General features: G+C 41.1%; 34 protein-coding genes, 16 long non-coding RNA genes and 1 pseudogene across 75 annotated transcripts; 30 read left to right on the forward strand and 21 right to left on the reverse strand.

The window, feature by feature from the left end:
• Nucleotides 1–11394: 11394 nt before the first annotated feature.
• Nucleotides 11395–16350, reverse strand: LOC143372187 (uncharacterized). 2 transcript variants are annotated; one of them, XM_076818305.1, is made up of 6 exons: nucleotides 16189–16350; nucleotides 15625–15822; nucleotides 14720–15253; nucleotides 12341–12392; nucleotides 11694–11756; nucleotides 11395–11601 (listed from the first exon to the last, which is right to left on the reverse strand). In XM_076818305.1, exons 1-6 carry the CDS (start codon nucleotides 16268–16270, stop codon nucleotides 11592–11594), a joined length of 939 nt encoding a protein of 312 aa, XP_076674420.1. In that variant the 5' UTR covers nucleotides 16271–16350; the 3' UTR covers nucleotides 11395–11591. The 2 variants fall into 2 exon arrangements, with proteins under 2 accessions (XP_076674420.1, XP_076674337.1); XM_076818222.1 differs by having other exon boundaries at nucleotides 12341–12440.
• Nucleotides 16351–17382: 1032 nt separating this feature from the next.
• LOC143374367 (uncharacterized) lies at nucleotides 17383–22822 on the reverse strand. Its single transcript, XR_013086647.1, has 3 exons — nucleotides 22520–22822; nucleotides 21907–21988; nucleotides 17383–19376 (listed from the first exon to the last, which is right to left on the reverse strand). It is a non-coding gene; the product is annotated as an uncharacterized LOC143374367 (long non-coding RNA).
• Nucleotides 22823–38337: 15515 nt separating this feature from the next.
• LOC143370329 (general transcription factor II-I repeat domain-containing protein 2-like) lies at nucleotides 38338–41223 on the forward strand. Its single transcript, XM_076815307.1, has 2 exons — nucleotides 38338–40384; nucleotides 40474–41223. Exons 1-2 carry the CDS (start codon nucleotides 40235–40237, stop codon nucleotides 41221–41223), a joined length of 900 nt encoding a protein of 299 aa, XP_076671422.1. The 5' UTR covers nucleotides 38338–40234.
• A 2106-nt stretch (nucleotides 41224–43329) lies between these two features.
• LOC143373918 (uncharacterized) lies at nucleotides 43330–265749 on the reverse strand. The gene is made up of 2 exons (XM_076821652.1): nucleotides 264894–265749; nucleotides 43330–43428 (listed from the first exon to the last, which is right to left on the reverse strand). The coding sequence occupies exon 1, from the start codon at nucleotides 265676–265678 to the stop codon at nucleotides 265196–265198; it is 483 nt and encodes a 160-aa protein (XP_076677767.1). The 5' UTR covers nucleotides 265679–265749; the 3' UTR covers nucleotides 43330–43428; nucleotides 264894–265195.
• Nucleotides 50765–52038, forward strand: LOC143370337 (uncharacterized). The gene has a single exon (XM_076815321.1). It carries the CDS (start codon nucleotides 51046–51048, stop codon nucleotides 52036–52038), a length of 993 nt encoding a protein of 330 aa, XP_076671436.1. The 5' UTR covers nucleotides 50765–51045.
• On the forward strand, nucleotides 59621–63885 carry LOC143371557 (uncharacterized). Its single transcript, XM_076816893.1, has 2 exons — nucleotides 59621–61060; nucleotides 61572–63885. The coding sequence occupies exon 2, from the start codon at nucleotides 62650–62652 to the stop codon at nucleotides 63883–63885; it is 1236 nt and encodes a 411-aa protein (XP_076673008.1). The 5' UTR covers nucleotides 59621–61060; nucleotides 61572–62649.
• Nucleotides 79821–153185, forward strand: LOC143367576 (uncharacterized). Of its 2 annotated transcripts, XM_076809659.1 has the most exons (17): nucleotides 79821–80073; nucleotides 80159–80293; nucleotides 80358–80470; nucleotides 80813–81016; nucleotides 84634–84928; nucleotides 84995–85341; nucleotides 85416–86001; nucleotides 86085–86287; nucleotides 114934–115077; nucleotides 115170–115335; nucleotides 115471–115678; nucleotides 115764–115987; nucleotides 116059–116451; nucleotides 117550–119982; nucleotides 146337–147922; nucleotides 148809–149109; nucleotides 151022–153185. In XM_076809659.1, the coding sequence occupies exons 3-17, from the start codon at nucleotides 80373–80375 to the stop codon at nucleotides 151736–151738; spliced, it is 7905 nt and encodes a 2634-aa protein (XP_076665774.1). In that variant the 5' UTR covers nucleotides 79821–80073; nucleotides 80159–80293; nucleotides 80358–80372; the 3' UTR covers nucleotides 151739–153185. The 2 variants fall into 2 exon arrangements, with proteins under 2 accessions (XP_076665774.1, XP_076665688.1); XM_076809573.1 differs by having other exon boundaries at nucleotides 79822–80036; nucleotides 80159–80470.
• On the forward strand, nucleotides 111929–113494 carry LOC143373320 (uncharacterized). The gene has a single exon (XM_076820523.1). It carries the CDS (start codon nucleotides 112679–112681, stop codon nucleotides 113408–113410), a length of 732 nt encoding a protein of 243 aa, XP_076676638.1. The 5' UTR covers nucleotides 111929–112678; the 3' UTR covers nucleotides 113411–113494.
• On the reverse strand, nucleotides 176509–177532 carry LOC143370342 (uncharacterized). The gene is made up of 2 exons (XM_076815335.1): nucleotides 177223–177532; nucleotides 176509–177130 (listed from the first exon to the last, which is right to left on the reverse strand). Exons 1-2 carry the CDS (start codon nucleotides 177336–177338, stop codon nucleotides 176509–176511), a joined length of 738 nt encoding a protein of 245 aa, XP_076671450.1. The 5' UTR covers nucleotides 177339–177532.
• On the forward strand, nucleotides 178942–180956 carry LOC143370346 (uncharacterized). Its single transcript, XM_076815348.1, has 3 exons — nucleotides 178942–179024; nucleotides 179095–180181; nucleotides 180951–180956. The coding sequence occupies exons 1-3, from the start codon at nucleotides 178981–178983 to the stop codon at nucleotides 180954–180956; spliced, it is 1137 nt and encodes a 378-aa protein (XP_076671463.1). The 5' UTR covers nucleotides 178942–178980.
• Nucleotides 180766–181818, forward strand: LOC143369476 (uncharacterized). Its single transcript, XM_076813498.1, has one exon. The coding sequence runs from the start codon at nucleotides 180998–181000 to the stop codon at nucleotides 181676–181678; it is 681 nt and encodes a 226-aa protein (XP_076669613.1). The 5' UTR covers nucleotides 180766–180997; the 3' UTR covers nucleotides 181679–181818.
• On the forward strand, nucleotides 195115–196148 carry LOC143369536 (uncharacterized). Of its 2 annotated transcripts, none has more exons than XR_013085435.1 (3): nucleotides 195115–195279; nucleotides 195373–195875; nucleotides 196006–196148. It is a non-coding gene; the product is annotated as an uncharacterized LOC143369536 (long non-coding RNA). The 2 variants fall into 2 exon arrangements; XR_013085436.1 differs by having other exon boundaries at nucleotides 195391–195875.
• Nucleotides 198016–199923, forward strand: LOC143378624 (uncharacterized). Its single transcript, XM_076830475.1, has 4 exons — nucleotides 198016–198233; nucleotides 198304–198483; nucleotides 198595–199082; nucleotides 199739–199923. Exons 1-3 carry the CDS (start codon nucleotides 198035–198037, stop codon nucleotides 198687–198689), a joined length of 474 nt encoding a protein of 157 aa, XP_076686590.1. The 5' UTR covers nucleotides 198016–198034; the 3' UTR covers nucleotides 198690–199082; nucleotides 199739–199923.
• Nucleotides 225812–229302, reverse strand: LOC143368223 (uncharacterized). Its single transcript, XR_013085178.1, has 3 exons — nucleotides 229181–229302; nucleotides 226537–226864; nucleotides 225812–226265 (listed from the first exon to the last, which is right to left on the reverse strand). It is a non-coding gene; the product is annotated as an uncharacterized LOC143368223 (long non-coding RNA).
• Nucleotides 254581–255083, forward strand: LOC143374311 (uncharacterized). Its single transcript, XR_013086641.1, has 2 exons — nucleotides 254581–254663; nucleotides 254749–255083. It is a non-coding gene; the product is annotated as an uncharacterized LOC143374311 (long non-coding RNA).
• Nucleotides 263988–687828, reverse strand: LOC143373660 (uncharacterized). The gene is made up of 2 exons (XM_076821144.1): nucleotides 687096–687828; nucleotides 263988–264865 (listed from the first exon to the last, which is right to left on the reverse strand). Exon 1 carries the CDS (start codon nucleotides 687784–687786, stop codon nucleotides 687223–687225), a length of 564 nt encoding a protein of 187 aa, XP_076677259.1. The 5' UTR covers nucleotides 687787–687828; the 3' UTR covers nucleotides 263988–264865; nucleotides 687096–687222.
• Nucleotides 283714–299161, forward strand: Wdr79 (Telomerase Cajal body protein 1 homolog). Of its 3 annotated transcripts, none has more exons than XM_076815843.1 (6): nucleotides 283714–283816; nucleotides 296110–296195; nucleotides 296301–296968; nucleotides 298158–298390; nucleotides 298487–298720; nucleotides 298792–299161. In XM_076815843.1, the coding sequence occupies exons 2-6, from the start codon at nucleotides 296193–296195 to the stop codon at nucleotides 299007–299009; spliced, it is 1356 nt and encodes a 451-aa protein (XP_076671958.1). In that variant the 5' UTR covers nucleotides 283714–283816; nucleotides 296110–296192; the 3' UTR covers nucleotides 299010–299161. The 3 variants fall into 3 exon arrangements, with proteins under 3 accessions (XP_076671958.1, XP_076671973.1, XP_076671964.1); XM_076815858.1 differs by having other exon boundaries at nucleotides 296316–296968; XM_076815849.1 differs by lacking the exons at nucleotides 283714–283816; nucleotides 296110–296195.
• Nucleotides 302727–303404, forward strand: LOC143374246 (uncharacterized). The gene is made up of 3 exons (XR_013086628.1): nucleotides 302727–302966; nucleotides 303134–303182; nucleotides 303255–303404. It is a non-coding gene; the product is annotated as an uncharacterized LOC143374246 (long non-coding RNA).
• Nucleotides 311657–314331, reverse strand: LOC143370353 (uncharacterized). The gene is made up of 2 exons (XM_076815363.1): nucleotides 313622–314331; nucleotides 311657–311726 (listed from the first exon to the last, which is right to left on the reverse strand). The coding sequence occupies exons 1-2, from the start codon at nucleotides 314329–314331 to the stop codon at nucleotides 311657–311659; spliced, it is 780 nt and encodes a 259-aa protein (XP_076671478.1).
• LOC143368096 (uncharacterized) lies at nucleotides 322641–325923 on the forward strand. Of its 2 annotated transcripts, XR_013085154.1 has the most exons (7): nucleotides 322641–322765; nucleotides 322838–323209; nucleotides 323289–323942; nucleotides 324030–324273; nucleotides 324349–324654; nucleotides 325232–325499; nucleotides 325649–325923. It is a non-coding gene; the product is annotated as an uncharacterized LOC143368096 (long non-coding RNA). The 2 variants fall into 2 exon arrangements; XR_013085157.1 differs by lacking the exon at nucleotides 322641–322765 and having other exon boundaries at nucleotides 322865–323209; nucleotides 325271–325499.
• LOC143374872 (uncharacterized) lies at nucleotides 346313–964020 on the reverse strand. 2 transcript variants are annotated; one of them, XR_013086762.1, is made up of 3 exons: nucleotides 963886–964020; nucleotides 466430–466492; nucleotides 346313–346394 (listed from the first exon to the last, which is right to left on the reverse strand). It is a non-coding gene; the product is annotated as an uncharacterized LOC143374872 (long non-coding RNA). The 2 variants fall into 2 exon arrangements; XR_013086763.1 differs by having other exon boundaries at nucleotides 346320–346552.
• On the forward strand, nucleotides 350709–351465 carry LOC143366598 (uncharacterized). 2 transcript variants are annotated; one of them, XR_013084882.1, is made up of 4 exons: nucleotides 350709–350833; nucleotides 350902–351141; nucleotides 351223–351375; nucleotides 351451–351465. It is a non-coding gene; the product is annotated as an uncharacterized LOC143366598 (long non-coding RNA). The 2 variants fall into 2 exon arrangements; XR_013084825.1 differs by having other exon boundaries at nucleotides 350902–351375.
• Nucleotides 376338–381490, forward strand: LOC143368217 (uncharacterized). Its single transcript, XM_076810722.1, has 2 exons — nucleotides 376338–376717; nucleotides 376801–381490. Exon 2 carries the CDS (start codon nucleotides 376885–376887, stop codon nucleotides 378025–378027), a length of 1143 nt encoding a protein of 380 aa, XP_076666837.1. The 5' UTR covers nucleotides 376338–376717; nucleotides 376801–376884; the 3' UTR covers nucleotides 378028–381490.
• On the forward strand, nucleotides 414286–734317 carry Wech (tripartite motif containing 71 protein wech). Of its 5 annotated transcripts, none has more exons than XM_076812554.1 (7): nucleotides 414287–414625; nucleotides 503157–503329; nucleotides 587719–588009; nucleotides 605768–606094; nucleotides 606810–607100; nucleotides 660376–660936; nucleotides 731921–734317. In XM_076812554.1, the coding sequence occupies exons 2-7, from the start codon at nucleotides 503225–503227 to the stop codon at nucleotides 732500–732502; spliced, it is 2157 nt and encodes a 718-aa protein (XP_076668669.1). In that variant the 5' UTR covers nucleotides 414287–414625; nucleotides 503157–503224; the 3' UTR covers nucleotides 732503–734317. The 5 variants fall into 5 exon arrangements, with proteins under 5 accessions (XP_076669035.1, XP_076668669.1, XP_076668945.1 ...); XM_076812830.1 differs by lacking the exon at nucleotides 503157–503329 and having other exon boundaries at nucleotides 414287–414468; nucleotides 414540–414625; XM_076812920.1 differs by lacking the exon at nucleotides 606810–607100 and having other exon boundaries at nucleotides 414286–414625.
• On the forward strand, nucleotides 469668–612036 carry LOC143373387 (uncharacterized). The gene is made up of 2 exons (XM_076820647.1): nucleotides 469668–469730; nucleotides 610681–612036. The coding sequence occupies exon 2, from the start codon at nucleotides 611233–611235 to the stop codon at nucleotides 611863–611865; it is 633 nt and encodes a 210-aa protein (XP_076676762.1). The 5' UTR covers nucleotides 469668–469730; nucleotides 610681–611232; the 3' UTR covers nucleotides 611866–612036.
• Nucleotides 470680–473170, forward strand: LOC143371907 (uncharacterized). The gene has a single exon (XM_076817585.1). It carries the CDS (start codon nucleotides 471018–471020, stop codon nucleotides 472194–472196), a length of 1179 nt encoding a protein of 392 aa, XP_076673700.1. The 5' UTR covers nucleotides 470680–471017; the 3' UTR covers nucleotides 472197–473170.
• Nucleotides 489447–490580, forward strand: LOC143368118 (uncharacterized). The gene is made up of 2 exons (XM_076810484.1): nucleotides 489447–489799; nucleotides 489899–490580. Exons 1-2 carry the CDS (start codon nucleotides 489691–489693, stop codon nucleotides 490444–490446), a joined length of 657 nt encoding a protein of 218 aa, XP_076666599.1. The 5' UTR covers nucleotides 489447–489690; the 3' UTR covers nucleotides 490447–490580.
• On the forward strand, nucleotides 519425–528253 carry LOC143368282 (uncharacterized). Its single transcript, XM_076810868.1, has 2 exons — nucleotides 519425–519727; nucleotides 524827–528253. Exons 1-2 carry the CDS (start codon nucleotides 519603–519605, stop codon nucleotides 527540–527542), a joined length of 2841 nt encoding a protein of 946 aa, XP_076666983.1. The 5' UTR covers nucleotides 519425–519602; the 3' UTR covers nucleotides 527543–528253.
• Nucleotides 532383–540319, forward strand: LOC143370356 (uncharacterized). The gene is made up of 3 exons (XM_076815377.1): nucleotides 532383–532725; nucleotides 533572–534703; nucleotides 540235–540319. Exons 1-3 carry the CDS (start codon nucleotides 532383–532385, stop codon nucleotides 540317–540319), a joined length of 1560 nt encoding a protein of 519 aa, XP_076671492.1.
• On the reverse strand, nucleotides 545344–555669 carry LOC143373795 (uncharacterized). The gene is made up of 2 exons (XM_076821390.1): nucleotides 555188–555669; nucleotides 545344–546663 (listed from the first exon to the last, which is right to left on the reverse strand). Exons 1-2 carry the CDS (start codon nucleotides 555620–555622, stop codon nucleotides 546559–546561), a joined length of 540 nt encoding a protein of 179 aa, XP_076677505.1. The 5' UTR covers nucleotides 555623–555669; the 3' UTR covers nucleotides 545344–546558.
• LOC143370375 (uncharacterized) lies at nucleotides 546805–555188 on the forward strand (the record flags this gene model as incomplete). Its single annotated transcript, XM_076815410.1, has 4 exons — nucleotides 546805–546914; nucleotides 547583–547934; nucleotides 548159–548405; nucleotides 554518–555188. Coding segments are annotated over 4 exons (1299 nt in total), but the record flags the coding sequence as incomplete, so codon positions are not given.
• LOC143372778 (uncharacterized) lies at nucleotides 706776–708311 on the reverse strand. The gene is made up of 3 exons (XM_076819354.1): nucleotides 707436–708311; nucleotides 707083–707348; nucleotides 706776–706979 (listed from the first exon to the last, which is right to left on the reverse strand). The coding sequence occupies exons 1-3, from the start codon at nucleotides 707971–707973 to the stop codon at nucleotides 706926–706928; spliced, it is 858 nt and encodes a 285-aa protein (XP_076675469.1). The 5' UTR covers nucleotides 707974–708311; the 3' UTR covers nucleotides 706776–706925.
• On the forward strand, nucleotides 796885–797728 carry LOC143378765 (uncharacterized). Its single transcript, XM_076830725.1, has 2 exons — nucleotides 796885–797312; nucleotides 797389–797728. The coding sequence occupies exons 1-2, from the start codon at nucleotides 796942–796944 to the stop codon at nucleotides 797441–797443; spliced, it is 426 nt and encodes a 141-aa protein (XP_076686840.1). The 5' UTR covers nucleotides 796885–796941; the 3' UTR covers nucleotides 797444–797728.
• LOC143366511 (uncharacterized) lies at nucleotides 808637–814673 on the forward strand. The gene is made up of 6 exons (XM_076807645.1): nucleotides 808637–811214; nucleotides 811412–811624; nucleotides 812258–812480; nucleotides 812743–812994; nucleotides 813055–813915; nucleotides 814021–814673. Exons 2-3 carry the CDS (start codon nucleotides 811585–811587, stop codon nucleotides 812428–812430), a joined length of 213 nt encoding a protein of 70 aa, XP_076663760.1. The 5' UTR covers nucleotides 808637–811214; nucleotides 811412–811584; the 3' UTR covers nucleotides 812431–812480; nucleotides 812743–812994; nucleotides 813055–813915; nucleotides 814021–814673.
• LOC143370380 (uncharacterized) lies at nucleotides 819543–821261 on the reverse strand. Its single transcript, XM_076815425.1, has one exon. It carries the CDS (start codon nucleotides 821223–821225, stop codon nucleotides 819543–819545), a length of 1683 nt encoding a protein of 560 aa, XP_076671540.1. The 5' UTR covers nucleotides 821226–821261.
• LOC143378683 (uncharacterized) lies at nucleotides 834290–838848 on the forward strand (annotated as a pseudogene).
• LOC143378692 (uncharacterized) lies at nucleotides 834505–835451 on the reverse strand. The gene is made up of 2 exons (XR_013088338.1): nucleotides 835102–835451; nucleotides 834505–834747 (listed from the first exon to the last, which is right to left on the reverse strand). It is a non-coding gene; the product is annotated as an uncharacterized LOC143378692 (long non-coding RNA).
• LOC143371094 (uncharacterized) lies at nucleotides 920769–922098 on the forward strand. The gene is made up of 3 exons (XR_013085971.1): nucleotides 920769–920923; nucleotides 921013–921154; nucleotides 921257–922098. It is a non-coding gene; the product is annotated as an uncharacterized LOC143371094 (long non-coding RNA).
• Nd-24 (NADH dehydrogenase ubiquinone) lies at nucleotides 927105–930450 on the forward strand. Its single transcript, XM_076820392.1, has 4 exons — nucleotides 927105–927264; nucleotides 928439–928501; nucleotides 928568–929026; nucleotides 930180–930450. The coding sequence occupies exons 1-4, from the start codon at nucleotides 927229–927231 to the stop codon at nucleotides 930351–930353; spliced, it is 732 nt and encodes a 243-aa protein (XP_076676507.1). The 5' UTR covers nucleotides 927105–927228; the 3' UTR covers nucleotides 930354–930450.
• On the reverse strand, nucleotides 930252–954895 carry LOC143374952 (uncharacterized). 2 transcript variants are annotated; one of them, XR_013086778.1, is made up of 4 exons: nucleotides 954800–954895; nucleotides 954584–954632; nucleotides 930899–931064; nucleotides 930252–930729 (listed from the first exon to the last, which is right to left on the reverse strand). It is a non-coding gene; the product is annotated as an uncharacterized LOC143374952 (long non-coding RNA). The 2 variants fall into 2 exon arrangements; XR_013086770.1 differs by having other exon boundaries at nucleotides 930252–931064.
• LOC143372613 (uncharacterized) lies at nucleotides 931931–936657 on the reverse strand. 2 transcript variants are annotated; one of them, XM_076819125.1, is made up of 3 exons: nucleotides 936357–936657; nucleotides 935515–935637; nucleotides 931931–933222 (listed from the first exon to the last, which is right to left on the reverse strand). In XM_076819125.1, exons 1-3 carry the CDS (start codon nucleotides 936391–936393, stop codon nucleotides 933017–933019), a joined length of 366 nt encoding a protein of 121 aa, XP_076675240.1. In that variant the 5' UTR covers nucleotides 936394–936657; the 3' UTR covers nucleotides 931931–933016. The 2 variants fall into 2 exon arrangements, with proteins under 2 accessions (XP_076675240.1, XP_076675146.1); XM_076819031.1 differs by having other exon boundaries at nucleotides 931931–935421.
• Aps (diphosphoinositol polyphosphate phosphohydrolase 1 Aps) lies at nucleotides 936809–938827 on the reverse strand. Its single transcript, XM_076821268.1, has 3 exons — nucleotides 938382–938827; nucleotides 938090–938245; nucleotides 936809–937979 (listed from the first exon to the last, which is right to left on the reverse strand). Exons 1-3 carry the CDS (start codon nucleotides 938478–938480, stop codon nucleotides 937683–937685), a joined length of 552 nt encoding a protein of 183 aa, XP_076677383.1. The 5' UTR covers nucleotides 938481–938827; the 3' UTR covers nucleotides 936809–937682.
• LOC143374033 (uncharacterized) lies at nucleotides 953852–963407 on the forward strand. 3 transcript variants are annotated; one of them, XR_013086602.1, is made up of 4 exons: nucleotides 953852–953942; nucleotides 955839–956024; nucleotides 962916–963098; nucleotides 963170–963407. It is a non-coding gene; the product is annotated as an uncharacterized LOC143374033 (long non-coding RNA). The 3 variants fall into 3 exon arrangements; XR_013086606.1 differs by having other exon boundaries at nucleotides 962916–963083; XR_013086618.1 differs by lacking the exons at nucleotides 953852–953942; nucleotides 955839–956024 and adding an exon at nucleotides 956037–956385.
• On the forward strand, nucleotides 954846–955491 carry LOC143374171 (uncharacterized). Its single transcript, XR_013086622.1, has 3 exons — nucleotides 954846–955039; nucleotides 955207–955255; nucleotides 955328–955491. It is a non-coding gene; the product is annotated as an uncharacterized LOC143374171 (long non-coding RNA).
• LOC143370386 (uncharacterized) lies at nucleotides 959860–962325 on the reverse strand. Its single transcript, XM_076815438.1, has one exon. The coding sequence runs from the start codon at nucleotides 962323–962325 to the stop codon at nucleotides 959860–959862; it is 2466 nt and encodes an 821-aa protein (XP_076671553.1).
• A 3543-nt stretch (nucleotides 964021–967563) lies between the features above and the next one.
• Nucleotides 967564–968409, reverse strand: LOC143375000 (uncharacterized). The gene is made up of 2 exons (XR_013086787.1): nucleotides 968007–968409; nucleotides 967564–967915 (listed from the first exon to the last, which is right to left on the reverse strand). It is a non-coding gene; the product is annotated as an uncharacterized LOC143375000 (long non-coding RNA).
• Nucleotides 968410–972429: 4020 nt separating this feature from the next.
• Nucleotides 972430–983561, forward strand: Acn (apoptotic chromatin condensation inducer acinus). 7 transcript variants are annotated; one of them, XM_076812203.1, is made up of 10 exons: nucleotides 972430–972607; nucleotides 973898–975224; nucleotides 975305–975392; nucleotides 975485–975601; nucleotides 976219–976423; nucleotides 976489–976697; nucleotides 976909–977133; nucleotides 981162–981422; nucleotides 982024–982112; nucleotides 982291–983561. In XM_076812203.1, exons 2-9 carry the CDS (start codon nucleotides 973900–973902, stop codon nucleotides 982108–982110), a joined length of 2517 nt encoding a protein of 838 aa, XP_076668318.1. In that variant the 5' UTR covers nucleotides 972430–972607; nucleotides 973898–973899; the 3' UTR covers nucleotides 982111–982112; nucleotides 982291–983561. The 7 variants fall into 7 exon arrangements, with proteins under 7 accessions (XP_076668318.1, XP_076668406.1, XP_076668054.1 ...); XM_076811855.1 differs by lacking the exon at nucleotides 982024–982112 and having other exon boundaries at nucleotides 972432–972607; nucleotides 982291–982439; nucleotides 982841–983561; XM_076812291.1 differs by lacking the exon at nucleotides 982024–982112 and having other exon boundaries at nucleotides 972431–972607; nucleotides 981162–981437.
• Nucleotides 983562–983745: 184 nt separating this feature from the next.
• Nucleotides 983746–993737, reverse strand: Tm9sf2 (transmembrane 9 superfamily protein member 2). 3 transcript variants are annotated; one of them, XR_013085405.1, is made up of 16 exons: nucleotides 993456–993737; nucleotides 992419–992486; nucleotides 992231–992324; nucleotides 991952–992087; nucleotides 991005–991126; nucleotides 990754–990877; nucleotides 990532–990671; nucleotides 990273–990449; nucleotides 989947–990103; nucleotides 989692–989869; nucleotides 989259–989418; nucleotides 988954–989105; nucleotides 988223–988334; nucleotides 987984–988155; nucleotides 985259–986392; nucleotides 983746–985166 (listed from the first exon to the last, which is right to left on the reverse strand). XR_013085405.1 is itself a non-coding variant. In XM_076813344.1 (15 exons), the coding sequence occupies exons 1-15, from the start codon at nucleotides 993585–993587 to the stop codon at nucleotides 986325–986327; spliced, it is 1980 nt and encodes a 659-aa protein (XP_076669459.1). In that variant the 5' UTR covers nucleotides 993588–993737; the 3' UTR covers nucleotides 983746–986324. The 3 variants fall into 3 exon arrangements, 2 of the variants coding, with proteins under 2 accessions (XP_076669459.1, XP_076669340.1); XM_076813344.1 differs by having other exon boundaries at nucleotides 983746–986392; nucleotides 989947–990091; XM_076813225.1 differs by having other exon boundaries at nucleotides 983746–986392.
• Nucleotides 993738–1000553: 6816 nt separating this feature from the next.
• On the reverse strand, nucleotides 1000554–1007706 carry LOC143374795 (uncharacterized). Its single transcript, XR_013086755.1, has 3 exons — nucleotides 1006940–1007706; nucleotides 1001777–1006743; nucleotides 1000554–1001743 (listed from the first exon to the last, which is right to left on the reverse strand). It is a non-coding gene; the product is annotated as an uncharacterized LOC143374795 (long non-coding RNA).
• Nucleotides 1007707–1010793: 3087 nt separating this feature from the next.
• Nucleotides 1010794–1016977, reverse strand: Kr-h1 (kruppel homolog 1). 2 transcript variants are annotated; one of them, XM_076815362.1, is made up of 3 exons: nucleotides 1016695–1016977; nucleotides 1013679–1014455; nucleotides 1010794–1012017 (listed from the first exon to the last, which is right to left on the reverse strand). In XM_076815362.1, exons 2-3 carry the CDS (start codon nucleotides 1014432–1014434, stop codon nucleotides 1011268–1011270), a joined length of 1506 nt encoding a protein of 501 aa, XP_076671477.1. In that variant the 5' UTR covers nucleotides 1014435–1014455; nucleotides 1016695–1016977; the 3' UTR covers nucleotides 1010794–1011267. The 2 variants fall into 2 exon arrangements, with proteins under 2 accessions (XP_076671477.1, XP_076671562.1); XM_076815447.1 differs by lacking the exon at nucleotides 1016695–1016977 and adding an exon at nucleotides 1014827–1015029.
• A 4879-nt stretch (nucleotides 1016978–1021856) lies between these two features.
• On the reverse strand, nucleotides 1021857–1023825 carry LOC143366703 (uncharacterized). Its single transcript, XR_013084801.1, has 3 exons — nucleotides 1023669–1023825; nucleotides 1023346–1023563; nucleotides 1021857–1023163 (listed from the first exon to the last, which is right to left on the reverse strand). It is a non-coding gene; the product is annotated as an uncharacterized LOC143366703 (long non-coding RNA).
• Nucleotides 1023826–1035378: the final 11553 nt, after the last annotated feature.

Consider the following 1035378-nt stretch of genomic DNA (forward strand, 5'->3'; position numbering starts at 1 on the left):
TCCTCTCGAATACCCTATTCAAACGACCTAGCGTCATTCCTTGTATTACATTTATATTACCGACTTAGCGTCGAGAATCTTGTTCAATTAGCGATCTAGCATCGTACTATTTAACTAATTAACCATTATATACCGAAATCGTCTAAAAACGAATCTTTGCGTTCAGCCCTACCGACCAAAGGACCAAATTCTATTTCTTATCGACCAAGCGTAATTTTCGTTACTTTAATACCACAGACGAGGTATAGAATAGACCCATCACCTTATGGGACTTCGTGTCGCCACCCAATCTGTGTAACCGACCCATAATTTGAAGACTGAATTTAGCGACCTCTGTTCATGAACAGCGTCCAACTCAGCAACTACTCTGAAATGTGTTGAAATGCCGAAAGGTGTTGCGTACTTGTATACGTGTGACTTGTTTAGAGAGAGAGTTTGACATAAGAGGGTAGGCTTTTGTTACGGTATGCTTTGGCTCGGTTGGTCAACGACTCACGCGGATTTCTCTCCGAAAATCCATTTCGTGGATCAAGACACTATGGCGTTCAGAAATGGCATTTCTTCAAAGCCCGTGCAAGCTATAAATTGCAAGATGACATTGTTTATTAGCACTTTGCGTACCATTGCGAACCCTTTCACGTATCGTGCGCCGAAAAAAGTATTAAAAATTCACGCTGTTACTGATATTCCCACAAGTTTCTAATGCACTGTTTAATCATTCCAGTGAAGTAATAATAATTGGATTCCGTTTGCCCCTAATATTAGTTTACCGCCAACACTGAAATTTACAGTAAAATCTAATTTTAAAAGTCTCGCAGAAAGTTGCATGATGCATGAGTGTCTTAAAAGTTTGTCTAGCCCTGAGAAATTCATCGGTTCAGTGAAGTGTGTGCATGGCATAGTGCATATTATCTCGTGATTTCTCAATTCGCGCATCAATTTCATCGATTACTGGACCATGTGGGAGGCCTTTTAATTTAACAGGGTTCCATTCAGATATACCCGTTACTTAGAAGACTTTTTCAGAAACTGAAGGATGTTTAAAAACAGAAAATGATTTTGTAATCGTGTGCAACGCGATTGTAGAGTCAGTGCCTGTGCCTGCCAAAAAGCGTTTCATAGAGTACCGTGCCTCTACGTGTTAGTGATGTGAACGCGAATTCCCATAAGGTGATAGGTCTATCGTTTTAGCCTATACTTCGCCGATGTTAGTAACTAAGGGGGAGAAACAAGTATCTCACTCATATTTCTCCAAATATTCCTGCAACTATTCACTTACACTAAGTTCAACTAAAACGTATTTATACAATATAAATAATACTACGTGATATGTATAAGCATTAACATTAATGTATCGAACGATTAAACATTGAGAATAAAAGAGAATTCAGTCGGCGCAGGAAATCATTTGCAAATCCAAGGCCAAATGTTACAAATTGCTTGATATCTCGAGTTCTATCGATTATAGTTAATAATAATTTATACTGGGCGGTTAGTGTAAATGTTGTTAACATTATTTGTCACAGCAATAGCCACTGGAATGGATATTTTAGTCGAAAATCCATTTTTGCCGAAGAATTCGCTGGATTTCGCAATTGTAACTAACCGTCGACCTTGTTTTGATCGGGGGACATCATTCCTCGAAGTCTACATAAGGAGCTCACAGATCTTCATGTACTCAGTCGTCGTCGGTCCTCCGGGCTTGAAGGACCTCCGGGAACCCTGGGCTGCCGAGCCACCTGGATCCACTGGACTTCCTTGGGACCTGGTCAGGGGTTCAACCCTGGTTCTTCCTCCCCCTCCCCCTGGAGCTGCCGAGCCACCTGGATCCACTGGACTTCCTGGGGACCTGGTTCTTCCACCCCCTCCCCCCGGAGCTGCCGAGCCACCTGGACCATTCGGAACTGCTGAACTTGCTGGGGACCTGGTCAGGATTTCAACCCTGGTTCTTCCGCCAGCCTCTCGCCCCTCTGGCCTGGGTTCGTTTATTCGCTTGGTGCTGATGAAATTTTGGGGTTCGGTAAGTCATTTAAAATTTTATTGTTTTGCGAATGTCAAATCTGATTTCTTCGGTCGTTTTCCATCATCTGTCCTATTTCCATGCATACTTTCGAGAATTTTTCGCGAGTCGTTCTATTCTGTGTATTTCTTCGATGGGTTTGCATGATTTATTTTATTTGATGCATCTCATCGATGGGTCTACATTCTCTGCTCTTTCCTTCAAGTACTTATCTCTGCGGTGGTTTTGCATGCTCGTGCGTGCTCTGCTGTTGGTCGAAATTATCTCGATCGTCTCCAACTCAATAAGCTTTTCCTTAATTTCTTTCCAGGCCGACCACACCGTTACTAACATATAGTAGTTGATTGTTTCAGTTTTTCAGGTTCACCGTTACTCGGGGAATGGTGTTAATAACACAATATATTTAAAAAGAAACTAGTGAAAAGTGATCGTGCAACGTGACAGTGAAAGAAGACATCTAAGGAAGCCTAGGCTAATTTATTATAGTATGAAGTATTTAAGGTCCCATGTAAAATTGCCAAGCAGTCACTAAATCATTAACTTTGTTGTTCGTTTATTGGCTCCTCATCTGTGATGAGGAGGTCACCGCTGCTTCCGTTTGCGGAAGCAAGTGACTGAGCATGGAATCGGTATGGGTGGATCAGTTTCATCCCTTGGTGTTCTTGTCCAAAGGGAAAAGTTTCGGGCGTAAGGGGTGCACCTTTTGGTACACTGCCTGCGTAAGTCACCCGGTTCGATTACCCAATCTCCGTGTTAGACGGCTTGAGTCAGATCAAGTGTTTGCTCCTGACGAGTCGCATCGGAGCAACAGGAATCGTCTGGGAGGCGCCGAGCGCTTTTCCCTTTCGACTTGGACAGCAGGGTGGTAGGAACTGCGCCGTCCAATACTTGTTTCATGCTTACCCTTCGCCTTGCCTTCTTTCCTGAATTTCTTTTAATCGAGTGATTGCTTGGCAGTTCCCTAGATTCTATATCTAAACCGAAGGGATCGATGGAACTTTGTTTCCATCCACCTCTTTGGTTTAGTAGGCTTCATGTACAGGGAGATCGATGGAACTTTGATTCCATCTATCTCTCTACGGGTCTCCAAGCGCAGCAACCTCCTCGCGGTGAGACCTGGTAATCGGTGAGAACCGAGCCGATGGCTGCGATTGTCAAATATTCTAGTCGTATATAAGAATTCCTTTAACTTGCAATACTATGGTAGAATGTACGAATAAAATATGTAACTTAAAATGTTGTTCGATTGTTCCTACCGAACCCCAGAATACGAATATAGTGTTAAGATGGAAGAATAAGTGCAAGTTGGAATATTTCAGCGAGATACTGGAACTGTTGAGTTTTTCACAATTTTTAAAGTCCTCTCTGCTTCAGCATTTTATTGAAATATACAAAGTTACAATTCCTTTGCGAGGTATTCCACGTTACATCATGAAAGCATGTCTTCCACAAATAATGTTGTTGTTTATATAAATTTGTATGTTAAATAAATTTGTTTTGCGTTAAATAAACCGGAATAGGACAGCAAGGTTAAAAGACGAATGTGATATCGTTTTATTTTCTTCCTCCGTTATTTTCCGTTGAACGAAATATGTTCATAAGACGATTTTTAAATTGTTACTCTAACAGAAACATTTGTAAATCGCGGGCATTGACTCTCAAAACATAAACTAGTTTTACTCGTGCTTAATTCTAGTTCCTACCACGCGTAGCGTTACAATCTGTTTTGAGACTTCACCGGTAACGTTGCATGCGACACTAAAATGGCAAGGGGGTCCTAGGACCCCCTAAACCGGCGACACAAAAATACATTGCTTGATAGGTCTATTCTATACCTCGTCTGTGTTAATACTGACCGATACGTCATTACGCAATTCTCAATTGCTCGATCAATTTATAATCAAATTCCCACGACACCGTGTCGTAATATATGTTCGGTTCCGACCAAGCGTCAAACCCTTTATTTTGAATAAATTACTTTTGTTATTTTATGGTAAAGAAGGACTCTCGTTTCTTGAAATTCATTTCTTTATCCCACGCCACCCGAACCAATCCCACAATTCCACGAGTAACCGCTCTATTCGTGGAATCTCCTGTGACAAACGGCACGACCCGTTCTAGAACGTTACACGGTCATAATTATTGCTATTGACGGCAATAATTATCATGTCATTGCTTGTTTTAATATAAAAACTAATATTGATAGACAAAAAATATACATAGGTATGCAAGTGATATGTTATATGTAAGATAAATGATGAAGAGATGTAATATGCAAGATGTTTTGAACAAAAGCGTGATGCAGGTCAAATTTTTTACCAACGCTCTTGCGTATCACGTTCGAAAGCGTGATATATACATCGAACAGATAGTACACAATGCAATATTGCGCTGGATCGTGGGAAACACATGAGTAGGAGACGTAGAAATGTGAGCCCGAACCCGCTGTCTCTATTGTAAGTAGAGCCGAGTATAACCTTCTGGCGTGCACGAAGGAGCGCACTCCGGCGTTCACGTACTTTTGGGTGCCGCGCCGGCGTGTGTAACATTTGTATCTCGCTACGTTCCTCTTCGTATCACCAAGATATATTAGAATGATGTCCACAGTAATGCAATAATAATAATATTTTCATAACTAAAGCATCGTAACATTGGTGATGTTTCTGTAATGATTAATTACACCAAACACGGTATAATTTGGATAATACATATCTAGTGGTAATAAATTTCGGCCGCAGAGAAGGATAGCGAATGAAAAAAATGGAGACATGCGGCAGTCCTCTTTCCACTCGCTCTCTTCTCCTACGTTCGAGACTGTCGACAAACTTCTAAAAATGTAAGATCTACAGTAAAATCTCGATTAGAGTTCAAAATTGTGACTATGTAACATTAGTGTTAATTTCTATCACTCCTTGTTGGGGTGGTCCCCCTTGGAACGAGTGAAGCGTGTAAAGCCGGATCCAGACTTGAATGCGTATACGCTGAACAGGCTGAACCCGCACGAATGAGGCATACGGAGGGGTTGAAAGTGCCATTGTGTCTTTCTCCCCAACTTCTGTGCTTAGCTTAGTCCACTCCGCAGTCGTAAAGATGGTGTGATTAGCTAAATAAACTTACAACTCAACCCTCCGAGTCATCCTGTTTACCAATACAGGGTGATTCTCCAGCGACGCCTGTCAAAGAGGTGCCGCCTGGTACCTCGTGGCGAGGACAACCCCCCACAGTGCCTCACCGAATTTTATGGGTTTCGACACTCGAAACGGTTGGAATACCATTAAAAAGTCAGAAATGTCCAAGAGTTCCGCATTTCTCATCAGATCTTTGCGAAAACAACGTCAATTGATTCCTTATGTTTCGCCGATGAAATTAACACCCAGAACGACGTAATTCGGACCATAATGAAGGAATTTTCATGAAAAATTGATTTATATCATTTCAAGCTGAATTCGTTAAAAATAGTCACGTGTGATTTTTTAACACAACAGCGAGTCGGTCAGGCTGTATGAATTAAAAACAATACAGGGTGTAGTGAAGAAAAGAAAGACAAATTATTTAGTAAAATAGAGCTTTAAAGTCTATCATATGGTAATTGTATTATATGGTTGAAAATGTAATTTTTAGATTTTTGATTAACTGTTTATGACAATATGAGCAATGGATTAAATTCATTCACATAGATCCATCCTTCATGATTAAACAAAAAAGGCAAATCCATACCTTCCATAATTTAGGTCATTAAAATTAATTTCTATACGCGGGTTTCGTAAAAATCACCGAAAGCCGATAACTTTGAAGATATGAATTTTTTTAAATAATTTCGAATCTGCAAAAATGAGGACTTAACCCTCCCTAATTTCATATGGACTACCATATATTTTAATATCATAAAAATCCGAGACATCGAGGATTTTAGAAAAGTATCACATCTGCTTCTATCTTCCACGCTGAACGCAATGCACTCCAAACTTCCTTTGATGTGTGGAAGAAAACCGACAGCGGTCGGCTCAGGCCATGTACCTTCGCCGGCATTCGCGAGTCGGGTCGCATGCGCCGAGTCACCACGAATGACACGTCCACGCTAGCATATGCGTTCACGCTCACCCTTTCTGACGTAGAAGCATGCGACCCTGGCTACCGTTTCACCCGTCCACATCAGAATATTCGTACCCGTTCAGTCTTGTTCAACGTACACTCATTCAAGTCTGGATCCGGCTTAATATGGCTCGTTCGCCGACCGTTTAACCCGATCCGAAATCGAAAATCGGTGAGAGAACACCGATGCAAACGAGATTCACAATTAAAAGTATTTTATTTTTGGTTCCTTTTTTATACATTTTTTACCAACATATTTGTGAGGATTTTCTGATTAAAACTACACCAAACACGATATGGATTGGATAATTATATAAATATAAACTATTCGTATCCACGATAAGTAAAAGTTGTCCGATTTATGTCGTATTTTATATCATTTTATTCAGGTGATTCTAACAAACATGTTGGTAGAAGTTTCATGAAAATGGAACCAAAAATACAAAAGTTTTAATCTTAAATTTTGATTACGTTAGTATTGTCTCACACGTATACGGATATTTGACTTGCTTCGTTCCGAGGCGTTCGCTTACATCGAGATTTTACTGTATATTTTTTTTTTACTATACTTGCTTTTCTTTTCTGCAATATGTTTTTCTTATTTCTAAGCAGGTACCTCGAATGAAATACATCCAAGCACATCTGCTGCGGATGATTTTCCTACGGACAGGATACACGAAGAAGACGTAGGAAATTTTGAAGCATTTCCAATTATCGAAGGAATTGTAGAAGAAGTACTTTTCAATACGGACGCAGAAGATATTGTAGAAGAAATACATTTCAATGCGGATGAAGAGGAAATTGCAGAAGAAGTGCATTTCGAGTCAAACGAAGAAGAAATCGTACAAGAAATAGATTTCGACACAGACAGCGATGAGATACATTCCGTAAGAGACATCAACGAAGAAACGAATGAAGATGTTGGAAGTGACATAGATTTCTGGGTGGTGGAGAATGTAGGACCACAACAGTCGGAAAAAAACACTTTTAAAAGGAATAGACTTCGTTGATTTTGCGCATGTTTTCGGGCAAAAAAAATCTTCGAAAACATTCAACTACTGGCTGTGGCATCGAAGATTTTGATATAGTTAGATGTCAACGGAATCAATTAGAAAATGTATATTATTTAGAGTGCAAAATGTGCAAATACACAGAGCGCATATCCTGTCTTCGGAAGAGTGATGGATATCAACCGCGCCGCTGTTGCCGCAACAATGATGACGGGCGGCGGATATAATCAACTGGAGGACATACTGACTGCCGTGAACGTGTCCTGTATGACGAAAAGGATCTACGAGAACTGTCAGAATGGCCTAATCGATGCCCTGGATGTGGTCGTACAACGCGGAATGGATGATACTGGAAAAGAGGAAAAAGCATTAGCTATAGCAAGAGGCGACGTATATCCAGAATCGAATGTACCGTTTATCCCAGTTGTCGCAGTTGGCAGCTGGATGAAAAGGTCATACCGCGGAGGACATTACAATTCTCTTAGGAGCCATCGTGGGATACCACACGAAGAAAGTGCTGTACATCAGTGTGAAGAATAAATTCAGCATGGCTTGCCAAATAGCAGCTACGAAGAAGGAAGAACCGCGCGAGCATCGTTACTTCAAGAACTGGGGTCGTAATCAGAATTCAACTGGCATGGAAAATGTCGCCATTGTCGAAGGCTTCAAATGCAGCATAGATATGCACGGCCTAGTATACTCTATATTAGTTGCCGATGGCGATAGCAGTGTGTACAAGAAGATATTGGACAATGATCCATATGAAATGTACATGGTGCGGGTACGAAAAATAGAATGCACCAATCACCTGATACGCAATTTCAGTAGAAAAATAAACGAAATCGTAGCAAAAGGCCGCAATAAAGAACTAAGAGGTGTCGTACATAATAATGCTCTTCGCCTGCGTACTGGTATAAAGAAAGCTGCAGAATACCGGTTCCAAGAAGAAATAACACTCCATCAACAAATACAAAATTGGAAGGAAGACTTGACGAATGTACCGAGTCACGTTTTCGGTGAACACAAAGTGTGTCAGAGGTTAGCATACTTCTGTAATAAATACTCTGATCCCAACAGAGTAGACGACGTTCCACAACTGAGAGAAGCTGGTATTTATCAAAGTATCGAAGCAGCAATGCAGCCATTTTTCACTAAAGCAGACAGTTTGTTGCACGGTCTAAATAACAATGCCGTTGAAAGTTTTAATAATATCATTGCTAAATTCATCGGAGGCAAAAGGATAAACTTTGGACGAGGGGACTCGTATCAGGGTAGAGGCGTTTAGCAGATTAAGTATGGCAATGAATAAAGAGCCGACAACCATAGTAAGAAAGCTGGAAGAACGGCGGAAGCGTGCAGCAGAAAAGGCAACGGAATATAAAAAAGAAGCGAAAGCATCCACCTTCCGAAATAAAAAACAATCGTGCGACCAGGATTACGGCCCCAGCGCAGAAAAGCCAGATATGGAAGAGACAGTATAGTCTTCCGAGAGTGAAAGACACGCGGCTATACTCCACGAGTGGCAAACGATGCGATACATGATCGAAATGGAAACTCGCGATCAGGCGAATAGCGAAAAGTGGATACAGGAAAAAAATATTTACTGCTACGGAAGGATACACCACGGGCAAATACTGTGAAGAGTATAATGTACCCGCAACTTCCAAATTTGTCTGCTCTCCAATACGGAAGGGAAAACGAGGCAAACGCCTTGAGACAAATGGAAGAAGAATTAGGAATCCAAATTCTACCATGTGGCCTCTTCATCGATGCCAGTGTGCCTCACTTAGGTGCAACTCCTGACCGCCTCGTGGACCATGATACCATCATCGAAGTAAAATGTCCCGAATCGGCGAAGGATTTATCGCCTGCTGAAGCAATAAAGAAACATGCTGAAATACAACGTATTTTCCGGGGTGATGGAATGAATATAAATCATCACTACTATTATCAAGTGCAAGGACAATTATTGCATATAACGAATAATAGGCAACAGGCTTTATTCTGTTTATGAACGCCGAAAGGAATGAAAGTTATAACCTTCGCATTTTTACTAGTCCAATTCAACATCCAACACAATTTTATACATAATGTTTGTTCATAACTGCTTTCTGCATAGGACGTTTAATTATATTATAATAAGTGTATAACCTTCATGATCTGTTGCAGACTTTTGCTAATTAAAAAATGTCTAAGCTAACAAATTTCATTTTCTGGGTCCTCCCCTCATCTATTTTTCCTTTCACTTATAGTTCCTTACTGCCAAAGTAGAATATTGTAACGTAAGCACATTTGAAGTAATTAAAATGTACAATGAATTTTCTACGTTTGCAGTACCAGCAGACCGTTTAAATTTTTACAAGTACAACGCAACAGCTGAAAATTTGTTCCTTATTCAGAATAGAATATATTATTACCATATAGTATTACCATTTCTGGGCAGAAAAACACTGCTGTAATACCGACCTGCCACATCGGCGAGGTCACGTGACGTGTCTACCCCGTTAAGGGGAGGTTCTGGTCTAAATGTAGATTTTTCTTTTATTTCATTTTTCGAATGTTCAACCTTTTAGGAAAACGGGTTTGAAAGGATTTGTTGAAATTCGTAAAATTCCCGAAGTTATAGGCATTTGAGTCGCGGCAAATACATGGGTCACAACCGGCTACTCGGCGCTCACGTAAAACTTTAAGGGGAGGTTCTGGTCTAAATGTCGATTTTTTTTATATCATTTTTCGAATGTTCAATCTTTTAGGAATACGGGTTTAAAAGGATTTGTTGAAATTCGTAAAATTCCCCAAGTTGTAGGCATTTGAGTCGCGGCAAATACATGGGTCACAACCGGCTACTCGGCGCTCACGTAAAACTTCAAATGCGTTTTTCTCGAAACAGTGTTCTCAAAGCGGTGGGACCTGTATCTTCAAAAGTTATTATCCGATTCGACTGAAACTTGTTTTATTTTGAAGATTATTCTTTTGGCTAGGGGGGGAACTAAAAAAATTACAAAAAGTTGAAAATTTATAATTTTTAAAGGCGTTGAAAGGACGAAAAATACAGGGAAAAGTGATTTCAAACGTGAAGTGTCGTTATTTTCTAAAAAAAAATGTAATTTTTGTAATTTTTTTTTAGTTCCCCCCTAAAAAAAAGAATAATCTTCAAAATAAAAAAGGTTTCAGTCGAATCGGATAATAACTTTTAGAGATACAGGTCCCACCGATTTGGATCAATTTTTTGACGCCTTAACTTTAACGACTCCCCAGGGCTGTTTGCACTGATTAATTATAAAACAAAAAATATATTTCTATAACATAAGACATCCTTAATACAATGCAACAAGTCCCATTAAATTATATATAGTAGTTTTCCTTTAATTAATTCCTAAATATCACCTATTTTTTGGGGCTCTAGACCAGAACCTCCCCTTAAGTGCTCTTTTCGGCCGATTTTATAGCTCGAGCCACCTCAGGCGCGTACAACATGAACCGCGCGTGACGCATTGACAAAACAAAAACGCATCGACAATAGTGCTCTTTGGGACGATGTGGAAGCCTATTGATACATGTCGCCCTAATGCGTCATGCGCGGTTCATGTGGTACGGGCTTGAGGAGCTCCGAGCATTACGGTCGTCGCGGAGGCCAAGTCGCGCGGTGGAAAAAAGAAGTCGTTGCTTCTGAAAATCGGCCGAAACGAGCAATTAATTTCCAAGCCTGATTATAGAGGATGAATATGAACACATTATACCGCTTTCTTTTTTTCCATTTCATACTCTAGTTACGGTAGTTCTACATAATTACAAAATACTTTGTTCCTGAAACGTGAGATGCCGATCGACTCTCGGTCAATAGTATGCGTAGCGTGTTCGTTTACTACTCGACTAAATTGTTTAGTCTATAAGAAATCGTGGACAACTGGATAATCGTATGGATTTGACTAATTGTAAGACATTAGGTAAACTACAGTTTAATCAACGGAAACTCGATAGTACGCAGGCAGAAATAATTTCAAGGCGTTTCAAGGTCAATGCAGGTAAGGATTAAAAAATCTCGTATAGTCATAATCAACAGAGCTACTACACGGTGGATCGTAGAAATGAATAAACCATTAAAGCTGGCGCGCAATACACACAGCAAGTTAAATGATGCTCGTTAACCCGTTACTTCTTCCCTTCTAACGATGGGCATCAATCACGGGTGAAACTCAGCGATTATTTCCTAAAAATCGCCTGAGCTCGAATAATGCGATGAATCACGAGCTTTTATTAAAACCAAGCCTGTCTACTGCTATCTTGTTTATTCGATCCTCGGTACACGTTATACAAATGAGCGATCAGGATGAGGAACGTTACACTGTAGCAAATTAATGTGATCATATCTTAAGGTTTGTTATAGGTAGGTACTCATTGCAAACGTTTATACGATTTTAGGCAGCATGAAGTTGGCAGCTTCCTCCACTCTTTGCGCTCTTTTTGCATTACTTTCCCCTGAAAGAAAAAGATTGTTCGTCTTATAATAAATGGCAAAAGAATGACCTGCCAGACGTCCATTAATGAAATAAGGGATCTTTTTTACATACCAACTGGAAGATTGTGCTGACGCTGAAGCGGACGAACCTCCGTAGCTGCCTTGGCCACCACCGCTGGTGTAACAAAAAAATCCAAAGATATTATCTCATCTACTTAGGGAGCACTGGTTCAAAATTTCTATACAATTTTTACTGCAATTGTAATGCACGGTGGTAGTTAAGAAATGCATAACATTTTCAAATCTTGCAGTACAGTTCTGAACAATATAAGAATTATAAAAAGCTTTGCAAATAATTCTTCAAAAGTACCTACACACATTATGTTATTTTACTATGTAGAAGGTATTTTCAAATATTCGTCTGCCACTCTATATGAACAAGCATACGATTTTCCTTGGAATTATATCGTTTCTTGGTAAATAACTAAATAATTTTTATTTTCTTTTGTATTTGAATAAATGTCTCTTGAAGTAATCAAGCATACAATTTCTGATACAGCAGTCTTTTAGAAGAAATTTTTTTCATCCGAACAGTACTGAGAGTGATCGCTATTATATTTTAAAATAACATTATTATTTGAAAACGGTAAGTAACGGTCGGAATGCCTGGACTGTTAAACTGTATTATACTCTACAAACTGTGCGTTAAATTATAACTTTAAAAATTTCGAATCTCATATGTAGAATTTGGGAAATTACCAGGTGTTGCAACCTCCACTGGACGGATAGGTCTGGTAGGCTGGATATCCAGCTGCAACAGGTACAACAACAATAGGTACAACACCAATCGTGCGGCTACCTATAAAAATCATTTAAGCAATACAGCTACAATCCCTGGCAATAAGTTTGGAACCAAACGCAAAAATACGAAATTAACGAGAAACACCAATATTTTTCATGTATAATATGCAACGGTATATATATGAAACACGTGGTAATGTTAAATTGGTCTATTTTAAAGTAAAAGCACCAAAAATAATTAAGAATTTTGTTTATTATATAATACAAAATATGGAAGAAACAAAATGTGTCTGGGAAATAAGTATGGAACGGACCGATGTTCTGGAAAAAAGTATGTAACATTATGAATTTGCAAAGAAATTAACAATAATTGATTTAATATTTATATTACCTAGTATTTTGCGACGTTGCCACGTGCACGTATCACAGCTTGTATATGTTTTGGCATCGATGTAATCAAGTTTTCACACTGTGATGGCAAAATTTGTTTCCATGACAGCTTAATGGCTTCCAAAAGTTCATTTTTATTTTTTGGTTTTTTGTCGCGTATAAATGGTTTCCAAAGTGCCCACAAATTTTCGATTGGACTTAAATCTGGGCTATTTGCTGGCCATTTTATATGGTTCGAAAGCCTTTTTGTTGAAGGTAGTTATGAACTATTTTGCTTCGATGACAACTTGCATTGTCATGTTGAAAATAAAAATCATCCGAATCCTTGAACCACTGATCTAAACTCGGTATTAAAAAGTGTTCTAATAGAGTTCACATTTTTATACAAAATGCATATTTGTCCAACTCCTTGAGCTGTCATACAGCTCCAGACCATATACGACTTTGGATATTTTATTTTAAAATTCAAACAATCTTCACTAAATTTTACAATTGGTGTTCTCCACACGAAGTGTCCTGCATCATCTCCTCCTCCGATGCATACACGCGATTCATCGCTGAAAACAACTTTACTCTAATCATCTGTAGTCCAATTCGCATACTTCTTACACTATTCTAAACTTTTCTTTTTGTGTTCCTTAGTGAGAAATGGCTTTGTCTTTGCTTTCCAGAAAGAATACCCCATTTTTTTTATTAATTTCGTGAGATGTGGCTCTTCTCATTTTCTTTACGATCTGTCTTAATCGTCTGTCATCTCTTCTTGAAGTTGAGCGCGGACGTCCGCCTCTTTTGCGATTCACCACACTACCCGTCTCGTTAAATTTTCCTTTTATTTTACTTACTGCACTTCGGCTACAATTCAAAATTTCAGCTCCTTTTTGCTGAGTATTACCTTCTTTCAATAATGCAATTATGCGTAACTTTAAATCGTTAGATAAATGTTTGCGTGGCGGCATGTTTTATTCATTCGACTTGTTTGTTTCCTGTCTCAAAAGAGTATTGAAAAGAGAATAATGAAATGAAAACCATGAAGTAACTAACTAATATGCATGTACAAATGTCAGAAAATACTAGGTAATATAAATCCTGAAAAAATTATTGTTAATCTCTTTGCAAATTTATATTGTTCCATACTTTTTTCCAGAACATCGGTCCGTTCCATACTTATTTCCCAGACACATTTTGTTTCTTCCATATTTTGTATTATATAATAAACAAAATTCTTAATTATTTTTTGTGCTTTTACTTTAAAATAGACCAATTTAACATTACCACGCGTTTCATATATATACCGTTGCATATTATACATAAAAAATATTGGTGTTTCTCGTTAATTTCGTATTTTTGCGTTTGGTTCCAAACTTATTGCCAGGGGTTGTACATATTCGTATTTACAAATGTTGTATATTTTCACAATAGCTTTGAAGCCATACGACGTATGTACGTTGTGCTTGATGCACGACCTTGTCGTCACTTTAACTTTGCATTGTGTCATATAAATTATATTCTTGTTAATATCATGACGTATCATCAGATACCTAACAGATAACATAATGTAAAATGTTTCTGATATTCCACTGACAGACTATCACAACTCGTCAAATACGACGATTGCTAACGAGTTTCAGGAACTGCTCATCCTACCAAAAGGATTAATTACGACTTTCATTCTTCCAGGCCAGCAATATCCGCAGGAGGGGCCTAAGGAGCTTTATACGTACCCCACTACATGTAGATATTTTATTTCTACTGGCGCTCATAAATTAGTCCCAATATACGTACATGGCAGCAAATACAGAGTGGGAAAAGGTGCATAAACCTCTGAGCTTACAATTGGCTTTAATACCCCTGGCCTGGGCCACGAAAAGTCGTAATATATAAAAAATAGAATTTTTAAAAATACAGCTAAACTGAAAAAAGGTAAAAAAAAGTTATATTCTACGTTACCTCCTCCTTTAGGATAATATCCTCCTCCACTGGGATAATAGCCTCCTCCACTAGGGTATCCACCACCAGAGTGTCCTCCACTAGGGTAATAACCCCCTCCAGTTGGGTAGCCGCCACTAGGGTATCCTCCACCTCCACATCCTCCTCCTCCGCATCCACCCTTATTTCCCCCAAATCCACCCCCACCGCCGAATCCGCCGCCGCCGCCACCTCCAAATCCAACACCGCCTCCGAATCCACCACCGCTTCCTAAACCACCGAGTCCTCCAGATTTACAGCTCAAACAAGGTGTCCTCTTATTGCGAACTTTCTTGATCTTTTCTAACTTCGACTCGGATGGCAACAGGTTTCCCGCCTCACTTTTGTCGAGCTTCAATCTCAACACTCTGGTTTCGCCGCCGTGGTCAATTCGTTCAACTACGAAACCCTCACCCTTCTCTAAATCGTCAGCGACTTCGTCCAGGTTCACAGGCACGTTGGTTTCTTCATCTTCTTCGTCGACCTCGAGAATCAGGAGCACAGTGGCCAACGGTTCTATGAAACAAAAACAATTTAAGTAAATCACTACGTACCCGCTTTACTCAGGAAACAGCGTTACGATTTAGATTTCTAACGTAGGTAGTTTGTTTTTCGCCATTATTTTTTTCACGTCTGTATCTCTATAAAACACAATTTTCTCTGAATTTCCTTCTTGATCGTATTTCACTGTCACGAATTAAAAGTTACAAAGTACGTAGTTTAGAATTAGTAGTTATGTAAGTTCTAAATGAGAAAAGTAACTTTTTTTTTATTAATGCCGTTGCAGAATAAATAATTAGCGTTTCACAGTATCTAAATAGGGTTTGCCATTTTTCTTTGTATCCATTTATGTTCACTAAGGTAAATAGAAGCTGGCGGTGGGATACCTGTCAGTTCTGGAACTTTTTTGATCACTTCGTTTTCGAACATCTCGTCCGACGTCTCACTGCTGAAATTTTTCAGTCCGTAAAGGCTTATGACGAAAACCACGTATTGGTGCTCTTCCTTTTCCGGTGGTGGAGGCGGCTTCAGTTCGGTCGATAAAGTAGTATCTGCTACATCACTTGTAACGTCCGTGGTCAATTCTAAAAACCATGTGGTAGTTGTTATTATAAGAGCATCATATAATTCATTTATCAAATAAATCCTATTAAAAGCTTACAAAAATATATTTACATAGTGTTGTACTAATTTGCTGATTTTTAGATGAAAAAGAAAACTGCCTGATCAGCAATAGATCGCAGTGATGCATATTTTAATAGTATTAAGTAACTCATTTTGGTAGATTTAAAATAGAATCAACGAAGAATCAAGAACTTTCCAACAGCATGGCCTATTTTTTTTTTATTTATACAGTGACTGAAAGAAAATTGTGAAATAGGAAAACTACGACAAAACGATCAGACTCCATTGAATCTATGTATTTATTTTCATGAAAAATATTTCCTTACTTGGAGTTGGTACTGCCGACAGGCCCGAGATAAATAAAAACAGGATCAAAGCGCTAAGGCTCCAGGATGTTCCACTCGCCATTGTGAAGTGCTTAGGAGTCTCCTATCGCACTGTGCTCCGATCCTTTCATCTCACTGTTTTTATAGTCATCGATCTTCACACACGCACGATTCTAAGATAATTACGTAACATATCGCGAGTAACGCGAACCTACTTCTCCTCTGTATTCCGTTGTTGTGTTTGTTCACTACCATTGCATTCTCGCTTTTTCGGTTTTTCCGCGGGAATTCCAGTGGCGTCCGACCATGCGCACTATAATATTATTGTACACCAGTTGACGCGGTTTATACCTACATGCATATGTTTGAAACTGTTACGATATTGAATGCAATTTGTGCATTCTATACAATTCGTAGGAAGTGCAATTATTTAGTGTTGAGTGCTGCAGTAGCTTATGTCAGTAAGAACATGTTGCAGTTAGATTGTCAATCATTAAGTCTATGTGGTTTACGTACGCGTGAACTATGTTGATAACTATGTGACCTATATTTTTTTCCGTTCATTCCGACTGATTATTGTACGTGAAATTAAAAAATTAACTATCAGTTCTTCGAACACGTAGAATAACATTTGCGTATAATAATGCGCAAAATTTGTGTCTGCATTCAGCAAACAGATTATACTTGAAAATACTAGAGAAAATATTAAAAATTAACAGATTGCTGTACAACGGAAATAAAATATTTAAAGGAAAGGGTAACAACGTGTTGTTTACATCGTTGGAAATTTATTTGTTAAATATTCTCTTCTTAATTTTTTAACTGTAAGCATATAATTTTGTGGTTCTTATGTTTTCCTCTAATTACATTGATGAATGCTGCAATCATTTTTATAAAGGGTTATTAAACAGTTGTTAGAGAGTAACCTCATACACTGATAATTGCAATCGCTACATTATTGAAATTCACAGAATGCTGTCTAAGAAAAAATATGAGATTGCAATGTATGTATGGTAGAATATATTTTGTGTGTACTTAAATACATATATAGATATACCAGATGTCCTATAACTGATATCACTAAATGTGGTAATATCGTAATTCTACACAAACAAATAAGTCACGAATATGTTATACAGAATTCCCAGAATCCAGCAGTAGGTATATCATACTATACCTGATTGCGAGTTGAAATTGTACAGCAATTAAGTATTTTCAAACGCGGCCTTGTTTTCGAGAACATTAGTGTTGCAACTGGAACCGATACCTGGTCAAATCTACATGTAGCTATTTGATGTATTTTCAGAATTAATTTTTTCAAAAATAAATTCCTCTGTGGAAGAAAGTTAGCCTACAGATTCGTGTCACGTTTGTACACGTATTCTGTTATCGCGTAATTTTTTTTTTTATTTTTTATTTGAAAACGAAGCCCTAAATGAAAGAATGCAATTCCACATTTTTTACTTCTCCCTTCATGTAGCATCAACACCTTGCCGATTGTAACAGTAGTTACGAGTTACGGAGCACCCAGTATACATACTATGTATAAACTGGCTTGTTTTCCTCAATTATTATTGGTAATTATTTCTTCCATGTAAATCTCCTTCGCATTTTGTTGTTATTCAAAGTTAAGGTGAACATTGTTACTATTTAACTCAACTACTTTTAACATTACTGTCATAATAATTACGGAAAGATTGACAATCGTGTCATTCGAGTCACTTATACTTTTATGTTCAGTACTATATTGCCTTTATTAGAAACATATTAATTGACTGAAATCGATTTTTATGTATAAAAGAATTCAATATAGGTACATATGCATATGTTTTATTTATTTCAAATTTTCAGTTTGATTTGGAATATCAGATGCAAATATGTCAGTGAGAACTGCAGAAATGATAATGGGGTGAACCGTTGTAACTGAAAGATATAAATGCTAAAATATAACTGAAACTATAGATGAACGAAAAGCTTTTAAATAATTTACCCGAATATCGTTTCTATTTTCACGATTAATTGAATTCTATAAACTTTTAAATATTCAATGAATAAACATTAATTTATGAAATACTAACTAATGTAGACATTTAATTAACTTTATTTTTATATTTCCATTATAAACAAAAAAAAACAGTATTTCTTACTTTTCCTTCGACGAATTTAATCTTAAAGGGTTTTGATTAAAGATAAAGGTATAACTTGATTATACGATATATTTAGTTATTTTATTTCTTATCCATAATACTCATCATTGAATCACTGAAGTAAATTATTTTCCAGTTGGGTAATAAGATTAAATAACGAGGTGTGGCAAAACAAAGTGATTATGTGTTTCTGCTGTTCTATTCATAAATTTGCCACGCGAACGTGGAGTCAATCGATTTATTTGATACGGCTCATAATGACCGTAATTCAATTGACAAACACTTTATTTCACGATCTTTTCTTTGAAACAAATCATTTATATAAAATACGTTCACACATTATATATTTTTTAATAATATAATTTTTTACGTGAATACGTCTTTAAAATCGGTACAGTACTGAGGTGCATGCATGATAAGTCGAGCGTTGCGAAAAGGGTGACGAAAATTGGAGATAATGTTTCGTCTTATAACTTCAAAACTAAATGCAACATCCAAAAAATAAATATAGCTTCGAGTAGACAAAGGATGTCCGCACCTGAGATTACCTTCGGACCGAGTGCGTAACCGCTGTGAGCGTAGGTGGGTACGGGGTCCTCAAAAGTACAGAATTTAAACGTTAAAAACTAGATTTACCCGGACGCGAGCGAGGAACATCGTGAAACTGACACTCCGTCTCGCTCCGTCCCTCAGATGCCTGATCTCCGTCGCGCACGCAAAGGTCGGAATATCACGCGCCCGAAAGATAGAGCGAGACGAAGCATCAACTGCATACCCCCCGCACCGCTCCCCGCCCGTGCTCAGTCACTCCGACTCGCTCTCGCCTTCGGCAAGAAAAAAACGAGAAAGGCCGTAGTTACAGTGGACGGTTTTCGCCCGAAAAATCGTTTAGTTTCTGTGTAAACAATAATATTCATCAGTCTGATCCATTTCGGCTTCGTCATTGATATCACGGGATTAAAATTAGCATTGATCTTGCATTCGCCAGAAATCTAGATGTATCTTGCATGCCAATTGCTTCATACTTTAGCTATCACAGGCCTATAATCAATAAAATTATCGGCTATACTTCCGAATGGCCCTACTGGCCGATCGACATGAGATTTGAGGGGAAGAGTGGGGAGGGTATGTGGACCCTAAATCGAAAATTTTTGCTTCGGCAATTTATTGGTTTCCGAGATATTAATAAAAAACTTTTAGTATGTCAGTTGACATATTCCGACTTAACGCATTCCACTTTTCAACTTGTTCTGGATATTAATATTGGTTGGGGCTGGATTAGCGCGGGGGGTCCGTAAATCGTGGTAGCGCACCGATGTGAGTTTAGAGATTTGAAACAGAAACTTGCGTATGCGATCCATCGTATTACACAGGGTAGATACCCTATTGAATTACTCTATTGATATTCAATATTCTAGGGGGTGGGGGGTTCTATGGGCCAAAATAAGTCGAAAATATAGAATACAATTTTTTAATATCACGCTTCGTTTTCGAGGAAATTGGCTGGGAATTTCAGCTGAACACGCATGCCTTCGGATCCAGACTAGAATGAGTATACGTTGAGCAAGGCTGAACGGGTAGGAATATTCCGATGTGGACGGGTGAAACGGTAGCCAGGGTCGCATGCTTCAACGTCAGAAAGGGTGAGCATGAACGCATATCCCTGCTGGAACAGCCAGTTAGAACCGCGCTGAATTTTGATCTGGATCTATCTGGTTCAATGCGGTACTACCTGGATTTTCAAGCAGTGATTTGTGCCAGTTCAAAAACGAATCCGGTTCAATGCGGATATCCAGATCGATGGATGAAACAGGATTTGCATGTGCGAAATTTATCAATTTCTATCAGGAATTGCCATTTGTATAAACCCGGAAGTTTCGTATCTGAAATTGCGGATCAAAAATCTTACGGATTCAATCTGGAAATGCCACGAGCTCTTTCGAGTCCGTCGCGATCCGGATTGGCAGAGCAAATAATACACGGGATGCATACCGTCAAGATTTTTACATGCATATCCGGTTTGAAACCGATAGAAAATATTTCATCGGGTTCAATCTGGAATTTACGGGAAGAAAACCGTATCAATCCGGATTTAAAATTTTTTAATGCGGTTCTAACTGGCAGCTCCAGCAGGGATGCTAGTGTGGACGTGTCATTCGTGGTGACTCGGCGCATGCGACCCGACTCGCGAATGCCGGCGAAGGTACATGGCCTGAGCCGACCGCTGTCGGTTTTCTTCCACACATCAAAGGAAGTTTGGAGTGCATTGCGTTCAGCGTGGAAGATAGAAGCAGATGTGATACTTTTCTAAAATCCTCGATGTCTCGGATTTTCATAATATTGAAATATATGGTAGTCCATATGAAATTAGGGAGGGTTAAGCCCTCATTTTTGCAGATTCGAAATTATTTAAACAATTCATATCTTCAAAGTTATCTGCTTTCGGTGATTTTTACGAAACCCGCGTATAGAAATTAATTTTAATGACCTAAATTATGAAAGATATGGATTTGCATTTTTTGTTTAATCATGAAAGTTGGATCTATGTGAATGAATTTAAACCATTGCTCATATTGTCATAAACAGTTAATCAAAAATCTAAAAATTACATTTTCAACCATATAATACAATTACCATATGATAGACTTTAAGGCTCTATTTTACTAAATAATTTGTCTTTCTTTTCTTCACTACACCCTGCATTGTTTTTAATTCATACAGCCTGACCGACTCGCTGTTGTGTTAAAAAATCACACGTGACTATTTTTAACGAATTCAGCTTGAAATGATATAAATCAATTTTTCATGAAAATTCCTTCATTATGGTCCGAATTACGTCGTTCTGGGTGTTAATTTTATCGGCGGAACATAAGGAATCAATTGACGTCGTTTTCGCAAAGATCTGATGAGAAATGCGGAACTCTTGGACATTTCTGACTTTTCAATGGTATTCCAACCGTTTCGAGTGTCGAAACCCATAAAATTCGGTGAGGCACTGTGGGGGGTTGTCCTCGCCACGAGGTACCAGGCGGCACCTCTTTGACAGGCGTCACTGAAGAATCACCCTGTATTGGTAAACAGGATCACTCGGAGGGTTGAGTTGTAAGTTTATTTAGCTAATCACACCATCTTTACGACTGCGGAGAGGACTAAGCTAAGCACAGAAATTGGCGAAGAAAGACACAATGGCACTTTCGACCCCTCCGTATGCGTCATTCGTGCGCGTTCAGCCTGCTCAGTGTATACGTATTCAAGTCTGGATCCGGCTTTAGGCGCCTGAGGGGCACGCAGATATAAGGGGAACGCGTCCAACTGTCCGTAGAACAAATTGGGGGGCAGGGTGGATCCCGGTTAGGGCTACGTGTACGCAGTTCAAAAAATTAGTTCGTAAAAAAAAATAACAATAACTTCTTATTAATATTTTGGAAACTAATAAATACCCGAAGCTGCAATTTAAGATTTATGATTCACACCCCGTCCCCACCCCTCCCCACAAACCTCGTGTCGATCGGCCACTTGGGCCATTCGGAAGTACATTCGAATTAGCCTTGAATATTAATATCAAACTTACTTCTTCAATTTCCGAGTATGTACGCCAAAGAAAATGCGGGTTGTGTCCCCGACACAACCTGCCCGATTTTTTAGGGTTTCTTCTTTATTCAAGAAAAGTAAGTATGTTCAATTAATCTTCAGAAATTAAACGATACAAGACATATAATTCAATTTCATTGAAATTATACATTTTTCGCAGATAATGATTTGACCTAAAATCGTTGTAAATTAATTACTGTATTCCTTACAATTCCATGTTTGTAGCAAAAGCCATATTGAACTGTACACAGTACCTATTAAAAACTTAAGTATATGCGCGTATGTATAATTAAGTATAAATAATGACATCTCAGATTTCTTAAAAAAAAAAGTGAAATCCAGACGTTTGTCATTTAGTATGTTGGATTTGTAAATCCAGCAGTAGACAGTGCCTCAAATTTGTTTACACGCTAGTATAAGATGATATCATTCAAGAAAATAAATGATGCTAATCGAAATGTTATGTTGTGCATGAGCAACTGTTGCATATGTTTTTATCGCTACGTAGACACTTAAGATTTTTTCTCCATCCTCTTCACGATGCACAAACAGATGTAATTAGAAATACCACGGGAACTGTTGTACGTACATACCTGTAGTCCTGTGGCGATGACTCGCTTCGTGATAATTTATGAGCGATCTTAAACAAAAGTGTGAGATCATTGGTTCGTGTGATTCATACAAATCGGGAACGGCCAAAAGCAATCCAACTAGCCGCCATAATTTGCTGTTCCTGTTGACTGTTTTAACGTAGTCTTTCGCGACCTCGGCCTATCGAAGCAAATCCAATATGCATCATTCCACGCCAACACGATCACTTTTTGCACTCGATGTCAGGGATTTTGTTCAAACTGAAATATAATGTAGCTTCTTTCAAGTAATATGTGCTGCGAGTCGTACCATCAGCTGACTGTAATAGCGGAGTGCACGCCCCCCCCCCCTCAGTTTGAACAAAATCCCTAACATCGAGTGGAAAAAGTGGTGATCGTGTTGGCGTGGAATAACCCGTCCGTCACCGAGGCGGCAACGCGCATCGCGAAGGTCCCAAGACGTCCTTACCACGGTGCTCGACCCGCCGCGTGCCGGCGGCGCGGCGGCACACGGTGGTCTGGAATTGAGAATTTGGTGATATTTGTCTATAGCTTTTAACCTATATAAATTATCGAAACGAAATTTGCGCCAAAAAATAGGAAAAAATCGTCCCGTTCTAATGATGCATAACTTAATAATTTTTACATTTATTTATTTATTCTTTTTTCAATTTTTTTAAGTTAATTGTTATAAAAAAATTTAATAGCTGTTTAATTGGTACTTTATTCAATACTCTTTTCAGTGGTTTAAGTCGCACGTTGAGAAAACTCATCGTTTCCAAGTTATAAGGAAAGTCGAATAGTAGAGGAAAGTAGTGAAAATTGCTTGTTTTTAAATTAAAGAGCAGTCTTGTGCGATAAAATGGCATATTTTATTAGTAATTAATGTAAATAATCCATTAAAAACATAATGCTGAATGCAGTATGGTAAATTTTCGAGATTCTTTACTTTAAGAGAGGATATCATTAAAGTCCCAAAAAGTCCCAGATTCTACCAAATTGAAATATTTTCAACATATCTTCCTCTATGTAATCACGTAAGAATCATTTCCAACTTCGTCCAACTTTTCAAATTATTACAGTTTAAAGCCGTGCAGAAATTATAGAACACGGATTACTTCCAATTGGACGACTCTCTGAAGAGGCACAGGAAACACGTCACAAAGATTTTTAAAAAACTTAGAAATAGGAATACGAGAAAAATGTCAAGAAAATCAACGAATGAGGATATATGTCACAAACTTCTGTTAACATCCGACCCATACATATCAGCAATCTGAATAAAATCATGTAATAAAAAGAAAAAAAATCTAGACCCTGAAGCTGGAGAATTAATATGTAAATAACAGGAAAGATAAATGGTATTCGACAAATGCATGAATTGTCACTAAATATTTCGACCTGGACCTCTTTGTTTTCCCGACTACTTTCCTTATATCTTGGAAACGAAAAGTTTTCTCAACATGCGACTTAAACCACTGAAAAGAGTATTAAATAAAGTACTAATTAAACAGCTATTAATTTTTTTTATAACAATTAACTTAAAAAAATTGAAAAAAGAATAAATAAATAAATGTAAAAATTATTAAGTTATACATCATTAGAACGGGACGATTTTTTCCTATTTTTTGGCGCAAATTTCGTTTCGATAATTTACATAGGTTAAAAGCTATAGGGAAATGTCACCAAATTCTTGATTCCAGACCACTGTGCGGCACCAAGAGCCCAAGCCTATATCTAGAGACGCGGTAGCGTCTCGACGCCAAGCAGTTGTCGACACCTTGACCTTGCTTCGCCAGGCCAAGTATTTAACTGAAAGCTGCTATATGTACTTGCAGCTCATTTTGCTTTCACATATTTTTTTTATTTTGTAATTATTATTATTATCTTCTATTTTTTGTGATTTATTTGATCCCCCCCCCCCCCCCCCCTAAACATGATTCATGTATGAAAGAAGCTAATTCCCTTTAATTCAGGAAAAAAGTTCTCACGCAAAGATTGTGAAATCATCTTTGCTAAAAGGGGGGATTTGATCACTTTTTTCATAAATTGTGAATTTTTGTTGTGTTGATCTTATCAAGCTAATGTACCGCCGGTCACTCTCTAGGAAATTTCACTACAAAGAAAACATATATATGCGAGGAAAGAAATTTATTACTTAATAAATTATAAATAAATTAACAATATTCAGTTAATAAACTTTTCCGCCTTAACGGCTTTCCTCCTGACCGCCACGGCCCCGACCACGACCACGGCTTCGGCCACGATACTGTGCGTGGATATTAACGTTTGCGAATTTTACATGTTCGTTTACGTTAAACTCAGATATGTTTCTTTTTTTTTAATAAGTTTATTAAATATTTTCTAATTAATCCTACTTTTAACCTTGATTAAATATGTAAATTATGTTATGCGTGTTGTAATACGTATTCAGTGGATTGGTGGATTTTGTGTTAAATTCGAGTTTTCAGATATGTAGCAAACATACAAGAAGCAAACAGAGGATCGAAGCTGAATAAAATCGTGTAAACGTATGATTTCTTCTCATTGAATGACAGCCAAGTGACATTTATAAATTATGCTTTCGAGGCGATACCTACTGGCGTCAAGTGGAGGAGGAAAACGCGACGTCATAACTCGTAATCCTAAAAGTATCATTTTTATAACTATTAATTCAGAATAAATCTTATATCTTTTAGACAAATAGCTTGATACATTAAGTAACGCGACATATGGGTTTGAAAAAAAATGATTCGCTTAATCATGTAAAAACACCGACACTATGTCATAAAATAAGATAATAAGGCTAAAATAGGTACGACGACCTGTCAATTTCGCTATCTTTCGTGTATAGAGACATGATCGCTCAGTGTGCCTATGGGTAGAGGGGAAGAGGGAATCAGCTTCCAGACGCGACCGCGTCTGTTGATTTCATGTACTTGGCGTAATTTTTTTACTTTTTTTAAGTTTTTTGTAGGGATCTCACTTCTTTTTACAAAGATAATTTGCATAGAGTATGACTTCAGATAAATTTTAATATTATATTATTATTATCTTCTATAAAATATGTACAACCGTTTACAACTTTCTTTCTTTTAAACTATTTTTTAGAATTCTCCAAAGAACGAATCTAAATAAATTGTATTGTATTCAAGTGCTAATCCATACTCCAATGTAGAGAAATACATATTTTTAACAGTAAATATGATGTACCTTGGAATCTAAGTTTATTAAATATATTCTAATTAATCCTACCTTTGACATTGATTAAATATGTAAATCATGTTATACGTATTCAGTGGATTGGTGAGATATGAAGCAAATTTGGTTCAGATATGAAGCAAACATACAAGAAGAAAACAGAGCATCGAAGCTGAATAAAAACGTTTAATAAAATCGTTAATTATTAATATAATACTATGTCACAATAAATTTTCTTCTCTGATGTAGATCACACTGCATCATTTTCTGCTTCGATTATCACTATATATATGTATAGCATTACATAAAATATATATGTAAATATATATGTCAGCATTACATAAAAACTCTAAATTAATAATAATAGTTTGCTGGTATAAAAATATATCTGCAATTTGTTACAATATATTATTTTGTACATGCATGTTACAAATTTTCGGAAATTTATGCGAAAGATACTTCTCTGTCGAATCGAACCTTCTCCGGACAACTTCCAAGTCTGCGACTCTACATAAAAAGTCTATTAATTTTTTTTAGCCATTTACCTTGTTAATTGAGACAATAATTCAGTGTCGTAATGTGGTGTAAAAATTCGTGACATTTCAAATTTTGACAACTTACCTTACGCAGGTTATGAGTGCTTAACACTTGGCAGGTTATAATTCAATAGTATAGGTATATGTACAATGACGAACGACGATCCCTGCCGAATGAACCCGAGAGTCGGCGATCGACGAACGAAACATGTGTTAGTCTCTCTTTTGGCTGAAGGTGTGCGTGTAACACGTATACATATGAGGTTGACGAATGACGAAAGTTGACGCAAATTTGGCTTGAAGGATAAGAAGAAGAAAACTTTCCGTTGCTGACTGATCCATGAGATGATATTACGATATTTCTGTCATACGTGAACCGATTTGATTGATTTTGGTCTTGATCAAAAGCTTATATGCGGTTTACATAAGAAAAATGCCTTTAAAATTAGAAAATATTGCAGGCGTGATGAGATATTAATGAAATAAGTTTCAGGTTAGGTTGGATTAGGAGGGCGACGAGTAAATGATAGCGGTAGCGGCAGTCGACAGATACAGGGTGTCAAAACATGTACTTGGCGTCGAGACGCTACCGCGTCTCGAGATATGTTTACTGTCGCTGTTGTGTATCTTTACTCGTAGCCCGGCTATTCCAAAGTTACCTAAAACTTATTTCATTAATATCTCATCACGCCTGCAATATTTTTTTAAATTTAAAGACATTTTTCTTAGGTAAACCGCATATAAGCTTTCGAATAAGACCAAATTCAATAAAATGGGTTCACGTATGACATAGATATCGTAATATCGTCTCTTGGATCAGTCGGAAACGGTAAGATCTAAGATTTTTCTTCTGATTCTGTCACAAAATTTTCGTCGACATTGACTTTCGTCGACATAATACGTATACGCGTTGTTCGCACGGCACACGCGTGAAAATTATAGAATTTTGCTTTCGAGGTTGTAAGGCTCGATTCACCGGTTGGTACGCGTACAAGCCGGACGATCTATCACCCGCCAAATTAATATTGGGTGACTGTTTAAATTATTACGTGTCGATTCTGATCTGAACGATGATCTGAGAAGTTTAGCTCTGCTTGTGCTGATGGTCCGAATGCTGACCTCATCAAACACACCGAACCGTACTATTCGCGAGCTCATTGACTTCTGGTCTTGTCCACCTTTTCGATGTCAAAGGTGGACAAGACATCTGATTTTTGGGAGGCGCCAAAATGCCTGATTGGCTTAGCTTTGCTTGAAGAGGAGGAACCTTCCCTCTACGATTTCGGTGATGGAGGAGGAATCCTCTCCTTCTTCGTGACGTAGCGGAGGGAAAACCGGACATCTGGCTAACAAACCTCGCTAGGTTGATCGGCCGGAGCGTCTCGCCGGGGTCGCGGTTTATGATCGTATTGTCCCGCGAGTCAGCGGTGGTCGACGGTATGTACCGTTTTGAAGTTACCGTACACCACCCGCTGACAGAGCAATCAACGGATTTTCCCAGAGCGAGGACGGTCGAAGTGTCCAAAAAAATAGCACGATGCCGAATTGCCACCTATTAGACATCTGGCAGGCAAATGCTCCCCAAGACTTCGACGGTAAGCAATTGCCTAGTAATAAAGGGTCGCTGAATTTCTGCCTCGCTCTGAGCCCCCTTTTGTTCCCGTAAGACGGAACACGCGTTACACGCACACCTTCAGACAAAAGAAGCTACACATGTTTCGTTCGTCGACTCTCGAGATCATTCGGCAGGAATCGTCGTCCGTCATTGTACATACACCTATACTTTTGAATTATAACCTACACATACGACGCTGAATTATGGTCTCAATTAACAAGGTAAGTCGCCAAATTTTTTAATAGACTTTTTATGTAAAGCTTATAGTAGAAATGAAGGGGACGCACAGACTTGGAAGTCGTCCGGAGAAGGTTGGACAGAGAATCATCTCCTTTCGCATAAGTTTCTGGAAATTTGTCAAATAAGGTAAATGGACAAAATTTAGTTTAAATTTAGCAATGTGGAGCAAGTCACATTAGTGAACAAAGTACGCTGAAGACACATCTCCCTTGATACTTTTCAATTGAATCTTTTGTGAAAGAAATTTGTAATACTTTAAAATCCACAATAGTTGCAACGCTATTTTTAATTTTATTAGTTTCCCATTAACAATATTTCAATTCACTAATAAACATACTAAATTAATTTTAATCCAACACCAATAAATTGAGCGTTAAAAATATTGGATCTCTTCGTTCATTTTCCCTGAATTATTACTATTAGCATTTAAATTTCCTACAACAAGACTTTCTGCCATACGCCCTCACCTCCTTCGGACACATTTTGTAGTCTCTACAGTTACTATAGTAAAGGGCCACTCTATTTCTATATAATAAGATGTAACTAAAAAATGTGGATTTTATATTGTTATAGTTTCGGCTCGACATAGTAGAAGTTTAATACAAAAGTACAATAGAAGCAATAGAACATTAACAGAAACAGGGTAACAGATAAACCGAATGTAATCACAAACGCGCAAGAAATATGTATATGTCGATGCGTCTGCTTGTAATGGCGTCTGGCTATCGAATGACAGCTTGACAGGCGATCGACCCGATCGCCTTCTTCTCGCTGTCCTCTTGTTCTTGTCACGAGCACCAGCAGGCCCTGGATTCCAACCAAAGGGTGCTCGCAACAATATATATTTACAGATAACCGAAGCAGAAGATGATGCAGTGTGATCTACGTCAGAGAACAAAATGTATTGTGACATAGTATTATATTAATTAAACGATTTTATTCAGCTTCGATTCTCTATTTGCTTCTTGTACGTTTGGTTCATATCTGAAAACTCAAATTTAAACCAATTCTACGAATTCAATCGTCTTGAAGCATTACAGGTGTGCATAGTTTCGATGACAAAACCTACAATATATTTAAAAAGAAAATAACCCCGAGAGGGTGAAAAAATTATCCACTCATCAATAAACACTACAAAATGTGTGAAATCACAACAAAGTTACCATTTTTAAAAAAAAAGTTACAAAAAAGTGCGCCAAGTATACGCGCGCAAAGAACGGTAAGTTAATAATCCCATCAAAAAGAATCCCATTTAAATATCAGCTAACGAAGCACACAAAGAAAATTATTATTATTATTATTATTATTATTATTATTATTATTAGTATTATTATTATTATTATCGTTATCGTTATCGTTATCGTTATCGTTATCGTTATCGTTATTGTTATCGTTATCGTTATCGTTATCGTTATCGTTATCGTTATCGTTATCGTTATCGTTATCGTTATCATTATCATTATCGTTATCGTTATCGTTATCATTATCATTATCATTATCATTATCATTATCATTATCGTTATCGTTATCGTTATTATTACAATAGCTGAAAGAAAAAGTAACCCTGCTGCACAAGCAAATGAAGTAAGCACATTTTCTTGAATACAAAATTTATTTTTCTTCTGTTAATTATTACCTATGCAAATTATCTTTGTAAAAAGAAGTGAGATCCCCATAAAAAAATTCAAAAAAGTAAAAAACTTACACCGAGTACATGAAATCAAATAAATCCCAAAATATAGAAGATAATAATAATTACAAAATAAAAAAAATTGTGAAATCAAAATAAGCTGTAAGTACATAAAGGTGCTTTCACTCAAATACTTGGTCTGGCAAGGCAAGGTATTCTCAGATCATCAATACCCATTCCTTCCCTCTCGCGGGCTTTCAGATAATTTGTCAATTTAAAACTCTGACAATATGAATACACTTTCATTATTTTGCGTTTTTAATAATTCTTATTCGTCGACACCTTGACCTTGCCTCGTCAGGCCAAGTATTTGACTGAAAGCACCTTTATGTACTTGCAGCTCATTTTAATTTCACATATTTTTTTTATTTTGTAATTATTATTTTCTTCTATTTTTTGGGATTTATTTGATGTCATGTACTTGGCGCAATTTTTTTACTTTTTTGAAGTTCTTTATGGGGATAATACCTACTGTACTATTATGCGAAGTTCTGACGTTTTTAAGTTTCATTGGAAAAGTGCTGTTCTAAGAATAAATTACTTCTTTCACGAAATATATTTCTGTTCAGTTCCTCTGTCAACTTTATTGAACACGATACAAAAGAGGAATCATACACGTGCTTATTTTCTTGAATGACGTTCCGGGAACAACCTGAAGAACAGTTCATTAATTTCGTCGTTCACGGACAGTGATATTGCTCGGATATGCAATTACTGAACCGACTACTTAGTAAATTGTGTTATCTGGAAACTGCTGCGACTCGTTTTAAAAACGTTTCCCCGCAATGTTTCAGGTTTTACAAATACTGTAAATAAATAATAAATTAATCGTTGAAAGGCCATGCAAAAGCACTTTAGTATAAACGTTCGGTAAACGGTAAGTAATAATATCAATTACACTCATAACATCACTCAATTTTTTGTAGTTACTTTAATATTGTTTATTTTTGACGTTGAAATTAATTTAATCATTTCTATTATTCATTGTTTTAAATTCATAAATTATACTATTTATAAACGGTACAAATTTTTGGTATCTGCTGAATAAATATAAACAACATTCCTAGATAGCATACAGACGTCTGGCAAAGTCTTAAAGGCGTTTGGCAAAGTCTTAAAGGCGTTTGGCAAAGTCTTAAGGGGGTAGACACGTCGGTAATTAATAATATGTCACGTGACCTGGCCGATTTGGCAGGTCGGTATTGCAGCAGGTTTTTTCTGCACAGAAATGGTAATATCCATAGATACGCGGCTGCCTGGTGCATGCGAGAGGGAGCTGTTTGCTATTTCCGTATTCTACTCTGAATAAGCACAGACGAGGTATAGAATAGACCCATCACCTTATGGGACTTCGTGTCGCCACCCAATCTGTGTGACCGACCCATAATTTCAGGACTGAATTTAGCGACCTCTGTTCATGAACAGCGTCCAACTCAGCAACTACTCTGAAATGTGTTGAAATGCTGAAAGGTGTTGCGTACTTGTATACGTGTGACTTGTTTAGAGAGAGAGTTTGACATAAGAGGGTAGGCTTTTGTTACGGTATGCTTTGGCTCGGTTGGTCAACGACTCACGCGGATTTCTCTCCGAAAATCCATTTCGTGGATCAAGACACTATGGCGTTCAGAAATGGCATTTCTTCAAAGCCCGTGCAAGCTATAAATTGCAAGATGACATTGTTTATTAGCACTTTGCGTACCCTTGCGAACCCTTTCACGTATCGTGCGCCGAAAAAAGTATTAAAAATTCACGCTGTTACTGATATTCCCACAAGTTTCTAATGCACTGTTTAATCATTCCAGTGAAGTAATAATAATTGGATTCCGTTTGCCCCTAATATTAGTTTACCGCCAACACTGAAATTTACAGTAAAATCTAATTTTAAAAGTCTCGCAGAAAGTTGCATGATGCATGAGTGTCTTAAAAGTTTGTCTAGCCCTGAGAAATTCATCAGTTCAGTCAAGTGTGTGCATGGCATAGTGCATATTATCTCGTGATTTCTCAATTCGCGCATCAATTTCATCGATCACTGGACCATGTGGGAGGCCTTTTAATTTAACAGGATTCCATTCAGATATACCCGTTACTTAGAAGACTTTTTCAGAAACTGAAGGATGTTTAAAAACAGAAAATGATTTTGTAATCGTGTGCAACGCGATTGTAGAGTCAGTGCCTGTGCCTGCCAAAAAGTGTTTCATAGAGTACCGTGCCTCTACGTGTTAATGATGCGAACGCGAATTCCCATAAGGTGATAGGTCTATCGTTTTAGCCTATACTTCGCCGATGTTAGTAACTAAGGGGGAGAAACAAGTATCTCACTCATATTTCTCCAAATATTCCTGCAACTATTCACTTACACTAAGTTCAACTAAAACGTATTTATACATTATAAATAATACTACGTGATATGTATAAGCATTAACATTAATGTATCGAACGATTAAACATTGAGAATAAAAGAGAATTCAGTCGGTGCAGAAAATCATTTGCAAATCCAAGGCCAAATGTTACAAATTGCTTGATATCTCGAGTTCTATCGATTATAGTTAATAATAATTTATACTGGGCGGTTAGTGTAAATGTTGTTAACATTACTTGTCACAGCAATAGCCACTGGAATGGATATTTTAGCCGAAAATCCATTTTTGCCGAAGAATTCGCTGGATTTCGCAATTGTAACTAACCGTCGACCTTGTTTTGATCGGGGGACATCATTCCTCGAAGTCTACATAAGGAGCTCACAGATCTTCATGTACTCAGTCGTCGTCGGTCCTCCGGACTTGAAGGACCTCCGGGAACCCTGGAGCTGCCGAGCCACCTGGATCCACTGGACTTCCTGGGGACCCGGTTCTTCCTCCCCCTCCCCCCGGAGCTGCCGAGCTACCTGGATCCACTGGACTTCCTGGGGACCTGGTCAGGTGTTCAACCCTGGTTCTTCCTCCCCCTCCCCCTGGAGCTGCCGAGCCACCTGGATCCACTGGACTTCCTGGGGACCTGGTTCTTCCTCCCCCTCCCCCCGGAGCTGCCGAGCCACCTGGACCATTCGGAACTGCTGAACTTGCTGGGGACCTGGTCAGGATTTCAACCCTGGTTCTTCCGCCAGCCTCTCGCCCCTCTGGCCTGGGTTCGTTTATTCGCTTGGTGCTGATGAAATTTTGGGGTTCGGTAAGTCATTTAAAATTTTATTGTTTTGCGAATGTCAAATCTGATTTCTTCGGTCGTTTTCCATCATCTGTCCTATTTCCATGCATACTTTCGAGAATTTTGCGCGAGTCGTTCTATTTTGTGTATTTCTTCGATGGGTTTGCATGATTTATTTTATTTGATGCATTTCTTCGATGGGTTTAAATGATTTATTTCATTTTCGTGAATTTCTTCGATGGTTTTCTCTGATTCATTTCATCTCGTCGATGTCTTCGATGGTTTTCCCTGATTCATTTCATGTCTTCAATGGTTTTTCCTGATTTATTTCATCTCGTCGATGTCTTCGATGGTTTTCTCTGATTCATTTCATCTCGTCGATGTCTTCGATGGTTTTCCCTGATTCATATCATCTCGTCGATGTCTTCGATGGTTTTCCCTGATTCATTTCATCTCGTCTATGTCTTCGATGGTTTTTTGTGACTTCTGTCACTCTGTCATGCATCTCATCGATGGGTCTACATTCTCTGCTCTTTCCTTCATGTACTTATCTCTGCGGTGGTTTTGCATGCTCGTGCGTGCTCTGCTGTTGGTCGAAATTATCTCGATCGTCTCCAACTCAATAAGCTTTTCCTTAATTTCTTTCCAGGCCGACCACACCGTTACTAACATATAGTAGTTGATTGTTTCAGCTTTTCAGGTTCACCGTTACTCGGGGAATGGAGTTAATAACACGATATATTTAAAAAGAAACTAGTGAAAAGTGATAGTGAAAAGTGATCGTGCAAAGTGACAGTGAAAGAAGACATCTTAAGGAAGCCTAGGCTAATTTATTATAGTATGAAGTATTTAAGGTCCCATGTAAAATTGCCAAGCAGTCACTAAATCATTAACTTTGTTGTTCGTTTATTGGCTCCTCATCACAGATGATGCGGAAGCAAGTGACTGAGCATGGAATCGGTATGGGTGGATCAGTTTCATCCCTTGGTGTTCTTGTCCAAAGGGAAAAGTTTCGGGCGTAGGGGGTGCACCTTTTGGTAGACTGCCTGCGTAAGTCACCCGGTTCGATTACCCAATCTCCGTGTTAGACGGCTTGAGTCAGGTCAAGTGTTTGCTCCTGACGAGTCGCATCGGAGCAACAGGAATCGTCTGGGAGGCGCCGAGCGCTTTTCCCTTTCGATTTGGACAGCAGGGTGGTAGGAACTGCGCCGTCCAATACTTGTTTCATGCTTACCCTTCGCCTTTCCTTCTTTCCTGAATTTCTTTTAATCGAGTGATTGCGTGGCAGTTCCCTAGATTCTATATCTAAACCGAAGGGATCGATGGAACTTTGTTTCCATCCATCTCTTTGGTTTAGTAGGCTTCATGTACAGGGAGATCGATGGAACTTTGATTCCATCTATCTCTCTACGGGTCTCCAAGCGCAGCAACCTCCTCGCGGTGAGACCTGGTAATCGGTGAGAACCGAGCCGATGGCTGCGATTGTCAAATATTCTAGTCCTATATAAGAATTTCTTTAACTTGCAATACTATGGTAGAATGTAAGAATAAAATATGTAACTTAAAATGTTGTTCGATTGTTCCTACCGAACCCCAGAATACGAATATAGTATTCAGATGGAAGAATAAGTGCAAGTTGGAATATTTCAGCGAGATACTGGAACTGTTGAGTTTTTCACAATTTTTAAAGTCCTCTCTGCTTCAGCATTTTATTGAAATATACAAAGTTACAATTCCTTTGCGAGGTATTCCACGTTACATCATGAAAGCATGTCTTCCACAAATAATGTTGTTGTTTATATAAATTTGTATGTTAAATAAATTTGTTTTGCGTTAAATAAACCGGAATAGGACAGCAAGGTTAAAAGACAAATGTGATATCGTTTTATTTTCTTTCTCCGTTCTTTTCCGTTGAACGAAATATGTTCATAAGACGATTTTTAAATTGTTACTCTAACAGAAACATTTGTAAATCGCGGGCATTGACTCTCAAAACATAAACTAGTTTTACTCGTGCTTAATTCTAGTTCCTACCACGTGTAGCGTTACAATCTGTTTTGAGACTTCACCGGTAACGTTGCATGCGACACTAAAATGGCAAGGGGGTCCTAGGACCCCCTAAACCGGCGACACAAAAGTACATTGCTTGATAGGTCTATTCTATACCTCGTCTGTGGAATAAGGAAAGAAATTCTCAGCTGTTGCGTTGTACTTACAAAAAATTTAAACGGAAAGTCGGCTGGTACTGCAAACGTAGAAAATTCATTGTACATTTTAATTACTTGACATGTGCTTATGCTACAATATTCTACGTTAGCAGTAAGGAATTATAAGTGAAAAGGAAAAATAGATAAGGGGATGTCCCCAGAAAATGAAGTTTGTTAGGTTAGACATTTTTTTATTAGCAAAACACTGAAACAGAACATGAAATACACTTATTACATGTCCTATGCAGAAATCAGTTATGAACAAACATTATAAATAAAATTGTGTTGTATGTTGAATTGGACTAGTGAAAATGCGCAGGCTGGTTGCGCGTGATTATTATATGGCCGGCTCCTCGAAGTGACAGAAAATATAACCTGTATGCTACACCCGACTTCCTGAAGACACTTTTGCGACGTAATAATAATGTTTTGGAAGCATGATAAAAAGTTCACAAATGTAACGTAAAGGTCAAAATAGCCACTAAACATTTATTGTCATATAGCTTATTGTTGTAACCCAGCCGACGACCGAAAGTTACAACCGCCGCGCATTCCAATGGCAGGCGCGAGCGCCAAAGCGCGGGCAACAACCCGCGAGCACCGTCAGCGTTTCCAACGAAAACGCCCAAGAGCGACCCGAAAGCGGTGACCCCTCTGGTCCCCGCTTCACCCCGGACTAGCTATAAGACTCTGTACAAATTGTGAGCGATGCTCTCTGATGAAGAACACACGCACGATACAGTGCGCGCTGCAACTGTCACCCAGATCGGAACAGAATAAACTTATTTAACTTTACGGTGAGTTCCAATTCTTTAACCCACAACGATCCCCTATCTTCGGTTTCTAAGTGAATATCCTCGTCCCGGCATTATCACCCGAACCTTTCGGAGCTCGTTGGACGACGACTGTGAAGGACGACCCGGAGCACCCCGAGATTCTGGCCAGAATCTCGACCCCAGGCGCCTTGGCACAACAATATACATAGGTTTTATTTTCTGTCACTTCGAGCCACCCACATAATAATCACGCGCATCCAGCCTGCGCATTTTCAGTAGTCCCGTTGGCGTCATGGAAGGGGTCCCTCCCCCACCCTGTATTTGTGGTAGTTGCAAAGATATTCCTGAGCCCAGTGTACATATGTACACCCTGGTATGATATGTAAAAATAAATAAATTTAATAAAAATTACTTTTTGTGTTTATACCACATGAATATAAAAACTGATACTTACACTTCCTGAAGAATCCATTATTATTATTTCCTATTTCTCATAAATATTTTCTTGGAATGACACTGAACCCTTTCGATTACAGTTAGTTGTCATAGAACCTGTGATAAAAAGTTAGAACGAGTTGTAATTGATCTGAATGCAATAAAAATGTAATTGTATGTATGTTATTTACTTATTTTTATGCTTGCGGAGGAGACTGCCTTCCTTTCCTCGCTTCTATAACGTTTCTAGGCGTGGCTTTGACGCGAATTACAGGATTTCGGGATAGGTTCGAGTGGCGCGCAATAAAGAAATGAATTTCACGAACCAGAATTCTTTTTAACAGTGTTTATTCACTAAGAATACTTTCTACATATAACTATTTAAGTTGTTGACGTTTTAGTCAATATAAGGAACATAAACAATAGTAACGTAAATTATGATAAATGACTCTTAGGTCGAAATAGAACGCAAAATGATAGAATGATGCTTGGTCGATAAATAATAAATGACTCTTAGCACAGACGAGGTATAGAATAGACCTATCAAGCAATATATTTTTGTGTCGCCGGTTTAGGGGGTCCTAGGACCCCCTTACCATTTTAGTGTCGCATGCAACGTTACCGGTGAAGTCTCAAAACAGATTGTAACGCTACGCGTGGTAGGAACTAGAATTAAGCACGAGTAAAACTAGGTTATGTTTTGAGAGTCAAAGCCCGCGATTTACAAATGTTTCTGTTAGAGTAACAATTTAAAAATCGTCTTACGAACATATTCCGTTCAACGAAAGAGAACGGAGGAAGAAAATAAAACGATATCACATTCGTCTTTTAACCTTGCTGTCCTATTCCGGTTTATTTAACGCAAAACAAATTTCATTCCCTTGCAATAACGTAATTTGTAAAAACAGGAGTTTAATGTTTTTTAAGTGCACCTGTTGCTGAACCCCACCCATGTATCATGTGTTTCCGCATACATTAATGATGGTCTATACGATATAATACAGACATATAATAATAAAAATAATAATAATAATAATATCCTTCTACTGTACTATATTATTTAAAAGGAACACATCGAACCCGTACACACCGATTTTGCTGCAATTTTGCAAGTCTGTAGGGTAGCCAAAAATATTCGATACATATTTTTTTAAAAAGGAATTCATTCTCCTCCATAGCTATTAGAACAATTGAGCGCTCGGCTACAATAAGGGGACTAGCGCTCGAAAATGGGAAAAATTATTGTCCAAACGCTAAAAAAGATTGGAAAATTAAATTTTGTTAAACTGGATTTTAAAAAATATAGTGTTGTAAAGCTAGTCACGGCACACATTTTTTCTATTTGCAGTATTTTTATCGAATTATTAGTATTCGAGACAAAAATTATAAACAAACAAACTTTCTTCGACGAAAATCATTATTTCTTTAAACATAAATTGCGATAACTTGAGTAAATATTAACGGATCGTTATGAGACTTGAAACGTAAAACTCAGAAAACTCTAGCGGAGCCGCAATATGTATGTACAAAACCCTTATGTTAAAAAATGTAATAATATTTAATTAAAAAGTAATACTGGACATAACCCATGTTTTTCAACGTTCGCCGTTAAAAAGTATCGAGGCAATTTTGAGGTACATATAACTTGCAGCGACAAAGTTTTTCCTTAATATACAAGGAAGATTTTCACCAATTTTCAAACTGATCAATAAATAATTGTAGAAGATATGACGATATATATATTTCGCGAAGTGATTTATATATATCGTCATATCATCTACAATTATTGATTAATCAGTGTGAAAATTGGTGAAAATCTTCCTTGTATATTAAGGAAAAACTTTGTCGCTGCAAGTTATATGTACCTTAAAATTATGATGGGCAAAAAATTATTTGAAATCAAAATTTAATCTACGACACTCAATTTTTTTAAGTTGGCGCCAGATTTACACAGTGCAAATGATGAGGCGCCGATATAAAAAAATGAAGTGTCGTAGATTAAATAAGGAACAAAATTACTTTTTACTTTTTAGCGCATTTCATATTTTTTTTTAAGTCGGCTTTAATTATGATTTTCCATTTTTTGGAATGATGCGCCAGTATTGTGACTTTTACACGCTGGTGGCAAACAATCTCTCCGTACAGGGGTATAGCGCCACGGTCGACCCTGTCTTAGCTGAAAATTTTGAAATTGAGACGGGTACGAGACCAGTCGACATTGTTTGCAAACCTCATTACAGTGATCTAGGGTGTGAGTGGTAAAACGATCATAAAAGCGGAGCGCGCGGCTCGCTTACATGGGCCGGGAAATTCCCAATAGCTCTTTGCCACGTTCATTTGAAAGAGACCATGCCAAAATTTTCGAAGCTCGGGGCTCACCGCTGTGCAGCGGACGCTGACAGACAGGGGTGTGCGGGTACCCGACGTTTCGGGCTCGGGACGGGCCGGAAACTTTCGGGCGAGATCGGGCGGGATCCCGTTACTTTCGTATTGCTCGAGAACCCGAAGTTTTCGGGATCCCGAGACTCGTTTCGGGCTGCAAGCATAGCCGCCATGAGCGGGCAATTTGATTTCAGATCGGCTCGGCAAAACTCGGACGCGATCGGATTCCTTCAGTGTCGGATCTGTATTCATATTCAGAAAGTTAAAATTGGATTTTGTAACGACACGTAGGGATTTAGGGGCCTCGGGTCCAAAAGACTACGAATATAAATTTTACAAAAACGTTTAAATTCATTATTTTCAATGACTTTTACGTGTCGTAGGATGGGCACCGTCTATTTAGACACGCGCGAAGTGCAGAAATTTGCGGGCTTTCAATTTTCCCATGCTTGCCTATTTTTAAGGAAACGGATTGTACTTATGAATTATTATAAGGGAAACCATTTATACTAATTTAGACTAATAGTATTGAACTTTTTTCCCTATAATTAAGAAAGATTGTCATATTTAATTACATTTGGTACCAAAGAAAAGAAGCTGTTGTAACAGTGAAATATTTTACCTCAAGGTCGTGATTTTAAAAATTCAGAAAAAGGTTATCATATTTTTCTATGTTCTTCCTACAAAATACATTTCTCTGTATGATGGTAATTTTAATAGAAATATGTGACCGAACCCGAAGAGAGGATGCTTATGGCATGTAAATCGGACTGTTTTTAATGAAGTTAAATCAATTGTTCATGTAAATCCCTTCATAAGCGTCGTAATCGGCAAAGATCAAGGTTCTTTTGGGGAAGTTTTTGTAAGGAAACTATACATGCAGTCTTTTTAAAACTTTCAGGCTATATTATTATGTATTTCAAGAAGGGAATAAACATTTTTTGATATAAAAAAACGCGGCAATTGCAAATGGCGCAAGGGTTTCGGAGCGGCCAAGTTATTCAGCTGCGCGCAGTTTAGGGTCCGTTGTAGTAGCATGACACCAAAAAACTAAATAGTTTTGTGTGTTTAATGAAATTACGCTATGAATGGACCTCAATCCGCATTAAAAAATGAAAATTACGATGGTGATGTGCGTACTTGGCGAGTATACTTCGCTGCGCTCCATTTCCTTTTAGGTGCCGCGAAATTAAATATTGTATTTGACCTGCTAAATGAGCTTGCAGGGATCCAGGGCTAGGGGTTTTCCCACCCTACCCCCACGCAGCGCACAAATTAACAGGTCAACAGTTTCGAGGTGACAAAATTTGAACAGGCTTGTCAGTTCGTATTCATTAGTGAACCGAGTAACATCACTTCGAAAATTAATCATGGCCGGAAGTTTCAACGCGAAGAAAAGTACGGGGTGTAGCACCTGCTTCAACCCATTGTGGGAAGAAGCCTTTTTTTCGTGGAACATAAAGGTGCCGCAGTGTGTTTAGTGTGTCACAAAGAAATGAAACAATTAAAAAAATATAATATCCAGCGGCACTATACGGGGTCTCATTCTAAGGACTACGTTCATCTGTCACCGGAGGAGAGACTTGAGGAAATTGAAACGCTGAAAGCAGCATTAATAGTAGCAGACGAAGAATCACAGAACGAAGTAAGTTATCTTTCTAAGAATACTGTATGATTGTCAGTTTTTGAAGAATATGAAGTGGCATGGTAAAGCATTGTTTAATTTGTTCTTAGGAAGAGGGACCTATCAACGATGCAGCATTGCGTTCAAGTTACATCGTCGCATTGGAGCTTGCGAAGACATACCAACCATTTACATCAGGACAACTTTTCAAAGAACTACTACTGGAGGTGGTACACGAGGTAAGTTCAACACAGGTAAATAAATATAAATGTATTAATCTTTCACGTATGACGATACTGCGCCGGGTAGAAGAAATGGCAAACAATGTGGCGGACCGATTAAGAAACGTCGCAAGTAATTTTGTGTCGTATTCTTTAGCTCTGGATGAGAGCACGGACATCTCTGGTACGCCACAACTTGCCATTTTTATCCGCGGGGTAGATGAAAATTTAGTAGTTACGGAGGAATTGCTAGATTTCCTTCCATTTAAGGAAAGTACGACAGGCGAGGATATTTTCTCATGCGTAGAAGAGGTCATAGAACGCGGTAATTTGCAGTGGGATAAGCTTGTGTCAGTAACAACTGACGGAACCCCCGCTATGGCTGGTAGATTCATCGGATTAGTAGGCCGCATTCAATCGAAGGTAAAAAATTTAGCAATTCCTCGGGAAATAATTGCTATACATTGCTTAATTCACCAGGAGCATTTATGTGCTAAACGCGTCGAATTAAGCGATGTAATGGCAGTTGTTGTCCAAACTACTAAATTTATTAGACATAATGGCAGTAAACGTAGACCGCCTACGGACTCAAGTCACAACTCATTTTCCAAAATTAGAATCAGTCTCCGTAGGAAATAATTTCAATTTCAATAAGTACGCCGATATATTACAAACTCTGCATGACGAATTTTCCTCGCGTTTTCAAGATGTCGTGAAAATAGATAAAGAATTAAGTATCATAGTAGCTCCATTTCAATATGACGCGCATTCGGCTCCAGCGCATTTACAATTAGAAATATTAGAATTGCAAAATAATAGATTACTCAAGTTGAAATATGGACAGTACGAAAATGTTTTAGAATTCTACAAACATATACCACGGACCAGATTTCCTCAACTCCATCAGCTTCCCGCGACCATAAAATCCATTTTTGCCTCAACGTATGTGTGTAAGCAGCTCTTTTCTGCTATGAAAAGAATGAAGTCAGCTCACAGAAGTAGATTAAGCGATTCAAATTTGAAAAATTGCCACGTTTTAACCACTTGTCAGGACATAGATCCTGACATTCCTACATTAGTACAAACCAAAAAGCGGCGGATATTGAAAGAAACCTGAACCGTGGTATCGATTGACGAGACAAATGAATAGTAATAGTATTATAGTACCATTACTATTTTGTTGTCATATATTGTATTACCTATACTAGAAATACTACAGGTATTGTTATAACAATAATAGTAGTTGTAGTAATGGTGGTGGTGCTGGTGGTGGTGTAAGTAGTTGTAGTACTGTACATATTAATAATAAGAGTGAGAGAGCGAGAGAGAGAGAGAGAGAGAGAGAGAGAAAGGTGTGTGAAACCAATCAGTTCTTTTCAGAATTACTAAATCTTTTTAATGAGGAACAACAATCATGTTCATAAATCAGTTATTTTCGGAACTACCAACTCTTGTCAACGAGGGATAACAAGAACGTTTACAAATCAGTTATTTTCAGAACTACCTCATCCATGACGGAATACTCAAGGTTTCAAATTGAAGAAAAATGAATCCACGATTAATAAATATTAACAAATTATACATAGAAATATATGTATATTCACGTATGGATCTAATATTGGACCAACTTTATAAGTATCCGAATACTTTTGTGGCCCACTGTATATGTATATATCACATATATGTTATTAGATATCTTCAAATGCAAATACTCAAATTTACGTATGCGAATTTGTTAAAATTAACTTTCTGAATATAATATAAAATTCTGTACATTTTCGTTTGGTCTTCTATATCTATCACGAGTATGCTTGTAGTTGTAACAGGCATACGGCCTTTGCAGTCATAGAGTTCCCCACCACGAGACATTATACCCAGGAGTGAGGGTGAGCATACCACGGTCGAGCTCGAGGGCTCACCGACTGCCCTAGGGCAGACTTAGTGTGCACCCCTGCTCTAGTCGATCCGCCGATCGACTGATGATCGCGCATGCGCTCGGTTTTACCCCTCATCACTACATTCATTCTCACGCCAGTTCCATTCAATGCACAAACACACTTACATGCTAACAGGTGATACGGTAATGAAATGTGAAAATTACTCTAGCGCTTGAACGTTTTTTATTAAAAAGGGCAAAAGGGCTGTGGCAAGGGCTTGGAATTACACTTCACACAGCACGATTTTCACCTTTGATACGAGTTGGTGGTATCTAAAGCAAATTCATATATGAAGGAAACATTCATGATGATTTCCAATTAATCCAATTATTTGCATAACAAAAGTACGTGTCATACTTACGATTTTATACATGCCATTTCCACTTGATATAAAAGAATAGCTACAGGTATGTTAGAAATGACTTTCTAAGGGTAGCGACGAAGCTCGATCCAGGACAGTTCTGGGGTAAGGACTGGGCGGTCTATCACAGTTCGCATACCAGAAGGCATAGCCTTCCCCACTCCGTGGCCAGATCCTCCAGGGACAGAGTCCCAATTCTTTGGTAATACGGCGTCAGGCCGTTAGCTATAACGAAACTCTCTCTCTACACTCAAATAAGCAATCCTTCGACACCCGATAGTTGAAAGACCCAAAGTGGTTGCACAGCCATCGCCCGTCGCCAGGACTGTTTAGTCTCATGCAGCTCCATTCAGGAACACACGCAGCCTAAGTCCCAGTCATAAACCATCGAAGGCAGGATAGCGGATTACCCCCCTCGACCCTACCCTTAAAATTGGTGATGCTAACAGTTATATATTATTATGAAAGTGTAAAGAGACCCACCACCTCCCCCGTCATTGACGCTCCTCTTCAGTCTCCGTATGTATCTTCTACATACTTTGTAAACTACATGCTTATACTTAATAAAAGGAGTTGCACCTAAGTGAGGAAGAGTGTCATCGATGAAGAGGACACACGATAGAATATCGATTGCTACTTCTTCTTCCATTTGTCTCAAGATGTTTTCCTCATTTTCCCTTCCGTATTCAAGAGAACGTAAATTTTGGAGTTGAATACTCTTCAAAGTATTTGCCAGGTCTGTGAAGTTGGCACCCCCGAATTCGAAATTTAAAAAAAACTATACGGCAATCGTTTGTCCATCGTTTGTCCACGTTCGTCCAACAAAAATTTTCGATTGTCCACCCTTCAAAAAAAAGTTATGAACAAAAAAATAATTTTCACCAGCACCCCCATGAAAACTTTTTTATAATTTGACGGTGGGAAATGATTGTTCATCGTTTGTCCACGTATGTCCACCCAAAAATTTCGTTTGTCCACCCTTCAAAAAAAAGTTATGAACAAATTAAGAAGATTTGTCATCAACACCATCCATGAACACTTTTCAACTTTTTAAAAGAGGGATACGATTGTCCATGAACTAGCGTCGTTTGCCGGGATATAAGATATCGGAAACGCCCGCGCAGATCATTTACCTTCCAATCACCACACAGGTCATTTCGGATCTAACGATACGCGTTGTGGATCAAGACGGACGGTTGCTTGATTTTCGAGGTGAAGAGATTACCATCAGACTGCACGTACGACGACGTCGATGATAATACATGTGGTGCGGTCGAATGAGATGCTTGTGTTGAACGACTCCAGAAACACGTTTCTTCCAAACGAAATTGTTTGCAACAACAACAACAACAACAACTGCAACAGCTCTGATTACGCTAAAAAGAAAAGGCTCAGTGCTGCGAACATTGCATTTTTTAAATCGCTGGGATTCATTGTACGCAATTAAGTTGAAAAATGACCGACATTCTAAGCATTGGCGCGAAGCCGACGTTTGATGATCGCATCGTCAAGCTTGAGACTCACACATACAACCCTTACGTCAACACGACGTTTGGATACAGCGATGAGATAAGAATACCTACACAGCAACAGGATTTATACACATTACCGTGTGAAAGTTTCCTCTACCTGGAGGGGAAATTGACGATAAATAAGCCGAATGATGTATCAACGGTGATGTTGGGAAATAATTGCATGGCATTCATATTTGATGAGATTCGATACGAACTGAATGGTGTGGAGATTGATCGTAACAGAAACGTTGGAATAACTAGCACGCTTAAAAACTATGTATCGATAACATCTGATGAAGACAAAAATATGGAGAATGCGGGATGTGGCTTGAAACGGCACGATGAGCTAATAGTGAAAAATCATTTCAATTTTTGCATCCCGCTCAAATATTTGTTGGGATTTTGCGAGGACTACAAACGCATGGTTATTAATGCGCGTCACGAATTGATTTTAATACGATCGCGCAACGATAACAATTCTCTAATAGGATCGCCGACGTTGGAACCAGAAATTGAATTACTTAAAGTGCAATGGCGGATGCCTCACGTGACGCTGAACGACGTTAATAAGCTGTCGTTGCTACATGCTTTGGAAAGTGGACAAAACCTGAGCATTAGTGTTCGCTCGTGGGATCTGTACGAGTATCCTCTCTTACAGAGCACGACCAAGCATTCGTGGGCCGTGAAGGCAGCTGCACAGTTGGAGAAGCCGCGATACATTATCTTTGCTCTACAGACTGCTCGAAAGAATGTGATGACTGAAGATGTTACTCGATTTGACCACTGCAAATTGACCAATGTAAAACTTTTTCTCAACTCGGAATTTTACCCGTACGATGACATGAACTTGGACTTTGACAAGAATAGGCACGCCATCTTATTTAACATGTATACGCATTTTCGTAAATCGTATTACGGACATAGTTGCAACGAGGCATTATTCACCGTAGCCCAATTTTTGCAATTTGGCCCCCTCGTGGTGATTGATTGCTCGCGACAAAATGAGTCGATCAAGAATAGCACCGTGGACGTGCGCATAGAATTTGATTGTAAAGACAACGTACCTGCAAATACTACGGCCTACTGTTTGATTCTGCACGATCGGGTGGTTGAATACAATCCGCTGACAAATGTGGTGCGCAAAATCAATTAAATTACTGCGCTACTTGCCCGCCCTCTCCTGTACCAAATTCGTACAAAATTTCATCGTGAAAATCGAGATGCTTTACGAGACAGACCGCATTCTCCAGTCTGTCTTGGAAGCGAACAGACCTCTAAATTGTATCGATAATGGCCGTACCAACATTCGTTGACCTGCAAGGGTTCATCGTCAATGGAAGATTTGTCGCGAAGGAAGTGGCTATCCTACGAAAGGGAACAATTCTCTCACACTATATTTTTGGGAGTTCGATGCCACAATATCTTCTTACAAAATCCGACAAATCGAGCATCCGGTGGTTGGTGGCAAAACATCATGGACTACGTTGGGAAGATGGAGACGTTCCGTACAGTATGGCTAAACAGCTAATTATGAAAGCTGTAGCCGATGCGATCGACGAGGAAGATGACACACCCCATGTCGTATATGTTAAAGGGCTGCAGAAACGCGATTGGCTCGTGGATTTCCTCGATGAAAATACGAGAGCGGACGTGATCATCGAGACGCTAGACATTGACTACGAGGATATCAAATCCCTAAATAACCTAAACGTAGTTAATACTCTGCGATGTGGCAGACACGCAAAGCACTGTGCCATGCAAAATGTATTTGAAATATTCAACTGGTGGTCTAAACGCCAGAGGGAAATACACAAATAAAATATAATCAATTTTTAATGCATAACTGTTTTTTCTTCACCCTCCTCAACCTCCAACCTTCTGCATGTACGCTAGATTAAGACGATAGTTGTAATTATTATGTACAAGTAGTACGATTCATGATCAACGCGGTACCATACACGTATGATAAACGTTTGATAGACGTTCAGAGTGGTACGTTAGGCGTTGAAAGTGGTACGATAGACGTTGAAAGTGGTACGATAGACGTTTGATAGACATTCTGAGTGGTACGTTAGGCGTTGAAAGTGGTACGATAGACGTTGAAAGAGGTTCAATAGACGTTCGATACACGTTCAGAATGGTACGTTAGGCGTTGAAAGTGGTACGTTAGGCGTTGAAAGTGGTACGATAGATGTTGAAAGTGGTACGATAGACGTTTGATAGACATTCAGAGTGGTACGTTAGGCGTTGAAAGTGGTCCAATACACATTTGACACACGTTCAGAGTGGTACGATAGACGTTGAAAGTGGTTCAATAGACGTCCAATACACGTTCTATACGCGATCAAAAGTGGTGTGACCTATTCGAATGATGTGTCCAAAGAAAAAGGGAGAAGAATTCGAAGAACATGATAAGTGCACTCTGAGGATGGTTAGTGAATAATTCGAATATGTATAGAAGGTGAGGATGGTCAGCGAAAATGCAGGTGGCCTGTGATGAAGATGGCGAAGAACAAAGGCATCCTACTTTGCAAAGCTATGCAACTTTAGGCATGGGCCCACATGTGGGAGCTTGGAGATGCAGCGAGACCAGTTGTCTTCAAATCGTGGTCAACGTGCAGTCACTTTGACAGTTCTTTGAAACACTTTTTTCATTTTTTGTGTTACGTGAAATTGCTTTGAAGAAGATTGCTTTTGAAGGATATTATCAATCGTTCAACGCATGGAAATACAATCGATTAATACCGTAAGTTTCCATTATCATATTTTAGTGAATCGTTGTGTTAGTAACTTTGAGAATTATAAGAAAACTCGGTTTCAGATTATGTCATTGCCCATGAATTTGAAACGTCCGGCTACCGCTGCGATCACCGCTGCTGCGGCAGTTATCCATTCATCCAGCCCGAAAATGTATGTGGCCTATCGAAATGTTGCGGTTCAAACCGAAGAAATTCGATGTGCAGAACTTTATGAGGCGTAAGCTAATCAGGATGGCGACATTTTTTTAAAAGTTTTTAAAAAATGCGATAATCCAATACACGACTACTTCGAGGATGATGAGGAATATTGGATGCATCGATATGAACAACAAACGTTTTTAGGCGATTTCGATGATGATGATAATGTACAAATAACTATATCTCGGAATAATCATGCGTATCATCCAAAGAGTGTGGCTTGACGAAACGTCAAAGCGGAAAATATTGATTTTGTGTGCGAGCACCCTTTGGTTGGAATCCAAGGCCTGCTGGTGCTCGTGAAAAGAACAAGAGGACAGCGAAAAGAAGGCGATCGGATCGATCGCCTGTCAAGCTGTCATTCGATAGCCAGACGCCATTACAAGCAGACGCATCGACATATACATATTTCTTACGTATTTGTGATTACGTTCGGTTTATCTGTTACTCTGTTTCTGTTAATATTCTATTACCTCTATTGTACCTTTATATTAAATGTCTACTATGCCGAACCGAAACAATAACAATACGTATAGAAATAAAGTATCGGGGCTTCGGGCTAGTGTTGTTGCAGTTCAAACTGACCTTGTGCAAGTTCCTATGGATTTACCATTAACTAATCTATTTGCTGATGATGTGATCAAGTGGGATAATTAAGCCAAATAAATTTTAATTATTTTTTTTATATTCTATATTATTCCTTCATATTATTCTTTCATATTATTATTTGTAACAATATATATTTCTGAAACATATATTATTTCTCAAATTTTCTGCTGACGCTGCATAATTCTATTTCGTTCTTCGCGCTGCCAAGTGACATCACCCTGCACGGCTGCTCCAGAGGAGTCGAATTACGCGAGATCGCGCGAAACGCAGCGACGTTAAATCGGAACGCTTTGAAATACTGTTAGCTTTAGAATGCATGCGATTCTATCCCCTATGTAGTGGTGTCTCTTTCCCTCCTAGAATTTTAACTTTAAAGTAATGCTCCGTCTCTTTCCCTCGAAGACGCGGTGTCGAGAAACGCCGATCTTTGCCGACATCGTCCGAAACAATTTCTGATAAAATTTCTCATAAAAATAAAATATTATTATACGCCGACGTTTGGCAACGGCTCATGGTGTGTGTGTGTGTGTGTGTGTGTGTGTGTGTGTGTGCGTGCGTGCGTGCGTGCGTGCGTGCGTGCGTGTGTGTGTGTGTGTGTGTGTGTGTGTGTGTGTGTGTGTGTGTGTGTGTGTGTCACATATGTGACGCTCCGTTGGTTTCGCTATATGTACCATTCGGAAAAGTCTAATGTCAGAGACGGTGTTTGGGGGAGTTGGTTAGGCGGCTGAATCGTACCGCGGGGAGGTCTTGGATTCGTGCCCCGTCGCCCCGAGAAGTTTTTTCATTTATATTAATATCATAAAATTAATATTTCCTTCCTTACCGCCAGTCTGTACCACGCTCCAGAGTAGCACCTTCCTTACCGACAGTCTGTACCACGCTCCAGAGTAGCGCACCTTCTCACCCGCGGTTCCTCCTCGATGCACTTCGGGGTATCAGTTCGAGATCGGTTCGGTATCGATATCTGCTCCTCGCGCTATACCCCCTACCACTCCGCTATCTATATGACGTCATCCGCCGCCCGCCCGCCGGCAAAAAACAAACTTTCTAATTCAAATTTGATTTTCAAGGTCATGATAACTGACCTTGAAACTCAAATTTGAATTAGAACCCGCCTTGTAATACTACTGTAAATCATTGACAATAGATCGAGGGAACTCCCACAACACGTAATGGTTGGATCCGATGCCAATGATAGTGTAACAGAAATTTAGCAGGGAAGAAAAATATAAACTGGTCTACTACAATGCTTAGGTGTCGGAATGCTTATTGCAACGCGCATTCTAAGAACGTCGACAATAATCCTCCGTGAGAATATGCCGTGGCGTGACAGGCTTCGTGTGAATCAAATCATAACTATTAGAATCTTCACGGGTCATCGACAATTTATCGAGGGAAACTCCCATAACACGCAATGGTTGGATCAATTGTCGATATTGAAATTTTTGAAAAGGTAGCCGGCACGTAACACAACGTCAAGTCCGTCCGGGTTAATGTACCGAATATTCATTTCACTGCACGCCTACTAACACTGATCACTTAATTTATTTTTCATGGGACGTGTTGTTCCTACGCTATAAAAATTGGTGGAAATGAATTTTTACTTGGCGTTCGGAGCCGTAGGTGTTCCCGCGCAAATTCTCACGCTGCAGCACTTACGTCCTCGTTGTTCGGGGGGTACACCCAGAACATCGCGTAATACTTTTGAGCAGAGAACATTTCTGCGACGTGATTGCTTGCTGACTGACAAGATTTTTTTCAAGCGACTTCTTCTACCCCCAAATAGTTTCTCGCGTTCTATTATGAGTTGATCCCCACTAGGCCAAGAGTGCGATTACATTTAGTTAAGGGGGTATAACCGTTTGAAAGTGTCAAAAATCAGATTATTTTTTTTTACATATTTTCATAGATTGATGTTTTAGAAATATTATAAAACAAGTCCGATGTAAAAATTCGGAAAATTGACGAAGTTATAGGCATTTGAATGAGGCGGCATGAGTAGCATGGGGCGGCACGGCGGCTCGACCAATCGCAGCGGTTCGGCCGTTCGCGTCGCAGATACTTACACCTACTATTAATTACCCCTGATTAAGAAACCAGCCCGTTTTTCTACATTTATAGCACTTAACCTTCAGCGGATGCCGTGCAGGGTGATTTTTGGGTCTAAATAGTCCGGGAATCCCCCAAGGGGAAGGGGTGGAGTTAGTAATAAATTTATACAATCAGTGGGTAGAAAAGAGTATTAGCCATGAACCTTTAGACGTCAAAAATATGAGCATAGCAGTCAATGCTTTGCATAGCAAGCAACAGTGTGCATCGGTTCTCAGTGTTTCCAAATCGAAAAATATACCTACACGAAGTCATGAATTCGGCTCCAAAATGTGACAGAAAAGGTAGCCGAAAATCTCATCGACGGGCCAGTAAGCCTATAAAAAGGCACCCATCACGTTATCCTGATTGTGAGAAAGGGGAAACGAACACAAGTGCGTCAGCTAAGAAATTAAAAATGGATGAATATCAAGACGTGACCGTGGAATCTTCATTTGGGTACAGAATGTTGAATTTTATTCCTGTGTTTTCTGCAATTGGTGATTACGTGAAGTGCAAACATTGTGACAGCAATGTAGAATTTCAAAGTGGAAATAAAGTGTAGTTCGTGTCCTTCTAAATTTATAAATTCCTGTCCGATTACCGATAATCACGCGTACGAAATAAATAAAAGATTAGTTTTTGTAATGCGGATCTTAGGAATTGGAGCAGCAGGGATTAGAAAGTTTTGTGGACTAATGGATCTCCCTAAACCTGTCATTCAATCAACATACGACGCGATAGTAAAGAACATTCATTGCGCCGCGGAAGCTGTGTGTAGAAATTCAATCCTCTGTGCGGCGACGGAAGAAAAATGTCTTACTGCGAAATATAACCAAGTTGAAGAACCTGCAGGCCTAACTGTTTCTGGGGATGGAACCTGGCAAAAAAGAGGTTTCTCCTCATTATACGGCATTACAGCTTTGATTGGACATTTTTCAGGAAAAGTTCTGGATGTCATAATTAAATCAAGTTTTTGCAAAGGCTGCGAAACCATGACAGAGAAGATTAATACTGCGGAATACGAAGAGTGGAAAGAAACCCATAACTGCTCTGTAAATCACGAAGGAAGTGCGAGCAAAATGGAAATGGACGGAATTAGTGAGATGTTTCACAGATCCGAAGGACTACACGAAACAAAATATTTAAATTACATCGGAGATGGGGATAGCAAAACATTTGCAGGACTATTAGCATCTTCCCCATATAGTGAACCTGTAAAAAAGAAAGAATGCGTTGGACATGTGCAGAAGCGTATGGGAACAAGGCTGCGCAATTTGAAAAAGAAAACCAAAGGGCTTGGCGGAAAAGGACACGGAAAATTAACAGCAAAGTTAATAGACGAACTCACAGTTTATTATGGGAAGGAAATTAGGAATAGCTGTCATTCCATTACACACATGAAAAGAGGAATTTGGGCAACTTTCTACCACAAAATTTCTACGGACAATAAGCCGCAACATCAAAATTGTCCTGCAGGAAACGGTTCCTGGTGTTCATGGCAAAAGGCGAAAGCTGAAAACAAATTGCACGAATACAGACATAAGCCTGCTTTAACGAGCGAAGTTGCCGAAGCAATACGTCCTATTTATGAAGAACTGAGCAGTGATAATTTATTGGAACGATGTCTCGGCGGCTTTACTCAGAATAGTAATGAAAGCTTGAACGCGCTCTTCTGGAAAATTGCTCCTAAAACCATCTTCAGTGGTGCAACAATAATTGAAATAGCGGCCTTTATCGGCGCTGCAATCTTTAATGATGGACATAAAAGTCTTTTACATATATTGGACAGTATGAACATTAAAATCGGCCCTGGAGCCTACGAAGGGTGTTGGGCGGAGGATCATCACCGCATTACTTTGAGTACGATTCGAGCGCATGAAGCCACTAAAGAAGCCAGAACTGCTAAACGATTGTCAAGAATAGCTGCTGAAGAAGCTGTTTCGTCTGCTGAAGGCTTACTTTATGCCCCTGGAATCGCTGATTAAGTGTGAGATACGAAAAATACAGTTTATCAGCAAAGCATCAGAGTCAAAACTTCAAACGCGTTTTTCTCGAAACTATATTTTTCATTACGGTGGCCCTAAAAACTCGCGCTACGTTCAACCAATTCACTTCCAATTTTGCATGCAGAATCATAATAAGATTCCGCATCGTCCAACGAAGGCTTTTTTTATTTCGATTCCCCGTTTATTATTTATAAAGGAAAAAGATGGATTTTTCTCTTAGAAAAATTTAACTTTACCTTTGATCTCTCACCATTTCTTTATTTTTCAAAATTTTCAAAATCGCCTTCGTTGGACGATGTGGAATCTTATTATGATTCTGCATGCAAAATTTGAAGTAAATTGGTTGAACGTAGCGCGAGTTTTTAGGGCCACCGTTTAGCCGTCTAAAATCGAGAGACTTTCGGACATGTATCCGTAACTTCCGAAAAACAATAGTTTTTTAACTGAAACTTTTTTTATAAGTAGTTCATAATACTATGTAAACATAGTTAAAAAACGGGAAATCTGCATCAAACCGTTGACTTGTAAAAAAATCCACAAAATGTATACATTTTCCGAGGGTTCAAACGGGTATACCCCCTTAAGTTAGCATTTTTGGAAAAGTAGACAATATTAAAAAGATAAAAAAAGAACGTAAAACGAAAGTACGATTAAAGAAGTAAGACGAAAACTGATTGATAAATATAACTGAAATATACATATAAATGCCTGATTATTATACGTCTTCTGAATCCAATTATTGGCTCTTGTTTATTGTATAAAAGCAATTTCCTCATTTTTTTGGCGCGGTTAGGACTTCTCACTGTTTCATTTAGAACTACAGCTAAATTTTCGTTTCCTCTTTTACGTGTGCCATACTTGTTGCATGTACGATTAAACCCAATTCTTCATTCATTTCTTCCGAAAGTTCTGCTACTTCCCGTCTTTGTGATCGCGACGATTTTTCTTCATATGAGAAACGAGGCCGTCCTACAGATGTTGAAGCTTCTGAATTAATGTTACTATATTTTTCAAAATTGAAATGCCCCTCTAACCATTCCTGATGCTTCGATTTAAATTTGTATAATATTCGGTGAGAACGTTTCCATTTATTAGACAAATTACTGTAGAACACGCGCACTTTATCTTCAACTGATTTTATGTAACTGTCAGAAATATCAGTCTGTTTTATTCCGTCGAAAATAAATGCGGAAACGGCAGTTATCTTTTTATTTAAATTACTTTCATTGTGTCATGCGTTGAAAAGGTCTTCATTCTTGAAGTAGTACTGGTCTACAAAAATAAAAACGTTTGTGTGCCCTTTGTACGAAAAAAAATGTTCGATGCAATATAGAAGTGAAACATACCTGAAGAATCTTGCGACATTATTATACGTATAAAGTCTTTGATATAATTATAACAAAAGTCCACAATATACACTACAACACTGTACACTATACACTGTTTTACTCTAAACTATGAAACTTATGAATAAAACTGTAATACATGTAAAATATAACTATAATATACATATATAACTAAATTTTAATTTAGAGAATTTATACTGTAATATATAAAATTAAATGAGAACATCAAACTTCAAGAGATGGTTCACTGTGCGCATTCGGTAAAAGACTAATCCGAGGAGGCAGAAAGACACGTCGAACGAGTCAATATCCAGTGTTTATACGAATTAATACTAACAGAAGATAAGGTCCACGCAATGAAAGCGTTTCAGATTTCCCTCAACCTCCTCAGGCGCCATTCAAGTGGTCGCATAGGGACACGCGTTCAGAACGCCAAAACTCCTCGCGCGACGGATTTTAAAATCCTTATAGAGCCAAAGGTTGCAGGAAGTTGCACTTAAAATTTAAATGATCTGAACAGCAATTGTCTAAGCTTTCATATAAAATAGGTCCGATGTGTATCACTTCTAATCATTTTTTTATAAGCCTTCTCAAAGTGTAAATAGTTATAAATTTTACATTGTTTATACACGCATTAAGAAATGCTTATAACACATATAAATAACTAAAATATATTTACTTACCTACATACTGGTGTAATACAAACCCATATTTTATTGTTCTATAATGAGTAATTACAACAATTAGTTTCACTTAAAATTTCATGATTTACACTTTATAACACTATATCTGATTATATAATTGCCTGAAATATATAATATGATTGGAGTTTGAAGGTTTCGGGGGTTATCAATACATAGGAAAAAAAAATTCTGTAAACATTGAAGTTGAAAAATTGACTTTTGGCCACAAAACGCCGCTTTCCAGACCACTGTGCAATGTACCCATTGCTTCGAGGTAGGCAGCAGACACCACGTGTTTCGGTTCGAAAGGGTCCGAAGAGAAGAGAAACAGAAAGTTTTCGAATTGCTATAAAGAAAAACATGTTTCCTGTATCCTGTTTCCCTTTTCCGATACCTTGAGTTCACGTCTGCTACGACGCGGAACCAACTAAGCCATAAATTACTCAAAACTGCGCATAGTCCCGCTTGCTTCGTTCTACCTTCAAATTAAAGAAGGATCCCTTATCTCTCGAGTCTAAACACCCGCTCGAATTTCGAAACAATAGCAGGCGTTCACGTATTCCGTGCGAGAGACGGTGGGCTTGAAGTCCGATTGGCCCTAATCTAACCAATCTGCCCTGCATGCCTCCCAAATGGTCACTGTTCTGAAGAGGCCCTCTTCACTGCAATATCTCCTCCCCAAGGCCCACCTTCTCTCGCACGGAATACGTCGACGCATGCTTTTGTCTTGAAATTCGAGTGCGTAATTAGACACGAGAGATAAGCAGGCCCGATTGGTGAGTTTACGACCAATCGAACTGCAAAAATTGAATTTAACGCAGGCTATGACTTATTTCCGGCGATAATTCTCCAAATTTCCGTACGTCAATTTTTCTTCGCTGTTTTTAAACGGCCTTATTCATTATCAACAACAGTGTTGGCCGTTATTGAACTACGGATTTTTATCATAATAACCAACTACGATCACTTTTCGTTCGTTCCCTGTTGCATACCTTTTCGTTTGTACGTTATTAAAAAAGGAAATTTACGTGTTCCTTATCCTCTCACTACAAATAATTATTAATTTCGATTCTTCTAAAAAAAAGCAACTGTGTATTCGTCTTTTTACGTTACACATGATTTTCATCCATTTATCCTTTATTCATTATTCACTTTAAATGGCAAACAAACCATGGCAAAGGGTTAGATTTTTTGTTACGTCTTTTTCATTTGTCGTTTTACGCAATTTCCTTCGATGCATGCCGCCCTGCTTGTTCGTAGTCGCAGCGCGGCCCAGCGCGCAGTCACACGAGCGCGGGAACTCCAGCGGAACGCTCGCGGTCTGATTGGCCGGGCTTTTTTCTTAATATCTCGAAAACGAAACCCCAGATCCCAAAACGGTTAAGGACTTTTCGATGTCTTTTTGCATCAGGATATTGCATGCTCCGGGATGTCCCTCAATTCTGGGACACCCTGTATAGATCGGTAATGTGGTGCACATGGTTTCTTTTTGTAGTTGTGAAACTTACGTAGAATTTATCCTTAATTCTGTCCCGTGATAAGACTGTTCATGGGTGTTGAGGATGAACCTGTGTAATTTATAATATTAAAAATTATCTGAAGCCATTCCTTATGCAAATTATCTTCCCAGATAGCCATCTGTCTGCAGTTTGACATCAGATTGGTAGCAGGGTCTGACATGAGAGCGCAGAAACTGACATCAGAATCTGTTGGTAACAATGGTTACCAATGATGGTTGATATTACCAGTTTTAGTTCTGTTTCTTATGTTGTTTACATACTTCTTGTCTTATATAAAATATATATATTGTTGCGCCGGGGCGTTTTCACCGCAGGCCATCCCGACGCAAAGGAGTAAAATAATTAGACGCGGACGCACACACGACACCACTATATTCGGTACATAGGGCAATATCGGTTATAAAGGCGCGACCCGCATGTCCAAACGCAATGGCGTTCGGTTCAGGCCCGTCTTCCTGTCGGCCTCCCGATCGTCCTCTTGAAGGGAGCCGACCTTCTTCTATCTTCAACTGCGAGCACCAGCAGGCTATGCACGGGCCTATACCCGGTGCTCGCAACAATATTGTTGTGTGGCCGTCTTGGAAATGCTGGATTCTCTTGGGGAACTCTAAGGCGTTCTGCTCCCTGGACGCGGATTTTTAGAGATAAAAATAATAATAATGATAATAATAATGTAATGAAACGATTTGAACACAAAACTAATAACTTTAATGAACTCAATAAACGAATTTAAACGATACAAATAAGAATTTCGCTAGATTTATATTTGCACGTCCGTTTATTTTCGCTCTCGGGGTTCGAGTGTCGTTTTACAAGGTCTATCGGTTTTAACACGTTTTTGTTAATTACAAAATATCTTGGTTTCTAAGAACCAATCGCAAATTTACTAATTAGTTAGCTAAATTCCTATTCGTCGATCCATTCTCTTTCGGTTATCGGTTTTCGCAAAAACAAGCGTTTAACAACATCGCGCTGATTTTACACACTTAGGAGAAGGGATCAAAGTGGAGTTCATTTATTCAAACATCCGTTTCCAAGTAAGTATTGATTAATTTATAATCTTGAAGTTATTTATTTAGAGAATCTCTTACTATTTTCAAACCCCTCGGGCTTGTGCGAACTTCACTCTGTTTCCTTTTCCTATTACATTCGTGTGACCCGATTCGAACTTCCCGCTTCTAAAGTTTATACTACACGCCGCTAGACGAGAGTCGCAACAATATATGGCGGTAGGTCGCTTATGTTAAACTCAGTAACAACGTGCATCAACAGGTTATGGGCTCAGAGCGACTCATCGACTTCGAAAAGTAAAAATAGAAAAGCAAAGTGAGAATAAAGAAGATGGCATTTTCGACGTTGAAAAATATCGCCCACGTCGAAAAATTGAGAGATGTGGAATCTTACCCAATGTGGGTTTTGTCGGAACGGAGACATTGGCAAACCAAGGGGATGATGCTGAAAAGATAAGAAAATAGAAAACGCGTGGTGCGAAAGCTCAACACTATACGGTGACCACTTTAGCAAAACACGTATCATTGTTAGAATTACACACACACACACACACGCGCGCGCGCACACGCACACAGTTAATGACCCAGACCATCCCATTAAAAAAGTATTAAGGCACATCCAGACGCTGATGCAAGAGTCATGAAACACTGATGCATGCATCACGGATACAGGTTTCATGACTTTTACATCAGCGTCTGGAAGTGCCTTTACATGCGCTTTGCTTTACTTGCTTATTCAACGCGGAACGTACTTATGATCCGACTGATTCGTCTATCGGCTTTGTAATAATGCACACAATTGTGAAAGATTCTAGTCGATTGAAAATATTTAAAAGGTTGTCGATGCTGCGCACCGCGGTAGGTATAGGGAATTTCCACTCACTGAAATATTAACTACGCTGCTCTCAGGTAAGGTCATAAAATGGAATCCAAGGAGATGCAGATGTGCCTTATGGTCGGAAAAAATCGGTATACGGATATCTGCGACCATGTTGTCAAATGCGACCACATTGACTAGCATTTTAAGGAATTTTGGTTTTTCCACTATAGGGAAAATCAAATTCTCACGGCTACACCTACGTAGATCACCACCCAGATAGCACAAAACCGTTTTAAATACGTTTTAAAAACGTCCAGGTCGGACGTTCAGGATGTTTTGAAAACATCCAGAAAAGGTCCAGAAAAGGTCCTAAAAACATCCATTTTCAAAACGTTTTCACTACGTTTTCTGGACGTTTTTAAAATGTTTTTAGGACGTTCGACGGTGCTGATTCGATTTAATAAAAATTTAAGCAAGTAAATGGTTTTCAAAATGAGATCAAACTCGATAACAATTTATTTAATTTATTTAATTCAGAAATAATGAAGAATATATGCACTTACAATAGATACAAGAACATGTTATATGCTATTTTACAGGCTGTGAAATTTATAAAAAAAAATGACAGTTCCCAGTTTGCCATTCTCACTGACTCTATGTCTGCTATTGACGCAATCACAGACTCCAGCAAAGGTGACCACATTACCCAAGAACTGCAAGAGACCCTCTATATTCTTAAAAATCGGGGCAAAGAGATTATTTTAATTTGGATATCATCTCATGTGGGTATTGAAGGAAACGAAAAGGCTGATTCCCTAGCCAAGTCAGCATGCTCGCTACCAGTGCCTGACGTCCCTATCTCTGTGCATGACAATGATCTCAAAACCCCGATTCGTATCGCAGTCCAGGCCCTATGGGATGAAGAATGGAAAACGGGCAAAACCATCAAACTGCACCTGATTAAGAAGGATATCCCTGAAAGAAACGGAATTTGCTTAGAAAACCGGAAAGACCAAGTGACACTCACTCGATTGAGAATCGGTCACACTCACTTGACCCACCCCCACCTCATTACCCTGAATGAACCGCCAGAATGTGATGTCTGCAAAGTACGTGTCACCATCCAGCACATACTGGTCGAATGTGTCAAGTACTCAGCAAATCGAAACCAACCTAAAATTGGCACCGACCTCAAACAGATGCTCACCGATCCGAATACCTTCAACAATGTGCTCAACTTCCTTGAAGGCATTGGAATCCGACAACTGATTTAGCGTCTGTGCTTACCAGTACCTGAGATGTCTGAGCCCCAGGAACATTTTTCTTTTTTTTTCCTTTCTATTCTACTCCTTTTTCTTTTCACTAATTCGCACGATGACTAATTGATCTTACGCACCCAATGTAGTCGTTAATGACCATAGAAGTAGATGCGACTCTAAACGCTCAATTAATAAAATAAAAATTAAAAGAACATGTTAGTACGAGGTCGAATATACAGACAATACATTGAATTTTACAGTAATCAATATTGGGAACAGTAAAATGAGGGTGAAAGTTACATATTAAAACCGTTGCTACGTTTAATTTATGGAAATCTTCATTCCCTTTTCTGCCGAGACCGACTAAATAGCAATGCAACGTCCATTGGGCATAAACGACATTAACCTAAAATTTAAAAATTATTCAAACCCTAACCTAGAACTACATACCTTTGACCGCAAATACTGAAACACATATACAAAAACTGTACAAAAACTTTATGAAAGCTGTATAAAAACTGTATGAAAACAATATAAAAACGGTATAAAACCGGTTTGCAAACATTCGGTCAGAAACATTTAAACAAATGCTTCTGTGTTTTTGGTTTTCCATTGTTTCTTTCAACAAATGTTCATAAACATTTATATGTACCAGTGTGTATATTTATGTATATATATATGTAGATTTAATTAGACTTTACCTGTACGATCTATCCATATTTGGTGGATCCTTGGTTTCCTTCAACTAATGTATCCTAATCTATCGACATTTCTCAAATGGCACACAGCCTCTTTTGAACGCCTGTTTCGCACGTAACCAAAGCGTACTCTGGATGTTTTGAAAACGTATGCAAAATACGTTTTTAAAATGTCTTCTGGACATTTCCTGGACGTTTTCTGGACGTTTCTAAAACGTACAGGAAACGTTTTAAAAACGTACAAAAAGCGTCCAGGAAACGTTTTAAAACCGTCCATTTTCACAAATCAAGCCATGGACGTTCAGACATAAAATGTACGTAAAATGTACGTTTTCAAAACGTCCTGTGCTATCTGGGCTATGTCCGCATTCAGCTACGGTTCTGCCGGCAGACCCTGCCTTGTCAGGATCTGCCGTTCATCTGCCGGCAGACTCTGCCTTGTCAGAGCCTGCTGTCCATCTGCCGGCAGACTCTGCCTTGTCAGAGCCTGCTGTCCATCTGCTGGCAGACTGCAGGCAGATTGTTATCAGAGTGTATAAAATCGGTTTGCATACATTCGGTCAAAAACATTTAAACAAATGCTTCTGTGTTTTTGGTTTTCCATTGTTTCTTTGGGCAAATGTTTATAAACATTTATCTGTACCAGTATGTAGTTATGTATATATGTATGTAGATCTAATCTAAAGACGCGGTAGCGTCTCGACGCCAAGTACATGAAAGACACACTGTATATGCGATGTCGCCACCACTATCATTTACTCGTCGCAGAGCTATTCCAACCTAACCTGAAACTTATTTCATTAATATCTCATCACGCCTGCGATATTTTCTAAATTTAATGGCATTTTTCTGATGTAAACCGCATGTAAGCTTTCGAATAAGACCAAATTGAATAAAATCGGTCCACGCATGACAGAGATATCGTAATATCGTCTCATGGATCTGTCAGAAACGGTAAGGTTTTTCTTCTTCTTCTTCTTCTTCTGATTCTTATTCTCCAGTCAAAATTTTCGTCGACATAATACGTATACGTGTTACACGCACACCTTCAGCCAAAGCGATTCTAACACATGTTTCGTTCGTTGATTCGTCGACTCTCGGGACCATTCGGCAAGGATTGTCGTCCGTCATGTACATATAGCTATGTATACTATTTTCAACTAATCTACCAAGTGTCAAACCATCATAACCTGTCAAGTGTCAAATAAGATGAGTTGTCCAAATGTGAAATGTCACAAGTTTTTACGCTACATAAGAGACTGAATTATTGTCTCAATTAACTAAGTAAGTCGCCAAAATATTTTTAATAGATTTTTTATGTAGAGTCGCAGACTTAGAAGTTGTTCGGAGAAGGTTCGACAGAGAAGTATCTCCTATCGCATAAGTTTCTGGAAATTTGTACCATGCATGTACAAAATAATATATTGTAGTAATAAATTGCATTGTATTTAAATTGCCAGATATCTGTATACCAGCAATTTAGAGTTTTTATGTAAAGCTTATATTACAGAAATGAAGGGAGCTTGGATAGAATTCAACGGGTCGCACAAGCTTGGATGGATAGAAATGAAGGGGACGCACAGGCTTGGAGGTTGTCCGGAGAAGATTAGACAGATAGACAGAGCATCTTGTTTCGCACAAGTTTCTGGAAGCTTGTAAAATAAGGTAAATCGCCAAAATTTGTCAAAAGACATTTTATTAAGAATTAAGAAAGTAGATTATGGTGGACTGCTTGCAATGTAGAGCAAGTCACATTAGTGAAGAAAGTACGCTGAAAACACATCTCCCTTGATGCTTTTCAATTTTTTGTGAAAGACATTTGTAATACTTTAATTAAAATCCACAGTAGTTACCACACTATTCATTAATTCATTAATTTTTTTAGGTTCCCATTAACAATATTTCAATTCACCAATAAACATACTAAACTAATTTTGTTCCAAAACCAATAAATTGTGTGTTGAAAATATTGGATCTCTTCGTTCATTTTCGCTGAATTATTACCATTAACATTTAAATTTCCTGCAACAAAACATTCTGCCATACGCTCTCACCTACTTCGGACACATTTTGTAGTCTCTACACTTATAATAGCAAAATGCCACTCTATTTCTATATAAGTTCTACGTTAAGTTGTAACTAAAATGACTATAATGTGGATTTTATATATTTACAGATAATCAAAGTAGAAGATGATACAGAATGATCTACGTCAGAGAAAATAATTTATTGTGACATAGTATTATATTAATAATTAAACGATTTTATTAAACGATTTTATTCAGCTTCGATGCTCTGTTTTCTTCTTGTATGTTTGCTTCATATCTGAAAACTCAAATTTAATCCAATTCCACCAATCCACTGAATACGTATAACATAATTTACATATTTAATCAATGTTAAAGGTATGTTTAATTAGAAAATATTTGTTGAATAACGCGCGCATTTATGTTTTCAACGACGCCATCTAATGACGTTATGTTTGCTATCCTCTGTAACGTTCTTCCGGTTACGACTTGACTGAGTGCAGAAGCACGTTGTTATGTGCCACTGCCCGAACCACCCGAAAACGGTCGTCACGTGACACTTCTCGACCTACCCGAACAGTCGTGACGCTGTTATGTGACACTGCCCGAACCACCCGAAAACGGTCGTCACGTGACACTTCACGACCTACCCGAACAGTCGTGACGCTGTTATGTGACACTGCCCGAATCACCCGAAAACGGTCGTCACATGACACTTCACGACCTACCCGAACAGTCGTCATGCGACTCCCACTAAATTACGCCAGCGTACCCCTGGAGTTAGGCATGTGCAGCAGCCGGTTAGTGTAAGGTGGCCTGCACGTGCTTTCTCCCTTTTCCAGGAGACGCCGGACCCCCCAGTTTTCCAGGTCACGTGGGCTACGCCAAATCCCTTGTTCTAACAAGGGATAAAAGGACGGAGCTCCTCGAAAACGGGGTCAGTCGATTCCTCCGTGTACAAGCTAACTCGTGTACTCTTTGTCACATTTCTGTACGAATCCAATTTGTGTTGTTAAATAAAAAACTTAGCTTGGAAGAAAACTCTCTTCCATCTCTCAACCCATAACAGAGAGATAATTTGGTGGCAGCGGTGGGATACTGCAGAGAAGACAAGCGCTACGGACCGCCTTGATCGAGAAGGACTACCGGCACGAAGCCAAAGAGGCACGCAGGAAACAATACATCGGGATGAACAAGAGGGTCATACTACTGTAAGTAGAGAGTGGCATGTTCCTTTCGTCTTATCGTGAATCGACTGTCCATTCGAGTTCGAGTGACACTTCCGAGGAAATAACCGAGATTTCCGTCGCCGAAGATAACACAGATCAAGATTTAGCTTCCGAGATCACAAAGATGGGTTTTGGAGACGAGAAACCCGTTAAAGATGAGCGAGATGAGATCATCAAAGCACTAAAAGCACGTTTAGAAGAATTAGAACGCGAAGAACTCAATTATAGAGAAGCAGGACCGTCCGGTGCACAAATGCGGAGAACCCTTAGGGAACCCTCAGCACCGCCGCGTCCAGAAACGCCAGAAAGTTCGAGCGACGACGGTTCCACTGTATCGAGACACGTGAGCGCGTCCGCTCGTATGACGCGAAAGATACGCGACAATTTAGAAGTAATATCGGAGTTCGATGGCACGAATATGGCAGTAGAGACGTTCTTAAAAGAGGTTGTTAGCCTACACGATACGATAAAACCTCCCGAAAATCTTTTTGTCCAACTGATTGTCGCGAAAAGAATTGTTCGGCAAGCAAAACTCGCAATAGACGGATACCCAACGCGTACCGTTTCGGAGTTGTCTCACGCGTTAAGACGAGAGTTCGGTAGGGTAAAGGGTTACGATTTAGCTGTCTTAGAAAGACAACAATGCCGACAGAACCGAGAATCGATGGTTAAATACGTAAAGAGATTCAACCTCCTGCACCAAGACGTACGCCGAGCTATCACGAACAATAGCGGGTACTCTGAAAATAAAAAAGCCGTTCTAATAGAGCATGACGACGAAAACGCAGCTGTTCAGTTCATTAGGAACACAGACCCGGATATCCGACTTCAGGTAAAAGCTCAACGCCCGGAAACACTACGGGAAGCTCAGGAAATGGCTATTGAAATCGAAAACGAAGTACAGATAGAAAGAGAAATGTATCGGAATTTAGGATTTAATCGGAGAACAGAAAGTCACAATCCTCCCACACGTACTCCAAAACCGCAGCAACCTGTAGCTAGGGGAGAACGACCAACATTACCCGAATTTAGATGCTATAATTGTCAGGGAACGGGGCACTTGGCACGTAACTGTCCAAAGCCGCGTCAAAATTTTCAGAACGCAAGGCCTCCCAAACCACCCAACCTAAAGTATTTAGACTCAGCACAACACCAGAATCCGAGGGGGCAGTCATCGACTTACGAGTGGGAACACGAAGAGGAAGCTTCCTCATCGACACCGGAGCTTCAATAAATCTAATTAAAGAAACAGCGGCAAAAGGATTACCAACGCGTAAAAACAAGTTGGAAATAATCGGGATATCAGGTGACCCGATCGTTTCAGGAAAAGAAGCAGGAATCGATATTTACGAAAATCGACACTCTTTCGCAATTGTGCCGGATTCATTTCCTATAGAGGAAGATGGTATAATCGGAATGCCGTTTCTGCTTAAGGAGAACGCGATAATCGATGCACCCGCAAGGAAGATTATTTTCCGAATTCAAGCAAAAAAGCAAACGGGACTGTCGTATTCACAGGAGCGAAGCCAACTCCTACAGGAAAACTCTAGATTACAGCATATACAAAAGGACCAGGATCGCGAGACGCTTTGGGGAATCATCGATCAGCACCAGGATATCTTTGTGCTACCAGGAGACGGATTACCAGAAACAAATTTAACGACACATCGGATCGAAACAACCGACGACAAACCCGTGTACGTGAAACAGTTCCGTTACCCACCTACACACCAGGAAGAGATCTCTTGTCAGGTAATCGAGATGTTAGAGAAAGGTATAATTCGCGAGTCACAATCCCCATACAATTCTCCATTATGGGTAGTGCCGAAAAAAAATGACGCGAGCGGTAAAAAGAAATGGAGAGTGGTTGTCGACTTCAGGCAGTTAAACCAAAAAACACCTCACGATGCATACCCCCTTCCGAGCATTGAAGAGATTTTAGATCAGTTAGGCCGATCCAGATATTTCAGCGCATTCGACCTTGCCAGCGGATTTCACCAAATATCAATGGCCGAACAGGACAAGGAGAAGACAGCATTTTCAACGCCTCAAGGACATTTCGAGTACAATAGGATGCCGTTTGGGTTAAAGAATGCCCCAGCTACGTTCCAAAGAGTAATGGATAGAGCTTTAAAAGGATTGATTGGTAAGGTGTGTTTTGTCTATTTGGATGACATCGTTGTGTTTGGGGAGACGCTTAAACAACACAACGAGAAGCTGGTCTTGCTATTCGAACGGTTAAAAGAAACCGGATTGAAATTGCAACCAGACAAGTGTGAGTATTTGAAGCCAGAACTCGCATATCTGGGACATATAATAACGGAACAAGGAGTCAAACCAAATCCGGAGAAAATTAGAGCCGTCAACGAGTTCCCAACGCCAAAGAATGTAAGAAATATCAAACAATTTTTAGGGCTTGCAGGCTATTACAGGCGCTTCATCAAGAACTTTAGTTCAAAGGCGAAACCGTTGACCGAGCTATTGAAGAAAGACCGAGAATTTCAATGGAGCACCAAAGAGGAGAAGAGTTTTAGCACTCTAAAACAAGAACTCTGCAGCGATAACGTCTTAAAGTTTCCAGATATGAATCAGGAATTTATTTTAGCAACCGACGCAAGTAACGACGCATTAGGAGCCATATTGGCACAAAAGGATGGAAAACAAGAGCGACCAATAGCATATGCCAGCAGGACACTAAACTCAGCGGAACGCAACTATAGCACCACCGAAAAAGAGCTCCTCGCTATAGTATGGGGGGTGAAACACTTTCGCCCATACTTGTACGGTAAAAAGTTCACAATTATAACTGATCACCAACCGTTAAAATGGTTGTTTAACCTAAAGGATCCGAATTCGCGATTAATGAGGTGGCGAATAGCTCTAGAAGAATACGAGTATGAGATAGTATACAAGAAGGGAAGTCTGAATTGTAACGCAGACGCTTTAAGCCGTAACCCAGTCCTAATCATGCAAACAAATAAGCCAGGGTGGAGAAAACACTTGAAGTTCGTAAGCGAACCCTCCGGAGAGTCGTTTCCAGTACATTTCAGGAGAGGAAACGACCTAAAATTACACATAGTCAAGGATGCGGAGGATAGCCGAAAACCCATAGCCGTTTGCGCCGAAGCAGCAAGGTTCGATAAGGAATCACTGAACAAGCTACTAGAGGAACTGTTGTACATCCTCGTCGCCGAAGGAATCAACAGGATAGGAGTTGATTACATCAAACTTGAGAGCTTAACGTCAATCACAAGAAAGGAGTTAAAGGAAACACTAACGACGTGGTTCAACGATCCTTTGATTGAAGTGGAGCTAAATACACATCCATACCTCACACCCGAGAATGGCGACGAGAAACAAAAGATATTAGAGGAGAACCACGAGAATTTAGCTGGCGGACATTTGGGCGTTATAAAGACCACTGCGAAGATTCTAAGCAGGTATTACTGGGACAATTGCTACCAAGACATTAGGAAGTACGTGTTGGAATGCACAAGATGTCAAGAACGGAAGATCGATCGACATCCAAGAAGAGTACCAATGAAAATCACCGATACACCGAAAGGGTTCAACGACAAGATTGCTATTGATATCGTAGGACCACTACAGGAATCAGTTAAAGGTAATAAATACATATTAACGCTACAAGACCAATTGACGAAATTTATACAGGCATATCCACTGAAGGACCAGACTGCGAAGACAGTAATAAGGACTCTAACAAGTTTCTATTTCTCCATGTTCGGCATACCAAAGGCAATAATGTCCGACCGAGGTAACAACTTTACGTCAAATATCATGAAGGAACTTTGCGAACTGTTTGATATCAAGAAAATAGAGACTACAGCATTCCATCCGGAAAGTAACGGAAGCTTAGAACGCAGTCACGCAGTCATAAAGGAATACCTAAAAAATCAAATAGACATGAATAAAGAGGACTGGGATGACATCCTACCTTTCGGAGTGATGGTCTACAACTCAACGGAACACGCGTCTACGGGGTATACACCGTACGAATTGGTGTTTGGAAGAACACCAAACTACCTCAGCCAATACGCAATACCAACAGGAATCACCTACGACGAATATCTAGAAGAACTAAACGAAGTTCTTCAGAACCTTTGGGAGAAGGCAGGTAGTGCGATAAACAAGGCCAAAGAAACAACGAAGGACAGATACGATAAAACGGTAAAAGGTCAAGACCTTCAAGCGGGAGATTACGTTTGGATTAAGAGCGAAGACAGGAACAAAAAGAATGCTCTTCACTTCCCATACAACGGACCATACGAAATATTAGAGATAATCAACGACGTAAATGCGAAAGTCCGACTAAAGAACAGGGATGAGGTCGTTTATTTGAATCGGCTTAAGTACGCTAATGTATCTAAACACGTTTTTCAGACTAGCTCTGGTGTCTAGGGCATCTATCGGGAGCTACGGAGGGGGCTATGAGGTGACTCAATTCAACGCATTACCAAACCTCTACTTCGATGATATGGGGGAAACCAGGATGTACCAGGAAGGAATGGAAGGCCGTCATCTGTCACAACTTGGATGATTTAACACTGATGTCAGAAGCAATATTCCGTGGTATACGGGAAATGACGGGGGAGAGCGAAAACCTGGAAACTAGCTCGCTACTCGTAAGAACGTTACATAATAGATACATAGAATTAAAGTCGAGGAAAAACACGCTTTTCCATAGTTTAGGATTAACCGAGGCCGTTAGAAATAGAAGAGGTGTATTTAATTTTATCGGGGATATTTCAAAAATACTGTTCGGTACAATGTCCGATTCCGATGCCCAGTATTACAACACCGAAGTCGATAAATTATATAAAGATAGCCGACGTATAGCACAACTAATCAAGAATGAAACTAGTATTGTAGAAGCCAGCATTAACAGAGTAAATGTAATAGAAGAGCAAGTGAACAAACGGCTAACGGAGATTCTTAAAATAATGGGAAACAATACGAAAACCGTAGAAACCGGATTTCGATTCATGCACGTTGTGACGGAATACAATCTATTAATGAACTCTCTAAACGATAGAATTAATTTGGTGGAGTCCATAGTACTTCAAGCTCAAAATGGCCGCGTACATCCACAAATTATAGAAATTGACCCATTGTTAACGATACTGAGACAAATAGCGTCTACATATGGAGAAAACAGGATGATGTTCCCAGTCAATGAGGAATACGCTTACTCGTACCTGCGTTACAGTAAGAGTAATATAGTTGTCTTAAGAGGAAAAAGACTGTGCTTCGAAGTACTTATTCCAATTATAGAAGAAAGTAAATTCCGAGCCTATCATCTAGTAGCATTGCCCACCGACGAGCTAAACGATGAAGGAACTTTGCAATTCATCAGTTTAGAGTATAATTATATAATACTAGAAGCACAAACTCACTCCTTTATGCCAAGCAGCAAAATAGAATTAGATGCATGTGTTAAGCACGAGGGTAAACGACTGTGCCAGAGACACGTTCCAAAGTACAGTACGGTGGCTCAGGATCCTTGTCTACGTATTGCAACCAAAACTCTTGTCAAACCAGCGGCGAAATTCTGTCCATTAACTGTAGTACGTATCACGAATAACGTTTGGATACAATTAGAATCCGGACGGGCATGGATCTCTATTGCGCCATACCCCGATTCGCTACAAGTGAATTGTCCAGATGGAACCCACAAAACGGTAGCTCTAAAGGGGACGCAGAAAATCAAGCTGAGCAAAGGATGCGTGGGGATCACCACTACTGCCACACTATACGCAGCTGACATAGTCGAAACCGAGCCGTCCTCCAGTGATTTCGGATTCACGGACTTTAACATTACCGGTTTGAACGACAGTATAAAATTGGCGCACATTCCTGAATTTCGAGGAATACACACAAACACATTAGAATTAATGTCCGCCGGTACAAACCTAGAATCTATCCGTCGAGAGGCCAGTGAAATTAGTACTCATTTCCGGTCTGTGACCGAGGCCGAATCCCGATGGATGTTTATTAAATATTCCTTAGGAGCACTGACCGTAATCTTAATCTTGTATGCCTTTGTTAAATTTAAGTTATACCGACTGATTAGCTTTTGTACTACCAAACCGTGCGCCATTATTTACAATAATTGCTTTAACCGAGGAAGTATCAATCAAGTTGGCTCTCGAGGGAATACCGCAGGTGTATCACGTGACGGAAGGTCTCTTGTGACGGAAGGGACAGCAGCGTCCCGTCAAGTGACCTTCGAAGAGGTACCACCTTTGTATAACACAGCCTCCTCTCGCGCCATACACAAGCCAAAGCGATACTTCACCACCGTCGATGATACATATTAAAACCGATTTTTAATTAAGAAAAATAAATAGGTTTTGTCTAGATCGGGGGGTGTTATGTGACACTGCCCGAACCACCCGAAAACGGTCGTCACGTGACACTTCTCGACCTACCCGAACAGTCGTGACGCTGTTATGTGACACTGCCCGAACCACCCGAAAACGGTCGTCACGTGACACTTCACGACCTACCCGAACAGTCGTGACGCTGTTATGTGACACTGCCCGAATCACCCGAAAACGGTCGTCACATGACACTTCACGACCTACCCGAACAGTCGCCATGCGACTCCCACTAAATTACGCCAGCGTACCCCTGGAGTTAGGCATGTGCAGCAGCCGGTTAGTGTAAGGTGGCCTGCACGTGCTTTCTCCCTTTTCCAGGAGACGCCGGACCCCCCAGTTTTCCAGGTCACGTGGGCTACGCCAAATCCCTTGTTCTAACAATGGATAAAAGGACGGAGCTCCTCGAAAACGGGGTCAGTCGATTCCTCCGTGTACAAGCTAACTCGTGTACTCTTTGTCACATTTCTGTACGAATCCAATTTGTGTTGTTAAATAAAAAACTTAGCTTGGAAGAAAACTCTCTTCCATCTCTCAACCCATAACAACGTGTATTACTTACTAAAGTTTTTCTGATTATTCTAATATCACGTTTATAGTAATATTTGCCCACTTACAACAGGTTATGGGCCCAGGAGTTTTTTTTTTAAACAGTTGGTGAAAGTTTATTTTAATTTTTCTGTGCGTTATAAGGTATAAAGATAAACTAAGGAAAAACCACGTGCAGAGTTAACCTAACTGTTAAAGATAACATGGACGCGACACGTGTTTTCATTACTAAATTGAATAATCAGAACTATCAGTCATGGAAATATACTATTTTTTTACATTTTTGTAGTTCTTGTTCGCTTGCGATTATGTATTGATCGTCATCCGTGTCGAGTATCATGATCGGTGAATGAGTGACTAACAACGTATATATATTATCGCGTACATGTATTGGGACCGGGGTTGCTTCTATTACACTGTAGGTCTGGGAGGTAATGAGTGGTATTTTTATAACGGTAACAAGTGTTTGTTTTTCATAGTATGCTACGATTGATGATAAATGCTCGATTAGGTGCGCGTTCTCTAACGTAGGTATTAGTGGGAATGTGAATCCGTCTGGTAAGCGCGATACCGCTGTCTGTAATAATCTTATTATTTCTGCGTTTGATAACACGCTTGGGTCTATGCTCCCACTTTTTAGCTAACTACAGTATTGTTTTACGTCCCTTACGTCATTCATTCGGTCGACTAGCAGTGAGTTCAAAGTCGCGAAGTAGTCCACTAGGTCAGTACGTATTTTCTGCCGCGTAAGCTCCGTCTCGACTTGCACTCGCAGCTGTCTCGTCTGTGTTGTTAGTATTTTTTCGTTTTCTTGTATCGTCTGTTCAATGTCGTGTAGGTGGTGTAGGGTATTGTTTGTTAGTTGTATTTGTCGTTTTATTGTTGTCTGTAGTGCGTCTTGTCTACTGTCTACTTCCGCGAAGTGAGCGTTTATTTCTTCCGCGTCGTTCGCGTCCATTGTTCCGAAAATTGTTTTTGCTATTGAGCCTATTCCGTTTATTAACCCTCTTCGTTTGTTTTGAGCATATGAAGGTATTTGATAAATGTGTTGAATTTGTCTGTTTAATCTTTCCGTTTGTCTCACCAAAACACCAAGGTAGTTTTGGCATGTTGATTTTAGCTCTCGTATGTTAGCCGGTAAGGTGCATAATGTTGTTACCTCTTTGATGTATGGTTTTAATTGTTTGTACCTCCGTATCAGTGGCTCTGTGTCTAATCGTGTCACTATCTTCCACTCATTTGTAGCTAGGTGTAAGTCGCCGATGTGGATAAAGTGGATTCCCGCGCTATGTTTCGTGGGTTCGATTATGTATGGTAATGTGTCGCTAGCGGGCGTTGCCTGTGGATTTAGATACTGCAGCCCGATGCACCTGTAAGACGTATTAACTCAAGTCGTAACATGGAAGTCTGAATCTATCCCTTCCTAATTTCTTTTCGCGCGTGCCTATATATAGCGTTGTTCCGCGATTTTTCTTTATTTTTCAAAAAGCCCCCAATTATATCTATTTCGTATGTTTCCTAATTTATTTTCCTTTATTACCATTTCCTCTCTCCCGCCTGTAGTATTAGCGTTTTTATTCGACAAAGTGTTTTATTCTATTTACGTGGACGGTTAACGTTCTTCTTCCCTTTTTAATGGTGACGTTAACTTTGGATTTTTTATCTATTATTGTGTATGGTCCTTCCCATTTCGCGTCTAGTTTTTTTATCTTCCTCGTCTCACTGTTTCATCGTATAATAATACTTTATCGCCTATTTTGAATTGAATTTCCTTACTTTTTTTATCGTATGTAGTTTTTGAGCGTTGTTTCGCGTCTACTAACTTTGCTCGCGCTACTTCATTTGAGGTCGTTAGCCGTTCTCTGGCCTCTTGCGCGTAATCGTCATAATTATAGGTAGGATTTGGCGTGATTTTTAGTGCGGTCGGTAGTTCCGCTTTCTGTCCGTAAACTAGTTCGTGGGTGGTGTAACCTGTCGCAGTATGCGGGGTTGTATTATAAGTGAACATTGCGTAGGGTAACCATTTGTCCCAATCGGAATGGTCTCGGTCTATATAATGTCTCAGGTATTCTACTAACGTCCTGTGGGACCTTTCCAGTGCTACGTTCGATTCAGGGTGATACGCCGTTGTTTGAATTTTCGTGATCTTTAATAACTTACATGTGTCTTTGAACATTTCGCCTATGAAATTGGCTCCCTGATCTGTTAGGATTTTATCTGGTATTCCATGTTCACAAATTATCTTTGTTACAAATGCTTCTGCTATCGTTTTTGCTTCTTGGTCGGGGATGGGTATTGCTTTACTAAATTTCGTGAGGTGATCCTGGAATGTTAGGATGTATCTATTTCCTAGCGTAGTTACTGTGAGGGGTCCTACTATATCCAGTGCGCCCTTTTCGAATGGTCGAGTAGGCGTGTCGGAAATCACCATTGGTGCTTTGGTCCTTCTACTTGTTTTATTATTTTGGCACCAGGTGCATTTTTGGATGTATTCTTCTATGTCTTTATCCATTCCCGTCCATTTATACCTTTGTTTTATTCTTTGTGCTGTACGTTGGATTCCTTGATGTCCGCCTAATGGTGCTAAATGGTATTCGTACGGTATTTGTTGTCTGTCTTTTTCAGAAAACAAAGGAGGTAAATAAATACAGAAAAAAGAGGTAAATAAATAGAGAAAAAATAGGTAAATTACTAGAGAAAGAATAGGTAAATAAACAGAGAAAAAATAGGTAAATAAATGAGAGAAAAGAATAGGTAAATAAATAGAGAAAAATAGGTAAATAAATAGAGAAAAATAGGTAAATAAATAGAGAAAACAAAAGAGGTAAATAAATAGAGAAAAATAGGTAAATAAATAGAGAAAAAATAGGTAAATAAATTAGTGAAAAAAATAGGGAAATAAATAGAGAAAGAAAGTGAATAAATACAGAAAAATATAGGTATAAAAATAGAGAAAAAAGGTAAATAAAAAAATAGGTAAATAAATTACAGGAAAAAATAGGGAAATAAGTAGAGAAATCAAAAGTGGTAAATAAATAGAGAAAAAAATAGGTAAATAAATAGCGAAAAAATAGGTAAATAAACTAGAGAAAAAATAGGTGTATAAATAGAGAAAAATAGATAAATAAATTAAAGAAAAAAAGGTAAATAGAAAAAATAGGTAAATAAATTAGAGGAAAAAATAGGTAAATAAACAGAGAAAAAATAGGTAAATAAATGAGAGATATACTGTTATGTACGATATAGAGTAGAATTGCTACTAATAAAAGAAGGTTTATGGGATTTAGTAGAGGCAAATCCTCCTGCAGAAAGAAATGTGGAATGGTTAAATAGGGACGGTAAAGCCAAGGCCACAATAGGTTTGTTAGTAGAAGATGACAAGTTGGTGCATATTAGATCTACTAGGAGTGTCAAAGAAGCCGGGAATGCATTGAAAGAATATCACGAAAAGTCTACACTTTCAAGTAGCATATTCTTATTAAAAAAGTTATGTACTTTAAGGTTATCGGAACACGGAAATTTGAAAGAACATTTAAATAAGATGATTGATTGGTATAATCAATTGGTAGCCATTTGGGAAGATATGAATGAATCTTTTTTGATTGGCATACTATTTTGCGGTTTACCAGAATCTTATAATAGTTTAATAAACGTACTTGAAAGTAAAGCGCCGAATGAGTTAACGTTAAGTGTGGTCAAAAGAAAACTTTTGGATGAATATCACAGAAGGGTAAACTGCTCTGTGCAGTCAAGTACAATGAGAGATACAGCACTGAAGACGAAAAGCAACATCTTTCGAAAGAAAGAAGATTCAACAAAACTAAGCGATTGCTATTTTTGTAAAAAGAAAGGACATTTAAAAAAGGATTGTTGGAAATATAAAAATTGGAAAGAGCAAAAGGAAAAGGTAAATAAAACAGAAGATACCAATAATAATGATTTCTGTTTTAGTGCTCATGCAGATAAAAGCGATTCAGGTGCATGGTTTAGCGACTCAGGTGCAACGAGCCATATAACCAGCGACAAAAAGTTTTTTAATACCCTGGATACTAATAAAAAGAATAATGTTACTGTAGCAGATGGAAAAGTAATTAAAGTCGAAGGCATAGGAACAGGAAGTATTAAATGCATAAATAATTTGAACGAAGAAAGAACAGTAACTATAAAGGATGTATTGTATGTACCTGATTTACATGGTAACTTATTATCTGTTAAGAAGATAACGGATAATGGATTTAAAATTGTTTTTAATGAAACCGAGTGCAATATAACAAAAAATAATATAATAGTAGCTACAGCGGAAAGTATAGGAAATCTATACAGACTGAAGGATCATAAAGCATTACTCGCACAAAGCCAGCATAAGGAAAATTGTATACATTCCTGGCACAGGAAGCTGGGACACAGGGATCCAGAAGCCATACGTAGAATTGTTAAGGAAACTTTTGCTTCGAACATAAAGATAGAAGACTGCGGAATTAAGGAAGTATGTGATACATGTATCCAAGGAAAGCTATCTCGGAAGCCATTTCCAAAGAGAACGGAGAAAGCTAAGGAATTATTGGATCTTGTTCACACCGATATATGTGGTCCGATGCAAACAGCAACACCAAGCGGCAAAAGATATGTACTTACACTAATTGATGACTATAGTGGGTACACTGAGGTACGTCTATTAGCACATAAGTCTGATGTAAATAAAAGCATAAAAGAATATGTAGCTTTAGTCAAGAATAAGTTTAACAAAAAACCAAAAGTCATTAGGTCCAACAGAGGGAGAGAGTATGTAAATGCTGAATTAACAAATTACTTGAAGACTGAAGGTATACAAATACAGTTAACAGCACCGTATACTCCGCAGCAAAATGGAATTGCTGAAAGAAAAAATAGGTACCCGATAGAGATGACCAGATGCATGCTCATCGACAGTGAATTCGAAAAGAAATACTGGGGTGAGGCAGTTCTAACGGCAAATTATATACAGAACAGATTACCCAGTAGAATGCGAAGCAAAAGTTTATACGAGTATTGGCACGGAACCAAACCAAATTTCAAAGAAATACACAAGTTTGGATGGCAAGCCTACGTACACATCCCATGTGAAAAAAGACAGAAGTTAGATAATAAGGCAGAGAAATTATTTTTCGTAGGATACAGCGAAGAATCAAAAGCATATCGTTTAATAAACTTAAAGACTGATAAGATTACTATTAGTAGAGATGTTATATTTATGGAAAATATCAGTATTCAGGAGGAGACCAAAGAATTTAATGAAAATAATGAAAATAAAGATACGGATATATATATAGACTTAGAAACTAAGGAAGAAGAGGAAGAAGAACCTGTACAACAGATACAGCAGGATCAAAGAAATGAAAATAATTTAAGAAGATCAAAGCGTGAAAATAAAGGAGTACCACCAGCGAAGTTATCAGCATACGTACACATCACGAAAGAGCAAGATTTGGAACCAAGATCCGTTGCAGAAGCTTTGGCAGGAATAAACAAAGAAGAATGGCAACGAGCGTTAGATGAAGAATATTCATCTTTGTTAGCAAATAATACATGGGAGATAACTGAACTTCCGAAAGGAGCTAAAGCAATTGGGTGCAAATGGGTTTTTAAATTAAAAAGAGATGCAAGTAGAAATATAGTCCGTTACAAGACTAGACTTGTGGCGCTGGGTGGTAATCAAAATTATAAGATAGATTACGAAGAAATATTTGCGCCAGTGGTAAGACAAACAACATTAAGAATGCTTTTGAGTATTGCAGGTAAAGAGAAGATGATAGTTAAACACTATGACATAAAAAATGCATTTCTAAATGGAAATTTAAAGGAAATAATTTATATGAAGCAGCCAAAAGGATACGAGATACAAAATCAAGAGCATTTGGTATTAAGATTGAACAAAAGTATATACGGATTGAAACAGTCAGCAAATAATTGGAATACTTGCATTTCAAACAAATTAAAAGAAATAGGATATAGCCAAGGTATTACAGATCCATGTTTATATATAAAACATAGTCGAAATATGAGTACTTATGTAATAATATATGTGGATGATATAGTAATAGCTACTAAAAATACCGATGAGATTCAAAAGTTTGAGCAAGAACTTTAAAAAAAATTTAGGATGTCAAAACTTGGAGACATAAAAGAATTTTCAGGAATACAAGTAGAAACAGACAAAGAACAAATATTTTATATACATCAAAGAAAATACATCGAGCAAATTTTAGAGACATATGGATTAAAAGATGCTAAGGGCTCGGAAATACCAATGTGTACAGGATATAGGAAAGTTCAAAATAGTAAACCATTACAAGATAGTACAAGATTTCAAAGTATTGTAGGTAGTCTAATGTACATAGCAGTATCAACACGACCGGACATAATAGCGAGCGTGAGCATTTTGAGTAGAAAAATGAAGAATCCAACCGAAACAGATATGAACGAAGCTAAAAGAATTATTAAATATTTGAAACACACTATAAATTATAGATTAAAGTTGGGATATCAAGAAACAGAAAAATTAATAGGATATGCAGACGCGGACTGGGCAGAATCTGAAAACCATAGAAAATCAGACAGTGGATATCTTTTTAAATATAATGGAAGCAGTATTAGCTGGGCGAGCAGAAAGCAAACATGCGTAGCACTATCATCTACTGAGGCGGAATACATAGCTTTGAGTGAAGCATGTCAAGAAGGTCTATGGTTAATTAAATTACTCAAAGATTTTGATAAAGATATTAATCTACCTATAAAGATGTATGAGGACAATCAAAGCTGTATATCATTAACAGGAAATCAAAATTATAGCAAAAGAACAAAACACGTTGATACCAAATATCATTTTATCAGAGATTTAAAGGAAGGTAACATAAGTACAGAATATATGATTGCAGATTTATTGACGAAGCCAAGAGAGAAAAACAAACTTACAAGGTTGTCTTTGGATTGTGGACTGCAACCAGTAACTGATGACGACGTTGAGGAGGAGTGTTGAATAACGCGCGCATTTATGTTTTCAACGACGCCATCTAATGACGTTATGTTTGCTATCCTCTGTAACGTTCTTCCGGTTACGACTTGACTGAGTGCAGAAGCACGTGTATTACTTAATAAAGTTTTTCTGATTATTCTAATATCACGTGTATAGTAATATTTGCCCACTTACAACAATATTTAATAAACTTAGAATCCAAGGTACACCATATTTACTGTTAAATATTTGTATTTCTCTACATTAGAGTATGGATTATCACCAATTTATTTAGTTTATATTCGTTCTTTGGGGAATACTAAAAAATAGTTTAAAAAAAGAAGGTTATAAACTGTTTTACATACTTTATAGAAGATAATAATAATATAATATTAAAAATTATCGGAAGTCATTCCCTATGCAAATTATCTTTGTAAAAAGAAGTGATATCCCCATAAAAAAACTTTAAAAAAAAGTAAAAAAAATTACGCCAAGTACATGAAATCAAACAAATCACAAAAATAGAAGATAATAATAATTACAAAATAAAAAAAATATGTGAAATCAAAATGAGCTGCAAGTACATAAAGGTGCTTTCCAACTGCGCCTAAGATGGCACAACTATACCAGCGGCTGTAGCCGTGATGGAAAACACCGGTTCTCGTTAGATCACCGAAGTTAAGCATCACGGGGCGGTGTGCTGGGGAAAGATGGGTGACCATCACCTGTCTCTCCCGGTGCGTCGCTGCTGCTGGGACCCGAAGGAGAGAGGAGGAAAAAAGGAAAAATGACTATGTTAGAAACACACAGGAAAACAAAAAATACAAATACAAATGACACAACTACAACATATACACAGCTAAAATGCTGTGTTCAATAGCTTCCATTACTTATATCGCGAACATTTTAATGAACCCATCTAAAAGAATCAAAATTAATGATATACAAAAATTGCGCCAATTATAATAATGCGCCAATTAATACAAATAAATATTTTAATACGAATAAATATATTATTCAAAATACTTGGCGCTGCAAAACCGAAGAAATGTTAATTGTCTTAGTATTAATAATTTACAAAAACTCCCTTACAATCTAAAATACATAATGTACATATACATACTAGAAACGCAATCAGATTTATTCTACATATATTTAATTCTAATACCATACGTAACATATGCACACGCACACATACACACATTCACGAACGCACGCACAAGAAAAAGAGTGAAAGATTAATGCAATTAAAACATATTTATTCAGTTTAGCAACACCAATTCGGAGCGCAGCGCCAAGTATTTTGAATAAAATATTTTTTCGTATTAAAATATTTATTTGTATAAAAATATGTCTGCTTAATATTATTTAATACCTTTTTTTCTTTGTAGAAATAGCCATTGTTATAATTGGCGCAATTTTTGTATATCATTAATTTTGATTCTTTTAGATGGGTTCATTAAAATGTTCGCGATATAAGTAATGGAAGCTATTGAACACAGCATTTTAGCTGTGTATATGTAGTTGTGTCATTTGTATTTGTATTTTTTGTTTTCCTGTGTGTTTCTAACATAGTCATTTTTCCTTTTTCCCTCCTCTCTCCTTCGGGTCCCAGCAGCAGCGACGCACCGGGAGACAGGTGATGGTCACCCATCTTTCCCCAGTACGCCGCCCCGTGATGTTTAACTTCGGTGATCTTACGGGAACCGGTGTTTCCATCACGGCCATGGCCGCTGGTGAAGTTGTGTCATCTTAAGCGCAGTTGGAAAGCACCTTTATGTACTTGCAGCTCATTTTGATTTCACATATTTTTTTTGTTTTGTAATTATTATTATCTTCTATTTTTTGTGATTTGTTTGATTTCATGTACTTGGCGTAATTGTTTTACTTTTTTAAAGTTTTTTATGGGGATTAGGCTTTACCTGTTCGATCTATCCATATTTCGTGGTTGGTTTTGGTTAGACAGCGTTTACAATCCCTGCTTTCCTTGAACTAATGTATCCGAATGTATCGACATTTCTCAGATGGCGCACAGCCTCTTATGAACACTTGTTTAGGACGTAACCAAGGCGGGTTCTGTACTTCTTAAAGACATCTGCAAAATACGTCTTTAAGACGTCCATTTTCACAAATCAGGCCGACAGGCGTTCCGACCTAAAATGGACGTGTTTAAGACGTCCTGTGCTATCTGGATGGTTACGCTGCTGGAAAGCACCTTTATGTACTTGCAGCTCATTTTGATTTCACATATTTTTTTATATTGTAATTATATTATTTTCTTCTAATTTTTTGTGATTTATTTGATAATGCTCTTTTTCGTCCTCGACTTTTTCATGTACTTGGCGTAATTTTTGTACTTTTTTTTATGTTTTCTATGGGGATATATATCTTCCTTTAAATTTGTGATAGCTATGTATTTACACGTTTATTTTATAGCTACGTTACCGTTTTACAATAAACACAAGTCAGCCGATTATAGCTTTAGGCACAGCCGCGGCTGTGCTTAGAATTAGTAGCAGTAGCAATAGCCAATACATACGTGAAACGCGGCAGTGGCTAGTGGTGACTAGTGATCCTCTAGGGAATGTTCGGTATAACCGCAGCCATTTTGGGGCAACCCCGGAAATAACATAACCTAAACGTTTATCTATCTCATTCTATCAGTATTACTTTCTCTCTTTCTATCAGTATTTCTGTCTCTTTCTATCAGTATTTCTGCCTCTTTCTATCAGTATTTCTGTCTCTTTCTATCAGTATTTCGGTCTCTTTCTATCAGTATTTCTGTCTCTTTCTATCAGTATTTCTGTCTCTTTCTTTTTTACAGTTTCTTTCTCCGTCTACTTCCGCTTTTGATCCAAATCGCAGCAACCAATCAGCGACGATACGCGTTGTTCCGATCACTGCCTAGAGGATTACTAGTGGTGACTAGTCGCGTACGTGGTGTGCATACGCGTACGCACGCACGCAGCCGCACGAACACGCAGATGCACACACAGATGCACACATCACACCAACACACACGCGCGCGCGCGCGCATAGGAACACCATGCATAACACACATACTTCCATGCATACATACATACATATATAGATACATTTTGGCGCACAAACGATATACACGATTTTGATTGACACGAACTTTTCGAATTGAGTAATATAATTGACCAAACGTTTCTGTATTTTAAATGCATAAAAAATCGATAAATGTTTGTATCTTCGAAATCAGTATCATTATTGGATTAACAAGACCATTGAGAACGGAATCTAAAGTTATTGTATGTGTAGTTTGCAAACTCGCCGGGAATGTAGAGCGTTAAACTGTTGTGTGTGATTATATTTCCAGTTGTATCTCTTTTGAAAAAACAAACGTGTTTTTGTTCGTTGCGTCGTGTGCTTGGTAGAAATAAGAAAAGGGAGGGAAACGAAGAAAGCAGGAGAAAGAACAAAGTAAACAAAAGAAATGAAAAAGAAGTTAAAGTAGATAGTGCGTGCTAATATGTGCTGTGTATTAATACCTACCGATGCTTAATAGTTACACCACTACAATCTGTTACTTCGGTTGTTTGCAGGAGGTGATCTTTGATGGCATCGAATGTCTACAAAGAGGCCCAGAAGGAATGGATGAGAGATTCCATTTTCATCTAAGTATATATGGAAGAGTAGCAAAGAGACAGAGAATATTATCGTAATTTTAAGACCTTCGGGTAAAACATTTGTAAACACGTTCGAGAGGCGATGAGTGCGAGTTTATTATTCTAACTTTCCGAGACGTTGTATCACAGAATGGCTTCTAATATGCAGTCTTTCCCGCGAATCTTAAAAATGTTGCGGGAGAATAGCAATGTTAAAGAAAAACGCGATGCTTTAACCTATATTCGCAGGTACTGTTCCCGATTTTTGTATTCTTAAGTCTACTTATACTGTATTAAAGTATTCAATTTATTTATTAAAAAATATCTAGTTTTTTACATCAAGTGACAGATGTGGTTAAATATAATTTCTTAGTTTTTACGATTTGGAATAATTTAGACACGTTTAGAATATTACGGTTCATTGTCAGGAGGAAGGAGCGCTTTATTGACTTTCTAACGTAATAAGCATCTTCCTACGTCATGATGTTTCGATACTTCCTGAAAATATTCTATTTAATACTTACTTTATTTAGTACTTCACTATTGCATATCGTTAAAAGAAAACATCGTAATAATAGTATTTCGTTTTAGCAACAGCAAAAAGTTGGAATCCACGAAAGCCATAAAAGAGGAACAATACAAAGAATTATGTAAATTAATTATTGCAGCATTTGCGAATGGAAACAATGACATACAGGGTGAAGCATACGAGACGTTAAATGTTATGCTTCGGGATTTCAAGGACCATTCTTTGAATTTGTTTGATGCCATGTCACAAATAAGTAAAAAAAATAGGTTTGTTTATAAAGTCTCATGTCTAATATAATGTTCATTTACATTTTATTCATTCAATGTTATTTATCATGGAAAAGCTAGAATTGTTGTTAACCCGCCAGCAGTCGCGCTTAAAAGTCTTACACGAGCGGGCGCGTTGTTTACTCCATACGTAGGGGTCTGTTTTGGCTGAAAAACCGTTTTACTGTGATGTATTCTACCCAGTTCTCCAATGTATTCTTCCAGCGGTCATTTTGGCATCATGCTACATACTTCTCAGGTTTAAATTCAGTTTGGAAGTGTCTCTGATTGAATGAAAACGAAGGTATACCGCGTATCCTGCCGGCGAGCGCCCCTGCACTCACAAGTTTCCCAGGTGTCCGCCCCTAATTGCTTTGGTTTTTGGATATGTTCTAGAGGACAGAAAAATAAGAAGCAGGTGTCTGTTTATTTTGGCCTGCTTGCATGTTTAGGGGGTGAAACCACCCCTCCCATTTCATAAGAATTTAAAAAACCAAAGCAATCGGAGACGACCACCTGGGAAACTTGTGAGTACACGGGCGCGCTCGCCGGCAGAATACGCGGCATACTTTCGTTTTCATTCAATCAGAGACACTTCCAAACTGAATTTGAACCTGACAAGTATGTAGCATGATGCATCAGGTAAAACGATTTTTCAGCCAAAAACTGACCTCCCTGTACTGAGTACACACGCACGCCTGCCGACGGGTTAAAAGGAATGGTAATATTTAGAAGTTTTCCATCCTCACCGATTTCAATGATTTTTGGATATGTTATCAAGATCAAGATTCTGAACAACTTTTTCCTATACATGTTACCGCCGCGCAACCTTCGTTTTCGAGATATTTGCGAAAAACTCCTGTTGATTTATTCCGACGCAACGCATTCCACTTTCAAACTTGTCCCGGGTATTAGTATTGGTTGGGGCTAGATTAGTGCGGGAGGCGCGTAAAGCATGATAGCGAACTGATGTGAGTTTGGAGATTTGATCCAGAAACTTGCGGATGCCCGTCAACACCCCTACTCATATCGGTTCGCTATCATGCTTTACGCGCCCCCCGCACTAATCTAGCCCCAACCAATACTAATACCCGGAACAAGTTGGAAAGTGGAATGCGTTGCGTCGGAATAAGTCAAAAGAAGTTTTTCGCAAATATCTCGGAAACGAAGGTCAGCTTTGTCAGTTGTTTTGTCCAATGCTGACGCATACGCTGCCACGGTAGCGCACTGTAGCTAGGCATACGGCAGAATACATTTTGTAGTAGCAGCAGTTTTTCGCGAATATCTCGAAAACGAAGGTCGAGCGGCGGTAACATGTATAAGAAAAAGTTGATCAGAATCGTGTCCCCGACAACATATCCAAAATCCTTGAAATCGGTGAGGATGGAAAACTTTTAAATAATTACCAAAGGAATATATGTCAATAACCATTTACTCTTAATTAGTATTTCTTGTTGAAGAGTATATTATAAAAATGTTTGTAGTATTCAAAAACTATAATTTTTTTATATCTAATACCTTGAACAATGGGTGCGAATTTTATGTTAACATAAAAATACAAATCCATACAAGCATGTGACCAGAAATACTTGGATCTTTTTCAAGATATAAATTACAGTTTATAATTATCATTGATGTTATAGATCAGTTTGTATCTTACTAAGCGAGCATAGATAATGCAAGGAATACACACTCTAAGATAACTGCCTTGTTAAACAGATAACTTTCATTGACTTCCTATTAAGAAAAATTTTGATTAAGGTGAATGTCCCAATTTCTGCTCATTTAAGAGGTAAATCGTCATAAAGAAGGTGTAAAAAATTTGTTTGTGATCAAAATTTGCAGAGTAATTGATTAATTTGAGTAAATGTTTAAATAATTTAGAATTATTTTGTTGCAACTATAGTACAAACGTAACGCATATAATAATAAAAGGACGAAATGAGCAGAAATTGGGACATTCACCTTAAGGGGAGGTTCCGGTCTAAAAATCGATTTTTTTTTATTTCATTTTTTGAATCTTCAACCTTTTAGGAATACGTGTTTAATAGGATTTGTTGAAATGCGTAAAATTTCCGAAGTTATAGGCATTTAAGTAGTGGGAAATGTATGGATAATAACCGGCCACTTGGCGCCCACGTCAAACTTTAAACGCGTTTTTCTCGAAACAGAATTCTCAAAACGGTGGAACCTTTATCTCCAAAAGTTATTATCCGATTCGACTGAAACTTTTTTTATTTTGAAGAATATACTTCTGGATAGGGGGGGGGGGGGTACCAGAAAAATTACAAAAATGGAAAATTTATAATTTTCTAAGACGTTGAAAGGATTAAGACTATAGGGAAAAATTGATTTCAAACTTCAAATGTCGTTGTTTTCTAAAAAAAATGTCATTTTTGTAATTTTCTGCCCCCCCCCCCCAGCCAGAAGTATATTCTTCAAAATAAGAAAAGTTTCAGTTGAAACGAATAATAACTTTTGGAGATACAGGTTCCACCGATTTGGATCAATTTTTTAACGCCTTGACTTTAACCACACCCCAGTGCCGTCTGCAATGATTAATTATAAAACAAAAAATATATTTCTATAATCTAACACATCCTTAATACAATGCAGAAAGTCCCATTAAATTATAATTATATATATAGTAGTTTTCCTTTAATTAATTCCTAAAGATTACCTATTTTTTTGAGGTCTAGACCGGAAGGTCTCCTTAAATCTGCTACTTTGGGTATGGTGTTGCTTTAATATTTTTGTTCTATGCTCTGGTAAATATTGATATATATATATATAGATATACTAAGCAGCAGTGATGTCTGTTACGAGGAGCCGAAAATCGACACAGATACAGTTACATATTTTGCGTATGACTGTTTGAAGGGCATTGTTTTGACTATAATTCGAAAAGTAATAGTTCTCGTACATATACTTGTATGAACTTGTTTACTTATTTTGATACACAGAGCTTACACTCAAAATTTTAATCAGCTTCCCCCCTGCATCCTGCGCGCACCATTGGATTATTAACCCTTTGTAGTTACACCTTCTTATAATCACAAGTTGGTCACACGGGGTTCACTGTACCCCAGCGACATTTTTTGAGTTACCATTTTCGTATTTTTTAATTTTTTAACTTTTCAGTGATAATTGTACGTTCGTAATACTTATACAATCATGGTCTAATAGTCTTTTTCTAGAAATGTAAATTTTGATATGATAAAATTTGTAGTTGAAAATGAGTGATTTTCCACGGTTGTGGGGAAAAAGCGATTTTTTAATTTTTTTTTTATTTATTTTCTTGCGATAAATCCCCTTTGGAAGTCGTAAAGAAACGACATTTTAACTTGAAAATTATTCTTGGGGTACAATACACCCCGTGTGACTACTAAGGGTTAAAAATGTTTTAATATTAAGGTGTTCATGAATTTCATAATTGTTTTACATAAATATTTTTAAAAGTAACATGTTTCTGGCCGTGCCTATATAGTAATTCGTTCCGTGCACGCTGGGCTATAACAAAGCCTACAGGGAAGCATATGTTTAATGTCACAGTATGCGTTCGGTAGCGAATGCGTTAACTTTATCTATATGACATTGTTTGTGTGTTGTCATTGCAGACTAAAAATTCTGAAATTGTTAGACGTAATTGAGATCAATACTGTATCGACAGTTATTTCTGATGTGAATGCTGTAGACTTTTTTAATAATTGTATGTGTACAATACAAACAAGCACAATGCCATGGACAGCGCCAACAGCTTGTGTAGAAAATCTTCAAGCATTGATAGAAGCTGAAACTAGACCATTATTGAGTGACCAAAGATTAGAAGAAGAAACAATTATTTATTCCATAAATTTATTAAGGAGATTATACAAAGTGGCTGCGCTTACATCAGATACTAAAATTCAGAAGGTATGTAAGAAATATTTGCAAAACTGTGAGAGTAAGTAAAAAGCATCGAATCTTATATGTTTACAGTTCGATTTACTATTATTGGACAAAATAATGGTATTAGCTTATATGGGCCATAAGCGACAACGGGCTCCTGCCTTAAATCTTTTACAACAAGCACTTACTACAAATACAGTTGCACATGTTCGTACTAAATTAACGGAGGCATGGGCTCGATACAAAACGGCATTGCAGTCTTCGTATTGCAAACGTATGCTACTGTTAGTATCTGCATGTGAATTAGATTGGGCTACACAGTGGAATATTAGTATTCAGTTTCTTGGTGTGGACCTTCATCGTGGTGCTGGTTTAATAAATAACCTACTGAGTGTCGAAGAGAAGGCATTCAAATCTACGGACACAATTATACGCAGGTATAAAGAATAATTGCATGTAAAATAGCGTTGGTTAATAGAAATCAGAAGTAATATAGTATCTTTTATTTTAGACAAGCATTTCTTTCATGGAAATTACTGGTGGATAATTTTGCTCTGGACCCGCAAGAACTTGCTACTGCTAGACGAATAAAGTTATTATGTATCCCACTAAATGCTAAAAATAGTAAAAATGAGCTGATAGCGCTGACCAAATTAGAAGTCTGGTGGCATGTAATTATTAAACTGTACAAAGACATTTCGAAATTTGTCAATCCCGTGATTACGCAGTTCTTAAATTTTTGTTTCGGACCTCTTGGAGATACACCACTGTTATCTTCAAAATTTGATATCGTGGCTTCGCCAGGGAAACGATTTTTTAAAACGAAACTCGTTGCTGTAGACGCTTTATGCCAACTTCTTGTTACGAAACAAGAAAACCATACTGTCTTTTTTCCAATTTTGGAAGAAAGACTTCCACATTCTATATCGCATTCTGTTTTTCGAGAATGTTACAAAAGTATAATTCACAGTGTAGGAGAAGCTTTACTTGTTCTTAGTCAACTTACAGATGCAGAAATGAAAAATAGATATCAACTTGGTAAAATACTATGGACAAGTTTAGTTAATTATGTACAGGAATCAAAAGTGGAAAACAAGGTTGGTACATATCTAATAATAATAGCGATTAATATTACATATTTTGTTGGTAGTTTGCTTAATTTAGTAATATTATTTTACAGGAGCTCATGTACAAAGATATGATATTAGTTATAACAGAATTGACAAATTATGCAATGGATAAACCAATGATCAGAAATTTAATTCTTAATATAATTTTATTCGAAGTTGCTGATCTCAGTAAGAATTTTAATTTTCAAGATGATACATTATCAGGATTGGTGTTAAAACTGTTACAAACTTCGGTATTAACTGAAGCTGAAAAGTGGGTATTGGTGCCATGAATGTAATGTATAACAAAAATCACATATACTATTAATTTTTTCGTCATATATGCAGAGTATTTCGTAAGTGCTAGTACAAGCGGAAGAGTGATTCTATATGAAAAAATAAGTCAAGGATATACATTAAAATTTTGTCGCAGCTTGCTCAATTTTCAGAGAAAATGATTTGAAATTTCTACCGGGTACGTGTGCACCGAAGTATGTACTGTTTTTGGCGTCCGAGAGGCATGCTTCCGAGATACCGGAAACGTTTGGTCTCGAACCGTGTTTCGAGATAAATCTGTAAATCTAATGAGAGCACTTCTCGTTACTGTAAGCGACCACCTCTAGTAAACGAGAAGCATTCCCCGTAGTTTAACGTGCCCCTCGGGCGCCAAAAGCTGCCCTTTGGTGTACGTGTACTTGGCCAAAATTCGAAGTCAATTTTTTTTGAAAATCGAGCTATTTACGGCAAAATTTTATTGTACATTCTAATTTATCTTTTCACCTAGAATCATCATCCTTCTGCTTATATTAACTGTTACCAAATATCTTGTATATTGTTTCAGTATGTTGCATTTAAATTACAAGTTAGAATTTTGTTGTGAAAATGGTAAAAACACAATCAGAAAATAAGCTAAAACATTACAATTAATTTATGTATTTTAGTATTTAGCTAGTGAATATTTACCGAGATATACGAAATTGAAGCCACTGATTATCGGTTATTTCTACAGATGTTTACCGTTTCAGTTTGTCGTTTACACTCACCAATTTTCGGCGAAAAAGATTATGCAATTACAAAAGTATGAAACAGGATATTCCTTTCTTAAAAACAAACCCTTTGTATTTAACAGTTTTTTCTATCATCGTTATTTTTCAAAGAATTGGACAAAACAGATTTCTCACCTCCAACATTGAGGGATATTTTTACCCCGTAAATATGAATATGGGCAGTTATAAAAAAGTACATGTCGAATAGTTTTTAATGCTCTACTCGGGTGTAAAAGAGAGTGGTAGAAAATGGGAAAAATAATTTTTTCGACACCTAATATGTTAGTAAGGGCAGGGGCGGATTTGTATATAGACTAAGCAGGCTACAGCCGAGGGCGGCAAATTTTGGGTGAAATAAATTGAAAAATTTTTAAACACAGAGGCTGGAGACAACTTAAAAAATAATTTACTTTTTTCATGTAACAAATTACCAATAATTCATATATGAGTTGTCATATTGAATTAATTTCAAAGGGTATAGCCGGTTAAGATGGTCAAATGTGCCCTTGAACCGAATTCGACTCACGATGAATCATTCGAAAGCTTATTAAAAAAGAAACATTTGTGGCAATTTTCAGCTTCGTATCTCCACCCGGAGGGTAGTAAAGGGCAAAAATAGGAAATCACGTTTTTGCCGAATTTCTCCTATACTAGGGGATGAAAAATTTTGAAAAAAATCAGAGGCCTTTCTGTTATCGGGGCACATATTAGAGAATTGTCTCAGATTTTTAAATTGAAAAACCAAGCTGTGAAAAATAAAAACCGCCAAAAAATGCTGAAAAATGCCTATTGTGTATCGAAGTAGTCTTGGCACTATAATTATATTTTTACTGTAAGTACATATCATTGTTACTATTGTCCTGAACTTTTTTCAGATTTTTCAATTTGGTGCGCCGCAGTTGAAAAAATTAAAAACCGATTTTTTCGTCGTTTTTTCCGTGTCAGAGTAACTTATACGTCGAATTGCTTCACGAAATAAGTGTTTTATGCGATCTTCAATGCTTATACGTACAGCAAAACATCATAGGAATTAAAGAAACTGAAAAAAGCGAATCATTTGAAACTGTTATGCGCCTTACATGGTAAAGTATCTACCGTATTTTTCAATGGCGTCAGTGGCGCAGCGGTAGAGTGTCGAGCTGCTATACCGCTACGAACTTTTTAAACGTAGGTTCGAGCCTCGAACTTCCAAGTTCCTTTTAGGCTAAGTTTTTTTTCGTTAATTACATATATTTCCTAACTTTACGACACAACGATCAATATTAATTTTCAAACGTTTTAAGAATATTTGAAAAACATATTAACCTGAAATATACGTAAATATGAGTTTGGACTGCTTGTTACGTCGCCGTTTATCCTGTCAATTACGGCACTGTTTAACAATTCCTACATTATATTAATATGTGAAATTGGTTTTCAAATCTCTTACCGTTAACAATTACGGATGGATGGCAACAAAAATCGTGTCTGATGTATTCAATCGTCATCGCTGTCTTCATTAATGACTGGTGTCACTTATTCACTGGTGAATATTTTACTAAGAATTTTTGCAGGTCTTACAATTTTTGAAAGGTACCGAACATGCGATAAGTAATAAATTATTGCAGCTATGTGTGAACAGCACCCGACGGTGCGGTTACCATTTGCACATTCACAACAATAGCGCTTTATTCCGGAATAGCCTATTGAGTTTGGTGCATAATCAATATAACATTTGTAGGTTTTGCTGTTATAATATGTCGTGATCTTACTTCGAATTTAATAATATTCTTTCTCTCTTTAACACAACGAAGATTAATATTATTCTCTTCATCCATCAATTCTGCTAAATATGAGATTGCTTGAGACAATTGATAGGAGCCAGTAAACAGAATTTTGAGATCTTTCTCTGTCATTTCCGGAAACTCAATACTCATATTTACGTATATTTCAGGTTAATATGTTTTTCAAATATTCTTAAAACATTTGAAAATAAATATTGATCGTTGTGTCGTAAAGTTAGGAAATATATGTAATTAAGGAAAAAATAAACTTAGCCTAAGGAACTTGGAAGTTCGAGGCTCGAACCTACGTTTAAAAAGTTTGCAGCGGTATAGCAGCTCGACACTCTATCGCTGCGCCACCGACGCCGTTGAAAAATACGGTAGATATTTTACAATGTAAGGTTCATAACAGTTTCAAATGATTCGGTTTTTCAGTTTCTTTAATTCCTATGATGTTTTGCTGTACGTATAAACATTGAAGATCGCATAAAACACTTATTTCATGAAGCAATTCAACGTATAAGTTACTCTGACACGGAAAAACGACGAAAAATATCGGTTTTTAACTTTTTTAACTGCGGCGCACCAAATTGAAAAACCTGAAAAAAATTCAGGACAATAGTAACAATGATACGTACTTACAGTAAAAATATAATTATAGTGCCAAGACTGCTTCGATACACAATCGGCATTTTTCAGCATTTTTTGGCGTTTTTTATTTTTCACAGCTTGGTTTTTCAATTTAAAAATCTGAGACAATTCTCTAATATGTGCCCCGATAACAGAAATACCTCTGATTTTTTTCAAAATATTTCATCCCCTAGTATATGAGAAATTCGGCAAAAACCTGATTTCCTATTTTTGCCCTTTACTACCCTCTGGGTGGAGATACGAAGTTGAAAATTGCCACAAATGTTTCTTTTTTAATAAGCTTTCGAATGATTCATCGTGAGTCGAATTCGGATCAAGGGCACATTTGACCATCTTAACCGGCTATACCCTTTATCTCAATTCTTTTAAATTAACATATTCTATGATATGTATGTCACGGAACGGGCGGTAGATGCTTGTTAGCCTAGGGGCGCCAAAGGGATAATTCTATTGGTCCCAAGGAATTATAAATGCATTAACTATTTATAAGAAATACATACAATAGGGAAGTTGCACAAAAAGCAGATAAGTCGTAAGGTGCATAGGGGCTATAGGGCGACAAACCGGAGGTTGTTGATTTTAAATGACTATAACTTCAAAACGAATGCATAAAATGTAACAATTCGATCGCTGTTTTGTAGAATGTAGATAGAAGTGGATATTTTTAATCTGGGGTAAAAAAGTAATATAAGAAAGAGTAATAAACAACTATAAAAACGATCAATTTTCGATACAGATGCACAAAAATGTGTTTAGAATTGTACTCTATATAGTTTACATGTAAAACAAAACGTAATGGATTGAACGCGAAGAAGAATTGTTATATTTCATTCCATTCTTCCGATGATGGTTCATGAGTAAAATAATTGTTGATGAAGTTCGCGGATGAATGTATAGAAGGTTGATGTCATGCAAACCTGTATAAACAGATAATATCGTTACTATATGCGAGCAACAACCCACAACACGTTAGCCAACTTCGTATCCGCAAACATGTACAATAAATGAAACAAGTCCATTTTTAGTTTTTTCTAATAGTATAGAAAACAAAACAATGCACAGTGTTGATGTGTTTTAAGGGCACTTCCCGGTTAAATCGCGCGAAAACATATGTGACATTTTCGATTTTGTCTAGAAAAAAGTATACAATGTATGGGTCTAAAACTTTTTGTACTTGATTCTGCTCCAATTGTAGAGTATAAAGCAATTTTTTTATTTCATTTTTGCCGACCCCCGTCTTTGACATGCATTACATGCTGCATCGTTGTAAAAAAACGGGCCTGGACTATCGCCACGATAAATTTAGACAGGATCATCCAAAATCAAAAACAAAGATATTCCTTAATTACACATGTGTGATTATCGCGCTTCCCTCAGGCAGTGTTAAGAACCAACTGGGCGATGATTGCCATATGTTTAACACAATAGGGTCCCGAAATATCGTTTTTTTTTCGCATGAAAATGTTTCTTAAAAAAATTGAGAGTAATTGTAATTACGAGTAGAATCCCGTTTGATTTTTTAGATGCGGTCAAGAATTGCAGTTTTTATCGTGGCGATAGTGCGTGAAAAATTGTTTCGAGAAAAACGTACTTAAAGTTTGACGCCGAGCGCGTTCCTCTAGTGACGGGGACGTGCCCGTGAGCCCTATTTTCCATGTGTTCATTTGATTAAAACAAAAATCGATTCTATTTTTAGATGAATAAATGTAGTATTAGTTAAAAGAAAAATCACGTTTCAACTATTATACGTGCGTCACAATCTATCTTAAAAAAAAAACACCTATTTTTAAGGCCGTCACACTGTTGATTTCCCTAAACTGACTGTAAAATCTATACCGTTAGGAATTTTGTTCTAAGAATGTGATATTGGCCATAAATAATTGATCGGTGAAGAAGTTGTGGCTATATAGTTGAAATTCAGTCACATCTGAACATTTTCTATGATTGTTAATGAATCTTTCTCATGCTACTTTTTTACGCGCAATTACATTTCATGCATTCGATGCTATGATCATTTAAAGTCAACAACTTCCGAGTTGTTGCTCTATGCACCTTACGATTTATCTGTTTTTACACATCTTCCACATCGTATTTCGTATAAATAATTACACTTTTATAATCCCTCGGAACCAATAGAATTATTATTTACAAAAAATTTTGCTGGACGGAAGAACAATATTTGGTTATTTTCTATCACCCTCTTTTGATAAAAATCCGAGCGATACAAATTAGACGATACTCCTTGTAAGTGGGAATGACCACATATCATTTGGTGTATTAGTTACATTATTTACTTCGGTTATCTTCAACGTACTGTATAATAGCTTTCAGATTAACGAGCGACTGCTCCTGCCGGGAAGGTTTTATACAAAACATAGAAAGCGAACTCTTTGTTTGGTTTGTTTTCAAAATACACGCTTGTGAACTCTCAGGTAATGCTTTTGATGCTGTCCAGAAAGTATGGACCTAAAAACACGACAATAAAGGCGTCGGCAAGTGTTTATATCCTGGGCTTTCACGTCCATATTTTCTGGAAAGTATCGAAAATATTGCAGCAGAGTCCCCGAATGATTACTTATGGAAATAACCCAAGCAAGAAGTCTCTTTCGTCTTTCGTCGCCTCATAGTCCAGTGAAAATAGACGGAAATATGGCCAATCTACGGAATAATTCCTAGCAATCGAAATTTTGACATGGGCCTTTATTTCGTCGTTTAAACAATAAGTATGTCAAAAGCCCCCATCGATCCGAGATTCGCTAAAAAATTTACAGCGGGTTGAAGGTAAAAAAGCTGTTATTCGCGAATATCTCATTAACTATCAGTTTTACGACAAAATTAAAGTTATTATGAAATTTGTAGCTTAGGAAATTCTGCACAAAAAAGGTTGTATGAATTTTTTTGTAGGGGTAACCATTTTCATGTATGACGGGTTACTAAGTTTCAACCCTCCTACTTTTGAGAAGGGAGGATCCCGAACTCCGAAATTCAAAAACTTATGAAATTTTGTGAATATGTAGGGGATGTCCTCCTGAATTCAATGCAATTTTGTTTGCTGCCGAAATCCACTCCAAGAGGGTGAAATGGACTTCTGAAATTTTGTCGATTTTGTATTATTACTCGCGAACTGTAGGGGATTGAAAACAACTTTTCAGGAAAAAGTTACTTCTTTTAATTAGGACAATCATTTGGTAAGTTGCAGTTCTCACAGTTCACGAATTATAACACAAAATCGGAAAATAGCCGGGTTTCAGAGGTCAATTTCAACCCCTTAAAGTGATTAAATTTAAACTTTAATCTTTAGGGATATATAGAGGATGTATAGGTGTGTGTTAGTCTTTTTTTTTGCTTCCCAAGTTCACTCTAAAGGGATTTCCTAAGCTACAAATTTCATAATAACTATTTATTTTTGTCATAAAACTGATAGCTAACAAGATATTCCCCAAAAAGTTTTTTTTTATCTTCAACCCTCTGTAAAATTTTTTAGCGGATGTCTGATCGACGGGAACTTTTGACATATTGTTTAAAACGACGAAATAAAGACCCATGATAAAATATAGCTTGTTGGAAGTTATTCCGTAGGCAGATCCCAATTTCACTGGACTATCAGCAATCCTGCCTCGCGCGGCAGTCTTGCCACCGATAAATCATATAACAAATTTTTTTTAATTTCTTTTAATCATCACTGAATTAGCGAGATTCTCCCGAAATTTCTATTTTTAATCGTGTGAATACAGAGCATATTGGAGAATACAAGGAGCAATTTTTTTCTGCGGAAATTCTCTCCGAAGGAGCTTTCCGTTCTTTTTTAATATAATATTGTAAAGGTGCGAGATAGAACCAAACTCTAAATATAATAATTGTTCAGTTTTTTATGCTCTATCACACCACCAAAAGAAAAGTCAACGTTAAGGGTTGTATTCACCCCGTTGGAGTGAATTTTCGTAGAAAAATATTGCTCTTAACATACTTCAATATGGTTTACATTCACACAAAGTTTCATTACAATCAGTATTTTCAGGTTAAGATTGTTCTCGTGTAAGTTAACTTTATTTAAAATAATTTTTTCAAAAATTTGTATAATGTAATGCAAAAGGCAATATTGTATAACGGAAAATATTCTTTGCTTAGTGAACATATTACTCCATACGCGGCGAGCGTCGTACCGGTACCAATTTTATTGCTTTCGACCCTCGAAGGGGTTAGAGTGCCTAGTAAGAAGTGAAAAATCTTCGAGTTCCGCATTTCTCATCTGATCTTTGCGAAAATGACGTCAATCGATTCTTTATGTTTCGCTGATGAAACTGATACCAAGAACGACGTAATTCGGACGATAATGAAGGAAGTTACATGAAAAATTGATTTGCATAATTTCAAGCTAACTTCGTTGAAAATAGTCCGATTTATATCACGTTTGGTATGCTTTTTTTTATGAGAAAAGCATAAGGAATCTATTGATGTCACTTCCATATCGATACGATAAAGAATAAAGAATTTCGAAATACGCTGAAATGAGTATTTCACATTTTCACCCTGGACTGCGGGGTCGCGTACCTCAATTTGCTGCGGTCGGCCACAGGATTCATACCTGTTTCAGAAATAACATAATTTTTTATTCATTATCGTATTGATATGCAAATGAGACCGATAGATTCCTTGTGTTTTTTCAATGAAAACCATACCAAATGTCATGTAAATCGAACTATTTTTAACGAAGTTAGTTTGAAATTATGCAAATCAATTTTTCATGTAATTTCCTTCATTATCGTCCGAATTACGTCGTTCTTGGTATCAGTTTCATCAGCGAAACATAAAGAATCGATTGACGTCATTTTCGCAAAGATCAGATGAGAAATGCGGAACTCGAAGATTTTTCACTTCTTAATTCATACGTCATATCGGCCAGCATACCGCCATTTATTCAGTACGCCTAGAAATCCTGTATATACAGGGTCATCCGTTAAAACTGCAAGCTACGCGTGCGCGAACAAGTAACATGGCAACAGCGCCTCACGAACGCATTCCACTACAACCATGCACCGGCCCGGCGTTCGGAGAGCTGCCAGCGACCGCTGGAGAGCAGTGAAGCCCGAGCTTCGAAAATTTTGGGATGGTCTCTTTCAAAGTAACGTCGTAAAGAGCTATTCGGAATTTCTCGACCCGGGTTGAAGAATTTGGGACCTTTTTCGTATAACTTTTGAACTATAAAATATATCGGCATGGAATTTGCGCTGAAAAATGGGGAAAAGTTATTCCCTCTTAATTGATGGATAATTGAATATACTTTACTTTTACTTAATTTCTCTTTTATCAATTTTTTAAAATTTATGGAGTTGATAAACAATAGGCTAGTTGTTTCTGTATTGTTAGTTTCATAAAGTGAGAAATTAAATTTTATTCAATTATGTATTAGTTCTGCAGACCTCAGAATCCATTGTTCTGGGTTCCTTCTTTTATGATTCTATCCTTAATGCAGTGCATGCATAGATCGGACGTAAGAGCTAACTAATGGGATGTGTCTTTGATTGTAGTCGATTAGTCGATTTAGTTGCGACATATAGCGGGGGGAACATGCGGCACGTGCCGAGGTCCCGGGCGTTACTCGGGCCATGCAGCCAGTGAGTGTACAAACATTCAGAGAGCGGGAGTTCCCCCAGGGCTGACCGCGGCGCCTAGTGTGGCCGCATCTCTTTTCCCTGCGCTGCCACGGGGTCCAAAAGCCTCCCTTCAACGACCGGGGCCGAGCAGGGAGGGACGACTTGCCACCTGGTCTGGAGGACCACACCATCTACCTTGCACGGCCCAGGAAGACGGGCCTCCTCCTAAAGGAGGAGGGAATGGCTTTGAATGGCCGCCTCCTCATGGTACGCATTAATCCGCCAGGATTCTACCCCGTTTCTTGGGTACGCGTCCGCTTTTTATAGTCCCGGGCCAGTTTATGGACGGACCGTACTCACGGTGGTGACCATCAACGAGGGTGGGCGATCTCTACCTAAGACGCACGCGTAGGTACGCCGGAGTCATTATGCGTTGCGCAACCACCCTCTCCGGCCTTGACGGTACCAGCCCGTCGCTAAATGAATTCGCGGTATATGGAACCGTGTCTCGGCGCCGCTCTACCAGATCTCCTATCCACCCCGTAAGCTCGCTTTTACTCGTCGTCCTGAACCCGGAGTTGCCGGGTCCACTTCACGTCTCCGCTAAAAGCCTTCGGACTACGCGAGCACGCGCGTACGATGCCTCTGGCCTGTTAGGGTGACGGCTTGTTTACCCTCATAAGGCTAGCTGTCCCTCCCCCCTACTCCCCCCCTCTCTCCCATTGACTCGACTCCCTGGCACTCCCCCTTTCATTCCTGTTTCCTGAGACTTCCCACAGCTATCCTACACTGCAAGTCTGCCCCATTGCCCTCCCCCCCTCGACCTACGCTCTTTAATCTCGAAAGCATAGGAAGAAAAGGGTCCCCGAAGCAAAGAACGCCCCGGGGACTCCCTCTACCCTCCAATTCCAGGTTAGATCATGTCTGATATATTGTTACGAGATCTGATAGCGAGACACGGTCCACAATAGGGCGGACATCACCCACCCGTATTGCTAAGCGCTTGGGTCGCTTAATCCATTCTTACTTTCTTTCTCTTGATATCGCTACCCTTTCGCGGTCCCGGATCGAACGTGTCAAGGGTCGGTCACCACCGAACCACGGTTGGCGTAGCTGCCTCACCATCTTGCCCTTAGTGGCTGCCTTTCTGTTAGAGCTGTGTGGGGGGGGGCTGCTTCCCCTCCCCCCCGGTGAACCACGCCGAGGGGTGGGGTAGCGGTCCCCTTCGAATCGCGGCTCCAGCCTCCTTCTCAATCTACTTCCGAGTCACTGACCTGGAGGGGGGGGGGGGGCAGCGTGAAGGTCGTCCCCTTCTGGTGGAGATGAGCCCTAGGTGTATATTTCCATGGGTTGTCCACACACAGCTTGCTTACATCCTCTGCGCTTATAATTTCCATACCGACTATCCTCCTACGGGTTTCCATTGTACGTGGACACTCGCACAGAACATGCACCGAGTCCTCCCTGCTGACCTCGCATAGTGAGCACATTTCTGCTTTCCTAGGCATGATCCTATGTAAGTGAGCAGTCAGTGGCGCGTGCCGTCTTAGAATGCTCTTTCCATTCCTATCAATTCTGGCCCTGTCCCTTTTCAGTTCGGGGCCCATCAACAACTTCGCCGCCTCACAGTCATTTGTTTCCTCCCACTTCCTTTTCCTGGCTTGATCTCTCCAATCCCCGATAGCGGCCTTGAAGGCCACATCGGCTATCGGAGGGATCATCTCGTCCGTCTCAGGAACCATGCTTGACCCTGCCCTAGCTAGTCGATCTGCCCTCTCGTTGCCCGCTGTCCCCTCGATTCCTGGTACCCAATAGATGGTAGTCTTGGCTCTTCTCCTTCCAACCTCGTTCAACCAAGTTCCGCATTCTATAGCCAGCTGGGACGCATACATACTCCTGCTCAGCGCTTTGATAGCAGCTTGGCTATCCGTGCATATCGCTATTCTCTTGTTGTGTCGATTTCCTCTGGTCATCCCAATGGATTCCCTACCGCCTACAGCCCTTCTCCGATCTCTCTCTTCTTCCTCCTTCGCGTCGAACTCTTTTTTAATACTCCGAACGCATTCTAAGATGGCGACGATTTCCGCCTGGAACACCGTCGCGTATCTGCCCAACCTCTTTATTCCCCACTTCCTCGCATCGTTCTCCTTACACCATCCTGCATCTGCCCGTTTTCCCTCTTCGATCCGTCTGTGTACCAGACCGAGTCGTGACTACTCCTGATTCTTTCCTCGTTCCAATCCTTCCTATCGGTGATCACCACTTCGAACTCCCTGTCGAACACATACCTCTTCACTATCAGGTCCCTGGGCTTGGGCCTCATTTTATTCAGCTTCTCGCCTCCTTCCTCCTCCGATATCCAACTGTGATTCATCTCATTGCCTCCTGTCCATTGGCCCCAGCACTGCAGCCTCAACATCGTCCTCATCGCGAGCTCCTTGACTCTCACCTCCAATGGTGGCAGGTCCGCTAGGATTTCCAGCGCTCTGGTGGGCGTAGACCTCATCACGCCGAATATTCTCCTGAGCGCTGCGCCCTGGACTTTGTCTAATTCGGTCTTATACGTGACCATGTTCGCTATTCTCCACCAGATACCAGCACCAAAAGTCAACCGGGGGATTACGATCGCTTCGTATATTCATTTTGTCGTGACCGGTGTCAGTCCCCTGGTCTGTCTGACTGCCCTGTATATGATGTTCAAGTTGCTCTTGGCCCTGCAAGCCTGTTTGCGGACGTGATCTTCCCACGTTAGCATCTCATTCATCGTGATCCCAAGGTACTTCACCTTCTCGGATAGCTCCAGCCACCGACCTTGATATACGATCCCTCCGTACTCTGGTCTCCTGTTCTTGTTGGCTATCCGGATCAACTCCATTTTGCTCGGATTCACCAATAGTCCATTGTTCGCGCACCACCCTTCCAGTGCGTCCAGTGCTCTCTGCAGCGTTATCTCCACCACCCCTAGTCTTTGATTGTAGGGGTGTTTGAATTTTTTTCTAGAATTCTGGTGTCTAAATGTTTTAACCTTTCAGCTACTCAACGCCATGCCAATACCGGCTTCTGTTAATGTCATTTTTTGAAACGATGCGCCATTATTGTGGCTTTTACACGCAAGTGGCGAAAAAAAAAATTTCCGTACAGGGGTATAGCGCCGCGGTCAACCCTATCGTAGCTAAAAAATTTTAAATTGAGATGGGTACGAGACCAGTGGACTGTTTTCGAACTTTATTACGGTAATCTAGGGTGCGACTGATCATAAAAGCGGAGCGCGCGGTTCGCCTACCTGGGCCGGGAAATTCCGAATAGTTCTTTGCGACGTTAATTTGGAAGAGACCATTCCAAAGTTCTCGAAGCTCGGGCATCACTGCTGTCCAGCGGTCGCTAGCAGCTCTCCGAACGCCGGGACGGTGCTTGGTTGTAGTGGAATGCGTCGGTGAGATGTTGTTGCCATTTTACATGTTCGCGCGAGCGCGAGTTGCAAGATTAAATGATGACCCTATACTACTGCCTGCGCGCGTTAGACAGGTCCGGAATGGCGAGGACAGTTCCGTAGCCACCTAACCCAGACCCACTTATATACATCGTATTCGAGTAATTAAATGTGCTTACGTCTATGACAACACACAATACTGCAATAGTTTTGGTAAAAAATTTATAAAAGGCCTAAGATGAATCGCGGTATGATATTAACCCTCGGATGGCGAACGGTTTGGGGACTGGGTAGGACTCCATGTCTGTGTCAATTTCAACCCATAGTAAGTGTCCTACTATACAGGGTGTTTCATCTAACTATATGATCTATGATATGTGTATTTCTGTTATATTTCAATTTTCATAAAAATGTTTACTACAAAAGTTGCAAAATTAGGGGAGGGGAGCGCATAGTAGCAATAGTTTTATTCTGTGTACAGTTTGGGCGTGATTTCGTGCCAGTAATTTTTTAATAGCGTCAATAGCATTGTTCGAACGTCTCATGATGTTTGGTTCGAAAATAGACCGGAGTTAGTTTTGTACATGGCCGCCTCTGGGAACTCTTGATCGAGTGCAATCGAGCACTATAACAGTCTCCGCGGATATGAGTCATTCATTAACGACAGTTAAAATTATATTTTTCATTAAATTTGCTTGCAAATATCATCAATAGATTGGTAAGATTCTGCCGACTATTTTCAAAATTATACATAACGTAAAACTGGGTTACGAAATTTGGAAAATGATTGGAGTTATACTTTCCCTTAGCTTAAGCGAAAGATTTTGACCCCGGCTTGACGCAAAAGGGCCGGGCCTAACCTAGAACCACCCACTGTTTTGCTTTCTCAGTGCGATCTATTCTTTGGTCTTGAGAAGGCCCCGCGTTGACAGTTCGAGGGCAATAACACCGGCGGGTCAGATAAAACATCCATTATAGAAAACGAAAGTGAACATGTTTTTAATAGATGTTCATAAAACTATTACCAATGGATTAGGGAGGTTTTGCTGAAGAAAATAAGTCCAAACACGAAGCAATTCGGTCAATTTTTAATGTATGCAAGTAATGTGTGCCACGGTCAGTCACCAGAAGTATAATTTTCGCTTAACCTGGGCATCACTTCACTGCACTATAAGTAATTCTACTTGTGTATTCATAATTTGAAATAATCCGAGTTTCTGCGTGTTTGGACTCCATTTCATCGAAAATACGCTTATTCATTTCAAATGGACCATTTCTAGTACTCTCACAATGAGAAACTAGTCAATATAATAGTTTAGATTTTCATTCGTGTCGGCACGTGTTCGAATTGTGGGACGAGCTAGTTAGAAGTGTTTGGAAAGGCCTGACCGCCTTAAACGGGTAATTTTCAAAAACCCTCCGGCATCCAAAGTATTAATGACTTCGGAGACTCACAGAAATAGCATCTTTTTGTAACGTTACAACAGAAAATAATTAGACGGTCTGCTTCGAGTGTGACACACTGTATATTAAAGATTTCTATTGTCATATCTCAAAGAGACTGAGTCAGCCGTATACGTTAGGGTGTTTCAATTTTCCAAAGGTGCTATTTTCATGTAACTTTGCTCGCCCCCTTGGTTCTATTCATCTAACAAGGGAACACCCAGAACCCGCACTCACCGATTGGAACTCAACTTTGTGGGTTTATAGAGTGACTCAAGACAAGAACAACGGTGTGTTTCATTTAGGCCCTATCGCCCTTTAAGGGGGTGAAAACTAACCTCAAAGTCAAATTGGCACTTCCACTTTTTCGCGTATAATTCCCAAAGTACAACAGACAGAAAAAAATGTGTGAAACAAAAGTTTAATGGTGCAATAAGCGCCACAAACTTGCTTCAACAAAATTTATGAAAAAATTTTTTCTTAAAAATAATATTTTACCTCACGTTATTTTTTTTAGCAATTTTTACATTTTCATAATAACTAAAAATGTATGGTGTTTTTTTAATGAATTCAACCATGTATATGAATTGTATAATGCACCATCGGCTTATGCAGTTACAGGATGGCAAGTACACTGTGCGTATGGTTGCGCGCTCATAACACATAGTAAGTTGCATAAGAAACTCGTTCTGTTTGCTGCAGGCCTTAATACATGACGGTGCTAAATATGATAAAGGTTCAAAGATGCTAAAATGTATTATATCTAATATATTTCTTATAAAAAAGGAGATATTGCAGCTTATCGAACTACTTTAACATTTGGGTAACAGAAGTGTTCTAACCGGAGACTGTATCTCAAAGTGTTCTGTTTCTTCATTCATGGAGCGGCCACTGTCCTTCCACTTTTCAATAAAATATTCCGACCAATAAACAAGTTATTGCGTTAACCATATCGTAAGGAACTACAGATTTGATACAACCGCTGGACGTTTTTGGTTTTCGGATATGGGAAAGGGTGTAGCCGGATAAGCATAGTGAAAAGTGCCCCCAAACCAAATTGAACTTTGTTTGCGGCAATCGATAGGTTCCTCTAAGAAAACTAATTCTGCCAAGTTTCAACTCGATACCCCTACTACTAGGGTAGTTACAGGGTGAAACGTAATTTACAGTTTAAGCTCCATTACTTTTGTTCTATTGAATAGAAACTTATACAAAAAAATCAGAGGCCTTCTGCCCATTGATACATGTGTCTGTGAATTTTTTCAGATTTTTCGAAAAGGTGGAACGCAGTCGCAAAAATCAAAAACTGATATTTCTTACCTTCCCGTACGCAAAGTTGTGGCATACTCGTACGTCGAATATATTTTTTTTCATTAAACGGGTGTTATATGCAATTCTAAATACTTTCACATGTTTTCAATGAGTCAATGCAATTGATCTGATAGCATTTTATCGTTGATAAGGGTGAAGTTTTACCTAATTGCACACTCACAGAAATGACGCTTGATTTCAGAGCAAGAACGGTGGTGGTGAGACTTATTTTACATACTGACATCACTTATACACGCAATTAGGTAAAACTTCACCCTTATCAACGGTAAAATGCTATCAGATCAATTGCATTGACTCATTTAAAACATATGAAAGTATTTAGAATTGCATATAACACCCGTTTAATGAAAAAAAAATATATTCGTCGTACGAGTATGTCACAACTTTGCGAACGGGAATGACCATACAAAGACGCCAAAACTGTAAAAATATAAATGTAATTTGAAATTTTTACTTTGAAATCGTGATTTTTAAAATTTTTAAATTTTTTAAAATTCGGTTTTGCCTCCAAAAATTCTGAAAAAATTCACAGACACATGTATCAATGGGCAGAAGGCCTCTGATTTTTTTTGTACAAGTTTCTATTCAATAGAACCAAAGTAATGGAGCTTAAACTGTAAATTACGTTTCATCCTGTAACTACCCTAGTAGTAGGGGTATCGGGTTGAAACGTGGCAGAACTAGTTTTCTTAGAGGAACCTATCGATTGACCTAAATTTATATTTGCGAAATAATATCATCAAATTGCAATCGCTCACAGATACTTATTTGTCTTCTCCGAGATTCCAGGAATTATTTAAATATTTTTGGGATAAAAGTGGATACCTTGAACAAAGACTATTGCGGTTTGAAAATCTAGTAGACTTTTCTTTCAATTTTCTTGAAGCATATACCTTGCCACGCTCTGATCTGTGTAATAAGCCTGCTATTATAAGATGTGCTTGGTGTAAAAAATATCTATGCATACAACATTTTTTTATCAACATCATGCCTGTGAAAACTATGTGGAATGAAATACATATATGTATACACGTATTTTTAACCGTAGGGTTAAGAAATAACTTGTTAAGAATAGTTATGAAATGAATATTTATATACATGTCTGATACAGTGCAACGTATGCGATTGCAGCATAGTATGCACAAACATAAAACATCATAGATATTATAGACAAAACATAATCGAATAATTTTAATATAATATTTTATATTTTGATATTTTTATGTTATCATATTTGGCACCGTCATGTATTAAGGCCTGCAGCAAACAGAACGAATTTTATTATGCAACTTACTATGTGTTGTGAGCGCGCAACCATGCGCACAGTGTACTTTCCATCCTGTAACTGTATAAGCTGATAGTGCATTATGGAATTGATATACATAGTTGAATTCATAAAAGAACACCCCATACTTTTAGTTATTATATAAATGTAAAAATTGTTAAAAATAACGCGAGGTAAAATTTAAAAAAAAAAGGTTTTTCAAAAAATTTGTAAACGGAGGTTTATAGCGCTTATTGCACCATTAAACTTTTGTTTGAAACATTTTTTTCTATCTGTTGTGCTTTGGGAGTTATACGCGAAAAAGTGGAAGTGGCAATTTGATTTTGAGGTTACTTTTAACCCTCTTAAAGGGCGATAGGGACCAAAAGCAACACACCGTTGTTCTTGTCTTGAGTCACTTTATAAACCCACAGAGTTGCGTTCCAATCAGTGAGTGCGGGTTCGCGGAGTTCCCTTTAAGTGATCTTTATGTCAAATTTTAGACAAATTTAATAATATTTAGGGGTTGCACAGTTTTATCACTAGGGTATGCCTGGGGCGGTAGTAACACTTTGACTTAGGAATACGATTACGTAGGAACTATTACATTTACAACAAAAACTCTTATATGGAAATATTACTTACTTATCTGGCATTATTGAGTCACAACAGTTTCAGTGTATATGAAGTAATACCTAAGTTATTAATAAAAAATGAGACGTTACAGTCTAAAGTGTTGCAACCGTCTCTGACCCCGGGTCGGTTGTAACACTGCATGGATTCTATGCAAACAAGACAATATTATTCGCCTTCTTTGACACTATTCGGTTCTGTTGCGGTACTACCGACCCCGACTGCCGATGTTAGAATCGCCGCCGATCATGCTTTTGAACTTCAATTATAAATTGTGACTAACGAGGCACTTAAAAGTGCTAAGTAACGATCAGTATTACTTTAAAAAAGGTCATATTACAGATTTAAAAAAAAACACATACTTGCAAAGGGAGTGTTTACATTAGATTCATAAGTCAGTAAGAAAAAGTTACATTAGGGTTTCGAAAAGTTATTTTGTTCACTATACATGTTTATTGCGTATCTATACTGCTAGGACATGGTTGTGTCTATTCCAAATGTCATTGTTTATCATATGTATATCTAAACTTGGTGTTAATATTCATTATATGTTTTGAGATATTAGCGTGTTACATTCGCCTCTCTGTTACTACCACCCCCAGTTTAGCCGACATATTTTTGCTTTTTCAGGTTTTAAAAATGTGGGTAGAATAATAAGGTACTGAATTTTTATAGGTGCAAACAATAATAATAATACAATGTAAATTTAGCTAAGTCCTAAGTCTTCTTTAAAGTTTAGATTCTTTTTTAAGGACTTGAGAATAAAAATAATTATCATTGGAAATCGAGTTTCCTTAGCCTACTACATATTAATTAATGTGCAAAGTGTGCAACCTCTAAATATTATTCAATCTTCCTAAAATTTGTTAGATATCCTTTTTATATTATTAGGAATCAGTGCATGAGCAAAGTAAAATCAAATGTATTATTTGAATTTTAACCCTATAATATGAAACATCCTAGTATACGTTATCAAATAATTTTCGGAGCTGCATGAATACAAAAACGTTCTGTATTAAAAATGTCTATTTACTATGTAAAAACTTCTTACTTTATGGTAGTTCTGCCCTTTAGGGTGCAAATACCTCCTCAAGTTCTGGGACCCGGGCAACAGCCGAGGGCTGAACTGTTAAGGCAGGGTCCCAGTAGTGCAACGGCACGCCGCGCACGTTTCTTTCGACGCGCAAGGCCGATTTGTTGCAGAAAGACGTTCCCACTGGCGCAACTACGCGCCGCGCACGGCTCAGATTTACGAGTTTTTCGGATTTTTGAGCAGGTTGGAGCACTTGAAACGGTCGACTTTTACGACAACGCGCGCGTCGAAAGCGATCGTGTGCGCGCTATGCCGGGATTTCTCTGCCACACGCGCACGCGAATGCACGCCGTGCATTGTCGAAAAGACTGAAAAAAATGTGTGTTTTTCAACGGAAATGTACCTTTACTCCTACATATCACTTGCATATGTGTATTTATGGTCTATTATTTAGTTTATATGTGTAGTAAAGCAAGTAATAACATGATAATTATTACTGTAGACAGCAACAATAATGTTGCTGCAATATGTATGCTTGTTTCTAGATATTGCATAATTATAATACATTATATATGCAAATATGTGACACTGCATTGTAATTGCCCATCTTTATCAATTTCAAATTATTCTATTTCTCAAAAACAAATAAGTTATTGCTTTGATCCATCCTGGAAGAAAATCCTAGGTGTAAAAGAATATCATTTTTCTGTGACTTCTATGTTTTTACGTTCACGCCAGAGGCTATTCATACGTCTAAAAAATTAAGCTATTTAATAGTGCAACGGTGCTTTTACTATTTGAGATAACTCGTAATGACATTATGTACCTACTTACTGTCAAAGCGTTGGCTGCTGGCGACCGCCACAGCAGTGAATATGTTAACTGTAATTTCGTTTCCTATCGCATTGCCAGGGAAATATCTTGACATTTGTGGATGTACGAAAGTAAAATTTTAATCATTTTCTAAGTCTCTAACTACCCTCAATCTCTTATCGTGTAAGAAAAAAATGAACAGGACACCGAGATACTGAATAACTGAGCGTTGTTGAAAGTGATGGCGGAACTGTGGGAGGGAGGCCACGGCAGAGAATTTCCTTCAGTTCATTTCGAACACAGTTTCCAACAATCGGTGACCGCGACGTAGTAAACCCCTTCAAACATCTCAAGTAGTACGAAGTGTGAAGGCGTTGTTTCGGGTACTGACCCAACTGCCGGCGTTAGTGAAAGAAAGCAAGATGTAGAAAAGGAGGCTAGTATTTCCACTGTCTTCGATGTGCGCGCCTGGCAGAGCGTCGGTCCATTTCCTCACGAGCGCACGGCCTCATAAATTAGACCCTTTCAAGTGAACGAAAACGTCGTGCGCGCCGTGCCGTTGCACTAGTGCAGGCCTGCTCTTTAGGGTGCAAATACGTCCTCAACTTCTAGGACCACCCGCGCAACAGCCGAGCGCAGAACTGTTACCTTACTATAACCGTTGCGTGGGTTTTGGGACAACTGCAAGAGAGTGTGTGCGCCCATACGCGTGAAGCCCAACTATATAGACTCATGATACGAGCCAGTATGGATGTACGCACAGTTATGGAGTTCTCCCGCAACCCATGCTGTGGTTAGCAACGTAACAGTTCAGCCCTCGGCTGTTTCCCGGGTCCCAGAACTTGAGGAGGTATTTGCACCCTAAAGGGGAGGCCTGCTTTAAGGAGTTTTTCTACATTGAACCGCCGAAAAATTAAGCTATTTTTAAAGATATTTTTTTCAGTAAATGCAACATATAATGAAATAAATATTTTTGATATTTATTAAGCTACTCTTATATTATAGAAAAAAAATTAAAAATAAGTTATTCATTTTGTTGTAATTGTTTTTTTACAATGTCAATATCGCACCTAAAAAACGAGGTATGTTCATGGTGTAGGTGATTTCCCGGCTCAGACTTATCCGAAACAAAAAATTCTCAAAGATTCTTAATCTGTATGAGTGTTGCTATGACGTTGAAGAGTAAGAAAATGGTGCCGGTTTGAAAAAAAGTTTGACAAACACCCGAAAGGATGTATTCTTGGGTGTTCCATGAGAAAAATTTCGGTTATTTCTCGACAAAAATTGTTTATTGAGTTACGGGCTGTAGTGACACTCATACAGGTTAAGAATCTTTTGGAATTTTTGAAGTGAAACTTCTTTAGTCGAGGTAGCGTAAGTTTTCTCGGGTGTGACGGAAGTATGAAACGCTTCTCCCACCAAGAATCGCTATACCCACCACTTCCGCTTACTCCTATCCTGCGAAGGCGAGAGGGCGTCTGAGGGACCGAAAGCAAGCGAGGAACGCTACGAGACGGACGAGGCGTTGATACTTTGTCTTGCTCTGTCTTTCAGGCGCCTGATAATCCGGATATTCCGTCCTTTGCGTGTGCGACGGAACATCAGACGTCCGAAAGACGGAGCGAGACAAAGTACAACGCGTAGTCTGTCTCGTACCGTTCCTCGCTCGCTTTTAGTTCCTCTGATTGTTCTCGTTCCATCTCGCTCTCGCCTTCGGCAAGAAAGGAACTCTACGTTGCTCACCGCCGCGCCGGTTCCGAGCCGCGAGCTTTCAGCGAAAAAAATACTGTACAGAGGAAATCCTTGTGCGGTGTGTGCACAAATCGTATTAGTGTATATAGCCCTGCATATATATGCGAGGATTCCCCATCTACTACTCCCCACTACGTCACGAGTTCCCACTTCCAATAGCTATTCCTCCTCTGCTACTCCTTACTACGCCATGTGCCCGTTCACGTCACGCGTTAGCACAGATCAAGTACATGGAATCTAGCTGTACCGTTGCGTCGACAAGGGTATTCTCTACATCAGCGCCGTCCAACTTGCCTCCTGAGAGGCAAAAGCCGTCCGCACCATCCTCTCCCGTTGCCATGCCGCAAAGACGCATCGAGATAGAGTAACAATGAACGTCGGCGTCGCGCATGGCGTCTGAGCTTCCTTCTTTACAAAACTGTCACGGTCTCCTTTTTAACGTCGCGAGGTTTCCTTGGCGACAAGTTACGCTGCTTGAAAGGAAGGTTGAAGGGGGAAGAAGGCGCGTGAGGGGCCCCTATGCTAGACAGCACTGCTCTATATTCTACAAATAAGGATTCATTTGCTGCCTCGGATAAACCTAATGAATATGATTCAGCTGTGCCATCAACAAGTACCGATGCACCCACTGTTGATACGCTACCATATACAAACTTTAATTTCTTTAAAACTGCCCATCCAGAATTTCAAACACAATTTCTGAACAATAAGCTTGATAAAGTTTGCTTCATTTGTGTTCGAATATGGTTTAAAAACGACGTGAAACCAGTTGATTCTAAGAATCAACAACTCTTACATACTGCTTTCCAGCGATTAACATTTGACATATAGTAACGTGCAACTGCAACACATGCAGAAATTGCATGACTCAAAATAATTACATTCCAACGTCAGCCAAGTCAAATGGTTTCGTATATTTACAAATATCTTCTCATCTACCTACATTAGATTTGTTGTCAAAAAGTTCAATTTCACCCAGGATACCGTTCATTCAAATTCGACGCTTGCGACATGCAGACGGGAGCTTCGGGCAAATTATTAATGTTCCAGTGTCTGTAAATACGATGGTGAATCATTTGCCAAGAAACATTAATGACGATCATTATGTCAATAATGTTCATATTAATGTTCATATTAAGAGAAAAAAATGCATAAATCATGTTATTTAGTTGGTTTGGTGAAAGAACGAAACATAAAAAATTGGCTGCAATGTCTATTTGAAACTCCTCTCTACAGGCTGTATGGCATTAGAGCTTATGAATCTTTGTTTCATAATGAGAATGTTAATTCAAATTCTTATAGAATTCTTATCAAATTCTTATAGATGAAATTAGTGAAGACATACCAATCGAAGATAGTCTGGGTTAGTCTTACTCAGAGATGGGCATTCTTTAAATAAAAAGTTATTCAAATAACGTATCAAATAAAAGAGACTTTATTTTTATTAGTTGTCGAATAAAAATAATTTGGGTTATTTTTATTCGAAGCGTCTCAAATCACTTTTTTATTCGACGGAATTCATTCGACGGCAACCTCATGATTTTTTTATTCGACGGGAATTCATTTTAAGCTTCGAATGATTTTCTCAGTTTCGGTCGTATTTTCATTCGAATTGAAGTTATTTGAAATTGAAATACATTTGGGCGAGCCTCGAGAGCCTTTGATCGAAGCCGCCGGCTTCCCGAGCCGAGCGACATTGTATCGTTCACCCGTATAAACTACAGCGCCGAGTTGCTCGGCGATGTGTCATCGATTATACACAAACAAAATTTCTTCTTTTTCGTCGTATCAATATGAAAGTGACGCCAATGAATTCCTTGCATTCTTCCGATTAAATTGACAAAAAAATTATTTAAATCGGGTTACTTTTAACGAAACGAGCTTTCAATGCTACAAATTAATTTTATGCCTAATATCGTTAATTATAGTTCAAATTATGTCAGGTTTGGTTAAAAAAAATCACGAGGCTGCCGTCGAATGAATTTCGTCGAATGAATTTCGTCGAATAAATAGTGATTTGAGGCGCTTAGAATAAAAATTACCCAAAATATTTTTATTCGACGATTCTCGAATAAAATTTGTGTCTTTTATTCGAAATCAATTTTTTATCTATACTATTATATAAAGAGAGAGCCGATTTTTATGTTCGCGCAAGACTCAAGATCTATTGAACCGATTTCCTCAAATTTTAACACGTTATTTCTGCATACTCTAGGATGGACATAGGCTATGTTACATGTCTCAGAAACGCGTTATTAACATGTAATTTATGCGTAAACATTTCATGTGTACGGCTGTTTTGCAGACCACGTGCCCCGTGTATACGACAGTCTACTTCGTGCGCATGCGCATATTCGGCCCGCGCGATACCTCGCCCGCAGCAGTACCGTGATGTCACCACCAGATGGCAAAGCTTTACGCGCGCTTTCTCGCTAGAGAAGTAGATTACCGCGGACATATATGTTAGAATGATCGTATGGTTACAAATTGCTGTTGCAGTTTGATGTGTACCCCGTGTAAGGGCTCGCCCGTCAGAGGGCGTAGATTGAGAACGCATGGTGGGCATGCGAGTACATTGTCGGGTTAATAAACGAGTATTACAAGATGAAGTCTGAGTGTGTTTATTAAAGTAGTTAGTCTCCGATAGTGTTTACAGCTTCAGAAGTGGGATAAGCCCAAAAAGATCGCTTGGTTTTGAAAGCGAAGTTACGGTACCTAAAGTGAGGTTAGGTGAGCACGTATTCATGGCTAGTGGGCCGAATACTGAACATGAAGCGTAGTACGGTTGAGGATTGGACGGATGTGTCCTTGACGCAGCAACTGGCTGGCGTGAACCTTGATACGATGGCAGCCGAACGGAGAAGCTGCAAAGATTGCTAAACTGCCTTGCAGAGAGGGGCTTAATGATTGAGGAGAAAGAAGAGAGGCCGGGGCCATCGTCTGGCGTAGGAAGCGTGGAATCGGATCTCTTGGACATGCATAGTGTGACATCAGACCACAATATGGACCCAAAAGGATGGGGCGAGCTTAAAGAGTGGGTTGTGGCCTCAAACAAAGCTGCTATGGACAATATGTCCGCCATGGTAACTGCAGCGATTGCTTCAGCGACGCAGTCGCTGATCAAGTCGAACCAGCGCTTCTTGGCATCAATGGCAGTGCAGGGGCCAATATCGTTGCCGGAAACAGTGTTACGGGGTCAGGCAGCGGTCAAAGAACCAACGGGTTCAGGGCAAAATACGCCAGATGATGTTGCAGGCACGAGTATAGGAGAAATTCGTTGGGAAAAGGTACGTGCAATTACTAACCAAATACCCGAGTTTACGGGGCGAGACAACGACAGCGTGGCCAAGTGGCTGCATCGTGTTGAATATATCCAGCAAATGTACCAAGTTAATGATCGGGTAATTCTGGTGGCTGCCACGAATCGATTGAAAGAAAGGGCGCAGGATTGGTTCAAAATTCAAGCTATAACGGACATAGACACCTGGACAAAGGTCCGTGGTAACTTAAAAGAATACTTTTCCATCAAAGAGCCTTTAGTGGCCTCGTTGCTTAGAGTTTCAGCAAGAACATGGCGCTCACGTACTGAAAAATTTATTGATTATGCTGAAGACAAACTGAGGCTGCTTGAGGGACTTAACTTGACGGATCAGGATCGCATTCATATGCTGGTTCAGGGCATACAGAATCCAGTGTACCGCTAGCTGCTGGCGGATAGGCGTTTCAATAGGTTGGCAGACTTTTTGTCGCATGCTCGACTGATCACTAAGGAGGACAACGTGTTGGTGAAGGAGCAGTCGGCGGCAGGGCACAAGGGGCCAGTGGCGAAGAATATCATGGTCGACAAGAAGAAATCTATCATATGTTTCGCCTGCAAGAAAGGACACACGGCAAGGGATTGTAGGAACTCGAGCAGACCGAAATGTTACACCTGCGGCCAACCAGGCCATAAGAGCAACCAGTGCATCACTAACAGGTCAACATCTGCGGGTACTACAGCAGCATCAGCATCTGATCCGGCTTCATCAGTGTCTGCAGTGTACCCTGGTCCGGGACAGACTTTGGAGCCTATCTGCATAGGTATTTGGCGCGCAGGTCAAAAGGACCGCCCCATCAGGGCAATGGTTGACCTGGGGTCTCCAATTAACTTAGTTAAACACTCTGCATATGAAAAGTACTTTGTAAATTGCGTGTTGTCAAAGAATATGGAGAATGAAGAATACTGCGGTGTCCATGGAAGACAGTTCAATATTCTGGGGTGGTTCACAGACTTAATTGAAGCAGAAAATGTGGACAAGACTCTTAGCACAAAATTCTATGTCGTGTCAGAGGATGCAATTCGAAGCGAGGTGTTGTTAGGCCGAGTATTTTTATTTTTTTCTAATATTAGATTAAGTTGTTTCCAGAACAAGGCGGAATTGCAATATGTCAATAAAATCGAAGTATGCGCCAAGGAAGTTTTGAGCATCGACACGGTGGTGGAAAGGGATAAATTTGGCGGGGTAGAGGAGGGGCTGGACGCAGGAGTGCTGTTGTGAGGTTGCCGGGGCTGAGATTCTCCCTGAGAATCTCGTCGGTTGCCGTGGGCTGGTCTCTGAAGGGTCGTCCTCCGGGCTCCGATAGTACGGGTGTAGATGCCGGGAACGGGGATTCGGTATGAACCGAAGGTAGTGGATCTTTAGCCGGTTTAAGAGTTGGAACTCACCGTAGAGTGAACAAAGATTTATTGAGCTTGAACTGACAATGGCGCGGCGATCACGGTAGTGATCGCTAATCGATTCGCAAAAGTTGAGAGAGTGAGCCCCGTTTGGGCGGTGGTTATATATGGTCATTTTGGGTCACGATGGGGCCTAATGGTCGCTGTCCGATGACCCGTGGCTGTGCAACGTTCGTTATCCGTGCATCGTTCGCGAATTCCTTAGCATTGGGACACGTCTTGCGGGCTCGATGCTAAACGGTGGTTGTTTCACAACAGTGCCGTCAGATATAAAGGTTGAATTAGTACGGGTACTGTGTCTGGTCGACGAAATGGAGGTGGAAGAAGTAGAAGATGGCCATTGGGTAAGAATTTACCTGAAAGATACATCCAGGTTTGCTTATTATAATAGAAAGATGTCATATAAAGAGCAACAAACTCTACAAAAGATAGTTGATGACCTGGTGTCGCGTAACATTGTTAAAAGCAGTACGTCTGAATACTGTTCACCAGTGGCTTTAGTTAAAAAGAAAAATGGCCAGTCTCGTTTGTGTCTCGATCTGAGATTTTTAAACCTTCGCGTCGCCAAACAAAATTACCCTTTTCCAATTATAGAAAACTTGATTGATAAGTTACAAGGTTATACGTATTTTACTACACTAGATTTAAAAGATGGTTTTCATCAGATAGCTGTACACCCAGAGGATACCAAGCTCTTCGCGTTTACGACACACAATGGGCAATACGAGTTTGTGAAGCTGCCTTTCGGGTATTGTGAAGCACCGGCGGAGTTTCAGAAGCGCGTTTTAGACATTATGGATAGCTTGATTAGAGAAGGGAAAGTGATAGTCTACATAGACGACATCATGATCCCGAGTGTGTCATACGAAGACAATGTCCAAATTCTGAAAGAGGTGCTAATACAGCTTAAAAAATATAAATTAGAATTAAATTATACCAAATGTGAATTCCTAAGGACGGAGGTGGTATACCTGGGGTACGTTATAGCAAAAAATACGGTCACGGTCAGTTCCGAAAGACTATACACCGTTTGGAACAATACATGTGGACCACTTCGGACCCTTAGAGAAGTCCACGTTCGGGTACAAATATATATTACTGGCGGTGGATGCATTCACGCGCTTTACGTGGCTTTTCGCGTGTAAGTCCACTACTGCGAGCGAGAGTGTTAAGCATTTAAAATTGTTAATTAACATGTATGGCATACCGGTGAGAGTGATATCGGATCGTGGCACTGCATTTACCGCGGACGAAGTTGAGAACTTTCACAGCGAACGGGGTATTGAGCAGGTAAAAGTGGCGGTGGCGGCCCCTTGGGCTAACGGCATAGTGGAAAAGGTTAATCGTTTTCTTCGTTCGACTTTGGCGAAGACGGCGGAAGCACCGAACGCATGGTACCAGGCATTAGAAAGAACACAGTACGTGCTCAATAATACCTTCCACAATAGTATTAACTCTACACCTAGCGAGTTACTATTAGGGTATAAGCAAAGAGGCGCGGCGGATACTGCATTGGATAACTATTTCAAAGCATTAGCAGAGGTTGACAAAGATATCCATTCAGATAGAGAGGAAGCTAGACAGCTAGCGATCGAGACGGATGAAAAAACGCGCGCATACAATAAAACGCAGTACGATAGTCGACAGAAAGTTCCTACTAAATATAACAAAGACGATCTCGTTATGATGAAGAGCCACGGCAATGCGCCGGGCGAAAACCAAAAGTTACTTCCTGAGTTTAAGGGTCCTTATATTGTAAAAGACGTATTAGGTCTAAACTGTTATGTGATAACAGATGTACCGGGGTATCAGTTAACCCAGAAAGTGTACGAGGCGATTTTATCGCCAGACCGATTAAAACCATGGATTAGAGTAGGCAATCCGGAAGAGGTGATGTTAAGCGATACTTTTATAACAGATCTGTAGTAGACTGTACTACTTTTGTATTTAATTATAAGACGTTAATAGTAAACAAGACGAGAATTTATCGTAAGTTATGAAGGAATGTACACTAGATGATCGAGGACGATCTTAGAACAGGATGGCCGACTGTAAGGGCTCGCCCGTCAGAGGGCGTAGATTGAAGGCATGGCGAAAAGAAAGAACGCATGGTGGGCATTCGAGTACATTGTCGGGTTAATAAACGAGTATTACAAGATCAAGTTTGAGTGTGTTTATTAAAGTAGTTAGCCTCCGATAGTGTTTACACCCGTGTGGATGTTATTATACCCCGGGTGCGATCAAATTTGTCAAGATCATCTACTCCTGCTCGACGTATGCAATACTAGCTTTGTTACTCAGCTTCACCCGAAATTTAGATTCTGATTTTATAAAAAAAATCGTTTTTTATTTATTTGTCTTTTTTGTGAAAATAGCCTCGTTCATCTGGATTAGGTAGGTATAATGAGCTGGGAGAAATTTCGTGACCCCTGAGTTTACCGTTCGAATGTTTTTAGACGACAGACAAACACACAAACACTTTCTGCTTTATATATTAAGATACACTGGTAAATCCTCGACTTATAAGAGTGAATGTTACCGGAAGGTTTGCATTGAATTATGATCCAGGAATTAATTAGGTATGTTAACTTAGGAGAAGTTCAAATAGGAGCGACGGATAATATTTGCCATCATTGCTCCGGTAGGTGATGCGCAACAACAATTCATCCTAATGTCGAAAATCATTACACCAAGAATATCTTCTCAAAAATATTACGAAGAAATAAAGCTTTTTCCAAATTACTTAATTTGCTTAAAAGGTATTAAATAAACATGAATTAGTCACGCTAATATCTCGGGCGAAGCCGAGATGGGGGACGCTAGTTTAAGATAATTTTTTGCCCATTTCTGGTCTCACTGCATAACAGCAAACACTCTTATGGAATGATGAAAAGTATCTTCGTATTGCACCAGGAGAAGCAAATATACCACACAGTCTACTTTTCGGTGAACATGCAGAGGAATAAAACTTATTCACATTAAGAAAAATGAACGGTTTTGATATTTAATAAAAAGTTTCACTTCTAACGTGAGAGTTCCATGCACTGATTTTTTGTTTCGGATAAGCCTGAGCCGGGAAATCACTTACGCCATGAACATACCTCTTTTTTAGGTACCATACTGACGCTGTCAAAAAGGGATTAAAAATAATTTTTTTTTTCTATAATATAAGAGTAGCTTAATAAATACCAAAAAAGATTTATTTCATTATATGCTGTATTTACTCAGAAAAAATCTTTACAAATAGCTTAATTTTTCGGTCGATCAAAGTAGAATGACCCCTTAAATATGTAAGATTGTATGTAATAAGTTTTTCATTACGCAATTCTTAAGAATAAATGGCTGATGTATACAGCGCATTTAAAGTAGCCAAAAACGGATGTGTTTACAATACATTTATCACTATAATGAAATTGTATGCAAATGTTATATAAAACTGTTCTTTTAAGGAATCATTATGATGCTCTACAACGTTTATGTTGGCAATGTATAAAATCTCAAGAAGAGAATGAGTATTATTCACATGCATTTAAGTGTTTAAAACAAATATATGAGAAGTTAAATACATTATCAAACGATGAACATAAAAATGAGTAAGTTACAAATAACATAAAATAATATATTGTAAAATTAATTGTACTGCACCTTACTATGAATATTGTTTAATGTTGTTACTGTTGTTTAGAATTGTTAGTTTTGAACTATGGCGTATTTTAGTCGAAGTACTAACAAAATATATGGATGATCTACAAGAAATTAATGAAGGAAATGCTACAGAACACAACTTAAAGACTGTTGAATCAATTGTAATATTTCCATTTCTGTACACGTTTCCGGACGATAAAAAACAGGTTAGCTCGATCATACTAAATAAGTTTATGACAATTTTCCAAAAATTCCGTATTAACATATTACTTACCAATATTGAATTCTCATAAATGTAATATATGCATTTTGCATCATAATATTTATGATTCTTACTATAGGTACAGGAGATAATAAAAATTTGGAAATACTTATACCAACAGTTCGAAATGCGAGCAAATCTCATGGCAACTGTAAAACCTAATGAAATTTTATTAAGTATTGCAAATGCCTTACAACGTTGTTTACTGAGAAATGAGAAATCTTATCATCTTATTATACATTGTTTGGATACGTTGCTAAGTACAGTCAATTATAAATGTTTACTAGGTATGTTAACATATTCAATTTGCAATGAGTGATATTAATATGTATGAATCGTATATCTAATTTTACATTTATGTAATTGTTTCAGCACATGTGGAAGTTCCATCTATTATTCACCTCATTACGAAACTTATAACTTGTTCTTTATCCAATAAAAGTAGTACAGAATGTGAATCCACTCTTAAGGCTCTCTCTGCGGTACTCATTACAATATATGGACATGATCCTCAAAAAGTAATATCGTATTTGCAAGTTTGTAAACCAGCTGTTGAACTCATACTTACATCTGAATTAGAACCATTGTGTAAAGAAGTATGTTATTCATTTAATTCATGTTGTACACAACTGTTTTGAAACACTAATAATTGATTTCCATCTTACAGATAGCAAATACATGGGAAACTATAGTTAGTATACTTAAAGGGCTAAATAAGTTGCTTGACTATGATCTTATTTCATCTTATAAGAAGGCTATTCTCCATGCTTTAAATCATGTAAATCCTGATATACAATCTCGAACCGTGCCTCTCTTTGAGATACATAATCTATTAAACAGCAAAGCCAAATTAATATTGGAAGAAATAGAAAAAGAAGCAAGTAAATTGAAAACAGTAAATAAACTCAACATTGCGCAGAAAAATGATCTTATTGAAAAATTACCAAACCAAGTTAAAATAGTTGGTAGCTTTTTAAACAGAGGATCTAGCAGTCGAAACTCGATATGTAAAGAAAGTGAGAGAAGTGATAAGCAAGTATCGGCTAATTCTGATTCCAAGGTAAATATGCGTACAAAATTAATGTGTATGTACAGGGTGTTAAAAAAGTGATGGTTACTGTTTTCAAGGGCGAATCTACACCTCTGAATAGTTGGACGCACCGTTTCCACGAAAACATGAAAAATGGTTTCATCCAATACAGAGATTACTTCATCCATGCTAAAATTTCAGTAATATTTTTTAGGAAACGGTGCGTTGGTGACATATGATTTCTTTTAAACTTATTCTCCTTTTATACGAGCAGAATATGTTGATGTTAAAGGAAATTAACGTTTACTTTTCAATGTTACAAACAATTTTGTGGCAAGTTCTTTTTTGCATGTGTCCAACGAACCACTTTTTTAACACCCTGTACATCTAAGTAAAATGTATTTAAAGTTGCAATCGAAAGACAAAGAGTAGCAGCATGCGAACCACGTATTCTCTATATTTTTATCTTAGAAATATTGTTTACTTTTAAATTTTCTGCTGAAACCATATATACGATATGATTGAATTAATTTTATTGTACCTTTTCTATCTGCGTTGAAAAAAAGAAAGAATATAATCATTTAATGAAAAATTTAAATGACTTAGTCACAAAAAGTAACACATGACAAACAAAAATCGTCCAACACAGTGTTTCTCAAAAGAGGCGCTATGCCTCCCTGATGGCGTTTAAATTATCTACGAGGGTATTACGCATTAAGGGGGCAGACATAAGGGTGTGGAATTGGGGCGATTAGGATTTTAATAACATGAGATTGCACATGATTACCCAACAATGGTCATTAAGTGTGAAAAAAACTATAAACGCATACGCAGATTTTTTAATATCAATAATATTCGACGGACTGTAACTTTAGAATTCGCGGAATAGTCGTAACTGTCGTAACATACAATGTTGCGTTGCGGCGATGCGATCCTAACGGTTAGGAGATAACTGCGTGGCAAGTTTAAAAGGACACACCCTGTATATGGCAGGGGGGTGGCTAGGATAATTTAACTGAACTAAGGGATGGTGGCCTGAAAAAGTTTGAGAAACACTGGTGTAACACATGGCACTGAGAAATTAAAATTTTTTTATAATATCCAAATTTTGATATCGTACAATTTTAGGACTATGTTCTCATCAGGACAGATCTAAGGTTTGACGTTAAACGTTTGACTGAACACCAGAAGGAATCTTTAAAACGCAGAAGAGAAGATATTCCTGCATTATATAATGATTTATCTCAATCTTCTTCACAAGATACTCAAAATTTGCAGGAATGGTTCGACAGAAGAAATAAATGTTTAGAAGATGCAGAAATAACACAAAGTAAAAAAGACAATATTTTGATGAAAAATATTCTTAATGATGATGCCAACAAGGAGAATAAAATTGAAATGGAAGAACCAGAAATTAGTGATAAAACGATTACTCAAAACGATACAAAGTCGATAGAGAACGTTGGACAAAGCGTATCATTCGACTCTGCACAAACCACAAAAGGTAATACAGACAATAATGAAAACTCGCTAATAGAAAGTGTAAGGCTAACAACGGATAGGATTAGCGAAATTTCGGAATCAAGGACTTCAATAGATGCTGGGACAAATTCTCTTGAGGAGTTTTCAGAAAGTAAAAATAATGACCAACGACTGTCTCCATCTATATTAGACAATGATAAGCGACGTGATCGTTATAGTTCTGTTGTAAAATCTAGTATCTCACCAAAATCAGAGGAAATTGTAAGTAGTCAACCAGGACACTCAAACGCTACCCAAGTTTTACACAGAACATTACGACCAAAAGGAATTCAAAGTCAATCTATAAACGCTATTAAACAAAGAGCGGTAGATAATACGGAAAATACACCAGGTGAAGAGGATAAGAGAGGTATCAAACGTAAGTCAGTTTCAGATAGCGAAAGTGAAGGAAGTAATCAACGTCGACGGAAAAAGACTAATTCATTAGAAACTGCTAGTGATAGTGATAGCTGTAAATCTACAGAAAGTGATAATACAGCATTGAATATAGGACTAATTGAGGATGGGAATTTGAGTCAACGCACTAGAAATGAAATATCTCGATTACGTATAAACATGGTGTTCGACAGTCCTTTATCAAATAGTCGTCGCTCCAAGGGCTATGAAGATAATAAAGAAGGTATTTCTAGGAAGCAATCACCTGAAAACAAGGGCGCTAAACTAAGGGCTGGAGATACAAAGACTGGCGACACTATGAAGAAAACTCAAAAATCTAATGATACAAGTCGGAGAGGCAGACCACCAAAAGGCAAATTAAGGATAGAAAAATGTAATGAATTTAGTAAAACGGAAGAAGCAAGAAAAACTTCGCAGAATAGAAGAAATGAACTAGAAGAGAAAAGGAAAGTAGAGGAAGAGGGAAGTGAGCAAGAACAAAGAGAAGTTGCTTCAACAAGCACATCATATATTAATTGCGATTTGTTTGATACTAAAAAATGTAATAAGATGAAAACTGTGGTATCTGAGGATGACACGTCAAGTAATAAACCACAAAACAGTGACACCGATTTAAATGAAAAGATTACAGAGACTCAAGATGTTATATCAATTGATAAAAAACTGCTGACTCCAGATGACGCAGAGGATATAATAGAAAATTCGCAAGAATTATCCAAGCTGGAAAAGAGGTGTAATGAAAAACAGTGTTTTATTAAAATTAATAAAATCGGTGATGTGTGCAATGCAATAAAATTTCAGGAAGTTACAGGTGATGATGCAGAAGTGGCTAAGATTGTTTCAAATAATTGTGATAATGACAATAATGAAGTTCCTAAAGATAATATTAAGGAATTTAAGGAAACGAATAATGTTAGTGTCGATAAACCAAAGAGCACCATTCCTGTCATTGAAAACAATACTTTCGATAATGAAAAAGATGTATCTGAAGTACAAAAAGGAAGCGAGGGGTTATCAATTAAATCTATTGTTACATTTTCATCACCAAAAGGTAACATCAAGCGTCAGTTAAAATTAAAACAATATCCGCCACAAGGTCGTGCGGCACACATGCTGGGATTAGTAACAAAACAGGCACTAATGGAAGCTGAAAATCATATTATATTTATAGATGATGAACCTGCCCTTAAAAAAACAAAGCCCAAAGATATGGATAATGAAACACCTCTTGGAAAAAAGGAACGGACACCTACATTGAAAGAAGTTGACAAAGTATCAGCAGTAGCAGCATCGTGTAGTAGTCGCCAAGAAAAAATTTTCAATAACATGAAATCTACAGACTATTGTTCGTCCCCCCCAATAAAATTATTTTCCAATTTGAAAAATGATGGTGAAAAGATTTTTTCAAAAATGGACAAAATAGTTGATTGTATAACACAGCAAATTGAAACTGAAGTAGAAAAGGAGAATGAAGAAACTTCGCTTGAAATGGATGATTTGCCAATGTTAGAGTGGTCGAGTGCAAATCCGCCTTCATTGACTGCATCTCCTAGTGTCAGCATTCTTAAACGTCATCGCCAGACTATTCAAGAACCAGATCCAGAAGCTACGACTCCTAATAAGGTACTTCTTCTTTTAAACATTTAATGTTTTATAGTTTGTGAGGTTTTTACACTTACAGATTTTTTAATGTAAAATGATATCATTTTTACTAGTAATCTTTTTTTGATTGAATATTTATTTATTATGATTATTAATTAAATATTTGTTTATGCTGTTTCTTCAGTCTTCACCTTTAGACGGCCGGGATTTTTTCATTGAAATTGTAAATTTTATTTAATTAAAATTTATGCATATATACCACCAAAATGGCCGGCAAAGTATCCACATTCTTAGGTGGCCACTATAGTGGCCAGTAGGGCTATAGCTGTGGACCGGGTACCCGAGATACCCGGGTACCCAGGTACCCATGAGATACCCGGGACGAGGAAAATTCCCGAGATACTCGAGATATCCGAGAACTTACAGAGTACAGAGGGTGATGCCGCCTGACACCCCGCTACGAGGTCAACTCCCTGTGGTACCTCACCGAATTTTATGGCTTTTGACCCTTGAAGGTGTTGGAATATCATTAAGATCTGAGAAATGTCCAGAATTTCCGAATTTCTCATCAGATTTTTGCGAAAATGACGCCAATCGATTCCTTATGTTTCTCCGATGAAAATAACACCAAGAACGACGTAATTCGGACCATAATGAAGGAAATTCCACGAACAATGGATTTATGTTTGCATAATTTCAAATTCACTTCGTCAAAAATAATTCGATTTACATGAAATTTGGTAGGATTTTCATCGGAGAAACATAAGGAATCGATTGGCTTCGTTTTCACAAAGATCTGATGAGAAATTCAAAACTGGAGATTTCTCACTTCTTAATGGGTATTCCTGTCTCCCCGGGGGTCGAAGCCTTTGACGCGAAGGCCATGGCGCTCAGTGTGGCTCTAATTATGGAACGCCACTCTATGAGATCTCGGTTGCCTCGAGTATCTTGGGTAGTTTACCCAGGTAGCATCTACCCGGGAAATGTTTCTCTTCCCGGGTATATCACGAGTACCCGGGTACCCGATCTCCCGGGAATCAACAGTTCTAGTGGTCAGAGCCAGGCCCTCTAAAAGTTAAAAAGAAAACATTCGTGGAAAAATCAACTATCAGTTATTTAGCAGATAAAATTTTGGAATCAATTTTTTACAGTCTTTTCTTTAAAAACATCGTCGGAAAATAATCAGATCGTAAAATTTATGTTCTTATGTGTTTTATACCATCACTTAAACAATATGTTAAAAAATGTTTGGCATGAAAGCTTCATTTTTCTTAGAGTTATGTACACTAGCCATATATTGATTGTGTGCTGAAATGATTCGACAACTGCACCTGAATTATCCCAAATAATTTTTAAAACTGCCTCGAGCGAGCGACCCTTGGGGGCACCTGCACTCCACGCACGAGGTCGATGAACGATGAGACAAAACTCCTGTGCACAGAGAGTGACAATTTGATCACGTCAGTCGTATAACTTGCACAATGGGTTCTGTCGGCCTTGTTTTTGCGGCAGCATTTTCAAATTGCCGCAGCGGAAAAGTGCCGCAAGCCGCTTTTCTGCACCGTGGCTAACACTTTGAGTTGCGTTGATGTGCTTTCAAGTCGAGAGATTTGCACCCAGTGCATGGTTATGGCCTGTTTTCATGTTCATATTTTCTGGAAAGCATCGAAAGTATTGTCCAAGTGTCTCTAAATGTTCTGCTCGGGTCGGGTTCAACAAAACTTTCTCGGCAGTAGCGATAGCTCGGAACGACCTGGCCGACAGGAAGGGGCATTTTTCAAAACCTTGTACCACTTAAAGTGTTAATGAAAATTTAAGCGTCTACATTGTTTATTAAATCTTTATGAGAATACTACCAATTCATAGGCAAAGCCTATGAAAATGAATTTAAATACGACCTTACTGGGGCTATTGTTAATTACGTGTACATAATTCGATTCAGAGCCGCGCGGGAACGGTATGGCTACCATATCGCGGGCGTACAACGGGTGGGAAAAACTGTAGTAATGTGTGTGCAGACTCGTATTCGTAGGCTGAAATAATTCGCATTCTTGGGGGCCTCGGAGAGCCAAACTTTATCGCCCCCTTTACATCATTTCGGAGCTCCTTATTTACTATTAGTAAAGGACCCGAGGTCTTTACAATCGTAGGTAGCCTCACCACGGACCGCGGCTCCCAGAGGTGTAGTTTCCGGCTCCTGATAGCTGGGCAACTCTGATCTAAAAAAGGTGGCTTCTGGAGCAGCGAACTGAACAGGTCTGCCGTAGACGGATTACAGTAATGCCCGGTTAAGCTGCTGATAATTTCAGGTTCTGGAGAGTATACTTTATTCGGGGTAGTAGGCGAGTTTCACACCTCCGATTGCACGCTTCACTAAATTTGGTGGCTTCCTACGGTCTCGAAAAGGGGGCCGGGAAGGTAAGGGTAACACTAGCCATTAAGAAGGGAAATATCTCAAGTTCTGCATTTCTTATTAGATCTACAAGGAAGTGACATCAATCAATTCCTTCCGTTTCTTCGACGAAAATGATACAAAACACGACATAATTCAGGCCATAATTAATGAATTTGCATAAAAAAATAATTTTCAGAATTTAAAGTAAACTTCGTTAAAAATAGTCGGATTTACATGGTAGTTGTTCTTTAGTCGGAAGAATGGCAGGGATTCATTGATGTCACTTTCATATCAATAGGATGAAAAATAAGGAACTTGACTTTTTGAAAAATTGCACGAGCAACTCTACCCACACATGCGCGTGGATAGCGGCGAAATTTAAAAGCCGCCGCGCCGCGCAGCGAAGCGTGAAATACCCATTACTGTATATTGAAATTTCTATATTTTTCATTTGATCTTCCTGAAAGTACCAATTCATTTCCTAAATTTTCCTGATGAAAAATGATCCCAAATACGACCTCAGTTGGACTATTTTTAACAAAGTTGACTTTAAATTCTGTAAATTATTTTTTTTTATATAATTTCGGTAATTATGGCGCGAATTCTGTCGTGTTTTGCATTTTTATCGGGAAAACACAAGGAATCAATTGTCATATCCATGCAGATCCGATAAAAAGTGCAAAACCTGATATTTTTCCTTTCTTAGATGGCTAATGCAATATTGTATTCCCGGTTTCTATTCTTGAGCGCTCAAATTCATAAAACTCATGTCAGTGAAGCGTGAAATCGGAGGTGTGAAATTGTACTTACCACTGCAGACGAAGGATACTCCCCGGAACTTGAAATTATCAGCTTAACCGGGCACTACTGTACATCATGTATGATTAACGTGTTCAGCCAAGCTGATGTCATAAGACCTTAAGGGTACTAGGCAGTCGTTCCTGTCTAAAATGAAGCAGTTCTGTTTCAATTAATTACAAAGAAACAAATTGAAACTGAGACTTGTTCTTTGGCATGAAGTTTATTAACATCATAAGCTTTAAAAACTTGTTTATTTAGTTAAAAAATTGCATTATATATGACGCTACAGACAGCTCTTTAAGGAGGCTTTTTGAAAAAAGTTTCTTTTGTTTTGCAGCGATAACACAAAAACGGAGGTTCCAATCGATTCAAAACAAATTCGAGCATCTTTACAAAATGTGTAGTTTCGGACCAGACATAAATGAAATTTAATGAAAACTCTTATTCTTGATGAAAACGAACTAAAACCCCATTGAGACCCCGTTGATTAGGTTTTACCACCCCCAAGTCCCAAAGATGAGGTCCTAGTTTACTTTCATAAAGAATAGGAGTTTTCATTATCTTTAATTTAGGTCTGGTCCGAAACTACACATTTTGTGAAGATGTTCGAGTTTGTTTTCAATCGATTGGAACCTCCGGTTTTGAGTTATCACTGCAAAACAAAAGAAATGTTATTTAAAAAGCCTCTTTAACGAGCCATGTGTAGCGTCATATACAATGCATATTATTGACTAAATAAACAAGTTTTTTAAAGCTTATGATGTTAATAAACTTTATACCAAAGAACAAGTCTTAGTTGCAATTTGTTTCTTTGTAATTAATTGTAACAGAAATGCTTCATTTTAGACAGGAACGACTGCTTAGTACCCTTAAACCGGATAAACTTGTCGCGGTTGATGTCTTATGACATTAGATCTAAAAAAAAAACGGTTACAATAATTTTTTTATTTTAATGTATATTTAGATTCTGAAGTGAGTTTCAAATTTTTAGGACAAATAAGTAATGAAATCACGAAAAGGAAAAAATAAATTTCTAGGTCGTCAGGGGTAGTTTTGACAAATGATCCAGGCAGAATGTGTTAAAAATAGCTCGAATGAGATCGAGTTTGTAGTCATTTTCATAAGAAGAAAATGTTGCCACTCCATTAGTAATACTTTCACTAAGATCTAACGGGAATATAGAAATTATTTTCATTATGGGATGACTCATCGGAAGCTCAACTGCCGTGCGAGCGCGAGGGGTCGTCCAAACGGTTTTCAAAGTACATTATAAATTCGATGAACGCGGCAATATCTCTGTCCGGTCCTTGTGAGTTTCTATCCTCAACAACTCGGGCGTTCCCCCGACTCAGGCAACCGTGAAATACATATGGAAGGGGGGGGGGAGATGGGGTGTGAGAGTCGGTAAAAGGAATTTACCGATTGTGCGAAGATGTGATTACATACATAGTACCACGAGTTCCATTATACATCTTTATATTTTTCTTCAATCATTGTACATAGAGAGAGATGGTAACAGACCGTTTATACATTCATTTCGGTTAATATTAGGTCGGCGCAGAAGTTTGTTTCCTTTATTGACATAAGTGTTTATTAAAAGTATAAATATGTATATTTCATATTTTTGTATTTCGGGGTGTTCGAAGCACGAGGTTAGGGGGACCATACCAATGTTGCGCACTAAGCAAAAGACGAATGTCAGGCTCTGCATGTCCCATCCGATCTTTGTGAAAGTGATGTCAGTCGGTTCCTTAATAAAGGCACGGTTAAACATGGGCTATGCGCGCCGCAGGACCCCCTTGAAAGGGTCCATTTTAATGCGTCGACGCATAACGAGTGACCTCGTGCAACATACCACATATTTTTTTTTTAATTTTTTATCTCCAGCACTTTAGGAGATATCCAGCTGTCCAGTCTTCCCGCGGACACCCTGTATATCAATAGGTAAATGCATGAAAATGTGGGACACCAATCGGAGACCAGGTATTCCGACCAATAGTACGCCGTCTAAATTTTATAATTAAAAGCTGAAGGCTGACTTTCCTTCGGCATGGAATGTCCTTTGTTGTCCTTCGTGAAAACTTCTAAAGAACCCTGGTGCTACGATGGGAATTGCGCAGTGCCGTCTTTAGGCGTGGGCACACTGGGTAGTCGCCAGGGGCCCCATGATAGTAGGGGCCCCCTAGTCTGATTTTAAGTCCTATTCCCGGGGGTGGGCAGGGACCCCGGTGAGCGCCTTGTCCAGGGCCTACAATACTATTAAGATGGCTCTGGAATGGCGTCACGCTGGCAATCATGCGTCTCACTGACAATGAGTTCCGTGGTGCTCGACGCTCGAATACAGTGAAGTTATTCGAGAATAACGAATAAATTTTTATAAACTAGCGGGGCTATACAATGTTGCGCACTTAGCAGCCGAGTTTTTAAATTTTTATTCGACTAAATTTTTATTCGTTATTCTTTATTCGAAGGACCGCCGTGGCGACTAATTGTAAGCGACACGAATAAGCGGGGGTCAGATCCCGAGGCCCTCGGCCTCCGGCGGGGCCGAAGGAAGTATCATGAGGCAAGGGGAACACTTTTCGAGTGTACCTATTCGAGCCGAAGCGGCTTATTCGTGACTACATAACTAAATTTAAAAAATAATATGAGGTGTATGAATAAATTCTTTCAGACTGGATTTACATAATCGGTATAAGGCAACCGAATTTCTATCGCAGTGATATTCGTAAGCTACCAGAAAAATGGCAAAAGGTAATTAATAATAATGGAAATTATTTAGATGATTGAGTTGTTTTCATATTTTTTAAATCAAACTGTTATTGAACCCTAAAATCGAACAGAATTTATTTCTACACCTAATAATCACTAATAAATTAAATAACACTCACCCCTATGGGCATTCCTTTCCTTCCTTTCCTTCCTTTTCGGAAACCTGTGTCACTAAGTAGGTCACTGTGCCGATCCTGGTCATCGGTGGACGAAAAGATTTATGGTAGGGTTGCGACACCACCCGAAGGTAAGGATCGCAACGTCAAGTGCGTCCAGGTTAATGTACCGAATATTCACTTCACTGCACGGCCACTAACACTGATCACTTAATTTACTTTTCATGGAACGTGTTGTTCCTACGTTAAAAAATTGGTGGCCCCGAAAGGGGCCGATTACTGTTAGTTGAGCAGTTGCTCGATGTGACCACCCTCAGCGTCTATGCACGCCTTGCGGCATCATTGACTCCGTTGAGAATAATCTTGACACCAAACGCCAAATCGTACCCTCGCTGGGGGTTTGGATGTGCGGGTATTCCCGTGCACACACTCGCACAGTTGCACTTGCGTTCCCGTTGTTCCCAGCGCATACACAGAACATCGCGTAATATTCTTGAGCGGTGAACATTTCTGGGACAAGATTGCTAGCTGACTAACAGGATTTTTTCCAAGCAACTTCCTCTACCCCCAAATAGTTTCTCTCGTTCCATTATGAGTTAACTACCACCAGAACAAGAGGCTTTAGGTAAAATGAAGCCAGCACATTTTCGAAACACACGTGCTTTGCAGAAGTGCAACGAACGACACATCCTACACTTTCACATAAGTCCGCGCTCCGTCCTTTTACTGCCAATGTACCCGTTGCTTCGAGATAGACAGCAGACACCACGTGTTTCGGTTCGAAAGGGCCCGAAGAGAAGAGAAACAGAAAGTCTTCGAGTTGCTATAAAGAAGAAAAGGCATACCAGTCCTGTTTCCGTTTTCCAATACCCAGAGTTCACGTCAGCTACGAGGCGGAACCAGCTAAGCCATAAATTACCCAAAACAAATCGTTCTCTACCGCCGACTCGCAGGACAATATGGTAATAAACCGCCCAGCCTGATTAATTTTTGGGAACTAGCAATTAAAAAGTAATATCCAACATCAATACGCCTCACGGAGAGATACGGGAAGAAAGGGGGTAACTTGTTTACTGCGCGTAGTCCCGCCTGCTTCGTTTTTCCTTCAAATTAAGGACAGATCCCTTATCTCTCGAGTATAAGCACGCGCTAGAATTACCAAACAAAAGCACGCGTTGACGTACTCTGTGCGAGAAAAGGTGGGCATGAATTCCGATTGGTTGTAACCTAACCAATCTGCCCTGCATCTCTCCCAAACGGCCACTGTTTTGAAGAGGCCTTCTTCTTAGCCATGTCTCCTCCCCAAGGCCTACCAGTATAAACACGCGCTTGAATTTCAAACCAAAAGCACGCGTCGACGTATTCCGTGCGAGAGAAGGTGGGCTTTGGGGAGGATATATTGCTGTGAAGAGGGCCTCTTCAAGACAGTGGCCGCTTCAGAGGGATGCAGGGCAGATTGGTTAGATTAGGACCAATCGGACGCGTGCTTTTGTTTTGAAATTCGAGTGCGTATTTATGCTGGTGGGCCTTGTGGAGGAGACATGGCTGTGAAGAAGGCCTCTTCAAAACAGTGGCCGCTTGGGAGGGATGCAGGGCAGATTTTTTTAGGTTACGACCAATCGGACTTCATGCCCACCTTTTCTCGCACGGAATACGTCAACGCGTGCTTTTGTTTTGAAATTCGAGCGCGTCCTTATACTCGAGAGATAAGGGGCCTGCCTTTAATTGGAAGGAAGGATGAAGCAGGTGGGACTACGCGCAGTCAGCGAGTTACCCCCTTTCTTCCTGTGTCTCTCCGCGAGACGTATTTAAAATTAATCAGGCTGATGGGCCTGCATTAAGCATTTCGCCAGGGTCGCGGTTTATGACCGTATTGTCCTGCGAGTCGACGGTAGAGAACGATTTGTTTTGGGTAATTTATGGCTTAGCTGGTTCCGCCTCGTAGCTGACGTGAACTCAGGGTTTTTGGAAAACGGAAACAGGATTGGTATGCCTTTTCTTCTTTATAGCAACTCGAAGACTTTCTGTTTCTCTTCTCTTCGGGCCCTTTCAAACCGAAACACGTGGTGTCTGCTGTCTATCTCGAAGCAACGGGTACATTGGCAGTAAAAGGACGGAGCGCGGACTTATGTGAAAGTGTAGGATGGGTCGTTCGTTGCACTTCTGCAAAGCACGTGTGTTTCGAAAATGTGCTGGCTTCTTTTTACCTAAAGCCTCTTGTTCTGGTGGGAGTTAACTCATAATGGAACGAGAGACACTACTTGGGGGTAGAGGAAGTTGCTTGGAAAAAATCCTGTCAGTCAGCTAGCAATCTCGTCCCAGAAATGTTCTCCGCTCAAGAATATTACGCGATGTTCTGGGTGTACGCCCGGAACAACGGGGACGCAAGTGCTACTGTGCGCGCGTTTGCACGGGTGTACCCGCACATCCAAACCCCCAGCGAGGGTACGATTTGGCGTTTGGTGTCAAGATTATTCTCAACGGAGTCAATGATGCCGCAAGGCGTGCATAGACGCTGAGGGTGGTCACATCGAGCAACTGCTCAACTAACAGTAATCGGCCCCTTTCGGGGCCACCAATTTTTTAACGTAGGAACAACACGTTCCATGAAAAGTAAATTAAGTGATCAGTGTTAGTGGCCGTGCAGTGAAGTGAATATTCGGTACATTAACCTGGACGCACTTGACGTTGCGATCCTTACCTTCGGGTGGTGTCGCAACCCTACCATAAATCTTTTCGTCCACCGATGACCAGGATCGGCACAGTGACCTACTTAGTGACACAGGTTTCCGAAAAGGAAGGAAAGGAAGGAAAGGAATGCCCATAGGGGTGAGTGTTATTTAATTTATTAGTGATTATTAGGTGTAGAAATAAATTCTGTTCGATTTTAGGGTTCAATAACAGTTTGATTTAAAAAATATGAAAACAACTCAATCATCTAAATAATTTCCATTATTATTAATTACCTTTTGCCATTTTTCTGGTAGCTTACGAATATCACTGCGATAGAAATTCGGTTGCCTTATACCGATTATGTAAATCCAGTCTGAAAGAATTTATTCATACACCTCATATTATTTTTTAAATTTAGTTATGTTGGCCGTAATTAAACTATGGATTTTTACCTCAGTAACGAATTATGATCACTTGTCGTACATTTTTTGTTACATTACCTTTTCGTTTATGCTTTATTTGAAAACGAAATTTGCGTACTTCTTGTCCTCTCACTTCAAACAATTATTATTTAAGACTCCGCTTTAAAATAAAACTGTGTAACACGGTTTCCTTCGGTGCATGCCGACTTGCTTGTTCATACCTTCGTAGTACAAGCGCAGCCGCCTGCCGCGTAGCCAACGCTACAACGGGAGCTCGGGCGGAAGGCGCGCGCTCTGATTCGTCGGGGGTTTTTGTTAATATCTCGTTAACGAAGCTTCGGACAGTATTTTCGCTAAGGAAAAAGTTGTTTCAAATTACCCCCTGAGTCACCCCTTTCAAGGAACTCCGACATTTTTGGGACACCCTGTATGTAGGTATATGTTCGTTCAAACCTAGTATTCAAAACTTAAGACGCCCCAATTCAATGCACACTTATTTAGTACACCATATTCAGAGTTAACCCATTAAGGGTTGATTAGGGTCAAAATTTGAAATTGGGTTTTAGGCATTTGTGTTGCTAGGCTTAAACCAAGTATCGATATCGAATCGGAAGGAAGAGCTTTTGAGGGATCCGTGAAAACAAATTATACCCCTTTTCACCCCCTTAGGGGTTGATTAGGGCAAAATCCAGAAAGAAATTGAGTTTTAGGTATTTGTGTGGACAACCGTTGTAAGTGAAAACCAAGGTCATATCTAATCGGACTTAAGAGATATTAAGGAGTCCGAGAAAATAAATTTTACCCCTTTTCACCCCCTTGGGGATGAAGTTTCCTAGAATCCTTACTTAGTGGGTACCTACGTCATAAAAACAATGTATCTTCCAAATTGCACTTATCTTGTTGAATATTACTGATATCTATTATGTTGACAAATTGTTTAATAACAATTAATTTGTTATAAATTGATTATATTAATTTTATAACAAAATATGACCAATTTGATTGTAAGAAATGGATTTCAGTCACTTTGTTTAAAAATTGTTTAAACAAATTATTAATAAACAATTATACTAACATTTTTTTAGTCAATAATCTTTATTTTCGTCTCCGATAAATATTTAATGGTTAGATTAATCACGTATTTGCAGTATTTGTCGCGGAAATGATAAAATTAGTAAATAATGTTAGTTTTTTTCTTGTTAACAATAATTTTTAAACAACTATTCATTAGAATATCATTCTATAGAGTGTGATGCACGTTTATAGATTCATAAAATATATAGTAATAGCTGTAGGTTTTGAATAAACAACGTGTTTCGTTCGTAGGATTCGTATTTTTCCAGTTTTTGTCAACTTTGAGTGGCCATATTGGATCCGTCATTTTCTTTTTCAAAAAAAAAACTGCAATGGATTCGTAATCAGCGATACCTAATAACCCAGTATACCAAGGGTCGTTGATTTTCCTTTCGATTTGGCGTGAGAATTGAATTTTGACGACGACTGTGTCATTTTCGACCACTGTGCGTCACTCCTAAACCAGACGCCTTTGAGAGCAGGAGGGCCGAGACCATAACTACCGTTCACGACTATATAGTTCTTATATTCAATACAGTTCATTTGTGTTATTGTGTTCTGTTATAAAATCTTTATAATGCCTAACGGGGGAACGCCCTATTATAACAATATGAATCTGAAGATATTAAAACAAAATATATTATGTCCTCGTTTGCATGGGTAGGTGTTGATTTCTGTGCGTTATTTGCTCCGCACCTCTTAAGGGATTATACCTAGTCAGGCGGCCGAAAAGAGGCGTATATTTGTGAATTTTTTTGAAGAAGCGGAAGCGTATATTTTTACAAAAGTTTTTGAGCTTAAAAGAGCAACATTTAAAGAACATTTGGTAATTTTTTTCGTAAAAAATATATGCGTTTTAATAAAGTAACAACCTACATCCAAGAAGCATTTTTAAAAATTTGGTTTTGCGGTGATCACTGCCATTCGGAACCAGATTATCTAAAATCAAAAAACAGAAAAGATTTCGTTAGTATATTAATGTATCCTCAGGTTGACGGAGAGACTTTTCCGAAATATTAATTTAAAACAAAATGGTGGCCATTTAAAGGTAAAATCATAATTTTTCGTGCAAAAATCACGCGGAAAAAATTAGGATTTCAAATCCGTCCGGAGAGTGGGAAGGTTGCTGCGTGGCCTCTTTCGACCGTCGCCTCGGCATTCGCCTTTACGCCCGAGGGGAAAACCACCCAAAGACCCTGGGCAAGGCGTGGGTACGTGGTTCCCCGAAGGTCTTCCGCGTCTCTACCCTCCACTTGCATCTTCGGTCTTGGGCACTTCTTTCTTGAACGAGTTTCGTCTTCTTCGACGGTGCATCTTCTTCTTGGTCAGAGACGGGCGGGGAAGTCCTGCTGTCCAGCTGTCGGGATCTCTGACCTTCCACATTTCTCGTCCATCTTGCTCCATTTTCCTTGCCGCTGGACCCGAAATCTTTTTCTCGTCGATGAATCTTCCGATTCCTTCGACGAACCTTCGGTCCAGCTTTGGTCGGAGCTGCTACTGTTCCTCTTCCATCTTCTTTCTTGATTTCCTCCTGCGGTATCGCCGGCTCAATGTCGCTCCGCTGAATCCCCGGTACGGTGATCGTGCACCTGGTGGTCTCCGTGCTGCTGCTGCCGATCTGATTTCCCTTGCTAAAACGTTAAACACATTAAAATCCGCGTATTGGTGGGCTGTCCGTTGGAACCGGAAGAACCAGGAGGACGAAACGGCGAACCGGGCACGAAAACAGAGATTCACACCTAAACAATGAACATGCTATCGGACCGTTTCCCGATCAATCCGCTGTCAGTTCATCTGCACGTATATCTTCTTTCTTCCAGTCTTGCTCCATCCCTCCAATCATTGGCTTCCAGATGGCCCCATTCCTCTTCGTGGCATCTCGTGTTGACCCAGGGGACCGTCCTGTGCGACTCGTCAACCCCCCGAGCGATCCGTGCAACTGCGTCGCACGTCCGACCGGTGAAAGGGGACACCATTTCCCGTCTGCTGTCCAGCCCGAATTTCTGCAACCCAAAGGATCCCATGGTACCCTCCATGCCGGGGCCGGCATCTCCATGCCGGGGCCGGCAATCTTCAGTCCTGGATCTATCGCTCTTCAAAACGTACTTCGCTAGACGACGCACGTGGACCACTTTGCATTTCTTCCAGGGCGAACGTTGGATCCTGTAGACGACGTTGTTGGTCCTATCTGTTATCAAGTATGGGCCTTCCCAATCGATTTAAAGTTTCGGATACTTCCCTTTCATTCTTCGTGGTTGGTACAACCACACTCGTTTTCCGCTGGAACTCCACTGCGTGAATATAATTGTCGTACCAGGACTTCATCTTGGAGCTGTAAACATCTACAGTGGGTCAAAAAAGTATTGGCACACCCAGTTTTCTTGGAATATCTTTAGTCTTTATATCTTACTATAAAGTAATTTATTATTATTAACTATGTTTATTAGTGGCTTTTGACACACATAAATAGTATGTTTACTGAGAATTCTCAGTTATTTGGTATAAGGAAGTAAAGTAAAGAAATCGAAAAATCCATAGTCAAATAAGTATTGGCACACATACGATGTTATTGAGGAATGCACAATAATAAACAATATGAACAATATTGAACTTACCTAATATTTGGTGTGCATGCCTGTGGCCTTAATTACAGCCTGTAATCGATTAGGTATCGATTCGATCAGTTTTTGCGTAATTTCCGGTGAAATGTTAGACCACTCTTCTAAAAGTGTCGCTTTTAGGTCATTTTTATTTTTTATTTTCCTTTTACGGATTTTTAAATCTAAAATATGCCAAAGATTTTCTATCGGATTAATATCCGGCGATTGAGGTGGTGTAGGGAGTTGTTTTGGTACATTGTATAGTAACCATTCTCTTGTTTTCCTTGCCGTGCGCTTCGGGTCATTGTCTTGTTGGAAAAGAAATTTTCCGTTTATGCCCATTTTTGTTGCACTCGTTAATAAATTATTTCGCAACACGTCGATATAGACGTCTGCATTCATTATTAAGGACTTCGAGAGCGGATCCACAACGTCCAGCGCAAGCCTCTCGAACGGAGCTCCAACGTTGTAAACTCTCAGGTTCCCCGCTACCCTCTGACGTGGTCCCTTCTTCGCCGCAAAGGTGTCACCGCCGGCACCACTCTTCAACGTCCTGTCGACACGAAGACTAGAAGAACTGTTGACGTATCTTCGCCAAGGTCTTGTTCACTCCAAAATGTCCAGCTGCCGGAGCATCATGGAACTCCCTCAGCACCTGTGCAACCCTTTCGCGCGGCACCACCAAGAGCCACTCCCACTTCCTGAAAAGCAGACCTTCCCTAACTTCCAACGAGTCCCAGATGGACCAGTAATACTTCAGTTGATGAGAGAAACGAGCAACGTCCTGCCAGACGGGTTTCTCACCTTCCCCCTTTTTTTTAAGGATGAAGCCGATTTCTTCATCCTTCCTCTGGTTTTGTCTCCATCCCTCGGCGTTCTCTCCTTCGGCGAAAAGTCTATGCATCCTCTTCGTCGTCTGCACTTCCACTTCCGTTTCCTTTTTCTCGAGTCGGGTGCAGTTCTTACAATCTTCTTCGGAGCAAGATCTGGACAAACCATTGGCGTTCCCGAGCGCCTTCCCTTCCTGGTGACGAATCTCAAAATCATATTCTTATAGCCGTGTTCAATCCAACGAGCGACCTGTCTTCCAGGACTCTTGAAGGTCAGCAGCCAACGAAGCGCTGCATGATCCGTTCTAATCAGAAATTTTCGTCCATAGAGGTAGTGGTGGAAATGTTCGATGGATTTCACCACTCCCAGTAACTCTCTCCGAGTTACGCAGTAATTCCTCTCTGCTTTTCCCAAAGTCTTGGAGAAAAAAGCCACGACCTTTTCTTGGCCTTCATGTATCTGTAACAGGACGCCGCCTATGGCAAAATTAAAGGCATCCGTGTCCAGAATGAAATCCTTTCCCACCACTGGATAGGATAGCACCACGGCTCCGGGTAGTCTCCTCTTCAGCTCCTGGAAAACTTCCTGGCATTCTTCAGTCCATTGAAAGTCCTGCTTTGTTTCGGTGAGGCGATGCAGGGGCTTGACGATCTTTGGAAAATCTTTCACAAATTTCCGGTAATAGGTACACAATCCAAGGATACTTCTCAACTCCATGATATTCTTCGGCTGTGGCCACTCTGAAATTGCCTTGATCTTCTCTGGGTCCGTCTTGACTCCGCTCTCGGTAACGATGTGGCCCAGATATTTCACCTCACGGTAGAAGGAGCATTTCTTGGGGCTCATCAATAGTCCGGCCTGACGTAGACGAGAAAACACTGTTCGAAGGCGTTCGAGCTCCTGCTCAAAGTCATTCCCGAAGATGATGATGTCGTCCAGGTAGACCAAGCAGATTTTCCAGGTCAAGTCTTGAAGTGCATCCTTCATCAAGCGTTCGAACGTTGCAGGGCAGTTCGAAAGGGCATTATCCTGATCCTACAGAAAAAGCGGTTTTCTCCCGGCCCTTCTCGTCCATAGAGATCTGTCAGTAACCGCTCTGCAAATCTACAATTGAGAACCAGGAAGAACCAGAGAGGGCGTCCAAGGTATCCTCTATACGGGGCAGAGGATACGAGTCCTTCTTCGTTATCTCGTTCCGGCGCCGGAAATCCACGCAATATCTTAAGGCTGCCGTCTTATCGGACCTTGAATGTGTGTGTATGCTCACTCAAGCTAGAAAAAGCGTGTACGTATACGCGATGTGGTAAACAAACCGTTTCAACCAACTTACTTCGTGGAATTGGCAAGAAGGAAGCTTTTGCGGGTATGGTTGCCTCCAGTAGACATCCGTGCAGACGGGTCTGGTGCGTTTGAACGCTAATAAGCACCGTACGTTGAAATAATAATGAATTTATAACTCGTGTACTGAGACAGACTCGAGAAATGATAGAATTATGCTTCAAGGATTCTCCGTCACTAGTGTTGATAGCATATTCGCGCCATGTAACATCAGAACCGGTGGAAGTCCAAGCTAGCCGATAAATGTAGGAAAGACATAGTTGCCGATACGTATTGAGAGTCGCATCGCGTTGTTGCCGCATTTCCCCTATTACTATTTTGTCGTCAGGAAGGCTTGAATGAATCACGGCCAAACGACTGGAGAACAGAGATGGGCAAAGATAATGTCTGGATAAATTAGATATATACCATCTATAGTAACCTACACCCAAGAAGGTTTCGTAGACACAACGGTAACGCGTCAGATTGTCACGAGGGCGGGCGGCGGGATCAAGTCCCCCGCAATTCCATAGTTCCTTTTTTTCTTTTTTATTAACAATTTTTCCCGCGAAACATATTTTTTGGGTATTACGTATCATATAGTACATACAGGGTGTCCCACTAAGGAATGGACAGCGCGATATCTCTTAAAGTATTGTCGATAAAAATATAAAAAAATAGGGAATTGCATGGTTCGAGGGGGCCCATTTATTAGCGCGAACGAATTTTGTTTTCGATTATTATTTTAAAAGATACGATGGTCAAGTTCGGTTTTTCAAATGGAACTATTTTTTTTGAAGACCTGAGTTGATAGTGCGTTCCAAGACAAATTCAATAAGCTTTAATGTATACACTTTATTTCCACTGGTTTTTAAGATATTGCGCTTGCAAATCTACTGATTTTCACTGCAAGAAACCCCTCTGGAATGGCAAAAACCGGGGGCGGTCTTACTGGCGTCACGGGTGGCACTGCCTGTTGAAATGGATACTTACCTGCCAAAGGTCTACGCCAGAAATGGCAGGCCCAAAGGCTGGACAATTCTTTTCCGTCAGAAATGCTACTTAGGTAGGTATCGTTACTTTTATTTCGCACTTGCTTCTACGCTCGGATGGCCGGTTCTTTTGGGAGGGATGCAAGTTGGATTGGTTACGTTAGGAGGGTATTGCTGTGACGAGGGCCTCTTCAAGAGAGTAGCCGTTTGTGAGGGATGCAAATCCGATTGGTTCTGATACAATCTGCTCCCTATGGTTGAAATTTAGTCTAGCAACTTTCACTCCTCCTAACCTAACCAATCCAACTTGCATCCCTCCCAAAAGAACCGGCCATCCGAGCGTAGAAGCAAGTGCGAAATAAAAGTAACGATGCGCTTCTCGATACCGCAGATGTACCTACCTAAGTAGCATTTCTGACGGAAAAGAATTGTCCAGCCTTTGGGCCTGCCATTTCTGGCGTAGACCTTTGGCAGGTAAGTATCCATTTCAACAGGCAGTGCCACCCGTGGCGCCAGTAAGACCGCCCCCGGTTTTTGCCATTCCAGAGGGGTTTCTTGCAGTGAAAATCAGTAAATTTGCAAGCGTAATATCTTAAAAACCAGTGGAAATAAAGTGTATACATTAAAGCTTATTGAATTTGTCTTGGAACGCACTATCAACTCAGGTCTTCAAAAAAAATAGTTCCATTTGAAAAACCGAACTTGACCATCGTATCTTTTAAAATAATAATCGAAAACAAAATTCGTTCGCGCTAATAAATGGGCCCCCTCGAACCATGCAATTCCCTATTTTTTTTATATTTTTATCAACAATACTTTAAGAGATATCGCGCTGTCCATTCCTTAGTGGGACACCCTGTATACTTATCTTTATTTACGTTATTGAAGTCGCATTTGTTTACCAGCACTGCTAAATAATGTTTTTAGTTTGGCGTTACACAGTTGAATTCGGGGCATTTTCACTGTCAAAAGTTTAGGCTCGTAAACGAAGAAAACCGCAAATAATGCTTGAAAAAGCATTTCTAACGTGAAAAATACCTATCTAGGAGTAAAAATAAGACTCCAAATGGCGTTCAAGTTCTTTATATCTAGATTTACCATGCATAAGACGTAGATATTCAAGTACTTAAAATTTCATATACTTTTGTCTAATATTGTACGTCCAGTACATCCTTAATACTGTTGCTAGATCCAAGCTACGACCCACAACACGTTGTTCTTCTTTGCTACCTTCAAGTCTCCCAAAAAGCAAATTAGTGCTCCCACAAGTTCGTGAAATTAGTCGAACTTGAGGAGCGTTCAGCTTGTCAAAGGCAAGCTCTCGTCAATCTCGATTTATATGCTTATAGGGAGTTTATTCGGAACAAGACTTCAGTCGAACTTGTTTTAATTTTGGCACATAATACGTTTTTATTCGTTTTCATTTACTTTCATTATGGTCTTCGACACTATGTTGTGTTTTGTGTAACGAAATTAAAAAAAAATCTGAAAAAAATCATCCTTATGTACGTAAGCTGTTCGTCGCAAGTACAACCCCTGGCAATAAGTTTTCGACCAAACTCGTCGTAACGTTAAATTGCTCTAAAATGAAATTAATACACCAAAAATAATTGAGACATTCGTTTATTATTTAGTAAAAAAGCAATGAACAAAGAAAATGTTGCTTGGAAAAAAGTATTTGGCCAATGGAAGCTCTGGAAAAATGTATTCGACCATATAAATTTGCAAAGAAATGAACAATAATTTACTTAAAATTCACATTACCTAATATTTAGTTACATTTCCATGTGCACGTATAATCGCCATTGCGCGTTTTGGCATTGGCTCTATAAGATTTTTGCATTCTGCCGGTATGATTTCATCCCATGATCCCTTAATTGCTTCGCGAAGCTCATTTTTGTTTGTTTGTTTGTTTTTTTTACACAAATCAACTATTTACACGTTGCCCAAAAATTCTCTGTTGAGCTAAAAATTACTTTTTTTCCAATCATCCACAGTCCAATGCTGGTGGTCCTTACACCATTCCAAACGTTTTTGTTCTTATGCTGTTTCGTACGAAACGGTTTGGTCTTCGCTTTGCAAAATGAATATCCTATTTCATTTAACCGGTTTCTTACTGTACGGTCACAAACATTTTGTGCCCACTATCCATTTATTTCCTTAGACATACCTCGCCTCATATTTTGAACAATTTGTCGTAATTGTGGGTGATCTCCTTTTATCGAACGATTAATTACATTTCCACTTTCATTAAATTTCTTATTTATGTAGTTAATCGCACTATGGGAACAATTTAAAATTTCTGCAATTTTTCGTTGAGTAAGGGAGAGTGGGGTGAACACGAATGCGTTGTCTCCGACGACACGCTCGAGCATCCATCGCTCTTGCCTTGGCGTCATCGTAAGGATCGGACGGATTACCTAAAATATATATTTACGCTCATCGAGCTTAAACACATGTACGTTATTCACCACCATCCAGTTATTCCATCTAAACTTGAAGCTACACGCATCTCTGGGACCTCCTCTACGAGGCAGTCCTACAGTGGTGACCCCGACTAACAATTTAAGCGTGGTGCAACGCGGGTGAGGCAAAAATTACATTGGTGTGGACCGATGCATCTCTGTGGCGTTCCGGTGGGAAGCATCCACCGCTAAGTCTTGGCTGGCCGTCGAGAAATTGCCGTCGTGGGTTGGAATTTCGGTCCCCAGGGCATCCGTCCTGGACCATTCCACCCAGCATGGATCATCGACCCGCCCTGGATGCTGCGAGGTTCATTGCGTGAAGCAAACTTCACCGGAGCCTTCCCTCGTTCTGTGGAACGCCGACGCTGTTCTTCGACGTCGACTCACCGTGGCGCAGTATCTTCGCTTAGGGCGCGGCTCTCCGTATGGGGCATTTGCCAGGAACGTATTCTAAGGTATTTGTGGGATCGTAAGGACCCAGTCGCATGTTCGCGCGTTGGGCGAATTCAAAAGCGTGGTCGGAACCTCCGCCATTTTATATTTAGTGCTTCCCGCGTGGAAGGCGACTGGTTCACAACGGCGCATGTCCGTGCAGGCTGCGCGTGTTGCGCCACCGTCGCCTAGTCACTCATAGGGTTTTTGTTTTCTCTTCTCCGTGCGTCGTGTCTCCGTTCTACAGAGCGGTTGATCGCCATGGACCCTAACCGCGTGGGAGGCGAGAACGCCGCGATCGCGATTGATGAACTGGCAGCCCAGTTGTTAGAAACGCAACAGCGTTTGGCCCAATATGAGGCTGAACGTCCCGCTACACGGCAGCCGGTCGAAGCACCGCGTGTCGACGCGTACCGGACCCCGAAAATTCCTAGTTTTTTCCGGGCAGATCCGGAACTTTGGTTCATGCAAGCAGAAGCGAGCCTGCGTAACGCGCGGATAACTGTCGAAGGCATCAAGGCAGACATTGTGTTGGCTGCTTTGGATGTAGAAGTGGTAGGTTGTGTTAAAGACATTATTGCAACGTCCCCACCGCCGGAGGACATTTACAAGCGGATCAAATCCCGAATTATCACGACGTTTGCGGATAATACCGGGGAAAGTACTCTACGTAAGCTGCTTAAGGGTCAGGTGTCCTCGGACGGCAAGCCGTCACTCGTATTGAGTCGATTACGGAACCTCAATAAGGGGAAATGCGACGATGCAGTGGTTAGGACGATATTTTTAGATCAATTGCCCGCGAGCCATCGGGCAATTCTCGTTGTGACGGGTACGGAGGATCTCGATAAGTTGGCGGAGGTCGCGGATAGGATCGCGGATCACTCGATTCCTGCCGAGTTGCAGGTAGCGTCAGCCGCTAAAACTCCATCGTCTCCACCGTTGGAGGGCGAGATCGCTCGCCTCGCGGCGTGCATAGCAACGTTGACGAAACAGGCCGAAAAGCTAACTGCTCAGTCGTCTAAAGACAGATCGTGCCCGCGATCGCGTGCGTGACCACATTCAAACAATAAGAGGCGGAAAAATTCGCAGAAGCGTCACGAGTCCGGACTCGGTTACGCGCACAGGAGGTATCCCCAAAGCCCGACATCGTGTCGTGACTGGTGCGCTCAGTACGAGTGCTGGAAATAAAAAAACTAAACCACTCTTTCTGCGCGGAGACGTTCAAGGAAGGGGTGGTGTCGGAGAATCGTCTCCACGTGCGCGACCGCGCAACAGGTCAACTGTTTTTTATTGATACGGGAGCTGATATTTCGTTGCTTCCGGCAAACCCTAGAATCGATGTTAAGCCTTCGGATCGCAAGCTCTTCGCTGCGAACGAGTCTCGTATAGACACTTTCGGCGAGTCTCTCCGTGAGTTAGATTTAGGATTAAGGCGTGCATTCCGCTGAAATTTCTGCATCCCAGCAGTACCTTTATGCGATAATCGGCGCTGACTTGTTAAAACATTATGGTCTGATTGTGGATTTAAAGAAACGCAGACTCATCGATACATCGACTCGGTTGTACTCTCTGGCGGTCTCGAGGGCTGTTCCGGTCAGTTCGGTCAATTCGGTCAATCCAGGCTCGAGGTTCGCGGAACTTCTCGCAGAGTTTCCGGGGATCACGGGATCGTCCCAGTTATCCCCACCGGGAGAGAGGGACGCGTTCCATTATATTATGACAACCGGCCCTCCCGTCGCGGAGCGTCTGTGACGTTTGATGCCGGAGAAACTTAAAGCGGCCAAGGCCGAGTTCAAGGCACTGGTTGCCGCTGGGAATTGTCGTCCGTCTAGTAGCCCGTGGGCTAGTTCGATTCACTTAGTCTGTAAGAAGGACTTGGAAGATTTGCGGCGATTACCGCAAGTTAAACGCGATTACCACACCGGATAGGTATCCGACTCCGCATCTCCACGATTGTACCGTCAATCTGCAAGGGAAGAGCATATTTTCCTCCCTTGATGTATACAAGACGTACAACCAAATTCCGATGGCTCCCGAAGACATCGAGAAAACGCGGTTTGTACGCCCTTTGGCCTTTTTGAGTACTGTTTCATGACTTTCGGGTTTCGTAATGCGGGCCAATCGTTTCAGCGATATATCACTCGTGCGCTGGGCGATTTGGAATTTGCATTTGTGTATATGGACGACATCCTGGTTGCTTCGTCCTCTCCTGAGGAACATACCGTTCATTTGCGCGAGGTGTTCCAGAGACTTAAGGAGTATCATTTCCGCCTCAACGTTGATAAATGCGTGTTCGGCGCGTCCGAGTTGGAGTTTCTAGGTCATACGATCTGCAATAGGGGACTCCGCCCCACGGCTCAGCGAGTCGCCGCGATTACGCAGTTTCCCAAACCTGTTAATGTGGTGCAGATGCGTCGTTTCCTCGGCATGGTTAATTTTTATCGCCGAAACTTGCCTCACTCCGCGAGTTCACAAGCACCCTTGAATGCTTATATACGTGATTCGCGTAAAAATGACCGACGCGAGATTGTTTGGACGGAAGAGGCGGAAAGCGCGTTCGCGAAGATCAAGGCTGATCTTGCCGACGCGGCCCTTCTGGTTCACCCTCGCTACAATGCGAAAATCCGTGTGGTGGTGGACGCATCTGACTCCGCTATGGGCGCGGTCCTGGAACACTTGTCCCTGTCGCAGCTGTGGGAACCGCTCGCGTTCTATTCAAAGAAGTTTACGCCCGCTCAGATGAATTACAGCACGTACGATCGGGAACTTACTGCAATTTTCGAGTCCGTAAGGTACTTTCGACCATTCGTCGAAGGTCGTGATTTTGCCATAGTCACGGATCATAAGCCGTTAATTTATGCGTTTATGCAAAAAACCGATAAGGCGTCGCCTAGACAAGTACGACAGTTATCGTACATCGCGCAGTTTTCCACCCGGATCGAGCATGTGGCCGGCGCCCATAATGTGGTCGCGGACGCGCTTTCTCGGGTCCATTCGCTGCGTCTGCCCGTTGAGATCGAACTCAATCAACTGGCAGAACAGCAGAGGGCGATGAACAGCTTCAGCTGATTCGCAAATCCGCCGACTACCCATTCAAAATGAAGGCGATTCAGTGGGGGTCGAATCACACGACAATCTTGTGCGAGATCACGGGCGAGACAATGCGGCCGTACATTCCGGCGAGCCTTCGCGAGACCGTTTTTAATCTGTTCCATCGTCCGGCTCATCCGAGCGTGAAGGTCACTGATCGTTTGATACGGCAACGTGGTGCAAGACTTGTGTAGAGTGACAGCAGTCTAAGGTATCGCGTCATGTTAGATTGTTGCCCGGACAATTCGTGGCTCCGGACGGCCGTTTTGATCATGTTCACGTTGATATTATAGGCCCCTTGCCGGAGCGGGACGGGTTCAACTACTGCGTCACAATGATTGACAGGTTCTCTTGGTGGGTCGAGGTGGTGCCCGCGCGGGAGATTTCAGCCCAGTCGATCTCGGATGTGTTCTACCAGACATGGGTCTTTCGATACGGAGCTCCGAAGATTCTAACTTCGGACCAAGGAGCTCAGTTCGAGTCGAGGCTTTTCTCGGCGCTGTTGTCCTTGATAGGTTGCGAACGAATTCGCACGACAGCGTATCACCCCGCATCCAACGGGCTGATCGAACGCTGGCATCGCGTTTCTAAAGCCGCAATCATGTGTCATTCGGATACTAATTGGCCACGTACCCTGTCAACCGTATTGCTTGGGCTTGGGTTGCATGTGCGACCTGATACCGGGGCGTCTCCGGCCGAGTTTCTGTTCGGGACGACCTTGAGACTGCCTGGGCAATTTTTTCTCCCGGACGACATTGTTCCGGATCCGATTTCATTTATTAGTGAGTTTCGAGAGTACATGCGCCTAGTGCTGCGGCCTGTGCCTGTAGCGCACAAGTACAAGAAGCGCGCGTTCGTGTTTAAAGAGTTACACATGTGTTTGCACGTATTCCTTCGGAACATGGCGAAATAGGCTCTCGAGCGTCCGGATACTGGTCCGCATAAGGTACTGTAGCGTGTTAGCGATCGCGTTTATGAAATTGAAGTAAATGGTGCTCCAAAAATCGCGTCCGTTGAATTGCTGAAACCAGCGCATGTAGTTTTTGACAGGCTCGTTGATCTTCCGCCGACCAATGGTGGAACTGGCGATGGTCCGTCCGTAACCGTGAGTTCCTTGCCTGCACTGCGTACGTACCAACGTAAAAGGGTTGCGTTTGCGCCCGCCTCCAAAGATTAGGTTAGCAGCGTTAAAACCGCGTATTATAAGCGTACAAATGTATTACAGTATTATTTTTACATATATTTTTCTACTGTGCGTTTGTGACGTCCAAAGACTAATGTGGCAATTACAAGACTGCGTATTTTAAGTGTGCGAAACATATCATGCTTTGCTAGAGCTATCATCTTTTTGTTATTACATCGAGCATAGGGCTCGTAATAGCGTTCCTCATTGCATTATAGTATCTTTTTACACGGCGCGTAAGAATCGTAGCACTCTTCATTGTATTATAGTATCCATTTTATATTCTTCATTGTATTATAGTATCCGTTATATATTCTTTATTGTATTATAGTATCTTTTATATAGCGTGTAAGGTTTACAGCACTTGAACTGGTTTGTGCTTTCAATATCCAAAGACTGTGTGCGTTACTAGTCGCGAGGTCGATTCGACTGTTACCGGTATTAAATTACCATAGTGTGATAAAACATGTGAAAACACACGGGCGTGCAATTAGATTCAGATCCACCTCCGATCTTGGGGGGGAGTGCTGTGGGGAGCGCGTTAGCGAGTTTCCTCTCTATGTTCCCCACCTCTCCGGCATGTGGAGAGTGGGGGGATCGTCGTCTCCAAGCTTACGCTCATCGAGCTAAAACACGTGTACGTTATTCACCACCATCCAGTTAGTCCATCTAAACTTGAAGCTACACGCATCTCTGGGACCTCCTCTACGGGGCTGTCCTACTGGCTTACATTTTTACTCGTTATCACGAGTTTTAAATGTATAACGCATTGTTTTACGTACAAAAAAATTCTGGTGTTTCTCGTTGACTTCATACCACTGAGTTTGGTCGAAAACTTATTGCCAAGGGTTGTAATGCCTTCGTACTAGATAGGTTGCTAAAATACAAATCGACCAATCGTTATGCCCAGAGAATTCGGGCTGTGGACTGGAAAGTATCCAAAATTCCACTCATTGTCAGTTCTAGAGTTACTATTTCTGTATACACATTGAAGATATACTCTCGATATACTTATGATTATGTCACTCCAGGTCGAATATTGCTTGATTCAGGATCCTCAACGAGGGTGTCTTCAACGAGAGGCCCTCGGTGCTCGTCGCTGGCGCCGTTCGCGGATCGGCGCTTCGCGATTGCTTTCGAATATTGGCCTACTTCGCGCCATGCCGTCGCCCGACTCTGGCCGTGGCCTCTATCGCTATATTACTCCCCCCCCCCCCAGCGATTTAGCGTCGTATCCGCAGTCCCGCCAATCAGCTGCTTCGAAGATTGTACTCCATCCATAACACTAGAATTACATCACTTAACCCACCCCTTTACATCACCCTATTATCACCTTATAACTACCTTAAGACTAATTTAAAACTAGGAGATGCAACGTTTGTAGTAAAATCGGCGGTATACCTTCCCAGCTGTTTTAGGGTTCTACCTTACCGATTAAGGTATTAATTTGATCGCTTTGGATCGTCCTCGAATCTCACTTCTTTTTTCGTTCTGCGCGTTGGTCCTCATTTTCCCCGTCTGTCATTATGTACGCCGGTTTGAGCCTGTCCAACGTGACTGCGTTCTTGACTTGGATCTTGAGGATAAAGTAGCTCGTGCGGAGGTCTTCGTCCTCTTCCTGCACCCGAGCCATTTTGTCGTACGCTACTAGTTCCAAGCTCTCTACGCTTGAAAGCGTGTTGGCTACCACGTTATCTTTGCCTGACAGGTGCCGAATGTCTGTGGAAAATTGACGGATGAAATCCGAATATCTAAATTGCGGCGGCGAGCATTTCTCTAGGTTTTACGTGAACGCGAAAATTAGGGGCTTGTGGTCCGCAAATATCCTAAATGCACGGGCCTTCGACCATGTGCAGGAATCGCCTTACCGCTGCATATATCGCTAGCAGCTCCCTATCATACGCGCTGTATTTACGCTGAGCGTAAACATTTGTTCTCGTGGTACTGCTGCAGCGCGGCCTCCACTGCATTATTTGACGCACCTAACATTATTGCTAAACTCGCTCCGGGCACTGGGTAGACAAACATCGTCGCGTCTGCTAACGCCCGTTTTAACGTAGGATTTCCTAGACGCGATCCATCGCGGCGGTCAATGTGAGAAAGTATGCTGTTCTTGTCGCTCACATTATTTGTCACTCTCGTAACGAGCTTCTTGAAAGCTAACCTTTGCAGTTTTATTAGCATTAACCCTTTATTCTTGAAAAACAAAACTTTTGCAGCATCAGCGACTAACAACTGCAAGAAATTTTTATACTTCTGAAAATTGAGCGTTGCTCTCTTCAGAAGAAATTGTCAGTCCACATAATTTATCTGTTGTTAACTTTGTTTATTTATAAATAAATATTTTATTCATAAGAATATAAATTGTTATTTATAAAAATCATTTTAAAAATATTTATTTATAAAAATAATAGTATTAGAAACTATATAAAATTAATATTTCATTTGTACAAACATTAAAAATATTTATAAAACTCATTATAAATTAAATTAATTAATTATATTTTTTATCATACATTTATTTTATATACAGGGTGTCCCAGAATTGGGGGACAATCCAGAACATGTAACCGTAACCATAACTGCCATTGTAAGCGTAACCGAAATTATGTCGGTCTCGACTCCCGGGTTTTAAATGACAGAAACAAGAAACCAAGAACTACCATAATCACACTAAATCTTCGGAAATTTACCTTGTGGATCCTTTTTTCATATATTTTATGAGTTCGAATTAATCTTAATACCTAACTACATATATATTCTATATGTGAAAATTTTCGACAATGAGGAGGTTTTTGCAGCTGAGTGTGTTTTTGTGTATTTTTACCTAGTTACAATATAGGTTCTGATTTTAATATGTTTTATAATGAAATATATTTTTGTCGTATTTACACATTAGTTATATTTGAATTAAGAAAAATATAAAAAATCATGATCACTCTATTTAAAAAATTTATAAGAAAGTAATATAATAGCTGGAGAATTTTGTCCTTCAGTGTACAACTTCTTGTAAAAGTATCTTGTAATTTATTATGCGACTCACCCTGCACGTGTGTCACATTCTACAAAATAGTACATAAGAACGATTTACTTACATTGATTATATCTATTATATCATCCTTGTGTTTTAATTGTCTTTGAAAGTAAATTAGTTTCAAATGCGATACAAAATATATTTTATGTTAATTAATATACATTTCCCTTTGTTATAGAGAAAGCGAGTAAGCTTTGCAGATCCTCCGGTTTCAAAGGAAATGGGATATGAAATTACCAACAATGATTCTCCACACAAAGCTAACAAATGTGTCCCGCGTGGATTATTGGGGCGTAAAGATTCACCATTGAGGCTAAAGCATATTAAACAGAAACTAATGCATACTGATTCAGATAAAACGGAAAAAGAAGAAACAGATATGTCAGATACGTCTGAAGTTGACTTACAGTGTGAAAGAGAAAATGAATTATTGACAAAAATAGCAGAAGAATTAGAATATTCTGAGCATACTCCAATAGACACTGACGCTCAGCCAGCGGGTAGCTCTGTGGAAAATGAGCCAATTAATATTACCCCTGTGAGAGTTAATGACTGTAATAAAGTTAAAATCGACAATTTAAGTGTTGAATTTGAAATTACCCAAAATTCAACGTTTTCCAAACTTACGGAACCACAATCTATAAATACAGAAGAACAGAATAAAAAAGATGATGTCTTGGAAACATCAAAAACTTCCATTGACAGTATAGAAAATACTGCATTTGACGATTCCGAGACACAGGAAGATATATTTAATGGAACAGACACAAAGCATGATGATGATCTTGAAGTTACAGAAACTAACAAAGATATAAATGCAAGAGATGTACAAAACCTTTCTGTTCAAAATCATTCATTAGGTTCTGCCACAAATGACTCCAGTAGAGATCATTCATTTGAAAAATATATAAATTCTGAAAATTTAGAGGACACAGTGGATGCAGAGAATCTCACTGGTATTAATACTACAGCAAACTCGGACGAAATTTTCTGTGGAAGATTTATACGAACTAGTACGCAAGCAGTAGAAAATACGGAAGGAGAAGATACGTTGCCAGTGACAGATTCAATATTTGGTAGTTTACCTTTGAGCCAAGAAAGTCAAAATATAAGCCAGTTTAATGTAGAAATTCCAGATCCAGAGTCATTAGATTCCACTCAACCCATATATCCTACATTGATATCACGCATGGAACCTATAAAACTTATTATTGATCAGCTAACTAATCCTCTTTGGGTACAACATTTGTCCACATATTTTGAAAATAGAAATCTCGAAACTGTCGGTGACGTCGCGCGATTATCCGAACGTGAAATAAACCGAATTCCTGTAAAGGGTAATTCAAAAGTTGAATTTGTAAAAAATGTTCTTATGTGGTTTGAAAAAACATATGTTATGAAGGAACCGACTAGTATATTAGAAGCATCATGTTCTGTAAATGTTAACATACCTGCATTTACAGTAAATGTAATATATCAAGACCAAGGATCACAAACAACTTTCAATGCGCCACAAAATCAATCAATAAATCAGGGTACTCTGTTTAGTCAACCAAGTTCTAGCAAAATGTTTGACAGTGTTAATACAATTGATAAGAATGTATCTGAACCAGCTAAAGATGCGACGAAATCTACTTTAAATGAGTCATCAAGTGTATCCATTTGTTCGACATTGTCACAGACATCATATGAACCCACTGCAACAACAACCGCTACCATGCATGCCTCTGCTTCAGTTTCGAAGCCATCGGATATGACAACTATGTAAGTTAGAAAACATTTTGTTTGACATTATCTTGCTAGTGTAATATAATGAATATTATTATTCTACTTCAAGATTATTATTATGACCATTGACTTTTTCTTTTATGAAGTTCTGTTTTAATTTAGTTACACAATTTCTGCGAATCTCGTACGTACGCAATATAGTATTAACTTAATTATAAAATTATTGCGTTACGGAAGGTTTTTAGAAGGTACATATATTATAAATAAATATGTATAGCGACAGAGTCATTCCATGCGAACTCGGACAGATTTTGGAGTAAGTTTTCGTAGATTGCTGAAATTTGAATATTTTGTAGTCTTTAGTGGTATTTAAACGTACCTCAAAGGATATTTCAAAATTTTGAGAAATGTCGATTTTACAGCTGTTTGAAGTTAAGTGCTAACTGTTTTTTCAATACATTATAGCTATGGAAGTAGTAAATGGAGAGAGATGAGCTTTACGGTGCTTATAGAGAAGACATTGAAGTTTTAAGAAAAAAATATTTCAGTTTAAAAAAAAGATTGAACTATTTTTGTGCAATTATTTTAAACAAATGCAGGTTTTTAAAAAAGTTAGCATTTAATTTCAAACAGCTGTAAAACCGACATTTTTCAAAATTTTGAAAAATCCTTTGAGGTGCGTTTAAATACCACTAAAGACTACAAAATATTCAAATTTCAGCAATCTACGAAAATTTACTCCGAAATCTGTCCGAGTCCGCATGGAATGTTCCGACAGCAATATGCAGAATTTGGAGAAAATAATTATATGGTTATTACTATTTGTTATTCATGAAACCACATTTGTCTGTATTATATCAATCATTTGTTTAATGTAAATAAACAGCGTATTCTAAGTTAATAAAATTTTACTTTTGTTTAGACAAATGTTAAGTCTACCGGTACCATCTGCGCTAGTTACTACCATTGCGCCAGACACCATTATTGGAAACCACAATCCTTCTGATGCACATACAGTTTCTGCCGTACCTGCAATGAAAGATGTTAGTACTTGTACTAGTACTGATTCTGTTGGTTTATCAAACGCAATGGCATACAAATCCACAAAATCTGTCGCAGCACAAATGGCGTTAGAAGATCTTTTGGACGAAATAGACGTTAGTTTGGTATTAGCAAGTGGAGTTAGAAGATGTAATCCAGAAAAAATTCTATCGCACTACAAGGTAAATAAATAGCTTTCCTTTATTCATCTATTCACTTTTAATATAAGTTCAAAAAATTTCATTCCTCTGATTGAATTTCTGAATTTTCATTTCTTCTGTGTTCATATGTACACTTATCTGCATGAATTGTAAATTGGGTAATTTATTAGACTCCAAGTCAAAATTCTGGTCAAAAGTTCTGAACAACTTTTCCTTATACATATAACTCGCGCTCTGGTGTTTCGGCTTTAAAGTCGTCGCCCACTAGACCAGCGAAGGCCACATCGGGCTATTTGGGAGCCCGGTCTCCATGAGGTTTACCATAGCCACGCGGAAGGGGATCTCGAAGGCCAATGGTAATGTGGGCGCGTTACGGATAGAGAAAACTGTAAGAGTGTAATTGGTAGCATGCGGTGCAGGCTCGTACCCCTAGGTTGATAGTTATTACTGGCCCTCGTAGGAGCCCAAGTGGCAGCGATCACTGGGACCCCCAAGATTCCCAGTCATTCAAGCCTATCGTATGGGTATGAGGATGCACTGCGCACTACTACAGTTTTCCCTATCCGTGACGCGCCCACGTTACAATTGGCTTTCGAGCTCCCTTTCCGCGCGGCTATGATAAACATCATGGACACCGGGCTCCCAAATGGCCCGATGTGGCCTTCGCTGCACTTGACTGAAGCGCCGCGAAGCGACCGCGACGACCACGCGTCGCTCATGTGACTGAACAGCAGCGACTACGCATCGCCTATATAAGAGAACGGCGCCGACGAACATTTCGCTTTGGTCGCCGCGCTTCGCTTCGGCAAATTGGGAGACGGTTTTTAAGGCTCCCCCAAACCAACGCGAATATTCGCTCCGGGCCGCGGAGCAGATAAGGCAGCAGTTTTTTATACGTATCTGATCTGCGGCGGATCAGATAGCACTGCCCATAAGCCACCATATACTCTCGATATACTTATGATTATGTCACTCCAGGTCAAATATTGCTTGATTGAGGATCCTCAACGAGGGTGTCTTCAATGAGAGGCCCTCGGTGCTCGTCGTTGACGCCGTTTGCGGATCGGCGCTTCGCGATTACTTTCGAATATCGGCCTACTTCGCGCCACGCCGTCGCCCGAATCTGGCCGTGGCCTCTATCGCTATATTACTCCCCCCCCCCCCCCAGCGACTTAGCGTTACCCACTGGAAAATGCACACATTTTGTGCCTCTTCGGAGGGGGGGGGGGGGGTCGTATCCGCAGTCCTGCCAATCAGCTGGTTCGAAGATTGTACTCCATCCATAACACTAGAATTACATCACTTAACCCATCCCTTTACATCACCCTATTATCACCTTATAACTACCTTAAGACTAATTTAAAACTTGGAGATCAGATAGCACTGCCCATAAGCCACCACGTATTAAAAACTGCAGCCTTATCTGATCCGCGGCCCGGAGCGGATATTCGCGTTGATTTGGGGGAGCCTTTAAGTTGCGTGGCTCGGAAGTTCCACCGCTAATATTCCACTGTTAATATCTCGAGAGCGAAGCCTCGGATCCCAAAGCGGTAAAGGAATTTTCGATTTTTTTTTGAATCAGGACATTGCATGTTCTGGATTGTCCCGAAATTTAGGAATACCCTGTGTAGTATGGAATATATCTTTACGAATATCTCGGAAACTAAAAGTATAGGGAAAAGAAAAGTAGTATAGATCAAAGTTGTTCAGACTGTTGACCTTGACAACATATTTCAAGGTCATTGAAATCGGTGAGGTCGTTCGCCTTGTAAATAATCATCACTACTTCTTATTTAAATGGTTCTAGTGGTTGAAATTTGTGACGATAGAGATAATAATGCGAGTAAAGACGATATGGATTTCAAGTATATTTTGATATATTACAAATTCATTGTTGAATTGCAGTTTAGTAAATATTAATACATTTTTGTAGAACAAAATGAGACACCTTCCACCAGCAGAATTGGAGAGGGAGACCATCAGAATGCTTGGTCTTGAAAGTAGAAACAGCTGCAATGAAGCGACATTAAAGTCTGTCTGCCGTGCGTGTGGGATTAATAAAGTATTACTTCGGCTTCCTGACATTTTCAGTGCTGATAAAGAATTCTTTATTAAAGTATTGAATGCTTATCGGAAAAAGATGAAAACCAGTGACTGTTTAAATGTTCTCGATTTCGCCGAAGTGAAGGAAGCTGTTTGCCAAAAATGTACCTCTTCGGAACTCGCTGAAATGTTGTCAAACAAATTGAAAGAGGAAGAACAAATGGGAATAAGGAAGCCTATGACAGAATTATCAAGCTTGGATGCCATGCTTAAAAGAATGCCAATGGATGTAATTATTAGTCACACAGTAGCAAATGATGAGCTTATTCCTTCACGTGTTGTTCTAGACATAGCTTTACAGAACAACAGCGCAAGCGATATAGCACAAGCTTTGGAATCTCAGTCCTCTCCTATCACGAAAAATGTTTTTGACAAACTCTGGTCTTCCCAATTTGCAATTGAGCATATTGAAGAATGCAGCAAATCTAAGGAAGATTTGCTGAAAATTCTTAAAGCTGTTAGTTCGAAACTCAGTCAACAGGATCTACTGGAAGCGTTTTATGAATCTATGAACGTCAAATTAACGGTAAAACAAGAACAGGACTAAAATATACACGTCTTTACAGACTGATTTACGACCCATGTGTATCATTGATATTTATTATTAATATTAACTGTAAACAGAGTTTAGTTTTCAATATTGTTACGTATTATATCGTTCTGCAGTTTTTCAACACAATTTCACAAAAAAATATAGTGGTATTATTTGCATTATAATCTCACATTTCTTTGCAATTTCGCAGTAGAATACTGTATATATTTACTAAACAATACTTGTTTCTTCCTTGCTATTATTTTACGTTTTCAAGTGGAAGTTAAAACTATTAAATATTGTGTATTTGTGTACTTGCACCAATTACATTAATCATGATATTTGTTATTATTTTACATACATGTTTGTTATTACAGAAAGGTTCGCCTCTCATTCAAATACATTTAGTGTATCAACAGTTTTATTGGATTAATAAATGTAAAGAACGCGTTTTTTTACTTGTTCTGGTCGATATTAAATCATATCGTAGAATATCCTTTCATAGCTACAGATTAATAATACATTTACTACATAACAATCCCGTGCACTAAATGAAATATTCATTTTATTGATATCTTATGGTATATTTAATTTTAAGAAGAAAAACATACATTTTTAACTAAATAGTTTGGTATAGGAATTTATACATTTAACACCTGCTTCAATCCCCTCTTTTCCTCTACGAACGCCCATTTTAAGCAGTAGTTACGACGCTGGTTTATTCTTTGCGCTTTGAGATAGTGGCATTTTGTTCTAATTAAATTGCATAAGAACTTGATGTAAGAATAATGATTCTTGAAACGTATTATCTAAAATAACGTACTTAAATTATCTATACATTTGATTTTCATAAGAATCTTTATAAGCATATAATACTGTAAATACATACATATATCAAATATAATAATACTTCACACAGAATCTAATCTGCTGTGTATCAATCGTATTACTCATCGATTAGGGCACGTATTGTAATAGAAAACGAGATGTAAATGTTTAGAAGCTGGTATTTCTTTCCAAATTTATATATAACGTTATTTCAATTTAAACCTTATTTTTATGAAACTATTGTTTACATGTAAACAAAGTAATCTGTAAACTTAAGTTAAAAAATTACGAAAGAAATTTCTCATTTAAGACGTATGCTACGATTAATACCAAGTATTTTGCATAAATTGGTTTTCCATGAACTATAAGTTTCAGACATATGGAATCTGGTGTATTACAAACGATCATCATCTATGTTGAATATAAATATTTAATACCACCTTTTCTCCCTAATGTTTTTCGAAGCTAAGGCAAATGAAATAATTGGGATATTAACATTTTAAATTGTAACATGACCCAATTATCGGAGAAAATTGCGCCTTTAGTGTTATTGGAAATCTCGTAATATGTACAAAATTACAAATTTGAGGCTAAAGACATATTTGTTGTTATTAAAGGTATTTTATACAATAAACTTTATAGAACCTTTTATTAATCACATACATATTTGAATCAAAGACGATTTTTTTATATTAAATCGTACATATACGTAAGACTGTTTTCGAAGAAGTGTAATGTCTTAATCTGCGTGTTTTCTCAGTGAAAGATGAAAATCATTGACCGCCGTCGATTATTTTCCTTGGTATTCCTTTTCATGCATGTATAATGAATTTATGCACTTGAAGGTTTTATACCAAGATGTTTTGACGTAGGACTACGTCTAACAAGTCATGGAGTAGTACGGCCGACCGCCTGTGATGAAAATATGTGGCCGAGGGCGGCCACAGTGTCAGGACGGCCAAACTGAATTTGTAAACAACGGAAAAAGGGAGCCTCGGGCGTTGGGACTACTCGAACCTGCGATCTTCAGATTCGTTGTGCATTGTTCAGCTGCTTTAGCCACCACGGACAACGCCAACTCTCCGAGATTCCTTATAACGCACAACACTGTCGGGGCGCCACCTATGTGCCACTCGCACCATAGGCCGTTCCCTAAATGCCACAACTCTTATAAATATGTTATAATAGAAACCGTTATATCTTTAAAAGTACGTGCCGTACAGTACCCGTGATTGCATATTCGTAATGAGCATGAAGTCCAATTAACGTAGTGCAAAATGTATCTACCGCCTGATGCCTCTCTCCGCTCTCAGGGCGCGGAGAAAATGAGATAATATTTTTAGGTGTTCCGCCTCTTTGACTCACAATATCTCGGGAACCGTGTGCGCAACACTGTGCAAGGTATCATTTTAAAGCTCTCGACGAGATCTATTCAAATATATAAACAGCATATCGCAGTGATTTAAACTAACATTGGTAATTGTTCATAAAAGTGTATACCATACCGATTTTTATGAAATTTAAATAAGTTCTAAAAAGTGAAAATTCTGAACAAGGGCCAAAAACAAAACGAATGATGAAGCTGATGAAGTTTTCGACATATTTCAACTCTGATAGCAACCGGTAGACCCGATGTGATCTGTGTCCGCATTAAGGTCTGCGCACGCATATCCGTTCCGTGTCAGTTCCGTATCCGTTCCATGTCCGTGCGGTGTCCCTAATTTCACTGACAACTGTGTAGGAGGCCTGCTCTGGCCCGGTCAGTCCCAATTCATCCGTTTCTACAAGCCTGCTGTACAGTTCGTTCAGTCAGTAGCTGACAAAAGTATTCGTACACCCTTAAAAACAGAATAACATTTTTAAAATTAGTCCAAACGACGTGATTTTTTTTAGAAGGTAGAAGTATTGGTTTCCTAAGTAGATGGAGTGTTTCGTTGTTTTAAAAAAAAAATCACAATTGGTCGGTATAGCGAAGAAAATAATGAAGGTCGCTTTTTCCACTTTTTTTTCTGTGCCTGCAACGAAAATTTAAAAATCCCTTAAGTAGGTAGATTTAAGTAAGTTTTACTCCAATGCTGGTACATAGTAAAACATCTGGTTTCCTGTAAATGGGTGCTTTCGTCGACATCAGCAATCCACTGCAAATTATTAATGTAAAATACATGTTAATCTATACAATCTCATTCATACGCTATTGTATTAAAAAATTACACACAATTACTCGCGACGAGGGCCAACGCACTTCGCGTAGGGACCCGGGAACATGTAGTTTGCGCGCGCGGGGTCCTTTCAAATTCCTTATTGCTCGAGTGTATACACGCGCGCGAATACCAAAAGAGAAGGACGCGCGACGATTGGGTGCAAGAAAAGGTTGGCCATAGGGATGTCATTATATTAGGACCAATCGGACCTGCGTTCCTTGCAGACACGAAGTTTCCACCTCTTCATAGTAATATCTCCCCCCCTATGACCCATCTTTTCTTGTAGCCAATACGTCGCGCATCCTTTTGTTTTGATACTCGAGCGCGTGTATTTTTATATATTCTAAGTGATAAGGGATCCGTCTTCAATTTAAACTACCCCTTTTTTCCTATGTTCCTCCAGCAAGTGTATTGGTGCTCATCGCGAGTAATTTAGATTTTAGAAGTTCATGAAATACCTAATTCATGAAAAGGTCCCTTTTCATGTCTAATGCTGTTTATAGTATGAACCCAATGCTACCTCTTCGCTCGTAAAATCCAAATAGATAACGCTTCAATCTCATTCATTCTTCCAGAGAAATATTGTGTCCAAAAATATGTGGGGCACGAGAAGATATTTTTTATTGAAGAACAAACGATCGACACCTATCGCGATACGTGTCTCGCCCCGCGCCGTGTGAAAGAGTCCGCTCGTTTCCGCGTTTCATTCGTCAACTTCAGACAAAAAGTATCGTCCGGCCGACGTTTGCGGGGTAGACAAAATCAGTATCGTGATACGAGAATCGTCGTGTGAACGGTTCTTATGGAAGCTATAATGATAAATGGAAAATCGGTATGCCTCATACACGTATCCCGATACATGCATCGCCGTGTGAAAGAGCTCTAAAGCTTGCACGTCCTGTTGAAACGCACATCCAGCTCAATTTCCCTAACCCCCATCATTCATGCATCCGATCATACCCTACACCCTATACCTTACCACGCAAAATTCAAATACAAAACTCATTACAACTGTTGTTATTTTAGATTTTAAGCAAGTAACGTTGAAAAAAAACGCAGTAGACCACAGATTAAACTAAATGTATTTATTCTTGTATATATAATAGTTATTGTGCAAATATAATATAGGAACATAGAAGAAAAAACATTAAGATAAAAGAACTGAAAAATACTTCTTATACAGATCAGTCTCTCTTACAAATCTAAAATTTCAGACTGTGTGCACACACGCTCGCCCCGCCTCATAGCAGCACCTGCATCTACGTCGCCAGTCGCCACCGCATGGCGCCTAATACAACATTAATTCCTAACACTTTCCCTTAATGTTGAATTGGATAAACATTTATAACTTAACTTACAAGTTCGGCTTTAAACTTACTAAATTTTACGTGACAAAATGCTTTGGTACATATATCCGCTATCTGGTTTTCCGTAGAACAATAATTTACATTTAAAATTTTAGCCTTAACTGTATCATGTACTAGGTGAAACTTAATATCTATGTGTCTTGATCTCTTATTTGTTACTCCGTTTTTAATTAGCTTAATAGCGCTTTCGTTGTCTACATTTAAGTTTAACCTTACTTTATTTCCTGTCAGCTGTTGAATTAACGGTCTGATTTCTAGCAGTTCCATACAGCATTCCGCTGCCGCAACATATTCTGCTTCTGTAGTTGATTGTGCTACAATTGACTGTTTCCTCGAACACCAGCTTATAGGGCCTCCAGCGTACATGATAATATACCCTGTGGTACTTTCCCTATCAATTGGATCTCCGGCAAAGTCAGAGTCGCTATATGCATCAACTACCTCTTCGTTATGTGAGTCAGAGTCATTGCACGCATCAACTGCTTCTTCGCTGTTAGTTATGGCATATTTTAACCTCTCTGAAAAAGTACAGTTAGTGTATCTGAGAACACACTTTAAATTTACTATTTTCCCTTAAGTTGGATTTTCTGTGTATCTGCTACAGTATCCTGTAGCAAATGCTAAATCAGGCCTTGTTTTACTTGACAAATATAACAAACTCCCTAATAATTCTCTATAAGGATACGATTTTTCTATTGCTTCTTCTCCTTTTTCCTCGTCTTTGAGAAGTGGTGTCTTGACAGGCTTCGATTCCTCCATCCCAACGTTTTGCACCATTCTTTTTATCTAATTACTCTGAGTTAACTTTATAGAAGAGTCCTCCCTTTCTATCTGTATACCAACAAATGTCTTTGGACGATTTGTCGTTGTCAGCTTAAATTCCCCTTTTAGTTTTCTTATGATTTCTTCAATTTCATTTGAGTTATCTCCTATTATTATACCATCGTCAACATACAGGGTGTCCCACTTAGGAATGGACAGCGCGATATCTCTTAAAGTTTCGTCGATAAAAATATAAAAAAAATATGGAATTGCATGGTTCGAGGGGGCCCATTTATTAGCGCGAACGAATTTTGTTTTCGATTATTATTTTAAAAGATACGATGGTCAAGTTCGGTTTTTCAAATGGAACTATTTTTTTTTGAAGACCTGAGTTGATAGTGCGTTCCAAGACAAATTCAATAAGCTTTAATATATACACTTTATTTCCACTGGTTTTTAAGATATTGCGCTTGCAAATTTACTGATTTTCACTGCAAGAAACCCCTCTGGAATGGCAAAAACCGGGGGCGGTCTTACTGGCGCCACGGGTGGCATTGCCTGTTGAAACTGATACTTACCTGCCAAAGGTCTACGACAGAGTACGCAGGCCCAAAAGCTGGACAATTCTTTTCCGTCAGAAATGCTACTTAGGTAGGTACATCTGCGGTATCGAGAAGCACATCGTTACTTTTATTTCGCACTTGCTTCTACGCTCGGATGGCCGGTTCTTTTGGGAGGGATGCAAGTTGGATTGGTTAGGTTAGGAGGAGTGAAAGTTGCTAGACTAAATTTCAACCATAGGGAGCAGATTGTATCAGAACCAATCGGATTTGATCCCTCACAAACGGCTGCTCTCTTGAAGAGGCCCTCGTCACAGCAATACCTCCTCCCCAATGCCCACCTTCTCTCGCACGGAATACGTCAACGCACGCTTTTGTTTTGATATCGAAGCTCGTGCTTATACTCGAGAGGATCACGCGTCGACAGCGGGCTACCCCTTTTCTTCCTGTGTCTCTCCACGAGGAGTATTGCCGGTGGATTGTAGGAGCGAAGATGTCTGGATGCCAGTTATTGAATTCAGGAGACGATAGAAACACTTTATTACAAAACACACATGTACTATAATTAAAGTAAATCGTATTCCTCTCGGGCAGGAGTCGCCCGACGCTCGTCAAGGAGACGCGGCCTGGTACCCCGTGGCGAGGGCTGCTCTTCGCAGTGCCTCGCCCGATTTTTATGGCTTTTTCCGGAAAAAGGTACGAATCCTGGGCCGAACGTAACGAATTGGGATCGAGCCCCCGCACTCGTGGGTGAAATATCTATTACAGCGTATTAAGAAATTCTTTTCTTCATCGTGTCGAAAGGGAAGTGACGCCAATGGATTCCTTATGTTTTTCTGATGAAAATCATACCAAATGTCGTGTAAATCGGACAACTTTTACATAGGGAATACAAATAGCTTGTGTCGAAGTAGTCCGATTTGCACGATATTTGGTATGATTTTCATCAGAAAAACATAAGGAATCCATTGGCGTCACTTCCCTTTCGACACGATGAAGAAAAGAATTTCTTAATACGCTGTAATGGATATTTCACCCTCGAGTGCGGGGGCTCGATCCCAATTCGTTACGTTCGGCCCAGGATTCGTACCTTTTTCCGGAAAAAGCCATAAAAATCGGGCGAGACACTGCGAAGAGCAGCCCTCGCCACGGGGTACCAGGCCGCGTATCCTTGACGAGCGTCGGGCGATTCCTGCCAGAGAGGAATACGATTTACTTTAATTATAGTACATGTGTGTTTTGTAATAAAGTGTTTCTATCGTCTCCTGAATTCAATAACTGGCATCCAGACATCTTCGCTCCTACAATCCACCGGCAATACTCCTCGTGGAGAGACACAGGAAGAAAAGGGGTAGCCCGCTGTCGACGCGTGATCCTCTCGAGTATAAACACGAGCTTCGATATCAAAACAAAAGCGTGCGTTGACGTATTCCGTGCGAGAGAAGGTGGGCATTGGGGAGGAGGTATTGCTGTGACGAGGGCCTCTTGAAGAGAGCAGCCGTTTGTGAGGGATGCAAATCCGATTGGTTCTGATACAATCTGCTCCCTATGATTGAAATTTAGTCTAGCAACTTTCACTCCTCCTAACCTAACCACTCCAACTTGCATCCCTCCCAAAAGAACCGGCCATCCGAGCGTAGAAGCAAGTGCGAAATAAAAGTAACGATGCGCTTCTCGATACCGCAGATGTACCTACCTAAGTAGCATTTCTGACGGAAAAGAATTGTCCAGCTTTTGGGCCTGCGTACTCTGTCGTAGACCTTTGGCAGGTAGGTATCAGTTTCAACAGGCAATGCCACCCGTGGCGCCAGTAAGACCGCCCCCGGTTTTTGCCATTCCAGAGGGGTTTCTTGCAGTGAAAATCAGTAATTGTGCAAGCGCAATAGCTTAAAAACCAGTGGAAATAAAGTGTATACATTAAAGCTTATTCAATTTGTCTTGCAACGCACTATCAACTCGGGTGTTCAGAAAAAATAGTTCCATTTGAAAAACCGAACTTGACCATCGTATCTTTTAAAATAATAATTAAAAAAAATCGTCTCGGCTAAAATAAATTGGCCCTCTCGAACCATTCCATTACATATTTTTTTAAATTTTTTATCTCCAATACTTTAGGAGATATCGCGCTGTCGAGTCTTAGGTGGCACACCCTGTACAGTAAGTCCCACAACCAGTGGTACCTTGTAAGGGCGATATCAGAAAATTTTATTCGATATTTCCGACTTCTTTTTTGTGTAGAATCACCATATTTCGTATTGTGTTAGGGCTGAAAACAAATACAATATTAGTATAAAATTAAACGTCATGTATGAACAAACAGGATACATGCGATGCTTACTTCAGCTCCATCTCCACACAGTACACACCCTAGGCGATCATGCATGCCCCTGCGAACATTTATAAGAAAATATGTGTTACATTATTATCTAGTAAACAAGACGCTAAACATTCGCACTTCGCGCATAATCCTACTTTTCTGTCTTGCAGATAATGTGAAAGTAGTATAGCAGGGCGGGTTCCAACCCAGGTCCTCTGAGGGGAGCGCGGGGGCGGGGGAAGTGACGGCGTGCGGGAGTGCGCGGCGGAGAGGTACATGGGCGCGGGGCCTGCGGGGAGAGGAAGAGCGGGTGCGCGCGCACAAGCCGCGGAGTGAAGGAAGCCGTAATCGTGGAGGGGATCAGTCCGGGCCGAGCCGCCGCGGTGGCCTCTCCAGACTTGGCCCACCGTCGGAAATTTTTCAGAGGGAGGCATTGACCCCCGAAAAAAATCTCTTTCAGAAGTTGGCCCACCTGAAAATTTTTTCAGACCTAACCCAGGGTGGGGACTGTCCTAGAAATTTTTTTTCCAAACCAATATGCATCAGAAATTGTTTCGGACGATGTCGGAAAAGATTGATGTTTTTCGACACCGCGTCTTCGGGGGAAAGAGACGGAGCATTACTTTAAAGTTAAAATTCTAGGAGGGAAAGAGACACCACTACATAGGGGATAGAATCGCATGCATTCTAAAGCTAACAGTATTTCAAAGCGTTCCGATTTACCGTCGCGTATCGCGCGATCTCGCGTAATTCGACTCCTCTGGAGCGGCCGTGCGGGATGATGTCACTTGGCGGCGCGAAGAATGAAATGTAACACAGAAACGCCGAATCTTAAAATTAGGTGGCGAGGAGGATGATGGGTGAACGAAATGGAGAAATAATATAGGTTTAAGATATATATATATATATATATATATATATATATATATATATATTCTTTTAATTTTATGATTTGTAACAATAAAATAAAATAAAAATAAAATATCATAAAATTAAAAGAATATAATTTAACATTTTTTACTACGAGCATCATCCACAATATGATTGATTGATTGCACATGCTAACAATTCACAATCGATCAATGAATGCTGTTCGATGTGTTCGCTTTCAGAAATTAATTTTACATAAATTTGTTGGCGCGGTAGCGCTACGTAGAACGTCTACGAAAGTGGCATATTTACTGCTTACAGTGTTAATCGTTGGAGTATGTCCAACTCGTTTTGTAATACAATTAAAATATAAAAAAATATAAATATAAATATAGAAATATAAAAATACAATTAAAATATAAAATAAAATAGACTACAATATAAAACAATATAAATATAAAAGATAAGAAAATAAAATAATAAAACAAAAGAAAATACAATTAAATAATAAATATAATATATAAAAGAAAAATATAAAAATAGAATATAAATACAACATAAAAAAATATAAAATAAATATAAATATAAAAAATGATTAATAATTTTATTAACAAAAAGAAGAAAAAGAAATTACTGGGGTGGCGGTGAGGGCGACGAGTGCATAGCTATCCGCTCTGGTGATGGGGACCGCGGCGGCTGCGGCAGCGGTTGCCGTAACCGTCGCACGTCGATCCACGGCGGCGACGGTAGCGATGGGGATCGCGGCCGCCTTAGCCGCAGGGGCCCCACTTGCCGATACGGTAGCCAAGGCTGCCGCAGCCGAGTCGCCATCATGGGGCCGACCGCCATGCGCGGCGCGGGGGGTGGCACCACCTCCTCCTCCACCAGCTGCGCATTCAGCATGTAAAATATGCTCTAGAACACACATACACAAAACGTCGATATAATACTGATATATTAAACATATTAAATATCAAACGCACAAATCAATGCAAAGTATCACATACTTGCAGAGGCGGTGAAGGCGGCGAAGGTGGCGAAGGCGGCGAAGGCTGCGAAGGTGGCGACGGCGATAACGGTGGCGAGCCCCAATCCGGCGACGGGGGCGACGGTGGTGGCGAGTCCTGAAACATAGAAACCCGCGATATAATATTTATACAAACGTCTGATTTTAATCTCACACGATTTCAAAGGTTAAACGCGATAAATGTTAAAAAAATATTGTTAAGTACATACCTCTGGGCTGTCTCGGCACTCTGGAGCAATCCGTAACAATCCCATTTATTCTTTTTTTCCGAAAATGACACTCATAAAAAAAAATCGGGCTAACACTGTCATGATTTGAATGCAACTGGTCTCGATGCATCTCCTGGCTCTTGCATGTCAAAACCCCCTCCTATGATGAAATCGAGAAATGCATAGCTTTGCAAAGTAGGATGCCTTTGTTCTTCGCCATCTTCATCACAGGCCACCTGCATTTTCGCTGACCATCCTCCTCCATGTACTTATCTTCTTCTTCACTGACCATCCTCAGAGTGCACTTATCATGTTCTTCGAATTCTTCTCCCTTCTTCTTTGGACACATCATTCGACTAGACCATACCACTCTGATCACGTATTGAACATCTATCGTACCACTTTCAACGTCTATCGTACCTCTCTGAACGTGTATCAAACGTGTATCGAACCACTTTGAACACGTAACGTACCACTTTGAACATCTATCGAACGGGTATTGAACGTGTATTGGACCACTTTCAACGTCTATCGTACCACTCTGAACGTGTATTAAACGTGTATTGGGCCACTTTCAACGTCTATCGTACCCCTCTGAACGTGTATCGAACCACTTTGAACACGTAACGTACCACTTTGAACATCTATCGAACGGGTATTGAACGTGTATTGGACCACTTTCAACGTCTATCGTTTCTGCAGCCCTTTAACATATACGACGTGGGGTGTGTCATCTTCCTCGTCGATCGCATCGGCTACAGCTTTCATAATTAGCTGTTTAGCCATACTGTACGGAACGTCTCCATCTTCCCAACGTAGTCCATGATGTTTTGCCAACCAACCACCGGATGCTCGATTTGTCGGATTTTGTAAGAAGATATTGTGGCATCGAACTCCCAAAAATATAGTGCGAGAGAATTGTTCCCTTTCGTAGGATAGCCACTTCCTTCGCGACAAATCTTCCATCGACGATGAACCCTTGCAGGTCAACGAATGTTTGTACGCTTCCAAGACAGACTGGAGAATGTTGTCTTTCTCGTAAAGCATCTCGATTTTCACGATGAAATTTTGTATGAATTTGGTACAGGAGAGGGCGGGCAAGTAGCGCAGTAATTTAATTGATTTTGCGCACCACATTTGTCAGCGGATTGTATTCAACTACCCGATCGTGCAGAATCAGACAGTAGGCCGTAGTATTTGCAGGTACGTTTTCTTTACAATCAAATTCTATGCGCACGTCCACGGTGCTATTCTTGATCGACTCATTTTGTCGCGAGCAATCAATCATCACGAGGGGGCCAAATTGCAAAAATTGGGCCATGGTGAATAATGCCTCGTTGCAACTATGTCCGTAATACGATTTACGAAAATGCGTATACATGTTAAATAAGATGGCGTGCCTATTCTTGTCAAAGTCCAAGTTCATGTCATCGTACGGGTAAAATTCCGAGTTGAGAAAAAGTTTTACATTGGTCAATTTGCAGTGGTCAAATCGAGTAACATCTTCAGTCATCACATTCTTTCGAGCAGTCTGTAGAGCAAAGATAATGTATCGCGGCTTCTCCAACTGTGCAGCTACCTTCACGGCCCACGAATGCTTGGTCGTGCTCTGTAAGAGAGGATACTCGTACAGATCCCACGAGCGAAAACTAATGCTCAGGTTTTGTCCACTTTCCAAAGCATGTAGCAACGACAGCTTACACACACACACAACGTCGGCGTATAATAATTTATTTTTATGAGAAATTTTATCAGAAATTGTTTCGAACGATGTCGGGAAAGATCGGCGTTTCTCGACACCGCGTCTTTAGAATACCATTGTAAAATAAAAAATTATTGTATTTATTAACTCGTTCTTATAAATAGCGGAATTATTGCATAAAAATAAAATAAAATTCTTTGCATATGTATAGAAATTATTATATTTATTAACTCGATCTAATAAAATAGTGGAATTATGTAAAATAAAATTGCTCACACATATAAGAATTATGCAGCGTCAACAAATCTTAAAAATTAGGCCGTGGGAGGAGGAACACGGGTAAATAAAATTGAGAAATAATATATGTTTAAGAAATATATATATTGTTACAAATAATAATATGAAAGAATAATATGAAGGAATAATATAGAATATAGAATATAATAATAAATAATAGAATATAGAATATAGAATATAATAATAAATAATAGAATATAAATATAAATATAAAAAAAAGAATATAATATAAAAAAAGAATATATAAAAAAAAGAAGAATATAAAATACAATTAAATAATAATAAATATAAATAAAAAAAAAGAATATAAATATAAATATAAAAAATATAGAATAAAAAAAGAAAAAAAGAACATAAATATAAAAATATAGAATAAGAATAAAACTAGTGCGGCGACCGCGGTGGTGATGGCGATGGTGATGGCGATGGTGATCGCTGCAGCCTAACCGCTCTCGTGGGGCCCGCCGCATTCTCCTCGGCCAGCGCCGGTGCCTCATCCTCCACCACCCGCGCATTCATCATAAAATATAAATTCTAGAACACACAAAAAATTGATATTATATTTATACAAAACATATTAAATATCAAACGCAAAAAAAAAATGCAAAGTATTACATACTTGCAGCGGGGGTGAAGGTGGCGGCGACGGCGACGGTGATGGCTACGGCCAGCCCCAATCCGGTGACCACACCCTCGGCGACGGGGGTGATGGCGGCGGCGATGGTCCGGCTTGTACCCTCGGGGGTGACGGTGGTGGCGAGTTCTGGAACATAGAAACCCACGATATATAATATTGGCACAACCGTCTGATTTTAATCTCACTCGGTATAAATGGTTAAACGTGATAAATGTCAAAAATATTGCGAAGTACATACCTCTGGATTCTCTCGGCTCTGCGCGGGATCGCACTCTGGAGCAATTCTGTGCAATCCCATTTTTTTTTTTATATAAAAATGACGCTCGCAAAGCAATATGTGACACCTTCGCGATTTGAATGCAACTGGTCTCGATGCATCTCCTGGCTCTTGCACGTCAAAACCCCCTCCTATGATGAAATCGAGAAATGCATAGCTTTGCAAAGTAGGATGCCTTTGTTCTTCACCATCTTCATCACAGGCCACCTGCATTTTCGCTGACCATCCTCCTCCATGTACTTATCTTCTTCTTCACTGACCGTCCTCTCCTTATTCACACGCATCTGCTTTCCCTTCTTCTTTGGGCACATCATTCGACTAGACCATACCACTCTGATCATGTATTGAACATGTATCGAACCACTTTGAACACCTATCATACCACTCTGAACATCTATCGAACTTGTATTGAACATGTATCAAACGTGAATCGCATCACTTTGATCGCATATCAACCGTGTATCGAATCACTTTGAACACATAACGTACCACTTTAAACATCTATCGAACGGGTATCGAACATGTATCGAACCGCTTTGAACGTGTATTGAACGTCTATCGTACCGCTTTGAACATCTATCGAACGGGTATCGAACGTCTATCATACCACTTTGAACATCTATCGTACCACTCCGAACATCTATCGAACGTCTATCAGACCACTTGAACATCTATCGAACGTCTATCAGACCACTTGAACATCTATCGAACGTCTATCATACCGCGTTGATCATGAATCGTACTACTACTTGTACATAATTACAACTATCGTCTTAATCTAGCGTACATGCAGAAGGTTGGAGGTTGAGGAGGGTGAAGAAAAAACAGTTATGCATTAAAAATTGATTATATTTTATTTGTGTATTTCCCTCTGGCGTTTAGACCACCAGTTGAATATTTTAAATACATTTTGCATGGCACAGTGTTTTGCGTGTCTGCCACATCGCAGAGTATTAACTACGTTTAGCTTATTTAGGGATTTGATATCCTCGTAGTCAATGTCTAGCGTCTCGATGATCACGTCCCCTCTCGTATTTTCATCGAGGAAATCCATGAGCCAATCGCGTTTCTGCAGCCCTTTAACGTATACGACATGGGGTGTGTCATCTTCCTCGTCGATCGCATCGGCTACAGCTTTTATAATTAGCTGTTTAGCCATACTGTACGGAACGTCTCCATCTTCCCAACGTAGTCCATGATGTTTTGCCACCAACCACCGGATGCTCGATTTGTCGGATTTTGTAAGAAGATATTGTGGCATCGAACTCCCAAAAATATAGTGCGAGAGAATTGTTCCCTTTCGTAGGATAGCCACTTCCTTCGCGACAAATCTTCCATCGACGATGAACCCTTGCAGGTCAACGAATGTTTGTACGACCATTATCGATACAATTTAGAGGTCCGTTCGCTTCCAAGACAGACTGGAGAATGTTGTCTTTCTCGTAAAGCATCTCGATTTTCACGATGAAATTTTGTACGAATTTGGTACAGGAGAGGGAGGGCAAGTAGCGCAGTAATTTAATTGATTTTGCGCACCACATTTGTCAGCGGATTGTATTCAACCACCCGATCGTGCAGAATCAAACAGTAGGCCGTAGTATTTGCAGGTACGTTTTCTTTACAATCAAATTCTATGCGCACGTCCACGGTGCTATTCTTGATCGACTCATTTTGTCGCGAGCAATCAATCACCACGAGGGGGCCAAATTGCAAAAATTGGGCTACGGTGAATAATGCCTCGTTGCAACTATGTCCGTAATACGATTTACGAAAATGCGTATACATGTTAAATAAGATGGCGTGCCTATTCTTGTCAAAGTCCAAGTTCATGTCATCGTACGGGTAAAATTCCGAGTTGAGAAAAAGTTTTACATTGGTCAATTTGCAGTGGTCAAATCGAGTAACATCTTCAGTCATCACATTCTTTCGAGCAGTCTGTAGAGCAAAGATAATGTATCGCGGCTTCTCCAACTGTGCAGCTGCCTTCACGGCCCACGAATGCTTGGTCGTGCTCTATAAGAGAGGATACTCGTACACATCCCACGAGCGAAAACTAATGCTCAGGTTTTGTCCACTTTCCAAAGCATGTAGCAACGACAGCTTATTAACGTCGTTCAGCGTCACGTGAGGCATCCGCCATTGCACTTTAAGTAATTCAATTTCTGGTTCCAACGTCGGCGATCCTATTAGAGAATTGTTATCGTTGCGCGATCGTATTAAAATCAATTCGTGACGTGCATTAATAACCATGCGTTTGTAGTCCTCGCAAAATCCCAACAAATATTTGAGCGGGATGCAAAAATTGAAATGATTTTTCACTATTAGCTCATCGTGCCGTTTCAAGCCCCATCCCGCATTCTCCATATTTTTGTCTTCATCAGATGTCATCGATACATAGTTTTTAAGCCTGCTAGTTATTCCAACGTTTCTGTTGCGATCAATCTCCACACCATTCAGTTCGTATCGAATCTCATCAAATATGAATGCCATGCAATTATTTCCCAACATCACCGTTGATACATCATTCGGCTTATTTATCGTCAATTTCCCCTCCAGGAGAGGAAACTTTCACACGGTAATGTGTATAAATCCTGTTGCTGTATAGGTATTCTTATCTCATCGCTGTAACCAAACGTCGTGTTGACGTAAGGGTTGTATGTGTGAGTCTCAAGCTTGACGATGCGATCATCAAACTCGGCTTCGCGCCAATGCTTAGAATGTCGGTCATTTTTCAACTTAATTGCGTACAATGAATCCCAGCGATTTCAAAAATGCAATGTTCGCAGCACTGAGCCTCTTCTTTTTAGCGTAATCAGAGCTGTTGCAGTTGTTATTGTAGTTCTTGTTGTTGTTGTTGTTGTAAACAATTTCGTTTGGAAGAAACGTGTTTCTGGAGTCGTTCAACACAAGGATCTCATTCGACCGCACCACATGTATTATCATCGACGTCGTCGTACGTGCAGTCTGATGGTAATCTCTTCACCTCGAAAATCAAGCAACCGTCCGTCTTGATCCACAACGCGTATCGTTGGATCCGAAATGACCTGGGCGGTGATTGGAAGGTAAATGATCTGCGCGGGCGTTTCCGATATCTTATGTCCCGGCGGTACTCTGGGAGAAAATTCATGTATGGTATGTACGCGCTTCCCATTGCTGTACGCGCCAGTGGTCACGCTACATTCTACGCGCATAATGTTCACATTCATGATATTAATCGGATCGTCCGATTCGTGCCACTGTCCCGGTTCTAATACGCGATTCGTCGAGAATCCCAGTAGCGATCCAATGTTATTGGGCTTCGTAAAGTCTACAATGAACGAGCAGTACAGCTCACTTTTCATGGTGTTGTTGTTGGGGCGCAACACTATAGGATACTCATCGTTGTCGCTGCCATCGTTGGCATTGGTGCCATCGAGTTTTTGAGGATACCGCTCGAGTAATCGCTGTTTCAAATGCGATTATGACGCTGCATTTCCTGCAGCTGATGTTGCGCCGCCTTATTATCGTTTACCGCCTTGGCGATCCCCGCTGCTCCACCGGCTAATGATCCGAGAACACCTAGCAGCGGGAGAAGTGGTAATATGCCACCTCGTTTTGCCACCGGAAGAATCCGCTTTTGCGATGCTTTCTTTGGAGTCCTTTTGCGGGTTTTTGTTTTCATCCCCATTCCGATTTTCGTCTTAGCTTTCATAGCTGCCCAAACAGCTGTAGCAGCACCTCTTTCACCCAGAGTCGAGTCTCGCGCAACGATGCGTTTTCGCGCTTTGTCAGCGAGAACCTTATCTGCCGTGTGCCTTTCACCGAGGTCGTTGCTACGCGAATATGCAATATCGTGTTCGCGACACGCTGCGTCCAACGGATTGATGCCTCGATCGCCTCTAGCCAATCGTTTTGCCAGATGAGTTCCTGGACCACAAAACTGATATCCCGGAATATGTAATTCGATAGGTAACGCGTTTATCGCCCGATTTAACAGACCACAACCTTTCTTTACTCTCTTCGACGGCATTCGCTGCAGTTTTTAATCAATGGTGCTGGACCGTCGATATGCGTTCGCTGCCAAGGGCGATTATAATGTTCCAAGCACCGACGATACTGCTGAACCTCAGAATCGGCTTTTATATGCTCGGGGAGTCTGTCCCACAACTGATCGATGTGTCTGCCAAACTCTCGCAGTAGAATAATCTTTGGTATATATTTCAACTGCTCAGCGGTTAGGTTTCGAATATAACAATTATCCGACAGGATCAGAAGCATTTTGAATAATAAGCTGTTTTGCTTCAGCGCGAGCCTATAAATAGAGCATATCGCAGCTTCGACGTATCAAAATCATTTTTCGCAGTTCACGGAGAGGATGCGATTCGTGCGACAACCTGTGGCGATACGCGTGACAAATTTTGACGATAAATCGCAAATGATGTCTCCGAAAACGAGACGCAGACACGGTAGCATGCTACCAAACACTATACGCTGCCTCATTTGTGGCCCATCAAATTGTGGAAAGACAAACGTGCTGGTCAGCTTGTTGGAAAGTCCTCACGGCGTGTGCTTCGAGAACGTGTACGTGTATTCCAAGTCGTTGCAACAGCTAAAATATAAGTATTTGGAGAATTTATTGACTCCGATAGATGAAATTGACTACTTTACATTTTCGAATAACAGTGACGTCATCACACCGAGCGAATCGCTTCCGAATTCGATTTTTATCTTTGATGACGTGGCATGCGATAAGCAAGATACGATAAGGGAATACTTTGCAATGGGGCGCCACTCGAATGTTGACTGCTTCTATCTCTGTCAGACATATGCAAAGATTCCCAAACATCTTATACGCGATAATGCGAATCTGTTGATACTGTTTAAGCAGGATGGTACCAACTTGAAACATTTGTACAACGATCATGTAAACACTGATATGTCTTATGAGGATTTCTGCGCTTTATGTCGTAACTGTTGTCGTAATTGTTGACAACGGGAGTATGGTTTCGTGGTAATAGACAAGGATAGCGCGATGTCCAATGGACGTTATAGAAAGGGATTTAACGAGTTTGCGGTACCGTGAGATGCTCAATCGTCGTCAACACGTCGGTGGGAAAGCAACGCCCCGCGGTGCAACGATGATCGATATCGATAGTCTGGAGATTGAGGATCGCGAGAGAATAGCGAAGGAAATTGCAAAAACCAGCGAATCCATTCGCAAGAAACATCAGGCTTTGAAGACCGGCAAGATGGAGGAAGATATCGCGTTGCAGAGATACTTTAAACCTATCGTAGAACCCTTAAAACATATTGTGGAAAATACCGCAGCAACAGAAGCTGACACATCACCGCTGATGAGTACAGACGTAGAGGGGAATGAAACATTAATGCCTAAAACAAAAATACAGCCTAAAGGAAACACATCGCCCTAGATAAAGAGGAAACGACGCTTGTCATCGGAATATTCGCCCGTAACCTCCACACCAGTTCAATCGAAGCGGAAACGACAGTGTTACGTGAGGGCGTTAAATTTTAAGCGACCCAGCGGTTGAGTCTAATTTTCTTCACGCAACGCTTAACGAATTAAAGATTTTAGCAATTTGCACGTATTACGCGAAAAATCAGGATTGTTTCGGGGTACGGCTTTTGTCTACAACCAATACAGGTTGCCCAATCAGGATGTGGCATTTTTGGAGAGACTGGTTCGAAACAAATGAGACAGATTTAAGGTGAATGTTACCATGTATTACAAAATAAGAAAAAGGGAAATTAAAGGTGGAACATAAATGGGGAATTTACATGGGTTTGACAACGATAAACAATATAAAAGGTCCGATTGCGATGATGTAGAACTTTAACAATAGTTGGTTTTGTTTCGGAGGTTACAATTACACGTTGGCGACAGACGAAGGACAATAATTGATCGGCAATAATTAATCGAGGGAAAATCCCGTAACCCACTAAGTGGTTGAATCGATTATCGCGTTTGTATTCGATTTTTGCACATTCGCTTGAATTGTTTAGAGAGGTAATTTGGTCGGTGATTTATATTACAGAAATAGGAAAAATTTCAGAACGCGGTACACGCCGAAGGGAAGGTAACAGTTGACCGAGGGAAATCCCGTAACCCACTAAGTGGTTGAATCAATTATCGCTTCCGTACAATATCATAGATACCTTGAATCACTCACCGACTCGGTACTAGTAGAGATTTGTTACATTTTGAACGGCTTACACTCAATCTCTCGCTCTCTCTGTCTCTCTCTCTCTGTCTCTCTCTCTCTCTCTCTCTCTCTCTCTCTCTCTCTCTCTCTCTCTCTTCTCTCTCTCTCGCTGGCGTGTGCGTGTGTCTCTATTATGTGATCTGGAGGGTGCCTGCGGTGCACGATGTTTAAGCAGAGGACACCACACAATACACTGATGTTAAGTGTTAGCAGTTTCGCGTAAGATAATCTGGGTTTTAATTAATATATGTAAAATAAACAGTAGTTGAAACAAGAAAACGTATATAAATGAGTCTCTACGGGGACTGAGTCTTTCCGTTGTCTCACGATCACTCGGAACTCCAGCTCAATCACTATTTTTACAAACAGCAATATGTCCCTCGGACGAATCAACCGCGCACTACGCGACTTGCTAGCTGACTGCCTCGAACGAACGCAAGGGCCCAAGCGCTTGGGACTTTACAAAGAACCCAAACTGCTGAGCACGCATTTCACACGCGGCCCACCACGTCGTCGCCTCAGACCGTTCCTCTTAGTGCTTGGGTTTTCGAACCTTATCGCATCCGGTGTTCCAAGAACGTCGCGCAGCATTCGAAGATTCGACAGCTTCATATGGGAAAGTATGCCGTGGCGTGACAGACTTCTAGCTAGATTACAGAGAGTTTTGGTTCACAGATCATTGACAATTGATCGAGGGATTCCATGACGCTCAATGGTCGGATCAATTGTCAATATTTTTAGAAAAATATCGCGTGAAAAGTAGCCGACACGTAACAACAGAATGTCGCGTCAAACGATTTCACCGTTCCTCCCAAGCCAATAAATACGACATTTTCGAAACTACTCCCGACGAGTCGTTTGTAACATCTAGTAGACATCAACTCCAAACATCCGAGGGACAAGAAACGTTTCGCAACCACTTCGGTCCGCTGGGACAAAAATACATGAGCGTAATCCTAAGTAGTGATAGGGATACAACAATGGACTATATGTATGGCGTATACTTTGGCGATAGTGGAACGATGCTTGGGGATAAGGCTTTCGATATAGACAAGGATGATAATATAATCATAGATGGTGTAAGGTACGGAGGAACGTCCGGTCTTTACGAACTGATTTTCAAGAGAATTCCTGACTGATGCTTTGTACACCGATGCCGATAAACAAAAATACAAAAGTATACTGCTGGCGACGAATGCCCACAGACGCGATCATGACGCCAAAAATCCCGTATTGAGTAACAAGGGATACAAATACAAATACGTAATTGCACCGTTACTCCTACCGCGCATCAGATGGTAGGGCAGGGAAAGGTCTAAGGACACCGCGAGCCATGGTGGTAAACGATAACAAGATTGATTACGTGCACTGGGACGATCCCAACGAGATGGTGGATCGATTGCGTTTGCTGGAAGCGTCGCGTCAGGCTGGTAACAACTCTCATGATCCTGAAAGTCTATCGATTATCGAGGAACTCCGCAAGGTAGGCCTCATTATAAATTAAACCGCACGCCGACGATGTGTACTGTATGCGTCGAGATGCCGATCAACAAATTTGTGGTATCGCTCGAAAAGAGTGGAGCAGCTACAATGGACTATTACAAATGGAGCGGTATGCTTCGAAATTACATGCGAGATAATGCTCTTTGCGTGACCGGTGCCGACTTTGATGCAAAATCGCGCAAGATACGACGCGTAGCTCAGCCGGTGGCAGACAGCGATGCCGTCAACAAACTATACGTGGAAAAGAGCATTAAACTTTTGAGAGAGCAGCAGGAAGAATTAGAGAGGAAGCTGGTCGTGTATAAAAGAGATATGCTGACGTTGCAAAACAGTGTGCATAAGATATCGCAGGCTTAGAATTCTATCCCGCAGCAGCGCTGCGAAGGAGAATCATGCGAGACGATTGAACTTGACCAGAATTTCCTCGGGCGGACGGGGGCACATAATGCACGTACTCGATAATTATCGCATCATTCGTGGCAAAGATACATCTGCGATCAAACATGCAGCCATTATCGAAATCCATGAGTGAAGAAAACCATGGCCACAAGAAGCTACAACTCGTTGAGGAATTGCATGCTCCAGCTCGAAGACATATCCCGCGGAGACGCGTCATAGTGCATGGATACGACGATCTGTGGCAAGCTGACATTGTAGAAATGCGTCCGTACTCGAAATTCAACCAGGGTCACCACTACATACTCACCGTCGTCGATGTGTTGAGCAAGTGTGCATGGGCGTTGCCGCTCAAAACTAAAAGTGGCGCTGAGGTGACTATAGCGTTTGCAAAGATAGAGATCGATATCCGAAAAATTTGCAAACCGATCAAGGAAAAGAATTTTACAACGCCGATGTGCAGAAACTCTTGACAAACCATGACATTAATCATTATTCAACGTATTCGGTGTTGAAGGCCTCCGTCGTAGCACGTTTCAATCGAACTTTGAAGAACAATATGTGGAAAATGTTTACGCTCAATGGAACCTATAGATGGACCGATGCGCTACCGCGTCTACTTGCAGAGTATAACGCGCGAAAACATAGAACCATCAGAATGCGCCCTTGTGATGTTACCCCTGCGATCGCCGACATGCTGCTAGCCACCATATACAGCAACATAAAGATCGCTGCTTCAGCGAGATTCAAGCTGGGCGACTTTGTGCGCTTGAGCAAATTTAAAACCATCTTCGACAAAGGCTATACACCGAATTGGAAAACGGAGGTGTTCGAGATAGCCAAAGTACAGGTAACTAACCCTGCAACGTATCTGCTCGTCGATTCCTGTGGAAAACCTGTTGCTGGGGGATTCTATGATCACGAGCTGCAACGCGTCACCGTTCCTGATGTATATCTAGTGGAAAAAGTGCTGCGTAGAAAGGGGGATAAGGTATACCTCAAGTGGCTGGGGTTTGATAAATCACACAATTCTTGGATAAATAAGTATAATGCATTGTAAAATAAAAATAATGTATTGTAAAATAATAATACATGGCACAATAAATACATTGATACATATACATATACATATACATATACATATACATATACATATACATACACATATACATATACATGTGTGAACAATTTATTTAACATTTTGCTGTAAGCGACGTCGATAATATCATTCAAAGGCACATGCCAACAGTTCGCAATCAACAAGAGATTTATCATCGAAATATTCACTATCACGTATAGCTTTAACAGCGCAGCACGAGTCTAAAGTTTCATCGACGACATCGCACCGCTATAACACGCTCGCAAATTTGAAAACTTCGTCTCAACATGATGTGTGGTTTCATAAAGAGCGATGGTGAAAAGCAGACAATAAAAATAGGATTCTGGAATATTCATGTCTCTGTTAGCCCAATGATATCCAATTGTTCTATGTATCTTTATTTGCTAGCCCATGGATATCAAAGAAAGATACATAGAACAATTGGATATCATGTTGTTACAATGAACTTTCAAGAAAATTACTTTTAATCAAACTATAAACTATTGTTAGCAAAGTTTCGGATCACACGCGTCGCAGGATCGGGATACTCGCGTGGAGGCTGTCTTTGAATTAAGCACTTTAGTTTAACACTAAATTTAATCTTACGTATAAGTCTATTTACAGTTATGGTACAATAAAGAGTTATGGAGCACAATTATTAACACAGTTATTTAATTCTAATTTAATAGCAGCGGTACTGGCTTCCCGGCACGGTTAGCGAGTTTAATCTTAAACAGCGCGAAGCACGCGGAATCGGCACGATTCTCGAAGCAAGCAAAGCGCGTTTCAAGCAAGGCAAGCAAATTAGCAGGCGAAAGCGTTTAAACAAGTGTTATCTCTCGGATGGCTCGTCGACAAGTAGATCGAGGAAATCTTGCTCGATTTCCTCGACTCCGCGTGCTCTCCCCCTTCCATCGATCGCCGAGATAAGATCGATGATCCACATGAACAAGGGGGGATAGAATTTTGCGTCACCACGCCTGAGTCAACTCGGGCTCGGGAGATGGCGCAATAAGTGCTATTTCTCGAACAACTATAATACTATTTAAAACGAAAACTAATGAATTCTCGGGAAGGTAAAGCTGAACTGTCCTTTTTGACGATCTCTTTTGGAATGCCATCCTTTTTATTCCTTTTTTAAATTCCGCATTCAAATTATCGACCTTTTCCGGTTGCTAAACTACCACTTCCGTTTCCCTTCCGAGACTACATTCAAGCGCCCACTAACAGTTTGACCCTTGCGTTTTCGATTGGCGCCAAAATAATTTCGCAATTCAATCATTCTTGACTTCATGTCGTCATTAGTAATAGATTGTAAAGTTCGACTATCTATTTGCTCAACCCTGTGTAAGCATTGTAACGAAATAAACGATACATCTCAATTAAATTTATTCATTATTTTTTTATTCTCCGACATATGATTTAAAGAGTTAATTAATAGTAGACTCCACGTCGCGGGACGTGACACGAAGTTTTCAAATTTTGCGAGCGTGTTACAGCTGTCATAGACTCAGGGCGGAGTCAGAGGCCTCGTTCACACGAAGAGAGTATCATTAAGTTCAAATTTCTTTTTTATAATGATATTTTTACAATGGAATTTTACAATGGAATTTTATAATATCCCCAGGGCAGAGTGTCGACCGAATCGGGTACGATATGCCGCTTGTCGTCGTATGGACTTAGAGCGATTTTGAGTAGTATTACAAGGGGGATTCTAATTCAAATTTGAGTTTCAAGGTCATGATAACCGACCTTGAAATCCAAATTTGAGTTTGAAAATTTGTTTTTTTGCCGGCGGGCGGCGGCGGATGACGTCATAGAGATTGCGGAGTGGTGGGGGGTATAGCGCGAGGAGCAGATATCGATACCGAACCGATACACCGAAGTGTACTCTGGAGCGTGGTACAGACTGTCGGTAAGGAAGGTGCTACTCTGGAGCGTGGTACAGACTGTCGGTAAGGAAGGTGCTACTCTGGAGCGTGGTACAGACTGTCGGTAAGGAAGGAAATATTAATTTTATGATATTAATATAAATGAAAAAACTCGGGGCGACGGGGCTCGAACCCAAGACCTCCGCGGTACGAGTCAGCCGCCTAACCAACTCCCCCAAACGCCGTCTCTCTGACATTAGTCTTTTCCGAATGGTACATAGCGAAACCAACAGAGCATCACACACACACACACAAACACACACACACCATGAGCCGTTGCCAAACATCTGGGGAAAGAGAGAGCATTAGTGGTACAATCACAGTTATTTTAAAGCTAAATTCGGAGACAGCACTACATAGTGGTACAAGTTCATTTATTCTAAAGCTAAAATTTTTTCAAAGCGTTCCGATTTAACGTCGCTGCGTTTCACGCGATCTCGCGTAATTCGAATCCTCTGGAGCAGCCGTGCGGGATGATGTGACTTGGCGGCGCGAATGATAGAAAGAATTATGCAGCGTCAGCAAATCTTAAAGTTAGATGACGAGGAGGATGATGGGCGAATGAAATGGTACAAATCATAAAATTAAAACAATATAATTTAACATTTTTTACTACGAGCATCATCTACAATATGATTGATTGCACACGCTAACAATTCACAATCGATCAGTGAATGCTGTTCGAAGTATTCGCTTTCAGAAATTAATTTTACATAATCTGTTGGCGCGGTAGCGCTACGTAGAACGTCTACGAAAGTGGCATATTTACTGCTTACAGAGTACATATTTTCAGTTAGCCACGTATACATATGTTCAATGCAATGATTGTACGCGAATAGTTTACACATCGTGGCTTCAGTCATATATATGACAACGCGATTATCGGTGATTTTAATAAGTTGATCATCATGCACACGTGTGAACACTAGTCGTAAATGATCAATTATAATGTGAGTTTGAGGCGATGTTGCGTTGCTGCGTAATCGTTGGAGTATGTCCACCTCGTTTTGTAGCAGGAGTTTCCACGTAGACATTGAAAAGCTTAACTCGTTGCCTTTATTGTCGGCTATGGCGATCTCGACGTGACACAAATCCATACCAATGCGAATTCCTATAGTTAGACGTTTATAAGCTGTTGCAGTCAGTGGATAATCACGCCCCAGGATCCGTACGATTGATGGTTTCGATGTTTTCATCGTTTTTAGCGATACGGATCCAGAACTGTAAGAAACAAGTACATGAAATTGATACTTTGGTCGTTTGCGTTTACAGTGAATGAAGTAAATGAAAAGTGTATAGTAACGCGTACATACCTCATATTGGATTGTTGATGATGATGTTGTTGTTGCTGCTGTTGTTGGCATTTATTTGGAAACCCACTATCGTTGCCGGCTGCGCAGGATGAATCGTTTAAGCTGTGTTTGTACATTTTGATGTGCACTATATTTTTTATGGAGTACCGTCTGTTCCGTCAAAGTCACTGAGGCTACTGAGCGATTGATGGAATAGCGTCCGAGAGCTCGGCTTAAATAGAGGTGCAATTGCCTCCCCCACCACAGCATTTTATTTTAAAGCTACCAATTTTTCCATAATGTTTTTTCAATCTTAACATCGCAGCATATCGCTTGATTGTATGTAATTTGAGCCCCACCTTCAAGCATAAAAGTCTCGACACGTGTTGAATGTAATGTAATATCTGTGAAAGCGCTGAATCTTAGAATTATGCGGCGTCAGCAGAAACTGTGTCGGATGATTTGCGCGCTAATTCGTCATACGCGCGAATCATAGAAAGAATTATGCTGTATCGGTAGAAACTGCACAGAACCATGCTGGGACGGATCGTCGTTTTTGCATGCGGTGCATTCGAGGGATGGGGGTACGCCAAAAGAGTTAGGCAGAGATACCAAACCATGGTATCAGTCTTAAAAAGCGCACTCTAAACTGCACAAAGTCTCAAATCGCTGCAACGTGTTGCACGGAAAAGACATATTCCATTTACAACCATGGGAGAATTCGCGCAAGTAGAACGTCAATTGTTGGATCAATCTGCGCGATTGATTTCACAGGAAGAATACCTCGCGCGGGAAGAACGGTGCAACGAGTGTATGGAATCGTTGGAAGAACACAGCCGAGTGAAACGCCCCCGATTATCGATCGGTGTTCAGCAATCGCTGGTTGCTCGAATCGCGCAGCTCGAAGGATTAAAATATTCGTTGCGCGGACGTTTCATGCATGAAGGTGCCGGACATTCGAGCACAGGACTTTTGTGGCGCGAAAAAGACACTGCATTCGATAGTCGCGTATTAACCGATGCCGTGCTAAATTCGAATTATATCGAGCCGCGCAACTTCCTCCAGGATGCGGAGACCATTGTGTTGGAACATTTACGAGGCGCCTTGAGGAAACGTCGAAGCCTCAAAGTGAACACTGTGTTCAACGGCGAATTTGTGGCGGGGGACAAACATGCTTGTAAAAGCATCAATACCCGAAACTGCGAACTCTTCGGTACATCCGATCTACAGGAGTGGTACCAACGATGTGTCATCGAACCCACCCTGGCATCGTTGGAAGAGTTCCAGGAATGCGACAGCGGATGGGCATTGACGAGGATTCTCAACCTAACCGTCAACGTTAATAAGTACAATCCGCTGCGTGCTGGGTGTCACCACAAGTTGCCGCGGGAAATATTGATGAAGAAAGCGACAATTAGCGTGCGATCCGAGGATAACGCCTGTTTCGCATGGGCAGTGGTCGCAGCTCTCCATCCCGCTGAAAGAAACCCTCATCGGCCAAGTTCATATCCACATTATACATTGGTGCTAAGTCTACAGGGCATTGAGTTTCCAATGTCCACGAAGCAAATTGTAAAGTTTGAACGGTTGAACAACATCTCAATCAACGTCTATAGCTTCGAGGAGAAGAAGAAGACGGAAAAAGGGTTGACAATCTTTCCACTGCATCTCACCAACCACAAGAGAGATCAGCACACAAACCTGCTCTACATGCCAGAACAGGGGGACAGCAATGTGGGACACTTTGTGCTGATCAAGAACTTGTCCCGACTGGTGAGCATGCAGTTGAGCAGGCACAGAGAAAAGAAATTCATCTGTGATCAGTGCGTATATAAAATTATGAAATATTGAAACATCCCCATGAAAAAATTAAATAAAAATTTGATTTTATAGGTGTCTGCACTACTTTGGATCCGCTGAGAAGTTGGAGGCCCACACAGTGGATTGCCGAGAGATGAACGACTGCGCCATTCTGCTGCCTAGCCAGGACAACAATTGGCTCAGTTTCGATGGCTACGGCAGGAAGGAACGACTCCCCTTCGTGGTGTACGCCGATCTAGAGTGCATCATTGAGAAAACGGAGAATGTCCAGAAGGATGCGGGGGAGCACAAATTGTGCACGTACCAGAAACATAAGGTGCATAGTATTGGCTATTATATGCATTGCTCGTACGATGGATCGTTATCAGCATATCGATATTATCGCGATGTGGATTGCGTTTCTTGGTTCGTGAAAGAGCTGAAAAATTTTGCGGATTTTGCTAAACAGATCCTGGCCAATAATGTTCCCATGGAAAAGTTGACGAAAGACCAGTGGAGGGCATTTCACAGCGCGAAGCATTGCCACATTTGTGAAAAGCCATTCAAGGCTGATGATAAACGAGTGCGCGATCATTGCCATCTATCCGGACGGTTTAGAGGCCCCGCACATTCGAAGTGCAATTTAAATTATAAAAACGCGTTTTACATCCCAATAGTTTTCCATAATTTATCCGGCTATGATTCGCATTTTATTATCGAGGAAATAGCTATCGCTTTCGAAGGCGGCGTTGACGTATTGCCCGTAACTAAAGAAAAATATATTTCATTCACGAGAAATGTCGAAGATACGACTGAAGAATCAGACTCGCGAAATTGTATTAAATTGCGATTCATCGATTCGTACAAATTTCTCAATACCAGTCTCGACAAATTAGCATCTTTTCTTAGCGCAGATAAATTCAAAATTTTACGATCCGAATTTGAAACATTATCCATCGAAGATTTCAATTTATTGACGCGAAAGGGTGTATTTCCATACGAATACCTTGATTGCGCGAACAAGCTGCAGGATTCATGCTTACCACCGCGCGAGTCATTCTACAGTTCGTTAACGGGTGAGACTGTATCTGAGACCGATTACGCACACGCCGAGAATGTCTGGCAGCGTTTCGGGATTAGAACCTTGGGCGAATACAGCGATTTGTATTTGAAAACAGATGTCTTGTTATTGATAGATATTTTTGAATATTTTCGCGAAAGTTGTATCAAGAGTTATGGATTAGATTCCGCGCATTATTGTACTCTACCTGGCTTTACGTGGGATGCCATGCTAAAACATACCAAAATTACGTTCGAATTGCTCACAGACGTTGATATGGTCATGTTTATCGAACGCGGTATAAGTGGCGGTTTAAGCCAATGTTCCGGAAAATACGCACAAGCCAATAACAAATACGTGTCATCTTACGACGCATCGGAACAGTCATCGTACTTGATGTATTTTGACGTGAACAATTTGTATGGATGGGCAGTGTGCCAGCCCTTACCATACGCCAAATTTCAATGGGTCGAAGATGTCGCAAATTTTAACGTGTCTTCGATCACTGTCGATTCGCCCACGGGATACATTCTTGAGATAGGTCTGGAATACCCGCAACGTCTACACGACGCTCACGCCGATCTACCGTTCTGTCCAACGCGTGCCAAACCACCTGGCAGCAGACAGGACAAGCTACTCGCAACATTATACGATAAGCAGCGTTACGTTATCCATTACCGCAACCTGCAGCAGTGCACGCATCACGGTCTTCGTATTACAAAGATACACCGCGTGCTTAAATTCGCTCAATCTCTCTGGCTCCGCGATTACGTCGAACTCAATACACGGTTTAGAACAAGCGCGACAAAGGATTTTGAAAAAAATTTGTATAAATTGATGAACAACGCGGTATTTGGGAAAACTATGGAAAATGTGCGAAATCACGTAGATGTAAAACTTTTAACACACTGGGATGGGTGATATGGCGCGGAGGCAATGATCGCGAAACCGAATTTCCACAGCAGTGTTTTTTCGGAAAATTTAATAGCTGTTGAATTGCGAAAACTCGAGGTGAAATTCAACAAACCGATATATGTGGGTATGTGCATTTTGGACATATCAAAAATTTGTTTGTACGAATTTCATCATGAGTACATGTCTCCCCCGCACGGAGAAAATTGTAAAAATCTATATACAGACACAGACAGCCTCATTTATCACATTCAATGGGATGATATCTACGAGACCATGAAACACAATATCGATAGATTCGACAGAAGCGATTATCCTATCGGCAATCCATATAATATGCCCCGCTTAAATAAGAAGGTTCCGAGGCTGATAAAGGACGAAAATAATGGGATGGTAATGACCGAATTCGTAGGTCTTAGAGCGAAAATGTATGCACTTCGCGTAGACGGTAAAAAAGATACGAAAAAAGCGAAAGGCGTCAAGACCAACGTCATAGCCAGAACGATAACTTTCGACGACTATGCGCAGTGTTTGCAAAAGGAGATCGAAATGGTTCGCAGACAATCATGCATACGGTCTAAATTGCATAAAGTGTACACCATTTCAGAATCCAAAATCGCTCTAAGTCCATACGACGACAAGCTGTATATCGTACCCGATTCGACCGACACTCTGCCCTGGGGACATTATAAAATTCCGTTGTAAAATTCCATTATAAAAATATTATAAAAAAGAAATTTGAACTTGATGAAACTACACATCATGTTGAGACGAAGTTTTCAAATTTGCGAGCGTGTTATAGCGGTGCGATGTCGTCGATGAAACTTTAGACTCGTGCTGCGCTGTTAAAGCTATACGTGATAGTGAATATTTCGATGATAAATCTCTTGTTGATTGCGAACTGCTGGCATTTGCCTTTGAATGATATTTTCGACGGCGCCGGCAGCAAAATGTTAAATAAATTGTACACATATGTATAACATTGTATTTATTGAACCATGTATTATTATTATTATTATTATTTTACAATACATTATTTTTATTTATCCAAGAATTGTGTGATTTATCAAACCCCAACCACTTGACGTATACCTTATCCCCCTTTCTACGCAGCACTTTTTCCACTAGATACACATCAGGATCGGTGACGCGTTGCAGCTCGTGTTCATAGAATCCTCCGGCAACGGGTTTTCCACAGGAATCGACGAGCAGATACGTCGCGGGATTAGTTGTCTGTACTTTGGCTATCTCGAACACCTCCGTTGTCCAATTCGGCGTATAGCCTTTATCGAAGATGGTTTTAAATTTGCTCACGCGCACAAACTCGCCCAACTCGAATCTCGCTGGAGCAGCGATCTTTAGGTTGCTGTATACGGTGGCTAGCAGCTTGTCGGCGATCGCAGGGGTAACATCGCAAGGACGCATTCCGATGGTTCTATGTTTTCGCGCGTTATACTCTGCAAGTAGACGCGGTAGCGAATCGGTCCATCTATAGGTTCCATTCAGCGTAAACAGTTTCCACATATTGTTCTTCAAAGTTCGATTGAAACGTTCTACGACGGAGGCCTTCATCACCGAATACGTTGAATAATGATTAATGTCATGCTTCTTCAAGAGTTTCTGCACATCGGTGTTGTAAAATTCTTTTCCTTGATCGGTTTGCAAATTTTTCGGATATCGATCTCTAAATATCTTTGCAAACGCTTTAGTCACCTCAGCGCCACTTTTAGTCTTGAGCGGCAACGCCCATGCATACTTGCTCAACACATCGATGACGGTGAGTATGTAGTGGTGACCCTGGTTGAATCGCGAGTATGGACGCATTTCTACAATGTCAGCTTGCCACAGATCGTCGTATCCACGCACTATGACGCGCCTCCGAGGAAAATGTCTTCGAGCTGGAGCGTGCAATTCCTCCACAAGTTGTAGCTTCTTGTGGCCATAGTTTTCTTCACTCATGGATTTCTTAAATGGCTGCATGTTTGATCGCAGATGTATCTTTGCCACGAATGATGCGATAATTATCGTGTACGTGCATTATGTGCTCTCCACCGCCCCAAGGAAATTCTTGACAAGTTCAACCGTCTCGCATGATTCTCCTTCGCATTGTTGCTGCGGGATAGGATTCAATGCTTGCGATATCTTTTGAACGCTGTTTTGCAACGTCAGCATATCTCTCTGAAACGCGACCAGCTTCATCTACAATTCTTCCTGCTGCTCTCTCAAAAGTTTAATGCTCTTTTCCACATATAGTTTATTAACGGCATCTGTGTCGGCCACCGGCTGAGCTACGCGTCGTATCTTGCGCGATTTTGCATCAAAGTCGGCAACGGTCACGCAAAGAGCGTTATCACGCATATAATTTCGAAGCATGCCGCTCCATTTGTAATAGTCCATTGTAGCTGCTCCACTCTTCTCGAGCGATACCCCAAATTTGTTGATCGGCATCTCGACGCATACAGTGCACATCATCGGCGTGCGGTTTAATTTATAATGAGGCCTGCCTCGCGGAGTTCCTCGATAATCGATAGAATTTCGTCGTCGTGCGAGTTGTTACCCGCCTGACGCGACGCTTCCAGCAAACGCAATCGATCCACCAGCTCGTTGGGATCATCCCGGTGCACATAATCGATCTTGTTATCGTTTACCACCATGACTCGCGATGTCCTTAGACCTTTCCCCGCTTTACTTGTCAATACACGGGGTAGTAGTGGCGCAATTACATGTTTGTACTTGTATCCCTTGTTACCCAATATGGGGTTTTGTGCGTTATGACCACGTCTGTGAGCATTCGTCATCAGCAGTATACTTTTGTATTTTTGTTTATCAGCATCTGTGTATATAGCATCATCGGGAATTCTCTTGAAAATCAGTTCGTACAGACCAGGCGTTCCTCCATATCTTACACCGTCTATGATTATATTATCATCCTTGTCCATATCGAAAACCTTATCCCCCAGCATCATTCCACTACCACCAAAGTATACACCGTACACATAATCTATGGTCGTATCCCTATCTCCATTTAGGATTGCGCTCATGTATTTTTGTCCCAGCGGACCGAAATGGTTGCGAAACGTTTCTTGCCCCTCGGATGTTTGGAGTTGCTCTCTAATAGATGCTGCAAGCGACTCATCGGCAGAAGTTTCATACACGTCTTCGTCATCATTGGTTGTGAGCGACTGTACATCGGGAAATGTATTTATTGACGCAGGAGGAACCGTGGAATCGTTTGATGCGACATTCAACCGTTTCCGCTTCGATTGAACTGGTGTGGAGGTTACGAGCGAATTTTCCAATGACATGTATGACTGTTTACTATTTCTTTTACGCGATGCGTTCCATTTCGGCCGGATTTTTGTTTTAGGCGTTAATGTTTCAATGCTCATACTCGTCGCAGGTGATATGTCAGCTTCTGTCTCAGCAGTATTTTCCACAATATGTTTTAAGGGCTCGGTAATAGGTTTAAAGTATTTTTCCAGCGCGATATCTTCATCCATCTTGTCAGTCTTCAAAGACTGATGTTTCCTGCGAATGGATTCGCTGGTTTTTGCAATTTCCATCGCTATTCTCTCGCGATCCTTAATCTCCTGACTACTAATCATCATTGTATCGCAGACGTTGCTTTCCCACCGATGTGTTGACGACGATTGAGCATCTCACGGTAGCGCAAACTCGTTAAATCCCTTTCTATAACGCCCATTGGACATCGCGCTATCTTTATCTATCACCATGAAACCATACTCCCGCTGCCAACAATTACGACACAAAGCGCAGAAATCCTCGTAAGACATATCAGTGTTTACATGATCGTTGTACACATGTTTCAAGTTGGTACCATCCTGCTTAAACAGTATCAACAGATTCGCATTGTCGCGTATAAGATGTTTGGGAATCTTTGCATACGTCTGACAGAGATAGAAGCAGTCGACGTTCGAGTGGCGTCCCATTGCAAAGTATTCCCTTATCGTATCTTGCTTGTCGCATGCCACGTCATCAAAGATAAAAATGGAATTCGGAAGCGATTCGCTCGGTGGGATGACGTCACTGTTATTTGAAAATGTAAAGTAGCCAATTTCATCTATCGCAGTCAATAAATTCTCCAAATACTTATATTTTGGCTGTTGCAACGACTTGGAATACACGTACAGGTTCTCAAAGCACACGCCGTGAGGACTTTCCAACAAGCTGACCAGCACGTTGGTCTTTCCACAATTTGATGGGCCACAAATGAGGCAGCGTATAGTGTTTGGTAGCATGCTACCGTGTCTGCGTCTCGTTTTCGGAGACATCATTTGCGATTTATCATCAAAATTAGTCACGCGTATCGCTACAGGTTGTCGCACGAATCGCATCCTCTCCGTGAACTGCGAAAAATGATTTTGATACGTCGAAGCTGCGGTGCGCTCTATTTATAGGCTCGCGCCGAAGCAAAACAGCTCATTATTCAAAATGCTTCTGATCCTGTCGGATAATTGTGATATTCGAGACCAAACCGCTGAGCAGCTGAAATATATATCAAAGATTATTCTACTGCGAGAGTTTGGCAGACACATCGATCAGTTGTGGGACAGACTCCCCGAGCATATAAAAGTCGATTCTGAGGTTCAGCAGTATCGTCGGTGCTTGGAACATTATAATCGCCCTTGGCAGCGAACGCATATCGACGGTCCAGCACCATTGATTAAAAACTGCAGCGAATGTCGTCGAAGAGAGTAAAGAAAGGTTGTGGTCTGTTAAATCGGGCGATAAACGCGTTACCTATCGAATTACATATTCCGGGATATCAGTTTTGTGGTCCAGGAACTCATCTGGCAAAACGATTGGCTAGAGGCGATCGAGGCATCAATCCGTTGGACGCAGCGTGTCGCGAACACGATATTGCATATTCGCGTAGCAACGACCTCGGTGAAAGGCACACGGCAGATAAGGTTCTCGCTGACAAAGCGCGAAAACGCATCGTTGCGCGAGACTCGACTCTGGGTGAAAGAGGTGCTGCTACAGCTGTTTGGGCAGCTATGAAAGCTAAGACGAAAATCGGAATGGGGATGATTTTCAGTCCCCGCAAAAGGACTGTAAGGAGAGCATCGCAAAAGCGGATACTTCCGGTGGCAAAACGAGGTGGCGTATTACCACTTCTCCCGCTGCTAGGTGTTCTCGGATCATTAGCCGGTGGAGCAGCGGGGATCGCCAAGGCGGTAAACGATAATAAGGCGGCGCAACATCAGCTGCAGGAAATGCAGCGTCATAATCGCACCATGGAAGGTCGCGGACTTTATCTCGCACCATACAAGCGCGGACAGGGAATATCGAAACAAAAAAAAAAACGCCGAAAAGACAATAAAAATGCCCGAGGGCGTAACTACAGATGCGCAATTGGGGGAGTTGGCAAAACGTATGCGTATTCCATTTTTTAGAGGTGTTTTTATGCGCAATGCACTACCTGTTGGAGGAGTACGCCGAAACGAGAGCGGTATCGTGAATTTGGATAATGTCGAGGGACCGGGGACTCATTGGGTGGCGTATGCGAAGAGGGGGCGTCGAGCTGTATACTTCGACAGCTTTGGCAATCTTCGGCCGCCTAAGGAATTGGTACAATATCTGGATAAAGATGTCGTGAAAATCGAATACAATCACGCGCCTTATCAGGAGTACAATCAGAGCAATTGTGGTCAACTATGTCTACGCTTTCTACAAACGATTGGTCGCAAATTTAAGGATTGATTTCTCACCACTTTGATTCAGTACGAGTCCAGTCGTACAGCTTGGAATATGTCGTTAACATTCACTCTAACCGGCAAGAGTAGCACCCTCGCGGTGAGCTACTTTCCACCCATAGATTTGAGCGATGATGATTACGAGCTTGGTCTAACAACCCTTGAAACTTACCATACAATACCCAACATCGACTCCAGCAACGATAAATTCTACTTCACCACAAACTATGAGACCAACAGCAGCGTCGACACCAGCCATGAATACATTACGATTCCCCACGGTTCATACGAATTAGACGCCATTGCCAAGTATTTGAAACAGCGATTACTCGAGCGATATCCTCAAAAACTCGATGGCACCAATGCCAACGATGGTAGCGACAGCGATGAGTATCCTATAGTGTTGCGTCCCAACAACAACACCATGAAAAGTGAGCTGTACTGCTGGTTCATTGTAGACTTTACAAAGCCCAATAACATTGGATCGTTACTGGGATTCTCGACGAATCGCGTATTAGAACCGGAACAGTGGCACGAATCGGACGATCCGATTAATATCATGAATGTGAACATTATTCGCGTAGAATGTAGCGTGACCGCTGGCGCGTACAGCAATGGGAAGCGCGTACATACCATACATGAATTTTCTCCCAGAGTACCGCCGGGATATAAGATATCGGAAACGCCCGCGCAGATCATTTACCTTCCAATCACCGCCCAGGTCATTTCGGATCCAACGATACGCGTTGTGGATCAAGACGGACGGTTGCTTGATTTTCGAGGTGAAGAGATTACCATCAGACTGCACGTACGACGACGTCGATGATAATACATGTGGTGCGGTCGAATGAGATCCTTGTGTTGAACGACTCCAGAAACACGTTTCTTCCAAACGAAATTGTTTACAACAACAACAACAACAAGAACAACAATAACAACTGCAACAGCTCTGATTACGCTAAAAAGAAGAGGCTCAGTGCTGCGAACATTGCATTTTTGAAATCGCTGGGATTCATTGTACGCAATTAAGTTGAAAAATGACCGACATTCTAAGCATTGGCGCGAAGCCGAGTTTGATGATCGCATCGTCAAGCTTGAGACTCACACATACAACCCTTACGTCAACACGACGTTTGGTTACAGCGATGAGATAAGAATACCTATACAGCAACAGGATTTATACACATTACCGTGTGAAAGTTTCCTCTCCTGGAGGGGAAATTGACGATAAATAAGCCGAATGATGTATCAACGGTGATGTTGGGAAATAATTGCATGGCATTCATATTTGATGAGATTCGATACGAACTGAATGGTGTGGAGATTGATCGCAACAGAAACGTTGGAATAACTAGCAGGCTTAAAAACTATGTATCGATGACATCTGATGAAGACAAAAATATGGAGAATGCGGGATGGGGCTTGAAACGGCACGATGAGCTAATAGTGAAAAATCATTTCAATTTTTGCATCCCGCTCAAATATTTGTTGGGATTTTGCGAGGACTACAAACGCATGGTTATTAATGCACGTCACGAATTGATTTTAATACGATCGCGCAACGATAACAATTCTCTAATAGGATCGCCGACGTTGGAACCAGAAATTGAATTACTTAAAGTGCAATGGCGGATGCCTCACGTGACGCTGAACGACGTTAATAAGCTGTCGTTGCTACATGCTTTGGAAAGTGGACAAAACCTGAGCATTAGTTTTCGCTCGTGGGATGTGTACGAGTATCCTCTCTTATAGAGCACGACCAAGCATTCGTGGGCCGTGAAGGCAGCTGCACAGTTGGAGAAGCCGCGATACATTATCTTTGCTCTACAGACTGCTCGAAAGAATGTGATGACTGAAGATGTTACTCGATTTGACCACTGCAAATTGACCAATGTAAAACTTTTTCTCAACTCGGAATTTTACCCGTACGATGACATGAACTTGGACTTTGACAAGAATAGGCACGCCATCTTATTTAACATGTATACGCATTTTCGTAAATCGTATTACGGACATAGTTGCAACGAGGCATTATTCACCGTAGCCCAATTTTTGCAATTTGGCCCCCTCGTGGTGATTGATTGCTCGCGACAAAATGAGTCGATCAAGAATAGCACCGTGGACGTGCGCATAGAATTTGATTGTAAAGAAAACGTACCTGCAAATACTACGGCCTACTGTTTGATTCTGCACGATCGGGTGGTTGAATACAATCCGCTGACAAATGTGGTGCGCAAAATCAATTAAATTACTGCGCTACTTGCCCTCCCTCTCCTGTACCAAATTCGTACAAAATTTCATCGTGAAAATCGAGATGCTTTACGAGAAAGACAACATTCTCCAGTCTGTCTTGGAAGCGAACGGACCTCTAAATTGTATCGATAATGGTCGTACAAACATTCGTTGACCTGCAAGGGTTCATCGTCGATGGAAGATTTGTCGCGAAGGAAGTGGCTATCCTACGAAAGGGAACAATTCTCTCGCACTATATTTTTGGGAGTTCGATGCCACAATATCTTCTTACAAAATCCGACAAATCGAGCATCCGGTGGTTGGTGGCAAAACATCATGGACTACGTTGGGAAGATGGAGACGTTCCGTACAGTATGGCTAAACAGCTAATTATAAAAGCTGTAGCCGATGCGATCGACGAGGAAGATGACACACCCCATGTCGTATACGTTAAAGGGCTGCAGAAACGCGATTGGCTCATGGATTTCCTCGATGAAAATACGAGAGGGGACGTGATCATCGAGACGCTAGACATTGACTACGAGGATATCAAATCCCTAAATAAGCTAAACGTAGTTAATACTCTGCGATGTGGCAGACACGCAAAACACTGTGCCATGCAAAATGTATTTAAAATATTCAACTGGTGGTCTAAACGCCAGAGGGAAATACACAAATAAAATATAATCAATTTTTAATGCATAACTGTTTTTTCTTCACCCTCCTCAACCTCCAACCTTCTGCATGTACGCTAGATTAAGACGATAGTTGTAATTATGTACAAGTAGTAGTACGATTCATGATCAACGCGGTATGATAGACGTTCGATAGATGTTCAAGTGGTCTGATAGACGTTCGATAGATGTTCAAGTGGTCTGATAGACGTTCGATAGATGTTCGGAGTGGTACGATAGATGTTCAAAGTGGTATGATAGACGTTCGATACCCGTTCGATAGATGTTCAAAGCGGTACGATAGACGTTCAATACACGTTCAAAGCGGTTCGATACATGTTCGATACCCGTTCGATAGATGTTTAAAGTGGTACGTTATGTGTTCAAAGTGATTCGATACACGGTTGATATGCGATCAAAGTGATGCGATTCACGTTTGATACATGTTCAATACAAGTTCGATAGATGTTCAGAGTGGTATGATAGGTGTTCAAAGTGGTTCGATACATGTTCAATACATGATCAGAGTGGTATGGTCTAGTCGAATGATGTGCCCAAAGAAGAAGGGAAAGCAGATGCGTGTGAATAAGGAGAGGACGGTCAGTGAAGAAGAAGATAAGTACATGGAGGAGGATGGTCAGCGAAAATGCAGGTGGCCTGTGATGAAGATGGTGAAGAACAAAGGCATCCTACTTTGCAAAGCTATGCATTTCTCGATTTCATCATAGGAGGGGGTTTTGACGTGCAAGAGCCAGGAGATGCATCGAGACCAGTTGCATTCAAATCGCGAAGGTGTCACATATTGCTTTGCGAGCGTCATTTTTATATAAAAAAAAAAATGGGATTGCACAGAATTGCTCCAGAGTGCGATCCCGCGCAGAGCCGAGAGAATCCAGAGGTATGTACTTCGCAATATTTTTGACATTTATCACGTTTAACCATTTATACCGAGTGAGATTAAAATCAGACGGTTGTGCCAATATTATATATCGTGGGTTTCTATGTTCCAGAACTCGCCACCACCGTCACCCCCGAGGGTACAAGCCGGACCATCGCCGCCGCCATCACCCCCGTCGCCGAGGGTGTGGTCACCGGATTGGGGCTGGCCGTAGCCATCACCGTCGCCGTCGCCGCCACCTTCACCCCCGCTGCAAGTATGTAATACTTTGCATTTTTTTTTTGCGTTTGATATTTAATATGTTTTGTATAAATATAATATCAATTTTTTGTGTGTTCTAGAATTTATATTTTATGATGAATGCGCGGGTGGTGGAGGATGAGGCACCGGCGCTGGCCGAGGAGAATGCGGCGGGCCCCACGAGAGCGGTTAGGCTGCAGCGATCACCATCGCCATCACCATCGCCATCACCACCGCGGTCGCCGCACTAGTTTTATTCTTATTCTATATTTTTATATTTATGTTCTTTTTTTCTTTTTTTATTCTATATTTTTTATATTTATATTTATATTCTTTTTTTTTATTTATATTTATTATTATTTAATTGTATTTTATATTCTTCTTTTTTTTATATATTCTTTTTTTATATTATATTCTTTTTTTTATATTTATATTTATATTCTATTATTTATTATTATATTCTATATTCTATATTCTATTATTTATTATTATATTCTATATTCTATATTATTCCTTCATATTATTCTTTCATATTATTATTTGTAACAATATATATATTTCTTAAACATATATTATTTCTCAATTTTATTTACCCGTGTTCCTCCTCCCACGGCCTAATTTTTAAGATTTGTTGACGCTGCATAATTCTTATATGTGTGAGCAATTTTATTTTACATAATTCCACTATTTTATTAGATCGAGTTAATAAATATAATAATTTCTATACATATGCAAAGAATTTTATTTTATTTTTATGCAATAATTCCGCTATTTATAAGAACGAGTTAATAAATACAATAATTTTTTATTTTACAATGGTATTCTAAAGACGCGGTGTCGAGAAACGCCGATCTTTCCCGACATCGTTCGAAACAATTTCTGATAAAATTTCTCATAAAAATAAATTATTATACGCCGACGTTGTGTGTGTGTGTGTGTGTGTGTGTCACATATGTGACGCTCCGTTGGTTTCGCTATATGTACCATTCGGAAAAGACTAATGTCAGAGACGGCGTTTGGGGGAGTTGGTTAGGCGGCTGACTCGTACCGCGGAGGTCTTGGGTTCGAGCCCCGTCGCCCCGAGAAGTTTTTTCATTTATATTAATATCATAAAATTAATATTTCCTTCCTTACCGACAGTCTGTTGTACCACGCTCCAGAGTAGCACCTTCCTTACCGACAGTCTGTACCACGCTCCAGAGTAGCGTACCTTCACCCCGCGGTTCCTCCTCCTCCTCCTCGATGATACCCCCCACCACTCCGCCATCTCTATGACGTCATCCGCCGACAAAAAAAAACAAATTTTCAAATTTGAGTTTCAAGGTCATGATCATGACCTTGAAACTCAAATTTGAATTAGAATCCCCATTGTCCTACTACTCTTGGTTGCTGATACATACACCCACCCCCCAATTCTCTCCTAAAATATTAATAGGTACTCCATTATTGTACGTATGTATACGTAATATATGAAATGCATTACATACATATTATTTGCCATGATAATTACTTTAATATCTGGGTTCAATATGTTCGTGCGTAATAGACACCTGGTTCCTTTTGTCTGATAATGATCATGCAGAGGGCCAATCTGCATCCTCCTCGAACGATTTCCTTACAGGGGACACTAGATAGCAAATAATAACAGAGGTGGATTATGTACTTCGCCCACACTTAATATGTACATTTGTCAATTGGAATGATGTTTGCTCTTCGTACCAATGTTCAGATTCTTCCATCCCTTCCATAGTTCACCGCGTTTGCCATTTTTCTCTTTTCAGGCCCTGATTCCAAATCATTGCGAAAAATGCCTCATGCTGTAAACAAGTTATGTAGTATTAATTCTTACTGCCAAAAGCAAAACAGACCGTCATACATGCTTAAGAAATGAAACTTATCTTTTTTCCGAATTGGTGACCAGGCCGTTTCTTTGCAGATCCTTTGACGTTGACCCTGTCCTTTCCCACTTGAATGCTGCGATGTTCAAGCGCCGTAAATCTTCCCAGCGGCCTGATAATCTTGAATCCTTGTAGCCCTGACTTCTGTTCGAATCCTGTAAAAAACCGATTTTTTTTTTCATTTAGTCAGCAATACATACATACTTAAGAGCATCTTGTAAATGAATCAAAGTCTATTTCACAGCTTACCTTCGATGATTTCATTTCTTTTTATTCCGCAGGAAATGGTTTCGCAAATTTAAGATCGTGTCTTGTATGAATTCTGACTCGTCTTGGGCGTGCATTTGCAAGTCGTCAAATAGTTCCTGCAAATGCCTTATTCGCCCTTCTTCCGCTGAAACCTCATGATTTAAGTTTTCCTGTTCGATATCTTGTTCTTGTTCTGTTTCTGCTACCGGCTTTTCTTCTTCTTCTGTTTCTTCTACTGGCTCTTCTTCTTTTTCTGCTTCTTCTTCTTCTTCATCATCTTCTTCTAACAGTTCTTCTTGCTGTGTTTCCTTCTGTTTCTCATTGTCTTCCTCCGTTTCCTCTGCGGACAAAGTTTCTGTGTCCTCGCATGCGTTTATATATTCTACGAGTCTTTGCTCAGAAGGTTGTTCTTCTATTACTTCGCCAATCATGGCTTCCAGTTGAGCTTCTAACGCATCAGTAGGCTCCTCTTCCGTGTCTGGTGTGACCGGAGGGATGATCCCCATAATTTTTTTCCAGGCATTCGCAACATTAATGGGTTCCACATCTCCCCACGCTTCGTGGACGAAGTTTATGCAATCCTTTAAATCGTACTTCCGGTGAAATTCCTGTATTCCACCGGGGTATTCGAGGATTCGCCGTAACATTTTGTGGCGGAACGATCTTTTCATCTTTGCGATAATGCCTTGATCCATGGGCTGTAGAATAGAAGTGGTATTAGGTGGCAAGAACATGATCTCGAAATTATCAGTCTTGCATTTGGACGATTCTATCTGATGTCCTCCAAAGTTATCCAACAATAGAAATATTCTACCACTTCCCCCACTCTCTAATTGCCATTTCCTCACGGCGGGCTTAAAATGGTTTTCATACCAATCTGCAAATACATTTCGGTCCACCCAGGCGTTTTTCTGCGATTTAAATATCACTGGTAACTGATTTCTCACATGCTTCAGTGCCCTTGGGTTTTTATATTTATATATGAAGAGGGGGGTCAGCTTGTGGGTTCCTGTTGCGTTAGCGCATAAACCCACGGTTACACGGTCTTTCTTCATCTTCTTTCTTGAAATCCTTGCTTCTTTGCCATGGATCAAAGTTTTCGAGGGTACAGCCTTCCACGCCAGACCAGTTTCGTCCATATTATATATGTTTTCTAATGGGATGTCTTCTTCGCGTATTTTACGTATAAAGGATGCTGTGAATTCTTCACCAGCCGCCTCATCGGCACTTCCTTTTTCACCGTAAATATTAACTAGGCGGATGTCGTGACGATTCTTGAATTTCGACACCCATCCCCTACTTGCCTTAAATCCTGTTGTTCCTGCAAATTGTGTCGCCATTTCATTAGCTTTCTCCTGGAGCAACAGGTCGCTGATTGTGTCCCCTAACATTCTTCGTTCTAAAAACCACGTACGAAGACGATTTTCCAATTCTTCGTATTTCGGTTTCCGCATTCTCTTCATTCTTCGGATGTGGACACTCTTGCTGTCAAGTCGGTGTAACGTCAATTTTTTTCGCCGAATGCTGCGAACGGTCGTAGGATGAACACAATATGTCATTGCAAGTGCACTAACCGATTGACCATTATCTAGTTGCTGCACTATATCCAGCTTCTGCTGTATTGAAAGCGCGGTAAGTTTTTTTCCACGATTGCACGCCATTTCTTTCACTACACTTTTCAAACACTTCCACTACACTTTTCAAATACCTTCACTACACTTTTCAAACACCTTCACTACACTTTCACTACACTTACAAAACACTTTTCAATTTCTTGAAAAAAATCGTTTGTCACGATCACCTTGCCTACTCGATAGAAGTCGATCGCGAACTGTGTGTGAACTAAGTGTCACCGCAGCGCGCGATCGGACGATCGCGAGTTGTTAAAACAACAGAACGCTGGCCGTTACGCTGAAAAAAATCCCGCCGTCGTGAAGACTGTTACCAAGCGTTTGGCGCCTTTTCATTACGTATTGACATTCCATAAAAATAAACATTTAAATGAATGACTACAAATTGTACTATACATATCTTTAAATTACGAAGAAAATTTCGGAATAAAGATCATCAATAATCTCAAATAAATGTATTATAACAAAGAGCGCAATTTGGCAAAGTAGAGCAGATTGTGCCCTTTGTTATAATACATACATTTATTTGACATTATTGATGATCTTTAATCCGAAATTGACTTCTTAGTTTAGGCCCAATGAAGGTACAATTAACAGGAAAACTTAAATCATGAGGTTTCAGCGGAAGAAGGGCGAATAAGGCATTTGCAGGAACTATTTGACGACTTGCAAATGCACGCCCAAGACGAGTCAGAATTCATACAAGACACGATCTTAAATTTGCGAAACCATTTCCTGCGGAATAAAAAGAAATGAAATCATCGAAGGTAAGCTGTGAAATAGACTTTGATTCATTTACAAGATGCTCTTAAGTATGTATGTATTGCTGACTAAATGAAAAAAAAATCGGTTTTTTACAGGATTCGAACAGAAGTCAGGGCTACAAGGATTCAAGATTATCAGGCCGCTGGGAAGATTTACGGCGCTTGAACATCGCAGCATTCAAGTGGGAAAGGACAGGGTCAACGTCAAAGGATCTGCAAAGAAACGGCCTGGTCACCAATTCGGAAAAAAGATAAGTTTCATTTCTTAAGCATGTATGACGGTCTGTTTTGCTTTTGGCAGTAAGAATTAATACTACATAACTTGTTTACAGCATGAGGCATTTTTCGCAATGATTTGGAATCAGGGCCTGAAAAGAGAAAAATGGCAAACGCGGTGAACTATGGAAGGGATGGAAGAATCTGAACATTGGTACGAAGAGCAAACATCATTCCAATTGACAAATGTACATATTAAGTGTGGGCGAAGTACATAATCCACCTCTGTTATTATTTGCTATCTAGTGTCCCCTGTAAGGAAATCGTTCGAGGAGGATGCAGATTGGCCCTCTGCATGATCATTATCAGACAAAAGGAACCAGGTGTCTATTACGCACGAACATATTGAACCCAGATATTAAAGTAATTATCATGGCAAATAATATGTATGTAATGCATTTCATATATTACGTATACATACGTACAATAATGGAGTACCTATTAATATTTTAGGAGAGAATTGGGGGTGGGTGTATGTATCAGCAACCAAGCAACAATTCATGCGCAGTCGGAGCACATACATAATTGTACGAAGGACGTCGAGATTGGCCTTCCTTTCATTCAGGAAATTTGACATAGTTGTTACAAATATGTGCATAAAAAGAAAATATTAAAATTTCATTTTTCAAATGTATAAATGATTTATTTAGTGTAAGACGCGTTATATGTGTACTTTCTTTGGCTATGTACACACTGATCTCTTCCTGTAAGCTTGGCTTGTCCCTATAAGCAAAATTAGGCCACTGCCTAGGGTGGAAAGTCGACAAGAGGTGCATAATGGTATTTTCATTGCTGGTATTGTTGAAAATATACTTTAAAATAAAATATTACAAATTGTACTGCAACTGTTTTAAACTACGAATAAAAATTCAGAGTAAGGTCATCAATAAACTCAAATAAATGTATTATAATAAAGGGCGCAATTTGACAAGTTCGCCTAGGGCGCAAAAAAGATTTGTGACGGGCCTGCGTCAAGATTTTGCGAAGCGGTTTCGTGCCCACGATACGCGCTTGCCATCGCGCACGCCCGTCGCGCACGCAAAGGACAGAGTGTCAGGCGTCCGAAAGACGGAGCGAGACAAAACATCAACGCGTCGTCGGTCTCGTACCGTCCTCGCTCGCTTTCAGTGCCTCTCGCTCGCTCTCGTTCCATCTCGCTCTAGCTTTCGCCGGGCAAGAGTGAGACAAAAGTGGTGGGGATAGCGAAGAGTCGGTATCGTGTACACAAAATCGAGTCGCTAACGAGACAATACTGTAATCATGCGTATCTTCCAAAGAGTGTGGCTTGGCGAAACATCAAAGCGGAAAATATTGATTTTGATACCTATAGGAATAAAGTGTCGGGGCTTCAGGCTAGTGTTGTTGCAGTTCAACCTGACCCTGTGCAAGTTCCTATGGATTTACCATTAACTAATCTAATTGCTGATGATGTGATTGAGTGGGATAATTAAGCCAAATAAATTTTAATTATTTTTTTTTAAATTCCATATTATTCCTTCATATTATTCTTTCATATTATTATATGTAACAATATATATTTTTTAAACATATATTTTTTCTCAATTTTATTTACCCGTGTTCCTCCTCTCACCGCCTAATTTTTAAGATTCGCCGTTTCAATAATTATTATTTCTCTGCGTTGAGAAAAAAGATTTCTGCTGACGCTGCATAATTCTATTTCGTTCTTCGCGCTGCCTAGTGACATCACCCTGCACGGCTGCTCCAGAGGAGTCGAATTACGCGAGATCGCGCGAAACGCAGCGACGTTAAATCGGAACGCTTTGAAATACTGTTAGCTTTAGAATGCACGCGATTCTATCCCCTATGTAGTGGTGTCCCTTTCCCTCCTAGAATTTTAACTTTAAAGTAATGCTCCGTCTCTTTCCCTCGAAGACGCGGTGTCGAAAAACGCCGATCTTTCCCGACATCGTCCGAAACAATTTCTGATGCATACTGGTTTGGAAAAAAAATTCTAGGACAGTCCCCACCCTGGGTTAGGTCTGAATAATTTTTCGGGTGGGCCAAGTTCTGAAAGAGATATTTTTCGGGGGTCTATGCCTCCCTCTGAAAAATTTCCGACGGTGGGCCAGGTCTGGAGAGGTCTCCGCGGCGGCTCAGCCCGGACTGATCCTCTCCACGATTACGGCTTCCCCCACTCCGCGGCTCGTGCGCGCGCCCATGTTTCTCTCCGCCGCGCTCCCCCGCGCTCCCCTCAGAAGACCTGGTCTAGAACCCGCTTAGCCTTACTACTGGCAAACCAAATTTGCAAAAGTATTAAGGAAATTACATTCACAACAGGATATGTTTTTCGTATATTCGCACAATCCGTTTACGATCAGACCGTGATTTTAGATAAAAAATATAACACACTCATCACACAGGCGAATTAATTTTACAAAAAATACGATAGACTCCTTTCCTCCTGACTGTATGCACTTAATGTGTCCAGACGTTGTCAAAAAATTACTACTTAATTTCTATTATGGAGCAACCGTGCACAGTTGTTCTATTTATCGAGGACGGATTTATCGCAGCAGTGCCGACAATGTGGATTCAGAGCGGATCGTGTTATTGGCCACCATATTCCCAGAAGCACATACCAAATCTGTTAAAAAAGTGTGATGTAGCAGCTGATTGTTGGCCAACATTTAAAATAAAAGTTTTTAAAGATTCCACTTTTGGTAGGTTGAGATTATTATACTAATTAATTTCTAATTATTATATCAAGTAATTACTAACACGTACTTCCAGATAATTATCTCAAAGCTCGAAAAAAGGCAAAAGTAGCCAAAGAGACGAGCGATCTGCAGTCGGAAGCGGAATCGGGCAAACGGAAGCGCATTTCAAAAGAATTTTCCAGCAGTGAGGAATCTCTGCACGAATCTTTATTATCCCCGCCTCCGAAACTCGGAAGAACTAGTACAGTGTTATGTGGGTTAATACAAAGGGGAAATTTGCTGTACAAAATTATAATATCTGGAGCAACTTAATTCTTTTTCTTGTATGAAACAGTTCTTTAACAGAAATAATTATTATTTTCAGACGATACTTTAGTCTTTGATCATTCGGACTACCGTGTCCAGGAAGAACTAGAAATTCCGCGGATTGGAGGCACCAATGAAAGTTCCTCATCATAGAACATCCTTATTGTTAAATTAATATATTTTTTTCCAAAGATATTGCACACGGAAATATTTTTGCAACGTGAACAGTTACAGTGAAAAAATATGAGATATCATAAAGAATTTACAGAAAATGTAGACAGAGGTTCTAGCTGCAGCAGGTGCGACAAGAGAGATGAGCAGCAACGGGATCTCATAACTCAGATCCATGTACTTCGAGCTCTTATGACGGAGACGCTTCAAGAAGACACAAATTTAAAGAAGGATGTAATAACCACTCAAGCGGCAACAGAAACAAACACCACCTCCATTTTCACCAAATACGGCTGACGGTTTCCTTTGTAAACTGTACAGGATTTAAAGCAATTTGACGATATTTTGCAGAATAAAGCACATTTTAATGACACAGTAAGTATATAATACCGTCGTTGTTAGTATCTGTATTCTGTATGCAGAAAATGTGTTTCTGATGGACAGGCAAACGAGTATAAGTCGAATTTTGATCAAACCGAGATAATTTTCTATATTGCTGTCCCCTTTGCTTATGGTTCCAGTAGTATCAGTCAATACCACTATTTTCTCGTATTTTTTTACCGGACATCGTAATAGTATACAAAATACAGTATAATGGTGGGAAAACAGCATAAGTTGAGTCATGTCGAGGAATACAACGAAGAAAATAATATCTCACCTCAGGCTAAACAGTTGCTTTTTTGTTCTTTTTTGTGCATCGAAGTTAAAAATAAAAGTGTCTTTGGATTAAATTTGTAATTTGATTAAAAAATTTTAATTTTTTTGTAATTTTTTTCTGTGTATGAACTATATTTTGAAAGTCCAATAGGACGAGACATATGTTATCAACTTTCACGTCCAAAATTTAACACCTGATCTTACGCACTTTAAATATTCCAAATGTCTTCCTGCAAACTAAGAATTTTGACTTGTACTCGTTTACACGCTCACCAGAGATGTAGTTCCGATTTTTTTAAAAAAATTGATGACGGTAATTCTTCAAAACAATATTATACTTAACTTGTTAATGTTGAATAAGTTTTAAATTTTAGGTCAAAGAATTGGCAAATTATGGTGGGTCTGATAATCATACATTTGTCAAACGAATGTTATCGTCGTTGGTGACCAATGACGGTGCATTACTGTATAGTTGGCTCGGCAGAAAAGACGAAGAAGATTTCCACATATTAAACGTGGCAAGGCTTTTAATATGTAACTATCACCCTTATTTTATTTTTCCTAAAGCCGCGTATTCAACTGCGCATTCGCCCTGAATGTGCACTCGGCGCGCACCGATTTTTTGCTCGTTCAGTATTCGACGCGCGTTCAGTGGATCGGGTCTATTACAAACGGGAGTAAGTTCGGTGTAGGTAGTAATAGGCGGTGTAGGTAATGAAACAGGATTATATGGATAGAATGTGGATGAAGAAGCTTGTGGTGTATTATTCGGCTGTTGATTGTATGAAGGCGGGATTAAAAAGGACATTTCTAGTTCGTATAAAATGTTATTAATTTTATGTTGGGCCATTATGCGGTGCCGGTCGTTAAATTTGTTTAATTTTGCTGCAACATACTTCCCAAATGTTGCGCATTCGTCATTCTCTGAATTACGGGCATTGACGGCAGTTCTTAGGTATTTGAATGCTTCCTCAATTCGGGAGTCTTCTTTCCGCTTGACGATCTTTTTGGGCGATTTAAACTGTTTGGCCCGTAGTGTGGCATCGTGTCTGGGGAGCGGCGTCGTCGACAGGGTCGACAATGATGGAAACATCTATCGCTTCATCTACATCGGCAGTCTAAATAAAATGAAACAATAAAATTAAATTAATATTGAAATTTTCAGATTCCATCCACTGCAGAACAATGGAAGAAAATGTCAGATGAATTTGAGGAAATTTGGAATTTTCCGCATTCCGTTGGCGCTATTGACGGAAAACACGTAGTAATGCAAACGCCAATAAAAAGTGTAAGTATCTTTTACACTTATAAGTCTCAATTCAGCATCGTTTTATTGGCCTTAGTGGATGCTTACTACAATTTCTTATTCGTTAACGCGGGCTGCCAAGGCAGAATATCGGATGGAGGAGTATTTAAAAATTGTCATCTATACAAACAGATCGAGGAGCAAAAGCTTAATCTTTTTTGCCTTTCTTTTTTTTAGGAGATTCTGTTTTTTCTTTAGGTCCTAATATGATGAAGCGTATTTTTTTACCGTATTTTCCCGCGAGTCAGCGATAGAGAACGATTTCCAACACTTTTGGGTAATTTATGGCTTTTAGCTGGTTCCGCTTCGTAGCAGACGTAAACTCAGGGTATCGGAAAACGGAAACAGGAATGGTATGCCTTTTCTTCTTTATAGCAACTCGAAGACTTTCTGTTTCTCTCCTCTTCGGACCCTTTCGAACCAAAACACGTGGTGTCTGCTTTCTACCTCGAAGCAATTGGTACATTGGCAGTAAAAGGACGGAGTGCGGGCTTTCGCGAAAGTGTACGATGGTTCGTTCGTTGCACTTCTGCAAAGCACGCGTGTTTCGAAAATATGATGGCTTCTTTTTACTGAAAGCCTCTTGTCCTGGTGGGAGTTAACTCATAATGGAACGAGAGAAGCTACTTGGGGGTAGAGGAAGTTGCTTGGAAAAAAACCCTGTCGGTCAGCTAGCAATCTCGTTCCAGAAATGTTCACCGCACAAGAATATTACGCGATGTTCTGGGTGTACGCCCGGAACAACGGGGACGCAAGTGCTACCGTGCGAGCGTTTGCACGGGAATACCCGCATATCCAAACCCCAAGCGAGGGTACGATTCCGCGTTTGGCGTCAAGATTATTCTTAACGGATTCAATAATGCCACAAGGCGTGCATAGACGCTGAGGTTGGTCACATCGAGCAACTGCTCAAATGACAGTAATCGGCCTCTTTCGGGGCCACCAATTTTATAACGTAGAAACAACACGTTCCATGAAGAGTAAATTAAGTAATTAGTGTTAGTGGCCGTGCACTGAAGTGAATATTCGGTACATTAACCCGGACGCACTTGATGTTGTGACCCTTACCTTCGGGTGGTGTCGTATACCTGCGATCAGCTAAGCACTGGATGCACCTTATCATAAATCTTTTCGTCCACCAATGAGCAATATCGGTGCAGTGACCTACTTAGTGACAGGTTTCCGAAAAGGAAGGAAAGGAAGGAAAGGAATGTCCGAAAGGGTGAGTTTTATTTAATTTATTGGTGATTATTAGGTGTAGAAATAGATTCTGTTTGATTTTAGGGTACAATAACAGTTTGATTTAAAAAACGAATGAAAACAACTCAATCATCGAAATTATTTCCGTTATTGTTAATTACCTTTTGCCATTTTTCTGGCAGCTTACGAATATCACCGCGATAGAAATTCAGTAGCTTTGTAGTGGTTATGTAAATCCAGTCGGGATGAATTTATTTATACACCTAATATTATTTTTTAAATTTAGTTACGTTGGCCGTTATTAAACTACGGATTTTTACCTTAATAACGAATTACGATCACTTGTCGTACATTTTCTGTTACATTACCTTTTCGTTTATGCCTTATTTGAAAACGAAATTTACGTATTTCTTGTCCTCCCAGTTCAAACAATTATTATTTAAGATTCTGCTTTAAAAAAAATTGTGTAACGCGATTGCCTTCGATGCATGTCGACTTGCTTGTTCTCACGTTCGTAGTACAGACGCAGTCGCCTATCGCGTAGTCAACGCTACCGCGGGAGCTCGGCCGAAAGGCGCGCGCTCTGATTGGTCGGTTTTTTTTGTTGTTAATATCTCGTTAACGAAGCTTCCCACAATATTTTCGCTATGGGAAAAGTTGTTTCAAATCACCCCCTGAGTCACCCCTTTCAAGGAACTCCGACATTTTTGGGACACCCTGTATACGTCTTTATACATGTCTTTATTTAATTGTTCGTGTAGCGGCCATCGGCACGACCAAATACGAACATTTGGCGTGCACATGGTCGGCATGGTTTATGACGCGCGCGTCAGCTAAATTATTTTTGAGTAAGCCGCTTTCCGTTTCTTTCGTGATTGAATTTTGAACAAAACAGATTTTCCTTCGAGACTTTCGTTTACAGCCTCAATAGTTATTGCGGGTATCATAAACCTCGAGTTTCCGAAGGGCCCACGATGCGAGGCCGAGTGGCCTGCGACCGTCCACGTCACGCGTCTTGAGGGCCGGGGGGAAATCCCGCTGCATTGCCAGGAGTATTTCTCCTGCAAAATCTCCCCCCCCCCCCCCGTTACGGTGGAAACGCGCCGAAAAGTACCGATTGGTTGACACCGGCATCGGGTCAACCAATTAGGAGGTGTTTCTAGCCGCGCGTGTCTTGACAAGAGCTAACATCTTGTCCGCAATAAGACTCTGAAATAAAGACTAAAAACTGAACTACTGTGTGAATTCTATAAGGGAACTTAGCTAACACCTATTCCTTTAGTTCGTACAGGGAATTAGTTAATTTCACACCTTTTTTCAGTCTACTTGCGTCACCATCAGTTCAGGGAAACCGAACTTTTCAACCAATCAAGGCCAACTTTACATAGTTGTTTTTATAGTGTATATTAAGTTCTATTAGTTAAAAGGACACACTGCGTGACACGACAATGTAGCATTTACAACAATATTATAAACATCCCCTGATAGCCAGATCTGGGTAGCAGAATCTGACATCAGAAGCGTAGTCGTCTGTGTCCGCAGATAGCTGCGTTCTGAGGTGCAGAGCCTGATGTCAAGTGCCTGATGTCAGATTGGCAACAGATGGACAGCAGATTCTGCCGTCTGCTTGGCACAGCCAACAGCGCCATCTGAGAGCGAGAATTACCAATTTCCAATGCGTGAAATCACATGGTCGTCCCTACACACCAACACAAATGTACCGTTACTGCTATAGGTGTATCCCTACCCCTATATAACCTGCCAGCAGATTGTGCAGTTCATTAAATAATTAATTCTACTTATTTCCAAAAGTATTTATTTTTTCTCAACAATTGTTACAGAATAATATAAGTAGCGCATATAAATTCGAAGAAGAGCATTCAATATTTACATTTACAAATCACAATTCCATATTCCGTATTGTGTTAATGCTGAAAACAAATAGAACATTAGTATAAAGTTAAACGTAACATATGAATAAACAGGATACTTCAGCTCCATCTCCGCACAGTACACACCCTAGGCGATCATGCATGATCCTGCGAACATTAACATTTATAAGAAAACATGTGTTAAATTATTATTTACGAAACAAGAAGCTAAACATTCGCACTTCGCGCATAACCCAGCTTTTCTATCTTGCAGATAATGTGAATCTCGATTTCCGTGCCGTAGATAATTGGAAATTATTCATTTCCATAATTACCTTTGCTTTGTTGGATACTTTGAGATGATTCGTCTGGATATTGAAGCTTCGAATCGCGTGGAATATTTTTCGGTTTTTTCGGCAGTGACTGCCACTGCCAGAGACAGCCACCGCCACCTCAGCCCTCGAAAACGAACGCAAACTGGACGTAGAGTTTTGACCAATTACAAGTTTCGGCATTATGGCGCAGCCAATCCGAGCGTAACCCATTGTACCGCCACATTGGTACACGTGTTACATCTACATACCGTACCGTTTGTTCAAAGTCGTATCCGTTGTGCTTGAAGACGAACGCTCGAAAAATATTCCACGCGATTCGAAGCATCAATATCCAGACAAATCATCTCGAAATATCCAGGAAGCAAAGGTAATTATGGAATTGAATAATTTCCAATTATCTACGTCGCGGAAATCGAGATTCACATTATCTGCAAGGCAGAAAAGTAGGGTGATGCGCGAATTTTTAGGACCTTTTTAAGGCGTCTTCTGGACGTTCGTGGACGTCTTTGAGACGTCCTGAACGCCTGACCTGGACGTCTTTAAGATGTCTTTAAGACATCATTGTGCTATCCAGGAAATCAGAACTACACGGATATTGTTGCGCGATCTGGTGGGACTTTTTGCCTTAGGAGCAGGTTCGCGCCCGTGGAGTACTGAAGCACTCTGCTTGTGGGGATACGCGGCAAATTATCGAAGATTCAAGGAATAGAATAAGTCTGAACTCCCGAATGGTAGGTTTAATTAGGTTTAATTCGTATATTTTACAAGGATAATATAAACTGATTCGTCGCAAACGTCTCGAACGAAAAACAATATATGAATGCATTCTATGGGCCTCCATGCGTGCCTCTTTTATATCCCTTAGCTTTTGCACACGCCACTACTTGCAGATGCGCATTGGTTGCCCCAAAGGTCCTTGGAACGTAGACCACCGGAGCCCGTGTCTCCAAGCAGTCGCTGTCGTCCAATCAAGACGGTGATACTCTCCTAGCTTCGTCGGTGGTTGGTCTTTCGCGCTTCTCTCTATGTTTTTGGGGCTGTCTCTTGACCATCTCCCCTCCACCTTCGGGATGGTGGTTGCTGTTGGAGGTGGTTGATGCACGTGTCCAAAACATTAAAGTAACGTTTGGGGGTTCCGAGAAGAGGCCAGCTAATATAAACAAAGTTCTCTCCCGACAGAATTTATGGGGAATATAACGGTTGTCGGCTTCTGTTTGAGTTCCACCCCTGGCCTCTCCTGCACGTGTCACTCGGGGGTGCATATGTTGTGGATATTGAATAAAAGAAATCTTGAAGATGAAAATATTATAGTTTAATTGTACCTTAGTCCCTGTATTTTACTTAGTTTATATTCTACTACTAGTATTTCTTATTATAGTTATATTATAATATATTATTTTTCTTATTGCGTTAGAAGGATCGTGTTCTACGTTGCCGTTATATTTTTCCTACGGTTACTCCCTATCGGCTCTACGTGTTCCAGTCATACCAACATGTACTTTCACAGCATTTGCACTTGACAAGGCTACATACTCGCAACTCGCAAGACATACCCAGATACCTGTTCTCAAATCTCGCGCTGCGTCGAATCTCGATATCTCTCGGCGCCTTAAAGCTAACTTCACACAATCACACATATTTACACCAGCGGAAACCACAACAATATCAACCCACAATTTTCAATATCGATAATTATCGATAGTGAGGACCATCGGTAGTTTTCGATAGTGAGGACCATCGATAACTATCGATAGTACCATCGATAATTCTCCACCACTACTATATATATATTTCACCATACTTCACTGATGATACTTCCAGGGGGTGAACAGTAATACCATCGCTGTGCAGAAACATAGTTCATCCCGTCTTGAATATACGCTAGATGGCGTTGTTTCGCCCTCACACACCCCTCATTCCGCTGACGGTAGGTTGCGTGTCTTCGTTGCATTCAGTAATCAGTTCAAATCAGTTGCACGTGGCCGCCATTTGCAATTGTCAGTGACATTAATCTATTTTGAAGTGTTTTATGGCACTAGAGAATGTAATTTAAGATTATTAAGACGCTGCTATCAAAATTCGCTTCAAGGTCAAAATTGGAAATACGCTCTTTTATAGAAATACTGTGATATAAGTAATTAATATAATTATGTACTAAGCATTATAGGGTTTAAGCAAACTATTAAACTGTCTACAGCAATAAAATGTATTTGTTAAGAAGTTCTGAGCGTAGAGAAGTTTCGTGTTATGGACGTACGAGATGTAACAGATGAACTGTGATCTTTATATATAATAAAAAAATTCTTTAAAACAATTTCATTACCTTTTTCTTATTCATAAAACACACTTTTATGAATAAGAACTTAATAAAATGAAGAGACCAATAGAAAAATATACAGAAATTCATAATTAGTTATTACAAATAGTTACTGTAACAACTAATTATATATTTCTGTATTTTTTTCTATTGGTCTCTTTATTTTATTAAGTTCTTTAATTACGTATCAGCACATTATCTGAATAATATCTCCATCATCTGAACGGCCATCTATTATCTTATTTTGACGTTCTGAGTATACACTAGATGGCTTCACTGGCAAAGGAATCTGTGGGGGATATCCAATTAGATAGACTACGTGACTAATCGAGGAATTTAGGAACGCGTCCGTTAGGTCGTGGAACAGAATATTTAATGGAATTTCTACAGAAAATGTAACAAAAACTTTAGCAACTAATAAACAGAAGAACAATTAATTATAAACATTAATAACTCACTTCATTCATTCTTCATTCATTCGATAAATTATAAAGTCGCGCGCAAATAGGCATACCACAACATAAACACGAAACCCCAAAACTACTCCTCCCTAGAAAAAAACCGTAGTTCTGCAAATGAAACTTTTTTCTTCGCGCCAGGGTAGACACGCAACGGTACAGTAGTTTTAATAATACATGGTTTTTTGGTGGTTTGCGGTGATTGAACAAGATCCGAAGTAGCAATGAAAGCAGGTTTGAGTCTGTCTACGGAAATATTAATCTTTTTTGCCATCAAGCATGATAGTATACACCCGCTCATTTAACCTGTCAACAATTTCAAATGGCCCAGTATAAGGTGGTTGTAAAGGGCGTCGAACTTTATCATCTCTGACAAAGACATGAGATGCGACTTCTAAATCTTTATGAGCAAAAGGTATACGCTTATTATGATTGCTGGTGGGTTGCGCTCGCAAGGATTTAACTCTATTTCTAATTTCGTGAATCAACATCTGCAGTTCCACAGAAAAATCTACGTCTTCGAAAAATTCGCCAGGAATGCGTAAGGAAGATCCAAATAGCATCTCAGCGGCGGAACATTTAATGTCTTCTTTAAAACAAGTGCGAAGGCCTAACAGTACCAAGGGTAACTTATCCGCCCAATCACTTCCAGAACCAACACACGTAATAGCGGACTTCAAGGATCGGTGCCACCTTTCAATAATACCATTGGATTGAGGATGATAAGCTGTTGTACGAGTTTTAGCACAACCCAAGAAATTAGCAAGGCTTTTAAATAATTCTCCTTCAAACTGACGACCTTGATCCGTAGTGATGATCACGGGAACACCGAACCTTGATACCCAAACATTTAAAAGGGCAGAAACCACAGTATCATCAGTTATATCCTTAATAGGAACTGCTTCAGGCCATCTACTAAACCTATCAATCAAGGTAAGGCAATATCTCTTACCTTTGACTTCAGGTAATGGGCCAATAATATCTAAATGAACCTGATAAAATCTTTGGTTGAGCACCATGATCTTTTCTGGACTTAGCTTTGTATGTCTTTGGATTTTGCTACGCTGACATTGCAAGCATGTCCTAGCCCAATAGTTAATTTCCTTGCACATTCCTGGCCACACAAATTTCTCTTGGACTTGGTGCTTGGTAGCCCTACCACTAGGATGTGACAAACCATGCACCACGTCAAAAATTTTCCGTCTCAAAGACTTAGGAATATATGGTCTAATCCTACCATAACGCACATCGCAAAATAAAGGAAATTTGGTTCCTGATAAATTAAATTCTCGAAGTTCTAAAACTGAAGGACCTTTGAGGATTTCTTTCAACTCTTAGTCAGAACTCTGTTCAGAGGCCGGCTCATCAGTAGAGATAATGACTGGTAAATTAATCGCTTCGATTCTGGAGGGAGCATCGGCCACAGTGTTTTGCTGGCCCGAAATATGACGGATATCGGTTGAAAACTGAGCGATAAAATCTAACTGTCTGGCCTGACGAGGTGAAGGTCTGGCATTATTTAAAGTTTGTTTAAAAGCATACATAAGTGGTTTGTGATCCGAAAAAAAAAACAACAATTTTACGACCTTGAATTAAATCCTTAAAATACTTAACGCTTTCAAAAATAGCTAACAATTCTTTATCATAAGTACTATATTTTCTTTCAGTAACGCTAATTTTCTTCGAGAAAAAAGCAACTGGATGTACATTACCTTCGCAAGACAGTTCCAGTGCCGCGCCTACAGCAAATTCAGAGGCGTCCGTCTTCAAAAACAGCTTAGCGGAGTCAACAGGATGAGCCAACAACATCGCATTAGAGAGCTCCTGTTTACAGCTCACAAAAGCTTCGGTAGCTTCGGCGGTCCAAGGTACAGGACGCTTGTCATTCTTCCTGCTATCCTTACTGACGTGATTCAATAAAATTTGACTTTTAGCTGTATTCTTAAGATGCCTTCTATAATAGTTAATCAAACCTAAAAATCTTCGTAACTGAACGATGGTTTTTGGTCTTTCCAACTCAACGATTGCCTTAACTTTACCTGGAAGCGGCTGAGTACCCTTTGCCGATACAAGATGACCCAAAAATTCAATTTCTTTAACTCCGAAAACACATTTAGAATGGTTGATACACAACCCAGCATTATCCAAGCACTCAAATAATCAACGCAAATGACTTAAGTGCTCTTGTTCATTCTGGAAAGCAATCAAAATATCATCTAAATAAACGAAACAAAAGTCTAAATTCAGCGTAACCTGGTTAATCATCCTTTGGAAAGTCTGAGCAGCATTCTTCAAACCAAAAGGCATGGCAACAAACTCAAACAGGCCAAAAGAAGTAGTAACAGCAGTTTTGGGTATATCATTTTTTAAACGGGAATCTGATAATAAGCTTTCAGTAAATCAATTTTTGAAAAAATTGTCTTACCGTTGTTACGTATGTGGAATTTTCCCATACGCCGCTCTCAACCACTTTTCGAGCTCGCGCCTGCGAAGGGAAAACGCCCTAAAATCCTTTTGCTTATCACATACCACTAAGGGGGGTCATGATCTCGACCATCTGGATCACGACCATGGGAACGGGAGTAACACGACGACGACCCCGAAGAATTTCCTTATATGGAAATTTCTAACGCATCCCCAATCATTTTTGGGACTATATAAACCCTTTGGTTTCTACCCTCTGCGGTTAAAAGCAGTACAGTCACGCGTAGAGTAACGTCGTGTCACGCTCGTACCAAGTCGGTTGAATTCAGTAAGATCGAGCCAAAGTCTCCGTCAGAATCATAGTTGACCTCATAGAATCCGCGAGTTCGGTTTATATTCTATTGGGCACTTTAAAATAGCCACTCGTACGCCCCGCATCGCCAGTACGTCAACACCGAGCAAATTAGTGGTAATCTATACACATTTACTACACTATTTAATCGCGACACTTACATTGGTACTATAATTGATTATTGAATACACAAAAGGTGTTCACGTCTAAATCGAGTAGATTCGTTAAAACCCATCTTTTACCCAGCGATCCTTATAATATTAGTAGCACTCACCCACTGATACAACTTTACCGCTCGATTTGTATCGAACATAAATTAAGAGTTACGAGGGATTACTAACATTTCCCGCGACTCCCTGATCTAGCATCAGGTTCGTTCGCAACCTTTCATCCAAAACAAGGAATCTTTACCAACCTAGTGGCTCCCCGATTTCGCATCGGGTTCGTCCACGTTTAACCCTCCTGCGGCTCCCTGATTTCGCATCAGGTTCGTCCGTATCCTACAGCTCCCTGGTTTCGCGCCAGGTTCGTCTGTAAGTCTACCAACCTCCGAACAGCTCCCTGGTTTCGCACCAGGTTCGTCTGTGAATAATCCAACCTCTTAACAGCTCCTCGACTTCGCGTCGAGTTCGTCTGTGAACATCATCCTAGTGATACCCCGATTTTGCATCGGGTTCGTTCACGACGTTTCACCCTCCTGCGGCTCCCTGATTTCGCATCAGGTTCGTCCGCGCACCTTACTAACAAATTCATAAACCATATTTCTTGGGAAATACCTTTCTCGCCGGCCTCTCGCGTTGCCGCAGCCCCGGCTCGTAACACCGTGAATTCCCAAAGTGAAATCATGTATGTGCGGCAAAGGATACTTATCCGGAATCGTCGCCGCGTTAAGACCGTGATAATCGCCGCAAGGTCTCCAAACTACGGGTTCTTTCTTAGGAGCCATATGTAAAGGAGAAGCCCAAGGACTACTTGAAGGACGGAAAATGCCCAACTCCAGTAAATGTTGAAATTCTGCCCTCGCAATCTTCAACTTCTCTGGGGTGAGTCGTCTTGGTTTACCAACCGCAGATACTTGAGGGATTCTAATCGGCTTCGTCAAATTAGGAAATTCAGCTAAAAGTCGCTGGTAAGAGGACTCGGGAATTATAGTAGAGATAGTGGAATGCTTGGCATTACACATAAATCCTTTTGAAGAAATTCTTGTAACCTTGTCCAATAAACGTTTCCCTTGAATATCGACTAAAATGCTGTAATGATTGTGACGGTCTTCCGTCCGGTGGTAAGAATTTGACGTGGTAGACTCAGTCGGTACGCCAGGGTTTGATAAAATCCTTATGTAGTGATGAATATTGCGTTTATTTACTTGTCCTACAGATAATGCTATTTACACTATCTACACGCTTTCGGTATTTGCTTCTCTACGCGTTCTCGTGCCGTCCGTTTCGGTTTGGCGGTACGCCGCGTGTCTCGCTATCGGAACAGGCCGGAGGCCGGACAACGGCCGGGCGTCTCCTTATCGAAACGGTAGTAAAGAGACCGGGCAGCGTCCAGGCGTCTCTTGTCGGAATCGGTAGTAGGAAAGGGACCGAGCAACTTCCAGGCGTCTCTTGTCGGAGCGGTGGTAGGAAAGAGACCGGGCAACTTCCAGGCGTCTCTTGTCGGAGCGGTAGTAGGAAAGAGACCGGGCAACTTCCAGGCGTCTCTTGTCGGAGCGGTAGTAGGAAAGAGACCGGGTAAGCGATCATATGATCAGCTGGTTTTTTGGAGGGTTTACCACGACTCGCACCGGGCAGCATCCAGGCAGGTCTGGTGGGGGGATCCGTATCTCCATCGGAACTGTCCTGGCTTCGTGGCGCCTGGGCTTATGTCCCGCTTCTCGGAAATTAATAACTGCGAGAAATCGACGCGATCTAGCGGCGCGGTGGGGAGTGAGCGTCATCGCTTGACGCGTCGCGAGACTGGCGGGTTTCGGCTCGGTTCGGTATGATTCGGTCTCGGTCGCCCGTGTACTCTCGGCCTCTCGCTCACTCCTGGTCGCACTGCTGCGCGCTCGATTTCTCGCTCTGGGACGTTACGTCACATGATTTAACAAATCAACTCTCAAAATAGGTCTCGTCACATCAGCCACGGTGAAATACCATTTAAACGATCTTCGAAAACCAAGATCCAATTCCATAAATTTTTTACCAGAAGAAGGAATCATCGTCCCGTTTGCCACAAAAAGTTGAAATGAAGATGGTTGAAACGTCTCACCGAAACGACGGGGCCAAATTGAAATGTTAGAACCAGTATCAACTAAGAATTGAAGTCCAGAAATTCTATCAGTCACATGGAGCCTAGGAGAAATTAATTTTCCATCGCAGAGGGCTCCGGATTGCGACGGTTGGTGGCATCTCCAGACGCCTCAAAAGACTGACTCTTCTGACACGGTGAAACACATCTGTGCGCTTTCTGGCCGTAGACTCGGTGATAAGAACATAGATTATTTTGATTTTCGCGGCTCTTGCTTCTAGGACGGAACGATTTCCTGGATCGGAACGGCGATCTTCTTCGAAAACCCAAACGAGCGACTTGTTGAGATAATTGCTCAACTTGCTGTGTTAAACGTTGAATTACCGTATCTTGAAGATCACCAACTCTCGTCTCAGCGACTTCAGACTCCACTGATAACTCCCAAGCCTTATCTGCGGCAACGGCTAATTTATCCAAACTGGACCCTTCTAGAACTACTAATAATTCACGTAGACGGTTAGGAATACGCTGCATCCAAAGAGTTTTTAAAAGCCCTTCAGTCGCATTTAAACCTGCTAAGTTACGCATTTCACGTAATAATTCCGAAGGTTTCTTGGATCCTAACTCCACGCCGCTCAAAAGTCTTAGGAGCTGTTTCTCTTGTGATTCAGCCAGACATTGGATTAATTTCTTGGCGATTTTGTTCTTCAGCAACCTCCTGGGAAATAGGAGGACCAGGAAGGAGACTACTTCTAGCTTCTTCGAATAGGCCTCCGGAAATTTGAGGGGTCAGCATATCAGAACGATCTCCATCGTTGGAACTCACGCGGAGTGGAGAATGAAACACGGACATTATACTTCCTTTTTTTAAAAAAAGATCACGTCGGGGTCACCAAATTATGTGGGGGATATCTGATTAGTCACGTAGTCTATCTAATCGGATATCCCCCACAAATCTACCACCGCGGGAACGGTGGCGCTAGTGTAACATAACAAATATGGACGACGCAAGTATACATTTCACTATACGTTTATATGGATCTAGTAGTATAAAAGTTTATTTCAAAGTTATTTCTTACAGTAAAAATGTTGACAATACATTTAGACACAATTTTGGAATATATAAAAGTATGTAATGTGAACAATTTTAGTTGCTCCAGTTTTTGGCACTTTTATTAAAACTTAAATTGAGATCATTGTTCATTGTAGCGCTACAATTTGTTACACAACATTTAATTCTGCATACAGTTCGTCGATACTGTGAAAATTGGTAGACCGCAATAAATTGTATACTTGCATCGGCCATTACTACTAGTTCGCGTACCGACCGCCAGTGTCGCATACTAATGTTCTTGTTGCGGTTTCCGCCAGTGTAAATATATGTAATTGCGTGAAGTTAGCTATAAGACGTAGGGATATCGAGGTTAGATGTAGAGCGTAATTCAAAATCCTTTTGTAGTGGAAAGATTTATTGTACGCATGCGGGCTTGAAGCGAGCAGCACATCTGGAAGGTTTTAAGCGAGATTAAAACGGAGGACGAGGAAGAGTTTATTGCCACAACTCATAAACACGTGGAGCGCGTTGTGATTCTCGAGGGCTTTCCTTGCCAGTTTTTCGAACGTGCTCGTACAATATTAGTATCTGATACCTGAACTCGGAAGGCGTACGAGAGCCAGGAATTGCATTCAGTACTTTCAAAACTACAGTTAGGCCAGGCGAGGATGATAAATAGCTTAACTTTTCCTTCCACATCTGCGTGCCAAATTTCGTCGAACGGGCAGCGGCTCGCCTTGTAAAACCACTTAAAATTCTATCTTCGCTTTCATAATTGTCGGTGTCCTGTAAGGGTAAAAACTCCGGTCGAGAAAGGCCGAAAGTCATAAAGTCATAAGCTTTATTCGGGCGACTTCTTCTTGACCCTGAGGGTTGCGTGCACCTACCTCTTAGATGTATACGTGATGTAAATAGCCTATCTATGTAAACTATGTAAATGGAAAGCGTGCCTCGACCTGCCTCGACCACCAGCCAGGAGTGGAGGGAAGCACGAAGGAAGGGCCAAGGACGGAGAAATTGCAGAGAATAACCCCTGACGAAGCTTGAGGGACGTCATCGTCTTGATTGGACAAAGGGATTCAAAGAGGGAGTTGGAAGAACACGCCAAAATTGGAGGAGTAGGGTGCTCGGAGGTGACAAGCGAGGAGTTATTTTGTAAGAAGTTAGAGCTATCTTGTTAGCCGACCAACAAACAGTTTACTTGTCTAAATATATGTACGATTCAAAAGTTCAAGAATGTTGAAATCTTTTAAAATTCCCGCACTACTTCGCGGGCTGAGTGCGTTTGCGCTCCACGAGCACAAACTAACGCCATCATATTAAAACACCATTAAATCGTGCAACATTCTACTCCTAGTTCGCGGCCATTCGCGGTGTGACCAGTGATGCCAGAATGAGGACGGGTTTCCTCGAGAATTTCCCCCACCACGGACGTACACTATGCCGGAGCTGCGTGTCCGTGAGCTCGGCGCTTCGGACAACGTCGGGAAGACGAGAGAGAAAACGAATGTGTGTCTTTCTCTCTCGCTCTTGAAACGCTGTGATCCAAAGTGAGGCGCAAGCGACACGCGCCGCGCGCGATCTTCTTGAGTGCCTCGAGATACACTTTTCACGTTCTGACATATGTACAATACTCTTGTAATGAAAAAAATTTGGAAAAAATTTTGTTACGGAAATCACGTTTTAAAATCACGTTTTGACTATTTAGAAAAGAGCTTTTTTTTAAATATCTCATATATTTGTTAACACGATTACGTTTAAACGGCAAAATGGATTTCAATGAAACTTTATATTTAAATTTTACATTCTTGTCTTAATATTCTTGATCCGCTTATATTGCGAAAAATGATAATTACCCGTTATGGTTCTTCGATTTTTCAGATATACCATCTAAATTCTACATATAAAGAGTTAATAAAAATTCTTCTGTAACTTCTTTAACAAACAAAAATGTACATTCATAATTTCTTGTTTTCATTTTACTTTTCCGTACATTTTATTTAAACTATTTATATTTTTCAAACCTAAAAATGAATTTTTTTATTAAAAGATGAATAAGTATTTTGATACTGTACATTGGTGAACTTTGTTAAAATTAGAATCCACTCTTGGCCAGTACCGTGGACGCTGTAGCAACCTTCGATAAAATATATTTTTTCAGAGTATGATCTAAAAATCTAAAATCTTAACGTAATCAAATTTCTCGATAGATTTTTCGATAATTGTATATCAAGTTGCGACAAAGAATCACGCACTATTTACCAATTAATTACGCGCAGCGTGCACGCTGCCGCTCGATGGAAACTACGGAAAAGTGGTGGTCTCTTCCATCGGGAGGGAAATGTAAACAATTAGTTATGCAAAGCTAACATCGCGATACATGTTGTACTCTAAAATGTACAAATTGGTATAAAGGAATTGTACAAGAATAGGAGAGAATGGTAACTGGTAAATGCATATGTGGCAGTTCAGTACTGTCATCATTGCTTTGCTGTTATTTCTTTTAGCCTTTTCTTCAATTATTCTCCTTTCTGATTTTTTCTTACTATTTTACGATTTCCTATCTATTTTTTTCGTTTCTCGTTTCCAGGGTTCGCTCGGGCCTGGTTTTCGTCAAGTAGGTACATTTAACGGTCAGATCCGCGCGAACCCAAGCGATTCGTGATCTGTGGTCGCGTATACTTTGTTTACGTGTCAATGTGTTTAGTGGGGGGTCGCGCAGTTGCGCTTCGCGCATTTAATCGTCATTTCAGTAGAAATAGAGATCAGGTGGTGAGTATTATTTGTTTCGCTCTGTCTGCATGTTTTTGGTGAATTCGGGTCTGTTGGGTTAGAAGTGTAGTCTGTAATTAGTAGCCCCCTATATCTCCCCTTTTCTATACGCTAGCATTTGCTTGTTGCTTTGTATGTAATATTTTTCCTACACATTTCATTTTTTTCGTGGTTACGATGGACACGTTTGAGAAAACAGGTGAAAAGGCTACTCCTGTTTATCGGTCGTGGTGGAAAACGAATGAGAAGTTCCGATCGTGGATTCGCAAAGTCCCTAATGATAAAAGCTTTTTCTACTGTTCTGCATGCGAGAAAACTTTTTCTTGCGGCTCGTCAAACGTTAAAAGGCATGCGAAATCAGCGAGACATAAATAATTATCTAAAAAAATTCTGCGAATAACTATGCATGCTAAGGTCTCGAGCAAGATTTGTATGCCTCAATGGCTTGAGGATTTCAAGCCCTGGTTGCACAAGGTCGCCGATGATCCTTTTTCGTGTTTCTGTTCGGTTTGTAAAAAATCATTTGCTTGCGGGCTGTCGCAAATCCAATGTCACGCAGATTCCAAGTGCCACATCAAAAACTGCGAAAAAAATGGAATGGATGTGAGGAAATCGAACGATTTCAGATCGCAATGCGAGGAATCGCCTTTGTCATTTGATGAACGAAAAAAAAATCGCGGAAATTCGTTTTGCTGCATTAGTTGCTGAAAAAAATATTTCGTATCAATCCGCAAAGGCGATTCTTAAATTCTTCCAAGACGTTGGGAAAGATCCTGATATTTTGGAACATATGACGTGTGGTCGAACAAAGTGTTCTAATATTATATCGAAAGTTCTGTGTCCTCGGGAAACAGCGTCTTAGTCATGTGTTACAGAATTGTAAATTTTCAGTATTTATTGATGAGACATCCGACTCTATCAATGAGAAATGGATGTCGTTTATTATTCGGTATGTCGCACCCGAGACTTTGGATGTTCGAAAGGAATTAATAGAATTAATTTATCTTGACGCGCGAGAATGTACTGCCGATAAAACATATACCTCATTTAGGAATTCCATGTGGAAAAAGCAAATTCCGTTCGAAAACATTCTTGCTTTGTCATGTGATAACGCTTCTGTCATGACAGGGCGTCACTCGTCATTCAAGACCAAACTTGCAGAAATTCGGGGTGAAAAATTTTTCACCATGCCATGTTCTTGTCACTCCTCTGCATTGGTAGTGCATTCAGCATGCGCTACCATTCCCGAGGTCTGCGAGGAAATATTACGGAAAGTCTCAACATTCATTTATAGCAGTCCCAAACGTTCGGCCATTTTTCGCGATTTTCAGCAATGTTTCCAATCTACTGACCGCAAAATTTTAAAATTGTGTACTACGCGATGGTTATCGCGTTACTCATCCGTAGTTACACTTTAGAAAATTGGGACAGTGTGTTGCACTTTCTGCAAGAATTGGTCGTAAGTGAGAAGACAAAGTCTGGGGAATATCTGCTTATCATCATGCAAAATCCAGAAGCGAAAGCATATCTTCTGTTTTTGAAATACGTTCTAGAGTATTTTAATGACTTTAGTTTATTCTTTCAGTCGCAACTAACAAGAATCCATTTGCTTCAAAATACTGCCAAAACACTTTTGTACAATATTTTACGTAATTTGTTGAAACCGCAGGTTTTGAAGCACATGGATTCAGTAAAATTAATAGATTTTTCAAGAGGCGATAATCAAATCGCATTTAATAGTATTCATTTAGGCCCGGATTGTGACGCGTTTCTTTGTCAGTTAGTTGCAAAAGGCAAACCCGATGTTGTCCAAACCGTTCGAGAAAATTGTACAGTGTTTCCTCATTAGCGCCTCGCTGGTCGGGACCGGCGTTGAGCCCGTATCGTGAACAGAGCCCTAATTGCGAGTGTTCGTTTCTCGCTTCCTTCTGGCCGAAGGGGGGAGCAAGATGGAACACTGCGTGCGCAGCGAGCGTGCGCGGTGGTCGCAAGCGCTTACCGTGAGCACGAAAACCGCTTCACAATATCTTGACGCAAGCTTGGCTCACTGTAAGCGCTTGCGACCATCGCGCACGCCCGTCGCGCACGCAAAGGACAAAGTGTCAGGCGTCCGAAAGACAGAGCGAGACAAAACATCAACGCGTCGTCTGTCTCGTACCGTCCTCGCTCGCTTTCAGTGCCTCTCGCTCCCTCTCGTTCCATCTCGCTCTCGCCTTCGCCGGACAAGAGTGAGACAGAAGTGGTGAGGATAGCGGAAAGTCCGTATCGTGTACACCAAACCGAGCCCGTAACGAGGAAATACTGTATTAAGTTTTACATAACGGCTGCAAACGAAATTCGTAATCGATTGCCAATCGATGACGAATTTCTGAGCAAGTTATGTGTTTTTGAGCCTCATTTGGCATTAGTAGATAATGACAGAGACACTTCCTTTAAAAGCGTTCTCTTTATTGCTCAGAAATTGGGCGGTTTCGACGAAGACGGTTTGCAAAAAGAATGGTCGACACTGCACCTGAATTTTGCAAATGCAGACAAGCAGATGCTTTGTACATTAGCTTTTGATGATGTTTGGAAAACGGTGTTGTTAACGCGAAACGATCAAGGCGCATTTAAGTATCCATGTTTGCAGGAATTATTAAACTCCATTAGAAGTCTTCCAAATTCAAACGCCGATGCTGAAAGATCGTTTTCCATGCTTTCCGATATAAAGAACAAGAAACGAAACCGACTTTGTTCGACCATCGTCAATGCCATTTGCCTAACGAAATCGGCATAAAAGGCGCACGGGGAAACATGTCAGACCATGGAGGTAGATGACAAACATCTATCTCTCATGTCATCTGAGTATTTATATGCAACTTTTGCGAAGGAGCAAAAGAGTAGTTTACATTTACATGCCATTGATGGCCTCGCGGATTTTCCTTCTACGTCGGGTAATGCAAATTGGTGATGTCCAGAATATTAACAATTTCATCCATTTTCTATTTCATTCGATTTTTGGACATCGCGAATATGTAAATAGTTGTTCAATTTACCTCACGCAATTCTTGTTCTATCCTTGCAATAAATTCGATTGCTTGCTGTACATATGATTTGTACAGAGAACTTCGAGATAATTGTACAAATAAATGTATATTCTTAATTATATTCATTTTATATGTAACAATTATCTCGAAATTCTGTCGCATGTATTATAGTAAATTCCTCTGCGTGCTTTCTATCCTTTGAAATGTAAACAATTGTAGCATTATTTCAGACTCACATCTCGTCAATATATCCAACCCAATTAATATATTTACGTGCTGCCTTTATTTTCTATTTTTGTAATAGTTTTGTACATTTTAGTGTACAACATATATCGCGATGTTAAGCCGGGTCCAGACCTGAATGCGTATACGCTAAGCAGACTGAGCGCGCACGAATGACGCATGCGGAGGGGTCGAAAGTGCCATTGTGTCTTTCTTCGCCAACTTCTGTGCTTAGCTTAGCTCACTCCGCAGTCGTAAAGATTGTGTGATTAGCTAAATAAACATACAGCTCAACCCTCCGAGTTATCCTGTTTACCAATACAGTGTGATTCTCCAGCGACGCCTGTCCTAACCCAGACCTTTTTAGGTGCCGCCTGGTACCTCGTGGCGAGGACAACCCCCCGCAGTGCCTCGCCGAATTTTATGGGTTTCGACCCTCGAAACGGTTGGAATACCATTAAAAAATCAAAAATGTCCAAGAGTACCGCATTTCTCATCAGATCTTTGCGAAAACAATGTCAATTGATTCCTTATGTTTCGCCGAGGAAACTAACACCAAGTACGACGTAATTCGGACCATAATGAAGGAAATTTCGTGAAAAATTGATTTATATCATTTCAAGCTGAATTCGTTAAGAATAGTTTCGTGTGATTTTTTAACACAACAGCGAGTCGTTCAGGCTGTATGAATTAAGAACAATACGGAAATGTAAAATGAAAACAAGAAATTATGAATGTACATTTTTCTTTGTTAAAGAAGTGACAGAATTTTTATTAACTCTTTTTATGTAGAATTTAGATGGTATATCTGAAAAATCGAAGAACCATAACGGGTAATTATCATTTTTCGCAATATAAGCGGATCAAGAATATTAAGACAAGAATGTAAAATTTAAATATAAAGTTTCATTGAAATCCATTTTGCCGTTTAAACGTAATCGTGTTAACAAATATATGAGATATTTAAAAAAAAGCTCTTTTCTAAATAGTCAAAACGTGATCTTAAAACGTGATTTCCGTAACAAAATTTTTTCCAAATTTTTTTCATTACAAGAGTATTGTACATATGTCAGAACGTGAAAAGTGTATCTCGAGGCACTCAAGAAGATCGCGCGCGGCGCGTGTCGCTTGCGCCTCACTTTGGATCACAGCGTTTCAAGAGCGAGAGAGAAAGACACAAATTCGTTTTCTCTCTCGTCTTCCCGACGTTGTCCGAAGCGCCGAGCTCACGGACACGCAGCTCCGGCATAGTGTACGTCCGTGGTGGGGGAAATTCTCGAGGAAACCCCAGAGGTGTAAGATGCGAAGCTTTCCGACTGCAGCGCCGCCTGCGGTGGAGTAAGGAATCTCAGCTTGTGATATCTCCGCTCTATAGAATAATATTCTTTGGTAGTTTCGTGCTATGCAAGATGCGAAGAATTGAAGATTTTCTACTTCAGCGCTCCGCTTGTACATTGTTGGTACTACATTACGCGGGCTTTTTTGGCGGCATAAGGTAACGGACATACGCGAACGTAGAGTAACCGTCATTCGTAGTGCTGTGTACATATTTCAGCTGGTGATCGTCCATCTTTTGAAGGCATCAACTAAACAGGTAAGTATTTTTTTTTTCATTAATTTATATACTTTCCTTTTCTTTTTTTTTATTTATCATTTTCCTCTGTCTGTTTTTCTGGTTGTTGTCATGAATTCTCCGGCTATACTTCCGAAAACCGGTCAAACCCGATTGGGCTGAAATTTTGCAAATAGCTTCATTTTGCATAAAAATAACGTTTGCGAGAAGGATTTTTGGCGACTCGAAAATTTTTTTTTTACCATTTCAATGTCATTCTCTATCTTACCGACAGAGCGGAGAATCGGATTCAACAGTTATTCAGTGCATTCTCCTTATTAATCTCCTAAAATCTATAAAACAGAGATCAACTTAGAAAGAGATATCAGCTTGATACTGGGTATTAGTATTGGTTTTGGGTTAGTTTGGGGCGGGGGGCGCGCGCCCGCTCGCGGGCGCGTAAAGCATGGTAGCGAACCGATGTGAGTTTACACGGGGCCAAGGGAGCATATACCCAAACCATTGAAGCGTCGTGGCGGGCTTTGCGGGCTCGTTTGAGTAGAGGCGGAATTAAGGATGACACCATGATTGATCACATCTGTGAATATTTATGGCGGTATGAAGTGAAGAAGTCAGGCAGAGACCCATTCGAAACATTATTGAACGATATTAAATATGTATATACAGGAGAATAATAAAGAGAATGTTTGAATAACTGTTGTATCCTATTCTCGACTCTGTCGGTAAGGTAGGGAACGGCATTGAAATGGTAAAAAAAAAATTCGAGTCGCCAAAAATCCTTCTCGCAAACGTTATTTTTATGCAAAATGAAGCTATTTGCAAAATTTCAGCCCAATCGGGTTTGACCGGTTTTCGGAAGTTTCGCCAATTCTCCTACAGCGAAACGCAAATATATTGCGAGAACTTTTCTTCGACAATGGTTAGAGCGTGATGTAAAAATTATATGATTAATAGCGGGTTATCAGAAATAAAAAATCATTTTGGTACAAAATCACACGCCGAGAACGTTTTTAAATTATCCGAACGTAACAGTGCTGCTTTTGATGATTTTGATATGAGTGATAGTCCCGAAAATATTCACGAGAAGATTCAGATTGCTGAAATTGCTTTGTGCGCTTTTTTTTATCGAGGACAATATTCCATTTCACATTAGTGCTTATTTAATTGGCCTTCTGAAGGTTATATTTCCAGATTCATATATAGCCAGTAAATTAACCTTGAGCCGCTTAAAATGCAACAAAATTATTACAAACGTGCTTTCTAAAGTAGAAGTAAGTAGAATTATTGAAAGTGCTCGACATCATAAATTGTCTATATTTGTTGACGAAAGCACAGATATTTCTAACGTAAAATGGCTCACTTTTTTAATTAAATACGTAAATTCGGAAGCCTTCTGCAGCCTTTACAGTATTATTAGAATTATTAAAATTAGACGCCATAGATTGCTCTGCAGAAGGATTATTTTCAGCATTTGAGAAAGCATTGCACAAAAAGCTAATTCCTGTGCAGAATGTAATTGGATTCACATGTGACAATGCATCAGTGCCCAGATAGCACAGGACGTTTTGAAAACGTACATTTTACGTACATTTGATGTCTGAACGTCCATGGCTTGATTTGAGAAAATGGACGGTTTTAAAACGTTTCCTGGACGCTTTTTCTACGTTTTTAAAACGTTTCCGGTACGTTTTAGAAACGTCCAGAAAACGTCCAGGAAACGTCCAGAAGACATTTTAAAAACGTATTTTCCAAAAGTTTTAAAAACGTATTTTGCAAAAGTTTTCAAAACATCCAGAGTACGCTTTGGTTACGTCCGAAACAGGCGTTCAAAAGAGGCTGTGTGCCATTTGAGAAATGTCGATAGATTAGGATACATTAGTTGAAGGAAACCAGGGACCCACCAAATATGGATAGATCGTACAGGTAAAGCCTAATTAAATCTACATACATATATGCATAAATATACACACTGGTACATGTAAATGTTTATGAACATTTGTTGAAAGAAACAATGGAAAACCAAAAACACAGAAGCATTTGTTTAAATGTTTCCGACCGAATGTTTGCAAACCGGTTTTATACCGTTTTTATATTGTTTTCATACAGTTTTAATACAGCTTTCATAACGTTTTTGTACAGTTTTTGTATATGTGTTTCAGTATTTGCGGTCAAAGGTATGTAGTTCTAGGTTAAGGTTTGAATAATTTTTAAATTTTAGGTTAACGTCGTTTATGCCCAATGGACGTTGCATTGCTATTTAGTTGGCCTCGGCCGAAAAGGGAAAGAAGATTTCCATAAATTAAACGTAGCAACGGTTTTAATATGTAACTTTCACCATTTTACTGTTCCCAATATTGATTACTGTAAAATTCAATGTATTGTCTGTATATTCGACCTCGTACTAACATGTTCTTTTATTTATTCTTTATTAATTGAGCGTTTAGAGTCGCATCTACTTCTATGGTCATTAACGACTACATTGGGTGCGTAAGATCAATTAGTCATCGTGCGAATTAGTGAAAAGAAAACGGAGTAGAATAGAAGGAAAAAAAAGAAAAATGTTCCTGGGGCTCAGACATCTCAGGCACTGGTAAGCACAGACGCTAAATCAGTTGTCGGATTCCAATGTCTTCAAGGAAGTTGAGCACATTGTTGAAGGTATCCGGATCGGTGAGCATCTGTTTGAGGTCGGTGCCAATTTTATGTTGGTTTCGATTTGCTGAGTACTTGACACATTCGACCAGTATGTGCTGGATGGTGACACGTACTTTGCAGACATCACATTCTGTCGGTTCATTCTGGGTAATGAGGTGGGGGTGGGTCAAGTGAGTGTGACCGATTCTCAATCGAGTGAGTGTCACTTGGTCTTTCCGGTTTTCTAAGCAGATTCCGTTTATTTCAGGGATATCCTTCCCAATCAGGTGCAGTTTGGTGGATTTGCCCGTTTTCCATTCTTCATCCCTTAGGGCCTGGACAGCGATACGAATCGGGGTTTTGAGATCATTGTAATGCACAGAGATAGGGACGTCAGGCACTGGTAGTGAGCATGCTGACTTGGCTAGGGAATCAGCCTTTTCGTTTCCTTCAATACCCACATGAGATGGTATCCAAATTAAAATAATCTCTTTGCCCCGATTTTTAAGAATATAGAGGGTCTCTTGCAGTTCTTGGGTAATGTGGTCACCTTTGCTGGAGTCTGTGATTGCGTCAATAGCAGACATAGAGTCAGTGAGAATGGCATTATTCTTAAGTAAGTGCATATATTCTTCATTATTTCTGAAGTAAATAAATTAAATAAATTGTTATCGAGTTTGATCTCATTTTGAAAACCATTTACTTGCTTAAATTTTTATTAAATCGAATCAGCACCGTCGAACGTCCTAAAAACATTTTAAAAACGTCCAGAAAACGTAGTGAAAACGTTTTAAGCACGTCCTACAAATCGTCATGAAAACGTTTTGAAAACGTTCTGGTTTGTGAAAATGGATGTTTTTAGGACCTTTTCTGGACCTTTTCTGGATGTTTTCAAAACATCCTGAACGTTCGATCTAGACATTTTTAAAACGTATTTAAAACGGTTTTGTGCTATCTGGGTGATGATCGGGCGCTTTTCCTCATTTTGTTCAAAATTTAAAACGAGGTGTCCTTCATTAATAACAGTCAATTGTATTTGCCATTCCGCGGCATTAGTATCTAGTAAAGTATGTTCAGAAATCCCAAGTTATATTGAAAAATTTATTCGAAATTTAACACTTTATATTAATAGTACCGCCAAACAGTCGGCGAATTTTGCTAATTTTCAAGAATTTGTTAATAATAGGAAAAAAAAAAATTAAAATTGTGCGAAACACGTTGGCTAGCCGTGCACGCTTGCGTAGCACGCATTCTGGAATGTTGGGATTCGTTAAATCTTTTTTTTATTTCGCAAGTATTTGAAAATCAAAAAAAAAAAACGATACGACTGATAATCTACTTTGTGATATAAAAAAAAACAAAAGCTTATCTTTTGTTTCTTAAATATATTTTAAATTATTTCAATTTCTTCAACGCGGTTTTTCAAACCCGCAGGACAGCCGTTCATTTATTATATTCTAAATCTTGTAAGAAGATCCTAAAGTTGAGGGTATTAACTCGCTTTCTAAATTATTCGTTATATTTTTATTTATTCCGTTGTTAAAAATCAGTAGAGTCGAGAAGGTCTTTCTCGAGTCCCGGTTTGTAATCGACTGTCTTTCCGTCCCGTGGAAAGTCCCCTCTTTTCCTTTTTCGGAAAAACTCCTAAGGACCCCGATGCCAATTTATGATGTTTATGGCGTCGCACTGGTCGGGCCCATCGTCGCTGTAGGCGTCACGCTGGCCGTATCTGCGTAACCTCAACCTTGCAGCCCCTTTTACAAGGTGGTGCTTCAATATTGGTGCTTCTATAATAGATAAATATCGTGTATTCGCTTTTTTGAAAAAATCGGAATTTTCGAAATAACAAGAAAAAAAACGGGTTTCAAAGTTTTTTTATGTGAGCTTATAATGAAAATTATATTGAAAATTTAAAAAATTCTAGATTCAAGTAAGATATGCGCATACTGAACATTTCATTTAAATCGGCTAGCGTTGCTCTGAGGTACAAACGCTTAAAGATCGCAGAATAAGGTCGAAATCGCTGGTACATGCCGAGGTCAGGGATCTTGAAATTCTGTCATGTTAAGGGGTTAGACTACAGTGACGGACCGAGAATATAGATGATTTTCAGAACTCATATGGACTATACAAATCGACTACAACATTTAAAAAATAATGGTTTCCATGGCCGCGGGAGTCCATTGTTTAAAGTACTTCTTTTGTTGCATGCGCACTCGGCGTGTGCGTGATTACGCTAAAACGAGTGCACTGAAACAAAAATCCAAGAAATGTGATAAACTATAATTATAACATTGACGATCGCACATTTCAAAATTTGTGAAAAGCAACAAAAAGACGGACATTTGAATTTTGAAGAAAATTTTATTAGTTTTTTGTTTATATTTGTGAAAATAAATAAAAATTGCAAATTTTTGATCGCCAATGCCGAATAAATAGTATAGTGAAGATATGTGCAAAAGTGCAAAGTGATTGAGTGAGGAGATCTCGCGCAACCGAGCACACCGTTTTGCAAGACATAGTTTTGAGAAAAAGGCGTTTAAAGTATAAGAACCTAATTTTTTTATGGTATCGTGAACTTGCATCTAATCAGCCATTCCTGCTTCATACGTTGAGCCTTCTTCTTCACGTACTGCTTCTTCTCTGGCTGAGTTTTCAAGTCTGCGTATACTTCGGCCAAGTATAAGTGTAAGTATAAGTTTCGTCGAAGCACGTCGTCGAAGCACGCAAGTATATGATTTCGATTTCATTTCCGTACCCCAGGAAATAATGTCGTTCTCACGATGAGACATTTTGCATTGTGATTTTAAGGCTTCAAATTATTGTGTAAGCAAAAAAAATTTTTTGTATTTTTGAAATTTTTACTGGGGTCTAACCCATTAAGAAGTCATTCTGGTTAGCGCGCCGATAAATTCAGCGATTTTCAGGAATTTATTGCGAAGACAGGAATTATAGTAATGGAATAAAACTTTTTTCTATTGATTAAACTACATTTCTATAGCAAATAAAAAGTGTAAAAGTAATCAAATTATTGCTTTTAAAATAGTTTTGAAGGCGCTTTTTATGACTAGTTTAAAAATTCTTGCCTCCCTCATGCAGGTGATTTCAGCAGTTGGACTTATCTGAAACCAAAAATACAAACAGATTCTTGATCGGTACGACTGTCGCTATGGCCCGAACTAGAATAAATGATTTTTCCTTAAAATTAACAAAATGGCGGGCCAAATAGAAGAATCAATGTATTTCGGCTGTGTTTTCTCTGCTATTTTCGATTTTAAAAGTAGGTTAGCCTCAACAGAAATACTTGGTTGTAGTCCCGGCCAGAGGCATAGGTGTGCAGAATAAGCAGTTCAATTTATAAATCAATCGGTTCGATAGATTTTCAGATTTTACCTGCATCATGTGAAAAACTCACGTTCCGAGAAAATACTTTGTTGATCGTAGCAGAATGTTGCTCCAGCTTTGATGTCTGGGGGAGGTAGCGACTCCTCTATCAATGTTGTGCTTCTTCCAGGCTCGCGAACGGTGCTTTACTGTGGGATGATTACCGGCACTGCATGGACAGTCAGCCCCCACTGCTACTTTTTTTTTTTTTTTTTTTTTTTACGTGCGGAAAATGCATTACGCATACCCGGCGAGATGTTGTGTGCCGGGTAGTGTGGAACTCCTTTCGGACCCCCAAGTTTACCCACTAAAAACCACCACGACGCCCCTATAAGGTCTGCGCACACATATCCGTCCCGTGACGGTTCTGACACGGAATTAAATTTTGGGATGATATGAAACATTGAACCAACAAGAAAACCTCGAAATCTGAATGTTATTGTCATCATAAAGACATCATAAAGACATAGTGTACATATACTAGAAACATTGAACTAGAATTGCATTTCGGAAGAGTGGAGTGAAGGAGGGGGAAAATTTGAACGTTATCTGAAGTTCATAATTTTACACATTTATACGCTATTTCTGCTACATTGAAAATTTGACGAGGACCTAAGTTGTTATTGGATGGCGTTTGAAAAATTCCTAACTCGGTAGAATTACACGGATTGTCATAAAAATCTAGCAATTGTAAAAATTTTCTGCCTATTATTTTTTGTTCGTTTTCGGATACGATAATGTTTTCTATAATAATAATGCTGCCATCATTGAGACGGCAGCAATTGTTAGGATGCCGGATTTGTAAAATAAAATTACTGAAACTAATACGTTTAAATTGCTTTGCATTATTAATACCTTCTATTAATGGACCACGAGAATGTTCCGTTTGAAAAATCGGATATACAGACGGACTATGTACTGCTTCTATACTAAAACGCGATTTTTCTAGTTGCCGTTTCACTGTCTGTTGCAAAGGTTTTTCACTCTTCCTAATACATTTTTTAATACTTTGTAAAAAGTTTTCAAACGAAAAGCAACTAAACTCATCAACTGGTTCGTGATTTCTGACGTCATCTACCAAGTGTAAAAGGTTGTGAACGTTGTGTGAGACGTGTTTTGGGTCATATAACAATTCGAAGCTTTCAACAAAATACTCTAATAATTTTACTGCATAATCGAGTTGACTAAAATATTTTCGGTGAGTCAAAATGACAAATGCGGCGTGAAGGGCAAGAAAATTTGAATACCTATCGTCACTTATATTTTTTAGTAAAACTACTGGTCCCGTGTACAATAAAAATTAACGGAATTCAGTTGCTTTCCACCGTTTTTAAATATCCAAACTTCGAGGTTTTCTCATAAATTCTTTGGGCATGCTGCCAGATAGGTTTATAAGTAAAAGGGATATTTTGCATTGTGATTTTAGTGAGATTTTGGTTCTGGGTTTGCCACAACACCACAGAGAAAGTAATTTTTTCACTACGCCTAGACAAATTAAATGCATGTAATCTAGCGGAAATGAATTGATCATATGGATGCCAGGAATTTTTTCTATAATTGAAGTTCCATTATGGTGTTCTTTGTCAGTTTTTGATCTAAAATCAACATCTGTCCTTAAACAGAGATTTTTCGTGCCAGGAAAGCACGTTCTCTTGTTTATATTCTTACCTACAATGTGGCATTTAGTGCAGGAGGAATATCTGGCATGGCCTTTGATATATTTAAGAAAGGACTTATCAGGTACGTCGCATATAAACGACTTTATTTTTAAGTGATAAACATGGCCGTTAATAGAAATGCCGTTACTAATTAAATCTATGGCCTCTTTGGCGAAATCTTCTAGAAAAACGTTGGCCTCAATGGGCTTTTCATACCCATGACATGTGGCAATCATACCTACTTCATTGCATCCTGCAATACAGGCTAAAATGGGATAAACTTGACTTTTGGAGCTTTTACGAAGTGGCAAACCGTCCACATTGATGTTCATATAAATTGTATTATCTTCCATACGGGATAAATCTACAGACTGAACGAGTTGTAAAATGGTGGATTCTAAACCAAAATGGTAATACTGACCTGGATCTACACGTTTAATCTCTACATTCCTGGGAGTTTTTAACAGGGACCTGGCATCCGAGGGTAAATGACTTGAAACTGACTGCTTCAAAATGGCTAATAAATCGTTAATGGCTAGATGAGGAATATTATGTTTAATAGCCCACTCTGCTAATGACTTTGATAAATTGGGACTATCGGTGGTCTGAGAATTTTCGAATGTGGCGAAATTTTCAATTTCTTCCTCATTCTCAAGAAATCCTACATCACTCTGAGTGATATTAACAGAAGGTTCGGAATTAATACCAGGTGAAATGGTATTTGTAGTGGTACTAAGATCGGAAGATGTTGACTGGGAAACTGACTGTGAACAACTAGTGGCAGGTGGGAGTGAATATGGGAAAGTAGCATCTGATAATGTTGTGGCTCGGATTTCCTGAAGGGAACTATTTAGATTTCTCTTGGCACGCATATAGTACTTCTTCTGTAATTTTATTTTTCCAGTCATTATTGCGGTAAAAAAGGAGATAGAAAGAACTGACTGTATAGTTGGGAAGAGAATAGCGTAATGGAAGAGAATGGATACAGAACTTACGTGTAATAAAACCGGCACTTGTAAAACTATGAATGTTAAAGAAACACAACACTTTGTAAAAGTAGATGTACCTCGTTTAAAATGTCACCCTGTGTTTTCGACGGCACAGCAGTAACTAACGTATCGCGTGTAATCTGCACGCGACACCAGAGCTCGGAGCGATGGGGCCTCAGTGATGGAAGGGGGAAACACGTGTTCTTGGCTGTCGAGCGCCCGCTTCTGAAGGGTCTCAGGTGTTAACGTGGTCAGGCACGCATATTAACTGCAGTACTTATTGGCAATACCGAAGATTCTAGGGCCTAGAATATTAGCTTCGTATCGCGATGTTCTTAACCCGAGTTTCGTATCAATTAATTGAAAAATAAATAGTTTGGCCAACTAATAAGTAGTTATAATTAATGAATTGGGCATGATTGTAATGACGTCTAATTTAATTGCACTTAAAAACTGAATTACTAAGTGTATTTAAAACTAATACTTTTCGACGTGTAACACGAATTTCATGGCCAGGCATGATAGGATCGAATGAGATTGGTTGCGTAATTGTAGGCTCGGATGCAATAAGGGGACTAACGTTCGAAAAGGGAAAAAATTATGGTTGAAACACTAATAAATATTGGAAAATTAAAAGTTGTTAAACTGTATTTTAAAAAATATAGGGTTGTAAAGATCGTCACGACACACATTCTTTCTATTTACAGTTTTTTTATCGAATCATTACTATTCGAGCTAAAAATTATAAGCAAAAAAATTCCATCGTCCAAAATCATTATTTCTTTAAACAAAAATTGCGATAACTTCAGTAAATATTAAGGGATCGTTGTGAGACTTAAAACGTAACTTCAACAAACTCTAGAGAAGTCGAAATGTATGCACGAAACCCTTATATTAAAAAATGTAATAATATTTAATTAAAAAGAAATACTGGACATAACCCATGTTTTTAAACGTTCGCCGTTAAAAAGTATCGAGGCAATTTTGAGGTACATATAACTTGCAGCGACAAAGTTTTTTCTTAATATACAAGGAAGATTTTCACCAATTTTCACACTGATTAATAAATAATTGTAGAAGATATGATGATATATATAAATCTCGCGCGCCACCAACAGTCAGCAGCCACGTATAATAGTTGACTGTTGGTGCCGCGCGGAATTTATATATATCGCTGCATCTTCTACAATTATTATTTATTAATCAGTGTGAAAATCTTCCTTGTATATTAAGAAAAAACTTTGTCGCTGCAAGTTATATGTACCTCAAAATTGCCTCGATACTTTATAGGGGCGAATGTTGCAAAACATGGATTCTGCCCTGTACATATTATTATATTTTTTAACATAGGGGTTTGTGCATACACTTTACGGCTTCACTAGAGTTTTCTCAAATTTGTTTTAAATCTCATAAAGATTCGTTAATATTTTGTGAGAAAAAGCTTGAGGTCAATGAAAATTAAGATCGGAATTGGTTATACTATTATAAGTACTATATTTTGCACAGAAAGAAACGAGTCCTCCAAATGTCCCCTCGTTTGGAAAACTGTGTAAGGGCCACCCGTCTGCCAAAGTCACGGACTCAGTTGGTTTCCCATACCTACTCCTCTACCCTTGAAACAATTTATGACCGGCGAAGGCGTCGTTGTGTCGGTGTCGTCTCCGTAGCCGTTGCACCGTAAACCGACCCACGATGCAACGACCAGCTTTCTCCGAATAGCGCCGAATAGTCTTACAATTTACTCAAGTTATCACAATTTATGTTTAAAGAAAGATTGACTTTGGGCGAAGAAAAATGTTTTATTTATAATTTTTATCACCAATTGTAATGACTGGATAAACAAACTGTAAATAGAAAAATGTGTCGTGATGAGCTTTACAACACTATGTTTTTTAAAATCTGCATTAGCCACATTTAATTTTCCAATCTTCCTTAGCGTTTGGATAATACTTTTTCACATTTTCGAGCGCTAGTCCCGTTATTGCGCCCGACCGTTCATTAACCGCCCAACATTTTCTTAAAATTGGTGTGAAACGCCCATCTTTTATCTACCTTTACGTGCCTAGCGACAAAATCTTCGAATTACTACCTGAAGCGGCTAAACTACACATCTGCATGCCAAACGTTCAGCACCATAAACTTTTCTACCCATTAACTCTGTTCGCCTACTTCCTTACTCCGCCCAAACCTCCTCACAACATAGGGATATGCAATAACGAAGAAAACCCAATAACACACAGGCCACACTCAAGGTTCTTTCCCAAAATTTCCACTTCTCGACGTAATATTAACCGGAAAAAATGTATGAAACGTCGAAAAGTATTATTTTAAATACACTTAGTAATTCAGGTTTTAAGTGCAATTAAATTAGACGTCATTAAAATCATGCCCAATTCATTAATTATAACTACTTATTAGTTGGCCAAACCATTTATTTTTCAATTAATTGATACGAAACTCGGGTTAACAACATCGCGATACGAAGCTAATATTCTAGGCCCTAGAATCTTCGGTATTACCAATAAGTACTGCTGTTAATATGCGTGCCTGACCGCGTTAACACCTGAGACCCTTCAGAAGCGGGCGCTCGACAGCCGAGAAACACGGGACCATAAAAGACATAGATAGCACAAGCCATTAAGAACGGAAAAATGTGAAATCAGGGCAGATTGGTTAGGTTACGACCAATCGGAATTCATGCCCACCTTTTCTCGCACGGAATACGTCAACGCGTGCTTTTGTTTTGAAATTCGAGCGCCTGCTTATACTCGGGAGATAAGGGACCTGTCTTTAATTTGAAGGACGGACGAAGCAGACGGGACTACGCGCAGTCAGCGAGTTACCCCCTTTCTTCCTGTGCCACTCCGCGAGGCGTATTTAAAATTAATCAGGCTGATCGGTCAGAACATTTCGCTAGGGTCGCGGTTTATGACCGTATTGTCCCGCTAGTCGGCGGTAGAAAACTGTTTCCTACAGTTTTGGACAATTTATGACATAATTGGTTACGCCTCGTAGCAGACGTGAACTCGAGGTATCGGAAAACGGAAACAGGAATGGTATGCCTTTTCTTCTTTATAGCAACTCGAAGGCTTTCTGTTTCTCCTCTCTTCGGACCCTTTCGAACCGAAACACGTGGTGTCTGCCGTCTATCTCGAAGCAACGGGTACACTGGCAGTAAAAGGACGGAGCGCGGACTTATGTGAAAGTGTAGGATGGATCGTTCGTTGCACTTCTGCAAAGCACGTGTGTTTCGAAAATGTGCTGGCTTCTTTTTACCTATAGCCTCTTGTTCTGATGGGAGTTAACTCATAATGGAACGAGAGAAACTACTTGGGGGGAGAGGAAGTTGCTTGAAAAAATCCTATCAGTCAGCTAGCAATCTCGTCCTAGAAATGTTCTCCGCTCAAGAATATTACGCGATGTTCTGGGTGTACGCCCGGAACAACGGGGACGCAAGTGCTACCGTGCGAGCGTTTGCACGGGAATACCCGCACATCCAAACCCCCAGCGAGGGTACAATTCGGCGTTTGGCGTCAAGATTATACTCGACGGGGTCGATAATGCCGCGAGGCAGTAACGTGGGTAGACCCAGAGCCGCGCGGAACCTTGCGGTAGAAGAGAACGTGTTGGATGCAATAAACGAAGATCCGACCGTCAGCGTGCGCGACTTGAGCAGCCGCCTAGAGTAAATCACAGTACAAGATAAATGCAGCAATTAGTAATTGAGGAAAACGAATGTTATCTAATAATGGATGTTTCTGCATTTTCTTCTAGTGCCAGCAGAATGACGGTACACCGAACTCTGAGGGAAAACATGTTGCATCCGTACAGCTATGTACGGGTGCAACATTTGCACCCCGCGGATGGCGACCAGCGGGTTGAGTTTTCAGTGTGGCTTTTGGGAGAAGTGCAGCGGAATCCGTCGTTCTGCAAATACATATTGTGGACGGACGAAGCACTCTTCAATAGGGAAGGGTGCTTCAATTCCCACAATCGGCATTTGTGGAGCGACGAGAATCCACTAGCGCTTCGGACACGCGCAGCACAAGCCCGTTGGTCGATTAATGTATGGGCCGGCATTTGTGGTGATTACATCGTTGGGCCGTACATGCTGCCAGACAGGATGGACGGCCTAGCGTATAAAGTGTTTTTAGAGCATGTTCTGCCGGATCTCGTGAACCATATTCCAAATGAGATCCGACGGAACATGTTTGTTGGGGCCCACGCTAAGGTGCTACGGCACTGGGCGGCCCCGCGGCGAGGCGTACGACGCGACGCGACGGGGGTTCGGCGATGTGTCTCGAGCCAGTGGGCACGTGTAGTTTTTAGGAATAAAGATTAGTTAGTATGAACCGGAAGTTACTCATTTTTTCTCTCTGTATCCAAAAACCTAACAATTGGCGCAGTCGTGGCTGGAATATAGAACCAAACGTAAAAAGTGTACAAGTCTAAAAGCGTACAACGTGAAACGTGCCACGTGCCACAGAAGTGAGGTTAGCGTACATCATGGCGGAAACAACCGAACAGATTAAGCAGCTAACAGAAATGATGAAGAACTTGCTATAATTGCAAGCAACGCAATTACAACAGAATGTGTTTACTTCGAATTCATCGACCTCAGCGACCGAGACTTTCAATCAACTCAACAACCGGTTGGAAAAGTACGTCTACAACGTGGACGATGAACCGAAACCCTTCAAGAAATGGCTAAAGAGACACGCTTATACAATTACTACGGAAGCAGCAGCACTTCCAGAAGAGATGAAAACTCGTCTGATTTTGGGTAAGCTTGGTCAAGCTGAATTCGACCGCCTAACGGACCACGTCGCACCGACAGACCCGGCGAAAATGAAGCAAAGTGAGGTAATCGAAAAATTAGAACACTTGTTCAACGACAATAAATCGATCACGCGCCGCCGTATTGAGATATTAAACTATCGTTACAATAAGAGTGTTCCGATTCGTAAACACATAGATCGTATCAACCGCAACGCTACAGACTTTGAACGCGCGAGTTTAAGTGACGACCACTTAAAAATCGTGCTACTGTTACAATCATTGTGCTACTCAAGTGATAATGAAAATCCAAAGAAAATTGCATTGCGTGCGGTGGAGAAAAACGTAGATGCCACCATGGCAGACATTACTAGGGAGCTCGAAGCTCATATAAACGTATGCTCGGGCCTTGAAACACTAGTAAACCCGGTAAATAAATCGGAAGAGATAAACGCTATTCACGTGAGACCGAAAACAGCGCACGCGTATTCGAAAGAAAAGAGAAAAATATCCGATTGCAAATACCAGAAAAAGTACGCGGTAACAGCGGGCGCAAGCCAATCGTCTTATAATAAGCCTGCGAAATGTAACGGGTGCGGTAATAGCCATTGGCGTACGACATGTCCTTTTGCTAAAGCGATTTGTAACATTTGTAAAAAGAAGGGACATATCACAAAAGTTTGTCGATCTATGCGAAAGGAGGACTATCACACGGCTCAGACTAAATATTTGACAGTAAAATCGATTTCTAGCATACAACACGGGCGTCGGATATATGTTAATGCTACAATACGTAATAAAACTTTGCGATTTCAGTATGATACGGGATCAGACATTACGACAATAGGTCAAAACGAATGGCATCGTTTGGGTCGGCCGCCACTTTCGCCCGGTATAAAAGTTGCACATGCCGGCGGAGATGACTTTGCGACTCGCGGATGTTTCCGAGCCGCCGTTGCTGTTCAGGGCCGTGTGAATGAAATCGTAATTTACGTATCCGTCCGCAAGGATTTGAATCTCTTAGGTCTCGATGGCATAGACAAGTTTGACTTGTGGAATTTACCGAAGAAGAGCTTCCATGACACGGACCGGGTTGCAGCGGTTCGGAAGCTAGAGTGGGGGAAAAACAATCCGACCGGGAGTGAGATCGCGTCACGATCGAGTGAAAATAGACTATCGCGGACCGGCGTAAAAAAAAAAAACGTTAACAGTATATACGGAAATTCGCGATGCATTCCCTGATTTATTCAGGGAAGAGTTGGGTGCGTGTAGGGACTTTGTCGCTAAGTTTCGTCTCGCACCTGATGCGAAAAACGTTCAACTTCCGTGTCGACCGATTCCATATGCGATGGAAGCACCGCATAATGCAGAAATTCAACGTCTCTTAACCGCAGATGTTCTGGAAGCGGTAGAGACCTCCGACTGGTTTACCCCAATCGTGCCAATTAAAAAGGCGAACGGAAGAATTCGCGTGTGCGCTGATTATTCGACGGGGTTAAATCAAGCATTAATAGACGATAAGTACCCATTGCCAAATGTGGAAGATGTGTTCACTAAACTTAATGGCAACCGATTTTTTAGTCAATTAGATTTAAGCGACGCTTACTTGCAAATTCCAATAGCTGAGGAGAGCCGTGACATCACTACGATAATCACACCAAGGGGTTTATTTCGATACAAGCCGTTTGGGATAAAAACGGCCCCGGCTATTTTTCAAAGGGCTATGGATCAAACCTTGGCTGGTATCCGGGGGGTGCTTGTATACCTGGACGATGTGCTGGTCATGGGATCAACACGCGAAGAGCACGGCAAGCATCTGGAAGAATGTCTTCAACGAATGTCGGACCGGGGACTTCGCCTCAATTTGTCAAAATGCAAATTCTGCATGAAGGAGGTCAAATTTCTAGGCTTCATCGTAAACGCTGACGGTATCAAAGCTGATGGGGAGCGGACTCGTGCCATCGCAAATATGCCCGCACCAACAAAGGAAGCTGAAGTACGAAGCCTGCTGGGCATGGTAAATTATTATGGTAGATTCGTACCCCGCCTACATGAGTTGAAACAACCGCTGGAAGAGTTGACAAGAAAAGACGTCCGGTGGAATTGGGGTATCAAACAAAAACGAGCTCTGGAGGAAATTAAAAAGATCATGTTGAGTCCGATGCTACTGGGACATTACAACCCAGCGAAAACGCTCATTGTGGCTGCAGACGCTAGTGCGACCGGCATCGGTGGAGTACTATCTCAACGGAGTGAAGACGGTTGTGAACAAGTAATCTACCACATGTCTTAAAGTCTAACCGATGTACAGAGAAACTACTCCCAACTGGAAAAAGAAGCGCTGGCTCTGGTAACGGCAATTGAAAGGTTTCACAAGTTTGTGTGGGGGAGACCATTCATTTTGCAGACCGACCACAAGCCACTGCTAGCATTGCTGCGTACAGAAGATACAAAGGGTCTGAAAACCATGACGGCAGCACGTCTCAAACGATGGGCCATTAGACTTCTGGGATACAATTTCAAGATAGTGTACATAAACACTCTAGACTTCGGGAAGGCGAACGCACTGTCGAGGCTCGTTGAAAAGTTCCGCAAGGACAATGTCGAGGAATTGTAAGTTGCCGCGGTGCAAATCGTGGAAAAAGAAGTGCAACAGGTGAAGAATGCCATTCTGGACAAATTCGGACTCCAAGTAAGGACCAATCTGCGGAAAGAAACGGAAGCAGATGCGGAATTGAAATCTGTCAAAGAAGCGATACTGGGAAACTGGAGCGCAAAATTGTCCGCGGAAATTATGAACAAGTATAGCAAATGCCGCTATTCGTTGAGCATCGTGGAAGGGATACTCATGTTCGGCGATCAAGTCATAATACCGTCGGGAATGCGTGAACGGGTATTAAAAACACTGCATCTTGGCCACCCTGGAATTCGCCGAATGAAACAGCTGGCACGAGAATTTGTGTACTGGCCAGGGATGACGGGGGACATTGAGGACTGCGTGCGGCGGTGTAACCCATGCGCACTCACAAAGAAGATGTCGCCTAAGGTACCACTCTGTCCATGGCCGCCAGCTACCAGACCTAGGGAGCGCATGCACATAGATTATGCAGGACCAATCGACAATAAGTACATTCTCGTCTTAGTCGACGCGTATTCCAAGTTCATGGACGTAATGTTGACAACTTCGATCACCGCGGAGCGGACGGTGGACATGTATCGAGAGGTATTTAGCCGATACGGACCACCGGAGATAATTGTAAGTGACCACGGGACGCAGTTCACATCGGAACATTTTAGGAAATTCTGCGAAGAAAAAGGGATCACACACCTTTTATCACCGGTCGGACACCCACAGTCCAACGGTCTAGCAGAAAGAATGGTGGACTGCATAAAACGTGCAATCAAGAAAGAACCTTCGACCTGGAAGAAACAACTGCATGAATTCCTATACAGGCATAGGTATACACCATGCGAGGGGACACCTGGGATAAAATCTTCAGCAGAATTGTTCCTTGGACGCAAAATGCGATCACTACTCATGGCGTTGCTACTGTTACGAATTACAACAGTTAAATTCTGGTTATAAAATTATTTATTAATAAAATGGTGTCCCTCTTCTTGTGTCAAGACAATTAAGTCATTTACCACTGGGATAGGGACTTCGGTAGCACGAATAATAAGATTATACGTGTGAACTTTCTTGTTTGAAACCAAACTATCAACTGACGCTCCGCGCCGAAAAACTCTTCCTTTTAAAATGCTGGGTAGAGAGGTTTTCACCCTCTACCCTCGAATGGCCAAGATGGAGGGAAAGCCCAAATATACACAATCCAAGGTGCATTGCTGACGAAGTCCAGACATTGGCATCGGCGGAAAGACATTACAGCGTAGACCTTGAAAATCCTTGGGCTTCACGATTTCGAGGACTGCTCTTGTGCCCAAGGGTTACTGCCTAGTCCCTCGCCAGATGAGCGTGTCGAGCTCAAGGGAGGTCTCCGCCTTAGTTGTTTGCCAAAATGCACGGCCAACATTCGGGACTACATCTGGGTTTACTTACTAAAACTTTCCCTGATCTGGCCATTCGTTACGCACGTAACACCTCCCCCCTTAGACCAAACACACTAGATTGAAAAGCTCATGTGTTTCATAGAGAGGAAGTATCTTACAGAAACGGTAGAAATACTGATTATATTAAAATAAGTAATACACTAAAACACACATATCAGTAACACACAAAACGCCATATACTTTAGTAAGGAATCACACTGAAATGAAAATATATAAGAAAACATACTAAACATACAAATACATCGATATACGCTTAATGCACACATAAAAAAAATAACAACTTATTATCCTTAATATTGATACAATAAGTAAACCCATACTTCACACATAAAAAAACATCCACCGCACATATACGCATTACACAAATACGTGCGTATACGATACAGGGTGTCCCAAAAATGTCGGAGTTCCTTGAAAGGGGTGACTCAGGAGGTGATTTGAAACAACTTTTTCCTTAGCGAAAATATTGTCCGAAGCTTCGTTAACGAGATATTAACAAAAACCCCCGACCAATCAGAGCGCGCGCCTTCCGCCCGAGCTCCCGTTGTAGCGTTGGCTACGCGGCAGGCGGCTGCGCTTGTACTACGAAGGTATGAACAAGCAAGTCGGCATGCACCGAAGGAAACCGCGTTACACAATTTTATTTTAAAGCGAAATCTTAAATAATAATTGTTTGAAGTGAGAGGACAAGAAATACGCAAATTTCGTTTTCAAATAAGGCATAAACGAAAAGGTAATGTAACAAAAAATGTACGACAAGTGATCATAATTCGTTATTGAGGTAAAAATCCGTAGTTTAATCACGGCTAACATAACTAAATTTAAAAAATAATATTAGGTGTATGAATAAATTCTTTCAGACTGGATTTACATAATCGGTATAAAGCAACCGAATTTCTATCGCAGTGATATTCGTAAGCTACCAGAAAATTGGCAAAAGCTAATTAACAATAATGGAAATTATTTCGATGATTGAGTTGTTCTTATTTTATTTTTTTTAAATCAAACTGTTATTGAACCCTAAAATCGAACAGAATTTATTTCTACACCTAATAATCACTAATAATTTAAATAACACACACCCCTACGGGCATTCCTTTCCTTCCTTTCCTTCCTTTTCCGAAACCTGTGTCACTAAGTAGGTCACTGTGCCGATCCTGGTCATCGGTGGAGGAAAAGATTTATGGTAGGGTTGCGCCCAGTGCTCAGCTGATCGCAGGTATACGACACCACCCGAAGGTAAGGATTACAACGTCAAGTGCGTCCGGGTTAATGTACCGAATATTCACTTCACTGCACGGCCACTAACACTGATCAATTAATTTACTTTTCATGGAACCTGTTGTTCCTACGTTATAAAATGGGGCCGATTACTGTTAGTTGAGCAGTTGCTCGATGTGACCACCCTCAGCGTCTATGCACGCCTTGCAGCATCATTGACTCCGTTGAGAATAATTTTGACGCCAAATCGTATCCTCGCTGGGGGTTTGGATTTGCGAGTATTCCCGTGCAAACGCTCGCACAGTAGAACTTGCGTCCCCGTTGATCCCAGCGTACACCCAGAACATGGCGTAAAATTCTTCAGCGGAGAACATTTCTGGGACGAGATTGCTAGCTGACTGACAGGATTTTTTCCAAGCAACTTCCTCTACCTCCAAGTAGTTTCTCTCGTTCCATTATGAGTTAACTCCCACCAGAACAAGAGGCTTTAGGTAAAAAGAAGCCAGCACATTTTCGAAACACACGTTCTTTGCAGATGTGCAACGAACGACCCATCCTACACTTTCACATAAGTCCGCGCTCCGTCCTTTTACTGCCAGTGTACCCGTTGCTTCGAGATAGACGGCAGACACCACGTGTTTCGGTTCGAAAGGGCCCGAAGACAAGAGAAACAGAAAGTCTTCGACTTGCTATAAAGAAGAAAAGGCATACCATTCCTGTTTCCGTTTTCGAATACCCTGAGCTCACGTCAGCTACGAGGCGGAACCAGCTAAGCCATAAATTACCCAAAACAAATCGTTCTCTACCGCCGACTCGCAGGACAATACGGTCATAAACCGCGACCCTGGCGAAATGCTTTGGCCGACCAGCCTGATTAATTTTAAATACGTCTCGCGGATAGACACAGGAAGAAAGGGGGTAACTCGGTGACTGCGCGTAGTCCCACCTGCTTCGTCCTTCCTTCCAATTAAAGGCAGGTCCCTTATCTCTCGAGTATAAGGACGCGCTCGAATTTCAAAACAAAAGCACGCGTTGACGTATTTCGTGCGAGAAAAGGTGGGCATGAAGTCCGATTGGTCGTAGCCTAAATAAATCTGCCCTGCATCCCTCCCAAACGGCCACTGTTTTGAAGAGGCCTTCTTCACAGCCATGTCTCCTCCACAAGGCCCACCAGTATAAATACGCACTCGAATTTCAAAACAAAAGCACGCGTCCGATTGGTCCTAATCTAACCAATCGGCCCGGCATCCTTCTGAAGCGGCCACTGTCTTGAAGAGGCCCTCTTCACAGCAATATCTCCTCCCCGAAGCCCACCTTCTCTCGCACGGAATACGTCGACGCGTGCTTTTGTGTTGAAATTCAAGCGCGTGTTTATACTGGTAGGCCTTGGGGAGGAAACATGGCTGAGAAGAAGGCCTCTTCAAAACAGTGGCCGTTTGGGAGAGATGCAGGGCAGATTGGTTAGGTTAGAACCAATCGGAATTCATGCCCACCTTTTCTCGCACGGAATACGTTAAAGCGTGCTTTTGTTTGGTAATTCTAGCGCGTGTTTATACTCGAGAGATAAGGGATCTGTCTTTAATTTGAAGGAAACACGAAGCAGGCGGGACTACGCGCAGTAAACGAGTTACCCCATTTCTTCCCGTATCTCTCCGCGAGGCGTATTGATGTTGGATATTACTTTTTAATTGCTAGTTCCCAAAAATTAATCAGGCTGGTCGGCCATAGCATTTCGCCAGGGTCACGATTTATTACCATATTGTCCTGCGAGTCGGCGGTAGAGAACGATTTGTTTTGAGTAATTTATGGCTTAGCTGGTTCCGCCTCGTAGCTGACGTGAACTCAGGTTTTGGAAAACGGAAACAGGATTGGTATGCCTTTCCTTCATTATAGCAACTCGAAGACTTTCTGCTTCTCTTCTCTTCGGGCCCTTTTGAACCGAAACACGTGGTGTCTGCTGTCTATCTCTAAGCAACGGGTACATTGGCAGTAAAAGGACGGAGCACGGGCTTTTGTGAAAGTGTAGGATGGTTCGTACGTTGCATTTCTGCAAAGCACATGTGTTTCGAAAATGTGCTGGCTTCTTTTTACCTAAAGCCTCTTGTCCTGGTGGGAGTTTACTCATAATGGAACGAGATAAACTACTTGGGGGTAGAGGAAGTTGCTTGAAAAAAATCCTGTCAGTCAGCTAGCAATCTCGTCCCAGAAATGTTCTCTGCTCAAGAGTATTACTCGAGGTTCTGAGAGTACCCCCCGAACAACGGGGACGCAAGTGCTGCAGTGTGAGAATTTGCGCAGGAATACCCACAGCTCCGAACGCCAAGTTCTCATTCATTTCCACAAATTTTTATAACGTAGGAACAACACGTTCCATGAAAAATAAATTAAGTGATCAGTGTTAGTAGGAGTGCAGTGAAGTGAATATTCGGTACATTAACGCGGACGCACTTGACGTTGCGACTCTTAACTTTGGATGGTGTCGTGTACCTGAGATCAGCTGTGCACTCGGCGCAACCCTACCATAAATCTTTTCGTCCACCGATGACCAGGATCGCCACAGTGACCTACTTAGTGACACAGGTTTCCGAAAAGGAAGAAAAGGAAGGAAAGGAATGCCCGTAGGGGTGAGTGTTATTTAATTTATTAGTGATTATTAGGTGTAGAAATAAATTCTGTTCGATTTTAGAGTTCAATAAGTTTGATTTAAAAAAATATGAAAACAACTCAATCATCGAAATAATTTCCATTATTGTTAATTATCTTTTGCCATTTTTCTGGTAGCTTACGAATATCACTGCGATAGAAATTCGGTTGCTTTATACCGATTATGTAAATCCAGTCTGAAAGAATTTATTCATACACCTAATATTATTTTTTAAATTTAGTTATGTTAGCCGTGATTAAACTACGGATTTTTACCTCAATAACGAATTATGATCATTGGCGTACATTTTTTGTTACATTACCTTTTCGTTTATGCCTTATTTGAAAACGAAATTTGCGTATTTCTTGTCCTCTCACTTCAAACAATTATTATTTAAGATTTCGCTTTAAAATAAAATTGTGTAACGCGGTTTCCTTCGGTGCATGCCGACTTGCTTGTTCATACCTTCGTAGTACAAGCGCAGCCGCCTGCCGCGTAGCCAACGCTACAACGGGAGCTCGGGCGGAAGGCGCGCGCTCTGATTGGTCGGGGTTTTTTGTTAATATCTCGTTAACGAAGCTTCGGACAATATTTTCGCTAAGGAAAAAGTTGTTTCAAATCACCCCCTGAGTCACCCCTTTCAAGGAACTCCGACATTTTTGGGACACCCTGTATACTAAATGAACAGAAGAAATTGTATACTTAAGAAATTTCCGTGTACTTAAGATGTTTCCAGAACTTATGGAACATCAGCTAATTTCAATTTATTTGCATGTATTACGCGAGGTTTACCATTAACAAAAATTTTAACATTATGGTTTCCTAAAACTTCGCTTATTTTGTAGGGCCCTGAATAGTTCTCAGACAATTTTCCCCTCTTAGGTTCCTTCAATAGAAATACTGAGTCATTTACCTGAAAGTATTGTGGATTGATTCTACGATCATAATATGATTTGGACCTTTCCTTAGCCTTAATTAAATTTTTGCGCGCTAAAAGTCGTACGTCATGCATTGTGTGAATCAATTCAACCAAATAATCCCCATAAGTTCGCATGTTACTTTCGTTATAAGGTTCACTGGAGGGTTGTCTCGCAATTTTTCCAAACACCAATTCATACGGAGTGAAACCAGTACCCTCGTGTACACTAGTATTGTACGAAAATGTTGCTAACTCAGGAAATTCGTCCCACTCATGTCGACTGTCCACATATTGCTTGATATATTCAACAAGAACTGCATGAGACCGCTCAAGCGAACCATTGGATTGCGGGTGGAAAGCAGTTGTTAAATATCGAGTAATGCGGAAATATTTGGATAAATTTTTTACAATAAACTCGTAAAATTTGTACCTCTGTCTGTCAATATAGCCTTAGGTGGTCCGAATATACTAAAGAAATGTTTGACGAGGGCCCTAGTTACACTCACCGCAGTCGCTGATTTCATTGGTAAAGCAAGGGAGAACTTGGCCAAGTTATCCTGCAGGGTGAGCAGGTATTCATTCCCGTTTGTCGTCCTTGGTAAGGGGCCCACCATATCCATGGACACCTTCTCGAAAGCCGCATCCGGAGTATCCGTGATGACCATCGGCTGCTTTGTTTTATTGCGGGTTACCTTCTTTAATTGGCACTTAATGCAGTTACGTACAAATGTCTGTACATCAGCCCTGAGATTTTCCCAGTAGAACCTCTGCCGAATTCGATTGTAGGTCTTGGTGATCCCCTTATGTCCACCCACGGCAGAGCAATGTGCCTCTTCAATGATGTTCATCCGACGATGATCCTCCGGTTCCTCTACCGTTCCATGGCAAACGATTATTTTGATGCGCTTCTGTGTGATGGAATTACGCAATAACATTATTACTTCCTGCCAGGTTATTCCATCAATCTCCTTAAATTTCGCAATTCCTATTGTTTCACATGGATGAATACTCAGTTGTCTATTTAACTCAGAGAAAGCCTTTGCCAATGCTTCCTTAGTTAACTTATCTTCATTCGACAACTTACAAATTATCGCTACATGGTACTTCTTTCCCTTTTTAATAAAAATAGCATCTCCAATTTGTGGATTCCCCAACCTAGGTATTTCCTTTCGTATTGTGAATTGTTGCGCTCCATCATCTATTGGGTCGCCTTTGACAGTAAGAAAATACATTGAATTGTCCTTTCTCATAAAAAGCTTATCCCGTTGATTTAGAACAATATTGCGGATTGATCTTGTTTCTCTTGTATCTGCAAATTCTTGGTCCTTGATTTGTTTATCAAAATCAACGCTCTCGGCTCCACTTTCACTGCTGCTATCGAATTCATCTTCTTCAAATTCAAAAATATCCTCCAACATCATATTGTTTTCCGTTTCCGGATATATGGCTCTTCCAGTTGGCCTATTTGCAGGAGTTGATATTAACGGTGGTTTGCCAACAGAAGTGATTTGATCCCTGTTAAAGTCCAATACCGATGTTGAATTACCAATTCCTTTCGTTGTCGATCCTAGCATTTTCAGACGTAACGCCAAAGGAATGTCCTCAAAATCAGGTGTCACAATCCCTTCGGCGGCCGAAGAGCCTGAACTCGGTGAAAGGTCTCTATGAACCTGTGCCTCGACCACATGGCGTTCAAAAGGTCGTTGCCTTAGCTCTTTTTCAGTAAAAGGCACGGACCCTTCAGGGTCCTGATTCCGTTGACTACGTGTCTTCAAATTTGGTTGTACAATAATCGGTTCTTTTTCGCCCATCATCTGTGCAGTCTGCGGTGGCGGTGTCCTTAACGTTGCTGGATTCCTATTTCTTCGTTCTATTTCCTCATCCTCGGAGTCAGAAACTATATCTTCCCGTACATCCACTTTAATTGGATATAGTGTCTCTGGCACGAATTCCTTTGGTGGGTTCCGTGATAGTGCATCTGCATTCACGTTTGTTTTCCCAGCCTTATATAATATGTCATATTCATATTCGGCAAGTTTTAACCTCCACCTCATTAATCTTGAAGTTGGGTCTTTTACGGAATGCAGCCAGGTGAGTGGCTTATGGTCAGTTACAAACGTAAATTTTCTACTATACAGATATGGCCGAAAATGTTGCACACAATATACCATTGCTAACAACTCCTTTTGTATCGTAGGATAATTTAACTCTGCGCTATTTAATACTCGTGAGGCATATGCTACTGGTTTATCTTTTCCGATCGAACCTTGACTCAAAATACCCCCTATTGCGAAATCCGAAGCATCGGTTGTCAGTACGAAAGGTTGATTGAAATCGGGATACTGCAAAACGGGCTCTTCGCATAATTTATCGCGTAAAATTTCAAAAGCTTCACACTGTCTTTCAGTCCAACGGAATGGTTCATCCTTTTTTAGCAAATTAGTTAATGGCTTTGAAATGTTGGAAAAATTTTGAATGAATCGACGATAATAACCCGCCAATCCAAGAAATTGTTTTACATTTTTTGCATTTTTTGGAATTGGAAAATTTCTTACTGCATTTCCTTTCGCCGGGTCAGGTCGAACACCATCCGCGCTAATAATGTGCCCTAAATAACAAACCTCTGTTCGCAAAAACTCGCATTTGTCCGGTTGTAATTTTAAATTCGCCTGTCGTAACCTTTCCATCAATTTCCGAAACTTGATTTCATGCTCACGTAAAGAACTCGCATATACGACAATGTCATCTAAATAGACAAACATTTCATTACCCTGCAAACCTGTTAAGACCCTATCCATTAACCTTTGAAAAGTTGCCGGTGCATTCTTTAAGCCAAACGGCATCCTTTCAAACTCATAATGACCATGAGGCGTTGTAAAAGCGGTTTTATGACTATCCTCAGGGTGCATGCGAATCTGATGGAAACCCGACGCCAAATCAAATATTGAAAAATACTTAGCACTACCCAATTGGTCAAGAATTTCCACTATGTTAGGTATAGGATAGGCATCACCTATAGTTATCTCATTTACGTCCCGAAAATCTAAAACCATCCTCCAAAGTTTGTTGCCCTTACTATCCGGTTTCTTCGGAACAATGCAGACAGGGATATTATAAGCAGATTTCGACGGTTTTATAATACCAGTTTCTAACAACGTATTTACTTGACGTTTAATTTCATCCTTGTGCACAGGGGGAAATCGGTATTGTCGTCTGTTTATGGGTCGATTGTCAATTGTCGGTATCCGATGTTCGGTCACTGTCGTAAAACCCAAAGACTCGCCAGGTATGTGGAAACAATCAGAATTCTCCCGAATTAACTGGTTTACGCTTTCCCGTTCCTCCGAATTTAAATGATTTAACCGTAATAAACTCTCCACCATTTCTGCACGCTCAACATTTCCTAACTTACTCACTGGAAAACAATGATATTTGTCACTTTCTCTTTTGGTTTCCCGAATCTTAACTGTTTCAGAAAAGTGATCTACTTCATCCTCTTCTCTTAATTGGCGATAAAATGAATTAATTTCCAAATTTAGGTTTTCATGAAATTTTTTAACTTGATCCATCCTATCTTTTACGGAGATTTGAGTTCCCACATCTGCGATCACTGACTTCGATTTTACCGTTAATTTAGAATCATTTCCCGTAGATGGATACGAATTAGAAATTTGCACAGTTGAAATTCTTGATTCCTTATGTAAGGCTTCCCCTTTCGTAGCACATTTCGAAGTATCTTTTTCCTTTTCAAGATTAATTGGCAAGAGAGATTTTGAAACAGTTTCCTCTCCTACATTGAATTTAGAAATTTTATTTGCCTCACTTATGTACGAGACTTCCTGAATTTTAACTTTGGGTACAATTATTTCAATATCTCGATCATTCGTATTAATTACATCGAGATAAGCCTTTCCGTTAATTACTGTGACCACAGCGTCACCAAGGTACACCCCATTAATGCCTTGCACCCTTAAGCGCGGCACATATCCTTGCCCGATTTCTGGATTTGCTGCTATAACATAAGCTTGTGTTCGTGATCTCGCTGGAATTACAATGTGTTCTCTTGTCTCAAAAGGAAATGATTTTCCATTGCATTCCAAACACTCCCTTTCGTAATTTATATGAGCCTTTTGCTGCATAAGAAAATCTGATCCGATAATTCCTTCCTGTGCTATAGGAAAATCGTTATCTACTAAATGGAAAAGTACACGTTGCCCTAACATTTCTAAAGCTACTAGTCCTCTTGTGAACACATGCTGAGGAGTAATTCCAGTGAGACGAAGAATTTCCTTTACATTTACTGATATGGAAGGCTGCACGGAACGTAGTTTCAACAGATTTGGACCAGATCCGCTATCCACCATAAAATTTGAGGGAGAAATTAAGTCAGGACCGTCAATTCGGACAACAGGTACATAACCGGTCTGCGTAAGGTTTACTCGCCTATCTCGGATTCGATGACATCCGCGACAATCGGATGAGCTAAACGCGCTGACAACTTTCCGCGAGGGGCGCTCGTCCTCGTGGAGCCCCGCAAGTTTCCCGAGACATTCCGTGAATTTTCCGAACAGAAACTATTATTCGCCTTGCTATTATTATATGCAAGTTTCCTACAGTCCTCAATGTTATGTCCCGGTTTTCTACAGTATCTACAAAATCTTGTATCATTCTGGTTATTATCCCGATTTTCGATATGTCTATAATAACTGTAATTATTATTTTCATTATTATCTTCCCGACGGTTACTTCGTGGTGATGACATTTGCTGTTGTGTATTTAATAGAGCATCTACAATTTCTTTATAATCTGGTGTGCCAGGCGGTTGCGAAGATACATTATAACTGCTATTGCCATTTCCCTTTACGCGGAAGGTTTTATAGGACCAACATTCAGTTGCTTCATGCCCGAATTTCTTACAAAGTTGACAATTTATTTGTTCAGACTGAACTTTATGCACGGTACCATGACTGACGTGTTTCTCCGATTTTCCATCTGACAACCCACGCATCTGTGAAATTGCATCAATCTCCTTTTCAATGACGATCGCCTTAGTAATTAATCCATTTAATGATTCTAAGTCTACCGAAAGCATACGCACGGAAATTTCTGATTTTAATCCCCGAAGGAAACATTTCTTCAAGTTTTCGTCCGTGCTTGTAATAAACGTTTGTGAAACTGTTCCAAATTCCCGTTTAAACGCGTCTAATATCCGCTTTCCTAATTCGCGAACTCTATTAGCAAATGTTATTACTTCCTCATTAGACTTTTGAAAGACATTTGATAATTTTCTCAGCGCTTCATATACCGCCTCGTGTGGTGCGTAAATAGACCTTAAATGCTCGACCAATTCGCTCACCTTACTGAACCGCATTCCGATAATTGACCGACGTACCTCACCCTTCAACTTATTTCGCAATGATTTTACAAAATTTTCTTCATAATGTGGAGGAATCATGCCCAGAGCTTCTTCACAACCCTCGGCGAAACATACGAAGTCCATGTTTTTTCCGTCAAAGTCTGGAACTGCGCTTAACGCATCCTTGTACAAAGTCACGTAATGTGTGCTACTCACATTTGCATTATGAACGGGCGGAACGGATGGAATGAATGTTGCCTCATCTTCGACAGATGTTGGTTGTGCTTCTTGTTGTTGCTGGGCCAGTAGCTCCTGTTGCATCGAAATTTGCTGTTGCTGGATCTGCATTTGCGCCATTTGTTCTGTCAGTAATTGTCGCATTTCATCCATTTGCCTCCGTTGTTCTTCTAGAAACGATCGATCTGGTGATACTTCCGTTGAACGCGATCCTGTCCGGATCGGTGTACGTTCCATTATCACTCAGAAGTCTAATTAATTTTAATTGCTCACAATCAACAGATTAACCTTAGTTCACAACACTTCAAAATTTTCCGTCACTACCGATTTTTTATCCCACCGCTGTCACCAAAATTCTGTTACGAATTACAACAGTTAAATTCTGGTTATAAAATTATTTATTAATAAAATGGTGTCCCTCTTCTTGTGTCAAGACAATTAAGTCATTTACCACTGGGATAGGGACTTCGGTAGCACGAATAATAAGATTATACGTGTGAACTTTCTTGTTTGAAACCAAACTATCAACTGACGCTCCGCGCCGAAAAACTCTTCCTTTTAAAATGCTGGGTAGAGAGGTTTTCACCCTCTACCCTCGAATGGCCAAGATGGAGGGAAAGCCCAAATATACACAATCCAAGGTGCATTGCTGACGAAGTCCAGACATTGGCATCGGCGGAAAGACATTACAGCGTAGACCTTGAAAATCCTTGGGCTTCACGATTTCGAGGACTGCTCTTGTGCCCAAGGGTTACTGCCTAGTCCCTCGCCAGATGAGCGTGTCGAGCTCAAGGGAGGTCTCCGCCTTAGTTGTTTGCCAAAATGCACGGCCAACATTCGGGACTACATCTGGGTTTACTTACTAAAACTTTCCCTGATCTGGCCATTCGTTAGGCACGTAACACTACCTTCGAAGCAAGACTCCCTAGCAGAAGGGAAAGACTCTAACCGAATAAAAAAAACAATTCGATCGACATCACGGTGCCCGTGATCGACAGTTGAAGATAGGTGACAACGTCGTTGTCCAAGTAAAGGACGGTCAGCGAGAGTTAGGCTGCATCACTAAAAGAGCAGCTAAAAACCAGTACGAAATTCAATTAAGAGATGGATTAAGAGATGGACGCACAATATCACGCCATGTGAATCATGTCTGGAAGGGAGGAACGGGAGTCGAGGACGAAATGCTCAGCACCGAACATAGAGTACGATCAACTCGACTACTCTCCCTGCCCCTCACTGGTTGGCCGGCCTCAAAGCAGGGAAGAGAATCTACCGTCACGCGAAGAGAATCCGGCATCACGGGAAGAGGCTCCACTGCCACGGGATATGGATCCCGCACAACAGGGTACGAGTCAGCCGACTGCGGACAACACGAATGTTGGTGCGCACGAAGCAATTTCTAGGACGCCAACGAGGCGATCAAACCGCGAGCGACGACCACCGCGCCGTTTGATATTAAACCCTGATGCGAGCTCCTATGCGGATGCGTAACTTCCTAGAGGGGAAGGTGTTGGGGCCCACGCTAAGGTGCTACGGCACTGGGCGGCCCCGCGGCGAGGCGTACGACGCGACGCGACGGGGGTTCGGCGATGTGTCTCGAGCCAGTGGGCACGTGTAGTTTTTAGGAATATAGATTAGTTAGTATGAACCGGGAGTTACTCATTCTTTCTCCCTGTGTCCAAAAACCGAACAATGTTCTATCAGCAAGACGGGGCTGGACCTCACTACGCCACAATTGCCCGCGACTAACTTTTTTTTTTTTTTTTTTTTTTTGACGTGGAGAAATCCCTAACGGATGCCCCGCTCCCCGGGGGAGGGACGGGGTTATGTGGGGCTTGCACCCACTAAAACTCCACGGTGGTCATCCTCTGGCGCGAAGCCGCGCCTGAGGGGAGGGACTTATGCGGGGGCAAACTAGCGATAACTTCCGCTCCCCCCCCCCCCTCCGGCGCATATTAGCTTCGCGCCAAGCAGCCCCGCCGCTTAATTGCGGCGGGGTCTTCCCAAAGGAGTAAAAACTCCGGTGAAGGGCTGAAACGCCTCCCTTAAACACACGCGCCCGATCGCCTACCAGGGAGCGACTAATCGCTCCCGACAACGGACATTAATTGTCCGGCCTACACAGGCAAAGCGGCTTTTTGCAGCACGGCGGGGCACCTCTATCCACCCCCCACGTCATCGCCACCTGCCGATCCGGATTAGTAGACCGGTAACACCGATCCGGTAGCGGATACGGCTCGATGGCGATGACCAGCCCGACCCCCAATTCCACGCGGGCCTGCTCAAGCAGGGCGTGCGCCCGCATGGAATGGTTGAGGTTGGCGAGCAGGATCGGAGGACCTCTGGGCATCACGGCTCAGTAACGGCCTCCTCCGGACCCTGCTCGGGCCGGGCTACATCCCCCTGGACAAGGGGGGGGGGGTCCCGGTTACCTTCTCAAGGGGGGGATGGGCCCACCCCCGTATGAAGCAGCGACTGCTTCGGCTAAGAGCCGAATGTCGACGGCATCATTTGTTGCGCCTCCCTTGTCGTCCGCAGGAGTCTTCACTCTCTTTAATTTGAGGAAGAACTCCCTGCCAACCGGGGTATCCCCGGAGACGAGCCCTGGGTCGCTCCCACCCCTGGCCTTCTTTTGGCTCTTCTGGGCCTTAATACCCCCCCCCCCCCAGACGTCGACGGCACAATGCCGTCGGTAACCCCCCCCCTCGGCTCACCGCGCTCTTTTCTTTTACCCGGGCCAGTCCTGGCCGCAGAAGTTGCGACCAGGGCCGTGGTCTCCATAGCCTCGGGTACAGGGACAGAAGCTAAGGGAAGCAATACAGTACAAGCAGACGGCGCCATCCCGGACGCCGCTGCAGGGGAAGAGGCCGACGAGGCCATCGCAATACAAGCGGACGGCGCCATACCGGACGCCGCCGCAGGGGACAGGGCCGGTAAACCGACCCCAGAGGTCTTAACCCCCCTCCCAGGGACCCTCCCAACCCCAGCCCTAGGTGTTACCCTAGCGGGAGGCCGGCATGCCGGACCCCCCATCCTGTGTTCGACTGGTAAACCAGCCGCCATACACAACGGACAGCATGGAGTGGCCGTGCACTGGCGCGCTCTGTGGCCCTCAACGCCGCACCGGTAACAGAGGAGGCGCCTGTCGGTCGGGCTATTGCATTTGGCCTGGACATGACCGAATTCCAGGCACCTGAAACATTGCAACCTCCTCTGCTCCAGCGGCAGAACCCGGGCCACGAGCGCCCCCACGACGACCCTGGCCAATTTGACCAATTTGGCCGCCGCAGAGGCAGGTGCACGGACCCACAAAGAAAAAAGACCGCCGGCGTCCCGGCGTTTCACCCCAGTGGACACATCATCCGGTAGACATCCCCCCTGAGCAGCAATCGCGTCACGTATCGCTGCTTCAGTGGCCAGCTCGGTAAGGCCACAGATCCTGAATTCGGCAAGTTTCTGGGGCACTGTACCTTGATCCCGGTGCCGGCAAGGTGCTCGTCAATCTTAGCTTTGAGAGCTGCAGCTTTTGCCATGCCTTGGGCACCCGGGATTTCTAGCACCAGGCCCCCAGTGACCGCGCGTTTCGGCCGCATAGCGGCAATCCCCAAGTCAGCAACTCTAATAGCCGCCATCGCGCTAGCCACCTTGGCCGAGAATAATTCTTCGCCCCCGGCAGGCGCAGTGATTGAGACCGCCGCCGTCTTGGGGGGACGCGGCATGCGCAACGGAGCCCCGGCAGCACCCGGCTTACCAGAGGACGGCCTCGCAGATGTACCAGTCCCGCCTATCCCCGAGCCAGCGGGTACACCGGCAATCCCCTTAGAAGGCACGCTAGCCGACTGTTTGGCCCCACGACCGACGACACTGGTCCAATTCCCCACTGAAGCCGCACGAGACCCAGACACCACAGCCGTAGCTGGAACACGCGGCGCATTGGTGGCAGGCACCGCAGAAACGTTGGCTTCCTTGACCGCCTTTGCGGCCACCCGGCGAGCCCGCCTAGCCTGCGCAACCCGCGACTACCTTTTTTTTTTTTTTTTTTTTCGTGGAGAAATCCCTAACGGATACCCCGGCCCCCGGGGGAGGGACGGGGTTATGTGGGGCTTGCACCCACTAAAACTCCACGGTGGTCTTCCTCGGGCGCGGAGTCGCGCGCACGAGGGGAGGGACTTTACGCGGGAGCAAACTAGCGATTCGTCCGCTTGCCCCCCCCCCCCTCACGCGCATGATGTTGATGTATACTCCGCACCGATTCCCCGAAGACTCGGGGACTTCCCTGGGGACCCGCGACTACCTTTTTTTTTTTTTTTTTTTTTTTGACGTGGAGAAATCCCTAACGGATACCCCGGCCCCCGGGGGAGGGACGGGGTTATGTGGGGCTTGCACCCACGAAAACTCCACGGTGGTCTTCCTCGGGCGCGGAGTCGCGCGCACGAGGGGAGGGACTTTACGCGGGAGCAAACTAGCGATACATCCGCTTGCCCCCCCCCTCAGCGCAAAGGCGAACTCCGCGCTCAACAACCCCGCGCGATGACGGCGGGGCCTTCCCGAAACTCCGGCGACGCGCGACGGACCACTCGTCCGCGTCGCCACTTCTGGGGGTCGCATGGTGTTGCGGAGGGGTGAGTGTGCCCCCCGGCACCCTCACCCCGCGACCCCCGCGATCGAACAGTAACCCGGACAGTGGCCGGGCGGGGAGACGGCACCTGGTCAAATGATCCAAGGGACCGTTCTTCCGCCGCCGCACCCGGGAGAGCCGCAAGCGGACACCCCGGGGCAGGGGCAGAGTGCAATGACGGTCCCGTTGACCGCCGAACTCACCCTGTCTGTTCGATCGCCTACGACGGGAGCGCGTTGAAAAAGAGCGCTTATAGCGCGGCTCCCGGGGGGGTAGCGGATGTTCGGCTACCCCCCGAGGGGGCCCTCAGAAACGAGGACCCCCAGATCTTTACGCCGCCGCCGCACGTCGCGACCTGCCACGACGCGACGCCGACGGCAACCCCGTGGCACTGCCACCACCTCCCAAGGTGGCCCCGAAGAGGGGGGCCCCCCAGACCCGGTGATTCGCCGTCGGGGAGCGGGGTGACGCGCTGAACTACGTCACCACCCGACCTCCCCCGGCTCCAGGTCATCTTCGCCGACCTCGGCGTCTGGGGGCCGCGAGACGGGACGGGTGACCCGTCATCTCCCGCTCGCGTTCCGCCTCCTCCTTCTCTCCCATGACCGCCTCCGCATACACGGAGACGGCCACCCAACACGCCCGGTCCCTCGCCATGCGACGCACGACCGTCGGCAGCGAGAGATCCGGGCCCAGCTGCAACTCGAGGAGGACACGGCGATCGTCGATCCACTCCCGGCATCTGGCCAGGGTGTGATCCGCCGTATCCTCGTCGCCCGAGTCGCAGCTGAAGCACCGCGACGTCTCCTCCCGCCCGATGCGACGCAGATAGGTGCCGAAACAGCCGACACCTGTGATGATCTGCGTCAGGCGGAAGGTAAGCCTGCCATACCCGCGCCCCACCCATTCGTTCATGATGGGCAGGAGCGCCCCGACAACGCGACCCTCCCGATGTTCTGGGAGGGCCAACCATTCGAGCCATTTGGCTTCCATGCGCTGCCGGGCCTGGCCCCTCGCCACTTCTTGCCAGTGGGCCCCCAGCTTCGCGGAGACCTCGGACGGCGGAATATACTTCCGCCTCCATCTCCGCGAGCAGATGGAAAGGAGGGGACCCGGCCAAGGCGGACAGTTCGACGTGTGACACCGTGCGATAAGCTCGCACGGATCGGAGGACCGCCAGGCGATGAACTCTTGCCAAAAGTTCGCGCCCAACGCGGCAGTCCTCCAGGTCGCCGGCCCAGACAGGCGCGCCGTACAGCGCCATGGACCGAACGACCGTCACGTATAACCGTCAAACACCCTCGTGTGGACCACCCAGGTTGGGCGTGATTCGACGAAAGGCGAATACCTGCTTCTCCAACCTGGGGGCGAGGGTCTTGAAGTGGCGCGTGAATCGCCAGTAGGTGTCCAGGGTCAGACCGAGATACTTCATCGATCGGCCGACCCTGATGCAGGCTTCCCCGATCCTCAGGGACGCTCCGTTGGGGACACCGCTCCCAACCCTGTCCGCGAGCCACATCGCCTCGGACCCGCGACTACCTAAATCAAACCTTCCAGGGCAGGTGGATCGGCCGCGGCGGTCCTGTTGCGTGGCCCCCACGGTCACCGGATATGACCCCGCTGGATTTTTTCTTCTGGGGCTACCTGAAGGTAATTTCATTATTGCTGTAACTTTTTCTTATAAGTATTCTTTTTTTACTTACGTTTTGTATTTGTTGTACAACAATCATTTCAGGATGAGGTGTACCGTCAGCCAGTGGATACACTGGAAGACATAGTCGTACGAATTCACGCTGCAGTAGCAAACATTACGCCACACACATTGCAGGCCGTCCAAAGGCAGGTGATTGTACGCGCTGAGGCGTGCATAGACGCTGAGGGTGGCCACATAGAGCAACTGCTCAATTAACAGTAATCGGCCCCTTTCGGGGCCACCAATTTTTATAACGTAGGAACAACATGTTCCATGAAAAATAAATTAAGTGATCAGTGTTAGTAGCCGTGCAGTGAAGTGAATAATCGGTACATTAACCCGGACGCACTTGACGTTGCGATCCTTACCTTCGGGTGGTGTCGCAACCCTACCATAAATCTTTTCGTCCACCGATGACCAGGATCGGTACAGTGACCCAGTGACACAGGTTTCCGAAAAGGAAGGAAAGGAATGTCCGGAAGGGTGAGTTTTATTTAATTTATTGGTGATTATTAGGTGTAGAAATAAATTTTGTTCGATTTTAGGGTTCAATAACAGGTTGATTTAAAAAATATGAAAATAACTCAATCATCGAAGTAATTTCCATTATTGTTAATTATCTTTTGCCATTTTTCTGGTAGATTACGAATATCACTGCGATAGAAATTCGGTTGCTTTATACTGATTATGTAAATCCAGTCTGAAAGAATTTATTCATACTCAAAGATTTTTACCTCAATAACGAATTACGATCACTTGTCATACATTTTTTGTTACATTACCTTTTCTTTTATGCCATATTTGAAAACGAAGTTTGCGTATTTCTTGTCCTCTCACTTCAAACAATTATTATTTAAGATTCTGCTTAAAATAAAAACTGTGTAACGCGGTTTCCTTCGATGCATACCGACTTGCTTGTTCGTACGTTCGTAGTACAAGCGCAGCCGCCTACCGCATAGCCAACGCTACCGCGTGAGCTCGGGCGGAAGGCGCGCGCTCTGATTGGTCGGGGGTTTTTGTTAATATCTCGTTAACGAAGCTTCGGACAATATTTTCGCTAAGGAAAAGGTTGTTTCAAATCACCCCCTGAGTCACCCCTTTCAAGGAACTCCGACATTTTTGGGGCACCCTGTATACAATATATGTATATTTTGGGGCAGTATTGCGACTGCAAAATGACGCAGGCCGCTCTTCTGCACCGGGCCTTAGCGAGCAGATTACATCAGGACCAAGCGACGCCGTAAACGCGCAGAAACAAACGGTCGCGAAAAATCACCGGAAACAAAAAACTAACCGTATCCACGCGCGAAAAATACTTACCTGTGGGAGTCTGGTTGCCAGATGTGTAGTTTGGCTATAGCCCGACTCACCCAGGACCTTGGGGGGAAAACCCGAGAGTATGCCCGAAATCATAAAGTCGTTTTACCTGAGAACGGAGGCACGATCGCGACGAAAGTCGAAATCTCTGAAAAACGGCACGGTGTCGATTGCCCCTTAGGTATCGACATATCTGGTAGACAAATGTTTCCCGACGAACGCTTCGAGAACAAATGATTGCCTAGTGGCAAAGAAATGAAGAAATTTCGCTTCAAAAATACCAAATTTCCAGCTGTAAATCGCCTGCACCGCAAGGACTGTTTTAGCTTACGCTCCCCCTTTCGAAGTCAGATACAGCGTAAGTCCCCACCGTAAAACCCTCGAAGGTAAAACAGCATTGACCCATCCGCCCTTGACTATACTTATACCTGTTAAAAATCATGTTGACTGGAACAGTTTGTACATACTAATATGTATAAAGAAATGAAATGGATTGGCGCACGGTAGGGCAAAAGCCCACCAACACGTGGCATTAGTTCACCAATACCTTCTATAAGATTTTGTTGGTCTTAATTTCATTCAGGAAGCGTGTTACTGGATAAATTAAAGTAACTAACATTACTTTTACTGTTTTCTCATAGAAATAACGTCTTTTTGTACATTTAACAAGCGTTCGACACGGTGTGGTCAAGTAGGGCTTGTAACTGTACTTCTGCAAAATTAGACGTTATATTTACGTTGGAACAATGATGCAATGGAACTCCAAACAAATATAATGAATTTTTCAAAGGCAGGGCTTGGAGTCGCAAGTAACACCGCCACGACAACCAACGACACACTATATTAGGTATGTAATTATTAACAATTACTTCCGCGATACAGTCCACACAGTGTATTTGGACGCTAAACGAGGTGTGATATTCCCCGGACAGTTGAAACGTTTGCCCATCAAAAAAAAACGTGTTTCCAGCCCACTGTGCGCCGCACGCGACGACGCCTAGACCTGACCTGTGATTTTTCCAATATTAGCGGGCTCGCGCCGCCGCACAGTGGAACGACGTCGACGTAAGGACAATAACTGGGCATGGTAATTACGTCCAAACGGTTTGGACTTTCATTGTAAAAATTTGCACCCTTTCAATTCATGTTAAGTAGAATAACTGAGATTTAGAAGAATTTTTTTTTTTAAATTTTATTAAAAATATGAACAGAAAAATATACATTGAAAAATTAATTACGCGTTAATGTTCATCAGAGTTTCCTCTTCTTCTACATTTACATCAATATCTGTTTCGGCAGATTAATGCGTTCATCGATATACGCGTGTCGCAATGGTCGAGTATGATTGCTGGCCGAGACTAAATACGTATAAACTGAAATGTTTGCATTATATTTATTTTATTAATCGCAGCTAGTAACAGGTGATTTTTCTACTTTTTAAAACCTTACCATTAAAGAATTGAATTATTATAGTATTGAGTGCAACGCATTCTTATTTTATACAGATGTTTAGTGGTGAAATCCAAGTTAATTCAGAATGTTATTTGTACAAAAGCCTTAATAATAAGATACTTGGTAATATGTAAAATATTGAGAACTTATAAAGTAATAGGATTTAGGCAATAAATGTTTAAAGTGGTGCAACTGAAAGACAAAAAGACTGAAATTTTCATACAGGTCAGATTCATATACAATTGGATCAAACCTAATGAAGAAACACTTAATAAAGATTTAATGAAGCTATCAAAGCAACGCAGATTTGCGGAAAAGACGGTTGGTCACTGCGAGGTGAAAGTTTCAAGACTCAAGCACCTGAAACAAAAACTCACCTTAATTTCACGTGAACAACGTAATATCCGATTTTGAACAGAATCCCAGACATCGAGTTAAAAAAGTGATCCATTTGGCAACGGCCTTAGGCACTCTAAAGGCCGCCATACACGCTCTTTCTTACCGTCAGATTTACATACTTGTTTACAGTCGATAGTTGTATTTTTCTGGGTTCCGATTTGTTGCAAATCAAAATTAAGGGCACGTTTAAATTTTTAGATTCTATCCAGAAATGCATTTGTGTTGTTTCGTGAAAAGCGTACATAAAGTTTGACGCCGAGCGCGTTCGTTTAGTGACGGGGACTTGCCCGTGAGCGCCCTTTTACCGTACTTTTTCTTGATTAAAACAAAAATTGAATCTTTTTTTCGGTCAATAAATGTATTATTAATTAAAACCAAAATTACATTTCTATTATACCTGCGTCACAATCCATCTTCAAAATGCTCCTATTTTTAAGGCCGTCACACGGTTAATCCCCCTGAACTGCCTGTAAAATCTGATCCCTTAGGAATTTCATTTTAAAATTTAACCTGGTCATTCTTGAGATGTTGCGGGATGGAAAGATGCAACAAATTTTTTTGACATTTTGACCGGGGAGTGCCCTTAACGGGAAGTGTGGGCCACTGGCAGACGAATTTAAAATTATTGACACGTGTAATAGGGTGGAGTGAAAAAAACTTTTTTTCGATGATCAAATTCTAATAGTGCAGAAAAGTTGCCTACGTGGCTCAATAAAACGTGTAAAAAAATTCAGCTCGATCGGATAATTTCTTCTGTGTGCACCAGAGGCCTTAACTTTCCAAATTTTAGTAAAAAACTTAAGAAAGTTCAACTTTCTTCCGTTGGTGGTTTCTATCTTTTTCTTTACCCAGGACTATATTTGTTGCATAAATGAAGCAAAGAAACACCCGTGGTTTGTTTCGGAACCACAGAAATGGCCTATCGGCACCCTTCCTCCACTTTCCTAACGGAATAAGTGGCCCAAAACCCACCACGCGGAGGTAGCTGTACGTTGGGCTCCTTGTTTTTGTGTTGTTTTTTGTATTTTAATTTTTTTTGTTTCTTTAAATAATTTTATTGTTTTTTTTTTTGTGATGTATCTTCATATTTCTATTTGCCAGAACGAAACTGCGCTTGTTATACCTGTTATTGATGTGCAAACTTTACAACGAGAACTGATTCTGCGTTTCAAAATTTGGCATCGGTTGACCGTACAACAATGTACACCGAATGAAACCATCCCTTGCATCGCTGCTGCACACTTGACAGAATGCTTCAGTCACGAGTTTCACCATGTGTTTGACTGCAAGAGTGTGGCAGAGAGACTTAAGAAATTTCCAGGCTAGAAACAAGCTGTTGCTCGACAATTTCTGTTATAGCTCCTGATTAAATAGTTATTGTGTTGAGAATTGGAGGTGACTTGATTCGAACAGAAGACCAATCGATTATTTTATAATAGTCGTCTGCGGAGAAGTTTATTTCTGGAAGTGCACGAGGTAATACTTGTTCACCACTTTCATCTAATTCTCGGGCTTGCAAAATTTTGCGTAACGCATCTAGACGAACTTCGCGCAGTAACTAATCAGGACCTATCAGATAAATTGTCGAGTAACAGCTTGTTTCTAGACTGGGAATTTCTTAAGTATGCCTGTCACACCCTTGTAGTCGAACGCATGGTGAAAATCGTGACCGAAGCATCCTGTCAAGTGTGCGGCAGCGATGCAAGGGGTGATTTCATTCGGTGTACATTGTTGTACGGTCAATCGATGCCAAATTTTGAAACGCAGAATCAGTTCTCGCTGTAAAGTTTGCACATCAATAACAGGTATAACAAGCGCAGTTTCGTTCTGGAAAATAGAAATATGAAGATACATCACAAAAAAAACAATAAAATTATTTAAAGAAACAAAAAAAACAACACAAAAACAAGGAGCCCGACGTACAGCTACCTCCGCGTGGTGGGTTTTGGGCCACTTATTCCGTTAGGAAAGTGGACGAAGAGTGCCGATAGGCCATTTCTGTGGTTCCGGAACAAACCACGGGTGTTTCTTTGCTTCATTTATGCAACAAATATAGTCCTGGGTAAAGAAAAAGATTGAAACCACCAACGGAAGAAAGTTGAACTTTCTTAAGGGGGTAGACACGTCACGTGACCTGGCCGATTTGGCAGGTCGGTATTACAGCAGATTTTTTCTACACAGAAATGGTAATACCGATAGATCGGCGGCTGCCTGGTGAACGCGAGAGGGAGCTGTTTGCTATTTCCATATTCTATTCTGAATGTGGAAATAAATTCTCAGCTGTTGCGTTGTACTTGTAAATATTTAAACGGAAGATCTGCTGGTATAGCAACCGTACAAAATTAATTGCAACATTTTAATTACTTGAAATGCGCTTATGCTATAATGTGTTTCGTTGGCAGTAGGGAGTTATAAGAGAAACTAAAAATAGATGAGGAGATGTCCCCAGAAAATGAAGTTTGTTAGTTTAGACATTTTTTTATTAGCAAAGCACCGAAGCAGAACATGAAATGCACTTATTACACGTCCTATGCAGAATGCAGTTATGAACAAACATTATATATAAAATTTGTTGGATGTTGAATTGGACTAGTGAAAATGTGCTGACTGGATGCGCGTGATTATTATGTGGTCGGCTCCTCGAAGTGACAGAAAATATAACCTAACTATAAGCTATATGACAACAAATGTTTAGTGGCTATTTCGTTCTTTTACGAAACATTTGTGAACTTTTTAGCATCCTTCTAAAACATTATTGTTACGCAGCAACAACATCTTTAGGAAATCCAGTATAGCAATTAGGTTATATTTTCTATCACTTCGAGGACAGAAAATCCGATTTTGGAAATGCGCAGGCTGGATGCGCGTGATAATTATGTGGTCGGCTCCTCGAAGTGACAGAAAGCAGAGCAGAGCTTCTAATTCTCTCTCGACGAAACGCCCCTGGTCCTTGTCCTGCGACGTCCCTGGAACTCCACTTTGGAACGTCCCACGTCGACTCCAACGCTCCGACACTGCATCCTCCTTCGTGCAGCCTCCGGAACCACGTGCAGACTCCAGCGCTGCCTCGTTTGCAGGCAGTCTCCTCCAGAAGGACGTCCGACGACGTCTCCACTGCTTCGGCGACGTTCCCTCCTCCTCGTCGAATCCTTGGTCGCGGTCGACCCTCTCCTCCAGGGACTCGTCCTCGATGTCCTTCCGGTGGATTCCATGTAAAAGAGACGGAGAAGCATTAAGGGGGCCGTCTCCGCGGGCCTTTGAATGTGTGAGTACGCTCACACAAGCTAGGAAAAGCGTGCACGTATACGCGTGTAGTAAGCAAATCGTAAATTACAACTTTCGTCCTGGAATCGGCCCGAAGGAAGTTTTTGCGGGTACAGTTGCCTTCAGTAGACATCTGTGCAGGGTGGTCTGGTGCGTTTGAACGCTACTAAGCACCCCACTTTGAAATAATAATGAATTTATGACTCGAAAACTGTCCGAATGAAGCTTCAAGGCTTCTCCGTTGGTGGCGCTAATGGTGCACTGCAGCCATGTAGCACCAGCGTGACGTGTAGGCAGGGCCGACGCGAGGTTAGCCGGCGCCCTTGTGCAAAAAAATTTTTGTTGTCCCCAATTTTTTGCACTTGTTTTCTATTTAATATGTTTAAAAGAATTACATTTATATTTAGTTTATGTGAGGTGTTAGATTCCTTTATTATTAAGCGTACGATCTAGTTTTTTTAGCGTCCCATTCGGCTGGCGCCCTTGTGCGGCGCATGGTTCCGCCGGGCCTGCGTATACGCGATGTAGTAAGCAAACCGTAAATTACAACTTTCGTCCTGGAATCGGCACGGTGGACGTTTTTGCGGGTTTAGTTGCCTTCAGTAGACTTTCGTGCAGGGTGGTCTGGTCCGTTTGAACGCTAATAAGCACCGTACGTTGAAATAATAATGAATTTATGAATCGTGTACTCAGGACAGCCCGAAAAATGACAGAATGAAGCTTCAAGGTTTCTCCGTCACCGGCGTTGATGGTATATTCGTGCCTTGTACCATCAAAACCGGTGGAAGTCCAATCTAGCCGATAAATGTAGGAAAGACATAGTTGCCGAGACGTATCGAGAGTCGAATCGCGCTGTTGCCGCATTTCCCCTATCAATATTTTTCCATCAAGGAGGCTTGAATGAATCACGGCGAAGCAGTTGGAGAACAGAGATGGGCAAAGATAATATCTGGATAAAGTCAAATAAAAGATACTACAGTATTGTCTTATGGAACGAGAGCGAGCAAGAGGCACTGAAAGCGAGCGAGGGTGGTGCGAGATAGACGACGAGATGTTTGTCTCGCTCCGTCTTTCGGACGCCTGACACTCCGTCCTCTCCGTGCGCGATCGTCGCGCAGGCAAAGCGTTCCATCTCGCTCTCCCTATCAGCTAAAAAGAAGCGAGAAACGAACACTGAGAATTAGGGCTCTGCTCGCGATACGAGCTCAACGCCGCGCCGGTCCCGACCAGCGAGGATTTGGGCTGTTCGGCGGCGCACAGTGGGGCATTTGGGGTCGAAACACGGCACTAAGTCCTTTTACAAAAATATCGCTAAACTGCAAATTTTCTTTTACAGGTAGTTGATTGCAGGTATTGGATTGATTTATTGTAATGACTATAACTTGAGTAGAAACAAAAAATATATAAAAAAATGTTCTGTTAAACGATTTCGTCAAAAAGGCACTAACAACTAAAAAATACTTCTAGTGTTGTGCTACAATTTCGATGGTGTTTTTCAACTTTAAATAAAAACGTGGTTCAGGATATTTCATAACAGAATATGAATCAATTTAGTATAGCCTCAAGTGTCGAAATGAATTTGTTGCGAGATATCCTGCTCCACGATTTTATGTGAAAATACACCATCGAAATTGTAGTATAAGAAAATAATTATTTTTTAGTTTTTAATGCATTTTTCATAAAATCGTTTATTATAAATTTTTTAATATACTTTTTCTAGTTTTTAGTGTTTGTGGATTTACATTACTCTTATTGCTGTATGTAGTTTAACAGTTTGCTTGAAGAATGGTTGATTTATTGTTATGGGTTATTATTTCTTGGTGACTAGGTAATTTTTTCACTCACTCGGAGTTTTTTCATAATTTTGTATTGTCAACCAAACTACGCACCTCTGCAAAGTTTCGAGGGAATTGGATGGTTGGAAGTGGTTTAAAATTGAGTTTCCAGATTTGAATCAAACAAACAAACAAACAGAGGATCGTAGCTAAATAAAATCGTTTAATGGGACATTCCCAAATATCAGTATTGTTAGTACTGAACTCTGGTTTATATTGATAAATTTTTACAACCGTGGAATAACAATTCCGAAGAAAACCATGTACAAAACTATTATTGAAACAGACAATTCTTGTTGATATAAAAGATAATTTGATGTATAGTTAGATGAAAAAAAAAGCGGCATATGTTTTTAGAAGAATTACAGCATTCATAAATTTCATTACGATCGGCATGTTACACTTCGGTGATGTACCTTATTCAAATTGTATGCTTTGAATTTGCACATTGATTATACAAAGTATTGCATCGTTCTATGTATAAATAAATACTAAATTAGTATTGTTTCATTGACATGTTTCCTAACTTCACTACTCAACCTCTCTATCTTTCAATAGTGCTATCCTCCTTTACGTTCAGCGAGGCTCTGATGCTAGACGCAGGAATTGGCGGGCTCCAGCTACAGCTGATGCACGAGGAAACACCTACAGCGGTGGTTATGTGTGCGTGACTGACGCACCGCAGTTCCTCACACATAACCACCGCTCCTGTCGATGTTCCCCCCTCCATCAGCGGTACATGGAGCCCGGTGATCGCTGCCCAGACGCAGCTCTCATGCCGTATTCCTCCAAGCTTCTCAATAGAAGGAGCTGTGGAAACAGCGCGGCAGAGGCGGAGACAACAGAACATGCGGCAACTATGCTGTCAAAATTTCGTCTACGTAGAGTACCGGTAGATGTCACCATTGTACAACTTCTTTTTACCGACCGCAGTAGTTTCATTAGGGTCCGTCTGTTTACAAGGGCGCTTCGATCGATTCGGACCATAACAAAAAGGAGACGGCCCCCTTAACATTTACTTTCATTTGAGAGAATCCGTTGGAGCTGAAAGAACCGGGAAGACGGAAAGGCGCGACGGAACCGATAACAGGAGATCACAGCTCATGAGTATGTTATCGGCCCCTTCCCCGATCAATCTGCCCAGTACCCCAGCTCGTCTGCATTGTCTTTCTTCTGGACTTCTTGTCCTGTTCTCCCTCTCTCATGCCTTGGCTTTCAGATGGCCCCATTCCTCTTCGTGGCTTCTGGTGCTGACCCAGGGAACCGTCCTGTGCGTCCTGTTAACGTTCCCGTCTCCGCGACATCTCCTCCAGCCGATCCAAGCAGTCGCACCGCTTGTCCGACTGGTGGTTGGAGATGCCATTTGCCGGCTGCTGTCCACCCTGTTGAGGCGGACTTCTTGGTTTACATAAACCGGGGAGAAGCCAAGATCCACGCTAACAGGGCTATAGAAGCGGTTCCACGTATTTCCGCGCTTCACTGCGGACTGCTACTCTGTCGTAGCACAGACGGGGAATTCGGGCACGCGTATCCAGGCCGCAGTGGCAGTCCCCCGACACCTTGTCCCTCGTCGTGGGGTTTCGTGCTCCCTGAAACACTTTAAAGAAACAGAGGGCTGGGCTACGAAGGTAGCCTCCGCAGCCCAGTCCAGTACATTAGCTTAGACTAATCTTCAGACTCTTCGTTCAGAACTTCAAACTTTCTCCTCGAGCGAGAAACTTCCTGGATCTTTGGTCGGCGAACGACCCATCCTGTCTAAACAACTCCACTTTTCGGGGCTCTCTCTCATGGGGAATTCGGCCATTCTGCGACGATGTTCGCCCTCGAACTTCCTTCGTCGCAGCTCAGTAACTCTGCGCACTCCAGGCGCCTCCACGTTGATTCGGTGGTGCCTGCGCTTTGTAAACTACACGCTTTTACTTACATTTTGGAACATTGCTTATTCGACAACTCTTCATATGCGCTGTATGCACTCGCCGGTGCATTAGTGACTTTGGACTGCAATTGCTTATTCGACAGCTCTTCATATGCGCTGTATGCACTCGCCGGTGCATTAGTCACTTTGGATTGCAATTGCTTATTCGACAGCTCTTCATATGCGCTGTATGCACTCGCCGGTGCATTAGTCACTGGATTGTAATTGCTTATTCGACAACTCTTCATATGCGCTCGATACACTTGCCGGTGCTATTGCAATGTTGTCATCCATCGTTTTATGTACTTTATTTTCTATTCGTACCTGCTCCTCCTGTTTTTATGTACGGAGGTTCTCTAATTGGTTTTTGCCGATTGTATCTACTATCTATTATTTCTGGCAACATGCAGTCCTCATAGAACTTCTTCAGTTTTTCCTCCATTTCTGTTGCCCAGAATCGATCATCTCTCGATACTGTTGTAACTTTCATACCTTTCGGCGTCCATAAACAAAAATAGGCCCGTTGTCTTTTCGTTATGTGCAATTGTCCTTGCACTTGATAATAGTAATGATGATTTTGATTCATTTCATTACCCTTGAAAATACGCCGTATATTACCAAGTTGCTTTATTGCTTCAGCAGGTGTTAAATCCTTGGCCGATTCAGGACACTTTACTTCGACGATTTTATCATGGTCCACGAGGTCGTCAGGAGTTGCACCTAAGTGAGGCACAGTGTCATCGATGAAGAGGCCACATGGTAGAATTTGGATTCCTAATTCTTCTTCCATTTGTCTCAAGGCGTTTGCCTCGTTTTCCCTTCCGTATTGGAGAGCAGACAAATTTGGAAGTTGCGGGTATATTATACTGTTTAAGTTAGAATCTTAGACAAAGCAAGTGGCTGTAACCGATACGCAGTCCTTTGGTTTATTAGTTGGAAGTAGGTTAATTTTAACCCGAGTATCAGGTATGAATCGTACGTAACGCGAGCGTGGAACAGATATCGATGATATTATCAAACGTTCACTATTTCTCTCTCGCGTAACCAGTATAGAATTCGCAAGTATTGCGAACACGAGCATTGAACCGACCAGAACCGACCGCCTGGCAGACGGAGAGAAGACTTCCGCGATCGCGGAAACGTAGTTAGTTGATTAGTGGGGGGAGAGAAGCTCATGAACGCTTTGTGTCGCGTCAGATGGCGACACTATTATTAAAAGTAACTTATGTGATACGTCTTAAATCTAGTAAGAAGAAAAAGCACTATATACAGCATGTACACGAAACATTCCGCCCGCCTTCGTAGCGGGTGCGCGACGAATATGAACAAAGAAAGCAACCAAGATTTATAGAGCCTCGTCGCTTGGCTCCGAGGGGAAAAGACTTATTTTCGCAATAGGGCGCTGTAGTGTCGTCTTGGGTGTCCGGATTGTGACAACGCGTACAAGGCCATCCGGTCCAGGATGAACTTCAGTGATGCGTCCAATCGGCCAGTGAGTTGGTGGAGTTGCCTCGTTCTTCACGAGGCAGAGTTGTCCGGGCTGAACGTTAGGGTGGGCAGCGATCCACTTCGGACGTCCTTGCAGAGCTTGGAGGTATTCGGCAGACCACCGCTTCCAGTAGTGATCCCTCATTTGCTGAATTTTCTGCCAGCGAGCGAGTCGATTTGACGACTCCGCAGTGAGAGAAGGTTCAGGAATTGCTATTAATGCAGAGCCTACAAGAAAGTGCCCAGGAGTTAAAAACTGAAAATTGTCTGGTTCGTCGCTCAACGGTAAGAGCGGCCTGGAATTTAGGCAAGCCTCTATTTGATTCAGGAGAGTAGTCATCTCCTCAATCGTCAGTGGGGTGTCGCCAATGACTCGACGAAGGTGATGCTTCATAGACTTCACGGCGGACTCCCAGATCCCCCCGAAGTGGGGAGCGGCCGGTGGATTGAATATCCAGGTAGTACCCAGGTCGGCCAGTAGAGGCGCCAACTTCCCCAGTTCGCCGGAGGCGTCGGAGAACAAACGTCGTAACTCCTTGTCTGCACCGACGAAATTTGTCCCACAGTCGCTGCGTATCGAAGCGCAGTTACCTCGTCGAGAAACGAAGCGACGGTAGGCGGCTAGAAAAGCGTCTGTTGTGTAATCCGTGACAAGTTCCAAGTGGATAGCGCGAGTGCACAAGCAAATGAAGACGGCGACGTAGGACTTTCGAGTTCGATGTCCGCGTCCTGGAGACGTTTTTGTTAGAAAGGGCCCAGCGTAGTCTACCCCGGAGTGAAGAAAAGGTCTAGCTGGGGTAACGCGCGACGAAGGAAGATTTCCCATCAGCTGTTGGGAAGTTTTGGCGCGCCATCGCCAACACGTGACACAAGAGTGTATATAGTTACGGACTGCACGTCGTCCCCTGAGAATCCAGTATTCTTGTCGCAGCGAACTCAAGGTAAGTTGAGTGCCGCCGTGGAGAACTCGTTCGTGACAATCACGAATAATTAAAACGGTGAAATTTCCCTTTTCAGGTAAAATAATCGGGTGCTTCTGGTCGAAATCCAGGAGTGAATGCTTTAAGCGACCACCGACCCTCAGGACGTTCTGGTCGTCCAGAAATGGGGCCAGACGAGAAAGGGGCCCCCTGGAGATGGTAGCGGATTTTTCCCGAATCGAGAGTTCGCTAGGAAACGCGCAGCGCTGTACAACTTTTGCTAAGGTAAGTTTAGCATCCTCTATCTCGCGAGCTTGAATGTAGTTAAATTGAGAGAACGGCGAGGGCTTGCGTCGAAGCTGACACATATAACGCAGGCACCAAGCAGTTACGCGAGTTAATTTCTTAAGTGACGAATATCTCGCTAAGAAGTCCTCTAAAGAGAAGCTCGGGGTTAGTGTACTAGTGTGTACTATAGTTTGTACGCGTTTCTCCTCCGTCGTACTGAGATCGACCATGTGCTTTGACTCGCCATTATACTTAGAGTTTCGTAAGAATGATGGCCCTTGCCACCATAGTGAATGATTCACGAGCGTAGCGCCGTTTATACCGCGCGACGCGCAGTCGGCTGGGTTTTCTTTCGTCCGAACGTGATGCCATTTCGCACTCGGTAGAGAGGTTTGAATCTCGGAGACGCGGTTGGCGACAAATGTCTTCCATTGGTAGGGTTGTCCCTGTAGCCAATTCAAAACTATTGTCGAGTCCGACCAAAGGTGTACGTCGCAGAGTGGTATTTTCAAAACCTTAGTAACGCGTATCATTAACCGAGTGAGAAGAGTAGCAGCGCACAATTCGAGGCGAGGTAGAGAGTTTTGTTTTAACGGAGCGACTCTAGTTTTAGCAGCGATCAAACTTATTCGGGGAGTTGACCGATCGAACGAGGACCGTATGTATATAACCGCGGCGTAAGCTTTTTCGGACGCGTCTGCGAAACCGTGTAATTCGTAGGATCCAGCTTCCGGGTTTACGAGAATCCAGCGAGGTATCCTCAAGGAGGAGAGAGCTCCTAACCCGGCATAATAATGTTCCCAAGTTTCCACTAAAGAAGTAGGGAGCGGTTCGTCCCATTCCAGTTTTAGGAGCCAGAGCGATTGTACTAATATTTTCGCGACAATTATTACCGGTGCAAGAAATCCTAACGGATAGTACAGACTCGCAGTCTCCCGAAAGACTGCGCGTTTTGTTAGAGCTTCGTCTCGGGTTTTCGACGATACGGTAAAAATAAAGCAGTCTAGGCTGGTCTGCCATTTCAAACCTAGCAACGAGAAAGTGCCCTCGAAATTGCATGAGAGTTCAGGAGTAGAAGCAATATAATCGTGAGGCAGATTTTCGAGGAGCTCGGGCCGATTCGAGGTCCACTTTCTAAGTTTAAATCCGCCCGCCTTGAGCAAGGAAAGTAACTCTCTCTGGAGTTCAAGAGCGACCGGCAAGGTTCCAGCTCCCGAAATCACATCGTCCATATAAACGTCGTCTAGTAAACACGGTGCTGCTAAAGGGTAGCGTTCCCGTTCATCCGAGCTTAATTGTTTAAGCGTACGAATAGCTAGATAGGGGGCACACGCCATCCCGTACGTTACCGTGCGTAGCCGGTACGCTTGTACTGGCTCCGAGGATTTCTTCCGCCACAGAATGCGTTGGAAGTCGCAGTCGTCGTTATGGACGCGTATTTGGCGGTACATTTTTTCAATGTCCGCCGAGAATACAATGGAGTGGAGTCGCCAGCGTGTTAGAATGTCGAATATTTCCGGTAGTAAATTCGGACCTGTATGAACTATATCGTTTAGAGAAAAACCAGAAGTCGTTTTACACGACGCGTTAAAAACTACTCTAAGTTTTGTAGTAGTACTAGACGAACGTATTACCCCATGGTGAGGTAAATAATAAAAGTTAGAAGTATCGCGAGCATTTTCCGCGGCCAGAGTCATATGATTGAGCGTCTCATACTCTTCCATGAATTGGCGATACGCCGTTTCCAATTCAGGACTATTATGGAATTTTCTCTCCAGTTTTCTTAGGAGAACCTCGGAGGTTACACGAGAAAGACCGAGGTCTTTATTAGAACGAGAAAACGGTATCCGGACGATATACCTGCCACTGTTATCGCGAGAATGCGTACGAACGAAGTGATCTTCGCAAGCCTTCTCTTCCGCGGTTAATATAGAAAGTGGTGCCGACACCTCTTCTTGCTTCCAGAATTTTTGCAAGATCTCCGATATATCGAAGTCAGTGGTACACTAAAGAGTGACAGCAGCTTTCGTTTTAGAGAAATTATCTGGATTGCCGACCAAGCCGGTTAGAATACAGCCCAGAGTGGTAGCTTGAGCTACCGGCGTGCGAGGAGGTCCGTGCCGTAATCCTTCACGGATAATTTGTGAATAGACTTCCGCGCCTAAGAGAATATCAACCTTTCTAGAGGAGGCAAATTCAGGGTCAGCTAGTTCAAGATCGGTTAAGTGAAACCAAGAAGTAGAAACCGAAACCGGACTCGGCCGATACGAGGAGATTCTCTGCAGTACCAGAGCTTGTGTTGAGAAACCGATCGAATCGCGGCTGCGATGTGATACTTGAATCGTTACCGAACCCCTCGAGTATGTTTTATTTTTCGCGACTCCTATAACTGGAATATTTGTGGGTGACCTTGGGAGTCTTAATAGTTGCGCGATACTCTCACCGATCAAGGACACCTCGGAGCAGGGATCGATCATCGCTCGAACGGTCACCTTCTCCCCAGAATTGGACGCCACTCTGACTAACGCAGTTGCAAGAAGTACGGAAGCGCCAGGAGGTTGCACCTGAGCGCAATGAGTTGTAGCAGTGGTCGGGCTCAGCGACGGAGAAGCGCTCTTTCCAGAATGTGCGAGTTGCTCGTCTACCTGCGAAATTGCAACAGAGGAAGAAGTTTGTTCGATTGGAATATGGATAGTGGAATGATGCTTACCCATGCAAAGTTGGCAGCGCTTGACTGATTTGCAGTCGCGAGAAGAATGCGAGGCCAGACAATTGAAGCACAAGTGCTTTTCCATTACCCTATTTTTCCTCTCCAGGGGACTCATGGCCTTGTACTTCGGACAATACAGTATAAAATGCTCGCCCTGACACAGAGCACATTTTTGTGTCCCGTTTGCGTTTTTCGTAACGCAGTGCGTCTTGGGCCGATGAGCTGCTCCAGTAGAAGCTCCAGACGAGTTTTTGTCACTTCCGGAACGGTTTTGACCAGCTGATCCACTGGCGGTGCCTCCAGACGCCACCAGCGCTCTCACTTGAGAACTGAGAAAGGTCTTCATTTGATCGAAGGTCGGATGCTCCGGCGCCGTTCCGATGGACATCTCCCAGGCCATCCTCGTTGTTGGATCTAGACGTTCTGCAGTGAGGACAACCAAGAAAGCACTCCAGTGCTCGACAGGCAGCTTCAGCGTGGCTAACGCGTCCACTGCGTTCCGAGTTCCATGAAGCAATTCCTTTAGTTCTTGAGCTGATTCCTTCTTCATCGCAGGCAAAGACAGGAGCTTTGTTACGTGAGCGTGAATGAGGAGACGCGGGACGTCGTACTGCTCCATAATGGTCTCCCACGCTCGCTTGAAGTTTGAAGTCGTTAGTGTGACGTTCTGAATCAGTCGAGCTGCTTCATCGGTTAGACTGGTTTGTAGATAATGTAGTTTATCCACTTCAGATAGATTCGAATTTTTGATTACCAGAGAACGAAACAGATCGCGAAAGCTTGGCCAGTTTTGATAGTCCCCAGAGAATTTAGGGATAGGTATCCTTTCCAATGTCCTTCCTTGGGAGTCGGTTCCAGTATGTACAGTTTCGCCCAGTTCATCCGGGAAGTCGTCTCGAGTATCGAGCAGACTAGCCTTCTGTTGTAAGTAAGCTTCCTCGCACAAGCTCATGTGGTCGTCTTTGAAGTACGGTTTTTCCTGATGCTCTTCCTTGAAACTAGCGCACAATTTTGAGTGAGTCTGGAGAAACGTAGTCCAGTAAGTTTCCAAAAGTTCCAACCGAGAAATAATTACGCCTTTCGTAATTTTGCTAGCGCCGAGCTTCTTCATATTTTCCGTTAACCTTGCAATTCGTCCGTACAAGTATTTCTGTTCTGATATGAGTATATCCATTGTGTTTCAGATACTAGGACGTTCGGTAGCAGAAAAACTATGTGACCGGCACTGTTTACACCTTTCGAACGGGTTTGAGAATGTTCGATAACGTTCGATGCCTCGTGGAGACAACGGACAACGTAACGGATTCCTTTGTTTCAGCAGAGTGAATTTTTAAATCACCACAACTCCGGCTCGAAGGACCATTTGTTTAAGTTAGAATCTTAGACAAAGCAAGTGGCTGTAACCGATACGCAGTCCTTTGGTTTATTAGTTGGAAGTAGGTTAATTTTAACCCGAGTATCAGGTATGAATCGTACGTAACGCGAGCGTGGAACAGATATCGATGATATTATCAAACGTTCACTATTTCTCTCTCGCGTAACCAGTATAGAATTCGCAAGTATTGCGAACACGAGCATTGAACCGACCAGAACCGACCGCCTGGCAGACGGAGAGAAGACTTCCGCGATCGCGGAAACGTAGTTAGTTGATTAGTGGGGGGAGAGAAGCTCATGAACGCTTTGTGTCGCGTCAGATGGCGACACTATTATTAAAAGTAACTTATGTGATACGTCTTAAATCTAGTAAGAAGAAAAAGCACTATATACAGCATGTACACGAAACATATACTCTTCACAGTATTTGCCCGTGGTGTAGTGTTTCGTAATCGGCATACCTTGCCGAAATTGGATGCAGTTAGTATTTTTTTTCTATAACTAATCCACTTTTCACTATTCGCCTGATTGCGAGTTTCCTTTTCGATCTCGCATCGCATTCTTTGCCAGTCATGGAGTATAGCCGCGTGCCTTTTACATTCGGATGAGTATACTGTCTCTTCCATATCTGGTTTTTCTGCGTTAGGGCCGTAATCTTGGTCGCACGATTGTTTTTTATTTCGGAAGGAGGATGCTTTCGCTTCTTTTTTATATTCACTTGCTTTTTCTGCTGCACGCTTCCGACGTCCTTTCAGCTTTCTTACCATGGTTGACGGCTCTTTATCCATTGCCGTACTCAATCTGCTAAACGTCTCTTTTGTATTATATTGGACGAATGCAGCGGAGACTCTGCCCTGATACGAGCCCCCTCGTCCAAAGTTTATCCTTTTGCCTCCGATGAATTTGGCAATGATATTATTAAAACTTTCAACAGCATTGTTATTTAAACCATGCAGCAAACTGTCAGCTTTAGGGAAAAGTGGTTGCATCGCTTCTTCGATACTCTGATAAATACCAGCTTCTCTCAACCTTGGTACGTAGTCCTCTCTGTTTGGATTAGAGTATTTCTTACAGAAGTATGCTAACTTCTGACACTCCTTGTGTTCACCGAAAACGTGACTCGGTACATTCCTCAAGTCTTCCTTCAAATTTCTTACTCGATCCTCGAGTGTTATTTCTTCTTGCAACCGGTATGCTGCAGCTTTCTTTATACCAGTACGCATGTGGAGAGCATTATTCTTTACGACAGCTCTTAGGTCTTTATCGCGGCCTTTTGTTGCGATTTCGTTAATTTTTTTACTGAAATTGCGTAGCAGGTGATTGGTGCATTCTAATTTTCGTACCTGCACCAGGTAGTTTTTATATGGATCACTGTCCAATATCTTTTTGTACACACTGCTATCGCCATCGGCAACTAATATAGTGTATATTAGGCCGTGCATATCTATGCTGCAATTGAAGCCTTGGACAATAGCAACACTCTCCATGCCAGTTGAACTCTGATTACGGCCCCAGTTCTTGAAGCAACGATGCTCGCGCGGTTCTTCCTTCTTCATACCTGCTATTTGGCAAGTCATGCAGAATTTATTCTTCACGCTGATGTACAGTACTTTCTTCGTGTGGTATCCCACGATGGCTCCTACGCCAGAGAGAGAATTGTAATCTCCTCTGCGGTAGGACCTTTTCATCCAGCTGCCATCCGCGACAACTGGGATAAACGGTAGATTGGATTCTGCATGTACGCCGCCTCTTGATATAGCTAATTGTTTCTCCTCTTTTCCTGCATCTTCCATTTCGCGTTGTGCGGCCACTTCGAGGGCATCGATTAGGTCATTCTGACATTTCTCGTAGATCCTTTTCGTCATACAGGACACGTTCACGGCAGTCAGTATTTGCGGAAACAGCGGCGCGGTTGATATCCATAGTGGTATCACTCTTCCGAAGGCAGGATATACAGGGTGTCCCACTAAGGAGTGGACAGCGCGATATCTCTTAAAGTATTGTCGATAAAAATATAAAAAAAATAGGGAATTGCATGGTTCGAGGTGGCCCATTTATTAGCGCGAACGAATTTTGTTTTCGATTATTATTTTAAAAGATACGATGGTCAAGTTCGGTTTTTCAAATGGAACTATTTTTTTTGAAGACCTGAGTTGATAGTGCGTTCCAAGACAAATTCAATAAGCTTGATCCAGAACCAATCCAACTTGCATCCCTCCCAAAAGAACCGGCCATCCGAGCGTAGAAGCAAGTGCGAAATAAAAGTAACGATACCTACCTAAGTAGCATTTCTGACGGAAAAGTATTGTCCAGCCTTTGGGCCTGCCATTTCTGGCGTAGACCTTTGGCAGGTAAGTATCCATTTCAACAGGCAGTGCCACCCGTGGCGGCAGTAAGACCGCCCCCGGTTTTTGCCATTCCAGAGGGGTTTCTTGCAGTGAAAATCAGTAAATTTGCAAGCGCAATATCTTAAAAACCAGTGGAAATAAAGTGTATACATTAAAGCTTATTGAATTTGTCTTGGAACGCACTATCAACTCAGGTCTTCAAAAAAAATAGTTCCATTTGAAAAACCGAACTTGACCATCATATCTTTTAAAATAATAATCGAAAACAAAATTCGTTCGCGCTAATAAATGGGCCCCCTCGAACCATGCAATTCCCTATTTTTTTTTATATTTTTATCGACAATACTTTAAGAGATATCGCGCTGTCCACTCCTTAGTGGGACACCCTGTATAGCTTATACTGAAGCCGACTCGCCGAGGCTGGGCGAGCCGAGCCGACTCGCCGTCTGACTTCACCTGAAGACTGGGCTTTTCAATAAGACAATTTCGCTAAAGGTACACATATGGACGTACATATTGCGGTCGAAAACCCACAAAAGAAAAAGCAATGTGTACATATTTTGTATTCAACAAGTAACTACATATGCTCAACATCGAATTGCTAAGCATCGATGACTGTTGCTAATTTTAAACATTATCTTCTACATCACAGAAATAAAATCGGAATTACATTTTTTATCCATTGAAAACTACGTACAACGATTGAAATAATCACAAATGCATTATAAAGGAAGCATATCTAATGAAACGCGTATATGTAGTTTGAACGTTTTATAATAACAAAACGCATATAGTTTGTATAACATATATAACGAAATTTAAAAATTCTACATTCCGTCTCATCGGCTCGAAAGTTTCAGGAACGTACTGCTCACAGTTTTCACATAAAAATGAATCCAAACACGGTATAAATCGAATTATTAACTAATTATACAATGATGAACGTACGAATGGGAACGAGTGGTGCAAGCGGGGTATAATAATGGCATGTGTTGCGGTGCGCGTAGCATAGAATATGTGTACGTAAAGTGTCAAAGATAGTATACGTATTTGAAGAATATGAATAATACTGTATTATATACAGCAAAATACCGTGCTGCTACTACTACATCACAAACTGTAACTTCATAATAATCTGTACCATAACACGTAACTTACCTTTCTCGATACTTTCTATTTTTCGACAAACGCTTTGCAAATAACTTGGGCTGCTTCCTTTTTGTACCATCCTCCAAATAGCGTTTATTTCTTGCATCTGCGGCTTCCTTCTTTAATTCCATGGCTATGGAATGATCACACATACTTATCAACACTACGATAACGAACCACGCAGGAATGGAACAATTCACAAATTATGAATATTCCATATGTATCAATATCTGCGCAGTAAATAAAACCCCGATTGCTTTCTGCGTCTTCAACGTAGTGCAAGCGGCAGAAAACTGATCAGCTAGCATTGTCGCTGCATTAGTTACAGATGCTGAGAAGCAGAACAAAAGATAGTGTGAAAAGGACGGGTATATGCGTTCTATTCCTCTCTTTCCCATTAGGATTGGTGTATGCTGATGCATTTACATAGAGTATGTACTTCCGGGAATACTTTTGGATTGCAGAAATGTACCCAAGAAAGAATTTTGGATTATCCGATGCATATACTTTTGACGTATCACCTTTGCGCATTTGAACTTTTACGCGGGCCGAGATGTGTCACTCGGTCCTTGGTGCAAGTGAAATACAAAATATTGAGTGAGTGAGAAGGACAGTTTGGGTCCAGCCCAGCGGTTTCAGGAAAGAATCGCAAGTTGTGTAGTAGGATCACTTACAGGAGTGTTGGTAATGTGTGCGTGAATCGCGCCAGCAATTGTTTTCTGGCAACGCTGGCCCTCGAGGCCAACAAAGCCTCGATCGTCAGAAGCACGCGTAACTGTCGACGAGTAAAGATCGTAAGTACCTTCACGCTTCTTACACCTGCCCTTTTCACTATACGTGCCTGTTATTATGAAAGTGGTCTAAATTCAAAGTTTTCATTTACATTTTACTTATTTTTTACGTATTATATCAACACGATACATAATAAACGTGAAGTTCAATTTCTTTCTTTTTCGACTGACGCCATTTTCATACTAACTGACCCACTTCTACATTTTACTTCCAACCCAAGACTGTATTTAGACATAGTCCGGGTGAAGTTTCATTACCGTCATAGTATTGTTGTAATTTTTTGTGTAAAATCTATCGTGTGAACTGTGATTGTTTGAGTGTCCGCGTGTTTCTCAAGCTGCGTATCGCCATTGCCAGGCTGCCTCGCATGACACACCTCGCGGAGTGGACAGTCTAGAGACTACCTCGACCATGTTTATTTTACGAGGCATCAGCAGTCGATTTTTCGACGTGCTCAAAGGTGCCTCGCAGCCCCATGACCAAAAATCGCATGGCTCGGGCGACGCAAATATCATGCTGGAGGTAGCGAGAGACTGTCGCACGCGCCTCCCACGCAAAGTGATCATGATCGAGGTAGTCTCCAGACTCTCCACTCCGCGAAGCGTGCCTCGCGCAGCAGCCTCGCAATGTCGATATGCAGCTTCACGCTCAGAGATTCGTGTATTCATTCTCATGTAGACCAGAGATGGGCAAAGATAATATCTAGATATACTCGAATAAAAGATACTTTACGTTTATTCGTTATTCGCAGCTTTGAATAATACGATTTATCTTCATTCGAAACATCACGGATAAATAAATTTATTCGAAGTGAATTTATTCGACGGGTGAAAGATAATTTTTTTATTCGAAATGAATTTATTCGAAAGATAATTTCTGTCTTCGAGGATCTTTTATTCGAACTGTCGAATAAGGTTTTCATCTTTGTCCGTAGTTTGTTCGACTTTTATTCGAAGACTTCGAATAACTTTTGACGCGCGATCTCGCCCATCGACCGATCTTCGACGCTGGGTCGCGACCGCGTGATCCGCGTTGTTTTGTCACGCGACTTCGTCGAAAACGCAACGCCGCACGTCCAACAATGCCGTGTCGTACGGACCCGTCGGTGATCACCACGCGGCGATGCCGCCTCTCTTACATAATACAAATTATTTCAGTTAAAGAAGACAAATTTTTGACTATTGATTTTGCAATTGTTCTGAACAACTACAATTTCATAGTAGCACGGCGTTACTGAAAAATTTGAAAAAAATGTGGATATAGTCCTATTGGTCTTATTTACGGACAAGTTTTCAGAAATACGGACACTATAAAATTGGCCACATCAAATTTAATTGAATGTAACGGTACACGTACAGTATACAGTCAGTCACGAAAGTCTTCGTACACTTGCAAAATTTAAAACATTTAAAGCAAAAAAAACGCAAAAAGAAGCAAGGGTTTGGAGTATATTTCAGATATTAACTGATTTATTAGTTAAAATTAAACAAATTATGTAGAGATGACGATGTATTTTACATTTGTTTCCACGAAAATATAAATAGACCGATAGTACGATTTTACATTTACGAAAATCCGCATACAGTTAGCATGGGTAATTTGGGTATATTAAACTGAATAAAATTTGTTATGATAATAATTACAAGAATAATAATCAAATTTTGTTTTACAAAAGATATTGTGATTTTGTGTTCCCGTTTATTTGCATTTTGTAGTAAACAAATGTAAGAAACATCGTCAGCTTTTCACAATCTATCTAAAGTTAACCAATAAATAAATTAATGTCCATCAAACTTCCAAAACCCTAGCTTTTTTATAGTATTCGAAATTTTTCCGACGAAGAGTTTTCCGACTTTTAGAATTTATGGATTGTTAATAAACTTGCGAGATCCATTCGATTGAAAAGAGTTCAAACACGGTATAATTTGGATTATTTCTAGAACTATAAATAATTAAATATGAATGTAACATTTCTAATGTAATAATGCTAAACATAATCCGATTTATATCGTGTTTAAATTCAGTTCCATCTAAAAAATCTCAACAGCACCTATGTTACTGAAACGTTCATGCCGATACGATAGAAAATGTGAAAGTGTTACATACATCCTATTAATATAAATATAATCCACCGCAAGCAAGATTGTATGGCTCTCCAGCCGAGGCTCAAATCAAAATGAAAAGCCGCCGCCGAATAGCTCAAGTCCTCAGGCTGAGGACCTCAGCTCGAGGCGAGATCGCGCGACAAAAGTTATTCGAAGTCTTCCAATAAAAGTCGAACAAACTACGGCCAAAGATGAAAATCTTATTCGACAGTTCGAATAAAAGATCCTCAAAGACAGAAATTATCTTTCGATTAAATTCACTTCGAATAAAAAAATTATCTTTCACCCGTCGAATAAATTCACTTCGAATAAATTTATTTATCCGTGATGTTTCGAATGAAGATAAATCGTGTTATTCAAAGCTGCGAATAACGAATAAACGTAAACCGTGTTATTCGAAGATTCGAATAACGCATAAAGATAAAGTATCTTTTATTCGACACGTTATTTAAATAATTTTTTATCTAGATAATGCCCATCTCTGACGTAGACTAAGAAAGTTATGTTATAATTTACCCGCAAAATGTCTAGAAAAGGTATATACATTCGGGTGCAATATAAGCTTCCTTTAGTTGAAAATGAAGACAAATGATGAAAACAGTTTCTAAATATTAGAAGTGAAAAAATTGGAAATTTTAAAACCACAAATGTTGGACATTTGAAAATACAGATATTTTGAAACTTGATATCCTCACAATTACAAGTATTGGAAATGTTTGAGTTTCAAAGCTTTCGAACTTGGAAATTCCAGTATTTAGAAATCTGAAGATTCTCCACCTGCGCTAAATCTTGGCTAAAGGAAGCCTATATTGTACACAAATGTACCAACTTGATAATCGTGTACTCTTCTCAGAATTGGGCAAAATGTAATCTAATTATAAATTACAAATTACGATTAAAATGTAATTGTGTAATCAATTACACAATTACATTTTAATCGTAATTTGTAATTAGTTTACTTTTTGCCCAACTCCGATTCTTCTATTGCATTTTCTTACGTTCAATAATTTCAATGTTTCTTCGACTCGTTTTTAGATGTCTGACAAAGGAACTGTTCAAAATGTAGAAGAGGAAGGGACTCCATCTCGAGGACGGAGTCCACCCACCTGGGAGCTGCGGTCCCCACAACGGAGTCCGCGCAAGGAACAGACACCGTCCTCGCGACGGAGCCCGCGAAAGGAACGGACACCGTCCTCGCGAGGACGGAGTCCGCCGGCGCCATCCTCAACGACTCTGTGGATGGAGATGGCGGTGGAGTACAGGCAGAAGGTATGTAGATAACCATTTCTTACATTTTCATGAAAGTGTGAAAGCGTCTAGTCATTATTGCAGTAATTAACATAAGATTTATGTTTATTGTTCATATTACAGTACAGCCAGCTGAAAAAACTCTGCGTAAAGGAATTTATGGAGGCGGAAGAGGTGGAAGAGGCGGGCGAGGAGGGAGAGGAGGGAGAGGAGGGAGAGGAGGAAGAGGAGGAAGAGGAGGAAGTCGAGGAAGAGGAGGGAGTGGAGGAAGAGGAGGTACAGGAGGAAGAAGAGGTAGAGGAGGAAGAGGAGGAAATATAATTAATTATAATTTTTATAATTAATAAATCAAGTTAACAATTACATATTTAGTCGTCATTTTTTTATTCGAAAGCCTTACATCTGTCGGCCATGATTAATTTTCTCGTATTTATTCGTACTTTAGTTGCGAATCATATATTTAGTCAAGAAAGTACGAATAAATACGAGAAAATTATTCATGGCCGATAATTGAATTAACCACGATTAAATTAATTCAATCATAGTGCTTCAAATAAAAATTCTATAACAAAAATATGTATTCCTTTTTTCATTTGTAAGAGATGTTATAAGTATAAATGAATAAAACGCGACTATATCGTTTAGAAATGTTTAGAAAAGATATACTCGTGTTTTATTCATTTATACTTATAACATCCCTTATACATTATAGTACACATGCAGCAAATTTTGTATTTATTGAGCCACATTATACTCCGTACATGCCCAGTGTAACGTATACATCACATTTAGAAAATGATATTTCCACTGGTTTTTTTGGGAAAAAGAACAATCAAGTGCATGTATTGGCACCATTTTTCAGTTACCTAAACGCAATAAATAATTGTTTTCCGCCGGGAAAATTGTCTGCGTACTAAAGTAATGTCCATCTCTGGTATTTTGCCATATAATTGAGGCAGTGAGAGCAACAACGGACTCACCCACATTTTTTTCGAAAGTGAGTTAGTAGCAATAACGTATTCCAATAGGCTTTACTAATCATATCGATGGCCTAGTGCACACATAAGATAATACAATAATGCAAAAAGTATTTATTTAATTATAAAGTATCATTGAATGATTGATCCTGTGAAAAACGCTAAAAGGGGACATACAATATGTGTGCATTAAGCCATCGATGTACAATAGGAAAATTTTTTGTTTGAAGTAGGTTAGTCCGTTGTTGTTCTAACTGCCTAAATTACTATGACATAAATATGACAGCGATTTCAAGTGATGTATATGTAACGGTAAAAGCGTTAAATTTAATAAATGTATACAATTCCCAGCAGTTCCTACGTCAATGTATGCCTAAAATGAATATAACCTAACCTACAATCGTCCGAAAATGCATACATTGACTCCATCATGCTTTTATAGTGGCTCGTATATCCAGCTATCGCCTCAGTTTTGCTATTATTCAACGTTAGCAGTCCTCCCAAGTAGGCGCCATCTCGTATCCACTAGCTGAACTAAATTTGTCACGTGACTTGCTCTGTATTAACGCCAATATGAAGGAATTCGTATTTGGGAGTGCAGACACGAGAATACGCTTTTCGTCCTTATATGAGCAGATTTTGAGCTGGGTGAGGTCTCATTCGAAAGAGGAAGGTTCGGTACAGCGCGCTCTGGTCATCGTTTGAATCACAAAACTCTTTTAGTGACCTAAAAATACTTGGATTCATGCGGGTGTATTTTGTCGATTTTTGCACTACTTTGAACACTCAGATTATTAGATGTCAACACAATCTCGTCGAGCCATGACCAGAGCGCGCTGCACTGAACCTTCCTCTTTCGAATAAGACCTCGCTCGGCCCAAAATTCGCTTATATAAGGACGAAAAGCGTATTCTACTAAACTCATGTTTCGGGGCAGATTATGTCGGTATACAGCGCACTGCATTACCCGTGTCTACCCCCTTAAGGCGCCCCGTTTGGTAACTTCAGGCGCTCAGAAGGCGCATATTGGACCCTCATAAGCCGCTCGTGGGACACTCACGGCGCCTTTAAGGCGCCTTGAGCACCTGGGACCAGGCGCCTGTGTGCTGTGTGGATAGATCCAAATTAATTCTGCGAGTGATAAAAATAACAATCTTCTGTCCCCAGTCTTGAAACAACTCGTGAATGTTGTAAGGAGTCTTCCTCACTCAAATGCAGAAGCAGGAAGAATTTTCTCTATTCTGACCGATGTCAAAACTTGTAAAAGAAGTAAACTTAGTCATGATTCTGTAAATTCCATTGCCGTGATTAAAACAGCTTTTAAAGCCCGCGGAGAAACTAGTTCTACAATTTCGATTGGCCCAAATCATTTTACATTAATGTCAAGTAATAATTTATATTCGTAGCCATTAGTTTCGTTTTTATTCAAATTTGTAATAATATTTTGGAATTAAATTTGTGTTTGTGGTTTATATTTGCAATCGTTTCGCTTTCTATCTAAACGTTATCTTTTTTTCATTCTTGCTTGATATCTATTCATTTAATGTTTCTCAACCGATTTTTATACAATATGTGATGCAAAAGTAAATAACAGTATGATAGGATGAAGCGATAAGAAAAAATCGGTTAATTTCAAGAAACGTTTCCTGGGGTAAAGTATTATCATCGACATGATCCTTCAAATAATGTTCACACTCAAAATCGAGGCAAATGTCCTTCAAGTCTAACAAATTGTTACCGGAAAAAAAATCTATGTGAAACATCGAGTCGTTTGTTGTTGAATATTCTGGTTTTAAAATATGTCCGTACAAATCTTGAAACGAAAGTCTAGATTTAGAATATAATAAATGAACGGCTGTCCTGCGGGTTTGAAAAAACGCGTTGAAGGAATTGAAATAATTTAAAATATATTTAAGAAACAAAAGATAAGCTTTTGTTTTTTTTATATCACAAAGTAAATTATCAGCCGTATCGATTTTTAATTTTCAAATACTTCCGAAATAAAAAAAAGATTTAACGAATCCCAACATTCCAGAATGCGTGCTACGCAAGCGTGCACGGCTAGCCAACGCGTATCGCACAATTTTAATTTTTTTTTTTACCTATTATTAACAAATTCTTGAAAATTAGCAAAATTCGCCGACCGTTTGGCGCTACTATTAATATAAAATGTTAAATTTCGAATAAATTTTTCAATATAACTTGGGATTTCTGAACACGCCTTACTAGATACTAATGCCGCGGAATGGCAAATACAATTGACTGTTATTAATGAAGGACACCTCGTTTTAAGTTTTGAACAAAATGAGGAAAAGCGCCCGATCATTACTGATGCTTTGTCGCATGTGAGTCCAATTACATTCTGCACAGGAATTAGCTTTTTGTGCAATGCTTTCTCAAAATGCTGGAAATAAACCTTCTGCAGAGCAATCTATGGCGTATAATTTTAATAATTCTAATAATTCTGTAAAAGCTGCAGAAGTTTCCGAATTTAGGTATTTAATTAAAAAAGTGAGCCATTTTACGTTAGAAATATCTGTGCTTTCGTCAACAAATATAGAAAATTTATGATGTCGAGCACTTTCAATAATTCTACTTACTTCTACTTTAGAAAGCACGTTTGTAATAATTTTGTTGTATTTTAAGCGGCTCAAGGTTAATTTACTCGCTATATATGAATCTGGAAATATAACCTTCAGAAGGCCAATTAAATAAGCACTAATGTGAAATAGAATATTGTGCTCGACAAAAAATGCGCACAAAGCAATTTCAGCAATCTGAATCTTCTCGCGAATATTTTCGGGACTATCACTCACATCAAAATCATCAAAAGCAGCACTGTTACGTTCGGATAATTTAGAAACGTTCTCGGCGTGTGATTTTGTACCAAAATGATTTTTTATTTCTGATAACCCGCTATTAATCATATAATTTTTACATCACGCTCTAACCATTGAAAAGTTCTCGGAATATATTTGCGTTTCGCTGTAGGAGAATTCATGACAACAACCAGAAAAACAGACAGAGGAAAATGATAAATAAAAAAAAGAAAAGGAAAGTATATAAATTAATGAAAAAAAAATACTTACCTGTTTAGTTGATGCCTTCAAAAGATGGACGATCACCAGCTGAGATATGTACACAGCACTACGAATGACGGTTATTCTACGTTCGCGTATGTCCGTTACGGTATCCCGCCAAAAGAGCCCGCGTAATGTAGTACCAACAATGTACAAGCGGAGCGCTGAAGTAGAAAATCTTCAATTCTTCGCATCTTGCATAACACGAAACTACCAAAGAATATTATTCTATAGAGCGGAGATATCACAAGCTGAGATTCCTTACTCCACCGCAGGCGGCGCTGCAGTCGGAAATCTTCGCATCTTACACCTCTGTGGGAAACCCGTCCTCATTCTGGCATCACTGGGTGTGACTTCATGTCAATGTAGTTATGAAATTAATTATTTAACAAAACAATCAATCATAATAATTGTGTAATTAATGTCTTTAATTTCTAAGACGTGAGTTGGTAATTATTAATTACTACAGTGTGTGTATCGTTTCTAGATGTAACTACTTCTTTACAAACTTAACCTATGTCTACAATATACAATCAAAATAGTAAATAAACAATTAAATGATTAACACGTGAAATAATAGACTTCATATGATGTACAGTGAATCACAAAAATATTCGGACACTAAGGTATGCTTGGCTTTAACGGTCTATATCTTTGTTGATTATGGAAGAAATGAACTGAAACTTGATTCTTTCGATACAGTATTTATTCTACTTTACAAATATGTGGAACTTATTAATTTTTCGTAATATACTTATATAATATTAAACATTAAAAGAAATCACAGCCATTTTTCGCGTTACAAAAATATTCGGTCATACGTAATTAACACTTTATAAACTAAAATTTAACTTTGAATACTTAGTACCCTAACCTTTTTGTTTTGTCACATGTTTTAAACTTTTCGGCATACCAAATATAATTTTTTGAAGATATTGTATACTTGTTTTCTCCCATTCGTCTCCTAATTTCTTTCAATTCTTCTTTATTCTTTATCATTATTCTTCTTTTAAATTATCCCATACATTCTCTATAGGGTTAAAGTCTGGTGACTGACGAGGGGGCTGTAAGACTTTCGGACAATGATACAGTAGGTACACTTGTACAATCCATGCTTTTGTTGTATTCCGTAATTATAATATTTCCATTTATTTTATATAATAATATAAAAATACAATTTACGGAAACTTAGGCGAAATACTGCTTGATAGATTTTAGAGCTAGACTATGATGTCGAGACTGTTCGGAACAAGAGTGTTTTGGAAGAGATATTGCTTGTTATATATAGGTGGTTTTGGTGGTTTAGAAAGTGGGGGTTGAAAGGAATGGGGCATAGAGATCAAGGTACAAGGGTCAGTAGTAAGGGACTGATGAAATCACAGGAAAAGGAATTTAGGATATTTGCTATTGCTATCTGTAGAAGTAAACGAATGACTAAAACTAGAGAAAAATAAATTTAAGTGGCGTTGGTATACAACACTTTATGCTTCGGATCGTTATCCTGGTAAAATTTGAAGATTTTTTTCAATTCCCATACTGACTACACTTGGCATTAAATTTTCTTTTAAACTATTTAAATATTTGATTTTATGCATAATATCTTCAATGAAAACAAGGTTTCCTACTCCTCTGCTCGATATATGGTAAATGTGCTTTATTTCGGCCCCTACCCAATAGTCAGCCTTTTCGGAAATAAATTGCTTAGAAATAAGAAATTAAGAATAAAATCTTATATATTTAAATGAAACAATGACCAGTGTACTCTCTCCTTCGAATCTGGGAAGTTTCATGCCTTTAGCGGTAAAAATATGAACTGCAGAAAGCTTTATTGTGTTGGCGATTGAATGGTTGGTGATTGGTGAGTCAATTTGAATTAATTTAGTACTATAGGCACAGGGCCGTTGCGAGAATGGTTGGCGCCCCCAAATTTTTGCACCTGTTATTTATTTAATATGTTTTGCCTTTACGAGGTACAGTAAAAAAAAATACATTTACATTTTGTTTACGTGGGAGTTGGATTCCTTTATTATTAAGTGTGCGATATAGTTTTTTAATGCCCCCTTCGGCTGGCGCCCTTATGCGGCGCATAACTTGCATAGTGGGTTCCATCAGCCCTGTATAGGCGACACTTAGAAATAGTGTGTACTAACACTAATACCAAGTTTTTTATGTTCAAATTTTGAATACGCGATTAATAACATTCGAAAGAACTTTTTGTGAAATTATAATTGCATTTAAACTTACGTTAGTAAGTATTTTTGATGTGGCCAACTATTGGCATTCAAAATATAAAGAAAACCAATAGTCACTGCATATTGTTAAGAAATCACCAATTTGAACCGTATTTACCAAACAAATAAAGCTCACTTTCCTGAATCATCCGTTTGTATTCTTTTCCACCAAAATTAATGTAAAACCAGTGGTCGGTCGTCTAAAACACAAAACAGCTGACTACTAGACGATTGGTCTAGTAGTCGGCCGTTATAATTTAAATAATTAGAATTTTCAGAAAAAAGAAATTTTTAAATTTTCAGTACACACATCATGAATTTTGAACCACTTAACATTCTGACGATTAACAATAGCTATACTATAGGGTGGCAGATACATATATAACCTGATAGAAGAACCTGGCTGACTACTGGCATATGAAAGGCTGGAGTTAGGATTTTACTGGCTGACTATTGGTAAAAAGGACGTTTCTGGGTATATTAGATATTTTAAATAAAAATTGTTATACTATTGAAAAAATCATCCACACATTTGAAAAATAGATACTTCAAAGAATTTAAATGTCAATAACGCATTTAAAAAATGGTATATTAATAATAACAACACGTAACATGAATTTCCGCTTTCCCTTAAATGGCCGACTATTGACACAGTTACTCTACACTAGGGTGGTCCCTAGCTATAGGGGTCAACTTTTTTTGAGTTTTTTTTTTATCGCTCTCCCCTAAATTGTGACTCTTGATGAGAAAATATGTGCAAAATTTCAAAGTATTGAACAATGGCAACCCATGCCACATTTGAGTTAAAGTTTTGAAATTTTAGTGATTTCTCGTCAGTTTCGAACATAATTGTTTTCAGCTATTTTTGAAGTATCAGTGAATATTTTTTAATAAAAGCACAATTTATTAGATGTATAATAATAATATGTATGTTACTTACAAAAATATATACGAAATCTTTGAGTTTTATCTCTTAAAATTAATATGTAACGCAGCGTATACATTACTGTACGCAGTTGGGTGGTTGTTCGAGTCAAATTATAGTTCTTTTCATGCACAGAAAGTTTATTAGGCTAAACCAACCAGTGAATGACCGAATTGTTGAATCTATGAACCTTTGAGTTATTTATAACAACAAAACAACTGTTGAAATTGCATTTAAATTTATTTTTCTTGAAAGTTCTATAAAAATAATTACTTATTCTTATCGTAATTTAAAAAAAAAAAATTATAAAATGCAAAACGTGTAGAAGCCCACTAAATGACCGCATACTTTTAATAAGAATTGTACTTATCAATGTTTGCCCAATACGCGTAATTAAAAATATAGGATACTAAAAGTGCAACTACACTCCATTTATAAACATATAATAATGTTTAAATTTATAATTGACATTTCTTTGCCTAATGGTCATTCACTGGTATGCGATCAATTACTGGTTGGTTTACCCTATTTGTTTTAGTAATAATGATTATATTATTAGTACTTAGAAATGAATTTTTTTTACATAGTTGTAAACGAAATACTCTCTATTGAAATTTATGTTATATATTATAGATTGAAGGTAATAAATTAGCATATTATTAAATTCTATGTATTTTTCAATATATATTCGCTGTTTGTAAATTTGCTTACATTAGGGTAAAGTCTCCTATAATCTTCAATTATTTGTAAAATATGTTGTTTTTCTTCCTCATTTTTTGTCAGCATATTATGTTCTGATATAAGTTTGACATAACTTTCCATTAAATTTGAAATTTTTCAGGGATCATTTTTTCGTCTAGTGTTACAATTTTGGAGGTTGCAACGAAAAAATCAGAAATCGTGAAATAAGACTTCACGTAGCCGCGCATAATGGCTTCGACGCTGTTGTACGCTCATTTTAATGGTAAAATTCAAAGATTTTGAGAATACTGTTTGAAGTCACACAGAAATGATGCTATTATGCACCTAAGAAATTGTACTTTTATTAAAAAACCATCACTAATTCCTCTATAATGGGGGAACACAATGATGTGCGAAATTGACGTGAAATCACTAAAATTTCAAAACTTTAACACAAATGTGGCACGGGTTCCCGTTGTCCAACCACTTTCTCACCAAGTGTCACAATTTAGGGGGGTGCGACCAAAAAAAAACGGAAGTTGAAAAATAAGAACCACCCTAATATACACCCCCGGACCATAACATTTCCTCCACCATGCTTGAAAGTGGCTCGCAAATTTTTCGGATTTAGAGCTGTATTTGGCTTACGCCACACCATGTGTCATCCATCCGAACCAGATATATTGAATTTAGATTCATCAACGAAAATCACATCACTCCACCATAATTGAAGGGTCGGATGCAATAAGGGGACTAGCGCTCGAAAATGGGAAAAATTATTGTCCAATCGCTAAGAAAGATTGGAAAATTAAATGTTGTTAAACTGAATTTTAAAAAATATAGTGTTGTAAAGCTCGTCACGACACACATTTTTCTATTTATAGTTTGTTTATCCAATCATTACTATTCGAGCTAAAAATTATAAACAAAAAATTTTCATCGTCCAAAATCATTATTTGTTTAAACATAAATTGCGATAACTTGAGTAAATATTAACGGATCGTTATGAAACTTAAAACATAACTTCAGAAAACTCTAGCGGAGCCGTAAAATGTATGTACAAAACCCTTATGTTAACAAATGTAAGAATATTTAATTAAAAAGTAATACTGGACATAACCCATGTTTTTCACCGTTCACCGTTAAAAAGTATCGAGGCAATTTTCAGGTACATATAACTTGCAACGATAAAGTTTTTCCTTAATATACAAGGAAGATTTTCACCAATTTTCACACTGATTCATAAATAATTGTAGAAGCTATGACGATATATATAAATCCCGCGCGCCACCAACAGTCAACGCCAGTGCTAAGACTGCTAAGTAGCGCATTATACGCGGCTGCTGACTGTTGGTGGTGCGCGAGATTTATATATATCGTCATATCTTCTACAATTATTTATGAATCAGTCTGAAAATTGGTGAAAATCTTCCTTGTATATTAAGGAAAAACTTTGTCGCTGCAAGTTATATGTACCTCAAAATTGCCTCGATAATTTTTAACGGTGAACATTGAAAAACATGGGTTAGGTCCAGTATTACTTTTTAATTAAATATTATTACATTTGCTAACATAAGGGTTTTGTGTGTACATTTTACGGTTTTGCTAGTTTTCTGAAGTTATGTTTTAAGTTTCATAACGATTCGTTAATATTTACGAGAAATAATGATTTTGAACGATGAAAAATTTGTTGTTTATAATTTTTAGCTCGAATAGTAATGATTGGATAAACAAACTGTATATAGAAAAAATGTGTGTCGTGACGAGTTTTACAAAACTATATTTTTTAAAATTCAGTTTAACAACATTTAATTTTCCAAACTTTCGTAGCGTTTGGACAATAATTCTTCCCATGTTCGAGCGCTAGTCCCCTTATTGCATCCGATCCTTCAATTATTCTTTCGAAATCATATTTTTTGCGAAAGTTAAACGTTTCTTTCTATTTCTTTCGCTGATGTATGGTTTCTTAAGAGCTACTCTCCCATTGTAGCCATTCTCTTTAAGCAGTCGCCGAACTGTCTGTGTGCTTACAGTTTTCTCACTCTTTTTGTTGAAACTCTGCTGCTAATGCGGAAGCATTCAATCGTGGATTTTCTTTCACTTTTCAAATAATCTTCCGCTTTTCTCTCTCATTTATTATTTTCTGCCGACTACTTTGTGGTAGTGATTCAATCCTGTCTTCATTCTTGTATATATATAAGATTTATTTTCAGCCTCAACGGCCTTGAAAAGGAACTTGGCTTTACAATTTTTCCATTCATTCATCCACTCTGGCATTCCCTCTATCTTTCAAACTACAATCTAACTCATTTTTCCTCTCTTCTAAACTTCCTTTCTATCTTTCTCATCCACCTACTATGCTCCCATTTACTGTCCCCTCTAATACCCTTTCTATATTGTATCCTATTCTCTCTGTTTCCGTGCAGTCTTCAATTAGATGCTTCAAAGTCCCCGGGGTCCTCTCTCGTACAGTCCGCATCTTCTCTCTTCTTCCTTCATCCAATACCTGTTGTTCACCTCAAGGTTTCCACACCTCGCTGTGGCTATCAGTTTCTGGCTATTCCCTTCCCTCCTCTTACTTAAATACTTCGGCATACTTATACATCTAATTGACTTATAATATATATTGTACCTGGACTCTTTAATACTATTAAATTGCACTTGTGCCTGTATTTCCCTATCTCTCTCTCTTCGAGTATTGAATGCATTTTTCTACCCTCCTGCTCTAATTGTGTAATCCCTTCCTGACTATAACCATTCCTCTTCAGGTACCCAATCCTCCCCTCTGTTTTTTCCCTTATGCATTCCTTTACCCATCTCTCAGGCCTACCGCATTTAAGCCTCCCTCCTCGAATTTTCTTGCTCTTCTTCCAGCCTTTATTCTTATTCTGTCTCGCTTAGTTTCTTCCAAAACGATATACCCTGGTGTGTTTCTTTCCAAACCCAGACACCATCTAATATATTTCATTTGTACCCTTTCTAAATCTTCTCTCTCCATCCACCCGATGTCTTCACTCTTGTATCTATTAACGATATCTGCCACTGTGCTTTTTTTTAAATTAAGCATAACAGCGATCTGGCGATACAATTTTCCTTTTTCCCAGATGAAAAATTACCAGTTGGCGGAGATTGAATGAAACGTTTTTACTATTCCGATACATTTTCATGGTAAACGACGGTGTAATGACTGAATTGTACGGTAACAATGGCGGCTGGGTACTGAACCCGATGCCACGTACTTGTAAACAAAGTGTGGATGGGATCGCAATGATTATGTACCATTGATAGAACAACACGATATATGTATATTTAAGAAGGAACTGTTACAATGTAATAGAATAAAGGTTTAGATGTAATACTGATTTGTGCTAATCGCAAGAGCACCGTGGGCTGACACATGGTGTATAAAAAGGCGGAAGTGACGTATCAGAGTACGCTACGATCAACAGATAAAGGCTGTCGATCTTTCTAGGCTCTTCCAAGCGGACGTTACGTATTCTGTGTCGCGCGGCTCGATTTGAAACGTAAAAGGATGGATTGAGGCAAACCCTCTTCAATCCCCCACTTTTGCGACATCCAGTCCTAAACTTTCGGTACCGCGTTTATGGGCCAATTGCTTCAGCCCTTTCGTCATAACATCTGCTGGGTTCTCATTCGTAGCGACATAAATGACTCTTATCTCGTTTTCCTCGACCATTTCCCTCACAATATGGTACGCGATGTCTATATGTTTGGTTTTGTTATTCTCCATTCTGTTCTTAGAGTAGTCTATGGCTGCTCTATTATCGCAATACATTTCGATGCTATCTGAAACCAAAAAAACAAACAAATCTAGCTCTTTCAATACCATGCGTACCCATATAGCTTCTTTGGCCCCTCGCGCCAATGCAACGTATTCAGCCTCCATCGTGGAAGTCGATATGCTCCTTTGTTTTGATGAGTACCATTGGACGGTATTTCTTCCTAATTTCATGACCATCCCCGAAAAAGAATGCCTATTATCGATATCGCTTGCCCAGTCTGCGTCGCAATATATTTTTATCCTCGGTTCTTCGTTTCTTTCGTATGTTAATCCATACTCTGCAGTCTTGTTCAAGTACCGCAATACATGCTTCGCTTGGTGCCAATGTGCTTCTCCTGGGTCAGTGTTATACTGTGATAACTTTGTTACCGCGTACAACAAGTCTGGGCTGGTACTCAACGCCAAATACATTAGCGATCCAATTAATCTCCTATAAGGTACTTCCGACATCTTCTCCCTTTCCACTTGAGTTTTTGGACTATCCTCTTTGGAAATCTTTGCTCCCGGTTCCAATGGAGTAGTGGCCCCCCGGCATTCGATCATATTGTATTGTTTTAGTATGTTCTTTATGTAAGCCTTCTGTGAAAGACATACACCCCCGGCATTATTCCAACTTATTTTTATTCCCAGGGCATAACTTATTTCACCTAGATCCTTGGCTTCGTATGCTTTGGTGATACGTCTGACTAGGTCTGTAATTGGTACCAGGTCTCTGGAAAATACAAAAATATCGTCTACATATATTACCACGATTGTCCAATGTCCACTAATATATACACAGCCCGAGGCCTTTAGTCTTCTGAATCCTTGTTTGGTTAAAAAATCGTCCAACTCTTCATTCCAATTTCTCCCAGACTGTTTCAATCCATAGATTGGTCTAAGTAACTTGGCCACCAAACCTTCTTTGTTTTCACAACGCGGGGGTAGCTTCATGTATATTTCCTCTTCTAACCGGCCGTATAAGTAAGCACACTTTATGTCTATATGTCTCGTATGCCAACGGAAATCCACTGTTATTGCTAACATCAGCCTGATTATCGAGAAACTTGATACCGGTGAATACGTCTCATTGTAATCCATTCCCTTCTTTTGAGAGAACCCTTGAGCTACCAGTCTCGCTTTATATCTGCATATTTCCCCATTTGCATTTCTTTTTAATTTGAATACCCACTTGCATCCTATGCATTTTCTACCTTCGGGTAATTTGGTAACTTCCCATGTATTCCTATCGGACAAGTTATCTAGTTCTTCTTTGATGGGCTCCTTCCACTGAGTTGCTTGTGGCGACTCCAATGCCTCTTCAATATTTTGTGGCTTGGTAATCTCCAGAGAATTTACTTCTATACCGCTTTCCGCTTTTGACTCTTTGTCTTCACCGTTATCAATCTCTTGGTTCTTTGGCTTCCCTTTGCATCCGTATGGGTTTCTTATAACTTTCTTGGGCCTTCCGCGTTTTGGGGTTTGCAGTGGTTCTTGTGCCCCCACTACATCGCTATCCTCTTCCTCCTCTGTTTTACTTATCGTGCGTGTTTCTCGGTACGGGGCTTTCTCCGGCTCGCTGCATGGTATGTTAGCCTCGCGTTCGCACGATGTGTCTTCTGTCTCTGAATCGCTGTCATCCGACCATCCTTCGTGTTTCCAAGCGTGGATGTTTTTTCCATTGATCCACTCATATCCTACTGTGTCTTCTGCGAATTTCACGTGCTTTGTGGTTATTACGTCTCCCTTGTCCGGGCACCACAACCTATATCCTCGCGTCTGACTCGCGTAACCAACGAACACGCATCTCGCTGCTCGGTCGTCCAATTTCTTTCTTCGCTGTTCTGGCAAACGGGCGTATGCTAGGCACCCGTATACTTTTAGGTGCCGAACACTCGGTGTACGTTCCGTCCACATAGCTAGAGGAACCTCGTCGTTGATGACTGTATGGCATACCCGATTCTTTATATAGGCTGCCGTCGTCACAGCCTCTGCCCAGAATTTTTGTGGCAGATGTGCCGATTTGAGCATTGATCTAGTCAATTCTAATAATGTCCTATTTATTCTTTCGGCCACACCATTCATTTGTGGTGTTTCGACATTAGATCGCTCGTGCTTAATGCCTAAATCTTTGAAAAAAGTATCCAGTTCATTATTGCAGAACTCTAGCCCATTATCTGATCGGAACCTTTTTACTTTCTTTCCCTTTTCACGTTCCACATTGGCAACGTACTCTTTTATGCACCTTTTAACCTCGTCCTTAGATTTAATGCATACCACCTTGGTGTATCTGGAAAAGTCATCTGTAAAGGTTACGAAATATTTGCTTCCGCCGATCGAGTTTTCTGGCATAGGCCCACACACATCTGAGTGTATCAATTCGCAAGTTTCCTTTGTCTGTTTACCATTTAATCTTTTACTTGCAACTCTCGTTGCCTTCCCTATGTTACACGCGTCGCATGTATATTTATTCGTCCTAGCGTTATCTAGTCCGGTAACGCGGTTAGTTTCTAGTAATTTCTTTATAGTGTCGTTACTCACGTGACAAAAACGTCGGTGCCACACTTGATCCATTTCCAGGTTCGCTGCGTGTGATTCCACTGGGGAGTTGGTGTTCTTACATACTTCTGCTCTGACTATGTACAAGTCGTTTTTCCTGTACGCTATGCAAATGGTTTCCTTTGATTTTGCGTTTCTTATTTTTATCTTCCCGTCTTTTATTAGCAGCTCCTTTCCCTTCTGCTCTATTTGTGACACTGACATCAAATTTCTTCTGATGTTGGGTACGTAATATACATTGTACATCACGGCGGCCCTTTTCTTGTCACCTACAATCATATTTAATGTAATGTCCCCAATACCTTGTGCCTTTAGTATTGTCCCCTTTTGTTTCTCTGAATCTGCTGCCGTGTTTACTATTTCAGAATCGATATGTCTGAAGTTCGTGAACCAATCTCGTCTTTTGCAAACGTGGTGGGTACATCCGCTGTCTAGGAGCCATGAGTCTTCCAAATCTACATTGTTCAAACTCACCAGATATGCGTCCCTTTTCTGTTTCGACTCTGGTTTCCTTTTACCTCTGTTCGTCCTAGTGCGGCAGTCTTTCGCTATGTGTCCAACCTTCTTGCAGTTGTAGCACGTTCTTGGTTGCCTCGTATCGTCGCTCGGTGCCTTGGATTCCCCTTTGTCGGGTTTCTTGTTTGTATACAGAGCTTCCTTGGGGTGTCCTGTCTCTCTGTCTAGTCTCGATATCCTCCTATCGTATTCCTCCAACAGGACTCTCTTCACCTCAGCCGATGTGAATTTGTCGTCTGAAAGACTAGCCAACGCCATGTTTAAATTTTCATAGCTATCTGGGAGTCCAGCCAGCATTGTATACGCTAGGTCTTCATCTTTGACTTCTGCCCCTGCCTCCTTCAGATTTCTTGCGGCTATCTTGATTCTAGACATATAAGCGGACATACTTTCTTCATCTTTCATCTTTAAGTGATAAAATTCCCTTTTTAATTGCATAATGCGGACCCTCGACTTTGGTTGGTGCACTTGCTTTAACGTTTCCCACGCCTCATATGCATTTGCGCAATCTTCTATGTGTATTTGTTGGTCTGCTTCTATATGCAGACCGATGGCCGCGAACGCTTTATTTTCATTCATTTGGTGGGCTCTTACCTCGACTTCCGTAGCGTTCAGGCCTACCTTCTTCTCGGTCAGCACGTGGTCTAACAGTCCCTTTCCTCTTAGGTACCAGCACATTTCGGTTTTCCACGACTGGTAATTCAAGTCCGAGAGCTTGGTGATATGGAACTCGGTTTTTACTTCGTTGTTCATCTTGCTGCGATTCGTTTTTCGCAATCACGTGTATCTACGTCTCACTTTTATGTATGGGCGAGTGCACGCCTTCGCACAACCTAACCTCTCGTTGCCTTATATTGTGACTGGGCCCATAACCATTGTGGATGGGATCGCAATGATTATGTACCATTGATAGAACAACACGATATATGTATATTTAAGAAGGAACTGTTACAATGTAATAGAATAAAGGTTTAGATGTAATACTGATTTGTGCTAATCGCAAGAGCACCGTGGGCTGACACATGGTGTATAAAAAGGCGGAAGTGACGTATCAGAGTACGCTACGATCAACAGATAAAGGCTGTCGATCTTTCTAGGCTCTTCCAAGCGGACGTTACGTATTCTGTGTCGCGCGGCTCGATTTGAAACGTAAAAGGATGGATTGAGGCAAACCCTCTTCACAAAGGCTACGTTTTGAATCGAAAATTTGTAGGAAGATAATCAAGCACTATTTGTAAATATATTGAGAAACAACGTATCTGTCCGAATGTTTTTGTAACGCGTAAATTGGATGTGATTTCATTTAATATTTAATATTGTGTAAGTATATTAAGATAAATTAATAATTTGTACATATTTCTAAAGTACAATAAATACTGTATCGAAAGAAACAAGTTCAGTTTATTTCTTCCATAATTAACAAATATATAGGTCGTTAAAGTCAAGCATGCTTAGTGTCCGAATATTTTTGTAATTCACTGTATGTAGCAGGGCTGTGGAGTCCGAGTCGGAGTTCAGAAGGAATTTCTGATTACCGGAGTCGGAGTCCAAAAAATATATGCCGACTCCAACACCGACTCCATATTAGCAAATTTTATAAAAATCCGAGTCTGTTGAGGTCTACTCTAAAGTACTGTACTTTATTGAAATAAAAAGTGCTTCAATGGCTATTGAATGTATTAGTTAAATTTAAAGTTTTTTTTTCATTATCGGTTCTTTCCTTTATTTGCCTTTTTCTGTTAGCGTAGCTTTAGTTTTTTATACTGTAGATATATAATATATACAAACATACTGTATATTAAATATTAGTAATTTAGTTACACACATACACACGCACGCACGCACGCACACACACACACAACTAAACTCCGACCCCGAGTCCGACTCCTGCATCTATTATAAATGCAGGAGTCGGAGTCGGGAGGTTTGACTGCCGACTCCGCAGCCCTGGTATGTAGTAGTGAAAGAAACGGGCATAATTTTTCAAATAAGAACTTGTATACTAAAAGTTAAAAGAAATGTAATCTTTATGTTTTATTATCATTGAAGTCATCGTTTTTTAAAAATATCTATGGAATGCTTGGAAGCTGCGGAAATATTGGGATACATTAAAAAAGACTATTGCCTCGAATATGGTATGTTTTAAAATCAAATGTGTTTAAGTATTTTTTTTTGTCGAAGATCTGTTACAGATCTTATATTTCTGTATTAAAAGGATGCTTTATTATTTAATATTATAGTTGGCAATGTTACAGGAAGAATCATTAGTATCTGAAGAAAAAATAAGTACAATAGATTCACAAGATTCGTGTGAGAATGAAATTTTGTTTCAAAAACTAAACGAACACAATATAGAAAAATTGCAAGAGATACAGAACAGTGAAGCAGTAATAAATACATTGACACAAAATGAAAATATTACAGACGCAGGACAAAATGAAAATATTACAGACGCAGGACAAAATGAAAATATTACAATTATAGATGCAGAACCATTACATTCATTCAATTATGTTCATTATAATTGGAATACTGTGCCGCAGCTAATATGTGAAACAAGTAGGGAATATGAATCAAGTAAATCGTGTGAAAATTTTACAAAAGGTTGTCAGTGGTCTCCAGATGGCACATGTTTATTGGTACCTTCTGAAGATTTTAAGATCAGAATTTATGAACTTCCCAGAGAATTATATTCTGCAAAAATTCATTCAGAGTTGAAGCCTATGAATTTTCCAGTAGCATTAACTATAAAGGAAGGAGGACTTATATATGATACTTGTTGGTATCCTTTCATGAATTCGTGGGAACCTGCTACTTGCTGTTTTCTAAGTACAAGTAGAGAAAGTCCCATACACCTATGGGATGCTTTTAACGGCGAATTGCGAGCAACATACCGAGCTTACAATCAGTTAGTATCATAAATGTTTGTTTCAATATTAATATTACAATTTATTCAATACTTTACACTACAAAAAAACTTAAGTAATTTCCAGTTCATTCATTGTGATATTTTATAATATTCATAATGTCTATCCAAGAAAGAATCTAACAGTCTCTCAGAGTACTTATTTATGAATATTTTTCACTAATTTTTTGTACGATTTATTACTAACATACTTATTGAGTACTTACAACCAGAATCTAATTTGGAAATATTTGACGAGTACTTTTATTTGTAATAAACATGATACTATCTTAACTGTCTAAATTGCATTGTGGATAAACAAATAAGTTGTAAGCTCTCCAAGGGCACGAAAATCAATTAGCAGCTTTCTGCTTAACGAATCTCAATGGATACAAATGAATGAACGCATGCAGCGACGCCCCGGGCAGTCGCCCTACCTGCCCCACTCTAAAGCCAGCCGTGTATACATACATATATGTATAAACAAGGATCAAATAAATATAGACATAATTATAAGTATATGTATTGATTGTTACCTAAATATTAGTACTAAATATGTGCATATGCTTATGTTTATTTATTATTATTTATTGCTATTTACAGGGTATATCGCTTAAATGAGAACACCTAAATATTTCTGCTGCTTATGAACGTACAAAAAAGCTGTTTAGGATATAATACCTATATAGCTAAAATCTAATCACTGATCTGTGCAAGTTTTCCATGTTCTGTAACGTAATTCATGCTTTGAAAAGCAACGGCTATCATTTTCAATATTTGCTGCAGCTTCAGGAAATATGAATAAAATATAAATACGTTAAGATTAAATAATTGAAATGGTACATTGTTATAGGCAATATAGGCCATTGTGTTACACCGTGTTACAGGCTATTGAATTTGTTTTCGTATCAAAATATTGATAACGTCGAAATCTTGAGCGAAAAGTGACTTAGACGGAAGTTTCTTTTTGTCCCTACGGCCTACCACATTGTTTCTTCCCTCAAACAGTTGAACTTGCCTTAAGTAGTTTTTTTCATATATCCATAAACAATGGAGATATTTAAGCTGTCCCATTTCAGTAATCTACTCTATACATATGTATATATTATTATAAGATAAAAAATAGTCTATGTAAAACTTTTAGTTTAAGTTCTGTGTAGAAATTCTAAAATTGATTATTTTACTGCATTAGGGTTGATGAAGTGGAGGCTTCAATTAGTGTTCAGTTTATTGATTCGGCCAGAGAAATATGGGCTGGTTTTAAAAACACCTTGAGAGTTTTTAACGTGGAACGCCCAGGACGTCAAATCAATACTATTCAATTCAAGAAAGACTTTCCAAATGCCACAGGATTAGTTTCTTGCATTCGAGAAAATCCAATTATGCCAGGATTAGTTGCTTTTGGCACATATTCTAAATATATTGGTAATTCTGATATTCACATACATACATATAATTACAGACACATCAATAATGTTATAGGATTGTGGGTTACATATGTATTTATGGTTATATTTTTAGGCTTGTATAGAGACGGACCATTATGTTCTTTTAAGACAGGAAGTGGTGTAACTCAAATAGAATTTAGTCCTTGTGGAACAAAATTGTTTTCAGTTGTTAGAAAGAATAGTGAATTTTTATGCTGGGACCTTCGTAATCCAGGTATTGTACTGTACTCTCTTCAAGGACGTCAGTCTAATACAAACCAGAAAATACAATTCAGTGTCATCTCTGATGGAAAGCAAATAATCTCAGGTATGTTGACGAAGAATTTTATGACAAAACAATTGAAACTAATAAAAACGATATTCGTTTTATGTTGTTAGGTGGTACAGATGGAAACGTTGCACTCTGGGAATTACAGCAAAGTACAGATTACACAGATTTTAATGTAATGTATAAAATAAAGTTATCTCATGATTGTATAAATGGAGTATGTTTACACAGAAGTTTACCAATAATTGCTACTAGTACAGGGCAAAGACTATGTGACAATACAATACAGTACAGAGATAATAATGTTCGACTGTGGTGTGTTTCTTAATTATAATTCAGTAATATAAGTATTGCAAACGCATATTTTTTTACATTAATATATATATATATATATCGTAAATACATTAAATTTATACATATATATATATATTCGCTCATATTCGTTATATAGACAAATAAAGGTTTAAACTTTATAAAAAAGGATTATTTATTCATTAATATTATACATTATTGTAAAAATTATAGGTGGCCACGAGGCCAATGGGTAGCTAACATTCGTAGCCAGTGATGCCAGAATCATGGGACGTGGGACAAATGCTTACCCTCACTGTACGGGTGTGTTCCGATTCACGCATTATAATCATAGACTGCAGAGAAAACCGTTCCGTTTCAGTCTATGCGTGCATTGGTAGCGTTGGTGGTGTTGCGTTGTTGCGTATTTTAGCGGTGATTTTAAGAACAGAACGCGGGTTGGTGCCCGTGGAGTGCTAAAGCACTCTGCTCGTGGAGTGTGCGGGAGTTTTAAATAATATAGAATTATTAACTGGCAAAACTTCAATATATTTCTTGATAGTTTTAAAGATATCCTTCAATAGTGAGAACAATTTTGGACTTTTTCGATTGAGAGTCAGAATCGTTCTGCCGTTCCAAAGTCCTCCCTTGTTGAACTTTCCCTCCTCGAACGTGGTGCCCCTTCCATCCTTGAACGTCCTCCCAGTCCTTGGGCCAATCAAGACGGAGGATGCTCCAAATTCCAGCGGTAGGCTGTCCTGCAAATGTCCGTCGGCTCCCGTGAATCGACGTCCATCTTTCCTTCGAATTCCGAGTGGTGGTAGAAACTCTGTCGAAGCGCGCTTTTCCGTTACACGACGGGGTGCCCACGTGGGAAGAGAAAGTAGGCTCCGCTCCAAAGATCGAGCGAACAACCCTTGAAAGAAATTTGATTTCCTTCGCGTCGCCACACTTCTAGAGTCAATCAACACTCCTAAAGACTAACAAAGGACAAGGCCTTCTCAAGAGTTTACGTGACTTAGAAGAAACTCGTGATTCGTTTCGGAGTCTGTTAATTGACGTCCTCTTCCTGTTTTCGAGTTCTGTCCAAGATCTTTCCCATGTATGCCACCCGCATCGCGCATCCTTAATAATACTTTCTCAATCATACGAAACATCGGCTTTCAAATTTCGCTCCTAATTTACCTATCGATTATATACATTTTCGTGGCTACGTTCGCGTGATCACGCAACAGCGTACCGCGCAACCTCATATTGGTAGCAATGCGTTTTTCACTAAATAAGGATTTAGGGTTGCTGCTAGAAAGTTGTCTGCCATGATAAATGGCCGGAGTTCAAACTCGACTTTTTTCTTAGAGGAATTATAAATTGATCTTGTGAAAGTAAAAGGAAAGACATTGTAATTGCGTTCATTTTATATTTATTATAATGTGTTAGATTTATTATATTGTCATTAAGAATATTTGTACGCGTCGTATGTTTAATTATTTAAATCATGGCCGGGGCGTTGTATGCTCGTTCAACGACAGCGAAACCAATAACATGATTTGACTTTCGATTTTTTGCCCCGCTTAAATGTAGCCCACTCGTTAAAAACCTTCCCTGATAACCAGATCAGGCAGCAGGATCTGCCGGCAGCTGCGATGCAGCCTACGTCCGCATTCAGCTACGGTTCTGCCGGCAGGGTCTGCTTGTCAGGGTCTGCCGGCAGATCGACGGCAGATCGACGGCAGGTCCTGCTGCTCGCCTGACACATCCAACAGCGACATCTGAAGGCCACAATTGCCAAAGAATTTCCTACGCGTGACGTCACATGGACCAACGTGCATCCCCACCCCACATGACCAACAAGCAGATTCTACAGTTTATTAAATAATTAATTCTACTTATTTCAAAAAGTATTTATTCTTTCTTTAATAATATACAGGATCAGTGATTACAATTGTTACAAAATAATATAAGCGCATATAAATCCAAAGAGGGACTTTCAACATTTACATTTACAAATCCGCGTCCCGTAACCACTGGTACCTAGTAGGGGCGATATCAGGAAATTTCATTCAGTATTTTCGACTTTTTTTTGTGTAGAATCATCATGTTCCGCGTTGTGTTAGGGCTGAAAACAAATACAATATTAGCATAAAATTAAACGTAACGTATGAATAAACAGAATACATGCGATACTTACTTCAGCTCCATCTCCACACAGTACACAGTCTAGGCGATCATACATGCTCCTGCGAACATTAAAATTTATAAGAAAATACCCTGATAGCCATCTGCCTGCAGTCTGCCGGCAGATTGACAGCAGGGTCTGCCAGGAGAGTGCAGGATCTGCCGGCAGCTGCGATGCAGCCTACGTCCGCATTCAGCTACGGTTCTGCCGGCAGGGTCTGCTTGTCAGGGTCTGCCGGCAGATCGACGGCAGATCGACGGCAGGTCCTGCCGGCAGATCGACGGCAGATCGACGGCAGGTCCTGCTGCTCGCCTGACACATCCAACAGCGCCATCTGAAGGCCACAATTGCCAAAGAATTTCCTACGCGTGACGTCACATAGACTTATTTCAAAAAGTATTTATTCTTTCTTTAATAATATACAGGATCAGTGATTACAATTGTTACAAAATAATATAAGCGCATATAAATCCAAAGAGGGACTTTCAACATTTACATTTACAAATCCACGTCCCGTAACCACTGGTACCTAGTAGGGGCGATATCAGGAAATTTCATTCAGTATTTTCGACTTCTTTTTTGTGTAGAATCATCATGTTCCGCGTTGTGTTAGCGCTGAAAACAAATACAATATTAGCATAAAATTAAACGTAACGTATGAATAAACAGAATACATGCGATACTTACTTCAGCTCCATCTCCACACAGTACACAGTCTAGGCGATCATACATGCTCCTGCGAACATTAAAATTTATAAGAAAATACCCTGATAGCCATCTGCCTGCAGTCTGCCGGCAGATTGACAGCAGGGTCTGCCAGGAGAGTGCAGGATCTGCCGGCAGCTGCGATGCAGCCTACGTCCGCATTCAGCTACGGTTCTGCCGGCAGGGTCTGCTTGTCAGGGTCTGCCGGCAGATCGACGGCAGATCGACGGCAGGTCCTGCCGGCAGATCGACGGCAGATCGACGGCAGGTCCTGCTGCTCGCCTGACACATCCAACAGCGCCATCTGAAGGCCACAATTGCCAAAGAATTTCCTACGCGTGACGTCACATAGACTTATTTCAAAAAGTATTTATTCTTTCTTTAATAATATACAGGATCAGTGATTACAATTGTTACAAAATAATATAAGCGCATATAAATCCAAAGAGGGACTTTCAACATTTACATTTACAAATCCACGTCCCGTAACCACTGGTACCTAGTAGGGGCGATATCAGGAAATTTCATTCAGTATTTTCGACTTCTTTTTTGTGTAGAATCATCATGTTCCGCGTTGTGTTAGCGCTGAAAACAAATACAATATTAGCATAAAATTAAACGTAACGTATGAATAAACAGAATACATGCGATACTTACTTCAGCTCCATCTCCACACAGTACACAGTCTAGGCGATCATGCATGCTCCTGCGAACATTAAAATTTATAAGAAAATATGTCTTAAATTATTATCTACTAAACAAGACTCTGAACATTCGCACTTCGCGCATAACCCTACTTTTCTGTCTTCTAGATAATGCGAATCTCGATGTCCGCGACGTAGATAATTAGAAATTATTCAATTCCATAATTACGTTTGCCTTCTGGATACGCCGAGATGATTTGTTTGAATATTGATGGATGAGATTACTTAGAATATTCTTTGAGCGTACGTCTTCAAGCACAACGGGCAACGGGTGCCACTTCCAGTTTTCGAGGTCTGAGGTGGCAGTCACTGGCGGTGGCAGTCAGTGCCGGCAAAATCGAAGAATATTCCAAGTAATTTCATCCATCAACATCCAGACAAAGCATCTCGTCGTATCCAGAAGGCAAACGTAATTATGGAATTGAATAATTTCTAATTATCTACGTCGCGGACATCGAGATTCGCATTATCTAGAAGACAGAAAAGTAGGGTTATGCGCGAAGTGCGAATGTTCAGCGTTTTGTTTAGTAGATAATAATTTAAGACATATTTTCTTATAAATTTTAATGTTCGCAGGAGCATGTATGATCGCCTAGACTGTGTACTATGTGGAGATGGAGCTGAAGTAAGTATCGCATGTATTCTGTTTATTCATACGTTACGTTTAATTTTATGCTAATATTGTATTTGTTTTCAGCGCTAACACAACGCGGAACATGGTGATTCTACACAAAAAAGAAGTCGAAAATACTGAATGAAATTTCCTGATATCGCCCCTACTAGGTACCAGTGGTTACGGGACGTGGATTTGTAAATGTAAATGTTGAAAGTCCCTCTTTGGATTTATATGCGCTTATATTATTTTGTAACAATTGTAATCACTGATCCTGTATATTATTAAAGAAAGAATAAATACTTTTTGAAATAAGTAGAATTAATTATTTAATAAACTGTAGAATCTGCTTGTTGGTCATGTGGAGTAGGGATGCACGTTGGTCCATGTGACGTCACGCGTAGGAAATTCTTTGGCAATTGTGGCCTTCAGATGGCGCTGTTGGATGTGTCAGGCGAGCAGCAGGACCTGCCGTCGATCTGCCGTCGATCTGCCGGCAGACCCTGACAAGCAGACCCTGCCGGCAGAACCGTAGCTGAATGCGGACGTAGGCTGCATCGCAGCTGCCGGCAGATCCTGCGCTCTCCTGGCAGACCCTGCTGTCAATCTGCCGGCAGACTGCAGGCAGATGGCTATCAGGGTTTTTAATTTTGTTTTGCCGTAGAAACAGAAATAACGACGCCGGTCATTTTTTTCCGTTCTGGAACGTAGAACAGTCTACACGTTTATTTTGAGTTTGTTACATTTTCATTTCATTTCATCATCTATAAGTTGTACAAATAAATATATTAACAGTTAAATTACAAGAACATAGTTTTTCCTTTATAATTGAATTGAATTGCTACTACGAAGACGCAATTCCGAGCAAAGTGGTTCTGCGCTTCACGGGCATCAACCCAGCTCTTAGGACCATCGCCGGACCGCAGGACCACGCAACAGTGGCACACAGGATTCTCTAGAATTCTAGTGCAGTTCACGCACGCATGCGTATTTGTCTCTTTACGTACGCTTTGAAAAACATACACCAAATTACATGACAATAAATGTTTATTGGATATTTCGTTCTTTTACGCTACATTTGTCAACTTTTTATGACTTAACATCCTTCCAAAATATTATTGTTACGCTGCAACGGTATCTTTATGAAATCGAGTATAACATATAGGTTATATTTTCTGCCACTTCGAGGAGCGGATTTTCTGTCCTCGAAGTGACAGAAATTATAACCTATATACTACATGACAATAAATTTTTATTGGATATTTCTTTCTTTTACGCTACATTGGTGAACTTATCATATTTTTTTTATTAATTTAACAGTTTCCCCTCTTCTTTTATAAAGAAAAATCATGGCCGGAATTACCCCACGTTAATTCCGTTGTTTGGCTATCGCTTGAACGTGGCTGGGAATTTGTATGTAATCGATATGTACGCAGGAGCGAGATTTGAAACGGAGGATGAGGAAGAGTTTATTGTCAGGACTCATAAATACGTAGAGCGCATTGTGTTTCTCGAGGGTTTTTCCGTGCTAGTTTTTGAACCTGACCTTACAATGCTGGTAGCTGATGCTTGAACTCAGAAGGTGTGCGAGAACCTGGGATTGCATTCAATAGCTTTTAAAATTACAGTTAGGCCAGGCGAGGATAATAAATAGCTTAACTTTTCCTTCCACATCTGCGTGCTAAATTTCGTCGAGCGGGCAGCGGTCGTTTCGTAAAACCATTTAAAATTCTGTCTTCGCTCAGAGGTGTAAGATGCGAAGATTTCCGACTGCAGCGCCGCTTGCGGTAGAGCGAGGAAGTTTTGATAGTTTTCATTCGGTCCGTACTCTATTCAGTGATGCTAAAGTTAATGGCCGGAGTATCGAGAATTTCCCCCACCATGCACATACACAACTCCACGATCCGCGCGTACGTGAGCCCAGCGCTTCGGATGACTTCGGACAATTTCGGGAGTTGAGAGGGACGGTGAATATGAGCCTTTCTCTCTCGCTCTTGAAACGTGGAGATTGTAGTGCCGGCAAGGCTGCCGTTCGGGGATCTTTCGTCTTAGTTACTCATGCCGTACAGTAGTAAGACAATGGGGATTCTAGACCAGGTCCTCCGAGGGGAGCGCGGGACGGGGGGAAGTGAGGGCGCGCGGGGGAGCGCGGCGGAGAGAAACATGGGCGCGGGGCCTGCGGGGAGAGGAAGACCGGGTGCGTGCGCACGAGCCGCGGAGTGGGGGAAGCCGTAATCGTGGAGGGGATCAGTCTGGGCCGAACCGCCGCGGAGGCCTCTCCAGACCTGGCCCACCGTCGGAAATTTTTCAGAGGGAGGCATTGACCCCCAAAAAATCTCTTTCAGAACTTAGCCCACCTGAAAATTTTTTCAGACCTAACCCAGGGTGGGCACTGTCCTAGAAATTTTTTTCCAAATCAATATGCATCAGAAATTGTTTCGGACGATGTCGGGAAAGATCGGCGTTTTTCGACACCGCGTCTTCGAGGGAAAGAGACGGAGCATTACTTTAAACTTAAAATTCTAGGAGGGAAAGGGACACCACTACATAGGGGATATAATCGCGTGCATTCTAAAGCTAACAGTATTTCAAAGCGTTCCGATTTAACGTCGCTGCGTTTCGCGCGATCTCGCGTAATTCGACTCCTCTGGAGCAGCCGTGCAGGGTGATGTCACTAGGCAGCGCGAAGAACGAAATAGAATTATGCAGCGTCAGCAGAAATCTTTTTTCTCAACGCAGAGAAATAATAATTATTGAAACGGCGAATCTTAAAAATTAGGCGGTGAGAGGAGGAACACGGGTAAATAAAATTGAGAAAAAATATATGTTTAAGAAATATATATTGTTACATATAATAATATGAAAGAATAATATGAAGGAATAATATGGAATTTAGAAAAAAATAATTAAAATTTATTTGGCTTAATTATCCCACTCAATCACATCATCAGCAAATAGATTAGTTAATGGTAAATCCATAGGAACTTGCACAGGGTCAGTTTGAACTGCAACAACACTAGCCCGAAGCCCCGATACTTTATTCCTATAGGTATCAAAATCAATATTTTCCGCTTTGACGTTTCGCCAAGCCACACTCTTTGGATGATACGCATGATTATTCCGAGATATAGTTATTTGTACATTATCATCATCATCGAAATCGCCTAAAAACGTTTGTTGTTCACATCGATGCATCCAATATTCCTCATCATCCTCGAAGTAGTCGTGTATTGGATTATCGCATTTTTTAAAAACTTTTAAAAAAATGTCGCCATCCTGATTAGCTTCCGCCTCATAATGTTCTGCACATCGAATTGCTTCGGTTTGAACCGCAACTTTTCGACAGGCCACATACATTTTCGGGCTGGATGAATGGATAACTGCCGCAGCAGCGGTGATCGTAGCGGTAGCCCGACGTTTCAAATTCATGGGCAATGACATAATCTGAAACCGATTTTTCTTATAATTCTCAAAGTTACTAACACAAAGATTCACTAAAAATATGGCAATGGAAACTTACGGTATTAATCGATGTATTTCGTGTATATTGCAAGGCGGACGATATCCTTTAAAGCGATCTCGCTTACAATAACACTTTGATGCGATAGTCTTCGATGTAACTGCAATCCACTCAGATGCAATAAATTTTAAAACGTTTCTTGTAGTAACGTATGACCTGACCAATGCAGTAGCATGAGAGAACTGATTTCACGTGGGCATTCCATAATCACACATACGAAAACATATAGCAATAATTATTCATCGTTGCGTTCGTGTAACGTACCGCTCACCTGCATTTTCACTGACCATCCGCTCCTGCCATGCATACATCTTCTTCGAATTATTGATGGGCCATCCTCTCTTTTTTCTTCTTCGAACTCATCGTCTTCCCATTCTTCTTTCGACACATCATTCAACTACACCATGTCACTCTGAACGGGTATTGAACGGGTTTGAACGGGTATCGAACGGTTATTGAACGGCTTTGATCGCGTATCGAACGTGCATCGTACCACTTCTACATAATAATTATAACTATCGTCTTAATCTAGCGTACATCACATGCAGGCGGTTGGCTTGGGGAGGGTGAAGAAAAACAGTTTTATATGCATTAAAGATTCATTAATTTATTTTACGTATTTCTCTCCGCGCAGCGGCGATGTGCACTGTATGCATCGAGATGCCGATCAACGAATTTGGGGTACCGCTCGAGAAGAGTGGGGCAGCTAGAATGGACTATTACAAATGGAGCGGCTTGCTTCGAAATTATATGCGTGATAACGCTCTTTGCGTGATCGGTGCCGATTTTGATGCAAAATCACGCAAGATACGACGCGTAGCTCAGCCGGTGGCCGACACCGATGCCGTCAATAAACTATACGTGGAAAGGAGCATTAAACTTTTGAGAGAGTAGCAGGAAGAATTAGAGAGGAAGCTGGTCTATTATGGTATTTAAAATTTACGTTACAGCGAGCTCTTAAATACCGTATATAAAAATTTATATGTAATGAATTGTTGGATGACCAGCTCTGCTAATATTCGTTAGATAGTAATCGTCGCGCAGCAGACGGTTAGGGCAACAGCACGGTAGTTGGTGCCTGGGTCGGTTCAGTCCCTAACAGAGATGGGCAAATTTTTATTCGCCACAAACGTATATGTTTTTAGTCGAATAAGAATTTATCCGAATAAATTGTTAATCGATTAAGGATTTATCCGAATTAGTTTTCAATCAAATAATAATTTATCCAGATTACATAAATAATAGATTGTGTGAACACACTTTTACAAAACTAAGAGGAAATCGAAACAATGAAGAGTATTCGTAGGTACTATTATTTGAATAATTTTGTAATAGACATTCGAATATAAGGTATTTTACTAATAACGAATAATTATTATCCGGATGAAATATTCGACTAAATAGATCACGGCGCGAAGAAGGCGCGACTCATAGATTTATGCGGTGTCAGCAGAAACGTTGAATCTTAAAATTAGGTGGCGAGAAGGAAGACGGGTAAATAAAAATGGAGAAATAATATATGTTTAAGAATATATATATATTGTTACAAATAAAAAGAAAATAATATAAATATAAGATATAAATATAAGATATAAATATAAGATATAAATATAAAAATATAAAATAACAAGAAAAGAATATAAAATGAATATAAAAATATAAATATAAAATAGAAATATAAAAAAAAAGAATATAAAAATAGAATAGAATAGAAAAATAGAATAGAATATAATAAAATAAAAGAAAATAAATATAAAACAGAAAAATAGAAAAATATAAAACTATTCTAAAAAGGGGGAATGTCACGAGGGGGGTGATGGGGGCGACGGGGGCGATGGGGGCAGCTACGGTGGTATAATAAATATCTCCACCATTGGTCGCCGTCGCAGCCCCCGCCGCGGTGCATATGGCCGCAGCCGCGCGGCCCCATATGCAGGATCCTGCCGCATCGCAGGCGACAAACCGCGCCTAATACGAGGGTGCGGCACCTCGCGCTACAAATCCTGGAACATAGACATAAATATTGATATAACAATGACATAACAATGATACATTAAACTGATTAAACATGGAACACACAAAAAACAATGCACTACATACCTGCGATGGCGGCGAAGGCGGCGAAGGCGGCGAAGGCGGCGACGGCGGCGGCGAGTTCCAGTCGCTCGACCACGAGGGCGATGGTGGTGGCGAGCGCTAAAAGATAGGAACCCGCGATATAATATTGACACAACCGTCTGATTTAATCTCACTCGTTATAAATGGTTAAACGTGATAAATGTCAAAAATATTTTTTAAGTACATACCTCGGGGTCACACTCCAGGGCGATTCTCCAAACTCCCATTTTTTTTCGCACAGAAATCAATTAACGAGGCAGTCTGACTGTCGTCAGGATTGACGAGCGACTGGTCCCACAGCACTCATACAATTTGTCACCCATGCCTAAAGTTGCATATGTTGCAAAGTGGGATAACATGTTCTTCACCTTCTTCGTCACTGACCATCCTCTCATTCTTTATGCTCCACCTGCATTTTCGCTGACCATCCTCTCCTGCTATGCTTCTTCTTCGAATTATTCACTGGCCATCCTATCCTTTTTTCTTCCTCGCACTCATCGTTTGACTGAACCTCTCAGGATCAAATATTTACTGATACTCAATTTCTTCGATGCAATTAATCGATCAAGTTTATAATCTCGATCACACTTTTCACACGCTTATGAGGGGATCCCTTTGAATTTGATCCGCAAATTTCAAGGCATAGTCTCGTGAAGCAGGGAAAATACAGAAGGCAGTTAAAAAATTGTAAATGACTTTAAGATAAATTTATTTCAATTTCTAACAATTTCCTTTTAAATCACTTCGCGAGACCAATTTCACATTGTAAAAGTAACTGCGGCCAATTTAATACCATTGTCCACGTAATTATCATTAATACGGTCAAGTTAATGTGACATTCCATCATCATTTCGATCTTTTCTTTCGATTTTGTTATCGAGGTAAGACCCTTCACTGCACGTTGTTGGCTATGGTGAACGAAAGCCCAATGCACCCGCGTAACCGTTTCTGGCAAAAGGGGAGAGATATTTTTGAACATCTACCGAACGTCTATCGGACCAATTCGAACGTCTATCGAACCACTTTGAACATCTATCGAACCACTTTGAACATCTATCGAACGTCTATCGTACCACTTTGAACGTCTATCGAACATCTACCGAACGTCTATCGGGCCACGTTGAACATCTACCGAACGTCTATTGGACCACTTTAAACATCTACCGAACGTCTATCGTACCACTTTGAACGTCTATCGTACCACTTTGAACATCTATCGTACCACTTTGAACATCTACGGAACGTCTATCGAACCACTTTGAACATCTACGGAACGTCTATAGAACCACTTTGAACATCTATATAACATGTATCGGACCACTTTGAACGTCTATCGAACATCTACCGAACGTCTATAGGGCCATTTTGAACATCTACCGAACGTCTATCGCACCACTTTGAACATCTATCGTACCACTTTGTACATCTACCGAACGTCTATCGTACCACTTTGAACATCTATCGAACGTCTATCGTACCACTTTGAACAGCTATCGAACGTCTATCGGACCACTTCGAACATCTATCTAACGTCTATCGAACCCCCCACCCCGAATTTAACTTTAAAATAATCACGATTGTGCCATAATTTTTTTTGTTTGATGGGAATTTATCCGAAAGTCACAAATAATTTTCTTCTAAGCAGTGGTCGCCAATAAGAGCTTTTTTCTACGACCCATCGGAACAGTCATCGTACTTGATGTAGTTTGACGTGAACAATTTGTATGGATGGGCAATCTGCCAGCCCCTACCGTACGCCAAATTTCAATGGGCCGAAGATATCACAACTTTTAACGTGTCTTCGATCGCTGTCGATTCGCCCACGGGATACATTCTCGAGATAGATCTGGAATACCCGCAACGTCTGCACGGTGCTCATGCTGACTTGCCGTTCTGCCCGACGCGTGCCAAACCACCTGGCAACAGACAGGACAAGCTACTCGCGACAGTATACGATAAGCAGCGTTACGTTATCCATTACCGCAACCTGCAGCAGTGCACGCATCACGGTCTTCGTATTACAAAGATACACCGCGTGCTTCAATTCCCTCATTCTCCCTGGAGACGATTGCCCCCCAAAAATCGTTAATGTTTGCCCAAAGAAGCTTTAAACTTATTATTGCCTCCAGTTATAAGTCGTGATGATCATACTACACCGTTGCAGTCTGATAATGAATATGATGACAGTGATACTAATTAGCATGATCACTGCACTGCCGTATCATCAAAAATAACATAAATTCGCTTAAATTAAATTAAATTTATTCAAATAAATTCACAGAATGTGTTATGGAATATGTAGAAAAATGTATTAAATAATGTTAAAAGAGGAATCGTTTGTTTTTATTTACTTTAAAATAATCATTTTTAATTAAGTCATTTAATTACCATAAGTTTCCATGACGCCTAGGAATTGATGCCAACTTTTAAGGTCTTTTACCTCACTGTGCGTCGTCGGTCTCGTACCGTTCCTCGCTCGCTTTCAGTTCGTCTTATCCGTTGTTGACTTATCTCGCTCTCGCCTTCGCCGGACAAGAGTGAGGCAGAAGTGGTGGGAATTGCGAAAAGTCTTCATCGTGTAAGCCAAGAAGACCCAGTGAACGCGAGCGAGGAACGGTACGAGACCGACGACGCACAGTGGGGTAAAAGACCTTAAAAGTTGGCATCAATTCCTAGGCGTCATGGAAACTTATGTTCATTAAATAACTTAATTAAAAATGATTATTTTAAAGTAAATAAAAACAAACGATTCTTCTTTTAACATTATTTAATACATTTTTCTACATATTCTATAACACATTCTGTGAATTTATTTGAATAAATTTAATTTAATTTAAGCGAATTTATGTTATTTTTGATGATACGGCAGTGCAGTGATCATGTTAATTAGTATCACTGTCATCATATTCATTATCAGACTGCAACGGTGTAGTATGATCATCACGACTTATAACTGGAGGCAATAATAAGTTTAAAGCTTCTTTGGGCAAACATTAACGATTTTTGGGGGGCAATCGTCTTCAGGGAGATTGAGGGAATTGAAGCACGTGGTGTATCTTTGTAATACGAAGACCGTGATGCGTGCACTGCTGCAGGTTGCGGTAATGGATAACGTAACGCTGCTTATCGTATAATGTCGCGAGTAGCTTGTCCTGTCTGTTGCCAGGTGGTTTGGCACGCGCCGGGCAGAACGGCAAGTCAGCATGAGCATCGTGCAGACGTTGCGGGTATTCCAGATCTATCTCGAGAATGTATCCCGTGGGCGAATCGACAGCGATCGAAGACACGTTAAAAGTTGTGATATCTTCGGCCCATTGAAATTTGGCGTATGGTAGGGGCTGGCACATTGCCCATCCATACAAATTGTTCACGTCAAACTACATCAAGTACGATGACTGTTCCGATGCGTCGTAAGATGGCATGTACTTGTTATTGGCTTGTGCGTATCTTCCGGAACATTGGCTTAAACCGCCACGTATACCACGTTCGATAAACATGACCATATCAACGTCTGTGAGCAATTCGAACGTAATTTTGGTATGTTTTAGCATGGCATCCCATATAAAGCCAGGTAAAGTATAATAATGCGCGGAATCTAATCCGTAATTCTTGATACAACTTCCGCGAAAATTTTCAAAAATATCTGGGAATAATAAGACATCTGTTTTCAAATACAAGTCGCTGTATTCGCCCAAGGTTCTAATCCCGAAACGCTGCCAGACAGTCTCGGCGTGTGCGTAATCGCTCTCGGATACAGCCTCACCCGTTAACGAACTGTAGAATGGCTCGCGCGGTGGTAAGCATGGATCCTGCAGCTTGTTCGCGCAATCAAGGTATTCGTATGGAAATACACCCTTTCGCGTCAATAAATTGAAATCTTCGATGGATAATGTTTCAAATTCGGATCGTAAAAATTTTAATTTATCCGCGCTAAGAAAAGATGCTAATTTGTCGAGACTGGTATTGAGAAATTTGTACGAATCGATGAATCGCAATTTAATACATTTTCTCGAGTCTGAGTCAGCCGTATCTTCAACATTTTTTGTGAATGAAATGTACTTTTCTTTCGTTATGGGCAATACGTCAACGCTGCCTTCAAAAGCGGTAGCTATTTCCTCGATAATGAAATGCGAATCGTAGCCGGATAAATTATGGAAAACTATTGAGATGTAAAACGCGTTTTTATAATTTAAATTGCACTTCGAATGTGCGGGGCCTCTAAACCGTCCGGATAGATGGCAATGATCACGCACTCGTTTATCATCAGCCTCGAATGGCTATTCACAAATGTGGCAATGCTTCGCGCTGTGAAATGCCCTCCACTGGTCTTTCGTCAACTTTTCCATGGGAACATTATTGGCCAGGATGGGTTTAGCAAAATCCGCCAAATTTTTCAGCTCTTTCACGAACCAAGAAACGCAATCAACATCGCGATGATATCGATATGCTGATAACGATGCATCGTACGAGCAATGCATATAATAGCCAATACTATGCACCTTATGTTTCTGGTACGTGCACAATTTGTGCTCCCCCGCATCCTTCTGGACATTCTCCGTTTTCTCTAGGATGCACTATAGATCGGCGTACACCACGAAGGGGAGACGTTCCTTCCTGCCGTAGCCATCGAAACTGAGCAAATTGTTGTCCTGGCTAGGCAGCAGAATGGCGCAGTCGTTCATCACTCGGCAATCCACTGTGTGGGCCTCCAACTTGTCAGCGGATCCAAGGTAGTGCAGACACATATAAAATCACATATTTATTTAATTTTTTCATGGGGACGCTTCAATATTTCATAATTTTATATACGCACCGATCACAGATGAATTTCTTTTCTCTGTGCCTGCTCAACTGCATGCTCACCAGTCGGGACAATTTCTTGATCAGCACAAAGTGTCCCACATTGCTGTCCCCCTGTTCTGGCATGTACAGCAGGTTTGCGTGCTGATCTCTCTTGTGGTTGGTGAGATGCAGTGGAAAGATTGTCAACTCTTTTTCCGTCTTCTTCTTCTCCTCGAAGCTATAGACGTTGATGGAGATGTTGTTCAACCCTTCAAACTTTACAGTTTGCTTCGTGGAGATTGAAAACTCAATGCCCTGGAGATTTAGCACCAATGTATAATGTGGATATGAACTTGGCCGATGAGGGTTTCTTTCGGCGGGATGGAGAGCTGCGACCACTGCCCATGCGAAACAGGCGTTATCCTCGGATCGCACGCTAATTGTCGCTTTCTTCATCAATATTTCCCGCGGCAACTTGTGGTGACACCCGGCACGCAGCGGATTGTACTTATTAACGTTGACGGTTAGGTTGAGAATCCTCGTCAATGCCCATCCGCTGTCGCGTTCCTGGAACTCTTCCAACGATGCCAGGGTGGGTTCGATGACACATCGTTGGTACCACTTCTGTAGATCGGATGTACCGAAGAGTTTGCAGATTCGGGTATTGATGCTTTTACAAGCATGTTTGTCCCCCGCCACAAATTCGCCGTTGAACACAGTGTTCCATTTGAGGCTCCGCATCCTGGAGGAAGTTGCGCGGCTCGATATAATTAGAATTTAGCACGGCACCGGTTAATATGCGACTATCGAACGCAGTGTCTATTTCGCGCCACAAAAGTCCTGTGATCGAATGCCCGGCACCTTCATGCATGAAACGTCCGCGCAACGAATATTTTAATCCTTCGAGCTGCGCGATTCGAGCAACCAGTGATTGCTGAACACCGATCGATAATCGCGGGCATTTCACTCGGCTGTGTTCTTCCAACGATTCGATACACTCGTTGCACCGTTCTTCCCACGCGAGGTATTCTTCCTGTGAAATCAATCGCGCAGATTTATCCATCAATTGACGTTCTACTTGCGCGAATTCTCCCATGGTTGTAAATGGAATATGTCTTTTCCGCGCAACACGTTGCAGCGATTTGAGACTTTGTGCAGTTTAGAGTGCGCTTTTTAAGACTGATACCATGGTTTGGTATCTCTGCCTAACTCTTTTGGCGTACCCCCATCCCTCGAATGCACCGCATGCAAAAACGACGATTCGTCCCAGCATGATTCTGTGCAGTTTCTACCGATACAGCATAATTTTTCTATGATTCGCGCGTATGACGAATTAGCGCGCAAAATCATCCGACACAGTTTCTGCTGACACCACATAATTCTAAGATTCGGCGCTTTCACAGATATTATATTACATTCAACACGTGTCGAGACATTTATCCTTGAAGGTGGGGCTCAAATTACATACAATCACGCGATATGCTGCGATGTTAAGATTGAAATAACATTATGGAAAAATTGGTAGCTTTAAAATAAAATGCTGTGGTGGGGAAGGCAATTGCACCTCTATTTGAGCCGAGCTCTCGGACGCTATTCCATCAATCGCTCAGTAGTCTCAGTGACTTTGACGGAACAGACGGTACTCCATAAAAAATATAGTGCACATCAAAATGTACAAACACAGCTTAAACGATTCATCCTGCGCAGCCGGTAACGATAGTGGGTTTCCAAATAAATGCCAACAACAGCAGCAACAACAACATTATCAACAATCCAATATGAGGTATGTACGCGTTACTATACACTTCTCATTTACTTCATTCACTGTAAACGCAAACGACCGAAGTATCAATTTCATGTACTTGTTTCTTACTGTTCTGGATCCGTATCGCTAAAAAAGATGAAAACATCGAAACCATCAATCGTACGGATCCTGGGCGTGATTATCCACTGACTGCAACAGCTTATAAACGTCTAACTATAGGAATTCGCATTGGTATGAATTTGTGTCACGTCGATATCGCCATAGCCGACAATAAAGGCAGCGAGTTAAGCTTTTCAATGTCTACGTGGAAACTCCTGCTACAAAACGAGGTGGACATACTCCAACGATTACGCAGCAACGCAACATCGCCCCAAACTCACATTATAATTGATCATTTACGACTAGTGTTCACACGTGTGCATGATGATCAACTTATTAAAATCACCGATAATCGCGTTGTCATATATATGACTGAAGCCACGATGTCTAAACTATTCGCGTACAATCATTGCATTGAACATATGTATACGTGGCTAACTGAAAATATGTACTCTGTAAGCAGTAAATATGCCACTTTCGTAGACGTTCTACGTAGCGCTACCGCGCCAACAGATTATGTAAAATTAATTTCTGAAAGCGAATACTTCGAACAGCATTCACTGATCGATTGTGAATTGTTAGCATGTGCAATCAATCATATTGTAGATGATGCTCGTAGTAAAAAATGTTAAATTATATTGTTTTAATTTTATGATTTGTACCATTTCATTCGCCCATCATCCTCCTTGTCACCTAACTTTAAGATTTGCTGACCCTGCATAATTCTTTCTATCATTCGCGCCGCCAAGTGACATCATCCCGCACGGCCGCTCCAGAGGAGTCGAATTACGCGAGATCGCGCTATACGCAGCGACGTTAAATCGAAACGCTTTGAAAATTTTTTTACCTTCAGTATGTAAAACGCCGATCTTTCCCGACATCATCCGACACCATCCGATACAATTTTTCATAAAAATAAATTATTATACGCTGACGTTTGGCAACGGCTCATGGTGTGTGTGTGTGTGTGTCACATATGTGACGCTCCGTTGGTTTCGCTATATGTACCATTCGGAAAAGACTAATGTCAGAGAGACGGCGTTTGGGAGATTTGGTTAGGCGGCTGACTCGTACCGCGGAGGTCTTGGGTTCGAGCCCCGTCGCCCCGAGAAGTTTTTTCATTTATATTAATATCATAAAATTAATATTTCCTTCCTTACCGACAGTCTGTACCACGCTCCAGAGTAGCACCTTCCTTACCGACAGTCTCTACCACGCTCCAGAGTAGCACCTTCCTTACCGACATTCTCTACCACGCTCCAGAGTAGCACCTTCCTTACCGACAGTCTGTACCACGCTCCAGAGTAGCACCTTCACCCGCGGTTCCTCCTCGATGCACTTCGGTGTATCGGTTCGAGATCGGTTCGGTATCGATATCTGCTCATCGCGCTATACCCCCCACCACTCCGCCATCTCTATGACGTTATCCGCCGCCGCCCGCCGGAAAAAAAAACAAATTTTCAAACTGAAATTTGGATTTCAAGGTCGGTTATCATGACCTTGAAACTCAAATTTGAATTAGAATCCCCATTGTAATACTACTTGAGTGGAAAAAGTGGCATATTGAATTTTTTCTCTATTCTTGGGATTGACGCCCACTATGCGTTGGGACAAAAGCGGGAATTCATTTGTTGTTTTCGACCGATAATTTCGTATTTTCCCAAGAATGTTTTGACAACATCTGTTTGCCAGCATTTCTAAAGGGGAGTCAAGAAGGTAGTGCCGTCTTTAATAATTTTAGGCATTTTTCAGTCTCACAATGAGTTAATCCGTATATTGCTCTGTCGGTGGGTAGTACGTACGATGGGTTCAGACCCGGACGTAGGTACTGCTATTAACCGCCGCGCCGTCTCGTGGGACAATATGGTCATACACCGTGACTCTGGTCGGACGCTTGGTCGATCAGCCTGATTAACTTTTTGGAATCAGATGTGGCATTTTATGTTAGATCGCAAAATGGTTGCCCGACAATGGAGCAGGAAACGAAATCACTCTGAAATTGTATGAGTACCTACGTCTCGCGGTGAGAAACAGGAAGAAAAGGGGTAGTCGGTCGACTGCGCGTGTTCCCGCCAGCATCGTTCTCCCTACAAAATTTGAGAGAAAGCACTTATCTCTCGAGTATAAACACGCGTTGGAATATCAAAACAGAAGCAGGCGCTGAAGTATTCGGTACGAGAGAAGGTGGGCCATAGGGAGGAGATATTACTGGACAGAGGTGAAAAGCTGCTGTTTCAATGGAATGCGGTACCGATTGGTTATTGTTAGATTTAAGCTTAACGTATAGAACACAGAGAATACTTTTATTTGTAATTAAAGAAATATATATATATATATATATAAGAACTATAATGGTAAAGAATTGAAGTTTAGAATTAAACACTTTACGCCAGTACTTGTGGCCACGTATCAGCACACGTTACAGGTCTATTTCAACGGAAGGACATTCGAACAGTGAAGACGTACACAAAGCCAAACACTCTCGAGACGACCCAGAGGTGTGTCCGTAACGTTACGACGCACGAAGCCGTGTATATTACTAAATACAAACTACATGTATACAAAACGGACGAGACATACTTTCGTCCAACAGTTATAATATAATCTCCTCCCTATAGCTTACCTTCTCTCGCAACCAATGCGTCAGCGCGTGCTTTTGTTTTAATATTCCAACGCGTGTTTATACCCGAGAGATAAGGGATCCTTCTTTAATTTGAAAGGAGGACGACGCATGCGTGACCACGTGCAATCAGCGGACTGCTACCCCTTTTCTTCATGTATCTTTCCGCGAGGCGCGTTGATGATGGACTTGGTGGATAATACTTCTTAATTGGTAAATAAAAACTGAACAGGCTGACTTATATCCCTAGCACGGCGGAATAGGGTTCGACTAAACGACCACCTTGTTTGTCGTTTACGTAACTCGTTGGAGGCCTCGGTACTTATATACAGTCAGTGTCAAAAATATTCATACAGCGACCAATTTAAAGTAAAAATTTGAATATCCATGTCAGTACTACATTCTAACAGAAAAAGATGATTAATAAATATTCTTAAATGATTGTAGAATAGATCCTGTATAAACAAATTTTTATTTCCCTTAACATTTAAAAAAAAAAATGAATAAAAGCAGATAAACGTACAGAAATAGACGTGCAGTAAGTATTCGTACAGTAAAAAAGGCTCAATAAACTATGGAAATAAACTACCTAAATATTTAATGTTTTAATAACTTGTGGGATTGCGTTTTGAATTTATAATAGCTTCGAGCCTTCTTGGTGTAGAATTTATTTAGTTGGATGTCATAGCAGGTTGTATTTTACTCTACTACTACATATAGGGCGATTCTCCAGCGGCGTCTGTCCTTTGACACATCTCTTTCGATGCCGCATGGTACCCCGTGACGAGGTCAAACCCTCGCAGTGCCTCACCGAATGTTATGAGTTTCGACCCTTGAAAGGGTTCGAATATCATTAAAAAGTCAGAAATGTCCAGGATTTCCGCATTTCTCATCAGATCTTTGCAAAAACGACGTCAATGGATTCCTTATGTTTTGCTGATGAAACTGACACCACGAACGACGTAATTCGGACCACATGAAGGAAATTCCATGAAAGATAAATTTATATCGTTTCAAGTTGTCTTCGTTAATAATAGTCCGATTTACAGAAAATTTCATATGATTTTCATCAGAAAAACATAAGGAATCCATTGGTGTCACTTCCATATCGAAACGATAAAAAAAAATTATTTTATTTTTGAAGCAGGTATAAATCCTCGGCCGTAGACCCTTTGAAGTGCGCTCGAACCAAAGTGGGACTCTGGACGCTGCGCGGCCGAAGTTTGGCCGCCGCCAAGGGCTACCAGCCGCGGTCGCCGGCCGCGGCCGCTGAACGCGGCTAGGAAGCTCAACCTTTACAGTGTTTACAAGGCTTAATTTCGTATAGGCCTTGTACGACCATACCGTTACCTCTATTACAAAGAAATATAAGGCGAGGTTTCTTATATTAATGCAGCGGTAAATCCAATTATCAGGACTTTAAATACCCATGCTTGTGTCTAACGGGTGTCACTCTGGTGCTTGATTACTGCTTTACCTTCCCTGGTTGCTTGTGCCGCGAAGCTGGTTTTCGTGCCTAGACTTCCAGTTTGCTAGTGCCGCGAAACTGGTTTTCGTGCCAAGGCTTCCTTCCGATCTACCCCAACTATGTCATTCCCCTAAAAAGACTTTCACCCGGGACGTGACGCAATAATAACAATAATAACAATAATAACAATAATAACAATAATAACAATAATAACAATAATAACAATGTTCGCACAAGAACGAGGGGCACCACGCACTTGTTTTTAACGCGTGAGCAAGTTTGTGTTCACGCGGCGGAACGTATAGATTTAAGAGAGCGCTATTAATGTTATTGTAATGTCGCCACAATAAACGAGGGTGCTTAATAACTAATTAAAAGAAATGTTACTATTAACAGTAGAGCACTTAATTTACAAGAAATTGTACACGCGATTGCGCGAGGCCGAAGCGAAGTATATAGAAATACTTGTTTCGTATTATCGGAGCACCGATAGCTCTTTTGTTTCGCGTTAGGAGAAACAGCGGTGTTTACCGGTACGCGGTTCACAAGCAAGAGAGCGATCGCGGAAACAGAGCGGGCCGAGCCACCGATTCGGGTGCCGATGATGCATGGCCAATCAGAGAAGTACACGTGTGTGTCGCGCGATGCTGCTAATTAGTAGAGGGAGATAAGCTAATTAGTATAATTGTCGGCCCCGAGATGGCCCGATCAGGCTATCGCCGCGATCGCTCCAGCCGCTGACCCGGTATCAAATAGCGCGTTTAAAAGTCGCGCGCTTCGAGGCAGCGTGCACGTGCCCGATTGGCTGCATCGCTGTGGCCAATCCCAAACATTCCCGCCCGTCTCGTCATATTCTGACGAAATAGACATGTCGCCGCTGGATAGTGAAGTGGTATTAAATGAAAGCGTGATTAAAATTGAAGACAGTTAAAACAAGAGAGAAGAAACTAAAATTAAGCTAATTCCGCAAGAAGAGTGCCGCAGATCGAACCCTAACTACTATACTGACGGAGGTGACCAGATTATGTCGGTCTTCGGCCATCGACACTGTCACCTTGAGAGCTCCCAGCATCGACCTCCGCGGCGGCAGCAAATGGTAACAGGATAAGCTTGTGTAACGGACGGGTGAGCTCCGACGTCGCCGTTTTCAGTGTGAGAACACGTGTAAGACCATCGGGACCTGGATGAGTTTTGACGACTCTAGCCAGAGGCCAACGCGAGGGCGGCTGCAGTTCGCTTTTGATTAAGCACAGATCGCCTTCCCGAATCACCGTCCGAACGCGACTCCACTTACCCCGCGTCTGCAACGTGTTCAGGTAGTCCCGCGACCACAAACGCCAGAAGTGCTGCTGCATTTTCTGAACCAGCTGCCACCGAGAAAGCCGATTGTCTGGGAGCTCCTCCAGATTGGGTTCGGGTATCGCGTTAACTGCCTCACCGACCAAGAAATGACCTGGCGTCAGCGCAGTGAGATCATCGGGATCATCTGACACCGGTACCAATGGTCTAGAATTTAAACAAGCTTCGATCTCAGCGAGGAGCGTGGCCAGCTCCTCATACGTCAATCGATGTTCGCCGAGCACTCTCCGGAGGTGGTGCTTCACGGACTTCACCGCGGCCTCCCAAATCCCGCCGAAATGAGGTGCAGAAGGAGGGTTAAACTTCCACTCGATACCCTCAGAAGCCAGACGGTCCAGGAGTTGCCTATTTTGGGAACTGACTGCTTGTAGTAGGGCACGCAGCTCCTTGTCCGCACCCACGAATGCCGTACCGCAGTCGCTGTAGATCTGGGAGCAGAGGCCGCGGCGAGAGGTCAGTCGTTTCAGGGCAGCTAAAAAGGCTTCCGTTGTCCCGTCCGACACCACCTCCAAATGCACGGCTTTGGTAGCTAAACACACAAACAGAGCGATATAACCTTTTCGAGCGTGCTGGCCGCGCCCTCGACTGGATCGTATAAAAATTGGCCCTGCATAATCTACGCCCACGCGCAGGAACGGGCGACAAGGGGTTACTCGAGGTGCAGGCAACACTCCCATCAGCTGGTCCGCGGTACTGCCTCTCCAGCGAACACAAGTGGAGCACCGATGGATGCAGGATTTTACCAAGTGGCGACCTCGAAGAACCCAGCAATGTTGGCGAAGTGTTGAAAGAGTGAGTTGCACACCCCCATGCAAACAGCGCCGATGCGCCTCGGCGATCCACAGCGCAGCCAGTGGTGATTCATCGGGAAGAATCACAGGGTGTCGTTGATTGTAGGTGATCCTTGAATAATGCAGCCGCCCGCCAACGCGTAAGGTGCTGTCCTCCTGATCCTTGAACGGATTCAATCGAAGCAGGCGACTTCGTCTAGGCAGCGGTTGGCGACTTTGGAGAGCGTCCAATTCCGAAGCGAAGGCAGTAGATTGCACACCTCGCACCAGCCTCGATCGGGCAGCTTGTATCTCACTGGCGGTCAGGTAAGTTGCCCGTTTCCCCTTGGACGCCGGGAGCCATCGACAGCACCAGGCGGTAACTCGGAGCAGTCGACGGAAGTTCGAAAATCGGTTTAAAAACAGGCTCACCTCATCTTCTGGGGAGCGTTGGACGTGGAGAATTTGCCTTCGTTCAGAGTGGGGCACTTCTATCGGCTCTTCGAAGGTGACGGGTCGCCCTTCGCTCGTCGCCAGCCAAGACGGACCCGACCACCACAGTGGGTGCTCGGGGAGTTCGGCCGGGGTTAGTCCTCTCGAAGCACAGTCGGCCGGGTTATCTTGGCCTGAAACATGATGCCAATGTGCCTGGGGTAGCGTACGTTGAATGTCTGCTACTCGGTTAGCCACATAGGTTTGCCACCGACTGGACGGAGCCTGGATCCAACCCAAGGCCACCAGGGCGTCAGTCCACAGATGCACGCCGTTGATCCTAAGAGCCAGAGTCGACAGAAGATGCGCCACCAGCCGTGTAAGTAGATGAGCGCCACTCAGCTCGAGACGTGGTAGCGACAGTTTCTTGAGTGGAGCCACCTTTGTCTTGGCTGAAATAAGATGAATCTGTATGTCACCTGATGAATCGTGGACACGCAGATACGCCACCGCAGAGTATGCTCGTTCCGAGGCGTCAGAGAAGCCATGCACTTCCACCGATTGGTTGGTGGAGGTCAAGCCCATGCACCGCGGAATCTGGATTTGACGAAGTGCTGGAAGTGCCTTCAAAAACTCGCGCCATGCGTCCTCAGATTGCACAGGTAAGGCTTCGTCCCAGTCGGTCGTGAGCGTCCAGAGTGTCTGGATGAATATTTTTGTCCATACCGTTACAGGAGCAAGCCAGCCCAGTGGGTCGAAGATTTGCGCCGCCTGGCTTAGGACGCTCCGCTTCGTTGTCGTTGGACTCGTGCTACCCTCCAGAAGTCTGATCTGGAAATTGTCAGTCTCCGGAAGCCACTGGATACCTAAGACGCTGTGCTGGGTGACCTCATGAACTCAGGCGAGTTCGACGCCCACTTATGTAATCGAAAGCCGCCCGCCATGGCGAGCTGATCCAATTCTTTTTTCAGAGTCAAGGCCTCCTCCACCGAAGTTGCGCCCGTTAGGATGTCGTCCACGTAAACGTCTGAGCACATCGTCTTAGAAGCCAAGGGAAACGACTCGGCCTCGTCCGCGGCCAACTGCCGCAAGCATCGTAGTGCCAGGTAGGGTGCACAGCCTAATCCGTAGGTGACAGTGCAAAGTTTATACTCCCTCAACTTTAATTCCTTCCCCTTTCGCCAGAGGACCCGCTGATAGTCCCGGTCGTCTGGGTGCATAATTATTTGTCGATACATCTTTTCGACGTCAGCGACAAAGACGATGGGATGACGACGCCACCTTAGCAACAAGTCGGCTAAGGCTGGTAACAAGTTGGGACCCGTGTGCAGGATGTCATTAAGCGACCTTCCATTGGTAGTGGTCATCGAGCCATTGAACACTACGCGCAGCTTCGTAGTGGTACTCGTAGCCTTTAGGACACCATGATGTGGTAAATAAAAGTGTCGTCCCTCAGGGGGGGCACGCGCCGCCACCATATGACCGAGATCCTCGTACTCTTGTAGAAAGTCTTGATAGGCTCGTTCATATTCAGGATTCTTACGAAAACGCTGCTGCATAGAATTCAATGTGCGAAGTGCCGCGGGCCTCGAGGGTCCCAACTCTGGAGTAACTTTAAATGGAAGCCTCACCACAAAACGACCTTCGGACGTGCGTCGATGAGTGGCCTGAAAGTGATCCTCCGCCTCTTGGTCACCGGGTGAGAGAGTGGGTGTTATCTGGACTTCTTCCTGCTCCCAGAATTTCTCCAACAGGCCAGGTAGTTCTTGGTTGATCGAGCAGCACTGGACCGTTGACACGCTCTTGCGGCTGCGAGCACAACCTTTCCGAAGACCGCCGGTAAGAATCCAGCCAAAAGTAGTTTCCTGAGCCAGTGGAGTGCCTGGCTTGCCCTTGCGAACGCCTTCCAACATGAAGTCGTTGTAGACGTCAGCACCGAGTAGCAGATCGATGGGATCCTGGTTCGCGAGACGTGGTTCCGCCCACTGCAGGCCCTGAAGATGAGGCCAGATCGTCCCGTCGAGCACGACGGGTGGTTTGTAGCTAGACAAATCAATAAGCACAAATGCCGACAGGGCGAGGATACTCTCACCGTCTCGGTCGGCAGTGATATCGAGATGAACGAGCCCTCGCGTGCGTTGCGACGGAGCACCGCCGGCGAAAAGCAAAGGTATGCGAGCGCGCTGCCTCTTCAACCCAAGTCGTTTTACGAGCTGCTCCGAGATTAAGGACACTTCACTTCCAGGATCGATTAGAGCTCGCACCGACACATGTTGACCGACCGGCGTGTAAGTGCGAACTCGCGCAAGGCCGAGCATCACTGGCGGCGTGTTGAACACGCGAGGAGTGACGTGCTGCACTACCGCACCAGCAGCCGTCGGGAAAGCATCATGGAGACAGGAATGGTGTTGTTCAGCGCACCGCTGGCACCGTTTATTTGATTGGCAACTGTCGATTTGGTGCTTGCCCAGGCAGTTTAAGCAGCGCTGCAATTTCGCAACCGTGGCCTTCTTCGCTGCAGCGTCCTGTACCTTGAACTTGGGACAGAAGAGTAAGTAATGTGATCCCTTACAGAGTCCGCAATCCTTCGAGTTCGATGGCGTCGTGCCGACTTGATGCACAGCGGCGCCTTTGGCAGCGACGCCTTTGGTAGCGGTCCCCTTGGGAGCTGTTTGTTTGTCTTCGGCAGGAGGATCACGCTTGCGTTGATTCTCCAGCGCCTCAACCGTATGAATACGTGTTTCGATGAACACCCTTAGAGCATCTAAGGAGGGTGGATCTGTGCATAGGCCGAGAGACGCCTCCCACTCGCGGCACGATTGCTCGTCCAGTCGGTCGACAGTCATTTTGACCAGCCAGTCGGTGGTAGTCACGGGACGATTCATTGCGGCTAGAGCGCCAACCACGTCCCATGTTCCGTAGAACAATCGTTTCAACTCCGCCGACGATTCACATTTCACCGTGGGTAATTCATTTAAAATGTTAAGCTGTGCGCTCACCAAGAGGCGTTTATTTTGGAATCGTTCCTTTAAAGCGTCCCAGGCTGGTTGAAAGTTGTCGTCCGTCGTGGTATGATTACGTATCACGGTACTCGCATCACCTTTTACACAGCCCTTTAAATAATGTAGCCGATCCACATCCATTAACGTGGGATCCTTGATCACCAGCGAGACGAAGGAATCGTGGAACGCCTGCCATTCGCTGTAGCGTCCATCGAAGCTGGGTAGCGGAATGCGGGGCAGAGTGGCACGTGATCGTGTCTCCGCGGTAGGAGCACCGCCGGAAGTCGAGGCCATGCCGCCGGGCTCCAGCTTCCGGTTAAATCCACGAAGGAGATCTAGTAGATATCCCTTTTGTTCCAGAAAAGATTCTTCGGCAAGATCGAAGCAATCCTTGGTAAAATAATCATGCCTTGCCCACTCCTCAGTGCATTGCTTCTCTATAGCCCCATGTTGCTTCGAGAATTGTTCCCAGAGTGAAGTTAGCATTTCCAGTCTAGCTTGCACCGAACCTTCAGTCATTTTAGCGACACCTTTCTTTTTCAGATTATCGTACACACGTGAGAGCCGATGATACAGCTTGACCAGATCCGCGATCGCGTCCTTCATAATGGCGGCACTTAACGAGCTCTCGCACCACGCGGTCACCACACAGCTCTCGAAATCGCCGGAGTACTCCGGCTCGAAGGACCAACTTTATGTTCGCACAAGAACGAGGGGCACCACGCACTTGTTTTTAACGCGTGAGCAAGTTTGTGTTCACGCGGCGGAACGTATAGATTTAAGAGAGCGCTATTAATGTTATTGTAATGTCGCCACAATAAACGAGGGTGCTTAATAACTAATTAAAAGAAATGTTACTATTAACAGTAGAGCACTTAATTTACAAGAAATTGTACACGCGATTGCGCGAGGCCGAAGCGAAGTATATAGAAATACTTGTTTCGTATTATCGGAGCACCGATAGCTCTTTTGTTTCGCGTTAGGAGAAACAGCGGTGTTTACCGGTACGCGGTTCACAAGCAAGAGAGCGATCGCGGAAACAGAGCGGGCCGAGCCACCGATTCGGGTGCCGATGATGCATGGCCAATCAGAGAAGTACACGTGTGTGTCGCGCGATGCTGCTAATTAGTAGAGGGAGATAAGCTAATTAGTATAATTGTCGGCCCCGAGATGGCCCGACCAGGCTATCGCCGCGATCGCTCCAGCCGCTGATCCGGTATCAAATAGCGCGTTTAAAAGTCGCGCGCTTCGAGGCAGCGTGCACGTGCCCGATTGGCTGCATCGCTGTGGCCAATCCCAAACAAACAATAATGACAATAATAACAATAATAACAATAATAACAATAATAACAATAATAACAATAATAACAATAGAAACAATTATAACAATAATAACAATAATAACAATAATAACAACAATGACAACAATGACAACAATGACAACGCTATTCGACGATCGCGAATCGATGAAAGGGGACGTGATCGCCGCTCCACATGAGCCAGCGTGCCGTTGCCATGTGCCTAATTAAGGATAATGCAACGAAGATGGCGTTGGTATGCTGCTTTCCGTGTACATGTATAAATATATACATTATAAGTTTATTCACATTCTCCTTCTCCTTCTCCTTCTCATTGATCTTCACGTACAATTGATCTTAATATAAAGAAGGAAAAAATATACATATACTAACACATATAAAATACAATTTTGGGTACGAACAAAAGAAAGAAACCCTTACAACATAAGGTATATATATATACTACTCTGCCTAGATTTTGCACACGTGCTCTATCTTACATCCCTTTACTATCGTTCTCTATCGATTGATATTGCAGATTCCCTATTGTTCTACAGTCACAGTCGCGCGAGGCTCGGCACATTCAAATAAAGAAAGTACACTTTCTTTACATAGATATATGTAAAGAAAATGTATAATTTGAATTCTCCCGCGTTCCCCCTCATAAGTAAGGACGGACTGTCGAGAGAGGGGGAAGTCGGGCGGAGCGGATAAGCACGTTATCAAGAGAGTGAAAACCAGACTGTTCTGGAAATTGTTAAGAGATATTGGAAAAGTATAGAATAAACAGTAATTGTAGTTTCTTTGTTTACAGGTAAGGGTTAATGTACATAGCGCCAGTAGGGCTTTTAAATAACGAAAATAAATACTTTGTTTACAGAGCAACGCGATATCGTTTATTCAAGAGTCATTTCCCATAAGACATAAAATATACTTTATAAAACGACAATTTTGTTTATATACAAAAAAGGGGAAAAAATGGAGAAGTTGCAATTTCAGTTCATGGTTAAATCATCAAGTGATGGAAAATGAAACGTGATGACCATAATCTCAATTACCACGGACAACAATAGAAATTTTGCAATACCGGAAGAGTTGCAACACATAAGTTTCCACAAAGATGTGATGAAAACTACGGTTTATAATATGGTAAAAACAGGATAATAATAAGATGACAATTTAAATTAACTCAATTGGCTGCAGGCGGAGGCCTTAAATATTTGGATGCAAATGATTTGATGTAATTACATTCGAACATTTGTACATTCGAACATTACATTACATTCAATATTGTGTATCGCTGTTCGCCCTAATTAGATTCGATGGGTTATTAACAACGCCAATAGTATTCCCAACATGGACAAAGAGAGAAACATATAATTTACACAACACACTGAAGTTGAAATGTCACTATATAAGCATGAATTTGCATTGATGTTGTCCACCTCTATTTGTTACCAGCTTGAAGCACTTTCTTTAGCCATTGCAGTACATGCTTGGGGTAGAAGAGCATCAAAATATTTAAGGCCTCCGCCTGCAGCCAATTGAGTTAAATTAAATTGTCATCTTATTGTTATCCTATTTATGATAATTAATATACCATGTATAAATAAATTAAGTCTTGTTTTTGTCATTTTAGTTCTCTTTTTAATTTAATTTTTTTATTAATTTAATTTTTTTAATTTTTTTTAATTAATTTAATTATTTTAATATTTTTTTTAAGCAGTCGGGTTTTTTTAATTTTTTTAATATTTTTTATTTTATTTTTTACTTTTTAGTTATGTTCAGCAATATTGTGTGGCAAGGACCGCAGCCTGTTTAGTTCGTTAAGGGGGCCGTCTCCTTTTTGTTATGGTCCGAATCGATCGAAGCGCCCTTGTAAACAGACGGACCCTAATGAAACTACTGCGGTCGGTAAAAAGAAGTTGTACAATGGTGACATCTACCGGTACTCTACGTAGACGAATTTTTGACAGCATAGTTGCCGCATGTTGTGTTGTCTCCGTCTCTGCCGCGCTGTTGCCACAGCTGCTTCTATTGAGAAGCTTGGAGGAATACGGCATGAGAACTGCGTCTAGGCAGCGATCGCCGGGCGCCATGTACCGCTGATGGAGGGGGGAACATCGACAGGAGCGGTGGTTATGTGTGAGGAACTGCGGTGCGTCAGTCACGCACACATAACCACCGCTGTAGGTATTTCCTCGTGCATCAGCTGTAGCTGGAGCCCGCCAGTTCCTGCGTCTAGCATCAGAGCCTCGCTGAACGTAAAGGAGGATAGCACTATTGAAAGATAGAGAGGTTGAGTAGTGAAGTTAGGAAACGTGTCAATGAAACAATACTAATTTAGTATTTATTTATACATAGAACGATGCAATACTTTGTATAATCAATGTGCAAATTCAAAGCATACAATTTGAATAAGGTACATCACCGAAGTGTAACATGCCGATCGTAATGAAATTTATGAATGCTGTAATTCTTCTAAAAACATATGCCGCTTTTTTTCATCTAACTATACATCAAATTATCTTTTATATCAACAAGAATTGTCTGTTTCAATAATAGTTTTGTACATGGTTTTCTTCGTAATTGTTATTCCACGGTTGTAAAAATTTATCAATATAAACCAGAGTTCAGTACTAACAATACTGATATTTGGGAATGTCCCATTAAACGATTTTATTTAGCTACGATCCTCTGTTTGTTTGTTTGTTTGATTCAAATCTGGAAACTCAATTTTAAACCACTTCCAACCATCCAATTCCCTCGAAACTTTGCAGAGGTGCGTGGTTTGGTTGACAATACAAAATTATGAAAAAACTCCGAGTGGGTGAAAAAATTACCTAGTCACCAAGAAATAATAACCCATAACAATAAATCAACCATTCTTCAAGCAAACTGTTAAACTGCATACAGCAATAAGAGTAATGTAAATCCACAAACACTAAAAACTAGAAAAAGTATATTAAAAAATTTATAATAAACGATTTTATGAAAAATGCATTAAAAACTAAAAAATAATTATTTTCTTATACTACAATTTCGATGGTGTATTTTCACATAAAATCGTGGAGCAGGATATCTCGCAACAAATTCATTTCGACACTTGAGGCTATACTAAATTGATTCATATTCTGTTATGAAATATCCTGAACCACGTTTTTATTTAAAGTTGAAAAACAGCATCGAAATTGTAGCACAACACTAGAAGTATTTTTTAGTTGTTAGTGCCTTTTTGACGAAATTGTTTAACAGAACATTTTTTTATATATTTTTTGTTTCTAATCAAGTTATAGTCATTACAATAAATCAATCCAATACCTGCAATCAACTACCTGTAAAAGAAAATTTGCAGTTTAGCGATATTTTTGTAAAAGGACTTAGTGCCGTGTTTCGACCCCAAATGCCCCACTGTGCGCCGCCAAACAGCCCAAATCCTCGCTGGTCGGGACCGGCGCGGCGTTGAGCTCGTATCGCGAGCAGAGCCCTAATTCTCAGTGTTCGTTTCTCGCTTCTTTTTAGCTGGTAGGGGGAGCGAGATGGAACGCTTTGCCTGCGCGACGATCGCGCACGGAGAGGACGGAGTGTCAGGCGTCCGAAAGACGGAGCGAGACAAACAACATCTCGTCGTCTATCTCGCACCACCCTCGTTCGCTTTCAGTGCCTCTTGCTCGCTCTCGTTTCATGAGACAATACTGTAGTATCTTTTATTTGACTTTATCCAGATATTATCTTTGCCCATCTCTGTTCTCCAACTGCTTCGCCGTGATTCATTCAAGCCTCCTTGATGGAAAAATATTGATAGGGGAAATGCGGCAACAGCGCGATTCGACTCTCGATACGTCTCGGCAACTATGTCTTTCCTACATTTATCGGCTAGATTGGACTTCCACCGGTTTTGATGGTACAAGGCACGAATATACCATCAACGCCGGTGACGGAGAAAACTTGAAGCTTCATTCTGTCATTTTTCGGGCTGTCCTGAGTACACGATTCGTAAATTCATTATTATTTCAACGTACGGTGCTTATTAGCGTTCAAACGGACCAGACCACCCTGCACGAAAGTCTACCGAAGGCAACTAAACCCGCAAAAACGTCCACCGTGCCGATTCCAGGACGAAAGTTGTAATTTACGGTTTGCTTACTACATCGCGTATACGCAGGCCCGGCGAAACCATGCGCCGCACAAGGGCGCCAGCCGAATGGTACGCTAAAAAAACTAGATCGTACGCTTAATAATAAAGGAATCTAACACCTCACATAAACTAAATATAAATGTAATTCTTTTAAACATATTAAATAGAAAACAAGTGTAAAAAATTGGGGACAACAAAAATTTTTTTGCACAAGGGCGCCAGCTAACCTCGCGTCGGCCCTGCCTACACGTCACGCTGGTGCTACATGGCTGCAGTGCACCATTAGCGCCACCAACGGAGAAGCCTTGAAGCTTCATTCGGACAGTTTTCGAGTCATAAATTCATTATTATTTCAAAGTTGGGTGCTTATTAGCGTTCAAACGCACCAGACCACCCTGCACAGATGTCTACTGAAGGCAACTGTACCCGCAAAAACTTCCTTCGGGCCGATTCCAGGACGAAAGTTGTAATTTACGATTTGCTTACTACACGCGTATACGTGCACGCTTTTCCTAGCTTGTGTGAGCGTACTCACACATTCAAAGGCCCGCGGAGACGGCCCCCTTAAGGGAAACACTGTCGTGAGGGTTGTTAAGAACTTTCCTCGAATCCAAGTCACTAATTGCAAGTCCTTCCAAAGTTCTAACCCTGCTCAAGGCAACATAGGCTTGTCCTTTTGCAAAAACAGTTTTCCCTACATCGACTACAGCTGTGTCCAAGGTGGTTCCTTGTAATTTATGTATCGTTACTCCCCAGCATAAAATGATAGGGAGCATCTTACGTTCCACTTTCCCTTGGCCGCGCAAAGCCTCAAACTCTGTGGTGGTTGGTTCTATTCGAACACCTATGCCTGCCTCATTACCTGGTATGGATTTATCATCAAATTCGATATATACTGCTTAAGGCAATTCACCCGGCTCTAATTGATCTCGCCGCAATGCTGGCCACCGAAAACTGCGTACGACACCCATAGCCCCATTGACCAATCCGTGATTAACATGAAGGTTCTTTCGCAACGTAATCGTGATCCGATGCCCAATTTTATATCTTTTAGTATACCTCCGCATTTATTCGGATCCTCAGGGATAAAACTATCTTTTACTGCGTGACCGTAAGTTTTTATTTCCTTTGACGTGTCAATGGCTTTTACGTCGTATAATTTTTCAGTAACGCTTAGCTTTTCTGTGATGTATAAATTATAACGATCTACAGCCTTTGTTGTCGCAAAAATTCTTACAGCCTCGCCGTCAGCAAATCTCCCTTTTAATGGCACTCTTCGGCTGTCTAAAACTTCAAGCTGCTCCATCGTCAATTTGCCAACTCTTAATGAATTAAGCAATTCGGTGAATGTCGAATCACCAGCTTGGCGCATGTTTTGTGGAAGTTCGCAGATATTGAACATGCCCCCGGGGTCAGCGACGAGGAGCTCGCTTCCTCGGTGGAGCGAATGCGTAAGAGGAACGCGGCTCCGGGTCCCGACGGTGTGCCCGGGCGAGTATGGGCCTGCGCGTTGAGTGCCCTTGGAGTCGGCCTCAGGCGGCTGTTCGACGCCGTCCTGAGAACCGGCAGATTCCCCCCTGCCTGGAAGGAGGCGAGGCTGGTCCTCCTCCGGAAGCCTGGAAAACCCGCGGAGTCACCCTCGGCTTATAGGCCGATATGCCTCCTGGACGAGGCGGGCAAGCTCCTCGAGCGTGTCGTGGCTGCCCGCCTGTGCGCGCACCTGGAGGCCGTTGGCCCGGACCTATCCGACCGCCAATTCGGCTTCAGACGGCAGCGATCGACCATAGATGCGATTCAACTCGTACGATCGCTGTCGCGCCGAGCGGCTGAGGGGGGCGGTGTGAGCGTTGCTGTCTCTTTAGACATAGCCAACGCCTTTAACACCGTCTCCTGGGCGGCGATCGAGCGGGCGCTGGTGTTTCACAACGTCCCGCTCTACCTTCGCCGCCTGGTCCGGGACTACCTCCGCGACCGATCGGTGTCGTACGTCGGCCGTGGAGGGAACGGGGTGGCTCCAGTGCACCGCGGGGTTCCGCAGGGGTCCGTGTTGGGCCCCCTGCTATGGAACCTAGCCTACGACGCGGTGCTGCGGGTTGAGATGCCGTCGCCGGAGGTCTCGTTGGTCTGCTACGCCGACGACACTCTGGTGGTGGCTTCCGGGCGGAAGTGGAGGGACGCGATCGGCCTCGCGGAGAGAGCGCTGCGACGCGTCGTTGCCTCGATCGGGACGCTCGGTCTGCGAGTCGCCTTGGAGAAAACCGAGGCGATGTGGCTCGCGGACAGGGTTGGGAGCGGTGTCCCCAACGGAGCGTCCCTGAGGATCGGGGAAGCCTGCATCAGGGTCGGCCGATCGATGAAGTATCTCGGTCTGACCCTGGACACCTACTGGCGATTCACGCGCCACTTCAAGACCCTCGCCCCCAGGTTGGAGAAGCAGGTATTCGCCTTTCGTCGAATCATGCCCAACCTGGGTGGTCCACACGAGGGTGTTCGACGGTTATACGTGACGGTCGTTCGGTCCATGGCGCTGTACGGCGCGCCTGTCTGGGCCGGCGACCTGGAGGACTGCCGCGTTGGGCGCGAACTTTTGGCAAGAGTTCATCGCCTGGCGGTCCTCCGATCCGTGCGAGCTTATCGCACGGTGTCACACGTCGAACTGTCCGCCTTGGCCGGGTCCCCTCCTTTCCATCTGCTCGCGGAGATGGAGGCGGAAGTATATTCCGCCGTCCGAGGTCTCCGCGAAGCTGGGGGCCCACTGGCAAGAAGTGGCGAGGGGCCAGGCCCGGCAGCGCATGGAAGCCAAATGGCTCGAATGGTTGGCCCTCCCAGAACATCGGGAGGGTCGCGTTGTCGGGGCGCTCCTGCCCATCATGAACGAATGGGTGGGGCGCGGGTATGGCAGGCTTACCTTCCGCCTGACGCAGATCATCACAGGTGTCGGCTGTTTCGGCACCTATCTGCGTCGCATCGGGCGGGAGGAGACGTCGCGGTGCTTCAGCTGCGACTCGGGCGACGAGGATACGGCGGATCACACCCTGGCCAGATGCCGGGAGTGGATCGACGATCGCCGTGTCCTCGAGTTGCAGCTGGGCCGGGATCTCTCGCTGCCGACGGTCGTGCGTCGCATGGCGAGGGACCGGGCGTGTTGGGTGGCCGTCTCCGAGTATGCGGAGGCGGTCATGGGAGAGAAGGAGGAGGCGGAACGCGAGCGGGAAATCACGGGTCACCCGTCCCGTCTCGCGGCCCCCAGACGCCGAGGTCGGCGAAGATGACCTGGAGCCGGGGGAGGTCGGGTGGTGACGTAGTTCAGCGCGTCACCCCGCTCCCCGACGGCGAATCACCGGGTCTGGGGGGCCCCCTCTTCGGGGCCACCTTGGGAGGTGGTGGCAGTGCCACGGGGTTGCCGTCGGCGTCGCGTCGTGGCAGGTCGCGACGTGCGGCGGCGGCGTAAAGATCTGGGGGTCCTCGTTTCTGAGGGCCCCCTCGGGGGGTAGCCGAACACCCGCTACCCCCCCGGGAGCCGCGCTATAAGCGCTCTTTTTAACGCGTTCCCGTCGTAGGCGATCGAACAGATAGAGTGAGTTCGGCGGTCAACGGGACCGTCATTGCACTCTGCCCCTGCCCCGGGGTGTCCGCTTGCGGCTCTCCCGGGTGCGGCGGCGGAAGAACGGTCCCGTGGATCATTTGACCAGGTGCCGTCTCCCCGCCCGGCCACTCTCCGGGTTACTGTTCGATCGCGGGGGTCGCGGGGTGAGGGTGCCGGGGGGCACACTCACCCCTCCGCAACACCATGCGACCCCCAGAAGTGGCGACGCGGACGAGTGGTCCGTCGCGCGTCGCCGGAGTTTCGGGAAGGCCCCGCCGTCATCGCGCGGGGTTGTTGAGCGCGGAGTTTGCCTTTGCGCTGAGGGGGGGGGGGGAAAGCGGATGTATCGCTAGTTTGCTCCCGCGTAAAGTCCCTCCCCTCGTGCGCGCGACCCCGCGCCCGAGGAAGACCACCGTGGAGTTTTAGTGGGTGCAAGCCCCACATAACCCCGTCCCTCCCCCAGGGGGCGGGGTATCCGTTAGGGATTTCTCCACGTAAAAAAAAAAGGTAGTGGCGGGCAATTGTGGCGTAGTGAGGTCCAGCCCCGTCTTGCTGATAGAACATGTTCCGTGGGATCTCATTTGGAATATGGTTGATGAGATCCGGCAGAACATGCTCTAAAAACATTTTATACGCTGGGCCTTCCATCCTGTCTGGCAGCATGTACGGCCCAAAGATGTAATCACCACAAATGCCGGCCCATACATTAATCGACCAACGGACTTGTGCTGCGCGTGTCCAAAGCGCTAGTGGATTCTCATCGCTCCACAAATGCCGATTGTGGGAATTGAAGCACCCTTCGCTATTGAAGAGTGAGTGAAAAGCCACACTGAATAATCAACCCGCTGGTCGCCATCCGCGGGGTGCAAATGTTGCACCCGTACATGGCTGTACGGATGCAACATGTTTTCCCTCAGAGTTCGGTGTACCGTCATTCTGCTGGCAGTAGAAGAAAATGCAGAAACATCCATTATTAGATAACATTCGTTTTCCTCAATTAATAATTGCTGCAGTTATCTTGTACAGTGACTTACTCTAGGCGGCGGCTCAAGTCGCGCAGAAAAGGCATACCATTCCTGTTTCCGTTTTCCGATATCTCGAGTTCACGTCTGCTACGAGGCGTAACCAATTATGTCATAAATTGTCCAAAACTGTAGGAAACAGTTCTGTACCGCCGACTAGCGGGACAATACGGTCATAAACCGCGTCCCTGGCGAAAAGCTCTGGCCGATCAGCCTGATTAATTTTAAATACGCCTCGCGGAGTGGCACAGGAAGAAAGGGGGTAACTCGCTGACTGCGCGTAGTCCGGCCTGCTTCGTCCTTCCTTCAAATTAAAGGCAGATCCCTTATCTCCCTAGTATAAGCACGCGCTCGAATTTCAAAACAAAAGCACGCGTTGACGTATTCCGTGCGAGAAAAGGTGGGCATCAATTCCGATTGGTCGTAACCTAACCAATCTGTCCTGCATCCCTCCCAAACGGCCACTGTTTTGAAGAGGCCTTCTTCACAGCTATGTCTCCTCTCTGAGGCCCACCTTCTCTCGCACGGAATACGTCAACGCGTGCTTTTGTTTTGAAATTCGAGGGCGTGCTTATACTCGGGAGATAAGGTATCTGTCTTTAATTTGAAGGAAGGACGAAGCAGGCGGGACTACGCGCAGTCAGCGAGTTACCCCCTTTCTTCCTGTGCCACTCCGCGAGGCGTATTTAAAATTAATCAGGCTGATCGGCCAGAGCATTTCGCCAGGGTCGCGGTTTATGACCGTATTTTCCCGCGAGTCAGCGATAGAGAACGATTTCCAACACTTTTGGGTAATTGATGGCTTATCTGGTTCCGCTTCGTAGCAGACGTAAACTCAGGGTATCGGAAAACGGAAACAGGAATGGTATGCCTTTTCTTCTTTATAGCAACTCGAAGACTTTCTGTTTCTCTCCTCTTCGGGCCCTGTCGAACCGAAACACGTGGTGTCTGCTGTCTATCTCGAAGCAACGGGTACATTGGCAGTAAAAGGACGGAGCACGGGCTTTTGTGAAAGTGTAGGATGGTTCGTTCGTTGCATTTCTGCAAAGCACATGTGTTTCGAAAATGTGCTGGCTTCTTTTTACCTAAAGCCTCTTGTCCTGGTGGGAGTTTACTCATAATGGAACGAGATAAACTACTTGGGGGTAGAGGAAGTTGCTTGAAAAAATCCTATCAGTCAGCTAGCAATCTCGTCCTGGAAATGTTCTCCGCTCAAGAATATTACGCAATGTTCTGGGTGTACGCCCGGAACAACGGGGACGCAAGTGCTACCGTGCGAGCGTTTGCACGGGAATACCCGCACATCCAAACCCCCAGCGAGGGTACAATCCGGCTTTTGGCGTCAAGATTACACTCGACGGGGGTAGACCCAGAGCCGCGAGGAACCTTGCGGTAGCAGAGAACGTGTTGGACGCCATAGACGAAGATCCGACCGTCAGCGTGCGCGACTTGAGCCGCCGCCTAGAGTAAGCCACAGTAGAAGATAACTGCAGCAATTATTAATTGAGGAAAACGAATGTTATCTAATAATGGATGTTTCTGTATTTTCTTCTAGTGGCAGCAGAATGACGGTACACCGAACTCTGAGGGAAAACATGTTGCATCCGTATAGCTATGTACGGGTGCAATATTTGCACCCCGGGGATGGCGACCAGCGGGTTGAGTATTCAGTGTGGCTGTTGGGAGAAGTGCAGCGGAATCTGTCGTTTTGCAAATACATATTGTGGACGGACGAAGCACTCTTCAATAGGGAAGGGTGTTTCAATTCCCACAATCGGCATTTGTGGAGCGACGAGAATCCACTAGCGCTTCGGACACGCGCAGCACTAGTCCGTTGTTCGATTAATGTATGGGACGGCATTTGTGGTGATTATATCGTTGGGCCGTACATGCTGCCAGACAGGATGGACGGCCCAGCGTATAAAGTGTTTTTAGAGCATGTTCTGCCGGATCTCATGAACCATATTCCAAATGAGATCCCACGGAACATGTTCTATCAGCAAGACGGGGCTGGACCTCACTACGCCACAATTGCCCGCGACTACCTTTTTTTCTTTTGACGTGGAGAAATCCCTAACGGATACCCCGCCCCCTGGGGGAGGGACGGGGTTATGTGGGGCTTGCACCCACTAAAACTCCACGGTGGTCTTCCTCGGGCGCGGAGTCGCGCGCACGAGGGGAGGGACTTTTCGCGGGAGCAAACTAGCGATACACCCGCTTGCCCCCCCCCCCTCAGCGCAAAGGCAAACTCCACGCTCAACAACCCCGCGCGATGACGGCGGAGCCTTCCCGAAACTCCGGCGACGCGCGACGGACCACTCGTCCGCGTCGCCACTTCTGGGGGTCGCATGGTGTTGCGGAGGTGTGAGTGTGCCCCCCGACACCCTCACTCCGCGACCCCCGCGATCGAACAGTAACCCGGACAGTGGCCGGACGGGGAGACGGCACCTGGTCAAATGATCCGCGGGACCGTTCTTCCGCCGCCGCACCCGGGAGGACCGCAAGCGGCGACCGGGCCTAGGCCCGGCGGACACCCCGGGGCAGGGGCAGAGGGCAATGACGGTCCCGTTGACCGCCGAACTCACCCAATCTATTCGATCGCCTACGACGGGACCGCGTTAACATAAGCGCTTATAGCGCGGCTCCCGGGGGGAAGCGGATGTTCGGCTACCCCCGGAGGGGGCCCTCTGAACCGAGGACCCCCAGATCTTAACTCCGCCGCCGCACGTCGCGACCTGCCACGACGCGACGCCGACGGCAACCCCGTGGCACTGCCACCACCTCCCAAGATGGTCCCGAAAAGGGGGCCCCCCATACCCGGTGATTTGCCGTCGGGGAGCGGGGTGACGCCCTGAACTACGTCACCACCCGACCTCCCCCGGCTCCAGGCTATCTGCGCCGGCCTCGGCGTCTGAGGGCCGCGAGACGGGACGGATGACCCGTCATTTCCCGCTCGCGTTCCGCCTCCTCCTTCTCTCCCATCACCGCCTCCGCATACTCGGAGACGGCCACCCAACACTCCCGGTCTCTCGCCATGCGACGCACGATCGTCGGCAACGAGAGATCCGGGCCCAGCCGCAACTCGAGGACACGGCGATCGTCGACCCACTCCCGGCATCTGGCCAGGGTGTGATCCGCCGTATCCTCGTCGCCCGAGTCGCAGCTGAAGCACCGCGACGTCTCCTCCCGCCCGATGCGACGCAGATAGGTGCCGAAACAGCCGACACCTGTGATGATCTGCGTCAGGCGGAAGGTAAGCCTGCCATACCCGCGCCCTACCCATTCGTTCATGATGGGCAGGAGCACCCCGACAACGCGACCCTCCCGATGTTCTGGGAGGGCCAACCATTCGAGCCATTTGGCTTCCATGCGCTGCCGGGCCTGGCCCCTCGCCACTTCTTGCCCGTCGGCCAGTGGGCCCCCAGCTTCGCGGAGACCTCGGACGGCGGAATGTACTTCCGCCTCCATCTCCGCGAGCAGATGGAAAGGAGGGGACCCGGCCATGGCGGACAGTTCGGCGTGTGACACCGTGCGATAAGCTCGCACGGATCGGAGGACCGCCTGGCGATGAAGTCTTGCCAAAAGTTCGCGCCCAACGCGGCAGCCCTCCAGGTCGCTGGCCCACACAGGCGCGCTGTACAGCGACATGGACCGAACAACCGTCACGTATAACCGCCGAACACCCTCTTGTGGACCACCCAGGTTGGGCATGATTCGATGAAAGGCGAATACCTGCCTCTCCAACCTGGGGGCGAGAGTCTTGAAGAGGCGTGTGAATCGCCAGTAGGTGTCCAGGGTCAGACCGAGATACTTCATCGATCGGCGGACCCTGATGCAGGCATCCCCAATCCTCAGGGACGCTCCGTTGGGGATACCGATCCCAACCCTGTCCGCGAGCGACACTGCCTCGGTTTTCTCCAAGGCGACTCGCCGACCCAGCGTCCCGATCGAGGCGACGACGCGTCGCAGCGCTCTCTCCGCGAGGCCGATCGCGTCCTTCCACTTCCGCCCGGAAGCCACCACCAGAGTGTCGTCGGCGTAGCAAACCAACGAGACCGCCGGCGACGGCATTTCAACACGCAGCACCGCGTCGTAGGCTAGGTTCCATAGCAGGGGGCCTAACACGGAACTCTGCGGAACCCCGCGGTGCACTGGAGCTACCCCGTTCCCTCCCTGGCCGACGTACGACACCAATCGGCCGCGGAGGTAGTCCCGGACCAGGCGGCGAAGGTAGAGCGGGACGTTGTGTAACAGTAGCGCCCGCCCGATCGCCGCCCAGGAGACGGCGTTAAAGGCGTTGGCGATGTCTAAAGAGACAGCCACGCTCATACCGCCCCCTCGGCCGCTCGGCGCGACAGCGACCGTACGAGTTGAATCGCATCGATGGTCGATCGCTGCCGTCTGAAGGCGAATTGGCGGTCGGATGCGTCCGGGCCAACGGCCTCCAGATGCGCGCACAGGCGGGCAGCCACGATACGCTCGAGCAGCTTGCCCGCCTCGTCCAGGAGGCATATCGGCCTATAACCTGAGGGTGACTCCGCGGGTCTTCCAGGCTTCCGGAGGAGGATCAGCCTCGCCTCCTTCTAGGCAGGGGGGAATCTGCCGGTTCTCAGGACGGCGTCGAACAGCCGCCTGAGACCGACTCCAAGGGCACACAACGCGCAGGCCCATACACGCCCGGGCACTCCGTCGGGACCCGAAGCCGCGTTCCTCTTACGCATTCGCTCCACCGAGGAAGCGAGCTCCTCGTCGCTGACCCCAGGGGCATCGGAAGTATCCGCACCCCCGATCAACCACGGATCCCCGGACTCGTCAGCGCCACCCTCCCCGTGTACCGGGGGAGGGGTGAACAGCGCCACTAGAACTTGTTCTAGGAGCCAGGGATCGAGGCCCTCCGTGACGGGGGGCGCCCAAGGACCGAGTTTGACAGAAACGGCCTTGTACGGGCGCTCCCAAGGGTCTTCGTTGAGGGTCGCGAAAAATTCCCGACAGGATTGATCTTTCGCCCGGGCTATGGCTCCGCGAAGTTCGCGCCGCGCCGCCGAAAAGGCGGAACGCAGCTCGCGGAGCCGTTCCTCCGAGACCCGCCGTCGGTCTTGACGACGGGCCTTGGTGTACTGGCGTCTGGCTGTTAAATTAGCCGCGCGAAGGTCCGCGATCTCGGCGGACCACCAGTACACCGACCTCCGACCCCCACCCGGCGGCCCGGTCTGCGGCATAGTCGCGTCGCAGATCGCCTGCAACACGCGACGGAACCAGAGGGACGGGTCCCCGACCGCGCTCGCAAACCCGCGGCCGAGCACCCCTCCCAGGTGGAGGAGGCGTCCCTCCACCCTTCTCTCCAGCTCCTCCATGCGACGCAGCACTATGTCCCAGGGCTGCTCAGCGACCCTGGCGCCCGCGCCCCGGGACGCAGATTCCGCCGAGGAAGCGCGAGGAGACACCACCCTCCTCCTCTTCATTCCCTTGCCCAACGCCGGTGTAACGCGCAGGGGGGAGGGTCTCGCGGCCGACGATGGACCCGGCACGGGTGCCACACCCACCTGGGTGTAGGAATCGCCCCGGGGGGGGGGGGCACACACGAGGGGAGGAGCCCCCCGCGAGTGGGGACGGGCACGGTGGGATGGAACGGAAGAGTCTCCGACTCCGTCGCATCCACGCCGGCCATGGTCGCGCGCGTCTCCAGGCGCGCGTATTTCCCCCGCAGGAGCTCCAGCTCCTGCTCCCTGGTGCGGAGGAACTCCCCCATGGAGTGCGCCTGCTCCGTCAGGGCTGCGACCTGCGTGGAGAGCTTATTGGATTTGCTCTCGGTCCTTCCGAAGAGCTCCGCCGCGACGGCGGACGCGCAACGAATGGCGATCCTAATGGCGCGCTTATCCGTCGTCTCCAGGTGCGCCGCCGCGCTGATGGTGGCCGCGACCGCGTCCAGCTCGCGTTGGGCCTGCCTAGCGAGACCGCCGACCGAGAGAGTCTCGGCCCAGTTGCGGAGCTCCGCTCGGCCCGGGAGAGCCTTCATGCCAGGGCCGAGTCTGGCCGGGTCCGTCTATACTCCCGGCTTACGGCCCCTCTTGCCAGGGACAAATCCAGGCCCCCGCCCCGCGCCGCTTCCACCGTCGGACGAGGGCAGGGGAGCGTCCCGCGCATCCCCGGTGCCGTCCTCCGCGAGGTCCCGGTCCTCCTTCTCCTCAGCATCCGTCGCAGCCAGGGGCGGACGCCTCCCCGACGTCGAACCGCACAGACGTCGGCCCCGCCGTCATCGTCGTCATCAGCGGTCGATTCGTCGACCACCATTGCCGAGCCAGCGGCATCCGTGCGTCCACCTCCATCAAGGTCCGAGGAGAGGACAACGACGTCGTCAGCGCCAGCACTGACAACCGGCGCCCCCGCGTCGCATCTCTCCAACACGACACGGGCCTCGGCCAACTCCAAACCCGGCGCCCCAAACTCGGCGCCCCGATGCCCCGGCGTCGCCGGCGCGACAAGGGCCACCGCCGAGCACCGCCGCGCGATTTCGATCGAGATGGCGTCCCGATCTAAGCGCCCCATAGCGTCGGCCACCTCGCTATGCAGCCCGAACAGCTCCCCCTCCAGGGGCGGACGCACCTCTACGACGCTGCGCACGTAGGGAATCCCACGTGCGTTACGCGTCGCTACGACCGGTGCCGAAGCCTCGCTCACAACTGAGCGTTCGCCGCGGGAAATGGCTGGAGTGCCACCCCCGCTCGTCGCGCTCCACTCCCCAACACCCTCCCACAGGCCAGCGACCCGCGAAACCGCGATCGAACGCTGGTCCTGCGACGAAGCCAGCGACCCGCACGAAGCGATCGAACGCTGACTCCGCCCAACTCCGCTCTCCGTCGTACCGGGGAGGACTGCATGCAACGATGCAGCGCCTCCACCTCCCTCCATATCGGAAAGAATGTCCATGGATATTTCCTGGTCGGCTGCTGTAGTGGATTCTGGGTGGGGTGGCAACATACCCTCCCCATCACCAGTGACGTCGGTCCGCGGCCCCAACACGACGTCGTCAGTCACACATACTTCAGGCTGGTTGCTGACGAGACCAACATGAGCCAGGCGATAACCCCCTGGTAGCGGCGTTTTTTCCGAGGCTACACTTAAATTATACATCCATAAAAAGTTGTCTTAAAGGGCGACGACCCCACCGCCCGGCGGTCTCCCAACCATCCCCACTAAGGCGGGGGGAACACCCAGCCAGCGTTTTACTTCCCTGCTGCTGAGAAGAGGAAGACGGTGACCCCTGCAAGCGAAATACACCGCAGGGGAGCGCAAATTGCCATGCCCGCGTCCGCGCCCCTAGCGAGACAAAGTCACGCAGGGACCCCGGGAGCACCGACGTGGAGGTGCGATGCATGGTCTTACCCCGGTCGGGCCTCCAACTTCGTCCAAGTTCTCCGCTCCGGGCTGACACTGAATCCTCCCCTCACGACCCGGAGGCCCGGGGGTACCACCAGCGTTGGCAACCCAGTTGAAAGAACATGGAACCCATCGGAGTCCCCCTTCAGCCATGCGCCGGCAAGCCGACAGCCGAAGGCGTGCCGTTCCGGAGCGTCGAGAATGTGCAATGATCGGTCCGACTCCGACGAGCCAAATCACGGGCACGACCGATCGAAACTCGAATTTTACTCCCTGCCCGCGACTACCTTTTTTTTTTTGACGTGGAGAAATCCCTAACGGATATATGGCTTGCACCCACTAAAACTCCACGGTGGTCGTCCTCGGATGCGGAGTAGCGCGCCTGAGGAGGAGGACTTGATGCGGGAGCAAGCTAGCGATTCGTCCGCTTGCCCCCCCTCACGCGCATGATGTTGATGCATACTCCGCACCGATTCCCCGAAGACTCGGGGACTTCCCTGGGGGAGTTAACTCCTCCCCCAGCACCTAGCTCCGACGACGCGGGACGGACCACGCGTCCGCGTCGCCACGGGGTTGCTGCTACTAAGGCGGGCGGTGCCCCCCGGCACCCCCACCCCACAACCCCCGCGATCGAGTCGCGGCCAGGCGGGGGCGAAGAAAAGCAGGCCGTTGACCGGCTGCTCAACTGCCACGGAACTCGAGGAAAACGCTCCCGAGCCGCGGCAGGCCCAAAGATGCGCGGAGCGGCCGGGAACTACAACGGCCGGCCGATCCACCCCACGAACACGATCGCACTTCACGGAGCAGCGATGTTGTGCTGCTCCGCAGGGGGGGGGGAGGAACTCGTCCCCCCCGAAACACCTCCCACTTACACATGACTGGGGCGCGGCGGCATATCAACCCCATCTTCTATCGGCCTACCGCGCCCCCCTTCCCTCTTCACGTCACCTTAACACTGAAGGGGAAACATCCCCACCTTTCCACTCCTCAAGGAGCCTTCGAGGCTCGGGGGAGCGGGACGACGCGAACACTACGTCGCCCTCCGACCTCCCCCGGCTCCGCGTCATCCGACGCCAACGCGACGACGTCGAGGCGGAGCAGCGAGACGGGACGGGTGCCCCGTCAACTCCCGCTCCCGTTCGGCCCCCTACTTCTCCGAAATAACTGCCTCTGCAAAGGCAGAGACAGCCTCCCAATTCGCCCTGTCTGCCGCCATGAGACGCACGACCGTCTGCAGCGACAGATCAGGGCCCAGCTGCGCCTCCAGAACACGACGGTCGTCCATCCACTCCTGGCAACGTTCCAGGGTGTGACCCGCCGTGTCCTCATCGCCCGAGTCGCAGCTGAAGCACCGCGACGTCTCCCCCCGCCCGATTCGACACAGATAGGCGCCGAAACAGCCGACGCCTGTGATGATCTGTGTCAGGCGGAAGGTTAGCCTACCGTACCTACGCCCCACCCACTCCCTCATAATGGGAAGGAGCGCCCCGACAACGCGACCCTCCCGATGTTCTGGGAGGGCCAACCACTCGAGCCACTTGGCTACCATGCGTTGCCGGGCCCGGCCTCGCGCCACTTCGTGTCCGTCAGCTGGGGGGTTCCCGGCATCGCGGTTTCCTTCGATGCATGCCGACTTCCTTATTCGTACCTTCGTAGTACAAGCGCAGCCGTCTACCGCGTAGCCAACGCTACAACGGAAGCTCGGGCGGAAGGCGCGCGCTCTGATTGGTCGGGGTTTTTTGTTAATATCTTGTTAACGAAGCTTCGGACAATATTTTCGCTAAGGAAAAAGTTGTTTCAAATCACCCCCTGAGTCACCCCTTTCAAGGAACTCCGATATTTTTGGGACACCCTGTATATATGTATGAAGGGTCGAGCGATTGGACTGAGTGAGTCGCGAGAAGCTCGAACGGTGAAAGAAAAGAGGATCGTAACGGCGACAACGGGCGATCGGCTGCGACGGTGGCGTGAGCAGTCGTCGATCGGAAGCCGCCGAATCGTGAACTGTTGTGCCTATTTTACTATATTCTATTATATTTTTTCATCATATTAATAAACTTGTTCTTTATCTTGCGGTCCCTGTGAGTTAGCTTTAATAATAAAAAGAATCCTACAATTGGGGGCTCGTTTGGGATCAATCGAGCTAGCAAACGGGCAATATCGCAAAAAACGTAGTGACGCGTAAAAGTATAAGTGTCGAAGTTGACGAGTGCAGTGAAAGTTTCACAGCAGAAAGTTGAAAGTTGTCAAATTCCGATAAAAAGATAAAGATACGCGTTAAAGACGTTTTAAGATGCCCGACACCAAGGGAAACGAGGCGGAAGAGGAAGTGTGCAGCAACGAGCAAGATGGGGACGAGGAGATTCTCGACCAAACGGTGATGGAAGGTGCAAGCAGAAAGATAAGAGGTACAAACAGTAGGACAATGGACACACTGACGGAGGGAAGAATCAATCGCATGACAGTACACCAACTAAGGCAAGAATTGGAAGAGTTGAATTTGGAATCCGCTGGTAAGAAGCAAGAGTTAAGAGATAGGCTAATAAGCCAACTAAAAAGCAACACCGCGGACGAAATAACCGATGACGACGAAGAAACAACCGACGGCGACGATTCCGACGAAGATGGCGATACGTCGTCCATAGAAACGAAGAAAACAAAGGAACTTCGTGGCGAAGAACGGGCGCTTGCGCGACGCACCGCGCGAAGCATTAAATTCACGATAAAAGATGTCGACGAAAGTTTGGCGTACTTCACAGGAAACGATAAATTACCGATCGCAAAGTGCATCGAAGATTTTGAAGAACTAAGTGCGATATTGGAATGGGACGATATACAGAAGCTTCTGTACGGGAAACGTATGCTAAAGGGTTCCGCCAAACAGATCGTAACATACGAGAAGGGAATAATATCGTGGAAAATCTTGAAAAAGCGATTGGTACGCGATTTTAAAACTTAAATAAACAGTGCGGTAGTGCATGCGCAACTTGCAAAGCGAAAAAGAAAGCCCAACGAAAGTGCGCGACAGTACGTAGGAGCAATGCAAGAAATAGCAAGTTAGGGAAATGTGGAGGACGAGGCTTCGTTACAAGAGTTACATACTTTTAGAATGCTTGGAAATATGTCTAAATGGACATTTTTTTATTATGGATAACTGTCAGCCCCGAGATGGCCCGACCAGGCCATCGCCGCGATCGCCCAGCCGCGGTACCGGTGACGGTAACGCGTTCAAACTACGCGCTCCTCGCGGCACTGTGTACGAGCTCAGATTGGTTACTTCGCTGCGGCCAACCCCAAACAATAACATTAGATAATATCTTGTGCCGCAGTGTTTTATAACAAAGTTTCCTAGTATTTTCACGAGAAAAGATATCAATTCTGGTCTTTATTTAGATATCTTTTTACCTTTTAATACTGTCAAAATTGTTCACTTTAGTCTATATCTAAACGTTCGAAAGGTCTTTTATTTAAAACATTTTACAAATAAATTTATTTTTTATTTCCTAATTATAGGATTACGGCACCACCCATAAACTGCCAGCTGGCGGGCCAAGGCCCAGCAGAAGCGCGCTGCCCTGTTGCGGTCCGTACGTGTACAAGAGACTACCCTGCAGGCCTTGACATTGGCGCAGTGCCATGGCCGTGGCGGGGGCTGTGGTCGCGGTCGAGATCGTGGCCGTGGACATGGCGGCCTCTAATAATTAAATTAAAATATTGAAAAAATATACATATACATTTAATGAATAAAATTAAGAAAAAATACATTTCTTAAACGTCACAATATGATTATGCTTATTTCGTTTGCTCGTGCTGCAGGGTTACTTTCTCTTTCAGCTGTTGAAATAATTCCCTTCGTCTGCATCGTTAACTGAAATAGGACACATTTACTAATTATTTATAAATTATCATACGTGCTCATATGTCAAGATATGTGAATGAATAATTGCGTATGCAAAACCCTACCTACAAATTTGTGCGTACATAGTCTGATGTAGATCACTCTGTATCATCTTCTGCTTCGATTATCTGTAAATATATGAATGAAAGCCAAATTTAAAATTTATTGTTGTTGGAATAAAATTAATTTAGTATGTTTATTGTTGAATTGAAATATTGTTAATGGGAAACTAATAAAATTAATGAATAGCTTGGGGAATACTATGGAAGTATTACGAATATCTTTCACAAAAGATTGAATTGAAAAGTATCAAGGGAGATGTGTCTTCAGCGTACTTTGTTCACTAATGTGACTTGCTCTACATTACAAGCAGTTCGCCATAATTTTCTTAATTCTTAATGCTATATCTTTTGACAAATTTTGTCGATGTACCTTATTTGACCAATTTCCAGAAACTTGTGCGAAACAAGATGCTTCTCTGTCGAACCTTCTCCGGACAACTTTCAAGTCTATGACTCTAAATAAAAAGTCTATTAATAAATTTTGGTGATTTACCTTGTTAATTGAAACAATAATTCAGTGTCCTATGTGGTGTAAAAATTCGTGACATTTAAAACTATTTTGACAACTTTCCTTATTTGACACTTGGTAGGTTATAAAATTCAATAGTATACATAGGTATGTGTACAATGACGGACGATGATCCCTGCCGAATGATCCTGAGAGTCGACGAACGAACCATATATTAGTTTCTTTTGGCTGAAGGTGTGCGTGTAACGCGTATACGTATTATGTCGACAAAAGTAGCTATATATAAGTGACGAAAGATTTGCTTGGAGCAGAAGAAGAAAACTTACTGTTTCCGACTGATCCATGAGACGAGATATTACAATATCTCTGACATGTGTGGACCGATTTTATTGAATTTGGTCTTGATCGAAAGCTTATATGCGGTTTACATAAGAAAAATGCCTTTAAATTTAGAAAATATTACAGGCATGATGAGATACTAATGAAATAAGTTTCAGGTTAGGTTGGAATAGCCGGGCGACGAGAAAAGATACACGGCAGCAACAGTCGACATATTCATAGTGTCGAAACATATACTGGGCGTCGAGACGCTACCGCATCTCTAGATAATAAATAAAGGATATTGTTAACAAAGTTCGGATAGCGCACGCTAAAGAGGGACTGGGAACTCGCGAGGACTTCTTTTAAATTATTGAGGACGAACTTTCTTAAACTCTACACTTTAATCTTAATTATGCTATTTACAATTTATTCAATAAAGTCTAATTTCGCACAGTTTAATTGTCCAGCGGCACTGATATCTCCTACGCGGTAGGAATACCTAAAGTTTTAAAGCAGCGCGATGCACGGATTCGGCTCGAGTCCCGTTACAAAGCAAGCAAGCGAAAGCCAGAGAAAGTAAGCAAATTAGTCAGGTGTTACCTCTGAAGCGGTTAGACGACTTTGTCGATTTCCTCGAATCCGCGAGCTCTCCCCCTTCCGTCGATCGCCGATCGATGGAAGGGAGACCTGATCGATGCTCCACATGAGTTAGGGGGGGGGGGGGTCGTACCGCGCTCACCACGCCTGGGTTCGGTTGGACTCGGGAGATTGCGACAGTTGTCTGAATTCCGTGAACATTTCCCGCCCGCCATTCATCGATCTGATGAATGAATCCTGCTGCAGGCGTGACGCGGATTGGCCCAGGTGTTGTGAGACGATCATACCGCGGCTCGCGGCGCCACCACCCGACCCATGTGGAGACTGCTCTTCGATTCTCGATCCGGTTGTACTTTAGTCAGGTGTGTGAGCAACAGCGTCCTTCGATTCGTCGACCTGGACATAAGGTAAATAAATTAATTTAACTATTGGTCGTAAACAGTCCGATTGCGCAGTTTTAATGTGGGCGACACGCGGCAAACCGTCCAACCCGTTGATCAACCGCGTGATACGCGCGAGTGGCCACTTGTTGGGGGGGGGGGGGGGGGGCAGAAGCTCGTTCTTTACGATGCACAGGTCTCCAACACGTGGCTGTGGATGCGGTAGAGTCCACTTATTGCGGGCCTGAAGCGACTGGAGGTACTCCCGCGACCAGCTGCGCCAAAACTGCAGCTTCATATGCTGCAGGAGATGCCATGTCGACATTCGCGACCGGGGAACGTCTTCCACGTCTGGATCCGGCACGGCGAGAAGTGCATCACCGATCAGAATATGCCCCGGAGTAGGGGCCGTGAAGTCACCCGGGTCATCACTCAGTGGTTGCAGTGGCCGAGCGTTCAAGCACACCTCTATTTGAGTGAGTAGGGTCGTCATCTCCTCAAATGTAAGGTGTTGATCGCCGACGACTCTTCGCAGATGGTGCTTTGTGGATTTAACGGCCGCTTCCCAAATTCCCCCGAAGTGTGGTGCAGCAGGAGGGTTGAACTGCTAATTGATGCCATCGTTCAGTAGATGGGCCTGCATAACCTCTCTTTTGCTGCAGAGTGGTTCCAAGTTGTCGCGCAGCTCCCGCGCTGCGCCCACGAAGTTGGTGCCTCGGTCGCTGTGGATGGCCGAACAGAGACCTCGCCTCGAGGTAAAGCGCCGCAAAGCCGCGGGAAAGCCTCTGTGCTATAATCAGAGACAACTTCTAGGTGAACGGCACGAGTGGTTAGACATAGAAATACGGCAACATAACCCTTGTGCGTTCACTGGTCCCTGCCTCGAGAGGCCAATAGTGTAAACGGCCCAGCGTAATCGAAGCCCACTTGCAAGAAGGGCCTGGCTGGGGTGACCCTATAAGCAGGTAAGTTGCCCATGAGCTGCTGTCCTGGCGCTGCCCTCCACCGGAGACAAGTGACGCAATGATGTATGTGAGCCTTGAATCTCTGCCGACCCCGTAGTATCCAATACCTTTGGCGTAAAGCAGCCATGGTAAGCTGCGTCCCTCCATGTAGTGTTCTCCGGTGGGCTTCATCGATTAAAAGCTCAGTAAAGTGTTCTCCCTTTGGCAGGATGACTGGGTGCTTCTCCCAGTATGGCAACGCGGCGTGCTTCAAGCGCCCACCGACCCGCAGCAACCCTTGTGAATCTAAGAAGGGTGTGAGTCGTAGTAGCTTACTGCGACTCGTAAGCGGGGCTCCCTGTTGTAGCTGGTGGTAGTCCTCCCGGAACTCCTGGCGTTGAATCACCCTGATCCAGTGTGCACGTGCTGCTTCCACCTCAGCTGATGACAGGCAGGGGCTTCCTCCTTCTCGCAGCGGTTGACACCACGCTGTCACCCTCAGGAGGCGCTGTATGGAAGAGTAGGTATTTAAGAGGTAATTGGGTGCTACCTCGTCACCGCTGGTGGCCAGGTTGGATACGACTCTGGCCTCCAGATCTGTACCCTCCTCTTGGTTTACAGTGTCGGTCAACTAGTAAGGAGACCCCGTGAGCCAGGCTGGACCCTTCCACCACAGCTCGAAATTCGGTAGTTGCTTGGGCGGCAGTCCCCTAGAAGTGCAGTCAGCAGGATTTTCGTTCCCCGCCACATGGTGCCAACGTGCATCCGGTAGCTCCCGCTGCATGTCCGCCACCCGATTAGCCATGTAAGTTTTCCACCGGGAAGGATGGCCCCGAATCCAATCCAATACAATCTGGGAATCGCTCCACAGGTGGGTGGGGATGTCGTTCAGCTTCAGTGTCCCCTTGGTTGCAGTCACGAGGCGGCTCAGCAACGCAGCAACGGATAATTCGAGCCTCGGCAGTGTGACCCGTTGCAGTGGAGCTACCTTGGTCTTGGCTGTGACCAAGTACGACTGCACGCGATCGTCGTGGTCCACGGCGCGCAAATATATCACGGCGGCGAAGGCTCTCTCCGCTGCGTCAGCGAATCCGTGCAGCTCGAGCTGCTTGACCCTTGCGTTCATTCCCAGCCAGCATGGCACACGGACAGCTGCCAGGCTCGGCAGGTCCGACAGGAACTGAGTCCATTCTCGTCCGTCAGTTGGTAGTAGCGTAGTGTCCCAGTCTAATTTTAACAACTAAAGGGATTGCAGGAAAATTTTGACCGTGCGGCGAGTGACAGGATGAATAGCAGTATCTTCCGCCACCTGGACTCGGAATTCGTCTTCTCTCACGCTCCAATGTACTCCCAGCGCCGAGTGTAGAGTTCCCTCCTCCCAGCTGATGGCCGATGGGACCTCTTCGCCTGGGAGGTTCTCCAGTAAGGTAGGTGTGTTAGATACCCACTTCCATACATTAAAACTGCCCGCCCTGAAGAGCAGGTGCAGCTCCGATTGAATTTCGCGTGCTTCCGCCTCGCAGTCAGCCCCAGTAAGTACGTCATCCATGTAAACGTCTCTTTCCAGTATCACAGCCGCTCGTGGGAATTTGGAGCGTTCATCCTAAGCCAGTTGACGCAGCGTGCGAATAGCCAGGTAGGTAGCACAAGCTAGGCCGTAAGTGAGTGTGTTGAGTTCGTAGTCACTTACGCCCGTAGTCACAGTAACCGTTGGAATCGCCGATCCTCCGGGTGCACAAGTATCTGGCGAAACATCTTCTCGATGTCGGCAGTCAGACATGTTGGGTGTGTTCGCCAGCGCAGCAGCACGTATAGCAGGCCGGACAGCAAGTTGGGCCCCACCATGAGGAGGTCGTTTAGTGACTTCCCTGAGTTGGTAGCATAGGAGCCGTTGAATATCACTCGAAGCTTCGTGGTGGTGCTGCTTGCCTTCAAGACTCCGTGGTGCGGCAAGTCATAGCACTCGTTCTCTGCATAATTTTTGCTGGTTTTAGACATATGCCGTAACTCTTCATACTCACGTAGGAATGACTGGTAGGCCTCCTTGAAGTCGGGGTTCCAATGGCACTTGGTCTCCATCCGTTGAAGCATTCGAGCGGCCCCGGCTCGAGACTCGCCCAGTCCTTGCGTCTCCTTGAAAGGGAGGCGCATCATATAGCGGCCTGATGCTAGGTGTTGGTGGGTATTAGCGTAATACTCTTCACATTCTTGATCCTCAGCACTGAGGGTAGTAGTTGCTCTTCCTACTCCCAGAATCGCTGGACTAGCCGCGCGAGGTCGTCTTCTATCGCGCACTTGAGGGTGACGAGTCCACTAGTCGCCCTTGAGTCGTCGTGGTCCACGGGTGTAGCACGGCCAGAGATTATCCAGCCCAACGTAGCCTTCAAGGCGATGGCCTCACCCTCTCGCCCCTTGCGGAAGCCGTCCTGCAGAATGACCGAATACACGTCGGCACCCAACAGGACATAGATTTGGGCCAGCGGGAGACCGTGCAGGTGAGTACATACGTTCCCTGGTTGACTGACCTGAGGGGAATATGCTGTGAGCTGCGGCAACACCAGCGCCGGGGTTACCTGCCGTGGGCCGCCACCTCCATGTGGCGTGAATTCCAGCTGGACGCTTCCTCGGACTCGCTCCGTCCGCTGGTTGCCAATGCCGATAACGTGGACATTCGATGGTCGCCTTGGTAGTCGTAACAATTGCGCCAATCCTTCAGTGGCAAGTGAGACTTCGCTACCTTGGTCTATTAATGCCCGCACCACTCTTGACTCGCCGTCCGGTGACCGCACCACTATCCTAGCAGTAGCTCAGAGAACAGGAGGGAAGTACACCGCGTTTTGAGAGGGGCTCTCCCTCGGCTCGCACTATCCCACGTTGACTGAAACCTCCGTGGAATCGGCTGGAATGGGGCTGGTGGCCCCATCGTGGATGGATGTGTGGTGCTTCTGCTTACACTCCTGGCACCGCTTCTCACAATTACAATCGGCGGCCCGGTGTTTACCCAGACAATTGAAACAAACGCGCGTTGCTATCACCGTCTCTTTACATGCTGTCGGGCTCTTAGCTTCGTACTCCGGGCAGAATAGTATAAAATAACCCGCGCTCACCTGTAACACCTTGGTGGTTTTCTGTTTTCCAGATGGCTTCGCTGCTCGCCCTTCCGGACCCTTACGCTGTACCTCTAAGGCCGCCACGGTGTTGAGGCGTCCCTCCAAAAATGCCTGCAGCTCTTCGAAGGTCGAGGGAGCCTCTATCTGGCCGTGCTGCGTTTCCCAATCACGCCGTGATTGGGAACCTAGCCTTTCCACGACCAGGTGTACGAGCCAGTCGCCGCTGACGTCAAAGGGTCTCCTTAGGTCTACGAGGGCCTCCACAGAATCGCAAAATGTGTAGTAGAAGTTCTTGAGGACATGCTCGGACTCTCGGGTAAGCACAAGTACATCAAAGATGGTTGCCATTAACTCCTTGACCGATAACCCCTGGTTATCGTAGCGTTTCTCCAGCAATTTCCACACCGCGTTGAAGTTCTCCTCCCGCACTGGTAGGCTACAAAGAAGTTTTTTCGCATCACTGCTCAGGGCGCCTCGTAAGTATTGCACGCGCTCAGCATCCGTTAAAGTGGTGTCTTTTACTACGAGGGACTGGAAAAGCCCTTGGAAGGATGGCTAGTCCTTATGTTGGCCGTCGAAATTAGGCAGTGGTATCCTCGGGAGCGAAGCCTTGGAACGAACGGCTCTGGCAGCGGCCACGTGGTCCGACTCGTCCATGGACAAACGCTCCACGGCTCGCTCTGCGGCTTTCTCCAATTTTATAAGATCGTCCAATTTGTCGACTAGCAGGGTTAGGTCTGGGCTTCCTGGGCGAGGAACACTTCTTCCATCGCGGATGGCTGATTTTCCTTCCAGTATGCGTCTTTGGCGACCGCTGGGTCGGTGGCCATTTCAAGTATTTTATCATGTTGCACCTCGAATTTCGCCCAGTTTTTCCGAAGGAACTCTAATCTGGTCGATACATTGGTCTTGGTCCAATTATTCGCCCCTAGTTTTCTTAAATTATCGAACGCGCGCGAGATGCGGCCTTTAAGATCGTTTTGGCTCGCTATAATATGACTCATTGTTTTTAGATGGAGGTCACGCGCGACGGTTACCCACAACACTCGCGAGAAGTCCCGAACGTTCCAAAAGCCACAGAATCCAACGGCGCTGATCCGGCTCGAAAGACCAGCAAATGCTAAAAAAGTTCGGATAGCGCATGCTAAAGAGGAACTGGGAACTCGTGAGGACTTTGTTTAAATTATTGAGGACGAACTTTCTTAAATTCTACACTTTAATCTTAATTATGCTATTTACAATTTATAAAATAAAGTCTAATTTTGCACAGTTTAATTGTCCAGCAGCACTAATATCTCCTACGCGGTAAGAATACCTAAAGTTTTAAAGCAGCGCGATGCACGGATTCGGCTCGAGTCCCGTTACAAAGCAAGCAAGCGAAAGCGAGAGAAAGCAAGCAAATTAGTCAGGTGTTGCCTCTGAAGCGGTTAGAAGACAAGTAGATCGGGGATATCGCCGTCGATTTCCTCGAACCCGCGAGCTCTCCCCCTTCCGTCGATCGACGATCGACGGAAGGGAGACCTGATCGATGCTCCACATGAGTTAGGGGGGGGGGGGGTCGTACCGCGCTCACCACGCCTGGATTCGGTTGGACTCGGGAGATGGCGACAGTCGTCTGAATTCCGTGAACATATATATTTGGCATTCAGTCACTGGAGTGTAGACGACCTGAATTTTTTATTCAAGATTGTTAATGGTATGGTGTGTAGCCCGCGTGTCATTAGTTTAATTAATTTTAATGTTCCGGAACGTGCAATCAGGTATAGTCTGCTCTTTAGACCTCATATCTACAACTCCATATGTGGTATTACCGACCCCATAAGCCGAATTTGCAATCTGGCTAATACATATGTGACTCGCTTTGGCGGGACATGGTGGAACTACAGAGAGTCCCTCGCCGGCTCAGTCGGGATGTCGCGGGTCCGTCGAATAAACACACCGTTGCCTGCTGTTTTATATAAAATCAATTTATTGTTTTTATAAACACGTCGGAGCCGTGCGGCTGGCGAGGCCAGGCGGCGCGGCCTTAAGACTAACCGAACGCGCTTTATCGCGCAACGCGAGACGGGCTTATTCATTTCTTAAGACTAGGCGGCTTAAAGACTACTTTCTTAGGCTAGGTGCATATAATTAGCGGTGATCTAAAACTAGGTGACTTAGCGGCTAGGAGGCTTATATACTACGCGGTTCCGTTAGACTTGGCGGAGTTCGGCAAGCGTCGGCTAGTGCTGATGCGGTCAGTCGCAATGGCCGGTCGGCGGCTTCGGCGGAGGTCGGCGGCACTCAACGGTGCTCAGCCGTGTTCGGGTAAGGACGGGCGCCTACTGCTGGACGAGGTAGAACCTCGACCCTGTGCAGTCTGCATGGAAGGCCTATCCTGCGGTGGGCCAGCTATCAGTGACCGCTAGTTGACCACCACGGCCGGACGGTCCAGCGCGAATCGAGATTCGGCTGATGTAGCGACCAAGGAACGGGCTACTAGCGGTTAGGCGGGAAGGCACTCGGCACGCTAGATTTCTCTCGGAGGAGGAAGAATACCAAAAACAGTTTCTCGCGTATCGACTTTGCATCAAAGGCTAAGTCACGGAGCAAGCTGATTACCGTCGCTCGCGGCCCCGGTCTTATGCCTCGCGGCGCGAAAAGCTGCCGCGAGAACGTTATCAGGTCCGCGGCTGCTTATCGACCGCGGCGCGAGTTGGTCTCCCGGGCCGTTGAGCGCGGCGGGGGAACTCTCCCGCGTGACGCAGGCTCGCCTCGCGAGTCGCGGCTTCAGAAGGGGGAGGGGGAGCGCCTCAGTGACGTACGTCACACATATTATATAGAGATTGATTTTTTCCATGGCTCTCCTTCCACTTTTAAGGCTAGCGTCTATAGAGCAGTGACACATAAGTTTATGTCTGGATAGTCATGAGCATTCTCGTGTTCTATAATCATTGTACTCTGCACATTTCTTTTGATTTTTCTTTTTCTTTCCTGTGTAATATCTGTCTCTACTAGGTATTGTTTGTTACCAATTTTTGTTAAGAAATGGGTCTTACCTGTATGTTAAATAAACACACCAACAAACACACAGGCAAGTAGGCAAGCAGGCGAGCAGGCGAGCAGGCAATCAAGCAAACAAACAAACAAAAAATAAATGGATGAAAATCAAGTGTAACGTAAAAAGACGAATACAAAGGTTTTTTTAAAAAAATCGAAAATAATAATTATTAGAAGTGGGAGGATAAGGCATACGTAAATTTCCTTGTGTTAATAACGTAGCCACGAAAAGTTAATGTAACAGGGAATGAACGAAAAGTGATTTTAGTTCGTTATTGTGATAAAAATCTATAATTCAATAACGGCCAGCACTGTTGCTAATAACGAATAAGTTTGTTTAAAAACCTCTAAGAAATATTTAGGTACGAAATTTTTGAGAATTATCGCCGGAAATAAGCCATAGCCTGCGTTAAATTTAAAAGTTAATAATCACCAATATAGTAACTAAAACTCACCCTTGTCGGAAATTCACCCGCAGCTTGACAACGTGTGTCATTGGGTCACTTTTTTTTTTTTTTTTTTTTTTTTTTTTTTGACGTGGAGAAATCCCTAACGGATACCCCGCCCCCCGGGGGAGGGACGGGGTTATGTGGGGCTTGCACCCACTAAAACTCCACGGTGGTCTTCCTCGGGCGCGGAGTCGCGCGCACGAGGGGAGGGACTTTACGCGGGAGCAAACTAGCGATACATCCGCTTGCCCCCCCCCCTCAGCGCAAAGGCGAACTCCGCGCTCAACAACCCCGCGATCGAACAGTAACCCGGACAGTGGCCGGGCGGGGAGACGGCACCTGGTCAAATGATCTAAGGGACCGTTCTTCCGCCGCCGCACCCGGGAGAGCCGCAAGCGGACACCCCGGGGCAGGGGCAGAGTGCAATGACGGTCCCGTTGACCGCCGAACTCACCCTATCTGTTCGATCGCCTACGACGGGAGCGCGTTAAAAAGAGCGCTTATAGCGCGGCTCCCGGGGGGGTAGCGGATGTTCGGCTACCCCCCGAGGGGGGCCTCTGAAACGAGGACCCCCAGATCTTTACGCCGCCGCCGCACGTCGCGACCTGCCACGACGCGACGCCGACGGCAACCCCGTGGCACTGCCACCACCTCCCAAGATGGCCCCGAAAAGGGGGCCCCCCAGACCCGGTGATTCGCCGTCGGGGAGCGGGGTGACGCACTGAACTACGTCACCACCCGACCTCCCCCGGCTCCAGGTCATCTTCACCGGCCTCGGCGTCTGGGGGCCGCGAGACGGGACGGGTGACCCGTGATTTCCCGCTCGCGTTCCGCCTCCTCCTTCTCTCCCATGACCGCCTCCGCATACTCGGAGACGGCCACCCAACACGCCCGGTCCCCCGCCATGCGACGCATGACCGTCGGCAGCGAGAGATCCGTGCCCAGCTGCAACTCGAGGACACGGCGATCGTCGACCCACTCCCAGCATCTGGCCAGGGTGTGATCCGCCGTATCCTCGTCGCCCGAGTCGCAGCTGAAGCACCGCGACGTCTCCTCCCGCCCGATGCGACGCAGATAGGTGCCGAAACAGCCGACACCTGTGATGATCTGCGTCAGGCGGAGTCATTGGGTCACTGAACCAATCCTGGTCATCGATGGACAAGCCCGGTGCACAGCTAGTCACAGGTATACGACACTACCCAAAGTTAAGGGTCGCAATGTCAGGTGCGTCCAGGTTAATGTACCGAATATTCACTTTACTGCGCGGCTACCAACACTGATCACTTAATTTAATTTTCATAGAACGTGTTGTTTCTTCGTTTCAAAAATTGGTGGCCCCGAAAGGGGCCGATTGTTGACAATTCAAAAACTGCTCCACGTGGCCACCGCCATTGTTGATGCATGTTAAAGCGCGGAGAATCAATTGCCTTTGGACGCCCTGTTATGTTTACGGCGTTATGTTCGCCACCGCTGCGTGAATCAGCGCAACTGCTTCTTCAGGGGTATCAAGCGGCTGACGATAAACCTCATTCTGAAATGATTGTTGTACAACAAATACAAAACGTAAATAAAAAAAAAGAATACCTATACTAAGAATAAGTAAAGTGTAACAGCAATAATCAAATTACTTTCAGATAGCCCCAAAAGAAAAAATCCAGCAGTTTCATATCCGGTGACCGTGGGGGCGACGCAACGTGGGCCTTCTCTTTACGGCCGCGGCCAATCCACCTGTCCTGAAAGGTTTCACCTAAATAAGCGCGGACATTCATGGTGTAATATGGCCCAGCTCCGTCATGCTGGTAGTACATGTTTTGTCGGATCTCATATGGAATATCGTCTATAACATCCAGCAGAACATGTTCTAAAAAATCTTTACACGCTGGGCCGTCCAGCCTGTCTGGCATAATGTACGGGCCAACGATAAAATCTCCACAAATGCCGGCCCACAGGTTTACCGATCAACGGACTTGTGCTGCACGTGGACGAAGCGCTAGGGGATTTTCGTCACTCCACACATGCATATTGTGGGAATTGAAGCTCCTTTTCTGTTGAAAAGTGCTTCATCCGTCCATAATATGTATTTGGTGAACGACGGATTCCTTAGCACTTCTCCCAACAGCCACCTGGAATACTGAACCCGCTGGGTGTGATCCCCGGCGTGCAAATGTTGCACCCGTACATATCTGTACGGATGCAACATGCGATCCCTGAATATTCGGTGTACCGTCGTGCTGGTGACACTAGAACAAAATGCAAAAACATCGACTATTAGATAACATCTTTTTTTCTTCGTTAATAATTGCTGCAATTATCTTGTACTGTCACTTACTATAGGCGGCGGCTCAAGTCACACACACTGACATCTAGTATAGCCGTCTTGACCCAAAAGGGGCGCGCTCTTCCTCAGGCTTTCGCCTATACGAGCATTTGGCTTGCATGTTGGTGTTAGCAAAATTTAACTATCGTCACTCGCCTCTGCCAAGAGAAATTCGGCGTAGATGTTCTGTCGAAATGGAACTTGGAAAAACCCTGCCCTCATCTGCTAGGAATCACTGGACAAGTTGGATCTGCCCCCGAAGGGCGGCGGCTCATTTAGCCAACGTTACACGCCGCGGGGCGACGCGGAACGCTGTCCAGCGGGGACCACGAGGAGATAGAGCCGCCAGCTCAAGCTCGATCCCGGCAGGATGGCTTTCGCCGATAACGCCCCACCCGCCACAGTGCCTGGGCACTGCCTGCATTGGGGGTCGGGGCGGATGATGTGGCTGTAAAAGACAAATGGATTAATCTGCTTGATGCGAGGGGCCTGCCGCGATTGCGGGGTCTGTTGGTCCTGGGGAGAGGGTTTTGGGGAGGGGTTTCCAGGTCGATTCTTTTTTCACCAGTATGGATTTCGAGGTGCTCATTAGTGTACTGAATGTGCTCTGTGTCACGAGTTGCGGGGGGGTCGGTGTCCAGGGGAGATTCTTCTCGAAACTGATAAGCCTGAGTGCCTCTCGTTCAGCTACGTGCAGCGGGCAGTGGAGAAGAACATGCAGAGCAGTTTCCTCGCCCTCGCCGCCGTGTCCTGATAGGAATTGAACTGTGTAGTGGTCGGGCTGTAACCAGGTCATCTCTAGACGGTGTCTAATGTTCGGAAAAATACTGTAAGTATGACGGCCGTCGGGGGAATCGTCCCAGCGACGTTGCCAGTTCGCGAAAAGTATCTCAGGAATAGCTATGTGGGGCGGTGTGATTGTCGCGTGTTCGGGGAACCGGTATTCGTCGAGTGAGAAGTTAATTCCCTTCCTGACTTTATATTTGATGGATGCCAACGTGACATGGAGGTCGATGGCGAGAACACCCGCTATTACTGGTAAGTCTGCTGCGGAGGTTGTTTTATAGGCCTTCGTTACCCTCAGGAGAACCTGTCTTTGGGCTGACAATAAGACCTGTGCGCAGGTCTTATTTAGGTGTTCGTGCCATGCAGCAGCCGCGTATGTCGAGATGGGAATAAAGAGACCTTTATAAAGAACCTGGAGGGTGTTGTACCTGAGACCCCACTTTTGCCTTGCCACAATCGCCAGTGAGTTAAACCTCTCGGTGCACCTCGTTTTAACTATATGAACATGAGAGTTGACCCTCATGCCCATATCGAAGTACACTCCGATATACCTCATCGTCCGAACCATGCGGATGCCACGGGATCCTATTTTGATAGTGGGGGGCCTCTTGATATCCAATTTGCCTTTTATAAGAAAAAGCTCGGACTTTTCGACCGATAGCTCGAGCTTCTCGTTTGTGCACCAATTGTGCGTAATGGTCGCGGCGGATTGACCGAGGGTTTGAAGAACCGCTCTACTTTTCCCGGGGATAACGATCAGGAGATCGTCCGCGTACGCGAAAGCCTCGAATCCGTTCGATCTAAGTGTCGTGAGTAGATCGTCAAAAACCAGGTTCCAGAGGCCGGGCCCGAGAATGGAGCCCTGGGGGCAGCCCCTCGTGACTCGCTTCTGTACCTCGCGATGTCCGGCGACAAGCTTAACACTCCGATTGCTCAGGTAGTCCGTCATTACGCCGAAGATGTTGCTCGGGCAGCCCCTCTCTTTTAATCGAGAGAGGATGCTCGGCCACCAAACACTATCGAACGCGCCTTTGATGTCGAAAAGCATCGCGAGAACATATTTCTCGGGGGATGTTGCCCCGACCTTCTTCATCTCAATAATTGCGTCCTCGGTGGAGAGACCTTGCCTGAATCCGAACTGGCGGCTAGAAGAGAATTGTGGATCGAGGAGAACGGTTTGGAGACGGTTGAGAAGAAGTTTCTCGAAGCATTTTCCTAGCACTGGAAGGAGACATATGGGTCGGTACGAGCTGGCGCAAGACTCGTCGCGATCGGGGCCCTTGAGGAGGGTTCGGATAGAGCCAATTTTCCAGATCCTGGGGAAGCAGCCGGTGTTTAGGCACGCTGTACGCGCGCCTCTCCCTCTGCGCCGCCGTGGTGTCCGTGTTGTCGTCCGGAACCAGCGAGTTAAGGAAGCCAAGGGCAGCCGCTTCCCAGGTATTTACGCGGTTAGTGACTGTGTTCGGTGTCGAGAGGGCTTTGTCTGGTGTGATTTTCCCGGTGCGGAGCTTGTAGACCACGCCCCAGGGGCTGGCATTGCCAACGTCCGTGGCGAAGTTCTGTAAGCTTTCCCGTCTGATCTTGTAAATGCTCGCGGTGTATTGTCTTCGGAGTTTACTGTACTTTACTTTATTATCGAGTCTGCGGATTGGATCGGATTCTGATTGGAACGCGCGACGGGCTTTGTTGGTTCGTTTCTTCATATCAGTTAGCTCCCCGGTCCACCAGGGGACGGATTTTTTATGGGGGCGTTTCTTCTTAAGAGAAGAATTGCACGCAGCTATGATATTACTTTGGATTGTTTCCGCGAAATTCTCGACGAGCGAGGTGGTGATCGGCGCGAAGCGAATGGGGTTGCGGTTCATTTCGGTGGAAAACGACTCAGGTTGTCTCCTGAGATACCCCCCGAAACTATCATGGTACCGTTGCTGAAGCCCACAAAGCGCCCTTTGACATTATAGGGCTCCTGCATTAGGAGGATGTCGATGTTTTTTTCTTCTAGAAGTTTCTGCGTTTCTAGGGTGACGGTTCTGGATCTACGCATGTTCAGCTGTACGATTTTGAGGCGGCGATCGGCGAGTAGGGTCTCAGTAGGCATAATCGGTTCTAGAGAGAACCTGGTTTACAGCGGCTGTGTAGGCTGGACATTGTTTGTCAGTGACGGTATGGGTGGATTGCTTCCCGGATTTTTCGCAGTTAGTGCAGGTGGGGGGTTTGCTTTTATTAGGGCAGTTCTTGAAACAGTGGCCTTGCGCTGCGCAATGGCCACAAGATTCTTATTCGGCCCTACAGAATTTGGTGGTGTGCCCGAAGCTATGACATTTGTAGCAGCGAGTTGCTGCTACGTAGTCCTGGAGCTTGCAGCAATGCCAGCCAATATAAAGACGTTCTTTATTTATCAGAATTTCTCTCACCTTTTTGGAAACCTCTAAGACCCAGTTGCAGCAGTCCCTCGTTCTGTCGCCGGTTTTGAAGGCTAGCCTGGATTCCTGAATCAGCAGGGCTTTCTCTGCCCCTTCCGCGTTCTGCTCGAAGATGGACTCGAGCGTTGCGTTGTCGTTATCGGACCTCGGGACGTCGTACACAATAACTCGGGGACTCCTCTTTGCCGGTGCCCCGACGACAAAGCCAGCTGCTTTCAGCTTCTCGTTAGAAACCAGCGCAGAGATGTCGCTCTTCTTGGCCGTCTCCACGAGGATGCCGTTGCCCTGGATTCTGCAGACGTTCCTGACCTGCAGCTTTTCCGCTTTCGTGGAGATCCTTTCCAGGACGGAAAGCTTGGTCTTGTCGCTGCTCTCATACGCGACGGTGTCACTCGGGACAGTAGTAAGACAAGGGGGATTCTAATTCAAATTTGAGTTTCAAGGTCATGATCATGACCTTGAAACTCAAATTTGAAAATTTGTTTTTTTGTCGGCGGGCTGGCGGCGGATGACGTCATAGAGATGGCGGAGTGGTGGGGGGTATCATCGAGGAGGAGGAGGAGGAGGAACCGCGGGGTGACGGTGCGGGGGTATCATCGAGGAGGAGGAGGAGGAGGAGGAACCGCGGGGTGACGGTGCGCTACTCTGGAGTGTGGTACAGACTGTCGGTAAGGAAGGTGCTACTCTGGAGCGTGGTACAACAGACTGTCGGTAAGGAAGGAAATATTAATTTTATGATATTAATATAAATGAAAAAACTTCTCGGGGCGACGGGGCTCGAACCCAAGACCTCCGCGGTACGAGTCAGCCGCCTAACCAACTCCCCCAAACGCCGTCTCTGACATTAGTCTTTTCCGAATGGTACATATAGCGAAACCAACGGAGCGTCACATATGTGACACGCACACACACACACACACACACACACACACACACACACACACACACACACACACAACGTCGACGTATAATAATTTATTTTTATGAGAAATTTTATCAGAAATTGTTTCGAACGATGTCGGGAAAGATCGGCGTTTCTCGACACCGCGTCTTCGAGGGAAAGAGACGGAGCATTACTTTAAAGTTAAAATTCTAGGAGGGAAAGAGACACCACTACATAGGGGATAGAATCGCATGCATTCTAAAGCTAACAGTATTTCAAAGCGTTCCGATTTAACGTCGCTGCGTATCGCGCGATCTCGCGTAATTCGACTCCTCTGGAGCAGCCGTGCAGGGTGATGTCACTTGGCGGCGCGAAGAATGAAATGTAACACAGAAACGCGGAATCTTAAAATTAGATGACGGGGAGAATGATGGATGAATGAAATGGTACAAATCATAAAAGAATATAATTTAACATTTTTTACTACGAGCATCATGCACAATATGATTGATTGCACATGCTAACAATTCACAATCAATCAATGAATGCTGTTCGAAGTGTTCGCTTTCAGAAATTAATTTTACATAATCTGTTGGCGCGGTAGCGCTACGTAGAACGTCTACGAAAGTGGCATATTTACTGCTTACAGAGTACATATTTTCAGTTAGCCACGTATACATATGTTCAATGCAATGATTGTACGCGAATAATTTACACATCGTGGCGTCAGTCATATATATGACAACGCGATTATCGGTGATTTTAATAAGTTGATCATCATGCATACGCGTGAACTCTAGTCGTAAATGATCAATTATAATGTGAGTTTGGGGCGATGTTGCGTTGCTGCGTAATCGTTGGAGTATGTCCACCTCGTTTTGTAGCAGGAGCTTCCACGTAGACATTGAAAAGCTTAACTCGCTGCCTTTATTGTCGGCTATGGCGATCTCAACGTGACACAAATCCATACCAATGCGAATTCCTATAGTTAGACGTTTATAAGCTGTTGCAGTCAGTGGATAATCACGCCCCAGGATCCGTACGATTGATGGTTTCGATGTTTTCATCGTTTTTAGCGATACGGATCCAGAACTGTAAGAAACAAGTACATGAAATTGATACTTCGGTCGTTTTGCGTTTACAGTGAATGAAGTAAATGAAAAGTGTATAGTAACGTGTACATACCTCATATTGGATTGTTGATGATGATGTAGTTGTTGCTGCTGTTGTTCACATTTATTTGGAAACCCACCATCGTTGCCGGCTGCGCAGGATGAATCGTTTAAGCTGTGTTTGTACATTTTGATGTGCACCATATTTTTTACGGAGTACCGTCTGTTCCGTCAAAGTCACTGAGGCTACTGAGCGATTGATGGAATAGCGTCCAAGAGCTCGGCTTAAATAGAGGTGCAATTGCCTCCCCCACCACAGCATTTTATTTTAAAGCTACCAATTTTTCCATAATGTTTTCCAATCTTAACATCGCAGCATATCGCGCGATTGTATGTAATTTGAGCCCCACCTTCAAGGATAAAAGTCTCGACACGTGTTGAATGTAATATAATATCTGTGAAAGCGCCGAATCTTAGAATTATGCGGCGTCAGCAGAAACTGTGTCGGATGATTTTGCGCGCTAATTCATCATACGCGCGAATCATAGAAAGAATTATGCTGTATCGGTAGAAACTGCACAGAACCATGCTGGGACGGATCGTCGTTTTTGCATGCGGTGCATTCGAGGGAGGGGGTACGTCAAAAGAGTTAGGCAGAGATACCAAACCATGGTATCAGTCTTAAAAAGCGCACTCTAAACTGCACAAAGCCTCAAATCGTTGCAACGTGTTGCGAGGAAAAGACATATTTCATTTACAACCATGGGAGAATTCGCGCAAGTAGAACGCCAATTGTTGGATCAATCTGCGCGATTGATTTCACAGGAAGAATACCTCGCGTGGGAAGAACGGTGCAACGAGTGCATCGAATCGTTGGAAGAACACAGCCGAGTGAAACGCCCGCGATTATCGATCGGTGTTCAGCAATCGCTGGTTGCTCGAATCGCTCATCTCGAAGGACTAAAATATTCGTTGCGCGGACGTTTCGTGCATGAAGGTGCTGGACATTCGAGCACAGGACTTTTGTGGCGCGAAATAGGCACTGCGTTCGATACCCGCGTATTAACTGGTGCAGTGTTAAATTCGAACTATATCGAGCCGCGCAACTTCCTCGAGGATGCGGGGACCATTGTGCTGGAGTATGTACGAGGCGCCTTGAGGAAACATCAGAACCTCAAAGTGAACACTGTGTTCAACGGCGAATTTGTGGCGGGGGACAAACATGCTTGCAAAAGCATCAATACCCGGAACTGCGAACTCTTCGGTACATGTGATCTACAGGAGTGGTACCAACGGTGCGTCATCGAACCCACCCTGGCATCGTTGGAAGAGTTTCAGGAACGCGATAGTGGATGGGCATTGATGAGGATTCTCAACCTAACCGTCAACGTTAATAAGTACAATCCGCTGCGCGCAGGGTGCCACTTCAAGTTGCCACGGGAAATATTGATGAAGAAAGCGACAATTAGCGTGCGATCCGAGGATAACGCCTGCTTCGCGCGGGCAGTGGTCGCAGCTCTCCATCCCGCCGAAAGAAACTCTCATCGACCAAGTTCATATCCATATTATACATTGGTGCTAAATCTCCAAGACATTGAGTTTCCAATGTCCCTAGAGCAGCTTGGGAAGTTTGAGCGGCAGAACGGCATCTCCGTCAACGTGTACACCTTCGGGATGGAGAAAGGATCGACGGTCTTTCCGCTGCGTCTCACCAGCCAAAAAAGGGATCGACACGTCAATCTGCTCTACACGCCGAATCATGAGCACGGCGATGTAGGGCACTTTGTGCTGATCAAGGACTTATCCCGACTGGTGAGCATGCAGTTGAGCAGGCACAGAGAAAAAAAATTCATCTGCGATCGGTATGTACATAAACTTATGAAACGTTGAAAAATATCGTTGAAAAAAATTAAATAAAAAAATTTTTGATTTTTTGCAGATGCATGCACTACTTTGGATCTGCCGAGAAGTTGGAGGCCCATTCGCTGGACTGCGGACAAATGAATGATTGCGCCATCCTGTTGCACAGCGTAGGAAACAATCTGCTCAAATTCAGCAACCACTGTATGAAGGAGCGGCTCCCCTTTGTGGTGTACGCCGATCTTGAGTGCATCATTGAAAAAACAGAGGACAATCACCGAATGGGTGAAATGGATAGTAAATTGCGCGCGTATCAACACCATAAAGTGCACAGCATTGCATATTATATGCATTGCTCGTACGATACATCACTGTCGACGTATCGATGTCGCCGCGACGCGGATTGTGTTTCATGGTTCGTCAACGAACTGGAAAATTTTGCAAACTTCGCCAAACCCATTCTGACCAACAATGTTCCCATGCTTGATTTAACTCCCGAACAATGGGCGACATTTCGCGATGCAACACACTGTCATATTTGCGAAGAACCATTCAAGGCTGAAGATGTACGAGTTCGCGATCATTGCCATCTATCCGGACGCTTTAGAGGCCCAGCACATTCGGAGTGCAATTTAAATTATAAAAATGCGTTTTACATCCCCATAGTTTTCCATAATTTATCCGGCTACGATTCGCATTTCATTATCGAGGAAATAGCTACCGCTTTCGAAGGCAGTATTGACGTATTACCCATAACGAAAGAAAAGTACATTTCATTCACAAAAAATGTTGAAGATACGGCTGACTCAGACTCGCGAAAATGTATTAAATTGCGATTCATCGATTCATACAAATTTCTCAATACCAGTCTCAACAAATTAGCATCTTTTCTTAGCGCGGATAAATTAAAAATTTTACGATCCGAATTTGAAACATTATCCATCGAAGATTTCAATTTATTGACGCGAAAGGGTGTATTTCCATACGAATACCTTGATTGCGCGAACAAGCTGCAGGATCCATGCTTACCACCGCGCGAGTCATTCTACAGTTCGTTAACGGGTGAGACTGTATCCAAGAGCGATTACGCGCACGCCGAGATTGTCTGGCAGCGTTTCAGGATTAGAACTTTGGGCGAATACAGCGACTTGTATTTGAAAACAGATGTCTTGTTATTGGCAGATATTTTTGAAAATTTTCGCGAAAGTTGTATCAAGAGTTACGGATTAGATTCAGCGCATTATTATACTTTACCTGGCTTTACGTGGGATGCCATGCTAAAACATACCAAAATTACATTCGAATTGCTCACACACATTGATATGGTCATGTTTATCGAACGCGGTATACGTGGCGGTTTAAGCCAATGTTCCGGAAGATACGCACACGCCAATAACAAGTACATGTCATCTTACAACCCATCGGAACAGTCATCGTACTTGATGTACTTTGACGTGAACAACTTGTACGGATGGGCAATGTGCCAGCCCCTACCATACGCCAAATTTCAATGGGTCGAAGATGTCGCAAATTTTGACGTGTCTTCGAACGCTGTCGATTCGCCCACGGGATACATTCTCGAGGTAGATCTGGAATATCCGCAACGTCTGCACGACGCTCACGCCGATCTACCGTTCTGCCCGACGCGTGCCAAACCACCTGGCAGCAGACAGGACAAGTTACTCGCGACGGTATACGATAAGCAGCGTTACGTTATCCATTATCGCAACCTGCAGCAGTGCACGAGTCACGGTCTTCGTATTACAAAGATACACCGCGCGCTTCAATTCGCTCAATCTCCCTGGCTCCGCGATTACATCGAACTCAATACACGGTTTAGAACATGCGCGACAAACGACTTTGAAAAAAATTTGTACAAATTGATGAACAACGCAGTATTCGGTAAAACTATGGAAAATGTGCGAAATCAGGTGGACGTAAAACTTTTAACACATTGGGAAGGGCGATATGGTGCGGAGGCAATGATCGCGAAACCGAATTTCCACAGCAGAAGTGTTTTTTCGGAAAATTTAATAGCTGTTGAATTGCGAAAACTCGAGGTGAAATTCAACAAACCGATATATGTGGGTATGTGCATTCTAGACATATCAAAAATTTATTTGTACGAATTTCATCACGAGTACATGTCTCCACTATATGGTCAAAAATGTAAAATTCTATACACAGACACTGATAGCTTCATCTATCACATTCGATGCGATGATATCTACGAGTCCGTGAAACGCAATATCGATAGATTCGACACAAGCGATTATCCTACTGACAATACATATAATATGCCGCGCTTAAATAAGAAGGTTCCGGGGCTGATGAAGGACGAAAATAATAGGATGATAATGACCGAATTCGTAGGTCTTAGAGCGAAAATGTATGCACTTCGCGTAGACGGTAAAAAAGATACGAAAAAAGCGAAAGGCGTCAAGACCAACGTCATAGCCAGAACGATAACTTTCGACGACTACGCGCAGTGTTTGCAAAAGGAGATCGAAATGGTTCGCAGGCAATCATGCATACGGTCTAAATTGCATAAAGTGTACACCATTTCAGAATCCAAAATCGCTCTAAGTCCATACGACGACAAGCGGTATATCGTACCCGATTCTACCGACACTCTGCCCTGGGGACATTATAAAATTCCGTTGTAAAATTCCATTATAAAAATATTATAAAAAAAGAAATTTGAACTTGTATGTATAACATTGTATTTATTGAACCATGTATTATTATTATTATTATTTTACAATACATTATTTTTATTTATCCAAGAATTGTGTGATTTATCAAACCCCAACCACTTGACGTATACCTTATCCCCCTTTCTACGCAGCACTTTTTCCACTAGATACACATCAGGATCGGCGACGCGTTGCAGCTCGTGTTCATAGAATCCTCCGGCAACGGGTTTTCCACAGGAATCGACGAGCAGATACGTCGCGGGATTAGTTGTCTGTACTTTGGCTATCTCGAACACCTCCGTTGTCCAATTCGGCGTATAGCCTTTATCGAAGATGGTTTTAAATTTGCTCACGCGCACAAACTCGCCCAACTCGAATCTCGCTGGAGCAGCGATCTTTAGGTTGCTGTATACTGTGGCTAGCAGCTTGTCGGCGATCGCAGGGGTAACATCGCAAGGACGCATTCCGATGGTTCTATGTTTTCGCGCGTTATACTCTGCAAGTAGACGCGGTAGCGAATCGGTCCATCTATAGGTTCCATTGAGCGTAAACAGTTTCCACATATTGTTCTTCAAAGTTCGATTGAAACGTTCTACGACGGAGGCCTTCATCACCGAATACGTTGAATAATGATTAATGTCATGCTTCTTCAAGAGTTTCTGCACATCGGTGTTGTAAAATTCTTTTCCTTGATCGGTTTGCAAATTTTTCGGATATCGATCTCTAAATATCTTTGCAAACGCTTTAGTCACCTCAGCGCCACTTTTAGTCCTGAGCGGCAACGCCCATGCATACTTGCTCAACACATCGATGACGGTGAGTATGTAGTGGTGACCCTGGTTGAATCGCGAGTATGGACGCATTTCTACAATGTCAGCTTGCCACAGATCGTCGTATCCACGCACTATGACGCGCCTCCGAGGAAAATGTCTTCGAGCTGGAGCGTGCAATTCCTCCACAAGTTGTAGCTTCTTGTGGCCATAGTTTTCTTCACTCATGGATTTCTTAAATGGCTGCATGTTTGATCGCAGATGTATCTTTGCCACGAATGATGCGATAATTATCGTGTACGTGCATTATGTGCTCTCCACCGCCCCAAGGAAATTCTGGACAAGTTCAACCGTCTCGCATGATTCTCCTTCGCATTGTTGCTGCGGGATAGGATTCAATGCTTGCGATATCTTTTGAACGCTGTTTTGCAACGTCAGCATATCTCTCTGAAACGCGACCAGCTTCATCTCTAATTCTTCCTGCTGCTCTCTCAAAAGTTTAATGCTCTTTTTCACATATAGTTTATTAACGGCATCTGTGTCGGCCACCGGCTGAGCTACGCGTCGTATCTTGCGCGATTTTGCATCAAAGTCGGCACCGGTCACGCAAAGAGCGTTATCACGCATATAATTTCGAAGCATGCCGCTCCATTTGTAATAGTCCATTGTAGCTGCTCCACTCTTCTCGAGCGATACCCCAAATTTGTTGATCGGCATCTCGACGCATACAGTGCACATCATCGGCGTGCGGTTTAATTTATAATGAGGCCTGCCTCGCGGAGTTCCTCGATAATCGATAGAATTTCGTTGTCGTGCGAGTTGTTACCCGCCTGACGCAACGCTTCCAGCAAACGCAATCGATCCACCAGCTCGTTGGGATCATCCCAGTGCACATAATCGATCTTGTTATCGTTTACCACCATGACTCGCGATCTCCTTAGACCTTTCCCCGCTTTACTGGTCAATACACGGGGTAGTAGTGGCGCAATTACATGTTTGTACTTGTATCCCTTGTTACCCAATATGGGGTTTTGTGCGTTATGACCACGTCTGTGAGCATTCGTCATCAGCAGTATACTTTTGTATTTTTGTTTATCAGCATCTGTGTATATAGCATCATCGGGAATTCTCTTGAAAATCAGTTCGTACAGACCAGGCGTTCCTCCATATCTTACACCGTCTATGATTATATTATCATCCTTGTCCATATCGAAAACCTTATCCCCCAGCATCATTCCACTACCACCAAAGTATACACCGTACACATAATCTATGGTCGTATCCCTATCTCCACTTAGGATTGCGCTCATGTATTTTTGTCCCAGCGGACCGAAATGGTTGCGAAACGTTTCTTGCCCCTCGGATGTTTGGAGTTGCTCTCTAATAGATGCTGCAAGCGACTCATCGGCAGAAGTTTCATACACGTCTTCGTCATCATTGGTTGTGAGCGACTGTACATCGGGAAATGTATTTATTGACGCAGGAGGAACCGTGGAATCGTTTGATGCGACATTCAACCGTTTCCGCTTCGATTGAACTGGTGTGGAGGTTACGAGCGAATTTTCCAATGACATGTATGACTGTTTACTATTTCTTTTACGCGATGCGTTCCATTTCGGCCGGATTTTTGTTTTAGGCGTTAATGTTTCAATGCTCATACTCGTCGCAGGTGATATGTCAGCTTCTGTCTCAGCAGTATTTTCCACCTTATGTTTTAAGGGCTCGGTAATAGGTTTAAAGTATTTTTCCAGCGCGATATCTTCATCCATCTTGTCAGTCTTCAAAGACTGATGTTTCCTGCGAATGGATTCGCTGGTTTTTGCAATTTCCATCGCTATTCTCTCGCGATCCTTAATCTCCTGACTACTAATCATCATTGTATCGCAGACGTTGCTTTCCCACCGATGTGTTGACGACGATTGAGCATCTCACGGTAGCGCAAACTCGTTAAATCCCTTTCTATAACGCCCATTGGACATCGCGCTATCTTTATCTATCACCATGAAACCATACTCCCGCTGCCAACAATTACGGCACAAAGCGCAGAAATCCTCGTAAGACATATCAGTGTTTACATGATCGTTGTACACATGTTTCAAGTTGGTACCATCCTGCTTAAACAGTATCAACAGATTCGCATTGTCGCGTATAAGATGTTTGGGAATCTTTGCATACGTCTGACAGAGATAGAATCAGTCGACGATCGAGTGGCGTCCCATTGCAAAGTATTCCCTTATCGTATCTTGCTTGTCGCATGCCACGTCATCAAAGATAAAAATGGAATTCGGAAGCGATTCGCTCGGTGGGATGACGTCACTGTTATTTGAAAATGTAAAGTAGCCAATTTCATCTATCGCAGTCAATAAATTCTCCAAATACTTATATTTTGGCTGTTGCAACGACTTGGAATACACGTACAGGTTCTCGAAGCACACGCCGTGAGGACTTTCCAACAAGCTGACCAGCACGTTGGTCTTTCCACAATTTGATGGGCCACAAATGAGGCAGCGTATAGTGTTTGGTAGCATGCTACCGTGTCTGCGTCTCGTTTTCGGAGACATCATTTGCGATTTATCATCAAAATTAGTCACGCGTATCGCCACTGGTTGTCGCACGAATCGCATCCTCTCCGTGAACTGCGAAAAATGATTTTGATACGTCGAAGCTGCGGTGCGCTCTATTTATAGGCTCGCGCCGAAGCAAAACAGCTCATTATTCAAAATGCTTCTGATCCTGTCGGATAATTGTGATATTCTAGACCAAACCGCTGAGCAGTTGAAATATATATAAAAAATTATTCTACTGCGATCGAGGCATCAATCCGTTGGACGCAGCGTGTCGCGAACACGATATTGCATATTCGCGTAGCAACGACCTCGGTGAAAGGCACACGGCAGATAAGGTTCTCGCTGACAAAGCGCGAAAACGCATCGTTGCGCGAGACTCGACTCTGGGTGAAAGAGGTGCTGCTACAGCTGTTTGGGCAGCTATGAAAGCTAAGACGAAAATCGGAATGGGGATGAAAGCAAAACCCCGCAAAAGGACTGTAAGGAGAGCATCGCAAAAGCGGATACTTCCGGTGGCAAAACGAGGTGGCATATTACCACTTCTCCCGCTGCTAGGTGTTCTCGGATCATTAGCCGGTGGAGCAGCGGGGATCGCCAAGGCGGTAAACGATAATAAGGCGGCGCAACATCAGCTGCAGGAAATGCAGCGTCATAATCGCACCATGGAAGGTCGCGGACTTTATCTCGCACCATACAAGCGCGTACAGGGAATATCGAAACAAAAAAAAAAAACGCCGAAAAGACAATAAAAATGCCCGAGGGCGTAACTACAGATGCGCAATTGGGGGAGTTGGCAAAACGTATGCGTATTCCATTTTTTAGAGGTGTTTTTATGCGCAATGCACTACCTGTTGGAGGAGTACGCCGAAACGAGAGCGGTATCGTGAATTTGGATAATGTCGAGGGACCGGGGACTCATTGGGTGGCGTATGCGAAGAGGGGGCGTCGAGCTGTATACTTCGACAGCTTTGGCAATCTTCGGCCGCCTAAGGAATTGGTACAATATCTGGATAAAGATGTCGTGAAAATCGAATACAATCACGCGCCTTATCAGGAGTACAATCAGAGCAATTGTGGTCAACTATGTCTACGCTTTCTACAAACGATTGGTTGCAAATTTAAGGATTGACTTCTCACCACTTTGATTCAGTACGAGTCCAGTCGTACAGCTTGGAATATGTCGTTAACATTCACTCTAACCGGCAAGAGTAGCACCCTCGCGGTGAGCTACTTTCCACCCATAGATTTGAGCGGCGATGATTACGAGCTTGGTCTAACAACCCTTGAAACTTACCATACAATACCCAACATCGACTCCAGCAACGATAAATTCTACTTCACCACAAATTATGAGACCAACAGCAGCGTCGACACCAGCCATGAATACATTACGATTCCCCACGGTTCATACGAATTAGACGCCATTGCCAAGTATTTGAAACAGCGATTACTCGAGCGATATCCTCAAAAACTCGATGGCACCAATGCCAACGATGGTAGCGACAGCGATGAGTATCCTATAGTGTTGCGTCCCAACAACAACACCATGAAAAGTGAGCTGTACTGCTCGTTCATTGTAGACTTTACAAAGCCCAATAACATTGGATCGTTACTGGGATTCTCGACGAATCGCGTATTAGAACCGGAACAGTGGCACGATACGGACGATCCGATTAATATCATGAATGTGAACATTATTCGCGTAGAATGTAGCGTGACCGCTGGCGCGTACAGCAATGGAAAGCGCGTACATACCATACATGAATTTTCTCCCAGAGTACCGCCGGGATATAAGATATCGGAAACGCCCGCGCAGATCATTTACCTTCCAATCACCGCACAGGTCATTTCGGATCTAACGATACGTGTTGTGGATCAAGACGGACGATTGCTTGATTTTCGAGGTGAAGAGATTACCATCAGACTGCACGTACGACGACGTCGATGATAATACATGTGGTGCAGTCGTATGAGATGCTTGTGTTGAACGACTCCAGAAACACGTTTCTTCCAAACGAAATTGTTTGCAGCAACAACAACAACAACAACAACAACAACTGCAACAACAACAACAACTGCAACTGCAACAGCTCTGATTACGCTAAAAAGAAGAGGTTCAGTGCTGCGAACATTGCATTTTTGAAATCGCTGGGATTCATTGTACGCAATTAAGTTGAAAAATGACTGACATTCTAAGCATTGGCGCGAAGCCGACGTTTGATGATCGCATCGTCAAGCTTGAGACTCACACATACAACCCTTACGTCAACACGACGTTTGGATACAGCGATGAGATAAGAATACCTATACAGCAACAGGATTTATACACATTACCGTGTGAAAGTTTCCTCTACCTGGAGGGGAAATTGACGATAAATAAGCCGAATGATGTATCATCGGTGATGTTGGGAAATAATTGCATGGCATTCATATTTGATGAGATTCGATACGAACTGAATGGTGTGGAGATTGATCGCAACAGAAACGTTGGAATAACTAGCACGCTTAAAAACTATGTATCGATGACATCTGATGAAGACAAAAATATGGAGAATGCGGGATGGGGCTTGAAACGGCACGATGAGCTAATAGTGAAAAATCATTTCAATTTTTGCATCCCGCTCAAATATTTGTTGGGATTTTGCGAGGATTACAAACGCATGGTTATTAATGCACGTCACGAATTGATTTTAATACGATCGCGCAACGATAACAATTCTCTAATAGGATCGCCGACGTTGGAACCAGAAATTGAATTATTTAAAGTGCAATGGCGGATGCCTCACGTGACGCTGAACGACGTTAATAAGCTGTCGTTGCTACATGCTTTGGAAAGTGGACAAAACCTGAGCATTAGTTTTCGCTCGTGGGATCTGTACGAGTATCCTCTCTTACAGAGCACGACCAAGCATTCGTGGGCCGTGAAGGCAGCTGCACAGTTGGAGAAGTCGCGATACATTATCTTTGCTCTACAGACTGCTCGAAAGAATGTGATGACTGAAGATGTTACTCGATTTGACCACTGCAAATTGACCAATGTAAAACTTTTTCTCAACTCGGAATTTTACCCGTACGATGACATGAACTTGGACTTTGACAAGAATAGGCACGCCATCTTATTTAACATGTATACGCATTTTCGTAAATCGTATTACGGACATAGTTGCAACGAGGCATTATTCACCGTAGCCCAATTTTTGCAATTTGGCCCCCTCGTGGTGATTGATTGCTCGCGACAAAATGAGTCGATCAAGAATAGCACCGTGGACGTGCGCATAGAATTTGATTGTAAAGAAAACGTACCTGCAAATACTACGGCCTACTGTTTGATTCTGCACGATCGGGTGGTTGAATACAATCCGCTGACAAATGTGGTGCGCAAAATCAATTAAATTACTGCGCTACTTGTCCGCCCTCTCCTGTACCAAATTCGTACAAAATTTCATCGTGAAAATTGAGATGCTTTACGAGAAAGAGTGCATTCTCCAGTCTGTCTTGGAAGCGAACGGACCTCTAAATTGTATCGATAATGGTCGTACCAACATTCGTTGACCTGCAAGGGTTCATCGTCGATGGAAGATTTGTCGCGAAGGAAGTGGCTATCCTACGAAAGGGAACAATTCTCTCGCACTATATTTTTGGGAGTTCGATGCCACAATATCTTCTTACAAAATCCGACAAATCGAGCACCCGGTGGTTGGTGGCAAAACATCATGGACTACGTTGGGAAGATGGTGACGTTCCGTACAGTATGGCTAAAAGCTAATTATGAAAGCTGTAGCCGATGCGATCGACGAGGAAGATGACACACCCCATGTCGTATACGTTAAAGGGCTGCAGAAACGCGATTGGCTCGTGGATTTCCTCGATGAAAATACGAGAGCGGACGTGATCATCGAGACGCTAGACATTGACTAAGAGAATATCAAATCTCTAAATAAGCTAAACGTAATTAATACTCTGCGATGTGGCAGACACGCAAAGCACTGTGCCATGCAAAATGTATTTAAAATATTCAACTGGTGGTCTAAACGCCAGAGGGAAATACACAAGTAAAATATAATCAATTTTTAATGCATAACAGTTTTTCTTCACCCTCCTCAACCTCCAACCTTCTGCATGTACGCTAGATTAAGACGATAGTTCTAATTATTATGTAGAAGTAGTACGATTCATGATCAAAGCGATACCATACACGTATGATAGACGTCCGTTCGATTCACGTTAAAAGTCGTTCAATACCCGTTGAATATTCGTTCGATATCCGTTCAAAGCCGTTCGATACCCGTTGGATATCCGTTGGATATCCGTTCAAAGCCGTTCGATACCCGTTCAGTACCCGTTTGATACCCGTTCGGCACACATTGAAAGCCGTTCAGTACCCGTTCGATTCACGTTGAAAGCCGTTCAAAACCCGTTCAATACCCGTTCGATAACCGTCCGATACCCTTTCGATACCCGTTCGGTATACGTTGAAAGCCGTTCAAAACCGTTCAATACCCGTTCGATTCACGTAGAAAGTGGTGTGATCTAGTCGAATGATGTGTCAAAGAAGATGGGAAAGAAGATGCGAGTGAATAAGGAGAGGACGCTCAGTGAAGAAGAAGAAGAAGAAGATAAGTACATGGAGGAGGATGGTCAGCGAAAATGCAGGTGGCATGTGATGAAGATGGTGAAGAACAAAGGCATCCTACTTTGCAAAGCTGTACATTTCTCGATTTCATGATAGGAGGGGGTTTTGACATGCAAGAGCCAGGAGATGCGTCGAGACCAGTTGCATTCAAATCGAGTCGTCGCAACCTCGATATTTCTTTCTGAGTGACATTTTTTCTTTCTGAGTGACATTTTTCTTGCGAAAAGAAATGGGATTGTGGAGAATAGCCCCCGAGTGTTGAGGCAGCGCAGAGGTATGTAATTAACAGTATTTTTTTAACATTTATTGCGTTTAACCTTTGAAATCGTGTGAGATTAAAATCAGACGTTTGTATAAATATTATATCGCGGGTTTCTATGTTCCAGAACTCGCCACCCTCGTCACCCCCCGGACCGCCGTCGCCGAGGGTGTGGTCACCGGATTGGGGCTCTCCTCAGCCATCACCGTCGCCGTCGCCACCACCTTCACCCCCGCTGCAAGTATGTAATACTTTGCATTTTTTTTTTTTTTTTTTTTTTTTTTTTTTTTTTTTTTTTTGATATTTAATATGTTTTGTATAAATATGTAAGCTTCGTGTATAGGCTGGTGAGTTACGTAGATGCTCGAGAGAGGTCAGGACTTGAGAAGATAAAGAAAACAGAGAATAGAGATAGACAGAGTGACGGTTAAATTGATTAATACAAAAATTAATTATATTGATAAATAGTGAGATCGAATTAATGAACCCAGTAGTACAGAATCTACAAGTGCAGGTCCCTATAAGAAAAGATCATATGTTGAGAGAATATAGAGAAGCACAAACATTTAATTGTTGATTCTCTATATTTTTAGGTTAGTGAAACACGTGGAAGTATGTATGTGATAATTATTTATTATGTAATTGATAATAAACCTCTATATTTTTAGACGAATCAACCTTGTGTTTTTGCTTAAGAAGGAATCCGAAATAATATCATAAATCAACAATTATCACGTTTGGGCAAGAAACGCGCACGAGAAGAGACGTCGAATACGCAACATTATGGAAAGGTTAAAATTCCAATTTGAAGTCGTTGCAGCGGAAGACCCCAAATCAAACGTCATAGCCATTACATCCATAACAAATGAAGAAGATATAAAATTTCATATCCCAAGTAACCTGTGGTCGCAAAAACATCATGCAGAGCTCACAGCTCTGCCCGAGTTCAAAAAAGTTACAACGACTCTGACGAAGCGCGGACATACACGAAGTGTATGGTTTAATCTAAGCGAAAAAGTATTAGGTAATTATAAAGACGGGAGTGGAAATATGGTAATAGGAGACTATCTATTAGAAGAAAGTCAAACATCCCAAAAACAACAAATCACGGCTCAAACAACACAAATAGATGAAAACCTACTAAAGATCTTGGAAAAGTTGTCTGAACATAAAGAGGATAGTCAAACTTTGAAGAATCGAAACCTAAGTAAAATCTCCGAAAAATTTGTAATTGAGAAATTCAATGGTAAGAACGTTAGTGTAAAGCTATGGTTATCGACATACGAGAGCGAATGTGACAGATTAAATATTACAAAAGACGTTGAAAAAATTGAAATTTTAAGATTGTTTCTAGAAGATAATTGCAGAGACTGGCATAGTTCTATGTTAATAAGAAATACACTAAATTCGGAATGGAGAATTTGGAGAGAAAATTTCCTAGGAACTTTTGCAGATAAAGGATGGTCACCGGTAATGCATGCGATAAATTACAGGTTTCTGAATGGCTCACTTTTAGATTATGCTTTAAGAAAAGAACGTCTATTGTTAGAAACAAACAAAGAAATAGATAGAAAAACTTTAATAAATCTAATTGCTGCGGGATTACCGGCATTTGTGAGAGACAAAATCGATAGAGAAGATTTAGAAAACTCAAAAGACTTATTTAATGAATTAAGAAGATACGAGAAAACAACGAATAGAAAGATTACAGAGGATAACAAAGAAGTAAGAAGAATTACAAAATCAGAAACGAGAAGTAGTGATAAAAAGCCATGCAAGATTTGTGAAGAAAAAGGTAAGAAAAACCGATACCATCCAGAAAACCTATGCTGGTATAAAGCAGAAAGAAATGGAACTCAAAATAGAAATATATCTACAAATTCAATATTAGAAGTTGAACTTAATACAGAGGATCAAAAAAACTGAATTTCCCGCCGTTAATCAAACTTGACGTTCTATTAAACAACGTATTGAAAGTTAAAGGAATTTATGATCCTGGTTCAAACGTGACCGTGATAAATTCCAAATTAATAAAATTAAAAAACAGAGAAAAAGATCAACAAAGCAGCACGTTAAGATCGATTAATGGCAGGGGAAAAACTGAGGGATTGATAACTCTAAAAGCAAGAATACTGGACGAAGAAAAAAATATAAATGCATTTATATTGGAAAGTAAAGATTTTGATAATGACATGATATTGGGACTAGATACAATAAAAAATTTTGGATTGACTCATGATGAAAATTTAGATGTTAAAAAGCTAAAAGAAAATATGAAAGAGAATAAAAAAAAAGAACAGGACACAGGAAAATTAATTCAAGAATATGAAGTAAATTTCAATGAAGGAATAGACACAAACCGATTTATTACTGACACGGAACACTTAGATTCAGATCAAAGAGAAGAAATAAACGTCTTAATAAATGAATATAAACAGATTTTCGCCAAAGATAAATATGACGTAGGCAAAGTAAAAAATTATGAAGCATTCATTGACCTACAAACGGAAAAATATTGCTATAAAAGACCATATAGATGTTCAATCACAGATAGAATTGAGATAGAAAGACAGATCGCGGAACTATTAAAACATAATTTGATTGAGGAGTCATATAGTCCTTTTGCAGCGCCAGTGACACTAGCCTTTAAAAGAGATGAAGGGAAAAGAAGTCGTTTATGTATAGACTTTAGAGAATTAAATAAGATAATAGTTCCTCAATCTCAACCGTTTCCCTTAATAGAAGACCTAATGACTGAGACCATTGACTGTAAATATTTTACAACTCTGGACATAAACTCAGCCTTTTGGTCCATACCTTTAAGAATTCGAGATAGACCAAAAACAGGATTTGTGACGCAGGAAGGACATTATCAATGGACGTGTCTTCCTTTTGGCCTAAAGACGTCTCCAGCAATTTTTCAACGAATTTTAAGAGGTATTATAAGAAAATATGGACTATCTAGATTTGCAAAAAATTATATCGACGATATATTAATTTTCTCAAGAACATTTGCTGAGCATATAGTACATATTAAAAGATTACTGGACGCTATAAAAAAAGAAGGACTTAGACTAAAATTCACAAAGTGCAAATTTGCATCAAATTCAGTAAAATACTTAGGACACGTAATAAAAGATAATACAATTACACCTCTAAAAGATAACTTAAAATCAATAAGAGAATTTCCAACTCCACAAAACAAAAAACACGTAAGACAGTTTTTAGGGAAAATTAATTTTCATGGAAAGTATATTCCAAATGTTACAATAATACTGGAGTCGCTACACAATCTACTCCGTAAAGATACAAAATTTTACTGGTCAAATGAATGCCAAGAAGCATTTGAAATAATCAAAAATCATCTCTGTTCTAGACCAAATCTTGCAATTTTTGATCCAAAATTACCGACAGTTATTTATACGGATGCTAGCATACACGGTTTAGGAGCGGTTTTGAAACAAATCCAATTAAATGGAGATCTGAAACCTGTAGCTTACTTTTCAAAAAAGCTGAACGAATCTCAAAAAAAGAAGAAAGCCATCTTTTTAGAATGCTTAGCCATAAAAGAAAGTCTGAAATTCTGGCAACATTGGTTACTGGGAAACTCCTTCACGGTATATACAGATCATAAACCGCTAGAAAAGTTAAATGTCAAAAACAGAACAGATGATGAACTAGGGGATATGATTCACTATTTGTCCCAATACAACCTTACAATAAAGTACAATCCAGGAAAAACGAATATAGAAGCAGACTGCCTCAGCAGACACCCAGTGTTTGAAAATCACGAAAATAACGAAGATAACCTGAAAACGGTAAATATTATTAGTCTAGAAGATATAAAGAGTGATCAAGCACAAAACAAACAGTTGAGAGAGAATGCAAAATTTACTATGGAAGATGGGATCTACTACAAAAAAGATAAAAGAAAAAGGAAAAAAATAATATTAAGTGAAGAATATAGTAAAATTGTGCTGAAGAAAGTTCACGAAAACTACTGTCACATAGGAATAAATCAGATGGAAGCTAAGGTAAAACCTTTTTACACGGCACAGAATATAATGAAAAACATCAAAATAATGTGTAAAAACTGTGAAGTTTGCATAAAAAATAAAACAAGAGCAAACAGAAAATACGGTCTAATGTCACAATTAGGTCCAGCCGAGAAACCCTTCCAAATAATGTCTTTGGACACAGTTGGCGGATTTGGGGGTCGAAGATCAACAAAGAAATACCTACATCTACTAGTGGACCATTTTACAAGATTTACATACAGCTCATGCTCGAAAAATCAAAACGCTCAAGACTTCATAAAACTAATTGAGAAGGTTTCGAAAGATAACACGATTGAAATACTGCTCTCAGATCAATATCCGGCCTTAAATTCAAACGAATTCAAAAATTACCTTGAAAATCGAAATGTACAACTGATTTTTACAGCCGTAGACGCACCTTTCTCTAACGGTCTAAACGAAAGGTTAAATCAGACGTTGGTGAATAGAATACGCTGTAAACTGAATGAGAAAGGAAAAAAATCAGCATGGTCCAAAATAGCAGAAGAATGTACAAATAAATATAACGAAACAAATCACACAATTACAGGATTTTCACCAAAATACCTGCTAAGTGGAGAATCTACTGACTTGTTACCACCTGAATTAAAAGAGAAAAATAAAAATACAAGAAGTTTGGAACAAGATAGAAGAATAGCACTGCTCAAAACAAAAAAATCCCATGATTATAATAAATCTATATTTGATAAAAACAGAACACAGTATAATTTCAAAGAAGGAGATTTAGTTTACGTGGTTAATGGAAATAAATTAAACAGGAAAAAAATGGATGAAATCAGGATAGGTCCCTTTGAAATATCGGAGAAAGTATCAGATTCAATTTATAAAGTAAACACGGGTCATAGAAAAAGATCACTTGGTTTGTATCATATAACAAAGCTCACACCTGTGTCGACTGATGTATGGTAAAAATAACGCTAAATTTGCATCTTAGGATGAAAATTAAGCGTCTTGTGGAGGGGAGATGTAAGCTTCGTGTATAGGCTGGTGAGTTACGTAGATGCTCGAGAGAGGTCAGGACTTGAGAAGATAAAGAAAACAGAGAATAGAGATAGACAGAGTGACGGTTAAATTGATTAATACAAAAATTAATTATATTGATAAATAGTGAGATCGAATTAATGAACCCAGTAGTACAGAATCTACAAGTGCAGGTCCCTATAAGAAAAGATCATATGTTGAGAGAATATAGAGAAGCACAAACATTTAATTGTTGATTCTCTATATTTTTAGGTTAGTGAAACACGTGGAAGTATGTATGTGATAATTATTTATTATGTAATTGATAATAAACCTCTATATTTTTAGACGAATCAACCTTGTGTTTTTGCTTAAGAAGGAATCCGAAATAATATCATAAATATAATATCAATTTTTTGTGTGTTCTAGAATTTATATTACATGATGAATGCGCGGGTGGTGGGGGAGGCACCGGCGCTGGCTGAGGAGAATGCGGCGGGCCCCACGAGGGTGGTTAGGCTGCGGCACCCCTGGCCCCACCCGCCGATACGGCAGCGGCGATCACCATCCCCATCGCCATCACCATCACCATCGCCATCGCCATCACCATCGCCATCGCCATCACCACCGCGGTCGCCGCACTAGATTTATTTATTTTTTTTTTTTTATATTTATATTTATATTCTTTTTTTTTATTTATATTTATTATTATTTAATTGTATTTTATATTCTTCTTTTTTTCTTTTTTTATATATTCTTTTTTATATTATATTCTTTTTTATATATTCTTTTTTATATTATATTCTTTTTTATATTATATTCTTTTTTATATTTATATATTCTTTTTTTTATATTATATTCTTTTTTATATTTATATATTCTTTTTTTTATATTTATATATTCTTTTTTTATATTATATTCTTTTTTATATTATATTCTTTTTTATATTCTATTATTTATTATTATTATATTCTATATTATTTGTAACAATATATATATTTCTTAAACGTATATTATTTCTCAATTTTATTTACCCGTGTTCCTCCTCCCACGGCCTATTTTTTAAGATTTGTTGAGGCTGCATAATTCTTATACAGGGTGTCCCACTAAGGAGTGGACAGCGCGATATCTCTTAAAGTATTGTCGATAAAAATATAAAAAAAATAGGGAATTGCATGGTTCGAGGGGGCCCATTTATTAGCGCGAACGAATTTTGTTTCCGATTATTATTTTAAAAGATACGATGGTCAAGTTCGGTTTTTCAAATGGAACTATTTTTTTTGAACAACTGAGTTGATAGTGCGTTCCAAGACAAATTCAATAAGCTTTAATGTATACACTTTATTTCCACTGGTTTTTAAGATATTGCGCTTGCAAAATTACTGATTTTCACTGGAAGAAAACCCTCTGGAATAGGAAGGACCGGGGTCGGTCTTACTGGCGCTACGGGTGGCATTGCCTGTTGAAACTGATACCTACCTGCCAAAGGTCTACGACAGGGTTCGCAGGCCCAAAAGCTGGACAATTCTTTTCCGTCAGAAATGCTACTTAGGTAGGTACATCTGCGGTATCGAGAAGCGCATCGTTACTTTTATTTCGCACTTGCTTCTACGCTCGGATGGCCGGTTCTTTTGGGAGGGATGCAAGTTGGATTGGTTCTGATACAATCTGCTCCCTATGGTTGAAATTTAGTCTAGCAACTTTCACTCCTCCTAACCTAACCAATCCAACTTGCATCCCTCCCAAAAGAACCGGCCATCCGAGCGTAGAAGCAAGTGCGAAATAAAAGTAACGATACCTACCGAAGTAGCATTTCTGACGGAAAAGAATTGTCCAGCCTTTGGGCCTGCCATTTCTGGCGTAGACCTTTGGCAGGTAAGTATCCATTTCAACAGGCAGTGCCACCCGTGGCGCCAGTAAGACCGCCCCCGGTTTTTGCCATTCCAGAGGGGTTTCTTGCAGTGAAAATCAGTAAATTTGCAAGCGCAATATCTTAAAAACCAGTGGAAATAAAGTGTATACATTAAAGCTTATTGAATTTGTCTTGGAACGCACTATCAACTCAGGTCTTCAAAAAAAATAGTTCCATTTGAAAAACCGAAGTTGACCATCGTATCTTTTAAAATAATAATCGAAAACAAAATTCGTTCGCGCTAATAAATGGGCCCCCTCGAACCATGCAATTCCCTATTTTTTTTATATTTTTATCGACAATACTTTAAGAGATATCGCGCTGTCCACTCCTTAGTGGGACACCCTGTATGTGTGAGCAATTTTATTTTACATAATTCCACTATTTTATTAGATCGAGTTAATAAATATAATAATTTCTATACATATGCAAAGAATTTTATTTTATTTTTATGCAATAATTCCGCTATTTATAAGAACGAGTTAATAAATACAATAATTTTTTATTTTACAATGGTATTCTAAAGACGCGGTGTCGAGAAACGCCGATCTTTCCCGACATCGTTCGAAACAATTTCTGATAAAATTTCTCATAAAAATAAATTATTATACGTCGACGTTGTGTGTGTGTGTGCGTGTGCGTGTGCGTGTGCGTGTGTGTGTGCGTGTGCGTGTGCGTGTGCGTGTGTGCGTGTGTGCGTGTGTGCGTGTGTGCGTGTGTGCGTGTTTGCGTGTGTGCGTGTGTGCGTGTGTGCGTGTGTGCGTGTGTGCGTGTGTGTGTGTGTGTGTGTGTGTGTGTGTGTGTGTGTGTGTGTGTGTGTGTGTGTGTGTGTCACACATGTGACGCTCCGTTGGTTTCGCTATATGTACCATTCGGAAAAGACTAATGTCAGAGACGGCGTTTGGGGGAGTTGGTTAGGCGGCTGACTACTCTTCCGCCGACGTTCGTGAGTGACGGTCGTGCCCGCATAAGGCCCAAGAGCCACTGTTCGTTCTACCTGAACGAGTTGCCGAAGCCTAAGAAACTCAAACTTTCTTAAAACCGCTAGTGCCACCATACAACCAAAATTAGTGAAATAACAACATCTACGCAGGGGGGTGCCCCCCCTGAACCAACAAATATAGTGAAACCGTTGAGTGCAACCAAAAACATAACAAACCCGGAAGTTTTCCGCGAGATCTTGAGGACCTTCAAAGATGAAGAAAAACTCTCCGCAAACTCCCCCTCCGCAATCAACGCACGCTTGGACAGGATCATCAAATCCAAAAAGATCATAAGCAAAATACAACCGAAGCCAAACATCATCAGTAAAAAGAGGAACAACCCGTCAGCCTGCGAACCAGGTATAACGTCCGCCATGAAAACAAAGCCGACAACCACAACCAAGAAAAAGAAGGACCCCCCAAACAAAGATGCAGGTGAAGCCTTAAATAGCGAGCTGGTAGCAATGATAGATGGTTTAAAGAAAACCATCGAAACTCTAAGCAAACAACTGGAAGAAGAGAGGGCCCGCAATGCGTCCAGAACACCAGAAAGCGCCGCCGAAACGTACAAAAGAAAAGCAGATACCAGCAGAAGTCCAATAATAGACGAAGAAACAAAGGGACCCGCCCCCCCTACAGAAGCAGGTACCGGGCCTACCGACCTTTGGACAGAGTTCACACCTACGAAAAGGAAAAGGCAACACGCAGCAGGGGAAAACCAGATCGACCTACCAGGACCCAGCAGGACAAACAGGGCCGCATCCCCTAACTCAACACGGATGGACTACAACGACCTCCAGACTCGGACACAAAACCATGACCCGCTACAGACAGGGGCTATCAACCAAAACGAGCAGCCACCCTCCGCCTCAACACGTATGGTAAAGCCGCCTATAATTAATATTTACGAAACGTCCCAACAAACGTCATTTAGGATAGCTAAAGAAACATTAGGTTTAAATAACTTTAGAATTAAGCGCGTCAATAGTAACAAACACCACCTACAAGTAGAAAACTTAGCAGAACACGCAGCACTGATAGAAATACTAAAACAAAGGAAAATTAAATTCTTCTCATACACACCAAAATCAATTAAGCCAAAAACCTTACTACTGAAAGGTATTGATAACAGTTTCACACCGGATGAAGTATTAGACGAACTCAGTAAACTAAACATACCTAACGTCAAGGTTCTAAAAGTCGCTAACTTCTCAACATTGAAATCGGCTAAAAACAACAAGCCACTCCCATTCTTCCTAGTCCAAATCTCACCTGAAAGCGATACCAAATCGCTAACGAAGACCAAATATCTCATACACCACGCAGTCACATGGGAAAAAATAATAAGAAAAGATCCCATTATATGCTCTCGGTGCCAAAGGGCGGGACACTCAGCGTCCAACTGCCAATTAGATTATAGATGCGTAAAATGTACAGAAAGCCACGACCCGGGAAATTGTGCTATTAAAAAAGACGAGAAGGTAGAACTTAGTAAACTTTTCTGCGTTAGATGTAAGAACTACGGACACCCGGCGTCCTACAAAGGCTGCCCGAAACTAAAAGAGCTAAAAAATAGGATCGCAATCAAACTAGCGAGAAAAACAGAACTAAAAACGGCAATATTAAATGGATTCAAAAGTCCACCCAACCCGCGCCCCACGCAAACAAATGTCTCATACTCCCAAATACTAAGAAACATCAATACTATCCCGTCCAAACAACAGGGCATAACCTCACACATGCAAGACAAACCCCAATCCAACACACTAAGCCCAATAAACCATTCACAACACCCCTCGTTAGCAGCCACCCCGCGAAACCCCATACAGTCATCTCGCCCAACACACACACACTCCCAGACTCAACCAGACAACACTCTTGCGGACTTTAAAAATTTTATTGAACAACAAATGTCTAGATTAGAAAGCCTGATAATCCATAACTCCCAAAACATACAGAAATTACATGACACATATTATGGCTATAATATAGAAGAACAAGAATTACCACAAAACGAAACTGACAACACCGAACCGATCAATGGATAACGCCCCCAACAAGCATCTCAATCTAATATCGGCCAATGTTAACTCCATTGCCACAAATGAGAGAAGACACAACCTCGTACAAATTATCAACGATAACAACCCCGACTTCGTACTCTTAAATGAAACCAAACTCAAAGCTCACCACAACCCCAAGTTCAAAAACTACCATCTTCTGAGAAGCGATAGAAATTCCCCAAACGGTGGGGGCGTGGCGATGCTACTAAAAAACCACATAAAATACGAACGAATCTCCCCCCCCAAAAAACTAAATATCATCGAAACAGTAATTGTCAAAATCAAACTACAAAACAACAACAGATTGTTCTTAATAGCAGTCTATGCTCCAGGAGCCGAATCCAAAATCTTTATTGATGACCTAGACTATATCTTTAACCTACTCGCCATAAGGAACCATAATAATTATTTTATCCTGGCAGGCGACCTAAACGCCAAACACCAGTACTGGAACAACCCATACCACAACGGCAGAGGCCTGGCATTGTTAAACTGGATAAACTCAAATAGCACAAAATACAGAATGTTACTAAAAGGAACAAACACCCCGACCTTCCATAGAGGCAATTCCCACCTAGACATAGGCCTAGTTGACAGTAGAATAAAACTCCATATGTTAAATAATGATGGTACAATCCCAACCATCGACATGGATAGCGACCATAGAGCAATTAACATACAATTCTCCCTACCAAAAACAGACGACAAAATCTTTTTCACCACACCAGAAAATCCCCTACGGTTCAACAAAACAGACTGGCCCGCCTTTAAAAGCGATATAAGTAAAAACTACACGACGTTCATACCCCAAAATAGAAACCTATCAAATCAAGAAATCGACAACCATCTCTCAATCATGAACGAAATCGTACTAAATGCAATCAATAGACAAGTACCTAAACACACAGATTACAACTCGTCAGAACTATACCTAAACAGCAAAATTAAAAAACTCCTTAAAATAAAAAAAAAACTATTATCGATCCTATTCAACGAATTCAGACAACCATCTTCCCAAGCTCATAATATCATCAACGAAACAAAATCTCTAATTAAAAACTGCAAGACCACACTCCGACAAGAATTCCAAAAATCCGCCAACACTTATTGGGAAAATAAAATCCGGAAAATCCCATTAAATCCGACCAAAACGTTTCCTCAACTAAACCCCATCTTCAGAAAAACAAATAAAATAGTAATCCCAAACATAGAAATCGAAGACAACAGAACAGACCTACTAGCGGAAGCAAAAATCACACCAAATTCGCTACAAAAAAACGAAAAGGGCAACTACATAATAACAAACGAAACCGACAAATTAAACGTAATAAGTGCCAATTTCGCTTCCGTCTACACACAAAACAAGGACCTAGGTAAAGACAGACTTATAGAAATAATTGAAAACCACTACGAGAATCTCACTAGAAACACCGAAACCAACATACCAATCAATAATAACTTAGTCCAGTTCTCAGAAAAAAACCCGGCATCAGCCCCAACCTGGAATGATGATCAAAACTACTTTTCAAACCCCATTGAAACCTTCAACTTATTCAAGAAACTCAACAATAAAAAATCCTCTGGCCCCGATAAAATACCTAACATTGTCCTCAAAAACCTACCCTTCTGTCTCTACTACGACTACAACATCATTTTCAATAACTGTCTTAACAACTACTACTTCCCAAACGCCTGGAAAACGGCCAAAGTCATCCCAATCTGCAAAAAAGGGAAAAACCCTGCATACCCATCCAGCTACCGACCTATAAGCCTGCTACCTAACATTTCTAAAGTCTTCGAAATCCTCCTCAAAAACGCACTGGAGAGATTTTACCAAAAGAATAGCCTTATCCCAGACATTCAATTTGGATTCCGTCACAAACTAAGCACAGTCCATGCCCTACAAAAACTAACATCAGATGTAAACGCTTCACTACATAATAAAGAAATCGTAGCTGCCTGCCTCATTGATCTGGAAAAGGCGTTTGACACGGTTTGGATAAAAGGCCTACTATACAAACTACATAAAAAAGGTTGTCCAACCTACATTTTAAAAATTTTAGCAAATATGCTCCAGAACAAAAAATTCTATACATCAACCAACAACTCAAGTCCAAATACCACATTCAGCGTCGCAGACGGGCTCCAACAAGGAACAGTAACTGCGCCTGTCCTCTTTAATTTCTTTAACGCCGACATCCCAAATCTCTTTGGTATTCCGGACTCAACGGACACCAAAGTGATCCTCTTCGCGGATGATCTAATCATATACATAAAAGGAAAAAGCGTAAAAAAACTCCAAGAGAAAATGCAAACAATCTTTAACAAAATCAATGACTTCTATAAAACTTGGAAACTAAAGATAAATCCCCTAAAATGCGAATCCATACTGTTCAGACAAAAAATTAAAAACCAAAGCAGCACCTTTCGTAATACATATAAAACTTTCGGCATTAAATCGGACAATACCCCTATTCCACACAAGAACACAGTGAGATACCTGGGTGTATATCTTGACGATCGCCTCCTACTAAACCAACACATAACGATCCAACTCGAAAAAGCCAGAAAAGCATTTATGGCAAACAGTAGGCTTTTCCTCTCCAACTATCTAAATCCAAAAATAAAAAAGATATGCTATATGCTACTAATAAGGCCCATTGTTACCTATGGCTGCCCCATTTGGTATAATACGAGCCCACACCAAATGGAAAAAATTAGAATATTTGAAAGAAAATGCCTAAGAGCCTGCACCTCCATATACAGAAGCGAAAAATCTAATTTCAAACACTACGAAAGCTGCAAAAACTTGTACGACGCAGCAGATATCCCGAGAATAGACAGCCACATCATAAAGCTCACGAGAGACTACTTTGCTAATATCTCAAAAATTAAAGACAACAACCTCATACATAGCTCTCTCTACCCAAACGATGAATACTACCTACAAACACTCAGCACAGGCCACATTCCACCCGAGGCTTTCCCCTTATTAGACAAGTCAGGCAGAATAACCGATAGCGAAAACATACCGATTATCTACCACATCAATAGAAAAACCAGCGACAAAAAAATATTGTACCCTGCGAACACCAACCGTTCTGACACAAGAGTCCATCTTGTATACAACATGGATCTCCCAATAAGAGACAGTAAAAATAACTACCACAAAGACACCAAACGCTACTGGTGGTTGAATAACTAGTCCCCACTTCACACATATCAAACTGATACGGACAATAGCCGCGACCTACCAAAATCCTAAAAGACATATATTCATTGTAAATATGTAAATATGTAAATATCCAAATAGATCTAAGTGTATATGATGAGTACGTATGTGTGTGTATGTGCGTGTGTGTGTATGTGTGTAAATATGAGAGCGAATGTACGTTAAACACGTTTGCCCAGCCTCATGAGGTCTAAAGTACTATCCGCGCCATTTGTGTGAAGCTGAAAAGCTTTCGCTCTTGGACAAAATCTCTTGTATTAGTCTATGATAGGTTAAGCACATACCAAATAAATAATCTAAGAAAACGCAACTGCTAATACAACATAAGATGACAACACCAAAGTTAGTTTTACAGATATGCGAGCGTCGCCTCTGCGATCAGGCAATCTCATTGTAAAATCCCTACATGACCACTATCGTAGAGTATTCACTACCTTAGTACACTGTGATATTGTAACTTTGTACCTGAATAAAACGCTTTTGAAAAAAAAAAAAAATTAGGCGGCTGACTCGTACCGCGGAGGTCTTGGGTTCGAGCCCCATCGCCCCGAGAAGTTTTTCATTTATATTAATATCATAAAATTAATATTTCCTTCCTTACCGACAGTCTGTTGTACCACGCTCCAGAGTAGCACCTTCCTTACCGACAGTCTGTACCACGCTCCAGAGTAGCGCACCGTCACCCCGCGGTTCCTCCTCCTCCTCCTCCTCCTCGATGATACCCCCGCACCGTCACCCCGCGGTTCCTCCTCCTCCTCCTCCTCGATGATACCCCCCACCACTCCGCCATCTCTATGACGTCATCCGCCGCCAGCCCGCCGACAAAAAAACAAATTTGAATTAGAATCCCCCTTGTCTTACTACTCGGGACTATTGTGACGACGTTTGGAGGGCCCTGCTTCAGGTTGGAGGCCGACGCCACTCGGGACTTCACTCCGACGCGTTCCGCGAAGGTCATTTGACGTTGGGGAGGGGGCTGGCTTGAGCATTTCTCAACGGCGCTGGACACGATGCGTCGCTGATCGATGTTTTCAGTCCTGAGGGCCTCAATACGGCACTCTAGGCGGCTGCTATGAAGGAGGGACTCGTTTAGGAGAGCCTGGAATTTTCCAATGCTCGCCATGACGAAGCCCACGGTCTCGTGGTCGGCCGCGTTTTCCGGGGAAGTTAAAAAAGAGAGTACCTTCTTATAGGCTTTCTCGGATCTGGACTTAAGGTCCTGGATAGTAGTGGGGGTTGCTTGGGATTCGGTATCCTCGATGCGAAGGGGGGCGGGGGTGGGGGCATCAGCCTTAGAACCGGAGACGGCCACTTTCTGTCTTGAGGGTCTGCGCGGTTCCTTGAGTTTCGCGACGGAGGAGCAGTCTGACTCAAGGTCGGAAAGAATTTTCCTCTTTCTATGTGATTTCTTCTGGCGGATGGGGACAGATTCGATGTCCGTGGAGTCACCGTCCATGAAGCTGGGCATGGTGGAAACTACCACGTCGCGCGGGGAGGGGAGCAACGACCAAGATGGCGTCCAAGATGGCCGCCAAGATGGCCGCCCTAACCTACACCTGTCAACAAATACGGATAAACTGCAATGACTGTTTTAATAAGAGACTGATTCTGATTCTGAGGCTGTGAAACTGTTCGTTACGCGGAACTGCAAGGGGGCAATTGGGGGTTTGGTAATGTAACGACGCACAGGGAAGATATACACGAACACGTATATGACGCGGGTCGAGTGACGCCTCCAACCGACGCTATCTCGACTTTCGACAATTTCTGGAGTTCCAGCACAGGTATCGCACTTCTCAATATCACAAAATGTTCGCATTCACTTACGCGTCGCGAGGAAACACTCGAAACGAAAAAGAACTTGGTTTATACCGACTAAAAGAACCGAAAACTGCGGAGCGTCATGAGGCGCGTCCGTTCCCGATCCAAGATAGCCGACCACCCACCCACACTGACAGTTGGGTTGGCTTCAACGACGTCGATGAAATGTATCCTCGCTTGGCGTTCGGATCCGTGGATATTCCAGCGCAAATTCTCGCGCAGCAGCACTTGCGTCCCCGATGTTCCGGGCGTACACCCAGAACATCCTGTAATATTATTGAGCCGTGAACATTTCTGCGACGTGATTGCTAGCTGACTGACAGGATTTTTTTCCAAGCAACTTCCTCTACCCCCAAGTAGCTTCTCTCGTTCCATTATGAATTGACCCCCACCAGGACAAGAGGGTTTCAGTAAAAAGAAGTCATCACATTTTTTAAACACACGTGCTTTGCAGAAGTGCAACGAACGAACCATCTTACACTTTCACATAAGTCCGCGCTCCGTCCTTTTACTGCTAATGTACCCGTTGCTTCGAGATAGACAGCAGACACCACGTGTTTCGGTTCGAAAGGGCCCGAAGAGAAGAGAAACAGAAAGTCTACGAGTTGCTATAAAGAAGAAAATACATACTGGAAGTATGAAGAAAATGGATAATACTTTTTAAATTCTAATTCCCCAAAATTAATCGGGCTGATCGGCCAGAGCTTTTCGCTAGGGTCGCGGTTTATGACCGTATTGTCCGGCTAGTCGTAGCAGACGTGAATTCAGGGTATCGGAAAAGGGAAACAGGAAACAGGATTTTTTTCTTTATAACAACTCGAAGAGTTTTTGTTTCTCTTATCTTCGGACCCATTGGAACCGAAACACGTGGTGTATGCTGCCTACCTCGAAGCAATAGGTACATTGGCAGTAAAATGACGGAACGCGGATTTTTGTAAAAGTGTGTGACGGTCTTCCGTCCGGTGGTAAGGGTTTGTCGTGGTAGACTCAGTCGGTACGCCAGGGTTTGATAAAATCCTTATGTAGTGATGAATATTGCGTTTATTTACTTGTCCTACAGATAATCCTATGTACATTATTTACACGCTTTCGATCATCGCTTCTCTACGCGTTCTCGTGCCGTTCGTTTCGGTTTGGCGGAACGCCGTGTGTCGCGCTATCCGAACAGGCTGCATGCCGGACAACGGCCGGGTGTCTCTTTAGCGGAACGGTAGGCACGAGACCGGACAGCGTCCCGGCGTCTCTTTATCGGAACGGTAGAGAGAAAGAGACCGCGCAACTTCCAGGCGTCTCTTGTCGGAATCGATATTAGGAAAGAGGATGGCGGGCGATCGTTCGATCAGCGGAGATTCGGAGGTTTGTACCGCTACTTGCACCGGGCAGTACCCAGGCAGGTCTGGCGGTGGGGGATCCGTATCTCCACTGGAACTGTCCTGGCTTCGTGGCGCCGGGGCTTATGTCCCGCTTCTCGGAAATTTATAGCTGCGAGAAATCGACGCGATCTAGCGGCGCGGTGGGGAGTGAGCGTCATCGCTTGACGCGTCGCGAGACCGGCGGGCTTCGGCTCGGTTCGGAACGATTCGGTCTCGGTCGCCCGTGTACTCTCGGCCTCTCGCTCACTCCTGATCGCACCGCTGCGCGCTCGATTTCTCGCACTGGGACGCTACGTCACAAGTGCACGTTCCTTTTACCTGAAGCTTCTTGGCCTGGTGGGGGTCAACTCATAATGGAACGAAAGAAACTATTTGGGGGTAGAAGAAGTCGCTTCGAAAACATCTTGTCAGTCAGCAATCAATCACGTCGCAGAAATGTTCTCTGCTCAAGAGTATTACGCGATGTTCTGTATGTACCCCCCCCCCCCCGAACAACGGGGACGCAAGTGGTACAGCGTGAGAATTTGCGCAGGAATACCCACAGCTCCGAACGCCAAGTAAAAATTCATTTCCACCAATTTTTATAACGGAGGAACAACACGTTCCATGCAAAATAAATTAAGTGATCAGTGTTAGTAAGCGTGCAATGAAGTGAATATTCGATATATTAACCCGAACAACATTGACGTTGCGACCCTTAACTTTGGACGGTGTCGGGTACCTGAGATCAGCTGTGCACTGGGCTCGTCCATCGATGACCAGGATCGTTTCAGTGACCTAGTGACACAGGTTTTCAAGGTGCAGGTGAATTTCCGAAAGGGTGAATTTTAGTTACATTATTGGCGACTATTATTTTTTAAATTTAACGCAGGCTATGGCTTATTTCCGGCGATAATTCTGCAAATTTCCGTTCGTAAATTTATCCTTGCAGTTTTTAAACGGACTTATTCATTATCAGCAACAATGTTGGCCGTTAGTGAACTACGGATTTTTATCACAATAACCAAGTACCATAACTTTTCGTTCGTTTCTTGTTGCATTACCTTTCGTTTGTACGTTATTAAAAAAAAAAAAAAGAAATTTTCGTGTTCCTTATCCTCTCACTCCAAATAATTATTATTTTCGATTCTTCTAAAAAAACAACTGTGTATTCTTCTTTTTACGTTACACATGATTTTCATCCATTTATCCTTTATTCATTTTACACTTTAAATGGTAAACAAACCATGGCATAAGGTAAGATTTTTTTGTTACATCTTTTTCATTTGCCATTCTACGCAATTTCCTTCGATGCATGTCACCTTGCTTGTCCGTATTCGCAGCGCGGCCCGCGGCAACGCTCCAGCGAAAAGCTCGCGCTCTGATTAGTCGGGCTTTTTTCTTAATATCTCGAAAACGAAACCCCGGATCCCAAAACGGTTAAGGACCTTTCGATGTCTTTTTGCATCAGAATATTGCATGTTCCGGGATGTCCCTCAATTCTGGGACACTCTGCACAAAACGATCGACGACACGCCGCAGCTCGTGTTCATAAAATCCTCCTACAAGAAGCTTTCCACAGGAATCGTGGACACGATTTCACCGACACCGAGTTCATCGATAATGTTTATTTACCGACATGTTGAAATCACTAACAATCAATTCATCAACATTGACACCAACTTCTACTGAATAATAAGACTTATACCAGTAGAAGTCGGTATCAATGTCGATGAACTGATTGTCGGTAATTTCAACGTGTCGGTAAATAAACATTGTCGGCGAACTTGGTGTCGGTGAAATCGTGTTGACGAATATATTGCCGGTGAAATGATTGTCGGTGATTTAAAGGTAACCCCGGGATTAGTTGCCTGCACTTTGGTCACCTTAAACACCTCTGTTGTCCAAATTGTGCCTAAATTTGCTGACACCTACAAATTCTCCCAACTTGAACCTAGCTGGAGCAGCAATCTTTATATTGTTGTATACGGTGCTTAACAGCTTATCGACGATCGCAGGGGTAACATCGCAAGGACGCATTCCGATGGTTCTATGTTTTCGTGCATTATACTCTGCAAGTAGACGCGGTAGCGCATCGGTCCATCTATAGGTTCCATCGAGTGTAAACAGTTTCCACGACGGTTCTATGACGGAGGCCTTAATCACGGAATACGTCGAATAATGATTAATGTCATGCTTTGTCAAGTGTTTCTGCACATCGGCGTTGTAAAATTCTTTTCCTTGGTCGATTTGTAAATTTTTCGGATATCGATCTCTAAATATCTTTGCGAACGCTTTAGCCACCTCACCGCCACTTTTAGTCTTGAGCGGAGCAGGCCATGCATACTTGCTCAGCACATCAATCCTTGGTTGAATTGCGAGTATGGACGCATTTCTACCACATCAGCTTGCCACAGATCATCGTATCCACGCACTATGACGCGTCTACGGGGAAAATGCCTTCGAGCTGAAGCGTACAATTCCTCCACAAGTTGTCGCTACTGGTAACCGTGGTTCTCTTTTCTCTTAAATTTCAATGATGGCGGTATGCTCGATCGCAGAGGTATCTTTGTCACGAATGATACAATAATTACCGCGTACGCGTATTATGTGCTCCCTTCCCCTCGAGGCAATTGTGGACAAGTTCAATCGTCTCGCATGATCCTCCTTCGCATTGTTTCCGCGGATGTAACGTTCTCAAACGAGGCGTTGCCGTTAATTACAGGAGATTCTACGTGTAGAGCGTTTACCCGTGAAATAGCGGGATTTGGTTCGGTTGGCGTGCGATAAAGAAATGAATTTCAAGAAACGAGAATCCTTTTTTTAACAATAATAACAAAATAGTTTATTCAAAAATTGGTTTTGACGCCAGGTCGAAATGAACATATGATACGACACTTAGTCGTGTCAACTTTGATGATAAATTAATATAATTGAACATACGATAATTGCGTATCGACTTATCTGTCGGTAATAAAAAGTATTATTAGACTAACTAAAGCTTCCTTAGGAGTTCAGGGGTTAACTAAAGCGTCCTTAGATGGATTTGGTGTCAGGACCAAGACTCTCATTTCTTGCAGGCAGGCCTATATTTATACTCCTCGCTGGAGCTTGACCCGCGCCAATCAGTCGCTGCATGATTATGCGTACCAACCAGATTTTAGTCGCGCACTACGCTCAGTTTAATCGACGTCCGGTTGAACGTGAGGTTTGCGCACGCGCGCTTAAGTTGTTCACGGCGCTGAATTCAGTTTGAAAGGACGGTATGCGCATGCGTTGCGCATGATTGAATTTAACTGTTCTCCGCTACGTAACGTGTTCCTCGTACATGTCTCAATACTAGCGGAACAAAAATAACGATAAATGTAGAAAGGAAAAGAAAAATTTACGGCGGTTAGTAGCGATACGTTACACGGGATAGGATTCAATGCCTGCGATATATTTTGAACGCTGTTTTGCAACGTCAGCATATCTATCTGAAACGCGATCAGCTTCCACTCTAATTCTTCCTGCGGCTTTCTCAAAAGTTTGATGCTCTTTTCCACATACAATTCATTAACGGCATCACTGTCAGCGACCAGTTGTGCTATGCCTCGTATCTTAAGCGATTTTGCATCAAAGTCGGCACCAGCCACGCAAAGAGCGTTATCGCGCATCTAATTTCGAACCAAACCGCTCCATTTGTAATATTCCATTCTAGCTGCTCCACTCTTCTCGAGCGATACTCCAAATTTATTGATTGACATCTCGATGCATGCAATGCGTATTATCAGCCCGCGGTTTAATTTATAACCACATGGTCTATGGTTGTATCCCTATCGCTACATAGGATTGTGCTCATATATTTTTGCCCCAATGGACCGAAATGACTGCGGAACGTTTCTTGTCCCTCGGATGTTTGGAGATGTTGTTTAACAGATGCTGCAAGTGACTCGCTAGTAGTTTCGTAAACATCGTCATCGTCACCGACATTAACAACCAACGATTGTATACCGGGGAATGTACCGATCGATGTAGTGGGAACTGGAGAATCGTTTGATGCGACATTCGAATGTTTCCTTTTCAGTTGAATTGGAGTGGAGGTTATAGGCGAATTTTTAGATGACGTGTATGGTTTCATCTTTGTCATACGGCGCACCGACTTCCCTTTTGGTCGAATCTTTGTTTGAGGTGTTAATGTTTCAACTCTCGTACTCATCAGCGACGATATGTCCGCTGCTGTCACTGCGGTATTTTCCGCAATATGTTTTAAGGGCTCAATAACTGGTCTAAAGTATCTCTACAACGCGATATCTTCCTACATCTTACCAGTTTTCAAAGCCTGACGTTTCTTGCGGATGGAATCACTTGTTTTTGCAATTTCCCTCGCTATTCTTCCGCGATCCTTAATCTCCAGACTATCGATCATCGTTGTAGTGCACATGTTGCTTTCCCACCGACACGCAAATGATGAATAAACGGCTCACGATACCGCGAACTCAGTAAATCCCTTTCTATAACGTCCATTGGACATCGAACTATCCTTGTGTATTACCACGAAACCATACTTGCGTTGCCAACAATTACGACACAACGCATAAAAATCTTCGTAAGACATGTCGGTATTTACGCGATCGTTGTATACATGTTTCAAGTTGGTACCATCCTGTTTAAACAGAATCATCAGATTCGCATTATCGCATATAAGATGTTTAGGAATTCTTGCATACGTCTGACAGAGATAGAAGCAGTCGACGTTCGAGTGTCGTCCCATTGCAAAGTGTTCCCTTATCGTATCTTGCTTATCACATGCCACATCATTAAAGATAAAAATGGAATTCGGAAGCGATTCTCCCGGTGGGATGACGTCACTATTATTCGAAAATGTAAAGTAACCAATTTCTATTGGGGCCAATAAATTCTCCAAGTACTGATATTTCGGCTGTTGCAACGACTTAGAATACACGTACACATTCTCGAAACGCAAGCCGTGAGAACTTTCCAACAAGCTCATCAGCACGTTGGTCTTTCCACAAATTGATGGGCCATAAATGATACAGCATATGGTGTTCGGCAATATGCTACCACGTTTGCGTTTTGCTTCCGTGAACATTATTCGCGATTTATCATCGAAATTTGTTACACGTATCGTCACAGGTTGTCGCACGAACCGCATGCTTTTTGCGAACGGCGAAACCGATTTTATATGCATTGAAGCCGGGATGCACTTTATTTCTAGGCCTCGAAACAAAACAGTTCAGTATTCTAAATGCTTCTCCTTCTGTTGGATAATTGCAATATTCGAGATTTGACCTTTGAACAGTTGAAGAGCATATAAAAGCCGATCCTAAGGTTTACCAGTATCGGCGGTGCCTGGAACTTTATAATAGACCCTGGCAACGAACACACATCGGCGGTCCAGCGCCATTGATTAGGAACTGCAGCGAATGCCTTCAACGAGTGTAAAGAAAGGTTGCCGTTTGCTAAATCGGGCGATAAACGCACTACCTATGGAATTATATATCCCCGGATATCAGTTTTGCGGTCAAGGAACTCATCTAGCAAAACGATTAGCTAGAGGCGATCGAGGTATCAACCCATTGGACGCAGCGTGTCGCGAACACGATATTGCGTATTCGCTGGACAACGATATCGACGAAAGACACGTAGCAGATAAAATACTTGCTGACAAAGCACGACAGCGCATCGTTGCGAGAGACTCGACTCTGGGTGAAAGAGACGCTGCTACAGCCGTTTGGGAAGCTATGAAAGCCAAAACGAAAATCAGAATGAGGATGAAAAAAATGCCTGCCAAAGGATGCAAAGGATTGTGCGGAAAGCATCGTGAAAGCGGATTCTACCGATAGCAAAACGGGGTGGTGTATAACCACTTCTCCCACTGCTAGGTGTTCTCGGGTCATTAGCCGGCGGAACGGCGGGGATCGCGAATGCGGTAAACCATACTGAGGCTGCGCAACGTCGACTGCAGGAAATGCAGCGTCACAATAGCACCATGGAAGGCCGCGGACTTTATCTCACTCCATACAAGCGCGGGCAGGGAATATCAAAACGAAAAAAAAAACGAAAAGACGAAAAAATGCCTGCGGGCGTAACTACCGTCGCGCAATTGCAACAGTTGGTAAAACGTATGCGTATTCGATTCTTTAGAGGTGTTTTTATGCGCAACGCACTACCAGCTGAAGGAGTACGCCGAAACGTGAGCGGTATCGTAAATTTGAACAATGTTGAGGGACCGGACACTCATTGGGTAGCGTATGCGAAGAGAGGTCGCCGAGCTGTATACTTCGACAGCTTTGGCAATCTTCAACCGCCTAAGGAGTTGACGCAATATCTGGATAAAGATGTCGTGAAAATCGAATACAATTATCCTCCTTATCAGTAGTATGATCAGAATAATTGCGGACAACTATGTCTACGCTTTCTACAAACGATTGCCACTAAATTTAAGGATTAACTTCCCACCACCCTAATTCAGTACTAATCAAGCAGTTTCTCGGAATAGGTCGTTAACATTCACTTTAACCAACAAAAGTAGCACTCTTGGAGCAAGCTACTTTCCGCCCATAGATTTGAGCGATGGTTATTACGAACATCGACTCCAACAAAGACAAATTCTACTTCGCCACAAACTATGACACCATCAACAACAGCACTGATACCGGCATGAATACATTAAGATTCCCCACGGTTCTTACGAATTATACGCTATCGCCAAGTATATGAAGGAGTAATTACTCGATCGGCACCTTCGAAGCCGCGGTGACACCGATGTCAATGACGACAGGGACGAGTACCCTATAGTGTTGCGTCCTAACAACAACACCATGAAAAGCGAGCTGTACTGCTCATTCGCCGTAGACTTTACGAAAGCTAATAACATTGGGACGCTATTAGGATTCTGGATGAATTGCGTATTCGAGTCTCGACGGTGGCACGAATCGGATAATCCAATTAATATCATGAACGTGAACATTATTCGCGTAGAATGTAGCGTGACCGCTGGTGCATACAACAATGGGAAACATGTACATACGATACATGAGTTTTCTCCGAGAGTGCCACGAGGATATAAAATATCGGAAACGCCGGCACAAATCATTTACCTTCCGATCACCGCACGTGTCATTACAGATCTAACGATACGCGTTGTGGACCAAAACGGGCGATTGCTCGATTTTCGAGGTGAAGCGATTACCATCCGATTGCACATACGACGCCGACGATAATACATGTGGCGCGAGTAAATGAGATGCTTGTGTTGAACGACTCTAGAAATACGTTTCTTCCATACGAAAATGCCTACAACACTAGCAACATCGGCAGCACCAACTTTGATTACGCTAAAAAGAAGAGGCTCAGTGTTGCGAACGTTGCATTTTTTAAATCATTGGGATTCGGTGTGCGCAATTGCTAGAAAGAAAGGTTGACATTCTAAGCACTGGAGGCAAGCCGACGTCTGACGATCGCATCGTCAAGCTCTAGACTCACACATACAGCCCATATGTCAACACAACTTTTGGATATGTGGCGGCACGTACAACGGGCACGCCGCCTCATTACGACCAGGTTGTTTAGCCTGGCCATCGGCGATATCGGCGACGCATCGTATTTCGGCGCCGATGCGACACGCTACGTCGCAACCTAAGAGTTTCCGGAAAGCGGCGGGGATCGTCGTCGATACGATCGGATAAACATCCTGTACGGTGCCAGAGACGACGGTTCCCAAAGATCCGCTCCGAGAACCCTCAGGGCAGTCGATATGAGTCGAACATTCAGAGCGGTGCGGACGACTGAACCGCCAATATCAACCGTCTTAATAAAGACAACGATAACAGCAATACCTTGCGTAATTCACTTTCCCGTCACCCACAGATACAGTGATGAAATAAGAATACCTATACAGCAGCGAGTTTTATACACTTTACCGTGCGAAAGTTTCCTCTACGTGGAGGGGAAATTGACAATAATTGAGCCAAATCATGCGGAGAAGGAGAAGAGTATTTAGGAGCACAAGGAACTGTATTTACAGCGTTCACGAATCACGATTACAGTTATAATTCAAATGGTTTCTACAAAGGTGACAAGTAAAATAAACTGTTATTTACACCACAACTATTAAATGTTTAAGCCGCAATAAAGCACAAATTATTTTACCTATAAGTTAGTAATTAAGAAAAGTAAGCAGGTCGTAAGCGAGAAAGACAAACAAACAAACAAACAAACGAGCAAACGAGCAAACGAGCAAGCGAACCGGCGAACAGGCGAACAAGCGAACAAACGAACAAGCAAGCGGCTAGGCCGGCAGACCAACAAGTAAATAAATAAATATATTAAATAAATCGTTACTTGATTTACAAATATATATTTTTTTAAACAATTTCCGTCCGTAAGTCAGGTCTGAATACTTTCCGGCGGCGGTTGGGACATGCCTGGCCGCTCGGGTCCCTCGCGGTCCCCCCACTCCGCGGCGCCTGCGCGCGCAGCCAGCTTCCCCCGCCCCGCTTATCACGCGCCTAGAGTTCTCCCTACCCCACTCCCCCGTGCGCCATCACTTTTCCCCGCCCCCGCACTCCCCTCAACACTCTGGGGTTAGAAACCGCATGAATATACTACTGGCACAGACGAGGTATAGAATAGACCTATCAAGCAATGTATTTTTGTGTCGCCGGTTTGGGGGGTTCTAGGACCCCTTTACCATTTTAGTGTCGCATGCAACGTTACCGGTGAAGTCTCAAAACAGATTGTAACGCTACGCGTGGTAGGAACTAGAACTAAGCACGAGTAAAACTAGGTTATGTTTTGAGAGTCAAAGCCCGCGATTTACAAATGTTTCTGTTAGTGTAACAATTTAAAAATCGTCTTATGAACATATTCCGTTCAACGGAAGAGAACGGAGGAAGAAAATAAAACGATATCACATTTGTCTTTTAACCTTGCTGTCCTATTCCGGTTTATTTAACGCAAAACAAATTTCATTCCCTTGCAATAACGTAATTTGTAAAAACAGGACATTAATGTTTTTTAAGAGCACCTGTTGCTGAACCCCACCCATGTATCATGCGTTTCCGCATACATTAATGATGGTCTATACGATATAATACAGACATATAATAATAAAAATAATAATAATAATATCCTTCTACTGTACTATATTATTTAAAAGGAACATATCGAACCCGTACACACCGATTTTGCTGCAATTTTGCAAGTCTGTAGAGTAGCCAAAAATATTCCATGCATATTTTTTTAAAAAGGAATTCATTCTCTTCCATAGCTATTAGAACAATTGAGGGCTCGGATACAATAAGGGGACTAGTGCTCGAAATTAGGAAAAATTATTGTCCAAACGCTAAAAAAGATTGGAAAATTTTGTTAAACTGGATTTTAAAAAATATAGTGTTTTAAAGCTCGTCACGGCACACATTTTTTTCTATTTACAGTATTTTTATCGAATTATTAGTATTCGAGACAAAAATTATAAACAAACAAAATTTCTTCGACTAAAATCATTATTTCTTTAAACATAAATTGCTATAACTTGAGTAAATATTATCGGATCGTTATGAGGCTTGAAACATAAAACTCAGAAAACTGTAGCGAAGCCGTGAAATATATGCACAAATCTGTTATGTTAAAAAATGTAATAATATTTCATTTAAAAGTAATACTGGACATAACCCATGTCTTTCAACGTTCGCCGTTAAAAAGTATCGAGGCAGTTTTGAGGTACATACATATAACTTGCACCGACAAAGTTTTTCCTTAATATACAAGGAAGATTTTCACCAATTTTCCAACTGATGAATAAATAATTGTAGAAGATATGACGATATATATATTTCTCGCACGGCGCCAACTGTCAACGCGAGTGATAAAACTGCTAAATAGCGCATTATACGCGACTGTTGACTGTTGGCGGCGCGAAGAGATTTATATATATCGTCATATCATCTACAATTATTTATTAATCGGTGTGAAAATTGGTGAAAATCTTCCTTGTATATTAAGGAAAAACTTTGTCGCTGCAAATTATATGTACCTCAAAATTACCAGGATGGGCAACAAATTATTAGAAATTAAAATTTAATCTATGACACTCAATTTATTTAAGTCGGCGCCAGATGTACACAGTGTAAATGATGAGGCGCCGATATAAAAAAATTAAGTGTCGTAGATTAAATAAGGAACAAAATTACTTTTTATTTTTTAGCGCATTTCATATTTTTTTGAAGTCGGCTTTAATTATGATTTTCCATTTTTTGGAACGATGCGCCAGTATTGTGACTTTTACACGCTGGTGGCGAAAAATCTCTCCGTACAAGGGTATAGCACCGCGGTCAACCCTGTCTTAGCTGAAAATTTTGAAATTGAGACGGGTACGAGACCAGTCGACATTGTTTGCAAACCTCGTTACAGTGATCTGGGGTGTGAGTGATAAACCGATCATAAAAGCGGAGCGCGCGGTTCGCTTACCTGGGCCGGGAAATTCCCAATAGCTCTTTGCCACGTTCATTTGAAAGAGACCATCCGAAAATTTTCGAAGCTCGGGGCTCATCGCTGTCCAGCGGACGCTGACAGCCAGGGGTGTGCGGGTACCCGACGTTTCGGGCTCGGAACGGGCCGGGAACTTTCGGGCGAGATCGGGCGGGATCCCGTTACTTTCATATTGCTCGAGAACCCGAAGTTTTCGGGATCCCGAGACTCGTTTCGGGCTGCAAACATAGCCGCCATGAGCGGGCAATTTGATTTCAGATCGGCTCGGCAAAACTCGGACGCGATCGGATTCCTTCAGTGTCGGATCTGTATTCATATTCAGAAAGTTAAATTGGATGGCCACGATATTCTGGCCTTTCTCTTGAAATCGGTTGAAAGGTAACGCGTACCTTTTTTTACGACCCTGATGGGTTCTTAGGTAAAAGCTTTCAAACGACGCGGCTCGGAGGTCATAAACGCTAGACTAGTGGCATAAGGACAAAGTCAGCAATAGGCCATTCAGTAATGACTATGCCAATTTCTATCATAGACGTATCACTAATGGATTACTAGTGTTTTTCTGATAAAAATAACACCAAACATGATATAATTCTGATTATTTTTAATGACTGTAATAGAAAGTACTTGGAGTAAAGTAATTGAGGAAAGTAATGAAGAGTACTTGAATTCTACGTGAACTGACACCACGGGCGTCTGTAGACTTTTTTCCACGGGATGGGGTAACTTTGAAGTGACGGTGGTGAAAATTATAGTAATGAAAAAACGAGTAGCCCGCTTGCTTTTCTGAACTCATTTTGTATTGCCAATTTAATTAAAAATTTAAATCCGAAATTGTCGGATTTAGTATTATTCACTTTCAGAATTTTAGAATTCTAAATTTCGAATTATTCATTTTTTTAGTATAAACTTAATAGAGACGAGTTCTTAAAAATAGACGATTTTTTTCTCAAAAGTCAGGGGGGACAACTGCCCCTTTTGCACCCCACTCCGGACGCCCATGACTGACACGGAACTGATATGTGTACCCAGATCTTAACGTAAGCGCTACCTACGCTCGTGTATTTACATCGTAGATGTTTTTTTTTTAATAATTTTTAAATAGTTAATTTTCAGTAGTTAATAAGGACAGAGCCAATCAATTTGTAACGACACGTAGGAATTTAGGGGCCTCGGGTCCAAAAGACTACGAATATAAATTTTACAAAAACGTTTAAATTCATTATTTTCAATGACTTTTACGTGTCGTAGGATGGGCACCGTCTATTTAGACACGCGCGAAATGCAGAAATTTGCGGGAATGTCAGTAGCAGCGTCAATTTTTAATATTTTTCCATGTACGACATGTGAAAATATTAATTAAATGTTCCACTTCACGAAAAATACTAACAATCAATTTCATCTTGCAATTTATAGCTTGTATAAGCTCTCAAGAAGTGCCATATTTCAGCGCCATATAGGCTCCTGATCCCCGAAATAGGTTTTCAGAAAGAAATCCGGCGTGAGTCGTTGACAAACCGAGCCAAAGCATAGCTTAGCGAAAGCCCGCCCTCTATGTTAAACTCTCACTCTAAACAAGTCACACGTATACAAGCACGCACACATATTTAAGTATTTCAACACATTTCAGAGTAGTTCTTGAGTTGGCCGCTGTTCATGAACAGAGGTCGCTAAATTCAGTCCTCAAATTATGGGTCGGTAACACAGATTGGGTGGCGACTCGAAGTCCCATAAGGTGATAGGTCTATTCTATACCTCGTCTGTGCTACTCGAAACGCTGACCGAGCACATTCCGCAGCTCGAGATAAGCACGAGCGCGCCGGACTGCTCACAAGAAATTTGCCTAGCCGAGAGCCGACGCGAACAATTCGAATGATTAGAGTAGGCTCACTCGCAAGAAAGAGATTCATGTTGGATATGGTAAGAGTTGAAATAAAGGAAGCAAGACAGGGTAAATCATCCATGATAATAGATAACGGCACAGAAGTATCGCTGATCGCATAGAAAGCCCTACCGACAAATGTAATAATGGAACCCAGCGAAGTGCTACTCACTTCGCTTACAGGAGACAAGGCTAAAACACTGGGGAACATAGAAGCCACATTCTACATAAATTGGAAAGAAGTAAGGCACCCATTACACGTACTAGACACCGAAACGCCAGAAGATACAGACAGAATCCTAGGGTTAGATTTCCTCATGACCGATCGAGTCACAGTAAACTATAACCTCAGGAAGTGCTAGTAAAGGGAGAACCCTGACAAGTGTTAAACCAGGACGCGGAAGTAACTATACCCGCGCGCACCCAGACAGTATGTCTGATACAAACAAATAGCCTTCGCGAATGAATTATAGAGAAACGACAGTTATTAGAAAGGGTATATCTAGGAGAAGGACTAACGACGCCGAAAAGGGGGCAATGCATAGGCTGCGTCATGAACACAATGAACGAATCAAAGAAGGTAGTCCTACCGCGAATTACGTTAGTCGACGTACCAGAACGCGAAATTTTTCAAGCCAACGATAGCGCCGCGGGCGTCCGGGCATTGACCGTGCACGAGTCGCTGTCAACGAGAATTACTCGAGTCATGGAACAGGTGAATTGCGAAAACCTGAATTCCGAAGAAAGAGAATCTATAATAGAAATCTGTAGGGAATACTACGATATGTTCCACATACCGGGGGATATATTAACCACGGCTACAGTAACTACACATAGGATCTCGATAACAGGTGATACCTTACCCTGCAATGTTAAACCGTACAGGTTACCCGAAACGCATAAGCACGAAGTCAAGAAGCAGGTAGATTAAATGCTAGAGAACGGGATAATACAACACAGCTCTAGCTCATGGAACGCACCATTGTTAGTAGTACCCAAAGAACCCGACGCAGCAGGAAATATCAAATACCGCGTAGTAGTTGATTACCGGGAACTCAATGTAGTTACCATAGGCGATTCGTTCTCCTTACCCAGTATCAGGGATATCCTTGATCAATTGGGAAAAGCGCAATACTTCACAACCCTTGACCTGGCATCCGGGTATCACCAGATCCCGATGGACGAAAAGGACAAGGGCAAGACTGCTTTCTCCACGTCACAGGGCCACTACGAATTCAATCGTATGACCTTTGGTCTCAAGAACGCACCCGCGACGTTCCAGCGAGCCATGACCACCGTGTTAGTCGGACTGCAAGGAATAGATTGCTTCGTCTATCTCGACGATGTCGTCATTCACGGGGCAAGCCTAAAGGAACATAATACTCGATTACAAAAGGTCTTAGACACCTTGAGCCGGTACAATATGAAATTGCAATCGAAAAAATGCGCATTCGTACGAAAGGAAGTAGGATTTTTAGGGCACATAATTACGCCAGACGGGATCAAACCGAATCTCGAAAAAAAACGGAAGCTGTATGAGAATTCCCTGTCCCAACCAAACTAAAGGAATTGCCAGCATTCCTAGGAATTGCAAAGCAGAGCAGAGCGGAGCATGAACGTCGACGTGGACGTGGACGTGGACGTGGACGTGGACGTGGACGTGGACGTGGACGTGGACGTGGATGTGGACGTGAACCGGTATAGGCGTGACGTTGAGTAACTGAAAGGTTAAAACATTTAGACGCAAAAATTGTAGACAAAAATTCAAACACCGCTACAATCAAAGACACGTCCCATTAGTTACTCGTTACGTCCGATATATGCATGCACTGCATTAAGAATAAAATTATAAAAAAAAAGAAAACTAGAACAATATTAGATTCTGAGGTTTGCAGAATTAGCACATAATTGAATAAGAATTTAATTTCTTAATTTATGAAAGTAATGATACAGAAACAACTAGTCTATTGTTTACCAACACGGTGAATTTTTAAAACAGCATTAAATACAGTATCAAATAAACAGTTTGCAAAAGCTTTTCACAACAATTATGTTTAAAAAAATTGTTAAAAGAAAAATTAAGTAAACGTAAAATATTTTAAATTATTCATCAGTAAGAGGGAATAATTTTCCTCATTTTTCGACGCAAATTGCATTCCGATATCTTTTATAATTTAAAAGTTATACGAAAATGGCCATAAATTCTTCTACCCGGACCGGGAAATTTGAAATAGATCTTTGCGACGTTATTTTGAACGAGACCATCCTAAAATTTTCGAAATTCGGGCATTACTGCTGTTCAGCGGTCGCTGGCAACCCTCCGAACACCAGGCCGGTGAATGGTTGTAATGGAATGCGTCCGTGAGGCGGTGTTGCCGTTTTCGTCTGTTCGCGCGCGCGTAGGTTGCACTTTTAACGGATGACCCTGTATTCCACTTTGTGCAATCAGCCATAAAAATAAGAAAACTCGCACTAATTGAAACATAACAAATGTATAGACAATATATTATATATGTATAAGTGTATGGGGTGTCTAGATGTATCTATGTCTATGTATGTTCGTGTGTGCATAGATGCTTATACCTATATATGTATACTAACTTAAAGTTCCTTAACTTCAAGTTGCCCGGGTTAGCTATGTATCTTTTGTCGGTGAAGGGGAGGGAGTTTTAAATAGATTTCTTAGCGTCCACCTAGGGGTTAACCGGAATCTACCTATCTTTAATGGTCATAGGATCAGTGGTTTCAGAGAAATTATGATAAGTGAGCGAGTGACTGAGTCCGTGGTATTTGGATTTTATATACATAGATAGATTATTTAAAAAAAAATAAAATAAAAAACGTTCAACTCTTGTCAAGACGAATAAAGTGATGTAATACGCTTGTGAGTATAATTCATATTTATTGAAAGAAATGCATTTCAAATTATGCAACTTCAAATTTATATAAGCACGTATGTAACGTTACACTAATGAAAATATGTTATCCCATTTAAAAGAAAATGTCGGCATCCTTGAAATTTCGTGAAATATGACATTGAGGAAAGAATACTTCCATCACAATAATTGCCCCTCTGAAGCAAATATCTTTTTCCTCTGATATTTTCTCGTATTATTAAAAACAACGGAGATATTGTAAGTTTAAATGTTAGGTGACTCACCCTGTATATTTTAATGTGTGGAATGACACTGAGTGAAAGTTACAGCACACACCTAGTGTTACAAAACCCTAATGGAGTTTGTCAAAATGAGCCTTCGTTTTTTAAAAAATTGAATTTAAACTTTGGCACGGTTGGAGTATAAGCTCGAATATGTAAGCGATGTTATCAATCAGCGGTTGTAGCTACGGCGGTAAAGTGTTCGCCTACGATGCTACTGGTCTTCTTTTGGTATCCCCCTGGGAAAGAATTTCCTACGTAAGACCCAAGGGGTAAGGTACCCTAGTAGCATTTATTTGTTGGGAGTTTGATGGACCATTGACGTGTTATCGGTTGACCAACTGTTGAAGTGTCGCTCTGTTTTTAAATGGGCCAACGATTGAAATCAACCCTGGCGCCACGTCATATGTTAACATAAAGGCCGAACTGAAGTGTTTCTTTCCATACGCCCAACTAAAGATTTACTTCAAACAGACGTCTTACAGCCGTTCAGATGGCGTCTTAATGAACTTCAAAAGACGTCGTAAACATGTCTCCTTCAGGTCTGGTTTAGGAAAAAGAATATGGCGGTGAGGAGAATCGAAGCAACCGCTGTTCGCAACTACCCAACATACTTCCTTGTAAACACGTTTAATTTTTAGGTACCTACATAAGTAGTAGTAATCCTTTTTAAAAAATGCGCAGTGACGCGAAATATTCTACAAAATATCACCATTCGACCTTTCGACTCATTCCTTAAAATCTCACATTCGTCTTAAGACAGACGTCTTTAACCCGGGGGTAGACGCGTCAAATAACTTACGTTTGTAGGCGCACGTCGGTCATTTCGACCGATGGTAATGTAATCAGAAATAACTTAATAAAATGACTAAAATAATATAAATAATGCATAAAATTGTATTTTACTTACTTCAGAATCGTTATACGTAAATAATCTTAATTTTTTATGATAAAATGATTAATCGTATTATAATATTATGAGTTCTGGAAAATTTATTTTTATACAAATGATGCATTGTAATTGATTTTAAAAATAAAATGTTATATAAAAATTTTTACGAATGCAAAATATAAAATTATATTGTCTATTTATCAATTTGAATTTATCACTTGATTTTTAATTTTCAATAATAGTAATTATCTAATATATTTTATATTTATATTTGTTTTTCAAAAAATATACTTATAAATTTATGGTTTCATAAACGTACTAAATATTTATATTTTCCTCGGATTAGAAACTGTATTTTGAGAATAAAGAATAAATACTTACGTTTCCTTCACTCAAAGTAAACGCCTCCTCTACATCTGATATCTCTATATCCGCAGAATCAATTTCCGAATCTGTATCGTGATCGGATTATATAACATAATCGGAATCTTCTGCGGATTCACTGATCTCGTCTTCAATGTTTTCAATCAATAAGAAATCTCGGAAATTAATATTAGCCATGATTGCCACACAGTATGCGTCGTACGCGACAGACGAAATGAGACTAACGTTAGCAGGCGCGCTATGGTCGAAAAGACCGACGCGTAAATATGTACGATTTAAAACCTACACGAGTGCACTAAGTGTCGCTCCGTAACATAAATAAGTCAAGAACTCCTTCAAAGAGGAATAGCTCTATGGAAAAAGTAAACAGTCGAACGCTATGGATCATGTTTCAAAACATGAAATCGTCGGTCGAAAAGACCGACATGCGCCTACTCCCGGGTTAAGATGTCTGAAGACGGGTGTTTTAAAGATGTCCTAAGAAGGTCGTAAGACGTTCAGACCAAGAAAAAATGTAAAACAGACATCTTTAAGACATCGTGTAATATCTGGGTATCGATGACAAAAAGCACTTTTTTCTGAATTGATATTATTTCCACTTCTTTAGACTAAAGTGGAAAAATTTAAAGAAATAAATAAATTTCAAGACTGCACACAACAAAACTTTAGTGGGCCAACTATGGCCCGACATTAACAAACTCAGAAGAAAAGAAAAATCACAACTTGGAATATATGTAATAACAAGTTTTTGGATGTAGCAAAGTTTCTGACTTTTGTAAGACATTTAAAGGTTGGCTTACTTTGGTTGGCCCAATGTTGTATCATAGTTGTAACTTTTTTGTTAATTAACCAACCACAGTAATTGTAGGCCCAACTTTGAATATTCGTAGGCAAGCTGTCGTAACTTTTTTGCCGTTGGCCCTATTTTGGGAATTTGTAGGCAAAAACACTAAATATATCCCAACTAATTCGCAGGATCATTGCCGAAACGTTGTAGGAATAATTCCTGTAATATTGCTCAAAGTTACAGAAATATTTCCTGCAATATTGCACGGGGGCGGACATACGAATATTCCTATAACGTTTCGGGAATATTTCGTATAGGTAATATTCCAAATTTTCCACCGTAGGATTTTCGAGACATTACTGCCTTATGTGCTACAATCTTATGTGGTATAGATGTAGATATAGATATGACAACCGAAAATTTTCAAATTGAAAATTAGAAACGAATATATTCGTTTGTTTACATAGATAATTTTAAACTCTGAAATACTTACACTATTCACTGCAAAGTTCAGGAATCGTGTATAGATGCAATACTACATTTCATTAAATTGGCGAAGTGTGGCAGTTGGAAGTATTAATGGTACCTAAATTCCTTTTTAAATGCATGAGTATCTAGATTAAAGCAAGGTCACAACAAATGTGCGTAAATTGAAGTTGTGTAAATGTACACGTTTACTAAGATCGAGGGTTACATACATCTTTATGTTTAGAATGCACATGCGCATTCTACATTGCGTATAGGAAATACGGGTAGAGAATGGGGAGGAAAATCGTGAAGAGTGGTTGGGACGTCGATGAACGAACGCCCCCGCTTAGTGGTCTCTTTTGGCGCGTGGGTGCTTCCAAGGTCATCGCAAGAGCAAAATTGCTACGACGCCTCCGTCCCGACGCCGGCGCATAAATCGTAGGAGTAGTATAAATGTGTGTGTATGTGTGTCTGTGGAGGGGGGGGGGGGGAGTGGCGCCTGTGTACACTTAACTATCGCTTTACGCAGTTTCAATTCACAGAAGTTTCTCATTCAAGAATTTATAAAAAAAATTCTTATCACTATATATATTAACATTTAAAAATCTAGGATTATGTATTTCCTATGTGTATATGTTTTATTATGCAATATTAAATAAAATCAGTTGCTAATTTTAATGTGTTTAGTAGAACATTTGATAGTTTATATAGATAATCGCATTGCTTCTGCTCAGAGCTAATAAGAACGCATAATTAATGTAATTTAATTTTTATCCAAGTGCGCTTGTCAAATTTGAAATAAATTATATATATATATATATAATATATAATAATTTATATGTGTAATATCGTGAGTTTCATTATTTATTGGATTTTAAAATTTTGTATTCAAGTTCGTGTTTAAATTTTATAATAATGGAAAATAATAATACACAAATCTAAAAAATGAATATAAAATCAAACCTAAAAAAATAAACTTTATTCATATAATAAGTCTAATTATTAATAAAACTTCACCAACTAAATTTAAAAATACAGGTGAGGCTATATTACGTGTCGTGCAATTTATTCTTACGTTACGATATAGTAATACACCTACCACGATCTGATATTTATAAACAACGATTTATAAAATTAATTATACAGATACTTGTGTGTAGGTATCTTTATGGTAAAGTGATCTAATTGTAGCCAAACATAAATTATTAAATTAAACAGTACATACAGTGTTTATTAATCATATGAGAAAAACAGTTTATTCAAAACATGGTTTATTCAACGACTCTATCCTTTTCTCAATCTTTCTGCCTAGTTTTACGCCTACACCTAAATAATTATGTACGTCTACGCATTTTTCTATCCTCATTGACTGCAAACATGTCGAGAATATTCTCGACTGTTATACACGAATGAAAAATGATGAAATCAACCATATAAATCTGTAATGAATCAAGAAAATAATCTGTTTAAGCTTCACAGTAATTAACTTATAATTTAGGAGAATAATTTTATGGTTGATAATTAATTTATAATTTCATGGAATTATAAACGTACCATTTGTATAAACACGTTTTCCAATATACAATGGGATGAAAATTGAATAAAAGTTAATGTAACTGAAAGAAAATACAATAAAATTATTTATAAAGGTAAGTATGTATACGTAAAGTACGTATGTAAAGAATGATATAAATAAAACCCTCTTGAGAGCTGACAATGTACATACATCGGCTGATTGTTCTATACGGACAATAACAAAGTTTTCTATAAGATAAACTTATCTCGATAGAACACTTTTTATCCAATATCTTCATTATTTGCGTAATACTAATACAGTCAGCTGTACAACTTTATCATATAAAAAGAGAGCAGGAAAAGGTGTGATAAAGGTCGAGAAGGGAGGGACAGGATGTTCTCGATCGTTAAAGCGCTACAGCGCCCTGCCACGCGATCCTCACGCCCAAGGCACTCATTCATAAACTTGAGCTTCGTTAATTTTTACACTAAATGATGTTTCTAGTAATTATAACTTCTTCATGAAGTAATACTATTCAACAATTTGTCGAATTAAAGTACTTTTCAACACCATCCCTTTCCACGCATGTTTTATTTAATATGTACTTACATATTAAATCATTATATCATAACAAGGACTTCACCGATGATCTGAGAATATTTACGACAACTTAAATGTTCTTTTTGGTAAAGGTTTATGATGCAACAGGGAAAGACATATCTAATGAAACAATAATTGGAAACTGGAAACTAATCTGGTATCTTCAAGACTGGTTATGTTGAAAACAACGACTTATTTCAAAAGATTGTATTATGTATTTTCAATCTTTGCTTTTTGTGTGAAATCGCCTCTTGTCGCGTTATGACATGTATTTTAAGGATTAGAGTCGATGATAACTCGTCTGTTCCTACTGGAGAGATAAAATACCTATTGGAAAGCACTAGCCTGCGATCAAGTAAAATCTGTTATTGACAAAGATACATATTTATAAATATATTATGGCGATTACACTTAGAAAGTGGAAAATAGTACAAAAATTGTAAAATTCAAAAAGTAAATTAATGTACCGAATGAATAATATGAAACTGATCAACGTGTCTAACATTATTTTTGCTCTCGATAATAGAAATGGTTATCCTGTAAACGTTTATGCTGATAACGGTCACACCTGTTTCTCTGCAGAATAGAATCTAATTTGTCTGATCAACCCTACCTTGGTTGAAGGTCGTTGTTGGAGGGATATAAATAAAAGTAGAGTGGCTGTATGACTGTGAGTATGTAGCTGGACTTGCATTGAGCGGTGGCTTCATTCATGGTTTGGCGGCGCACGCGCACTTCTGTCTCTAACGTAGAAATTGTTCTATCGGATGACCGACTATGTAGGAACGGACTACATACGTGTGCATACGTACGCTGTAGGTGCTGCAATCATATCTTCCTGGAATGCCAACACGGGGCTAAGATTTAGTTCACAGAACGAAATACACGGATGGGATATTTTGTGTACATTCTGCATTTGTACAAAGAAGAGAAATAGTAATTGAATGTGACAGTAATCGTGGTTGTAACAGTGATTGTGCAGGTGACAAATGTTTTACTAGTTAATAATTTTTAGTTCAAAGAAAACTAATTTGAGGACAGAAATTGTAAAGCACGTACATAGGTAGATACATACCTACCCTTTTCGTCCTCTGATCATTCATTTGATTTCTACGTGATCATTTTTATGCTGAGTTGGTACATTTAACTAATTGTTTCACTACAACTATACATGGATTCATATCAGTGAGTAGCAAGCACATGGAATTTTGCTTCAACTATTTCTATGGAATTATATTAAAAAAGAATTTTATTGTAAATTAGTGAGTGGTGCAAACATTCGTAAATGCCTACGTATACAATAATCGTAGCTCTGTATTAGGATGATATTCCCGATTAAATGCAAAGCATGATAATCATTTCGAAATTATATTAATATTTTCATTAAACTTATACCATTTATTGTCACAACTGTATTAGTAACAATATCCGAAGAAAGTTAGAGGAAGAAAATTTAAAGGGAATAAAAAGAATAGGTATAAGGAAGAAGGATAGAAATTCGAGTGAGGGGTGAAAATGCATTCTCTCGATTGGTCGAGGGAAGCTTGCCGGCTCGTCAGAGGAACGAAGCGTGGTGGGGAGGGGTGTTAGGCTTCGAGTTTCAACGGGATTTAGTCGAGTAAACGTAGTCAGAAGTTCAGTGTGGATCGGAGACTCGACGCGGCCAATGATATTTTGTTTGGCGAGCACGTGTCGTATACTAATAATTTCGTCCTTCGATAACTCTGAGTTTACTCGCGAAGTCTAGTGTCTATCTAAATGTAATTAGTGGAAAAATAAATCGATACAGAGGTATTTCGGGTCTTTTTTGGCCTTGCACAGTTCTGTTATTATATCAAAATTATTTCGAATATGTTTAAAAGGTGAAATACATGGTGCTTGTTGTTTAAACGAAGCGAATGACCCGCTGAATATCTAGCATTTTTCAAAGAGTTTCATCGTGACGAAGGTATGTATATAAATATACGCTTCATTCTGTCTCTGTATCCTATTTACTCTCCTTCATTTTTCGTAAATTGTGAATAAGAAAGATTCTTAAAATATCAAATTCTAATTCCGATTTATACCTATAATCAAAACGGAATGAGAATCACGGGAACCGATGATGGAATAATAATTGGGATTTTAAAATTTCCTTGTCATAGTTCGAATGTGGTCGTTTACGTTTCCGTATTTATGTCGTAAAGTACTCTCCTCGGACGACATTGAAATTCGAACGAGAGGGAAAGTATGTATGTGTGTGCATACATACAGACCTACAACAGCGCTGTCTGACGACAGTGAAAACGAAATCAAGAAATTTTGTTTGTTTTTACTGTAACCATTGTACTTGCACCTTACGGAAACCTCGATATTACTTCAAACGAAAAATAACGACTTTTTCAGAATATTTATAAATCGTTCATACATACGTAAGTTGCCAAACATTAAATCTTATAAGGAAATATTAGAAAAATCCGTTACTCCTAACGTTTCGTAATGCATCAAGCATGTTTTTAAATAGAAGCGTGTATGCTGGTTTGTATTCGAGGAATGCACATGCACATTGCACACGTACCTACATTTCACTTTGTTTAGGAAAAATTTTTGTGTGATATAAAAATGGCAATTCGTGTTCGTGTTTATGTTTATGACAGTGTGATTTATGAAATTATGTATATGACTACGTAGAACGTATACCTAAAAGATTCATGAGTATGTACAATAAAATGATTCATCTTCTTTGGAATAAAATACGTCGCCTTTCAAGATATTAAAAGAAATCTTGATGAAAGAATTCCTTTCGGTAAGAACTTTCAGTCGTGTCCAATGTGTGCATGCTTGTGAAAAGAAATAATTCTAACTACGAAATTTCGCAGTTTATCTTGAAGTATATTACGTATATCTACATCTGCAATTATTGATAGTTGTATTAATAAAGAATAGCTGCAGATAATATTCTTATACTATAAATATCAATATTCTCTGTCACTAAAGGAAATAATTTGCAAAACTTATGTTCCTTTTACCTTCTATTTCCATAATATCATTACAATAGATTCTTGTTTAAGTATTTAAATAAATATGGAACATTAACACATTAATACTTTATAATGAAATTGTTGATATTTGTATGCTATTTAAGAGCTAAATATGTTCGCAATTTTCATTTTCATTATAGCTTTTGTTATTAAAATGTCCTTGTACATAACGACATAATTTTATTACCATACAAAATTATGTAGAATTAATAAGAAACTTTATAACGTATATTTATAATGTATTAAAATCTACGTTAAATTCTAAAGTTTCTTATTAACTGTACATAATTTGGTATGGTTATAAAATTATAATGAGAGAGAAAGAGAGAGAGAGAGAGAGAAATCACAAATTCCTATGAATTTGTTAAATATTAGTTCTTTATATATTTCGTACAATGAATTGAGAATTAACAGCTAATACTTAACAAATTTATATGAAACTGTAATTGCTCTATCACCATATTTTCTACAAACATGTAGTTGCTCGCAATTTTTTGCGTTTATAATTCGTTGAGATCGCAGTGTTGTACGTTACTATGTATAGGACTTATAGAAAATGACAGATACCTCACTTTCTCTTTCTTTTGACCCTTGGAGAAAATAGCAGGTCTAACCTTGGTCGCCATGGCAATTTCAAGGATAGCACCCTCTAACTGCTGTATACCAGCTGCTGGAAAAGTAAAAGGAAAAACTTTACAGGCAAACGTGCAGTATTTTCGTTCAAAACTAATCTTAACCCTGACATTACATTGACAAACCTAATAATGAAATGAATTTTGCTATTTAATGTCAATTCACATTTGTAAATGTGTGTACATGTTGTCACATGTACAGATTATAATCTTATTACCTAAGTAATATATAATTTTATTTAGGCAAGAATCATTTTAATACGTTTATTAAATGTTTACCCTGTATATAATATTTAACCTGTAATGGAGTCCTAAGAGTTCTTATGATGTCTTAATTTAATAATACAAACAAGCAAAGACCTTGCATTACTACACATATAAGCATAAAACTTAAAATCAATATGTACAGCGTATATTCCAACATTTAACAGCCATATTCTATCACTCTATTCCATACGTTCCCAGATTCAAGGGTGCGTCATTAAAGCGTTACATCAAACAATAGTAAGGATATACCGAGATGATAGTAATTTCATTTAATTTTTCGTTAAAAAATCGTAACATGCATCCGTGTCAATATAAACCTAATAGCATTGAAAGATTAAAAACATGTTGAATCGATACGACATAATAATATGATGAAATTTTCATTGATATTTTTTTTAAACAGTTTGAATAGGTACCGTAAACTGGGGGAACATTGGCAGCACGGGTAACATTGGCATACGCTGGAATTACATTGTTTTACGTCAGATTAGTAAAACTTAACCTGTTAATGATATTTATATGATGTGCCAATGTTACCCCAGTACGGTAATGTTTTTAACATGTATTAAAGAAGGAAAAGGACAAAAATTTTATGCATTTCGACACTTGTAGTACAATCACAAAAGATGCAATGTTACGATAGGATACTTAAAGCAAATGTAAACATGTTAATTTTTATATTATATAACAAAATGTTTCAAAAACTTGCTAATGTTCCCCCAGTTTACGGTACTGTAATCACACAAAAATGTTCAGAACAGAATAATAATCCTATATTTTTTATTGAAAGAAAATTGCAAAATCTTGATACGAAGATATATGTACATGCAACTCACAGATTAAAATGTATGTAGGAACAATTATTCTTTAACACCTTTGCATGATAAGTACAAACCAATAAATGAATTGTATTGTCAATTTATGCTATTAGTAGTTTCTATACATATCATGTTTTTTTATACATTTTTAATCCATGTCTATACAAATTAATAAGGAAAAAATATATATGTTTATATGTTTATATGTATTCAGCATATAAACTATTCTGCATAAAACTACAGAATTGCTTTTTGCAAAAATATTCTTCGATCATCAGTCATCACATTTCTATCACTTATTAATAATTTTTAATATTATAAAAATTTATTTTATGTAGGTTTCTTTTTTCATAAGTTCTGACCAAGTTACTTAACATATTCTGATACCCTTTCCAAAGCTTATTCTGTTTGCTACTCAGGAAGTACAAGAATGTAGATGAGTGTGATAAATTTACTAAACGACTGATTTTACGGAACACGAAAAATTTATTTTTTAAACACGTACAATTTTTTAAATAAAATATGGTGATCTTGCTGTAATGCAGCATGTTGTTGAATAAAATCTAAAAACAAGATTTAAATATTTTGTCAAGTTCTTTAATTTGTTTTAGACTTTAAAATATTCAACTACAAGGCAGATTTAGAAAATGTTAAAAAATGTTTAAAGAATTCTCTTTAAATAATCTTACTGCATTCGAATAATGCCCTATTTCAAATGCTCCCATCATATAAGTAATTGCGATATACATACATATAAGGTCTTCCGTATATCATGATCTAGAAAGTGTGAGAGAGGGAGAGACGCGTGTATTGTCTGCAAGTCCTTTTTCTCTGTCTTTCTTTTTTACCGTCCTCTTGCATTCACGACCGATCGAATGTAGAATTTTCATTTCCAAAATACGTCCCTAGCTGTAGATCACCTTAAGTTATATACATGAATTTCTCCTGTTATCATCTACAAAAATATGGTAACGCAAACATATCGTTTAAAAAATAAAACAAATTCTTTGTTGGCCCTTTAAAACTTAATAAATCTATAAAATTATGTTTTCGAAGAAGCACACCCTATACCTATATATGAGGTGTTTGCAATCAATAATCGTTTTATAAATGATTATGAATGCCAAATTATATATAACTAGCTTTACTACTCGGCTTTTCTCGAAATTTAGATTCTGAATCTAGAAATTTTTTTTTAATTATGTCTTTTGAGAAAATAATCACATTCATTTGGATTAGCTAGGCACAATCAGCTGAGACACATTTCGTGACCTCAGAGTTTACCATCCGAAAGTTTTTAGGCGACTGACAAACGCACAAACACTTTCCGACTAATGTTCATATTAGAATTTGCAGTATGTAGGTACATATAAACTACGAAGACATTTCACTTATTTTCCTTTTCTTTTTATTTAGTGAAAGGTTACGGTGTTTGTTTGATTGCGATTACTCAAACATTTGATACTACTTATTATGTACTACCATTGAGCTCTAAAAATATCTGGAGAGTGAACAGAGCAGTGGCGGCCGGTCCGAGAAAGAGGGAAAATAACGGGTGAACCTACTCTGTCTTACAACAGGCTATGGATGCATAGTCATGTGAGTGAAGTTACCCGCTCACACATACATACATAAAGCCGGGTCCAGACCTGAATGAGTATACGCTGAGCAGGCTGAGCGCGTACGAATATTTTGATGTGGACGGGTGAAACGGTAGCCAGGGCCGCATGCTTCTACGTCAGAAAGGGTGAGCGTGAACGCATATGCAAGTGTGGACGTGTCATTCGTGGTGACCCGGCGCATGCGACCCGACTCGCGAATGCCGGCGAAGGCACATGGCCTGAGCCGACCGTTGTCGGTTTTCTTCCGCACATCGAAGAGAATTTGGAGTGCATTGCGTTCAGCGTGGAAGATAGAAGCAGATGTGATACTTTTCTAAAATCCTCGATGTCTCGAATTTTCATAATATTGAAATATATGGTAGTCCATGTGAAATTAGGGAGGGTTAAGTCCTCATTTTTGCAGATTCGAAATTGTTTAAAAAATACAAATCTTCAAAGTTACCTGCTTTCGGTGATTTTTACGAAACCCGCCTACAGAAATTAATTTTAATGACCTAAATTATTGAAGGTATGGACTCGCGTCTTTTTATTTTAATCACGAAAAAGCTCTATTTCGCTGAATAATTTGTCTTTCTTTTCTTCACTACCCCCTGCATTGTTCTTAATTCATAAAGCCTGATCGACTCGCTGTTGTGTTAAAAAAATCACATGAAACTATTTTTAACGAATTCAGCTTGAAATGATATAAATCAATTTTTCACGAAATTTCCTTCATTATGGTCCGAATTACGTCGGTCTTGGTGTTAGTTTCATCGGCGAAACACAAGGAATCAATTGACGTCGTTTTCGCAAAGATCTGATGAGAAATGCGGAACTCTTGGACATTTCTGACATTTTAATGGTATTCCAACCGTTTCGAGGATCGAAACCCATAAAATTCGGTGAAGCACTGTGGGGGTTGTCCTCGCCACGGGGTACCAGGTGGCACCTCTTTGATAGGCGTCGCTGGGGAATCACCCTGTATTGGTAAACAGGATGACTCAGAGAATTTTGCTGTACGTTTATTTAGCTAATCACACCATCTTTACGACTGCGGAATTGGCTAAGCTAAGCACAGAAGTTGGCGAAGAAAGACACAATGGCACTTTCGACCCCTCCGCATGCGTCATTCGTGCGTGCTCAGCCTACTCAGCGTATACGCATTCAAGTCTGGACCCGGCTTAACACAGATAGTACAGAGTGAGAGGGATAATAGGAAGAAGGATAGGTTTACCGCTTATCTTCTATTTTCCACGGACCGCTGTCACCTCTATTTCTTCCCACTGCTATTCACTTTCCAGGTATGTTTAGAGTTCAATGTGTGCTACACAATAATAATTTAAATTTGCTCGAGAACAAGCATAATGAACATAATGAGCATTTTTGACAGATTGAAAACCAAGCTAGAGAAGAGCTAAAACTAAAACTTCTTTAGCATTATTTCTAATATCTATTAGACGGATCTTTTCTATAAAGCATTTCATTTCTATCTTTGCGTGAATTTGACGGTTGCGATGCCTATTTATGTCCTTGAATTGATCACTTCACACCCCTTCATATTGTATTATGTGTACAGTCACTCACAAAACTCTTTTTACACCCAGAAAAGAAGCCATTTGTAGTAAAAAGAGACACTTACTTAGAAGGGACGTTCGGCAACCCGCAAATTCAGAAAATTATGAAACATGGTGTGCAAGTGAGTAGTTCATCCGTAACGCAACCCTATTTTTTGTTGGTGCCTTAGGGCAGTTTTGGCGGGGGGGGGGGGGTGAAATCACCCTTTGAAAAATAATGCAGAATTTTCTTTTCCGTGGAATATCTCAAGAACGGTGAGAGACATCGAAAAGGAATTTAAACAAAAGTTGCATCTTTTTTTATATCTACAAAACTGCGTGAAAATAATTCTCGAAAAATCAATATTTTTCAAGTTACACCCACCACCAACCCTTATCATTAAGTTTTTTTTATTTTGCAAATATATGCTGAAATACCTCTGCGTAATCTCTTTTTATACATGTATATAGTTTATGTGTTACATTTTTTCTTTTAAAGAAATAAAACCTGTATTATCGAATTTGAAGTCTATTTTAGCAGTTTCCATTAACACAATGGTTTCTTAAAGCAATATTTAAAATATTATTTATATAAAGTTTAGGCAGCTTGTATTCATTGGCACCAATGTATATAATTTCTATGAAATTTTCAATTTATTATGAAGATTTTTATTTATTGTCGATTCACTTCTAATCGCTTATAATGGGTATAATGATTATCTATGTTAAAAATATGTTTGCATAGAATATTCGATCTTTCAAATTCTATAATTGCAGAGAAAATAATGTTTAAAAGTATCACATTCGCTTTTCAGCGAATATTGTAAGCAAACCTATTTTAGCATAGATAATAATTATACCCATTATAAGCGGTTAGAAGTAAATCGGCAAAAAATACAAATTTTCATAAAAAATAGAAAATTTCATAGAAAATGTATACACTGGTGCCAATGCGCAACCTGAAGGTGAAGTCTGAGAAATCCTTTCAAACCCAGATTATGGACCACCTTAGGCAACTTTTGTCACCTACATCAATATTGTATCTGAAAAAAATATTTTCGCTGCACCTTAACGTCTTGCTTGAATAATTGAAAGCTGTCTAAATTTTAAATAAATAACATTTTAAATATTGCTTTAAGAAACCATTTTATTAATGGAAACTGCTAAAATGGACTTCAAATTCGATAATAGAGGTTTTATTTGTTAACAAGGAAAAATATAACACATAAACTATTAACGTGTATGAAAATAGATTATCCAGAGGTATTTCAGCATATATTTACAAAATAAAAAAACTTGTTAAGGGTTGGTGGTGGGTGTAACTTGAAAAAATGTGGATTTTTCGAGAATTATTTTTACGCAGTTTAGTAGATATGAAAAAAGGATGTAATTTTTGTTTAAATTCCTTTTCGATATCCCTCGCCGTTCTCGAAATATTCCACGGAAAAGAAAATTCTGCATTTTTTCAAGGGATGCTGTCACCCCGAAAAACTGCCCTATAGGGTTGCGTTACAGATGAACTACTCACTTTCACACCATGTTTCATAATTTTCTGAATTTGCGAGTTGCCGAACGTCCCTTGTTAGTTTAATAAAATATTTACTTATTACCATATGAAATATTAGTAACTATTTTATAACAAAATGTAGTATTCTTCAGAATTCAGTATTTCCTCGTTACGGGCTCGATTTGGTGTATACAATACGGACTTTTCGATATCCCCACCACTTCTGTCTCGCTCTTGTCCGGCGAAGGCGAGAGTGAGATGGAACGAGAGCGAGCGAGGACGGTACGAGACCGACGACGCGTTGATGTTTTGTCTCGCTCCGTCGGGCGACGCATGCGCGATGGTCGCGAGCGCTTACCGTGAACCGGGCCTGCTTCAAGATTTTACGAAGCGGTTTTCGTGCTCACGGTAAGTGCTTGCGACCATCACGCACGCTCGCCGCGCATGCAATGTTCCATCTCGCTCCCCCCTTCGGCCAGAAAGAAGCAAGAAACGAACACTCGGAATTAGGGCTCTGTTCACGATACGGGCTCAACGCCGGTCCCGACAAGCGAACCACTAACGGGGAAATACTGTAATTTGCGTGAGTGAAAAGCAGGGAGTCGAGACCGAAGCAGAAACCGAAATTCAGACCGGTCACATATCGGTCATGTGAGCAGTATCCGTAACGAAAGTGGGGAGAAATTTTGACCGTAATAGTGAGAGGATGTAAAAGCGAACCGAAACTGCTGACCGATTTCATTTCGGTCGGGAATCGGGGACCGTAATTCTGAGACGAACCGGTCGCCACTTCATGTATGGAGCAGTCCGCCGGCTGGTCAGGGCTTCGGGTAGGTTCGGTTCGGTTGGACCTAGCTGAATAGATCGGGAAGGTATGTATGCTGTTCTTGTCGCTCACATTGTTTGTCTCTCTCGTAACGGGATTTTTGAAAGCAGACTGTTGCAGTTATTTGTTATTCGGTCAGTGTCGGTCCCAAACTGCGCCGGTCTACCGAGATATTGTTGTATTTGAAACTGTACATTAAGAAGATATTCGTTAATATAAAAAAAATCATTGTTAAAATACAAATAACAAGAAAATGATTGGAAATACAATTTTTCATGTGGTTATTTCAAAAGTATGTCCAAGTGTGAAATAACTGAAGATATAAACGTAACAAAATGTAAATATATATTTAACAAAAAATTAAATAACAAATTACACAGCGAAATTTATTACAATGTTTCAATAGTTATCTCCCGCAAGAACACACGAAAACATTATTTTACATCTTCTAAATCAGTTGCTGTATAAGCGTTAGTTCTTCAATTTTTATTACGACAAATATGTATAAGGAAGGAGAGTGGTACATCGGAAAACGCCAACGAAAGGACGCATCCCGAGATTTTGTCCATGGATCATTCCAAGGCTTCATTTTCTCTAGGGCGAGAACAAAACACCCTGTATTTGCGTTGAACCATAACATTTTATGGAACAGGCACTTTTGAGTATACCTAACCCCTATTGAAATTCAAATAAAAGCAGTTAAAGAAACTCTTTCGCAGGCATAAATGACGCCATTATGGCAGATACGAGACCAGTCGATTTTATACGAGACCTTCCATGGTTGATTGCGATGTAAATTTTGAACATACCATACTAGGAACAAGCTTATTTTGTAGACAGTAAGCTAGAAATATGGTCATATTTATTTAAAATTTAAAAACATACGGTGAATGTCCCAATTTCTGCACATTTAAGAGGTTACTCGTCATAAAGAAGGTATACAAAATTTGTTTGTGATAAAAATTTGCAGAGTAATTGATTAATTCTTTAATAATAAATCAACCAATTCAAAAACTATTCCAGAAAGATATTTCAAGATGTTTAACTATTAGTAATTTGTAATTAAATATAATGCTCTAAATGTTCGTATTTCTGCTTACGAAGAATAGCGATGTACGTATTTCTACTCACCATTTGTACCAATTTCTGCTCACATAATATGTTGCCTTTCAGATTAAAATAAATTACATCTTTTGTGAAGATGTTTTATAACACAACAGTACAGTATAAAATAATGATAAACAAAAAATAAAACGCTTTCGAATAGAAATAGAGGTTACAGTATATATTGAATTGTTATGTTACTAAAATTTTTGTGAGTAGAAATGCGGACGTGGCGGTGATTCACTTGACCCTAAACCTAATCACCTGTTTTCTACTTAAAATAATTAAAAATAGTAAAAAAAAACTCCACATCCAGAGCACAATACGGTATCTGTTTTGTTTATTAAATAAGAATTTTTACTGCAAAAACTATTTTCTGCCGAATTATCGAATACCATTAGTGGTGCTATTCCTTAGCACAACCAGCTAGAACACGGTCTAAAAAAACGTGAGTCCCTCATTTGAAAAGTTTTTCGTTGCTTATGCTGCACTTTGACTAGCCCCAAGCTCGTATAACACTCGCGTAAATGTTCAAATAATTTAGAATTATTTTGTTGCAACTATACTACAAACGTAACGCTTATAATAATAAGAAAAATACGAAATAAGCAGAAATGGGGATATTCACCTTATAATTTTGCAGGCAAAATTAGGAAAATAGGAATTTGCTTTGTAGTGGATCTTGCATGAATAAATGACTGCTCATTTAAAACAAGAGTAGATATGTATATATTTGTAACAATAGTACTGAACATAACGTCTTCGCTCGTGACTCTCCGGCAGCACACTCAAGACTGGCTCGCTTGCCGGTCTCCGGTAGAACACGCCACGCTCGCACAACGCTGGGCGCGAGATTCAAATAGCTCGGGCGGCTGGCTCCTTGGCCATAAGCCCGCTATAGTTCGGCCATTCTGAGCACTGAGATTGCCCTCAATTTCCTTACATCATTCGTTTCGGTGCCTTCCGGCAATCGGACTTAAAGATTAACCCTTTTCCTGCTCTATGAGCCACATAAGGTAAGTACGCATAATAGAATAATTCATAAAATAACTCGTTCATAACATCTATACATAAGGTAGATACATAAAATTGGTACATAAGGTGAATATGCGTAAGGAAACTTTACACATGGTGAGTATATCATAATCCTCTTTGGTTTTTCGTAAGACAGTTAAAACTAAGATAAGAATGTTTTTATAATTAACGCAATTAGGGCACGATCTCTGTATTCTAATCACGCACTTAACGTAAATGGTTATTACAGGAATAATATAAAATAAAGGAACTTTGTTTGTTTCATGAAACAGTGACTGTCTTCCTGGAATTCAACCAGGGTTCTGGGGCACGGCAGTGCCCCCGCCGAGTCGGGTCGGGCGCTTGCCGTAAGCACTCTTTTCTGAAAGCAACTCAGCGTACTTTTGACCCCCCCCCCCCCTATTTTTGTGCTGGAGTTACGCAGAAAACTGAAATTTTACTGAAACCTAGTACTTTGCAAACGGAATTAAACCCCCCAAATTTCACATTTCTATCATTTCTACTTCATAAGATATTTGAACTCAAAGTTTCGTTATTTCGACACTGACCGATTATCAAAAATCAGACGTACTTCCAGCAGCCTTAAAAACTTGAACTTTGGCAGAAAGGTAGTGTTTGGGATACAATGAAAGGAAAAATTAAAAAATCTGGAAAAATCCTTTTCTCTAACACTTTATGAAAGAAATTCGATATCTCTGGAACCACTGAACCCATAGCCATGAAATTTGATAGGCACATCCCTCTTAGTCCCCAGGTGTTCGCTAAGAAATTTAAAAAAAAAAATTCGCCGCCCTATTATCGAAAAACGATACATGAATGTTTAGCCCCCGCGCGCGTCACGCATGTTTCGGTCCTGACGCCGTAACGCAGTCACAACGCAGAGCCCCCCACTCTGCAAAAATCGCGTGATCCTCTCACGCGAGGCGCGAACGCAGCCGCAACCGCCAGATGGCTGGGTACCCGAGAATCATGATTCTCGCGTGTAAATATTTACGGTTTCGCTACAAATATCGCGGCGCGACAACGGATATACGCCCAATACAATCGCCTATTCACTTACAAAAAAAAAAGTGAAATCTCATCAAAAATATTTCATGTAAAAAATGTAGTCGAGTCTCGTGACTCCTTTACCCTTAAAAAGTTGTGAGATGTCATGTAGAACCGAGTCTAGCGCTCTAATTAATTCTGACACTTTCATTCACAAATCACTCCAAGTCTACATCTTTAGTTAAAGAACATTTTGCGACTTGGCAATTACGCAGTACGAGAATGTGACGGAAGTTGCTTACATTTTAATTATGTATTTATAGCGTGAACTTAATTTTACATAACATTGTAAGGTGTAATAACTTCCCTGTGCTGCGTAATTGCCAAGTCACAAAATGTTCTTTAACTAAATATATAGACTTGGAGTGATTTGTGAATGAAAGTGTCAGAGTTAATTAGAGCGCTAGACTCGGTACTACATGACATCTCACAACTTTTTATGGGAAAAGGAGTCACGAGACTCGGCTACATTTTTTACATGAAATGTTTTTGAAAGGATTCATATTTTCCGGCACAAACACCTTCAAAGGGTCTCTGAGTCAGCCGATGACCCTCGGGATCACACACTATACATCTATCTTTTTCTAATACTCTCTTAACTACATAAGGACCTCGAAACTTTGGCAATAATTTTTTATTTGTACCCGACGTCACGTTGATATTTTTAATCGTGATGTAATCCCCCACTGAATATCGAGTAGGTGGCTTATGTCGGTTATGATAATAGGAACGATTGTTCCCATTTGCCGTGTGTATTTTAGAAACAGCGCTCTCTGGTATATTTTCTAAATCCCGATCTTCCGACAATAAAATTGATCTTCTAGGATACAACAAAAATCATCCTTAATTGGCCCAACCTGGTTTGTGCCGAATAACAATCTAGACGGCGTATCTCCGATCGATCGGTTTACGCTATTATTAAAAGCATACTCTACGTCCGCTAAGCAGTGACTCCATGAATGTAAGCTTGTGCTTAATTTTGCTAACATCGGTGTTAAGGGTCGATTTATCATTTCAATTTGCCGGTTCGCATGGGACGTAGCTGTTGCTATTAAAACATACCTTATTCAATTTTCGGCCATAAATTCCTTAAATTTAATAGACGTAAACGCACTTTCACGATCCGAAACATTTTGGCACGGTTTACTATAAGTAAAAGAGTACGTTTATAAATGACGTATCACTTCATCGGCATTCGTACTAATCGTCGGATAGAATTTTACGAATGTGGTGAACGCATCTATGACTTCGAAAATAAACTTATGTCGATGCTTCGTTTTATCTAGGGACCCGAAGTGATCGATGTGTAAACAATAGAAAGGTACGTTTCCCTTTGGAGGGCAATGTAATTTGCCTTCAATTCTATTCGCATTAGTAGCATAAGTGATGCATTTCAAACATTTACCAATATAATTTTGATTTTTTTTCTTATCGCGAAACCAATAAATGCGTGAGATATCTGCATGCTGCAATTTGTCTCCCAATCGATGTTTCAACGTATAATTATAATTACGAAGTATCAAAGACCAGCGCAAGATTCGTGGGTTAACTTCCTTCTTTTCAAGTGTTAATTTTAAGTTATTAAAATCGGTTACATTCTTGAAAGGAATTCCCTGCAAATAAATCCTAAACCGCTCGAGGAAATAAACGATTGTTGTGAAACAACCACCGACTTACATCGAACCAGCAAGATGTGCAACTATGCGAAGGAATCCGCAAACGATGCATGGTCATCGAACGCTGCACAGCCACGGGTCATCGGACAGAGACCATGATGCCCCTACCGCGACCCAAAAGATCATATATAAACCGACGCGCAAAACGGGGCACTCTCTCTCGCTTTTTCGAATTGATTAGCGATCACTACCGTGATCGCCGCGCCAGTGTCAGTTCAAGTTCAATAAATCCTTGTTCACTCTATGGTGAATTCCAACTCCTAAACCGGCAAAGATCCCCTACCTTCCGTCCAGACCGAATCCTCGTTCCCGACACCTTCACCCGAATTATCGGAGCCCCGAGGACGACCCTTCCGAGGACAGCCACGGCTACCGACGGAGATTCTTAGGGAAGAATCTCAGTCCCGGCAATCTCACAACACAATAGCGAGAGCTTCAAGGTCGAAGTTATGATACTTCGACTCGGCTTGTGTAGTCCTTTTGCTGAAATACGATACAGGGTGAAATTTTCCATCAGACTGTTTTTGTAATAACACAGAGCCGCAGCTGTGCGCGCTCGCATCACAATGCAGCTCCGTGTCCGCGGTAGGCGAATAAATTGACGGGGCTGCTTTCGAAATTATTGCCTGCTTAAGTTTTTCGAAACATTTCAATGTCTTCTCGTCCCATTTAAATGCTAGTTTCAACCTCAGTAGGTCATACAATGGTTTTGCCTCTAACGCGAAATTCCGTATAAACGGAAGTACGAAATCAGCCCTAAATAACTATGCAATTCACGAAAATTTCTGGGTATGGGATATTCCACCATGGCCCTTATATTTTCATTACTCCCATGCATGATATATTGTATTAACGCCTCCGTCTCGGCGCTTCCCCTCGCTGCTATTTCTTTCATCGTTAAGAAATACTCGTACACTGATTCGGTACGATGCATTAGCCATTTGCATAACATTTGATGTAACTATTCACCTTCGTGGAGAATTTTTCTAAGAGCAAAAGTCTGAGTCGCTCCCACGTAATAACTCCACGTTCTCATTGCGTGAATAATCCAGCAAGCCCGGCCAACCGCTTCTTTGCGAACAACAATTTTTGTAGCTCAAACCAGTCCAATAACTTGGCATTATCTTCGAATTTCGCGATCCACGTTTCAACAGGATATTCCTCGCTACCATCGAACGGACGTACCGTTTCCTTGATGTCGCGAAGACTCAAAGCAAATTTCTTCTCTCATTCGAAGAGGACGGCAATGTCGCACTCATTGGTTGTGTCGCTATACCGGCCGGACCCGGTGCGGCAGCTTTCGCCGGCCGTGATTGCACTGTCACGTCCAAATCTTCGTCCGATTCCTCTTCTACATCGGATTCAATTGTCACTGCTTTTAATAATCGTAGATCGCACAAGTGTTCCACAATCCGACGAGCGACCTTGTCCGCCGTATCTCCATAGCCCAGTCTCAAAACATTGCACATGCCGACTAAATCACCAAGAGGAAGAGCCTCCGCCGATGAGACTATGGCCTTGAACTCGAGAGATACGATCTCAAAACTGAAACCCTCGAAGCCACGTAGCCGCTGACGATTACCTCGATCTCCCTCTTTGCCGTACACTAATTTGTGTAAAGTCCGAATGGATTTGGTCGAAGCCTTTTTAAGATTTTCGTAAATAACCGCGATACCGCTTAACGTGGTCATTGTCTCGTACGTTAACGTCGCACTTTCGCACCGAACACCGAAGAAAGAAACTGCGCACTTTCAGCACAAATGGCGGCGATCGCACGTGTCTCGCGATTCCGATTTCGAAACCGTATTCAATTCGAATCCGTAATTAATTCGAATCTCACTTCTGATAACTGTAGTGGATCTTGCACGAATAAATGACTGCTCATTTAAAACAGGAATAGATATGTATATATTTGTAACAACGGTACTGAACATAACGTCTTCGCTCGTGACTCTCCGGCAGCACACTCAAGACTGGCTGGTCGCCGGTAGAACACGCCACGCTTGCACAACGCTCGACGCGAGATTCAAACAGCTCGGGTGGCTGCTTCCTTGCCCATACGCCCGCCATAGCTTATATTTTTTGATGTTACAAAAATGATTTTTAAATTTCATAAAATATTATGTAAATAGGCAAAATCATCTAAATTAAAAAAGAAAAAAACGAATGCAATACCATGAGAGGTGCGAGGAGCGGACTGGGGGATCGGCCGGTTGCATGGTCATGCGTAGCAGTGACCCTTTGATTTCGTGCTTGCCCTGCGTTTCTAGCTTCTCGGCCTGCTCGGCTCCAACGTATTCTCTCGTACCTGAGAGAAGGTTAATGTTTCTGCCTCTTTTGCAAGGAACTCCGGAGCCGTAAAAGGATTGAAGTTCCAAGCTCGTAAAGCCACTGGAAGGACGTCAGGGTGAATGGTGCCGACTGTGGCGCTTGCGGGACGCGGGCTGCTGGACGGAGAATGTGCAGAGGAGGTCGTTACGTCTCCGAGGCGGTGGAGTCGTCGTTGGACAATCCATGGACCCTGGAGTACTTCGTGCAGGGCATTTGAAGGTGGAAGACTTAACATCGAGGACGAGTGCCCGGAGGAAGGGGAAGTCTGATCGGCGCCGACACGAGGTCGCGCTTGCTGGACGCTGGTTCCTGCACGGGGAACATCCAGAGAAGAAGGAAGAAAGAAGCGGAGCAGGTGTTCGCCGGTTTGGTGTTCGACAGTTTCTTGGAGAAGCTGTCTGTGAATGAGGCATCTCTGGAAAGTCTGGACGCAACGTTTGGGAGCAGTTCACGGATCGCGCCAGGAAGAGCTGAGGGTTTCGTCGCTGGACATTTGAAGAGGAACGGAAGCAGGTGCGAGGAAGCGTTTCGCCGTTGGGAGACGAGCGAAATGAGGATCTCTAGAAATCCAATTTGAGGAAGAATGGAGAGGACCCATGTTTTGGTTCGACAAGGTCTACCCCTAAGAGTCCCGGTGTACCGCGCCTTGCTCAGGGTTTTTCCGTGGTTTTCCCCTGAGCGAGAAGGCAAATGCCAAGGCGGATGTTTGAAGAAGCTACGAGGCTTGAACGACCACTTCTCACACAGAAGTACGAAGATTCCGAAGAGAATTTGATGCGGTCGGGACGCCCGCTTTTCGAAGAAGGGGAGTAGTGTTGTGAGCACCGGGTATATCCCGTTCATGGCCTGCTGGTACTCGCAGCTGAAAAGAGAAGAAGGTCGCCCCTCTTCAAGAGGACGATCAGGATACCAATCAGTGGATTGTCTTGTGCCGAACGCCATAGCGTTCGGATGTATGGGTTTAGCTTTTACCATTGTAAACCTATAGCTACTACCGAAATATAGTGGTGCAGTGTGTACGCTCGTGTATTATTCTATCCTTTGCGTCAGGGTAGCCAGCGAGGAAATATCCCGGGGCAACAATATTATACTCATAAATAATTAATACAAATGAGATTTTAAATAAGGTATATTGCGAAAATAATGTATGTGTACAGCTTTATGGATCCCCTTGGGGTTACAAAAACTTCACAGTTTCACAGTTTTTACTTATATCTACTTAAAATTACTCTTTACACCTATTCTAAATCGAAATTTACATTTGGCCTTCTAACTTTTCTTTTAAATTTCCTCTCTCTGACCTTCCTCTTTCTCTGCTCGCCGCGTTGCGAAATTAATGAAAAATTCAGATAAACTAGTCATTATTCGGATTTCGTACATTCAAAAATATGTTTACTTATTCGTCAATCATTGACAGATAGGTACAAAATGATATTGTACTTACTTTACATTTTTATACATATTATACTAGCTTAGAGTACCCGACGTTGTCCGGATTATATATCCATTTTCGGTGAAGAGGAGAGGAAGTTATTTTATTTTAAAAACTACCTACAAAATTTCATGGTCATAGCACTAGTGGTTCCGTGATAAGTGAGTGAGTGAGTCAGTCAGTGGTACATATTTGGATTTTATATTATATACATATAGATTTATATTTCTATTATATTTCTTCCTTAACTTATTCATTATTCATTCTTTTCTAATTTTTATTACTAGGAGCTATACAGAATACACAGCACTTGTAGATACACACCTTTCGATTAACACTTTGACTGTGGTCGACCCGTTTTTACGCCGGGGTATATCAAACCGGGGCTTGGCGTTGGCGGGTTTTCACCTCACTATTTTCTGGAAAACATCGAAAGTATTGCCCGAGAGTTCTAAAATATTTATTCCGACAAAATCGGATGGTCAGAGATCGCTTTGTACTTATTGTTAGTTCTCTCAGTGCTGCCCCACCCACTTAGGTTCTCAGGTGTCCGCCTCCGATTGCTTTGGTTTTTGGATACGTTTTAGGGGACTGATAAATAAGAAATACATGTCTTTTTATTTCTACCCGATTGCATGCTTGGGGGGGGGGGGGGGTGAAACCACCTCTCAAAGTTCATAAGGGGTACAAAATTGTGTTGAGTAAAACATCATATGAAAAAACATCCAAAAACCAAAGCAATCGGAGGCTGGCACCACTTATTCTTATGAAATTTTGGGGGTGGTTTCAGCCCTTAAACATGCAAATGGGTCTAAATAATAAAGACACGTATTTCTAATTTATCGGTCCTCTAAAACATATACAAAAACCAAAGCAATCGGAGGCGAACACTTTAAAATCACCCCCTAAATATGAAACGGGCCGCTATAAAAAACAGGTATATCTTATTTTTTGGTCGTCTAAAACATATTCAAAAACCAAATAAATCCGAGGCGGACACCTAGGAACTTCTTCTTGTCAGTACAAAAGCCTCACAAGGAACATTGCACAACTGTTATGTACCTACCTACCTGGAAATATTACATATTAGACACATATTTTCTTTTAGCGGCGGAAATTCGTGCTTAGGGGGTGGAATTACCGTTCAAAGTTGGGGTTGGAAACCTATTTAGTCCAATAATCCGAAAATGACTAGAGATAGAGATAGATACCTGCAATAATGGTGTTGAACTAATACCGGTTCCATCTGAGGGGTAATTCAACATTGTGCAAAACCGAATATAGCGTACCTATTGTTTTGCCAACTCATTCTTCAAACTCCAAAAGTGACCGTACTAAGCCTACACACGCGCTTTACAGAAATTGTTTTTTTTTCATTATCCGGTAATTTTAAAAAATTAGGGAAAATATATAATAGATAAATACTTTATTTCGGCCTCACCGGCCTTGAAATGGGATTTGGTTTTACAATCTAGCGATTATGCATCCTTTCATATCATCACCTGTTGTTCCTACTCTCCCTCCTTCTATAAACTATATATTACATATATATACTATATATTTTTCGTTACCTAAACTTATACCTACACGCTATATTTGTCTTTGTTGTACTATTTTTTTCTTAACTTTTTGTCCACCTTAACTATCCCACTGTCTTCTCACAAGCTGACCCCTCCAATATCTTTTCTATCCCGTGCCCCGGTCTATCGACTGCTGTGTAGTCTTCCACTAAGTGCTTTAGTGTACTAAGCTCTCTTTCACACAATCTGCATTTCCTCTCCTCTTCCTTGCTCCAATACTTGTTGTTTTCTTCCATATTGTCGTATCTTACTCTTGCAATTAAACTTTGGCTGCTTCCTTCTCCTCTTACACTTAAATATTCTGATATTCCTATACACCTAATATACTTATATACTGTATTGTACTTTGAGTCCCTTATCTTATTGTATTGCACCTGCTCCTGAATTTCTTTATCTTTACTCTCCAGAATTCTGTGTACCTCTCTACCTTCCTGCTCTAACAAAGTTAAACCTTCCTGACTGTAACCGTTCCTTCTTAAGTAGTCTATCCTTTCTTCTGCCGTGCGTGTCATCTTTATTATTTCTCTTTTCTCCTTTAGGCATTCTTTCACCCATTTACGTCCTTCTGCTTTTTTTCATTGCCCTTTTGCCTGCTCTTATCCTCAACTTCTCTCGCTTTGTTTCCTCCAGCACTATGTACTCTGGTGTACTTCTTTCTAACCTAAGGCACCACTTAATATATTTGTTCTGTATGACTTCCATATTTCTCTCTCTCCTTCCACCCAAAGATTTCCGCCCCATACAGCAGACTGCCCACCACTAGATGATCAAACCTAAATGTTCTAGTCCTGAAGTCATCCTTAAATAGTCTCTCTCCAATACCCCAAACTTCTATTATTAGAACATTCACCTTTCTTATTCACTCCTTTATATGTTCTTTTACATCCCCGTTCCTTTGAAATTTGAAATCTAAGTACGTGAATTCCCTCACTCTCTCTATTACTTCGCCATCCCATCTCCATTGTTTTTCCTTCTTCTTTTCTCTACCCTTCCCGATGATCACCATTTTTGATTTCTCTACATTGAGCTCTAGCTTCCTCTTTTTAAAGAATCTTTGTAGTCTTCTTATCATTTCACCCATGTCTTCTCCATTCTCCGCCATCAGTAGTAAGTCGTACACATAGGCAAGCGACCATCGCTTCTCCTTCCCTATTCTTATACCTTTCATTCTTCCTTTTTTGAACTCTTCTTCCAACTCGTTAATATAGATTGAGAAGAGAGTGGGACTCAGAACAAAACCCTATTTAACCTCGACTTTTATTCAAAATTCTTCCGTCACCTTATTTCCTATTTTCACCACGTTTCTTACTTCCTTATAAATTTGCGCTATTCTTTCAATCAGATCTTCGTCTATACCACTAGTCCTCATTGTTTCCCATAGCACTTGTTTCCTGACACTGTCAAATGCCGTTCTGAGGTCCATGAACAACGCATATAAGTTCCATCATTTCTTGCCTAGATCCCTTTCTACTAGGTGGTCTAGTATACAGGGTGTCCCAAAAATGTCGGAGTTCCTTGAAAGGGGTGACTCAGGGGGTGATTTGAAACAACTTTTTCCTTAGCGAAAATATTGTCCGAAGCTTCGTTACCGAGATATTAACAAAAACCCCCGACCAATCAGAGCGCGCGCCTTTCGCCCGAGCTCCCGCGGTAGCGTTGGCTACGCGGTAGGCGGCTGCGCTTGTACTACGAACGTACGAACAAGCAAGTCGGTATGCATCGAAGGAAACCGCGTTACACAGTTTTTATTTTAAGCAGAATCTTAAATAATAATTGTTTGAAGTGAGAGGACAAGAAATACGCAAACTTCGTTTTCAAATATGGCATAAACGAAAAGGTAATGTAACAAAAAATGTATGAAAAGTGATCGTAATTCGTTATTGAGGTAAAAATCCGTAGTTTAATTACGGCCAACATAACTAAATTTAAAAAATAATATTAGGTGTATGAATAAATTCTTTCAGACTGGATTTACATAATCAGTATAAAGCAACCGAATTTCTATCGCAGTGATATTCGTAATCTACCAGAAAAATGGCAAAAGATAATTAACAATAATGGAAATTATTTCGATAATTGACTTATTTTCATACTTTTAAATCAAACTGTTATTGAACACTAAAATCGAACAGAATTTATTTCTACACCTAATAATCACCAATAAATTAAATAAAACTCACCCTTCCGGACATTCCTTTCCTTCCTTTTCGGAAACCTGTGTCACTGGGTCACTGTACCGATCCTGGTCATCGGTGGACGAAAAGATTTATGGTAGGGTAGCGTCCTTTGCTCAGATGATCGCAGGTATACGACACCACCCAAAAGTAAGGGTCGCAACGTCAAGTGCGTCCGGGTTAATGTACCGATTATTCACTTCACTGCACGGCTACTAACACTGATCACTTAATTTATTTTTCATGGAACATGTTGTTCCTACGTTATAAAAATTCGTGGCCCCGAAAGGGGCCGATTACTGTTAATTGAGCAGTTGCTTTATGCGGCCACCCTCAGCGTCTATGCACGCCTCAGCGCGTACAATCACCTGTCTTTGGACGGCCTGCAATGTTTTTGGCGTAATGTTTGCTACTGCAGCGTGAATTCGTACGACTATGTCTTCCAGTGTATCCACTAGCTGACGCTACACCTCATCCTGAAATGATTGTTGTAAAATAAATACAAAACGTAAGTAAAAACAGAATACCTATAAGAAAAAGTAACAGCAATAATGAAATTACCTTCAGGTAGCCCCAGAAGAAAAAATCCAGCGGGGTCATATCCGGTGACCGTGGGGGCCACGCAACAGGACCGCCGCGGCCGATCCACCTGTCCTGGAAGGTTTGATTTATGTAGTCGCGGGCAATTGTGGCGTAGTGAGGTCCAGCCCCGTCTTGCCGATAGAACATGTTCCGTCGAATCTCATTTGGAATATGGTTCATGAGATCCGGCAGAACATGCTCTAAAAACACTTTATACGCTGGGCCGTCCATCCTGTCTGGCAGCATGTACGGCCCAACGATGTAATCGCCACAAATGCCGGCCCATACATTAATCGACCAACGGACTTGTGCTGCGCGTGTCCGAAGCGCTAGTGGATTCTCGTCGCTCCACAAATGCCGATTGTGGGAATTTAAGCACCCTTCCCTATTGAAGAGTGTTTCGTCCGTCCACAATATGTATTTGCAGAACGACGGATTCCGCTGCACTTCTCCCAACAGCCACACTCAACCCGCTGGTCGCCATCCCCGGGGTGCAAATGTTGCACCCGTACATAGCTGTACGGATGCAACATGTTTTCCCTCAGAGTTCGGTATGCCGTCATTCTGCTGGCACTAGAAGAAAATGCAGAAACATCCATTATTAGATAACATTCGTTTTCCTCAATTAATAATTGCTGCAGTTATCTTGTACTGTGACTTACTCTAGGCGGCGGCTCAAGTCGCGTACGCTGACGGTCGGATCTTCGTTTATTGCGTCCAACACGTTCTCTTCTACCGCAAGGTTCCGCGCGGCTCTGGGTCTACCCCCGTCGAGTGTAATCTTGACGCCAAACGCCGAATTGTACCCTCGCTGGGGATTTGGATGTGCGGGTATTCCCGTGCAAACGCTCGCACAGTAGCACTTGCGTCCCCGTTATTCCGGGCGTACACCCAGAACATCGCGTAATATTCTTGAGCGGAGAACATTTCTAGGACGAGATTGCTACCTGACTGACAGGATTTTTTCAAGCAACTTCCTCTACCCCCAAGTAGTTTCTCTCGTTCCATTATGAGTTAACTCCCACTAGGACAAGAGGCTGTAGGTAAAAAGAAGCCAGCACATTTTCGAAACACACGTGCTTTGCAGAAGTGCAACGAACGAACCATCCTGCACTTTCACAAAAGCCCGTGCTCCGTCCTTTTACTGCCAATGTACCTGTTGCTTCGAGATAGACAGCAGACACCACGTGTTTCGGTTCGAAAGGGTCCGAAGAGAGGAGAAACGCAAAGTCTTCGAGTTGCTATAAAGAAGAAAAGGCATACCATTCCTGTTTCCGTTTTCCGATACCTCGAGTTCACGCCTGCTACGAGGCGTAACCAATTATGTCATAAATTGTCCAAAACTGTAGGAAACGGTTCTCTACCGCCGACTAGCGGGACAATACGGTCATAAACCGCGACCCTGGCGAAATGCTCTGGCCGATCAGCCTGATAAATTTTAAATACGCCTCACGGAGTGGCACAGGAAGAATGGGGGTAACTCGCTGACTGCGCGTAGTCCCGCCTGCTTCGTAGTCCCGCCTGCTTCGGGAAGGGTGCTTAAATTCCCACAATCGGCATTTGTGGAGCGACGAGAATCCACTAGCGCTTCGGACACGCGCAGCACAAGTCCGTTGGTCGATTAATGTATGGGCCGGCATTTGTGGCGATTACATCGTTGGGCCGTACATGCTGCCAGACAGGATGGACGGCCCAGCGTATAAAGTGTTTTTAGAGCATGTTCTGCCGGATCTCATGAACCATATTCCAAATGAGATTCGACGGAACATGTTCTATCGGCAAGACGGGGCTGGACCTCACTACGCCACAATTGCCCGCGACTACATAAATCAAACCTTCCAGGACAGGTGGATCGGCCGCGGCGGTCCTGTTGCGTGGCCCCCACGGTCACCGGATATGACCCCGCTGGATTTTTTCTTCTGGGGCTACCTGAAGGTAATTTCATTATTGCTGTTACTTTTTCTTATAGGTATTCTGTTTTTACTTACGTTTTGTATTTATTTTACAACAATCATTTCAGGATGAGGTGTAGCGTCAGCTAGTGGATACACTGGAAGACATAGTCGTACGAATTCACGCTGCAGTAGCAAACATTACGCCAAAAACATTGCAGGCCGTCCAAAGACAGGTGATTGTACGCGCTGAGGCGTGCATAGACGCTGAGGGTGGCCGCATAAAGCAACTGCTCAATTAACAGTAATCGGCCCCTTTCGGGGCCACGAATTTTTATAACGTAGGAACAACATGTTCCATGAAAAATAAATTAAGTGATCAGTGTTAGTAGCCGTGCAGTGAAGTGAATAATCGGTACATTAACCCGGACGCACTTGACGTTGCGACCCTTACTTTTGGGTGGTGTCGTATACCTGCGATCATCTGAGCAAAGGACGCTACCCTACCATAAATCTTTTCGTCCACCGATGACCAGGATCGGTACAGTGACCCAGTGACACAGGTTTCCGAAAAGGAAGGAAAGGAATGTCCGGAAGGGTGAGTTTTATTTAATTTATTGGTGATTATTAGGTGTAGAAATAAATTCTGTTCGATTTTAGTGTTCAATAACAGTTTGATTTAAAAGTATGAAAATAAGTCAATTATCGAAATAATTTCCATTATTGTTAATTATCTTTTGCCATTTTTCTGGTAGATTACGAATATCACTGCGATAGAAATTCGGTTGCTTTATACTGATTATGTAAATCCAGTCTGAAAGAATTTATTCATACACCTAATATTATTTTTTAAATTTAGTTATGTTGGCCGTAATTAAACTACGGATTTTTACCTCAATAACGAATTACGATCACTTTTCATACATTTTTTGTTACATTACCTTTTCGTTTATGCCATATTTGAAAACGAAGTTTGCGTATTTCTTGTCCTCTCACTTCAAACAATTATTATTTAAGATTCTGCTTAAAATAAAAACTGTGTAACGCGGTTTCCTTGGATGCATGCCGACTTGCTTGTTCGTACGTTCGTAGTACAAGCGCAGCCGCCTACCGCGTAGCCAACGCTACCGCGGGAGCTCGGGCGGAAGGCGCGCGCTCTGATTGGTCGGGGGTTTTTGTTAATATCTCGTTAACGAAGCTTCGGACAATATTTTCGCTAAGGAAAAAGTTGTTTCAAATCACCCCCTGAGTCACCCCTTTCAAGGAACTCCGACATTTTTGGGACACCCTGTATTGTCCATTGTGCTGCGATGCTTCCTATACCCCGCCTGAGACTCGCTCAATATATTTTTCTTATTTAAATCCTCTATTAGTCTCTCATTGATTATTGACTTGTAGATCTTATACGCCGTGCATAGCAGACTTATTCCCCTATAGTTCTTTACAACATTTGTGTCTCCTTTTTTATTTAAAGGGACTATCAAACTTTTTTCCAGTCATCTTTATTCTCTCTCCATATTTATTTAATAAGATTTTTCATTCTTTCCCTCTTGCTGCCTACACTGTTGATCCACGCTTCAGTTGGGATTCCATCGATTCCCGGCGCTTTTTTCCTCTTCAAATCCCTGATGTGTTGTTCTATTTCCATTTCTTCCAAATCTTCTTCTTCTTCCTGCGCTCCTTCCATTTCTTTGGGGTCTTATTTCTTCTCCCCCCCCCCCCCCCCGTTTTTCCATAAAATGTTCTCTCCACTTTTCTAACGCTATTCCTTCTCCCAATTCCCTCCCTCTTCTTCTTCTTTCTTTGTTTATGAACGCCCATTTCTGTGTCTCTGATTTTACCTGTTTTATTTCCTCTAACATTTTGTCTGTTAGCTCTCCTTTTTTCCTACTTATAATTTCTTTCAGTTTTCTCCTCTTCCCTTGTACTTTTTCTCTTTCTCCACTGCCTTTTTTCCAGCTGATCAGAGCTTTTTTACATTTCCTTTTCTGATGTTTGTAGTCTTTATCCCACCATTTTGCATGCCCGATTTTTCTTTCCTTCCATCTGAGTTTCTTCTTGCACATACTTGTGTTCACTACCTCTTTTAGGTCTTCCCATCCTTTCTCTGTTCCCTCTTGTACGTATATATTATCTTTCACCTTTTCCTTATATGTTCCAATCGACTCCTGATTCCACGTGATCACCTCTCTTTCCAGCTCCTGTTCTCCTCCCTTCCCGATTCTCCACCTCTCTAGTTCCACTCTCAGGAGCAAGTGATCCGATTCCGTTCTTTCCTCTACTATAAATTTGCTTACCTCCTGCCATCCCTCGGAGTTGACAATTACGTAGTCTATAACCGTAGCATCTTGCTTCCTTATGAATGTGTTCCTTGTTTTCCATTCAGTATGTGCCACCCTCTGTTTTCCACGAACCGTAACAGTCTTTCCCCTTTCTTATTGATTTTTTTGTCCTTTGAGTTTCTCTTTCTTCTTTCTATTATGTCCTCACCTGGCCCTGGCCCTCCTTTTTCTGCTGTTCTCGTGTTCATATCTCCTCCTATCATTACCCCCCCCCTTCTTCTTCAATTTCTTCACCTAATTCTTTTTCTAGTTTCTCCATCCCTGCAATATACCGTCCATACCTTCCATATCTTCTTCCCTACCTTTATTATTCGTTTTACCGCCCCTTCTCTCTCTGGGGTTTCTCTTTGTATGTCGCGGTTTCTCCTAACTCCTGTTATTATTCCTTCGCTCGCTCTACCTTTCCTTTTCTCTCTTCTTGCCGTTTGGCAACTCCAGTTGAATTGTTTAGGCAGCCTCCTTCTCAGTTTTTCCCATACTTTTTCCTCTATCCACGTTTCCACTAGTCCTATGAAATCGAAGTCTTCTATGTATTTCCATACCTCTGACGCCAATGGATTCCTGACGTTCCGTCGATTAAAATCATACCAAACATCGTGCAAATCGGACTATTTTGACACAAGCTATTTGTATTCCTTATGTAAAAGTAGTCCGATTTGCATGATATTTAGTATGATTTTAATGGACGGAACGCCAGGAATCCACTGGCGTCGCTTTCGCACAGATCTGATGATCAATGAGGAATTCGAAGATTTCTCACTTCTTAATAGGTACTCCAACCCCTTCGAGGGTCGCAAGCCATAACTTCGGAGAGACACCACGGGGGGTTGACCTCGTCACGGTTGCCAGGCGGATCAGGCGTTTCGAGCCAATCACCCTGTACATACCTACCTACAGTACGCGTCCGTGACAGCGTATGTGCCAACATGGGACAAAACAAATGACGAAGCTGACTTTTGTTTTCGAGATATTTGCGAAAAACTTCTTTTAACTTATTCCGACGCAACGCATTCCACTTTTCAACTTGTCCCGAGTATTTGTATTGGTTGGGGCTAGATTAGCGCGGGGGGGGGGGGGCGCCCACCCGCGGGCGCGTAAAGCATGGTTGCAAACCGATGTGAGTTCGGGTGTTGACGGGAGTCCCCACACACCCAATAGGTGCTCTCGAAGGCACCCTCATCCTTGCAAAAAAATTATGGTTTAGAACCAGAGTCATCCTAATATCCGGTGCCGGCACTGCCGGACAGGGTCAGGATTAAGTCGGCATCCGCAAGTTTCTGGTTCAAATCTCTAAACTCACATCGGTTCCCTACCATGCTTTATGCGCCACCCGCACTAATCTAACCCCAACCAATACTAATACCCGGGACAAGTTGCAAAGTTGAATTCATTGCGTCGGAATAAATCAACAGAATTTTTTCGCAAATATCTCGGAAACGAAGGTCCTGCAGCGGTAAAATGTATAGGAAAAAGTTGTTCAGAATCTTGATCTTGATAACATATCCAAAAATCATTGAAATCGGCGAGGACAGAAAACTTCTAAATAATTACCAGAGCAACCACTGGAGCTCCCTTTTTCATCTGAAACAGTACAATAAAAATTACTTTTTCTACTTCTACCCGTACATATAGTGAATCCCAAAACTGTTCGGACCCAAACGGAATAACATTCTGACAATTGCCACGTTTCGTACAAAGTTGTTTGGTATGAAGTAAGACATACACGATGATTCTCTGGCTGGTGTCTTCAAAGGCGATGCCGCCAATAAGCCACGCCTCGCTAAGTTTTGTGGATTTCGATACTCGAGACGAGATTCACTACAGTATAATTAAACAATTTTTAATTCTTCATTGTTCCGATATGGCAGTCACACCAATGGATTTCTGATGTTTTTTCGATGAAAATCATGCTAAATTTCGCAAAGATCCGATGGTAAATGGAGAACTTGAGATTCGTCATTTTTTAGTGAATCGATATGGCATTGGTGTGACTGCCATATCGATTCGATGAAGAATTAAGCATGGTTTAATTATGCTGTAGGACTACATTTGACGTTCCACCACGCGGTGTCGTTTCGTTTTTGCCGGGCTTCGCCGTCCACGTCAAACCGATCCCTTTCGAAGAGTTTTACCACCTACCGAGGCGTTTCGTTAATTAGGGGGAAATATTTGTAGCCACGTAGCTGCGTTGCGCCGTTTTAGTCTTTTACACCTACAGGGGCGGTGGTAATGTGTGCACGAACTGTGCCTGCGTCAGTCGCGCACACATAACCATCGCTCCTGTAGGTGTTTCCCCCTCCATCAGCGGTAGCTGGAGTCCGCCGATCCCTGCTTTGACGCTAGACACAGCTCTCGTGCCGTATTCCTTCAAGACTTCTCGATAGAAGGAGCTGTGGCAACAGCGCGGCAGAGACAGAGAGAACAGAAAATGTGGCAACTATGCGTAAAAAATTAGTCTACATAGAGTACCTGGAGATGTCACCTCTGTAGAAATTCATTTTATCGACCGCAGTAGTTTCATTAGGGTCCGCCTGTTTACAAGGGACGCTTCGGTCGATTCGGACCATAACAAAAATGAGACGGCAGCCTTAATGTGTTTTTTAATCTGGTCATCCTTTCCGACATCTACTTTCTTTCTTTTTCTCATATTTGTTCCTTTTGAGACCGCTCTTTCCTTATCTCGTCCCTGGTCATTTTCATTTCCTCTTTCACGCTTTTTATCTCCTTCATCATTTCTCTCATCAACTCTAATATCGTCTTGTCTTCCTCCTGTGCTTCCTCTTCTTTTTGTTCTCCTTCTATGTCATTCGTCTTATCTTCTCTTCTCTTCCTATTGTAAATTCTTCTATCATTTGTACTTTGCCTGCCTTACTTTGGCCTTTCTCTATTTTCGCCGATCTCCCTTTTCTCCCACCTTGTGCTTCTACCTTACCTACCTCCACTGCCCCCTTCTTTACCGACCTATTCATGCTTCGCTTACTAACCTCCTCTATCCTTTCGGCGCTTGCTTCCTAACCTCCAACGCCGCTGCCTTTCCTTTCCACCCGCTTCTCCCCCTACATTAACTCTACTTAATCTCCTTTCATATCCTATTCTCCTGCTTAGATTCTACTTATTATTACCACTTTTCCTATCGTTCTATCCTCTCGAAAAACGCTAATTTATACACGTATCTTTTCCCGCCTGTCACACCTCTCACTTTCACCGCGAACCAAGTCTGGGAAAATATATAATATGTAGGTTTCGTTTTGTTGTGTGTATTAATGCATTTCTAGAAAAAAGATATTATTTTTTAGTATATATGTATACAAAATTGTATACAAAATACTTGTTTTCACTACAGCCGTCTGTGATCTTGCAGAAGTTCTGCTGATGCTATGTTATTCCGAATAAAAAATCATGCAACTTTGTTGTTTATCATTTTCTTCTATCCGTAATCATTTTCGAGTTATCCGACTTAATAATTTTCCAACCACCAACTTTGATGGGTAATTTCAACCGCCATAACACAAATTTCATCTATAAAAAAAATCTTTTTAGGTACTCTACCTGTATGCCGAGATTCATCAAAATTGATATGTAGCAGTTGGGTGATACTCCTTGTGAGTCATCTACTAGTAGAAATTTATTATGTTCATATATTCTATCAAATCTTTAAGACGATATTACTACTGGATCTGCTTCTTCACTACTTCTAAATGGAAATAAATCCAACCTGCATTCTAGTGGATTTTATTGTATCAAATACTTCCTCGTTTATTTATTTTTTTCTTTATTAAGGATATTTAGAATGTATAAGTACATATTTTCCGATTTTTATAACCGTTATTATTTCAATGATTGTTGGGTAAAAAAAGTATCGACATATTTAACTAATATTTTCAATTTTTAAAAGTATCAATTGATTACGAATATTTTCTTATAAATTTAAAGTTACATCTTAAGGGGGGAACCTGGTTTAGGACACTGAAAACACGGTGAATTTTTAAGAATTGTTTTCTCAACAAATATAAAAAGAATGTTTCCAGAACTTTAAGGGTGTTTTACTTTATATTCAGACAACAAGAAAACTTCTTTTTTATTCAATAATAATTCATTTAATATTGTTTTATTGCTATATCTTCGTAGCGCTGCGCCGCGCCGCCGGAGTTGTCAAATTGTGTACTTACATCCTGGCTGATCCAATTTTTGCCCGAAATGAAAGAGCCGAAGTTTTTCTTAATTGACATGAATTTATATCATTTAATATATATATATATATATATATATATATATATATATTTCAATATATATAAATTAAAAATAAATATATATGTATATATATGTAAATATATATATATATATATATATATATATATATATATATTTATATATATATATATATTTATATATATATATATATTTAATTTGAGTGTCTGAAGTGTTTGAAAATATAATCTAAGGGTATAATTTTATTACATCTTGTATGTTATCAGTATAATTACAAATGTATGTTAAAAGATTTATAAAAGAGCACTCTCTTTGCCGATGATGAGTAGGTGATAAAATGGATTCAATATTGCATTTATTTCATTACTTAGTGTTTAAGTGTTACTGATTGTGAGTGGAAGGATTTTTAGACAGGTTAGGTGGCAATAACTTGCACTGAATTTTGGCTTGCCACGAGGCGTTCAAACAATTATATTAATTGTTCGGAACGTGAGTGTTCTATTATGACTGTAAATCACTGAGTTTAAACGTCAATGTGAGTTTTCAAATCGTGATTGATACTTGAGTGCGAGAAAACAAGAATGAATTTGTGAATTGCGAGTGACGCGTTTGCACGACCGTTGCAAGTAATGCTACACAAGAGAGTTTCGAAAAATGGCTGACTTCCGTTCGCGCGTCTACTCCGTTCCCTTGAATCGTCGAAGCGGCGTGCTGATTGGTTCATCGATCGTCGCGCTGCATCGCGGTCCGCGAGGTGCTGCGGTGAGTGTGAGTGTGGCGAAAATTGGAACTGTTGCATTCCCAAACACTTAGTTTTCTGCGTATATGTAGAACGCGTGTCTATGCTTGTTTAGGCCGGGTACAGTCTTCAGCACGAACGCGAATGGGGCAAGCCGAGGCAGAATGAGCATGCGTGAAGTTCACCGACGTGCAACGCTTACATACACATTCTGCCTTAGCTTGCCTCGTTCGCGTTCGTGCTCAAGTCTGTACCTGTCCTAATGCGGCAAAACAATATTTATAGTAAAAGTAAGCATAAATTGCGAAAACTTTAAATGCGTATGTACTTAATTAATAGATATAATATAAGATAATATGTTATTTATTTCGTTTAAGAAATATTTTTTAACAGCAACTGTCATATGTGACTAACAATAAGTACCTACTAGCATCGTTATTGAAAGAGAAAACGATTGATTAAAATGAACTAAGATTAAAACATTCACTGAAAAACGTGCGTATTGTCGTGTGTAAGAATGTTTCGGCGAATTTTTCCCTGTTATTGATTTCTGCAATGTTCTACCAATGGAAGCAGGACCCCATTTCTCGATCCCTGAACTAAAAAGGGTAACAGGGCTCTTCTCTACTCAGGACTCGTGTGATGACCTTGAACCAGCTGTGTAGGAGTGTTCCATCTTTGAAACTAGGACAAGGGTGTATCCGCTCGACTCACAATGCTTTTTCGTTGACTCCCTATGATAGTTTTGATGTAATGCGTAACTACCATTTTATAACACATCACAGAAATGTTCTACATCAGATATCACCAATAATATAGTTTTAGTAATGACTAGTATAGTGCATCAAATTTATTTTTGAAAATCACTATTCAGCTTATCATTCTTTTAAATTCATGGTACAAAAATAATTTTGTTTCCTTATTCTAGTAAAGTAGAAGTTATACAAATGCATAATATACGGCTACTATTGTTGATTTGTCAATGTTTGTTAATATTTTACAAGGGAGCAACTATACATGTAACACAGGATTAGTCATCTTCAGTGTCACTGGACTCATCAAATATTTTGTTTTTATAAAGGCGGAAGCACGTATTCGGAACATTCGGTATTCGACAAACTGTTCACCAAAGTATTCGCGTATTAGACCGAGAGCTGGCTACATAGGGGTCAACGTGATTCAATGCAGTCACAGTTCTTATTTAAAATTATTGGATTACTGTTGCCGAATACGAAATCGCTGGTCTGCGCGTCAGTCCGGGGAACTAACGCGGGGGTGGAGGGTCAGCTAGTGGCACCGCCGCCTGCCGCATATTGGAACGGCAGCCGTACGGCAGCCTTTAGAGCCGTTCCAATATGCGGCCGGCGGCGGTGCCACTAATGCAAGGGATAAACAGAGATATATTTCTCCCTTGCACTAGCACGCAAGCCACGCATCGCGCTTTTCATCGACGTCTGCCAAGGTCTTATCCTCTACTTGGAGGTCTGTCATTTTGCATATCGTTCATTAAATGTGTAAACAATAAGTATATGAAATTTCAGAACTGCATGAATGACGTTATTGCGCTAGAAATTTTACCTGTTTGACCGTCCACCCCCGCGTTAGTTCCCCGGACTGACACGGCAGACCAGCGATTTCGTATTTGGCAATACTAATCCAATATTTTTAAATAAGAACGGTGACTGCATTGAGTCACGTTGACCCCTATGTAGCCAGCTCTTAGACTATATATCTTTATACTATGTGCTTGTTCGACAATTGACAAGCGTTTCGACTCGTGCTCGGTACTCCGAACATTCGTACAGAAGCTCGCGAAAACATTTGATAATTAATCAGTGAATAACGAACATTTATCGACGTCGCTAGAACGATATATGTACTTACTCGCCGAATAGCGACCATTCATTATTTCGCAACTGCCGATTGCCGAATCTGTGGTTCCGCCTTTAGACAATTTTGTGTCGGGGGCTTACAAACTGTTTTTATACTATAGGTGCTTCTAACAAGTCTTTTTTTTATAGTTTTCAAGGTTATTTTTAATTATTTCAATGGAACTATAAGTTTGTACCATCATATATTTATAGCTGATGAAAAGGAAAACCATGGACCACATGTTAACGTTCAGATGACATCGGGCAATAAAATTTCACATTCATTTGATTGTCACTGTCAGCGGATGACAAATGAGAGCGGCAGCTATGAGAAAAAATAATATGCACACCATTCGAATTCAATTTAATATGTAATTTCCTTAGCCAAAATCAGCCGAAATTTGACATGTCATGCATAGATCAATTTATCGTGTCATCAGATACAAGAATATAGTAATAAGAACATATACATTTTTGAAATGCTAAAAGTAAACTTGAAAACTTTGAAAAAATTAGCTTTAACAATAAGTAGACTGCACGCTACTTCGAATAAAATTTTCCAAGGTAAACAATTTTATAGGTTTATTAACATGATAATACTGTCCAACAGTCATTTTGATCTGTAATATTCAATAGCCGTTTGCCATTCAAGAGTTTGGCAAAACGTGTGGCGCGAACAGTGGTAGTATCACGCGCGTTACGCGATTCTGTGACGCTGAGCGACTGTCTACGCCGCACATTTTGCCAAACTCTATCGTTCCTGTATTGAAAACAAAAGGTGTTTTGCTACTTCTATTGATAGTTTTCGGAGGAAAAATGTCTGCAGCATCGCGTGGACTAGTCAGATTTTCTCCTAGACCCTTAGTTTTTGAAATATATATTAAAAGATATCTGCAAAAATTGGTGCATTTCGAGTGTCCTTTTCCATTTTATTGTCGTTTAAACATATTTAAATGTTTATAATTCAATAATAACTTATATAGTTGTGTTCGTGAGGGTTCACAGAATAAGTTGACATGACAAGCAACCGAATAACTATTACTGTATGAACACAAAAGTTGTTGAAATTTAAAAATTTGCATTTTTCTTCAAAATCGAATTTCTCGAAAACTGAGGGTGATGGTGACAAACGGTTTGCGGATTTGTTTTCAGTACATAAAAATCTACGAGAAACGCCTATTGAATGTTACAGAACAGTGAAAAAGTTCAATTTTGTTGGACAGTGTAAGTAATAAGGGATGGTCCGGAATTCCTAAAGCAAATCCTACTCGTAGTGGAGGGGAGACACCTACAGTAGTGGCAGTATATGTGTACGGCAGTAGTACGTGCATGCGTGCTGTAGGTGTTCTCCCTCCACTAGGAGTAGGATTTACTTTAGGAATCCCAGACCATCCCTGGAGCTAGTGATGCCACAATCGTGGGTTATCGCCCACGGGCGCTACCCCCACTCCACGGCCAAACATACCCGTCCCTCTATCCGTGTGCCGTACGCGCTGCCTGGCCGGCACTCTCCGGCGAGAATTCGTTTTACCAACATCGAAGCACTTCAGTCACAAGCAAAAAGTCCAGAGTTCAAATCCTGGTGCGGATATTTTACTTTCTTTCCTTAATTATTCCCTAATTTTTCTTTCTATATTCCCAGAAGACTTGAAAATTGTTAATTTGCAAAGAATATTCGAAGCTTGATTTACTGCTAAAGTTGTGATCCCATTCTGGCTTGTATCGCACAACTACAAGCGTACCCTACCTTCTGTCTGTGTGCCGTACGCGCTGTCTGGTTGGCGCTCTCCGCCAAGAATCAAGAGACACGGTAGTGTGTTGCGCCAAGTACAAGCGCAGTCCGAGACACAGAGTGTCTATATTACGCCACGACCCGCTCTCAAGAACCCTTCGATTATTGAATCTCAATAATGGTTGATCCGATTAGATTTTGAATGGTCTTAATGGATAGCTTGGGTTTGATTTACATCAGAAAAGTGTCTTCGTTTTGTTCCTACGTGCCTTATGAGCTGAGATATTTCAATGCGAAGTTTCAATTTGGCGAATTTTATGTTCTTAAGATTAAGCATCGTCGTTGTCAAGTATAGGCAAGAGGGGAACATAAAAAGGTGAGGAAATGTACCGCCAAATCACGCAGCATGAAAAAGACAAAAAGCAGCTACGTTCAGGTCACTAGTAACGTAACCTAGTTAGTGTCAATCAATTCAATCATAACCTGCCAAGTGTTAAATAAGGTAAGTTGTCAAAATTTTGAAATGTCACAAGTTTTTACACTATATAGGACACTGAATTATTTTCTGAATTGACAAGGTAAGTTGCCAAAAAATTTTAATACATTTTTTATGTAAAGCGTATAGAAATGAAGGGGGCGCAGGGCTAAGAGGATGTCCGGAGAAGGTTAGATAGAGAGAGGAGCATCTTCTTTCTCTGGAAATTTGTCAAATAAGGTAAATCGAGATCAAGTCACATTAGTGAAGAAAGTACGCTGAAAACGCATCTCCCTTGATACTTTCCAATCTTTTGTGAAATATATATTCGTAATACTTTATTAAAATCCACAGTAGTGCCCACGCTATTCATTAATTTTATTAGTTTCCCACTAACAATATTTCAGTTCAGCAATAAACATATTAAATTACTTTTATTCCAACACCAATAAGTTGTGTGTTAAAAATATTGGATCTCTTCGTTCATTTTCGCTAAATTACCATTAGCATTTAAATTTCCTGCAACAAGACTTTCCACCGTACGCTTTCACCTCCTTTGGATACATTATGTAGTTTCTACACTTACTATAGCAAAAGGCCACTCTATTTCTATATAATATATAAATTCTACGTTAAGTTGTAATAACTAAAGAAATGTGGCTTTCAAATATTTACAGATAATCGAAGAAGAAGATGATGCAGTGTGATCTACGTCAGACGATGTACGCACAAATTTGTAGGTAGGGTTTTGTATACGCAATTATTCATTCACATATCTTGACATATGAGCACGTATGATAATTTATAAATAATTAGTAAGTGTGTCCAATTTCAGTTAACGATGCAGACGAAAGAGAATTATTTCAACAATTGAAAGAGAATGTAATCCTGCTGCACGGGCAAATTAAATAAGCATATTTTCATGTGTATGTATAAAATAAATAAAACAGTTATTTTATAAAATTTAATATATATATATCTGTTACTGAGGGCCGCCACGACCCCGGCTACGGTATCGCTCTGTGACCATGGCCCGGAGGAGAGCGGCCTGATCCCTCACGGCCTGTAGCACGGCCCAGTCCTCATTTTGGGCCCTCACCCTTCTCTGGTGCCGCGCTACACGCTGTCCTGTAATTAGTAATAAACAATAAATTTATTAGTAAAATGTTTTTTATTTAAATTTAGACCTATTTTCAAGCATTATAAAAGCATATAACTTCTTAAACTGTGTATGTATTTACCATCAGCCGTGGCCGATCTCGTTGGTGGTGATGGCGGTGAAGTCAGTGGCGACTCCGCCATATTAAAGGTGTTTAGCTCCATATCAATCTCTATATTAATAAATTTCATCATCAAATGATTGGAAAAATAAATTTGAATAAATGTATATAATAATTTTTTATTATTTACCATTTAATAAGGACTCGTCGTCCGCTTCTTTCTACAAAAAATAATAAACAATTAATTAGCAAAAAAGATCAAGAGTTCATAAAAGCGGCGTATGATAGAAGAAAGTCATACATGTAGCACAAGGGCACGTATTGTTCAATTGTAAATTGGAAATTAGGAAATATAAAAATTTGAAAACTGAAATAGTGTATGATGAGAAATTATAAAAATTACATTACATTACATTACAAAATATGTTTCTTCTCATTACTTCACGAGCCTTTCAATTATTCAATCATACAAAAAACTGTAACGTATTATAACTTTATTTTATAAACGATTCGCACTTATAACTAGTAGTAAAATAAGAAGATATTGGACACATTTAAGCATATATTCTAACTTATAACGCCAACAATTAGAAATATCATACATATCTGAGTTGAACGTAAACGAACATGTAAACTACAACATTTTGAGTCTTTGGTAGGCACTTTACCTACGTTAACTGTATAGCAAGTAATACAACAAGAAGGTATTAAATGCGTTGAAGCATATTTTAACTTATAACGCCAACTGCATCATTATGAAAGTCTCTGATAGGCACTTTGCCTACGTTAAGTATCTGTGGACGTAAACCGTAATAACTGTATAACAAGTAATACAACAAGAACATCTTGGATACATAGAAGCATATTTTAACTCAGATATGTTTCATATTTCTAATCGCTGACAGTACAAGTTAGAATATGCTTCAACGTGTCTAATATCGTCTTGTTGTATTACTTGCTATACAGTTACGGTCTACTTCCACTTATACGTAACATAAGCAAAGTGCCTACTTTCAAAATGTTGTAGCTTACATGCACATTCGTTAGTTTTATCTCACGAATCACGAAAAAATTCAAGAATAAAAATAATTTTTCACGATAAAACTAATGAATAAAGATAGCCGGGCTAGAATATATGATTAACGATAACTCTGCTGTGAATATATGATATATAAATAGTATTTTTTATATTACTTGCATTTTGTACGTTTGAATTATCGTTCGCCATTCTTATACAGCGGCAGTCACCAACGAGAATGCGTGGGATGGTTAGAAACGCTTCATTTGCAATGATGGAAGGGGAAACACCTACAGGAGCGATCGTAATGGGTGCATGAACTGACGCCACTTGGTCGGCACGCACACATTACCACCGCTCCTGTAGATGTTTTCCCCTCCATCAGTGCAAATGAATCATTTCTAACCGAACGCGGACCTCCTCGTCACGTGCAACGATGAGGCGAGCTCCTCCACTCTCGAAGCAAGAATCAAATATCGATCTATCGAAATTCTTCATTGCGTTTCGCGTTAAGTAACATCATGTTTTCTTGTCATTTATAATATAAAGGGAAGTTATAGCAAGGCTTTTTACACGTCTATCTAAAACAGTAAGCAAATTTAAAGTGATGCTTGTTTGTACTTCTACGTTAGATTTAGCTGTTGTAAGATCCGGACCAAATAAATAAGGCTGAAAGCGTATTGAAAAGGTGATGGTAAAGAAGATGTCGCCCGACGGCCGCACATTTTCTTAGTACGAGGAGGACTCGGTGACCAAAGCCTCGGTTTGACAGACGGGCAATTGGGTCTAGGGTCGCGCGGAAAGGTCTGCGCACACATATCCGTTCCGTGTCAATTCCGTGGTCGTAAAAGGTATCGGTTGCTTATTTTGGAATGGAGCAGCGCGCACTTGTCTGTGTCAGGGGTGTCAGCAGATGTCAGTGTAGAACCCCCATCCGTTCAGTGAAACTAAAATTTGGTTGCCAACGATATTTGGGCATTTGGACTGACAGAGTCATGAAATCACGGAAAGGTGAAAGGAACGACCTTTTTTATGACCGTGAAAGGTTCTCGGGTCGAAGCTCTCGCACCACGCGCTTCGGGGGTTCTAGATCCTAGTCATAATGACAAGAACAGCAATAGGCCACTCAATAATGAAAATGGGAATTTCTATAATTAATAATAGGTCTCCATACAAATACCGCCAATGGGTTGCTGGAGTTTTTGCAATGAAAATTATACCAAACATGATATAATTCTGATCGTTATTAATGATTGTAATGAAAAGAGTTTTGTATTTGAATTTTGCGCGGTAAGGTATAGGGTAAGATCGGATGCATGAATGCTGGGTGTTAGGGAAATGGAGCTGGATGTGCGTTTCAACAGGACGTGCAAACTTTCGAGCTTTTTCACACGGCGATACATGTGTCGCGATACGTGTATGATGCATACCGATTTTCCATTGATCATTATAGCTTCCATAGGAATCATTGACACGACGATTCTCGTATCGCGATACTGATTTTGTCTACCCCACAAACGTCGGCCGCACGATACTTTTTGTCTGAAGTCGACAGATGAAACGTGGAAACGAGCGGACTCTTTCACATGACGTGGGGCGAAACACGTATCGCGATACGTGTCGATAATTTGTTCTTCAATAAAAAATATCTTCTCGTGCCCGATTCATTTTTGGACAAAATATTTCTCTGAAAAATGAATGAGATTGAAGCGTTATATATTTGGATTTTACACAAAAAATGTAGTAAAATAAAAACGAGCGAAAAGGAGGCATTGGGTTCATCCCATAAACAGCATTAGACATGAAAAGGGAACTTTTTATGTATTAGGTATTTCATGAACTTCAAAAATCTAAATGAAAGTCATACATTTTTAATTACTTTAGAATGTTTGGCACCTCGCCGCGTGCCGTGTGAAAAGGTTCACCCGTTACAACGTTTCATTTGCCGACTTCATACGAAAAATATCATGCGGCCGACGTTTGCGGGATACACGAAATCAGTATGACGATACGAGAGTTGTTCTGTGAACGCTTTTATAAACAATGTATAATCGCTATCCACCATACACGTAACATACGTTTATCGGCATCTGAATGAAATCATATGTCCCCGTGTGAAAGAGCTCCTCAGTTGCAACGTAATTGCGTAATACATATGCAGGGTGATTCTCTCGGTGCGCCTGTCAAAGAGATGCCACTTGGTACCCCGTGGCGAGGTCAATCCCCTGTGGGGCCTCACCAAATGTTATGGCTTTCGACCCTCGAAAGGGTTGGAGTGCCTATTAAGAAGTGAGAAATCTCGGAGTTCCGCATTTCTCATCAGATCTTTGCGAAAACGACGTCAATAGATTACTTATGTTTCGCCAATGCAATTGACACCAAGAACGACGTAATTCGGACCATACTGAAGGAAATTACATGAAAAATTGATTTGCATAATTTCAAGCTAACTTCGTTGAAAATAGTCCGATTTACATGACATTTGGTATGGTTTTCATCGGAAAAAACAAAAAGAATTCATCGGTGTCACTTCCATATCCAAGATTGGCGGCATCTCTTTGACAGGCGCACCGAAAGAATCATCCTGTTCCTTTTGGTAAGTGGAGGTGGTTGGAAAATTTCAAGATCTATTCCGTTTGTATAAACGTAATATTGCATTTTTATGTTCAATTTTTACTGCTAATATATTTTCATAAACATTTCATGTAAAAGAACCTCTTAAACTGTACAATCTCACCTACGCGCCGTTGTACTAAAAAATCACGGGCGATGAGCACCAATACACTTGCTGGAGGGACATAGGAACAAAAGAGGTACAGTAATCGCCCGTTATGAGTCCGTCGAACGGGGCTGGCGGCGGACTCATGGTGGGTTGCGGACATGGTTCCGCGCGGCCAGTGGCTGTGTCAACCCTTTCGTTTCCTCTCGCTCGTTGTCCGGTTCTTTCACTCTTGTCCGCAGGCTTCCAAGAAATGGTGGGGTAGTCGTTGGACTCTCAATGGGCGGAAAAAACGGACTCATAACGGGCGATTACTGTAGTTCAATTTGGGGACGGTTCCATTATCGCTTAGAGTATATAAAAATACACGCACTCGAGTATCAAAACAAAAGGATGCGCGATGTATTGGCTACAAGCAAAGATGGGCCATGGGGGGGGGGGGGAGATATAACTATGAAGAGGTGACAACTTCACGTCTGCAAGGAAAGCAGGTCCGATTGGTCCTAATATACTGACATCCCTATGGCCACCCTTTTCTTGCAATCAATCGTCACGGGTCCTTCTGTTTTGATATTTGCGCGCGAGTATATACTCGAGCGATAAGGGATTTGAATAGACCCCGCGCGCGCAAACTACCTGTTCCCGGGTCCCTACGCGAAGTGCGTTGGCCCTCGTCGCGAGTAATTGCGTGTAATTTTTTAATATAATAGCGCGTGGATGAGATTGTATAGATTAAAATGTACTTTTACATTAATAATTAGCAGTGGATTGCTGATGTCGACGAAAGCACCCATTTACAGGAAACCAGATGTTTTACTATGTACCAGCATTGGAGTAAAACTTACTTAAATCTACCTACTGAAGGGATTTTTAAATTTTCGTTGCAGGCACAGAAAAAAAGTGGAAAAAGCGACCTTCATTATTTTCTTCGCTATATCGACCAATTGTGATTTTTTTTCAAAACAACGAAACACTCCACCTACTTAGGAAACCAATACTTCTACCTTCTAAAAAAAATCACGTCGTTTGGACCAATTTTAAAAATGTTATTCTGTTTTTAAGGGTGTACGAATACTTTTGTCACCTACTGACTGAAAGAACTGTACAGCAGGCTTGCAGAAACGGCTGAATTGGGACTGACCGCGCCAGAGCAGGCCTCCTACACAGTTGTCAGTGAAATTAGGGACACCGCACGGACACCGTACGGATACGGAACTGACACGGAACGGATATGTGTGCACAGACCTTTAAGGTACATAGGTATATGTATTACGTAATTACGTTGCAACTACAGAGCTCTTTCACAGGGGGTTACATGGCGATTTTATTCACATGGCGATACACGTATGATACGTATATGGTGGATACCAATTATACATTGTTTATACGAGCGTTCACAGAACAACTCTCGTATCGTGATACTGATTTCGTGTATCCCGCAAACGTCGGCCGCATGATAGTTTTCGTATGAAATCGGCAAACGAAAAGTTCCCTCTTCATGTCTAAAGGTGGGATCTCCTACCTGCGACTGGTCGCTGCGAGCGGTCGCAGCGACTTGGCCCAGCGACTGGTCCTAGGCTGAATCTCCTTGCCTGCGACCAAGTCCATTGCCACAGTGGGACAAAATTCAAAGAAACAAGGAAACGAGTCAGAATTCAAAAGTTGAGGGAGGATTATGTATTTTTATATATTTCTTGTAAGCTACTAATATGAACTCCTAAAAAAGGTAAAAATATCATGATGCCTATGCCTGATCTGTGTGTAAACACGTGTCTAAGTTTGTATGTATTTTTCGTGTAGAATTTTAAATCGAGTCATTTAATTTTTGGTGATATAAAAGAAAAAAAAATGAGGTCCCAAATGAGTAGTATCGATTTTGCTAAGTAATAGCAAATAATTAGTTACAGACAGTTTTTTTTCTCATAAGAAACCCATCGAAAAAATATCAGTAATTATCGGTCTTGTAGTTACCTTCCGGGAATTTCCAAGCAAATTTCTTTTTTAAACGATTTTAATCCGCTGCGATCCTCTGTTATTTCAGTTTTGCCTGTATTCTATGTCGCACAGTGGGGAACTGATTCCCAAGAAATAAGGGAAAAATGCAACATCCTATATTTCGCATTCAAAAATGCCAAATTTTATTAAGGAAGTTAATAAAAGTGTTAATATACAACTGATACGAAGGTTTGGCGTTATTTAAGAAACTAACGTTATTTTGTCAATAATTTCAGTACAACTAAAAGAATTTGATAAATAAACCGGGGGAAGTGCAGAAATATTTGTAAACCTGTATCCATGTCATCCTATATACCAAATACTGTTCACAAAGTGTTAATACATTCCTGCGAATGTATAAAATATTTTGGCAACCTTCACTCGGCCAATTCGGTGAAGAGACCCAAGAAGAAGCCAGAAATAAAGATTTTAAAAATTATAGAAAAAATTATAGCTCAAAATATTCTATCGTCTCAATGGCCCACCTTCTCTCACATCCGAATACGTCAGCGCGTGCTTTTGTTTTAATATTCCAACGCGTGTTTATATTTAAGAGATACGGGATATCTCTCGGAGAAGGAGAACAAAGCAGGCCTCATCACGTGCAGTCAGTGGACCACCACTTTTCTTCCTGTGGCTGAAACATCCTTCGATCTAACATAAGAATATCTTCTTATTTTGTTAGTGGAGGAAAATGCCACATCTGATTCCCAACAAAAACAGGCTGATCGGCCAGAGCGTCTCGCCAGGGTCGCGGTTTATGACCATATTGACCAACGAGTCGATGCGGCGGTTGAAAACAGTACCATCGTGCGGGTCCGAAGTCATTATAGGTATGTACCATCCAACGACAGAGTAATTTACGGATTAACTCAGACTGAAGAACGCCTAAAATTATCAAAGACGGCACAACGTTCTTGATTGCCCTTTAGAGATGCTGGCAAACAGATGTTGTCGAAACGTTCTTAGGACAATTTGAAATTACCGGTCGAAAGCAACAAATGATTTGACGCTTCACTCTGAACCCACTTTTGTTCCAATGCACAGTGGGCCGGAATCTCAAGAAATAGAGAAACTATTCAGCATGCCACTTTTCGCAATCGAAATGCCGAATCATATTAAGCTACATTATAAAAGAAGATTTTTGATTTTCTTTCGGCAAATGGATAAAAAGTTTAAAACATCTTCGTCTGTATTGCAGTGAGAATCTTTGGACCTACAATTTTTTCTATAATTTTTATAATCTTTATTTCTGGCTTCATCGTGGGTCTTTCCACCCAATTGGCCGATTGGAAGGTTGCGAAAATATTTTATACTCTCGCAGGAATGTAACAATATTTTGTGAACAGTATTTGGTATATTTCTGCATGTTTCGCCTTGTGGGACAAAAGTAGGCTCAGAGCGAGGCGGAAATTCCAATTATCTTTTATAGCCGGTAATTTAGAATTTTTCGAAGCGACATTTCTTCATTCGTTTACGGTAGGCAATTGCTTGTTTTCGAAGCGTTCGTCGGGAAGCATTTGTGTACCTGATGTCGAACAGGGACAATCGACACCGTGTCGTTTTTTGCAGGGGGTTCAACTTTCTTCACACTGAGTTAATCCGTTGATTGCTCTGTCACCGGGTGCTACACCGGGACTTGGGACCGGCACGTACCGTTGTCCACAACCGGCTCGCGGGACAATACGGTCATAAACCGCGACCCTGGCGAGACGGTATGACCGATCAGCCGGATGAATTTTTCACAGCGAGGTGAATATTCATTCGTTGTTTACGATCGGTAATTTCATATTTTCCCAAGAACGTTTCCACAATATCCGTTTGTCACATTTCTAAAGGGCAATCAAGCACGTGATGGGGCCTTTAAGAATTTTAGACATTCTTCAGCCTGAGTTAATCCGTATATTGCTCTGTCAGTGGTTGGTACATATCTATAATGACTTCGGGCCGCACGTACAGTGGCTCGCATTAATATTCGGACACTTTTTAAAATCGCATAACTTTTTTAGAATTGGTCCAAACAACTTGAGTTTCTTTGAGAAGCTAGAAGGATTAGTTTGCTAACTGACGCATTTCGTCGTTTTGAAAAAAAATGTATTTGGTTGGAATAGCGAAAAGAATAGTAAAGATCGATTTTTAAACTTTTTTTTGTGAGCTTGTAATGAAAATTCAAAAAAACCGTTTGTAGATTGCAGTAAGTTGTATACGTGCCTAAAATTTCATCAAAATCGGTTAACGTTGCTCCGAGCTACAAACGTTTAAAGATCGCAGAATAAGGTAGAGAATCGCGAAAATTCCCGAAATCAGCGAATAGGTGAAGGGAGATAGTCCACTGACTGTGCGGAATGCCGCCTGCTTCGTCCTCCCGACAAATTCGAGACCGATCTCTTATCTCTCAAGTATAAACACGCAAGGCATAGGGAGATTATATTATGACCAATCGGTCCTGCATTTGTTGTTTTGATATTCCAACGCGTGTTTTTATTCAAGAGATAAGAGATCGGTCTTGAATTTGACGATTGGACAAAGCAGGCGGCATCAGGCGCAGTCAGCAGACCACCCCTGTTCTTCCTGCGGCTCTCCGCGAGGCGTACTGGTCTTTCTGCAGAATAATTTCGTTTCCTACCCCCTTGCCAGGGAAACATTCTTCGATCTAATATAAGAACATCTTCTTCTTTTGGTAATTGTGCGGACCATAAAATTAATTTTCGTCACGGTCAACGTTCCGACTATACTTATTATTCCTTTATACTGAAGCGAAACATGGTTTATTGCCTGCCGAACGTACAGGAATTAGCTTGTAGCAATTGGGGATTAAGCCTAAAAATTGTTCCGCTGTTCTGATAGTTACTTAGCACATGTTTCCTACTTACTTTATATCGTGTAGGGGGCCAGAGGTTTAGTGTTATAAAGCTGTAGTAAATCGTGACCCGCTACATCATGGAACTTCGCGCGTGTGTCGATACGGACACTGCACTTTCCATGGCATAGTTATCAAATTCTTTTAGTTTCTTTGGAGTTATTGACGTTAATTCATGACGCATTGGCGTTATTTTCTTAAATACGGTCAAACTAGTATATTAACACTTTTTGTATCAATTTCCTAAATAATATTCGGCATTTTTAAATGCGAAATACGGGATGTTGCATTTTTCCCCTATTTCTTGCGATTCATCCCAACTGTGCGACATAGAATACACGTATTTAATCCATTACTGCCAAATATTCGCAAATGCTTTTCCCGCAGTAGCAAGAACCAGATTATGGTGATTACTTCTAAAACAAACAAAAAATTCGATCGGAAATTCCCGGAAGGCAACTAAAAAGTCGATGATTGCTGACAATTTTTCAATTGGTTTCTTATGGAAAAAAAACTTTATGTAACTAATTATTTGCTATTGCTTAGCAGAATCGATACCTCTAATTTGGGATCCATTTTTTTCTCTTTTATATCACCAAAAATTAAAACACTCGATTTAAAATGCTGCACGAAAAATACATACAAACATAGACACGTGTTTACATACAGATCAGAAGTAGGCGTCATGATATTTTCGCCTTTTTTAGGTGTTCATATTAATAGTCCACAGGTGTCATATAAAAATACATACTCCCATATCTTTTGAATTCTGACTTCTTTCCTTATTTCTTGGAAATCTGTTCCACTGTGGCAATGGGTTGCAGTGCGACTGCTCGCTAAACTCCCTTCGGGCGCAGTCTAGCGACCGGTGGTCGCAGTGCCCAGCCTGCGACTAGGTATAATGGGAAACAGGTACCCAATCGCATTGTGTTGCGTCTCGAGTAGCCTAGGCTGGTACTCAAACAGACTCGCGTCAGGCTTATTCGCCTGGCACATACCCGACGATCGCAGATGCTTGTAGGAGAACAGATGCATGCTTCCCCATTGAAACAGTGTACTGCGACCGGTCGCTGCGACCAGTCGCAGGTTGGAGATCCCGCCTTAATACTGTTTATGGGATGAATCCAATGCTTCCTCTTCGCTTGTTTTTTACTACATCTTTTGTGTAAAATCCAAATAGATAACGCTTCAATCTCATTCATTTTTCAGAGAAATATTTTGTCCTAAAATTAATCGGGCACGAGAAGATATTTTTTATTGAAGAACAAATAATTGACACGTATCGCTATACGTGTTTTGCCCTGCGTCATGTGAAAGAGTCCGCTCGTTTCCACGTTCCATCTGTCGACTTCAGACAAAAGTATCGTGCGGCCAACGTTTGCGGGGTAGACAAAATCAGTATCGCGATACGAGAATCGTCGTGTGAACGGTTCCTATGCAAGCTATAATGATCAATGGAAAATCGGTATGCATCATACACGTATCGCGACACATGTATCGCCGTGTGAAAAAGTTCTAAAGTTTGCACGTCCTGTTGAAACGCACATCCAGCTCCATTTCCCTAACACCCAGCATTCATGCATCCGATCTTACCCTATACCTTACCGCGCAAAATTCAAATACAAAACTCTTTTCATTACAATCATTAAGAACAATCAGAATTATATCATGTTTGGTATAATTTTCATTGCAAAAACTCCAGCAACCCATTGGCGGTATTTGTATGGAGACCTATTATTAATTATAGAAATTCCCATTTTCTTTACTGAGTGGCCTATTGCTGTCCTTGTCTTTATGACTCTAGGGTCTAGGACCCCTGAAGTGCCGTGGTGCGTGAGCTCGACCCGAGAAACTTTCACGATCATAAAAGAAGGTTCTCCCTTTCACCTTTCCGCGATTTTAGGACTCCGTCAGTCCAAATGCCCAAATATCGTTGGCAACCAAATTTTAGTGTTACTGAACGGATATTGGTTCTACACTGACATCTGCTGACATCCCTGACACAGACAAGTGTCCGCTGCTCCATTGTAAAGCACTCAAACGTTATTTTTTAACACTGATCCTGACGACCCGGAACTGACAGGTACGGAGAGATCGTCGAATTTCACGGAACTGACAAGTGCACGCTGCTCCATTCCAAAATCAGCAACCGATACCTTTTGCGACCACGGAACTGACATGAAACTGACACGGAACGGATATGTGATCGCAGACCTTAAAGGCTGACGTTCCAATGTGCGGCCGGCGACGGTCCCACTAGTGTAAGGGAGATACTTCTCTGTTTAAACATACTTGTATCTGTTTCTCCCTTGCACTAGTGCGACCGTCGTCCGTCGCACATTGGAAGGTCAGTCTTAAAGCAAAAGAACAACAAAGCGGGCGACCGGAGCTCCCGCATGTTACGGCGTCCAGAAATTCTTCTTCATTTCCTTTCGTGTAAGTGTGCTTTATTATTATTAATTAAGCTGTACGCATAATGAGCCAGCGGCGGTGGCCGCGATGAAACACCGGTTCTCGTTCCATCACCGAAATTAAGCATCGTGGGGCGCGTACCGGGGAAAGATGGGTGACCGATTTTCTCCTGGTGCGTCGCTTGCTGCTGGCAACCTTAAGTAAGGGTAGGTTTCCCCGGTTGCGAACGTATATAATTCGTGACCGTTATGGCCTGCCCAATAGCAAAAATTCCTTACGGTGATCCCATCGAGTCAAGACGTGGTCTTTCAGAACTCACTCTGCTTTCCGTCCACCCTGTGACCTGCACGGTGGTCTCCTAGAAAGAGATTAAATGCTCACTCTAATCTTGCTTGGTTTCAATGCTGCTATAGAGGAAAATTGGAGGTGCAGCGCGTCAGTTGGACCTTGAATAAACCGACACTATCTGTACGCATAATGAAACGAACATATTTTCAACGAATATAAGATTATTGTTTCATTACACGTGTATACAGATGTATGTGCAGTTAAATAAAATAGTCTGCGCAGATTTTTGCTAATCTACTTCTTTATTGAAATGTGTACCTTTTTAGTATCAGGTCCCTTGGAAGGGCGTTCTACTCTACTTAGTAGGATAAGCAAAAACAACAATATAATTTGATAAGTGACGTTTACATTTTATTTATAATTATTTATAATAATACGTAGCATATTACTGTTTATTACAAATTTCTCGTTTTTTATAGGTTGGAATATTCGAAAAATAAGTAAAGTACACTCGCTGAGCTGCTTTGCGCTATTCCGAGTAAACTTTACTGGCTGCATCGCGCCTTATCTTATAACACCACTCGATAGGCTGCATTGCGCCGAGTCTCGAGTATAACTTTTAAGAAAGTTGCAATACGAAAAAATAAAAAGTAATTTTAGTTCTTTGTACTGAACTGTCTATACAGGTAGAAAATAAACATGGAATATTGACGTTTACCGAAAAACATAGAAATTAAATTTTTCATAGTGAATGGTTATGGAATGATGATATGGATCGTTTCAATTACCTTTTACAAAATCATTCATATTATAGACCTGCTGAAACGTGGTAGGTGCAATTACTTGATACAATATAACCCATACCGACAAATGAAAAGCATATACAATTTTTATATAGTTCGTTGTCGAGAGATAATGCGAATGATAATGATAATTGGTTATTGTATGGAAGAGGTCATTGGGTATGCAGCTAATACGACAGCAAAAATATATTTATTTATGATTCTTTGAATAATAAAAGGTTAGAGAAGGATCAAGAACAATTTTTGAAAAAATTGTTTCCAACATATGTCTTTATCCAATATCCTGTCAAATTTCCTACTGTGCTACCGAACAGTAGCGATTGCGGTGTTTTCGCAATAGCCATTGCTGTTTCGTTATTATTTGATATTAAAACAGACAAAGTACAATAGCTTAATGCGCCCGCACTTGATAAAAATGTTTGAATTCAATATTATAGAGTATTTTCCTCAAGACCTAAATTTTAGTGTTCCTCATAAAATGCTTTCATTAATAGAAGTAAGAGCAAAAAGGCTGAAGTGGCTCGTATACGCCCAATACGTCAGCGTAAAATGAAGCAACTGAAATCGAGTTTATTACAAATAAATTGCCATTTTCAGCAATCTGAGGACGGATTAAATAGTAAATTTTCAACCGAACGACGTCGACAAAAAAGAATTGCGCTGTCATTAGAGCAAAAAAAGTATTATTGCTGAAGGCAGATGGTAAACCAAAAAAAATGTTAATTGTCTTAGTATTAATAATTTACAATAACTCCGTTAGAATCTAAAATACATAAACATATTAGAAACGCAGTCATATTTATTCTACATGTACACATTTAGTGTGCAGTATGCGCACAGGCGCAGGCACACGCAAACGCACACGCACACGCACACACACACATAACACAAAGTTCATTTTTATTTAAAGGCAATTGTCAATAAATTATGCAGAAATTTGTCGACCAATGAAGTGATTAAAAAATATTAAGATTTATCTGTTTTCGTTACACATCTTCCTTGATATTTTTCATTCTTTTGTGAAATACATTCGTAATACTTTAAAATCCACAGTTGTTGCCACGCTATTCATTGCTTTTATTAGTTTCCTATTAACAATATTCTAATTCACCAATAAACATACTAAATTAATTTTAACCCAACACCAAAAAATTGAGCGTTAAAAATATTGGATCTCTTCGTTCATTTTCGCTGAATTATTACCATTAGCATTTAAATTTCCTGCAACAAGACTGTCTGCCATACACTCTCACCTTCTTTGGATACATTTTGTAGTCTCTACACTTACTATAGCAAAATGCCACTCTATTTCTATATAAATTATACAGATAATCCTGAGCAGAAGAGAAAGAGAAAGTACCCTGTTGCACGAGCAAATGCACTAAGCACATTTTCATGTATAATTTTATTATTTTAAAGTTTTAAGAAATATGTATCCCCATAAAAACTCCAAAAAAGTAAAATAATAATACGCCAAGTACATGAAATCAAATAAATCAGAAAAAATAGAAGATAATAATAAGTATAAAATAAAAAAAGGATGTGAAATCAAAATGAGCTGCAAGTACATATAGGTGCTTTCAGTCAAATACTTGGCCTGGCGATCGACTTCGTATTTTTTTTTCGCGATCATACATACATATTCTTCCGCACAACACCTCACATACACTCATACACACACTCTCTTTCTCGTGACCGACCCGAGTACTCGGTTATACAGAGCAGTAGTCTCTCGTATCTCGACAACATTCGTCGAAATTGTTACGTCTCTATTGTATCAACTCATTATCAATCTGTATCTCAAATAAACCGCACTTTTCTCAACAGTTTTGAGTTCTCTCTAAACATCATTTAAAGAAAAATATTAACTCTTATGTCATAACTTTTAAAATTTAGGTTATAACAGTTATGGTCTCTGATTTAAATATCAATAAATATGTATGTAGCTACAAACTGAATAATATTAAAATTGATAGGTTCTTTGTAAAAAAAATTCCGAAATAACGCGACGAAAACGCCTCGTTACATGAGAATACCCTCTTAAGTAAAAAATGTATTAATCACGAATTCTAAGTTGATCTTTTCTAAAAAAGATGGATTTTGTTCCGTATTGTTATGCTTATAAGAACCGAGAAGGAATTTTCAACAACTCGACAATTCCAAGAAACTTGAAACTTGGCAGAAATGTAGTTCAAGTGTCCGGGAAAGCGACAACCTAACGCCATCTCCTAGACCTGGCCGCTAATTAGGTGATCTTTGGCAACGGCCCGCTGACTCATGTGGAGCGTCGATCACGGCCCCTTCCATCTACTTGCAATCGATGGAAGGGGGACTCTATCTTCCAGGAAATCGCTCTCTGGATCGCACTCTGCTCGCGACCACGCTATTAAGTATTCTTCTCGCTTCGAAACCTGCTGTTCGCAAATCTGCTACGCGCAAATCTTGCTATCGCTTTAATTATTAAAATACTCTCGCTCAACTACTTGAAGGCTTGTGTAAAATTTCGCATTGTTTTATTATAATTCAAATCATAGCTGTTGTACACAGTGTAAATATATTTGTAGTGATCTGCTTTAAACGTGCCCCTAATTAAGCTCCCAGTTTTCCTACTGCGGCATCCTTACTAGCTTATAACATCAAGTGATGCTAATAACGTAGCCATTTTTTGTTTCGGTAACGAAACGTTCTTAAGGCTGAAAACACCATCTCAAAGAAATTGTACGTTTTCATATTATCGCAAATATCTGCGAAACCGTAAAAGATATAGAAAAAAGTTTAATTCAAAGTTGTAATGGTTTTTGATTGCTTACAATATGGCGAAAAAACATTTTTGAAAAAGAGGGTGGTTGAAATAAATCTGGGAAAAATTAATTTTTTCGGAGTTTCTTTATCACCATGTTGCAGGATATCAAAAGCCATAAATCTTTGAATTAAACTTTTTTGCGATGTATTATATGGTTTCGCAGGTATTCGCGATACTATGAAAATTTACAACTTCTTCGAGGTGGTGTTTTCACCCATAGGAATGTTTCATTGTCGAAACAAAACAGTGGCTACATTCTTAGGATCACTTGTACTACATTTCTGAAAAGTTTAAAATGTTTTTGAATTTTCGAGTTACCAAACATTCCTTGTGAGATATATACAGTATTTATTCGCTAAGAGCTCGATTGGGCCTACACATTAAGAGCTCGACGCTATCTCCACCACTTTTGTCTCACTCCTGTTCTGCGAAGGCGAGGGTGAGCCAGAGGGACTGAAAGCCAGCGAGGAACGGTACGAGACAGACGACGCGTTGATACCTTGTCTCGCTCCGTCTTTCGGACACCTGATATTTCAGTCTTTGCATGCCCGACGGGCGTGAGCGTTTAGACTTGTTCTCGTTCCATCTGGCTGTCGGCTTCGGCAACAAAGATACGTGAAATAACGTTATTTAAATCTCCACAAAATTACCTTTTTTAAAAAAAGGTACAAAAATGCGCACCAAGTCGTGAATTTATTATGTGCTATTTAGCTTTACAAAAGTAATGATGTACAAAAATTGCGCCAATTATAAAAATAGCTACTTATACAAACAAAAAATGTATTAAATAATATTAAGCAGATATATTTTTACTTTGTACAAATAAATATTTCAATACCAGTAAATGTTTTATTCAAAATACTGTCCCGCTATTAATACTTTGGTCGTTGGAATAGTACATATATTAAATTTACGTATTGCTTTGACTATTTTATCATCTTGTCATGAAAATAATAGTAAAGAAATAATAACTATATCTTTCGTCAATATTATTATTATTTTATACATGAAAATATGTATATTTCATTTTCTTGTGCAGCAGGGTTACTTTCTCTTTCAGCTGTTAAAATAATTCTCTTCGTCTGCATAGTTAACTGAAATAGGACACATTTACTAATTATTTATAAATTATCATACATGCTCATATGTCAAGATAATTGAATGAACAATTGCGTATGTAAAACGCTACCTGCCAATTTGTGCAAACATAGTCTGACGTAGATCACACTGCATCATCTTCTGCTTCGATTCACTAGTTTACAAAATCCAAAAAATTATTTTTGATCGAGACCCCATTATGAAATTCTTATGTAAGGTGGTCCCTTAAACTCAAAAATCGACATGAGACGAAATTCTATGGATACGTTTTTGAGATATCGCTCGATGAATATTTTGGTAATTTTTTAAGAAGACGACCCAATGTTTTTGGCCATATCTTGCGTTAGTTTTGACCAATTTGATCGCGACGAAACTTAAATTAAAGATAATTAAATACATACAATTCTTTCCTACAGTTTTCTGCAATCGAACCAATAGGTTATGCGGAATCGAGCGAGACTTAAGAAAAAAGTAATGTTTTGGGTCCGAAATTGAAATAAAAAATTCAATACAAAGCCTGGAAGACATAGAAATTATCATGTGACATCCAGTTTCTAATATTTTACGTAGAGTGCGCACCTTTGCGAAGAAAACAAGCTCAACCTGAGCAAAATCCATACACAAATAAGGAAGTTATGAACGATAGAGCGGGAGTGTCATTTTCAACTTTTTCCCCATTTTTGCATTCCTTCCTGCTTTTTTTTTTATATATAATAATATCATTTGTATCGATCTTCTGCTGTAACATGCTTTTTACTTCTTCAATTCTCTCAATGTAGGAGTTAAGATGTCTTTGAAGATCCATTTCCTCCACTCGCATTTGGATTTCTTCCCACCAAATCTTGGTGTTGTAAGCGATGAACATGGCGAGAGATTTCATCGGCAGATGAAAAATATTGAGAGACGCTACCAAGGATTCTAGGATGAGTGAATGATGGGTGACTACGACTGGTTCTTTGTAAGAGAAATTGATCTCAATACGGGCAAAAGAAATAGAAACAGCCAAAATTGCTTTTCAAAAATAAAATAAAAAAAATTAAATACATTTAAATTTGTTTTCATTCAAGACAAATACGTAATTCGCCAAGAAACAGGAAGAAATGCAAAAATAGGGAAAAAGTTGAAAATAGGCACTCCCGCTCTATCGCCCATATCTTCCTTATTTGTGTGTGGATTTTGCTCAGATTTGGCTTGTTTACTTCGTAAAGGTGCGCACTCTACGTAAAATATAAGAAACTGGACATCACATGATAATTTCTATGTTTTCCAGACTATGTAGTGAATTTTCAAAAAACATTACATTTTTCTTAAGTTTCGCTCGATTCCGCCTAAACTATTAGTCCGATTGGAAAACACTGTAGGACATAATTGTATACAATTTAATTATCTTAAATTTAAGTGTTATCGCGATCAAATCGATCAACTCTAACGCGAGATATAGCCAAAAACGTCGGGTCGTCTTCTTAAAAAATTACCAAAATATTCGTCGGGGAATATCTCGAAAACGTATCAATAGGATTTCGTCTCATGTCGATTTTTGAGTTTAGGAGACCACCTTACATAAGAATTTCATAACGGAGTCTATGTCAAGAAAGGACTGCAAACTAGTGTTATCTGTAAATATATAAAAGCCACATTTAGTTACAACTTAACGTAGAACTTATATAGAAATAGAGTGGCCTTTTGCTATAGTAAGTGTAGAGACTAAATAATGTGTCCAAGCGAGGTGAGAACGTATTAGGGAAGGGCGATTCCATTAAAAAAAAATCGATACTTAAGAATCGATTCTAATGAAATATCGATGCTTAAGAATCGATTATTTCCTAAAAAAATCGAAGAATCGATGAAAGGAATGATTAGGAATAGAATCAATTAACTGTGAGATAAAAAGATTTATTATTGAATCATTATATTGGAAAATACATTATGTAGTATACATATATTCAGTATTTTAAGCATATATTATAAAATCGTTTTAAAAGGTATAGTGTGTACATCTATGACTCACACACATGCGTGCGCGTGCAACACACACAAAATTTCAGTTTTTATATACAGTTGTAGTTTATTTAATTTAAGGAAAAATAAAAAATTATAATTAGGAAATTCTTAAAAATACGAAGTGTACATTTAAAAGCTTAATTATATCATGCTTCCTTTTTATTAAATCAAAACTTATATTAATAACAAAGTTGAAAGTTATTTAATAAACAAAATTAAATATACATATTGATAGCGATTAATAATTAGCAACTTGCCTGGCAGATTCAGATAATTAATATTCACCTAGTAATTATTACTATTAAACACAAAAAGGCAAACAATTCTCAACAATGCTATGGGGTTACGCTGCGCGGAGGAGGTCCGTTCCCTCGTGGAACAGAGATAGAAAAAATGTTGATTTTTTTTCTTGATTCTTGGTCAGACAATAATCAAGTTATCGAGAATCGATTCCTAAAATAATCTGTAAAATAATCGATTCATCAGAAAGAGAATTCATCGATCGAGTCTAGAAGAATCGAGTAGAATCGCCCTTCCTTAGAATGTATAGTAGAAAGTCTTGTTGCAGGAAACTTAAATGCTAATGGTAATTTAATGAAAATGAACGAAGAGATCCAACATTTTTAACGCATAATTTATTGGTGTTGGAGGGGGAACCACGTGACGTGCGTGAGAGAATAACGTGTGTCGGCAGACAGACGAAAGAAATAGACGAAAAGTGTGGCAAAAGTGCGCAGAAAATTACGAGGCCGGGTGGAAAACCAGGGGAGTAGACAAGGTTCCGGTGGACAGTATAATCGACAATTAATAAAGTACCGAATGGTGAGATAAAAGGTGAAGAAGAGAAGGTGTGAAACGAGTACACGAAGTACAAGATACGTGGCAAGCATAAGTGACATCTAGGGAGTGGAAGAAGTGAGAAGACAAAGCGAAGACAGCAGTTGGTAAAGAAGAGCGGAGACTCTAATGAGCCAAGCAGGCGAAGGTGGGAAAGTGCAAAAGGAAACCAGGAGAAGGGGAAGACCATCGTTGGCAGAACAGCTGGGAAGAAGAAGAGCGGACAGCGAAGGCTCGATACTGGACTCATTTAAGAGGAAACGGGACGGCGAGGAGGAGCAGGAGAGGTTGAGGGCCGAAAGGGAAATAAAAGAAGAATTCTTAAAAGCGAGGAAAGTAGGGAGGTCGCCTCCGCTGAAGAAAACTGAGGTAGCTATAGAAACTGCGGAAACGCCGGACAGCCAGAAGACAGGGCAGAAAAAAGAAATGGATGCAAAATTAGACAAATTGATGGAAGCTGTGCTGGCAGTTAAGAAAGACATGGAAGAGTTGAGAAAAGATAATAAAGATCTAAGGCAGGGAATGCAGGATCTGAGGGACGAGTGGAAGAGCAGGTATGAGATATGGGAAAAGGAAAGGAAAGAAATGAGAGGAAGGATAGAAGTGCTGGAGACCAAGAAGGTTCAGGCAGAGAGGCTGACAGAAAGACTGGAGGGGCTAGAATGGAAGAAAGAGGCTAGAGAAAAGAGAGAGAGAAGAAATAATATTACCCTAAGAGGAGAAGATCTACCACGTAAAGAGACGCCGAAGGATACGGTGGAGTATGTGTTAAGGCACGAATTGCAGGTAGAAAAGCATACTGGATAGGAAGGGGGGAGAAAAAAAGGGCTACTGATAGCAAAGTTAAGGGGGGGTTCTGGTCTAGAGCCCAATAAAATAGGTGATATTTAGGAATTAATTAAAGGAAAACTACTATATATAATTTAATGGGACTTGTTGCATTGTATTAAGGATGTCTTAGATTATAGAAATATATTTTTTGTTTTATAATTAATCATTGCAGACAGCCTTGGGGAGTCGTTAAAGTCAAGGCGTCAAGAAATTGATCCAAATCGGTGGGACCTCTATCTCCAAAAGTTATTATCCGATTCGACTGAAACCTTGTTTATTTTGAAGATTATTCTTTTGGCTAGGGGGGGGGGGACTAAAAAAATTACAAAAATTACATTTTTGAGGGAATAACAACACTTCAAGCTTGAAATCACTTTTCCATGTATTTTTCGTCCTTTCAACGCCTTTGAAAATTATAAATTTTCAACTTTTTGTAATTTTTTTTAGTCCCCCCCGTAAAACGCATTTGAAGTTTTACGTGAGCGCCGGAGTGGACAGTTGTTGCCCATGCATTTGCCGCTACTCAAATGCCTATAACTTGGGGAATTTTACGAATTTCAACAAATCCTTTTAAACACGTTTTCCTAAAAGGTTGAACATTCGAAAAATGAAATAAAAAAAAATCGACATTTAGACCAGAACCTCCCCTTAAGAAGCTGGCAACAGAAAAGAGCAGTAATGCTAAAGAAGAGTACATTGAAAGATAAGAGGCTGGTTATTGACAATGACCTGACGAAAAAGGAAAGGGAGATACAAAGGAACATTAAAGATATTGCCAAGGTGGAAAGGGAGCAAGGGGCAAAGATGAAAGTTGGGTACAGGAAAGTAATAATCAACGATAAGACATTTATCTGGAAAGAGGATGGTGGGCTGAAAGAAGTAAATTTTTGGAGTCGGCAAAGTTCTGCGAACCTCTAAATTTTAGGAGGACCGCAGAGCTTACAAGGACAACGAAAGCACGACAAAAGGCAATACCAACACCCGTTCCCCGCGCGCCTGCGGATGCAGATATGTGGGGAGAGGGGGTACACAGAATTGGGAAAGGAATAAGAAATCAAAGAGAAATAGATACATTTAAAATAGGATACTGGAATATAGCAGGATTACTCAGCAAAGACAAGCAGTTTTGGGATTTCCTAAAAGAAATCGATGTAATAGGATTAGTAGAAACGTGGATTGAAGAGAAACAATGGGAAGGATTGAAAGATAAATTGCCACAAGAATTCTCATGGAAATGTAAATATGCCACCAGAGAGAGAAAAAAAGGGAGAGCGATAGGCGGAATTATCACAGGCATAAGAAAGGGCATAGAAGAGGAGGGATCGAACGCGGGAACGAAACACATTGAAGAGAGAAGAATAAAGATACAAAATGAAAAATGGAGAATAATAACAGTGTACAGCAGAGATATGAAGGAGACGGAAGAAGAGTTAGACCAGATAATAGAGAAGAAGGATGTGGAGAAACTGATAATCGGAGGAGATTTCAACGCAAGAATTGGACAGGAAGGGGGCGATTTTAGAATAGAAGAAAAGCATGGTGTAAGGAGATCAAAAGACAAAGTTAAAAACACAGAGGGAAAGGTGTTATTAGAGGTGGTTGAGGAAAGAGGATGGAATATTCTGAATGGGAATATGGAGGGAGATGAGAAAGGAGAGTATACATGTACGGGGCCGAGAGGCAGTACGGTAATTGACTATATAATAACAAATGTCGAGGCGGAAGAAGAGATCAAGAAATTCACAGTGGAAGAGAGAGTGGAGTCAGACCATATGCCTCTGATTGCAGAACTGTATGGGGGAAATAAAAGGGGAGAACGAGAGGGAAATCAGAAGGAGAGGTGGAGAGAGAGAAGAGTCTGGACAGAAGAAGGGAGGAGAGAGTTTCAAATAGAATTAAACAAAACAAACTTTATTAGGACGGAGATGAATGAAATGGTAGAAGAAATGATAAGAAAAATAAATAATGCAGTACGAAAAGAAGAAGTAAAAATTAAAACATGGAAATTGGGCAGCTTTAAGTGGTGGAATTCGAATTGTACAAAAAAGAAAAGGGAAGCCAGGAAAGCATTGAGGATCTGGAGAAGGGGTAAAGGAGACAAAGAAGGCTACCAGAAAAAAGAAGGGAGTACAAAAAAGTGTGCGATGAAAGGAGAAGGGAATTACAAGAAAATACAGAGAATGAGATAATGCAATTAAGGCTGCCGTCTCATCGGGCCTTGAATGTGTGCGTACGCTCACACAAGCTAGGAAAAGTGTGTACGTATACGCGATGTAGTAAACAAACCATTTCAACCAACTTACGTCGTGGAATCGGCAAGAAGGAAGCTTTTGCGGGTATAGTTGCCTCCAGTAGACATCCGTGCAGACGGGTCTGGTGCGTTTGAACGCTAATAAGCACCGTACGTTGAAATAATAATGAATTTATAACTCGTGTTTTGAGACAGACTCGAGAAATGACAGAATTATGCTTCAATGATTCTCCATCACCGACGCTAATGGTATATTCGCGCCATGTACCATCAGAACCGGTGGAAGTCCAAGCTGACCGATAAATGTAGGAAAGACATAGTTGCCAATACGTATCGAGAGTCATATCGCGTTGTTGCCGCATTTCCCCTATTACTGTTTGTCGTCAGGAAGGCTTGAATGAATCACGGCGAAGCGGCTGGAGAACAAAGATGGGCAAAGATAATATCTGGATAAATTAGAATAAAAGATATATTATGTTTATCCGTTATCTCTCTTCGAGCTGCAGATTTGGGCTATTCGGCGGTTTCTAATCTCGGTTCGAGGGGCATATACTGTTGCTTGCGGTGGATTATGTATTAATAAAATGTAAAACGTAATGTTTTTACCCGACTGTGGCACGTAAAGGAGGGTATTGTGTTTATCAGGCTATGTTTGTATGTCCAGATGTTACGCTCTAGAGACTGTACGGATACACCGATTTCGACGAATGAGATGTCTTTAGAAATGTCCTACGATATATAATTTTCAAAATTGTGAAATAGAAATAAAAAAATTGGAATGACTTGCAAGTAGTGATCTGAATCCGAGGAGAGTTTTTAACATCCCTCACTACGTTTCCCCGAACTAAACAGGCTGCGGCTCTTGCCATACAATATTGCTATATATAACTTAAAAGTAAAAAATAAAAAAAAATTAAAAAATCCGACTGCTTAAAAGGGGAACTAAAATGACAAAAATGTAATTTGATGTATAGATTGATAAAAAAGAAAGCGTTATATGTTTTTAGAAGAATTATTGCATTCATAAATTTCATTACGATCGGCGTGTTACACTTCGGTGATGTACCTTATTCGAATTGTATGCTTTGAAATTGAAGGGTCGGATGCAATAAGGGGACTAGCGCTCGAAAATGGGAAACGTTATTGTCCAAACGCAAAGAAAGCATTGGAAAATTAAATATTGTTAAACTGTATTTTAAAAAATATAGTGTAGTAAAGCTCGTCACGACACACATTTTTTCTATTTACAGTTTGTTTATCGAATCATTACTATTCGAGCTAAAAATTACAAACAAAAAATTTTTCATCGTGTAAAATCATTATTTTTTTAAACATAAATTGGGATAACTTGAGTAAATATTAACGGATCGTTATGAGACTTGAAACATAAAACTCAGAAAACTCTAGCGAAGCCGGGAAATGTATGCACAAATCTCTTATGTTAAAAAATGTAATAATATTTAATTTAAAAATAATACTGGACATAAACCATGTCTTTCAACGTTCGCCGTTAAAAAGTATCGAGGGAACTTTGAGGTATATACAGGGTGTCCCACTAAGGAGTGGACAGCGCGATATCTCTTAAAGTATTGTCGATAAAAATATAAAAAAATAGGGAATTGCATGGTTCGAGGGGGCCCATTTATTAGCGCGAACGAATTTTGTTTTCGATTATTAGTTTAAAAGATACGATGGTCAAGTTCGGTTTTTCAAATGGAACTATTTTTTTTGAAGACCTGAGTTGATAGTGCGTTCCAAGACAAATTCAATAAGCTTTAATGTATACACTTTATTTCCACTGATTTTTAAGATATTGCGCTTGCAAAATTACTGATTTTCACTGCAAGAAAACCCTCTGGAATAGCAAGGACCGGGGTCGGTCTTACTGGCGCTACGGGTGGCATTGCCTGTTGAAACTGATACCTACCTGCCAAAGGTCTACGACAGGGTTCGCAGGCCCAAAAGCTGGACAATTCATTTCCGTCAGAAATGCTACTTAGGTAGGTACATCTGCGGTATCGAGAAGCGCATCGTTACTTTTATTTCGCACTTGCTTCTACGCTCGGATGGCCGGTTCTTTTGGGAGGGATGCAAGTTGGATTGGTTAGGTTAGGAGGAGTGAAAGTTGCTAGACTAAATTTCAACCATAGGGAGCAGATTGTATCAGAACCAATCCAACTTGCATCCCTCCCAAAAGAACCGGCCATCCGAGCGTAGAAGCAAGTGCGAAATAAAAGTAACGATACCTACCTAAGTAGCATTTCTGACGGAAAAGAATTGTCCAGCCTTTGGGCCTGCCATCTCTGGCGTAGACCTTTGGCAGGTAAGTATCCATTTCAACAGGCAGTGCCACCCGTGGGGCCAGTAAGTCCGCCCCCGGTTTTTGCCATTCCAGAGGGGTTTCTTGCAGTGAAAATCAGTAAATTTGCAAGCGCAATATCTTAAAAACCAGTGGAAATAAAGTGTATACATTAAAGCTTATTGAATTTGTCTTGGAACGCACTATCAACTCAGGTGTTCAAAAAAAATAGTTCCATTTGAAAAACCGAACTTGACCATCGTATCTTTTAAAATAATAATCGAAAAGAAAATTCGTTCGCGCTAATAAATGGGCCCCCTCGAACCATGCAATTCCCTATTTTTTTTATATTTTTATCGACAATACTTTAAGAGATATCGCGCTGTCCACTCCTTAGTGGGACACCCTGTATAACTTGCAGCGACAAAGTTTTTCCTTAATATACAAGCACGATTTTCATCAATTTTCACACTGATTAATAAATAATTGTAGAAGATATGGCGATATATATATTTCTCGCACGGCGCCAACTGTCAACGCGAGTGATAAAATTGCTAAATAGCGCATTATACGCGGCTGTTGACTGTTGGCGGCGCGAAGAGATTTATATATATCGTCATATCATGTACAATTATTTATTAATCAGTGTGAAAATATGTGAAAATCTTCCTTGTATATTAAGGAAAAACTTTGTCGCTGCAAGTTATATGCACCTCAAAATTACCAGGATGGGCAACAAATTATTAGAAATCAAAATTTAATCTATGACACTCAATTTTTTTAAGTCGGCGCCAGATTTACACAGTGCAAATGATGAGGCGCCGATATAAAAAAATTAAGTGTCGTAGATTAAATAAGGAACAAAATTACTTTTTATTTTTTAGCGCATTTCATATTTTTTTGAAGTCGGCTTTAATTATGATTTTCCATTTTTTGGAACGATGCGCCAGTATTGTGACTTTTACACGCTGGTGGCGAAAAATCTCTCCGTACAAGGGTATAGCGCCGCGGTCAACCCTGTCTTAGCTGAAATTTTTTAAATTGAGACGGGTACGAGACCAGTCGACATTGTTTGCAAACCTCATTACAGTGATTTGGGGTGTGAGTGGTAAACCGATCATAAATCCCAATAGCTCTTTGCCACGTTCATTTGAAAGAGACCATCCGAAAATTTTCGAAGCTCGGAGCTCACCGCTGTCCAGCGGACGCTGACAGCCAGGGGTGTGCGGGTACCCGACGTTTCGGGCTCGGGACGGGCCGGAAACTTTCGGGCGAGATCGGACGGGATCCCGTTACGTTCGTATTGCTCGAGAACCCGAAGTTTTCGGGATCCGGAGACTCTTTTCGGGCTGCAAGCATAGCCGCCATGAGCGGGCAATTTGATTGCAGATCGACTAGGCAAAACTCGGACGCGATCGGCTCGAAACACTATTATATCGGCTCACAGACTATTTGGTAGCAATGAAATTACATATATATGTACTTACATGAATAATAAGATACTAATTATGATTCAACAGGAGACAGAAGGATAAAATCTTATCACTGGTCTTGATATAAATGATATACATAATTCTTTCCGTCTCAGTCCCCTCTTAATGGCTGGCTTTCGAGCCGATCTCTTCTGACGCGGCTCGGAGGTCATAAACGCTAGACTAGTGGCATAAGGACAAAGTCAGCAATAGGCCATTTAGTAATGCATATGCCAATTTCTATCATAGACGTATCACTAATGGATTACTAGTGTTTTTCTGATAAAAATAACACCAAACATGATATAATTCTGATTATTTTTAATGACTGTAATAGAAAGTACTTGGAGTAAAGTAATTGAGGAAAGTAATGAAGAGTACTTGAATTCTACGTGAACTGACACCACGGGCGTCTGTAGGCTTTTTTCCACGGGGTGGGGTAACTTTGAAGTGACGGTGGTGAAAATTATAGTTATGAAAAAACGAGTAGCCCGCTTGCTTTTTTGAACTCATTTTGTATTGCCAATTTAATTAAAAATTTAAATCCGAAATTGTCGGATTTAGTATTATTCACTTTCAGAATTTTAGAATTCTAAATTTCGAATTATTCATTTTTTTAGTATAAACTTAATAGAGACAAGTTCTTAAAAATAGGCGATTTTTTTCTCAAAAGTCAGGGGGGACAACTGCCCCTTTTGCACCCCACTCCGGACGCCCATGACTGACACGGAACTGATATGTGTACCCAGATCTTAACGTAAGCGCTACCTACGCTCGTGTATTTACATCGTAGATGTTTTTTTTTATAATTTTTAAATAGTTAATTTTCAGTAGTTAATAAGGACAGAGCCAATCAATTTGTAACGACACGTAGGAATTTAGGGGCCTCGGGTCCAAAAGACTACGAATATAAATTTTACAAAAACGTTTAATTTCATTATTTTCAATGACTTTTACGCGTCGTAGGATGGACACCGTCTATTTAGACACGCGCGAAGTGCAGAAATTTGCGGGAATGTCAGTAGCAGCGTCAATTTTTAATATTTTTCCGTGTACGACATGTGAAAATATGAATTAAATGTTCCACTTCACGAAAAATACTAACAATCAATTTCATCTTGCAATTTATAGCTTGTATAAGCTCTCAAGAAGTGCCATATTTCAGCGCCATATAGGCTCCTGATCCCCGAAATAGGTTTTCAGAAAGAAATCCGGCGTGAGTCGTTGACAAACCGAGCCAAAGCATAGCTTAGCGAAAGCTCGCCCTCTATGTTAAACTCTCACTCTAAATAAGTCACACGTATACAAGCACGCACACATATTTAAGTATTTCAACACATTTCAGAGTAGTTCTTGAATTGGCTGCAGTTCATGAACAGAGGTCGCTAAATTCAGTCCTCAAATTATGGGTCGGTAACACAGATTGGGTGGCGACACGAAGTCCCATAAGGTGATAGGTCTATTCTATACCTTGTCTGTGGCATAAGTTTCGTAGGTGAGAGATGAAACGCCAAATGTGCTAACAAGAACCTTTCAATTACTCCATACAGCATGGGTCATGAAAATTATCAATATACTAACAATTACTCAATATACATGTGGTTTAATTTACATTCGGTACTTTTAAAACGTCCCATCTACTCTAAGCAAGCAGAATGCCCGACACGGTCGGATTGTCCGGAATACGTTCGAACTACTCAAAAGAATCGAACTTCTCGAAAGAATCGAGCTACCCGAAACATTCGGGTTATCCGGAACAATCGAGCTACCCGAAACATTCGGGTTACCCGAATACGTTCGAGTCCCGGCTCGGCTCGATTCTTTCGAGTACCCGAACAGCTCTAGTATACAGATAACGTGTCTCACTACTCGACTAGACGCAGACTGCCTCGGCCGCGCAGTACTCCCGGCTAACCGCCTAGCAACACTTCTTTGGCAACGCTGTGCCTTGCAGCGCTTGTCTGGCAACGCTGTGTCGGCCGCGACGCGAGCCTACTACAGTTCAGCCGTCCTAACAATCAATTGGTCCCGATTGATGTCGATTCACTTATTCTCTAATAATAAAAAATGTTTCGGAACGTATGTACGGTTCACTTATGCGACAAAATATTTTAACTTAAACACTATATAAGTAAACTCTTTTTATTATAGGGAGACCGCCTCGGCGAACAGACTTCAGGCACCGCGTTGAGGGTCCCACTTGGATTCGAACACTTGAAAGGGTCTATTCTAACGGTCGGTATACCTGTTTCAGAAAACCAGATTGTTATTGTTTATTATGTCGATATGGTAGTAATGGTTTTCTTACGTTTTTCCAATGAAAATCATACCAAATGTCATGTGAATCGGGGTATTTTTAACGAAGTTGCCTTGAAATTATGCAATTTAATTTTTCATGGAATTTCCTTCATTGGTCCGAATCACGTCGTTCTTAGTGTTAGTTTCAACAGCGAAACATAAGGAATCGATTGGCGTTGTATTCGCAAAAATCTGATGAGAAATGCGGAAATCTTGGATATTTCTCACTTCATAATGGTATTTCAACCGCGGGTCGAAAGCCATAACAATTGGTGACGCACCACGGGGGTTTGACTTCGCCACGTGGTGCCAGCCGGGCTTTTTGACAGGCGTAGTTCCAGAATCACCCTGTACAATACAGTATGTACATACATATAGACCCATACAGCACACTTCGAGGCGGCAGCGTTGCAGAATGGTTGCAGTAACCTTTCAGTGTTGCATGGTTGCAGCACAATGTGAATATAACATTGCACGGGGCGGACATAGAATGATTGCTGCATAGTTACATCAATGCTGCGGTGCAATATTGTACGGAAACGTTCCTGCAATATTTCTGCAACGTTGCGGCAACGTTTGATACCTTTTCCACAATGTTGCTGCAACTACCATTTAAACTTAAAATATTTCTGTTGTTTGTAATGATACGAGAAAATGTCTAAGGAAAAAAATGTTTCATTCAGAGAGATAATTATTCTGACACGGACGATTTTTTTCTCAAGGTTATTTTTCCCGATATTTCAAGATCATCGAAGGTTTATTAATGGATTTTCCATGTATAATATGTTGTCCTTTTTGTCTAGCAATCATTTTTTTTTCCTGAGACATTTTCTCGTATCATTACAAACAACGGAGATATTTTAAGTTTAAATTTTAGTGACTCACCCTGTATATTTTAATGTGTAGAATGACACAGGGTGGAAGTTATAGTACATACCCACTAGTGTTACAAACCCTAATGGAGTTTCTCAAAATGAGTCTTCGTTTTTGAATAATTTGAGTTTAAAGGTTTGCATGGTAGGAGTGTACGTTCGAATACGTTAGCACTCTATCAATCAGTGGTTGTAATTGCGGCGGTAAAAGGGCCCTTTACGCGAATATTCTTGCGCGTGTTCCGGCGTCCGGAAAAGTGCGTGAACGCCGGAGCGAAGGAAGGAGCGCAGTCCTTTGTGCACGCCAGAAGGTTATACACTCGGCACTACTTAGAAACAGCGGGTTCGGCCTCACATTTCTACGTCGACTCCGTCCACATTTTTTTTTTCCACCATCCAGCGCAGTCTTGTATTGTGTACTACCTATTGGATGTATATTATCGATCTGCGAAAGGATCGGCAAGTCACGATCGTGATATACGTTGGTGAAAAGTATACAAATCCCTCGATATACCTGGCTTATAGAGGACATCATAAATGCTGTTACTGTAGGGCACACTCAAACATCTGTTTTTACGAAGCTACATTTGGTTGACCTGGAAGTGCTACAAATTATAGAAATGGTTTATGACTCAGTTATAACGACTGTAAAATTTTACAAAGGTACATTAAAAAATGTACACATGTTTCCCCGGAAATGCGATGGCAAATGAAATTGCAGTTAATACATTCACTGTTGTGACGATCATAATTATTACTATTAACGGCAATAATTACCATGTCATTGGTTGTTTTAATATAAAAACTAATATTGATAGACAATAAATACACATAGGTATGCAAGATGTTTTGAAGAAAAGGGGTAGTCTTCTGATTGCGCGTGATGCAGGTCAAATTTTTCACCCACGCTCTGGTGATGTTGGCCAAAATGTCGCCTTTATATTTGGAGGGTGTAAGTCTCCGACGACACAATGTCACACTCCCTTGCGGTTTTTACGCCACACGAGTTCACTGGTTGATGACGATTGGAATGAGATAGGTTGAGTGAAATCAAACACATATACTACAGCGCGTAACAATGAATAATAAGATAACGATATATTTTAATCACTATTGATGGAAATAATTAACAGACAAGTTTGTGTTACAGTAATCTCACGCGATTGTAATGTCCAGAAAGTATGAACGGTTTGTCGATGCTGATGGTAAGAGAGTTTTGTTTGATCTGATTTTTCAAAAGTGGTCTCTCTGGCGCTGCGAAGATCACGAAACCCTTGCGGGGGTGTGTCTTAACTCGAAGGTGATCTAAATAATTGCTCAAACGGCACTTGAAACCAAGGGTTCGGCGTGGCGCCTGGACTTCCGGCAGTGCGGAAAGTTCTGAAACGCGCGCCGCGCCTTGCAGCCAAGCCTCTGCGACACGCTACAAGCGGTAAAAACTGAACGCGAATTTTTTAAAACCAAATAATTAAATATTTTTACTTCCAGCTTTGTGGCTTCGTTTGTCAATCTTTAGGGAATATGAAAAAAATTATATGCAAAAATAGTGGTTATATCCGGAGTTATAGTACTTCAAATAGAGCGCCTTACAAAACTCATATGCGCACTGTTAGCATAAAATCAGCCGTTGTAGTTGTCTGAAATAGAAAATTTTAAATTTTGTGTAATCTGTATGAGTGTGGCTACCGCTGACCGCGCGTTGGTTCCGCCTGCATTGTCCTCCCTTCAAATGAAAGACAGATGCCTTATCTCTCGAATATAAACATGCGTTTGAATATCACTCTATAATTGCTATATTGGTGGCATCTTTATTGGTAAGCACCATAATTTTTCCCGAATGTAAACCTCCACCCAAGAGTATGTGGCAGTACAATTCCCGCACAAAATGGAATGTTATATAACTATTAGTATATATATCTGAACTATTTACATGACATGAAATTATGCCTATAAATCTGTTTAATTTTTAATATAAAATAGAAAGAGTTTATACGAAATCACATGCACAGCGCACTGCTTTGATTATGTATGAATAACAGGTAAAGTACCAAATAATAGTAGCCTATCTTTACAGGGCTGTTAGTAAATGCTATCTGCTTTTAAATAGTACTATCTGGAGCTTGAAGGAGCGTGGAGCTTTCTTTAGAAATCTTAAACGGTTATGTGTTTTTGGAAAGTATTTATGTCATAAACAAGCTGAGACTATACACATTCGAAATATATGAAATACAGAATTATACATATCTACAGAAATTATGAAAAAGATCGACATTCTGATTAGAAAATTGGCACGATTCTCGTTAGAATATGAAAGATTAAATCAATTTTTTTGTAAATAACATTAATACGACATACCTGTTTGCATGGTTAGATACTTGTTCCGTTGGCTGTCAGAATAGAGTGATGGATACACAAAAATACAACTTTTATACTAAACTACGTTTTTGCCATATTTCGTTTTTTCTGTTTCTGGAGCTATTTCTAACTTTCACTTTTACCCCTTTATATGTATGTACCTAGCTCTTCCTGCCGTTTCTGCTTACATCTACCTACTGAGTTTCAAAGGTTCGCACAGGCCTCTACTCATTAACTCAGAGCGAAGAAAGTCGAAATCCCTGGAAAACGGCACGATGTCGATTGCCCCCTTTCGACATCTGGCAAACAAATGCTTCCCGCCAAAATCTTCGGAAACAAGCAATTGCCTAATTGTAAACGAATGAATCAATTTGACTTCGAAAATTATTGAATCGCCCGCTGTAAACGAGAAATGAATTTTCGCATCGCTCTGTGCCCGTTTTTGTCCCGCAACACGGAACACTGAGTAAATATATTTTTTTCATATTATTTTTAAATAGGTACAAAAATTTATCTTTTAGTGTGTTTATTTCGGTTACTTTCCTTATATTTATTCTTTTTTCCTATGGAACTATTCAGGGGTCCCCCGATATGATTTCAAATAAGTACCACATGTTTGTATTTTCCCTTTCCTTGCTCGCTAAAATAAGAGAGTGTGATAAAAAAATAGCTACTTCTTTTATGATTTGTATTAATTGTGTAAAAGTACACCGATTTGCATCACATTTGATATTATTTTAATTGGGAGAACGCCAGAAATTCACTGGTGTTACATCCATGTTGGCACATATCTTCAGGAGATGTTCCATTTTCGAAGGTACTAAAACTAAGTCGGTTTTTGCAAAATTAGACTTTAGCGACTTAAAAAGATAGCGATTCTTTTGCAGAAATCAATGTCTGTTCTAGAAACTGCCGTTTTTTTTTTTAATTTTCAGCATTTCAGCATTTCAAATTTTTCTATTTCAGACAACTACAACGGCTGATTTTATGCTAACAGTGCGCATATGAGTTTTGTAAGGCGCTCTATTTGAAGTACTATAACTCCGGATATAACCACTATTTTTGCATATAATTTTTTTTCATATTCCCTAAAGATTGACAAACGAAGCCACAAAGCTGGAAGTAAAAATATTTAATTATTTGGTTTTAAAAAATTCGCGTTCAGTTTTTACCGGTTGTAGCGTGTCGCAGAGGCTTGGCTGCAAGGCGCGGCGCGCGCTTCAGAACTTTCCGCACTACCGGAAGTCCAGGCGCCACGCCGAACCCTTGGTTTCAAGTGCCGTTTTCCTTCTGTCTCTTATGTAAACTCTTCTGGAGTCTAGGTTTGCGCGCGGGCAGGACTATGGTGCTTTCTGGCGCGCCACACTTTTTCAAACGTGCCACGCCAGAGCGTGGGTGAAAAATTTGACCTGCATCACGCGCAATCAGAAGACTACCCTTTTTCTTCAAAACATCTTGCATACCTATGTGTATTTATTATCTATCAATATTAGTTTTTATATTAAAACAATCAATGACATGGCAATTATTGCCGTTAATAGCAATAATTATGATCGTCACAACAGTGAATGTATTAACTGTAATTTCATTTGCCATCGCATTGCCGGGGAAACATGTGTACATTTTTTAATGTACCTTTGTAAAATTTTACAGTCGTTATAACTGAGTCATAAACCATTTCTATAATTTGTAGCACTTCTAGGTCAACCAAATGTAGCTTCGTAATGCAGATGTTTGAGTGTGCCCTACAGTAACAGCATTTATGATGTCCTCTATAAGCCAGGTATATCGAGGGATTTGTATACTTTTCACCAACGTATATCACGATCGTGTCTTGCCGATCCTTTCGCAGATCGATAATATACATCCAATAGGTAGTACACAATACAAGACTGCGATGGATGGTGAAAAAAAAACATGTGGACGGAGTCGACGTAGAAATGTGAGGCCGAACCCGCTGTTTCTAAGTAGTGCCGAGTGTATAACCTTCTGGCGTGCACGAAGGACCGCGCTCCTTCCTTCGCTCCAGCGTTCACGTACTTTACTAAACTTAAAATATCTCCGTTGTTTGTAATGATACGAGAAAATGTCTCAGGAAAAAAAATGGTTGCTAGACAAAAAGGACAACATATTATACATGGAAAATACGCCATACCATTAAAAAATCTTTGATGATCTTGAAATTTCGGGAAAAATAACCTTCCGAAAAAAATCGTCCGTGTGAGAATAATTATCTCTCTGAATGAAACATTTTTTTTCCGTAGACATTTTCTCGTATCATTAGAAACAACGGAAATATTTTAAGTTTAAATGGTAGTTGCAGCAACATTGTGGAAAAGTTGTCAAAACGTTGCCGTAACGTTGCAGAAATATTGCAGGAACGTTTCCGTGCAATATTATACCGCAACATTGATGCAACTATGCAGCAATCATTTAATGTCCGTCCCGTGCAATGTTATATCCACATTGTGCTGCAACCATGCAACACTGCAAGGTTACTGCAACCATCCTGCAACGCTGCCGCCTCGAAGTGTGCCGTATGGGTCTATATGTATGCACATATACATACAGGGTGTCCCACCTAAGACTGGACAGCGCGATATCTCCTAAAGTATTGGCGCTAAAAAATTTAAAAAAATATGTAATTGAATGGTTCGAGAGGGCCAATTTATTAGCCAAAACGATTTATTTTATTATTATTATTATTTTAAAAGATACGATGGTCAAGTTCGGTTTTTCAAATGGAACTTTTTTTTTAAGACCTGAGTTGACAAGACAAATTGAATAAGCTTTAATGTATACACTTTATTTCCACTGGTTTTTAAGATATTGCGCTTGCAAAATTACTGATTTTCACTGGAAGAAAACCCTCTGGAATAGCAAGGAACGGGGTCGGTCTTACTGGCGCCGCGGGTGGCATTGCCTGTTGAAACAGATACCTACCTGCCAAAGGTCTGAGTTAGGGATAGCAAGCCCAAAGGCTGGACAATTCTTTTCCTTCAGAAATGCTACTTAGACAGGTACATCTGCGGTATCGAGAAGTGCACCGTTACTTTTATTTCGCACTTGCTTCTACGCTCGGATGGCCGGTTCTTTTGGGAGGGATGTAAGTTGGATTGGTTAGGTTAGGAGGAGTGAAAGTTGCTAGTCTAAATTTCAACCATAGGGAGCAGATTGTATCAGAAACAATCGGATTTGCATCCCTCACAAACGGCTGCTCTCTTGAAGTGGCCCTCTTCACAGCAATACCTCCTCCCCAAAGTCCACCTTCTCTCGCACGGAATACGCCAACGCATGCTTTTGTTTTGATATCGAAGCTCGTGTTTATACCCCTTTCTTCCTGTGTCTCTCCACGAGGAGTATTGCCGGTGGATTGTAGGAGCGTAGATGTCTGGATGCCAGTTGTTGAATTCAGGAGACGATAGAAACACTTTGTTACAAAACACACATGTACTCTAATTAAAGTAAATCGTATTCCTCATCGGGCCTCTTCAAGAGAGCAGCCGTTTGTGAGGGATGCAAATCCGATTGGTTCTGATACAATCTGCTTTTCTGACGGAAAAGAATTGTCCAGCTTTTGGGCCTGCGAACCCTGTCGTAGACCATTGGCAGGTAGGTATCTGTTTCAACAGGCAATGCCACCCGTGGCGCCAGTAAGACCGACCCCGTTCCTTGCTATTCCAGAGGGTTTTCTTCCAGTGAAAATCAGTAATTTTGCAAGCGCAATATCTTAAAAACCAGTGGAAATAAAGTGTATACATTAAAGCTTATTCAATTTGTCTTGTCAACTCAGGTCTTAAAAAAAAAGTTCCATTTGAAAAACCGAACTTGACCATCGTATCTTTTAAAATAATAATAAAAAAAATCGTCTCGGCTAATAAATTGGGCCTCTCGAACCATTCAATTACATATTTTTTAAAAATTTTTTATCTCCAATAATTTAGGAGATATCGCGCTGTCCAGTCTTAGGTGAGACACCCTGTACGTATACACTGTATTGTATAGGGTGATTCTGGAACTACGCCTGTCAAAGAGCCCGGCTGGCACCACGTGGCGAGGTCAAACCCCCGTGGTGCGTCACCAATTTTTATGGCTTTCGACCCGCGGTTGAAATACCATTATGAAGTGAGAAATATCCAAGATTTCCGCATTTCTCATCAGATTTTTGCGAATACAACGCCAATCGATTCCTTATGTTTCGCTGTTGAAACTAACACTAAGAACGACGTGATTCGGACCAATGAAGGAAATTCCATGAAAAAGTAAATTGCATAATTTCGAGGCAACTTCGTTAAAAATACCCCGATTCACATGACATTTGGTATGATTTTCATTGGAAAAACGTAAGGAAACCATCACTTCCATATCGATAGGATAAACAATAACAATCTGGTTTTCTGAAACAGGTATGCCGACCGTTAGAATAGACCCTTTCAAGTGTTCGAGTCCAAGTGGGACCCTCAACGCGGTGCCTGATCCCGCTTGCGTGGTCCTCCCTTCAAATTAAAGACAGATCCTTTATCTCTCGAGTATAAACACGAATTTCAAAACAAAAGCATGCGTCGACGTATTCCGTGTGAGAAAACGTGGGCTTGAAGACCGATTGGTCGTAACCTAACCAATCTGCCCTGCATCCCTCTCAAACGGCTACAGTCTTGCAGAGGCCTTCTTCATAGCCATGTCTCCTCCCTCAGGCCCACCAGTATAAACACGCGCTCGAATTTCAATACAAAAGTACGCGTTGACGTATTCCGTGCGCAGAGAAGGTGGGCCTCGGGGAGAAAATATTGCTGTGAAGAGGGCCTCTTCAGGACAGTGGCCGTTTGGTAAGGATGCAGGGCAGATTGGTTAGATTAGGACCAATCGGACTTCAAGGCCCACCTTCTCTCGCACGGAATACGTCAACACGTGCATACGTTTTGAAATTCGAGCGCATGTTAATACTGGAGTGATAAGAGATCCGTCTTTAATTTGAAGGGAGGACGAAGCAGGCGGGACTACGCACAGTTAGCCAACTACATACTCTTTTTCTTCCTGTGCCTCTTCGCAAGCCGTATTGATATTAAATATTACTTTTTAATTGCTAGTTCCCAAAAGTTAATCAGGCTGATCGGCCAGAGCATGTCGATATGGTCGCGGTTTATGACCGCATTGTCCCGCTAGTCGGCGATAGACAACATGGCTTAATTGGTTTCGCTTCGTAGCAAACGTGAACTTATGGCACCGGAAAAGGGAAACAGGAATGGTATGCAGTTTCTTCTTTATAGCAACTCGAAGACTTTCTGTTTCACTTCTCTTCGGACCTTTTCCAACCGATATGTACACGTGGTGTCTGCAGTTAATCTCGAAGGGTACACTGGCAGTGAATGGAAGGAATGCGGGCTTTTATGAAAGTACTTCTACGAAGCACGTGTATTTAAAAAATGTGCTGGCTTTTTTTTACTTGAAGCCTCTTAGCCTGGAGAGAGTTAACTCATAATGAAACGAGAGAAACTATTTGGGGGTAAAGGAAGTTGCTTGGAAGAAATCTTGCAAGCAAATATTGTCAAATCTTGTTTTCGCAGTTGCAAGGGCAAATATACGTTGATTATACAAGTTCCCGGAAGGTAACTAAAACGCCGATAATTGCTGATATTTTTTCAATGGGTTTCTTTTGAGAAAATATCTGTATGTAACTAATTATTTGCTATTATATACCAAAATCGATACTACTCATTTGGGGCCCCAAAATTTTGTTTCTTTTATATCACCAAAAATTAAAAGACTCGATTTAAAATTTTGCACCAAATAAAAACATACAAACTTTGACACGTGTTTATACACAGACCAGAAGTAGCCGCCATGATACTTTTCCCTTTTTTGCGAACTCATATTATTAGTTTACAAGAAATATAAAAAAACATAATACCATAACTTTTGAATTTCGACTTGTTTCCCTATTTCTTGGGATTCTGTCCCACTGTGGTGATGGATCACGGGGCGACCGCGGCTAGACTGCTTCTGGAAGAGTCAAGTTTTGGCCACCGGCGCACAGTGGTACATAATGACATGTTTTGTTCAAAACACCCCACAGGTCTGGGTTAAAAAAAATCGACAAGTTTTCTGAAAAATTACGACTTGTGGGGTGATTTGACCAAAAAATGTCCTTATGTACCACTGAGCGGCGGCGAGTCGCAAACTAGGAGATTTCGTTAGGGTTGAAAAATCATTTTTGTGGAATATCTCGAGAACTATTAGAGATAGGGGAATAGTGCAAATGGACGAATTTTGTGTGTTTGAACGCGAAATATGACTGACCCACCAGATTTTCAAAAAGTCCATTTGTTTTAATAATACATAAAAATTGTTGTTTTTTGTTAATAATTCTTGTAAATCTTCATCTATTTTCATGCAAATTTATTTTCTTATACTTCACAGCCGAATCGAAAATACGGATAAATCAGAATTTGTATTTCCTACAAATTAACAAATATAATTATTATTGAAGTTTACTTATAGTAAGGTGTCCTCCTACAGGGAAATGTAGTTCTCAAGTTATCTAGAAATAAAACATATCTAATACGCATATAATTTCCTTTTCTATACTAGATATTACTTCTAGCGTGAACAAAATTGCCATTTCGAGTACGAGGTGTCTGTAGCGCTTCGTTCTATTGCAAGCGGCGCACTGCGCCCTTAACGTGATTGGCTATCGTAATTAGTTTGAATGTATGCGAAGACCTTAAAATATAGTTAGATACATTTTGGTAAAAGTAAAATAGTATGTGCAAGTTCAATTCTTGTTTTTTCGTTTATAAACATATGGTGGTTCTGAAAAGGAGTAATTTACATATTAGATTTGTGCTTGCTATTATTTAGCACACTATAGGATCACACAATTGAGAACATTAATCAATTTAGACGACGTCAATTTTTAATGGATTAACAGTGGTTTTATTTCGTATGGAACATACATGTGTATGTGGCTAACTACATTTTACAAGATTTCACTTTTTCTGCTATTTTTACCACGCTGAGATATCAGTTTGTTTATACATTCTTCAAATTCGAAAATAAAAGTTAAATATATCAACTTACGTACTGCTGTTTGTTTGCGATAAGTCGGTATATATTCTCTCGGTTTCTGGCTACTTCTTCAGTTGCATCCGAGTGTGTGACGAATCCACAGAAGTGACTTTGTAAGTACCATTTTTGTAATAGAAAATGATTGTCAATCCATTGAATATGATCAATTTGTTGTTAGTATCATTTCAAAGTATGTATTTGATGGAAACTCCAATAACGAGAGAGGAAATACGGTTAAAAGACTCCATTGAAAAGCTGTTGCTCGATAGTATATTTGAATTTAATGATATCGAAATATCGGAAGTAGCTTCATTAGACTTTCTATATCAGTTTAAAGAGTTGTGAAGCGGAACCTGTGGTTGTAGACGATACAGATGAAGACTGGACTGAAGAATCATATACAGGAGTTTGTTCGCAGCGTGATAAAGATGTTGACATTGAATATAAGCGGCGCGCAGTTGAATTTTGGAAAGGAGCAGAGAAAACACGAAAGCTTACTACGGTTCAACATAATTTTCAACTTGTTTCTTCTGAACGTCAAATACGACGATGGGCTCATCAAATTGAAGCAGGAGGAACTAAAAAAGAAAAGTTAACAAAAGTTTCCGAGTCTGTAGTAGAAACTATGAGGAAAGCTATTGGCGCTGGTTATATTTTGCATGACAGACACATTCAGCAATGGGCTCTGAACGCATACAAAGAGCAGGGTAATGACGACAACGCTTTTGAAGCTTCTAGAACGTGGGTAAATAATTTTAAAAAAGCCCATCGCATTGTTTCACGAAAAATAACTAAATTTGTTACAAGAAAGGCAATAAAAGACGATGTTTTGAAAGTTAAAGCTGCAGATTTTGTTAAGGAAGCGAAGCCCTTGATTGCAACGTATGGATCTCAAAATATATATAATTCAGATCAAAGTGGATTTCAATTACAAATACATACTGGACGGACCTTATCAGCGGAAGGCCAAAAAAAGTAGAATGTGTTGTACAATCCGTAGCATCAACATCTCATAGTTATACAATACAACGAACAATAACTGCTGATGGAAAACTGTTATCACCTCTCTTTATGGTTTTGCAAGAAGCAAGTGGACAGTTTGGAGCAGTAGTTGCAAAAAGATTATTTAAGCCGTCAAACGAATACGTAACTGCATCCAAATCTGGGAAACTCACTTCTGGTAATGTATATTTTGATGTTACCCGAATGAAGCAATTTTTCATTAATAAGTCAAGTCTATCTATGTATAGTTATAACGAATGTTAATCTAATATTTCAGCTCATTTCAAGACCTGGTTGGAGGAGGTATTCTTTCCTAAAACAAATGGAGCAAGTGTATTATTGCTAGATTCTTGGAGTGGACACTGCGAACAAGATGCGCATAGTGCGAAACCAGCTGGTAAAGAAATCATAATTAAGAAAATACCACAAGGTACCACGGGACGAATCCAGCCTCTGGATGTGTACGGATTTAGAGTGTGGAAAAATTACGTTAGACGCTTTTCTGACGATGTACTGTTATACAATTCCGATATTAATCTACATTTAAGGAATAATATTATTAAATTACAGTCACTTGTGCACAACCAATTGTCTTCACCGAGATACGCACATTTATTTCAGTATTCCTGGTATAAAAGTGGGTATATAGACGAGAAAGCAGGAGATTTTGAGAACCCTGTGTACTTCGCTTTTGACCAGGATGCACAAACGAAATGTGCACTATGCGGTGTGACAGCTGTAATTAGATGCTCGTGGTGTCAGAAATCATTTTGTTTAAAACACTTCTTTCATGAATACCATTTTTGTGATCAATATGAACCATAAGGTCTGCGATAATGTAAACACATTCATTTGAGGACGTAGCGCAACAGACACCTCGTACACGAAATGGCAATTTTGTTCACGCTAGAAGTAATATCTAGTATACAAAAGGAAATTATTTGTGTATTAGATATGTTTTATTTCTAAATAACTTGAGAACTACATTTCCCTGTAGGAGGACACCTTACTATAAGTAAACTTCAATAATAATTATATTTGTTAATTTGTAGGAAATACAAATTCTAATTTATCCGTATTTTCGATTCGGCTGTGAAGTATAAGAAAATAAATTTGCATGAAAATAGATGAAGATTTACAAGAATTATTAACAAAAAACAACAATTTTTATGTATTATTTAAACAAATGGACTTTTTGAAAATCTGGTGAGTCAGTCATATTTCGCATTCAAAGACACAAAATTCATCCATTGACACTATTCCCCTATCTCCAATAGTTCGCGAGATATTCCACAAAAATGATTTTTCAACCCTAACTTTGAACGCAGTTTTCACCTCCCAAATATAAAAACGGCGAAAATAAAAAAACACGTGTTTCTTATTTTTCGATCGTCTATAACATATCCAAAAATCAAAATGATCGGAGGCGGACACCTAAAATACTCTCATTGTTAGACCGTTCGGTTGTCCTCTTACCTTCTGATACAAGACTTTTCTTAACAAAGCTAATGGGGCTACCTGAGTCCAATACACAGCTAACCGAAATGCAGGAGTCAACGTTGCCGTCGGCAAATCGCAACTGCACTGTGCGTTCGAACTCGTTGTCCTCTTCCCACTGCACTGGCACATAATGCACCTCCGATGGGGCGGTCGTTTTCTTGCCGCATTGCCTCGCACGTTGACCAAATTTCCCAAATGTGAAGTAGGATCCCGCTTCTCGTTTCGGCTAGGGACAGTTCCCTGCATAATGGCCGAACTCGGTACAGTTGTAACAACGTATAGAATCGTTGTCACCCTTTTGCCTTGGCGGCGTCTTCATGCTCTTCCGCATCGCCGATGAGCCATCCGCTCGACCTTGTTCGCCAATGTCACCTTTTCATATAAATAATCGGCGAAATTTTCGTCAACTTGCCATAGTCTTGCTTCGAACTCATGGCGCAAGTCCATAAGATTCTGCTGTAGCCCAAATATCTTCCGTAATTCGATTAGCAACGTATTAAAATCCAACTCAACACAGTCTGTTCGGTGGTGACCACTTAAGAGGTTTACCCTTTAACTTGCTGCACACTATAGCCTGTGTGGCATACTCGTCAACGGAATATCTACTGATCATCTGTCTGACCTGTTTTTCCCAGGTGTCGATATCATGATTGGTATCGTCGTATTCGCCAATAATATCTTTTGTATCCTTCCATTTCATAAACCGTAACTGTCCTGCGATATCCACGAACATAAATTGCATTGCGTAAAGTCACCTCAATTCACGCGAATTGCACAGTCATAACTAATGGCACGCGTAACTTCCACGACCTGGGCACACTAATCCAGGGCCATTTATCCCACTTCTGATAGTGTTAGGGGTAAAAGTGATATAAATGTATATATTCTTAATTTAGTTACAACAATGGTATACAGATAACGTGTATCGCTACTCGGCTCGACGCAAACTGCCTCGACCGCAGTTCTCCCGCCTGACCGCCTAGCAACACTTCTCTGGCAACACTTTGCCTTGCAGCACTTGTCTGGCAACGCTGTGCCTTGCAAAGCTTGTCTGGCAACGCTGTGCCTTGCAAAGCTTATCTGGCAACGCTGTGCCTTGCAGCGCTTGTCTGGCAACGCTGTGTCTGCCGCGACGCGAGCCTGCTACAGTACCATTTTCATGGGGAAAATACTAAAACACAAAGAGTCGCTTCATGACATTTCCGTAAAAATACAAAGGGTACATGGTGACTCCGCACCCGTACCCACCGTTGTCCACCGTTGAAGGGCGGGACAATACGATCATAAACCGCGACTCTGATGGGACGCTCTGACCGAACAACCTGGCTAGTTTTTCGGAAACCATTGTTTGCATTAGGCTCGAATTATAATGAAATTTTACATCCGCTACGATAATGTATACCTCTCCTACAGCACACTTTGTTGCAGGAACGTTGCAGAACTGCTGCTGCATATTGTAATATTGCAGGTTGCAATGCAATTTTACTGTAACATTGTGAAAACATTGCCGTGGATTACTTCAATGGCCACGTTTGTGCAATGTTCCTGGAATATCACGCACACATTGCGGTGCAATACACCTGGAATATTATGTACATATTACGATATAGTACTTATTCGTGGAATATTGCGCACATATTGCGGTACAATATCTACTCATGGAATACTGCGCATATATTGCGGTGCAATACTCGTGGAATATTAGATGTCTCAATTACTGCCAGTGTCCCTATTATTACTACTTAATTTATTTTACTTAATAAAAACGTAACGTATAATGAATAGTGTATAATCGATACTTTTATATTACCTATACTATTATAAAAAGCTACAGCGTTTGATTGTATGTACACAAAAATCTCAAAAAGTACTGAACCAATCATTACGAAATTTTAATTATAGCAGCCTTGAGCAATAATAACGGACATAGGCTATGTTTAATCACGTAAAATATAATTAATCTGTGTAATAATGTACATAAAGAAGTCATGACTCGGCTGGCTGCGATGGATACTACGCGACGCGACCGCCAGGTGGCGATCGGGCCAAGCGCTTCTCGCAGGTGGAATCAGTCATGCCTAAAAGAGTGCCGGGCAGATCGTGTACCGTCACTCTCGAGTACCACCACTTTCAGATAACGGACATTTATACACTTCTCACATTAAATAAAGGATCACCTCTTGGAGCCCGAAAAATAGGAGTTTTATTTTTAAAAAAACAGTAAGAGTTTTCCTCCTTCAGATTTTTTTTCAAATATTTTCCATTTTCGAGAATCCTGTATAAGAATATCAGGTATAGCCACTTGACCGCAGCGAGTACCGCACGGCCCGACCAGTCGAGCCGGTGCTGGGCGACGCAGTCTCAACTTTCGGCAATTTTTACAGGGCTTATTTAAAATGTCCATATTTTTAAAAATTTGTCCAGCAAGGGGAAGGATATAACTATATTCTCCCTTTTTCAGATTTTTAAAATCGTGCTCGATGTTAAAAACCTGCATTTGTTTAAAATAATTACACAAAAATGGTTCAATTTTTTTTTGAAACTGAAATAATTTTTTCTCTATAAGCACCGTAAAGCTCATCTCCATCCGTTTATTACTTCCATAGTTATAATGTATTGGAAAAAAGTTAGCAGTTAACTTCAAACAGCTGTAAAATCGGCATTTTTCAAAATTTCGAAAAATTCTTTGTGGTACGTTCAAATATCACTGAAGACTACAACATATTCAAATTTAAGCAATTTACGAAAACTTACTCCGAAATCTGTCCGAGTTCGCATGGAATGTCCTATATACAAGTTTCAGCAAAATCCCAAATGGTAATTTGTATGTAATAAAAGATTAAAAAGGAGAGAGTGTTATACGTATTCAGTAAATTCTGTTGCATCGTCCCTCAGTTCGAAATTTAATTTGTACAATGTAAGTAGGTATAGGTATTCAGCGAACAGTATTCTCCGATACTCGCGATGGCTCGCGGTTACTTTGTCGCTGTCGATGGGTCGTAAAAGAGAAGGATAAAACGGGGGTATAGTAGCCGAGAAATAAAGCCAGCGCCTCGGTCTGCTAACACAGATACACAGCGTTACCAGCAACATTATGCAGGACCACTTATATAGCGGAAGGGTACACCTACAGGAGCGGTGGTAATGCATGCGTGAAGACGTTACTGACGCACACATTACCACCACTCCTGTGGGTGTTCCTCTCCGCTAAATAAGTGGTCCTGCATAATGTTGCTGGCAACCCAGCAGATACACAATTTTTCAATAACAATAACGGCTTAACTTTTTTACTTTTAGTTTTTTCTGCATAAACATTTTTTTTTTCAAATATTGATAACATGTTCCTGGTCATAATGAGAGCAAACATGATACAGTGTCGAATTTTCTTTTCTTTCTGCTAAAATTCCTTTGCACTGTGCCCTGGATTTCACCAGCCGATTGTGTTGTAATTTAAACTTTACGCTCTAAACAAAAACGTTTTCCTATTTTCAATATAGGTATTTGCTGAGTGAAATTAAAATAAGTCACATCTATTATTTTATGTTGTTTTATTTATTGTTAACCCTGTCTGCATTTTAAATATTAACTAAGGATTATTTAACTTAGGAGATAGGACCGTAAAGGTTTACAAAAAAGATCAGGAAGTCAAATGTTGACAGATTTGGAGACTTATTCTTATTATATGTTCTATACAGTAGTCGGAAGAATAAAAAATAATAATAGTAAGAGCAATATTTCAAATAATTACTGTAACATCCATATTCTGAAAATATGGAGTCCAGTATTAGTAAAAAAGTTTCAATCTCTCTTTTTTTATTTCCAATAATGTGGCCATATAATTATAACATAAATACGACGGCGATTTCAAGTGATGTATGTGTTACTGTAAAAGCGTTAATTTAGTAAATGTATACAGTTCCCAGCAGTTCGTAGTCAATGTATGCCTAAAATGCATATAACCTAACCTCTAATCGTACGAAAATGGATACATTGACTGCATCACGCTTTTACTGTGCCACATATATCCAGTTAACGCTTCAGTTTTGCTATGATTCCACGTTGTGAGTCCTCCGGAGTAGGCGCCATCTCGTATCCACTACTTCAACTAAATTTGTCATGTGACTTGCTCTGTATTATCGCCAATATGGCGGAACTCGTATTTGGGAATGCAATCACGGGCATACGTTGTTTGTCCTTATATGAGCAGATTTTGGACTGGTTGAGGTCTCATTCGAAAGAGGAAGGATCAATGCAGCCCGCTCTGGTCATCGTTTGAGTCATAAAACTCTTTTAGTGACCTAAAAATACTTGGATTCATGCGGGTGTATTTTGTCGACTTTTGCTCTACTTTCAACACTCATATTATTAGATATCAACACAATTTCGTCCAACCATGACCAGAGCGGGCTGCATTGAACCTTCATCTTTCGAATGTGACCTCGCCCAGCCGAAAATTCGCTCATATAAGGACAAACAACGTATGCCCCCAAATCCATGTTTCGGGCCAGATTGTGTCGGTATACAGCGAGCTGCATTACCCGTGTCCACTCCCTTAAAAATTGCAAAAATTCCATTTTTCCTTCAACGCGCTGTATCTTCGCGCGGGATGCTCGAAACATCAGTGCCTTGGGCTCATTTTAAAGCTGAGAATCTGCCGATTCTTTTGAGTGCCGCCGGAACCCGCTGCGATAATTTTGTTACCTGTGGCCTTTATGTTCGAAGCTATCATTTCGGAAAAATAAGGATACAATGGTAATGTGCCGGACTGTCGTTCCCGCGATGGCGATCGGTTCTTGTTTCTATCCCCAGCCGCCTACCTACGTAGGCGAAAGCGAGCCGAGCTACAGCGACCTGTAAGCACATGTGCAGCTCCCTGATGTTTCAACTTCTGCTACTGCCAGATACCACTGAATACCCCACGGCTCTTAATATGCCACGGCGCTCGCTTACCGAAATGGAAGTAATGCGTGACATTACACTTTTAGAGAATGGTTCTAGTCAACGACAGGTTGCTCGTGAGATGGGTGTAAGCCAATCCGTTATTAGTCGAGCAGCCAGGGCCGCAAACGTGAGACAACCGCGAGGGATGATAGAAGTATTGTAAAACACGTTCTTCGACACCGTGACGTATCTGTAATAGATGTGGCTCGCAATACGATGAATCGTAGGTTGCAACATGCTGTTTGTAATCAGACCGTCAGAAATCGGCTTAAAGGTGTTTTCGTTCCCGTCGACCAGTACGCGTTTCTATGCTAAACAGGGCTCTTAGGAGGTTGCACATAGACTATGCTCGCCGTTATATGCGATGGAGACAGATGCAATGGTCAAATATTTTATTTACGGATGAATTCAGATTTTGTTTACATGGTAGTGATAGGCGTTTACGTGTCTGGCGCCGTCGTGGGGAGCGGTTTCACCAGAACTGTAACGACCACATTGTTGCTTACAATGCCGGTTCGATAATGGTTTGGGCTGGCGTATCCAGGTTTACCCGAACACCGTTGGTCGTGGTACCACCTCCTGGATTAACTTCTGAACGGTATGTAGCTGAGATACTCGAACCGCACGTCCTTCTAATACGTGCAAGAATTGGGAATCGATTCATTATAATGCAAGGCAATGCTCGTTGTCACACGGCACTATTTACACAACGGTTTTTTCGAGAAAACCGAATTGCCGTGTTACCTCATCCTCCTGTAAGCCCAGACTTACATCCGATTGAGCATGTCTGGGACATACTTGGTCATCGACTACGCCGATACAATCCTCGCCCTACAACTCTGCAACAGTTATAAATAGGATTACAGGAAATTTGGCGCAGATTACCTCAACCTCTAATACGTCGCTGTATTAACATGAGACAGCGATTACAGGCTTTTATCCAAAATCGCGGTGGTAATACACCGTATTAAGATTTTGAATTACCTATCCATCGATTCGCCCCCACCTTCAACACACACACACACGCGCACGCGCACACACACACAAGAAATGCATAGATCCAACTGAGCAACATCAACGCGGTATGTACAAGGACCGGTGCAGACGAGCGGTTTGCTGCGTTCATTCGGGGTGTAGCAATATGTGCTTTCGTCAAAACGAACGTAAACATGGCGCCTAGTAGCCGCAAAACTTTGTGTCCCGCGTGAACTGCTTCATATAAATTAATATTCTGCTAAAACGTGCTGTCACGCGGCCGATGAAGTCACAGCTTTTTCCGAAACGGTAACTTCAAACATAAAGGCCACAGGTACAAAATTACCGCAGTGGGTTCCAGTGGCACTCAAAAGAATCGGCAGACTCTCCCATTTAAAATGAGCTTTAGACATTGATGTTCCGATCATCCCGCGCGAATATACAGCGCGTCGAATAGAAAATGGAATTTTTGCAATTTATGTAGTTGGCAATAATGTAACTAAAACTCACCCTTTCAGAAATTCACCTACAGCTTGAAAACCTGAGTCACTAGGTCACTGAACCGATCCTGGTCATCGACAGATGTGCCGAGTGCACAGCTGATCTCAGGTACGCGACACCATCCAAAGTTAAGGGTCGCAACGTCAAATGCGTCCGGGTTAATGTACCGAATATTCATTTCACTGCACGCCTACTAACACTAGTCGCTTAATTTATTTTTCATGGGACGTATTGTTCCTACATTATAAAAATTGGTGGAAATGAATTTTTACTTGGCGTTCGGAACCGTAGGTATTGCCGCGCAAATTCTCACGCTGCAGCACTTGCTTCCTCGTTGTTCGGGGGGTACACCCAGAACCTCGAGTAATACTCTTGAGCAGAGAACATTTCTGCGACGTGATTGCTTGCTGACTGACAAGATTTTTTCCAAGCGATTTCTTCTACCCCCAAATAGTTTCTCGCGTTCCATTATGAGTTGACCTCCACCAGGCCAAGAGGCTTCAGGTAAAAAGAAGCCAGCACATTTTCGAAACACACGTGCCTTGCAGAAGTGCAAGGAACGAACCATCCTACTCACTGTCATAAAAGCCCGCGCTCCGTCCTTTTACTGCCAATGTACCCATTGCTTCGAGGTAGGCAGGAGACACCACGTGTTTCGGTTCCAAAGGGTCCGAATAGAAGAGAAACAGAAAGTCTTCGAATTGCTATAAAGAAAGACATGTTTCCTGTATCCTGTTTCCCTTTTCCGATACCCTGAGTTCACGTCTGCTACGAGTTGGAACCAACTAAGCCATAAAATACTCAAAACTGCGCGTAGTCCCGCTTGTTTCGTCCTACCTTCAAATTTATTCATTATTCGCTTTAAATGGCAAACAAACCATGGCAAAAGGTTAGATTTTTTTGTTACGTCTTTTTCATTTGTCATTCTACGCAATTTCCTTCGATGCATGCCGCCTTGCTTGTTCGTAGTCGCAGTGCGGCCCGGCGCGCGGCCACGCTAGCGCGGGAGCTCCAGCGGAAGGCTCGCGCTCTGATTGGTTGAGCTTTTTTCTTAATATCTCGAAAACGAAACCCCAGATCCCAAAACGGTTAAGGATGTCTTTCGATGTCTTTTTGCATCAGGATATTGCATGTTCCGGGATGTCCCTCAATTCTGGGACACCCTGTAGTATGCATACTAGGCCGACTGATGAACGCGCCCGTGTGCCGGTTGCCCTTTAATAGACGTTTCAGGTCGGTATTTTACGAAATATAAAAATGATTATAACTGCAATACTAAGCATTCTCGGACATATGCGTATATCAACATTTCTTATTATCTTAATGAGTGGAACCGACCCTAAAATATTGTCCCACATATTTATAAACACCGCATATATTCTATATTATATGTAGATCAGCGCCATTCTGCCTATGGTTTGGAGGGTAAAAGCACCCGCCATTGCCCAGGGATAACGCTGTGAGAAAAACCCCGGGCAGTGTGTCAGCTATTGTTACAGCGGAGTGGGAAAGAACAGTTGTACAGGCTCACAAATGCGTAGGCACGCACGTGTTAGTAGGTTCATTTAAATACTGTTGAGTCGACGCGACGGTCCTTGTTCATCCTAGCATCTGTACCGTATTGCCCGGGGAGGTGTGACTTAAGGTCGGTTTATACAGCGACCGAGCCGAGCCTTCCGAGTCTTCCGAGCCTCTATAGTATGCTTATGGACGGCGCCGGCAAGTTTCCGCCGAGCTCGGTGGAAGCTCGGAGGCTTCCCGCTGGGCCCGGGCTCGGAGGCCACTCGTTGAGACGACTAGAAGGACTAGCGATTAGTAAGGCAAATAAATACAAAAGTGAATAAATAAACTAAATAAAAAAAAATAATAATAAAAAAATATAAAAAAATCCTAACTTAACCATCTCACCTTTCTGCAGCGACAGATGCTCTTCTCGGTAGCTTTCAGAGGAAGATTTAATATGGCCAAATACTACATTGTCCCTCAATATCTCTACTATCTTATTATCCCAAATATTAAACGAAAATAAACTTAGACGTATATTTTAAAATACGATTCTGTACACCACTGGTTGAGAAAAGAGGTTAAATGTAACCTCAATTTATCTTTTATAGCCTATAAATAAAAAAAATCACAGAAGGAAGCGAAATGACGCTATTCATTCAACTGTTTGGCTTCTGGAGAAGTAATTCAAAAACTGCACTTTAGGCAGTGCTAATACATACCAGTTATTAAAGTACATGTTTGTCATTGCGAAGAGATTGGATAACAATGTCGGTGCATACGTTCCAACTATATAGATACAAAGTTTATTTTTTATTATTATTTTTTTTATTTAGTTTATTTATTCACTTTTGTATTTATTTGCCTTACTAATCGCCAGTAGGTAGATCGACCGCGGCTCTCGCATTTACCCTACGTGTTCGGAGCATAAAATCCAGCAGCGTTGCACTTCGACAGGGCACGGACTCGGTCCGTCCGTCTAGTCGTCTCAACGAGTGGCCTCCGAGCCCGGGCCCAGCGGGAAGCCTCCGAGCTTCCACCGAGCTCGGCGGAAACTTGCCGGCGCCGTCCATAAGCATACTATAGAGGCTCGGAAGGCTCGGAAGGCTCGGCTCGGTCGCTGTATAAACCGACCTTTACTCGCCGCCGAATCGTGTCTGTTCCGGGCAGTCTGATCAGTTGCCAGTACGGGCAACTTCTGAACGGTGCTGTTATCTATACAGGGTGTCCGCGAGAAGGCTGAACAGCTGGATATCTCCTAACGTATTGGAGAAAAAAAAATGATATAGAATTCCATGGATCGAGGGGGCAAATGTATTAGCCGAGAAGTTTTTTCTACTATTTTTTTTAAATGGACCTATTTTTTTTTAGAGTTCACTTGATAGTGCGATCAAAGACAAATTTAATAACCTATAATTTATACACCTTATTTCCACTGGTTTTCGAGATATTGCGCTTTCAAATTGACTGATTTTCACTGGATGAAAACCCGCTGGAATAGAAGGCACCGGGGGCTATCTTGTTCACGCCACGGATGACACACGTTGGGCATTGCTTGTTGAAACAGATACCTACCTGCCAAAGGTCTACGCCAGGAGTAGCAGGCCCAAAGGCTGGACAATTCTTTTCCGTCACAAATGCTAGGTCGGTACATCTGCGGTATCGGGAAATGTACCGTTAATGTTTCAAAACGTCATAAAATTTACTTACAAGGGAAGATCTCGGACACAAAAATTCAAAAAATTCTGAAACTTTGTGAATATGTAGGGGATTTCCTACTCATTACAACGCATTTTTTTTGCTGCCCAAATTCATTCGAAGGGGGTGAAATTAACCTTTGAATATTCGGCTATTTTCCGATCTTATTTTGTAACTCGCAGTCTGTAAGAGATAGAAAGAAAGTTTCAAGACAAATGTTACTTCTGTTAATTAGATCTACTATTTGGTAAAAAATTATTTTACAGTTCACGAGTTATAACACAAAAATCTGAAAATAAGCGGCTTTTCAGGAGTCGATTACACCCTCTTAGAGTGAATTTGGGTAGCAAACAAAGATCGCGTTGTAATCAGGAGGAAATTCCCTACATATTCACAAAGTTTCGAAATTTTTTTAATTTCCGGATTCGGGATCTACCCTTGTTACAGTTTGTATGCAAGGAGAAGTAGGAAAATATGACTCAATTTTCACTTTCAATAGTCTATTATATCGCACCACCTTCTACGCTCGGATGGCCGTTTCTTTTGGAAGAGATGCAAGTTCGATTGATTACGTTAGGAGGTGTAAAAGTTGCTAGACCAAATGTCAACCATAGGGAGCAGATTGTATTTGGTCCAATCGTATTTGCATCCCTCCCAAACGGCTGCTCTCTTGAAGAGGTCGTATTCACAGCAATACCACCTCCGCAATGCCCACGCACGGAATACGTCAACGCGTGCTTTTGTTTTGATATTGGAGCGCGTGTTTATACTCGAGAGATAAGGGATCTGTTCAAATTTTTAGGGAGGATCGCGCGTCGACAGCGGGCTACCACTTTTCTCCCTGTGTCTCTCCACGAGGCGTATTGACGGTGGATAATATCTTTTAATTACTATATTTGTAGCATGTTTCTCGCGTACGTCGGGACAAAAGCGGACTCAGAGCCAGGCGAAAATTCATTCGCTTTTTACGATCGATAATTTATTATTTCTCCAAGAACGTTTCGACAACATCTGCTTGCCAAATTTCTAAAGGCCAATAAAAAACGTGGTGACATTACCCAGTCTGAGTTAATCCGTACGGTGAAATAGGGTTGGACGAGACTTCCACCGTTTATTTATTTCGTCTGCACAAATCATATCGTATTATGAATACAATAATGTATGCCCACGGTTGATATGTATACGTATCTTTAAGCATTTACATTTCTAAGTTGTCGGATTAACTTCGGTCCTCTGTTAGATTGTAGAATTGTAGATATCACTGACAATGAGAGCAATACAAAAGTCTCATACGTCGTTGCTGTAGGACCAATAATTTAAGCAGAAAATACAGTTCTTCATCGTAGTATGTGTAACGTTTCTAGGTGCGGTGTTAACGCGATTTACAGGATTTTAGGATAGGTTCGAATGGCGCGCAATAAAGAAATGAATTTCACAAACCAGAATTCATCCTAACAGCGTTTATTCACGAGGAACACTTTTTACATATAACTATTTAACAAGTTGATGACGTTTTAGTCAATATGAAGGAATATAAACGATTCTAATGTAAATTATAATAGTAAACACGCTTGGTTGAAATAGAACGCAAAAATAGTAATAAACATGTTTGGTCGAAATGGAACATGCGATACACATGTGCTATTTTAAGTCTTGTCTGCTCGGAGAAATAGTGAACTCTCTCGGTTGATGAGCCTATATTTATACCTATTTCGTATATTGTTGCGTAAGATTCTGCAACCATTTGTATGGTACGCTCGATCCCTTCCGCAGCCGATCCACCGATCGACTGGCAATCGCGACTGCGCTCGGTTTTCCCTCTCTCATCACTACACTCATTCTCACATCAGTTCCATTCGCCGCACAAACACACTTACAGGCTAATGGAAGACACGACAATGAAATACGAAAATTACGCTAGCGGTTGGCGGTTTTTAAAAGGGACAAAAGGGCTATGGCAGGGGCTTGGGATTCGTTACATACCTACGACACACTAACTTTATTAGTAAAAATGTAATTTTCAACTACCGCAACATTTTAGATACAAGTATCCCGAATCACGAGCAGAGTTCGAACCCTGCAGAGAAGTGGTTTTTGCTTTTGTTACTTTCTTATATTTTTGTCATTGTGCCTCGCTTTACTAATTAAATTTCATAATTTTCAATTTATAAAATACTGAAGTATACACCAGTCAAGTGAAATATTTATCAACTAGTTTATATACATTGAGGAAAATGTTTGTCTTCTATTCATCCGCGTGTAGTGTATTGTATGCAATAACGGTGGTAATAGTAGGTACTATGTATTTATTTTAAATGGATCATCAACTTTTAAATTAATAGAGTTACGGTTCTAAGCTGTTTCTATATAATATTGCAGAATAAGAAAAAAATCATTTTTAATAACTTTTGTTCCAGGTGAAGATATTACGAGATATCCTAATACTGAATTTCTCTAAGGCTTTTACATATACGCCTATTTCACAATGAATCATGGCAAGAATCATAATCGTGGGACAAATTTCTTCGGGAAGTATATTCACGATAATCATCAAAAAGAACAAGATGCAAATGTAAATCTAGTTTGCGAGGTATGAATTTTATTGTACATTCTTCTTTCGATTTGAAATATAATGACTTCGCTGTATAAACAACCGAAGACATGTTCATAAATTAAACAAAGAAGGGAGTTATCGGGTGCTACATTTTTCTTTCACATGTGATTATTTGTTCGTAAACTTGGTTTAAAATTTTTCCTATAATAATAATAAATATATATGCATTACATTAAAAGTAAAACACAGTCCAAAACGCGAGGTATGTACCTACTGCGCAAGACTGTTATATAATCTAACATAAATAGTTTTATTTATGAAGTACATACATATAATGACGGCGATTAAGATAGTATTTATGAAGCATACAAATATTTTCAACTAACAGTATTTTTTATTTATGGTTTACTATTATTGTATACAGGATGGGGCATAATTTTGGCCACCTGGAATATCTTTGTTATTTTTCGTGATATGAAAGAACTTTATTTACAAAAGTTGTTCGGTGCCAAGGGGGCTATTAAATACCAGTAATAATTTTCTTGTGGGTTCACGGCTGCCCGGCATTTTAGGGATATCTATTTCTTTAAATGGCATGCTATACTTTTTGTATCCCTAGTAGACGTACGGATGTTCAGTCGATTTCAACGACATATATTACAAGGTCATTTGATGTTAAATAATGGTGTAAAACGACGACTCTTCTGTCATATGAAGTGCTCGAAGATGTGTTTGTTTGCATAGATGCAACATTGTAATCGTCGAATGGGGAAGATGACGCAAAGCTCGGCGCAGAAGGCGCCACTAGCGCATGTACTGCGGTTTTGCATGAGTGCGCATGTGTGAACTGTTTGCGCGCGAATTTTTCATTTATGGAATGTATGAAGTTGGTAGATACATATTAATGTTTTATACCACACCGATAACAAGTGGCACGTGTGCTGGTGGCGTCATGGGTGGGAAAAGGTTGCAGTCATCTTCCCCATTGCTGGAGCCCGTACACTTCTTATTACTTCCGGATTGATTATAGCACATACTGCACATATAGCACATACTGTTCGAACTGTTGCATTTCATGCATTCGTTTCGAAGTTATTATTATTATTGATATACGCGGGATAAACACATTCGAATATGACAAATCAATATGTGCGGGTCCGGCAGTCTATCACACACTGTGTAGTTCAGATAATCGATTCTGTAGCTGCGAGTGATCAAAAAGTAAATTAACATTTAGCATGTCTCTGGTCAGAGGGTCCACCGTGTAATGTCTATACAGTGGTAATTTGCAATTAAATGAGCGCTACCCGATTTTCATGGTTTGAACTAGTGCGGTCGGATTCTACTATTTGGGTCTGTATCGGGCTGTATTCGTGCGTGCCTCCTGTGTGTGCGTGCGAGGCGCTAGAGCTGTTCGAGTAATTGAATATTCGGGTAGCTTGAAATCCCAACCGAGCCGGGACCAGGATTCCGAGCCGAGTCAGGTACCCGGAAGAATTTTTTTCAAGCGGCGTGAAAGAACCGGGCGGATTAGAGAGATTCAAGTACTTGAATTTTTTCAAGCGGCCAGCAAGAACCGAGCGGATTGGATAGAACCAAGTGAATTGTGTTACGTCCCTACTTGCTATTTAGAGGCCGCAATTTGGGGAGTTTATATTTTCAGTCCACTTTCGAGCTAGTCCTGGGACTTTGCGCTCTGGGATAGTTGAGAATCATCGATGGTAGATTATAATACATTTAATTTTTCATGATTACCTTAATTTGGTCGCGGTGATGGCAAGTTTATCGGGATTAGCTTCCAATCAATGGGCGCATCTGGAATCCCGCAGATCTCGGGTACTGTATTATCCTTCGGCGGGACCCAATCACCCACACACCACCACTATTCCGTGCCTAGTAAGGGGTGATATTTCCCTGACGCAAGGGGTGCTGGGCACTCGTAGCAACTGGAATCGTTCTGCAGGTGCACTAATGTACCGTGACTCTAATCGTCGGAGTTAGTACTATTAGTAATTGGTTATTTGACCGATAAATCACTCTCCACCTACCGCTCCAGGCGCTACCGCGGGCAACGTTCTGCCCTTCAGCGGCGCCATTCACGGAGGCAAGCGTGATTTTCCAACATTTAGTTATATCTATCCGGTCGATCACACGTTACGCTAAATCTCTGGTAAAACTGCGGGCAACGTTCGGCTCATATGTGATACCGTTAATCAACGCAACCCGTGAACTGTTAATGCACTTTTATTAATATTTAAATGAATCGCGACGATCACGTTTTACCCTTAATTTCTGGTAAAACCGCGGGCAACATTCTGCTCATAGGTGATACCATCAATCAGCGCAAATCGTGAACTGTCAGTGCACATTTTCGTAATTTAATTCACTTTTCCAAAAAGACGAATGCTCGATTCATAGGATGAGAATTTGGGGTGGAATCACTTCACTCACTGGTTAGTACGTTAACAACACTTTTATTATCTGTTTCCGTATTTTTGTACACTATCACTTGAATATTCACTTAAAATACTATTTGTAAGAGAACAATAATTATTTTAAGAGTGCGAACATTGACTGACTTGGTAATAATATAATAATTGCAATGAGCTCCACGGGTGGTCAGTCCTTTTTTATAGGGCTTTTAATTGGTCACTCCTTCTCTAGGATTGGTGACATGACAAATACCTAGGTGGGAGGCCCCATCCCACAGCCTCAGCCTGGGAACTTCCAGGAAGAATCTTCCCATTGCTCTTATCTGAGAATTTGTTTACTAATTAGTCATGTTCCTCCATTATACCCTTTAGGTGTATTTCTTTGCGACTGAAACTCATTATTTTGCTTGATTCCCAGCGGCGACGATAGCAAAATTCTTATAGTAATTCATATTTTATATTTCTATGCTATTGCTTACAATATGCTCTGTACGATCGGCTTTGTACAGTTTACTTACTAAGGATTGAAGTTAAATATGTTATATTGGTATCGGCGATCGATTAGCGGGAAATAACGCGAGGGCACTCTTCTGGCGAGGATCAGGGGCACAGCTCTGCAAAGGTGGTGTAGACTCCGTTGGTTGATAGGGGCCTCCGTCCCACGCTGAACGGCAGCTGGTGTTGGCTGGGCTTCCTTGGTGTTCGTGCGGTCGGCTAGCTGATGTACAGCTGGCTGTCCGTTACCTCCTTGATGCTGGCTATCCTGCTCGCTGTTGCCGTCCGTGTATTCTTCGCTCGATCTCTTCTTATCGTAGTTTCCAGTAATAATGTCTTATCGGCGATACGTTGTATAATGTTTTTCATACGAGGTGATTATAATACCTCAGAGTACGAAATAGTAAATATAATGATTTAAAGGGTTAATATTTGACTCTACGTCGCAGGACGTGGCAGATTGAATTTTTCCATGCGGCCCGAAAAACCCAAGCGGGTCGAAAGGACCGAACGGGCCGAATATAAGGCTTCGAACATACTGAAATTTTCGCGCAGTCCAACTGTGTCGAGTAGCTTGAAGCTTAAACGTTGTTACGCTTCCGCCAGGTAGGCGCCAGTAGACATGGATCGTCCAAAACCTGTGACAAAGGACCAACGCATAACTTCTTGTTAAGTCCACCCAATTACACCTTTCCCAATAGATCCTAGCGCTAGATCTTCTCTCCGGACCTTCGCAACAGACCTCAGCGTAAGATCTCCCAAGAGGATCTTCCCGCCAAATCTTCCGCCTGATTTTCCCGCCTCTTTATCCCGCCAGACTTTCCCGCCGGACTTTCTCGCTAAAAACACAGGAAAGCGACGTGCCTTCAAGGGTATTACGTATGTGGAATTTTCCCATACGCCCGTCTCAACCGTTTCTTCGAGCTCGCGTCTGTGAAGGGAAAACGCCCTAAAAGTCTTTCCGTTATCACCTACCAGTAATAAGGGTCATAATCTTAGCCAGCTGGATTGCGACCATGGGAACGGGAGTGACACGACGACGATGCCTAGGATTTCCTTATATGGAGATTTCTAGAGAATTCCCACTCATTTTGGGACCGTATAAACCCTTTGGTTTCAACCCTCCGGTTCAAAGCTATACAGTCACGCGTAGAGTCACGTCGTATCACACTCGTATAGAGTTGGTTAAATCCAGTAAGATAGGGTTCGAGACCCGTCAGGATTACAGTTAACCTCATAGAATCCGCTAGTCCGGTTTATATTCTATTTGGCATATTGAAATAGCCACTCTTACGCCCCGCATCGCCAGTGCGTCAACACCGTGCAACTATTGGTAACTTACACTATTTATTTAATTAATTAATCGTGATACTTACATTTGTACAATAATTGATTATTGAATATACGATTGGTGTTCACGTGTAAATCTGATTTTAGAAAAACAAAATTTTTAAATAATATATTTAAATATATTTAAATACGCTTTTACAAAAGCCCGAGCTCCGTCCGTTTACTGGCAATGTACCCATTGCTTTGAGATAGACAGCAGATACCACGTGTTTCCGTTAAAAAAAAAAGACATCTAGTATAGCCGTCTTGGCCCAAAAGGGGCGCGCTCTTCCTCAGGCTTTCGCCTATACGAGCATTTGGCTGGCATGGTGGTGTGAGCAAAATTTAATAGTCGTCACGGTCCGCTGCCAAGGGAAATTCGGCGTAGATGTTCTGTCGAAATGGTGCTTCGAAAAACCCTGCCCTCATCCGCTAGGAATCACTGGGCAAGTTGGATCTACCCCGAAGGGCGGCGGCTCGTTTAGTCAGCGTTACGCGTCGCGTGGCGGCGCGGAACGCTGTCCAGTGGGGACCACGAGGAGGTAGAGCCGCCAGCGCAAGCTCGATCCCGGCAGGATGGCTTTCGCCGATAACGCCCCACTCACCACAGTGCCTGGGCACTGCCTGCATTGGGGGTCGGGGCGGGTGACGTGGCTGAAACAGAACAAATGGATTAATCTGCTTGGTGCGAGGGGCCCGCTACGGCTGAGGGGTTTGTCTGTGCTGGGCGTGAGGGTTTGGGAATGGGTCTCCAGGCCGATTCTTTCTTCACCAGAATAGATTTTACGGTGCTCATTAATGCACTGAAGGTGCTCTGTTTGACAAGTTGCTGGGGGGTCGGTGGCCAGGGGAGGTTCTTTTCTAAAGTGATAAGCCTGAGTTTCTCTCTTTCAGCCCCGTGCAGCGGGCAGTGGAGGAGGACATGCATAGCAGTCTCCTCGCCCCCGCCACAGCTGCACGCATTGCTTTCCGCGAGGCCCAGGGATTTTAGTTTTGACGCGAAATCGCCATATCCTGATAGGAATTGAACTGTGTAGTGATCGGGCTGTAACCAGGTCATCTCCAGACGTTGTCTGATATTCGGGAAAATACTGTAAGTGTGACGGCCGTCGGGGGAAACGTCCCAACGACGTTGCCAGATCGCGTAGAGCATCTCCGGGATGGCTCTTTGTGGTGATGTGATCGTCGCGTGTTCGGGGAACCGGTATTCGCCGAGAGAGAAGTTAATTCCTTTCCTGACTTTATATCTGATAGAAGCTAACGTGACGTGAATGTCGATGGGGAGAACGCCTATTACTGGCATTGCTGCTGTGGATGTTGTTCTATAGGCCTTCGTTACTTTCAGGAGAACCTGTCTTTGGGCCGATCATAAGACCTGCGTGTAGGTCTTATTGAGATGTTCGTGCCACGCAGCAGCCGCGTATGTCGCGATGGGAACGAAGAGACCATTGTAAAGGGCCCGGAGGGTGTTGTACCTGAGACCCCACTTTTGCCTTGCTACAATCGACAACGAATTGAACCTCTCGGTGCACCTCGTTTTGACTGCATGAACATGAGAGTTGACCCTCATGCCCATGTCGAAGTGCACTCCGAGGTACTTCATCGTCCGAACCATGCGTATGCCACGGGAACCTATTTTAATAGTGGGGGGCCATCTGATGTCTAGTTTGCCTTTTATAAGAAAAAGCTCCGACTTTTCGACCGAGAGTTCGAGTTTCTCGTTCGTGCACCATTTGTGAGTAATGGTCGCGGCGGATTGGCCGAGGGTTTGAAGAACCGCTCTGCTTTTCCCGGGGATGACGATGAGAAGATCGTCCGCGTACGCGAAGGCTTCGAATCCGTTCGATTTCAATGTGGATAGCAGATCGTCAAAAACTAAGTTCCAAAGGCCGGGCCCGAGAATAGAGCCCTGGGGGCAACCCCTCGTGACTCGCTTCTGTACGTCGCGATGCCCGGCGACAAGCCTAACGCTCCGGTTGCTCAGGTAGTCCGTCATAACGCCGAAGATGTTGCTCGGGCAACCCCTCTCTTTTAATCGAGAGAGGATGCTCGGCCACCAAACACTATCGAACGCGCCTTTGATGTCGAAAAGCATCGCGAGAACATATTTCTCGGGGGATGTTGCCCCGACCTTCTTCATCTCAATAATTGCGTCCTCGGTGGAGAGACCTTGTCTGAATCCGAACTGGCGGCTAGAAGAGAATTGTGGATCGAGGAGAACGGTTTGGAGACGGTTGAGAAGAAGTTTCTCGAAGCATTTTCCTAGCACTGGAAGGAGACATATGGGTCGGTACGAGCTGGCGCAAGACTCGTCGCGATCGGGGCCCTTGAGGGGGGTTCGGATAGAGCCAGTTTTCCAGATCCTGGGGAAGCAGCCGGTGTTTAGGCACGCGTTGAAGAGGGAGAGGAAGGTTTCGGGTGCCACCGGGAACGAGGCCTTGACCACCTCGACCTCAATCCGGTCCAGCCCTGGGGCCTTCCCGTTTTTGAGGCCGGAGATCGCCTCCTGCGCCTCCGAGAGTGTGAAGTCAGGGGCAGTCTGGGACGTAGGGGGAGAGGCGCTGTACGCGTGCCTCTCCCTCTGCGCCGCCGTGGTGTCCGTGTTATCGTCCGGGACCAGCGAGTTAAGGAGGCCAAGGGCAGCCGCTTCCCAGGTATTTACGCGGTTAGTGACTGTGTTCGGTGTCAAGAGGGCTTTGTCTGGTGTGATTTTCCCGGTGCGGAGCTTGTAGACCACGCCCCAGGGGCTGGCATTGCCAACGTCCGTGGCGAAGTTCTGTAAGCTTTCCCGTCTGATTTTGTAAATGATCGCGGTGTATTGTCTTCGGAGTTTACTGTACTTTACTTTATTGTCGAGTCTGCGGATTGGATCGGATTCTGATTGGAACGCGCGACGGGCTTTGTTGGTTCGTTTCTTCATATCAGTTAGCTCCCCGGTCCACCAGGGGACGGATTTTTGATGGGGGCGTTTCTTCTTATTACTTTGGATTGTTTCCGCGAAATTCTCGACGAGCGAGGTGGTGGTCGGCGCGAAGCGAATGGGGTTGCGGTTCATTTCGGTGGAAAACGACTCCTGGAATTTCCCCCAGTTGGCTCTTGTGGTCTTAAAACGGGGATGACGGATTGTGTACGTAGAGGTGTTACAGGGGCTGAGAGTGAACGAGATGGCGTTATGGTCGCTGGAGATCCAGTATTCGTGAACGGTCCAGTTTTTGACTAGATTGATGGCCGGCCCGGATGCCATCGTGATATCGATGTTTGATGTGCCGAGGTGGGAAATGGAAGTAGGTGGATTGTGGGGCTCGTTGAGAACGGCTAGATCCAGAAGGGATAAAGTCTCTTCGAGCATTTCTCCGCGCGCGTCGTTGTATCTGCAGTGCCAGAGGGTCGATTTGGCGTTGGTGTCTGCTGCTATTATTAATTTTTGTCTCGGCAATTCGGTGACAATTTTCCGGATTTTATCTAAATATGGTTCGATCTGATGGGAATATTGGAAATAGATGCTGGCGAGATATACTGAACCGAAGGGGCCTGTGATTCCCACGCACGTGCAGTGGGCATCACTGAGATGCGAGATTTTGAGGACGGTAAGGTTTCGGTTATTGATCACGATACCAGACATCAGGTCGTCTCCTAAATTGCCCCCCGAAACTATTTTGGTACCGCTGCTGAAGCCTACAAAGCGCCCCTTGACGTTATAAGGCTCCTGCATTAGGAGGATGTCGATGTTCTTTTCCTCTAATAGTTTCTGCATTTCTAGGGTGACAGTTCTAGATCTACGCATGTTCAACTGTACGATTTTGAGGCAGCGATCGGCAAGTGGGGTTCTAATAGGCATAATCGGTTCTAGAGAGGGCCTGGTTTACAGCAGCTGTGTAAGCTGGGCAATGTTTGTCGGTGACGGTATGGGTGGATTGCTTCCCGGATTTTATGCAGTTAGTGCAGGTGGGGGGTTTGCTTTTATTGGGGCAGTTCTTGAAACAGTGGCCCTGCGCTGCGCAGTGGCCACAGGATTCTTTTTCGGCCCTGCAAAATTTGGTGGTGTGCCCGAAGCTGTGGCATTTGTAGCAGCGAGTTGCTGCTACGTAATCCTGGAGCCTGCAGCACTTCCAGCCAATATAAAGGCGTTCCTTATTTATAAGAATGTCTCTTACCTTTTTGGAAACCTCTAAGACCCAGTTGCAGCTGTCTCTCGCTCTGTCGCCGGTTTTGAAGGCGAGTCTGGATTCCTGCATGAGCAGAGTTTTCTCTACCCCTTCCGCGTTCTGCTCGAAGATGGACTCGAGCGTTGCGGTGTCGTTGTCGGATCTCGGGACGTCGTATACAATGACACGAGGGCTCCTCTTGGCAGGTGTCCCGACGACAAAACCAGCTGCCTTCAGCTTCTCGTTGGAGACCAGCGCGGAAATGTCACTTTTCTTCGCTGTTTCCACAAAGATGCCGTTGCCCTGGATTCTGCGGACATTCCTGACCTGCAGCTTTTCCGCTTTCGCGGAGATCATTTCCAGGACGGCCAGCTTAGTCTTGTCGCTGCTTTCATATGCCACGGTGTCACTCGGTACAATTGTGACGACGTTTGGTGGGTCTTGCTTCAGGTTGGAGGCCGCCGCCACTCGGGACTTCACTCCGACGCGTTCCGCGAAAGTCATTTGGCGATGGGGAGGGGGCTGGCTCGAGCATTTCTCAACGGCGTTGGACACGACGCGCCGCTGATCAATGTTTTCAGCCCTGAGGGCCTCGATACGGCCCTCGAGGCGGCTGCTGTAGAGGAGGGACTCGTTTAGAAGGGCCTGGAATTTGCCGATGCTCGCCATGACGAAGCCCACGGTCTCGGGGTCGGCCGCGTTTTCCGGGGATGTTAAAAAGGTCAACACTTTCTTATAAGTCTTCTCGGATCTGGTCTTAAGGTCCTGAATAGAGGTCGCGGGTGCTTCGGATCCAGCGTCTCCGTTGCGAGGTGGGGCGGGGTTGGGAGCATCAATTTTCGGGACAGAATTGGCCACTTTCTGCTTCGTGGGTTTGCGCGGTTCCTTGAATTTCGCGGCGGAGGAACAGTCAGATTCGAGGTCCGAGAGAATTTTCCTCTTCCTCTGTGATTTCTTCTGGCGGATGGGGACAGACTCGAAGTCCGTGGAGTCACCGTCCATGATACTGGACATGGTGACAGCTAGAATACCGCGCGGGAGGGGGGGGGCAACGACCAAGATGGCGCCCAAGATGGCCGCCAAGATGGCCGCTCTAACCTACACTTGTCAAAAGTTCAGTTAAACTGCAATAACACTCTTAATAAAGGACTGATTCTAATTCTGAAGGTGTCTAGCTATTCGGTACGCGGGACTGCACGCGGGCAATTGGGGGTTTGGTGATGCAGCGATGCACGGGGAAGATATACGCCGATACGTATATGACGCGCTCCGAGTGACGCCTCCAACCGACGCTATCCCGATTTTCGACGATTTCTGGGGTTCCAGCACAGGTATCGCACTTCCAAATGTCACAAAACATTCACGGTCACTAACGTGTCGCGAGGGATCACACGGAGCAAAAAACAACTTGGTTTATACCGACTAAAAGAACCGAAAACTGCGGAGCGTCACGAGGCGCGTCCGTTCCCGATCCAAGATGGCCGGTCAGTCCTCAAAAAAAGACAGTGCATACCGTTCCTATTTCCCTTTTCCGATGCGAATTCAATTAAGCCATACATTACTCAAAACTATTAGAAACCGTTCTCTACCGCCGACTAGCGGGACAATCCGGTCATAAACCGCGACCCTTGCGAAATGCTCTGGCCGACCAGCCTGAATAGTTTTTGGGAACTAGTAATTAAAATGTATTATCCAACATCAATACGCCTGATGAAAAGATACAGGAAGAAAGGGAGTACCTATGCAGTTTGTTGACTGTTTCTTTATATGCCTGGGAGAGGCGATGTGGATCACCACTGGAAATGGCCAGGGAAGGGATGCATTCCAACAGAAATCAACGGTTGTTGGGACGGCACGATTATTGGCCAAAGTGGGCGTCGTTACAATGAACACGAGCACTCCACAGAAATATAGCAAGAACAAACACGACTCACGAAACACGCAATTAACACGAAACAGAGATATGTACAAAACTATATACAAGGTGCTGGGCGCGATGGCTCGAAGGATCGTTTTAGAAAAGTACAGAAAAACCGTGGGTCCCTGGGCGACAAAGATTCGGCTAATCGTGCGTGCGAGAACGTGTTGCTATTGTCGAGGTGTTCTTGGTAATAACGGCCGGATTCCCAAAAGAGCGCAACGCTCGAATCCCATGCAAAAACGTGGGAACCGCGTAACCGTCCTAACGGACGGTGTGTCATCACGTTTACACGCTCTCGCGACGCGGCGCGCTAATTTTTGGCCATCAGATTCCGCCCGCTTTGGCCCGGTGGACCGGGCCGACCTTAGCGGATGCCGACGCATGGCGTCTGCCCGCCGTGACATGCAGTGACGCTACAAAGTTGACCGGAGAGGCGCGTTACAATTATTGCGGGGTGCTACAGGCATTGTTCACGTCGTGGCCTCCGTCAGCAGGAGCGGGGAAACACGGGAGCAGTACGACGTGAGTGATCGGCTGCAGGGATTCGCCCTGTGTTGTGCGCACCGTCACCACTCGGACGCGACCGTCTGGACCAGGGTGGACACGCGAAACGCGGCCGCGTCGCCATTGCGCCGGCGGGGCATCGTCGCCCTTAAGGGGGTAGACACGGGTAATGCAGCGCGCTGTATACCGACACAATCTGGCCCGAAACATGGGTTCGGGATTTTTCGTTTTTCGTCCTTATATGAGCAGATTTGGGGCTGGGCGAGGTCTCATTTGAAAGAGAAAGGTTCAATGCGGAGCGCTCTGCTCATGGTTCAACGAGATTGTGTTGATATGTAATAATATCAGTGTCCAAAGTAAAGCAAACGTCGACAAAATATCCCCGCAGAATCCAAGCATTTTTAGGTCACTAAAAGAGTTTTGTGACTCAAACGGTGAGCAGAGCGCTCCGCATTGAATCTTCTTCTTTCGAATGAGACCTCTCCTAGGCCAAAATCTGCTCATATAAGAACGAAAAACGAAAAATCGTGACTGCATTCCCAAATCAGAGTTCCGCCATATTGGCGATAATACAGAGCAAGTCACGTGACAAATTTAGTTAAGGTAGTAGATACGAGATGGCGCCTACTCGGGAGGACTGCCAACGTGGATTCATAGCAAAACTGAAGCGATAGCTGGATATACGAGCCACAATAAAAGCATGATGGAGTCAATGTATGCATTTTCGGACGATTGTAGGTTAGGTTATATTCATTTTAGGCATACATTGACATAGGAACTGCTGGGGATTGTATACATTTACTAAATTAACGCTTTTACCGTTACATACAGGGTGTCCCACTAAGGAGTGGACAGCGCGATATCTCTTAAAGTATTGTCGATAAAAATATAAAAAAATAGGGAATTGCATGGTTCGAGGGGGCCCATTTATTAGCGCGAACGAATTTTGTTTCCGATTATTATTTTAAAAGATACGATGGTCACGTTCGGTTTTTCAAATGGAACTATTTTTTTTGAAGACCTGAGTTGATAGTACGTTCCAAGACAAATTCAATAAGCTTTAATGTATACACTTTATTTCCACTGGTTTTTAAGATATTGCGCTTGCAAATTTACTGATTTTCACTGCAAGAAACCCCTCTGAAATGCCAAAAACCGGGGGCGGTCTTACTGACGCCACGGGTGGCACTGCCTGTTGAAATGGATACTTACCTGCCAAAGGTCTACGCCAGAAATGGCAGGCCCAAAGGCTGGACAATTCTTTTCCGTCAGAAATGCTACTTAGGTAGGTATCGTTACTTTTATTTCGCACTTGCTTCTACGCTCGGATGGCCGGTTCTTTTGGGAGGGATGCAAGTTGGATTGGTTCTGATACAATCTGCTCCCTATGGTTGAAATTTAGTCTAGCAACTTTCACTCCTCCTAACTTAACCAATCCAACTTGCATCCCTCCCAAAAGAACCGGCCTCCCGAGCGTAGAAGCAAGTGCGAAATAAAAGTAACGATGCGCTTCTCGATACCGCAGATGTACCTACCTAAGTAGCATTTCCGACGGAAAAGAATTGTCCAGCCTTTGGGCCTGCCATTTCTGGCGTAGACCTTTGGCAGGTAGGTATCAGTTTCAACAGGCAATGCCACCCGTAGCGCCAGTAAGACCGACCCCGGTCCTTCCTATTCCAGAGGGTTTTCTTCCAGTGAAAATCAGTAATTTTGCAAGCGCAATATCTTAAAAACCAGTGGAAATAAAGTGTATACATTAAAGCTTATTGAATTTGTCTTGGAACGCACTATCAACTCAGGTCTTCAAAAAAAATAGTTCCATTTGAAAAACCGAACTTGACCATCGTATCTTTTAAAATAATAATCGGAAACAAAATTCGTTCGCGCTAATAAATGGGCCTCCTCGAACCATGCAATTCCCTATTTTTTTTATATTTTTATCGACAATACTTTAAGAGATATTGCGCTGTCCACTCCTTAGTGGGACACCCTGTATACATCACTTGAAATCGCTGTCGTATTTATGTCATAGTAATTCAGGCAGTTAGAACAACAACGGACTAACCTACTTCAAACAAAAATTTTTCCTATTGTACATCGATGGAATGCACACATATTGTATGTCTCCTTTTAGCGTTTTTCACAGGATCAATCATTCAATGATACTTTATAATTAAATAAATACTTTTTGCATTGTTGTATTATTTATGTGTGCACTAGGCCATCGATATGATTAGTAAAGCCTATTGGAATACGTTATTGCTACTAACTCACTTTCGAAAAAAAATGTGGGTGAGTCCGTTGTTGCTCTCACTGCTTCAATTATATGACAAAATACCAGAGATGGACATTACTTTAGTGCGCAGACAATTTTCCCGGCGGAAAACAATTATTTATTGCGTTTAGTTAACTGAAAAATGGTGCCAATACATGCACTTGATTGTTCTTTTTCCCAAAAAAGCCAGTGGAAATATCATTTTCTAAATGTGACGTATACGTTACAGTGGGCATGTACGGAGTATAATGTGGCTCAATAAATACAAAATTTGATGCATGTGTACTATAATGTATAAGGGATGTTATAAGTATAAATGAATAAAACACGACTATATCGTTTAGAAATGTTTAGAAAAGATATACTCGTGTTTTATTCATTTATACTTATAAATGTCATTTATACTTATATATATGAATAAAACACGACTATATCGTTTAGAAATGTTTAGAAAAGATATACTCGTGTTTTATTCATTTATACTTATAACATCCCTTATACATTATAGTACACATGCATCAAATTTTGTATTTATTGAGCCACATTATACTCCGTACATGCCCAGTGTAACGTATACGTCACATTTAGAAAATGATATTTCCACTGGCTTTTTTGGAAAAAAGAACAATCAAGTGCATGTATTGGCACCATTTTTCAGTTTATAAGTATAAATGAATAAAACACGAGTATATCTTTTCTAAACATTTCTAAACGATATACTCGTGTTTTATTCATTTATACTTATAACATCTCTTACAAATGAAAAAAATTAATTCAAAAAGGTTAATTCAATTATCGGCCATGAATAATTTTCTCGTATTTATTCGTACTTTCTCGACTAAATATATGATCCGCAACTAAAGTACGAATAAATACGAGAAAATTAATCATGGCCGACAGATATAAGGCTTTCGAATAAAAAAATGACGACTAAATATATAATTGTCTTGATTTATTAATTATAAAAATTATAATTTATAACATTTCCTCCTCGTCCTCCTCTACCTCTTCTTCCTCCCCTACCTCCTCTTCCTCCACTCCCTCCTCTTCCTCGACTTCCTCCTCTTCCTCGACTTCCTCCTCTTCCTCCTCTCCCTCCTCGCCCTCCTCTTCCACCTCCATAAATTTCCTTCCTCAATTTTTTTTTTAGCTGGCTGTACTGTAATACGAACAATAAACATAAATCTTATGTTAATTACTGCAATAATGACTAGACGCTTTCACACTTTCATGAAAATGTAAGAAATGGTTATCTACATACCTTCTGCCTGTATTCGACCGCTCTCTCCATCCATAGCGTCGTCGCAGATGGCGTCGGCGGACTCCGTCTCGAGGACGGAGTGCTTTCCTTGCGCGGACTCCGTCCTCGCGAGGACGGAGTCCGTTCCATTCGCGGGCTCCGTCGCGAGGACGGTGTCTGTTTCTTTTGCGGGCTCCGTCGCGAGGACGGAGTCCCCTCCTTGCGCGGACTCCGTCCTCGAGACGGAGTCCCTTCCTCTTCTACATTTTGAACGGTTCTTTTCTCAGACATCTAAAAACGAGTCGAAGAAACATTGAAATTATTGAACGTAAGAAAATGCAATAGAAGAATCAGAGTTGGGCAAAAAGTAAACTAATTACAAATTACGATTAAAATGTAATTGTGTAATTGATTACACAATTACATTTTAATCGTAATTTGTAATTAGTTTACTTTTTGCCTAACTCTGATTCTTCTTGAAATTTGTTTATCCGTGATGTTTCGAATGAAGATAAATCGTGTTATTCAAAGCTGCGAATAACGAATAAACGTAAAGTATCTTTTATTCGAGTATATCTAGATATTATTTTTGCCCATCTCTGGTCTACATGAGAATGAATACACGAATCTCTGAGCGTGAAGCTGCATATCGACATTGCGAGGCTGCCGCGCGAGGCACGCTTCGCGGAGTGGAGAGTCTGGAGACTACCTCGATCATGATCACTTTGCGTGGGAGGCGCGTGCGACAGTCTCTCGCTACCTCCAGCATGATATTTGCGTCGCCCGAGCCATGCGATTTTTGATCATGGGGCTGCGAGGCACCTTTGAGCACGTCGAAAAATCGACTGCTGATGCCTCGTAAAATAAACATGGTCGAGGTAGTCTCCAGACTGTCCACTCCGCGAGGTGTGCCATGCGAGGCAGCCTCGCAATGGCGATACGCAGCTTGAGAAACACGCGGACACTCAAACAATCACAGTTCACACGATAGATTTTGCACAAAAAATTACAACAATACTATGACGGTAATCGGAAACTTTACCCGGAATATGTCTAAATACAGTCTTGGTTTGGAAATAAAATGTAAAAGTATGTTAGTTATTATGAAAGTGGCGTCGGTCGAAATTTAAAAAGAAAAGAAATTGAACTTTACGTTTATCATATATCACGTTGATAGAATACATAAAAAATAAGTGAAATGTAACAAACGAAAAATTTGGACGTGGCCCACTTTCAGAATAACCGGCACATATAGTGAAAAAGACAGGGATAGCAAGCGCGAAGGTACTTACGATCTGTACTGCTTGGCAGTCGCTTTTTTTCTGACGCTCGAGCCTTTGCTACCCTCAAGGGTGGACAGGGCCCAAATTGCCTTTCTCACTCCCTCAAGATTTTGTATTTCACTCGCACCAAGGACCGAGCAGAGCGTCATCGGCCCGCGTAAAAGTTCGAATGCGCAAAGGTTTGAAAACGCGGCGCGTGCTCGCGCATACTTGCGGGTGTTCCTTCATCACCGTCAGGCAAATGGGAAAGGATAATGGTAGAACGAAATATGAATTCCTCGCTAATAAAGTCGGTGATACGTCAAAAGAGTATGCACAGGATAATAAAAAATTCTTTCCTGTGCACATTTCTGAGCACCAGACAGTATTCCCGGAAATAGATACAATCTACGTAAATGTATCAGCATACCACCAATCCTAATGAGAAAGAGAGGAACAGGACGCGTATATCCGTCCCTTTCCCACCATTTTCTGTTTAGCCTCTCAGCATCTGTAACCATTGCACCGACAACGCTAGCTGATCAGTTTCTTGTCGTTTGCACTACGGTGAAGACGGAGAAAGCAATCGGGCTTTTATTTGATGCGCGGATATTGATATATGGAATATTCATAATTTGTGAATTGTTCCATTTCCGCGTGGTTCGTCACTGTAGTGTTGATAAGTGTGTGTGATCATTCCATTGCCATGGAATCAAAGAATGAAGCCGCAGATGCCAGAAACCAGCGCAATTCGAAGGGTGATATAAAAAGGAAGCGCCCTATGCTATCTGTAAAGCGTTTGTCCAGAAAAAATAAAAAACGTCTAGAAAGGTAAGTTACGTTTTATGGTACAGATTTGTATGAAGTCATAGTTTGAGATGTAGTAGTAGTAGTAGCACGGTATTTTATTGTATATAATATAGTATTATTCATATTCTTCAAATATGTATGTATATCAACACAGCTATCTTTCACGCTTTACGTACGCATATTCTATGCTATGCGCACCGCAACGCATGTTCATCATTATTTAATTAATTAATAATCCGATTTATATCGTGTTTGGACTCATTTTGATGTGAAAAAATGTCAACAACACGTTTCTGCAACTTTCATGCCGATGAGACGAAATGTAGAAATTTTAAATTTCGTTATATATGTTATAGAAACTATATGCGTTTTATTAGCATAAAACTTTCAAACTATCCGCGTTTCGTTAGGTATGCTTCCTTTATAATGCAGTTGCGACTATTTCAATCGTTGTACGTAGCTTCGAATGGATGAAACATGCACTTTAAATTCTATTTATGTGACGTAGAAGATAATGTTTAAAATTAGCGACAGTCATCAATGATTTGCGATTCGATGTTCAGCATATGTAGTTACTCGTGGAATACGAAATACACAGTGCTTTTTCTTTTGTTGAATTTTGTCCGCAATATATACGTCCATGTGTATCTTCAGCAAAATTCTTTCATTGAAAAGCGCATTCTTCGAAACATTCTCCAGGCCTCACTGGAAACCTTTGGCCCAGTCCGGGCAATGTTTATGACTTCTAAAGTACCCTCCACTTGTGGATACTACTACGCTGAAAGCGAATTCTATTTCGTAGCAAGATATTTTCACACAGATTTTCTCGTACACGTTACACGATGTAATATCGGTTTCGACCAAAAATGGTCGACATTATATCATATTTGCTCTCATCATAGGATCATTCCACGTGAACTCGGACACTTTTCGGAGTAACATTTCGGATTTTGGTACAACTTGGATATGTTGTAGTTTATTAACATATCTCGAAGAATTTTTGAAAATTTAAAAAATTGTGGATGTTGCAGCTCTTTGAAATGTAGTGTTTACTTTTTTCTAAAAATTGTAACTTTTGCACTAAGAAACCGATAGAAATGACCTTTGGGTGCTTACACTGGAGATATAAGAGTACCTAATAAAAATTATTAGGAAGGTCACCTTCGATTCACGGAAAATATCGCGAACACCAAAAGATGATAGACCGTATTATGTTGTGTATAAAAAACAGAAGAAAATTTTCCTTCTTCAGTTTTTTACAAATACTTATCATATTATAGAACACTGTATAAGAATAGCAGATATAGCCGCTTGGCCGCTGCGAGTATCGCACGGCTCAGTCAGTCGAGCCGGTGCGATTTGACGCAGCATTACATTCAATTAATTTTCATTTGGCCAATTTTAAAATGTCCACGTTTTTTAAAACATGTCCGTAAAGAGGACAAACAGGGCTATATCCTCCTATTTTTTCAAATTTTTAAAAGGGTGCCTTCAATTGTAAAACTGCATTTGTTTACAAGAATTGCAAAATAAATGGTCACAAATTCGAAGTAAAATAATTTTTATTAGGTACTCTTATATCTCCAGTGTAAGCACCCAAAGGTCATTTTTATCGGTTTTTAAGTGCAAAAGTTACAATTTTTGGAAAAAAGTAAACACTACATTTCAAAGAGCTGCAACATCCACAATTTTTTAAATTTTCAAAAATCCTTCGAGATATGTTAATAAACTACAACATATCCAAGTTGCACCAAAATCCGAAATGTTACTCCGAAAAGTGTCCGAGTTCGCGTGGAATGACTCCATAACCAGGAAAATGTTATGAATATTTGAAAGAAATGTTTATGCAGAAAAAATTAAACGTAAAAAAGTTGAGCCGTTATTGCTATTGAAAGATTGTTGTGTATCTGCAGGGTTGCCAGCAACATTACGCAGGACCGTTTATTTAGCGGAGAGGAACATCTACAGGAGTGGTTGTAACGTATGCGTGATGACGTCACTGACGCACACGTTACCACCACTCGTTTAGGTGTTCCCCCTCCGCTAAATAAGTGGTCCCGCATAACGTTGCACTGGCAACACTGTGTATCTGTGTTAGCAGCCGAGGCGCTGGCTTTATTTCTCGACTGCTACGACCTGCATTCTATCCTTCTCTTTTACGACCCATTGACAGCGACGAAGTAACCGCGAGCATCGGAGAATACCGTTCGTTGAATACCTATACCTAGAGGGACGATGAGACAGAATTTATTGAATACGTGTAACACTGTCCCCTTTTTAATCTTTTCTTACTTACAAATTACTCCAATAAGTGAAAATTGTTTAATACATTCCTGTTTAGTATCAGTCCCATCCGACATAATGGTACAAACTTTTTTTTAAAGAATGAAGTACTGGAAGCGATGTCAAGGTCCAGTTAGTTTTTGTAATAGAACAGTATATTCTTTTATTGACGTGTCACAGGATGGTATTTCGATTTCTCGCTATGTATCTATGTTGGGATTTCGTCCGGGTAATATGTAATCGGTATCCGCACCGATGTGTAGGGTTGACTTAATCTACAATAAACAAACGTAACGGTCCCGTTTCCTGGCAATATCGATCGTGAAATTTTTCATGCATTCCTGAGTACCACAAACATCTATCCGGACGTAAGAAAACTAATTATATTTGTTCTGACTCAAGCTAAAATCCAACTGACCCCAAGGGCCGTACAGGCAAAAATTTTGCCCATCTGTGCTACAGGCAGGCAGCCCTTGCCGAAAAATCGAAAACAATTCTTCGCGCGCCCCCATCGACTCGCCTTGTGCGAGGGTAACAAAAGTCGAGGTCAGTACCACGCTTTCGAAAAGCTATCTAAACAGACAGGGTGATGTGCTGGAAAGCGTGCTCGTGGACGAGAACCAGACGGATCTACAACATCGGCGCGGTCAAGTAGGGTTTATTTCGCGAAAGGCAAACGACACGTGTTTCTCGGACCCTTCGTTTCTTCATTATTTTACAACGTTCCATAAAACGAAAGACCACCCTGCAGCCCCTCGTTGAATTGAGGTACAACGTTAAAAATATGACAATGATTTGGATTTCCGGTCTATCCTCTCTGCGGAGTATTGTCTGAATGCGCAAAAGGACAAAATGTTTTTTTGGCAATATTTTTATTTCTTCAGGGTATAATTTATTAGAAATATGGTCCTGTGTGTCATGTACAATGCTGTACCATTTCAATTGTATTATTACCAACTCTCTCTCTCTCTCTCTCTCTCTCTCTCTCTCTCTCTCTCTCTCTCTCTACAGTATTCTAGACATTCAAGGAGGGTCATTCCACGCGAGTTTAAAAATTTTCAAGATTGTGGAAATTGACTGTTTTCAATTATAACTGTTGAACAAAGAGACAGGTAAGAATGTGCTTTTGAGTGCTTACACTGGGGAAAAGTACCCAATAAAAATGATGTCTCTTAAAAAAAAAACAAATTTTAGACCATTCCTTCTGAAATTGTTTTAAACAAATGCAATTTTATACTAGCAGGGCACTATTTAAAAATTTGAAAAAAAAAATGAGGATACAGCCGTACTTGTGCTCTTTATGGTCACGTTTTCAGAAACGCGAACACTTTAGAATTGGTGGCATGAAAATTAATTGAATGTGACGCTGCGCCGTCCAGCACCGGCTCGACAGACTCAGCCGTGCGTGCTACAATATACAACTATCTATTTCTTTCATTCATAATCTTCGGTGGCCTTGAAAGTCATAGCACACCATATGGTTGAATTTGTCTTGACAGTTATACACTTTCATATCGGGTCATTCTTACCTTTCTCTTAGTTCAACAGTTATAATTGAATGGAAACAAAGTCAATTTCCACAATGTTGAAAATTTAAAATATGCTTTGAAATACATTTATGTATCACTAAAGACTACAACATATGCAAGTTTCACAAAAATCCCAAATGGTACTCCGAAAAATGTCCGATTTTGCGTTGAATTACCCAGGATTGAAATGCGAAAAGTATTCTTTTTCACACGCGGTCAAGTGCACGCGTGCCTCCACACACACACAGCCGCGTATCGCAGCACAGCATGTCTGCTTGTGGCTGCCTCTGCTTGCGAGTAGCAGAGACGGTTGTGCAGATGTGTGCGTGTGAAAAGAAAACGGGCCAAAAGTGCATGTCCTTCGGTTTGCGTAGCGAGGGGATCACGTTGTCTAAGAAGAACATTTGTATCACGTCCTTCTTCGTATCGCGAAGATAAATTAGAATGATATTCACAGTAATGCAATAACAATATTTTCATGAACATAGCATCGTAACATTTGTGATGTTTCTCTAATGATAAATGACACCAAACACGGTATAATTTGAATAACACATATTTAGTGGTAATATGTTTCGGCCGCAGAGAAGTATAGCGAATGAAAAAGTTGGAGACAATCAGCAGTCCTTTTTTCCACTCGCTCTCTTCTCCTACGTTCGAGGCTTCTATCGACAAACTTCTAAAAATATAGGAACCACAGTAACATCTCGATTAGGGTTTAAAATCATGACTATGTATGATTGGTGTTAATTTATATCACCCTTAGTTGGAGTGTTCCCTCTTGGAACCAGTGAAGCGTGTAATATGGCTCGAGGGCCGATCGTATAACCCGATCCGAAATTGAAAATCGGTGAGAGACAACACCGATACAAACGAGGTTCACAATTAAAAGTATTTTATTTTTGGCTCTCTTTATAAATTGTTTACCAACATATTTGTGAGGACTTTCTGATTAAAATGACACCAAACACGATATGGTTTGGATAATTATATAAATATAAACGATTCGTATTCACGATAAGTAAAAGTTGTCCGATTTATGTTGTATTTGGTATCATTTTAATTAGGAGATTGTAACAAACATGTTGGTAGAAGTTTCATGAAAATGAAACCAAAAATACAAATTTTAAATTTTGATTGCGTTAGTATTGTCTCACACGTACAGGGGTATCGTTCCGAGGCTTTCGCTTACATCGAGATTTTACTGTATATCTTCTTTTACTATACTTGATTTTCTTTTCTGCTGTATGTTTTTCTTATTTCTATATATGTGCCACGTGTTACTGATTATTGACTCTTTACGTGCAGGCAACGATTGAAGAACACAGCGTGCCTCACTGTAATTCAGGATACCGTGGCGGAAGCAGGTATCTCATACGGAACACATCCAAGCACATCTGCTGCGGATGAAAATTTTGAAGATTCTCCAATTATCGAAGGAATTGTAGAAGAAGTACATTTCAATACGGACGCAGAAGATATTATTGAAGAAATAAATTTCAATGCGGACGAAGAGGAAATTGTAGAAGATGTGCATTTCGAGTCGAACGAAGAAAGAATTGTGCAAGAAATAGATTTCGACAGAGACAGCGATGAGATACAATCCGTAAGAGACATCAACGACGAAACGACTCAAGATGTTGGAAGCGATGCTGATTACTGGGTGGTAGAAAATACAGAACCAGAACAGCCGGAAAATCCAATTTCAGAAGGAGTAGACTTCGTTGATTTTCCGTATGTTTTCGAACAAATACAAAATCTTGGAAAACATTCCACTATTGGCTATGGCATCGAACATTTTGAAATAATTAGATGTCAACGGAATGGACTAGAAAATGTGTATTATGTAGAGTGCAAAATGTGCAAATACACAGAGCACATATCCTGTCTTCGGAAGAGTGATGCCACTATGGATATCAACCGCGCCGCTGTTTCCGCAACAATGATGACGGGCGGCGGATATAATCAACTGGAGGACATACTGACTGCCGTGAACGTATCCTGTATGACGAAAAGGATCTACGAGAAATGTCAGAATGACCTAATCGATGCCCTCGAAGTGGCCGCACAACGCGAAATGGAAGATGCAGGAAAAGAGGAGAAAGAATTAGCTATATCAAGAGGCGACGTACATGCAGAATCCAATCTACCGTTTATTCCAGTTGTCGCGGATGGCAGCTGGATGAAAAGGTCCTACCGCGGAGGAGATTACAATTCTCTCTCTGGCGTAGGAGCCATCGTGGGATACTACACGAAGAAAGTGCTGTACATCAGCGTGAAGAATAAATTCTGCATGACTTGCCAAATAGCAGGTACGAAGAAGGAAGAACCGCGCGAGCATCGTTGCTTCAAGAACTGGGGCCGTAATCAGAGTTCAACTGGCATGGAGAGTGTTGCTATTGTCGAAGGCTTCAATTGCAGCATAGATATGCACGGCCTAATATACACTATATTAGTTGCCGATGGCGATAGCAGTGTGTACAAAAAGATATTGGACAGTGATCCATATAAAAACTACCTGGTGCAGGTACGAAAAATAGAATGCACCAATCACCTGCTACGCAATTTCAGTAAAAAAATAAACGAAATCGCAACAAAAGGCCGCGATAAAGACCTAAGAGCTGTCGTAAAGAATAATGCTCTCCGCTTGCGTACTGGTATAAAGAAAGCTGCAGAATACCGGTTGCAAGAAGAAATAACACTCGAGGAACGAGTAAGAAATTTGAAGGAAGACTTGAGGAATGTACCGAGTCACGTTTTCGGTGAACACAAGGAGTGTCAGAAGTTAGCATACTTCTGTAAGAAATACTCTGATCCAAACAGAGAGGACTACGTACCAAGGTTGGGAGAAGCTGGTATTTATCACAGTATCGAAGAAGCGATGCAGCCACTTTTCCCTAAAGCTGACAGTTTGCTGCACGGTTTAAATAACAATGCTGTTGAAAGTTTTAATAATATCATTGCCAAATTCATCGGAGGCAAAAGGATAAACTTTGGACGAGGGGGCTCGTATCAGGGCAGAGTCTCCGCTGCAGTCGTCCAATATAATACAAAAGAGGCGTTTAGCAGATTGAGTACGGCAATGGATAAAGAGCCGTCAACTATGGTAAGAAAGCTGGAAGGACGTCGGAAGCGTGCAGCAGAAAAAGCAAGGGAATATAAAAAAGAAGCGAAAGCATCCTCCTTCCGAAATAAAAAACAATCGTGCGACCCGGATTACGGCCCTAACGCAGAAAAACCAGATATGGAAGAGACAGTATACTCTTCCGAATGTAAAAGGCACGCGGCAGTACTCCATGACTGGCAAAGAATGCGATGCGAGATCGAAGAGGAAACTCGCAATCAGGCGAATAGTGAAAAGTGGATTAGTTATAGAAAAAAAATACTAACTGCATCCAATTTCGGCAAGGTATGCCGATTACGAAACACTACACCACGGGCAAATACTGTGAAGAGTATAATGTACCCGCAACTTCCAAATTTGTCTGCTCTCCAATACGGAAGGGAAAACGAGGCAAACGCCTTGAGACAAATGGAAGAAGAATTAGGAATCCATATTCTACCATGTGGCCTCTTCATCGATGACACTGTGCCTCACTTAGGTGCAACTCCTGACGGCCTCGTGGACCATGATAAAATCGTCGAAGTAAAGTGTCCTGAATCGGCCAAGGATTTAACACCTGCTGAAGCAATAAAGCAACTTGGTAATATACGGCGTATTTTCATGGGTAATGACATGAATCAAAATCATCATTACTATTATCAAGTGCAAGGACAATTGCACATAACGAAAAGGCAACGGGCCTATTTTTGTTTATGGACGCCGAAAGGAATGAAGGTTACAACAGTAACGAGAGATGATCGATTCTGGGCAACAGAAATGGAAGACAAACTGAGCAAGTTCTATGAGGACTGCATGTTGCCAGAAATTATAGATAGCAGATACAATCGACAACAGCCGATTAGAGAACCTCCGTACACACAAAAAGGAGGAACAGCTACGTGTACACAAGAAAGTACATAAAACGATGGATGAAAACATCGCGATAGCACCGGCGAGTGCATCCAGCGCATATGAAGAGCTGTGAAATAAGCAATTGCAATCCAAAGTGACTAGTGCACCGGCGAGTGCATCCAGCGCATATGAAGAGCTGTGAAATAAGCATTTGCAATCCAAAGTCACTAGTGCACCGGCGAGTGCATCCAGCGCATATGAAGAGCTGTGAAATAAGCAATTGCAATCCAAAGTGACTAGTGCACCGGCGAGTGCATCCAGCGCATATGAAGAGCTGTGAAATAAGCAATTGCAATCCAAAGTGACTAGTGCACCGGCGAGTGCATCCAGCGCATATGAAGAGCTGTGAAATAAGCAATTGCAATCCAAAGTCACTAATTCCCCATGAGAGAGAGCCCCGAAGAGTGTAGTTGTTTAGACAGGATGGGTCGTTCGCCGACCAAAGATCCAGGAAGTCTCTCGCTCGAGGAGAGAGTTTGAAGTTCTGAACGAAGAGTCTGAAGATTAGTCTAAGCTAATCTACTGGACTGGGCTGCGGAGACTACCTTCGTAGCCCAGCCCTCTGTTTCTTTAAAATGTTTCAGAGAGCACGAAACCCCACGACGAGGGACAAGGTGTCGGGGGACTGCCACCGCGGCCTGGATACGCGTTCCCGAATTCTACGTCTGTGCTACGACAGAGTAGCAGTCCGCAGTGGAGCGCGGACATACGTGGAACCGCTTCTCTAGCCCTGTTGGCGTGGATCTTGGCTTCTCCATCGGTTTGTGTAAACCAAGAGGTCCGCCTCAACAGGGTGGACAGCAGCCGGGAAATGGCATCTCCAACCACCAGTCGGACAAGCGGTGCGACTGCTTGGATCGGCTGGAGGAGATGTCGCGGAGATGGGAGCGTTAACAGGACGCACAGGACGGTCCCCTGGGTCAGCACCAGAAGCCACGAAGAGGAAAGGGGCCATCTGAAAGCCAAGGCCTGAGAGAGGGAGAAGAGGACAAGAAGTCCAGAAGACAACGCAGACGAGCTGGAATGCTGGGCAGATTGATCGGAAAACGGTCCGATAACATGCTCATGAGCCGTGATCCCCTGTTATCGGTTCCGTATCGCCTTTCCGTCTTCCCGGTTCTTTCAGCCCCAACGGATTTTCTCAAATTAAAGTAAATGTTAATTATAAAGTAAATTAATAATAATATAATTCTCCGTCCCTTTTGCATGGAATCCGGAGCCGGGAAGAGATTGAAGTGTCAAGCTCGCACGGACACCTGAAGGACATCGAGGACGAGTCCCTGGAAGAGAGGTCGACCGCGACCAAGGATTCGACGAGGAGGAGGGAACGTCGCCGAAGCAGTGGAGACGTCGTCGGACGTCCTTCTGGAGGAGGCTGCCTGGAGGCAGCGCTGGAGTCTGCACGAAGGAGAATGCAGCGTCGGAGCGTTGGAGTCAACGTGGAACGTTCCAGAGTGGAGTTTCAGGGACGTCGCGGGACAAGTAGCTGCGGAGTTCTCGAGACGTCGTGGGACAGGAAGCTGCAGAGTTCCAGAGACATCGTGGGACCAGAAGTTGGAGCGTTTCGTCGTGGCAGATCGAGAAGTCCCGTTTTACCCACGCTTTGCTCAGGGTATAACAATTAGGTTATATTTTCTGTCACTTCGAGGAGCCGACCACATAATAATCACGCGCATCCAGCCTGCGCATTTTCAGTAGCGGATTTCACGAACGGATTTTCTGTCATCGAAGTGACGGAAAATATACTCTATATGCTATACTCGATTTCCTAAAGATGCTGTTGTGGCGGAATAATAATGTTTTGAAAGGATGCTAAAAAGTTCACAAACGTTTCGTAAAAGAACGAAATTGCCACTAAACATTTGTTGTCAGATAGCATACATTTAGGTTATATTTTCTGTCACTTCGAGGAGCCGACCACATAATAATCACGCGCATCCAGCCTGCGCATTTTCAGTAGCGGATTTCACGAACGGATTTTCTGTCATCGAAGTGACGGAAAATATAACCTATATGCTATACTCGATTTCCTAAAGATGCTGTTGTGGCGGAATAATAATGTTTTGAAAGGATGCTAAAAAGTTCACAAACGTTTCGTAAAAGAACGAAATTGCCACTAAACATTTGTTGTCAGATAGCATACATTTAGGTTATATTTTCTGTCACTTCGAGGAGCCGACCACATAATAATCACGCGCATCCAGTCTGCGCATTTTCACTAGCCCAATTCAACATTCAATACAATTTTGTATATATAATGTTTGTTGATAACTGCTTTCTGCAGAGGACGTGTAATAAGTGTATTTCATGTTCTCTTTCGGTGCTTTGCTAGTAAAAAAATGTCTAACCTAACAAATTTCATTTTCTGGGGACATTCCCTCATCTATTTTCCCTTTTCACTTAGAGTTCCTTACTGCTAACGTAGAATATTGTAGCATAAGCACATTTCAAGTAATTAAAATGTACAATGAATTTTCTACGTTTACAGTATCAGCCGACTTTCCGTTTAAATTTTTATAAGTATAACGGAACAGCTGAGAATTTCTTTCCTTATTCAGAATAGAATACAGAAATAGCAAACAGCTCCCTCTCGCGTTCACCGGGTACTCGTCGATCTATCGGTATTACCATTTCTGTGCAGAAAAAAATGCTGTAATACCGACCTGCCGAATCGGCCAGGTCACGTGACGTGTCTACCCCCTTAAAAACGACAACGTCGCCGACTTCTCTCTGGCCGGGTCCACTTATGTCGCGGCTGAAGGGAGTGGAGATAGTCCGCGTGTCATCGCCTCCAGAAGTGGTTACGCATCCTTTGGACGAGCTGCCATCGGGTCCGCAGCGACTCCGGACTGGTTGCCGACGCTAACGGGGGCAGCGCCAACGGAGGCGCGTAGGTTACAAAATGAGCTAGAAAGGGTGTGGTCTCGCACGATTCTGTGCAGATGGTGTTTCGCGCTCCTCACTCCCGCCTCCCACAATCCCTAGATGCGGCGCGGCAGGGAGAATGAAACTCCACACGATTTCCTCGGTGTCGGAGAATGCAGCGAGATCCGGCGAGCCCACCGTGCAGCGCCCGGAGGTGCGCGTCGCGTGATCTTATCCACGAAGGTTATACCCTGGAGCCACCGTCGCCACCATATACGTGCTTGCTGCACCTCGGACAGTCGCGACCCTCCACCCCTCACGGTCTCTCGACGGCACAGTTGTGCGAAGGTTAGGTCACGCGACGTGATGCGGAGGAGTCGCGGACACGAGGAGACGCTGTTCGGCAGCGGATCTAAGGGGCAAGGCGCGGGCGACGTGGTGACGTGGGTCACCGTTCGTCGCACTTCGTCCTCTACTGGGCGCGAATCCTCCGACACTGGACACGTTGGCCACTCGGATGATGTCAGCGGGAGCCACTTCGGCCCCTTCCACCAGAGCTCGCGGAGTATTAAATCGCGCGGATACATGCCGCGCAAGGCGCAGTCGGCCGGGTTGTCACGCATTGGAACGTGGCTGCCGGCAGCGAGGACTGAATCTCCGACACGCGGTTCGCGACGAACGCGTTGTCAATAGAGGCGAGCGGGCTTCAGAGTTTATTCGCAGGAGGAGGCGCGCAAGGAGGACGGCAGCGCTCAACTCGAGGCGCGGAATACTCATAGTCTGGACCGGCGCGACCTTCGTTTCGGCGGCAAGGAGAGTGACATGCGCTGCTTCCCTGTGCTGGCGAACGATCTTGGAGTACACGGCAGCGCCGTGGGCCCACGAGAGCACGTCGGCGAATGGGGGGGGGGGGGCAATCAAATAGCGGAATGCGTCCGCTTCAGGAATCCAGAGAATTCCCAGAACCGATTGTAAATCCGAGCCCTCCGGGGCACAGCGGACTGGCGACTCGGATGTGGCCGAAGTCGTGCAGTCCGAAAGAAGAGACGGGTGATTGGCCACCCATTTCCATAGCACGAACCCTCCCCGCGAAAGTAAAGTGCAGAGCTCGTCGCGATCCGCAAGCGCTGACGTCCGCCCCATGTAATATGTCGTCGACGTAAAATTGAGTTTTGAGGATTCGTCGCCCTCGCTGATATCGCCCTCCTTCATCGGTGGCCAGCTGCCACAGGACAGGCAGGGCTAGATAGAGCGGTGCCGTAAATAACGGTCCGGAGCCGAAACATGGTGCGAGCACTATCGGGGCGACACACAGTGTACGATTTTGGACAAAAATCGCTAGACAGCGCAAATCTTGACCGATTTCAATATATATATATATATATTTTTAAATACTCGTAAAGGGCTCAGCAATAACGGAGGGGTGTAGTAAATCCTGTATTTTTTAGTCTAATCTATAAAAAATATTATTTACCATAACATGGCATAAAAACGTACACTTTGGAAATTGAGGATATTAAAACTGAATAATGAATTTTTTGTAAATTTAATATTAGCTATAAAATAAAAAATTTAATTCAAATTTACAAAATTTATGTTTTAAATAAACTGTAAGTGAAACTGATTTAAATCTAATACTTTAAAATTATATTTTATTTTTATTAATTTTGATTTTATTTCTAATATATATATATTTTTTTAAAATTTTTTTAGGAATTGTAATTAAAATAGATTTTGATGTGGCAACTAATTTTATAATAATTTGTTACTATGAATTATACGTGCCATGTTAGATGCATTGAAATGTTACATGCATTATGGCTTATTTTATAATAACATTTCTTCATCATCAGATACTACTTCTCCAGAGTCGCGTCCTTCTCGAGGCGCCGGTCGAGTGAGCACAAGACCGCGGTCGCGCGCGACAAGGAATCTTCGATATTGAGCGGATGTCCGGCCTTAAGAGGGAGTGCGTGCTCGCGAAATGTTGCTGGCAGCGGGTGTCGTCTGGGGCGAGGGTTGTTGGCACTGTTACTTTTTCGACTTCCCAGAATTTGCGGAGCAATGCGTGTACATCGTTCTTCGCGGCCACGACTTGCGCCGTTACATGGTGCAACGCACCGGCGGCGGGCGAACGACCGGTCGAACCGGAGACAATACACCCGAAGATTGTTTCTTGCGTAATCAGGGCCGAGACGGTGCCCCGACGCAACCCGGGGAGCTGCAGGGCTCCGAAATAGTCGGCGCCAACGATCAGTTCAATCGGGCGACGGGTCGACGGATCTGGGTTAGCGAAGTTCAAGCCGGCAAAGTCCTTCCGCTGCGTGGTCGGTGTGCACTCGGGCACGTACGACGACACCTTTGGTACAACATGGGCGGTGATGATAATGGCCATCGGGGGGGGGGGGGGGTCCAGCAGGCCGCGTCAAGGTTAGCCTCACCTGAGTAATAGGGATAGGCGGGTTCAAACCCAAGTATGAATTTCATGGTGAGGCCGAAACCCAAATTTGAGTTAGAAAACTTTCAGAATTTGTTTTTTGCGGGCAGCGGTGGCGGCTGCGGATGACGTCGTAGAAATGGCGGAGCGGTGGGGGGTATAGCGTGAGAACTGATATCGAAGTAATCAATACCGAATCGATATCGAACCATTACCGAAGTACATTGAGGGAAACCGCGGGTAAAGTCGGTAAGGAAGGAAATATTAATTTTAAGATATTAATATATGCGAAAAACAGAATCTCGGGCGACGTGGCTCGAACCCATGACTTCCGCGTTACGAGTAAGCCGCATAATCAACTCCCCCAACGCTGGCTCTCCGACATTAGGCTTTGCCGAATGGTACATATACTGAGCATCACACGCGCGCACACACACACACCATGAGCCGTCGCCAAACGACAACGCATACGCATGAATCATGGAAGGAATTATGCAGCGTCAGCAGAAACTGTTTAGGATGATTTTGAGCGCTAATTCTTCATATGTGTGAATCATAGAAAGAATTATACTGTGTCGACAGAAACTGTATCGAACAATGTTGGGACGGATCGTCGTTTTTGGGCACAAATACATTCGAGGGAGAGGGTACATCGAAAGAGTTAAACAGAGATACCACATCGCAGCGTTGGTATAAATACACACTCTAAACTGCACAAAGTCTCAAATCGTTGCAGCGTATCGTGTGGAAAAAGATATTACAACCATGAAAGAATTCGCGCAAGTAGAACGTCAACTGCGGGATCAAGCCGCCCAATTGATTTCGCGAGATGAACATCTCGCGTGGGAGGAACAATGCAGCGAGTGCCTCGAATCGTTGGAAGAATACAGTCGAGTGAAACGTCCTCGATTATCGATCGGCGTTCAACAATCATTGGTTGCTCGAATCACACATCTCGAAGGATTAAAATATTCGTTGCGCAAATGTTTCTTGCATGAAGGTGCTGGGCATTCGAGCACGGGACTTTTGTGGCGCGAAATAGACACTGCTTTCGATAGTCGCGTATTAACTGGGGCAGTGGTCAATTCTAATTACATCGAACCCCGCAACATCCTTGAGGATGCGGAGAGCATTGTGCTAGAGCATATGCAAGACACTTTGGAGAAACATAAATGTCTCAAAGTGAATACTGTGTTAAATGGTGAATTTGTGGCGGGTGACAAACATGCGAGTAAAAGCATCAATACCCGAAACTGCGAACTTCTTTACACATCCGATCTGCAGGAGTTGTACCAGCGGAACGTCGTCAAGCCCAACCTGACATTGTTGGAAGAATTCCAGGAACGTGACAACGGATGGGCATTGACTAGAATCCTCAACCTGTCCGTCAATGCGAATAAGTATAATCCGCTGCATGCGGGGTGCCACTTCGAGTTGCCGCGGCAATTATTGTTAAAGAGAGCGACGATTAGTGTGCAATCCGAAGATAATGCGTGTTTCGCGTGGGCAATAGTTGCTGCCTTACATCCAGTCGAAAGACACTCTGATCGTCCAAGTTCATTTCCACATTATACATTGTTGCTAAATCTTCGGGACATTGAGTTTCCAATGTCCATGAAGCAAATCGCAAAGTTTGAACAGCTGAACAACATATCAGTGAATGTGTACAGTTTCAAGGAGACGGAAAAGGCATTAACAATCATTTCGCTGCGTCTCACCAACCAAAAGAGGGATCGGCACGTCAACCTGCTCTACACACCGAAGCCAGAACACGGCGATGTAGGGTACTTTGTGTACATCAAGGACATGTCCCGGCTGGTGAGCGCCCATTTGAGTAAGAAGAAGGCAAAGAAATTCATCTGTGACCGGTATGTATACAGGGTGTCCCAAAAATGTCGGAGTTCCTTGAAAAGGGTGACTCAGGGGGTGATTTGAAACAACTTTTTCCTTAGCGAAAATATTGTCCGAAGCTTCGTTAACGAGATATTAACAAAAACCCCCGACCAATCAGAGCGCGCGCCTTCCGCCCGAGCGCCCGTTGTTGCGTTGGCTACGCGGTAGGCGGCTGCGCTTGTACTACGAAGGTACGAACAAGCAAGTCGGCATGCATCGAAGGAAACCGCGTTACACAGTTTTTTTTAAAGCAGAATCTTAAATAATAATTGTTTGAAGTGAGAGAAGCAGAAATACGTACATTTCATTTTCAAATAAGGCATAAACGAAAAGGTAATGTAACAGAAAATGTACGACAAGTGATCGTAATTCGTTATTGAGGTAAAAACTACTGAGATAGTTTAATCACGGCCAACATAACTAAATGTAAAAAATAATATTAGGTGTATGAATAAATTCTTTCAGACTGGATTTACATAATCGGTATGAAGCAACCGAATTTCTATCGCAGTGATATTCGTAAGCTACCAGAAACATGGCAAAAGGTAATTAACAATAATGGAAATTACTTTGATGGTTGAGTTGTTTTCATACTTTTAAATCAAACTGTTATTGAACCCTAAAATCGAACAGAATTTGTTTCTACACCTAATAATCACTAATAAATTAAATAACACTCACGCCTACGAGCATTCCTTTCCTTTCTTTCCTTCCTTTTCGGAAACCTGCGTCACTAAGTAGGTCACTGTGCCGATCCTGGTCATCGGAGGACGAAAAGATTTATGGTAGGGTTGCGCCCAGTACTCAGCTGATCGCAGGTATACGACACCACCCGAAGGTAAGGATCGCAACGTCAAGTGCGTCCGGGTTAATGTACCGAATATTCACTTCACTGCACGGCCACTAACACTGATCACTTAATTTACTTTTCATGGAGCGTGTTGTTCCTACGTCATAAAATTGGTGGCCCCGAAAGGGGCCGATTACTGTTAGTTGAGCAGTTGCTTGATGTGACCACCCTCAGCGTCTATGCAGGCCTTGCGGCATCATTGACTCCGTTGAGAATAATCTTGACGCCAAACGCCGAATCGTACCCACGCTGGGGGTTTGGATGTACGGGTATTCCCGTGCAAACTCTCGCGCAGTAGCACTTGCGTTCCCGTTCTTCCGGGCATACACCCAGAATATCGCGTAATATTCTTGTGCGGAGAACATTTCTGGGACGAAATTGCTAGCTGACTGACAGGATTTTTTCCAAGCAACTTCCTCTACTCCCAAGTAGTTTCTCTCGTTCCATTATGAGTTATCTCCCACCAGGACAAGAGGCTGTAGGTAAAAAGAAGCCAGCACATTTTCGAAACACACGTGCCTTGCAGAAGTGCAAGGAACGAACCATCCTACACTTTCACATAAGTCCGCGCTCCGTCCTTTTACTGCCAATGTACCCGTTGCTTCGAGATAGACAGCAGACACCACGTGTTTCGGTTCGACAGGGCCCGAAAAGAATAGAAACAGAAAGTCTTTGAGTTGCTATAAAGAAGAAAAGGCATACCATTGCTGTTTCCGTTTTCCGATACCCTGAGTTCACGTCTGCTACGAGCCGGAACCAGCTAAGCCATAAATTACCCAAAACAAATCGTTCTCTACCGCCGGAAGGAACGACTTCCATTCGTGGTGTATGCCGATTTGGAGTGCGTCCTTAAGAAATCAGCAGACAGTGAGAAGGATGAGGAGGACCACAAATTGTGTGCATATCAACATCATAAGGTGCATAGTAAGGTGGTCCTTATATGGGTGAAATTTTTTTTCTCGAATTTATGACGGGGCACCATCTCATTTGATTTTCTACCCTACGAAACTATTTCAGTAATTTCTTCACAATTTTTTAACAATATTTGTGGGTCGCTACCAAGGTTTGAATTTTAAAGGAAAAAATGAAAACACTGTATTAATTGCTCATTTGTATTTATTGATATAAAACATTTACCATGCAAAATTATTGTTTAGATTACAAATTAGGATACCTCTTAATATTAAAAACATTCATAATCTGGATACAAGGATTGATTTTTTTGTATCAGGGTATTTCTTCCGTACACTTTTACCAACAAAAGCAAGTATTGCTTTTGCTTTTCATCTGTTGTCATCAGTTTATTATATTCCTCAATTAAAGCAACACTATGATGAGCAATATCATTTACTACCCGCATAGAATGGACGATTTTCTTCGCAGCCTTAAAATTGGCGTCATCCTTCCAAGTTACATGTTTATTCAAAAACTGTGATAAGGTACCCAGTATCTGGAAAAATCTTAAGGAGTTGCTGGTCACAAAATCTTCGATGCTTTTTTCAGTGATGTGTTTGATATCATTGCTTTTTCTTTTTGGACAATCCTCTACACCTTCGATTTTTAGTGCATCTATGAATTTTTTCTTATCTTGAACTGAAAGTTCGTCGTCAAAAAACAAGCAAAAGACACCAGCTCTTGCGACAAGTGCCATAAATGGCCCAGTACTATTTTCATGGCGACATTGCCCATCGTTTGGTTTATACTTTGAAAGGCTATAAGGTCTTTTAATAATTGTAAGTCGTTTCTCAGTGCTGACCATCCGGCAGGGGCTTGAAACCAGTATTTTATATATATATATATCATGACTATGAAAATACAAATATCTATCCCAGCTTTCTCTTCCTTTTTCGTCAGTTTAAACTGATGTTTAAATAGGAAAATCTTCAAGTAATACATAGCTTTCGCCATTCATCTATGTTCACACGTAAACTCGATGCGACCCGTGTTTTATTTTCGAGTCGACGAAGGTTGTAAGGGTTCGTCCGAATGTCTTGACACCGAAATCACGTGGATACCCTAGACGCGTTACCGAATGAGGGCTAATAATTTGATGCACAGTTGTTTAACAAGTAATAACAAAAAATAACTATATTTGATTAAACTGTGAAATAAGTAATTAGAGGAACAAGTAAACAGTGAATTGTGAATGTTAATATGGTTCGTGTGAGTCAGGTACGAACGTGTATCCTCTTTTTGAGTATGACCTTTCGGTCGAGAGCTTTTTCTAAGACTGGTTTCAGTTGACCCACCGCTGGACTCGTCCGATTTCTTAAAGTGAATCTGGCGTGGTCGCATTGACCCGATTGGCCAACGTTGTCAGTGTCAACCAATCGGGTAATTTCCCTAGGACCAAAGGCGCCATCTATTCCCTGCGCCCTTGGCGCGCCTTTTCTGGGAAAGTGGTTGCATTTGGCGGGAATCGCTCTGTAAAGAAATTTGACGGCAAAGTTTTCCTACCTGCCTGCGTAAGGCGGCAAGATAGCGCAAGGACACCCACATCTGCGTTGCACTTAATTTAGAGACATCAAGGCTAGCAGCTAAGTGGCTATTAATGATGTCTTTTCGAGCTCGCTTTTGTGACGGTTCCGCTTTTGAAGATTCTGATAAGACTTCGAAATCAGATACAGTTGTTTCTTCGCTGGTCTTAGAAGAAGAAAGTAAGCACTTTTCTGTCAAAGCCGAGATACTTCTGTCTTCACGTTCACGTAATTTTTTAAGACGTTCTGCATTCTGTTTCGATTTCTCACTTTTTCTCAAACTTTTTTTATCTACTCAACCAATTAAACCTCGGCAACCTTTCTGTCGTTGAGCTAATAAAAACTGCTTATCCTCTTAAATAGTCATAATACTTAAAGCTGCAGAGTGAGCGATATCAAACAAATCTTCTAATTTTTCTCGCCAATCTTGTTCTTTCTTCTTTAATGCTTCCGAACGTTTTTTTTTGTTCTCTTTATTTTTTTTTTCAGATTCTGCTACTCTTTGAAGTGTTTTCCTATTTTACTGATTACATGTTTTTTTCAATCTCGTTGGTATACCAGCTTTTTCCCACAAATTTATCACTTTGCATGTAGCCACAGTCACAGAATCACAAATGGTTTTCTTTTCTTCGCTTTTGTAGTAAAAAAATAAACGTAATACTTCACCAATAGAAGGTAACTTTGACTGATTCCGATTTGGTAGTGACTGACCGATAAACCACATGTTGGTTTTATTTCTAGTTAGTGAACTCGCGCCACTACTTGTAGACGCCATGCCAAGTCGAAACAACTGTGTATGCTTTGGTGAAAAATGCGCTAATGACTAATTTCCAACTGAAGTGCGGGGCGGGGCTCAACCTCGACGCGTAGGCGCAGGAAAGGAGTAGGGGATGCGGTTGACTAAAGTGAGTCTCTCTGCATGCTATTTCACTTTAAAATAGGCTAATAAACATGCTGGAGTCAATTAGCGAGATTCATGGTTGAAGTGGCCATATTATGCTTTTTCTGAAAGTTTAACTGCTGGTAGCGACCTCTAAAACCTTTCGACAAATTAAATAAAAAAATTCTAATTTATATTTTAGGGTAGAGAATCATATGACTGGGTGCCGCGGTAATTATTCAAAAGTCGAAAAATAAGGACCAACCTAGTGCACAATATCGGATATTATATGCATTTTTTCGTACGATTCATCGTTATCAGCATATCGATATCAGCGTGACGCGGATTGCGTTTCATGGTTCGTCAAAGAAGTAAAAAATTTTGGGGATTTTGCTAAACACATTCTGGCCAATAATGTTCCCATGGGAAAGTTGACGAAAGACCAGTAGCGGGCATTTCACAGCGCGACGCAATGTCACATTTGTGAAAAACGAATCGAGACTGGCGATAAACGAGTGCGCGTTCATTGCCATCTATCTGGGCAGTTTAGAGGCCCCGCACATTCGAAGTGTAATTTAAATTATAAAAATTCATTTTGCATTCCAATAGTTTTCCATAATATATCCGGCTATGATTCACATTTTATTATCGAGGAAATAGCTACCGCTTTCGAAGGTCATGCTGATGTATTGCCTATAACTAAAGAAAAATATATTTCATTCATGAAAAATGTCGAATATACGACTGAACAATCAAAGACGCGAAATTGTATTAAATTGCGATTCATCGATTCGTACAAATTTGTAAACACCAGTCTCGACAAATCAGCATCTTTTCTTATCATAGACAAATTAAAAAATTTAAGATCCAATTTGAAAAATTATCCGCTAGCGATTTCGATTTATTGGCGCGAAAGGGTGTCGTTCCATATGAATACCATTTGATTCCGCGTACAAGGTGCGGCACACATGCTTACCGCCGCACGAGTTAATCTACAGTTCGTTAACGGGTGAGACTGTATTCGAGAGCGATTACGCACATGTCGAGACTGTCTGGCAGCGTTTCGACATTAGAACCTTGGGTGAATACAGCGAGTTGTATTTGAAAACAGATGTCTTGATTGGCAAATATTTTAGAAAATTTTCGCGAAAATTGTATCAAGAGTTACGGATTAGATGCTGCACATTATTATATTTTGCCTGGTTTCACATGGGATGCCATGCTAAAACATACCAAAATTACATTCTAATTACTCACCCACGTCGATATGGTCATGTTTATTGAACGTGGTGTACGTAGTGGTTTAAGTCAATGTTCTGGAAGATATGCACAAGCCAATAACAAGTACATGCCATCTTACGATGCATCGGTACAGTCATCGTAGTGCATGTACTTTGACGTAAACAATTTGTATGGTTAGGCAATGGTGCCAGCCCTTGCCATACGCCAAATTTGAATGGGTCGAAGATGTTGAAAATTTTTATGTTTCTTCAATCGCTGTCGATACGCCCACGGAATACATTCGCGAGGTATGACTTACCATTCTGCCCGGCGCATGCCAAACCACCTGGCAAAAGACAGGACAAGCTACTCGCGACATTATACGATAAACAGCGTTATGTTATCCACTACCGCTGCTTGCAGTAATACAAAGATACACCGCATGCTGCAATTCGCTCAATCCCCCTGGCTCCGCGATTACATCGAACTCAATACACGATTTAGAACAAACGCGACAACCGACTTTGAAAAAAGTTTGTACAAATTGATGAATAACGTGGTATTCAGTAAAACTATGAAAAATATACGAAATCATGTAGACGTAAAACTTTTAACATATTGGGATGGACGACGCGGTGCGGAGGCAATGATCGCAATACCATTTTTCCACAGCAGAAGCATTTTTTCGGAACATTTAATCGCTGTCGAATTGCGAAAACTCGAGGTGGTCAAAGGTGGTTGGAGCGCCTCAGGCCCGTACCATATGAACCGCGCGTGGCGCATTGGGCGACATTGTATCAGTAGGTTTCCTCATCGTCCCAGAGAGCACGATTTTGGATGCATTTTTGTTTTGTCAACGCGCCACGCGTGGTTCACGTGCTACAGGCTTGAGGCGCTCCAAGCACCTAGGCCGCCGCGAGGGCCAAGACGCGCGGCGGGAGAAAGCAGGCGTTGTCTCTAAAAATCGGCCGCTGTGTTCATTTAATTCCCAAGCCTGTTTTAAGGGTTCAACAATAGGTTTAAAGTATATTTCCAACGCGATATCTTCCTCCATCTTGCCAGTCTTCAAAGCCTGATGTTTCTTGCGAATGGATTCGCTGATTTTTGCAATTTCCTTCGCTATTCTCTCGCGATACTTAATCTTCAGACTACTGATCATCGTTGTATCGCAGACGTTGCGTTCCCACCGACGTGTTGACGACAATTGATTATCTTATGGTACCACAAAGTCGTTAAATCCCTTTCTATAACATCCATTGGACATCGCGCTATCCTTGTCTGTTATCACGAAACCATACTCCCGCTGCCAACAATTACGACATAATGTGCAGAATTTCTCGTAAGACATGTCAGTGTTTACGTGATCGTTGTACACATGTTTCAAGTTGGTACCATTCTGCTTAAACAGAATCAGCAGATTTGCATTGTCGCGTATAAGATGTTTGGGAATCTTTGCATATGTCTGACAGAGATAGAAGCAGTCAACGTTCAAGTGGCATCCCATCGCAAAGTATTCCCTTCGTATGTTGCTTTTCGCAGGTCACGTCATCAAAGATAAAAATGGAATTCGGAAGCGATTCGCTCGGTGGGATGACGTCACTGTTATTCAAAAATGTAAAGTAGCCAATTTCATCTATCGGAGTCAATAAATTCTCCAAATACTTATATTTCGGCTGTTGCAACGACTTGGAATTCACGTACACGTTCTCGAAGCGGACGCCGTGAGGACTTTCCAACAAGCTGACCAGCACGTTGGTCTTTCCACAATTTGATGGACCACAAATGAGGCAGCGTATAGTGTTTGGCAACATGCTACCATGTCTGCCTCTTGTTTTCAAAGACATCACTTGCGATTTATCTTCAAAATTTCCCACGCGTATCGTTACAGGTTGCCACACGAAACGCATCCTCTCTGCAAATCGCGAAAATGATTTTGAAACATCGAAGTGGCGACGCTCCCTGTTTATAGGCCCCACGCTGAAGCAAAATAGCTCAGTATTATCAGCGATATTCGAGACTTAACCTCTGAGCAGCTGAAATATATACAAAAGATTATTCTACTGCGAGAGTTTCATGGGTACACTGACCAGTTGTGGGACAGACTCCCCGATCATATAAAATCCGATCCTGAGGTTCAGCAGTATCGTCGGTGTCTGGAACATTATGATCGTCCTTGGCAGCGAACGCATATCGACGGTCCAGCACCATTGATAAAAAACTGTAGCGAATGTCGCCGACGAGAGTAAAGAATGGTCCGGGTTAGTTATAAACGCGCTACTTATCGAATTACATATCCCGGAATAGTTTTGCGGCCCAGGAACTCATCTGGCAAAATGTTTGGCTAGAAGTGATCGAGGCGTCAATCCGTTGGACGCAGCGTGTCGCGTACACGATATTGCGTATTCGCGTAGCAACGATCTCATTGAAAGGCACGTGGCAGATAATGTACTCGCTGACAAAGCGCGAAAACGCATCGTTGCGCGAGACTCGACTCTGGGTGAAAGAGGCGCTGCTACTGCTGTTTGGTCAGCTATGAAGGCCAATAGGAAAATCGGAATGGGGATGAAAGTAAAATCCCGCAAAAGAACTGGGTAAACTTGTCGAAGAACTGGGACCTCGCCGATTTCGATGAGCTTCAGATATGTTGTAAAACTCGACATTTTGAGTAACTTTTTCCTTTGAAAAAATTGGTGGTCGGCCTTAGTTTCCGAAATATTCGCAGGAAAACTTTCGCTATTATACAATCGTACTCTACGTATACGTGCACGTCCGCGACAGTGTGTGAAGCACCACGCTGTCGGCGGTTGTCTTCCGTTTCTATAAACACTGCGCAGCAACCTACATCATGCGTATCTAACGGGTGCACGCGTGGTATCGCAGCAGCAAGGAAAGTAGTCCAACTTAAACTGAATTGCACAATACTAACAGTACATGCTACGTTTAATTTTTTATTATAATAGAAAAATGTATTTATTCTAACGAGGTGCTACAGCCTACGTCTTCAGTATTGTTGTATAAATGTTCTTGAAATATTGCTATTTCCTGGAAAAAATATCTATTCTCTCCTGACGATCATGCGCCCTCTTAAATAAATATTCGCATAAATACGAAGGAAAATCTTCTTCATTACTTCCGTATTTCGAAATATGTCCCCGAACCTCCCTCCATGTCCTCTCTATTGACTGTGTATTAGCTTCTATATAAATGCAATTGTAGAATAAATTAAGTACAGTTTACACAAGTATAAAAACAATGTTTTGGAAATGAATTACATACTATTTTCGGGGTTAACAAAATTATATGAGTGGTTGACCGTCAAATGTGTATATCGTTCGGTGCTAAGACAATTATACGCCTTCCAACAGTCGGAAATCACAATTGTACCCGGCAATATCCATTTTTTTATGATGGTTAATAGAGTTTCGGCAGTCCTATCGTTAACTGACTCGAGGAAAACTTTCTTTGTGTCCCTTTCATAACCACCGAACACCCATTTCCCTTTTAATAGTCGTCCACGATTATATTTACGACGCCCAAATGTTGCTTCGTCAATCTCAACGATTTTTCCAGGTCCTCCAACTTGGGAAAAATTCCGTTGAGACCAATTTACGCACACCTATGCCACGCAAATATACAACAATTATTTCGAAATTGAGACCTAATTCTAAACAAGTTATTACAGAAAATGTTTGCTTTACATAACGTAGAATGTCTATCATAGTTAGACAGTTAAATATTTGTTCAGATAAAACAAGAATTGGGTCACTTCCGAAATCTTACTCCTCTACAAAAGCTTTACCAATCAACGAATGTATGTGACCCAATATTTAAATTGTCTGTTATTTCGGCAAAGCGTGGTGGTGGGAACCAGAGCCATTGCGCAATGAAAGTCACGGCGGTTAATAGTGGCAGATGAACATTTGCAAACCACGTATATTTTTTGCACTTTGATAATATTTGCACTGCACTTTTTGTTTCTTTTTCTTACTTTTCACCACGTATGATATCGTGTAACACCGAAAGAATAGTTCCTTGCGATTAAGACTTATTGTCTTATTACAACGTGGACATTGATTTGTATCTTTAAAAATATTTGTCATAATTAAAAAATCTATACACTTGTCCACAGTATCTATCCTGTGTATAAAATCAAGGAACGAGCTCATCTTGCTGCATTACCGTTTACAAATAAACTGGAAGCAGAGCGTCAGCGTAGGACCACCGCTCATCTATTGTTTCCCCATATACCTATAGATTCCATATACAAAGTCACATCGGTTCGCTACCATGCTTTACGCGCCCGCGAGCTTTTGTACAAATTTTTCCTATACATGTTACCGCCGCTCGACCTGCGTTTCCAAGATATTCGCGAAAAACTGCTGCTACTGCTACAATGTATTCTGCCGTATACCTATCTACAGTACGCGTCCGTGGCAGCGTATGCGCCAGCATGGGACCAAGGCAAATGACGAAGCTGGCCTTTGTTTCCGAGATATTTGTGTAAAACTTCGGTTGATTTTTTTGGACGCAACGCATTCCAGTTTCCAATTTGTCCCGGGTATTAGTTTGGTTTGGGTTAGATTAGGGGGGGGGGGGCGCCCGCTCGTGGGCGCGTAAAGCATGGTAGCGAACCGATATGAGTCGGGGTGTTGACGGACATCCGCAAGTTTCTGGTTGAAATCTCTAAACTCAGATCGGTTCGCTACCATGCGTTACGCGCCCCCTGCCCTATTCTAACCCAAACTAAACTAATACCCGGGACAAGTTGGAAAGTGGAATGCGTTGCGTTGGAATAAATTAAACCGTTGTAATTGAACCGTTTAGTTTACCCGGTATATACGTTGTCTGCCGGTCACAGCGAGGTATATGAAGAAACAGTAGACAAGCGGCCGACCCGCACTGACGCATACGCTGCCATGGTGGCGTACATATATATGCAAAATTCAATGTAGTAGTAGCAAAAGTTTTTCCTCAATATCTCTGAAACTAAGGGCGACCGTCAAAAAGTTTAAAGGGAAATGTTGTTCAGAATAATGACCGAATATCGAAACGAAAAAAAAAACGCCGATAACACAATAAGAATGCCTGTGGGTGTAAAAACTGACGCATAATTTTAGGAGTTGGCAAAATGTATGCTTATTCCATTCTTTAAACGGTCTGTAGACGTTCAATATAATTGTGCACGCGATCAATATTAATGTGCAATATATTGTACAATATTTATCCCAGATCAGGAGTGGGCAACCCGCGGCCCGCGTTCAGTTGACGTTTGATTCTTGTCGAGTGAACATGTCCAGTAACGCGGAAGCTGCTTGTGTGGCCATTGCACTGGCTGTGAGTTTGAAAATGAAGAAGTCGAAGAAAAAGCGCAGATGGATGAAGGAGTGGTATACAAGAAGAACTGTGTACACTCATGAAAACTTATTAAATGACCTACGACTAAGCGAACCAAGTGATTTCCGAAACTTTCTGCGACTAGGCGGTCCATTATTTGACGAACTGCTGAAAATGATTACGCCTCGAATTGAGAAAATAAATACTCTGATGCGACCTGCTATTCCTCCAAGCCAGCGTTTGGCAATTACACTACGCTACCTTGCTACTGGGACTCTTTTGAAGATTTAAAATTTATGAGTGCCATGTCTCCACAATCGATTGGTATAATTGTTATGGAAACTTGCATAGTTTTGATACACAGCTTGAAGGATTACATAAAGGTAAGAAAACAATATTAGTTATTCAAAATTCTTATTATTATTACTAATATTATTATTCATAAACAGGATAAAACCTATTACATAACAAGAATACATAACACTATGTGTGTATAGCTTGAATAAGAAAATAAATCTACATAACATCAAAATATTCCTAACTATGAAAGAAAAATGGAAAATAACAATGACAAATGAGAATGAAGATGAGAATGAAAATGAGGATGAAAATGAGAATGAAAATGAGAATGAAAATGAGAATGAAAATGAGAATGAAAATGAGAATGAAAATGAGAATGAAAATGAGAATGAAAATGAGAATGAAAATGAGAATGAAAATGAGAATGAAAATGAGGATGAAATGAGATTAAAAAATTATTTATTATTTATTTATAATTATAATTTAAAAGGATATAAAAAAGGAGATGCACTAGTTGATGGCTGCTCAATGGGTACAGACTCTTGCTGCGATTCTTAATTGTAGTGTATGGGAGCAATCGGGCTCGATTCAATACTAGCCATTCTGTACGGGGTGGACGTATGAGTAAAACTATTAATAATTATTGAATCTCGATGTAAAGTGCCCATTAGGCCTTCAAACAAGATATCGTTGATCGCCTTTTTCGTAAATAATTGTTGCTGCGATGCCATTTTACTGAGCTCTATGGCTCATGCTGCAGCAATTTTTTCAAATTCGATTTGCAGTTTTTTTGTGGCGCTTCGGTGCCAATGATATCTGCTCCTGCGCGTTATCATTTCTTTTACTCTTCTTTTTTCGAGGTTCAGCTTCACACTGTGAATAAATAAATAGTGTTTAATAAAGATATTGTACCTTTGTGTGACTAATAACTATACTTTAAAATTACAGATGCCAAGATCAAAAACTGAATGGAAAGTTATCGCGAACGGATTTAATGATCAATGAAATTTCCCAAATTATTTGGGAGCAGTTGGTGGAAAGCACGTGGCAATAAAGAAACTACCCAATACAGGGCCTTTATACTACAATTATACAAAATTGTGTAGACTTCCGTTTCCGGTCGCGTGAGTGATAGCTGGGCGTAAGAGTGAGTGGAGTGTGTGGCTGGACCGTAAGGCGAGTGAGGTGATGAGGGATAGTGGATAGCGGAGTGAAAAGTAGAGGGGAGTTGAGGAAGGGACGGGGGATAAAGGGAAAGGGACGGTGTTAGGGGGTGGCAGAAATGCGGGAGGAATACGGGAGGCTTTGGAGGTTAGGTGGTAGAGAGAGGCGAAGAAAAGCGGGAAGGAGCGTGGAGTGTGACAGGTAGTGACGCAGGTGGGAGAAGAGTGAAGCAGGAGAGAAGAGTTGGTGGGAAGGCGGGAAGTTTGAAAAAGAGAGAAGGCGAAAAGTGTAAGGAAGGACGAGGAGAAAGTTAAGGATAAAAGGAGCAGCAGAAAAAGGATAAGAGGGTAGGATAAAAGGGTAACAGGGCAAGGAAAGTGGGATAGGGGAAGAAAGGAGAAAGGGGATAGAGAAGAAAGGAAGAGATGGAGGCGAATAAAGGGGGAGAAAAAGAAGTGGGAAAGAAGGCTTGCGAAGGTAGGATTAGAAAGGACAGTGGGAACAGCATGGGGAGTAGCGCGGGAAGTTTAGATAGTTTGTGAGGAAAGAAGAGAGACAGAGAAGAGGACGATGGGGCAATGGGGAAGGATAAAGCAGGAGGGTTCAAGAGATGCACAAAAACGCGGAGGTCTCCAGAAAAGGGAGATAAAGGGGGGAGGAGGGAGGGAGGAGAAGAAGAGGGATTGCTGGAGGGTATGATAAGGGAAATGATGTTGGAGATGAGGAGGATGAGGGAGGAAATGGGAAGGGATAGGGAAGAGAGAAGGATGATGGAGAAGGAGATAAGGATGGAGAGGGAGGAGATGAAAAAGGAAAGAGAAGACAGAAGAAGAAGTGAGGAGGAGTGGAGAGAGGAAAGGAGGAGATGGGAGGAGGAGATGAGAGAAGAGAGGGTGAGGAGAGGAGGACTGGTAGAGAAGCTAGGAAAGATAGAAGAATGGGATAGGAGAATAGAGGAGGGGATGGAGGTGATGGAGAAGGTAGGGAGGTGGGAAAAGAAAAAAGAGGGAGTGTGGGGGAGGGGTTGAAGGGGGAAGGGCTAGAGGAGGAATGGAGGATTAGAATTAGAAGGATAAAAGTCACGCAGGACAAGAAAGAAAGGGAGGTAAGGAATAATGTGGTGATAAGGGGGTTGGGGTTGGAAGGAAAGGAGGTGAAGGAGGAGGTAGGGAGGTTATGAGAAAGGATGGGGTTGGGGATGAAGGGAATAAAGGAGGTGGTGAGAATAGGAAGAATAGGAAAGGAGGGGAGTGGAATGGTACTGGTGAGGTTGGAGCGAAGGGAGGAGAAGAGGAAGGTGATGGAGGCGAAGAGAAAACTGAAGGGTAGGAGGGAAAGGGTAGAGGATGATCTAACCGAGGAGGAACGGAGGGCGAAATGGAAGATAGAGGGAGAGGGAGAGGGGAAGGAAAGTGCAGGTGGGGTATCTGAAAATGTGGGTAGACGGGAAGGTAAGAAGGTGGGACGAGATAAGGGAGAAGTGGTTTGAGGGGCAGGGAAACGAATGAAGTGGGAAGGGGGAAAGAGGAGGGAGTAGGCAAAGGAAGGGGGCGTTCTGGAATGTAGCGGGAGTAGAGAGGAAGGATGAAGGACTTTGGAAGGGGCTGGAGGAATGGGATGGTACTGAGTGAGACGTGGGTGGAGGAGAAAGACTGGGGGTATGTCGAAAGGAGATTACCTAGAGGGTATATATGGGAAAAGCAATGGGCCAGGAGAGAAAGTCAGATGGGAAGAGCGATAGGAGGAATGATGATGGAGGTGAGAAAGGAGATGGAAGTAGGAGTTGGGGAGGGGGAGGGAAGGAGGGGATAATGGCTAAGAAAGTGAAAATTGGGGGGGGGGTGGAAAATAGTTGGGATGTATGTGTATAGGGACTTGAAAGAGAAGCTAGAGGATTTAGGGGAGTGGATAGAAGAGAGAGAGATGGGGATAAGTGTAGTGATAGGGGGTGATTTTAATGCGCGCACGGGGAAAGAAGGAGGGGAGATACGGGGCGAAGAGGAGGATGAAGGAAGAGTGGGAGGGAGAAGGAGATCCAAGGAGAAGGAGAAGAATGGGGAAGGGAGAAGGCTGTGTGGGTGGTTAGAGGATAGGGGGTGGGGTATATTGAATGGGAATACAGAGGGGGATGAGGAGGGAGAGTGGACTTTCACAGGGGGGAGGGGAAATACGGTAATAGATTATGTGGTAGGGAACGAGGATACTACGGAGAAAGTGGAAAGGTTGGAGGTGGGGGAGAGGGTGGAATCAGATCACCATCCGGTGGTGGTGTGGTTAAGAGAGTAGGGAGGGAGGAAGGGGAAAGTGGGGGGAAAGGAATGGTGAGGGGAGGGGGTAGAGGAGACTGGACGCAAGAGGGAAGACGGGAATTTATGCGGAAGTTTGGGAAAAGGGGGGAGGGGGAGAGGGGAGTAGAGGAGGAATGGTGTGAGATCTGGGAAAGGATTAAGCGCGCGATGGGTAAGATGGGGACGGGGGGCAGACGACAAAGAAGGGAGGATGGTGGGATAAGGAGTGTAGAGAGGAGAAGGGTAAGTTCAGGAGAGGGTTCAGAAAATGGAGGAGGGAAGGAGGGGATGGGAGAGAATATAAGGAGAGGAAGAGGGAGTATGCCAGATTGTGTGAGGAAAAAGGAAGAAGGAGGTGGAGAGGTGGGTGAGGGAAGTGGAAGAAGTAAGAACGGAGGGGCTAGTACGGAAGGTGGTGAATAGGGGAAGGAAAAGGAGGGGGAGGGTTAATGAAGGAATATCAATGGGGGAATGGGACGGGTATTTCAGGGGGTTGCTGGGGGGGGGAAATGGAGGGTGAGAACGGGTGGGGAGACGAGAAGGTGGGAGGATGGAGAGGCGGATATAGGGAGGGAGGAAATAGGAAATGTGATAAGGATGGGAAGGCGGGAGGGGGGGATGGGATTCCGAACGAAGTGTGGAAGTATGGAGGCGCGGAAGTGGAGAATTGGTTATGGGGGCTGTGTAAGAGGGTATGGAGGGGGGAAGGCTGGCCAGAAGGGTGGAGAGAGGGGGTGGTTGTTCCAGTAGTGAAGAAGGGGTTGGGGAAGAAGGTAGAAGAATATAGGGGGATAAAACTAACACAGACGGCATACAAGGTGTATGCGTCTGTGTTAGCGGAGAGGTTAAGAGTGGAAGTGGAGGGGAAGGGACTGCTGCCACCGGGTCAAACGGGCTTTAGGAGGGGGGTGGGGTGTATGGATAATGTCTTCGTGCTGAATTATCTAATAAACAGGCAAGTGGGAAGAAAGAAGGGGAAAATGGTGGTGCTTTTTATAGATATGAAAGCGGCGTTTGACTCGGTGGACCGGGAGGTATTGGTTAGGGCAATGAGGGGAAGGGGGGTGGGGGAGGAGTTGGTGGGGAGGTGCGAGGAGTTCCTTAGGGAGACATCATGTAGAGTGCGGCTGGGGGATGAGGAGGGGAGAGGTTCTGGACAGCGAGAGGGGTGAGGCAGGGGTGCCCGCTGAGCCCGAGCCTCTTCACCCTGCTCATAGCGGATATGGAGGAGGAGTTAAAAAAGGGAGGAGAGGGGGGGGAGGTTTAGTGAAGCTAGGGGGGGAGGTTTACGCGCTGGCATACGCCGACGATGTGGCGGTGTTGGCGGAGGATGAGGAGGGGATGAAGGGGCTGATAGGGAAATTGGAGAATTATGTGGATGGGAAAGGACTGCAGGTCAACGTAGAAAAAACGAAGGTCATGAGGTGTAGGAGGGGAGGGGGGAGATGGAAGAGGGTAACATGGAGATGGAAGGGGAAGGAGATTGGGGAGGTGAGGAGATTCAGGTATTTGGGGTACACGGTGATGGGGAACGGGGGGCAGGAGGGATATGTGAAGGAAAGGGTGAAAAAAGGGGCGGCGGTGATGGGGAAGGTGTTGGGTACTGGGAAAAGGTTGTTTGGAAAGGATTGGGAAAGAAGATTGTGGCTGTTTGACAAGTTGGTGTGGCCGGTGGTGGGGTACGGAGCGGAGGTGTGGGGGTGGAGGGAAAGGGAGAAGTTGGAATGCCTGCATGACCGGTATTTGAAGTGAGTGATGGGGGTGGATAAAGTTATGCCAAGTTATATGGTGAGGGAGGAGGTTCAAAGGGAAATCATGAAGGGAAGGGCAGGGATGAGGGCGTGGGGGTTTGGAAGGAAGCTGGAGGAGGGGCAAGGAGGGGAGTTGGCGAGGAGTTGTTGGGAAGAAATGAAGGGGAGGTGCACGAGGGGAAAGGCTTTGGAGGGTTGGGAAGAAGAAAGGAAAGTTTTTTACGAGGAAAGGGGGCAGACCTTGGAAGAGATGGAAGGGATGAGGGAAAGGGGGGGAATAAGAGGAGAGGATTTAGTGAGCAGGGAAAGGAAACTGCAAGAAGAGGAGAGGTGGAGAAGGATAGGGGATACAAGGTATAGCGGTTGGTATGGTAGGGTGAAGGGGGAAGGGTTGTCGGGTATTTGAAGAAGGGGTGGGCGGAAAGTAGATGGAGAAGGGTCGCGAGGTTTAGGTTGGGCAATGAAATGAGGGGGGGAGGTACTGGAAAGAGGGGGGAAAAGGATATGCAGGATGTGTAGAGGTGGGGAAGAGACGTGGGAGCATATTTGGGAGTTTTGTATGGGGTGGGGAGAAGAGAAGGGGTGGCAGAAGATGGTAGGGGAGGTTCTAGACGATGAGGGGGGGAGAGGTGTGGATGAGAAGAATTGAGGAAAGGAGAGAGGGAATGGGGCATGGATGAGGAGATGAGAGTGGAAGGGGAGTCGAGCGGAAGCGGAGGTCAGGGAGAGAGGGGGAAGCGTGTGATGGGGTTTTGCGTATGCGAGCGGCGGGGAGGAGGGTAAGGGGCGAGCGAGTGAGTAGTAGGACAAGGGGGATTCTAATTCAAATTTGAGATTCAAGGTCATGATCATGACCTTGAAACTCAAATTTGAAAATTTGTTTTTTTGTCGGTGGGCTGGCGGCGGATGACGTCATAGAGATGGCGGAGTGGTGGGGGGTATCATCGAGGAGAAGAGGAGGAACCGCGGGGTGACGGTGCGCTACTCTGGAGCGTGGTACAGACTGTCGGTAAGGAAGGTGCTACTCTAGAGCGTGGTACAGACTGTCGGTAAGGAAGGAAATATTAATTTTATGATATTAATATAAATGAAAAAACTTCTCGGGGCGACGGGGCTCGAACCCAAGACCGCCGCGGTACGAGTCAGCCGCCTAACCAACTCCCCCAAACGCCGTCTCTGACATTAGTCTTTTCCGAATGGTACATATAGCGAAACCAACGGAGCGTCACATATGTGACACACACACACACACACACACACAACGTCGGCGTATAATAATTTATTTTTATGAGAAATTTTATCAGAAATTGTTTCGGACGATGTCGGGAAAGATCGGCGTTTCTCAACACCGCGTCTTCGAGGGAAAGAGAGGAGCATTACTTTAAAGTTAAAATTCTAGGAGGGAAAGAGACACCACTACATAGGGGATAGAATCGCATGCATTTTCGCTGACCATCCTCCTCCATGTACTTATCTTCTTCACTGACCGTCCTTGGAGTGCACTTATCATGTTCTTCGAATTCTTCTCCCTTCTTCTTTGGACACATCATTCGACTAGACCATACCACTCTGATCACGTATTGAATATCTACCATACCACTCTGAACGTGTATCAAACGTGTATTGGACCACTTTCAACGTCATCTATCGTACCACTTTGAACATCTATCGAACGTCTATCGTACCACTTTGAACATCTATCATACCACTTTCAACGCCTAACGTACCACTCTGAACATCTATCGAACGTCTATCATACCGCGTTGATCATGAATCGTACTACTTGTACATAATTACAACTATCGCCTTAATCTAGCGTACATGCAGAAGGTTGGAGGTTGAGGAGGGTGAAGAAAAAAACAGTTATGCATTAAAAATTGATTATATTTTATTTGTGTATTTCCCTCTGGCGTTTAGACCACCAGTTGAATATTTTAAATACATTTTGCATGGTACAGTGCTTTGCGTGTCTGCCACATCGCAGAGTATTAACTACGTTTAGCTTATTTAGGGATTTGATATCCTCGTAGTCAATGTCTAGCGTCTCGATGATCACGTCCGCTCTCGTATTTTCATCGAGGAAATCCATGAGCCAATCGCGTTTCTGCAGCCCTTTAACGTATACGACATGGGGTGTGTCATGCAAAATGTATTTAAAATATTCAACTGGTGGTCTAAACGCCAGAGGGAAATACACAAATAAAATATAATCAATTTTTAATGCATAACTGTTTTTTTCTTCACCCTCCTCAACCTCCAACCTTCTGCATGTACGCTACATTAAGACGATAGTTGTAATTATGCACAAGTAGTACGATTCATGATCAACGCGGTATGATAGACGTTCGATAGATGTTCAGAGTGGTACGTTAGGCGTTGAAAGTGGTATGATAGATGTTCAAAGTGGTACGATAGACGTTCGATAGATGTTCAAAGTGGTACGATAGATGACGTTGAAAGTGGTCCAATACACGTTTGATACACGTTCAGAGTGGTATGGTAGATATTCAATACGTGATCAGAGTGGTATGGTCTAGTCGAATGATGTGTCCAAAGAAGAAGGGAGAAGAATTCGAAGAACATGATAAGTGCACTCCGAGGACGGTCAGTGAAGAAGATAAGTACATGGAGGAGGATGGTCAGCGAAAATGCATGCGATTCTATCCCCTATGTAGTGGTGTCTCTTTCCCTCCTAGAATTTTAACTTTAAAGTAATGCTCCTCTCTTTCCCTCGAAGACGCGGTGTTGAGAAACGCCGATCTTTCCCGACATCGTCCGAAACAATTTCTGATAAAATTTCTCATAAAAATAAATTATTATACGCCGACGTTGTGTGTGTGTGTGTGTGTGTGTCACATATGTGACGCTCCGTTGGTTTCGCTATATGTACCATTCGGAAAAGACTAATGTCAGAGACGGCGTTTGGGGGAGTTGGTTAGGCGGCTGACTCGTACCGCGGAGGTCTTGGGTTCGAGCCCCGTCGCCCCGAGAAGTTTTTTCATTTATATTAATATCATAAAATTAATATTTCCTTCCTTACCGACAGTCTGTACCACGCTCTAGAGTAGCACCTTCCTTACCGACAGTCTGTACCACGCTCCAGAGTAGCGCACCGTCACCCCGCGGTTCCTCCTCCTCCTCCTCGATGATATCCCCCACCACTCCGCCATCTCTATGACGTCATCCGCCGCCAGCCCCCCAACAAAAAAACAAATTTTAAAATTTGAGTTTCAAGGTCATGATCATGACCTTGAAACTCAAATTTGAATTAGAATCCCCCTTGTCCTACTACTCGAGTGGAGAGGGGGGAGAGACGGAAGGAGGTAGAGGTTAAGATAGGCTAAGATAGGTTAAGATAGATTAAGGTAGACATAAGGTAGAAATAAGGGAAGAAGAGGATGTGGAGAGGCAGATTGTAACCCCTAGGGTAATCAATAAAGAAAATACTATACAAAATTGTGTAGAATTGTACTAATGGCAGTAGTGAATTCCAATTATGAATTTATTATGACGGATGTCAGTATAAATGGGCGAATATCGGACGGAGGCGTTTTGGGTTATACGGCATTTGGAAAAGCATTGCCAGGAAACTAACTTAACAATCCCAGAACCTGCTACATTGCCAAATAGCGGAATCAATCTACCATTTGTGTTTCTTGGTGATGATGCTTTCGCACTCAGAGATAATTTTATGAAACCTTACAGCCAAACAGGATTAACTTTGGAAGAACGAATCTTTAATTATCGACTAAGTCGTGCCCGTCGTGTGGTAGAAAATGCGTTTGGGATTTTAGTTACCAGATTCGGTGTATTTCAGCGACCTATTGCGTTACATCCTGAGAAAGCTCGCAAAATTGTCTTAGCATGTTGCTATCTACACAATTATTTAAGTAGAAACCGGGCACAAGCGTACATTTCAAGGGGCTCTGTAGATACTGAAGACTTGGAGTCAGGCCATATCAGGGAAGGAACATGGAGAACAAGTGATCAGTCAACAGCACTACAAACTTCTCACTCCAGAAATTCACTCGCAAATGCAAAAGCCATCAGAGATAGGTACCGCGATTTCTTTAATAATGAGGGCCAGATTTCATGGCAAGAGAGTTTTGTATAGTAAAAATGAAATAAATAAATTACTAATATGAATAAATGATAACTACTATGAAATAAATGAATACATAAATAATTACTTACACAGGTGGTATTAACTGATGAAGATCCATCACCTAACTCCTCCTCACCTTCCTTATCGCGCTGTTCTACTATTTCGATTGTGTTTTCTGATGTTGTTGGCTCCTCCTGAGGTATCAAAAATTGAAATTCGTCGTAATACCACGATGTTGGCTCTATGGGTTCTTCGGTTCCAGCACCACTTCTTGCGCACTCATTTAAGCGCTTCAGCTCCTTTCTAAAATTTGTCCGCAATGAATTTTTTTTTATAAATTCTTGTTTATCCGCTGTCGGATATTTCTCCTTATATTTGCACAGCAGTTGTTTATAGTCTTCAGTTCTTTTATATTTATTGGAATAGGCCTTTCTCTTAACATCCCACAGCGAAGGTAGAGAACGGTACACCTCGATAACTTCCAACAGATGTTTCCTCTCTTCCTCCTTCGTTTTGGCAGACATGTTTTATATAAGCATGACTTGCGCACTCAGGAGAATAAAACCTGGGAATAATAATGAAACACACAATACCTATCTACAGGGTGTCCCACTAAGGAGTGGACAGCGCGATATCTCTTAAAGTATTGTCGATAAAAATATAAAAAAAATAGGGAATTGCATGGTTCGAGGGGGCCCATTTATTAGCGCGAACGAATTTTGTTTTCGATTATTATTTTAAAAGATACGATGGTCAAGTTCGGTTTTTCAAATGGAACTATTTTTTTTGAAGACCTGAGTTGATAGTGCGTTCCAAGACAAATTCAATAAGCTTTAATGTATACACTTTATTTCCACTGGTTTTTAAGATATTGCGCTTGCAAATTTACTGATTTTCACTGCAAGAAACCCCTCTGGAATGGCAAAAACCGGGGGCGGTCTTACTGGCGCCACGGGTGGCACTGCCTGTTGAAATGGATACTTACCTGCCAAAGGTCTACGCCAGAAATGGCAGGCCCAAAGGCTGGACAATTCTTTTCCGTCAGAAATGCTACTTAGGTAGGTACATCTGCGGTATCGAGAAGCGCATCGTTACTTTTATTTCGCACTTGCTTCTACGCTCGGATGGCCGGTTCTTTTGGGAGGGATGCAAGTTGGATTGGTTCTGATACAATCTGCTCCCTATGGTTGAAATTTAGTCTAGCAACTTTCACTCCTCTTAACCTAACCAATCCAACTTGCATCCCTCCCAAAAGAACCGGCCATCCGAGCGTAGAAGCAAGTGCGAAATAAAAGTAACGATGCGCTTCTCGATACCGCAGATGTACCTACCTAAGTAGCATTTCTGACGGAAAAGAATTGTCCAGCCTTTGGGCCTGCCATTTCTGGCGTAGACCTTTGGCAGGTAAGTATCCATTTCAACAGGCAGTGCCACCCGTGGCGCCAGTAAGACCGCCCCCGGTTTTTGCCATTCCAGAGGGGTTTCTTGCAGTGAAAATCAGTAAATTTGCAAGCGCAATATCTTAAAAACCAGTGGAAATAAAGTGTATACATTAAAGCTTATTGAATTTGTCTTGGAACGCACTATCAACTCAGGTCTTCAAAAAAAATAGTTCCATTTGAAAAACCGAACTTGACCATCGTATCTTTTAAAATAATAATCGAAAACAAAATTCGTTCGCGCTAATAAATGGGCCCCCTCGAACCATGCAATTCCCTATTTTTTTTATATTTTTATCGACAATACTTTAAGAGATATCGCGCTGTCCACTCCTTAGTGGGACACCCTGTATGTTAATAACAGTTATTAAGAAAAAAAGGATGTTAATGTTTAAAATATAATTTGATTTGTTGGGTAACAGATACAGATATACAGTGTCGGACAAAAGTATTGGGACACCATTTCGAAAAGAACAACTTTTTTAAAATTAGTCCAAACGACTTGAGACTTTCTGAGAAGCTAGAAAGATTAGTTTACTACTTAGGTGACGTGTTCCGTCGTTTTGAAATAAAAACTGCAATTGTTCGGAATTGCGAAGAAAATACTGAAGGTCACTTTTTCAACTTTTTCATCTGAGCCTGTAATCAAAATTTAAAAATCCCGTTTGTAGATTTAAATAAGTTGTTTACCTATATGCTGAACAATTCGTCGAAATCGGTCGATGCGGAAATAAGCGACAGGCATCGAAACTTGAAAAATCTTTAGGTTTATTACAGTTATAGGCCGAAAACTGTGATTTCCACTACTTTTATATATTTGTAGCTCATAGCTAAGTTACTCGGTTACGCCACACTGAGACGTCCAAATTAGGCGATTTTTTTCTTACGATACTTTGAGGTTAAAAATTATTTCTCTACTTTTTAAAGTATCTAATTTGTAGCATACCGATTTAAAAGTAAAAAAAAATATTTTACACATGAGAGCAAGATGAAAATTAATCTTAAGGGAAGAAGCCACTGTGACGGACGAAAATAAAGGCTATTTTCAAGACATTCGTTTATAATGAAATGTAACTTTCGGCTCAATAACGTTAGGCTCTGCGAAAAAAAAAATACAAAACGGGCGTTCGTGTAACTTCTCAACATTTGCTCCGAATTGAAAAATTCGAACAGCTTATTACAACAGCTTCAGTTAAGCTTACAGATTTAAAAAATATCAGTTTTTGAAGAAATGGCGGATTTAAGAAGAAATCTGGAACAAAAAGTATAAAAAATCAACATGTTTTTTCAATGTTACGATTAAATGAATTATTCGATCAAAAAACTGGTACGCTTAACGGAACATAATTTTATTACCAATATTCCCTGAAAACTTCAAGTGAATCCAATAAAAATTGTTTGAGTTATTAATGCGCCCGTTTGAAAAATGCCGTTTTGAGATACTCGCATTTAAAGTTTCGTCAGAAGTTATTTTCTGCAGCTCATAGATCGCAGCTGTATGCGGTCTTGTCGTGGCCAGTGATTCTCTACCTAGTTCTAAACAATATATAAGCTCATAATCCCTCTTATTAGATACATTTGGATTTTTGGACATAAATTGTCTGGGCGATCGACTCCAAAGCACCTGCGTCAGCACTCGGTTCCGAGCGCTGTACTACCTATACAAAACCTTCCGTAGCTCCGAGAATTTTTCGAAATCCACTTTGCAACTGTGCAGGTATAATCTTGAGACCCCAAGCATTAAGAAAATACACCAAAAAAAATCGGGAAAAAAATTTCTCAGTGGCTTCCCCCCTTAATTTTTCACATAACAAGGCGAAGATAAAACATTTATTACAAACAAATAGGTTCTCGCAACAAAAAAATCGTATGTTATAATTTAGATATTTTATCAATGAACAATAAGGTCATGGTCTTTCTAATTTCAGACGAACCGGGGCGTCATAATTTGATACACCGCTCTCGCGGAGTTGCTACGCGGGACAACACATAACTCGGCCATTTTTAAATATTTCTGTACAGTATTTATACAATATATTCATTAATACATGCCTTGAATATAAAAAGTTTCGAAATAATGTTTAACCTCAAAGTATCATAAGAAAAAAATCATCTAATTTGGTGCTGTTTTGGCCGTCTCAGTGTGGCGTAACCCGGTAACTTACAATTAGCTATGAGCTACAAGTAAATAAAAGTAGTGGTAATCACAGTTTTCGGCCTATAACTGCAATAAACCTAAAGATTTTACAAGTTTCGATGCCTGTAGCTTGTTTCCGCATCAACCGATTTCGATGAATTGTTCAGCATATAGGTAAACAACTTATTTAAATCTATAAATTGGATTTTTAAATTTTGATTACAGGCTCAGATGAAAAAGTTGAAAAAGTGACCTTCACTATTTTCTTCGCAATTCCGAACAATTGCAGTTTTTATTTCAAAACGACGAAACACGTCACCTAAGTAGTAAACTAAACTTTCTAACTTCTTAGAAAATCTCAAGTCGTTTGGACTCAAAATAAGTAGCATTAAAAAAAAAACAATAATAACTGTCAATACTTACGATTGAAATCGAACGGTAGTACTGGTAGCACAAAATATCCAATTTTTTCCACTTCTGGAGCCGAATAACTATGCACACACCAAAGGTATTTAATTGATCGCTCGCTATGATTGCTATGAACTGATCTTGCCGTGCAAGCTTTCATCGCAAGTTTACCGGCGCTATTGGTTTGCATACTTCTGATTGGTCATTTCCTAAAATAGGGGATGATGAAGGAAGAACTGTCGATCGCAGAAGGAAAGGGAAAAATTAGGTTTTTTCCCAGTCCGAGATACCGGTTCATCAGAAAACCGCGTATGGTACCGAACGGTAAAAATTTGCCCCAAACCTGGCCCGCGCTCATCTGGTACACAGCTGACCCAGTGAGGTTTATTTTACTATTGGCGGGCCTAAAACAATTTACAGAGCTGCTTCTCCGTCTATAGTGATGTACACAAATAACCATAATACATAGATTTGATGTTATTTGCGCCCTAACAGAAGGTAAAAAAACTGATTCATTTTGCAAATTAATGTCTGGGTCAATCTTTGGAACTTTCATTTCAGATGACTAGGACGGCCGCAATTCGTGCGTCCGATGGGGCCAGTGTGACCTGCGCTTCGGCGTGTAACTTGTACAAATTTCAATATAATGCATTCCAAAATTTGTGTTGATAGTTCAAGCACTACTAAATATGTGTGCACAACCCCCGCCCTGTAGGTGTGATAGGTTTTCCAGAATTAATTTCCAAATATCAGCTTCAAAAACGAGTGTCTAGACTAGAATACCCCCTTAATTTGAAGAGAGGACGCCGCAGGCGGAACCACGCGCAGTCAGCGGACTACCCCTTTTCTTCCTGTATCTCTTCACGATGCGTATTGATAGTGGATTTGGTGGGTAATACTTCTTAATTGCTATATTGGTGGCATCTTTCTCACGTACGTTGGCACAAAAGCGGGCTCAGAGCTGAGGGGTGTAAAGGAAATCAACAATTAATCAAAGAACACCACACTCCTTTAATAATAGTCAGAAGGTGATACACTGCGTAGTCGTAGTAGAGTTCACTAAAATGGCGGTTTACTAATAACTCGAGACGTTGCCTCTATAGGCTGTTCCAGGTGAGTAAGAGGGCGCGTCACCTCTGGAGGCTATTTATACAGCCCTCTCAGAGGGACAAGTCCCTCAAGCGACGCCGAAAACGCGCGGCAAATTTCGGCGCGAAAAGCGCGTCCGCGCGCTGGAAAAACCCTGACCTGGGCGAGCCTGGCTGCCAGATGCATACGTGGCCATAGCCTGACTCACCCAGGCCCACGGGGGAAAACCGAAGCGTACACAAAGCTACGGAAAAGTCGCGTCTCCAATATGGAGGCGAAGTAGCAAACAACCGCTACAAAGCAAGGCGAAAATTCATTCGTTCTTTACGATCGATAATTTATTATTTTTCCAAGAACGTTTCGACAACACCTGTTTGCCAATTTTCTGAAAGCCATTAAAAAACGTGATTTACATTGTTTAGTCTGAGTTAATCCGTATATTGCTCTGTCGGTGGGTAGTGCTTACGATGACTTCGGACGCTCAGGTACCGTCGTCAACCGCGAACTCGCGGGACAAAACGGCCATAAACTGCGACCCTGGCGAGACGCTCCGGCCGATTAGCCTGGTTAGGTTTTGGCAACCAGATGTGTCAGTTTCCACCACTACTTCATCAAGAGGGAGAGGGGTCCTCTTTCGCCAACGAATTCACGGAGGGAAGGTCCCCCTTCTTCGAGGAACGGTGTTTCCATTGTGTGTTTCATAATTATATTAAAACAACAATTACTTTCATATTATTTTCTCTTCTTCATACAATAAAGAGAAAAATATAAAATAGTTCAAAGAGGAAACCTTGTACTGTCTGAACTCCTGGTATCGGTATATCTGGTATACCTGGTATAAGGCTTCAAGGGGTGAAAATGTGAAATATCCATTTCAGCTTATTAAGAAATTCTTCATTCTTTATCGTACTGATATGAAAGTGGCACCAAAGGATTCCTGGCGTTCCCCCGATTAAAATCATAACAAATATCATGCAAAGCGAACTACTTTTACACAAGCAATTTGTATTCCTTATGTACAAGTAGTCCGATTTGCATGACATTTGGTATGATTTTCATCAGAAAAACATAAGGAATCTATTGGTGTCACTTCTATGGTTGAAAGCCATAAAATTCGAGGGTTGAAAGCCATAAAATTCGGTGAGGCCTCGCCACGGGTACCCAGCGGCATCTCTTTGACAGGCGCACCGAAAGAATCACCCTGTACCAATTGATAATCAGTAAATTTGCAAAACCAGTTGAAATAAGGTGTATACATTCGAGGTTGTTGCATTTGTCTTGTGTTACGAGCCGGGGCTGCGGCAACGCGAGAGGCCGGCGGGAAGGGTATTTCCCAAGGAATATTGTTTATGAATTTGTTAGTAAGGTGCGCGGACGAACCTGATGCGAAATCAGGGAGCCGCTTGGATTATTGCCGGCGAGGACGAACCTGATGCGAAATCAGGGAGCCTCTAGGAATGGAGTCAAGCGCGGACGAACCTGATTCGAAATCAGGGAGCCGCAGGAGGGTGAAACGTCATGAACGAACCCGATGCGAAATCGGGGTGTCACTAGGATGATGTTCACAGACGAACTCGACGCGAAGTCGAGGAGCTGTTAGGAGGTTGGATTATTCACAGACGAACCTGGTGCGAAACCAGGGAGCTGTTCGGAGGTTGGTAGACTTGCAGACGAACCTGGTGCGAAACCAGGGAGCTGTAGGATACGGACGAACGTGATGCGAAATCAGGGAGCCGTAGGAGGGTTAAGCGTGGACGAACCCGATGCGAAATCGGGGAGCCACTAGGTTGGTAAAGATTCCTTGTTCTGGATGAAAGGTTGCGAACGAACCTGATGCTAGATCAGGGAGTCGCGGGAAATGTTAGTAATGCCTCGTAACTCTTAATTTATATTCGATACAACTCGAGCGGTAAAGTTGTATCAGTGGGTGAGTGCTACTAATATTATAAGGATCGCTGGGTAAAAGATGGGTTTTAACGAATCAACTCGATTTAGAAGTGAACACCATTCGTGTATTCAATAATGAATTATAGTACAAATGTGAGTGTCGCGGTTAAATAGTGTAGTAAATGTGTATAAATTACCACTAATTTGCTCGGTGTTGACGCACTGGCGATGCGGGGCGTACGAGTGGCTATTTTAAAGTGCCCAATAGAATATAAACCGAACTCGTGGATTCTATGTGGTCAACTATGATTCCGACGGAGACTTTAGCTCGATCTTACTGAATTCAACCGACTCGGTACGAGCGTAACAAGATGTGACTCTACGCGTGACTGTACTGCTTTTGACCGCAGAGGGTAGAAACCAAAGGGTTTATATAGTCCCAAAATGAGTGGGGATGCATTAGAAATTTCCATATAAGGAAATTCTTCGGGGTCGTCGTCGTGTCACTCCCGTTCCCATGGTCGTGATCCAGATGGTCGAGATCATGACCCCCCTTAGTGGTATGTGATAAGCAAAAGGATTTTAGGGCGTTTTCCCTTCGCAGACGCGAGCTCGAAAAGTGGTTGAGAGCGGCGTATGGGAAAAAATCCACATACGTAACACTTGAAAAGCGCTATCAAGTTATCTTAAAAAAAAAAGAATAATTTCATTTAAAAAACCGGATTTGACCATCGTATTTCTTAAAATAATAATTGAAGAAAAAATTCATCTGCGCTAATAAATTTACCCCCTCGAACAATGCAATTGGATGTAAACAATTTCTTTATCTCCAATACGTTAGGAAATATCCAGCGGTTTACTGTTCCCGCGGACACCGTGCATAATGAAATAAAATATTGTTGCGAGCACCCTTTGGATGGAATCCAGGGCCTGCTGGTGCTTGCGACTGGAACAAGAAGACAGCGAGAAGAAGGCGGTCGGATCGATCGCCTGTCAAGCTGTCCTTCGATAGCCAGACGCCATTACGTGCAGACGCATCGACACTTACACTTTTCTCGTACATTAGAGATTGTATTCGGTTACTTCTGTTCTTGTTAATGTTCTGTTTCTCTTACTGTACTGTTACATTAAACTCCCGTTATGCCAAGCCGAAATCTTAACAATATAAAATATATGTCGGAGAAGGTAACCACTTAATCAGCTACGCTATGATCTTAATTAATAGGTCTATCTCACGTCACTTTTTCCCCCACGCGATTCACACAATATATTGTACAATCTTCCAATATGATCCATAGACGTTCAAAATTATTGTGCAATATGAATATTACAATATATTTTACAATATATTGAGCGCTTAGGGGCCGGTTCTCTTCTTCATTCACGCAATATATTATACAAATTTTCAATATTATTGTGCAACTTTTCAATTTTATCGTGCAACCTTCCAATATGATCAGGTATTAGAACCAGGACAGCGGCACGAATCGGACGATCCAATTAATATCATGAATGTAAACATTATTCGCACAGAATGTAGTGTGACTGCTGGTGCATACAACAATGGGAAGCGTGTACATACGATACATGAATTTTTTTCCGAGAGTTCCACCAGGTAATAAGATATCGGAAACGCCCGCGCCGATCATTTACCTTCCAATCACCACACGGGTCATTACGGATGTAACGATACGTGTTGTCGATCAAGACGGACGGTGGCTCAATTTTCGAGGTGAAGAGATTACCATCAGACTACACGACGACGCCGATGATAATACATGTAGTACGAACAAAAGAGATGCTTGTGTTGAACGACTCCAGAATCACGTTTCTTCCAAACGAAATTGTCTGCAACAACATCAAATCTGATTACGCTAAAAGGAAGAGGCTCAGTGCTGCGAACATTGCATTTTTGAAATCATGGGAATTCATTGTGCGCAATTAAGTTGCAAAATGACCGACATTCTAAGCATTGGAGGGAAGCCGATGTTTGATGATCGCATTATCAAGCTAGATAATCATACATACAACCCACACGTCAACACGTTTGGACACAGCGATGGGATAAGAATACCTATACAGCAGCAGGATTTATACACATTACCGTGTGAAAGTTTCCTCTGCGTGGAGAGGAAATTGATGATAAATAAGCCAAAAATGCATTAACGGTACTGTTGGGAAATAATTGCATGGCGTTCATATTTGATGAGATTCGATATGAGCTGAATGACGTGGAAATTGATCGCAACAGAAACGTTGGAATAACTAGCACGCTTAAAAACTATGTACCGCTGGCATGCGACGAAGACAAAAATATGGAGAATTCTGGATGGGGCTTGAAACGGCACGATGAGCTAATAGTGAAAAATCATTTCAATTTTTGCATCCCGCTCAAATATTTGCTGGGATTTTGCGAGGACTATAAACGCATGGTTATTAATGCGCGTCACGAAATGATTTTAATACGATCGCGCAACGATAACAATTCTCTAATAGGATCGCCGACGTTGGAACCAAAAATTGAATTACTTAAAGTGCAATGGCGGGTGCCTCATGTGATGCTGAACGACGTTAATAAGCTATCGTTGCTACATGTTTTGAAAAGTAGATAAAACCTGAACATTAGTTTTCGCTCGTGGGATCTGTACGAGTATCCTCTCTTACAGAGCACGACCAAGCATTCGTGGGCCGTAAAGGCAGCTGCACAGCTGGAGAAGCCGCGAATACATTATCTTTGCTCTACAGACTGCTCGAAAGAATGTGATGACCGAAGATGTTACTCGCTTCGACCACTGCAAATTGACCAATGTAAAACTTTTTCTTAATTCGGAATTTTATCCATACGATGACATGAACTTGGACTTTGACAAGAATAGACATGCCATCTTGTTTAACATGTATACACATTTCCGTAAATCGTATTATGGACATAGTTGCAACGAGGCATTATTCACCGTGGCATAATTTTTGTGATTGATTGTTCGTGACAAAATGAGTCGACCAAGAATAGCACCGTGGACGTGTGCATAGAATTCGATTGTAAAGAGAATTTGCCTGCAAATACTACAGCCTACTGCCTCATTCTGCACGATCGAGTGGTTGAATACAATCCGTTGACAAACATGGTGCGCAAAATCAATTAAATTGCCACGCTACTTGCCCGCCCTCTCCTGTGCCAAATTCGTACAATATTTCTTCGTGAAAATCATGATATTTTACGAGAAAGACTGCATTCTCCTGCCTGTCTTAGAAGCGAGCGCAGCTCTAAATTGTAGCGATAATGGTCATACCAACATTTTTTTACCTGCAAGGGTTCATCGTTGATGGACGATTTGTCGTGAAGAAAGTGGCTTCTTACGAAAGGGAAGAATTCTCTCGCACTATATTTTTGGGAGTTCGATGCCTCAATATCTTCTTACGAAATCCGACAAATCAAGCATCCGGTAGTTGGTGGCAAAACACCACATACTACGGTGGGAAGATGGAGACGTTCCATACAGTATGTCTAAACAGCTAATTATGAAAGCTCTTGCCGGTGCGACCGATGAAAAAGATGACGCATGCCATATCGTATACGTTAAAGGGCTACAGAAACGCGACTGGCTTGCGGATTTCCTCGACGAAAATACGAAAGCGGACGTGATCATTGAGACACTGGACATTGACTACGGGGATATCAAGTCTCTAAATAAGCTAAATGTAGATAATACTCTGCGATGTGACAGACATGCAAAGCATTGTGCCATGCAAGTTGTATTTAAAATATTCAACTGGTGGTCTAAACGCCAGAGAGAAATGCTTAAATAAATATAATAAATTTTTATTGCATATAAAAATGTTTTTTCTTCCCCCTCCCGCGCAACCTCCCGCACGTGCTGTACGCTAGATTAAGACGATGACTCTAATGATTATGAAGAAATTGTTCAATACACATTCAAAGTGGTTTGGTGAGGATGTGGACAATTAAGAAAAGTAAACATGGGGACAAAATATAAAAATAAAAAAATTATTAAAAATGTTGTCACCAGCGGGCGACTACACCGATGACACACCCATTTGTTATGGTGTCCCACTCGTCAATTGACATATTAAGAAATCCTTCAATAGGGTGTCGGGTATATATCTGTCCGAGGCATATAGTGCAATATATAAAATACTGGTAGTGTGCGGTATTACATGTCTAAATGTGGGTAATGAACCTTTGTCACGGTCGACAGGGAGGAGGTATTGGATATCACAGTAGCCTCCGAGGGTATGATCGGTGACATCAGGGGATGGACCGTACTGAGAGAGGATAGCGCGTTGGATCACAAATACATCAGGTTTGATGTAGGAGACGCCGCGCAAGTAGAGCAGATATGGAAGAGGAACCCTAGGGCTACAAATTGGAAGACCTACAGGGCGAAGCTGCACCGAATGTAAGGTTCAACGACCAAGCAGGGTTGGATGCGGTAAATGAAGCGGTCATATAGACCATGATGCGGGCGTGGGAAAGCGCGACCGAGGTAAAAAAAGTAAGGAACAAGATCCATACGCTATGGTCGAACGGGGAGCTGAGTAGATTACAGCTCAAAGCGAAAACCTTTACGCACAAAGCTCGAACGACAAGACAGGGAGTGCGAAAGGCGACCTGGAGGACCCGGGGGCTTCAAGCAAGGAGAGAATTCACGATGGCGGTTCTCAAGGGTTAGAGAAACAGCTGGAGACAATACTGTGCCAGCATTAGAAGAATCCCGGAGGTGGCAAGGCTGAGTAGGATCTGTTGAGTTGTCCATCTGAATGAGAATCGCTGGTGCTAGATACATTGCCGAGCACCAACGCATGGTAAAACGTATGTGTCCTTCCCGCCGCGTGCAAAAATCACCATGGTGCTCGCGGAAAAACAACCGAAGGCAGGTGCGAGCCTGCATCGCGCCTCAAGCCGGACACGCCGGTTTCTGCGTTTTGTAACGCCGGTCCGACCGGTCGCAGAATAAGTCTATATTACTATAATAAAGTTCATTCAAGTTCGTACACAGTCAAAACAGTTTTACTTTGCGAACAACCATTTTCAACACGTCGGCCCTTTCATTAATTTGAAACGCGACACCCTAAGAGCGACCGACGCTCTACAGGATCCTTGAGAGGAATTCTCAGGAGATGCTCTGCGATCTGAAGAAGTCTGACGGCACATTCACGGATAACGACAGGGAGATCATCACTATGTTATTGGAGGAACACTTTCCAGGAATACAGATAGAGATCGTACGGGGGAATCAGGCAGAGGCAGTGGGGTATGACGAGACGGCAACAAAACTGACACTGAACCCGGAACTCACACCTGGACCCATGCCGGTAAGCAGCGAGGCAAGATGGGCAGGGGTCATGGTGAGCGAAGAAAGAGTCAAACGGGGCAGTGGGTTCCTGCGAGGTCTACAAGGCACCGGGAGTTGCTAAACGAAGCCCTTCCGTGGATAAGTGGCACCATGGTGAACATGATGAGGTCAGCATGGCATCGGGTCCGCTACCAGGGGCATGGGATACCACGAAAGTGGTCTTCATTCCTAAGCCGAGAAAGACGGACTATACGGCACCCAAATCGTTCCGACCGATTTGTCTGTTATCAAATATCCTGAAGACGATGGAGAGACTAGTGGATAGGTACATAAAGGACGAGTACCTGTAGAAAAGACCCTTGCACCGGTTCCAGCATGCATTTAGGACGGGACGATTGAATATCATGTGCAGGGCAGTTGGACCGACCTGAGGACTCACACCGGTCGCGACGAAATGGATATGCGAAGCGATCGTAATCCCCCGGTTGACTTTTGGTGCCGGAATCTGATGGAGAACGGCGAATATGGTCACGTATAAGACCGAATTGAATAAAGTCCAGGGCGCAGCGCTCAGGAGAATATTTGGCGTGATGAGGTCCACGCCCACCAAGGCGCTGGAAATCCTAGCGGACTTGCGATCATTGGAGGTGATAGTCAAGGAGCTCGCGATGAGGACGATGTTGAGGCTGCAGTGCTGGGGCCAATTGACAGGAGGCAATGAGATGAGTCACAGTTGGATATCGGAGGAGGAAGAAGGCGAGGAGCTGAATAAAATGAGGCCCATGCCCAGGGACCTGATAGTTAAGAGGTATGTGTTCGACAGGGAGTTCGAAGTGGTGATCGCCGATAGGAAGGATTGGAACGAGGAAAGAATCAGGGATAGACACGACTCGGTCTGGTACACGGATGGATCGAAGAGGGAAGGCACGTACAGGATGGTGTAAGGAGAACGATGCGAGGAAGTGGAGAATAAAGAGGTTGGGCAGATACGCGACGCACAGAACGGATGAAGATAAAGTAATAATTCTTTTTGCTTTAATGAAGTTGGTGTGTCCTTCATTACTTAAATAATATTACGTTACTTATATTAACCCTCGGTTGTCACACTGGGTAAAAATGATACAAAATTTGAATTTAAGGTATAATATCTTTGGGGCATCATTGAAAATGGTACTACTGGTGCCATGTAGTAGTAATTTCGTGTATCCTCTACAGGAAGAGGCTCCCCCAGTGATTTTTTTTAAGAAAAAAAATTTCAGGAACTTTTTCTTTCAAATTTTTTTAAACATAATGATACTTTAAATATTAATTTTCAACGATGGATATATATTCTACAATGTTCAAACTTGATCTAAAAAAAAATTGCGACTTAATTTAACAGATAGTTTATAAACAACAGCTGATTGAAAATTGGCTTGAATCGAATCGACCCAGTGTGACAGCAATGTTCGAAAAAATAGGTATGACAACCGAGGCCCGAGGGTTACGTAATACTTAATTACAGTAACTAATACGATAATATTACTTACAATATTACTATTTAAAATTCGAAAATATCCCTAATCTCTTCTGGCCACTCTTCTTGAATATCCATCAATTTTCATTCCAGCCTTAAGGGGGTAGACACGGGTAATACAGCTCGCTGTATACCGACACAATCTGGCCCGAAACATGGGTTCGGGGGCATACGTTGTTTGTCCTTATATGAGCGAAGTTTGGGCTGAGCGAGGTCTCATTCGAAAGATGAAGGTTCAATGCAGCCCGCTCTGGTCATGGTGCGACGAGATTGTGTTGATATCTAATAATATGAGTGTTGAAAGTAGAGCAAAAGTCGACAAAATACACCCGCATGAATCCAAGTATTTTTAGGTCACTAAAAGAGTTTTGTCACTCAAACGATGACCAGACCAGGCTGCATTGAACCTTCCTCTTTCGAATGAGACCTCAACCAGTCCAAAATCTGCTCATATAAGGACAAACAACGTATGCCCGTGATTGCATTCCCAAATACGAGTTCCGCCATATTGGCGATTATACAGAGCAAGTCACGTGACAAATTTAATTGAGGTAGTGGATACTAGATGGCGCCTACTCGGGAGGACTGACAACGTGGAATCATAGCAAAACTGAAGCATTAGCTGGATACATGTGCCACAGTAAAAGCGTGATGCAGTCAATGTATCCATTATCGTACGATTAGAGGTTGGTTATATGCATTTTAGGCAAACATTGACTACGAACTGCTGGGAACTGTATACATTTACTAAATTAACGCTTTTACAGTAACACATACCTCACTTGAAATCGCTGTCGTATTTATGTTATAATTATATGGCCACATTATTGGAAATAAAAAAAGAGAGATTGAAACTTTTTTACTAATACTGGAAGTATTGATTTACTGATATCATCTTTTCAGAATATGGATGTTACAGTAATTATTTGAAATATTGCTCTTACTATTATTCTTTTTTATTCTTCCGACTATTGTATAGAACATATAATAACAATAAGTCTCCCAATTAGTCAACATTTGACTCGCTGATCTTTTTTATAAACCTTTACGGTCCTATCTCCTAAGCTAAATAGTCCTTAGATAATATTTAAAATACAGACAGGGTTAAAAAAAATAAAACAACATAAAATAATAGATGTGACTTATTCTAATTTCACTCAGCAAATACCTATATATTGAAAATAGGAAAACGTTTTTGTTTAGAGCGTGAAGTTTAAATTGCAACACAACATTATATTTCAGAGAGCTGTAAGATCCACAATTTTTGACATTTTGAAAAATACGTCGAGATATGCTTATATATCCCTAAAGACTACAACATATCCAAGTTTCATCTAAATCTGAAATGTTACTCCGAAAAGTGTCCGATTTCGCATGGAATGACCCATGTATTTTACTGGGCTCAGAAATATCATTTCAACTACCACAAATGCAGGATGGAGGAGGTACCCCTTCCATGACGCCGACCGGACTACTGAAAATGCGCAGGCTGAATGCGCGTGATTATTATATGGTTGGCTCCTCAAAGTGACAGAAAATATAACCTATGTATATGCTATATGACAATAAATGATTAGTGGCTATTTCGTTCCTTTCTGCTACATTTGTGAACCTTTTATCATCCTTCCAAAACATTATTATTACCCCGCAACAGTATCTTTAAGAAATCGGGTATAGCATATAGGTTATGCTTTCTGTCACTTTGAGGAGCCAACCATATAATACATAGGTGTACCGGTTAGTAATTCTTAATTTCGGTGCTGGATGGCACTGGCCGCAAGGGCATGTTCACGGACTAAACTCTTATGTTATTTTGTTGCTATGACAACACCATTCGCAACGCCATTAATGTTCAAACGATTTCGACTTAGCGTCATATTTTTTGGGAGGTAAACATGTCTAGTTTTGAACCAAATAAAGAGCATTTGCGGCACGTACTGCTTTTCTTGTTCCATCAAAAGAAAAACGCCAGTGAAAGCCGCCGCATCCTTGTGGAAACTTACGGTGCCGATGTCCTAACGCAAGACGCTTGTGTGCATTGGTTCAGACGATTCAAAAATGGTGATTTCGACTTGAAAGACAAAAAACGCCTAGGCCAGCCGAAAAAAAATGAAGACGCCGAATTGCAAGCAGTGTTGGACGAAGACGATACGCAAACTCAACAACAAATGGCAGAGGAGTTGAATGTTGGTCAACAAACAATTTCTGATCGTCTGCATGCCATGGGAAAGATCCAGAAGTTCGGAAAATGGGTACCACATCATCTGAATGACAGACAAATGGAAAACCGAAAAATTGTGTGCGAATTTTGCTTTCTCGGCATGAAAGAAAGTCTTTCTTTCATCGGATCGTGACTGGAGATGAAAAATGGATCTACTTTGAGAATCCAAAACGCAAAAAGTCATGGGTTGATCCAGGACAATCATCAACATCGACCGCAAGACCGAATCGCTTCGGAAAGAAGACAATGTTATGCATTTGGTGGGATCAGAAGGGTGTCGTGTACTATGAACTTCTGAAATTAGGTGAAACTGTTAATACCGATCGCTACCGTCAACAAATGATCAATTTAAACCAGGCATTGATCGAAAAACGCCCAGATTGGGCTAGAAGACATGGAAAAGTCATTTTGCAACACGACAACGCCCCATCACACACAGCGAAAGCGGACAAAGGCACAGTTTCTGAACTTGGCTGGGAACTCTTGCCTCACCCGCCGTACTCACCAGACTTGGCCCCGTCCGATTACCACCTGTTTTCATCGATGGCTCACGCACTTTCCCAGGAACACTTCAAATATTACGAAGATGTCAAAAAAATGGGTCGATGACTGGTTCGCCTCTAAATGTGGACGATTTTTTTGGGAGGGCATCCACAAATTGGAGGGCAGATGGGAAAAATGTATAGCTAGCGATGGTGCATACTTTGAATAAAGCATTTTTTCCTTTATTCCCAGCTTTAAATTGTTTTCTTTAAAAAAAAATTAAGAATTATTAACCAGTACACCTGGTAATCACGCGCATCCAGCCTGCGCATTTTCAGGAGCGGATTTTCTGTCCTCGAAGTGACAGAAAATATAACCTATATGCTATACCCAATGTCCTAAAGATGCTGTTGCGGCGTAATAATAATGTTTTGGAAGGATGCTGAAAAGTTTACAAATGTTTCGTAAAAGAATTAAATAGCCACTAAACATTTGTTGTCATATAGCATATATTTAGGTTATATTTTGTCACTTGGAGGAGCCGACCACATAATAATCACGCGCATCCAGCCTGTGCATTTTCACTAGTCCAATTTAAGTAATTAAAATGTGCATTGAATTTTCTACGTTTGTAGTACCAGCCGACTTTCCGTTTAAATTTTTATAAGTACAACGCACGAGCTGAGAATTTCTTTTCTTATTCAGAATAGAATACGGAAATAGCAAACAGCTCCCTCTCGCGTGCACCAGGTAGCGGCGTATCTATGGGTAGTACCATTTCAGTGCAGAAAAAACCTGCTGTAATACCGACCTGCAAAATCGGTTAGGTCACGTGACGTGTCTACCCCCTTAAGGATGATATTAAAGGATCCGATGAAAGGAACATAATACAGAAGAGATCTTGATTAATTCTCTGCTTTGATATTTTGCAAGTGTTGCTAAGTTTTAACCTTCGATATTCTTTGTGATTAGCCTCCTGGGCTTCCTCAGACAATTCTCCGATTGGTAGCATATGAGAACCAATAATATATTCACCATGGCTCAGAATTTTGTGAACTGTTGGTGTTAAATTTCTGTCTGGATACGTTTTTTAAAATAAATATAGAGTAGTTCTCGCATACTTCCCAAATCTTTGAGGATTCAATTTCAAGCCACTATTGATCATATTTAAAATATTATTAAATCTCACGACAATTTCTTCTTTTATGTTTAATATATTTGCTGTAATTTTAACATTTTACGAAAAATCATCTGGCAGTATTGCCATCGATCGTATTTCCAAACCCTTGTTTTGATGTGTCTACTATAAAGCCTAAGCTTTCTCTAAATTCTTTTTGTATTCTTGTCTACTCTTTTTCTTTTACTTCTAATTTTGTCTTATCCTGTTTTATATTCTGAAATCTAATAGATTTTTCATAAGCAACGTTTAATAAAAACTCCATAAATCGAATCCTCGCATGTAAAGGAAATAAACCAAATTCAGCATTATGTTCCGGGGCTTTTTTGCCATGGGAATTGAATTGTTTCATAGTTTTAGAGTATATCACACATCTAGTGGTCGCTGAAGTTCCCGAAGCATGTTGGGCTACTTTTCCATCAACAATTGTGAAAAAGAGCTTGTGTTTAATTTTATATTTTTTCCGTGTATTGTTGTGTTTGTTTCCTTTAACGCGCGTATCTCATTTTTAAGATTTGTATCTTCCAAATGAATTAACTCCTTGGTTTCTTTTATATATTTAAACGATGATGGCATGGGATTGCCATACGTCGGTGGCATTTTCTTCACTCTGTGCAGCAAAATTTAATCTCAGCGGAACTTAGAGCCGGTTCTTTTGGGAGGGATGCAAGTTGGATTGGTTCTGATACAATCTGCTCCCTATGGTTGAAATTTAGTCTAGCAACTTTCACTCCTCCTAACCTAACCAATCCAACTTGCATCCCTCCCAAAAGAACCGGCCATCCGAGCGTAGAAGCAAGTGCGAAATAAAAGTAACGATGCGCTTCTCGATACCGCAGATGTACCTACCTAAGTAGCATTTCTGACGGAAAAGAATTGTCCAGCCTTTGGGCCTGCCATTTCTGGCGTAGACCTTTGGCAGGTAAGTATCCATTTCAACAGGCAGTGCCACCCGTGGCGTCAGTAAGACCGCCCCCGGTTTTTGCCATTTCAGAGGGGTCTCTTGCAGTGAAAATCAGTAAATTTGCAAGCGCAATATCTTAAAAACCAGTGGAAATAAAGTGTATACATTAAAGCTTATTGAATTTGTCTTGGAACGCACTATCAACTCAGGTCTTCAAAAAAAATAGTTCCATTTGAAAAACCGAACTTGACCATCGTATCTTTTAAAATAATAATCGAAAACAAAATTCGTTCGCGCTAATAAATGGGCCCCCTCGAACCATGCAATTCCCTATTTTTTTTATATTTTTATCGACAATACTTTAAGAGATATCGCGCTGTCCATTCCTTAGTGGGACACCCTGTATATTCGATCTATCTCTGATTTCTCTGCTTTTTTGATAGCCTCTAAAATTTTTGCTCTTTTAAAATCGTATTTTTTTTTTATAATTGGACATGATAATTTCTGGCATATCTATTTCTAAAGGGGATAAATTTTGGTTTATTTCACTCCTTTTTCGTCTTTTTGACCTGTCAGCACTCTCTTCATACGATATCTTTGGTCGACCTTTTGAAGTGCTCGGTATCGATACACTATCCATTTCATTTAGACCTTTTATGGAGAAAGTTGTTTCCAGCCATCGGGAATTCTTCGTCAAAAACATTCCTTTATTATAGTATGAAGATTTGTATTTACTTTTTATTTTATTGTAAATTCCAGCAAGGTTGATACTAAAGAATCGAGGTACATCTTCATATTTAACTCCACACTTCTCCGCTACCTTATTAACAATTTTTTCTCACTAATACTAGTTTCTTCTATAAAGATATTAAATAAAAATTTATATGTATACTCCATTTTTATAACTATTTTGCGAACACCAAACTGAATTCAATTAAATTTATTTCAGAATAATTCACCGCAGTAAAATCACACTTTATCAATCACCTGTCAAAGCTGTATACTTTTCTTTAAACTTCTATGTTATGCGAAAACGGTTAGAGACGGATATCATTCTTTGCACACTCGTCAGGGACATATGGTAGAATAATACTACATTAACAGTCGAACGGTGAAACGTGGTGTTCCTGCCTATACTTGGATCATTCTATCCTAAAACACTCAGAGTTTAATTATTTAACAAACAAAGAAAACAAAAATATTTCAAAATATCAAGACAAAGAATAAATCAAGATCTCTTCCGTATTATGTTACTTTCATCTTATCCTTTAATATCATCTTTAAGACTGCAACAAAAGGGGAGGGATATTCAAGAAGACTCCCCAGAAAAAATATTGAGGTGAGGGACGTGAGGGTGGTAATAAGGTACACTACTTAATAAACTCAACAAGTAATATGGTTTATTTTAAGACAAAAAAAACTACTTCAAAGAAAATATCGAGCGGACGAAAAACAACCGCTCTACTCGAGTCCTTCTAGCCGAATGCCCAACGGTCGCGTTCCTTCCAGAATCGCAAGCAACGCGTACCACGTGCACAACTTTTGGAAAAAACCCAGGCCCTGAGAACAAGGGAGGTTTCGTCGCCAGGCAAATCCAACAGTCACGAAACCTTCACTTGAACTTTATGACCTTACCTGGTCGCCTTCTACTCCGCTCGAAAATTCGATGCTACGCACGCTACAATATTTTTGAATATTAAATAGAAATAATGTAAGTAATGTTATTGTATTAGTTAATCTAATTAAGTATTACTTAATATAAGTAACATAATTCTATGTAACTAATGAAGGACACATCAACTTCATTAAAGCAAAAAGAATTATTACTTTATCTTCATCTGTTCAAAAGTTATAGATTTTTGGCCGGTGACGCACCAATTTTTTCCCACTGTGCGACGGTGTTCCAGGCGGAAATCGTCGCCATCTTAGAATGTGTTCGGAGTATTAAAAAAGAATTTGACGCGGAGGAGGTGGAACAGAGAAATCGGAGAAGGGCTGTAGGTGGTAGGGAACCCGTTGTAATGACCAGAGGAAATCGACACAACAAGAAAATAGCGATATGCACGGATAGCCAGGCTGCTATCAAAGCGTTGAGCAGGAGTATGTATGTTCCATTGCCCAGTTGGCACTGGAATGCAGAATTTCGTTGAACGAGCTTGGAAGGAGAGGAGCCAAGACTACCATCTACTGGGTACCAGGACACGAGGAGACAGCGGGCAACGAGAGGGCAGATCGACTAGCTAGGGCAGGGTCAAACATGGCTCCTGAGATGGACGAGACGATCTCTCTGATAGCCGATGTGGCCTTCAAGGCCGGTATCAGGGATTGGAGAGATCAGGCCAGGAAAAGGAAGAGAGAGGAGACGAATGACGGTGAGACGGCGAAGTTGTTGTTGGGCCCCGAACCGAAAAGGGACAGGGACAAAAAATTGATAGGAATGGAAAGAGTTAAAGCAAGGAATATGGTGGGCATTCTACGCGGACACGTGCCACTGAATGCTTACTTACATAGGATCATGGCTAGCGAAACAGAATTGTACTCGCTATGCGAGGTCATCAGGGAGGACTTGGTGCACATTCTGTGCGAGTGTCCGCGTACAATGGTAACCCGTCGGAGGATACTCGGTATGGATATTATAAGAGCAGAGGTGTAAGCAAGCTGTGTGTGGACAAGATTTCGAGATTCCTGGAGGAGGTGAACCCATGGAAATATACCTATGGCTCATCTCCGTCAGAAGAGGAGCGCTACCCCTCGACGTGATTCACCAGGGGGCAGAGCTCCCCCCCTCCCAGCTCTAATAGAAAGGTAAGATGGTGAGGCAGCTACCCCAACCGTGGTTCGGTTTTGACCGAACCTTGGCATGTTCAGTCCGGTACCGCGACAGGGTAGCGGTGTCAAGAGAAAGAAAGTAAGACTGGAGTTAGCGCCCCAAGCACTTAGCAATACCGGTGCACCGGCTTCTACACACCTCTTCAGGAATGCGGAGTGCCGCTAGGGGCGGGTGGTGACCAACGCATAATGACTCCGGCGCACCTATACGTGCCTCTTAGGTAGGGATCGCCCACTTTCGTCGATGGTCACCCCCGTGAGTACGGACCGTCCGCAAGCTGGCCCGGGCCTATAAAAAGCGGACGCGTACCCGGGAAACGGGGTAGAATCCTGGCGGGTTAATGCGTACCATGAGGGGGCGGCCATCCAAAGCCATTCCCCCCTCCTTTGGGAGGAGGCCCGTCTTCCTGTGCCGTGCTAGGTAGATGGTGTGGTGCTCCGGACCAGGTGGCAAGTCGTCCCTTTCTGCTCGGCTACGGCCGTTGAAGGGAAGTTCTTGGACCCCGTGGCAGCGCAGGGGAAAGAGATGCGACCACACCGGGCGGCGCGGTCAGCCCTGGGGGAACTCCCTCTCTCCGATTGCTTGTACGCTCGGGTAGTGATGGGATCTGAAGCGCTTCGAACACGATTCGAAGCTCTTGAAAAGTCTTGGTCGGCTTTGAAGTCTGAACGGATTCGAAGTAGTGATCGGCTTCGAAGTCTCGAAACTCTTGGTTTGAACTTCGGTAGGTACCCCGTGGCGAGGACAAATTTTATGGCTTTCGACCCTCGAAGGGGTTTGAATACCATTAAAAAGTGAGAAATGTCTAGGATTTCCGAATTTCTTATCAGACCTTTGCGAAAACGACGCCAATCGATTCCTTATGTTTCCCCGATGAAACTAACACCGAGAACGACGTAATTCGGACCATAATGAAGGAAATTCCATGAAAAATAGAATTATATCATTTGAAGCTGCCTTCGTTAAAAATAGTCCGATTTACATGAAATTTGATATGATTTTCATCGGAAAAACATAAGGAATCCATCGGTGTCACTTCCATAACCATACGATAAAGAATAAAGAATTATTTTATTTCGGAAACAGGTATGAATCTTCGGCCGACCGTAGGCTGCGGTCCGCAGCGATTCCAGGTCGGCGCCCCGCTGTCGAGGGTGAAATATTCATTTCAGCGTATTAAGAAATTCTTTATTCTTTATCGTATCGATATGGAAGTGACACCAATGAAATCCTTATGTTTTTTCTAATGAACATCATACCAAATGTCACGCAAATCGGATTACTTTTGCACAAGCAATTTGTATTGCTTATGCTGTCCAGACCACCACCGCTGACTGATTCGCGGCACGATACAATCATAACTCGCGACCCTGGCGAGACACTCTGGCCGATCAACCTGGCTAGTTCGTGGCTAATACACTTTGAAACAGTTTTTACTTTTTCATCATATATATTTGTATAGTTACTGATATTTGAAGATAATGAAGAATTCATTACATTTTTTATAATTATAATAATTCATTAAGGATTTTGTTATACTTCATGGTAACCAGATGCTTTTTCAGGCTTAATTATATATACTTGATAAAGGTTTGTGTTTACAATACAACAAGAATTGGGCGCGCGAACGCGCGCTTTTTTTCTTCGTCGTAATGCAATGTGGTCAGGGCAATCTCACATCTGTGCAGCAGACTTTTTGGACTCTGTACCTGCAACTACACGTCGTGTTCCTGTGAATGCGAATCCGAAGAAGGTTTTTTCTTTTCTATTTATGGAGGAGGCTTTTTTTATGACAGGGTTGCCTTCGTCGAGGAAAATGAATATGAAAACGGCAGAGTCTTTTAAGCAGTCGATGCGAACGTGTCGTGCCTGAATTCAGAATATTAGTGACATTTTGTACAACAGTACTATTTCGTCTTTCAAGTGACAGCTTGTGTCAGCATTTCGTGCGAGCGATAGTACGGTGAATCTAATTCACAAATCGGTAAAGTCGTGACCGTGCTGAACGTGTGAGTGTAATTTTTGTACATATCAGAAATGTCAAAACGATCGTGGGTTTGGGCACATTGCAAAGAAAGCAATGACGGACAAGTACAATGCATGCAATGTTGTAAGCAGTTTAAAACGAACAAATCAACAAGTGTATTAATAAAACATTTGGAGAATGTTCATAATCTTCAAAAGCGACAAGAATCTTCTGAATCATCCGGCATCCCTTATACTGGTAAGTACGGTGTATATTGTACATTCACCGCGCAACGCATTTGGTCTGGCCTTTCTTTCCCTGTTCAGTTACAACAGTAGTCTTGATATGTTTTTAGATAATGACGAAAGGAAATTAAAACTGGACAAAATGCTAGTAGATTTAATTGTACTGGATTTACAACCATTTTCTATTGTCGATGATAAAGGTTTTCGAGCTTTAATCAATTATCTGGATCCAAAATATGTTATCCCATGCAGAAAGACAATGAAGAAGTTCGTGGATGATGAGTACGTAACGAAAAGGCGTATTATACAAGCAGAGGTTGATGCTGCTTCCGCCGTTTGCATCACTACTGATACATGGACCAGCGTGAACTTAGACAATATTATATCAGTTTCATGCCATTATATTAATAAGGATTTTGAATTTAAAACACGTACGCTTCAAACCGAAAAAATTACCGGAAGCCACACAGCTCATGCGTTATCCCAAACATTAAAAAACATATTTTGCCATTGGAATATAAATGAGAAAGTAAAATGTGCTGTAACAGATAATGCGGCAAATATGCTTGCGGCTGTAAGAAATCTAAAATCAGTTTCTAGCGTTTTCTGTTTCGCCCATACTTTAAATTTAGTTGTAAAAAAATCTTTAGCAGCCATTAACGATTTAGTAACTATCCGAAAAAAATGTCGCAGTATAGTGTGTTATTTCAAATCAAGTTGCTTAGCGAAAGACAAATTACAGGAAATGCAAAATGAATTCAATATTCCGCAACATAAGTTAATATTAGAAACTGACACACGTTGGAATTCAACATACAACATGTTTAATAGATTAGTAGAACAAAGGAAAGCAATAGAATCAGCATTAGAATACTTTGACATTTCTTTCGAGTCCCTCACTGACAATGAGTGGGACACATTAGCCAACATGTTACCAATATTACAGCCATTTTCCTCTATAACAATGGAATTTAGTACAGAATCGAAAGTCTCCATCTCTAAAGTTATAGTAGCCATTAAGCAATTACACAAGTGCCTCGAATTAAATCGTGAAAATATTTTAGCCATAAAATTAAAGGAGATGACATGTCACTATTTTATTCACATAGAAACTAATTCAGCACATGCAATGGCGACAATTCTCGACCCACGTTTCAAAGCACTAGGAGTTAGGTTCAGCGAAAATGCTGAAAAAGCAAAGAAATTAATAATAGATGAAATATCTAATATAAATGTAGCAGTTACTGCCGATACCTCATCCGACACAATTAACGTAACACCTAATCCTAATAACACATCAGTGCTGTGGTCGTCTTTTGACAATGAAGTGATTGAAAGAAATTTGATTAGTGCACAGAATTGTGGCCCGACAAACGAACTCGAAAATTACATAACAGAATGTTATGCTGCTAGAACTTCCGATCCATTGCAATATTGGCAAAAACAATACATCTACGTATCCGAACCTCGCGAAATTGGCGAAATCAATTTTGTGCTGTCCTGCCACATCGGTGCCTTGCGAAAGAATTTTTTCGACGGCGGGAGAAATAATCAGTCTGAAACGAAATAGATTAAAAGATACCAGATTAAATCAATTCTTGTTGCTAAAGAAGCAATAAAACCATTATTAGTCGACATTATTAATACGACGTTGATTATTGTATAAGCAACATATATATAAGCAATAAATTTATTTTTTTATGAATTTTGTACCAGTTATTAGAAAACGGTTTCTATTTTAGTTCATTTTCTTTCTGTCATTCCCTACATATCAACATTCGTAATATGTACACACTGCAAGCTATAAAAACGAATAACGTATAGATATAAATGTATATATGATAACTCGAACTTTAAGTCGAACTTAACCTCGACTTCATACCTGTTTCAGAAATAAAATAATTCTTTATTCTTTATCGTATCAAATTTCATGTAAATCGAAATATTTTTAACGAAGGCAGCTTCAAATGATATAATTCGATTTTTCATGGAATTTCCTTCATTATGGTCCGAATTACGTCGTTCTTGGTGTTAGTTTCATCGGCGAAACATAAGGAATCGATTGGCGTCGTTTTCGCAAAGGTCTGATAAGAAATTCGGAAATCCTAGACATTTCTCACTTTCTAATGGTATTCAAACCCCTTCGAGGGTCGAAAGCCATAAAATTTGGCCTCGCCACGGGGTACCTACCAAGGTTTCGAGCCAAGAGATTCGAGACTTCGAAGCCGACCAAGACTTTTCAAGACTTTTAAGCTTCGAATCATATTCGAAGCGCTTCGAAGTAGTCGGCTGACATTCAAGACCGATTCGAAGCGCTGGGAACCGACTCCGGAGTCCCATCACTACGCCCGGGACCCTGGCACGTGCCGCATGCTCCCCCCCCCCCTCCCTCTATAGGTCGCAATTAAATCGACTAAATCGACTAATATGTGGTATGCGCCATTAAATAACTGGAAGCTTCCAAATAGCGCGCTCGGTGCATTTCGGGGATGTGTGTATAGCATCGCTGACAAATTTTTCGACGGGAAATGTCATTTGTGTTTATGTATTTGATGTCTCGTCCATGGAGACATGTCAGCTGCAGAAATTTTTCATATACCCTTGGATATTCGAAAGGCAATACGCCGCCCCAGGGGCCGCAATACACGTTGTAGTATTCACGAATCCCCCGAGTGTGTATCACCGGCATTTTTCCATAGTGTGAATCTAAAATTTAGTTTTTAATTAAAAATCTGACCCACTATTAGTACATAGTAAACTGTTGGAATATTGGTAGCAATGCAATGTTATAATAGAATATATATATATATATATATATATATATATATATATATATATATATATATATATATACAGGGTGTCCCACTAAGGAGTGGACAGCGCGATATCTCTTAAAGTATTGTCGATAAAAATATAAAAAAAATAGGGAATTGCATGGTTCGAGGTGGCCCATTCATTAGCGCGAACGAATTTTGTTTTCGATTATTATTTTAAAAGATACGATGGTCAAGTTCGGTTTTTCAAATGGAACTATTTTTTTTTGAAGACCTGAGTTGATAGTGCGTTCCAAGACAAATTCAATAAGCTTTAATGTATACACTTTATTTCCACTGGTTTTTAAGATATTGCGCTTGCAAAATTACTGATTTTCCCTGGAAGAAAATCCGCTGGAATAGCAAGCACCTGGGGCAGTCTTGCTGGCACCACGGGTGGTATTGCCTGTTGAAACAGATACCTACCTGCCAAAGATCTACGCCAGGAATAGCAGGTCCAAAGGCTGGACAATTATTTCCCGTCAGAAATGCTAGGTAGCTACATTTGCGGTATCGAGAAGCGCACCGTTAATGTTTCAAAACGTCATAAAATTTACTTAGAGTTTGTACGCAAAGATAAGTAGTTAAATATAACTGAATTTTCAACTTCAATAGTCTTTTAGTTCGTACCTTATTCTACGCTCGGATGGCCGGTTCTTTTGGGAGAGATGCAAGTTCGATTGGTTAGGGTTAGGAGGTGTGTAAGTTGCTAGACCAGATTGTATTAGGACCAACAGGATTTGCATCCCTCCCAAAAGAACCGGCCATCCGAGCATAGAAGCAAGTGCGAACTAAAAGACTATTGAAATTGAAAATTGAGTCATATTTTCCTACTTCCCTTTGCGTACAAACTCAAAGTAAATTTTATGACGTTTTGAAACATTAACGGTGTGCTTCTCGATACTGCAGATGTACCGACCTAGCAGTAAAATTAAATTCACTAGTTAGAGAATATGTTCATTTGCAGTTTACATTTTAATTACTCACATTAATAAGAACCATTATTCAGTAGATAAACATTTCCTAAAACATTCAAAACATTCACGCTTGAAACTACTCGGAACACCTGGACTGCTCCAAAATTTTGACCTGCTCGAAAAATGTACATTCGGCCCGCGCGGTTCTCTTCGAGCCGCTAGAAAAAATTCGAGTTTTCGATTTTCTTCGAGCTACTCGGTTCTTTCGAGCCGCTCGCTTTTTTCGAGTACTCGGCTCGGCTCTTTTTTCCGAGTACTGAAACAGCTCTAATTCCAACTCCTTTCGAGGGTCGAAAGTCGCAACACTCGGTGAGGCATCGCGGGTAGTGTCCTCGCAATCTGGATGACATGTGGCATGTTAGGGAACCGAACCCTAACCCGTACCTGGTTCGGAGTGCCGCAAAGTGGGAAGAAAATGACAGTCACGGTCAAAAATCGATTCCCTCGCCAAATCGAAAATCAACGAAATTTGCTATACTGGGGTATTAGGTATCGCTGATTACGAATCCATTGCACGAAATCTGTAATATATTATGTTAACATATGTATAATAACAATCACTTGTTTATAATAATGTTACAACAAAATATGATCAATTTGATTGTTTGAAATGGATTTTACTGTCACTTCGTTAAAAAATTGTTTAAACAAATTATTGGTAAACTATTTTACTAACATTTTTTTATGTCAATAATCTTTATTTTCGTCTCCGATAGATATTCAATGGTTAGGTTAATTATGTATTTGCAGGATTTGCCACAGAAATGATAAAATTAGTAAACAATGTTGGGTTTTTATTGTTATCCACCATTTTTGAGCAACTATTCCTTAGTATAGTATTCTATACTGTATAATGCAACTTTCTAGACTCATAAAATATAAAATTATAGCTTTAGGACTTCAAGAAACAACGTTTTTCGTTTGCATGATTCCTATTTTACTATTTTTAGTCGAGTTTGGACGGCAATATTGGATCCGCCATCTTCTTTTTCATAAATCGTGCAACGGATTCGTAATCAGCGATATCTAATACAGTATTTCCTCGTTAGCGACTCGATTTTGTGTACACGATACCGACTCTTCGCTATCCCCACCACTTTTGTCTCACTCTTGCCCGGCGAAAGCTGAAGCGAGATGGAACGAGAGCGAGCGAGGACGGTACGAGACCGACGACGCGTTGATGTTTTGTCTCGCTCCGTCTTTCGGACGCCTGACATTCTGTCCTTTGCGCTTGCGACCATCGCGCACGCTCGCCGCGCACGCAGTGTTCCATCTCGCTCCCCCCTCCGGCCAGAAAGAAGCGAGAAACGAACACTCGGAATTAGGGTTCTGTTCACGATACCGACTCAACGCCGGTCCCGACCAGCGAGTCGCTAACGAGACAATACTGTACTCCAGTATAACAAGTTTCTTTGATTTTCATTTCGATTTGGCGTGGGAATCGATTTTTGACCGCGACTATGTCATTTTCTCCCATTGTGCGCCGTATCGTCGAGTAAAGGTCTGCGCACACATATCCGCTCCGTGTCATTTCCGTATTCGTTCCGTGTCCGTGCGGTGTCCCTAATTTCACTGACAACTGTGTGGGAGGCCTGCTCTGGCCCGGTCAGTCCGTATTCAGCCGTTTCTGCAAGCCTGCTGTAGAGTTCTGCCAGTCAGTAGGAGACAAAAATATTCGTACACCCATCAAAACAGAATAACATTTTTAAAATTGGTCCAAACAACGTGAGTCTTTTTTAGAAGCTAGAAGTATTAGTTTCCTAAGTAGGTGGCATGTTTTGTCGTTTTGAAAAAAATCGCAATTGGTTAGAATAGCTATCGAAGAAAATAATGAAGGTCGCTTTTTCCACTTTTTTCTGTGCCTGCAATGAAAATTTAAAAATTCCTTAAGTAGGTAGATTTAAGTAAGTTTTATTCCAATGCTGGTACATAGTAAAACATCTGGTTTCCTGTAAATGGGTGCGTTCCTCGACATCAGCAATCCACTGCTAAAAGTACATTTTAGTCTATACAATCTCATCCACACGCTATTGTATTAAAAAATTACACGCAATTACTCGCGACCAGGGCCAACGCACATCACGTAGGGACCCAGGAACAGGTAGTTTGCGCGAACTACCCCTTTTGTTCCTATGTCCCTCTAGCAAGTGTATTGATACTCATCGCGAGTAATCGCGTGTGATTTTTTAGTATAACGGCGCGTAGGTGAAATTGTACAGTTTAAGAGCTTCTTTTACATTAAGTGTTTCTGAAAATATATTAGCAGTGAAAATTGAACATAAAAAATGCAACATTATGTTTATACAAACGGAATAGATCTTGAAATTTTCCAACCACCTTCACTTACCAAAAGGTACATAGACAAGTTTGCGGGGTAGACAAAATCAGTATCGCGATACGAGTCGGGTCAACGGTTCCTATGGAAGCTATAATGATCAATGGAAAATCGGTATGCATCATACACGTATCGCGATACATGTATCGCCGTGTGAAAGACCTCTAAGTTTGCAAGTCCTGTTGAAACGCACATCCAGCTCCATTTCCCTAATTCAAATACAAAACTCTTTTCATTACAATCATTAATAACGATCAGAGTTATATCATATTTGGTATAATTTTCATTGCAAAAACTCCAGCAATCCATTGGTGATATTTTTATGGAGATCTAATATTAAGTATAGAAATTCCCATTTTCATTACTGAGTGGCCTATTGCTGATCTTGTCTTTATGACTCCAGGGTCTGAGACCCCCGAAGCGCGTGGTGCGGGAGCTTCGACTCGAGAACCTTTTCCGGTCATAAAAAAAGGTCGTCCCTTTCACCTTTCCGTGATTTCAGGACTCTGTCAGTCCAAATGCCCAAATATCGTTGGCAACCAAATTTTAGTTTCACTGAACGGTTTCTACACTGGTATCTGCTTACATTCCAGACCCGGACAAGTGTGCGCTGCTCCATTGTAAAGCACGCAAACGATATTTTTTAACACTGATCCTGACGGCCCGGAACTGCCGGGTACGGAGAGACCGTCGAATTTCACGGACCTGACAAGTGTGTGCTGCTCCATTCTAAAATAAGCAACCGATACCTTTTACGACCACGGAACTGACACGGAACGGATATGTGTGCGCAGACCTTAAGGGGACAAGGCAGTCAGATCACTCGAAAATCAATAATTTTTTGCGAATTAATTACAAGGAAATGAATACAAATTGTGACTAGTACTTTTGCGTAATGTTTGTTAATACTATAAACAGTAAAAAAAAATACTTGAATAATATATACATATGTATGACAGCGCTATAGTTATCTGATATATAGGTGTTTTTTCTGGATCCGCTGTTATTTTGCAGTGATTCTGGCCGTAAGAAATTGAATTATGAAGTATCCTCTGAAATTGATACTTTGCTCTGACCCCCATTCTGCCCCGAACCTATTGAAAAAGAAAAAAAAAATTATAAAAATGACGGCTGTAAAACAGCAAATTTTAAAGAAACTTGAGTTTTCGCCAGGGAAAAGAGCCATTTTTTTTGTCAAAACAGAAGTTTTCACAGACTTACGTGTTGGTTCAGGTCGTAACTAGACATGTTTCACATATGCTGAATTTTTTTTCAAATCGACTTGTACCTCCGTTTTTCCGCAATCACTGCAAAACGAAGAAGAAATATGATTCCGAGAAAAACGTGTTTAAAGTTTCGAAAGAGGAATTAGTCTACCTGCGTGCGCACAGAAATGGTTTATGACGCGCTCGACCTTTTCGGCTCTAAAATCCTGAATTTTGCAAATTTTAACATAAACCAGACGGCATTTTACTCGGGCTGGGTAGTACTTTCGAAAAATACAAAAAATCGAGTTTCTAATTGCCTAATCCCCTTAAAGGTCGGTGTATACAGTCAACGAGGACGCAGGCACAGTTGGCGCAGCATGCACACATTACCACCGCTGCTGTAGGTGTTTCCCCCTCCATCAGTAGAACCGAATCCCCCCGAACTCTGCTTTTGAGTAGATATCATTTCGGTATCGATACCTTCTGATACCTACGTATCCATACGTGCTTGTGATACCACGCTATATTACCGCTAGGTATCGATACTGCTGGAGCGGTATGATGCTTATCACTAGTAGAAACATGGTGGGTCGCAGATACCTACTTTTACCGTTATTTATAAATTTTTATATATTTTAATAACATTGAATGGATGCATCATTTCATCTTATGGATAAATGAATACATTTCCAATATCTGAAGTGTGAATTTATACAAATTATTGACCTCTTAGTTCCCGCGCGCTCAATACCTTTTTCTCTTATGAAAACGCCATCTGTGTTACTTTTTATAAATTTGATGCCGTAATTAACTTCAAATAACTTAACCAAATCAGACAGTACTGTTAAACAAAACATAATATAATTTTATTGCCCCCCTCCCCCCTATAGTGCTTAGTTTCAATCTAATAAACCTTCGAAATAATAAGATCGCGAAATCAGATTCTGCGACCCCAAAAACCTCACGAATGACCATCTTCATAATCATAAATGGTGAAATGTGAACGTAAGGATTTTTTATCACGTTTTTGGCAACTCAGACCACCGTGCGACGGCAAGAGCGGCAGCCGTAAAAGAGTGGGGATAGTGGCTTAGTGTGAGTGACTAAGGATGAACGGGAACGCCCCGGTCTCTACAATTCATAATATTTCCACACCATGGAATTTTTGCTCTTGGGGCTACGAGTGGCCTGGCTCGGTGCCTTCAAGATCGAAGAGCAACACGCGGCTGCTCGTACGAACAAGTGCTTGGATGGCCCTGATATAACATATGGATTGTTTCCCTGAAATTAAAGTTTTATACTTTTTCGGATCCACCAGATAACAGCAGAGCATAATGTTCCAGAATGATTTCATGAATGTTTATTTTACCAATATACTTTCATTCGTAGAAAATGGAGATAGAATATCAGCTAGGCGGGTTATTATCACGAATCTACACGTGTGTATTCTAAGGTTCTAAATAGTTACTTCTGGAATAAATAGCTATTGATTTGTGATTCTATGAATATGCAGTATCTATCATATTACGAAAGAATCTTCTTTTGTTATGACTTCCAAAAGTCGTTTTCTAATATTATTCTTTATTACCATAAAAGTGCATGTGTACGTGTGTCCTACTACTTATGTATCGTCAATTTGTTGTATCTGTTTACTCTTTGGTTTATTACAGATGACAAATAAACTTCCATGGCAATATATTAAATCCGGTTACTCTAATGCAAGTTCACCGTGTACTGGATCTTCAGGAAGTAGCACCAATTCCCAATGTTACGGCCAATCTCCAGATGATCTTAGCGTTGACTCCTTGATTCATAGCTTGCTCCAAGTTGTAAACGGTGATAACTTCAATGGACCAGCTTCCTGTAATATTCAATTTTCGCACACTGGATATTCCACTAGTAACAGATGCAAGAATTGCATTAACGCAGTTTGCGCTCCGTGTTCTGCGAATCGACATTTGGTAAGCATTAAGTTTAGCCTTATATTGCTTACAATTAAATTGATTGTACTTTGAAAATTCAACGTTAATTGTAAGTAAAGTATTCCCCACTTGTATGCGTGCATACAACCTGAGAAGACGATCATCAGCAACAAACCCTCAACCGACGCCCGACAGCCAAGAGCGATGAGCCCTGTGTACGGGTCATCCACTAGTAGAAATTAAAATTTGCTCTTTATTACATCTTCATAAAGGTATTACTAATGGTTTGGTAAGATTCCCTTAATGAAAATGAGACCAAGTGCGCTGCAATTCGCACTTTCTAATATGTCCCGAAGTGTGCAACGTTGATTATTTTATGAACTTTTGTACAGTGATAAGGCTTGAAATTCTGAGACTGCTTATACATGGTTTTAGGCAGAGACGATTAAAGTCGAAGTTAAATATTAGTTCCCAGACGAATCAGTGTCAGAGGTAAAAAATATCGTTCAACCTTTTAGGAATACGTATTTAAAAGGATTTTTTTAAATTCGTAAAATTCGCGAAGGTATAGACATTTGAGTAGCGGCAAATGCGTGAGTAACACCCAACCACTCGGCAATCACGTAAAACTTTAAACGCGTTTTTCTCAAAACAGTGTTCTTAAAATCGGTGGAACCTGTATTTTGAAAAGTTATTAACCGATTGGCCTGAAACATGTTTTATTTTGAGGAACATACTTCTGGTTCGTGGACAAACCAGTAAAATTAAAAAAATTGAAAATTTGTAATTTTGAAAGGCATTGAAAGGACGAAAAATATACGCAAAAAGTGATTTCAAACGTCACGTGTCGTTATTTTCTAAAACAATGTAATTTTTCGTAATTTCTACTACTTAAGGCTTGTATAGGCCGGGCAACAATCACTGGCAACTTTGTCGCCAGCGAATCCAGCGAGTCGCCTGGCGACTCACTGCGATGCATCGACTTGTCCCCAGCGACTTTTACCGAGCGGCTGGTATCCAGCGACTTGTGTCCGGCCACTCGGCAACTTGTGTCCCGCACCTTTTATGACCAAGATCGTTCGGCGTCCAGACCAAACTCTATTTACTAGCCATGAAACCGTCCACAGTTATTTGTGTTGGCGCCGCGTTGATTGTAATAGCATCGACCAAAAGAAAAAGGCGTTAGTGGAAAAAGGCGTTTTTGAGAAAATGAAGAACATTATGGTGATCATTTAATGTCACAGTTGCTATTAAACGACGGAGGTAGTTTTATCAATTTTGTACGAATGACAAAATCTGATTTCGAAGAGCTCCTGAATTTAGTGTCTCCAAAAATTGCAAAGAAAGACACAAATTATCGTGCTACAATTCCGCCCACCATACGATTAACTGTCACGCTTAGATATTTGGCTACAGGTGATTCTTATGCCAGTTTAATGTATCTATTCAAAATATCGAAACAAGTAATATCATTCATTGTGCCGGAAATGTGTGAAGCGATCATCGAAGTTCTTCGACAATACTGTCGGGTAAGTAATAATGCACACAATTATTTAATCATATAAAATGTATTTAATAAATGTTATTAATTGACTTAATATTGCTTAAAATTACTTAATATTACACAACACAATCATATAATACATTCACATAACACACTCATACAACATACACAAAGACAGGGGAAGCAGAAGCACGATCCGAATGCCCGTTACCTGCAAGGACATCGAATGTATCCCAGACCCACTATCCAGAAACTGAATCATTTGGCAAATATTTAACAAAATTAAAGAAAAGTGTACATAGAGTAAAAATGTGTCAGACAAAAGTGAAATGGTTTCGGGGGGTAAGTATTTCCTATGTGGACGCGTTGAGGACATATGGAGGTAAATTTTGTTATTGTACATGGGATCATATGCTTTTTCATACATTATTTGTTGTAGCTTGGCATTCTCTATAAAAAAGTATTAAACTATGTATAGTGCAGAACACTAATAACTTTTCGATATACATGATTTAATACTTTTTTTATAGAGAATGCCGAGCTGCAACCAATAATGTATTAAAAAGCATACGATCCCATGTAAAATAACAAAGTTGAACTTCATATCTCCTCTACGCGTCCACATAGAAAATACTTACCCCTCGAAACCATTAATCTATTTTGGTTCAGTTTCCAGGCAATGTGTGGGGGGCTACATTTGGTGTGCTTGCGAGTAACGGGCTTTCGGATGGAGTTTCGTCCATTGCTCCACTTTCTCCTATTTCAAATTCAAAAAGGAAGTTGTCAATTTTATTTTTTAAAATTGCCGTATCGCGGCTGCTACGTTTCGCACTGCGCATTCTCCTTTCGACCATTTCTCCATATGCTGTGTAATCGTCCCTCACGGTCATGTTTTCCTCCACAACCTTCATAAATGCATAAGCCTCATCCACTCTAGAATCGGCCCTCGGCCTCTTCCCCGAGATGTTCAAAACTGTGCTGCGCTCCACCATGATGTCCGGAATATTTCCATCCACAGCAGCCACTACTGCTGTGGATGATGACGACGCACCATCATTACTAGTATTACTCGGAGGCACCTCCGTATCGTCCTGAAATATATTAAGAGAGATAATGAAATATTTACTACGGATTAAGTATTTACGAAAAACACACCTATATTCACACACAGATACAGTATTTCCTCGTTAGCGGCTCGCTGGTCGGGACCGGCGTTGAGCCCGTATCGTGAACAGAGCGATAATTCCGAGTGTTCGTTTCTCGCTTCTTTCTGGCCGAAGGGGGGAGCGAGATGGAACGCTGCGTGCGCGGCAAGCGTGCGTGATGGTTGCAAGCGCTTACCGTGAGCGCGAAAACCGCTTCACAAAATCTTGACGCAGGCCCGCCTCAAGTCTTTTTTGCGCTCTAGGCGAACTTGTTAAATTACGCCCTTTATTATAATACAATTATTTCAGTTTATTGATGACCTTACTCTGAATTTTCATTCGTAGCTTAAAACAGTTACGGTACAATTTGTAATATTTTATTTTAAAGTATATTTTCAACAATACCAGCAATGAAAATACCATTGTGCAAATCTTGTCGACTTTCATTGCTGGTATTTTCATTGCTAGTGTTATCGAAAATATACTTTAAAATAAAATATTACAAATTGTACTGTGTGACGTCCCACTATTTTTCGCGCAGTCGTAATTAGAGTCTTCCCCACAAATTACTCCAAATCTTCGCCAAAATCCCTCGAATTCAAATCTTACCCCTTTTTCCCAACCACCGACCACCTTGACGACGTATCTTAGCGGTCCCCATCTCAAGATGATCTACTATGAAATCCCCTTCCCTCTACGCCCTACGAGGCACGATCTCCTCCCTCACCTTCAAAGTTTAAACAAGTCCCTCGTCCCAAAAACCCTCTTACATCGAGACTACGTCTCACGACCTCTCTACGACCCACCGAATCAAAGCCACTCTTACCTCGTTCCAATCAAAACACGCAAACCACATTTAACTAGTTTGAGTCCCCCTTCTCGAGCGCCCCTCATAAAAACCCCGGAAATAATATTGCGAAGTCCTTTTCGAATGCCCTTTATAAAAACCCCGGAAGTCCTATTGCGACGCATATTTCGTGCATGAGTCACGGTGCATACCGCGCACACCCCTCATACCTAAACACCGTATAAATACAAGGGCCCCAGAGGCCGTAGCCCTCTTCTACGGAAATCTCTTCTACAGAAATCTCTTCTACGGAACTCTCTTCTACGGAAATCTCTTCTACGGAAACATTTCTAAGGAAGTAACATTTTGCTAAACGTGTATTAAACTCAGTGCGACTACGCTCGACGAGAAATTTACCTTCGACATCCATTGCAAGCGACTATAATTACTTATGTTATTATTGAATATCACCACCATTTATATTGTAACTATTGCTCTCGCCTTTCATATTTTTCTTTATTGCTTATCGCATTTCTATCTCATTTATTGCTTATGCTTATCGCATTCTTGTATCATTGTTTATTGCTAAATGCTTTTGTATTTCATATCTTTATCAATTTCTAGTACTCGCATATTTCATGCTCATACATACTGCTATTGCTTACCGTTTATATACATGTTACGTGCCAATGCTTAACGTCCCACGCATTATTATAATATTACCGCTATCGCATTAACAGTGCATGGCATATACAGGGTCAACGTTATAAGTTGTAACCCGCGCGCGCGCGAAATTGTAAAATGGCAACACCGCCTCACGGACGCATTCCACTACAACCATGCGCCGATACTTCCGCCATCTATGAGCCAATGACGAAAGTGTAGGGTCTTTTAGGTGCCAGTAGAGGGTGCTTTTGACTTTCTTCAGTGAATATTAAATTTGACGTAGCAGACGGGTAAGAAAACGGTAGTCATTTTAAGAGTGCAACCGCGCCGATCTCATTATCCACGTATGCAATGGTCCAGCAGCGGTATTAGACCTCGCTGACGCGTTAGTGGCCCGGGTTGATGAATTTGGAGCATTTTTCGCATAACTTTTGAACTACAAAAGATATCGGAATGCAATTTGTGCCATAAAATGGGGACAAAATATCCCCCTCTAATGATGGAAATTTTACCAAATTTTACGTTTACTTAATTTTTCTTTTTTGAATTATTTAACCATAATTGTTGCGACAAGCCTTTACAAACTGTTTATTTAAATACTTTATATAATGCTCTTTTTAAAATTCATGGCGCCGATGAACAGTAGGCTAGTTGTCCCTGTATCATTACTTTCACAAATTGGTTTCCTTTTTTGCGATTTTATCCTTAATGTAGTGCATGCACAGATCGGAAGTAAGGGGTAACTAATGTGGTGTGTCGCTGTTTCTCTAGCATTCTTTGAATTTTTTCTACAATTTTTGTGTCTGAATGTTTTAACCCTTTAGATATTATACGCCACACCTGTAGTGGCTTCTGTTTATGTCATCTTTTGGAATGGTACATGAAAATCCGCAGGCTGATTGCGCGTGATTATTATGTGGTCCCCTCCTCGAAGTGACAGAAAACATAACCTATATGCTATATCTGATTTTATAAAGATACAGTTGCGGCGTAACAATAATATTTTGGAAGGATGTTAAGTCATAAAGAGTTGACAAATGTAGCGTAAAAGAACGAAATATCCAATAAACATTTATTGTTATGTAGCATATATGTAGGTTATATTTTCTCTCACTTCGAGGAGGGGACCACATAATTTGGTGTATGTTTTTCAAAGCGTACGTAAAGAGACAAATGCGCATGCGCGCGTGAACTGCACGCTTCATGCGCTAAAAGTGGGAGGATTCTAGTAACTAAATGTTTGTTTTGTGTCATATTTCAGAGGATTTTTATAAGGTGGAGAGGTAGGTTGGCTTTGCACAGTTTGTATAGGAGATCCTCTAGCCAGACTGTGTCAAAAGCCTTTTTCCAGGTCTATTAGGCAGGCGCCTACACATTGGCCGTCGTTTAGTGCCCAATAGATGTCGGAAGTTATTTTATTTAAGGCGAGTATGGTGGAACGATGATGCCTGAAGCCGAATTGCTCGGCTGGGATTATTTGTTGTGTGTCGGTGAAGTGGTATAGTGAGTTTCGGATTGTCTTTTCGAAAACTTTGCTTATGTTTGGTAAGATGCTTATTGGTCGATAACTTAGGGGGTCAGAACTGTTCGTTCCCTTTTTTATTATGGCAATTGTTTTCGCTTTTTTCCATTTATTTGGGAAATATGCGTTATTTAAGGCATTATTAAATAGTATTGCATAAAGGTAAGTGAATTTGCCGGGTAGTTTTCGTATAATGGCGTTAGGGATGCCATCGAAATTGTTATTATTTGTGCGGTTAATCTTTTAGAGCGAGTGTGTGTTGATAAAGTAGTTGGGATGTGTTTCTTGGTTGGGATTGAAGGCTGAGTTAGATTCAGTGAATTGGGTTACCGTGATGTTCTGTTATGAGTCTCTTTCAATTTTTTCGATTATTTCCTGAGCTTTGCGTGAGATTGTATTTGTAAATATTTTTGTTCCTAGGTTCATGTTTTGTGTGTAGGTAAGTTCGAATTGAGCACCAAGTATGTTGAGTTTATCGATCGAATTATTAATGGTTATTTGATTATTTTTGTTTGTTGGGTGCTTGTCTGCGTCTATGTTGGCATTACGTAGTAAATTGGTTTCTTTTTTTAATAGTAAGTGTGTTAATTTGGGATATGCCTCTTCCTTTAAGGATTCTGTTTATTTGTTGCAGTGCGTTGGTATTGGGTGGGATTTTTTATATTTTGTCTTCCCAGTGTTTATTGTATGATTTTTTAAACTCGTCGTTGATTGTTTTTTTTGGGGGGGGGGGTTAGTAGGAGGCTGGAGAGTCTGAGCATCTGTTTGTTTCGGTTGGGGGTATTTGAGTTTTTAGTTCTGAATATTAGTGAGATTAAGTGATTTTTACTTTTTTTGTAGTTGGACTATTTTTTTGTTGATATAAGTGTAGGAGGTGTTGATGGGATTGATTTTGGGAACTGAGGCTCATATGGCTTGTTTGATGGCTGATTCTAGTTCATCTAGTCCAATGTCTATTTCTGTGTTATTCATGTTTCTGTCGTGTGGAATGGTAAGGTTTTTAACGTGTTTTGTTGCTATGGTTTTGAAACGGTTCCAATTTGTTTTGTTATAATTGAGATGAATGGTGGGTGAGTCTGTTTCTAAGGTTGAAAGGGTGTTGATGGGGGCTGTAATTTTTAGGGCGTCGTGGTCGCTGTCGAACGGTATTATTTTTAGCCCGTTGTTGTTACGGTTATGGAGTTGGATTCTATGGTCAGTAAGACATATGTCTAAGAAGGAGTTGCCTTTGGGGTATGAGGGGTAGTATGAGCCATGAAGAGTCATTTTGAATTTAGTTTCGTTTTTGTCAAGCCATTCTTTGAATGCTATTTCTCGGGAGATGTTGGCGGTATTTTTCCAAGTAGTGTGACGAGCGTTAAGGTTACCAGCTAGTATGTAGTAATTGTTAGGTCTGTCTAAGAGAAGTTCCGTGAAGAGGGTGTTCAATTCTGGTATGAACTCCATTTTGTGGTTACCAGGGGCGTAGGCCGAAATTATTATTTTTTCAGAATTTGTGTATTTTGTTTCTATTATTGTTGCTTCTAGATTTGTGAAGGTTGTTAGGCATTTTGGAAAAATTTCTTTTGTATTTTATTGTCTTGCTGGCTAAAATTGCGTTTCCTCCTCCTTGTTTTGAGTTTATTCTGTCTGTTCTGTGTAGTGTGTATTTTGCGAATGCTAAGTTGTGGTTACTGTTAAGTTTAGTTTCGTTTAGTAGTACGAAATCCGGCTTTTGTTTATTGAGCAATTGTAGGAAATTGTCTCTCTTTTGATTGGAGATTAGTGAATTTATGTTGATTTCTATGATTGGGATTTTTTGGATTCTCTTTTGGGCCGTCGGTGGTTGTTTATTCATTGCAGCTTGAGGGTTGGACTGGAATGTATTATTTCGAATAGAGGGTTAATTTTTTCGGAATTTGATTCTGTGATTTTTGCTAGTAGGCTTATTTTATTGCTGATATTGACTAGTATATTGGTAAAGTTTTGTTGGGATGTGGCTGGGTGTGGTAGGGATGGGGAGGGTGGAAGTGGGTTAGTTGTTTCAGTTCTGATTTGGGATTGTTGGTTGACTTTTTCTTAGGCATTTTTTGTTATTTGACTGTATGAGAATTTAGGGTTTATTAGTTTTTCTATTTTTGTTATTTTTAGTTCCCTGTTTTTGTTTTGGATGTTTTGTAATTTTTTGTTTCTTGTTGTTTGTTAATGAACGTTGGGCAACTTCTGTAGGATGCGGGGTGGCCTTTGTTGACACAGAGGATGCAGTGAAGATTTTATAATTTCCCGGTTCGTGGGTATCGGTGCATTTAACGCAGCGGTATGGGAGATTACAATTAGATGAAGGGTGTCCAAGACGCTGGCATTTCCAGCATTGGATCGTTGTGCGCGGTTTGAGTTTCTCCCAGGTGATTGATTGGTGCAGGATTCTTTTAATTTGGCTGAGGTTGGTTGACTTGCTCTGTGGGGAGAGGTGCACCGTGAATATGGGTAACATTGTGTTTGTCTTAATGGATTCCTTTGTCTGGAATCTTGTGACTTTTAAAAAGTGGAGGTCATTCACTTTTGAATTGACGAGTTCGTTTAGAAGAGTTTCCTCGTCGAAATTGCCTTCTAGGTACTTTATGAGAAATATTTTTGGCTTTTCGTATTTTGGTGTGTATGTGAAAAAGTTGGTGCTTTTTTGTTTTATTAATTCTAAAATGGCTTTGTAGTCGTTTGGGTGTTCTATGTAAAGAGTGTGGCTGTCCTTGGTTGAGGATTTGTTTCGGAAATTATTTATTAGTTTACAGGGGAGGTAGTTCAATATAGAATTTACCGTGTCCTGAGCTGTTTGTCCGCTAATGTGTTTTGGGGGGGGAGGGGGGGTACCTTTCGGTATGGGTGCTTGCTGGGGGTTCTGAGGGTCCGTTGTCGGCCAGGAGCTGCTTGGGTCTGGGTTGACGGTGCTGTGGTTGGCTGCTGATCCAGAGTGGCGACCCGCGCTGGTGGTCGCTTGCTGGGATCCGGCGGTTGAGTTGGCCTTCTTTTTTGTGGAAGTCGTTGTGAAGGGGTCTTTCTGATGATTGGGGCTGCGTTCCACCTCTTGCGTTTTCCCGCAGGGGTCGCAGCTGATCGCCGCTGGTATGGCGCTTGACAGTGTTCCAGGGTCGGATTTACGTTTTGTATGATTGCTTTTGCTAGCGATTTGTGTTTGGAGACTGTTGATTAGTACTAGGTGGTTTTCGTTTTGGACGGTAAATGTCTCATTTTGAGCCCTTAGTTCGTCGATCTCTTTGCGGAGGGCCTGTAATGTTTCTGCAAGCTGGTGATGATCGATTTCCGTGGATGAGGAGGTGAGTAACTTCATGGATGAGAATAGGTTTCCTTGGGCGTTTGATGTTGAAGGTATCTGTGTTTTGGGGGGAGACGAGCTCCTTTTATCACTTTTTGGGATTTTTGGTTGTGACTTAGGTATGTTTGTGTTTTTCCTCTTGCCTAATGTCGGAATGGTTTTGTAGACTTTTTCCAGTTCTGTCTGTGACATAGGTCCCGCTTTTTCTTGTCTAATAATTTTTTTGATGATGTCCTCTGTTATTGTGGGTGTAGCATCTTTATCCTGAGGCGGTGCCATTGGGGTTGCAGGAGGGCGAATTCCGTTTTGAGTGATTGGGGGGAGGACTCCCCCTGGAGTTGCCGGCGACACTTTTCGCCAGAGCTTCATTTAATTTATGTAAATCACTTTTCACTTATAAACAATCGAGTTTTCGTTGGGACGTTGAAACACTAAGCATATTTTGTCGCACTGGGTAGCCGGTTCGGTAGTTGGCAATCGAGTGCCATTTACATTGAGCTACGCGATTTCGGGGCTTTGACAGGTCGAGCAGCAAGGTTTCGCCCCACTTCACGGCACGATGTTACCTGCTCGGAGGTCGGTCAGGTAATGCAGCTACAACCACTAATTGATAAGGATGCTAACGTCGAGAAGTAAGGATTCGAACTTATACTCCTACCGTGCAAAACTTTAAACTCAAATTATTCAAAAACGAAGGCTCATTTTGACAAACTCTATTAGAGTTTTGTAACACAACACTAGCGGACAAAAAAGTTACCACATTTTCAATTAGTACTATTCTTTTTATTTTTTAGCATACATTTGGGACTGTAATAAGTTTAATATGCATATTCTAATGGAGAATTTAAAGCTGTATAAAACCCAGTTAAAGTTGAATTTATTTAACTAACAAACAAGAGTGTCATATGACATTGAATGGGGTAACACATTTTTGAGGCCGACAAAGAAGTTACCACATTTAGTAACTTTTTAGGTTGTCTGAAAGCAAAAGGTGCCCCCGCAAAATATTAGATTTTTTTTATTAATGATCAAAAGTGGTAACTTTTTGTTAGTTTTAAAAATGTATTGTCTTCTATAGTATCATATAGGGTTTTTGTTTGTTAGTTAAATAAATTAACTGTAACTGGGTTTTATACAGCTTTTAATTTTCTTTCAAGATATGTATATTAGGCACATACTGCAGTTTTAAGTTGATATTAAAAAGTAATAGACGGTGGTTCGAAAAAGTGGTAACTTTTTTGTCCACTACTGTAGGTATGTACTACAACTTCATCCCTGTGTCATTCTACACATTAAAATATACAGGGTGAGTCACCTAACATTTAAACTTAAATTATCTCCGTTGTTTTTAATGATACGTGAAAATGGCTCTGGAAAAAAATGATTGCTAGACAAAAAGGACAACATATTATACATGGTTGAATTTGTATTTTTATTGGCTACTAGCAAATATATCCGCGCTTCGCTTCGAGCCTAAGAGAAATTAAGGACTCCATGAAAACACATTTCATCCCTTCTCACCTCCCCCTTAGGGGTTGATTAGGGCAAAATCCTGAAATTGGTTTTTAGGCATTTATGTGGGTAACCATTCGAAGTAAAAAACCAAGTTGATATCTAATCGGGCCTAAAGAATTTTGAGGAATCCGTGAAAATACATTTTACCTCTTTTAACCCCTTTAGGGGTTGATTAGGGTAAAATTCTGAAATTAATTTTTATGAAATTGGTTTTTAGGCATTTGTGTGGCCAATCTTTGTAAGTAAGAACTAGTTGATATCTAATCGGACCTAACAGATATTAAGGAATCTGAGGAAATACATTTTACCCCTTTTTACCGCTTTGGGGACGAAATTTCCAAAAAATCCCTCCTTAGTGGGCGCCTACGTCATGAAAACAATGTACCCTCCAAAGGGTATAGCCGGTTAAGATGGTCAAATGTGCCCTTGAACCGAATTCGACTTACGATGAATCATTCGAAAGCTTATTAAAAAAGAAACATTTGTGGTAATTTTCAACTTCGTATCTCCACCCGGAGGGTAGTAAAGGGCAAAAATATGAAATCAGTTTTTTGCCGAATTTCTCCTATACTAGGGGATGAAAAATTTTGAAAAAAATCAGAGGCATTTCTGTTATCAGGGCACATATTAGAGAATTGTTTAAGATTTTTCAATTTGGTGCGCCGCAGTTAAAAAAATTAAAAACCAATTTTTTGTCGTTTTTTCCGTGTCAGAGTAACTTATACGTCGAATTGCTTCATGAAATAAGTGTTTTATGCGATCTTCAATGTGTATACGTACAGCAAAACATAATAGGAATTAAAGAAACTGAAAAAACCGAATCATTTGAAACTGTTATGCGCCTTACATTGTAAAGTATCTACCGTATTTTTCAGCGGCGTCGGTGGTGCAGCGGTAGATTGTCGAGCTGTTATACCGCTGCGAATTTTTTAAACGTAGGTTCGAGCCGCGAACTTCCAAGTTCCTTAGGCTAAGTTTTTTTTTCGTTAATTACATATTGTAACGGTTTCGAGCGTGACGTAACGCTTCTTACAGGATTTCAGGATTGGTTCGAGTGGCGTGCGATAAAGAATTAAAATTCAAGAACAAGAATTTGACTTAATAGTGTTTATTCAGGAAAACACTTCTGAATTATACAAACAAACATAAATTAACACTTTATAATTTTAAAGGAATTATAATAATTAAATAGGTTGCGACTCTCGGTCGGTACAAAGAAATAAAGTTGATCGTCTTGGGTTGCGACTCTCGGTCGGTACAAAAGAACGCCCGTTTGATCTATCTATTTGATATATATAACTTAAATGACTAATAATAACGTCTTAGTCGATAGAATGAATTAGATTATGGATAGTGACTCTCGGTCAATATAGAAGGATAATAGGTTTATGTAATAGTTTAGGATTTAGGAATTGAATATGTTAAGTTGAGATACGTTTTAAATTGTTCTCCGTTTCATCAGGGGCAGGTTTGCCACCTGGAGTGATCTCAGTCCCACGTTGCTCAGGAGTAATGTACTAACCTGAGAATAAGAATTAATAACTTTGCTTCAACTAACTAAGGGGCCTACAAGGCGGCTTCTACGGCCTGAACGTCTCGTCAAACTTAGCGACTATGGCTTTGGTTGGGACGCTCGACAGAACCGAGGGGCCTACAAAACGGCTTCCAAAGTTGGAGCATTAATTTATGTTGGGATCAGCTATAAGCTTTAAATGATCCTTTTACATTGAATAATTGAATGTTTGAAATAGAATTCTTGACTGGCATCGAATGAACCGAATAGAATAGAATAGCTATCTCTGGGCTATCGTGCCCGTATTTATACATGTTCTGGATTTTGGGAGCGCACCAATAGGAATGGAGTTCGACTATAACGCGTCAATCATTCTCGACTCGCTCGATCTGTTCTCCAGCCGGTCTACAAATCGACTGGTTAGTGCGCAGGCGCGCGTGGAACGCTCGATTCTCCCACTCATTGCTATGCATATTTCTCTGCTCTTGATCCGTACTCTCGCCGATCCGCCGATCGACTGAGGATCGCGCATGCGTTCGATTCTCCCACTCTTCATCACTCGATTCTCTCTTTCATCGCACTCGCGTCTCGCGATACTCTGAGCTAATTTTAATATTAATACTAAACACACCTTATAAAAGTAGGATTAATAAGAATATAATAAAAATATAAGTATTTAAGTGCTTATTAATTGGTTTTATTAATGCGAAAAAGAAAGGCGCAGTTTTGGAGGTTTGTTACAATATATTTCCTAACTTTACGACACAACGATCAATATTTATTTTCAAATGTTTTAAGAATATTTGAAAAACATATTAACCTGAAATATACGTCAATATGAGTTTGGACTGCTTATTATGCCGCCGTTTATCCTGTCAATTACGGCATTGTTTAACAATTCCTACATTATATTAATATGTGAAATTGGTTTTCAAATCTCTTACCTTTAACAATTATGGATGGATGGCAACAAAAATCGTGTCTGATGTATTCAATCGTCATCGCTGTCTTCATTAATTACTGGTGTCACTTGTTCACTGGTGAATATTTTACTAAGAATTTCTGCAGGTCTTACAATTTTTTAAAGGTACCGAGCATGCGATAAGTAATAAATTATTGCAGCTATGTGTGAACAGCACCCGACGGTGCGGTTACCATTTGCACGTTCACAACAATAGCGCTTTATTCCGGAATAGCCTATTGAGTTTGGTGCATAATCAATATAACATCTGTAGGTTTTGCTGTTAATATGTCGTGATCTTACTTCGAATTTAATAACATTCTTTCTCTCTTTAACACAACAAAGATTAATATTATTCTCTTCATCCATCAATTCTGCCAGATATGAGATTGCTTGAGACAATTGATAGGAGCCAGTAAACAGAATTTTGAGAGCTTTCTCTCTTCTCTGTCATTTCCGGAAACTCCATACTCATATTTACGTATATTTCAGGTTAATATGTTTTTCAAATATTCTTAAAACATTTGAAAATAAATATTGATCGTTGTGTCGTAAAGTTAGGAAATATATGTAATTAACGAAAAAAAAACTTAGGAACTAAGGAACTTGGAAGTTTGAGGCTCGAACGTACATTTAAAAAGTTTGTAGCGGTATAGCAGCTATGATATTTTGCTGTACGTATAAACATTGAAGATCGCATAAAACACTTATCTCATGAAGCAATTCGACGTATAAGTTTCTCTGACACGGATAAAACGACGAAAAAATAGGTTTTTAATTTTTTTAACTGCGGCGCACCAAATTGAAAAATCTGAAAAAAATTCAGGACAATAGTAACAATCATACGTACTTACAGTAAAAATATAATTATAGTGCCAAGACTGCTTCGATACACAATCGGCATTTTTCAGCATTTTTTGGCGTTTTTATTTTTCACAGCTTCATTTTTCAATTTAAAAATCTGAAATAATTCTCTAATATGTGCCCCGATAACAGAAATGCCTCTGATTTTTTTTCAAAATTTTTCATCCCCTAGTATAGGAGAAATTCGGCAAAAACCTGATTTCCTATTTTTGCCCTTTACTACACTCCGGGTGGAGATACGAAGTTGAAAATTGCCACAAATATTTCTTTTTTAATAAGCTTTCGAATGATTCATCGTGAGTCGAAGTCGGTTCAATGGCACATTTGACCATCTTAACCGGCTATACCCTTTACCGTTCCTTGATAATATAGTTTGAGCTGAGCGTTGATGAGTCTATCAGTCAATCAGGACTTCTTCTTTTATATACATGTATATCAAACGGTGTGACCCTCAAGCATCCCCACCACTGTGAGGGAAACCGTCACGCGCATCTCTTGCGCGCAGAACGGTGGACACCATGTAAGATAAGGTCTATCTGCCTCATTATTACTCAGTTCCATTTTGTAATACCGAAATGATATTGTTGCGAGCACCGGGTATAGGCCCGTGCATAGCCTGCTGGTGCTCGCAGCTGAAGATAGAAGAAGGTCGTCTCCCTTCAAGAGGACGATCGAGAGGCCGACCAGAAAAGGTCTTGTACCAAACGCCTTTGCGTTCGGACGTACGGGTCGCACCTTTGTAAACTATTGGTCTGTGTAACAATATAGTTCAGTCGTGTGTGGGTCCGTGTCTATTATTCTACTCCTTTGCGTCAGGGTGGCCTGCGATGAAAACGCTCCGGCGTAACAATATATAGCCCAAAACCTTCCCTGAGAATTGCACTACACTTTAAAGAAAGCTGCATCGAAATTGATCTATTAGTTGCTGAGTTTTGAGGGAACACGTACGTTTTCCTGTATATATGTAGAGAAGATATTCCTTTTATATGTATCTCACTGTAGTTGGTAGCGATCTTAGATGAATTATCAAGCCCTTACGTTACACTAATGTTAACGGGTCGTGCCGGTTAGCGCGCCGATAAATTCAGCGATTTTCAAGAATTTATTGCGATGAAATGAAAAGAATAATAGTAATGGAATAAAACTTTTTTCTATTTATTAAACTACAATTCTACAGTAAATAAAAAATATAAATGTAATAAAATTATTGCTTGTAAAATGCTTTTGAAAGCGGTGTTGATGATATGTTCAAAAATTCATGCCTCGCTCGTGCGAGCGATTTCAGCTGTTATACTTATTTGAAGCCAAAAATCCAAACAGATTTTTAATCAGTATGACTGTCGCTATCGCTCGGACTATAATTAGTGATTTATCTTAAAAATTATCAAAATGGCGGGCAAAATGCGAGAAAAATATTTTTATGCTTTTCTGCTTCCTATTTTCGATTTTAAATGTGTGTTAAAAACGTCTTTAAAAGGGGTTGTAAGGCGCTCGGTCCAGGACAGTTCTGGGGTAAGTGCTGTGGGGTTCATTACAGTCCTTTCACCAAAAGGCATAGCCTTCCCCACTGCGTGGTCAGATCGTCCAGATACAGACTCCCTATTCATTAACAATTCGGCGTCGTGCCGCTTGCCGTTCCCATATTCTCTATGTCACTCTAAACAATCTATCCTTCGACACCTGATAGCTGGGAGACCCAACGTGGTCACCAGCCATCATCCGTCGCCAGGACTGTTTAGTCTCATGCACTCTCTAAGTCCGTGGCATAAAATCCTCGAAGGCAGGACAGCGTGGGGACATCCACCCTCGACATCACCTTTAAATTCGGTGACGCTAACATGTAGGTTAGACTCAATAAAAACACTTGATTGTAATCCCTGCGAGAGTCATAGGTGTGCAGAATAAGCACTAAAATTTATAAAGCAATCGGTTCGATAATTTTGAGATTTTATCTTCACGATGTGAAAAAATGACGTTTTGAGAAAAACGCATTCAAAATTTTCATCTATAGAGGCCCAGCATCTGTGCCCCTCACAAAATTCCTCCGTAGAAGCTAAAATAATCGGAATTTTTCCATGAAAATTGAACAGTACATTTTTGAGGATATGTACTTTCGAAAAATGTTTAAAAAAATCGATTATTTCAACCCGTCTAACCGAAATGACCACTTAAATCGCAATATGTACAACGTTTCGTACAGATGTTGATATCATGCGATAGAATAAGTCATTAGTAGAAACTAATTCCTCGTTCATTACAATCGCTGGATACACATAAACAATTTCGATAAAATAAAAAAAGGTTCGACCATTTGTTTCTCTTAACACCTGAAAATAGTAAAATTATTAATTTTGACTGTTTATTTTATTTCTACAAATAGGTAGTTGAAACTTTTAATGGAAATAATGTCGTTACAATTGCAACTGCTCAAAGTGTTTTCCAACAGACACAAGTTGCTCAAAACTTAACACTTATTAAGGCACATTTACATATTCTTCCAGGCACAATAAAGAAATTGGAAACTGTCGGTCTACGCTCTTAAATTCGATAAAAATAGACATGACATTTTACGTACATATTTGCTAATGCCTTTTGCATATGTTACGTGCATAAACATCCGCAATCTAGTAATGAGCGACCTCGAAAACCTTAGGATACTCATTTTTGTACAAATCAAAGGTCACCTTCATATTCTGGCCAGGTTTTCGAATTTCCGACCAATCTGCGGCCCTCCTTCCTCCGGCCTCACCCCCGCGCTGCCATTTGGTCCAGAACTCCCATATTATGCCTACTCACAAGTTTAGATTGAAAAACTCTATGTGAAGAGGGAATCAAAGGAAATTAAAAGACTATTTTCAGCGACGTCAACTCTTGTTATTCAAGTTCTACACTTTGTGAATTATTCTCGCTTTGAAGCTGTCCAGAAATATGTGAGCCATTTCACATCAAATCGTAGAAGATTTAACATTGTGTTATTGATTTTTTTAATCTCGAAGAACTACTTTATGTGTTAAAGAGTATTTGCGGGTTTGAGGTTTAAAAAATCATTTTTTATACATATATAAAAATCTACAATATAACAGCCTAAGAATATTCAGTTGAGATTTCATAAAGAAATTCGAAATATTTTCGAAGTTATATTGTTGAGAAGTAAAGGACGTCATGCGATCTATGCACTGTATTGAGGGGAAATACGCATTTTTCACGAAACATTATTTTTTAAAACATAAATTTTTTTGCATTATCTTCTTATGATTTCAATCTAGTGGACCTCCTACAAATTCTTCATATTTGTCGATTCTTTATTTTTAATTGAAGAAAGTGTTAAAAATAGGCGAAAATTATAAGTTTTTATTCAGAAAAGCGTCAGTTTAGGTTTTTCCAATTTTTTTAATATAGTTTTAGGGACGTCCAATAGTTTTACGCCTAAACTTTAAAAAACCGTTTGATTTTTTTAGGCTACTCCTCCTCCCGCTAAAAAAAACAACATAATTTTTTATGACAATATGGAAATCGATAATCATAGATTGATAAAATGTAAAAACCTTCATCACGATATGGTGTATAGTTATTTAGAAAAAATCTTACAAATTGTATCATTTTTAGGCGTCAAACCCGCAAGTACCCCTTAAGAGTTTTTATTAAGGACTCCAGGTCTTTTCCTATTATTTGTGATTTGTATTTGTACGTTATTTTTATTGTTATGATAATTATATAAGCATTTATCTTTATTTTATTATTAAAACAGATCTGAAAGCTAAAACAATGAGTTGATTTCCTTACAATTTTTACAAGACATGGACATATTAAAACATTCGCATTTAATTTTGGAAAGTGATCATTTTTTTCAGTATTTATCAAAAATCAATGTCTTTTTTTAGAGAAACAGAATTTTGTAAGAAATTCTTTCTTCTCACTTTTAATAATTACAATGAAAACATTTGTATATTGTGATATAATATTACTTACACGTTACTAATTAAAATAAATTGTTATTATTTTCTGTGCAGAATTGTATGGAGTTAAATTATGAAGATGAACATAGTTCAGTGCAAAATATACCCACGGAAATACCGAGTTCTCCGATAATCAATGTACCGAATTTGACTTCTACTGGATTACCCGTGTTCTGTGAAGTTCATCGCGATGCACAAAAATTCTATTGTCAAACTTGTAGTAAACCTCTTTGTGGGGAATGTGGAATCCATCACCACCAGGGCCATATTACAGTAAATTTAATGGAAGCTGTTGAAGGTGCTGGAATGCAAGCAAATCAAGTGTTGAAAGAAGCCAAACTTGGCATTTCAGCTCTCAGAGAAGAACTAGATGCTGTACAAGTACGTACAATCTGCCAAAGCCTGTAAATATGAATATTTCTGTGATAGTGTTTTTTGAAGAGTGTTGTATGAATCCTTTAAAATACTCTAATACATATTGATGAATTTTTGTACTATTGCTAGTGAACTTGTCCACCAATATTTATATAAAAACTTCAGCTGAAAACACTTTGTTTTATTATATTCGTAAACTTCATTCACCATCAAATATGATTTATTTATGGGAATTTCTATTCCTTCGAATTTATTTCAATAGAAGTAAATCATGCTTACAATAACTACGTGATACTATTCTGCCATGTTAATTCAAAAGGGCGTACATATCTCCAAGTTTCGCTTAAATTGAGTTATTGCTGCCAGGTAGCACACTAATAGCTGATCTATGTTTATGTATATTAAGTAAGAAAGCCTAGAAGGTATAGCAGTTTATATTTGGGACGTATATGAAATCGATGCCTGATTTTCGGCATATCTACCACAGCCTCCTTTGGAGTTTATGAAATATTTTACGGGTTTGTCACATATATTTATATACCCTTTTATCCAGATATAATATTTTACCTAATCCGATTTATATGAAATACCGATGGCGTAACACAAAATAGTAAAAGTCATTTATCGCAGAATCACCCTTTCCCCAGATACGCCCTTTCGAATTAACCCGGTAGTATTATTGTAATATACATATTATCTTCATAATAAAACTTTTCTACAGATAGCAGCTGAAATTTTGGAACAAAAGGCAAGACAAGCAACTACAGATGTAACGCTGTGTATAAGAAGAGTAGTTTCTGCTTTAGAAACAAGAGAAAAAGAATTATTAGGTAAAATCGAAAAAGCTAGGCTGCTTAAGTTTGCTGCTTTAAAAGTAAGAGATGAAGGACTCAGAAGCGGTATTTCCCGATTGTCCAGAGCTGCTGATAAACTTAGTGAAGCTATGGAATCAAAAACACTTCCTAATAATCCACTAAATTTATTACTTACTAAGGATATGGCTTCAGCTGAGGTATTTATTAATATCAAATGTACTAATATTTAAATCAAGTTATTAATACATAATGAATGGTACTAATGGTTTGATTCCTTATAAATTATAAATCATTCTAAATCAAAGATTTTAGAAGAAACAAAAAGATTTTCTTATAATATATTTCTAGGAGATATGAGATTCTTTTGATTTACGTTAATAATTTACTACCTTCTTCCTCCAAGAAATTGCTACCTTATAAACAACGATTTATTATATAGGTAAATACATACATACAGGGTGTCCCACTAAGGAATGGACAGCGCGATATCTCTTAAAGTATTGTCGATAAAAATATAAAAAAAATAGGGAATTGCATGGTTCGAGGGGGCCCATTTATTAGCGCGAACGAATTTTGTTTTCGATTATTATTTTAAAAGATACGATGGTCAAGTTCGGTTTTTCAAATGGAACTATTTTTTTTTTTGAAGACCTGAGTTGATAGTGCGTTCCAAGACAAATTTAATAAGCTTTAATGTATACACTTTATTTCCACTGGTTTTTAAGATATTGCGCTTGCAAATTTACTGATTTTCACTGCAAGAAACCCCTCTGGAATGGCAAAAACCGGGGGTGGTCTTACTGGCGCCACGGGTGGCACTGCCTGTTGAAATGGAAACTTACCTGCCAAAGGTCTACGCCAGAAATGGCAGGCCCAATGGCTGGACAATTCTTTTCCGTCCGAAATGCTACTTAGGTAGGTACATCTGCGGTATCGAGAAGCGCATCGTTACTTTTATTTCGCACTTGCTTCTACGCTCGGATGGCCGGTTCTTTTGGGAGGGATGCAAGTTGGATTGGTTAGGTTAGGAGGAGTGACAGTTGCTAGACTAAATTTCAACCATAGGGAGCAGATTGTATCAGAACCAATCCAACTTGCATCCCTCCCAAAAGAACCGGCCATCCGAGCGTAGAAGCAAGTACGAAATAAAAGTAACGATGCGCTTCTCGACACCGCAGATGTACCTACCTAAGTAGCATTTCTGACGGAAAAGAATTGTCCAGCCTTTGGGCCTGCCATTTCTGGCGTAGACCTTTGGCAGGTAAATATCCATTTCAACAGGCAGTGCCACCCGTGGCGCCAGTAAGACCGCCCCCGGTTTTTGCCATTCCAGAGGGGTTTCTTGCAGTGAAAATCAGTAAATTTGCAAGCGCAATATCTTAAAAACCAGTGGAAATAAAGTGTATACATTAAAGCTTATCGAATTTGTCTTGGAACGCACTATCAACTCAGGTCTGCAAAAAAAATAGTTCCATTTGAAAAACCGAACTTGACCATCGTATCTTTTAAAATAATAATCGAAAACAAAATTCGTTCGCGCTAATAAATGGGCCCCCTCGAACCATGCAATTCCCTATTTTTTTATATTTTTATCGACAATACTTTAAGAGATATCGCGCTGTCCATTCCTTAGTGGGACACCCTGTATATGGAATGAAGACTTTGAAATTACCATCATGACTTACATCAATACTACTATGTATCTTCTTTTCTTTCTTCTCTTCTCTTCCCTTCTTCTCTACATATATAAATGAAAACGTCTATTTTCCTGTTCCCTTATAACTCAGGAATTAATAGATCAATTTTGCTGCAACTTTTTGTAACGTGTAATACAATTCTCAGGGAATGTCTTCTTTTTTAGGCTATATATCACCTCGATATTACTAAATGGGACTGAGTAATAAGCGAAATAGTAAAGTGAGGCAGATAGACCTTATCTTACATGATGTCCACCGTTCTGCGTGCAAAAGATGGTGGGGAAGCTTGAGGGTCATATCTTTGGTTGTATCCCCCCAAAATTACCTTTTTTAAAAAAAGGTACAAAATAGTGCGCCAAGTACACGCGCGTGCGCAGACGAACAAGAAAAACTGTCGTAAATTTATTAATGTGCTATATTTAGGCTTACAAAACTAATGATATACAAAAATTACGCCAATTATAACAACGACTATTTGTACAACCTATAGGATTTAAATTGAATAAAAGATTGATCATTAGAAGATACGAAGTTAATAATATTAAGCAGATATATTTTTATAGAAATAAATATTTCGATACCAATAAATATTTTAATCAAAATAATTGGCGCTGCGCAACCAAAAAAATGTTAATTGTCTTGGTATAAATAATACAATAAGACAAGACACCACTGAGACAAGAAAGAAAGAAAAATATTAATGCAATCTATACATATTTATTCAATTTAGCAACACCAATTCGGAGCGCAGCGCCAAGTATTTTGAATAAAATATTTGTTGGTATTGAAATATTTATTTCTATAAAAATATATCTGCTTAATATTATTATCTTCTTGGGGGGGGGGGGCGCACGTGACGTGCGTGAAAGAATAACGTGTGTAGGCAGACAAGCGAAGGAAATTGAAGAAAAGTGTGGCAAAAGTGCGCAAAAAATTAAGAGGACGGGTGGAAAACGAGGGGATTATACAAGGTTCCATTATACAGTATAATCGACAGTTAATAAAGGGCCTAAGGGTGAGATAAAAGGTGAAGAAGAGAAGGTGTGAAAGGAGTGCACGAAGAATAAGATACATGGCAAGGATAAGTGACATCTAGGGGAGTGGAAGAAGTAAGAAGACAAAGCGGAGACAGCAGTAGGTAAAGAAGAGCGGAGACTCTAATGAGCCGAGCAGGCGAAGGCGGGGAATTGCAAAAGGAAGCGAGAAGAAGGGAAAGACCATTGTTGGCAGAACAACTGGGAAGAAAAAGAGCGGACAGCGAAGGCTCGATACTGGACACATTCAAGAGGAAACGGGAGGACGAGGAAGAGCAGGAGAGGTTAAGGGCCAAAAAGGAAATAGAAGAAGAATTCTTAAAAGCGAGGAAAGTAGGGAGGTCGCCTCCAATGAAGAAAACTGAGGTATTTATAGGAACTGTGGAAACAACTGACAGCCAGAAGACAGAGCAGGAAAAAGAAATGAATGCAAAATTAGACAAAATGATGGAAGCTGTGCTGGTAGTTAAGAAAGACATGGAAGAGTTGAGAACAGATAATAGATATTTAAGGCAGGATAATAAAGATCTGAGGCAAGGAATGTAGGATCTGAGGCACGAGTGGAAGAGTTGGGATGAGATATGGGAAAAGGAGAGGAAAGAAATGAGAGGAAGGGTTAAAGTGCTGGAGGCCAAGAAGGTTCAGGCAGAGGGCTGGCAGGAAGACTGGAGGGGCTAGAAAGGAAGGAAGAGGCTACAGAAAAAGGGGAGAGAAAAAATAATATTACCCTAAGTGGAGAGGATTTACCGTGTAAAGAGATGCCGAAGGATACGGTGAAGTATGTGTTAAGGCACGAATTGCAGGTAGAAGCGGAAATCGAGGAAGCATACTGGGTAAGAAGGGGAGAGAAAAGAGGGCTACTGATAGCGAAGTTAAGAAGCTGGCAACAGAAAAGAGAAGTAATACTAAAGAAGAGTACATTGAAAGATAAGAGGCTGTTTATTGACAATGACCTGACAAAGAAGGAAAGGGAGATTCAAAGAAATATTAAAGATATTGCCAAGACGGAAAGTGAGCATGGGACAAAGATGAAAGTGGGGTACAAGAAAGTAAAAATCAACGTTAAGACATTTATTTGGAATGAGGATGGTGGGCTGAAAAAAGTAAATTTGTGGAGTCGGCAAAGTTCTATGAACCTCTAAATTATTGGAGGATCGCAGAGCTTACAAGGACGAAAGCACGACAAAAGGTAGTACCAATATCCGCTCCCCGCGCGCCTGCGGATCCTGATATGCGGGGAGAGGGGGTTCCCAGAATTGAGAAAGGAATAGGAAGTCAAAGAGAAATAGATACATTTAAAATAGGGTTCTGGAATGTAGCAGGATTACTCAGCAAAGATAAACAGTTTTGGGATTTCTTAAATGAACTCGATTTAATAGGATTAGTAGAAACGTGGGTTGAAGAGAAACAATGGGAAGGATTGAATGATAAGTTGCCACAAGATTTATCATGGAAATGTAAATGTGCCACCAGAAAGAGAAAAAAGGGAGAGCGATAGACGGAATTATCACAGGTATAAGAAAGGGCATAGAAGAGGAGGAATCGAACGCCGGAACGGAATATATTCAAGAGAGAAGAATAAAGATACAAAATGAAAAATGGAGAATAATAACAGTGTAAGCAGAGATATGAAGGAGACGAAAGAAGAGCTAGACCAGATAATAGAGGAAAAGGAGGTGGAGAAAATGAAAATCGGAGGGGACTTCAATGCAAGAATTGGACATGAAGGGGGCGATTTTAGAATAGAGGAAAAGCATGACGTAAGGAGATCAAAAGACAAAGTTAACAGCACTGAGGGAAAGTTGTTATTAGAGATGGTGGAGGAAAAAGGATGGAATATCCTGAACGGGAATATGAAGGGAGATGATAAAGGAGAGTATACATATATTGGGCCGAGAGGGAGCACGGTAATTGATTATATAATAACAAATGTCGAGGCGAAAAAAGATATAAAGAAATTCACAGTGGAAGAAAGAGTTGAGTCAGACCATATGCCTCTGATTGCAGAACTATATAGAGGAACTAAAAGGAGAGAACGGGAGGAGAGATGGAGAGAGAGAAGAATCTGGACAGAGGAAGCGAAGAGAGAGTTTCAAATTGAATTAAACACAATAAACTTTAATAAAACGGAGGTGAATGAAATGGTAGAAGAAATGATATGGGCAATAAATAATGCAGTACGGAAAGAGGAAGTAAAAATCAAAAAATGGAAATTGAGCAGCTTTAAGTGATGGAATTCGAATTGTACAGAAAAGAAAGGGGAAGCCAGGAAGGCACTGAGGAACTGGAGAAGGAGTAAAGGAGACAAAAAAGACTACCAGAAGAAAAGAAGGGAATACAAAATAATGTGCGAAGATAGGCGAAGGGATTTACAAGAATATACAGAACATGAGATAATGCAATTAAAGGGAGAAAATCAAATATGGGAATATATAAACACCTTTATTTGATATAAAACATTTGAAAATAAATATTGATCGTTGTGTCGTAAAGTTAAGAAATATATGTAATTAACGAAAAAAAAAATTAGCCTAAGGAACTTGGAAGTTCGAGGCTCGAACCTACGCTTAAAAAGTTTGTAGCGGTATAGCAGCTCGACACTCTACCGCTGCGCCACCGACGCCGTTGCAAAATACGGTAGATACTTTACAATGTAAGGCGCATAACAGTTTCAAATGATTCGGTTTTTTCAGTTTCTTTAATTCCTATGATGTTTTGCTGTACGTATAAACATTGAAGATCGCATAAAACACTTATTTCATGAAGCAATTCGACGTATAAGTTACTCTGACACGGAAAAAACGACGAAAAAATAAGTTTTTAATTTTTTTAACTGCGGCGCACCAAATTGAAAAATCTGAAAAAAATTCAGGACAATAGTAACAATCATACGTACTTACAGTAAAAATATAATTATAGTGCCAAGACTGCTTCGATACACAATCGGCATTTTTCAGCATTGTTTGGCGTTTTTTATTTTTCACAGCTTGGTTTTTCAATTTAAAAATCTGAGACAATTCTCTAATATGTGCCCTGATAACAGAAATGCCTCTGAGTTTTTTCAAAATTTTTCATCCCCTAGTATAGGAGAAATTCGGCAAAAACTTGATTTCCTATTTTTGCCCTTTACTACCCTCCGGGTGGAGATACGAAGTTGATAATTGCCACAAATGTTTCTTTTTTAATAAGTTTTCGAATGATTCATCGTGAGTCGAATTCGGTTCAAGGGCACATTTGACCATCTTAACCGGCTATACCCTTTGGGGATGGAGAGAAGCAGAAAATTAGAGAAAATACAGGAGAAATACATAAGGTGGACTTTAGGTTTGGACTACAATGCACCAGCATATTTAATTTTGGAGGAAACAAAAACGGACAAAGTAAGGATAGAAGCGGAGAAAAGAACAATAAAATATGAGGAGAAAACGAAACGTCTAAATAAGAATAAAATAGTACAAGAATGCTGGAGGGAAATAGACACGAAACAAGAAGAGAAAAAGTCGAAATGGGAGGAAATGAGAGACGCATACTATAGGCAAAAAATTATGGATATTCAAGAAATGGAAATAGAAAGAAGTAGGGAGAATTTGATGAGGAACTAGCGCAAAGAGACAGGGCAGAGCAGGTACAATGGCAATACAACAGAATACTAGGAAGCAGATATATGACACATTATACAGAAATTAGGGTTAACCAGAAAGCAAATTACTTAGACCGAAATTACAGAGGGAGAGCAAAGCATGATCGCAAGGTTCAGATGTGGGAATGAAGAGCGGGGAAGCAAGTACTGGAAGGAAGAAAAAGAGACGGTATGCAGATTATGTAATGGGGCTAGAGAGACGCTGGGTCACATGCTACAGGACTGTAAGGAGCTGAAAAGTGAAAATTGAACAAACAGAGGGATACTAAAAGGAGAAGAAGAAGGAGCGGAGTGGATGCGTATGGTTCTGGAAAAAAGGAGAAGAAAAGAAGAACAAGATAAAGGAAGGAATCAAAACGAAACCACAATCTTCAATTAACAGTCCCAGAAACACATACACAGATAACACATGTAACCCCATTTTGAGGCCGAAAGGCAAAAACTAAACTTATTTACTATTATTATTATCTTCTTTGTTTCTTCCAATGACGAATCTTTTATTAAATTTAAATCCGATTGTTTGTAGAAATAGTCGTTGTTATAATTGGCACAATTTTTGTATATCATTAGTTTTTTAGAGCTAAATATAGCACATTAATAAAGGGTCTAGCAGGGTAAATATTGGCAAACGGCCCCCACGCCAATTCCTGGAGTTGTTATTTTTTAAACAATGCTACTTGCCTGAAACACCAGTTTGTAAAGTTTTAGATTGCTACCCCTCCGTTTAATGGTAATACGGGGGTAAACGCCATTAACGTTATTATTTCTTATCTCGGTTACTACTTAAGATATTTGAATGAAAAAAAACGGAAAAATAGTTACATGCTAACTGTACTTCATATATTTTTCTCTAAATTGTAAATCAATTATTAGGGGTAGAAAAAAAATAATTAATTTTTTGGGGGTGGTTTTTCGACACAACCCTTTGAGTGACAACTTCCAAAAAAATCAAGAATAATGCTCTATTATCTAGCTATTATGTATAAAAACCTGAAGGCGGTCGAGTGGAACATAGTTAAATAATTTAAAGAATATCATTATATTATAAATATGTGGGGTTTTGTGACGAGAAAGAGTATTTGTTGCGAGCCTCAGTACGTGTCATTTAAATGCGAATGGAAGTAACGATTGCGGTTCGTTTGGGAGATCAAATTGCGAAGATGAAGGTAGCTGCGGAACAACGCGCATCTGCTAAATACGAATATTTCCCAGATATTAATAGGGTCTAGCAGGGTAAGCATGGGCATGGGGCCCCCACGCCGATTCTTGGAGTTGTTATTTTTCAAACAATACTACTAGCTTGAAACACCATTCCCATACAGCACACTTTTTGCAGGAAGGTTCCTATGTCCGCCCCTGTGGAACATTCCACGGCAAAGCACATGGAACCTTGCTGCAAGCTTCATGGAACGTTCCGGACATTCTCTGGCAATGGTTTTATTTAATAGATTTTACTGCGATGTTGTTTCGGCAAAATTTGTGTGACATTACAGAAAGGATAGAAAATGTAAAGGAAATTGATTAAATTACAATAAATATTGACAATTAAATATTCATATATTTTAATAAAAATAATAGTATTGGCACTGTACAATAAATATTGACAATTAAATATCCATATATTTTAATAAAAATAATAGTATTATCACTGTACAATAAATATTGACAATTAAATATTCATATATTTTAATAAAAATAATAGTATTGGCACTGATGGAACATCCCAAGTCCGCGTATGTGGAGTTCCAGACTCTTCTGCCCTCTTTACTTAAAATGTACTGCATGCAGCGTGTAATGAACCTGGAATAATACATGCATTCATATTACAATTTTACAATTTTAAGTACTGAAATGTGATAAATAATAAATTTACTTAGTCATTGCTAATTTTACCTATATGTTTGAATGTTCTGAATGATTGTTTTTTCTATTTTCCGTACCAACTATATTTCTCTGGCACAGAATCATCTATTAATTTATTTAATAACATCAACGCCATTATCTTAATATTGCTTCCGCAGCTCCTATTCAGTAAATGAATCTATAAGGTCATTAATAAATTATTTTAGTTGTAACGAGTTATAACGGTGGGACGTTGATCTTCCCCCCACCGTTCGCGCCCGGTGCGGCCCAGCACGGCCGCGAGATGGCTGCGCACCGAATGGCGCTCTCGCTCGCCCAATTCGCGTGGGGCCGCATATAAGCTGGCGCGGCGGGCCCGCCAGGCAGAGTCTACCACGAGCGTTACAGGCGAATGGTCAGAGCTCTCCCAGCGATCTCTTGTGTACTACAAGCTGTATCACTACTGCGTCTTTTTGGATTCCCCCACCTACACGGCCCCTCGAGGAACACGAGTTCGCCGACCTCTAGACGCAAGTCGATATCCGCCGTCAATCTGGACAGGCTTCGCCTGCCCCGGAGGGCATCCTATAGTCTCCGTATCTCCCGCGGGTTTTACCCACTGGGCGATCGGGTTCAAGACTTCCCGGTCAGGGTCATTGGTGGAGACCACTCTACCTTCCTTCCTCACTCGCCGACTCGAAACGATCTATGTGCCGCGACAGCCCAGCGCCGGTACGATAGGTTAAGGTTAGTATTAAGCCGATACTCTCCTGTTAGCCAGCACAGACCTGGCCGGGCTCTGTTGTATACACAAGGTAATAAAACCCGTTTAGCCAATTTACCCATCTTGTTCACTCGGCCACTCTACCCACCGCCCGGTTAGTAAACGTTACGGGATACGGTTACATAGTCATGAAAAATGGCTTCATTAAAAGGAGCATTCATGTAACGCCAATCACTGTGTGCATTGAAGCGAAGCAGTGGAAAAATAACAATCACCATTACTATAAATAATTGAACGGAAAGTGAAATGAAAGTTATACAGTATATGCATGTTTACAAGGAAACTGTGTGAAAAGTAAAAGCTTCTAGCACAGAAAGCAAATAAATATATGTAAATAATAAAACAATTGCGGTTGGTTAATAAGCATAAAATATTTTATATTAGTTACTTTAACTTAAAAATAAGCTCCTTAATTTTAAAAATTCATATCTATTACTTGCGAAACGATGTGTTTTTATCCTGTCCTTATATAGCGTGACAGAAAACACAAGAACATTTATATTGTCCAAATATAGTAGGGATGCTTCTTGGAAACAGTGCTTTTCAAAATGATTATAACACGGGCGTTCTTTGAATGTACGAAATTCTCAGACCCATGTTCTGTAACCCACGGAAATCTATATGAAATAAACAAAAATATTTATTTTTAAGAACTTCGACTTAACCCACAAATAATATATGCATGGGTTCTACTTAATTACCCGTAATATGTCAAATCTTCATTCAATTCACTCAGGTCTCCTCCGCCGCAAAATACACACGTTCTAACCATTTTTATTACTTAAAAACAATTAAGAAGTAATCACGCTCTAACTATTTGCGCTTGTGTTTTCTTACGTGCTTTGGCTTTACAACCTGTCACGTCACACAACGCCTGGAGCTTCACCACGCGGGCTTTGAAAGTTCCGCCAGAGCCAATACTATTGTTATTGTTATTGTCGTTGCCGCTGCCGTTGTTGTTGTTATAAACGGGAATAGACCCATAGTTTACATAAAGCATACAACACTTAAGCTTACATCATCTACACAAAACGTAATCTAATATACAGGAGAAAATGTTAATTTCCTACTCTGAATAATATACTGTGTGTTTGAATGTAAAAAATGTGTAGCTGATTTTTATAAGAAATCAATGGTGTGTATAAATGTTTCTCCTTTTTCCATAAGGATTTTGTAAAAAGTATACACATATACAGTAATGCACCTACAATAATTGTTATTGATATCAATTAGGGAAAAGTCGATATAAGAATCGATTCTGGAACCGTTTCGGAACCGATGTAGTACCGAAAGAATAACGGTTATGGATACGGTATGAGGAGGGATATAGGACAAGCTTCGGGCAACGGCGTGTGCTGTATGGGTTATGTTAAGTTTTGGATCGATACACCTCCGTTTACGTGTAATACGGGGGTAAACGCCCTTATCAGTATTATTTTTTTACTCGGTTCCTACTTAAGACATTTCAATGAAACAAAAGCAACAAAATATCTACATATTAGCCGTAATTCATATATTTTTTCCGAATTGGAAATCAATTGTTACTGATACAAAAAATAATTTATTTCTTGGGGGTGATTTTTGCAAACAAGCAATGAGTGACAAGCCCTTGTCGTGATAATCGCTTATTTGTTTAAACCTATCGAAGGTTTAACCCGTACTTAGCCAGGCGTATTTTGCTGTCTTTCTGATTATATAAAAGCTAATTACAAAAACCACCCCCCAAAAATAAATTATTTTTTTGTATCAGTAACAATTGATTTCCAATTCGGAAAAAATATATTAATTACAGCTAATATGTAGCTATTTTGTCGCTTTTGTTTCATTGAAATGTCTTAAGTAGTAACCGAGTAAAAAAATAATACTGATAAGGGCGTTTACCCCCGTATTACACGTAAACGGTAGGATAGCGATTTAAAACTTTACATAATGATGTTTTAGGCTAGGAGCATTGTTTAAAAAATAACAACTCCAAGAATCGGCGTGGGGGCCCCATGCCCATGCTTAATACTTAAAATATTCGTATTTAGCACATGCGCGTTGTTCCGCAGCTACCTTCATCTTCGCAATTCGATCTCCCAAACGAACCGCAATCGTTACTTCCATTCGCATTTAAATGACACGTACTGAGGCTCGCAACAAATACTCTTTCTCGTCACAAAACCCCACATATTTATAATAGAATGATATTCTTTAAATTATTTAACTATGTTCCACTCGACCGCCTTCAGGTTTTTATACATAATAGCTAGATAATAGAGCATTATTCTTGATTTTTTTGGAAGTTGTCACTCAAAGGGTTGTGTCGAAAAACCACCCCCAAAAAATTAATTATTTTTTTTCTACCCCTAATAATTGATTTACAATTTAGAGAAAAATATATGAAGTACTTTTACTTATGCTACCTTATCCTACTACGCCGCTTCTCTCTTACATAGGACTAGTCACGTCATGTAACGCATAATTTATTGGTGTTGGAATACAATTAATTTAGTACGTTTATTGGTGAATTGAAATATTTTTAATGGGAAACTAATAAAATTAATTAACAGCATGGCAACTACTGTGGATTTTAATGAAGTATTACGAATATCTTTCACAAAAAATTTAAAAGTATAAAGGGAGATGCGTTTTCACCGTACTTTCTTCACTAATGTGGCTTGATCTACATTGCAAGCAGTCCGCCATAATTTCCTCAATTTTAATGCTATGTCTTTTGACATAGTTTGTCGATTTACCTTATTTGCCAAATTTCCAGAAACTTGTGCGAAAGAAGATGCTTTTCTGTCGAAACTTCTCTAGACAACTTCCAAGTCTGGGCGTCTCCATCTTTTCTATAAGTTCTACATAAAAAGTCTAAACAATAATTCAGTGTCCTATGTGGTGTAAAAACTCGTGATATTTAAAAAAATTTGACAACTTACCTTATTTGACGCTTGGCAGGTTATGAGTTGTTGACACTACCTAGGTTACGTTTACTAGCGACCTGAACGCAGCTGCTGTTTGTCTTTTTCGTGCTGCGTGACTTGGCGGTTCATTTCCTCACCCTTTCATGCTCCCCTCTTGCCCACACTTGACGATGGAGAAAATATCTTAACATAAAATTCGCCAAATTGCAACTTTACATCGAAATATCTCAGCTCATAAGGCACGTAGGCACAAAACGAAGACACTTTTCTCATGTAAATCAAACCCAAGCTATCCATTAAGACCATTCAAAATCTAATCGGATCAACCATTATTGAGATTAGATAATCGAAAGGTTCTTCCAAAAAGTGTTTGACGTAATATAGGCACGGCCGTCTCACGCGGCGCATGTACTTGATACAAAAACGTTTACAGGAGGGACATCTTCTGTTAAAAACGTCGTACGAAGATCATTTTACGATGGAAGATAATAAAAAGTTGGTAGAAACTAATTTAAATGAATCAAAATCGGTAATAGATTAAGAGAGATGCGGAGAATGTGTATAACATTTTAAGGGGGTAGACACGGGTAATACCGCTCGCTGTATACCGACAAAATCTGGCCCGAAACATGGGTTTGGGGGCATACGTTCTTTGTCCTTATATGAGCAAATTTTGGGCTGGGCGAGGTCTCATTTGAAAGATGAAGGTTCAATGCAGCCCGCTCTGGTCATGGTTCGACGAGATTGTGCTGATATCTAATAATATGAGTGTTGAAAGTAGAGCAAAAGTCAACAGAATACACCCGCATGAATCCAAGTATTTTTAGGTCACTAAAAGAGTTTTGTGACTCAAACGATGACCAGAGCGGGCTGCATTGAACCTTCCTCTTTCGAATGAGACCTCACCCAGTCCAAAATCTGCTCATATAAGGACAAACAACGTATGCCCGTGATTGCATTCCCAAATACGAGTTCCGCCATATTGACGATAATACAGAGCAAGTCACGTGACAAATTTAGTTGAGGTAGTGGATATTAGATGGCGCCTATTCGGGAGGACTGACAACGTGGAATCATAGCAAAACTGAAGCATTAGCTGGATACATGTGCCACAGTAAAAGCGTGATACACTCAATGTATCCATTATCGTACGATTAGAGGTTGAATATATGCATTTTAGGCAAACATTGACTACGAACTGCTGGGAACTGTATACATTTACTAAATTAACGCTTTTACAGTAACACATACATCACTTGAAATCGCTGTCGTATTTATGTTATAATTATATGGCCACATTATTGGAAATAAAAAAAGGGAGATTGAAACTTTTTTACTAATACTGGAAGTATTGATTTACTGATATCATCTTTTCAGAGTATGAATGTTACAGTAATTATTTAAAATATTGCTCTTATTATTATTCTTTTTTATTCTTTCGAGTATTGTATATAACATATAATAAGAATAAGTCTCCAAATCAGTCAACATTTGACTCCCTGATCTTTTTTGTAAACCTGTACGGTCCTATCTCCTAAGTTAAATAGTCCTTAGTTAATATTTAAAATGCAGGCAGGGTTAAAAAAAAACAACATAAAATAATAGATGTGACTTATTCTAATTTCACTCAACAAATACCTATATATTGTAAATAGGAAAACGTTTTTGTTTAGAGCGTAAACTTTAACCTTCCGGTACTCGCGCCTATTTTTGTAACACGAGCACTCGCGTCGTGCACTGAGTGCACGGTCACGTATTATTAACCTGCCGGCAGCCTTTTTAGTTGAAAAAACCATTTTTGCATAATGCTACGTACTTGTCACGTTCAAATACAGTTTGGAAGTGTTTCTGATTAAATGAAAACGAAAGTATACCGCGTATCTTGCCAGCGACCGCGCCCGTGTACTCACAAGTACGCCTCCAATTGCTTTGGTTTTTTTATATGTTTTGAAGGACCGAAAAATAAGATATACGTGTCTTTTTATTTTGGCCTGTTTGCATGTTTAGGGGGTGAAACCACCCCTCAATGGTTTTCCAGTTATCCGCCCCCAATTGCTTTGGTTTTTGGATATGTTTTACAGGGCCGGAAAATAACATATACGTATTTTTTTATTTTGGCCTGTTTGCATGTTTAGGGGGTGAAACCACCCCTCAAAGGTTTTCAGGTGTTCGCCTCCGATTGCTTTGGTTTTTTTATATGTTTTGGAGGACCGAAAAATAAGATATACGTGCCTTTTTATTTTGGCCTGTTTGCATGTTTAGGGGGTGAAACCACCCCTCAATGGTTTTCCAGTTATCCGCCTCCGATTGCTTTGATTTTTGGATATGTTTTAGAGGGCCGAAAAATAACATATACGTATTTTTTTATTTTGGCCTGTTTGCATGTTTAGGGGGTGAAACCACCCCTCAATGGTTTTCCAGTTCTCCGCCTCCGATTGTACTGGTTTTTGGATATGTTTTATGGAATCGAAAAATAAGATACACGTGTTTCTTTAGAGCGGCCCGTTTTCATATTTAGGGGGTGAAACCACCCCTCAAAATTCATAAGGGATACAAAATTTTGTTGAGTCAAATTTCATATGGACAAACATATCCAACAACCAAAACAATCGGAGATGATCACCTAAAAATGTTATACCTTGGGGAAGCTTTAACCCCCTAAACATGCAAACAGGCCTAAATAAAAAGATACCTGTTTCTTATTTCTTATTTCCTCTAAAACATACCCAAAAATCAGAGCCATCGTAGACGAACACCTGAAAATCATGTAACTTTGAGGGGTGGTTTCACCCCCTACACATGGAAACAGGCTAAAATAAAAAAACACGTGTATCTTATTTTTCGGTCCTCTAAAACATATCCAAAAATCAAAGCAATCGGAGGCGAATACCTTGAAAACCATTGAGGGGTGGTTTCACCCCCTAAATATGCAAACGAAAAATGATTTGGTTGGGGCAGTAATGCTAAAATTGGGTTCCTATATACATATATCTATATTTAATACATATGTAAATACATTAACAAATATGTTTTTGTAACATAAAACAAATATATAATCATAAAACAAATTAGTTTCAATCTGACGACGCATCTTCTTCCGCAGTATCCATACATGTAACGCAGGTTACGGTGGATACTGAATGTTTCTTGCAAATAAATTGCATACATTTTCCGCACTTTACAGTAGTACTATTATTTTTACATAATCTACATCGCCCCCGCTTGCTACCAGTTGATGGTTCAGTTTCATTTTCTTCTATACGATAGCATTGTAAGTAAGCGAATAAATCTTTGGGTAATGAATAAATGGTCGAGCGCAATATCAAGTGTTCCTTCATTAGACCCATACATAATTTTTTTAAAAATATTCGGCGGCGCACTTGGTCTACGTTCACATGTTTTGTATAGTATAAAATTTGCGAATTTATGCCTGCTATATTGAGAAGAACAAAAAATAATGCTAACGGCCATCTTTTTGTAATTCTTGATACTGAATAAGCCGCACACATTTTATCTACAGTGTCGACACCTCCTTTGGTCGCATTATAGTCTAATATAATGTTCGGCTTATTAGTAATAGAGTCAATATCAGCAGCATCATGCATACTTGACAGTAAAATGACAGCTTTTTTCGCACATGGTACATACGACACAATCGTCATATCTTTTTGAAATCCGAATATACTGGATCCCGTTTCCCTAAATTTATTCGGCAAAAATTCAGGGGGAATTTCACGCTTATTTTTGCGCATCGTTCCTATGAATGTAAACTTTTTAGACAGTAAATAATTAGTTAGTGAATAACTAGTATACCAATTATCGGTTGTCAAATTGCGATTTTTGTTTTCAAGCGGTTGTACAAGTCGTTTGACAACTTCAGCAGGAGAATTTGAAACTTTATATGGGCCGTCCATTTGCTGTCCGCAGTACACTTCTAAATTGCTTGTATAGAAAGTTTTAGAATCGCAACAAGCTAAAATTTTTAGGCCATACTTTGCTGGCTTACTTGGTATGTATTGCACAAAACTGCAACGACCTCGAAATGGGTGCAACATTTCATCAATTGTAATGAACGCGCCTACGGTGTAATTCTTTTCACAATTATTTACGAATTGATCTAAGATCGAACGAATAGCCGCTAATTTATCGGTTGCTTTTCTTGCTGGTCTTGTACTGGAATCGTCAAAGCGGAGGCAACGCAATAAAAACAAAAATCTGTTGTAGCTCATGAGAGCTCTAAACGCTATGATTCCAGTACCGTCGGGATTCCATAACTCTTTGACATTTGTGTGATGTCCATGCTTTATGCCAATCAAAAAGAAAGCACCGAACAACGCAAGAATTTCCGATTTGGATGTTTTGCTACAGTCTCTTTCCCGCAAATATTTTTTGCCAGCACGGAGTCGTATAATATAAATATTGGTATACTCCACAATTTCATCGACCATATCTGCATCAATCATTTTCCCGAAAGCACTCACTTCATCAGTTATATCCTTTGCGCAAGCAGTTAGACCTGGTACAAAATTGCAGATGTTCTTTTCCTTAGTTTTTGTCTTGGAGGTATACGGCGTTTTTCGCCATTTGTAAGCGGCGTCAATATCGGACGGTGATAGCTGGACTTTCATTGCGGCTTTACGTGTCCTGGTTCGGCGAAGCGTAGTCGGTTTGGTCGTACCTTCTTTTCCACCTTTGCCTATGTAAAAATCCCCTGGCTCCTCCACCAGAATCTCGGGATTTTCGTCTTCCGAAGCATCTTGCTCTGACATGGTATTTTCATCGTTTTCGGATATTTCTTCTACTTCTTCATCCGAGTCGTTGTCATCATCCAGCTCGATATCGTTGTCTTCATCGGAGTTAAAATCCAGAAGAAATTCGGGATTAATACCACCCCAGCTTCTGGATAATGGAAAAAAATCAACTTTTAGAAAAATAATATTTATCGACGTAGGATTTGTATAAATTTTACAAACAAAATTTAATTGTATATATATTGCATTCTGAAAAGAGAATCAATATGTTCAAAGGATAAAACAGTAATAATAAATATGAATAATGTACTTACGTAGATGCAGATTCCATCACCACAGCCTGTTGACGCAGCTTCCTGTGAATTGCGGTATTAGAATTTCGGTTGACGTAGAAATATTGCACAATAGTACCAACACAAGTCGATTGATATTCGATGTGACACTGTATCTTACACTGTCAAGTAACTACAAGATCGAGTGGTTCTCTACGCAAGGTCGAATGCTTCTAATCTGACAAAATACTTGGAACGCAGCTTATATATTGTTTCGTGTAGCAGAGGGATGACCAATCAGCGCGCTTGCTGCATTCCTATTAGAGCGGGGTTTGTTACGATATTCACCCCTCCAGCCGAATGTTGTCGGTGCGTCCGTGGTCCCAAAAATCGGGAAAGCCCGACCTAAGGGTGCCTACCCGCCGGCTATCGGCTCCCCGCGGGTTTACGATATGACCATCGCTATTGAGCGCGAAGAGGGTCCCTACCGAGTACCTGCACAACAGACGTCAATTATCTCTAATTTAGTCCTTAGCTCCTAGCCTTCTATAATTCCACAAACAGTCATAATGATGTACTTTACTTGGCGATATCGTAAACTATTCGTCGGAAATGTGACGCAGCCTATTTCGTCGCGTGCTTGTCATACAATTTGAATCTGTGTAACGACACAACGTCATTTACTAAAAATTCAGGAACTTTAGCACTATGTGAAAACTAAGTTATACTGAGTTCCAATTCGAGAGTTTACTTCTCAACAATCGTTTCGACTGACAAAATGTGTAAACGTGACCACGCTGGACTTGCTACATTTTAGGAAAGCTCTCGCGTAGCTAAGCTTACCCTGAATAGCCACTTCAGCACGTACGTGATAACCAATCAGGTAATATCTTAGCTACTACTTCCGCGTTACCTATTCCTTGCACCCTTGGCGTAATGTTTCTTGTAAAGGGATGCGATTTTTTGGGGGAGACACTCCAATCCAGTGGAATTTTCTCCAGGTCGGAGGCTCAATGCCCGAGGCCCGAAGCCTCTGACGCGATCGATCGCAGGTCATCAGGTAATTTTGCAGGCAATATCGTAGGCCCTTTAGATGCACTGGGTTTATAACATTCGCAACTGCTATTGAGGCCAAGACAAAAGTTTTGTTGAGTCCCAAATGACTCTAGGTTCGGGTTAAGGTACATAGAAGAAAGTGATGCTTAATAACTGTAACTCTTAGCTTTATTAATAACGCGATACAAGCGTGCACGGCCGTTCCGTGTCACACCCCAAGCCAGAACTAGTGACCCTGGATGCCCGTGTGGGAGTGCTCTCGTCAGCGCTCCTGGGAGCATGCGCAGTCCCCAACATCTTCCCTCTTCAGAGCTCACCACTGAGCGTACGTTTTGGCGTTAGGGTCCAATACCAGCCTGCGCGGAGCGACTCGGTTCCGTAAAGGCCTTGCAGGAGTTGGCTGATCTAACTGCGTCTCCGAGACTCGATCTGCTGGACTGTGCGCTTCGTCCGAAACAACAATCGGGCTGAGCGTGGCGACCGCTGCCTCCGAAATGGGTAGAGTGACCGCCGCCTCCGGGGTGGTGGGCTCGTGGAATGTCCAGTCCGGATCCTCATCTTCCCCTGTAAAATCTGAACTCTCGGGACTACCGCCCCTCCACACATGGTTAATGTGTCGGATGATATTTTTTCCGCTATCCATCTGGATAGAATAACTGATCTCCGACAACTGTCTAGAGACAGTTCCCAACTCTCGTTTGTCCTTGCTGACGAGAACAACAACCCGATCGCCCTCTTCCAGCTGTCGACGACGTGCTCCATGATGCCTGTCGAACTGCCGCTTCATCACATCGCCGCTGGTGCCATTCCGAGTACCCTCATCCGCCACCGGTTTCGGGAGCGGCCTTGTAAATGGCGAGTTTATTCGGCGGCCGAAGAACAATTCAGCGGGAGACTTCCCGTCCGGAGCCGCCGCGCAGGGTGTATACCGGTAACTATGGAGGAACTCGTGCAGTTGATTCCTCCAATCGGACTGACCTCTGGCGATGGCCCTCTTCACCGTGTCAACCATCCTCTCCGCCTGTCCGTTGGATTGGGGGTGGTTGACGTTGGACAGCAGGTGCGTTATTTGCATTTCCGTGCAGAACGCCTTGAAAGTCTGGGAGGTGAACTGGGTACCATGATCGGTGACCAGGATCTCCGGGGGCCCATACCTAGAAAAGACCTCCCGGCACAGCTCCACTGTACGGTTTGCTGAAATTGTTGGTGTTATGGCAACATCTAAGAATTTCGAATAAGCATCCACGATGACGAGGATGTATTGTCCATTAACTGGACCCGCGTAGTCGAGATGGACACGCTCCATTGGTTTCCCTGAGTCGGGCCACGGCTCCAATGGCACCTTCCTAGGCATTTTCCGCGTGAGAGCGCAGGAACTGCACTCGCGTACCAGACGTTCGATGTCGTCTGACATCTTCGGCCAGAATGTGAATTCCCGGGCCAGCTGCTTCATCCTCCGAACTCCAGGATGTCCCTTGTGCAGGGCCCGGAGAATGGTTGGCTGAAGTTTTTCTGGAATGACGACTCTGTCACCCAACAAGAGAGTACCATCGATGATGCTCAGATCCTCGCTGCGTCTTCTGAACGGCTGTAACGCGTTCGACTCACGCGGCAAACCCCAGTTGCCATCACGAATCGACTGGATCACCCTGCTGAGCAGTGGGTCCCCCGACGTGGATGTCCTCAGACTGTTGCGAAGCTCCTTGCCGAAGAAATCGATGGAGAGGTTTTTTACCTGAAGAACCTCTGATTCCACTTCACGAATGTGTGCGACCTGAAGCTCCTCAACGTTGTCGCGTCTGAATTTCTCAATCAGGCGCGAGAGAGCATCCGCTTGGCCAAAGTCCTGGGTGCGGATATATTCAATCTGGAAATCATACCCCAGGAGCCTCAAGGCCCAGCGTTTCAACCGAGCCGCCGTAGTGGGCTTCAAACCCTTGGTATTCTCCGTTTGCAGGAGTGCTACGAGAGGCTTATGGTCCGTTTGAAGGATAAACCTCCTGCCCCACACAAATTTGTGGAACTTCTCCACTGCCGTAACGAGAGCCAGCGCCTCCTTTTCCAGCTGAGAGTAATTCCGTTGTGCGTCAGTGAGGCTCTGCGCCATGTGGTAAACGGCGCGCTCATGTCCGCTGGAGTCTCGCTGCAGCAATACCGCGCCAACACCCGTGGAACACGCATCCGCTGCCACCACGAGTGTCCTGGTGGGATTGTAATACTCCAATAAGAGAGGGCTTAACATTACCTTCTTTAATTGTTCTACTGCCAAGTCGTGTTTTCGGTCCCATGACCATGGGCAGTCCTTCCGCGTCAATTCCTCGAGCGGCTGCTTGATCTGGTGCAAGTGGGGAATAAACTTTCCATAGTGGTTGACCATTCCAAGCAGGCTTTGCAACTCCGGAACATTCTTCGGATTGGGCATATTCGCAATTGCCCTTGTTGAATCAGGGTCGGCTGATATGCCTCTGGAATTTATAATCAGTCCCAAGTACTTGATCTCCTCCAGACCAATATTGCACTTTTCGGGGCGCAGCCTCCAACCCTTGCTCTCCAAACGACGGAGAGCCCCTCGCAGCCGTTGATCGTGCTCTTCCCTAGTGGTACCCGCAATCACAACATCGTCCAAATATGCGTATACACCCTCCAACCCGGAGAGCGTACGATCCATAGCTTGCTGGAAGATAGCCGGTGCTGTCTTTATGCCGAAAGGCAAACGCTTGAAACGAAAAAGACCTTTCGGTGTCGTGATCGTGGTAACCTCCCTGTGTTCCTCAGCTATCTCAATCTGGAAAAAAGCGTCACTGAGATCCAATATGCTAAAGAAACAACTTCGGTTCAATCTTGCAATGACGCTCTCGATGGTCGGCAGAGGATGTCGGTTGTCCACCAAGGCACGGTTGACGCCAGTCGAAAAATCAGCACACACTCGGATCTTCCCGTTGGGCTTCTTTACGACGACTATGGGTGACGTCCATTCCGATGACTCCACCTGCTCGATGATTCCACAGGACTCGAGGCGTCGAAGTTCCTCTTCCAGCGGAACCTCCATCGCAAAAGCGACCGAGCGACATGGGATTTGCACGGGCTGAGGGTTATCCTTAAGTTTAAATTTTGCCTTAAAATCAAAACAAGTGCCTAATTCACTACAGAATAATTTGGGAAAACTCTCAAAAATGTCCCTGGTTAGAGAGTTCCCAAGTACGCAAGACGGTTCCACCTGAGTTGCATGTCCACTCCGCGAGATGGCGCTTGGTTGCGTGTCGTTCGGTGGACTCTTCCGTTTGACACTCAAAACCGAATTGTTTGGATGGACCTCTTGCAATGGCACAGACCATAACCCTAGGCTGTCGATGGCGTTTAACCCGAAAAGGTTTGTTCCTACATGCGCGGCAACGTCAATTTCAACACGTCCCTCGCGACCCAGCGCCTGCATCATGGCACCGAATCTGCCGATCAGGCCGAGTTTACCCCCGCCTGCATGTTCGACGGTTTCCGCTGCCGATAATTTGGGCGCCCCCAAGCGGATCCATACGTCCCTACCGATCACGGTAATGTCGGAACCGGTGTCGTACTGCAAGCGTACGTTTTTGTCACCAATAGAGGCCGTTACGTAACGCCTCCTGCCCTTACCGATCGCAGAGATTGCCTGAGTTGCGACTCGCCCGCTTTTACCGGCGGTTTTCGAATTTTTTACATTACCACGGCACTGGGAAGCGATATGACCCGTCTTCGAGCACGCGTGGCACACTACATCGCGGAACCTGCACTTTTCTTGCGAATGAGCACCACCGCACCCGCCGCACTTGACAACCACGTTCTGACCATCTTTACCCTTGGATGAGCTTTCATTCTGATCATCTTTACCCTTTGACGAGCTTTCGTTCTGTCCGTCTTTCCCCTTTGACGAGCTTTCATTGTGAGATTTATATTTAGTCTTTTTAAACTTATTCACACTTAAACTCGTTACCGGCGAACCTTTAACCGGGTTTTCAAGAGTTTTCAGACTTGTCGCGACATTTAGATGAGCCTCGACCTCGGCAACGACGTCCTTCATGGTTGCGTTCTGGTCCTTTTCCACTACGCGTAGAGCAATTTTCTTTAGCTGCTCGTTGTCCTGTGAGAAGCAGAATAATTGCATCAAAAGTAGGGTTCTCAAACTATCGTCCGACAATTTCGTGCGATCGAACTCAGCCGCGTGACGATTAATCCGATCAATGTGCTCACTGATCGGGATTGATTTATCGTACCGGTAGTTCAGTATTTCGATGCGACGCCGAGTTATCGGCACTTTATCGCGAAAAAGCACTTTCAGCTTGTCGAGCAAATCCTTTTGTAGCATCTTTGACGGATCCGTAGGTGCGACATGGTCCAAGAGTCTATCGAACTCGGTTTGTCCCAGTTTGTCCAACACCAAGCGAGTTTGCATCTCTGGTGGCAGAGATGCCGCTTCCGTGACGATCGTATACTCATACCTCAGCAGCCATTTTCCAAACGGTTTCGTCTCGTCGCCGGACCCATAAGCGTATTTTTCCACTCGTGCACTGAGCTGGTTATACAGGTCGATCGGCGATGTCTGTGGAGACACCATAGATGTGGAAGGCCCTCCTCCTGCGCCTTCCCTTTGAAGTTGAAGCTGGAGAAGGCTATTCACGGCTGCCGTAAGAGCCTTGATCTGTTCCATTTGATCCGCCATTGTCCTGGTTTTCTTCCAATTTATACTTGAACACTATTTCGCAGTCCGCAGCGCCAGTTGTTGAGTCCCAAATGACTCTAGGTTCGGGTTAAGGTACATAGAAGAAAGTGATGCTTAATAACTGTAACTCTTAGCTTTATTAATAACGCGATACAAGCGTGCACGGCCGTTCCGTGTCACACCCCAAGCCAGAACTAGTGACCCTGGATGCCCGTGTGGGAGTGCTCTCGTCAGCGCTCCTGGGAGCATGCGCAGTCCCCAACATCTTCCCTCTTCAGAGCTCACCACTGAGCGTACGTTTTGGCGTTAGGGTCCAATACCAGCCTGCGCGGAGCGACTCGGTTCCGTAAAGGCCTTGCAGGAGTTGGCTGATCTAACTGCGTCTCCGAGACTCGATCTGCTGGACTGTGCGCTTCGTCCGAAACAACAATCGGGCTGAGCGTGGCGACCGCTGCCTCCGAAATGGGTAGAGTGACCGCCGCCTCCGGGGTGGTGGGCTCGTGGAATGTCCAGTCCGGATCCTCATCTTCCCCTGTAAAATCTGAACTCTCGGGACTACCGCCCCTCCACACATGGTTAATGTGTCGGATGATATTTTTTCCGCTATCCATCTGGATAGAATAACTGATCTCCGACAACTGTCTAGAGACAGTTCCCAACTCTCGTTTGTCCTTGCTGACGAGAACAACAACCCGATCGCCCTCTTCCAGCTGTCGACGACGTGCTCCATGATGCCTGTCGAACTGCCGCTTCATCACATCGCCGCTGGTGCCATTCCGAGTACCCTCATCCGCCACCGGTTTCGGGAGCGGCCTTGTAAATGGCGAGTTTATTCGGCGGCCGAAGAACAATTCAGCGGGAGACTTCCCGTCCGGAGCCGCCGCGCAGGGTGTATACCGGTAACTATGGAGGAACTCGTGCAGTTGATTCCTCCAATCGGACTGACCTCTGGCGATGGCCCTCTTCACCGTGTCAACCATCCTCTCCGCCTGTCCGTTGGATTGGGGGTGGTTGACGTTGGACAGCAGGTGCGTTATTTGCATTTCCGTGCAGAACGCCTTGAAAGTCTGGGAGGTGAACTGGGTACCATGATCGGTGACCAGGATCTCCGGGGGCCCATACCTAGAAAAGACCTCCCGGCACAGCTCCACTGTACGGTTTGCTGAAATTGTTGGTGTTATGGCAACATCTAAGAATTTCGAATAAGCATCCACGATGACGAGGATGTATTGTCCATTAACTGGACCCGCGTAGTCGAGATGGACACGCTCCATTGGTTTCCCTGAGTCGGGCCACGGCTCCAATGGCACCTTCCTAGGCATTTTCCGCGTGAGAGCGCAGGAACTGCACTCGCGTACCAGACGTTCGATGTCGTCTGACATCTTCGGCCAGAATGTGAATTCCCGGGCCAGCTGCTTCATCCTCCGAACTCCAGGATGTCCCTTGTGCAGGGCCCGGAGAATGGTTGGCTGAAGTTTTTCTGGAATGACGACTCTGTCACCCAACAAGAGAGTACCATCGATGATGCTCAGATCCTCGCTGCGTCTTCTGAACGGCTGTAACGCGTTCGACTCACGCGGCAAACCCCAGTTGCCATCACGAATCGACTGGATCACCCTGCTGAGCAGTGGGTCCCCCGACGTGGATGTCCTCAGACTGTTGCGAAGCTCCTTGCCGAAGAAATCGATGGAGAGGTTTTTTACCTGAAGAACCTCTGATTCCACTTCACGAATGTGTGCGACCTGAAGCTCCTCAACGTTGTCGCGTCTGAATTTCTCAATCAGGCGCGAGAGAGCATCCGCTTGGCCAAAGTCCTGGGTGCGGATATATTCAATCTGGAAATCATACCCCAGGAGCCTCAAGGCCCAGCGTTTCAACCGAGCCGCCGTAGTGGGCTTCAAACCCTTGGTATTCTCCGTTTGCAGGAGTGCTACGAGAGGCTTATGGTCCGTTTGAAGGATAAACCTCCTGCCCCACACAAATTTGTGGAACTTCTCCACTGCCGTAACGAGAGCCAGCGCCTCCTTTTCCAGCTGAGAGTAATTCCGTTGTGCGTCAGTGAGGCTCTGCGCCATGTGGTAAACGGCGCGCTCATGTCCGCTGGAGTCTCGCTGCAGCAATACCGCGCCAACACCCGTGGAACACGCATCCGCTGCCACCACGAGTGTCCTGGTGGGATTGTAATACTCCAATAAGAGAGGGCTTAACATTACCTTCTTTAATTGTTCTACTGCCAAGTCGTGTTTTCGGTCCCATGACCATGGGCAGTCCTTCCGCGTCAATTCCTCGAGCGGCTGCTTGATCTGGTGCAAGTGGGGAATAAACTTTCCATAGTGGTTGACCATTCCAAGCAGGCTTTGCAACTCCGGAACATTCTTCGGATTGGGCATATTCGCAATTGCCCTTGTTGAATCAGGGTCGGCTGATATGCCTCTGGAATTTATAATCAGTCCCAAGTACTTGATCTCCTCCAGACCAATATTGCACTTTTCGGGGCGCAGCCTCCAACCCTTGCTCTCCAAACGACGGAGAGCCCCTCGCAGCCGTTGATCGTGCTCTTCCCTAGTGGTACCCGCAATCACAACATCGTCCAAATATGCGTATACACCCTCCAACCCGGAGAGCGTACGATCCATAGCTTGCTGGAAGATAGCCGGTGCTGTCTTTATGCCGAAAGGCAAACGCTTGAAACGAAAAAGACCTTTCGGTGTCGTGATCGTGGTAACCTCCCTGTGTTCCTCAGCTATCTCAATCTGGAAAAAAGCGTCACTGAGATCCAATATGCTAAAGAAACAACTTCGGTTCAATCTTGCAATGACGCTCTCGATGGTCGGCAGAGGATGTCGGTTGTCCACCAAGGCACGGTTGACGCCAGTCGAAAAATCAGCACACACTCGGATCTTCCCGTTGGGCTTCTTTACGACGACTATGGGTGACGTCCATTCCGATGACTCCACCTGCTCGATGATTCCACAGGACTCGAGGCGTCGAAGTTCCTCTTCCAGCGGAACCTCCATCGCAAAAGCGACCGAGCGACATGGGATTTGCACGGGCTGAGGGTTATCCTTAAGTTTAAATTTTGCCTTAAAATCAAAACAAGTGCCTAATTCACTACAGAATAATTTGGGAAAACTCTCAAAAATGTCCCTGGTTAGAGAGTTCCCAAGTACGCAAGACGGTTCCACCTGAGTTGCATGTCCACTCCGCGAGATGGCGCTTGGTTGCGTGTCGTTCGGTGGACTCTTCCGTTTGACACTCAAAACCGAATTGTTTGGATGGACCTCTTGCAATGGCACAGACCATAACCCTAGGCTGTCGATGGCGTTTAACCCGAAAAGGTTTGTTCCTACATGCGCGGCAACGTCAATTTCAACACGTCCCTCGCGACCCAGCGCCTGCATCATGGCACCGAATCTGCCGATCAGGCCGAGTTTACCCCCGCCTGCATGTTCGACGGTTTCCGCTGCCGATAATTTGGGCGCCCCCAAGCGGATCCATACGTCCCTACCGATCACGGTAATGTCGGAACCGGTGTCGTACTGCAAGCGTACGTTTTTGTCACCAATAGAGGCCGTTACGTAACGCCTCCTGCCCTTACCGATCGCAGAGATTGCCTGAGTTGCGACTCGCCCGCTTTTACCGGCGGTTTTCGAATTTTTTACATTACCACGGCACTGGGAAGCGATATGACCCGTCTTCGAGCACGCGTGGCACACTACATCGCGGAACCTGCACTTTTCTTGCGAATGAGCACCACCGCACCCGCCGCACTTGACAACCACGTTCTGACCATCTTTACCCTTGGATGAGCTTTCATTCTGATCATCTTTACCCTTTGACGAGCTTTCGTTCTGTCCGTCTTTCCCCTTTGACGAGCTTTCATTGTGAGATTTATATTTAGTCTTTTTAAACTTATTCACACTTAAACTCGTTACCGGCGAACCTTTAACCGGGTTTTCAAGAGTTTTCAGACTTGTCGCGACATTTAGATGAGCCTCGACCTCGGCAACGACGTCCTTCATGGTTGCGTTCTGGTCCTTTTCCACTACGCGTAGAGCAATTTTCTTTAGCTGCTCGTTGTCCTGTGAGAAGCAGAATGATTGCATCAAAAGTAGGGTTCTCAAACTATCGTCCGACAATTTCGTGCGATCGAACTCAGCCGCGTGACGATTAATCCGATCAATGTGCTCACTGATCGGGATTGATTTATCGTACCGGTAGTTCAGTATTTCGATGCGACGCCGAGTTATCGGCACTTTATCGCGAAAAAGCACTTTCAGCTTGTCGAGCAAATCCTTTTGTAGCATCTTTGACGGATCCGTAGGTGCGACATGGTCCAAGAGTCTATCGAACTCGGTTTGTCCCAGTTTGTCCAACACCAAGCGAGTTTGCATCTCTGGTGGCAGAGATGCCGCTTCCGTGACGATCGTATACTCATACCTCAGCAGCCATTTTCCAAACGGTTTCGTCTCGTCGCCGGACCCATAAGCGTATTTTTCCACTCGTGCACTGAGCTGGTTATACAGGTCGATCGGCGATGTCTGTGGAGACACCATAGATGTGGAAGGCCCTCCTCCTGCGCCTTCCCTTTGAAGTTGAAGCTGGAGAAGGCTATTCACGGCTGCCGTAAGAGCCTTGATCTGTTCCATTTGATCCGCCATTGTCCTGGTTTTCTTCCAATTTATACTTGAACACTATTTCGCAGTCCGCAGCGCCAGTTGTTGAGTCCCAAATGACTCTAGGTTCGGGTTAAGGTACATAGAAGAAAGTGATGCTTAATAACTGTAACTCTTAGCTTTATTAATAACGCGATACAAGCGTGCACGGCCGTTCCGTGTCACACCCCAAGCCAGAACTAGTGACCCTGGATGCCCGTGTGGGAGTGCTCTCGTCAGCGCTCCTGGGAGCATGCGCAGTCCCCAACATCTTCCCTCTTCAGAGCTCACCACTGAGCGTACGTTTTGGCGTTAGGGTCCAATACCAGCCTGCGCGGAGCGACTCGGTTCCGTAAAGGCCTTGCAGGAGTTGGCTGATCTAACTGCGTCTCCGAGACTCGATCTGCTGGACTGTGCGCTTCGTCCGAAACAACAATCGGGCTGAGCGTGGCGACCGCTGCCTCCGAAATGGGTAGAGTGACCGCCGCCTCCGGGGTGGTGGGCTCGTGGAATGTCCAGTCCGGATCCTCATCTTCCCCTGTAAAATCTGAACTCTCGGGACTACCGCCCCTCCACACATGGTTAATGTGTCGGATGATATTTTTTCCGCTATCCATCTGGATAGAATAACTGATCTCCGACAACTGTCTAGAGACAGTTCCCAACTCTCGTTTGTCCTTGCTGACGAGAACAACAACCCGATCGCCCTCTTCCAGCTGTCGACGACGTGCTCCATGATGCCTGTCGAACTGCCGCTTCATCACATCGCCGCTGGTGCCATTCCGAGTACCCTCATCCGCCACCGGTTTCGGGAGCGGCCTTGTAAATGGCGAGTTTATTCGGCGGCCGAAGAACAATTCAGCGGGAGACTTCCCGTCCGGAGCCGCCGCGCAGGGTGTATACCGGTAACTATGGAGGAACTCGTGCAGTTGATTCCTCCAATCGGACTGACCTCTGGCGATGGCCCTCTTCACCGTGTCAACCATCCTCTCCGCCTGTCCGTTGGATTGGGGGTGGTTGACGTTGGACAGCAGGTGCGTTATTTGCATTTCCGTGCAGAACGCCTTGAAAGTCTGGGAGGTGAACTGGGTACCATGATCGGTGACCAAGATCTCCGGGGGCCCATACCTAGAAAAGACCTCCCGGCACAGCTCCACTGTACGGTTTGCTGAAATTGTTGGTGTTATGGCAACATCTAAGAATTTCGAATAAGCATCCACGATGACGAGGATGTATTGTCCATTAACTGGACCCGCGTAGTCGAGATGGACACGCTCCATTGGTTTCCCTGAGTCGGGCCACGGCTCCAATGGCACCTTCCTAGGCATTTTCCGCGTGAGAGCGCAGGAACTGCACTCGCGTACCAGACGTTCGATGTCGTCTGACATCTTCGGCCAGAATGTGAATTCCCGGGCCAGCTGCTTCATCCTCCGAACTCCAGGATGTCCGTTGTGCAGGGCCCGGAGAATGGTTGGCTGAAGTTTTTCTGGAATGACGACTCTGTCACCCAACAAGAGAGTACCATCGATGATGCTCAGATCCTCGCTGCGTCTTCTGAACGGCTGTAACGCGTTCGACTCACGCGGCAAACCCCAGTTGCCATCACGAATCGACTGGATCACCCTGCTGAGCAGTGGGTCCCCCGACGTGGATGTCCTCAGACTGTTGCGAAGCTCCTTGCCGAAGAAATCGATGGAGAGGTTTTTTACCTGAAGAACCTCTGATTCCACTTCACGAATGTGTGCGACCTGAAGCTCCTCAACGTTGTCGCGTCTGAATTTCTCAATCAGGCGCGAGAGAGCATCCGCTTGGCCAAAGTCCTGGGTGCGGATATATTCAATCTGGAAATCATACCCCAGGAGCCTCAAGGCCCAGCGTTTCAACCGAGCCGCCGTAGTGGGCTTCAAACCCTTGGTATTCTCCGTTTGCAGGAGTGCTACGAGAGGCTTATGGTCCGTTTGAAGGATAAACCTCCTGCCCCACACAAATTTGTGGAACTTCTCCACTGCCGTAACGAGAGCCAGCGCCTCCTTTTCCAGCTGAGAGTAATTCCGTTGTGCGTCAGTGAGGCTCTGCGCCATGTGGTAAACGGCGCGCTCATGTCCGCTGGAGTCTCGCTGCAGCAATACCGCGCCAACACCCGTGGAACACGCATCCGCTGCCACCACGAGTGTCCTGGTGGGATTGTAATACTCCAATAAGAGAGGGCTTAACATTACCTTCTTTAATTGTTCTACTGCCAAGTCGTGTTTTCGGTCCCATGACCATGGGCAGTCCTTCCGCGTCAATTCCTCGAGCGGCTGCTTGATCTGGTGCAAGTGGGGAATAAACTTTCCATAGTGGTTGACCATTCCAAGCAGGCTTTGCAACTCCGGAACATTCTTCGGATTGGGCATATTCGCAATTGCCCTTGTTGAATCAGGGTCGGCTGATATGCCTCTGGAATTTATAATCAGTCCCAAGTACTTGATCTCCTCCAGACCAATATTGCACTTTTCGGGGCGCAGCCTCCAACCCTTGCTCTCCAAACGACGGAGAGCCCCTCGCAGCCGTTGATCGTGCTCTTCCCTAGTGGTACCCGCAATCACAACATCGTCCAAATATGCGTATACACCCTCCAACCCGGAGAGCGTACGATCCATAGCTTGCTGGAAGATAGCCGGTGCTGTCTTTATGCCGAAAGGCAAACGCTTGAAACGAAAAAGACCTTTCGGTGTCGTGATCGTGGTAACCTCCCTGTGTTCCTCAGCTATCTCAATCTGGAAAAAAGCGTCACTGAGATCCAATATGCTAAAGAAACAACTTCGGTTCAATCTTGCAATGACGCTCTCGATGGTCGGCAGAGGATGTCGGTTGTCCACCAAGGCACGGTTGACGCCAGTCGAAAAATCAGCACACACTCGGATCTTCCCGTTGGGCTTCTTTACGACGACTATGGGTGACGTCCATTCCGATGACTCCACCTGCTCGATGATTCCACAGGACTCGAGGCGTCGAAGTTCCTCTTCCAGCGGAACCTCCATCGCAAAAGCGACCGAGCGACATGGGATTTGCACGGGCTGAGGGTTATCCTTAAGTTTAAATTTTGCCTTAAAATCAAAACAAGTGCCTAATTCACTACAGAATAATTTGGGAAAACTCTCAAAAATGTCCCTGGTTAGAGAGTTCCCAAGTACGCAAGACGGTTCCACCTGAGTTGCATGTCCACTCCGCGAGATGGCGCTTGGTTGCGTGTCGTTCGGTGGACTCTTCCGTTTGACACTCAAAACCGAATTGTTTGGATGGACCTCTTGCAATGGCACAGACCATAACCCTAGGCTGTCGATGGCGTTTAACCCGAAAAGGTTTGTTCCTACATGCGCGGCAACGTCAATTTCAACACGTCCCTCGCGACCCAGCGCCTGCATCATGGCACCGAATCTGCCGATCAGGCCGAGTTTACCCCCGCCTGCATGTTCGACGGTTTCCGCTGCCGATAATTTGGGCGCCCCCAAGCGGATCCATACGTCCCTACCGATCACGGTAATGTCGGAACCGGTGTCGTACTGCAAGCGTACGTTTTTGTCACCAATAGAGGCCGTTACGTAACGCCTCCTGCCCTTACCGATCGCAGAGATTGCCTGAGTTGCGACTCGCCCGCTTTTACCGGCGGTTTTCGAATTTTTTACATTACCACGGCACTGGGAAGCGATATGACCCGTCTTCGAGCACGCGTGGCACACTACATCGCGGAACCTGCACTTTTCTTGCGAATGAGCACCACCGCACCCGCCGCACTTGACAACCACGTTCTGACCATCTTTACCCTTGGATGAGCTTTCATTCTGATCATCTTTACCCTTTGACGAGCTTTCGTTCTGTCCGTCTTTCCCCTTTGACGAGCTTTCATTGTGAGATTTATATTTAGTCTTTTTAAACTTATTCACACTTAAACTCGTTACCGGCGAACCTTTAACCGGGTTTTCAAGAGTTTTCAGACTTGTCGCGACATTTAGATGAGCCTCGACCTCGGCAACGACGTCCTTCATGGTTGCGTTCTGGTCCTTTTCCACTACGCGTAGAGCAATTTTCTTTAGCTGCTCGTTGTCCTGTGAGAAGCAGAATGATTGCATCAAAAGTAGGGTTCTCAAACTATCGTCCGACAATTTCGTGCGATCGAACTCAGCCGCGTGACGATTAATCCGATCAATGTGCTCACTGATCGGGATTGATTTATCGTACCGGTAGTTCAGTATTTCGATGCGACGCCGAGTTATCGGCACTTTATCGCGAAAAAGCACTTTCAGCTTGTCGAGCAAATCCTTTTGTAGCATCTTTGACGGATCCGTAGGTGCGACATGGTCCAAGAGTCTATCGAACTCGGTTTGTCCCAGTTTGTCCAACACCAAGCGAGTTTGCATCTCTGGTGGCAGAGATGCCGCTTCCGTGACGATCGTATACTCATACCTCAGCAGCCATTTTCCAAACGGTTTCGTCTCGTCGCCGGACCCATAAGCGTATTTTTCCACTCGTGCACTGAGCTGGTTATACAGGTCGATCGGCGATGTCTGTGGAGACACCATAGATGTGGAAGGCCCTCCTCCTGCGCCTTCCCTTTGAAGTTGAAGCTGGAGAAGGCTATTCACGGCTGCCGTAAGAGCCTTGATCTGTTCCATTTGATCCGCCATTGTCCTGGTTTTCTTCCAATTTATACTTGAACACTATTTCGCAGTCCGCAGCGCCAGTTGTTGAGTCCCAAATGACTCTAGGTTCGGGTTAAGGTACATAGAAGAAAATGATGCTTAATAACTGTAACTCTTAGCTTTATTAATAACGCGATACAAGCGTGCACGGCCGTTCCGTGTCACACCCCAAGCCAGAACTAGTGACCCTGGATGCCCGTGTGGGAGCGCTCTCGTCAGCGCTCCTGGGAGCATGCGCAGTCCCCAACAAGTTTCTAAAGGGAAAATATTCTTTGTGTAGAAGTAATAAGAAAACGGTTTTCTCAAAAATAGCTTCGCTTAGGTGCGCGTGTCATAAATTGATCATTTGTACGCCAAATATGCAAACCTGAACGTGTCCATGGCTAGTACACAAGCATAACTCCTTGGACAGGAACGCAGTTGCAACCTGCGAAAAATTAATGCCCCAAGAGCTAGTGGAAATGTATGCCCAGATTGTAAAACGCCTAGATGTATGTGAACTTGCTTTTATTTGAAACTAGTCGCTTTCGAGGTGTTACGATTTTGAAACATTAGGTGCATTTACACGTCCTCTCCAATCTATCGGATTAGCGTGTCGTTCCGGAGTGGCACGCTGCAGCGCACGTTTAGAGCGTATGCTCCCGGAACATGATGTAAAAATACACAACACTCCAAACCGGCACGTCAGACTCTAGGTCTGTAGCGTACGCTCCAAATGTGTCAGTATAAACGCAAATGTTGAACTTGAGTATTATCCATTATTACATATCCATCTCACATTTCATGCGATTATACACCAAATCGAGAGGTTGGTTTGTCGTGTCAAAGCCGACAGATTGGAGCATCCATATGGTCTATTTCGAGTGTCCACTACAAAGCTTGCACTCCAGGTATGCGAGTTGTGATAGCGCTCCGTGCAGCTCTACAGTCGAATATTACTGTGTACTAACAATTCTGACCTGCACGTTTCGAGCGTATGCTCCAAAGCTGTTGACAAAAATTGTACATATAAATGTACCTATTGTACAAGACTGTCTTACAATGCTCCTTGAGCTTGTCAAGGTAAAAATGGGAAGCGGCATTTTTTGACATGTAGAAGATTCGGTGATTTCCTTTTGAATGTGGAGGAAATACCATGGTTCTCAAAGTGGGGTGTTTGTCGATGAAGAATGTACACCTTTGCGGAAAGCTTTTAGTGTGAGTCATCAAGTGGAATTCCTTGGGATCGTTACAGGTCAGTTTCAGGTATTTGTATTTAGAAAACAGAGAGATAAAAATTATTACTACTACCTCTAGCAAAGGTCATAAAACGATTCGACTCTAGACGCGGTACGGAGAACTCGCGATTGCCCGGCACGGAACCCTAACGAACCGCGATGGCTTGCAATAAAGTATATACAATAACACTCCTCGAAGGCTAACAGGACACTGAAAAAATACCGTGGGGTCTCAGGTCAGTGCCTTTTGGGTAAAACCATTATTCCGGCCGAAAACCAATATCCGTGTAATCCGTGTACACGCGCGAGTACCGGAGGGTTAAATTCTTATGAAATTTTAGGGGTGTCTTCACCCCCTAAATATGCAAACAGGCCAAAATAAAAAGACACCTGTTTCTTATTTTTCTGTCCTCTAAAACATATTCAAAAACCAAAGCAATCGGAGGCGAACACCTGAAAACATTTGGGGGTGGTTTCACCCCTAAACATGACAACAGGCCAAAATAAAAAAACACGTATATCTTATTTTTCTGTTCTCTAAAACATATCCAAAAATCAAAGCAATCGGAGGCGAATACCTTGAAAACCATTGAGGGGTGGTTGCACCCCCTAAACTTGCAAACAGGCCAAAATAAAGAAACACGTATGTCTTATTTTTCTGTTCTATAAAACATATCCAAAAACCAAAGCAATCGGAGGCGAATACCTTGAAAACCATTGAGGGGTGGTTGCACCCCCTAAACTTGCAAACAGGCCAAAATAAAGAAACACGTATATCTTATTTTTCTGTTCTCTAAAACATATCCAAAAATCAAAGCAATCGGAGGCGAATACCTTGAAAACCATTGAGGGGTGGTTGCACCCCCTAAACTTGCAAACAGGCCAAAATAAAGAAACACGTATATCTTATTTTTCTGTTCTATAAAACATATCCAAAAACCAAAGCAATCGGAGGCGAATACCTTGAAAACCATTGAGGGGTGGTTGCACCCCCTAAACTTGCAAACAGGCCAAAATAAAGAAACACGTATATCTTATTTTTCTGTTCTATAAAACATATCCAAAAACCAAAGCAATCGGAGGCGAACACCTGAAAACCTTTGGGGGTGGTTTCACCCCTAAACATGACAACAGGCCAAAATAAAAAAACACGTATATCTTATTTTTCTGTTCTATAAAACATATCCAAAAATCAAAGCAATCGGAGGCGTACAACTGGGAAACTTGTGAGTACACGAGCGCGCTCGCCGGCAGGATACGCGGCATACTTTCGTTTTCGTTCAATCAGAGACACTTGCAAACTGAATTTGAACCTGACAAGTACGTGGCATTATGCAAAAATGTCCGCTGGAAGAATACATAGGGGTGCTGGGTACAATAGATCACGGTAAAACGCTTTTTTCAGCCAAAAACTGAACTCCGTGCACTCCGTGCACCCGCGCGAGTACCGGAAGGTTAAATTACAACACAATCGACTGGTGAAATCCAGGGCACAGTGTAAAAGAATTTGAGCAGAAAGAAAAGAAAATTCGACACTGTATCATGTTTGCTCTCATTATGATTAAGAAAATGTTATCAATATTTGAAAAAAAAATGTTTATGCAGAAAAAACTGAAAGTAAAAAAGTTAAGCGGAGAGGAACACCCACAGGAGTGGTGGTAATGTGTGCGTCAACAACGTCTTCACGCATACGTTACCACCACTCCTGTAGGTGTTCCCCTTCCTCTAAGTAAGAGGTCCTGCATAATGTTGCGGGCAACGCTGTGTAACTGTGTTAGCAGACCGAGGCGCTGGCTTTATTTCTCGGCTGCTATGACCCCCGTTCTATCCTTTTCTTTTACGACTCATCGACAGCGTCAAAGTAACCGCGAGCCATGGCGAGCATCGGAGAATACTGTTTGCTGAATACCTAAACCTACTTACATCGTACAAATTAAATTTCGAACCGAAGGACGATGCGACAGAATTTACTGAATACGTGTAACACTCTCTCCTTTTTAATCTTTTATTACTTACGAATCATTTGGGATTTTGGTGAAACTGGTATATGTCGTAGTCTTTAGTGATATATAAACGTATGTCATAGGTTTTTAAAATTTTTCACAATTATGGAAATTGACTTTTTTTTATTATATTATAACTGTTGAACGAAGGAACAGATAAAAATGAGCTTTTGGGTTGTTACAGTGGGGAAATAAGAGTACCTAATAACAATTACGACAGTCAAAAAAAAAAAAACAAATTTTAGACCATTTATTTTGAAATTGTTCTCAACAATTGCAATTTTATACTACCAGGACACTATTTAAAAATTTGCAAAAATGAGGATATAGGGCTACTTGTGCTCTTTACGGACACGTTTTTAGAAACGCGGAGACTTTATAAATTGGTCGCATGCAAATTAATTGAATATGACGCTGCGTCGCTCAGCACCGGCTCGTCTGGCTGAGCCGTGTGTACTACGATATGGAACTATCTATTTCTTTAATTCCTAACCTTAAAGCATTGAAAGTCATTGTGTACCTGTTACGTGAGGGCGTTAACTTTAAAGCGACCCAGCGGTTGAGTCTAATTTTCCTCACGCAACGCTTAACGAATTAAAGATTTTAGCAATTTGCACGTATTACGCGAAAAATCAGGATTGTTTTGGGGTACGGCTTTTGTCTACAACCAATACAGGTTGCTCAATCAGGATGTGATATTTTGGAGAGACTGGTTCGAAACAAATGAGACAGATTTAAGGTGAATGTTACCATGTATTACAAAATAAGCAAAAGGGAAATTAAAGGTGGAACATAAATGGGGGAATTTACATGGTATGCGTTTAGCGATATAAATGTACAAAAGGCGGTTTGTAGAGTTTTGCAATCGAATACAAGAATCTAATTCGCTTCGGAAGTTACACTTACGAATTAACGTGGACGTCAGATTATAGTTGGCGGACAATAATTGATCGATGGTAAACCCGTAACCATTAAGTGGTTGGATCAGTTATTGCATGTGGTTGCTGTTTTGTACATCTAATACGATAATTTAGAAAGGTTATGCGGTCGGTAATTATAATTACATGAAAACAGAAAATTTGCAAAAACGCGGTATACGCCGAAGGGAAGGTAACAGTTGACTGAGGGAAATCCCGTAACCCACTGAGTGGTTGGATCAACAGTCGCTTCCGTACAATGTCATAGATAAGTACTTAAATCACTCACCGACTCAGTAGTAGAAGGTTTTAAATTTGGAAACGGCTTACTCTCTCTCTCTCTCTCGCTCTCTCCCTCTAATGAACTGGAGCGGTTCTACGGCCGGGTGACGTGACACGTAGAGTTCACACACACACAATTTACTTTGTTCGTCGGATGATAATTAAAATACGTGTGTATATATATATATATATATATATATATATATTTTACCCACACATCCTTTTCCTGTAGGTAATTATTTTACTGAGGTCGCAGTTTACAGGTCGGTGCTAGATCGTTGCAACATTCATACATTTGTTTATACAAAAAATATCATTTGAACCATACAATCATTAAACAAACAAACAAACAGAGGATCGAAGCTGAATAAAATCGTTTAAAAAGTATGATTTATTTTCATTTTTAACGTTACAAAAAAAGAATAAAACATATTTTTAACGTTTTTGGGCTATTTCGTTTGATTAATTTTGTTATTGTCAATACATTTGCAAGCTGATGTACCATCACGTATCATCCAAGAATATGAACCGCTTTGAAGATGAAGACCGTTATGAAATACGGCACTTAGTAATTTATATTTTTTATTACATATTGATATTGGTTGGGGAGCAGCTGTAATTTTGTAATTAATTTCTTTAATAATATCGCCATTTTCATTACAAGAGAACAACAACAGTTGCATTATAATAATTATTGGCGGAGTAGTAATTTCAATTTTAGTAAGCATTTGCTCAGAACATTGTTCGCACGGTTTTTGCGAATTCGATTTCCAACCAATCGGCAAAACAATATTAGCATAATCGTGTAAAGGTGAACCTTTCTTTGACTTTAAACACAATTCTTTAACTGGTAAGGGGAAAATATAATATATAACGCTTGTTAGTGGTTGTTTCTTTATGAGGACATTTTCTGCACTGTACAGATGTTGTCATTTCAAATTGAATTGTTTTTTGGAACCCTTGTAAATTATTGCATTACGCTAAAACTTTTTGTAAAAATTCTCCTCCTATGAAACTTTTAATATTCAAAGTAGTCATTTTTATGTTGTTCCGAGTAATCATTTATGAAATCTTGAATTTCGTGGAACTCTGTAAACTCTAATAATTTTGATTTAATTATGTAACATTGTACAATACATTGCATGATGGCATTTGCATAACTTGATATTTGACCAGTGTTAGGTAATACACGAATTTCTATACAATCTTCAGCATTATCCTTAATGGGAATTTGATGTGCTAGCACTCCTTGGGACACGGCCCACAAATTGTCTCTGATTTCTTTATGTTTGATGTTTCGAATTTCGTTACCTGGAAGTGGCAGATCATGAGTGGCCCCTAATTTGTTATATTCAAGAATTGCCAATTCACTAGCTGCCACAGATTGCGGGTCAAAATTAATCAAGTGAAGTCCTTCCAAAGTAGTGATTCTTGAGAGAGCCACAAAAACTTGCCCAGTAGAAAACACACTGTTGCCAGCGTCAATAATAGCATTTGCCAAACTCAAGCCTTGACATTTATGTATAGTGATACCATAGCTAAGACATATGGGAAATTGTTTTCTGACAACGAACACCTTTTCCATAACTTCAAATTTAACGGATACTCTTTTTATTCTCTGTCTCTTGAAAGGTTATTTTGTGGATATCATCTTTTTGGCCATTTATACGTTTGGCCAGACCAGCAGTTCGTGAATGATCTTCTTCGTATTTATTTAATACTTTTGTTACTTTATTTTTCAAAAATTTAGAGCAATTCAGCTGGTCCTGAGCAATAAGCTTGATCCTTTCAGATTCAATTTTTTCAAGCATTGCATTGTTAAGAGTATCACACAGGTGGCATGTAGGTAACAGGCAAACAGTGTCAGCAGGAAAATGATTGATGTATTCACATAATTCATCAAGTTTCGTTGAATAACTTGACGAGTTGAATTTTAGTTGTCTCGTTTGCAACAATTGCATATCTGGGGTAAACAGTGTGACAAAACGAATTTTCGATAATTGTTGACGGTATGTTTCATCGTCTTTTTGACGCATATATATCGTTAATTCTTTATACTGGAATAAAGGCCATAAATTGTGACCTGCTAAGCAACCTAGAAACTTTTGTACTTGATCGGCAGACATTTGCAGGTAACAAGGAACTTCGCGAACTGGATGGAGTTTTAGTAAATCTCCGATTACCAGTATACAGGCTATCCCAAAAATGTCGGAGTTCCTTGAAAGGGGTGACTCAGGGGGTGATTTGAAACAACTTTTTCCTTAGCGAAAATATTGTCCAAAGCTACGTTAACGAGATATTAACAAAAAACCCCGACCAATCAGAGCGCGCGCCTTCCGCCCGAGTTCCCGTTGTAGCGTTGGCTACGCGGTAGGCGGCTGCGCTTGTACTACGAAGGTACGAACAAGCAAGTCGGCATGCACCGAAGGAAACCGCGTTACACAGTTTCTTTTTAAAGCAGAATCTTAAATAATAATTGTTTGAATTGAGAGGACAAGAAATATGCAAATTTCGTTTTCAAATAAGGCATAAACGAAAAGGAAATGTAACAAAAAATGTACAAGTGATCATAATTCGTTATTGAGGTAAAAATCCGTAGTTTAATTACGGTCAACATAACTAAATTTAAAAAATAATATTAGGTGTATGAATAAATTCTTTCAGACTGGATTTACATAATCAGTATAAAACAACCGAATTTCTATCGCAGCGATATTCGTAAGCTACCCGAAAAATGGAAAAAGGTAATTAACAATAATGGAAATTATTTCGATGATTGAGTTGTTTTCATATCTTTTAAATCAAACTGTTATTGAACCCTAAAATCGAACTTTTGCTGCTCGGAAAGTAGTCGTCAAAAAGACTACAACAATATATCCAATTAACTTAGATTTATTGATGCACTTAATCCCATAAAATACCCAGGTTATTCGCCTAAACGAGTGGTGGGAGGTCGAGATAAACTCGCGAACGCTTGCAAGCCGTTTCCTTATATCACTGCGGTGTTGCCATTCTGTCAGCGAGTTGAGACCATCGAGCGTGGCCGCCTGGCGGAAAAAGCGGGAACTACGCTTTACAAGAGCTACAGAAATCGGTTAACCAATTCGGAATGATGACTTTTTGAAAATGTTTCTTTTTCATTCTTTGTTACAAAAAGTTCTCAGTATTTCTTAGTGATCTTTCTAGTCACATTTTAAAGCATAAGTCCTTAGCTTTTACATAGAACAAAAATTAGCTGCGACTAGCTACTACTGGGAAAGTAAAAGGGATAAAAGTGCGGATATGCGAAAATGACCACTTTTTGCCCACTTCTGGAAACGAAAAATTCATGCAGGACCTGAAAAAACAAAACGAACAAACTTCTTTTTGGGAAAACAACTTTTTTGCAAGTAGAATTCATAGTATTGAAGTATTTTTACATAGGAAAAAGAAGATAACTTCTTGTAACATTTTGATTGACCGGATGGTCCGCCCTAAGGCATCGTATGATTTTAGTAGCGTTCTTAAATGGCTGTACCTTTGTTAAAATCCACCCCTTTTCGATGAGGTTTGACTTACCTTAAAGACAAAGGATCACAGTTTGCGATAGAATACATAGAAAACATAAAAAATGTTGTTTGCACTCCGTAGCACTTGACAGACATTAAGAAATTTCTACAGTTTGGCATACTTCTGTTTAAGGCGGATTTTACCCCCTGGATACCCATTTCCATACAAGTGGTTCAAAGCGTCGAAAAGTAGAAAGTTCAAATTTTAAAATGCTCTTTGTTTCATCTACGTTCGATGAATTTTAGCGAAGTTATGCGACTTTGAAGATTGAGCAAATTTGAAAATATTTATTTCCGCGTTTGAGATACAAACGCCCCGTAGTGGGTTATGGGGATATGTGTAAATAAGGTTTTTGGGTTTAGAGGGTTAACGAAATATGGGATTAGAGGTTTTGTAGTCTTGGGGTTAGAGAGTTTGACGTTATAAGTTTGTGGAAATAGGATATGTTGTGCTTATATGGCATTGTGCGGGTTTACAATATTTTTTTTGCAATTTACAGAAAAACTAGACGTTATGGGCCAAAACGGGTGGCGGATTTGAATTCAGCGATCCAAAATACATATAGGACAGGTGGTCCAGTTTGTGTAAATTAAAAAAAAAAATTGTGGTCCTGTGTAATATACCGTCACTCTCGAGTACCTACCGTCCTTTTAAGATAAGGGACATTTATATTTTCGTCTTAATATTAATATGCAAAAAAAATCTTTCTGGACAATCCGCTGGTGCTAGACGTTCTTCTTTTTTGAGAAAATATAAAAATATCGAGCAGCATGAAAATAAACTTCCTGAAATAAGAGCAAGAGTAGTTACTCGGCGGGCTTTGGAAATAAGTCCTATCACAGAAATGCGTTTATTGCAGCAATCTATCTATATAAAAGAAGAAGTGACTGACTGACTGAGTAACTGACTCTTCAACGCCCAGCTCAAAGCGTTTAATATAGTTTTCATGACGTAGGTACCCACTAAAGAAGGATTTCCAGAAATTCCATCCCCAAGGGGGTGAAAAGGGGTAAAATGTATTTTCCCGCACTTCCTAATATCTCTTAGGCCCGATTAGATATCTACTTGGTTCTTACTCACAAAGATTACCCACACAAATGCCTAAAACCCAATTTTAGGATGTTTCCCTAATCAACCCCTAAGGGGGTGGTGAAAGAGGGTGAAATTTGTTTCCATGGAGTCCTTAATATCCCGAAGCCCGAAGCGAAGCGCGGGTATATTTTGCTAGTCCTTACTAAAGTTGTTTGAGAACTTTCTCATCAATAGATGGAATACCTCAATCATTGCTCTCAAAAACGACAGGTAAGTTTTCACCGCTCAAACGACACTTCCCAATAGGACCACAAAACGATTGTTGACCTGTAGGTTAACCTTCTAAATGCTCAAATAAATATCTGAATGGAAACACATTGAAGTGTAATATTCAAATAATCTATTAGAAATGTGTTTTAAGAATCATTTCGATATTGTGAATTAGATCCAGAATTCTTCCATCCAGTATTAGTTACTGTTCTATCACAATCAACGACATCTAAAGGTTGAATCTCGTAAGTGCAACTGGCCGCTACAGCCGGCGGCCAATCGCACTTACGAGATTCAGCCTTAACCATCACTCTGTGTACCAATAGTATAACGTTAACCGTGTACAGGGGTGTAATTACACCCCACGCATTTTCACTCCCAAATGTACAGGGTGTCCCACTAAGGAGTGGACAGCGCGATATCTCTTAAAGTATTGTCGATAAAAATATAAAAAAAATAGGGAATTGCATGGTTCGAGGGGGCCCATTTATTAGCGCGAACGAATTTTGTTTTCGATTATTATTTTAAAAGATACGATGGTCAAGTTCGGTTTTTCAAATGGAACTATTTTTTTTTTTGAAGACCTGAGTTGATAGTACGTTCCAAGACAAATTTAATAAGCTTTAATGTATACACTTTATTTCCACTGGTTTTTAAGATATTGCGCTTGCAAATTTACTGATTTTCACTGCAAGAAACCCCTCTGGAATGGCAAAAACCGGGGGTGGTCTTACTGGCGCCACGGGTGGCACTGCCTGTTGAAATGGATACTTACCTGCCAAAGGTCTACGCCAGAAATGGCAGGCCCAAAGGCTGGACAATTCTTTTCCGTCAGAAATGCTACTTAGGTAGGTACATCTGCGGTATCGAGAAGCGCATCGTTACTTTTATTTCGCACTTGCTTCTACGCTCGGATGGCCGATTCTTTTGGGGGGGATGCAAGTTGGATTGGTTAGGTCAGGAGGAGTGAAAGTTGCTAGACTAAATTTCAACCATAGGGAGCAGATTGTATCAGAACTAATCGGATTTGCATCCCTCCCAAAAGAACCGGCCATCCGAGCGTAGAAGCAAATGTGAAATAAAAGTAACGATGCGCTTCTCGATACCGCAGATGTACCTACCTAAGTAGCATTTCTGACGGAAAAGAATTGTCCAGCCTTTGGGCCTGCCATTTCTGGCGTAGACCTTTGGCAGGTAAGTATCCATTTCAACAGGCAGTGCCACCCGTGGCGCCAGTAAGACCGCCCCCGGTTTTTGCCATTCCAGAGGGGTTTCTTGCAGTGAAAATCAGTAAATTTGCAAGCGCAATATTTTAAAAACCAGTGGAAATAAAGTGTATACATTAAAGCTTATTGAATTTGTCTTGGAACGCACTATCAACTCAGGTCTTCAAAAAAAAATAGTTCCATTTGAAAAACCGAACTTGACCATCGTATCATTTAAAATAATAATCGAAAACAAAATTCGTTCGCGCTAATAAATGGGCCCCCTCGAACCATGCAATTCCCTATTTTTTTTATATTTTTATCGACAATACTTTAAGAGATATCGCGCTGTCCACTCCTTAGTGGGACACCCTGTATTATAAAGCAGAAGTGTTTCGTATGTTTGTGTGTTTGTCTGTCGCCTCAAAACTTTCGAACGGTAAACTCGGGGGTCACGAAATGTACCTCGGTTCATTATGCCTGGCTAATCCAGATAAATGTGACTATTTTCACCAAAAAAACTAAAAAAATTGTTTTTCTTTTATAAAATCAGAATCTAAATTTCGGGAGAAGCCGAGTTTTTGCCTCGATTTTTCTTTCCCAGAGGCAACTTTTCCGTACTAGGCTGTTTCGAGTTTCGATAATTGGATTTTTTCGGCCCACTCTAATGTACAGGATGACCCAGAATTGAGGGACATCCCGGAACATGCAATATCCTGATGCAAAAAGACATCAAAAAGTCCTTAACCGTTTTGGGATCTGGGGTTTCGTTTTCGAGATATTAAGATAAAAGCCCAAGCAATCAGAGCGCGAGCCTTCCGCTGGAGCTCCCGCGCTAGCGTGGCCGCGCGCCGGGCCGCGCTGCGACTACGAACAAGCAAGGCGGCATGCATCGAAGGAAATTGCGTAGGATGGCAAATGAGAAAGACGTAACAAATAAAATCTAACCTTTTGCCATGGTTTGTTTGCCATTTAAAGTGAATCATGTGTAACGTAAGAAGACGAATACACAGTTGTTTTTTTTTTAGAAGAATCGAAAGTAATAATTTTTTGGAGTGAGAGGATAAGGATCACGTAAATTTCCTTTTTTAATAACGTACAAACGAAAAGGTATGCAATAGGGAACGAACGAAAAGTGATCGTAGTTGGTTATTATGATAAAAATCCGTAGTTCAATAACGGCTAACACTGTTGTTGATAATGAATAAGGCCGTTTAAAAACAGCGAAGAAATATTTACCTACGGAAATTTTGAGAATTATCGCCGGAAAGAAGCCATAGCCTGCGTTAAATTTAAAAAATAATAGTCGCCAATAATGTAACAAAAACTCATCCTTTCGGAAATTCACCTGCAGTTTGAAAACCTGTGTCACTACGTCACTGAACCGATCCTATCTCGGGTATACGATACCACCGTTAAGGATCGCAACGTCAAGTGCGTCCGGGTTAATGTCCGAATATTTACTTCAGTGCGCGGCTACTACTAACACTGATCACTTAATTTATTTTTCATGGAACGTGTTGTTCCTACGTAATAAAAATTGGTGAAAATGAAGTTTTACTTGGTGTTTGGAACCGTGGGTATTCCCGCGCAAATTGTAATCCTGTTGAACAGAAGGTTCACCCAGAACATCGCGTAATACTCTTGAGCAGAGAACATTTCTGCCACGTGAATGTAATATACTTTTCCCGATAGGGATGCCACAGTACAGTAAGTGGGGAACGACTAATGCGTTGTACAGGGTGATTAAGGTACCGGGATTAACGAAATCTACCGATGCACGCATAATGAAGCCAAGCATTCTAGCCGCTTGATTTCTAATATTATAGTAGTGCTGAGAAAACGATAACGAAGAATTGAAGGTAACTCCGAGGTCACGCATACTATTGATAGAGTCCACTAAGGTACGATTAAGTGAAAACTCAGTAAAATGCAAAACGTGACACTTGGAAATATTCAATGTCATCTCTTTAACCCTGCACCAGTCGCAAAGCCTATTGAGATCACCCTGAACAAGATTTACATTCTCGACAATCGCAATTCTTTTAAATATCTTCAGGTCATCGGCGTAAAGCAGGAAAAGACTGTGGTACGCCAGAAGTGGATTGATAAGTCCTCGAAAGGCTACCTTTAAATTTGACCGTTTGGTGTCTATTCGTTAAGTAACTCGATAGCCATCCAAGTAAATTGCCTCGGATACCAATAGCATTTAGTTTTCGTAAAAGGACCGAGTGTTTGACAGTGTCAAAGGCTTTACGAAAGTCAGTATAAATAGAGTCAACTTGATAACCACGCTCAAGTTCATTTACAATATAATGATGGTACAATAGAAGATTCGTGGTAGTTGAGCGACCCAAAACGAAACCATGCTGCTCTTTAATGATGATATTCTTACTGAGAGCTTATCCGTAATAATACTTTCGAAAACACGAGGCATGACATTCAAGATACTAAGTGGCCTGTAATTCGAAATATGAGACTTATCGTTTGCCTTGAAAATAGGTGGTACAATACTGCCCTTTCACTTTGACGGAAAAATGCCAGATCTCAATGACATGTTGAAAATAATGCACAAGATCCTGGCGATGATGTATCTACATTATTTAAAGAAGATAGGTGGAATAGGGTCATCGCCCGGTCCTTTGTTGACATAAAGAGAGGAAATTTTATGAAAAACTTCACCAATACTAATGGATAGGTCAGAGGCATCAATATAGTGGTTAGAATTGAAAGATTTAGTGCATGGGCTATCGCGAACATATACCGATTGAAAGAAAGACGCAAAGCTATTAGTAATATCCAAACTATTGTGAAAATACTGACCGTTAAAGTGCATCGATTGCGGAAGAGAAAGATCTTTATTTCTCGAATTAATAAATTTCCAAAAACTTTTAATGTTAGTTGAAGTCGTCCTTTCGACTCTGCATACATGTTCGTGCCAGCTTTTCCTTACGGCAGTTTTGCATTGAGCCCTCAGGGCCGAAAACTAGTGGTAAAAATGACCAACTCGCCAACAACGGAGGGCTCGAGCCAGCAGACCAGTCCTCCGGAAACTGCACCCAGCGCAGGGAGCAGCCTGCCAAGAATTATGCCCGGCGCGGGGATCAGCTTGATAGCCCCGGAGTTGACGCCGCACAGTGGTTAGAATATGGAAAAAAAACCCTAAATTATGAAAGTCGGATATTTAGGTATCGATTATTATTTCCTGGTAGTCAATGAAATAATGTATCTTGCTATGAAAATGAATATATGTTTTTCTCTTTAATATGGAAGAAAAATGCATCTGAAGTAGACCTATCATATTCTAGCTGGATTCTGACAGATTTCTAACCAAGGTTTAGACATTTTTCTTTCAATTTTGGGGATATTTATAATGAAATGTATTGTGTATTATAAACGTGTATAGTATCAGTTTATGCATGACGTAAATAGTTTTCAAAAATATATAACCAAAATCATGTTTTCGAGAGTGAAAGAAAGGTACATATAATTTCAGATTGGGTTTCGTTAGGCTTACAAAATAAGCTACACGTTCCTACCTTCTCTTGATGATATATTTTGAAAGTAGATACCATCACATAACTGTCCTGCAAAAATCAGCTGCTACTTCTTGCAACTAGCTGATATTAATGTTTAATGTGTAAGAACGCATAAGATTTCAGGGGGTACAGCAGGACTCCCGAATAGATTCACGGCTCTTCGCTGCGCGTTTCGAATGATTTTCGATCTTGTACAAAATTGTTATTCTCATAGGAATGCTTTCCAACAAAACGATTTATCACTATGTCAAATGTGTATATTGCAAATCATGTGATATTCATAAAAGGAAATTCGAAGCCACGCAATGCAAAAAATCGTTAGTAATACCTGGGAATGCTCTCGTGAGATGGAAACAACAAGTATAAACTATAAAGCAGTGTTTTTATTTTTTGTTTTAAAGATTTTCGTCGCCTAATCTTGAATTGCTGCAAGCAAATTTTTCTACGTGTGTTAAAATATTAATTTATAACGGCATTACTATTTGCGAAAAAGTCATATTAAATTACTTCTTTAAGATTATAATCTTAAGTTTGATGTTTAAGAAGTAATGTGAAAAAAATAATTAAAAAATATTCAGAAATGATGAGTTATGAGTTTATGAGTTTTATGAGAATTATGAGTTTTTTGCACTTATCCCCTATGCGTCCGACCACTGTGCGCCGATGGAACGGATACGGAGGTGGGGGACCCGCTATGTTCGCGGCCTAGGGGCCGCCGAATTCTTACAACGTCTGGGAGACCTCCAGCATGGCTACATGGTCACCCTCAACCAGATAATCCGGATCCTCTCCGAGATTTTAAAAAGGAGAGCGCTAGGCTGGTACAGACTCCGCCGGGCCGAATGGCAGTCATGGAGCGATTTTGTAATCGACTTTTGAGCCTTCTTCATGGTCGCCGAAGACGAGGACGATCTCGAGGAAACAATCACTCGGGGCGTCTAGCGAACAAATGAAACTGCCACCGATTTTGTGCTGGACCTGCTCCCGCTTTTGCAACAATACAGCCGGAACAGTAGGCCCGGCAAGTATATAGTCTCCGCCCGGAGTACCGCCGGAACATTGGGCGAGACGATTTTACAAATCTACCGCAATTGCTAAAACTGGCCGCGGCCCAAGACCAAGTCGCGGCCGAAGAAAAAGCAGTCAAACCCGAGCGGCGCCCAGAACGGATTACGGGACCAACCCGCAGTAGCGGCCTTGCGAAGGTACAGGCCGAATACGACCGGGAGACCAGCTGCTGCATATGCGGCCAGCGAAGACACCGCCGCCAAGAGTGCAGACGAGCAAGCCCGCTCTTCTGTTCATACTGTGGCACGGCCGGACGCACTACCTGGGATTGTGCTTGCAACCCCATCTCGGGAAACGGAGCAGGGCGCGGCCCTCGAGGCGACCGGCAAAACGCCCCGACACCCACGCTTCGATCGACCAATTGGAGGGGGACACCAGATTGCACCTCGCCTTTCAAGTCGGAAACCTACGCTGGTGGGCTTTAGTCGAAACAGGTGCAACGAGATCGTTCATCCGACCAGACGTCGCCACTGCCTGCCAGTGGCGTGGATACGAACTCACACCGGCTACGTTCACGGCCAGCATCGCCGATGGCGCAGAAGTGCCACTGCAAGGGGAGATGACCTTTTCTGCCAGCATCAACGGACAGGGAGTCACATACACGTACGCTGTACTCCCTGCTTATCGCAAGCTGCGCTCCTGGAGATCGACGTCTTGACCAAGTTGGGCCTGGAAGTGCAAATCGGCGCCCACCGGTGGAATCGTCACGCCGAAACCGCCCCCGGTGTCCATAAATGCACGCCGGCGCAAGAAGCCGCACTGCAACTGTTCGCGCACCGAATGGACCGGAGTTTGCGAGCACGTGTTCCACAATGAGACTGGACTGCAGAGAGTCAAGTCAACGGAGGGCATAAATCTCCGTCTTGATTTTTCTCAACACTGTGTTGCAACATGCACCCTTACTACGATTTACCGTGGTAAAGGAGAATAAATTGGTTGAAGCAGACGTTGAAAAAACAATAACAATAAAAGTATATTAATAAAAGAACATGTGTAAATGTTGTACAAGTGAATAAGTATTTTGCGAAAAGATGACTTCACACCGCGTTATTGCGACTTCGGATCTTTGGTGTTCGATCTGTTGGATTTGACGTTTTGTCGTGAACTAACTGTTCGGAAATCTTGTATCGTTAAAGTAAGCTCGGATTTTCGTTGATTGGGTAGATGACAGAGTGGGCGGTTGCAAGTAATTATTTCCTATTGGTTATAGTTTGAAATCAAGGAACCGCCCTTACATTTTCGAGGGAGTCGTGGTGGAGGAAAAGGTTTCTTAGCAGGGTGGTACGTACACGTGAAATTCATAACTGTGCGAGTTCGAGGATTATTTTGGCCGCGTTGATCTATTGAATATCTACCGACGGTATGGTTTTTATGACCCGGCAATTTGGTACGCCGTAGTACTGCGCGGACGAGACCGGTGGCCGACCAGATGTTGGGACCACGTACCTTTTTTTTCTAAAATATTACCAGCTAACGAATATTGCTGAAGTTGTAAAACGAAAGTAGACACGGTTATGCGGAAACACGGAGGACCGAGTCCCGTTACAAGAAGACAATGCAATGGAGAAAACTTATTCCTAAAGGGATTTGAGAATCATATAGTCGGATATAAAATACTTAAAGCTACGATCCTAATCTTAGCTACGCCATTAGCGCGACGCCCGCATGTCATTGCAACATTATTTATTAGTTTATGTGAGTGCTCAACAGCAACAGCTCCTGAACGAGGAGCTACCGCCACTCCGGCAGTTGCGCGATTCATCCCGCCTCGCCGAGCACCGCATCCGCCTGACGAAGACGGAACCAATAAAGCAACGGTACACGCCCCGCAACCCGGCTATGGAGGCTCTAATTAATGAGGCCGTGGACCAGATGCTGGGGGGCCGGGATAATTGAGCCCTCCATAAGCCCGTGGAGCTCTCCCGTGATGATGGTGGCAAAGACAAGCAGTAAGAGGAAGAAGCGATTCTGCATCGACTTCCGACGAGTAAACACCGTCACCGAAACGGACGCGTACGCCCTGTCGCAGGTACAAGCCACGTTAGATAAACTGCACGAGGCGCGGTACATTTCCACCCTCGACCTCGCAAACGGATATTGGCAAGTGCCATTGGCCAAAGAGAGTAGACCGATAACGGCTTTTACCATTCCCGGACGCGGGTTATATCAATTCCGCGTTATGCCGTTCGGTCTTCACTCGGCGCCCGCCACATTCCAACGCATGCTAGATAGTATCATCGGACCCAGCCTGGAGCCAAGGGCCTTTGCATACTTCGATAACATTATCGTCCTTGGCCGAACGTTCGAGGAGCATTTGGACAATCTCCGCGAGGTATTGCGCCGTTTGCGGCAGACGGGGCTCCGACTAAATAAGGAGAAATGCCAGTTTTGCCAAACCGAATTACAGTACCTCGGACACATCTTCTCGGAGCAAGGGATCAATGTGTCATATGTGTATGCACACACAGGAACCTTCGGTAGCGTCGGCATAACTTGGCTTGCTTTCGGCTGCTATCGTCACTTATGTCGGCGGGTGGGGATACGAACAAGCGCGCTCGCTTCCGCGGGAACGACCGACAGTGCGACACATGTTGTAGCCTTATTTTTCCGAAACGGTACCTTCATACTTAAAGGCCACCGATAAGAAATTATCACAGCGGGTTCCGGTGGTACTCAAAAGAATCGGCAGTCTCTCCGCTTTAAAATGAGCTTAAGACATTGATGTTCCAGTTATCCCTCGCGAAGATACAGCGAGATGAAGAAAAAATGGAATTTGTGCAATGTTTAAGCATATTTTGGAAAGGACAAACTTCCTTTCACGGAGACTATTCATCGGTCGATCACGGTCGAACTGCTCTGCCGCTTTGCAGTTTTGCCTTTCGAAGCTGTTTGGGAGCAGTCGTTGGGTGTTTATTACGGTTTGAGGAGAGTCCTATCTCTATAAACAGAGCCATAACAATTCCCAGACCCGGCGACCGTCTGGAAAATTGGGCCCACTCTCACACAATAGGGGCACTGTGTGGCACCTCTACGAAATTAAATATTTACCACAACGTATCTCACGTTGCCACGGGTCATTCACTTGTACTTCACAAACTTGTACTTCACGAAATTCCCGAAATCAGCGATTTTCGACCTTATTCTGCGATCTTTAAGCGTGTATACCTCAGAGCAACGTTAACCGATTTTGATGAAATTTTAGGCATGTATATAACTTAATTCAATCTACAAACGGTTTTTTTTTTAATTTTCATTACAGGCTCATATAAAAAAGTTGAAAAATCGACCTTTACTATTTTTTTGCTACTCCGACCAATTGCATATTTCTTCAAAACGACGAAACACGTCACTTAGCAAACTAATCCCTCTAGCTTCTCAAGAAAACTCATGTCGTTTGGACCGATTCTAAAAAAGTTATGCGATTTGAAAAAGTGTCCAAATACTTCTTTTATTAACTGCATATTGTATAGAGAAAAGTTATTCAAAATCATGGCCTCCGACAACATATTTCGAGGACATTGGAACCGGTGCTGACGACTCCATTTCCAATAATTCCCTGATATTTTATATTATATGATAAAATTAAAATATATTTAATTTATGATTACATTATAAAGATTTTAACACGCCAAACATAAACTTAAATTTAATTCAAAAGATAAGAAGGTTTTTCATTGCTGGAAGTTTATTATTCTTTCTAAATAATAAATGTACATACTAAACTTATGTAAATTATGGTGAAGCTTTGTGAAACAGTATGTTTCAATAAGATAAATATAATTGCTACACTCCGCGTCAAAATTAAGGGAACACTATAATTTCCCGAAAATTTTGGTCATGTTCAAATAGCTGTATCTCTGCGAAAAATGGTCGCAAAAAATATTTAAAAAACACATTTTAAAGCTTGAAGTTTCTAGTTTTTAAATCAAAGACTCCATTTTTTTCATGCATTATGATACTGTTTTATCAAGATGAAGCGCAGGAAACGAAGTTTCAGAAATTTTTGCCTAGTTTGAACGTATGCACAGGACAAACAATTTTTTTCGGTAAATAGAATGATGAGCCCCTATAGAGCAAACATTTCTCTTTAATTTCGTTTTCTTGGTTCTGTTGTATGATTTTTATTAACCGAATTATTCGCGATCAAAGCAAAAAAAGTACTTTTGACTTAGAACACCTCTAACTTGCGAACTCATAATCGTAGACAAATATTCATGAGTGTTTTGGAAATCTAAAATAATTTCCTTTCAGAACATTTAGTTGCCAATTCAATAAGATGTTTTTTTAGTCGTATAAAATCCTTTTTAAAATGATCCCAAAAATTGCATATTTACCTTTTTTAGAAAACATGATGCCACTTCAAGGAAAAGCATGGATTCATTCAAATGTCCACGTTTTTTTGTGAGGTAAAACTACCTCTTAAACACTGTGGGTAAGCCAGACCTATCAGATTTTTTTTTCCGTTTGTCCTCGATGGTCAAACATGCGATATAGTCTGAAAAATTAAACGATCACCTGTTTTACGTTATGATTCTCTTCAAAACTCTGTCTTTGTTCTCGCGGCTTTTGAACGATTGTTGCACTTTTTTTGTTAGTTCAATGTCATTTTAGTAAAAAGAAAAGATTTAAAATATTTACGAAAAATTTTTTATCCAAACTCTTCGCAATGGCGAAAACTGTACTTCAATAACTGGCATTAGCACCACCCAAAGCGCGTCACAAGTTGGCGCATGCGCGATCGAATTTAGACTTCATTGTGTGTGCGTCAGCATGGATAGATGAGACCTTGCGGTTCGTCACTTCCGCAGTATTTTCTGACTCCAAACTCACGCTTCGACGCGTGTGAGTATGAGGGCACGCGCGCGCGTTGTGTGCGTGTGTATTTGTATGTAGTCTAATAATGGGAGTTGCCACGTCTCCGCACGATAACTTCCCTCAATCGGTTGTGCATGTTAATGCAGTTCCGAATTTTTCGCTAAGGAATTCTGTGTCGAAATTTGGCGGAGGGCCAGTGCTAATTGTCCCAAATGCGCCAGGTTAGGGTACTGTTGTCGCAAACGTCGCCCAAGAATATCTTAAACATGTGCAATGGGATGGGAAATCTGAACTCACTGCTGGATGGCCAAGAACTGATATCTGATATTGCCGCAAATATCGTACGAAAATTCGACGGAAAGTCGAATTTAAAGTCACAACTTGCCGCGTGAGTAGTAGGCTGTGGCACAGCGCCTGATCGTGCTGTGTTGGCGCATGCGCAGTGAGGCGTAAATCCGACCGCGCATGCGCCAATTTGTGGCGCGCTTTGGGTGGTGCTAATGCCAGTTATTGAAGTACAGTTTTCGCCATTGCGAAGAGTTTGGATAAAAAAATTTTCGTAAATATTTTAAATCTTTTCTTTTTACTAAAATGACATTGAACTAACAAAAAAAGTGCAACAATCGTTCAAAAGCCGCGAGAACAAAGACAGAGTTTTGAAGAGAATCATAACGTAAAACAGGTGATCGTTTAATTTTTCAGACTATATCGCATGTTTGACCATCGAGGACAAACGGAAAAAAAAATCTGATCGGTCTGGCTTACGCACAGTGTTTAAGAGGTAGTTTTACCTCACAAAAAACGTGGACATTTGAATGATTCCATGCTTTTCCTTGAAGTGGCATCATGTTTTCTAAAAAATGGTAAATATGCAATTTTTGGCATCATTTTAAAAAGGATTTTATACGACTAAAAAAACATCTTATTGAATTGGCAACTAAATGTTCGGAAAGCAAATTATTTTAGATTTCCAAAACACTCATGAATATTTGTCTACGATTATGAGTTCGCAAGTTAGAGGTGTTCTAAGTCAAAAGTACTTTTTTTGCTTTGATCGCGAATAATTCGGTTAATAAAAATCATACAACAGAACCAAGAAAACGAAATTAAAGAGAAATGTTTGCTCTATAGGGGCTCATCATTCTATTTACCGAAAAAAATTGTTTGTCCTGTGCATACGTTCAAACTAGGCAAAAATTTCTGAAACTTCGTTTCCTGCGCTTCATCTTGATAAAACAGTATCATAATGCATGAAAAAAATGGAGTCCTTGATTCAAAAACTAGAAACTTCAAGCTTTAAAATGTGTTTTTTAAATATTTTTTGCGACCATTTTTCGCAGAGATACAGCTATTTGAACATGACCAAAATTTTCGGGAAATTATAGTGTTCCCTTAATTTTGACGCGGAGTAGTGTATCTTTACAATGGAAGATAAGAATCATTTTTAAAATCAAATGCATTGAATGAACTTGTTTTGCTTTTGAAAATACAGAATAAAATCAGTAACATTAGTTTTATATATTCCGAAGATTTTTAACACATTATTTTGATTCATTGTAGGTTTTCCAAATTCGCCAAAGTCGACAATTTCTTCCGTCACAAGAAGAAAACTGGATCTCTTTTAACGGTTTGGAAGGAACGTTACTTAATGCAATCACAAACCTCGGAGCTGTTGTGGTGAATAACCCAGGCCCCATAGGCGATCGTCGAGCTGTAAGAGGTCGCGGGAACTCGCCTCAAATATTTCTTAGGCAAACAGCTTCGATTCCACTAGTTTCAGTACCACGAGGAAGACCAGTTCCTTCGAATACGTTCCCAGTTACGGTTCGGAGAAATCGCAAGTCAGATTTATCAGTACAACCATTGAAAATCATCGGGAACGATGGTGATGCGCAAGATAATCTTTGCCGACCTTGGGGTGTAGCATGCGACAAAGAAGGACACATAGTAATTGCAGACAGATCAAATAACCGTATACAAATATATCGACAAGATGGTTCTTTCCTCAAAAGGTTCGGTACTCATGGTACCGCACCAGGACAATTCGACCGCCCGGCTGGTGTAGCGGTGGATGCACGTCGCCGTATAGTTGTAGCTGATAAGGATAATCATCGTATACAGGTAACGAAAGTGAATAACGTAACTAGTGTAAAAATTTCTAAACAACTTAATATTTTATGTTCATTGATTATACAGTGCTGTCTCGAAAAGAATCCGCGTCATCTGTCTTAAAAAGAAACTGTTCTGCTATCACCGCTACTTTTTTTTGCACTTGCCACGGCATATGAGAGGTACCAAAGAGACTAAAGGTCTAAACACACATATCAGTTACGTGTCAGTTCCGTGGTCGTAAAAGATATTGGTTGCTTGTTTGGAATGGCTCAGCGCACATTTGTCAGTTCCGTGTCCGACTCGTGAATTTCGACTGTCTTCCGTACACGTCAGTTTTGGGCCGTCAGTATCAGTGTTAAAAAATATCGTTTGCGTGCTTTTCAATGGAGCAGCGCACACTTGCCCGTATCAAGGATGTCAGCAAATGCCAGTGCAGAACCCCTATCCGTTCAGTGAAACTAAAATTTGGTTGGCAACGATATTTGGGCATTTGGACTAACAGAGTCCTGAAATCACGGAAAGGTGAAAGGGACGGCCTTCTTTTATGACCGGGAAAGGTTGTCGGATCGAAGCTCTCAAACCACGCGCTTCGGGGGTCCTAGACCCTAGAGTCAAAATGACAACGAGAACAATAGGCCACTCAGTAATGAAAATGGGAATTTATATAATTAATATTAGATCTCCATACAAGTACCACCAATGGATTGCTGGAGATTGTGCAATTAAAATTACACCAAACTTGATATAATTCTGATCATTTTTAATGATTGTAATGAAAAGAGTTTTGTATTTGAATTTTGCGCGGTAAGGTATAGGGTAAGATCGGATGCATGAATGCTGGATGTTAGGGAAATGGAGCTGGATGTGCGTTTCAACAGGACGTGCAAACTTTAGAGCTTTTTCACACGGCGATACATGTGTCGCGATACGTGTATGATGCATACCGATTTTCCATTGATCATTATAGCTTGCATAGGAACCGTTCACACGACGATTCTCGTATCGCGATACTGATTTTGTCTACCCCGCAAACGTCGGCCGCACGATATTTTTTGTCTGAAGTCGACAGATGAAACGTGGAAACGAGCGGACTCTTTCACACGAGGCAGGGCGGAACACGTATAAAGATACGGGTCAATCATTTGTTCTTCAATAAAAAATATCTTCTCGTGCCCCACTCATTTTTGGACAAAATATTTCACTGAATAATGAATGAGATTAAAATGTTATCTATTTGGATTTTACACAAAAGATGTAGTAAAATATGAGCTAAGCGGAAGCATTGGGTTCATCCCATAAACAGCATTAGAAATGAAAAGGGAACATTTCATGTATTATTTCATGAACTTCTAAATGATAGTCATACATTTTTTAATCGACTTGAAAAAGGAGGAACTTATAGATTCGACCGTATGTATTTTTTTATATGTTTGTCCTCGCATAAAGGTCGGTTTATGCAGCCAACAAGGACGGGCCGAGCCCTATAGTAAGCTTATGGACGGCGAGGAGCCGCCGAGCTCGGTGGAGACTCGGCGGCTCCTCGTTCCTTCCCCGCTGGGCCCAGGCTCGGTGGCCAGTCGTTGAGACGACGGGCCGAGTCCGTGCCATGTCGAAGTGCAGCGTTGCTGGATTTTGTGCTCGCAACACGTAGAGGAGTTATACCCGACATAAACATATCGCTGCCTCCTTCCCCCATTTCTCAATTCGCTGCGAAGTCGCATAAAGACACGACATGTCATTGTTTGTTTTCGTCCGTTCAAAGTAAATTACACCAGATTTTTCAGAAAGTAAGTATAGCTTATTTCTTAGTATTGACTATAATATTCTTGCATTATTCTCGTAGTTTAGAGTTTTTTCTAACTTACTGTAATGATTTTTTTTTCATTTTTTAAACATTTTAATATACGAATAGAGAGGTGGGATTGTTTAACGGGTTGGGTCAAGTTGTCACAGAACATTTGGAAAGAAGAAGTAAGCCAACGAGTTATTTTATCCGATAAAGGGAAAAATAAAAGAAAAGAGAAAAGTATTAACAATTATAAGGATTGAAAAGAATATGAAGAAGACTTTTGCCTTGTGTGCTTTTCTCTGTATTCAGAAAGCATATCCAGAACAATTGGGCTTCAGCGATAAAGTTGTAAACTGTTTGTTAATAATGTTTCTAAGTTTAATTTTGTGTTCAACACTATAGCATTTATAATTACAATAAAAAATGATATTACTTCCTTAATTGTATCAGCTTTTTATTACTAAACTTAGCTATCTAAATTTGTGACAACCAACCCAGCCTCGGGATATACAGGTTGTCCGCGGGAAGACTGGACAGCTGGATATCTCCTAAAGTATTGGAGATAAAATTTTTTAAAAAAGTATGTAATTGAATGGTTCGAGGGGGCTAATTTATTAGCCGAGACGATTTTTTTCGATTATTATTTTAAAAGATACGATGGTCAAGTTCGGTTTTTCAAATGGAACTATTTTTTTTTTTGAACACCTGAGTTGATACTGCGTTAACAAGACAAATTGAATAAGCTTTAATGTATACACTTTATTTCCACTGGTTTTTAAGATATTGCGCTTGCAAAATTACTGATTTTTACTGGAAGAAAACCCTCTGGAATAGCAAGGACCGGGGACGGTCTTACTGGCGCCACGGGTGACATTGCCTGTTGAAACTGATACCTACCTGCCAAAGGTCTGGGTTAGGGATGGCAAGCCCAAAGGCTGAACAATTCTTTTCCTTCAGAAATGCTACTTAGTCAGGTACATCTGCAGTATCGAGAAGCGCACTGTTACTTTTATTTCGCACTTGCTTCTATGCTCGGATGGCCGGTTCTTTTGGGAGGGATGCAAGTTGGATTGGTTCTGATACAATCTGCTCCCTATGGTTGTAATTTAGTCTAGCAACTTTCACTCCTCCTAACCTAACCAATCCAACTTGCCCCCCTCCCAAAAGAACCGGCCATCCGCGCGTAGAAGCAAGTGCGAAATAAAAGTAACGATGCGCTTCTCGATACCGCAGATGTACCTACCTAAGTAGCATTTCTGAAAGAAAAGAATTGTCCAGCCTTTGGGCTTGCCATCCCTAACCCAGACCTTTGGCAGGTAGGTATCAATTTCAACAGGCAATGTCACCCGTGGCGCCAGTAAGACCGTCCCCGGTCCTTGCTATTCTAGAGGGTTTTCTTCCAGTAAAAATCAGTAATTTTGCAAGCGCAATTACTTAAAAACCAGTGGAAATAAAGTGTATACATTGAAGCTTATTCAATTTGTCTTGTTAACGCACTATCAACTCATGTGTTCAAAAAAAAAATAGTTCCATTTGAAAAACCGAACTTGACCATCGTATCCTTTAATATAATAATAAACAAAAATCGTCTCGGCTAATAAATTGGCCCTTTCGAACCATTCAATTACATTTTTTTTTAAATTTTTTATCTCCAATACTTTAGGAGATATCCAGCTGTCCAGTCTTCCCGCGGACACCCTGTATTGCCAAAAAAAAATTCCTGCATATAATGTGACTTAGTTCCTAATCTGATTGACAAAATCCACAGGGCCAATTTTTTTTATAAAGACGTACGTAGTTTATATTAATCTGAGTCTGAATGGACATCCCTACAGCCATAACCCGTAAAAAAATAAAAATAAGAAAATGATGCAGTCATACCCTGTCTCCCCTACCTTCAGTATGTGAAAAGTCACAGTTACACCTCGGGATCTTCCCTTGTGAGTAAGCTAAAGTTAATGACAGAACATTTTCAGCTTAGAAATCTGACAACGCTGTGGCAGATACGCCACGACAGGTTGCATCTCGGGCCCGTCCGGAGCTCGTCCTAAGCCCGGCCGGGGCACGGCCTGCACTCGTCCGGAGCCCGACTCGTCCCGGCCCGTCCTCGTTGGCTGTATAAACCGACCTTAACTCCTCAGCATATGGACTGATTTTGATGATCTCTTTTTTATTCGAAAGAGAACGATGCCCCGGTGGTCCCATCCTAAACTGCACCAACATTTGCCCAATATTTTGCTAGTTCTGATTAATAATATAGACTATTGTCACCTAATTATTATTATTTTATGTACGTACGCGCATATCTCCTCAGCATGTTGCGTCTATATATATAGTTAAAAATAAAAAAAATTAAAAAAATTAAAACGGACGACAAAAAAATAAAAATTCACTAAAAAAGATAAAATAGTTTTTCTCTTATTTAATCTACGAACTCTCATATTTTTTAAGTGGACGCTTCATCCATCATTTGGACTGTGTAAATCTGGCACCGACTTAAAAAATAAGAGAGTCGTAGATTAAGTAAGAGAAAAAATATTTTTTACTTTCGTGCATTTTTATTTTTTTGTCGCGGTTTTAATTTTTTTTTTTAATTACTTTAGAATGTCTGCCATCTCGCCGCGTGCCGTGTGAAAGGGTTCACCCGTTACAACTTTTCGTTTGCCGACGTTATGCGAAAAGTATCATGCGGCCGACGTTTGCGGAATACACGAAATCAGTCTCACGATATGAGAATTGTTCTATAAACAATGCATAATCGGTATCCACCACACACGTAGGATACGTGTATCGCCGTCTAAATGAAATCATAGGCAGCTCGCGATATAAGTTTCGCATACATGTATCCCCGTGTGAAAGAGCTCTTCAGTTTCAACGTAATTGCGCAATACATATACCTATAGTCGAATTAACAAAAGAAGGCGCTTTGGACCTGGGCCAGAATTTGCGCCGTTGCAGCTACTCCAGGCTCGCGATTGGTGCTTCCCATACGCGGCTCTCTACGCCTTGGCCAATGACTTTCGACTACTTAGCTGTGGGCCTAGAATAATCGTTGTTCTTGTCAGGTGTATATTGTTTCCTCTTCCAGAGGGCCCACCCAACGTTCTTCCATAAAGATTTGACAGAGTGTTGAATCTTATTGGCTATTGCGGCACGCGGCATGCAGAATGAATGGCGGACAAGTCGAGGAATACAGGCTCATCGGATTCTTATTCTATTTAGCGTCATTCCACGGAAAATCGATCACTTTTTGCACTCGATGTCAGGGATTTCGTTCAAACTGAAATATTATATAGGAAGTGATTTCAGTCATCACTTTGCTGGTTTTGAATTTGTTAAATTTTTGCCTATTTTCATGAAACCGAGCTGTACTTGTGAATTTTTATCTTGGAATCTCTTTATCGTATTGAATTCATTCTTTTTTCATTTTAATCCAGAAAGTGCAGGCTATTCTAATACTCATTTTTTTATATTGAAAAATTAATTTTGTAATTTTAAAAATTATAACCAAATTTTTATTCTGCAAATTTCAAAATCGAAATATTCTGCTTTCGAGCATGGAATTTCTAAAATTAATGTCAGCATGAGCTGTTATTAACCGATCAAAAGTTTCACTAACACACTCTTGGCCCCGTTTCAGTTAAAAATATTTTGCTCCGTCGACATTATTGGTAGACTTTATATGGTCAGCTGCACGTAATAACTGAGCAAGAGACGACTATATAACTGCGTCGTTAATTTTAATGGTGTTATCCTAGAGTAATACTTTTAAGCCATGTTTAAAGGAACCAATTACTTTTAAGCCACGTTTAAAGGAACGAATTCCTGTTGGAAATGAAATGAAAAATAGTTTTACAATTTCGAAAATTTATTCTGAAAGATTAATTCATCTCACTTAAAATAAAAAAAAGTTTTCAAGATAGAAATTCGTAAGTAGAGCATTTTTACACGAACATAGGCAAAAATTGCACAATTCAAAGTCCTATATTTTGTAACCAAGTACAAAACCCGTTAAACAATGACTCAAACGTTTCCATAATTTCACGTGATTCACAAAATACATATTGCATTCTGATCAAAGTCTCTAAAAATGTGATTGATATGGCGCGAGTGACTTGTAGATGAAGGAATCTGTTTTATCGAGCGAGTGAGAGAGATACAGTTGCGCTTGAAGATCGCAAGAGACGTTCGATCTGCTACAGAACGTGGCAACGTCGCACGAAGTACAGAGCAGGTATTGTGGCTCTTCCGAGCCACGCGCACCGGCCGACGGGCCTCCCAAACGCCTTCTTTCGTTACTTCGACTATATATACTTTTTGGTAAGTGGAGGTGATTGGAAAATTTCAAGATCTATTCCGTTTGTATAAACGTAATATTGCATTTTTTATATTCAATTTTCACTGCTAATATATTTTCATCAATACTTAATGTAAAATAATCTCTTAAACTGTACAACCTCACCTACGCGCTGTTGTACTAAAAAATCACACATAGGAAAAGAAGGGGTAGTCCCGCCTGCGTCGGCTTCCCTCCAAATTGGGGACGGAACCCTTATCGCTTGAGTATATAAAAATACACGCGCACGAGTATCAAAACAAAAGGATGCGCGACGTATTGGCTACAAGAAAAGTTGGGCCATAGGGGGGATATACAGGGTGTCCCAAAAATGTCGGAGTTCCTTGATAGGGGTGACTCAGCGGGTAATTTGAAACAACTTTTTCCTTAGCGAAAATATTGTCCGAAGCTTCGTTAACGAGATATTAACAAAAAACCACGACCAATCAGAGCGCGCGCCTCCCTCCCGAGCTCCAGTGGTAGCGTTGGCTACGTGGTAGGCGGCTGCGCTTGTACTACGGACGTACGAACAAGCAAGTCGGCATGCATCAAAGGAAACAGCGTTACACATTTTTTTTAAAGCGGAATCATAAATAATAATTGTTTGAAGTGAGAGGACAAGAAATGCGCAAATTTAATTTTCAAATAAGGCATAAACGAAAAGGTAATGTAACAAAAAATGTACTTCAAGTGATCATAATTCGTTATTGAGGTAAAAATCTGTAGTTTAATCACGGCCAACATAACTAAATTTAAACAATAATAATAGGTGTATGAATAATTTCTTTCAGACTGGATTTACATAATCGGTATAAAGCAACCGAATTTCTATCGCAGTGATATTTGTAAGCTACCAGAAAAATGGCAAAAGGTAATTTACAATAATGGAAAATATTTCGATGATTGAGTTGTTTTCATATTTTTTAAATCAAACAGTTATTGTACCATAAAATCGAACAGAACTTATTTCTACACCTAATAATAACCAATGAGTTAAGTAAAACTCACCCTTTCGGACATTCCTTTCCTTCCTTTTCGGAAACCTGTGTCACTAAGTAGGTCACTATACCGATCCTGGTCATCGGTGGTCGAAAAGATTTATGGTAGGGTAGCGCTCAGTGCTCAGCTGATCGCAGGTATACGACACCACCCAAAGTTAGGGGTTGCAACGTCAAGTGCATCCGGGTTAATGTACCGAATATTCACTTCACTGCACGGCCACTAACACTGAACACTTAATTTATTTTTCATGGAACGTGTTGTTCCTACGTTATAAAAATTGGTGTTAGCTGAATTTCCGCGCGGCTTTGGGTCTACCTATATCACTACCTTGTGGTATCTTTGACCCAGTTGAAAATAACCTTGACGCCAAACGCCGAATCGTAACCTCGCTTGGGGTTTGGATGTGCGAGTATTCCCGTGCAAACGCTCGCACAGTAGCACTTGCGTCTCCGTTGTTCCAGACGTACATCCAGAACATCGCGTAATATTCTTGAGCGGTGAACATTTCTGGGACGAGATTGCTAGCTGACTGACAGGATTTTTTCCAAGCAACTTCCTCTACCCCCAAGTAGTTTCTCCCGTTCCATTATGAGTTGACTCCCAACAGGACAAAAGGCTTCAGGTAAAAAGAAGCCAGCACATTTTCGAAATACACGTGCTTTGCAGAAGTGCAACGAACGAACCATCGTACACTTTCACAAAAGCCCGCGCTCCGTCCTTTTACTGCCAATATACCCATTGCTTCGAGATAGACAGCAGACACCACGTGTTTCGGTTCGAAAGGGTCCGAATAGAATACCCTGAGTTCACGTCTGCTACGAGGTAGAGAACCAGCTAAGCCATAAATTAGCCAAAACAAATCGTTCTCTACCGCCGAAGAGAAAATCTTGTCAGTCAGCTAGCATTCTCGTCCCAGAAATGCTCTCCGCTCAAGAATATTACGCGATGTTCTGGGTGTACGCCCGGAACAACGGGCGCGCAAGTGCTACTGTGCGAGCGTTTGCACAAGAATATCCGCACACCGAACCTCCAACGAGGGTACGATTCGGCGTTTGGCGTCAAGATTATTCTCAACGGAGTCAATGATGCCGCAAGGCGTGCATAGACGCTGAGTGTGGTCACATCCAGCAACTGCTCAACTAACAGTAATCGGCCCCTTTCGGGGCCACCAATTTTTATAACGTAGGAAAAACACATTCCATGAAAAATTAAAATTAAGTGATCAGTGTTAGTAGCCGTGCAGTGACGTGAATATTCGGTACATTAACCCGGATGCACTTGACGTTGCAACCCCTAACTTTGGGTGGTGTCGTATACCTGCGATCAGCTGAGCACTGAGCGCTACCCTACCATAAATCTTTTCGACCACCGATGACCAGGATCGGTATAGTGACCTCCTTAGCGACACAGGTTTCCGAAAAGGCAGGAAAGGAAGGAAAGGAATGCCCGTCGGGGTGAGTGTTATTTAATTTATTAGTGATTACTAGGTGTAGAAATAAATTCTGTTCGATTTTAGGGTTCAATAACAGTTTGATTTAAAAAATATGAAAACAACTCAATCATCGAAATAATTTCCATTATTGTTAATTACCTTTTGCCTTTTTTTTGGTAGCTTACGAATATCACTGCGATAGAAATTCGGTTGTTTTATACTGATTATGTAAATCCAGTCTGAAAGATTTTATTCATACACCTAATATTATTTTTTTAAATTTAGTTATGTTGGCCGTAATTAAACTACGGATTTTTACGTGAATAACGAATTATGATCACTTTTCGTACATTTTTTGTTACATTACCTTTTCGTTTATGCCTTATTTGAAAACGAAATTTGCGTATTTCTTGTACTCTCACTTCAAACAATTTTTATTTAAGATTATGTTTTAACAAAAACTGTGTAACGCGGTTTCCTTCGGTGCATGCCGACTTGCTTGTTCGTATCTTCGTAGTACAAGCGCAGCCGCCTACCGCGTAGCCAACGCTATAACGGGAGTTCGGGCGGAAGGCGCGCGCCCTTCGGAAGCTTCGGACAATATTTTCTGTAAGGAAAAAGTTGTTTCAAATCACCCCCTGAGTCACCTCTTTCAAGGAACTCCGACATTTTTGGGACACCCTGTATTACTATGAACTGGCAGCGATCACTGGGGCTTCCAAGAATCCCAGTCATTCAAGCGTACGGATATAAGGCTGCACCGCTCACTACTACAGTTTTCCCTAACCGTGGCGCGCCCAGGCTATCATTGGCTTTCGAACTCGCCTTCCACGCGGCTCTGGTAAACATCATGGAGGCCGGGCTCCCAAATGGCTCGAACTGGCCTTCGCTCTCCTAATATAATAACATCCCTATGGCCAACCTTTTCTTGCACCCAATCGTCGCGTGTCCTTGTGTTTTGATATTCGCGCGTATGTATATACTCGAGTAATAAGGGATGTGAAGGGAAGACGGCGCAGGCGCGCGCAAACTACCTGTTTCCGAGTCCTTATGCGAAGTGCATTGGCCCTCGTCGCGAGTAATCGCGGGTAATTTTTTAATACAACAGCGTGTGGATGAAGTAGTATAGATTAAAATGTACTTTCAGCAGTGGATTGCTGATATCGAGGAACGCACCCATTTACAGGAAACCAGATGTTTTACTATGTACCAGCATTGGAGTAAAACTTACTTAAATCTACCTACTTAAGGAATTTTTAAATTTTCATTGCAGGCACAGAAAAAAGTGGAAAAAGCGAACTTCATTATTTGTTTCGCTATTCCAACCAGTTGCGATTTTTTTCAAAACGACAAAACACGCCACCTACTTAGGAAACTAATACTTCTAGCTTCTAAAAAAGACTCATGTCGTTTGGACCAATTTTAAAAATGTTATTCTGTTTTGATGGGTGTACGAATATTTTTGTCTCCTACTGAATGGCAGAACTCTACAGCAGGCTTGCAGGAACGGCTGAATACGGACTGACCGGGCCAGAGCAGGCCTCCTACAGAGTTGTCAGTGAAATTAGGGACACCGCACGGACACGGAACGGACACCGTACGGATACGGAACTGATATGTGTGCGCAGACCTTTATTTTGTCTCTTTTCGTCACGCGACACACAGTGGGTCGATACGTGAGAAATCGCGCCAAATGGTCGAAGATTCGATTCTAGACTTCCGTTTGAATACTATTATTAATGTAAAGGCCGGATTTCGTAGCCGCGATCGGCCGCGGCGGCCGGCCGCGGCGGCCGGCAGCGGTCCTACTAGCGCAACGAAAACACAGATGCATACTTCTCCATTTCACTAGTGGGATCGTCGCCGGCCACCGCGGTCAACCAAGGCTAGGAAATCCAGCCTTTAAATGCCTCGAAGAGAACTAACAACGTTTTGTCACATTCATGCATGACCTTTCATAATATACATTAATAATGTTGTAATTTTCCAAGTAGCAAAATGAATTCTTCCCTTCTCATCAAATTTCGTTTACATATTAAACCTATTTCAAACATCTTAGTTCGTATAATATTCTTTGAACTTTAATCTAAAGATCTGTAACCATTAGTTACTAATAGGTAAGTTATAGATTTTTCATGTTTTTTTCTACGTATTTAAATACACAAAAATTTGAATCTTCGCGTAAAGTTATACATAAACACATGCTAGTGTCTACCTCCTAAAACATCACTAAACTCACGTTTAAAAAAATGCTACCGTTAAGGGACAGTTGACGAATTACGGACATTTAAGGGGGGATCCCATCCTGAAACCACTAACAAAAGCACAAAGTTAGGGTTTTTCTTGTTCGTATACGTAAATATATAGAGTTTGGATGTTTTTTTTATAGATTTAAAGCAATCTTTATTTGGCTAATAAATTTTTTTTTTAAATTGTACGAAATGGCTGCGAACAAAATGGCCTTCCAGAGCACTGCAAAAAAATTGGTCCACATTTCCGCGAATGACTGGATCTGAGATGGAAATATAAAGAAGATATACAGGGTGTAAACGGTATACGTAGCGATATTTTAGAGGGTAGTAGGGGAGGTCCAATTGAACGTAAAAGGTCCTATGACATAGTGTCCGATCTGTCTCCATTTTACACTAATAATGCCTCAAAGTTAAACATGTCTATACGCTAAACTAATAGTCGCAAGATTCCATAATTTTGCAAATACATTGGGGACCATCAGTAGAGTAAAAGGGTCTGAATACAATTTGTTGTATCTCGTATACATTAGCTGTTACGAAGGTTTAAACATCGGAGATGTTTGTGGAAATGATCGTAGCTACACGCATAATGACGCAGATGAGCCGTAGCACAAATACCGCCTGTTGTGAGCTGTTCAAGATGATCCAGTAACCGAGAAAGTATTCTTAAGCCAGGCACGTAGTGGTAACAATTTGTTGCGTGACAGTTTTGACGCTCACGAAAAATGCATTGATTTACATGGAAGTAAGCTCCTGTGACGATGTGACTGCAAAACGTGTTGTTTTTTTTTTAAGAAAGCGGCAAAACTGTTTCTTTCCTTTGAGTGCGACTAAACTGTCACGCAATAAGCTGCTGTCAATGCGCGGCTACTCTTACGTGAATATGTAGTAAAGAAATTCAAATTTTGCTACCTAAATTTATTTACAAAAGATGCTCGAAATGATTGCCGTTTGCATCTAGACACGCCTGACACCGACGCAACCAATTATCGCGAACGCGGGCGAATATTCTAGGCTGCTCGCGTATAATGTTAGCAGCATGAAATATTCTACCCCATAATTCTTCTGAGGTTTCAAATTCGATGTCGGCGTATACAAATGTTTTCATGTGGCCCGATACGTAAAAATCCAATGGATTTAAATCCGGGCTTCTTGACGGCCACACAACCGCACCACTCCGTGCAATTACTCGGTCCCCCCAAATTCGTACTATAGCTCTTCCCATATGGGCCGGGGCGCCGTTGTGAAGAAGCCACATATCTCTTCGGGTGTTCCTGGCAGCCATCTTCTAGTAGAAGCGGCAATTCCGTCGAAGAAATCTGGCATCTTTTGCGCTATTTAGACGCGCCGGCAAAATATGTGGTCCGAGGAGACGATCGCATACTACCCCAGCCCATATGTTTAGCCGCAGCTCGCGCTGGAAGTGCCCCGTTACAATACTCTGGGGTTTTATGGCTTCCCACGCATGCGAATTGCGGAAATTTAATATTCCATAACGTGTGAACGTTGATTCATCTGCTGCGAGTACGATCGTCGGGAAATGGTCGTCCTATTCGACTCTATCGCGGAACCACCGGCAGAAAGTCACCGTCTTTCAAGGATGGACGAAGCAGGCGGTAATATGTGCAGTGAGCGAACTACATAAGTAATCCCTTTATTCCTGTGTCTCTCCGCGAGGCATATTGATGTTGCATATTACTTTTTAATTGCTAGTTCCCAAAGATTAAACAGGCTGATTGGCCATAGCACTTCAACAGGGTCGCGGTTTATGAATGTATTGTCCCGCGAGTCGGCGGTAGAGAACGGTTTCCAACAGGTTTGAGTACTTTTTTGCTTAATTGGTTCCGCCTCGTAGCAGCCGTGAACTTATGGCACCGGAAGAGGGAAATAGGAATGGTATGCTGTTTTTTCTTTATAGCAACTCGAAGACTTTCTGTTTCTCTTCTCTTCGGACCCTTTCGAACCGAAACACGTGGTGTCTGCTGTCTATCTCGAAGCAACGGGTACATTGGCAGTAAAAGGGCGGAGCGCGGACTTATGTGAAAGTGTAGGATGGGTCGTTCGTTGCACTTCTGCAAAGCACGTGTGTTTCGAAAATGTGCTGGCTTCTTTTTACCTACAGCCTCTTGTTCTGGTGGGAGTTAACCCATAATGGAACGAGAGAAACTACGTGGGGGTAGAGGAAGTTGTTTGGAAAAAATCCTGTCAGTCAACTAGCAATATCGTCCCAGAAATGTTCTCCGCTCATGAATGTTACGCGATGTTCTGGGTGTACGCCCGGAACAGCGGGGAAGCAAGTGCTACTGTGCGAGCGTTTGCACGGGAATACCCGCATATCCAAACCCCCAGCGAGGGTACGATTCGGCGCTTGGCGTCAAGATTATTCTCAACGGAGTCAATGATGCCGCAAGGCGTGCATAGACGCTGAGGGTGGTCACATCGAGCAACTGCACAACTAACAGTAATCGGCCCCTTTCAGGGCCACCAATTTTTATAACGTAGGAACGACACGTTCCATGAAAAATAAATTAAGTGATCAGTGTTAGTAGCCGTGCAGTGAAGTGAATATTCCGTACATTAACCTGGATGCACCAGACATTGCGACCCTTAACTTTGGGTAGTGTCGTATACCTGGGACCCAGTTGTGTACTGGGCTCGTCCATCGATGACCAGGATCGGTTCAGTGACCCAGTGACACAGGCTTTCAAGCTGTAGCTGAATTTCCGACAAGGGTGAGTTTTAGTTACTTTATTGGTGTTTATTAATTTTTAAATTTAACGCAGGCTATGGCTTATTTCCGGCGATAATTCTCAAAATTTCCGTACCTAAATATTTCTTAGGGGTTTTTAAACGGACTTATTCGTTATCAGCAACAGTGTTGGCCGTTATTGAATTATGGATTTTTATCACAATAACGAACTACGACCACTTTTCGTTCATTTCCTTTTGCATTACCGTTTCGCGGCTACGTTTTTAACACAAGGAAATTTACGTATTCCTTATCCTCCGACTTCAAATAATTATTATTTTCGATTCTTCTAAAAAAACCTTTGTATTCGTCTTTTTACGTTACACATGATTTTCATCCATTTATCCTTTATTCATTATTCCCCTTAAATGACAAACAAACCATGACAAAATGTTCGTTTTTTTTTGTTACGTCTTTTTCATTTGCCATTCTACGCAATTTCCTTCGATGCATGCCGAGTTGCTTGTTCGTAGTCGCAGCGCGGCGCGCCGCCACGCTAGCGCGGGAACTCGGCTGCCAGACTCGGGCTCTGATTGTTCGGTGCTTTTTGTTAATGCCTCGTTAACGAAACCTCGGAGAACATTTTCGCAAAGGAAAAAGTTGTTTGCAATTCCCCCTTGAGTAACCCCCTTCAAGGAAACGCAGCATTTTTTAAACACCCTGTATGACGAGACTCAGCGACGTGATGTTCTGTCTGTTTCCTCTTTCCGCTCGTCATTCCCATGGGCGCGATTGGTTGATCGATCGTGGTTCCTGGACCATCGGCTTCAGGTAGTATAGTTTTAATGCACTTCAGACACAAAATACTCAAGCGTGAAATTATAAGAAAAACTACGAAAACATTTCACGACCCTTATCCTCGCGGTTGTGCACAGCCTTCCGTCGGGACAGTTTGCTTAGCACTACATACAATTACATCATGTTTCAATACTGCGGGAGGGCAGGATTAGCGAAACCAGTGAATATCGTGGTGTCCGGGTTTACGTCGCGTCCATAATTCCCCCACTTTCCCCTAAATAAAAAATTCAATTATTTGAAGAGGGGGGCGGGCGGAGATGAAATTTCAACGGAATTCTATTCTAGAATGTCCACAGATTAATGTGGTATTGTTTAAAACACACGTATTTACAAGCATTTCTTTAGAACTCTATGCAAAGATAATAATATTAAGCAGTTAAACACAGCAAAAACTATTGGAACTTTGAAGTTTATTGATGAATAATTGACAGTTATATGTAGATGCCCAAATAGCACACAGACGTCTGTGGACGTTTCTGAATGTTGTTTGTCAGAAAACAGTACGTCGTTAAGACGTCTTTTAAACGTCTTGTAGTCGTCTGTAAGTCGTCTTATAGACATCTTTAAGACGTCCATTTCAGACCTTCAAGACGTCTTCAACCTTTTAAGAATACATGTTTAAAAGGATTTTTTGAAATTCATAACATTTCCGAAGTTATTGGTATTTGAGTAGCGGCAAATGCATCGGTAACATTCGGCACTCGCGTAAAACTTTAAACACGTTTTTCTCGAGACAGTGTTCTTAAAATCGGTGGAACCAATATCTCAAAAAGTTATTATCCCATTCGATTGAAACTTGTTTTAGTTTGAAGAATATACTTCTGTGTAGTGGAGAAACCATTAACATTTTTACAATTTTGAATTTTTTAAATTTTTAATGGTGTTGAAAGGTCTAAATATATAGGGAGAAGTGATTTCAAACATCAAGTGTCGTTATTTTCGCAGAAATTTCATTTTTTATAATTTTTTCATGTAAGTCCACTAGCGAGTTTAATGCCTTTTAATAATCTGGCATTGCTTTTTATATCACACCAATGGTTTAGGTGCTACAGGTTCCAACGTTGTGTGGATTTCCCGACGCAGTTGGAGAGGACCAGAGTGGTCCTGCTGAAACAGGATGGAAAAGACGCGGCTACCCGGTGGCACACGGGCCGGTGTGTGTAATCGACGTGGTAGCAAAGATATTTGAGTACATCTTAAGCCGGATCCAGACCTGAATAAGTATATATTGATCAAGGCTGAACGCGCACAGATATTCTGATGTGGACGGGTGAAACGGTAGCGAGGACCGCATACTTCTACGTCAGAAAGAGTAAGCGCGAATGCATATGCTAGTGTAGACGTGTCATTCGTGGTGACTCGACGCATGCGACCCAACTCGCGAATGGCGGCGAAGGCACATGGCCGAAGCCGACCGTTGTCGGTTTTCTTTCACACATCAAAGGGAGTGTGGAGTGCATTGCGCTCAGCGTGGAAGATAGAAGTAAATGAGATACTTTTCTGAAGTCCTCGATGTCTGGGATTTTCAAGCTACTATTGAAATATATTGTAGCCCATATGTAATTAGAGAGGGCTAAGTCCACATTTTTAAAGATTCGAAATTGTTTAAAAAATAAAAATTATCAAAATTTCCTGTTTTCGATGATTTTTACGAAACGACATCAGAAATGACTTTTGACCCCTCCGCATGCGTCATTCGTACGCGGCTCAGCGTGCTCAGCGTATACGCATCCACGTCTGGATCCGGCTTTAAAGGATCGGATCATGGAAGTTGTATGACCTGATGGATTGGCGCCAAACCAATATGGTTTTAGTAAAGGTAGGAGCACCTCGCAGGCGTTGTACGAGGTTAGGATGTTTCCTGAAATAAAGAACAATCAGGGACACTATGCGGCCATAGTTACTTTTGATGTGAGGAATGCCTTCAACTCCTTGCGCTCCATCTATGAAGAGGTTAGGAGAAGAGCCTTCCCCGGGTACCTGAGGAGAATCCTTAGGGGGTACCTCAGCGATCGGTGGGTGACGTACCATCTTGAGGATGGCGTCATTCGCCAGATAATGGAGACCGGGGTTCCCCAGTAGGAAGGAGCTTATTTCTCATCTATGAAAATATGATCTTCTCACCATCTCAGTTTGTACCTTTTATAAAAAATAAAATCGAGCAGAATATGAACACAACTCATCTATATTTAGGGGTAGCTCAATGCTGATGAAATTTTCAATGTACATGATAATTATATGGAAGGGCATGGAACACTAAGAGAGAACTCCACACTAAGTGGAACTGGTAAGTTACCGCCTTGATTTGTTCCTTTATATATACGAACACTATGTAAACACTTTAGATAATACATTCTTATCTTTACGGGTAGCTCAAGTGAGTCAAAGATTATAGAAATTATGAAAATTCAATATAAACTCCGCTTCAAAATTAAGGGAACACTATAATTTCCCGAAAATGTTGGCCATTTTCAAATAGCTGTATCTCTGCGAAAAATGGTCCCAAAAAAATATTTAAAAAACGCATTTTAAAGCTTGAATTTTCTAGTTTTTGAACCAAGGACTCTATTTTTTCATTCATTATGATACTGTTTTATCAAGATGAAGCGCAGGAAACGATGTTTCAGAAATTTTTTCCTATTTTGAACGTATGCACAGGACAAACAATTTTTTTTGGTAAATCGAATGATGAGCTCCTATAGAGCAAACATTTATCTTTAATTTCGTGTTCTTGGTTCTGTTGTATGATTTTTATTAACCGAATTATTCGCGATCAAAGCAAAAAAAAGTACTTTAGACTTAGAACCCCTCTAACTTGCGAACTCATGATTGTAGACAAATTTTCATGAGTGTTTTGGAAATATAAGATAATTTCCTTTCAGAACATTTAGTTGCCAATTCAATGAGATTTTTTTAATCGTCTTAAATCCATTTTAAACTGATCTCAAATGTTGCATATTTACCATTTTTTAGAAAACATGATGCCACTTCAAGGAAAATCACGGAATCATTCAAATATCCACGTTTTTTTTGTGAGGTAAAACTACCCCTAAAACACTGTACAAATGTCCTCGATTGTCAAACACGCGATATGGTCTGAATCATTGAACGATCACCTGTTTCCCGTTATGATACTCGTCAAAACTCTTTCTTTGTTCTCGCGGCTTTTGAACGATTGTTGCACTCCTTTTTGTTAGTTCAATGTCATTTTAGTAAAAAGAAAAGATTTACAAAATTTAAGAAAAACATTTTTATCAAAACTCTTCGCAATGACGAAAACTGTACTTCAATAACTGGCATTAGCACCACCCAAAGAGCGCCACGAGTTGGCGCATGCGCGGTCGGATCTACACCTCATTGCGCATGCGCCGACGCAGCAAGACCAGGCGCTGTGCCACAGCCTACTACTCACGCAGCAACTTGCGACTTTACATTCGACTTTTAGCGAACTTCTTTTTTTTGCGTCGAGTTATGTCCCGACGTCACCTAACTGAATACGAAGTCGCTTGGCGTGTGACTCTGTTGGAGGAGCGCCACAGCCAGCAACAACTTGCCAATTCCTTTGGTGTTAGTCCGTCAGTTGTCAGCCGTCTGTATGCTCGATTTCGAGAGAATGGACAGTACTCGCGCAAATCAGGGCAAGGGCGCAGACGTGCGACAAGTTCTCGAGAGGATAGAATGATGATTTATGTTACGATTTCTCCGGCAAAATCGGATATCAGTTCTTGGCCATCCAGCAGTGAGCTCAGATCTGAGTCCCATTTAACATGTTTGGGACAATAGTACCAGAACCTGGCGAATTTGGGACAATTACCACACGCCCTCCGCCAAATTTGGCACAGAATTTCCCAAAATTCGGAACTGCATTAACATGCGCAACCGATTGAGGGAAGTTATCGTGCGGAGAGTTGGCAACTCCCATTATTAAACCACACCCAAATATGTATGTACACACACAACGTGCGCGCGTGCCCTCATACACACACGCATCGGAGAGTGAGTTTGGAGTCAGAAAATACTGCGGGAGTGACGAACCGCAGGGTCTCATCTAAAAAAAAAAGAAGTTCGCTAAAAGTCGAATGTAAAGTCGCAAGTTGCTGCGTGAGTAGTAGGCTGTGGCACAGCGCCTGGTCTTGCTGCGTCGGCGCATGCGCAATGAGGCGTAGATCCGACCGCGCATGCGCCAACTCGTGGCGCTCTTTGGGTGGTGCTAATGCCAGTTATTGAAGTACAGTTTTCGTCATTGCGAAGAGTTTGAATAAAAAAGTTTTTCTTAAATGTTTTAAATCTTTTATTTTTACTAAAATGACATTGAACTAACAAAAAAAGTGCAACAATCGATCAAAAGCCGCGAGAACAAAGATAGAGTTTTGAAGAGAATCATAACGTAAAACAGGTGATCGTTCAATTTCTCAGAATATATCGCATGTTGGACCATCAAGGACATACGGAAAAAATCAGCTCGGCTTTCGCACAGTGTTTTAGGGGTAGTTTTACCTCACAAAAAAAACGTGGATATTTGAATGATTCCATGATTTTCCTTGAAGTGGCATCATATTTTCTAAGAAATGATAAATATGCAATTTTGGGGATCGTGTTAAAATGGATTTAATACGATTAAAAAAAATCTCATTGAATTTACAGGTTATGAATAAGTGCCGGGTAAGAAATGGCTATTGAATGTCACAGATCAAACAGACTGTTAGATCGGGTCTTGAATCAATGAAATATGTTCCTCTTTGACTACAACCGCGTTACTTGCTCAAATAGAAACACAGAGATTCTCCGCTTCGCGATAATGTATAAAACACTACTTCGCGTGTTTATGTGCTTAAATACTATTTTCGGATGTTCCGTGAAATATGCAAAATTTATAAAAATATACAGAAGTCGCTAAACTTGGTCAAAAATTTAAAACTTTGACTTCGCTTGGCCCCGGTCAAATGTTGACCGATTTCAGAAAAAAAACGTTGCCTCCTGGCTTCATTCAAAAATAGACTCAAAAGAACACTGTCCCAATCAATGTAACTTAAATAATTGATGATACTATCAAAATCAGCTCTATAAACATTTTTCCTGTATATATATATTTTGGAGAGGATGAGGGCGGGATGATATTGGTCACAAGGCAAGATTATATCTGATTTGATTACATTGAGACAGATTGAGTATGTTAAACGAGTCACATACGATACTAGCTGATGCAGAGTCAAAACCGGTATTATTAATCGAATAATTCAATACACCTGCCGCGTCGGAAGATCAGAGCATAAGAGGTACGAGATAAATTCTAATCACCCATTAGGATAATATTTGAGTGTCAAAAATTCAACGGCATTTCTTTAATGGCGCGACACTGATCTAAATATAAATCTGGATCCGAGGCAGGCGGTATGTAAACAGCACCAATAATGTTACAATGAAACCCAAATCGGGTCTCTACAAGAACTTGTTCAACAGAATTAACGATCGATCCAATTACGCGACTGAAATAGGATTTTCTTATTGCAATTAAAACTCCACCTCCTCTACTGAATTCGCTGGTACAACCATTTCTGTACATTCTCTATATGTCATAGTCGAGAAAACCCACTTCTGCATCTGAAATTGAGTCCCAAAGCCACATTTCTACAAGAATGATAACGTCGTATGTAACAGATAGTTAAGCAATAGCATTACGCAAATCACATAACTTAAACCTAAGACCACGCACAATCTGATAGTATACCAAAGGGGTATTAATCAGTTTTTTGTGTAGCCCTGGCGAAAGATTCACCTCTACTATCTTAGGTACACCATTAACATAACGAATAGTTTTGTTCGTAACACCAGATTTATCTAGAGCTCTTAAGCTCGTCTTCAGATCCCCCAGGTACTTCCGTTGTATGGGCGTAGGAACCAGACCAGAGTACTTCCTTTTATTTTTTAGTACATTTAGTACATCTTGAGATGACGCTAAGGTGGCACGGACCGGTCTCGGACGATCATCATTCCGCTTCTTACCTACTCTGATGGTCTTGAACCCACTGAGATCCATCTGCCAGATTTGTTGAAGAATCACCTTAGCTGCTTCAAAGTCAGATGACGGGGTATCTTGTCGATGAGAGATATCCGACTCCTTCAAATTGTACAGAATAAGCTTCCGTGCTCTTCTTTCCCTATCAGATAGTTCACTGACAACATCTTCCACTGAATAAGATGTGGGCGTAGACGCAGAATTTTGGGATATCCAATGATATTTTCCAATGCGGAGAACCTACCCGCTAACGACTCGCGGTCAGCTCTCATTTCTCGAAATTCGGTCATATGCATTTTCCTTCCTTCAGCTCGAAAATTATCTAGCTCTGAGCGCATCATCTTCCTCATCTAACACACCAATGCGTCATCCGCGAGGTCGTTTGATGGAGACGACATACGAGTCGGAAGAAGAGAGCAATCCAACAGCTGACCATTAGCGTGCGGATGACCAGTTCGATGTATGCAGCCAGGATGAGAGTTCAGTCCGCATGATCTGCACGTTACGGGTCTCACTACACGTATATTGGATACTTTGCAAATAGGATCCATGGCCAATAAATAGTCCAAAATTGGTATAGTAAGCGCATGCCAGTTAAATCGACAGCAGAACGAAACCGTTAAGGCCGGATCTCCTACCTGCGACTGGTCCCAGCGATTTGATCCAGCGACTGGCCCTAGGCTGAATCTCCTTACCTGCGACCAAGTCCATTGCCACAGTGGGACAGAATCCCAAGAAACAAGGATACGAGTCAGAATTCAAAAGTTGTGGGAGGATTATGTATTTTTATATATTTCCGGGAACTTCCAAGCAAATTTCTTTTTTAAAGGATTTTAATCAGCTTCAATCCTCTGTTTGTTTGTTGTATGTATGTATGCCTGTTTGTTTGGTTCAAATCTGGAAACTCAATTTTAACACACTTCTACCAATCCAATTGTCTTAAAAAATAATGCAGTCACCAATAATTTTAACCCATAACCCCAAGTTCAATCGATTTGTAATCAGCCACTCGCGTTCTATACGAGAACGACAAAAATCCGCTGCGTTGTAGGGGTCGCTAGTCCGCATCGCGATTTCAAATTAATCGTGGTCCAGTCATGGAGCGAAATCGGTCGACAGTTTATGTATATGGAGGTCGCGTACGAGGGAATATATGTGAATATGAACAATATGATGTAATTAATTAATACAATTACTTAGCACTAGAGGGTTTAAGCAAATTGTTAACCTGTATATAGCAATAAAAGATATTTGTAAAGAAGTGTGAGCTGTGAAATATAAATCCACAAACGGTAAAAACTAGAAAATAGAAATATATATATATAACAAAATTATTCGTAACGATTTTATTAAAAAATCACTAAAAACTAATAAATAATTGTTTTCTTGTACTACAATTTCGATGGTGCTTTTTCACTTTAAATAAAATCGTGGAGCAAGTTATTTCATAACCGAATATGAAGCAATTTAAGGGGGTAGACACGTCATGTGACCTGGCCGATTCGGCAGGTCGGTATTACAGCAGGTTTTTTGTGCACAGAAATGGTAATACCCATATACACGCGGCTGCCTGTGCACGCGAGAGGGAGCTGTTTGCTATTTCCATATTTTATTTTGAATGTGGAAAGAAATTGTCAGCTGTTGCATTGAACTTGTAAAAATTTAAACAGAAAGTCTGCTGGTACTGCAAACGTAGAAAATTCATTGTACATTTACTTGAAATGTGCTTATGCTAGAATATTCTACGATGGCAGTAAGGAATTATAAGTGAAAAGGAAAAATACACGAGGGCATGTCCCCAGAAAATGAAGTTTGTTAGGATAGACATTTTTTAATTAGCAAAATACTGAAACAGAACATGAAATACACATCCTATGCAGAAAGCAGTTATGAACAAACATATATAAAATTGTGTTTGGCGTTGAATCCAACGCGTGATTATTATGTGGTCCCTCCTCAAAGTGACAGGAAATATAACCTATGTATATGCTATATGACAATAAATGTTTAGAGGCTATTTCGTTCTATTACGCTACTTTTGTGAACTTTTCATCATCCTTTCGAAACATTATCATTACGCCACAACAGTATCTTTAGGAAATCGGGTAAAGCATATAGGTTATATTTTCTGTCACTTCAAGGACAGAAACTATGCTCCACCAGCTGACAGAAAATCTGCTGCTGCACCTTTTCTCTAGCCTGATCGGCGTCATGGAAGGGGTACCTCTTCCACCCTGCATTTGTGGTAGTTGCAACGATATTCCTGAGCCCAGTGTACATATGTACACCCTGGTTTGATCTGCAAAAAGAAATAAATTTAATAAAAATAATTTTTGTGTTTATACCACTTGAATGTAAAAGCTGATACTCACACTTACTGAAGAAACCCTTATTATTGTGTCCTATTTCTCATAAATATTTTCGTGGAATGGCACTGACCCCTTTCGATTCCAGTTAGTTGTCATAGAACCTGTGATAAAAAGTTAGAACGAGTTGTAATCTGAATGCAGTAAAAATGTAAATGTATGTATGTTATTTACTTATCTTTATGCTTGCGGAGAAGACAGCCTTCCTTTCCTCGCTTCATACAGCACGATTTTCAATGTTGATATTGGTTGGTGGAAATATCTAAAACAAATTCATATATGAGAGTAGGGGAAATATGGGTAAAACCGGGACGCTAAGGATGAAAGCTCATAACTTTGACATTATTAATGTAAAAAAGAAATTGAAAGTAGGGTTCATTAGACTAAACTCTTTATTAATTAATAGTATAAATCCATTTGATTTAAAACAATAAGAAATACAAAAAAATTATGATTTAAAATTTGGTCCGTTTTTACGGTTTTACCCCATGGCCTGGGTAAAACCGGGTACCATACTAAAAACTGGCCCTAGCACCTATAGCAACGGAATTCGTCCAATTCTTCAGTCCCCCAACCAGTGCAGCCTTCGTGAGCCCACTTACAACAAGCTGTACACTGCACCCACCCTTCATTCAATTTGGATGAACCATAGGATTCTTTGCAATAATTGCAAATGTCTTCGTTGCTCCTCTTATCATTGTTTCCATCACTACTACTATCATTATCCTTCAGTCTTTTATTTAATTTTGTAGTTTTCTTTTTTTTTAGTTGTGGTCCTTTAGCAAAATTTAGTTTTAATTTTGATAACTTCCTCTTTTTCGGTTCTTTGTTATTTTCTTTGCACTCCTCAAGTTCCTGTTTATAAGGAGACGAGGTAATAATGGCGGTTTTTCCTCGACGTCTATTCGTTTGAATTTTGCGAGTCATATGTGGGACTGGAATAATATCCGCAGGTGATACGATTAGTGTTGAAGAAGACGGTTTTGTTGGTGTAACAACTGTTGCTGCTATTACAGATTTTTCTTTTGCAGTTGTCAGTTTAACCGTTGATGTTATTTTATTGTTGTAAGAACCAACTACTTCTTCAACCAGATCTCTGTCGGTGGTAGTAGCAGCAGCAAAATCGATATCCGAAAAGATCTCAGGATTAGTTGGACAAATTCCTGTTTTTTTAAAACCTGCCAGAGCATTTTGTACAGTTGCTGCTTTGCAGTATGCGTCTCCAAACAATTTAGATATTTGGAACTGACTTACACTGCGCCCAGGATTATTACGGAGCCACGTCGTTACCTCTTGGCTGTAATACGTATTCAAAGGACGCATGAAACTTATGTCAAACGGTTGCAATCTATGCGTGCAATGTGGTGGAAAACTAAGAATAATTACACCATTATCTCTTGCTTTTTCAATTAGAGGCAAATTTTTGGTGTGCGTTGTGTGGCCATCGAGGAGAAGTAAAACTGGGCATTTTTTTGTGGGTTTGACCGATTCAATAAAATGGTGTAACCAATCTACGAATAAATTACTTTGAATCCATCCGCTTGGATGGCACGCCGCAACTGTTCCGGGTGGTGCACCGTCGAGCAACTCGGCTTTCATCCGAATTCGGGGAAATATAAGAAATGGAGGGACATACATTCCTGATGCACTAAAGCAAATCACAGCTGTTGTGAGTTGCCCTCTTTCTGCTGAACTAACTATTCCCACTTGTTTTCGCCCCTTTGTAGCGATAATCTTAGAATGTTTTTTGGGCACAGTGGTGATACCCGTCTCATCGACATTAAATATTCGAGTTGGTGGGAATTTGTGGGTATCTATTAATTGGGTTAAAAGGTTAAAAAACTTAGTAACATTAATCTTGTTAAAACCCATTGCTCTCGCTATTGACGTTGGTTCTGGGGACCGAATCGAAAGTTTAGGGTGGCGTTTCAGGAAACCATACAGCCACTCATCTCCTGCCAGTCCTTTTGCTTTATTAAAATTATGATTTATATTATTTGCTTCGGCCATTTGAAACGCAAGTCGTCGTATGTCCGTACGGGTAAGACCAAACAAACGATTTTCCATTGTCATAATATGTTGCATTATAAGATTTTCTTGCTCAGCAGAAAAAATAGTGTGGAAACGACCTAGGCCTTTCTGAGACGCGATTTTTATATCTCCACAATTTTTTAATTTTTGTACTCGATCCTCTAGTGTAGATTGAGGCACCTCGTATCGTCGTGCTGCTAACCTATAACCCATTTTCCTATTTGTAACATCCAGAATAGCGTTCCGCATGTTTTCTTCATCCCACGACTGCCGGGTAGTGACTCGTTTGTAATCACGGGGCATTTTGTTGAAGCCTGAAAAATAACACACATTTTGTCCAAAATCGGGTACCCGATATTACCCCGTACGGTTTTACCCCAGCATACAATTTTGTAAATATTACGGATTATCAACAATACCATGGCTAAATACAAACAAACTGTCTTAGTTATTTACACTTTAATATGCAACAATTAACTTAATTCACACAAGAAAGTACTTACCTGAACACTGTCAAAAGTATTGTAGGTTCTTTAAGTATCGAAAATTAGATCATAGCCTTCCAAAACACACCAGACGATATAACCTCACTATGCACGATTGTAAGACGATCGTCTTTTGTTAATGGAACAATGCACATCGTGACAATATGTGGCTGCAACGACGCGGGAAAATTTAAGGCCATTTTAAAAATAATAGCACGTCCCGGTTTTACCCAGGTACCCGGTTTTGTCCATATTTCCCCTAACATTCATGATGATTTCCAATTAATCCAATTATTTGCATAACAAAAGTATATGTCATACTTACGCTTTTATACATGTCATTTCCAGTTGATATGAAAGAATAGCTATAGGTATTTATTATTAGAAGAGTGTGAAAAGGCCCACCACCACCCCCGTCATAGACGGTCCTATTCACTCTCCATATGTATCTTCTACATACTTTCTTCCTTACATTTTGGAACATTACTTATTCGACAGCTCTTCATATGCGCTGGATGCACTCGCCGGTGCAATAGTCACTTTGAATTGCAATTGCTTATTTCACAGCTCTTCATATGTGCTGGATGCACTCGTTGGTGCATTAGTGACTTTGGATTGCAATTGCTTATTTCACAGCTCTTCATATGCGCTGGATGCACTCGCCGGTGCAATAGTCACTTTGAATTGCAATTACTAATTCGACAGCTCTTCATATGCGCTGGATGCACTCGTCGATGCATTAATGACTTTGGATTGCAATTGCTTATTTCACAGCTCTTCATATGCGCTGGATGCACTCGCCGGTGCAATAGTCACTTTGAATTGCAATTACTAATTCGACAGCTCTTCATATGCGCTGGATGCACTCGTCGGTGCATTAATGACTTTGGATTGCAATTGCTTATTTCACACCTCTTCATATGCGCTGGATGCACTCGCTGGTGCATTAGTGACTTTGCATTGCAACTGATTATTTCACAGCTCTTCATATGCGCTGGATGCACTCGCCGGTGCTATCACGATGTTTTCATCCATCGTTTTATGTACTTTCTTGTGTACTCGTAGCTGCTCCTCCTTTTTGTGTGTACGGAGGTTCTCTAATCGGCTGTTTTCGATTGTATCTGCTATCTATAATTTCTGGCAACATGCAGTCCTCATAGAACTTGCTCAGTTTGTCTTCCATCTCTGTTGCCCAGAATCGATCATCTCTCGTTACTGTTGTAACCTTCATTCCTTTCGGCGTCCATAAACAAAAATAGGCCCGTTGCCTTTTCGTTATGTGCAATTGTCCTTGCACTTGATAATAGTAATGATGATTTTGATTCATTTCATTACCCTTGAAAATACGCCGTATATTACCAAGTTGCTTTATTGCTTCAGCAGGTGTTAAATCCTTGGCCGATTCAGGACACTTTACTTCGACGATTTTATCATGGTCCACGAGGCCGTCAGGAGTTGCACCTAAGTGAGGCAGAGTGTCATCGATGAAGAGGCCACATGGTTGAATATGGATTCCTAATTCTTCTTCCATTTGTCTCAAGGCGTTTGCCTCGTTTTCCCTTCCGTATTGGAGAGCAGACAAATTTGGAAGTTGCGGGTACATTATACTCTTCACAGTATTTGCCCGTGGTGTAGTGTTTCATAATCGGCATACCTTGCCGAAATTGGATGCAGTTAGTATTTTTTTTTTCTATAACTAATCCACTTTTCACTATTCGCCTGATTGCGAGTTTCCTCTTCGATCTCGCATCGCATTCTTTGCCAGTCATGGAGTACTGCCGCGTGCCTTTTACATTCGGAAGAGTATACTGTCTCTTCCATATCTGGTTTTTCTGCGTTAGGGCCGTAATCCTGGTCGCACGATTGTTTTTTATTTCGGAAGGAGGATGCTTTCGCTTCTTTTTTATATTCCCTTGCTTTTTCTGCTGCACGCTTCCGACGTCCTTCCAGCTTTCTTACCATAGTTGACGGCTCTTTATCCATTGCCGTACTCAATCTGCTAAACGCCTCTTTTGTATTATATTGGACGACTGCAGCGGAGACTCTGCCCTGATACGAGCCCCCTCGTCCAAAGTTTATCCTTTTGCCTCCGATGAATTTGGCAATGATATTATTAAAACTTTCAACAGCATTGTTATTTAAACCGTGCAGCAAACTGTCAGCTTTAGGGAAAAGTGGCTGCATCGCTTCTTCGATACTCTGATAAATAACAGCTTCTCTCAACCTTGGTACGTAGTCCTCTCTGTTTGGATCGGAGTATTTCTTACAGAAGTATGCTAACTTCTGACACTCCTTGTGTTCACCGAAAACGTGACTCGGTACATTCCTCAAGTCTTCCTTCAAATTTCTTACTCGTTCCTCGAGTGTTATTTCTTCTTGCAACCGGTATTCTGCAGCTTTCTTTATACCAGTACGCAAGCGGAGAGCATTATTCTTTACGACAGCTCTTAGGTCTTTATCGCGGCCTTTTGTTGCGATTTCGTTTGTTTTTTTACTGAAATTGCGTAGCAGGTAATTGGTGCATTCTATTTTTCGTACCTGCACCAGGTAGTTTTTATATGGATCAGTGTCCAATATCTTTTTGTACACACTGCTATCGCCATCAGCAACTAATGTAGTGTATATTAGGCCATGCATATCTATGCTGCAATTGAAGCCTTCGACAATAGCAACACTCTCCATGCCAGTTGAACTCTGATTGCGGCCCCAGTTCTTGAAGCAACGATGCTCGCGCGGTTCTTCCTTCTTCGTACCTACTATTTGGCAAGTCATGCAGAATTTATTCTTCACGCTGATGTACAGCACTTTCTTCGTGTGGTATCCCACGATGGCTCCTACGCCAGAGAGAGAATTGTAATCTCCTCCGCGGTAGGACCTTTTCATCCAGCTGCCATCCGCGACAACTGGGATAAACGGTAGATTGGATTCTGCATGTACGTCGCCTCTTGATATAGCTAATTCTTTCTCCTCTTTTCCTGCATCTTGCATTTCGCGTTGTGCGGCCACTTCGAGGGCATCGATTAGGTCATTCTGACATTCCTCGTAGATCCTTTTCGTCATACAGGATACGTTCACGGCAGTCAGTATGTCCTCCAGTTGATTATATCCGCCGCCCGTCATCATTGTTGCGGAAACAGCGGCGCGGTTGATATCCATAGTGTCATCACTCTTCCGAAGACAGGATATGTGCTCTGTGTATTTGCACATTTTGCACTCTACATAATACACATTTTCTAGTCCATTCCGTTGACATCTAATTATATCAAAATGTTCGATGCCACAGCCAATAGTGGAATGTTTTCCAAGATTTAATTTGTTCGAAAACATACGGAAAATCAACAAAGTCTATTCCTTCTGAAATTGGATTTTCCGGCTGTTCTGGTTTTGCATTTTCTACCACCCAGTAATCGGCATCGCTTCCAACATCTTGAGTCGTTTCTTCGTTGATGTCTCTTACGGATTGTATCTCATCGCTGACTCTGTCGAAATCTATTTCTTGCACAATTCTTTCTTCGTTCAACTCGAAATGCACATCTTCTACAATTTCTTCTTCGTCCGGATTGAAATTTATTTCTTCTATAACATCTTCTGCGTCCGTATCGAAATGTACTTCTTCTACAATTCTTTCGATAATTGGAGAATCTTCAAAATTTTCATCCGCAGCAGATGTGCTTGAATGTGTTCCGTACGAGATACCTGCTTCCGCCACGGTATCCTGAATCACCATGAGGCACGCTGTGTTCTTCAATCGTTGTCTGCATGTAAAGAGTTAATAATCACTAACACGTGGTACATACATAGAAATAAGAAAAACATACAGCAGAAAAGAAAACCAAAGCATAGTAAAAGAAGATATACAGTAAAATCTCGATGTAAGCGAAAGCCTCGGAACGATACCCGTGTACATGTGAGACAATACTAACGCAATCAAAATTTAAGATTTGTATTTTTGGTTTCATTTTCATGAAACTTCTACCAACATGTTTGTCAGAATCTCCTAATTAAAATGATACCAAAAACAACATAAATCGGACAACTTTTACTTATCGTGAATACGAATCGTTTATATTTATATAATTATCCAAACCATATCGTGTTTGGTGTCATTTTAATCAGAAAATCCTCACAAATATGTTGGTAAATAATTTATAAAAAAGAACCAAAAATAAAATACTTTTAATTGTGAACCTCTTTTGTATCGGTGTTGTCTCTCACCGATTTTTAATTTCGGATCGGGTTATACGATCGGCCCTCGAGCCATATTACACGTTTCACTGGTTCCAAGAGGGAACACTCCAACTAGGGGTGATATAAATTAACACCAATCATATATAGTCAAAATTTTGAACCCTAATCGAGATGTTACTGTGGTTCTTATATTTTTAGAAGTTTGTCGATAGCCTCGAACGTAGGAGAAGAGAGCGAGTGGAAAAAAGGACTGCCGATTGTCTCCAACTTTTTCATTCGCTATACTTCTCTGCGGCCGAAACATATTACCACTAAATAAGTGTTATTCAAATTATACCGTGTTTGGTGTCATTTATCATTAGAGAAACATGACAAATGTTACGATGCTATATTCATGAAAATATTGTTATTGCATTACTGTGAAGTGTGAATATCATTCTAATATATCTTCGTGATACGAAGAGGGACGTAGTGTGATACAAATGTTCCTCTTAGACAACGTGATTCCCTCGCTACGCAACCGAAGGACATGCAGTTTTGGCCCGTTTTCTTTTTACACGCACACATCTGCACAACCGTCTCCGCTACTCGCAAGCAAAGGCAGTCACAAGCAGCATGTCTACGCTGCGATACACGGCTGTGTGTGTATGCAGGCACGCGTGCACTTGACTGCGTGTGAAAAGTATACTTTTCGCATTTCAATCCTGGGTCATTCCACGCGAAATCGGAAACTTTTTGGAGTGACATTTCGGATGTGGCTCAAATTTGAATATGTTGTAGTCTTTCAAAATGTATAAACATATCTCGAAGGACTTTTGAAAATTTTGAAAAATGTAGATTTTACAGCTGTTTGAAGGTAAGTGCTAACTTTTTTTCAATAAATTATAACTATGGAAGTAGTAAACGGGTGGAGATGAGGTTTACGGTGATCTGTAGAGATCACATTAATGTTTTAAGAAAAAATTATTTCTGTTTTAAAAAAATAAAATTTGGTCCATTTTTGTGTAATTATTATGAACAAATGCAGTTTTTTAACATCGGGCGCGATTTTAAAAATCTGAAAAAATCAGACTATAGATATATTCCTCCCCTTCATGGTCTAATTGTCAAAAATATGGACATTTTAAAATTGACCCTGTAAAAATTGCCGAAAATTGACGCTGCGTCAAATCACACCGGCCAAGCGGCTATATCTGCTATGCTTATACAGTGTCCACGAATATGGTAAGTATTTGAAAAAAATTGAAGAAGCAAAAGTTTTACTGTTTTTTATACACAACATAATACGGTAACTCAATTTTGGGTGTTCGCAATATTTTCCTTGAAAGGAGGGTGACTTTTAGTTTTTTAAATGGAATGCTATACATTTGATTACCCAATATGAAAGCGACTGTCCAGACAAATTCAACCATATGGTATACTATGACCTCGAAGGCCACACAAGGTTAGGAATGAAGTAAATATATTGAACTATCTATCTAGTAGATTGAGTTTCTTTCTTTCATTCCTAACCTTGTGTGGCCTTGAAGATCATAGTATACCATATGGTTGAATTTGTCTTGATAGTCGCTTTCATATTGGGTAATCAAATATATAGCATTCCATTTAAAAAACTAAAAGTCACCCTCGTTTCAAGGAAAATATCGCGAACACCAAAAATTCAGATACCGTATTATGTTGGATATAAAAAACAGTAAGAGTTTTCCTCCTTCAGTTTTTTTTCTTCAAATAATTACCAATTTCGAAAATCCTGTATAAGAATATCAGGTATAGCCGCTTGGCCACTGCGAGTACCGCGATGCTGGGAGACGCAGCGTCAACTTTCGGCAATTTTTACAAGGCTAATTTTAAAATGCCCATAATTTGACAATTAGACCATAAAGGGGAAGGATAGAACTAAATTTTGTTTTTTTCTTCAGATTTTTAAAATCGCGCCCGTTGTTAAAAAACTGCATTTGTTTAAAATAATTGCACAAAAATGGTTAAAAAAAATTTGTTTCTGAAACTGAAATAATTTTTTCTTAAAACTTCAATGTCTTCTCTACAAATCGCCGTAAACCTCATCTCCAAACGTTTACTACTACCATAGTTATAATTTATTGAAAAAAAGGTAGCACTTACCTTCAAACAGCTGTAAAATCTACATTTTTAAAAAATTTCAAAAATCCTTCGAGATATGTGTATACATCCCTAAAGACTACAACATATTCAAATTTGAGCCATATCGGAAATATTACTCCAAAATGTGCCCGATTTCGCGTGGATAAAAGTTACGAATAAAATGAAGTTATTCGAGAAAAACGAATGAAAGTTTTTTCGAATAAGAATTTATTGGAATAAATCGTCAAATAAAAAATGAGCGCTAAACAGGCAATCTGCTAAAATATTAATTAAAAAACGTGGGGTTTCTCAGAATGCAGAAAGCGAAAATGAACTGTGTTTTGTAGAGAAAAATTATTTATAACCACGTTATTTAGAATGAATTACACATTTTAGCTTCTAACATCACCTTTTTTGGCGATAGAATTATTTCAATTACAGTATTCCCTCGTTAGCGCCTCGATTTTGTGTACACGATACCGATTTTTCGCTATCCCCACCACTTTTGTCTCACTCTTGTCCGGCGAAAGCGAGAGCGAGATGGAACGAGAGCGAGCCAGGGGGGCTAAGCTTCCCTCTTACGAAAGTTGAAGCAGAGTTTGTAGTGCCTCCTACCAATGAGGTGCGTACTAAACTGTAAATGTGTGAATTGGGACGTATGTGTATGTGTATACGTGTAATGCACCGTTTACTTTATAACCTGTCCACGGATCGTCGCGCCAGCGACACGTATGCAGCAGATAGAAGGATAAACATTGAAATTGAATATTTCTTCTTTTCTTAGGAAAAGAAAATATATTCAATTTCTTTGTATATCCTTCTATCTGCTGCATACGCGTCACTGACGCGACAATCCATGGTCAGACGGCATTAGAAAGGGTAAACCAGGGAAAGTGAGGACACTTCCTCGTGTCTGCGCCAAACATTTCTAAATGACGACGGTCGTCATGGTAACATTTCACCAACGTCGAAAGGTTGCGTGTTGTGCTCACTGATACACGTAGGTATGTGTGTGTGATATACCTAGCGCCTCCTACCAATGCGGTGCTAACTAAACGGGAAAACTTCAGCCAAACAAAGACGGCTTGGCCCCCCTGGAGCGAGCGAGAGGCACTGAAAGCGAGCGAGGACGGTACGAGACAGACGATGCGTTCATGTTTTGTCTCGCTCCGTCTTTTGTACGCTTGACACTCTGTCCTTTGCGTGCGCGATGGTCGCAAGCGCGTATCGTGGGCACGAAACAGCTTCGCAAAATCTTGAAGCAGACCCGGCTCAAGTCTTTCTTGCGCCCTAGGCGAACTTGTCAAATTGCGCCCTTTATTATAATACATTTATTTGAGTTTATTGATGACCTTACTCTGATTTTTTATTCGTAGTTTAAAACAGTTGCAGTGCAATTTGTAATATTTTAATTTAAAGTATATTTTCAACAATAACAGCAAGGAAAATACAATTATGCACCTCTTGTCGACTTTCGGCTCTAGGCAGTGGCCTATATTTTGCTTATAGGGACAAGCTAAGCTTACAGGCAGAGATCATTATGTACATAGCCAAAGAAAGTACATATATAACGGCGTCTTAGACTAAATAAATCATTTATACTTTTGAAAAATGAAATTCTAATATTTTCTATTTTATGTATATATTTGTAACAACTATGCCAAATTTCCTAAATGAAAGAAAAGTCAATCTCGACGACCTTCGTACAATTGTATATATCAGCAACCAAGCAACAATTCATGCGCAGTTGCAGCACATACATAATTGTACGAAGGACGTCGAAATTGGCCTTCCTTTCGTTTAGGAAATTTGACCTAGTTATTACAAATCTGTACATAAAATCGAAAATATTAGAATTTCATTTTTCAAAAGTATAAATGATTTATTTAGTCTAAGACGCGTTATATATGTACTTTCTTTGGCTTTGTAGATACTGATCTCTGCCTGTAAGCTTGGCTTGTCCCTATAAGCAAAATTAGGCCACTGCCTAGGGCGGAAAGTCGACGAGAGGTGCATAATGGTATTTTCATTGCTGGTATTATTGAAAATATACTTTAAAATCAAATATTACAAATTGCACTGCAACTGTTTTAAACTACGAATAAAAATTCAGAGTATGGTCATCAATAAACTCAAATAAATGTATTATAATAAAGGGCGCAATTTGACAAGTCCGCCTAGGGCGCAAGAAAGACTTGAACCGGGTCTGTGTCAAGATTTTGCGAAGCTGTTTCGTGCCCACGATACGCGCTTGCGACCATCGCGCACGCTCGCCGCGCACGCAGTGGTCCATCTCGCTCCCCCCTCACGCCACAAAGAAGAGAGAAACGAACACTCGGAATTAGGGTTCTGTTCACGATACCGACTCAACGCCGGTCCCGACCAGCGAGCCGCTAACGAGGAAATACTGTATGTTTAAAAATTATGGAGAGTTGCAAATATTTGCCGCTATTACTTTTGAATATGTACTCTATAAGGCAAATAGAACAAATAGCACACAACTTTTCAGGTTCGACGAGGTTCCTGGATATCTAGAGCTTTTCCAACGAAAGTTATTGAAAAATTCCATCATTTTTATGATTATATTTTAATTCTGTTCGTTGGAAATTAAAATACTCATGTTTGAACTTGATTTGTACCTCTGCAATCCATTATTCAAAATACTAACAATTCGCGATACAATTGAGCACTTTTGATATATAGCTTATAGTAAAGCCAACTCGCCGTCTGACTTCACCTGCAGACTGGGCTTTTCAATGAGACAATTTCGCTAAAGGTACACATATGGACGTACATATTGCGGTCAAAAACCCACAAAAGAAGAAGCAATGTGTACATATTTCGTATTCAACAAGTAACTACATATGCTCAACATCGAATTGCTAAGCATCGATGACTGTTGCTAATTTTAAACATTATCTTCTACATCACAGAAATAAAATCGGAATTACATTTTTTATCCATTGAAAACTACGTACAACGATTGAAATAATCACAAATGCATTATAAAGGAAGCATATCTAATGAAACGCGTATATGTAGTTTGAACGTTTTATAATAACAAAACGCATATAGTTTGTATAACATATATAACGAAATTTAAAATTTCTGCATTCCGTCTCATCGGCTCGAAAGTTTCAGGAACGTACTGCTCACAGTTTTCACATAAAAATGAATCCAAACACGGTATAAATCGAATTATTAATTAATTATACAATGATGAACGTACGAATGGGAACGAGTGGTGCAAGCGGGGTATAATAATGGCATGTGTTGCGGTGCGCGTAGCATAGAATATGTGTACGTAAAGTGTCAAAGATAGTATACGTATTTGAAGAATATGAATAATACTGTATTATATACAGCAAAATACCGTGCTGCTACTACTACATCACAAACTGTAACTTCATAATAATCTGTACCATAACACGTAACTTACCTTTCTCGATACTTTCTATTTTTCGACAAACGCTTTGTAAATAACTTGGGCTGCTTCCTTTTTGTACCATCCTCCAAATAGCGTTTATTTCTTGCATCTGCGGCTTCCTTCTTTAATTCCATGGCTATGGAATGATCACACATACTTATCAACACTACGATAACGAACCACGCAGGAATGGAACAATTCACAAATTATGAATATTCCATATGTATCAATATCTGCGCAGTAAATAAAACCCCGATTGCTTTCTGCGTCTTCAACGTAGTGCAAGCGGCAGAAAACTGATCAGCTAGCATTGTCGCTGCATTAGTTACAGATGCTGAGAAGCAGAACAAAAGATAGTGTGAAAAGGACGGGTATATGCGTTCTATTCCTCTCTTTCCCATTAGGATTGGTGTATGCTGATGCATTTACATACAGGGTGTCCCACTAAGGAGTGGACAGCGCGATATCTCTTAAAGTATTGTCGATAAAAATATAAAAAAAATAGGGAATTGCATGGTTCGAGGGGGCCCATTTATTAGCGCGAACGAATTTTGTTTTCGATTATTATTTTAAAAGATACGATGGTCAAGTTCGGTTTTTCAAATGGAACTATTTTTTTTGAACACCTGAGTTGATAGTGCGTTCCAAGACAAATTCAATAAGCTTTAATGTATACACTTTATTTCCACTGGTTTTTAAGATATTGCGCTTGCAAAATTACTGATTTTCACTGGAAGAAAACCCTCTGGAATAGGAAGGACCGGGGTCGGTCTTACTGGCGCTACGGGTGGCATTGCCTGTTGAAACTGATACCTACCTGCCAAAGGTCTACGACAGGGTTCGCAGGCCCAAAAGCTGGACAATTCTTTTCCGTCAGAAATGCTACTTAGGTAGGTACATCTGCGGTATCGAGAAGCGCATCGTTACTTTTATTTCGCACTTGCTTCTACGCTCGGATGGCCGGTTCTTTTGGGAGGGATGCAAGTTGGATTGGTTAGGTTAGGAGGAGTGAAAGTTGCTAGACTAAATTTCAACCATAGGGAGCAGATTGTGTCAAAAGAAAAGAATTGTCCAGCCTTTGGGCCTGCCATTTCTGGCGTAGACCTTTGACAGGTAAGTATCCATTTCAACAGGCAGTGCCACCCGTGGCGCCAGTAAGACCGCCCCCGGTTTTTGCCATTCCAGAGGGGTTTCTTGCAGTGAAAATCAGTAAATTTGCAAGCGCAATATCTTAAAAACCAGTGGAAATAAAGTGTATACATTAAAGCTTATTGAATTTGTCTTGGAACGCACTATCAACTCAGGTCTTCAAAAAAAATAGTTCCATTTGAAAAACCGAACTAGACCATCGTATCTTTTAAAATAATAATCGAAAACAAAATTCGTTCGCGCTAATAAATGGGCCCCCTCGAACCATGCAATTCCCTATTTTTTTTATATTTTTATCGACAATACTTTAAGAGATATCGCGCTGTCCACTCCTTAGTGGGACACCCTGTAGAGTATGTACTTCCGGGAATACTTTTGGATTGCAGAAATGTACCCAAGAAAGAATTTTGGATTATCCGATGCATATACTTTTGACGTATCACCTTTGCGCATTTGAACTTTTACGCGGGCCGAGATGTGTCACTCGGTCCTTGGTGCAAGTGAAATACAAAATATTGAGTGAGTGAGAAGGACAGTTTGGGTCCAGCCCAGCGGTTTCAGGAAAGAATCGCAAATTGTGTAGTAGGATCACTTACAGGAGTGTTGGTAATGTGTGCGTGAATCGCGCCAGCAATTGTTTTCTGGCAACGCTGACCCTCGAGGCCAACAAAGCCTCGATCGTCAGAAGCACGCGTAACTGTCGACGAGTAAAGATCGTAAGTACCTTCACGCTTCTTACACCTGCCCTTTTCACTATACGTGCCTGTTATTATGAAAGTGGTCTAAATTCAAAGTTTTCATTTACATTTTACTTATTTTTTACGTATTATATCAACATGATACATAATAAACGTGAAGTTCAATTTCTTTCTTTTTCGACTGACGCCATTTTCATACTAACTGACCCACTTCTACATTTTACTTCCAACCCAAGACTGTATTTAAACAAAGTCCGGGTGAAGTTTCATTACCGTCATAGTATTGTTGTAATTTTTTGTGTAAAATCTATCGTGTGAACTGTGATTGTTTGAGTGTCCGCGTGTTTCTCAAGCTGCGTATCGCCATTGCCAGGCTGCCTCGCATGACACACCTCGCGGAGTGGACAGTCTAGAGACTACCTCGACCATGTTTATTTTACGAGGCATCAGCAGTCGATTTTTCGACGTGCTCAAAGGTGCCTCGCAGCCCCATGACCAAAAATCGCATGGCTCGGGCGACGCAAATATCATGCTGGAGGTAGCGAGAGACTGTCGCACGCGCCTCCCACGCAAAGTGATCATGATCGAGGTAGTCTCCAGACTCTCCACTCCGCGAAGCGTGCCTCGCGCGGCAGCCTCGCAATGTCGATATGCAGCTTCACGCTCAGAGATTCGTGTATTCATTCTCATGTAGACCAGAGATGGGCAAAGATAATATCTAGATATACTCGAATAAAAGATACTTTACGTTTATTCGTTATTCGCAGCTTTGAATAACACGATTTATCTTTATCCTTAATTTATTCAAAGTGAATTTATTCGACGGGTGAAAGATAATTTTTTTATTCGAAGTGAATTTAGTCGAAAGATAATTTCTGTCTTCGAGGATCTTTTATTCGAACTGTCGAATAAGGTTTTCATCTTTGTCCGTAGTTTGTTCGACTTTTATTCGAAGACTTCGAATAACTTTTGATGCGCGATCTCGCCCATCGACCGATCTTCGACGCTGGGTCGCGACCGCGTGATCCGCGTTCTTTTGTCTCGCGACTTCGTCGAAAACGCAACGCCGCACGTCCAACAATGCCGTTTCGTACGGACCCGTCGGTGATCACCACGCGGCGATGCCGCGTCTCTTACATAATACAAATTATTTCAGTTAAAGAAGACAAATTTTTTACCATTGATTTTGCAATTGTTCTGAATAACTACAATTTCATAGTAGCACGGCGTTACTGAAAAATTTGAAAAAAAAATGTGGATATAGTCCTATTGGTCTTATTTACGGACAAGTTTTCAGACATACGGACACTATAAAACTGGCCACATCGAATTTAATTGAATGTAACGGTATACGTACAGTATACAGTCAGTCACGAAAGTCTTCGTACACTTGCAAAATTTAAAACATTTAAAGCAAAAAGAAACGCAAAAAGAAGCAAGGGTTTGGAGTATATTTCAGATATTAACTGATTTATTAGTTAAAATTAAACAAATTATGTAAAGATGACGATGTATTTTACATTTGTTTCCACGAAAATATAAATAGACCGATAGTACGATTTTACATTTACGAAAATCCGCATACAGTTAGCATCGGTAATTTGGGTATATTAAACTGAATAAAATTTGTTATGATAATAATTACAAGAATAATAATCAAATTTTGTTTTACAAAAGATATTGTGATTTTGTGTTTCCGTTTATTTGCATTTTCTAGTAAACAAATGTAAGAAACATCGTCAGTTTTTCACAATCTATCTAAAGTTAACCAATAAATAAATTAATGCCCATCAAACTTCCAAAACCCTAGCTTTTTTATAGTATTCGAAATTTTTCCGACGAAGAGTTTTCCGACTTTTAGAATTTATGGATTGTTAATAAACTTGCGAGATCCATTCGATTGAAAAGAGTTCAAACACGGTATAAATTGGATTATTTCTAGAACTATAAATAATTAAATATGAATGTAACATTTCTAATGTAATAATGCTAAACATAATCCGATTTATATCGTGTTTAAATTCAGTTCCATCTAAAAAATCTCAACAGTACCTATGTTACTGAAACGTTCATGCCGATACAATAGAAAATGTGAAAGTGTTACATACATCCTATTAATATAAATATAATCCAGCGCAAGCAAGATTGTATGGCTCTCCAGCCGAGGCTCGAATCAAAATCAAAAGCCGCCGCCGAATAGCTCAAGTCCTCAGGCTGAGAACCTCAGCTCGAGGCGAGATCGCGCGTCAAAAGTTATTCGAAGTCTTCCAATAAAAGTCGAACAAACTACGGCCAAAGATGAAAATCTTATTCGACAGTTCGAATAAAAGATCCTCAAAGACAGAAATTATCTTTCGACTAAATTCACTTCGAATAAAAAAATTATCTTTCACCCGTCGAATAAATTCACTTCGAATAAATTTATTTATCCGTGATGTTTCGAATGAAGATAAATCGTGTTATTCAAAGCTGCGAATCACGAATAAACATAAACCGTGTTATTCGAAGATTCGAATAACGCATAAAGATAAAGTATCTTTTATTCGACACGTTATTTAAATAATTTTTTATCTAGATAGTGCCCATCTCTGACGTAGACTAAGAAAGTTATGTTATAATTTACCCGCAAAATGTCTAGAAAAGGTATATACATTCGGGTGCAATATAAGCTTCCTTTAGTTGAAAATGAAGACAAATGATGAAAACAGTTTCTAAATATTAGAAGTGAAAAAATTGGAAATTTTAAAACCACAAATGTTGGACATTTGAAAATACAGATATTTTGAAACTTGATATCCTCACAATTACAAGTATTGGAAATGTTTGAATTTCAAAGCTTTCGAACTTGGAAATTCCAGTATTTAGAAATCTGAAGATTCTCCACCTGCGCTAAATCTTGGCTAAAGGAAGCCTATATTGTACACAAATGTACCAACTTGATAATCGTGTACTCTTCTCAGAATTGGGCAAAATGTAATCTAATTATAAATTACTAATTACAAATTACGATTAAAATGTAATTGTGTAATCGATTACACAATTACATTTTAATCGTAATTTGTAATTAGTTTACTTTTTGCCCAACTCTGATTCTTCTATTGCATTTTCTTACGTTCAATAATTTCAATGTTTCTTCGACTCGTTTTTAGATGTCTGACAAAGGAACTGTTCAAAATGTAGAAGAGGAAGGGACTCCATCTCGAGGACGGAGTCCACCCACCTGGGAGCTGCGGTCCCCACAACGGAGTCCGCGCAAGGAGGGGACTCCGTCCTCGCGACGGAGCCCGCGAAAGGAACAGACACCGTCCTCGCGACGGAGCCCGCGAAAGAACGGACACCGTCCTCGCGAGGACGGAGTCCGCCGACGCCATCCTCAACGACTCTGTGGATGGAGAGGGCGGTGGAGTACAGGCAGAAGGTATGTAGATAACCATTTCTTACATTTTCATGAAAGTGTGAAAGCGTCTAGTCATTATTGCAGTAATTAACATAAGATTTATGTTTATTGTTCATATTACAGTACAGCCAGCTGAAAAAACTCTGCGTAAAGGAATTTATGGAGGCGGAAGAGGAGGAAGAGGAGGAAGTCGAGGAAGAGGAGGGAGTGGAGGAAGAGGAGGTAGAGGAGGAAGAAGAGGTAGAGGAGGAAGAGGAGGAAATATAATTAATTATAATTTTTATAATTAATAAATCAAGTTAACAATTACATATTTAGTCGTCATTTTTTTATTCGAAAGCCTTACATCTGTCGGCCATGATTAATTTTCTCGTATTTATTCGTACTTTAGTTGCGAATCATATATTTAGTCAAGAAAGCACGAATAAATACGAGAAAATTATTCATGGCCGATAATTGAATTAACCACGATTAAATTAATTCAATCATAGTGCTTCAAATAAAAATTCTATAACAAAAATATGTATTCCTTTTTTCATTTGTAAGAGATGTTATAAGTATAAATGAATAAAACACGACTATATCGTTTAGAAATGTTTAGAAAAGATATACTCGTGTTTTATTCATTTATACTTATAACATCCCTTATACATTATAGTACACATGCAGCAAATTTTGTATTTATTGAGCCACATTATACTCCGTACATGCCCAATGTAACGTATACATCACATTTAGAAAATGATATTTCCACTGGTTTTTTTGGGAAAAAGAACAATCAAGTGCATGTATTGGCACCATTTTTCAGTTACCTAAACGCAATAAATAATTGTTTTCCGCCGGGAAAATTGTCTGCGTACTAAAGTAATGTCCATCTCTGGTATTTTGCCATATAATTGAGGCAGTGAGAGCAACAACGGACTCACCCACATTTTTTTCGAAAGTGAGTTAGTAGCAATAACGTATTCCAATAGGCTTTACTAATCATATCGATGGCCTAGTGCACACATAAGATAATACAATAATGCAAAAAGTATTTATTTAATTATAAAGTATCATTGAATGATTGATCCTGTGAAAAACGCTAAAAGGGGACATACAATATGTGTGCATTAAGCCATCGATGTACAATAGGAAAATTTTTTGTTTGAAGTAGGTTAGTCCGTTGTTGTTCTAACTGCCTAAATTACTATGACATAAATACGACAGCGATTTCAAGTGATGTATATGTAACGGTAAAAGCGTTAAATTTAATAAATGTATACAATTCCCAGCAGTTCCTACGTCAATGTATGCCTAAAATGAATATAACCTAACCTACAATCGTCCGAAAATGCATACATTAACTCCATCATGCTTTTCTTGTGGCTCGTATATCCAGCTATCGCCTCAATTTTGCTATGATTCAACGTTAGCAGTCCTCCCAAGTAGGCGCCATCTCGTATCCACTAGCTGAACTAAATTTGTTACGTGACTTGCTCTGTATTAACGCCAATATGACGGAATTCGTATTTGGGAGTGCAGACACGAGAATACGCTTTTCGTCCTTATATGAGCAGATTTTGAGCTGGGTGAGGTCTCATTCGAAAGAGGAAGGTTCGGTGCAGCGCCCTCTGGTCATCGTTTGAGTCACAAAACTCTTTTAGTGACCTAAAAATACTTGGATTCATGCGGGTGTATTTTGTCGACTTTTGCACTACTTTGAACACTCAGATTATTAGATATCAACACAATCTCGTCGAGCCATGACCAGAGCGCGCTGCACTGAACCTTCCTCTTTCGAATAAGACCTCGCTCGGCCCAAAATTCGCTCATATAAGGACGAAAAGCGTATTCTACTAAACCCATGTTTCGGGGCAGATTATGTCGGTATACAGCGCACTGCATTACCCGTGTCTACCCCCTTAAACATAGATTACGTCAAACAGGGATGGGGTCCATCGAACGATGGAAATACAGCCCGTCGATTGTTTCTCAATGCACAAGTTTCAGCTGAAATCACTGGAATTGGTTCAACATTAATTAAAACATTTCATATTATACTTTAGGCAATTTTTTTCTCAACAAATATATTTTGAAAATTTATAACTAATTGTATGACATGTTCTACACGTACTTGGTCTCGGTATCAAGTACATTTTGAAAATCCGCGATTAATGTAATACTAAATTAAAAACTCCTGTTCTTTATTACTGGTCATTCCTTCTTCCTATACAATAAATATTTAAAAATTTCGTCACTATACTCAAGACACAGCAAAGTATTACGGACAATATTATGTCTGGTAGTATATGCCGGCCTCTGTGCATAAATTATTAATTCATGGGCAGAAAAAGTACAATATGCACTGCTTCCAATTGTGCAGCTCTCTGGAGAAGCTCAAGAAACCCGACACAAAGATTTTAAGAGAATCAGATGCGAAAATAGTTGAAAATGTTCCCGATTAGCAACAAATGAAGACATACTGTATAAATTACATTTAACGTCCAATCATTATATATCTACCTAGTATGCGAATGAACTCATGTACTAAAGAAATAAAAAATTTAGATCTCGAAGCTGAGGAAGTAATAAGTCCCATTGCAAACATTAACATATCAACGCGACAATAGACGCATATTGCAAATATATTAATAATAACATCTCTGTGATCATGTATCCCTTCTGCTGAACTACCCCACCTTGACCCTAAGGACAGACCGAACGTTGATAACTTAACACAACAATTTGAACAGTGGAACGAGGGGGGAAATTATCGTTGCGTGATTATTTAGAGGAGGGTGTGCAGAAAATATTGCAATTGGTCCGAAAGTGGAACTTTCTGGCGTTTGAAAGATATTCTTTGTCAAATTTGAAAAATGTCGTTGTTTTCGTTACTTCATATGAAATTATTTTTTAATGGGTGTTTATATTAGTTACTCATAAAAGAAGATAATTATCGCAAAAGTCTGGTCTTTAATTCAAATTTGATTTGTTGCTACTTTCCTTTATTATTCGACTTTTCCTTATAACTATGCAACGAAAAGTTTCCCAAGCATTTTACTTAAACCACTGTAAAGGGCATTAAATAAAGTAGCAAATAAACATAATTAAATTTTTTATCTCAAATAAGTTAAGAAAATTGAAAAATAAATAAATAAAAATATCTAAAAAAGATTAAATTACACATCATTTGAAAGGAATATTTTTTCCCTATTTTCGGGCGCAAATTTCATTCCGGTATCTTAAAAGAAAGACCCAAACGGCGACAAATTTTAAATCCGGCCCACGGTACGACACCACGTGGAGAACAAGAGAAAATCGTCCGCGGCATACTTCGCTTCAGAGTTCAAAAGAAACCAGAAAAAATCCTTCCCCAATACCTTTTCTCAGTTTCTATTTTTCTTAATGAACAAATGAATGCATTTGAAAAAATGTATAGTGTTCCATATAATTATCATGTACATGGGAAATTTCACCAACATTGAGCTACCCCTGAATATTGTTCAATTGTGCTCATATCCTGCTCGATTTTATATTTATAAAAAAAGGAACAAATTCAGAAAGTAGGAAGATCATATTTTCATGGATGAAAAATAAGCTCCACCCTAAGCTCCACCCTATTCCACAGGGATCGGTGATTGGTCCGATACCGTGGAATCTCGTGTATAATCGCTTGCTCGAGAGGCATACAGTCACGAGATGCCGCATCATCGGACACGCGGACGACATAGCCCTTCTAGCGTCAGACTTTAACTTAGGGGTCCTCACGTGTAAAATCAGAATCGAAATTACTGACATACAAGATTGGCTAAGAGGAGTGGGCCTACGACTCGCCGAGGACAAGGCGGCGGTGACGTTCCTAAATAGGAAGAGGGTACTGCCCGAGTATTGTATAGAGAACAGCGAATACCACCTGACACCCCCGAAGGAGGTAAAAGTATCTGGGGGCGACACTCGACCGGAGCAACAACTATAGGACGCATATAGCTAACGCCACTGGAAAGGCGGTCAGGATCATGGCATGTGCACAGTAGGGTGGACTTTAGTTACTCTTGTACAAAATTTTTTTTTTTAAATTCATTTAATGCGACCCTTGCAATCTGTTCTACTCGGTAAAAAACTAATTCCCTCCAAATTTCAAGTCGATCGGACAAAGGGAAGACGTGTCGCAACGAGTTTGTTTATGCAAAAAATTTTAATTTTGCGAAAAATGACAAAGTACACATTTTTTCAATCCCACTGGTCATTAAACACTATTTTAATGTAATATTCTTATTATATCAAAGCAAAAATTAAATTGTTTAATGAATTTGTTTAAGCAAAATTTTTAATATTTATTTTTTAAATATAAAATTTGATCTCACATTAATATAAGGAAAAGTAGAAAAAGACAGTTAAATACTTATAATTAAATATTTTATTTATAGGCCTAATTATAATAAGAGTATAAATAATTTTTAAAAATCTGTACTTAATGTTGTTTTATCAATTTTTGGGTATTTTTCCCTATAATCGGTTACAATTTGTAATATGAATTGTTTTTCTTCTTCGTTTTTGCATAACGTTAAATTATAATCTTTCATTAATTTTACTGCTCTTTCTGCAACGTCATTCACAACTTCTAATTTTGTTATAATACCTATCGCTTCGATATAATTATTATTAGTTTCCCATAGTGCTGAATCAATTAAAAGAAAATCTGAATTTATATTGAACCGTTTGAAAAAATTATTTGATTCAGATGATACGAAATGTTGTATTTCCAAATTCGCAAGATTTTTAATTTCTATAGTCGTTGTCATGTATCTCTTATAATTATTATTATTGTTTACATTTTGTAGTGCTTGCACCATCGATCTTTTTGTTTCTACTGAAACTTTTTTATCAAAAAACGATAGCGCCGCATTCTCCGGTGACAAGTACCATAAATGGTTCACAATTTTTTTTAATGCCACATCGCTTATTTCTTCGTTAACATTTTTGTACTGAATTATATTTTTGATGAATTCTAGATCTACACGTGGCGCCATAGCAGCCATTGGGGTCAAAATCCACGGCTCAATATAAATGTTAATTAGAAATACACATGTATCCCTAATGCTACTATACTCTTCCTGGTTGAGAGGAAATTTGTTTGGAAAAATAAATATTTTTAAAGTGTATATTATTTTAGCCATCCACCTCGCATGGTGAAATGCGCCAGGCATTTTGAATGAAATGCCACCGAAAGGAATCCCCCCAAGAAAAATTATTGCTAATTCTAAAAGTTCTTTGTAGTCATCTCTTGGGTGACTCATTTTTGTGTAATTTTTAAAAATTCGATTTTTTTTGTATATCATTAATATGTTTCAGAACGTAATCGTCGTGCGTTCCCGGGATGTAATTATTTTTATTAATTTCAGGCCAACAATTTTGAAATTTTTTAAAAAGTTGAATATTCGGGCCTGTTGTTTTCGACATTTTTAATTCAAAGACCCCACGCAACACAATTTCGTATATGTGATGGCGACAAGGAAAATACAAAAGATCTCTTTCAATTGTTTGTTCTAGCAACACACATGCGCCCTGTAATCGTCCCGTATTTGACGAAGTCGTGTCACAGCATAAAGCTTCTACGTGGTCCGTTAAATTCCATTCTTCTAAGCTTGCAAATATCGCCAAGGCCTGATCGCTTCCACGACTGGAAGGAATCGCAGGTATCCCCAATAATTTTCGTACACCGTTGCACGAAATTACCACTGGAAGTCGCTCCACAGTTTTCTTGTCCAAAGTAGGCAACATCGCGCCATCCCAATGTACAGTTATCCCCCTGAGATTAATTTCTCCGAACATTTCCCGCAGATGTTTGGCGTGATCTGCGCGAAAATTATGGCGAAATCGCCGAAGAGAACTGCGATTAATAATTAATTCATTTGTATTGTGACCTAAGCTCTCTGCTGTTGCCATAATAATACGAACAGCATCGCGATCGCTGATTTTGCACGCATCTAAAGCTGCAACTAACTTTGAAGAAAATGCTTGGACTTTCCCTCTTCTCCTTTTTCGGTCACTCGGCCCAGGTATATTCGAATCACCTTCAACTTCTGAGTCACTGGATACCTGCAACCCCTCAGGAACATTCCCAATGCTCGAATCTAACGGCAAATCTCCAATGCCCGAACCTAACGGTACATTCATCGTCATTTCGTCGCTGGATGACGACGAAGATTGTAGCTGCACTGTTTCTGTAATGTAAAAATAAATATACTGAATTTATTTCTAAAACGTTAGAAATATACTTAAAAGAGTTAAATTTTAAAAATATATGTTACCTTGTACAAGTGATTGTTGACCTTGTTCTTGTAGTGTTTTCGTCCGTTCTTCTCGAAGAGTTTTCCGCTTTTCTTTTTCTCCTAAAGCACGATCACTGGCACCCATTAGTCCAACTCGCCCTTTTTCCCTCTGTTTCAATAGAAATAATTTATCTTCTTCGATTTTTATCATTTCTAAAGCATTCGCATGGGCGATGTCAAATAAATCGTCCAACGAATCTTTGAATTCTTGTTCCCGCTGTATTTGGATTGCAGTTCGACGATTGACAGATTTATATAATGTTCTCCATTTCTGATAAAGAGACTTCAACTTGTCAATGCTATCCGACGTCTTCTTCACTGGTATTCGTGCTTTCTCCCAAAATATTTCAGTTTCTTTTATAACTAGAGTAGCACTTGTTTTAAGGTCCAGCTTTACTTTTCTCATATTATAGAAAAGAACTCGTAACACTTGTCCGTTACTCGGCAATTTTGCACCAACAATTTGTTGTTCGTAGTAGTCCAATATAAACAATTTATCACTACTTCTTGTCTCCATTTTTGCTCACTGTCACACTAACAAATTTCGATACTTCGTGATGCGAATACCTCGAACTCTCGACATAAAATGAGGTTTCTTTTACTAAGGGACTAAGGGACTAGGAAGCAGGTATAAAACTGGAAATAGAAGGATAGCTCTTTGGAAGGGGTACTGGTTATACCGTTGGCAGCTGCAGCGGCCAGAGCCGAGCGGTTCCCGCGCGTAGACAATACAACGACGCGACCGTTTGGCGCGCTCATAGCTCTACTCCGTAATGTAATAAACCAAAATATTGACAATATTGTTGAAACTTTCAAGTAAAATTTCGTATTATACAACCAAAAGATGATATTTTTATGTTATAACAGTAACTCTTATCATTAAAACATAAAATTTGAGTTGCATGTAAAATTAAAGGGAAATTACTGAAAGTTTCAAACTTCAAACCGATTGCGACACCCTTTCCTGTTGTCCAATTGAGTTCTTCTTTTGCAGAACTTATTTTTTTTTTATCTGGAACAGATCTAGGGGGTCGCATAAAAAAAATCAGATGGTCGAAAAATAAGGTCCACCCTAGTGCACAGCCATGACAAATATAGGAGGCTCAAGTACGAAGAGTCGCCGGCTCTATTACTCTGGGAGAAAAGAGCGGACGTTGGAACGAACACCATTGCTCTGAGGAAGGCGCAAAAAGCACTCCCTAAAGATTAATGAGTGTTCCCATATTGCAACATATCTTGAAAACGATATATAAAAAATATGTTATAAAAAAGTTAATGGTTTTTTTGTGCTTTATAAAGCTATATAATCAAATTGTTTAAAATTTGTGGTGGGGAGTATTTTCCTGTTTAAATTGCAAATTTTAAACAAATTGATTTCACAGTTTTATAGGTTATAAAACGCTGTCAAGGCTGCCGTCTCATCGGGCCTTGAATGTGTGCGTACGCTCACACAAGCTAGGAAAAGCGTATACGTATACGCAATGTAGTAAACAAACCGTTTCAACCAACTTACGTTATTTACGATTTCTTACGAATCGACAAGAAGGAAGCTTTTGTGGGTATAGTTGCCTCCAGTAGACATCCGTGCAGGCGGGTCTGGTGCATTTGAACGCTAGTAAGCACCGTACGTTGAAATAATAATTAATTTATGACTCGTGTACTGAGACAGACTCGAGAAATTACAGAATTACGCTTCAACGATTCTCCGTCACCGGCGCTAATGGTATATTCGCGCCATGTACCATCAGAACCGGTGGAAGTCCAAGCTGACCGATAAATGTAGGAAAGACATAGTTGCCAATACGTATCGAGAGTCATATCGCGTTGTTGCCGCATTTCCCCTATTACTGTTTGTCGTCAGGAAGGCTTGAATGAATCACGGCGAAGCGGCTGGAGAACAAAGATGGGCAAAGATAATATCTGGATAAATTAGAATAAAAGATATATTATGTTTATCCGTTATCTCTCTTCGAGCTGCGGATTTGGGCTATTCGGCGATTTCTAATCTCGGTTCGAGAGGCATATAGTGTTGCTTGCGGTGGATTATGTATTAATAAAATGTAAAACGTAATGTTTTTACCCGACTGCGGCACGTAAAGGAGAGTATTGTGTTTATCAAGCTATGTTTGCATGTCCAGATGTTACGCTCTAGAGCCTGTACGGATACACCGGTTTGGACAAATGAGGTGTCTTTAGAAATGTCCTACGATATATAATTTTCAAAATTGTGAAATAGAAATAAAAAAATTGGAAGGACTTGCAAGTAGTGATCTGGATTCGAGGAGAGTTTTTAACATTCCTCACTCCAATGAACTAAACAGGCTGCAGCCCTTACCATACAATATTGCTATATATAACTAAAAAGTAAAAAATAAAAAAAAATTTAAAACCCGACTGCGTAAAAGGGGAACTAAAATGACAAAAACAAGACTTAATTTATTTATATATGGTATAGTATTTATCATAAATGGGATAATAATATGATGACAATTTAAATAATTACAAGCAAGTACCGCAATGACTAAAGAAAGTGTTTCAAGCTAGTAACAAAAAGAGGTGGACAACATCAATGCAAATTCATGCTTATATAGTGACATTTTAACTTCAGCGTATTTTGTAAATTATACATTGTTTCTCTCTTTGGGGAATACTGTTAGCGTTATTAATAGCCCATCGAATCTAATTAGGGCGAACAGTGATACACAATATTGAACGTAATGTAATGTTCGAATGTAATTACATCAAATCATTTATGATAAATAATATACCATGTATAAATGAATTAAGTCCCTTTTTTTGTCATTTTAGTTCACTTTTTAAGTAGTCGGGTTTTTAAAATTTTGTTAATTTTTAGTAACATACTGCTGAGATTTTCCAGATTAAAATCAGTTGAAACACAGTATAAATCGGTTTATTTAATAACCCATGTTTTTCAACGTTCGCCGTTAAAAAGAATCGAGGTAATTTTGAGGTACATATAACTTGCAGCGACAAAGTTTTTCCTTAATATAAAAAAGATTTTCACCAATTTTCACAATGATTCATAAATAATTGTAGAAGATATGGCGATACGATAGAGATTCGCGACGGTATGCAGCGCTGCAGTAGGCGACTTCCGATTTAGATCCTTCTTGTACCCCGTCGTTTTATAGCGTGATCTCAATCGAGACATACAGTATTATTCTTCTTGTATTAATTATTTCACATTTAACACGATATATATAAATTCCGCGCGGCACCATCTGTCAACGCGAGTGCTGTTAAATAGCGCAATATACGCAGTTGTTGACTGTTGGTGGCGTGCGGAATTTATATATATAGCCATATCTTCTACAATTATTTATTAATCAGTGTGAAAATTGGTGAAAATCTTGCTTGTATATTAAAGAAAAATTTTGTCGCTGCAAGTTAAATGTACCTCTAAATTGCCTCGATACTTTTTAACGGCGAACGTTGAAAAACATGGATTATGTCCAGTATTAATTTTTAATGAAATATTATTACATTTTTTAACATAAGAGTTTTGTGCATACATTTTACGGCTTCGCTAGAGTTTTCTGAAGTTATGTTTTAAGTTTCATAACGATCCGTTAATATTTACTCAAGTTATCGTAACTTATGTTTAAAGAAATAATGATTTTGGACGATGAAATTTTTTTTAAACAAACTGTAAACAGAAAAAATGTGTCCCGACGAGCTTTATAACACTATATTTTTTAAAATTCAGTATAATCACATTTAATTTTTCAATCTTTCTTAGCGTTTGGACAATAATTTTTCCCATTGTCGAGCGCTAATCCCCTTATTGCATCCGACCCTTCAATTGCACATTGATTATACAAAATATTACATCCTTCTAAGTATACATAAAAAATATTGATTCGCAAATTAGTGTTGTTTCATTGACATGTTTCCTAACTTCACTACCCAACCTCTCTATCTTTCATTATTGCTATCCTTTTTTACGCTCAGCGAGGCTCTGACGCTAGACGCAGCTATCGTGCCGTATTCCTTCAAGACTTCTCGATAGAAAGAGATGTGGCAACAGCGCGGCAGAGACAGAGAGAACAGAAGATGTGGCAACAATGTGTCAAAAATTCGTCTAGGCATCAACTTCCTTTTATCGACCGCAGTAGTTTCATTAAGGTCCGTCTGTTTACAAGGGACGCTTCGATCGATTCGGACCATAACACAAATGAGACGGCAGCCTTAAGGAGGTTCGATACCGGAGCAAAAATAATGAGAAATCTTTGAAAAGTGTTTTGATCTAATGTCCAAAGTGTAGTCCGCATTGTGTTAAAATTTCAAGTCGATTGACAGCACGGTATATGAAAAAATTGAAATCAAAGTTGCGCTCTTATACACAGGCTGTTATGGGAGAAGCGATAAAATTTCTATAAAATGTTACACAGAGTCCTTAAATATAGTGAGAAAGTCCTAAAAAATGTTGCACTGAAAAGCTTAAGTATTCCTATGAAATTCTAAAGAAAATTTGGACATTTATTGTACGGTTTATTAGATAATTGAATAAATAGACAGCAATGTGCTCGTATTTTTGGAACTGCCTGAAGGAACTGTTTGAAACGTGGCAACGCTGTACGCCAGGTAGTCATCTATACAGGGTATACTTGAACAAAGGATACAGTAAAAATTTGTAAAAACACTACCAAGCTGTAAACATGTATTTAGTAATTTGTTGCGAACCAGTACGAACGCGCAAAGGGACGCCACAAGTATAAAGTGGAAAGAGAAAAAAAGATGGACGCAAAGCGACGTTGCCGCATTTCGCTCGCATATTTTACGCTACTTTTAATGAAAATATTATATTTCTAACTGCATTAAACATACTTTTTGTTTAATTGAATTCCAAAACAAAATATGTAGTAATAATTTTATTAGGAATAGACATGTAAATAACATTTTTGTCTACATATTTTTTTTTTATCTAAGATTGGTATCACTGCGGGGCTCCCATGTATAAGCATAGGCTTACCCCTCTCGCCGCCTGCTCCGCAAGTGAGGTATCGAACCTCCTTAAGGGGAGGTTCTGGTCTAAATGTCGATTTTTTTTATTTCATTTTTCGAATGTTCAATCTTTTAGGAATACGTGTTTAAAAGGATTTGTTGAAATTCGTAAAATTCGCGAAGGTATAGGCATTTGAGTAGCGGCAAATGCATGGGCAACAACCGTCCACTCCGGCGCTCACGTAAAACTTCAAATGCGTTTTTCTTGAAACAGTGTTCTCAAAACGGTGGGGCCTGTATCTTCAAAAGTTATTATCCGATTCGACTCAAACTTTTTTTATTTTGAAGATTATTCTTTTGGATATAGGGGGGGGGGCTAAAAGATTTACAAAAAATGGTAAATTTATAATTTTCAAAGGCGATGAAAGGACGAAAAATACAGGGAAAAGTGATTTCAAACTTGAAGTGTCGTTATTTTCTAAAAAAATGTAATTTTGTAATTTTTTAGCCTCCCCCCCCCCTAGCCAACAGAATAATCTTCAAAATAAACAAGGTTTTAGTCGAATCGGATAATAACTTTTGGAGATAGAGGTCCCACCGATTTGGATCAATTTTTTTACACCTTGACTTTAACGACTCCCCAAGGCTGTCTGCAATGATTAATTATAAAACAAAAAATATATTTCTATAACCTAAGACATCCTTAATACAATGCAGCAAATCCTATTCAATTATATATAGTAGTTTTCCTTTAATTAATTCCTAAATATCACCTATTTTTTTGGGCTCTAGACCAGAACCTCCCCTTAAGTTTTCATTATGTTACGTCCGAAACCGAGATGGTCATTGGTGATTGAGATTCCGGAACGTAAAGAGGGATATCCCTTGCCCCGTTTTTTGGAGTACTGGGCGGGGCAGGTGGATTGATATTGAAGATCGAGGAGGAAAAGGGAAGATGTGCATGTTTCGTCTTGGGACCGTCAGCCAGACTCATCAGTAGGGATATAGCTGACGGCCCCTGCCCTAGACACACGGCAACTAAGAGGAAATAACTTGGAACTTGTATATATATACGAACGAGAGTGGACCATAGGACTTGCGAGAAGAGCAGACCTCTAGCGGCGTTGGCGAAAATTAATCGGCGTGACCCATGTGGTGGGACCGGGACATCACACATTACAGGGTGTCCGCGGGAAGACTGGACAGCTGGATATCTCCTAAAGTACTGGAGATAAAAAATTTTAAAAAATATGTAACTGAATGGTTCGAGGGGGCTAATTTATTAGCCGAGACGATTTTTTTTATTATTATTTTAAAAGATACGATGGTCAAGTTCGGTTTTTCAAATGGAACTATTTTTTTTTTTTGAACACCTGAGTTGATAGTGCGTTAACAAGACAAATTGAATAAGCTTTAATGTATACACTTTATTTCCACTGGTTTTTAAGATATTGCGCTTGCAAAATTACTGATTTTTACTGGAAGAAAACCCTCTGGAATAGCAAGGACCGGGGACGGTCTTACTGGCGCCACGGGTGACATTGCCTGTTGAAACTGATACCTACCTGCCAAAGGTCTGGGTTAGGGATGGCAAGCCCAAAGGCTGAACAATTCTTTTCCTTCAGAAATGCTACTTAGTCCGGTACATCTGCAGTATCGAGAAGCGCACCGTTACTTTTATTTCGCACTTGCTTCTATGCTCGGATGGCCGGTTCTTTTGGGAGGGATGCAAGTTGGATTGGTTCTGATACAATCTGCTCCCTATGGTTGTAATTTAGTCTAGCAACTTTCACTCCTCCTACCATAACCAATCCAACTTGCATTCCTCCCAAAAGAACCGGCCATCCGAGCGTAGAAGCAAGTGCGAAATAAAAGTAACGGTGCGCTTCTCGATACCGCAGATGTACCTGCCTAAGTAGCATTTCTGAAAGAAAAGAATTATCCAGCCTTTGGGCTTGCCATCCCTAACCCAGACCTTTGGCAGGTAGGTATCTATTTCAACAGGCAATGTCACCCGTGGCGCCAGTAAGACCGTCCCCGGTCCTTGCTATTCCAGAGGGTTTTCTTCCAGTAAAAATCAGTAATTTTGCAAGCGGAATATCTTAAAAAACCAGTGGAAATAAAGTGTATACATTAAAGCTTATTGAATTTGTCTTGGAACGCACTATCAACTCAGGTCTTCAAAAAAATAGTTCCATTTTGTTGCGGAACCCCAGTGAGTCCTGATTAAATCTTCCATTCGAACTCTTAACTTGAGCGTACCTTCCCCTCCGGGGGTCGTACGTCTCCGCGTTGGAGGAACAGCTCATTCGATAGTTCAGAGCGAGCAAAATCACTGATTAAACAACTCGACAGCAACCGGGGCGTGGCAGTTACCCACGGTCGGCAATGTAGAAACCGCTTAAATAGCAAGGGATTCACTGCTGTTAGCAATTAATGCGCATTAATTGAGCCCCCAGACCTCGACAAGGTAGCACACCTGGGGGTACGACTCCCGGAGGGGAAGAGACGCTCAAGTTAAGAGTTCGAATGGAAAATTTAATCAGGACTTACTGTGGTTCCGCAACACATTTGAAAAACCGAACTTGACTATCGTATCTATTAAAATAATAATAATAAAAAAAATCGTCTCGGCAAATAAATTGGGCCTCTCGAACCATTTAATTCCATATTTTTTTTAAATTTTTTATCTCCAATACTTTAGGAGATATCGCGCTGTCCAGTCTTAGGTGGGACACCCTGTATAATATTTTTTTTATATCTGCTATAGTTTTCAAGAGATATAGGAAAGTAGGAAATCACACATTAACTTTAAGGGGTGTTTTCGCCCTGAAGAACCGAAAATGGGGATAAACGAAAAATTACCTGATACTTCTATCGAGCTCCTCTACAATCCTGCACAGTTTAAAAAAAAATCGGAATGTTCGGATAACCGAATTTCCCTTGTGACTTGTGAGTCAATTTTGCGCGCTTCCGTGTCATGTTCTCCCGGGCTCGCTGCTGTCGTTTTCGTTCCGCTGTTATCTTTACTGGTCTTTTTAGACTCCCAGAAGATTCGCCTTCCTTCCTAAACCTAACTCGTCGGGCTCTGTAGTATATATTACGTTTGACCGGGTTGTGTTTTTTTAAATTGCTGCAGTATCGGATGTGTGTTACGCGGTTTGTTTAAAGTAAATACAAATTTGCATAATGTCAAAAAAAAAAACACGACGCAAAATACAAGATGAATCTCTAGCAAGATCTAACAAGTCTTCGATACATCGAAACCAGCAGGTCCATATAATGTTGCGCACTAAGCAGCGACGAATCTCGAATTCTGTATTTCTAATCAGATCTTTACAAATATGACACCAATCAAGTGCTTATGTTTTCTCGGTGAAATTGGCCCAACGAACGACATAATTCGGATCATAATTAAGGAAATAACATGAAAAATTGATTTGCACAATGTAAAATTAACTTCGTTAAAAATAGTCCGATTTACATAATATTTGTTATGATTTTCATCGGAAAAACATAAGGAATCCATTGGTATCATCGCCATATTGATTCGATGAAGAAAATAAAGAATTTCATTTTTCAAATAAGCTGTGAATCATCACGTGAGCGACTGGCGAAACTCGGCGAAGATAAAACGGCACCGCGCGGTTGAACGAGAAATACATACACTTATACATTACAATCTTCCGGAACGTGCTTGCTGCATGGAGCTGAAATAAAATCAAATATCGTTAATTTTCGCGACACTACTAACTCGCTCATATTCAACTGATAATAACAGTTCATATAGTTTTAGATGCAGTGTTCCTTCCTCTATCTAAAGGTATAAAAATCATCTTTCTATCTCTTTCCGTTTGCGAGTAGTAACGGCGAAACGGGGTTGCATATTTCGTGACATCCAAGTCTTAAATTGGCCTCCCATAGCCGTTGCGTACCTATGTAATTCGGGGGAAGCCGTAGTTCTACGTCAAAACAGAGCTGACTACGATGATACGAGCCTGTAGGACCGCGACGGGGCAGCCTATAATGTGCTCGCTGGATTCCCACCTCTTCGTTTTATTATACGGGAGAGGGGTGGAATCTTCAGGTACATTCATAGAGACGCCCCTCTCGCAGGTGCAGAGAAGGGGGAACTTAAGTAGTTCAAGCGCGAGCTTAGGGCTTTAAAGAAGGAGCTCCGGGAGCGGATGCTGGAGGCATGGAACATAGAATGGAGCGAAGGTGACACCGAAAAATGGACCTACAGGTGGATCTCAGGCCTTGGATAAAGAGGAAGCTTGGTGATCTGAGCTTCCATTTCACCCAGATGCTTACAGGTCATAGCATGTTCGCCACGTACCTGAAGAGAATTGGGAGCGTAAGGTCAGACATTTGCTGGTTTAGCTGCAAGGTACCAGACGATCCCGAGTACATATTGGGTGACTGGTATGAGGAGCGCGAGGCCCTGGTAGATGCACTCCACCTTACGGAGCCTATTATAACGGAGGATTGCATGAAGGTGGCTTTGAAGAAGCTGAGCGACTGGGAAGCACTCGCGACTTTCTTTCGGATTGTCATTCAGGCCAAGGAAGAGCAGGAAAGGAGTAAAAAGAAAGGGGCGATGCAAACGGCTAGCTGGAAAAGGCCGCATACTTACTTCCCTGCTTATAATAATGATGATACTCACATATTTACCCTACTAAATGCATTGGTACCGCAATAGTACCACGTACGACCTCCAATGTCCAGCTAAAACATGAAAATAATATAAACAGAGACTGTAAAGCTTGTCCAAAAACAGAACATACTTACCTGAATTACTTAACTTAGACAACCAGAGTCGCGAACGGCCGCCGAAAAACACCTATAACAATAGATGATAGAACCTGAAATTGCTTAGCCTGAAATTGCAGACTATCGAACATACTTACATTACTTACCTTAGATGTTTCTGTTTATTACAACACGAAGAAAACCTCCAATGTAATAGAACCGCGAAGAGCCACCGATACCACACAGTTGTGTCGACAAGGGAGGGGCGGATGGAGAGGAAGAAAAGGTTCCACCATTTTTGGATGAATTTTTTAATGCCTCGACTTTAACGACTCCCCATTGCCGTCTGCAATGTTTAATTATAAGAAAATATATTTCTGTAGGTTAAGACATCCTTAATACAATGCAAAGAGTCCCATTAAATTATGAGACTAATAAAATTGGCGATGACGAGAATCGAACAGACATGCCGCTTACGAAACAATCGCTTTCGCACCTACCCAACACACTTCCTTGTAAACGCTATAATGAATCGCCCAATAATAACTAATTACCTGTTTATAAAAAATGCGCATTGGCGCGAAATATTCTAGAGAATATCATCATCCGACCTCTAGACTCATTCCTTAAAATTTCGCATTCACCTTAAAACGGACGTTTTAACGCAGACGCGCACGTTTTTTTCGACGCGCAAGACCGATTTGTTGCAGAAAGACGTTTCCACTGTTGTAACTGCGAGCCGCGCACGGGTCAGATTTACGGGTTTCTCAGATTTTTGAGCAGTTTGGAAAACTTGAAAGGGTGCGTGCGCTATGCTGGGCTTTCTCGGCTACGTGCGCACGCGAAAGCACGCCGCGAAAAGACTTAAGAAAATGTGTTTTTTTTTCAACGCAAATGTACTCTTTACTCCTACATATCACTTACATAGTGTATTTATGGTATATTATTTAGTTCATATATTAAAGCAAGCAATAACATGTGTTGGGGAATGTGGTAGTTCTGCTCACGGCCACACTCATTCTCACAGCAGCATCTCCCGGAGAGCGGAAGTCACGGCGATCAGTAATCGATGAACCAATCAGCGCGCAGCGTCGACCGGCTTCTAGATCGTTCGAGAAGACGCTGAACGGAAGGGGCTTCCATCTTATCGGTCACTCCTGTTCACGTAGCGTGTAGTGATACACGTGTCGCGTGCGATTCTGTTTTCTTGCTCAACTAGTGAATTCTCAATGCTCAGTGCATCCTATCGGTTATTTTGAACTCAAACGCTCCTTTCATAAGCTCATTAGTATTTTCCCGTTCTCATTAATCGATTGTGAATCGCCGTGGGTGCTCGCTCACGTGGCGGCGTGCTCTCTCACCGATCACCGTGCCGTGTACAGTAATTTAATTGTTCGGTTGCTCAAAAACACGTGTACTCAAAGCTCACGCTCGCCAGACATCAATTTTAATAAAGTGACTCTTTCAATTTCACTCAACTGCTGTGCTGTAGTGCATTTCAATTATCGACATAACCTCTCCGGCATTCAAACGCTCACCCGTATTGGAATTAAAAGCAACATGATGTTACTATAAATAGCAACAATTATACTGCTGCGATAAGTATACATGTTTCTAGATATTGCATAATTGTAATACACTATATATACAGATATGTGATACTGAATTGTAGTTGTCCATCTTTATCAGTTTCAAATTATACTATTTCTCAATAACAAATAAGTTATTGCTTTGATTCACCTTGCAAGAAAATCCTAGGTGTAACAAATATCATTTTTCCGTGACTTCTATATGTATTTCCGTTCACGCCAGAGACTATTCATATGTCTCAAAAAGTAAAATATTTAATAGTGCAATGGTGCATTTACTATTTGCGATTACTCGTAATGACATTATGTACCTACTTACTATCAAAGCGTTGGCCGCCGCCGGTGACCGCCACAGTAGTGAATGTGTTAATTGCAATTTCGTTTCCTATCACATTGCCAGGGAAATATCTCGACATTTGTGGATGTACGGAAGTCAAATTTGAATCAGTTTCAAAGTCATAAACCATTTTTAGTACCTTCATGTAAACTAAATGTAGATAGCTACTTAAAAACAGATGTTTCAGTGTGCAATAAAGTAACAGGATTTATGACATTTTCTATAAGCCAGGTATTTCGCGACTTTCAATACGCACACCAGGCCGTACTTGCCTTGCCTACTCATTTCACAATGCGAATTAATCAGAGGAAATGGTACACGTGTATTTTCTGTGCAAGGGTAGAAATTTGGCGTCTGTGAGGAATGCTGCTCCATTTGATCATGATATAATCTCCTCCCTATGGAGCACCTTTTTCACACTATCTAAACAAAGGACCTTCGTATTTTCACTATTGGTCGCAATGGTAACTACACTCAATCTCATATCGTGTGAGAAAAAAGACAAACAGGACGCCGAGATGGCGAATGATTGAGCGATATTGAAAGTGATGGCGGAACTATGGGAGGGAAGCCACGGCAGATAACTTCCTTCATTTCATTTAAAACATAGTTTCCAGCAATCGGTGACCGCGATATAGTAAACTCCTTCAAACATCTCAAGTAGTATGAAGTGTGAAGGCGTTGTTTCGGCTTCTGACCCAACCGCCGGCGATAGCTTTATTTACAGGGTGTCCCACTAAGGAATGGACAGCGCGATATCTCTTAAAGTATTGTCGATAAAAATATAAAAAAAAATAGGGAATTGCATGGTTCGAGGGGGCCCATTTATTAGCGCGAACGAATTTTGTTTTCGATTATTATTTTAAAAGATACGATGGTCAAGTTCGGTTTTTCAAATGGAACTATTTTTTTTGAAGACCTGAGTTGATAGTGCGTTCCAAGACAAATTCAATAAGCTTTAATGTATACACTTTATTTCCACTGATTTTAAGATATTGCGGTTGCAAATTTACTGATTTTCACTGCAAGAAACCCCTCTGGAATGGCAAAAACCGGGGGCGGTCTTACTGGCGCCACGGGTGGCACTGCCTGTTGAAATGGATACTTACCTGCCAAAGGTCTACGCCAGAAATGGCAGGCCCAAAAGCTGGATAATTCTTTTCCGTCAGAAATGCTACTTAGGTAGGTACATCTGCGGTATCGAGAAGCGCATCGTTACTTTTATTTCGCACTTGCTTCCACGCTCGGATGGTCGGTTCTTTTGGGAGGGATGCAAGTTGGATTGGTTAGGTTAGGAGGAGTGAATGTTGCTAGACTAAATTTCAACCATAGGGAGCAATCCAACTTGCATCCCTCCCAAAAGAACCGGCCATCCGAGCGTAGAAGCAAGTGCGAAATAAAAGTAACGATGCGCTTCTCGATACCGCAGATGTACCTACCTAAGTAGCATTTCTGACGGAAAAGAATTGTCCAGCCTTTGGGCCTGCCATTTCTGGCGTAGACCTTTGGCAGGTAAGTATCCATTTCAACAGGCAGTGCCACCCGTGGCGCCAGTAAGACCGCCCCCGGTTTTTGCCATTCCAGAGGGGTTTCTTGCAGTGAAAATCAGTAAATTTGCAAGCGCAATATCTTAATAACCAGTGGAAATAAAGTGTATACATTAAATTTGAATTTGTCTTGGAACGCACTATCAACTCAGGTCTTCAAAAAAAAAAATAGTTCCATTCGAAAAACCGAACTTGACCATCGTATCTTTTAAAATAATAATTGAAAACAAAATTCGTTCGCGCTAATAAATGGGCCCCCTCGAACCATGCAATTCCCTATTTTTTTTTATATTTTTATCGACAATACTTTAAGAGATATCGCGCTGTCCATTCCTTAGTGGGACACCCTGTAGAACTTATATAGAAATAGAGTGGTCCTTTGCTATAGTAAGTGTAGAGACTACAAAATGTGTTCGAAGGAAGTGAGAGCGTATGGCAGAAAGTCTTATTGCAAGAAATTTAAATGCTAATGGTAATTCAACGAAAATGAATAAAAAGATCCAATATTTTTAACGCACAATTTGTGGTTAGGTTCGTGAGAGAATAAAGGGTACACAACAGTTGTAGAATATAAACGTATATTAAAGAGTATACTGGGACTCTTGAAAAAGGATAACGTACAAAGAATATAGAATCGTAATACTGATAATGGAAACGGTCTTACTCTGCCGCATGGCGAAGACGACAACAACACGGAAGCGCGACAGAGCACAGGAAGTGCTCTGTGTACAATAGAAAATGAAGCGACGCGGCGGGCACATCGAGATTACCCGCGCAATTGCGCGGGTCGCTTGAATGCGGATTCGGATTGAGTCAAAACCCTCTTCACAATTTATTGGTGTTGGAATAAAATTAATTTAGTATGTTTATTGGTGAATTAAAATAAATATTCTTAATGGGAAACTAATAAAATTAACGAATAGCGTGGGAACTACTGTGGATTTTAATGTATTACGAATATCTTTCACAAAAGATTGAAAAGTATCAAGAGAGATGCGTTTTCAGCATATTTTCTTCACTAATGTGACCTGCTCTACCTTGCATACAATCCGCCGTAATTTTCTTAATTCTTAATGCTATGTCTTTTGACAATTTTTTTCGCTTTACCTTATTTGACAACTTTCCAGAAACTTGGGCGAAACAAGATGCTTCTCTGTCTATATAACCTTCTCCGAACAAACTCCAAGCCTGTGCATCGCCTTCATTTCTATCCAAGCCTGTGTGTCCTCTTCATTTCTATTCAAGCCTGTGCGTCCCCTTAATTTTTATCCAAGTCTGTGCGTTCCCTTCATTTCAATAATAGACAATAACATAATAATATAAATGGGGATGATACGCAATAGTATGATAAGTAATAATAATTGTTTACAGTTGAAGATATCTTGCTCGTTGAGCCAAGTCGCAATGAATTTAACACTTGTTAGAATTAATAACTGGTTACTCTAAGTTACTTCTGTAGAACTGTTTCCGTAGAAGAGGGCTACAGCCTCTGGGGCCCTTGTATTTATACGGTTGTAACGTCCCACGCGGACTCAAACCTAGCGTTACCGACCGCCGATAAGGTAGAACCATCGCACAGACCTCTTATACATATCCTTTATATAAATTGTGATTCAAACAGATATTCAAAGAATAAGTATTACACAAATGTTAGAAATAATTAATTAATAAGTATTAGTACGAATATAGAATAAAATATAATGTATTAAGCAAATAAGTTATAAAACGATTCATTGCGCGTGCGCCACGTTATCAATTCTCGAGTATAAAAGGGGGTGCATGCAGCACAGTAGAACAGTCAAGGCTCAGTACCGCCAGTGGATGCTCATATCTGAAAGACAGCCAAGTACCAATCAGCAAAGTCCCGTCCGTTCCAGAACGGTAGCGACGGATTTTCAGTGTGTAAGAGATGCTTATGCTCCTGTTAAGACTGAGCGTTCAAAAACTGTAGAACTTCGCTTCTGCAAAGGCAACGCGTCCGCTCCGGTAACGGTAGCGGCCGAACCACTTGGTAAAAGCGAGATTTCAAAGAGCATAGAACAAAACTCTGCCAAGAGTAACGTGACCGCTCCGGGAACGGTTGCGACCGTTCTTACAGTAGACGTTGCCAACGGGTACGCGCCCGCTCCGGAAACAGTAGCGGCCGTACGCTTTAACACATTCATTTATCTAGTATATAAGTTGACATATAAAAAAAAAACATAAAACATATATACAATCATAGCTGTAAGAAATATTAATTTGTCAATATTATAAAGTATAAGTTACTATTATTAAATAAAATAGCCATTGTTGAATTTTAAAATTTGGATTTCAAACCTTTATTCCCTAACAACGAACCCTCACCAATCCTACACTTGAGGGGACGCCGCTCTCCTCTCGGGAACCAGTGACGCTCAGTTGTCTACGGGCAACCGGACGTTACACGGTTGTAACGTTCCGTTGTCGGAAAACAACTGGACGCTACAGGTTTCGAGAGGAGGGCGGCGTCCCCTACGAATGTAGGATATGTGGGGGATTCGTCGGTAAAGAGTGAAGAAGTAAAATTCAAACTTAAACTTAACAATGACTTATTTATTCAGTAATACTTAATTCTAATAACAAAAATAACAATTAATATTACTTACAACTATGAATAATATAAAAAACCATAAAAAAAACAAAAACGCAAATATATATATTTGTGTTTTTGGTTTTTTATGGTTTTTTTATATTAATTACTATTATAATATCAATATATATATATATATATATATATTGATATTATTGATATATATATATATATATATATATAGTTGCAGTGTACGACCGCTACCGTTTCCGGGGCGAAGCTCGTTACTTTTGGCAGAGTTTTCGAATGCCCGCCGAGCTGCGTGCGCCTCCTTTTATAGTGGGAAATTTGCGGGCTGACGCATGCGCAGTACGTCGTTATTCACTATTTTCCTTTTTACTTGCTTATTATATATTATTTTGTTTTGTAATTTCATTAGTATTTATATTTAATTATTTCTAATGCCGCTATAATATTTGTTTTTCTAATATTTGCTTATGTTATGAATTACATATAAAAGTATTTACAACGAGTCTACGCGGTAATACAGGGCGGTTTGTGTGGTAACATAGATCGGTTCTACTTTATCGAAGGTCGGTATTTAACGGTTTAAGTCCCCGTGGGATGTTACACGGTGTTTAGGTATGAGGGGTATGCGCGGTATGCACCGTGACTCATGCACGAAATATGTGTCGCAATAGGACTTCCGGAGTTTTTATTTGGGGCGTTCGAAAAGGGGGTACTCAACCCATTGGATCGATTTTGGGTGTTTTAATTGGAAAGGGGTGAGAGTGGCTTGTATTCGATTGGTCGTAGAGAGGGGATGATACGTGGTCCCGATTTAAGAGGGTTTTTTGGAACGAGGGACTCGTTTAGATTTAAATGTGAGGGAGGATATCATGCCTCATAAGGCGAAGAGGGGAAAGAGATTTCGTACTTGACCATCGCAAGATGGGGACCGCTAAGGTATATCGTCTAGATTAGGGGTGCACATTAAGTCGGCCCTAGGGCACTCGATACGCTCTCGAGCTCGACCGTAGTATGCTCACTCCCCACTCTTCGGTATAAGAACTCGTGGTGAGAAATGTATGACTGCAGAGGCCGTATTCCCAATTTGTTTTCTCCAAGGAAAATATCGTATTGTCTCGAGCCTCCCATTGTTGCTCCAACGCAGTCACCGGAAAGGTCCTGTTTATATATTTATGACACCCCCAACAGCTAAATGGTGGCTTGGCCGCAGCTGACATACACAGATCCGTCACTCTGTGCGTTAGCGATCTCAAGCGGTGGGTCAAAATTGATTCAGGCATAGGGTACAGAAGGTTAATTGAGATTTGAAAAATATGTTTAAATTTTTTAATGCAAAAATAATAATTTTGTTCAACGTTATAATGGTAGAAGTAAGAGGGGTTTAAAAAAAGTTTGATGCTGGCGAACATGATTTTGGCTGTTGTAATCATCTGAAACAAAAGACGCTAAATTTTTCTTAATCTATATGAGTGTGGTTATCGTATGAACTAGAATGAAGTAATTATTTGCAAAAATCCAATTTTGCAACAGAAAACTAACAAATGCTTTTCCCAAAAATTTAATGTTTTCATTTGAAATACAACCATTTTTGTGCTTTTCAACATTTTTCATTCATTTTAGTTCATACGATAACTACACTCATATAGATTAAGAAAAATTTTGCGTTTTTTGTTTCAGATGATTACGACAGCCCAAAATCATGTTCGCCAGCAATAAACTTTTTTTCAAACCCTTCTTACTACTACCATTATAACTTTGAACCAAATTACTATTATTGCATACAAAAATTCTGAACACATTTTTCAAATTTCAATTAATAAAAGTACAAAGTTTGGAATTATAATACTCAATACGTTTCTTTCAAAAATTCCCCAAAATGTGCCTTATTTTCGGAGCGTCAAACTCTGGAGACCTCTGCGGCAACCTGTGTATTATACACCTAAACGTTCCGCTCCCACTACTCCAGTCGCTCCCCACTTCTTTGGCGGACTCGCTTGTCCTTGAACGAGCTCAACTGGAGCTCGAATGTGCGATCGCGCCCGGAATTGGGGGTCTTGCGCATGCCTGGTCTAGATGGCCAGTGGTTGGGGAAAAGGGATAAGAGTTAAATTTTAAGGGTTTTGGCGGAGTTGTGGAGTAATTTGTGGGGAAGACTTTAATTTATACCGCGCGAAAAATAGTGGGACGTCACAGTGTAAAAACTCGTGACATTTCAAAATCTTGACAACTTACCTTATTTGACACTTGGCAGGTTATGATTGAATTGATTGACATTAGCTAGGTTACGTTACTAGCGACCGGAACGTAGCTGTTTTTTGTTTTTTTCGTGGTGCGTCAATTGGCGGTACATTTCCTCACCCTTTCATGTTCCGCTCTTGCCAACACTTGACGACGACGATGCTTAATCTGAAGAACATAAAATTCGGCAAATTGCAAATTTGCATTGAAATATCTCAGCTCATAAGGCACGTAGGAACCAAACGAAGACACTTTTCTTATGTAAATTAAATCCAAGCTATCCATTAAGGCCACTCAAAATCTAATTGGATCATCCATTTTTGAGATTCGATAATCGAAGGATTCTTGGTAGCGGGTCGTGGTGTAATATAGACACTCTGTGTAATATAGACTCTACCGTGTCTCTTGATATAAGGAGAAGCAGACAAAGGATTTCTTCATTGTAACGAAAAGTAGCTCATGGCGAGCAAGTCACATAATAATATATACACAAATGGACAAATATACGTGCCTACAAAATACAATGGATAAACAAGTGTACTATATAAGAAGCAGTCCACATCTAATGTGCAAACAATGCAGAAATAGAAATAAAGAAAAAGAGGACATGAAAGCTCACACGCATCTCATAGCGTATAGAGACATGCGGACATACCGAATTTGTCGCTTTTGCCGAAGAATAATAATGTTCTCAATGCAGGCAGCAAAAGATTGTAAGCTTTGCAGTACATTAATAGAGCAAATGAAGCCAGAATATCATGAAGAAATTTGCAGAGGAGGAGCATGTCCCGTAAAAAAAGACTATATCAAATACATATACACGAACACTTACACAAACAAAATGTATTTAATACATCCCCACTTTCTATGTATAAAATATATAATAAACCATATTTCTATGAAAATAACCCACAAATTTTGTAACCCATTATACTCCCTGTCATTTAAGAAGGAACCTGTCGACCGACGAGTTTAGACCGGTTCTGCGCATGTTGACGCTCATTGGTGCCGGAAGAAGCCACTATTGGCTGTACCCCCACCAACGCTTTTTCGGAGCCAATCAGCTCATTCTACATGCGTGAAACGGGTTCCTTCTTAAATGACTTCTGGTGTACATCAGGAAAATTAGCCTAAAAAGTAGCATTATTGCGTAAAAGTATAAAATTGCGAAAGAAATATTGTAAAGATCCGCGGGAGGGCGCCAGTTCACTCACTATCGAAACAAACCGATTCAAACTTGCGCCGAACTTCACACCATTGCAAAATGCCGAAATGCTCAGGAGCACGACACTTTGAAAATAAAAAAAAAACAAAACGGAATTAGAATATATATTTAAAGAAATGATTAATATTCCTCCTCTGATCACCCAATTCCCGGAATCTCCTGGAAAAATGGTAAGATACCTAAGGAAAAAATCTACCTTACTTCCAAATACTAACAAGAACTAAAAACCTTCAAGACACCACTACAAAACTCGCCGGAATCCCACCGCAAGACTCCGGAATACCCTAAAACCCCTGGATTTAAAATACCGGAGATTCCTGCACCCAGGAAGTAGATCATAGTCCAACAGTAGACACCTCTCATCCCAATCGACCTAACAGATCCAACCTGGGAAGCATACAGTGTGTAACAAAAATGTTTCCGTTTCTTAAAAGGGGGTGATTCGTGGGATGATTGCAAACAACTTTTTCGTTAGCGAAAATATTGTCCGAAGCTTCGTTAGCCAGATATTAACAAAAAAAAACGACCAATCAGAGTGCGAGCCTTCCATTCGAGCTCCCGCGGTAGCGTTGGCTACGCGGTAGGCGGCTGCGCTTGTACTATGAACAAGTAAGTCGGCATGTATCGAAGGAAATCATTGGCATTTCAAGTGAATAACGAATAAAAGATAAATCAAGGTAAATCATGTCAAACGTAAAATGATGAATACACGTTTTTTTTTTTAGAAGAATCGAAAATTATAATTATTTGAAGTGACAGGACAAGAAATACGTAAATTTCGTTTTCAAATAACCCATAAACGAACAAGTAATTTAACAGGAAATAAACGAAAAGTGATCGTAGTTCGTTGTGATAAAAATCCGTAGTTCAATAACGGTTGACACTGTTGCTGATAATGAATAAGTCTGTTTAAAAACGCCGAAGAAAAATTTACGTACGGAAATTTGGGGAATTATCGCCGGAAATAAACCATAACCTGCGGTAAATTTAAAAAATAATAATCACCAATAAAGTAACTAAAACTCAACATTTCGGAAATTTACCTGCAGCTGGTAATCGACGGACGCGCGCATTGCACAGATGGACCCAGGTATACGACACCACCCAAAGTTACGAGCAGTGATGCCAGAACGGTGGGTTTTGTCCCACGGCCGCTACCACCACTCCACGACCAAGCGTACCCCCTCCTAGCGTCCGTACCGCACCACACAAGCATACCCGTCCCTCCATCCGTGTGCCGTACGCGCTGCCTGGCCACCGCTCTCCGGCGAGAATTCGTTTTCCCGACATCGAAGCGCTTGGTGCGCAAGCGAAAAATCAAGACTTCAAATCCCGGTGCGGATATTACTTTTTTTTTTAATTATTCACTAATTTCTCTTTCTATATTCTCAGCAGACTAAAGGCTTAAAAACTATTAATTTACTAAGCATTTTCGAAGCTTGATTTGCTGCTAAAGTGCGATCCTCTTTTGGCTTGTATCGCACCACTCTCCGCCGAGAATTCATTTCATCGAGGTTTGAACCTCAATGCGAAGATTCTACTTTTTTCATTAATTATTTTCTAACTTCTCTTTCTATATTCTCAGTAGAATAAAAACTTGAAAACTGTTAATTTACAAAGAATTTTCGCAGCAGGCTAATGTACGATGTTGGTCTTCTGCCTTTTGTATACATGAACAGAAATAATTCTTTGAAATGCTACTTACAAAATAAGCGCCGTTCTAGGATGGACTCCTTAAAATTCACGTCACAATGAGCAGTTACAGAATCGGTGATTTCCGTTTCAGGTAAGCGAGCCGCCCGCTCCGCTATTACGGTCGGCTTACCACTCGCACCCCAGATTACTGTAATGAGGTTTGAAAACAATATCGACTGGTCTCGTACCCGTCGCAATAATGTCATTTATAATTTTTAAAACCCCTTCTGGTACAGAATTTTAATTATATCAAGTTAATAGATTTGTCTTTTAAACAAAATCAACTTCCCCTGGCTCAAGTTGATCTAGGCCCTCAGTGTGAGGAATTCCTAGAAGATGCGACAAGCAAGGGAATGACAGAAGTTGAAGTTTCCACCTTCCGCGAAAATTGCTTACGATTTTATATTACCGTAAGCAATGAAATTAAGGCTCGTCTTCCCCACGACGATATTTTACTTAAACAGTTGACGATTTTCAAATCGGACACTGCCCTATTCCATTGCGACAGACAGGAAACGTTTCAAGATGTTTTAGCTGTCGCTCGTACGGCACACTGACAGAAGGTAGGGTACTTACGCTTGGAGTGGTGCGATACAAGCCAAAAGAGGATCGCACTTTAGCAGCAAATCAAGCTTCGAAAATGCTTAGTAAATTAATAGTTTTTAAGCCTTTAGTGTGCTGAGAATATAGTAGGAGAAATTAGTGAATAATTAAAAAAAAAAAGTAATATCCCGCACCGGGATTTGAAGTCTTGATTTTTCGCTTGCGCGCCAAGCGCTTCGATGTCGGGAAAACGAATTCTCGCCGGAGAGCGGTGGCCAGGTAGCGCGTACGGCACACGGATGGAGGGACGGGTATGCTTGTGTGGTGCGGTACGGACGCTAGGAGGGGGTACGCTTGGTCGTGGAGTGGTGGTAGCGGCCGTGGGACAAAACCCACCGTTCTGGCATCACTGGTTACGAGTCGCAATATCAAGTGCGTCCGGGTTAATGTACCGAATATTCTTTTCACTGCACGCCTACAAACACTGATCACTTAATTTATTTTTCATGGGACGTGTTGTTCCTACGTTATAAATATTGGTGGAAATGAATTTTCACTTGGCGTTCGGAGCCAACGGTTTCCCGTGTAAATTCTCGCGCAGCAGCACTTGCGCCTCCGTTGTTTGGGGCGTACACCCAGAACATCAGGTAATATTCTTGAGCAGAGAACATTTCTGCGACGTGATTGCTAGCTGACTAACAGGATTTTTTCCAAGCAACTTCTTCTATCTCGAAGTAGTTTCTCTCGTTTCATTATGAGTTACCTCCTACCAGTACAAGAGGCTTTAGGTAAAATGAAGCCAGCACATTTGCGAAACACACGTGCTTCGCAGAAGTGCAACGAACGAACCATCGTACACTTTCACAAAAGCCCACTCTCCGTCTTTTTATTGCCAATAAACAGCAGACACCACGTGTTTCGGTTCGAAAGAAGAAAATGCCTACCATTTCTATTTCCCTTTTCCGATATCTTGAGATCACTTCTGCTACGAGGCGGAACCAATTTAGTCCTAAATTACCCAAAACTGTTAGAAACCGTTCTCTACAGTCGACTCGCGGAATTATACGGTCATAAACCGCGACCCTGGCGAAATGCTCTGGCCGACCAGCCTGATAAATTTTTGGGAACTAGCAATTAAAAAGTAATATCCAAAATCAACACGCCTCGGGGAGAAACGCAGGAAGAAAGAGAGTACCTATGTAGTTAGATGACTGCGCGTAGTCTCGCCTGTTTCCCCCCCTTGAAAGACTACGGACTTTCTCCCAGTGGTTCCTCGATAGAGTGGTACCATTTCCCGATAATCGTACTTGCAGCAGATGAGTCAACGTTCACACGTTGTGGAATATTAAATTTCCGCAATTCGCATGCGTGGGAAGCCATAAAACCCCAGAGTATTGCAACGGGGCACTTCCAGCGCGAGCTGCGGCTAAACATATGGGCTGGGGTAGTATGCGATCGTCTCCTCGCACAACATATTTTGCCGGCGCGTCTAAATAGCGCAAAAGATGCTAGATTTCTTCGACGGGATTTGCCGCTTCTACTCAAAGATGGCTGCCTGGTCACCCGAAGAGATGTGTGACTTCTTCACGACGGCGCCCCGGTCCATATGGGAAGAACTATACCAGCTATATGACGAATTTTGGGGGGACCGAGTAATTGCATTGAATGGTGCGGTTTTGTGGCCGTCAAGAAGCCCGGATTTAAATCCATTGGATTTTTACGTATCGGGCCACATGAAAACATTAGTATACACCGACACCGAATTTGAAACCTTAGAAGAATTATAGAATAGAATATTTCATGCTGCTAACATTATACGCGAGCAGCCTGGAATATTCGCCCGCGTTCGCGACAATTGGTTGCGTCGGTGTCAGGCGTGTCTAGATGCAAACGGCAATCATTTCGAGCATCTTTTGTAAATAAATTTAGGTAGCAAAATTTGAATTTCTTTACTACATATTCACGTAAGAGTAGCCGCGCATTGACAGCAGCTTATTACGTGACAGTTTAGTCGCACTCAAAGGAAAGAAACAGTTTTGCCGCTTTCTTAAAAAAAAAACAACACGTTTTGCAGTCACATCGTCACAGGAGCTTACTTCCATGTAAATCAATGCATTTCTCGTGAGCGTCAAAACTGTCACGCAACAAATTGTTACCACTACGTGCCTGGCTTAAGAATACTTTCTCGGTTACTGGGTCATCTTGAACAGCTCACAACGGGCGGTCTTTGTGCTACGGCTCATCTGCGTCATTATGCGTGTAGCTACGATCATTTCCACAAACATCTCCGATGTTTAAACCTTCGTAACAGCTAATGTATACGAGATACAACAAATTGTATTCAGACCCTTTTACTCTACTGGTGGTCCCCAATGTATTTGCAAAATTATGGAACCCTGCGACTAGTTTAGCGTATAAACATGTTAACTTTGAGGCATTATTATTATAATATGAAGACAGGTCGGACACTATGTCATAGCACTTTCATATTCCATTGGACCTCCCCTACCACTCCCTAAAATATCGCTATGTATACCGTTTACAACCTGTATAACAAGAATACAGTATCGTAACACAACGCGACTGTACTCTTAGCATGATCGTTAACGACTCTCGTTTCGCATGATCGCGGAGGACCGCCACGATTCGACCGTTTACGCCTAACTTCGTCCTACGTCGACCTCCGTGTTCCACGCGACAATGTATCGCATACCGACCTCTACTACCATTCCTATATACACGTCTATGTACAAAGTTGCATTAAAATCCCTCGTGAAATCATGGATTTATTTTACTTTTACGACTTTACACACAGTTTAACAAGTTAGCATAACTACTTACATCAAATTTCTTTTTGTACCTGATCATGTCTTTTATTTTTTGTAATTTTTTATAGAATCATATTTTCATTGGCATGCCATTGAATATTTTACTATACGTTTTTATTAAATTTACGTAGTATAATTTGTTCATATTATTACTACTTTTGCAGGTGTTGACGATGGAAGGATTATTCCTTCTAAGTTTTGGCGAAAAGGGATGTCGCTGTGGACAATTTAATTATCCATGGGATGTAGCTGTAAATTCTGATTGCCAAATAGTTGTATCAGATACGAGAAATCATCGAGTCCAATTATTTAGCCCTGAGGGCGTTTTTCTGCGAAAATATGGATACGAGTCCGCTCCGAATATGTGGAAACATTTTGATTCACCACGTGGAGTGGCGTTCAATCCCGGAGGGAATGTTGTTACAACAGATTTTAATAACCATAGAGTGGTAATTATCGACGCTGACTTTATGCACGCTAGAATTTTTGAATGCGAATGTGCAGGTGGTTCAAAGCAGTTCCTGAGACCACAGGGTTTAGTAATTGACGACGAGGGCAACATTATTATAGCTGACTCGAGAAATCATAGAATACAAGTATTCGATTCAGCTGGCACATTAAAATGGAGATTTGGTAGCTATGGAAAAGCTGAAGATGAAATGGACAGACCATCGGGTATTGCTTTATGTCCTGATGGTAGAATTGCAGTTGTAGATTTTGGTAATAATCGAGTTCTTCTTATTTAAACGGGTTGATTGGATTATGAGAATAAGATTTTATACACGTTAATAATACGACGATGATGAAAATGCGACGTTACTGTTTTTCCCGATTTTAGAAATAAGCGTGTGACGCTTAGGCCAACGGATCAAACGTTAGAGGCAATATTTTCCTACTCATTGTATATAGTATGGAAATCCATATAAGTTTCTTTAGAAGTTTCGGGTTTTCTCACTTTGAGTGCCAAGCAATAAGTACAAAATGAACTTTTTGTTCTGAAGTCATATCGTTATGAATGATCCTCATAGAAGAAAATATAATTTTCGTATTATCGGTTATCTGTAAATTTGTGGGTAACGAAGGGAAGCAAAACTTATTAATACACTAGCATAATAGAATAATCGGGAATGATTTCCTTAGTATTAACTATGGTAATAGATAGCAGTGAATTATAGGAATGAAATAGAGAAAAAACTTTTCCTCAGAAGTTTATTCCATACCGAAGAATTATTTAATCACATTCCACTTATTTTCAACAATAAGACAGTTGTCGTCCTTTTTAATTATTTTATCAGTGCAAATAAGAAAGCAAATATATTAGAAACATCGCGTAGCGAATTACATGATTTATGCTCCAACTCAGTTGAAATACTCGTTACAATTGATAATTTAAAAGTAACGTAATACAAGTAACAAAGTGTTTGATATGAAGAAAATAATTATGGTCTTTAAAAAATGAGACTATCGTATATATTGTACCTACTAAATATTTTGTTCAAAGAATACTATCTATATATTTTTTCAATAGAGAAATGAATGATAAAATCAATTTAAAGACCAAATGCAAATTAAGAATATCATTACTATTTGGTATGTGCATTAACAATGTTCTGCCTCTGCTTGCATAACTTTACTTCAAAATTTCCTGTTATTGCAATAGCTACTTACATTATATGAATGTTCTCTACATGATTTAAAGAGTTCCGTTTTGTTTTCGTTTATCTGCAAATAAACGGAATACCGCATCGGTGCGTGACCGAATAAAATAAAATATAACAGTATATAATACTAAAGTGACCAGCGTCGCAAAAATACTTAACCGTTTGTATAAATAAGTTATTGATATTTTTTCTGTTAAATATGCAAGGAGATTAAAATGCAGTTTGTCGAACATACGTATGTATGCATGCATGATCGTTCTAATTAAGAGTTTGTATATGAATGCATGTATTTAATAAGGAATGCGAATAACGTGAGAAGATGTGGATATATTCAAGATAATAGATGTAAGCGAAAAGGGTATCTACTGTACGAAAAGAAAGAAAGCGTATTAATTAAAAAGTATCAATTCTCTCCTACCATTTTATCAATATAATGCAAGTTGAATGTATTAGAAATATTTTAACATATCGCACTTTGGATATATACTTTCAATTTGCATAATTGCATTTTGGTATGACTATGGACAAATTAGCAAAAATGATTGCTGTCATTATTATTTTTACAATGATGAATTTTATTAATGCTTTCATTGCCGCATTCAGCATTTCCATTATTATAGCAGATAACATCGTTAATTATTAATATTATGCAAGGATTGTGAAATGAATACAAATATTTCATCGAATGACATTTACTGTACATAAAATGGGTTTTATACAATATGTAAAAATTTTATGAATCAGTCTAGAGAAATGTAAATGTCGCATTTAATTTAGTTTAATGCCAACGAACTGAAATGAGATATTAGTTACATTCGCAAGATATAAGACTGAACTCAGACTGATTTAACACAATAACAGACTCTTTGTTCCTTGTTTATTTTTATACAGTAAATAAGAGTACTATTTTAATATTATGTCGACAAATACCATTGAAAGTTTGTTAAATGCATGTAATATGATAAAAATAGTTTTATTTGCCAACTAGGAAGAAATACACAGAATTTTATTAAACGACTAATATTTATTTTTTTTGAAAAGGGTATGTTAATAATCAAATTTGTTTAACATAATATTTGACATTTTAATAGTCAATCAATAATGCTTGTATATTTTTGGAGCTAATTTTCAGATAAAAAACAATCTTCCTATTGCTTGCATAGAAATGTCTTTATTATAGTTGAAATACTAAAAAAGAAACATTTCGTATTTTGAATATGATTGTACTCCATAATGTGTTAAATATTCAGTTTTTCAACTACTGACGAAGTTTCCACGCATGAAAATACAAAAAGTGACTTTCATATTATAGTGTATTGTTATATGATGTGTGTCAATACCATTGATCATAGTATTATAAAATAATTAATTTTATTAATAATGTGTGCTTATTTAATGCATTTTAATTGCAACGCAGTGCTCAAATACAAAGACTGTGTCAAGTATTTAATAGCATGCTCAAGTATCATTACAAATGGTAAAGTAATACATGCAAGGTTGGTGCAAATGCATAGCATAACCGGATAAGGGGCGATTCCTTATAGCACAATAAGTTGTAAGTGCAGAATAAACGCTTCTCTGATACACTGTTTTCTAGAAAATTGATTTTAAAATTTAGCTCGGTATACGTGCACCTATTCAAGATACAGTTTGTGGTGCCACTTTGTAAACGTTAGTATATTTACATCTACATACTATATATAACTTCACGTATGACAACGATAAAATATGTATCTAATAGATAATTCAAGCTATTGTACTAACCCTCCGAATACTGTGCCGGAGTCATTGGTGACTCGAGGCTCGAACGGTATACACAGACACAGCGACGCGACGGTCACCCAAAGTCGAGCCCCGTGCGTCGCTGTGTTAATACAATATCGGTGAGGAGTTCGGGGCTTGAGCGACTACACTGTATTGGTACAATATCGGTGAAAAGCGCGAGGCTCGAGCGGTGCACACACAGTAACGGAATGGTTTGTATGATCGCGAATTGACAATCGTCTTACTACGCCATGTCCACGAAGGCAACAGAGCTTTACTTTCTTGTAAAACTTTGAAGGCAAAAGACGTGTGTGATGAGTCCAAAAATTTATTCTGTGTAAAAATCTGTTTTTTATTGTTTTTGTTACTTCCTGGTATTTTTATAGTTTTTGTTATCTTTGTCCTCATTGTTGTCTTGGTTGTTTTTGTTGTTTTTGGTGTTTTTTATTTGGTTTTTCCACCATGTCGGTACTACTACGTACTAGCGAGCAATCTCGATATGCTCAATATGCCGAAGCCGAAAACGAAGACGATCATAACTGTGATCAACCATCGGATGGTAGGACTGCATTCAATAGTGATGCGGAGCCAGAACTAGAAGAGTCCGAAACTGATTCCGAAACTGATTCTGAAACTGATGTGCCAGAAGCCATGGGCAATGTTTCAGAAGATGTAATTGTATTTGGCCGTAAATGGCAGCGGATTGCATCAAACATGAGTAATATCGTAGATCAAAGCATGTCACGTAAATGTTCACTGACAAGAACATCTGAGCATTTACAAAGAATGGAAGAATGTTTTCACCTATTTATGAATGAAGAAGTAATCCATACCGTTATTTGTTCACCGAATCGAAATTGATGCATTTTTTGGCTTGTGTTACTTATCGGAAGGTTTAGAGAGTCACGAGAAAGCAAAAGTGACTTATGGAAACAAGTCGATGATTTTATACGGCAATAATGTCGCGTGATCGTTTTACTGACATATTGCGATATATGCGTTTTGATGATTCCGCCACACGCAAACACAGAAAGTCTAGTGATAAACTGGCACCATTTAGAGACAATACAAATATATTTTCGAAAAATTGTGAAGAGTCTTACGATGCAACAGGCGTTGAATGCATCGATGAGCAATTAGTGACGTTTCGTGGCGGATGTTCCTTCAAAGTATATATGCCGAGTAAACCTGGCAAGTATGGGATCAAAATATGGACCCTCTGTGATTCGAAGAGATTTTATTGCTGCAATATGGAGGTATATTTGGGAAAACGTGGAAAGACTCCAGAAAAGCAACAAAGCCAACGCGTAAAGGGTATAGCCGGTTAAGATGGTCAAATGTGCCCTTGAACCGAATTCGACTCACGATGAATCATTCGAAAGCTTATTAGAAAAGAAACATTTGTGGCAATTTTCAACTTCGTATCTCCACCCGGAGGGTAATAAAAAAATAGGAAATCAGGTTTTTGCCGAATTTCTCCTATACTAGGGGATGAAAAATTTTGAAAAAATTCAGTTATACCGCTAGAAACTTTTTAAACGTAGTTTCGACCCTCGAACTTACAAGTTCCTTAGGCTAAGTTTTTTTTTCGTTAATTACATATATTTCCTAACGACACAACGATCAATATTTATTTTAAAATGTTTTAAGAATATTAAAACTCCACCAGAAACTCCATACTCATATTTACGTATATTTCAGGTTAATATGTTTTTCAAATATTCTTAAAACATTTGAAAATAAATATTGATCGTTGTGTCGTAAAGTTAAGAAATATATGTAATTAACGAAAAAAAACTTAGCCTAAGGAACTTGGAAGTTTGAGGCTCGAACCTACGCTTAAAAAGTTTGTAGCGGTATAGCAGCTCGACACTCTACCGCTGCGCCGCCGACGCCGTTGCAAAATAGGGTAGATACTTTACAATGTAAGGCGCATAACAGTTTCAAATGATTCGGTTTTTTCAGGTTCTTTAATTCCTATTATGTTTTGCTGTACGTATACACATTGAAGATCGCATAAAACACTTATTTCATGAAGCAATTCGACGTATAAGTTACTCTGACACGGAAAAAACGACGAAAAAATCGGTTTTTAATTTTTTTTAACTGCGGCGCACCAAATTGAAAAATCTGAAAAAAATTCAGGACAATAGTAACAATCATACGTACTTACAGTAAAAATATAATTATAGTGCCAAGACTGCTTCGATACACAATCGGCATTTTTCAGCATTTTTTGGCGTTTTTTATTTTTCACAGCTTGGTTTTTCAATTTAAAAATCTGAAACAATTCTCTAATATGTGCCCCTATAACAGAAATGCCTCTGATTTTTTTCAAAATTTTTCATCCCCTAGTATAGGAGAAATTCGGCAAAAACTTGATTTCCTATTTTTGCCCTTTACTACCCTCCGGGTGGAGATACGAAATTGAAAATTGCCACAAATATTTCTTTTTTAACAAGTTTTCGAATGATTCATCGTGAGTCGAATTCAGTTCAAGGGCACATTTGACCATCTTAACCGGCTATACCGGAGAAATACTAGTCGTTGCGTAACGACGGACAATTTCTTGACAGACTTGAATTTGGCAGAACAATTACTCGAGGACAATATTTATTTAGTTGGGACTATGCGGAAAAATAGACGAGATTTACCAAAGATACTTGTAGATACACAAAACCGGGCACAATTTTCTTCTGAATTTTTATTTACCGATAACCTGACATTAGTATCGTACGTTCCGAAACCAAAAAAGTGTGTTGTCCTTCTTTCATCATTACACCACTAGCATGATATATCGACACAAGAAGAACATTTTAAACCAAAGATTATACAATATTATAATTCGACAAAAAGTGGAGTTTAGACATTTTAGACAAACTAATCAGAAAATACTCTACTAGAAGCTGCACTCGCCGATGACCTTTGTCATTATATAGACATCGCCGCGTATAACGCATTGGATATATGGCAAACGAAATATCCAGACTGGGAAGACAAAAAATCAGCGAAAACATTATTATTATACATATTACGAAAATTATCTAAAAAACTGAGTGCTGAGCATATAGACAGGCGTGCAATTCAATTTGAGAGCCACCAAGTAGGTTTACACAAACATGTTGTCACTGCAATAGAATCAACGGGCAAGAAAATTGTAAAAAAAAACAAAATTGGAGAATCAAAAGCGTGCCAGGTGCTGTTTCTGCATAGGGAGCAATAACCGATATTCAACAGTATGCGATTATTGTAGAAAATACGTATGTAACACGCATTCAACACAAAACAGGACAATTATATGTAATGCTTGTACTAGTGATATGAATGACTAGAATACATATAATTTTTTTTTATAATTCATGATTCTTTCCTAAATACGATCCCAACTATAAGTAATATCGTCGTTCCGGTGTAACAATGACGCAACTGCAGTGATTTTTCAGGGGCCGAAGATAGAGAAAGACTAATTATGTCTGATACTAGTAACGCATTTATTTCAAAATTTGTAAATTTGTAGTTACATGATTGTTGCACCGGAACAGCGATATGTGCTCGAGTCCAACCTCGAGCGACTGTCACTCTGTAGCACAAATCGGTGAGGCGCTCGACCTCGAGTGACCGTCACTGTGTTAGTAAAATATCGGTGAGGAGCCCGCGGCTCGAGAAACTGTGAATTAGTAGTAGTAAAATGTAGGTGTGAGTCAGAAGTGACTCCGGCACAGGAGGCCGCGGTTCAGTAGTGCGAGGGTTAACTGAATCATTGAAACGCATTGGCGCTGCTTAGATTCAATAATATTCGATCTTTTACGTACTGAAGGTTTTTGATGTTTGGTGCTACACTATGACTTTAATACGTCGTTTATAAGTTATACAAAGTTACGTCAGGTACTATTGCGAGATGGGAAGTAGGCCGACTACCCATAAGTTGAAATGTCACAGAGGCAATGGGAATCGTCCGTTCGCTCCACCCGATTCCCTACAAGAAATCCAGAAATGGGCAAAAAAATTATTTCAAATAAAAAATTGCGTTCGACTAAAAGACGAAAATACCCCGGCTACCCATTAGGGTGGGTCGAATTCCGATTTTTTTTCAAACTCGAAATGTAATAGTGCGCAAAAGTTACCTTAGGCAAATACAACTTCAACGCAAAAAAAAAATTGAATTCGAATGATATTTGACCATCGCCCATCGAGGTAAAAAATTCAAATTTTGGAAAAAATACTCAATTTCTTAAAAAAAAAAATGAAAAACGTTTTGCTCGTGTTATTTATAAATACTGAACTCGTAAAATGATATTTAAACACACCAAAAGACATTTCCGGTATAACATTTCACTTATTATTTAAATGGGGGTGAAGCTTCTATAGATATTTACTGTGCAGCTCTTGGCTCGTCCATATAAAATTGAGGACGACTCAGAAACCACCACGAGAAGGTATGGCTACACGTCGAGTTTTGCAGTGCTTTGTCGTATACATTGTAGGCAATACGTTATCGTCGATGCGTCGAGCGGTCGACGATCGTCTTTTGGGCAGTTAGTCGTTCACTTTCCTCTTCACTTTTGGTTGCTTGTCAGTTGCGATTTGGCACTTCTGTATGATGGAAGATCCACAAAAACACTTTACAAGAAAGAACTTTGACTGCCCGCTTTTTGGTCCTCCTAAGGATTTGCCCCCTTCTAGGCTGCTGACGTATGAAAACTTCTTAAGATGCTGTTTTGAGGAAGAGTATAAACTTGCTGTAGAGCTAAACTACAAGAAGGTTAACTTTTCAACTATTGCGATTACTGTCGCAAAGAAGGTTAAGGCTTTATTTGACAAGTCCCCTATTGCAACAGTTACTAAGAACAGAATTGTGAGAATGGTTGAAGCAAATCATGATTTGTATTACAATTTGAGGAAGTCTTACACGAGGGAAAAATACAAGGATAATTACAAAGCAAAAGTTTGTAAGTTCAAACAGGAAGAATTGCGGTTGTTTGGCATATCGTACTGCAAATGTCCTATGTCACTAAAATGCACCTGTGAACAAATTAAGGACAATTACAAATGCACACGACCCATTTCTATTAATTGTCACTGTGAAAAAGCGAAGGAAATACCTCACATTGAACTAAGATTTCTGTATGATCAAAAAAAACGAAAGAATAGGGAAAATAGGATCATTTGATAGAAAAACGTCCGAAATACTTGCAAAATGGTTACAGAGACAACCTTCTGGTCATCCAGATTCAAAATGTTCAACTGCCGATACCTTTGTCTTAGATGCCATCGTCATGATGGATGAGTCTGAGCAAGAAGATATACATACACACCAACCATCTGCAAAGGACTTTATTGTTTCAAAACACTACCGCTATGGATCGCCTGATTCTAATTCTACGCTATACTCACAGATGAGACTTCAGCTAACATCAACGGCTTTAACATGTGATAGATTCGGCATTTCAGATAGAGCGACAGCGGTCACAGCCTCCAGTGTTTTGAAAGACGTTAGAATCGTCACTAAATCTGACACGACACTTGTTGTGGATAAAAGCAAAAATAGGAGGGAAAGAGCACGAACAAGATCTAGCTTAAAGGATTCTGAATCAAATATTATCCTTCGTGGCCTATACTTTGACGGTCGAAAAGACAACACCCTTTTCGTTGAAGCAGAAGGTTCGAAACGCTTCCGCAGGGTGATGAAGGAGGAACACATTGCACTCCTTCAAGAACCGGAATCGAAGTACATAAGCCATATTGTTCCAACGACAGGTTCCGCAAAACATATAAGTGACTCCATCATTGCAAAACTCACTGAACTAGATATTTCTGTTACTGACTGGGGTGTCGTGAGCTGTGATGGCACAACAGTAAATACTGGCTGGAAAAATGGTGTTATCCATAATCTCGAAACTCATTTGGGAAGTCCTCTGCAATAGGTAATCTGTATGTTGCATTTCAATGAATTGCCACTCAGACACTTATTTGCCTGTCTCTTGTTCTATTGGGAAGTCTCTGTCGGACTGTCACAAGTTTCCTGTGTGTGATTTTGAAAGAATCGATTGCTTCATTCCTACAGCAGAACGAGACGATCTTAGTAAAGTTCAGAAATATCTTTTGGATATTTCCCAAGCAATTAAAATGGGTGCCTGTTCCCCAGATTTAGCTGTAGCACATCCCGGTCCACAGTGCCATTCTCGTTAGTTAACTGCTGCAAATAACACCTTGAGGTCATACATTGCAACACCCAATCCATCCTCTGAGCTGAAAGAAATAGTGAAATACATACTCACCTCCTATATGCCGCTGTGGTTTTCTATTAAAAAAAAGGAAAGTGCCTGACAATCTCCTTCAAATCATAGATCCTGTCATTCAACGAAATGCATATTTCGCATACCCCGAAAGCTTGCTTCTGTCTAAAAAAAGCGCTGGATGAACGGAGGTACGTGAGAGAACTTGCTCTGAGGAGAATTCTCAAATTAAGATCGTTACCTTCTAAGGAAAAAACGAAGGTACGAAGTTTTATAGTACCCACACTCAAGTTTGATGCTAAAGATTATTTTAATATAATTGATTGGTCCTCCACAAAATTGTCGTCGCCTCCTCTTTTGAGTAATGTTTCGAACGAGCACATTTCCCACCTGATCGAGAGGGGGTTTGTCGCGGAATGTGATATAAGAGACTTCCCATCCCACACTCAATAGCTGGCCATACACGGAGAGGTTTCTCCGCGGTCTTCATCCATCGCGGACAAACCCGCGATCAAAGTCTGCGGTGAATCAAAACTACAAATACCCACTAACATACATCGAAAGTTCACAGACAAATCACGTTGGATAAATCGGTCACAGATAAAACTGTGTGTTAATAGATGAAAACCGCTAGTTCATCCGCGGATTTGATTGAAACTGTGGACTTTTGTTTTGCTGGAAGATTAGCTGGCCACACACGGGGAGGTTTCTCCGCGGTCTTCATCCATCGCGGACAAACCCGCGATCAAAGTCTGCGGCGGATCAAAACTGCAAATACCCACTAACATACAACGAAAGTTCACAGACAAATCACGTTGGATAAATCGGTCACAGATAAAAGTGCGTGTTAATGGATGAAAACCGCTAGTTTATCCGCGGATTTCATCGAAACTGTGGACTTTTGTCTTGTTGAAAGTTTTCGCAGTTGTCATACAGACTTGAATGGGGTTGAAGTTGCAGTTAAATCCGCAGATTTGAAACGCGACGGATGAAGAACGCGAGGAAACCTCCCCGTGTGTGGATAATAGTAGGATTTTTCAGTTTTTTCAATTTCGACCTGTCGGTTTTATCTGCGGACAGAAACTGCACGTTAATGTTGAACAACTATTTTGTGACGCAGTTGAAGTTTGTCACGAGAACCGTGACGGTATAAATCGTTCATAGACATGCACCACTAACATGCAGTTAAGTCCGCCGACTTGAAACGCGACGGAGAAAACCGCCGGGAAATCTCTCCGTGTATGGCCAGCTAATCAGTGGAGAGATGTGTCAAGTTAGTCTCATAATCGGCACAGAATGTTGTGGGTTTCGAGAATAGGGACGGATTTATTTGTTCAACTTTAACATCAAGAGACCTAATGCGGAAATTCGAAACCAAGGCACAATTTCCAGTCGACGGTTGAATTGTCAACAAAAATTTAATGTTCCCCTGAAATATTGTTATAATTAACGAATGGTTGGTTGATTGGGTAGGGTGTGGGTGGAACTCGACGTGTAGCCACCTTCTCGTGGTGGGTTCTGAGTCATCCTCAATTTCATATGGACGAACCAAGTGCTGCACAGTAAATCTTTATAGAAGCTCCCCCCCCCCCAAGTTATTTAAATAATAACTGAAATGTTATATCGGAAATGTCTTTTGGTGTGTTTAAATATCATTTTACGACTTCGGTAAATGTAATTAACACAAGGAAAACGTTTTTCAATTTTTTTAAGAAATTTAGTATTTTTCCCAAAATTTGAATTTTTGACCTCGATACGCGATGGTCAAATATCATTCGATTTCAATTCTTTTTTGCTTTGAAGTTGTACTTGCCTAAGGCAACTTTTGCGCACTATTACATTTCGAGTTTAAAAAAAATCGAAATCAAGCCACTCTAATGTATGTATATCTATCATTTTTTTAAAGTTTTATTGGAATTATTGACGTTATTTAATAAAATAACGTCAAACTTTGGTATGAGTTGTATAATAACACTTTTTTATGAACTTGCTTAATAATATTCAGCATTTTCAGTGCGAAAAATGGAATGTTGCATTTTTCCATTATTTCTTGTGATTCAGCTCCACTGTACGATATAGAATACAAGTAATTACTCCATTATTGGCAAATATTGTCAAATCTTGTTTTCGCAGTTGCAAGGACAAATATATGTTGATTATACAAGTTCGCGGAAGGTAACTAAATACCAGATAATTACTGTTATTTTTCAATGGGTTTCTTATGGAAAAAGAACTGTATGTAACTAATTATTTGCTATTACTTTGCAAAATCGATTCCACTCATTTCGGACCCCAATTTTTTTCTCTTTTATATTGCCAAACTTTAAACGACTCTATTTAAAATTCTGCACAAAACAAAAAATTTGACATGTGTTTACACACGGATCAGATGTAGCCGTCATGATATTTTTACCATTTTTTATAAGAGCTCATATTATTAGTTTACAAGAAATATATAAAAAAAACATAATTCTATTAGTTTTGAATTCTTACTTCTTTCCTCATTTCTGGATATTCTGTCCGAATGTAACGATGGGTCGCAGTGCGGCTAGAGTCGCTAGACTGCTTCTGGAGGAGTCGTGCGGCAGCCGCAGTGCGACTAGGAGATTCTGCCGTCATGGCGGGAAACAGACACTCATGGCATTGTGTTGTGTCTCGAGTAGCCTAAACTGGGCATGAACCAGGCGCGCATAAACTATAGCAATCCTGGCGCGGCTGTAGCAGTCGCACAGTGGGGATATTTCGCCATTTTATGGCCAAAACCACAAAAATAAATTTTAGAATTCGACAAAATAAATGCATCTGTCAATTGAAGAACTAATATGAGTATCGAATGCCACCAATTTTACTGTTAAATGTTTTAATACAAAGCTCGTATAGACTCGCAAATGTTTATATTCATGTGAGGTTAGACCGATTGCAAATAATTAATCCAGATTTTCAAGTTGCTTCAAACACTTATATTGTGTTATCCAAAGATCTGAAAATAATTTAAAGGCATGGATTCAATTCCTGGTGGTGCGTAAGATATATTTTGATCCTCAAAACAATTATGTTTTGGTTTTTAATACGTAATTTATACAATTTTTAAAGTAGTGTTTTAGAAATAACATTTTCATGTAAGAATCAATTTTTAATACATAAAATACAACCCCTGGCAATAAGTTTGGAACCAAACGCAAAAATACGAAATTAACGAGAAACACCAATATTTTTTATATATAATATTGCAACGGTATATACAGGGTGTCCCACTAAGGAGTGGACAGCGCGATATCTCTTAAAGTATTGTCGATAAAAATATAAAAAAAATAGGGAATTGCATGGTTCGAGGGGGCCCATTTATTAGCGCGAACGAATTTTGTTTTCGATTATTATTTTAAAAGATACGATGGTCAAGTTCGGTTTTTCAAATGGAACTATTTTTTTTTGAAGACCTGAGTTGATAGTGCGTTCCAAGACAAATTCAATAAGCTTTAATGTATGCACTTTATTTCCACTGGTTTTTAAGATATTGCGCTTGCAAATTTACTGATTTTCACTGCAAGAAACCCCTCTGAAATGGCAAAAACCGGGGGCGGTCTTACTGGCGCCACGGGTGGCACTGCCTGTTGAAATGGATACTTACCTGCCAAAGGTCTACGCCAGAAATGGCAGGCCCAAAGTCTGGACAATTCTTTTCCGTCAGAAATGCTACTTAGGTAGGTAGTTGGATTGGTTCTGATACAATCTGCTCCCTATGGTTGAAATTTAGTCTAGCAACTTTCACTCCTCCTAACCTAACCAATCCAACTTGCATCCCTCCCAAAAGAACCGGCCATCCGAGCGTAGAAGCAAGTGCGAAATAAAAGTAACGATGCGCTTCTCGACACCGCAGATGTACCTACCTAAGTAGCATTTCCGACGGAAAAGAATTGTCCAGCCTTTGGGCCTGCCATTTCTGGCGTAGACCTTTGGCAGGTAAGTATCCATTTCAACAGGCAGTGCCACCCGTGGCGCCAGTAAGACCACCCCCGGTTTTTGCCATTCCAGAGGGGTTTCTTGCAGTGAAAATCAGTAAATTTGCAAGCGCAATATCTTAAAAACCAGTGGAAATAAAGTGTATACATTAAAGCTTATTGCATTTGTCTTGGAACGCACTATCAACTCAGGTCTTCAAAAAAAATAGTTCCATTTGAAAAACCGAACTTGACCATCGTATCTTTTAAAATAATAATCGAAAACAAAATTCGTTCGCGCTAATAAATGGGCCCCCTCGAACCATGCAATTCCCTATTTTTTTTATATTTTTATCGACAATACTTTAAGAGATATCGCGCTGTCCACTCCTTAGTGGGACACCCTGTATAATAAACAAAATTCTTAATTATTTTTGGTGCTTTTACTTTAAAATAGACCAATTTAACATTACCACGCGTTTCATATATATACCGTTGCATATTATACATAAAAAATATTGGTGTTTCTTGTTAATTTCGTATTTTTGCGTTTGGTTCCAAACTTATTGCCAGGGGTTGTAGTTATCAATCCCATAATATCCTGCAATGATTTTCATTCCTATTTTACGTTGGACTATTTTGATTCTATAAATGCAATTATTAATTTCTAATAGTTGCTAATCTTGTAATTATATGCATTTTTTTAAAAACACGATCTAGTGTGTCTTGTCTAACATACGGCATAACTGTAACCGAGACTGGTTCACATGTTATACATTCCAAACCTTTTTATTCTTTTTTAAACGATTTTATTCAGCTTCAAGCCTCTGTTCGATTGTTTGTATTATGTATACTTGTTTGTCGCCAGAAGCGATAACCCTTCTGCTATGCCCTGCTGCACTGTAGCAGAGGGCATGCTCTAACAAAGAAAAAAGTGTATAAATGTAAATAATAAAAAAATCTTTATCGTTCGTAATTTTGGTAAGTGCTGTTTCTCCGATAATTTAGTTTCCATGTATTAGGACGTAAAAGTGCCGAATTTTATATATTAAAAATAAGTTTTGAGGTTTTGTCCACGAAAATGGATATAGTTCTTCAATTGACATTTGTATTAAATTTGTAAAATTAAAATTTTAAATTTTTGTAGTTTTGGCCATAAAATCGCAAAATTTCCTCACTGTGAGTCGTAGCCACACATAGAAGTTGAGATGAATGCTTTTCCATTGCACCAGTGTACTGCGGCCGGTCGCAGTCGCCGGCTGCACATTGGAACGGCCACCTTAACACAGCCGTATGATATCAAGAAAAGGAGGGTTTCGTACAAAAAGGAGTGAAATCCCTTCAAAAACATTTCATGTGAAAAATGTAGCCAAGTCTCGTGACTCTTTACTCGTAAAAAGTTGTGAGATCTCATGTAGAACCATGTCTTCATTCACAAATCACTCCAAGTCTACACCTTTAATTAACCCGAGAGTAGGCGCGCCAAATAATTTACGTTAGTAGGCGCACGTCGGTCATTTCGACCGATGGTAATGTAATCAGAAATAACTTAATAAAATGACTAAAATAATATAAATAATGCATAACATTGTATATTACTTACTTCAGAATCGTTATACGTAAATAATCTTCATTTTTTATGATAAAATGATTAATCGTATTATAATATTATGAGTTCTGGAAAATTTATTTTTATACAAATGATGCATTGTAATTGATTTTAAAAATAAAATGTTATATAAAAAAATTTGCGCGAATGCAAAATATAAAATTTTATTGTCTATTTATCAATTTGAATTTATCACTTGATTTTTAATTTTCAATAATAGCAATTATCTAATATATTTTATATTTATATTTATTTTTCAAAAAATATACTTATAAATTTATGGTTTCGTAAACGTATTAAATATTTATATTTTCCTCAGATTAGAAACTGCATCTTGAGAATAAAGAATAAATACTTACGTTTCCTTCACTCAAAGTACACGCCTCCTCTACATCTTATATTTCTATATCCGCAGAATCAATTTCCGAATCTGTATCGTGATCGGATTGTATAACATAATCGGAATCTTCTGCGGAATCACTCATCTCGTCTTCAATGTTTTCAATCAATAAGAAATCTCGGAAATTAGTATTAGCCATGATTGCCACACAGTACGCGTCGTACGCGACAGACGAAATGAGACTAACGTTAGCAGGCGCGCTATGGCCGAAAAGACCGACGCGTAAAAATGTATGATTTAAAACCTACACGAGTGCACTAAGTGTCGCTCCGTAACATAAATAAGTCAAGAACTCCTTCGAAGAGGAATAGCTCTACGGAAAAAGTAAACAGTCGGACACTGTGGATCATGTTTTAAAACATATGAAATCTTCGGTCGAAAAGACCGACATGCGCCTACTCCCGGGTTAAAGAACATTTTGTGACCTGGCAATTACGCAGCACAGGGAAGTTATTACACCTTACAATGTTATGTAAAATTCAGTCCACGTTATAAATACATATACGTTCAGTTCCCATATAAATATTATTTTATGCAATACGCTATTATTAGACGTGAATATTAAAATGTAAGCAACAACCGCCACATTCTCGTACTGCGTAATTGCCAAATCACAAAATGTTCTTTAACTAAAAATGTAGACTTATGGTGTTAGAAAGTCTAACTGATTTGTACGTATCCTATGAACAAACTGTAGGTGGCAGGCTATAATTTCACTACAGTTCGATATGATCTTGCGTTGCTTACAAATATTGTCATAGTCCTAAATATAGAGACAAATAGAAATGGTGGTTTCTCCAACGATAAACCACGTTATAACAAAGCGAGACATACACACGAATTCGATATAATTCTGAAACTTGATTTTCTTGAAAACAAAATCTCAAAGAAGAAGACTTTATTCTGTATTTACAGCTCATTTTTGCATGAGAAGTCGATGCTTTCTCGTCTGTGTTGCGAATTTCTGCTCGCGTTGCACATTAGGGTGATTTTTATATTCAACATTTTAATTTTTTTTCGCGGCACCCCCCAGAATAGTTCCAATTAATAAAAAAAATCTCTGTAAAATTAGAACCCGATTGGATAAAGGGAGACGGAGCCCCTGCGCACTTGAACATTGAAATAATTACTTAAAAGTGCACAAATCGATTTTATTTAATTATCCTCTAAGTCAGGATTCACTAACTAGTGGCCCGCGAGCCACGGGGGCACCTCCGTCTTGCTGTCACGGTGAACGGCCCCCTCCATACCTCCCAGACTCTGACGATCGCAGTCAAAAAGGGAAGGAAGGAAGGAGGAATCGACTGCGATCGTTAGAGTCTGATCGGTATGGAGGCGGGCCGTTAAGGAAGTGCCCCCGGTGGCTCGCGAGCCACCAGTTAGTCAACCCTGCTCTAAATTGTTGATTACATAAAAAACATGTCAAATAAAAGTTGTACACGGACAAACGCTTTTCGACAAAAACGAAAAACTGAAAAAAAGTAAACCATTTTTTTTTATTTTGAAGGTTTAAATGCTTTTCAAACACTTTTTATTTGTGAAAGCTAAAAAGAAAATGTGTATTTTTTATTTTCAAGATCTATTTCTTACAAATTTAAGGGGGGACAATAGGGCATACCTACTTCTAGAATGTTTGAAAAAAGATTGATATATTTTTTCTTCATATTTTCAGCATTTGATACGACAAGAATGTTTTCCCAAAATTTGTGATCGAAATTCGCAAAATGTTGAAGATATAAACATTAGAAGTGAAGTGTGCTCACTGGTCACACAGACGTAATAGCATTAACCTTTAAGGTTGAAAATAAAAAATACACATTTCATTTAGTCTTCATAAATAAGAAATGTTCGAGAATGTTGCCCTGTGTAATAGTGTATCATACAACCATGCAAAATTTGAAGTAAGTCGGTTGAATAGTTTTTAAGTAATCGTAGATACCATGTTTAAAAATCTGGTTTCGAGAAAAATGCATTTGAATACGTCACTTCTAATGTCAATATCTTCGATATTTCTGCAAATTTCGGTCGCAAATTGGGGGAAAACATTCTTGACATATCAAGCACTGAAAATATGTACGAAAAATTATCGATCTTTTTAGAACATCCAGGTGTATGTACCCCCTTAAATTTTTAAAAAATTGTCCTTGAAAATAAAAAATATACATTCTCTTTTTAGCTCCCATAAATAAAAAGTGTTTGAAAATCATTTAAACTTTCAAAATTAAAAAAAAAATGTTTACTTTTTTTAATTTTTCGGATTTTTTCGAAAACCGTTTATTGCACGGGAAAAATAATATAATATAACAGATGCTCCTTGTCTGGATCTGCAACTTTTATTTGACATGTTTTTTATGTAATCAATAACTTAGAGGATAATTAAATAAAATCGATTTTTTCTGCGTTTTTAAGTAATTATTTAAATGCTCAAAGGCCAGGCGCTCGTTTCCCATTATCCAATCGGGCTCAAACTTTACACAGGTTTTTTATATTAATTGCAACTATTCCAGGGGGGGGGGCCGTAAAGAAAATATTGACAAAAAAATTCACCGAGAGTAAATAATGCATATATTGCATATATATAATACCCCATAGGCCAGGCATTAGTAAATTTCAACTGAATAGTTTTAACGTATATTTGGTAAAGTAGTGTAGTACCTTAATATGGAAACAGTTCAGAGAATAGATGCCAAGTATTGCGCGTCCACTTTTTGAAAATTATGTACCAATTTAGTCCTATGTCAAATATTAGATTAGTAGGAAGGTTCTATTATAATTTTTCGTACTATAACAGAAATGTTGTAATGAATTCAATACTAAGTACAGTATTTCATCCTATAATACTATGTTATACAAGGGCTATCATTATTTTTTTTATGGTGTTAATTGGGTATAATGTAATATAACCAAATATAGGATATACAATTGATACATACATGTATCACACAAAAGTAAAGTACAAGACTTACATACATGTTTAGTAAGCTTAGTTGTATTCAGGATCTGAAATATTCTTGTGGTAGAAATAAATTAATTCTTGCTATTTTTTTTAGCGGTTCTACTTTTTATGACCCTGTAGGGATGCTTGTAGGAAAATGATCACACTTTGCTTACAGAATAAAATAATAAGAAAGTTTATTTGAGCGTCGTAGAGACTAACATCACTGTCGCCAGCTCGCGTTGGACTGACTGCTGGGACACGCTGGGCCCCTCCACGTCGCTACTCTACGTCTCCCTAAAGGACGAGGAAAGGTTACGCTTCGCGACTGTTTGTTGTGTCTGCGTTCTTTCCGCGAGTCCCTTACCAAGCGTTTCGCTCGCCACATCACCCCCCCCCCCCCCCCCGGCAGTAATCGAGGGTATACTCGATGTACGTTCGAACACAATGCCCGTCACGTCTTAAAGCCAGTTATATGCTACGTCTTACATACTAGTCTGATTAATTGTAGTTTAACCTTACATACTACGTTTGTCGACACCGACGCTTCCCGTCCCAGCGAGGTACCTATCGGGAAATCGCACCCGTCGTCCCGATCTCGTTGTCCTTTCGCTGCCGGCTCCTGGCGCGGCCGTTTCCGGAGAATCGTCTGCCTCCGCTGTTGGCGCCGAGGGCCGCGTCGGTTCGGTTAAACGCCCCCGTCCGTCGTCGCTAAGTAAGTACGCCGGTTTCAAACGATATAGACTCGTCGGCGCTAACCTGTTACCTATCTTAATAACAAAATGGCGAGGATGTCTCGTGATAACCTCGTACCGGCTGTTGTACGCCGGTTGCAAAACGCGTCTCAGTGCGTCGCATCTGACGAATACGTGCGACGACGTGGCGAGGTCTCTAAAAACGAAGGTCCGCTTGTCGCCGTGTCGCGATACAGGTGCCGGGCGCAGGTCCTGGAAGCACCTCCTCAGCCGTGTGGCGTAGGTATCGTCGTTGTCTCTTTCAGTTCGCTGTACCGCCACAAATTCACCCGGCAAGGTTATGGGTTGGCCGTAGACCAATTCTGCCGAGGTCGATTTCAGGTCGTCCTTAAATGCCGCTCGTATCTCAAGCAGAACGGCAGGCAAACAATCCGTCCATGTATTATCGCCGTGGCAAACAATTGCCGCCTTGAGCTGCCGATGGAATTGCTCTACCATGCCGTTTGCAGCGGGATGTTACGCGGTCGTCGTTAAATGATCGGAACCGAGGAGTCGAGACATTTCCTTAAATAAACCCGCCTCAAACTGACGACCTCAATCAGTTGTAACGCGGCGCGGCGCTCCGAAACGCGCGGCCCATCCGGCAAAAAATACTCGGGCTACAGTTTCCGCTGTAATATCTTCGATAGGAAACGCCTCCGGCCATCGCGTAAAACGATCCACGCACGTTAGAAGGTACCGGAACCCGCTCGAGATAGGCAGCGGCCCGACTATGTCCACCTGGACATGTTCGAATCGCGTAGACGGGGGCGCGAACTGTCCGACGGGCGCAGACACGTGCCTGCTAACTTTTGCCCGCTGGCATTGAATGCACGATCGAGCCCAAGTTTTACAATCTTTTCGAATTCCTGGCTACACGTATCGCGCAGTTACCAATTTCGCCGTAGCCTCGATACTGGGATGCGCGAGACCGTGCACGGAATTAAACGCCTGTTTACGGAACGGCTCGGTAACGAAAGGCCGCAACGCATCTGTCGAGGCATCGCAATATAGATCCACGTCTGCTCCCAGCCATCTCACCCTCTTCAGCTTTAACGCTGTATTCGGACCTGAGAACGCCCGCAGCTCGTCGTCATCCTGCTGCGACCTCGCGAGTTCGTAGAAATCGAGCGCACACGAAATTTCCGCGACTCTAGACAGGGCATCGGCCACGACATTGTCCATACCCGACACGTGTGTAACGTCAGTCGTGAACTACCCTATTAGGTCCAAATAACGAAATTGTTGCGGCGAATGGCTTTCCGAGTTTTGCGCGAAAGCGAAAGTTAATAGTTTGTGGTCCGTGTAAACGACAAACTGACGGCCCTCAACCATGTGTCGAAAATGTTTTACGGCGCTATATATCGCCAGCAGTTCGCGATCGTACGTACTATATTTACGCTGTGCGCTGCTATGCTTCTTTGTGAAGAAGGCCAATGGCTGCCACCCTTCGTCCGTCTGCTGTTGCAATGCTGCTCCCAACGTGAAATCGGAAGCATCCGTGAATACTGCCAAGGGCGCCGACATTTTAGGATGCGCTAAAAGAGCGGCTTGTGAGACACTCTCCTTCACACTCGTCGAACGCGCATTGTCTCTCCTCCGACCACTCAACGGGGGATCGTCCCTTCACCCGACCCTGCAACGCAGCGTTGAGCGGTGCCTGTATCCTGGCGGCCGCGGGTATAAACCGTCGATAGAAGTTCATCATTCCGAGGAATCGTCTCAGCTCCTCTACTGTCTCAGGCCTGGAGAAATTACGAATAGCTTCTACCTTTTCCGGTAGCGGTCGAATACCCGCCGCGGACACCGCATAACCGAGGAACCGCACCTCCGACTCACCGAAAACACACTTTCCGAAATTTATTACTATCCCGTGCTCACTCAAGCGGCGAAAAAGTTCCCGCAGGTGCCGTTCACGGTCTTCTTCCGATTCCGAAGCCACCAATATATCGTCGATATACACGTAACACCAATCGAGTCCCCGTAGAACCTCATCCATGAATCTTTGAAATGTTTGTGCAGCGTTGCGTAGTCCGAAGGACATGAATGGAAACTCAAAGAGCCCGAAAGGCGTCGTAATCGCCGTCTTCGGTATGTCGTCCGGGTTCACGGGAATCTGGTTGTACGCGCGCGCCAGGTCGATCGTGGAGAAAACGACTATGCCCGCAAGCGCGTGTGTTAAATCTTCAATGTGGGGCACCGGGTACTTGTCGGGGATTGTCCTCGCGTTCACATCCCGGTAATCGCCGCATGGACGGCATTCGTCCTCCTGCTTCTTCGGCACTAGGTGGAGTCCCGATGACCAGCTACTCTTCGAGCGACGTGCTGTTCCGTTTTTCAGCATTGTCTCGAACTCCCTCTTAGCGATTCGCAACTTGTAGGGAACGAGGCGTCTCGGTCTGTTGGTGACCGGCGGTCCCGGCATCGTTCGGACGTGATGGCGCGTCGCGTGTTTAGGCTCCCGATGTCCTCCCGACGGTCTCGTTACGTCCGGGTATTCTCCGAGTATCGTGTGGTACTTACTTTTCCCTGCGATAGCCTTGACACCTCCCGAACGCTTTGCCGCCACTCGCCCTCGCACGGAGAGCGAGGTTACTCCGTCGACGAGCTTCCTGTTTCGTAGATCCACCAGCAAGCCGAAGTGCTTCAAAAAACCGGCACCGAGAATAGGCGTCGTTACATCCGCAATAACGAATCGCCAGGTAAAATCTCTACGCAGCCCGAAGTCGAGTCGAATTGTTACATAACCATACGTGGAAATTACCGACCCATTCGCCGCGTACAATTCGTAAGACGTCTTCTTCCTCGAGCCACTCACTCGCGATTTCGGAAAAACACATAGGTCTGATCCCGTGTCGACCATAAACATTGTCTTAGTCGTGCGATCCGTGACGTACAAGCGGCTCGTCGAGGGCTTTGAATCGTTTGCCGCCATCAACGACTGCCCGTCGCGTTTCCCGACGCGTACTTACACGGTTCGCGGCACTTCTTCGCCGCCGCGCCGAACCGGCGGTGGAACCAACACGCGTCACTCTCTCCTTCGTTGCCTTGATTCTTCTCCCGCGAGGCGCTACTTGCCCTGTTCCATGATTTGGACCGCGCGCGTTGCCGAATAGGACTTCGGCCACTTCTGAGAGCCGCGATCTCTCGTCGCCCGTTCCGAATGCTGTGACCGCCTGAGCTCGCGGCGTGACCTCGATGACCGCGTCGGCGAGGGCAGATAGGTCACTTAAAGTATCTTTTTGCCGCGTTATCAGCACCGTCTGGATGTTCGCCGGCAGGCGTCCCAACCACAGCGTTTTTAGAAAACTTTCGGACACTGTATCCCCAGCGAGATTTTGTAGGTGGCGTAGAAACGCCATGGGCTTCCTATGACCGAGTTCCTCGTGCTCGAGGAGACGCCGAATGTTCTGCTCCTTCGAGTCGGAAAGGCGCCGGATGAGTTCCTTTTTTATTGTCTCGTACATATCTGTGTCCGGCGGATTATTTATGATATCGATCACCATGTCCGCGTACCGGTTCTCCAAATTCGCACTCACGTAATGATACTTGGTGGAATCCTGTGTAATACCCGAGAGCACAAATTGAGATTCCAGTTGCCGAAACCAGGTAGTCGGATTCTTCTCCCAGAACGGCGGCACTCGGACAGCTACACGCGCCACCGACGGCAAAGGACCCGTGTCTCTTTGTACCGATTCGGTCGAACCATTCTCTGCGTTATTCGTAGCTTCGTTCTCGCTCATCGTGGCACCCAACTCTCGCGACGTGTAAAATAAGGTCTGGGCTCACTCGCGTTACCGGCACTATGCAAAATGTCTTCCGTACTGCACCCACTACGCAGTCCGCGTGTTGCAAATTCGTGTCACACGGAAAGAAGAAAAAACAAAACGCGCGTTACTCACGTCGGCGTCACCACTGTAGGGATGCTTGTAGGAAAATGATCACACTTTGCTTACTAGCAATAAAATAATAAGAAAGTTTATTTGAGCGTCGTAGAGACTAACATTACTGTCGCCAGCTCGCGTTAAACTGACTGCTGGGCCACGCTGGGCCACTCCACGTCGCTACTCGAACGTCTCCCTACAGGACGAGGAAAGGTTACGCTTCGCGACTGTTTGTTGTGTCTGCGTTCTTTCCACGAATCCCTTACCAAGCGTTTCGCTCACCACAACCCTATTGATATTAAAACTTTAGTCAATATTATTATTATTATTGCACAGATATAGTACCCTTTAGTTTACAGTGAGTAAAACTGAAGAAAACGGATTAAAATTAAAAATAAAATTAGATGGAAGCACGTGACGTGTGGAGAGTATAATACGTGTGTAGCGTACAGGCGAAGGAAATAGACGAAGTGAGGTAAATGTGCGCAGCGTGGACAATGGTAAGTCCCAGAGCGTATTACTGACCTATGAGCGTACAGCGCTTGCTATACACTAGAGATCCCGGCATGCAGGGTCAGCATTACATCTTGCAACCGGCGCTCGCGTGAATACGTAAAATGACAACAGCGCCTCACGGACGCATTCCACTACAAGCATGCACCGGCCCGGCGCGCGTTCAGAGAGCTGCCAATAACCACTGGACCGATGCCCGAGCTTCGAAAATTTTTCGTATAACTTTTGAACTATAAAAGATATCGGAATGCAATTTGCGCCGAAAAATGAGGACAAATTATTCCCTCTTAATGATGGATATTACGTTTATTTAATTTTTCTTTTATCAATTTGTTATGTGCCTTTGGTGTTCGAGCGGCACAATTTATACACGCAAATTCTAATTAGGAGTAGCCCACAGCCCTTAGACTATCAGAATTTGCAGTATTCGGTATATATCTTTAAGAAGAGCAAGAAAGCTCACTGCACTCGTAACAGTCAATTCCTTTAGTTTTTAAATATCTAGGCACCTTATCAGAAGGATAAGGGGTACATTTTAGGATCACTGGTACTCTAGTCCCATACGGGTCTTTTCAATGGAATCAGATAGGTAATGAACCCCAGTAAAATTTAATGATAAACAAAGCTTTAATGTTGAAATATTGAATGGAAGTAAAAGAACATAACAGAATAAAATATATGTAAGGAATAAAACAAACGTTTCATAAAATATAATCGGACATAACTTCTGACTAGGGGAATCCCATAGTCGATTGACTGTCAGAAATTATCGTTAAATATGCATTAAATTATAATAGTATAATAAAATGTACAGAAAGAGATAAGGGGTGCAACTCACCAGACAGTCACAACAATGTAAATGACAATGTGTTTAAAATTTACTTTTTGCAGTTTGAGATAAGTAGTAGGGCTATGACAGTTCTAATTCAAATTTGAGTTTCAAGGTCAGGGGAAATCCAATTTTGAGTTTGAAATTTTTTGCTGGCGGCGGCGGCGGATGACGTCACAGAGATGGCGGAGCGGTGGGGGGTATAGCGCGAGAACTGATTTCGAATAGATAAGTAATCGATACCGAATCGATATCGAACCGATATCGAAATGCATGGAGGGGGAACCGCGGGTGAAGTGGGAAAGGAGGGAAATATTAATTTTAAGATATTAATATATGCGAAAAACAGAATCTCGGGCGACGGAGCTCGAACCCAAGACCTCCACCTTACTATTTTTTTTTTTTTTTAATTAGATGTTTTATTTTTTAGTTCCATTACATTCGAGGGTAACATAGGTTTTGAAAAAAAAAACAAGCAAAAACAACCAATCAATCTGGGGCTTTTCGTGCACGATTTGCTCGCTCGCCCGCGAGACTCATAGTTCTACTATCACCGTTACTTTCGTAACGCGTTTGGCTGATACATTTGTCAGTGATAATGAGATAGTGATATCTACCAAGGCTTGCGCGCATCCTAATCTATTGCGTGGCATTTGTTGCATGGGGAAAAGGGAGAGCTATGTAAAACCCCTGCTTCGGTAAACTTGGACTTATTATGAACTAGGGACTTATGACTAGGGCTTATTTACAAGGGTCTATTTACAAACGGGCAGGCGGGCAATACCTGTCCCGACTAATGCGGGCATTGCTGGTGCCGTAGAAGGAAGATCCCGGTCTTAACGGGGAGAGGGGTTCCACAGCTTGGGCTTAATGCATGTTGCGTACCAGCCTGGCTCCCCGCGCGCGGAGGCTTTGGATGTGGGCGCAATCATCCGTTAGCCACCAATAGGTTTTAAAATTTAGCCTGTGGAAGTCCAGATAGTCGGACTTTGGGATGGCTCTTGAGAATATAAATTTGCTATCGTCTAATTGGAGGTCGTTGCTATTGAGCGATATCCTTTTATCCTTTTTATGGGGCCTCCAATGGTACAGCAGCGGAGTGTTCTCCGCGTCTTGTATTAGTCCCACGCTATACGTGAAAAATTACGGAGGGGTGTTGCCCGACATGATCTGCCACTATGAGAGCCAGGCCGGGTGCTCCGCCAGTGCCCTGATTACGGCGTTATTACTGTGCGGAAGTCTGCTATAATAGCCACGGGTTAACCTTACAATAAAGAGATCCACTCTTGTGATCTCGGCCCTGTCGTACAATAGTTGATTCTTATGGTAGCAGCGCCATTCAGACTCCTGCGTCCGATACATACTGAGACATGCCCTCAAACATTTTCTTTCGAAGACTCTAATGCTTTCCATGGACGCGTGGTTACAATTCCATCAAATGGGAGCCGCGTAGGTGATAATTGGGCGGACAAGATGCATGTACAGAATGGTTTTTGTCTTGGCTGACAAGTGGCTATTATAGAATATTATGCTTTTGGATCTGAACGCGACACATGCTTTGACTAATTGATGATCGATATGTATGTTTCCTCTTAGGAGGTAGTCAATTTGTACCCCGAGGTATCTAACGGTTTTTTTTTGCAGAATGGTTATTCTGGAGTTTCTTCCTGGTATGGTAGTGGAAATTTGGAAGTTTCAATTTACACTGTACAACACGATTTTTGTTCTGCAATATCCATTGGGTGATTCATGTAGAGTTTTTCGCCCTGAACACGAATCCGCAAACTGTTTGTCGCCATCACCCTCAGTTTTTGAGAAATTCGATTTTGAAAAACTGAAAATTTTCAAATTTGAACATCTTTTGTGTCGAAACGGTAATAGTTATTTGGTTGCTCGTTCCGTCAATTTATTCTATGAAACCTCCAGAACACAACGATATAAGTTATTATTGCATTATGAACATTTAAATGTGCTTAAACAACCATCAAAAGAAAAAGTACTCCCGAAATGCACTCATTTTTGAAGATATCTTCCAATTTATTTCCAAAACTAAGGGTCTAGGAAAAAATCTGACAATTCCACGCGATGCAGCGGACATTTTTCCTTCGGAGAGCATCAACAGAAGTGGTAAGACACGTTTTGTTTTCAATACAGAAACGAAATAGTTTGGCAAAACGTGTGGCGTTGACCATGGTAGTCAACGGCGGCGCACGATACACTGTGGCTCAGCGTCACATAATCACTTAAGGGGAGGTCTAGAGCCCAAAAAATAGGTGATATTTAGGAATTAATTAAAGGAAAACTACTATACAGGATGTCCCAAAAATGTCGGAGTTCCGCGAAAGGGGTGCCTCAGGGGGTGATTTGAAACAACTTTTTCCTTAGCGAAAATATTGTCCGAAGCTTCGTTAACGAGATATTAACAAAAACCCCCGACCAATCAGAGCGCGCGCCTTCCGCCCGAGCTCCCGTTGTAGCGTTGGCTACGCGGTAGGCGGCTGCACTTGTACTACGAAGGTACGAACAAGCAAGTCAGCATGCACCAAAGGAAACCACGTTACACAGTTTCTTTTTAAAGCAGAATCTTAAATAATAATTGTTTGAAGTGAGAGGACAAGAAATACGCAAATTTCGTTTTCAAATAAGGCATAAACGAAAGGGTAATGTAACAAAAAATGTACGACAAGTGATCGTAATTCGTTATTGAGATAAAAATCCGTAGTTTAACGCCAACATAACTAAATTTAAAAAATAATACTAGGTGTATGAATAAATTCTTTCAGACTGGATTTACATAATCGGTATAAAGCAACCGAATTTCTAGCGCAGTGATATTTGTAAGCTACTAGAAGAATGGCAAAAGGTAATTAACAATAATCGAAATTATTTCAATGATTGAGTTGTTTTCATATCTTTTAAATCAAACTGTTATTGAACCCTAAAATCGAACAGAATTTATTTCTACACCTAATAATCATTAACAAATTAAATAACACTCACCCCTACGGGCATTCTTTTCTTTCCTTTCCTTCCTTTTCGGAAACTTGTGTCACTAAGTAGGTCACTGTGCCGATCCTGGTTATCGGTGGACGAACAGATTTATGGTAGGATTGCGCCCAGTGCTCAGCTGATCGCAGGTATACCCACGAAGGTAAGGGTCGCAACGTCGAGTGCGTCCGGGTTAATGTACCGAATATTCACTTCACTGCGTGGCCACTAACACTGATCACTTAATTTACTTTTCATGGAACGTGTTGTTCCTACGTTACAAAATTGGTGGCGGCGCAAGGGGCCGATTACTGTTAGTTGAGCAATTGCTCGATGTGACCAGCCTCAGCGTCTATGCACGCCTTGCGGCATCATTGATTCCGTTGAGAATAATCTTGACGCCAAACGCCGAATCGTACCCTCGCTGGGGATTTGGATGTGCGGGTATTCCTGTGCAAACGCCCGCACAGTAGCACTTGCGTTCCCGTTGTTCCCGGCGTATACCCAGAACATCGCGTAATATTCTTGAGCGGTGAACATTTCTGGGACGAGATTGCTAGCTGACTGACAGTATTTTTTCGAAGCAACTTCCTCTACCCCCAAGTAGTTTCTCTCGTTTCATTATGAGTTAACTCCCACCAGGACAAAAGGCTTTAGGTAAAAAGAAGCCAGCACATTTTCGAAACACACGTGCTTTGCAGAATTGCAACGAACGACCCATCCTACACTTTCACATAAGTCCGCGCTCCGTCCTTTTATTGCCAATGTACCCGTTGCTTCGAGATACACAGCAGACACCACGTGTTTCGGTTCGACAGGGCCCGAAAAGAATAGAAACAGAAAGTCTTTGAGTTGCTATAAAGGAGAAAAGGCATACCATTCCTGTTTCCGTTTTCCGATACCCTGAGGTCATGTCTGCTACGAGGCGGAACCAGCTAAGCCATAAATTACCCAAAACAAATCGTTCTCTACCGCCGACTTGCAGAACAATACGGTCATAAACCACGACCCTGGCGAAATGCTTTGGCCCATCAGCCTGATTAATTTTAAATACGTCTCGCGGAGAGACACGGGAAGAAAGGGGGTAACTCGCTGACTGCGCGTAGTCCCACCTGCTTCGTCCTTCCTTCCAATTAAAGGCAGATCCCTTATCTCTAGACTATAAGCACGCGCTTAAATTTCAAAACAAAAACACGCGTCGACGTATTCCGCGCGAGAGAAGGTGGGCTTCGGGGAGGAGATATTGCTGTGAAGAGGGCCTCTACATAACAGTGGCCGCTTCAGAGGGATGCAGGGCAGATTGGTTAGATTAGGACCAATCGGACGCGTACTTTCGTTTTAGAATTCGAGCGCGTGTTTATACTCTAGAGATAAGGGATCTGCCTTTAATTGGAAGGAAGGACGAAGCAGGTGGGACTACGCGCAGTCAGCTAGTTACCCCTTTCTTCCCGTGTCTCTCCGCGAGAGGTACTTAAAATTAATCAGGCTGATGGGCCAAAGCATTTCGCCAAGGTCGCGGTTTATGACCGTATTGTTCTGCAAGTCGGCGGTAGAGAACGATTTGTTTTGGGTAATTTATGGCTTAGCTGGTTCCGCCTCGTAGCAGACGTGAACTCAGGGTATCGGAAAACGGAAACGGGAATGGTATGCCTTTTCTGCTTTATAGAAACTGAAAGACTTTCTGTTTCTATTCTTTTCGGGCCCTGTCGAATCGAAACACGTGGTGTCTGTTGTGTATCTCAAAGCAACGGGTACATTGGCAGTAAAAGGACGGAGCGCGGACTTATGTGAAAGTGTAGGATGGGTCGTTCGTTGCACTTCTGCAAAGCACGTGTGTTTCGAAAATGTGCCAGCTTCTTTTTACCTAAAGCCTCTTGTCCTGGTGGGAGTTAACTCATAATGGAACGAGAGAAACTACTTGGGGGTAGAGGAAGTTGCTTGGAAAAAATCCTGTCAGTCAGCCAGCAATCTCGTCCCAAAAATGTTCTCCGATCAAGAATATTACGCGATGTCCAGGGTGTGCGCCCGGAACAACGGGGACGCAAGTGCTACTGTGCGAGCGTTTGCACGGGAATACCCGCACATCCAAACCCCCAGCGAGGGTACGATTCGGCGTTTGGCGTGAAGATTATTCTCAACGGAGTTAATGATGCCGCAAGGCGCGCATAGACGCTGAGGCTGGTCACATCGAGCAATTGCTCAACTAACAGTAATCGGCCCCTTGCGCGGCCACCAATTTTGTAACGTAGAAACAACACGTTCCATGAAAAGCAAATTAAGTGATCAGTGTTAGTGGCCACGCAGTGAAGTGAATATTCGGTACATTAACCCGGACGCACTTGACGTTGCGACCCTTACCTTCGTGGGTATACCTGCGATCAGCTGAGCACTGGGCGCAACCCTACCATAAATCTGTTCGTCCACCGATAACCAGGATCGGCACAGTGACCTACTTAGTGACACAAGTTTCCGAAAAGGAAGGAAAGGAAAGAAAAGAATGCCCGTAGGGGTGAGTGTTACTTAATTTGTTAGTGATTATTAGGTGTAGAAATAAATTCTGTTCGATTTTAGGGTTCAATAACAGTTTGATTTAAAAGATATCAAAACAACTTAATCATCGAAATAATTTCCATTATTGTTAATTACCTTTTGCCATTCTTCTAGTAGCTTACGAATATCACTGCGATAGAAATTTGGTTACTTTATACCGATTATGTGAATCCAGTCTGAAAGAATTTATTCATACGATCTGTTTCAGCCTCGTCCCGTCGTTAAAGTACCGGGGGGAGTTTATTGTTTCAAAATAGGATCCTATGATATTAAGCTTGTCGGGGGGGGGGGGGGGTCCGTGAAGATGGATTGATTCGTTTTTTGCACTTTATCCAAATCGCAGCCACTTCTTACCAATATCGGGTTATCGCTCTGCACGTGCCGGTCCTTGAATTCGTCAAACTGCTTCGACCTCAGCAATGCATTAATTCTCGGGGAGAAAAAATCAGGTTTCCTGTAAGCGACCCTTTTCAGCGCGTTGACCCAGGATCTTTCGGTTGAATTTTTAACCTCTGCTTGAGTGCTTTTTTGATGTCAGCAAAGGGGACTTTGGCCGAAGCTATTATTGTCAGCCTCGAGAGAGGATCCCGAATATGTATCCCGTGCAGCAGGGAGACTAGGTAACTTTTGTGCTTTTACAGTTTTCTAATTTTTCGGTTTAGGTACCTGGAGGTGTTATTCATCGGTTGGATTTTTGGATCTTTGGATGCGATTGCGTTCAGAATGGAGTCCGAGATTTTCGTCAGGCCATTGTCAATTTCCCTTAGAGATAGGTTCCGGTTATCCGGGACACTGTTTGCGTATTTCGCCGCCACCGAGCTAGCGAATTTTTCCCATTTGGTGGCTTTGTTGTTGAGTCTGTGCGTCCGGGTTCATATCCCTCAGAGGGATGTAGTCGCTGTCTAGACTGACGCTATATGTTACCGCCACGTGTTCGCTGTTGTACGGCAAAGTGCAGGCTTAATGCCGTTCCGAAGCGGCAGCCTCGCGTCAGAGAAACAGACATCGAGGAAGCGGTCGAGGGGCGGGTTTGTACGTAGGGAACGCCGGAGTGATTATCTTTAATTTGTAATAAATTTCATGTGTGGCTTCCCGCTGGTTCAGATATCTGCCTCTTTGGTTATCAGCGCTGTCGCCACAGTCTAATCGCCTCGCGTTAAAGTCGCCCGCAATTATATAGTAGTTGGAGAGGTTACGCAGTTTGAGGGATTCGAATAGGTATTGCAGTTCATTGATAAATAATTTCCTGCTATCGTTCTTTGCGTACACGCTGACTATGTAGAGGTTCTTGGAACTGCTTAATGCTATTTTAACGATTATGTATTCAAGTATTTCGTTTCCAGAGGAGGATGGAAGCCTAACTACCGTGTACGGGACATCTTTTTTTCCGTGCTTATGATATTGTATTTTTCGAAAGAGTTGTATTTGAGGTTTAGTTTGGTCTCCGAGACTAGAGTGACATCGTGATTGTAACTGTTGAGGAACTGGAGGAGTTCTAATCTTCTGTGGGTGGCTACCATCGAGTCAACGTTGATAGCAGCGATGCTAATTGCGGCGAGGGGGTGGCGTGTGTTATTCGTTAAGAGTTGTGGATAGTGTAGAGAGAATATAATCTATATTTCCTGTGTTTGAGGCTATTTGCGCTTCTATTTGTGCCGCGAGAGTTTTAAATTGGTCCACTACGAGTGCGGCGATTTCATTCTTAAGCGCTAATACCCCTCGGGGTGGCGTTGCAGCATGGTTGACGCCTTCGGTGTTCTTGGTCCTGAGCGCTGGGAAGTCCTTGTGCATTTCGTGGGCTGGTGGCTAGGACGGGATGTTCCATTGGTGAGGGCGGCTTTGGAAGATGCGGCCCGTCCTCGTCAGTATTGACTCCGCGTGCGGGTGGGCGAAAATGCCGACGTTCCTTATGTTTTTCTCGGTAGCGGCTGCCCTTTTTTGGCCATCTCTCTCTTCTTGCTGAGTGCAAATTTTATGTATGGGCAACCTTTATACGAGGCTGGGTGCCCACTTTGACCACAATTTGCGCATTTCAGCGTTGTATGGTTGTCTTGTGTTGCGATTTCACACTTGCCAGGCTCGTGAGATTGGGCGCATTTGACGCAGCGGAAATCCAAGTGGCAATTATTGCTGGCGTGCCCCAGACGTTGGCATTTCCTGCATTGGAAAAGGGGGAGGCTTTTTGAGGTGCTCCATCCTGACACGTTGGTAGGCTAGCTTTTTTTACTTTAAATAGTTCTGCCGCTATGCTGTCGTGCGATAGCTGCGCTAGGTAGTGGAAACATTCGGACTGGGCCTTTTCGAAGATAAACTTCGTTACATTGACTATCTTGACGTGTGGCAATTGCAGATCCGCTATTTCTTGTTTGATCTCGTCACATGTGAAGTTTCCCCTTATTCCCTTGATGAGGAGGGATTTGGGTTGGAGGCTCTTGGGTGTGTATGTGAAATATTGGATTCCCTTTTGGAGAAGTGCCGTGGGTATGGTTTGGTGGTGGTCAAGGCTATGTATATAAATTGCGTGTTGGTCACTGTTAATTTCCTTTATTGCGAATGCTCCCTTTGGAATGTTTAAGGATGTTACTACTGTTACGTTCAGAACGTAAGATTTTTCTTTTTGGTCAGGGTATGCATCAACAACGCCTAGCGTTATGGGAAATCCCTTGTTGATCATACTCCTGCCTATTAATTAATATTCTTGATAGAGTAAAAAAAACCTCTCTCTTGGAGCGTCGTCGCCTCGACGCATTGCCGTTCCGCGAAATAGATAAGGCGGTGCTGACGCAGCGGCGTTCTCACGAGATAGTCGCGTTCGAAACGACCAGTGGTTCTCCTATTGTGCCGAATCTGTTTTGTGTAAGCGGCAGGGATGTATTTCAACAATGCCTTGCAGCATTGTGGGGGAGCCCTCGTTGAGAGCACCTCTGACCGTCGCGTTAAAAATTGTAATATGACCACTAACGGCTACAGCAGGAATGCACAGACTGGATCGTTTCTTAGAAGATTGACGGAATTGTATACCCTACATCCGGTGCAGGGAACCGCGCCTTCCTACGGTTTTGTCGCACGTGCGAATTATTAATTAATTAAAAATTGTTGTTAAAGTCAAATGCTTAATACAATTTCTGATAGTCCAACGACTGTGGGATTCCCCTAGTCAGAAATTGTGTATGAAATTATGTTGTAACATTGAGGGAGAGCCCTCAGCTGTGCGAAATTGTATGTTTTTCAAGATGTGGGATGTCATGTTTTCCTGTACGTGCGAATGTTCCGTAGAGATTGATCAGATATTTGAATCCGGAGTCTGATGGATAGACGTGAACACACACACACACACACACCGCCTCGTTAAGTAGACGGGCCCACGGTAGCGCGGCCGAGCGATAAAATGCAGCGTAAGCATTTTCGGTACGGATCCACTCTGGTCGTTGCCAAGAGCGTGAAGCTGCGACACTCTGTGATGAAAAATCGTGAGGTGCGTGTCGCTGGGTCCGCAAGTGTTTTAGAGCGAGAGTTCCCCGGTCTATTTTGGAACCGTGGAAAAGACTCAACCTTGTGAAATAATCATTTTACTAAACTTTGCTTACAATATTAATTTCTTAATTATAAACTAAAAGTATTATTCATTTCGCTCTGTTAAAATCACTATTATTCAGTCTCGTTTAAACTCAATTCAGATCTATTCGTTAAGATAACCAAGTGTGTGTGTGTTCGCGTTTCATCTCTTTTTCTGATTTAGATATATCATCAGAACACAGGAAACCATTCCAACTGAAAACCACAGAAACATATTTGTCAATACAATATCGACTGCCTGGTGAGTTGCGCCTTTTATCTGTTTCTGTAAACTATATTACATTGTTAATATTCGATCGAATGTAACGATAATTTCTGACAATCATAGCATTATGGGATTCCCCTAGTCAGGAGTTATCTCTGATTCTTATTTTATGAGGTGATTCATTGAATATTTCCACATTTTGTTATGTTCTTTTGCTTTCATTCACTTTTACAATATTAAACCTTTATTATCATAAAGTATACTCATTAATTACCTGTCTGATTCCTTTGAAAAGACTCGTATGGGTCTAGAGCACCGACGATCCCAAAATCTACCCCTTATTCTTCTGATAAGGTATATAGATAATTAAACAAAAAAATTGACTGTTACGAGTGCGGTGAGCCTCCTTGCCATTCTATACGTAACGATAGGAAATTCTGATAGTCTAACGATTGTGGCATATCCCTAATCAGAATTTGGCTGTCTAAAACGCGCCGCTCGAACACCAAAGACCGCGGCACGTAACACTACACTTATGAGCATTTTTATATCCAACTGGATTGTATAAATGGGACGCGGTTTAGCTTTATCTTTCTCCTTTGCCGATGTCTCAATGCAGGAAGCAATATTGTCCAGCTCCATGTCACTGTTGTCTGCGAGTAGCTGGGAGCTGTTGGCCACTGTTTCAGTGCTTGCCGGGCTCTTGGGCTTGAACGTATTTTTAGTGGTTTTCTTCGGTTGCTATCACCCATCAGTCGGTAATGAAGCGGTCCAACTGCCCCTACCGCTTGTCGACGCTTCCGTCAGGGGCGCTCGAGCAGTCTTCCTTGGCGTTTTCAGATTTGGGCTGACCTTGGAGGTCGGTTGCTGGGGCTTGTTTTCTTTAATAAATTGCTTGTAAAGTCTGTCTAGTTGTAGGGAATTCAATTTGGGGGTTTTCAAGCTCCGCTTGAAGCCCTGTGTACCGAGAGCGTGTTCACCTCTGCGCTCTCTACTGCGCGCTGGTCAGCCGACTTAACCGATTCTCCCAACGTCGACTCCTCCACGTTACTGGTCAGCCACTTAACCAACTCCCCCAACGCCAGCTTACTGGCGTTTGTCTTTCCCGAACGGTACATATACCGAAACCAACGAATCGTCATACGCGCGTGCACACACCACGAGCCGTTGCCAAACGTCAACGCATAATAATTTATTTTTATCAGAAATTGTATCGGATGATGTCGGATGATGTCGCGAAAGATCGACGTTTTACAAACCACGTATTCGGGGGATGGGGTACGGGGAAGGAGAGAGCATTATTTAATGGTACAATCACAGTTATTTTAAAACTAAATTCGGAGGAGGGAAAGAGACAGCTTTACTTAGTGGTACAATGCTAAAAATTTTCAAAATGTTTTTATTATTATTATTATTATTATTATTATTATTATTATCTACGGGAAAACCCTTTAGGATACAAAAAAGTATATACAGATAAGTGCAGTACCTAAAATAATAAAAATACAAAAAGAACAACACCATATCAAACAGAACAAACAAAACAGAGCGGTCAGCAAATAACGATAAGAATTCGCAGCAATAACGGACAGAAAAAAAAATACTAAATTAAACACGGAATCGATTAAACAATTGTCTCCGGAACGAGTCGAACGCGATCGAGAACAAGTCAATATCGGCTATATAACGGTTAACCTCATCCATAGCACGGTTTAAAGGATCAACAGTGCAATGCCTGTAGTCCGGAACCCTGACTTCGAAAAGTGGCCTCTGACGCAGTAACCGTTGTGGGACATAAAAACATATAAGCGACAATAACTCTTGACAGTGCATCTGACCGCGAATTAATTTATAAAGAAACAAGATGTCAGAACAGACTCGTCGGTCATTAAGGGTGGAGAACCCTAACTTCCGTAAGGCCGTACCGTAGTCATGATCGAAGGACAGCATAGGACTACCAATTGCTCTCATAGCTAGCCTACAGAACTTATGCTGGACCCTTTCGAGTAAGCTCCTATATACCATATGCCTCGGGCTTCAGATTACCGATGCATACTCTACCTGTGGTCGAACAAGTGCGACGTAAAGCAATTTCGGTGTCTTGATTCGCCTGAAATGCTTTGCAAATCGGGCAATAAAATCCAAGGTTATCATCGCTTTACAAGTGGTATTCCTGTAGTGATTACGGAAATCAAGCCCAGACACAAAAGTTACGCCAAGATCCCTTATTTCACCCACCTTTGTTAAGGGGGTATCGTATAGAGTATACGTCGATAAGATGGGAGTAACAGTTCTGTGTGCTCTCATCACGACACATTTGGCAGTATGAAGCTGCATCATATTGGCGGCACACCACCGCTCGAACGTGCAGAGATCGTCCTGCAGCTTCACTACATCCAGACCACAGCGAATAGTTCGGAATATTTTTAGATTATCCGCATAAATAAGAAATTTACTATTCAGGAATACATCTTTGAGGTCATTAACAAAAAGAAGGAATAGAAGGGGACCAAGATGCGATCCCTAAGGGACACCCGAGCACACATTAACCGGAGTCGATAGCTGGTCATCAACTCTAACAACCTGTACACGGCCCACTAAGTAACTATGGATCCACGACAGGAGCGGCCCACAGATCTCGATCAGTGCTAATTTACGCAGCAAAATACCATGGTCCACAGTAGCGAAGGCTTTGCGGAAATCCGTATACACGGTATCGATCTGCAGTTTATCATCAAGTCCCGCAGAAACGAGACAGTGGTATATCGCCAAATTTATTACCGTCGATCGACCGGGAACAAATCCGTGCTGCTCATCGCATATGACATTCGTTAGACAGGGCGTCAAATACTCCGGTACCCAGACCAGTTCCTCGAACATCTTAGGCAGAATGGATAGGTTACAAATCGGTCTATAGTTCTTGACATCGGTGTGGTCACCTGCCTTAAATACCGGCGTAAATATGCTGGATTTCCAGGCTGTAGGAAAAATACCCATAGAGAGGAAGGAATTAAGAATGTGCCAAAGGGGCCTCGCCAGAATGAAGCTAGATTTCCTTAACAACAGAGGCGGAATGCCGTCAACTCCAGGGCCTTTGTCAATATCAAGCGAATCCAGCTTGGAGTATATGTCCCCTATAAGAACGGATAGCGCATGAATATTTACATTACTGCCGGAGGATAGAGCGGGATTAACAACATGCGCCACAACAGACTGAGAAACGTAAACAGCGCTGAAAATTTTCGCAAAGAGGTCAGTTGCTGATCCATGCGTCAAAGCAGACAGCTGATCGAGGTGCACCTTTCCAGGAATAGCATGCCCGCCACGCTTAGTGTTTACAAACTTCCAGAAACTCGATACATTATCTATGACCGCGCATTCGACGTCATCTATATAATTTCGGTGGTTACGAAATAAGATTAATTTATACTGCGATCAGAGATGGGAAAAGTTCAGGTAATCGGTATGTGCACTTGAACGCTTGAAAGCTTTATGCTCTTCTTCTGTCTAATCAGGGCCCTCAGTCTCGGGGAGAACCAATGCGGAAAGGTAGAGCGTCCAACAGTCCTTACAGGAATAAAGGCATTGATTGCCCGATTAATATGGCCGTATAAGCGTTCAAGGGCTATACACGGCTCGACATTACCAGTCTTGACATTCCAGTCAACCGAATTGAAATAACCTACCATCCCTTGATAGTCGCCACGCTTAAAGTCCTTAAATACAAAATTATCACTCTCACTATCAACGGTTGTTGCTAATTCATGACACATCAAATACAGTGGTGGGTGGTAGGCGTCAGGTACAATTAAAGCGTCTATAACACGGTCAGCAGTCATACTGGAGTTAAACGCGAAAATGAGGTCGAGCATACTATCGGAGTCATTGAAGACAGTGTTAACTTGAGCAAGATTACAGTAACCGACACATCCCAGGAGAAGGTCGATAGCATCCGATTCATTTGCCGATACCCCCGGCTTCCTAAAGCACACTAAACCAGAGTCATTATACCAAACAGCGTGCGGGAGGTTATAATCACCAAACAGCGCAAAGCGATCCTCAGAATATTTCGGCATTGTTTCAAGAGTTGGTGAGAAGAACGAGGAAAAGGGATGGCCAGCGAAGAAAAAAGTGAAGAACAACGCCATTCTACTTTGCAAGGAATGCAACTTTAGGCATGTTTTTCGAGATATGAACTACATGCGAGGGCTTGGAGATGCTGCGAGGCTGTCATAATCGTTCAGCATCTGACAGTGACATGTCGCGATTGAAATTGTGATCGTTGAGTGAAAAAGTGATAAACGTGTACGTATGGATACCAGTTATTGGCTTATACATGGATATGGAGGTGAAAGTGTTGAATAGAATTTTAATAACAATTCATTTTTCAACTTTGCATCGAAAAATAAATATGCCAGTATATCATAGCCTACAATTTCCACCACCACCTCCGCAAGACGATGTACTGTGGGACGGAGTTCTCCCCGAAGAACACCCGAGGACGTACATAAAGCTGTTGAAGATGCTATGCCTCCGGAGCACTAGCGGCACCCACTGGACCAGTCTGGCTGACGGGTGCAGAAAGCGGATGTGCGATAGATGCTACGCACAGCTGCTGGAGCACGAAAGCCTAAAATACGTGCAAGCCGCCAACCATATCGCGCTGTTCCGTATCAATTATGTACAATATATGTATTGTGGAATCTGTTCAGCGATGATTTACAACCCTAACCGTGCAGAGCGCTGTACAAAGTGTATTGAGCGATATTTTAATTTAACGCAGAATGATCCGCACACCCATGAGGCGGGAAGCGGGAGGTGTGCTAATTGTAGCCTTCGAATGGGGATCCCCCTGGGAACCCCATTTTTTTTTTAAATTGTCCATCAGTTTACATTCCCCCATACCTTTAAACATGTATCGAACGTCTATCATACCACTTGGAACGTGTATCAAACATCTATCGTATCACTTTGAACATGTATTGAATATCTATCGTACCACTCTGAAAGTGTATTGAACATCTATCAAACATCTATCGTAACACCTTGAACGTGTATTGAACATCTATCGTACTACTCTGAACGTGTATTGAACGTTTATCGTACCACTCTGAACGTGTATTGAGCATCTATCGTACCACTCCGAACGTGTATTAAACATCTATCGTACTACTCTGAACGTGTACCGAATATCATTCAAACAGCTATCGTACCACTTTGAACGTGTATTGAACATCTAACGTATAATTGCAGCCATCGCCTTAATCTAGTGTACAGCACATATAGGAGGATGGGTGGGAGGGGGAAGAAAACATTTTTATATCCATTAAAAAATTGATTGTATTTATTTACGCATTTCTCTGTGGCGTTTAGACGACCAGTTGAATATTTTAAATACATTTTGCAAGGCACAGTGCTTTGCGTGCCTGTCACATCGCAGAGTAGTAACTACAATTAGGTTATTTAGAGATTTGACATCCACGTAGTAAACGTCCAGTATCTCAATGATCACATCAGCTCTCGTATTTTCATCGAGAAATCCACAAGCCAGTCGCGTTTCTGCAGCCCTTTAACGTATACGATATGGTGTCCGTCATCTTCTTCATCGGTCGCACCGGCAATAGCTTTCGGAATTAGCTATTTAACCATATTGTACGGAACGTCTCCATCTTCCATGATGTTGGTACGAGCCGGGGCTATATAAATGTTAGTGTTGCCTCGTATGTAACGGTTTCGAGCGTGACGTAACACTTCTTACAGGATTTCGGGATTGGTTCGAGTGGCGTGCGATAAAGAATTAAAATTCAAGTACAAGAATTTAACAATAGTGTTTATTCAGGAAAACACTTCTAAATCATACAAACAAACAAAAATTAACACTATATAATTTAAAAGGAATTAGAATAATTAAATAGGTTGCGACTCTCGGTCGGTACAAAGACATAAAGTTGATCGTCTTGGGTTGCGACTCTCGGTCGGTACAAAAGAACGCCCGTTTGATCGATCAATTTAATATATTGTAACTTAAATGACTAATAATGACGTCTTAGTCGATAGAATGAATTGGTTTATGGATAGTGACTCTCGGTCAAAGTAGGATTTAGGTTGTAATTTTAGGAATTAGCTTATAAGTCTAGGAGTTAGGTTATGGATAGTGACTCTCGGTCAATATAGAAGGATAATAGGTTTATGTAGTAGTTTAGGATTTAGGAATTGAATATGTTAAGTTGAGATCCGTTTTAAATTGTACTCCGTTTCATCAGGGGCAGGTTTTGCCACCTGGAGTGATCTCAGTCCCACGTTGCTCAGGAGTAATGAACTAACCTGAGAATAAGAATTAATAACTTTGCTTCAACTAACTAAGGGGCCTACAAGGCGGCTTCCACGGCCTGAACGTCTCGTCAAACTTAGCGACTATGGCTTTGGTTGGGACGCTCGACAGTACCGAGGGGCCTACAAAGCGGCTTCCAAAGTTGGAGCACTAATTTATGTTGGGATCAGCTATAAGCCTTAAATGATCCTTTTACGTTGAATAATTGAATGCTTGAAATAGAATTCTCGACTGGCATCGAATGAATCGAATAGAATGGAATGGAATTCTCTGGGCTATCGTGCCCGTATTTATACATATTCTGGATCTTGGGAGCGCACCAATAGGAATGGAGTTCGACTATAACGCGTCAATCATTCTCGACTCGCTCGATCTGTTCTCCAGCCAGTCTACAAATCGACTGGTTAGTGCGCAGGCGCGCGTGGAACGCTCGGTTCTCCCACTCATCGCTATGCATATTTCTCTGCTCTCGATCCTTACTCTCACCGATCGGCCGATCGACTGAGGATCGCGGATGCGTTCGATTCTCCCACTCTTCATCACTCGATTCTCTCTTTCATCGCACTCGCGTCTCGCGATACTCTGAGCTAATATTAATATTAATACAAAACACGCCTTATAAAAGTAGGAATAATAAGAATATAATAAGAATATAAGTATTTAAATGCTTATTAATTGGATTTAGTGACACGAAAAAGAAAGGCGCAGTTTTGGGGGTTTGTTACATCTCGCCGCTCGGTTTAATCTCTCGTCCTCGAGAGATAGGGTTTTGGGGTATGGTATTTTCAAAAGGGTCAAGTGGAGGGATTGGGCTGTTGTTTTCTTCGTCCATATATTGGAATTTTTGGGCATCATCATCATCCACCATCCGTAATCTTTTCCCAGTAGTTGGAGGTGGTGCATATCAGGAGCCGAAGAGGAAGATGTATTTCCATGCTCGTTGTCGAGGATCAGAGGGGGATAATTTAATATAATCGCACCAATTGATTTGAGGAATGTCTATTTTACTAAGGTTTCGCCACTGAGTTTCTATTCTTTTCGTCCTTATTCTTTTAGTGCCTGCACGGCGATTCGTCATTTTTATAATTATTCTGAATTTTGAATTTGTGAAAATTACTTTGCAATCGATCGCTAAACGGTCCGCACTGATCGCCGTCGATTACTATTCTGTGCGCAATATTCATCATCTCGATATTGTTTCCTCATCTCCGCGACCTGTTCTCTCGCGACCCCTTTGTTCACCCCTGTTGATGAGATTGATACGGAGATTCACACGGAGACTTACTACGCAGTTTGGATAGGAAAATAAAATTTACGATATTTTTTTTTTTATTTCGTGATCATCATTCGGTGATCACATTTAATGCGCCTCCTTGACGGAGGATCTCCTCATCATCGTCATTAAAATTGAAATGTGCCTCAATGCACTCCGGGCATCTTCGCGCATAATACACTGTATATAACGTGTAATTGCACTATTTACAGTCTCTATATGCTAAGGCACTCGTTTCACGCGTGAGAAGATGATTGAAAGCCAGGGGGTAGGAGAATCGGTGGGTTTCCTGTAGTCGCTCTTAGCACCCCCGACAAATCTTTCGCTTAAAAATATTATAACGATCTTCATAAATAATTCCCGGCCCTTGGAGGCAGACCAACCGCATTAAATGCAAATAAATCGTTGGATACTGCTCAGGCAGTATCCCGTCGAGTGGACCGTAGTATTCCTCGTCCATTTCCGTTGGACGGAACGCCAAAGAATGAAATACCGGCATGCTTTAAAGTCGAAGGAAAAAAAATTTTGCTTTATTAATCTCGTTAAATTATCAAAATAATTTATTCTTCCGATTCTTTTACTCACTTGTCTTTTCTACTATTACTACACTATTACCTTCTATTACTTTTATTTCGGTTGTTGCGATTTGAAATCTCAATGCGCACTGAATTTTTAAATTTGATCGCGTACTAATTAATACCGCGGATCTCCCCACTTTTCAAAATCACGGTCCCACACTGTTACCAATCTGATTTCGATCCCTAGTATTATTATGATTTGGTGAACTGTAAGCCTTCTTAATCCTGTCTTGATGTACGATTCTGGTGAGACGGGGACTAATTGCCAGATTCACGTTATTATTCTCGAGAACGTCCATAATCGTGTACGGTCCGTCGTATTCATTGCTAAATTTGTTTCTTTTTGATTTTAATAGCATTACTTTTTCACCTCTATGGTATTGAACGGACGATACTTTCCTATCGTAATAATGTTATGGTCGAAATTTCGAGTTTTCTAAGTTGTGCCTACCTATTTCGCGAATATGTATCAATTTGTTCATCAAGTTATCGACGAAATCCGGATATGTGTTCAGTGAATCATTCCGTGTCATGCTAGATGGTTGTCTAGCCTTTCTTCCGTAAATGAGTTCATATGGAGTATATTTTGTGCTTTCGTGTACACTAGTGTTGTAAGAAAAGATTGCCTGTGGCAACCACTGGTCCCATTGTCTTTCTTTTGTTATATAATGTTTTAAATATTCGATTAATACATGGTGGCTTCTTTGTAGTAAGCCATTCGATTGGGGATGAAATGCGGATGTTTTATATTGTTTAATATTGAAGACTCTTGCAAATTTCCTCACAAGAGAGCCGATAAACGAAGAGCCTTGGTCTGTCCAAATTGCTTTGTGACATCCGTATTGACGTATAAAGTTCTTCGTAAATGCTTCAGATATTTCTTCGCTCGTGAATGAAACTAATGGTATGGCTAATGAATACTTAGTCAAATTATCCTGTATTGTTAGTATGTAGCTTTTTCCTGAACGGGTATAAGGTAATGGCCCTACGATATCCATAGACACTTTGTCAAACGCGTCTAATGGTGTGTCTGTTATCACCATTGGTTCTTTTGTCTTAACACGCACTAATTTTTGTCTCTGACAACTCATACAGGTTTTAATAAATTGTTTAATATCTGATTTCATATTTTTCCAATAGAATACACTTCTAATACGATCATATGTCTTTGTTACTCCTTTATGGCCTCCTACTGGTGATTCGTGATTTTCTTTTATGATTGTTACCCTATCCTGTTCTGTAGGTAATTGTACGGTTCCGTTACAAATCGTTACTACAATATTGGTCTGTACAAATTTTAATTTAATTATATTCCTTATTTGCTCCCATAATGTATTGTTTAATACAGTGGCATACGTCTGTATTGTCGGAGAGTCCGGTATTACCATTCCTAAAATTAATTGACTTCCCTCCGAAATCCTTATTACTTTTCCTACTTCGAATGGGGTTTTTGAGGTTAATTTATGCATCTCTCTTTCTTTCAACTCTATTCCTGTCTTCTCTATTGGATTGCCTTCCGTATTAACAAATATTGCTAATGTTTCTCTTCTCATCCACAAGTGATCATTTATTTCAGTAACCTTGCATTTAATTGGGATTTCACTCCTTATCTTTGGTAATCCTCTTTGTTTGGTGTTCTTTTTCCCTGGTTTATTAGATTTAAAGTTTTTATTTTTAGGGTTTTTAGGAAGTATTTTATAATTCCCGTCTCCTTCTCCCTTTAATGTTAACGGCGATACTCGTCCCGATACTGTTCCGCTGGATTCTGAGGTTTTTCCTTTTTTAGGGGGGATGAGCCTGATGCTGCTGCTGCTACTGCTACAAGAATTTATTTTAGGAGGATCGCGATATACATGGGTTTTGGGGACTTCCACTCCCTCATCGATTTCCATTATCTCATCTTCGTTAGTTATTCGCTGATTTGCAATCGGTTTGATTTTGGCTCCACATTGTCCTTGCTGATTCGTGGGTGACATTATATCGACCTCCATTCCGGATGTTCCTGATCCTTCTTGATTAACGACTGATTTAGGGAGAGGATGTACCTCCACCGACACCTGAATATTCCTGTTTACTTCAAAACTATCTGTTGACTTTTCGGTCCTTTGGGGCTCTTCAACTAACAGTTCTCTTTCCTTCGTCTTTTTTTGGACTGGTCGACCTGACGGTGAGGTCGTCGTAGTCTGATGTTTCCGTTTTAATTTTCGTTTGAATTGGTAACCGTCTATTGTTGGGTCATCGGAGTCGTCTGAGTCATCTGTTCCGTCTTACGGGACAAAAGCAGGCTAAGGGCGAGGCGAAAACTCAACGCCGTTTACGGTGGGCAATTATTTGTTCTCGAAACGTTCGTTGTGAACCATTTGCTTGCCAGATGACTAAGAGGCAATCGACATCGTGCCGCTTTTTTCTGATAATTTCGACTACTCTCGCCCTAAGATAATCCGTTAAATTGCTCTGTCAGCGGGGGTATACGGCAACCTCGGACCGGTATATACCGTCGTTCACCGCTGACTCGCGGAACAATACGGCCATAAACCGTGACCCTGTCTAACGCTCCGACCAAGCAACGTAGTCAGGCTTGCTAGCCAGATGTCTGGTTTTTCCTCTGCTACGTCACCAAGAAGGAGAGGCTTCCTCCTCCATCGCCGACATCAAGGAAGGAAGGTTCCTCCTCTTAGAGGAAAAATTAGCCAATCAGTAATGTAGCACCTCCCCAAATTCTGAGGTCTTGTCTACCTTCGACATCGAAGGACGAGAGACGACAGAGTTCAATCATCGCTTGAACGAACACATTCAGCCCTCTAAAAACACTGATAATCCGACAGTCGATTCCAGTGATTTAGTCAAGGCAGTCGTGACCAGACTTAGAGTCTAACTACTCTTTATTCTAGTCGTCATACGGACTAGTTCGATTGATCTAATCAAGCATTCGTGATTAAGACCATCGATAAACATTCGTAAACTTGCTTGGTCATCATACGGATCAGCAAGTTCTCTTGTCGTCACGGAATAAACAATCATTCAATATTAATTTGGCGAATGATAAAGCCTTCAGCACCGCGTACCACGGAGTCTCTTGGGCCTTACAACCCCAAGAGGAAAAGTTAACTTTCGCGCGTGTGTCGATAGCTTACATAGTTTTGGTCCTTCGAGCCGGATTTCGTGATTGTGGAAGTGCAGTGAACAAAGACTATACTACCTTCTTCGCACGGACTTCTAAATTCCCACAACGAGCAGTGGGCATCCAACGTCAATGACAACCATCCAGACCTGAGACGACTACACCAAAGCAAAAGGCATTGATCAAGGTAGGCTCGTTATTGGGGTTATCAATCAGTTCTTAGTGACTTCCTTTTTCCCACATATTTCCATCCGTTTTTACTACAATGCCGAAACCGAACGCGAACACTCGCGCAAAGGCAAGCGCCACTGACAACAATCAGATCATTTTAAATTTAAAATTAAAACAACGTACATTCAAGACACAGATCAATAGTTTCACTAAATACATTGAATCGTATCAAGATTCGGATAAAGAACGCGTAAAACTTCGCGATCGTGTCGCACGGCTTCGGAAACAATTCGACACGTTAAATGACACTCAAGATGAATTAGCACGCCTTGAAGATTTTGAGCAAGCTGAAGCCGAACGCGAGGAAATTACTGATCATTTCGATGATATTATAGCTACAGCGGTAGTTTTGCTAAATAGCTTCGAAGTATGCACGAACCGAGTTGAACCACCAGCAAACATCGGAAATGTCTCGCGAGATTCGCCTGCACCATCCACGTCCACATACGGGCTTGCAGTCAAACTCCCAAAAATCGACCTGCCAAAATTCGACGGTCGTATGGAAAAGTGGGTCCCGTTTAAAGGCGCGTTCACTAGCATGATACATGTGCAATCCGCGTTAAGCAATATGCAGAAGCTCAACTACTTACGCCTTTCGTTATCAGGCAAGGCTGAGGCTGCGATAGAACCATACACGATATCCGACGAAAATTATGAAAAGGCTTGGAATCATCTCATCGAGTTATACGATAACAAGCGCGCTCTTATTCTCCGCCACGCCGCGCTCCTTCGAGACACACCGTCTATGCCTGACGATACGTCAGAATCCATTTTTGATCTCGCAAATTATATGCAATTACATGTTCGTTCGTTACAAGCTCTCGGCCGCACGTGGGAAAATATTGCAAACGACTTACTGACGAGCATCGTGGTAGCTCGGATGGGGAATGACACGCGTAAGACGTGGGAACGAACATTAACGGATACCGAAATGCCAGAAATCACAAAAATCTTTAAATTTTTGTTCATTACGTCACATCAGTGTCAAGATTACGCACCGGAATCAACCGCGGTCCGCTCGTATCAGCGTCCACAAACTGAGACACAACGCCAAAACGAACCTAATGGGTTGAATTCACCTCACACGAAGACAATCAAACGGCGATACTCGCCTTCAGCACCTCAAGCAAAACATCAAGCGTTTGTTACCAATTATATCAACAAATGCCGTATTTGTGATAACGACTCGCATGCCACATATCAATGTGCGAAATTTGCTGATATATCCGTCGAGAAACGCATCGAAGCCGCGCGTAAGGCACAATTGTGTTTGAATTGTTTGCGATCCGATCACCAAATCGAGAATTGTAAATCCGGAAGATGTAGAGTATGTAATGAACCTCATAACACAAAGCTGCATCAAGAATTAGCCGTTCGCGCCAATACTAATTCTTGACTATCAGTATTACATAAAAGATCACGGAAGACCAGAGCGAAATCTCAATACCCTAAACTTTATTTGTTTTGCTACAAAGGCTGTACATCTCGAGGTAGTTAGCGATATGACAACCGAGGCATTCATTGCGAGTTTAAAACGATTCATCGCGCGCAGAGGAATATGTCGTCACATATATTCCGATAACGGTAGTAATTTTATTGGAGCCAATAACGAATTAACGGAGCTACACGAAGTTTTCAAAAAGGACGGAAAGGTGCAACAATTCCTTACCGAAAGGGAAGTATCGTGGCATTTCATGCCCGCACTATCTCCACATTTCGGCGGTCTATGGGAAGCAGCCGTAAAATCATTCAAACACCACGTTAAACACGTAGTCGGTGAAGAGCTGTTCACATTCGAACAATTTAACACGTTTGTTATTGAAGTCGAAGCTATCCTTAACTCGCGACCTTTGACACCCCTATCGTCCGATCCCAATGATCCTTTAGCTCTCACCCTTGGTCACTTTCTGATTGGTGATTCTCTGACGAGTTTGCCCGAGATCGATTTCAGCCAAACACCAAGTAATCGACTATGCAACTGGCAACATATCCAGAAAGTCAAACAAGATTTTTGGATTCGATGGCATAAAGAATACATCAATCAGCTCAACCTACGTCAAAAATGGACCAAGGAGTCTCACAACATCAAAGAAGGAACCATCGTCGTGCTGAAAGACGATCATCTTCCGCCGCTGCAGTGGCATATCGGACGAATCGAAACGGTTCATCCCGGCAAAGACAAGGTCATCCGAGCTGTCACCGTACGGACAACCAACGGATTATACAAAAGGAACGTGAAGCTTCTAGCACCACTTCCCATTCAAGAAGAAGCTTAAGGGCTTGTCATCTCAAGGTTTTTCTTTATTGTAATCATACATTTCAGTGTATCATTTCGCTCGTTACGATATATCACTGATCGATGGAACCTCTCAACGGGGGGAGCATGTTCCGTCTTAAGGTGGAGTCTCCATGGCGCGGTCGGCGACGGCGGCCGGCGGCGGCGGCCAGACTTCGGCCGCTTGGCGTTCGGGGTCCCACTTTTGTTCAAGCGCACTTGAAAGGGTCTACGGCCAAGGATTCATACCTGCTTCAGGAATAAAATAATTTCTTATTCTTTATCGTTTCGATATGGAAGTGACACCAATGAATTCCTTGTGTTTTTCCAATGTAAATCATATGAAATTTCATGAAAATCGGACTATTATGAACGAAGACAACTTGAAATGATATAAATTGAATCTGGAAAATCACCCTTTAGTGACGCGTATCTGAATTGTCGACGAAGTTCCAGTTTTCGTCTGCGGAGGACAAAACATTGATAGAGGATATATCCAATTAAATATTATGTGCTTTATGATTGCAAGAAGTGAAAGGAAATGTGTGGAGAGAAGTGTCAATTAAATTAAACAGAACAGGTAAACTATTTTCCAACTATACTTATTTCTTTATTATTGCTAATTATAATTATTTATTCTTTCATCATACATGTACGAGGCACTTAGAACTAAAGGAATGTCACTGACATTTTTAAATTTTACAGTTAAGAGCAGGAATGCTTACAATTAGTTTAATCGTTAAATATAATGTTATAAATAATGTAAGTAATTTAACGTTATATCAAAATATCATTTAAAGCCTAGAAAAATTGACAGTGCCAAAGGTATGCCAGTGATTTATTATCTCATGCGCTTCAGTATAAACACCAATTGCTATTAGTAACGAGAATACGAATATTAGTACGAAGAATTTCTCTGAATCTGTTGAGTGACGATAAACTCAATACAGTTTTAATACTATCTTAAATTAATAGTGGTATTCATAATAAACGCATGGCGGAGTAGTGTATAACAGCGATGCGTTGTCGCAAAAATTTAACTTGCATTGTATTTAATGTACCTCCTACCAACAAATATGTTACGTTACGCCAAAACAGATGCAGCACGCTGTTTCGTACATATAATCCATCAGATGAATTTACAGAAACAATTAATTTGGGGCGTTCAAAATCATTCGATTATATACGAAAAAAAATTACCCGGTTACAAAAGTCGAAATGTACACGAAAGTGCGTGGAAATCAATAAGCAGCCACATAAAATCAGAAAGTATTATACATAAGAACATAATATAAATATATATTTAAGATAATAAAATAAAATATTATTTCGTTATGGTTTCATATTGGCAAGAAACTTCTCCAGCAAGCGAAATGAACCAGTCTGCGAAAGCGTTACGAATATCCATAGTTTGTTAATTCAGTCTTGCATAGCGTCTTGTCTTATTTATTTTCAACGTGAATGCTTCATCTGCTACTAAAACATTTGGCATCGAAATGTCTGTGCATGTGAGAGATTTAGTAGGCGGCACGTGCAAGCTCTGATCATCAGTAAGCGAAGCTTTTACAAATGTACAATTGGCAAATACTGTTCCATCACTATTCCCTCCATAGGAACCGCTATTTATTGAAATATGCTTGTGACTACTTACAACTGCCATCAATATAATGGAAAATGTTCCTTTATAATTGTAAAATGCCGATCCAGTTTTTGGGAGCAAATATATGCACGCGTTTGCCATCCACTGCGCTAACACATTTCGGGATATTTCACTTTTTGATAAAAGTCGGTTCGTTTTTTTTCCATTTTTCATTATTAAATTTTCACGGCATAAGTTGCCTCTCCAAGGCGAAAACTGATGGCTATTGCACGAAAAGACAATAGTGAATTGAATCTAAAACATTATTTAAAATAAGAAAAAATTAATTAAAATAAACGAATAGTAATTTTGCAATTGAATAATTACGAATGGAAATTCAAAAATCATTCTTCAATATACAATTTGGTTGTGCGGTTAATATAACTGGTTCTCAAACTCATTCTAATTTGATACTTTGACGTCGATCTTTCACGGGACACGTAAATGATTTTCGGACAAATTATATGTTAACTAACCCAACTATGTTTACACAATTAAACTAATCAATTTTTGATACACAAATAACATATAGTTCTAATATAAAAAATTAAATGTACCTGTCCTTCATGCGCGCCGTACTTGGTGGGATGTTAATAACGTGTGATTTTTTATTTATGTTCGGACGCCTCTTTCGACAATGTTCTCTTGCCATTCCACAGCCCCCTCCGGTGAAGTGAAATAGCTCCGAAATCTATCCCGGATGACAAACCCCTCGGCATTACCAAACCCTCCTACTCCAGCCAATGGCGTCATGTTATTTATTGCCATGCTTGGCTCCAAATGTTGTTGCTGCGCGGGATTGCTGCACATATATTCATCGCGCAACATGTTGTGGAGGCAACATGTTGCGGTTATAATATTATCTGTAGTTTCCGGCAGTACGGCAATTGTTGAAAAAAAATGCGAAATGTCTGGGACAATATCCCAAATGCATTTTCTGACATCCTACGGGCGCGACAGAGCCGATAATTAAAAATTTTTTTCGACAGATCTTGTGCTGCAACGTTCTTTGGGTATGGTTTCAACATACGTTTTGTGAGGCGAAATGCCTCATCGCCCACAATTACATGAGGGGCTGTAACGTTCGATCCCGGAAGAGGTTTGTCCATTGGAAATTTCATTTTGTCTTCACTTATGGCTTGGCCCATAATTGATTTGGTAAATATACCGCTGTCTCCTTCTTTTCCATACGATCCCACGTCAATGATAATAAATTTGTAATTTGCATCCACCAATGCTAATAATACTATGGAAAAGAAGTTCTTGTAGTTAAAATACAAAGAACCGCTATTGCCTGGGCATTGTATTCGGATGTGTTTCCCGTCAATAGCTCCAACACAATTCGGAAAATTCCATTTGACTAGAAAGTCGGTGGCTATTTTCTCAAAACCTGCAATACTCGGCTGCGGCATAAATAATGGAACTAATTTATTGCACAATTGTTCCAATACGGTGCGTACAATAACACTTTTGTAATTTGGTGATATTCGAAATGCAAATGCTAATGATCTATAGGATTCTCCAGTGGCTAGGAACCTGTAAAAAATATATTTTCTAATTATTTCAGCTGGTGATTGTAAGAAGAGATGGAGGAACATATGCGATACATGTAGGAAAATGAAGCGGGGCATCAAGTACGGTACAGGGTCGGCAGCAAAGTACATCTACCTGTAGGTACATGTAGTGTGCAGTGCCATATAGGCACAGAAAAGAATCCAGTACTGTACTGGATGTTTTGACATGGACAGCTCTCGAAACAGAAAAACTGATGGGCAGTATCAGCAAATAATTGGAAGCAGATTGCGACTCCATTGTGATATTTTTTAAAAGTATGTGGATGGCACGCCAAAAATTTCCGCCACACTTAATTGTAGAAACAAAGGCGTTGGTGTTTAAATTGATTAATGATCTCGAAATGGAGTCAGCGCAAGATACATGTGTTTGTGCTTGTGGTATTAGTAAAATACAATAGCCGTGATGTTCCCGAGGTCCCACCGATTCGTACAGAGGATGGTCACCGTGGGGTTTTAGTCAATAAGAATCAGACACTACCTCGGTCTCACACACCGCGAGGTGGAGGTGTTTATAAAGATATCCTCCCGTAAATAGAAAAACGCGTTCGTGCAAGAAACCAACCAAGAGTAACACTGAAAGAGGGGGAGAGAGTGTGACGACGTAAGCGATGACCGAATGCGTGATAGAGTAATTGGCAAAAGGAGAGAGAGAGCGCGCGTAGGTAAAGAAAAAGCGGAATAGGGAGAATCGAATGTACGAGAGCGAGGAGAGAATGAACGGGAGAGCATGCAGCGAGCGAAGCGAGAGCGTACAAATCAACGCATGTGCAAATCAGTAGACGGAGAGTGATTATTAAGAGACCATATTTGTATTAACTGTAGTAAAAATATACAACAGCTGTAATAAAATTATGTGACGAAAAAATAAAATATGCTTGTGAAAAATTAACTTGCCTCAATGTCAGGAGCAACTTATCTTCGGGTGAAATTGGCGTCTTGACTCTTGGACACGATTTTTTCTCCAAATCCTTTCCAATATGATTCAAAACGAAATGAACCTGCTCTTTATTTAGGCGAAAAAATTGTCTATACGTTTCCTCGTTATCCACTAAATGGTTTGTTATTAAGATACGAGAATAACCCTCGGTCCTTCGAGTCTGGTACATTGGTTTCACTTCACTTCTATTTCCCCTTTCGAAATATGCTAGCAGAAGCATATCGTCGTCTTCTTCTTCCTGCAGCAACGCACGCAGCAGCAATTTGCGATTCATTATATGAATTTAAATCACTCTACTGTACAGTTCACGTCGCACTGTCACGCCAGCAGGCAATATTTAAAACTGTGCGAACGTCCGTAGATCACAAATTCACAGAGGTGTGTCTCCTTTGAAGACACAAGAACGAGTGTCGTTCTAGCAAAGGTTGGGGAGGTCCTAAGCTAAGGGCAATAAAGTGACTGCATTTATGGCATCCGCTAGGTAGGAGAAACTATGTATTTTGGTGTATCGGGTCTTGGAGTACGCATAACAATTCAAACTTGCGTTTCCATTTCAGAAATGCGAAATAACTAGAGAAAACGAGACATATGCATGTACATGTATGTGTGAACACCTGATTCGACCCGAGTCCCCTGCAAGAAACCAGCATCATCGTCCAAAAGATGTTAGCATATTTCGAAAGGGGAAATAGAAGTGAAGTGAAACCAATGTACCAGACTCGAAGGACCGAGGGTTATTCTTGTATCTTAATAACAAACCATTTAGTGGATAACGAGGAAACGTATAGACAATTTTTTCACCTAAATAAAGAGCAGGTTCATTTCGTTTTGAATCATATTGGAAAGGATTTGGAGAAAAAATCGTGTCCAAGAGTCAAGACGCCAATTTCACCCGAAGATAAGTTGCTCCTGACATTGAGGCAAGTTAATTTTTCACAAGCATATTTTATTTTTTCGTCACATAATTTTATTACAGCTGTTGTATATTTTTACTACAGTTAATACAAATATGGTTTCTTAATAATCACGCTCCGTCTACTGATTTGCACATGCGTTGATTTGTACGCTCTCGCTTCGCTCGCTGCATGCTCTCCCGTTCATTCTCTCCTCGCTCTCGTACATTCGATTCTCCCTATTCCGCTTTTTCTTTACCTACGCGCGCGCTCTCTCTCCTTGTGCCAATTACTCTATCACACATTCGGTCATCGCTTACGTCGCCACACTCGCCCGCGCTATCATTTGCTACCGGTTCTCTCTCAGTGTCGCTCGTAATTGCTTTCTTGCACGGCGCGTTTTTTTTTTTCTTTTTAACGTGGGGAAATCTTCATAGACACCTCAGCCTCCTGGGGTGGGAGATCGAGGTAGTGTCGGATTCTTACCGACTAAAACCCCACGATGAATCATCAGGGTTGCCGGGAATGTTTTTGATGGACAAGATTGTCAGTGGAAGGAGACCGACGTGATGATGCCGTGACTTCACTGACACACGCATTAGCACCACTCCTGTAGGTGTTCCCCCTCCATTGACAATCTTCTCCATCAAGAACATTCCCGGCAACACTGACGGGAGAGCTGGATAAAATGTAATCTAATTATGAATTACAAATTACGATTAAAATGTAATAGTGTGGTTGATTACACATTATTTTTTGTAATCTTTAATTTAGGTAGTTGACCATTTGGTTTCGTCAACTACCTAAATGAACGATTACAGAAAATAATATATAATCAACTACACAATTACATTTTAATCGTAATTTGTAATTCATAATTAGATTACATTTTGTCTAACTGCGACTAATGGTGCCCATCTTCTGCGCGATTCGGGGGGGGGGGGGGGCACCCGCACCAGTTCACGGATCTTCTGCTGCTCTATTCTGCAGATCCAGCATTATCTTGAGGACGGATGTCTTTGCCTCCGCCAACAACTTTCGCGGCAATTTTTTGCCCATTACCCCCATACTCTTAAAAAAGATCATGGTCCCGTCATTTTCCTCTTCCATGGACATTTGCAATAGCTGTTCTCTTTCCGCAGATCTTGTTGCTATCGTATCCATGAAATTGCGGTATTCGTTCCTGTGCCTTTTCGGCGCTGCATATGAATTGCTGCAAGTTCTTTTTCGGGAAGGAGCGATTGTGTCCTCTTGCGGTGATTCCAGTGATGGAACACCTTCCGAGCAAGTAGCAATTTCTGTTAACTCTACGGGTGCTGAAAAGTCGTCGGTACCGCTGTTGTTATTATTAGGCATATTCCTATTATTTCCTTTTGGGAGTTCCATATTGCTCTGTGTGCTACAATAAAATAAATAAAATAAATTTTTAAAATGTATTTTAGGACTCATCTTGTGTATAAAAAATACTTGCCTTCTCTCAGACGAGACAGTGTTAAAAAAATCTAAAAGTTTCATCAATGCCCACTCTTTTTTGGGCTTCGCTGCCGACCCCGTGCCGTGTTTGTTGGCCCGCTTCTTCTTCATGAAAGAGTCGCGAATATTTTTCCACCGCGTTTTACATTCATCAGCTGAAATAGTTAGATAATATATTTTTGAGGGGATTCTTTGCTACTGGAGAAGCATTGAGATCGTTATCATTTGCATTCAAAGTAGATAAGTGTTGTTGAAACAAACGAACAGATTCTTTCCATAAACTAATATTTCCTATTTGAAAGGAAATGCAAAAGGCTTTATAATAAAATGGAACTTTTCAAACTGTTTTGAAGCTATTGATGTGGAGAGCATTTTCGAATATTGTGTCCACAGAATAGTGAATCCACATAAATATTGAATCCACTACAACTAAAAAGAAAGAAAAAACCTCAAAATTAAGCAAAATACAGAAGGATTGTGATAGCAGTGGTGATGAAAACGGTGAAGACATATGCATTTATGTCCAAGAGTCATATTGTTCTTTGAAATTGAATGAAGGTTGTAGACAGTTTACACCTTGTTGTAACTGGTTGGAGGACTGCAGAATTTGATGAGTTTCATTGTTATAGGTGCTAGGGCCAGCATCTAGTATGGTACCCGGTTTTACCCAGGCCATGGAGTAAAATCGTAAAAACGGATCATTTTTTAAATCATTACACAGGACCACAAAATTTTTTTTCTAAAATACACAAACTCGACCACCTGTCCTATACGTATTTTTGGTCGCTGAATTTGAATCCGTTGCCCGTTTTGGCCCATCACGTCTAGTTTTCCCGTAAATTGCAAAATACTGTTGTAAACCTGTAAAATGCCATATAAATGCAACATATCCTATTTCCATAAACTTATAACGTCAAACTCTCTAATCTACTAATCCCAAGACCATAAAACATCTAATTTTATATTTCGTTAACCCTGTAAACCCTAAATCCGTATTTACACATATCTCCATAACCCACTACGGGGCGTTTATTCCTCAAACGCTGAAATAAATATTTTCAAATTTGCTCAATCTTCAAACTCGTATAACTTCGCCAAAATCCATCCAACGTTGATGAAACAAAGATCATTTTAAAGTTTGAACTTTCTACTTTTCGACGGTTTAAACCGGTTTTATCGAAATGGGTATCCAGGGGATAAAATCCGGCCTTAAAGGGAAGTGTGCCAAACTGCAAAAAATTCTTCGTGTGTGTCAAGTGCTACGGAGTACAGAAAATATATTGTGCAGTTTCAAAAACAAACATGAAGAAATTATTGCAGCTTGGCACACTCCTCTTTAATGTCGGATTTTACCCCCTGGATACCCATTTCGATAAAACCGGTTTAAACCGTCGAAAAGTAAAAAGTTCAAACTTTAAAATGATCTTTGTTTCATCAACGTTGGGTGGAATTTGGCGAAGTTATACGAGTTTGAAGATTGAGCAAATTTGAAAATATTTATTTCAGCGTTTGAGGTATAAACGCCCCGCAGTGGGTTATGGAGATATGTGTAAATAAGGATTTAGGGTTTACAGGGTTAACGAAATATAAAATTAGATGTTTTATGGTCTTGGGATTAGTAGATTAGAGAGTTTGACGTTATAAGTTTATGGAAATAGGATATGTTGCATTTATATGGCATTTTACAGGTTTACAACAGTATTTTGCAATTTACGGGAAAACTAGACGTGAGGGGCCAAAACGGGCAACGGATTCAAATTCAGCGATCCAAAATACGCATAGGACAGGTGGTCGAGTTTATGTATTTTAGAAAAAAAATTTGTGGCCCTGTGTTATTTATTTGAATTTTTTCTCCTATTAAAAAAATTTGGATCTGTACTATTATTTAAAAAAGAGTTTATTCTAATGAATACCAATTGCAATTACTTTTTTTTACTTAATAATGTCAAAGTTCTGAGATTTTATTCTTAATGTCCCGATTTTGCAATGGTCTCCCCTACTCTTCGATGGTATCAATAGCCCCTAGTTGATGGTTGATGCAAATAAATATAATGAAAGAATACTTTACATGTTCTTTTTACTGTGGTGGCCACATCTTCCCACACGTTATCTTTCAGCCCATAGTCCTTATGAGCGTTGACACCAGCATTGTAAATGGCAGGATAAGCTGATACACAATGTATCAGCGTCTCGTCTTCCAGAGTTGAAAATTTTACCTTCAAGGTGGGCATTGTAGGTGCACTAACACAACACTGTGATACGTCAAACTGTCAAACACTTCCCGTGTGTACTAAGTATACAGAAGTGTTTTCTGTACTAACCAACTATCACTGTGAGTCGCAGTTTAAATAGTATTTCCTTCAGGGTACGCCTTTTTGAGGTTCAAATCTTATTGGTCGCGAGACATTCCACCTTTGCAAATCGTACGCGTGGAGGTGGAAAAATATACCTATACAATAAGAACGGGATTTTCTGTGTTTTCCCCGGGTGTGAGTCCCATGATGTAGCCATATGCACGAAGCCTTAAAACGGATTGTTAGCGGGTCACGGTTTACCACCATTTAACGACACTAGCCGTTTGGGCTCCAACACGCTATAAAGTAGTTAAAAGTCATGTACCAAATAACTTGTAGTACTGCAGGACAGTCTTTAGGATTAATTTTCAGTGGCCTATCTTTTCTTGCAACTAAAGATAGGGTTCCACTAGTGCAACGGCGCGCCGCGCACGACGTTTGCGTCCACTTGAAAGGGTCTAATTTATGAGTCCCCGCGCAAGAAATGGGCCGATGCTCTGCCAGGCACGCACGCGGATGCTTGGTGCGCACGTCGAAGATAGTGGAAATTCTAGCCTGCTTTTCTTGCGTTCTTTATCTACATAAAGCTAACGCTGGCGGTTGGGTCAGTAGCCGAAACAACATCTTCACACTTCATACTACTTGAGAGGTTTGAAGTAGAGCTATTCGACTATTCGAATATTCGAATAATTCGAATAATTTCGAATACGAATAATTTCTTCGAATATTCGAATATTCGAACCTTCGAATATTCGGATCTATCGAATTATGCGATTGTGCCGAAAAATAACGTCCACCATAATGTACCAATATGTACCCATACCACCCGGAGTTCATACAGTACAATGTTCCTTCTTTAAACTATTTTATATTTTTTATTTTAATATTTAAAGAAGAGAAAGTTTAAAAATTATTTTAATTATGATACACACATTGGGAACACCCCTCCTTAAAGAGAGGGGACTTGCCCCCTGCGAATTCGGCAACGGAGGAGGAACCTTCTTCCTCTTGAAGTAATCGATGGGGAAAACCTCGCATCTGGTTGCCAAAAATTATTGTGGCTGATCGGCCAGAGTGCCTCGCCAGAGTCGCGATTTATGACCATATTGTCCCGCGCGGCGGTTAATAGCAGTACCTACATCCAGGTCCGAAGCCATCGTACGCACTACCCACCGAGAGACCAATATACGGATTAACTCATTCTGAGACGAAAGAATGCCTAAAATTATTACAGACGGCATTACGTTCTTGACTGCCCTTTAGAAATGCTGGCAAACGTTCTTGGGATTATCGGTCGAAAACAACGAATGAATTCCCGCTTGGCTCCGATTTCCCTTTTGCCCCAACGCACAGTGGGCGTCAATCTCAAGAATAGAGAAAAAATTCAACATGCCACTTTTTCTAATCAAAATGTCGACTCTTATGAAGCTACTTTATAAAACACTATTCCTGGATCTGAAGAAATCGATGAAAAGTTTAAAACATCTTCATTTGTATTGCAATGACAAAATGTTGAGCGTACAATCTTTCCTTCACTTGTAAAACCTTTGTTTCTGGCATCTTGGGTCCCGTCACAAAATTAGGCGATTGGAAGGTTGCCCAAATATTGTATAATTACGTATGAATGTATTAACACTTTATGAACAGTATTTGGTATATAGGATAACATGGATACAGGTTTGCAAATATTTCTGCACTTTCCATAGTATACTGATATATTTATCAAATTGTTCTAGTTTTTTGGGAATTGTTGACTTAATTTTTCTAAATAACGGCAATCTTCCGTATGAGTTGTATATTAATACTTTTTTTTACGAACTTCCTTAATTATATTCGGCAGTTTCAGTGCGAAAAATGTGATGCTGTTTAATTTTTCCCTATTTATTGGGATTCAGCCTCACTCTACGACATAGAATACAGGGAATTACTCCATTATTGGTAAATATTGCCAAATCTTGTTTTCGCAGTTGCAAAGCCAAATATATGTTTATTATAAAACAAAAATGAAATTTGCTAGGAAATTCCCGGAGGGTAACTAAAAAGACGATAATTGCTAATATTTCTTCAATGGGTTTCTTATTGAAAAGAAGAGTATGTAACTAATTCTTTGTTATTGCTTACCAAAAACGATACTACTCATTTCGGTTCCCAAAAAATTTGTGTCTTTTATATCATCAAAACTTAAAAGACCCAATTCAAAATTTTACATAAGAAAAAGCATATAAACTTTGACACGTGTTTACACACAGATCATATGTAGACGCCACTATATTTTTCCCTTTTTTAGGAGTTACAAGAAATATATAAAAAAAGCATAATCCCATAACTTTTGAATTCTGTCTTGTTTCCTTATCTTTGGGATTCTGTCCCACTGTGCCGCTGGATCGCAGCGCGGCTGCGGCTATGACTCAGTTTGGAGGAGTCGAGCGGTTTGTCCCCGTGGCTAGCCGCGCGGCTAGTAGATTCCGCCATTATGGCGGAAAACAGACACTCATCGCATTGTGTTGTGTCTCGAGTAGCCTAGGTTGCTGCTGTAGCAGACGCGCGGCCGCGGCCGCTCGAAAACGCGGCTAGGAGAACGGTTACATGCTTCTCCATAAGAGCGGTGCTTAGGATTTGGCCGCCGCCGCCGGCCGCCGCCGCCGACCGCGCCATGGAGACTCCACCTTTAGATATACAGCAGCAGCAGCAGCAGCAATAGTCAAGTTCCAACGGCGATTATCGTTTATCGCCAACATCACACAGTTTTTGTAACAACTGTCACGCTGGGCTGCCAACACGCCAAACAGAAATTTGATTACTGGCGGAACCTCCGCACACCACGCAGAACTGTGGGTAGTAATGTTCTTTTTTCACGCACGTCACTGATTCTTCAGGTGGCTCGGTAACACACACGTAAGCCAACCCAACTTATTAATTTACAATTAAAAGCAACAATTAAAAGTAACAATTAACAAGAACAATTAACAAGAACAATTAACAAGAATAATTAAAAAGAACAATTAACAAGAACAATTAACAAGAACAATTAACAAGAACAATTAACAGTACCAATTAATGGTAACAATTAACGGTAAAAATTAATAGTAACAAGTAATAGTAACACTTAACAGTAACAAATAATAGTAAAAATGAAATAATGCGTGCGCGATATGTGAAGTCTGAAAGCCGGTTCGAGAACAAGTGACCGTTTCGTAAATTTTTCGTCGGTTAAAAAGGAACGACTAGATAGAGTTAGAGATAGTGAACAAGAACGATAGTGACAGGCCAAAAACGGGGATGAACGGGGCAAAACAGAGAAAAACATAGACAGGGTGAAGAGAAAGCGTGGGATAAGGAAAGTGTCCTTCGGTTCGTAAACGCCTGGCTGTCAAATGTTTCTGACGATGACCAAGCCTGTGCGAACCCTTGAAACTAGGTATGTATGAAGATGGATGAAGAAACGGCAGAAAGTAATAAAGAGGTACATACAGGGTGTCCGTGGGAACAGTAAACAGCTGGATATTTCCTAACGTATTCGAGATAGAATAACAATGTTTATATAGGATTGCATGTTTCGATGGGGCAAATTTATTAGGCCAGTCCTGTTTTTTACATCTGCGGAAATTAACCACCTGCAAAATAGTTGTCAGTCAAATCAGTTTTGACCCTTTCTTAAATCGCGTTCACTTCTTACTAGAGATGCGTAGAAAGTGTATTGAAGATACACGTGTATCGAAATTCACGGATCGTTGTATCCGTGTTCCCGTGTACTGAAATTCACGGGTACACGTGTATCGAAATATACGTTCCACGTGTATTAAGATATCCATATTTAATTTTTTAACTAAATATCCGACTGTTTAGATTTTATGCTAATATTTTGCGATAGGTAGGTACAGACATAATTTACTAGCTTGCAGATGTAAATCAATAACATCATGATTATGGTTAATAAAGTTTAATCTATTAATCGTTAATTAATCTATTTCAGACAACTACAACATCTATTTGTAACACTATAACTCCGGATATAACCACTATTTTTGCATACAATTTTTTTTCATACTTCCTAAAGATGGACAAATGAAGCCACAAAGCTGGAAGTAAATATATTTAATTCTTTGGTTTTAAAAAATTCGCGTTCACTTCCTACCGCTTGTAGCGGCTCGCAGAGTCTTGGCTGCCAGGCGCAGCGCGAGCTTCAGGATTTCCGCACTGTTGGAAAGTCCACGCGCCACGCCGAACCCTTGGTTTCAAGTGCCGCTTTCCTTTTCTAACTACCTTTTCTGTCTCTTATGTAAACTTTTCTGGAGTCGCGGTTTGCGCGCCACACTTTTGGACGCGACACGCCTGACAACGGTTCTACGCGCACGCAAGAACGTGGAATTCCGGCGCGCCACACTTCTAGCCACGCACAAGATGCGAGCAAGAACGTCCGATAAGGTGGAAACTTTTCGTCTGCAAGAAGAATGCAGATCGCAGTACAGTCGTTATAACTGCGTAATAAACCATTTGCATAATTTATAGCACCTTCAGGTAAACCGAATGTAGCTTCGTAAAAACAGATGTTTCAGTGTGCCCCACAGTAACAGCATTTATGATATCCCCTATAAGCCAGGTATATCGAGGAATTCGTATATTTTTCGCGATCGTGTATTGCCGATCGTTTCGCAGATCAATAATATACATGGAACAGGTAGTACACAATACAAGATTGCGCTGGTTCCTGGAAAAAGCATGTGGAGTCGACGTATAAATGGGAGCCCGAACTCGCTATCTCTAAGTAGTGACGGGTACGACCTTCTGGCCTGCGAGAAGGAGCGCACTTCTTCCGACGTTCCGACGCGCCACGTTAAACGCGTGCCGCGATGGCGTGTGGCGTGCAAAAGTGGCACGCAAGAACGTACGTGTAAAGGGCCCAAGTGAAAAGGCCCTCGATTCCATGAAACGGCCCTTCGACGCCAGTGGCGATTGGTTAGTGCATTTAATTGTCGAGCTTATAGATCCACAATCCAGGTACGAGTGGGAGACGCTCATCGGTAATACGAAACTACCACCGACCTTCGCTGAATTACAGAAATTTCTGGAGGGTCGCGTTAATATGCTTGAGGCCTTGGAGGAGAAACGTAAAGGGCCCGAGAGCGGGTCTGGGAGGTCAACTGCCACCCAGAAGACAACCAAGGTTCATCAGGTGAACCAAGCTAAGCGATCACTGGAACCTTGCCACCTGTGTAAGGAGAATCACTTTATATTGTACTGCCGCGACTACAAGGCCAAGACAGCTTCAGAGTGCCGAGCTGCCTTGTAGGATGCTAATTTGTGTTACAATTGCCTGGGTCACCATCAAGTGAAGGATTGTCAATCTGATCGCCGGTGCCAGCAATGCAACGGAAAACACCACACAACGATTCATGACGCCAGTGTTAGTTGGCGGTTCAAGAATGGTGCGTGCCCTCATTGACCAAGGCAGCGAAGTCTCGCTGATCACAGCGCAGCAACTACGCCTTCCGAGAAGTCCTGCAAATATTCGGCTCATCCGTGACTGAACTCCACTACCTGAGCGAATCCGCGGCAAGGTAAAATTGGAATTTATGGCGCATTTCAAATCCTCAGAGCAACTCGTGATAGCTGCTCTAGTGCTACCGCGGATCACGTCCTACCAGCCGCACCTTGAGGGCCGGACCGCAGCATGGCCTCACCTGCAAGACCTCACCTTGGCGAACCCCAGCTTCAACTCCGACGGTCCAATCGAACTGTTGCTGGGAGCCGACGCCTTTGCCCGCATACTGCTCGACGGCATCAGGCGAGGTCGCACCGATGAACCTATAGCACAAAAGACTAAGTTGAGCTAGATAGTATCCGGACCAGCTACGAGGGAGACCGGGTACCAGTCTACTGAACAACATGGATTCTCGACGCTCCGATGTGCCGCCGAGAATGACCTTCTGCCTTTGGTGCGGCGCTTCTGGGAGCAAGAGGAACTCGTGGTATCAGCTGCCTATACCACGGAGGAACAGAGCTGCGAAGACCACTTCAGGACCACGCATCAACGATTGGCTTCCGAACGCTACATGGTTCGGCTGCCATTCCGTGAATCACTAGAGATCGACGAGTCGCGTCCTGGTGCCCGACGGATGCTACAAAGAATGGAGCCTAAATTCAACAAGGAACCAGTTTTCGCAGAGGCCTACCAGACATTTATGCGTGAGTATAAGCAACTCACTCACACGTCTGAAATACGTGACAATTTATTAGGGCCGGCCTACTACTTACCTCACCATGGAGTCTGGAAGGAGAGCAGCACGACCACTAAACTACGGGTGGCATTCAATGAGTCGTAAGACACGACCACCAGCCACTCCTTGAACGACGCCTTGATGGTGGGTCCGAATCTCCTACCTAGTCTGCAGCTGCTACTCCTTCGCTGGCGTATCCACCGTGTCTGCCTCACGCCAGACATAGAGAAAATGTATCGGCAGTTTCTGCTCCACCCGGACGACCGCCGCTATCAGCGGATTCTATGGAGAGAGAATGAAGGCAGTGACATACAGGACTATCAGTTGAATACGGTCACATATGGACTAGCATGCGCTTCTTACCTCGCCATGCGGACACTACGCCAGCTTGCCTTGGACGAGCAGTTCCGTTATCCACGAGCGGCGGCCGTCTTGCAACGCGATGTCTACATGGACGACGTCGTGACAGGCGCGGACTCTATACAAGAAGCCATCGAATTACAAGCCGAGCTACGCCACCTCTGCAAGGCGGGCGGATTTAATTTGAGGAAATGGGCATCCAATCAACCATCCCCGATGGAGAAGGTACCCTTCGGAGACGCCATTCCGGAGTGCCAATGGCGACCGGGGACAACCCACACCGCACTCGGAGTACACTGGAGTCTGGCCGATGACTGCTTCCGGGTCCCAGTTCAGCCTACAACAACGGGTTGCGGAGTAACACGGCGCTTCGTTCTATCCACGATCGCGAGAATTTTGGACCCGCTGCGATTGGTGTCCCCAGTAACGGTCAACGCCAAAATATTAATGCAGCCTCTATGGTTACTCAATTTAGATTGGGACACACCGCTGCCACCCACCGAAGCCGAATATTGGATGCAGTTCCTAGAGGGGCTGCTTGGCTTGAACCGCGTCGCAGTCCCTCGCTGGCTTGGCGTGCAACAGACATCGCTACTTTAGTAGCTCCACGGGTTCGCCGATGCCTCAGAACGGGCGTATGCTGCTGCGGTGTACCTTCGAGTTGTCGACAAGGCTGGTAACGTCCGCACCCAGTTGATCTCTGCGAAAACCAAAGTGGCACCATTGAAGAGCATATCACTGCCAAGACTGGAGCTGTGTGCTGCCACATTATTAACCAAACTAGCTGCTTGCACTTACGAGAGCCTGGGCTTGAGTGGAACAGCCGTTCATCTCTGGAGCGACTCCACCATCCCGCTCGCCTGGATCCAAGGGTATCCGGCCCGCTGGAAGACATACGTCGCCAATAAAGTATCTGAGATACAGCGCACACTACCTGACGCTCAATGGCACCATGTCTCCAGCCAGGACAATCCGGCTGACTGCGCATCCCGAGGTTTACTACCCAGCCAGCTACCCGACTTGCCTCTCTGGTGGACTGGGCCGGACTGGTTGACCACGCCTGCAAGATGGAAGAGCGGGAATCAGACTCCGCTACCCATGACTGATTTGGATGTCCGGACATCTTCCACCGTGACGCCGGGTGAATCTGCAACGGGTGAGATAATTTTAAATCGCTGTTCCTCTATACATCTTGTCCTTAGAATCACCGCCTGGTGCTTGCGGTGGCTGCCAAGAACCCAAACCACCACCCGAGGACCGGATTTGCTGCCCGCAGAGGTTGAGGCAGCGCGGACCCACTGGCTTCGTCTCGTGCAGCACTAGGAGTTTACCGCTGAAATCCAACATCTGGAGAGGGGACGCCCACTACCGAGCCGCAGCAGGCTGCTGCGACTCAATTCATACGTGGATGACCAAGGCCTTCTGCGGGTCGGTGGCCGCCTGCGCCACTCTGCTCTGCCGCTGGACGCCCAACATCAGGTCTTCCTTCCTAGAGACAGGCGGCTGACCGAGCTACTGGCGATTGAAGTTCACCAACGGTCACTCCACGGCGGGACGCAACTCACCTTATCCCTGCTACGCCAGAGGTACTGGATTCCCTAAGGTCGACAGCGGGTCAAGGCCATCACCCACCGTTGCACTACCTGCATCCGCTGGCGCTCTACATCAGGACAACAATTAATGGGGGATCTACCAGCGACTGGAGTGACACCAGCACGGCCTTTCCTACATGTTGGTGTGGACTATGCCGGACCGTTGGTCCTGCTGAGGTCAAGGGGCAGAGGCCAACGCACCCACAAAGGCTATGTGGCGTTATTTATATGTCTAAGCACTTGCGCGGTTCACTTGGAGCTCGTTTCAGATTGCAGCATCGAAGCCTTCCTTGCCGCTCTGCGACGCTTTACTTTCCGGCGAGGACTCTGTGCCACTATCCAAAGTGACCGAGGAAGCACTTTCGTAGGAGCCACCCGGGAGCTCCGGGATATGTTACCCCACCTCACGTCTGGACAAGACCGCATTCACTCTGCCCTCCTGAAGGACGGTATTCAGTGGCGTTTCAATCCTCCCGCTGCCCCACACTTCGGGGGTCTATGGGAAGCAGCCGTCAAGTCTACTAAACACCATCTAAGGAGGGTGATCGTGGAGTAACACCTTACCTTTGAGAAGATGTCGACGCTGCTTCACCAAATCGAGGCTTGTCTGAATTCAAGGCCACTACAAGCTATGAGCGACGACTCAAGGGACCTGACCACACTGACGCCAGGACATTTCTTGATCGGATATGCTTTACTGAGCTTGCCCGATCCCGCCTACAGGCTTTCAATGTGGCATCTCCTGCAGCAGATGAGGATGCAGTTTTGGAAGCGGTGGGCCACGGAATACTTGCAATCGCTACAGGCACGCAATAAATGGACCCACCAGCACCCACAGCCCCACGTCGGCGACTTGTGCCTCATCAAGTCGGAACTGTCCTCTCCTGCTCGATGGCCACTGGCGAGAGTCACCAAGCTACATGCCGGCGCCGATGGGATGACTCGGTCCGTAACACTTAAAACTGCATGCTCGGAATTTACACGGCCTATTTGTAAATTAGTCCTTTTACCGTTTGTACAGGACCCGTCCACTGCGCAGTAGATCATTCCCTCCGCTTACAACTGCGATTGCCTGACGCATCCACATGAGCGAAGCGGAGCCACCGACCAATCCAGCCGTCCAATCAACAAGTGGCGTCTATTTTACTTCTTCATTGGGCTGATGAATGGCGGGCGGGAAATGTTCACGGAATCAACATCTCAACGCCATCTCTTAATGAGGAGCGATAATTAGGAACTTGGTGACAACGCGCTTGCTCATGTGAAGCAACGATCATGGCCCCTTCCATCGATTCGCTACACACTTCTCTTACTGGCGCTTTGAACTTGCTACCGTTACGCTTTGCTTAGTAACTGCTTTAACGCTTGCTGCTTGGATTCGTCTTTTGCTTGAATCCCAAGTTCTTCAGGAATTAAGCGGTGTACATTAAACACATTTCTGTAAATAGTTTATTGCGTGTGAACCTTGTAAATATAACCGAATCATAATTGTCGTGTGCCGTTAAACTTTAAATTATACTTGTCCTCGTGTCCATTAACAGTGTCTTAAGTTTCTTAAACTATTACTGCTTCCTCGAACCGATCCGTTAACCTAGTTTAATAAACATCCAGGATATGTTACCTCGAGGTCACTGGCATCACATTCCAGGAGAGCAGAATCCCGCAGATATCGCATCCCGAGGAACCTCACCCAAAACACTGTAGTCGTGCTCGTCCTGGTGGCAATGGCCACCGTGGCTCCGACAACCGTCAACCTTCTGGCCGCACAGCTCCACGCCAGATATAAGGCCTAATGACTACCATGAAACCAGAACTCACGTGGTGGACACCGTCACCGCAGAGTAGGGGAGCACTGTCTGGGAGGTAATCGATCGATTCTCTCACCTTCAACGATTACTTCGTGTTACAGCTTGGATATTACGAGTAATCTCCATCTTCCGAGGTAACATGAAGCACGTAGACCCCATCCTGAAGACCGAAGAAGTGGCTTCAGCACGAGACTGGTGGGTCAAACACACTCAATCACTATCGTTCGGTGAGGATCTGATTCGACTTCGGCGCTACGGAGAGGTCACACGCTCAAGCAATATAAAGGCACTTACACCATTTCCCGACGACAACGGGATCTTGCGGGTTGGAGGACGACTCAAGAATGCCTTGCTTGATCCTGACGTCACTCATCCTATCATTCTTCCACCAGATGCAGCACTCACGCGACTGGTTGTGGACGAGTTCCATCGGCGCACATTTCACGGTGGTGTTCAACACACTCTGGCGACATTCCGGCGACAATACTGGATCCTGCGAGGCTGCAGTGTTGTTAAATCGCACATTCTTCGCTGCGTGCGTTGCGCGCGACAACGCGCTCGAACCGCGCAGCAACTCATGGACCAGCAATTTCAAAATATTGGCGTTCATTATGCGGGACCGTTCGTAGTAAAGACGTGGCGCGAACGAGCCGCTAAAACGTATAAAGCGCTTCTCGTCGTGTTCGTCTGCTTCTCAACGTTGACCGTCCATCTCGAACTCGCAACTGAGTATTCGACAGTCGGTTTCATCACGGCGTATCGTCGGTTCATCGGTCGTAGGGGCGCGAGCGTTACTATTACGAGCGACGACGGAAGAAATTTCATCGGCGCCGATGCGGAGCTCAAGCGCATGTTTGCTGCGGCCTCGCGCGACCTTTCTATTGTACGCGATAAGCTCGCCCTTCTCGGGAATCAGTGGCGCTTCTAGCCACCAGGTGCCCCACACCTCGGCGGAAAGTGAGAAGCGGCGGTTAAATTAACGAAATATCATTTGCGTCGCATGCTGGGAAGCGTTATTCTCACGTATGAGGTGTTCTCAACTCTATTCGCGGAAATTGAAGGTGTTCTCAATTCCAGGCCGCTCTGTTTACTGTAGGATGATCCTGAGGGCATTGACGCTTTAACTCCAGGACACTTTCTCGTTGGTGGACCTATCACTGTTTTTCCTGAACCATCACTTCTCGGGGAAACTCCTTCTCGTCTCACTCGGTGGCAACTCGTCCGACAGCTGACAGAGCGGTTCTGGCAGCGCTGGTCGTCGGAATGCCTCCAACGCATGCGAGGCATCTCCAAATGGCAGTTCAAGACGGAATCACTCAAAATCGGAACTTGCGTGCTTGTCGCGGACGAGCGTTATCCACCGACAAAGTGGCCTCTAGCGCGCATTACCGAACTGCACTCGGGTACGGGCGGGCTTGTGCGCGTTGCGACGGTTCGGACCGCAACAACGTCTTTGCGTCGTCCGGTCACGAAACTGTGCGTGCTCCCGGTCGACAGCACTCCGGATTAAAATTGCTATGACGATTATGGCAAGGCGGGCGGAAATGTTCGAAATTGTAATAACGTTCAGTTTTAAATTTGATAATGTATACGTCCGATTGCTGGCACACGACCTGTCTTTCGTCCTCGTTCTGTCTCCGTCTCTATGTCTCTCCGTCTCTCCCTGTGTCGATCTTTGTACCTCGAATCCCCGCTCCTCTGATTTCTGTTATATTAGTCTCTGTCCTACCTCTATCCCGCTCTCTCTCTCTCTCCTCTCGGTCTCATCACCTGTCTATTGTCTTGTCTCTAGTCAGTCGTTAATTCGCAACCGGCAATCTTGAATCACGGAAATATAGTTTAACGGATTTCTCACTCAAATCGATCTCAGTTTATTTCACCTAAATTTAGTATATTCTCAAACATAAAGTTTCCTTAAAAAATGTCCAGATTTATATCGTATTTGGTATCATCGGAAAACACCAGGAATGCATCGGTATCAATCATTTTCATGAAGATCTAATGAGAAATACAGAATTTTGTATTTCCATTAGTACGTGACTTACACCCATTTCCTATTTTCGCTTTTATAATTGTGTTGCCCTCTAATTGTCTTGTACCTTTCCGCGCCAGTTTGTCCGCGCGGATTTAGCTGCAGGTACAGGTAAAACGGCCTTTCGTCCCTACGGCGTAGGACCTATGCGGATATATGCTACTACCAATAAAATATAAAACGTTTCGTACCAACTAGAGTCCCCAAAAATTAATCATACTGATCGGTCAGAATACATCGCCAGGGTTGCGGTTTATAACCTTATTGCCTCGCGAGTCAGAGAACCGATAGAGCAATATACGGATTAACGCAGGCCGAGAAAGACTAAAATTCTTAAAGAACGTACCACGTTCTGGATTGCCCTTAGAATTTTCGTTTCGCACTGAGCCCGTTTTTGTCACGATGCACAGTGGCCCCCAACACCAAGAAATGTAGGAAAAATTCAACACGCCATTTGTTCCTATCAAAATGCCGAATCATATTTTTTAATATTTTTGTACACCCTGTAACAGGAACAGGACTGTACAATTTATTACGACAGGCAATGTTTGAGGTCTAGCCTGGCCGTCTGCGTTGCAGATGTTTACAACTCGGTTAGGCCCGAATTTCCGTCGATGTTAGATGGGACTTGACCTTGAGTGTTGCCAAATGCATGTTTGGGGAAAGTCTTGTTGTCTTCGCCCGCGACGTTTTCCCACCGTGGTCTGGCTTTCGTCCACTGTTTTCAGACGGGCAATAGCAATCGGGTAAAGAGCATTTAAGAAAATTGTTTGTAATAGATTCTAATAATAAGACACAAGCCAAAATTTTAAACAAAATTTTCTTAATTTTGTTGCGCAATTCTTCAGTATACACATATGTATAAAATTATGCAAAAAGAAGATATTGCAGCAATAGTAGATACTAGGAACTTGGAATTTTCTTTTTAACGTGTGTAGCGCTGATATCAAATTTTCAATTTTGGGCATAACTTTTAATGGGGGGATATGTTCTGTATTAAGGTGCGTATCGACTTTGCGAGGATTCCTCGCGAGGCACGCCTCGCGGAGTGAATAGCCTGGAAACTGCATACCTCGATCATGATTGCTTTGCGAACAGCCTCGCGCGGCCAGACTTCAGCCGCGCACCGTTCAGGGTCCCACTTGGATTCGAGCACTTGAAAGGGTCTACATATGTAGAAGTAGAGTAAAATACAACCTGCTGTAACATCGAAGGCTCGAAGCTATTATAAAATCAAACGACAATCCAACAAATTATTAAAACATTCAATATTTGACACGTATCGGCAGCATCCATATTTGGGGGTGAAAAACACGTTTGCCCCAATATCTCTGAAAATATGCACCATGGCGAATAATCTGTTAGGCGAAACTGATGTATTTTTTATAACGAATTCAGCCACGGAATCAAATTCGTAATACGTCACTTTGTTTAAACAATATATTAAAAAGTAGTAATTTTTTATTCCTTCTTCTTATAAATTTTTAATCCATTTTGGCGTAAATTTGTTAACGTAAACTGCAGATCAAACTGTGAATTTCGACTTTTTAGTAAAAACTAAATACACTATATAGAACTCTCTACACGCAGGAAACGGGAACCTGAGGTATTAAATTTTGGTACATTTCGGGGCTAATGGATCCAGTTGTTTCCGAAAAACTAGCCAAGTTGATCGGCCAAAGCGCCTCATCAGAGTCACGGTTTATGTACGGTACTTGTGCGTCCGAAGTCATCGTATGTCCTTACTACCCACCGACAGAGCAATATACGGATTAAATAGCTCAGAATAAAAATAACACCAAGAATGACGTATTTTGAAACATAATTAAGGACATTACATGAAACTTTTATGTATTTGCATAATTTCATGCTAAGTTCTTTAAACCGCGGTTGTCACACCTCCTTCTTCAAACGTAGTTTTCACACTGGGTCAATTTGACCCAACCTCAAATTTCGACGGCTTTCAAACACGCACTGACGCTTCCACACAGTCGTGATGTATCTGTACTTGTAGATGATACATGAAAATACTACTATATAGCGCCAGTAGTATAATTCTCAATGATGCCTCAAAGATATTTGATCGCAAATTCGAAATCCGGGTCAGTCTGACAACCGAGGGTTAAAAATAGTACTATTTACATGACATTTGGTTATAATTTTAATCGAGAGAACGCCAGAAATCCGTTGGTCACCTCTATATAAGGTTGGAAAGTCTGGGTTAGGTGCGAAAATTGGTGAAAATCTTCCTTGTATATTAAGAAAAAACTTTATCGCTGCAATTTACAAAATTGCCTGGATAGTTTTTAACGGCGAACGTTGAAAAACATGGGTTATGTCCAGTATTTCTTTTTAATTAAATATTATTACATTTGTTAACATAAGGGTTTTGTTCATACATTTTACGGTTTCGCTAGAGTTTTCTGAAGTTATATTTTCAGTCTCATAACGATCCCTTAATATTTACTTATGTTATCGCAATATATGTTTAAATAAATAATGATTTTGGACGATGAAAAATTTTTTGTTTATAATTTTTAGCTAGAATAGTAATGATTCGATAAACAAACTGTAAATTGAAAAAAAATGTGTGTCGTGATGATTTTTACAACACTATATTTTTTAAAATACAGTTTAACATTTAATATTTCAATATTTCATAGCGTTTAGACAATAATTTTTCCCAATTTCGAGTGATAGTCCCCTTATTGCATCCGAGCCCTCAATTGCGGCAGTATATTATTTAATTTATTTGGATTATTGTAAGCCTCGAATTCTCGAATTCTAGTATTACTTTCGTTAGAAACAGTAATGCTATTGTTTGAAAGTGAGAATGAGATTCGAGGTGAGGATGCCGATTAGGTTATGTTCGACACTGATGTACTACAACACAGTGTAACGAGTAATATCAGTGGGACGCGAATCTTCCCCCCACCACGCGCGTCTGGCGCGGCCCGTCGCTACCGAACGCCGCCGCGAGGCGGCTGCGCGCCGAGCCGCGCTCTCGCTGGCAAGCTCGCCGACCTCTAGACGCAGGTCTATATCCGCCGTGAATCTTAGGGTCAGACATAGTCTGTCCCGGAGAACATCCTATAACCTCCGTTTCTCCCGCGGGTTTTACCCACTGGGCGAGCGGACTCAAGGTTTCCCGATCAGGGCCATTGGTGGAGATAACAACCAGGGCACCAGAACCAGTGATGCCAGAACGGTGGGTTTTGTCCCACGGCCGCTACCACCACTCCACGACCAAGCGTACCCCCTCCTAGCGTCCGTACCGCACCACACAAGCATACCCGTCCCTCCATCCGTGTGCCGTACGCGCCGCCTGGCCACCGCTCTCCGGCGAGAATTCATTTCATCGAGGTTTGAACCTCAATGCAAATTATTTTCTAACTTCTCTTTCTATATTCTCAGTAGAATAAAAACTTGAAAACTGTTAATTTACAAAGAATTTTCGCAGCAGGCTAATGTACGGTGTTAGTCTTCTGCCTTTTGTATACATAAACAGAAATAATTTCTTGAAATGCTACTTACAAAATAAGCGCCGTTCTAGGATGGACTCCTTAAAATTCACGTCACAATGAGCAGTTACAGAATCGGGGATTTCCGTTTCAGGTAAGCGAGCCGCTCGCTCCGCTTTTACGGTAAGTAGCATTTCAAGGAATTATTTCTGATTATGTATACAAAAGGCAGAAGACCAACACCGTACATTAGCCTGCTGCGAAAATTCTTTGTAAATTAACAGTTTTCAAGTTTTTATTCTACTGTGAATATAGAGAGAAGTTAGAAAATAATTTGCATTGAGGTTCAAACCTCGATGAAATGAATTCTCGGCGGAGAGCGCCGGCCAGGCAGCGCGTACGGCACACTGACAGAAGGTAGGGTACTTACCCTTGGAGTGGTGCGATACAAGCCAAAAGAGGATCGCACTTTAGCAGCAAATCAAGCTTCGAAAATGCTTAGTAAATTAATAGTTTTTAAGCCTTTAGTCTGCTGAGAATATAGAAAGAGAAATTAGTGAATAATTAAAAAAAAAAAGTAATATCCGCACCGGGATTTGAAGTCTTGATTTTTCGCTTGCGCGCCAAGCGCTTCGATGTCGGGAAAACGAATTCTCGCCGGAGAGCGGTGGCCAGGCAGCGCGTACGGCACACGGATGGAGGGACGGGTATGCTTGTGTGGTGCGGTACGGACGCTAGGAGGGGGTACGCTTGGTCGTGGAGTGGTGGTAGCGGCCGTGGGACAAAACCCACCGTTCTGGCATCACTGACCAGAACGACCAACGTCCCCCCAGTCCTACACCTACCGCCGAAACGCACCGTATCACGCGCCCGCGACGCGCTGCTCCGGCCGTTTAGTTAACCTCTTCGGTACGAGGTTACAACAGTTGTGAGATAAAATTTGATTGCGCCTTTATTATAAAAGCACTCGTTGGTTGTGTATGAGGTGTCTAATGAGCACTGTGCTTTCAATGTGAATGTACAGAAAACCCCGGTGAGAAGAGAAATTGTGAGAACGCCGCCACGTGTCCACGCACGCACCACGATTCTACCGTCGACCACGCAAGTAGTAAGACAAGGGGGATTCTAATTCAAATTTGAGTTTCAAGGTCATGATCATGACCTTGAAACTCAAATTTGAAAATTTGTTTATTGTCGGCGGGCTGGCGGCGGATGACGTCATAGAGATGGCGGAGTGGTAGGGGGTATCATCGAGGAGGAGGAGGAGGAGGAGGAGGAACCGCGGGGTGACGGTGCGGGGGTATCATCGAGGAGGAGGAGGAGGAGGAGGAACCGCGGGGTGACGGTGCGCTACTCTGGAGCGTGGTACAGATTGTCGGTAAGGAAGGTGCTACTCTGGAGCGTGGTACAACAGACTGTCGGTAAGGAAGGAAATATTAATTTTATGATATTAATATAAATGAAAAAACTTCTCGGGGCGACGGGGCTCGAACCCAAGACCTCCGCGGTACGAGTCAGCCGCCTAACCAACTCCCCCAAACGCCGTCTCTGACATTAGTCTTTTCCGAATGGTACATATAGCGAAACCAACGGAGCGTCACATATGTGACACGCACACACACACACACACACACACACACACACACACACACACACACACACACACACACACACGCACGCACGCACGCACGCACGCACGCACGCACGCGCACACACACACACACACACACACACACACACACACACACACACACACACACACAACGTCGACGTATAATAATTTATTTTTATGAGAAATTTTATCAGAAATTGTTTCGAACGATGTCGGGAAAGATCGGCGTTTCTCGACACCGCGTCTTCGAGGGAAAGAGACGGAGCATTACTTTAAAGTTAAAATTCTAGGAGGGAAAGAGACACCACTACATAGGGGATAGAATCGCATGCATTCTAAAGCTAACAGTATTTCAAAGCGTTCCGATTTAACGTCGCTGCGTATCGCGCGATCTCGCGTAATTCGACTCCTCTGGAGCAGCCGTGCAGGGTGATGTCACTTGGCGGCGCGAAGAATGAAATGTAACACAGAAACGCGGAATCTTAAAATTAGATGACGGGGAGAATGATGGATGAATGAAATGGTACAAATCATAAAAGAATATAATTTAACATTTTTTACTACGAGCATCATGCACAATATGATTGATTGCACATGCTAACAATTCACAATCAATCAATCAATGCTGTTCGAAGTGTTCGCTTTCAGAAATTAATTTTACATAATCTGTTGGCGCGGTAGCGCTACGTAGAACGTCTACGAAAGTGGCATATTTACTGCTTACAGAGTACATATTTTCAGTTAGCCACGTATACATATGTTCAATGCAATGATTGTACGCGAATAATTTACACATCGTGGCTTCAGTCATATATATGACAACGCGATTATCGGTGATTTTAATAAGTTGATCATCATGCATACGCGTGAACTCTAGTCGTAAATGATCAATTATAATGTGAGTTTGGGGCGATGTTGCGTTGCTGCGTAATCGTAGGAGTATGTCCACCTCGTTTTGTAGCAGGAGCTTCCACGTAGACATTGAAAAGCTTAACTCGCTGCCTTTATTGTCGGCTATGGCGATCTCAACGTGACACAAATCCATACCAATGCGAATTCCTATAGTTAGACGTTTATAAGCTGTTGCAGTCAGTGGATAATCACGCCTCAGGATCCGTACGATTGATGGTTTCGATGTTTTCATCGTTTTTAGCGATACGGATCCAGAACTGTAAGAAACAAGTACATGAAATTGATACTTCGGTCGTTTTGCGTTTACAGTGAATGAAGTAAATGAAAAGTGTATAGTAACGTGTACATACCTCATATTGGATTGTTGATGATGATGTAGTTGTTGCTGCTGTTGTTCACATTTATTTGGAAACCCACCATCGTTGCCGGCTGCGCAGGATGAATCGTTTAAGCTGTGTTTGTACATTTTGATGTGCACTATATTTTTTACGGAGTACCGTCTGTTCCGTCAAAGTCACTGAGGCTACTGAGCGATTGATGGAATAGCGTCCAAGAGCTCGGCTTAAATAGAGGTGCAATTGCCTCCCCCACCACAGCATTTTATTTTAAAGCTACCAATTTTTCCATAATGTTTTCCAATCTTAACATCGCAGCATATCGCGCGATTGTATGTAATTTGAGCCCCACCTTCAAGGATAAAAGTCTCGACACGTGTTGAATGTAATATAATATCTGTGAAAGCGCCGAATCTTAGAATTATGCGGCGTCAGCAGAAACTGTGTCGGATGATTTTGCGCGCTAATTCGTCATACGCGCGAATCATAGAAAGAATTATGCTGTATCGGTAGAAACTGCACAGAACCATGCTGGGACGGATCGTCGTTTTTGCACGCGGTGCATTCGAGGGAGGGGGTACGCCAAAAGAGTTAGGCAGAGATACTAAACCATGGTATCAGTCTTAAAAAGCGCACTCTAAACTGCACAAAGCCTCAAATCGTTGCAACGTGTTGCGAGGAAAAGACATATTTCATTTACAACCATGGGAGAATTCGCGCAAGTAGAACGCCAATTGTTGGATCAATCTGCGCGATTGATTTCACAGGAAGAATACCTCGCGTGGGAAGAACGGTGCAACGAGTGCATCGAATCGTTGGAAGAACACAGCCGAGTGAAACGCCCGCGATTATCGATCGGTGTTCAGCAATCGCTGGTTGCTCGAATCGCTCATCTCGAAGGACTAAAATATTCGTTGCGCGGACGTTTCGTGCATGAAGGTGCTGGACATTCGAGCACAGGACTTTTGTGGCGTGAAATAGGCACTGCGTTCGATACCCGCGTATTAACTGGTGCAGTGTTAAATTCGAACTATATCGAGCCGCGCAACTTCCTCGAGGATGCGGGGACCATTGTGCTGGAGTATGTACGAGGCGCCTTGAGGAAACATCAGAACCTCAAAGTGAACACTGTGTTCAACGGCGAATTTGTGGCGGGGGACAAACATGCTTGCAAAAGCATCAATACCCGGAACTGCGAACTCTTCGGTACATGTGATCTACAGGAGTGGTACCAACGATGCGTTATCGAACCCACCCTGGCATCGTTGGAAGAGTTTCAGGAACGCGATAGTGGATGGGCATTGATGAGGATTCTCAACCTAACCGTCAACGTTAATAAGTACAATCCGCTGCGCGCAGGGTGCCACTTCAAGTTGCCACGGGAAATATTGATGAAGAAAGCGACAATTAGCGTGCGATCCGAGGATAACGCCTGCTTCGCGCGGGCAGTGGTCGCAGCTCTCCATCCCGCCGAAAGAAACCCTCATCCACCAAGTTCATATCCACATTATACATTGGTGCTAAATCTCCAAGACATTGAGTTTCCAATGTCCCTAGAGCAGCTTGGGAAGTTTGAGCGGCAGAACGGCATCTCCGTCAACGTGTACACCTTCGGGATGGAGAAAGGATCGACGGTCTTTCCGCTGCGTCTCACCAGCCAAAAGAGGGATCGACACGCCAATCTGCTCTACACGCCGAATCATGAGCACGGCGATGTAGGGCACTTTGTGCTGATCAAGGACTTATCCCGACTGGTGAGCATGCAGTTGAGCAGGCACAGAGAAAAAAAATTCATCTGCGATCGGTATGTACATAAACTTATGAAACGTTGAAAAATATCGTTGAAAAAAATTAAATAAAAAAATTTTTGATTTTTTGCAGATGCATGCACTACTTTGGATCTGCCGAGAAGTTGGAGGCCCATTCGCTGGACTGCGGGCAAATGAATGATTGCGCCATCCTGTTGCCCAGCGTAGGAAACAATCTGTTCAAATTCAGCAACCACTGTATGAAGGAGCGGCTCCCCTTCGTGGTGTACGCCGATCTTGAGTGCATCATTGAAAAAACAGAGGACAATCACCGAATGGGTGAAATGGATAGTATATTGCGCGCGTATCAACACCATAAAGTGCACAGCATTGCATATTATATGCATTGCTCGTACGATACATCACTGTCGACGTATCGATGTCGCCGCGACGCGGATTGTGTTTCATGGTTCGTCAACGAACTGGAAAATTTTGCAAACTTCGCCAAACCCATTCTGACCAACAATGTTCCTGTTAGAAAGCTTAGCAGAGGAGCGGCACAAGAAACGGTTTGGGTTAAGACGGCACTGCGAATATCCTAGTCTATTATTTTAGCACGAGAGTTTTATAAAAACGTTCACGAATATATTTATACAATTATGTACACGGTTTCAATAAACTACACACTATATACAATAAAATATAGCAATGGTTGAATTTAGATGGGTTGCAGCAAATAGGAGCTCAAGCAAGTAAGCAACACAGCTAGTTACAAGCAAAACGTATCTTAATTAAGCAAAGGTGCGAAAAGCAAAAAGAGTGCGTAGCGTATGAACTAAAGCAGAGCGACTAACGGAGCGCGATCCAGGAAACCGGCGTCGATTTCCTGGAAGGAATAGCCTTCCCCTTCCATCGATCGCGATTCGAGGGAAGGGGCAGTGATCGCTGCTCCACATGAGTCAGTGGGCCGAGCCACTGATCGCCTAATTACTATCGGTTCGGGGAGATGGCGCGAGCAGGCAGGATTTCTTGTACATTTTCTCCCCGGCATTCAGCGAACGATGAATAAATTCCCGAACAATCGATGGCCTGGTCGATTAGGTGTGGTCAGATCGAGAGACGGTGGCGCCACTGAACTCAGGTGGAGGTGCCTGGCAACGCAGATGGAGGCTGAGAAGCGATCAAGATTGTATTGGTTCCGGGACCTGTGCAGATGGGAGAAATACCAATTTTTGAATGGGTCGTACAAATTCGGAACGCGTAGTTTTAACAGTGACGACGCGTGTTAATCCATCCGCGCCCGTGTGGAGTTTAGTGACCCGAGCAAGTGGCCACTGGGCAGGTGAAGTTAGCTCATTTTTGACGAGGCACAGATCACCGATTTGAGGCTGTGGATGCTGTTGGGCCCATTTGTTGCGTGCCTGAAGAGACTGTAAGTATTCCCTGGACCAACGTCGCCAGAACTGCAACCGCATTTGTTGTAGTAGGTGCCACCTTGAAAGCCGATTCGATGGGACGTTATCGACGTCTGGATCGGGCAGACTGAGCAGTGCCTCGCCGATCAAAAAATGCCCTGGTGTCAGCGTGCGCAAGTCTCCAGGATCGTCGGACATAGCTTGCAGTGGTCTAGAGTTCAGACAGGCCTCAATTTGATGAAGCAGTGTCGAAAGTTCTTCATAGGTGAGGTGTTGTTCTCCGATGACCCTCCGTAGGTGGTATTTGGTGGATTTGACGGCCGCTTCCCATAGCCCTCCGAAATGCGGGGCAGCCGGGGGGTTAAACCTCCACTCAATACCATCCTTCAGTAGAGTCGAACTGATGAGGTCGTGTCCGTTGTCGAGGTGGACCAACATGTCACGAAGCTCTCGGGCGGCCCCTATGAAATTGGTCCCTCGGTCACTCTGAATCACGGCGCAGAGTCCTCGACGGGACGTGAATCGCCGCAAGGCAGCGAGAAAGGCCTCTGTGCTACAATCAGAAACGAGCTCTAAATGAACCGCGCAAGTACTAAGGCATACGAACAACGCCACGTAGCCCTTATATGTGCGTTGACCTCTGCCTCGACACATCAGCAGAGTTAAAGGTCCAGCGTAGTCCAACCCCACGTGCAGAAAGGGGCGAGCTGGTGTCACCCGAGTAGCCGGCAAATCACCCATCAGTTGGTTCCCTGTTGCAGCTCGCCAACGTAGGCAGGTGGGGCAGCGATGGAGAAGGGCCTTGACGCGCTGTCGCCCCTGAGGAATCCAATATCTCTGGCGTAGCGTGGCCAATGTGAGCTGTGTCCCACCGTGCAGTGTTCGACGGTGAGCCTCGGCCACCAGCAGTTCAGTCAACCGATTGTCGCGTGGTAGCAGCACCTGGTGTTGGGCGTCCTGTGCCAGGCTAGAATGGCGCAGACGCCCTCCGACACGGAGAAGGCCTTGCTCGTCCAAGTACGGGTTCATTCGTAGGAGCCGGCTTCGGTTAGGTAGTGGACGGCCTGCCTCTAGCTGCTGTATTTCAGGTGTGAAGTCCTGCAGTTGAATGATACGTAGCCACCGTATCCGGGCGGCTTCTATTTCGGCTGGGGTCAGACGGCATCCTCTCGTACCGGTTGGTTTCCGTGACAGCCACCGCAAGCACCAGGCAGTGACTCTAAATAATAAGTGAACGGATGAGAATCTTAACAACAAGTTTTCCCCCGGTGCAGGTTCACCCGACGTTGCGGTGGTGTGGGTGCGGGCCTCCAGGTCCGTCATGAGCAGTGGAGACGGTTGCACGTTGCACCAGCTCCCCGGCGTGGTCAGCCAGGCAGGTCCCGTCCACCACAGAGCGAATCCAGGTAGCTGGCTGGGAGATAGACCTCGGGAGGCGCAGTCAGCAGGGTTGTCCTGACTGGGAACGTGGCTCCAGTGTGCGTCAGGCAGCGTGCGTTGAATTTCAGACACCCTATTAGCCACGTAAGTCTTCCAGCGGGAAGGGTGTCCTTGTATCCAGGCTAGTGTGATGGTGGAGTCGCTCCATAAATGAATGGGTTTTCCGCTCAAGCCCAAACTCTCATAAGTGATAGACACTAGCCTGGTCAGCAGGACGGCAGCGCAGAGTTCTAACCGTGGCAGCGAGACTCGTTTCAAAGGTGCCACCTTGGTTTTGGCAGTGATTAAGTGGGTGTCGGCTATGTCTTCGCGGTTAACGACTCGGAGGTACACCACTGCTGCGTAGGCTCGCTCCGAAGCGTCTGCGAAGCCATGGATCTCCAGTAGCTGAGGTGATTGCTGTACTCCAAGCCAGCGTGGGACGGCGATACGGTTGAGGTCAGGCAGCTCTTCGATGAACTGCCTCCAGGAGTCGGCATCAGTAATCGGCAAGGGTGAGTCCCAGTCTAATTGTAGTAGCCAGAGAGACTGCATGAATATTTTGGCGTTAATAGTAACCGGAGAAACTAATCCCAGCGGGTCAAATATCCTAGCAATTGAAGATAGGACAGAGCGTCGAGTGACACGGATGTCAGTTGCTGTAGGAGGTACTTGGACCCTGAAGCAGTCGTCAGTCAAGCTCCAGTGGACTCCCAATGCTGTGTGTATTTCGCCGTTCTGCCATTTGCACTCCGGAATGGTGTCACCGGTAGGTAATTTGTCCATCAGAGTGGGCTCATTGGAGGCCCATTTCCGTAGATTGAATCCGCCCGCCTTACAGAGTTGGCATAGTTCGAGCTGTAGCTCAAGGGCTTCCTGTGTCGAGTCGGCACCGGTCACGACATCGTCCATATAAACGTCGCGTTGCAGGATGGCCGCTGCTCGAGGATAACGTGACTGCTCGTCTGCTGCGAGTTGGCGTAGCGTGCGGATGGCAAGATAGGGGGCGCAGGCTAGACCATAAGTGACTGTGTTGAGCTCGTAGTCCTTTATGGCACTGTCTTCGAGATCCCTCCATAGGATTTTTTGGTAGCCGCGATCGTCAGGATGGAGTAAGATCTGACGATACATTTTCTCTATGTCGGCAGTGAGACAGACACGGAAGAGACGCCAGCGGAGTAATAGTTGGTGGAGACTCGGCAGCAGGTTCGGCCCCACCATCAGCGCGTCGTTCAATGATTGCCCCGACGTCGTTACGTGCGACCCGTTGAATACCACTCGCAGCTTGGTGGTGGTGCTGCTCTCCTTCAGGACTCCGTGATGAGGTAGGTAGTAGGAGGGTTCTGAGATAGGATCACGCACTTGAGACATGTGAGTAAGTTGGTTATACTCACGCATGAAGTCCTGGTAGGCCTGAGCGAATGCTGGTTCCTTGATGAATTTGGTTTCCATCTTCTGTAACATACGTAGGGCTCCGTGACGTGACTCGCCGAGTTCCCACAGGTCGCGAAGTGGCAGTCGGACCATGTAGCGGCCCGAGGGCAACCGCTGGTGGGTCGACCGGAAGTGGTCTTCGCAGGCTTGCTCTTCAGTGGTATAAGTGTTTGATACCACGATTTCTTCTTGTTCCCAGAAACGACGCACCAGGGGGAGGAGTTCCTCGGCAGTGGTGCATGGAAGGGACGAGTACTCGCGGCTGTCAGCTAACTCACGCCCCGTTTCTGACGTCACTGGTCCGGACACAATCCAACCCAGTGTGGTGTTCTGAGCTATGGGCTCTCCGGTACGACCCTTGACCATACCGTGAAGCAGTACGAGGGCAAGGGCATCGGCACCCAACAGCATTTCAATCGGCCCTTCGGATTCAAAACTGGGGTCAGCTAAAGTAAGCTCACCCAGATGAGACCACTTGGTTGTTCGGCCGTCTAGTCGTGGCTGATAAGAGGTTATCTTTGGCAAGACCAAGGCGGCTATCACGTGTCGCGTCGTAGAATTAAAGTGAGCGGTGAATTCCAGCTGTACTTTGCCACGGATTCGTTCAGGGGAATGGTTACCGACACCGACAAGACGTATGTTAGCTGGCCTCCGTGGAAGGCGCAGCTGCTGAGCCAGTGCCTCGGTGAGCAGTGACACTTCGCTACCTTGGTCAATGAGGGCACGCACGATTCTGGAGCCTCCGTCGGGTTGCAGCACTCTCAAGCGAGCCGTGGCCAGCAGCACGGCAGACAAGGAGTTCGCCGAGCAGCAAGAGGTATTAGTGGTAGCCTCTATGACTTCACTGGAGTTCGTGCTGTCTTCGTGTATGGTAGTGTGGTGCTTCCCGTTGCACAGCTGGCACCGTTTCTCCGAACCGCAGTCCTTCACTTGATGACGTCCGAGGCAATTATAGCACAATTTAGCCGTCAGTAACGCTTCACGACGTTCACGCACCGTCTTCGATTTATAAAGGTCACAGAAGAGTACGAAGTGATTGGCTCCACATAACCCGCACGAATCTTGGGAGCGGTTGGTCTTGGTGACCTGCAACACCTTGGCTGACCTCTGGCTCCCGGCAGCTTTAGTCGTGCGTCCTTCAGCTTGGCATTTGGCTTTGCCTCCCTCCAGCGCTCCGACGGTGGTGATGCGATTTTTAATAAACGCCTTGAGTTCAGCGAAAGTCGGCGGAGTAGCCTGGGCGCCGAGCTGGGTTTCCCATTCTCTTCGCGACTGCTGGTCCAGCTTCTCTACCAACAAGTAGACCAGCCAGTCTCCTGAGCAATCAAACGGACGTTCCATCGCAGCAAGGGCCTCCACGCAGTCGCAAAAGGTGAAATAAAAAGTCTTGAACTCCGTGGCCGACTCACGAGTGAGCGGCTGCAATCCAAATAATGTTTCCATTTGTGCTTGTACCAGCAGTCTTTCGTTCTCGTAGTGATCCTGTAACAGATCCCAAGCGCGGGCGAAGGTCGCAGCTCTCACAGGGAGATGTCTAAGGGCCAGGAGAGCGTCGCCCTTGATGCAACCCCGAAGGTAGTGTAGACGTTCTACGTCCGAAAGACTTCCGTCGCGGATAACGAGGGATCGGAAGAGATCCCGAAACCCTGGCCAAGATCCGTAACTCCCATCAAACTCTGGTAGAGGCAGTCGAGGTAAGGAGGCTTTGGAATGTACGGCCGCGGACGAACCGTTGCTAGACATTCCCGACTCGTTATGATCCGCGGCAAATGACTGTTGCCTGTCGACGAACAGGGCTTCCTGGACAAGAAACAGCTCCTCAGTCACATCGTAGCGGTCTTCTCGAAAGTAAGGTGCCTCTCTTTTCTCTGGTGCAGGCAGTGCAAGTAGTTGATCATGTTGCTGGTCAAATTTCTCCCAGTTTCTCCGTAGCATCCCCAAACGCGATTCAACGGCTCCCGGAGTGATTCTAGCCGCGCCTAGCTTCTTTAAGTTTTCGTAGGCACGCGCGATTTTGCCCGAAAGCTCGTTTTGACTCTCGATTATTTGCTCCATTGTTCTTAGGATTTGAAAGGCTACCGGGATTCGGCCGTTAAGGTCACGCTGACTCTTTGTATTATGTCGCACTGTTTTGCAGGTTGGAGGTCACGCGCGACGGTTGGGCCGCACTTCCGAACGTTCGCGAACTGTTTCACAGGCACCGTCTCCGGCTCGAAGGACCAAAAATGTTAGAAAGCTTAGCAGAGGAGCGGCACAAGAAACGGTTTGGGTTAAGACGGCACTGCGAATATCCTAGTCTATTATTTTAGCACGAGAGTTTTATAAAAACGTTCACGAATATATTTATACAATTATGTACACGGTTTCAATAAACTACACACTATATACAATAAAATATAGCAATGGTTGAATTTAGATGGGTTGCAGCAAATAGGAGCTCAAGCAAGTAAGCAACACAGCTAGTTACAAGCAAAACGTATCTTAATTAAGCAAAGGTGCGAAAAGCAAAAAGAGTGCGTAGCGTATGAACTAAAGCAGAGCGACTAACGGAGCGCGATCCAGGAAACCGGCGTCGATTTCCTGGAAGGAATAGCCTTCCCCTTCCATCGATCGCGATTCGAGGGAAGGGGCAGTGATCGCTGCTCCACATGAGTCAGTGGGCCGAGCCACTGATCGCCTAATTACTATCGGTTCGGGGAGATGGCGCGAGCAGGCAGGATTTCTTGTACAGTTCCCATGCTTGATTTAACTCCCGAACAATGGGCGACATTTCGCGATGCAACACACTGTCATATTTGCGAAGAACCATTCAAGGCTGAAGATGTACGAGTTCGCGATCATTGCCATCTATCCGGACGCTTTAGAGGCCCAGCACATTCGGAGTGCAATTTAAATTATAAAAATGCGTTTTACATCCCCATAGTTTTCCATAATTTATCCGGCTACGATTCGCATTTCATTATCGAGGAAATAGCTACCGCTTTCGAAGGCAGCATTGACGTATTACCCATAACGAAAGAAAAGTACATTTCATTCACAAAAAATGTTGAAGATACGGCTGACTCAGACTCGCGAAAATGTATTAAATTGCGATTCATCGATTCGTACAAATTTCTCAATACCAGTCTCGACAAATTAGCATCTTTTCTTAGCGCGGATAAATTAAAAATTTTACGATCCGAATTTGAAACATTATCCATCGAAGATTTCAATTTATTGACGCGAAAGGGTGTATTTCCATACGAATACCTTGATTGCGCGAACAAGCTGCAGGATCCATGCTTACCACCGCGCGAGTCATTCTACAGTTCGTTAACGGGTGAGACTGTATCCAAGAGCGATTACGCGCACGCCGAGATTGTCTGGCAGCGTTTCAGGATTAGAACTTTGGGCGAATACAGCGACTTGTATTTGAAAACAGATGTCTTGTTATTGGCAGATATTTTTGAAAGTTTTCGCGAAAGTTGTATCAAGAGTTACGGATTAGATTCAGCGCATTATTATACTTTACCTGGCTTTACGTGGGATGCCATGCTAAAACATACCAAAATTACATTCGAATTGCTCACAGACATTGATATGGTCATGTTTATCGAACGCGGTATACGTGGCGGTTTAAGCCAATGTTCCGGAAGATACGCACACGCCAATTACAAGTACATGTCATCTTACAACCCATCGGAACAGTCATCGTACTTGATGTACTTTGACGTGAACAACTTGTACGGATGGGCAATGTGCCAGCCCCTACCATACGCCAAATTTCAATGGGTCGAAGATGTCGCAAATTTTGACGTGTCTTCGATCGCTGTCGATTCGCCCACGGGATACATTCTCGAGATAGATCTGGAATACCCGCAACGTCTGCACGGTGCTCATGCTTACTTGCCGTTCTGCCCGACGCGTGCCAAACCACCTGGCAGCAGACAGGACAAGTTACTCGCGACGGTATACGATAAGCAGCGTTACGTTATCCATTATCGCAACCTGCAGCAGTGCACGAGTCACGGTCTTCGTATTACAAAGATACACCGCGCGCTTCAATTCGCTCAATCTCCCTGGCTCCGCGATTACATCGAACTCAATACACGGTTTAGAACATGCGCGACAAACGACTTTGAAAAAAAATTTGTACAAATTGATGAACAACGCAGTATTCGGTAAAACTATGGAAAATGTGCGAAATCAGGTGGACGTAAAACTTTTAACACATTGGGAAGGGCGATATAGTGCGGAGGCAATGATCGCGAAACCGAATTTCCACAGCAGAAGTGTTTTTTCGGAAAATTTAATAGCTGTTGAATTGCGAAAACTCGAGGTGAAATTCAACAAACCGATATATGTGGGTATGTGCATTCTAGACATATCAAAAATTTGTTTGTACGAATTTCATCACGAGTACATGTCTCCACTATATGGTCAAAAATGTAAAATTCTATACACAGACACTGATAGCTTCATCTATCACATTCGATGCGATGATATCTACGAGTCCGTGAAACGCAATATCGATAGATTCGACACAAGCGATTATCCTACTGACAATACATATAATATGCCGCGCTTAAATAAGAAGGTTCCGGGGCTGATGAAGGACGAAAATAATGGGATGATAATGACCGAATTCGTAGGTCTTAGAGCGAAAATGTATGCACTTCGCGTAGACGGTAAAAAAGATACGAAAAAAGCGAAAGGCGTCAAGACCAACGTCATAGCCAGAACGATAACTTTCGACGACTACGCGCAGTGTTTGCAAAAGGAGATCGAAATGGTTCGCAGGCAATCATGCATACGGTCTAAATTGCATAAAGTGTACACCATTTCAGAATCCAAAATCGCTCTAAGTCCATACGACGACAAGCGGTATATCGTACCCGATTCTACCGACACTCTGCCCTGGGGACATTATAAAATTCCGTTGTAAAATTCCATTATAAAAATATTATAAAAAAAGAAATTTGAACTTGTATGTATAACATTGTATTTATTGAACCATGTATTATTATTATTATTATTTTACAATACATTATTTTTATTTATCCAAGAATTGTGTGATTTATCAAACCCCAACCACTTGACGTATACCTTATCCCCCTTTCTACGCAGCACTTTTTCCACTAGATACACATCAGGATCGGCGACGCGTTGCAGCTCGTGTTCATAGAATCCTCCGGCAACGGGTTTTCCACAGGAATCGACGAGCAGATACGTCGCGGGATTAGTTGTCTGTACTTTGGCTATCTCGAACACCTCCGTTGTCCAATTCGGCGTATAGCCTTTATCGAAGATGGTTTTAAATTTGCTCACGCGCACAAACTCGCCCAACTCGAATCTCGCTGGAGCAGCGATCTTTAGGTTGCTGTATACTGTGGCTAGCAGCTTGTCGGCGATCGCAGGGGTAACATCGCAAGGACGCATTCCGATGGTTCTATGTTTTCGCGCGTTATACTCTGCAAGTAGACGCGGTAGCGAATCGGTCCATCTATAGGTTCCATTGAGCGTAAACAGTTTCCACATATTGTTCTTCAAAGTTCGATTGAAACGTTCTACGACGGAGGCCTTCATCACCGAATACGTTGAATAATGATTAATGTCATGCTCCTTCAAGAGTTTCTGCACATCGGTGTTGTAAAATTCTTTTCCTTGATCGGTTTGCAAATTTTTCGGATATCGATCTCTAAATATCTTTGCAAACGCTTTAGTCACCTCAGCGCCACTTTTAGTCTTGAGCGGCAACGCCCATGCATACTTGCTCAACACATCGATGACGGTGAGTATGTAGTGGTGACCCTGGTTGAATCGCGAGTATGGACGCATTTCTACAATGTCAGCTTGCCACAGATCGTCGCACAGTGGGACGGATCGACGTTTAGGTAGGCATTCAGTTCATTTCTTACATATTTCATCATGTAATGATTATAATCTAAGATTACAGGTAATATATTGTATAATAAACACAATAATCATTTTTTTTCTCGTCGCTCTTTTTAATAATGGGACTTCAAGAGTCCCGTCATGTTGATTTCCATATATATACATCCATATATATGGATCGGGACTTATTAATAAATTATTTAGAACATCTTGATTTGTCATTTTTCGGCTGCTCTTTTTGCGTATAATGCGCAGTAGTTTTTAAAATCATTATTTTGGGCGTTCTGGGCTTACTCAGTTAAATATTCTAAAAAAAATTTTAGATTTCCATTTTTAGAAAATGATCAGCTTTTACACATTGGAATAGTTTTAGTTAGTCTTTTTCTTGTAATGAAAAATATAAACACTTATATTCTATTGCCAAATTAAGATTTTTTGTTACCATTTTCGTATTTTTCTAAATTAAAAGAATTGTTCGTATTTGTCCGTAAATTCAAGCACACCTCATAATTCCGGATAGATTCAATTTCACAAAATTCAATTATTCATATCCGACCGCATCCGACCCTTTGAAAAATTGATATTTTTTTGCGCAAACGCAGCTGCAAGTCAGGAGAAATATACTATTTTGCTCCAATTTTTTATTTGCAATAATAATTGTGCAAATTGAATGTTTTTAACTTTAAATTACACTAATTGAGTAATGTTCAAATATAATAATAATGAGTAATATATGTTGGTAGTGAAGCACGCAGAGGTGTGCAACGCGCAAAAGTAGGAATGAAACGCTAGATAAATAAGAATGAATCATGTATGTAATCAGAGAGTGATTGGAATCGAATTTTGGGGAAACAAATAAAAAGGAAGCAAGCAAGTTCTAATAAAGATTTTTTTGTGAAAATAGACACATTCATCTGGATTAGCCAGGCATAATAAGCTGATGTACATTTCGTGACCCCAGAGTTTACCGCTGGAAAATTTTTAGGCGATAGACAAACACACAAATATATAAACTTTCTGCTTTATAGTATAAGATAATCTAAGATTACAGATAATATATTGTACAATATATACAAAAATCATTTAAATCTCTAATCAGAAACTTAAATAAAATACAGAACTTGATTAAGTATCTGAATCATCAAGCAAAGCTAATGTTTCTGCCCACATTTGTTTTCTCCGCTCTGTTCTTATCAATGGAAGTCTTGATGTTGATATATATGGATCGGAGCTTATTAGTAAATTGTTTAAAACATCCTGGTTTGTTAATTTTCGGCTGCTTTTTCTTGCGTGTAATTCGCGGTAGTGCCTAAAATCTTTATTTCGGGCTTCCTGGGCTTCCTCTGTTAATTGCCCGATTGGTAAAATGGCATGTGCGATAATGGCTTGGCCATGAATTAATATTTTATGTACAGTTGGAGGCATGTAATACCATCCATACAATTCAACGTACTGTCTTGCCAAGTTCATTGCAAACTCACCAAATTTTTGTTTATTAATTTCTAAACCAGAAGCTATGGCTTGGAGAAGAATTGAAAACTTTTTAATGAGGTCCTCATTCAAACCAGTAATTTGGGCGGTTATTTCAGGATTTTCAAAAAATCTCCTAGCAGTATTACCATCATTAGATGTTCCGTATCCCTGTTTAACCATATCTACAATAAGGCCAAGCCTGTTTCTGAATTCTTTTTGAATTTCGTCTTTTTTCTCTTTCATTAATATTTTTCTTTGGGGTGTCGAAGCACTCCACGTTTTGAAATCTAATCGGTAGGCAATGTGCAAGAGGCATTCCATACATCGAATCCATGCATGAAGTGAACTCATCCCGAAGTTTAACAAATCCTCTTTAATAGGCTTACAAACCACTTTCTCAAGACAATTCATTTCTGTCGGCTTAGCTTCACAAATGTAACACCTCATCGACGATGTTGCAGAGATTGTTGAGCATACCTTGCCGTCTACCATTGTCATAATAAGATGGTGTTTCACTCCGATCGCATTATTTAAATTTGTAATTTGCAGGAGACCAATTTCTTTTTGAATTTCTTGAACTATATTAGAAATGACTTCTGCAGATTCTTTTATAAATTGGAAAAATATTGGTCGACAGAAACGGGTAGAAGATGGTGTATTGTTTTGCCATAATACATCTCCATTTTCATCATTTACCAATTTCAGTGGTACAATACTCGCTATAAATACACTAGAGTCGTCAAAATCTTGTCCAGAAATAATTTTTTGTTTGTATTGGGACTGCCCAGATGCCCCATCACAGCCCCATTTAGTAATTAATACTAATTGCTTATTACTTAGTTCCAAAGTTGGGGTTTGTTCTTGCAAAACCTTCAAAATTCGTGAAGATGTATGATCAAGTAATGCCTGTATATTTATTTTTGCCATTTGTTCGTCAACTGATATAAAATTTATAGGAGGGTAACAATCTTCTTTTGCTTGCTTAATTTTATAATAGGACGGATAAATATTCGTTCCTTCTTTAAGGCCAGTTTCTCTTAACAAATTATATTGCCTTTTGGACAAATTTGTCGTTATGAATAGGGAAAGACCTTTTTCTTTTGAAATTTCACGCGACTTTATGTTTTTATTTTTATTTATATTTTTACAAAAATCTTCGACATCTTTTATTCTGTCGGGGTTTTCTAATAAAAAATCAAGAATCTTACAAATACTCGCCTTTCCTTCTGCTCTCAATTTCATTTCAGTTGCAAAAGTCAATTCTTCAACAGTATATTCATTTCTTAAGGATTCAGTTCTCCTTTTCTTTGTTCGCACAGAACATCCTTTGAACATTTTGTTGACTAATGTTCGTGATTCGTCATTAGAACATAATGGATTATTATTATTGCTACACGCAAAACTTGGCCAATTGTACTCACGGTCCAACCAGTCTTTGTTTTTCTCGAAAAAACGTTTTTTATTGTAGCTTGATTCCATCCAACGCTTTTTAGATTTAACGCAAAACAGTCGAAGTAGGTGTTGCAAGTCTCTTAATTGATTTTCATTCAACGGAGGACAACAACGTAAACAACTTTCCACTAACAAAGTATGGTCTATCACTATTTTTTCATCTCTTTTAAATAGAAGAAAAATATCTCTATTGGTTTTAAATGTATCCATTGATATGAAATATATCTGACGTGTCACACAGCTATAACTTGGTAACAATGCAACGTGATAGATGCAAAGGATTTCAACTAATGGCTGACAAACGATAGTCAGTTGTTAAATTCAGGAGCGGATTGTCATGGGTCAGTACTAGAACTTGCTTGCTTCCTTTTTATTTGTTTCCCCAAAATTCGATTCCAATCACTCTCTGATTACATACATGATTCATTCTTATTTATCTAGCGTTTCATTCCTACTTTTGCGCGTTGCACACCTCTGCGTGCTTCACTACCAACATATATTACTCATTATTATTATATTTGAACATTACTCAATTAGTGTAATTTAAAGTTAAAAACATTCAATTTGCACAATTATTATTGCAAATAAAAAATTGGAGCAAAATAGTATATTTCTCCTGACTTGCAGCTGCGTTTGCGCAAAAAAATATCAATTTTTCAAAGGGTCGGATGCGGTCGGATATGAATAATTGAATTTTGTGAAATTGAATCTATCCGGAATTATGAGGTGTGCTAGAATTTACGGACAAATACGAACAATTCTTTTAATTTAGAAAAATACGAAAATGGTAACAAAAAATCTTAATTTGGCAATAGAATATAAGTGTTTATATTTTTCATTACAAGAAAAAGACTAACTAAAACTATTCCAATGTGTAAAAGCTGATCATTTTCTAAAAATGGAAATCTAAAATTTTTTTTAGAATATTTAACTGAGTAAGCCCAGAACGCCCAAAATAATGATTTTAAAAACTACTGCGCATTATACGCAAAAAGAGCAGCCGAAAAATGACAAATCAAGATGTTCTAAATAATTTATTAATAAGTCCCGATCCATATATATGGATGTATATATATGGAAATCAACATGACGGGACTCTTGAAGTCCCATTATTAAAAAGAGCGACGAGAAAAAAAATGATTATTGTGTTTATTATACAATATATTACCTGTAATCTTAGATTATAATCATTACATGATGAAATATGTAAGAAATGAACTGAATGCCTACCTAAACGTCGATCCGTCCCACTGTGCGTCGTATCCACGCACTATGACGCGCCTCCGAGGAAAATGTCTTCGAGCTGGAGCGTGCAATTCCTCCACAAGTTGTAGCTTCTTGTGGCCATAGTTTTCTTCACTCATGGATTTCTTAAATGGCTGCATGTTTGATCGCAGATGTATCTTTGCCACGAATGATGCGATAATTATCGTGTACGTGCATTATGTGCTCTCCACCGCCCCAAGGAAATTCTGGACAAGTTCAACCGTCTCGCATGATTCTCCTTCGCATTGTTGCTGCGGGATAAGATTCAATGCTTGCGATATCTTTTGAACGCTGTTTTGCAACGTCAGCATATCTCTCTGAAACGCGACCAGCTTCATCTCTAATTCTTCCTGCTGCTCTCTCAAAAGTTTAATGCTCTTTTTCACATATAGTTTATTAACGGCATCTGTGTCGGCCATCGGCTGAGCTACGCGTCGTATCTTGCGCGATTTTGCATCAAAGTCGGCACCGGTCACGCAAAGAGCGTTATCACGCATATAATTTCGAAGCATGCCGCTCCATTTGTAATAGTCCATTGTAGCTGCTCCACTCTTCTCGAGCGATACCCCAAATTTGTTGATCGGCATCTCGACGCATACAGTGCACATCATCGGCGTGCGGTTTAATTTATAATGAGGCCTGCCTCGCGGAGTTCCTCGATAATCGATAGAATTTCGTTGTCGTGCGAGTTGTTACCCGCCTGACGCGACGCTTCCAGCAAACGCAATCGATCCACCAGCTCGTTGGGATCATCCCAGTGCACATAATCGATCTTGTTATCGTTTACCACCATGACTCGCGATGTCCTTAGACCTTTCCCCGCTTTACTGGTCAATACACGGGGTAGTAGTGGCGCAATTACATGTTTGTACTTGTATCCCTTGTTACCCAATATGGGGTTTTGTGCGTTATGACCACGTCTGTGAGCATTCGTCATCAGCAGTATACTTTTGTATTTTTGTTTATCAGCATCTGTGTATATAGCATCATCGGGAATTCTCTTGAAAATCAGTTCGTACAGACCAGGCGTTCCTCCATATCTTACACCGTCTATGATTATATTATCATCCTTGTCCATATCGAAAACCTTATCCCCCAGCATCATTCCACTACCACCAAAGTATACACCGTACACATAATCTATGGTCGTATCCCTATCTCCACTTAGGATTGCGCTCATGTATTTTTGTCCCAGCGGACCGAAATGGTTGCGAAACGTTTCTTGCCCCTCGGATGTTTGGAGTTACTCTCTAATAGATGCTGCAAGCGACTCATCGGCAGAAGTTTCATACACGTCTTCGTCATCATTGGTTGTGAGCGACTGTACATCGGGAAATGTATTTATTGACGCAGGAGGAACCGTGGAATCGTTTGATGCGACATTCAACCGTTTCCGCTTCGATTGAACTGGTGTGGAGGTTACGAGCGAATTTTCCAATGACATGTATGACTGTTTACTATTTCTTTTACGCGATGCGTTCCATTTCGGTCGGATTTTTGTTTTAGGCGTTAATGTTTCAATGCTCATACTCGTCGCAGGTGATATGTCAGCTTCTGTCTCAGCAGTATTTTCCACAATATGTTTTAAGGGCTCGGTAATAGGTTTAAAGTATTTTTCCAGCGCGATATCTTCATCCATCTTGTCAGTCTTCAAAGACTGATGTTTCCTGCGAATGGATTCGCTGGTTTTTGCAATTTCCATCGCTATTCTCTCGCGATCCTTAATCTCCTGACTACTAATCATCATTGTATCGCAGACGTTGCTTTCCCACCGATGTGTTGACGACGATTGAGCATCTCAAAGTAGCGCAAACTCGTTAAATCCCTTTCTATAACGCCCATTGGACATCGCGCTATCTTTATCTATCACCATGAAACCATACTCCCGCTGCCAACAATTACGACACAAAGCGCAGAAATCCTCGTAAGACATATCAGTGTTTACATGATCGTTGTACACATGTTTCAAGTTGGTACCATCCTGCTTAAACAGTATCAACAGATTCGCATTGTCGCGTATAAGATGTTTGGGAATCTTTGCATACGTCTGACAGAGATAGAAGCAGTCGACGTTCGAGTGGCGTCCCATTGCAAAGTATTCCCTTATCGTATCTTGCTTGTCGCATGCCACGTCATCAAAGATAAAAATCGAATTCGGAAGCGATTCGCTCGGTGGGATGACGTCACTATTATTTGAAAATGTAAAGTAGCCAATTTCATCTATCGCAGTCAATAAATTCTCCAAATACTTATATTTTGGCTGTTGCAACGACTTGGAATACACGTACAGGTTCTCGAAGCACACGCCGTGAGGACTTTCCAACAAGCTGACCAGCACGTTGGTCTTTCCACAATTTGATGGACCACAAATGAGGCAGCGTATAGTGTTTGGTAGCATGCTACCGTGTCTGCGTCTCGTTTTCGGAGACATCATTTGCGATTTATCATCAAAATTAGTCACGCGTATCGCCACAGGTTGTCGCACGAATCGCATCCTCTCCGTGAACTCCGAAAAATGATTTTGATACGTCGAAGCTGCGGTGCGCTCTATTTATAGGCTCGCGCCGAAGCAAAACAGCTCATTATTCAAAATGCTTCTGATCCTGTCGGATAATTGTGATATTCGAGACCAAACCGCTGAGCAGTTGAAATATATATAAAAAATTATTCTACTGCGAGAGTTTGGCAGACACATCGATCAGTTGTGGGACAGACTCCCCGAGCATATAAAAGTCGATTCTGAGGTTCAGCAGTATCGTCGATGCTTGGAACATTATAATCGCCCTTGGCAGCGAACGCATATCGACGGTCCAGCACCATTGATTAAAAACTGCAGCGAATGTCGTCGAAGAGAGTAAAGAAAGGTTGTGGTCTGTTAAATCGGGCGATAAACGCGTTACCTATCGAATTATTGGGAGTACAAATTAGTTCGGTCCGTTTTCAAAAGATGACTCTGGCTGTTATGAATGTTTCATAATGACAGCTGATTTCGATTGTTTTAGACTGGTTTGATATCTACCAATAATATTTAGATTATATCGCTTTGAGTTTCATACAAAACGTCTGTTTTTTACTGTTTCGAATATGTCAAATTTTGTGTTAACTAAGCAGCATTTGCGGGAGGTTTTAGTTTTTTGCTTTAATTGGAAGAAAAGTGCAGCTGAAGCGCATCGTATGCTTGTAGAAGTGTATGGTGATAATTCTCCAACTGATAAATCATGTAGGGAATGGTTTCGACGTTTCAAGAATGGTGATTTCAGCGTTGAAGACAAGCCTCGCTCTGGACAGCCAAAAAAATTCGAAGACACAGAATTGGAGGCATTACTCGATGAAGATCCGAGTCAAACGCAGGAGGAGCTTGCAGAATCATTGGGAGTTACGCAACAAGCAGTTTGCGTACGATTGAAATCCATGGGAATGATTCACAAGGAAGGAAATTGGGTGCCTTATGAACTGAAAGAGAGAGACATTGAAAGGCGATTTCACACTTGCGAGCAGCTGATTCAAAGGCAACAAAAAAAGGGGTTTTTACATCGCATTGTAACTGGGGATGAGAAATGGATATTCTACGATAACCCCAAGAAGAAAAAATATTACGCTATGGCCGGTCAATCAGTGTCATCGACGTCAACATCAACACCAAAGCGGAATATTCATGGTTCGAAGGTCATGCTGTGTATCTGGTGGGATCAAAAGGGTGTTATATACAATGAGCTGCTACAACCTGGCGATTCCATTACGGGCCAGCGGTATAGGCTACAATTGCTTCGTTTGCGCCGTGCATTACGAGAAAAACGGCCGGAATACGAGCAAAGACATGAGAAAGTTATTCTTTTGCATGACAACGCTCGGCCTCATGTCGCAAAAGTCGTAAAAACTTATTTGGAAACGGTCAAGTGGGATATTTTACCGCACCCGCCGTATTCGCCGGACATTGCTCCTTCAGATTATTGGTTGTTCCGACGGATGCAGCACGATTTGGCAGGTCAGCGGTTCACTTCTTTCGCAGAAATCGAAAATTGGCTCCTAACTTGGATCGCCTCAAAAGACGAGACATTTTTTCGAGATGGAATTCGAAAATTGCCTGAGAGGTGGGACAAAGTAGTAGCCAGCGATGGAAAATACTTTGATTAATCTGCTCATTCATTTTGTTCTGAAATAAATGCATTTTTGACCACAAAAAAACGGACCGAACTAATTTGTACTCCCAATACATATTCCGGGATATCAGTTTTGTGGTCCAGAAACTCATCTGGCAAAACGATTGGCTAGAGGCGATCGAGGCATCAATCCGTTGGACGCAGCGTGTCGCGAACACGATATTGCATATTCGCGTAGCAACGACCTCGGTGAAAGGCACACGGCAGATAAGGTTCTCGCTGACAAAGCGCGAAAACGCATCGTTGCGCGAGACTCGACTCTGGGTGAAAGAGGTGCTGCTACAGCTGTTTGGGCAGCTGTGAAAGCTAAGACGAAAATCGGAATGGGGATGAAAACAAAACCCCGCAAAAGGACTGTAAGGAGAGCATCGCAAAAGCGGATACTTCCGGTGGCAAAACGAGGTGGCATATTACCACTTCTCCCGCTGCTAGGTGTTCTCGGATCATTAGCCGGTGGAGCAGCGGGGATCGCCAAGGCGGTAAACGATAATAAGGCGGCGCAACATCAGCTGCAGGAAATGCAGCGTCATAATCGCACCATGGAAGGTCGCGGACTTTATCTCGCACCATACAAGCGCGGACAGGGAATATCGAAACAAAAAAAAAAAAAAACGCCGAAAAGACAATAAAAATGCCCAAGGGCGTAACTACAGATGCGCAATTGGGGGAGTTGGCAAAACGTATGCGTATTCCATTTTTTAGAGGTGTTTTTATGCGCAATGCACTACCTGTTGGAGGAGTACGCCGAAACGAGAGCGGTATCGTGAATTTGGATAATGTCGAGGGACCGGGGACTCATTGGGTGGCGTATGCGAAGAGGGGGCGTCGAGCTGTATACTTCGACAGCTTTGGCAATCTTCGGCCGCCTAAGGAATTGGTACAATATCTGGATAAAGATGTCGTGAAAATCGAATACAATCACGCGCCTTATCAGGAGTACAATCAGAGCAATTGTGGTCAACTATGTCTACGCTTTCTACAAACGATTGGTTGCAAATTTAAGGATTGACTTCTCACCACTTTGATTCAGTACGAGTCCAGTCGTACAGCTTGGAATATGTCGTTAACATTCACTCTAACCGGCAAGAGTAGCACCCTCGCGGTGAGCTACTTTCCACCCATAGATTTGAGCGACGATGATTACGAGCTTGGTCTAACAACCCTTGAAACTTACCATACAATACCCAACATCGACTCCAGCAACGATAAATTCTACTTCACCACAAACTATGAGACCAATAGCAGCGTCGACACCAGCCTTGAATACATTACGATTCCCCACGGTTCATACGAATTAGACGCCATTGCCAAGTATTTGAAACAGCGATTACTCGAGCGATATCCTCAAAAACTCGATGGCACCAATGCCAACGATGGTAGCGACAGCGATGAGTATCCTATAGTGTTGCGTCCCAACAACAACACCATGAAAAGTGAGCTGTACTGCTCGTTCATTGTAGACTTTACGAAGCCCAATAACATTGGATCGTTACTGGGATTCTCGACAAATCGCGTATTAGAACCGGAACAGTGGCACGAATCGGACGATCCGATTAATATCATGAATGTGAACATTATTCGCGTAGAATGTAGCGTGACCGCTGGCGCGTACAGCAATGGGAAGCGCGTACATACCATACATGAATTTTCTCCCAGAGTACCGCCGGGATATAAGATATCGGAAACGCCCGCGCAGATCATTTACCTTCCAATCACCGCACAGGTCATTTCGGATCTAACGATACGTGTTGTGGATCAAGACGGGCGGTTGCTTGATTTTCGAGGTGAAGAGATTACCATCAGACTGCACGTACGACGACGTCGATGATAATACATGTGGTGCAGTCGTATGAGATGCTTGTGTTGAACGACTCCAGAAACACGTTTCTTCCAAACGAAATTGTTTGCAGCAGCAACAACAACAACAACAACAACAACAACAACAACAACAACAACAACTGCAACTGCAACAGCTCTGATTACGCTAAAAAGAAGAGGTTCAGTGCTGCGAACATTGCATTTTTGAAATCGCTGGGATTCATTGTACGCAATTAAGTTGAAAAATGACTGACATTCTAAGCATTGGCGCGAAGCCGACGTTTGATGATCGCATCGTCAAGCTTGAGACTCACACATACAACCCTTACGTCAACACGACGTTTGGATACAGCGATGAGATAAGAATACCTATACAGCAACAGGATTTATACACATTACCGTGTGAAAGTTTCCTCTACCTGGAGGGGAAATTGACGATAAATAAGCCGAATGATGTATCATCGGTGATGTTGGGAAATAATTGCATGGCATTCATATTTGATGAGATTCGATATGAACTGAATGGTGTGGAGATTGATCGCAACAGAAACGTTGGAATAACTAGCACGCTTAAAAACTATGTATCGATGACATCTGATGAAGACAAAACTATGGAGAATGCGGGATGGGGCTTGAAACGGCACGATGAGCTAATAGTGAAAAATCATTTCAATTTTTGCATCCCGCTCAAATATTTGTTGGGATTTTGCGAGGACTACAAACGCATGGTTATTAATGCGCGTCACGAATTGATTTTAATACGATCGCGCAACGATAACAATTCTCTAATAGGATCGCCGACGTTGGAACCAGAAATTGAATTACTTAAAGTGCAATGGCGGATGCCTCACGTGACGCTGAACGACGTTAATAAGCTGTCGTTGCTACATGCTTTGGAAAGTGGACAAAACCTGAGCATTAGTTTTCGCTCGTGGGATCTGTATGAGTACCCTCTCTTACAGAGCACGACCAAGCATTCGTGGGCCGTGAAGGCAGCTGCACAGTTGGAGAAGCCGCGATACATTATCTTTGCTCTACAGACTGCTCGAAAGAATGTGATGACTGAAGATGTTACTCGATTTGACCACTGCAAATTGACCAATGTAAAACTTTTTCTCAACTCGGAATTTTACCCGTACGATGACATGAACTTGGACTTTGACAAGAATAGGCACGCCATCTTATTTAACATGTATACGCATTTTCGTAAATCGTATTACGGACATAGTTGCAACGAGGCATTATTCACCGTAGCCCAATTTTTGCAATTTGGCCCCCTCGTGGTGATTGATTGCTCGCGACAAAATGAGTCGATCAAGAATAGCACCATGGACGTGCGCATAGAATTTGATTGTAAAGAAAACGTACCTGCAAATACTACGGCCTACTGTTTGATTCTGCACGATCGGGTGGTTGAATACAATCCGCTGACAAATGTGGTGCGCAAAATCAATTAAATTACTGCGCTACTTGTCCGCCCTCTCCTGTACCAAATTCGTACAAAATTTCATCGTGAAAATTGAGATGCTTTACGAGAAAGAGTGCATTCTCCAGTCTGTCTTGGAAGCGAACGGACCTCTAAATTGTATCGATAATGGTCGTACCAACATTCGTTGACCTGCAAGGGTTCATCGTCGATGGAAGATTTGTCGCGAAGGAAGTGGCTATCCTACGAAAGGGAACAATTCTCTCGCACTATATTTTTGGGAGTTCGATGCCACAATATCTTCTTACAAAATCCGACAAATCGAGCATCCGGTGGTTGGTGGCAAAACATCATGGACTACGTTGGGAAGATGGTGACGTTCCATACAGTATGGCTACACAGCTAATTATGAAAGCTGTAGCCGATGCGATCGACGAGGAAGATGACACACCCCATGTCGTATACGTTAAAGGGCTGCAGAAACGCGATTGGCTCGTGGATTTCCTCGATGAAAATACGAGAGCGGACGTGATCATCGAGACGCTAGACATTGACTACGAGGATATCAAATCCCTAAATAAGCTAAACGTAATTAATACTCTGCGATGTGGCAGACACGCAAAGCACTGTGCCATGCAAAATGTATTTAAAATATTCAACTGGTGGTCTAAACGCCAGAGGGAAATACACAAGTAAAATATAATCAATTTTTAATGCATAACAGTTTTTCTTCACCCTCCTCAACCTCCAACCTTCTGCATGTACGCTAGATTAAGACGATAGTTCTAATTATTATGTAGAAGTAGTACGATTCATGATCAACGCGGTATGATAGACGTTCGATTCACGTTAAAAGTCGTTCAATACTCGTTGAATATTCGTTCGATATCCGTTCAAGTGGTCTGATAGACGTTCGATAGATGTTCAAGTGGTCTGATAGACGTTCGATAGATGTTCGGAGTGGTACGATAGATGTTCAAAGTGGTATGATAGACGTTCGATACCCGTTCGATACCCGTTCAGTACCCGTTTGATACCCGTTCGGCACACGTTGAAAGCCGTTCAGTACCCGTTCGATTCACGTTGAAAGCCGTTCAAAACCCGTTCAATACCCGTTCGATAACCGTCCGATACCCTTTCGATACCCGTTCGGTATACGTTGAAAGCCGTTCAAAACCGTTCAATACCCGTTCGATTCACGTTGAAAGTGGTGTGGTCTAGTCGAATGATGTGCCCAAAGAAGAAGGGAAAGAAGATGCGTGTGAATAAGGAGAGGACGGTCAGTGAAGAAGAAGATAAGTACATGGAGGAGGATGGTCAGCGAAAATGCAGGTGGCCTGTGATGAAGATGGCGAAGAACAAAGGCATCCTACTTTGCAAAGCTATGCATTTCTCGATTTCATCATAGGAGGGGGTTTTGACGTGCGAGAGCCAGGAGATGCATCGAGACCAGTTGCATTCAAATCGTGGCTGTGACAGTCTAATTTTTGTGTGCATCATTTTTATAAACAAAAAAAATGGGAATAACGCGGATTGCTCCGGAGTGTGACCCTGAGGTATGTACTTAACAGTATTCTTTTAACATTTATCGCGTTTAACCATTGATACCGAGTGAGATTAAAATCAGACGTTTGTATAAATATTATATCGCGGGTTTCTATGTTCCAGAACTCGCCACCCTCGTCACCCCCCGGACCGCCATCGCCACCACCGTCACCCCCGTCGCCGAGGGTGTGGTCCCCGGATTGGGGCTCTCCTCAGCCATCACCGTCGCCGTCGCCACCACCACCGCGGTCCCCACACTAGATTTATTTTTTTTTTATATTTATATTTATATTCTTCTTTTTTTTTATTTATATTTATTATTATTTAATTGTATTTTATATTCTTCTTTTTTTTCTTTTTTTATATATTCTTTTTTATATTATATTCTTTTTTATATTTATATTTATATATTCTTTTTTTATATTATATTCTTTTTTATTTGTAACAATATATATTTCTTAAACGTATATTATTTCTCAATTTTATTTACCCGTGTTCCTCCTCCCACGGCCTATTTTTTAAGATTTGTTGACGCTGCATAATTCTTATATGTGTGAGCAATTTTATTTTACATAATTCCACTATTTTATTAGATCGAGTTAATAAATATAATAATTTCTATACATATGCAAAGAATTTTATTTTATTTTTATGCAATAATTCCGCTATTTATAAGAACGAGTTAATAAATACAATAATTTTTTATTTTACAATGGTATTCTAAAGACGCGGTGTCGAGAAACGCCGATCTTTCCCGACATCGTTCGAAACAATTTCTGATAAAATTTCTCATAAAAATAAATTATTATACGTCGACGTTGTGTGTGTGTGTGTGTGTGTGTGTGTGTGTGTGTGTGTGTGTGTGTGTGTGCGTGTCACATATGTGACGCTACGTTGGTTTCGCTATATGTACCATTCGGAAAAGACTAATGTCAGAGACGGCGTTTGGGGGAGTTGGTTAGGCGGCTGACTCGTACCGCGGAGGTCTTGGGTTCGAGCCCCGTCGCCCCGAGAAGTTTTTTCATTTATATTAATATCATAAAATTAATATTTCCTTCCTTACCGACAGTCTGTTGTACCACGCTCCAGAGTAGCACCTTCCTTACCGACAGTCTGTACCACGCTCCAGAGTAGCGCACCGTCACCCCGCGGTTCCTCCTCCTCCTCCTCCTCCTCGATGATACCCCCGCACCGTCACCCCGCGGTTCCTCCTCCTCCTCCTCCTCGATGATACCCCCCACCACTCCGCCATCTCTATGACGTCATCCGCCGCCAGCCCGCCGACAAAAAAACAAATTTTCAAATTTGAGTTTCAAGGTCATGATCATGACCTTGAAACTCAAATTTGAATTAGAATCCCCCTTGTCTTACTACTCACGCAAGATCCTGAGATCGTAAATGAGCTATAAACTGAGAGATTGAGCGTAGAAATAACAGTTTTGAACAAAGAGATCTGATGAGCGTTAAGAATCACGAGTTGCAAAAGAATACTAAGTCGCTTGCGACACGGCCTTCACCGCGCGCTACGTGAATAAGAGTGAATACAAATGGATGCCGGATTTCCGGCACGCGTCATCTACAGGGTGTCCCACTAAGGAGTGGACAGCGCGATATCTCTTAAAGTATTGTCGATAAAAATATAAAAAAAATAGGGAATTGCATGGTTCGAGGGGGCCCATTTATTAGCGCGAACGAATTTTGTTTTCGATTATTATTTTAAAAGATACGATGGTCAAGTTCGGTTTTTCAAATGGAACTATTTTTTTTGAACACCTGAGTTGATAGTGCGTTCCAAGACAAATTCAATAAGCTTTAATGTATACACTTTATTTCCACTGGTTTTTAAGATATTGCGCTTGCAAATTTACTGATTTTCACTGCAAGAAACCCCTCTGGAATGGCAAAAACCGGGGGCGGTCTTACTGGCGCTACGGGTGGCACTGCCTGTTGAAATGGATACTTACCTGCCAAAGGTCTACGCCAGAAATGGCAGGCCCAAAGGCTGGACAATTCTTTTCCGTCAGAAATGCTACTTAGGTAGGTACATCTGCGGTGTCGAGAAGCGCATCGTTACTTTTATTTCGCACTTGCTTCTACGCTCGGATGGCCGGTTCTTTTGGCAGGGATGCAAGTTGGATTGGTTAGGTTAGGAGGAGTGAAAGTTGCTAGACTAAATTTCAACCATAGGGAGCAGATTGTATCAGAACCAATCGGATTTGCATCCCTCCCAAAAGAACCGGCCATCCGAGCGTAGAAGCAAGTGCGAAATAAAAGTAACGATACCTACCTAAGTAGCATTTCTGACGGAAAAGAATTGTCCAGCCTTTGGGCCTGCCATTTCTGGCGTAGACCTTTGGCAGGTAAGTATCCATTTCAACGGGCAGTGCCACCCGTGGTTTTTGCCATTCCAGAGGGGTTTCTTGCAGTGAAAATCAGTAAATTTGCAAGCGCAATATCTTAAAAACCAGTGGAAATAAAGTGTATACATTAAAGCTTATTGAATTTGTCTTGGAACGCACTATCAACTCAGGTCTTCAAAAAAAATAGTTCCATTTGAAAAACCGAACTTGACCATCGTATCCTTTAAAATAATAATCGAAAACAAAATTCGTTCGCGCTAATAAATGGGCCCCCTCGAACCATGCAATTCCCTATTTTTTTATATTTTTATCGACAATACTTTAAGAGATATCGCGCTGTCCACTCCTTAGTGGGACACCCTGTATGTGGGTATGTGCATTCTGAACATATAAAAAATTTGTTTGTACGAATTTCATCACGAGTACATGTCCCCCCTGAATGGTCAAAAATGTAAAATAATGTGCACAGATACTGATAGTCTGATTTATCTAATTCAATATGAGAATATCTATGCAGCCATGAAACGTGATATCGATAAGTTCGACACCAACGATTATCCCACTGACAATGCATATGATATGCCACGCTTAAGGGGTCTCCCTAGTGTGACGCCTGGAAAATAGGGCTATATTTGGGAATGTTTTTGAAGGAAATGTACTTGATATTGCGGTTTCTAACTTTGGGGTATTTATTCAGTTACATTTTGACAATCTACTTGAATTTTTTGAAGCATTAATGATAATTATATTTTATGTTATAAGGGTTATAATGAAAAGCTCGCAAAAAAACGCCTGCTGCTGGCGATCACGATTCCGGCTGCCATGGTTATCTGAAACAAAAAACACAGTTATTTTCTTAATCTATATGAATGTAGCTAGGACTTGAACTAGAATGAAAATAGAAAATCACCAAATAAAAAAATGGCGGCACTTTAAAGAAAAGTTTTCATTTCGCGGCAAAAAAGTGGTCAGTTTTTTGAGCTGCAAAATTCGAATTTTGCAAATATTGACTTCATTCTAGGTCAGATCCTAAGAGAACACGCACTCAATATATATGTTAAGTTTTAAGTCGTTTGGTTGAGTAGTTTTGGAGATATCGTGATCGCCGGGCCGAAAAATGTAGTTTCGAGTAAAACGCGTTTAAAGATTCAAGTACCATTTTTGAAATAATAAATCATACTTACGATTAGTCTCCGATGCCTGGCCCATAGAGTACACCTTCCTCTTCTTCATACAATTCTTGTAAAGCTGCATTTGCTTTCCTTCGAGCAGTTCGAGCTGCTTTTGATGCTTCCTGATGCCTTTTCTCTCCAAGGCAAACTCTGTTCACGTCTTGCGAATCGGCAAAACTTTTGGCTTCTGGGCCAATTGTTATTCCCATCGTATTTAATACTCTTAACAGTGACTGGTAGCCATCGTTAAATATGCAAGTTGCTAAATATGTTGCTACTTCAACTGTTTTTGGCCCAGAGTATATATGTTTTGGAGCGAAATGCCAAATTAACTGATTAAAACTTTCGTTATTGTTCTGTGTGTTTCCGCCTAGCCATCGCTCTATCAATTCGTGTTGGGATAAACTGGTATAAATGGGCTTTATAACCTGCTGTACGAGTTCAGTAAGGGGTGGATCATGAGTGTAATTGTCAAGGGCGCCTTTTGCTTCAGCGCGGCGCCACGAACACCAGCTTTCAGCTCCGGTAGGGCAGTAATCATGTTCGGGGGCTGTATCAGTGGAGCACTTATGGTGATACGTTGCCCAAATCGCATTCTTCATTTCCTCCACTGTGTTACGAGCCGGGGCTGCGGCAACGCGAGAGGCCGGCGAGAAGGGTATTTCCCAAGGAATATGGTTAACGAATTTGTTAGTAAGGTGCGCGGACGAACCTGATGCGAAATCAGGGAGCCGCTTGGATTATTGACGGCGAGGACGAACCTGATGCGAAATCAGGGAGCCTCTAGGAATGGAGTCAAGCGCGGACGAACCTGATTTGAAATCAGGGAGCCGCAGGAGGGTGAAACGTCGTGAACGAACCCGATGCGAAATCGGGGTGTCACTAGGATGATGTTCACAGACGAACTCGACGCGAAGTCGAGGAGCTGTTAGGAGGTTGGATTATTCACAGACGAACCTGGTGCGAAACCAGGGAGCTGTTCGGAGGTTGGTAGACTTACAGACGAACCTGGTGCGAAACCAGGGAGCTGTAGGATACGGACGAACCTGATGCGAAATCAGGGAGCCGTAGGAGGGTTAAACGTGGACGAACCCGATGCGAAATCGGGGAGCCACTAGGTTGGTAAAATTCCTTTATTTGGATGAAAGGTTGCTAACTAACCTGATGCTAGATCAGGGAGTCGCGGGAAATGTTATTAATGCCTCGTAACTCTTAATTTTTATTTGATACAACTCGAGCGGTAAAGTTGTATCAGTGGGTGAGCGCTACTAAGTTTATAAGGATCGCTGGGTAAAAGATGGGTTTTAACGAATCAACTCGATTTAGAAGTGAACACCATTCGTGTATTCAAGATTAGTTGGTACAAATGTGAATGTCGCGGTTAAATAGTGTAATAAATGTGTGAAAATTACCACTAATTTGCTCGGTGTTGACGCACTGGCGATGCGGGGCGTACGAGCGGCTATTACAAAGTGCCCAATAGAATGTAAACCGAACTCGCGGATTCTATGGGGTCAACTATGATTCCGACAGAGACTTTAGCTCGATCTTACTGAATTCAACCGACTCGGTACGAGCGTGACACAACGTTACTCTACGCGTAACTGTACTGCTTTTAACCGCAGAGGGTAGAAACCAAAGGGTTTATATAGTCCCAAAAATGAGTGGGGATGCATTTGAAATTTCCATATAAGGAAATTCTTCGGGGTCGTCGTCGTGTCACTCCCGTTCCCATGGTCGTGATCCAGATGGTCGAGATCATGACCCCCCTTAGTGGTATGTGATAAGCAAAAGGATTTTTAGGGCGTTTTCCCTTCGTAGACGCGAGCTCGAAAAGTGGTTGAGAGCGGCGTATGGGGAAAAATCCACATACGTAACAACTGAATCCGTGTGTCGTGTAATTGCTAACCCATAATATGCTGTTAAATCATTTATTAACTTATCCGTTAATTTTCCCGGACCTTTTCCCCCTATTCCTTTATGTTTCTTTTTTTCTGCTCTCAAACGAGAACCCATCCTTTTTTTAACGTGTAAAACACACTCTAACTTTTTCACCTGCACGTCATATGGATTCAAATCCACAATGCCTTTATACGTTTTACTGTCGCCATCGCCAATGTAGCGAGTATACATGGCGCCATATCGTTGCATCGATCTGGCGAACATTTCAGAAATACCATCTACCTCCATCTTCCCGGCAGATCCTTCATGGTTCACTGAACACTGATTTTGGTGATTCCTTTTCCATTCATCGTATTCTTCCTCGTCGTCAATTTTCTTTTCCCACATTTCACACATCTTACAATATGAGCATTTTATAGCTACATCTATTGCTTTATTGGTATATTTCCCAATCAATGTTGCAACGCCGATTAGGGAAGAAAATCCTCTCTTCTTCCAAGTACCATCTCCAGAAACTGTTAAATTTATATTTGACTTCTCCTTCTCAAAGGTACTTCGCTTCTCCTCGTCCATCGCCAAGTTTGTACTGAATTCGAAAACAGCTTTTGAGGCAGTGTACAGATTTTCTAAACCGGCATAGTATGTATTACTATAGAATTCTTTTGCCAAGTCCATCAATCCGCAGAATAGGTTCAGGCCTTTATTTCCTATCCCCAATAAACGCATGACGCATACTATTCTGCGATTTATTTCGTATGCATTAGAAATCAACGGACACGAATTGATGTAAGTGACGTTGCATTCGCACTGCACTCCAATCTTAAAACCTAAGCCACGCACACTCGTTTCAGTAAATTTAATGTCTTTATGACACACTTTGCATTCAATTAACTGACTAATTGCAGTAAATACCGAAAAAAAGTCCACAAAACGATAGCCGTGCGTTCGGGTCACTTCAATGTCTTCGTCGTTGCCTTCTACTAACTTCTTAGCCGAAGTGCTGGCAAAACTCACGTCTTGTTCAAAAGTGTAGCAGTTTCCTGTAAATCTTCTTTTCTTGTTTCGGCTTAAATAGCCTTTCGAATGCTCCTTATCGCTCTTTCTGGACATTTTCTTTCACTTTGCTCACTTCTGTTTTGCTCAGGAGTCTACGATGCACTCGTCGTCACGAGTCTACGATGCACACTGAATCACACCCGCTATAACACTTGGAGGGGCCCCTTTAGCACAGAAGGGGACGGTACAGGTAGCCAGGTCATAGGAAACTCTGGAGGTAACGGTTTTTAAAGTCAAAAAGGTCGACCTTCGGTACAAGCGAGGAGGGCTCCGATTCATACCTGCGCGCCCGGTCGCGCGCTACTGTTCATAGCTCACAGCGTTGCCAAAATTTCGAATTCAGCTATAATATTTTAGGAATATGTTCTTAAGATGTTGAACTTTCAGAAAAAAACAAAAACAAAAAATCGATTTTTTTGAACCGTCACACTAGGGAGACCCTTAAATAAGAAGGCTCCAGGGCTGATGCAGAATGAAAATAATGAGGCGATAAGGACCGAATTCGTAGGTCTTAGAACGAAAATGTATGCACCCCGCGTAGATTGTAAAAAAGACACGAAAAAGGTGAAAGGTGTCAAGAATAATGTCGTAGCCAGGACAATAACTTTTGACGACTACGCGCAGTGTTTGCACAAAGAGATCGAAACGGTCTGTAGATAATCGTGCATACGGTCGAAATTGCACAAAGTGTACACCATTTCGGAATCCAAAATCGCTCTAAGTCCATACGACGACAAGCGGTATATTGTATCAGATTCGACCGACACGCTGCCCTGGGGACATTATAAAATACCCTTGTAAATAATGGAATTATTATGTGAAATAAATTTGCAAAGATATGTATAGCATATAATTGTATTTATTGAACCATGTATTTATTTTTACAATACATTATTTTCATTTATCCATGAATTGTGTGATTTATCAAACCCAAGCCACTGGACGTATACATAATCCCCCTTCCGACGCAACACTTTTTCCACCACATACACATCAGGACCTGTGACGCGTTGCAGCTCGTGTTCATAAAATCCTCCGGCAACGGGTTTTCCACAGGAATCGACGAGCAGATACGTTGCGGGACTATTTGCCTGTACTTTGACTATCTTGAACACCTCCGCTGTCCAATTCGGCGTATAGTCTTTATCGAAGATGGTTTTAAATTTGCTCACGCGCACTGCTTGAATTGGGCCCTTTACACGGACGTTCTTGCGTGCCACTTGTGCGCGTCAGACGCCAGCGCGGCATGCATTTGGCGCGGCGCGCCGGAACGTCGGAAGGAGCGCGCTCCTTCTCGCGGGCCAGAAGATCGTACCCGTCGCTACTTAGAGACAGCAAGTTCGGGCTCCCATTTATACGTCGACTCCACATGCTTTTTCCAGGAACCAGCGCAGTCTTGTATTGTGTACTACCTGTTCCATGTATATTATTGATCTGCGAAACGATCGGCAAGACACGATCGCGAAAAATATACGAATTCCTCGATATACCTAGCTTATAGAGGATATCATAAATGCTGTTACTGTGGGGCACACTGAAACATCTGTTTTTACGAAGCTACATTTGGTTTACCTGAAGGTGCTATAAATTATGAAAATGGTTTATTACTCAGTTATAACGATTGTACTGCGATCTGCATTCTTCTTGCAGACGAAAAGTTTCCACCTTATCGGACGTTCTTGCTCGCATCTTGTGCGTGGCTTTCTAGACTTCTGTGTGGCGCGCCGGAATTCCACGTTCTTGCGTGCGCGTAGAACCGTTGTCAGGCGTGTCGCGTCCAAAAGTGTGGCGCGCAAACCTCGACTCCAGAAAAGTTTACATAAGAGACAGAAAAGGTAGTTAGAAAAGGAAAGCGGCACTTGAAACCAAGGGTTCGGCGTGGCGCGTGGACTTTCCAACAGTGCGGAACTCCTGAAGCCCGCGCCGCGCCTGGCAGCCAAGACTCTGCGAGCCGCTAAAAGCGGTAGGAAGTGAACGCGAATTTTTTAAAACCAAAGAATTAAATATATTTACTTCCAGCTTTGTGGCTTCATTTGTACATCTTTAGGGAATATGAAAAAAAATTGTATGCAAACATAGTGGTTATATCCGGAGTTATAGTGTTACAAATAGATGTTGTAGTTGTCTGAAATAGATTAATTAATGATTAATAGATTAAACTTTATTAACCATAATCATGATGTTATTGATTTACATCTGCAACCTAGTAAATTATGTCTGTACTGTTAGATACCTAGCTTCGCGACTTTCTCTTTTAAGCACATCTGGTCATTGTCACTCTCTTAAGACCCTTAGTCCGTTTCGAGCGTCCGTAACTTAACGGTAAACAGGCGGAATAGGCGGTAGGCCCCAAGGCCCTTCTTTTTCAAACCGTTACAACCGAACTTTCTCCAGACTACCACTTCTACCCTTACCAGTTCCATTTCCCACACCCTCGCAATAGAACAACCAATAGGATTCTCCAACTTGTCGACGTTCATCCCTGAGTACGTCTCTAGGCAGTGATGCCAGAACGGTGGGTTTTGTCCCACGGCCGCTACCACCACTCCACGACCAAGCGTACCCCCTCCTAGCGTCCGTACCGCACCACACAAGCATACCCGTCCCTCCATCCGTGTGCCGTACGCACTGCCTGGCCACCGCCCTCCGGCGAGAATTCGTTTTCCCGACATCGAAGCGCTTGGCGCGCAAGCGAAAAATCAAGACTTCAAATCCCGGTGCGGATATTACTTTTTTTTTTAATTATTCACTAATTTCTCTTTCTATATTCTCAGCAGACTAAAGGCTTAAAAACTATTAATTTACTAAGCATTTTCGAAGCTTGATTTGCTGCTAAAGTGCGATCCTCTTTTGGCTTGTATCGCACCACTCTCCGCCGAGAATTCATTTCATCGAGGTTTGAACCTGAATGCGAAGATTCTACTTTTTTCATTAATTATTTTCTAACTTCTCTTTCTATATTCTCAGTAGAATAAAAACTTGAAAACTGTTAATTTACAAAGAATTTTCGCAGCAGGCTAATGTACGATGTTGGTCTTCTGCCTTTTGTATACACAAACAGAAATAATTCCTTGAAATGCTACTTACAAAATAAGCGCCGTTCTAGGATGGACTCCTTAAAATTTACGTCACAATGAGCAGTTACAGAATCGGTGATTTCCGTTTCAGGTAAGCGAGCCGCCCGCTCCGCTATTACTGTAATGAGGTTTGAAAACAATATCGACTGGTCTCGTACCCATCGCAATAATGTCATTTATAATTTTTAAAACCCCTTCTGGTACAGAATTTTAATTGTATCAAGTTAATAGATTTGTCTTTTAAACAAAATCAACTTCCCCTGGCTCAAGTTGATCTAGGCCCTCAGTGTGAGGAATTCCTAGAAGATGCGACAAGCAAGGGAATGACAGAAGTTGAAGTTTCCTCCTTCCGCGAAAATTGCTTACGATCTTATATTACCCTAAGCAATGAAATTAAGGCTCGTCTTCCCCACGACGATATTTTACTTAAACAGTTGACGATTTTCAAATCGGACACTGCCCTATTCCATTGCGACAGACAGGAAACGTTTCAAGATGTTTTAGCTGTCGCTCGTACGGCACACTGACAGAAGGTAGGGTACTTACGCTTGGAGTGGTGCGATACAAGCCAAAAGAGGATCGCACTTTAGCAGCAAATCAAGCTTCGAAAATGCTTAGTAAATTAATAGTTTTTAAGCCTTTAGTCTGCTGAGAATATAGAAAGAGAAATTAGTGAATAATTAAAAAAAAAAAGTAATATCCCGCACCGGGGTTTGAAGTCTTGATTTTTCGCTTGCGCGCCAAGCGCTTCGATGTCGGGAAAACGAATTCTCGCCGGAGAGCGGTGGCCAGGCAGCGCGTACGGCACACGGATGGAGGGACGGGTATGCTTGTGTGGTGCGGTACGGACGCTAGGAGGGGGTACGCTTGGTCGTGGAGTGGTGGTAGCGGCCGTGGGACAAAACCCACCGTTCTGGCATCACTGTCTCTAGGTTTAGAAAGCTTTGACTCTTGGTACTGTGAAGTCATACTCCAACATACTGTATAATAAAGACGTGTTTCGTTTTATGCAAGTATTCGAATTTGTTCTACCCCGGGTTCATGACAGTACCTACCTATCGCAAAATATTAGCGTAAAATCTAAACAGTCGGATATTTAGTTAAAAAATTAAATATGGATATCTTAATACACGTGGAACGTATATTTCGATACACGTGTACCCGTGAATTTCAGTACACGGGAACACGGATACTACGATCCGTGAATTTCGATACACTTTCTACGCATCTCTAGTAAGAAGTGAACGCGATTTAAGAAAGGGTCAAAAACTGATTTGACTGACAACTATTATGCGGGTGGTTAATTTCCGCACATTTAAAAAGCAGGACTGGCCTATTAAATTTGCCCTATCGAAACATGCAATCCCATATAAACATTGTTTTTCTATCTCGAATATGTTAGGAAATATCCAACTGTTTTCTGTTCCCGCGGAAACCCTGTATGTACCTCTTTATTACTTTCTGCCGTTTCTTCTTCCATCTACATACATACCTAGTTTCAAGGTTTACGAACCGAAGGACACTTTCCTTATCCCACGCTTTCTCTTCACCCTGTTTGTTTTTCTCTGTTTTGCCCCTTTCATCCCCGTTTTTGGCCTGTCACTATCTTTCTTGTTCGCTATCTCTAACTCTGTCTAGTCGTTCCCTTTTAACCGACGAAAAATTTACTAACCGGTCACTTGTTCTCGAACCGGCTTTCAGACTTCACATATCGCGCACGCAGTATTTCATTTTTACTGTTATTTGTTACTATTAATTGTTACTGTTAAGTGTTACTATTACTTGTTACTATTAATTTTTACCGTTAATTGTTACCATTAATTGGTACTGTTAATTGTTCTTGTTAATTGTTCTTGTTAATTGCTACTTTTAATTGTTGCTTTTAACTGTTAATTAATAAGTTGGGTTGGCTTACGTGTGTTCGTTACACCGAGCCACCTGAAGAATCAGTGACGTGCGTGAAAAAAGAACATTACTACCCACAGTTCTGCGTGGTGTGTGGAGGTTCCGGCAGTAATCAATTTTCTGTTCGGCGTGTTGGCAGCCAAGTGTGACAGTTGTTACAAAAACTGTGTGATGTTGGCGATAAACGATAATCGCCGTCGGAACTTGGCTATTGCTGCTGCTGCTGCTGCTGTATATCTAACAGAAGCAGAGCGGAGAAGAGACAGAAGAAGGAAGCGCCTTTGGGTAAAACAGTACCGCGCAAATTCTAACGATCAAGCCCTTGTTCGAGAACTGAGAGAGGATCACCGAGATGATTACAAAAATTATTTAAGGATGGATTTTCAAGCGTTTGATGAACTCTTGAAATTAGTTGCAAACAGAATAACGAAACAGGACACAGTCATGAGGTAGAGCATCACTGCAGAAAAACGTCTTATCGCCACTTTACGATTTTTGGCAACTGGACGTTCTTACGAAGACTTAAAATTTAGTACGGGTATGTCAGCTCCTTCATTATCCAAGATAATTCCCGAGACTTGCAAAGCACTGTATCAGGTCATACGGACAGAGTTCTTAAAGGTAAGGATTACAAATTAATAATACGTATTCATAGAATAACAATAATGCTTTATTAGAGGCGTTGGAAAAGTTTCTCTGCGTTGTGTACCATAGTGTCTGTTCTATTTATTATAATACACTTGTTTATTACAATAACCCACCACCAATTTAACTTAGAATAAACTATCTACATAAGAAAACGAATAAGTAAAATATATATGTTATAATAGATATGATAGAACCGAGGCATGGCACAGTTTTTCTCTACAGAGACGCCATATACATTGGCGGACGAAAGAAAGTTTACAACTATTAAAATCGCATAACTTTTTTAGAATTAGTCCAAACGGCATGAGTTTTTTTTTTGAGAATCTAGAAGGCTTAGTTTGATAAGTGGTGTGTTTCATCGTTTAAAAAAAATGCAATTAGTCGGAATAGCAAAAAAAAATAGTAAAGGTTGTTTTTTGAACTTTTTTTTGAGTCTGTAATGAAAATTCAAAATACCCATTTGTAGATTGAAGTCAGTTGTATGCATGCTGAAAATTTCATTAAAATCGATTAACGTTGCTCGGCGCTATAAACGCTTAAAGATCACAGAATAAAGTCGAAAATCGTTGATTTCGGGAAATAATTGATTATAATTGAAAAAAACTTTTAAAAAAAACCTTAACTATTTTTTTTTGCTATTCCGACTAATTGCATTTTTTTAACGACGAAACACACCACTTAGCAAACTATGCCTTGTAGATTTAAACAAAATCATGTCGTTTGGACTAATTCTAAAAAAGTTATGCGATTTTAAAAGTTGTAAACTTTCTTTCGTTCGCCACTTTAGTCACGTTATTACTCCGTACCTTATAAATAATTAAATAATACTTATTATTAACATTTTAACATTTTTCCTTACAGTTTAAACGCTCAAGTTAACATAAATTCATAATTTAATATAAAAACTCGCTTATCAGAAGTTAGTTCCCCGAGCTTCCTTCTATATTAGAAGAATTTGATCCTGCGGTGCTTTCACTGGAGTTCGCCATGGGGATTACATTGCAATTGTTGTCGCACAAGTCTGTGCGCGGGTTTTAACTTTTAAATAGACCCCGTCTTAAAACGGCGGTTATAATTGATTCCGCATAAATTGTCTGATCTATTTCGATTCTCTGCAATTGTTTGCCAACTTTTATTCCAATGGCCTCAAATTCACTAATATCCACTTTGCTGGTGGATGGCGCCTTTAGTGCTTCGGTGCACGTTCGATAAAATTCACTTGCATCTTGCTCCGGATTCCTTTTCTTTCCACCTTTTCTAATAGCCTTATCTGGGCAATAATTTGTGATGGGCACTTCTTCTTCCTTCAAAAAGAAAATAATAATAATAATAATAAAATAAGAAATAGCAAAGAAATTCAAAAACAATATGTTCGGCGTTGCATAAATTCACGGAAAAAATAGTCGGACTTTTATTTACCGTTAAGGGGCAATGATTTATTAGTAGACCACCTGAGATCCTCACATCTGCGTTGCACACTTTATTAGACAGTTTGACCGTTGCAAGGGCCAATTTGCCAATCGGCAATTAAAGTAAGAAGGTCGCCATAAATGCATAGATAGGCCAACGCTTCTGACTGCCTCATGGGCACTGCCGGAGGGGTCGCCGGTTAACCCGGGAGTAGGCGCATGTCGGTCTTTTCGATCGATGATTTCGTATGTTTTGAAACATGATCCATAGCGTTCGACTGTTTACTTTTTCCGTGGAGCTATTCTCATTTCATGGAGGTCTCGACTTGTTTATGTTGCGGAGCGACAGTTAGTACACTCGTGTAGGTTTTAAAACATACATTGTTACGCGTCGGTCTTTTCGACCATAGCGCGCCTGCTAACGTTAGTCTCATGTCGTCTGTCGCGTACGACGCGTACTGTGTGGCAATCATGGCTAATACTAATTTCCGAGATTTTTTATTGATTGAAAACATTGAAGACGAGATAAGTGATTCCGCAGAAGATTCGGATTATGTTATACAATCCGATCACAATACAGATTCGGAAATTGATTGTGCGGATATAGAGATATCAGATGTAGAGGAGGCGTGTACTTTGAGTGAAGGAAACGTAAGTATTTATTCTTTATTTTCAAGATGCAGTTTCTAATTGGAGGAAAATATAAAAATTTAATACGTTTATAAAATCATAAATTTATAAGTATATTTTTTTGAAAAACGAATATAAATATAAAATACATATATTAGATAATTACTATTATGAAAAATTAAAAATCGAGTGATAAATTAATAAATAGACAATATAATTTTATATTTTGCATTCGCACAAATTTTTATATAACATTATATGTATTTTTAAAATCAATTACAATGTATCATTTGTATAAAAATAAATTTTCCAGAACTCAACAATGCATTACATTGGCAAAGATAAAACAACAATATGGTCTAAAATACCACCTAGGAACAAGAGTAAAACTAAAAAACATAACATTGTCAATAAACGTCAAGGCGTAAGACCTACTGCTAAAAATGCTAAAACTGTCATTGATGCGTGGAGACTTTTTTTATCTCACGATATGATTGAAAAGATAGTTCTGTATACTAATTTGTATATAAATAATAAACAAAAAGATAAATTCAAAAGAAAACGAGATGCGAAAGAAACAAATAGCGATGAAATCGAAGCGCTTATTGGACTACTCTATTTAGCTGGGTATTTGCGGTCATCGCATCAAAATTTATCAGATTTATATAGTAAAGATGGAACTGGAATTGGCATTTTCAAAGCGACTATGTCACAGAAACGATTCAGTTTTCTTCTAAAATGTATAAGATTTGACAATATCCAGGATAGAGAAGAAAGAAAAGCTATTGACAAACTAGCTCCTATCCGCGAATTTTATGAAGCATTCGTGAATAATTGCATGAAACTCTATACTCTAGGTCCATGCGTAACAATTGACGAAATGTTGGAGGATTTCCGGGGCCGCTGCTCATTTCGCCAATATATAAAATCAAAACCTGCTAAATACGGCTTGAAAGTATTTGCTCTCGTTGACGCTGAATCGTTTTATGTTTATAATTTAGAAATTTATGCAGGTCAGCAACCGGATGGTCCTTTCAATATAAGTAATGCCAGTAGTGATGTTGTTTTACGTTTGATAAAGCCTATTTCAAAATCTGGTAGAAACATAACAATGGATAACTGGTTTTCTTCGATACCGCTCGCTAAGAAGCTTCTCAAGGAGCATAATTTGACTTCCCTTGCAACGTTGAGAAAAAATAAAAAGGAGATACCTCCTACATTTATTTCTAAAGGAACAGATGTTCATTCCAGTCAATTTGGATTTTGCGAAAATATGACTTTAGTTTCTTACACACCGAAAAGAGATACATGTGTATTACTTTTGTCTACAATGCATCATGATGACACAATTATCCCAGAAAATAATAACAAACCAGAAATTATTTGTTATTACAATTCAACGAAAGCAGGGGTTGATGTCGTTGACGAGATGAAAGGAACATATTCTGTTGCGAGAAAGTGTAATAGATGGTCACTAAGATTATTTTTTTCAGTTTTAAATATGGCTGGGATAAACGCACAAATAATTATTAAAACTACTAATAAAAAAAATACCTCGGTGCGACGTTACTTTTTAAAAGAACTTGCATTTAATATAGTTCAAAAACATATATATGCTAGGACAAAAATCACAACATTACCGCATAATATAAAATACGAAATACAAAATATCATTAAAAAACCAAATAATGATCGAGGATCAGTACATCCTGGAAGGTGTTATTTTTGTAGTACTAAAAAAAATAGAAAAACGGGAAAACAATGTACTAAATGTAACGCATTCATATGCAATGAACATACACTATACTTTTGTAACGAATTTTGTAATGATGCGAGCGCGTCTAGTTTATTAAGCGAGGAATAAATAGTTATTTATTTCATTGACAGTTAATTATATTTATTTACTTTATATTTTATTTTATATTTTATATTGTATTTTCTTTCATTTATTATTACTTATTTCGTTAACAGATTAAAATTTATTTTATCATAAAAATGAAAATTATTTATGTATAACGATTCTGAAATAATTAAAATACAATGTTATGCATTATTTATATTAGTTTAGTCATTTTTATGAAGTTATTTCTCATTACATTATCATCGGTCAAAATGACCGACGCGCGCCTACTAACGTAAGTTATTTGGCGCGCCTACTCCCGGGTTAACGCGCCCCCACGTGTAACGCAGATGTGGGTGTCCTTGCGCTATCTTGCCGTCTTAAGCAGGCAGGTAGGAAAACTTTGCCACCAAATTTCTTTACAGAACGATTCCCGCCCAATTCAGCCACTTTCCCAGAAAACGCGCGCCAAGGGCGCAGGGAATAGATGGCGCCTTTGGTTCTAGGGAAATTACCCGATTGGTTGGCACTGACAACGTTGGCCAATCGGGTCAATGCGACCACGCCGGATTCACTTTAAGAAATCGGACGAGTCCAGCGGTGGGTCAACAAAAACCAGTCTAAGAAAAAACTCTCGACCGAAAGGTCATACTCAAAAAGACGATACACGTTCGTACCTGACTCACACGAACCATATTAACATTCACAATTCACTGTTTACTTGTTCATTTAATTACTTATTTCACAGTTTAATTAAATATACTTCTTTTTTGTTATTACTTGTTAAACAACTGTGCATCAATTTATTAGCCCTCATTCGGTAACGCGTCTAGGGTGTCCTCGTGATTCCGGTGTCAAGACATTTGGACGAAGCTTTACTACCTTCGTCGACTCAAAAATAAAACTCGGGTCGCATCGAGTTTACGTGTGAACATTTTTTGGTCCTTCGAGCCGGAGCCCAGTGGCGTGTGGATTCCGGCAAAGAACAGAGACGTACAGTGTTTTGTGAGTGATTTCACGCTGACCACAGCGTCTTGCTGTTTCATCAGAAAACGGATCATCGTCTCAACTAGAAGCTAACCAGCTACACCGCCCAGTGCAGCATCCATCTCGGATTACACCAAAGTTCCAGACATCGTGGCAGACTTCAGCAACCCTGACGTTCTCGCATCGACAAGGTAGGCTCGTTTCATTGTTTCGCCAATTCCATTCAGCCACCTTTCTTTTACACGATGCCGAAACTAAGGCGTTCCGATCAATCTTCCCATCAAATGCCGACAGACAATCTGCCGGTAGATAAGCATGTCGGAATAGGGGGAAAGGATGAAGCCTCCGAGGGCGATTGGGGGTTCACGTTGGCGCTTCTCCTCGAAAAGCGTCTCATTTGTATTTGAATTCAACAAGAATTAAACAATGTTGTTACAATGAACTTTCAAGAAAATTACTTTTAATCAAACTATAAACTATAATACTATTTAAATCGAAAACTAATGAATTCTCGGGAAGGGAAAGCTGAACTGTCCTCGATGGCGATCTCTTACGGAATCGAATCCTTTTTTCTTTTTTTTAAATTCCGCATTCAAATTATCAACCTTTTCCGGTTGCTAAACAACCACTTCCGTTTCCCTTCCGAGACTACATTCAAGCGCCCACTAACAGTCTGACGCTTGCGTTTTTGATTGGCGCCAAAATAATTTCGCAATTGAATCATTCATGACTTCTTGTCGTCATTAGTAATAGCATTAGTAATAGATTGTAAAGATCGACTATCTATTTGCTCAACCCTGTGTAAGCATTGTAACGAAATAAACGATACATCTCAATTAAATTGATTCATTATTTTTTTATTCTCCGACAAGCAAGTGTCCGAAATCAGCACTCTGCGTCGCAAACGCGGTACAATTATAGGGCAAATTACCGCATTTACTAACTTCCTCAACGGATGTCTAGAAGATGGACAACGCGATACATATCTTATCGAAGCACATCTGAGCGGTCTGAATGAATATTGGAAGAGATTCGACAGCATCCAGTCCGACATCGAAGACCTCGATGTAGGTGAAGAGACACGTCGTTATGAAATTCAAAATGATTATTACGCCATAGTAGCACGAGCTAACAGACTTATTCACGGGGAGCGTCCGGCAGCTTCATCGACACGCGTCACCCGCGTCATCGGTTTCAACTCCGACGCCGGTTAAATTACCCGATTTGAATCTACCGACATTCGATGGTACCATTGAAAAATGGACGTCGTTCTACGACATATTTTCTTCATCAATTGGCCGTAACGATGATTTAACGCCGGTACAGAAATTACAGTACCTTCGATCGGTTCTGACCGGAAAGGCCGCTGCAAGTATTGAGTGCCTCAGTACGACAGACGCAAATTATGCGCTATTGAATTGTTAAAGGAGAAATTCGATTGTACGCGAAGAATCATCCTGCGACATTGCGAAACGATTCGAAAGATTCAAAAGCCCGCGAAAGATTCTCCAGAAATATTAGGGAACCTTGTGGACACGGTGAACCAAAATTTACGGGCGTTAAAGAATTTAGGGGAGCCGATCGAGTCGTGGAACGCAATGCTCGTGTCTATCATTCTTTCCAAGGTAAACGCCGACACCTTATGGCATTGGGAAATCACGTTGAAGGATAAGAAAATGTCTTCGTATCTCAAATTACTGGAATTCTTAGAAAAAACGCGCGAATTGCGCTCCAACACCCTGATCGAAATCAGGGTCATCGGAGAACTATCGAAGCAATCAACAGGGTCATTCGCGTAAACAATCGGTTAATACCGCGACCACCTATCAATGCCCACTCTGTAAGGGACCTCACGGGATTTGGAATTGCGACACTTTCAAAGCGCAATCCGTAAAAGATCGTCAAGCAACCGTCGAAAAAGCGTCTCTATGCCCAAATTGCCTTAAAAGATGGCACGCTCTCAAGTTTTGTAAGTTTGGTCCATGTCGCATGTGCCACAAACGACATCACGCGATGTTACACAAATCTGGGCGAATCCAGAACGAAGCAAATGACTCTTCCTCATCGCCTGGCGAGATCATCGGATCCGGAACATCGGCAGAGGAAAAATCAACGACGTCGGATTGACCAACGTGTCTTGGGACTTCAAGCGGAACAAAACATCAAAATGTATTTGTCTTCAATCCGGTCACCAACGAACTCCTCGTCACGGCGCAAGTAAACGACATGGACAAGGATTGTAAACCATTACATTGTCGAACATTGCTCGACACCGCTGCGACGACAAATTTCATGACCGAGAGTTTTGCAAAGAAACTTGGTATTCAGAAGAAAAAATGCCATGTTCCGGTTGGAGTCCTCAACGCCCTTTCTACGGTGGCAAAACACACCGTTACAGCGACTATCCAGGCACGCGTCAATGAATACGAGCGGACGTTGACCTTCCTGAACATCCCCAAGATTTCGTCGCTAGTCCCAGACCAAGCGATCGACCGGTCGACGATTGCCATTCCAGGTAACGTCAGGCTGGTCGATCCTCATTTCTATCGCCCCGCACCTGGCGACCTGCTTCTAAGCGCCGGGACGGCACTGTCCCTTTTGTGCGTTGGGCAAATCAAGCTGTCGCCTCCAGACGGTCCAGACCTGTACCTGCAGAAAACCAGATTCGGTTGGGTCATCGGGGGGAGCGCACCAACCACACAGTCAAATCGGAGCAGATGCTGTCACACAACCGCTGCTCTTCAATTTGATATTAACAAATTCTTGGAACTTGAAGAAGGACCGCAGATTCAACGTCTTTCTGCGGCGGAAAATGCTTGCGAACGGCACTTTCAGGACAACACGACGCGGAACACTGATGGAAGGTACATAGTGGCCCTCCCTTTCAACGAGAAGATTTCGCAGTTGGGAGAATCAAAGTCAAGGGCCATGAAACGGCTCATTTCTCTCGAACGGAGGCTACAACGGGATGCAAATTTAAGTCAGCAATACCGCGCGGTCATCAAGGAGTATCGGGATCTTGGTCACATGTCGGAGGTTATAGAGAGTCAGACAAGCAGTGACGGTTATTTCTTACCGCATCATGGAGTCATTAGGACCACGAGTCAAACGACAAAACTTAGGGTTGTCTTCGATGCCTCGGCAAAGACGAGCACAGGAGTGTCGTTGAATGATACCCTGTACATGGGGCCGAAAATTCAGGACGATTTAATATATATTCTTTTACGGTTTCGCATTCATCAATACGTTATTACCAGCGATATCGAGAAAATGTATAGGCAATTCCTCGTTCGACCAGAGGATCGGAAATACCAGCGACTTCTTTGGCGCGATTCTGACGGGAACATCAAAACGTTCGAATTAAATACGGTCACATTCGGTTTATCAGCCGCACCTTATTTAGCTATTCGCTGTCTTACGCAGTTAAGTCAGGACGAAGGTCATCGATTTCCTTACGCCTCCAAGATTCTTCGACGAGATTTCTACATGGAAAAATTGTATAGTTTTATCCTATGAAGAATTAGGGTCCATACGACGTATGGAAGTCAGCGGTATATGCAGAAATCGGGGTCCATACAATATCTTGAATATTGAATTTTTCAATATTTTAATGTGCTTCATTTGAAATACATAGCCAGGTCTCCTGCCGAGTCGTGTCACCGGGATTTACCCACACTATGGTTTGCAGACCTATCAGCATTATGACTTTATTCCTATTGTACTTCCCGGTCGCAGGCGAGTAAGCGACGGACAGGTGGCCGAAACATTTTATGATTTAATTGCACTCTTTAGGACATCGTTTTCAAGTCTTGACCGACTAATTTGGAAAATGCAGGTAATCATTAGTTTGAACAGAACAGGCAACGCGACAAGATCGTGTAGTCAAGCTGTCCAAGCATTCGCAGTGCAATTGTACAGATTGTGTTCAGTTTATCTAAGTGTTGTGTGTATTGTGCGTGGCTGCGAAAAATGGAGCAGTACCAGCAACAGCCTGGCCCTCCCACTTCGCCAGTGAGGAAAAATCCTTCAGGAAAGGTAACTTCATTTTCATTCATTAATTGTTTTAATCGTTTCACGAAAATATAGGATAAAACTATACATTACGCCCCACATTTCAAGAAACATCTATAAAACCAATAGTTTTTGATAATTCTTAAAAATTTTTGTCTAAACACATTAAGTGTTCATTTCTCTTTACATCTACACCGAAATTATGAAAAAAACATAACTGGAAATAATTGTAAATAATTATTTTCCTGAACCTTACGTTGGACGTTGTGTAACACAGTCGTCAGGTAAAACGCTCCACCCCTGCGACCAAACGCCCCGACATAGATAAATAAAAATTTACTAACTTACCTCGTGTTTGAGACTGCATTTTGGTTGCAATTCAATGGTACAACGATACACATTTGTAAAAACACGTGGCATCTCAAATTTTGACACCTTATCTTATTTAATACTCGTCAGGTTATAACCTGACTGTAAGCTGTCAAAATTTGGAGTAGACTGCATAGTGAAGATAGCGATTAACGAACGTAACAGGTGTTAGTTTCGCCCGTAATGTAGTAGTCCTTATATGTATGTATATTTGCGTGACATACGTTACTCGTGAAAAATATGATTTTGAGGTTGGGCGCATTGTAAATTCTTTGTTGAGGCATATTGTAAATTCTGGAGTACCAAACGTCCCAGCTTTAATTTAGCAACAACGTAGTGAAAAAAGGTTTGGGCAATAACTATTTAAAGAGCTTAGTTTGTCTACTTTCGAAATATATGTGTGAATTTATCATAAAAACAATAGTGACTTAGAAAATTGAATTTCTCACATACCCACCGCAAATTATCTGAAGGCCGAAAACATAAATTCTTATATATTTTTTTAAAAGCCGTAATATTTGCTCGTAAAAATTAACATTTTTAGATTTGCTTCAAGTATCTTATTATAATATTTTATCTGTTGTGATTGCACTTCAAGTGTGAAAATGCAAAATTTTTGTCCTCTTCCTTCTTTAATACATATTAATTAACTGCCAGTGTTATCCCGTATTGCCCCGTATTTTAGTTTCCCAGAAAATGTAAAATCTTACGTACACATTACAATTTCAATCTATCACAGTTTGTCACCGTTGTAAATTTGGTTTTTCTAGTATGTCCGTTGCGGACAAAGAACTATCATAATAAATCTATACAAAGAACTGGTGGCGAAGGATCCCTCCGCCAAATATACGGAGACTGTGGCGACGCTGTCCAAGCAAACGGGGATAGGCCGGTCCACAGTAACAAAAAGCGTTGCTGAATACCGAAATACCGGCAGTGTAACCTCTCCAAATATGAATCAGAAAAAATTAAAAGCCATCCAAAAACTGTCTGAAGACGAAAAAAATCGGATTCGGGGAAAAGTACACGAATTTTGGTTCAGGCGGGAAATCCCGATTTTGAAAAAAATTGTTTTAGCGGTGAACGCCGACCCTAACTTGGGCAACTTCACACAAACCACACTTTATAAAATCCTCCAGGATTTGGAATTTTCATTCTGCAGCAAACGGAGAAATAGCGGCCTTATTGACAAAGAATACATTGTGTTTTGGCGGCAAACCTATTTGCGAAGAATGGCGCAGTACAGGGCAGAAGGACGCCACATATACTTCCTGGACGAAACGTGGGCCAATGCAGGCGATTGTCCAAATAAACAGTGGGTGGAAAAATCGATTCGTTCAAGCAGGGACGCACAGGAACCCGGTTTGTCGGCGGGCATACCAGCACCGACCGGCAAAGGAAAACGACTTATCGTCGTCCACATTGGGTCTGTGGACGGGTTTGTGCCTGGTGATCTGCTGTGCTTCGAATCAAAAAAGAACACAGCAGACTATCATGACGAGATGAATGGAGATACGTTCTTGGAATGGTTCCAACGTATTCTGCGATTATTAAAAGAGAACTGCGTTATCGTGATGGATAACGCTTCTTATCACTCGGTAAAGGTCGAGCGTTGCCCAACAATGGGCTGGACCAAGGCACGTATTGCAGATTGGCTGAGGCAAAAGCAGCAGGAAATACCGCCATTTGCTGGTAAGGCCACGATGATAGACATGGTCAGGCAAATCAAGCCCCAATTTGACCGATATGTGATAGATGAGCTGGCCAAAACAAACGGAAGAATAGTATTGAGACTACCGCCATACCACTGCGAGTTAAACCCTATTGAATTGGCATGGGCAATGGTCAAGAGGTACGTAAAAGTAAAAAATACTTCGTACAGATTCGACGGTGTAAAGGAATTATTCGTCGAGGGCGTCGAACGTGTGTCTGCCCAAAATTGGCAGAATTTTGTGAGGCACACCGAAAGCGTGGAACAAAAATTCGGTGAGCTCGACGAAATAATTGACGATCTGCACGATGCGAATATTATGGGTAATCCTCAGGGAGACTCTGGAACGGATTCGGGAGAAGAATGACCCGAATATATTTAAATATAGTTAAGTTATCTATTATATTTATATAAATTTACATATATATTTCGAGTCTTATTTTATTATTGCATACCGCGGTTACTCGTGGTATTTAATATAATATTTCATGAATGATTTTGTTATAGACTTTCTGGAAGACCCCTCCCAAAGCGTGAAGGAGGCTGTGGGGTTTTAGTGAGTAGAAATCTCGCACTACCCCGACGCTGGAAGGCATCGGGGCGTCTTTTGAAGATTTCCCCACGTTAAAAAAAAAAATCATCATTTCTTTCTTGAAACTACAGAAATCCTTATCCCAGACTAAAGATCTTGAATGATTTGATCCAAAAGAGAAATTGTTAAATTCGGTGCCGTCGCTGAAGGGTTAATGGTCGAATGTAACAAAAATAAAACTCACAGCATCGGTTTTGTTTACCGTTAACACAAAAAAAAACCAATCGATATTGGTTATAACATTACCAAAAAAATCTGGTCAGCGATAATGGTTATTCGTAACCAAAAGCAAAAACAAATTGTGTTGACAATAATGGTTATTAGTGACCAAAAAATATTTCCGTTGACAATAATGGTTGTTTGCAACTAAAAACGATATCCATAATTGATAATGGTTATTCATAACCATAATCATTTAATGAATATTAACTTTTATGACATAACTTTTAAAATTTAAGTTATAACAGTTATAGTCTCTGAAATAAACCAAAGTTCAATCAAAACAACAACAAAACAATTTTTATAAAACGTAGGCGGTTACCGTGCGTATTCGGAAATAATAGTGCCACCGTGTATATGAAGGCGTCGCGTGCAGAACGGTTGACAAAGAGGTAACAGACGGTAAGGCGGAGAAAATCGTAGGCGGTTAAGTGGGGGGTCGGACCAACCAGCGCCTCCTCAGAATCATCCCTGCGCGAACGGGATTTTTCTTAGGATGAAACGAGTATAGACAAATATTCCCCAGACATAGTTCTTCTATGTGAAACAAAAACCAATGAATTACACAGAATTGGTTTTAAAAACCACAATATAATAAGAACGGACAGAACCCACTCAAAACAAGGAGGAGGGACAGCGATTCTTATGAGAAAGGATATAAAATTCAGAAAAATGTACAACATAGTCTCAAAACCAAATACAGTTCTTGAATATACAGTAATAGAAACATCCATGCATGGTAATAATAGATTTTATTTCATTGCAGCTTATACTCCCTGCAATTGTAAAAAAGAATTTGTACAGGATTTAGGGAACCTTTTTGAAAAACTTAAATTGAATAGCGAGAAGAATTTTTACCTCCTTGCTGGGGATCTAAATGCCAAACACGATTCATGGGGTAACGCCGTGAACAATGACAGGGGGTCGTCACTATATAACTGGTATCAAAATAACCAACTAACATTTAAAGTTACATTAAGAGGCACAGCTTCTCCCTCATACCCAAAAAGTGGTGCTTATATAGATCTATGTCTGTCGGATAGCAGAGTAGACTTCCAAGACTTGTGGGATGACAAAATACGGTGTGTTAACTATGACAGTGATCATAAAGCACTTCAAATGCACATCACTATTGATAGATTCCCCCTTCTCCATTTTGAGAGACCTGAAGACAGAGCAAAAAGGAACTTTAATAAGGCTGATTGGGAAAAATTCGCAGTTTATCTAGCAACGGAAACAGATTTACATATCACAAATGACAGAAACCTTACCAACTGTGAAATAGACACTCACATCAACGACTTAAACATGAACATTATTAAAGCATTAGATCACTCAGTCCCAACAACGAACAATAACATTCATTTCACTGACAAGTTCATCAACAGCAAAATCAAAAAACTTAGAATGCAAAAGAAGCAAAACAATTTCATTATTAAACAAATACACAAAACAAACAATCAATGTTGTACAATTGCCAAAGCTAATAAAAACACTAAAATAAATACTCAAACAACTAAGATATGAAATAAAATTAGCCTTCACTGAATCAGTAAGTAAACAATGGAAACAACAAATAATCAACATTTCTATAAAAAATAGCAAAAATCTATTTCCCAAAATCAATAGCTTATTCCGACAAAAAAAAACATGATATTATTGATACACTAAAGGTTCCCAGAAATGCAATCCCGCTCCTGAACGAAGCTGGCATTGATAACAATTTATTAAATATAGACAATGATAATAAATTTATCCCACTAAATTTAGGCCCACTTTCAAACAGTACACACCCAAAATGAATCATTGGGTAAAAAGCAATTGAATAACATTATTGAACAAGAAGTAAAACAATTAAAGTCAGAAATAGATAATGATATAAAAAACAATAAAACAGTATGCATTTTTTCCACAAATAACACCGCAAACGTTCCGGATGAGGCTCTGATACCACCAAATTATTTCACAAACTTTACAGAACTAACAAGCATTTTCAAAAATTTGAACAACAAAAAATCTGCAGGTTTTGATGACAATTCCCAATGTATGTTTGAAGAAACTCTCCCTCAGGTATATTTTCTATATAACAATCTTGTTTAATAACTGTTTGAATAGAACCTACTTTCCAATTCAATGGAAAAAAGCAAAATTAATAACAATAAAAAAAAGACAAGCCAGGTTATGACCCAGCAAGCTACAGACCGATAAGTCTGCTTCCAAATTTAAGCAAAGTATTTGAAAAAATTATAAATTCAGCAATAAATGATCACTGCAATAGAAATAACATAATTCCAGAGCAGCAATTTGGATTCAAACATCGTCACTCAACGATCCATGCATTGTCCAAGTTCACGGCGGATCTATATTGGCATAGAAACGCAGGGCAATGTGTGGGAGCGTGTCTAATAGATTTGGAGAAGGCCTTTGACACTGTTTGGTTAGAAAGTCTTTTCTTTAAACTGTTAAAGAAAAATTTCCCAATTCACTTAATAAAAATGATCTAGCAACTGCTACATGATAAGCAGTTCCATGTAACAGAAGGCAATATGACCTCATCAAGGGTCTTCAACATTAAGAATGGTCTCCAGCAGGGTACGGTGAATTCGCCAGTGCTATTTAATATCTTTATGAGTGACCTGACGAGGCTATTTGACTTAAATAACAACAAAAATAAGTCGGCAATAGCTTTCGCCGATGACTTGATAATCTATATAAACGGTAAAAACCCCTCAACCATTCAAAAACAGTTACAAAATCTATATAACAAAATAGAAAATTATTTCAAAACGTGGAAACTGAAAATAAATGAAAACAAATGCGAAACAATTCTATTTAGGCCTTATATTTCAAAATTATCAAACGCAAACAATGACGTTAGAAGAAACTCAAACAAATTTGAAATAAAAACTGTAGCCAACTGCAACAATAATATACCGCACAAGAAAATAGTAAGATACCTAGGAATCTGTGATGCCAGATCGGGGACGGGTTCCCTCGAGAATTTCGCCCACCTCGCGCACACTACGCCGGAGCTGCGTGTCCGTGAATTGGACTCCGAAGCGCCGAGCTTTCGGACACGCTGCTCCGGCGTAGTATGCGCGAGGTGGGGGAAATTCTCGAGGGAACCCGTCCCCGATCTGGCATCACAGCTAGGAATTGCCATAAAATTTAACTTAAATTTCAGACCACATTTAGAATTACAAGTTTTAAAAGCAAATAGGGCATTTCAAGCCAACAAAAAATTATTTTATGCAAAAGACCTCCATAAAGAGGTTAAGATTGTATGTTATAAATTGTTAATTCGCCCAATTCTGTCACATGGTTGCCAGATCTGGTTTAACGTAAGTGCAGGCACCATGGAGTTATTAAGGAATTTCGAAAGGAAATGTTTAAGAGCATGTCTGGCGAAATATCGTTCACCAAAATCAAATTTCACTAAATTAATTAAAAACACCAAACTGTATAAAGAAGCTAAGATGGTAAGAATAGACTTATTTTTATTAAAACTCATTAGAGATCACTAGTCCACAATCCACACGATAAATGCAAACACTTCTTCAGGGACTTCATGTCTTATCCCGGTATTAACGTTTCGTTAAGCGGGAAAATTACCATTGCGCGAGGGATGGGTAGTGAGGAGGAACAGGTCGGTGGTGTCAATGAGATCTTACACATTGCTTGCAATATCGTTGGCGAAAGGGTGTCCCAGGACTTGAATATAGACCCGCAAATTGACCATGATGTAAGTAAAGATCTTAAAAGCATTTTTGACACCACTTATAATAACCACGCGATTGCTGATCTAGATCCAAGCGAAATCGAGATGGTGATTGTTTTGAAACACAACCAACCCATTAGCTTTCGTCCGCGACGACTGTCTTATTCTGATAAAGAAAGGTTGAGAGTCATTATGGACAAACTGTTGAAGAATAGTATCATCCGGCCTAGTAATTCCCCGTACGCTAGCCCCATTGTTCTCGTAATGAAGAAGAACGGAGAAGTGCGGTTATGCATAGATTACCGAATGGTTAATGAGATTACAATTAGAAACAACTTCCCGACACCCCTGATCAATGACCATTTCGATCGGTTGCGCGATAAGTGCTACTTTAGTTGCCTCGATTTGACAAATGGATTTTATCACGTGAAAATGGCCGAATCGTCCATAATGTTCACATCTTTTGTGACCCCTCTTGGACAGTTTGAGTATCTGCGTATGTCATTCAGGTTGACTAACGCGCCACGGGTTTTCCAGCGGTTTGTAAATGGTATATTCGCCGAACTAATCCAGCAGGATAAAATTCTGTTATACCTGGATGACATCCTCGTGGCCACTCGGGATGTTCGTGAACATCTCGAATGCCCACGTTTGCCCATAAAAAAATTTCGTTTGCCCACCCTTCAAAAAAAAAAATTATGGCAAAAAAAAATTTTCATCAGCACCCCCATGAAAACATTTTAATGATTTGACGGTGGGAAATGATTGTCCATCGTTGGCCCACGTTTGCCCATAAAAATTTTCTTTTCCCGCCCCCCCAAAAAAAAGTTATGAACAAAATAAAAAATTTGTCTTCATCACCCACCATGAATGCATTTCAATTTTTTAAAAGAAGGATACGAATGTACCCGACCTGGCCACGTTTTCCCACTCTCAGATTTCATTTGCCCACCCTCCAGAATTTAAATAAAAAATAAAAACCGCGAAAAACTGGGTATAGATGAAGCGATCGCGTTAAAGTTCGATTATTCTCGAAAATATTATCAAAATCGTTCTTTCAACGGTGCAGTTCGTTAGTTTAGATGTAGAAGAGATTTGCCCATGCATTAATTTCGTATGCCCACCCTCCAGAATCGAATTATTAATAAAGATAGCCAAGAAGTGCGGTACTCGTTGAGCCGAATACCTTTCTGATCGTTTTTTCCGAATGAATTATCAAAATCGATTGTTCTTACCGTAAAGGTTTAAGGTGTTCGGTGACATGTTATCCAAAAAATGTTGCACACACTTCTTTCTCACTTTATTCGAACGACACTTCAATTTGTATCCCTCATCGAATACTTCACACTTTTCACACATCTGCAGTATGTGCAGAATAACACCAGAGTGTATCAGTGGTTTTCTAGTCATTTTTCACTAATTACCGCAATGATATCGCACAACGGAAAATAATATAATCTTACAGTTACTTCACAAACCGTAAATGAATGCACGATCTTGCAGGAGCAGTGTCCGAACTCTGTAGACCAACTGACTTTCGTGCGTCGTTGGAAAGAATTCGAGAGTATCGCAGACATCTGTTTACGTTTCGGCAGTGGCACTCGGCGCTGCGGCCCTTTAGGTTATCAGCGCTGCGTGCCGTCATCGAACGAAAGTAACCACGCATTTAGAAACATTTCTGATAAGTTGTCACCAAATACACTAAACTCTTACGTTAAAAACAAACATTGAAATTGCCAAACAAATATGAAAAAATTTCAAAATTCCAGTGGAAGAAGAAGAAAAAGAAATAGTGTATAGCATTAATGTTTCGAATGAAAGTAATACTAGAATTCGCGAATTCTAGTCCGAATAAAATAAATAATATACTGCCGCAATTATATTTTGATATTACATTGTCTGAGGGGCAATGGATAAATATTAATCAGAGACAATGACCACCTTTAAGTGGAATTTTGATCAAAATCTTTGCCCACTTTAAAAAAAAACTTGAAAAAAAATGCTTCATATTAATTACTCATTACATTTTGAAAGAAATTTGACGTTTCACTATTCTTCCACGAGTATCGACGAAAAGTTTTTTATTGTCTATCCTGTTTGTGCCGACAGGAAAAGCACAACTACCTGGTTCGAAATACTAGCCCGAATAATCGGACAGAGTGTTTCGCCAGGGTGGTCGTTTATGGCGGTAATGTCCGGCGAGTCGACCGTGGATAACGGTACACGCGCGTAGGGATGGTTACCAAACGTACCACCCGCCGACAGAGCAATATATCGCTTAACTCGAAGGGAGGAAAGTCGAAGTCTCTGAAAAAATGGCATGATGTCGATTGTGCCCTATTCGACATCTGGCAGGCAAATGTTCCCCCACGAATGCTTCGGAAGTAAGTTTTGCCCGATTGTAAAGGAATAAATGCATCTTCCCCTCGCTCCGAGTCCGCTGTTACGTGCGTAACGAATGGCCAGATCAGGGAAAGTTTTAGTAAGCAAACCCAGATGTAGTCCCGAATGTTGGCCGTGCATTTTGGCAAACAACTAAGGCGGAGACCTCCCTTGAGCTCGACACGCTCATCTGGCGAGGGACTAGGCAGTAACCCTTGGGCACAAGAGCAGTCCTCGAAATCGTGAAGCCCAAGGATTTTCAAGGTCTACGCTGTAATGTCTTTCCGCCGATGCCAATGTCTGGACTTCGTCAGCAATGCACTTTGGATTGTGTGTATATTTGGGCTTTCCCTCCATCTTGGCCATTCGAGGGTAGAGGGTGAAAACCTCTCTACCCAGCATTTTAAAAGGAAGAGTTTTTCGGCGCGGAGCCTCAGTTGATAGTCTGGTCTCAAACAAGAAAGTTCACTCGTGTAATCTAATTATTCGTGCTACCGAAGTCCCTATCCCAGTTGTAAATGACTTAATTGTCTTGACACAAAAAGAGGGGCACCATTTTATTAATAAATAATTTTATAAACAGAATCTAACTGTTGTAATTCGTAACACCGCCCTTGTTCCGTAAATAAATTTCGTAGTATCTACTACTACTGCAATATCTTATTTTTGCATAATTTTATACATATGTGTATACTGAAGAATTGCGCAACAAAATTAAAATAATTTTGTTTAAAATCTTGGCTTGTGTCTTATTATTAAAATCTATTACAAAAAAAATCTTAAATGTTCTTTACACGATTGCTACTGCCCATTTGAAACCAGTGGACGAAAGCCAGACCACGGTGGGAAAAGGTCGCGGGTGGAGACAACTCGACTTTCCCCAAACGTGCATTTGGCAATACTCAAGGTCAAGTGCCTTCTAACATCGACGGAAATTCGAGCCTAACCCTGAGTTGTAAACATCTGCAACGCAGGCGACCAGGTTAGGCCTCAAGCATTGCCTGTCGTAATAAATTGTACAGTCCTGTCCCTGTTACAGGGTTTACAAAACTATTGAAAAATGGTCGAGTTATTTGTTGTCCTGGGAAGCTCCTCCGCGTGAGCGGTGTTTCAAATATTTCCAAAACTAATTGTCCGATTTATTTCAAATCGGGTATACATATTCTTAATATTATTATCTAAAACGTAGCACATCATTTTTTTATGCGATAACCCATTCGTATATAATAAATGTCTTAAGTTTGCCTTGCTAAGTAAACAATGAATATTGATATTCACCTTGCTCTCATTTGTACAATAAATTTTTTTCTTCTCAAAACCGTATGCTGGAATGCAGATATTATATTAATGAACACTAGAATCATGGTCTTTCTCATGTTAGATAAACCTGTCCGTCGTAATTGTATCCATCGTTCAGGCGCGTCACAGAGGCGGAGCTTCACGGGACAAGAAATAACTCGGCCATTATTTAATATTTTTGCACAATATTTATACAACATATGCGTTAATGCATGCTCTGCACATAAGAAGTAAAGAAATAATTTTCAACCTCACAGTATCTGTAAATAAACGTCTAGTTTCGAGCGTCTCAGCATGACGTAACCCTTCCTTAAAGGGTGCTGCCCGTTAGTGACTAAATAAGTATAAATGAATAAATGAAGAAATAGGTATAACATAGATTGCGAAATTTTATGCAAATGCATGTTTTTGTAGTAATGGATTAAACAAGTGAAACTTTCATCGATTTATATTTCATCATTAAGAGGATTTTAAAAATAAATTTGTAATTTTGCATAATCTGGGTATTTTTCATATTTATCGACTAATTAGCTCGAGTAATTGTTAGAAGTTGCTGAACCGTTAGGCGTATTAATGTTGGGTGATACTATTTAATTGCTACGTTGATGGCACCTTTCTTACATCTGGCATATTGAAGTAAAAACTGAGGGGGCTGATCGTCCCTAGTCCCCAAAAATTAATCAGGCTGATCGGTCAGATTTTGTCGTCAGAGTGGTCGTTTATGACCGTATTGTCCCGCGAGTTGGCGAACCGGCAAAGCAATATACGGATTAGCTCAGGCTGAAGAATGACTAAAATTCTTAAATACCGTACCACGTTCTTGATTTTAAAGAACTGCGTGGTTTGAAGAAATCCATTAAAGATGTCTTCACGAAAAACATAAAAAGATGTTTGTACATTTTCATCAGAATTCTTCAGATCCCTTAACAGATACTTTTCTAGCTTTGCCAATAGCAAATCAAGCAGTTCTTTAAAATCAGCTTAATAAGATTCGGCATTATGATACGAACAAATGGCATGTTGATTTTTTCCGTCATTTCTTGAGGTTGAGGGCCACTGTGCATAGTGACAAAAGCGGGCCCAGAGCGGAACGAAAATTGTAATGGCAATCAAGAACGTGGTACAGTCTTTAAGAATTTTAGTCATTCTTCAGCCTGAGCTAATCCGTATATTGCTCTGCCGGTTCGTCAAATCGCGGGACAATACGGTCATAAACGACCACTCTGACGACAAACTCTGACCGATCAGCCTGATTAATTTTTGGGGACTAGGGACGGTCAGCCCCCTCAGTTTTTACTTCAATATGCCAGATGTAAGAAAGGTGCCATCAACGTAGCAATTAAAAAGTATCACCCAACATTAATACGCCTAACGGTTCAGCGACTTCTAACAATTACTCGAGCTAATTAGTCGATAAATATGAAAAATACCCAAAATATGCAAAATTACAAATATATTTTTAAAATCCTCTTAATGATGAAATATAAATTGATGCAAGTTCCACTTGTTTAATCCATTACTACAAAAACATGCATTTGCATAAAATTTCAAAGTCTATGTTATACCTATTTCTTCATTTATTCGTTTATACTTATTTACTCATTAACGGGCAACACCCTTTAAGAAGGAGTTACGGCATCCTGAGTCTATTCCGTTGAATAAATTGATAATAAATGAATAATAATGTTTAAGTAAAGTAAGTAGATTTCGTCACAATTTAAGAAAAAGTCAACTAGTACTATTAAGTAGGTACTATTAACCCGAGAGTAGGCGCGCCAAATAACTTACGTTAGTAGGCGCACGTCGGTCATTTCGACCGATGGTAATGTAATCAGAAATAACTTAATAAAAGGACTAAAATAATATAAATAATGCATAACATTGTATTTTACTTACTTCAGAATCGTTATACGTAAATAATTTTCATTTTTTATGATAAAATGATTAATCGTATTATAATATTATGAGTTCTGGAAAATTTATTTTTATACAAATGGTGCATTGTAATTAATTTTAAAAATAAAATGTTATACAAAAATTTGTGCGAATGCAAAATATAAAACTATATTGTCTATTTATCAATTTGAATTTATCACTTGATTTTTAATTTTCAATAATAGCAATTATCTAATATATTTTATATTTATATTTGTTTTTCAAAAAATATAAATTTATGGTTTCATAAACGTATTAAATATTTATATTTTCCTCGGATTAGAAACTGCATCTTGAGAATAAAGAATAAATACTTACGTTTCCTTCACTCAAAGTACACGCCTCCTCTACATCTGATATCTCTATATCCGCAGAAGCAATTTCCGAATCTGTATCGTGATCGGATTATATAACATAATCGGAATCTTCTGCGGAATCACTGATCTCGTCTTCAATGTTTTCAATCAATAAGAAATCTCGGAAATTAGTATTAGCTGTTCACACGTAGACTCGATGCGACCCGAGATTTATTTTCGAGTCGACGGAGGTTGTAAGGCTCCGTTCGAAATGTCTTGACACCGGAGTCACGAGGATACCCTAGACGCTTTACCGAATTAGGGTTAATAAATGGATGCACAATTATGTAACATGTAATAACAAAAAAAACTATATTTAATAAAACTGTGCAACAAGTATTAAAAATGAACAATAAAAAACAGTGAAATGTGAGGGTGGTTCGTGTGAGTCACGTACGAACGCGTGTCGTCTTTTTGTACGACCTTTCGGTCGAGAGTTTTTTCTGTGACTGATTTTAGTTAACCCACTGCCGGACTCATCCGATTTCTTGAAGTGATTCCGGCGGGGTGGCTTTGATCCGATTGGCCAACGTTTGCAGTGTCAGCCAATCGGGTAATTTCCCTAGGACCAAACGCGCCATCTATTCCCTGCGCCCTTGGCGCGCCTTTTCTGGGAAAGTGGCTAAATTTGGCGGGATGGCGCCTTGTCATGGTATTTGGCGGCAAAGTTTTCTTACCTGCCCGCGTAAGACGGCAAGAAAACGCAAGGACGCCCACATCTGCGTTGCACGTGGGGTCGCGTTAACCGGCGACCCTTCTGGTGGTGCCCGTGAGGTGGTCAAAGGCGTTGGCTTATCCTTGCAACGGTCAAACTGTGTAATAAAGTGTGCAACGCAGATGTGAGGATCCCAGGAAAGCCTACTAATAAATCATTACCCTTAACGGTAAATGTAAGCCCGACTATTTTCTCCGCGAGTTTATGCAACGCGGAACATTCTCCCCCCGTTGAGAGGATACCGATCAACAACGTGTAGTGTATGTGAGTGTGTACTTATGATAATGTACTAAACAATTAAGTTATACGTTTATGATTAAGTAAAATAATGAAGTTAAACGTTATGATTAATGAACATATAAGCACTTCATCTAATATCGACATTGGATACTGGTTCCCCCGGGTCGTCCTCTTCTTTCTGGTTGGGTAACGGAACGAGCTTCTTGACAGCCCGATCCAGAACGTTCGTTGCTGTTTTAACAGTCACGGTACGAACAATACCATCGGAGCCTGGATGGACCTCGGATACTCTGCCAAGAGCCCACTGCATAGAAGGTATATGGTCATCTCGGATGAGAACGACCGTGCCTTTCTCGATGAGATGATCACCTTTGGACCATTTGTTACGTGTGGTCAGCTCGTTGAGGTACTCCTGATGCCATCGGGTCCAGAAGTGTTGTTTCACTTTCTGGATATGCTGCCAGTTTGAGAGACGATTGGGTGGTGTCTCTCTAAAATCTCGCTCCCGTAGACTCGTAATTGAATCGCCAATTAAGAAATGACCAGGAGTGAGGACTAGGAAATCATTGGGATCTGAAGAAATCGCTGTGAGCGGACGAGAATTCAAGATTGATTCGATTTCAATGATCAAAGTATTGAAATCTTCGAAAGTGAACAAATCAGCACCTGCGACGCGTTTAAGATGGTATTTAAATGACTTTACTGCCGCTTCCCAAAGCCCGCCGAAATGAGGAGCCTGAGGAGGAATGAAGTGCCATTCGATTGACCTGTCGGCGAGGAAAATCTGTACCTTCTCGTTATGATCGTCGGATCGCAGAAGCTGTTGAAGGTCACGCAGATTATTGTTCGCTCCAACGAAATTAGTCCCATTGTCCGAGTAAATGTTCACGCAGAATCCTCTTCGGGCGATGAAGCGTCGGAGAGCTGCGATAAAGGCTTCGCTAGTGAGGTCACTAACAAGTTCAAGATGAACGGCCTTCACTGCGAGACACACGAAAACCGCGACGTATGCTTTAATCCGGTTGCGGTTACGGTGACGTTTTTCCTTAATAAAAAATGGTCCACAGTAATCCACTCCCACGTTAGTGAATGGGCGAGATTCTGTGACTCTTGCCTGTGGTAAATTGCCCATGATATATTTTACTGGCGGTGGATGAGCTCGGCAACATCGTACGCATCTTTTCACGGCCTTCCACACTTGACTTCGACCATCGATGGGCCAATATCGTCGTCTAACGGCGTATAAGGTCGTTTGGACACCGGCGTGTAATTGCATCCTATGCTCGTTCTCGATAATTAGAGTTGTCGTGTAAGATTTTGGTAAAATAATCGGGTGCCTTTGTGAGAACGGCATTGCTGAATGTTTTAATCGGCCTCCGACTCGCAAAATTCCGTCTTTGTCGACGAATGGGCTCAATCGTTGTAATTTGCCCTTTATCTCTGCATTTCTCTTTTTGGCGAGACACCGGAGTTCTTCCAAAAAATGGATACGTTGCAACAACTTGATGATGACGTTGTGAGCGTAATTGAGTTCTATTACTGTGAGAACACCTTTTTGATCATTGTTGCATTTCCATCGCAGACATCGAGCGATGATTCGCTGAAGTTTTCCCCATGATGAATATTTCTCCAAAAAATCCGTATCAATGGAGGTTGTTATCAAGCAGATAGATTTTTTTTGCTCTGGAGGATCGAGATTTGGCGTCAGTTCCCAAATTGGCCAGTGTGATTCGTCTTTGGCGAGCCACTCAGGTCCATGTAGCCATATTGAAGGTTGTAGAAATTCTTCAGGCGATTGACCACGAGAAATCAAATCTGCTGGATTGTCGTTGGTTCGCACATGACGCCAATCTATGATCTCCGTTTTCGTCTGGATTTCTGATACCCTATTTGCGACGAATGTTTTTAAAATATGAGGAGACATATTTAGCCAATGTAGAACAATGGTGGAATCAGTCCAATAAATGATCCTGTTGACGTGGACGTGTAACGCCTTTTTAACCGTAACAGCTAAAGACGCGAGAAGTAATGCTCCACATAATTCTAACCGTGGAATCGTCTGCTGCTTCAGAGGAGCTACCTTTGATTTTGCTATTAGCAATTCGGTCCATATGTGGCCATAGGTGTCGATAGATCGGAGGAAAATGCATGCTCCATAAGCTCTTTCGCTTGCATCACAAAATCCATGTAATTGAACCTCTGTTGCTGAGTTGATCATCGTCTTACGTTGGAATGTGGTGTTGTTCAACAACGGTAATTGCGAATAGTATTGAGTCCATTCAGAGTCGATACTCATCGGTAGCGATTCATCCCAATCGATCTTCAAGGTCCAGATCTTTTGTAACAGAATTTTCGCTACGATAATTACTGGCCCGAGGAGTCCTAACGGGTCATAAATCTTTGCTATCTCGGAACTAATGTATCGTTTCGTAATACATTGCGGAGATGGTGTGATCTTGACTGAGTAATTTATAGAATCATCCGCAGAATTCCAGATGATTCCGAGTGTCTTCACGGTCGACGATTCTCCGAGGTGAAGCTTGTTATTAATTGATTCTTTCGGTAGTCCTTCCAGTAAACTTCTATCATTCGATGCCCATTGACGGACATTCAGTCCAGCCAGTTTGAGCAGTTCGGTGAGCTCTTCTCGTAGGGCAAAAGCTTCCTCTCTTGTTGAAGCTCCAGTGAGGGCGTCATCCACGTAGAAATCTCGTCGTAAAATCTTGGAGGCATGAGGAAATCGATGGCCTTCGTCCTGACTTAACTGCGTAAGACAGCGAATAGCTAAATAAGGTGCGGCTGACAAACCGAAGGTGACCGTATTTAATTGGAACGTTTTGATGTTCCCGTCGGAATCGCGCCAAAGAAGTCGCTGGTATTTCCGATCCTTTGGTCGAACGAGGAATTGCCTATACATTTTCTCGATATCGCCGGTGATAACGTATTGATGGATGCGAAATCGTAACAGAATATATACTAAATCGTCTTGAATTTTCGGCCCGATGTACAGAGTATCATTCAACGATACTCCTGTACTCGTCTCTGCAGAGGCGTCGAAGACAACCCTGAGTTTTGTCGTTTGACTCGTGGTCTTGATAACTCCGTGATGCGGTAGGAAATAACCGTCACTGCTTGCCTGACTCTCTATGACCTCCGACATGTGACCAAGATCCCGATACTCCTTGATGACCGCGCGATATTGCTGGCTTAAGTTTGTATCCCGTTGTAGCCTCCGTTCTAGAGAAATGAGCCGTTTCATGGCTCTTGACTTTGATTCTCCCAACTGTGAAATCTTCTCGTTGAAAGGGAGGGCCACGATGTATCTTCCATCAGTGTTCCGCGTCGTGTTGTCTTGAAAGTGCCGTTCGCATGCATCTTCCGCCGCAGAAAGACGGTGAATCTGCGGTCCTTCTTCAAGTTCCCAGAATTTGTTAATATCAAATTGAAGAGCAGCGGTTGTGTGACAGCATCTGTTCCGATTTGTCTGCGTGGTTGGTGCGCTCCCCCCGATGACCCAACCGAGCCTGGTTTTCTGCAGGTATAGGTCTGGACCGTCTGGAGGCGACAGGTTAATTTGCCCAACGCATAAAAGGGACAGTGCCGTCCCGGCGCCTAGAAGCAGGTCGACAGGTGCGGGGCGATAGAAATAAGGATCGGCCAGTCTGATGTTACCTGGAATGGCAACAGTCGACCGGTCGATTGCTTGGTCTGGGACTAACGATGAAATCTTGGGGATGGTCAGGAAGGTCAATGTTCGTTCGTATCCATTGACGCGTGCCTGGATAGTTGCTGTAACGGTATGTTTTGCCACCGTAGAAAGGGCGTTGAGGACTCCAACCGGAACGTGGCATTTTTTCTTTCGAATCCCGAGTTTTTTGGCAAAACTCTCGGTCATGAAATTTGTCGTCGCAGCGGTGTCGAGCAATGTTCGACAATGTATTGCTTTATGATCCTTGTTCATGACGTTTACTTGCGCCGTGACGAGGAGTTCATTGGTGACCGGATTGACGACAAATACATTTTGCTGTTTTGTTCCGCTTGAAGTCCCAGGACACGCTAGTCAATCAGACGTCTTTGGGTTTTCCTCTGCCGATGTTCCGGATCCGATGATCGCGCCAGGCGGTGAGGAAGAGTCATCTGCTTCGTTCTGGATTCGCCCAGATTTGTGTAACATCGCATGATGTCGTTTGTGGCACATGCGACATGGACTGAACTTACAGAACTTGATAGCATGCCATTTTTGAAGGCAATTTGGGCATAGAGATGCTTTTTCGACGGTTGCTCGACGTTCCTTTACAGTTTGCGCTTTGAAAGTGTCGCAATTCCAAATCCCGTGAGGTCCCTTACAGAGTGAGCATTGATAGGTGGTCGCGGTATTGACTGATTGTTTACGCGACGTACCCTGTCGATTGCTTCTATGGTTTTCCGATGACATTGATTTCGATGGGGGCGTTGGAGCGCAATTCGCGCGTTTTTCTAGGAATTCTAGTAATTTGAGATATGAAGGCATTTTCTTATCCTTCAACGTAATTTCCCAATGCCATAAGGTGTCGGCGTTTACCTTGGACAGAATGATAGATATGAGCATTGCGTTCCACGACTCGATTGGTTCCCCTAAATTCTTCAACGCCCGTAAATTTTGGTTCACCGTGTCCACAAGGTTACCTAACGTTTCTGGAGAATCTTTCACGGGCTTTTGGAACTCTCGAATCGTTTCACAATGTCGTAGGATGATTCTTCGCGTACAATCGAACTTCTCCTTTAACAAATCAATCGCGCTAGTATAATTTGCGTCTGTCGTACTGAGGCACTCGATGCTTGCGGCGGCCTTTCCGGTCAGAACGGATCGAAGGTACTGCAATTTTTGTACCGGCGTCAAATCGTCGTTACGGCCAATCGAAGAAGAAAATATGTCGTAAAACGACGTCCATTTTTCGATGCTACCATCGAATGTCGGTAGATTCAAATCGGGTAATTTAACCGGCGTCGGAGTTGATACCGATAACGCGGGTGACGCGTTTGTATCGCGTGTCGATGAAGCTACCGGGTGCTTGCTTTGAATAATCCTGTTGGCTCGTGCTACTACGGCGTAATAATCGTTCTGAATTTCATAACGACGTGTTTCTTCCCCTTCATCGAGGTCTTCGATGTCGGACTGGATGTCGTCGAATCTTTTCCAATATTCATTCAGACCACTCAGATGTGCCTCGACAAGAAATATGTCGCGTTGTCCATCTTCTGGACTTCCGTCGAGGAACTTAGTGAATGCGGTAATTTGCCCTATAATTTTACCGCGTTTGCGACGCAAAGTGCTGATTTCGGATACTTGTTTATCTGCCGGCAGATTGTCTGTCGGCAATTGATGGGAGGATTGGTCGGAACGCCTTAGTTTCGGCATCGTGGAAAGAAAAGGTGGCTTGATGGAATTGACGAAACAATGAAACGAGCCTACCTTATTGAGGAGAGGACGTCAGGGTTGCTGAAGTCTGCTACGATGTCCGGAACCTTGGTGTACCCGATATGGATGCTGCACTGGGCGGTGCAGTTGATTGGCCTCTGGTTGAGACGATTTTCCGCTTTTTAATGAAACGGCAAGACGCTGTGGTCAGCGTGAAATCACTCACAAAACACTGTATGTATATGTTCTTTGCCGGAATCCACACGCTACTGGTATCCGGCTCGAAGGACCAAAAATGTTCACACGTAGACTCGATGCGACCCGAGATTTATTTTCGAGTCGACGGAGGTTGTAAGGCTCCGTTCGAAATGTCTTGACACCGGAGTCACGAGGATACCCTAGACGCTTTACCGAATTAGGGTTAATAAATGGATGCACAATTATGTAACATGTAATAACAAAAAAAACTATATTTAATAAAACTGTGCAACAAGTATTAAAAATGAACAATAAAAAACAGTGAAATGTGAGGGTGGTTCGTGTGAGTCACGTACGAACGCGTGTCGTCTTTTTGTACGACCTTTCGGTCGAGAGTTTTTTCTGTGACTGATTTTAGTTAACCCACTGCCGGACTCGTCCGATTTCTTGAAGTGATTCCGGCGGGGTGGCTTTGATCCGATTGGCCAACGTTTGCAGTGTCAGCCAATCGGGTAATTTCCCTAGGACCAAACGCGCCATCTATTCCCTGCGCCCTTGGCGCGCCTTTTCTGGGAAAGTGGCTAAATTTGGCGGGATGGCGCCTTGTCATGGTATTTGGCGGCAAAGTTTTCTTACCTGCCCGCGTAAGACGGCAAGAAAGCGCAAGGACGCCCACATCTGCGTTGCACGTGGGGTCGCGTTAACCGGCGACCCTTCTGGTGGTGCCCGTGAGGTGGTCAAAGGCGTTGGCTTATCCTTGCAACGGTCAAACTGTGTAATAAAGTGTGCAACGCAGATGTGAGGATCCCAGGAAAGCCTACTAATAAATCATTACCCTTAACGGTAAATGTAAGCCCGACTATTTTCTCCGCGAGTTTATGCAACGCGGAACATTCTCCCCCCGTTGAGAGGATACCGATCAACAACGTGTAGTGTATGTGAGTGTGTACTTATGATAATGTACTAAACAATTAAGTTATACGTTTATGATTAAGTAAAATAATGAAGTTAAACGTTATGATTAATGAACATATAAGCACTTCATCTAATATCGACATTGGATACTGGTTCCCCCGGGTCGTCCTCTTCTTTCTGGTTGGGTAACGGAACGAGCTTCTTGACAGCCCGATCCAGAACGTTCGTTGCTGTTTTAACAGTCACGGTACGAACAATACCATCGGAGCCTGGATGGACCTCGGATACTCTGCCAAGAGCCCACTGCATAGAAGGTATATGGTCATCTCGGATGAGAACGACCGTGCCTTTCTCGATGAGATGATCACCTTTGGACCATTTGTTACGTGTGGTCAGCTCGTTGAGGTACTCCTGATGCCATCGGGTCCAGAAGTGTTGTTTCACTTTCTGGATATGCTGCCAGTTTGAGAGACGATTGGGTGGTGTCTCTCTAAAATCTCGCTCCCGTAGACTCGTAATTGAATCGCCAATTAAGAAATGACCAGGAGTGAGGACTAGGAAATCATTGGGATCTGAAGAAATCGCTGTGAGCGGACGAGAATTCAAGATTGATTCGATTTCAATGATCAAAGTATTGAAATCTTCGAAAGTGAACAAATCAGCACCTGCGACGCGTTTAAGATGGTATTTAAATGACTTTACTGCCGCTTCCCAAAGCCCGCCGAAATGAGGAGCCTGAGGAGGAATGAAGTGCCATTCGATTGACCTGTCGGCGAGGAAAATCTGTACCTTCTCGTTATGATCGTCGGATCGCAGAAGCTGTTGAAGGTCACGCAGATTATTGTTCGCTCCAACGAAATTAGTCCCATTGTCCGAGTAAATGTTCACGCAGAATCCTCTTCGGGCGATGAAGCGTCGGAGAGCTGCGATAAAGGCTTCGTTAGTGAGGTCACTAACAAGTTCAAGATGAACGGCCTTCACTGCGAGACACACGAAAACCGCGACGTATGCTTTAATCCGGTTGCGGTTACGGTGACGTTTTTCCTTAATAAAAAATGGTCCACAGTAATCCACTCCCACGTTAGTGAATGGGCGAGATTCTGTGACTCTTGCCTGTGGTAAATTGCCCATGATATATTTTACTGGCGGTGGATGAGCTCGGCAACATCGTACGCATCTTTTCACGGCCTTCCACACTTGACTTCGACCATCGATGGGCCAATATCGTCGTCTTACGGCGTATAAGGTCGTTTGGACACCGGCGTGTAATTGCATCCTATGCTCGTTCTCGATAATTAGAGTTGTCGTGTAAGATTTTGGTAAAATAATCGGGTGCCTTTGTGAGAACGGCATTGCTGAATGTTTTAATCGGCCTCCGACTCGCAAAATTCCGTCTTTGTCGACGAATGGGCTCCATCGTTGTAATTTGCCCTTTATCTCTGCATTTCTCTTTTTGGCGAGACACCGGAGTTCTTCCAAAAAATGGATACGTTGCAACAACTTGATGATGACGTTGTGAGCGTAATTGAGTTCTATTACTGTGAGAACACCTTTTTGATCATTGTTGCATTTCCATCGCAGACATCGAGCGATGATTCGCTGAAGTTTTCCCCATGATGAATATTTCTCCAAAAAATCCGTATCAATGGAGGTTGTTATCAAGCAGATAGATTTTTTTTGCTCTGGAGGATCGAGATTTGGCGTCAGTTCCCAAATTGGCCAGTGTGATTCGTCTTTGGCGAGCCACTCAGGTCCATGTTGCCATATTGAAGGTTGTAGAAATTCTTCAGGCGATTGACCACGAGAAATCAAATCTGCTGGATTGTCGTTGGTTCGCACATGACGCCAATCTATGATCTCCGTTTTCGTCTGGATTTCTGATACCCTATTTGCGACGAATGTTTTTAAAATATGAGGAGACATATTTAGCCAATGTAGAACAATGGTGGAATCAGTCCAATAAATGATCCTGTTGACGTGGACGTGCAACGCCTTTTTAACCGTAACAGCTAAAGACGCGAGAAGTAATGCTCCACATAATTCTAACCGTGGAATCGTCTGCTGCTTCAGAGGAGCTACCTTTGATTTTGCTATTAGCAATTCGGTCCATATGTGGCCATAGGTGTCGATAGATCGGAGGAAAATGCATGCTCCATAAGCTCTTTCGCTTGCATCACAAAATCCATGTAATTGAACCTCTGTTGCTGAGTTGATCATCGTCTTACGTTGGAATGTGGTGTTGTTCAACAACGGTAATTGCGAATAGTATTGAGTCCATTCAGAGTCGATACTCATCGGTAGCGATTCATCCCAATCGATCTTCAAGGTCCAGATCTTTTGTAACAGAATTTTCGCTACGATAATTACTGGCCCGAGGAGTCCTAACGGGTCATAAATCTTTGCTATCTCGGAACTAATGTATCGTTTCGTAATACATTGCGGAGATGGTGTGATCTTGACTGAGTAATTTATAGAATCATCCGCAGAATTCCAGATGATTCCGAGTGTCTTCACGGTCGACGATTCTCCGAGGTGAAGCTTGTTATTAATTGATTCTTTCGGTAGTCCTTCCAGTAAACTTCTATCATTCGATGCCCATTGACGGACATTCAGTCCAGCCAGTTTGAGCAGTTCGGTGAGCTCTTCTCGTAGGGCAAAAGCTTCCTCTCTTGTTGAAGCTCCAGTGAGGGCGTCATCCACGTAGAAATCTCGTCGTAAAATCTTGGAGGCATGAGGAAATCGATGGCCTTCGTCCTGACTTAACTGCGTAAGACAGCGAATAGCTAAATAAGGTGCGGCTGACAAACCGAAGGTGACCGTATTTAATTGGAACGTTTTGATGTTCCCGTCGGAATCGCGCCAAAGAAGTCGCTGGTATTTCCGATCCATTGGTCGAACGAGGAATTGCCTATACATTTTCTCGATATCGCCGGTGATAACGTATTGATGGATGCGAAATCGTAACAGAATATATACTAAATCGTCTTGAATTTTCGGCCCGATGTACAGAGTATCATTCAACGATACTCCTGTACTCGTCTCTGCAGAGGCGTCGAAGACAACCCTGAGTTTTGTCGTTTGACTCGTGGTCTTGATAACTCCGTGATGCGGTAGGAAATAACCGTCACTGCTTGCCTGACTCTCTATGACCTCCGACATGTGACCAAGATCCCGATACTCCTTGATGACCGCGCGATATTGCTGGCTTAAGTTTGTATCCCGTTGTAGCCTCCGTTCTAGAGAAATGAGCCGTTTCATGGCTCTTGACTTTGATTCTCCCAACTGTGAAATCTTCTCGTTGAAAGGGAGGGCCACGATGTATCTTCCATCAGTGTTCCGCGTCGTGTTGTCTTGAAAGTGCCGTTCGCATGCATCTTCCGCCGCAGAAAGACGGTGAATCTGCGGTCCTTCTTCAAGTTCCCAGAATTTGTTAATATCAAATTGAAGAGCAGCGGTTGTGTGACAGCATCTGTTCCGATTTGTCTGCGTGGTTGGTGCGCTCCCCCCGATGACCCAACCGAGCCTGGTTTTCTGCAGGTATAGGTCTGGACCGTCTGGAGGCGACAGGTTAATTTGCCCAACGCATAAAAGGGACAGTGCCGTCCCGGCGCCTAGAAGCAGGTCGACAGGTGCGGGGCGATAGAAATAAGGATCGGCCAGTCTGATGTTACCTGGAATGGCAACAGTCGACCGGTCGATTGCTTGGTCTGGGACTAACGATGAAATCTTGGGGATGGTCAGGAAGGTCAATGTTCGTTCGTATCCATTGACGCGTGCCTGGATAGTTGCTGTAACGGTATGTTTTGCCACCGTAGAAAGGGCGTTGAGGACTCCAACCGGAACGTGGCATTTTTTCTTTCGAATCCCGAGTTTTTTGGCAAAACTCTCGGTCATGAAATTTGTCGTCGCAGCGGTGTCGAGCAATGTTCGACAATGTATTGCTTTATGATCCTTGTTCATGACGTTTACTTGCGCCGTGACGAGGAGTTCATTGGTGACCGGATTGACGACAAATACATTTTGCTGTTTTGTTCCGCTTGAAGTCCCAGGACACGCTAGTCAATCAGACGTCTTTGGGTTTTCCTCTGCCGATGTTCCGGATCCGATGATCGCGCCAGGCGGTGAGGAAGAGTCATCTGCTTCGTTCTGGATTCGCCCAGATTTGTGTAACATCGCATGATGTCGTTTGTGGCACATGCGACATGGACTGAACTTACAGAACTTGATAGCATGCCATTTTTGAAGGCAATTTGGGCATAGAGATGCTTTTTCGACGGTTGCTCGACGTTCCTTTACAGTTTGCGCTTTGAAAGTGTCGCAATTCCAAATCCCGTGAGGTCCCTTACAGAGTGAGCATTGATAGGTGGTCGCGGTATTGACTGATTGTTTACGCGACGTACCCTGTCGATTGCTTCTATGGTTTTCCGATGACATTGATTTCGATGGGGGCGTTGGAGCGCAATTCGCGCGTTTTTCTAGGAATTCTAGTAATTTGAGATATGAAGGCATTTTCTTATCCTTCAACGTAATTTCCCAATGCCATAAGGTGTCGGCGTTTACCTTGGACAGAATGATAGATATGAGCATTGCGTTCCACGACTCGATTGGTTCCCCTAAATTCTTCAACGCCCGTAAATTTTGGTTCACCGTGTCCACAAGGTTACCTAACGTTTCTGGAGAATCTTTCACGGGCTTTTGGAACTCTCGAATCGTTTCACAATGTCGTAGGATGATTCTTCGCGTACAATCGAACTTCTCCTTTAACAAATCAATCGCGCTAGTATAATTTGCGTCTGTCGTACTGAGGCACTCGATGCTTGCGGCGGCCTTTCCGGTCAGAACGGATCGAAGGTACTGCAATTTTTGTACCGGCGTCAAATCGTCGTTACGGCCAATCGAAGAAGAAAATATGTCGTAAAACGACGTCCATTTTTCGATGCTACCATCGAATGTCGGTAGATTCAAATCGGGTAATTTAACCGGCGTCGGAGTTGATACCGATAACGCGGGTGACGCGTTTGTATCGCGTGTCGATGAAGCTACCGGGTGCTTGCTTTGAATAATCCTGTTGGCTCGTGCTACTACGGCGTAATAATCGTTCTGAATTTCATAACGACGTGTTTCTTCCCCTTCATCGAGGTCTTCGATGTCGGACTGGATGTCGTCGAATCTTTTCCAATATTCATTCAGACCACTCAGATGTGCCTCGACAAGAAATATGTCGCGTTGTCCATCTTCTGGACTTCCGTCGAGGAACTTAGTGAATGCGGTAATTTGCCCTATAATTTTACCGCGTTTGCGACGCAAAGTGCTGATTTCGGATACTTGTTTATCTGCCGGCAGATTGTCTGTCGGCAATTGATGGGAGGATTGGTCGGAACGCCTTAGTTTCGGCATCGTGGAAAGAAAAGGTGGCTTGATGGAATTGACGAAACAATGAAACGAGCCTACCTTATTGAGGAGAGGACGTCAGGGTTGCTGAAGTCTGCTACGATGTCCGGAACCTTGGTGTACCCGATATGGATGCTGCACTGGGCGGTGCAGTTGATTGGCCTCTGGTTGAGACGATTTTCCGCTTTTTAATGAAACGGCAAGACGCTGTGGTCAGCGTGAAATCACTCACAAAACACTGTATGTATATGTTCTTTGCCGGAATCCACACGCTACTGGTATCCGGCTCGAAGGACCAAAAATGTTCACACGTAGACTCGATGCGACCCGAGATTTATTTTCGAGTCGACGGAGGTTGTAAGGCTCCGTTCGAAATGTCTTGACACCGGAGTCACGAGGATACCCTAGACGCTTTACCGAATTAGGGTTAATAAATGGATGCACAATTATGTAACATGTAATAACAAAAAAAACTATATTTAATAAAACTGTGCAACAAGTATTAAAAATGAACAATAAAAAACAGTGAAATGTGAGGGTGGTTCGTGTGAGTCACGTACGAACGCGTGTCGTCTTTTTGTACGACCTTTCGGTCGAGAGTTTTTTCTGTGACTGATTTTAGTTAACCCACTGCCGGACTCGTCCGATTTCTTGAAGTGATTCCGGCGGGGTGGCTTTGATCCGATTGGCCAACGTTTGCAGTGTCAGCCAATCGGGTAATTTCCCTAGGACCAAACGCGCCATCTATTCCCTGCGCCCTTGGCGCGCCTTTTCTGGGAAAGTGGCTAAATTTGGCGGGATGGCGCCTTGTCATGGTATTTGGCGGCAAAGTTTTCTTACCTGCCCGCGTAAGACGGCAAGAAAGCGCAAGGACGCCCACATCTGCGTTGCACGTGGGGTCGCGTTAACCGGCGACCCTTCTGGTGGTGCCCGTGAGGTGGTCAAAGGCGTTGGCTTATCCTTGCAACGGTCAAACTGTGTAATAAAGTGTGCAACGCAGATGTGAGGATCCCAGGAAAGCCTACTAATAAATCATTACCCTTAACGGTAAATGTAAGCCCGACTATTTTCTCCGCGAGTTTATGCAACGCGGAACATTAGCCATGATTGCCACACAGTACGCGTCGTACGCGACAGACGAAATGAGACTAACGTTAGCAGGCGCGCTATGGTCGAAAAGACCGACGCGTAAATATGTATGATTTAAAACCTACACGAGTGCACTAAGTGTCGCTCCGTAACATAAATAAGTCAAGAACTCCTTCAAAGAGGAATAACTCTACGGAAAAAGTAAACAGTCGAACGCTATGGATCATGCTTCAAAACATATGAAATCGTCGGTCGAAAAGACCGACATGCGCCTACTCCCGGGTTAAGTGGGTAGGTTACCCTCGATAGTCCTAAAACAGGCCTTTTTCAAACGCAAATTGTAAAGTGATAAATAACAGTAAAGAGAACGATTTTTTTCTATTTTTAATCGTTATTCTACGATCTTTAACAACAAAACAGAAAAAGTCTAAATATCTCTAAGTATATAAAAGTTATGAGTAAAAACCTAAAGGCGTGTACGCGGTGCACCGTTTGATGATTTCACTCTATGCAAATAAATTTTTCATGTGAACCATTTACATTCGGATGACACAACGACGTGCATTTCGAAAAACAGTACATGCGTCTTCGTTTGAGCACGTTTTGCCAGCAAAAGAATACGATACAGATATAAATTAAAATTTTCATGTATGTTTTCTTTGGAGAGTAGACGGAGTTATTATTTATTAAACAACAGTTTCAAAAGTTGAATTTTTCGACGCAAAATGCACTTGAACAATTTAAACTGATCACGCGTTGAAATGTTTCTGCCGTATAATCCAAAATGGGCTATTCTTCGGGGCGAATGAGTGAAATGTGCTGGTTTTCGCGGCGGAAGACCAAACGTGTTAATATTCGTCGGAAACGATGAAATGTACTTCTTTACGTGTCAAACTGAAACGTGCAGTTTTTCGTAAAAAAAAACCTGCTACTTTTCGAAACGCACGCCGTTATGTCGATCCGATGAAAATGGCCCACATGAAAAATTTATTTGCATAATGTAAAGCTAACTTCATTAATAGTCAAGACATTTTTGATCAAGTCAAATAAAATTGTTCAAATGTAAATTATTTGTTATATATATTTTTCCATTTCTAGAGGGAAGCAGCTTTACCAGTAGTCGACTCGGCGTCGCCAGCAGCCGCCAAGCCGCGTCGCAAAAACGGAGCCGCTTAAAGAGGAAAATCCGGGCGACATAGGGAGGTGTCCGACACAGCCCCCCAGTGATGCAAAGGATCAGACGATAACGAAGGTAATTATGTGGAATGTGGTACTATATCTTAGGGTAGACCGCGGGTGATAGTAACATTTTGATTTTGGAATACGATTACGCAAGAACTATCACAGTTAGAACAAAAGTTCTTATATGAACATGTTACTTACTTATCTGAAATTATTGAGACAACAGTTTCGCTGCATGTTAAATAATATCTGGGTTATTAATAAAAAATGAAACGCGGGGAAAGTGTAACACTGCATGGAGTGGATAGTAGCACAAATTTAACTTAGCAAAATTAAAAAATATTTGTTGATTTTAATTATAATAATAAATGAAAAAGGTAAAATTTATAACCACTTATGCGGTATCGAAATTGTGACAGAAATAGAAAACGTTTTGGCTAGTTTCCAAAATTCTATATATGATCAATTCTTACATTCAGTACATTGCACCCATTTTTTACTTGGTTTGCTTGTGCTGTGCTATATGATTCCATGCAAAATGACAATATTATTCATTTATTTTGTCACTATTCGGTTCTGGCGCGGTACAACTGACTCCGACTGCCGATGTTACAGTCGCCCCCGAACAGGCTTTTGAGTTTAAATTATAAATTTTGATTAACGAGACACTTAAAAGTATAAAGTAACGATGAGTATTACTGTAAAAATATTTAAAAAAAAAAAAGAAAAATCACGTACTTGCAAAGGGAGTATTTATATTGCAATTTTAAATCAGTAAGAAAAAGCTACTTTGGGATATCGAAAAGTTATTTTCTTCGCTATACATGTCTATACCACTAGGACATGGATGCGTGTATTCCAAATGTCATTCTTCATCATATATTCAAATTTTGTGTTAATATCTATCATATGTTTTGAGATATTTAACGTGTTACTTCCTACTCAACTATTTTGTGCGAAATGATGCAATTGTCAGAATGATATCCCGTTTTAAGAAATGTCCGAATATTTTTTTATGAATCACTGTATGTATGGGTAGAAGTAAAAAACATAATTTTTATGTTTCTGATTCAGTTACGGCGAGAGATACACCGTCTAAAATTTTTGAGGGGCCGCCGCCAACAGCGCAGAATGCCACCCGGCGGACGGGGAAGAGGTGGAGGTGGCTGGGGAAGAGGTGGAGGTGGCCGGGGAAGAGGTTTTAAATATTTACTACATGTAGAGCATTTACTAGAATAATTTTATAATAAATTTGTTTAATTAGTAAACGATTTTATGCCGCTTCGCTTCATTTTAACCCACTTCCAAACATCCAATTGTCTTGAAATCTCGCAGGCGTACGTAGTTATGATGACAATACAAAATTATGAGAAAAAAACCGAGGAGGTACAAAAATTACCCAGTCATCAATACATATAACCTATAACCACAAATCCAAACGACTTGAAATCAGCCAATATACACAAATCAAATCAATTCAATCGACATGAAATAATAAATAATACAAATAATACAAAAATATAGTAAAAATAAATTTTAAGTTAAACGATCATTCCGTCATTGTCTCGGCTTAATATTTAAAAGTTGCTGTCCAATTGCCACCCTATTTTTTCCTATTACTGCCCTCTTGTTTGCAACGATGTATTCCCGAAGTGTCGACTGTGTGCACTCTTAATACAATACCAGTGCCAGGAGCCGGTTCATATAAGCAATGAGCTTTAAATTTGGCACCGAATTCTTTGCAAATACCATATATTTTGAAATATGTTCCCGCTTCCGAAGAATCGAAAATTTTTCCATATTTAAACGTATAAGCGCACGGAAGTTTCGTTTTTAAAAAACAAGCTTTGCAAATAATATCAGTCCAGCTGGGACTGAGTATTTTATAAGCTGTTCCGCGAGTGCTCTTTTATTTTTAAACTTTCAATACAGGAGCAATAGATTTCCATTGCTCCTCAGACAATGTAATATCAAAATATAATTGCGGCAGTTTATTATTCATTTTATTCGGATTATTGTCAGATTTGAATTCTTGGCTAGTATTACTTTCATTTGAAACATTAATGTTATCCACTAGAATCATCCCGAGGCTCGGGGTCGCAAGATTCGGGTTACAAGCTTGGCCGCCATGAGCGGGCAATTTGATTTCAAGTTGGCTCGGCAAAACTCGGCCGCGATCGGCTCGAAAGCCAGCTATTAACAGGAGAACGAAACGGAAAGAATTGTGTATATCATTTATATCGACACCAGTGATAAGTTTTTACTTTTCTGTCTCCTGTTGAATCATAATTAACCGAGCCATCAGTAACCGAACAAAATTGTTACCTGAGAACGTAGAACAATTATGTTTCTTACATGTTAATTTAAAATAATAAAATATTCGCCATCCCGTATATTTTAGTTACTACGAAACATCCACGAAATATTCCATTCTGTATGTTTATAGTTATTTGTACGTTTTTTTATTTTAAATCTGAACCTATCCCAAAAACATAATATCCTATGTATCCCGTTTATCTAAAGTACTAAGTATGAAGTATATTTTATTAACATTTTAAAATATTGTCGATGTAAAAATTGTCTTCATCCCAAGTTTTGAACATAGTATTTATTTAAGTACGTATATGGATATATTCAGTATTTACAGACTATTTGGTAGCAATGAAAATATATATATATAAATCAATAATAAAATACAAATTATCATTCAAGGCAGATAGAAAGGTATAAACTTATCACTGGTAATGATATAAATGATATACATAATTTTTTCCGTTCTCGATTTCCTGTTAATAGCTGGCTTTCGCGCCGATCGCGGCTGGGTTTTGCCGAGCCGATCTGAAATCAAATTTCCCGCTCATGGCGGTCAAGCTTGTAGCCTGAATCGAGTCTCGGGATTTCGAGCAATACGAGAGTATCGGGACCCCGCCCGATCCCGCCTGATACTTTCCGGCCCGTCCCGAGCCCGAAACGTCGGGTACACGAACACCCCCACACCCCTGCTAACCACTATTTCTTTTTCTCCTTCTTCTTCCACTGGAATTTTGAAATGTTTTTCAAACTTGTTAGCAAATTCCACCGATTTTTTTGTAATGTAAGAGTTTAGTGTATTTTGTGCCAACGCAACAGAAATGTTTCTAAATTGCGTAGTTACTTTCTTTCGTTGACGGCCCTCAGCGCTGCGCCCTGAAGCGGCGCGGTACCAAGTCCCACTTCTGAAACGTACAGCTCTTGCAAGATCGTGCGTTCATTTACGGCTTGTGAAGAAACTGTGAAAAATTATACAATTTTTCGTTTCGCGATTTCATTGTAGTTATTATTGAGAAATGCCTAGAAAAGCATTGATAGACTCTGGTGTGATTCTGCATATACTGCAGAAGTGCGAAAAGTGTGAATTATTCGATGGGAGCTGCAAATTGAGGTGTCGTACGGATAAAGTGTGGAAAGAAATAGCTGCAAAATTGTCAAGTACGTTGTCGCCAGACACATTAAATTTCCACCTTAGAACCAATAGATGGAATTTGTTAACAAATTTGAAAAAACATTTCGAAATTCCGGTTGCAGAAGAAGAAGAAGAAAAAGAAATCGGGGATCGTATCAATGTCAGTAACGACTGTAATATTAGCCAAGAATTCGAACCTGACAATAATCGGAATAAAATGAATAATACACAACATGTATGTTGGAAATGTGATGTGTGGAAATCCATTGCTCCTCAGACAATGTAATATTAAAATGTGTCGAAAGTTTATAAAGAAAAGGGCACTCGTAGAAAATCTTACAAAATACTGAATCCCGGTTGGACTGACATTATTTCCAAAACTTGTTTTTTAAAAACAAAACTTCCGTGCGCTTATACCTTTAAATATAGAAAAAAAATTGATTCTCCGGAAGCGGGAACATATTTGAAGATATATGGTATTTGCAATGAATGCGGTGTCGAATTTAAAGCTCATTGCCTATATGAACCGGCTCCTGGCACTGGTATTGTATTAAGAGTGCACACAGTCGATACTTCGGGAATACCGCATGACAAGAAAAGAGCAATAAAAGGAAAAAATAGGGTAGAAATTGGGCAACAATTGATAAATATTAAACCCAGAAAATGGAGAAACGATGCAGCATCAGATTTAACCTACGACGATCCTGAACCTCCTTATATTGCGCGACAATGCACTTTAAGAAAAATCAGGGAAGAAGCCATCGTACGGGAATTAGGAATCAATAAAGATCTTGATTCTATTAGTTCGTTATGTGAGTAAAATATAAGGGACAATACGCGGGATACATTAAAGAGATTTCCAAGGATCACTTCTATTGTTTTTACTGGTCACCCATGCAAACGGAATTGTACAAAACATTAATTAAAACATCCAGGAAAATAGAATTAGACGCAACTGGAAAATTAGTGAAAGTAATAGAAAATTAAATGGTGACAAGAAACATATATTCTTGTACCAAATTATTATAAAAGGTGCAAATGGTATACAACCAGTATTTCAAATGCTTTCAGAAAAGCACGATACTAATTTAATTACATACTGGTTCAGAGAAATCATAAGATGCGGGGCACCAGTGCCTCCAGAAGTGGATTGTGATTATTCACTGGCGCTTTTGAATGCAACCAGCTTAGCATTCAATGAACGTTGTTTGAAAACTTACATTTCGGATTGTTATAAATGGATTAGTGGAGAAATGTTGCAACATCCACTTCACTGATTTGTCCGAATTGATATTGCCCATTTGATAAAAATTATTTGTAGCAAGGATGTATTTCACAGGAAGCATCCTAAAATTAAAGACTTCTTTGTGCGATGCACGGGACTAATGTCATCATGTGATAATGTGGAAGATTTTAAGACACTGCTTGAGTCAATATTTATTGTCGCTTACAGTGAGTACGATGGCAAAGATGCCGATGGAAATACAGTAATATGTGAGCAGAAGCGAACGTATTTATTCGAAAGAATAAAGTCATTCACATTTACGAGCGACGACAATGAAAAAGAATACGATGATTTAGAAACTTTAAATGAAGATGAGAGTATAGTTGTATTTATAAATAGTATCAGGGATGCGGCTGAACAAATTACAAAAAAACAGTGTAGAGACAGATATGTTAAACTCATGTTTTTGTCCAGAATTTGTCCCTTATCTAGTTAAATTAGCTAGACATTTTCCTGTCTGGACACAGGTGATGAGGAGACATTTCCCTCTGTCGTCGAATGTAGCGACATCCTCTAGATGTGAAGTATATTTTAAAGATCTGAAGCATTCAGATTTGGGTACAAATTATAAACCAACGCGCGTCGATAAATTTATCATCCAGCACATAAAATCTATCGAAAATCTCTCGAAATTGGAACGTGCTGCAATTAAACGCACGAACGAAAAAATTGCACTGCTGCAAACTGAGATAAGACAGGAAAAAGAAAGAAAAATTGATTCACGTGATTTTTGCGAAAATGTGCAGGACGCTACGGATACTTGTGATTATTTAAGGGAACAAGAAAATTGGAAAGGGTTAAATATTGAAGTGAAATCAAGTAAATCAAAAGATTTACAAGTGGACAACGATGAAAATATACAAAATCGAAGTCCAACCGCAGATGTAGAACAAAACAATACATTGAATGTAATACAGAAGCCCTTAATCAACAAAAAAATACTCCTAGAGGGAAATATTTAACTCCATGCCCAGACATTCACCTCACATATGACAGGCCATTAAGGAAAAAAAGAAATGAAATATTAAGAAATCGTGATGTATTTTTTATTTAAAATAATAAAATAAAAACATAAAGATATAGATGGGAAAATGGTAAAATCAGCCATTTTGTATTTGTAGCATTTTGAAAAAGCGGCTGAAATCTAGACTCTTTGTAGATAGCCTTTTTGTTGTCAAATATTTCCATTACAGTAACGCTGAAAGCATCCAGCTGTATTACAAAAATTCTATGATTACAGTATTTCCGCGTTACGGGCTCGGTTTGGTGTACACGATACGGACTTTTCGCTATCCCCACCACTTCTGTCTCACTCTTGTCCGGCGAAGGCGAGAGCGAGATGGAACGAGGGCGAGCAAGAGACACTGAAAGCGAGTGTGGACGTTTTGTCTCGCTCCGTCTTTCGAACGCCTGACACTCTGTCCTTTGCGTGCGCGATGGTCGCGCACGCCCGTCGCGCACACATTAGGGCCCTTTACACGGACGGTCTTGCGCGCGGTCCGGCCCGCGGGCTGGCGCGCCACACGCCGCGCGGCCCGCAAAAGTACGTGAGGCTGGATCGTGGCGCTCCTTCGCGCGGGCCAGAAGGTCGTACCCGTCACTACTTAGAGATAGCGAGTTCGGGCTCCCATTTCTACGTCGACTCCACATGCTTTGTACACGATCCACCGCAGTGGTGTATTGTGTTCTACCTGTTCGATGTATATTATCGATCTGCGAAACGATCGACAAGACACGATCGCGATATACGTTCGCGAAAAGTATACAAATTCCTCGATATACCTGGCCTATAAAGGATATCATAAATGCTGTTACTGTAGGGTACACTGAAACATCTGTTTTTACGAAGCTAAATTTGGTTGACCTGAAGGTGCTATAAATTCTAGAAATGGTTTATGACTCAGTTATAACGAGTGTAAAATTTTACAAGGGTACATTAAAAAATGTCCAAATGTTTCCCCGGCAATGCGATGGCAAATGAAATTGCAGTTAACACATTCACTGTTGTGACGATCATAAATATTACTATCAACGGCAATAATTACCATGTCACTGCTTGTTTTAATATAAAAACTAATATTGATAGACAATAAATACATATAGGTATGCAAGTGATGTTATGTCTAAGATAAATGATGAAGAGATGTAATATGCAAGATGTTTTGAAGAAGGGGGGTAGTCTTCTGATTGCTCGTGATGCAGGTCAAATTTTTCACCCACGCTCTTGCGTGGCGCGCAGCAAGAAAGCACCACAGTCCTGCCCGCGCGCCAGAAAGCATCACAGTCCTGCCCGCGCGCCAGAAAGCACCACGCTCCTGCCCGCGCGCAAACCTCGAATCCAGAAGAGTTTTCATAAGAGACAGAAAAGGTAGTTAGAAAAGGAAAAAACGATACTTGGAACCAGGCTCGTTGCGCGCCTCAGGATTTCCGACAGTGCGGACGAGTCTGAGGCGCGCGACGAGCCTGGCAGCCGATCCTGGCAGCCAAGACTCCAAACGCAACGCCGTCGATAAGCCGTGCCTCGATGGGTTTCGAGGACTTCGACCCTCGAGACCAGGGGGGCCGTACCATGTTGCCCCCTAAGACGTGGCGAATAAAAAATTCTACATTTCGCACCGGATCTTGGCGAAAGTGACGTGGATCGTTTCCTTATGTTTTCCCGATGAAAATGGTCCAAAAAACGACACAAATCGGATTGTAATTAAGGAATCTTCATAATAAATTGATTTCCATAACTTCGTTAAAAATAGTCCGATTTACATGAAATTTGGTATAATTTTCATTTGAAAAACGTAAAGAATCCATCGGTATCACTTCCATATCGATACGATAAAGAATAAAGTATACAGTTTTTCTGAAACAGGTATGAATCCTTGGCCAACCGCAGCGAATCGAGGTCGGCGACCCACAGTCGAGGGTGAAATATTCATTACAACGTATTGAGAAATTCTTTACTCTTCGTCGTATCGATATGAAAGCAACACTAATGGATTCCTGGCGTTCTCCCAATTAAAATGATCACAAATATCATGCAAATCGGACTACTTTTACACAAACAATACAAATTATAAAAGGAGTAGGCATTCCGTGGTCCGAACGATGACCAGAACGAGCAAAGAACTTAATAAAAAGAAAATAAATATAAGGAAAGTAATCGTAATAAACGTACTAATGGACTAATTTTTGTACCTATTTAAATATTATACGAAAAGGAAAAAACAGCCAAGCCTCTGCTTAAATTTTTTTTAAATGCTGCCAAAATATGTACAAATATAGGCATAAAGTTTTCAATTAATATAATTTGTGGGTTTCTCTGAAAATAATCCCAAATATCGCGCTCCTGTTCAGGCCGTCAAGGTAGAGTGACTCCTTAAGAAAGGGTAAAAAATTATTTGCGCAGCGTTTGGTTTCCGTAAACGGTTCTTGACCTCGACAACAGCAAGCCACTGCTAGTATATTTTCGCGGGGTCCCGCCTGCGCCGTCCTTCCTTCAAATTACAAACGGATCCCTTATCGCTCGAGTATAAACACAACATATTTGTTTGCATGGTTACAAACTTCGTCCATTAGCTATCCGAATAGAGTGATGGATACACAAAAGTACAACTTTCATACTAAACTACGTCTTTGCCATATTTATTTTTTCTGTCTCTTCAGCTATTTCTAACTTTCACTTTTACTCCTTTATAACTACCTACCCGTTCCTTCCGTTTCTGCTTCCATCTACCTGGAATGAAGGGTTCGCACAGGCCTGGTCAGCGTCAGGAACATTTGGCGACCAGGCCTTTGCGAACCGGGGACAGCTTTCCTTTCACCCTCTCTATGTTTTTTCTGCTTTTTCCTACTTCATCTTTCTTCTATCTTTTTTTATTCACTATCTCTAACTCTGTCTAGTCTTTCCTTTTTAACCGGCGAAAATTCACGGAGCGTACACTTGGTCTCGAACCGGTTATCAGACAACACGTACCGCGCACGCATTTTTACTGTTTTTCCATATTTACTGTTAATTTATTACTGTTAATTGTTACTTTTAATTACTTCTGTTAATTGTTACTTTTAGTTGTTACCATTAATTATTACCGTCACTTGGTATTGTTAATTGTTTCTGTTAATTGTGACTTTTAATTGTTATTTTTAATTGTTACTGTTAATTGTTATTGTTAATTGTTATTTCTGGTTTAACTTCCTTGAATTGTGGTTATTATCGTTACACCAAACCAGTTCAAGTGCAAGCCTGTGTGAAGAACGCGGTTTAAAAAAGTGCATCAAAAGTTTTGTCATGTTTGCGGTAAGCAATGACCGGAACTTGGCTGTTGTTGTTGTTGCTGCTGCTGCTGTCCAGTTAACAGTAGCAGACCGAAGAAGAAGCAGAAGAAGAAACCGCCAGGTTTGGGTGAAAAAATACCGCGGAGACTGCAATGATCAGCCTCTTCTTCGAGAACTGCGAGAAAATTATCCGGACGATTATCGGAATTACTTGAGGATGGATTGTAAGGCGTTTGATGATCTACTGGGTTTAGTTCAAAACCGAATCAAGAAAATGGACACCATTATGAGAAAAAGTATCCCCGCAGAACAACGCCTTATCGCTACATTGAGATTTTTGGCAACTGGGCGTTCCTATGAAGATTTGAAATTTACGACAGGAATATCAGCTCCAGCGTTATGCAAAATAATTCCTGAGACATGCAAAGCACTGTATTATGCACTAAGGACAGAGTTCTTAAAGGTAAGGGTAATAATTTATTAATGAAATGATAATTCGCGCTCGTATTGATAAAACTCATATTATTATTATTATAACTCCTATTACAGTGGGGGACAAAATTATGTGGACACCCTTTAAAATCGTATAACTTGTTTAAAATTGGTCCGAACGACTTGATTTTTTTTGAGAAACTAGAAGGATTAATTTGCTAAGTGACGAGTTTCGTCGTTTTGAAAATGATCTTTCCTATTTTTTTTTTGCAATTCCGACCAATCGCAACTTTTTTCAAAACGACGAAACACGTTACTTAGCAAACTAATCCATCTAGCTTCTAAAAAAAACTCAAGTCGTTTGGACCAATTTTGAACAAGTTATACGATTTTAAAGGGTGGCCACATAATTTTGTCCTGTATATCATTACAATTACTGTTGCTGCCGTTCGTTCGGGTGTTCCCGGCTCGGCCCAGCATAGAGCCTACATTCATTATCGCAGACATCTGTATGGGGTTTTAATGTTTTTAACAACCCTCTTCTCAACGCAGTCGCTATAATGTTGTCGGCATAAATTGCCTGCTCCGGGTCCATCCTTTGTAATTGCTTGGCAATTTTGATTCCCGTAGCTTCATACTCGGATATTTCTATCCGGCTGACAGTCGGATTCTTCAGCGCGACGGCGCAAGTTTCTAAAACTTGCATGACGGCATCATCGCTTCTTTTTTTTTTGCCGCAGCGAGAAATTTGGCCAGCCGGCCGTTTACGGCTGCTTGGACCCGGTTGCGATTCCACTTCTTCGTCCTTTGTACAAAAAAAAACACATATAATTTAATAACATAAGAAATAACAAGGAAATTAAATTTTGTTTATTTTTGTATTGTTTTTGGTTTTGTCATAGTTCCCGAATAACAAGGACGAGTGGAAAAAAATAGCCGAAGGGTTTCATGACAAATGGGATTTCGTCAACTGCGGAGGTGCTATGGATGGAAAACACATCAGAATTGTTCCACCACCGGATTCCGGGGCCTTGTATTACAATTATAAAAATTATTACAGCATCGTACTAATGGCGTTAGTCGATTCAAATTACGAGTTTATTTTTGTCGATGTCGGCAAAAATGGAAGGGTATCAGATGGTGGTGTTCTCGAACACACTGAATTTATGAGGCGTTTAAATAACGGGCAGTTAAATTTGCCGGAGAATAATGAAACAATGAACAATTTAAACTTCGTCTTTGTAGGCGATGAAGCGTTTCCTTTAACTAATAACTTCTTAAAGCCTTATGCTCAAAGGGAATTGGATCATGATAAAAGAATATTTAATTATAGATTATCCCGAGCTAGGAACGTAGTGGAAAATACATTTGGCATATTAGCCTCGCGATTTCGAGTATTGAATACAGCAATTAATATGAAGGTGGAAAATATATCATATGTTGTATTGGCTACCTGCGTTCTCCATAATTTCTTACGGAGACGGAGTGCAGCATATATAACGAACAACAGGAGTAGGCAGGAGGGGAATTATCAAAACGATGTAGTACAGATGGATAATTTGGAACCCCTTAATCGTGGGAATTTAAATAACTCTGCCAAGCAAAATAGGGACCGTTATAAAGAGTATTTTGTAGGAGAAGGAAGTGTTCCGTGGCAGGAAGATATGCTGAATGCGTATAGAGCGTGAGTGTTTGATGTATGAAGGGGGTATATCCGTTTGAACCCTCGGAAAATGTATACATTTTGTGGATTTTTTTACAAGTCAACGGTTTAATGTACATTTGCCATTTTTTACTATCTTTACATAGTATTATGAACTACTCATAAAAAAAGTTTAAGTTAAGAAACTATTATTTTTGGCAAGTTATGCATACACCTCCCAAAGTCGTTCCATTTTAGGGGGCTAATCGGTGGCCCTGAAAACAGCTTTATGTCGTGTGTGAAATCAAAAACAATAAAAAAAATTTATAAAGTATGTCAATAGCTACCGTCCAACGAAGTCGATTTTGAAAATTTTGAAAAATAAATAAATGGTGAGAGATCAAAGGTAAAGTTAGATTTTTCTAAGAGAAAAATCCAACTTTTTTCTTTATAAATAATAAACGGGGACTCGGAATAAAAAATGCCTTCGTTGTACGATGTGGAATGTTATTATGATTCTGCATGCAAAATTGGAAGTGAATTGGTTGAACGTAGTGCGAGTTTTTAGGGCCATCGATTAGCCGTCCAAAATGGAGAGACTTTCGGATACGTATCCATAACTTCCGAAAAACAATAGTTTTTTAACAAAAACTTTTTTTTTGAGTAGTTTCTAATACTATGTAAAGATAGTAAAAAAACGGAAAATCTGCATCAAGCCGTTGACTTGTAAAAAAATCCACAAAATACACACATTTCCCGAGGGTTCAAACGGGTGTACCCCCATAAGGGGTCCTGCCTTATAAATAATGAAATTATAGACGATCTCCCGGCATGAACAGTCGCCATTTTATTTTAGATTAATTTTTCGGAATAATAACCGATTAAGCACATGATAATTTAATATACTAACTAAATTTGTTCGAACCAGGTCAAAGCTACAGTCACGGTCACCATAAAGTGCTTAAATAAAAAAAAGCTACCGGGAGATCGTCTACAATTCCATTATTTATTTATATATTGCATTGAAAAAAAATACAAGAACTTTAAAATATATACTTTCGAATACACAACCGTTTATTTAAAAAAGTCTTCGAGTGTAATTTAATTATATGACAATGAAATAACGCCGTAATTGAATTACATTCCACATTTGAATTCAAACTTTTCAATTAATTGAATTGTTAATTACTGTAATCATCTGAGGAATTGCGATAAATATTTATATTTATCTTTCATGTGTATATGACTATGATATGTACTCGTGTAACAAACTTCGGTTAGCGATATGCCCTTTCTTTTATTTACCTTTCTCTCATTTGTTGTACAAGCTAATTTAATGTGTTGAATAGTATTAATATATATGTTAATAATAATCATTTGCGTACACCGTATAACAGGGATGCACAGACTTATTAAGACCAAGGGGCACATAGATTCACTGTGACTTATGGGAGGGCCGTCAAAAAACATGAAGGTTACCTATCATATATTATTTGTATTATTTATATGTATCATATATTATGACTTATTAAAATTAAAATAACACATGGTGAACGGGTTTGCGGGTAACACATGGTTTGGGGGCGAATGTGCACCTCTGGACAAGTGGAGATTTGTTAAGACAAACGTGCTACAAAATTGTTTATAACTTTGAAAATGATGTTTCAACGATTCCATTGTATATTGCACGTATAGGCATGGACCTACCACTACTCTGCCGCTTTGGCAGCATCTACCCAAATGGTGGGGCCTGGTCCACTGCGCACCCCTAAACGTAAACAAACACAATCCGACGTTTAAAGGGACAGAAGGTAGTGCAAGGTGGTTGACCTAGTTCGGGCCACTGTGCCAGACCCCAGCATTCGAGTACATACTACCAAAACGGCAGAGTAGTGGGTGGGCCCATGCCTATACGTGCAACGCTATATAATCGAATCGTGGAATCATCATTTTCAATGTTACAAACAATTTTGTAGCAATTTTTTTTAACGAATCCCCCCCCCCCCCCAAACCAGTGATCATTACTTTTTGAACTCCTTGTATATTAAGTCGATCTGCGCATGCGTTATTATTATTGTTTGAATACGATTTAATTGAATTATTTTGTAATCATAATTCATGAAGTAATTCAATTGTAATTCTGCACATCTCTGTGCAATTGTAATACCCACATACTTAGTCACCCTAATAAACTAAAATTTCACAAAAATACAACCATATGTTTCCTTTTTACTGTCTGTGTCCATTGTAAAATTATATTCAGTTTCTTGTTTACCTTCAGTACTACATTGAAATGATATTTCCACGTAGTTGGAGCCACAGAGGCTCCCTAAGAATAAAAGTTTGCAGTGACAGCATTTTAAAAAAATGTTCGATTTCTGCTAGACATTTAGCTTGTTTTCCTTGTGTAGAATTAATTTTTTACAAATTAGAAACTCGTCCGTGGTTCCAGCTATACCGAATTTTTTGAGGAGTGTATTAATAAAATAAATGAGGTCATAAATAAACTTACTTGATTGCTAGGCTGCGTCTCGGTGTCGTCCATGTCCTGTAGGTCGATAGATTGGCTTTCAATATCTTCGGGTTCGTCCCGCATCGCTTCCGGCTCGTCGGGGAGAGATGTCTCATCCTCGATATTTGTGACACTCGCCGTTGGGACGTCCTGATCTTTTGTGAAGTGCAGCAAATCGAAGTACCAAAGTGATGGCACGTGTACGTCTTCGGCCCCGTTCCCAGATCTTGTAGACGCCACAACTTTTCGGAATTCTTTGCGGTATGCCCCACGCAAAGATTGAATTTTTTTACTTACGAACTCTTTGTCCGCATTGGGGAATATCGTCTTGCAATATGCTATTAATTTTTCGTAACAATTGTGTCTTAAATTACGATTTTTGTACTCCTTACTCCTCACTTTCCATAGAGAAGGCATTGTTTTATATAAGTTAATTAACTCTGTAACTGCCTTCTTACTCCACTTAGTATCTTCCATCCTAATTTTATAAGTAATTACCAAACAAATCACTGACGTAAGAGAAGAACTATACAAACGTATTGACACTTTGACTTTTCGTTTGATTCTGACTTTTCTGCGTGCATTCACTTAAAACGTAAGCATTGGTTCCTCCCTCCATAGGTCAAAATCCTAGCGGGGGTGGTCATGGCAAATTGTAATTGGTTAAGGCGTGACAAAAGGGGCTGATTTGAGCCCAGGAGGAAATGTAAAACGCTTTCGTCCTTCTGCCCAAACGGCGGTCGTGTTATAAAAATCAGGAGTTGTAAATACGTCTTTAGTTTATGTTTCGTTGCCAGATGTGCAAGCTTAGCGAGGTATTTCCTTATTTGACCATTGTCCTGTGATTCTCAACGTTTAGTCCAGCAATAAAGACGTCGTGGGCTGAAGCCCATCAGTGACGGCATTGCGGAGAGTCCCAGGAGTAGGGCAATTAGAATGGTCACCGGTGGAACCCGCCGTTGGAGCAATATACTTTTGTCCCGCCTTAACCAATTACATTTTGCCATAATCACCCCCGCTAGGAATTTGACCTATGGAGGGAGGAACCAATGCTTACGGTTTAAGTGAATGCACGGAGAAAAGGCAGAATCCATTAGTATTAGTACGTTTATTACGATTACTTTCCTTATATTTATTTTCTTTTTATTAGGTTCTTTGCTCGTTCTGGTCATCGTTCGGACCACGGAATGCCTACTCCTTTTATAATTTGTATTGTTTGTGTAAAAGTAGTCCGATTTGCATGATATTTGTGATCATTTTAATTGGGAGAACGCCAGGAATCCATTAGTGTTGCTTTCATATCGATACGACGAAGAGTAAAGAATTTCTCAATACGTTGTAATGAATATTTCACCCTCGACTGTGGGTCGCCGACCTCGATTCGCTGCGGTCGGCCAAGGATTCATACCTGTTTCAGAAAAACTGTATACTTTATTCTTTATCGTATCGATATGGAAGTGATACCGATGGATTCTTTACGTTTTTCAAATGAAAATTATACCAAATTTCATGTAAATCGGACTATTTTTAACGAAGTTATGGAAATCAATTTATTATGAAGATTCCTTAATTACAATCCGATTTGTGTCGTTTTTTGGACCATTTTCATCGGGAAAACATAAGGAAACGATCCACGTCAGTTTCGCCAAGATCCGGTGCGAAATGTAGAATTTTTTATTCGCCACGTCTTAGGGGGCAACATGGTACGGCCCCCCTGGTCTCGAGGGTCGAAGTCCTCGAAACCCATCGAGGCACGGCTTATCGACGGCGTTGCGTTTGGAGTCTTGGCTGCCAGGATCGGCTGCCAGGCTCGTCGCGCGCCTCAGACTCGTCCGCACTGTCGGAAATCCTGAGGCGCGCAACGAGCCTGGTTCCAAGTATCGTTTTTTCCTTTTCTAACTACCTTTTCTGTCTCTTATGAAAACTCTTCTGGATTCGAGGTTTGCGCGCGGGCAGGAGCGTGGTGCTTTCTGGCGCGCGGGCAGGACTGTGATGCTTTCTGGCGCGCGGGCAGGACTGTGGTGCTTTCTTGCTGCGCGCCACGCAAGAGCGTGGGTGAAAAATTTGACCTGCATCACGAGCAATCAGAAGACTACCCCCCTTCTTCAAAACATCTTGCATATTACATCTCTTCATCATTTATCTTAGACATAACATCACTTGCATACCTATATGTATTTATTGTCTATCAATATTAGTTTTTATATTAAAACAAGCAGTGACATGGTAATTATTGCCGTTGATAGTAATATTTATGATCGTCACAACAGTGAATGTGTTAACTGCAATTTCATTTGCCATCGCATTGCCGGGGAAACATTTGGACATTTTTTAATGTACCCTTGTAAAATTTTACACTCGTTATAACCGAGTCATAAACCATTTCTAGAATTTATAGCACCTTCAGGTCAACCAAATTTAGCTTCGTAAAAACAGATGTTTCAGTGTACCCTACAGTAACAGCATTTATGATATCCTTTATAGGCCAGGTATATCGAGGAATTTGTATACTTTTCGCGAACGTATATCGCGATCGTGTCTTGTCGATCGTTTCGCAGATCGATAATATACATCGAACAGGTAGAACACAATACACCACTGCGGTGGATCGTGTACAAAGCATGTGGAGTCGACGTAGAAATGGGAGCCCGAACTCGCTATCTCTAAGTAGTGACGGGTACGACCTTCTGGCCCGCGCGAAGGAGCGCCACGATCCGGCCTCACGTACTTTTGCGGGCCGCGCGCAAGACCGTCCGTGTAAAGGGCCCTATTGTTCCATCTCGCTCCCCCTTTTGGCCAGAAAGAAGCGAAAAACAAACTCTCGGAATTAGGGCTCTGTTCACGATACCGACTCAACGCCGGTCCCGACCAGCGAGCCGCTAACGAGGAAATACTGTACTCATTGTCAGTCTATTTGAGATAAAATGGGTCTCGTTACAAAAGCTTTTTGTTAAAGGGCTAGAAATTTTGCACAAAAGCTGAGATTTTACAATTATTTGCGACATAAACAAAAATGTAACTACGTGTTGAAAATATACATGTTAATTATACACACCGAAATTGTTGAAGAGCAGTCTTCCATTACACATTGTAGTTTCTTTCCGTCATCAGAGATTTTAAAATATTTTCGAACGATGTCGCACTTCTTTCTACCCATTATAATAATTGTTTTTTTTTTTAATTTTTATTGGATTATAATTACTCTTAACACTAAAATACACCCTAATTCGTTTGTATTGACTAACACTAGCACTAGTGTTAGTGTTTACTAACACTAACTATTTATTAATAAAATAATTACTACCGACTACTAATTTTATAATTATTATTAGAATTTCTAATTGGAACTAAATGGAACTTGTGTATCCTGCGACAACCAAATCGGAAATGATGTTTCTATTTCATCGCACTGTTTCAACTCTCGGATGGTCGTGCATGGGTTTCTTTTGTCAAGAGCTTTTCGAAACATCTCAACTCGCGATGATTGGCTTAAGCTAAAAATTGTTTACGTTAGGCCCGTTTCAGAGTTCAGCGGAGCGTCCGCGCTACGCGTGCGGAGCAAATTACTTATACATTGTATGGAAGCATTCGTCCGCATCCGCGCCACATTATTACTTTGAAACAAACGCAAGTTTTCACACTTTCACAGTCAAGCGGATTCCGCCACGGAGTAATAAACAGCTACGCATCAAAACATTGACGTAGATACGTTACTGAGATGATGGTTAAAGCAAGAATAGACGTCTGCGTTCGAATTGCATTGACAAACTAAATCCATGCACAGCCATCGGAGAGTTAACGCATATAACAATTTCGTATGAGCAATATAAGAATCAATTTACGAACGGAAATAAACCGACTCCAGAACCGTTTTAGAACCGATATAGAACCGAAAAAATAACGGTTCTAGAACCGTTATAACCGATATGATATCGGTTATAGAACCGTAACCGAAATCGATATACTCAGAAATTTCGGTTCCTTATAACAGTTATCCAGAATATCGGTTCTTCATAACTGTTTCAAGAACCGAAACCGATATCATAACTGTTTTAAACCCCTGCTCATCAGTGCGTATTGCAACTATAGTACATTCAAAAACTGGATCGATGATAATTCTGACAATATATTTTTTACGTTCGTCAAAAAATACGCTGTGGAGAATATTAACAACTCCGTGTATGAAGAGCGAGGAGCAATTTTATGTACAATATTTGAAATTCGCAATAATATTGTAGATTGTACTACAAGTTTCAATTGGCTATTTTCAGAACTTGCAACAAATATTTGCAGTGTGCAAGAAAATAAAATCTGCGGCAAATGTAAAATACATAAGAGAAAATTGTGTATAATAGATATAATTACTACGAACGCAACTGAAGATTTTAAACAAGATTTCCTTATCTTTGTTACGCAATTCTTCAGTACACAAACAGTCACGTGTAGAACACGTCGATCAGCAGTGCAATTACATAGAGAAGCAAAATCATATGTGGTTATAGACCCCGAAAACTTTTTGCAACGAAATAAAATGAAATATCCGGATGGAATAGTTTTAAACAGCATCCCAGAAAAATTTCAAATTGAAGCTGCGATATATGTTTTAAGTGGCATCGTATATCATAGTCCAGGACATTTAACAGCTTATTGCCGTAATACAGCAGGAATATGGACATTAGGGTGGACCTTATTTTTCGACCATCTGATTTTTTTTATGCGACCCCCTAGATCTGTTCCAGATCCAAAAAAAAATAAGTTCTGCAAAAGAAGAACCCAATTGGACAACAGGAAAGGGTGTCGCAATCGGTTTGGAGTTTGAAACTTTCAGTAATTTCCCTTTAATTTTACATGCAACTCAAATTTTATGTTTTAATGATAAGAGTTACTGTTATAACATAAAAATATCATCTTTTGGTTGTATAATACGAAATTTTACTTGAAAGTTTCAACAATATTGTCAATATTTTGGTTTATTACATTACGGAGTAGAGCTATAAGCGCGCCAAACGGTCGCGTCGTTGTATTGTCTACGCGCGGGAACCGCTCGGCTCTGGCCGCTGCAGCTGCCAACGGTATAACCAGTACCCCTTCCAAAGAGCTATCCTTCTATTTCCAGTTTTATACCTGCTTCCTAGTCCCTTAGTCCCTTAGTAAAAGAAACCTCATTTTACGTCGAGAGTTCGAGGTATTCGCATCACGAAGTATCGAAATTTGTTAGTGTGACAGTGAGCAAAAATGGAGACAAGAAGTAGTGATAAATTGTTTATATTGGACTACTACGAACAACAAATTGTTGGTGCAAAATTGCCGAGTAACGGACAAGTGTTACGAGTTCTTTTCTATAATATGAGAAAAGTAAAGCTGGACCTTAAAACAAGTACTACTCTAGTTATAAAAGAAACTGAAATATTTTGGGAGAAAGCACGAATACCAGTGAAGAAGACGTCGGATAGCATTGACAAGTTGAAGTCTCTTTATCAGAAATGGAGAACATTATATAAATCTGTCAATCGTCGAACTGCAATCCAAATACAGCGGGAACAAGAATTCAAAGATTCGTTGGACGATTTATTTGACATCGCTCATGCGAATGCTTTAGAAATGATAAAAATCGAAGAAGATAAATTATTTCTATTGAAACAGAGGGAAAAAGGGCGAGTTGGACTAATGGGTGCCAGTGATCGTGCTTTAGCAGAAAAAGAAAAGCGGAAAACTCTTCGAGAAGAACGGACGAAAACACTACAAGAACAAGGTCAACAATCACTTGTACAAGGTAACATATATTTTTAAAATTTAACTCTTTTAAGTATATTTCTAACGTTTTAGAAATAAATTCAGTATATTTATTTTTACATTACAGAAACCGTGCAGCTACAATCTTCGTCGTCATCCAGCGACGAAATGACGATGAATGTACCGTTAGGTTCGGGCATTGGAGATTTGCCGTTAGATTCGAGCATTGGGAATGTTCCTGAGGGGTTGCAGGTATCCAGTGACTCAGAAGTTGAAGGTGATTCGAATATACCTGGGCCGAGTGACCGAAAAAGGAGAAGAGGGAAAGTCCAAGCATTTTCTTCAAAGTTAATTGCAGCTTTAGATGCGTGCAAAATCAGCGATCGCGATGCTGTTCGTATTATTATGGCAACAGCAGAGAGCTTAGGTCACAATACAAATGAATTAATTATTAATCGCAGTTCTCTTCGGCGATTTCGCCATAATTTTCGCGCAGATCACGCCAAACATCTGCGGGAAATGTTCGGAGAAATTAATCTCAGGGGGATAACTGTACATTGGGATGGCGCGATGTTGCCTACTTTGGACAAGAAAACTGTGGAGCGACTTCCAGTGGTAATTTCGTGCAACAGTGTACGAAAATTATTGGGGATACCTGCGATTCCTTCGAGTCGTGGAAGCGATCAGGCCTTGGCGATATTTGCAACCTTAGAAGAATGGAATTTAACGGACCACGTAGAAGCTTTATGCTGTGACACGACTTCGTCAAATACGGGACGATTACAGGGCGCATGTGTGTTGCTAGAACAAACAATTGAAAGAGATCTTTTGTATTTTCCTTGTCGCCATCACATATACGAAATTGTGTTGCGTGGGGTCTTTGAATTAAAAATGCCGAAAACAACAGGCCCGCATATTCAACTTTTTAAAAAATTTCAAAATAGTTGGCATGAAATTAATAAAAATAATTACATCCCGGGAACGCACGACGATTACGTTCTGAAACATATTAATGATATACAAAAAAAAATCGAAATTTTTAAAAATGACACAAAAATGAGTCACCCAAGAGATGACTACAAAGAACTTTTAGAATTAGCAATAATTTTTCTTGGGGGGATTCCTTTCGGTGGCATTTCATTCAAAATGCCTGGCGCATTTCACCATGCGAGGTGGATGGCTAAAATAATATACACTTTAAAAATATTTATTTTTCGAAACAAATTTCCTCTCAACCAGGAAAAGTATAGTAGCATTAGAGATACATGTGTATTTCTAATTAACATTTATATTGAGCCGTGGATTTTGACCCCAATGGCTGCTATGGCGCCACGTGTAGATCTAGAATTCATCAAAAATATAATTCATTACAAAAATGTTAACGAAGAAATAAGCGATGTGGCATTAAAAAAAATTGTGAACCATTTATGCTACTTGTCACCGGAGAATGCGGCGCTATCGTTTTTTGATAAAAAAGTTTCAGTAGAAACAAAAAGATCGATGGTGCAAGCACTACAAAATGTAAACAATAATAATTATAAGAGATACATGACAACGACTATAGAAATTAAAAATCTTGCGAATTTGGAAATACAACATTTTGTATCATCTGAATCAAATAATTTTTTCAAACGGTTCAATATAAATTCAGATTTTCTTTTAATTGATCCAGCACTATGGGAAACTAATAATAATTATATCGAAGCGATAGGTATTATAACAAAATTAGAAGTTGTGAATGACGTTGCAGAAAGAGCAGTAAAATTAATGAAAGATTATAATTTAACGTTATGCAAAAACGAAGAAGAAAAACAATTCATATTACAAATTGTAACCGATTATAGGGAAAAATACCCAAAAATTGATAAAACAACATTAAGTACAGATTTTTAAAAATTATTTATACTCTTATTATAATTAGGCCTATAAATAAAATATTTAATTAGAAGTATTTAACTGTCTTTTTCTACTTTTCCTTATATTAATGTGAGATCAAATTTTATATTTAAAAAATAAATATTAAAAATTTTGCTTAAACAAATTCATTAAACAATTTAATTTTTGCTTTGATATAATAAGAATATTACATTAAAATAGAGTTTAATGACCAGTGGGATTGAAAAAATGTGTACTTTTTCATTTTTCGCAAAATTAAAATTTTTTGCATAAACAAACTCGTTGCGACACGTCTTCCCTTTGTCCGATCGATTTGAAATTTGGAGGGAATTAGTTTTTTACCGAGTAGAACAGATTGCAAGGGTCGCATCAAATGAATTTAAAAAAAAAATTTTGCACAAGAGTAACTAAAGTCCACCCTAGTGTGCATACGCTCACACAAGCTAAGTTAAGCGTGTACGTACACGCGTGTAGTAAACAAATCGTATATTACAACTTACGACCTGGAATCGGCCAAAAGGAAGTTTTTGCGGGTATAGTTGCCACCAGTAGACATCCGTGCAGACGGGTCTGGTGCGTTTGAACGCTAATAAGCACCGTACATTGAAATAATAATGAATTTATGACTCGAAAACTGACAGAATGAAGCTTCAAGACTTCTCCGTCACCGGCGTTGGTGGTACATTCGAGCTCCGTAGCACCAGCGTATACGTATACGCGATGTAGTAAACAAACCGTAAATTACAACTTACGCTCTGGAATCGGCAAGAAGGAAGTTTTTGCGGGTATAGTTGCCTCCAGTCGACATCCGTGCAGACGGGTCTGGTGCGTTTGAGCACTAATAAACACCGTGGGTTGAAATAATAATGAATTTATGAATCATGTACTGTGACAGATTCGAGTAATGACAGAATGAGGCTTCAAGGATTCTCCGTCACCGGCGTTGATGGTATATTTGCGCCATGTACCATCAGAACCGGTGGAAGTCCAAGCTAGCCGATAAGTGTAGGAAATACATAGTTGCCGATACGTATCGAGAGTCGGATCGCGCTGTTGCCGCATTTCCCCTATTACTATTTTGTCGTCACGAAGGCTTGAATGAATCACGACGAAGCGGCTGAAGAACAGAGATGGGCAAAGATAATATTTTGATAAACTCCAATAAAAGATACTTTATGTTTATCCATTCGGAACCAAATTGAATTCATTCGACGACGAAAGATAATTTTTTTATTCGAAGAAGAATAATTTATTTATTCGATCTTTAACCGTAGTTTATTCGACTTTTATTTGAATGCTTCAAACAACTTTCGGCAGCGTGTTTAGCCGAACCGGCGCGATCTCTCTTTGAGCCTGAAGACTTGGGCTGTTCGGCGGCAGCTTCTGATTTCGGTTCGAGAGGCATACAGTGTTGCTTGCGGTGAATTATGTATTAATAAATTGTAAAACGTGACGTTTACAGTATTTATTAACATACTGCTGAGATTGTCCAGATTAATGAGTTCAAGCACGGTATAAATCGGATTATTTCTAGAACTGTACTTGGTAATTAAATATAGGGTAACTGTACTCGTTGTTGACAGTGTACCAATAGTTGACACTTTTATTTTTAGTCACAAATAATAAGCTTTTTATTAAAAAAATGTTTTTGACTAATACGCTTTTTGAAAAAGTATTAGTCAAAAGCTTATTATTCGTGACCGAAAATAAAAGTGTCAACTATTGGTACACGGTCAACTACGAGTACAGTTCCCTAAATGTAATCTAAATTCTAATTCAAAAATGCTAAAAATAAACCGATTTATACTGTATTTAAAATTATTTTCATCTGGAAAATCTCAGGAGTATGTTATTGAAACGTTCATGACGATACAATAGCAAATGTGGAAGTTTTACATTCTATCAAAACAAACAACATAAACAATCACAATTTGTGATTCAATTTGAACTAAATCTCAGACATTGAGTGTTCAAAGTGATCCGCTTGGCATTGAATGAACCGTATATATGATATTTTCCATTCTAACCGAAATGGATCCTAACCCACTTCCAACTATCACGTTCTTTACGAAAAAGACAAAAGCTTCTACGTTCGGGACGTTAATCGCACCGCGATTACCGAAAATACAAAATTTATCGAGAAATGATACTAAAACTTTGCAGCCGTTCGTAGTATATCACCATCGAAATTGCAGTACAAGAAAATGATTATTTTTTATTGACTTTAGCATTATAGCGTTTACTATATACAGCAATAAAAGATATTTCTAAAAAATTCTAAGCTGTGAAATAGAAATCGACAAATACTAAAAACTAGAAAATAAAAAATATATAAAAAATAATTTTTATGATAAACGATTTTATTAAAAATGCACTAACAACTAAAAAATAATTCTTTTCTTGTACTACAATTTTGATGGTGTTAATATCACTAAATAATTCACTAATGAAATTGTAGAGCACCATGTGCAACCAGAAGTTGAAGTAAGTGATTCATATCCTGTTATGAAATATCGTGCCCCACGATTTTATTGAAAGTAAATTATTTATAGTGATATTAACACCACCCACCCTTTTATTACTTTTTCTAAATAAAACCCATGCCACTAATCAGATTTTTTTCTTATTAAATTCTAATATGAAATATAAATATTATACCCCCCCCCCCCTCCCGCGTTCCCGCCGCGCCTACCGCCGTGGCCACCCCGGCGCCATCCTCCACGGCTTCTGCGACTGCCACGACCGCCACCGCCACGACCGCCACGGTCGTGCTTGTAGCGCAACCTGCGCAGCTCTCTTTTCATCTGAAACAATACAATAAAAATTACAGTTTTTACTTCTACCCGTACATATAGTGAATCCCAAAAATATTCGGACCCAAATGAATTAGCGTTCTGACAATTGCCACGTTTCGTACAAAGTTGTTTGGTATGAAGTAAGCATACACGATGCTTCTGTGGCTAGTGTCTGCAAAGGCGATGCCGCCAATAAGCCGCGCCTCGCTGAGTTTCGTGGATTTCGACGCTTGAGACGAGATTCACTACAGCAGAATTTGTATACAAATTGTATACAGAGAATCACTTTGTATAACAGTATACAATATAATACTTACATTATGCATACAGTATTGTCTCGTTAGCGGCTCGATTTTGTGTACACGATACCGACTCTTCGCTATCCCCACCACTTTTGTTTCACTCTTGCCCGGCGAAAGCTAGAGCGAGATGGAACGAGAGCGAGCGAGAGGCACTGAAAGCGAGCGAGGACGGTACGAGACCGACGACGCGTTGATGTTTTGTCTCGCTCCGTCTTTCGGACGCCTGACACTCTGTCCTTTGCGTGCGCGACGGGCGTGCGCGATGGTCGCAAGCGCGTATCGTGGGCACGAAACCGCTTCGCAAAATCTTGACGCAGGCCCGGTACAAGTCTTTTTTGCGCCCTAGGCGAACTTGGCAATTTGTAATATTTTATTTTAAAGTATATTTTAAACAACACCAGCAATGAAAATACCATTATGCATCTCTTGTCGACTTTCCGCCCTAGGCAGTGGCCTAATTTTGCTTACAGGGACAAGTCAAGCTTACAAGCAGAGATCAGTGTGTACACATATGTATATACTTTAAAATAAAATATTACAAATTGCACGGCAACTGTTTTAAACTACGAATAAAAATTCAGAGTAAGGTCATCAACAAACTCAAATAAATGTATTATAATAAAGGGCGCAATTTGACAAGTTCGCCTAGGGCGCAAAAAAGATTTGTGACGGGCCTGCGTCAAGATTTTGCGAAGCGGTTTTCGTGCCCACGGTAAGCGCTTGCGACCATCGCGCACGCTCGCCGCGCACGCAGTGTTCCATCTCGCTCCCCCCTTCGGCCAGAAAGAAGCGAGAAACGAACACTCGGAATTAGGGTTCTGTTCACGATACCGACTCAACGCCGGTCCCGACCAGCGAGTCGCTAACGAGACAATACTGTACTCTCCATTTGTTTCTTGATCGTCGACCTGGTTGGCGTTCTTTCAGCAGAATGACGCTCCACGCAGCGGACTGTTTGCGCCGTTGCCTGGTTTGTAGAGCGTCATTTGTTTCAGTTCGCACCACATACGAATTTTTGGATTCACATTTCACGTTCACGGTTCGCGTTTACGTTTTTTTTTTTGTAACGGTTAGAAGGATTTTGAGTCGTGGTGCGTTGTGTTGTATTGTGTTTGTGTTTGCGTTGTGTTTGTTGGTTTAGTGTGAAATGAGTGACACTCTAAATGTGAATATGCAGGATGTGCAAGAAGATATGGACAATAATTCTCCGTTTCGTTCGCGACACTTACGTCCGTCCGCAAGGAGATTTTCGAAACGAAAAGTATATCGCGAAAAGAGAAGGCCTTTGACCCTTCAGAAGAAACAGGAAAAGGCAAAATCAGTAGACGACACTGCCGTAGGACAACATCCAGAAGAAGTAGCCGAGGAGCGTATAGTAGAGGAACCATCAACATCCGATGGACGAAATCATATCCATCAAGAGATAATGTACTTGCCATCTGATGAAGATACTGATACGGCCAGTTCGGGAGAAACTGAAGATGCGCTTGAAGAATTTGATATACAAAGTAACGAAGAAAAAAACTTCGTTATAGAAAAAGTTACGAAGAACGAGCCGCAAGAGCAATCGCGTCTCCAAAATAGCAACGATATAATGAATTTCCCAAATGTGCTTGCTCAATTGCAAAAAATAGGTAAGCATGCAAAAAATAGGGAAGACTGCGGCATTGAACACCTACAAATAACTGGTGTGAAACGGCGTGGCTTCAAGAGCATCTTCAGCGTAAAGTGCACTTTATGCCATTACAAAGCAGAGATCTGCAATCAATCGGACGAAGCCGAAGAAGTGAATTGCAATCAGGGCGCCGTTAATGCAACAATTTTATGTGGAGGCAGTTATGCTGAGTTGAAACACACTTTTGCAGGAGTGAACATACGTTGCATGTCGAAGAGAGACTTTGTGAAGAATCAAGATAAATTCGTCAAGTCTGCAATGGTCGCTGCAGAAAAAGAGATGTTAGCAGCGACTGAAGAAGAAAAACGTTTGGCGATTGAAAGAGGCGACGTTCTTCCCGGATCAAGGACCCCTCACATCGCCGTTGTGGCCGATGGAAGTTGGATGAAGAGATCGTACCGCAGCGGATGTTACGATTCTGCGTCTGGAGTCGGCGTGATAGTTGGCTATCATACGAAGAAAGTTTTATTTTACGGCGTTCGAAATAAAGTCTGCAGAATTTGTCGGATTGCTGCGAAAAACAATAAAGAACCCCGAAAGCACATATGCTTCAAAAACTGGAACACATCTCGAGCATAGACTGCTATGAAAAGCGATGCTATAGTAGAAGGATTCAATACTAGCGTAGAAAAACGTGGGCTCGTTTATTCTACTCTGATTGCTGATGGGGACAGTAGCGTGTATAAGAAGATTATTGATGCTGACCCATATAAGAGACAGATTCGCATAAAAAAAAATTGAATGCACGAATCATTTGTTGCGAAACTTCTGCAGAAAAATGAAAGCGATTGTGAAGAAGACTACACCTGGACCATTGAGGCAAGTTGTGGAAAGTAGCATTCGCCGGATACGCACAGACATCGTAAAAGCCGCAAAGTTTAGATACAATCAGAATGTATCAATCGACGAGAAAACGAAGAATTTGTATAGCGACATACAGAATGTTCCAAGCCACGTGTTTGGTGAACACGCAGAGTGTGCAAGACTAGGATATTTCTGCGATGGAAACAATAAAGAGAAAGAAAAAAACATCGTTCCAGAATTGATGAAAATTGGGGTGTATCAGGACGTAAAAGAAATACTTCGTCCACTGTTAGCTCATGCGGAGAGCTTACTCTATAATACCAATAATAACGCTGTGGAAAGTTTAAACGGAATAATTGCCAAGTACATTGGCGGAAAAAGATTAAATTTCGCCGAAAGAGGATCGTATACAGGAAGATGTGCTGCTGCTATCGTAGAATGCAACAGTAACCAAGTGCACTCGCGATTGAATGCGGTAATGAAGACGAAAACGCCCGTGGTTGTGCGTCAAATAGAAGAAAATAAGAAGACAGAAACGGAAAAGAGAGTTGCGAAACAGAAGGAAACGAAGGCTGCGCGATATGTTCGCAAACAATTTCCGTCGCAGAAAGATTCGGATTATGGACAAAATGCACAGAAGCCAGACATACCATCCAAAATGTATGAACTGGAGCGGGAAAAGAATATGCAAATGCTCAGTGACTGGCAAGAGAAAAGGCACGCTATTGAAGACGAAACCATCGGACAAGCGAAGAACCGCAGATGGTTGCAGTATAGGTCCAAATTGTTGACAGCATCCAATTTTGGACAAGTGTGCCGTCACCGACCTGACACGCTATGCGCAAATGCAGTAAAATCATTTCTGTATCCGAAGATAATTAGTGCACCAGCGGTGGAATACGGGAAAGAACGCGAGAAGATTGCTCGCGAAGAATTGAAGAAACAATACACAGATATTGCAGAATGTGGAATATTCATCGACAGCTGCATCCCCTTCTTAGGAGCTTCACCGGATGGAATCATCAGTCAAGAGGGTATTGTGGAAATCAAATGCCCTAAATCAGCGGAGAACTTTACGCCGGAAGAGGCTATGGAAAAAATTCCCGCAGTCCGACGCATGTTCACATGTAAAACAGGTATTTCAATGAACAAAACGCATCACTATTTTTATCAAGTACAAGGCCAGTTACATATTACTGACCGAAAGTACTGCATATTTTGCATTTGAACCCCGAAGGGACTGAAATCTATAAAAGTAGAGAGAGATGATGCGTTTTGGAAAAGAGAAATGGAGCCAAAACTGGTTCAATTTTATTTAGAATGCATTCTACCGGAATTAATTGATAATCGGCACAATAGATGCAGGCCTATTCGGGAGCCTCAATTTATACTATCAGAGAGAGCGAGAGAAAAAGCGAAAAGCTCGAAAAAGCGAAAGAGGTCTCCCTCTGAAAATAGCGAAACTCCGATCTTATCGAACCGGCGTCGCAACCCACTGTAAAGTGCAGGGCCACTGACTGTGTCAGTGGTCACAAGTGTCAGCAATCGCACTTTTCCTCGCGGATCCTCCGATCACGCGAGTCGATCGACGCCGCCGTAACTTTCCCCAGAAAGTGACGAGGGAAATAATAAATTTGATCAATCCGGCGTCGCACCGCACTGTAAAGTGCAGGGCCACTGACTGTGTCAGTGGTCACAAGTGACAGCAATCGCACTTTTCCTCGCGGATCGTCCGATCACGCGAGTCGATGGAAGCCGCCGTAACTTTCCCCAGAAAGTGAAAAAGGAAGTAATAAATTTAATTCACACTTTAATTTTTTCAGACACATTTATAAGTTCGCAAGAGCAGGCAGACAGACAGAAGACGGAGGCAAGGTAGAGAAAAGGGTATACGTCACACCCTTGTGCCGAGTCCGGTTTGGTCATAGGAGGCCAGGCTGGCACATACGGGCATCGCAGGTATGCATGATGTTTGACGAAATATTGAAACAAACTTTTACTTTTATACACAACTTACCGAAATGTTTGCGATCATTTCTTACAGGCGGACTTTTTACAAAATTACTGCAAACATGGTGTATGGGACAGTAATGCCAGGGCAAATGGAATAATAAATACCATATTTCAGGTAACATTTGACACTTTATAAATCTGCAGTAAAATTTTGTAGGTTTATAAAACAACAATTAAGTATTTCCATTACATAATGTGTTACAGCTCCACACTGCATACGTCACATTTCATTACGAGCAACCTGGTAAAATTGTAGGCAGACCGTCAATGGAGAAAAGGAATTACACAGAATGAGAGAAAATAATAATCTACAATGAAGTTGTGGAACAATTCCGAAGAAAAGCATGTACAAAAGTATTAAATTGAAATATACTTTTTCTCCAAATTAATATTTTTAAAAAATCATTACGATTTGTACAGACAATTCTTGTTGATAGATAAGATAATTTGATGTATAGATTGATAAAAAAAAAGCGTTATATGTTTTTAGAAGAATTATTGCATTCATAAATTTTATTACGATCGGCGTGTTACACTTCGGTGATGTACCTTATTCGAATTGTATGCTTTGAAATTGAAGGATCGGATGCAATAAGGGGACTAGCGTTCGAAAATGGGCAACGTTATTGTCCAAACGCTAACATAAGAAAGATTGAAAAATGAAATGTTGTTAAACTGAATTTTAAAAAATACAGTGTTGTAAAGCTCATCACGACACACATTTTTTCTATTTACAGTTTGTTTATCCAATCATTACTATTCTAGCTAAAAATTATAAAGTAAAAAATTTTCATCGTCCATAATCGTTATTTCTTTAAACATAAATTGCGATAACTTGAGTAAATATTAAGGGATCGTTATGAGACTTCAAATATAAAACTCAGAAAACTCTAGCAAAGCCGCAGAATGTACGCACAAAACCCTTATGTTAAAAAAATGTAATAATATTTAATTAAAACGTTGTTACGTATGTGGATTTTTTCCCATACGCCGCTCTCAACCACTTTTCGAGCTCGCGTCTGCGAAGGGAAAACGCCCTAAAATCCTTTTGCTTATCACATACCACTAAGGGGGGTCATGATCTCGATCATCTGGATCACGACCATGGGAACGGGAGTGACACGACGACGACCCCGAAGAATTTCCTTATATGGAAATTTCTAATGCATCCCCACTCATTTTTGGGACTATATAAACCCTTTGGTTTCTACCCTCTGTGGTTAAAAGCAGTGCAGTTACGCGTAGAGTAGCGTCGTGTCACGCTCGTACCGAGTCGGTTGAATTCAGTAAGATCGAGCTAAAGTCTCCGTCGGAATCATAGTTGACCTCATAGAATCCGCGAGTTCGGTTTACATTCTATTGGGCACTTTGAAATAGTCGCTCGTACGCCCCGCATCGCCAGTGCGTCAACACCGAGCAAATTAGTGGTAATTTACACACATTTATTACACTATTTAACCGCGACACTCACATTTGTACTATAATATTGAATACACGAATGGTGTTCACTTCTAAATCGAGTTGATTCGTTAAAACCCATCTTTTACCCAGCGATCCTTATAATATTAGTAGCGCTCACCCACTGATACAACTTTACCGCTCGAGTTGTATCGAATATAAATTAAAAGTTACGAGGCATTAATAACATTTCCCGCGACTCCCTGATCTAGCATCAGGTTCGTTCGCAACCTTTCATCCAGAACAAGGAATCTTTACCAACCTAGTGGCTCCCCGATTTCGCATCGGGTTCGTCCACGGTTAACCCTCCTACGGCTCCCTGATTTCGCATCAGGTTCGTCCGTATCCTACAGCTCCCTGGTTTCGCACCAGGTTCGTCTGTAAGTCTACCAACCTCCGAACAGCTCCCTGATTTCGCATCAGGTTCGTCCTCGCCGTCAATAATCCAAGCGTCAACCAATAGTCAACAGCCGCGTATAATGCGCTATTTAGCAGTTTTAGCACTTGCGTTGACAGTTGGTGCCGCGCGGAATTTATATATATATCGCCATATCTTCTACAAATATTTATAAAGCAGTGTGAAAATTGGTGAAAATTTTGCTTGTATATTAAGCAAAAACTTTGTCGCTGCAAGTTATATGTACCTCAAAATTGCCTCGATACTTTTTAACGGCGAACGTAGAAAAACATGGGTTATATCCAATATTACTTTTTAATTAAATATTATTACATTATTTAACATAAGGGTTTTGTGCATACAGTTTGCGGCTTTGCTAGAGTTTTCTGAGTTTTATATTTCAAGTCTCATAACGACCTCTTAATATTTACTCAAGTTATCGCAATTTATGTGTAAAGAAATAATGATTTTGGACGATGAAAATTGTTTTCTTCATAATTTTTAGCTCGAATAGTAATGATTGCATAAACAAACTGTAAACAGAAAAAATGTGCCCTGACGAGCTTTACAACACTATATTTTTTAAAATTCAGTTTAATAACATTTAATTTTTCAATCTTTCTTAGCGTTTGGACAATAATTTTTCGCATTGTCGAGCGCTAATCCCCTTATTGCATCCGAGTCCTCAATTGCACATTGATTATACAAGATATTACATCCTTCTACGTATAAATAAAAAATATTGATTTGCAAATTAGTATTGTTTCATTGACATGTTTCCTAACTTCACTACCCAACCTCTCTATCTTTCATTATTGCTATCCTCCTTTACGCTCAGCGAGGCTCTGACGCTAGACGCAGCTCTCGTGCCGTATTCCTTCAAGACTTCTCGATAGAAAGATATGTGACAACAGCGCGGCAGAGACAGAGAGAAAAGAAGATGTGGCAACTATGCGAAAAAAATTCGTCTACACAGAGTACCTGGAGATGTCACCTCTGTACAACTTCTTTTTATCGACCGCAGTAGTCTCATTAGGGTCCGTCTGTTTACAAGGGACGCTTCGATCGATTCGGACCATAACAAAAATGCTTCCATCTGTTATAAGCATTAAATGTGTGTTCGCTTTATTATAATTGGTTGGATTGTGCATAACATAAAGAGAGGAAGAATTCCAAGTCCCATACGTGCGTGTTCCGCAAAATAGTCAACACTCTATATCAACCACTGCGTTCTATTTCGAATAAGCGTCAAATCCTATTTCTTTGCGACTAAGCGTTAATTTCTATTCCGACTAAGCGTCAATTTCTATTCCGACTAAGCGTCAATTTCTATTCCGACTAAGCGTCAATTTCTATTTCGACTAAGCGTCAATTTCTATTTCTTTTCGACTAAGCGTCAAATTCTATTTCTTTTCGATTAAGCGTTAAACACCATTTTTTTCGATATTTAAGTTAGTTTATTTTGCGTCATACCGACTTAGCGTCACGAGCGAAAATCACACAGCAATCTGTTTTACCGACCAACGCGTCATTACGTAACCATTTTTGTTCTATTATATTTCAATTCTACGATATCACGTCGTACCAATCTTTTTGAATAAACAATTTTTGTTAATTATTGTTAAAAGAAGGACTCTCGTTCGTGAAATTCATTTCTTTATCGCACGCCACCGGAACCAATCCCACTATTCTACAGGTAAACCGCTCTACTTGTGGAACTTCCTGTAACTAACGGCAACGTCTCGTTCGAGAACATTATACTCGGGATACTTTGGTGTTGTGATGCATTATATTTGAAATATTTACAGAGATATCAAGAAAATATAGGTGTGAAACAAGATAAAGCCATCTTTGAACCCAATTGAAGGATTTAAAAATTGATAAAGGTATGTATAACTTAATAGAAACCTGAAATATACAAAATTATTGGTACGAAGCCAAACAGGTTAAGTGAACTCGTGGAAAAGCGATTAGCATAATTACCTATTGAAAGGAACAATTATGCAGTTAATTATAAAATTGTGTTACAGGATAGTATTATAATTGTGGAAAATTTCCTCACCACCCTAATATATCAAATTGATGTTTTAAGAAAAGTCGAATTAAAAAAATTATTGAAAATCTAATTCCTATTGTGTAGACTAACTAATATATGTTAATTTACAAAAAATATGGGTAAACTTGCCAATGAACTGGGCCGTCACTGATTTCGATGAGCTTCACATACAGTATTGTCTCGTTAGCGACTCGCTGGTCGGGACCGGCGTTGAGTCGATATCGTGAACAGAACCCTACTTCCGAGTGTTCGTTTCTCGCTTCTTTCTGGCCGGAGGGGGGAGCGAGATGGAACACTGCGTGCGCGGCGAGCGTGCGCGATGGTCGCAAGCGCAAAGGACAGAATGTCAGGCGTCCGAAAGACGGAGCGAGACAAAACATCAACGCGTCGTCGGTCTCGTACCGTCCTCGCTCGCTTTCAGTGCCTCTCGCTCGCTCTCGTTCCATCTCGCTCCAGCTTTCGCCGGGCAAGAGTGAGACAAAAATGGTGGGGATAGCGAAGAGTCGGTATCGTGTACACAAAATCGAGTCGCTAACGAGGAAATACTGTATCTTGCAAAACTCGACCTTTTGAGCAACTTTTTCTTTTGACAAAATTGGCGGTCGGCCTTAGTTTACGAAATATTCGCAGGAAAACTTTCGATATTATACAATCGTACTCTCCGTATACGTGCACGCTTACGACAGTGTGTGCAGCACCGCGCTGTCGGCGATTGTCTTCTGTTTGTTAAAAGCTGCGCGGCAACCTGCAGTATGCGTATCCAACGGGTGCACGTGTGGTGTCGCAGTAAGAAAATGTTGCTGCGTTACTGTTTACAGATAAACTGTAAGCAGAGCGTCAGCACGGGACCGTCGCTCATCTATTGTTTCGGTAAACTTGTCGAAAAGCTAACTCTTCACCGATTTCAATGACCTTGGCATATGTTGTCAAGATTATCATTCTCAACAATATTTCCCTTTAAACTTTTTGGCGGTCGGCTTTAGTTTTCGAGATATTCGGAAGAAACACTAGAACTTTACTTAAGGGGGTAGGCACGGGTAATGCAGCGCTCTGTATACCGACATAATTTGGCCCGAAACATAGGTTTGCGCGCTGACGTTGTTTGTCCTTATATGAACAAATTTTGGGCTGGACGAGGTCTCATTCGAAAGATGAAGGTTAAATGCAGCCCGCTCTGTTCATGGTTCAAAGAAATTGTGTTGATATGTAATAATATGAGTGTCCAAAGAAAAAAAAAATGGACAAAATTCACTCACAGATTCCAAGTATTTGTACGTCACTAAAAGAGTTTTGTGACTCAAACGATGAGCAGAGCGGGCTGCACTGAACCTTCCTCTTTCGAATGAGACCTCACCCAGCTCAAAATTTGCTCATATAACGACAAACAACGTAAGCCCGTGATTGCATTCCCAAATACGAGTTCCGCCATATTGGCGATAATACAGAGCACGTCACGTGACAAATTTAGTTCAGATAGTGAATACGAGATGGCGCCTAGTCGGGAGGACTACCAACGTGGAATCATAGCAAAACTGAAGCGTTAGGTGGATAAATGTACCACAGTAAAAGCGTGATGCAGTCAATGTATGCATTTTCGTACGATTAGAGGTTAGGTTATATGCATTTTAGGCATACATTGACGTAGGAACTGCTGGGAACTGTATACATTTACTAAATTAACGCTTTTACCGTGACACATACATCACTTGAAATCGCTGTCGCATTTATGTTATAATTATATGGCTACATTATTTAAAATAAAAGAAGAGAGATTGGAACTTTTTTACTAATACTGGAAATATTGATTTACTGATATCATATTTTCAGAATGTGGAAGTTACAGCAATTATTTGCAATTATTGCTCTTATTATTATTCTTCCGACTATTGAATAAAACATATAACAAGGAAAAGTCTCAAACCGGTCAACAGGTGACTCCTTGATTTTTTTTGTAATTCTTTACGGTCCTATGCAGAGATGGGCATTATTTAAATAAAAGGATACACTTCCGAATGGCCCCAGTGGCCGATCGACACGAGGTTTGGGGGAGAGGTGTGTACCCTAAATCTAAAATTCCCCTGATAGCCAGATCTGGGCAGCAGAATCTGACATCAGAACTGCAGCAGTCTGTGTCCGCATTTGGCTGCGTTCTGATGTGCAGAGCCTGAGGTGCAGTGCCTGATGTCAGATGGACAGCAGATCGACAGCAGATTTCGCCGTCTGCTAGGCACAGCAACAGCGCCATCTGTAGGCAATTGCTTGGTAATTCTGGATCTCAGATGGCGCTGTTGCTGTGCCTAGCAGACGGCGAAATCTGCTGTCGATCTGCTGTCCATCTGACATCAGGCACTGCACCTCAGGCTCTGCACATCAGAACGCAGCCAAATGCGGACACAGACTGCTGCAGTTCTGACGTCAGATTCTGCTGCCCAGATCTGGCTAACAGGGTCTATATAGGTTCGGGTATTTATTAGTTTCCATTGTTTATTTGATGGCCTTTCATCTTGGGCTTCGAATAATTTTTCATCTTTCATTATATCTTTATCCCAAGGTCGTATTCAGATATTGCAGGTCGATTCGTTTTCGCCAACAGCAATCGAGGAGAAATCAGCCACCACCATCTGACGATCGTGGATTTGTCAGTTGGAGTTGCTGAACCCCCGAAGGGTATGGTGGGGTAACGGGAACGCTGCTCCGCTCCGTCTGAACGTAGCCGTTTGGCTGTTATTTATTCTTAGCGTAATAGTTGTGTGCGTTACGAAGCTACGCGTAGACCAATAGGAGATGAAGCTATCGAGAAAGAATCAATGTTCTGACCATAAAACTTTTGAATTTTTTCGGAGCTAACGCACACCTATTCTGATGTATGTATTTCTACGCTCACAAGGGAACATCCGGAACCCGGAAATTCGAAAAATTTTTAAACTTTGCGAATATGGAGGGAATTTCCTCCTGATTACAGCGCAAATTTTGTTTGGTGCCCAAATTCACTCTAAGGGGGTGTAATTGACCGCTTAAAATCCGATTATTTTCCGATTTTGTGTTATAACTCGTGAACTGTAAAATAATTTTTTCACCAAATGATAGATCTAATTAAAAGAAGTAACTTTTGTCTTGAAACTTTTTTTCTATCTCTTACAGTTCGCGAGTTATAACACCAAATCGGAAAATAGCCGAATTTTCAGGGGTTAATTTCACCTCCTTCGAGTGAATTTGGGCAGCAAACAAAAATTGCGTTGTAATCAGGAGGAAATCCCCTATATATTCACAAAGTTTCAGAATTTTTTTAATTTTCGGATTCGGGATCTTCCCTTGTCAGAACTCGGTTGGCCTACACGTCAGGAGCTTGACGCAATCCCCACCACTTCTGGCCCACTCTTGTTCTGCGAAGGCGAGAGCGAGTCAGAAAACGTTGAGAAAATGAGCACCGAGGCAGGCCAGCGGTGGGAGAATACTCCTCACAAAACTCATCGGCCAATATGTATATCTGAATACGACTTTAGAAGCTCGAATAACCGAGGAGAACCTTTATGGTCCGAGCCGCGCGAGATCGCCGTTGCTTGGCGATGTGTCATCTATTATACAGAAATAGAATTTATTTATTTTTCATCGTATCAATATGAAAGTGACACCACTGGATTCCTGGCATTCTCCCGGTTATATTGATAGTAAATAATTTAAATCGGACTATTTTTAACGAAACGGGCTTTCACTTCTACAAATAAATTTTTCACGTAATTTCCTTAATTATGGTCCGAATTATATCATTTTTTAGGCCAATTTGATCGAGAAAATATGAGGAATCGATTGACATCACTTTTTCAAAGATCTGGTTAGAAATGCATAACTGCAGATTCGTCACTGCTTACAATTAGTGCGCAACATTGTATGGCCCCACCGGTTTCGAGCGCCGAAGCCCACGAAACTCAGCGAGTCGCATGATTGCCAGCGAGAAGGACAAGAGGGGACTTTCCATGGCGAAGGAAAATCAGCCTTCTACAGAACTCAAATCGAGAAAGACTTTGCTGACAAACTTTATATTCACGTCAAAAAAATATTTTCAAGTCAAAAAGTATTCTTTTAATTACAAATAGTAATTCAGTTTGTAACTGCTATTAAATTAGGCGTCATTAAAATCATGCACAGTTCATTAATTTTAACTAATTGACGAATTCATTTATTTTTTAATTCATTAATGCAGTACTCTGGTAGAGAACATCGTAACACGGACCTAATATTCTAAGCTCTAGAATCTACGGTATTGTCAATGTGCAACTGAAACGCGCGCCACTTCACACTATCGTTACTTAGCATTTGTACAAGGTGATTCTCTAGCTGAAGGCGTCAAACGCGATGCTCGCCAGCAATCATGTGTCTCGCTGAATTTCGTCGGCTTCGACGCTCGAAACCAGCGGGGCCATACAATGTTGCGCACTAAGCAGTGACGAATCTGAGTTTTGCGAAGTTTTGCGATTCCTTATGTTTTCTCGATCAAATTGGCCACAAAAATTATATAATTCGGACCATAATTAAGGAAATTATGTGAATAATTTGTTTGCAGAATTGAAAGCCTGTTCCGTTAAAAAGAGTCCAATTTAAATAATTTTCTGTCAATTCGGGAGATTGCCAGGAATCCATTGGTGTCACTTTCATATTGATGCGATGAAAAATAAACAAATTCTGTTTCTGTATAATCGATGACAACATCGCAATAGCACCGGCGAGTGCATTCACATGAAAAGCTATCGAATAAGCAATTGCAATCTAAAGTCACTATTGCACTAACACAATTTTATATATAATGTTTGTTCAATAACTGCTTTCTGCATGGGACGTTTAATTATCTTATAATAACTTTCATGTTTTGCTTCAGTGTTTTGCTAATAATAAAATGTCTAACATAACATAACAAACTTCATTTTCTGGGGACATCTCCTCATCTATTTTTATTTTCTCTCATAACTCCCTACTGCCAAAGTAACACATTATAGCATAAGCGCATTTCAAGTAATTAAAATGTTGCAATGAATTTTCTACGTTTGCTCTACCAGCAGATCTTCCGTTTAAATATTTACAAGTACAACGCAACAGCTGAGAATTTATTTCCACATTCAGAATAGAATATGGAAATAGCAAACAGCTCCCTCTCGCGTTCACCAGGCAGCCGCCGATCTATCGGTATTACCATTTTTGTGTAGAAAAAACCTGCTGTAATACCGACCTGCCAAATTGGCCAGGTCACGTGACGTGTCTACCCCCTTAACGTAGTACATGGATCTAAATTGAATACCGACAAGAACAATGGCGTTACAGAAAAGGCACGCGCGGAAATATTCTTTAACACGAATAATTACACTGAACAAATATGAAATGTTATTGATAATTTACAGAAGATGTAGACGCACGCCCTACGTGCAGCGGGTGCGCGTTACAGATCAAAAACATGGAGACTCTCATCGATCAAAATCATTTGCTTCCAACCGTTTTGGTGGACTCGCTTGAGGAAATAAAACGTGTTAGGGAGCAAATGGAAACATTTAGGGCAGAGACCAAAACTAGATATACACTGAAATTTCCTCTGAACAGTTTGGAGGATACTGAGCAATTCGCGGAGATTTTAAATAATGAAGGTGATTTTCACAATGGAGAAATGTAAAATACCATCTTTTTAATTACATACATATATCCTGTATGTAGAAAATATGTAGTTTCAAACTTTTTCAAAATTCGTTTTTGGTATATCTCCGAAACGAAATTATACTTAACTAGCTGACCCGTTACCTGGTTTCACCCGGGAATTATTTATGATGTTTGAAAAATAAAAAAGCCTAAGCAAAAAAAAATTAAGTAGCCTATAACCCTGATAACCAGATCGGGCGGCAGGATCTGCCGGCAGCTGCGGCGCAGCCTACGTCCGCATCCAGCTACGGTTCTGCCGGCAGGGTCTGCTTGTCAGGGTCTGCCGGCAGATCGACGGCAGGTCCTGCTGCTCGCCTGACACATCCAACAGCGCCATCTGAAGGCCACAATTGCCAAAGAATTTCCTACGCGTGACGTCACATGGACTTATTTCAAAAAGTATTTATTCTTTCTTTAATAATATACAGGATCAGTGATTACAATTGTTACAAAATAATATAAGCGCATATAAATCCAAAGAGGGACTTTCAACATTTACATGTACAAATCCACGTCCCGTAACCACTGGTACCTAGTAGGAGCGATATCAGGAAATTTCATTCAGTATTTTCGACTTCCTTTTTTGTGTAGAATCATCATGTTCCGCGTTGTGTTAGCGCTGAAAACAAATACAATATTAGCATAAAATTAAACGTAACGTATGAATAAACAGAATACATGCGATACTTACTTCAGCTCCATCTCCACACAGTACACAGTCTAGGCGATCATACATGCTCCTGCGAACATTAAAATTTATAAGAAAATATGTCTTAAATTATTATCTACTAAACAAGACTCTGAACATTCGCACTTCGCGCATAACCCTACTTTTCTGTCTTCTAGATAATGCGAATCTCGATGTCCGCGACGTAAATAATTAGAAATTATTCAATTCCATAATTACGTTTGCCTTCTGGATACGACGAGATGCTTTGTCTGGATGTTGATGGATGAAATTACTTGGAATATTCTTCGATTTTGCCGGCACTGACTGCCACCGCCAGTGACTGCCACCTCAGACCTCGAAAACTGGAAGTGGCACCCGTTGCCCGTTGTGCTTGAAGACGTACGCTCAAAGAATATTCTAAGTAATCTCATCCATCAACATCCAGACAAAGCATCTCGTCGTTTCCAGAAGGCAAACGTAATTATGGAATTGAATAATTTCTAATTATCTACGTCGCGGACATCGAGATTCGCATTATCCAGAAGACAGAAAAGTAGGGTTATGCGCAAAGTGCGAATGTTCAGAGTCTTGTTTAGTAGATAATAATTTAAGACATATTTTCTTATAAATTTTAATGTTCGCAGGAGCATGCATGATCGCCTAGACTGTGTACTGTGTGGAGATGGAGCTGAAGTAAGTATCGCATGTATTCTGTTTATTCATACGTTACGTTTAATTTTATGCTAATATTGTATTTGTTTTCAGCGCTAACACAACGCGGAACATGGTGATTCTACACAAAAAAGAAGTCGAAAATACTGAATGAAATTTCCTGATATCGCCCCTACTAGGTACCAGTGGTTACGGGACGTGGATTTGTAAATGTAAATGTTGAAAGTCCCTCTTTGGATTTATATGCGCTTATATTATTTTGTAACAATTGTAATCACTGATCCTGTATATTATTAAAGAAAGAATAAATACTTTTTTAAATAAGTCCATGTGACGTCACGCGTAGGAAATTCTTTGGCAATTGTGGCCTTCAGATGGCGCTGTTGGATGTGTCAGGCGAGCAGCAGGACCTGCCGTCAATCTGCCGTCGATCTGCCGGCAGGACCTGCCGTCGATCTGCCGTCGATCTGCCGGCAGACCCTGACAAGCAGACCCTGCCGGCAGAACCGTAGCTGAATGCGGACGTAGGCTGCATCGCAGCTGCCGGCAGATCCTGCGCTCTCCCGGCAGACCCTGCTGTCAATCTGCCGGCAGACTGCAGGCAGATGGCTATCAGGGTAATCTAATCTAGGGCGCATGTAATGTATATTCCAAATTTCAATGAAATCCGTTCAGCCATTTAAGCGTGAAAAAAGGACAAATAAACAGACAACGTTTCACTTTTTTATATTAGTAAGGATTTGTCAATGTTAAATAATTTTTATATTGCAGGTTAACGAATTAGCCAAATTTGGCGGCTCCGGAATGTATGATTTTGTTAAGCGGACACTATCGGCGCTAATAACCAATGAAATTTCGTCGCAATTTAGTTGGTTTGGGAGGAAAGGAAAAAAGAAATTTTACACTTTAAATCTGGCCAGGCTTATAATCTGTAATTATCACCCTCGTTTTACTGTTGCTGATATTGATCACTGTAGAATTCAATGTAATAACGTTTTATCGAAATTCTTGTCATTTAAGGTGCTGCAGAGAAGACAAAAATTGGCAATTCTCATAAAGAAGCCGAAGCAGCCATACAGGTCTGGCTCAAAAGAGCTACCGACAGGAAGTTAACAACGTTTAAAAAATATTGATGGCACTGATGATGAGGCAGATGTTACTTGTAAGATACGTCATTCGCACGACCAATCGAGATTGCTCCTGTGCGATCACCGTAATCGCATGAATATACCTATGTAGTATGTATATACTATTTTGATTTCAGATATTAAAAACGTCGTCAACAGCCCGGCCCGGGCGAAACGCGTGACGCCACGGTGGCCGTGGGGGTTTAGTGGGTACAAAAAAAAAAGGAGACTCGATTTAACAAGAGAACCATTGAAGACCGCAGGCACTTCAAGGCGATACAAACAACGTGCGTTGCGTCAACTACTAATGCAAAATGACAACTTTCTTATTTATACTACATATATTCTCTATACCCAAAATATTTTGCGTACCCTGTGTATTTTGCATACTCTGCATCACGGTGCAATAGACTACAACTACACCGTGCTCTGCATTATTCTACATTTATCTACTGCAAGTGCATATATCCTGCATACATTTCGTGCATACACATCCGTATTGTAATTATAAAAATATATAATATGAATAATGTACAATGCGTCTTTATATCATTAACATAATTTAACATTGTATATAAATATAACTCTTCAATAATTGATGGCTCGGATGCAATAAGGGGACTAGCGCTCGAAAATGGGAAAAATTATTGTCCAAGCGTTAAGTAATATTGGAAAATTAAATGTTGTTAAAATGTATTTTAAAAAATATAATGTTGTAAAGCTCGCCACGACACACATTTTTTCTATTTACAGTTTGTTTATCCAATCATTACTATTCTAGCTAAAAATTATAAAGTAAAAAATTTTCATCGTCCATAATCGTTATTTCTTTAAACATAAATTGCGATAACTTGAGTAAATATTATCGGATCGTTATGACACTTGAAACATAAAACTCAGAAAACTCTAGCGAAACCGTGAAATGTATGCACAAAACCCTTATGTTAAAAAATGTAATAATATTTAATTTAAAAGTAACACTGGACATAACCCATGTCTTTCAACGTTCGCCGTTAAAAAGTATCGAGGGAATTCTGAGGTACATATAACTTGCAGCGACAAAGTTTTTTCTTAATATACAAGGAAGTTTTTCACCAATTTTCACACTGATTAATAAATAATTATAGAAGATATAACGATATATATAAATCCCGCGCGGCACCATCAGTCAGCAGCTGCGTACAATCGCGTCACACTGCAAAGACATGACGTTCTCACTGTTATATGATTATATATTACAAAAAAATATTGCGATAAAAAAAAATAAATAAAGAAGAAAAGATAAGCATAAAGGAAATATAGGAAAAAGGAGAAAAAGAAAAATTTATAAAAGAACAGAATATTGTAAACAAAACAGTGTAAATACTGTAAATATTGCGTGTAAATACTATAATAAAAATGTTACTAAATATTTCGAAAATAATATCGCAATATTTTTTTGTAATATATAATCATATAATAGTGAGAACGTCATGTCTTTGCAGTGTGACGCGATTGTACGCAGCTGCTGACTGTTGGTGCCGCGCGGGATTTATATATATCGTCATATCTTCTATAATTATTTATTAATCAGTGTGAAAATTGGTGAAAAAGTTCCTTGTATATTAAGAAAATACTTTGTCGCTGCAAGTTATATGTACCCCAAAATTCCCTCGATACTTTTTAACGGCGAACGTTGAAAAACATGGGTTATGTCCAGTATTACTTTTTAATTAAATATTATTACATTTTTTAACATAACAGATTTGTGCATACATTTCACGGCTTCGCTAGAGTTTTCTGAGTTTTATGTTTCAAGTCTCATAACGATCCGTTAATATTTACTCAAGTTATCGCAATTTATGTTTAAAGAAATAATGATTTTGGTCGAAGAAATTTTTTTTGTTTATAATTTTTATCTCGAATACCAATGATTGGCTAAAAAAAACTGTAAATAGAAAAAATGTGTGTCGTGGCGAGCTTTACAACATTATATTTTTTAAAATACAGTTTAACAACATTTAATTTTCCAATATATCTTAACGTTTGGACAATAATTTTTCCTATTTTCGAGCGCTAATCCCCTTATAGCATCCGAGCCCTCAATTGTAAGCAAACACAATAACGCAGTGAACAATATAGTTTATAACGCGTACGATGTAATGATAATAAAAACCAAATTAATACTAATTAAATAAATGAAATGAATTTTTATTAAGTTTCATTTTATTTTCAAAACCACTTTAATATAATTTTACAGACGTCTTCATAACGTTTTTTAAGAGCTTCATTTGACCTAACCCAGACTATTAGAAGAAGTCTTCGAGACGACGTAACAACGTCTTTCTAAGAGCTGCATCAGACCTAATCCAGAGAAACGACGTTCAAAAACGTCTATAGACGTCTTTAACACGTCTGTGTGCTATCTGGGTATTAACTTTCCACGGTTTCTCACATTAATTAAATTATTTCTTCCAATATTACTGACAGTTAGTTCGTTTGTACAAACTTCGCACAGTAACTGTTTCTTTAACTGTAATACAACGTATCCAGCTATGTATTCAACAACACTCATTGAGATTGCTGCAATTTCTCGAATGTCTGCAATGTAATTGTGATCATTTAAGTTTTTAATTCTAATCAACTATTTAGTTATTAAAACGCTTAACACTATGGATCAGAACTCAAGACGCTGTGGACGCTATGCCAACGGTACATGTGGTAGCACTGCGCTTGCGCCGGACAGCGGCCAATGAAAATGTGGCACCCCTTATACCTCGTCCCCGTCCCGCAACGGGTCCCCTCTCCAGCCCCTCTCGCAGTGGTAGTTAGCGCCCTTGGCAAAGAGGAGATATAATAAGAGGCGTCACTCGACAAGGACAGAAATAATCTGGGGAAATCACTAAGCAACCAAGGCTGTGTTCCGAATCACGCATACTGCGCATAGACTGCAGAGTGTTGCGCGGTCTGCTGGAGATTTCTATAAAGGCGGCTGGTCCGTGCCCGTGGAGCGCTGAAGCACTCAGCTCGCAAGTTGCGCGGGAATTTCAATGGTCGAGAGAAATGAAATAAAACGCTTTCTGGAACATTGGATTTTAATAGATAGCTCGATGTTGGCTGTTTTACTAACAAGTTCGATCTGATGTTTTTACAAAATCACTCCTCGCTTGTAACCTCCGAGCGCCCTACTCCTCCAATTTCGGTGTGTTCCTCTGTCTCCTTCCCTGGATCCTTTCGTCCAATCAAGGTGGTGTTGTCCCTCAAACTTCGTCAGGGGGTTGTCCTTCAGCCATCTCTCCGCCCTTGGCCCTTCCTTCGCGCTTCCCTCCACTCTCGGCTGGTGGTCGAGGTACGCTTTCCGTTTACGTAGTCTATTTACAGTACATACATATCTAGCAGGTAGGTAAGCGCAACCCTTAGGGTCAAGACGACGTCGCCGGCGCAAAGTTTATGATTTTATGACTTTCCCGAGCTGAGTTTTTACCCTAACAGGACATCGGCAATTATTGAAAGCGAGGACAGAATTTTGAGTCGTTTTACGAGACGAGCAGCTGCTCGCTCGTCGAAACCTGGCACGCAGATGTGGAAGGAAAAGTTAAGCCATTTATTATCCTCGCTTGGCCTAACTGTAGTCTTGAAAATTACTGAATGCTATCGCAGATTCTCGTATGCCTTCCGAGTTCAGGTATCCTATTAATATTGTATGAGCACGTTCGAAAAACTGGTATGGAAAAACCCTTGAGAAGCACAACGCGCTCTACGTGTTTACGAGTCCTGGCAATAAACTCTTCCTCGTTCCCGTTCCAATCTCGCTTAAAACCTTCCAGATGTGTTGTTCGTTTCAAACCCGCATGCCTACAATAAATCTTTCCGCTACAAAGGATTTTGAATTTCGCTCTACATCTAGTTTCGATATCTCTATGTCATATAGCTAACTTCACGCAATCACATATATTTAACCAGCGGAAACCGCAACAAGAGAAAACCGTTCCGTTTCAGTCTATGCGCGCATTGGTGTGTTGCGACTCCCGTCTAGCGGCGTGTATTATAAGCTTCAGAAGCGCTAAGTTCGAATCGGATCACACGACTGTAATAGGAAAGGGAGACAAGGTGAAGTTCGCGCAAGCCTGAGGTGTTTGAAAATAGTTAGAGATTCTTTTAATGAGGGGACTTTAAGATTATAAACTAATCGATACCCACTTGGAAACGGGTGTTTGAATAAATGAATCTCACCTTTTTCCCTTCACCTAGGTGTGTAAGTACAGCGCAATGTGGTTAAACGCTCGTTTTTGCAAACATCGATAACCGAAAGGAATCGGATCGACGAACAGGAATTTAGCTAATAAATCTGTAAATTTGCGATTGGCTCTTAGAATCTAAGACATTTTGTAATTAACAAAAGGTGGAAAAGCGATGAATTTTTAGAAAGCGTGACTTGAGCCTGAAAGCCATCACGAGTAGTCGTATAAATAAAAATTCTGTTCAGATTGAAATTGTGTTTAAAATCGTTTATTTTCTTCCATTACAGTTACAAATTTACTAAGTTCAAGTAGTTTAATTCCATTCTTATTAGTATTTTCATCATATTTACCATTCAAAAATCTGCGTCCAAGGAGCAGAGTGCCTAAGCACTCCACGGGCGTCGACCCTCGCCGAATTCCCTACCAAGGATCCAGAGGACCCAAACGGCCACGCAACAATATACTATGGATACGGAATTCCCATAAGCCGGTCGTATAGCGGTTGAAGCGAATTGAAGGTGATGTGGGGGATATCCGATTAGATAGACTACATGACTAATCGAGGAATTTAGGAAAAACGTCCGTTAGGTCGGGGAACAGAATATTTAATGAATTTATACAGAAAATGTAACAAAAACCTTAGCAACTAATAAACAGAAGAACAATTAATTATAAACATTAATAACTCACTTCATTCATTCTTCATTCATTCGATAAATTATAAAGTCGCGCGCAAACAGGCATACCACAACACAAACACGAAACCCCACAGTGATTTTAGATGCTAGCGCCACCACCGTTCGACCGATGTATTAAAGGAAATAGCGCGAAGTTTGAAAAATGTGGCTTATAACAAACTAAACGAATAGTGTAATATAATGTAGGTATTATTATATTATGTACATAATGTAGTATAACCATATAATACGAATTGCTTGTATGATGGTTAAAATTCAAAAAAGTTAATCAGAGCAAATGAAGTTCATGAAAATAGTGAAATAAATATATAAATGTAATATAAAACCAACTGAAGTAATGATTAATGAAGTTCGCAAAACGTGAATTTAAAATATTTGTAAACAGTTTTGTCGTTTGCCTTATTGTTATGAATAAAGAAGATGTAGGTATGCATTTTTCATTAAATGAAATTGAATTTATAATAATACTAAAATAAATTTATTAATCTTACAATACATATAAATATATCTCACTTTTAGAGACGTTACCTTGGGAATTCAGCTAAGTCCAAGTCAGTTGTATTTACCCAAAATTCATGAATATTAGGTCACACTCGCATCATCATTGGTAAGAGATTGGAGGAAAGAAATCTATGAAATAAGAAATCTTAATTTTTGTTAATTCTTTAATAATTCTATATAAACCATGTTTCATTGCATTTGCCCATTTGGAAAATTTACTCGCAAAACCACTGTACACTGCACAATTTAGCTACTTTTGCCAATAAATACTTTTTATATACTCGCGTCAGCGGCAATTGGCGTGGCAAAGTTTCGAGCACCGCGGGTGATCGCGGGGCGAAGGAAAGTATAGTACATCGGTCGAACGATGGTGGCGCATCATGTCAAAAATCCTTCAAATCGGTTCAATCATCTTCAATCCATAGTATATATATATATCAGTGACTGACTCTGTCTAGTACCAGAAAATGACTTGGATTGGTTGATTCTTATAGAGCTATCTTCGTCTCTATCAGAAACAACTAATCCAACTCGTTTTCTGGCATCAGCACAGAGCAGTGCGACATACCGAATTCGCTATCAATGCGTGAATCGGAACAGACCCCAGGAGTGTCCACCCCCTGATAGTTGTACAATAGTGAAATACAGTGGAAATTAATTTTAATAGTAAATATACGAAAATCATTGACTATGTTCCTCTCTTCGCGTATAATCCGCGCCCTTCATGTAAGTTATATATTGCACCCTTTGAGATATTGTATCTCATACTTGTAGTATTTTAACCTCTTTAGTAATCTTATGCAACTTTTAATTTTAGTTATCTGTTTACTTGTTCTTTTATTTATGTACGTTTTATGATTTTTTAAAATTATTTTTGAAATATTGGGTATGCTGTACAGTGAACACATTTCATTTCTCATTCATATCCTACTTAAATGCGCACACATAATAAGAAATCCATTGTAGCAAATGTCAAATAGTCTTCAAAATATATACATTATGAAAGTATAAGAAACATTGTTATTTATCTGTATCTACCAGAGGTATAAATGGAATAGTATAGATAGGGTTGTCACCTTTTTTAAAGGAAAATGTAAATTTGCTTTTGTGGAGTATAAAAAAAGTATGCTTGAAAAAACTAAAAGTACATTTTAATATTATTAGTTTTTATATCTTCTAAACATATTTTTTATTGCTTTTAACATTACAGAGCAACTTTTTATCATTTTTAAATAACTCAATGGCATTATTTCATTCAATATTCATATTAAAATATATAAATAATTCGTTCTTTATTAAATTAAGAGAGGTCTTATTTCTCTCATCCCGCCACTTCACATTCATGGCAGAGAAAAGTTTTTCAGCAAATGCTGAGGTGGCAGGAATGGACAGAAGAGAATAAATTACTTTGAGATGATCAAAGTTATGTACGTTGGGAACTGCATATGTACAATAATATTGTGTTACGTTTCGTGTAATATCATTTCGTGAAATAAACTATTTTCACGTACTTTATTGTTAATCAAAAGTATAGAGTACATTTACATATAATAACGTAAGATACTTTGTTTTATAGTACAGGTGGCAACCCTAAGTATAGATGACATGTAATGTTTACTAAGGTTCTACTTCTTTTTCTGAAATTTTAGAACTACATTTAGTTTATGGCTAAATGGAAGTTACCTTAAGTTATTCCATAATAAATAAATGCATTTTGTAAAGTAAAATAAATTTAATAACTTTCCAATAATGTAAATAATATAGCATAAAGAAGGTACTAAAGCATAATATTATGGATCGCATCCATTTCACATTTAGTGCTAGCTTTTAAACAAATCTTATTACATTAACATTTGAAACTACATTTTAATAGCCAATATATTTTACTTGCATTAAACAGAACTGTAAAAATGTTAGAGGACTACAGACTTCAACCATTCGTGCATCAGACCAATTGTTTGTGGTATGTACTTTTATATGGAATGTGAATTATATAAATATTGTTTTCTACATGAAACTTCAACTTTAGCACAGAGATAGCGAAGAAGACAACCCACAGATACCATTTGAGTTCAATGACGCGAATAAAAAACGTATTGATGCACTCCTGAAAATTTATCCAGAAGGTCATAAGCGTGGCGCAATGATACCTTTGCTAGATTTAGCTCAACGTCAACATGGATGGCTGCCTATTTCTGCTATGCATAAAGTAGCAGAAATATTGGATTTACCACATATGCGGGTCTACGAAGTAGCTACATTTTATACAATGTTTAATAGACGACCGATGGGAAAATATCACATACAGATCTGTACATGTACTCCCTGTTGGTTACGAGACTCTGATTCTATTGTACAAGCTGTAACTAAAGCTACTAATTGTAATCTTGGAGAAATGTCTCAGGATAAACTGTTTACAGTTTCGGAAGTTGAATGCCTTGGTGCTTGTGCTAATGCACCAATGTTTCAAGTTAATGACGATTATTATGTAAGCATATTATGTTCTATGCAGTTAACCCTTCGGTGGGCGCGCCCGCGGCAGTTAGCCGCAAATTTTATATTTCGTATATTTACTGTAAAACAAGCAACAGATGGATGTGGACTAATTTCCTTTTTATTATCTTCATCGCCATTAATATTCTATGTTCATTGAATACAGTATTATTAAGTAACTGATGTTATTTCGATTTTCTTCTGTGAGACCTAAAATTGTCTAAATTTAGAGGTAAAACGAGAACTCCGATTGCGGTGTAAAAACCGTAACGCGCCCACTCTTGCAAGTTTATAGAGCGCGCCCACCGAAGGGTTAATTGAAGGGCCGAATGCAATAAGGGGACTAGCGTTCGAAAATGGGAAAAATCGCGCGCCTCCAACAGTTAGCAGCGTATAATGCGCTACTTAGCAGTCTTAGCACTCGCGCTAACTGTTGGTGGCGCACGGGATTTATATATATCGTCATATCTTCTACAATTATTTACTAATCAGTGTGAAAATTGGTGAAAATCTTCTTTGCATATTAAGGAAAAACTTTGTCGCTGCAAGTTATACGTACCTCAAAATTGCCTCGATACTTTTTAACGGCGACCGTTGAAAAGCATGGGTTAGGTCCAGTATTACTTTTTAGTTAAAAATTGTTACATTTTTTTAACATAAGGGTTTTGTGCATACATTCTGCGGCTTTGCTAGAGTTTTCTGAGTTTTATATTTGAAGTCTCATAACGATCCCTTAATATTTACTCAAGTTATCGCAATTTATGTTTAAAGAAATAACGATTATGGACGATGAACAATTTTTTGTTTATAATTTTTAGCTAGAATAGTAATGATTGGATAAACAAACTGTAAATAGAAAAAATGTGTGTCGTGATGAGTTTTACAACACTGTATTTTTTAAAATTCAGTTTAACAACATTTAATTTTTCATTCTTTCTTATGTTAGCGTTTGGACAATAACGTTGCCCATTTTCGAACGCTAGTCCCCTTATTGCATCCGATCCTTCAATTGTATAATATGTATATAATTATTTACAGTATCAGCGGTTGGCAATTATTTTAATAGCTATAAATTTTTAATCATTTAGAAAGTGCATAATCCAAAAATTTTAATAAGATATTGTATTTGCAATGTTTATCTTGTGTAGGAAGATTTGTCACCTGAAAGTGCGACTGCAATAATAAATGCATTGAAAAAAGGGGAAAGACCACCAGCAGGCCCTCAAAATTCACCTAGATTTGCAGCGGATCCTCCAGGTGGATTGACATCACTAACATCTCCACCACCAGGACCTGGAACCGGTGTTAGATCTGATTTGTAATTTTTTCTTGTACATAGTTAATTCACAATTGTACAATTTGTAAGTGATCTAGCAGTAATTATTAATTTAAATAGATCATGTAGTTATAATTAAACAAGTTAAATTTTCATTTATCACCCTGATTGGCAGCAGGGTCTGCCAGGAGAGCACAGAGTCTGCCGGCAGATCCGGTGTGATCTTTGTCCGAATTAAGGTCTGCGCACACATATTCGTTCTGTGTCAGTTCCGTATCCGTTCCGTGTCAGTGCGGTGTCCCTAATTTCACTGACAACTGTGTAGGAGGCCTGCTCTGGCTTGGTCAGTCCCAATTCAGCCGTTTCTGCAAGCCTGCAGTACAGTTTTTTCAGTCAGTAGGTGACAAAAGTATTCGTACACCCTTCAAAACAGAATAACATTTTTAAAATTAGTCCGAACAACGTGTTTTTTTTTTGTTAGAAGCTGGAAGTATTAGGTTCCTAAGTAGGTGGCGTATTTCGTCGTTTTGAAAAAAAATCGCAATTGGTCAGAATAGCGAAGAAAATAATGAAGGTCGTTTTTCCCTGTACCTGAAATGAAAATTTAAAAATCCCTTAAGTAGGTAGATTTAAGTAAGTTTTACTCCAATGTTGGCACATAGTAAAACATCTGGGTTCCTGTAAATGCATGCAATATTATTCAATATTTTCGACTTCTTTTCTGTGTAGAATCATCATATTCCCTGTTGTGTTAGCGCTGAAAACAAATATAATACTAGTATAAAATTAAACGTAACGTATGAACAAACAGGATACATGCGATACTTGTTGGCACAGCAAGTAAATAATACGAAACTACCAAACGAAGAAGTTCAATATATTTGAGTTTTATAAACAATTCAAATGTCTGTCACGCACAACGATCTATTTGATACTGCTCGCTAGCAACATAATTAGATAAGAACATCAATCAGTGCATAGCTAACTTTGCTCGCCAAACTTTAATACCCAACACTTCCACCGTTTAAGCGCGAAGTACATCACTAGTTCTCACACATCAAGCTGTTGCATTAAGTTACATTAGTAATCACAATATCACACGCAAATATATTTAAATATCTTTCAGATTAGACAGGAATTACATGAATTAAATGAGTTAGATGAATTAAAACATCTATCTCACTTCCAGTGAAGACACAAAACCTAGCAAGGATATAAGAACATATATAGTTTATCATATAATCATATATAACCTCATGTTTAAGTCATCTAACCCAACGAATTAAACATTTTGATTACCTAACCTATTGAAATATATAACATATAACCTATTTAAACACATTTAAAAACTTTACACAGTTTTAATTTCAATTTCCAGATTCCCCCCCTTTTAAATACGATATATATTCATGTTATATATTTAAAGCTGCCGTCTCATTTTTGTTATGGTCCGAATCGATCGAAGCGTCCCTTGTAAACAGACGGGCCCTAATGAAACTACTGCGGTCGATAAAAAGAAGTTGTACAGAGGTGACATCTCCAGGTACTCTGTGTAGACGATTTTTTTTCGCATAATTGCCACATCTTCTTTTCTCTCTGTCTCTGCCGCGCTGTTGCCACATATCTTTCTATCGAGAAGTCTTGAAGGAATACGGCACGAGAGCTGCGTCTAGCGTCAGAGCCTCGCTGAGCGTAAAGGAGGATAGCAATAATGAAAGATAGAGAGGTTGGGTAGTGAAGTTAGGAAACATGTCAATGAAACAATACTAATTTGCGAATCAATATTTTTTATTTATACGTAGAAGGATGTAATATCTTGTATAATCAATGTGCAATTGAGGACTCGGATGCAATAAGGGGATTAGCGCTCGAAAATGCGAAAAATTATTGTCCAAACGCTAAGAAAGATTGAAAAATTAAATGTTATTAAACTGAATTTTAAAAAATATAGTGTTGTAAAGCTCGTCAGGGCACATTTTTTCTGTTTACAGTTTGTTTATGCAATCATTACTATTCGAGCTAAAAATTATGAAGAAAACAATTTTCATCGTCCAAAATCATTATTTCTTTACACATAAATTGCGATAACTTGAGTAAATATTAAGGGATCGTTATGAGACTTGAAATATAAAACTCAGAAAACTCTAGCAAAGCCGCAAACTGTATGCACAAAACCCTTATGTTAAATAATGTAATAATATTTAATTAAAAAGTAATACTGGATATAACCCATGTTTTTCAACGTTCGCCGTTAAAAAGTATCGAGGCAATTTTGAGGTACTCATGCTTGCAGCGACAAAGTTTTTGCTTAATATACAAGCAAAATTTTCACCAATTTTCACACTGCTTCATAAATAATTGTAGAAGATATGGCGATATATGTGTATATATTGTATATACAATTCAAAAGGTTCCAGCTTGTTTGAGTCCTTTAAAATTCCCGCACTGCTTCGCGGGCTGAGTGCGTTAGCGCTCCACGGGCACGAAGCGGCGCTTTATTGAAAATCTTGTTGCGCGGTTCCGTGGAGATTTCTAAATACACGGCGTGTCCGTGCCCGTGGAGCGCTGAAGCACTCAGCTCACGAGTTGCGCGGGAATTCCAACGATGGAATGGAAATAAAGTGAAACTCTTTTGAATAAATTCTATGTTTGAATTTTTAATAAGTAGCTAGACGTTGACTGTTCTGCTAACAAATTCGATCTGACTTCTTACAAATTAACTCCTCGCTTGTCACCTCCGAGTGCCCTACTCCTCCAATTTCGGCGTGTTCCTCCGACTCCCTCTTCGAATTCCTTCGTCCAATCAAGGCGGTGACATCCCTTAAGTTTTGTCAGTGGGTTGTTCTCTATCTCTCCATCCTTGGCCCTTCCTTCGCGCTTCCTTCCAGTCTCGGCTGGTGGTGGAGGCACGCTTTCTGAGTTCATATAATTTACATAGGCTGCGTACAGTACATACATTTCTAACAGGTAGGTAAGCGCAACCCTCAGGGTCAGGACGATGTCGCTGGCGCAAAGTTTATGAATTTATGACTTTCAGCCTTTCCCGAACTGAGTTTTTACCCAAACAGGACATCGGCAATTATTGAAAGCGAGGACAGAATTTTAAGTCATTTTACGAGACGAGCAGCTGCCCGCTCGTCGAAATTTGGCACGCAGATGTGGAAGGAAAAGTTAAGCTATTTATTATTCTCGCTTGGCCTAACTGTAGTTTTGAAAATTACTGAATGTTATCCCAGGTTCTCCTACGCCTTCTGAGTTCAGGTATCGGCTACTAATATTGTATGAGCACGTTCGAAAAACTGGCATGGAAAAACCCTCGGGAAGCACAACGCGCTCTACATGTTTACGAGTCCTGGCAATAAATTCTTCCTCGTCCCCGTTCCAATCTCGCTTAAAACCTTCCAGATGTGTTGTTCGTTTCAAACCCGCATGCCTACAATAAATCTTTCCGTTTACAAAGGATTTTGAATTTCGCTCTACATCTAACGTCGATATCTCTATGTCTTATAGCTATCTTCACGCAATCACACATATTTACATCAGCGAGCATCGCAACAATCTCCACGAAATCGCGCAACACTCTATAGGGGTATGCGACAATAAGGCCTGATTTATTGATATTTGTGTTGGAATGCCTGGACGTATGCATGACGCTAGGGTGTTTAGAAATAGTCCCTTATACAGGGATTTAATGAATGAAGAAAATCCGTCGATACAATCAAGGTACCATATAATTGGAGATACAGCGCATCCGTTAATAGAAAGCTGTATGACACCAATTAAACATAATGGCTATTTATCGAGATTTGCTCGCTTGACAGGAAAATTTAAAAGGCTCAAATATTTAGATATTTCAGATTTTCAATTAGGGAATCAAATAATAGCTGCATGTTGTATTCTGCACAACTTTATTATTAATGAAAATGAAAATGAAGAATATGAAATAGACGTCGAAATAGAAGATCAAGATTTACAAAATCAAGGGTTACAAGTTGAAGAAAATTTGAGTGCACCAAATAATGCAAGAAATAAAAGAAATCATCTAATTTCAATATTTTAAAAATAAATATACACCCATATTAACGTTCTCTCATACGTGAAGCCGACAGTTTTCGACGGGAAATCGTCCCGGGAGGACTACGAGGAGGCGTTGCAACCTAATTTTGTCCTGATATCAACGTACAACTACTATTTACATAATTATTAATACCATTTCTTATTATACGTACAACTACAAATAAATATATTACAATATATAGTTTATTTATTTATTAATTTATTATTAATTTATTATTTACTTATAATAGAATTTAACATACAAATATGAAAAAAAATTAATTTTTAGTTTTTATTTGCTTGCTGCTGTATTATAAGTTCTAGTAGTTTGTTGCGATCCTCTTATAATTTATTCGACTTTTCTAGTTTTATGTTTAAATTTTCAAGAGCCACGACTCTCTTCTCCTCTATTTCGAATTGTTTTTGCCTCCAACTATATAAACTTCGGTTTCGTGGAACTTCTATTGTATTAGGATGTGACGTCGACGAATATATAGGAGAATTAGACCCTGATGTAAGAGGTGTATGGCTAATTGAAGATCTGTCAGCTATATGTAAATCTAATTGTGAAGCTGCACTATCACTGTCATTTGTAATATCTATAAAGTGATGTATACATGAAAATTCTGAATTATTACAATGAGAAAATGTATATGTATGTCTATCTTGTATACTATTGTAGGCATCTGAATATTGTGGTGTGGCTAATGGTGGTGGTATGTTACATGGTGCTCGTGAAGCTATTATGGGTCCAAAATTTATAGTTTTGTCATTTGCAAAGATCTGTTCGAATATATTATGAAACTCCCACGAAACCCGTTCTGCCCCCGTTTGATTATTCCTATCCCTTATTTCTTTGTGTATTCTTTTCAAGTTTCGCATCTTTCGATCCAATGTATCAACATCCATATTTTGAAATCCTTTACTTTTAAAAATGTACACTATTTCCTTCCATATCTCTTTCTTTTTAACTTTAGGGTCCCTAAATTTTGATAATCTTTTCCGATAGAAATCTAATAATAAGTGTGAATTTTTTTCCCATTCAAATATATTGCTATCTGTAAAATATACATAATAAATATTAGTATGCATATACAAAATTAATAAGATGATAAAGATTGTGTTTAATTCAGGAAAGTTTTTTTGCATACCTCTTGAACTACATTCTTCCAGCTCAGGTGCCTGATCTTCTGACTCAGGTGTCTGAGCTACTGCTGCTGCTGCTTCAGTATTATTCAGATTTTCGCACATATAAGCATGCAAAAAATCAGGATCTGAAATAAATAAAAATAATTATAAAATGTAAACTATTATATATTCATTAATTAACACATTGAAAGTCACAAATTTTTAACAGATTTCGAATGATACTTTTGAAGTGAAACTTCTTAGGGCACGATATTAGGAATTCGAGTGATACGAAAAATGAAATACAGAGAGGGGACAAATAGTGATCTGAGTTACACGTTTCATATATTCGTTTCTAACCCATATATGCAGTGACGCGTGACATTATCAATTATATTGCTTACTTTTGGAAGCATGTTTTAACACAAATATTTAAAATTATAGAGCAAAAAACTGTAAACCAAATATAACCTACACGACATTCAACGCGTTAATAGAATAAAAGTTATAAATATAAATAATTATTATTAATTAAACACGTGTGAATAGTCTATTGTGTGTTTCCATTGTATCTGTAATTTTATGCGTTATCCCGTTGTAAATATATTCGGAAATGTAGTACATATTGTTGTTTACATTCATAGGAGACGCCATCTTGCAACACAACATGTTATGTAAAGTGGCGGAGTTTTATCTCCGCTCGAAAAAATGGCGACCGCTCACTGAACGCGTTGGAAAGAGCGCAACTGAGCGGTAGCGTTCAGTGAAAGATCAGTGAGCGGTTGGCCAACAGTTGGTTGCGCTGAACGTACCATTAATCGCGAGGCACTGCAAACAGAAAGTATACGAAATATTTGAACCTTACCGCAGTTTGCTGAATATTGCTGAAGTTTACCGATCATTGCCGAATGGGCATTTAAATTGGTTGCTTAGTGATTTCCCTAGTTTATTTCTGTCCTCATCGAGTGACGCCTCTTATTATATCTCCTCTTTGATATTACGATATCTCTGTCATACATGGACCAATTTTATTGATTTTGGTCTTATTCGAAAGCCTATATGCGATTTACGTTAGAAAAATGCCTTTAAATTTAGAAAATATTGCAGCCGTGTTGAGATATTAATGAAATAAGTTTCAGGTAAGGTTGGAATAGCCGGATTACGAGTAAAGATACACAGCAGCGCGCGCGCGCACGCACACACACACACACACACACACACACACACACACACACACACACATATTTTTTTGACTAATGATATTTGAAAAGTCATACAAAATTGAAATACATAATTACAAAAATAAAATCTACAAAATTCATGGCGTACCCATGTATCTATATTTCATTTTACATTAAATAATTTTTGTTCTAATTCTTCTTATAGCTTATAAAGAGAAAAATCTTGCCATTGCGAAGTATATATTCTAAACAATCCCTATTGCGATTCATTTAACAATTCAGTCTGTCCGCTACATACTGACACGTAGTATACAAAAAGTTATAATGATTACAGAAACAAATACAAAGCATTATTGCGTACCAGAAACCTTGTTCAAAAGAAACAAACTCACGAGGTATAGATATGTTTCATTATGACATTTTATAACATTCTTTGAGTATAAGCAAACAACATGAGAGAGGTATGTATTCTAACTCTGGAATTTTCTTGTGTGAAATACCATCCACTTAACGTATGAAAGTTATGTACTTATTTATGTAGAGTACAAGCATTAACTTCTTTCCTGACGAAATCATGACAAAAATGAAAAATGAGCTGATAAAACTGCTCTTTTATGCATCAGTTTATTAACTGATCTGTGGAAGAAATATAATGGTAATAAAAGCAATGACAATGATGACAGTAATGACCGTAATTGTGATAATAGTAATAACAGTGTCGTAATAGGTAGTCATAATAGTAGTAGTAGTAATAATAGAGTAGCAATATTAATGGCAATAGTAATAGTAGTACTAGTACTTATAGTGACAAGATCCATAGCAACTCTGTACTACTAATAACAGAAAAACTTAAAGGAAAAAGAAGGAAAGAAGGGGTAGTAAGTGAGTAGTGTCCGTTCAAATATAAAATACAACTGTAGTGGTTGCTATAACTGTACAAAGGAAAAAGAGCAGCAACAAATATTTGATATTTAATAGCAATTGTTCACGCAAATGGATGGTATTTAATATTAGCTGTGTTTGTTAAGATGGGGGTTGTCTCTAGAATTATTCATTACTTGAATAGATGTTACAGTGGTATGCGAATGGTGAGGTGGTGAGATACTGGGATTATGTCGAGGATTAGTATTGTGGAGGCTGTGTATATAAGAACGCTGAACGGGTTTGTGCTGAGCAAGCTGAAGCAAGGCCTCTGGTATAGAGAACCATTTTCGCTTTCGACCAATAGCACGTGAGTCTTCCCATTCTGGTAGTTCTTCAGTTACTCGCATAACCCATACTTGTGTCCTGTGTTTATGTTCCACATTCTACAAAAAGCAAAATTATTTCTACATCTTGTACGGCCTACCTTTCCTTATTTGTAATAATTATGATTTCATTATATTGGTGGCATAACGAGGATGATATTCTATATTACCTCAAATATGCCTAAACATCTGCCCAATTGCCCTAAAACACCAGCCTCTTCTCTAACTTCCCGTAACGCAGTTACTGCAGGTTCTTCTTCTGGTTCCACGCCTCCACCAGGTACTATCCAATTGTCCGGTCTTCGACTGGATGTGACCAAAAGTACCTGTGACACCATAGGTTAGGGTACAGATTTAATTTGCACGTAGTTTGTGCATTACAAAGAAAAAGAGCAATTCATGCTATAGTAAAAGTATTGTGATAATCAAGGAAAAAATATCAACTGCCATCTGCTGGCTTACCTCATCCTCAAGATCGTTTTTGACGCAGATACATGCAGCTCTACGTCTATACCCCTCCGAATCGTAAATACGGATTGAATTCGGTTTCTCTTTGACCATGTTCGATTACAAAAATTACGAAGTTATACCAAACATTCATATTTGTCAGACGGCCAGGTAGGCCAGTCTGTGCGCCCGCATTGCTTTAACGTTATTTGGAGCTGACATGTCATCGACATAGAATTAACTCGCAAGCTTCGCTGCTCACATAATTAACTTAACAGCTCTATCTCTCGTCCGTAGAAGAGGACGATTTCTTGCTTAAATAATGCTATATCACGATAAAACCACGAATGTTGTCCTTGCAGAAACTTGCGAATAACCTCAAAACTTTTAAAGATTCACCAGATTCACGTATTCACTCGTGGATATAGGAATATAGGGACGGAGTAATACAGAGTAATAGGTGCGACTTTTTGCGAGGGGAGAGAAGCAGCTTCTGGGGAGCGGGGAACACAGTCACGTGGTACTTTGGTGCCGCATTGATGATTGGTTCTAGCCTAAATGCGCGAAATTTCAAGATGAAACCTTTAGTTTGTTTATAATAAAATTATATGTACGATAGAATATTTTCAATAAAACAGAGAAAGAAACAATGTGTGTTATTCACAAATCAACATACTGAAATGTTGATGGTGATTGAGATGTCAGAATTAAATGGTTAAAAGTTTGAAACTATAGATATGAAAAATCTTTAGTGATTATATTTGACATTTAATCTTGCAACCTCGCGGTAAGGTTTGCAATATTATTATTTGATGAGATCTTTAAACAAGTGTTGCGCGGCCGCCTGGGGAAGCTCGTGAGAATTTAAGAAAAGTACAGGAAATATGAAAAACAATATACGCAGAATAAAGCTGGGAATCCACTTAGAAGCTAAGCTATGCTATGCGATGCGATGCTATGCTATGCCATGCTACGTTTTAAAAAAAATAGTTTCAATACATTCTTATGGAACCGATTCCACGAAAAGCTAAGCTAAAACATAGCATAGATTAGCTTAGTTTCCCGGTGGATTCCAAGCTTTAGGGTCCATACGACGTATGGAGATCCCCTTGCCCTATGATTTAAATTCCGACGGCCGGTGCATAATCAACACTAGAGGTGAGTCACGCGTCGAGCCATTTCACGCTTCGGCTGAATTTTCTTTTTGAAGACATTTTTAGTGGTATTCTTCTATGCTTAAAAAAAATATATCTGAACGAGCTCATGCGGCCAAGAATAATACGTAACTGAGATAAAAAGACCGGCGAAAATGAGCCCTATCTACTTTCTACGAGCCTGACACGTGTTGTTTACGTTTGGCCCGCTCGACGTACCACGGCTCTCACACGATATTGTAGGCAAAGGAGTTAAGGGTTAACCCAAAGATCAGAAATAAGTTATTTTTTAAATTTTTCAAAAAAAATCATTGAGAAAAAGTTAATTTTTATTCAAATGGAAGTCAGTCTTCATTAAATACTGCATACATTTTTTGAAAAATGAAGTGATTAAAAAACACTAAGATTTATCTGTTGTGATTACTGGTAACTATTATTGTCAACGGAAATATTTTTTGGTCACTAATAAACATTATTGACGACGGAAATATTTTTTGATCACTAATAACCATTATTGACGACGGAAATTGTTTTCGGTTACGAATAACCATTATCGATGACCAAACTTTTTTTTGGTTACGATATAACCAATATCTATTGCGAGAATTGTTTTTTGGTTACGGTATAACCAATATCTATTACGAGAATTTTTTTTGGTTACGGTATAACCAATACCCAGACCAATATGAAGTGCGGGATTTTTTTTTCGATTGTAGTATAACTATTGAACTATAATAGAATATCTGGAATGCGAACTGTGGGTATTAGGAGCCGCGCCGTAATTGCTAGGGTACTCACATTTTTGTTCCTTTACAGATGAAAGGAACCCTAAGTTCTTATAAGTTGAAAATCGCAAGATGAACTGCGCAAATGGAAATTTAATATTTTTGAGTAAATTTGCAGTCAACTTTCGAAAATTATGAAACTCAAGAGGGGCCCGCGGAAAGGGGTTGAATAGTGGAATTCGTGGAACCATATTTGCAATTGTCCTGACAAGAAAATGAGAAGCAGTAATATTAAACAGGGACAAATACCTTTCTGCATCAAGAATCACGACGAATGTGAACTCCACACGAGAGAAGTAACCGAAAAAAATTCCCACAATTCATATTGGTTATACCGTAACCAAAAAAAAAATCCCGCATTAGATATTGGTTATACCGTAACCAAGAACAATTTCCGTAATCAATAATGGTTATTTGTAACCGAAAACAATTTCCATCGTCAATAATGATTATTCGTAACCGAAAACAATTTCCGTCGTCAATAATGGTTATTAGTGATCAAAAACAATTTCCACTGTCAATAATAAAAACCGCTACTTTTGCGAAAAAAGCCGGGCCTCTGAAGGTGAAGGGTTAAACCAAAGAGGAGATATAATAAGAGGCGTCACTCCGGGCGGAACCTTTGAAGTCCTTACTTGACCTTGGCATTTAAATTGGTTGTTTATTCGAGCGGGATATTCAAATCGACTAAATGTAATACGGTTTTTCCTTCGCTTGTATTTATGACAATTTTGAAAACCTATTTACAGTATAAACTTTCTATATATTCAGTACTGCTTTTCGTGAATATATATATTAATACTTTCTAGATTTGAAAAGTTTAAAGTTAAAGTCGACATATACGTGTGAAAAATTGCTAAATTTTTAAACACTGCACGACAAATATATAAAAATGTATTACATATATACAAGAAAAGTATACATTATGAATGAATTAAAGAATATTTATTAAAAATAAATTATAATAATACCTATTATGTACAAATATATTAAAGAAGTATATACTTAATCTTTATTTCAATGTAATTGCCAAGAAATGAACTCGGTATTACAATAAGTATTTGCATAAAACGCAGTTCTGTACAGACCTCCGCACGCACCCCACACACATTACGTATATCTATACTTATAACTTTTTTTTTTATGTGGGGAAATCCTCATAGGACACCTTGACGTCTCCAAGGGAAGGCGAAACCGAGCCCTCCCTTGGAGACGTCGGGGTAGTGTGAGATTTTTACTCACTTAAACCCCACTGCTATACATTCGCGCTTTAGTGAGAGGGGCAGCAGATAACTCTACAAAGAACACTCTCCTGCCCACCTCGCCACAGCACCGCATACAACACCCGTGCTCGCTACTTATGTCTACGCCCACATGCATTTATACAATCTTATACAATATTATACATTCCCTTATATACATATAATCTATACATATAAATAAGTTTACAAAATATTTACATGTTCATAAGTATACACACTTTCCTATCTCGCTTTATACATGTTTTGAAACTTCTATTACTATTTTTTAATATATAATAAATTCTTAACCGGATAAATAATTTTAATAAATATTCTAACGGGAATTAGGTACAAGGATGTACAAAACCTACAATGTCCATAAATAATAACAATAAATTCTTGCCTACGCCCTGATAGGGTGTTTATACGCTTTATAATGAATAAATAAATTACTTGCATCTAATTCGGAATCGTCGGTAGCATATTTCTTACATATATCAAAACAATGAATTTGTAAACACTTATTTAACAAATATCCAGCAACATAATTGAAAGCATTTTGTTGTCACAAAGACTTCTCGTGATAGTCGCAATTTTCTACATCAAGATTCCCTAACAGCTGGAACAATTATTATAGAAACTACTTGTTTGGATAAATTGGGTGAATTTGTTAATATCTTATTGAAATCATTGCTGCAGTTCATAAATTCTGAATGAAAATAATCTACCAAAAATAATTTTTTAAATGCTCTTACGAACTGAATTGGCGTTGGATTTGTAGCATTTCCACTTTGCTGTCTAATACTACCGAAAAAGTTTTCTAAACAATCTTGATTAAAACGTCTAGTGAGAATAAACGAAAAGCTTTTTTCTTTTAAAAATGTCCAAATATTTATTAAAGAATTTATAGTTATTTTCCACCCCCTAATACATTTTACAATTGATGTGGCATTTTTCCCTTCATTACTAATTACTTTTAATTGGTTTAAAAATTCTAAAACTGTATTAAGAAAATCTATATAATTTTGTTGGCCACTATTAAACATTTTAGAACTTGATAAATTAGAGGAATTACATATATCAAAGAGTTTATCAAATAGAAAATGAAGTCAATTGTTCCAGCTACATCCTCGGGTAAACTCCCTAAAACTAACTGAGTTTCCATCCCTGCCGAAACTATAGCACTTGAGTTGCATATTTAACCCACATCCTTTCAAAAGTTGTTGGATAAATGTGGCTTTTTGTTAATTTAGGTGCTAATCTATTATTTACCCTGATAACCAGATCTGGGCAGCAGAATCTGACATCAGAACCGTAGTCGTCTGTGTCCACAGATGGCTGCGTTTTGAGGTGCAGAGCCTGATGTCAGTGCCTGATATCAGATCGGCAGCAGATCCGCAGCAGATTCTGCCGTCTGCTACGGTTCTGACGCGAGACCCTTCGCTCTCATGCCAGAGCCAGACCCTGCTACCAATCTGATGTCAGACTGGAGACATATGGTTATCAGGGTAACTGTTCATCCTTATTATAAAATTGTTCAATATATGACCACGAAGTTTTTTTATTTTCCCAATGAAACTGGTATTTTAACATATTATTACGTATAGCTAGAGTAAATGGGGGGGGGGGGGGGTCAAATATATAAAATAATTCTAAATCACCTAAAACTATTTTCGAGTTATTCTTATGAACGTCTAAAATGTTAGCTAATTGTTGGAAATTGGACCCCATATCCGTAACAAGGCCAACGAATGTGAGTCCAATTTCCATTAATTCCCAGATAGCACAAAACCGTTTTAAATACGTTTTAAAAACGTCCAGGTCGGACATTCAGGATGTTTTGAAAACATCCAGAAGAGGTCCAGAAAAGGTCCTAAAAACATCCATTTTCACAAACCAGAACGTTTTCAAAACGTTTTCAAGACGTTTTTTGGACGTTTTTAAAACGTTTTCAGGACGGTTTGTAGAACGTTTTTAAAACGTTTTCAGGACGGTTTGTAGGACGTTCTTAAGGGGGTAGACACGGGTAATGCAGTGCGCTGTATACCGACATAATCTGGCCCGAAACATGGGTTTGGTAGAATACGCTTTTCGTCCTTATATGAGCGAATTTTGGGCCGAGCGAGGTCTTATTCGAAAGAGGAAGGTTCAGTGCAGCGCGCTCTGGTCATGGTTCGACGAGATTGTGTTGATATCTAATAATCTGAGTGTTCAAAGTAGTGCAAAAGTCGACAAAATACACCCGCATGAATCCAAGTATTTTTAGGTCACTAAAAGAGTTTTGTGACTCAAACGATGACCAGAGCGCGCTGCACCGAACCTTCCTCTTTCGAATGAGACCTCACCCAGCTCAAAATTTGCTCATATAACGACAAACAACGTAAGCCCGTGATTGCATTCCCAAATACGAGTTCCGCCATATTGGCGATAATACAGAGCAAGTCACGTGACAAATTTAGTTCAGCTAGTGGATACGAGATGGCGCCTACTTGGGAGGACTGCTAACGTTGAATCATAGCAAAACTGAAGCGATAGCTGGATATACGAGCCACAATAAAAGCATGATGGAGTCAATGTATGCATTTTCAGACGATTGTAGGTTAGGTTATATTCATTTTAGGCATACATTGACATAGGAACTGCTGGGAATTGTATACATTTATTAAATTTAACGCTTTTACCGTTACATATACATCACTTGAAATCGCTGTCGTATTTATGTCATAGTAATTCAGGCAGTTAGAACAACAACGGACTAACCTACTTCAAACAAAAAATTTTCCTATTGTACATCGATGGCTTAATGCACACATATTGTATGTCCCCTTTTAGCGTTTTTCACAGGATCAATCATTCAATGATACTTTATAATTAAATAAATACTTTTTGCATTATTGTATTATCTTATGTGTGCACTAGGCCATCGATATGATTAGTAAAGCCTATTGGAATACGTTATTGCTACTAACTCAATTTCGAAAAAAATGTGGGTGAGTCCGTTGTTGCTCTCACTGCCTCGATTATATGGCAAAATACCAGAGATGGGCATTACTTTAGTACGCAGACAATTTTCCCGGCGGAAAACAATTATTTATTGCGTTTAGGTAACTGAAAAATGGTGCCAATACATGCACTTGATTGTTCTTTTTCCCAAAAAAAAAACAGTGGAAATATCATTTTCTAAATGTGACGTATACGTTACACTGGGCATGTACGGAGTATAATGTGGCTCAATAAATACAAAATTTGCTGCATGTGTACTATAATGTATAAGGGATGTTATAAGTATAAATGAATAAAACACGAGTATATCTTTTCTAAACATTTCTAAACGATATAGTCGTGTTTTATTCATTTATACTTATAACATCTCTTACAAATGAAAAAAGGAATACATATTTTTGTTATAGAATTTTTATTTGAAGCACTATGATTGAATTAATTTAATCGTGGTTAATTCAATTATCGGCCATGAATAATTTTCTCGTATTTATTCGTACTTTCTCGACTAAATATATGATTCGCAACTAAAGTACGAATAAATACGAGAAAATTAATCATTGCCGACAGATGTAAGGCTTTCGAATAAAAAAATGACGACTAAATATGTAATTGTTAACTTGATTTATTAATTATAAAAATTATAATTAATTATATTTCCTCCTCTTCCTCCTCTACCTCTTCTTCCTCCTCTACCTCCTCTTCCTCCACTCCCTCCTCTTCCTCGACTTCCTCCTCTTCCTCCTCTCCCTCCTCTCCCTCCTCTCCCTCCTCGCCCTCCTCTTCCACCTCTTCCGCCTCCATAAATTTCTTTACGCAGAGTTTTTTTCAGCTGGCTGTACTGTAATATGAACAATAAACATAAATCTTATGTTAATTACTGCAATAATGACTAGACGCTTTCACACTTTCATGAAAATGTAAGAAATGGTTATCTACATACCTTCTGCCTGTACTCCACCGCCCTCTCCATCCACAGAGTCGTTGAGGATGGCGTCGGCGGACTCCGTCCTCGCGAGTCCACGTGTCCGTTCCTTTCGCGGGCTCCGTCGCGAGGACGGTGTCTGTTCCTTTCGCGGGCTCCGTCGCGAGGACGGAGTCCCCTCCTTGCGCGGACTCCGTTGTGGGGACCGCAGCTCCCAGGTGGGTGGACTCCGTCCTCGAGATGGAGTCCCTTCCTCTTCTACATTTTGAACAGTTCCTTTGTCAGACATCTAAAAACGAGTCGAAGAAATATTGAAATTATTGAACGTAAGAAAATGCAATAGAAGAATCAGAGTTGGGCAAAAAGTAAACTAATTACAAATTACGATTAAAATGTAATTGTGTAATTGATTACACAATTACATTTTAATCGTAATTTGTAATTTATAATTAGATTACATTTTGCCCAATTCTGAGAAGAGTACACGATTATCAAGTTGGTACATTTGTGTACAATATAGGCTTCCTTTAGCCAAGATTTAGCGCAGGTGGAGAATCTTCAGATTTCTAAATACTGGAATTTCCAAGTTCGAAAGCTTTGAAATGCAAACATTTCCAATACTTGTAATTGTGAGGATATCAAGTTTCAAAATATCTGTATTTTCAAATGTCCAACATTTGTGGTTTTAAAATTTCCAATTTTTTCACTTCTAATATTTAGAAACTGTTTTCATCATTTGTCTTCATTTTCAACTAAAGGAAGTTTATATTGCACCCGAATGTATATACCTTTTCTAGACATTTTGCGGGTAAATTATAACATAACTTTCTTAGTCTACGTCAGAGATGGGCATTATCTAGATAAAAAATGATTTAAATAACGTGTCGAATAAAAGATACTTTATCTTTATGCGTTATTCGAATCTTCGAATAACACGGTTTACGTTTATTCGTTATTCGCAGCTTTGAATAACACGATTTATCTTCATTCGAAACATCACGGATAAATAAATTTATTCGAAGTGAATTTATTCGACGGGTGAAAGATAATTTTTTTATTCGAAGTGAATTTAGTCGAAAGATAATTTCTGGTTTTGAGGATCTTTTATTCGAACGGTCGAATAAGATTTTCATCTTTGGCCGTAGTTTGTTCGACTTTTATTGGAAGACTTCGAATAACTTTTGACGCGCGATCTCGCCTCGAGCTGAGGTCCTCAGCCTGAGGACTTGAGCTATTCGGCGGCGGCTTTTGATTTTGATTCGAGCCTCGGCTGGAGAGCCATACAATCTTGCTTGCGGTGGATTATATTTATATTAATAGGATGTATGTAACACTTTCACATTTTCTATCGTATCGGCATGAACGTTTCAGTAACATAGGTACTGTTGAGATTTTTTAGATGGAACTGAATTTAAACACGATATAAATCGGATTATGTTTAGCATTATTACATTAGAAATTCATATTTAATTATTTATAGTTCTAGAAATAATCCAATTTATACCGTGTTTGAACTCTTTTCAATCGAATGGATCTCGCAAGTTTATTAACAATCCATAAATTCTAAAAGTCGGAAAACTCTTCGTCGGAAAAATTTCGAAAACTATAAAAAAGCTAGGGTTTTGGAAGTTTGATGGACATTAATTTATTTATTGGTTAACTTTAGATAGATTGTGAAAAACTGACGATGTTTCTTACATTTGTTTACTAGAAAATGCAAATAAACGGGAACACAAAATCACAATATCTTTTGTAAAACAAAATTTGATTATTATTCTTGTAATTATTATCATAACAAATTTTATTCAGTTTAATATACCCAAATTACCCATGCTAACTGTATGCGGATTTTCGTAAATGTAAAATCGTACTATCGGTCTATGTATATTTTCGTGGAAACAAATGTAAAATACATCGTCATCTTTACATAATTTGTTTAATTTTAACTAATAGATCAGTTAATATCTGAAATATACTCCAAACCCTTGCTTCTTTTTGCGTTTTTTTTGCTTTAAATGTTTTAAATTTTGCAAGTGTACGAAGACTTTCGTGACTGACTGTATACTGTACGGATACCGTTACATTCAATTAAATTTGATGTGGCCAATTTTATAGTGTCCGTATTTCTGAAAACTTGTCCGTAAATAAGACCAATAGAACTATATCCACATTTTTTCAAATTTTTCAGTAACGCCGTGCTACTATGAAATTGTAGTTGTTCAGAACAATTGCAAAATCAGTGGTAAAAAATTTGTCTTCTTTAACTGAAATAATTTGTATTATGTAAGAGACGTGGCATCGCTGCGTGGTGATCACCGACGGGTCCGTACGACACGGCATTGTTGGACGTGCGGCGTTGCGTTTTCGACGAAGTCGCGTGACAAAAGAACGCGGATCACGCGGTCGCGACCCAGCGTCGAAGATCGGTCGATGGGCGAGATCGCGCGTCAAAAGTTATTCGAAGTCTTCGAATAAAAGTCGAACAAACTACGGACAAAGATGAAAACCTTATTCGACAGTTCGAATAAAAGATCCTCGAAGACAGAAATTATCTTTCGACTAAATTCACTTCGAATAAAAAAATTATCTTTCACCCGTCGAATAAATTCACTTCGAATAAATTTATTTATCCGTGATGTTTCGAATGAAGATAAATCGTGTTATTCAAAGCTGCGAATAACGAATAAACGTAAAGTATCTTTTATTTGAGTATATCTAGATATTATCTTTGCCCATCTCTGGTCTACATGAGAATGAATACACGAATCTTTGAGCGTGAAGCTGCATATCGACATTGCGAGGCTGCCGCGCGAGGCACGCTTCGCGGAGTGGAGAGTCTGGAGACTACCTCGATCATGATCACTTTGCGTGGGAGGCGCGTGCGACAGTCTCTCGCTACCTCCAGCATGATATTTGCGTCGCCCGAGCCATGCGATTTTTGGTCATGGGGCTGCGAGGCACCTTTGAGCACGTCGAAAAATCGACTGCTGATGCCTCGTAAAATAAACATGGTCGAGGTAGTCTCTAGACTGTCCACTCCGCGAGGTGTGTCATGCGAGGCAGCCTCGCAATGGCGATACGCAGCTTGAGAAACACGCGGACACTCAAACAATCACAGTTCACACGATAGATTTTACACAAAAAATTACAACAATACTATGACGGTAATGAAACTTCACCCGGACTTTGTCTAAATACAGTCTTGGGTTGGAAGTAAAATGTAGAAGTGGGTCAGTTAGTATGAAAATTGCGTCAGTCGAAAAAGAAAGAAATTGAACTTCACGTTTATTATGTATCATGTTGATATAATACGTAAAAAATAAGTAAAATGTAAATGAAAACTTTGAATTTAGACCACTTTCATAATAACAGGCACGTATAGTGAAAAGGGCAGGTGTAGGAAGCGTGAAGGTACTTACAATCTTTACTCGTCGACAGTTACGCGTGCTTCTGACGATCGAGGCTTTGTTGGCCTCGAGGGCCAGAGTTACCAGAAAACAATTGCTGGCGCGATTCACGCACACATTACCAACACTCCTGTAAGTGATCCTACTACACAACTTGCGATTCTTTCCTGAAACCGCTGGGCTAGCCCCAAACTGTCCTTCTCACTCACTCAATATTTTGTATTTCACTTGCACCAAGGACCGAGCGACACATCTCGGCCCGCGTAAAAGTTCAAATGCGCAAAGGTGATACGTCAAAAGTATACAGGGTGTCCCAAAAATGTCAGAGTTCCTTGAAAGGGGTAACTCAGGGGGTGATTTGAAACAACTTTTTCCTTAGCGAAAATATTGTCCAAAGCTTCGTTAACGAAATATTAACAAAAACCCCCGACCAATCAGAGCGCGCGCCTTCCGCCCGAGCTCCCGTTGTAGCGTTGGCTACGCGGTAGGCGGCTGCGCTTGTACTACGAAGGTACGAACAAGCAAGTCGGCATGCATCGAAGGAAACCGCGTTACACATTTTTTTTATAGCAGAATCTTAAATAATAATTGTTTGAAGTGAGAGAACAAGAAATACGTAAATTTCATTTTCAAATAAGGCATAAACGAAAAGGTAATGTAACAGAAAATGTACGACAAGTGATCGTAATTCGTTATTGAGGTAAAAATCCATAGTTTAATTACGGCCAACATAACTAAATTTAAAAAATAATATTAGGTGTATGAATAAAGTCTTTCCGAATGGATTTACATAATCGGTATAAAGCAACTGAATTTCTATCGCAGTGATATTCGTAAGGTACCAGAAAAATGGCAAAAGGTAATTAACAATAATGGAAATTATTTCGATGGTTGAGTTGTTTTCATACTTTTTAAATCAAACTGTTATTGAACCCTAAAATCGAACAGAATTTATTTCTACACCTAATAATCACTAATAAATTAAATAACACTCACCCCTACGGGCATTCCTTTCCTTCCTTTTCGGCAACCTGTGTCACTAATTAGGTCACTGTGCCGATCCTGGTCATCGGTGGACGAAAAGATTTATGGTAGGGTTGCGCCCACTGCTCAGCTGATAGCAGGTATAACACCACCCGAAGGTAAGGATCGCAACGTCAAGTGCGTCCGGGTTAATGTACCGAATATTCACTTCACTGCATGGTCACTAACACTGATCACTTAATTTACTTTTCACGGAACGTGTTGTTCCTACGTTATAAAATTGGTGGCCCCGAAAGGGGCCGATTACTGTTAGTTCAGCAGTTGCTCGGTGTGACCACCCTCAGTGTCAATGCACGCCTTGCGGCATCATTGACTCCGTTGAGAATGATCTTGACGCCAAACGCCGAATCGTACCCTCGCTGGGGGTTTGGATGTGCGGGTATTCCCGTTGCACGTGCGTCCCCGTTGTTCCAGGCGTACACCCAGAACATGCCGTAATAATCTTGAGCGGAGAACATTTCTGGGACGAGATTGCTAGCTGACTGACAGGATTTTTTCCAAGCAACTTCCTCTACCCCCAAGTAGTTTCTCTCGTTCCATTATGAGTTAACTCCCACCAGAACAAGAGGCTTTAGGTAAAAAGAAGCCAGCACATTTTTGAAACGCACATTCTTTGCAGATGTGCAACGAACGACTGATCCTACACTTTCACCTAAGTCCGCGCTCCGTCCTTTTACTGCCAATGTACCCGTTGCTTCGAGATAGACAGCAGACACCACGTGTTTCGATTCAAAAGGGCGCGAAGAGAAGAGACACAGAAAGTCTTCCAGTTGCTATAAAGAAGAAACGCTTCAGCGACGGCGCCGAATTTAACAATTTCTCTATGCGGTCGGCGGTCGCGTGCCAGTATTCTCTCCAAGCGGACAGCGGCAGTGATATAGCCAGTTCCAAAATTATACTGGGATTGGTTATTACCATTAACATTAAGTTTATAAAAATTGTTTATTTTTAAGTAAAAATTAATTAATAATTATAGATGGATTAGTTTAATCTAATGTCCCAACTACTAATTGCATCAGAAACGAATGTTTATAAAATAATAAGTACAAGACAATGTACAAACGGTTTACAATTATTTTTTAACTAATTTGAATATCCCTAGTAGCATGTCTGGTTGGCCCACAGTATCCCCAAGTTGGGATTCCGATTCACGCATTATGCGCATAGACCACAACGCAGTCGCTGCGCGCATTCATAGCGTTCCGCTTCCAACAGCGCATGAACCGCAGTAACGAAGCGGAACGGTTTTCTATGCGTTTGATGCTCGTGAGCTTGCGCGGGAATGTTCAAACTTACTTACAAGTAGCTATACAGTTGGATGGATTACGATAAATTTAATTCGAGACGTTTGGACGGTGGTCGAAGCAAGCTTCCTAACTACATCGGTTACTTCGTCCTAAGGATCGGGGACCGACTCTTAACGAAATTTGATGGCTTTATTGGTTCCTGGATTTTCTCAATCCGAGTTTTTCTATTCTTCTTGAACAGCGATTCCATATTATTGAAAGCGAAGACCATATTTTATGAGTTTTACAGGACGAACTGCTGCTTACCCAGCGAGATTTGGTAAGCAGATGTGTAAATGAAAAATGAATTTATTTATTATCCGCGCCCGGGTTAAATTGAAAGTTTTGAAGGCTATTGAATACGATCACAAGCTCTCATACGTCTTCTGGATTAGAGTATAGCTGCAAAGTTAGCATTATAAGAACACGTTCGAAAAACTTAGCAGTAAAAGCCTTTAAGAAATAACAATGCGCGCCACGTATTTGCTTCCTTTCTCATCTTCCGTTTCGATCCTGCCGTAAACCTTTTAGGGATGTGTTGTTCGCTTTGAAATTGAGTCCGTTGCGTTGGTTGCGATTCATACAGCGAGTGCATAGACGGTATTACCTGATTCGTCAAATTCCCTAGAATCCTCCAACTTCTAGCTTGTTGCGTGGCCGTTTGGGTCCTCTGGAATCCAGAGGAGAGGTGTAAGATGCGAAGATTTCCGACTGCAGCGCCGCCTGCGGTGGAGTAAGGAATCTCAACTTGTGATATCTCCGCTCTATAGAATAATATTCTTTGGTAGTTTCGTGCTATGCAAGATGCGAAGAATCAAGTATTACATATTATATTAGATTATATTGTAATAATTCTTTTTAGTTACGAAATAGTCCTGGTATGGCTGACATCCACAACAGCAGTAACAGAACAAAAACCGAGCACAATAAATGGTTACGAAAATGCAATGGAAAAGCATATTGTACAATTTGTAAAAGTAATTTTAAACTTAATAACATTCCGCGGCACTCAAAATCCAAAAATCATATGCGTAAATTATTGAATATTGGAAAAGTGAATTTGCATTTACCTGATTACATATCAAAATATACCGAAGACAAAAATTTGAAAAAATCACTCAATCGTATAAAAAAAAGTTCAACAGATTGTTGATAGTGAAACCTCAAGAATTTGATATATTGGATGCAAATAGCATTAAAAATATATATGGAATAGTTTTATTCGACGAATTATTTGAACTGATTAGAAATAATTACTTTCATATAACTATACAACGTATTTGCAATGACATCCATAAAACAAAATATTTTATCAATGCTACAACTCTTTCATTACATTCATTTGTTAGGTACGAAATCGTAATTGGTATTTATGATATAAACGACGATTGAATTTCGAACGATACATTGCAACAAATTTTGAAATGTTTATATGGACATAATCTTTTGTCCATATAAACATTTGTTTCCAAAAGTCTTGTAAATTACACCACAATGCAGATATTTCTGATTTATTTATTGCACTAAGCGTTGAAAAAGTTTTATATGAAACAGGTAGAAAATGTGGATATCCAATTCTTGAATTTGCTTCTAATTTTAAAAAAATTAATTTGAGCTTGCTAGAAATTGAATGGCGACAACTGTATTCTTATTTCGATGAAAGTGAAAAAGCGAAATATAAGCGTTTACATTGCGATAAAATGTGGAAAGAAATTTGTTCAAAGAAGAACACAAACAATGATTACGAATTCCCTACATTAAGACAATGTATTACAGAGCATTTTCTGCTTTCCTCAATGCACAGGCTGTTAAAAAAGTAATGGTCATCGCTTATAGGGATGGAACTAGACCTTTGGATCGGTGTCATCAGTGAACATTTGTAAAAAAAAGCGGGCCGCAAAATTGTTTACAAAATTGAAAATTAACGTTAATTTTTTTTTTTCATCAACGAATTCTACTCGACGCGTAGAGAAAAAGTCTGATAGAAACCATGTGCCGGAAATGTACCGTTTCGGAGATATTAAATTGTTAACATCTCGGTAAATTGAGTGTGTTGTCGCACTCACACCACGTTGCGGTGCGTGAAAAACAAAGTGAAAGACGTTTCGCTTTCTCACTCATTCCCGTTTCCTCTAACTCACGTTCACGTATTTCCCTGAAAATAGATATAGTACATATGTATGTTATAAATGTGATATGTAAAACTAAACCTTCACTTCATAAGCCCTATCGCTTCATCCTATCATACTGTTATTTACTTTTGCATCACATATTGTATATAACTATACATATAGATACCCTGATAGCCAGATCTGGACAGCAGAATCTGACGTCAGAACTGCAGCAGTCTGTGTCCGCATTTGGCTGCGTTCTGATGTGCAGAGCCTGAGGTGCAGTGCCTGATGTCAGATGGACAGCAGATCGACAGCAGATTTCGCCGTCTGCTAGGCAATTGCTTGGTAATTCTGGACCTCAGATGGCGCTGTTGCTGTGCCTAGCAGACGGCGAAATCTGCTGTCGATCTGCTGTCCACTGAAGTCCTCCATTTGTGGAGGTGGAGACATCAGTGGTGTGCGTTCAGGCCCAGACTCCTCACTACTCAAATACCTTTTCGGTATAATTTTTCGTTTCGTTGCCTTTACATCCGACTGTAAGTCGCTTGTTTACTCTGCTTTTCGAGCCTTCACCCTCGCCGTGGCATAATCATCTGAATGAACACATTAATAATTAATGGGTATAATAACTACCCTGATAGCCATCTGCCTGCAGTCTGCCGGCAGATTGACAGCAGGGTCTGCCAGGAGAGCGCAGGATCTGCCGGCAGCTGCGATGCAGCTTACGTCCGCATTCAGCTACGGTTCTGGCGGCAGGGTCTGCTTGTCAGGGTCTGCCGGCAGATCGACGGCAGATCGACGGCAGGTCCTGCTGCTCGCCTGACACATCCAACAGCGCCATCTGAAGGCCACAATTGCCAAAGAATTTCCTACGCGTGACGTCACATGGACCAACGTGCATCCCTATTCCACATGACCAACAAGCAGATTCTACAGTTTATTAAATAATTAATTCTACTTATTTCAAAAAGTATTTATTCTTTCTTTAATAATATACAGGATCAGTGATTACAATTGTTACAAAATAATATAAGCGCATATAAATCCAAAGAGGGACTTTCAACATTTACATTTACAAATCCACGTCCCGTAACCACTGGTACCTAGTAGGGGCGATATCAGGAAATTTCATTCAGTATTTTCGACTTCTTTTTTGTGTAGAATCACCATGTTCCGCGTTGTGTTAGCGCTGAAAACAAATACAATATTAGCATAAAATTAAACGTAACGTATGAATAAACAGAATACATGCGATACTTACTTCAGCTCCATCTCCACACAGTACACAGTCTAGGCGATCATGCATGCTCCTGCGAACATTAAAATTTATAAGAAAATATGTCTTAAATTATTATCTACTAAACAAGACTCTGAACATTCGCACTTCGCGCATAACCCTACTTTTCTGTCTTCTAGATAATGCGAATCTCGATGTCCGCGACGTAGATAATTAGAAATTATTCAATTCCATAATTACGTTTGCCTTCTGGATACGCCGAGATGATTTGTTTGAATATTGATGGATGAGATTACTTAGAATATTCTTTGAGCGTACGTCTTCAAGCACAACGGGCAACGGGTGCCACTTCCAGTTTTCGAGGTCTGAGGTGGCAGTCACTGGCGGTGGCAGTCAGTGCCGACAAAATCGAAGAATATTCCAAGTAATTTCATCCATCAACATCCAGACAAAGCATCTCGTCGTATCCAGAAGGCAAACGTAATTATGGAATTGAATAATTTCTAATTATCTACGTCGCGGACATCGAGATTCGCATTATCTAGAAGACAGAAAAGTAGGGTTATGCGCGAAGTGCGAATGTTCAGAGTCTTGTTTAGTAGATAATAATTTAAGACATATTTTCTTATAAATTTTAATGTTCGCAGGAGCATGCATGATCGCCTAGACTGTGTACTGTGTGGAGATGGAGCTGAAGTAAGTATCGCATGTATTCTGTTTATTCATACGTTACGTTTAATTTTATGCTAATATTGTATTTGTTTTCAGCGCTAACACAACGCGGAACATGATGATTCTACACAAAAAAGAAGTCGAAAATACTGAATGAAATTTCCTGATATCGCCCCTACTAGGTACCAGTGGTTACGGGACGTGGATTTGTAAATGTAAATGTTGAAAGTCCCTCTTTGGATTTATATGCGCTTATATTATTTTGTAACAATTGTAATCACTGATCCTGTATATTATTAAAGAAAGAATAAATACTTTTTGAAATAAGTCCATGTGACGTCACGCGTAGGAAATTCTTTGGCAATTGTGGCCTTCAGATGGCGCTGTTGGATGTGTCAGGCGAGCAGCAGGACCTGCCGTCGATCTGCCGTCGATCTGCCGGCAGACCCTGACAAGCAGACCCTGCCGGCAGAACCGTAGTTGAATGCGGACGTAGGCTGCATCGCAGCTGCCGGCAGATCCTGCTGCCTGATCTGGTTATCAGGGTAGTCACTATTTAGTACTATAATTAATAAGTAAATATAATAATAATTTCAACGTACAACAGATTCCACCGGGAAAGACTGCTACGGCGAGCTTTTCCCATGACTCGTCGCACAGTTCGCAATTTTTTATTGCCAGTGTCATATGGCTCGGTTTGTACGGTGGCCAATAACAAAATCCTCCTACCACCCAATCCGAGGGGACTTCAGCGACCAATTCGTCACTAATAAATTCGACGACGACCCAACCGGTATGTGCCATTTCCAATCCTGTATACACAAGTATTCGTAAAACAAAACATGTTTAGAAATTTGCTAGCGTGGATTCTTAGCTTGAAAGGCATAGCGACATTGAGACCAGAAAAAATCGAAACCTGAATCACTAATATTATCTTCATAAAGACATTCTAAAGACAGTACAAACATTGAATGAGCATGTTTTAAGTTCACACATTTATATGCTATTTCTGTGACATTCAAAATTTGAGAAGGACCTAAATTGCATTCTTCTGAAAGGGACTCCTAATTTTTAAGATTTATACGGGAATACACGAATACATTTAATAAGTTTTAAAATGCTATTTTATAATCTAAAATGATGATAATTATCTGGTTTAATGCGATTATTTCTACATTTCTGGCTGTTTAATCTGAATGCCTGAGACGGCGTGTGGAGTGCCACTGGTCGGTCAGGGAAGGAAGGCACTTCAACGATGGACGGATGAACGTTTTTTATTCGGCACGTGGGCGTCGTTAACAAAGAGGACGAACACTCCACGGAAGACAGCACAAATAGACACGACAGGTTAACACGCAATGGTCCGAACAAGAGACGTAACACTTTGTACTATGCGCTAGGCGCGAGGGCTCGTGAACCGTTTTTGGTTTCGCTGGGAGTGTGGGTCGCTGGGCGACAAAGAAAAAAAGCGATTCCGTGCGTGCGATGTCGCCACGGTGTTCGCAGAACTAACTGCCGGATTCTCGGAAGCGCGCAACGCTCGAATCCGGCAAAAACGCGTGACGTCGCCAACCGTCTTACCGGACGGTGAGTCACCGTGTTTACACGCTCTCGCACGCACATTTAAATCGGCCGATCAGCTGTCGCGCTGATTTCGGCTGCAACATTCCGCCCGCCTCGGCCCGGGGATCCGGACCGATCTTGGCGGACGCCGATGCAGAGCATCCACCCGCCGTGACATACAGTGACGCTACAAGGTGGACCGGAGTGGCGCGTTACATGAATGGCGAGATGGTACAAACGTTGTTCACGTCGCGGTCTCGTCAGCGGGCGCTGGGGCACACGGGAGAAGGACGACGCGAGTGACCGGCCTAAGGGATTCGCCCTGTGCGGTGCGAACCGTCACCACTCGCACGCGACCGTCCGGACCTGGGTGGGCGCGTGAGACGTGGCCGAGTCGCCACTGCGCCGGCGGGGAGTCATCGTCTTTGAGGACAACAACATCGCCAACGCAGAGGCTTCTCTCTGGGTTAGTCCTCTTACGTCGCGGCTTCAGAGAGTGGAGGTAGTCCGCTTGCCATCGCCTCCAAAAGTGGTCACGCATTCGCTGGACGAGCTCCCATCGGGCCCGAAGCGACGCCGGACCGGTCGCCGATGCCAACGGGGGCAGCGCCAAAGAGGGCGCGCCGGTCACGAAATGAGCTGGGGTGAGCGCGATGTCGTCGTCGTTGTCTGACGCGGGAACGAGAGGGCGTGAGTTGAGACATGCCTCGACCATGCACAGCACCGTTGTCAACTCCTCGTACGAGAAGGTGTGATCTCGCACGACTCGATGCAGGTGATGTTTCGCGCTCTTTACCCCGGCCTCCCACAACCCCCCGAAATGCGGCGCGGCGGGGGGGGGGATAAAACTCCACGTGATCTCCTCAGTGGCGGAAAATGCAGCAAGCTCCGGTGAGCCCACCGCGGCCCGAATCGCGGCGCCGAACTCCCGCGCGGCACCTCTGAAATTCGTGCCGTTATCGCTGTATACGCGCTGAGGGCGCCCGCGTCGGGAGACGAACCGCTGAAACGCGGCGAGGAAGGTCGCGGTGGTGTAGTCCGACACCAGCTCCAAATGCACGGCCCGCGTCAACAGGCACACGAACAGGGCGATGTATGCCTTATGGGCCTTGTACCCGCGACCTTTTGCTGGGCGTGCCATTATCGGACCCGCGTAATCGATCCCGGTATTGGCGAATTGACGGGACGGCGAGACCCGCGCGGCGGGGAGATCAGCCATGATCTGCGTCCCGGTGGTGGCGCGGAACCGGGCGCATATCGTGCAGCGGTGCACGATCGCGCGAACCACCTCTCTTGCCCGAAGCACCCAGAAATTGTTCCTCAGGACGCTGAGGGTGAGCTGGGGCCCACCGTGCAGCGCCCTGAGGTGCGCATGGCGAATTATAAGCGCAGACACGTGATGGGCCGGAAGAACTATCGGGTGCCGAGCGTCGTACGGAAGGGGGGCATGTTGCAACCAACCCCCTCCGCGAACCAAGCCGTCCTCGTCCACGAAAGGGGGCCAGCTGACGGAGCGGGCTGGCCCTTCGAACCGGGTCTCCCTTTCGAATCGCGGCGATGTCGTCCGCGAAGGCCGTGCTCTGAAGCCAACGGAGCCACCACACGCGTGCTCGTTGCACCCCCGACGGACGCGACCCCCCACCCCCCGCGGTGTCGCGACGGCACCACCGCGCGAAAGTCAGCACGCGAGCCGTAATTCGGAGGAGTCGCGGCCAGGAAGAGACGCTGTCCGGCAGCGGGCCCAACGGGCAAGAAGGGGGCGACGTGGTGACTTGGGTCACCATCTTTCGCCGTTCTTCCTCGATCGGTCGCGAGTCCTCCGAAACCGGACACGCTGGCCACGCCGATGGTGCCAGCGGAAGCCACCTCGGCCCCTTCCACCAGAGCTCGTGTTGGAGTAGGTCGCGCGGGTGCATGCCTCGGGATGCACAATCGGCCGGATTGTCATGCGTTGGAATATGACGCCATGCCGCTGCCGGCACCGTGGATTGAATTTCGGCGACACGATTCGCCACGAACACGTTCCAGTGGGAGGGGTGCCGCTGTAGCCACGCAAGCACCACGCGCGAGTCCGTCCAGGCGTGCGTCGACGAGGGAGGCCAGGGGGCCTCGGATGTTACCCGCTGCAAGAGGCGCGTAAGAAGGACGGCGGCGCTCAGCTCGAGTCGCGGAATGCTCATGGTCTGGACCGGCGCGACCTTCGTTTTGGCAGCAAGAAGAGAGACGTGTGCTGCTTCCCCGTGTCGGCGAACGATCCTGGAGTACACGACCGCGCCGTAGGCCCTTGACGACGCGTCAGCGAAGCCGTGCAGCTCGCAGACCACGACGGATGCGTCATGTCCGCACCAACGCGGAATGCGCAACGACTCCAGCAGGGGAAGGGACGAGACGTGATCCTGCCATCCCTGCAGCACGTCCGGCGGGAGCGGAGCATCCCAGTCCGAGCCTCGCACCCATAGGTCCTGTAATAAAATTTTAGCAACCACCACCGCGGGCGATACCCAACCGAGCGGGTCGTACAGGCGCGTCGCCACCGACAGGATGGTGCGCTTGGTCGTTGCGGGGGTGGAAGGGGGGCCAATCACGTATCTGAACGCGTCGGTCTGTGGAATCCAATGAATCCCCAGAACCGAGTGTAAGTCCGAGCCCTCCGGGGCACAGGGGACCGGCGATTCGGACGTGGCCAAAGTTGTGTTGTCTGGTAACAGGGACCGGTGATTGGCCGCCCACTTGCGAAGCACGAACCCGCCCCGCACAAGCAGAGCGCAGAGCTCGTCGCGATCCGCGAGTGCCGACGAGACCTCGTCTGCCCCAAATAGAACGTCATCGACGTAAAATTGAGTCCTGAGAATCTGTCGCCCTCGCGGATATCGCCCTCCTTCGTCGGTGGCTAGCTGCTGGAGAACTCGCATGGCTAAGTAAGGCGCGGAGGCGGTGCCGTAAGTGACGGTCCGGAGCCGAAACGTAAGGGGGCTCCCCCGGGGCGACGGTGCCACAAGATGCACTGGAGGTTCGAGTCGCTCGGGTGCACGAGGATTTGCCGATATATTTTCTCGATGTCGGCCTTAAGGGCAAAGCGAGGGAGGCGCCACTGGAGAAGCATAGCCAGGATGTCGCGCTGCAGCTTCGGGCCGACCAGCATATGGTCGTTGAGGCAGGTCCCGTTTGATGTCGGACTTGACGCGTTGAACACAACGCGTAGCTTGGCGTCCGCGCCGGAGGCTCTTTTCACTACGGCGTGATGGGGCAAATGCAACAACCGTGGAGACGCGTCGGCCCTCTGCGGAACGGCGACCTCCTCCATATGCCCGAGTGCTTCGTATTCGGCCAGGAACGCATGATACGACGTCTCCAGCGTCGCGTCCCTCGCGAGGCGCCGGTCGAGCGAACGCAAGAGGGCGGTCGCGCGGGACCGGATGCCCGGACTTTAGCGGGAGTCGGACGACGTACCGACCGTCCGCCCGCCGCGAATGCGTGCTGACGAAATGCTGCTCGCAGCGTGCGTCGTCTGGAGCGAGAGTCGTTGGCACGGTTGCCTCCTCGACTTCCCAGAATTTCTGGAGCAACGCGTGGATGTCGTTCTCCGCGGCCACGGGCTGGGCCGTGACGTGGTGCACTGCACCGGCGGCGGGCGCACGACCGGTTGGCCCGGAGACAATCCACCCGAAGATCGTCTTTTGAGCAATCAGGGCCGAGGGGGTGCCCCGGCACAGCCTGGGGAGCAACAGGGCTCCGAAATAGTCGGCGCCGACGATGAGGTCAATCGGGCGACGTGTGGACGGGTCTGGATCGGCGAAGTCCAGGCCGGCGAAGTCCCTCCGCTGCTTGTTCGGAGTCCATTGGGGGAAGTAGTTCGAGACCTTCGACACTACGTGGGCGGTGATGGCGACGGAAGTCCTCGACGTACCAGATGGCGGCGCCAAGGTCATCCTCACCTGCGACTGCGAGGCTCCCAATTTGCTGTCCAGAGCGCCGACCAGGTTGGTCACTTGCGGTCGGCGGGGGAGTCGCAGCGTCTGGACTACGGACTCCGACACGATGGACACCTGTGCTCCTTGGTCCAGCAACGCGCGGATGGTCAGCAGCTCGCCACCCGATGACCTCACGCCGACAATCGCGGTGGCCAGCAACACTGGCGCTCCATCCGTGGGCGTCGGCGACGCGACAGAATTGATGGTAGCCGCGGTCGGCTGATCGGTGCTGGCCGACGGGGTTGTAAGGGCCTCGTCGGTACCGTTTGGCGGTTCGGTGCACGTTGGATGGAGCAGCGAGTGATGCCGCCGACTGCAACGCGAACACGTGGCTGTGACGGGACAGGACGGGGCCATGTGGCCGGGCGCGAGACAGTTGAAACCAACACGCTTATCCGCCGCGACTTCGCGACGGTGTTCGGAGCGGAGGGTCTTAAATGCCGTACACCGGTACAGCGCGTGTCGCGCCCGACACACAGGGCACTGGGAGTTCGTCCCGGAGGACGAAGGGCCGGACGCAGGGTTCGTCGTGGTGCACACCCGAGCGACGGAGCCGCTCGATGATTTCGCATCTTTGGTGCGCTCGGGCGCGGCGGCTTCCTGCGCGGGTCGCGAAGCCTCCAGCGACCGAATTCGCGTCTTCATAAACTGATCGAGAGTCGCGTATGAGGGGGGGGGGTCGATACTGACGCCAAGCGAGAGCTCCCACTCCTCCATGAGCTCCGGATCGAGCTTCATCGTCGTCAGAGCGACGAAGATGTCATCCCAATGCTCGGTGGGGCGGCCTAGGTTCGCGAGGAGGGAGAGCGCTCGGTTGGTGGGGACACGCAACCGTCTCAACTCCGCGGCCGACGCACCGGCCATCGGCGGCAAGGTGAGAAGGTCACGCAGGTGTGCCGAGACGATCGCTCGCTTGTTTTCGAATTCCTGCGTTAGCAGGGCCCACGCGGGCCCGAAATTGGCCTCGGTGATTGTAATGTGGGCGATCGTCACGGCCGCCTGGCCCTCCACCGCCGACTGCAGATACTGCAGCCGCGTCGTGTCGCTGAGGGTCGCGTTGCCGATGACTAACGACGTGAACAGATCGCGGAAACTCGGCCACTCCGTGTACTCACCAGAGAACTTAGGCAGGGCGATGGTCGGGAGGCGCGCAAGGCCTCTGCTGAATCCCTCCTGTGTCCCATCCGACGATCCTGACGTCTGCGGCGATTGGAAGGACTTGATAATTTCCCGGAGGAAGTCCCGAGCAGCCCAGTATTCGTCCTCGGCCCGAGCGAACTCCTCTTGTGCCATGAACGGGCACGCTGACCTCTCGGCGTCCGGAAGTAGGAGCTCCAGCTCCAGATTGAGGGCCTCGCACCGATTCCACGTCTCGTTCAATTTCACCAGACGGTCCTCTGCGTTTTCCTCCGTGAACTTCGCCTTCCCCATCTTCTTGAAGTTCGCGAGGAGGCGAACGGACCCTTGCAGCAGCAGGCGAATCTCCTTCACCAGCAACTGCCATTTTGGAGGTGACGTCTGGCTGATCTCCTTATCTCCATCCCGGTTCGTTGAAGCCATTCTTCAAGGCACTCCGGCTCGAAGGACCAATGTTTAATCTGAATGCCTGAGACGGCGTGTGGAGTGCCACTGGTCGGTCAGGGAAGGAAGGCACTTCAACGATGGACGGATGAACGTTTTTTATTCGGCACGTGGGCGTCGTTAACAAAGAGGACGAACACTCCACGGAAGACAGCACAAATAGACACGACAGGTTAACACGCAATGGTCCGAACAAGAGACGTAACACTTTGTACTATGCGCTAGGCGCGAGGGCTCGTGAACCGTTTTTGGTTTCGCTGGGAGCGTGGGTCGCTGGGCGACAAAGAAAAAAGGCGATTCCGTGCGTGCGATGTCGCCACGGTGTTCGCAGAACTAACTGCCGGATTCTCGGAAGCGCGCAACGCTCGAATCCGGCAAAAACGCGTGACGTCGCCAACCGTCTTACCGGACGGTGAGTCACCGTGTTTACACGCTCTCGCACGCACATTTAAATCGGCCGATCAGCTGTCGCGCTGATTTCGGCTGCAACACTGGCCGTTTTGAAACCGATCTTTATAAAATGTGGAGTAAATAATTTATTGCTCGATGTGAAATTTTATGTGTTACAGCCCACTCTGCCAATGAAGAAGCTGAATTAGGACTACTCAATTCAGTTAAAAATTCTTCAAAAGTCTGTGAATTTTCGAAGGAGGCAAAATTCTTAATTTCTACTAAATTCGGAGAAAATGCTACATTTCTTTCGGTAATATTGGAGGAAGATTGCGAACTTGTGCCAGGTGAAACATATAAGTGTACTGGTAATGAGAAGATAAAGCCAAGATGTTGAATGTGAAAGTGATTGTGGACGGTTAAACTTCACTAGTGGGGTGCTAACAAAATGAATTGCAGATGTTAAATGTGAAGAACTAGCATCTAATGATGTTGTGATGGCTTCGTGAAGGGAATCAGATTAAGTGATCTGTTGGCACGCATATAGTACTTATTCAATTTCAAGTTGCCAGTCATTATTAAAGTAATGCAGAAAATAGAAATAAGCTAACTGTAATGTAGAAAAAACAAAATGCAACACTGGTTTCAGAAATATAGAGATATAGACCTTACCTACAGAATATACGGATGTGTTCCGAACCAAACGCCAAAGAAACACACTACGTACACATATATTTATTCAGCAACACCAATTCGGAGCGCAGCGCCAAGTATTTTGAATAATATATTTATTTGTATTAAAATATTTAATTGTATAAAAATATATCTGCTTAATATTATTTAATACTTTTTTTTCTTTGTAGAAATAGCCATTGTTATAATTGGCGCAATTTTTGTATATCATTAATTTTGATTTTTTTAGATGGGAACCTAAAAAATTAATGAATTAATGAATAGCGTGGCAACTACTGTGGATTTTAATTAAAGTATTACAAATGTCTTTCACAAAAAATTAAAAAGCATCAAGGGAGATGTGTTTTCAGTGTACTTTCTTCACTAATGTGAGTTGCTCTACATTGCAAGCAGTCCACCATAATCTATTTTCTTAATTCTTAATAAAATGTCTTTTGACAAATTTTGGCCATTTACCTTGTTTTACAAGCTTCCAGAAACTTGTGCGAAACAAGATTCTCTGTCTATCTATCTAATCTTCTCCGGACAACCTCCAAGCCTGTGCATCCCCTTCATTTCTATCCATCCAAACCTGTGCGTCCCCTCCATTTCTATAATATAATATAAGCCCTGATAGCCACCTGCCTGCAGTCTGCCGGCAGATTGACAGCAGGGTCTGCCAGGAGAGTGCAGGATCTGCCGGCAGCTGCGATGCAGCCTACGTCCGCATTCAGCTACGGTTCTGCCGGCAGGGTCTGCTTGTCAGGGTCTGCCGGCAGATCGACGGCAGGTCCTGCTGCTCGCCTGACACATCCAACAGCGCCATCTGAAGGCCACAATTGCCAAAGAATTTCCTACGCGTGACGTCACATGGACTTATTTCAAAAAGTATTTATTCTTTCTTTAATAATATACAGGATCAGTGATTACAATTGTTACAAAATAATATAAGCGCATATAAATCCAAAGAGGGACTTTCAATATTTACATTTACAAATCCACGTCCCGTAACCACTGGTACCTAGTAGGGGCGATATCAGGAAATTTCATTCAGTATTTTCGACTTCTTTTTTGTGTAGAATCACCATGTTCCGCGTTGTGTTAGCGCTGAAAACAAATACAATATTAGCATAAAATTAAACGTAACGTATGAATAAACAGAATACATGCGATACTTACTTCAGCTCCATCTCCACACAGTACACAGTCTAGGCGATCATGCATGCTCCTGCGAACATTAAAATTTATAAGAAAATATGTCTTAAATTATTATCTACTAAACAAGACTCTGAACATTCGCACTTCGCGCATAACCCTACTTTTCTGTCTTCTAGATAATGCGAATCTCGATGTCCGCGACGTAGATAATTAGAAATTATTCAATTCCATAATTACGTTTGCCTTCTGGATACGCCGAGATGATTTGTTTGAATATTGATGGATGAGATTACTTAGAATATTCTTTGAGCGTACGTCTTCAAGCACAACGGGCAACGGGTGCCACTTCCAGTTTTCGAGGTCTGAGGTGGCAGTCACTGGCGGTGGCAGTCAGTGCCGACAAAATCGAAGAATATTCCAAGTAATTTCATCCATCAACATCCAGACAAAGCATCTCGTCGTATCCAGAAGGCAAACGTAATTATGGAATTGAATAATTTCTAATTATCTACGTCGCGGACATCGAGATTCGCATTATCTAGAAGACAGAAAAGTAGGGTTATGCGCGAAGTGCGAATGTTCAGCGTCTTGTTTAGTAGATAATAATTTAAGACATATTTTCTTATAAATTTTAATGTTCGCAGGAGCATGTATGATCGCCTAGACTGTGTACTGTGTGGAGATGGAGCTGAAGTAAGTATCGCATGTATTCTGTTTATTCATACGTTACGTTTAATTTTATGCTAATATTGTATTTGTTTTCAGCGCTAACACAACGCGGAACATGATGATTCTACACAAAAAAGAAGTCGAAAATACTGAATGAAATTTCCTGATATCGCCCCTACTAGGTACCAGTGGTTACGGGACGTGGATTTGTAAATGTAAATGTTGAAAGTCCCTCTTTGGATTTATATGCGCTTATATTATTTTGTAACAATTGTAATCACTGATCCTGTATATTATTAAAGAAAGAATAAATACTTTTTGAAATAAGTCCATGTGACGTCACGCGTAGGAAATTCTTTGGCAATTGTGGCCTTCAGATGACGCTGTTGGATGTGTCAGGCGAGCAGCAGGACCTGCCGTCGATCTGCCGTCGATCTGCCGGCAGACCCTGACAAGCAGACCCTGCCGGCAGAACCGTAGCTGGATGCGGACGTAGGCTGCGCCGCAGCTGCCGGCAGATCCTGCCGCCCGATCTGGTTATCAGGGAGCTTTACATAAAAACTCTAAATTGCTGGTATACAAATATCTGGCAATTTAAATACAATGCAATTTGTTACAACAATATATTATTTTCTACATGCATGGTACACATTTCCAGAAACTTATGCGAAAGGAGATGCTTCTCTGTCGAACCTTCTCCGGACAACTTCCAAGTCTGCGACTCTACATAAGAAATCTATTAAAAAATTTTGGCGAGTTACCTTGTTAATTGAGACAATAATTCAGTCTCCTATGTGGTGTAAAAACTCGTGACATTTCAAATTTGGACAACTTAACTTACCTAATTCGACACTTGGCAGGTTATGATGGTTTGACACTTGGTAGGTTATACAATTCAATAGTATATATAGGTATGTGTACAATGACGGTCGACGATCCCTGCCGAATGGTCCCGAGAGTCGACGAATCGACGAATGAAACATGTGTTAGTTTCGTTTTGGCGGAAGGTGTGCGTGTAACGCGTATACGTATTATGTCGACGAAAATTTTGACCGGAAAGAAGAATCAGAAGAAAAATCTTATTTCTGACAGATCCATGACATGATATTACGATATTTCTGTCATGCGTGGACCGATTTTATTGAATTTGGTCTTATTCGAAAGCTTATATGTAGTTTACATAAGAAAAATACCATTAAATTTAGGAAATATTGCAGGCGTGATGAGATATTAATGAAATAAGTTTTAGGTTAGGTTGGAATAGTCCGGCGACGAGTAAATGATGGCGGTAGCGACAGTCGCCATATACAGGGTGTCGAACATGTACTTGGCGTCGAGACACTACCGCGTCTGTAGATAACAGGTAAGAACTGATTGGTATAAGGAAATGAAGATTTATTATATTTCCATTAGCTTATGTATATATTTAATTCATTTACATAAATTAAAATACAGGTTTTTTCATATACCTGCGTTTCAGGAACCCCAGGACCATATTTTCCAAATGAAATTCCTGTTACCACACCAATATCATCGGATATTGGTACACAAACTCGTGCATCAACATCTACAAATAGTCTCAGGAAGATAAATAAACTCCATACAGAAATTTCAAATTTGCAAGAGGAAAATATAAAATTAAGAAGTATGCTCCTACAACTCGGGCAGGAGCAGTCTACGCACACGAATTTTCAAAAACTTTGTAATAAGTTCTTGCCACCACCTGTAGCAAATTTTGTTAAGGTACAATCAATACAATTTAATAAGAATCTTCATGGACGACGTTATACCGAGGAATTTAAAAAATTTGCATTATCATTATACTTTGTTGGCCCCAAAAGTTACTGTCAATTACAAACAACCTTTGCCCTTCCGTCAAAAAAAAATTTAGAAAAATATTTAGAAAAATTACAGTTTTCTGTGGGATTAAATAATAATTTATTTAGTATTTTACAAATCAAAGTTAAGAATATGAGTGAGTTAGATAAGTTTTATATAATTTGTGTTGACGAAATATCCATTAAGTGTAATTTGTACTTCATAGTACTACACACCCTGATAACCAGATCAGGCAGCAGGATCTGCCAGCAGCTGCGATGCAGCCTACGTCCGCATTCAGCTACGGTTCTGCCAGCAGGGTCTGCTTGTCAGGGTCTGCCGGCAGATCGACGGCAGGTCCTGCTGCTCGCCTGACACATCCAACAGCGCCATCTGAAGGCCACAATTGCCAAAGAATTTCCTACGCGTGACGTCACATGGACCAACGTGCATCCCTACCCCACATGACCAACAAGCAGATTCTACAGTTTATTAAATAATTAATTCTACTTATTTCAAAAAGTATTTATTCTTTCTTTAATAATATACAGGATCGGTGATTACAATTGTTACAAAATAATATAAGCGCATATAAATCCAAAGAGGGACTTTCAACATTTACATTTACAAATCCACGTCCCGTAACCACTGGTACCTAGTAGGGGCGATATCAGGAAATTTCATTCAGTATTTTCGACTTCTTTTTTGTGTAGAATCACCATGTTCCGCGTTGTGTTAGCGCTGAAAACAAATACAATATTAGCATAAAATTAAACGTAACGTATGAATAAACAGAATACATGCGATACTTACTTCAGCTCCATCTCCACACAGTACACAGTCTAGGCGATCATACATGCTCCTGCGAACATTAAAATTTATAAGAAAATATGTCTTAAATTATTATCTACTAAACAAGACGCTGAACATTCGCACTTCGCGCATAACCCTACTTTTCTATCTTGCAGATAATGCGAATCTTGATTTCCGCGACGTAGATAATTAGAAAGTATTCAATTCCATAATTATGTTTGCCTTCTGGATACGACGAGATGCTTTGTCTGGATATTGATGGATGAAATTACTTGGAATATTCTTCGATTTTGCCGGCACTGACTGCCACCGCCAGTGACTGCCACCTCAGACCTCGAAAACTGGAAGTGGCACCCGTTGCCCGTTGTGCTTGAAGACGTACGCTCGAAGAATATTCTAAGTAATCTCATCCATCAATATCCAAACAAATCATCTCGGCGTATCCAGAAGGCAAACGTAATTATGGAATTGAATAATTTCTAATTATCTACGTCGCGGACATCGAGATTCGCATTATCTAGAAGACAGAAAAGTAGGGTTATGCGCGAAGTGCGAATGTTCAGCGTCTTGTTTAGTAGATAATAATTTAAGACATATTTTCTTATAAATTTTAATGTTCGCAGGAGCATGTATGATCGCCTAGACTGTGTACTGTGTGGAGATGGAGCTGAAGTAAGTATCGCATGTATTCTGTTTATTCATACGTTACGTTTAATTTTATGCTAATATTGTATTTGTTTTCAGCGCTAATACAACGCGGAACATGGTGATTCTACACAAAAAAGAAGTCGAAAATACTGAATGAAATTTCCTGATATCGCCCTTACTAGGTACCAGTGGTTACGGGATGTGGATTTGTAAATGTAAATGTTGAAAGTCCCTCTTTGGATTTATATGCGCTTATATTATTTTGTAACAATTGTAATCACTGATCCTGTATATTATTAAAGAAAGAATAAATACTTTTTGAAATAAGTAGAATTAATTATTTAATAAACTGTAGAATCTGCTTGTTGGTCATGTGGGGTAGGGATGCACGTTGGTCCATGTGACGTCACGCGTAGGAAATTCTTTGGCAATTGTGGCCTTCAGATGGCGCTGTTGGATGTGTCAGGCGAGCAGCAGGACCTGCCGTCGATCTGCCGTCGATCTGCCGGCAGACCCTGACAAGCAGACCCTGCCGGCAGAACCGTAGCTAAATGCGGACGTAGGCTGCATCGCAGCTGCCGGCAGATCCTGCGCTCTCCTGGCAGACCCTGCTGTCAATCTGCTGGCAGACTGCAGGCAGATGGCTATCAGGGCATATTATGGAAAAGATGAAGTAATTGGCTTTGAGGATAGTAGAATTGTAAAAACATGTAATCCTGCCAATTACGCGACTGTTATAATGGCAAGAGGCATTAAGCAAAGTTGGAAGCAGCCCCTAGGATACATGTTCAGTACGACTGGTATGACAGCTCCAAATTTGAAGGAAGGGATACATAATTTTATTAAAAAATTAGTGGAAATTGGACTTACAGTTGTTGGCCTTGTTACGGATATAGGGTCCAATTTCCAACAATTAGCTAACATTTTAGGCGTTCATAAGAATAACTCGAAAATAGTTTTAGGTGATTTAGAATTATTTTATATATTTGATCCCCCCCATTTACTCTATTTATACGTAATAATATGTTAAAATACTAGTTTCATTGGGAAAATAAAGAAACTTCGTAGTCATATATTGAACAATTTTATAATAAGGATAAACAGTTAAATAATAGATTAGCACCTAAATTAACAAAAAGCCACATTTATTGAACAACTTTTGAAAGGATGCGGGTTAAATATGCAACTCAAGTTTTAAGTGCTACAGTTTCGGCAGGTATGGAAACTCATTTAGTTTTAGGGAGTTTACCCGAGGATGCAGCTGGAACAATTGACTTCATTTTTCTATTTGATAAACTCTTTGATATATGTGATTCCTTTAACTTATCAAGTTCTAAAATGTTTAATAAGGCATTTAGTGGCCAACAAAATTATATAGATTTTCTTAATACAGCTTTAGAATTTTTAAATCAATTAAAAGTAATTAGTAATGAAGGGAAAAATGCCACATCAATTGTAAAATGTATTAGGGGGTGGAAAATAACTATAAATTCTTTAATAAATATTTGGACATTGTTAAAAGAAAAAAGCTTTTCGTTTATTCTCACTAGACACTTCCCTGATAGCCAGATCTGGGCAGCAGAATCTGACATCAGAATCGTAGTCGTCTGTGTCCGCAGATGGCTGCGTTCTGAGGTACAGAGCCTGATGTCAGTGCCTGATGTCAGATCAACAGCAAATCCGCAGCAGATTCTGCCGTTTGCTACGGTCCTGACGTCAGACTCTGCACTCTCATGCCAGAGCCAGACCCTGCTACCAATCTGATGTCAGACTGGAGACAGATGGTTATCAGGGTTTAATCAAGATGGTTTAGAAAATTTTTTCGGTAGTATTAGACAGCAAAGTGGAAATGCTACAAATCCAACGCCAATTCAGTTCGTAAGAGCATTTAAAAAATTATTTTTGGTAGATTATGTTCATTCGGAATTTATGAACTGCAGCAATGATTTCGATAAGATATTAATAAATTCACCCAATTTATCCAAACAAGCAGCTTCTATAATAATTGTTCCAGCTGTTAGGGAATCTTTTGATGTAGAAAATTGCGACTATCACGAGAAGTCTTTGCCAGAACAAAATGCTTTCAAGTATGTTGCTGGATATTTGTTAAATAAGTGTTTACAAATTCATTGTTATGATATATGTAAGAAATTTGCTACCGACGATACCGAATTAGATGCAAGTAATTTATTTATTCATTATAAAGCGTATAATAAAGAATACAATATGTATGGAGCTCTAAAGACTCCACATGAATCTTTTTACAATTTCGTATTTTCTATGGAAACAGTGTTTTTTTCAAATATTAAATCCCTTTTACCCCATCAGGGCGTAGGCCAGAATTTATTGTTATTATTTAAGGATATTGTAGGTTTTGCACATCCTTGTACCTAATTCCCGTTAGAATATTTATTAAAATTATCCGGTTAAGAATTTATTATATATTAAAAAATAGTAATAGAAGTTTCAAAACATGTATAAAGCGAGATAGGAAAGTGTGTATACTTATGAACATGTAAATATTTTGTAAACTTATTTATATATATAGATTATATGTATATAAGGGAATGTATAATATTGTATAAGATTCTATAAATGCATGTGGGCATAAACATAAGTAGCGAGCACGGGTGTTGTACGCGGTGCTGGGGCGAGGTGGGCAGGAGAGTGTTCTTTGTAGAGTTATCTGCTGTTCATTTCTTGGCAATTACATTGAAATAAAGATTAAGTATATACTTCTTTAATATATTTGTACATAATAGGTATTATTATAATTTATTTTTAATAAATATTCTTTAATTCATTCATAATGTATACTTTTCTTGTATATATGTAATACATTTTTATATATTTGTCGTGCAGTGTTTAAAAATTTAGCAATTTTTTACACGTATATGTCGACTTTAACTTTAAACTTTTCAAATCTAGAAAGTATTAGTATATATATTCACGAAAAGCAGTACTGAATATATAGAAAGTTTGTACTGTAAATAGGTTTTCAAAATTGTCATAAATACAAGCGAAGGAAAAACCGTATTACATTTAGTCGATTTGAATATCCCGCTCGAATAAACAACCAATTTAAATGCCAAGGTCAAGTAAGGACTTCAAAGGTTCCGCCCGGAGTGACGCCTCTTATTATATCTCCTCTTTGATCACACGCCTCAGTATTAAATGAAATTTGCTGCTGATCCCACCTTTCGCCCAATGTTGTGGAATCCAATTGATCTTATTTACTTGCTCTCTCTATTCCCGGTTCAGGAGAGCAATGGCGTCGACCAATAGAAAACGCGGACACATTTTCCGATCACTACCTAGAGGATCACTAACATGGAGTGCGTTCCGTTTCGCGCATAGACTGCAGGCAATGGTGATTGGTGGTTCATACGGTGAGTGAATAGACTGCATAACCTAATTCGTAGAATTCCCTAGAATCCTCCAACTTCTAGCGCATGATGCGTGCAACTACTATAAATCGAACGAGGGGTAGCGAATGCACATAATGCGCGCAGGCGTATTTGTCCCTTTACGTGCCCTTCTGTATTTCGAATTCGAATACTCCAAATACGTAGGGTAAAGTAGCCGAATATGAGCCTCATTTCTTAAAAACATCATAACTCTTGACCGAGAACACTTTTATTAAAATTCGATACACGTTTTAAAAGAAGAATATGTATTCGCACATAGCTCTGTATTTGTTGTCATTGTAGTGAAATTATAGACTGACGTCAGTAGCGCTTGATATGTATTAACGAATGATTTCAATGTAACGCGCGGGTACATACGTATTTCAAAGCGTACGTACAGAGACAAATACGCATGCGCGACCAACTATACACTCTATGCGCGAAACGGAACGCACCCTTGACGTGACTTGATGCGACAACGTCCAGGTCATTTACGAACCCTGACGAGCTCTATCTGATACGATGTGAAACGTTTGTGTTCAATGGAGTACGGTACGACCGATTGTTAGAAGCGTCATTAGAAACGTTGTTTCGATTGAAATTTAATATTTATGTGTCAATAAAAGTTCCGCGAGGCGCAGCGCACCCAACAGACTTCTAGCTAAAGGACGAAACACAGTTATCGAGTAAGTGGTTACGCGTTACTTTTTAGCGGGACGCCCGCGCGTTTCTCGGGTAACCACAAATCGAACTTGGCTATTGCTCGAGGACTTCTGAGTAAATATTTATTGAGTAGGTTTAACTGTTTGAACCGAGTCTTTAAGTTAAATGGAACGATGTACGTGAAAATTATTCGTTGTATGGGGTAAACTTTCTTGTCTGCATGCTTTGAAATATTTGTTACTTTTTATTTGAACGGTCATTTGATAATTAATAAAATAATATTTGGAAGAGTCATTAACTGGGTATATAATGCATATTTATATAGGTGGACTATACTAATCGTCATATTGGTGCTCAGTAAGATCAGATATTTATTTCTTTTTTCTTTTTTCTTTATTTATATAGATCTATTATTTCTGCAAGGTAAGTATTGTGTTTGATCAAAAGTATTGTTGTATACAGTAAAGTGTGGAGCATATAAAAGACTCGTGTTAGTTTTTATACTTTATTTGTGATTTGAATGTTGTAATGTAATACTATAAGGCAGAAAGTGTTTCGTATGTTTGTGTGTTTGTCTGCCGCCTAAAACCTTTCGAATGGTAAACTCGGGGGTCACGAAATGTACCTCGGCTCATTACGCCTGGCTAATCCAGATAAATGTGACTATTTTCACCAAAAAAAAACTGAACAAAATTTTTTCTTTTATAAAATTAGAATCTATATTTCGGGCGAAGTCGAGTAGTAAAGCTGGTATAATATATATCTTCAGTACGTATGATTTGATTTTTTAACATGTCTCAAAGGATGTCTTAGATACTTTGGATAAGTTATACAAAAGGAGCGTATGTAAAATACGAATGTGTTTTAAATATGAATAATAAAACACTTGGATATTTAACACAACGATAGGTCCTTAACGACACAATTAGTTCATTCGAGACTTAAACATTGAGCTATTGCTCAAGGAGAGTAACTTTAGTAGCGTAGAGTAACTTTTTTACGTGATGAAGCGTCACTTTTAAGAAAATAATTTCTAAAACCTGCAGAGTATATATACCACTTGACTACCAATCAGTTTCATGCGTATCTTTAGGCTAGTATTTCTATTCGATCTCTGCCACTTTAATTTACATATCTACTTCATGTAGATGTTATAACAAAGTTTGTAGAAATACTATCTAGTTAGAATAAGAATAGTTGTAAATATATGAACATTAAATATTCTTTCACTTTCTCATCCCGTATATAATTAAATTTTATTCCTCCTGTATGTGCAAATTAAATTTTCAACAAGGTTACATTGTTCATTATAGGTATGAGGCGTAAAAGCGAAAGAAATAAAGCGAAAGGGACTCCAGAGAAGGAAGTTGAAAAGCCAACCAGAAAGTCGACACGTAGACGCACGAAGCGTACTTCTTCAACATCGCCAGAGCAAGAAAATGTTGACGAGCCAACGAAAAGTGTTAGCAGCAAGGAGACGGAGAAGAAATCGACTGTGTCAGCACACCAGACTAAGGAAGTGGAGCTACACACGATAGTAGAACAGAACGAAATAGTTTCAACCGTCGAAGCAGATATCGAGGTAAAGCCACAAGAAGATGAAGAGGGCGACAATGGTGGGCCATCAGTATGGAAAGTTGCAAGAGCCGACGCTTCACCTGGCGAGATACAGAAGCTGAAGTTGTGCAGACAACATAACATGCCAGAAGCATCGCCTGATGCTTCGTTAAGTAGGAAAAGATCGAACAAGTGGCAGGAAAGTGGTGAGGGAGTTGCAGAGGAGGCTGACTCGGCAGGCGAGCAACTGGTTTCTTGTACAAGAACGCTCAGTAGCGTTGAACAGCCGAACGATCCCTCCTCTTCATACCCAGGTCAGGACTCCAACGAAGAGGTAAGTGATAGCAAGGAGATCCTGCCTGAAACCACTTCAGCCAACTTGTCTGACGATAAACCAAACATAGATCAGCAAGGTGAATCAAATGAGGCAAATTTCCCGAACGAAAACGCTGATAGTGAACCCAATAAGTCAAGTAGCACAACTGCATTGGCTCCTAGTTCAAACGGCAATCACTCGTCCGAGGAGACAAATGTTATACCAAAGGAAGAAAAATCTGTGGAAGATGACAGCGCGAAACCAACAAAAGCGTTTAGCAAAGAGGCTAGCATTGAAAATATTAAAAAAGAAATGAGTAGCGACGAAGATGACGATGAGAAGGAGAAAGTTCCTGATGTAAACTCATCGTCTGAGTCAAACGATGAAGTTCATACTAAGAGTAACAGAACCAGTGGCAGGATATCATGTGCCAGTCGTAGAAAGCATCGAACTAAATATCGAGATTCGTCCAATTCCGATACGCCAGATTCTGAGGATGAACCATCTACTAAGAGAGACATAGAAATTGGTCCTTACGTAGAAGAAGAGAAAGTAACCCCGAAGGATTCCGATGAAGGGAAAGATCATTCAGAGTCACCGAAAGCAAGAAATAGTTCTGTGCTGAACAATGTGCAGGTGGAAATAGAGCGTAATGAAGGAAATAAACAGAAATTGGACAGTTTAAATGAAAAATCTGACTACTGTGCATCAGCAACAGCTCAGGTGGTGACTCATAAACCCGTAAAAGTAAACTTGAAGAGATCATTGTAAGTATAAGTTACACAACGATTCATTAATGGTTTTATCAATAATTCATTTGTTACAGTTCTACACAATTGTGTTTCAGTTCCATGCGAATCTTAACAGAGAAGAATGATATGAAAAGAGAAGAGTGTGATGCAAATGCAAATAACGAGGCCTCTATTCCAAACAAGGTTTGTTATCATATATTTCGATTGATCTTGAAAGGTTCCCAAGATTACATAAACATTATGTCATAAATTAAGCTCTTAATCGTATTTCACAGGAAAATCATGATAATGCCGAACAAGAATCAAAATGTATTCCAAGAAAACGTCGATGGGGCACTGCATTATCCACTGACACTGCACCTGCCTTTTCAATTTCTACGGATTCGCTTAAAGTAATACATCTCCTTGTAACTTTTAAAGCTTGTCCGATTAGAAAATTTATAACGATCTAGGGTAAACGATACAGTAGTTGATCACCTAAGAGCTTCAGTTTAGGTAAACGCTATGAAATAAGTAACTTGAATTTTATAAATAAAATTTTGTTATACCAGGCGGAAAGAAAAGTATCGAAGATGATTATAACACCAAAGAAACTTTGAAGAAATCAGTTGAAACATAACTCAAAAGCATAGTTATTACACGTTTTCTTTTCCGACGATCTCACGGCGGAATGCTTGTAGTGAAATCATCGATTCTTGGTTGAATCGAAAAGTAGAACTGTCTTTTCTGATCGAAGTGCATCATTGATGTGGAAGCGCGTATATTCATTAGACAATGGCGGCAGAAATTTGAAGTGGTCAACTACTGTACCCTGGTCAATGACTGTATTGTTTACCCTATAATCTTAAAGACATTTATATAAATATTGATATACAATTAAACATAAATATTTCTACAATATATTTGTACTTTTAGAGATCTTCAAATGAGCTGTATTAATTACGCATAATCGAACCGGACATTATAGTTTCTTGAAATTCCATGTTTTTTTTGCGGCTATATTTTGCAGGCATTGGTGCCAGGAGCGAGGCCATTGTCGATAAACGAGGTTCGCCTCTCGAAGGATGACGATGAAGACAGAGATCGCTATCGGGCCGGCGAAAAATGGCATAATTCTAGCGACGGGGTGAACGACAACAGATCCGGCGATGAGAGTGTCACGCAAAAGAACGGCGCTGCGAAGAAAGGTGATGGGAAAATCGACAATCATATAGGTACACGAATCCTTTAATGTTTAGCCAAAGTTTTCGACGTCTTCACTGTTCGAATTGTTTTGCAGCAGCGCGACGGAAGATATCGATTGTGAAGGAAACACCGCATGTAAAGTCGCCAAGCCCGCCAGCCACGAAGCCTACGAACATCCTTCTGATCAAAAACTTGGTTCGCCCTTTCACCCTGAATCAAATTAAAGAACTTCTTTCACGTACTGGCGTGATCGTTGAGAACGGATTTTGGATGGACAGAATCAAGTCCAAGTGTTTTGTAGAGGTACGTAAAATAGCTTGATTAAATCACTTCGCTGAAAGTTTTTCAATTTTGATACGGAAAGCACTAATAAGATAACAAATGTTCTAATCTAAGCATTGTTTGTACTGTTTAAGATTTAGTGAACTGTATTCCACACGTTTCGTTGTAACTCGAATATTAGTATAATCATTAAAAGGCATTATAGGGTTTTACATTAATTGAATTATTTTAGTATGCCAATGAAGATCAGGCATTTGAAACAAGGCAGGCGTTGCACGGTATATCTTGGCCTGTTTCGAATCCGAAGAGGCTTCATGTGGAGTATGCAACTAAAGAGGATATGGAACTAGCGCGTGAAATGTCGAAGGATCAGTCGATTCCAAGGAAAACGGAGCCGCTTGTACCGTCAGATTCGTGGCAACAGGATTGGAACCGGGACGAAAGAACAAACACAAAGGTATTTTCGTTTTCAATTGTCTAAACAGAGAGTTTAAACAGAGAACTAAGGTGTAACTAGTACGAACTAGTTGAACACTAGTATGATTTGAACGGTGGATACGGGTTGGCTGTATATCTGATGCGGTATCTATTTCTAACTTTTAATTTCAGTCGTACGCACTTCAGAATAAGCTTTTATACTAGATTCTGATCTCGTTATTATTTAAAATAGCTTCTGCAAGAAGTAATACTAATAATAAGTAACACGCACAGTCTAAATGGACCCCTTATCCGCCAGGCGAGGGTTAAATACTACTTTTGCTACCTGAAATACATAAGATTGGAATAATCTAAGTAATAGAAAACCATGAGTTTTAGGACAAATGTACCTTAGTACATTCATTCTAAGAATTTCGCTACCCTATCGAATTTGAGCATAAAAAAGCAAACCTTCAAATCTCCCTTACTGCTCCTGCAAAGAAACTATTGCTACCATATTATGTCCCTCTTGAAGCCTCTTGAACTTTTGTAAATAACATTATCCCTTATTACTGGAAGTGGCGTAAATATACTCACTCACAGATTGGTCCACATAAATGCAAAATAATAATTTAGTCTCATTTCTCCAATTCCACCATAAGTAATAAAACAATCGACATAATGTGGGTTCATATACAACAGGGTTGACTAACTGGTGGCTCGCAAGCTACCGGGGGCACCTCCGCCTTGCTGCCACGCTGAACGGCCCCCTCCATACCTCCCAGACTCTGACGATCGCAGTCAAAAAGAGAAGGAAAGAAGGAGGAATCGACTGCGATCGCCAGAGTTTGGTCGGTATGGAGGGGGGCCGTTTAGCGTGGCAGCAAGGCGGAGGTGCCTCTGGTGGCTCGTGAGCCACCAGTTAGTCAACCCTGATATACAACATGCGTAATAGTGTTTCGTGAACAAGTTTTCGAGTCACTATACATATATGTGGACAAAGTTGGCGGGAACTCTGTACTAAATATGGTGGCTCTTATTTTCGACTTTTGAATTTTCTTCGCGGCACCCCCCCAGAATAGTTCCAAATAATAAAAAAAAAATTGTATAATGGGAAAAGGTACCCCCTGGGCCCGTGAACATTTAAATAATTATTTAACAGCTCACAAAGTTGATTTTACTATAATATCCTCCAAGTTATTTATTACATAAAAAAATATGTCAAACAAAAGTTGTAGATCCAGGCAAGGAGCATCTTTTATGTTATGTTACTTTTTCGCGGGCGACAAACTGAAGATAAAATCGCAAAATCTATTGAACCGATTGCTTTATAAATGTGACAGTTTATTCTGTACACCTATGACTCTCGCAGGAACTGCAACCAAGTATTTTCATTGAGTCTAACCTACTTTTAAATTCGAAAATAGCAAAAGAAAAAAGTCAAAAAACATTTTATAGTCACAGTGATTGGGACAGTCATACTGATCAAGAGTCTGTTTGGAATTTTGGGTTTAGATAAGTCTAACAGCTGAAATCGCCTTCACAAGCGAGGCATGAATTTTTAAACATGTCATCAAGAAGACCACTTTCAAAAGCATTTTAAAAGAAATAATTATATTACTTTTATGTTTTTTATTTACTGTAGAAATGTAGTTTAATAAATAGAAAAAAGTTTTATTCCATTACTATAATTATTTTCGTCGCAATAAATTCCTGAAAATTGCCGAATTTATCGGCGCGCTATCCGGAATGACGAAGAAAAAAATTGTAATTTTTATTTTCGAGGATTATTTTTTAACCATTTAAGGCGGAGCATATACCGAGATATGCCAAAAAACACAACAATTTTTTTTTTATTTTCAGTGTTTGATATGTCATGAATGCTTCCTAAAAATTAGGGACCGAAATTCGCAAGAATGTCGAAGATAAAGATTATACACATTAGAAGTGGAGTATACTCATTGGTGACAGCGACGTAACAGCATTAACCTTTAGAGTTGAAAATAAAAAATACACATTTCTTTTAGTTTTCAAACACAAAAAAAAGTATAAATCAAATATAAAATTCGCGCAGTCAAAAAACTGAGTAATAGTGTATTCAAACTAATCGGCTGAATAGTTTTTGGGTAATCGTGGGTAACATGTTTGAAAATCATGATTTCGAAAAAAAATGCATTTGAATACCTCGCTTCAGATGTCTATATCGTCGATATTTTTGCGAATTTCGGTCCGTAATTTTCAGGAAACATTCGTGACATATCAAACCCTGAAAATATTAATAAAAAAATTTATCTCTTTATCAAAAATATATATATATTTTTTTTTTTTTAGTTTTTCGGACTTTTTTCGAAAACAGTTTGTCGCAGGAGAAAAACTAATACAACATAAAAGATGCTCCTTGTCTGTTTCTACAACTTTTGTTTGACATATTTTTTTTTATGTAATAAATAACTTGGAGGATATTATATAAAATCGACTTTGTGAGCTGTTAAATAATTATTTAAATATTCAAGGGCCCAGGGGGCACCTTTTCCTGTTATCCGATCGGACTCAAATTGTACACAGATTTCTTTGTTATTATTTGAAACTATTCGGGGGGGGGGGGAGAAAATCTTAAAATAAAATTCACCAAGACTAAATAAGAGCCACCGTACTCTGTACGTGTACAGTGGTGGTCAAAAGAAAGTTCAAAACTTATATTTTTATATGCCTGCATAACCAAATTAATTTTAGGCTTTAAGTATTATATTGGTGTCACTTGCCCATTCTGGCAACTCCCCAATCTATGGTATATTTTGGAGATATACAGTACTGCCACCACAAGTGATGCGTTTTGTGATTCCACGAATGATAATCCGCTACCCCCACTACTTCTTTTGTAGTTGCGGCGGCGAGTGAGGGGGGACTGAGAACGAGTATTAGGGCATTGTAATTTATGGCTTGCCACTATCGCGTGCCCTCTCGGCCGTTCTCAGCCACCCTCATATGCCCCGGCAGAGAATAAAGCCATGCTGAATAGATTACCCGATTCCATAGTGGAAAGTGACCGGTCCCGACCTAGTTTCAATTGTGGAGGTAATACTGTGATTATTTCTATTCTAACTATCTTATCTCTATTACCGTTAACAGTTTCAATTTTCTTTTGACCACTTCTGTTCATGTTACAGTCGAAGCGGTAAATCCAGCGAATGTATACATTCACTAGTCAATGTATGCACACACTAATCCGGTTGAATTCAGTTTGAATTATTTTTGTCTGTGCATACTTTCGCTAAGTCAAGGCGAGAATATATACATCTAGTAGTGAAATTATAAATTTCATTTCTTGTGAATACTTCAGCCAATCGCGTCAGTTGACTGTAACATACACACACATAAAGTATGAATGGGACGTTAAATTGTGTGGCTGGATTGGTAGTAACATATAAGATGCAGTAATGGACATTGCAGCGTATCTCGTCCATTATGAGCGCGATCATTAATTGCAACGGACGATCATTCCAAGGTTATGCAGAAACGGACGTTGTTTTAAGAAGTCTTTCTACTTCAGAGTACTACGCGACAAATCTACGAAAAATGATTCGAATTGTTAAACTTGAGAATTGTTTTGGAAGAAAGTATAAACTGTACTTTGAATAGGGTATATATCTTTATCCGTTACTTAGCAAAGTACTAAAATTTCTACGACTAGAAACTCGATATGTATTATACAATAATACATGACATTTCTGCTTTAAAAGCATTTTCCTGTATTACCTTGTTTGGCGGACCTCACCCTCTTACTCATCATTGTTACTCATGGAATAAAAAATGAATTATTTGCGCGCTATTCGTACACCCCAGCCGATTCTTTGACTGTACACTATCTTGTTTAATATCTTACATCTCCCAGTGTAATTTCACATACATACTCTACATACTTCAGAGTTTCAGAAAATGCAAAAGAAGAAATTCGAATGTTTTGAACCCGCTAATGTAAAGAGACTCCTTAACGCATGTGTGCCCCTGACCTAAAACAGGATGGCTTATTATACTACAACGATCAGTCATGAGTTCTGAAAATAATAGGTGTTGGTTGTACGAGAGTGGGATCTGGGCAAAGAAGACGGCCAGCAGCACATGAAGGAGAAGGAACGCGAGAAGAAGGATCACGACAAGAAGAGGCGACAGAGGAGTCGAAGTCCCGCGGTGGAGGTGCATCTTCCAGCTCCAGCTCGTAAATTCAAAAAGAAAGAGGACGAGCCCCCGCCAGCTAAGCTTCTAGATGATCTCTTTAGAAAGACAAAGGCAACGCCGTGCATATACTGGTTACCACTTACAAACGAGCAGGTGAGCGATTAAATTGTATGTTTCTGATAAATTTTGTTTATCTTCTACATAAAAATAGTCTTAGTTGAATAAGTAAATAAGTATACTGTTAAATTAATAAGTAATCTACTACATTTAACACTTTGAGTGGCTTCGACGTATTTTCACATCGAGGGATTTCCATCCTGTGCGCGGCTTGGGCATGTTTTCATGTCGATATTTCCTGGGGAGCATCGAAAGCCCCAGAGTCTCCCAATATTTACTTTGAGAACAAACCAACCCCGCCCCGTGTTTCACTACAATAGCGATCATTTGCTGGTTGCGACAATCGAGTCTCCGATAAGTTATCCAGTATTGAAAATTATAATTTCTGTACTCTCTATTAGATCTTAGTCAATGTCTTATTAATGGATTGGCGAGATTCTTCTGATGAAAATGAGTATAAACTTTTTATCATACAAAATATGGTCTACGGAATTTGTAAGCGATTCCTCCGCTCGTGAGGAATTCTGCTGCTTGCGCAACCGCGACGATCTGAGATTCAGTTGGAGTTTGTTTAGTTATAGTACTCTAATGAAGATTTAAAACACAATATAGAAGTTTAAATTTTCTTAAAAAACAGAAATATCCCGATAGAAATGATCGCTCAGAAAGGCCTGACCGACTCGAAGATACACTTCTAAAAATCTTGCGCCACTCAAAGCGTTAAAGGTAACAAGAAATACTATCTTTTTCTCTTTTCATGATAGAAAAATTCTTTCGATGCTAAAATTTCAACGATTCGTAATACTTCAGGCGAAATTATCATAGATCGCTAATGAATGACTTAACATGTATTATCAACCGATTTGAATGAACAGAATTGTTTAATAACTTTGCGTGATTTCAGATAGTCGTGAAGGAAGAAATGAGAAGGCAACACATGGCGGAACACGCGCGCAGATTGGAAGAGATGAGACGCGCGGAGAGAAACAACAGGGACGGTCGCCGTCGCCGTAGTCCAAGAAAATAGTTATCTCATCAACTCCGTCGATAAACGTACCCTTCCTCTTTGAATGCAAAAAATCCCGACCTTGACCAAGTTCCATTTTTAAGACGGTTATAGAACGAGTCGAATGTATTCCTTTGCTTTCTTTCTTACAGTCGACTGACTTACTTGCCGCGTTTCTGAACATTTTGATTTCTCTCGACCGAAATCAACAGGTTCAATGAGATTGCTGCAAAAACTATTTACCAACAGGCGATTTTTTTAGTATTGTGTCGTGTTGGGAGTTCGTGTTAGCCTTTTTCGTTTTCTTTTTTCTTTCTTTCGTTTCTCTTTTACCTTAAATTCTTTATCAAAGTTTGTAAACATTTCTTTGTATGATCGAAACGATGTTCCCGTTTCCCACGATCCCAAGTTCCCTTTAGTTTCAGCATTTAAACCGTACTTCTTACAGGTCAACATTAACTATCCAACAGAGACTAGGATCACATCGCCTAGGAGACACATTCGTCACATCCCACAATACACACCGTGTAGCGCGATATCCGATATCGCGAAACGCACCGTTGGGAATCGGAGGATCATAGAATCGAGCGAAAAAAGGAAACTGTTCACACGTTAGAGAAATCCACGAAATCACCTTAATATTTCGTGGTCGTTATAAAATACTGTATGTCTCTTTTACAAGAACAATGAAATAACGAAATCGAAGTTGTCGGCTAAGTCGTTGGAACCCAGCAGCGATAAAAAAAAGGCATCAGAGACTGTGGTTCATTGAGTGACGTGAAGAAGTCCTAAGCGTCGACGGGGGTGAATTCTTTTTCCTTGGATCACGTTTCCTTCTCCCCCCTCTCTCACTCTCTTTCTGTCTCTTTGTTAGCACAGTAGCCTGACCTCCTTGAGTTCTCTTTTGACACGTACTACCACGAACTTGGTAGTGAAATGTGTAAAGTTTCGGTGTTTCTCGCTCCTCAGGACCAGGAACGCCCGTTTGTACATAAAGTATAATTCGATAATCCGTGATACGACATGTAAAATTACAAATAAATGTAAAACAAGTATAGGATATACGTATATGCGAACGTGCATTCGCCGCTTACTTTCTACGACGCCGTGTTTTTGGAAGACTTGTTATTCGTCCTGGAATAAGATCAAAAAACGAAGTTAACAGGAAATATATATATATATATATATATAATATATATATATATAAAATCTTACGTTTTAAGAGAAATGTAATTTCAAAAACAAAAAAGAAGAAGAACCGTCTCGATGGGGAAAAGTTTGTAAGGCATGGCAGGCCAGAGATGAGGCACGATTACAAGGTGTTTCATCACAAATGCAAAGAAACGTCTACCGTAAACTTACTAGATCTTTATTTATATTAACATCATTAACGCTAAGCGTTGTAATTGATTTGATTTACAAAATTCATGAATTACAGGATGTGTGCATGTCAGCTATCGATTAAAAAATATTTCACAGTCACAAATACTATCGGTAGAAGAGGAAGAAAAACCGAATAAAAGACTAAAATTTCAAGGCTCTGCGTTCGAATAATTTACCAACTTGATTAACGGGGGGGGGGGGGGGTATTTTCACAAACTAATCTTACCGATATTTTTTTTGCAAGAAATGCTTCATGCTTTTTTTCAGCGTATGATAACACTGTTATAACATACACCGTTTAATATTTTTCTTTCGAGTATCACGAAAAAAATACTTTCTTTGGTGCCTTTAAAAAAGAATAGCTTGCCCGAAGAACAAAATTCACGATCACGATGCGCGGATGGTCAACGATATTAATCCTTCGCGGTCCATTGTGTTTTTCTTATATGATTTTTAAATTAACTTCCCTGATAACCATCTGTCTCCAGTCTGACATCAGATTGGTAGCAGGGTCTGGCTCTGGCATGAGAGCGCACAGTCTGACGTCAGAACCGTAGCAGACGGCAGAATCTGCTGCGGATCTGCTGTTCATCTGACATCAGGCTCTGCACCTCAGAACGCAGCCATCTGCGGACCCAGACGACTACGGTTCTGATGTCAGATTCTGCTGCCCAGATCTGGCTATCAGGGTTTAAAGGTTTGGGCACAGTGTAACAGTTGCGTGCCAATGGTAAGAAAAAGAGGGGCATAGAGTGACACTGACAACTAATGTGTGTCCACACCTTAAATATGGCTTTGATTAATGATTATATACAGTGTTCCAAAAGTAGAGGACAAACTGAATATGGAAGTACCATTGAGATCTAAACAAACTGGAAAGTGAACAGCAGTGCGAAGAAGTAGAGGGCGACAGGGGTCCGAGGGAAATGGAAGATAAACGGTGAACCTATCCTTCCTATTATCTCGCTTTACCTGTGTTATGTTTTAAGCACTATACATCTATAGCGATTGAGGTATATATATACAGTTCAATATCTATAGTCTGTTTGTAAGACAGAGACAGGTTCATCCGTTATCTTCTCTCTTTCTCGGGCCGCTCACCATTGCTCTGTTCACTCTAGAGTTTGTTTAGAGCTCAATGGGAAATACCTAAGAAAAGATTGAAAATCCTTTACCCTTCTGCAATCTGAGACCTGGTTTCAAGATATAAGCCATTCAATTCCACGCCTAACTTCTGATACTATTTAAGTTCCGATTATTGTTTCAAAATATAGAATACATACATATATACGTCATAGAATATATAAATGTATGTATATAGTTCAGAATTTCTGGAGACCAGACCTACAGTGCAAATTTACAAGATTTGTGATGGGATTAGGTTCACTTTTCTCCTCCTATTCTTTGTTTAACTCGTATTCTTAGAATTTCAATTGCATGTTGTGCTGAAACAAAACTTGAAATTGCAAAACGGTAAAGAGACTTTTTGATTTCTTTCTGGCACGAGGTATTTGCACGTTTCTGCTTGTACCATTAATTTGGGATATCTTATATGTATACGTTTTATAACGTTACAAATACTTAGAGTTTGTAAAATAATGTGTGTTTGTAACTGATCATTTAGCCACTTCGCGACATGCTTTCCTTAGGGAAACAGAAAGTAACGCTAGCAATATGCAACCACAAAGGATTCAATCTTAAAATAGTAGTAAAAAATGTGTATATGTTACAATTAAAATCTATAATCCAGAAAAATCGAGAAACATTTGAGAATGGAAATATAAAGACAGTTTTACTATTTACATTGTAGATTGGTATTTTTTCCTTTTTCTTTTTTAATTACACGCTTATTTATGATGTATCTCTAGCAATTATACATTACGCCTGGATTACTTAATTCATTTGTAACATGTATACACGTATCCTTGGCAGCTCCGAGATACGTTATCATATTTTATCAAAAGGACGCATGCTAGAGAACAGTTAAACAGTGATTGTATCTAATTAATTCGTACCTTGACCAGTTTACGAACTTTTGCGTATCTTCAAGTAACAAAAGCAAATGATTAATGGCCTGGTCGAGACCCCTTTTGCGCACACTTTTTGAACTCGTAACAAGGAAAGATGCATTTGGCAGCATTGCAAACTAAGTGCAAGTCTTTGTACAAACACTTGTCAACTGTTTGATAATCTCTTTTTACCAATCCGTTTGTACCTTGCAAGTTTTTAAGAAAGTCACATAGTTACATTTTGTAATTTCCTTAGTTTGTTATTTGAGAATTTATAAAAATTTGCGTAGGATAGTAATTCTTTAGAAATGTACGCTAATGCGGTTTCACTATATTTTTACAGTATTTATTGATCAAATTTTGCATCGACAAAGTTGAAATTGTTGGACTTTTTGGGACAAGGTACTTGTGCATAAAAAGGGGCCTGTATATTAACATTTCTTTCACAAAATTAATGTTCACATCAACTATCACTCATCATTATTATTATTTACTCATACCACATTCATTTCGTTTTGATAAATGTCATTTGCTGATACATTAATCGACTTTGACCACACTGTAGATCTTTCGGACAAACCAGAAGGAGGCAAAGAAACCAATCGAACCTGTTCAACACAAGAAGCGTACAGCAATTATTCAATACTAGCTGAAATGCCCGGTGTTACCCGGGTTAATGCAGGTTTTAAAATAAAAGTAACAGTATTATAGACGGAAAACAGTTGATAACGTTATTAAAGTTGGCGAGAATGGTAATAATATTTTTGCATAGTTTATTTGTTGCCATTAAGACAACAAATTAATCAGAAACACACGACTAAACTGAAATTTTACTAAATATTAGCGTGATTTTAGGTATCACCAAACCAAATGTCAAATTTGGCAAAACATTCGTCAATTTCTTTCGTATTTAATAGTGGACGTGATAAACGAAACCTATACCTTCACCTCCGCTTGGATGTGTACAACATATATGCCAAATTTGAACGAAATTCGTGCAGCGGTGTAAATTTGTGTTACGAACAAACAAAGAGAAAATGAATTACACTGTCCAACAGCCAGTTTGGTCTGTAAGATTCAATAGCCGCTTCTTATAGATTTTTGTGCGCTGAAAACGAATCCGCAAACCGTTTGCCGCCATCACCCTCAGTTTTTGAGAAAATCGATTTTGAAAAAAAACTGCGAATTTTCAACTTTGAACATCTTTTGTGTCGAAACAGTAATAGTTATTCGGGTGCTTGTTGCGTCAAATTATTCTATAAACCCTCCCGAATACAGCGATATAAGTTATTATTGCATTATGAACATTTAAATATGTTTAAACAACGATCAAAGGGAAAAGAACTCCCGCAATGCAGCCACTTTTCCAGATATCTTTAAATTTATTTCCAAAACTAAGGGTCGGGAGAAAATCTGACTAGTCCACGCGAGGCGGCAGACATTTTTCCTTCGGAAAGCATCAACAGAAGTGGAAAGACACATTTTGTTTTCAATACAGAAGCGAAATAGTTTGGCAAAACGTGTGGCGTTGACAGTGGTAGTCAACGGCGGCGCGCGATACACTGCCGCTCAGCGACACACAATCGCTTAACGCGCGCGACTACCACTGTTGGCACCGCGCGTTTTGCCAAACTATTTCGCTTCTATGGCGAAAACAAAACGTGACTTACCACTTCTGTTGGTGGTTTCTGGAAGAAAAATTTCTGCTGCGTCGCGTGGAGTAGTCAGATTTTCTCTTAGAGCCTTAGTTTTGGATATAAATTTAAAGATATCCGGAAAAGTGGCTGCATTGCGGGAGTTCTTTTCCCTTTGATCGTTGTTTAAACATATTTAAATGTTTATAATGCAATAATAACTTATATCGCTGTATTCGGGAGGGTTTATAGAATAATTTGACGCAACAAGCACCCGAATAACTATTACTGTTTCAACACAAAAGATGTTCAAAGTTGAAAATTCGCAGTTTTTTTCAAAATCGATTTTCTCAAAAACTGAGGGTGATGGCGGCAAACGGTTTGCGGATTCGTTTTCAGCGCACAAAAATCTATAAGACACGGCTATTGAATGTTACAGAACAGAAAAAAAGTTTAATTTTGTTGGACAGTGTTATATATATTTCAATATTGAATATTGTTTTCCGTTGAAAAGAACAATTACTTAATATCGAATGTGACTTTCTGTTTGGAAAGATACGCTTACCTGTTAAGACGAAGAATAAGTAAACCATGATGCAAGTGTAACCAAAATAGAGGAACGTAGATGTAGCGCCTTCTATATCCAATTTGGTCATGAAAAAGTGTATGCAGTAAACTAATAAATAAAAGGCGGTGAAACCGGACGTTAGGAAACTACGCCACCACCAATGGTAATCCTGAGAGAAAAATAAGAAATAGTTTCAATACGTTCATATCACAAAAAATTGATTTATTTATTTTTACCTCTGCGCAAAGATGGAAATAGCAAAGTAGAATTGTCGTTTCTGAGCACGTGATAACAAGTATGAGAAACACCAAAAAAAGAAATCCGAACATATAATATACTTGACTCGACCTGAAGAAAATATTGAACAACATCAGTTATCGAATCTTTAACAGTTAATTAAAATTATTACTACAAAGAGTTATGACATACGAGTCATTCCATGCGAACTCGGACAGATTTCGGTGTAAGTTTTCGTAGATTGCTGAAATTTAAATATTTTGTAGTCTTTAGTGATATTTAAACGTACCTCAAAGGATTTTTCAAATTTTTGAAAAATGTCGATTTTACAGCTGTATAGAATATTGGATAGAACTATATTCTCCTTTCTCAGATTTTTAAAATCGCGCCCGATGTTAAAAACCTGCATTTGTTTAAAATAATTGCACAAAAATGGTTAAAAAATTTCTTAAAACTTCAACGTATTCTCTATAAGCATCATCTCCATCCGTTTACTACTTCCATAGCTATAATGTATTGAAAAAAAGTTAGGCCTTAACTTCAAACAGTTGTAAAATCGACATTTTTCAAAATTTTGAAAAATCCTTTGAGGTACGTCTAATATCACTAAAGACTACAACATATTCAAATGTCAGCAATCTGCGAAAACTTACTTCGAAATCTGTCCAAGTTTGCATGGAATGTCCCATATACTAAAAAATTATTTATAGAAGTAACTTTGAATGCTTACCACAGAGAATTAAGTATAAAGAATAATTGTATAAATATACATCCAAAGGGTAGAACTCCTCCCATTATCACACCAGGAATTGGTTGTGTATAAAAACTTTGCTCTGGAATCTGCCTAGGAATCTGGTTGGTTCTTACGGGATGCTCCAAAGGCTGAAATAAGATTCCTTCGTTTCGCAAAACATAATCGAATAAAAATATTGTTTAATAGAACAAGAAACACTTCGGTGCCGGAGAACAGAAAGGCCATTTTCCACTTTTTTTCACTTGCTCATTGTGTTGTACAGATAGAAACTTATAATTTACCCTTTTTCTGAATCCAAAATAAGCACCGATAAATGTTAATGGAAGAGATACTCCAAACCAGAGTGCTAGAAGAGCAATAAGAGTGCTAAATGGTACTGCAGCTGAACTTCCATTCGCCCAGAATACCAAATTCATTACGAAGAATAAACTGAATACGATCCTGTAAAATACAAACATTAAGATCAAATTTTATACCGTTGTACAGAACAGTGGAATATTTTGTAGACATTTAAAAACGTAAACAAAGTGCTCCTACAAAAGTCATTTAGTTGAAGGGATACAATATTTTATATAAATAGTTTATCTGTAGGTGAGCATGTAGAGGAGATTTCGAGGTCAACTACATGAAAATGTTCCTGTATAGACACTCACAAACTGTAATTCGAAGTAGTCCGAATTATTCAAACTTTATCAAACGAATGAATTGTGTTACCCAGGGCTTAACGTAGATGTGAGCAGGACATTCGATTTCCACTTCTCACCGCCAAAGCTTTTGTATATTCTGGCGGATACGTAGCCAGCAGTGGTTCCAAGGCAAACATATAAAACCACGGCACAGGTCATTAAAGCGCCCCTATTAGCAGGCGATAGGAATCCCAAGCAAGCAAATGCTGTGGAATTCAATAAAATTTTAGACAATTTCCTGTACCAACAAGGAGAAAAAGAAGTATAGTGTTTAAAAATTTACCAAGCGTAACAAGGGTCATGCAGAAGATTTGAACGCCAGAGCCAAGTAAAACTGAAAGCAGCATTCCTTTGCGTGCAGGTCGAAACACATCACCGTGGACCAGTTTCCAGCCAAACTCTTCCTGTGCGTCTTCTCCTGATTCTATCTGAAAGCAGGCCTGCGTTATTGCAACACAGACATGGCAATATTATAGTATTATGATACAAAACCGAATGGTAAGTCGCTTCCTCTCCTGGGTTAGTAAAAGAAAATTGTTACGCTCTTATCTATAAAATGAGAAATGAAAAAACTGCAGGTGATCATTGAGAATGACTCCTTTAATATACCTGATTATATCGTGCGATATCTTTGTGCAATGTTCGAAGCATTATCATGGCCACCATACCGGAAAGAAACAGGATAATTATTAACGAATTAAGAATACTGAACCATTGGATGTTTGTATGCTGCATAGATTCTAGAATATAATCCCATCTAGAGGACCATTTGATCGTATTATTTTCCTAGAATTAGAAAATGAAAATTCATATTATTTTGTATGCAAACAAACGAAATACGTGTTACTTTTACTACGTGAAAACTTACAATAAATGTCACAGAATATGTATAAGTGATGACTAAATCTTGGTCAACTGCAAGCGGATCATGTGGTATTTCCAATGCTGCTTTACTATCACAATTAACACCATTACTGTGTTTCAGGCTGCGAGGAACCACTTTACCAGCTATTAAAAGTATAAGCACAGTTTTTGTAAAATGTTGCATTACAAATATATGTCACATGAATATAAATTTCAAGAGCTTTACATATTATACGTCCACCGTTTTCCTTAAACGCAGACCCCCATTCTTCTTTAGCACCACTGTGATATGTAATTGTAAGGTCTACATGATTAAATGGGTAATAGGTTTGCGGTTTGTTGTATTGCCCCTAATGAGGAAAAGATGTATTAATTTAGTTGATACTGCTTTGTTTTTACATTAAAATATTGAAATCTTGTCTCATAGGTTCTGATCTTATCTTTGTTAGTTCAGAGTTAATGCAGACGTATATTTACATTAATACTACAAGTATCTTGTTGAGCTCTTGGTTCTCGAGAGAAGCAGCCCATGGGAAATCCAGTGCTACAGTATTGTCGTTCATCCTCTAATTGATAACACCAAGTAATTGGCATGTTATCTATGAAAAGATTAAAATGTTGATAGTAAATTAATGACAGTCAGTGTTCATTGGAATTCAATTTGTTTTATATTTAAGGGGAGGTTCCGGTGCAAAAATCGATTTTTTTTTCATTTCATTTTTCGAATGTTCAACCTTTTAGGAATACGTGTTTAAAAGGATTTGTTGAAATTCGTAAAAATTCCCGAAGTTATAGCCATTTGAGTAGCGGCAAATGCATGGGCAACAACCGGTCATTCGGCGCCCACGTAAAACTTTAAACGCATTTTTCTCGAAACTGTGTTCTCAAAACGGTGGGACCTGTATTTCCAAAAATTATTATCCGATTCGACTGATTTTTTTTTTATTTTGAAGAATATACTTCTGGCTAGGGGGAATACCAGGAAAAAATACAAAAATTGAGAATTTATAATTTTCAAAGGCGTTGAAAGGATGAAAACTATAGGGAAAAGTGATTTCAAACTTCAAGTGTAGTTATTTTCTCAAAAAATGTCATTTTTGTATTTTTTTCTGGTTTCCCCCCTAGCCAGAAGTATATTCTTCAAAATAAAAGAGTTTCAGTCGAATCGGATAATAACTTTTGGAGATACAGGTCCCCCGATTTGGATCAATTTTTTGATGCCTTGACTTTAACGACTCCCCAGTGCCGTCTGCAATGATTAATTATAAAACAAAAAATATATTTCTATAATTTAAGACATCCTTAATACAATGCAAAAAGTCCCATTAAATTATATATAGCAGTTGTCCTTTAATTAATTCCTAAAGATCACCTATTTTTTTGGGCTCTAGACCGGAAGGTCCCCTTAATTGTTGAAATCTTACCGACTATCCAGTGATGCTGATAGTTGAGCCACATTCCTCTTTTCAGAAATTCCAATTTCCTTTCTGATTCTTTATCCCCGCCTCTGTACGTTTTTTTACACGCGACCATGCATGTCACGTTTTTCATAAACTCTAACTGAAAATTTACAGAGTTCCATGTAGTTTTATGTTTCTCTATAACACACTCACGTTTTGCAGTTTTAGCATTTTTTAAACCTGTAAGATCTATTTTGTTCTTTGACAAAGTTATTTACAGGAATGTATGTAAAATTAGAATACCTTGTATGGAGAAGGCCTTATACGTTCTCCAAAAAGAACCTGCCCCAAATTTTCAACGGGACTCTGACTTTCATCCGAAGGACAAAAATCGTAGCTGGAATATTTTTTATTCATTAATTTCAAGTTTTAAAAGACTCTGGAAAAAATACACAGTAAGGTTTTTATATAAATTACACGAAGAAACTCACTGGTGGTATTCGTATGGTATTACATTTTTCTCCGAGTTCAAACGATTTACGTACAACTTAAGTTCAGACTGGAAGCAACAAACAACAATTAGTGAAACGTTATAAATAATGTATCCTTGGAACTGCAATAAACATAAATAACTTTGTGGGATGTACTTTCTGATGCAACTAAAAATGGGACAATTCTTTGTATATACAAAAACAATAAATGCAAAATTTATTTTCTTCTATTTAGAAAAATCAATTTTGGTGTTGTATGATTCAAGTAATATACTACACCATTCTTATAAATTATCTCTTTCTTTTTACTGTTACACATTATTGATAATGTCCTTGCTGTAAACGGTAGTTGACACCAACACACATCCCTGCAAAGCTTCAAAATCAATTTCATGAAAACACATTTTCTCTTTCATTTTACATAAAAAAATTCTGCCCTCTTCCAGTGTACTACGAATTACGCTTCATTGTACATTCGCAGGCTACATTTCCACAGTCTTTACGAACGCCATGGCTACATAATATTCACATCACAATTATAATAAAGTACAAAGTTTCGATAAGAAAGATGAATGTAAAATACATTTACAAATAAAGACTACAATTCTAAATCCAACATACATGACATCATGCGTCATTGAGAATCCAAGTTGCTATAAGGGCATAAAAAGTCAGTACGCTTCGGTACATGGTCCAAGAGAATTGTAATATCGTAGAAAGGATTATAAGAATTTCAACGAATCCCTGGGTCGTTTAGTTTCATTGCTACGAATCATACAACGAAAAACCATGTTGAAACAGCTTCGAAATGGTACCGAAATCGTTCAATAAAGGTCTCCGCTCAACGTGGGATTAAGGGAAGAACGGGAAGTAATGAAACTTAATTTACGAATGATGTTCGACGAAACGATGAAAACGAACGATGACGTCGCATTGGTATTTACAACAAAGAAGATTAAAAGGGGGAAAAAGGGGAATGACAAACGTAATCATAACCAACTGGGAAAGGACGTCCGAAAATAATTTCAGGTACGCACTTTGCATGTTTCGGAAGTTTCGCCGAGCTTGCAGTAATTGACGGGCGCCAGGCCCGGCAAGTAGAAAGCCGTCGCACGGTAGATCGTGCACATCACAGACAACAGACACAGTACAGCTATCCTCGCCATCATATTGCCGCTGTATCGTCTTACTAAACTATTTTGCCTAACGCAAGTACCTATATGTCAATCGCTACGTGAAAAACATCGGACACTATACCCTATCTGCTGTGATACACGTCATTGATAAAGCGGCTTTACACACAGTAGATGGTCTCTATTGGTTGACAATCCAATATGGAGGATCTTGGGAAGGGCACGTTATTGGCTAATACAAGGATTCATTGTCTGACGCCGATTTAAAAATGTATTTTTTATTGGTAAAGTCGCCCTACATAAAATGGGCGAGCCTGTGCGAGCGAAGCTGCAGTACTTTTACATTAACGGAACGTGCTTGGTCTTTTGTCGTGCGCGCTACTTTAAAATTTAAAACGACTTTTCAAACGTCGCTGTCTATCGAATCTCGATATCGCGCTGTGTGGCGCCTACTTCACTCTATAATAAAACATATCGTGACGAGATTCGCAACAGTATGTACCGTTCCACTGTGGGTCGGCAAAAACACCGCGTCGCAAATGCATTTACGACATGTCGCAAATGTACGTACGTATAATATGTCGTTTTTAAGCCCATTTCATACGTGTCATTTGTCGCAAATGTAGTAAATAGAAATATTCATTATTTCAAGGTTTCACCAATTAAAGTGTTGGAAAAATATAGTTCTTTCTGACTCGCTTGTTGGTTGCATGCGAATGCTGTAGAGTACTGTAAAATACGGGCTGTGTTCTGAATCACGCATACTGCGCATAGACTGCAGAGAAAACCGTTCCGTTTCGGTCTATGCGCGCATTGGTGTCGTTGGTGGCACATAGAATTCCCTAGAATTCTCCCACTTCTAGCGCATGAAGCGTGCAGTTTATGCGCGCATGCGTATTTGTCTCTTTACGCCACTTTACGCACGCTTTGAAAAACATGCACCAAATTATGTGGTCCTCTCCTCAAAGTGACAGAAAATGTAACCTGCATATATGCTACATGACAATAAATGTTTATTAGATATTTCGTTTTTTCACGCTACATTTGTCAACTTTTTATAACTTAAGATCCTTCCAAAATGTTATTGTTACGCCGCAAAACTTTATGAAATCGGGTATAAGATCAATGTCCGCATTTCTAATCATGTAAGAGTTCCGCTATCGTAAAAATATATTTTTATTATTTATTTGTGCATCAATCGACAAAAAACTTATTAGACGTAATATTTAACCTCCCCTTTACACATAAAACAAGCAAGAAGTATTTTGAAAAACATTTTAACCTAATAATAGTCTATTTAATATCCAGTATAAAATGTTGATTTCTGCTCACGAGCGTGACCCATTCTCTGCTTACATATCCACGTGCTATAATTATATTTTGGATAACATAAATAAACAAAATTATTTAAAGGTTTTAATGCTAATTATTCACCTTTCGGAGCTACATCAGCCAGTAAAAAAATCAAATCAACCAAAATTTTTAGAAATCTGGTGATGACATTGTATAATACTGATAATTTATCAGTAATCTTAATAACCTAAGTCATCTCAATAGTTTATAAATTGTTTTAATTGTTATTATGGCGTAATTTATTAAAATATTTAAAAATAAATGATTTGTAGTCGTATTATATTAATTTTGCGATAAAATCAGTATTATTGTAAACTAAATCTAACAAGAAACAGTTTTATCGTAACATTATGTACAATACGTGTAAAAATCATGTCTTTTCAATTATTCAGATTAATTAATGAATTATAAAAAAAATTGAATCTTTGCATGTGGTCCATGGGCATATGAAGAATATTCAGAATGGAATCCCCTTGAAGAATACATTTGTGATTCGTATAGTAATTAATTTCAAAACTAAAAAATTATATTTTTTTTATTAATTTAACAGTTTTCCCACTTCTTATATAAAGAAAAATCATGGCCGGAATTACCCCACGTTAATTCCGCAATTTTTGTGTTATTCCTTTCAACTTTGTTAAAACGTAAATTTATGCTTTCTCGGTCATACTAATAAAAACTAGACAGTTGAAACTATCAATTCATATACCAAAAACTAGCAAATGTGTAAGTTGCTCAAATTTTATAGCGTTTCTTCCTTATAGAGCCGGAATTACCCTGCTTTCCCCTGTTTGCAGTATTCGAATTCGAAATACATAAGCACACGTAAAGCGACAAATACGTATGCGCGTAATGTGCGCATTGACGGTACATTCTTTTTTTTCTGCATTAGCTGCACGCATTATGAGCTAGAAGTTGGAGGATTCTAGGGAATTTTACGAATCAGGTAATACCGTCTATGCACTCGCTGTATGAATCGCAACCAACGCAACGGACTCAATTTCGAAGCGAACAACACATCCCTAAAAGGTTCCATATATATTTTTAATGCTATTTGCATCCAATATATCAAATTCTTGAGGTTTCACTATCAACAATTTGCTGAACTTTTTTTTATACGATTGAGTGATTTTTTTAAATTTTTGTCTTCGGTATATTTTGATATGTAATCAGGTAAATGCAAATTCACTTTTCCAATATTCAATAATTTACGCATATGATTTTTGGATTTTGAGTGCCGCGGAATGTTATTAAGTTTAAAATTACTTTTACAAATTGTACAATATGCTTTTCCATTGCATTTTCGTAACCATTTATTGTGCTCGGTTTTTGTTCTGTTACTGCTGTTGTGGATGTCAGCCATACCAGGACTATTTCGTAACTAAAAAGAATTATTACAATATAATCTAATATAATATGTAATACTTGATTCTTCGCATCTTGCATAGCACGAAACTACCAAAGAATATTACTCTATAGAGCGGAGATATCATAAGCTGCGATTCCTTACTCCGCCGCAGGCGGCGCTGCAGTCGGAAATCTTCGCATCTTACACCTCTGCTCTGGATTCCAGAGGACCCAAACGGCCACGCAACGAGCTAGAAGTTGGAGGATTCTAGGGAATTTTACGAATCAGGTAATACCGTCTTGTTGCGTGGCCTTAGGGGAAATAGTAGCCTTCTGGTGGGGAAATTAGGCGCGGGACAACGTCCGTGGAACGCTAAGGCGTTCTGCTCTCTGGACGCGAATTCTTAGATATAAAATAATAATGTAAAGAAACTATTTGAACACAAACAATTAATAAATTTAATGAACTCAATGAATTTAAACAATACAAATAAGAATTTCGCTAGGTTTATAATTTCACGTCCGTTCACTATCGCTCTCGGGGTTCAAGTGACCTTTCAAACGCAAACGCTTTTACATCTTTTGTTCTTTATAAGATGTCCTTAAAATCTAAGAGCCAATAATATATTTACTAACTAAATTCTCATTGGTGAATCTATTTCCTTCACAGTTATTGATTTTTAGAATCAAGCGTTTAACAACATTGCTCTGGAATTACATCTAGGAGAAGGGATCAAAGTGCAGTTCATTTATTCAAACACCCGTTTCCAAGCGGGTATTGATTAATTTATAATCTTGAAGTTTTCTCATTAAAGAATCTCTAACTATTTTCAAACCCCTCGGGCTTGTGCGAACTTCGCTTTGTTTCCCTTTCCTATTACACTCGTATGTTCCGTTTTGAACTTCGCGCTTCTAAAGTTTGTGTCGAACGCCGCTAGAGCGAGAATCGCAACTCGCAACAGTCTATGCACTCGCTGTATGAATCGCAACCAACGCAACGGACTCAATTTCAAAGCGAACAACACATCCCTAGAAGGTTTACGGCAGGATCGAAACGGAAGATGAGAAAGGAAGCAAATACGTGGCGCGCATTGTTATTTCTTAAAGGCTTTTACTGCTAAGTTTTTCGAACGTGTTCTTATAATGCTAACTTTGCAGCTATACTCTAATCCAGAAGACGTATGAGAGCTTGTGATTGTATTCAATAGCCTTCAAAACCTTCAATTTAACCCGGGCGCGGATAATAAATAAATTCATTTTTCATTTACACATCTGCTTACCAAATCTCGCTGGGTAAGCAGCAGTTCGTTCTGTAAAACTCATAAAATATGGTCTTCGCTTTCAATAATATGGAATCGCTGTTCAAGAAAAATATTACAACTCGGATTGAGAAAATCCAGGAACCAATAAAGCCATCAAATTTCGTTAAGAGTCGGTCCCCGATCCTTAGGACGAAGTAACCGATGTAGTTAGGAAGCTTGCTTCGACCACCGTCCAAACGTCTCGAATTAAATTTATCGTAATCCATCCAACTGTATAGCTAATTGTAAGTAAGTTTGAACATTCCCGCGCAAGCTCACGAGCATCAAACGCATAGAAAACCGTTCCGCTTCGTTACTGCGGTTCATGCGCTGTTGGAAACGGAACGCTATGAATGCGCGCAGCGACTGCGCTGCGGTCTATGCGCATAATGCGTGAATCGGAACACACCCTATGACACATTTACGACATTTAAGACACGTGTCGTGTATAACATAAAAAATTCGCGTCTTTACCCACCACTGGTACTGTTACGTTACCAGATTTTAATGCAACGGTCGTCAAAGAGGAGATATAATAAGACGCGTCACTCCGGGCGGAACCTTTGAAGTCCTTACTTGACTTTGACATTTAAATTGTCTATTCGAGCGGGATATTCAAATCGACTAAATGTACCTTACCGCAATTTGTTGATTATTGCCGAAGTTTACCGTGGTTTACCGATCATTGCCGAATGGGCATTTAAATTGGTCGTCTAGTGATTTCCCTAGTTTATGTCTGTCCTTGTCGAGTAACGCCTCTTATTATGGGTGTGTTCCGATTCACGCATTATGCGCATAGACCGCAGCGCAGTCGCTGCGCGCATTCATAGCGTTCCGTCAAAGAGGAGATATAATAAGATACTTCTTGTTTGTTTTATGTGTAAAGGGGACGTTAAATATTACGTCTAACAAGTTTTTTGTCGATTGATGCACAAATGAATAATAGAAATGTATTTTTACGATAGCGGAACTCTTACATGATTAGAAATGCGGACATTGATCTTATACCCGATTTCATAAAGTTTTGCGGCGTAACAATAATGTTTTGGAAGGATGTTAAGTTATAAAAAGTTGACAAATGTAGCGTAAAAAAACGAAATATCTAATAAACATTTATTGTCATGTAGCATATATGTAGGTTACATTTTCTGTCACTTTGAGGAGAGGACCACATAATTTGGTGCATGTTTTTCAACGCCTGCGTAAGTGGGAGAATTCTAGGGAATCCTATGTGCCATCAACGACACCAATGCGCGCAGACTGAAACGGAAAGGTTTTCTCTGCAGTCTTGTTGCGTGGCTGTTTGGGTCCTCTGAATCCTTGGTAGGGAATTCGGCGAGGGTCGACGCCCGTGGAGTGCTTAGGCACTCTGCTCCTTGGACGCAGATTTTTGAATGGTAAATATGATGAAAATAGTAATAAGAACGGAATGAAACTACTTGAACTTAGTAAATTTGTAACTGTAATGGAAGAAAATAAACGATTTTAAACAGAATTTCAATCTGAACAGAATTTTTATTTATACGACTACTCGTGATGGCTTTTCAGGCTCAAGTCACGCTTTCTAAAAATTCATCGCTTTTCCACCTTTTGTTAATTACTAGCATGCGTTGGCGTATTCCGTGCGAGGGAAGGTGGGCATTGGGGAGGAGGTATCGCTGTGAGGAGGGCCTGTTCAAGGGAGCAGCCGTTTGTGAGGGATGCAAATCCGATTGATTCTGATACAATCTGCTCCCTATGGTTGAAATTTAGTCTAGCAACTTTCACTCCTCCTAACCTAACCAATCCAACTTACATCCCTCCCAAAAGAACCGACCATCCGAGCGTAGAAGCAAGTGCGAAATAAAAGTAACGGTGCGCTTCTCGATACCGCAGATGTACCTACCTAAGTAGTATTTCTGACGGAAAAGAATTGTCCAGCTTTTGGGCGTGCGAACCCTGTTGTAGACCTTTAGCAGGTAGGTATCAGTTTCAACAGTCAATGCCACCCGTGGTGCCAGTAAGACCGACCCTGGTCCTTGCTATTCCAGAGGGTTTTCTTCCAGTGAAAATCAGTAATTTTGCAATCGCAATATCTTAAAGACCAGTGGAAATAAAGTGTATACATTAAAGCTTATTGAATTTGTCTTGGAACGCACTATCAACTCAGGTGTTCAAAAAAAAATAGTTCCATTTGAAAAACTGAACTTGATCATCGTATCTTTTAAAATAATAATACAAAAAAGAATCGTCTCGGCTAATAAATTGGCCCTCTCGAATCCATTCAATTACATATTTTTTTAAATTTTTTATCTCCAATACTTTAGGAGATAACGCGCTGTCCAGTCTTAGGTGGGACACCCTGTATATGTATGTAAATGCATGTATATGTGTATATGGGTTTTGTGTGTGTGCGTGTATGCGCGCGCGCGCGTACATACGATTGTCAAGGGTACGCGATGCGGATGGGTAGAGCTCGAAAGCAGGAAGAGGACACCAATTAGCAGATCCCGAGACGAAGTGATAATAGTATTGAATACGGCTGTGATACGGACCATGGACCTGATACGGACAAGCGTGAAATTCATGTCCCTATTACTGACTTCATTTTAAAAAATATGAAAACGTTTCAAAAGTGCTTATTTTGCTATTCTTTCATAAAATTAGAAGCTTTTTTGCTGTAATTAACACTTTACATAAGTGCAATGATAAAAATTATCAATTTATTCACTTCTGGAAAGTACGTGTTCCTTATAAAAACCGTTTTCGATAAGGATTTGAGTATAAATCCATCGAAATCTTCACGGGCATTTTTGAATTTTTTTTTTACTATGCTTTAATTATTTAAGAGTGCAACCTTCTCGTTTGTAATACATACATTCATAGTTTAACTTAATTAAACAAAAATTTTCCGTATTTATTTATGATAGTTTTTTATACGGCTTTTTTTAAATAGAAAGGCACCGTAGTAGGGACATCTACCCTATATATATAGAAATACGAGACTTGCTGAACGATGGAATAATAAATAACTTCAATTATTCGCATGTATTTCTTATACTATTATTGGATGCATGAGACATGCCATTAATCATACATTTAAAATATACATTTTGCAAACATTTTTACAATTAAAATGTTTATTTTTCAACTACGCTTGTAGAACACACGAAGGATTAGTTTATACCTTATGTAGCCACAAATCATACACAGTTCAACAAATAATTTTGCAATCGTACAGTAATACTCTATTTACATGATAAAAGTAACATAACAAAGCATAATTATCATTAAACAATAACTATTTCATTCTTTTTCTTAGTTTCCTCCATTCATATATTCGCAACATAATCTTTGCAATACATGACATCATGTTTAATTATTACACAAATCGTATATACATATATATGTACTTATGAATATGTATATACATATACAAGGTGTCTCGTAAAACAGCAGCTTTTAATAAGTGGAAGATTGATTTTTTGTTATTAAAATTCCAAAATCGCTGTTAAATACAGTTTGAGGCGTTTGTATAAACCAGTTTCCTTGGGACGAGGCTGTAACGATTTTTGAATAAATATTATCTGAACGAATCAGTTCATATATTATCTAGGAATGGTAATCTTTATTAATTCACGTTAATTTAACGTAAATATTGTCGCAATAACGTACTAGCATGTCACGAATACTCGTACATTTAAAAAAGTGAAAAACGGCCACACTGTTAAAAACGCTATAAAACGCTCAAAATACATTGTATAAAATCCACAATCTCAGATCCATGTATACAAGGAGCGCACAATTAAAAGTCGCGCCACCCGGTGCAACTCATACATCAAGAGTCAATGCATACTTATTTAATTTGCATCAGTTTTAACGACTTGTTAGATAGGTACAATATATTTCGTGGAACATCCTATACATACGCCTCTTGTTTACATTTGTTTATCTTCGTGTATAGTATTAGTAACGGCAGGCTGTCGACGTCATATTGGCGCGTATTTTAAAAGCCTTGATGTACGAGGAAGTTCGGAACGCGCAAATCGAATGAAACGTGAACATAAAACATGTCATTGCATACATGTCCACGTTACATGTTATTTAAAGCATTCTTTTTGTAATTGAGAGATTTATAATTGGGGAATGCAAGAAATTATTTACTGTATAGATCGATAAATCACGAAGACTATGTGCTATCGAAAATCGCGGCTCTCGTTAGAAACTTTTTTTGCTCAACTGAACAATGTCGATCTATCAAATGTCTTTTATTGTCTATACTCTATAGGGTGGCGAAATATTTGGGAACCCCATTCCTCCTTAGTGATTTAGCGTGGCATTTTTAAATACTTATATCAAAAGGAGACTAAAAATGACACGCAGTTTAAAAGTGTACATCGGGGTTATTTTCGTGGCAGTTTCTAATTTCTCCTATTCTTTTGTGAGAAAAAAAAAATACTTAAAACTATGCTTGCATTTTGTTGTCATTGAAAATTAAACGGAAAATTCCAAAACAGCGTTTACGATAGAATATACTTTAATGTAGCAAATACACGACAATAATTTGTTGCGATGTTTAGCAAAAAATACATCTGTATATAATATATATATATATATATATATATATATATATATATCGATATTAAATAAATAAATATATTTCCGGTCGAAGATTGACTATCAAATTATTCGTGCGCACATTGGCGAAATAAAACAAGGAAATACAATCATTAGTAGCTATCGATTATCGAGGCTCCCGATTTCTGAAAATTCTTGCCTGCTTAGGCGAAGAGGAAAATGTAACTCAAAGATTCGTCAGAAAATCGATCCTAATCGAGGTGATTGCAGCGAATCAGTTTGGAGAAGAAGAATAATCGATCTTCACATTTCACGCGTTAATCATAGTCTCTATCGATGTAATGTTTCCGTTAAATTGGTTTATAATGTTAACCTTACTGACCAATCGTTTGGGCGCGAAATACGAAAATCACCTTCATCGCCTCGTTGCACTCTGACAAGATTGTATTCCGTTCCCGTTGAAATTATTTTGTATACAAGGAATCTTTATAAAAGAAAAAACGTCGTTTTCTTTTCCTCTTTTATGTGTAATCAGTTCCACACGCCCACGACGATGGGACAAAATACGCCCCATCTGACATGCATCTATATATCTTAAAAATAATAAGTAATAACAGATAATTACAATAATATTACACTAGACTTCTTCCCGCAGATTTCTCGCCATTGCCGTAATACTTAACAATTTGCACTCGTTCTTTTTGTTTTTGACATAATCACATAACCTACACACATTTCGATAATTCGATAAAAAAAAAATCGAATTCTAAGGTACCGCCAAGAGCTTCAAATTCCACGAACAACGATCGTTAAAATATATAATAAATACTCGAATATACGATTAATTAAAATTAACTGACGTTGAGAAAGAAGCTACGCGTCCCGAGTACCTACTTAAGTTACGATTGCACATGAATTTTATGCCACGCTCGATCCACAGAGTGTAATTCCTGCCTGACAAAATAAAAATCTTATTTTCAATTCTACATATGTCGAACAAATAGAAATGGGCCACGCGTCGAATTTGCATTTTTAAAAATTAAGGAAAAATGATAATATACATGTGCTCCTATACATAAATATTACATTAATAAAATATGAACATGGCTCAGTGTATACGCAATCTGTTCTATAAACTGTTGATAAAAAATTAGTGGTAAATTGAACTACAAGGCGTGTCTACTTATTCAGTATCTTTAAATTATGTTAAACGGTGACGTACTACACCAAAAGATTTAAAAGACAAATCTGAAAATAAGATTTCATATACCACCATTTTTCAGAACTTGGAAATGTTATCATATTTTTTTTGTTGAGTTTTATATCAAAGATACTATCGAATCGAATTCCAGAATTTGTATGTAATTTCCAAACCCTCAATGTTTAAAGTAGGTACTGTTCAATTACAGTCTCATGGTTAGTACGCTTTGCTGAATTTTCCAATTAAGTTAGCCCTCAATTTATAAAACCTTTTGTATAATGTACTGGAGTGAAATGAAATGTAAACACAAATGGTTACAAGTTATCAATCGCTGCAATACGACTTAATGTTTAACATTACAATCGCATGTGCGCTTACACATGCACACTTGTACTGGCAGTGGGTATAGCTCCCCTCAATACTCTGGCATTATGGAGTTCTTATCACAGAGATATAATAGTTTGGTACTTTCTTCCCTGTCAATTCCACTTTCACAATGGAAACAGCAGTTTTTTACTCCAGCAAAATCTGTTTTACTTAACCCGAGCCTCTTAAAGTAGCATATACTACTTGTCAGCCATTAAATATATATATATAATATTAATTTGTATGCTTTTCTAAGATCGTCGCAGTATGGATTAGACTTAATGTTTTTGTACATGTAGCCAGTACAGTTTTGTCTCGTTATGAGTACGACGCTCAGGGGAGAAGCCGTATCTTTGACGAAACAGTATGCTATTCGACTCGTCTTTCTTCTTTGCAGTCGTCTTTCAGTAAAACGACGCCGTGACCATTTCGATCGAAATTTATGGTTTGTGGCTGTCGCGCGCCCTCTCGCACGCACCACGGCGACTCTACAGAAGTAGTAGTGGGGATAGAAATGTACTTCTAACGAAACAGGGGACCCGTACTTATAACGAGACAACACTGTATATCTTGCTAAATTGTACTTTTGGATCTCCAAAGATTAATGAATTGGATTTAACCATTTGCTAGTCCTTCCGCATGATGAATGTTAAGGCCTCTTTCATTAAGAACTCTCACTTTTGAAATCAGCCAAGTTTTACAACACGTTGTGGACAACGAACTATTAGTAATATTCAAAGTAATATTCAAAAAGGGACCATCAACAATTGATAATGAATTCTTGACACACCAAAGTTTCTAATAACATAGAGAAATTCAAATTTCATATGGTTAGATTTCCAAAAGGAATTAATAAAGTTAAGTGGATTAATGTGATTCAGTTTTAAGGAAACAAATCACATAAATTTTGCAACAATTCAAAGAAAAATAGGTTTCAAAAGATTAAAAGTAGGATACAAGTCTTGTTTAAAAATGTGACAAGAAGCTAATAACTTTTTTGTGTGCTGGAAATAAAAATTATGACTTCTAAAAAAGAATCCAATTTTTTTTTAAGCTATTTTTATCACTTCCTGTTTTCTTATTGGAGGACAAAAAAAAACAAATTGTTCAAGCATTGCTATTGTTTGTAGCAATATGACCCTAAGGATGACGAAATTGAGCAATTACCTGCATTAATATCACTTTTATCATATTAATAGGTCATTGGAAGTTTGTTACACTAGAAACAAAATTTGTCCTTTCAGACTGATGTCAGTCATGTCACTTTTGGCAAGAAATCGGAAATTTCGATTGTTCTACAAATATTAGAGACGATCAGAAAACCTTACGATACCACACACACAACGTCGAAATTTAACAGCCCAAAAAGGGAATTACTCGAAAGAAGCGATTCACTTTCAGTGACAGTGGCGTAGGCTTAAAAGAACATCGATTCGTTCGATTATTTTAATCCTTGTCAAAGAAATTCCAAGTAACTTTATCTGTCATGTTTTTTTAAACGATAAATGAGCCGTTCGTCTTGAAAGTGGCCTAAGTCCATTTGTCAATTGTTTTTTGTTGGCTGTACAAACGTGTACAACTTGAAGTTAGTATTAAAAATTTATATAGAACAAATTTTTAAATCTAAATGGACTTAGGTCACTTTCAAAATAAACGGCTCAAATAGATCCAGCTGTTAACTCCAATTAACCCTTCCACAGCCGCATTTGCAACTGTAATCATTGAACAATTAAAGACCACACAGGCGTTACGATTTCTCATATGATAAATTGAATACAGCCATATCGACTTGTCGTACAACAAAGTTACCACAGACATGATGACCTACCGTACAACAAATATTATCAACTCTATGATTGACTGCCAAGGAAAGATCGGTAGGTGACACACCCCGATTTTCATGACATTTGGCACAGTTTTATTTGTTGGTCCAAACTAAGAACCTTGCCTTTTGTACTTCAAAGGAGAAACCACCCCTTTTATCCAAGTCGCCCGTTTTATTTTGCGCTTATAGCTCATAAATTACAAAAAAATATCGGGAAACGATTTAAAAGAATGTTATACATTAAATTAAAATCCCCCTTTTTCAGAAATTTGTATTTCTTTCCAAATGAGTAACTGCTTCTCTTTACTCTGTATCCAACGATGTATAACTATGTATAATAATTACTGTAGTTATTGTGTATAAAATTGTCGTTCCAATATTGTGTAGCATTTCGGATTTAGACGTTGTCGTGAATTAGTAACGATTAGAGATCATACATAGCTACACCTGAACCCAGTGAATTATAAAGAAATTGCATTATGCGAGGGTACTGGATACTGGAAGGAATCATAATAAGAAGCATTGAAGATCACTCATTTTCGGCAGAAGAAGATGACACTTTAGAATTTCTAGAAAAATAGAATTTGTAGAAGAATGCGACTGTGTTCCAGTAGGAGACGAAGGTAATGCTGATTTCGAATAGAAAAAGAGAGCAGTGGAATATTGGGAAAGTGGGCCAGATAAACGGAAATCCCTTAACATGGTACAAACTCGGCTTCGAAAGGTCAAGACACGCAAACAGTTCTACAGAAGGGAGAAATATGTAGAATCACGTGGGACACAACTTGGACACAATAATTATTATATATTTCGGATTATGTTTTTTCAAAGTTCACCGATGCTATTGATAGAGGATCCATAATAATCCATGATATTGATCTCCGAAGGTGGGTATTAGCAGCGAAAGAAAATATCGACTTGTCAACATTTAAAGCAGGACGGTGGTGGATATTTAATTTAAAAAAAGTATGCGATATAGATTCGCGTGAAATAACGGAATTTATATCTCGCCCGCAGCGACAAGATGCTGAAGATGCTAGATATGGCAATCGCTAATATCATTGCAATTGAACATTAATAAATATGGAGTAGAAAATGTATTCAATTCCGACAAAAGTGGTTTTAATTTAGAACTACACTCCGATCGAGCACTACTTACAAGCTGTTAGTAATGAAGTTGTTGTACAGTCTATAACCCCAACCACTCGCAATTACACATTTCAACCTACTGTTTATAGGTACCTGCAGACGGAAAGCTGCTTTCGCTTCTCTATTTAGTTTTAAAAGAATCAAGTGGACAGTTCTGACCACGAACACAAGAATCTAATGTTCGTGTTTCTGCTTCGAAATCTAGCAAATTGACCTTCGCTAACTTTAAAGCTTGCTTTACGCAAATATACTTGCCGCATGTGGGACCTCGAAGCGTATTATGTGTCACTGGATTCTTCGAGCGGACATTGTCCAAATGTTTTACAACTTGTTCCTCGTGCAAAAGAGGTAATCATCCTCGCGATAACAGCAAAAGCAATGGGAAGACTACAACCTCTTAATGTTCCCGGTTTCCGCATTTCAAAGAACTTCATCAGAACTTTCTTGGGTCGTGTCATTTTACTTAATCGTGACGATAGTTTACATTACAGAAGCAGCATTACAAAATAACGATCTCTTATCCACGATCAGGTTTCCTCGCCTAAATTCAAGAATGTGTTTAAACATGCATGGTACAAAAGTGGATAACTAGAGGAACATCCGGCTCATTATGAAGATCCAGGAAATTTTGCGAAACAAGATAATGAAATTCATTGGTGCCAAGTATGCGGAGAATTTGTAATACTTTGTTGCGCTTAGTGCACCAAGTATTTGTGTCTCAAGCATGTCTTTTAGGAGTATCGCTATTGCGAAGGCTACGACTAATAAACTTTCATTAACCCTTTAACGCCCGCACCTAGATCCCGTTGAAGGAAAAATATCCCGTTTCCTTTTTATCGTTAGAAATGGTCTGAATTTATATATTTTTATAAACAATTTTTTTTTCAGATGTTAAAATGCATAAAACCAATGAATATAGGGTTCAGGTAGGTCAAGCTTTCTTCAATGAATAAAATTACTCTAAACATGTACTACTTAAACTGTTGCGAACAACGAATTGCGAATGCAAAAGGCGAAACGGCAAAAAGGAATGTATCATATATCCCAGTAAACAAACTGACCGCAGTATGCTAGCAGATTGGCAACAGATTCGGGGCCCACTATGTCCGCATTTAACTATGGTTCTGCGGTCAGATCCTGATGTCAGGATCTGACAGCAGATTAGCGGCAGATACCGAGTAGATCCTGCTGCCTATCTGCCCCCCAAATCGCGTTAAGGCAGCACAATCTGTTGGCTTTCTGCTGTCAGTCTGCTTTCATCATCGAATATAACAAATCCTGTATCAAATCTGTAGTCTTTCTGTCACAAACATTTGTACTCAGGCGTTGAGCAAAATTCGCAAAATGGACGTGGCTGACTAGATACGATACGTTTGGCGCTAAAGGGTTAACCGTGCAACATTATTTCTTGAATGTTAATGACCATTATAATACGTGTACTTATTTGACCGTGCCATATTTCATTATCAGACATTGGTGTAAATTGTTACTAATATACGTATACATCTGTATAGTATATTTAAATACTGTGCTACTATATACACGCCGAAAAGTGTACCAGACAAACGAATTTCATTGCAAGCATTTAGGGACTATCAGTTGCGATAACAGCTAATAGGTACCGAAATACAAGAAACTGAAGTGACGATATACAGCGTTGGATCTAGAATAAACAAAAGCCTTTATTCATCTGTAAAAAAAAAAATAGAAATTTTATTTTGGGATTGAATTTTCGGAACAGAACTGACTTTTGACAAAACAAATGCAACGGATATATAGGCCTTCAGAAACGGTGTAACATTTATTTAAATCTTTTCTTCATATCCTTTGTAATTTACGAGTTATAAGCTCAGAAACAAAAGGGACGATTTGGATAAAAGGGGTGATTTCTCCCTTAAACTACAAAAGTAGCGCCAACCAATTACGGCAAAGTTCTTAGCTTGGACCAGTAAGCGATTGTGCAAAGTGTCATCAAAATCGATGTATGTCAATCAGGGTCCCCGGGAAATGAGTTACCGTAGCCTATTCGTAGTGGAGGGGGAATCAACCTTGGCGTCGATTGGTTTGGAGCCAACACCTATCTTGGTGTTGATTGGTTAGTCATCACGCGCATGCGTGGCGTGTTCCCCCTCCACTACGAATAGGCTACGGTAATCCATTTCCCAGGGACCCTGTCTGTCATTCACCGATCTTCCCTTGTGAGTATAACTGATCATAAGAAGAAGCAGTAAGTACATATGTACTCAGGGCCTCCTTATACAGTGGGCTATAGCCCAGGGACGCTGGTGATTCAAGGGCGCTTAAGAATGGAGTATGTTGAAATTCTTTTTTCACGACAACCGTTAAACCTATACGATGTACCGCCTTGCACCGATTGGGAAGAAACTGCAGTCTATACGGCGTATAGAGTTGGTATTTACTTGAGGTGTTGAGGCGCCAAATTTTTATAGCTCAGGGCGCTCAAATTTGTTAAGACGGCTCTGTATGTACTGAATTCCTGTAGCATCGCTATTATCGAACAATATATGCCACTTCTAGCAACAGTATTACTGGCAGATGATTCCTTTGAAGAAGTAAGAAATATGACACAGAGAAAATAATGCAAGGAAGCTGATACACAAACCTATATAACTTCAAATACTATTAGAAACTGTATCCAATTCCGTATTTTTTCTCCTTTTACATTAAGTATGGCAGCCCCACACGTTGGTCGATAATAGATCGTATGGAAAGTCAGTGGCGCCTATGAGTCTCTTGAAAGGAGTTCATTACACGCGCTGCACAGAAAGGGTTAATTTGTTCAGCCGATCTGACAGCTTCGTGATCCGACGAGTTATCGTTTAAATATGTTTATAAAACGTATAACACGTTTTATATTCCTACTTTGAATAAAGTGACTGTTAAAAAACGTGTTCTCTGAACGATCACGACCACGTTAATTTCAAGGCCTTCAATAATGATGATGCTAGAGTTGCAGCCACTGGAGTCATTATTATCAATTTTCTACACTAATTCGTATAATTAAACATACGTAAACACACAGGCACACATACGTAACGTGAAACACGAGAAAATAACGCAGAGCGCGCCAGCTAAATACCGAAGAAAGCGAAAAGCAAATGACGTCTTTTTGTGATACAAACACCAAGGATATCATGAAAATCAAACGAAATTGAATTACCACAGAAATTGGGCAATCCTTGGGTTTGCCACATTCAATTTTTTTATACAACCTAAGCTTGGAACTCGATTTAAATGTTTACGTGTTTTCCAATTAACTATTAGCAGCCAAGTCACCATTTTGTGCCACTTCACGGATTTCTTTTATTCTTGTAAAATCGGTGATCATTTTTATCATATTTGCTATCACCGTTTAGTTGATAGATTGCCCACCAAAAATCATTCTATATTTTTAGTAGATTTACTCAATATAGTGCATATTTACACTTGTGCACAGATACAATGTATGAAGTGGACAAACCGAGCAGTCATGCGTTCTCTACTGTTATTAAGGATCTCTGTTAGTTGATACATACTCCATACTTTTTCATTCACTTGGTAGCATACATGTTAAGTGAATAAAATTTGCTGGCGAGCTCAATATGCGCAGCAATGTCCAACCTGTGAGGCACATGTAACCAGTTGATTTGCAAAATAGTGAGGCCACTCTATCATAGTAAAATGTCCTGTTTTATTCTTCCAAGTAGTAAAATAACTGGACGTTGCTTTATTGCCTCGTTTAAGGCTCGTGGGAGAAATTTTTCAGCCTGATTTCCAATTTTCTTCAAACTTCCATTGTTAAAAACGCAGACCAGCTCAATTGTTTGCGTTAACCATAACTCATTATTTACAGTACACTTAAATTAAATGTATATAGTTACCACCATTAAGACAAGAGAAGGACTGTCAAGTCCATAACAAATATTTGCATCCTCTATATTTTGTTTCTAATCTTTGAAAGTTTGAAGAAAACCCGATATCCATGACAGAAAACACTCTATATACTCTGTCATATAAGAAGGAACCTGTGCGTAGACCTGTTCTGCGCTACTATTGGCTGTACCCCAACCAACGCTCCCTCGGAGCCAATGACCTCATTCCACATGCGTGAAACGGGTTCCTTCTTATATGACAAGGAGATTACATGGCAATGAAACTATTTCACATCATAAAATTCCACAGTGGAATTCCCAGCTTCACAAACGTGCTAACTCTGTAGTCCTAGTACTTGCTAGTTTTCTCCTAGTCCTTCAGTTAGTGATGGGCACTTGATTCACTTTTCTGCTTACTTTATATTATTTAAATATTATTGAGTCTGCATTAAAATCACGTTTTGTATGAGAAAGTTTTAATAGTCATATTACTGTAATTACTCGCTCAAACGTTAATAAGATTTGGTCATTTTTATATTTCAAATGTCAGAATTCATTAAAACAATTACGAAATTGAAAATTTATCAAATTTTCAATATTTCGTAGTTAATATTAATTGTCAGAACATTTTTGGCCCATCACTATGTTATGCATCAAGTCACTCATTCTTTCACAAGAGTCAGGGTCACATCTCATCGGACGTGAAATCATAATCAGTTCACCATCGTTTCTTCCATATTTTTCACTATGATGCTTTTGCGAACTGAATAACAGAGTTCTGTCTCTGCGAGGCAATGAGGCCACTCCTTTCACTCTCCATTGATTCTAAAATCATCTTGCACCGTTTCCTTGGTGGAAGAATTAAAGTTTCTCTTACAGGAATTACCAGGTCAAGAGGATCTGGTGAAGGTACAGGACTGACAGGATTACTACTCGGTGGGGTTAAAATTGGTTCTCTTTCCACCCTAATTCCATACTCCCTCTGCCGCTCTACCTCAACTGCCTCAAGCGCAGCTTCAACTCTTCTGCGTGCGTCGTTTCCTGGTAAATTCAGAAGCGAAGAACAGTCATCTACGAAGTTATTGTTCTGCATTCCGTAAGTAGTGTACGTTGAAGGAACTTCTTGATACAGAAATGGAAGCGGCTGATCGGTGGGAACTGTGGGTGTCGCCTGGAAGGTTCTGTCTTCTCCAGGCACCAAAATTGGTTGTGGGTACTGCTCCCTGGAGTAGACGTAGTAGGGAAAATCGTGCTGTGTGTCATAAATAGCAGGGTCATCCCTTTGCTCTTCAGTCTTATGATTCTCCTTGTCACTGGCAGTGCCATTGTTGTTTGCCTGTGAGATTTCAATCTCTGGCTCAATAGGTGAGTCTCGAGGAGAACCAGTAATGGAAGAATCTGAGTGCGTTTTGATATGCAGCTCCATCGTCTTTTTGGAACCAAATGTCTCGTGACAGAGTGTGCACTTATAAACCTTCTCACCATAGTGAGCAACCTGTAATAGTAACTTGTATAAGTTCCATGTAACTCTATTACGCAATCTATAATTCATTTTTTAGCTTTCTTGTCTCAATTCACAGTGACAGTATTAAGAGACTAATCTTTGCAACGCCATAAAGTATTTCTCGGATACAATTATTCTTAATATATTAATTGGATATCCTTCCGAATGGCCCCAGTGGCCGATCGACACGAGGTCTGAGGCAGGGAGGAGGGGACCCTAAATCTAAAATTGTAAGTTCAGGTAATTTTTTATTAATATTTCGAAAACTAATAAATTCCCGAAGCAACAATTGAAGGGTCTGTTGCAATAAGGGGACTAGCGCTCGAAAATGGGATAAATTATCCAAACGCTAAGATTGGAAAATTAAATGTTAAACTGAATTTGAAAAAATATAGTGTTGTAAAGCTCGTCACAACACACATTTTTTCTATTTGCAGTTTGTTTATTCAATCATTACTATTCGAGCTAAAAATTATAAACAAAACATTTTTCATTGTTCAAAATCATTATTTCTTTAAACATAAATTGCGATAACTTGTGTAAATATTAACGGGTCGTTATGAAACTTAAAACATAAATTCAGAAAACTTTAGCGAAGCCGCAAAATGTATGCACAAAAACCTTATGTTAACAACTGTAATAATATTTAATTAAAAAGTAATACTGGACATAACCCATGTTTTTCAACACTCGCCGTTAAAAAGTATCGAGACAATTTTGAAGTACATATAACTTGCAGAGACAAAATTTTTCCTTAATATGCAAGAAAGATTTTCACCAACTTTCACACTGATTAATAAATAATTGTAGAAGATATGACGATATATATAAATCTCGCGCGCCACCCACAGTCAACGTGAGTGCTAAGACTGCCAAGCAGCGCATTATACGCGGCCGCTGACTGTTGGCGACGCGCGAGACTTGTATATATCGTCATATCTTCTACAATTATTTATTAATCAGTGTGAAAATTGGTGAAAATCTTCCTTGTATATTAAGGAAAAACTTTATCGCTGCAAGTTATATGTACCTGAAAATTGCCTCGATACTTTTTAACGGCGAACATTGAAAAACATGGGTTATGTCCAGTATTACTTTTTAATTAAATATTATTACATTTGTTAACACAAGGGTTTTGTGCATACATTTTACGGCTTCGCTATAGTTTTCTGAAGTTATGTTTTAAGTTTCATAACGATCCGTTAATATTTACTCAAGTTATCGCAATTTATGTTTAAAGAAATAATGATTTGAATTGAATAGTAATGATTGGATAAACAAACTGCAAATAGAAAAAATGTGTGTCGCGGCGAGCTTTACAACAATATATTTTTTTCAAATTCAGTTTAACGACATTTAATTTTCCAATCTTTCTTAGCGTTTGGACAATTATCTTTTCCATTATCGAGCGCTAGTCCCCTTACTGCATCCGACCCTCCAATTTTAGATTTAGGGTCCACACATCCTCCCCATCCCTCCCCTAAAACCTCGTGTCAATCGGCCACTGGGGGCATTCGGAAGTACAACCCATTTAATTTTCACAATTATTCCAGTTCTTCGTGACAAATCACAATAATACTTCACATGCATTTATATTCCAAGGTAACACCAACACACCCAAGCATGTGTTATTAAAACAAGCGATAAATTACCTGGTGAAGCTTCAGTACGTGGTTGTAACCGAATGATTTGCCACAGATGTCGCAGGTGTAGGGTTTTTCCCCGGTATGCGTACGCGTGTGCACCTTGAGCTGTTTCGAGCATGTGAATCCCTTGCCGCAGGCTTTACACACGTACGGTTTTTCTCCGGTATGCGTGCGCATGTGTATTACTAACTGACCGCTCTGGATGAACGTTTTCGAGCAAACGGCGCACTTGTGTGGCCGTTCGCCTGTGTGAATTCGCATGTGCCGATGCAGTTTACCGCTATGCTCAAACGCGCGCTCGCACACGTCACACTTGTACGGCCGTTCCTTTGTGTGGATACGACGGTGTACGCTCAGGTTTTCCTTCACGGAGAACGATTTGCTGCAGTACTCGCACTGGTAAGGCTTCTCGCCCGTGTGGGTACGATAGTGTCGGGTGAGCCGCGCGGGCACCGCGAACGTTTTCCCGCAAATATTGCATCGGTAAGGGTCCTCGCCTTCTTTACCGTGCGAGCGCAGATGGCTCTGGTACTGGCTTTTCTGATCGAAGCTCTTCTGGCACAGCTGACATGGGTACGTCTTTCCCTCGATGATTGCCGATAGAGTCTCGGTACCGCACGGTGGCGACCCGTACAACGTCAAATCAGGACTGCAGACCAGACTTTTCACTGGATTCACTAGTTCCGCGGCTGGCAATTCGCTTCTAACCGACATCGTGGTGGTGGTGTCCGAAGTCGGTTCCGTTTGATAGTAACCCACCATTCTTCACTGCGACTTACAAATCTGAAAACGAAATAGAAAAAATTACTTTCGACCAGTCACACTGAAATCTCATGAAATTTACTAACTGTTTCTATCAGAAATCGTTGAGAGATTCTGAGATAGTTATTAATAGAAATGTTCGGTTTACGTCTCACGAGGAAACTATTTAGTTGCGATTATAATTGCCGTTGATTCCTGCACCATTAACTACAGAACTTTAGAAGGTATCAATGGATGTGATTTTTAAGGGGTATTCAAGTAAAATATGGATCTGTCTTGACAGAGTAATTTAATTTTATACTATATTACGATATTATTATCAACTAGTTTTTATTCGAAACACTAAATATACGAGAGAAGAAACAAAAACAAAGCACAGGTGCATCTTTTACCTGTATAAATATTTAACAATGACAACAACGCATGTATTTATACATTGCAAGACTATTCTCAATAAGGTAGATGAACATGAGGTAAATATAAGATAGGAAGACATCAAGAACGTCGTTCTACGTGTGAACGCAACTGTGTGTAAAGCTTCGATTAGGCGTCGGTCAGAATCGTGGGGTAATACGGCTCACCCCACCTCCCCCTACCCACCCACGTATCCATCGTCAACACTCTCGTCTCTTTCGGGTCCAAAAAAAAAACGCCCACAAATCACACGTCGCCTCGTACACGCACGCGCACGCATACGCAACTGCAACTTCTGCCCGTCCCTGATCTTACCAAGCCTATGATAAACTACGGTATTATCGACGCACGACGAATCTGTTACGCTGTTTCCCCTATTTTGATTATCAATAAGAGGATTTCAATTCAATTTCCCTAGAGTAAAGGAAATTTATTTTTCATTCTCGATTTTTGAAAAAATTCAAAGAACGGGGTTCTTGAAAATGTTTTCCCAGTAAATGCATAAGTTGCAACAAATTTATAATAATTACGCGTGAAAATCGGAAGCTTCCAAGACAAACGGAAATTATACAAGTATAGAATTTTCTTATCTGCTTCGCGGAAATAAATGTTAATCATATAAGCACACCGCTGAATGTTGCATAATGAATTTACGGAGTTTAATAGGAAACAAGGGGGTAGATACGCACACACCCCGGAATATAATTCTATCGGTGAAGAGGAGGTCAGGACATATTCGTATCTCGATTAACCCATTCGGTGTCGTTGCAATGTTTTAATGCCCAGCCCATCGTACGCGTGGACATCGGTAACCATAGATCGTTAGCCGTGTCCATCGAACGCCTATGGGCGTTCACCGCTCGCGTTCCATTGATCGAGCGGGCCCAATCGCAAGCAACGGTAGCGCCGAGTGAGTTTAAAACCTTTTCGCGATTAGATTGACCTGGCACGGTACGGGGACGTTTTCAAAGAATTTCAGGAAAAATAAGGCTCGATATGGAGAGTGCCTCTAATCCGGTAGCAAAGCTTATCGAAGAAACCCGGCGTAGTTCGCACGTTCCTACGAGGTCGTCAGTTCAGAATAGGTTAAGGCTGAGTTAAACTTGCACGCGCGTCCCTCTCTCCTGTGAGGCGGTCGTCGTGGTCGGCGGTGGTGCAATGCCGCGCCGCGTCGCGGTAGAAACCGCCTGCCGCTGCCTCCACGTGTACTCGCCGCATTTTTTTATAGCGATCACCGACCTCGTGCAACTCGCCGCGCAGTAAGGACGTTGAGTTACATCACGCGCTGCGATACATATCGTATCTCCTAAACAAATCTATTGCGATCCTTCATCCCTCCCCACCTCGCACGTGTACAGTCTCTGTCACTCTCTTTTCTCCCGATTCCCACTGATATTTCAAGGATATGGAAATACAATCGATCGCGGAAACGGCGCCGCAATCGTGGCTGAAGTTCGTGGCCAAGGCTAACGCCGTCGATTCCAATTTTCGCAATTAAGCGAGTTCTTTCTCTCGCTGTTCCTTTTCGTGGAAAATATCGATCTGTATTTCGTAAATTTGAACCTGACTTGGGAAAGATCATTAATTCGAAATCGATGTGGCAAATAAATTGAAGGTTATAATTTTTCCACGGGAACCGCGAGTTGTGCAATTTTTGGCTGTACCTTGACACGCAGAAAGTTCAAATAGCCACGGGAATGGGAGAATAAGGTACAGACGCACTTGCACAAGCATTATTTTATGTTTGAAAATCGACTGACGTCATGTGTCTGTAGAAATTTTAATTTCCTAATTTGTTCATTCTGGCAGTGTAGTCTTACGATGCATAAACGTCAGAATCACCCACCTGCGTAGCTCCTGTCAAACGTTTCCACAGTCCAGGTATCCCCTCAGTATCCTTCGGAGGAGTCACTGGTCGAAACGAAATAACTACGAGAATGGAACGAATAAACGATCGGGGAAACGTATGTACGCATAGGTCTCTTTAACGCATGTCGCCGTTCGCTTGTCACTTCACACACAAAACTGAACAGCGGCGGAGAAGGTCGAACTCGAAAACCAAAGGACCCGCCTCAGGACACGGCCAATCGTACTGTGCAATGTTTACCGCCTAGCCGTGCCGAACGGCGACGGAAATCATCGATCATTGCCGAAGCGCCTGTGCTCGACCCTGCCCCTCCACTATGCTTATCCCCACCACCGCGATAACGGCGGCGACCTACAATTTAGGGCGACTAAATGCTTTTCGCAGCACGTGGAGGCAGCCGTCGTGGTTTCGGCCCAACCTAACGCCACGAGCTCGAGGAAGATCGACCCGAGCCGACAGACAGAGCACGCGTATCTCCGGCCTGTAGGGACGTGCTCACACACAGTACACACGCGTGAACGTGACGCCACCGCGCGTTACGATAAGCTTAGTTAATCACGGACTCGTTATCAGTGATCGAATACGTTGAAATACGAATTCGGTTCCGAATCATTTTTACTTTTTTTTTCGATTTCGAGAATTCTTACGTAATATATAATCTATTCAGATACGTATTGTAGCATAATTATTATTATTTTAATTATAGAAACTTTGTACAATTAAAACAACTTTCAATTAGTTTATGAAAGATACCATTGGAGGTGTCCAATAGGGAATGCCACTCCGTGATTGACGAAGAACACCGTCAAACGTCTCGTCGGCTTGGGACTATGTATGTATGTTCATAGCATTTGCGCCCTGTCAATATTTTTGTTTTCTTTGCGGAATTGAAACTGCCACAGACATTATCTTAGTACTTCGGAGAGTGACGGTTTCTTCCAAAGGTCAGGACAACTGAAAAAGAGAAAAATATAGCAAATCTAGAACCTCCACCTAGATTTAAGTACAGATCACAAATGTAGATAAATCTAAAGCCTCCACCTAGATTTAGGTACAGATCTCAAATATAACAAATCTAGAACCTCCACCTAGATTTAAGTACAAATCACAAATGTAACTACAGAGTATTTTTATTTTACAAATACTGAGGCTGATTACCTATCTATCGAATTTTTATTTTCTTTTATTCGCCCAAGGATATGAACGCGTCCTACTGTACCGACTAACAGTGTATAAGATCTGTAATTTCTAACGTAGCATATTTTAAAGGGCATTCATGGAAATCGGCGAGCCTGCCTCAACGGAAACGAAACGAAACCCCTAAATCAAAATTTCCCCCCCTCGCGTGCTTATACGATACACACAATCATCGGACACATTAAGAAATGCTCATCAATGATAAGGCGATAAGGGGCAGTTGCGTGCCATTTGTACGGCTGGCCCATCAAAAATCCCAGGGGTTAAATCCGGTCAACGCGATGGTGTTAGTAAATCTGTGATCGACGCGTGTACTTTCTCTTTCCTCCTTCCACGCCTCGCCACATTGGTCCCGCTCCCCCCGTTGCCTGTCATTGTTTCCCTCTTATCTATATACTCTACTTCTGAAACATACATGACACTTTCAGGTTAGCTCCCCACTTTTTCCCTAAATCGATACCCCCGGCGACAATTCGTGTATATTTAGTTTTGGATGTTGGAAATATCATGCGCGGCATCGGATGTGGTCTAAAGCAGCATCGGGATCGCAGAGCGAGGGGAACTCGACGGACCGAAAGGAGACCGAGCTGGTTTTTAAACGCGGTACAATGCGTGGCAGGCAGCTCCCCCCCCCCTCCCCCCCACCCCTCCACGGACGGCCAAATTTCATTCGACTTCGTCGTGGTCATGCCCGGGACAAGTGTCGCGCGCCGTAACGATATTGCTTTCGAACGGAGGAGAGCAATGACCCAGTGCGCTCGGTGCACGTGTGCCGGGTGGAAACCACGACGGCTGCCTCAGCACGGGGCCATTGGACGCCGCGTGCGCCAGCAACGACGTCTGCGGTGCGTCGAGCCCCACGCGTGTATTGGTGGCCCTGAGCGCGCTAGTGGCATATAGATACAGGCGGCTCAGTGACGGGTGTAGTAGCGACAGCGGCCTACCATCATCTAACGATATTCGAACTCCGAAATGCCGATGGCGCAGCTTTTAAATGAAATTGATAGCTGATGCAAATATCGGTATACTCTTAATGGCTATAAAGCATGCATTTGATTAATACGACTGGTAGTGATGCATATTATGACGGCTCATACGGCCCATTGACAACTGAACAGACGGAATTAGGATTTCTATGTAATATACGGTGCTAATGTCGTTTTCTGTGCTTTCATATTATTCGTCGAGGCGATTGGAGCTTGCGGCTGGACTTTACTTCATTTTTTGGAACGGTCTATAACCGACGCCACAATGTTAACGCGATAGTATCCTTCGACCCTTCGTTGATACCGCGTTCGTTGATTTAGATAATTTTGACTGGCCGATGGACCCTAAACCCGACTTTATCGCGGCATCATTATGCTGTCGAAATTCACCGCTAGAATATCTTTATTGCCTTAAGGGGTGATATACTCGCAAAATGTATTTGACCCTGCTACGTATTTCGAATATTTTACCCCTTATTGCGACCTATAAATACAAAATTACTCCTATTTTCGTATTTTATTGTCCCAATAAAGAAATCCTGCGAATCAGATTGAAATAATTCGAAATTTGTTAATGCGTAATTGTTACCCACTCACAATCACGGTAACCATAAACGAATCGCTATATAGTGTATTACGTAACGCGTTAATGAACGATAACTCCAAAGCGCATTCGAAGGACACCACGCGCGTCAATGTCGTATACACATGAATGCAGATAACACTGCTTCGTGACATAAACCTATGCATTACTTTCTAATATTTCCTTTTATACATACCTATTGCTGTCATGGAAACAATTACTAGGTAGATAGTAGAATAAAATCTTCATCCCGTTTACATACAAAAATTAACCTTAACATAAATTGTCTACATTCGTACACAAATCATTATTCGTGATTCAATACCCATTTATAACAACTGAATATAATCGCAACAAGTGATAAGGAATTTCCGGCATTGAAATTGATTAAGAATTAGAAACGAACGGGGTACCACGTGTAACTAGGTACGACCCTGCGGAGGCACGTGGGTCAACACGACTTGCGTGGCTCAAAACACACGCAGTGTCGGGGTCGCGGCGAGATCGACGAGGGTTCCGAGACGTCGAAGATAGGAAAGGTCGAACGGTGGTGGTGGTGGTGGTTGGGTGAAGACGGGAAGGGGTGGGAGGAGCATGGACCAACTAGAAATCTCGAGAGAGCGTGGAGGGGAGAATGGTGGGGTGAGGGTCGAGGTAGCAATCAACTCTAGAGCGATGTCGTACCTTGACCAATCTCAACGCAACTTGTTTTAAGCTATGTCAGCGGGCGACCTTAGAAATGACTCGCGATCGTGCCGAAACCAAAATCACGAAGAGAGGAGAAAACACCACCTGATCTATCCTTTTCCTTTCTATCGGTCAGTCGTACTTGTTCACGGTTCCCATAGGTGATGTGATGGGAATCACGACGCCGACGATTGCGAAACTTACCATCAATTCTTTTGCTACGATGAGATTCATTTCATTGCCAAGCCAATAGGCATGTATATAAAATTTGAGAACAATCCATCCAGTATGATAGTATTATAAATAATACTATCATATTTCAGACTATTACCTACGTATAATAAAGTTACAGCGTTTGTTTGTATGCTCACAAAAATCTCAAAAAGTACTGAACTAAGTACTACGAAATTACGAAATTTTAACTACAGTATCCTTGAACAACAAGAACGGTTATAGGGTATGCTTTATCAGGAAAATCGAATAAACACGTTGTATGTACATCAGTGCCGTCTTATCGTTTTCAGGGGCCCTGAGGGGAGCTCCATATGTAGCCCTCTAAATTATAAATATTAAAAATATTAAGTAAATAAGATTAAACGTGGGGTCCATTCTACGAAAAAAGGGCCTCATGTTAAAATCTAAATGTTGGTATACTCGTTATTTTCTTTCCATCACAGTTGGAGAGCTCATTTTCAATCTTTTTCTAGCTTTTACAACCTTTTTTTTAAATTTTCCTTTTTTTCGGGGGCCCCCTGAGCTCCGAGTTTCTGAGGCGGCTGCCTCTTTCGCCTCCACTGATGTACATAATGAAGTCGTAACTCGGCCAGCTCACGATGGATAGTACGCGACGCGATCGCCAGGCGGCGCCCGGGCTGAACGCTCTCGCAGGTGGGATACAGGGTGCATTCACTGATCTCTATATACTACTGGATAGCGTATGCCGTGTTAAAACCGTGTACCGACTTGAAGATCCCGGCGCCATTTGAATCTGAATAATAGCGAATTCGGTACATCGCACTGACTCTGCACTGGTGCCACAAAATGACTTTGATTGGTTGATTCTTATAGAGCTCTCTTAGTTTCTATCCGAAACAACCAATCCAAATCATTTTCTGGCACCAGTGCAGAGTGAGTGCGAGGTACCGAATTTGCTATAAGATTCTCACTTTACAGCGGTAAATTTGAACGGTAATAAAGGGAGATATACGTAACGAATGAGTGCATGTATGAAAATTGGAAATTATTTTAAATAAATATGTAATAAAAAATAAACGTACATAAAACAAAGGGAAGTGTATAAATGACCCAAAAGAAGAAAATAGATAATGAACTGACTAAGTTAAAGATAAAAACACATTAAATATAAATATGAAAATAATTTTATTAAATGCAATAAAAGTACACGTATAATAAAATATAAAATTGTATGACAGATATAAATATGAAGTAAATTTAAAATATATATATCGTGTAAAACTATGCAATTCATATTTAATACTTAAGAATAATATACAATATATACAATAAATTCTAAATATAAAAATATATACAATATAAATATGAATGTATACATTAAGCAATAAAATACAAATAAATATTACTTACTTTTAAAAGAAGTGATTTAAGATTAGATTAATAATTATACATCATAATTTAATCAATGTAGGTACAATTTGAAAACTAAAATATGGAATTGTAATATTTAATAATATGATGTCAATGAACAGATGAACCAATTTCTTTAAACTGTAAGAAGTGTAGAAAATACATAAGTATGCAACACTATCGTTAAAAGAAAACAATTGAAGTTTCTGATAGTATCTAAAATTTACTCCTTATACACATGCTTTAACGAACTTCACAAAACAGTAAAATAACACTCTTTTTAAACGATTTTATTTTCCACAACCAAGTAAGCCCCAGGGTTAACATACAGGCGTTATGACCTGTTTTACGAAAACAATCTTTGGTAATTATTTAGAAGTTTTCCATCCTCACCGATTTCAACGATTTTTGGATATGCTATCAAAATCAAGATTCTGAACAACTTTTTTCTATACATGTTACCGCCGCAGGACCTTCGTTTTCGAGATATGTGCGAAAAAGTTCTATTGATTTATTCCGACGCAACGCATTCCACTTTCCAACTTGTTCCGCGTATTAGTATTGGTTGGGACTAGATTAGTGCGGGGGGCGCGTAAAGCATGATATAGAACTGATGTGAGTTTAGAGATTTGAACCAGAAACTTGTGGATGCCCGTCAACGCCCCGACTCATATCGGTTCGCTATCGTGCTTTACGCACCCGCGCCCCCCGCGTTAATCTAGCCCCAACCAATACTAATACCCGGGACAAGTTGGGAAGTAGAATGCGTTGCGTCGGAATAAGTCAAAATAAATTTTTCGCAAATATCTCGGAAACGAAGGTCAGCTTCGTCATTTGTTTTGTCCCATGCTAGCGTATACGCTGCCACGGACGCGTACTGTAGGTAGGTATACGGCAGAATGCATATTGGATAGGGAATTCAATCCCGGGATCCCGGCTGTTTTTTGGATTCCATTTTTATATTTTTCAGTTGTTCATAAAGTATAAGTTCATATACGTTTTTAAAAATTCTCGAAATTCTCGGGATAAGTTATAACTTGATATATCAAATCCTGGGAGTTTTAGAATCCAAAAAAACAGCCGGGATCCCGAGATTGAATTCCCTAATTGTGTAGTAGCAGCAGTTTTTCGCGAATATCTCGGAAACGAAGGTCGAGCGGCGGTAACATGTATAGGAAAAAGTTGTTCAGAATCGTGTCCCCGACAACATATCCAAAAATCATTGAAATCGGTGAGGATGGAAAACTTCTATTTAGAAGTCACTATTTAGTTACCCAATCTTTTTCAAAATCTTCACTACAAAGCACACTTCTATTATTTGGAACAAAGTCCTTTAGAACCATTACTGCAATCCACTTCTGAAGCAGTTCTGCAATTATTTAACGGAAATCTGCAAAATAAGGAAGTTATGTTTCAAATTAATGAAAAAACTTCTTAAATTAAAGTGTTATCATTCTATTATTGTACTTTAAATAATTAGACAATTGCATTTGGTTAATAAGCATAAAATATTTTATTTTAGTCACTTTAACTTAAAAATAAGCTGCGTAATTTGAATCATTCATATATTACTTGCGAAATGATCTGTTTTTATCCTGTCTATTTCTAGTATGTCAGAAGACACAATCAGATTTGTATTGCCCAAAATGGTAGGAAGACAGCCTTTGGCAGTGCCTTCTGGGAAACATTTTTTTTCAAAATGATTGGAACATAACAAGGAGTTCTTTGAAGGCACGGAATTCAAGCCCAGACACATGTTGTGTAACCATTCTGCATCCTTCGACAGAACTCTATATGAAACAAACAAAAATATTTTTATTTTCTTGGGAATATTTATAATGAGTAAGAAATTCCACTTAACCTACAAGTAGCATATAAATATTATTTCTACCTACCCGTGATATGTCAAATCCTCCTACACGTCCTAACGATTTTTATTTTACGTATTAATTTTTGCAGGTAATTAATACGCAATCACGCTCCAACTTGCTTTGGCTTGCACCCACTGATCTGTATATACATGTATATATTATTGGATAGCGAACGAGGTTAGGCGGCTTATGCCGAATGGAAGCCATTTTGATCTGAGGAAGATTCTCAAGTGGACGTCACACAGCGACGCGAAAGGTGCAAGCCAAAGCAAATTGGAGCGTGATTACGTATTAATTACTTGCAAAAATTAATACGTAAAATAAAAATGGTTAGGACGTGTATGTTTTGTGGCGCAGAAAAATTGGGCGAAGATTTGACATATCACGGGTTTTCGTTTTACACGATATATATTTTAAATTTACGTCAATATTTATATGTGTCATACAATTTTATATTTTATTATACGTGTACTTTTATCGCATTTAATAAAATTGTTTTCATATTTATATTTAATGTGTTTTTATCTTTAACTTAATCAGTTCATTATCAATTTTCTTCTTTTGGGCCGTTTATACATTTCCTTTTGTTTTATGAACATTTATTTCTTATTACATTTCGTTACATATATCTCCCTTTATTAGCGTTCAAATTTGCCGCTGTAAAGTGAGAATGTTATATTAAAATGGCTGTATAACGTCACACTCTTTCACTCTATTGTCTTCTGTGTCACTCGATTTTGGGGCTCTGGAGCCCCATTACCATTTCCGTGTCGCATCCAACGTTAACGGCTAAGCATGAAATAAGAGTGCAGCGCTATAAGCGGTAAGAAAGTTGTAATAGCGGTGAGAATTTAGATACAGGGTGTCCCGATATCAAATTAATACACCATTTTTAAAAGGCAAATAAAAATTTCTTCATTTGTTTATCAATCAGCAACTCTACAGACCCATACAACGGAGAAGCATTGTACAACTTCGGTTACGATGTAACGAATCTCCGCTATCTTATAATTTTCTAATAAATTATTTGGGTTTATATTAACTTTTTCAACATTTTCAATTTTTTCAAGTGTATACCCAGGATACTCTGTGTACAGAGATACACTTTCATTTATCATTTTCAATACTTCCTATAACAACTAATTAAAAAATGATTAATAAATTATGGTAATCTTATGATGTGTCTCGTATCAAGCAGCAGAGTAGTGGTGGGCTTATGCCTACATATACATGTAACTCTACACAATCGAGTCGTTCCGAAATCTTTAACAATTATTCCTGACCAAAGGGTTTCTTTGCGCCAAATGGCTTCTTTCAAACATTTTCGCTTTCCAACGCGCAGAATACGTTGATGTAAAAAAAATTGGTAAATTTGTCGAAAAGCTACTTCCTCGCTGATTTCAATGACCTTCACATATGTTGTCAATTTCGCCATTCTGAACAACATTTCCCTTTCAACTTTTTGGCGGTCGGCCTTAGATTCTGAGATATTAATAAAAAACTTTCGGTACAATATATATTGAAATCTGTTTCATAGCCAACGGTATTAGTATTGGTTGGGGCTAGATTAGAGCGGAAGGCGCGTAAAGCATGGTAGCGAACCGATGTATGTGTTAAACTCGGTAATTCTAGTGTTAAGTAAAATTTTTTGCGAATATTTTGTAAACCAAAGTCGAACGCCAAAAAGTTTCAAGGGAAATGTTGTTCAGAATGATGACTGACAACATATGTGAAGGTCATTGAAATCGGTGAGGCGGTAGCTTTTCGATGTTACGTTCGGAACGTAAAATTTTTCTTTTAAGTCAGGGTATGCATCAACAACGCCTAGCGTTATGGGAAATCCCTCGTTGATCATACTCCTGCCTATTAATTAATAATATTTTTGATAGAACAAAAACCCCTTTTCTTGGAACGTCGTCGTCTCAACGTACTGCCGTCCCGCGATACAGATAAGGCGGTGCTGACGCAACGGCGTTCTCACCAGAGAGTCGGGTTCGGAAAGACCCAGTGATTCTCCTTCTGTGCCGAATCCGTTTTATGTAAGCGGCAGGGGTGCGTTTCAACAATGCTTTGCAGCATTGTGGGAGAACCCTCGTTGAGCACACCTCTGACCGTCGCGTTAAACATTGTAACATAATCAGTAACGGCTACAGCGGGAATGCGCAGACTGGATCATTTCTTAGAAGACTGACGAAATTGTATGCTCTACATCCGGTGCAGGGAACCGCGCCTTCCCACGATCTTGTCGCATGTGTGAATTAGTAATTAATTAAAAATTGTTGTTAAAATTTGAATACCCAACACAATTTCTGATAGTCAACCGACTGTGGGATTCCCCTAGTCAGAAATTGTGTATATGAAATCATGAACATTAAGGGAGGACCTTTAGCTGTGCGAAATTGTATGTGAGACGTCATGTTTTCCTGTGAGTACGAATATTCCGTAAAGATTGATCATATATTTGAATCGGGAGTCTGATGGATGGACGTGAAAACGCACACACACACCGCCTCGTTAAGTAGACGGGCCCATGGTAACGCGGCCGAGCGATAAAATGCAGCGTAAGCATTTTCGGTACGGACCCACTGTGGTCGCTGCCGAGAGCGTGAGGCTGCGACACTCTGTGACGGTAAATCGTGAGGTGCGTGTCATTGGGGTCCGCAAGTGTTTTAGAGCTAGAGTTCTCCGGTCTACTGTGTCACCGCGTGAAAGACTCGACTTTGCGAAACAAATATTCTAATAACTTCGAAACTATTTATTCTGTTAACGATTTAATCCAAATTTTTATTGTATCTATTAGTTAAAATTATTATTATTCAGTTTCATTTCATAATTCAACTCAGTACTATTCAAAACGATAACCAAGTGTGTGCGTGTTCGCGTTTCATCCTCTTTTCTGATTCAGGTTTATCAGCGACTCAGAACTACACAAGCTTCAAGGTTTATCAGCGACAAGAAATTATTTGAATCTCAAAAAGGAAATTTAAAGCATATTGTCAATTAGATTATTGTGACTGTCTGGTGAGTTGCACATCTTATCTCTCTTTGTACACGAAAATACACCGTTATAATTAATTCGTACCTAACGATAATTTCTGACAGTCCAACGACTGTGGGATTCCCCTAGTCAGGAATTATACCGATTTCACGAACGCCTATTCTTTGTAAATTATTGATTGATTTGTTCATATTCAGTTCTGTTAAATGTTTTACATTCATTCATTATTTAATCATTAAAACTTTATTTACTATTAAATTCTACTCATCAATTACCTATCTGATTCCATTGAAAAGACCCGTATGGGTCTAGAGCACCGACGATCCCAAAATCTACCCCTTATTCTTCTGATAAGGTATATAGATAATTAAACAAAATAATTGACTGTTACGAGTGCGGTGAGGCTCCTTGCCATTCTATACGTAACGATAGGAAATTCTGATAGTCTAACGACTGTGGGATACCCCTAATCAGAATTTGGCTGTCTAAAACGCGCCGCTCGAACACCAAAGGCCGCGGCACGTAACATCGACAAGTTTACCAAAAAATTTAACACTTTTTTTTACAAATGTCCACCGATTCAGAGATGTAGATTCATCCCCTAAGAGCAACGACCAATAATTTTTCTACGCGCTGTACAATGAATGTGGAGAATGAGCAGATAGGTGTGTTCTGTAGGAGCGAGTACTGTTTGAAAGAGTGACGTGTGACGTGATTTCGGTGTGACTGATTTTTGGGGTGTAGGGGAGATCGGGGCAAAGTGGGGCGGAGAAACTTTGAAGTCGAATAAAATTTTTCCCTTTCAATAAAAATGTTTGGAAATAGATTTATAACATAATTAAAATATTACTATTAATAGATGACGAATAGCAATACTTAAAATAAACTTAGGGTATTTATAATTCAACTTGAAAGAAATGATGCGAGAGGTATCACTTTACCCCGTGTATGGGGTAAGCACGGCAGCTTCAGGCTTTTTTGCACCGTGGTTATCAAAAACTGTGGCAGATTTTTCATTACTTTTGAGGTTAGTTTCTGTTTCACCACGCCGCGTGGCTTTCTAGCCAGCTTACAGGTTAGGCTATTGCGCACATCACTTGCGCATTGGTTCTTAGCAGCCATTTGCAGCTCAGTTTACCCCGGTCACTTTACCCCGAATATGTGCTCAGTGGAAAATTAATTATTTAATAATGTTAAGATTAATGTTTTCTCAAACGCGTGTATACGTATGTTTATAAGGTTGTTGTAAACACGCAGAAAAAAATTGGAGTTAAAATAACACATTTATGACTCATTTATCCAAAAAGCTAAATTGAAAAGAAAACCAATTGGAAGTCTCTGAAACTTCCTTTTTAATTTTTTAAATGAATTTCCATTTTTCGATATCTGAATGTGCATAATTATCATTGTGGTATTACACACATTTATTATGTCACCAAAATTTGTAAATATATTTCATTGTTAAAGAATAAATTAAGAAAGCTCCTTTTACCCCGAGGTTCACTTTGCCCCGGTCTCCCCTATGATTCTGGCAGGAGTCAGTTGTCAGGCAGCGCGCAAAGAATGGTTGAGGGGGTCGCGGCAACAATAATCTGGGTAGGCGGTCATCGGGTAAGTGGTTGGGGAAAACCCAAGTGGTGTAAACGATACTGCTGCAGGTCAAGAAGAGACCTCAGAACTCGGGACGGGACCCCCGACATAAGAAAATTTAGGCTCGCTGCACTCGCGCTGATTCGAGTCGGTGTTGGTCTTTAACCGTCCCATTGAAAAGATGGCACACAGACATAGCGCGAACCACTGTAGTGGTGCATCCCTATCACTTACGCTACTATGACTTGCTGTCGCCCTTCCCCTTGAAGGTGTGAAATAGTTAAAAGAGGCAAGACAGGTAGCTGAAAAACAAAGTCGCATCAAGTTCGATATAATATATCTAGAGACGCGGTAGCGTCTTGACGCCAAGTACATGAAAGACACCCTATATATACGTCGACTGTCGCTACCGCTATCATTTACTCGAACGCAGAGCTATTCCAACCTAACCTGAAACTTATTTCATTAATATCTCATCACGCTTGCAATATTTTCTAAATTTAACGGCATTTTTCTGATGTAAACCGCATATAAGCTTTCGAATAACACCAAATTCAATAAAATCGGTCCGCTTATGACAGAGATATCGTAATATCGTCTCATGGATCTGTCAGAAATATATGTAACATTTTTAACATTTTCTTCTTCTGATTCTCCAGTCAAATTTTTGTCGACATAATACGTGTACGCGTTACACGCACACATTCAGCCAAAACGATACTAACACATGTTTCGTTCGTCGGTTCGTCAACTCTCGGGAGCATTCGGCAGGACACGGCAGGGGTCGTCGTCCGTCATTGTATATATATAGATACCGAAGAAATGCTACTTGTATTAGTATTAATAATTTACAATTACCCCCTTACAATCTAAAATACGTAATATACATATACATACTAGAAACGCAGTCAGATTTATTCTACATACATATATTTAATATTTAATTCTAATATCATACATAGCATATGCACACGCATACATACACACATTCACGAATGCACGCACAAGAAAGAGAGAAAAAGATTAATGCAATTTAAACATATTATTCAGTTTAGCAACACCAATTCGGATCGCAGCGCCAAGTATTTTGAATAAAATATTTATTCGTATTAAAATCTTTATTTGTATAAAAATATATCTGCTTAATATTATGTAATACATTTTTATTTTGTATAAATAGCCATTATTATAATTGGCGCAATTTTTGTATATCATTAATTAATTTTCTAAAGCTATTAATTTACGACAATGTTTTTAAATGGGATCCTTTTTGATGGGTTAATTAAAATGTCCGCGATATGAGTAATGGAATGAACACAATGTATGAACACAGCATTTTAGCTGTGTATACAGTGGGTCAAAAAAGTATTGGCACACCCAGTTTTCTTGGAATATCTTTAAACTATAAAGTAATTTATTAATATTAACTATGTTTATTAGTGTCTTTTGACACACATAAATAGTATGTTTACTGAGAATTCGCAGTTATTTGGTATAAGGAAGTAAAGTAAAGAAATCGAAAAATCCATAGTCAAATAAGTATTGGCACACATACGATGTTATTGAGGAATGCACAATAATAAACAATATGAACAATATTGAACTTACCTAATATTTGGTGTGCATGCCTTTGTCCTTAATTACAGCCTGTAATCGATTAGGTATCGATTCGACCAGTTTTTGCGTAATTTCCGGTGAAATGTTAGACCACTCTTCTAAAAGTGTCGCTTTTAGGTCATTTTTATTTTTTATTTTCCTTTTACGGATTTTTAAATCTAAAATATGCCAAAGATTTTCTATCGGATTAATATCCGGCGATTGAGATGGTGTAGGGAGTTGTTTTGGTACATTGTATAGTAACCATTCTCTTGTTTTCCTTGCCGTGTGGAAATTTTCCGTTTATGCCCATTTTTGTTGCACTCGTTAATAAATTATTTCGCAACACGTCGATACAGACGTCTGCATTCATTATACCGTCAATAGAAACCAAATTTCCTACTCCATGGTATGACATACAGCCCCATACCATAACGTGACCACCACCGTATTTCACTGTAGGAATAATATTCTTTTGATTTAATTCGGTATTCGGTTTCCTCCATACAAATCTTTTTCCATCAGAGCCGAAAAGATTAAACTTGCTCTCATCCGAGAAAATAACCGTCTTCCAAAATTCCATTGTCTTATTTATATATATTTTTGCAAAACCGAAGCGTTTCTCCCTATTCTTCTCATTAATGAACGGTTTATTTCTCGCTGCTCTGCCATAAATTTCCGCAGAATGTAAAACATTTCGGACTGTTTGGGCATTCACTTCTTTTCCCGAATATGTTGCGATGTCAACAGATAAACTTTTCTGTCTCTTCGTTCTCTAGTTGTAAGTACTTGCGGACGACCTGATCGCGGTTTGTTCTCGACGCTACCAGTTTCCTTAAAATTTTTTATTACATTTCTCACTGTCGAGAAACTTGAATTTAATGAATTACCGACTTTTCGGTAACTCTCACCACTTTTATGTAATGAAAGAATTTCCTTTCGCACGCACAATGACAACTCGCTCTTCTTCGTAGACATGATTCTTGTTCAAAGTGTAAACACAAACTGATTGTGTTAACTGAGAAAAGCAACAGTGAATTCTGTTTATGTTTACGTTCCTAGAACCGAATTTGTCGCGTACGAAAGCGAGTAACACTTATTCTTATAGTTAAACCGTACGTGTGCCAATACTTATTTGACTATGGATTTCTCATTTTTTTTACTTTACCTCCTTATACCAAATAACTGAGAATTCTCAGTAAACACACTATTTATGTGTGTCAAAAGACACTAATAAACACAGTTAATATTGATAGATTACTTTATAGTTTAAAGATATTCCAAGAAAACTGGGTGTGCCAATACTTTTTTGACCCACTGTATGTAGTTGTGTCATCTTAAGCACAGTTGGAAACCACCTTTATGTACTTGCAGCCCATTTTGATTTCACATTTTTTTTTTATTTTATAATTATTATTATCTTCTATTTTTTGTGATTTATTTGATTTCGTGTACTTGGCGTAATTTGTTTACTCTTTTAAGTTTTTTTATGGGTGTACTCTACGAATGCTTCAAATACTTCCAAAAACTTGTTTGAACTGGTTGGAATATTCATTATATTCTGCTGCGTGATAAATTGATTTGTTTAATTTCTGTATCATGTTTTAATAAATATATCAATATGTTTGAATGTACATTAAGTGTCGTTCGTTCGATTTATTACACACGCCTCATACGGCATGTTTATAGTTTTAAGAGTAAAAAAGCACCCTTTCACGTTCGTATTTATTGTTTTATTTTATTATTTCCGCATTCAACGGCCAGTTATCCGAAATGAACTGAGCATAGCTTCGAATATGTTTCATAATCAAAATAATGGGATGGACAATGTTGAATATCTCAGAAACAATAAGTTTTAGGATTAATGCACTTTAGTACTTTCATACTCAGAATTCGCTATTCTATTGAATTTGACGATAAAAAATTTGCAGTCCATTTGAAAAAATAAAATTGACCTCCACATCCGATCTATTCCTGTAAAGAAACTAGTTTCATCGTGTTTAGTGTTTCTTACAAACAGACAACTTCTATAAATAATATTTTCGCTTATTACTTGAAATAATAGATACCCTGATAACCATCTGTCTCCAATCTGACATCAGATTGGGAGCAGGGTCTGGCACGAGAGCACAGAATCTGATGTCAGAACCAAAGAGGATAAGATACGAGTGGAAGCAACCCATAAGAGCCCGTGATAAAAAGTAATATACGAGATTCAGCGCCCTCTGGTGTTTCAGGCCAACGAAATTTCGATGAAAGAAGCAATATTTAAAAATTTTAAAGTTAGAAATGAATGTATTAAAATATTAATTAAAGCAGAAATAAGGCAAAGAACTGTAAATTTGATATAATGTTAAAATTTATTAATGGTGAATTACATTATGAACATTACAAACATATTATATACATCACATTACATATATATATATAATACATAATAAATAAAGTTAAATTAATTATAAGGAAGTAATTGAAGGTGACAAGAGATTTCTTTATTGATACTAATTCCATAAACTTCATTATTTAATAACATTGAAAGTTAGGTTATTGCTTGAAATCATTATACGTACATGAATAAGTTTGCAGGTGCTAAGAAAAAGTGTTGATTTTTGTCTTTAGCTTATGATCTATGACATCCTTTAACGTATCCTAACCCAGACCTAACAACGAATCATTTTTACACTTTCTTCACTTTTAAACCAACGAATATCCCAAGCCCCCTACAAACAGCTACAAATGGCTACCAATGGCTACAAACAGGGGTCATGTTTGGCTTGGCTTCTTCACCTCCCACTCTGCTACCCGCAAACTGAATAATATTGAGCCTGAACAGACAGGTGTCGCTTACATCGCATATTTCTGCTTCTACTCTATCTTATCCTCTTTGGTCACAACTGCAGCAGTCTGTGTCCGCATTTGGCTGCGTTCTGATGTGCAGAGCCTGAGGTGCAGTGCCTGATGTCAGATGGACAGCAGATCGACAGCAGATTTCGCCGTCTGCTAGGCAATTGCTTGGTAATTCTGGACCTCAGATGGCGCTGTTGCTGTGCCTAGCAGACGGCGAAATCTGCTGTCGATCTGCTGTCCATCTGACATCAGGCACTGCACCTCAGGCTCTGCACATCAGAACGCAGCCAAATGCGGACACGGACTGCTGCAGTTCTGACGTCAGATTCTGCTGCCAGATCTGGCTATCAGGGTATTTCAGGTGAACCGAGTTAGTGGGACACCCTGTATAACACAGCTTCTATACTTTTCTTGGTAATACCGGCAGCTTTACCTGTGTCAATGCTAGAAACACATTATGTTTCCCGCACCCACCGCTCGAAAATCGGAGAGGGCGCTCGGAAACCAGTGGTTGTTTCAGAATATCGGTACTTCAGAACGGTGACACCACAGACGAGGTATAGACGAGGTACAGAATAGACCTATCACCTTATGGGACTTCGTATCGCCACCCAATCTGTGTTACCGACCCATAATTTGAGGACTGAATTTAGCGACCTCTGTTCATGAACAGCGGCCAACTCAAGAACTACTCTGAAATGTGTTGAAATACTTAATATGCGTGCGTGCTTGTATGCGTGTGACTTGTTTAGAGTGAGAGTTTAACATAGAGGGCGAGCTTTCGCTAAGCTATGCTTTGGCTCGGTTTGTCAACGACTCACGCCGGATTTCTTTCTGAAAACCTATTTCGGGGATCAGGAGCCTATATGGCGCTGAAATATGGCACTTTTTGAGAGCTTATACAAGCTATAAATTGCAAGATGAAATTGATTGTTAGTATTTTTCGTGAAGTGGAACATTTAATTAATATTTTCACATGTCGTACACGGAAAAATATTAAAAATTGACGCTGCTCCTGACATTCCCGCAAATTTCTGCACTTCGCGCGTGTCTAAGTAGACGGTGCCCATCCTACGACACGTAAAAGTCATTGAAAATAATGAATTTAAACGTTTTTGTAAAATTTATATTCGTAGTCTTTTGGACCCGAGGCCCCTAAATCCCTACGTGTCGTTAAAAATTGATTGGCTCTGTCCTTATTAACTACTGAAAATTAACTATTTAAAAATTATAAAAAAAAAACATCTACGGTGTAAATACACGAGCGTAGGTAGCGCTTACGTTAAGATCTGGGTACACATATCAGTTTCGTGTCAGTCATGGGCGTCCGGAGCGGGGTGCAAAAGGGGCAGTTGTCCCCCCTCACTTTTGAGAAAAAAATCGCCCATTTTTAAGAACTTGTCTCTATTAAGTTTATACTAAAAAAGTGAATAATTCGAAATTTAGAATTCTAAAATTCTGAAAGTGAATGATACTAAATCCGACAATTTCGGATTTAAATTTTTAATTAAATTGGCAATACAAAATGAGTTCAAAAAAGCAAGCGGGCTACTCGTTTTTTCATTACTATAATTTTCACCAAAGTCACTTCAAAGTTACCCCACTCCATGGAAAAAAGTCTACAGACGCCCGTGATGTCAATTCACGTAGAATTCAAGTACTCTTTATTACTTTCCTCAATTACTTTACTCCAAGTACTGTCTATTATAGTCATTAAAAATAATCAGAATTATATCATGTTTGGTGTTATTTTTATCAGAAAAACACTAGTAATCCATTAGTGATACGTCTATGATAGAAATTTGCATAGTCATTACTGAATGGCCTATTGCTGACTTTGTCCTTATGCCACTAGTCTAGCGTTTATGACCTCCGAGCCGCGTCGTTCGAAAGCTTTTACCTAAGAACCCATCAGGGTCGTAAAAAAAGGTTCGCGTTACCGTTCAACCGATTTCAAGAGAAAGGCCAGAATATCGTGGCCATCCAATTTTAACTTTCTGAATATGAATACAGATCCTACACTGAAGGAATCCGATCGCGTCCGAGTTTTGCCGAGGCGATCTGAAATCAAATTGCCCGCTCATGGCGGCTATGCTTGCAGCCCGAAACGAGTCTCGGGATCCCGAAAACTTTGGGTTCTCGAGCAATACGAAAGTAACGGGATCCCGCCCGATCTCGCTCGAAAGTTTCCGGCCCGTCCCGAGCCCGAAACGTCGGGTATCCGCACACCCCTGACTGTCAGCGACCGCTGGACAGCGGTGAGCCCCGAGCTTCGAAAATTTTGGGATGGTCTCTTGCAAATGAACGTGGCAAAGAGCTATTGGGAACTTCCCGGCCCAGGTAAGCGAGCCGCGCGCTCCGCTTTTATGATCGGTTTACCACTCACACCCCAGATCACTGTAATGAGGTTTGCAAACAATGTCGACTGGTCTCGTACCCGTCTCAATTTCAAAATTTTCAGCTAAGACAGAGTTGACCGCGGCGCTATACCCTTGTACGGAGAGATTTTTCGCCACCAGCGTGTAAAAGTCACAATACTGGCGCATCGTTCCAAAAAATGGAAAATCATAATTAAAGCCGACTTCAAAAAAATATGAAATGCGCTAAAAAATAAAAAGTAATTTTGTTCCTTATTTAATCTACGACACTTAATTTTTTACAATTAATCTTAATCTTCTACAATTATTTATTCATCAGTTGGAA

This window comes from Andrena cerasifolii, chromosome 1 (assembly GCF_050908995.1).
Source record: "Andrena cerasifolii isolate SP2316 chromosome 1, iyAndCera1_principal, whole genome shotgun sequence".
NCBI classification, from domain to species: domain Eukaryota; kingdom Metazoa; phylum Arthropoda; class Insecta; order Hymenoptera; family Andrenidae; genus Andrena; species Andrena cerasifolii.

Bases quoted from the DNA above. Each gene is read 5' to 3' on its own strand.
- LOC143373660 (XM_076821144.1), bottom strand. From the start codon at position 687,786: ATGTACCCGCAACTTCCAAATTTGTCTGCTCTCCAATACGGAAGGGAA.
- LOC143366511 (XM_076807645.1), top strand. From the start codon at position 811,585: ATGAACTGCCTCCAGGAGTCGGCATCAGTAATCGGCAAGG. The intron at 811,625-812,257 runs GTGAGTCCCAGT...CTATGTCGGCAG, and splicing joins GGCATCAGTAATCGGCAAGG to TGAGACAGACACGGAAGAGA.
- LOC143367576 (XM_076809659.1), top strand. From the start codon at position 80,373: ATGGCTTCTAATATGCAGTCTTTCCCGCGAATCTTAAAAATGTTGCGG. The intron at 115,336-115,470 runs GTTAGCTCGATC...TTCTTACTATAG, and splicing joins TTCCGGACGATAAAAAACAG to GTACAGGAGATAATAAAAAT. The intron at 115,679-115,763 runs GTATGTTAACAT...TAATTGTTTCAG, and splicing joins CAATTATAAATGTTTACTAG to CACATGTGGAAGTTCCATCT.
- LOC143370346 (XM_076815348.1), top strand. From the start codon at position 178,981: ATGCAGTTGAGCAGGCACAGAGAAAAGAAATTCATCTGTGATCA. The intron at 179,025-179,094 runs GTGCGTATATAA...TTGATTTTATAG, and splicing joins AAGAAATTCATCTGTGATCA to GTGTCTGCACTACTTTGGAT.
- LOC143369476 (XM_076813498.1), top strand. From the start codon at position 180,998: ATGATCGCGAAACCGAATTTCCACAGCAGTGTTTTTTCGGAAAATTTA.
- Nd-24 (XM_076820392.1), top strand. From the start codon at position 927,229: ATGTTCCTCTCTTCGCGTATAATCCGCGCCCTTCAT. The intron at 927,265-928,438 runs GTAAGTTATATA...TGCATTAAACAG, and splicing joins GTATAATCCGCGCCCTTCAT to AACTGTAAAAATGTTAGAGG. The intron at 928,502-928,567 runs GTATGTACTTTT...CTTCAACTTTAG, and splicing joins CATCAGACCAATTGTTTGTG to CACAGAGATAGCGAAGAAGA.
- LOC143370342 (XM_076815335.1), bottom strand. From the start codon at position 177,338: ATGTACAAACACAGCTTAAACGATTCATCCTGCGCAGCCGGCAACGAT. The intron at 177,131-177,222 runs GTATGTACGCGT...TGTTTCTTACAG, and splicing joins CATCAACAATCCAATATGAG to TTCTGGATCCGTATCGCTAA.
- LOC143368282 (XM_076810868.1), top strand. From the start codon at position 519,603: ATGGAATCAAAGAATGAAGCCGCAGATGCCAGAAACCAGCGCAATTCG. The intron at 519,728-524,826 runs GTAAGTTACGTT...CTTTACGTGCAG, and splicing joins AATAAAAAACGTCTAGAAAG to GCAACGATTGAAGAACACAG.
- LOC143371907 (XM_076817585.1), top strand. From the start codon at position 471,018: ATGTGGGGAGAGGGGGTACACAGAATTGGGAAAGGAATAAGAAATCAA.
- Wdr79 (XM_076815843.1), top strand. The intron at 296,969-298,157 runs GTTAGTATCATA...TTACTGCATTAG, and splicing joins ACATACCGAGCTTACAATCA to GGTTGATGAAGTGGAGGCTT. The intron at 298,391-298,486 runs GTAATTCTGATA...TTATATTTTTAG, and splicing joins CACATATTCTAAATATATTG to GCTTGTATAGAGACGGACCA.
- LOC143370386 (XM_076815438.1), bottom strand. From the start codon at position 962,325: ATGGCTTCAACGAACCGGGATGGAGATAAGGAGATCAGCCAGACGTCA.
- LOC143371557 (XM_076816893.1), top strand. From the start codon at position 62,650: ATGTTCCTTTCGTCTTATCGTGAATCGACTGTCCATTCGAGTTCGAGT.
- Acn (XM_076811855.1), top strand. From the start codon at position 973,900: ATGAGGCGTAAAAGCGAAAGAAATAAAGCGAAAGGGACTCCAGAGAAG. The intron at 976,424-976,488 runs GTACACGAATCC...ATTGTTTTGCAG, and splicing joins GAAAATCGACAATCATATAG to CAGCGCGACGGAAGATATCG. The intron at 976,698-976,908 runs GTACGTAAAATA...GAATTATTTTAG, and splicing joins AGTCCAAGTGTTTTGTAGAG to TATGCCAATGAAGATCAGGC.
- LOC143370356 (XM_076815377.1), top strand. From the start codon at position 532,383: ATGTTGCTGGCAGCGGGTGTCGTCTGGGGCGAGGGTTGTTGGCACTGT. The intron at 532,726-533,571 runs GTCGGTGTGCAC...AAATCGTTGCAG, and splicing joins CAAAGTCCTTCCGCTGCGTG to CGTATCGTGTGGAAAAAGAT. The intron at 534,704-540,234 runs GTATGTATACAG...TGGTGTACGTAG, and splicing joins AAGAAATTCATCTGTGACCG to TGGTTTAAGTCAATGTTCTG.
- Aps (XM_076821268.1), bottom strand. From the start codon at position 938,480: ATGGTCAAAGAGAAACCGAATTCAATCCGTATTTACGATTCGGAGGGG. The intron at 938,246-938,381 runs GTAAGCCAGCAG...ATGGTGTCACAG, and splicing joins AAAACGATCTTGAGGATGAG to GTACTTTTGGTCACATCCAG. The intron at 937,980-938,089 runs GTAATATAGAAT...TGCTTTTTGTAG, and splicing joins GATGTTTAGGCATATTTGAG to AATGTGGAACATAAACACAG.
- LOC143378765 (XM_076830725.1), top strand. From the start codon at position 796,942: ATGTCGACGCTGCTTCACCAAATCGAGGCTTGTCTGAATTCAAGGCCA. The intron at 797,313-797,388 runs GTCCGTAACACT...CCGTTTGTACAG, and splicing joins GGCGCCGATGGGATGACTCG to GACCCGTCCACTGCGCAGTA.
- LOC143373918 (XM_076821652.1), bottom strand. From the start codon at position 265,678: ATGGAAGAAGAATTAGGAATCCAAATTCTACCATGTGGCCTCTTCATC.
- Wech (XM_076812554.1), top strand. From the start codon at position 503,225: ATGAATCATGGCAAGAATCATAATCGTGGGACAAATTTCTTCGGGAAG. The intron at 503,330-587,718 runs GTATGAATTTTA...GGTTTATTACAG, and splicing joins ATGTAAATCTAGTTTGCGAG to ATGACAAATAAACTTCCATG. The intron at 588,010-605,767 runs GTAAGCATTAAG...TTTTCTGTGCAG, and splicing joins GTTCTGCGAATCGACATTTG to AATTGTATGGAGTTAAATTA.
- LOC143370337 (XM_076815321.1), top strand. From the start codon at position 51,046: ATGACAGAGAAGATTAATACTGCGGAATACGAAGAGTGGAAAGAAACC.
- Kr-h1 (XM_076815362.1), bottom strand. From the start codon at position 1,014,434: ATGGTGGGTTACTATCAAACGGAACCGACTTCGGACACCACCACCACG. The intron at 1,012,018-1,013,678 runs GTAATTTATCGC...TTACTATTACAG, and splicing joins ACGTACTGAAGCTTCACCAG to GTTGCTCACTATGGTGAGAA.
- LOC143373387 (XM_076820647.1), top strand. From the start codon at position 611,233: ATGGAGAATAATAACAGTGTAAGCAGAGATATGAAGGAGACGAAAGAA.
- LOC143370329 (XM_076815307.1), top strand. From the start codon at position 40,235: ATGAAACAATTAAAAAAATATAATATCCAGCGGCACTATACGGGGTCT. The intron at 40,385-40,473 runs GTAAGTTATCTT...ATTTGTTCTTAG, and splicing joins ACGAAGAATCACAGAACGAA to GAAGAGGGACCTATCAACGA.
- LOC143372187 (XM_076818222.1), bottom strand. From the start codon at position 16,270: ATGGCGAGTGGAACATCCTGGAGCCTTAGCGCTTTGATCCTGTTTTTA. The intron at 12,441-14,719 runs GTAACGTAGAAT...TGATTTTTATAG, and splicing joins ATATTATCCTAAAGGAGGAG to GTAGCCGCACGATTGGTGTT. The intron at 11,757-12,340 runs GTAATTTCCCAA...TTGTTACACCAG, and splicing joins AGTGGAGGTTGCAACACCTG to CGGTGGTGGCCAAGGCAGCT.
- LOC143373320 (XM_076820523.1), top strand. From the start codon at position 112,679: ATGTATGGCATACCGGTGAGAGTGATATCGGATCGTGGCACTGCATTT.
- LOC143378624 (XM_076830475.1), top strand. From the start codon at position 198,035: ATGGAGCAACCGTGCACAGTTGTTCTATTTATCGAGGACGGATTTATC. The intron at 198,234-198,303 runs GTAGGTTGAGAT...ACGTACTTCCAG, and splicing joins TTTTAAAGATTCCACTTTTG to ATAATTATCTCAAAGCTCGA. The intron at 198,484-198,594 runs GTGGGTTAATAC...TATTATTTTCAG, and splicing joins AAGAACTAGTACAGTGTTAT to ACGATACTTTAGTCTTTGAT.
- LOC143368118 (XM_076810484.1), top strand. From the start codon at position 489,691: ATGGTTTTGCAAGAAGCAAGTGGACAGTTTGGAGCAGTAGTTGCAAAA. The intron at 489,800-489,898 runs GTAATGTATATT...CTAATATTTCAG, and splicing joins ATCTGGGAAACTCACTTCTG to CTCATTTCAAGACCTGGTTG.
- LOC143368217 (XM_076810722.1), top strand. From the start codon at position 376,885: ATGGAAAGGTTAAAATTCCAATTTGAAGTCGTTGCAGCGGAAGACCCC.
- LOC143372778 (XM_076819354.1), bottom strand. From the start codon at position 707,973: ATGGAGACAAGAAGTAGTGATAAATTGTTTATATTGGACTACTACGAA. The intron at 707,349-707,435 runs GTAACATATATT...TTTACATTACAG, and splicing joins TCAACAATCACTTGTACAAG to AAACAGTGCAGCTACAATCT. The intron at 706,980-707,082 runs GTTCGTATTATT...ATTTTCGCGCAG, and splicing joins AAATCAGCGATCGCGATGCT to ATCACGCCAAACATCTGCGG.
- LOC143370353 (XM_076815363.1), bottom strand. From the start codon at position 314,331: ATGCGGAGCCTCAAATGGAACACTGTGTTCAACGGCGAATTTGTGGCG. The intron at 311,727-313,621 runs GTGCGTATATAA...ACACCGTTGCAG, and splicing joins AAGAAATTCATCTGTGATCG to TCTGATAATGAATATGATGA.
- LOC143370380 (XM_076815425.1), bottom strand. From the start codon at position 821,225: ATGTTCAAAGGATGTTCTGTGCGAACAAAGAAAAGGAGAACTGAATCC.
- Tm9sf2 (XM_076813225.1), bottom strand. From the start codon at position 993,587: ATGATGGCGAGGATAGCTGTACTGTGTCTGTTGTCTGTGATGTGCACG. The intron at 990,878-991,004 runs GTAAATATACGT...TTTCCTCATTAG, and splicing joins AAGATACTTGTAGTATTAAT to GGGCAATACAACAAACCGCA. The intron at 990,104-990,272 runs GTATATTAAAGG...GCAATAACGCAG, and splicing joins ATATCGCACGATATAATCAG to GCCTGCTTTCAGATAGAATC.
- LOC143373795 (XM_076821390.1), bottom strand. From the start codon at position 555,622: ATGTCTGCCAAAACGAAGGAGGAAGAGAGGAAACATCTGTTGGAAGTT. The intron at 546,664-555,187 runs GTAAGTAATTAT...ATTTATTCACAG, and splicing joins CATCAGTTAATACCACCTGT to TGTGAAGCTGAACCTCGAAA.
- LOC143372613 (XM_076819031.1), bottom strand. From the start codon at position 936,393: ATGATCGGTAAACTTCAGCAATATTCAGCAAACTGCG. The intron at 935,638-936,356 runs GTAAGGTTCAAA...TATTTATTTCAG, and splicing joins GCAATATTCAGCAAACTGCG to ATCCTGATTTTTTGCATGCT. The intron at 935,422-935,514 runs GTATGCAAAAAA...TATATTTTACAG, and splicing joins GGAAGAATGTAGTTCAAGAG to ATAGCAATATATTTGAATGG.